Source organism: Podarcis vaucheri, assembly GCF_965113315.1.
Source record: "Podarcis vaucheri genome assembly, chromosome: 7".
Taxonomy (NCBI): domain Eukaryota; kingdom Metazoa; phylum Chordata; class Lepidosauria; order Squamata; family Lacertidae; genus Podarcis; species Podarcis vaucheri.
Genome location: NC_138765.1, coordinates 71,833,791 through 72,805,327, shown reverse-complemented (window position 1 = coordinate 72,805,327; position 971,537 = coordinate 71,833,791). Strand labels below are relative to the sequence as shown.

General features: G+C 45.4%; 9 protein-coding genes, 1 long non-coding RNA gene and 1 pseudogene across 23 annotated transcripts in view; 6 read left to right on the top strand and 5 right to left on the bottom strand.

Moving 5' to 3' along the window:
- Positions 1-5,275, top strand: part of LOC309538266 (actin pseudogene) — a 6,055-nt pseudogene extending 780 nt beyond the window's left edge. The window contains exons 2-3 of the transcript in view: positions 218-359; positions 3,964-5,275. The product of the transcript in view is annotated as an actin pseudogene (transcript). The remainder of the gene's footprint in view (positions 1-217; positions 360-3,963) is intronic.
- A 31,389-nt stretch (positions 5,276-36,664) lies between these two features.
- LOC309536519 lies at positions 36,665-39,584 on the bottom strand. Its single transcript, XR_014221563.1, has 3 exons — positions 39,370-39,584; positions 37,567-37,600; positions 36,665-36,949 (listed from the first exon to the last, which is right to left on the bottom strand). It is a non-coding gene; the product is annotated as an uncharacterized lncRNA (long non-coding RNA).
- Positions 39,585-39,642: 58 nt separating this feature from the next.
- On the top strand, positions 39,643-511,642 carry PRDM16 (PR/SET domain 16). 5 transcript variants are annotated; one of them, XM_082229835.1, is made up of 17 exons: positions 39,643-39,846; positions 208,432-208,781; positions 298,710-298,760; positions 439,697-439,831; positions 455,269-455,371; positions 461,881-462,079; positions 462,269-462,416; positions 463,347-463,500; positions 466,032-467,436; positions 471,574-471,658; positions 477,290-477,459; positions 478,492-478,569; positions 488,782-488,951; positions 489,208-489,382; positions 499,937-500,167; positions 501,651-501,825; positions 505,579-511,642. In XM_082229835.1, exons 1-17 carry the CDS (start codon positions 39,810-39,812, stop codon positions 505,711-505,713), a joined length of 3,801 nt encoding a protein of 1,266 aa, XP_082085961.1. In that variant the 5' UTR covers positions 39,643-39,809; the 3' UTR covers positions 505,714-511,642. The 5 variants fall into 5 exon arrangements, with proteins under 5 accessions (XP_082085961.1, XP_082085960.1, XP_082085963.1 ...); XM_082229834.1 differs by having other exon boundaries at positions 471,571-471,658; XM_082229837.1 differs by lacking the exon at positions 501,651-501,825 and having other exon boundaries at positions 471,571-471,658; positions 499,937-500,104; positions 505,636-511,642.
- Positions 511,643-522,727: 11,085 nt separating this feature from the next.
- ARHGEF16 (Rho guanine nucleotide exchange factor 16) lies at positions 522,728-560,640 on the top strand. Its single transcript, XM_082230037.1, has 15 exons — positions 522,728-522,934; positions 530,185-530,776; positions 537,241-537,292; positions 538,521-538,696; positions 541,589-541,645; positions 543,230-543,390; positions 543,736-543,888; positions 544,381-544,510; positions 545,327-545,401; positions 547,610-547,702; positions 548,161-548,318; positions 551,660-551,860; positions 553,673-553,746; positions 558,152-558,253; positions 559,185-560,640. Exons 2-15 carry the CDS (start codon positions 530,213-530,215, stop codon positions 559,322-559,324), a joined length of 2,136 nt encoding a protein of 711 aa, XP_082086163.1. The 5' UTR covers positions 522,728-522,934; positions 530,185-530,212; the 3' UTR covers positions 559,325-560,640.
- A 2,749-nt stretch (positions 560,641-563,389) lies between these two features.
- MEGF6 (multiple EGF like domains 6) lies at positions 563,390-781,438 on the bottom strand. Of its 5 annotated transcripts, none has more exons than XM_082229747.1 (39): positions 781,407-781,438; positions 767,422-767,556; positions 758,925-759,034; positions 741,615-741,719; positions 693,241-693,363; positions 646,293-646,415; positions 623,737-623,862; positions 621,146-621,268; positions 618,748-618,870; positions 617,327-617,464; positions 613,823-613,945; positions 612,896-613,018; positions 611,727-611,894; positions 610,806-610,937; positions 609,002-609,130; positions 604,596-604,724; positions 604,309-604,443; positions 603,578-603,712; positions 600,279-600,404; positions 599,180-599,311; positions 597,177-597,305; positions 596,960-597,091; positions 594,712-594,840; positions 592,962-593,090; positions 592,732-592,860; positions 590,521-590,649; positions 587,895-588,023; positions 583,478-583,606; positions 581,263-581,391; positions 579,864-579,995; positions 578,575-578,703; positions 577,322-577,450; positions 575,357-575,485; positions 573,433-573,561; positions 572,672-572,800; positions 570,611-570,739; positions 569,398-569,529; positions 567,298-567,345; positions 563,390-565,844 (listed from the first exon to the last, which is right to left on the bottom strand). In XM_082229747.1, exons 1-39 carry the CDS (start codon positions 781,421-781,423, stop codon positions 565,780-565,782), a joined length of 4,770 nt encoding a protein of 1,589 aa, XP_082085873.1. In that variant the 5' UTR covers positions 781,424-781,438; the 3' UTR covers positions 563,390-565,779. The 5 variants fall into 5 exon arrangements, with proteins under 5 accessions (XP_082085873.1, XP_082085872.1, XP_082085875.1 ...); XM_082229746.1 differs by lacking the exon at positions 781,407-781,438 and adding an exon at positions 775,868-776,632; XM_082229749.1 differs by lacking the exons at positions 693,241-693,363; positions 781,407-781,438 and adding an exon at positions 775,868-776,631.
- Positions 781,439-789,861: 8,423 nt separating this feature from the next.
- On the top strand, positions 789,862-794,792 carry TPRG1L (tumor protein p63 regulated 1 like). Its single transcript, XM_082230519.1, has 5 exons — positions 789,862-790,189; positions 790,992-791,083; positions 791,877-792,053; positions 792,383-792,536; positions 793,340-794,792. The coding sequence occupies exons 1-5, from the start codon at positions 789,947-789,949 to the stop codon at positions 793,532-793,534; spliced, it is 861 nt and encodes a 286-aa protein (XP_082086645.1). The 5' UTR covers positions 789,862-789,946; the 3' UTR covers positions 793,535-794,792.
- Positions 794,793-795,782: 990 nt separating this feature from the next.
- WRAP73 (WD repeat containing, antisense to TP73) lies at positions 795,783-817,437 on the bottom strand. 2 transcript variants are annotated; one of them, XM_082230252.1, is made up of 12 exons: positions 816,153-817,437; positions 814,328-814,480; positions 812,892-813,008; positions 804,246-804,318; positions 802,360-802,463; positions 801,047-801,133; positions 800,346-800,480; positions 800,149-800,226; positions 799,274-799,379; positions 797,876-798,001; positions 797,499-797,690; positions 795,783-796,219 (listed from the first exon to the last, which is right to left on the bottom strand). In XM_082230252.1, exons 1-12 carry the CDS (start codon positions 816,219-816,221, stop codon positions 796,104-796,106), a joined length of 1,356 nt encoding a protein of 451 aa, XP_082086378.1. In that variant the 5' UTR covers positions 816,222-817,437; the 3' UTR covers positions 795,783-796,103. The 2 variants fall into 2 exon arrangements, with proteins under 2 accessions (XP_082086378.1, XP_082086379.1); XM_082230253.1 differs by lacking the exon at positions 801,047-801,133.
- Positions 817,438-846,968: 29,531 nt separating this feature from the next.
- TP73 (tumor protein p73) lies at positions 846,969-915,818 on the top strand. 2 transcript variants are annotated; one of them, XM_082230101.1, is made up of 12 exons: positions 846,969-847,092; positions 866,155-866,400; positions 900,184-900,370; positions 900,953-901,068; positions 904,176-904,285; positions 905,534-905,676; positions 906,364-906,452; positions 906,892-907,016; positions 907,419-907,573; positions 909,166-909,298; positions 910,127-910,220; positions 913,504-915,818. In XM_082230101.1, exons 1-12 carry the CDS (start codon positions 847,051-847,053, stop codon positions 913,822-913,824), a joined length of 1,761 nt encoding a protein of 586 aa, XP_082086227.1. In that variant the 5' UTR covers positions 846,969-847,050; the 3' UTR covers positions 913,825-915,818. The 2 variants fall into 2 exon arrangements, with proteins under 2 accessions (XP_082086227.1, XP_082086228.1); XM_082230102.1 differs by lacking the exons at positions 909,166-909,298; positions 910,127-910,220.
- Positions 915,819-919,707: 3,889 nt separating this feature from the next.
- LOC309536020 (uncharacterized protein) lies at positions 919,708-938,997 on the bottom strand. 2 transcript variants are annotated; one of them, XM_082229588.1, is made up of 13 exons: positions 938,721-938,997; positions 937,132-937,269; positions 935,151-935,337; positions 933,047-933,294; positions 930,893-931,067; positions 929,522-929,622; positions 928,465-928,536; positions 927,664-927,792; positions 926,575-926,697; positions 925,117-925,281; positions 923,532-923,699; positions 920,841-921,001; positions 919,708-920,309 (listed from the first exon to the last, which is right to left on the bottom strand). In XM_082229588.1, the coding sequence occupies exons 1-13, from the start codon at positions 938,785-938,787 to the stop codon at positions 920,244-920,246; spliced, it is 1,800 nt and encodes a 599-aa protein (XP_082085714.1). In that variant the 5' UTR covers positions 938,788-938,997; the 3' UTR covers positions 919,708-920,243. The 2 variants fall into 2 exon arrangements, with proteins under 2 accessions (XP_082085714.1, XP_082085713.1); XM_082229587.1 differs by having other exon boundaries at positions 928,450-928,536; positions 938,721-938,996.
- Positions 938,998-941,677: 2,680 nt separating this feature from the next.
- On the bottom strand, positions 941,678-963,233 carry LOC309536155 (coiled-coil domain-containing protein 27-like). Its single transcript, XM_082230084.1, has 13 exons — positions 963,209-963,233; positions 962,770-962,870; positions 961,765-961,986; positions 961,467-961,593; positions 954,521-954,652; positions 953,931-954,076; positions 952,531-952,680; positions 951,221-951,451; positions 949,822-950,017; positions 946,461-946,591; positions 944,712-944,789; positions 943,510-943,722; positions 941,678-942,146 (listed from the first exon to the last, which is right to left on the bottom strand). Exons 3-13 carry the CDS (start codon positions 961,936-961,938, stop codon positions 941,793-941,795), a joined length of 1,932 nt encoding a protein of 643 aa, XP_082086210.1. The 5' UTR covers positions 961,939-961,986; positions 962,770-962,870; positions 963,209-963,233; the 3' UTR covers positions 941,678-941,792.
- A 222-nt stretch (positions 963,234-963,455) lies between these two features.
- Positions 963,456-969,470, top strand: LOC309536419 (small ribosomal subunit protein bS16m-like). 2 transcript variants are annotated; one of them, XM_082230652.1, is made up of 4 exons: positions 963,456-963,684; positions 964,627-964,651; positions 965,539-965,799; positions 968,649-969,470. In XM_082230652.1, exons 1-4 carry the CDS (start codon positions 963,499-963,501, stop codon positions 968,771-968,773), a joined length of 597 nt encoding a protein of 198 aa, XP_082086778.1. In that variant the 5' UTR covers positions 963,456-963,498; the 3' UTR covers positions 968,774-969,470. The 2 variants fall into 2 exon arrangements, with proteins under 2 accessions (XP_082086778.1, XP_082086779.1); XM_082230653.1 differs by lacking the exon at positions 963,456-963,684 and adding an exon at positions 963,760-963,792 and having other exon boundaries at positions 968,649-969,467.
- Positions 969,471-971,537: the final 2,067 nt, after the last annotated feature.

Here is a 971,537-nt window from a genome sequence, read left to right as displayed (position 1 = left end):
CTACCCAAAGGAGTATGAACTTCCTGATGGCAACAGGATCAAAATTGGTGATGCTCTCTTCCTAGCTCCAGAGATCCTTTTCACACCCAGCAGCATTAAGAGAAGTGGGCAAGCCTCCACAAAATGATTGCCAAGAGCATCAAAAAATGTGACCCCACCATCCGCAGCATGCTCTATAGCAACGTGTTGCTCTCAGGAGGTTCCTCGCTCTTTCCAGGGTTAGACGAGAGGGTCTTTAAAGGGCTCGAAGCTCAAGTCCCTCAAGGGGTTCCGATAAAGGTCATAGCACCCCCAGATCGGTGGTTCTCAACATGGATCGGGGCCTCCATCATTACATCCCTGAGCAGCTTCAAGCAAATGTGGGTCACTGCTTCTGACTATAGAGAGTTTGGACCAAATGTTGTCCAGAGAAGATGCTATTAAGGAGGATTTGGGATTTTGCATCACATACTATACCTGTAAACAACCATCAACAGCTACAGCTACTATAAAGCAATGCATTCACCTCTTTCAGAGGTTGAAATAAAAATGCCTTTGCAGGTTCTAACAAGTCACATGAGGTTTGTGTCAATCATTTCCTTGCCCAGTTGCCTTAAATATGGCTTGATTCCTCGTGGTCCTACCAGGGATGGGGTAGAAATTCATTCAGTCCACATTCTGCTGTGGACCTGCCTAATTTGCTCACCTTGAATGCAATACACAAACTACAATGCAGCTCTCCTTTGAAATCCTCATTTCTTGGACCGTTGTGTTGCATTCTCCAACTCAAAAAAGGTATGCAAAAAGAATATCAGGAAAATGTGATACAGAAAAATGTATGTATTACTGAAACAGCATGTGAAGATGCATTGTGTTAGAGGACATTGCTTCCAAATGATTATTATTATTTATTTATTTATTTATAAAAAAATTATTGGTTTTTACAGATTTTTTTAGGACAATACAAACATATAAAAAGACATACAAACACGTATAGTTTCGTAACCTTTTTTCATAAACCGTGTTTCTCCGACTTCCCCGTACCTCCCCTTTCTGCATCCCAATGTCCAAAAAGTTTTTAGCAACTCTAAATACATCTGTCAGTCCTCTGTCCTCTTACTCTTTTCTTCATCTAATCTTATTTCGCTGTAGCCCTTTCTTACTCAAACCTCGACATTCTAACATTCAGCAAGTTTATAATAGTCCTTAAGGTAAATCTTAAATTTCTTCCATTCTTCTTCCGCCGTCTCCTTTCCCCGATCGCGGATTCTGCCAGTCATCTCAGCTAGTGTCATATAGTCCATCACTTTCATCTGCCATTCTTCCAAGGTGGGTAGATCTTGTGTCTTCCAATATTTTGCGATGAGTATTCTTGCTGCTGTTGTAGCATACATAAAGATAATAATCTACTGTTTGAGTTTATTTTTTTGCTTAAAATATTGTAAGTTGCCATGGGAAAAAAAGACTAATAAATTTAATAAATAATAATAATCCAAATGATTATTATTATTTATTGAATTTATTAGTCTTTTTTTGCCATGGCAACTTACAATATTTTAAGCAAAAAATAAACTCAAACAGGCATTAAAAATGGTGTTAAAAATCTAAATGAAAATACAGTGGTGCCCCGCAAGACGAATGCCTCGCAAGACGGAAAACTCGCTAGACGAAAGAGTTTTCCATTTTGGAGGTGCTTCGCAAAATGAATCTCCTATGGGCTTGCTTCGCAAGACGAAAATGTCTTGCGTGTTCCTGCAGGGTTTTTTTCCTCCTCCCCCCCCTTTCCCCAAGCCGCTAAGCCGCTTATCAGCTGATCCGATAAGCTGATAAGCCGCTAAAAGCCGCTAATAGCGCTAATAGCGCTAATAGCGCTAATCCTCTAATCCGTCAATGGGCTTGCTTCGCAAGACGAAAAAACCGCTAGACGAAGAGAATTACAGAACAGATTCTTTTCGTCTTGCGAGGCACCACTGTACTTTTAAAAAAAAATAGATTAAAACATCCCACCCACCCAAGATAGCCATAGATAATTTGCCTGGTGCCTAAAGCTATGTAATGATGGCAACCAGGTGAGCCTCCCTGGGAAGAGGCTTCCACAAACAAGGAGCCACCACTGAAAAGGCCCATTTTCATGTTGCCACCCTCCACACCTCTTGCACATTTATTAGGAGAAAAGCATGCAAAAATGAGCATTTGGGGTGAACTTGTTCTTTGTTTTTTAAAAAGCAAAGTGTTGTGGGAATATGTCAAACTGAACTAATGAATGGAAAAATGAAAAACTTATAGATTCTCCCACCCCTAAGACCTTGAGTGGTCTTGGAATCCGACCTTGGAATGTAGTGATCATTCTTCCCTACTGCTCCCAGGAAAGAGTTTGGGTTCCTCTGCCCTTTGAATATCTCAAAAAGCCAGCCATATTAAAGTTTGGGAAAGGAGAACTGACTTGTGCGTGTGGCCCTGAACTGCAGCACAACGGTGGAGAACCTGTGAACCCTCCAGATGTTGTTGCCCTCCATCTCCCAGCAGCCCTAGCTAGCATAGCACATGGTCATGAGCTATGGGATTTGGAGTCCAACCACATCTGGAGGACTGCAGGTTCTCCATCCCCGATGTGCCATTATATCTGAATGAGACCAGTGCAGTTGGGTTGTATCCAATGTTAGTCCTACTCCAATTTAACTGATAGGTTTTTATAGACATGGACAATTAATTACAATGGACTCATTCTTAGCTTTGTATCTTGCTTCGAAAGACAAGAGTCATAATATCATTATAATGAGACTTAACTGGCGTACTAGGTGTGGAGAACTTCAGACTAAGGGCCAAACACAGCCCTCTAGGCCCCTCAGACCTCTTGTCTTCAAAACTCTCATTAGGCCACACACCCTTCTCCCCAGGCCACACCCCTTCATTGGTCCTGTTTCACACCCTGTGTGTTTTGAATGGCTGGAAAATGTCATTGAGGTCTGATAATGTATTGTCTGGACAGAGGTGTGTGTGACTGTGTGTAGAAACTAGCCTGTACAAAGGTAAAATTGGATTTGTGGCTCTCCCAATTTTGACTCTGGCCCACCCACCTCTTGCATGTGTTCACCTCCCAAAGGTTGCACAGAAGTCCTGGGGCTCAAAAATGTTCCCTACTCCTAATACCATAAGTTTATCTGACCATAATATACATATCCTTTGGGAAAACATTGAACCAGTTGCTCTTCATTTACAAATGAAATAATTTTTGGTTACATCTAACAAGGAGTCTGAATCATCACACTGATTTTAGGGATGGGTTTGTTTTGACCTTTAAAGTTGCTAGTAGCCAACTAAGTTCTACTCAGAGTAAATGTAGTGGAAATTGATGAACCCATATCATGACTTTGATTTCAATGGGTCTACCCTGAGTAGGATGAGCACTGGACACAACCCAAAAGGACATTTTCTTTATAATGCCTTTGCTTTGTAGGGTGAAATATAACTCTTCCACTGGTGTGCCATTTCGCTGCCCCTTTTTGACATCACGCTGCATTTCTGATGTCACCTGAATGACCACCTCCATGTGGGCTGAACAGTGAAGGCAAGAATGAAAACAACTGTGTTGTGTTAGTGAGAGCTTTCCAAGCTGGTGTGGGAATTTCACAAGGGGTAAGACAATGGTTCAGCCTCCATTCTTAACTGGGCATTTGTGAACAGAAAATCCTTCCTGATATTCCAGGCTGTCTGGGAGGCAGAGACACCATGGTCCCCCATGTCCATGGTGCTCTGAACCTTCCTTCTTGAGACGGAAATTGAAAAACGGCTGTTCATCAACTCTGAACACCCATTTCTGATGCTCTTTGTCATCCAAAACCATCTTACAGTTTCTTGGAGGAGAATCTGTTTTCCAAAGCATATGCAACATGTTTGTATATTTAAAAAGCCACTAGAGGAACGGGAAAGGGGGAAAAGTTCCCTTTTTGTGACACTTAGAGATCTAGAATATTGATGGCCCAGTGTTCCATCCACAAAGAAAGACGGTAAAGTGGTTGAAAACCCTGCTCCTTCACCTTTGGGCATGTCTCACCACGCAAAGGCAGATCTTCCAGCCGTCATTATTGACAATGGGTCTGGGCTATGTAAGGCAGGGCTCTCTGGAGAGCAGGCACCAAGAACGGTTGTTGCTACAGTAGTCGGCTACCCCAAGTCGCAAGCGATCATGTTTGGTCCTGTCCAGAGGGAGTCTTATGTTGGCAAAGAAGCCCAAGCCAAGAGAGGTATATTGTCTTTTAAATACCCTGTGGAACATGGAATAGTAACATCCTGGGATGACATGGAGAAGATCTGGAGGTACATCTACAGACGCGGGCTCAGAATAAGAGCCCATGAGAGACCCGTGCTGGTGACAGAGGCCCCCCTGAACCCAGTGCCAAACAGAGAAAAAATGACAGAGATCATGTTTGAGAACTTCCATGTACCTGCCATGTTTGTGGGCCTGCAAGCTTTGATGGCCCTCTATGCCTCCGCTCGCACAACAGGATTAGTCTTAGATAGTGGAGATGGCGTCACTCTGACTGTCCCCGTCTACAAAGGCCATTGTCTGCTTCATGCCATTTCCAGGATGAATTTTGCCGGCCGGGATATCACCAGGTACCTGACGACGCTTCTCTTAGAGAGCGGCCACAGCTTCTTGAGCTCTGCCGAGAAGGAGATAGTGAAGGACATCAAGGAGAACCTATGCTACGTAGCTTTAGATCCTGACTATCAAAAGGGCAAAACCTTGGTTCATAAATATATCCTCCCAGATGGAAACCCTGTCCAGATTGGAGACCAGCTCTTCAGAGCCCCAGAGTCCCTCTTTAAGCCAGCAGATGCAGGACTTTCAGCACCAGGAATTCACCAGATGATCTTGGACAGCATTTCCAACTGCGACGGGAGCATCCACCAGAGCATCTGGAGGAATGTGATCATGGCGGGTGGGTCCACACTCTTCTCTGGCCTAAGGGAACGGCTTCTGAAGGAGCTCCGAGCACTCGCGCCCAAAGGCATGCCGGCGAAGGTGGAAGCACCCGCAGATAGGATGCACTCTGTTTGGATTGGAGCGTCAGTGCTTACCAGCTTGGCTTCGTTTAGAGACATGTGGGTGACCCAGCAGGAGTACAAGGAGGTTGGCCCAACTGTATTGCAGAAGAAATGCTTCTGAGATGAATTAATGGCCAACTAGAAAAGGAGGAAAAAAACGACACACACACACACAACCAAAAACCAAAAAAGAAAAATAGTCAATCGGAACAGCTGGGGAGTGGCTAGTAAAACTTTTCACAAAGGATCAATGTGTTGCAGTTTTATATAGCATGGTAAGAAAAGGTCCCTTGTGTGCTTGCTTAAAGAAAGACCCCTTGTTTGGTATATTTTTTGACGACCCTGTTAAGTTGTTTTATATAAGCTGGGGAGGAGGGGAGTGTATTTAAAATGGCTAGAAAGGCAAAATTGTTTGTTTGCCAGACTTTTAAACCCCAGAGAGTCAACCACCTTAGATTCTACAGTATGCCCACAGGGCCTTGGTTCTTTGCCATTCGCCATAAATATCCAGAGAATATAAAATGAACCAATAATGCAGAATGGGGTTTCGCTGAGCTTAGCCCCAAACATAAAGAGAGAGAGATTTGAATAGTATTATCGGAGAGTATTGCAATGCCTGATGTGAGCGACTCCCCCCCTCAACCTGTCGATTCAGAGCAGGGGTGAAGAAACCTTTACAGCCTGAGGGCCATATCCCCTCATTGGCAAGCTTCTGGAGGCCGCATCCTTGTGGTGGGTGGGGCCAGAGGCAAAAAGTAGGTATGGCTCTTCTTTTCTTTGTACAGGGAAATCCAGAGGTTTCTGTGTACATCCCTAGCACATATACATACACCCAGTGCTGAGTTATCAAATAGGCAGAGTACGGACCAGTCTATGGGCCCCATACCCTTTAGGGGCCCCACACATCTTAGGGGCCACGTGACAACGGATCCAAATACAGTGGTGCCTCGCAAGATGAAAGGAATCCGTTCTGTGATTCTCTTCGTCTAGCGGTTTTTTCGTCTTGCGAAGCAAGCCCATTGAAGGATTAGCGGATTAGCGCTATTAGTGACTTTTAGCGGCTTATCTGCTGATCGGATCAGCTGATAAGCGGCTTAGCGGCTTAGAAAAAGGGGGGGAGGAAAAAAACCCAGCAGGAACTCGCAAGACATTGTCGTCTTGCGAAGCAAGCCCATAGGAAATTCGTTTTGCGAAGCACCTCCAAAACGGAAAACTCTTTCGTCTAGCGAGTTTTCCATCTTGCGAGGCATTCGTCTTGCGGGGCACCACTGTAATATTGATTTGGTCTTGAAAGAAAATTATGTGGGCGCCTGCTCTGCCTATCTGGTAACCCAGCACTGGTAAGAAGCAGGGTCAGCATGGGGTGTGGTCTGGAAAAGGGATTGTGGCTGGATAACGGATGTGGCCTGGGGATGGACCTGAGGGGCCAGATCGAGAGGTTTGGAGGGCCACATTCATTTCCCCGCTGTCAAAATTCCCCATCCCTGCTGAAAGTGAAGTTTCAGAATGAAGAGATTAAGCATTTGGAAAGTGAAGGTTCAGGGACACACTTCATCGTACGGCCTCGAGGGCCAAGGTGAGCTTGGGGGCTGCTGCCTCGCCAAGCTGATCAGTGCACCTTTGCCAGGGCTGTTATGAAATCCGATTCGGCGGCCGGCGGCCTTTTGTTCTCCTTTGGCGTGTTACATTTTAGCAGCCCCGCTGGAAACGTGTAAACAAATGAGGTACAACTGTAGCCAGTTTAAATATTTTACAGCTCACTGACTTCCATATGAGAGGGGATTTACAGGAGTGTACGGGGCTCGACTCCTGCGCTGGTAATCGAATGCAGAGGCAAATCCAAAACACACCACCTTGGAAATTTGACACAACGGAGGAGCTCGACACTGGAGTTGAGGGAAGACTTGGTTTTGCCTGCAAAAGTTCGGATGTAACGTACTCTCTGCACTCACACCTTGCTTAGGGGTTTCCCATAAGCATCTGGTTGGCCACTGCGAGAACAGGATGCTGTCCTAGATTGGCCATTCGCCTGGTCCCCTATTTTAATGTAGATCCCCTTCATTCCGTGGTGGCTGGTCCATTAGTGCCAACGGGGCATATCTCCACCAGTCTGCTCTCCTTGCTTACAACCAGCCTGGTGGGGAGGTTCATCAGCTTCCTTCTGCTTAGTCTCAGCGTTGCTCCTTGTGGAACTCAGAAGGGTTCAGAATGGACGGGACAAAATCAGATTCAGTTGTCTCTGCCTGCCATTGGCTCTGGTGCCACATACTGTGGACCTCGCCACTTTCTGCCCTGCTAGACCCAACGGGCACCAGCCATCACTGCCATCATTTCTTTCTTTTCTTTAATTTACCCCCTCCCTCCCCAAAAAGGTTCCTCAATATGAACACTATTGGATTTAGGACCTTGGTGGCCGCAGTCGTTGGAGGACAATAATTGACCTCCAAGGCATTTTGTGGTTTTTATACTGTGAGACCTGTGGGTATGGGGTGGTATAATAATAATAATACAGTGGTACCTTGAGATGCGAATGGGATCCATTCCAGAGCCCTGTTCGCATGCTGAACAGAACATAAGACGCGTCTGCGCATGCGCAGGTCACGTTTTGCCGCTTCCATGCATGCACGTGATGTCATTTTGACTGTTTGCGCATGCGCAAGCGGCAAAACCTGGAGGTAACATGCTCCATTACTTCCGGGTCACTATGGAGTGCAAACCGAAAATACTTATCCTGAAGTGTATTTATCCCGAGGTATGACTGTAATAATAATAATAATAATAATAATAATAACAACAACAATAACAACTGTTCATATCTGTGGCTGGGTGTCCCCAGATCCTATCCCTACACCACACTGGCTCTCATTCCTGCCAATGAACCTTTGCCTTGCTTCGGGAATGAAAGAATAACAAAATTCCCTCAAAGGGAAAGATGTGCGAAGGGTTGTTGTTTTTCAAGAAATTACGATGATTGAATATGAATATTTTACACACCCAAGTTCAAAACATTGTTTTTCTTGGATGCCTCTGCTGCCTTTCATTACAGAGCAACCTGACGTTGCATAACTGAGACGTATCCCCTTTCACATCTGCGGGAAAAGGAAGGCTAATGAGTCTCAGGAAAGCTAACTCGCTGCATGTGTGGTGGCAGGGGCGGGGGGCAGAGAGGAGAGGCGACGGCCCTAAAAAATGTTTCCAAATTAAATATATATGTATCTAATAGTTACATGTAACCACTTAATAAAACCTTGGTAGCAGAGAGGGACGCGGGTGGCGCTGTGGGTTAAACCACAGAGCCTAGGACTTGCCGATCAGAAGGTCGGCGGTTCGAAGCCCTGCAATGGGGTGAGCTCCTGTTGCTTGGTCCCTGCTCCTGCCAACCTAGCAGTTCAAAAGCACGTCAAAGTGCAAGTAGATAAATAGGTACCATTCCGGCGGGAAGGTAAACGGCGTTTCCGTGCACTGCTCTGGTTCGCCAGCTTAGTCATGCTGGCCACATGACCTGGAAGCTGTACGCCGGCTCCCTCGGCCAATAAAGTGAGATGAGCGCTGCAACCCCAGAGTCAGTCATGACTGGACCTAATGGTCAGGGGTCCCTTTACCTTTACCTAGCAGAGAGTGGACCAAAACAAACGTGGAGCGCTGCTCAACACACAGACCCCAGTAAGATCATAAGAAGAGCCAGGAGCCCATCTAATCCATCGTCCTGTTCTCACAATGGCCAACCAGATGCCTGAGGAACATCTGCAAGCAGCACCCAAACACAAGGGCAAGAGCTTCCCAGCAACTGGTATTCAGAAGCATTCCTGCCTCTGGCTGTGGAAACAGAGCATCGTGATCCCAGAATACATCTCTTTACACTTGATTACTTTGATATGCATTTCCCATTTTACTGCCATTCACCCAGTATTTGCTATTTCTACATAAGAAGAAGAATTCGCATCTCCCCACCACCAACCCTTGGGGATGATTTTGAGTCTCGCAGCACTGTAGTATTTTTAGTAGCATGTCATGAAGGGACGTAGCGCACTGTTAGAGCATATGCATGCATGTGGAATGCCTCTGGTTCAATCCCTGGTGTCTCCAGGTAGCGCTGGGAAACTCTTCTGTCTGGAACTGCAGAGACTGACTGCTAGTCAGTATAGACAAGGGATGAGAGACTTGTGTGGCCCTCCAGGTGCTTTCGGACTCCCATCAGCCCCGGCCAGCTTGGCCAATGCTCAGGGGTGATAGGAGTTGCAGTCTAACAGCATCCCAAGCATCACAGGTTCCTGATCCCTGGTGTAGACCTTTGGTGTTCAACTGGTACAGACCTAAGACCCACTGTTGGTTCCCAGCCTGCAACACGGAACCCGTTTTCACAAATTCAGTTTTGATTTGTACTTCGCAGCACTAATAAGGCATTTTATTAATCCTAAAACGGCCATTCGCATGGCAATATGCATAGGGTTAGCATAGCGATACTTCTAAGTGAAAACAGGTGGTTTTTAAACTTGTTCTTAACCTGAAGACTGGGAAGCTTTTGAAAACCAGCGTTTTTTATAGAAAGGCTCACTTACAATGTTAGCGAGGGATCTGGGCTTGTTTGTTCTTCCAGATCCCATTCCAGTGAAGGGAGATGCTAGAAAAAGGCTCTTGCCACTTGTGGAAATTGAGAAAACGTCTCCTCAGAAGAATGTGTTTTGGCCCAGCCCATACACTCCGACATTTCCCTGATGAAAATAGGGACGTCCCAAGGAAAAGTGAGACATTCTGGGATCAAATCAGAAACAGTGACAGCTTCTGTAAATTTGGGGCTGTCTCTGGAAAATAGAGACACTTGAAGGGCCTGCCAGCCACTACATATAGTGCCCCTTTCATTTAGCTGGAGTCCAACATGGCGGCAAAAGTTTTGTTGTGACCCACCTGGGATGGCCTCACAACCCACCTGTGGGTAGACAATACTGAGCTAGTCTGACTTGACATAAGGCAGTTTTCTGAGTTCCTGGTGCATCAGCCAAGGATGCCTCTCCAAAGCTGACAATATGAAGCAGGTGGTTGTCTGCTATTACCTTCAGTCCTGGACATATTTTGAACAGATTTGGTTTCAGTCTGATAATGCAATCAGTTTGATCTGGGGTTGTTCAAGTCTTAACCCAAACAAGCCTCATGTTATTGCAAACGTTTTGACCTCAGTTTTTGATGTCACAGGAAAGCAATGCGTTGTCAAAATGTGTGTGTGTGTGTGTGTGTGTGTTCGTGCACGCACACACATTAAATTCCCCCAGCCCCCCAGCCCCAGTAGCTCCAAATGGCACACACCATGAACATTGGAGACTAACCCTCTTTATGTTTTAACAGTCAAGTGGGAATTCTCCTGCTCTCAGCCTGTTCCAGCTGGCATTGTGCTTCACCGAAGCTCTAATATCAGTGTTGCCTGTAACATTTCCAACACTTTCAGGGACGGATTACGCAAAACTAAAACAGATCTTTCTGCTGTAGGGATTGCACAGCTGCTGATATTACAAATATCGCGGAGTGGGAAAGTCCCTTCTCGGCAAGAATTCTTCCCATGCATGGTTCCCTTGACTGCCTGCCATTAAATATATCTCTATATTGGGAAAGCTCTTGATAGGGGAGCTTCCAAAAGCAGCAGATAGTGACGAGCATGTCCAGCAGTTATGGAACACATGGCTGATGGATTTCTGGTGATGGGAAGAACCAGGCAGGTACCAGGGAGTATCCTATAAGGGGGCAAGAATCTAGCCAGCCAGCCATGAGCAGAAGCACTCCACACCACAACATGCACTAGTACAGTACTACTACTAGCATTGGGGACGCGGGTGGCGCTGTGGGTAAAACCTCAGTGCCTAGGACTTGCCGATCGTATGGTCGGCGGTTCGAATCCGCACGGCGGGGTGAGCTCCTGTCTTTCGGTCCCGGCTCCTGCCCACCTAGCAGTTTGAAAGCACCCCTAAGTGCAAGTAGATAAATAGGTACCACTCCAGCGGGAAGGTAAACAGCGTTTCCGTGTGCTGTGCCGGTGCTGGCTCGCCAGAGCAGCTTCGTCACGCTGGCCACGTGACCCGGAAGTGTCTTCGGATGGCGCTGGCTCCCGGCCTCTTAAGTGAGATGAGCGCACAACCCTAGAGTCGGACACAACTGGCCCATACGGGCAGGGGTACCTTTACCTTTACCTTTTACCACTAGCAGTAGCAATAGCAGTAATGAAATGATACAACTGGATAGCTCAGTTGGCTAGAGCGTGGCGCTGATAACGCCAAGGTTGCGGGTTTGATCCCGCTATGGGACAGCTGCATATTGCTGCATTGCAGGGGGGTTGGACTTGATGATCCTTAGGGTCCCTCCCAATTCTACGATTCTATGAAATAAGTGTGATAGTAGCAGGCTGGGATGTGCACTTGCACACTGATCATGCCTCTTGCCTCCCTGGATGGAGGATACAGAGGAGCGTGTGCGTACTGTATTTTCCCATGTATAAGACTAGGTTTTTAACCAAAAAATTGGGTTTAAAATTGGGGCTCGTCTTATACACAGGTAGTGCTGAGGGGTGTTTTCTTAATTTAGAGTCCCAAAAAATAGAAGGCATCTTATACATGGGGGCGTCTTATACACGGAAAAATACAGTATATGGAGAAACTGATTTACAGTGCAAAGGTAAGGTTGACATTTGTTGCTCCACCCACTTTGCTTCTGGTCCCACCCACCAGTGGCAAGTGGCCCCCAGAAGGTTTCTCAAAATTGAATGTGGCTCTCAGGCTGCAAAGGGTTACCTTTCCTTGGTTTAATGCCAAAATAGATTTCCAAATAGGTTGGGGGGGGAGGGCACACACCAATTTGGAAGGGGTGGGGAGAGAATCCCTGTCCCTGTCCTGTTATTCCTGTTGGTGTCTGGCATCAAGCAGGAGAAATCCCCTGTGACTGATTGTGTACCAGAAAGCTTTGCTGGCTGCCCACAAATACTACACAAAGTGGGTTTTAAAAACCCAAAAAAACAACAACAACAGAGGCTCCCTTCTTTATACTCCAGAAACAGGTGGTTCAGCTGCTTATCTCCCCCCCCCCATCCCCCTTTACAACTAGGTAGAGCTTTTGCTCCTCTGCAAGCCTTCTTTACACCATGCCAGTAAAGATGTAGCAGATGATATACTTTCCAAGTGACACCTTGGGCCTCCTGGAAAATAAAAACCTGCTTTAGACCTTCTGGGACAAATTCGTGGATTAATAACCTTTTTCCTCTGGAAAAAAAATGTTGACTTTTCCTGGCTTCGCATTCTGGGTGGTTGCCTTGAAAAGGTGTAGGTGGGGGGAAGGAGGCTAATAATAATTTTATTAAAAAACACATTCCTATGTGCCAATGCCATCTCAGATGTGATTACAACTGTGGCTGAGCCAGTACATTACCCTCCGATATTGTAAAGATCCGTTTCCGACTCGAGACGAGAGCCGCTTGCATTTAAGTCACTTAAAAACAGCCGCATGGCTGATCTCACTCAATTACTTTTTAGAAACTTCCCAGTTCACTCTATTTAACTTTATACTATGGGGAAATGGAACTCTTTGTCCTGCTTCCTCTGACAGTATAAAAGGATGAAGTTGATGCAAAATGGCAACTGCAGCACAGTCAAGGGGATTTTTCCTCCCTTGTGCATTTGCAAATGGGGATCGTGTGGGGCTATGAAAATAAAAGTGGGGTTGGGGGGAAATAACCAAGAAATGAATTCAGGTGGTTTGTGAGCATCAGCCATACAACTCAATCATAATGGAAGTCAGATTCCTCTGCTAGTATTTAAAAAGGTAAAAGGACCCCTGATCATTAGGTCCAGTCGTGACCAACTCTGGGGTTGCAGCGCTCATCTCGCTTTACTGGCCGAGGGAGCCAGCATACAGCTTCCGGGTCATGTGGCCAGCATGACTAAGCCACTTCTGGAGAACCAGAGCAGCTCACGGAAACACTGTTTACCTTCCCGCTGGAGTGGTACCTATTTATCTACTTGCACTTTGACATGCTTTCGAACTGCTAGGTTGGCAGGAGCTGGGACCAAACAATGGGAGCTCACCCAGTTGCAGGGATTCAAACTGCCAACCTTCTGATCGGCAAGTCCTAGACTCTGTGGATTAACCCACAGCACCACCTGCATCCTGCTAGTATTTAGGGATGGGAAAATCTGTCAATTTCTGCTTCTCATTCTTCAAATCGTCTTTCTTCCATTTATAGTTCACCTTTCATCCAAAGGAACTCTAAATGTCCAGGGTTGGTGGCTAATGGCCAGGAGTGATGGGAGTTGTAGTCCAACAACCTCTGGAGATGCCACAGGTTGCCCACATGTGAACTACAATTTGTTTTACTAGCTCTTTCTCTCTTACTGTGTTTCCAAACGTTAGGACAGTTCACCTGGTGCTTCAGCAATGGGACCAAATGCTTAAAGGATGGTGTCCTGATTGCTGGGGATCTCTCTGTACATTGGAATGAGATGCCCATCAGGGGCTTGGAGAAGATGTAGTTGAAGATTAGGAGGGTGGGAATAGTAATTGGCATTTGAGACAAGATTGGGAGGGGAAGAAGCAAAACCCCTAGTGGAGCAGGGTCTCTCATTTTGGGGGTGAACGTGGACTAGAAGATGTGCCACCTTGGTAGTAGAAGGCTGTCCTGAATGTCTTCACTCACACTCTGCTCCTGGTCAATCAAGTAAACATCACAAACTCCTCCAGAGCTCCATACCCTCCAACATTTCTCTGATAAGAATAGGACCATCCTAAGGAAAAGTGGGTCATTGCAGGATCAAATCAGAAACCTGGATGGCTTCTGTAAATCCAGGACTGTCCCTGGAAAATAAGGACATTTGGAGGATCTGGGTTCTTTAGTGCAAAATTAATTAATCTTAATTGAGCTGCACCAGGAATGTTTCACTGCTTAGAGAAGTAGAGTGTAAAAGTCTGTAATTTATGCACTGGCAGTTTTCTTTTTTTCAAAAAATTTTATTGGTTTTCCAAATTTTAAACAAACATAAAAGAAAACATTACATTATTAAAAAGACAAGCAAACAAACATGTATCCTAACTGTTAAAATCCCAATTTAGTTATCATTGTTAGGTGACTTCCTCAGATCTCCCCAAACTGAGTTTCCATAAATCTCATTGTAGCAGTTTTCCAATATCCACTTTCAAACAAATTTAACTTATTCAAATTACCAACTTAATATCTTTTTAATACGTACTGGCAGTTTTCGAGGTGAGGTGCTCATTCAGCTCCCTTTCTTGACTCCCCAGCATGTACTTCATGCCAAAAGTACATGGCCATGGCTCAGTGGTTAGAACATATGCTTCGCATGCAAAAAAAACATTGGGTCAATCCCTGGCATCTCCAGGTAAGGGTTAGCGGGAGCCAGGTAAGCGAGAGCCAGTGCAGGATAGAGAAGACAAAACTGAGCTAGATGGACCAATTGTCTTTGCCAGTGCTTTGCCAGCACCTGCCTCTTTAAGTGAGTCCTGATTTGCACCAGCAAGGGATTATAAGAGGCTACACCTGTGGGAGAAGGATGACCAGGCACTTTCATTTGTCTGCCTGATGGGCAAGATGGAACTCAGCTGCTGCATCTCTAGCAGAATGGAGGCAGACACAGAGTTTAGAAAAAGCCTCAAGGCCTTGTCAAGAAAGAGGAGAAGCTCAGTAGAGAGAAGTAAGAGGCAGACTATAATAGCTCAATGAGCCTCAGGTCTTCTTCTGGATGGGGCTAAGGAAGGAATATAAGCACCCTATGTTTATCCAGTTTCCCTGATAAGTCTCCATGTGAGTTCTGGACTTAAGCTTGCCAAAGGCATTGAGGCAAGGCATTCCTGCCCTCATTTTGAAGAGCTCCCCATACCCCACTATCCCTGAAACGACTCGGAAAATTGGCAGGGGTGGACTTCAGTAATTTTCCATAATAAGGTGCCCCGTGTGAGGCAGAAGATTGGCACTCCCAAATGGATCTTCTCAATTACGGAGCTTCTCAGTTTTGTGCCCAGTTTTGTGCCTTGGCTCAGTGTTCTGTGCGAAGGAACCACCCACACTGCCCTAAATCTGGTGCTAGAATTGGGTTGCCTCTAGGATCTGCAGATTTACTCCCAAGGAGACTGGAGTGGACAAGGGAGCCTTGGAAGTTCTGGAAGGAGGCATTACTCTGAAGTAGCCACCCTGGAGAGAAAGTTGCCGAAAGACCTCCAGGATGCAGGCAGAAGCAAGTTCACGGAGCAGCTTTCCTGAATCTGAGTGTTCCTTACAACAGACCTAGAAGTAAGTTGCTACTTTCTTTTAAACACAAACACACCCTTCAGTTAGGTGTGACCCATGTAAGATACATAGTATGCCTTCTTTTTGATGTGACCCTGGGGTACAACACACAAGCATTGAACCATCTTGTTAAATGGTGCTGGAGTTGTGAAACCTCTGGCCATGATTGGCTGAGCTGGTGCGGCAATGAGGTAAAATGTGTGGGCATTCTGACTGTCCAGGGAACAAAGCTTTCAGAATGTTTACAGTGTAGCTTCTGTTAGGGAAGAGGATAGTTAGTCTAGTAGAGATTAAGAGCAGAATTTTGGAGCTCTGGCTTAGGTTGAGGAAAGACCCTGGGAACCAGGAAAACAGAAAAGCAATGTATTCATGGGTATGAAATGTTGATGGAGGGAGGAAACAGTTGGGCAAGGTGATTATATTCAAGCTGTTCTTGTGAGCATCTATGGCACATTATGCTGGGAACAGGATACTGAGGCTCTGTGGATCTTTGTTCTGATGCAACAGGGCAGTTTAAAAATATTTTCCCTTAGCTATCAGCAAATTGAAAGGCTACATATTTATTTATAACTTGGTATCAGTTGAAATCATGAGTTAATGTGCTATGGCTATGGTATAAAGCAGAGATGGTGAACAGAATATTGTCAGAGATGAATCCAGAATTTGACCAATCCTGTCTGGGCCACTTTTGACTGATGGGCGGGGCTGGCCGCCTGCTGAACACCTAATATTGAGTGATTTAAATTTCGAGCTGTGGTTGAAAAGGACACTCTTCTTTTGCACCTTGAAGTTAGTGATTTTTGAGTTTGTCACCCTCCATGGGGATAAGAAAAAGGTGACAGGGTCATCAAATTCAGAAAGCACTGAATTCAAGTCACTGCTGAAAATGAAGTTTCTGGAGCCTGCTCAGAGTACTGAATTCTTCCTTTTGAATTTGATACCATGGCATTACCTGCCCAGCACCTGATGGCAGGTGGGCATGGCATTGCCAAAGCAATCTCATGGGCCAAACTGGGAGTCCTGCCAAGCATACAAGTCTACTGTACTGAAGCTCAGCAGTTCTGGGTGTGGACATTGTCTGTTTATAAAACCATCTTGGAGTCTCATGTAGGCTCTTTGGGTTTTTATCCTGAAAGAAAGCTATCATATAAATAAAATGGGTTCTTGCCAACTAAGAGATGACCTAACCTGGGGCGAAAAGCATCAGCAAAGACCTGATGAAGAGAGCACAGCAGAGGTTATATTTTCTGAGACTCCTCCGGAAAAACAATCTCTCAAAGGACCTGTTGATGGCATTTTACCATTGTACTGTGGAGAGTGTATTAACTTATGGTCTCTGTGTGTGGTTTGGGAGCTGCACGGTCAGGGGAAAAACAATGCTGTCCAGGGTTGTAAAGACTGCGGAGAGCATAATTGGGTACACTCTTCCCACCTTGGATCACATCTATGCTTCCAGGTGCCGTAAGAAAGCTGCAGAGATAGCGCAGGATAGTGCACACCCTGGAAATGATCTTTCAGCTTCTGCCTTCTGGAAGAAGGTACAGGGTTATAAAGACTAGGACTAGCCACCTGAGAAAGAGTTTCTACCCAAATGTGATTTTGGTTTTAAACATATTGTAAGGAGTCTGTATGGGAGTATATTGTATTTTAAAATGGGGTATCAGAGTTTTTAGGGGGCTAACCAGGTTGGGATAGCTGGGATAGCAGGCTTGTTGGGTTTTGAATGTCATATGTAGATTGTTCCATTTCATTGTTCTGTATGGGACAATGACAATAAAGATTATCGTATTGCATCGTATCGTATCATAAGTTATACCTGAAGTAGACTTCTCCCTTCCGAGTTAGTGATATCCATTAACTTCAGTGGACCTGCTCTGGGTAGGTCTAACATTAAGTCCAACCCAATGATAAAGAGACAAAATAAACGATACTGGTGGTTGGGGATAATTCTCAAAGTAGCAAGAGGTGGGAAAGACCTCTGCATGAGACCCTGGGGCACTGCTACCAGTCTGAGTTGACAATATTAGGTGACAATGGACAAATAGAATCACCTGGCATAATGAGGCAGCTTCCAGTGCTCCTCTGAGTTCACTTGGTGGCATTAATGACTCTCTCTAAGCCTCAGCTGCACAGTCTACATTATGGGGGTAATAACACTGACCTATCTTGCAGAGTTAGGGGCAAGGATTACCGATAAATGTCAAGAGCTTTCAGCCTTTGAGAGTGCTATCTGAAATGCCCTGCAGGTTTCCACTGCCTCCTTCAATCAACTTGGTAGCTAGAGTCATTGAAGAAGATACAGCTTGATGGGAATCAGGCATGGCTGGGGGGGGTGGGGGCAGGGAGGTATTAAAAGGATCCCCCTCCTCCGCCTGGCTTTTCTGGAGCAGGGCAGCCCTCCCTGAGGTCTCCTGATAGCCAAACATGATTGATTGCATCTTCTTTAAGGTCACGTCTAAGAGTCTTTGGCCTCAGGGTGTTCCTGGTTTCTGCCCTTTCCTGGCTGGCTGGCCGGCTGGCTGGCCAGCCAGCCTGAGCCTCCAGACGTAGATTGCTTCTCTTCCTATTGGAAAAGTGATTTGTTGTCAAAGAAAGAGGAGCATTGACCTGGGCTGAATAAACAGGAGAGGGGGTTGGTGGGAAAAGAAAAAAGCTGAAGGTTTTGTCGGTAGGTAGGCAACCTGCACGGGTGAGGAGAGAGGTGTATGGCTTGACTGGTCGATTGATGGAATTGCACACCTTCTGGTGAGCAAGCCTCTGTGCACCCACATTTTATTCTTTCACCCTTTGCTTCCAGGTCTGTTGAGCACAGGCTTCCTTTGCCCCCTGTCCTCAGCCTGAGATGCCTTGGTGGTTCTTCATGTAGACAGGTGTAAGGGTTGACAAAGGGGATTAGAGTAATGGCTGCTCATTCACATGGCTGCTGAAGGAGAGGGTCGCAGGGCCAGTGGGAGACCAATGTTTTGCAGGAAAAATGCCCTAGGTTCTGTCTCCCCTGGTGCAGCTGAGATAGCCTCCTATTTGAAGACCTACAGCCAGTCAGTTTAGGCCAGTGGTGGGGAAGCTTCTGCAGCTCGGGGGCCTCATTCTGTCATGGGCCATGAGCCAGTGGTGGGAGGCGCTGGAGGCAAAAGTGGGTGGAGCAACGGATGTGATGCTTGCTTTTTGCGTGGCTGGGATGCAGCCTATTGGGCAAGCTCAGAGCACACAGGAAGAGGCTTGCTAGATCAGGCCTAAGGCCCATCTACACCAGCATCCATTATGGGAAAGCTGAAAGCAGGACCTGAGCACAACAGGGCTCTCCCCACTTTCAGTTCCCAGGAGCTAATGCTCAGAAGCATACTGACTGCAATAGTGGAAATAAAGCCTAGCTATTACATGGCTAGGGATGTGGGTGGCGCTGTGGGTTAAACCACAGAGCCTAGGACTTGCCGATCAGAAGGTCGGCGGTTCGAATCCCCGCGACAGGGTGAGCTCCTGTTGCTCGGTCCCTGCTCCTGTCAACCTAGCAGTTCAAAAGCACATCAAAGTGCAAGTAGATAAACAGGTACCGCTCCAGCGGGAAGGTAAACGGCGTTTCCGTGTGCTGCTCTGGTTCGCCAGAAACGGCTTAGTCATGCTGGCCACATGACCAGCATATGCTGTACTTGGCCAATAAAGCGAGATGAGCGCCACAACCCCGGAGTCGGTCACGACTGGACCTAATGGTCAGAGGTCCCTTTACCTTTTATCACATGGCTAATAGCCACCGATAGCCACCTAATTGGGTGGCTCTGAAACAGAATTGGCACAATTCATGGAGGGTGAAGCTATCACAACATCTTTTGGGGCTGAATTCCATATTTAAACTATGTGCTGTGTGAAGAAGTCCTTCCTTTTGTCTGTCCTGAATCTTCTGGCATTTAGCTTAATTGGATGACTCTGGGTTCTAATAATATGAGATGTGGAGGAAAATCCACCACATCATGGATACTTTATACATGTACACACACACACACACACACACACACACACACACACAGCTCACCTCTTTTCTGAACTCAAAGCCCCAAATGTTTTGCCCTTTCCTCATAGGGGAATTCAAAAGACAACACACCTAAGAAATAAGCAGATTTGTTTTCTTAAAGAAGATGGTTGTAGCAAGAGCAGTATTGGCCAAGCTTTGGAGACAGGCATGCTGCATAGTCCCATGTAAAACCTATGTTCTATGGATCTGACTAGCCAAAAAGGATTCATAGGTTTGCAGCCTCTCCCCTTCACATTGAATCCAATGTGATGTGCTTTCAAAGAGATGTTCATAGGAGAATGCGATCCGGGGCCCTTCACACATTGGCTTTTGCAGAAAACCCTCCTGAGATGATTGATGTCTGACATTAGAAGATGCGAGCGACTAATACATAATTGCAGGTACCAGCCATCAAGGAAATGGATCTGGCTGCGACTTCTTGTCAAGTGTACAATTGGTGGCAGACCCTGGTTTCTTACTGTGTAACATGTGCAGTGCTATGATTAAGATAATTACGAAAGAAAGGGGGTTCATTACATTATGAGACTAAGCCATCTCTTTAGTGTGCTTGCTCGGAAAGAAAGCTCATTTTCCAGGGCAGGGGTGGGGAACCTCAGGCGTGGGGGTCAAATATGACCCTCCAAGCCCCTCCCTCTGGCCCCTGGAACTCTCCCCACCCAACCACACACCCCAACTAACCCAGCTCCACCCTCTCCTTCAATGGCTTGGCAGGGCTCAAATGAGTCCTTGAACTCTGACAAAGGCTGTGAGCACACCATCCTTTTAAAGCACCCACCCTCCTGCGAAAGAATCCTTGAAATGGTAGTTTAGCCCACACAGAGCTATAATTCCCTGTACTTAGCCAAACTACAGTTCCCAGGATTATTGGGGAGACGTGTGCGATTTCAGTGTATGGTGTGCACCCAGTCAATGCCTCTTGTTTCCCTGGATGGAGATGAGGAGTATGTGTTTGTGTAGGAACTAGCCTATTGTACAGAGGTATAATAATAATAATAATAATAATAATAATAATAATAATAATAATTAATAATAATTAATAATGGCCACTCTGGGCGGCTTCCAACAAAGATTAATAATACATTAAAATGTCACACATTAAAAACTTCCCTGAACAGGGCTGCCTTCAGATGTCTTCTAAATGTTAGGTAGTTTATGTCTTCGACATCTGATGGGAGGGCCTTCCACACAGTGGGTGCCACTACCAAGAAGGCCCTCTGCCTGGTTCCCTGTAGCTTTGCTTCTCACAATGAGGGAACCACCAGAAGGCCCTCGGCACTGGACCTCAGCGTCCGGGCAGAACGATGGGGGTGGAGACGCTCCTTCAGGTATACTGGGCCGAGGCATCCATTGCTCCACCCACTTTCGCCCTGGCCCCTCCAGCCACTGGCATGTGGCCCTGAAGGATGCACAGAAAGAAATGTGTCTTTGGGGCTGTAATTGGTTCTTCATCCTGTGCTAGGAAATAAACACCACTGGGCGTAGTGGGACCTGCTTCGGAGTAAACACAGAGTTGTGCTGCTTGTCCCATTGAGTCCAATGAGATTTAATCTTGAGAAACTATACATAGGATGGCAGGAAGAAAGCCTGGCTCAGTTGCATGTTTGAAAGCAGGTTCCACTGAATTCAATAGGTCATATTCCCAAGAAAATATATGTAAGATTTCAATGACTTCTGTCCAGGTATAACACATTATATCCATGAAAAAAGTAGATATGCATGTCTTGATTTAAAAACAAATTTTATTCAACATTGAACTTTGGTGTATACAAAGGCAAACATGATATTTGTGGGCTTTGCATTATTTAATGAACTGTAATCAAAATGAGCATGGCTGTTAACTGTCTGGATCATGTGTCAAGCTTAGCGCATGGGATTTACTGTGTGTTACCATTTTTAATTTGAAAATAGTGAAAGAAAATGATGGGGTGGAGAGCGAAAATAAGTGACGATAGTTCAGCTGAAATAAACTGGATCATTTTTAAAGGGGGGGGATTTCATAAAGACGTCTTATGCTTAAAAGATCAACTTCTTTGTCAAACTGAGCCAATAGAAGACTGTAGAGTGGGTTAAACAGGAATACAAGAAACTGCCTTATCTGACCACATGGGCGTAGCCAAGATCCACAAAAATTGTCAAAAAGCATTGAAAGTACAGTATTGTCTACTTTGACTGCCAGTGGCTCTCCAGGCTCTCAAACCCGAGTCTCTCCTAGCTTGACCTGGAGGTTTAGGATGAGGTTGTGGGGAGACTGGACCCGGGACCTTTTGCATGCAAAGCAGATGCTTTGGGGAATGGAAGTTTCTGTCCATTTCCATGTTCTCTATTTGAACTTCTTCCAATCTTAAATCCAGTTCTTCACATCTCCACAGTAGATTTTTTCTTAAAAAGAAAAATCCTCTTGAAAACTCATCCACAATTTAAGTGCGAAGCTCTTTTTAAAAATTAATTTTTGCTTGGAGTTTTTACCAGTCTACACGTTTGGGCAAGCTGTCTTTTTTTAACAGAATGCGTTTTTGTATTTTCACAAATCAATGCTTCTACATGCACTCTTTACCCTGGCATGTGGATTTCTGTGGACATAGTTGGAAAACTGCATCACGAAATTCGGATCAGGGTGAGTTTCAAAGGATGGTTGTGTTTTGGTTCTCACCTTGTTTCAGAAAGTGCCAGTGTGACGGACTCAAATTTAGATGTGGACTGAATCAAACTTCTCCCCACATCAGATTCTTCCTCTGGAGCTAAGGAAAGTTTTCCAAAACCGGCCCTTTCCATTTTAGACAATCCAACCCTTTAACCTCTCCATCCTTAGCTATTTTCTCTCTCTGATATTTTCACATTATAAATGAAACAGTACTACTGATATTAACAATATCCATGGGGGAAGATGATCTTTTTCAAAATATATCCCATCCAAGGAGGTTTTCCCCCTCTCTCATTTTCTGAGAAATCTCAAAAGTACTTCTCCATTCGCATGTTTCTAGTCTTCCCTCCCCCCCCAACACCCGCCCTGTCTACAGCACTCTCCTCCAGTGAATCAGAGCTTACTGCAAAATCACCTCACACCCCATAAGTTCTTCCTCCACCTCTCTTGAATTATGCCTCTAACCAGCTTGCGTTTGAGAGTTTCATTGTGTCTTAAATGAATAAAATATGTTGCCAGCCCATCAGAGACTTGTGCTCCGCTCACCTTGGAACCAAGGGGAGTTAATCAGAAGCTGCACCCCCCCTTCCCCCACCCCCAATTCCACACTTCTGTTTTTCAGAAAGAAAGGGAAAGTGGGGGGGAGGAACTTGCGTGTTTATCATTCATTTTGGATCATCCCTATTTTCTGGTACATAATGAGGGGGGGGGGCATTGCTTTTTTTAGATGTGCAAAACAGAATATCCTTTGCATGCACTTACGGTGCAAAAGGGATGTCCTTTTTTAAAAAAGGTGGAAACACATTGGAAAGCCACAGTCCTAACTATTAGGGGTGTTGAAAGCTAAAACATTTGGGTCTTTGTCTCTTTAGGGGAAAGATACAGTCCTATAGATGCCCGTTTGATTTCAATGGGGTGAGCTCCTTTTTCAGCCTAAGGGCCACATTGCCTTCCAGAAAACCTTTTGGGAGCCAAATGCCCAAAGTAGGCAGAGCAAGGAATGCCAGTTTCACCATCATCATCCAGTCTTTATTTGGTTTCATAAAACCCACATACCACTTGAGAGTAAGAAAAAAAGACCTCACCATGATTTACAAAAATAAGAAAACAGTAAGCAATTAAAAACAGCTAATTAAAACATTAAGAAATAATTAAATTCAAAAGAGCCTAGGACTTGCCAATCAGAAGGTCGGCGGTTTGAATCCTCGCAATGGGGTGAGCTCCCGTTGCTCGGTCCCTGCTCCTGCCAACCTAGCAGTTCGAAACCATGTCAAAGTGCAAGTAGATATATAGGTACCACTCCAGCGGGAAGGTAAACGGTGTTTCTGTGCCCTGCTCTGGTTCGCCAGAAGCGGCTTAGTCATGCTGGCCACATGACCCAGAAGCTGTACGCCATCTCCCTTGGCCAATAAAGCGAGATGAGCGCCGCAACCCAAAAGTCAGTCACGACTGGACCTAATGGCCAGGGGTCCCAAGCTAGAAACAGATTTAAACAGGGGTCTCTCCCAGCCTTACCCAGAGATGCTTGCTGGGATTGAACCTGCAGCCATCTGCATGCAAAGCAGATGCTTTGCCACTGAGCCACGCTGCACCCTTTGCCCTTCAGCCTATTGCCCTCCATGTAATGCCACTGCTGTTCAGACAGTGGGCCAAGTCGAGCCCTGCTCCCTCCCTCTTCATTTGAGTGGTATTTAACATTCTTGTATTTGGTTTTCGGCTGCTGCTAAGAACTGTTCCATTCGCCGCTTCTCATTTGTGGGCTTTACTGCGCTTTTCATTTGAAGTTTGTGATGTTTAATTTGGATAGGGTACTTTTATTGTTTTGGTGATGGTTTGTAAGTTGCCTTGAGGGCGTTTACAATGAAAGGTGGGATAAATAAAACATGGTGTGTGTGTGTGTGTGTGTGTGTGTGCGCGTGTGTGCGTGTGTGTGTGTTTGAAGCAAGTAAACCGAGGTACAAATTCATTTCAGAACAGGGGGGAAATCCATTTGTTCCCAAACAAAAAAAAGGAACCAGAACGATTCTGAGCCCCACTGAGGATTTATATCTGCCAGAAGTGGGATGTTGCACCAATGGAGGCTGGTCCATTAGGGAAACTGAGGCACTGCTCCACCCACTTCAGTCTGCCCTCAGCCAACTCCTACCTGCCTGTCTTCCTATTTGCAACCAGTCCAGGGGGTGGCACTGTGCATCAGCTTCCCGCTCCTTAGTCTTGGTGTTGCCCTTGCAGAACTCAACAGTGAGGAGGAAGAGGATGGGAACAAAGCCAGAAGTTATCTTTGCCTCTCGTTGGCAAGTCATAATGGGTACCACCAGCCTCCACCAATGGCAGCTAGGACTGTGTGGATTTTGACAGTCACCTTCACCCTAAGGCCCAGGACATTATGTTGTTCTGGGGGTCTTCTGGAGCCCCAAGACCTTCTGCTATCTGCAGATGAAATGGTGGCCTCAACAGATGGGTGACCTTTGTGTGGGGGTGTGGCATCTACCATGTGCTTTCCTCCAAATTTCATGGAGCAGTGAAATGCCCAGGGCATCTGGGATGGAGAAACTTGACTGCTCAGCTCAGCACTTTTTCATGCAGCATGTTGTTGAACTACAGAACTCGCTCCCACAGGAGGCTGTGATGCTGGACACCAACTTAGATGACTTTAAAAGAGGGCCAGACGTATCCAGAGAGGAGAGGGCTGTCAATGACATGCTTCTGAATACCAGTTTTTGGAAGCCACAGCAGGGGAGAGGACTGGGATCCTGCTTGCGGGTTTCCCACAGGCTTCTGGTTGGCCACTGCATAGGAACAGGTTACTGGACTAGATGGGCCATTGGCTTGATCCTGCAAGCTCTCATTATGTTCTTATGGGTCAGTGTTGCTGCCAGCATATCAAGTAATAGGTTGGTTTGGTTTGGGTTAGGTTGGTTTTAAAGTGGGAAACTAAAATGAACACAAGTAGCACAACAAATGTAATTTTACCTACTGAATGGGAAAATAAATAAATAAATAAATAAATAAATAAATAAATAAATAAATAAATAAAATTTTATTTATATCCCACCCTCCCCAGCCAAATGCGGGCTCAGAGCAACTAAATTGCTGCTGTTGTTATATATTTATTTATTTACACTTCACCTTTTTCTCTGATAGAGATTCAAGATGATTTACAGCTGAAATAAGAGCAGCTAAAATTAAGTGATCAAGAACACAAATGAATGGAGTAACCAAGCAAATAAGCACAGTCACTGACAGCACAATGTCTCCTCTGAAGTAAGACTTGTTGAGTTCAATTGAACAGTGTTTGCTGAACTTCACCATACACTTAGAATCGTAGAATTGCTGAGTCAGAAGGGGTCCCGAGGGCCATCTAATCCAAGCCGCTGCAATGTGGGCATCACAACTCATGGTTTCCCATCGAATTTGAAACCATACCGGATCCTGCTTAGCTTTGCAAATGTGCTAGCAGTTTTATTTCATACATACCTCCTCTTCCCATTGACTTCAGTGGAGCTTGCTCTCAGTTAAAGGGGTATAGGACTGGGGCCTTAGGCGCAGAGAACTCATATCACATAAATAGGATAAAGATAAAGGTAAAGGGACCCCTGACCATTAGGTCCAGTGGTGGCCGACTCTGGGGTTGTGGCGCTCATCTCACTTTATTGGCCGAAGGAAGCCGGTGTACAGCTTCCAGGTCATGTGGCAGGAGCAGGGACCAAGCAACGGGAGCTCACCCCGTCGCGGGGATTCGAACCGCTGACCTTCTGATCGGCAAGTCCTAGGCTTTGTGGTTTAACCCACAGCACCACCTGCGTCCCTATAAATAGGATAGTTGTGTGTAAAATAAAGGGGTACTAATATAGACAAACTTGCAGAGTTGTTGTTGTGTAAGAATATAAATGCATGATGCTCTTTGTAGAACACACAATAGCATTACAGGGATGCTTGTTGTGGGTTCCAAGTGTGGCTCTAAGTGTGTTTGGGGAGGGTCTTGTAGAGAAGAAGAAAATAATAATAATAATAATAATAATAATAATAATAATAATAATAATAATAATATAGCACCTGTTTTGCATGTAGGTCCCAGGTTCAATCCCTGGCACCTCCAGGTGGAGACTCCCTGCCTGAACCCCTGGAGAGCTGCTGCCAGCCAGTGTAGACTCTACTGAGTTAGATGGCCCAGTGGTCTGACTTAGGCCAAAGCAGCTGCCTATGTTCCTATCTTCTGCAGTGCGCGCACACACCCTCCTGGCAAAGCGGCAGAGCAGCCTAGCGAAACTTTTTCTCTCCACACGCCCTTTTTTTGATTGTATAGTTCATGTCCCTTCCTCCTCCCCCTTCGGCCAGGCTGTTCCAGTAAGCTCCTGGCACGGAACAACCTGAATTGAAAATAAAAGGAAGCGGAGGGGGAGACCCAAAGCACCCTTTTTCCTTGGCCAGGAGCGGTGCCTTAATTTAAATTATTATTTTTTTGGTCCCTTGTTGCAGCTAAAGAAGTTTTCCACTCACCCCTTTGGGCATTGCCCTCAAAGGAATCGTTGGATCCTGCCTTCGCTTCTTCCCCCCTCCCTCCTCCACGTCTCTTCTGGGGAGTTCTTGGGTCACCATCCTCCCCACCCCACCCCGCCGCCGGTGAACGAGGTCCTGAACCCAATTAATGGCTAATAATTATACAGGCGCAAAGGCGGCAGGGGCGAGCGAGAACAGGCAGCAGGAGAAAAGGAGGGAGGTGGGGATGGTGGGAGCAAGTTGGGGAGAAAGGGCCCCGATTCCGCGCCAGATTGGCTGGTTGGTCGACGGCTCGCCAAACTGCCTCGGGGAGGAGGGAGGCGCGGGATCTTTGGAAAGGAGTCAAGCGCGAATTCCGTCGCTGCTCGTTGGCGGGAGGTGTTAATCCGAATTAAAAAGAGGGCCGTCGCCTCCTTGTTTTAAAAACTTGCCTCTCTGGGAGTAATTGCTCCCTTGGGACTCCTTGAACATATATATTTTTTCTGTGCGTTTGGTTTCTCTTTTCCCTTTAAAGCTGCAACCCCATTTTAAAGAAAAGAAAAATATGTAGGCGCGCATTGAAGGCAATGCAGATTTACTTATGAGTAAGCCCCAGAGTTGTCCGCGACTGGACCTAATGGTCAGGGGTCCCTTTACCCTTACCTTTACGCCCCTCTAAGATCAGAGCTCTAAGGCTGCCATCTAGATCCTGTACCCGCTTTCCGGGTCGTAAACCCCAACATACAGTACCTTAGTTCACTGCTGAGTAAAGGCAGACTGGGAAGATTTCTGTGTAAGGTTGGAGTAAAGTGGAACTTTCTGCTGGATCACCAACCCAAAAGTTTACCGCCCCCCGCCTTTTAAGAATGTCTTCATGTCTTCTTATTTTATTTTAAACCATTCTCTGCAGCCGTTTGCTGGAAATAACTGAGCGTCGTTACAGGTTTTCGGCTGCTGGCCGCCAGCAGGTCTACTCGGAGGCAAGCCTCACTGCTGCGGCATTTATTTTTCAAATCCGTCTAGGCAGCCGGGGGCTCTTTTAGAGAGGCAAAACGCGCTTTGGCTTAAACGCTCTGTATTCTTCTAATAGATATTATTGTTTGCTGCAATAAATGCCGGTTTTAAACCAGCTGGGGGAAGCAGCGACTCTCCGATAGAGCCCATCTTTCCATTGCTCCTTTCTGGTCCCTTAAAACTTTAATTAAAAATAAAATTAAAATGCTGGCGGATTTTCCAAATCCCATAAGAAATGATTGTTTCTCCCCGCCCCCATGAAACCCCTCTTTTTTCGGGTGATGCATTTGGCTAATTACGTTTCTATCAACAGCAGGAAAAAGGAGGCGGTCGTGTTGGGCTCGTTTGAAGCTCGTTATAATATTTGCGCTCTCGTGGCTGTTAATTACCATAAATTAGGCGATTGTCTGCATAATTGTCATTATTGGGAATCATGGGTCTGTAGCCGACCTCAGTCCTACTCAGAAGTAGGAGCTATGAAATGAATAGACACGGCTGGTCAGTGATGTCAATGGGTCTACTCTGAGTAGGGCATCATGGCTGCATCCTAATAACTAGTGAACTAGTACCTGTGAATAAAATTCTCCTTAAAAAAAAAAATCAACCCTTTGTCACGACGACGTATCTATGGCTTTAAAAATGCAGCAAAAGAAAAGAAAAGAAAAAACCGATTTAGGTTAATTTTTGTTCGCTTGTGGGTGGGAGAGACCTACCCGGAGGCTTTAATATTTCGGAAGGCAGGGTGGGAGGGGGCAAAACAAGCAGATCGGGTTTGCAGTCTTAGGTTGGGGAGGGGTCTCTCTAGCCGAACCTTTACAATGTTACTTTAAAAAAAAATCAGCTGCCAGAAAGCTGGTGGAAAAAAGGAACAGTAGCTACCTTTGAACAAACCCGGACCAACCTTTTTGTGTGTGCGTGTGTGCATTTATGTCCTTGGGGTGCGAGGAGGAGGGGAGGAGGGCGGTGAGTTTTCAGATCTGGCATGGAAAAACTTAAAATAGTCCTATAAACGGGTTTTCTTCTGTTGCAAAACGCCCGGGCAAGAAACGTTTAGCAATCAACCGCGATCCCGCAGCCCCTTCAGGCTGCCTGCTCCTGCTTTTGAAAAAGGGGGAAGAATACAACGAATCTGGAGGCGTTTCCAGGCTTTTCGAAGCCGTAATTAACACCGGATGGACCCTTTTAGAAGGTCCCCCCGCCGCCGCCCCCGTTTATTCTAAAGCCGATTAAAGAACAGAGGCATCCCTGCGTTAAAAAAAAGGATGTATTCCGAGACTAAATTTCTGCCTGCCCTTCCCTTAAAGCAAAACAAAAAAGAGTGTAATCGATTTCCAAACGTCCTTCTTTTCTCCCTCTTGCTTTTCTGTGCGTTTGTTCAACGCATCCACAGTATTTCGTTGGAGGATTTTTATTTATATTATTAAAAGAAACGGCTACAAGGGAATGCCCCGCTTTCGTGCAAACCTGCACATCAAGGCATACTAAATCAAAACTTTAAAAAATGGGTTAATGCATGTTAGCCCTTCTCGAGTCTTCCAAACTCTCCCAACGCGTAATATAGCTTATTATCCGAAAGTGGAAATCGTTTTAAAAGAAGGAAACCAGCTTCTGAACAGTCTCTTGCCGGAGACTGTCGCTATCCAGCCGTCGGTAGGTGATTCCTCGTCTCCATCCTCTCAGTTAAGACTCCTCTGAAAAGGGGCACGATCCCGCACTTTGAAGCGTCCTGGCAATCGCTTCGATTTGAAATGGGAGAGAGTTAAAGCGCGGGAAATCAGTGGCATTTTCAAACTCTGTAAACCGAGCCTGTTGCATGTTTACTCGGAAGTAAAACGTCCGGAGACTTCCAGCCCCGTCGGAAGCGAGTTATACGCCAAAGTCCCGTGTAGGCTTCAGTTGGGCTTACTCCCAATTAAGTGTGCCTGGGATTGGAGTACTCCCAAAAGTGCAAGTTTACTCCGAAGTAAAATTAACTGAATTCAGTGAGACTTACTTCCAAGTAAATGTGCAGAGAGGCAGCCTTGGTCTCTTTGCTTGGTCCTTCTCGCTATTATAAGTAGCTGTAGGAACAGAAAGTTGGTGAGAAACATGGAAGGAAGCAAGAGTTGATATTTCAGCCGGTTGGGAAGGCAAACATTTTACCCTGTGTATATATTTAATATATAATATTGATTGTCAACTAGTATTCTTTACGCGCAACAAGAATGTGGATGGTCAGAATCGGGGGAACGAAATTTACGATATCAATTGTTGCTGCTCCAAAGCTTTATTGTTATCAGATGTAGTGCTGTTGATTTGCATCAGCGTGAGTTCTGCTCAGAGTAGACCCACTAAAATGAACGGGCACGACTAACTTAGACTCGTTTATTTCTATGGGCCTGTGCTGAGTAAAGTTAATAGGATAATTGTTCAAGCCCGAGTTAGACCCCTTGAAGTTAATAGACCTGATCGACTTGGGTCCAACAATATCCACGGGTCTACACTGAGTAAAACTAAGTTGGATACACAAGTCTGCTATTTATACACTAATAACACGCTTGAGATTCATGGCGTTGCACAGAGTACCATATACCTTTATTTACAATAGTTATGTTTGCGATTTGTCTTTACAATGGGGAGTGGGGTGGGGGAATAGGTGTCTGAGTCGGGAAGCCCAAATACACCCCTCCATTAGGACCAGGCGGTAAAAGGAGCTAGCTGCCTGCGCGATCTTTTTCGGGAGAGAGATGGAGGATCCAGCTTGCCATTTTCTCCTTCAGCCGGTGGCTGTGGGTGGTTCTGCGATTTCCCACACTCCTGTCTCCAGCTGCCCCCTTGCGATTGCAAGATGAGCTTCGGGGAAACGAAGTGTGTGTGCGTGTGGACAAGCGTGCCTCCTATCTACACACACCATTGAAATCCTTCGGCGAGGAAGCGTTCCCGCTTATAAAAAGAAGATAACTTACGTTTCCTCCTTGGTCGATTATTATTATTATTAATAATAATAATAATAATAATAATAATAATTAATAATAATAATTAATAATAATAAACAACGACCAGTTCTCACAGTGCCCCCCCAGGCGCCCATGTCGGGCAACGCGCAAGCAAGGAAGACCTGAGTGCAAGAGCGTCCCCCCCCCCAGCCAGGAGTGGCATGTGGTGGGGGCAACCTGAATGGACCCCCCCCCTTAAAAACGTAATTAAGCCCTTGCCTAATGCCCTCTCCCTGCAGAACTGGGTATGGTAAGAATCAAGCGCTTATGCCATCAAATCCTCCGGGGGAGGAGGGGGGGGAGGAGATTTATTTATTTTTTAATCATGAACTCAAGGCCTCCTGATCTGTCCATAAAACCCCAAGTATTTTAAGCTGTGCTAATTCTACGGAACTCTGAGGCCAGAGGCAGCCGGAGACACACAGCGCCCCCGCCCGCTCCCCCCGCAATTATTTATTTTTATATAACTTCTTAACGTATACAGTAAGCGTTTCATTCCTTTGGTCCACCCAACACATATATTTCTCTCTCCTCGGGTAAATCCCCATTTCCTAGGCACCCCCGTCCTCCCTACCCCGAAAGCAGTCAGTAGCACCGATGGCATTTAATAGGCTTTACTTCCGAGTAAGTGCAAGCAAAGGAATTGTAGCTGGTATAGATTTGGAGTCCGGTTTTTGGAGGACCCTGGAACAACCCACTCTGAAACTCTGACTCGCGAGGAAGACGGGGAGGGGGGGTCAAGAGTTTACTTCCTTGAAATGGGTCCCGCGCAAGACCATTTGACACTGCTCAGGTGTATGTTGTTTTTAAGGCGGGGACACCTCCATCCAAATAAAAAATCCATCCCGATCCTGTGTTAATGTCCTGGGAAGTGATACATGATTCACTGGAGAAAGGCTACGTAGCCACCATGCCTTTAAGGCGTACATCGAAGCCTGGAAACCGTAGTTTACCCATAAATCCTAGCACATACGAGCTACAGTTCCCATCGTTCTTTTTTTTGGGGGGGGGGAGGTGCTCCAAATGTAGGCGCAGACCCTATGCAGGTGTACATCCAGCCCCCTTGATCTCGTTGGGAGAGCTTTTCGCCCATTCACACCCAAGACAAGTGCTTAAGAATTAAGATGCGTATTGATGGAGCCACACGTGCATTCTTGTGGAGAGACGTGGAGTCCGAACCGACGCGCTGTCAAAGGTGAAACTCGACGCCCTCCACGGTGAGAGGCGATATTACGAGGCATCGCCTCGCTGCGAATTGTTATGAATTGCCCCTTTTTTGGGTAGTGGGAAGAATATCGATCGGGAAAAGCAGGCAGAGAGGAAGGTCGTCTGGGCAGCGATAGCGCAGAAGAATCATTCTAGGGCTGGTAGACTTGTCTCCCTCCATGGAAAACCTCTTCATCCACGTTATGATCTCCACCCCCCCCCCCAGCCCTGACTTTATTTTTATTTATTTACAAGAGTGGGGCTGAGTAAATAACCCCCAAGGGGAGTGAGGCTAACCCCTTTCCCTTACCTCCCATAAGAATCCAAGCTTACCTAAAGAAAACGGGAGGGTGGTAACATTCTCGTCTTCAAGACTAAATCGATAAAGGTTTCTAGTCCTCAATATATATGTGCGTGTGTGCATGTGTTGAGGGCTAGATATTTATATACGGAGGGATTCTCAAGGAGAAGCAGATGCATGCACAGCGAAATCTAGTTAATAATTCGATGGCATTCTCGACCTGAAAGGACAGAGGAGAACAAAACGGGTTGAAAGGGACACTCTAACCAAAGGTGTCCATCCAAGTGCAGTGTCTTTAAAACCTCCCTTTAGGTCACCCACATTCTGCCTCGTCTTGTGGTCAAAGGAGTAAATATATATATATTCTACCAAGCGCAAAAGTCGGCGGAAATGGATACAAATCATTTGGGGGAGGAGGAAAGGACACCGTTACCTGGGAACAGGCCTTATTGAACATGGGGGGGGGGTGAGGGTATTATTTTGGAGTAACCAAGCACAGACTCGAGTTATGCAGGCACCTTGGAAATAGAGAGCAGCGCCCATGTACAAGGAATCCCTTTGCTCCTCCAGGTTGATCTAAACTCCCTCTTAAGTTTCTAAAACAAGGAAGGCCGAAAGGTGGTGGGGAGGGGTCGTTGTATGTGTTTCCCCCCTAGTTTTACCTGGACTGGTCTATCTGGTTTTCCATATTAAAAGGCAGCTAGAAACACCCCAGTGATAAATGTGTTTGTGTGCATTTTACATTTAAACAGGGCGGTGGCGAGGGGGGGGGCGCGAATTAAGAAGCGGCGCAGTTCCTCCCCAATCCGGTGATAGCTCTGATCCTGCTCCTAATTCGGTTCGCAATTCGTAATCCGAACCAGGCGCGCGGAATTAATTGCTTTCGCTTTGCTTTTTAGTGTGCGCGTTTCAAAGAACAAAAACCTAAAGTTTAAATTGACAACTTCTGAGGAGCGCGGTTGTGTGCAAGAAACAAAAGCTTGCGGGCAAGCATCGCTCCGGTATGTGTGTGGCTTAGCCTTCAGCTGTGATCCGCAACGGAATTAAGTTTAGACCGAAACAATTCAAAGATGGAACGTCATGGCAATGCGCCGAGATGGGTGACTGATGCTTCTGGCACCGAATTGACTTCGGATTAAGAATCCGGTTGTGCAGCCTAAGGTACCTCGCAGGGTTGTTGTGAAGATTAAATGGGGAGGCGGAGAACTATGCAGCTATCTTGCAGGAAAGTGGAATAATAATAACAACAGTAGTAGTAGTTAATTATATGAAAAACTGCGATTGTGTTTATTGGCATCATCGAGGTGACTACAGAGCTGCTTTGAGAATAAATTCCATTGGACTCATTAAAATCTTACTCCTGAGTAAACATGCCGGCCTGTGTATCCACGTGGGGGTACATTCGTCCGAACCTGGTTGGGACTGCGAGTTTATTATAATCTGATTAATGACCACAGGTGCTGTTTTTTCAAAACGCTCCGTTTCATCCAATGCCCTGCCAGTCACCAACTTTTCATCTGTTCTGAAGAAAACCTATTCCTGTAAAATCCCTTCTAGTAACGCCCCCCCATCCCTTCCCCTTAAATAAGTACCCCCCCCTTTGAACTGACAAAGCCAACCCAAAATTCCGTGCCCTATTCTAAAGTTGATTTCTAGGTTATCGGGAAAGGACGTGACTGGACTTTGAGAGAGAAAAATTAATTCATCATGCAGATGAGGGCTTTTCTAATTCCTCTACCATCTCCTGCCCGTTTCTTGACTGCTAATAAAGTAGATCATTGATTGTATAAAAATAATGTATGGGGGAGCAATCTGCAGGAAATATGGAGTTGAGATGATAAGCAGAGGGAAGGGATATATACAGTATACACATACACACCGAGAGAGAGAGAGAGAGAGAGAGAGAGAGAGAGAGAGAGAGAGAGAGAGAATGTAACTCACACACAACCGAAGAAATACTTCGATTAATCGCAATCTGCCATGTAGACACAAACACCTGTCTTTAAATTTGCTGTGTGACCTCTTTTAAATGGATTCTCAGCAAGTATTTCAAAGCACCTCATTTCAGTGACGGGCACCTATTCTTCGAAGGCTCCCCCCTCTTCTCCACTGAATCCCCAATTAATCCTAATTATTTGGTGTCACTTCGGGTTTGCTTTTTTAAAAAAAAAAAAACCACACACACACACACACCAAACTAGCCCTTGGAGGGTGGTCATCCAACACCCTCCTCGCTTCCCGTTTCTCCCTGAAATTTTTAAAACCTGTTTCTTTTTAACAAGCGCGATCCTCTGCCTCTGTATCGGAACGGGCCGCTTGAGGCTGCCAACCTTATCCGCACGCTGGCGGTAGTCAAAACTCGTTGAAGTTCACTCAAAGGGATTTACTTCTGACTTGGCGCGCGTAAGCACCGCGCTGACGACACTTCCGGGACCACCATTCTGAACCTTTTCAAAAAGGTGGAGGGAGGGAGGGCATCAATCAAAGGGGGAACCGAGCAGAAGAAATTCGGTTTATGTTTACCCCGAAGGAAACCTCCTGAATTTATTAAGTTCTATGCGATGGTGCTAATTATTATCAATAAATGATAGTACATAATAAGAGTAATCCGTGTTCAAAAGAACTAGACTTCCCATTATCCTGTTGCTATTCTTGCCACAGCCCTCTAAGAAAAAGCAGTAGGAATACTCCCAACTTGGTGTATTCGGAAGCAAGTCCCATTGGAGACCTGCCACGCAAGTGCATCATCGCAAGCTAGTCACCGCCGGATTGTCTCCCTAGTGAGTTTAGATGGCCAAGGCGGATCCGAACCGCAGGCCCTTTGATTCAGGACCCACCTTAGCCACTGCTCTCTGGGCTAGGAATGTCGCTTTGTGAGCGAACTCCGGGAAAGGTGAAAGTTAAGGCGGCAGGGTGGTTTGCTTTGCGCGCTGCGCAATTGTCTTCACTTCTGATGCTCTTTCGAAAGGAATTAAAAGGGAGGATTTTGAGATGGCCCTAAAGAGCCAAATCGCTCCATTTCTGCCCTGGTCATCCCTTGGAAGCTGCCAGAGGCGTCGCTGACCTCTCCTCCCCCCTCCCCCAACCCTCACCGGGGCAATGCTCTTTCGCTTTTCCAGACCCACACACCTGAGCTCAACCTGCCCTATAAATATTAAGGGCGGGTGGAAAGAGAGAGATCTTTGCAAATTGGAAACAAGCGGAGGTCAGGGACACAAGGAGCGTGATGTGGTTATTCTGCAAATAGTCACTTGACCTTTAAAGGGGTCAATAAGGCCTAGTGGCCAGAGCGCTGCAGCTTTGACACCCAAGTTCAGTTCCGCTTCCCCACCCGCTTAGGCAGCTCCTTGGGGGGGGGTCACTCCAGGCCAATCCCCAGCAGCCCGCAGCCCAAACTCGCCACAAGGGTAAAACTCTCACATCATTCCTCACACTTTTTAGCCCTGAAAAGTTCGCTTCGTAAACCATAGGATGCAATCCAGAAGAAACAACAACAACGGGGGTGTTGTTGCTTTTAAATCTTACTGGTGGGGGGGGGGATCTCCTTCAGGACCAGGTTCCAACATTGAAGGGACACCAACTGCGATCCTAAACAGGAGGACATCATACTTGATCCAGCCGGACGCACTCTCCCTGGCAAATGGGGGGGGGGGGTTTAGAGAGTAACTGTCTACATGGATCGCGCCCCCGCCTCTCCTCCTGTTCACTAGACTTTTTGGATCTACTGGTGTTCGATGGGAAAAAATCGTTTAGGGCCTGCTTTAAGAGACACACTTGGCACAGCCTATAGTTGTTGTTTACGCGGAAGTAAGTCCCACTTAGCGTTTCAGCCTTGCTGTCAACCCCCACGAGCAACGCCCCCCGCCTTGAAATATTTAATTCCAGTTGGGTTGGATACAGCCGAATATTTCTAAAACAATCTTAGGGAGTTTCCTAAAGCATTTCTTCCCTTGTTAAAAAAAGAGAGAGAGACCTCCTAGCTGGATTTTTCACCCCTCGAGTTCCGCACCCGGTATTGATCTTGGAGTGGATTGCGATTTCCGCGGGGCAGAGAACCTGTCTGCTGTTCTATGTTATGGAGCAACAACCGCCACAAAAAACAAAAAAAACCGAGAAGGAAGTTATTCTCATTCAGGGGCTCGATGTATCCATGCTTGCTTTTACACGGAAGTAAATCCCATTGGCTACGGCGAGACTGACTCTTGAGTTAACCTGCTTGGGGTTAGGGGGCCCTCAAATCAATGTAGGGCAGCAATTAACTGAAGAAAAAGCGTAGACTGCATTTAGTAGGTTTACTCAGGAGTAAGCACACTCATGCAGAATATATATATATATATATACGCAAAAAACACGCGGAAAAAGAGTGAGAATTAAGAACACGTGTTCGTTTACACGCACAGGTGCAACGCAAGGATGTTTTCGCATTTGGAGGAAAAAAAAGTCAATCTGCTTTTAGCTGGGAAGGGGCAGCTATTGGTTTCCCCACTTTGAAAACATTGACTCGGAAGTTCCCTTCCAATCCTATTATTTTTAAAAAATCCCAACGTACTCTTATAATCCTTATCATCAGAATTCAGATTCAAACGCATTTATAAATAATCGTGGACAAATAGCTCTCTCTCCCACCCCCACCCCACCCCGCGCTTTAAGAGCCTACATTTAAAACCAATTCCATTTTATGAATTACTTGATAAATAATCAACGCTTTTTTAAAAAATAATAATTCGGCAGGCTTTGTTTTATTATTTGAATGGCTTTTAAAATTACCAGCTTTATTACAAGTTTGTGGAAACAGAACGCGGTGGGCGGACGGGCGGCAGAATCCCAGAACCTGATTGAGTTAAATCGCGAGGCGTTGGAGCAACTGAACCTCAAGCACAAAACGAAGAAAAGGAGAAAGGAACTTGGTTTGTTACCTCTCTCTTCCGTCCCCGTCCCCCACTTGAAAATATAACAAATGTTTTCAGACCTCCTTTGCCCTGACCACAACAGGATTAATATAAATCTAGATACAAAAAAGAGAAAATCTTCTATAATCTTAATAATAATAATAACAATTTATTTCATTGTACTTCATTATAGTAATAAAGTATGCAGTTTTCAACCTCAAACTTTATTCTCTCCTCATATCTCCCACCTGCCGGTCAGCTGCTAAGCTGCTTTTTTATTTTGCTGGGGTGTGGGGTGTGAACGCCCCTTGTCCTGTTTCTTCTCTCGACCCCCACCCGCATTAAAAAAAATCTGGTTTATTTTCTTGAAGGCTTCTTGACATTCCCTTTCCCTTTATATTAAACACCCCCCCCACACACACACACACACCACGCAATGTATCCTTTCCAGTCACCATCTCTCCTGGGCCCTTGAATTCCCAAAGGGAGTAATTAATTAATACTGATCCAGCCAGGCTATTTACTCCGGGGAGGGGGGGGGTAGTGTCCTCCACCCATTTTCCCATTTCCGGGGATTCCTGAAAAATTCAGGAATCCAAAGATCCAGCTTCCTCCATTTCCATCCATTGCCCAGGAGAACAGGGTCGTTTCTATAAAGGACAACCAAGGATTTGAAATAGATAATGGTGATAATATATATATATTAATTAAAGGACCTGAAAATGATACTTACCACCTTGATCCCTTCTAAAGCAACACCCCCGGACCTGTAAAAAGCAGAGTCCAACATTCAAGTGGAAAGGCTGTTATAATAAAAATTAGCTGGAAGAAAGGAGGAGTAAGAATAGAGAATAGCGTGTAAATAGATATATATATATGTAGCGCCGTCGAGCAGGTGAACTTGCTTAGATCAGAACCCCATGTTTTTTGCTTTTGATCAGGACACATTCATCGCTGTGGCAAAATAGGTAAGTCAGAGATCAGAGAGAGAAGGAGCCGGTGCCCAGGCTGCCTGAGTGGCTGAGCTCTTCCATTCTGCGCATACTTACTTGTGAATTTGCAGCTTGCCACATTTGAGTTCATTGAGCCTTACTCCCAAGTAAGCTTGCATAGGAATGCGGCCCATTGGGTAAAAAACAAACAAATATGAATTGTCTTCCGAGACAAGCTGCCCGGGGGATCGGCCAGCCTAACTCCATTTAACTAGGCGTTAAAGGAACCCCTTACTCCTTACTTCCGAGTAAAGCCACAGCGATTCATTGGGAACGTTTCCTGGGGGCTGGCAAGGTCCCTGAGCTCGTGGGAAGTCGTATTGCGAAGTTCTGGTCTGAAGTGCTTCGACCCTGAAGGCTGCTTAGCAGTGCTAGCCCGCTGGGGAGCCAAGACCCATTCGGCTTGGCGGAAGCTTACTTCAGAGTAAGCCCAGGCTTCAGGAGCGGGTCGCAGCCCAAATGCCTCCCTACACACACCTCAAGGACCCACGATCAGGTTTCAGCGTGTTTTAAACAAGCACCACGATGGAGACAGAATCGTTTAAACCGGCTGGTGGAGAGGGGGGGCTGGGAGTAGAGAGAACCGAAAGCCCCAACCCACCCAATTTTTATTGTAAATGGATTGGGGACAGGGTGGGAAAGAATGCGCCGATCGTTAGGAAAACGAAAGTCGTTTGGGTGTGCAGGGGGAGTTTTCATTTTGCCCGCCAGATTGGCTTAAATGCACTGGAGTGGAAGGGTGTGCACGTTTTTCGGTAACGGCGCAAAACTGGGAGAAAGACATGGTAAAAGGTAGAAGAAGTCTGTGCACCTAAACATCGCCTGTGCACCCTGGTAATTCTATAAACCCCCACCGAGTAGGGAAAGGGCCACAGCTTCTGCAGTCAACCTCAGCCGCTACTGCGATCTTCTTCAACCTGCCTACCTGGAGGCAAATCCCTCTGTAATCAATAAAAGAAACTTCCGAGTAAACCTGGCCTTAGGGAAGGGTGGGGGAGATCAGGCATCCAGATATTCACAATTGCCCGGAATGGGTGGCTGGGGGGGGGAGAGAGAAGAGTAAGCCCCTGTGGAAGAAGGTGGGGCGTTTACTCGCGAGTAAGCATGCTGCGGATCATGCGAGAAGAAAGCGCGCGCGCGTGTGTATAATCATAATATATCATGATATATCATATATATAATTTTCAGGCGTGGGGGGAAAGAGCCCATCGCGACTGCCCCATTGATGAAAATAGCTCCTAATAGCCAAATAATAGCAAAATCATTAGATCTGTAAAGTGCAGCGTGCAGTTGGCTGGTTGAAAGAGACGGCTAACTAGTGACCAGAAAATAATAACAGATCTGCAAAAGGGCAGCGTGCAGTTGACCAGCTGCAACGGACCGGTTGCTAGGAAAAGAATAATTAGACTTGTAAAGTACAGCATGCAATGGACCAGTTACGCCCCCCCCAAAAAAACCCAGCCACATACACCCCCCAACCCTCCCCGTCCCACCCCAGCATAGCATAGAAACCATCGTCCGAATAAAAAAAAGGGCAAAGTCACCTCTTTCTGGATGTTACCTTCCATCTTTAAATATTGTCCACTGGGGAAGGGCAGCATGTAAAGGGTTAGGGAGAGAGAGAAAGGTCGCTTTTTCTTAAAGGGGCAGATCAGGGGAAGTGGCGGCGGGGGGGAGGAGGAAAGGCTGGGATGGTGCTGCGCTCCGAGGAGGTGGGGGCAGAGATAAGTGATCTGAAGAAGAGGATAGGACCACGGAAGAGAAGGGGGGAGGTTAAAAAAAAAAAGCCACACACACATACACACACCAACCCCAACCCTGATGGTGATGAATACATTGGAAAGTTTTTTTGGCCCCGGAGAGGGTGTCAGATTGAATGCTCTGTGCGCATGTGCGAAGGTGTCCAAACTGACAATGCTTGGGAGATGAAGATAGCGCGGCAGAGCTGTTGCGGGTTCAAGGAGGGATCCGCTCCGCCGTCAAGATGAGATCCAAGGCGCGAGCGAGGAAACTGCCCAAAAGTAGGTCCCCTTTCTCCCGCGAGGGGGAGATCCCCGGCGAGATCTAGCGAGGGGGGTGAGAGAGAGAGGGAGAGGGGGGCGCGCTGAGCAGAGGTGGGGGGGGAGCCATGGGTGTCTCGCTGGTCGGCCCTGGGGTGGGGGGACGACAACGACGAAGACGAGCCGATCGCCTACTCCTCGGCCGCCCTGGCCTCGCCGCGGCCGGATGAGCGCAGCTGGGCGAGCCGGGAGCGAGCTCCGCGCCGCCACAGCCGCCGTCGCCGGTCTCTGCGCGACGATCGGGGCAGCCTGGCTAAGGCTCCCCCCGCCTCTCCTTGCGCTCCGAGAGTTGTGCTCCGCACCCCGCGATTGGTGGGGTTCACCCGTCTGAGGATCTCGAGGCGACCAAGGATGGCAAGGAGGAGGGGATCGGTTTTTTAAAAAAATGAAAAGTAGGGGGGACACAGGGAGAGCTAACGAGAGCGAAGCGAAAGTTAGCTACAAAGTTGAAGCCTGCAACTTTTTTTCTCTCCCTTTCCCTCCTCCTCTCTCCTCTTCGCCGAGTCGTTTCCAAGTTCTTGTGAAATCTTTTTTTTTTTTTTTTTTAGTTCCCAGCTTTTGAAATATAGTGGGCGCTAGAGATTCGCGGCTGGGAAGGCAAAGCGAGGTTTCCCGAGTAGATGGGGAGCTAGAGAGAGAGAGAGAGAGAGAGAGAGAGAGAGAGAGAGAGAGAGAGAAAAGACCGTGAAAAAGAGAGAAGGGGAGGGAGAAAAAAAAGAAGGCAAGGGGGGAAGAGAGAGAGAAATATATATATTTATAAAACCAACCAGGCGAAGAGAGAGAGAGAGATTTGGATGGAAAGAGGCAGAGAAACTGGAACCCCAAATGCAGTTTGGCGTTATAGATATGTGTGTGTGTATGTGTATCTATCTAGATATACGCAGTGAAACTGACATGAGGTGAAATGGACAAGTTTCTGGAGATCTGGCGGTTGTCGTGTTTTGAAAATGAGCGGTGGTGGGGTTCCTGCATGCGCCCTGTTGCAGGAGCAGTTTCTGTCCCCGATTCTCGCGCGCACGCTTGGAAAAGGGGAGGGGGATGTGGAAAGTTTGCAAATATATTCGTGTCTCCTTCCTCTCCCCCCCCCAATTTCTCGATCCCTCGTTGCCGGGGGCGGGGAGGGGGGAGTGGAGGAGGAGAGAGAACCCTCATCCTTCTCCAACGCTTGTCATCGGTTACCAATGAAATATTAAAAGATGGCAATGAGAAAAGAGGGTGGGCGGATGAGAACGAGGGGGGGGGCAGGTTGTTTGCTGCGCGATCTAAGATACTTTAGCTGTCAAATGACGATAGCTCTTCCCCCCGCCCCATCTCCCACTTTCAGGATTTTTGTAGCAAAAATAATATAAGTTGTTTTTGCGTTGTTGCTGCTCTTTTAAACTCCGAAGTTAACACCGCGTGCATTTCATTCTGGCAGATATTTTTTCATTGTTTTGTCTGGAAAAGCGGGAGGGTCTATTTTGTGTTTTCACAATCGCTGTTGTCTGTCTTGATTTTTTTGTTTTAATCTTAATTATCATTTGGAAACGGTCTGTTTTGTTTTGTTCCCCCGCCCATCGTTGAGTTCCATGCTGAAACCGGACGCGAGATTGTGGCTGGTTGAGGTGGAGGCGCGCGCGCGGGTGGCTGGCGGGGGGGGGGAGGAGGAATGCCGTAAAGCTGTAAAAATAAAATACCTGTAAATATATTTGCAAATATAAGGTGACGGAAAGCTATCCAGGGGAAGTTGGGAGCTGGCGCTTTAATCCTGAATACGTTTAAATACTTTTTAAAAAGGGGAAGGGCGTCTGTCTCTCTACTCCGAAATACGTTTACTCGGTAGTGAAAGTTCTAATGGATTTTCAACCATGAACAGTTTGCGCCAGGAGATTTCGAAAGCTCACCTAAGTTTTGATTCTCTCGAGAGAGCGAGGATCTGAAACTCCTGCCTTCAAGTCTTTGTGTGTGTGTGTTAGTTGTGTTGTCGATCATTACAAAACTCCAGCGGATTTCCACTGCCGTCCCCGAGACAAGTTAAGAACGCGCGACTCTCTCCTGCCTTTACGATTCAAGTCCCCGATTCCGGACACCCCCTCCAGACTCAGTTCAAGGTCAAGGCGCCCCCCGTTCTGAATCCTTCCTCCTTCCAGTCCCCTGCATGCTCGTCTCCAGATCACCCCGAAGGAAACAAGTGGAGATAGAGATTTGCAACGCCGAATGTCTCACACTTAATGAAACTCCAATAAGTGAGATCGCAGCCCTAATGGACAGAAGCACGTTTCCTGCGGTTTTAATGGAGCGGTCCCCTCCGCTCCAGGCAGGATCTGTCCAACACCAACTTTCAAACTCCCTTGATTTAGTCTCTACTTTTTCGGAAGGGCGAGAGTTAAAAAAAAAAAAAGAGAGAGAGAGAGAGAAAAGAAAAGGCAGCGGTCTTCCTCCTGCTGCTTTAACGTAATCAATAGTTGGATAATTTTTCAAGGCGCAAAAGGAACAAGCGCGCAGGGCGCGCAGGCAGCCGCTTGTCCTCCTTGACAGGCCCCGCAATTTTAACAGGAACAAATTCCTGTTTTCACAGCTCTCTCTCCCCGGACCGCCCCCCCCCTCCAGTCCGCTTTTCCACTACTGGGTAGAATCGAGGAAGGGAAGAAAAATTGATCTCCAAGCAGGACCTCGTTCCGTCTCGTGTCTTTTTACCGCTGTATCAAACTTGGGGAACGGCTGGACTTTGGTACAGCAACTTCTTTGTAATTAATACTATAATTTTTCAATAAACAGAAATATCGGCTCCCTTCCATATATATCTGCCTCTGCTGCATTAAAAACAATCACATCCAGAATGCCTCAGGTGATATATGTAAATTATATCTCTCTCTCTCTGTGTGTGTCTTTTAAAAGCGTAAATTAAAATTTGTCCATTTCATCAGGTCGGAGTGGAAACGTCGCTGTCATTTTCCCCTTATGAGCTGAAATGGACGAGACCCCAGGTGTGGTTGAATGCTTCCTTTGGATAATTTCAGTCTTAAAGGCTGCAGTTCTGTGCCCACTTACTCGGGAATAAGCCTCACGGAAATAAAAAGCGACTTGCTTCTGAGTAGACTTGCCCAACCTTGCGCTGCAAATGTGTGCTGGAGAGTTTAGTTCACACCCCCCCCCCCAGGAGGGCAGTTCCACTCTCTGTGTTTTGGGGTTCTGGGTGTACATGGGGAGGGGGAGAGGAATTTTTTAAAAAATGTAAATGGTTTTCAAAAACTTTTTTTTTTTTGAGCCGCGCAAGGAGAATTTCTTTCTGCCCCCGCCGTTTACCACTTGATCCAACCTGGAAGTGTCTGTTATGAAAGTCCTGATTAAATTCAGCTGTTTTGATACCAACCCCAGACTCAACAGTTTACAGCGCGTGGAAGGAGGAGGGGGGGCAAGCCCTTTGAAGCTGAGGATACTTTTAAGGTTCTCTCCCCCCCCCCCCTTCTAAATACAGTAGTCCGGGTTTCCAGATCCCTGGGGCTTTCTGCACGGAAAACGTTCGGTCCTGATTTGCAAGCGATCGTTGCTTTCGCATTTATCTCCGGATCAAACGCCCTCAAATAACCATTCCTCTCCAACACGGGCCTAATGCGTTCGCTTTCCTCCTCCCCGCCCTGAAATGCCTGTCAAGTTTTGTTTGTGTTTTGAAATGCTGATCGGGTATCTTAGACAAAATAAAAATTGAAAATCATCCTCGCTTCCTTGTGACTGATGCAGCCGAGGAGGTAAAGGCGAATCAACGTCTGGCTGAATGCGCTGTAGCAGGATTTGGTTTTCGGTGGGCAATATTTTCAGCAGATGGAAAGTGGCCTCTCCGGAGACTCCCGGTTCCACGACATGCTTTCGCTACGAGGAATGTGATGTGTGAATGCGTGTGGGTTTCGTTTCTTGAATGGAGCCCTTCACCGCGGCACCTATGTGAAGATGAAATTTTAATTTCTCCAGACAGCAGTCCCTTGGCATGAACTGGGATGGCCTGTGTGTGTGTGCAAGTTAAATGACACCCCCCCACACACACAGCTGAATAAATTCACCCTGGGCCCTGCAATCCTATTCTCGTTTAGCCCCATTGAACTCAGAACCCAGTCGACACGTACAGAACTGCCGTCCTACACGCGCGCTGAGCTAAGAAAGCAACTTGTGGCTTCTTCCTCCCGAGTAGGGCTGCATCTCTGGATTAAAGAACTCCAGAACAAATGCAATTATAAAGTGTTGTGTTTTTTATTATTATTAAAAAAAAATATTATTTAAAGGCAGGCTCGATGAGCACCACGATGGAGCAGAGGCTGAGGCGGGGAGGTGATACCTGATTTTTGTACTACGATCACTTCCCTGGATTCTGTCCCGCTTAAATAAATAAATAAATAAATAAATACACAAATAACAAAAACCGCTCCTGCAGTTGAGTCCCATTTACAGCAAAGGGTTTGGGCTCCGTGCGTTGCAGGAGAAAACGTGGTGATGTTTGGGAGATGCCTTTACACTGGAAGAGACAGGGAAATAAATAAAAAAATTAAATAAAGTCTTAGATAGCGGTGCTAGGCTCTGCGTGTCTACTTGCAAGTAAAGCCCATAGAGCCCGGCTGCACTCATAAACCCACTTTACCCAGGAGCAAGCCCCATCGGATTAAATAGGGCTTGATTCTGAGGAAGCACGGCCAGGCCGGCAGCCATGATCCTGGCTTTAACTCTTAGCCAAAAAGAAAGAAAGAAAGAAGGAAGTGTGTGTATATATACATACGCGCATATATATATATATAGGATTGCAGCCCGGGTGACTTCCTTAACCGTCGAGAGCCAGATTATGGAATAAAACCTTGAGGCAAGCCGTTTAAGGCTGTTTGTGAAAAAGAAAGTAAGAGGAGAAGAAAGGGAGAAGTGAAGGAGCGAGGAAGGGAACGATTGCGACCGGCTTCCCCAGGAACCGAACCTGGAGCGGCTGGGCCGAGGCTGCGCCGTTTCAGATTCTCCAGTCCCGGGAAGGAAAGGCTGGGGAGGTTATCCTCAGAGTGGCCCGCCTGATGGACGCGAAAAGCTCTCCGATCTTGCTCTTCTCCCTCTCGCCCTTTCTCAGCACTAGGTCCTTTGCAGCGCAGTCTGAACCGCGTCTGCTCGGAAGCAAGTCCAATTGGATTCATCGGGGCTTGCTCCCGGGCAGGCGAGATTAGGGTCGCAGCCTTAAACCGTCTTTGAAACGCAAAGGCGGGGAGGGGGGGAACCTTTTTTTTTGGCGTTAGTTTTTTGAGGCTATGCCCTCTTTCGCTGGCTTGGCCTGGTGCTTGGGGGGGGGGGGGTGCGGGCGACTAAAGGGGGTGCAATCTCCCACCTGGATCGGGGAGCTACGTCATTTTCTTGCAATAAATAAATAAATTAAAATTAAATTAAAATGCAGAGGAAACGCTCTGCCCTCATCAAATGGCTGATTTCAACAGGTTTGGAGAACTTTTAAAACGCGAGCTTGCTTTTTAAAGGAGGCATTAAAGCCCCCCCCCCCCAAATTAGGAATTCCGCTTTCACAGATGCAGTTCAAGCAGAAACACTTTGCTTCTATTCCCCCTTTGGGAGGGGAAAAAAAGCATTCATATATATATAGTTCAGATGTGTCCAAAATATATAAACAATTTTCTCTTTCTGCAGGGGGGGGGCGCACTGGATCGAGGCCTCTACAAGGCCTAGTTATTCCCTTTAAACGGAGAACAGTATAGTATATACTCTCTCAACATCAACTCGGTTCCTTCCTTCAAACAGCCAGCTAGAGTTCTGTCTAGCAAGCTGAAGAAAAGAGACGGTCCACGGGCTACTCATCTCTCTTCTCGGGTACCCCCCCCCCCTCACAAAAACACCTCCACCCTTCCTGCTTCTCGCTAGGATCGCGAGATTCTGAAGAGCTAGGGAGACTAAGTTGAGATGCTGTATGTGTGTCTAATAAAGCAGTTGTGGGATGGTGTCTACGCTGGGTAGGAGGAGCGATAGCTCTGAGAATTGTTCAGCCTCTGACCTGGGACTCCCCATAAGTCAGGATCGCCTGCCTGCATAAAACGGAAGCCCATTTAGTGAGTCCTTCATTCTTCTCTCAGCAAATTCCTTCTCTCCACTCCCCCATCCTGAAGGACCGCCACTAGAGCTCAAAAACGACACATGGCCTTGCATACTGTCTCTGACTGTGGAAGGCAGCTAAGAAGTTCCCTCACTGCCAATAGCCCTGCCTTTCTGCACTAAAATGCTCCTGATTCCTCCCTCTTATGTCATCTAAGGTTGCATGCAGTCCTAGGTTTCTGGACCCCAATGCCATGCTTTCTCACCATGTGCTTCTCCCAACATCCTTTTTGTTGCACGTTCATGACAATTTGCGCTCAGGATGCTATCAGGGCAGTTGCATGTGATTTCAGCACTGTTAGTGCTGGCAAAAGTTTTGGAGTGGACACATGGGCGTAGCGGGGGGGGCAGGGAGGGACAGCTGCCCCCCAATCAATAAAATTCAATAAAAATACATTGCAAACTGAGGTTTTGCCCACCCTAACAAAAGGCCTGCCCCCCAAAAAATCCTGGCTAAGCCCTGATTCGTTTCCAATCAGTGTCTATCCTGTCACTTTCTGCTGAAATTCTGTCACTTTCCATACCCCCAGTGTTCAGGGATGTGTGTGGGGTTTTTTGTTTTCGCTTTTGCTGCTGCTCCATTTTTGTTGTGCTGCAGCTCTTCTGGACAGCTATTATATGACAGCATTGGGGAAGTATCAAACAATAAACCAAAGAGGAATAAATCACTTTACTGTGAACATGTTTCAGAATAAATCCCAATAAAACATCAGTCTGGAGAGAAGCTGTGTGGAGAGAGAGAGAGAGAGAGAGAGAGAGAGAGAGATTGTCTTCCATAGCAATGACTTTACAGTCACGATGTTTCATTTCCATACTCATAGTCATCTTTTTTTACTAAACCAAACAGCACCCCCCCCCCAGTATTCCAGCTGTTTGATCATTTTGGCTGCTGATTTCTCCCCCCCCCCTTTTTGGAAAAATAATAGAATTGTAGAGTTGGGACCCAAGTTTAAAATGCAATTGCTACTTAAGATTTGTTCACATGTCACCACTGAGCACAAAATGTCTCTGCCCGTGTGCAGGAGAAAACAAGCTTGCTCCATCTTCCATGTGACAGACCTTCAGGTATTTGAAGATGACTCTCATATAACCTCTCAGTCTTCTCTTCTCCAGGCTAAACATACCCAGCTCCCTCAACCATTCTTCATAAGGCTTGGTTTCCAGACCTTTTATCCTCTTGGCTGCCCTCCTCTGCACACATTCCAGCTTGTCAATATCCTTCTTCCTTCAACGTTCTTAGACCCTCCAGTTCTAGAGTAGGCTTTTCCAGATGGGGTGTCTAGAACTGCACGCAGTCTTCCAAATGGAGCCATGCCTCAATGTCTATAAGAATTTCCCTTTTTCTTTGTTCCCCAGGCTTAGAACGCTACATTTTAAAAAATCATGTGCCAAAGGTTAATATATCACTCACCAGTTGCATGTATTTTTCACACAGCTAAAAAATTCTTTCTTTTGCATTAGTAACATGCAAGAACATTATCTGTGCTGGGAATCACAATCTTTCCCCTGTCATCTTTAGAAGTTTGTTTTTCACACACACTGCTTGTTTGCATCATGATACTGATGCAGGGCAAAATGCAAATGAAAAAGTGTTCTGAGTTTTACACAGCTCAATACAGACCTGAGGACCACCTTTCTGTATATACAAGAGCTGCTAGAAGGCGGCGACTTGAAGGTACTTTGGGCAACAAGTGTGTTTGTTTCCCTCTTAAATTCTTGGTTTGGGTGTTTGTCTATTTATGTTTGCGGTGATGATGGTGAATGCAGAAGATAACGTGGAAAGGGGATTTGTAGTGCAAATCAGCTTTCTGACCTTTTAAGAGTTTGTCTTGCCTTTTTTTTTTGCAAACTCTAATAAAAACAGGGATGCGGGTGGCACTGTGGGTTAAACCACAGAGCCTAGGATTTGCCGATCAGAAGGTCGGCGGTTCGAATCCCCGCGACAGGGTGAGCTCCTGTTGCTCGGTCCCTGCTCCTGCCAACCTAGCAGTTCGAAAGCATGTCAAAGTGCAAGTAGATAAATAGGTACCGCTCCGGCAGGAAGGTAAACAGCGTTTCCGTGCGCTGCTCTGGTTCGCCAGAAGCGGCTTAGTCATGTTGGCCACATGACCTGGAAGCTGTATGCTGGCTCGGTCAATAAAGCGAGATGAGCGCCGCAACCCCAGAGTCGGCCACGACTGGACCTAATGGTCAGGGGTCCCTTTACCTTAATAATCTAAAAGATTATATATACATTTATAACGGAGGGGTGGGGAGCTCAGGCTCTGTGAGCCAAATCTCTCTCTCTCTTGGCCTCTCTTGTATGGCCCTCAAAACTCTCTGCAGCCAAATCCTACACTGCGCCCCCACCTCCCCAGTTTTTGCCTGGTTGGAATATGTGCTCAAGCTCTAGTATAAGCCCTTGTTAGAGGAAGGAGAGGTGTATCTCTGTGTGTCGAGAAGCTTGGCTGCTGGGGAAAGGCAAAATTTACATTCATTGCCCCATTCACTTTTGCGTTTGGAAAAGATTGCTTCGAGGGCACGAACTGCATTGGGGGGTGTATCAGGTTAAAATCTCACCCAGGTTAATAATGCAGTCGGTGTACTTAGGCAAAACACTAATTTCTTCATTCTCGTGTACAGCACAGGGTGATGATATGGACCCACTTTGCAAGGCAAAACTCTCCCCCCGCCCCCAAGTTACTGAGAGAAGGTATGATGACATACTGTGAATGCTTTCTAGCCACCCATCTCTTTCTAGGCATCACCTGAGCAGGTAGAGGGTGTCCCATTGCCATTGATGTTCTCATAAGCAACCAGTGCCAATTCAGGGAGCAACTGAGCTTACAAAAGCCTAGAGAGAAAAGGTCATTTGACTTGCCACTCCTAAATATATATTTTCCCCTCCTCCCGTTCTTGATAAGATGTATACATCAAAGTTCCATAAGTTAAATGTACAGGCAGCGATTCACCAGCCCTTCTAGGGCTAGACACAGTGGATATGTTCCACCACTGTTGGAGACAGCATGCCTCTGAATACCAGTGGCCTGTTCTCATAGTGGCGAACCATGTACCTATTGGGGAATCTGGTTGGTTGCTAAGAGAACAGGATACTGGACTAGATGGGCATCTGGCTTGATCTAGCAGAGCTCTTATATCTGAGTAGAATCGATCTTGAGATTGTGAGGTTATTCCATTGCACCTGCTACCCATCAGTCATTTTGGTCAAGGAATATGTTGTTGTTGTTGTTGTTGTTGTTGTTGTTGTTGTTGTTGTTGTTGTTGTTGTTGTGTTTAAGCACAAAAAATAGGCAGAGTTTCCCCAGCAGGTGTGAGCATCATGTCTAACTCAGATAGTGGAATTGCTCCTGATATAAGCAAACTCCCATCTTCTCCCAGTCGTAAGGACTGGATAGCAAAAAGGGGGGAGGAAATGACTTGTCATAGGAAGAACACACAAACGTAGGAAGTTGCCTTTATACTGAGTCAGACCACTGGTCCATCTAGCTCAGTATTGTCTTCTCTGATTGGCAGCTGATCTCCAGGGTTTCAGACCAGGACATTTTTAGCCTTACCTGGAGATGCCAGGAATTGAACCTTGGGATCTTGTGCATGCAAGGCTGTTGTTCTGCCACTGAGCTATAGTCCTTCATAAGCATATGTGTAAGGCTTGGGAGGCCAGGACTCTGAAGAGTCAACAGTCTTTTCACGATGCCCAGTTCTCCCCCAAAGAAACAGAAAACACACTGAGATGCACAGGTATTTGTGAACCAAGTTTAAGAAGGTGATCAGCTGCCATCTTGTTCTAACTTCAAAGCAGAAGAGAGGAGGAAGGTTGCATCCTTTGGCAGCCTCATGTCCCTGCAGTTGCTGAGGACGGTGTATGTGCTAAGGCTTCCCAGTCTGACTTCCTGCCCTGCCAGAGGTGTCACTTCTAAGACCCCCTAAGGATCCTATAGGGCTGGTGGAGACAATTGCTGGCCTGACCATCTTCTTCATATCATTCATGGTCCCATCAGACTGGATCCTGATGAACTTGGAAAGCTACAAGAGCTAAGAAGAAGGAGGAAGGAGTGGAACAAACCACAGCAGCCCTGAATTGCAGACACTACTTCCTCTGCAGATGCAAGGCTTCCTCCATTCTAGGGAAGGGTTCTCTTCCATGCCCACCCTCCATGGGGACCAGTGTCCTGAAATAGATTCTCTTCTGCTTCCCAGCCACCACAGAGGATGTAGTTCAAGGTGGCAGCACTCTGGAGACTTAAAATCTTATCAAGAGAAATTAAACCATTGGTGGGTGGAATCTTTGGCCCTCCAGATGTTGTCGAACTACAATTCCCATCATCCCATTGGTCATGCTTGATGAGGCTGATGGGATTCAGATTTCAGCAGCTTTTGGAGTACTACACGTCCATCCCCCCACTTGTTTTAGGATGTATCTTTCTGATTGGAGAAGCTTCTCCCATGCCATCAATGATTGTTTTCTCAAACTTACATTACATGCCAATAAACTTTTTTTTTTTTTTAAACCGAACATTTTTATACCCCAAGTCTGGGTTAGAGAACCTGTCTCTCTCCAGATATTTGCAGGTCTACAATTCCCATCATCCCTGGTCATTGATCATGCTGGTTGGGGCTGATGGGAGTTGGAGTCCTGCAAATATCTGGAGGGTTGCAAGCCCTGCCATAGGTTTTACACCTGAGTTGCTTGTGATTTGAAATGTATATTTAATGAAACTGAATAAATAGAATAGGAACTAAGTCCTTCTCAAAGCAGACCCCCTGGAATTAATGGAGTTAACTTAGCCATGCCCATTAACTTCAGTGGGTCTCCTCTGTGTATGACTAGCATTGTTTACAACCCAATGGTTCTTTTAAAAAAGGGAGTGGGGAATGATGTCTGAACTTGCCTTGCAAATGGGAGGACTGGCTTATTTAGAAATGTGAAAAGAACGACAGCATTGATTTCGTACTTTGCACTGTTCAAAGTGCATCACATGTGTGATCTTGGTGATCCTTACAAGAATCCCATAAGGTAGGGCATGTATGGCTACCTCCATTGTGCACACAAAAGACCTGAAGCTTGAGAGATAGTGAGTTTAAGGCTGAAATCACCTGTTTGCACCATGGACTTCCTGGTTCAAAGTTCAGTCCTTTAACCGCTACGTGATATTAGCTCTGCTGGTGAGGAAATGGAACAGTGTTACATTTATCAAGGAAGTAGTAATAACAATCAGAGGTAATATCAACCTGCGCCAAATGATTTCATTCTGACTCTGGAAAAAATACCAGTGCTAGGGTTAGGGCTGCCTACACATATACATGCAGGGCACATTTAAAGTCAGTCTGGTGCAGAGGTTAGAGTGATGGACTAGGACATAGGACACCTGGATCCAGTGCTCCACTCAGTCATGAAGCTCACTGGGTGGACTTGGGCCAGTCGCTGTCTCTCAGTCTAGCCCTACCTCAATAGCCCAGGGTTGTTGTGAGGGTAAAATGGGGGAGAGGCACACCATATACAATGCCTTGAGCCTCTTGGAGGAAAGGTAGGCTACTACTACTACTACTAATGCAGATTTAAGGCACATCCTCCCACCAAATAGGATGTTAAGGGTTTTGGTAAGTGGGCTGAAAATTTTATTTTTGTTCTTGGGATTCTTTGATGGAAGGTGAAATGGGCTTCAAATGTATGGTATATTTGCAGAAGTTGAGTTAAGCAGAATGCAAGTGATCAAAGCTGCAGTTGGCTTAAGGAGCAGTGAGAAGCAGCCCCCCTCCACTAGAGATGGTTTCTTCAAACCAGAATGCTTTTGTGGGAAGGGAGGCAAAGAGGGAAGTTGTGGTGGCTGAAAAACAATTCTGGGATTTGACACAGGGATGGTCCTATATACATTATGCTACATTTGCAGTGACCTGGGTGGGTCTGCAGCAGAAGTGCAAGTTGTAAGTGGCAACTTGGTGGCCTAAAGCCCTGTTCATGTGACCATTTCCATGAATAGCAACCTGCAAAGGCAGGGACATGGCTCACCAGCCACATCTCTAGACCTCCCTACATTGATGCTCATGAGAAGGTTGGGACAGAGCCTGCTCAGGCTGCAAGAAGAGCTTTTGGATGAACAAATCACATTTTCCTCCTGCTCAGATCAGTCTGCTTTATTTCAGCAGTTGTTTGATTGTCTTCAAAAGCCTGTATGACTCCATGGACTTTCTTCCAAAATGCACATTTTGTTTTGCATAATATATGCATTTTTTTGCCATCCAGCTCCCCCGGCATGTATTTGCATATTAGTGAAAATACACATTTCCATGTGAACTTCCCTCTAATACATGTGCATACATAGGAAAATGCCTTTTGCTGAGTCCATCCAACTCAGCATTGCCTACACTGACTGGCAGTGGCTCTCCATGATTTCAGGCAAGGTTTTCCAGCCCTACCTGGAAATGCAAAGGACTGAATTTGAGACCTTTTGCAGCCCTTCCTCCTGCTTTTCCTCTGGTTGGAGAACTGCATCACGAAATTTGGAAAAGTGCAAATTTTTAATATACAGCTGTGTTATGCATTGCTGTTTTAGGGTACTTTGGAAATATGTGTGTATTGGGCACAAATGTGGCCCCTGGGAAGAGGGACTGATTGTTGCCCCACTCTGGGCATCTGTGAGGTCTCCTAAAAACTCTCAGCATCCTTAAGAAAAGCTAGCTACCAGAATTTTCCCAGGGAAATCAATGACTGTCAAATGGTATGATATGGCTTTAAATGTATATTGTAGATGTAACCTAAGATAGGCATTTGATTGGAGTGTAGTCCCCCCCCTGTTACGATATATTGGGAAGTATCAGTGCTCTGAAGAAGAAAGCAAAGATCAGCCAGGATCAGGATCATTCCCCAGGTTGTAAACTCTTCTGGGCATTCATTTGTAATGTTCCCCCTTCTTTTTCTTTTCTGCAAATGCCATTGAGGTCACCTTACTTCTGGCATAAAGAGCTCTTTGTCCCCTGGGCTTTCAGAGCACTCTCTCTCTCTCCCTTCCAAGATGTACAGGGAGGCCTAGGAAATAGAGAAGGATGAAGGAAAACTCTTATTCTCTGTGGGTGGCTCCCCACCCAGAAAATAATCTCTCACCTCTTCTGCTAATCCACCCTAAAGTTCTTGGCAGCTTCAGAACAACCTTGACATAGCCAGCTAGCAGATGAACCTCTCCGGGGCACTTAACGTACCACTAGGGGCCTGTTCTCCCCACTCAGTGCCATGGATTGGCAATGGCATATAGGCCATAGCAAGCAAATAGTGCCTTATGGCATGCACAGAAAACCTCCCCCGTAAAGGTAAAGGGACCCCTGACCGTTAGGTCCAATCGCGGATGACTCTGGGGTTGCGGCGCTCATCTCGCTTTATTGGCCGAGGGAGCTGGCGTACATCTTCCGGGTCATGTGGTCAGCTTGACTAAGCCGCTTCTGGTGAACCAGAGCAGCGCACGGAAATGCTGTTTACCTTCCCGCCGGAGTGGTACCGATTTATCTACTTGCACTTTGACGTGCTTTCGAACTGCTAGGTTGGCAGGAGCAGGGACTGAGCAACGGGAACTCACCCCGTCACGGGGATTTGAACCACCAACCTTCTGATTAGCAAGCCCTAGGCTCTGTAGTTTAGACCCATCTCATCCAGCCCTGCATGCATCTCATGCAGCACTGTTTCTGTTTTGCTGCAGTTTGTTCGCTATAACTGTGTCATTGGCCTCGCTGTCTGCTGTGGTGAAATTATATAATTTATGTAATTTATGTTGTCTTTGTGTTATTGTGTCCCATTCATTTCCATGCAAAGGAAACACAATGTGAATGGAGAGAGCAGGAAACATAACTAATTACGTGTCGTTTGCAGACCGAAATCAACAACAACATATTTCCTTTTTTTGGACACAGGAGGAATATAAAAACGTGGGTTCCCATTTTGGTTTTTTCTCCCATTTCTGTTTGCACAAGAATTATCCAGCAAGTTACCCCTTACTGCTCACAAGCATACCTAGAAGCAGAGCAGACCCTATTATATTTGGTGACCTTTAGCCGAAAGATTTAGGGCATCCTGACTTCTGAAGGTTCCTGGGCCCATGTGTTGCCACTAAGGAGAGCCTGAGAACTCCGGAATCCCATTGCTTGAATTTCAGGGAATTTAAGTGGGCGATGCACTGGCTCAGAGCCACACATCTGGGTGACGTGAAACTGCTTCCCAGAGGGTGCCCTTTGCCTTCTCCAGCACAGACCACTAGGAGAGCCAGCAGAATTGAATGGGAGAGGCTGAAGGGTTCTGCAAAATGCTGACAAGATGAATCCTGGCTGAAGACCATTGAGTGAAGGAGTCACTATAAGAGACTGTGCACCAGTTCCTAGGAGTCATCTCTTCATGTGAGAAATGCACTACAGAGGCTGGGAAGTCACAGTGCAACCCTAAGCAGGCTTGCTCAGCAGTAAGTTGGAGGCAGCAATGCACAATTTGTGCTTAGGTCCCGCTTGTGGGTTTCCTGCAAGCGCCTGCTTGGCCACTGCGAGAACAGTATGCTGGATTAGATGGGCTACTGGCTCTTCTCATGTCCCTATTTAATTCAGTGGTGTTTACTGCCAGGAAAGTGAAGTTAAGATTGTAGCCTTACTTGTGAGAGTTCCACGATCTCCAGAGTGCCCAAGTAAATGGTTGTGGGTTGTTCTGTCCTCTTACTTCTGGGGTGGGTGGGAAACCTGTATTTCTCCAGATGTTGCCGGACTACAATGCCCATTTTCCTGACCATTAGCCATGCTGACTGGGGCTTCATGAGAGCTGGAGTCCCAACAACATCTGGAGGCCCACAGATCCTGTAGTCCTTCTCTGAGTGATGAGAGAAAGCAGGCAAATGGCCGTTCCCAAGGATGTAGAATCTGAGTTGAGCCACCTGCCCAGGCCTGAACATCAGCTTGACAAGGGATGAAGTCAACTATATGTGTTGAGTAGGGACCTGGAAAACTATAGCTTTGCATTGAGCTGGGAAGATGCTGGACTAATTGACAAGGCAAATCTGTGTGCTTGCTTCTGAATCCCTCTTACCACCTGATCAAGCGGTACACATACAAATTGACAAGTTTTTGGAAGTCTTTAGGGATCTCTTCTCTGAGGGGAACCCACGCCGGAAAAAGTCCCTGACATCTCCCATTATTTGGAGTCCTTTTTTCCAGCAGGACTCTTGGGGATGTTAACATCACCTTGGACAAGGCTTAAAATCAAATTTCTCCCCAGGTCAGGTGTGGGGGACCTTTTGTAGCCTAAGGGCCACAATTCTCTCCTGGAAAGCCTTCCAGGGACCCCATGCCAGTGGGCAGAGCAACAAACGTAGGTGTGTGTATACTTCTGCACAGCACGCTACACACTTCCTATGCTTGCAATGTTCTTTCCAGACAAGCAAGAGATATCAACAGAACCAGGCAAAAGCACCCGAGGACGGAGTGATGCAGTGCTGGTGAGGGGTGTGGCTCAGAAGGGGTTGTGGCCTGGGGAGGAAAGTACCAGCAGAGGTGGAATTAGGGCAGCACGACTGGTTCTGCTGCACTGAGCACTGAGTCTAGAGGGCGCTGCAGGGCATGGCAGCTATGACATAGTAAATTGAGCAGAATGGAAGGCGAGAGATTGGGTGTGTGTGTGCTGAATTTTGGCCTCGCACAGGGCGCTGCTGAAATTTGAAAGACCAAAGTCTGCCCCCGGTCCCAAGAGCTAGATAGGGAGTCCTGGAGGACCATACTTGCCTCCTGAGACTCCCTATTCCTGGACTTATTAGATGCTCATATATGAATGCCCTTATTTTGTAGTCTGATTGCAGATTAGGCAGGTCTCTCTACAGGATTCGTTCCCTGCAGGGCTTGCTCCCCGTGTAACTTACTTTAGTGCCACAGGAGATAACAAAAAATCAGGAGCTGACCATTCTCATTCCAGCCCTCCTGCCTGCCTACTTTCCTTCATGAAACACCCACCCACATCCAACTCCTATTCCCCCACATCACAATCAACTTCTTTGAAGGAAAGTTTGCTACTAGCTGTTCTCTCTCCCCCCCCACCAAAAAAACCACAATTTATTTCAATTAGGCAATTAGAAATACTTAGGGGGTTCTGATCTGGTAATTGGAGTGATGTATAATTACAGTCTGAATCCAAATTATCCAGGATTAAAAAATCTTTATTTTTAAATGAAGTGCTCCCCCCTTCCCCAATTTCCCCTCGCACCCTGATGCTGAAATAGTCTTTGATGTGATTCATCAGGTATCTCCAGGGGAGGAAATGGGGGGTGGGGGAGAGGAGAGAGTGGGGAGGCGAAGGCAAACAAAGAATTAGCTTTCCTGAGAAACAAACATTTTGAAGGGGACTTTGGTTTGAACCCTGATAAGGTGGTTGGCGTTAGATCAGGCTTGACCTAGGGGTGGGGGTAGACTTTTGTTCAGCTCGGGGGCCACATTCCATTCGAATAGCCGTCATGGGGCCAAAGGGAAAACTAGATAGAGCAAGTAATGTAGGGTCTCTCTCTCTCTCTCTCTCTCTCTCTCTCTCTCTCTCTCTGTGTGTGTGTGTATGTTTTGTACATTACACTCCTTTCTGCATACCCTCCTTTCTGCCCTCCATCCCTCCAAGCGAGAGTTCAAGGACACATTCCAGCCAGGCTAAAAACATTCAAGGAGAGTGCTTAACACAGCCAGCGAGTGGTGTGTCACTGGGGAGAGGAGCCTGTCCGGAGGAGAGAGGGTGTTGCTTGGGGAGAGTCCCAAGGGAGGGTGAGAGAGGGCAGGAGAACCATTTAAATATGATTGGAAGCGAGGTAGGAGAAAATCTGTCTGCCAGCTCCCCGAGTGGAGTGTCCAGTTCTTTTTTGAAGTCAAAAGGCCGGATAAAAACAGACCTGTGAGTTTCTTTCCTCCCTATTTTGACAGACACACACACATTCTTGTCAACTGTTTCACACAGACACTATGCCCTGGTAACGAGGATTAGAGACAATTTAGCCACCATTATTAGATAATGCATGGAAGGCTGGAGCAGGAGAATATTTGTCTAATAGTTAACTGTCTGCTATTTTTTCTTTTTAAAAAGTGTTGGGTGGGGGAGAGAAATGCCAGGATTGGTGCGGTTTTGGTGGGGGAGAGAGGTGTGCATGTCAGTCTCTGTTGAATGCCCTGCTTATTCTATCTCAATGCTAACTCTTTCTGTCCACGAAAATTGGCTTAATTATATCAATGGAATGTTTCTTTTTCAATTCTGCATGCAATTAGTCCATCTTTCTGGCTGCAATTTATTTTAATAAAAAAGTAAACCAGTGGCGTGTACGACTCTTCGTCCCCCGGGGACAAATGCGATTGGTGTGTTTAATTTCATTAACGACAATGCAGCCTACTGGAAAAAAAAATGGATAAAAATCAGCTTTCTATGGCTTAAACACCAGCGTTTGAAACAAATCATTACTGCATTAGCTGTCACACCAGTAATTCTAGAATCCGAGACAAAAATATTATCGCTGTTTTTATAAGGCGGTTGCAAATGTACTGTTAAGATAATTTGTAATAATTTATTATTACTATTATTTTACTTTTTTATAAAAAAAATTATGCCTGGCTTGTTGCTTTTCAGTTAAATACATTTTTATCACCCCCCAAAGAAAGCTATTCATTTTCAGAATCCTGTTTTGTGGACTGATTCATAGTGGATTTCCTTTAGAGGTTTGAGTTTATCCTTCAGCCTCCAGAGGAGAATATCAATTATTATTACCAGCCAAACAAATGTAATGCTTACAACTCCACCCTCTGGCTCACATGCTGTTGCCTCCTAATCCAAGACGTGTGGTGAAGAAAACGCACTCGGCACATGCTCAAAAGCCAATCTTATTATGCCGCCTTTTCTGGGGCTGAGTCCTGTAAATGCATTCCAAGATGGAGACCAACAATTCTGGGGGTAAATCTACAAATTCATATAGGGCAAGTATGTAGGTGCCACAGACCCCAGGTAGTTGTGGCAGCTATGGCAGGTATCACACACATTGCCTTCCTCTACCACAAATCAGAGAACATACACATTTCCTATGGTTAAGGATGAATGTAACATTGAGGTCTACTCCAGTGTTAGGACAGATTGTGGAATGAACCAATTGGAGATCTCTTTGTCTAGTATGACCTCTGCAAAAGAGCCCAGAATGCAGTGCTGGATTAAACCCTGTGGCGGCCCCCTAGGCAATCCAAATTTCGGGGGGGGGGGGTTGCCTTGCAAATGATCTCCTATTGCAATTTCCTTTCATGATCAAACCAATATTATTTTGATATTTTGCCTTGGGGTCTCTAAAAGGCATGGGGCTCGTAGGCTGGTGCCTACACTGTCTATTTGGTAATCTGGCACTGCCGGAATAGCTTCTGCACATGCGCCATGAGGTCTACCATGAGGTCTCTTAAACTTTGCCACTGAAATCCCAAACGCTTGTTTGGTCGGTGAGTTCCACCAATCCAAATTTCCGGATGGACTAAAACTTGTTGCAATGGCCAACAGCTAGAGAACCAAAGGCTCCCAGGCTTTCCCATCCTTCTTGGATGTTCCTGCTGGGCTGGAATGTGTCCTTGAACTCTGATAATGCTCCCCTCACTTATCTGGATGGAGGACAGAGAGCGGTGGGTGAGCATGTGTAGAAACCAGCCTACTGTACAAAGTTAAAGTTTATATTGGTTGCCCTGCCCAGTTTTCTTTTGGCTCCACTTGTGGCCCCTGGAGGTTTGCACAGAAGGGAATGTGGCCCCCAGGCTGTGACAGGCTTCTCACTCCTGCTCTAAGGCACACAGGTACCCTCCTTTGTTGTCTTCTGCCTTCCCTCCATGTTATCATCACAACAATCATGTTAGGTAGGTTACGTGAGTTGCAGTGATAGTGGCTGGGAATTGTGGCTGCGCAGGGACTTGAATTTAAATGTGATTCCTGCATTGTAGCCGGCTGGAATAGATGACCCTAGAGATTCCTTCCAACTCTACAGTTCTGTGATTCTATGAAACTGATGGAATCTGGAACGTGTAACTAGATTGTCCATAGTCCAGGAATGATCAGCTGATGAAAGGAGGCCCAATCAGTCAGCTGCTAGCATTGCCAATCTAGAAATGTTGTTTGCTTCTGGGTCCTTTTGCCTTTACACTTCCTCCTCTGCCCCAACCATTTTAATACCTTTGTGTATAATCTGAACTCTTGTTTATACGACCTGATGAGGAAACCATCAGGTCTCAGTAAAGTGTGTTCCACGCCAAGATGATACCTTCACAACATAAAGCATGAGCTGATCTCTCTCTCTCTCTCTCTCTCTCTCTCTCTCTCTCTCACACACACACACACACACACACACACACACCCCCCAAAGGTGGACCTAGGGGTGTGCAACCAATTCAGTCGCACCAGAGGTTGAACTTCTGAAGTGCTGCAACTATGATATCCAATGGAAGGCGGAAGGCGGGTGGGAACTGGATTTTGGCGTTGCACAAGGCACCGCTGAAATTTGAGATGCCCACATCCATCACTGCACTCACTTACTCACTCACTTCCTGTTTAGAGGTAAACACTATGTCCATGTTATGCTCCATAGCAGCATCCTGCACTAAGGAAACACACACATTAAGCAAATGATCAGAGCTCCCTGTGTTTGATCAAGTAGAAATAAAATGGACCTTTAAAGCTGAGCATGGCAGAACTATCTTTTAAAATAGCTGGCTTTTTAAATAACTATCTTTTTATAGCATAGATGATGAGTTGTGGAGAACTTTGCTAAGTCTGCTATGCAAAAAGTTTTGCCAAGGGAACGATAACCCTTTTCTGTGCGTTGGAGATGCATTCTTCCGCCTCTCTAGAGAGCAACCACTGGGTTGCATCCAACGTGAGTTCCACTTGGAGCAGACTCACTGATGAGAATGGACATGCCAAACTTGGGTTCGTTAATTTTAATGGGCCTACTCTAAGTAGGACTGAGACTTTATGAGGTGCAGTTGAAGGAGTGGGTATGTTCAGCCTGGAAAAGAGAAGACTGAGAGCCATCTTCAAATATCCGTAGGGCTGTCAGATGGAAAATGGGGCAAGCTTTCCCCCCCTTCTGCTCCGGAGGGTACAAACCAAACCAATGGATTCAAATTAAAAGGAAGGAAATTCTGACTAAACATTAGGAAGACCTTTCTGACAGGAAGAGCTTGTTGACAGTGGAACAGACTTTTTCAGAAGGTGGTGGACCTTCACTGGAGGTTTTCAGACAAAGGTTGTATGGCCACCTGTCAGAGATGCTTCAGCTGAGTTGCATTGCAGGGAGCTGGACTACATGACCTTTGGGATTCCTTCCAACTCTACAATTCCACGGCTCTATTAATATAACCCACTGCCAGCTGAGGGCAAAAGTGGGGTGAGCAGGGATAACCCTCCAGTTTTGCAATTTGAAGGGCTGCCTGGTCCAAATCTAATTTACAGATCACCCTGAGAAGGAGGATACTGGGGCAGGGTTTAAACTTCCCATCAAGAGTAAGAACCTGGACAGCAGCAGACTGAGCAGCTAGCCAAAAAAAAGTCACCTAGATATAGTCATTCCTACTAGAGCAGCGGTTCTCAACCTGTGGGTCTCCAGATGTTGTTGGACTACAACTCCCATCATCCCTGAGCTCTGGCCTTGCTAGCTAGGGGTGACGGGAGTTGTAGTTCAATAACATCTGGGGACCCACAGGTTGAGAAAGGCTGTACTAGAGTGAGATGGGCTGCATTTTTATTTGAATGAGTGTAATTATTTCCAGATCTGTATTTATGCATATAAATTACCCCATACATTTTTCTTCCCACCTGTGGTCATCTCTTGACTTCTCTCTAGAGTGATGCATCAGTGTTCAGTTTAGATAGGGGTCTTACAAGAATATAGGTAGCAACCTTATAATGAATCAGTTCATAGGTCCTGGGTTGCCATATTCTGAAGAGCAAAAAAAGACACATTTGCCAACTTCTGCATTTAACCATGGATCGCTGTTATGACACTCTCCATGAAAAAGAGGACACGTCCTGGAAAAAGAGGACACATGGCTATTAGCCATCATAGTCTACACCTAATTATGGGTTGTATGCAATGCTTGCCTACTCTGAGCAGGACAGAGCTGATCCATAATCAACCCACAATCTCTAGATTTTTATCACTGCCTTTCCTCCTGTCTCACTTCAAAATAGCGTCACGTAAAATTCTAAAACAATTCCCCTCCCCCAAATACTTCCATTAAATGAAATAATCAATTCATCCCTCTCCTCTAATCTGATTTCATGGAAAGGAAAAGAACCACCATCTTCATTGCTCTTTAGGGGAATGTGCTGTAGCCTTCAGAACGCTCATAAATAAACATGGGCTTTGCTATAATGTTTTCTTTTTTCCTTAAGTGCTATTAACACATCTAAAACCTATCAAAACAAACGTGGCAAGGGAATGAGTTTGCGTCCAATGGCAGGGCTTTGGCATCGGCAAAGTTAACGAAACCTGCTCGTTTTGACTTGAAAGGCGTAATTAATGGCAAGTGGTAAACAGCACTTAGGAGTGGAGGGCGACACTCCTCAGCCTTAACATTTGCCTGTCTTTTTGGAAACCTTGGACCACGGCAATGTCAAATATGAGGCTTACGCCACAAACTCATTCCCAGATTTCCTTTCCTCACCTGCCCACCCTAATTCACTGAGGTCAGAATTCACTTCTGTCCCCATCCAACACAAATTTCTTTGCCCTTGACTTAAATCAAGGGTGGGGAATTTTTATCAATCAGAGGGCTGCATTCCCTTCTGGGAATCATCTTGGGGCCACATGGCATTGGTGGGTGGGGCCAGAGAAAATATGGGCAGAGCAATGAATGCAACTGTTACCTTTGTGCAGGATAAATCAGAGGTTTATACCAGGGCTTCCCAAACTTGGGTCTCCAGCTATTGTTGGACTACAACTCCCATCATCCTTAGCTTGCAGGAGCAGTGCTCAGGGATCATGGGAACTGTAGTCCAAAATCAACGGGAGACCCAAGTTTGGAAAATTCTACTTTACACAAAGGTTGTGCATGGACTGACCCAATAGGGCTCTCATTGGATTCTAATATGGATTGTAAAATAAAAAGCTACTATGTAAGGATTCCTATTATTTAAATAAAAAGTTTGCAAAAAACCGAAAGGCTGCTGGACTTCTCTCCAATAAAAGGGCAAAGGAAAAGGAAGTCTGTTTTGCTCACGCCTGTGTTTTGAAGCTCGCATTAGGGTGGGTAGGGAATAGATGTTCTAGGGGGGAAATGACAAAATAATCCTTGCAGTGTCAGGTTCCAAGATAATGATGTGTCTCTGTGTGAAAATATTAAATTGCAATAATGTGTAGTGGGAGGATGTTTCTGAACGGGAGAGTCAGTTAACAGCTTGGACATCACATCCATCTAGTGAGTGACAGAGTACGAATGGTGCCTTGGAATATCGGGGGAAGAATTTCGGATCTCTAGAGTTTTTGCTCTGTGAGATACCTCTCCACTCTCCTTCTCTCTTTCCCATCCATCTTCTTTTAATGAAACAGTTATACAAGTTTAATGATGGTGTATTAATTTCAGAGATCCGAAAACAGCATAGAGACAACTGCTTTGTCTGCTACTTCAGCACTTGCAACTTAGGATGCGAGGATATGTCCGTTTCGGTTTCTTTCAATTTTCAAAAATTGATTTCTTCATATTTCTGCATCAGTTTGTGTGTTTTAAGGTGCTCGTGAAAATTCACCCACATTTTAGTATGATTTTCTCTTAATGTAAACATTTTTGCCTTCAGTATAATGCATTTTTTTGTATTTCTTTTCACTAATGTATGCATATAAATGCACACTTTGCTCTAGTATAGGTATTGCAAAATTCGGGAACCGCATTGCAAAATTCAGTGTGAATTTCAAAGGTTGACCGCATTTCAGTTTGCATATTGTTTCAGAAACGGTGAATTAGGTAAGTCCTGACTTTTCAACGTGAGCTGAATCAATTTCTCCCTCACCTTTATTTGCAAGTACGGACTAGCCCAACTAGATGGGAGAAAAATTAGGTTTGGTTTGCATTTCAATGCAAACTCGCCAAATTCAATAGTTCTAGGAACCAAAATGTGCTTGTTCTTCAAAACCTGCCCTTCTCTGAATTTTGCAAGGCCATTCTCCAGCCAAATAATATATCCAAAAATCCTTATCAAGAATCTATACACAGGCACTGCAATAAAAGTGATGGCAAAGATGGACAACTGTCAGGTGAAATGCAGTCAACAGACGGTGTAAAACAAGGCTCTTTTCTGTTTAATATTTATGCTAAGGATATTATTGCACAATTGTCTGATGAATCTATTTTTTCCAGTATACAAAAATGTGGATATTAGGGGAAAGTGTACATTAAAATGCATTCTGCTTTTGTTTTTTGGGGGGTGGGGGGTGGAGTTGCTTGCAAAAATGTGCATATTAGTGTAATTAAACTGGCAACTTTTATTTTGAACAGCAACCACCACCACCACCACAACAGCAACCAGCACCACAACAAGAACAGTCTTTTAGCTTGTGTGGTGTAGTGGTTAGAGTATCAGACTAGGACCTGGGAGACCAGAGTTAAAATCCCCACTTCGGCTATGAAACCCACTGAGGGACCTTGGACCAGTCACTGCCTCTCAGCCAAACCAACCTCATGGGGTTGTGGTGAGGATTAATTGAGGAGGGGGAGAACCACAGACGCTAGTTTCATTGCCTTCCTGCTGCTAATTCCCCTGCAAAGGTGCTGTTTATAGGGAAGAGCACTTTCTGAGGGTGAATATGAGTGGATGGGGGTAATTTTAGCAGGAAACTGGAACAAGGGCCCAGATCTGTGTCTAATTTGGGAATAAAAGCAGCCAGTTGTTAAGTAGACATTTTTAAAAAATAAATAAATTGAGTGAATGAATGAATGTTATTCTGGAGTTTTGCCCTAAATCTGGGGTGGAGGCATGTCAGCAGCTGTGTGTATAAATGCACTTGGATGAGCACTTAAGGCCACATTGTAGCTTGTTGTTCCTCACACAAAGAACTGCAATGTTTTATTTTTATTTTATTTATTGTCAAACAATTTGTATATATAAGGCTGAAGTGGCAAATTTCAGGCCCGGGCATCCAATGTGACCCTCCAGGCCTCACGATCTGGCTGTGGGGACTCTCTCCAAAGCCCCAGCTCCTTCTCTGACAATATCCTCTCTCTCCCGGCCACACCTCTCCCTGGCCTCCAAGTGTAAACTTTGATTTTGTGTATAGGATCAGAGGGGTAACATCTTCACAACTGTTAGCTTCACCTCCATAAGCTTCCAAAAATGCCAAGCAAAAAGATAGGGGTTGATTTAGGCCGGCGGCTCCCAAAGTGGGCTGTACTGCCCTGGGGAGGGGGGGAATCTGCGGGTGGGAAATCAAGGGGCGGCTGAGGGCACTGGGGTTGGAAAAGCTGGCATCGCTGGACCAAGTCCATCAATTTTGTTGAATTAATTAAACAAAATAGTTTGGGTAGGGTTTTGAATAATTGTGTGATTAATTGCTACTGTTTTGAACGCCATTGTGTTATTATCTTCCGCAGTGGGTCATGCAAGCTGTTATTCTGAATAATGCTTTTTGTAGGGTAAGGGCCACACGGGATGTGTTCATTGAACCAAGGGGGGGGGGGCGCAGTGCCTTGACAAAACTAATGATTTAGATGAACATAGACCAAGCTGTGACCATGAGGCAATGGGAAGCTCAGACCCTACAAGTGTCCCAGTTTTCCAGGGAGGTCCCCTGATTTAGAGAAGCAAGCCATCCTAATTTCTGATTTGATCCAATAATGTCCTGCTTTTCCTTAGGATGGCTCTATTTTTACTGAAGAAATGTTGGAAGGTATGGAGTTATCTGAACCCCGAGCCATCTGAAGGCAGACCTGTATATATATATATTTTAATGTTTAATGTTTTATTATGTTTTTATATATGTTGGGAGCTGCCCAGAGTACTAGTGCAACCCAACAAGATGTGTGGGGTATAAATAATAAACTTATCATTATGGAATGGGACAACCCTATTTTCGTCTGAGAAATGTTGGAGGGTCTGGAATCTTTAGGGAATGTTAGCCGTGGTAACTGCTGCTCAGGGCAGACTGAGGTTGGTGGGACCAGGGCCGGCTTTAGGTTTGATGAGGCCCTAAGCTACTGAAGGTAATGGGGCCCTTTATATGTCCAGCTGTCCTTTGTCAACAACAAATTGTTGCTGTTTTTTGTGTTGAATATATGCTATATGGTAATTTATGGACCTAATATTTTGGAAATGTACAGTTCCCCCCCTTTAATTTTTTTGGAGGGCCCCCAAGAGAGTGGGGCCCTAAACTATAGCTTGTTTAGCTTATACGTAAATCCGGCACTGGGTGGGGCAGTGCCCCATTTGCCCTCCTGGGCCAGTCTCTGCTGCTTTTTAGGAGCCACCCCATAGCCTATATGCTAGGCTGTGTTCCTTTCACTTCTTAAAGAATACTGAGACACAAGATCTTCCTCCTCCAGCGACTTGGTCCAGTCAACTGAAGCTGAGAACTCTCGTGTTTCATCCCAAGGAATTCCAGGGTAGACGAGCCAAATGGAGTTCCCTTTCTCCCCTCCCTCCTAGGTGTTAATCTTCCCCCTTAAAAAAAAAAAAAGTCGTCAGACTGATACTTTTTTTTTTAAAGGCCTTTGTTGGTTATAGAATATCATCTTCTAATAATGGGGTAAGTTAGGCATTGAAGGGCATCCTGACCGCACCAGTGGGGTCATCTCCATTGGCAGCCTTGATAAGGGATCATTCTTCCTTCTTTACCTCACGGTCTCCCTTTACCAGGGGTTTTAAATTGCCTTTTCCCGACAGACTACCCTCGTTCAAAGGGAAACGGGAAAGAGGTTGACAGGAGCGTTGGGTATTAGGAATCCATTACCAAAGGCCTGGATTCTGCCGGGGTCTCGGGGGATGTGCCCCTCACCGGCCCACCAAACAGTGTATTACATTGTGAAGGGAAAGTGTGTGGTGGTGGTGGTAGAAGACACGAGGATAAAGGAATTTGACTTTGCTTTCCCTCTCCCCTCTGTCAAAGAATCCTCACTGTGTTTATTCAGCCAAAAACAGAATTGCTTTGAGATGCTTTAGCTAGTTCTCTGTCCTTTGGCTCGTTTTGCTTTTGCCTAAAGAAGCCCCCGCCCCTCCCACTTAAACGGCTCTTAAGCTAATGAGCCGAGATGTAAATAAAAGTTGGCATACTTTGCTATTTGGGTGAGGTGCCCACAGAGATGAGGAGCCTCATAGGGTTACGAGTTGCATGGAGACAGAAAAATACTTGCCATCCGCTGAACACTGGATTATGTCCCATTCGGCTCTGATCTGGTAGCAATGGACAACTGTCCCATTTCAGAGCCCGGAGTGGGGTCAGTAGCGTAGCGTGGGGGGGGGTGCAGGGGGGCCGGCCGCACCGGGCGCAACATCTGGGGGTTAGGGTTAGGGGGCGCAAATCCACGGGTTAGGGGGCACAAATTACTTGCCTTGCCCCGGGTGCTGACAACCCACGCTACGCCACTGAGTGGGGTTCCTCAGGCCTGTGGTCTGAACGAGGGCCTTGGGTCTCTCTTACCTGGCCCTCGGAACTCTCACCAGGCCACACCCCTCACTGGTTCTGTTTTGCACTCCAATGGAACATGTCCTTAACCCTGACCACGCCTCTTGCTTGTTGGGGACAGAAAGGGGCGTGTTTAGAAACTTGCTGAACAAAAAGAGAAGTTGCTTTCATTGCTCTGCCCACTTTTGACCCCACCCCCTGCTGGAATGTGGGAAGATAGGTGCACACGACAGAATGTGCCTCTTGGGCTTAGATTGAGAAGTGTTTTTCCTTTCCGCTGTAAAGTCGAAATTTGCCAGGCGCCAGGCACGTTTTGCACCTGGCTATGAGCCACTTAAGGGACGTGGGTGGCTCTGTGGGTTAAACCACAGAGCCTAGGATTTGCTGATCAGAAGGTTGGTGGTTCAAATCCCCGTGGCGGGGTGAGCTCCCGTTGCTCGGTCTCTGCTCCTGCCAACCTAGCAGTTCGAAAGCACGTCAAGTGCAAGTAGATAAATAGTTACCACTCCAGCGGGAAGGTAAATGGCATTTCCGTGTGCTGCTCTGGCTCACCAGAAGTGGCTTAGTCATGCTGGCCACATGACCCAGAAGCTGTACGCCGGCTCCCTTGGCCAATAAAGCAAGATGAGCGCCACAACCCCAGAGTCGGTCATGACTGGACCTAATGGTCAGGGGTCCCTTTACCTTTACCTTTATTGAGCCACTTGCGACCAGTCTCCACCATCAGGAGGTACATGCCTGGAGATCATTGGAGCTAGACTATTTTCACATACTAACAACACATCCTGTAGAATTCTATCCATTACATCTTGTCTGCATGAGAATGAATTTCAGGAACCCAAAAGTCATATTGAAAAATATGACTTTTGAACCGCCTGGCTCCCAAATGGCAGCTAGGCATTTCATTTTGGTGACGGTAACCCTGGTTTAGGAAGCCCTTTGGTGCCTAACTTATATATCTGAGTTTCTGACACTGGTCAGAAGGACACCCTCCTCTTTATCAGACCCCCACCAAATCAAAATTTGCCCATACTGCAAGGGGCAGGTGGGTGGGCATTGCAAGAAAAAGAGGGAGGAGTGTGGGGTGGAGCTGGATTAAATCAGTGCTATTTTCTGGGGGGACACAGGGGGACACATACCCCTAAACATTTTGTGACTCTTTGTACTTTTATCCATTTACTGTATTTATTTTTCCCAATTTGAACTATAAAATGGTGATTTTCTTGAGTCAAAATGAGAGTACTTCTAAACATTTTTTTTTAAAGAAAAAAGCACTGGATTAAATAGCCTGGACTTCGCCTCTTCCTTATTGAGGTGGGGGAAACCCATGTGGTAAGCCATGCCCCCCCAAACTAAATCTTCTTTCCTTTTCAAGGGAGGATAGCATTGCCATGTTCCAAAAAGTTGCGTGTTGGGCTTTCTTCTTGCCAAAGTTGTTGAGGTGTTTATTTTGCAAAATCTCAAAAAAGAACAACAACCTGAGTTTTTGAGCTATTTTTCTTTTTAATGAAATTTGCCAAAAATTCACTTCGGACATGGGCTGCCATTTGTCTGGATTATCCTGGATATTTAAGCAATTTCCGCCTGGGCACTTCTTTTTGACGACCAAGTCCCAGCTATGTCCAGGAAATTCCGGACATATGGGAACCCTAGGGGAGGAGGTTGTGGCAAACTCCCCCCAGCATTGTAATAGGGACAAACAGCATTATGGAGGAATTTAAAGTTGGGCAGGATGAGCCCCAGCAATGGGTCCCATGGTCTTAAGCTGTGGTTCACCTAGGGCTGGTACCAGAACTCTCCCAAGTAAATAAACATGTTGCAGTGTCTGCTTTTACAGCCGGCGTGTGGAAGTGTGTGGATTTTGTCGTCATTTCTGTAGGCCATTTTTCTTTCTCTTTTTTAATGATCCCAGAGTCATGGGTAGCCCCTTACCTGAAGCACATATCTTCTGAGGTTTACCCACTTTCATGCTGGGCGAGTTTCCAGTTTGATTAAACAACTGCTCTTCTGCTTAATTTGTCTACGCCAGCCGTTCGTATGAAATATGCAGTTAATTAGGAGTACAGAAACTTGTTTATCCCTGCGACTTAGGCGAAAGAGAGAGAGAGAGAGAACCCCCCCCCCCGAAATTTCCAGTAGTGAAGCAATTAAGTAATGGAATTCGGCAGTATAAACATAGTATAATTCAGCTATAAAAAATGATGCCTAAGTAATGTTAATGAGTTGACTGCAAGCCACGGCTGCAAGGAGGATCCAGTTCAGGCAGAGTCATGCTTAGGAGAAAGGAGAGGGGAGAACTTACCCCTGATCTCCTATCCATGATCAGTTGCATGAAAAACTGCCCAAATTTCACTTGGGACTTTCCCCCCGAAAACTGGCCACCTTGGCTTTTGTGCTGGAATCCAGAACTTCTCCCAGATTGGATACATAATGCACAATTGGGAACTACAAGCACATAAGAAGAGTAGTAGAATCATAGAATCGTAGAGGTGGATGAGACCTCAAGGACAATCTAGTCCAACCCTCTGCAATCTAGTCCTGCTGGATCAGGCCAAAAGCCCGTCTGGTCCAGCATCTTGTTCTCAAAGAGCCAACCAGATGTCTCTGGGAAGATGGCAAGGAAGATCTGAGAACAATAGTGGCTCCTCCCACTACTGTTCCCAGGAACTGATACCAAGCTAGGAAATGAGAGAATTGATAAAGCTTTTTTGTTTTCTTAGGGGAAAAAAGTTTAGCTGTCCTAGTGGGCATGCTGCTAACAACTTATTATTTTATTTTAAATGCTTATTGAAGTATAATTCAAGTGTTGCTTCTATATAGACATGCGCATTCCATATGTTTTCAGTGCTTGGTTATCCCATAATTTCCCAGGGCTTGATTCCACAAAGGATGGTCCTTTTCTCACTTTAGGTAGAAAGACCCAATGGTTTGACTCAGTATAAGGTAGCTTCCCATATTAACTGGCAACAACAGCCATAGTTTTGGGGCAGAATATATGCTTTGGATACAGAAGGTTCCAGGTTCAGTCTGTGGCATCTCCAGCTAGGGTTGGGAAGGGTCTGAAAGCCTGGAGAGCTGGTGGCAGTATAGACAAGCTAGATGGACAAATACTGGTTATTTTCTTCTGCAACTTGTTTGGCGCAAAGACTTCCCCCTTGTTCGCTATCATCTCTCCTGAGACTTCCCCTTTATCCTCTATCATCTCTCCTGAGGCTTCCATGATGCCCAGTCTAGATGCCTAGTCTAGATCTTCTCCTCTGATGAACACAGAAGAATGGTCTGAATCAGAGCGAGCATCAACTGGGGAAGATTCATAGCTCAGTGGTAGAGCATCAGCTTTGTATGCAGGAGGTCCCAGGTTTGACCCCCAGGATCTCCAAGTAAGGCTGGGAGTGACCCTGCTTGGAAACCCCGGAGAGCTGCTGTCAGTCAGTGTACATAATATTAAGCTAGATGAATGTAAGAGTTGGAATAAGGAAGGTCCCTATGTTCCAGTACTATGTGACAATATGCGCTCAGCACAGGGGTACTGCATGTTCATCCTCGGTGCATTCAATCTTCTGAACCTTATCCCACTTCTGCCACACCTGGGGGCAAGGCTAGCTGTCCAGCTGTTGGATCCACCAATCCATCCTTGGAACAAGCCTTGTTTTACATGCCCCCCTGTAATCTCTGCAGCAATCTAGTGATGTGTTCTTAGTTTATTTTAGTCTCTAGCTCAGGGGTCGGCAAGGCTTACCAGGCATGGGCCAGATCACTCCTGCAGACATCCTCTGTGGGCCGGGCTGGAGCAGTGAGACACCAGAAATTGCATCTGCGCATGTCCGCGGTGCCGGAAATCACTTCTGCGCATGCCTAGAGGCCAAAAATTGCGCCTGTGCAGAAGCAATTTTTGGCTTCTGGGTATGCACAGAAATGATTTCCAGTGCTCGCCGCAGACATATGCAGATGTGATTTTTCAGTGTCTGGGCATGTGCAGAAGCGATTTTTTGAGCCGTGGAATAAAGTCCCCATGCCATGCCGCGCCGGTGTAGCGCAGCGCGTGGTGACTCGCGAAGTGGGTGGCTCGGTTTGGGGGCAGCTTATGGGCTGGTTAAATGGCCTCCATGGGCTGCTTCCGGCCCATGGGCCTTAGGTTGCCGACCCCTACTCTAGCTTAATGGTCTTATGAATGCGCGCACGCACACACTTTCTGGATGACCATGTGTATTTACTTTGGAAGGTGGTAAGGTGACCCTGCTCTGTTTGGGGGTTGCAGAAAGAATATCCTTGCTTTAGGCTAAGCTATCAATTAGGCACCTGTGGGAATACATGGACCCATAGACACCTCCCTGGCACTCATAGATTCCCCTCCCACCACTGAAATTAGCCCTGAAATGAGCATTCTGCTGTAGCCAATGGAACAGGTTGTGGCACACACTTGTGGGGTGTGTGGGGTGTGTGTGTATGTGTTTGACTATGAATAGGCTGCAAGGGTTTAAAAGAGAGCAAGATGTGGCCTTCTCCCTTATATACCCAGTAGGTCACTGAGATCTTTCGAGGAGCTTCTCCATCTGCCTGGATAGCTCAGTTGGTTAGAGTGTGGTGTTGATAATGCCAAGGTTGCAGGATCAATCCCCGCATGGGATAGCTGCATATGCCAGGAAGTTGGACCAGATGTTCCTCAGGGTGCCTTCCAAATCTATGATTCTATGACCTTCTACTGCCTGAGCACCACATATACAGTGGTAGCTCGGGTTACATACGCTTCAGCTTACAGACTCTGCTAACCCAGAAATAGTACCTCGGGTTAAGAACTTTGCTTCAGGATGAGAACAGAAATTGTGCTCCGGCAGAGCAGCAGGAGCGGGAGGCCCCATTAGCTAAAGTGGTGCTTCAGGTTAAGAACAGTTTAAGGTTAAGAACGGACCTCCAGAATTAATTAAGTACTTAACCTGAGGTACTACTGTACAAGTGTGATGTTTGCAAAGATCTCAGAGGCCCACTCCTTAAGTTTCTTAGTGTGGCTTCCCCTGTTCTGTGGAACAGCATCCTGTCCCTGTATTTTCTGGAAACAACAGAAGACAGTTTTGCTCAGACTGGCTTTCCAAGCTGGGTAAATGAGTATTTGCTATGAATGTCTATTTAGTGGCCCATATTTTCTGCGTTGTTTTAAACCTTTAAAAGCCGTTTCTATTGAATTTTGTGCATTGCCTTGAGATGTTGGCGAAAGGCAATGAAACAGCAGCAGCAACATTATTATTATTATTATTATTATTATTATTATTATTATTATTATTAATAATTTATTTGGCTATTAAACCAGCTGGCTTTAGGCCTGACCCACAGAGGAGAAAGCACGACTGAAATGAATGGAAGTCATTGAGAATGTCTGTATCAGGGAGAGTCTCTCAGACTTTCAATAGAGTATGTGCCACTTAACGGTCTCTCGTGGCAGAGCATCTACAAAGCATTTCAGGGTTTAAAACCTTGGATGTCAGCTTTGTTCCAATGCCTCAGGGTGAAGTTTCTAGCAGGATTTATTTTAAACAAGCCTCCCCTTTGCCTACCTGGTGCTTCTAATGGAAATGTTTTATAGACCCTTAACGAGAACTGAGAGCACCAGGCTTCCATCATAAAAGAACAAGTTTATAATATCCAGAATGTTAACTTCTTCTTTTTTGTTTTTAATTGACCCCTGCCACTACCCCTTGGCTGTCACTGCTAATTCGGACTTTCAGTGTGTGTGTGTGTGTGTGTGTGTGTGTGTGTGTGTGTAAAAGATTTGGAATGCTTCTCTCCAACATATTTTAAAACAGTATTGACTAAGCAATTTGCAAGTAAGGGGCAGGGCTGCCGACGAACATCAAAACAAATAATTCTGTGAGTGGCAGCCAGGAAGAGAGTAATATGACTTTTACAAGTTACATTTCATTCAAGCCAGATCCTCTGGGATCTTTCTGCTTTTTGCCATTTTTGGTGTGCGCAAGGCATTTATTTTTACATCTCCCCCTTTCCACTTCACAATGTTGTCCCTGTCACTTAAGCCTCAAGCAGCATGATCCTCTAGGACAGCAGATTCCAATGTGGATATTTCTTTCCCCCTTGTTCCCCACGTAGATCTTCCCTCACCTCTTCTTCCCTGGTGGGGGGGAGGGCATCATTTTGAGGTCCGCCTCAGGTGCTCAAATGTCTTGGGCCAGTCCTGCACTGGAGATTTTAAAGGCTGGGGTGTGTTTATCTCATCGTGAGAAGTGAGGTTACAGGGAACCAGGCGGAGGGCCTTCTTGGTAGTGGCACCCTCCTTGTTGAACACCCTCCCATCAGATGTCAAGAAAATAAACAGCTACAGTGGCACCTCAGGTTAAGTACTTAATTCGTTCCAGAGGTCCGTTCTTAACCTGAAACTGTTCTTAACCTGAAGCACCACTTTAGCTAATGGGGTCTCCTGCTGTAGCTGCGCCGCTGGCGCACGATTTCTGTTCTCATCCTGAAGCAAAGTTCCTAACCCGAGGTACTATTTCTGGGTTAGCGGAGTCTGTAACCTGAAGCGTATGTAACTTGAAGTGTATGTAACCCGAGGTACCACTGTATCTGACTTTTAGAAGACATCTGAAGGCAGCCCTGTTTAGGGAAGTTTTTAGTGTCTGATGTTTTATCGTGTTTTAATTTTCTGTTGGGAGCTGCCCAGAGTAGCTGGGGAGACCCAATCAGATGCGCGAAGTATAAAATTATTATTATTATTATTATTATTATTATTATTATTATTATTATTAAATCTCTGCACACCAGAGATTGATGCTGCCGTGCCACAGCTGCGCGATTTCTGTTCTCATTCTGAAGCAAAGTTCTCAACCTGAGATACTATTTCTGGGTTAGCGGAGTCTGTAACCTGAAGCGTCTGTAACCCAAGGTACCACTGTAGATGTTTTGAACTGCCCCCCAATAACACTATTATTCTATTCTTTTTAAAAACTGCTTTGTTTGTTTCACAATCAAGCCATGTATAGTTTTTTATGTACAGTGGTGCCTCACAAGACAAAATTAATTCGTTCCACGAGTTTTTTCGTTTAGCAAATTTTTCGTCTTGCGAAGCACGGTGTTGGAAAAGTTTTGGAAAAGCTTCAAAAATCACCAAAAACCTCAAAAAAGGCTACCACACCGCGTTCTATGAGTTGCTCCTCGAAGACAAGTCGCAACTGTATTAATGGTGTTAAGAAAAAGGAAACAAACTTGCAAAAAACGTAAGATGTTTTTGTCTTGCGAAGCAAGCCCATGGGGAAATTCGTCTTGCGAAGCAGCTCAAAAACCGCAAAACCCTTTCGTCTAGCGAGTTTTTCGTCTTGCGAGGCATTCGTCTTGCGGGGCACCACTGTAATGACTAAATAAACAAATATAGCATTTCTCAAACTGGTGTGGGAAAAATGTGGAGCACATTCCCAGCCCCTTTAAGACACTACAGTTCCCAGGATTATTTGGGGGGTCTGTGTGTGTGTGTGTGTGCTTTAGATGTATATATTGTGTACACTGCCTCAACAAATGTTCATTCAGCAGAATTGCTTGAGACAGTTGCAACGGGCTGCTGGAGGGAGCAGATCTTGCAAAGAACAGCGTGTCTGTTTCTCTGCCTTTTTTTTGTTTTTTTAAAAGGTACCCACACGGCCCTGCACCCCCATAATTGCACACTAATTAAAAATCTAATAAAAGGAAACTTGAAATATGTCCGTTACTCCCCCCCCACTATGTTGCTAAGGTAAATAAAAAAAAGGGGGGAAAGAAAGAAAAACGGCTCATACGTTTTGGGGTCGTTAGAAGCGCATTGTTAAATTGGAGCACGCTGCAGAATTTCCAAATTAAAAAACTGCAGAGAGCCACATCTGGAACGGGACATGAGAGCTGATCGCTGTTAACTTCATCCGGGAGTCAGTCTATAGTTCATTTGTTGCTTCTGGTAAGTACTATGGCTGAGAAGCCCCAGCAATCCACAGCTCCTGGAACCATACCTTGCAAAATTTCCTTTTTACAACATCTCCCGTGGTCAACCATAACCCCTCACAGCTTTACCCTCAGGCTTTGGAGCTCTGAACTCCATATGCTGTCTGGTGCTTGAGCTATAATATGCCTTTTAATATGTCGAAAACAGAAACAGCTTGGAATATTAACTTAGCTCGACTTTTCCTGCTGCCACAGGTATAATGATGAAAAGTAGACAAGCTGTCAGGGTTGGCAATTAAGCAAACTAACCCTTTTCTGCATGTGTGTGTGCACGTGTTTTTAAATGCCAAGTACAGTAGTGATTTCCTAACTGTTCAGACCTCTCAGGTCAAGATACCTCAAGGACAAACCCTGGTTGGGTTGGTTATTTTGGTGGACCATCTCAGTTTTTTTTTTTTAAATGAACAACCACCTTTGATTTGAGTTGCACCATAACGGTTTCCAAGATAAATGACTTTGCTTCCTGAATTGTCAATATATCTACAGAGGGGGTCACTAGAGAGTAGAGTTATCAGGTGTTTGCCCACTAGGACCAACACGATGTTTTGAAACATTTTGGCATGTCCATTTTGACCTTCTGTGGTGGTTTTCTTCTTCTCTTCTCCCCTTTCTTCCCCTTCCTCTCCTCTCTCTTTCTCTTCCATCTCATCTCCAGTTATGTGCCTGTGCTCCAGAACAAGGAAATATTGGCCTTGATCTCTCTTCAATCACAATGTCAGGTAGTCTTGGGCTTTCTATCTGTAAAATGGGGCCAAGAATAACATACTTCCCAAACTTCCCAAGGATAAAATACTTCCCAAACATACCTGAAGGAGCATCTCCACCCCCATTGTTCTGCCCAGATACTGAGGTCTAGCACCGAGGGCCTTCTGGTGGTTCCCTCACTGTGAGAAGCCAAGTTACAGGGAACCAGGCAAAGGGCCTTCTCGGTAGTGGCACCTGCCCTGTGGAACGCCCTCCCACCAGATGTCAAAGAGAAGAACAATTACCAGACTTTTAGAAGATATCTGAAGGCAGCCCCCTTTAGGGAAGCTTTTAATGTTTAACAGACTACTGTATTTTAATACTTTGTTGGAAGCCGCCCAGAGTAGTTGGGGAAACCCAGCCAGATGGGCGGGGTATAAATAATAAATATTATTATTATTATTATTATTATTATTATTATTATTATTATTATTATCTGACAATGGCTAGTAGATGATCATCATCATGGTCGTATCCAAGCCAAACCCTACTCAGAGTACACCATTTGAAATCAAAGAACATAAGTTGGTAATGTCCATTGATTCCAAGGGGTCGACTCTGAGTAGGACTTTGCCAGCCATCTTCTCTCCCCCCCCCCTTTCCCTTTAATCTGAACTCCTTCACACTGGATAAAGCTGCTGTTGATAAACTGGGGACAGGAGGAGGCCTCCCTCTTGTACCACTTTCCCCTTTCTGAGATATATATATATAACATCTGATTTAGGTTTACTGAAATAACAACAGATGTTTATCTTGTATTGTGTGGCACATGGTACTGGAGCCCATAAACCCCTCCTGGAGATTGAACCGCTCGCCTTAGACACTTAGGGGCTTTGTTCCCTTTTTCTGATTCCTTCTCCCCCTCTCCCCTCCCAGCTTTCTCTTGGTGTTTTTATTTCTTAGCCATTTAATCTGCTACCAAAGAATGTATAAGCATCACATTATAGAGCGTGAAACAAGGGGATAGTGAGGGGATTTTCAATACTTCCTTCCACTGAGCTGGAGACTCTCGATGCGGTAACCTTACCTGCCGTTTTGGATCAGGAAATAATGACAGGGGCATTCCATAACTTCCTGAAAAGCTTTAGGCTGTGGTCCAATAAGAGTCCAATAGGAACGACCCCCGTGGAGATGAATAGAAGTTACTGTGGTACAGCTTCTGTTTGCTTTAGGCCAGCATGGAGGGTCTTAATGGATCGCGGCCATGGTGATGGCTGGGAAGGGCTGTGGCTCAGGGCAAGAGCTTCTGCCTGGCATGCAGAACGTCCCAGGTTCAATCCCCAGCACCTCCAGGTACGACTGGGAGGGATTCCCATCCTGGAGAGACACTGCCAGTCAGTGTAGGCCACAGTGAGCTTAGATGGGGTCAGGGGTCTGATTCTGTTTAAGGCTGCACTGGTCTTTTAAACAATGTAGTCTGTGTTATGTACTGAGTTGACTAGGATCCAAAATGCAGCAGTCTGATTGGTCCGCAGGAGCCACCCAATCCAACTCTAGGTGGAAGTGAATCCGCAAACTGATTGGCCTACAGAAGAATCCCAGAATTAGCCAGTCACGGGGGCCCATTGTGTAAATAATGTATATAAAGCAGACATTTTGGGGGAACTTCCATTCCTCACTACTATGAGCTGAATAAAGAGCATGAAATTCACACTTGACACAGAGTATATTTCAGTCTGTGATGCATTGGGAAAAGGAGAGTAAGCAGGCCAGGAACTAGGAAACTTAACTGCTGCTGCTTGAGGGTCTGGATCTAAAAGATGGTATCAATGGGGTCAGGTGGCGGAGCTCTGGAAAAATGACAGAGAGGATGGCTGCAGCCACTCCCATCGGCCAGTGCTTGAGACAGCTGCCTCTCTTTAGGATGAGCCCTGTCTGCCAATCCTATTTACAGAACACGGAATCAGTTTCAGAAAACCTTATTCCTGACCCATTATATTTATTAAAAGCTGCTTTAAAATCTCACTTGAGTTGGGATGGAATGGCCAGTCCGTTTTTGTTTTATCCCCACCCCTACATCTTTATTTCTGCACCACTTTGTCCAGGGGTCAGCAACCTTTTTCAGCCATGGGCTGGTCCACCCAGAGGTGCATTTTAAATAAAAGGACACATTCTACTCATGTAAAAACATGCTGATTCCCGGACCGTCTGCGGGCTGGATTAAGAAGGCAATTGGGCCGCATCCGGCCCATGAGCCTTGGGTTGCTTACCCCAGACTTTGTCATTTATGTATTTATTTTAATGCCCTGATGAAAGCTCATCAGGGCATTTTAAGTGCACATTTCATATTTTAAATATATGCATTTTGGATATACCGTATTTTTCGCTCTATAAGACGCACCAGACTACAAGACGCACCTAGTTTTTGGAGGAGGAAAACAAGAAAAAAAATATTCTGAATCTCAGAAGCCAGAACAGCAAGAGGGATCGCTGCGCAGTGAAAGCAGCAATCCCTCTTGCTGTTCTGGCTTCTGGGATAGCTGTGCAGCCTGCATTCACTCCATAAGACGCACACACATTTCCCCTTACTTTTTAGGAGGGAAAAAGTGAGTCTTATAGAGCAAAAAATACGGCATATATTTCGTATATTTTGTATTTTAAACACACACACACTTTTGTATATCATTTTGACTAATGGATGCATATCTGTAAGCAATTTATCCTAACAATAAGCATTTCTGTATGTCATTTTCAGTCATATAGGCATTTTGATGGAGATCTTTGTATGCCTTCTTTAGTTGGAAACGGCATTTCAAAATTCAGAGAATGGTGAATTTCAAAAGGTAGTGGTGTTCCGGTTCATGTATTGCATCAGGAGGTGTGGATTAGGGAATTTCGCAGCAAACAATGAACCAAACCAAATTTATCCCTCATCTCTATTGGAGCTTCCAGCACTATCCCCTCTGAGGGCTCTCCTTCCACCTCGGGTATTTTGGTGGGGGCAGTGTTTGCAATAAATTAAATAAAACATACACTGCCAGTGTCTTATTGCACTTAGAATAATTTAGTAAGATGACCAGGAATGTTCCAGTCCACCGGGCAAAAGAACTAGGATTGAACAGTACACTTTAGAATCTAAAACAAAATAATCTTAATTTCCTGCTTAAATTACAGTAGGGTGTTGAGTTAAGTGGGATTTGCCTTTTTGGATAAACATGTCTGGTGTATTTTGGGTTGTTTTATTCCTGTTTTTGTGCTTCTGTTTTAATGTTTTTTGGAAGCACTTTGAGTATTTTTTCTGGAAAAATGTTGTTGTTGTTTGTTGTAATGCTGGAGGAGAATGCTCAGGTTGAAAGAGGACAGCCAAAAGTTGATTGATAGTTCCCAAAATGGGATGGATGGTTCCTCATTGTTCCTTTCAATGGCTCTGTATGAAATTGGTGGCTTGACCAGATCTTTCGTACAATAATAAAAACCCATTGGATTGTATCCAGCAATATTCCTATTCAGAAAAAAACCCATTGAAATGAGCAGACTTGAATACCTCAAGTTCATGAATTTAAATAGGACTTCATTAGCTACAACGCTACATTAGCAGACACCTCTTCAATTTATGTTACTCTTCCTTGTGTTGTGTATTGTGTCGAACTTCACAATAGCCCTTCAGGGTAAGCGCCCCTTCCCATTTTACACGTAAAGACCCGATGTGGACAGTGAATTGCTTTTGCTCAAAATCCATACAAGGAACCCAATCTGCAGTTGTTGGTTTTTTTTAATTACTCCCATTAATTTAATCCACAAAAATGTAACTTATTGATCTACTTAAGGCTAGCCAAGTGGCCAAATAGCCTTATATTCATTTTATATAATTCATCACTTTCTGTGTGAGATAAATGCAGCAGTAGCTGGTGCTCTTTGGGGCTGGTAGAGTTAGGAACCTCAACTCCTCCCTGTTGAATTCTCCAAAAAGAAGACGCTAACAGCAGGTGACACCCATTGGACTAGTTGTAAGTTAACAGGCAGGCCGAGATCAGGCTGAGGCTGATGGGGCAGTGCCCCCTTTGCCTCGATGAACCAGCCAGGGCCAGATTACGACCTTTAGAGGTCCTAAGCATTTAAAGGTTTTGGTGTCTCCATATATATCTAATTCAAAATATAAACCATATTATATAAACAGCCATAGGAGCCAACTCCTAGGGGCCAAGGGGTCTTCAGTTCCCCCAATAAAATATTTGAAGGGGTTGCCCCCCAAATTTCATGGGCATTCCCAGTCAAATGGTGCATGTACACCACATCATGGGATCAATTATGTGGGGTGGGGCTTACCTGCCCCCCCCCAGTATTTTATTCAAGTTGACTCCCCTGATGATAGCATTACATTTTTATGTATACAGGAAGATAGAAAGCTATTGCATCCTTACAGAACATTACAAAGGTTGATTATTTTCCCTTGAATTAGGTTTTGTTTAGTTTTCGTGTGTTCTTATATAATATGTGATCTTGCCATTCATAGGTGAATCTCATATCCTGAATAAAATACAATCAGATGGAGCGAGGTGGGGGACGGGATTTTTTATTTTCCCGCATGGAGCTACTGAAATAATTGTAGCTGTGAATTCACTGATAACCACCTCACCACCAATTCTTTCTACACACCCCTTCAACTAATTCCAAAGGAGCTTTCAAAGCATCCTCTGGAATCTTATATCCTGTGATTTGCTAGGGTGTAAAATAAAATAGAGAGAGGTGCCCCACATTGGTGCTGTTGAGTTTGTGGCTTTCCACCTGTTCAGCATTGACTGTGGCATTATGATAGAAAGAGGAAAATGATATCGCTTAGAGTTCAGGATAATCCATGAATCTAGTTTCAGGAATTAAGGGAAAGATACCCCTGGAAGGAGAAAAGAAACACAAATAATCTCATCCAGCCTTTTGTCAATTGCTGACAAGTTCCCCTCTTCTCTTCAGAATAACAACACAGAAGTGGGTGTGGTTTGGGCAGTTGGGGGCGGGGTAACCTCAAATCCTTTAAGCTGTGTTTGACATTTTGCAAAGCTGAGGTTGATTTGGATTGTGCTTGACAGGTAGTTCCCCTCCCTTCTTCTCCCTCGACTGTGAAAATTTAGCAGGGTTTCTCTGTTAAGGAAGTTTGTGTCACTGTGGACCAGGTTCCACACATCATACAGACAAAGGCAAACCCTTGTTTGGCGCTGGACAAATGTTGAACAGGAAGTTCAGCAGTGTATCAAGGTGAGAGAGATCTGCCTCCAGATGTTGCTAGACTACAGCCCCCATCATCCCTGATACTGGCCATGCTAGCTGAGACTAATAGGAGGTGAAGTCTAGCAACACACAGAGGGACCCAGGTTCCCCATACCTGTTCTACATAGTATCTCTCCTTCCTAGTTCTGCTTCCTTCATGGTGATAGGAGTCAGCTGCCCTACAGGGTTTCCATGTGACTTTCAGATATAATATAGTAGAGTTGATAGGTTTTAGAATAGAGCTGTAGCCCACTGATATGTATGCACATGTCTAATGTAGGTCCTTCAGTTTCAATAGGTTTACTCTGGGTTGGACTTAGTTGGGTGAAACCCATAATATGATGGTATGGTTGCTCAGGGGCTTTGCAAGATCAGCAAGCAAGATACCATTGCAGACACTTCGAACTGGCCCATGCCTGCAGCCTAACACAGCACAGCACATTCAACTGGTAATTGAACAGAAAACTGGAGTGTTGTCATGTGACACTAGGTAAAGGTAAAGGGACCCCTGACCATTAGGTCCAGTCGTGGCCGACTCTGGGGTTGCGGCGCTCATCTCGCTTTATTGGCCGAGGGAGCTGGCGTACAGCTTCAGGGTCATGTGGCCAGCATGACTAAGCTGCTTCTGGCAAACCAGAGCAGCACATGGACACGCCGTTTACCTTCCCACCAGAGCGGTCCCTATTTATCTACTTGCACTTTGACATGCTTTCGGACTGCTAGGTTGGCAGGAGCAGGGACCAAGCAACGGGAGCTCACCCCGTCATGGGGATTCGAACCACCGACCTTCTGATCGGCAAGTCCTAGGCTCTGTGGTTTAACCCACAGCACCACCCGCATCCCCGTCATGTGACACTAGATGATAGCAACTAGCAGATTCCGCCCCCCTTTCTTTTTTGGCATAATGCTACTTGAGCAACCCTGGGAACTCTAAATTTCAGTGTGGTCCAACAGCTGTTCATTAAACACAGAGATGTCAGAAGGGATGAATGATGAACTAACTGGGTGCCTTCGATAAGTGTAATATGGATTAGCTATGGCTGTGGCATCTGCCCATCAGTACAGCCCAGGATTCAATGCACCACATATTAAGAGTAGGGAATCTCAGGTCTGGGGATCAAATACAGTCCTCCAGACCCCCACACCTCACCCTTGAAAGGGCCACACCCTTCACCAGCCTCATTTGAACTTTAAGCATGTTTTGTTGGGTTTGATTGCATTCTTGAACTTTGGTCATAACACTTGCTTGCCTGGTTGGAAGACAGAGGTGTGTGTGTGTGTGTGTGTAGATACTTTGTATAGCACTGCGCAGGTTAAAATTTGCTCCACCCACTTTTGCCACCCCAGCAGATAGCTCTTGGAACATTATCCAGAAGGGAGTAGGAATATAGGAATCTGTCTTATGCTGAGTCAGACCATTGTTCCATGTCGCTTTATTTTGTCTACACTCAGTGGTGGCTGGTGGGATGGAAGGCGGGGAGCCCAACAGTAGGTGGCGCCAGAGCCAATGATAGGAAGAGCTGTAGCCAATGATAGGCAGAGCTTGCTAATTCTAGTTTTGTCCCCATCCCTTTCCCTGTTGAGTTATGCAATGGCAACACTGATACTAAGGCGGAGGAAGCTGACAGGTGGGGACACCACCTGGACATGTTTTAAGTAAGTAAGTAAGTAAGTAGGCAGGGGACTGACTGAGGGCAGACTGAAGTTGGTGGGGCAGTGCCCCACTTGCTCTAATGAACCAGCCCCCTCTGTCTACACTGACCGGGAGCAGCAGTCCATGGGGTTCAGGTAGAGGTATCTCTCAGCCATACCTGGAGATGCTGGGGATTGAACCTTGAACGTTCTGCATGCAAAGCAGATGCTCTGCCACTGAGCTATGACTCTTTCTGTAAGACATGGGAATATTCAGCCTTATGCAGGCTGAAAAGGGTCCTCCACTTCTGCCGTAGATAGAAAGCATATAACGTCCTCAGTATGACCCACCTTCTACAGGTCAAGACCAAGTTGGGTTCTTGGAAGTCTCTCTTAGATGGGTCTGAATCTCCCCCTCCTCTTCCCTCTTTCTTCTCCTCTTCCTCCCACCTCCTGCCCTCCCTCCGTAGGCCTTGACAGAGCCGCAAACACTCTTAAATGAGAGATAGTGGCTTCCATCCAATGAAGTAGCCGCTTAATCACCGACCATCGTGGGAAAAGCACAAGATGAGGCCCGAGAAACAGCCCATTGTCTGGGCAAGATTAAAGCTGCAAAGGCCGTATTGTCTAGCCAGCGGATAAATCTTCCTACTGTCACTCAAACACTGAATTAAATTCCCCTTCATTTCTAAAGGGGCTTATCTGTCTTGAATGGGCTGTTACGCCACAAGCGTAAGGGAACATTTTTTTAAGTGAGCTCCTGTCTTGGGCACCTTCACAAATAAGAATGTCGGGGTGGGGGAGAGGAAGGGACGAGGAGTCCTTCTAGATGCCAGTGTGGTAGTCTCTGCGTGCGCCTTTGGCGCGGCTCGGAAGGAGGACAGAAAAGGGCCGGTGTGTGTCTGTGTGTATGGTGGATGCAGCATCCACTGCGTAAGAAGCTATCTTATACTGAATCCGGCTATTGGTCCACCTGGTTCAGCGTTATCTACAGTGACTGCCAGCAGTTCTCCTGTGTTTCAGGCAGGAGGCAATTCCCAGCGCTACATGGAAACGCCAACGGTTGAACCTTGGACCGCCTGCCTGCAAAACAAGAGCGCTGCTGCTGAGCTGTGGCTATTCGCCAATGATGCCAGCTCTGCTTCAGTCACCTATCACCATTCATCTGCCTTCAACAGAGGAGCATGACTGGGGTTCTAGATTGCACATGTAGGAAGCTGGGAATTGCAGCTGTGTGAGGAATAAACCACAGTTCCCAGGATTCTTTAGGGGAAGCAGTGCACTTTAAATGGACGGGTGTGGAGGTGACCCTTGCCTTCATTTTATTTTTTACTAGATATTTCTGTTGCGACTCATTTAGGCCAGCCTTTAAACCAGGAGTCAATGGGTCCTGATCAGGGGTGTGTGTGTGTGTGTGTGTGTGTGTGTGTGTGTGTATGCCCATGGGCCCTTGACCTCATTTTTGGCAGTCCTCAAATCCTCTTTAGCTCCCCATTCTTCTATCCCATCAGAATTCCTGTTCATTTCCTACTTATTTCCCCCGGCTTTCTAAAGTGCTTCCTTTTTCCTTCTATGTAGTTTCAGAACAGTTGGAAGGGGTGGTGGTGGTATTCTCTTTGATCTTTAAAAATAGCAAAAAAATGCCTGTTTTAGGGTCACTGCTCTGCTCTGCTCTGTAGAGTGTGGAGCCCCAAGTAAAATAAAAATAAAAATACCCCAAATGAGTTAAGTGATCTTACAGGTCTCCACAGGTCAATTCAGGTAACTGAAGGCATCAATAAAATGGGATATCAATGCAGTCACTAAATTAAGGAAAGCCTGTTGGGTTAGACCAAATATCTACTCAGTCCAGCATCTTGATCTCAGCGTGGCCAACCGGATGCCAAGGGGAAATGCACAAGCAGGACTAGAGTGCAACAGGAACTCTCATAAGAACATCAGAACAACCTCCTGGATCAGGCCAGTTGCCCATCTAGTCCAGCATCCCGTGCTCTCAGTAGCCAACCAGATGCCTGTCGGAAACCAGCAAGCATGATTCAAGCACGAGAGCCCTCTCTCTTCCTGTGATTTCCAGCAACTGTTGTTGTTTTTTGAAGCATTTTTGCCTCCCAACTGTGGAGGCACAGTATAGCCATCATGGCTAGAAGCCATTAATAGCCTTGTCCTACATGTCTAGTCCTCTCACCCATCCAAGCTGGTGGCCACCACTGCCTCCCCACTTGCAACTCCCAGCAAATGATATTCAGAAGGATAAAGGTAAATGGATCTCTGACCATTAGGTCATTACAGACGACTCTGGGGTTGCGGTGCTCATCTTGCTTTACTGGCCGAGGGAGCCAGCATACAGCTTCCAGGTCATGTGGCCAGCATGACTAAGCCGCTTCTGGTGAACCAGAGCAGCGCACAGAAACACTGTTTACCTTTCCGCTGGAGTGGTACCTATTTATCTACTTGCACTTTGATGTGCTTTCAAACTGCTAGGTTGGCAGGAGCAGGGACTGAGCAATGGGAGCTCACCCCGTTGCAGGGTTTCAAACCGCCGACCTTCTGATCGGCAAGTCCTAGGCTCTGTGGTTTAACCCACAGTGCCACCTGCATCCCTATTCAGAAGGATTGCCTTTTAAAGTGGAGGGAGAAGATAGCCATTGTGGCCAGTAGGCACTGAAAGTCTTCTCTTCCATTAATTTCACCAATTGTTTACCCTTCAAAGTATGGAGAGTGGTGGGGCCAGGTGACAACATTGTGGCAGAGGGTACAGGAAAATAACATCTGCAGAGGGGCTGAGTCTTAACCCAAAGTAATATCTACACTACAAGTCTCTTGCATGTGTCTGTTGGGTTTGGGGAAGCAAATACTGCTACCATGCTAGCTAGTCACAAAATGGCCATCAGTGGAGATCTTCTGCTTGGAAAACCTTGAGAGTTATTGGCCTTCTTAAAACGATTAATTCCATTACCACACTAGTGGAGAACCTCAGGCCTGGGGGCCAAATCCAGCCCTTTGGGCTTCTCTGCCTGGCCCATGGGTCAACTTCAAGTACAACTTGGCTGGCTGCAACCCTATGTCTCCCTGTCTGTTTATTCTGAAGTGAGAATTCTACAAAGGCAATATCCCTCATCAAATTCTACTTTACAGATATTCCCACAAACTGAAGGCCACTGTGCCCCACTGGTCAGCAAGAGGTTCACATCACTCCTTATTTAAGACCATTTCTATACCACTTAATACATGAAATATATCTGAGTGATGTCCAGCAATTAAAAAACCCCGAGCACAATTGCAAATCGGTGCAATACTAATAAATGAATACTGATATCTGCACTGTGCTGGTGTACTGATGGTAACCCCTTAATCTCACAGGGCTCAATACCTCTCAACCTCCTGGCTGTCGCCCCCAGGACCTAAACCAGCTCCCATGTCACTCCAAAATTTCTCACAGCAAAGAGCACCCCCTCAACTTGCCGATCTCATCTGGGTCCCTTATTCTGCAGTTTGCTGGTAGGGACCTAGGTCTAATGAAGCTTCCTTAAGATGCCCACTTAAGATGTCCCATTCCACAATCAATCCACTGCACTCAGGGCCAGTCCTCCAATGAGGAAGGGTGAATCAGCCACCTTGGGTGGCAGGAACCCCCATGTGTGGTGCCTCCATGGGCTCCCAACTCCCCCCACTGCCTCTGGCAACAGCAGAGAAGTGGCACCAGCCTTGCCACTAATTTCCAGTGAGATCTCTTGGGTACCTGCCACTGTGTCACCTAGGTAAGGGATGCTTCAGTGGAGGAGATGTGGGGGCAGTGAAATGCGACATGCCACCCCAGGCTACAGTCCACACTCGTGGGTTTTGTAGGAGCAATTGAAGTGCATCCTGGACATTTTGGGTTTGAGGCTATAACGTGCATTAAAGTGCTCTGTCCACTTAAAAAAAGAAAAAGACTGTCTTTTTGCAGTTAGGAAAGTAACAGGGAAATGCATTGAGACGTGCGGGATGATCAGATGATTAATGGGAAAACAAACAAATGTCTTGCAAGAAAATGAGGATGTTTATTGTTGTCTAAGAACCCACCACAGCTAACAAACAGCTCAGAATAAATGCTCAATATTGACTGGACATAGTCCATCCTATTTGTAAAGAAGTAGGGAGAAATACTCACTAAATAGGTCACTGGGAGTCATTCTTATTTTATATTTAAAGGTCTAATCCTTGCAAGATTTTGCTAATTGACGTTCAGGTTGGTGTTCGATATAACTTTCTCCACGGCACTGGATGTGGGCTTTTTGTGGGGAAATCCCCAATGAACAGGCTGAGTTTTTCAAAGATTTTTTGAACAGCACCAAATGTCAACGGTGGTGCACCTGCAAATTCTGTTTAATGCTCAGAGAGCTTTCTATGCAGCCTCTGCTAAACACCATGCAGAAAATGGTACAGAAGGGATTGTTTAGGCAAGGACACAACTTGGGGTGTTAGCATTAGGAAACCTAGGAAACTAGGGCTCGAGTGTATTGGATTAAGAGGACTCTGTTTTTTAGGACTTGGTAGATTTTCCAAAGGGTGAAATAGGATTCTTTACATCCTGTAGGAGGGACCCCTTTGTCATTGGGGTTAAAGGATCTCCCCCCCCTCCAAGATCAGCATTTGTAAAGGTCTCTCCTTTCTAGCAACCAAAACCATTGTTTTTAACAAGTGTGCTTACACCTGTTTAGCAGCTTGGTTTAATTATCTGGAAATAGACTGAAAAGAGCTGGCAGGAAAACAATAGCCAATTAAAGAATACATGGGTTCTCCCCACCCAATTTCATTTCCCCTCTGCAAGGATTGCCCATGTGAAGCCCTAGAGATGATGCTGGACCACAAGTCCCATCTTCCCTGCCCCCCTGCTTGACGACACTGATGGGATATGTAGTTCAGCAATATCTGGAGGTCACCAATTTGATGTTTCAGTGGAAACTGTCTAGAAAGAGCTTTATCTGTCATTGACATTCCCTAATTTAAGGCCGGGTTTTCATGCATCTGCCCATGGGTGGATGAATCTATCCATTTCAGATTTTCTCATTTTTCCACTCTTAAGTCCATTTCTCCAAATTTCTGCACCAGTTTGTGATTATTATTTTTTTAAAAAAAGGTCTCATGAGAATTTGCCATCATTTTGCGATTTTGCCTGATGCACACATATGTTCCAGCAATTTCTCCTAATATATTGCATTTTGCTACGTTATTTTCACTATTACGTACATTTTATGCTCACTGTCTCCCAATAAAGACATTTTTTTTGGTATGCATTATTTTGTCGGTGAACTAAATCCTTAAAAGTGCGGAATTTGAAGGACAGCTGGCTTTCAGGCTGAATATCGTTTTGGGAAATGAATTGGGAAGATTTGCATTAAAGCCACCAGTGCCTTATCTTTAGGATGGAAGTCAAGAGAAGAACATGCATTAAATCCACACCAAACTTAGCCCTAGCAGGTTGTGGGCTCACACAGAACTGACTAAAAGACAAGTAAGAGGTGACATGATTTAAGTTTGTAAAATGATACATTGCATGGATGGAGAGTGTGGATAGAGGAAAATTTTTTATCTGCCTCTCATAACACTAGAATGCGCCCAAGGAAACTGAATGTTTGAAGACTGAAGGCAGATGGAAAAAGTCTTTGTAATGCAGCACATAGCTGAAGTGTGGAACTCACTTGTACAAGAGACAGTGATGGCCACCAACTTGGATGGTTTTAAAGGAGGACTGGGCAAATTTTCAGAGACAGCCATGCCTCTGAATACCAATTTGCTGGTATACCAGTCGCCCTTGTGCTCGGATCCTGCTTACAGATTTCCCACAGGGATCTGTTTGGCCAGTGTGACTAGCATCAGCCTTTGGCCTGATCCGGAAGGCTTTCCTTAAATTCTTAGGACTCACCCACCCCCCTCCCAGTAGAAAAATATAAGCAGTATTCATGGCTGCAGTTGTTCACTTAAAATGAACTCAGCCAGGTTTGATTTTCTTTTTTCTTATCTCTTTTTATTGATTTTTCATTTCACACAAACAAACAAAATACAGTAATATTCAACAGTCGTCTACCCACATTCTTCCCCAACACTCTGCCGAGCATTGACTTCCCTCCCTCCCTTCAACAGGTTTTCTTACTTCAGTCTCCTTTCCACAGTTTGTTATATTCAGTCCATGTCGTAAGATTTATTTCAGTCCTGCTAGAGTCTTCAAATTTCTACAGTTATTATTTATATAATCCATGATTTTACTCCAATCTCTTTGGAATTTTGTTTCCTCCTGGTTTAGGATCCTGCAGTTCAGTTTTGCTAATTCTGCATAATCCACCATCTTTGTCTGCCACTCCTCCACTCTTGGTAAATCTGGTACTTTCCATTTTTGGGCTAACAAAGTTCTAGCAGCAGTCATAGCATACATAAATAACCTTTGATCTGCTTTTCCTATTTCCTCTCCCATCAAGCCTAGCAGAAAAGCTTCCGGCTTTTTTGCGAAAGTATATTTGAACCAGGCTTGATTTTCATTGGGAATGTATAGGATTGTGCTGGAAATATGTTATTAACTCCTCTGAGAACACACATGTTGGCTTTCAATTAAACCGCTATATATTGTGAACGGTAGTTTATCCCTCACAGAGTCACAATTCCAAGCACCCTTCACAAACTACAGCTCCCAGGATTCGTTTTTTAATATGAGGGGTGTGCACGTTTAATGTATTGGGTGTGCACACATGAGGTGCAGATGGCGTTGGATCATTTTTAATCTAGAAAAAGTACCCTTAAATCATCCTATGTTTCAGACTGACTGGGAAACTTTCTTCCCTCAACTTGCAATAATAAGGTAGTTCCTTTCTATTCTTTCCCCATTCCAAGTAGCTGGGCGAGGCTTGCTTCTGGGTTAAAAATTTGAAATATCTTGGAAGAGGAACAGGAAAACACTTTGAAAAATAAAAAAAAATCATGCCATGCTACTTTTAAAGTCAATTTTATTTAAAAATCAAATAAGAAGCAAACAACCTGGCAAGCCCACGGGACGTTTATGTCCTGCGGCTTAATGGCAAGAGTCTTTATACATCAAAATGCAGAAGCTTTCAATAACAAAGGATGAAATTCACCAAACAAATTGCCTCTCTCCCCTCATAAGTCGTGCACTCCTATGCCAGAAGGAAAGATGTGTTGATAACATTAAAATCATTTGGTCCTCAATGAACTGTTAATTCCCACCGAGTCTCTGACCTGCTGCGTCTGTAGTGAACAGCATGGTGCGGGCAGCAAAATGCTTTGTGATTGGTGTATTTTATTGCACTCCTTCTCTCCCTCTCTTTCCCTCCCTCTCTCTTTTTAAAAAAGAAGGTAACAAGCAAATGCCACTGTCAAATTTTTTGGTAGGCAGCTCCAAGAGCTGCGAGAAAATTATTCAGGGTGATTTAATGAACATCTTTTAAGAGCAGTAGCATCCCTTGGTGATGACGGACAAGGCGGCGACATGATGTTGATGTTTAAATGGCTTGTGGGGAGGGGAAAGGTGGCTGAAGTTGCTGCAGTTCAAAACAGGGACAAGAGTTGTGCCTCAGTCGGTGCTGTGGAAACACCTTCGTCAAGAAGGCAAACACAGGTCTGGCGTAAAGTGCTTTCTGGGGGCGTGATTCCTATGACTGGTGGGTTAGTGGAAGCTTATCAATCAGGGAAGACTGGTGGTACCTGGATCCGGTGGGGAACCTGGGCGGAGCTAAGGAAGTCATGTGGGCAGAGCCCAGGAGGTGGCTGCTTGTGAGGTCTCCAACCTCTTCCATTGCAAATAGAGAGTGGACACTTCAGCAATGCCTTGGCATCTAAAAACATCTAATTTGGTTCAGAAGGGCATATCCTCCAACATTTCTCTGATGAAAATAGGGGCGCCCTATTCCTTATGTGTTTGTTTGTTTATATCCTACCCATCTGACTGGGTTGCCCTAGCGACTCTTGGCTGCTTCCAACGTATATGAAAACATAATAAAACATTAAACATTTTCAAACTTCCCTATACAGGGCTGCCCTCCGATGTCTTCTAAAGGTTGTTTAGTTACTTTATCTCCTTGGCTCGGGGGGGGGGGCACATAACTCCATACCCTCCAACATTTCCCCAATGAAAATAGGGATGTCCTAAGGAAAAGTGGGACAGTCTGGGATCAAATGAGCTGGATGGAAGCAGCTTCCGGTGATTCTTAACAATAGGGTTGTCAACAAGCTAGAACGGAGGCCCAGAACAGACTGATCTCCTGCCCTTTTAACTGAGATTTGGCATGCAGACATCAGCAGGTGCAACTTTTCATGGTATGAAGCTAAATTGTTATCACCTGCTAATAGCTGCCGGATCAAAGTGCTCCTTTAAAGGTTGGCAAACTCTGCTTATCAGGGAGATGTACTGTAGCAGAGATAGTTGCTGGAAAAAGGGCAAAGAGGAACACCACTTATAGCCAGGCCTTGGAAAGGTAAGTTTCTGCCCTAAGGAATATTCTGTTCCTCGTTTCCCCGAAGAATTAATTGTAGAACAAACACACAGGTGCCAGTCTATTGCTGTTTGCTTTATGACCAGGTCTGGGAGGTTTAAATTCACATTTGCAATGGTAGAAATGGTGCCATGCTAAAATCATTCTAGATTAATCAACCTGGATTCTGTGGCTGCATATCTGAGTTCTTTTCACCTGCCCAGTCAAAGAGCAAGGCTCCCGTTTATCAGGTTGTCCCACCCACCTGTCAGCGTTGGCCTGTGTGGAAAGGAGACAGCTGGACCAAGCAAAGCTTCAGTACTCCACCCCATCAGCTGATGGGTAGAGGGTTCAATCCTGCTTCGTGTAGGCACAGGGAACTCGTGTGGCTGAGCTGAGCAGGACTGAACTCTTCCATCAGCTGACATCACCTGATAGACAGGTGGGTGTGGTTTTGGAAAAATAGTCTCCCAGGCCAAATTGGAACCTCTGGTGGGTCAGTGTTTTGGCCCGTGGGCTGATGGGGGCATTGTGGTTCCACATCCTTGTAACATTGCATCCTATTTCCAAAGGAAAGACAGGTAGGTACCTTTTGGGAACCTTCAGCACAGTATATGTGGTGTAGTGGTTAGGGTGTTGGAACAAGACCTGGGAGACCAGGCTTCAAACCCCCACTAACTTGGTGACCTTGAACCAGTCACTGTCTCTTAGCCTAGACTACCTCACAGGGTTGCTGTGTGGATAAAACAGGGAAGGGAGATACCATGTAGGCCACCTTGAGCTCCTTGGAAGAAAGGTGGGATAGAGCCCAGGTAGATAAACAAGGTAGATCAACTGTCCCATCGGTTTGTCCCCTCAGCAACTTCTTTCCAGGGTTATGCTACTTTCCAACATGGAGGCACCTTTTAACTTTTTTTTTATTGCGGCTGCTAATTGTTCTCTCTTCCATGGGTGTGTCTTAACAGAGCAACCCTGTGTGTGTCTGCTTGGAAGGAAGTTCGGTGACACTTAGTGCTGGGGACGTGGGTAGGCGATCACTGCTGAATCCACACTTGTGACTGTCACCTCAAACTTCCCTTCCAACTTCAAACTAGGAGGAGGAGGAGGAAAACCCCATCATCAAATCTAGATCCAAAGCTCTTTACTCAAGTTAGAGAATTTGAGTTGGACCCCCAAAGGATTAACAAACAAACTGCTTTTGAGCTGCTTTGTTCCCCGGTGATCTAATCAGATGTTAACCTGAAGTTTATATCCAAGCAATCCTTGCCTTATGATAGTGATTAGACTAACCCTCCGAATGAATAGACCACAAAAAGATCCCTATGGTAACCCTTCACATTGCATTCCTCAGGCGGGCTCTGCCTACTCTCTCTAATGACATTCTTAACTCGTCTAACAAACGGCATGCTAATTAGCTGCTTAACCAGCCACGGCTCCTTATTAGCAGGGTGGGGGAGCCTTGAATGGGGTGACCTGGGGAGAGGGGGAATATGCACATCGCTTTTTTTTTTTTTTTTTTGGAGTGGGGTGGGGAGCCCTGAAATAATATTCATAACAATAAAAAGCTTGATTTGCCCAAGATGGATGGTGTTTTGTAATTACACTTGACATTTCCTTCCACTTCTTCTTCGTTTTTGCATCCTGGCAGGATGCAAAACTGTCAAGGTTTTTGGAGGGGGAAGGCAAGAAAACTTGGCTCGACAGAAGTCAAGTCTGTTTCAGAGTGATGGGTTGTGCCCAATGATAGTTATACTAGGAGTAGACCCATCCACATGAATGGCCAGGAGTTTGACTTGCTCAAGGCTTCCATTAAACCCAGGTATGTCATCTAAAGCAAAGAAAGCATGTTGTCTTGCTTTGGTGCCATTGTTTTTTCTACCCCGTGCAACTCTGTGCTTGTTTAACATACCAATTAATCAACTAAAACCCACACACTTAATCAACTAAGATTTCTTTAATCAGGTGACTGGCCTGAGCCAAAATGACCATTAACTTTAAGGTAAAGGTAAAGGGACCCCTTACCATTAGGTTCAGTCACGGACGACTCGGGTTGTGGCGCTCATCTCGCTTTATTGGCTGAGGGAGCCGGCATACAGCTTCCAGGTCATGTGGCCAGCATGACTAAGCCGCTTCTGGCTAACCAGAGCAGCACATGGAAACACCGTTTACCTTCCCGCCAGAGCGGTACCTATTTATCTACTTTCACTTTGATGTGCTTTCAAACTGCTAGGTTGGCAGGAGCAGGGACCGAGTAACAGGAGCTCACCCAGTCACAGGGATTCGAACTGCCGACCTGCTGATCGGCAAGCCCTAGGCTCTGTGGTTTAACCCACGTACCTGACCATTAACTTAGTTGACTTCTTAAAAGGTTAAGAAGGTTGCACAGTCACAGGGAGATTTTCGGCCCTCTAGATGTTGCAAAACCAACCCAAAGCCAATGGACAGCAATGTTGGAATTCAGCAACAGCTGGAGGGCCAAAGGTTTCCTGCATCTGCTGTGGTAGTTAGTATACTTGACTTGGACCTGGGAGGCTAGGTTTCAAATCCCCACTCATCCACAAAGCTCACGGGGTGACCTTTGAGCCAGTTTTCTAGCCTAGCCCACCTCACAGGCTTGTGAGGGGAGAGAAGCATGTAAACCACCTTAAGCTCCTTGGAGATATAAACATAACTAATAAACAAAATTCACGGCACTATTACAATAGCAAAAGGGAACCAGCATGAACGAAAAAGTAGGAATCTTTTCGTTGCTTGAGGGAAGCATGCTGGCTTTGGATAGAGACAAAGCTAGTGGGGAGCAGGGGGAAGACAGCTTTTCTCCCCCCTTTCATTCTTCCCATCCAGCTGATATGTCAGCAGAGGGCAGGTCACTTGTGCCGGACGTCTGAACTGAATGATAGCAGGTAGCGATTGCAAAGTTTGCCAATTTCAATTTCTCCTTATGCCTCATTTTCCCAACTTTAACTCCAGTTCTCCATGTTTCTGCATGAGTTTGCATTAAAAAGGCCCCATGAAATTTGCCAGCAATCAGATGAAGATTTATCCGAATATGCCTGTTTTCAGGTATGCAATTTTGCCTACTCCTTCCCCCCTTTGCACACAATTTTGCTTTATAGGACATGCCTTTTGGGATTGTTGTTTTCACCAATGAATGCATTTTAAATGTGTACTTATCTTGTATGCAAGCATTCTTTGGCTGGAGAACCACACCGCAAAATTCAGAGGACAGCTGCATGTTGATTTACTTCTTGTATTGGAAACTGCAGGTTAGGAAGGTTGGCATTAAGAACCAGTGGAAACTTCTCATGTCACTCTACAGGCAGAGGACTTTTGCAATTTGCCTACCTGTGGTGTAGAGGGAGTTAACCTCTGAATATTTGGACAATCAAGGGAGAGGCCGTTTGGGGAAAGGGATGTAGCTCGTTGTTAGAAACTTGCATGCTGAAGGTCTCAGGTTTAATCCCCAGTATCTCCAGGTAGGGTTGGGAGACATTCCCTGCCTGAAAACCCAGAGAGCCTAGGCAGTACTGACCTAGATGGACCAGGGAGTCTGATTCAGTATAAGGCAGCATTCTATATACCAAATCCTTTGTGCAGGTGAATTTTCCAGCAGCATTTGATCGGCTGCTTTGGAAACCAAATGCTGAGCTAGATAGACCTTTCTCTAATTTAGGAAAGTGATATATATATATTGTGTGTGTGTGTGTGTGTGTGTGTTAGAAAGGCTCTGAAGATGCTGAAACTCTCTTATGCATTTGATAATACTACCTGAATTGTAGCTGAGGCAGCCCCAATTTATTTAACCGATTTGCCAACATCTGTAAACTCAACTGGTGCAGCATTTCATAGGAGAAGGGGCTGAGGTATAGAGATGGAAGAAGAATTCAACTTGCTTGCATTTTAATGAGAAGCTACTGAATTCACACTTTTTGAACAGATATGGGAAGCAAAGCACAACCATTGTTTGAAATCCACACTTCTCCAAATGTTGTGAGGTTGCTCTCCGATCAAACGGCACGTTCAAGAATACATATATTGGGGGGGGGATGGCCATAAGAATAGCATACACTAGTGAAAGTAGCGTGCTAAAATACATTACATCAGGGGAAATTCCCAGCAAAAAAAGAACTGCATATTAATCAAAACTGCTTGCAAACGTGTGGTCCTTGGGAAAAATTCACACAAAAATGCCGGCAAGTTTTCATAATACTATTTTAAAAAGGCAAATTGCTGTAAAACTGTGGAGAACAGAATTTAAGATCAGGAAAATGGGGTGTGTGGGGAAAACCCTGGAGAAACTGACAGATTCGCCCATTACTAGTTGAGCCTTTCATGCAGAAGGTCTCAGGTTCAATTCCAGACATCTCCAGACAGGCACTTGAAGCTGTTCTCTGCCTTAAACCCTGGAGAACTGCTGCCAGTCGGTGTGGACATTACTGAGCCTAGAAAGACCAGCAGTATCTTCCAACATAGTTACTGCCAGTCAGAAGATACTGCACTAGATGAGATGGACCACTGTCTGACCCAGCGCAGGGGGAAAGAAAGCTTTATATGAATGGTGTAGTGTCTCTGGGAAGGTTATGCCAACCACTGGGTTGTAGTGAAAAAGAGCATCCAGCTTGAACTAGGAGACCATGTTGGTGGGGGCATGAGACTCTTCAAGGGCTTCCCCTCAAGGAGAAGCCTTGCCCACCCCTCTTGGAGTGGGGAGGATGAAGATTCAGCAAAGCCTTTGCCCAATCTCTGCCTTCCCACCCTTGGAAAGCCTCACCTGGGGGCAGCCCCAAAGAGGAAGTGCTGCTGTGCTCTGCCACTCTGCTCACCCATGGCACCTCCCTCCTCTGATGTTAGGCTGCTGCTGTTGTGCCAATTTTGGGTGAGATCAGATCGGACTGAAATCTTGGGAGGTCTTGGTGGGAGTTGGTGTCAATTCCAGCACCGGTTCTCAGGTGCTGGTGGTGGTAGAGGTTGGGGGGCAGGTGGGGCACCCAAAGGCGTGCCACCTTTGGGGGTGTCCACCACAAGAGGGGCAGCTGCCTCTACATCACTGCACCTGCTCTGCCTTGGAGGAAGGATAGGATAGGCATCTCAGAAATACAGTGGTACCTCGGGTTACAGACACTTCAGGTTACAGACGCTTCAGGTTACCGACTCCGCTAACCCAGAAATAGTGCTTCAGGTTAATAACTTTGCTTCAGAATGAGAACAGAAATCGTGCTCCGGTGGCGCAGCGGCAGCAGGAGGCCCCCTTAGCTGAAGTGGTGCTTCAGGTTAAGAACAGTTTCAGGTTAAGAATGGACCTCCGGAACGAATTAAGTTCTTAACCCAAGGTACCACTGTATTACCTGGTGGTGGTTCCCCTCTAAAAAACCGCCAGTCTTTGGAAGAAGGAACACCACTCTTACTCACACAATGAAGTGTTCTCCTACAGAGAAGGTCTCTGCAGAAGGTCCAAGAGTCAGTCCCAGGCGTCTCCGCGTAGGGCTGGGAGTATGCAAAACCCAACAGAGCTGCTACCACCCGGTATAAGTCAGATGGACCGATGTGTAAGACAGCTTCCTGTGTTCCTTTGATTCCACTTGGACATTTTTATCATCTGGTCAATTTTAGGCCGCTCATCACAACCAAGGCCCTGCATAACGGCCTCCACAAGGATGTAACAGTTCTATCCGCGCTACTGCTGCTGACCTCCTGATTTACTTACTGCTTGAATCGATAGAGAATGCTTTTGATTCATTCAGGTGCTAGGATGCTTTGGATTTAACTTCCTCCCACTTTCAGTCCAGAAAAGGTCCCAGTTTTGAGGTCTCGGTTTTTAGTAAAATCAGGATTTTATTCATCACATCTGTTTCCCTCTCTTGAAGCACTGAGAGAAGTATATGTTGGGTAGTCATTTCTTTTTTAATTTCCCAAGAGCCTTGTAGATAGGATTTTCAAAGCGGGGGGGGGGGGGGAGTAGTTGTTGGGGTGGAGCCATCTAGGTCAGGGGGAGGAGCCAGGAGCCAGGTCAGAGTTCAGCAATTGTCAGGCTCTGGAGCTGTTCATGCTGTTCATGGTTGCTCTATAAGAAAAGTATTCTGTTTTATGTGGACTCTCCTTCATTGGAGGTTTTAAAACAGAGCTTGGATAGCCATCTCTCTGGGATTCTTTAGCTGTGATTCCTGCATTTCAGGGGATTGGTCTAGATGACCCTTTAGGTCCCTTCCAACTCTGCATTTCTATGGTTCTGTGTTGTACAGCAACAAAGGAAGAGCGCATAACCATTATTACCTCTTGCTCTTTTGAGCCCTGGCCCAAAAAGCAAATGAAATTTAAATTTCCAGACCTTTTATTCCCCCCTGGTGGTTTACAATACAGTAGTACTTCAGTTTATGAACTTAATCTGTTCCAGAAGTCCATTCTTAAACCAAAACCATTCTTAAACCGAGGCATGCTTTCCCTAATGAGGCCTCCCGCCACCGGTGCCCTTCCACCGCTCAGATTCCGTTCTTAGACCGAGGTAAAGTTCTCAAACCGAGACACTACTTCCGGTTTTGCAGAGTTTGTAAACTGAATCGTTCTTAAACCAGACTGTTCTTAAACCGAGGTACCACTGTACTCTGCAGGGCAGGGTTACCCACTAACTGAAGGAAAACCAGCCCATTCTGCTCTTCTGCATTTAACAACAGCTTAGTGGGCTATCACAGCAGCATGAAGATAAGCATTATTACTTTGCTAATGCCTGCACCTCACAGCTGCACTCATCAGTTAAGAAGAAGGGCTACAGAATAAATGTTTTTGGTTTGTTTTTTTAATGACAACAGAATATTGGCTCATCTCCATTTTGCAGATGAAGTTTTTCCCATGAGGGCAGATGTGTGTGTGAGCTGCACAGGTTGTTGTTAAAGGCAGGGTAGCCAGACTCAAAGGAAGAAGGGACTCCTATATTTTAAACACTTCCATAGGAATCAAAATTTCAGCTTCTAGCTTTAAATCAGTTAATGTTTTACCTTTTTAAAAAGTGATTGGGCCTTTCACTTCCTTTACTACACTGGTTGCCTCTAATAAAAGAAAAGAAAAGAAAAAAAAGAATTGTTCATAGCGCAGAACTTCAGCAAGTGAAGCTACTCACTTTAAAACAGTTATTTTGCTTTTATAAAAATGGATTGGTGCTTTCACCTTCTTCCTAAGTTAGTTTCATTCTCTCTCTTTAAAAAAACGCAAGCTAAGATAATAAGAGCGGATGTGTATGATATATTTCTCAGTCAGAGGGGTTTTTTTTTGGGGGGGGGAGTGCTCATCCCTAGTGAAACCAAATCTTCAGGACGCATGCCAAGCAACAGATATATTTAGCATGACATAAATCGGGGGGGGGGGAGAGAGAGAGAGAGAGAGAGAGAAATAATACACTCTGTTCACTACCCAAATATGTATTCCTCATTTAATCACTCCTTGGCTAATTGTCTGGCAGGGACCCTGTACTAATAGTCTGTGGTTCACGAAGAGTTTTACCCCCAGGGAACAAAGAACACTGGCCACTTACAAGGTTATTAAAAGATGTTTGACTTCTTGAAACTTTGCAAAAGCAAAGCGATTTAACATCTGTCAAGAGAGCTGTTGCGAGCGCAGCTTTGCCCCTCATGAAGGAGGGAATGAATATGCAATTGAAGAAAATGGTTTTTAAAAAAACAAAAAAAATGATTAAAACATTGTTGTTGGTTCTACAAATGGGGGGTGGGGGGGCATAAGAACAGCTTGCAGGATCAGGCCTAAGGTCCATCTAGTGGAATAAAGGTAAAAGTAAAGGGACCCCTGACCATTAGGTCCAGTCGTGACCGACTCTGGAGTTGCGTCGCTCATCTCGCTTTATTGGCCAAGGGAGCCGATGTACAGCTTCCGGGTCATGTGGCCAGCATGACTAAGCTGCTTCTGGCGAACCAGAGCAGCACACGGAAATGCCTTTTACCTTCCCGCCAGAGTGGTACCTATTTATCTACTTTCACTTGACATGCTTTCGAACTGCTAGGTTGGCAGGAGCAGGGACCGAGCAATGGGAGCTCACCCCATTGCGGGGATTCGAACCGCCAACCTTCTGATCGGCAAGTCCTAGACTCTGTGGTTTAACCCACAGCGCCACCTGCGTCCCTTTTCTAGTGGAATACTCTCTTCTAATTGCATTTGCAGTCTTGCTACCTCTGATTTCCCCCTTTCTAGCAACCCCGCATGGGGAGAGCACTGCAGCGTCTGGGTCTTGCTTGTGGCAGAGACATCTGGCTGACCATGGTGAGGACTGCATGCTGGACTTATATGGCTCTTTGGCCAGATCCAAAAAGGCAATTCTTACGTTAATATAAGATGCCTTAGAGGCAGCGCCAGATTAAATTCCTGCATTGCATGGGGTTGGACTAGATGACCCTCGGGTCCCTTACAGCTCTACAATTCTATGATTCTAAACCCTGTGGAGGCCCCATGGCTGCCGCCCTCGCAAATAATCTCCAAATATGCTCTTAATTTTGCCGACCAACAATTTTAATAAACCAATTTTATTTCAAGATGAAATCAATATATATTTTTTGATCCATTGTCGTGGGGCCCATAGGCAATCTGGCACTGCTTGGAGGTGACCGCCACACGCTGCCTAACCCACTAAGCATCAACCTCTGCGAAATAAGTGAGATGATTTCCTGTTCAATTTCATTGGAGAATCCTATTCGATCAGTCCCTGTTCCTAATAAAATGATGAAGGTGATGAAATGATGAAAGTTCCTAATTTATTGGAATAGGAACTTTAGAGAGGCTTGTTAGAGAGTCATGCAGTCTGAGCTTAGAGCAACCTGCTTAGACCTCACACATTGAGCTTCTCAGGTAGACTGGAGAACAAAGGCTTGATGGCCTAGTTCCTCCCAAGGTGAGCTAAGCCTGGCAGGACAGCTTACTCTATGGTATTAACCCCTTCATGTATGAATTAGACCAGGCATAGGCAAACATGGCCCTCCAGATGTTTTGGAACTACAACTCCCATGATCCGTCGCTAACAGGACCAGTGGTCAGGGATGATGGGAATTGTAGTCCCAAAACATCTGGAGGGCTGCGTTTGCCTATGCCTGAATTAGACTTAACCATGTTGGTTATCTGAGGCTGGTTATCCCACATAGACCTCTCTTTCTGGCCCACCAGACTCTTCCTCCCTAGCCCCGATTCACAAGCTCCTTGAGTGTTTCTTGCCCAGTTGGAATGTGTCCTTGAACTCTTGTAATGTGTTTTGCTCTCCTGAATAGAGGATACAGAAGGGGTGGGGTGGGGGGATGTATGTGTGCAAAAGCTGGCAAAAAGGTAAACCTGCTAACTTTTAGCTCTCGCCTTGTTCACCACTGGCATATGGTCATTGAGCTGCCAAAGTCTTCCCACCCCTGATCTAGGTCCAGAGGAAGGGGTTAAGTGCTGGTCAACTGGAACTTGTAGTTAGGGGGCGTATATTGAGAGCACAACTTCCCTGGTGAATCACTTCCTGGCTTGTGTTTCTCAAAGCCCAGCATTCCTAAAACTTTGTCTTGTTGAAGCATCTTCCTGGCTTGCTCAGTTGTGTGAACCAGGTTGGTGGGGGGAGAGAGAAGGCAGGGAGAATGTGGAAAACGCAACTTGGGAGGCCCTCTGTGAAGGCATCTTATTATCCTACCCCAGATGGCACCAGCTGGACTCTTGGGCTAACACTCAGTGACTGGAGCTTGCGCCAAATATGTGTTGGAGTGGGTCGTGCCTGCAAGGCTCCTTAAATCTATATATTTAACAATTAAAGCTTGAGCATGAAACGATACGGAATGAACCTCATGGCAAAGCTAAACAGGAGCCTACATGGGTGCAGACAGGACAGAGACGGATATTAATATATACACACACACATATATTTTGGGGGCCCACACTTTGCGTGCAAACGGATTTCTGGCCTTTTTAATGTTTTGCCCGTTGCTAATTCTCAGTTATGCTAATGGGAAGGCGATGCAGACAGGCCGGATTCTGAGGAGGCTAAAGGCTGCCCTACTGATATCATGTAAATGCGAGGGAAGGGGGTGGAGGTTAGGGTCAGTGGCTAGCCTTGTAAACACCACCTGATCTGGAAGGACATGGAGCTCGGCTCTATTCAGGTATTCGGGCCTTTGTCTGCTGATATAACACTTGCCTGTCAGCCCCGCGGTCAGAGGTTTAATCTTTTCTTCTTCGCGGGCTGAAAAGGTCCCAGCGCCACATCGGGACGACACACTGGCTTCTCATTCTCCTTCCCTCTGGAACGCAATCACTGGACAACTCTGCTATAATTCACTCCCTGGCCAGCCCTTTGAAAAGGTGGGCTGCCTCAGCACTGTTAGCCCAGCAAGATAAATCGTGTAGTCGAAATTAACTTCCATTGAAAGGAAGGGGTGGATAAAATGCCGGCTGGTCAGGCGGAGCTTGCTAAAGAAAAGATGACTAGAGTTGATAAATGTCACGGTGGATAATTTGGGGGCTGCGATTAAGATCTTATCTAGGTAGGAAGTAAATAGAAAAGACGTAATAATATATATATATATATATATATATATATATATATATATATATATATATATATATCCTGCCCAGGGAATCTGGGCCTTATGAACTTGTGATTTTTTTTCTCTTCCCCTCCTTCCAAAAAAAAAAAAAAAATTAAAAAATTGCCCCAAATATTTATTATTATTGTTATTATTGTTGATGGCTAATTTTTTAAAAAATGCCCCAAAGGTGTGTGTGTGAGAGAGGGGTGTGTGTGTGTGTGTGTGTGTGTGTGTGTATGTATATGTATATATGTGTGTGTGTGTATATATGTATGTATATATTTGCTTTCGTAGATTTTCGTAGATTTTCGTAGATATATATGTATATATTATGTATTCTGAATTTGACCTTGAGAAAAATAGCACACACACCCTCACATTGTGAGTAGGAAAGAGAGTATTTTTTTCCTTTTCCTTTTTTCTCTTAAAAAAGGGATTATAGGTTGTATCAGATGCTGGACCAGCTGAAATTAATGAAGACGGCTCACTTAGGTCCATTCACTTCAATGGATGTACTCTGAGTCAAAGTTAGTTAGACACGGCCCTTACTATCTGGCCCCAAAAATGGAATTCCATACCGATGTGGCAAATTGATTGATGAGAATTCCTGAGTTGCAGTCGTGTGTGTGTGTGTGTTTTAAAGAATTGGCTTTGCTGCCGCAAAGTTTTCTGCAAATAAAACATAACCTTATCCCTTCTACATAAAGGAAAGAACATGGTGTCCTGTATGTCCATACTCATGGAAAAGGGATGCATTCATTCCCCTCTCTCTCTCTCTCTCTCTCTCTCTCTCTCTCTCTCTCTCTATTGTTGCAAGCAAACTGCTTTTACTGTTGTTTGGGGTTAAGGAGATATTGCAACCCATTCCATCTTGCGAGAAACCCACAGAGCAGGCCAACTCGAAAACTTGGTGAACATCTGTGTGGTTGAAATGACCAAGATCTGGAGTCCGGTGTGAATTTTCCATTGCGAATAACTCCAACCCACCCCCTTTTGTCCTCCCCCTCTCCCCACTCACTCCTGGTTTGCTGACGGAGCCCTGCATATGACACAAAATGAGGACAGACAATCCTTAACAGCTGTACAGCTGTTTTCTGTGTATAGACTTCTGTTAGTTAATGAGAGTGTTTAAAATTTTATTGGGGAGTGTATCCTGTGATGTATTACCTCCCTAATCCAAACCTCTCTGTGATATTGAACAGCAAGAGGTCTTCGGCACCCCATCATGTTTGCCCTGAACGATCCGATTTCTTGGGTTTTCCTGCAACCACTTCTCACAGTAAACAGCAGGCCCTGCTGCGGCATCTCATAAGTGCATTTCTGTGACCCACAGGACCAGATTCCGAGTTCTTTTTGATAGTCCGTTCTAGGGAGGATGCTTGCTGTTAGGATGGGGGAAATTAAGCTTAACTGATTGATAATATTATTTGGACTTTGTATTCTGGTCCTCAAAATTGCCGGCCTTTCTGGGCCTCTGGGCACATTTGCAAACAAGAGAATCATAGAATTGTACCGTTGGAAGGGAATTGTTCTTAATTCTGCAATTCCATACACACACACACACACACACACACACACACACACACATTTTTCTTGATTTTTTTAACATATCAGTTCCAACAGTCATACAACATAACTTCTAATCTTATACAATATTTTAGACTTCCGTCAACACCTCTGATGATTTCCCGTTCTTTATCACTTATTCTGCATTTCTCAATTTCTGTATTACATTTAATTATCCTTAACTAATAATTCTCTTCATAGTCTTTCTTGCAAGATTTCAAATAATCCACCTTACAAAACTTCTTGCAGTCCTACTAGCGTAATCTGTTCATCACAATTACTTTTCAGATAGTTCATATATTTACTCCAATCTTCTAAGAATCTCTGATCCCGCAGGTTTCGAATCCTTCCTATTAATTTACCTAATTCTGCATAGTCCATCAACTTCATCCTCCGTTCTTCTTTCGCTGGTAGTTCTTCCTCAATTCTGCAATTCCACCCATTTATTGAGAGGGGAAATTTGCTACACCCCTCCTCCCCTCCCCTCTCCCTGTAGAAGAACGTTATGGCATGAGGGTGATATTGCCTAATGGGGACAGGCTACTTAAGTATGCTCTTCCCTGCACTCTCCCTGAGTAGCATTTTTTTTTGGGGGGGGGAAGACTCTAATTTGCTGTGGGTCTTTTCTATCTCACCTATTCAACGTTGTTGGGTGATGTTTGTCTGTTGAAGTGGCATTCCTTCAACACCGTTAATTGACGGGCAGTCTGGGCAGGTGAGATTTCAGAAATAGTGGCACACTTACCTCAGGCAGTGTTGGGTTGTGGACATCCCTTAGTCACTGTTTTCAGGTATGGCCTGTGCGTGCTGGGTGGGGAGGCGGTGCTCTTTGGTTTGACGGACACATCATGGTGAATGTTGGCCAATGGGGAGAGTGGAATCTCATGAAACTTTGCTGCATGCACAACAGTGTGTAGCTGCATTATGGACCTGTTGAAGTTTCTGAATTATCGTGGAGGGCAGCCCCATTTTGGGGGGAGGGTGGCGCTACAATGTCCATTCCCATAGTATATGAAATTATCTTCAGTTTTCATAGCAAATTCTCATTTTATTTAACATAATGTTTTGAGTCTTAACGGTCTTCTTGCTTTTTGATGTGACCTTGGATGACGTGAGCAAACCACCAGCCCCAGTGGCTTTGGGTTGTATCCGGCACAAAGCCAACTGAAATGAATGAACCTAAGTTACATCATGTCATTTTCAGTGGGTCTACTCTGAGTAGCACTAGCACTTGGCTGCAAACAGGGCCATCTTTCTCTCCAGTTTCCAGTTTCCCATTGTCATGAGAGAATTTTGCCCCCGCTGCAGCTGAGCAGATAGCCACATCTAAAAATATCCAGATTCCTCTGGAATCCTATTGGCATATCATAATCTCTTTTTATTAATGACTTGGGTGAGGGGGGGACCTTGGCTCCAATAAACTCTGTATCAGGAGGGGAAGGAAAAAAAAAAAGATACAGCGAGAACTGGAAAGTGACAGATAAAGCGAATGTCTTGCTCCTAAACAAACACAGCAGGACAGGCCTGGGTGACAAATGATGAGATTGTGTCAGCTTGAAAACAGATTGGACTAATGGAACGCTGGACTTTGCTCGCCGGGAGATCAATACTCTTTCAGGCCAGAGAGCTGGAGACCTTGTGAATAGCGTTCGGTGAGACAAAAGGGAGATTTCTGCTGATAGGCCTGAGTGCAGCTTGCAAGAGTGTCATCTCCCCCACCACAATAAAACGGCGCCTTAATAAAGGCAGGCTGGGTGCGGGAAGAACTTTCGATTCCAGGCAATGCTCTCTGTTGCTGGTGTGTTTTCCTCTCTCTCTTTCAAACTTTCCTAACATTGGGAAACCCTTTCCAAGTTGCCAGGGTAAAAACAGGTCTGCTAAAGAAGTTCTGCACATCACAGGGAGGTTTCTCGGGTGCAGGGCGGGTGCCGGGGGGTGGCAGAGATGGGCGAGTGTCCAGACCTGCAGGGTCCGCACTTAAGAGAAATTTTGGAGAGGCCATTTTGCACATTCTTATGTGTCACACAGTGGCAGGGGTCCCAGGTTCAGTCTTGGCCACTAGATAGGGCTGGGAGAGGCCCCTACATGGGAATCCTGGGAAACTCAGTATCCACAATACTGAACTAGATCATAAATGGACCAATTGCCATACTTGATATAAGGGAAGCTTCCCATGTCCCTATTTTATAGAGGGAGAAATTGTGTGGTGGATGGAGAGGGATTTGCCAAATGTTCCCTGAGCAGGGAAGGTCAATTCTTCAACCATTTTGGGCTGACCAGGAAATTAAAATCTAATTACAGTGGTACCTTGGTTTACAGTTGCTTCAGGTTACAGACGCTTCACGTTACAGACTCCCCTAACCCCGAAATAGTACCTCGGGTTAAGAACTTTGCTTCAGGATGAGAACAGAAATCGCGTGGCGATAGCAGGAGGCCCCATTAGCTAAAGTGGTACCTCAGGTTAAGAACAGTTTCAGGTTAAGAATGGACCTCCAGAACGAATTAAGTTCTTAACCCGAGGTACCACTGTATATTCCCTTCTTTTAATACTGAATGAAACACAATTGTGTCCCAGGTATTGTAGTTTAGTAAGTGTGCTGTGGGACGCGGGTGGCGCTGTGGGTAAAACCTCAGTGCCTAAGGCTTGCCGATCGCATGGTCGGCGGTTCGAATCCCCGCGGCGGGGTGAGCTCCCGTCTTTCGGTCCCAGCTCCTGCCCACCTAGCAGTTCGAAAGCACCCTTAAGTGCAAGTAGATAAATAGGTACCGCTTTATAGCGGGAAGGTAAACGGCGTTTCCGTGTGCTGCGCTGGTGCTGGCTCGCCAGAGCAGCTTTGTCACTCTGGCCACGTGACCCGGAAGTGTCTCCGGACAGCGCTGGCCCCCGGCCTCTTAAGTGAGATGGGCACACAACCCTAGAGTCGGACACGACTGGCCCGTACGGGCAGGGGTACCTTTACCTTTACCTTTAAGTGTGCTGTACATGTTAGCTCTGTGAGGGGGGGGACTACAGTTCCCAGGATTTTTTTTTGGGGGGGAAGCCATGTGCTTTAAGTGTGTGTTGAATAGGTTTTAAATGTATAGCATGCCTTTATTGTTTCCCTCACATTCTGTATACTAATATAATCTGAATATGGATTCATATGTAGTCAAAACAGTGGCTTCCATGCATAAGAGGAAAGTTTCAACAGCCTTTAGAAAAAAATATGGCAACTTGAACAAAATATTGTTCCATATTCAGCTCTTCGGAGTGCACCTTCCTCTTCCACAGACAACTGGGTGCAGACCAGCCCTTCTCCAATGCCCTCTAGCCTCTCCTCCACTGTCTGCAAAAGTTTCTGCCTGCTCTAACAAAGGGATGGAGAGAGGCACCAACTTGCAGAAAATATTGTGAGGGGCCTAAATATTTTATTGGGGGATGAAGGGACTCAGGCCTCATAGGGTTGGCTCCTGTGGGAGAAAGCCAGGTCTTGCAAAAGTTGAGAAACTTAGGCTAATGGCAAGAACCCCCAAATAGAGATCGGGAGAAATTCAGATCAGTTTGCACCTAGTGATAACACCCTCTCATTTGAGCTTCCTGAATCATTCCATGAATTCTGCTATCTTTCAGTTTTTGCGCTTCTCCGAATATCGAAGGGCAGTTCTCCAACCAAGTCATGGTTACAACAGTGCGAATATTCGGGAAAGTGTCTGTAACAATGCGTACGTTGTGGAACTTACAGACATTGTGTTCGGGAAAACTGACTGCAAGAATGTGCGTGTAGGGTGGTTGCTGCTGAATTTTCACAAGGAGCTGAAAAAGAAAAGAGGGGGAATTATATTATTATTATTATTATTATTATTATTATTATTATTATTTTGCAAATTGATGAGGCAAAGTAGAGATTAAGATTCGGAAAATGGGACACTGGCATGGACAGATTTGCCCAACCCAAACAGTCCTGTGTGGACTAAATATGCTCCATAGGCACAGAATGTTGATTATCTCTTTGGCTGACAGTGGGCTAGCGATGGGCTGGAATGGAGTGTCCTGGGAAAAAACCCCATGGCTGGCTGGCTGAAACCCTGAAGAAGAGTACTCTGCCACACAATCATTTGTTGCAGGAACCACTTCCCCCCAATATTTCCTTGTGATCATTCTCATTTAACCCTATATGTTATTAACCATTTTTAACAAGGAATGATTACAAACCAATTTAAAGTAATCATATCAACAAAGCAATTTCCAAGTGCACAGTTCACATCCATTGACTAGGAACACAGTAAAGGATTTGTCAAGCTGCATACTTTGACAATGATTTTTTTTTTCTTTAATGGAATCAAATTCCAAGAAATGAAATATTGCTAAACGATGCAATTCAGCTGGGGCTTATTGCTTTTACCAGGCAGTATCTTATAGGCATGCGTGTAAATTAACTAACTAACTAACTAACTAACTAACTAACCAACCATAGGTTAGATAGAATTCTGCCTTGTTCTATTATTTTAACCACTCCTTATTTACAGTAAAGAATGTGATGTGTGCACCAGCAGTGGTTAAAGGAAAGGGTTCGAAAAGCTGTGCATGTTTTAAGCAAAGGTAGTTGGCACAGTAGCCTCTAGATATTTTGGACTACAGTTCCCATCAGCCCTACTGAACATTGCCAGTGGTCAGGGATGATAGGAGCTGTAGTCCAGCAACAACCATAGGGTCTTAGGTGTCCTATCCTAGGAAGAGGGAGAGGTGAGCAGATGTCTGGTTGCCAGAGCTCCCCCCCTGGAGGAATTCGCTGGAACTCAGTTCCAGCAGCTCTCAAGTGGGCGCCGTTGTCATTCTAAGAGAATGAGGGAGGTGTTCATGGCAAGTTCTGGCACCTCTTTTTCTAGAAAAATAGCACTGCCGGTCACTCTCAACGAGAGGAAGTAGCAGGGCCAAGAGATGTCTGGGGCAGGCTTATCAGTGGACCCGCTGATGTGACGTGGGCCTTGGCAAATGCCTGGCAAGGCCAGCTGCTGGTGCTTTGCATGCTTCTAGCACGGAAGGCTGCAGCAACTGGTTCCCTTAGCAGTTGGTTGCTCATGCAGAAAGCTTGCATGGGTTCTGTCTGACAAGAAAAAATGCATTGAGTCTGCAACAGTCATTTGTCTTTATTGGTGGCCTAATTGGAACGAAAGCAGCTGCTAATAGAGGTGTAAGGTGGCGGGTGACTGTGTGTGTGTGTGTGTGTGTGTGTGAGAGAGAGAGAGAGAGAGAGAGAGAGAGAGAGAGAGAGAGAGATTTTCCTGCGACTTACTGATGTGCAATAATAATAATAAAGTTTATGTACTTCCACAAGACACAGAAAACTGAAACTTGGTACTTAAAACCCATTTTCTAGGAAAACATTACCTTACTATATTATAACAATAATAATACAGTTTTAAAATGTTATTTTAAATAATATTAAATACAGCTATTCTTTGAATAATTATTGTTTGTACACCGCTTGGAGAGCTTTTCAAGCAGTTGATACATCTAATTGAACAATATATAATTTCATATCGTACCATCAGTGTGCAGTAGGACTTTGCAAAGTGTAGGAGGCCGGGATGGAGAAGAAATTGGATTAGGCAAACCCACTTAATTTGTATTTTCCAAACCAAGTACGTGAACCGAAACACAGTCACCCTTTGACATTTGCAAATGTCTGGATCTTGCAATGGAGTTCTCCAGCCAAGTAGTGTGTTTAAAAAAATGCATATGCTGGGGGAAATCTTCATTTAAAAATGCACATAATGGAAACAAGATACAAAAAAAAAATGCTTTATATTGGAGGAATTGCTTTGCCAAATCATGTATATTAGGCCAAATTGCATAGATAAATGTGTATGTTAAAGAAAAGTCCCTAGTAAAATGCTGGCGAATTATCAGGAGGACTTGAAGAAAACAAGGCCAAACCGATATGGAAATGTGGAGAGCTGAATTTAAGGCTGGAAAAATGAGTGAAGGTGAAATTACTTGCCCCCCTCCCTCATCTCTAATAAGGGTACAGGTAGCTATCCTGAGGGGATTTTAATCTAAAATTTGACGCAGAAGAAGAAGTGGAGGCAGAGATAGACAAGAGAAGATCTAGTTTCTGTTAGTCACTATGAGTTCACTTTTCTGGAGAAAAGGAAATAAAAATATATATTTAATAAATATATTCAATGAAAATAATAATTTATTTTTTTTCCAGTTGCTTTTGGGCTTCTTAGAGGCACTGTTGTCAAGAGATTAACCCACAGCAGGATCTGTGAGGAGCATTTTGTGGAAGGATGTCCGAAACACAAGATTTGGTCCTTTTCACATGATTTTTAACAATGCTTAAATTGGGAAAGGGATGAAATCTCCTCACTTCTCTCACTCACTTGTTCACTCTCACACACAAGCACACACCGTCAGTAGGGTGGCAGGGTATCAAGAGATCTAACTCTCACTTCACAAACCAATACTCAGACTGTCCTTCAAAGTTCCCACTTCCCCCAAACTTTGCAATTGTTCTTCAATTCATTACCCGCCTCGCACCAGCAGGTTCTAGGGCAGGTTAGAACAATTTAATTTTACAAACAGTTCAGACAGATTACCATCACAGGAATAGGTTAGGCCCTGGCAATGCACACCTCAGGTGTCAAAGACCAGGGCAAAGAAGTGTGTCATCAGCATTCTCCGGAAGAAGAAAAAGAGGAGGAGGAGGAAGAGGAGGAGGAGGAGGAATTTATACCCCGCCCATCTGACTTTGTTTCCCCAGCCACTCTGGGCAGCTCCCAACAGAATATTAAAAACACATTAAAACATCAAACATTAAAAACTTCCTTAAACAGGGCTGCCTTCAGATGCCTTCTACAAGTCAGGTAGTTGTTTATCTCCCTAACATCCAATGGGAGGGCGTTCCACAGGGCGCCACCACCAAGAAGGCCCTCTGCCTGGTTCCCTGTAACCTCACTTCTCACAGTGAGGGAACCACCAGAAGGCTCTCGGAGCCGGACCTCAGCATCCCGGCTGAATGATGGGGGCAGAGACACGAGAACCGGTGGGGAGGGAACACAGTCAGTTTCAGGGAGGTACGGCCAGTATGGTCGCACAGGGAGCCATGCTGTAGGGGGTGCCCCAACAATGCTGTAGAACAGAGCGTGAGAGGCAGAGGGCGCCGGACTTTAGAGTCACAAGGGGCGCCACTGAAATTTGAGAGCCCAGAGCCCGCCACATATTGGGGGCTTCCACAGAAAATGCCCTCTCCTGGGCCACGCTGCCCACAACCTTGAACTTCTGAGGGAGGTGGAACTACCAAGAGGCGCCCCTCTGATTATCTTAACCCCTAGGAGAGTTGGTTGGAAATACAGCTCTCCAAGCAAAGTGCTTTCAGACATCTGTGCATGAGGCAAAATGGTGCACAAAAAAAAGAAAAGATTCGGAGTCATTTGCATGAAGACGCGTGCCCGTTTTTGTGAGGACTTTAAAATCACAAGCTGATGCAGAAGTGGGGGCAAGCTGGGCTGGAGGTTGAGAAAATGCAAAAATGGTGGGAAGCTAAAATGGATAGAAATGCCACATATTTTGTTTTTAATCACTACCCTCAGATTGTGGTGGGGTGGGGTGGGGTGGGGGGACTGAATTTTAAGTGGCAACCTGAACAGGTTTATGGCTGCACACTGCAAGGTATATTTAAGTGTGCGTCTGTCTGCTTATATCTATTCTCTGAAATTTACTCTATGAAATGGACTTGCAGATGTTTCCCTAAATATCCATGGAATTTAACAGCCTCTTTTAGCATCTCTACATTCTTGCCAGAGGAGGTTGTGCTCCTTTCTCTCTCATCTCTCTGCAGTTCCTCTTTTGTGTGTGTGTGTGTGTGTGAGTGTGTGCGCGCTGCTGTTCTTCCTCTCCTGCCCTCCCAAGCAAAAGTTCCTCCACGAATTCATCTAGAAATATATTGATTCCATGCTGCGCTGCAGTTGGACAGTGTGAAGGAGTTCTTGCTGTTTCCCTTTTCATGGAGCAGTCCCAGGCTGCGTCTGTCAGAGCTCCTCCGTGCCATAATAGGTCTTCTTTGCGATTTCGCAATATGAGCTGTACATCAAGGCAAGATAGACATTTTAAATAAAGTGCCATCAAGCCTTCTGGCCCTCACAGTGGTGGGCTATTGTGTTTGCCATACGGGAGAGCCAGTGATGGTCTGGTCCCCTCGGAATCCTTCTTAATTACCTTTAACATTCTCCCGACTTGATGTTTCAATTGCAAAAGAGAGAGAGCGAGAGAGAGAAAGAGAAAAGGAAAAGGCATCCATGTACTTGTTTTTGGGAAACGTGTGTGTCTTTGTGTTATTGTGTGCAGCAAATCTAAAATTGCCTGTTTGATCAGGGCAAGGAGGTTAAAATATACTGTCAGCTGGCCTCTGGGAAGCATTAATGATAAGGGTAACCATGAACAGGCGAAGGACCATAGTTTGGTGATGGAGAATCTGCTTTGCATGCAGAATTTTCCAGTTCAATCCATGGCATCTCCAGGTAGGGCTGGGAGAAAACCTTTCTGAAAACCCAAAGGCTGCTGCCGTTCAGTGTAGGTGATCCTGATCTTGATAAGCCAATGGTCTTGATAAGCCAGTGTGAGGCAGCTTCTTCTCTTATGCCCCAGAGGATATCTAGCCACCTTCCCCAGAAGCTGATATCATCATGAGACTCTCCCCACTCCAAATACCAAGTCTCTAGTCCTTGGTAAGAAAACAATTATGCTGAACTCCCCCCCCCCTTAGGAATATCTAGTCCTCAGTGAGGTAGGTGTGTGGGGGAGAACCCACCTAGTATACCTGTTACCTTTCTGGCAAGAAGCCTTACTCCACCAGCACTTGAACAGGAGATGCTGACTTTCTGAAACCAGATATTTGAGCTCAGGTAGCATCATGCAGGATGAGCCAAGAGAGGAATTGAAGATGACTTCTCCGTCTCTGAAACCGAGATTAACTGGGATGGGTCATGTGACCATCTTCCACCCCAAAAGAGTGGTTTGGGTTTCCCTTGGCTTTTTGGTCCAAGCTAGCAAAGATTCTCTCTACTACCCACCCCTGTCACTGCAAGTGCCATTGCCCTGCCCCTGCAGCATATGTCCAGATATTTTGTAAGGCGGTCTTGTTTTTGGCCCATACAACACTGTTTCCATTCTGCTGCAGTTCACCTTCCACCCAAAACTGTGCTGCCCCCCCCCCCCGCTGTCTGCTGTGGTGAGTTTACACAATTTACGCAGTTAACTACGCAAATTACATTGGCAGTTCCCACTCCTGTTTCTCTTTTTTCTCAGAACACTCTGACATCCCTTCTTCCAGATGGCCTATTTATTGGACATTCATAGAACCATAGAATTGGAAGGGACACCCTGAGCATCATCTAGTCTAACCCTCTGTAATGCAGGAATCTCAACTAAAGGTTAAACTAATTCTGGGCTTCATTGAGCATTCATTCTGATTTACTTGCAGGGAGTTTTTATGACAATGAACTTGCAGATATAAAATTTGCTATTTAGAATTCTAGTTTAGAATTTGCTTGTGATGGTATTCACACATCTTCCCATTCTTCCTTACATTTTGCAATGCATTTCTCTCTCGTTTTTTTCCAAACAGCAAAAATTACCTTTTTTGAAGCAAGTGGGTTTGTTATCCCAGGATACCGGAGCTCTGTACTCCTCTTTCGTTGCACAAACATAAATTTCCAATATGTGCTTGAATGCGTCTTCCATACAAAATAGCAGTCTAGAGGCACCTTCCAGTCTTAATAATAATTAATAATAATTTATTATTTATACCCCGCCCATCTGGCTGGGTTTCCCCAGCCACTCTGGGCGGCTTCCAACAGAACACTAAAATACAGTAACCTATTAAACATTAAAAGCTTCCCTAAACAATATATGACCAATATATCATCACATAGGGTCCCCTTCATCACACATATCCAATGAAACAGACTCTCGTCCACAAAAGCTTCCACTGTCATGAATGTATTGGCCTTTGAAGATGTCATGAGATTTGTTGCTATAATTGCTGTGGCAGACTTGGCACTGCTATCCCTCTAGAAGGCCATGCTTGTGAAAGCCCTGCTGGATGCAGACTTAAGGACCAATCTAGTTTAGCATTCTTTTCCCTCCTTGAGTTGCCAACCAGATGCCTTTGGGAAGTCCACAAACAGGACTAGAGGGCAGTAGCCTTCTCCTATTGTTATTCCCCAGGATCTTGCAATTCAGAGGCAGGCTCTTTCTGGAGGATCAGAGAATGCTGTATAAATGTTAAGTATCGTAACCGGCACCCCCTCTGCCTGCAAAATACTTAATGTTCAAATTGCTATGAGCCTGTAAGAACAGAGCAGAAGCAGAGTGTGCCAAATAATTTAGGTGATGGCTTCAGTCTGCCAGAGATGAGCGTGTCTTAGCCAATGTTGTTCCATTTCATAGGGATCAAGTTCCCCTCCCTCCTTACCATCCTCAGTTCCCTCTCCCTCCACCCCACCCCGAGAAGCAAGCCTGCCACTGGGTGATGTATATTACCGAAACCTCATTAATGTCACTGGTTGCTCACTTATGGGGCCTTAATTGCCAGAAAACGAGCCCAAAGTAAACAAATTCAAGCAGGTCTTTAAAATTCTGTAGCGTTGAAAACAGAGGTGGGGGACCAGCCTTACAGCCAACAAACTGTTTGGGGTAGATGGGAGGCTGCACACACATGGTTTGGATGTGTTAAAAAATTTGATGGGGAAGAGATAGCTCTCTGGTTTAAGACACAGAGGGCTTGCTGCCAAGTCAAAACTGAGTACCTCTTTCCTGCCCTCTGGTATGCTGGCAACGCCAAAATAGAACAATATTTTGAGAATATAATATTACAATAACGTACAAAAACGTTGTGGGATGCTGGTGGTGGCTGAATAATATGTGCATTTGCATTGACAGTTGACGGGAGGGCTGGCTTGCATGATGCTCTTACTTAGGGAAGTGGGGAAATGCTGATGGAAATGGGAATGAGAATTACTCTAGCGCAGGCTTCCTCAACCTCGGCCCTCCAGACGTTTTTGGCTTACAACTCCCATGATCCCTAGCTAGCAGGACTAGTGGTCAGGGATGATGGGAATTGCAGTATCAAAACATCTGGAGGGCTGAGGTTGAGGAAGCCAGCTCTAGTGGATAGGCTTAGTATTCACTGCTGTGAATTCACTATGTACCGTATTTTTTGCTCTATAAGACTCACTTTTTCCCTCCTAAAAAAGTAAGGGTAAATGTGTGTGCATCTTATGGAGTGAATGCAGGCTGCACAGCTATCCCAGAAGCCAGAACAGCAAGAGGGATTGCTGCTTTCACTGTGCAGCGATCCCTCTTGCTGTTCTGGCTTCTGAGATTCAGAATATTTTTTTTTTCTTGTTTTCCTCCTCCAAAAACTAGGTGCGTCTTGTGGTCTGGTGCGTCTTATACAGTGGTGCCTCGCAAGACGAAAAGAATCCATCCTGTGATTCTCTTCGTCTAGCGGTTTTTTCGTCTTGCGAAGCAAGCCCATTGACGGATTAGCGGATTAGCGCTTTTAGCAGCTTTTAGCGGCTTATCTGCTGATCGGATCAGCTGATAAGCGGCTTAGCGGCTTAGAAAAAAGGGGGGGAACCAGAAGGAACTCGCAAGACATTGTCGTCCTGCGAAGCAAGCCCATAGGAAATTCGTTTTGCAAAGCACCTTCCAAAACGGAAAACTCTTTCGTCTAGCGAGTTTTCCGTCTTGCAAGGCATTCGTCTTGCGGGGCACCATTGTAGAGCGAAAAATACGGTAATTGATTAGGCTCTCCCACAGTTGAATTATATAAAAAGACAATTAATTATTTAAGTTACATAATTTTACCACAGTGGACAATGAACATGAGTAATATAGTTTTTGACAAAGGATGAACTGCAGTGGAAGGGAAACAGTGCTGTGCGCGTTGGATGGAGGGAAGGATGTCAAGTGAGGCTGCCTTGCACCCCTGTTCCTGCTTCCCTGCTGACAGTGTGAGTGCACACAGATTCTCCTTTTCCAGAATGCTGGACTCTGCCACTCCTTCCCGCACATATGGGGACCACGCAGTTGCAATCTATTGAGTAAAATAACAGAACAACCGTGTGATGTCTACACATGTAGGCTTGAATTGGATGGCCTATCCCTGTGCATAAAGACGAGGGAAGGAAGGTAGAGGCTGGGACAGCATGGTGAGGTGGAGCAGAGCTGTGATGATAGAAGTGTATAATATTATGCATAGTATGGAGAAATAAGACCGTGGGACCATTGGATGAAGCTGGAGGTTGGAAGACTGTACTCCTTCGCACACCACTATGAAATTTACTCCGATAAGATGCAGTGTTGGTCACAACTTGGATGGCTTTAAAAGAGGATGAGAAAGATTCATGGAGGATAAAGGCTATGTTCTACCTCGACCAGGGGCACCGACTTGCCCCCCACATTGTGGGGGTGTGATCATGTGATGTGTCACATGATGTATCACGTGATGCCACCTGGAGGTCCAGAGGGTGATCTCCATACTTGATTGTCCCAGCCACAGCCTGGTTCCTGGGCAGAGGTTGGGACGAGCAAGCACAGTCATCTAATCCAGCTCTCCGAAAGATGGTCATCCAGCCTCCAATGAAAGAGAACCTACCACCTTCCAAGGTAGACTATTCCACTGTTGAACAGCTCTTACTGTCAGAAAGTTCTTCCTAATGTTCAGTCAGAATCTCCTTTCTTGTCATTTGAATCCATCAGTTTGCATCCTGCCCTCTGGAGGAGCAGATAACAAGCTTTCTCCATCTTCCATCTGACAGCCCTTCAGATATTCGAAGATGGCTCTCATAGCATCTCTCAGTCTTCTCTTCCCCAGGCTAAACATACCCAACTCCCTCAACTGTTCCTCATAAGAGCTTTTATCATCTTGATCACATTCCTCTGCACACGTTCCAGCTTTTTAATATCCCCCATAAAATGTGGTGCCCATAACTTTTCAGTAGACTTTGTGTAAGACAGTAGGGCTGCAGCAATGTTTGCACTTATTTGTGTAAGTCCCACTAGCACTGAAAGGAGAACTAAAATAAAATGAAATTCACAAAAACAAGTCTGTCTCTTGATTTATTTATTTTTAAGTTCCAGATGAAAGGCAGGAATGTGAAAAAGCATTTTAGAAATAGAAGACCAGAAATCTTGAGTGCTTTAAGTCTATGTAAAGCCTGCTAAGACCCACCGGTTTGGACAGAATTTACTTTGAAATAAGTGTGTTTGGTACTGAAGATGGTGCATCCAATCCTTTATAATCTTACTGAATTCAATGGGAAGGGTTCAAACGACTGGAGTCCGGTTTAATAGTATGGAGATGGAGAATAATGTGGAAGCAATTTTTTTTATTGTGTCTATAATTGTTGCAAACGGATTTGATGGGTTGTTTTTTTAAAATATATATATATGAAATTGCAGTATACAAATATATTTTATACATAAATACAGGGCGGCTTGCTTCTGAGTAAATTCAGCTTTAGCCTAATTTAGTGGTTTCTGTCATTAGTCCATTGCAAAGCAAAGTTTCACAGCATAAAAGTAACATGAAACAGAAGTTATACAAACCTGACTGAATAAGGGTTTGCAGAAACCAGCGGCAGCTTAAACAGTGTCGTTCTATAGGAAGGCATGCATAGGATTGCCGTGTTGTTTCTGTTTTAGTTTGCGGATTGCCGTAGGGGAGTCTTTGATCCACATATAGAGGAGGATTATGGTTGCGCTTATTGGTCCGGGGCAAGTAAATGCACATAAAACCGATTGCTTCGCCGACGCTATTCTGTGTGAGGAATTTTGTCCCGTGTGCAATAGGCAGTGAGATCTCTGACCTGCTCCCTGCCGAAACGATCTTGGCTGAGGAGCAGTGCAAAGCAGGGGTGATTCAGAAACCAGTAAGCTCATAAGAATGAGCCTGTCGTCCGCCGAGTTCTTTTTAGATATAGCGGTTATAAAAGTACATGTTTTGTTGACTTTTATGTTCTTAGCCCTTTAAAATTAAGGTTGTAAAACAGAACAGAAATCCTGATGAAACACATGCAAGGAGGCCAGGCCTGCTCCAGACACTCGGAGATGATGAACATCAACTGTGGACACTTTTAAGTGCATTTTGAAGGACTGTAGCAAGGGGGGCCGGATGGTGGTGGAGGGAGAAATGAGTTGCAAATAAGGAACAGCAACAAGCGGTGAAGGGGGGGGGGGAGAGAGAGAGAGAGAGAGAGAGAGAGAGAGAGAGAGAGAGACAAAACAATCTCCCAGCATAAACTTCCCCCAAACCTCTTAACTTTACATTATTTATGATGCTGGATCCGTATCAGGATCTCTGCCAACAAAATCGAATAAAATCACCCAGACTTTTTTTGACTCAGTGCGCAGCCAAACATAATGAACATGGCCGTGAGTTTATTTCTCTTTCTGAAGTTTTTAAGTCGTAGCAATCACTTTTAGGAGTTTTATTCCACTTTTCCGAAAGAGAGCCCGTCCTTTTAAAAGGGGTTTTTGTTTTTTAAGTCAGGAGCGGGATATAATAAAGTTGTCGACATGTCAAAACCTTGCCTCGGGAAAATGCGCGAGGGGCTGTTGTTCTTTGCATCGGTCATTACTGTCGTGCTATTAAAGACACACACACACAACACCACAGGGCAAAACCCTGCAATTAGCATCTTGGGTATAATAGCAGAAATGTGTGGACACAGAGAGAGACCTCTGAGGTCCACGAAGGAACGTTGGAACAAGTGCAGCTTGCAAATTTGCAGGACCAAAGGCCAGCAAGGAAGTTGCCTTCCTTGGCTGTTCCTCTGCTCATGATAAGTCATGACAAGACCTCCTTCTTTCTTTGTCCACCCACCATACCAATCCTGATTCATCCACAGATGAATGTAACACTCATGTAGGTCAATGGTGGGGAACCTTGGGTCCAAAATGGGTCCCTCCAGACCCCTTGAATTTCCCTCCAGCCACAGGCTCTCACAGAGGGTTTCCAGCTGCTATGATCTAAAACACAGCTGGGGAACCTCAGGAGCCACGCGTGGCCCTCCGGGACTCTGTGTTTGGCCCCCAGGGCCCTTTCCCCATGCCACACCACCTCCCAGAAGCCACGCCCTTTTTGAATGCTTTTGCCTGGTTGGACGGCATCCCTGGAACTCAGCAATGTTTCTCACTTGCCTGTATAGTGTGTGTGTGTGTGTGTGTGTGTGTGTGTGTGTGTGTGAATGCATGGAGACGGATTTCACCTACTGTACTGCAGAGCAAGAAATGTGAGTTTTACCTTTCGTATGGTAGGTAGGCTAGTTTCTTCACCCTCGTGCATCCATCTGGGGGATGAGAAGCATCATCAGAGTTCAAGGCCAGAAGGAAAATGCTGGAGGAAAGGGTGCCAAGCAGTGTTGGGGGTGGGTCTTGGGAGGGAGTGTGTTAAGAGGCAGGAGTTACTTTTCCATTGTTATTATTTAAATTGCTGAATTCTGGACTTTGTGGCACAGAATTCCAGATACAGTACTTTGAGTGTGCCCAGTTTCACGAGGTCTTCTTTTGCATACCTATACAGTGCTACCTCGAGTTACAAACACTTCAGGTTACAAACCCCGCTAACCTGGAAGAGTTACCTCAAATTGAGAACTTTCCCCCAGGATGAGAACAGAAATTGTGTGCTGGCAGCACAACAGCAACAAGAGGCCCCATTAGTGAAAGCATGCCTCTAGTTAAGAACAGTTTCAGATTAAGAATTGACCTCCGGAACGAATTAAGTTTGTAACTAGAGGTACCACTGTATAACCATGAAGTCGGTAGTTGAGAACAATATTAACTTTTTTTTTAGAAAACCCCAAACCGATGGCTATGTTATTGCATACGTTCTAATATTGGACTCTTGTGAAGAAGTTTTATTGCTTGCTTTTACTGACTGTTGACAAGCCAGAAGATGACATAAGAGGGAAATTTCCAAACTGGGCTGTTTCTTCGTTTTCATCTTTAAAAATATGGTCTAAAAATTCTGTACTGGGAAGATATGGGGTTCAAGCCTACAAAAGGCTTCTTGAGCCAGATCCATAATGACAGAAAAGTTTCCTTGAAAAATAGTTTGCTTAACTATTCATGTATATGCGGCATAAGTTGTGCTCTGTGGAAGTTGGTTCTGCTCAGGGGTAGACCCATTAAAAATGATGGCTATGGCTAATGTTGACTGCTAATTTGCATGGGTTTTATCTGATGCTAGTACTACTCAAAGTAAACCCACTGAAGTGGATGAACAACTTCGGTGTAGTGTAGTGGTTAGGGTGCTTGGCAAAGCTGTCTGGGTGACCTTGGGGACCAATCACACTGTCTTCCTCAGCCTAACGTACCTCACAGAATTGGTCTGAGGATGTCAGGGACTGGACTGAGGAGGAACGATGGAGACCACCTCCCCCTCCTCCTCCTGAACCTTCCAGAGAAGAGGAAGACAGTATAGATTTACAACAGTGGTTTGCAGAAGGTCACAACTCAGAGACAGAAGAGGGGCAAAGCTGGGAGATAATGGGAGGAGAGGAGGGGGAAGAAGCAGAGCCGGAGCAGCTGGCTGACACATTATCACTAGAAAGCATTCCAGATCCCCTTCTCCCAGAACCTGGCGAGCAGTGAAAACAGGAGAGTAAAGAGCTAAGAGGCAATTGGCCTTCAGCAGCCACCGTAAGGGGGGTGGTGCTGTTGATGACTGACAAGGGAAGGCAGGTGGAGCTTACTCGGAGCAACACCATTACTCCTAGAGGCAGCATATCTAAGCCTTTCTCTGTGAATATTGAATAACGACTTGGTAAGAGCTTCTTGTCTATAGTACTGGCAGCCTGTCATGTGTGTGTAGGGGGGAGGATCAGGATAACACAGGGAGGCAGAGAACTATGTATGTCACCTTGAGCTCTTTGGAGAAAAGGTGGGGTATAAATGTAAAAATAAACATTAAAAAACACACACCTTAGGTCCGTTAATTTTGGTGGGTCTGTTCAGAGGACTTAGTTGGATTCTGTCCAATGTGTTTGATTGCTACTGCTAACCAGGCTGACAGCTCCTCAACTGGTACTGCAGCAGCTGCCAAGTTGGTGCCCCTCAGATGCAACAATGTAGGTGTCCTGTGAGTCTAGCTTTTTGGATATTGCATAACTGCTGGCTTTTGTTTCTCCTGGTGGAACTCCAGCATCAGAAGCAAAGTTGACCTGGTGGTTAAAACAACAACAGGTGAAAACAGTGGTTTCAGGTCGAAAAACATGGCTGGGCAAAAGGTTCTCTCCATCTGCAACTACCCCTTTTTATCTAGATTTGGTATGTCCCAATTTAGGTCTCTCACCGTCCCGCTTCATTGTCTCCATAGCTATTCAATTTCCCCACGAGTCCAGTAATCCAGCCTTCTAACTCAGATCATGCAATCCAGGGTTCCGCCACATGCATGTTTAATATAAAACTGACGTTTTGATATATGCACCTTTCACAATTTTCTGCTTTTTTAAAATAAAAACCCCCGAAAGTCTTTTGTTCTGTAGAGATTACGCTAGGATTTGGCTTTTCATTCTCCATAATATTTCACTCTATACATCACAACCGTCCGTGGAGCCTTAATGAGGGTCCACCTTTTGCTCCACACCAGCTCTTGGAACTTGAAAGTGTACTCAAGCCCTCCCTCCCCTCCCCTCCCCTCCCCTCCCCTCCCCTCCCCTGCCCAGTGCAATCTTCCACGAACAAAGTTTGAAAAGTGCTGTTAATATTACAGATATTAGATGCATATAAATATCCCCCAACCCCTTCCACTTTGGGGCATGCAACTTTAAAATGAAGCCCGCAAAGCAACCTGTGGCTTAAATCCACACATTGAGATGAGCTCTCTCCCTTCCTCTTCTGAGGACTCACATCTGTTTTTCTGCATTTTGAAACGGCGTTCATTTTTCACCACTGCCCGTTTGTCCCGCACATTCAAGCTCTCGGCAAGGGCTTTGTCTCACTTATTCAATAAGCAAGAAGCACAGCAGAGAGATTTCGGACAAAGCTCGGAACTTCCAGATGAACTGAAAACTTTTATTTCTGCCTGCCTTATATTCTTGCTTCCTGCCAAGGGCCTTGTGCCAGCGTATCCAGAAAATGGAATTTTATTTCCTTGATAATTGATCAATATATGTAGGTACAGTGCAATTCTACATACCGTATTTTTCGCTCTATAACACGCACCCGACCATAACACGCACGTAGTTTTTAGGGGAGGAAAATCCGTAGGCATGCCACCCGTAGGCATTTCCTCCATAACACGCACAGACATTTCCCCTTACTTTCTAGGAGGAAAAAAGTGAGTGTTGTGGTGCAAAAAATACGGTATGTTTAAGGCCCACAGTGTCCACCTGGGATTTCAGAGAAGTCCGCATTGAGCCAGTCTTTGGCCACTGCCTTTGAAGGTGCCTCTTTTCATATTTAAACAGTGTGGCATAGCAGTTATTGTGTTTGATTAGGACCTGGGATGTGAGAGCTCAAATCCCCATTCAGCCATGAAGCTCACTTGGGTGTCTTTTCCTAACCTACCTCACAGAGTTGTTGTGGGAGTATGATGTGAATACATGCCACCTTGAGCTCCTTGGAGGACAAATGGGCTACAATTGCAAATATTATTATTCTTACCTAGGACCCTCGTACCTACAGGACCACCTCTCCTGGTATGTCCCACGGAGGACCTTACGGTCTTCAAACAAAAACATCTTGGAGGTCCCGGGCCACAGATTGGTTAGGCTGGCCTCAACCAGAGCCAGGGCTTTTTCGGTTGTGGCTCCGATCTGGTGGAACACTCTGTCACAAGAGACTAGGGCCCTGTGGGACTTGACATCTTTCCGCAGGGCCTGCAAGACAGAGCTGTTCCACCAGGCCTTTGGCCAAGGCACAGCCTGACCCCCTTCTTTGGTAATTCTTCATAGAACTCTAGCCCAATGGCTGCCATCAATTTGATTTGAAATGGTTTTAGAATGAATTGATTTTAGAATGCTGTATTATTTTACTATTGTTAGCCGCTCTGAGCCCGGCTTTGGCTGGGGAGGGCGGGATATAAATAAATTATTATTATTATTATTATTATTATTATTATTTATTAATTACTATTATTATTTATTATTACCATTATTATTATTATTACTGCTGTTGTTAACTAGTCTGCTATGAATCCCCTTCTACATTGCAGAGATTTCTGGGACATATTTAATGGCAGGCAGTATATTTAAGGGCAGACTTGGGGGGGAGCAGGCTAAGCCTAAGGTCTAATTGACACCTTATTTAAATACTAGGCTAGGGAGCCTGTAGACAGGGATATGTGAATTTGTTTATTTCAGTGTCTCTGTTTCCCCCCAAGCTTAAGTTAATTTTTCCACATTTTCAAATTACTTTACAATGTTTTTTAAAAAGTCCTCATGAGAATTCATCATCATTTTAAAGTTATTCTTCTGCTCATATATAAATGTCTGCATGCAATTTCCCACAACATACAATAACTGCAAAACGTTTTTTTCTGCAACGTAATACATCTTCACTAAGATGTGCGTTTAACCCCAGTATGTGCATTTTTGGGAACGTAATGTGGCTGGCAAATTGCATTGCACAGTTCAGAAAAGTGCAAATTAAGAAGAATGGCTATGTTTCAGTTCTCCTATTGTGCAAATTAGGTAGATGCACCCATCTACATGAAGCCGCTGGGAGAGATCATCAGGAGGGTAGGGCTGGGTGTTCATCAGTATGCGGATGATACCCAGCTCTACCTCTCCTTCAAATCAGAACCAGTGAGGACAGTGAAGGTCCTAAGTGAGTGTCTGGAGGTGGTTGGCGAATGGATGGTGGCTAGAGCCAGTGTGGTGTAGTGGTTAAGAGCGGTAGTCATGTAATCTGGGAAACCGGGTTCGTGTCTCCGCTCCTCCACATGCAGCTGCTGGGTGACCTTGGGCCAGTCACACTTCTGTGAAGTCTCTCAGCCCCACTCACCTCACAGAGTGTTTGTTGTGGGGGAGGAAGGGAAAGGAGAATGTTAGCCGCTTTGAGACTCCTGAAGGGGAGTGAAAGGCGGGATATCAAATCCAAACTCTTCTTCTTCTTCTAACAGATTGAGGTTGAATCCTGACAAGACAGAGGTACTGTTCTAGGGGGACAGGGGGCTGCCTGGTGTGGAGGACTCCCTGATCCTGAATGGGGTAACTGTGCCCCTGAAGGACCAGGTGTGCAGTCTGGGAGTCATTTTGGACTCACAGCTGTCCATGGAGGCGCAGGTTAATTCTGTGTTCAGGGCAGCTGTCTACCAGCTCCATCTGGTATGCAGGATGAGACCCTACCTGCCTGCAGACTGTCTCACCAGAGTGGTGCATGCGTTGGTTATCTTCTGCTTGGACTACTGCAATGTGCTCTACGTGGGGCTACCTTTGAAGGTGACCGGAAACTACAACTAATCCAGAATGCGGCAGCTAGACTGGTGACTGGGAACGGCTGCTGCGACCAAATAACACCAGTCCTAGAGGATCTTCACCGACTCCCAATACGTTTCCGAGCACAATTCAAAGTGTTGGTTCTGACCTTTAAAGCCCTAAACGGCCTTGGCCCAGTATACCTGAAGGAGCGTCTCCACCCTCATTGACTGAGGTCTTTCTCTGAGGGCCTTCTGGCGGTTCCCTCACTGCGAGAAGCAAAGTTACAGGGAACAAGGCAGAGGACCTTCTCGGTAGTGGCACCCTCCCTGTGGAATGCCCTCACCTCAGATATCAAGGGAATAAAGAATTATACAACTTTTAGAAGACATCTGAAGACAGCCCTGTATTGGGAGGTTTTTAACGACTGATGTTTTATATATATATATATATATATGCAGGTTTTGGTGTCTTCGGGTGTCTTCCCGTGTAAGAGTCGGGGTGTCTGTGCGACGTTTCGACGAGGTCTCACTCGTCATCTTCAGGCTGGTGCTTTCGGCTTCTTGTTACTGGAACAAGAAGCCGAAAGCACCAGCCTGAAGATGACGAGTGAGACCTCGTCGAAACGTCGCACAGACACCCCGACTCTTACACGGGAAGACACCCGAAGACACCAAAACCTGCATTCCTGTACCCGTGAAAATCTACGAAAGCATATATATATATATATATATATATATATATATATATATATATATATGCTGTAAGCTGCCCAGAGTGGCTGGGGAAACCCAGCCAGATGGGCAGGATATAAATAATTAAATTGTTGTTGTTATTGTTGAACTGAAATCCCCCCCCATACCTGCAACCCTGTTTAACCCAGGGATGGGGAATCTGTGACCCTCCAGATGTTGCTGGATTACAACTCCCATCATCCTTGACCTTTGGCCAATACTGGCTGGGGCTGATGGGAGTTGGAGTCGAACAACATCTGGAGGACCACTGGGCCCCCCCATGGTGTAAAACATGGTTGGGGATGGGGGGGAGTGCAGCTCCCCTCTTCCCTCCTGCCTGAATGGGTTATGTTTTCGGTGCCTGTTAGCCCACTTCATTGCTTCAATAGCAGGGTTGGGGTATGGCTCAGAGGGATGAAATACCGCCTTGCATTAGTTTTCAGATCTGTCTCATGGTCGAGAAAGCCAGCCTTCCTTGAGAGAGAAGCCCCACATCCCATGCTTACCAGAATGATCACTGGCCGAGGCCACTGCAGTCAAAATGTTGTGTGAAGAGAACAAATATGGTTTCCAGTCTTTGTCGATGGTGATGCGTCTTAGGTCCCTTCTGATCTGTCACTACCTCCCCGAGCAACCTTTCTCTTGAGCTTGTCGCGCCACATTCGCCTTCCAAGGAAGATGGACTGGGTAAAAAGCCAAGATGATTAGGACTGGCAGCCTCTGAAATTTCACCTCAGCTGAAATTTAAAACACATTTGGACATCCCTTCTCAGCAAACGGCTCAAGAGGGAAGCCAGGAGAATATATACACATATACAGCAAGCGAGATTTCTCAGGAAGGGCATAGCTCGGTGGTTAAGCATCTGTTTTGCATGCAGAAGGTCCCAGGTTCTATCCCCGGCATCTCCAGATAGGACTGGGCGAGGGTTCCTGCCTGAACTGATGGAGAGCAGCTGCTAGTCAAGAGTGGACAATACTGACCTAAATGGACCAGTGCTCTGATTCAGGTTGCTCCCTATGCTTTATTGGGAGGTTCTGCAGTTCAGCAGTAGATCATCTACTTTGCATCTCCAAGTAGGGTTGGGAAAGACTCCTGCCTGGAACCTTGGAGAGTCACTTTCAGGCCAGGGCAAGATGGGCGAATGGTCTGACTTAGTATAAAGCAGCTTAAGGTTTTGCCTATCACTCAGTGGAATTCCAATCTCTCCATGTAATGCCCTTTGGAATTCCTTAGTGGGTCCATGCTGTCATTTTAGACTTTGGGGATCTCATCCAAAGTATGATAAGATCTCCACCATCCCTGATTGGGCATGCACCATTGGAGTTGATGGGAGCTGTAGGGTGCCATGTTGGGCAAAAGTCATTCTCAACATTCTGGGTCCAGGATACCCTAAAGATTGCCTTCCCCCATACATGTTCACTTAGGTCAACAGGACTTTCTCAGTGATAGTGCCTGAACTGGGGAACATCCTTCCAAGTTTGACTTGTCTCACTCATTCTACAATACATTTTAGATGGAAGTCCATTTGAAGCTACATATATTCTATAGGGAATTTGAGGTTATATACACACTACACAAATGGAAATCATCTTCACCATCCTGTTGAAGTATGAATTGCTCTTGATTAGGGTTCGAGTCAGCCAGCTGATGCCCTCTTACATAATACTCCATTATGCCCCCTGTTTTCTCTCTCTCCTCCCCTTCCAATGCTTAGTCCCTACTGGACTGTTGGCTGATTTTTTAAGAGGGTTGCCCACAGTGCTTTTCTTTCTGGGCGGACTTAGGGGTACGCATACCCCTAAACATTTTGTGAATCTAAGTTTGGCCTCATTGAGGGGCAGTACTTCAATATGAGTAGAAATATGAGAGTACCCCTAAACATTTTTTTTTTTAAAGCACTGGTTGCCCAACTCACTGGGGGTGAGGAATGTGTGATCCAAAGATTGTCTTTTTGCTGTTGTTGGTACTTTTGCAAACTTTGGGATTCCCTTGATCCTGCTACTACCTCGCTGTTGTGTGTGGGTAATGTCATTTGGATTATATTAGTGGCAATACTCAGCCCCAAACCTTGAGAATTGAGGGAAGGATGTCTTATCTGGTTCTCATTGTGCTATATACTGTGCTGTATGGTTTTTGAAGCATTGCTTTTCTTTTCTATTTAACTGTATTGTTTCTACATGGTCATTAAACTGTGGATACCAAGGAATCTACAGGTTGCAGGAGACATAAATAAACAATGCCTGTATTTTGTTTTGGTTCTTGTGCCATCGTCGGTCGCCTCTAGAAAATAACATCCCTTTTTAGGGTTGCTTGTTTGACCAATTTGACAAGCTGAATACCGGAGTTGGCAGTTGAAACAGTTAGAATACGCAGAATTAGCAAGGATGACAGAAAAATTAAGGGACCACACAGAACAAACGTTTATGAGAGAATGGGACATGTGCAGAAAATATCTTAGGGAGCATTGTAAAAACCTGACCTCATCGGCAGGTCTGGAGTGACTTCTGTAGGAAAGTAGAAAATGTGGGGAATTGAAGAGAATTGAGATTTGTTTTGACTGATAAAGATAAGTGTGATATGCTAAAACTACTTAGGACCCACGATGGGGTGATTGGAAGTTGCTATAGAAGCTATGTACAATGAAAATATTTTATCTTTTGGTAATGTGTATTATTCTTTTGTTGACTGTTTTCTTTTGCATTCAATAAAGCATTATTATTATTTTTTAAGGACAAGCTGAATATCATTAGCTGAAAACTGTAGGAAGTGGGAGTTGCTCTTGTGCTTGGGTCCTGCTTGGGAAATTTTCACAGGCATGTGGTTGACCTCTGTGAGATCAGGACGCTGGACTGAATGGATCACTGGCCCTTCTTAAGTTCTTAAATGTATATCCCACCTTTCATTTGAGTTCAGGAAGCTAGCAGTTCTAAGATACAAGAGCACAGCCATAAGAGCAATATTTTATTTTTATTTTTTAAAAAAACAACCACACAAATATGACAGCCATTTTTTTTTTAAAAAAAACCCTCCATAAATTGTAGTAGAAATGTTAAAAACCACCATCAGGAGATTTAAAACTTAAAAAAAAATTAATGAGCAAATAAACCCCAAACAAACCATCACATGGATTAAATTTAACTTGCTCCCATATGAACCCGTGTAGGAAGACAAGGGATAGACAAAACTGTCAGTTTCCCAGTTTTCCCACTCCTAAATTCAGTTCTTTTTGCTTCCACATAAATGTTCAATTTTTTAAAAGTCCTCATACAAATTCGTTAGTATTTTTGTTCAAACTTCTCCCAGTCTACACATTTTGGTATGTCATTTTGACCAATATAAGAATCCCCCCCCCCACCATTTCTCCCGATATTTGTTTATGTTACTTTTACTAATGTATGCATTTTTAAAATGCAGTCTCTCTACTAATATCAGCACATTTTTGTATAGATTGCTTTGGTGGAGAACTGCATTGTGAAATTCCGAGAAGTGCAAATTTCAGAGGTTAAGTGTGCTTCACTTCACGATTTGGTTCAAATTAGGTAGTTTCCCATTAAAATGCAAACCAAAATCAAATTTCTTCCCCTTTGCTGCCCCTCTTGCATTTTCGCCACTGAGATAGGCTCAATTAGCAGACCTTTTATTATTGTTATTATTATTATGGCACACAGATTATGGAACTTCTTTCCCTACTCGGGCTTGTCGTTTTCCACGGTTAAGCAAGCGATTAAGACTGTATTGTTTCAGTGGACTTTTAAAAAAAGTTACATACTTTTAGAATTTGTTGTCTTCTGTCTACTCTTCATTGTTCTAAGAATAACAGTTTATTATATTGTTTTACTTAGCTGTAAAGCACCTTGTATCTACTCCGTAGAGAAAGGCAGGCTATATCAGAGACAAAAATATAAAATTAAACTGTGAAAAATGTCTCTGGCTGACAAAAGGGGCCTCTTGTAAGAACCATACTGGGGACAGGTTTGAAGGCTGGGGTAGAAATCTCTCAAGTAAATAATAAGCAAATAATAAAAAATATGAGACCAGTAATCTCTACACAACAGGTCAGTTTGTTGTTTTCGTTTTAAAAAGTAAAATTAAATCAGGCATTCATGAAAAGCAGAAACGTTTAGGGCTCATCCGGTCTGGGTCTGAGATCCACCTCTTGGCAAGCCAGTGATTTCTGCCATTACTTCAGGGCTAAAACAGCATAAACAAAACTTGAGTGTCTGAAAGGAGAAGCAGATCATTATAGAAAGAGGGGAGCGGTGAAGGGAGAGATATTTTTCCCCCTTTTAAAAAAATCCCATCGCGCAAATGGCACAATCCTATCTTTTACCAGATGCTGTGTGCCTGGTGAGGAAAAGAAATCAGATTTAAGGGAAAGTGGGTGGCAGGGGGTAGGGGAGAGAGAGATGATTTTTCAGCTTCGTTTTGTAAAAATAATTTAATAAAGAACGTCTTCCCCACCTCCACCCCTTTCGGAGTTCCCCTGCTTTGATTTGTGCCTGAATCCTTCCTGTAAGTCGGTAGGAACACGGTTTTCCTCCTCTCAGTGCCGAAAGGCCAAATTCAAACCAGGGGCTTACACAAGTTAGACTGTGAAGAATTAGAGACTGGCTTCCTTCAGTTTTCCCTCCCTTCCTCCTTAAGAGCCGACAAAGAGCTAGCATCCCGACGCAGGGAGCTGATGTCGAGATTAAGCATGACCGATTTGGACAGGAAGGAGTTTTCTATCAATCTTGCTAGCCATGCCGGTTCTTGTAAATCAACATATCTTAATTAATTACATTCTTTTCATACCGAGACTATTTAAATTGATGCGGGTGTGCTGTGGTGTATTTATTGCTCGTTAGCTCCTTGGACGGTGCTAAGGCCCTGTAACACTTGTCCCAGACAACTGAATACACCTCGGCCCATTGTGGGTATCCAGTTATACATTTGCCGCTGAAAGTTCTGGTTTGAAGCTGCTCGCTCAAGTTGCTGTCTGGGAAAGGGCTTACTGTCTCTTTTACAGTTGCTGTCACTTACGATGGACCGAAGCTATTTCTTAACGTAAGGCATCAATCCAGGTGACTCTAGCATGGGGTGGTTAGGATCTGTAAGTTTTAGTTTATTCTTTTTCCACATTTCTGAAACACTGCATTTTTGAAAAAATGAAAACGAAAATTCACCAGCATTTCAGTGCACATTTTTTATTAATTTATACATTTACGGGCAATCGCTTTCCCACAGTTGAATGCATTTTTGCATGTTATTTTCTCGTGGCTTTCCCCATATGCATTATTGTTTTGTGTGCACATGACTTAGTTGTCTATTTGCATTGCGAAGTTCGGAGAAGTGCAAATTTTGAAAGATAGCTGTATTTCTGTTCCTGTGCTGTTTCAGATGACGTGCGAATTAGTTGGTTTTGCTTTTAAAAAGCAAACCAAACTGAATTTCCCCTCATCCCTGTCCCAGCAAAGGGTGTCCACATTGCTTGTGATGCAGAGCTGACAGCTCCAAAACATTCTCTCGAATATTTGTGATGTACCGAAACAAATGTTTCAGGCAAAAGGTCACAGCAGAAAACAGAAAGTACATAATGTATAATAATTAAAGCATAACAGGAGGAAAACCAAATATAATAGGAAACAATTGCCATGGTCAAAGGACAGAAATTAAAGCTTTCAATCATGCCACAGCCGTTTAGTTATTTTTTTTGTTTGTGACAACTGATCTGCTCACCTTATCCTCTATAAATTATGAGCGTGAATATTCTGTTTCCCAAATGCTCAGCTATTTGATTAATATTTTCCAGCTATTTGGCATCTGTATTGAACATCCACTGACATTTGATTTTCATATTTCACAGCTAACCAATGCCCTTCAGATGATTTGGTCTCCAAAGTCCCATCACACCCAGCCAATGGGCAGAACTGATGGGAGTCATGGCCTACAACATATGGAGGGCACCACATTGGCCACCTCTGCAATATTTGATCTGTGACACTGCTGAATATATTATGCAATTTCATGCCAACGTATGACAGTTGGCATGCAATAATCGTTTTACAAACACAAAAGCCTGCTCACTATTTTGTACCACTTTTAGCTGGTCCTGATCAAACAGTGCAGCTTGCAAGTTCCTTTTCATAATGAACCAACACAGTTGCATACAATGTTTGACTGCATTTGACTCTTGGCATGCATACGGTGATATCTGGTATTTCGGCAAGTAACACAAGGTTTTGTATTGGCACTAACCAAAACTGAAATAGTGATAAGCATTTCCTTATTCAATGTTTACCCCGTCTTTTATGCAACCAGCCAAGCCAAGCCAGCTAACAACACTAAAGATATCATCAGTACAATGTAAATATAATGCAATTGTATTGAGGTCCTGTTTGGAGGACTGGATTGACCAGAGTTCAAATTGACTGGGAGACCAGGGTTCAAATCTCCACTCTCCCATTAAGGTTGCTGAGCCACAGGGAAGTTGTGATGATAATATGAAGGGGCAGGGGAACATGTATGCTACCTTGAGCTCCTTGAAGGAAAAAGAGGGATATAAAAGAACGATAAATAAATAAGTGGGATGGGGACTACCACAATTAAATCAACAGTTAATTTTTTTAAAAAACTGAGAGATTTGATTTTTTTATGAAAAAATACAACAGAGCAAATAAAAAGCTTCACCACAAAAATAGCAGCAGCAGTTGAAAGTTACCTGAGCAGGTCAAAGGCCTGTCGAAAGAGGAAGGACTTCAACCCGGCAACGGAAGGACAGCAGAAAAGGGGTAGCTAAGCTGGCCTGGAAGGCAAACTGCAGCATTTGGGCACTGCCCGCTTGCACATCACCAAGATTTTCATTTGCATGAAATTTGCAGATCCTAATTTATACAAATAGATGCAGATTTAGAAAGAGATGCTATAACAGAATTTCCAGCACGTCTCAGCATCATGGGGGAGAAGAGAATGACCAGTTTACCTGTTTGCCTGCTCAATCTGCTGTCCGGGTGCTGGTTGTTGATGGGTGATGTCAAGGCACCGATGGCTCTTCCTGTGGCTTTCAACTATAGGATTGGCACTTGGCCATCCTACCCAGCCCTGTAACATAGCACAGGAACATAAGAAGGTGACTTATACCAAGCCAAACCACAGAGTCCATCTAGTCCAGTACTGTCTACAAGGAAGGGCAACAGCTCTCCAGGTATTTCAGACAGGGAGATTCTCCCAGCCCTGCCTGGAGAAGCTGGGAACTGAACCTGGGACGGTAGGTTATTGCAATTAATGCCCACAAGTAACTTGGGTCAATGAATTCCAGTGGATCTACTCTTGGTTCGATGCAACCCCATAACTTGCTGTGCCCATTAGTTAAATTTAGTGCTACAAATGAGGCTTAAGGCAGAACAAACTTGTGACATTGATTTTAATAGAACCTAAGTTCTAACCTAAGTTCTAAGGGATGCGGGTGGCGCTGTGGGTTAAACCACAGAGCCTAGGACTTGCCACTCAGAAGGTCAGCGGTTCAAATCCCCACAACGGGGCAAGCTCCCATTGCTCGGTCTCTGCTCCTGCCAACCTAGCAGTTCGAAAGCACGTCAAAGTGCAAGTAGATAAATAGGTACCGCTCTGGCAGGAAGGTAAACGGCGTTTCCATGTGCTGCTCTGGTTTGCCAGAATGACCCAGCCACATGACCCGGAAGCTGTACCCCGGCTCGCTCGGCCAATAAAGCAAGATGAGTGCCGCAACCCCAGAGTCAGCCACGACTGGACCTAATGGTCAGGGGTCCCTTTACCGTTTTAAGTTCTAACAAAGCTCTCTGGATCCAACTTATTTATACCCTCTGCACTGAATCAAGTGGAAGGAACGGCACAGGCTGAACACGGAAGCTTCTGGGGTAGCTCAGTCAGTAGAGCATGAGACTCTTGATCTCAGGGTCGTGGGTTCAAGCCTCACCTTGGGCAAAAAATTCCTGCATTGCAGGGGTTGGACTAGATGACCCGCACGGTCCCTTCCAACTCTACAATTATGTGATTCTGTGTGTGCCTGTTTAGCTGTTCCTAGATGAAGAAAAATAACATTGCATCGATTAATGCAGTGAGACCTGTGGATATAGGGCCGTATACAAATTTAATTCATCATCATCATCATCATCATAGGAGACAACTCCTAGGAGCCATGCGGGATTTAGCCCCCACAATAAAATATTTGAGGGGGCTGGGCCCCCACAAAGTTGATGGGCATTCCCATTCAAATGGTGTGTGTGCACTGCTTCATGGGATTGGTTTACCTGGGTCCCCACAATATTTTATTCAAGTTGGTATCCCCCCGATAATGATAATAATTAATGGTCAGTCCCTTAACATGCTGCCCCCCAAATGTGGAGGGGAGTAGATGAGATAACATTAAGTAAATCCTATTAACCCCCCCCCCAGTGTTTTACTGCAGGAAAAGCTTTACTGCTTTATTCTTCTGTACTGGGTATTTTTGTCGGAGTTGTGGTCTAATGTGTGGCTGTGCATGCTCACATGCACCACTTGGTTCTCCCCCCAAATGTGCCATGTCTCTGACACCACCTTCTTTCCCCCTTCCTTCTCTGAGACTAATCTATGACAGGCAGACAAGACTTCTCACTCATCAGTTTTGCCAGTGGGAATTTATTTTGGACTAATGGAGAGAGGAAGCTGGAGTGGTTCAACGTGAGCCACATGTTTTCTTACCGTCCTGCATCAGTGGAGGAGAGGGGAAAGGGGGGGGGCGACACGCAAAAGGGGTGCACAAACCTTTTGTTTACTCTCCGCTTAGCACAGACTGCACACATGGATTTTCCAATGTGTGTGATTTACCCTCAGACCTTGTGGAATATAGCTGCCGATCCTCAGAGTGATAATATTCAGGAGTGATATCTCCAGGAAACTACAATCTAGAAAACACAAAAAAAAAATCCCAGAAGACTCAGGCCACATGCCCCCCTATAAAGCAGCATGATATCACTTTAATTGCTTTCCTCAAAGAATCCTGGGAATTGTAGTTTGTTAATGGTGCTGAGAGCAACTAGGAGGAACCCCCCATCACCCCCATCACAGAGTTACAATTTCCAGAGTTCCCTAAAAGAAGGATTGATTGTTAAACCACTCTAGTTTTTTGTTTTTGTTTTTTTAGCTCTATGAAGGAAATAGAAGGTGCACACCTTATTTCTATGATTGTAGATTGTTTTAAACTGTTCTTAGTGTTGTGTTTTAATTGTGGTAGCTCACCCTGAGACCTTATGGTGAAGGGCAGATTATAAACAACAACAACCAGTCAACCAGTGTACAGTTTGAGTGTCCAGCGTTTTATTCTGCTTGAGTAGACCTGCCAAAATTTATGCACAAGATCCACTTAGGCCTACTGATTTCAGTAGGCTCACTCTGAGTAAAACTTAGTTTGTGATGACCCTGCGCTTACAAATACATGACATTTATTCATGGGTAGTGTTCAACAGTTATACAACCTGTGTCCCAGTGTGTGCAATTGTTCAGCTGTACAAATCAACAAGTTTCACAAGCACACACACAAGTATTTGGACACGTGCAGAGACACCTTGTGCTCAGTGGTGACATGCGAACAAGTCTTAGGTAACTTTTGTATATCAAGTTTGTTTTCTGCTGTTCCAGAGGGTAGGACCTGAATCAATGGATTCAAATTACAGTGGTACCTCGGTTTACGAACTTAATCCGTTCCGGAAGTCCGTTCTTAAACCGAAACTGTTCTTAAACCGAGGCTTGCTTTCCCTAAAGAGGCCTCCCACCGCTGGTGCCCTTCCACTGTTTGGCTTCTGTTCTTAGACTGAGGTAAAGTTTGCAAACCGGGACACTACTTCTGGTTTTACGGAGTTCGTAAACCAAATAGTTTGTAAACAGGGCTGTTCTTGATCCGAGGTACCACTGTACAAGAAAGGAGATTCCAACTAAACATTAGGAAGACCGGTTCAACAGTGGAATGGACTATTTCGGAAGGTGGCGGACTCTCCTGAATTAGAGATTTTAAAAGAAAGGTTGTATGGCCGTCTGTCAGGGATTTTATTTTTAGCTGTGATTCCTTGATGGCAGGTGGCTGGACTGAATGACCTCTGGAGTTCCTTCCAACTCTCCAGTTCTATGGTTCTGAGTTAGCCCATTTCAAAGCCAGAGCAAACAGAGCTCCCTAACTTTATTCCATATTACAAATGAAGATTTTATCACTGATCTGGCAGGTGCTTTTGCCTTGATAAACTGTTTCCTCTCTCCACCCTGTTACATTATTATTTATTTATTTATTTATTTATTTATTTATTTATTTATTTATTTTGCTGGAAAAGGGGAGGAAATTCCGCTAACCCCCCCCCCCAAAAAAAAGAGGAAAAGGAAGGGGGGCAGATCTGTGCGTAAGGCAAGATGCCAGTGGCCAGTTAAAAGCACCAGCATTAACCTAATTTATTAAGTGTCAGATGCCCTCTTTGTTTGCATGTGCTTGAAACCCTATTGATGTCAAGCAGGCGGTTAAAAAGCATAATGACATGGCATTAGAGACCCTGAGAGCAATTAACAGGCTGCTTAATTAGCAAAAGGAATTAGAATTTGAGTGGCTGATCTTTGCTTAAAGACGTGTCTTGTGCTTGTGTGTGTGTGTGTGTGTGTGTAAGACGGAGCAGTTATCTGATTATGCATTGATCAAACAGGCTAACCCAGTCTGTAGGTAATTCTTTCCCCGCTTCCATCATTGTAATCTTTGAATATACAACTGTTTAAATATTCCAAACTGTCTCAATAAACAAGAAAAGAGAACGCTTTGTATTGCGAGGTGGGATGTGGGGGGAGGGGGATAGGAGAAGCCTCCCCCCCCCGGAAAAAGCTTTCTTTTCCTGTTTGTTGCGGGGGGTGGGGCTGGTATTTGGTGAGGGTTTGATGGAACGAGTACCAAAGATTCATTTGTTTTTGTGTAGCCTTCCTATTTAGAGGGGGAGAATGAAGGATTGGTTAGTGCAGGCATAGGCAAACTCCGGCCCTCTAGATGTTTGGGACTACAATTCCCATCATCCCTAGCTAACAGGACCAGTGGCCAGGGATGATGGGAATTGTAGTCCTAAACATCTGGAGGGCCAGAGTTTGTCTATGCCTGGGCTAGTTGATCCGGTGAGGGCATCCCCCCGCCTAGCTTTTTTCAGATGTTACCCAACTTTGCTTACATATAATCCTTCCTGCAATACTTTTTTTTAAAAAAATGCGGATAGTTAAGGATGGTGGAGAATTTTTTTTCAGTTTGTATTTAAGACGAACTGGCCAAATTTGCACTTCCTGAAATGATACGAGAGCCAAAAATGTGTATGTGAAATTAAGAAGCTGCTGGATGGTGGAACAGGCTACCTTGGAAAGTTGGCAGACTCTTCATCATTGGAGAAGTCAGGTGGCCACCTGTTAAGAACTGTGTAGCCATTTGCATGGGGTTGGACTAAATGACCCTTCGGATCCCTTCCAACTCTATGATTCTGTGGAACGCACCCATCCTTTGAAACCGATACTTCTCTGAATTTTACAGTGAAGTTCCTCAGCCAAGTAATGTGTACAAAAAAATTAATATACCTGGGCAAAGTGTGTTTAGAAAAATGTATATGGTATTTATTTGTTTGTTTAATAAAATGTAAACACTGTTTGACTATATCTATCTATCTATCTAGCTAGCTAGCTAGCTAGCTAGCTATAGTCCCTCAAAGAGATTTATAAAGAGGAAATAACATAACATCACACATTGAAAAGATGCAGGCAAATGTACTATCCACAAGTGACACGATAGCGGATGATACTTGGTTTTGACTGATAAACTTACACAACACTATAGAGCAATACATAGAAAAACAAAACAAAACATATATACTTTTGATTCCGAATGGTTCATGTTTATTTCTTTTATTAAGTTTCACCCAGGACAACCTAGCCACCCCCTGTAATTCCTTAATCTTCTCGGCTTGGTTATTTAACTGAACATGCCGCTCTTGTTTTCTGCCTTATACACATCATGGCTGTATTTTACTTTGTACCTGGTGAGCAATACCCAGTATTCGTTCTTTGCATTGTTTCATGTTTTTCTTAATAAAAATTATATATTTTTATATTCTTAATAAAAATTGAATGCACCATGAGGGACTGAGCAACAGGAGCTCACCCCATCACGGGGATTCGAACCGCCGACCTTCTGATCAGCAAGTCCTAGGCTCTGTGGTTTAACCCACAGCGCCACCTGCGTCCCACTTCCTCATGTAGTGCAGAGTTAAACTGTAGAACTCCCTCCCACAGGAGGTCACTGACTTAGCCTGTAAAAGAGGACTGGACACATTCACAGAGGAGAGGTCAGATGCAGTCATGCTTCTGAATAATAATAATAATAATAATTTATTATTCCCCACAGGCATTGTTTTGGCTACTGCGAGAACAGGATACTGGGCTAGATGGATCTTTGGCCTGATCCAGCAGCGCTCTTGTGCTCTTGCAGATGAGAGAGGGAGGTTCTTTCATTCATGCTTCCCATGTGGGCTTCTTGGAAGAATCTGTTTGGCCCATATGAGAATAGGATGTTGGACTAGATGGGTCATTGCTCTGATCCTGCAGGCTATTATTGCATTCTTTAGTTCTTACATTTATTGCTACACACATTTTTGCCTCTGGCTGTGCCTACCACTGGCATGTGGCCATCTGAAGGTTGCCCAGAAGTGACTATGGTTCTCAGTCTGAAAGTTCACCATCCCAGGCTTCTGCAGTTATCTTCACCGACATTTCCTTCAAACGCAAATTCAATAGCTACCCCACTGCAATATCAGTGTTGGTATGGAGAGGTGGAGTTGCCCAATTTAGTAAATTTCCACCACTGGTTTGTTTGTTTAGTGGGGGACATACTGCATACCCTACAACTTTTCTCTAATGAAAACAGGGGTACCCTATTTCATCATTATCTTCTTCTTCTTCTTCTTCTTCTTCTTCTTCTTCTTCTTCTTCTTATTCCTCCTCCTCCTCCTCTTCCTCCTCCCCTTCTTTTTCCTCCCTGCCCATCTGATTGGGTTGCCCCAGCCACTCTGGGCAGCTTTCAACATATATAGGTAAAGGTAAAGGGACTCCTGACCATTATGTCCAGTCATGGCCGACTCTGGGGTTGCGGTGCTCATCTCGCTTTATTAGCCAAGGGAGCTGGCGTACAGCTTCCGGGTCATGTGGCCAGCATGACTAAGCTGCTTCTGGCGAACAAGAGCAGCGCACGGAAACGCTGTTTAATTTCCTGCCGGAGCGGTACCTATTTATCTATTTGCGCTTTGATGTGCTTTCGAACTGCTAGGTTGGCAGGAGCAGAGACCGAGCAACGGGAGCTCACACTGTCACGGGGATTCGAACCGCCAACCTTCTGACTGGCAAGTCCTAGGCTCTGTGGTTTAACCCACAGTGCCACCCGCATCCCATTTCAACATATATAAAAACATAATAAAACATTAAAAAAACCTTCCCTGTACAGATCTACCTTTGGATGTCTTCTAAAGGTTGTGTAGTTACTTATCTTCTTGGCTCAGGGGTCGCTTAACTCCAAGCTCAACATTTCTCCAATGAAAATAGGGACGTCCTAAGGAAAAGCGGGACATTTTGGGATCAAATCAGAAACTGGGACAGCTTTTGTAAATCTGGGACTGTCCCTGGAGAATAGGGACACTTGGAGGGTCTTATACCAGTGTAAGCTTATTATCCCGGAGGGCAATGCAAGCCTGCCATCTGACATAAGGAAGTCGACTAGGGAAAACCAGGATGTGGCATTGCTAGTTAGCCAAGGGAACAAGTGCTGACAGACCTCTGCCTGTCAACACTGCCTTTGATTAGTCAGCCAACCTTGAATGATTGGTTCACCCTTGGCCCCAATCCTTTTCTTGGGAGGGTTTTCCACCTCTGTTTGCGAAGCAACGAAGTTGTGTTGGAAGGAGACCCGTTTGCGAGGAGTCAGTGCTGACCCTGGAAAGCAAGAGGGTGGTGGTGGGGGAAATGATGAAGGTGATTCAGATTTAGATATTTTCACTGGGCCAACTTGAGCTTTGCTGCTGCCCAGCTTCTCACCCTACCGGCTTCCTCCTGGTGATTTAGTTTAATTTAAAGGCAGCCGTGTTTACAGAGCTGCCGAGTAAACACTTTCATAACCTCAACCTCTAATCAACACAATGCTTCCACTCTGGAGATTCAGGAAATACAGCCTCCTTTACATATTGGCAAACTCTCTCCACCCCCAGTGCACTTAACTGTTTAAGGAGACTTGGAACCAACTCACCGAGAGTGAGATAATTCTGAAGGGGCATGAAGGCAGCACGGTATTCAGGTGTTCTGTCTCCACTGCAAAGCTCTAAGGCAATATTAACCTTGAAGGTAACAGGACAGGCCTAGCCCCAGAGTTAAGATTAGCATTACTCATACCCTCCAACATTTCTCTGATGACAATAGGGACACCCTATTCAATAATAATAATAATAATAATAATAATAATAATAATAATAATTTTATTCATACCCTGCCCATCTGACTGGTTTGTCCTAGCCACTCTGGGCAGATTCAAACATATATAAAAACACAATAAAACATTTTTTTTTTTAAACTTCCCTATATAGGGCTACCTTCAGACGTCTTCTAAGGTTGCATAGTTGACTATCTCCTTGACTCATGGGTCGCATAGCTCCATACCCTTCAACATTTCTCCAATGAAAATTTGTTGTTGTTGTTGTTTAGTCATTTAGTCGTGTCCAACTCTTCATGACCCCATGGACCAGAGCATGCCAGGCACTCCTGTCTTCCACTTCCTCCCGCAGTTTGATCAAACTCATGCTGGTAGCTTCGAGAACACTGTCCAACCATCTCGTCCTCTGTCGTCCCTTTCTCCTTGTCCCCTTCTCCAACATCAGGGTCTTTTCCAGGGAGTCTTCTCTTCTCATGAGGTGGCCAAAGTACTGGAGCCTCAGCTTTACGATCTGTCCTTCCAGTGAACACTCAGGACTGATTTCCTTAAGAATGGATAGGTTTGATCTTCTTGCAGTCCATGCTACTCTCAAGAGTCTCCTTCAGCACCATAATTCAAAAGTATCAATTCTTCGGTGATCAGCCTTCTTTATGGTCCAGCTCTCACTTCCATATATCACTACTGGGAAAACCATAGCATTAACTATATGGACCTTTGTTGGCAAGGGATGTCTCTGCTTTTTAAGATGCTGAATGAATGAAATGCTGAATGAATGAATGCCCCAATGAAAACAAGGACATCCTAAGGAAAAGCGGGACGTTCTGGGATCAAATCAGAACTAGGAGGGTTTCTGTAAATGTGGGTCAGTGGAAAATAGGGGCACTTGGAGAGTCAACATTACTAAGAACTGTTGAGATCTCTCTTGATTTGCTTGTTAGCAATATTTCCCCACCCATCTCTGATCCTCTGGCTCTGTCCTTCCACCTTAAGGTTGCCATATTCCCAAAAGCGAAATTCTGGATAAAGTAGTTGAGAGCTCCCCACCCCAAAGTCGTTGAGCTTTATTTAGGAACATCTTCCCCCAAAAATTAAGTTTTGGGGTTTTTTTGGGATTTTTTTGTGTACAGTATTTGTTGTTGTTTTTTTAAAAAAATATATTACCCCTCCTTGCCATATGCTTGGGTTTCCCCAGACATTTCCCCAATTTAGCGAAAATCCGCCTGGATATCATTCTACTGCCCAATTCCTGGACATGTCCAGGAAAATCCAGACGTATGTCAGGCTTGTTCCACCTCCTGTTAACCAACCAAGCTATTCAAAGAAGGTTTTCACCAAAGCATGAGTGCCTAGCAGTTTTCCAGAGGGCACAATGATTTGAGTGAAATCAGTGGATTGAGGAGTGAGGAAGAACTGGTGTCAGGATTCGCTGCTCATAATGGATGTAGCAAAGGGCTTAGGAGCCATGAAACAAATCAGGATATCAGTGCAGACTCTCCTGGGTTCTTTCCGTTCCTGTGCTGGAGAGAAGGAAGGAACCTATAGAAAATCAGAGGGTGGGGAAGATCAGTTCCTATCAAAGAAGGGATCGAACAGCACTCATGTTGCTATACTGGTTGTTGTTGTTAAATTGAGATACTGCCCTTCATCAAAAGATTTCAGGGCAGTTCACAGAATAAAATACAAGGTTAAACACAAGTAAATGATTCAACCAAAACAACAAAACAATAACCTCTCTTGTTTCCTCCTTTGTTGTGCTGGTCACCCCATTCCATCCCCGTTCCACCCTTTTAGTGACATTTCAGTAACATCTTTATGACATTTCCAGGTCACTTCTGGGTTTAGCATGATGCATGGTTGTGCACATAAATGGGGCTCTGTCTGTAATTGGGCATCCCTTTTGAGAGTTTAGTCTTACCGGCATACCCCTACTTGGGTGATGATAGTTTGCAGTTCATCTCAATACAGTGGTACCTCGGTTCTCAAACTTAATCCATTCTGGAAGTCCGTTCCAAAACCAAAGCGTTCCAAAACCAAGGCACGCTTTCCCATAGATAGTAATTGCAAAATGGATTAATCCATTCCAGACCTTTAAAAACAACCCTAAAACAGCAATTTAACATGAATTTTACTATCTAACAAGCCCACTGATCCATAAAATGAAAGCAATAAAGAATGTACTGCAGTCACACAATCAATCAATCAGTAGCTGAACTGGGTTCCACACAGTCACAAAAACAAAACAAAAAAAGAGCCACAAAAACAAAAATGCTAAATAAATAACAAAAACAGACAGACCTCAGCGTAACACTCAAAACGGAGGACGTTTGTCTTCCGAAAATAGTTCGCAAACTGGAACACTTACTTCCGGGTTTGCAGTGTTTGGGTTCCAAGTTGTTTGAGTACCAAGGCATTTGAAAATCAAGGTACCAGTGTAAATAATACTTTATACTGGAGCAAATGCAATATATGACATTAATTTGATATATAATGAAAATTGTGCTGTAATCTGTGTAGCCTGATAATTTATGGACTTCGGCTATTGTGGGTAGGTGGGGAATGCATATAAACTGTATTTTTCCAGGGGGTATGGAGGATCCAAAATGCTTCTTTGACATCTGGTGGGAATTTATTTCCCATGCTTCATACTTAGACGTTTGAACATTCACCATCCATGCCAGGTCAGGAAATACAGAAGTATTGATTTATATTGGTGTGCCACGATTTCTTTTTCCTGACTCTATTGTTTGTTTGCTTTGTATATGGTAGGATGCAATATCCTGCTACTGCACTTTGGGGTTGTTAATAAAGGTTATTATTTTGTTTGTTTGTGTGTGTGTGTGTATAAATATATACTGTGATAACTTAAAATTAATAATTCTGCTCTGAAACCTTTGAAACGCTTCTGTGTGCCCCACTTATGGAAGCACTGGTCTATGTGGAGCAAAAGAATATTGACATGAGGCCCAGCGGCGATGGAGAAAAATATTAAAAGCGAAAGAGAAATCTGGGGCATGCTTGAAAACTTTGAGGAAATCTTAACCTAATTCGTTTCATTAGTGAGACATGGACCCGTCCGGGGCATCTGTACCCAACATTTTAATTTGTGTGTGTGTGTGTGTTGAAGGAAAGATTAAGTTTAAAGAGATTAGACAATCTCAGCCACCCCTGTTCCTGCAAGACATTAGCTGTTCAAAAATGACAAAAATGTCCTTAAGCCTCTCCAGAGGAAGGGCGACCAAATAGGCAGGCTTTTGTTTCACCCTAATTCTTGCCCGCAAAGACACTGAGAGGTGGTGTCCGGTCACCATGTGAGGGATGCTGGAACATGACTTATCTGTCGCCAAGAAAGCAAATCAGGCAGCAGCGTTAGCGGGAGGATTAGAAGTCAGAGTCCCTAGCAGAGAGGAAAATTGTCCGGCCACCCACAAGGTGCAGCAGAGCTCCTAGTCAGCAGAAGGTTCTTGCAACTGGAGGCAGAAATGATGCAGCTTTTATTTCTCCAGAAAAACAACCTTTCCCCCTGGCGGGACTCAGGACAGCTTGCAGATGAAGACAAGAAGCCCTGAAAGCATTGAAAAAACTGATGGTTTAAAATGCAGTTGAACAGCAACAATAATAGTAATAATAGTAATAGTAATGATAATAATATTATTATGCCACCCATCTGACTGGGTTGTCCTAGCCACTCTTGGCAGCTTCTAACAGATTAAGACATCAAATTAATAGAATTAAACTATATACATAGAATAACCTGTAAAATTTGTTTAAGAAATAAAATCTGTTTATTATTAATAATAATACAGTGGTACCTCAGGTTACAGACGCTTCAGGTTACAGTCTCCACTAACCCAGAAATAGTACCTTGGGTTAAGAACTTTGCTTCAGGATGAGAACAGAAATCATGTGGCAGCGGTGCAGTGGCAGTGGGAGGCCCCATTAGCTAAAGTGGCACCTCAGGTTAAGAACAGTTCCAGGTTAAGAACGGACCTCCAGAACGAATGAAGTTCTTAACCCGAGGTACCACTGTAATAATAATAATATTTACAATCGAGCTTAATGGTTTCCGCCATATTTGAATGAGTTGTTTGTGGAATATGGTGCCGTAAGTTGTGGTAATGGTAACTGTCTTAGGCACATCCTAAGACCGTTTTATTTCATTGCATTTATTTATCCAACCTTCTCTTATAAGGAGCTCAAGGTGGAATACATGGTTCTCCCCCTCCTCATTTAATCCGCACAACTACCCTGTGAGGTAGGCTAGGCCAAGAGGCAGGGGCAGACCCAAGGTCACCCAGTGAGCTTCATCACCAAGCAGGGATTCAAACCCTGGTCTCCCAGGTCTTAGTCCAACACTCTAACCACTACACTGTGCCGGCTCTCATGGTGATAGCACTTTAAACAATGGGTTGTGGTTCGAGGACCCAACCCCCGCGATGTGAAATAAATACACAAAGACACGTGATATAAGGTTAATAGGCAAGAAAAGGCCACAACTTTATTGATTACAGCAGTGAAAAGGTATTGGCTTAGGCATTGGATGTCTAAAACAAGGGGGTTTATTCACCAGTAGGTGGAGCCTGTTGATGCTAATCCAACTATAGGCTCTCCCCTGATGTCACCGAGGGTCGTGCCATGGCCTCCCGCCAAGCAGGCATCGGACAGAGTACACGACCCCCAGATTCCTTTAACAGAATACCCAAAAATTGAAGGCATAGGCGATGGCCACACCCAGCCCTTCGACACACCACAACACATTATTCCAATGCCTAACCTACCCACCAATACCACAAAAAGTTGTGACGATTGCTACAACGTAGGCTAAAAAAACAAAAAGCCTAATCCCAAATGGAAAAATTCCTACCAGGCCCCCTAGACAACCAGGGCGACCAACCTAAGGTCCATAGCAAGGCCAAAGAACAAAGACCCTGAGCTAGAAGGGAGTGGAGGGTGGGTGACTCGCGACGAGAGGACGGAGAAGAATGAGGCCAAGGAGAGGCTGGCGCCGCCGCAAAAGGCTGCTGAACACGCCCCCTCGAAGGCACCTGGTTGGATGCCTGCCGAGGGGGCGTGGGCGCCAGCCAGGTGAGAGGAGGAGGCAGGGGGCTAATCCTCCCTGCTAGGGGCGGTGCTTGGGCTCCCGCCCACAACCACTCCCCTCTCTTCCAGGGAGGAGAGTCTTAGGCAAACTAAGGCCCGGGGGCCGGATTCGGCCCAAATGCTTTCTAAATCCAGCCAACAGACGGTCCAGGAATCAGCGTGTTTTTACATGAGTAGAATGTACCCTTTTATTTAAAATGCATCTCTGGGGTTATTTGTGGGGCTTAGGAATTCATTCATATATTTTTTCCCAAAATATAGTCCAGCCCCCCACAAGGTCTGAGGGACAGTGGACTGGCCCACTGCTGAAGAAGTTTGCTGACCCCTGCTTTAAACAGCCATGACTTCCCCACAAAGAATTCAGGGAACTGTAGCTTGTTAAGAGTGCTGAGAGTTGTTCAGAGACCTCCATTCTCCTTCCACAGTCGTCTGTTTGGCCACTGTCAGAACAAGATGCTGGACTAGATGGTTTGACCTAGTAGGCTGGCCTGTTGCACTTATGTCTAATGCAATGAAGGGAATGTTTATTGACCGGTTGAAAAATAACGCCTCACCTAACTGGCCAGCTGAATGCTTTTTTAAATACCATGACTGAGGGCTGAGCTGATGAATTCGTTCTTTATGTATGCTTTAAGAAATGAATCGGAGTTGGCCCGGCCAACCCTCCAAGAGGTCTGGTGGTTTGAAGAGGTGGTAACAGAACACTTCCATGTTCCCGTGGATGGAGTTCAAAATGCAAGCGTGTTGGCTGCAAAGGTTTGCTCAAGTGGTGGATTAGTGGCTTGTGGTTTGGGGCGTGCTAATTCCCATCTAGGGGGTTCCCCTCGGATGCTGGCAGAGCAGTGGGATGGTGCAGCAGGGGAGGGACATTTCCAAATTTTATTTTTGAAAGAATGAGGAGGTTAGTAGGGAGAAAAAGATGGCATAATAACAAATTGAACATAACTCCCCACTCACATTCCTTCCATCATCCCTATAGGTGTTTCCCCAAATGTACTCATCATCAAACATGCAAAAACCTAGAAATCTTGATGCCTTGTCCAAATATTTCCCTTCACTGTAGAGATGGATGGATGGATGGATGGATGGATGGATGGATGGATGGATCGATCAATCAATCAATCAACCAATCAATCAATCAATCAGTGGCTGGTTCATGCCACTTATACCCTGATTTATTCCTCAGTCTATTCCATTCCTTTTTTTTTGCCAGATTTTGCAACTTTTTTTTAGACTGTACAAAATTTAAATTAAAAACAAACAAACAGTACCAGTAATGTTTTTCCTCCCCAAGTCCATTTACTATTTTCCATTGCAAGATCCGTTCCCATTTTATTTGGTATCAATCTATTAATGGTTCCAAATTAGTTAAGAGTTTCATACATAAAAGTTAAAAGTTCCCTTTGATTGTGGAAGATTAGTATTCCAGACTTTGCAGAGCCCCTCAATGGACCAGACATTGTGATCAGCAGAGTAATTTGGTTGAACCCAATCAGTGCTCCCCCCTAAAAAAAATAATTTAGGGGTACTCTCATTTTGACTCCAGAAAACCACCATTTTATAGTTCAGATCAGGAAAGATAAATGCAGTAAATGGACAGAAGTACAAAGATTCACAAAATGCTTAGGGGTATGCATATCCCTATGTCCCCCCAGAAAAAAGCACTGAATCCAACTAAATTTAACTCAGAGTAGATTGTATTCAATGCTAGGGAACTGCTGCCAGTCAGGGTAGGCAATGCTAAACTTAATGGGCCAATGATCTGAACTGGTATAAGGCATACATACATCCCCCTCTTCTTGTATGTTCTTGTTTTCCTTCATCCTGAACTTCCAGTATATAACAGCTCCTTCGTTTTCACAGCGCACAGGGGGTAAAAAACAGAAAAGCAAAGCAAAGCAAGAAAATATATGGACCTGTCTGTTTGCTTGTCGGGTAGGCCTGTCTGTCACACCCTCTGGGCAAATATAACTCTTATGATCATTTTCTGACAGGCGCAGCTCGGGAGGTCCTGACCTATGTCGCTTGCCTGCCTATTCTTCCAGCAGGCCTTTTCACACCGGCCTGTTTTAATGCCACTCTCGGCTGACCTGCAACTTCTGTTTCTAATACCTGGGAAACCCAGACTAGTCAGCTGTGGGCTACCTCCCCACCCCCCTCAGACTCCGCTGTTGGGGCTCGTGGTCTGAACAGTGATTGTTACATTTCCACACACCCCGACCTTTTGAAATAAGATTGCATTGAAGAACGCCGAGTCTTCCAGGTATGCTGAAACAGAAGGTGCTGTGCGGACGATAGAGGAGTGGTATTACAGCAGCCCTGCACATTAAGACTGCAGTTGTTATCCCCGAGCTCAGTGGCAGAGCATCATCTCTGGGGCTCCCCTTGAGGAAGCCGTGTCTACTGTGCCCTTGCTGCAATGGTAGATTCCCGAAATGTTCAAACTGACTGTGGTGTGGGGTTGAGGGACATCAAGCCCTGGGGCCGGCTGTGCCCCTCCTGCAATTTTTACATGGCTGCCAGAACTCTCCGCAGGCCACACCCTCTCCTCAGCCACATCCCTCTCTTCGTTTTCCATGCCCTCCTCAAACGTTTTCTTGCCTGGCTCAGATATGGCCTTGAACTCTGATATCACCTCTTTGTTCCCTGGATGGAGACTATAGACTTTCAGGGCTCCCCCCCGCAGCTAGAACTCACCAGAACTCAGTTCCGGCACCTCTCAGGTGGGCACCATTGCCATTCTAAGAGAACAAGGCGGTCGTTCATGGTGAGTTCTGGCACCTCTTTTTTAAAAAAAACAAAAACAAAAAACAGCACTCGAAATGTGTGTGTGTGAAGGTGTAGAAACCAGCCTACTGTACAAAGGTAACATTCACATCTTTTGTATCCTCCATTTTAGCCTCTGGTTCACCTCACCGCTGCCATGTGGGCCCCCAGGTGGTGGCTCAGATAGGAGTGTGGCCCTCAGTCAGAAAAGCTTCCTTACTTTCCCCACATCAATTCAGATTACAGAGATGATATGTAGGGCTGGGATCACATTTGATGGATTTCTGTGCAAAGTCCCTACTGATGGCTTTCCCCACACTTTCCTGCTGGGCCCCCAAAGGTTATCAGGGGCTGGATGGAGACAGGCAGCAGAAGTCAGCAGCAGGGACTAGTGGCAATGCTGATAGCAGTGTGGCTCCAAGTGTCCAACACTGTGGAAAAATGCTCAGTATGGCAGCTATATCACTCTCCCCTCCTTCTTTTCTTTCCGTGCCTCTGGGCCCATCGGGGCAGGACCCAGGGGCATTGGAGATAAGGAAGACCACACCTGGAATACTGTGTCCAATTCTGGGACACCACGATTTAAGAAGGATGGCGACAGGTTGGTACGTGTACAGAGGAGGGCAACCAAGACGATCAAGAGTCTGGAACCCAAGCCTTATGAGGAACAGTTGAGGGAGTTGGGTATGTTTAGCCTGGAAAAGAGGAGAATGAGATGAGACGTGATAGCCACCTTTGAATAGCCCAAGGGCTGTCACATGAAAGATGGAGCAAGCTTGTTTCCCCCTCCTCTGGAGGGTAGGACTTGAACCAGTGCCTTCAAGTTACAAGAAAGGAGATTCTGACTAAACATCAGGAAGAACTTTCTGACAGGAAGAGCTGTTTGACAGCGGAACGATCTCCCTCAGGAGCTTGTGGACCCTCCTTCCCTGGAGGTTTTTAAGCAGAGGTTGCGTGGCCATCTGTCAAATATGCTTTAGCTGAGATTCCTACATTGCAGGGGGTTGGAGTAGATGACCCTTGAGGTTCCTTCCAACTCTACGATTCTATTGGCAACAGCTGTAACTGCCTTGAGCCCAGAAGGCCTCTTTAAAAGTGATGGGTCTGCGGCAGCTACAGCCACTGTCATCCTCTTCTCCAAAGCCTCTGAATTTAGAGAACAGTTTGACACCCTCTAATTGCTTCTCTGTCTAAAGCTTGAGAGAGCTGAGTTGGGAAAGGCGAGCAGCCAAGTGTAAGCAGCCAAAATCTCCCACCCAAGCTCAAGTGATGCTTGTGGTCCTCTGACATCTCTGGGCACAGAGCAGGCAGGTTCTGCCCCCCCCCCTGCACAAAGCATCTCTCTCCCCATTGGCGCTGACAGCTTCAACCTCCCGTGACCTCTGTGAGTGCATCGGGCAGACACCGGCCATGTGAGGTGGGTCATAAGAAACAGATTTAGATACAAACCCGTATCATCCTACTGGAGGAATGCAAAGTCGCTCCCGATCCCCTTCCACAAAGCCGCATCATGTGTGTGAGATAAATCCCAGGGACACAGAGAGGTTTGCCAGCGAATTTGTAGAGGACAATAGCTTTTGCGATTGTGGCGCAGACAGACAAAGGCTGCCCAGCGGCACTGGACATTTTGATCTTAAAGGGCCAGAGGCCTCTGCCCACAACCCCAGAGACAAAGCAAGAGAACCACAAGGGCATCACTCTCAGGCACAGTGACAGAGGCCTTTACCAGAGGTCCTTGCATTGTGCTGACTTGAGCTCATGATGCTATCTGGGCAGTTACATGCAATGTTTTCTCCCTGACTTCCAGTGTGTTAAGTCATGGCGATCCCAACCTATCAGGGACCAAAACAGCATTGCACAGCTGAACCGATTTAGCAGGAGGCAATTAAGGGTAAGAGCAAGTGAGGGCCATAGCAAGTGAGGGCAAATACATTAGTAAGTGCTCAAGGAGTGTAAAAGAAAGAAATCATGGGGTTCCCCAAAGAGTTTTGATAAACCTGTAATTTTAAGCCATTAAACAATAGGATCAGTGTTTAATCCACTAAAAATGTGCCCCCTTTCTCCCTCTAAAAATATAAGCTTCTGAATTAAGTCACATTTGTGCATTAAATGATATGAGAGCTTTCAACCAGTCTGACTTGCGCTGTATTTGAACATAGTGCCACAGGAATAGCCAATGTATTGTCCTCCGGATATTTTTGGATTGCAGCTCCCATCATCCTGAACCACTGGCCATGCTAGCTAGGCCTAATGGGAATTGTTGTCCAACAACATCTAGAGGGCACCATGTTGGCTAACCTGCCAGTACCAGTTGAGGAGGTGTGAGCCCCGTCAGTGGTAGCAGTCAGACAAACAGGAACCAAAAACTCACCCATCTTACAGTAGAGATACTTTAGGTTGTACCCAAAGCTAGTCCTCCTTAGAGTCAGTGGCGTAGCGTGGGTTGCCAGCACCCGGGGCAAGGCAAGTAATTTGCGCCCCCTAACCCGTGGATTTGCGCCCCCTAACCCGTGAATTTGCGCCCCCTAACCCTAACCCCCAGATGTTGCACCCGGTGCGGCCGGCCCCCCCTGCACCTCCCACGCTACGCCACTGCTTAGAGTAGACCCATTAAGGTTAACAAACATAATTTAGGTTTGTTAATTCAAGTCGGTCTACTCTGAGTAGAATAGGACACAATATGCAAGGAGTGGAGAGGACAGGGAAGTCCCATTGCATGAGCAGAATACTACTTACGCAGGGTTGGATACAACCCTGTTTATTTATCCATGTGCCACTGTTGCAAACTGGAGCTACTTTGGGGTTGCATCCAGTGCTGGTGTGACTCAAAGTAGACCCACTGAAGTTAAGGACCATGACTAACTTTGCTCCATTAATTTCAGAGGGTCTCCTCCGAGTAGGGTTTAGTTGGCGACAACCAAATGTTTTTGGAGGGTGTCTCCGAAGCTTTGGTAATATGCTACTGTTCCAGAGCCACAGAAGCAAAGGGGAAGAGGAGATGAACTGTATTTTTTTCCCCTCGTACAATTGAAACCTGATTAAATTGATGTGTTAAATAAAAGAAGGGTGTTTCCCTCCCTCCCCCCTCCCTCCCTCCCCCCCTCTCTCTCTCTCACACACACATATACACACACTCCTGGTTTCATTTCACTTTCTAATTGTCAGCTCTTTCTCGAGCGATCTTCCAACAGCTGGCTCCTGGTTCCTTAATATTTAGACTTATGGCCCAATTTCAGAAATATTTTCTTTCTTTGCTTTTGATTAATGCTCCCAAGAAACAATGTCATCGCAAGCCATCTACCTACCTTGTCAGCTGGGCATCCATCTGGCTGTGCAGTGCTGGTAATTTATGACCCTTTCTGACAATTTGCAAACCTAATGCAAGAATTCGAGGGAGGAAAGCGGAGGATGGAGGTGGTGTGTGTGTGTTGCAGGGTGTGTGTGTGTGTGTGTGGAATGCCAGGAGGCTGGGAGATCTTGACTGCCTCTCACCGACTCGGTATGTCTCGCCCCCATTAGTAAAACAAATGGCACGAGAGGTGGGGGGATTGGACATCATCTCCGAGCCTCGATAAATATTTTATCAGCCATAATGGAAATTGTCAAATTGATCTAATTGTACAATACGTTATCAACAAAGATATCAAAGTAGGATGTGGCCTTTGGCCTCGTTGTCTCATTTCAAGGCCTCCCCCTCCTCCCCCCTCCCTGCCTTCGATTGCTACTCCCTAGGAGGAAAGCAGAAAAGAGTGAGGTTCATTATCAAGTTGTGTAAATAATATGCCAAGGGGGGAGGGGAATATCCCTCCAGAAGATGAATTCCAGAGGAGTAATTAAGTCAGTCATCATAGCTTTGCTCTGGGGGTAAAGGAGGGCTCAAGGAAGGTCTAGCTACAAAACTCTGTACGTGTTGTTTAAGCCGAACCGGTGAAATTGCTAGCAGAAACTCATTTGTGAGTGGACAAATTCATGCAGCTGGAGTCAAGTTCATCCAAAGTTTTGATTTTGTTTAAGTGCATTTTAATTCTGCATTATTTGCTATATTCCTTTGGTACTTTTCCCACGAAAGTATCTCAAAGCGATGTGCAGTGGGACCTTGGTTTACGAACTTAATCCGTTCCGGAAGTCTGTTCTTAAACCAAAGCATTCTTAAATCAAGGCGTGCTTTCCCATAGCAGTGGGGGACTCAATTTACAAATGGAACACACAGAACAGGAAGCTTCCAGGGCAAAGTTCACAAACCAAAATACCTACTTCCAGGTTTGCAGTGTTCTTAATCCAAGTTGTTCATAAACTAAGCTGTTCTTAAACCAAGTTACCATTGTACAATGTGCAAAACAAATTGAAATGAAACATCTTTGCATCATATGGGACGGGCAACAGACTTCCACTTGTGGGATGGTAAATTCCCTTCCCTTCCTCCCCACTTCTCTATAGCCCCTCCCTGGACACCCTCAAAATCTGCTCCAGGAGGATCTTTCTGAACACTTTTGGAGGGTACACAGTGAAAGGAAAGGGAAGTCCCATTTCATGAGCAGAACTCCATGTGCACAGAGCTGGCTATAACCCATTAGAACCACTTTTAAGAGCAAGATTACTAGATGCACCAAATATGTCAATCTATAAATATGTATATTAGGTTGGGCAGTTCCAACCCAACTTTTCTCACTGTAACAAAGTGCACTAAAAGAGACCACAGCCATGCCTTAAATACCCTACAAATCAGGCTCGAAAACATGGGCAACAGGGCGGTTCATAAAATAGCTGTTTACTTGGCCATTTTCCTATGTCGTAAAGGCTGAAATTTCAATTCAGTGGAGCAGGGTCAAGATATTAACTGATATGCATGAAATTTCAGATATAGCTATATAATCCCTAGTGTAGTATGATAAGACCTTTGGAGCAGGCATTTTTTAAAAAAAGTTTTTTTATGAACCGCCCTAGTGGGCAAGTGAAAATGTGAAATGGGGAGCCACCACTGAGGAGGCCAGTTTCTTCTGTGGCCAACCTCTGTACCTTCTTTGGAGGAGGGGGCATGTGGGAAAGGGCTTCAGATGAGCTGAGGGATTGCATTGGTTCACATGGAGAGAGGTGGTCCTTTAGGTACTGGGGTCTTCATCTGCATGAGGCTTTATAGGTTGCTATCAAAATTTTCCCCTCATACTGAAATTCAAAGCAAAGGTTCTATCTTGGTCAAAACATCTGAATGGAACGGAAAGAGTTTCCATAAGATTAATGAGTTCCACCCACAAGTCTCTGTCACCCCAGCTTCCTTATTTTAATTAGTGATGGGTGAAACTGACCCCATCATGATTCTTAACTTGCTTATGAACTGAGCCATATAAAATGTAATTACATAATTTTGAAGCATCTTCACATTTATTATTTTTAGCATGGCTGTCACCCAAGCAGGAATGTGCTATGCTTATAGATTCCTCAAATCTGAGGGAGCCAGAGGGGTGTGATGTAATGTAATGTTCTCTGTAGTACTTTAATCTAAGGGATGGGAAAGAAATTAATTTTGGTTCTCATTTTAATGCAAACCTACCTAATTCACACTTTATGAAACGATCTGCAAATTAAAACGCAGCTCTTCTTCAAAATTTGCACTTCTGGAAATGTAGTTCTCCATTCAAACCATGTGTACAAAAATGCATGTATTAGGAGAAAGTGTGTCTGGAAATGCAGGCATCAGTGTTAATAACAATAAAAATGCATTGCATTAGGGAAAACTACTTGTGTATATTAGGCAAAGTTGCACACATAGGAGAAATGCACACTATAAAATACAGATGAATTTACGCAGAACTTTTGTTTTTGGAATGCAATGCAAGAAACTGAACGTACTATTGGAAAACTGAGGAACTAAGGGAAACCAAAACTGAGAGATCCATCTGTTCCTACTTTGACGTAGAAGCAATTGCATGGGGTGGACATATATCAAGCTATTTGTCATGCCAGTAACATCATAGCTCATGTCTGCTTTGTCCCTGGTAAGTAGCTTGAGAATACCAGTAGCGCTTTTCCAGTCAGAGAATCTTAAAACATTGTTTTGGACAGAGCCCTCAAGCAATGGTTTTCATTAGATCTTGCGGAGGTTTCGAACGAGAAGTCTGCATTCGGTGTTTTTGGTTTCCTGTCATTTCAAATCAAAATAAGAATAAGGGAATGTGGTATCTTAATAAGAACCTTGAGCTGAAGTGGCTTTAGGTAGTAGCATCATTTCTAGAGGAAATAAAAGCGAACACGCTGCAAACTTCCTGCAATGATGCTTTGTCGTCCACTTGTCATCCCCAGTGGTGGATTTACGTATAAGCTAAACAAGCTATGCCTTAGGGCCCCACTCTTTTGGGGGCCCCAAAAAAATTTAAAGGAAGAAAAAAACCCTGGATGTACATTTCCAAAATATAAGATAAAAAACACATAAAATAAAACCTACATACAGCAAGTGTGTTTTGTGTTGTGTAGGCTCCTATGATGTTAGTAATGGGCCCCGCCTGCTAGCTCCCTAAAATATCACTGGTTTGCTCATTTCTATATATAGGGTACCTACATTCTGCATGGACTGGTTGTATGGCAACATGTCCAAATGGCGTTAGATACCTAGTAGGTCCATAAATTACCATATAGCATATATTCAACACAAAACAGCGACAATTTGTTGTTGACAAAGGACAGTTGGACATAGAAAGGGCCCCATTACCTTCAGTAGCTTAGGGTCTCATCAAACCTAATTCCAGCCCTAGTCATTCCCCTCCTCCCCCATTAAAACGTTTGCCAGTTTGTCCCATGCTGCAAATGAGAAAGGAAAAGAAAAGTGCACGGCTTGTAACCAATTTACAAAAATTAACTTGTGACTTCCAATCAGATCATAATAGCCTTTAATTTAACTGGAGGTGAACTGGTTCAATCCCCCGCTTCTTTAAACCAGGTAGGTGAAATGAAGGAAAACCAGAGGCCGAAGTTAAAGGTCCATGCAGTTTACAGCCTCAGGGCTTGTGATTTGGGAAAGGCTTTCAGACATAAGCAATATGCTGAAGTCCTCCTTAAAATGTTTGATCTTTCTTTCTTTATTGCTTGCTTGCTTCCTCCTTCCCCCATCCCTCTAATGTACACATACTCACTTTGGTGCATCAGACTAAACTATACAAATTAACTGATCATGTTTTTCAACACACACACAAACACACACAAATTCTGGCACTGTCCATGAGGACATCAGAAGAACCTGGCTGCTGGATCAGATCAAAGGTCCATCAAAGCTCAACACCCAATTCTTACAGTAGCCAAAGAGAAGCCCCTGGGAAGTATTCTTGCCACTTGTGCTTTCCAAGAACTTGCATTCACAAAGTGAAGGTTGAAGATAGCCATCATGGCTAGAAGCCATGACTTCACAACCCTCAATTTAATTTAATAATTTATACCCATCTGACTGGGTTGCCCGAGCCACTCTGGGCTGCTTCCAACACATATAAAAACAAAATAAAACATCAAACATTAAAAACCTCCTGCTACAAAGCTGTCTTCAGGTGTCTTCTAAAAGTTGTACCTCCTTGACATCTGATGGAAGAGCATGCCACTGGGGTGGTGCCATTGCTGAGAAGGCCCTCTTCCTGGTTCCCTGTAACTTCTCTTCTTGCAGTGAGGGAACCACCAGAAGGCCCTCAGAACTGGACCTCAGGAGTGGAGACACTCCTTCGTTTTTTATTTCCTAAAAATAAATATTTTAAAACTCAGAGTCTAGGAAGGCTTGGGCATCTACATTTTAAAGAGAAATCCATGGGTCATTACTGTCTCTGCCTCCTGAATTACCTGAAGGAGAGCATTCCAGAGGGTGGGTGATATCACCAAGAAGTCCCTTTTTCACATCGTCACCAAGTGGCAACTCTCTGACTGTGGCATGACCAGCAGGGTCTTGTTGGAATGTCTTCTTTAAAAAAAAAAAAAAAAAGCTTCTGTTGTACCAGGAGAGGCAGTCAGTCTGCTAGGTATCCTGACCCAAATTGGTAAAGTCTTTAAATGTGAAGACCAGAAGGTCATACTTGGCTCTGTAACTAATAGAAAACCAGTGCAGAGCACTGGTGTTATATCTGTGAAGCTGGGTGTCCTAGTAAGCTAGGAGTAGGAAACACCTGGTCCTCCAGATGTTGCAGAACTACAACCTCTCCAGCAATTGGCCATGCTTGGTGGGGCTGATGGGGGTTGGAGTCCAGCAATGGTGGCATAACAAAAAGCTCCCATCCATTCACCCAGTAAGCACACGAGCAGTTGCATTTTGCACTAGCTGCAGCTTCTGAACTGCGCCTAAAGGTCGCCCCACATACAGAGCATTGCAGTAGTCTAATTGTGAGGTTAAGAATGCATTGATCACAGTGTCCAGGAACGGAATAATCACAGGCCCAACCTACATGCATTACATGAATTCCATGAATAGGCACTCCCATTTACTTTTAATTGAAAAGCAGCCTCAGGGGAATAATTCATACTTAGTCAAAATAAGGAGCAGAGAACAGTTGGGGCAGAACTTAGTTGCTTGCAGTGATTCTGTGAGTGGGGCTTAGCAGTTGAGGACAGGCCTGAGGAAGAGCTCCTTCCCAAACCGGCCTGTTCACCTAAAAAGGACAACTTGGGAGGCGAGTGACCCAAAAGCAAACAAACAGTATTTCATGTTCTGTCCCAGAGTGGCTAACAGCAACAACTCCATTAATACCAAATATCAAAATAATATAACAATACAGGAGGCTGGTTTCAAACACTTGTGCCATTAGTGGAAACCAGAACAAACCAGAGCAACTGGGCTTTCCCTGCTCTCTCCCCACTATGCACCCCTGTCCCTTCCCAAAATCTGTTCTGGAGGGTTGGGAATACCCCCAGAACAACATGCATGGGAAGGAAAGGGGAGAGTGTTTCATTGGGCAAGGAGAAATGTTTGCATTGACCTAATGATCTCCTGAGCGCTACCCTGAATTCCATCCGGAGCATATATCAAAATAGAAAATAAATCAAAGATGCGTTTGTGGAAAAAACCATTGTGCAATAAATGTGTTAAATCTGTAGGAATTATTTCAATAACAGCCAATCCTCCTCCCAGTCCACTCTTATCTCCTCATAAAGTAGTTCCCTTCATTGGCATGAAGATGGGAGCTGCCTCTCCATGAGATGATTTCGTGAAGATCTCAATATTCATTCAACCACACACTGAACTTCTGCACCTTCATACGCATTAGCTGACACAGATGAAAGCTGGCTGAGTTTGCTCACTGGGACACTCTAGAACAGGCCTGAGGAACTTGGGGCCCTCCAGATGTTGGAGTCCAACTCCCATCAGACCCAGCCAGCACAGCCAATGGTCAAATATGGTGGCAGCTGGAGGTCCCCAACAACATTTAGCAGGCCGCAGCCCCTGCCCTATACCTGTTGTACATTTGTACACAGGAGGCATTGAATAGCAAGGATGACCTGTCAATGAACCTTATGTTCAAACTGGGCTCCCATTGATTTCCAACAATGGTGGTAGCCTGTGGTTCTCCAGATGTTGCTGGACTACAACTCCCACCAGCCCCTACCTGCTTGGCTGACAGTCAGGGATGGTGGGACATGGAGTCCTTCAATGTTTATTTTTTATTTCCTAATCCTGGTTGGGTCGCAAAAAATCTCTATGTAAGATGCCTTTCCTACTGAATGTGCTTCCCTCACCCCTGCAGAGTTCATGGCTTTTGCCCCCTCTGCTCTCCCCCACCCCAATGATTTCAAACCTGATTCCCATTAGCAGATGCTTTTAGTAGCCCGGAGAAGGCCCTGGTGGTGATGATGGGGTGGGGTGGGGGAAGCCAGGGGAATGCAGCATCTCCCCCCACCCCGAAAAGCTTCATTTTTGAGGCCAAGAATAACCCTGGCCGAGACGAGCGACTCCTTTCTAGTTTCCTCGGGAGACCGTAGCGTCTCGGGCTACACAGACAGTGAGGTCATTCCGAGCGCTATTGTTTCCTGATAACCCAATTAGGAAAGTGCAATTTATCTAGCCTGTTTCCATTTAATTATCTAATTTGTCTGACTGAGCCGGACTAGCTATCTCTATCCCTGGCACTTCAGGAACCGCTATCACACTGACGGCTTGTTCCTGCTTCAGGGGTCCCCAGGTGCTTTTCATTCATTTGACCCTTTAGTCATAAACACTTATAAATCAGGAAGGTGGGAGAAGGGAACGATTACACTGCATTCCCATATTTTATCATCATCGGGGAAAATAGATCTAAGCTGGGCACTGAAGTACTATTCTCCTTTAGCTTGCCAGAAAATGGGGGGGGGGGAGAGAGAGAGAGAGAGAGAGAGTCTATATTCTTTCTTTTAAAAGAAAGGAAAAAGAGGTTTTTGTTTTTATTTTTTGTTAAAACCAGCCCCTGCCCTATTATCTTTCAATCCTCCCTTTGAAATGTGCTGTGAAATCTTACCATTGTATTGTTGCTCTCCAGCTAGCTGACCTGTGTTGTTGTTTTGTGTGTGTGTGTGTGTGTGTGTGTGTGTGTGTGTGTGTGTGTGGTCTCGTAAGTCTCAGGAGAGTCTATTCGGTGTGTGTTTGCATGTGTGATCTTTTCTGACTCAGTAGAGAGGTCTTGGAGCTAGGGGTGGAGCCTAATACTATCTCTGTAAGTTGCTTTGAAACACTTCAAATTTGAATGAATTTATTCATCAAATAAATGCCAATGCTGCTGTGATGTTTGCAGTGGCCTGGCTTCGCCTGGGCTTGAGTCTGGACAAGGATCCAGAGCCCTCCAATTTTGATTCCATTCATGATATCCAATCACATAGCATCGTCAGGGTTTGGGTTACTGGAATAGGCTCTGGGTTACGATTCACAGCTTGGGGGGTTCTGACTGCCAGTCACGTTGAGAGTGGGAGTGGCCCAGGCCTTCAGAAATACATATAAACAGTTGCTTTGCCCCTGTTTGACTGTTCTGTTTTGTTAGCCATCGGCTCAATAAAGTCTCTTGCTGTTATCGCTGCATCTTGCCTTGTAGAAAACCCGCATACAACTTCAACTGCTGCCTGCTGACCATTATAATTATTAGCAATAATAATGTGACACAGACAATGTCCTCCTCTGGTGGCTTCCAAGCCTGAGATTCTTCACTTTTGCCCCACAGTCTGTCAGTCCACCCACACCAGTGTTCGTTGCTCTGACTGGCAACTCTCCAAGATTTCCAGCAGAGACCTTCCCAGCCCCACTTCCTGAGGTCCTCCTCTCTCCCCTCATCCCCAGAGTTGTCAGGACTGAACGCAAGAACTTCCTGCATGCAAGAAGCAAGTGAGCCCTGGACCCTCCCTCTTTTGAAGCTCTGGGGTTTTTTTTAAAAAGGGGGGCAAAGCGTAGGACACACCCACCCCTTTGAACAGCCCCTACAGAAGTACCTGTTTACCTTTGTTCAGGTGGCTTGCAGCCACAGAAATGTACGTGACACAGCTTCAGAACTTCCCTGGCACGACGTGTCAAGTTTTCACCTCTTCTCCATCAACGTGTGTGTTGACTTTTTGAGCTGTGCATCCATTTATCTTGCTGACATTGTTTTCCTGGCAACTCTGGATACTTTGGTGTGCGTCCTGCCTTGCCTAAGGTGTCCTTTAGTAAACGTTTGCTTTTGATCTGTCAGGTCCCATTTCTGAAGAGTCTGCATTCATCCTCGGTGCACACAAACAGTGCTACCTGAAATTAACCGTGACTTTAGCTATCTGCTGATGGCTGTACTATTTTATTTGCTCGGCTGCAGCCCTGGATGATGTGAGCAGGTGGACAAATATCACTGAATGGGTGAATGGGTGGGGCTTGTTATCATCTCCTGTCTCACATTGTCCCTCTCGCCCCGGTATTGCAGACAAATCTCTGTACTAGGACTTGTCATGCCAGATCATGTTTGTGTTTATTTGGGGGGAGCAGTTTCTCTAAAATCCCAGCAGCAAAAACAAATTTGAAGAAGAGGAAGAAAACACTGAATGCTTTAGAAGAACAATAATTCTTTATCTAAGCAAACTAACTCAGACCCTTCAAGTGTCCCTATTTTCCAGGGACAGTTCCGGATTTACAGAAGGCGTCCTGGTTTCTGATTTGACCCCAGAATGCCCCATTTTCCCTTAGAGCATCCCTATTTTCATCAGAGAAATGTTGGAGGGTGTGGAGTTATGCAACCCCCAAGCCAAGGAGATAAGTAGCTACACAATCTTTAGAAGACATTTGAAGGCAGCCCTGTATAGGGAAGTTTTTTTAAAATATAATGTTTAATGTTTTGTTATGTTTTTATATATGTTGGAAGCTGTCCAGAGTGTCTGGGGCAACCCAGTCAGATAGGTGGGATACAAATAATAAAATTATATTAGTATTATTATGGAATAGGACATCCCTGTTTTCATTGGAGAAATGTTGGAGGGCATGCCAACTTGTAATCTTTTGCGAGACGTGAGATTCCAGTTCATCCATTTTTGCATTGCTGCTGCTGTTACCCTTCTTAAGAACTTCATTTCCTCTAATTCCAAAGTTCAGTTGTTACTAGCAGTGGTGGACATGCTCCCCCTTCCAACATCCAAGGCACTGTCCCTGAATACCAGCTTTTGGGATTCCCAATTTGGGAAAGCATGATTGCACTCTGGGTCTTCCTTTTGGGTTTCCCAGAGGCATCTGGTTGGCCACAGTGAGAACAGGGACTCTGGACTAGATGAGCCACTGGCCTGAACTAGCAGGCAGGCTCTTCCTATGTTCTTCTTTATCATAATCTCTTTTGATGACTTTAGAAGGGGAGTAGAGAAGTTCAACACCATTAATGGTCACAAGCCCTGATGGCTATATTCCTCCTCCACTGTTGGAGGCAGTCCGTCTCTGATCACAGGAAGTCACAAGGGGGGAGAGAGTTGCTGTTGTACTCAGGTCCTGTTTGCAGGCTTCTGTGAAAACAGGATGCTGGATTAGATGGGCTTTTGACCTAATCTAATATCTTCTTATGTTCAGGGTTGAATGTGGATCCTTATGTAGCCAAAAGAGCAACATCTGTGCAGAAGAGGAAGGGGTGAATCTGCAAAGATTTACAGAAGTACAAATAGTACAAATATTTAAAATCCATCATTGCATATGTGAAAATTGTCTTTGGTGGGAGCCAGGTAAGCCCTGGCTGAAGTTTTAGCATCTGGCAAACCTGTAAGCAGAGGATGCTTGTGGTTGTATCCAACTAAGTTATCCTTTATTATTACAGTCCAAAGACCTACGAAAAACTGTTTCAAAAGCAAAATATAGCAGAAATACAGGGGAAAGTTATCCTCCAGGTAAACTGCACTGGAATGAATGAAGCTAAGTTGATTGTGCTCATTAGATTCCGTAACTCTGCTTTGAGTAAGGCTGGCATTAAATACAACAGTTATCTTTGAAAATTCCCAGTGGAACAGGCCTAACCACAGTTACACAGACTAACATGCAGTTCTGAGTTTATTTCACACTGTCTGTCCCAGTTCTTATTAAAACAACACCTTATTTCAGAATTGTGCTTATGGTTTATTGCTAGTTATCCTGCACAAAGTCACAGGGCAAATTGGGGATTTTGAGAGAAAATACGTATATAAATGCACATTTTTGAGCACTTCAGAAAATGATAATAATGGAAAATTCTGATGTATTGGACTTATGGTTAAACACAAAAGTGATACAGGTCACAACTAGCCCAATACATCTGCAATTACCTTGCTTCCCATTGTGGCATCTCATTGACTCCTGTGAGAACAGGATGTTGGACCTGATGGGTCTTGGCCTGATCCTGCTGGGCTCTTCCAGTATCCTTATGTTCTACCTGTAAATGGCCCTTTCTCCCCCACAAAGCAAAACTGACATGTGACCTATGTACCTTACCAATATAGGAATGTAGGAAGCCACCTCATACCAAATCAGACCATTGGTCCATCTATCTCAGCCATGTCCATGGCAGCATCTCTCTGAGGTTCTGGACAGATGCATCTACCTGGAGATGCTGAGGATGGAACCTGGGACCTTATGCACGCAAAGCAATGCTATAGACTGCTCACACCATGACCCCATGGAGGAAAAAACATGGGCCACTTTATAGTTGTGAGTTACCAAAAGAAAAACCCTGCCAAGTATGTAGCGTGGACTCTGTGAGCCAAGTCTTACCTCTCTCCCACGCTTTTGGATGAGCGCCTGAAGCACTGGAAAAGCAGGAGAGAAATCTGTCGCCTTGCCAGTGCTAATAGAAGCAACGTTCTTCATTTGCTTGTTCAGGATAATTTTTGACTCGTCAGGGAAAATGAAGCGATTCTGCTTTGCTCCTCAGGGGCAGAGGTAGCCTGTGGTCGAGGAACTTGGTACAACTGGTGGGACACGGTCTGTGATCTCTCGGTTGCAGGAGAACCACAGTTGCGTTCCATCAAATGGGGCAAAGCCCCAGAGGGAAACAAGGTTGGGCATTTGCCAGGGGCTCACAGAAGGACCATCACTCTAACAGCGCTAACGATACCAACATCCTGCAGAGTATCCCAAGACTGAAAGAAATCTTGAGTTGTATCTCCTGCCTCTTCCAGGTTTGGGGGAGCCAATGAGGATGCTATGCTCAAGCTCATCTACACCCCCCCCCCCCCGCAAAAAAATTCTAATACCAGCATTGCAGCTGATGCCAGCAGAAAGCCCTAGATGACCCACCTTGGATATTCAATTTATACACAAAGTGAGACATATTTCTGATCCTCACTATCACAAAGCATGAGTGCTCCGCAGGGCAGTAGAATTTGTTTTTTCTGGGAAACCACACGATGCAAGCCAAGAAGGCAGTTGCTTAATTTGTGCAGATCCGCTGTTACACTCCACATGCCGGTGGTGACTTTATTTTCTTTCTCTTCTTCTTCTTGCATAAACGCTGAGCAGTGTTTATTTTTTAAAGCCCCCGTTTTTCTTTCATATATATATATATATATATATATATATATATATATATATGAGTTAAAATGGTCTCTCTTACCATCTGAGTAACATTTCTATTTTTAAAGGCTATCTAAATCTATTTTTTTAAAAAAATAAATCTGTGATTTATTATTATTGTTTTTTGTTGTATTGCAATAAGCAACCCTGGGAATACTTAGAAGTGTGGAATAGAAATCTTTAAAATAAATTAGTGAACTGAAGGCATATTTCATCTTCAGAACACATATCTAGAAAAGCAGACATGCAAGCTTTCTGAGGTCAGGATTTTCAATAACTGCATGTTGGTTGAGATCTCTTGTTCCTCATTCAGGGGCATAGAGACTGGTTAACTATTGTGCATCTCTTCCAGTCCAGCCAATCAATACCCGTCAAAGTTTCCCATTTGATTGCTCTCCAAGCTTGCTGTTTCACATTCTTTCGCCATCCTGTGCAATAGGTTTTATTGTGCAATGGGTTTTTCTTTTGTCTCTCTGATTCTGCTCTGGAGCCGCAAGAAACCTTTGAAAACCTGCATTTGGGATACTTTTCTTTTTGCAGCATTGATGGTACACGGTTTTCATAACTAGAAATTAAAACGATTAATACGAGCGGGATCTGCAACAAAATGTTTCTGTCTGGAATGTTCCAGGCAGTCATCCTTGCCCTTCTCCAATGTGCTTCACATCTCCATTTTCCCCAACGCTCAATCCACATTCCGTGCCAACTGAGCATGCTTAGTTCTCACCAGTTCCCACAGGAAGCTTCACACATAGGAAGTTTATGATAGGGGTGAGCATCCAGTGATGCATTTCACACCCAGGAAGGATGATCCAGTCTATGCTATTATTGTATGATGACAGGGGTGGCCAAACCTGGCCCTCCAGCTGTTTTGGGACTACAATTCCCATCATCCCTGACCACTGGTCCTCTTAGCTAGGGATGATGGGAGTTGTAGTCCAAAAACAGCTGGAGGGCCAAGTTTGGCCACCACTGTACTATGAGCTACTTTGCATGGAGAAAGTCCCAGGTTTGGTCCCCGGCATCTCCAGGGAAGGCTAGGAGAAAACCTTGTCTCAAATGTTGGAGCATCACTGCCAGTCAAGGTAGATAATACTGAGCTAGATGGATCAAGGATCTGACTCTATAAGGCAGCTTTCTTGTTTGCCATCCTTGTCCTGTCAGTTTCATGCATGTTCATTCAAGTTCGCTTGGTCCTTTATGGCATGAATTTTGCGATTTTTTTTTTTTATTTAAAGAAAGAAAGCCCACATAGAAAATTGCATTCAAATAGTATTGAAGTAATTTGCCCAGCTTGTAATTAATTCGTGAAGTTTGCTGTCACCAGACTGGATAATGCCCACTGGTTGTGATGTCCTTGCCATTAATTTATTGATCTTTCTCGTTCCTCGAATTTATTGGCAGCTGTTGAGGGACATGGGGAGCCAGATGGAGTCTTCAGATTCAGAGGCAGTCTATGTGTGTGCATGAGTGCTGTGGCCTTTATGCTTTCCTTGTGGATTTCCCAACACTATCTGATTGGACATTGCCGGAAATAGGATGTCAGATGTGATGAGCCTTTGTTGTGTTCTGTGCAGTTGTGATGTTCTTAGAGGGCAACTCTATACCAAGCTTAAGAGCTTGTTGAACCATTGCCTGATCTGGCCTCCAAAAGCCTTTCTGGTAAATCAGACCCCTTTGCCCACACCCACCCCATTTTAGGACGCAATTCGTAGAAACAAACCACTGGTGAGCCTGCAAAAAGAAAAAGCCAAGGGCTGCATCCAAATAAGTTCTATTTAGAGTAGATGCATTCAGATGAATGAACTTACGCTCATCATTTCCATTCATTTTCATGGGTCTGCTCAGAGTGGGACAAGCATTAGGCACAACCCAAAGTGAGTGGCGAGATTATGTTTGTGTTCTGGTGTGCCGTGTTATCTTGAGGCTGAACCTAACGAAATTTGCTAGACGAGTGTTTAGTTGTCCTCTCTAACACCCAAGCATTTGTTCTTTGACCTTTTCAGAGGGCATTTATGGTGATATGTATATATACGCAAACTTTAATATAACACACAAAGCCCTGAGAAGGATCCTGAATCCATTTCTGCCACGATAAAAGAAAGACAAAACAGCCAAATTAAATTGGAGGCAATCTCCTCTCTACACAAGGCCGCACATTCTGAGATTCTCAAAACAAGAGGAGAGGACAGAAGCCAATCGCTGCGATGGGAAGGAGCAGTTACTCTCCCTTAACTCAGAGGTGAAATATTTTAACTCTTCCGGTGCTGGCGAGATCTCCTGCTTGTATAGGTTGTGAACCTGGATGATTGGGAGAAACGGCCGGTGTTTTAGAAGGAAATGTATCTGGAAATCCTGCCCTCCTTAGGATTGCTGGGGAGGCTTTTCAGCCAAAGAATGAGGAATGGGAAGGGGGGGAGATGGGGATAATGAGTTTGCGACTTGGCAGGGTGGGAAAAGCAGAGGAAATCCAAAGCCTCTTCTAGCACTCAAGTTTTTAAACATCTTTGAAAGGCTAAGTTCGTATTTGTTATGGTTAAGTTGGCCATTGACCCGCTGGCATCAAGCACCGTCTCGCGCTCAGACTTGTTGTTCGATTTTTATTTTATTTTTATTGTGTGGAGGGGAGGGGGAGAGAGAGAATGGAGGAGCTGAAAAGCTAAACCGATCAGGTATCTTGCCTCATCCAATTTAATTATTTCAAGGGGTAGCTGGAGATTTTTTTTTTTTTTTTGCAGGGGGAGGCGGAAAATGAAGGGGGGGGAGAGAGAAATGAGAATTCCTTGGATCCTGAGTCACAACATCATTGCGGCCAGTTCAAATTCTCTTGACCATTGGAATAATGCCAATGCATCTGGGTAGAATCTGGTCTTCTGAAGCAGAAATTCTACCTGATTCGGGGCCTGAGTCAGATTTTGGGTTGCTATTAGCTGCATGGGGGAGGAGAAGGAGGGACAAAATTCTGATACATTGCATAAGGAAATAGCTTTGCTCTTATTTAGAGAAGAAAAGGGAGATTCTTTTGTAAGGCTCTGCCACAGAGGCATAGGAAGTTGCTTTACACCAAGCCCATCTAGCTCAATATTGTCTGGCAACAACCGTCCAGCATTTTAGATGGTGGACATGCCAGGGACTGAAGCTAAGACCTTCTGCATGCAAGGAAGATGGTGTACCACAGAGCTACAGCCCTTTACATAAGCTGTTCAGGCCTTGTCAGAGTCAGCCAAATAGATTTTCCTGGCTGTGGTGAAGTGCAAGAAGGGGCCCTCCACTCCAAGTACAGAGGCTGACCCACTGGGGAAGCGTCAAGATTGAGCAGTGACTCTTAACTGCTCAGATTGGAATGGGGGATACAATTTAGAAGCTGTTATACGGTGTCATTGCTCTAGCCCATTGGGATAAGGAAGCTTACTTGGTTGGTCTAGCAGTTGGAACCCAGGCTTGAGTTGTCTCTCCAGTTACAAATTTGAGCTCCACCCTGGGCACGAGTCCAGACTAGGGATGGGGAGACGTTTGGTTATATTTGCATTTCACGGCAAACCTCCTTAAGTTGCACCTTCCAAAGCAACGCGTAAACTGAAATACCGCCGCCCATCAAAATTTGCACTTCTGCAAATTTTGCAATGAAGTTTTGCAGCGAAGAAATGTGCGCAGAAATGCATATACAGTGGTACCTCGGGTTACATACGCTTCAGGTTACATACACTTCAGGTTACAGACTCTGCTAACACAGAAATAGTACCTCAGGTTAAGAACTTTGCTTCAGGATGAGAACAGAAATTGTTCTCCGACGGCGCGGCAGCCGCAGGAGGCCCCATTAGCTAAAGTGGTGCTTCAGGTTAAGAACAGTTTCAGGTTAAGAACGGACCTCCGGAACGAATTAAGTTCTTAATCCGAGGTACCACTGTACTGGTGTCAAGTGTCTGGAAAAATGCATATGTAAGTGAAGATAACATAAAAATAGGAAGATGCTTTGCAAAAATGAATAGGAAAGAATGTGCATAAGGAGAAATTTGCACTAGAATGCTGAGTATTTTCATTAGAATTTTTTTTTAAAAAGTGATTTGGGAGTGAGGGGAAAAACAACTACCAAGAGCCAGTGGGGTCCAGTTAAATTTACACAGAGTTCCCCTTCTTTCAAGCAAATGACCCTTTACTTGCACAATGTAATCACATCCATCAAACACAGCATTTGGCTGCATGTGAAGACTGGGGTTCCTGATTGGAGGTCCCGATTTTTTGAAAGATCATTTCTGCAGGATTCAGACTGAAAGCACAGCAGTTGTGTGTACGGATGGAGCAATGGATTCCATCTTCCTCCACCCACGTTCATCAGGTTATGTGTAAAAAAGAGGGGGAAACCTAAAGTTTCCTGGGGTACCTTGTTACAAGACGGACAAGGGGAACACTTGAAAATGCCAACAGGGTTTGTTGGGTTCCTCTTCTTTTTATAATAGGCTCCCAATCCTTTTTTGTTTTTGATCGTGCTCTCCTCCTGACTGATAAATTACACCTTTACTTAAATGTCAATGTACAAATGGGGAGATAATAGAGACAAAGGAGAGGGAGCTTCTTGTGTTACATAAGTGGCTTCCCTCAGGTAAAGCGATTCAGTTGTTCATAAATTGACCTCTTGACCTTTCTTAATTGCCAGCAAATTATCCAGGCCTTTCATCTGCAATCTTCATTATGCACTGTTATGAAACAGACTAATTACCCTTTTTATTGGGGACAGCACTGCTGAAATCTTGCTGAGAACCCAGGGGGAAGGGAGGGAGGGAGAGAGAAGCTTTTACCTTGCATTCAGCTATTCACCTGTGTGCTATTCACCTGGCTATGAGGACCTGGATTACTCACATCCTGTGTCATTGTTTCCTTTTTTGCAGCATTTGGCAATTCCCTGTCTCTCAGCCTTTGTTCCCATCTGTAAAATGGGAACAGTAGTGACCTACCACAAAGTTCTGACATGCGAGAAAACTCAATGGACGCAATCTAGCCTAGGTTGAGCACTTTTTAAGGTACCGTTAATTTCCAACTAGAGGCTGCAGTGTTTAACACTGCGATCTCATATTCAGACATAGCATTTTTTATCTAGTCCTTCCTCCAATTAGCTCAAGGCAGCATACATGGCCCTTCCCCTTTTTATCTCCACAATAACCCTGAGAGGTAAGCTAGGCTGGTAGCAATGGCCACAAGATCACATATATAGCTCCGTGGCTGAGTTGGGACCCAGACCAGGTATTGCACAGTCTACATGATGTGCTATTGACTAAACCATAAACTACACGCTCCTCTGCCTTGCAGGATGTCTTTGGGAGAAGCAAAGAAATTGCGAGAAAGGGGTATTGTTCAATAGGCTTGTGAAATCTGTGAAGCATCGTTGCTATCTAATTGGCACAGTAATCTTTCCAACCTGTAAGGTAAAGGGTAAAGGGACCCCTGACCATTAGGTCCAGTCGTGGCCAACTTGTGGCGCTCATCTCGCTTTATTGGCCAAGGGAGCCGGCGTACAACTTCCGGGTCATGTGGCCAGCATGACTAAGCCACTTCTGGCGAACCAGAGCAGCGTATGGAAACGCTGTTTATCTTCCCGCTGGAGCGGTACCTATTTATCTACTTGCAGTTTGATGTGCTTTCGAACTGCTAGGTTGGCAGGAGCAGGGACCCAGCCACGGGAGCTCACCCCGTCATGGGGATTCGAACCGCCGACCTTCTGATTGGCAAGTTCCGCATCCCTTTCCAACCTGTAAGGTAGTATTAAACGTAAACTTGGAAAATTAGATCAGTTTGGAGCTGGAGCTGGGGGGGACCAGCTAAAGGTCACCTAGCAAGATGAGACTTGAACTGGGGTCTTTTTACAGCTCACAATCCAACTCCAAAGTGAAGCCCGCCAAAGCTCATTGATTTCAGACATCAGTGGAGGTGGTCCTCCATGTTTGGGCCACACCATGACTAAATCTTTGTGACAGACAAGGCAGGGAAAAGTGCTCCCCCCACTCCCATGACTTCATGGCCTACAAAGAACACAAGTGCTGTAGATTCAGTTTTAAGTCACTCAGAAGACGAGGGGGCAGGAAAAACTCTATGCCTAAAACAACACTGATAAAGTCGTTGTGTCTTCCCTTTAGCAGCCCTTTATGAGAAACGCGGCCAGCTCTGCTAACGGAATTGGCTGACTTGTTGTCAAAGCAATTGGGGAGGGGGGGCAGGATTTTGAGGTTTGCGTTGGCAAATTCTGAGGGCACTTCCCCCCATCTCTTCTCTGACACTGTTCAGATCCCTTCTCAGGAAAAGCTTACTCCTTTTACAGATCTATTGGAGGTGTGCAAACCAGGGTTGGTTTAGTTGATTGATTGGTTATAGTAATTGGCTTAAAACCTGTTTGGTTGGTGAATAAGGCAGCAGTGTTAGTTTGTGGGTTGCTTTAAAAAAACCCCACTACTTATCTATAATATAAGAATTTGTAAACATCATAGCTGGCAGCTGCTGTCTTGGAAGATATAGAACAGCTACTCTAAGATGGTACAAAACAAATGCGCCTCTCCCCCACCACACTCTTGTTTTATTCAAATGGAAATTCATGTAGATTTAACTGATGGATTGATCAAAACAGATGCAATTGATTTCTTTGCTCTGCAAACAAGCCTTCATGGGAATTTATGTTTGTCTGACATCTTTTGACTTTGCTTTGATTCCTCAGAGGTTCTGTCTGCAGAGAATCTTATGACTCTGTGTTTGCTTGTTGCTTTATGCGAGATCCATCAACAATGTTGGGACATGTGCACATGCATACACACAACACAACACAACACAACACAACACAGTGTTGCCAGTCATCCTACAGTTCCACAAAAATTTTCCAAATATTGTAACACATTTCTCCAACCCAAAAATGCATTTTTTAAGGAGAATGTGTTTTTTAAAACTGTATGTTACTCAATCTAGCATGCAAAAATGCATTATATTGCAGGAAATTGCTTTCAAAAACTGCTTATTTAGCACACAAAAGTATGTATTTTGGGAGATATATGCATTAAAATGCTGTGCATTTTCACAAAGACTTTTTTTAAAAAAAATATGTAAAGTGATGTAGAAATGTAGCAAGCTGGACATTAGATTAGAGAAACTGAGAAAAAAGTTAAATTTATAGATATAGCATTCAGTAAATCAGACATGTCCAAAATGTCCAAAGTCTGTTTTGGCGGTCTAATCCAGCCCCTCAGCCGGTTTTATCTGGCCTTTGTGGCCCTTCATCTATCATATCTCTAGTCCAGGCTGATCACGAGCAAGACAGCTCATGACAGCCCCATGGAAAAAATAATATTCAAACTATGCTGACTTCCAGCCATGTTAGTTCATTATGAACCAATTATGCGTAAGTTGTGAGTCCAGATGCCTTGAGTTAATGGTTAGTTGTGATGTATGCATGTCAAGCATACTGGTGATTTGGGAAGGGGCTTACTAGTGATGGTGGCAGAAGCAACTCTTATTGCTGACCACCAACTGACATTCACTATTGTCCCTCTCCTCAACTTCCATAGGCCGCAGCCAGAATGGCTGCTAGTCAGGAATTATGGGAGTTGTATTCCTGACCACATCTGAATTGCACCATGTTATATCATGTTATATCTTTTTCCATCGCTGAGCCTATTTGCTCTGTAATGGTCTGTTCTCCAGAGATCAAAAAAAGCAAAGAGGGCAGTTTTACTTTGGGAGGGAAAACATTAATTGTCCTTATTAAATTGAAATCCCACCCTTCTTCTCAAACTCTTATGTCTGTTCAATTTCTGCATTGCTCTGCATATGCATGAAAAAATCACAGCATGTAAATAGGTATCTTTGACCGTAATTTTTCACAAAGTACACATTTCTAAACCCATCTTTTCTCTCACATTTTAAATCTGTTTTGACTTTATTTTCTTTTTTTAGCTGAGAACTATTGATATCTGGCAGCTTTAATCTCTTTGGCAGGGGGTTGGACTCGATGGCCCTTGTGGTCTATTCCAACTCTATGATTCTATGATTCTTTAACTGCTTATTTTGATTATTTTTAAATCTTTTTAATTGTTTTATTGATAACTTTAATATTTCTTGTAAACAGCTTAGAGGTTTTACGACAATCAAGTGATTAATAATAATAATAATAATAATAATAATAATAATAATAATTGTGCTAAAATGTCAAGGAGCTGCAATATTTGATGAATAGTTACCTTCCTGATCTGCACATTTATTCTAGCCAATGTTAAAGTGTTTAGGTAAAAAAAGTCCCGTGTGACATTTTTCATACTCAAACAGATAAAGGAAAGCAGATGGATGCCCATTTTCTGACATAATGCTCATGGTTTCATTCTTACAGAATTTTTTACTATCCCAAAATGCCCCCCCCCCAATTACTTCCCCCAAATTTCCAATGAATTGGTTTGGAGTACTAAAATTAACCTCACTACCCACCCAAAGGTGTTATGCTGTTTCTCCTCCAGACAAACTGTTTATTGACATTTCTGATTTGCTTACACAAAGCTTACACAGTGGCTAGACTATGTCAGCCTTTACTATTCTGATTCATTTGTGCAGAGGTTATAAGACAGTGAACACTGATTCTGGCTTGTTTGTGGGGTGTTTATACATCTTCACCTTATCCATTTGCTCATCCCACACTTTTCAGTGAATTTCCCCATTGCTTTCCTAACTTCAAAAGGACATTTTCCATTTTTTTAAAGTGGATTTGTTGCCCCAGGGTGACAGAGGGCCTTATCCCACTTTATTTGTGCAAACTTAAATTTCCAATATTCTTTTGAATTGGGCGAAAATGTCTTTGCTTGGCCACCATTTGATGCTAAATGCAACATACACAAACACAAGATAGAATAGCAAAGGTAGAATAGCTTCCACACACACACACACACCCTCATCTAGTGTTTTAGGCAGATCGAATGTGAATAGTTGCCAGCAAATTAAATTAATCATATCGAACTGGCACATTGGACAGAGTACCTGCTGGCACTGGGCATTTTCAGCTCTGGCTGAGCTCTTTCCCCTTCTTCTCCTGGTAGTGGATTTATAACAATAATTTTCAAAGTGGGACCAAGAGAGAGAGAGAGAGAGAGTTAAAAAACCCCCAGCACACATCAACCCTTAGAGTCTTGGCTTTGCATCATGCGATCAATAGAAAGCACGACTGCCGATTACCATCTCTCCTTACAGAAAGTGGCTGTGCTCTGGGTTCACAGAATTATTTTGCTTTTCAGCTTTGTTGTCTGGGCTCGCATTGTGTACAGATTTTCGCAGGCGCTTTCTGTTGTTCCGAAGCCAAAGGAACCTGTTTTATTGTTGGCCAATGCACTTGTTCCAATTCTGTGCCCTTCCCATCTGTTTTCCTTTTTCCTTCCTCTCTCGATACAAGCCGCGTTTCCTCTCGGGGAGCGAGGTGCAGCACAAGCCCCGAGAAACAGCTCATTACGCTGGAGATCAGAGCGCAAGATTTCTGAAAAAAGAAAGGGGGGAAAAAATCCAGTCTCTTCAAACCTTGGAGGAAAACAAACAGGACTGGAGCATTAAAAGGGGGCAAGCATGGGAGAGAGGAAGATGCAGTTTAGGAACATGAGAAGCAGGCTTACAGCAGGTCATCAGGCTACTTGTTCATCTAGCACTTGATAATGTCCTCTGCTCTGCCTGGCAGCAAGTCTTCTTGATCTCAAGCAGAGAGAGGCCTTTCATGTTACTTGCTCCCTTGGATCAAACCGGGAACTCTCTGCATTCGGAAAACGTAGCTGTACCACTTAGTTGGGATGCGGGTAGCACTGTGGTCTAAACCACTGAGCCTAGAGCTTCCCGATCGGAAGGTCGCCGGTTCCAATCCCTGTGACAGGGTGAGATCCTGTTGCTCTGTCCCAGCTCCTGCCCACCTAGCAGTTTGAAAGCACACCAGTGCAAGTAGATAAATAGGTACCGCTGTGGTGGGAAGGTAAATGGCATTTCCATGCACTGCTCTGGTTTCGCCAGAAGCGGCTAAGTCAGGCTGGCCACATGATCCGGAAAAACTGTCTGCGGACAAACGCCGGCTACCTCGGCCAGTAAAGCAAGATGAGTGCCGCAACCCCAGAGTCGTTTGCGACTGGACTTAACTGTCAGGGGTCCCTTTACCTTTACCCCTTCCTATGCTTTCTTCCAAGATTTTAGCCTATTGTGGAACTTTGAGGGAGAGGGAATGAATAAGGCAGTTCATGCATTCCTGCACCTGCATCAGATCTTGCAGTCCCTGGGTCTCTCTGCTTTCAAATCCTTATCTGCACCCTGAATATCAACCTGGAATTGTGACTTAGATGAGATGCGGCTGGCTGGATGGGTTGGGCCTGCACTGGAGGCAAAGCTTCTGCAAAGCAATCTGGCGTCATGATGAGGTTTTGAGCCAGAAACCTCTGAATCAGGACCTCTAGACACCTTTGTACCCATTGAGGAGTCGACTCCCCACCCTCCATGCCAGGCCTCTGCATCCAAAATGTTGACCTAACTGGCAGGGAGAGTGCTGGGTTCCCATCAAGAGACCAGCCCCTTTCAGGACTTCCATTCTTCCATTCTTCAAGAAAGGAGTGGATCTGGCATGAAAAACTGCATGCCAATCTTAAACTTCATGGGAGCAGGCCATCTAAGGCTATGCTGTTTGCATCCAGAGGCATTCTGCCTCTAAGTCTGCAAGTATCTTTGGTGGAACAGAGTAATAGGGCATCTGCTTTGCATTCAGAAGGTCCCAGGTTCAATCCCTGGCATCTCCAGCTAGAGCTGGGAGAGGCTCGGGTTTGAATTACTGGAGACCTGCTGCTGCCTGTGTAGACAATATGGAGCTAGATGCACTGATGATCTAACTTTGTATAAGACTGCATCCTAAGTAACATATAGACATAATGACAGGTAGTCACTGGTAACATTATCCTCCATGATTCTTTTTTTCTAATTGGCTTTTAAAACTAACCAAGCTGGTACAACAACAACAACAACAACAACAATTTAGTATTTATATTATATTTATACCCTGCCCGTCTGGCTGGGCTTCCCTAGCCACTCTGGGTGGCTTCCAACAAAATATTAAAATACAGTAATGCATCAAACATTAAAAGCTTCCCTTAACGGGGCTGCCTTCAGATGTCTTCTTAAAGTTTGGTAGTTGTTCTTCTCTTTGACATCTGGTGGGAGGGCGTTCCACAGGGCGGGTGCCTCTACTGAGAAGGCCCTCTGCCTGGTTCCCTGTAACTTGGCTTCTCACAGTGAGGGAACCGCCAGAAGGCCCTCGGCGCTGGACCTCAGTGTCCAGGTAGAACAATGGGGGTGGAGACGCTCCTTCAGATATACTGGACCGAGGCCATTACTACACCTTGTCCCCACCCCCACCCCATTTATATTTCATTAAATTTCAAAAAAATCACATGCACACAGCAAAATATCACCGCCACCGCCACCGCCACCATTCTTTTATTCAACTTATACACCACCCTATACCCCGAGGTCTCAGGGCAGTTCACAACAAGACCACAACATATAAAATCAAATGAAAAGCAATTATCCCCCCTCCAAAAAAAGCCCTATTCTAAAAGGGTGTTGGATGTCAGCAAGATCAACCAAAGGCCTGGTTAAAAAGGTATGTTTTTTTCCTGGCTCCTAAAGGTGTAGAATGAAGGCACCAGGCCAGCTTCCATGGGGAGAGCAGTCCACAAACAGGGAGCCAGTGCAGAAAAGGCTCATTCACTTGTTGCCACCCTCCGGACCTCTTTCATTTTATCGACTTCTCCTCCTGTTTTCCATAGTGTTTGTTACTTCTCCCCCTTGCTGCACCCTGGCACCTCTCTCTTAAATCTTACCCACCATACAATGATCTCTAATTCCTTCTGCTGCTCATAGTTCAAATCCTGCTTGCAAAATCATCATACGATAATATTTCTTTAAATATTCCATTGCTACAGCTTGCAATGGTGTATCCCGTAGTTTAGCCACACACTCTGTGAAGAGTGCATGCTTCATGTTCTCTGTTTTGAATTCCCCACCCTTTACATTCATTCGATGCCTCTTAAGTTTGTGTATTGTGAAAGAGGGAGAAGTCCCTGTCCACTTTTTCAAAGCCATGTGTAATTCTATATGCCTCTGTCATGTCCTCCCCTTATTCGCTCCCCACCCCATAACAAACTTATAAAGCTCCAAACATTGTACCCCTTTCTTCATTGGAGACGGGAGAAAATTCAGTTCACTTCTCAATTAAAGATGAATCTACCAAACTTGCACCTCCTGAAACAATACACAAAGCTAAACACAAGCAGCTTTCAAAATCCGCAGTTCTCTGAATTTTGCAATGCAGGTCTTCAACCAAATAATGTGTAGGGAAGAGGGGAATTCATATACTAGGGAATGTGGGAAGGAAAGCACATATATTAATACATCTTTATTAGGGGAAATTTCCTGCAAAAGTGTCTATGTTAGGAGCTATTTGCACTACAATGCTACTGACAACGTTTCACGAGGATTTAAAAAGAAGAAGAATTTGCAAACTGAGATGGAAATGTGGAGAACTAAAGGGAAGATTGGAAAAATGAGAAGCTGACAGTAACCCATCCATATTCCTCGTTAAGGAGCTGCTCCATCCCCTTGATCATTTTGGTTTCCCTTTTCTGGGCTGGAGCTAAAAGCGAATTAAATTGGTTCGGCTTCTTTTCTGTTCCATTGCTATTTCGAGTTTGGCAAAAACAAACAAGCAAGAGAAAACCATGTTTTAAGTTACTTTGCAGGGAAATGGCTGGGCAAAGACCTCCCTTCCCTCTTGGCATTTGCAGCAATTAAATTATCAGCAAAAGCAAATGGAACCACAACCGAGCACCCCTTGCTTACAGTGTATGTGTGTGTGTGTGTGTGTTTAGCTTCGCCCCTTTGCCAGAAGTCTGCCGAGATCCTGATGGAAGCTGTTCTAGCCTTGTCTTTTAAAAGCAATGGCTATTTCGAGGATCCACATTCTATCATAGCTCAAAGTGGGCTCTCAAAATAAATGGGAAAGGGAAAATCAATGAGATATATTAGCTGCGCGGCATATTTTTCACCTCCTTCTTTCCTACCTTCCCAAAGAATATTGGTGATGAATTTGCAAATGCCTCTGGATTATGACAGACTCCCCACTCCAGCCTCTTCATTATTTATCCCCAGGCTGAAGACCTCTATTAGAGACTACAGTGACAAATGCATGAATAAAAGGCAAAAAAACCCAATATTTTAGCACGGCAGCGTAAATCTCCTTTTACGCATTATTAATTTAAAGAAATCCATTACGCCGGGCGGCATTGGGGAGGGAGACAAGGTTACATGAAGATGGTTATAGGCGCTTGAGGGTCACAGGAAGATGGAAAATCCAGGCCCATCACTTTCAGGTGCCTTAGTTTTGGTAATACTTCTATAATTCTATTGCTCACGTGCAGAATACTAGTTCATACCATTGTGTGTGTGTGTGTGTGTGTGTGTGTAGATACATAAATATGTGCATTGTTTGTCTGTAGGCTATGCATCTGAACCACCTAAGACATCAGACCCCAATTTTACACGGTGGTTCCTGAGATCGAGGAGCAGGTTTTTTGTCTTTTTGAATACAAATGGGTGCCATTTTCAATCAAGATGGCGGGTGGGACTTTTAAAAACTGCACCCATTTTAAGCACTCATTTCAAAATTGTGCTGATTTTTTTTTGGGGGGAGGAGAGGGTGTTCCCAAGAAGTGCTGCTTTTGTGTGTGTTGTGTGTGTGTGTTTCTGTGTTTGTACACAACCCTTTCAGTAACCGTGAAGTGAGAAACTCAAGGAACACACTGTGGAAGCTGTAAGGGGGGCCCACAGAATCCAGACTCCACATGGAGCCTCTCCAGGCATGGACCACCTGATTTCTACACTATGGGAAAAGAATGTTGTTCAGTGCTAGAACACATGGCTTGTATGCAACAGGTCCCACATACTGTCTGCAGAACCAGGGGCACAGTGGGGGGGGGGGTTACAGTTTTTGAGGGGGCACAAACAAGGCAACCCTACATAGGTGACCCCAGAGTGGCTCTGCCCGATGCTGCTCTCCTCACCACTTGCCAAGGGCTGCATTGGCCAGCCGGTCAACCCTGTGTGTGTTGGTGCTGACATTATGTTGCTGTGCAGAACCTCCAATCAGGAAATGATTAGGTAGCCCAGATGTGGGGAACCTTTTGGCCCTCCAGATATAGTTAGACTCCAACACCCATTGGTCCCAGCAAGCATAGTCAGCTGTCAGAGGCGATGGGGGTTGCAGTCCAGCAGCATATGGAGGGTACCAGGTTGGGAACCAGTGTATGGGGAGGCTGCATAACATCTGCCAAACAATTCAACAATTCCTTTACTCGTGGCATTTGCTTCAATTTATTCCCTGTTGGTTTTGATTGATGAATGCAAGCCCCCAATGAGAACAGGAAACTGGTTTATACAGAATCAAGACTGTTGGTCCTTCTAACCCATTGATAAGGCTAGCAGCCATCATGGCCGTGTTCTACTTTCGCTGTTGGAGGTGGTATGCTTCTCAACACCAGTTGCTGGCAATTGCAAGCGGGGAGAGCTTTTGCACTCGAGTCCCACAGGCCTCTGGTTGGCCACTGTGAGAACCAGATGCTGGACCAGATAGGCCTAAACAAGCAAGCAAGCTTTTCTTACGTTTAGTCTATGTTGATTCACAGCAGAGGTGCCAACTTGAATAAAATACTGGGGGGGGGGAGAGAGAGAACTAAGCCCCACCCCACATAATCACATGATGTGGCACATGCACACCATTTGAATGGCAATGTCCATCAATCTCAGAGGGGGGCAGCCCTCTCAAATATTTAATTGACCACCCCCCAAAGAGCCCTTGGCCCCTAGGATTTGGCTCCTATGATTCACAATGGCTGTCCGTGATCTTGGGCAGAAGAGTCCTGCAAACTTGAGGTTCCATAACTGGAAGGAATGAACCCACATCCATCAGGGATGTGGTCTACCAGTGAGCAGTGAGCTACACAGCCTTGGGATCCTGGATATTTTTGTTTGGTTTGTTTTTTTCCAGTGAGCCAACCTAACACAGCCACCTCATCTTCCTGATTTTGCGTTCTTCAATATTCTTCAGTGCACTTAAAAATGTGTACAACTGAAATGCAAATTTTCATGCAGTGTGTGTGTGTGTGTGTGTGTGTGAGAGAGAGAGAGAGAGAGAGAGAGAGAGAGAGAGAGAAATCAGAGTATAGGGATAAAACATATTAAACTTTCATAGACTGGAAGTAGGTTTCTCTGTTCACCCTTACTACAATCTCTGTGTTTTGTTGCAAACAGGGGGTTCTGCCAGGGGTGGGGGAGAAATGAAATCCAGTTTGCATTACCTAGTTTGCACTTTCCAAAACATTGCACAAACTGAAACATACTCTTACGTAGAAATTTGCAATTCTCTGAATTTTGCAATGCAGTTCTCTGACTGGATAACCTGTGCCAAAGTATACTGTGCAAGGTGATGCCTGTGTCTTTGAAACTAACATACAAAAGAACATTTTTATTTGGGGAAAATTGCTTGCAAAAAAATTGTGTATATTAGGATGAATTTGCTCTTAAATGCTGTTGAATTTTTGCAAGGGTTTTGTTTTTTAAATGCAAACTATGTGGAAACGTGGAGAACTGGACTTCAGATGGGAAAAATAAGAAACCAGAACTGACCAATTTCCCCATCCCTTCAGTGCTTGGGGTTGGACAGGACATCTCCTTGGTCACGTACGGCTCTGCAATGGCTTTTGTCCAGTAATATAGAAGATGGAAGTGTGGGCATGCTGTTTGGCACCCCATAATTTTGGCAGGGCCTGCACAGTCTCCCAGGGGTATGGATTCCATTGTCCTGTTCTATATCACTTCTGTGGCTGAGCTGGAGTAATATTGGAACCAGTAACTAGAGCAAAACCCCCAGAAAGAATGTAGTAGCACTCAGAGGAAAGGGCAGCAGGGAGGGAAGGGATGAAATATATCATAAGATAATAAGAAAATAAACCATTAAATGGCTCTGCTTTCTATTATCATGTGGTTTTATGTTAATGAAGTTGTTCCAGACCCGCTTAAGTTTAACTCAGGCAGGGGAATATCTGGTAATGTGAAAAATGTGTGGGGGACGGAGACCCTAAGTTGAAAAGTCTGTGTAACATTTTCATGTTTTCGTTTTACATGCACTGCTGGGCAAAAATACAAAGGGAGCCAGTAAGTGGTAAGCGTAAGGGGGAGGGGGGGGAAGAATGATTGAAGGAAGTGGGGTGGAAGAAAAACATGTAGGACCCGATTTTCAGTGGCTCGCAAATCAGTTTAAGTGGTAATCCTGTATCTCTGGGTGTGCAAACACACACCGGCAGATATGCGGGGAAGGAGAACAGGTTACTTGGCCAGCAGTTTTAGACTCCTGCAAAGCTATATGCACAGGTGGTCTCCCAGCCCCCAGAAAGACCTGTGGAACCCCAGTCTTATGGAAGCCATGCAGACACCTGCACCACTCCAAAGGCAACTGAGGAGCCCCATCTCAGATACACTTTGTCCCCCACCTACCCACCACTACTTCTGAGTTGCACCCTAATCTCTATATTCCTCCCTCCATCATTCTCCAGGTCTCAGGAGCAAAGGTGGCAGGTAATCAGAAAGGAAGCCCTTGTTTGGCTTCCAAACAGCACTATCAGCCCAGAAAGGGTATACAGTGGTACCTTGGGTTAAGTACATAATTCATTCTGGAGGTCCGTTCTTAACCTGAAACTGTTCTTAACCTGAGGTACCACTTTAGCTAATGGGGCCTCCCACTGCCGCCACACGATTTCTGTTCTCATCCTGAAGCAAAGTTCTTAACCCGAGGTACTATTTCTGGGTTAGCGGAGTCTGTAACCTGAAGCGTCTGTAACCCGAGGTACCACTGCATCCATTATGCAGTCTTGTGTAAGGAACGCTCATGTTCGGAAATGTCCCCCACAACTGTCCCTAATCACCAGGGACTTGTTAGTGGCACAATACTGCCCTGATTCTGCCCAAGCTTGTGTGGGTGCTATGGGGTGGGGGAGATGTGGAGGAAGGGAGTGCATTCAAAAAAACAGTATGTGTATATGTCTGCTCTTATTTCCTTGGGTTTTCCCCTCCTCTCTTGATTCCTTCATATTAAATCTCTGGGTTGTATCCAGTGTCAGTCCTGCTTAGAAGAGACCCGTTGAAATGAACGGACATGGCAAACTCAGGCCCTGTGATTTCAGTGGATCTACTCTGAGCTAGTTTAAATTGGCTACAACCTTCTGAAAGGGGCTGGATGTATCTTGAGTGCATTGCACACGGAGGCAATGTTTACATGTGCTGTAAGCCACCCAGAGTGGCTGGGGAAACCCAGCCAGGAGGACGATAAAATTATTAAATTATTATGATTTTACATGCCCACTCCTTTGTCCTTTCCTTTCCCTTGCCTATCTAGATAAGAGAACTCTAGACACAGCAGACATAGCAGAATGGTTTTCTCCTGGCTCCCACCTTGGCTGTTTTGAATGCTATTGCACTTGGGGAACAGGCATGGGCTCAACCAGCCCCATCTTACAAAAGTACCCAGGTTGCACACAAGATTTTGTGAACTTCCCATACGCAAACTGGGCTACTTCAAGTAGAGAAGTGCCCTGCCACTCACTGATGGCCCTGGAGGACCATGGGATTCCTTAAAGGGGCCACTTGTGTGTGTGTCTCCCCCCCCCCCGTGCCACCATGGCAATATTCCTTCTCTCAGACCTGAGACAGTGAGGATGTGCAATGGGGGGTGGGTGGGAGGATGCTGTTGAGCTGTGGTCAACTTGCTTCCATTTCCCATCATGCCTCTGCACAGGAAGTCCATGTTCAGGGTGCTGGCAGTGTGCCTGCAGGCCATGTCCCCAACCTTCCTCCCCTTCCTATTCAGTCCCATACTCCTCCCAAGCTGATAAGTGAATGTCTGGAGGAGGGTTCTGCATGGGTACAAGCAAGCATGGGTGCAAGCTTCATTCAGGCCCCGCTCAGTGCAGGAAGGGATGGAACAGGGAGTGTGGGGTGAGCAGGGGTGGAGCTGACATACATGACCCTGTGCCTCCTCTGTATGGTGTCACACATGGAACATGGAGCAATCTTGTTTTCTGGTCCTCCAGACAGTAGAATTTGAACCAGTTGTGAGAACGGGAATTCTGACTCAACATTAGGAGGGACTTTCTGATGGTAAGAGCAGCTTGGCAGTGGAATGGAGTACCTTGGGTGGTGGTGGACTCTCCTAAATTTTTTAAAGCAGTGGTAGGATAGCCATCTATCAAGGATTCTTCGGCTGTGATTCCTGCATCGCAGGGGGCTGGATTAGACATACCTTGGGGTCTCTTCCAACTCTACAATTCTGTGATTCTAAGATTTCCCATTTGGACCCATAAGAGTGGAACATGAGGTTGTGCACCCATTAACAGGCTTCAATTCATCACCTTCTAACTTCAAGGGGTCTACCTTGAGTAATGTTGGATACAACCCAGAGCCTCTAAGACAGCCTTTCTCAACCTGTGGGTCCCCAGATGTTGTTGAACTACAACTCCCACCACCCCTAGCTAGCAAGGCCAGTGCTCAGGGATGATGGAAGTTGTAGTCCAATAACACCTGGGGACCCACAGGTTGAGAACCGCTGCCCTAAGAAGTACTATTCTGAAGTGAAACATTCTATTAAACGTCCTTTGTTTACTTCTTCCTTTTTTAGAGCAAGCTGCTATGGTCAGTTTAACGTACAGTGGGTAACATACAGTGGGTACAGTGGGTAGAGAGCAGTACAGCGGTACCTCGGAAGTCGAACGGAATCCATTCCAGAAGTCCATTTGACTTCCAAAATGTTTGGAAACCAAGGCGCAGTTTCTGATTGGTGGCAGGAAGCTCCTGCAGCCAATTGGAAGCCACGGAGGCCCCGTTGGATGTTTGGGTTCCAAAGAACGTTCACAAACTGGACACTCACTTCTGGGTTTGCGGTGTCTGGGAGCCAAAACGTCCGAGTACCAAGGCGTTCGTCAACCAAGGTACGACACTAATGTTCAACTGTGAGAAGGGACAATCCTGCTGCAGGGAGAGAGTCGTAGCTTAGTGGTACAGCACCAGGTTTGCCTGTAGAAAGTCTCAGGTTCAATCCCTGGCAAACAGAGCTGAGAATGTTCCCTGTCCGGAATCCTGGAGAGCTACTGCCAGTCAGTGCAGACAGTACTGAGTTAGATGGACCAGTGATCTGACTCTGCAGCTTCCTAAGTCCCAATGCATCCTTGAGTTTAGGAGTCTACGAATCCTTGTGTGTTCTCTAAACACGCAAGACGTGTCCCTATTGAAATCTCTGAACAGTGGAAGGTATCAAGTATTGCTGAGAATGCAAGCCCGGGGCAGACGTTTCAAGGTGGGCACATGCAGTGAACAGCCCCCCCCCACTCTGCTAATTCATTTCAACAGGGTTTGCACAGCAACAGGTTCCCCAGTGGGGCTGTGTCCAAAACCTGCTTTAAACCCCTGCTTATTGCTATATATTAAGTAACAGCATTAAAGGAGAATATCACTTTGTCTCCTGTTTGGCTGATTCAAGTTAGCTGACAGGAAATCATGGATTTCCGAACCTAACTTCCCTTGCAGCGCCGGCTCCCCCCCCCCACTCCCTTTTCTTTCTTTCTTTCTTTCTTTCTTTTTTAAAAAGGAGAATTAAACCGATAAAAGCAAGTAACTAGAAACAGATCAGAAAATTATTCCGTAGAGCAAAAGAAAATATGCTTGACCTGTAAAGGAGCTGATCAAATCCTGTGGTGGAGTGCAAGAGGGTTGAAGAACTGCTGCTTTCCCTCCTAACAAAGTCTCCTTTAGCTGCATGGAAGGCAGAAGTTCAACAGGTGATGCCCTCCATCAACATTGCACCTTCACCGAAAATGAAGCTGTGGGTTTTTGGCTGCCCTGCAGCTCTTAAAAATCAAGGGTTGCCAACGTGGTGCCCTCCTGATGACACGAGGGATATGTGAGCACATGGATGCATGAATTTGTCAATTTCAGCTTCTCATCTTTATGTGATTTTAATCCACTTCCCCATGTTTGGGCAACAATTTGTGAACTTATGAGAACCAGCCAGCATTTTGGCGCAAATATCCTCTTAGTACACACCCTTCTGTATGCAGTTTTGACTAATAGGCACTTCTTCTTTTTTGTAACAAGGTTTTCCCCAAATATAAAGTGTTGTGGTGTGCATGTCTTGTTTGCAACCGTATGCATTTTTAAATGCACATTTTCCCTTAGGATGATGTGGTTTGTACATGTTGGTTGGTTGCAGCACTGCTGCATAAAATTCCGAGAAAGGCAGATTTCAAGGGCAATTGTGTTTCCATTCATGTATTCGCTTGGGAATTAAGGGCATTTTCTCCTTAAGAATGCAAGCAAAATTGAATTCCTCCTCCCGCCCCCTGGCCTGGCCTTTGTGTGCATAAAGTTATAGGTTCAAAATGCTTGGCAGATAAAAAGCTGCCTTATTTACTTAAGGTATTTTTGCTCCTATATCCCTACCTTTCCTCTCCAGGTTACCCTCACAATGTCCCTGCAAGGTTGGTTAGGCAGAGAGATGGCGACTGGCTTGAGGTCACCCAGTGAGCACAATTCAAAACATACTTTTGAAGTTCCACATGGCTTCGGGCATGGCGGCCACAATCAACACCCTTTCCCGCCTCTATTTGCCTATGTTCTGCATTTGGGGGACACTTCCCCTCCTAGCCCCCCACTTCTGGGACTGCCTACGCCATCCGCCATCTGAGGCAAGGTGGTTGGCAGCCAAGGTGCGCGGGCGGCGCATCATATAAGGACCCGCCTGTCCCCCAGTTTTGTTTTGGTTTTGTTTTGCTTTTTAACACCAGTCAAAGACCTGCTCTTCATTGCACCTTTCCAGTGGCTGTTTGATTTGATCTTCCACACAATTTTATCGCTGCCTGCGTTTTGCCAAGAACTGTTTGGCTGCAAACGTGTGAAATAAGCTGGGAACAGACAGACAAGAGGGCAAGCAAGCAAGCAAACAAACAAACAAAATCTTTGCTAGGCTGTTAGAACGGGGAACCGGGTTCGAGTCTCCGCTCCTCCACATGTAGCTGCTGGGTGACCTTGGGCTAGTCACACTTCTCTGAAGTCTCTCAGGCCCACTCACCTCACAGAGTATTTGTTGTGGGGGAGGAAGGGAAAGGAGATTGTTAGCCGCTTTGAGACTCCTTCGGGTAGTGATAAAGCGAGAAATCAGATCCAAACTACTACTACTACTACTACTACTACTACTACTACTACTCCTCCTCCTCCTCCTCCTCCTCCTCCTCCTCTTCTTCTTCTTCTTCTTCTTCTTCTTCTTCTTCTTCTTCTTCAAAACTGTGATTCTTAGGAAGCCAAATCTTGCACCATGTGCTGCTTCCTGTAGTCCCTTGGAAGTGAAGCAGGGACACAGCCCTGTCTTGTGAGAGCAGCGTTCGCCAAGGTTGCAGAGGTTCTGCATTGCAAAGGGACAAAGCCATAGGAATCCGCCCAACTCACTTTCCGTTATCACCTTTGTAGCAATCACACAGCAGGTGCATCACTTCCGTTTGCTGCTTTCTTGCCGATTTTACTTTTTTTATAAAAAAAGCAAAACCAAATAAACGAACGAAATAAATTCCTTTGCCTCCATAATTGGGGGGGGAGAGAGAGAGAGAGAGGCAGGGAAAATCCCTTTCTTTCCTAGGCTTCTGCACACTCTCCCCTCTTACGGCTTGCGTCCCAGAGCTGCGCTCGGGTCAGCAGCCAGCTAACGCTTTTGTCAGCGTGATTAATAGTGCTGTGGATTGTCGTTAATTCACTAGCTAATGACTGCAACTCCGTCTGCTCTCGGAGTAATCGGGTGATGTATGGACGGAGCGCGCACCTCATGGCAGAGGTGAAAAATCATTTCGACAAGTCAAATATTGTCACAGGGAACAAATGGCTCTCCCTGTTAATAAAAATTAATGAATTTTTTTCCCTCCCCCCCCCCCACTTTAAACGCCGGCCTGCTAAATGAAGCCGTCGAACGGCCTGAGCGGATGGGGGGGACAAGCTCTATGGAATTAAGCACTTTATTTGATGGTTAAAACTATAAACATCTTTATTACTGTTGCAATAGAACGTGGCATGTGCAAGGGAATTTGGTTTGAGCTATTTTCTCAAATGTGCCGGTGTTCTTTAAATGGGGGAAAGGGAAGCGGGGGGAATCTAGAAAGCTGAAAAGGTTTGAAATATGAGAGAGGGAGAGGTGTGGGTTTGGGGGAGGGGGAAAGGGGAGGGAGAGAGCAATATCAGGCTGTTGCTTTCAAATGCCTCACATCTCGCAGGTGCCATCGCACCCAACTTTGATGCAGTCCCTGCCCCAACTCTGTAAATAACCAGAGAGCAGTTCATCAGCTGGCTGAACTGATCCCGTTCAAAGAAGATCTTGAAGATTTGGATCATGCAAATTGACTCGATAACATGTGGTTTAAGGGAATGGCAATGGTGCAGATTTAAAGCCAGGAACTGTTGTGGCTTTGCTGAAATAGTCCTGGGAATTATAGTTTTAATTCAGGCACAGGCGTCTTGCTGCAGACCACTGTCCCTGTTGTAGAGCAGCCATTTTAAAACTTCCAGAATTTGAGGCCTGGCTATTAAATCAACCTGAAACATGTTTAGATTTGTAGCGCAGACATATCCCAGGTTGCTTTCCCCACCACAAACAGCTTCTCTGTGTGTTGTACGCATAGAGGTGTGGATAGTTATTGAGGTGGCAAGAGTTACGGAAGTGAGAAATGCAAACATTGTAAAATGATATATTTTTAAGTAGTTTTCTTTGGGGAGGAGTGTGGGAGTTTTGAGCGTCGTCGATCCCCTTATCTGGTTCTCTTGTGCCACCAGAAGTTAATCCAGGGTTGGCCACTATACAATGATCCGCAGGTCTTCAACAAAAGTTAGAAACTAGAAATACCTGTAGTCTGGTCTCAGGATGAGTGGCAGAGGCATGGAAACACACTTTCCAACCAATATAATAACAGAAACACAACTATCCTACAACCTCACACTCTTTTGTGATGCTTCTTTCTTTCCAAAATTGTGTACAAAAGGGGAAAGTTCAGACAGCAATGTGTGTGTGTGCATGTGTGCGATTGTAAATCACTCCAAGGCACTATTGTGTCTAAAGCTACCAACTAAACAAAAAAATAATGCAAAATGCATCATTTTAGGCAAAATCGCTTGCAAAGCTGTACATTTTAAGTGGAATTATGTTCCCAAATGTGTATGCTAGAAGAAATGTGCATATGAATATTTAAGTCAAATTTATTTATTTTTAAAAAATGCAAATTGATGCAAGAAAGTGGGTGAAGTGAGCTGGAGACTGTAAATGTGAGTGAGTAACTGATCTAGGCATATCTGTCTAGCCCTAGTCTGGCCTTTTGCCTGATCCAGCAGGATTCGTCTTATTTTCTCATGTATGGCTTGTATGAAATCTCCCACTTTGTTTTTGTAAATATTGTCACCTCTCCATACACTTGTGGGCATTTGAAACACTTGTTGCGCCTCATTGTGGTTTTTTTTAATTTTTAATTGCAAATCGTTCCCCGCTCAGAACCATGGTACCCGCTCCCCTGAACAACCTTCCGCCAGCATCCTATTCATGGGTAAAATCCCACAAGATCTGCTTGGGAACATCACTGCTTTCTCTCACATTGACAGGATTAAACAAAGGGGGTGGGTCCTGTCTAAATAAGCCCCTCCCCTCAACCTCACAAGAAGCTTATTCACACCCGGGAGGCAGGAAAGGAATAGACTTGCACCAGATCCTAGCAATGGGACACATCTAAATAAGTAACTGCTCTGTTACTGCCTACGCCCAAGCAAAAATTCCTTCTTTTTCAAAGATTACTTATATATTTCCCCCATTTTATTAGGAGGCATCTTCTTAACACAGCTAACTAAAGTAGCCCTTGCTACTTTGTGGCCCCATTCCCTTCTTGAAGCATATCTTCTTCTTCTGCTGCTGCTGCTGCTGCTGCTGCTTCTTCTTCTTCTTCTTCTTCTTCTTCTTCTTCTTCTTCTTCTTCTTCTTCTTCATATCCTCTTCCATTCATGGAGCTCTGCAGTTCATTTCCAAGTTCTGCTTCTAAATATTAGGTTGTATCCAATGCTATGGGTGACTTAGGGCCATGAATTTAAACGGTCTACTCTGAATAAAACTGAATTGGAGATGACAGACTGAAATATACTAGGCGCTCCTTGTTGGGTATGTGTCACATGAGGTGTACCACTTGCTTTCTCAGTGGATTCACTTACCTCTTGCGTTCCTGCCTTTTCTTCAACATTTCATATTCCACTTCCTCTTTCCATCTCAGTATTTTTTACAATTGATTATTTTAGAGGGGTGGGGGGAAACAGACTTTAGTATCCATCAGACATGCCTTCCTGGGCAGCTTTGAAAAGAAAACTCTATAGATTGTGTCCAGTTCTAGGGTACTCAGTGGAGAACCATTGGAATGAATGAAGCTGGCTAACTTAAGTCCATTCATTTCAGTAGGTCTGTTCTGAATATGGTCTAGTTGGATGCAACTCTACACACCCTTTCCATGATAGGATCAACAAGGCAGACATTGCAGCCAGTCTGCTGTTCTTTAGTCCAGGGTGCGGTGGGTGTCTACCAATTGCAGGGTCCCATAAAGATATCTATTTCCCCCACCTATTCCAGTTCTTCACATCCTGCATACAAAACTAGAGATCTGCAGCGACTTTGCCAGATTATATTTGCAGTGGTTTGTGCTGGCTCCTTGGAGTGGCATTCGCCCTCCTTTGAATGTTTGTCAGTTTCACAGCCAGACCTTCACTTTCTAGTTTTCACGGGGTTCGTTGCCTTCATACCATCTTTACCAAGGAACTTGTCCAATTTGTTTTACTATTTATTAATTAAGGCAGTTATAACCTGCACTTCTATTTAAAGAAGAAGTATGACATGGTGGCATGCAATGTGCAGAGTTATAATGAAACATCGGCAAATACTGGTTGGTTCAAAAGAGAAAATTCATATTGCGAATGCCTGTCTCAATTAAGTTTCTCAAAGACATCTGAAAGAAGGGGCAGATGGTTTCTGCCAAACCTCTACTGTGATTTCTGCAGGCAGAGTCTGCTCAGTCACTACTAAAGGCAAAATGGACCTTCAAGGGCATGAGGAACTACCAGAAGTACTGAGGGTCTTGGCGATCAAGGTGGATGTCCCTTGCAGTACATTGAGCTCAGGTTGTTTAGGGCTTTGCGAATTAACACAAGTACCTTGAAAATGGCCCAGTGGCATAATCAGCAAGAGGCACAGCAATCGCAGACCCTCCAAGTGTCCATATTTTCCAGGGACAGTCTCAGATTTACAGAAGCCATCCCATTTTCTGATTTGATCCCAGAATGTCCCACTTTCCCTTAGGACGTCCCTATTTTCATCAGAGAAATGTTGAAGGGTATGGAGTTATGTGACCCCCAAGCCAGGGAGATAAGTAACTATACAACCTTTAGAAGACATCTGAAGGCAGCCTTATTTAGGGAAGTTCTTTTTAAAAATGTTTAATGTTTTATTGTTTTTATATATGTTGAAAGCCACCCAGAGTGGCTGGGGCAACCTAGTCAGATGGGTGGGGTATAAATAATAAAACTATTATTATTATTATTATTATTATTATTATTATTATTATTATTATTATTCTTATTCTTATTATTTCATCAGATAAATGTTGGAGGGTACACCCAGGTATTAGGCAGTTTCCTATGAGTTGTGTCCAGCTATGTCCTACTCATAAGAGACTCACTGAAATGAATGGACCTAAGTTAGTCGTGCCCATTAATTTCAATGGGTCTACTCTGAGTAGGACTAGCATGGTTTTCTATCTTTGTGTGTTCACTTATTCCGTTTGGGGGCGGGGGAGGGAAGGGTAGTCCGTTGTTGAAGAGTTAAGGGTAAAATCAAATCTCAAGTTCCTACTGTCAGCTTAGGTGGTGCTTAGCCATGAATTGAGGAAAGAAGTCGGTTAAGATTTAGGGTGGTGGTGGGGGAAAGTGTGTGTGTGTGTGTGTGTCAGGAAGGGTATGGGGGGGTGGAGCACAGAGATTTCAGCCATTCCATGGAATACCTTTCCTAGCCCCAGGGCGACTGGAAGTAGTATATTAACCAAGCAACAGAGGGAAAAAGGGAAAAGGCCAAATCACATTTCTTTGAAACAAAGAGCCTCTTTTTTCCCCCACCCCACCCTCCCCCCACCCCAAGGAACATGCTCTGATCAAAATTACGGCGTCTTTGCTAGCCATTTCATCCCACCCAGCCCGAGGCAATATTAAAGCAATGAGGAAATAGGGGGATGCAGTAGGCCCTGAAGAGTCCCTGGAGCCTTTTGCATATAAATAATCCTTTTTAGAATAATGCACTAGTTTTAAACAGAGCCAGGTTCTCCGGGTACCTCCTAACAGTGGATGGCGATGGTATCGTTACTGCTATTATTATTGCTAGCGTTAGGCATGTTATTTATCATTTTTATTTATTTGAATATTTATGATCCACACTTTTGTAAAATGCACCAAGGTGGCTTACAAGACAACTTACAATTAAATAAATCAATTAATATATTTAAAACTTTTTTCTTTTACAAAATCAACAAAACATCAAGGGGGAAATGTAGGGGGAAATGAGCAATTTACAAGCAAGAACAAAAAAGGCATTGTTTCTAAAAAGTAGATTTTACGAGACATCTAAAAGAAGGCAGGGGTGGTTCCTGCCTAACGTCTACAGGCAAGGAGTTCCACAGATTAGGGCCCATCACACTAAAGGTTTGCTGCCTAGTGAGGGTCAGCCAAACATTGGGTGAATGTCCTAACCTGGGTCGCATACACCAGATGTGTCCCATCAGAAGATGTAGGTCATGGACTCAAAACTACTCTGCATTCCAGTTATGATTGGGTGAAACCCAGCTGAGAACCTTTGCTAGACTTGTCAAATTTTGTGGTGGTGGGAGAGCTTAGATTTTCTCAAAAGTCATTCACACATGCGGTCTAGGAAAGGACCTCCAAACTTAGCTCAAGCCTCATTTTCAGTGCAGAATTTAAAATCCTGCCATGGCTTCCCTCCCCATGAGCTTCAAATTGATCTTGAATTTTGCATACTCAACTCCCAAGTTCAATGCCTGGCTTCTCCTCCAGCGCTACTGCCAGCCAGTGTCAGCTATACTGAACTAGATGGAGCACTGGTCTGACAGCATCAGGCAGCTTCCGATGTCTCTATATCTGCTTTAGGCAGACTTGGTGGCAAAAGCCAATCTTTGGTCCTAAAGGCAAGAGCATAGGGAGCCCTCTTCCAAAGACAACATCCATAGAGAAAACCTTTGGTGGCATTATCACTGAAATATACTCGGAGTCAAGAGTGGATTTCATGCTCTTTATTATGCTCATAGTGGTGAGGAGGAATGGAAGTTCCACCAGAATGTCTGCTTTATACACATTATTTACACAATGGGCCCCAAGTGATTGGCTAATTTTAGGATTCTCCTGTAGGCCAATCAGGTTGTGGATTCACTTCCACCTGGAGCTGGATTGGGTGGCTCATGTGGACGAATCGGACTGCTGCATTCGGGATCCTATTGTTCTAGCACCATTCAGATTGCTGCATTCTGAATTCTATTGTTCTAGGACCAATCAGATTGCTGCATTCTGAATTCTATTGTTCTAGGACCAATCAGACTGCTGCATTCTGGATCCTGTTCAACTCAGTACATAACAATCACATTTTCACTGTCCTCTCTGCCAGCCTTCCCCAACTTGGTCCTTTCTAAATGTTGCCGGACTCCAATTCCTACCACCCCACACTGCTGTTGACCACCCTAGCTGGTCCAATGACATCGTGGGATGGGCAGCAGGTTGGAAAAGGCTGAACTATAAAACAAAATTTGGTGGGGGAGTTTTCTAGGGTTTTCTGCACACAAAATATTGATGAGGAGCTGGAAAAGAACTCTTAGAAACAGGTGGGTGCTTTGTTTTTCTTGCCCGCCACACTCCTCCCCACCCCCCAGGAAAGCTAATAAAAACTGAATTGATTCAAAATAGGAGGGAAGAGAATCTGCCCATGTCAGTTTACCCGGTGTACCCACTGGTCACCTTGCAATCCCAGTTTCATGTGGCCCTGAGCCTGGGTTTTAGGCACAGCCTTCTCCGTTCAGAATAGGCCCCCAACCCTCAGTGGAGCATTTTGGGGGGAGTTGAGGGAGGCTGCTGTAGGGACTGGGAAGTCAGTTTCCTGGAGCTCTCTATGGCCTCATCTGCCCCCAACATTGAAAGTGGTGTCGTACCACTTTAAACAGATGTGGCTTCTCCCAAAAGATTCTGGGAATTGCAGTTTGTTAGGGAACCCCTATCCACAGAGCTACCATTCTGAGTGGTGTAACAGGCAACTTTCCAGGGAATTATAGCTGGAAAGGGGCCTCCTAAAACTTTCAGCACCCTTAAATGGACTACAGTTCCCAAGGTTCTCAGTTCTTTGGGGGAAACCGTGTCTGCTTAATGTGGTATGATACTGATTTAAATGCACAATGCAGATGGGGCCTTAGGTGTGCTTATCTCTGGATGCAGTCTACTGAATCAGGACAGAATGGGAGCCCATTGACTTGCCAGGGTATGACAAGAGGTCAGCTCATGCAGAGAGCCAGAAGGATGGATGGGGGAGATGGGCTGGTCCTTCATCTAAAGCTCTGTCCAGACTCCATCTGTGTATATGGAGCTCCTGCTAAGCAGAACAGTCTTCTTAATTGATCCACGTCACTGGAAGGGGAATTTCCAACATTTTGTTGTTGTTGTTTAGCTGTTTAGTCGTGTCCGACTCTTTGTGACCCCATGGACCAGAGCATGCCAGGCACTCCTGTCTTCCACTGCCTCCCGCAGTTTGGTCAAACTCATGTTCATAGCTTTGAGAACACTGTCCAACCATCTCGTCCTCTGTCGTCCCCTTCTCCTTGTGCCCTCCATCTTTCCCAACATCAGGGTCTTTTCCAGGGAGTCTGCTCTTCTCATGAGGTGGCCAAAGTATTGGAGCCTCAGCTTCACAATCTGTCCTTCCAGTGAGCACTCAGGGCTGATTTCCTTAAGAATGGATAGGTTTGATCTTCTTGCAGTCCATGGGACTCTCAAGAGTCTCCTCCAGCACCATAATTCAAAAGCATCAATTCTGCGGCGATCAGCCTTCTTGATGGTCCAGCTCTCACTTCCATACATCACTACTGGGAAAACCATAGCTTTAACTATACGGACCTTTGTTGGCAAGGTGATATCTTTGCTTTTTAAGATGCTTTTTAAGATTTCCAGCATACCTCCCCCCATTTGCAAGTGCCCAGCTGCCCCTTGTATTGATACAGATAAGTCAAGCCTTGTGCATGGAAAAGGGGGTTTAGCATGAGCCCTTGAGTCTCTTCACCCATGAGAAATCAGCAGCAGCAGTATTTACTGTACAGTGGTGCCCCGCAAGACAAAATTAATTCATTCCGTGAGTTTTTCGTCTTATGATTTTTTCGTCTGGCGAAGCACAGTTTCGGAAAAGTTTTGGAAAAGCTTCAAAAATCACCAGTCTTCAAAAACCTCAAAAAAGGCTACCACACCGCGTGCTATGAGTTGCTCCTCGAAGCCAAGTCGCAACTGTATTAACGGTGTTAAGAAAAAGGAAACAAGCTTGCAAGACGTTTCCGTCTTGCGAAGCAAGCCCATAGGGAAAATCGTCTTGCGAAGCAACTCAAAAAACCAAAAACCCTTTTGTCTTGCGAGTTTTCCGTCTTGCGAGGCATTCGTCTTGCGAGGTACCACTGTATTAGTCATTCAACTATGGGAAAAAAATAGTTTCAATGAAACTTAGCAATAAAATCATTTTAAAAGTTTAAAAAGACATGCATAGCTCAGTTGGTTTCAGTGTGATGCTGACAGTGCCAAGGTTGCAGGTTCAATGCCCGTAAGGGACAGCTGCATATTCCTGTGTTGCAGGGGGGTTGGACTAGATGACCCCCAGGGTCCCTTCCAACTCTATGAGATAAAATGCCAAAAATGCTGATTCAGCAATAGAGTGAGAAGGAGAAGCCCTGCCCCTCCCCATTAAAAGACCAGCACCACAGCCTATGTTGACTAAACCACCAGAGTAATATAAAGTCTCCGCCTGGCACCTAAACACAGTGATGGCACCAGGCATGTTTCCCCTGGGAAGAGCAGATCATGCACATGGGGGCACCACTGGCAAAGCCCGCTCTCATCCAGCTACCCTGCGCACTTTAATTTCGGCCAAATTAAGACTGAATTAAGGGTCTGATCTCATTCCCAATGCATCCAGGACTAAGCGTTATTATATGCATACCGGCTTCCTTCTGAGTCGACACCTGTAGCATTGTGTCAACTGATAAGGCTGCAATCCTGACTCCGCTTACTTAAGCCCCATTGGCTGGAGCGGAGCTTACTTCCGAGTAGACATGGATAGGCTTGTTCTGTAAGATAACAGAGCTAGGAAATTCACCCGGATAGTTCCAGGCATAATTTGGTTTTGGTTTTTTTGTTAAGTCATGATCTGATCCTGACATTTGGGTTTCCCCTGTTTTTCTCAGTGGTGAACATCTGAAGGGCAGACATGGAACATAGAAGCCTGCTTTACACCAGGTCAGACTTTTTGTCCAACTAGCCCGCCATTCTCTATTCTGACTTGGGGTGGCTGCTCCACATCTTGAGGCAGAGAGAATTCCTTTCCCATGCCCTGCCACCTGCCACTGGTGGAGCTTGGTTTATTAGGGCAAATTGGGTCCTGCCCTGCCAATCTCAGCCTGTCCTAACCTGTGTTGCCTTCTTCCTTACAACCAGTCAAGGAATGGCACTGCCTGCCATCTTCCTCCCGCTTAGCCCCAGTCTTGCCTCTTGTAGAACTCCACAGGGAATCAGTTGGCTCTGCCTGCCATTTGCTCTGGCGCCACCTACTGCTGACCTCCCTGCTTTCCATCCTACCAGTCCTAATGGACAAGGCAAGCAAAGATCAAAGTGGGTGTCTCTCCCACTGAGCTCAGATTCCTCGCCACATGGCACACGTTGCACAGTTAAAAATATCACACAAGTGAGAAATTCAGTGGCTTTGCTGAATTTCTGAATGTCTCCCTCCCAAAAAATATATATCTTCGTTTGGGGATTAGGTCACAAAGATCTTTTAAAAGAAAACCACCACTGCAACTCGGCTCTTGGCAATTCATTTTAGAGCAATCAACTTGCTACAGTCAATAAATGTCTTGCTTTTCTTCGTTTTCTTCTAAAACTCCCAAATCCAGCAGTATCCCTAATTGGTAAGAGGTTTTATTTTGGGGTGGGGAGCAATGGCAGAGTAGGTAGGAGATGAATTAGGAGAATATAAATGAGATTTTTTTGCAAATAACTGTGTGCTTTGAGAAATAACTCTCTTGCAAACGTATTTTGGCGTCGAAGCGCTGCGATAATTTGGGCCCAGAAACTCCCGCTGAACCTAATGTCAGGGACGAAGCGAGTTAGCCGTGAGTGAAAGTATCAAACACTGTGTGTGTGTGTGTGTGTGTGTGAGAGAGAGAGAGAGAGAGAGAGAGAGAGAGAGAGAGAGAGAGAAGAAATGGCCTCAAATTTCTTTTACACAGCCTTCTAAGACATGGGGTGTGTGTGTGTGTGGAATTGTAAGGTTGGAACGAGCAGGGGTGGGTGGTTGATCTGGGAAGGGGGAAAAAATCTGTCCCACATTGTTAGGTTAAAATGCATCCCTTCCCTCTTGTAAAAGAGTTCTGCTTTTGACATCCACCTCACGGCTCAGCCCTCTGTCCTCCCAGCTCCCCTTTTATTCCGTGCTGCCTCTGGCTGCTGGGGTCTGTTTTGATATCTCCGCTAACTCCCCTTCTCTCACCTAGTCCCAGGGAGTATGTTTGTGCAGGGCCCTCTAGGAGATATAAGTTGCTATCGATTATTTTTAATATTTAGCATGTTTGTGAACATGCCTTAGCCCCCTCTCCAGCCCACCCTGTTAATCTACTATGTTAATAGCGCCAAGACTCCTGCTCTGGACCCCGGGGAACCGCAAGTGAGGAGAATGACAATGAGGCAATGACAACAGAGGCGATGCTTGCGCTTGGCAGGGATGCGAATTCCCAATGCAGGCTCTCTTTGGGGAGAGTTTCAAATTCTTTATTCTTCTTTCTTTTTTCCTGGAGTTTTGAGGGCCAGGATTCAAAGGCATACTTTACACTATCTGCCATTTTCCTTTCTTTCTTCTTCCTTTCTTTGGAAGGCCAAAGGGGAGACAAATCTAATTTGCTCAGCATCTTTCATCTAATATTTCGAAAGCCTTCACATTCCATCCCTTTGGGAATATTTTCCAAATTTTAGCTAGGTTGCATCTTTTCTCTGCCCCCCCCTTTCCCGGCTCCATCCTCCCCGCCTGCCCTGTTTCTTTCTCTTTTCTTTCCCGTTTCTATTATTTTCGTACATTTCCACCTGAAAGAACTTCTCGCTGAACTGGAAACTTTGTCCATGCTTTTATCAAAGCTGACATGGCAGCGTTTCCAAAGAAAATAGCACGGTTTCTCTGTCTCCTTTCTCCCTCTTCTTCTTCATATGTGTATGTTCCCCCCACCCACCAACCCCCAGTGCGGTTTCTGAAACTTTTTTTGTGTTTCCTCCAAATTGCTAATGAACGTTTCTATGAGAAAGCTCCAGAATTTATTACGTAGCATCCATTTTCATCATGGTGTAAGGGTTGAATGAGGGTGAGTTCCCACTTCAGACATCTCTCTCTGCTTATCTGTCTTCAGCCCTTGTTCAGAAGTCAGTCTTTTTGACAGTCCACTAGTGGCCCTTTCCTAGCAAGGCTATGTGTATTGTATGTTTGTGTATTGTTTGTGGGATGGTGAAATCGGACAATTTTTTGGTGTCTCATATCTCTAATCTTAAATTCTCTACAATTCCACATCAGTTTTGTTGTTGTTGTTGTTGTTGTTGTTGTTGTTGTTGTTTTTATTATGAAAATTCACCAGCATTTTAGTGTGAATCCCTCCTGATAGCTACATTTTCGCAAAGCAATCTCCCCTAACATAATGTATTTTTAGAATGTTACTTTCAAGAATACATGTCTTCTTATGCAAGCTATACCCTGATATGTGCATTTTTTTGGGTACACATCATTTGGTTGGACAAATGCATAGCAGAATTCAGAAAAGTGTGAATTTTGAAGGATCGTTGTGTTTCTTCCCCATTGTGGGCATCTATATCTGCATCTGCCAATATATGTGCCTGTGTCCCTGTAGCAATTTTAACAAATACAGGAACATAGTTTTATATTTTCCTTCCTCAAAAAGAAGCAGGAGAAGCCATTCAGTCTTTAAGAGAAGGTGACATTCCGGGGTGGGGGGGAGATTTCCCCTACATTTATTTCAGACCTGCAATCTAGACCTGAGCTGCAATTTCCCAGGAAAAGAATTTTCTGGGGAACATCTTTAGACTTTTTCTGAACTAGCAACATTTTTTTCTTTCCATATGATCTGAGCTGAAATTTCTCAGAAGGGAGTTTTCTGACAGTTTTGTTTTGACACATATAATCCATGACGCTGCTTGAATTTATATAGGTATTATAATTCAGTTTTCATTTTTGAAAAATCTGGTGAGGAGAAATTATAATATGCACTGCATCCGACTGTTCAACCGCCTTGCATGCAGTATTTGAACAGAAGAAGAGCCATGGGGCTGGATCAGGCCAAAGGCACATCAAGTTCAGCATTCTCACAGTAGCCACCCAGATGCCTCCGCTGAGAACAGGGATGGATTAATCTGCCAATTTTGGTTTCTCTCCGTTTCTCATTTTCCCAATCATTTATTTTTTATTTCAGGCATTTATATACTGCTTAACACCCAAATTTTCTAAGCAGTGTTATATTAAGATCAAATCTATACGTTTCCACATTAAATTGCAATATTTTTTAAAAAAATCCTCCTGAAAATTCACCAGCATTTTAGTACACAATATACAAATATGCTTTTGCAAAGCAATTTTCTCTAATGCAATGCATTTTTTCAACATGTAGTTTTCATTAATATATGCATTTACATGCACACTAGGATATTCATCACACACACACACACACACACCCCTTGAAGTCCAGTTTTCGATGGATAGCTGTGTTTTTGTTTTACACCGTTTTTTCAGGAAGAACGAATTAAGTAGGTTTGCCTTTAAATGTGATAGAAATGAAGTTCTCCCCCATCCTTGGTTAGGAAGCCCATGAACAGGACTTGAGTACAACAGCAGCTGATCTTCAGAGGCATCTTGAGTGTTACGGTGTATAGGCGAGAAACTGGACAGGGCTCCTGTGCCTGTAATAATTGTGCCGAACAGAAACTTTATAGCACGATGACAGGACATCCTACCTACAGCAGCCATTTAGGCTGCCATTCTTGCCCTCATAAAGCAATTAGGGAAGGGGGGCTGAAGTGGAAAGACAATGGATTACCCACTGCTTAGGACACTTCTCGTGTAACTCCATGCACGTGGTGATCTAGAAGAAAGTTCTCCTGAGTCTGAATGCATTTACTCCCATGTAAACCTGCAGAGAACTGCGGCCTTGCAGTGCAGTCCTCTGCATGTCTGCTTGGAAGTCAGCCCCATTGAACACAGGGAGGTTTACTTCTAGGAAAGTAATAATAATAATAATAATAATAATAATAATAATAATAATAATAATAATAATTTATTATTTGTACCCTGCCCATCTGGCTGGGCCTCCATAGCCACTCTGGGCAGCTTCCAACAAAGATTAAAAATACATTAAAATGTCACACCTTAAAAACTTCCCTGCGGTCCAAGAATAAAAATGGAAATTGATCTTTTAATAATCTCAGAGCCCACAAAATTTTTTGTCTGTACTCAAAGCATCCAAATTGGCTATATTTTAAAAAGCAACCTATCCATCTGTTAAACAGAAGTCATGCATCCTAATTTATGTTGTTGCTGCTGCTGCTGCTGTTTACTAATCAACTTGCAGTGCTCCTTAATTTCCTGCAGTAATAGTCACACACACACTTTCCCTTCTTCTTGAGTTGTAAAGCAAATAGCTTGTAATTCCCTTCAGCTGAAATCCCAGTGGACTTCACCTGGAGGACTTCACCTGTCCATGTTTACTCAGAATCAAAGCAATATATATATATAACAGAATGCTGTGTTGCGCCAATTTTAACCAGGCTTCCACCTAACTAAATTCCACTGCATTCATTGGGATTCATATGCATGCCTGTGTGCGTACAGTTGCAGCATATTTGTCCTGGTAATACTTTTGCCAAACTGCATTCAGATCCAAGGTTTTATCGGAGCCTGTTATCATGATTAAATGATCTAAATTAAGGGCACTTCTAGACAACCTATTTATTGAGCATTCATCCCGATCTGTTTGCAGGGCGATTAGACGGCATTGGCTCTTTGATTAGTGTTAATTCTGTTTGTTTTCCACACTCTCCCACCACTTTTCTTATTACAGAAAAAAAAAGCCTCATCTCTTGGGGGAGTGGGTTTGCTGCACGGCACTATAATTGCACAAACTGAATTTGGCGGTAAGAGATTGAATCCTATCTGAAAATAGCAACAGTCTGGAGTCACCCTAAATGTCCTCTGTGTTATTTTCCAGAATCAGGTGGGTGGGTAGAAAGAGAGTTAAGCTGAATTTCCAATCCTATCGGGTTTTGACACATCTTGCATGTCTACGACCTGAATATCGAGAGAAGGTTAAGCAAGTGAAAAGGTAATGCTTAGCTCTGGACAGCAGCCTCTGGTTAATGATTCTAATAAGACTTCTGTGCGGAAATATATTTTATGCCTGGCTGAACTCAACTTTCACAAGAAATATAATACTGGCATTTAGAAGAGAAGTATTTGGACACTTTCCCTGCTGCTTTTACTAGGGGAAAATGTGCATTTAAAAACACTTTGAAATATTGTTACAGGCTTTAGTCTCCATTCCACCAGCAGAAATCCTTTTAATAAAAGAAAATACCTTAATTTAATCTTTAGAAAGTGAAGGCACGTGGAGCCTCCCCTCCCCTTGCTTCTCTAAGTCCCCCCCCCCGTCTCATTTAAATCCATACGACCCACTTTTACATAACATTGTGGTGAGATTTTATACTGTAAATGGATTTCAGAGTAAAAAAAACTTTTCTTCTGCAGATTTTATTTTCCTAGTGGTCTTGTGTGTTCAAAACCCTTTCTTGAGATAATTTTATTCTAAGCCAGGGGATGGTGGAATCTGAACAAAGTTTAGGAGTTTGTATTCTATTTTTATTTTATTTTTAAAATAATGTTTTTCAATTAAGTTTCTGATGCCGCTCTGGTCTGAATTCACTTTCATTTCACATGCCTTCCTTTGGATTTTGTTTTCCTTCCACTATGGATTCCAATGGAGACCCTTCCTGCTTACTTCGGCCTGCATCTCTGGCTGTTTCTGTCCAATTGACATGAAATTGGTAGGCATTCTGTTACTTCAACAGTGCATCAGACCAGCCAAATTCCCACATGCACTCCAGCTCTCACCATTGACCAACTCTCCACCACTGCTTTTGTTTAGCTGTTACACTCAGGTGCCTCTTGAGAACAGTGGAAGTGAGACTGTTCAGTCAAATGGGGCACTTGCGCCACCAACCTTAGTCTGCCCTGAGCCAGACCCCACCAACCTGCCTTCCTGTTTATCATTAGTCCTAGGGCTGGCTTGGGCTGGCAGCTTTCTCCCCCTTAGCCTCAGTGCTGCCCTTGTGGATCACAGCATGGAGGAGAATGGGGACAAAACTACAAGGAGTGGGCTCTGTCTGTCATTGGCTCTGGCACCACCTACTGTTGGCCTCCCTGCCTTCCTATCAGTCCCAATGAGCACCACCCACAATTCCACATTGGTTTCTAATAGTCATCTGGTTGGTCAATGTAAAAACAGGACGTTGGTCTAGGTGGCAATTGATCTCATCCAGCAGGGTTCTTCTTCATCATACAGAGCAGGACTGGGGAACCTGCAACCCCCTGGGTGGTTTTGGATTCCCATATCTCATAACCACCACTGCCAGCATGGCCAATGGTCAGAGACTATGTGAGTTGCTATGGAGCAACATCTGGAGGACCACAGGTCCTCCACCCCTTGTAGAGGGGATGAAACTAACAATGGCTATAAGCCAGGCTTCCTCAACCTTCGGCCCTCCAAATGTTTTAAGACTAATACTCCCATCATCCCTGACCACTGGTCCTGCTAGCTAGGGATCATGGGAGTTGTAGGCCAAAAACATTTGGAGGGCCAAGGTTGAGGAAGCCTGGCTATAAGCTATGATGTCTATGTTCTCCCTCCACTGATTAGGCAACATGCCTCTGAATACTTGTTCCTGGGAGGATACTAGTGCACTCGGGTCCTGCTTCTGGGCGTACCAGTGGTGTCTGGTTCACCATTGTGAAAACAGGATGCTGGACCAGCTGGACCTTTGACCTGAGCCAAATCTCCCCAGATTTGTCATTGGATTGGTCCTTTGTTTCTCTTTTCTTTTCTTTTCTTTTCTTTTCTTTTCTTTTCTTTTCTTTTTTGCTAATGAATGCTGCTAGCATTTTTGTTCTTCTCCAGGGTCCCAGTCCCTTTTCTCAGGATATTTGAAGTTAAGTCTCCAAGGGTGCAAATGGGTACACGCCACCCCTAGCAGACATCCATGTAAATGCAGACACATTAATGCTAAGTGATCACACAGTGCACACGGGGGAAGATCTGTGGCTCAGTGGTCAAGTGTGTGTGTGTGTGTGTCACATTTTCACAATAACCTTCAAATCAAATACATTGTTTCATAACTTGACTTCCCACCCACACCTCCACAGTGTTCTTATTCCAACATTTTCTACTGTGTTGTATCTTTACCTATTGCAAAAAAATAAGTGCAATAATTTTATCCTTTTTCTTCCACTGCTCTTATCTCAAATCCTGCCCGCAATTTCATTTGGCTGTAATTTAAAATATTAAGAATAACAACAATAACAATAATATAGTTCACGAAAAGCCTCCATTCTTCCATAAAATACATCCGTCCTTCTGATCTCATAACTTTGCTGTCAGTTTTGCCATTTCTGCATAGTCCATTGCTTTCAGAAGCCACTCTTTTTTCGTTGGCACCTTCTCTTCTTTCCATGTCTGTGCATTTAATGTTCTACTTGCTGTTGTCACATACACCCAAGCACCCTCATTTAACCCCCCAAACAACCCTGTGAAGTAGGTGAGGCTCAGAGGCTGTGACTGTGTGTTTAATTCTGGCATAATGAGCATTGATTGCAGAGTAAAGAATTTCTCATTGCAGAATTTTAGATTCCTTTGTTCAGATTTTCTTAGTTAAGCAACATGCTCACAGCACTGCCTACAGCTGCATGTAGTTCCTTCTAGAGAGAAGGGGAAAGCTGGCTCAGTTTGGATGTTAATGCGATGCGACCTAATTTTCACTTTCCAAAGCTGTTCTTGAACTGAAACACAGCTATCCCTGGAAAGTCACGTTTCTCTGGGCTTTGCAGCGCAGTTTTCTGATCAAGCGATGTGTTCAAGAAGAAAATGCATGTGCATTAGTGGAAAGGGTGTGCAAACGTGCCAATGTGCATTCACGAAAATGCATACAAAAATGAATTATAGTAAGGAGAATTGCTTGTGGGGGGGGGAGTGTGCGTATTATGGAAAATACGAGCTAAAATGCTGGCAAATTTTCACAAGGACTTTGAACAACAATTAGATGCAGGAATGTGGAGAACTGAACTTAATATTGGAAAAACGAGAAAGTGAAAAATAAGCCACGCTGAAATTGACAGATTTGAGCAAGTCTCTGCTCTTCCCTGAAGCCTATTCCCCAAATATGTTCTCTTTATGGTTCTGTGCGGCACTGAACCAGGTTTCCCTCCCCGCCTGGAAGCACTTTGGAGTGATTGCTTAGACAGAAGCAGCGGCCTGCTGCAACCCTCTGCCCCACTTGGAAACCAAGAACAGGACACAATTCACTATTTCCCCCACTGTTTTGCAAAAGGTGTGAAATGTTCCATGCTTTTTTCGGTTTTTTTCCTGGTGTGCTCAGCCCTCATCCAAAATGATTTGTGTCCAAGCGAGGGAGAAGTCTATGACCCCTGACTTTGGGTTTGTTCCATTAAGTTACAAAGGAAAGAATTTACATCCCTGCAAGCCATAAAAAATATCCAGTGCTTCTCCTAGATCAGCGGTCCACCTGAATATTGCTAAGGGTCTTGCTGGACCACTTACTGACTTTTGTAACAATTGTAATTTGCTTTGCTAAACACTGTCGTTTTTCTTTCTGCTGTGGTTTTCCTTTCTCTGCACTGACCTCTTTTACAGGATAAATGCCACGTCCAAAATTGTAAGGGTTAGACATAAAAGAAGAAGAAGCTTTTTGAGATTTCTCAGTCATGTGCAACTTCTCAGCTGCCTTCAGAAGCAGCATTATTATTAATACTTGCCTAGATAGATAGAAAGATTAAATAGATGATAGATAGATGATAGATATAGATAGATAGATAGATATAGATAGATAGATAGATAGATAGATAGATGAAGAAGAGTTTGGATTTGATATCCCGCTTTATCACTACCCTAAGGAGTATCAAAGCGGATAACAATCTCCTTTCCCTTCCTCCCCCACAACAAACACTCTGTGAGGTGAGTGGGGCTGAGAGACTTCAGAGAAGTGTGACTGGCCCAAGGTCACCCAGCAGCTGCATGTGGAGGAGCGGAGACACAAACCCGGTCCCCCAGATTACGAGTCTACCACTCTTAACCACTACACCACACTGGCTCTCTGGATAGGTGATAGATGATAGATAGATAGATATCAGTGTCATAGCTGTCAACTTTTCCCTTTTCTTGCGAGGAATCCTATTTGGAATAAGGGAATTTCCCTTAAAAAAAGGGAAACGTTGACAGCTATGATCAGTGTTGATGTTGATGTCGTTATCATAAATGTTGCTAGCAGCTGTCCATTTGGGCTGTAAACTTTCAGTTCAAATATATGGAGTGGGGAGCATGATGGGTAAAAGATGGTAACCCTTCAGTAACGTTGAGTTGAGTTGTCTTTGGGGTGGGTGCAGATGAGTGAAACTCACTGCTATGCCTCCCAGTCTTACCTGCCTCTATTATGTACTGTTTCTTTTCAGATGTTCACTTCCTTAGTCCAAAATGTCACACTTTGCCTTTCATAAACAAGAACCAGCAATCCTCCTCTCTGCCTTTACAGGCTGTCTGTACTCCCCACACCTTCCCTCTATCTCCCCACCTCCCTCCGTACGATTCCTAAGCCAACAACCTCCCCCACCCCCGGGGAATCCTCTTCCTGCCTGTCAGGGTTGTACAGCCCAGAGAGTCGGTTGCTACTTTATGCCCAAGTAAAAATGACCCGTTTTCCTTTTCCTTTTTCCCCCCTGCCCCCTTTCTTTCCCACTTTTTCTTTCTTTCTTGTGAACATCCAGTTCTCCAGCTGTCTGCCAAATCTGAGTCTTGGAGGGCTGCCATGTGTCAGGCAAAACGCATAATGTGACGGAATTTCACAAAACTGCTACAGGCCAGATCCTAAGCTGTCGGTGGCATGACCCCAAAATGCAGTCATCCACAGTCATCATACTTAGCCTTTAGTGCAAAGCATCATCATTATTTAATTTATATGCCACTTAACATGCCGAAAACAGCTTCTCGGTCTTTTATGAGTATAAAAATCAATGATTAAATATCCACACGTAATTAAAATACATGGTGCCGAAGCATGGCATCAGGATGCTATGGACTGATTCTGCTGCATTCTGCAACAAGTCACTGTTGCAAGCAATAGGGCATTTGTGGTGGATTTATACTGGATCATCCACATATCAGTCCACTCTACGCGTTGTTTTGTGATGCTTCTCCCGTGTCCCTGCATTGTTGCCATCTGGAGCAGCACCCTTGCACCTTAGTGGGATAAAAAGCAAACAAACATCAGAACGTTTGCAGGATGAAAAGTTGCAGAATTTCAACAGGAAGTTATAGGAAATGCACTGATAGGAAATGAAGAGGTATGTCGGCCGCAAGACTTTTCTTGACACCATCAGTGTTCAAAGTGGAACTGCATATAACTGTCCCCAAACCATCGTGAGCAAAAAGGGGACCTTCCTGAGAATAAGAACGTAATAAGAGTCTGCTAAATCAGGTCGATGACACATCTGGTCCTGCATCCTCTACTCAAAGTGGCCAATGACTATCACTCACTTCTCATTGTTACCGATACTGACTCTCTCTCTCGGCTGAATTTGCAATGCTACCCAGAGGTTGAGAGCAAAGGAAAGATGGAGGGCAGGCTTTCCATTAAGCAGAGGGAAATGATGGATGCTGGTATGAAGTAAGGGCAATGGTTCCCCTCTGCTGGAGGAGTGCCAAGCAGCCCTCTATTTGCACCTCTCAGATGCCTTGCTAGTTTAAGAGCATCTGAAAATCCCTGTTGGATCAGGCCAGTGGCCCATCTAGTCCAGCATCCTATCCTCACAGTGACCAACTATATGCCTTTGGGAAGCCCATGAGCAGGACCTGAGTGGAACAGTAACTCTCCCTACCTGCAGTTCCAAGCAACTGGGATACTGCCTCCAACAGCAGAGGTAGACCGTAGGCATCATTATAACCATTGATAGCCTTATTTTCAGTGACTTTGTCCAATCTTCTTTTGAAGCCATCCAAGTTGGTGACCATCGCTACATTCGGTTGGAGGGAAATCCATATGTGAGGAAGTGCTTCCTTTTGTCTGCTCTTTGTCTCTTGCTATTCAGGTTCATTGTATAGCCCCATTGGGTCCTAGTATTCTCCCTATCCAATTTCTTTCCACCATGCATCATTTTACACACCTCAACGAGAAGAGGCTTCAGGTGTGATGGAGGATGCCATCCTGTCACCAGCGTTTGGACCAGACTAGTCCTGCACATGCTATAGGGTAGTGGTGCCCTCTCCTCAGGCCACAAAGTGTCCTGGGCTCACCTTGGAGCAATATAGAGGAGAAGGAAGAGCAGGACCAAGAGGCTTTGGAAGCTGGCAGTGGGGAAAGCCCATAGCTCAGTGGTAGAGAACCTGATTTGCATGCAGAAGGTCCCAAATTCAAGGTAGGGCTGGGACTATTCATGGCCTAAAACCCAGGAGCATCTAGGCAGTAGTGAGCTAGATAGACCAATGGTCTGACTTGGTATAAGGTAAAAGGTGAAGAGACCCCTGACCATTAGGTCCAGTTGTGGCCGACTCTGGGGTTGCGGCGCTCATCTCGCTTTATTGGCTGAGGGAGCTGGCGTACAGCTTCCAGGTCATGTGGCCAGCATGACTAAGCCACTTCTGGCGAACCAGAGCAGCACACGGAAATGCTGTTTACCTTCCCGCCAGAGCGGTACCTATTTATCTGCTTGCACTTTGACGTACTTTCAAACTGCTAGGTTGACAGGAGCAGGGACTGAGCAACGGGAGCTCACCTCGTCATGGGGATTTGAACCGCCGACCTTCTGATCGGCAAGTCCTAGGCTCTGTGGTTCAACCCACAGCGCCACCCGCATCCCTTGGTATAAGGTAGATACTTCTGTTTCCCTGACAGGGTGTGGACGTCAGCAGACAGTCAATGATGCCAACCCCTGATTCCAACTCTGAAAGCAGATTACACTTGGGACAGGAGTTGGCACCACATGAAATGTTAAGGTTAGAGAAGCAGGTGGAGCTGTTGGTTTTTGTCATCGCTGTAGAGGTTTGGTTTTGAGAAGTGATATTTCTCAGGCAGGTTGCTGCACAACCCTCTAGGCACCCTTAAGTACAGAGGGAACAGCGACGAAAAGAACCCTCAATACTGCTCAGGAGCCGGGCAGCTTGTCATGTCAAGTTCCCCTTCGATGGTCTCACTCTGCTCTTAAACCCAGCCTTCCCTCCTCAGCCTGGTTGGAATCCCTGTTTCATAAGTGCAAAGGGGGCTAATCATAGAGTGGAAAATAATTTGACTTGCTAATACCCAGAGGAGAAACATTTACTGCAACCACAAGTATTTTCGGGATTATGGTGTATAATGCTTCTGAAAGGCTTGTTTCTGGGGGCATGTTTGCGTAAGCAAGATTGCCCTCTCTCTCCCCCTCCCTCTCGCTCTCTTTCTCTTTTTCTCTCTTGCTGAAGGAAACGTACATAAGCGATAGATGCATTCGCCCCGGAATGCACGCAACAAAAAAATCCTCCTTCCTATCCCTTTAGTGATCCAAAGCAATGATTTTCAGAATAAGCGTTTATGAGGCCTCAAAAGAAAAGGAGGGGAATATTTCTCAGAGGCCAGAGGCCCCGTTTTGAGAATATAAAAGGGATGAAAGATTCATTCCTTAAAAGTCGAGCCCTGCTGTTATAACTGCTCTGCTCCTATTCGGCAGCACAAAAAATGCCTTTCCACGCTGAAGTGAAAACTGCAATTTCGGTCGGGTGCTATTTCCCTCCCTCCCCTTCCCCGATTACATCAGAGGTCAGCCATTAATATTCTCGCTAGGAGTCCCGCACATTGCTCCAGAGTCCACAATGAGGCAGTTGTTGGATTGTTATTCTGGGGAGGGGGGTGCAAGGAGCGAGGAGGGAAATATGGCAAAAGAAAGCAGGGAGCCTGCAGCTGATGGCTGGGCTGGGGAAAGGTAAATTTGTTCTCCCCACCCCACCCCACCCTCCCCACCCCCCAAAAAAAAGTGAGAAAGGGGGGGGGACACAGCCCAGCCGATTGCCACATATGAAAGGGTTTTATTTATTTATTTAAAAGCTTAACATATACTGTTGGTCTGGGTCTCGTAGCCCTACCTGTACCTTTCTACATTGCCAGGCTCATAGAGCAACATGCTATCTCAGAGCCATAGCTCAGTGATGGAGCATCCACTTTTTGCATACCAGGTTCAATCCCTGGTAACATCTCTGCCTAGGACAGCTCTCAGAATGGTTTGAAAGCCAATCCGTCTTCCTAGGGAATTCTAGGAGTTGTAGTTCTGTAAAGGAGTACAGGAGTCTCCTGATGTCTCTCAGCACCCTTAACAAGCTACAGTTCCCAGGGTTCTTCTACCACTGTTCAAAGTGGCACCAGAGTGCTTTAAACGTATTGTGCGGTTTGGAGCCACTGCCTTGAGTAGCAGAAATGGCCTGTCCGTGTCAACAGGGGTAGAGGTAGGCAATGGAGTTCTAGCGGTTTGTATCCAGCGTTAGCCCTATAACAGACACAGGTCCATTAATTTCAGTGGGTTTGCTCTGTGTAAAACTTAGTTGCAGACAACCCAGCATCTTCGAGAATCCGGCAGAACGCAGAAATCTAGCTAGAGACATTTAGCGGTTTCCATTGAATTGTTATTTTTAACTTTTCTTCAGAAGCTCATCGAACAGGTTGCTCTCCCCCCTCCCTTTCTATGCATTTTAGCAAAAACAAACAAACAAGCAAGCGAAAGAGCAGAAAGGGGATGTAACGGGTGACTGCGGAATTACAGCCTTCCTTTGCAACCCAGTTTTAAGTGTCGCAATTTGCAGCCTGCTAAAATAATCACACTAATTTCCTAATTGCTCTTGGGGTTGGGCGGAGGGAGAACGACTTTGCTAGATTAAGGGTATTTAGCCTGTGTGTGTGTGTGTGTGTGTTTAAAAGTAACAACAGAGGACACAGTGCACGGTTCATTCCTGTATGGTGCTGAGCGTCTTCCATCTGTGCTACAGTTCCCTTGCAACTGTGGGTGCCGTGCTCCCTCCTGACCGGACGCATTGTTGGTTCCTTGATGTGGTCACTTACTCTGACTAATTCAGCTAATTGCTCTCCCTTGCAATTTTACGTTTGTTCTGCATATGTCCTATTTGAATGTTTTCTGGGGGTGTTTTCTCTCTCCCTCTGCTCCCAAACAACATAGAACTTTAGTGCATGAGGGAAACAGCTGCGGCTCTTTGCTGCTTTTGTGAGCGGAAGGCACAAATCAGTGGAAGAAGAAATAAAAGACACCCCTACCCACTTGTAGGCTCATAATTACTCTTCTGAATGCTCCTAAATTAAATAAGTGTTTTAGCCACATGACTTTTAAAGGTTTGGGTCTTTTTGTTTTCTCTGCAGAGAATAGATCTGAAATAGTTCCTGAAGGGCTCTGTTTGTAAGCGGATTATGAATCTATTTTTCTGCAGCCATTAAACCGAGAAGCACATTTCCACCACCCTGCCGTAACCCAGGATTCAATCACAGGCAAACCTTCTTCCTGATGTGAAGGGTTTTGTTTTTTCTAATCGAGTAATATGTACACTGCAGTGGAGAGACGAGTTTAACTTCAGTCGTATATCTAGCTAGCTAGCTCCCGGTTTCTTTTTGACAAATTCCTATCCGTCAGCTTATTAACCCAACCTGCTGTATTGAATGAAATTAGATTCATGGTCAAAAACCCAATTTTCATTGAACTCAGTACTTTTCAATGACTGTTCTGCAGGTCCTTTACCAAACCTTTGACTTACCTACTCAGTTTATACGTTAGCAGTCGAGCCACCACATTCAGGACTAGTTGCAACTTCTGGGTTAGCTTCAAGGGCAGTCCCACATGCTTGCAAAAATGCATATACCAGGGTAAAGTGTGCACATAAATACATATGTTGGTGAAGATAACATACCAGAATGCATTATATTAGTGCAAATTGCTTTGTGCAACTGTGTATGTTTGGCAAAATTGCTACCTACCTACCTACCTATCTGTGTTTTCACACTAAAATTCTGATGAATTTTCACAAGGACTTTTCATTAAAAACACACACACACTGATGTGGAGATGTGGAGAAATGAGCTTATCATTAGAACGATAAGTAACTGAGATAAACTAAAACAGAAACGTTCACCTATCCCTACATCTGAGTACAGTTGTGCATATGCTGGCGATGCTGTTGTGTTCAAGGAGAAACTGTTCTCTATGGCTTGCCGAGCAGGGCATAAAAGCGAGAGGCATGGCTTCAAGGGCAGGTTGGCTGCTCACCTCCTTTCGAGTAACTCACTGAACCAGATCCAGACATGGATTTTGAATGGCGTCTGTGGCCAAGCCTGAACTGCGGGTGGCATAGTTATACTACAGGAACATGGTAGGACATCGTTGGGGGAGGTGGAGAGAGAGAGGGGGGGAGGCATATTTTTTTGAACAATAAAGGAATATGTACTTTCCCAGTAAGTTTGCAAAGATGAGCTGCTTGTGACTCAGGAATTGCCCTTGCTTGCAAAAAATAAACATGGCCTTACATAGTTCATTCAGATGCACACATCTTGGCCTGCGAAGCTGATATATGCATGGCTTTTGCTTTGCTAAAATGCATAGAAGTGTAAGAGGGAAATAGTAAATGTAGCACTCTGTCCCCATGTGTTCCTTGCTCAAATTCATCCCTAGCCTTGCCCTTATTCTCAGACCCTTGGTCTTCACTGACTGGCAGAGGCTCTCCAGGGTTCCATCCCTACTTGGAGAGGCTGGGACCTTCCACATGCAAAGCTTGGTCCTTTCTATCTCTTTCAACAATGTCAGTGGTTGAAGGAGTCAACAGAATCTTCAACTAGCATTTTTTAAATCATTATTTAGTGAATTTATATACTGCCCTATACCCACAGGTTTCAGGGCAGTTCACAGGATAAAATATAAAAGTACAAAAAACACAGAGTTGCCATTTTTCAAAAAGGAAAAAAAAATCAGGTCACCCCAATTTGTTGACCCCCTTTTTTTTTTTTTAGGAAGATCCCCAAGTTGTTGAACTTTTCTTTTTTTTCTTTTTAACAAAACTTTTCTTTTTAGCAAAAATGCCAAAAATACACAATTTTTCCATTGACTTGCCATTGACACCAAGGGCAAAGTGCCACCTTTTAGAAATCCCCCCATGTCAATTCCACCTTTGAAATCTTGGTCATATCCAGGGAAATACAGACGTATGGCGGCTCTAAAATAACAATAACACACACCCCCAACACATTTTAAAAGGGCATAAGAAGCAGCATTCTCTGCTGGGCAGCAGCAGTCCTTGTGAAGCCTGTCAGGTCCTCCCCTGGTTCCACAGAGGCCTGTTTCTGAGGCTAAATCTCGCTGCCTTGGTACCCAGGGAGTACTTGACTATTCCCTTTGCCCAAGAGAAGAGGATCTCACCACTTATCCCTTTCTGTTTGTGTGTGTGTTTTCAAGGTGACAACGAGATTGTGAACAACATGTACGAAACCGAGGCAGACCTCCTAGCAGGTGAGAGCGGGGAGGAGGAGACTGAGGACAGCATCATGTCCCCCATCCCCGTGGGGCCGCCATCCCCTTTCCCCGCCGGAGAGGACTTCAACCCCAAGGAAGGCTCTCCGTACGAAGCTCCCGTCTACATCCCCGATGACATTCCAATCCCGCCCGACTTTGAGCTGAGGGAGTCTTCCATTCCAGGGGCAGGGCTGGGCATCTGGACCAAAAAGAAGATTGAAATTGGGGAAAGATTCGGGCCTTACATGACCTTTCCAAGGACGACGTTGAAAGAAGCAAACTTTGGATGGGAGGTAAGAAGGCTTTTGACTAATACGATAGTGATTGGTTTGGCTTTGGAGGAAGGTGCAGTCTTTGATGTTGGATGACCTCCAGGACCGGGAAGAAGAGTGGCTTTGTTGATTTCATGTCTTCGTGGATATTCTGATTTTTATTGTGCAATGATTATTGATTGTTATGAATGATTTGGTTTCAGTCCCACAAACACACTTTTTGGACGTTCCACAGCCAATCTTTATAGGGTCCACAGCGTCATAAGATTGAATTCTGGAGAAATGGCTTTTTTAAGGGCTTTGTGGGAAATTCAAAGTTCAGCACTGATGGGAATGCTGGTTTAAAAGGAGGGTAGTGGTCAGGGGTTGGGCTTGCTGGCATTCGGGGGTGGGGAAGCAAATGTCCACCTGCTATCATCAGACCCTTGAGAACCTCCCCCCTTTATTTGTTTGAGAGCCAGTGTGGTGTAGTGGTTAAGAGCGGTAGACTCGTAATCTGGGGAACCGAGTTCGATTCCCTGCTCCTCCACATGCAGCTGCTGGGTGACCTTGGGCTAGTCACACTCTTCTTCTTCTTTATTGTTTTCCATCTCTATCCCACCATTTCTCCTAGGTGGCTACATGGTTCTGCCCCTCCCCATCACAACAACCCTGTGATGTAGGTTAAGCAGAGGGACTGTGGCTGGCCCATGGTCACCCCAGTGAGCTTCATGGCTGAGCAGGGATTTGTTTTTTTAAAATAAAATATTTATTACAAATTTTTAACAAAAAAGAAGGCAACAAACATGTAAAATACAACAAAACAAAAAAGACAGAAGAAGTTTAGAAAGTAAACATAGAATAAAAAGAAAGAAAAAAGTACATAAAAGTTAATTTATCCACAAATCATATTTCCATAAACCTTGGACTTCCTCACATCACCCTTTCCTGCGTTCTCAGTCATATAGTTATAAACAGCAATTTATTACCTTATTTCAAACCTTATTGATAGTTCTCGAATATTATGTCTCCAATTTTCAATATTTCTATCATATATTAAACTGATTAACTTAAGCATAATATTACCTCAGATTTCATCATTTTCTTAGGGATTTGAACCCTAGTCCCCCAGGTCCTATGCTGACATTCTGACTACTCTGTACCATGCTAGCAGGAGGGCTGAGAAACTCTTGCAAAGGAAGACAGGTTTTCTCTGTTTTCCAGATGCATAGAATCTGAATATACTTGGAACAGAATGTGTAGGTGTTTTAAGAACAACAACACTGCATAGAATGCTGTGCACACAGACCTAGTTATATGTTCAGTTTCTGACAGCAAAGCTTTTAAAACCTGCTTTTGTAAACAGTTATTGAACTCACTGCTGAATATCTCTAGCCAGTATGAGAAGTCCTGCCCCCCCCCATATAAACATGATGGACAATTTTCTTTTAACTTCGACAGGAAAGCTGGAAGTAGAAAAGCAGCTCACTTTCTAGGAACATTTTTGAGAGCTCCTTTTTTTTTTGGTCAGGCAATAAATGGAACTGCTGGTGTTTTTGCTTCCTGTCCTGGGTGAGAGTCAAGGCAAACATGTGATGTAGCTGCTTGACAGGTTGCATTTGCTTCCCACTAAACCTGTCGGAAAGGCGCTGCTGGTTTTAGGAACTTCTTCTCTCAACAGGCAGGGAAGCCGTCCAAAAGCAAAACTGACTGGGACCTGTGTTAACCTCAAACACACACAAAAAAAAACCCCCAAAACTCACACAGCAAGGCTTTCTTAAGCAGGGGAGACTCTTGTCACCAAGCTGAGACCTCTGTATCCTGGCCATTCTGTGTGAATAAGTACATTCTTAGCTAGGTATGGGAATCTATGGGAAGCTACCACTTTCTCACCCCCCCCAAAAAAAAAACCCTCTGTGGGGCTGCTTCATAGAAAACACTTTTTTCAAGCAAAGGTAGGAAACCTGCAGCCAACTAGATGTTACTGGACTCTAACCCCCGTCAGCCCTGGCCAGCATGACTGATGACCAGGGATGATGGGGATTGTAGTCCAGCAACACCTGTAGGGCCACAGCTTCACCAGCACCCCATTTTAAAGCATCAGCTGAAGCACTCTTGCAGCCCAGTTCCTCGAGAGCCAGTGTGGTGTAGTGGTTAAGAACGGTAGTCTCGTAATCTGGGGAACCGGGTTCGTGTCTCCACTCCTCCACATGCAGCTGCTGGGTGACCTTGGGCTAATCACACTTCTTTGAAGTCTCTCAGCCCCACTCTCCTCACAGAGTGTTTGTTGTGGGGGAGGAAGGGAAAGGAGAATGTTAGCCGCTTTGAGACTCTTTCCAGCAGTGGTAAAGCTGGATATCAAATCCAAACTCCTCCTCCTCCTCCTCTTCTTCTTCTTCTTCTTCTTCTTGCAGCCCAGTTCCTCCTGACCCCCTTTCTTCCCCAAGAGGGGGAATGTACTTCAGAGAGGGAGAGAAGGAAGAGGGAACAGAGCAGGCAGCACCATTCAGCTCCTGCATTTCCTGGGCTGCATGGAGCTGTCTTTTATAGGTGGGAGTTGTGAGTCTGGTAGACCCCTGGATAGGAGTGCAAGCTGTGGTTCGAGTCTCTGCAAGCTCAACAGGTGGTCTGTGCCTACCTTGGATGAGGCCACCTCTGCATTGAACATGGATGCTCACATTTTTGAGCACCTCTGTTTTGAATAGTGATTCCATATATCCACAGGAGGCTGGTCCATTAGAGCACAGTGGCAACTGCCCTAGCAATGCCAGTCTGCTCTCATCTCAGCCAGGTCCTCTCATCTCATGCGAAAGGTTAAAATCCACATGATCTGCCATGGAGGGCTTGCAAACTCACGTGGGCTGGTAGGAAGCAATGGTTCTATCCATCATTGGCTCTGGCTCCCCCTACTGTTGAGCTCCCTGCCTTCCACCCTATCAGTCCCAATGAGCACCAGCCACCATTGCATGTATCCACCTCTGACTGTCATTGGTGGTGTCTTTTGTATATAATACTTGATCTACAAGGATAGACATTTTTCCGGTTGGCAGTTGTGGTGGTCCCATTCACCTGTGAGGATAAATATTGTTCCTGGCAATCACCGGATGTTGCTCTTCTCCTAATCTGAGCATTGTTAAAAGAATCTGGCTAGGAACCAGATCATCCTCACCCAACCTTCCTTCCTCTTACATGTGTGACTTTCCGAGTTCTTACGCTGGCATTCCTGCTGCCATTGTACATCTCCACTCCCTCCTCCCTTGTACCCCAAAGGTGTCGGGGGGTGGAGGATTTCCTCTTCACAAGGCAAAAGTGTGATGCTTTCCATGGGGACAGATTCCAGAAGAGCGGCCTTGTTAGTGAGGTGCCGGTGGAAAAGGCATTGAGAGCTGTGGCATGTAAAAGATCTGGCTGATTTATTGTAGAGCCAAGTGTCAGATGCATGAAGTGGCAAGGGTTTTTCACATCCTGAATGTGATGCATAAACAGTTTACTTTGGACACTTTCAGAGGCATCTGGCTGTGGCATGGCCCCAGTCTCATGCCTGGAAAAAGGACGGGGCAGCCAAGTCTTAAGGCTCCTGTGCCACTGGCTGAGGAATTCATGGAGGGGAGAAAGAAGGCAGAAAAAAGCATTTCTCTCTGTTTGATTAGACTATAACTCATGGGCATCCAGTGAAGCTGGGCATTGGAAGGTTCAGGACAGGCACAAAGCTACAGAATTGTGCATGGTTGAGCTGCTGTCACAAAAGGGAGTGACAGACACCAGCTTGGGTGGGCCTGAAACCGTATTAGGCAAATTCCCAGAGGATAAAGCTATCAGTGGCTACTTTCCACATCAGGTGTGTTAAACCACCACTATCAGAGGCAGCAGTCCTCTGAAGGCCAGTTGCTGGAATCACAGGCGAGGAGAGAGCATTTCATTTATTTCCTATTTATTTCATAAAATTAATATGCCACGAATGCAAAGCGACAACCACAAAGTGGTTTGCGAAAAGGGTAAAACCACATATCGGTGAAAAAGAGTTTGGAACAGCCATTCGAAACATGTAAAACTGCTGCGCTCAAGTCCTTCTGTCAGGCTTTCCCATAATGGGCATCTGGTTGGCCACTGTGAGAAAAGGCTGCTGGACCAGTTGGGCTTTTGACCTGATGCAGCTGCAGGGCTCTCCTTACACTCTTATCTTCTTGTGAATTGGAGTGGGCTTGTGATAATCAACCTGTGAGCAGGGGCTTTGGAATGCGAGACAGGACCCCAACAGGTGAGTTCCCCTAAGGCCAAGTCACCTGAAGGTTTAAGTACATCCTGCTCTACTTTGCTTGCCCAGTGGCAAAGGGAGAGGTTAGGAGAAGAAGTGCTTGTGTTTAAGCTGGGGTTGTGGAGCAGCCTTTAAGGCAGTGGTTCTCAACCTGTGGGTCCCCAGATGTTGATGGACTACAACCCCCATCATTCCTAGTGGTCAGGGATGATGGGAGTTGTAGTCCAACAACATCTGGGGACCCACAGGTTGAGTACCACTGCTTTAAGGGCTCACACTCTTCAGGTGGGTGGGTGGGCATGAGAAAACCTTTGTTGGAGCAAGTTGCTCACCTGGACCTTTCCACAGTCCTGTAGCCCCTCACCCACTGCATCACTTGGCCGTTTGAGTCCCTGTTGTGGATGGATCAGAACATGGGGTGCTGAACTGGGTGAATGTTTGTTCAAGCAAAGCAAATGTCCCATCATTTCATGCTGAAGCCTGCCCACCCCAATAGACAAAACCATGCAGGTTTAATTCAACAACAAATCAGCTCCTTGCCCATTCTCCACTGCTGCCACTTATTACTTAATCGAATACTCAACTCAAATGGAAATCCATTCAGTGGTTGTTGGGCCTTCAGTTCCCACCATTTATGAGTATGGGCCATGCTGGCTGGGGCTGATGGGAGCTGAAGTCTGAGAGGGCTGCAGGCTTCCCATCAGTCATTTAATCAGATGACAGGTTTAACTAGCCAAATCTGGGTTCGTATCCAACATAATCCTACTCAGAGTGAGCCTGTTGAAATTAATAGGTGTGGTTAACTTAGGTCCATTCATTCCAGCCAGTTTCCTCTAAGTAGAACTTAGATGGCTGCAATCTCTGGAATTTTACTCACCATCCCTAACCTTCCCACCATCTGTCAATGAATCAGGACTTCTGCTCAGGTTGGCCAAGAAGAACCAATCACACGCAATGCAACACATGTGAATGAATTATTGAATGGAGGAATAAATATGATTAACCTATCAAAACTACCTCCTCCCACTCCCCCAAAAAATGGTTGGGGGGAAAAAGGATCCTTTGCCAAATCTCTCAACAGCTTTCCACTGCATTTAACAAAGGTGCCTCAGAAGATCTTCCTGCCCTGGGATGCTTCAACCGTGAATCTCATAACTTTTGGAATGTTTGATTAGCACCACCTTACGGAGTTGCTTGCAGAAACATCCTCCTTCCCACCTCCTCTTCTTTTTTCAGCCTTGGAAATATCAGGCCATTCCAAGCAGGGTGTGGACACGAAGGCAGGCCTGGATTTGCACACATTAAAATATACATTTTATGAGCTAAACGGAAACACCTTGTGGAATGAAGGAAAACATTCCTTAAGGAGCGCAGCACGTCAGTTGTATGTGTGTGGGGGGGGGAGAGTGTTGGTTGGCCGCTAAACAGAGGCAACTTCTGAAGGCCGCATATACAACCCCTTTAGAGACTTACTGTAGCTTTAGTCCAGCTTTCCCCTTCGGTAGACTAAATCACCCACCATCCCCAGCCAGCATTGGCAGTGGTCAAGGACCATAGGAGTCATAGTCCAACAACATCTGGGGATTCAAGGCTGGGAAAAGATGCTCTAGGCTGCTCATTTGTTCAGAGGGTTTCATGTGGAGTCAGATACCTGGTGCACTTTTTTAAAAAAAATCTTCTCCCTAAAACTCCTGGCTGTCACTCAGTTTGGGATGGAGACTTTCTCTTTTATATATATGTATAATTTTTACATATTAGTTATCATTCATACAACAGAACTTCATATCTTATACAATCTTTTTGGACTTCCATCAGCCCCTCTGATGGTCCTCCGTTCTTACCACTTATTCTGCATTTCTTAAATTCCTATTGCCTTTAATTATCTTAACTAACAGTCCCCCTCATTACCTTTTTTTGCAATATTTCAAATAGTCCACCTTACAAACCTTCTCGCAAACCTACAAGCGTAATATGATCATCACAATTACTCTCCAAATAGTCCATAAATTTATGCCAGTCTTCTGTGAATCTCTGGTCCGGCAGATTTCGAATTCTTTCTGTTAATTTATCTAATTCTGCATAGTCCATCAGTTTCATCCTCCATTCTTCTTTTGTCGGTAATTCTTCTTGTTTCCAGAAACTTAAAACAGGATGGAGAATTTCTCTATCTCATGGTTCTAAAACAGAGGTGGGTAGCCCGCCCGCCCCCAGCCCTGGGGTAGAGGCTGATCGATCTCCCCAAGCAATTTTTCTGCCCCCATCTTCATAAGACCCCACTGATTTTGGTGGTAGTAGAAAGAAAACGAAATAAATAAGTGTTGGCGTTGCCCTTCTAGAGTTGACCAGAGAGGAGGTTGGGGACAAAATTAGAATGAGTTGGCTCTGCCTATCATTGGCTCTGGCTCAGCCTCTCTGCTGTTTTGCACTGCCAGTCCCAGTGGGCACCAGCAGCTGCTGTGATAACCCCTCAACTGATCTGCATGGCTCAGATGAGGAGGCAGGCACTGCTCACCTGTGCATACCTGTGTATGTATGTGTGTACTGCGTTTCTGGCCTACTGTTCGATTTGGCCTCTTTTGCTCATTCTCTGGTCCTGCCCAATTGCTCTCTAGTCCTGAATCCTAGTTCCCAGCCTTCTGACTTCGGCTCCAGACTGCTTCCCACGGCCCAGCCCTGGCAGATACTTCTAAAAATGTAAATCATTAAATTGTCCCTGATGGATGTTGAGGCAATAAATAGTATCCATTGTGTACATGCATTTCTGACATCCCTGGGTTGCATCCAGGCTAGGTTAGCCTGGTCTTCAAAACAAATGGAACTTCAGTCATGACTAATTTGTCCTCCTGGTTTCAGCGGGACCTAAATTAGTCCTTACTCAGCCCTCTAAATCCACCAGTAAACATTAAATTGTATATACACATAAACCTTTAAAAAAAATGCTTTTCAATGGAACATTCCAAAGTTCCAAGAAAATAACAACAGCAACGTGGTGTTGTAGCCCACACTACTCCTACTCAGAGTAGACACATTAAAATTAATGGACATGTCTATTTAGGTCCATTTGTTTTAATGGGTCTAGGCTGAGTAGGACTAACTTTGGATAGAACATTTGAGGGTTGTTGTTTTTTAATGGAAAGAGACCATAATTTATTAGGGTAACACATATTTCGCATGTAGAAGGTCCCATGTTTGGGGCTTGGTACCTCTGGTTAAAAGGACAAGAGAGCAGGTGGTGTACAAGTCCCTTCTCCATCTGATACCCTGGAAAGCTCCTGCCAGTTACAGCAGAGCAGGAGTAGTTAATGTGGTGTCCTCCAGATGTTGCTGGACTCCAACTCCCATTGCTCCAAGCCTCTATCATCTGAAGGAAGCTATGTTGCCTATCCCTGAAACAGACAGCACTGGGCACTGTCTGACTGTTGTGCCTTCATTGCCAAGCTGGTGGGCTTCTGAAAGCATATGGCGGCCACTGTGAAAACAAGTGGTTGGACTAGGTCAGGAGTGGGGAACTGCAAGCTCAGGACCAAATGCATCCCACCAGGTCTATCTATTATCAAGCATGGCCAAACTTGGTCCTCCAGCTGTTTTGGGACTACAATTCCCATCATCCCTAGCTGTGGATGATGGACCAGTGGACCAGTGGATGATGGGAATCGTAGTCCCAAAACAGCTGGAGGGCCAAGTTTGGCCAGGCCTGGATCTCTATGGTCCTCAGGATTGTCGCCAGGTCACACTCCTCACTGGTCCTCCTTTGCAGCCTGAGTGTTTTTCCTGAGTGGTGTACGTCCCTGGACTCGACTCCCTTGCTTGCCTGGCTAGAAGATATAGAGAGGCGTGATTGTTGAAACTAGCCTACTATATAAAGGTCACATTTCTAGTTGTTTCTCTCTTCACATTTGCCTCTGGCCACACCCACCATTGGCATGTGACCTTCCCCACTGCCTGCCACAAGGTAGACCAGAAAGGGATGTGGACTTTGGGTTGAAAAAGGATGCCTTGCAGCTGGACAAGGCTGAGCTTTGGTCATAATCCAGCTGAGCTCTTTCTGGGCTCTTGGGCTGACTTAGCAGGTTGTCCGGAATAAGCATATATGGACAGGATCCAAGGAAGCACAGCTATGTCCCATTGATTTCAATGGAAAAAGTTAGTTACAATAATGTTTGCAAATGGGTAAGGTCATATTGTATAAGGTTCTCAACCCATTCCCTCTTTGGGACATCTGCCATAGCAAAGGTTGTGTCAAGGTTGCAAAATCCTGGATGTTTGAGATTCCCTAAATTGCTCTTAATTCTTGGAAGTTCCATGCAAGCTAACAAGAGCCTATATTACTTCTCCATAACCTTGCAGCAAACTTTTGTCCTTTTCTTCTTCTGATAAAAGTCTTTGTTTATTTTCACATACTCGGTAATGCTTCATATCTCCTTTCTTTCCTGAACGCGAGACTCGGTACAGGCCCTTTCTATTATCTATCATAAATGTTGTTGACTTTCCAATGCTATTAATTTTTATTTTTCGCAGTGGACGTGAGAGAATACACACTTTCCTGGGAGCACCTCACATTTCTTCAAAGCTCCTTTGTTTTTTCAGCTACTACAGAAAGCAACAAATCTTTGTCTCCTAATGCAAATAATTCTTAGCTACCCCAAAAAAACCATTGGACTTCAGATAGCTATCAGCTTCTTTATTTGTTCCATCTTCCGTTCTCCTCATTAGCAGCGATCATTACTGGGGCTCCACCAAACGTTCACCAGATTTTATTCACTGTTTTAACAATATGTGGTGTTTGTTCGCTAATGCTGTTGCTTGAATTAAGAATCGCTTAGAACAGCACAACCTATCAGGGACCACATACTGATGTCACGACGCTATACCTGGCATGACAACAGTAAATATAACCAAATGGGTTGACATAACCAAATCATAATTTGGCTACATGATGCTATCACTGAGGGCAGGTGAGGTCAGTGTTTTGAACAAATGTGCACATGTTCTTTGCACAGTCTTGCACATGTTCATCCAGACATTAATTCCATCCATTTATGAGAATCTGTGATTTATTTATTTTTTAATCTGAACAAATTCCACTTTCATATTTAAATATAATGAGATTAATGGTCATGGCTAAATTAGCACTGTTGATTTCAAGTGGACCTACTCAGAACAAGACATACAGTGGTACCTCGGGTTACAGGCACTTCAGGTTACAGACGCTTCAGGTTACAGACCTTGCTAACCCAGAAATAGTACCTCAGGTTAAGAACTTTACCTAAGGAAGAGAACAGAAATCATGTGGTAGTGGCGCAGCGGCAGCAGGAGGCCCCATTAGCTAAAGTGGTACCTCAGGTTAAGAACAATTTCAGGTTAAGAACAGACCTCCAGAATGAATTAAGTTCTTAACCCAAGGTACCACTGTAGTTGGTTACAACCCAGATTTTATATGGCATTTTTATGTTAAAATACACCTTCTAAAACATATGTTTATTTTTATTTTATTTTGTCGTCTCTGAGGAATGTGTTGGGAAAAGTGTGAAAGCTGATAAATAACTCCACTTCCAATCTGCATACTAGGAAGACTTGTGGAATTTGATTTTTGCAAATTCCATTAAACAAGCATGATCTGCGACTCCTGGACTGGGGTAGACAATGCACTGTCCTTCCGATGATATTGAACTTCAGCCCCAGATGACGTGATCTGTGGTCCAACAGCACCATGTTACCTACCCTTGTTCCTGGAGCGGCATGGTTTACACAGGTCTTTATTAAACTGTTCCTACTTGTGAGTAATGCCTGATTTGGCTCTAAAAGCAGCATGCATTAATGTGAGCCGATTTGGATCCCTACACCGCCCTATCTTTTTCCTTGCGAAGAAAACTCAGTCCAAAATGTAGAATGCGCTCGGTTATGCTGCACAATGGGATTGCATTTTACACCCTCCTCCCTCAAGCTTATTATTCCCTTGCTTGCTGACACAGAACGTCCAAGTCACGGCACCCTGAAATAAATCACACTGTGTTTTCCCTTTATTACCCCTGGGTCCTTTGAAAACAAAACCTGGAGCAGAGGTGGGGGGGGGGCGCGACACATGCATGCACAATGATCTAGATCATTTATTGAGTAAATAATGACATTAATCACAGCATTGTTTATTTTGCTAATGAAGAGCAGGCTAAGAAGTGACATCCTGGAGAGTAATATTGGCCACAAAATCATGGAAGGCTTTGCATCACTGAAAGCCTGAAGGAAGCTAAACATGTGATCCTCTTTGCAGTGAACATGGCTTTTGGCATCATAGAGATCAGTGGGGATTCACGTACTTTTAATGTGTGTGCAGGATTACATCACCAGAATGTAACTGTCTTAGTAGTCTTGCCTCCTTGGAGACATTATTTTTTAAAAATACAATAGTTGGATCTTTTATGGGGAGGATTTTCCAAGTAACTTGATTTTCTTTTTCTTCTTTTTTCTTTTTGCAAATCCATACATTTTTAAAATTGGGATGCGGGTGGCACTGTGGTCTAAACCACAGAGCCTAGGGCTTGCCGATTGGAAGGTTGACGGTTCGAATCCCCGTGACGGGGTGAGCTCCCATTGTTCGGTCCCTGCTCCTGCCAACCTAGCAGTTCAAAAGCACATCAAAGTGCAAGTAGATAAATAGGTACCGCTCTGTCGGGAAGGTAAACAGTGTTTCCGTGAGCTGCTCTGGTTTTGCCAGAAGTGGCTTAGTCATGCTGGCCACATGACCCAGAAAAACTGTCTGTGGGCAAACACCGGCTCCCTCAGCCAGTAAAGTGAGATGAGTGCCGCAACCCCAGAGTCATTCGCAACTGGACTTAACTGACAGGGTTCCTTTACCTTTACCTTTTTACATTTTTAAAATGCAGGTGTTGTATAATGGAAAGTGCTGTGTATTATCTATGCAGCCTTAAATGGCACTGTCCACAGATACCCTTTGTTATCTCATTGCATGATCTGAGATCCACATATGGGTGATGTTTAGTGAGTCAAGACTCAAAGAGAAGCACCACCTTCGACCTTTCAAAAGCGACATTGGTAGAGATCTTTAGCTAAGCGACACTGTCTAGGGTTTATTTTAAGGGACCGGTCCTGCTTGTATCAACTCCTGATGTAATCTGTGATTTGTCTCCCATTGCTCAAAGGAATGCTGGAAGCTACCTTACACAGTCAGCATAGTATTGTCTGTTTTGCTTGGGACTGAATCCAGAGCAGATGCCCTACTGCACAGGAATGCAGGGCATTGCCTATTCCAGGTCGGATCATTTGTCCATCCATTTCACTATTGTCTCTAGTGGATGGCAGTGTTTCAGGCTTAGAGATGCTGAGGCCTTCTGCATGCAAGGGAGATGCTGTACCACTAAGTTATGGCCCTTCCTGATTCATTTCAAGAGAACTAGGTCTTCGTCCTAGAAATGGCTATGAAATGTCCAAACTGCTGAAAGCTGCCCCCCCTCTCTCTCTCTGATGCTCAACCCGTGGATGACATCAGAAGCAGGCTAAGAGGTCACTTTCAGTCCACGTGTGCCAAGAAATCCGGGACTGTGCTTGGAATGAGTTGGAAACATGGGTATATAAGGAATAAGAGGGGAAGCAAGAGACAGACAGACAGGGAGGGGGGGGAGGATGTGTGCACACCCAATGAAAGAATGACTAAGAATACCTCTGTGATATTTCTCCATTTATTTCCATAAGGGGTAATAACTCATCGGTAATCCGACAGAGGGCATTTTCCTTAAAATAGAACACTCTGATTCACAAGCAGAAATAGGAAATAAATGTTTTCTTTTCATCTTTGAGAGACATCTATGAATACCAGCCTCTGAACCTGGTATTTTATCATCTCTATTAAAAACAAAATTGAGAACGAGTGAGAGAACCAAGAATAGCCCATTTGTGACCATGGGGCTTGAAAAATAGCCTTTCCCCCTTGTCAGGGAAAGCTTGCAAGAATACAGGGCCCTGTTTTCTTTTCACTGGAATGTTATCCTTTCTACAAATGCAGTCTTCTGCACAATCTGGATTTCTTCCCCTTGGAAAGTCCGGTCAGGAAAGAACGTTGAAGTACAGAAGGGTATTTTGCCATCACGCCTTTAAAGAAGACTCAGGGCACAAACTTATGGAAGAAAGGTTCTATTTATTGAAATCGAGCGTCTCAGAGGCTCTGCAAAATAAGTAATCCATTTTAACCAAGTTAAAATATAGTCTGGGCAGAGAAGCTGCCTAATGCAAGAGGGATAGAATCATAGAATTGTAGAGCTGGAAGGGACATTGAGGCTCATCTAGTTCAACGTCCTGATATGCAGCTGTCCCATATGGGGATCAAACCAGTGACTTTGGTGTTATCAGCACCACTATTTATCCTTTCTCAGTTCTCCTCATTTCCATATCACTTTGTGATTCTTCTTCTTCTTATTAATCAGCATTTTAATGTGGATTTCTCGCAACGTACACATTTCTGTATGCACGTTTGTTTCATATGCTCATTTTGGTAATAGAATGCATTTTTGTTTCCCTTGCCTAATTTACACCTTCTGAAACAACACATGAACACAGCCATCTTTTGAAATTAGCACTTCTCTGGATTTTGAAGCGCAGCTTTCCAGCCAAGAAATGTATGCAAAAATGCATGCGACAGGATGGTGTGTGCGTAAAATGCTCATGTGAATGAAAATGACCTGAAAATGCATTTTATTGGAGAAAAACCTTTGGCAAATTTGTGTGTCAATTTGGCAAAATTGCAATCAAAAATCCGTATATTAGGATAAATTTGCATTAACGTGCCGATCAATTTACATGGCTTTTTTTAAAAGGAAAAGGAAAATTGCACATAGATGTGTCAATGTCAGGAAATGAATTTAAGATTGGAAAAAATGAGAAACTGAAAGAAACTGATATGAAGACATAGTGGTATTTGCTCCATTTTGATGAGCTGAAGAAGTTCGCTCTCCCATTTACCAAAACATGGCAAATTTTTCCATCCTTGACAGGTTTTCCCCTCACCTCATACTGTCCTCATTTTGGGGTGGGATTCAGTCACATTCATGTCATGCAACTTAATTTGATGGGGTGCTCTTGCAGAACGAAATCTGTTGTGGGTTTCTTTGTGATAAGGAAAGTGAGGAGGGTCAGTGCACTGAGAAGTGTGGACTAAATGCTTTCTTCGTGCAATATCATGTAATTTAATCTGCCCACAAAATCAGAATGAGCCCCGAATAAATAGCCAGATTCATCTCACTCCTTTCCTCCAAAGAAATCAGGATGTATGCTGAAAAGGCAGGTCGTCTGGAAGCAACCTGTGTCAATTTGCAGGTGTTCATTCATTCTATGCCATTTCCTCATCAACCAGTTTATCTTAAACAAAAACAACAACTCCTGTAGCTAAATTTTTATTTTATCATTCAGTGCGCATGTATTTTTGATGTATGCATGTATAAATTAATTTCATCATAAAATGTGTATTTTAATGCATTTGGTATATGCTTTGAGCAGAGAACTGTTACCACAGTGCAAAATAATTCAATGCATGATTACATCCCGATTGTCTATTAGTTCAGGGGGTGTGAATTAGGTTCTGCTGGTTTGAAAATCCGGGCAAAACAAAATTCTTCTTCATCCCAACTAAAAAAACCACAGATTCATTCGCGCAGCTCTTCGTTCTTTTTCTTCCCTTAAACCCTCTACAAAGCAAACAGATAAGAGGTTCCTGTTCAGACCATGAGGTTAGAAGTGGATGCTGGTTAGACTTAATTAAGATCCAGACTGATAACCATTAAATTGGTTCACAATGAGTGAGGAAATGCAGGTTCAAGTGGAAAGGGTAAAAAAGGGGGGGAAAGCAGGGGCACCTCTCTGAAGAGCCCATTCCTTCACAACTCATTTCCCCCCTCCCCAATCTGTCTGGACTATGTTACTTGCCCCAATGTTCTTGAAATTCAAAGTGACTTTGGAGAAAGGAGAACATCTCTCTTCAAAAGCGTTCTCTCATTCTCCTCCAGAGCTGGAATTTGCTTGGCCCTGTGCCCATGAGTTATTTCTAATTTGAAATTTGGAATGGCAGGACTCTTCTGTGAAATATTGCTAGGTTTATTGAAACAGAGTTTTTTTTTGGGGGGGGGGGGACTTACCACAATATTTATCTGGCATTTTACTTGAGCAGAAACCTCCAGATTCGCTTCAAAATTTCACTCCAGCAGAATTGACGGGCAACTGATTTTGAAAATTCATCTGTGGCCCCTCCTGCTTTGTGAAAGCACAGATTTATGATGAATGACAACGGTGTTTGTAAGTACTTGAGAGAAGGCCTTTGTGCTGCCTGCGGTTCTTATGTCCTGCCTCGCAATAAGCTTATACGGAGGGCAGCTCATTCTGTGAAGAGAGGGAGGTTGGATTTCTTCCTACCTTTCTTTATCTGATTAGCCAGCGGTATATTTCTTCCCTTTGAGATAATGCCCAGGAAAAAAGAAATCTTTGGTTTAATTGCACATCTTATTGTGTCATCCCTGTTCAATCATGTTAGAAAAATACCGGCCTTTCCCCCCCAAACTCACACCCACCTCCCCTTTTTCCCATTTAGATCTTACTAAAGTCCATTCTACCTTATCAGCACAGTAATTTCGCGAGCAGAGCTTAAGTTTTCTGCCATTTAGGTCTTGCCCATTGTCTGTCGCAGCTGCAGTCAAGATAAACCCTCACCCAGAACAAAGTTGGAATGACCTTTTACAAGCTGAATCTGCCTTGTTTCCCTCTAGACTAATTTATCAGCCTTCATTTCAAGCCTAGATTCTCAGCAGAGGCCTGAAAGAACATTACGGAGAGCATGAATGAACAGGGGGATTAAGATGCTTGGCGTCTCCCCCCTCTCTTTTCTTTTTCTTCTTCTCCTTCTTGCCCCTTTCCATCAGACACCTTCTGGATTTACTGAGATGGATGTAAGCTGTAAACGACCATAAGTTGTGAACTGCCTTAAACTTGGGATAACAGACACTGATGACATAAGAAACGCTAGACACATGTTTCGGGACAAATGTGTAAAGGAGAAGCTAACCCTCTTCTCCCCACAGCTTGGTCACCTATGCACCAAGGCATATGAAAGAGCCAAGTTTCTCCTTATCTCATAGCAGCTCCTGACTGCTTGCACGTCGTAACAAACTGCAGTGGCGGGTGCATCTCTTGCAAGAGGCATAGCATATTTTTACAGCATGGAAACCCTGAAACAGATACCTGCTTGCCATTTCCCCCACAGACACATGCAACACCTCCCCATACTAAAGCCAGCTCACTCTTGCATCGTTCACACAATTGGCTATCTACCGTGGCCACTCTTTCACAGATTGCCATGCTTCCCTAGTTTGGGTGGCGTTACGGCTGAATGTTGTGTGCAGTCTGTCGAGCCTGGAAGATGATGTACATTCTGAACTCTGATCTCCCAGGTGAAGGTCCAGCATGCTATCAATTCAGCCTAGGGACTACAGGGCAAAGCACAGAGTGTGGGACTGAGCAGGGCTGCCAACTTGAACAAAAAAATGGGGGCCTAGGTAAGCCCCACCTAATTGATCGCATGATGTGGTGCATGCACACCTTGTTGTTGTTGTTGTTTAGTCGTGTCCGACTCTTCGTGACCCCATGGACCAGAGCATGCCAGGCACTTCTGTCTTCCACTGCCTCCCGCAGTTTGGTCAAACTCATGCTGGTAGCTTCGAGAACACTGTCCAACCATCTCGTCCTCTGTCATCCCCTTCTCCTTGTGCCCTCAATCTTTCCCAACATCAGGGCCTTTTCCAGGGAGTCTTCTCTTCTCATAACGTGGCCAAAGTATTGGAGCCTCAGCTTCAGGATCTGTCCTTCCAGTGAGCGCTCAGGGCTGATTTCCTTAAGAATGGATAGGTTTGTTCTTCTTGCAGTCCATGGGACTCTCAAGAGTCTCCTCCAGCACCATAATTCAAAAGCATCAATTCTTCGGCGATCAACCTTCTTTATGGTCCAGCTCTCACTTCCATACATCACTACTGGGAAAACTATAGCATTTACTATACGGACCTTTGTTGGACCATTGATGCCTCTACTTTTTAAGATGCTGTCTAGGTTTGTCATTGCTTTTCTCCCAAGAAGCAGGTGTCTTTTAATTTCGTGGCTGCTGTCACCATCTGCAGTGATCATGGAGCCCAAGAAAGTAAAATCTCTCACTTCCTCCATTTCTTCCCCTTCTATTTGCCAGGAGGTGATGGGACCAGTGGCCATGATCTTCATTTTTTGACACATGCACACCTATTGAATGGCAATGCCCATCAACTTGGGGGGCTGGCCCGCTCAAATATTTAATTGGGGGAGGGAAGACCCCTAATCCCCTAAGAGTTGGCTCCTATGGTACCGAGTTGTATAAATTTTAGGTTCTCAAGAATCTCAGCTTGCACACACACACACACACACACACACATATATATATATGCAGTTTCTAGGACTTAAGATGAAAAAGTTAGGGTTCAAAGTGTGTAGGCAATGCTAGCTGAACTCTCAGAAGCCAATGAGGTGGTTGACTAAGATCTCCATTGGCTGGAGGGAGAGCTTCAGTCCGCAAGCAGATGTGGATAAAAGAAAGATAAATGAGGGAGATTTGCTGCACTTGCATAATGCCTTACAAAGCTCAGAGTTCAGCTGCTCACCATGGTTTGTCAGAATCGAAACAAGCAATGAGTTTAAGCATTTTTTCTTCCCTACTCCCCTTCTCATTTGCCCAGCTTCAGAAGAGTCATTGCAGTTTGTTTGAACTACAGTTACCTCTGATGTCCCAACTGGGAAACTGTGGCTTAGGCACTCCCTATAAACCTGGCTGGCAAATGGTGATCCCGGAACTTATCATCACTCACTCCTGCAAACCATGGTTGTTGAGCAGGGAGTGTTACAGCTGAGCCAAGCCAATACCTCCAAAGACCATTGCAATTGAAAAGCTGGTAGGGTTGGCATCTTACACTCAAGGAGAAAAAGTTTGTAATCGATGCATCAGTGGGATAAATCCGAGTGTGATAACTGTGTGGAAGGGAAATGTTAAAAGGAAGGCCATTCCTTTGGTAGGCTTCTGTTTCCAAGCTTTCTGATGCTAGCTTTCCCCTCCTTTTGTAAAACAACTCACAGAACCAAAAGGTTCTGCCCCAAGGAGCTTGCAGAGTATTTAGAATCTCTGGAACCCTCGATGCTTTTTCTGTTAAAATCCTGTGTGCTCATTAAAATCTATGCACAGCTGCAGTGCCCTCGAAAGCTAAGCTCCTCTCTGCTTGTTTCCCAGGAAACTGGACCCCAGCCAAAGATAACCTGTCCTATTTAGTGTATCTGTCTTTTGCCCAAAATCTTTTCTGTGACAGCCCTCTCTTTCCCCTCCTCCCCTCTGGATTTGGATTCAGCTTTGGGTGGGGAGACCTGTCAGGAGCTGAAATTCTTGCATGGCGTAGAAATAGTGTTTCCTAGAATCATAGAATCATAGAATCATAGAGTTGGAAGAGACCACAAGGGCCATCGAGTCCAACCCCCTGCCAAGCAGGAAACACCATCAGAGCACTCCTGACATATGGTTGTCAAGCCTCTGCTTAAAGACCTCCAAAGTAGGAGACTCCACCACACTCCTTGGCAGCAAATTCCACTGTCGAACAGTTCTTACTGTCAGGAAGTTCTTCCTAATGTTTAGGTGGAATCTTCTTTCTTGTAGTTTGGATCCATTGCTCCGTGTCCGCTTCTCCGGAGCAGCAGAAAACAACCTTTCTCCCTCCTCTATGTGACATCCTTTTATATATTTGAACATGGCTATCATATCACCCCTTAACCTCCTCTTCTCCAGGCTAAACATGCCCAGCTCCCTTAGCCGTTCCTCATAAGGCATCGTTTCCAGGCCTTTGACCATTTTGGTTGCCCTCCTCTGGACACGTTCCAGTTTGTCAGTGTCCTTCTTGAATTGTGGTGCCCAGAACTGGACACAGTACTCCAGGTGTGGTCTGACCAGAGCAGAATACAGTGGCACTATTACTTCCCTTGATCTAGATGCTATACTCCTATTGATGCAGCCCAGAATTGCATTGGCTTTTTTAGCTGCCGCGTCACACTGTTGGCTCATGTCAAGTTTGTGGTCAACCAAGACTCCTAGATCCTTTTCACATGTACTGCTCTCAAGCCAGGTGTCACCCATCTTGTATTTGTGCCTCTCATTTTTTTTGCCCAAGTGCAATACTTTACATTTCTCCCTGTTAAAATTCATCTTGTTTATTTTTGCCCAGTTCTCTAATCTGTCAAGGTCGTTTGAAGTGTGATCCTGTCCTCTGGGGTGTTAGCCACCCCTCCCAGTTTGGTGTCATCTGCAAATTTGATCAGGATGCCCTTGAGTCCATCATCCAAGTCGTTGATAAAGATGTTGAATAAGACCGGGCCCAAGACAGAACCCTGTGGCACCCCACTAGTCACTCTTCTCCAGGATGAAGAGGAACCATTGATGAGCACCCTTTGGGTTCGGTCAGTCAGCCAGTTACAAATCCACTGAGTGGTAGCATAGTCAAGACCGCATTTGACCAGCTTCTTTACAAGAATATCATGGGGCACCTTGTCAAATGCCTTGCTGAAATCAAGGTAGGCTACATCCACTGCGTTCCCTTCATCTACCAGGCTTGTAATTCTGTCAAAAAACGAGATCAGGTTAGTCTGACATGACTTATTTTTCAGAAATCCATGCTGACTATTGGTGATCACAGCATTCCTTTCTAGGTGCTCACAGACTGTTTGCTTAATGATCTGCTCCAGAATCTTCCCTGCTATTGATGTCAGACTGACTGGGCGGTAATTATTTGGGTCCTCTCTTTTCCCCTTTTTGAAAATAGGGACAACATTTGCCCTCCTCCAGTCTGCCGGGACTTCGCCTGTTCTCCAGGAATTCTCAAAGATGACTGCCAGTGGTTCTGAGATCACATCTGCCAGTTCTTTTAATACTCTTGGATGCAGTTCATCTGGCCCTGGAGACTTGAATACATCTAAACTAGCCAAATATTCTTGTACTATCTCCTTAGTTATTCTGGGCTGTGTTTCCTTTGCTGAATCATTTGCTCCAAATTCTTCAGGTCGGGCATTGTTTTCTTTATCGGAGAAGACTGAGGCAAAGAAGGCATTGAGTAGTTCAGCCCTTTCTGTGTCCCCTGTTTGCATTTCACCATCTTCTCCTCTGAGTGACCCCATTGTTTCTTTGTTCTTCCTTTTGCTACGAACATACCCATAAAAGCCGTTTTTGTTGCTTTTAACCTCTCTAGCAAGCCTGAGTTCGTTCTGTGCTTTAGCTTTTCTGACTTTGTGTCTACACGTGCTGGCTATTTGTTTGAATTCCTCTTTGGTGGTTTCCCCCCTTTTCCATTTTTTGTACACATCCTTTTTTAATCTTAATTCAGTTAAAAGTTCTTTAGATAGCCACCCTGGCTTCTTTAGGCACCTTCCATGTTTCCATCTCATTGGTATTGCCTGACGTTGTGCTTTTAGTATCTCCCTCTTAACAAACTCCCAGCCATCATGAACTCCCTTTCCTTTTAGTATTGTTGTCCATGGGATCTCACCCAGCACTTCCCTAAGTTTTATGAAGTCGGCTTTCTTAAAGTCAAGAAATTGAGTCCTAGTATGCTTGGCTGCTCCTTTCCGCTGTATAGTAAACTTCAGAAGAGCATGATCACTCGCGCCTAATGATCCTTCCACTTCTACCCCACTAACCAGGTCATCAACATTGGTTAGGACCATATCTAAAATGGCTGTTCCTCTTGTTGCTTCTCCCACTTTCTGGACAATGAAGTTGTCTGCAAGGCCAGTGAGGAATCTGTTTGACCTTATGCTCTTGGCTGAGTTTGACGTCCAACAAATGTCCGGGTAATTGAAGTCCCCCATTACTACTATCTCCCTTCCTTTTGCATGCTTGGCCATCTGTTCCAGGAAGGCATCATCTATGTCCTCCGTTTGGCTTGGGGATCTATAGTAAACTCCCACAATGAGGTCTCTGTTATTCTTCTCTCCCTTAATTTTGACCCAAATGCTCTCACTTTGGCTTTGAGGATCTAAATCTTGGATCTCTTCACAGGTATACACATCCCTGACATATAACGCCACTCCTCCTCCTTTCTTGTCTGGTCTGTTTCTCTGAAATAGATTGTATCCCCCCATTATTACATTCCAATCGTGGGACTTATCCCACCAGGTTTCAGTGATGCCTATTATGTCATATTTAGTTTGCTGTACCAAGAGCTCAAGCTCATCTTGTTTATTTCCCATGCTTTGTGCATTAGTGTACAGACATTGAAGTCCATTAATCATTCCCCCGTGTCTCTTATTTAAGGATTTTTTCCTCCCACCACTAGGTCCGCGTGCTGTTTGCTCCATTTGGTCTATGACATTTGGATGATCATCTTCATTAATTGATAGACTCCTACCTTCAGGAGCACTGTCTCCCTCCCCCACATTAGTCAGTTTAAAGCCCTCCTGATGAGGTTTCTGAGATTTTTGGCAAAAACATTTCTCCCAACCGTTGTGAGGTGCAGCCCATCACTTGCCAGAAGTCCATCTTCAAGAAACTGCAGTCCGTGATCTAAGAATCCAAACCGTTCCTGTTTACACCATTTGCGGAGCCAGCTGTTCACTTCCACTATTTTCCCCTCTCTCCCTGGGCCACGTCGTTCAACTTTTCTTTTTAATGGATTATGTTCTTGCCTACTCTGGACAAATGGGGCACTGCCCCACCAACCTCCGTCTGCTCTCAGCCAGACCTCATCTGCCTATCTTCTTACTCACAACCAGTTCAGGGGGTAGAGCTATCTGTCAGTTTTCTCTTCTTCAGTATGGAGGACAATGGGGAAAACATTAGATTGAGTTGACTGTCTTTCTTTGGCTTTGGTTCCAATGGGCGCCAGCCACCACTTCCATAATATTCCCAGTACTGTGGAAATCCCTCCCTGTAGGTGGTCTTTGAAGATGCACCTCTTTTTCTTGGCCTCTGAAAGGTGTACTATGTACTGTTCCCCTACATACCATTTGTTTGTTGATGTGTAAATTTTGTATAGTATTTTGGACTGGGGTTGGGTTGTTTGGTTGTTGTTGGAGGTCTGGGTGCAATTATGCAGAACAGGGGTTTGCATGGGTTTAAGACGGAGTGAGAAGCATCCATATTCTCAGACTACCCCTGTACCTTTAAGCTGTCAGCTTACTTCTCTACCTCCTTCTTGTTTTGACCAATGCATCTTAGCTTGCATCCTGTTTGGTACCTACTCCTCCTCTTCCTCTTCCTGCCATTTCTCCCTTGGACCTCAAGATGAGAGGCCATCTTTAACTATTCCTTGGAGGCCAGATTTGCTGCCCTTGTGGATTCTGCCTCCTGAAGCAATTACCTCACCTTACCTCACGGGTGGGCCAGCCCTGTGTCCGGGTTCTGCATTTCCTACAGTAACCGACTGTATTATTTTCTTACCTAAAAGCATTTCTCTGATGTGTGTGATTGGATAGATCTCTGCATTTCCAGCCCCTGTATCTTGTGGTATATGGTAACTCATAGTAAGTCCATCACATTCCATTTCTGGATTAACTTGTGGCTGTTTTAAAAAGTTGCGTGGAACTTTGCATTCCAACACACGTTTTGTTTGTTTGTTTGGTTGAAAGAGTGTTCAAACTGCTTAATAAATAATCTCTAAGCAGCATACAAAAGTAACACAAAGACTAGAAATAAGGGCACTTGCAGAAATGCATTTTTGGGTCATTGCCTTGTGATTTTTTTAGGGTAAGTGTGTCACAGGTAAAAAAATAATAATCCTGAAATGATCTAAAGTGATCTTACAGGTCTTCACAGGGGCAGGTGGTTCTTCAGGCAACCTCGCCACAAGTTGTTTGTAGTTTTATACATTATTAAGAAGACCTTAAGCATAGCCTGGTGAATTATGTGTTTTTATGTTTGCTTCGTCTTAAAATACATTTCCAAATGCATTTTCTCTCCAAATAGGCATTTTGAAATATATTTTGATTTTTTTCTCAATGAGCTGAGAACTGCATCAGAACACTTGAGAAGTACAAACGTTGGTTAAGAACAAGGTTATGACCCACAGATTAGATGTGGAGGTGTTGATCAAGTCAATTTGTCTTGGGATTACAAACACTTTCCAATATGCCTTCTAATGATAGCTCTGGCCTTTGACTCTGGGGCTACCAGTTCCCACCAACTTTTCCCTGACACACATTTGTAAGCATGCATATATATGTGTGTGTGTGTGTGTGTGCACGCAAGCTTTTATTCTTTTCATTTTTAATGATCACATTTTGAAACTGCATGTGAATTTTCGCTCCAATGACGCAACATCTGAAAAGGTAACTTGTCAATTCAAGAATATTCACCTCTCCTTCTCCTTTAGATCCATTGGTCTGAGCAGATGAATTTAAGCCCATGCAGAGCCCTGCAGATTTTCATTTTATATTGGTTCATTTCATTTTGGTCTTGTTTATAACAATGGATATGCTCTTAATTTATAATCAGTAAAACTGCAGATGGAGTTCAGGGGATAATGTGCCTTTTAGTTTATTACCTGTATTATCACTGTTACATTTTCCACCCTGTTCCTTTATCCTTCATGATTTGTGTTTTCTCTAGACCGACATTTTCCTCCTCTGATGAATTAACTGTCAATTGAAGTTAGCGAGATAAATCAAAACAAATGGATACTATGCACCATATTGACTTTCTTACTGACTGATTTTGAAAAACCACTTTCGGAAAACTACACCAATATTATGTTCACTTGGTCCTGAGCCAATTTGCACATGAGGGCTGGGGGTTGGGGTTTTGAGGGGCGGGCGGGCTGTCCTTTATATAGTTCTGCCATCCTGTTCGACTTTTGTTCTTATTATGTCTGGGGAGAGATTTGGCTTGAATGTAGGGATTTCAAGACAATAAAATGCATGCTTAATGTTGGTTACAAGAGGTTAATTTAACGGTGTGCTGCTGTACTGGCTTATTTTTCCCCCTTTTTTATTTAAACAATTTATATTCCACTTAACTACAATTATCTCTAAGCAGTGCATGAGAAATACAATACAGAAAAGGTAAAAAAAATGGATTAAAATTATAAAACCAGCGTTCAATTAAAATTCTGCTATGGGTGGGCGGGGAGCACACTTCAATAGGTGCCAGTGGTTCAACAGGGAGGGGGCTCATCAAATCTGAACTGGAAGGGAGTTTCACAAAATTGGGCCCACAGTAGTGATCATATGAGGATATAGCCAATACAGGCTGTGCATTGAAGCCATGGGGACCACTAACAGTGACTCCCTGCCCTTCAGACCTCAGGGATCAAGGAATTAGGCAGTCCTTGAAGTATCCTGGACCCAAATTTTTTAGAGCCCTGTAAATTAATACAAAAAACGTTGAGTCTGGCCCAGCAGCGTATGGGCACCCAATACAAGCTGCTGAGCACAGGAGTTGTGTAGGCTACTTAGGATGTGGCTGCGACTCAAAGCACACCCTGGTTCTAATTTTGTATGGGGATTTTTAAAAACAGCAACAGCAAAGATTTGGGTTTCTGCATGCCATCATTGCACATTGTCATGGACTAGCTGGATGCAGAGGAGTGGCAGAAGGTACCAGCTGGGCAACCCCCAAGGGGAGAAGGCTAGAGCCAGGTTATTTGTGGTAGGATGATGATGAGTGGTCAGAGGGAGAAGAGGGGGAAAACTGGAAGAAGGAGGTGTCGGAAGCTGGAGAGGTAATAGGGTTTGGCAAGCAGGAAAAGTCTGTGGCAGAGAGCAGTCCAGAAGCAGAGGCAATAGCAGAGGCTGGAGAGGAGGAGGCCAAGAGGCAGAAATCAGGCAGGCTGCTGAAGAATCCAGGGGAGCCTCTACATTCTGCTGTAACCAGCTTCTCCTCCCCCCTTGGTCTCCCAGAACCAGAAGAGGTATGGAAAGGGTGGAGCAAAGATAGGCATGATGCAGAAGTCTCAGATTGCTTGAGAAGGTCCCAGGAGAGGAGGAGACTTAAGCAACAGTGGGAAGGTGGGGACCTTCAGTCCCCACAGCTGCCTAATGCAGGCAAGATCTACCAGGTTGAGTGGCTGTGCTCACTAGACCTGGCCTCCTGGGTTGACTTTGTTTCCTCGATTAAAGAGTTAAATTCACTGAGGCCATGCGATTTATTTCTGACCTGCTCCTGACTCCCACTCTTGACACAGATTGATGGCTTGTGCATCTTCTGTTTTGGCCAAGCTGGACCCCCACAAAGGCCCCAAGCCTGGAAGGTACTTGGGGCTCAACAGAAATTGGCTAGATGCAGGAAACCAGTTTCAGGTAGACTGTAAAACAGGGCCGGCTAACTTGTAGGCTTGAAGATGTTGCTGGACTACAGCACCCACTGTCCCTGATCATGGATCATTATGACTGGGGTTGGAGGGAGTTGGAGTGCCAGCAACATCAGGTTAGCTACCCCGGCTGTAGAAGAAGGAGGAGGACCAGGCTTTTCAGAACCTGGGAGAGCTCCCATACAGGACTGATATTGATGTGATGGAGTCGGAAGCACAGGTGTGCCTTTCTGTCTCCGGGCAGAGCCTGTTAACCACGGAGTGAGCCCCAGCTCCACCCCTGGAGCAATAGGTTTTCCTGGCAACTGTAGAGGCAAGTTGCACAGCAAGTTGGCTAGGTAGACTCAGGCCCTGTCTCCAAGGATGTACTGTTGGGTATGCCAGTGCAAGCAGACCCAACCGACTTCTGGGAGTGCCTGCTTGCTTGCCCAGTCCCAACACATGGAATGAGAACCACCCAAATATCTGTGCCCACCTTGCTCTTCAAAAAGGGAGGCCAGGGAGTAAATCTGGTATAATGTTCCATAGAGTCCTGCTTCTGAATTTCTGAGCCATGCAACCTGTAACCTAATCTATGTTCAAACCATGCAGCAACTTCTGGAATAAAGCCTGGGGGGAATAGTTGAGTTGAGAGTATGAGTACTGTGTCTGAGAGTGGGAGCCAGGACGCAAGGAGGCAGAGTTCAGCTAAAGATTAGGAGAAATGTCTTAACGGCATGGATGGTTTGATGGTGGAATGGGCTGCCTTGGGTGATGGCTGGACTGCCATCTGTCAAGGATGCTATGGTTGCTGTGGCGGGGTTGACTAGATGCCCTCCCAACTCTGTGATTCTGTGAATTGCCTGAACTGAATAAACTTTGTACTGGAAGTGATGTGGAGTAACGAGAACATTATCTGTGTTATGTGAGCGGTGTCTTATTCATGCATGTAAGCCCTCGCCTGAGTGTGACACAGAGAGACCCACACACAAGCTGTCCCAAGTATCTCGAAGCAAGAGCTAGGCAAAAATTGAATAAACAAACTGAAACGCACAGTTCCACGCCATTAGGAGTCATGTTAGGAATCCTTTAACCAAGCCGCTGGCTGATGGGCACTCCCATTATTTTGGGAGGTTGAGACTACAGAGCAAAATGTGTCTAAAAATAGTTCAGCACTCGTCTCTGTCTTGCTCTGTTCTTTCAAAGATACTTTGCTTTCCTGACTTGATTTTACATAAGACAGTGGTGGTTTTCAGAGCATTGCTTGTTTTGGAAACTATGGAACATTTTGTGATCATGACTCCAACAACTGTTTTATGCTGAGGTTTCCACTAGGGACTGGGAGTTCAGCTGGCACCATAAATTGACAGAACAAGCTCCCCACGAGAAAGAGAAATTTCCATTATTCCTCAAAGAAGAGTTTTTAGACCTTTGTGCCATGATTTATTTTCTGGCCTTGTTTCAGAATTGTTTTCTTCAGAATTATTCTGAAAACATCTTTTTAGCGGTGTGTTGTCAATAATTTTGGGAGTGGGCATGTTTATTTCAGGAAAAAAGAGAATTTTGTAGCCTTTTTTGTAATAAAATAAAATGAGGTTTTGGTACCTATGCTTTGATAAATTATAAAATGCCTCTCCCACCCCACTCCTCTACTGAATTTTGGCTTACAATTTGGTTTGAAAAAATCCAAGCTGGCTGCAACTTTCCATAAGGAAGCTTCTCCTCCCCAGGTCTTGAAATATCCTCTCGTCCTGCCCCTACACCTTTAGAGTGGCTGTAATGAGTTGGCCTAACTGTTCCAAGCAATATGGGAGAGGGTGGTTTTTTAAAAAGAAGGATGCTGTCATAGTTTGGGCAAGAGGACTATGCTGGCAAGCAAAACATTGTTGTTAAGAGTTAAAAGCTGGTGAGGACCCTCCCAATGCCCCTGGGGTGAAAGAAGTCTAAAGCAGGACTTCCTCACCGCAGGCTTGCCAAGTTGTGATGCTCTCTGTGTGTGTCTTTGTGTATAAAAAGAGATGTTGATGCTCTGTATCAGCACATATAATCAGATGGAAAGCAGAGCTTGTAGCAACCCAAAGACTAAGAAATGTATTGGCATAACTTTTTGTGGGCATTTCTCAGATGTGTGAAGTGGCATCCTAGGTGGTTAGGGAAGAGGACATGGAGGGGTTGTGTGGAGAGAGTCTCCTCCTTTAAATTCCTGGGAGTTTACGTTAGTGAAGACCTCACTTGGAAAAACAATATAACTCAGGTGCTTAGGAAGGCCCAACAGAGACTCCATTTCCTCAGGGTCTTGTGAAAGAACAATGTTAAACAACAATTGATGACCTTCTTCTACATGTCCACAATAGGCAGTGTCCTCTCATAGTGTGGTACATTGGCTTGACAGCCATGGACAGAAAATTTTTACAGAGGGTGGTGAACATAGCACATGATATCATGGGCTGTCCCCTGAGCCCGCTAGATGACATCATGAGGGATCGATGCCTTAGGAGAGTGAGAAAAATTCTTAGGGATGATTCACACCCCGGCCAGCACCTCTTTAATCTTCTACCCTCGGGCAGGAGATATAGAAGTATAATCAGTAGTACCAACAGGCTAAAAAACAGTTTCTATCCATGGGCTGTTAGGCTGCTGAACGGAAAATAATATAGTGCAACTTACTTTCGGGGATGGTGTGTTGTGCGACAAGCACACAGAGTGCAATGAGACTGAGTGTTTGGGGGGGGAAGGCTCAGTTAATTTCATTGTACACAGGTTGTACATTGACAATAAATGTACAGGGTATTATTATTAAAGGGGAGTAGATAGTGTGATGGAATGTTTGTTGTTTTTTTTAAGCCAAGCAATGCAAGAGATAGATGTGCCACACTCCTAGGCAGAACTCAAATAGCTACCAGAATCAATCAAAATAGATCCAGGGTTGCCAACATAGGGTTGTATCCAATGATGCCCCGCTCAGAGTAGACCTGTTGAAATTAATGGACCAAAGTTAGTGATACTCATTAATTACTCTGAGTAGGACTAGCATTGCATACATCCATAGGATTTATTTATCATCCCGCTCTTCCTCCCAAAGGAGCCCAGGGCAATCTGTATCAACCAATCTATATGATCTAGCTCAAGTAGTAAGCAGTTGGACAAAATGCATAAAGGCTTAGGACCTGAGTGTATGTTAAGCACAGGTTAATTCTTCCGAGATTAAGTATGCCGGACAGTCCTCTTTATAGCATTCGGGCCTTTGTGGCCAACAGGTAGTCAAGGACCTGCGGAAGAGGATGCATGCACTAGAGCTCAGAGGAAATGGAAATTTGACAATGCCTCACACCTATGACTGCATGCAATGCTAGCCCTGCTCAGAGCAGCCCCAAAGAAATTAATTGGCATGGCTATCATAGACCAAATAATTCCAGCAGGGACCCTCTGAGTTGGCTGCAACCCCATTCTCTCACCTGGAAAGATGTGCAAAACGCTTAATCAAAGCGACCTCTAATTATCGTACAACTAAAATGGTAAACAGAACACAGTTAAAATCCATACTTTTTTTTTTAGGAAAAGAAACTAATATAGTTGAAATAATAATTATTAAAGCAGGAAAGAACAAATCAGTAAAACTTTGCAAATGACTATAGGTAACTGAGTAGGCTTGTTGAAATAAATATATTAAGGTTTCAGCAGGTGTTTAAAAGAACATAGTGTTGGCATCAGTAGCATATGGGAGCCAATGTGGTGTAGTGGTTAAGAGCGGTGGACTCGTAATCTGGAGAACCGGGTTTGATTCCCCGCTCCTCCACATGCAGCTGCTGGGTGACCTTGGGCTAGTCACATTTCTCTGAAGTCTCTCAGCCCCATTCACCTCACAGAGTGTTTGTTGTGGGGGAGGAAGGGAAAGGAGATTGTTAGCCGCTTTGAGACTCCTTAGGGTAGTGATAAAGCAGGATATCAAATCCAAACTCTTCTTCTTCATTGTTGGGCAACACCAATCACTCAACCTCCTTTTGGCTGAGTTGCAGCTGTGTGCCAGGATGCGGTGGAGGGGGAGGCAGTGGCAAATGCAAACGTGCTGTCAGAAGCGTCAGATCGGCTTTGCCAGTGCATTTGCAGTATGCCCACCATGCCAGTCACCTCACCTCTCCACCTCTCCATTCTAGCATGCACCGGTGACTCAGATGGAGGGAGTACAATTGAGCGTCTCACTACTGGAGGGTTCCTGCCTGGTATGGGTAGGCAGGGAGCAGAAAAGCACACTAAAAAAAAACACCAAAACCCAATTCCTTGCTAATGCAGTGCAAACATCACATGGCACTTGTAAACACATGTGTTCCACAGATCCAAGTAGCCAAACAGTATTGTATTCATGGAGAAGAGGGTTATCAGACATGATGGTGCACCTTTTCATCCACAGTCGGAGGCAGTGACACTTCTGAATACCAGTTGCTGGAAACCACAGGAGGAGAGAACACTCTGGTGCTCGAATCCTGCTTGCTGGTCTCTGGTTGGCCCCTGGAGAGAACAGGGTTGCTGGGCTAGGTGGGCCTTTGGCCTGATCCAGCAGGCTCTCCTGCTGTTCTTATGGGACAAGACTATCCCTCAAGTCCCAGTTCACACTCAGTGCATTGCAATATCTGTTGCATTGCTGTAAATTTGTGCAGGACTGTGGGAACTGTCTTGGCATGTGATTTAGCCGTTGCTCATCTTCATATATGTGCCCGTGTCAGGGGGTCGTGCCAGGGGTGAAGAGAATGGGAAGGGATCTTGTAGAGTTGAAAAGGTTTTCTTAAAAAGAGGAAGGGGGTGGGGAGAAGAGTGCGCTGGAATGGGCAAAGGAGAGAGAGGTAAAGCCGTCTCAGCAGTAGGTTAATTGGAGAGCGGAATAGGAGCACAGATAGGAGCATGCAGCTCCCACGGACAATGCGCTAAAGAAGCTGGAGCTGAGAAGAACCAGCCGGGATTGTTAGTGAATTAACTGAAGTCAGAAACCTCTGAATGGAGCAGAGACGTAAAGGGGAAATGAAGGTTAGGGTATAATTCAGTCTAAATTAGGTGGGCCATTCACAATGCATAAAGGGGACGCTGAGCTTCCTTTCTTGGGGGAAAATGGGCAGGAAAGCTTACTTTGTTTGAATTTGGAGCTAGTGGCTGATTTAAAGGATGTACTTACCTACAGCCAGGAGCGCTGAAAGCGCATTATCCCAGATGGATTTCGAAGAAGCATTGACAGCAATCTCCCTCCGTGTCATGAACTTGCACAGCAGACTTTAGAAGGCAGAAATTAATTCTGTGGTGCAATGAAAGTCTGTAATTCCCTCCCCTTTGCAACCCAGTATAAAATTATTTGGCAACAAGCCTCTTCCTCTGCATTTAGAACTACTCAGATGCATGTCAGGGGCTCTGGAGTTTGAAAGGGGAAATTTTGTGCTCCCAGGCTGCGTTCCTGCATTGCAATTTACTTGGGACTAAGGGATGTTCGAGGAATTCAATCTGTGTGCATTTTAATGGGGGAGAGATTTGATTCAGTTCACACTTGAAGGCAAACCTGCATAGTTCGTCCTTTCAGTAACAAAAATGCAAACCAAAATGTAGCTGTCCTTCAAAATTAGCATTTCTTGGAATTTTGCAGGGCAGTTCTCCAGCAAACTAATACGTACAAAAATGCACATATATGTGAAAATTACATACAAAATGCATTGCATTAAAGGAAATTGCTTTGCAAAAATGTGGACATTAGGCAAAATTGCATGCAAGTATGTGTATATTAGAACTTGGCATGCATGTTTGTGAGGAGTTTTTCTTTTTCTTTAAAGGGGTTTGCAAAGCCATGTTGAAAAGTGAAGAACTAAACTTAATATTGGGGGGGCAGAATGAGAAATAAAGAGAAACCAAAATTGACAGATTCACCCATTCCTAATTCATGTATGGCTTAAATTATTGGATTCTAAGGGATGAAAGCAGGGATTGTTGTCAAAAAATGCAACAAGGCATTTGTTTCAGCTAGGGTCTCTATTTCAGGCAACAAAATGCCTCATTGGCCTCCACTGTGGAGTGTTTTTTTCAGCTTTTGGGGTGGAGATCTGTGCTGCAGAAATGCTGATACTTATAAGCAGTGCAAACTTTTGTTGTTGTTGTTCAGTCAGTTGACAAAACTGGCTCTAGGAAATTATTCCTGTTGCCACTAACAATATTTGCTTAGAACTGGCATGGGGAGCCTCTGGCTCACAGGCCCAGTTAGCTTTGCTAGGCTTCCCGTGAGACCATCTTGGCCAAACCATGCTCATCTAACCTACACCTGATGTCAGGTGGAGGGCAGGCGAAGGCATGGCTGGGCCAAAAGGTGTTATTCAAGACACTGTCAGTCAGTAGGTTGGTAGGTTGCCAGCAAAGCCCTGTGTTAAGGCCCTGCAAGGTGCTTTGTAAGACCCAATGATCAGCTGGTGGTTGGAGCTCACAAAGCACAAGGCTGTGTCTATGCTGGCATGGTTTAGTTTCAAGCCATATGGGTAAAAAAACGAGTCCTCTGACATCATTGTAATGATGGGTTTTGACAAGTTTTTTTGCCCACCTCTCCAATATTGCCCAAGGGTGTGGGATGAATGGGATACATAGGAAACACAGAATCTGATTCATGAGTTTCACTGCCATTGTTTTTGGTATCTGCTACCGTATTAACTGACAATATTCACATGGGCCTCTTCCCACGGGACTTGCTTGAGGGTTTCGTTCAACTCATAAATGCAGACTGCACATGATGCATTCACACACACACACACATACACACACACAACTCAAATCTTTATCCATTTCAACGGGTTGCGTTAGAGCTGTTCATTTGCAACAAGGCTCAGAAAAGCAAGGAGTCGCTCGGTGACATTGTTTGAGAAATCGCTCAGAGCAGCCTTGCAGGTTGCAAAGTCTGTAAATGTAAGTTCTGCTTTCATTTCAAGCTAGCAAATGTGACAGGAGTGAGAGACGGGGAAAGTCAAAACAGCAGGAAGGGGAGGAGGGAGGAGGCAGATCCTTTGATGAGATTAAAATGCCAGCAGTTTGAAGTGGTGAGCAGGTAGAAGCTTCTGGATGCCTCCCAGTACTCAGAGAGTACTTGAAAGTTTACAAAAGCAAATATACAGAGCAGCTTGATCATAGCATTCTTTTTTCTTCAAAAAAAAAGTTGCTGCATGCAGGATCTTTGCAGGGTCTAAATTGGAATCACACAAGAACAGCTCCTTCTGTGTCTGATGACACTGGAAACAACAGTAAAAAATATATATGATGCACTCTCCCTCATTCATTAGCAGGAAAGATTGGGAAGACTTAGCACAGGGAGGTGGAACTTCAGATTCAGGGACCAAATGCAGCACTCCGGGTCTCTCCGTGTGACCCACATCCCTCACCAGCCCTGTGAAGGCTGCACCCTCCTGAAGCGGTTTTGCCTGGCTGGAATGGGTCCTTGAACTCTGATCATGCCTTTTGCTTTTCTGGTTAGAACAGAGGGAGAGATGTGTCTCAGCCTAGATAGAAACTAGCCTAGAACCCAAGTTTTCCTCTGGCCTTGCCCATCACAGGCATGTGGCCCTAAGAAGGTTGCGCAGCAGGGACTTGGGCTATTCCTGTGCTAAGGGAAATAGACTTAGAGGGAGATGGGGAGTTATTTTCTAACATCCCATGCCAACCACTGGGGGGAAAGGGTCGGCCTGGAGATGGGATGGCTGGTTCTTGGAACCTCCTGCAAGCAATGGATGTGCCGTGCCACTGAGACACAGATGCTCTCCAAATGCTGAGACAGAGTAATGAATGCAAATGCAGTCTGGAATGAAAAATCACTACCCTTTTGTTGTTCGGGGGGGGGGAGCTGCATTAATATTAAATTAGCAAAAATTGTTTATTTAATATATATTAGCATATGATCTATTCCCACTCTTTCAGTCCCAAGTTCTCTTTTAATATATAGCAATCCCAGATTCCAGCTTTTCAATCTTTCTTTATAATGTCCACATTTTAAAACGTTATTGTCAGTAGAAAAATTGCCATCTGTTACCGTAAGTTTCTAACTACATCTATGGTTTCCAGCTACTTTTCCAGGTTTCTGAGCACATGATTCTCGTGAAGGTTAGGATATGCAGCACTTGAAAATGATAGCTTATTTGGAAACTTAGATCATTCGCATTGCTCAGTATGCACAACAATCAGTCTGAGAGCAGATATTTTATGTATGATTTATGTTACCATATTCCACAAGTTTCTGGCCTCCCAGCATTTCCACCACACATGTATGCAGCCCCCTTCCTTTCTTCACAAAACCATCATTTGCCATTGTCTTTTCTTCTTACCAGTTCAGAAAAGGGCAACAAAAAGGATCAGTGGGATGGAGCGACTCTTCTATAAGGAAATGTTGCAGAGTTTGGGACTGCTTAGTTTAGAGGAATGGGGGAGTAATAGGTGACATGATTGGCACATATAAAATGATGCATGACGTGGAGAGAGAAGTAATCTCTCTCTCTCTCTCCCTCTCTCAAACCTAGGGTCCTCTAATGCAAAGTATTTCTTCACACTGTGCATAGTTAAAACCGTGGAATTCACTCTCCCAAGAGGCAGTGAAGACCAGCACCTTGGGTACTTTGAAAGGGAATTAGACAGGTTCATGGAAGAGAAGTCTACCAGGGTCTGCTAACCTACAGGTGAAACTCAGGAAATTAGAATATCGTGGAAAAGTCAGCATCCCCATAAAGCTTGTCTGCAGAAGGAAGCATGAAGTGCTCCAAAATCTCCTGGTAGACAGCTGGGTTGACCCTGGACTTAATGAAGCACAGTGGACCAACACCAGCTGATGACATGGCTCCCCAAATCTCTTTTCTGATGAGAGCAGCTTTTGCATCTCATTTGGAAACCAACGACCCAGAGTCTGGAGGAAGAATGGGGAGGCACACAATGCCAGATGCTTGAAGTCCAGTGTGAAGTTTCCACAGTCTGTGTTGATTTGGGGATTTCATTTAAAATCTTGACATATCTCGCTTTGCATGTCATGAGTCTATCTCATACGTTAGTTTCACCTTTTAAGTTGAATTACTGAAATAAATGAACTTTTCCACGATATTCTAATTTTCCGAGTTTCACCTGTAGATGGCTACATTCTGCCTCCACTGTCAGAGGCAGGGTTCTGAATTCCAGTTGCTTGAGAATGCAAGTTAAAAAAGCACATTTGCACTCAGGTCCCGCTTGCAGGCTTCTCCACAAACATCTGGTTGACCTCTGTGAGAAAAGGATGCTGGACTAAATTGGCCTTTAGCTGACCCAGAAGGCACTTTTTATGCTCTTATTATGACCTCTGTCAATGGATGCAACCATTTTCACATCCCTTCTCCTTTGTATATGGCAGCTCCTCTCATGCAGGGTACAAATTATTCTCCAGAAAAGCCCTTTGCTTTGTCTTGGCCCCCTTTAAGACCCATTGCCACATCCTACCCCACTGCATTCCATAAGTTGAAGACATTCTACATATTTAGTGACTGTCTTTTTTGACTATCCAAAGCCTACTGCTATTCTATCTGATTGAGGAATACCAACGCTCAGAGTTAGGCAAGATGGTAATGTGAAGGGACCTGAGTTTTCCCTTCTTTCGTAGACAAAGAAAACGTTGTTGCCTGTGAGAGGGCCATAGCCCACTGGGAGAGTGCATGCTTTGGAAAGTCCAGGGTCCAGCTGCTGCCATTGTGACAGACACCACAGCAGAGGTTCTGGTATTAACTGCTTGTGGTAGTGTTCTTATTTACCCGCAACAAGGTATGACCACTAATCCTGAGTGAGGATGAGACACTTGCAAAACAAAATAGGAACTTTCTTTGTTTACACTCAAAGAAATTGTAGCTTAGTGGCTATTTTTGCGAGGCACAATACAAAGGGTGCCAACTTGAATAAAATATGGGGGGGGCAGGTAAGCCATGCCTCGCATAAATGAGCAAATGATGTGGTGCATACACACCATTTGAATGGCAATGTCCATCAACTTTGGGGGTGGGGAGTGGCCAAAAGATTGGGGGGGGGGCTCCTATGCATTAGACAATTTCAACAGTGTTGTTTGATAACTGTCTTAACCAGGGCTTTTTTTCCCCCAAACCGGAACTTGCTAGAACTCCGTTCCGACACCTCTCAGGTGGGCACCATTGCCATTACAAGAGAACAAGGGAGGTGTTCTTTTTATAGAAAAATAGCACTGTTCTTAACTCACTGCTTTCAAGCTGTCCCTGTTCCAGGGTGGCTATTGTTTAACCCTATCTGTAAAACACTTCCAGCTGCTCTCCTAGCCTTTCCCTCAGGTAGATGGTACCTTACCTGGCCCTGAACAATTCCCAGTACTGATGGAGAGCCACTTCACAATCTATTTTCCCTAACAGATTAATACCTAAGTCTGCTAAGATAAACAGAGACTCCTTCTGCCCACCCAGAGAGCAAGTCCTTAAATCTAAAACCCAGGTCCCTGTCCAACACACAGGCAATTCTTGCCTGCTCTGTCAGACACTCCCAGTCCCTGTCTCACTGTTAACTGTCAGGTTCCAACTCTCCCTCTCTCCTGATTGGTTGTTCTACATGCCAGTCCCCGCTGTTTGTTGGTCACAAAGTGGCAGACACCAAGGCCTGTTGGGAAATACTGCTGCCAGAAACCTTGGAGGGTCACCACCTCTTAGCATATACCAGAGATGGAGGACCTATGCTTCTTCAATGGTGGACAGACTATAGGTCCCATAACTCCCAGCTGGCTGGGACTAATGAGAGCCAGAGTCCACTAGTATCTGGATGTCCTCAGGTCCTCCATCCCTGGAGTAGGAAGGCAAACAAATGCTCCTTCCTGCCTTTGTTGTGCTTGCCATTAGACAGGTATGAAATGATACACCCTGGGTGGGGTAATTTCCTGAGGGAAATTGAATTATATAGCACAGACAATAATTATGCAGATGAGGATCCCTTCCGTCCGTGGTTGGAGTCTTGTAGGCACGGGTAGCTAAGGGGGTACTTGTGTGGCGCATGTAAGCTCCTCATCCACCGATCCATTCTTCACTAAAAGCTTCCCTGCAGTGGGCAAAATGCATGGAATATTGTAGGAAAGGGAGAAGAGAAGGGGGGTGGAGGGAAAGGCATACAATGGTGTGGGTTTTTTTTTTTTAAAGGGGGGAAAGGGAAAAAAGAAAGAAACCTTTGCTCAGCTAAAGGAAAGAGGAAAGTCCGTTAGGTTTTTTTATTAATCCTTATTTCCCTTTTTGGACTGTCAGGTCTGGAGTGACAGTGAAAAAGCTCGTCACGACGTTGGCTAATTTGCGCTCCATTCAGTTTCTCCTCAAAACCCATCAGGAGGACTGAAGGGTTGCTCGGCAGTTGACCTTATTGAATGGCAGAGTGATATACTGGGAAACAAGCCAGTTTCCACAATGCCCAAAAGAGCAAATTGGACGGAATCTTTGTTCTAATCTTACACACACACACACACACACACACACACACGTCCCTTCCCTTCTTTCTATGCCAGGCCGTGCTGTAGTTAAGCTCCAGCGTTTGTTCCCTCAATCGCATTGGGGCTCAGATCCTCCCTGGGGTGCCATTGCAAGAGGATAGCTGGAGGCCTGGCATTGGAAGCAGAAGGTGGCTGCCTGCCTCAGAAGGACCCGATTGGGGAGAGAATGGGACTTAAGGGGGTTTGAAGACTTTGTCATGGCGAGAAAGGACTGCCATCAAGCCATCACAGAGGTTCCAAACAACCAATGGGGAAGAGACTTCGGGGACAAAAGATTTACAGAAGTAGTAGGGGGAGAAAAGCCTTGCTCCGATAGTCCTGACGAGGCAAGGCCATAATTGCAAGCCGCAGCACCCGCATCCAGACCTGGCGTCTTTGCTCTCCTCCGCAGTCCTTAAGGTTCTTTGGGTGAAGCTTGCTTTATGGGGATGGGGGAAAGCTTTCAGCACTGGGGCTACATTCCTTTCTGGGCAACTTTCCAAGGGCCACAAGCCTGGGTTGGGGGGAGAGGGGAAATGGAACCAAAACAAAATCAGCAAAACAATGAATGAAATTGTTACCTTTACACACACACACTCCAACATTCCTCTGATAAAATAGGGACATATTATTATTATTATTATTATTATTATTATTATTATTATTATTATTATATCCTGCCCATCTGACCTGGTTGCCCCAGCCACTCTGATTGACTTCCAACATATACAAAAACATAATACAGCATTAAACATTAAACAAACCTTCCAATGCAAGGCAGCCTTCATATGTCTTCTAAAGGTTGTATAGTTATTTACGTCCTAGGCTCGGGGGTCACATAACTCCCTACCCTCCAGCATTTCTCCGGTGAAAATAGGGACGTCTTAAGGAAAAGCAGGACATTCTGGGATCAAATCAGAAACCCGGACACATACCCACACACCCCTCTCTATTTTCCACTCAGGCAAATGAAAAGCCTTATCAGAATTCAAGGACAAATCCTAGCCAGGCAAAAACTTGTCGTAGGATGGAGAAAATGGGTCAGTGAGGGGTGTGGCCTGCGAAGAGGAGGCGTGGCCTCAGGAGAGTTCCAAGTCTCAGAGGATCTCTAGCAAGAGAACACAATGCACGTGCCTAAGAGCTTGGAGGACACAACTACACCCTAATTGCTCTTCTCCCCCTGCCCAAGTTAAAACATGGTGTTGCAAGTGGCCACAGACTCCCACATGCCACACAAAGATGCTCTTGGTGCACAGTGTGTACTGGGGAAGTTAAAACGGTGATTTGGGGGGAGGGGAAAGTGTTACCTCATCCACACCCTCGTCTCCACTGGGATATCTCTCAGACAACTGAAGGAAGCAAGGACACTTTTAAAAAGAGAGATTTCTATCCCTGCTCTTAGAAACAAGATACCCCCCCCCCAAAAAAAAAACCCAATACAAAACAATACAAAAATGCTATTTAAACTTTTCAAAATAGTCCCTTTAAACAGGGTAGCACAGAAACCACAGTCATCACAGCATGGTCAGAAAATGTTATATAAACAAATTTTAGAAGACCAGTTAAAAGCTGTCCATAATCATGATCCTGAGATTAAGCGTCTCATCCTCTACCAACTGAGCTATCCAGCGTTAGTTATGGAAATGTGTGGGGATACAAGCAAATGAATTTAGCATACAGAAGCATTAATCTCTCATTCAGTTCAATTCAAGGTCTGCTAGAGCAGTGTGGATTGGTCAAAGTATGCAGCAGGGAGATAAGAGCAATTAGGGTGCATTTGTGTGGCGTTAAAATTTGCAAATGAAATGAAGGAACCTTTTGCCTTAGCTGGAATTTAGAAGGCCTCATCCTTCAGAAATGTTGTGCCTCTTGGATGGCAAACACAGAAGGTAGCAGCAGTTGTAGAGCAGCTATGCCTCTCTTTGAAATCTAAGGGGATGTGTGTGGAATTGCCTATAAAATGGGGGCCTTTTCGACAACCTGTTGGCAATTTGACAGGTACGATACCTTGAATGGGCATGTAATCATCTGAAAATCACATGCCACTTGGTCATAGATTACAGAAGTTACAGGCAACAGAATTCTGCTTCAGTTTCCCATCGAAAGCAGAGGGAAGCAAAACAGTGTGGGAATAATGAAAACAAATGAACTGGTTTTGAATCAGTTATGAAAGCAAATGAAAAATAAGTGAATGAGCCATGAAACAACTGACACTTTCAATAATGAAAACAAATGAAGTCACTAAATTGCTATTGTTACTATTATTCTGGCACATGTCTATTGCACATCCCTGAGCTTGAATAAAGACCAAAGTGTGCACGCAGGCAACCCCTGTTAGCTTACCAAACAAAGTCCTAGCCTTGGCCTGTGCAGGTCCCAATTCAGTCTTTACTGGGCTGTAATGCATACCCTGAGCTCCGCACAAACAGGGGCTCTAACTTCAGTTTCAGTACGAAGCTTCATCTGCATCTCAACTGTAAGCAAGAAGCTTCCCTTTTGAATGAATGAATGAAGTCCCCAGTACGATAGAGCTCTATGTGTGCATTGGAGCTGATGGATGGAGATTTTTTGAGTCATTGCTATGTCTGATTTATCTTCTAAAGAAGCAGGGGAGCTGGCAGGCTATGAGCTTGATTTGGCCGTAGAGCAATTTTTCTTACTGGAAATTGAGGCTGCAGGATAAATTTTGAAGGCGAATTTGCCTAATTTGCACCGACTAGAACAACCGATAAAGTCAAACACAGCTGTCCTTCAAAATTCACAGTTCTTTGACTTTTGCGGTGTCATTCTCCACCCTCAAAACGTGCACCCATAAATGCATTTATTATGGGTAAATGTGCAACGCAATCTACATATATTTCTGAAAAGTGCATTCTATTAGGCAGAATTGCAAGCAAACATGCACATATTAGGGAGGATGCACATTAAGTACATTTCTGCGAGTTCTTTCTTGTGTAGTAGTAGTGATCTCAATTAATAATAACAAGTAACTAATGGAGAAATGTGTACAAGTGTACTTGAATGGGAAAATGAGAAACTTGAGATGAAACAAAGTGAAGAGATTGTCCATCGCTGCCTACAATTGTTTTGTCAAGCTTTGATCAAGGTGTGGTGTGGAAGTCCGTTTCCAAAGGGTGTTTGTGTATAACAGAGAGATCCCTCACCTTGATGTTCTGGGCTTCTCCTAGTTCTGCCTATTGTGTCCCTGTGACATCAAAGCACAGGTGCTCCAGAAGTAAACAGGTAATGCCCCCCCAAAAAAACACGAAGGGAACAACAACAACAACACAACAGCTTCTCCTCAAACAAAAAGGTCCAAAGGATTTTGAAGAACCAAAGACTTGTACCATTAGCTAAGCTTTCTCTCACATTTACTAAGCTGGCCACCAATTTTCACATAAAAGTGAAATCCTAGATTTTGAACCTGCCTGAATCAAGATTTTGGGTCGGTGGGGCATAGATTATTGCATTTTGTGAGGGGAAATTTATATAGTCACATTTCTATAGTTCTTGCTGCTATGATTCCCCAGGTGTATTGCAGCTGTTTCCATGGGCGGGTGAATATCTCTATTTTGTCTGCTTTCACATTTCAAAGAATCATAGGGTCTTATGTTCACCAGTAAGTCCATTCCATTTCTGCATTAATTGATGGTTTGCATGTTTGTTTGTTAAAAAAAAAAACTTCACAAACATTTACGAAAGTACCTCAGGCTAAGAACTTAATTCGTTCCGGAGGGAGGTCTGTTCTTAACCTGAAACTGTTTTTAACCTGAAGCACCTCTTTAGCTAATGGGGCCTCCCACTGCTGCCACGCCGCCAGAGCACGATTTCTGTTCTCATCCTGAAGCAAAGTTCTTAACCCGAGGTACTATTTCTGGGTTAGCGGAGTCTGTAACCTGAAGCATATGTAACCTGAAGCATATGTAACCCGAGGTACCACTGTATAGGCAGTCCTTTCAATGACATGTTCTTGGCTTCATTTTTTGCAATTGCTATTGTGCCTCATGATGCACATCAGAGGCACATTTGGCTCAATCACCCATGATCCCCCACCTTCAGAAATGTGGACCTGGCTTTATTTTGTTGTGTTCCTCATTCAAAAGCTCAGATGAATGCCAACTTAAATGGTGGCTGCACAACTGCCCGAATTGTGCATCATCTAATGCAGGCACATCTAACAGGTAGATCGTGATCTACCGGTAGATCACTGGGTGTCTGTGGTAGATCACTGGTAGATCACTGGCTCCCCCCGAAGAGGCTCAGCGACATTGGCTCCCCTAAAAAAAGCTCAAGAACTTTGACCTGAACCCCTAAAAAGGTGGTGGATCACTGTCAGTTTTTAACTCTGTGAGTAGACCGCAGTCTCTTGAGAGTTGGCCGCCCTTGATTACAATGGTACCTCTGGAGGTCCGTTCTTAACCTGAAACTGTTCTTAACCTGAAGCACCACTTTAGTTAATGGAGCCTGCTGCTGCTGCCATGCCGCCGGAGCACGATTTCTGTTCTCATCCTGAAGCAAAGTTCTTAACCTGAGGTACTATTTCTGGGTTAGTGGAGTCTGTAACCTGAAGCGTCTGTAACCACTGTATCCAGATTTGCTTAGAACTGGCATGGGGAGCCTCTGGCTCACAGGCCCAATTAGCTTTGCTAGGCTTCCCTATTTGGCCCGTGAGACCATCTTGGCCAAACCATGCTCACCTGCCCTACCCCTGATGTCATATAGGATATCAGGTGGAGAGCAGGCAAAGGCATGGCTGGGCCAAAAGGGGTTATTCAGACACTGGCAATCAGTAGGTTGGTAGGTTGCCAGCAAAGCCCTGTTTTAAGAACCTGCAAAGTACTATTTCTGGGTTGGTGGAGTCTGTAACCTGAAGCGTCTGTAACCTGAAGCGTCTGTAACTCGAGCTACCACTGTATTCTGATGCATGGAATCACCACTTCCTCTCTGCCCAAGATCTCATCAGGGATGGGGACACACACACACACACACACACACACACACACACACACCAAACCCTTGCTAGCTTGCAGTGTGGTTAGGAGGCTTACCTATAAAATCAAGTACAGTGGTACCTCAGGTTACAGATGCTTCAGGTTACAGACTTCACTAACCCAGAAATAGTACTTCGGGTTAAGAACTTTGCTTCAGGATGAGAACAGAAATCACACACTGGCAGCGCAGCGGCAGCAGGAGGCCCCATTAGCTAAAGTGGTACCTCAGGTTAAGAACAGTTTCAGGCTAAGAACGGACCTCCAGAACAAATTAAGTTCTTAACCCGATTTTCATTTCGGGAGCAGATATTTACAACATCTCTCTTCTGAACCCTGGAATGCTAACTGGCGAGCGCAGTGACCTCTTGGGTATAAATGCCACTCCTGCTGTGAAGTAACATCTTCAGGGCTGTGGCAACCTTGTAGGGTGGAAGACAGAGCTGGGTGACCCTCGCTCCCCCCCCCCTTTTGCTGTGCCTTTGCAATGAAGCTGGCACGGTTCTGGCACCCCGCTGTCACCTCCTTGTCTTCCTCCTTCTGGTGCCCCCAGGTCCTCTTAATTTCCCCCTTCCCTCTCTCACATTCTGCCCATGTCCGCACCCTCATTAATCAACGTCAACTAGCAGAGAGGACAACAAGGGCGGTATTCTTCAGCTGCCCCCTCAGTCTTCATACATCCCATTGTTCCAGAGGGCGGAGAAGAAGAGGGAAAAAAACTGATTCAAATGCCCCAAAACAGCCAATGCAGCACTTAAAAGGGATGAGACAAAAATGGAAAGAATTGAAAGTGTGTGTGTGTGCGCGCACGCGGGGAGAATTATAAAATAAATAACTAAAATTAAAAAGAGAGCAGGCATTTCCCCACCCCGATCTCTCGAATAAATAACTCTGGCAATGATAATTTAAATTATTCATACATTTCTGAAAACATCCATTGAAATGGGAAGTCTATGATGCTCTTTGTCTTTCCCCCCTCTTGTCTCTTGTTTGCGATTAACCTTTACTGTAACTTGGGCAGTCTGTGGCGTTTTCACAAAGGCCGGCCTTTTCCTTCCATGGGAAAATATGTTTTGTCGGATCGAAATGAAAGAAGGGAGGGGAGCAACCGTTTTGAGTGGAGGTATTTTGTGCTGATGCGGCTGATTCTTAGAGATGAGCCTTTGATTGGTCCATTGCCAAAGGCCAAGATCTGCCTGTACGAGGCCGGCCAGAGGCGTACAAAGCACGCTTGCAAGCTCTTCACGTTGTCCATGCTTGGCACAAGGAATGACTCAGGCGCCAAGAGCCTTGACAGCACTTGCTAGCCAGCTGGGATTTGCTCTGCTTAAGTGGGAATAGATGCATATGCTTAGTGAAGAGCCCATATGGGCTCACATGGAGGAGAGGGAGTTAAACTCAGCATCTTTTAAATCAGGGCCTCCCAAACCTGAGCCTCCAGCTCAGCGGTTCTCAACCTGTGGGTCCCCAGATGTTGTTGGACTACAACTCCCATCATCCCTAGGCCAGAGCTCAGGAATGATGGGAGTTGTAGCCCAACAACACCTGGGGATCCACAGGTTGAGAACTGCTGCTCCCAGCTGGTGTTTTGGGACTACAATTCCCATCACCACTGGTCCTGCTAGTGAGGAATGATGGGAGTTGTAGTCCAAAATCGATCCAAATTTGGGACACCCTGTTTTAAACTCAGCATCTTCTACCTTTTGGACTGCTTTTCTCTATAGTCTTTGTGTTCTTCCGTCCACCTTGCATTTTTCCCCAAAGGAGGTCTAAGGCCAGACAGGGAGGGTCACAGTTCAGCCACAAAAACATCTGCTTTGCCTAGATTCAGTCATAGAAAACCTAAGAAGAGCCTGTTGGATCAGGCCAATGGTCCATCTAGCCCCGCATCCTGTTCTGAATGGGTTGCCCCAGCCACTCTTGTCTCCTGTGGCCTCAGCAACTGGTATTCAGAAGCATATTGCTACCTCCTACTGCAGAGGCAAAAAAGCAGAGACATCACCTTGCCAACAAAGGTCCGTATAGTTAAAGCTATGGTTTTCCCAGTAGTGATGTATGGAAGTGAGAGCTGGACCATAAAGAAGGCTGATCGCCGAAGAATTGATGCTTTTGGTGCTGGAGGAGACTCTTGAGAGTCCCATGGACTGCAAGAAGATCAAACCTATTCATTCTGAAGGAAATCAGCCCCTAGTGCTCACTGGAAGGGCAGATCCTGAAGCTGAGGCTCCAATACTTTGGCCACCTCATGAGAAGAGAGGACTCCCTGGAAAAGACCCTGATGTTGGGAAAGATTGAGGGCACAAGGAAAAGGGGACGGCAGAGGACGAGATGGTTGGATAGTGTTCTCAAGGCTACCAACATGAGTTTGACCAAACTGTGGGAGGCGGTGGAAGACAGGAGTGCCTGGTGTGCTCTGGTACATGGGGTCACGAAGGGTCGGACATGACTAAACGACTAAACAACCACAACTGCAGAGGCAGAACATCCATTGACAAGCCTTCTCCGTGAATTCATTTAATCCTCTTTTAAAGCCTAGGTTTGTGTCCCTCACTGCCTCCGGTAGGAGTGATTTCCATAGTTTAATTATGTGGTGCATGAAGAAGTACTTTCTGAAGAAGACCCCTGGCATCTCCAGGTGGTCCAAATCCCTGGAGATCCTTGCCAGTCAGTGTGCGCAACAATGAGCTGCCCACTAATCTAGTTTTGGACCCTGCCCATTCAGTGTGCTTCACAGCCCTAATGGCTTAGGTCCAGGATGCCTGATCCTCCCGGTCCATTCAGTGAGGTCATTTGGAGAAGTCCTTTTACATGCCTCTTCACTCTCCTTGCAGTGGAGGCTGGTCCATTAGGGTGAACAGGGCCCTGCCAACCTCAGTCTCTTCTCCACCAGCTCCCACCTGCCTGCCTGCCTTCTTATATATCACTGGTCCAGGGAGGGGCACGGCCTGCCAGCTTCCTCCTTGTCAGCCCCAGGGTTGCGTCTTGTAGAACTCAGCAGAGAGAAGGATGGGGGCAACACTGTAGCTGTCTCCTGTCATTGGCTGTAATGGCACATTCTCTTGGCGTCCACCACCATTGCTCACCTCCATCCAAGGCATTCTCAATGCCTGCACCTCTGAAACTCTTTGCCCTAGGAAATCCATTCTGGCTCCTCCTTGATAACATCCCATCACCATTGGAAAATCTTTCTTTCTTTCTTTCTTTCTTTCTTTCTTTCTTTCTTTCTTTCTTTCTTTCTCTCTCTCTCTCTCTCTCTCTCTCTCTCTCATCTATCTATATCTGTCTATCATCTATCTGTCTATCATCTATCTATATCGATCATCTATCTATCTATCTATCTATCTATCATCTATCTATCTATCATGTGTATCTATCATCTTTCTAGGCACTTAGCATGCCAATTGTTTAATTACATTCTTTCATTGTAAAATAATGAATCTCCTTGCCCCATGTTCTCAAAACTTGCATAACATCACCAACAACAAAAACAACAACAAAAGCATACTACTTTAGTCTTCATTACACACTACTAACTCCTGCGGACATCAACACCAATGGGAAAGACAGCTTCCTAGAACCGCTGGGAAATGTAGTTTCCTTGGTAACCTCCATGCCATGCCTTCCAAGCCACCTTATCCTACTCCAGCAACCATCGATTCCTCCAAAAGTCCTGGGAAGCATAGTTTGCTAAGGGTGCTGATAGGAGACTCCACACAGAGGGACAATCCCCAGCACCTTTAACAAGCTGCAGTCCCCATAATTCTTTGCAGGAAGCATGAATTTTTTCCAGCCAGAGTTCACCAGTGCTCAGCTCCAGCACCTCTCAGGTTGGCACTATTGCCATTCTAAGTGAACAAGGGAGAAGTTCATGGTGACCTCAGGGACCTCTTTTTAGAAAAACAGCACTGGGGGAAGCCACAACTACTAAAGTGGGATGAGAGCGCTTTAAATGCATGGTGTAGATATGACAGCGACAAAGGTCTCTATAATTAAAGCTATGGTTTTCCCAGTAGTGATGTGTGGAAGTGAGAGCTGGACCATAAAGAAGGTGGATCGCTGAAGAATTGATGCTTTTGAATTATGGCGCTGGAGGAGACTCTTGAGAGTCCCATGGACTGCAAGAAGATCAAATCTATCCATTCTGAAGGAAATCAGCCCTGAGTGCTCACTGGAAGGACAGATCCTGAAGCTGAGGCTCCAATACTTTGGCCACCTCATGAGAAGAGAAGACTCCCTAGAAAAGACCCTGATGTTGGGAAAGATTGAGGGCACAAGGAGAAGGGGACGACAGAGGACGAGATGGTTGGACAGTGTTCTCGAAGCTACGAACATGAGTTTGACCAAACTGTGGGAGGCAGTGGAAGACAGTAGTGCCTGCCGTGCTCTGATCCATGGGGTCACAAAGAGTCAGACAGTACTAAACAACAACAACAACAGCAAAGATATGAAGAACCGAGGTGCCCTAGAGAACTTTATTTCTGGATAGTTTTGGTGCCCTCAAAGAATGCAGCAGCAAAACTCTTGCTTTCTTTTTTTCTTCTTTTTACAAAGAAAGGGAAGGCGGGCCAATTTCAGGCAGACCCCAAATGTTAGATAGGCTTGGGTTCAGCTTGAAATGAGCACAGTAGCTGCAAACAGAAAAAGTGCATACTCCAATTTCTCACTTCAGCTGCTTCGCTCTGTGAAACAGATTGGCATCAGGCACCCACCTACCCAAACACACACTGTGGTGTTCTGCCACCTTGCGAATCTGAACTCAAGTTTTGTTATCATGGAGCTGTTTGTTCATAATTCGACTTTTTTCAGTTGAACCTACATTGCAGGCAACAGTGTTTATTTAACCAAATGTGTTTCAGGCAAGCTGGAAGAGCATATGTTGAAAAATGGAAAGGGCAGTAAATATCCCTAAATCATATTCCTGGCAATATGATATTTGGCTGCATGTTACTACTATATTTTTTTATTTAAAAATTGGCTGTGAACACAAACTCTCTCTCTCTCTCTCTCTCTCTCTCTCTCTCACACACACACACACACACACACACACACACACACACTTGGAAGTTTTCTGGATCTTCCCTTGGCTCACGGTTTCGGATTAGTGGTAATCCAGGCTAATTTTATGTATAGTTTATATGAAGTAATGGGCAGACTTCAGAAGGCTTGGGGGATTAATTTGAGTGCATATTAATATCCTGGTTTTCTGAGGTTGTTTGCGTAAGATGCTCGCCAGGCTACTGCTTTCTGTGCTTCCAATTGCTTGGCACAGAGAGGTTTCGTGCCTGTTTACCATACTATGCTGGGAATGTTTACCCATAAGTAACTTTAAGTAAGTCTCACTCCATACTATTATTCTCACCGGGGAAGTTTGAAGCATTTGATCTTTGCCTTCATTGCAATCTTTTCATTGCATCTTTTCCTGCAGTGCAAATCCACACCTCCTGAAGTAAGGTGGATCTGAACTGCAGTTTGTTTGGGTTTTTTTTTTTATAAAAAAAACACCTCAGTGGGGCTTACATCTGAGTAGATATGGATAAAATTATAGAATTGTATAGTTGGAAGGGACCCAAAGGGTCCTCTACTCCACCCCTTGCAATCACACAGTTAATTACCCCGCAGCTTTCACACTTCCCAAATCTTACAGTGCAGTAAAGGTAAAGGACACCTCACAGTTAAGTCCAGTCGCAAACGACTCTGGGGTTGCGGCGCTCATCTCGCTTTACTGGCCGAGGGAGCCAATGTTTGTCCGCAGACAGTTTTTCCAGGTCATGTGGCCAGCGTGACTAAGCCGTTTCTGGTGAAACCAGAGCAGCGCACGAAAACTCCGTTTACCTTCCTGCCAGAGCGGTACCTATTCATCTACTTGCACTTTGATGTGCTTTCGAATTGCTAGGTGGGCAGGAGCAGGGACCGAGCAACGGGAGCTCACCCCGTCGCGGGGATTCGAACCGCCGAACTTCCGATTGGGCAAGCCCTAGGCTCAGTGTTTTAGACCACAGCGCCACCATACATTATTTGGAAAGGAAACACTTTTAGAAACTTTCAAGAGAAATTTCGAGAGAAGAATAGCCTTAGAAAAATGTGTTCAAGTATGATTTCCTTTCTTGTTGTTGCTGCTTTGATGCAGGATAAAACAGACTTGAGAATAGGGATATCAGAGAATTCAGACAAAAGTGGTAATAATAGCAGAAATCACTGCTGTTCACTTATTTGTCCATTTCTGGAAAGGAAATCAAGCTGTTTTTCTTGTTTTTCAACCAGCAAACAATCTACCATTTATGATTCCTTCCCCATTTAAATTGCGTTTCCTTTGCGTTGAAATAATTTTGTCATTAATTACATTTAATTAATCAATTGTGCAATTGATTAAATAAATTATGTTAAATAGTGGACAGTGAGACAAATAATATTTGTGTTTGGTGGAAACCGAACTGCAGCAGAACAGAAACAGTGCTCATTGTGAAGAAGGCAGGGCAGAGCAGGCCAATGGCCCATCTAGTCCAACCTGCTGTTCTCACAGAAGCCAACCAGATGCCTATGAAAAACCAGGAAGTGGGACCTGATACCACTCTCCCCACTTGTGATTCCCAGCAACTGGGTATGGCCATTGATTTCTGAGTAATTTTTTCCAGTTTTGCCAGTCTTCAGTTCAGCTATCTATCCACATGTCTGTATTAGTTTGCTTTTAAAAAACAACCCTCATGAAAATTTACCAGCATTTTAGTGCAAGTTAATTCTAAAGTGCACATTTCCCCCCATATATAATAAACTTTTGCATGTTATTTTAACCAATAGATGCATTTGAATGCACACTTTATGCTAATGCATACATGTTTGTGCATATTATAGAACAGCACTGCAAAATTCAGAAAATTGCAGAAGAATTGCAGGAGATGACACGGATTTCATTTGCGTGCTTCAGAAAATTCAGATTAGGTTGGTTTGCCATTCGGTGCAAACTAGGGTATCATAAGGAGCAACAGCTGGAACAGGGTGGAACCAAAAAATGTTTGCAAACCGGTACACTTACTTCCAGGTTTGCAGTATTTGGGTTCCAAGTTGTTTGAGTACCAAGGTATTTGAGAACCAAAGTACCACTGTACTTTAACCAAGCGCTGCATTGGTGATGAACTCAAGCATGTCCCAACATGACCAGGCACTTCTCTGAACGTAACACCAAGATGGCAACATGCGAAGGAAACATATTGCGCCATCTGCTGGTTGGAGGTGCTCTGTAGAGACCCAAACATCCTGTTTGAAGACTCCAGATAAAATCAGAACGGTAGCTATTTCTTTTTAGGCACTTAGTTTTTGTTGTTCTTCATGATGCCATCTGGGCCGATCTGAGTGTCCTTCCGGCATCTCTGAGATGTCTCTGAGTCACCAGAGCAGTGCTGCTGCTGCTTTTTTACTCCGCTGCCCTTTCTTCTCCCCCTTCTCCCCATCCACCATCCCTTCACTTTGCCCATACAAGGTAAATATCAAGATTGCTTCAGTTATGGAGTCGCCTCTGCCCACTGCTCTCCCTCCCACCCAGAGCCACCAAAGCGAAGGTCTGGGATGGCAGCCAAATGCCACAAAGGACACTGGACTCATAAATCATCCCTTTTCCAACATCTGCAGGCCCCCAAAGGCCTACCCTGATCTTCCCCTCCTCTCTCTCTCTCACACACAAACCCATTGCCCACTTTCTGGCTTTTTTTTATCCTATCCCTCTCAGACAAAACACCTATTGTCACAAGTCTCAGTGAAGAAGACTCCCTTTCCTCCCCACCCCCCTCACAAAGCGACCTTCTGAAGCCGCCATCAAAGATGCCTGCATCACAACAGGGAGGCTGTATCTCACTCTTTTTTCTTCCTCCCTCTCGGTAGTAGTTTTTTAATTTTTTCTTTCCTTTCCCCCTCGCCCGTGGGGGTCAGGCCAGCGCTTTTCATTCTAGCTTCATATTCGCATAAAGACATCAAGTTTAAAAAAAGGGGAGGGGGAGAGAAGGGGAACTCACCAGAAAGAATTATTAGGCATGGCTGTCAAACGCTTTTATCGGAGGGTGGGGGTGGGTGGGTGGGTTGTGGGGGATTCAGTGCACTCCATGTCCTTGCATTGTTTCCAGAGCCAGTGTACTCCTGCCTCGGCCCGGTGTGCCAGCCCTCCTTAACGAATTCCGGAAGGAGGGAAACTAAATAAAATAATAATAAAAAATCCCTTCATGTTGATTGTCCGATATGGCTTGTCTGGTTTGCAAGTATGTTATTGTATGGAATGTTTACTGAAGAAGGGGACTTTATTTAAAGGAAAAAATGGCGTGTCAGTTCTCAATGGTGCTGAGCAATTTATGGAGCAGCTTAGTCGGTAGTGCATGAGGATCTTAATCTCAGAATTATGGGTTCGATCCTCGCATTAGGGGAAAGATTCCTGCCCCGTATACCAGTGGGCAGGTCCAGTTCCAAGGGCCTTCTGGCAGTTCCCTCACTGCAAGAAGAAAAGTTACAGGGAACCAGGCAGAGGGCCTTCTTGGTAGTGGCGCCTGCCCATCAGATGTCAAAGAGATATACAACTACCTGACATTTAGAAAACATCTGAAGGCAGCCCTGTTCAGGGAAGTTTTTAAATGTGTGACATTTTGATGTATTTTTAATCTTTGTTGGAAGCCGCCCAACCCCAGAGTGGATGGGGTACAAATAAATTATTATTATTATTATTATTATTATTATTATTATTATTATTATTATACTAGATGGCCCTTGCGGTGCATTCCTAGCCTAGTCTAGTCTGGTCTATGAAGCAAAAATATTCCCAGCTAACTATTGTTTTGCCCCCTCCTCTGGGGGAATTGCCACTGAAACAACATCAAATACTATATTTAAAGCAAATGTGAGGCTATCTCACTCCACAGCTGAAACATCTGACATATTTTGAGGGGGGGGCTGCATTTCTTCAACTCTCACTGCTCAAATAAAGCCCAGCTCAGCAGCAAATCCAGGTTGGCATCCAGTGCTTGTATAGCAACTATGGTAGCTCAGTAGTAGAGCATTTGCTTTGTATGCAGAAGGTTCCGGCTTTGTTGTTGTTGTTTAGTCGTGTCCAACTCATTGTGACCCCATGGACCAGAGCACGCCAGGCACTTCTGTCTTCCACTGCCTCCCGCAGTTTGGTCAAACTCATGCTGGTACCTTCGAGAATACTATCCAACCATCTCGTCCTCTGTCCAACCATCTCCTTGTGCCCTCCATCTTTCCCAACATCAGGGTCTTTTCCAGGGAGTCTTCTCTTCTCATGAGGTGGCCAAAGTATTGGAGCCTCAGCTTGAGGATCTGTCCTTCCAGTGAGCACTCAGGGCTGATTTCCTTCAGAATGGATAGGTTTGATCTTCTTGCAGTCCATGGGACTCTCAAGAGTCTCCTCCAGCACCATAATTCAAAAGCATCAATTCTTCGGTGATCAATTCTTCAGCGATGGTGCAGCTCTCACTTCCATACATCACTACTCTCACTTCCATACATCACTACTGGGAAAACTATAGCTTTTACTATCTGGACCTTTGTTGGCAAGATGATGTCTCTACTTTTTAAGATGCTTTCTAGATTTGTCATTGCTTTTCTCCCAAGAAGCAGGCGTCTTTTAATTTCGTGGCTGCTGTAACCATCTGCAGTGATCATGGAGCCCAAGAAAGTAAAATCTCTCACGGCCTCCATTTCTTCCCCTTCTATTTGCCAGCTTTAACCACCAGCATCTCTGGATAGGGTTGGCAGCACAGCTGTCAACTTTTCCCTTTTCTTGTGAGGAATCCTATTTGGAATAAGGGAATTTCCCTTAAAAAATGGGAAACGTTGACAGCTATGTTTGGCAGCGTCCCCTGCCTGAAATCTTGGACAGCTGCCACCGGTCTGTGTGGACAATATTGAGCTAGATGGAGCAATGGCCTGCCTCAGTATAAGGCAGTTTCCTAGGATGCCACCATTGTCTTATCAGACGGGCACCTTCTCTGTTGGTGAAGGGCCATAGCTTTGTGGTAGAGGATCTGCTTTGCATGAAGAAAGTTCCAGGTTCAATCCCCAGCATCTCCAGATAGGCCGGGGAGAGAACTCTGCCTGAAACTCTCAAGAGCCTCTGCCAGTCAGTGCAGACAACAGGGAGCTAGATGGGCCAATTATCTAACTTAAAATAATATTTTGCAATTGGCCTGAAAATCTAAATCAGGATCTATGTTTGTTTGTTTGTTTGTTTGTTTGTTTGTTTGTTTGTTTGTTTGTAAGCTTTAGTAGGCCTCACAGATATGGCTTGGAATGACAGCTGAATTAAGATCCAGAGTTTTACCTTTTTCTCAGATGTTTTTTCCCCCTCCCCTGAGGAAAAAGAAACCTATTGAAGAATTTCACCTCCCTCCCCCAAGGAAATTTGACAAAAGTGCCTCCTCCCCCAATTTCCCACCAATAATAATAGCAATAATAATTGAGTTTATAAATCACTTTCCACGCACATTCGTCAGGGTGATGTATAAAATGCAATACGGCACCTGAAACAGTGAAAAACAGCAAGAAAATAACAACAGATTTAGATATACAAAAATAAATAAATAAGCGCACCGATGGCAGAGACCCATTTCCCTGAAAAGGGCTGTCAAAACAAAAAGGGCTGTCTCCAATTGGTTTTTGGAAAGTGTAGATAAGTGGTGCCCATTGTACCTTGACCAGTGTGCTATTCCACAGTACAGGGGCAGCCACCACAAAGGTCCTGTCCCCAGCCACTCTGGACGGCTTCCAACACAATATTAAAATACAGTAATGCATCAAACATTAAAAGCTTCCCTAAACAGGTCTGCCTTCAGATGTCTTATAAAAGTCTGGTAGTTATTGTTCTCTTTGACATCTGGTGGGAGGGAGTTCCACAGAGCGGGCACCACCACCGAGAAGGCCCTCTGCCTGGTTCTCTGTAACTTGGCTTCTCGCAGTGAGGAAACCACCAGTAGAACAATGGGGGTGGAGACGCTCCCCCTAAAGCTAAAGATAAAGGACCCCTGGATGGTTAAACACAGTCAAAGGCGACTATGGGGGCTGCAACACTCATCTCGCTTTCAGGCCAAGGAAGCTGGCATTTGTCCACAGACAGCTTTCCAGGTCATGTGGCCAGCATGACTAAGCCGCTTCTAGTGCACCGTGACGGAAGCCACAGTGCACGGAAACTCTGTTTACCTTCCCACCTCATCAGTACCTATTTATCTACTTGCACTGGCGTGCTTTCAAACTGCTAGGTTGGCAGGAGCTGGGACAGAGCAACGGGAGCTCACCCCGTCACAGGGATTCGAACCACCGACCTTCTGAACGGCAAACCCAAGAGGCTCAGTGATTTGGACCACAGTGCCACCCGTGTCCCTACTCTGGAGCCCTTCTGCCAGTCAGCACAGATAATGCTAGGCTAGACGGCCCCACAGTCTGACTCAACAAAAGTAGCTTTCCATGTTCCCAACTGAAAGGGAAACAGTAGTGCTAGGTGAGATTTTCAAAGTGGGATTTCCCCGCAATCTATCCACTTGGGGAAGGTGGAACTTTGATCATGCTGTAAGTGCCAGTTTCTATTCAAAAACCAAAGCATAAGAATGTTCAGCGCCATAGCAAGCTTTCCCCTTGGAGAATCTTGTTGTGTTTTTAAAAAATAATATTTATTAAGTTTCCATTTTATATTATTAAGATATAACCACATTTTCCCACAATATTTGTTCAAATAAAATATCGACCTCCTTCCCTCCCATCTCACGGTTACCTTAGTTCTTTTTTATATCATAGCATTTGTACATCTTCCTCCTTACATTATATCCCATCATATAACAAAGTTATAACCAATATGCAAAAAGGTATATATCTATACATTACAAGTCTTCTTAATTGAGTCCTGCCAGTGTTGTCAGTTGCTTGCAATTGTCCTTCAAATATTGTATAAATTTACTCCAGTCTTTCTGGAACGTTTGATCACACTGATTTTGGAGTTTCCCTGTCAGCTTTGCCAGTTCAGCATATTCTATCATCTTCATCTGCCATTCTTGTATCATTGCTATCTCCTGATGCTTCCATTTTTGAGCTAGTAAAATCCTTGCTGCAGTTGTTGCATACCTAAACAGCTTTTGGTCTTTTGGGGGAGGGATTTCTTTTCCCATTACTCCTACTTAAAATGCTTCTGGTTTTTTTAACAAACATACTTTTGTACATTTTCTTTAACTCATTATATATCATATCCCAGTAAGCCCCATGGAGAATCTTGTGATCTTGTTAGTTTTTGCCAATATCATATGTGCAGATCCACAACAGTCCTCCCTAAAGTGATCAGCACTCACCCATTCCTGCTTCTGCAGACTGTTCACAGCAAATTGTGTATGTATGTGAGGTGTGGGGGGGGGGGAGAGAGAAATCAATAGAAATTTTAAGAAGCCCCCAGTGGCTTTTGGGAGCTGGAGATAAATGAAGAACTGTAGCTAATAGGAACTGGAGATAAATGAAGAACTATAGCTAATCTTTTGGGAGGCTGATGCCATGAACGTTTTAACAGTACCCTGTTAAAATGTGTGTCTCAGGGAATAAACACATGAATCTGAAAAACAATAGCATGTTAAAAAAAATTAATATAATATAATATAATCCCAAACCAAAGTACAAAGCCATTGACCTCCTCCTGCATTCCCCCCCCCCGCCTTTTCCAAATTCGCCCCTTTGCAAAACATTTTTATTTCCAATTAGGAAAAGAAAAATTGCTAATTTGCTGCAGTTGGACAGGGCTGATGTCTCAATCTGCAAAGTGTCAGCGCTGTGAAAGGAAATGTTTCACACTGTGCCGGAGAGACAGAGCCGTTCTAAAGAGGGTCAGGGCACCGGGCCCAGAAACCACATTGACTGGCCACAGCGCTAAATTACTCACACAAGACAGACATTGTCTGCGGTGCCAGCGATGATGGTGGACTCACTTTCACATTCTCCCTCTGTGCTTCCTCGGTGTGTATCGGCGAGGGGGGAGACAAGGAGGAGGAGGAGGAAGGGACAGTCTGAGTGAAAGGGTGAGCAGGGGACAAAAAAAAGCTCCAGAACCCCTTTCATGCAATTCTTACTGTAGTTTGATTTTTAGAAAACAAAACAAAACAGCAAAACCTAAGCTGCCTGGTTAAAGGTTATCAGAGATAAGGTGTGAAATGACCAGACGAGAAGCACATCTTAAAAGAACAAAGCACCCAATCCAATTTGCGCAGTAGCCTTTGGACTCGAAAAGTGTGTGTGTGTGTCCGTGTGTGTTTTAATTTGGCTCTGAGTTTTTGAATCTTAGCATTCTGGTCACATTTCGAACTCTTCACTGACAAGTCCGTGGATTTTATTTTTATCTTTTTAAAAAAAGAAGCTATCCCCCGCCCTTCTTGAAATCATGGGCATCATTTTAGAGTTGGCCACATGGAGAAGCATGATAAGATTCCTTGCTCTTGGACATAACCATAGGAAAAATGCATTAAAAAAACTCCAGCTTTCCCCCCCATTTTGTTTGCATAACAGTGTCTTCAGCTGGTGAGTGTTAACAGGGTTGTTGTCAACATGGGACCAGTGAGGAACAAGAGAGAAGCATGAGTGGGGTTGGGGGAGATCCAAGATTTTCAGAAGGTGAAGAGAATCTTTATTTTGAGCAGGGGGACGAAATCTAAAAGGGCAGAAAAAACATCCCAATGAGAACTATGCATGCCTAGTGGGCACAGAATGCCGAGTGTCTATTGGCTGGGAACATGGGAAGCTAACTTTTATTGAGCCAGACCATTGGTCTATCTTGCTTAGCATTGTCTACACTGACTGGCAGCAGCCCTCCCAGGTTGCAGACAGGAGCTTGCTCCCTGTCCTGCCAGGAGATGTGGGAACTGAAGCTGAAACAGTCTACCTGCAGAGCAAATGCTCTGGCACTGAGCTATGGGCCTTCCATGCATGGGGAGGATAATTTTGAGTCTCAAGCAGAGAAAGGTCTTTCCCATCTCTTGGGACACCAACACGGTGCCCATGGGCACTGATGTGTCCTCAGAGGTTCTCCTTGGCAGCCCCAGGGTCTCATCAGTCACCCTTCCCTCCCTGCACTTTGGGAAGAGAGTCTTGCTTCCTCAACTGATGGAAGATCAGACTCCCAATAAGCTTGAGAAAAGTGGTGATGCTTTTTCAGGACTAAGTGTGCATGGATGTGTGTGGTCAGGGGGCATGAATGTGCAGTTGAAGCATCAGTTTATCCAGTTTGCCCAACAACTCAGTAATCCAGGTGCTACCTAATCGTTTTAACTGGATAGGACATTACAGTAGCGATAGACAAATCCACCGTTTTTTAAAATTTCTCATTTTTCCATTCTTAAATTCTGTTCTCCACACTTCCACATCATCTGCCCCCCTCAAAGTCCTCATTAAAATTCATTATTTGCATTTATGTGCAATTTTCTCCTAACGTGCACATTTTGTATGCAGTTTCACCCTAATGCGCACTTTCCCTTAATATTTGTAGGTGTTATTCTTCGCAAATAATGTACATTCTTTTTGTGCACGCTTTACTCCAGTTTGTGCATTTTTGTACGCAAAACTTGGCCGAAGAGCTGCATTGCAAAATTCAGACAAGTGGCGTGTTGCAAAGGATGGCTGCGCTTTAGTGTGCATATTGCTTCGGAAAGTGAGAATTACGTAAACGAGCCTTTAAATGTGAACTGAATTGGATTTCTACCCCATCCCTAGCCTAGGAATTGAAACTCTGATCTTCCACATGCAAGGCTTTACCGCTGAACTATATAGTCTCTCCATAAGGGCCAGATTTCGGGGGGGGGGCCTTTCGGAGAAATTTATTGTACTTAATGCCAGCTGCTGCCTATATCTCTCTTTAAAGAGAGATGGATTGCAAATGTTCAGCTATCTTTTTCTTTTCTTTTTCTTTCTTTTTTCTTTTAAGCTGTGTCTAGATAGCAGTCCTGCCATATGAGAGGGTTGAAGTGTTCCATTCCATTGGAGAGAGAACAAGGATAGGTATCTGTTCTGTTTAATGCACAGGAAGCTATGAGCCATCTGAAAAGAACTCAGCTGAGGGCTGAGGGTGTAAGGGAGACCTTAATGTGTTTGGATTGTGCAGAAGGAATTCAAGATTATCAGGAAAACAAGAGGTCCTGAGGGGACTATCAGTGGAAAGTAACCCAGAACTCTGCCATGCAAGAAGGTGGGGGTGGGGTGGAGGGAGAGGTTTCTCAATAGATGTACAAAATTATTCCATATCCAGGTGGCAATCTCAAGTAATTGCTGTAGACAGCGAAATGGCTTTGCTTTTTTCCCCCTTATAAAAACACAATATAGTTTCCGTTTCGCCATAGCTGTTTTACCAACAAGGTTATTTGTTAGTTAGTTACTACATTGTTACACCCATCTCATTGCTGTCATCCAGTGAGCAATGGATAAATAAAATACAATTTTAAAGTACAGTGGTACCTCAGGTTACAGAAGCTTCAGGTTACAGACGCTTCAGGTTACAGACTCCACTAACCCATAAATAGTACCTTGGGTTAAGAACTTTGCTTCAGGATGAAAACAGAAATTGTACAGCAGCGGTGCAGTGGCAGCGGGAAGCCCCATTAGCTAAAGTGGTACCTCAGGTTAAGAACAGTTTCAGGTTAAGAACGGACTTCCAGAACAAATTAAGTTCTTAACTGGAGGTACCACTGTATGTTGAATTATTTCAATCAACATATGCCTGCCCCACCTTCACAAAACAGTGCATCAAGTGAAGATAAGCATTGTGGTACTAAAGAAATAAAAAAAAAATTCAAAACATCCAATGCATAATATGCTTTTAAAAAAGTAATTAAATGAATAGGCAAGCAGGCAAGTTCCTGTTCATCCTATTTCCATTTGGGCATATGCACAACTTCCAATGTTTTTCTATTTGTGCCTTTTAAAAAACAAAGCATCATCCAATTAATGGAAATGCAAGGTTGGAACAAATTATGCCATCTAAATTTGCAGCTATTCACACAAAAAAACACAAAGTTGGTTTCTGAGCATAAATAAAAATAAGAAAACATGCATAAAAGCCAGCACAAAAAACAACAACCCAGCATTAATGAAAAACCTGAAGTGGAAATAGACATGGAGTCATCAGAGGATGAACCAAACACCCCAGAAGGTTGAGGGCCTTGAGGAACTGGCAGGGTCCAACCTAGAACCAGCCTGGAGGAGACTTGCTGAAGAACCCATGGAGATGTCAGAAGAGGTGGTGGAGCCACTACCCTATCTCCAAGAAGGCCAGAAAGAAAAGGGCCCTAGAGTGACATAGCATGCCTCTACTGAGCCACAGTCATCGCGTGGCTTGGGAAAAAGCAATCCCTGAAATTCGTTCCCTACCAGTCGGGGTGGTCTAGGAGGCCAGAGTAGATTCCTCTTAAGCTGTGCTGTTGCTGGAAGTGAAATAGGTCTCTGGCTCCTTTTTTCTCCTCCCTGCAGTGCTGCACATTGCCTGAACATCCTGTGATATTGAACTCTGAGCTGCTTCCTGACCTTGCCTTTGAATCATGTTTTGGACAGAAGTAGTTCCCTGTGGCTGACCTGCAATGTTGCCCTCATTGGCAAGTGTTTTGCTAAGAGGCTTACACCTCCTGAGACTGGGCCTTTGAGGGCACCCAGTCAGGAGTGCGGTGAGTAGAACAGGTCGGTGTAAGGAGGAACTTCACCTCCTCACATCCTGCGGCATCGAGTGGCTTCCATGTCGCTGCCGCAGTTCTTTAGCTTTGATTCCTGCTGCGTCATGTTCAGCAGATACATGATCAGCTGAATCGTTTTCACCGTTGTGTGGCTCACGGTTGCATTGTGTTACTGACAAAGAGGCTGTTGGCTTTGTCCCTTTTGCAGTCAATTGTTCTGCAGTCCATAAACTCCTTTGTCTGAAATTAAGAAAACGACAGTGCAGTGTTGAGTCAGAGCTCACTGCAGCTCAATATTTATGTTACGGTGAACTTGTCAGGGGCAGCCTGGGATGTTCTGCTGCCTGAGGCCAAGGGCAAGATGGTGTTCCCATCTTCAGAAATCGGAAGGGCTATCATATGGAAGCAAGCTTGCTTTCCACTGCTCCAGGGTGGAGGACCTGATCAAATGGATTCAAATTACAAGAAATGAGCTTTTGACTAAACGCTAGGAAGAACTTTCTGCAGGTACAAGCTGTTCAACAGTGGAAAGAACTAGCTTAGAAGGTGGTAGACTCTCCTACATTGGAGGTTTTTGAACAGAGCTTGGATGGCCACCTGTCAGGCATTCTTTAGCCTGCATTGAAGGCAACGGACTAGGTGGCCCTTGTGGTCCTTTCCATCTCTAGAATGGTATGATTTTATGATTCAATCTTAGCAGGTGCACAAAGCTCTTTTCAGGTGGTACACACTACCCCTGGCCCCCACCCAACCCACATTAACCACTACCAGAGGTGACTGTTTCGCTTTGCCTAATGGTAGGGCCGGCCCTGTGCTTAATCCTCACTGAGGCAGACAAACTATGCTTGGGCTGCACTATCACAGGCTTACAGATTGGGAAACGTGAGGCTGAATGCTCCTTGATCCAGACAAAACAATCCCTTGACCATAGAAAAATCATCCACGAGAGGGATCCTAACCCACCCTGCTCTGTGATCTGATGGCTTGCACCAATGAATGATAATCTTTCTTCCTCCGTGTGCAAAGGAGCCAACTCCTAAGGGCTGAGGTTCCTTCAGCTCCCCCTCTAAAATATTTGAGGGGGCTGGGCCCCCCAAAGTCAATGGGCATTGCCATTCAAATGGTGTGGGTGTGCCAGGTCTTGTGATGGATTATGCGGGGTGGGGCTTATCTGCCTCCCCCATATTTTATTCAAGCTGCCCCCTCCCCGTCCTTGCTCCAGAAGGTACAAAGTCACAATATGCTTTGCATACCTTTCCCTGCTGTAGCTTTCTATGTTCTGCACCCAACCACCGAGACTTGCTGGTCACCCTATGAAATTGACAAACGCCAACACAAACTCTGAGAGGATTCTGCTTGGATCTTTTTTAACAAGCTCACAAAACTGCATACATTAAGGAGAAAAAGATGCCTTAGCCATTAAGACCTCTAAAAGCATTGTAGGCTGGGTGGTTACATTGTCAAATAGCAGCACACCTCTTTACGCTTAACAATATGCATGCACACAACACCAGAAACAGAGACAATTTTATTATTTCCTAAGATATGGGTCATACGATGCTGGAATCCCTTTTGTAAAATAACATAATAATAAAAAAGACCCTGAATTAATAGAAAAATCTAATCAAAGTCTCTTTATCTTTCCAAGGAGCTGGTGTGAATTCAGAGGGGCAGCTGTATATCACGGGCCTGTGTCTCTCAAATAGATAATCAATTTCCATGAAGGCATCAATAATCATAGCCTGACGTTTATGACCCTCTGGATGGTTTATCTTTGGGGCTAAGAGGGACAGCAGGGGCAATGACAAATGCCAAGGCTGTCACGGAAGACAATTAAATGGCACAGGGGTAAAGGATTTAATATTATAGAAATATATATGAAGCAATCCAGTCCATTCATAATTGAACAAGATAGTATAAAGTATATAGGGATATAAATATGACATTTGCCTGCTTGAATAAACGCTGGCGGTTTAGCCAGGGGGATAGGCGGAGGGGAAGCGGGCCTGGAAATCTGCTCTGTGCTTGCCTTTCAGACTTGGAGTGAACTTCAGCTATCATGGTTATGGAGAAATGCTTGAACACGCATGAGTAGCGTCTGCCAGAGATTCAGGACTCGGCACACTCGAGCCGGCGCACAAGTGGAAATGGATTTAGGGCTGTGGAATTGAAAGCATATGCAGGCTGGAGCTGAAAGAAAAATGAGAGTGGGGGATTTTCATGCTCTTGGCCAGAATGAGCTTGTTTTAAAGTTTGATTTTATCAGTCGTATCTAATGCATAGTTTGTCTAGTTTTATGTGCACGCTTGGAGGTTTTTGCTAGTTAAGTAGTAATCCGGACAGGTAGGATTGTATCCAACTGAGTTAATACTCTGAGCCGGATCCATTGGCGTGATCAAAGCCGAGTTAGCCATGCCCATTCATCTCAATGGGTCTACGCCGAGTAGGACTATCATACAACCAGTGGAATTAAGGGAGCCAAGTTGGCCATGCCTGTCATTTTCAATGAGTCTTTTCTGAGGAGCACTAACGCCATAAGCTTTGCTTTTTAAAAAATAAAATAAAATAATAACATTCCAGAGCATTTTTCTTTCCTTTCAATATTCCCAATTAATTGGCAAGTTTATAGTTAAGGATTTGGCAGCAGAACACAGGAAGTGGAGAATCACTGTACATAGCTAGTTACTACTTCACATCATTGACTCTCGTTCATCCTTAAGAATTTTTTTAAGTATCCCCGGGACTCTAGTTACAAAAATGTCCTTTAAAAATTGTGATTCCAAAGGTTTTTGTGTGTGTTCATGAATTCTGGAATTTTTCTCTGCTGTGCACAAGGTAGCAGCATTTCATCCCAGCTCCGAAGCAAGTTACGTAGAGATAGAAGAGAGAAGGCAGTGGCGGTTCTGGTAGAAGGTGACTTGGTCTGCATCTCCTGGACTATGTGCGGGAGACTTAGTTATCCACAGCCTTTCCCATTCCCCCAATGATCCAATGCAGCATATCATATTATCTGTACTGTTGTTGGGTGGGCGAGTTCTGGATGAGCAGAAAGGTCACAGGCAGGGGGGAATGTGTCAGAAAATGAGCAGAGAGAGACCTAAAAAGAAACAAGGTCATGGGAAGCTTTTGAAGGTGAGGGCAAGAAGCTAAGGCAGGTGCAGAGGACAGAACTGGCAGCTTCTGGGAACTACAGGCGAGGAGAGTTGCTATTGCATTGACCTATGTGAAAGCATCACAGGTTGGCACAGACTTGGTTGCTCTCTGTAGCTGCCTTGGGGGTATATATACATATCATTATAATAAACAAGAGGAACCCAAATTTATACATAGTGTCATTTTTGAAGGTCCCCCTGGGCTTAAATTTGGAATGGTGGTGGTCTTGGGGAGTCTAAGCATGCTCACCTTGTAGTTCTTGTATTTCTAAAGCAACGGGTGAAACCAGTAGCAGAGCTTTGGATAAGTCCAGCAGCCTTATTACAATGGGGAGACTATGCTGCTATGCCTCCAAAATTCAAAGGCTTGGCTCACATGCATAGCTCAGTTGGTTAGAGCTTTTTGCTAATAACACCAAGGTTGCAGGTTCGATCCCCGTAAGGGATAGCTGCATATTCCTGCACCGCAGAGGGTTGGGCTAGGTGATTCTCAGGATCCCTTCCAACTTGAAAAAGATTATATGATTCTATTACAAGCACTTTGTTCTGCCCTTTGCTTCCAGCTCTGTGTCCAAATTGCCATTACATTTTTTTTACTTTGGATGAGCTGGAAACTGGTTTCTTCATTATTTAAATCTGTGAGCTTAAAAAAAGAAATGCAGAGAAAATTTGGATGCAGCTACAGGGCTCGCCCTGCTGAAGGCTGAATTCCCTTGGAAGAATACAGTGGGCATATCTGAAGCCAACCGTCGGCAGGGCCAGAGTAAAAAATGTTAAGGCATCCTCTTCTCATTCTCTCCTTCTCTTTCTGACACCCCCTTTCTCTCTTTCAATCCCTTCTCCCCTTTTCTCTCATTATGTCACCCCTGCTCTCTCTCTCTCTCTCTCTCTCTCTCTCTCTCTGACACCCCTTTTCTTTCTGACACCTCCTTCTCTCTCCCAAATGGCTCACTCGCAGAGAGCTCTTGATATTAGGCTGAAGGTCACACGCAGATCTCTGGCAACAGGTTGCCCATCTCTGCATTAGGATGTCAAACACAGAGATCGAATATTCAGGAGACATGCAGCAAATGTAATATTGGGCCCCAAGCTGTCCATGTGCTCTTGGGAAAGTTTTCCAACTTAGAGGGAAAGCTTTGTGGGATAAAGGCAAGGGCCGTAGCTCATTGGTAGGGCACATGACATTGTATGTTCTTGAGCTTCCAAAGGCATCTTAGTTGGTGCCAGTTTGGAAACAAAAGTTCTGGATTATGAGGATGTTGGTCTCTTCTAGCAAGACACACATTAAATCCTTATTACTTTATGTTCATTGTGGAACATCTTCTACTTGGACAACTGCCAGTGTTTAGATCCAACCAAACTATTGTTGTTTTCCTGTTGAATGCAACTCTTTCCAGATGAAAATTAGCCTCCAGTACAATGGCTGAAAATCTTGGCCAAGGGCTACAAGGTCTTCCCAGTTTGTTTGCACATTCATTCAGAGGTGCCCATCTTTCAGCGCCTTGATTAAGGCTATTCACAATCCTGGAAAAGTAGCTGAATGTCTGTGGTTCTGCTATGTTCCTTGAATGCAGCTTTGCAGAAAATTCAACGCTGAGTATTTATTTCAGTGCCTTTCTGATTTTGCTTCCTTCTATTATGCCAAAAGGAACATTGATGGTAAGAGATGCATCTCTCTTTCTGTCTGCGCAGCGTTGCCAAAAGGCACTTCTGTTTATGTCTTAAAACTATGACCAATATTTCATGGACACCACAAATGTTCATAATGCAGCCAGACGCTAGAGAGGAAATTTCTTTACGCTGTTGAAGAGGGTTTATTAAAGTACATTTTTTAGATTGAGGCATCCAAAATAAATAATCATTTATCTGAAGGCAGCCAAATTCTATGAATGGCCAAAAACTTTGGACGCACCACCAAGGAAACTCTTGCTAATATAGAGCTCAAAGCATAATAAAGTACTTGTGAATTTGGCAGTCTCCCAGCCCCACAGCCGAAATCTTTGCCGGCGGCAACAGCGGAAAGCAAATCCATATAAAGGAAAACCTTCTCCAAGTCTTTTCAGTAGTGCTGAACCTAAAATGGGGGGGCGGAGTTTATGGAAATATGTGCCAAAATCTAACCATCTTCTTTTTGAGCTGCACATACACTCCAGTTTAATCTAGAAGCAATGGAGGCTAAGTATTTGGTTTTTTCTACCTTAGTTATACAGTGATGCCCTGCAAGACGAATGCCTCGCAAGACGAAAAACTCGCTAGACGAAAGGGTTTTGCGGTTTTTGAGCTGCTTCGCAAGATGAATTTCCCTATGGGCTTGCTTCGCAAGACGAAGACGTCTTGCGTTTTTTGCAAGTTTGTTTCCTTTTTCTTAACACCGTTAATACAGTTGCGACTTAACTTCGAGGAGCAACTCATAGAACATGGTGTGGTAGCCTTTTTTGAGGTTTTTGGCGATTTTTGAAGCTTTTCCAAAACTTTCCCGACACCGTGCTTCGCAAGACAAAAAATTTGCTAGACGAAAAAACTCGCGGAACGAATTAATTTCGTTTTGCGAGGCACCACTGTACCATAGTTATTATTATTATTTTGCTCTGAAAATGCTTCCTAGAATTAGAGAAAATTGTATTTTATTTTTTTTATAAAATTTTTATTGGTTTTACAAGAGTTTTTATAACAAACAAACATAAAAGAAAAACAGACAAACAAACAAATATAATTTCAAAATGTCCTTTCATAAACTTCTTTCCTCGGACTTCCCCATACCTCCCCTTTCTGCATCCTCATGTCCAAGTTTTATAGCAACATATAAATGTTTTTTCCCATCCTAATTCATCATAGTCCTTTCTTAATCTAATCTTATATTACTGCAACCCTTTCTCTCTGTAGAATCTCGACATTCTAAACTTCATCAAGTTTATAATAGTTCTTAAGATAAATCTTAAATTTCTTCCAGTCTTCTTCTGCAGTCTCCTTTCCCTGGTCACGAATTCTGCTCGTCATTTCCGCCAATGTCATATAGTCAATCACTTTCATCTGCCATTCTTCCAAGGTGGGTAAATCTTGTGTCTTCCAATACTTTGCGATCAGTATTCTTGCTGCTGTTGTTGCATACATGAAAAAAGTTCTATCCTTTTTTGGCACCAGTTGGCCGACAATGCCCAAGAGAAAGGCCTCTGGTTTCTTAAGGAAGGTATATTTAAATACCTTTTTCATTTCATTATATATCATCTCCCAGAAAACCTTAATCTTCGGGCATGTCCACCAAAGATGATAAAAAGTACCCTCAGTTTCCTTACATTTCCAACATTTGTTATCAGGCAAATGGTAAATTTTTGCTAGCTTAACTGGGGTCATGTACCACCTATAGACCATTTTCATCACATTTTCCTTTAAAGCACTACATGCCGTAAATTTAATACCAGTGTTCCACAACCTTTCCCAGTCAGCAGACATAATATTATGACCAATGTCCTGTGCCCACTTAATCATAACTGATTTAACTGTTTCGTCTTGTGTATTCCATTTCAACAGCAAGTTATACATTCTTGACAAATTCTTAATATTGGGTTCTAACAATTCTGTCTCAAGTTTTGATTTTTCCACCTGGAAGCCAATTTTCCTGTCTTGTTTAAAAACCTCCATTATTTGATAGTAGTGGAGCCAATCTTGTACTTTGGGTTTTAATTTTTCATGGCTCTTTAATTTCAGTTTCTCTCCATCCTGTTCTAAGATCTCACAATACTTTGGCCATCCGACCTCCATATTAACTTTCTTGTGGGCCTTAGCCTCTAAGGGTGACAACCATCTAGGGGTTTTGTTTTCCAACAGATCTTTGTATCTCATCCAAACATTAAACAACGCTTTCCTTACAATATGATTTTTAAAGGCACTATGCACTTTGATTTTGTCATACCATAGATATGCATGCCAGCCAAATGCATTATTGAAACCTTCTAAGTCCAAGATATCTGTATTCTCGAGGAGCATCCACTCTTTCAGCCAGCAGAATGCTGCTGCTTCATAATACAATTTTAAGTCCGGCAGGGCAAATCCCCCTCTTTCTTTTGCATCTGTTAAAATTTTATATTTTATTCTGGGCTTTTTGCCCTGCCAGACAAATTTCGCAATATCTTTCTGCCACCTCTTGAAACAGTCCATCTTGTCAATAATCTGCAAAGTTTGAAATAAAAATAACATTCTAGGCAATACATTCATCTTAATCACTGCAATTCGGCCTAACATTGACAATCTCAAATTTGACCATATTTCTAAATCTTTTTTAATTTCTGACCAGCATTTTTCATAATTGTCCTTATACAGATTCAAGTTTTTAGATGTTAAATTAACCCCTAGATATTTCACCTTCTTAACCACCGTCAGACCTGTCTCTTCTTGAAACTTATTCTTTTCCATATCTGTTAGGTTTTTCCCTAAGACTTTAGTTTTTTGTTTATTCAATTTAAATCCAGCTACCTGTCCAAATTGTTGGATTATTTCCAACACTCTTTTTGTACTAGTGTTTGGCTCCTGCAAGGTCAAAACCAGGTCATCTGCGAACGCTCTTAACTTATAATGTTTGGTTCCGACCTTTACACCTTTAACCTGCTGGTCGTCTCTAATCATGTTCAGCAACACCTCCAGGACCGAAATAAAAAGCAATGGGGAAATTGGGCACCCCTGTCGTGTTCCTTTTTCTATCTTAAGTTCCTCAGTTATTACATTGTTTACAATCAACTTAGCTTTTTGTTCGGAATATATTGCACCCATACCATTCTCAAATCCTTGTCCTACCCCCATCCCATGAAGATTCTTTTTCATAAAACTCCATGAAATATTGTCAAAGGCTTTCTCCGCATCCACAAATATCAAAACTGCTTTAGTATTTATATTCACCTCTAACTTTTCCAAAATGTCTATTATATTCCTAACATTGTCTGAGAGGTGTCTTTTTGGGAGAAAGCCTGCTTGGTCTCTGTGAATCTTCTCCATCAGTACTCTTTTAAATCTTTTTGCTAAAATGTCTGCAAAAATTTTGTAATCCACATTCAGTAACGAAATTGGGCGGTAGTTCTTCAGTTGAGTCTTTTCAGTCTCTGTCTTTGGTATGAGTGAGATATATGCTTCTTTCCACGATTCGGGTGCCTTTTTTCCCTCTAAGATCTCGTTACAAACTTCCTTTAACGGTTGTATCAGCCATTCCTTTAAAGATTTATAATATCTGGAAGTCAGTCCGTCTGGCCCTGGAGATTTGCCCAATTGCATGTCCTGAATGGCACCCTCTATCTCTTGTTCTGTTATTCTCTGGTTTAGATCCACCTTGCTATGATGAGAGATTTTTTGTAATCCATATTTATTAAGGAATTTATCTATGTCCTCTTCATTTTGTAATCCTTGGGAATAAAGTTTTTTAAAGTAACTCACAAAACAATTTCTTATCTCGTTGGGTTTAAATATATTTTTTCCATCCACTTCTAGACTTGTGACTGTATTTAATTTCTGTCTTTTCTTAAGTTGCCATGCCAGAAGTTTACCACATTTGTCTGCCGACTCAAATGTCTTTTGTTTCATTTGCTTTATTTTCCATTCTATCTCTTGGTTCATCAATTCCATATATTGTGTTTGATACAACTTAATCTCCCTCAAAATCTCCTGGGACTTTGGTTTTGATCTTAATTTTTTCTCTCCTTCTTTTATCTTTTCCAAATTTTTTTCCTTTTTCTCATTCTGTTTCCTCTTCTTTATTGAATTTTGTTGAATCAAAAATCCTCGCATCACAGCTTTACTTGCGTCCCAGATCACTCTTTTTTCCACCTCGCCCTTTAGATTGATTTCAAAATAGTCCTTTAGAGTTTTTTGGGCCTTCATGTGGATCTCTCTATCTCGAAATAGGGTGTCATTCATTCTCCATCTAAACTGACCAGTTGTTGTAAATTTCATTTCCATCTTCACGGCGTTATGGTCGGAACAGGTTTTCGGGCAGATTTCTACCTTCTTAATCTTCGGAGCCATTCCACTAGTAACCCATATTTGGTCGATTCTGGTCCAGGTCATCTTTGCATGGGAGAAAAAGGTTCCCTCTCTTTCAAGAGGGTTCCTTGTTCTCCAAATGTCTATTAAGTCCATATTTTCAGTCATTTCGAAGAAAGTCTTCGGGAGTCTCCCTTCTTTAGTAAGTGTCAGTCTTTGTGTCTTGTCCATGTTTGTAGAAACTACACCATTCATATCTCCCATGATTATCATATTGTATTCCAAATAATCCGTCAAAGTTTCATGGAGTTTTTTGAAGAATTCTGCTTTACCTTCATTTGGTGCATAGATCCCAATTATCAAAAATTTTTCTCCTTGTACCTGAATCTCCACCGCTAAATATCTTCCTTGTTCATCTTTGAACATCATTTTTGGAGCCCACTTCTCTTTTACATAAATCACAACTCCTCTTTTTTTCACTTTGTCCGACGAAATAAATTCTTGTCCCAATTTTTTATTCATAAGCAGTCTCCTGTGTGCTCTAGTTATATGGGTTTCCTGTAAGCAAATCAAGTCCAGTTGTTCTCTGTACAAAATATGGAATACTTGTCGTCTCTTCAAAGGACTGTTCATCCCATTACAATTCCAGCTAAGGAATTGCAGGGCCATCTTGTTATTTTTCTGGTATTCCTCCAACAGCTCCCAATTGTTGTTCCTCCTCTGTTGGTGGTGGAAGATTCTGTCCAAACGAAAGGTTGAGGATGTCTATTACACTCTTTTGCTCAGCAATTGGGTCTACAGTTCCTTTCTGTAAATCTTCTTGATTTCTTTGCAGGAACCTGTCTTTATCCTGTATCGTCTTTATTTTCACCTTCTTCCCCCTATAATCAAAAGACAGTCCCTGTGGAAATTCCCACCTGAAGAGAATGGTGTTCTTCTTCAACAGGTAGACCAAATCCTTATAAGAAGCTCTCAAGTCCAAAATATGTTTAGGAATGTCTTTAAAGATCTGTATCGGTGAGTTCCCAATTTGTAAGGCCTTTTCAAAGTGCAGTCTTAGAATTTTGTCTCTTTCCTCCTTCGATCTCAAGGTAATCAGACAGTCTCTCGGCGCCTTTCTGTTCTGTCTTCTGCCCAGTCTAAATGCTGTTGTAATTTTAAATTCGTCTTCCTCTAGATCTTCCCAGGAATCAGCAAACTCTTTCGTTAAAAAATCCGTAAGATTGTCTCCTTCGTCCTCTGGAATTGATCGTAGTTTCAAATTCCTTTCTTTTCTTTGTAGTTCCCACAATGCCAGAGTTGCGTCGTGGTCATAGACCTTCCTGGCAATCGGTTCTAATTTTTCCTGGGTCTCTCCAGCAATAGTTCTGGCTTCCTCCGCAATTTGACGTGTGGCAGAATTTTCTTGCGTAAGCCTGTTTATAGATTCTGTATTCAGGTCAAGTCTTGTTGTTAAATCTGTCAATTTCTGTGAATTCTCTGTCAATTTCTTGGTATTTTCTGCCGTCTGCTTTGTTAGATTCTCCAAAGACTGGTTTATCTTAAGAAGGGCTTGCGACACTGCATCCATGGAGACTGCTGTACCTTTTTCTTGTCCTGTTGTCACTGTAGGGGTTATGCCTGAGATCGAGCCTCTTTTCTTGTGTTGCTGTAGCTGTTGTTGATATTGCCTTGTCTTGGCTCTCGTGCTTATCTCGTCTGCTGGGCCACTCATATCCCAAGGTCGTTTCCCACGAGAGCCTTCTCCTAAAGGAAAATTCCACTGTCCCAAAGCGTAGCAACTTTTAATTTACCCTCTAGAGGGAGCAAATCAAAATGTCCGCAAACAAAGGCAAAGAGTATTTAAAAAGCAGATTTATCGGGAGGCTTCTATATGTATCTTGCAACACTTTCCCAATAGATAGAGTCCCAGCCTTCCCTGATATATTGTGTCCACAGAGTCCCAAAACTTTGTAACAAATAAGCAATGAGATTTCCACTTTGTTACTTTCACAGGAGTCTAAAGTCAGTTCAGTGTTCCTTTGTTTTAATAGCAGTTTGTGCCAGGTTGAAGGCTGCAGAGAGTTCCCTTTCCTTTAAGTTGGTCATGCAGCTTATAAAATCACTTATTCCTCCCCTCTGCCCTGCAAGCTAGAGGGGATAGTCAAAGTCCAAATGTCGGATTCAAGCAGTTAAAGACAATATCCCATATGGATGCAGCTCAGTAACTTTCGTTGCTTTAATTGTCATGCAGTCGGGGGAAGGCAGACTTCCTTAATTTTCGCCTTTCCCGTTTTCAGCCTAATTTCAGGTAGTTTTGATACGAATAGAGGTTCAATCTTACTCACGGGTCTTTTTTGTCCAGATTATTCAGGAAGGGAATCGGCGCTCTCCACTAATGGCGACGCGGCTTCACCCTGCGGGCTGGGTAGCGATTCTCAGCACCGCGCTCCCCGTTGTCGTTCCGGAGCCTTTAAAAAGACTCTTTCTGCGGTAAAGGGGGGCGCTTCAGGTGCCCACCGAATCTCCTTGTTCACAGGCTCCGTTCCTGTGATTTTAGGGGTCCCCCGCTTGCCGTAGCGGGTCAGACCCGAACTCGCAGAGCCGTCCTCTCTCCGGAGCTCGGAGAGGGAGCAGCCATTAGCGCTGGCGCCGAACCGGAAGTGTCTAGAATTAGAGAAAATTGTAGAGCTTGAAGTAACCCCAAGGGCCATCTGGTCCCACCTCCTGCAATGCCGGCATCACAGCTCTTGAGAAATTGTTTTCGTTGCAAAAATAAAAGCACACTGTAGATGGAGTCTGCGTCACCCGTCAGCGGGTCCCTTTGAAAACAGATGTAAGCAGTTCCAGCAATGGGGGCTGTATCTACACCTGCCCATTGACATATCCCTTGTGGTTAGCAAGATCTACAATCAATCTAGCCTGAAAGCCATATGTTGAGGACAAGTACTAGCAATTCTGGAATGGGGCAGGGGTGCCATTGCGTTTTACACTACAAACAGGCTGGTGTGCACGCAGCCTTTTCAGGTCACTTTTCAGAGATAATTGCAAAATAACTTTAAAAACAGGGTGCTAGAGTAACCCCTGGCTGACTAGGATCACTCATGTAGTGAGCTTCATTCACCACCTGGTGCCTTTATGCAGTCTTGCAGATTCCTAGGTGGTATTAATCACACCAACATGATTGCAGTTTCTGCACTGTATCTTGAAGCTGCAACCAGGGCTGCCCCACAAAGTGAGCCCTAGCTGTTGGGCACACCAAGACTAGGGAAGGCAAACCCACCAATGTGCGAAACTGACCTATGGCTGATTAAAATAACCACCACAAGGACACCAAACCTCAGGAACCTGCATCTCATAAGCAGAGATGCAGATTGATGGTGAAATTGGCACAATGCATATTAGTAAATGTTCAGAATCTTCTACGTGGTTCCTAGCATAAGGCAAACAGCGTCTTGTTTTTATTTTGTGACTTTGGCTCGGTCTGGGTCAGTGGATCTTCATTATGCCTCACTTAGCTCAGCAGGGAAAGCAGGTTAAAAGAATGTGGCATCATGTGCTGAAGCTCACTCTCTGAACAGAGACATTCTTCGAGGGAAAGTGAAGGGGGGAAAGGGAGATTGAAACATGCGCATGCTGGTTACTACATTAACTGGTCTTCCCTTCCGGTCCTATGATCTTTCACCATCTTTGGGCTGTTGCATCAACACCCGGCCAGGGACACCTTGACCACAGTAGTCCGTAACTGATGATCTCAAGGCTGGATTACTGCCATGTGCTCTATGTGCGGACTTGAGCCTGGTTAGCACACTTCAGCGAGTATAGTGGGCCCTCTGGAAATGAATTTAATTCATTCTGGGGGTCCGTGCACACCCCAAATAATTCGTACCCAGGGACGCCCTTCTATGCATGCACGCAGCACGATTGAGCGCTTTTGCGCATGCACACACGGCGAAACCCAGAAGTATGCACTTCCGGGTTTGCCATGTTTGCAACCCGAGGATTACGTTACTCAAAGGTAACGTAACCTGAGGGTCTACTGTACAGAATACCGTGGCTAGATTGGTGGTGTGGGCAGAGTACCATCAACATGTGACACCAGAGAGAGAAGGCCTAGACTGCCTTTCCATCTGGTACTGGGCTAGATGAAAGATTTTTGCACCAGTGTGCAGAGCCCTGAATGACTTGGGCTTACCTTACCCAGGTATGGACGACCTTACTCAGTATGTCCCAACCCAATATCTGAGGAAGCACTACTGGTGGTCCCCCATAGTCTCGGGTTAACAAGGACCATGCCTTCAGTGTATTGGGCCCAACTCAATCCAGTTCCCTTCTACTGGGAATCAGGCAGGCACAGTCCCTACTAAGTTTCAGAGACCATGGTGGGTGGGAGGTCCCTAGACATTGCATTGTGGTGACTGTAACCTGGTCTTAAGGCTCCATGTGGCACCTAGTTTATATATCTGAGTTCCTCGCACTGGATGTATCCAGGATTATCTTATTTTCCCGTGTATAAGACACCCCCATGTATAAGACGGCCCCTATTTTTTTTAACCCAACATTAATAGTTAGCTTTTTTGGGCGGTGGGGGAGGTCACTTCCGCCAATCGCTCACCCGCCTGCCCACCACTGTCGATCGCTTGCCACAGCCACTGCCAATCACACACCTTGCCGCAGCCGCCAATTGTCTGCCCACTTGCCACCGCCACCAATCACCCGCTCAATCGGCACTGCCCATCTCCTGCTAGCTGCTGTCATTAATTGCACCCCCCTGCATTCACTATCCATGTATAAGACAACCCCCAATTTTTGCCTATTTTTAAATAGCAAAAAGCATCATTTTATACACGGAAAAATACGGTAGTCCTCCTCAGATTACATCCACTGAAATTCATGAATCTAAAGTAGCTATATAGTATAGCATAGTATAGTATATAGTATAGTATATAGTATAGTATAGTATAGTATATAGTATAGTATATAGTATAGTATAGTATATAGTATAGTATAGCCGTATAGTAAAAGCCATGGTTTTCCCAGTAGTGATGTATGGAAGTGAGAGCTGGACCATAAAGAAGGCTGATCGCCGAAGAATTGATGCTTTTGAATTATGGTGCTGGAGGAGACTCTTGAGAGTCCCATGGACTGCAAGAAGATCAAACCTCTCCATTCTGAAGGAAATCAGCCCTGAGTGCTCACTGGAAGGACAGATCGTGAAGCTGAGGCTCCAATACTTTGGCCACCTCATGAGAAGAGAGGACTCCCTGGAAAAGACCCTGATGTTGGGAAAGATGGAGGGCACAAGGAGAAGGGGACGACAGAGAATGAGATGGTTGGATGGTGTTCTTGAAGCCACTAGCATGAGTTTGATCAAACTGCGGGAGGCAGTGGAGGACAGAAGTGCCTGGCGTGCTCTGGTCCATGGGGTCACGAAGAGTCGGACACGACTAAACGACTAAACAACAACAACAAAGTAGCTATGTCCATTAATTCCAATCTTACTCTGAGTAAGATAGAATTGGATACAACCCATGTCCCAGAGTCTCTTAGTGGTTAGTCACACTTACCTTTCCGCTGCAGTTTCGAGACATGGTCCATGCTTAAAGCGCTGTATCTAAACGTTTGTGGGGGGTTTTGCCCTGGAACTTTCCCTGCAAAAATGTACTCCTTACCACTCAATTAAGAGCAAATGGCAATGCATAGAAAATGCAAATTGTCATTTGTTGTGCTTCAGCCTTAAACAGTAGGTTTTCATGGGGAAAGTTCTGGGACAAAAAGGAGAGAGCTCAGATGCAGAGCTTTAAGGCATTCATCTGTACATAGAATGTGTGGGCCAAAAGGTAGGGGTGGATAAGCTCTTATTTTGAACTGCAAAGCCTTAACAAAACAGAGTTCTGGAGACGGGTATTCCACAATGAGCACAGATTGTATGTAACATTTTAATGGCTCCAGAACACATTAATTCCCACCCATGGAAGGCATTGTCATCCCTTACAGAACTGGTCTCCCGGAATTCCTGTCTCAAGAAAAAGCGACGAAATTACCACCCACTCTCCGTCGTCTGGCGGATGAAATAAAATATTGGGTCTTTCCAAACATAATATTATCATTCCAAGCATAATATTATCAAATTGTGCCCAAGATTGTTTCAACAGCTCTTAAAAGTGAACTCACCTGGTACCCCCATCTGTTCAGATAAAACAACATTGTGCACTTTCTTAAAAATAGGAAAGCGATTATATGCTTATGACGAAAGTTAATCCACGGAATTGCTGTGTTAACCTTTCTCTGGAGTGAATATCAATGGCCCACTATTAGTTCAGAAGAAAGGAAGAAATGGGGCTCTGTTTAATTCCCTCTATTGTTTCTTTCCCCTGTTCAAAACGATTACTGCCAGCAGTCATTCTCTCCCAAGTTAACATGTGTTTATATATATATCCTGTTTTTGAGCAGCAGAAGTCTTTACGATGTTGTGGCAAAACAATACCACAATTTGCCTCTACAAAAAAAAAAATGGCACTGAACATTAGCTTATGCAAGAATGCTGCATATATTTTCACGTACCTCTTAATAATTTTAGTTTTCCATGGGATTAGGGCTGCAACCCGAAGCATACAGCAGCCTAGTTCTCTGCAAATTCATCCAGAAAAGAAGTATTCTCTCCTCCTCTCGTAATACTAAAACCTGAAAGTCGTCCAGTGAAGCTGAATGTGGGAAGATTAAAAACAGATACCATGATGCACCTAGTTAAACCTTAGGCCAAACTGCACTACATATTTAAAACAGTATCATGACACTATAAACAGTCATGATTTCCCCCTAAAAAGTCCTGGGTATCACAGAATCACAGAGTTGGAAGGTACCATGAGGGTCATCTAGTGCAGCCCCCTGGACAGGCACCCCCAACCTTTGCTCCTCCAGATGTTTTGGCCTACAATTCCCATGATCCCTAGCTAACAGGACCAGTGGTCAGGGATGATGGGAATTGTAGTCCAAAACATATGGAGGGCCAAAGGTTGGAGATGCCTGCCACTGGGGTTTGAAACCCACCACTCTGAGAGTAAAAGTCTCATGGTTTCCCAACTGAGTTTGTTAAGTTTCTGGGAGTTGTTAGGAGACCCTTATTCCCACCATGGAACTATGATTCAATGGAGTTTTCAATAGAAGTCTTCAAATCGTAGCTCTCTAAGACAAAGATTTTTAAGTCTTAGCTTTTTAAACAAGCTACAGTTCCCAGAATTCTTTGGGGGAAGCCATGACTTCTTAGAGTAGTATAATACTGTGTGAAATGTACATTGCATAATATGCTCCCTCAAGATAGAGTGATGTTTTATAGATGGTACTTAACACCTGCCAAAATAACTAAAATGTATAAAACAAAAGCCAACCTGTGTTGGAGGTGTGGTAAAGCACAAGGGACACTTGTACATATCGGGTGGACCTGTGAAAAAAAAACAAAAGCTTCTGGGATATAGTATATGATGAACTTTAAAAAATGTTTAAATATAACTTTGTGAAAAATACAGAAGCTTTCCTATTAGGAATAACAGACACAGCTATAACAAAAGAAGATTGGAAAATATTCCTTTATGCCACAGGCGCGGCAAGGACCTTAATTGCCAGAAATTGGAAAAAAGGATTTGTGCCAACAAAAAAGGAATGGCAGGATAAATTATTAGATTATACTGAACTGGCCAGATTAACAGAGACAATTAGGGAACAAGCCAGACAAGAATTTCAAAAAGAATGGGGAAAATGCAGAGAATACTTTACCAAACAGTGCCCCAAAATATATATCTGGACTTGTTTCGATTAATTTCTATAGGAGACTTTGTGGTCTTTTAAGTCATAACTAGGAATAATTGTAATAATCACATATAAAAGAAACAGTATACAAGAAGGCCATTTACAGGATAATGGAAGTCTTTTATTTTTATATTTGTTTTCTTTATGTAAGAGGACAGGAGTTTAATTTCAATATAAATTGTCAGTGGTGGTGGGTTTGTTTGCATGTATGAGTTGTTGTGGACTATGTTGTAAATAAATTATTAATTAAAAAAAAGGTAGACTGATGGTCATCACATTGGACAGGTTTAGGATGGGTTTAGACAAATTCATGAATCATAAGGTAATCACTGGTTACTCCTGTATCAGAGGCAATATGTCTCTGAATTCTATTTGCCGGAAAACACGAATAGGTCTGTGCTACTGCATTCATATCATGCTTGTGGGGTTCCCATACACATCTGGTTGGCCCCTGTGAGGCAAAAATTTAAGTCTACATACAGTGGTACCTCAGGTTAAGTACTTAATTCGTTCCGGAGGTCTGTACTTAACCTGAAATGGTTCTTAACCTGAAGCACCACTTTAGCTTAATGGGGCCTCCAGCTGCTGCCCCGCCGCCGGAGCCTGATTTCTGTTCTCATCCTGAAGCAAAGTTCTTAACCTGAAGCACTATTTCTGGGTTAGCGGAGTCTGTAACCTGAAGCGTATGTTACCTGAAGCGTATGTAACCTGAGGTACCACTGTAGACCTTTGGTTCAATCCACCAGGACTTTTAAGTTCTTAAGGAAGTTCTGCTTTATTGAAAACCCTCCCCACCCCTTGCATGGGATTTTAGCCTTAGTCGGAAGCAAACCCCATTCCACTCAATGGGGTTTGCTTCTGTTTGGCCATTTCCCCCCACCACTGTGTTTGAAACTGTAAGAGACACTCTCCGTTAATATACCAGGTACAGATCCTCATTTTCACCTTGCTGGGATGTCTCAACATGACAGATGCTGAGTACCTGTCACCCTGTTCCAATTCAGCGTGGGGTTTGTGGGTGTGCTTTTCTTTTTTCTACTTCACCTTTCAGGATGCAACTTTATTTTCTTCCACGGCACTAATGGGGGTCATTTTTCCCCGTCTAACAGGCAGACTGACTAAGACCCTGTCATGTTAAAGTGACATTTGGCTCGGTGGCTGGTGGGTCTCAAACTGACATATCCCATCCTTTCTGTCAGGGCACCAGGAAGGGTTATGTTCCCAGACAGTGTAGGAAAAATAACCAGCTTTCCCCCTGGACTTTAGCAGTGTTTAAAAAGGCGGATGTTTCATGTGTCTTTTCACCACATAGGTGGCTGACTTAAGTGGCGAAAATGGGGGGGGGGCGTGGAATACCTTTCCCATAGCATTAGCGCAAAGTAGCATAGCAATCCTGCGCACATTTTACTTATGAGTTACTCAACGCAGCTGGGCTAATGTCTCACTAAAATGGCATTGGATTTGGCTGTAAAATGCTAGCATTACTACACTCCTAAGAAGAGAGGAGGTTTAGCCACCGAAGAAACCTAGAAAATGGCCTTTGGCTAGGGAGGCTTCTCCTGTAAATTTGTTACTAGCTTCATCAAAAACCGGCTTTATGGGTCGCTGGGTCCCCCACCCTTCACTTTGAGTTGAATTAAAGGCAAGACCCAGTATCAAAGCATCCTCCCCTTTCAGAAATTTCGCTAGCCATCCGGGCTCCTCACAAAATTCTGACATCTTATGGAGAGCCTTTCAGGGCTGCCAGTGTCCTAAAGCAATAAACAAGCTAAGTGGGTCAGTTGAATTGTTATTGCAGCCACACAATACAAATTGGGCCCACACTGCCAGGGGAGCATTTTCAATGTCCCTTTGGAAACCCCCAGTTTTGAGAGTAAACTGTACATATCTCATTTGAAGAAATAACTGCCAAGCCCAGCCAGATGGGTGGGGTATAAATACATTATTGTTGTTATTATTATTATTATTATTATTATTATTATTATTATTATTATTATTATTTCATTAACTTCAGGGCAGTGAAGCCCCTCTTCCCCATTCAACACTCCTTGTGAGTGAAGAATGAAAGCTGAACGCTACCTTTTAGCAAGATATATTTAACCTGGATCCGCCAACTATCGCTGTCTCCCTCGCTCCCAGTGCATTACCATTACAGAAGATATATTGGCAGCCCTTATTTACTTATGATTATTACAGATCATCTTAACAAACAGCTTATCAATAACCAAAGCACCGGACAAATTCATTCCCTTTTATCACTTTGTCAATAACGAGGTCAGTTCTATAACGAAAAAGGATTGCATGAAATGAAGAGATGGATCATATGCGTACAGGCAAAACCTACCCATGATTTATTGTGTCTACTTTGTTTTATTGAAGTGAGGCTTTGACACCCCTCCCCATATTAAAGAGGGACCCCCTCCAAAGAACAAAAAATAATGCCTGTGGAATTTTTAAGGGAGCAGCTTATATTCGGGTATTGTCTTTTTTCCCCTTGAATTTTAAAGGTGTGGTTTATTTGTGGGTGTGGCTTATATTTGGGCCAGTACAGTATTATTATTATTATTATTATTATTATTATTATTATTATTACAGTTGTACCTTGGTTTTTGAACAGCTTAGTTCTCGAACATTCTGGCTCCCGAAGGCCGCAAACCCAGAAGTGAGTGTTCCGGTATAGAAACTATTTTTGGAAGCTGAACGTCTGACGAGGCTTCTGCGGCTTCCAATTGGCTGCAGGAGCTTCCTGCAGCCAATTAGAAGCCTTGTTTTGGTTTTCAAACATTTTGGAAGTCGAACGGACTTCCGGAGCAGAATCTGTTTGACTTCCAAGGTATGACTGTATTATTATTCTATTTATACCACATGCATTTGACTGGGTTGCCTCAGCCACTTTAGCATATATAAAAACAGAATAAAACATCGAACATTTAAAAACTTCCCTATAGAGGACTGCTTTCAGATGGCTCAGGGGTCACATAATCCATACCCTCCAACAGAATATCTGATGGAAATAGGGACGTCCTAAGGAAAAGCGGGACATTCATGGATCAAAACAGAAACTGAGGCAGCTTCTGTAAATCCGGGACTGTCCCTGGAAAATAGGGGCCCTTGGAGGGTCTGACATAATAAATAAATGAAATGTCCCAGAAGAGGGAGATTGCTACATGAAAGGAAAAGAATACACCTCATAATTAGATTTCTATTTCTTCTACACACAGAAACACATGTAATGAGCTTACAGTATTTATTTTCCCCCTTTTCTCCTTGAGGGGGGAAAGCCTTGCCAAAGCTTGAAGTACATTTCATCAGCTCACAAACACTGGACTTTTAAAGCCTGATAAGGACGCCATATAAAAACCAAATAGGCCCTGAAGACTGTGGGATTGTACTTAACATCCTCCTATCACCATCCTCCAATTACTTGGCAAAGGGAAAGGTGCCATTCTGCAATCTCTACCTTGTCTTCTGTTTGTCTTGGCCAAAAGTCTTAAGTCCTCTGCATACTGAACTTCTTACAAATGATCCCCATTAGACGGCGTGTTTAACTTCCTGATATTTATCATGGGATATGATCACACCAAAGCTGGCAGGGGGAGGTTATTACTTCTTGCTGTGTGTGTGTGTGTGTGTGTGTTTAAGCCAGGAGTTCTGATATATTTTTCAGTTTCATCTTGGTTTCATCTCTCAACAAAGTCGACGATCACTTTTAATACGTGCCGTTCATAGAGAAAGAACAAATCTAAAGCTTCAATAGTAAAGGTGAACCTGGTTGTGAAGCTGAACAAAACTTTCGAACTTTCAACTTTTTTCCCTTTCAGTTGCATTTCGCTGGTGCTGCCCATTCCTTATGGAACAACCTTGCAAATACAGTTGTCTAATGGGCTATGCATGTTATTTGCATGTCTTTGACCCTCTCCCCATTAAATACTGTCTGTGTTTAAGAGAACATCTTACCTAATTGCCCCGTGCTGCTCTGAAACGTAGATTTTTATTTTTTGTATTTTACTTTCATTTGTGATATTGTTAGAATACCAGAGGTTTCTTTAAAGTATGAAATTGTATATAAATGACCAAAATGATTATGTATCTATCTATCTATCTATCTATCTATCTACAGTGGTACCTCGGGTTACATATGCTTCAGGTTACATACGCTTCATGTTACAGACTCCCCTAACCCAGAAATAATACCTCGGGTTAAGAACTTTGCTTCAGGATGAGAACAGAAATCATGCAGTGGCGGCGTAGTGGCAGCAGGAGGCCCCATTAGCTAAAGTGGTGCTTCAGGTTAAGAACAGTTTCAGGTTAAGAACGGACCTCCAGAACGAATTAAGTACTTCCCTATCATCTATCTATCATCTATCTATCTATCTATCTATCTATCTATCTATCTATCTACTCATCCTATGCTCTTGATTGTAATTGTTTTAACTGATTTTAATATATTTTTTATAAGTTGTTATAACCTGCCCTGGAATCTCATGTTGAAGCTTGGGTAAAGGTAAAGGTAAAGGTACCCTTGCCCATATGGGCCAGTCGTGTCCGACTCTAGGGTTGTGTGCTCATCTCACTTAAGAGGCCGGGAGCCAGCACTGTCCGAAGACATTTCCGGGTCACATGGCCAGCGTGACGAAGCTGCTCTGGCGAGCCAGCGCAGCACACGGAAACGCCGTTTACCTTCCCGCAATAAAGCGGTACCTATTTATCTACTTGCACTTAGGGGTGCTTTCGAACTGCTAGATGGGCAGGAGCTGGGACCGAAAGACGGGAGCTCACCCCGCCGCGGGGATTCAAACCGCTGACCATACTATCAGCAAGTCCTAGGCACTGAGGTTTTACCCACAGTGCCACCCGCGTCCCAAATAAACAGATAAAGGATGATAATTATTGATCGAACATTGGTCATTGATCAAGGCTGGTTCTGTGGAGTCAGGTGCTATGGAGTCAGGTGTCTCTACTCGCCCTGCCATTAGTTCATTTTAACCATGTTATCATCATTATATATGAACTTTCCCACACCTGGGAGTTATCACAGCTGGGCTCTTGGGTGTGGCCTCTCTCCACAGTATCTGCCTGGTGCCATAGCCCAGAGTGACAAAACGATTAATCATGGCTGTGTTTGAGGACCGTCTGGAGGGATTAGGGTGAAGAGTGCAACTCCGCATACTGGGGAGACAACAGACACTCAGCTTGGAGGTGAATGCTAGTACGGAAAAGCATCTGATCTGAGGTTAAATATTAAGCCAGCTCCCCACCACCACCCTCTCTGTTTCATATTCAAATAACATCAAACACATCCTGATCAAACGCCTCATCTTCAGCCCATCAAAGGCCCTCGCCGGGTCTTTGAGAGCTGGCATAGTGCAAAGTACTGAGACCATGCACACATGCCATGAAGCTTGCTGAGTGATCTTGCGACAGCTGCCTGATAGCTGTCTATCGGGGGTGTTGTGGGGATATACAATCTGTGGTGGTTTTCTTTTGTGGGGGATGTATATCACCCTTGGCTCCTTGGAGTACAAAAGTGTTTAACCATTCCAGGACAACTTGAGCAGATTTGGCAAGCCCTTATGGTCACTCCAAGACCATCAGCCTAGAACAGGCATAGGCAAACTCGGCCTTTCAGATGTTTTTGAAACTACAATTCCCATCATCCCTGACCACTGGTCCTGTTAGCTAGGGATGGTGGGAGTTGTAGTCCCAAAACATCTGGAGGGCCGAGTTTGCCTATGCCTGGCCTAGAAGGATAAACACCTGCTGTCCATTGTGCAGTGGTCTGAGGACCTAATCGTCCTTGCGGCAATTGAACGTGCTTCTTATGCATGGCAATTTCACATTGGATTCATGTGCTTAAATTAAAAATGGGTGCATGTGTGGTTATTGCATCTTAATGTGAGCTTATGGTTGGGTTCTACCCCTTCCTTCCTTCCTTCCTTCCTTCCTTCCTTCCTTCCTTCTTTTTCCTCCTTTCTTAAAGAGTGTATGGAGGGATATGTATCTATCTATGCATTCCAAGAACCAATACAGGATTTTTAATTTCGAGAGGAATAAGTCCCTTGACTTATTGACTCATCCTTTGCCAACCTGGTGCCATACAGATGTATTGGACTACAACTCTCATCAACCCCAGCCAACACAGAGAGATCACCCATATATTTCTGGACTAGTGGGGACCAAGACCCCATTGGCCATTGTCAGGGACACACCCAGCAGAGAGGAATCTCCAGAGGAAGAGGAATTGGCTGCACCTTAGTCGCCAAGAAGTAGGAGGCGGAGCAAGAGATTAGAGCAGCAGCGGGCCAGCATGAAGCGGGGGAAGACGTGGCTTATATCTGGCCTTGGGAGAGGTCAGAAGCCAGTCGAGTCAACTGACTCCGACGGGGAAGGATGAGTTGTGAAAGCTTGGCCTGCTGTAAGCCTGTTATTGAAAAATAAACCTCAGCTACTTACCGTATTTTTCGCTCTATAGGACACACTTTTCCCCCTCCAAAAATTAAGGGGAAATGTTTGTGTGTCCTATGGAGCGAATGCAGGCTCCTTGGCTTCAGCGATAGCAACACGAAGCCTCCGAAGCTCAGAGGGAGCGCTCCCTCCGTGCTCCAGAGGCTTCGCGTTGCTTTCGCTGAAGCCTGGAGAGCGAGAGGGGTTGGTGCACACCGATCCCTCTCGCTCTCCAGGCTTCAGGGATAGCCGCCTGAAGCAAGATTCTCCTGGCTTCAGCAAAAGGAACCTGAAGCCTACGGAGCGCAGTGGGAACTTGCGCTGCGCTCTGAAGGCTTCAGGGATAACCGCCTGAAGCCTCCGGAACACAACGGGAGGTCCCACTGCGCTCCGGAGGCTTCGGGTTCCTTTTGCTGAAGCCGGGAGAGCAAGTCTCTCCCGGCTTCAGCAGAGAGGGAGAGCTGCGCAGCGCCCCTTCAGCCAAGCGGGAGGAGAAATGGAAGGGGCTCCATTTCTCCTGCCGCTTCACTGAAGGGGAGCTGAGCAGAGAGGGGGTGATTTTTTTCTTGTTCTCCCCCTCTAAAACAAGGTGCTTCCTATGGTCGGGTGCGTCCTATAGAGCAAAAAATATGGTAAACTGCCAGCGTTCTATGTCTTGTGTGGGAGTAGCACTAAACCTGACAGCCATGATGGCTGGGGTCTTGGCATCAGAGGCAGAAAATTGCACAAGTGCCTCGCCTTGGGAGTAATATACAACAATAATAAATCAACCTCTTTTTTTGCTACCCATTCATGAAATCCAAAATCACTTGCTTGAGGGGACCACTGCCTCATTATGACTACTGGTAGGACCAGAGCTTCATCAACTCTGACCCCTAGCTTTGTCCCTCATCTTTGACTGCCAGGCACAGGAAGCAGCCTATAGCTCAGTCCTGACAGGAGCTGAGGAGTAGAGCTCACAGCTTAGGGCAATCTTAACCAACCTGATGCCCCTCTAGATGCTGCTGGGCTCCATTTAACATCAGCCCCAGCCACCATGGCCAAGGATGATGGGTGTTCTGGTCCAACAATATATGGAATGGGGGCACAGCTTCCCCGTTTTTGATCTCTCTGTGCTGGCTGGGGTTGGTGAGAGTTATAGCATGAGACAACAGTATGCAGAGCAAAGGACTGGTGGCCCATGACAACTCCTGACAGGCATGAATTGAGCTTTGTGCCAAGTTATCTATCTCGGAGATGTTGTTGGACTCCATCTCCCATCAACCCTAAGTCCATTAATTTCAATGGATTTACTCTGAGTAAAAGTTAGTTGACTACAACCCACAGCTACCCCATCCTTGACTTCTCTGTGGTTGTTTCAATGTATCTCCTAGCTGTGTGGGGGGGGAGTTATGGGTGAATTTGTCAATTTATGTCCAGTTTCTATCCACATGGCCTTTTCCCAAGTGTTATCTTCAGTTCACTACATTTCCACATCAGTATGTAATTATTATTTTTAAACTCTTTGTGAAAACGTGTCAGCATTTCAGTGCATGTTTTCCTATTCCATTTTGCCTAATATACACATTTTTGCAATGTGCTTTTCCCTAAAACAATGCATGTTTGTGTGTTATTTTCATAAATATATGCATTTTTAGGAACACTTTACCCAAGCATTGCTTGGCTTCAGAAATGCATTGCAAAATTCAAAGATGCGTGAATTTCAAAGGAAGGTTATGCATTATTATTATTTTTTTCTCCAGAAAATGCAAATAAGATAGGTTTGCCCTTGGGTGTGAACGGAATCAATTTTCTCCTGCTCCTAATATGCTTCAACGTGACCTGGTGGCTCACCCCAAAGGGCAATTGCACACAGAACCAAAGATTCCTGGTTCTAGCCCTAGTAACTCTCAACAGTTCCAGGCATGCACAGAGGGTTGTGACTCTTCAGTATAGGCCCTCAGCACATCTCTAGAGACAGCAAAATTATACTCAGAATATGCCCACTGAAATCAACAGACCTGGGTTTGTCATGTTTGTTGACTTCAGTAGGTCTACTCTGAGTAGGTCTAGCACTTGGTGCAACCCATTATCTGTCTTCAGGCTTAAATCTATTGATTCTAGCCTCAACCTAAGATATTGGAAAAGGAAATAAAAACTCTGGATGCCATATGCAATCTTGAGCACAGCAAAACAGCCGTTTGGCCAAATAGATTCAATAACTTTACATCCAATATATCCATCCATTTTGCATGCCTGTGTGCTTTAATTTCACACACACGCACATGCACACACACATACACGAAATAACCATTTATCCAAGCACATGGGATGAATGGATAATATTACTATTTACATAAGCTCATTGTGATCCGTCCGGGGAATGTAATCAAATTAGGGCTAAGCGCAGATGGCGCATGCCAACTTGTAAACTGTTTTTGAAAAAGATTCACATGGCGTCTCCTGACATGTTTGGTTGTAGAAAGTGGGGAGGAGTTGCGCAAACCCCAATGTGCCAGCAACAAAACCTCTCCCATGTCCTAACTCCAGGAAGGAAAATCTAGGGACAGAATTCCTTCCCCACCGCTGCCAGCCCTAGAGCAACTGCTAATGCAAAGCTGTCCTTCAGCAGTGGCTGCTGAAATGTTGTTATGCTTGTATGATAGAGCGCATATATGTGTGTGTGTGTTCAGACCCCTTTGGAATTTTTTATTTCTCTCTCTATTCATCCAGGAACAAGGAGTGGATTTTGCTGGAATTGTCAATGCTGGGATAGAGGGTAGCATTCTGCTCAGTCCTGCTCAGAGGAAACACACTTAAATTAATGAACCTAAGTTAGCCACGTCCACTAACGCCAATGGGTGCATTCTATGTAGGACTGTGCTGAATACCACTCAGAATTTTTCAAATTTGATATTTCACATCTTGGAGACTTTCTCTTCAGTTCTTCCTTGGCAGTTCCATTGTGGTCTTGGTCTCTCTATAAGGAAATGTTGCAGAGTTTGGAGCTTCAAAGTTTAGAGAAAAGGGGAGTAATAGATGATATGATTGGTACAAATAAAATGACACATGGCATGGAGACAGAAATAATCTCTCTCTCTCTCTCTGAAATTCAGTCCGGTGGTTCACATTTTAATGCAAAACTACCTAATTAGTACTACCTGAAATGCTTTGCAAGCTGAAACACAGCCATCCTTCAAAATGTAATGGGGCATTTATCTAACCAAGTAACTGGATATATCAGGGTGGAAGTGTGTATGAAAATGCATTTGATTGCAAAAATAACACACCAAAAATGCATTGCATTGGGGAAATTTGCTTACAAACTTGTGCATTACAGTACCTTGGGTTACAGATGCTTCAGGTTACAGACTCCGCTAACCCAGAAATAGTACCTCGAGTTAAGAACTTTGCTTCAGGATGAGAACAGAAATCGTGCGGCGGCGTGGCGGCAGCAGTGGGAGGCCCCATTAGCTAAAGTGGTGCTTCAGGTTAAGAACAGTTTCAGGTTAAGAACGGACCTCCAGAACGAATTAAGTACTTAACCTGAGGTACCATTGTATTAGGAAGTAGAATGCTAATGAATTTCCAGGAGGAGTTTTTCTGCAATGCGAATGTATACAGAAAAGTGGAGAATTGAAATAAGATTGGGGGAGTGGGTGAGAAACTGATATTGACAGTTTTGTACATTCCTGGTTCTCAGACAATATGGTTGCTTGCCCTTTCAGCCTGGTGGGAACTCCAAAGAGAGACTCAATGAGGATCAAAATTGGCTTTGTTATCTTAGTGTATATTGCGCTAGGTAGCTAAATCCTCCTTTAGACTGTAATGAAGAAATTGCACACCCTCCCTAAATTTCCGTATATCCTGATTGGGCTGACAAGCTGAGTGTGGGCTGCTGGCCTGGCCCAGAAGGACTGTCCTTTCCCTTTAAAACCCCAGCTCGGTTCTGCTCCATCGAACCAGCCCCATCTGCTTGCATTGGGGCATGCAAAACTATTTAGCATGCAGCATGGAGTGCTGATTTTCCCCCGACAAACTTTGCTTTGTTCCTCCGGTGCTCACCTTTCGCTCCTGTTTGCTTTTCGCAGCTTTCCAAAACCACAATTTTTGGTGTCTATTAAAAGAAACGTAAAACATCGGAGGGGTTAGAAAACCCTTCATATTTAAAATCTGACACTTTGTTGTCACAGCTGAGCTCAGGGAAAAGCCCTGCCAACATATTTGAACTTAGGAAATTGGGCGGCCTTACCCAGGCCGGGTCATGCAAACACACAGATGGAGCCAGACCCACTCAGCTGGCACATTTATTGGGCAGAACGTGTAGGACTTCTGTAGCTCAGAGTTCCACCCTGGAAAACGGGGGTGGGGGGGGAGAGAGAGAGAGAGAGAGAGAGAGAGAGAGAGAGAGAGAGAAGAAATAGCTGAAGTAGTCTGTGAGTTCCAAATTAGCTACTACGACTCCAGAAAGACATCTTGGAACCATTGCAGGAGCTTCCCAGAAAACAGCTGTGCAAATGTGTCCAAAAGGAAAGAGAATATTGAGGGTTATTAGGGAAGGAACAGAAAGAAAGAAAAATACAGCGAATATATTTAGGTCTGAAATCCTGACGATGATAATGAGTGATTACTGTTAATATTAAGAAACCAGGGGAATGTCTACACGTGGGCCCTGTGTATGGCAATGATCTATAGGATGGGAGGGGCAAAGGGATCCATGTTGGTGGAGGCTGGACCACCCATGATTAGGTGTAGGGAGTAGATTTGCTCCACCACAATTTTTCTGTTGATTGAAGACCTTTATCGGCCCCATGGAAATAAATGGCAGACATTTATGTGCAAGAGAGTAAGTAAATAGATGTCTGAAGGGCCCTGTGAAAGCATAAAAGGGTTGTAACCATTGCTTGTCCAATTCAGAGTAGACCCTTTCAAGTTAATAGACATGGCTAACTTAGGTTCATTAATTTACATAGGTTTGTTCTGAGGAGAACTTAGTTGGATGCAACCTGAGTTCTGCTGGATCAGGCCAGTGGGCCATCTAAACTAACACACTTTTTGGGTTTCCCACAAACATCTGCTTGGCCACTGTGAGAACAGGATACTCAACTAATTGTGCCTGATCCAGAAGGGCTCTTACGTTCTTCTCAGGTTCTCACACTGCCCAGTCAGAGGCTGATGGGAAGTTCTGTAAGTAGGGTCTGAGGACAGCAGCACTCTCCCTACCTGTGATTCCCTGAAACTGGTATTCAGAGGCATGATTCCTCCAACAGTGGAGGTAGAAAACAGCCATCATAGTTGGCAGCCATTGATAGCCTCAACAAATTTGTCTAATTCTCCTTCAAAACCAGGCATGTTGGCAACCACCACTACTTCTCTTAGCTACGTGCTGCTGTGGGAAGAAGTATTTTCTTTTGTCGGCCATAAATCTTTAGGCATTCAGCTTCACAGAATGTCCTGAGTTCTAGTATAGGGAGAAGGAGAGGTAAACTTTCTTCACAATCACAGCACCATGTATAATTTTGCCCACCTCTGCCAGGCCTTCTCTTACTCACCTTTCCCTACACTAAAAAAACAAACAAACCAGCAAACCCCCAATGTTGTGACCTATCTTCATAAGAGAGTTGTCCAACCTCTTGATCATTTTGGCTATCCCTTTCTGAACCTTTTCCCAGCTCTTCAATATCCCTTTTAGAGGCAAAGCAACTAGAATGGACACATTATTCCAAGTGCGCCCTCTCCAGTGAAGGGAGTCTAAATGGCACCACAGTTAGTTGGCAAAGAACAGGTTTTGCCTCAAATGGCTGTTGCCCGTTTCTTTTCTCCAGTTTTGACAATCAAACCTGCTCCTAACTGCAGTATGTGGCAGTGAGGGTGTGTGTGGAACTGCCGGCTCTGTACAGATTCCCCCATGTCACCAAACTGTAGGTGGCTGCTTTTCAATGAAGAACCATTGGAATCTGGACCGACTTCACCCATCCATATTCACCATTGGATCCACCTGGACCAATGAAGTACAGTGGCAGCTCGGGTTAAGAACTTAATTCGTTCTGGAGGTCCGTTTCCGTTCTTAACCCAAAACTGTTCTTAACCTGAGGTACCACTTTAGCTAATGGGGCCTCCTGCCGCCGCCGTGTGATTTCTGTTCTCATCCTGAAGCAAAGTTCTTAACCTGAGGTACTATTCCTGGGTTAGTGGAGTCTGTAACCTGAAGCATCTGTAACCTGAGGAACCACTGTAGTATAAAGGGCTTCCTGTTCTTTCCTGGAGCAACACGGGTTTGTCTCTGACAAAATACTCCTGAGAGTGGACCTGTTGAAAGCAGTGAATCTAAGTTAGTCATGTCCATTAACTTCAGTGGGTCTCCTCTGAGTAGGAATATCATTGGATACGATCCATAGTCATACAGAGCTCTGCCATGATTCTGCATGCTTGCAGCACATCTCTGGTGCCCTGACCCTTTTTGCAAGCAATCAACTGGGATAATTCATGGTTGCCCATCACCTGTTTAGTTTATCACAACATCCCTGCCCTGCTTAGAAACAAATAATTCTTCCTGCAATCCCGCAAGTTCCAAGCATATTCTCATTCCTGCGTTGATAGGAAAGAGGATGAGAATGAGGGGCTTTCTGAAGACCACTTGGTAGGTCATGGCAGAGGTGAAAATCAATCAGGAGTCTTTAAGCAACAGAATGCATGCATGTATATACCATGAGAGAGATAACATGCTAGTTGACGTGCTCATATTGTCCTGCTTATCCCCATAACGAGGGTGCTTTTGAATGGAGTCAGCTTACATATCCAACAGCTCATTGTATGGTAATTAATGGAAATGTAAACCAGGCCTGAGTGTGAGCTAGTGATGCTTGGAGAATTTGATAATTGCAAATTCCAGTATAAAACTCACCTGATCGCAGGCTATAATGTAAACAAGACCTTAGGAGCCAAACCCAAGATCTGCTGGGACGAGAGGAGCTTAGAACAGGCAGGTTTCTGATTGAATTCACTGTGTCAGGCCTCAGTTAGGATACGCTGACTGAAGGTCCTCATCCTGGCTCAGCTGGAGACACACCAGCATAAGTATGCCATCGTGGTTCAGCTGGGGTCAGCTAGCCCAGATAAAGAAAGGTCAGCAGGGTTTGGGGGAAGTCCCCCGAAAGGGGAGTTCCAGGGAATGATGGGACATGGCACGATGGGGTAGAACAGGCTTCCTCAAACTTGGCCCTCCAGATGTTTTTGGCCTACAACTCCCATGCTCCATAGCTAGCAGGACCAGTGGTCAGGGATGATGGAAATTGTAGTCTCAAAACATCTGGAGGGCCGAGTTTGATGAAGCCTGGGGTAGAAGAATACTTGCCCCTGCTTCAATTTCCATTCAGCTCAGTCATGTGACCTGGCAACCCAGGAAAAGTTACAGGGCAAACAGCATGGTGTAAGTCAAACTCTACCTCCAAGACTTGTTACTTCTCTGCCTCCTCACTCCTAAACAGAGTTTGGAAAAGCGGTAAATTACATCACCATAATTTATCCTGCCATAAATTGCACTGGCTTCCTATAGTTTGAATTGCACTGTTAGCTAGCCATCAGTTTTTTTGGTGTGTGTGTTTTTTTGCAGTTCCTGGATACCATGGGCTGGATTTAACTACCTGGTTCCATTAGCAAAAGCCAGTGGAAGGACTTCCACTAGCACAAAGAGTCTTTTCTCCTCCTCCCCCCCCCACCCTGTATGCTCCCACGCCTCTCCTAAATCTGCGCTGGAGGGTTGGGATAACCCCTAGATCAGGCATAGGCAACCTTGGCCCGCCAGATGTTTTGGGACTACAATTCCCATCATCCCTGACCACTGGTCCTGTTAGCTGTGGATCATGCGAGTCGTAGTCCCAAAACATCTGGCGGGCTGAGGTTGCCTATGCCTGCCCTAGATCGAGGCAGGTGCCGGAGGAGGAAAGGGGAGATGGTTCAGTCAGGCAAGCAGGAATACTTGCTCAAACAGAGCAATTCACTGCATTGAGTTCTAACCTATGACTCTGTTCTCGGCTCAAAAACAAAGAAAAGTAACATACTTTTTAAAATGTACATTTTGAGAGGCAATATGTCTAGAAATGCATGTTTTAGCAAAAGCAAATACACTTAGAAATGTGTTCTTTGAGAGGGAAATAATATTTTAAATGTGTATTCAATGTTTTAGTGTGATTTATTTTATTTTTTTTAGTGTGAATTGCAGATTGATGTAGAAATTGAATGGAATGGACTGCAGTGGGAGGGGAACATATGTCAAATGAGAATTAGATTGATTCCCACATCCCTGGAATTCTCTATTCGGTTTGAAGGCCTGGTTTTACCCTGCTTGCGTTCCATCTAGAGACTGGGGAGGAATCCAATTCAGTTTGCATTTAAAAGTGAATCAACCTAATTCAGTTTCCGAAGCGGTATGCGAACTAAAACACAGCCATCCTTTGAACTTGGCCCTTCTCTGAATTTTGTAACACAGTTCTCCAAACAACGTCTGCAGAAACATATATATATGTGTGCAAATGAATGCCTATATTAATGAAGATAATATACATAACATTGTTGCATGTTAGGAGAAATGGTTTTGCCAAAAAAAAACATTTACACCAGGCAAAATTTCACACAAAGAAAATGCCTATATTAAGGGAAATTCGCTGGTGAATTTTCATGAGGGCTTTCCGCAAAATGAAATTGCAAACACATTGATGTGGAAGTGTGGAGAACAGAACTTAAGTTAGGAAAAACGAGATACCCAAACTGACAGATTTACCCATTCCTAGTGCTATCGCTGTATGCAAATCACTGTATGCTTGTTTCCCAGTCTAAAATCATACTTTTACCCGTATTATTTCAATATGATTTGCATTGTCTCACTGCTCCCCAGATCTGCCAAGTGACCTTTGTTTTTGTTTTGCTTTCAGCAAATGCTTACGGATCCTGAGACAGCGTTGCAAGCTGGCTGCATTAAAAAGGTAGGAGAGAAAAAAATGCCTTTTGATCTTGTCCAAGTTGTGCAACTTCTGTATTTGGTTATGACAGGACCTAGACTGCTTCCTTGTTCCAGGGGCGAGGAAGTGGGTGTGATATATGTCTCCTGAATATCCACCTAAATTTGTTGAGCGTGTCGTTTGCATATTGGAACAGGAATGCCCTATTTATTGTGCGGGGGGTTCCGCTTGTGTGTTGTCTGTGGGCTCAGCATGCAGACAGAAAGACAGATTTGCAGGTAGGATGTAGGCCTCAGTTCTGGGTCAAGCTGGACAAAAGTTCAGAAATCCTCTGTGGCACTGAAAATAATTTATTTTATATAAGTAGGTTTCGAGTCCACTCTGTAGAGGCAAATGCGTTGCCTAAAATTTTCGTCTCTCGGAACTCTTCGAAACCATGTGGTCAGCTATACATGCTGGAAGGGGACTGTTGTGACGTTAACATATGGGAGTGCTGGAGGTGAAATAGTTAAACAGGTTACCCAATCAGAACCCAGGGGGGTGGAGTCAGAAGGACTATAAAACCAGCTCTGGGAGGGGCGAAGGGAGAAGTTCATTGGGAGTTGGGTGGTTGATTGGAGTGGGAGTGAATGGGGATAGAGTCTGTGGGTAGGTTGAGTTAGTGTAGTGAAATAAGCTGAGTCAGGAACAGTTAGGAGCTAGGAAGACAAGTAAATATCTGAGAGGTGGTTTAGTGAGTGAGAGCAGGTAGCGGAAGTTATAGGTCTGGATAGGTACCCCATGATTGTAATTGACTGATACCGTTTATGAAACCACACGCTTGCTAAACTGCGATAAATAAAGTTTATGTTCCAATTTAACCCTGACTGGACTCAGAATTTTACCATTTAGGGCCTGGGTGGTGGTAGCGAGAAATAAAGTGGTGGCACAGGGATCAATAGATGGTGAAACGTCCGGGGACCCTGTGTGAGCGCCACAACTGGTATCAGTGAAAACCTTCTCCACCCAAGGTCCAAACAACTGAAAATCAGCTGCAAAGCCCCTTCCAAAGGCTACTTTGCTGGTGACACGGTCACTGCAGTAATCCAGGAAGATGGAAATCTGGATGCAGAGTTCCAGCCCAGAACACCCTTCTTGACAAATGTCCCAGTAGCAGTGAGTCTGCATTTTCAGTGTGGTAGCTTTTCGAATTGAGGGAGTTGGGGCCAGGGCACTTCCTTGTAGGCTAGATTGTCAAGCCATGGGCAGGGCCTGGCCTATGCTGCTGTATCATGTGTGGAGCTTTGCAGATGTTGCTGATTCATGGGCAGAACGTGGAATATGCTACTGAACCAGTGGTGGGGATATTGTGGCTTTGGGTGATCTGAGGACAGGGACTGGCAGATTCCGATGAGTCAGGCATCACGCCTGGCAGATTTTGGTGACAGAGAATCCTGATTCTTGCTGTCTTTCTAGCTTTTAGTACTGGTTTGTTTTGTTTTTTAATTGGACATGAGTTTTAGAGGTCACACCACAGCCACATTCACACCATACATCTACAGCACTACAATACTTGTTGTGGTTGTGGTTGTTGCTTAGTCGTTTAGTCGTGTCTGACTCTTCGTGACCCCATGGACCAGAGCACACCAGGCACTCCGCACTCCTGTCTTCCACTGCCTTCCGCAGTTTGGTCAAACTCATGCTGGTAGCTTCGAGAACACTGTCCAACCATCGCGTCCTCTGTCGTCCCCTTTTCCTTGTGCCCTCCATCTTTCCCAACATCAGGGTCTTTTCCAGGGAGTCTGCTCTTCTCATGAGGTGGCCAAAGTATTGGAGCCTCAGCTTCAGGATCTGTCCTTCTGGTGAGCACTCAGGGGTGATTTCCTTAAGAATAGATAGGTTTGATCTTCTTGCAGACCATGGGACTCTCAAGAGTCTCCTCCAGCACCATAATTCAAAAGCATCAATTCCATACTTAGCAAACCACAACTCCCCGGACTCTTTTGGGGGAAACCATGACATTTTAAAGCAGTATGAATGTGCCCAAAATATATTCTAATCTGACAATGCTAGCAGGGTTATTTGGGATCTCACAGCAGCCCTGCTTACCATTGCCTATTTATTGAATTAGGCCAAATCGTTACATTTATCCCAGCTAAAGTCTATCCAGTTTGCAGTTTTAGTGGAACAACTAACTGAGTTGGAGGGCATGCTTCATTGCATCACCTATCTAGGCAATGGCAACATGTGTTTGCCTAAAGGTGTTCTTTCTATGCTTCACTTTGGCTTATTTTCTTTTTTTTATGAAATCCCATATTTTCGGTAGCATACCTCCAGAGACTTCATTTTAAGAAACCATTGCTGTTTCAGATTGAAAACTAGAGCAACTCTCTCCCTGCCCCCTTTGTATGGCTGTCTTGTTAATGACACTTTCTGAGCTCTGAAAGTTAAAACGAAACACCCGGGCAGCTTCTGCCAAACATTGTGAAACTCTAGATCTGGCTGGCTCCAGAGGCAGTTTGAAAAGAGATACATAGACATATCTATACGCAACACAGTCTATTCCAATTCTCTCCAGGATGAGATGAGGCAAATAATCTTTTCCTTTAGAAGCTAAACTTGAGGGCTGGGGGGGGGGTCCCCACATGAAATGCCCTCTGTTGACCACCCTGTGACCTTGCAGTAGTGCTGAACTTTTTACCTTGTTCATCTCATAACTCATCGGCCATTTGTCTGGACCTCGGAGGGCTCTTATTATCCCAAGCCATGTGGGGACAGTCCTTATTATCATAACCTCATTTATCACCCCCCAAAATGGAATCCCATCCTCCTTGTTTTAGAAGCCACTTTGCAGTTTTCCTGGACTTTCTCATGATGTGTTAGCAATAAGTCCCATTCCATTTGTACCCAGTCAATGTGAGCTTATCTCTAAATGCTTGTTATTGCAATGAGGCACACATACAATTTTTTATTTTGATTTTTTTAAAAAACATCCTCCTTAAATGTCTCACAATTTTTAAAATGTGAACCTACCTAATTTGCATTTCTCAAAGTGATGGTTCATTTGACATGAAACTGAGCTGCTGCTGCTGCTGTTAAATTTATGACCTACCCTTGATCAGCAGGTCTGAGGGCAGGTTATAACAATTAAAAATAAAAAATGATTGATTGGTTTGATTTACTCCATTTCTATGCCGCTTTTCATTCAAATGAAACCCAAAGCAGCTTACAAACAATAAATAAGAATAGCATGATAGAACATAATAAAACATTACGAATACAGCACAAATCATATAGAATAATCAACAAATCATCATATTGAATTAACAAATCACCAGATGGCATTTGTAGGAATAGGGTGGGGCTGTCAAAGCACACATCTTAGGTGTCAATGGTCATGGTAAATATGCATTTCTTCACCATTCAGCAAAAGTTATATGGTGAAGTTTCCAGATGTACCTCTGTGGGGGAGGGGATTCCATGACCTAGGGGGCTGCCACAGAGAAGGCCCTTCTCCAGGAAACCTCTAGAAACTTCTGAGGGAGGTGGAACTATCAAGAAGGCCACCTTTCATGTCACTGGTCCAGGCATCTTCCAGTAAAGATTCAGCAGGTGTCTTCTACATTGGCCTTTAAACATTTGCTGAAAACTGTTTTTTCCTTGCCATTGGGATTATGGAGGCAGTTAAGATAAACTAGTCAGTGATCTATAACCATGTGGCTTTTATTGTGTGTGTACAATTGTTGTAAACCGCTTTGATTTTTTTTAAAAAAAATGTAATTGCCACATACAAGTTATTTATTTATTTTGCTCTAAATAAATAAACAGAGCTATCCAACAAGATTTGCAGTATTCCCGATGTTGCAGTGCTCTTCTCCAACAACAGCAGCAAAAATGCATACTATATCACGGGATTTTTTAAAGGAGAAATTTGCACAGAAATGCATGCAAATATTCATGTAGACTTTGCCATGACGCCCATAAAAAAGACATGAATCTGGTGAAACAGGTTATGTCTGTTAAAATATAACAGCTTAGAGGATCTGCAAAAACCAATTAAACCAATTAGTGAAATAAAAGTGCAGGAGTTATGGGTACAGCAAATTCACATTGGATGCTCATGAGTTCTAGTGTTCTGAAAGAGGGAGGAAAATGTTTCCCTACCTACTTCATGCATGACATCCATAATATTGTACACTTCTATCATGTCATCACTTGCACACCTTTTCTCTCAACTCAGAAGTCCCAAACGCTCCAACCTTTCTTCGTTTAGGGATGTTGTTTCATGGCCTTGATAAGTTTGGTTGCCTTTTTCTGGGCAGGTGTGCAGAAGGATGCAGAACTGAACTGAACAGTGAGGTGGCAGGGAGGAGAGAAGGCCAACTGGACATTCACTATCCACATTTGGGTTGGTTCCTCATTTTCCTGCCTTAATTCACACACACACCCCACCAACTGCAAACATAAACCATGACAATTATAATATTTGACATAGGCTCTAGCCTAAACACATTGTAAAGAAGCACTACCAGCGGTTTATGAGGTGATAAATTTGCTGAAGGCCAGTCGGATTTTGAAGCCAGGCCAACAGAGGTCAAAGCAGTAGGGTAAAGAGTTCAAGTCTAAGCTTAATGGCTTGTGAAGGAACTTGGTGCTAAACAGAAGGAACTACCGCCAGACAGTGGAGAGGAGTAAAGAATGAAAAATTGCCCTGTACCAGTGCCTTTCTCTGCCCTAAAGGTGTGAGCAGAATCCGTCATGTTTGATTTCTGCAAGGGATGCCACAAAGCGGTGCTTAGGTTATAGAGATGAAGACTTAATGAAATGTCTACAAGCCATGATGGCTATGTTTACTACCTTCACTGTTGGACATAGTTTGCCTCTGAATACCAGCCTCTGGAAACTGGAGGTGGGGAGAGGTGGTATTGCGCTCAGGTCTTGCATATGGACTTCCCATAGGTTGACCACTGCGATAACAGGATGCCTGATCCAGCACAGCTCTTCTTACATCCTTAAATCCTCTTCACTGGCTTCAGTGGGCCTGTTCTGAGTAAGGTTACTATTGCATTTCACCCATTTTGTATGGATTTTTTTTTTATCAAGGTGTGCTCCTTACAAAGCAATGCTGGGAAGAGCAGAGGATCCAGGTAGTAATGTCCCTCCAGTGAATGACATAAATCAGGGTTTCCCAAACATGGGTCTCCGGGTGTGTGTTTTTTAGACTACAATTCCCATCATCCCTGACCTCTGGTCCTGCTAGCTAGGGATGATGGGAGTTGTAGTCCAAAAATGGCTGGAAACCTAAGTTTGGGAAACCCTGGGGTAAATCAAAAAGGGAAGGGAGGAAATAAACCTAAAAGGCAGCTCTGTATCCTCTCTGTTTCTAATGTCAGAAAGGGTACCACACTCCCTACTTTTCTAGTGCATGATAAGCCATTTCCAAAGCAAGACCTCTTTCCCCTGGGGGAAAAAAAATGCTTGAAAAATGCAGAGAAGATGGAAGAAAGAAGCATCCATACAGGCCAGTCTAGTGTGGGCTGTTTAATTTTATTTTTCCCAAGCATGATGACTAAAGAACCTTGGAAGACATCTTTCTCCAGTATGCTCTCCCCCCCTTTAGCCTCTGTTTACTTAGAGGGAATCGCCTAAGGGGGCTACTGGAGGAAAAACAGCTGTGGGAGATAATCTATAGAGTTATCTATCTATCACTCTTTGTCAACCCCGTCTCCCCAGAGACCATGCGGAGAGACTTGTAATAAAAAGGCATTGCTTGAAGAGGCTTTAGGGACAAATAAAGAGACATGTTAAGGGCCAGCTGAAATGGATAGGCAACATTATTAAAGCTCAATAGCCGTCTTATCAAAATCAAATAGGATAGACATTTGCCCAAGAAGGTTGTGGGGGTGGGGGGAGGCTCTGAATTTATTCTGTGACTTTCTGGCGAGTCTAGATTTATCCATTAACAAGGAGGAACTCTGTGGGGAGACCGAGAGATAATATTGTCTTTTTAAAAAATAATACAGAGAGATTCAATCTTTAAGATGATAGACCTTTCCTTTCTGCTCGAGTTTGCATTATGAATACTTTTTTAAAGTAATAAATGTGATTAAGGCTATGCAAAATGCAATGAACACGTTGGCGGGGAAAGCCCCTTTTGATATATGCTGACCTTGTTTTCCTGAAGAGCACTGGAGACTGTTGAAGACTGTATTGCAAATAAATAGAAGGGAGAATATCTTTATAGAAATTTGGAGAAATTTTGTTGTTGTTGTTACTTTTATTCTTTTGATGAGCCGAATCCTTTAGCTCTGAGAAACTGCATCCCATATCTAAGCCTGGCAGTTATCGGGGCAGATTTATTCCCAAATTCACTAAATGTCATTGCAGAGAAGCATTAGCAGCCATGGAGCCAATAAATCTCTCTCTGTTTATGTTGCGCAACCACACACACACACACACTCTACAGGTCACCCAAGCCATCTGATACTTGCAGAAGGCATTGTTCAAAAGAAGATGATTGATTGATAATTATGATAATTTGTGAAATCATTATTTGGATATTATAAACATAGCTCACCCCACTGGGAGAGAGTAGAGACATTTTATAGAGGACAGGGCCATCAAAAAAAAGAGAAAGGCCTCCGGTTATAAGGGAGAGAGAAAAGGTTTGCTGGGCCTTCCCCAGTGGGATCTGAGGGGCTGATGAATGATGACCTCAAGGAGTGGGAAATTAGGCTTCAATGGGAAGTCAGGAAGGTAGTTAGAGAAGAGCAGGGGAACTGTTAACTGTCTTTTGTGGAGCAATTATGACTTGGGCCAATTTGCCGAAGGCCTTTGCCACGTTTATAATAACAGTACTAAACACACACACACACACACATTTGGTCTGGAGATTTTAACTTGAGTTGCTCAAAGTTCACAGATTCCCTGCAGTTCCAATGCAGTGCAAAGCAAACCATGATGTTTATTTTGTATCCTCTGAAAAACTCCTTGCACTTATTGGCATCAAATGTTCTCAGTTCTTCTCCTGGTTTTTTTTTTTTGGTGTTTTTTTTAAGTATGCATTCAAAGCTATGGTGCTTGTGAACATATTCATTTGGGGAAGGGTGTGTTATTAAAAATATCAGTCGGGCAGATTTTATGTGTTTGCAGCCAATGGCTATTGCCATATAAATCACACACAAAACAAGGCAGTCAAAGGGTGAGTTTAAACATATCCGTTTTCAGAAGCTGTCAAAACCTGAAATGCTCCTCAAATGAATTAGCGTGGTTTTTGTTTTTGTTTAAAGTGCCTTGATTTTTTTCACTGCTGGGGCTCCTATAAGTAGAGATGTTGGAGAAATCTGAATGAACAAGAGCGGAAATTGCACATGTCTACACAGACAATACATAGTTACCTTGCATTTCATTTGCTTTGAACTGAATGGGGTGCAATAATGTAATGGCAATGCAATTTGCGTAATTACATAAATTACACAAATTGTGCGATTTCGTCACAGCAGACAGTGAGACAAGCAATGTAGATTTTGGTGGGAGATAAACTGCAGTGGAAGTGAAACAGTGCTGCGGACAATGAAGGCGGCAAAACAGAAACCGTCGCCTTCTTCCATCCTTACCTATAGGTAACAAACCTTTCTGCATTGGCCAGCAAACCCTCTGACTTAAAAAGGTAAAGGTAAAGGTACCCCTGCCCGAACGGGCCAGTCTTGACAGACTGTGGGGTTTGTGCGCCCATCTCACATTTATTGGCCGGGGGCCAGCGCTGTCCGGGGACACTTCCGGGTCACGTGGCCAGCGTGACATCGCTGCTCTGGCGAGCCAGAGCCGCACACGGAACGCCGTTTACCTTCCCGCTGGTAAGCGGTACCTATTTATCTACTTGCACCCGGGGGTGCTTTCGAACTGCTAGGTGGGCAGGCGCTGGGACCGAACAGCGGGAGCGCACCCCGCCGCGGGGATTCGAACCGCCGACCTTTCGATCGGCAAGCCCTAGGCGTTGAGGCTTTAGCCCACAGCGCCACCCGCGTCCCACCCCTCTGACTTAGAAACCACTTAACTGGCATGCTAAAAAATTCTTGAATAAATAGCAGAATCTGTCCCTGGGGACTATTAAAATAACGTTACAAGTTTGTGGGGTGCAAGACTCCTCTAAACTCCTGGATCCAGTAAGTGTTATAATTTAATCTAGGTATAGGGTGTTAAACCGGGTGCCAGACACTTAACCCCTGGAGCCAGCAAGTGTTAAAAGAGAACAAAGGGAAAGGTGACAGGCCCTTTTAAGAAAGCAAAAGGGGGGGGGCTTCGGGCCAGACGACAAATGAGTGGGGCACTTCCTCCAGCTCTGAGATAGTTAGAAGGACAAAGCCTGAGTTTTGAGGGTAGGGTTTGCTGTGATGTGTGACCTAGAGGTAAAGATGCGTACTGGAAAAGCAGAGAGAGAGAGAGAGAGAGAGAGAGAGAGAGAGAGAGAGAGAGAGAGAGAGCTGATTTCTGCTTGAATACAAGGCTGCAGCTATGGGGTAAACCAGACCTTTTTGGGTCTCCCCTCAGTCCTAAGTGGAGATGTTGGGGATTGAACTCCTGCATTCAAAGCAGCTGCTCTGACAACGAACCCTGGTCGTTCCCCAAAAGCATAACTGTGAAATATTGAAGAGCTATGTGTTCTGCAGGCCTGACCATGCACTAATTCACATGCACTGCTCCATCACAGTTTTGGATTTTTAAAATAAAAAATGCTCTGAAATGCATTTATTTTTCATGCCTTTCCCTTCTATTAAGCATTTTGTAATTAATCTATCTATCATCTATCTATTTATCTGTCTATCATCTATCTATCATCTATCTATCTATCATCTATCTATCATCTATCTATCTATCTATCTATCTATCTATCATCTATCTATCATCTATATCTATCTATCTATATCTATCTATCTATATCTATCTATCATCTATCTATCTATCTATCATCTATTTTACATCCCCCCCCGCCCAAAAGATGCATTGTGATACATTTCCCCCATAGCATACACATTGCCTTTTGTATCAAAACTGCAGAGAAGTACACATCCCACCTGCATTCTAGTCCGGGAACTAAAAATCAGGTGGTTTCACTTTAAAATGTGGGCAGTACGGGGTTTTCCTCTTCCCTAATGGTGACCCACAATTATGTTATCTCACTCCCAAGTCTATTTTCATTTCTTACGTCCGTCTTGTTTTCAAAAATAAAAACTAAAAAATGGAGGAATGAGTGAGGGTCCAGTTGTGGTTTGAGAAACAAACTGAACAATAGTGGCTAAGAATCACAGCCTTCTGTATAACAATATCTATCGGTTATATCTCAAATCCACTTTCAACACACTCTGCTGTGGTATTTCAGGTTCGTTCAGCACTTCAATTTGCTTGTTTTATAGTTTCTGACTCTATGAAATAAAAGTGTGTTTAGCTGCCACAACAGAGGCAGCTTTGAGTTGATTTTTATAATCTCTCTCCCCCCCCCTTTAAATAGACTCACTTCATTGCAATAAGCCCTTCAACAAAAGACTGGACAGTTGTCTGAGGGAGAGAGTGTGTGTGTGTCTTTATTTTTTTAAAAAAAAAACACAACCCAGCATTTCTCTCTCCCTCTCTTTTTTTCATTGTTAGGCCACCGTTAGTAAAAGAACGAGGAGTCCATTAATTCAGTGAATGAACATATAGTAAAGTCAGTTCCCCTCTTGAGAACAATAATGTTGAGGTCAGCTTAGGTTACCATGGAAACTAAGTACCTCTAAGAAGTTTGCATCCTTGATTTTCCTGAAATGAAGCATGGAATGCAGAGGCAGGAGCAAAACAGCCGCTGGACGCCTTGCAGAACAAAGTTTAACGGACAAACGACAATTGCCATCTTGATCTTTACATGTCTGACAATTCCCGAGCAAATGTCCTACACTGGGGCTGAAGGTGGGATTGAACCAAAATCTCTCTCCACCCCCTCCAAAAAAAAAAAAAAAAAAAAACCACCACAATTTTTGTAACCCTATTTACAAAAAGGGAAATAAAGAGTCCATTTTCATAATTCTGGTGGGGGATATGGGAGGGGAGGTAAAGGGCAACCCCTCCAATACATTTGGGGTTTTTGTTTTAAACTCTCCCCCTTAACATGCCCCATATTTGGGGAATTCAGAAAAAGAGCGACATGGTAGCACCTAGGGATGTTAGAGTCTTTTGACAAAAACACAAACATAAATTGTTGATGTTTGCTTATTCATCCCTTGTCCGGAATGGAAATTATAGAGTTGGAAGGGACCCCCCATGGTCATCTAGTCCAACCCCCTGCAATGCAGGAATCACAACTAAATCATCCCTAATCGATGGCCACCCAACCTCTATTTAAAAATTTCCAGAGGAGGAGAGCCCACCACCTTCCGATTGGTACATGGTGTTGTTGCTTTCAGTCAACAAAGGATACACAATTGACCAAGGTTTCCCCCATTTGCAGTGCCCCCCCATTGTCATTACATTATTCTACTCTATGCTTCCTCCACCTCGGCCACCCAGATGTTTTGAGACTACAATTCCCAGCATCCCTGACCACTGGTCCTGCTAGCTAGGGATCATGTGAGTTATAGGCCAAAAACATCTGGAGGGCCGAGGTTGAGGAAGCCTGTTCTACTCCATTCATTTCAATGTAATCTTCATAATTTGTCACGTATATTACATAAGTTGCATAGTTTCACCACAACAAGCTGCAAGACGAATAATGTAGTTTTTGGTGGAAGCTGAACTGCAGCAAAAAAGAAACAGTGCTGCGTGCAGTGAAACAGAAAACTGCGTCTTCCTACATGATTAGCAACCACTCCATGTGGGTACTAGCATTTCCAAACACACACTGAACATCCCAGAATGACGGCTGTTGTGGTTGGGATATGGCAGCCAGAAGGTGGCCACCAATAATACCCAACCCTGCTGACATCTGTACTTTTTTTACTCAGTCATGGCAGCTGATGCTGTTTGGGGCCAAAAAAAATAGTCTGTAATTTTACCGCTGCTTGAAAGCTACCTGACAGAAAACAAACTTGACTACATTGGCCAGGAAACCATCTAATTTCCATCTAATCTGATTGACCTTTTAGAAGATTCTGAAATGAATAGAGGATTCCATCCCTAGAGGAGTTATATCACGGGCAAAACATAATATAATGTCCCATGCCATAGCTCTGGTCTGATCCACAGACACCAAGATGGCTAGTTGATGGCCTGTTAAAAGAAATTACTGGTCAAATAGTCTGTGAACATAGTTTGAAAGCTGCGCGGAGCAGCTTCCATGTCTTAACAGGAAGGGGGGTAACTCCTGCCCCCCAGAAGAAAATGTAGGTTGAGCAGTTCATGCCAGTGTGATATCTTTTGTACAGTTCCAGTTCTCTTGTTTCCATTAAGAATATGACTTCTAGTACAGCTATGACACCCACACCTCCAGCAGGGAGTGTTGCTATAAAGGAATACCGGTATGTTGGTAGATCTCTGGGTGATTTGCAGTAGATCTGCAAGGCTTTCTGACTCTTAGCAAGAGTCTATTCTCCCTCCCCCCCTCTCATATTGCTAGACATTAGACAGGGGAACATAGGGTGTATTTTCGTGTGAATAGATTGCCAAATCAGATCTATTATTGAAAGCAGTGCTAGAATCCCTGGTTCCTAAGAACACATTGGTAAATGCTTGCTTGTATACAGAGGTTATCCCTGTATGACTCATGGAGCACAGTAGGTCAACTGGCTCCACCTCCAAGTCACCATTTTGAATCTGGTTCGGTCACCATAAATGCCTCATGCACCAGTTGGTTCTAGCAACAAAATGTGACACGTTAGATACCGCAAACTTGAGGTCTGCTCACCCCTCTGGTATGCCACAAGAAAGTAATGTTGTATTTGTGTTCCTTTAGCTTGTTCATTTCAGTTATCTCACTCACATGGTGTTGACACCCATCCTTCATTCCCTTGGCATCACAAGGCTTACATAAATCTGCAGATATAAACTGGGTTCTAAGCTAATGAAGAATTGATTTAGCTTCACATCTCTCTGCCAACCCAGGCAATTTAAAGGGGGGGTCAACAAGAGTGTCTGAGGGCTTTGGGAAAGAGGTAGCAGGCAAGATCAACTTGATTTTACAAAAAGGTTGCCATGCTAATGATATAAGGGGTGCTCTGCCCTCATCCATTTATTTACATTAACCGAGAGGGGAAAGGGCTTTGCCAATGGATGGTTAATCACCTACATCATTATGGTATTGACAATATTGAAAACCCAAGCTGTTACCAAGGACTCAAGCCACCAGCTGCTTCTGCTCGATTCAGTGGAGTTTCTTGGAGATAAAGATGGGAAAAAACTCTTGTGGAGAAGTGTTAATCTCCTTACCACGGCCTGATTAATTGGCACGTGCACTAAGAAGCTATTGATTCTTAATTACTGGATATTTGGCCTTGTCATTCCAAATGGGAGCACGGAAGCTGGTCAAGGAAAGTTCATGGACCTGGACTGCCCAGGTTGACCGAAATTGAACCTTCCACCCTTGTTCCTGAACACACCGATGCATTTTGTGTTGTCCCCTGGTGCTCAGTGTTATATGTTGCCTTTTGAGGGTGCCCCAAGGACTCAAAGGAAAACAAATATGAGCACAAATAGCTAGAGAAGGGAAAGAAATTCAGACCTGTTTGCATTTCAATGCAGCCTTCCCTAATCTGCACTTCTAGAAACAATATGCAAATCTAAACAGTGCTCTCTTTTGAAATGCACACTTCTCTGAATTTTGTGGTGCACTTCTCAGACCACAACAAATGTGTGTGAGAAATGCATTTTAGGGGAGAGTGTGCTTTAAGCTTGCAAAAATATGTATGCTAGGAAAAATTGCATGCATATATATTTACAGTGGCATTGAAAAGGAGTCCGTGATGGCACTAGGTGGACCTCACTGGGGAGAGCATTCCATAAATAGGGAGCCACAACTGAAAAGGCCCTCTGGCTTGTCATCACTCTCTTGAGTCCCCTTCAGAGGGGGAGGGCAGAAGAATCCCACAATATTGGGGACTATGTACTAGGATTTAAAAAGAAATATTTGTATGCTACTGGCTTGCCTTTTTTCATTCATGTTGGGCAAGTCCCACTTGGTGTTTGCTCCTTCTGCCACAAGGAACTCAAGCACTCTATTTCTATATAATTTCTTCCTCTCTCCTTTGATGCACACATGTGCCTAGATTGTCTGGCTCACTTTACTGAAAGAAAACGATGACTCAAAAATAGTGTGTTTCAGAATGGCGGTTGAACTGAGCATTTGCCTGCTGAAATGCAAATGAATGCTCACAAAGCTGGAATGGCTCATACAAAAATTCATTCATAAATGTGTTTTAATGCACATTTCTCCTAACATGCATGCATTTGTATACAGTTTTGCCTAGCAAATCCATCTGTCCAAGCAAATTTCCCCAAACAGAATGCATTTTTGGTAAAACTGGGGGGGGGGGGAACTAAAAGAAGTATTTTTAATTTTTTTGCCTAGTTTGAGAAATGCATTGCAAAATTTGTAAAAGGTGTGAGTTGCAAAAGAGAGCTGTGTTTCAGTTTGCATATTAGTTTGGGACATGCAGATTCACTAAAAAGCTAACTAAACAAATTCCTTCCGCCATGCCAGTCACAAAACGAAATGAACAGCAAAATGGTTGGCATTGACATGGACGCATCTCTCTCTTACCCCACTTACCCAGATGATTGCTTGTGAAATAATAATCTAAGAGGCACACAGCCCCCACCCCCACCCCTCTTCATTTAAGAATGCTAGAAAGCCCCCAGAGAGCTTTCAGGAGTCTGTTGCCAGCCGGCCCCTGTCAAAGCTGAAGGCCGCGCTGTCTGGGGCCCGAAATCAACTTCAGGAAGGTCATGTGAAAGAAAATCCTCCATCATCAGGAAGCCCTCGGCCTCCTGGCCTTTCTGACATTCTCTGACAAACCTTAAATCACCAGCCCCAGCGGCAGACAAAACACCACAAATTTTGGACCGCTGGCTCTCCTGGGATTCCAAAACCGCATTTCTAACTTCGGCAGCAGGGCAAAGACTGGCGGGTGACGTAACAGTCTCTATATTGGCATGGCAGTGAAAGGGTTGGGGGGGTGAACTCTGAGAGTTTCTGCCAAAGTTGATCAGGTCCTGGCCCCTTGGGCTGAATGAAAAGAAGCTTGGATCACTGTCTTGCAAAAATGAGAGCCAATGTGTTTTTGAGAGGGACATAATGTTTTCTAACAGAGTTTTAGCCAATATTAGTCCTACTCATAGTAGACCCATTGGATTCAGTGCCCATGGGTAAGCTGGGTTGGTGAATTTCAATGGGTCTGCTCAGGGTAGAGACCTCTGGGTATAGGGTGGTATATAAACTCATTATATAATAATAATAATAATAATAATAATAATAATAATAATAATAATAATAAAATAATAATAATAGGCAACAATAGGGCATTTTAACGAAACATGATGTTTCATAATATGTTCCGGCAATGTTTTCTATGGGGAAACGCACACAGGACACATTTCATTGGAGATAACATGCAGACTTATCCATGGGCTTGACCCAAAGCAGTGCTTGAGGTGGTTGATCTTTGAGAACTCTGACACAAGTTCTGGCCCTATTGGCACCCCCGATGAATGCAAAAAATAATAATAATCAAAACTTGCAGTGTAATCCTACCTGTGTCTACTCAGAAGTAAATCACATTGGATTCAATGGGGCTTACCTCTTCATAAGTGGGGTTAGAATTGCAGCTTTATAGCTATGCATCTGTTCTCCCCCCCCCCTTTCCAAATGTTCTAAGGCAGTTCTCAGATAAAAAATAAAATCAAAACACATTTTAAAACACCTTTAGAAATATGTACCTTGAGAGGAAAAGAAATACAGATTTAAATGTGAAACGTTCAGTTGTCGTCATTGTTTAATAGGGGGAGTATTGGGTTGTTGCTTTTATTTTGATTATGTATTTTTTGGTTTTATATTTTGATTTTGTTCTGTGAACTGCCCTAAGACCTCTGGGTATTGGACAGTACAGTGGTACCTTGGGTTAAGGACTTAATTCGTTCCAAAGGTCAGTTCTTAACCTGAAACTGTTCTTAACCTGATGTACCACCTTAGCTAATGTAGCCTCCCGCTGCCGCCGCCACACCGCCACACAATTTCTGTTCTCATCCTGAAGCAAAGTTCTTAACCGAGGTACTATTTCTGGGTTAGCGGAGTCTGTAACCTGAAGCGTCTGTAACCTGAAGCTTCTATAACCCGAGGTACCACTGAATATAAATTCCAGAAGCAATAATAATAAATGCAGATCATTGTGGAAGCAGGATAAAACTGACATGGGTGAACACATACCAAAATAGCACACATCATATACTTACTGATTCATCCATCCCCAGCAGGTCTAGCTGAACCAGGTGGTGCTAACATCCCCCCACTGCTTGACACCTCTGAACAACTCTGGGATGAGCATCATGACTAGTTATGGTGAGGAAATCCAGTTTGCATCTAAAGGTGGCTGTAATCACAATTTCTGAAACAATACATGAACCCAAACCCAGCCATCCTTTGACATTGGCACTCGTCTGAATTTTGCAATGCAGTTCTCGAGCCAAGTGATGTGTACCAAAAAGTATATACTAGAATGATGCACGTATTAATGAAAAATAGAAGAAAGCAATGCATTTATACTAGGGGGAACTGTTTTGCAGAAATGTGTACGTTAGGCAAATATGCAAAGAAGAATGGGTTTCGGAGCAGAAATCAAAACAAAAGCACCAACGAATTTTCATGAGAGCTTTTTTGGAAAAAAAACATTGCAAAATGGAAATGTGGGCAACTGATTTTAAGTCTTGGAGATACAGTGGTACCTCGGGTCACATACGCTTCAGGTTACATACATATCAGGTCACAGACTCCGCTAACCCAGAAATATTACCTTGGGTTAAGAACTTTGCTTCAGGATGAGAACAGACATTGTGCAGCGGCAGCAGGAGGCCCCATTAGCTAAAGTGGTGCTTCAGGTTAAGAACAGTTTCAGGTTAAGAACGGACCTCCAGAACGAATTAAGTACTTAACCTGAGGTACCACTGTATAGGAAACTCAAGGGAAACAACAACAAAAAATGGACAGATTCAGCCATCCATAATGGCCTAGCAAAAGGTTTTCCCATTCTCTGAGGCTCCTGGAATGGTGCATTATCAGTAACAAAAGAGAATCTGTAAATATACTGGAAATAGATGAAGACGCCTAAAATTAATAACTGAGCACATGCCTAGTCTAAACCTTTAGAGTCTAAGGGGGCAATGCGTTCTTAATCTTGGGGCAATGCTGCCTAAGCGGGGGGGAGTGTAATATTATAGCATGGTCCCGTCGCCCCGCGCCAGTGATTGGGACAGTGTTCGCAAATGCCTTCAGGCTTTCAAGAGGGTGGGTGGAGGAAGGTCACCCTCTGGTGACCTGCCCGACTTCTGTGAAGACTGGATAATTAGAAAGGCTTGCCCATACTGAAAGTTTACCATGTTTGTGCTCTATCAAATAGAGCCATAGCTCCCCCCCTCCCGCCTCCCCATAGCCAGCTCCTGGTCTTCCTTCCATGGGGTGCTTTTGAGTAGAGACATAAGTTGAATATGCCTAATGAGCAGACTTTTCTAGAAAGCAGCATGGGAACGACTGTCTCTTGCATAATGCGAAACCTATTTAGATGCTCTGAGATTAGGCTACGGAGCAGAGCAACATTTATTTGTTTTTTCCTGGCCAGTATAGCATTTGGAAGAAGGGTTGTTTTAGTGTACATATTTTATACGTGCATTATCCAAGCCAGATGGTGACATCAATAATGTCACTTATCATCAGGCGTGCCTGATATTGAGTTAATTGAATTGTGCTGCACCATTTGGAGGGAAATATATATCATCAGAAAGGCCTATTAAGATCTCTTAAACCAGAGTTTTGCAGCAGGAGAAAGGGGTGTGGGGAGACGTTGAGACTTTTTTCCCCCTCCTGCAGGAAAATGAGTGCTAAAAACTGAGCCAATTAGATTCTTCTAGTAATATTCCTGCCACTGCTTTTCAGAGTAAGAAGGGAGAATTTCCTTTGGCCCTCCTTTTTAAGTGATCCCAACCTAAGTTGCACCACCCAAATAAAAAGATGTAGAATTTGCACTTTTCTGAATTTTCTGATAAAGTTCATGGCTCAAAAATAAGCAAACAGGTACATTAAAATAATATTTTAGAGATGTGCATACCTTGAGATAATCACATATTTAAATGCTTTGCAGTATTTAAATAGAAATGTTTGTATGCAGTCTTTCCTTTAATCCCTAGATTCATGCAGCAATGCGATGGAATGGCCTTAAATGTCTGAAATTGAGACAGTGCAGAAATACACTGATGTGCCTATCCTTTTTTAGATCTTACGAAATGTCTTTGTATTGAGACGAAATGAACTGTCAATGGTGATCAAAAAGTATGTTTCTAGAATGCTGGGATAGAGGAGCCAGTCTTTGGAAAGCTCTGAGGTGGGCTGAGCTTGGTGTTGATCTGGTTAGAATGGGTTAAAAGTCTTGCTTCAAATCAATAGAGCAAGTTAGCTGTAAGTAAAGTTCTATTGATTTCAGTGGAAAGTAAATTTGTCCAACATATTCTGGATCCAGTCCAATGTGTATCCAAGGACATAGTGGTCTGTTGGTCAAATTTGATCCACTGATCCAATGGGACCCATTGGCCAACTGTTAACCACAGTAAGTCGTGGCAGCATCATGTACACGTTCACACTGAACACAGAGAATTCCAGAAACTGGGAGCAGCCACAGAAAAGGCACTTTCATTTCACCATCAACCCTGCTTCTGATGTTGATGGGACTGAGAAAAGGTGCCCACCCAAGGATCCTGACACCAGGGAAGGTTCATAAAGGAAGAAAAAATCAGTGGTGGAGACAAATCAGCTACAAATCCACTATTAAAGATTTTGGATCAGACGGCCGCTCTACCACTATAGAAAAGTAAGTGGAAAAGGGCGCACAATGTGTGAACACACCTATAAATATTGTGTAGAAAAGGGCAAGGACAGAGGGGGAAGTGAGTGAGAGAGAGGAGTAGACAAATAACTGGTCCACATTCATCAACTGGATGAGGTGTTAGACCAATATAAGCAGGATGTGAAGTCAGAGTGTGGATTTGTCTGGTGGGAAAGTTCTAAGTACTGACAAGAAGGACAATAAAGGAAAAGAGCCTTGTGAAAGCAAGAAATTACTAAGAACATAAAGTGTTGCTTTCTACTAAGCCAAACCATTGGTTCATCTAGCTCCCATTTATCCACACTCTCTCCAGGGTTTCTGGAAGGGGCCTAGCTGGGTGTTGAAACTGTGACCTTCTCCATGCACAGCGGATGCTTTGGAACTGAGTTAGCACTGAGTTAGCACCCTTCCCGTTGCCTTCTCAAACTCATTATCCAATGTTTCAAGCAAGCAGGGACCCTTAACTGATACTTACATGCCTAACATCAGCTGTAGCATTTAATGAAGGCAAAGAAAGGGGTTTCCAGAAGCCCACTTGCTTAGCCAAGAGCTTGATAGTGACCCAGAAGGCTTTGGAGGTGATGCCAGGGCAAATGAGACAGTTGAGGGATGGTGCCACATCAAAGCCATTTATTTTATATCGTCTATTGCCCACCTTTCCTCCAAGGAGATCACACTCCAACTACCCATTTTATCCTCACAACAACACTGTGAGGTAGGTAAGGCTGAGACACAGTGATTGGCCCAAGGTCATCCAATGAGAGCTTCAAGACCAAGTCGGGATTCAAACCCTGCTCTCCCAGGTTCTATCTAGTCCAACACTCTAACCATTACACCACAGCGGCTCCTACATTTCTGTAACTTGTCATTGGAAGGGATATTGGGCAACCAAGGAGCCAGGCTATGTCCATGTCATGCAGCCCTTATCAGTGGCTCTCAAAAAGTCAGAGGTTTGCAGAAAATAGAAAGCTAAGTCTTTATTTAGTCTTTCCCCCTCCCTCAATATATAGCTCTTTTCCGGTTAACAAGATATTCTTTTCCCCACCCAGAACACAGTGTTGATGAATTAGGTCATAAGAGCAAGACATATTATTCAGTGCTGGAATTGTGCCTGGGCTGTTCCTGAGTTACAGCCAAGTCTGCAAGCATCTGTTTCACGAATGTTTGTGTTCCTCTGAATGCTAAAATTATGCCATCAAAAAAGAAACAATAGCTTGCATGGGTGCAAAAGCAGGATATTTGGTCGAGGGGTGGTGGTGGTATAAACCTGCCCTTCTCTTTGTACCACCTCCCTGTGCAACGAATCAATCCATGAACTCAAAAGTATTCATATAGCATCTCTCTGCAATAAGTTTGATGCTTGAGACAAACAGTAAACTAAATATCGGTAGACATTTAGCTTTCCTAGTAAGAGATTGAAAAATGAAAAGCAACGCAACGCAACACTTTGAGCTTCCAAAGCAAGGGGCAGGGAAACCTATTTAGCTCAAGGCTCACATTTTCTTCTGTAAAATCTTCCAGGGACCAAATAATAATAATAATAATAATAATAATAATAATAATAATAATATATTATTATTTATACCCCACCCATCTGGCTGGGTTTCCCCAGCCACTCTGGGCAGCTTCCAACAAAACACTAAAATACAATAACCTATTAAACATGAAAAGCTTCCCTAAACAGGGCTGCCTTTAGATGTCTTCTAAAAGTTTGGTAGTTATTTTTCTCTTTGACATCTGGTGGGAGGGCAATCCACAGGGCGGGTGCAACTACTGAGAAGGCCCTCTGCCTGGTTCCCTGTAACTTGGCTTCTCGCAGTGAGGGAGCCGCCAGAAGGCCCTCGGCGCTGGACCTCAGTGTCCAGGGAGAACAATAGAGGTGCAGATGTTCCTTCAGGTATACTGCTCCGAGGTCATTTAGGGCTTTATGCCAGCCAAATGCCAGCGGTAGGAAGAGTCGTGGGCAAAATGGGATGGAGCAACGAATGCACAGTAGGCTATTTTCTACACACAACCCCCAAGGGCATCCTTCTCTATTCTCCACTCAGGAAAGGAAGAAGCATCAGAGTCCAAGGACACATTTCAGCTGGGCAAAAGCATTCAAGGAGGGTGCATAGCAGGGCCATTGAGAGGTGTGGCCTGGGGAGAGGGCATTGGCATGGGAGGAGTTCCAAAGGCCAGATAAAGAGGCCGGACTTGTATTGCTTACTTGTTTAAGTTGCTTACATATTCCAGCAATACTTAAGTTCTGAAAATGAGAGAAAGGTCATCCTCTGAAAAAAACAAACCCATGTATATAAAAGTGCGGAGACCTGAGTTGGCAATCATTAATAAAGAACAAATTGGGTTCAGACATAGAATGGACCCATTGAAATAAATGAGCCTTTCGTTCCAACTAACATAAATCTCGTTTATTTTAATGGGTCTGTTGTAAGGATGACTAAGTTTGTGTCCAGACTCTGGTGGCCACCAATAATGGGGAACTTTCTATCGAACACTTGTGAAACCCAACTCATGTATGCACCTTCCAAAGTTGGTTCAAGACCTTTCAGTTGACCTAGCTTTCAATAGACTTTTCTTTAACTTTTCATTTAGAACAGGCACTTTTTAGATTAACCATTGTGATATAGCCAGATAGAAAAATGGAAACAAGTAAAAGATGGGAAGTATGACTTTTAAAATAAAAAAGCCACTAATCAAATAATATCGGGGGGTGGAAATCTTTATCCATCCAAAGCTCTGAAGCTATTTGTCCTTGCAACTGACATTACTCAGTTTCTATGCAGTGACGCGATGGGTGGAAACATCCTTTAACTGCCAGACAGCACTTTACCGATAAGCTGGCCAATTAATAATACTGATTTGAAAAGCCCAAGAGTAGGTGAGAAAGCAAAGTCCTCTGGCAAGTCATATTTGCACAGCATTTAAGAGTCCCTTTTTTTACCTGGCCTGGTAAACAGAGTATTTGTGGAACTCTGCGGCTATTGAGAAAGTTCGAGGGACTACAGCGATACGCCGGCCTGATAATTGGCCACTCCCAGCCATTCGGCTCCACTTATCATGCCTTTTGTACATACATACCTTTTGAAAGAGACATCTCGCCGCTCATGTTTGCCACCTCCTCTTAAATGCTGGCAGGCCGGCCTCCACCATTCCTGCTTTATCAAGGTGGGAGGGGGGGGGCAGGGGGAAGCATGAAGAGAGAAGTAGGATTGGTGTTTCCACTTCTGAGGCAGTTGCAAGCTTTCTGGTAACAGGCTGAGACTTAGTTTTGCTCTAGAGCAGGGATAGGTAAAGGTAAAGGGACCCCTGACCATTAGGTCCAGTCGTGGCCAACTCTGGGGTTGTGGCGCTCATCTCGCTTTATTGGCCGAGGGAGCCGGCGTACAGCTTCCAGGTCATGTGGCCAGCATGACTAAGCCGCTTCTGGAGAACCAGACTAGTGCACAGAATTGGTGTTTACATTCCCGCCGGAGTGGTACCTATTTAGCTACTTGCACTTTGACGTGCTTTCGAACTGCTAGGTTGGCAGGAGCTGGGACCGAACAATGGGAGCTCACCCCGTCACGGGGATTCGAACCACCGGCCTTCTGATTGGCAAGTTCTAGGCTCTGTGGTGCAGGGATGGGGAACCCCTTTTTTCAACCTGCATTTCCATCTGTGCAACCTTGTGGGGGCCGAGTGCCAGCGGTTGGCAAGCTCAGAGGCAAAAGTGGGCGCAACAAGAGATGTAATTTTCCCTTTGTCCTGTAGGATTGTTTCCACACAGGTCCTCCATCCAGACAAGCAAGAACCGTCATTGGAGTCCAAGGGCACTTTCCATCCAGGCAGAAACATACTGAGGAGGGTGCAAAGCAGGGCTGGTGATGAGTATGGTCTTGGGGACATGGGGGTGTCCTATAGAAAGTCACAAGGGCCAGTTAGAAAGGCATGGAGGGCCACATAGGGTTCCTGGGCCTGAGGCTCTCCATCCCTTCTTTATAGAGAACCCCAATCCTAAAGGAAAGCCCAAGATTAGCAGCTAGCTGTGCGGAAGGATTCAAGTTTCTTCAGCACCCCCGAATTGATGGAAAGCATCAGAAAGGGTCAGCTATTGGCTTCCTGCCCTGCTTGTGGGCTACCTGAAAGCATCTGATTGGCTACTGTGGGAGAGTGCTGTTGCTTAGCTATAGGTGGAGCATTGGTCTGATCCAGCAGGGCCTTCTTACGCTCTTAACATTTGCTTCCTGAGAAATCCCTTACCAGCTTCCATTCTGCAAACAGGTTTGGGTGTGCCAGTTGTCTGGTCCTGCAGGAAAGTAGAAAGAAGGAAATAATGTGGCCTAGTGAGTGAAAATCCAGAACACAGGTGGGTTTTTTTCTGATAGCAGCAAGTTACTAACCCCTATGCCTTAGACAAGCGACAGGGACCCTTTTTTTCAATTTGAGGGCCACATTCTTTCTTGGCAACCTTCTGGGGGCCACATGTCCCCATGGATGGTTGGACTGAGCCAAATGTGAGTGGAGCAATGGAAGTGATTTGTACATTTCCTACAGTTGGCTACATCTTAAAACAATAGAGTTTCTCATGTACACACTTATCTCTCCGTTTGCAACTCTGTTTGCAATGTTACAGTTCAAGGGCACCTTCAAGACAAGCAACAGCAGTCAAGGAAGTGTTGGGCCAGTGAGGAGCGTATCCTGTGAAGAATGGGTGTGGCTAAGGAGTGGGTGTGGCTTAGAACAGGTTTGGAATGCCAGATAGAGAGGCCCATGCTGCAATAGACTTCCCATGCTTACCTTAGCCTGCCAGGCAGGTATATGGGAAAGGGCCTTTCCATGCACCTTCATCTCCCATTGCAGTCATGCTCCTCTGAGCCCTTGAGCAGCAAAATTTAGAGGTGGCGGTGGCAGCAGCAGCAGTGACTTCAGTGCAAAGGTGCAGCTTTGCACATCCATGGTGCTTTCCTGGGAAGGCCTGTGGAGGCTGCATGTGAGCCACAAATCACCCAAATGTTCCCTTATAGTTGTGGGAAATATGGTTGAGAAAGTATGTAGGCAGGCTTGATAAAAGCCCATGACACTGGAAAGATGCTGATGAAAGATCTCCAATAGCCTGTGAACTATTAGTCTTCAGTGCCCTTATCCAAAACAGTACAAAGCAGGGGTAGGGGGAAGCTATGGGCCCTCCAGCTGTTGGTGGACCTAGACTCTGATCAGCCCCTACAATCATGTTCAGCAGTGAGGAATTATGGGAGTAGTAGTTTAGGAACCTCTGGAGGGCCACTGGTTCCCCATCCCTGGTACAAAGCTCCAGGATATGTAATTACAGCAATTCTGCAAATATGATTAACAGAATTCAGATTTCTTGGCACACGTTTTTGTTTCTTATGGTGCTGAAAGCAGCCACGGAGTTGGAAAAGTTGTCCCCAAATGTGTAATCTTGTGAAGGCTGCCCCACTGAAGCCAACAGGGGAAATGTTGGCATCAACGGCTAGCTGTTTTGTCTCCCCAAAGCACACATTACCTAGTCATTCTCCCACTGCAAGGGGATATTTTAGCACTAGCAAGGATGGTGGCAAGAAGGGGGCGGGCAGAAAATGCCCTTCATATTTCAAGCCGATAATGAGAAGTTAATAAACTTGGGATTTTGTTCAGTGCAGGGCCCTTTGACATCTTAATCTTTATTAAAGAGTCTTTAACTACCAAGGAGCCACTGGTGCGGACTGGCACCGCCACAATCGACAAAACACGTGGACAGGCTGGTCAAACGAACTCTTAAACACTCATCCGTAATCCGTCAGAGAAACAAAAAAATGTGGGGGGGGGGACGGGACACACATCTATTTTTCCATGCATCAATCATGCTCCCCCTAAGTGGCTTCTAATTAATTTATATTACTTTTAGATTAGACAGCTCCCCAAGATAGCTAATCTGAACGAAGCCTTTGCTTTATTAAAATTGGGGGGGGGAAGCCACCCAAGGAATCGCCTTTTGTCTGCATGTCAAATATTGTCCTATATGATGCTGGGGGGCAGGAATTCTTTCTCTGCACGCAGTTCCTCCCTCCCACTTAACAATTAAATTTCTACTTGGTGCCCCACACCTTCCCTTCAATTTCAGAAAACCCTTTTATGAATCCTTCAAATAAGCTTGGAAATTTTGTTTGGCTCCTTTTTGCAAAGGTGGTGAGAAGCTATTAAACCCGACTGGTGGTTCTGAACAGAAGACTGCACTGTATCATCAGAATCGAATACGGAAAATAATGCATCCAAATACAATTCCCCCCCCAACACATTTATTTTTGTTTCCTGTCCCCCTCTGCAAAAGGACAGTATAAATGAAATCCTTAATTAATTATCTACTGATAAAGCATGAGACAAACCTCTTGAAGTTTTCTGGGTTTCCCTATCCCACACCCAGAAAAAAGCCCTTTTATATTGATTCTTGAGCCATAAGACATGGCAAGGGTAGACGTCCCTATACATTTAACAAACCCATTCTTGTAAGCGCCCCCCTCCCCAAATGCTGTTTGCTAATCCAATGAAGGAGAAAGGGAGGAGGGGAGGACAGAGTCTTTGTCATTATCCAAGCAATTAAGATAATTAAGAAAGAAAGCTTATTGGGTAAACATGCTCTTAAATTGTGACCTCTTAATTAATGGACTACAGGGAGAAATTACAGCAGTGGCAAGATAATTAACACATGCATTTAAAAGGAACTGTAAAACAAGGGCATTCCGGGATAGTAAAGAGAGACTGAATCACTGGAAGGCCAAGGGGGTGAACCAACAGAGTCAAACAGGAGGTGGATGAGATTTGTCTTCGCATGTCTCTGCACACCCAAGGAATCCAAATCTGATTTCAGGGAACTTTGTCAGCGTGGGAAGGGAATCCTCTCCCCCTTCTTCCTGCATAATTCATTTCAAAAGTTGGTCTGTGGAGAGAAGTAGAGACGGACAAAATCTGCCAGTTTTGGCTTCTTTCCGTTTTCTGGTTGCAAGTTCACCTCTTGAAAATCTGTCAGCATTTCCGTGCATATTGCACATTTTTGTGTGTGTATGCAGTTTTCCCTAACATAATGCATTTCTATATGATATCCTTGCTCAGATCGATCGATAGATAGATAGATGCACACTTTACACAGTGAGCACATTATTTTTTTAGAGAACTGCATTGCAAAATTTTGAGGAGTGTGAATTCCAAAGGGCAATTGTTCTTCAGTTCACATATTGTTTTGGAAAGTGCGAATCAGCTCATATTGCTTTAAAGTGTGAACCAAATCATATCTGTTCTCTATTCCCGGGAGGGAGAAAGTAGTTTGTGTCAATGTCATTTGACGCTTTGTTTCTCAGCAGCATCGCATTTTCCTAGCCAACCTCTGTAATCTCTGTAATGTGGAATCTTGATTATTATGGCTTAAATCAGTGTTTCTCAACCTTTTTCTGACCATGTCCCCCTTCCGACTTTGTTTCCTTCCTGTGGCCCCCCTGCCCTACCGGTAGAAATGTAGGTATTTAAATGTTTTGCTTGCAAATAGGACATGTTTTATTTATATATATATTTTATAATTTTTATAAATCCACTTGGAGGCACGGTCACTTCTCTGTTCACTCTACTCTGTTTTCTATTTTCTTCACTGTTTTCTTTCTTCTTTTCTGTTGTTTTTTTTTCTCGGTCACTTCTCTGTTTTCATCATTTCTCACTTCCCTCTGTGGCCCCCAAATTTTGTGTCATGGTCCCTCATTTATACGATTTTCACCTGTGGCCCCCTTGGAATATCCTGGGGCCAAAAGGCCCCAGTTGAAAAACACTGGCTTAAATGACTTGGCTTTCATTTTGTGTTTTCCTACTATGTTTTTTGTAAATCACTTTGGATTTTATTTTTTTTTATTTGCTAGTAAGTAGTCTAAAACAGAAATAATAAATTAAATGTTGAAGAAGAAAATAGATCTGAAGTTAAACTTCATGTTGTGAATTCACTTGCAGGTATATAGGATTTCAATGTTTGTTTGTTTTCCACTTCCAGTTATAGTGCTGTTAAATTCAGGTACTTTAGAAAGAAGGGAAAATAAAGTGAAAAGTGCTGAATGAGCCAAGTTAATAAGTTCTAAGGAAAACTATACCAGCAGGAATGTTTAGTTTTAAGAGCATCCCTTGAAATTGGAATGCAGGCATTTGAAAAAAATAAAATGATACACATTCTGTTTTGGGGTTCTTTTGCTGCAAAACCTTGATGCAACTTGGGGTATGTGTCTTAAGGCTGATGTTTCTAGCTAAAGTAAATGTTTAAGTTTCCTAACTTTTTGTCGGTGTGTTTTGGTTTTGGCTTTATGATCTATTAGCTGCTTTGAGAGCCTACACTAAAGAGCAGCATGCAAATTCAATATTGCTATTATTGGTCAGGTGCATCCATAGCTCAGTGGCAGAACACGTTTGCATGCAGGTTCAATCCCCAGGGTGTTGTGAGAACAAAATGTGGGGAAGAAGAACCATGTGTATTATCTTGAGCTTCATGGTGAAAAGTGTACAATAAACGTAGTTAATAAAAATGAATAAATATGCTCCGTGAGTCAATCAGGCTCTACCAGGAGGCAAATGGTACACTTGAGCTCTTATCCAACTGCCGATTGCCATCTTACCCTTACCAGTAGGCACTGATTTCTGCTCTTGCTTGTGTTTGTTGTAAGCAGCACTGTTTCCGAACTGCTGCAGTTCGGCCTCCCACAAAAACGATATTATTTGTGCAATTGTGGTGGAATTTTACACAATTAATTACATTATGCCACACCATTTATTTCAATGCAAAGGATACACAATGCAAACAAAGTGGGGTGGGAAGCCTGTCATCAATTACATTTTGTTTGCAGACTAAAAACTACAGCAAAGACTTGTTTATTTTCATTATGGACAAGGGACACATGAAACACGCTGGAAATTTCCACTCCCTGGATCTCAAGATTTCAGCATCAGGACTCCTAGGTGGGCTTTGAATAAAGACTGCTGGGTGAACTTTCAGGTGGCCAGCTAGCCATGAATTAGATTGGGGTAACTTGTTAAAAAAAGAAAAGAAAGAAAGACCTGTGTGGGAAATCAGACCATGTGCCTGTGTCACTTTTGCATTAGTTCACCATAAATCTCTTCAATCCTGTTTCTGTATGAACGTGCAAGTAAAATGAATAAAATTTGCAAACACAAACGGTGCACTTCTAGACACATACTTCAAAGCATTCTTTTCTCTGAGAATGTGTATTTCTATGTGCATTTTCTCTCAAATATATGCCCTTTTAAAATTGCCGTTTAATGCCTTTTGAGCAAAGAGCTACTTTGGAGCATTTGGAAAGTGCAGAAGCCCATGGATAACTTAAGTTCTGATCCACACATCCATTCAAGAGGCGCAGATAAGGTTAGTTCATCTCATAATTTGCAAAGATCAGCTCTCTGATTCTGTTAGGTAATTATTACTGGGCTCCAGAGAACCAATGAGTTTCAGATTCTGTCTGCATTATGCCAGTTCTGCACTGCCACCAGCCCTTAGCCCACTATATTTATGTCAAAAATTCACACCCCTAGCCATATGCTACTGTCTCCAATACCTTATGGGGAAAGTAGGATCCATTTCCCCCACGTATTGGACTATGTTTCTCAAAACAGACTCCTTGCTTAGAGTAGACCAGGGATGCTCAAGATTCTTCCAGATGTTGGATCGCCCTGTGTTCTGCATCAGGGATGAGCAGCCTGTCCTTCCAGGTGTTGCTGGACTACAACTCCCATCAACCCTTGAGACCATGGGGCATGCTGGCTGATGCTGATGATGAGCTGGTGTCCAACAACACTTGGAGGGCCACAGTTTTCCCCCTCCTTGTTGTCCATGCTTATGCTGGAGCGGGTGGATGGAAATGCACTCAATGGCTTTGTGCATTGTTCATCAGTGACCCAAATATCCCTCTCTTTCTCGTTTTATTTTTTTTAACTAATTGAGTACATTAAATAATACATCCCCGAGAAGACTGCCTAATTCAAGACACTTTTCAAAGCTTCTTTAATAATAATAAAAAAAATCTATTTGGGATTTCAACCATAATGGCTATCCTTACTTGCCAAAACATGACTTCCTAGCAGGTGACTTTCATCAAGTACATCTGAAATAGTACCTAAATGAATTAGCAATAAAATGGACTTAGGCCCACCAGTGGGAGCCTCCATTAATCTTGGTTTAATCACTAAAGAGATGCCATTCACTTTTCTTAAGAAGTCACATTTTTCTCCCCTTGCTGGCGAACAGATTTCATAAAGTAACATATTTCTAATGAAATGACTCTGCTTGAATTAAAAAACCCCGAAGGTTTATGCAGATTTCAGTTTTGATTACTGCTGGCATGGGCTCTTAGCTGACTCCGGAAGGTAGGTCCGTACTGAAAGGGTCCCAGCATGGAGTTTATAATATTCTTTGAAATAAAATACTGCGCTTGTACTTAGTGGCTTTAATCAGCTCTGACTTTTGATAACCCAACAATAGCTAATTAGAATAACACCTGCCTTCTGAGTCATGTCATGTAGGTTACTGCCAACAAGGAACCTTGTATCTTAGCTGCATGATTATTATAGAGTTGAAAATCTATCTGTAGAAAACACTAGAACTGACACTCTGCAAGTCTGGTAGCCATTAGGCAGAGCTTTTTTCCTCCTCCTTCCCCTGATACATTTTGCGTGCGTCGTTCCCCCCCACCCACCCGCCACACACACGCACCAGTGCACAGCTCCTCACTGGCATATGCAAAGGGGGAAATGTTTGCCGCTGAAGCAAGGATGCAACACCCCATGGCAAACCTACATTTTATTTTGTCATGCCATCCATCGCATATTGACATTGGAGATATTGCAGTGATTGGGTGGGGTTTGGTGGATGTACAATGGGATGAGTGATTTTGGATGTTTAGTGGAGGCTACTTAATTTGGGTTTCTGGAGCAGGGAGATTCTGAGCAGGTGTAAAATATGTCCTTTGGGGGTATGTTATTGCTTTATTTGGCATTTTAGGTTTCATTGTTCATTGTGAGATATAGCTATAGCTATATAGATAAATACAGATACAGATACAGCTACAGATACAGATACAGATATAGATACTATTTAGACTGCCCTGGTATAAATATATGAAACAATATTGTATCTATCCGTTTCTCTGAATGGCATGCACGATCCTAAGGCAAGTTGAGATACACAAACAATTAGCAAATTATTTTGGCTATCCTGTTTTCCATTTCTGGGGTGCCATGTAACTGCAGAATTGAATTTTGCATGTTTTTAAATTTATAATGGTGGTGGTGGTGGTGACGATGATAATAATAATAATAATAGTAATAGTAATAATAATAATAATAATAATAATAATAATAATAATAATAATGCAATTTTAATGTAAACTTTTGAGGGGTTTTCAGGCTTTATTTAAAATAAGACTTGGTGCCCAAGTGTCATGTTCTGAATGTTAAGTAAACCAACCCACAACGTTTTCAGTCTTTCTAGAATAAGAACCCTTCTTTGCTCGTCCTTTTTTTCTCAATTGAAATATATTATCCAATGAGTTCCACTGTCAAAACCTGCCAATTCCAGAAGTAATAAATTATTGTCTCATTGAGGACCTTCTTTTGCTCGTTAATTTTGCTCACAAACAAGCTCGCCCTCCCTCTTCTCCCCCCCCCAACGAAGCCACTCAACCAAAAGAGAAAAGAGAAAAGCATCAGTTCTTAGCTACAGGCACAAAAAAGACTCCTCTAACAAGTGTCGGAGAGTTAACAACCGAGATACATCCAATGATAAAGTGATGAATGTGTCCTCCTCCAGGCGTAAAGAAGATAACGGACATCACTCCCCCCTGCTCCTCCGCTGTCGTTAAACAGGAGATTACACTCCCAATGAAGTCCAAACAGGGAACTCTCTCGGCAAATTGACTCTGCTTCCCTTCTCAGCCCTGTGATTTTACAATTCCGTGAAATGGATCCTGCCATTTAAAAGCACCAGAAAAAAACCAACAATGCAGGTTGACAGCGCTTGTCTGGCGTTGTTGCACTGCGGTGTCCGCACTTTCCACGCCCTTGAGAGTTGGAATTTGGGCCCATTATACCTGCTCACCTGCAGCTTGACGATTTAGATCTCTTAACTTTGAATGCATACACACACAAGCGTGCGCGCACACGTACATGTGTATTTAGATGTACTTAGTAAATACATTGAGTGAAGTGCATCTCAGCAGAGCTCCTCTTAAATACCTTGACATTTCATAACAAGCAATGCCGCTGCTTATTAATCACAAGGAAACTGAGATTCTAGCAGGTCCCATACCACAATTGCCCAAATATTTAGGAAGCCACATAGAGATCCAGTGTAGATGGACTGTTGGGTTTGCATCTTGAAGACCTAGGTCACCCAAGAGCCCCTCCTCTTCCAAAGTCTACAGTCAGAAGTGTGGTGTATGAATGAGTCAAATCTGGGTTTGGGATGTCAGTGCGTTAAGGAGTGCTTGCTCCCACACAAGCTTGATATCATTTGGAAAGGTCCAGAATGTTTGGAGAATGTGGCGTCTGTGGAGGCGTTCCAGTCTGGAATGGCCTCCACAGGGGTGTTCACCCGGCATTTGCCTTTATGAGTTTCAGGCACCAGGTGATGACATTGTATTTTAGACTACGCTGTTTGACACCTGCAGATGGCTTCGCTCTTATGACTGCTCTCTGCTGTTCTATTGTTTTGCTTTTTGTATCGGATTGTTTGGTTTTATTTTTCTTTTATCAATCTCACATGTCACCTTGGAAATGCATAATGGGATGGCAGGGTGGGAAATGTGTCGGAATGAATACATCTAAATATAGCAGAGAGCTGGGTTTGGCTCAGCTCCCTGTCAAGTGTAAATGTGGTGGCAAACCCAGATTTGCTATCGTTGGCATAGATGATCAGTGTGGCACTTGTAGGGTGCACTTGAGGTCTTCCCCTAGTGCCCACAAGCTTCTGAGCCCTCCCACCCATGTACTTACTGCCTCCTTATTCAAGAAGTGATGATAAGTAGTTACCTTCTTCTCCCTTGAAGGAAACATAGGGTTGAAGGAGGAAGTTGGGAAAGTGACACTCTTGCCCACTTCCTCTTTCAGCTCTATGTACTTTTCAAGGCTCAGGTTAATTTTATTAGATATGACTTGTGTGTGCATATGTATATCCTGTCTTTCTGTTTCTTGGGTGTAGACTGATCCATTGGGGGTGCGGGATGGGAGGGAGGGAGGGGGAGAGAGAGAGAGAGAGAGAGAGAGAGAGAGAGAGAGAGAAGTGCCGGATGGGGCAGCACCGATGGCACTCACTCAAAAATCCAAATCTACTCAGGGGTCTATAAAGACTGGCAACCTCTCAATTTTGTAATATGTGAAATGGCTGATAAACCAAGCTTTGGACTTCATTTTTACAACGTAAGAACTTCAGTGAGAGAATTTGCTTGGTTTGTTTGGTGTACAAGGAATATTCGGATTGCAGAGTGGAGGGACACTGGCTCGGTAACAGACGGCTGCTATGCCTGTCAAATGCCCTGGGTTCAACTCTTTGCATCTCCATCTCAAAGGACCAGGAAGCGGGTGTCATGAGCCCCATAGAGACTTCTTGGCAGGGCTGGTCAGAGTGGGAGGAGGAATGGGATGAGAGACTGGAGACCAATCCAGAGGTGGGGCCCAACGCTTTGGGAGGGGCCAGGAAGGTTGTGAAGAGAAAGTTCCACCTCAACGACATGTTAGAGTTAGCATTTTGCTTTGTTTTGGGTTTTATAAGTGGTGTTAATGTTTCAATTATTTGGGACACTTTTGTGACAAATGGAACAAACAAAGAGGAGGAGTCTGAGGTCTGCAGGCATAGAGCAGTATACTAATATAATGTGCAAATTAAGTCAAATGGCTTAAAAATATAAGCCAGATGAAATTGCCCTAGTCAAAGCAAGCCTACGTGCAAATCTCTCCACTCCACCAAACTGCAACCACTGCTCAGTCTATATTCTGGCCAGGTCCAGACCTGATTAGTTTCAAGGCTCTGCTTAAGCAATCCTGCCCTGCCACTGGGAAGGTTTTTTGGTGTGTTTTTCTTGTTATTCTGCACCCTCTACTGCAACTGCCAGGCAATGTAAATAGCACCGAGCAAAATGGCCTGACTTGGTCTAAGGTAGCTAATAATAATAATAATAATAATAATAATAATAATAATAATAATAATAATAATTTATTATTTCTACTGTGCCCATCTGGCTGGGTTTACGCAGCCACTCTGGGCGGCTTCCAACAAAAGATTAAAAATATATTAAAACATCAGTCATTAAAAACTTCCCTAAGCAGGACTGCCTTCAGGTGTTCTGATGTTGTGGAACGACCTCGGTGCGTCCTAAAACAACTGTTCCCTGCCTTGCAGGCCTTCTCCCACCTGGCCTGACTGACTCCAGCTACAAAAGCTGAGGATTCTGAATAAACTTTTGGATTTGGGCATTTGGGGTTTTATTGCATTTTTATTTTAGATCTTGTGATCTATGTGGAAATGATTCGGTTTGGTTGTGTATTTTTAATGTTTTATTTATTTTTTGTGACTACTTTTGTTATGTTGTAGTTATGTATTTTTATTTTATTTTGTAAGCCACCTTGAGCATGGTTTGAACTGTGGAAATGTGGCCTACAAAGAAAATCAAGTGTGTATGTCTATAGTAAGGCTTGCAGCACAGACGTCCTTTGAAATTCACACTTCCCTGAATTTCGCAGTGCCTTTCTCCAGCCCAAATACTGTGTACAGCAATGCATAAATGAGGGGGGAAATTTGCATGAAAATGCATATGTTAGTGGAAACAAGAAACAAAATGTGTTATTGTGAGGGGGAAAATTGTTTAAAAAAGCATATTAGGCAAAATTGAATGTGAAATTGTCTATATTAGGAGAAATTTGCACTGAAAGGCTGATGAATTTTCCATGCAGACTTAAAAAGAGCAGCAACCTGATGTGGAGAACTGAATTTAGGGTTGGGAAAATGAGAAGCCGAGGGAAACAAAAAATGACAGATTAATCAATCCCTTTCCTCATCTCTGGTTTTGGCCCCACCTTTGTTAAAACTCTCTGGAGATTCCTTAAATGTTTTCCAGAAGAAAGAGCGTGCAAATTCACTCAGCTCACTTGGATTAGATGGAGTTGCTGGTCAGCAATGGTGGTGGGCCTGGGTGGTGGGGAGGTTATCAAATTCAGCAATGAAACTATATCATCTCCAAAATGCACATATGAAGCCAAGGTCCAAGGGCTACTCACAGTTTTTGTTTTGTTGTGGTGGGTATTTTTTATACAAAGAAAACCCCTGCACTCCTCCTGAATTGTTCATAGTGAATACTTTGTAGGTTGTTTTGATAGAAGCAAAGCAAGAAATATTTGTGCATGGGGGCTGAGGGCTGATGCGTTGCTGTTAACTCGTGGTGTCGCTGCTCCACAATGGTTTGCCAGTGAGCACACTCTTGGGCTCCACTCCAGCCTGACCTCCCTCCAGCCCCCCTCCCAAATGCACACACTTTAGTTATTCTTGCTCCCCGCTATCATTTGTCATGTTAACCTCAAGCCAAAGCAGCCGGGCATCTTCTTTGTATCAGTTGCTATGTTTGCCATATCTGATCAGCGTGATTGATCATTGCCTTGGCCACAGGTTGGTAATAAGCTGTTTTGAGAGACTCCCGCATTTCCCAGAGGGCAAAAGTGGCATGACAGCCTTATAAACCGGCCATTCATCAATGTGTTCCCTGGTGGTGGCCTGTCTGAAGGCTGCGAGGCAGGCCGGCCGGCCTGTCCGTTCTGCCTGAGCCAAGAGCCTTGCTCGTGGGAACAGTTTCAAGGCTCCGCAAGGCGCTTAGGCAAGAAGCACAGTAATTAACTGACTCCTTGGCTGAATCAAAACTCCCAAGCACAAATGCTGTATTTTAAATTCTGATAAAATGGCTTTAAGATGTGACCCAGCTCAAGGGATGCCTGACTTGACTACGTTGTGGAAGTCTGCTAGCCTTGATGAAATTCTTTGGGCTTCATGTGACATTCCTCAAATATTTTGACTGAGGAGGAACTTCGCTTTAGGTGGCTCCAAAATCCATCGTAGGACAATGCTTTCATTGGGACTGACTCAAAATGAGCGTGCATCTGAATTCCACAGAATCCTCCATCATGCTAGATCAGGGTTTCCCAAACATGTGTCTACAGCTGGTCCTGCTACCCAGAGATGAGGGAGTTGTAGTCCAACAGCAGCTAGAGACCTAAGTTTGGGAAACTCTGTACAGTCATACATCGGGTTGAATATGCTTCATATTGAGCACATTCGAGTTGCGCTCCGTGACAACCCGGAAGTAACGGAGTGCGTTACTTCCGGGTTTCACTGCTCGCGCATGCGCAGACGCTCAAAATGATGTCATACACGCATGCGCAGAAGCAGTGAAAAGCGACACATGTGTGCACAGACGTGCACCCGCTAGTTACGTTTGCTCCTGGATGCGAATGGGGCTCCGGAATGGATCCCATTTGCATCCCGAGGTACCACTGTATGTAGCAAATGTGACGGGACAGGAATATTAAATGTTAGCTGGTGTTGAAGCCACAGAGTCTGCAGTTAGTAGGAGGAATTGGCAGACACTGGATTAGGTTCTGCTGCAGGAGTAGGGAACCTGTGGACTCCTAGATGCTGTTAGATGTCAGTTACTACCAACCTCAGGCAGGCTGGCCAGTGGTCAAGGATGACAGGAGTTGTAGCTCAGAAACATCTGAAGGGCCAAAGGTTTCATAGTCCTGTTTTACTAGGTTCTATTCTGGTTTCAGCCTACATCTAGGAGGTATTTCAGTGCCAACAATGACAACCTTCTGGAAGGACATTATTGTGATGGTCACTTCAACACAGCCCCATTAGCATCATCAGATGTCAGGTGACGTTTATATAGGAATGAGCCTCCTGATCTTCTTGAGAAAGCACCACTGTTGTCAGTATTGGTATTGTTGGTGACTGTTGTCGATTGGGACTGGTGGGCCAGAAAACAGTGAGCCCCACAGTAGATGGAGTCAGAGCCATTGACAAGCAGAGCCAAATAATCCTGGCCTCGCACTCCTGCCTGCTGAGTTCTACAAGGGCAAGATCCAGACTTAAGATGGAGGCTGACGGAGGGCCACACCCTGGACTGGATATGAGTAAAGAAGCAAAGTCTTTTTTCCATGTTTTGGCATGATTTGCTTCTTCTTTTGTGGATAACTGAGACTGAGATTTTGAGGTGGACCATGACTTTACTATATTATACAAACTCCAACTTTTGGGTGGGGGTGGCTGTTGATATTTTGGTTCTGTAATACATAACAATAATAACTGAGGTTGGTGGGGCAGTGCCCCACTTGCCCTAATAGCCCAGCCGCCACTGGTAAATAGCTCAGTCAGTAGAGCATGAGACTCTCCATCTCAGGTTTGTGAGTTTGAGCTCCACATTGGGCAAAAGATTCCTGCATTGCAGGGGGCTGGACCAGATAACCCTCATGGTCCTTTCAAACTCTACAATTCTAAGACGCTGTGGTTCTATTCTTGAAATCTTTTGGGTGGCAATGTTGGGAACGGAACCTGCAAATGCTTAAATACTATAGAGGCTATAGAGGATCGCAGGTCACTTGCTTACACCAGGTCAGGTCATTTGTCCATCTAGACCAGCACTGTCTGCTCTGACTGGCAGCAGCTCTCCAGAATCTCAAGCTGACCTACTACCAGATCCAATTTAACTGGAGTTGCCAGTGTGGTGTAGTGGTTAAGAGCGGTAGACTCGTAATCTGGTGAACTGGGTTCGTGTCGCCACTCCTCCACATGCAGCTGCTGGGTGACCTTGGGCTAGTCATACTTCTCTGAAGCCCCACTCACCTCACAGAGTGTTTGTTGTGGGGGAGGAAGGGAAAGGAGAATGTTAGCCGCTTTGAGACTCCTTCGGGTAGTGATAAAGCGGGATATCAAAATCCAAACTCTTCTTGCCAATGATGTTATGTGAGTTTATTCCAGGCTAGAGACTAGGGATGACAGACACAATCTAATAACCATTGACAAAAGTTCTTGAATAACTTAATTGAAAACCACTGTCTCAGTTTCCTTCTTCTTTTTTTGTCCTGAGTTTTTTCTCCCCTTTCCATTGGATCTTGGGTGAAACAACTTTCCCTTCCAATAACTGCAAAGTGATTTCTTTCTTGTAGGAAGTACAGTTTTAATCTTAACGAAAGATTTAATGCCCACTGAAGTGTAAAATAAACCACTGTGTTGCACACACGGCCTAATCAATCAAATCTACATAGTTCACAGGGAAAGTACCTGTATGAGGTTTTTATATCAAAATGCCTGTAATAATAGGAGACATTTATTAGCACCCATAAAGCTGTTTGAATTTAATCCCTCTCTAAATAACACCAACAGCATTAAAACAAATCTCTAAAGCAAGCGCAAGTGTGTCATAAACAGCCCGCAACACAAGGCTTAAAAGCCATTATGGAAAACTCATAGATTGTAGTAGTGGTTCAAGACTCCATAGAATGAGTAAGGGAAATCCCACAATTACGATGGATCAGCTGTGTATTTTCATTGCACAAGCCATTAGAGGCCTGGCTGTGTCCATTCAGCAGATGGAAAATGATTCTAAGAACTTTGAATTCTCTGTCCACGTGTTTCCCAATTGCTTTGCTGGAGCAGACCACTGGATCCAGCTCAGGGCTTTCAACATCAGGTAGCTTCTGGGAAGTCAGAAGAACATAAGCAGAGACCTGCAGCTGGATCAGGCCATTGGCTCATCTAGTCCAGCATCCTGTTCACACAGGGGCCAAGTTGATGGCCATGGGAAGCCAACAAGCAGGACATGGAAGCAGTCTCTCCACTGTTGCTCCCTAGCAAGTAGTATATAGCCATCATGACTAGTAGCCACTGATATTCTGTTTTTCCAGTCTCTTCTGAAAGCCATCCAGATTGGCAGCCGTCACTTTATATTGTGGTCACAAATTCCATATGTTAACTGCACGATGTGTGAGGAAGTACTTCCCTTCGTCTGTCCAAAAATGTTCTCTTTGTTTGTTTGTTTGTTTGTATAATAATAATAATAATAATAATAATAATAATAATAATAAAATAATAATTATTTATACCTCCCCCCTCCCGGCCAGAGCCGGGCTCAGGGCGGCTAACACCAATAAATATATACCACCCTTCATCAAAAGATCTTAGGGTGGTTTCCAGAATAAAATACAAGATAAAACACAAGTAAATAATTAAACCCAAACCACAAAACAATACACACACACACTCTTTACAGAGATACATTTTAAAAGCTGTAGGATATTAATCAGCCAAAGGCCTGATTGAAGAAGAACATTTTTGCCTGGTCCCTAAAAATATATAATGAAGGCACTAGACGAACCTCCCTGGGGAGAGCATTCCACAAATGGGGGCCACTACAGAAAAGGCCCGTTCTCGTGTTGCCACCCTCCAGACCTCTTCTCTCCCGTCTCCTCATCCCCCACCTAACTTAAGGACATAATACTGATTCGCCTTGCCCAGATGTAGTAAGAACCACCGAGATTCTGTATGTGAAACCCCCTGAGTACTTGGAATCACTGTGCAAAAGTGATTGTCCCCGGAGATACTGACATATCCCTGAGTTTGGGCTCCCTTGAGGAGCATGGAGCAGGGTTTGTTTGAGCAGGGTGGTTGTGTGGATTGGGGTGTGTTGGCAGATGTGGCTGGATCAAAGCTCTGAGTGAACAGGATGTTCAGAGGACAGGAGGCCACGGGATGCGTGGCAGAATAAAGGCTGGCAGTGTTTTAGGCCTGCAGCTGTGGTTAAGGGATGGGAGTCTGCAAGGTAGTTTTCTCACTGGAGGTTAGCGGACCCTGCTTCAGAGAGAGAGAATAAGTGGGGCAGCCCTTTTGCGGGAGAAGACAACATTGGGTGGCTCTGTGCTTTCAACCCTGTCTACCCAAAGTGAGCATGAATGCCCAGATTCACAGCTGAGTTTCTTTCTCCCACTTCAGAGGGCAGCCTGCCCTCTCTGTATCACTGTCTGTGCTGAACGACTCAGGAGGAGGGAATCCCTTACTTTGGGGTGGGGGTGGGGAGGGTGTTTCTGCTTAAAACAGAGCGAGCTTTTAAAAATAAGAGCAAGCTTTCATTCAGAGCCAAGGTTATCCAAAGAACCTCACAGCCAAGCTTTCAAGTTCTTGATGCTGGAAAAATAAAATAAAGCCATACGTTTTCTTTCCTCTCCAGAAGAGTTCAAATACTCCTTTAAAAGGTGTCTGTCTTATCCATGTGCTTAAATGGAACAGATCTCCAACAACAAAAACATTTAGAGCACTAATATCCAATAAACTGCATCTCCTCTTTTTGTATATCCTTTTTGCATCTCCTTTTGACAGAGACTCCTTGAGATAAATTAGCCTTGGGTTGTGTGGCAAGCTCAGAAAATGCTTTAGCAAGGGTGACTTAGGTGTCCTCTATTTGAAGGAGGTCTCTATTTGGTTTAAAGTTAAAGAACTTTAAGAAGGGGGAGCAGGCATTAGACACACAGATTTAGTCTGAAAATAACATACAGAAATTGCTTGCAAACGTGTGGTTATAGAATGTAATGTGTATGAAAATGGAATTTTTAATATATAAATTTGATGCAGAAATTGGCTGAAATAGACTGAGGACCTGTTGCAAGTGTTTGTAGATGTTTTTTAGCAAATAAAGATTAGGTATCTGTGCACCGACACCCCCCGTGACAATTTTTTCATTTAAAACTGGGCACATTGTGTGTTCATTTTGTACAGATTCCTCCTAAAACATGCATCTTTGTCTCTTTCTCAAGTGCATTTTACCCTAAAATGTGCATATTTGGTACATTAAAAAGAAAAGTACCAAACTGCACATTTTAATGTGTGCAGTTTTGAGGGGGACTGAAACTTCACTGTAAAATCTGGAGGTGTGCATAATCTGATTGACAGTTCCATTCAAAACCAGCAGGTTAAACCCAGGATGGATTATTCAGATCGTTCTGCTATAAAAAGTGGACCGGATGAATCTATCCTCCATCCCTAGCCATGCCTGAGGAGGAGGAGACCTGGGGAGGATATGAGTGTACTCATCAAATTCCTGAAGAACTGCCAGATAGAAGAGGGCAGAGCTGATGGAAAATGCAAGGCTGTATTTTATGGGCTTGAGGAGGACAGGTTTTCACTGAACATTCAGGAAAAACGTCTTGATGCCGAGGGCAGTTTGACAACAGTTTATGCATCCCCTAGAGGGGTGGTGGGCTGTCTCTTGCTTGAGGTCTTCAAACAGAGGCTGGACATCCATCCCCCATGAACTTAAACTAGGCTTGGAGAGCCTGGTACTCCCCCTTCCACAATGTTGTTGAACTCCCATCAGCCCCAGCCAGGGTGCTCAGTGTTCAGGGAGAACGGGAGTTGTAATCCAAGAATATCTGGTGGTTCATAGGGTTGCAGACAAGACTGAGCTAGACGGAGCAATGGTCTGACTCACTGTTGGGCAGTTTCCTATGTTCTGAGTATTGGGAGATGTGAGAGGAATAGATTAGGTGAAGGGGAAATAGCATCTGGCTCCCAGGCAAGCAAGCAAGAAGAAAGAGGTGTGTGTGTGTGTGTCCCCAAAAATCACTAGGCAAACAAGGGAACCAGCTGAAATCTCCTGCCTTCATTTGAGGATAATAATAGCAAGGAACTGGCTTGGGCAAAGAAACAATTCCAGGAGACAGCTAATGAGCTGCCTGCATGTGATACCAAGCCATGATCTCACCTCGGGACCCAGAAGAATAGTAATGCACTTGGTGGTCTCTGGAGTTTCCTTTTCCCTTTGAGGGAAAAAACAAAACCAAACCAGGCAGAAACACAAATGCACCAAAGAGGAAGACTTCAGGAACTGGTTCCTGGATGTCTTCAGAGAGGTGGAGTTGCCAGGTCCTAAGCTTGAAGTGCTCTGGTCCATGGGGTCACGAAGAGTCGGACACGACTAAACGACTAAACAACAACAACAAAGCTTGAAGTGGGCCTTTTTGTAGTACAGTGGTAGCTTGGGTTAAGAACTTAATTTGTTCTGGAGGTCCGTTCTTAACCTGAAACTGTTCTTAACCTGAGGTACCACTTTAGCTAATGGGGCCTCCCACTGCCGCCACGTGATTTCTGTTCTCATCCTGAAGCAAAGTTCTTAACCCAAGGTACTACTTCCGGGTTAGCGGAGTCTGTAACCTGAAGCGTCTGTAACCCGAGGTACCACTGTACCTACTTAGTAATAGATGTTTCTCCCATCACTGGAGGAGCTTGGCAGCAAAAGCTGTCCATTTGGGGAGGAAAGCCTTTTGTAGCCTGAGGGCCACATTCCCTCACGGGCAACTTTCCGGAGGCCACGTACCAGTGGTGGGTGGGGCCAGAAGCCAAAGGTTTACAGATCCGTAATTCATTGCATATCCTCCAACGTTTCTGTGATGGAAACAGAGATGTCCCATTCCATAATGATAATTTTGCTATTCATACGCTACACATCTTATTGGGTTTCCCCAGTCACTCTGGGCAGCTTTCAACATATATAAAAACATAATAAAACTTTAGACATTTTTTTTAAAAAACTTCCCGATAGAGGATTGCCTTCAGATGGCTCGGGGGTTGGATAACTCAATAATAATAATAATAATAATAATAATAATAATAATAATAATAATAATAATAATTTGTTTGTTTACTTATTTATACCCTCCCATCTGGCTGGGCTTCCCCAGCCACTCTGGGCGGCTTCCAACAAACTATTAAAATACAGTAATGCATCAAACATTAAAAGCTTCCCTAAACAGGGCTGCCTTCAGATGTCTTCTAAAAGTCTGGTAGTTGTTCTCTTTGACATCTCCATACCCTCTAACATTTCCCCAGTAAAAATGGGAACATCCTAAGGAAAAGCGGGACCTTCAAATAGTTTCTCTAAATCAGGAATGTCCCTGGAAAATAGGGTCTGTCATTGCTCTCACCAAGTGTTATTGCACCAAGTGTCATGCTCCTGGCAATGGCTTATTGTTTATTTGTTACTTAAGCCTTTAAAAAACAACAACTTTATTTTAAGTTAAAAGGCCAATCTCAGGCACTGGTTAAACCAGACTCCCTGACTTCCCATTCCTAAGTTAAAAACCAGGGAAAGGCATAATATTATTTATATATTTAGACCATTTCTATGCTGCTTTATATATATAAACCACTGCCACCACAAAGATTACAAATCAACACAATAATACCCGGAAAGCAAATGACTAAGAAATAAATACTGACATATATTCCTTCTTCCACTTGACATCTCTCAGCCTCCTGACTCCTCCAAAGACCCAAACAAACTCACATACCATCCCTGAAACCTTACATCAAAGAGATTATGAGGTTCCTAGAACCTGTAGATTGAACCTTACTTTCCCTTTCTAGGCTTGCTTTCCTAGGCAGACACCAAGGTTGATGGGGTATCCTCTGGCTGCCCACTATTGCAATCCCACTTTGCCCCATGTCGGCTGTACTGCACACGCCCAGCTCCAGGCTACGGCAGGGTTAGTTTGGTGAGGCAGCTTCTCCGGTCAGCCCTTTTCAGATTGGGAAGTGTAGGGAGGATGCAGAGTGCTGGGGAAAAAATGTTTAGTGGCATGTCACCCTCAGCCAGCTCACAGCAAGTAGGAAGGCTCAATCACACACCCACTAAAACCATCAAGATATTTTAAATTTGTATTGTGAATTAGACAGAAGCGGAGAAGCCTCTTTTGCATGGGAAGAGAAGTTTCTATAATTTGGAGGAGCACTGAGCTGAACAGGGCAATCTTATATTTGTCTACTCAGAAGTATGTCCATTGAGTTACTTCCATGAAACCAGCTATAGGACTGTCTACAGGCCTGCTTTTCATTTACGTATTAAGTGGAACAGCATTTCAAAGTGAGTTTAGATATGATCCATGGGGTTTATTTTCCTTTTTTTTCAGCAATTATTAGTCCCCTATCGCCCTGAAATCACACAAGAACTACAGTGGTACCTCAGGTTACAGACGCTTCAGGTTACAGACTCCGCTAACCTGGAAGTAGTACCTTGGGTTAAGAACTTTGCTTCAGGATAAGAACAGAAATTGTGTGGCGGCAGCAGGAGGCCCCATTAGCTAAAGTGGTACCTCAGGTTAAGAACAGTTTCAGGTTAAGAACAGACCTCCAGAATGAATTAAGCTTTTAACCTGAGGTACCACTGTATAGTTTAGTATTAGGAATCCCACCCACCCCTCATTTTTCTCTTTCAAATGGTTTCTGTGTTCAAGCTGACAAGGAAAGGGGGAAAGTCTCCGCTCTTCTCAAATAGAACTTGTCCGGGCATTTGATGTGATGGAATGACTGTCATTTTCACACCTGTACAAACTCCTCATGAATGAAGGTTATTCTGAACGCTTCTCTTTAGAAAAGCCCTCCGTGTGTGTACATTGTCCCGTCCAATCCAATGCAAACAGTCATGGGGGCTGAAGGTTTTGTAGAGTAGCATACCGGAAGACCACCATTGGTTCATTCTGGGCTTTCAGGAAACCCATTCTTCAGAATAAACCATGTTGGTAGTCCACATATAAATGCTACAGAAAGAATGATACAGGACATGATTCAATGAGGCAGTTGGGCTTAGCTGAAGGGTGAGAAGGGCTAACATGCATGTAGTATGAGGGATGGAGGAGTTGTGTGTTTGTGTGTGAGCACACACACGTGTGTGTGCACACACATCTTAATTAGGGATGGGGAGAGAATTGATTCACATTATATTTTAGGGCAAATCTTCCAAATCTGTGTGATGCGAAACATTACGTAAACTGAAACACAGCAGCTCTTTGAAAATTGCAATCTTCCGAATTCTGCGATGCAATTCTCCAGCCAAGGAAAGTGAATGCAGGAGCTGAAAAGGAAATTAGATTGGCTTGAAATGCATAGTCACGGCACATGAGGCGTTGCATTCAAATGCCCTCTGTTTAAAAAATAATGATGATAATGATTTTCCATATCATCATAATTTTGAGGTAGCAAGGGCAAAGGCCGAGAAAACAGTGAACGAACTTTCAGTGAGAATGGTATCCATCAAATCCTGACTTGGGGTGTCCTGAACAGCCAGATGTGGCAGTATTGGAAAGTCACATTAGTTGTTGCTTTAGAATCGCAAGTGCAGACACAGATTTGTTCCAGGGAGGTGTACCAATTAGGGATGGTATTTGGGTAGGATATTTTATGCCCTTTATTCTGCATGTTTGATTTAAAGATGGTGTTTTCTATGTAAGATCAAGGAAACGAAAAGTAAGTTATCCAGAACTGAATCTGCATGTAAATATATTTCCCCTGCCCTTAAAATCAGTGTTTAATTCTTCACAGACAGGTTTTTATTTTAAGCCAATTTTTCTTTAAAAAATCAACTCTAAAAAATCTTCCTAACAGTAGAACATATAGCATGCTCATATTATAATCAGAGAGAGAGTTTTAAAAACAGGATTTTTTAAAAGGGCTTCGTTGATGGTCCAGAACATGTTTTGATTATCATGTATCTTTTAAGTATAGTCATTTGAAATGCAACATAACTACTGTATAAAGGTGCCCTCTGTTGTTAAAAGTTGGTTCTGCAGCCTCTAATAGAGATGGCCTTCTGGATTAAATCTGTGTGGTTGAGATGATGGTTCTGCCTCCCCCATGCTCCTCTGTTGAAAAACGATACTTGAAAGATGCCAAATATTTGCTGAATCTCAAAAAAGAAAAGAAAATAAAGTCAAACACTTGTGATTTCTGGCTGGCTAGTCAGCATTAAGCAGCAGAAATATATAAGGGGAAAGTTAATAAAGATGGTTAAAAAGAACCAGAAAATGTACCCATAAAGAAAATACAGGGGAAACTAGATAAAAGAACATAGCATTTAAAAAATAATAATAATAAGCTGTAAAATATGCATTCCAGTCATTCTGATATTCAACGCTGCTGACATAGTGTTGTGCAATTTGGACAAAAGGCTGTACAGTAGCTAAAGGAATATGCATATTGATGATTTCTCATTTTCAGTGTCTTCCCTTCCACACCCTAGCTATTTCTGTTCTGTTCTTTGAAAAATGTAAAAGGAAATGAAAGCTTTAAATAACCCCATGCAGTTCTGTTATCCCTGTTCAGCCAAGAAGTCCCTGGATTGTATCAAACTAAGTTCTGCTTAAAGCAGACCCATTTAAATTAATGGACCTCAATCACCTCCATTAATTTCAGCGTCGGACTAATGTTGGATGCAACCCTTCATTTATTTAAATCATTGTTGGATGCGTGAGGGATAGCGTCTTCGATCCTTGGGGTAAGATAAGGAAGCCAATGAAAGTTTCACATCCTCTGGGACCATCTGTAACCCCCACCCCACCCCAAAAGCCTCTTAGAACAATTGAAGGTCTCTCCTGAACAATGGGGGGCTGGTTCAGAGTGGAGGGGGACAGGAAGCTTTCCTTCCATGAACTTCCCTTCCATATGAACTGACCTGGCCCTTCTTTGGAGGCCTAGAGGGTGGTAACATGGGAACAGGCCTTTTCGGTGGTGGCTCCCAGCTTGTGCAATGCTTGGCCCCAGGGAGGTTTGCCTGGCACCATCTTTGTCTTGTTTGGGGCACCAGGCATAAAGTTTTGTTTTCTCACAGGTTTGGGCCCTTAGTTCAAAGGGTTTTACATATTTGTGGCCTCTCTTGATGGAACAGTAGACTTGCCTTTTGTTTGTACGCATTTGTGCTTGTTAGGGTTTTATCTACGGGACCGCCTCTCCTGGTATGCCCCACAGAGGAACTTACGGTCCTCTAATAAAAACATCTTGAAGGTCCCAGGCCACAGAGAGGTTAGGCTGGCCTCAACTAGAGCCAGGGCTTTTTCGGCTGCGGCTCCAACCTGGTGGAACGCTCTGTCACAAGAGACAAGGGCCCTGCAGGACTTGACATCTTTCCGCAGGGCCTGCAAGACAGAGCTGTTCCACCAGGCCTTTGGTTAGGGCACAGCCTGACTCCCTCCTTCAGCAATCTTTACAATACTTTAGTTTATGGTTGCCATTAATTTTGATTTTAATTAATTCTTATGATGTTTTTATATTGTTGCACTTTTTTAGTGTTGTTAGCCGCCCTGAGCCCGGCTTCGGCTGGGGAGGGCGGGATATAAATAAAAATTTATTATTATTATTATTATTATTACTGATTACATTTATTGAAATTGATTTTGACATTTCTGTTGTATTTGTAAATTACTTTCACTTATTCTTGTGAGTAAAATGACAAATTATTATTATTATTATTATTATTATTATTATTATTATTATTATTTCCTTAACTTATATGAGGATCTAAGACTATCTGCCTGCCTGCCTGCCTGCCTGCCTGCCTGTCTGTCTGTCTGTCTGTCTGTCTGTCTATCTATCTATCTATCTATCTATCTATCTATCTATCTTCTCCAAAAGGAAAACAAAATGAAACATGATCTTGTGCAACATTGCAGCCTGGCATCAAGTTTTTAGCTGTTCCTGTACATTTCCAGAATACTCCATTCCATTTCCCCTCCCCAGTGTTCCATTGCCCGCTCCCTGCAACAATCATTCAGCATTCTGACTTCACCGAACATGCTCAGCAATAATTGAGCTGTTTCGTCCTCCCCTCCCTTTAGGATTCCCCCCTCCCAAAGAAATTCCATACTTCTGAAAACTTATTGTGTGTCCCACAAGTGTGCCAGTATCTTCCCACTCGTGTGCGGATGATGCTGTTTTAACTATGCACAGATCGGAATCCAGAGAATGTGTTCCCTACTAGTACATAGGCCTGAGGACTGGCTGTTGCAGAATAACTGGCTGTTGCAGAATAAATAAAATCCTAGGACAGGCTGAGCGTGGGCAGTGATCCTTGGTGTGAGAATATAAGGGCGTTATGCGCATGTCCCTTTTCCCAGCTGCGAACTTTTTCAAGGGCATCCAATTTGCAAGGGTGTGTGAGTGCGTGCACACTGTATTTTGGCTACATTTTGCTCAGATGACCAAGTTTATTAAGTGCTACTGAGTGCTCCTCTTGCGGGCGTGTCTCCCCCTTTCTGGGGAAATGCCGAGAAAAGCCTTCACAAAATCTGCCGGCTTGGATCGTTGACATAGCTTTATATGATAGCAAGTCCCTTGTATAATGTAATTGGCCGCTAATGACCCTTCCTTGAACAGAGGGGAGGATACACTTTGAGTTAATTTTTGGCACGGTCCCTGGGCCTCTGCTAACATGAGCCGAAGCTGGAAAGATTTCCTGGCAGAGGAGGCTGCAGTAAAGACGAGAAAACATCAGGCTCATAAAAAATTGCTGGCACTTCTGGTAGCGACAAATGTTTCAGAAGTTTGAGATGGATTCCTTGCGATATTAAGAGCTTCTCCAATTCAGGAAACAGTCCAGAGGTTGTTGTTGCTTTATTATTATTATTTTTTAAGAAAGTTGAGATGGGTTCTAATTTTGTGGTTAAGGCAGAACGTCGTTTGCCTTGTTTACAGGCTGTGTGAATCTCTCTTAACTCCCAAGTGACAAAAGATGAATGCTCCAAACCAGTTTAGGAGTGGCTTTAAAAACAAAACAAAAGACTTAGACATTTGGGGTGTGACATATTGTTGGGACTTTTCTTCAAACGGAATTGGCCCCACATTTGAAAGCCGGGCAGGAATGTAGTGGGCAAAGCACAGTTTCATCCAGCAATTTATGAGACATAAGCCTTTTAAAATTTTAAACTCCAAAGGAAAGTTTACCTTGGTAGAAACCTAACCATGTCTACCCAGAAGTAAGTCCTATTGAATTCAGTGAGGCTTGCTGCCAGGTAAGCATTTAGAGGATTGCAAACTAAATGCGTAATTCTGGATTATCCAGTCGAGAAACACCATTTCTGGTTTGCTTTGCAAGATGAGGCACTTCATGATTGTTGGGAATAAATATTTTAATATGTGCCCTGTCTTGCTTTCCCTTAAAATTATGCATTTTTTTAAAAAAATCATTTTTTAAAAAAATGTGACCTAAATTGTATTTCAAACTAAGCATTTTTTTAAAAAGCATTTGAATGCATGTGCGACATTCTGGACTAAGGAGTGTGCCTCCTGTTTCGTTTGCTTTAATGCAATTCTAGCCTTACCAAATAAAGAAATTCGTACCTTTGCAAATTTATCACCACACAAACATACACAATGTACCTATTTAATTTTGCTTTTCCATTGGGCCAAACTTGTTTTTTTTAAAAAAATCTCCCTTTTCAGAAAAATTGTGCATAGAACCATAACTCTGGTGATTATTGATCTAGTATGCAATTCCCAGGACTGTGCAGAGCAACCCTAACCACTGTTCCACACTGCTGGAAGGGGTGAGGACGAGCTGGAAGTGTCCCTCCACGCATGGGCCAGGCTCCATTATGCAGGGCTCCTGTTGCCATATGTCCTCTTTCGGGGGCCAAAATGCCAATCCAGGGGGTTTCTACATTTTAAAGAAAATGTCAAGGGTTTGAGGGGGGTGAGGGGCACAGGCTGCTCTCCACACCACGACTGCTGCCAGTCCAAGCTGGTGGCCCCGCATGCCTGTGCCCCTCTTTCCTGTGCTCGGGCTGGCAGTGGCTCAGGTTGTCCTCTTTTTTTGCTCTTCAAAATATGGCAACCCTACAATCACTGAAAGTACAGGGGAGTGTGTGCTATCTCCATTGGCAGCTCTCAGAGGAGCACTGGGGAGGGAGAGCAGGTCCAGCACGAATCTGCTGGATCCCAAGCTAGGCTTGCCATACGTCAGGAAAATTCCTGACATGTCCTGGTTTTCTGGTGCAAAAATGGCACGGGGGTGGAGTTTGTCATAAGAAAGCTGCAGAGATAGTACAGGATAGTGCGCACCCCGGAAATGATCTCTTTCAGCTTCTGCCTTCTGGAAGAAGGTACAGGGTTATAAAGACTAGGACTATCCGCCTGAGAAACAGTTTCTATCCAAATGCGATTTTGGATTTAAACGCAGTGTAAGGTAGTCTCTATGGGAGTATATTGTATTTAATTATGGGGTATCAGAGTTTTTAGGGGGTTAGCCAGGCTGGGATAGCTGGGATAGCAGGCTTGTTGGTTTTTGAATGTCTGATGTAGATTTCGTTGCTCTGTATGGGACAATGACAATAAAGATTATCATATTGTAAAAAATAATAATAATAATGTCAGGGAAAACCCAGATGTATGGCAATGTGATGGAAGAAAACAGCGGAAACGGCTCTAAAAGCTTAAAATCACTATTTTATCAACAATTTGGGTGGTTTCCTTAAAAAAAAAAAAGCCCAACAACAACTTTGCAGGTGTCAGGAATTTTACTTCTTGAAATATGGCAACCCTATGCAAAGCTGGACCATGTCCAGTGGAGAGCCAGGATCCTATCCCCTCTTCTGCACCAGCCTGGAGATGGTCCCATGGAAAAATGTTGGACATAACCACCAGTTTTAAGCCTTCCATTGCAGGAGGCACAAGGGATGGGGTTTTAGTTCTGCTGCTTAATTCCAATCCACCATTCCTGGCTGGAGCTTCTGCTTTTGGTCAGTGAGATGATTTTGTTTTATGGAAAGGGTTGATTCTTGCCCATTTCTCTGAGGGGGGAAAATAGATACATATTGAGGCATTCTTTGTTCAGTGAGTTTCACGGGGCTTTGAACTCGAGTCTCCCCAGCCTTGGTCCACACTCCAACCACTGCACCACGCTTCTTCTCATATGATGCTATCCATAAAGCCAGAAAGGTCATTGAGATTGGTCCAGCTGGTCAAGACCGTGAATTGTGGAAAACTCAGGTCCTCGTCTCCTGTTATAATTGCTGATTACTTTTGATGGGATTGCTTTTTTTCCTTTTCTTGCATATCCTAATAATGCATGTTTATATGTTAATGTTCTCGGGCAATTGCTTTATTGTGCATTTTTATCATGGGTCTTTATATTTGGATGTTTATGCCATTGGTTTTTATACTTGTACATGGCTCAGAAGCCAATTTGACATCATTTAAGCAGGACATAAAATATAATAATAAGCAATGCAACTGCATTCTCGTGTCAAATATTTCCAATGCTCGGTTGAAAAAAACACAATTGCAGACTAGTAAGTGTATACGAATATGCTTGTATAATTGCATACTAATAATTCTCATGGCAGTGGATCAATGGGGGATAAACCTCCCCACATTTTTGCAAATAGATCAGCTCTGGGGTTTTTTTTTATAATCACGGGACTAGCTTTGAAGGAAATGAAGCTTTGGAAGGAGGGTGAGAAATTGAAGGGTAAAATTCTTACTTGTCTCCACCTAGCAGCTGCCGACTCAAGAGTGCTACTTGATGCTATAGACTTTTTTCCTGACATAACACCAAATAAAATCCCGGCAGCGTGAAAAGCTGTCTCTGTGTGCGTATCGCAGGCACGCACACACACTCAAAGGGAACATTTGCAAATTTCAATAAATTGATCATATTCTGCTGAACCTTCACCTTTATAATGCTGTTACCATTTAAATGCTAATGCCATTTTAAAAAAAAGAAGACAAAAAACCCCAACAAAGTCAATTACTGGAGTTTTAAAATAACTGAGTCAGCAGTCTTGGATGTAGATCTGGCATATTAATCTGCTTCCTGCACTATTTCCATGTGTGCTGATGCTTTGATTCACCACTTGCGAGTAAAAAGAGCCCTCCTGGATCAGGACCAGCATCCTGTTTCATACACTCCAACATTTCTCTGATGAAAATAGCAATGTCCTATTCAATAATAATAATAATAATAATAATAATAATAATAATAATTCAGTATGCTATTCACCAGGGGTGGGAAACCTTTGGCCTTCCAGGTGCTGTCGGACTCCGACTCCCATCAGCCCCTGCCAGAATGGCCTATGGCCAAGGATGATGGGAGTTGTAGTTCAGCAACACCTGAAGGGCTATGAGTTCCTCAGTCCTTCTACACAGATTCCTTTAAACAAAACCCCTGCTGGCCTTGTTATCTTTTTTTTTTTTTTACTTAATTGATTGCTTCTGGGGGCAATTATGTTTTAATTGTTGCTTTCATTATGCACCTGCTTTACAATTTTGCCCGCCGCCCCAGGGAGCCTTTGGCAAGTTACAAATATTCTAATGTACCAACGACATAAATTGGTTTGTTTATTATTTATGGTGTTATCATATAGTAATTCATCACAGTTAAGCGTCATTAAGGTTTCTAGTTCAGGTGCTCCAGCACAAACCTGGCTGAATATTGAGATTGTGTGAAGCAGATTTCTCTAAGCGATCCTGTTTTCGGAGGCGACGGTGGCTGGCTGGCCTGAAATTTCTCAAAAGGGATGTTCAGATTGATTTCCCGAGAATTTTATTTCTAAAGAGTTGGAGAATTCTACACACACACCACAGAGAGAATTGAGCAAAATGTCACAACCGTAGGAGCCAACACCTAAGGCTGAGGTCCCTTCACCCCTCCCCAATAAAGTATTTGAGGGGACCAGGCCCCCTCAATGGCATTGCCATTCAAATGGTGTGTGTGTGTTGTGTCTTGTGATGGATGATGGATGATGTGGGGCAAGGCTTACCTGCCCCCCACCAATATTTTACTTGCGTTGGCACCCTTGGTCACAACTCCAATGATGTCGCTTATAAATGGAGAGAGAGACAGAGAGAGAGACAGAGAGAGAGAGAGAGAGAGAGAGAGAGAGAGAGAGAGAGAGACACCACCCTTACCCAAAATTCACTGTCCCTGTTTTTACCCCTTCCCCACAATCCTTCTAAAAATGCAAAAATCCATATATAATGGGAAGATGTACATTTTTAAAAATGTGTATATTAGGTGAAATTGCTTGCAGAAATATTCATTGTATCCAACTAACTTCAACTCAAATTAGACCCACTGAAATTAGGGGACCTTTGTTAGCCACCCCCATTAACTTCAATGGATCTATTCTGAGTAGGGCTAGCACTGGCTGCCGCTCTCTAAATCGAGCATCGCACAAAGCTGGCTTCTATCAAAGCATCAAGGCGAGAGGTTTTAAGTTTGAGGTGGTTCCTACTACAATTGAGGGCAGATCGTCCCCAATGAGGAACCCAAACTGAAATGTTCATGGTCATTAAGGGACTTAAAGGTTTGTCGTACATGTCCTACCTCCGCCCGCCCCCATGGTAATGACCCAGCTCAGTCCTTCTGCCAGATCTCTCTCTCTTGCTCTATGACCTCTGCTGCTTCAGGATGCTGTTGAACTTGCTCTAATTACATTCCCGTCTGACAGGGGTTTGAACACTGTTTGCAGTTCCAGGTGTCCTTTGCTTCCAGACAGATCGCTCTCAAGGCTATGCAAAAGATGTGTGTCTTCAGGATGAAGCCAAGCAAGTCCTACTCAGAGTAGTAGGTCATAAGTTTAGTGACCACTTAGAGTCAGTGGTCATAAGTTACCCGCATCTCTTGATTTCTGAGGGTCTACTCTGAGTAAGGCTAATGGTTTCTCTCGTTTTTTTCCCTTCTTCCAGTCTTCAGGTCCGTTCTCCACGTTTCCACATCGGTTTCACTTTTTCTCCCCCCTCCCCAAGAATGAAAATTCACCAGCATTTTAGTGTTAAGTTTCTCCTAATATACACCACTTCTTCTTGCAAAGCAATTTCCCTTTGGTGTGTTACTTTTACCAAGCTGGGTGGCCATCTGTCAGGGATCTCTGCTTTGCAAAGAATTGGACTAGCTGACCCTTGGCATCAAGGGTGGCATCTTGAATAAAATATTTTTTTGGGGGGAGCAGATAAACCCTGCCCCATATAATGGATCACATGACACGGTGCGCGTGTACAAACACCATTTGAATGGCAGTTCCCATCAACTTTGGGGCCCCCTGGCCCCTTCAAATATTTTATTGGGGGGAAGACTCCCTTGGCCCCAGGGTGTAGGCTGCTATGCTTGGGATCCCTTCCAATCTACAGTTCTATGAGTCTTTGTATTTTGAACACAATGCTTGATTGCAGAACTGCATTGCAAGATTGAGAAATGTGAATTTTCAAGGATGGGTGTGAGGTCCAGTGCCGAAGGCCTTCTGGCGGTTCCCTCATTGCGAGAAGTGAAGTTATAGGGAAACAGGCAGAGGGCCTTCTCAGTAGTGGCACCCACCCTGTGGAACGCCTTCCCATCAGATGTCAAAGAAATAAACAACTATCTGACGCTTAGAAGACATCTGAAGGCAGCCCTGTTTAGGGAAGCTTTTAATATTTGATTAATTTTTGTATTTTAATATTTTGCTGGAAGCTGTCCAGAGTAGCTGGGGAAACCCAGCCAGATGGGTCGGGTTATAAATAAATTACTATTATTATTATTATTATTATTATTATTATTATTATTATTATTATTATTTCAGTTTACATGTTTCAGGGACTGTGAATCTGGTAGATTCATCTTTAACATGGCAACTCTGGAGGTACTGCAGATCCCCGGACCTCTGGTTGGCCAGTGTGAGAGCAGAATGTTGGACTTCTCTTAATCACTGGAATCTCATTCAATGGCTTTAAAAGGGGACTCAAGATGTTAATGGAAGAGGAGGTTTTCAGTGGCCAGTAACCACAATGGCTGCATTCTCTGTCCACTTTCAGAGGCATCATTCTTCTGACGACAAGTCACTGAGAATCACAAGGGGAGAGAGATGCTGTTGCCCAGGGGTGTTTGGCTGGCTAATGTAAGAGCAAAATGCTGAACTACAATGGGCCTACGGACTATCAGCTCAGTTGGTTAGAGCGTGGTGCTGATAATGCCAAGGTTGCAAGTTTGATCCCTGTTTGGGATAGCTGTGTATTTCTGCATTGCAGGGGGTTGGACTAAATGATCCTCATGGTCCCTTCCAACTCTGCAGTTCTATGATTTCTATGATTCAGCCGGGCTCCTCTTATGTCCAGAGTGAGGCATCACATCAGGTGCCTCGTTCAGTCGGGAAGCAGAGTCCCCAAGGGCCTGTCACGAAGCGGGAGGCATCAGCGAGGCAGTTGCACATTTCAAAATATTGTATCATTTTAAAATGCAGCCCACATTAGGCCACTGAAACCGGACACGCCGATTTGAGCTCTGTCAAATAATGCAGCCCTCTGTTTTCAGGGACAAGAGGCAAACCCCGCACCCGAAAATCCCTTGAGCTGTCTTTCAGAGAGTGATAGTTACGGAAATTAGCAGTGCAGAAATTCATACTAATCATTCATCGGGAGCCTTATTAGCTGTCTTAGCGATGTTATGAGGAGTGGGCCCAGCCTAGTGACATGGGCAGCTGCAAAAGGGCTTCTTCAGACCCACAGATGTAGAAAAAGTGATGCTTCGGGGATCTTCGGCATGGCTGTTAAGGTGGAACTTCGTTCTACTGGCTGAAGTTTCGTACATTGATTATTGGGATTTAGCTCGTGTTTTGAGCACCAGTCCTGGAAAGATCACGTATTTTCAATATACATACCCCAAGGACATATTGCTAAGAGCTCTCCAGCAACATTACCAAATCAGTCCAAACAGCAACTGAGCTAGGAAGGGCAAAGAGTCCATCATGCACCATGGATTTTTGAAGGGAGATTTATGGAGGCCTTCTGTGTGCCCCAGGATTGCCAACTTGAATTAAATATTGGAGAGGGGAGCAGGTATGCCCTGCCCCACATGATCACATGACACGGTGCATGCATACCATTTGAATGGCAATGCCCATCAACTTGGGGGGGCTCTGCCCCCTGAAATATTTTATGGGGGGCGAAGACCCCTCACCCCCTAGGAGTTGGCTCCTATGTTGTGCCCTGTCAGAGGTTCTGGGGGGCAGACTGCTGCCCATGCAGACCCTCCAAGTGTCCCTATTTTCAAGGGACAGTCCTGGATTTCTAGAAGCTATCCTGTTTTTTTATTTGATCTTGGAATGTTCCATTTTTCCTTAGGACATCCCTATTTTGAGTGGAGAAATTTTGGAAGGTATCGAGTTATGCAACACCTCCGCCCCGTCAAGGAGATAAATAACTACGCAACCTTAAGAAGACACCTGAAGGCAGTTTTTATGTTTAATATTTTTTATGTTTTTATATGAGTTGTAAGCTGCCCAGAATGGGCAGGAGAAGAAGAAGAAGAAGAAGAAGAAGAAGAAGAAGAAGAAGAAGAAGACATTCCTATTTTCATTAGAGAAATTTTGGAGGATATGTCCATGTGTTGGCAACCTCTGGGGTAAGGGCTGCAGTAACCTTACCTGGTACTGTAGCCCTCAATATACCACACGGTGTTGCAACTGCCTGCCTCCATGTGTGTTTTGTGGAAGTCCTGTGGAGCCTTGCAGTGCAATCTGCCCCCAGTGATCCAGAAAATGACAAACTGGGGGGTGGGATGGGGGGCAGATAGGTTTTTGTTGTTATTGTTTATAAAAAATACTGCTGCATTTGAGATTTCCATCTTCTTACAAGGCTGGTATCTTCAATCTGACCTTGAAAATGCATTTTTAAAAATTATTATTTCCCATTCTGGAACAGCCACTTTTATTTCTGTGAATCACCATCAGAATAAAAGCCATCTGATTCTGAGCACAACCATTTCCACTAGCTTTCAAAGCTAGCTAGCTTTGCCTGGCCTCTCCACCTTAAGAGGGAGTGAAGAGATAATTCGTGGAAAAAGAAAAGGGACATTTCTGGCTGTTTCCTTATCTCTCCAGTTGAACTGTGTTCCTCGTGTGTTGAAAGGGGGTACTTCTTTAACAAGCATGACATAAATAACCTTCACTCTTGACTGCACTGTCTGTAGATAGTTTAATGCCTAGATGAAAATAGGAGACCTTTTTGTATTAGATTATCTTATAATGACACGGAGAAAGGCAAGGAATGTTCCTTGTTGCGCTGGCCTTGAAGGAGTTGAAGAATGCAACTTGAGACCTGGTGGAGAGCATGGAAGAGCTTCGTTTCCAAGAGTGGCTGCCTCAAGCGCTCAGCTCTCAATGAGATAGTGAAGCTGTGTCTGGCCTGTAGGAATGACAGAAAAAGTCCCTGCCTACAGAAGGCTACTATGTCAGGGAGAAGGGTTTTTACCCTAGCTTTCTAGGTGCTGGGATTTGTTTATTTTACGGAGGACCGTTGAATCACATGAGCTCCAGCCTGAGTCCAGAAATTAGCACAACCAGGTCACATAGTAACCATCTCAGTAAGAACTAGGTTATGGTCTGTACTGGGTATTGCTTGCTTTCTTGTTTTCTAAATGCATCTTGTGGCAAAGGAGCTATAAACATGGCTTAGGCCTGTGAAGTTGAGGGTGGTTGCAGTCTTCAGCAGATCTCCTTGCTCATACCTCCCAACATTTCTCCCATGAAAATAGGGACGTCCTATTCCATAATAATAATAATAATAATCATACTCTGGGTGGCTTCCAACACATATAAAAAGGTAATAAAACTATATAGTTTTATTAATCTGATTTGAATTGATTTTATAATGAAATGATTTTAGAATGTTGTATGATTTTAATGTTGTTAGCCGCTCTGAGCCCGGCTTTGGCTGGGGAGGGCGGGATATAAATAAAATTTTATTAATTATTATTATTATAGGGCTGCATTCAGGTGTATTCTAAAGGTTGTATAGTTACATATCTCCTTGGCTCTGGGGGTCACATAACTCCATACCCTCCAACATTTCTTCAATGAAAATAGGGACATCCTAAGGAAAAGCAGTTCAAAAGCACATCAAAGTGCAAGTAGATAAATAGGTACCACTCCGGCGGGAAGGTAAACGGCGTTTCCGTGCGCTGCTCTGCTTCGCCAGAAGCAGCTTAGTCATGCTGGCCACATCACCTTTACCTTTAAGGAAAAGCGAGACCTTCTAGGATCAAATCAAAAACTGGGACGGCTTCTGTAAATTTGGGGTGTCCCTGGAAAATAGGGACACTTGGAGGGTCTGCTTGTTCAGCCTTCCCAAACTGGTGCCCTCCTGATGTTGTTGGACTGCAACTCCCATGAGCCATGGCCAATGGTCATGAATGATGGGAGTTGTACATCAGGCCCATCTGGCAGGCATCAGGTTCTCCATCCCAGGTAGGGATGGATGGACCTGTCCGTTTCCCATCTGGATAACTTTGGGACAAACAAGGAGGCTGCACTGCTGCCTTCATGCTAGGCTTCCCAGATGCCTCAAGCTGAAGATTGTGGCTACCTTCACACCACACATTTAAGGCACTATGATATCCCTTTGAGTAGCCATGGCTTCCCCCAAAGAATTATGGGAGTTGCGGTTTGTTAATAGTGTTGAGAGTTATTAGGAGACCCCTAGTTTCCTCACAGGGCTGCAGTTCCCAGTGTGGTTTAACAACCAATCCTTTTTCATGGGGAACCCTGAGAACTGTAGCTCTGCAAAAAGAGGATCTCTTAACAACTCTCAGCACCCTTAACAAACTACAGGCCCCAGATTTTTTTTTGGAGGGGGGACCGAATTATGACTTATAGTGGCATCATATTGTTTTAAAATAGTGTTTCCCAAACACAAGTCTCTAACTGTTTTTGGACTACATCCCTGACCACTGGTCCTGCTAGCTAAGAACGATGGGAGTTGTAGTCCAAAACCAGCTGGAGACCCAAGTTTGGGAAACACTGCTTTAAAGTCATAGTGTGAATATGGTTTAGAATATGGCTTAGGAAATGAAATAGATGGACTTTTGGTCAAGTCTAGCTGAGTTCCTCTGATGTCCTTAGAGAACCTAAGTGGACATGGGAACAGACAAGATATAATAATAATAATAATAATAATAATAATAATAATAATAATAATAATAATAATAATTTGTTATTTATACCCCGCCCATCTGGCTGAGTTTCCCCAGCCACTCTGGCTGGCTCCCAATCAGTGTTAAAAACAGTACAGCATTACATATTAAAAACATCCCTGAACAGGGCTGCCTTAAGATGTCTTCTGAATGTCAGGTAATTATTTATCTTTTTGACATCTGATGGGAGGGCGTTCCACAGGGCGGGCGCCACTACCGAGACGGCCCTCTGTCTGGTTCCCTGTAGCCTCACTTCTCGCAATGAGGGAACCGCCAGAAGGCCCTCGGCGCTGGATCTCAGTGTCCGGGCTGAACGATGGGGGTGGAGACGCTCCTTCAGGTATACAGGACCGAGGCTGTTTAGGGCTTTAAAGGTCAGCACCAACACTTTGAATCGTGCTCGGAAACGTACTGGGAGCCAATGCAGATCTCTCAGAACTGGTGTTATGTGGTCCCGGCGGCCACTCCCAGTCACCATTGGAACATGTGGTGTGTGCCTGCCTGCCTGCATTAAGGATGGACAAATCTGTCACTTTTTGTTTCTCCTCTTCACGTGTTTGCCCCATTTCTGCATCAGTTTGCTATTCTTTTTTAAAAAGACCTCGTGAAAACTTGCCAGCATTTTCACGCATATTTCTCATTGCATGCACAGTTTTGTATACATGTTTGTCATATACGAGAAGGGTGTAATACCGAATGCTAATCCTGCTCACTGAAGTCAGTGACATTTGGTCTATTAATTTAAATGAGCCTTATTGAAAATAATAGATTCCTCCCCCCTAAATTGTGATAGTAAATGTGGATATTTTCCAACAAAGTTTCTGTCCTCCATGCTAGGATGGCAGTTAAAATAAAATATAATAAATTGGGACTGTGGTATTCTGGGCTCTCGGCTACGAAATTATTGTAATCAGTGCCTGAAAGATTTGCATCTCTGCAGTGTGCTTGCCCACGGAGGTGTAATGAAACCTTCTAAAATCGCCATGGATGCTGATTTTGATAATAGTCTGTGGCTAAAGGTTGTATTGATATCCATGTAGTGATTCATCCATCTATGAACCAGGACAAAGTATTAATAAAAGGGATTGCATTGCCCTGGGGCGAAGCTGTAGTGGAAACTTATCAGAAGCACTGAACTTTGATGTGAGGCGGTTAAAATATAATTTCATTATTCTTCCATAAATAAAAGGTTTCGGGTTGCCAAGCCACAAAGTGCTGATCGCAGGGTAATAAGTGTGCACTAAATCTTACGGGTTCTATTGGCTGTGGGACAATGGGAGGGTCTCAGCTGATAAGATGCCTCCGAACTTTTGTGTTTGCTTTTGCAGAATTTAATTGAGGAGCTCTGCCCATCTTGCCTTATTTTTAAATGTCTGCTTTAACCACCATTCTTTGATCCACCCACTCACAGAATCGGCCAGGGGCACTTTTGTGGGTAAAGGCAGCCAGTAATATATTATGCAAAATGGCAGTCCAGCAGTGGAGCAGGCTGACATTGCTCTGATGTGTTAAGATCTGGTGGACTCAGTCTCCAGTTTGGCTTGTGGATGCAGTGGCTGGTGAAGCTAAGAAACTGAGGTCTAAGACAGGGAAAGATGTTCATGGGAACATGGGATGCTTCCATTGGCCCATCTAGCTCATTATTGCCTACACTGACTGGCAGTAGCTCCATCTGGTCTTGGGCCAGAATCTTACCCAGGTCTACTTGGAGACATCAGGGATGGAACCTGGGGGCTTCTGAGTGTAAGGAACTGAACTGTGACCCTTTCCTTGAAGGAGGAGGAGGAAATGGCAGAAGACCAAAGGGAAAGGACCGATATATTTATATTATGGCTCAGGAACTCGTACCTTCCAACATTTCTCCAATGAAAACAGGGATGTCCTATTCCATTAATGACTGAGTTGCCCCAGCCACTCTGGGCGGCTTCCAACATACATAAAAACATAATGAAACATTAAACATTTTTAAAACCTTCCCTATATAGGGCTGACTTCAGATTTCTTCTAAAGATTATATAGTTACTTATCTCCTTGGCTTGGCTTGGTCACATAACTCCCTACCCTCCAACATTTCTCTGATGAAAATAGGGACATCCAACCACACCCTCCAATATTTCTCTGATGAAAATATGGATGCCCTAAGGAAAAGTGGGACATTTCAGGATCGAATTAGAAACCAGAGTGCCTGTCTGCTTGTCTGTGTAAATGACTGAGTTTATGGGGAATGTTCACCTAAGAAAGAAAGAAAGAAAGAAAGAAAGAAAGAAAGAAAGAAAGAAAGAAATTTCACATAATCTTTGGGAAGTTGTGCATCCAGCTCTGTTTAACGCGATCATCAACATGCCTCTTCTGTTGCTAATGCACATGTCATAAAGGAGGGTGTCTGTTTTTTGGGGGCGGGTTTTGCCTTCAAACATTGGTTCTTATGAAAGGATATCCGATCTTTGCTTTTGAGCATCCTCAGTCAATTTCAGTGGGATATGCGAAGGATACATAGGAACCAACTCCTTGGGTCTGAGGTCCTTTTGCCCCTCCCCCAATAAAATATTTGAGGTAGCCAAGTCCCCCGAAATTTGGTGGGCATTGGCATTCAAACAGTGCGCCTGCACCACAACTTGTGATCAATTATGTAGGATGGGACTTACCTGCCCCCCAATATTTCATTCAAGTTGGCACCCCCAGATATGTTTGATGATTCTGTGGGAGGCAGCCTGGGTTGTATCCAGCAGAGTAGACCCATTAGAAGTAATGAACATGGATCTACTCAGCGTAAATCCATTAGAAGTAATGAACATGACAAACATGGATCCAGTCATCTCAGTCAGTCTACTCTAAGTAGAACTCAGTTGGATGCCACCTACTGTTTCACATCAGAGGAGCGTGCTGTGTGTGTATTTTGTTTCAACAAGAGTGTGTGTGTGAGAGAGAGAGTGGGAATGTATGTAAGTCGAAAAATGTTTGAACTCACAAATTCTCAACACAGTCATACTGTGTAGGAACAGGCTAAATTCTTTCCAGGACATACTGTACACAATAGATGGTACATTAGCACATTTGGAATTCATCAGACTTGACTCACAAAACCATTTACTGTGTTTTCAGTAGCCAAATTCTATGCATTATGGAAATGAGCCTCTATTATAGGTAGCAAAACACAGTTTGGGGAGAGATAATGTGGCTCACATTAGTGCTCCCTAGCACAGGATTCTGGGTAACATCTAAAGTTCCAGTTTCAGGGATAACATAGTAGAAACGTCTGTGCTAAAGGATGTTGGATTCGTCTAGTCTTCTCCAACTCGATGCCTTCCAGATTTGTTGGACTCCAGTTCCCAACAGCCTCAGAAAACGATGAGAAATGTAGTCCAGTAACATCCAGAGGGAAGGAGATTGGAGAAGAATGCTCTGGGATTTCTTCAAACTGAAAACTTGAAGCTCACATTTCAGTCTTTCACCGATTCCGGACAGACAAAACTGTTGCAATGTCTCAAGTTACATTTGACAGAAAATAGGTTCCGGATATTGAAATGCTTTTTCAAATGCCCAAAAACCGCAGAGGGATGTAGAAACTGGGCAGGATGGGATTGGTGGTAGAACATCTGCTTTGCATGCAGAAGGTCCCAGGTTCAATTCCTACCAGCATTTCCAGGTAGGACTGGGAAAGATTCCTCTCTGAGAGTTGCTGCCAGTCAGTGTAGTCGGCAATTTGGAGTTAAATGGATTAAAGTCCTTCCTAACAGACTTCATTGAACCATAGAATTGTAGACCCTAAGGAAGGGACCCTAAGGTTCATCTAGTGAAGCCCCCTACAATACAGGAATCTCAACACATGGTCTCCCATCCAATTTGAAACCATACTGGACTCTGCTTGGCTTTGCAAATGTGCCGGCAGTTTTATTGCTGAATAGACTCATTTATCTATGCCTGGAGTCATCTCATTGTCTACTGACAGAGCAGGAACCTGGGCTAGATGGACACTTGGTCTGTCTCAGGAGGGCTCTTCTAACTTTGTTCCACTACCTAAACCACAACAGCATCAACACAGGTTGTGTTACAGCTCTGTTGTTGCTAGGCAGAAGAGTCAAGGAAGTGAAGAACCTGAATCTGAACCTGGGTTGGTGCTTCCACAAGACCTGTTCCCACCTTTCCAAACCCTGACCATCACCGCTGGTTGCAATAAGCATTCATTTGGCATGAATTTCAAATAATTAGTGCTGTGACGGTGAGTCCTGTTTGCTCTGAAAGGGTTATGCCAAGCGTTTTTAAACCAGCAGAGGAAAAAGTATTTAACAGATGCCCACTGCCATTTGTTTAGAGAATGTGGAATTAGGAGTGCTGCAGTCTGCTGCCATGACCCCACCCCCCTCCTCACCTTCCACTCCATCACCAGAATGTAAAACAGGGTTTCAAAACCCTTCTAAGCTGGGCACATGGGGTACATGCACCTTTTCATGAGAACACAGGCAACCGTGTGCCTGTTAGCCCAGGAAGATTGTCTCATAACAGTGGGACGATTGTTGAACAGCAATCTGGCTTTCATTAGAGACCAGCAATGGGCCGAATTTCAGCACTGGACTGTATGCTCACATCTCCATCTCCCTCTCCCTCTCTCTCTCTCTCTCTCTCTCTGTGTGTGTGTGTGTGTGTGTTTGTGTGTTTGTTGCTCATTAACCCCTTAACTGCTGGACACAGTGGACCATCCACATCCCTCCCACCTGTCAGGCTTTTGAGTATCTCCTAAGCTGCATGTGATCTTGTCGGGGGGGGGGGGAGAGAGAGAGAGAGAGAGAGAGAGAGAGAGAGAGAGAACCACATCTCAAAGCACCCATCAAATCTCCTCCTATTTATCTGTCATGCTTAGTTGATGGGAAAGCTCCCTTATCCCAGTTTAAACATTTGCCTATACCCTGGGAACCTCCTTTCTGCACAATGGTCATGTCCAGTGTAGCCTATTTGCTCAAGAGACTTGTGGCCCTTGGGTGGTAGTACAGAAGGAAATGCAGGCCTTGGGATGAAAAAGGTTCCCTACCTCTGAGACCGAGACACAAGGAGAGTTAGGAGGTTATTTCAGGATAGAGTCTATGCAAGCAAACCCTTAGACATGAACACCAGTGCATGTTCCTTGCAAATCACCGAAACTCAACTTTTTCTCTTTCTTTTTCGCTTTGGCTGTGCCTGAAATTTCTGGTCTGCTTTTGTTTTCATGGCAAATATTTTTGAGATGCGTTACAAGCAGGGCTTGATGGCTCATGTTTAATGTATGGGTGTTCAGTGAGGTTTTCATTAAATTGGATCAAGCAACTGTAAAGAATTTATCTGGAGCGCGATTACAATCACACAGCCTCCCTAAGGAAGGCGAGTCCATTCCCAGCATTTCCCGAGAGAGCTTCTTATATAAAGCTTCTCCTCTCTTGCAACATTACACCGAGCCATCAACACGTCGTCGGCATACAGTGCCAAATGTGCAACAACAAACAATTTGAAATCACACTAGCCTTGCATGCACAACGCAAACATTTGACACACTAACACCGCCTTCAGAATTGTTAGCAAATATTTTTGGCTGCGTGCCTCGGTCCTAGATGTAAGTGCAGCTAAGTCATTGGGAGTTTTGATGCACTCCCAGTCTCACCATAATAGTTTCCTAGGTAAGACATGCCACCTGTCAAATTAGTTATTTCTATCCCACCGTCTTTCCAAGGAGCTCAAGCTGGTATACACGGTTCTACCCCCAGCTCCATTTAACTTCACAACAACCCTGCAAGGTTGATTAGGCTGAAAAAACGTGTGCCACACCTGGTTACGGCTGATGCTTCTGGCACAGAGTGTGTCAATAGAGGGGTTCAGAAAAGGGCAACCACAATTATCAAGGGAGTGAAGAGAAGTTGCAGGACTTGGGACGTTTTGGTTTGAGAAGAGGCAAGTGAGAGACTACATGGTGCAAGTACCGTATTTTTCGCTCTGTAAGACACACTTTTCCCCTCCTAAGGAGTAAGGGGAAATGTTTGTGCGTCTTATGGAGTGTCTTATGGCTGTGTGGCTATCCCTGAAGCCAGGAGAGCAAGAGGGACTGCTGCTTTCACGGTGCAGCGATCCCTCTTGCTGTTCTGACTTCGCTTCGCTGGAGAGGCGCTGCGCAGCTTTCCCTCTCTGCACAGTGCCTCTTCAGTGCTGAAGAGGCACTGCACAGAGAGGGAGAGCTGCGCAGCGCCCCTTCAGCAAAGCAGCAGGAGAAACAGAGCCCCTTCCATTTCTCCTCCTGTTTCACTGAAGGGGCACTGCGCAGATAGGGAGAAAATATATTTTTTCTTGTTCTCCTCCTCTAAAACTAGGTGTGTCTTATGGTCGGATGCGTCTTATAGAGCGAAAAATACGTTATATTAAACTGAGCAGAGCACAGAGAAAATGTACTCATAGCACGCACCCAATGAGGCTGAATGTTGAGAGATCCTGGACAGGTAAAAGATGCTCACACAGAGCATCACTTGCTCCCATAAGAGGCAGCGATGGCCACCAACTTGGATGGCTTTAAAAGAGGATTGAGCAGAATCATGGAGAGCAAGGCTGTCAATAGCTACTAGCCAAATGGCTATGCTCTGCCTCCACTGTCAGATGCTTCTGAATCCCAACTGCTGGAAACAGCAAGACGGGAGAGCACTGTTGCACCCATGCCCTGCTTGCAGGCTTCCTACTGCCATCTTCTTGGTCACTCTCAGAACCTGATGTTGGACTAGGTGGACCATTGGCCTGATCCTGCAAGATCATCGTGTGTGTGTGTGTGTGTGTGTGTGTGTGGTAGAGATCGAAACTTCTTTCACATATCTGATCCTTGTAGTTCAGACATGCAGGTATTGCACACAGTTGTTGTCCAACAAAATGTATAGCTGCTTTATACTAGGTTAGACCATTGATTCATCTAACTCATATTAGTAGGGCTCTCTAGGGTTTTCCACATCACCTGCTTCTAGGGATGGAGGATTCTTTCAGTTTTAGTTCTCTCAGCTCCTCAATCTTAAATTCAGTTCTCCACATGCCCACATAAGTTTGCAAATTTTCAAAAGTATGTATGGAAATTCATCAGCCTTTTAGGCCACATTTCTCCTAATACACAAATTTCTGTAGGCATTTTTCTTTTTTGCTCAGTATAGTACGATTGTGTATTACATGGAGGTTATGTTCAGGAGATGGCATGTACTATATGCAAACATGGTTATACTGGACCACTCCTGAGCTTTTTGGAGCAGGCACCTCAAGCAGCCCTGGCAACCTCGCCCAAAGCAAGGCAGAAAACTTTAAGTTCTCTACCTTACTTACTGGACTCTGGGATGCCCTTCAAGATCTCGCAGGGCTGTCCAAGTTTCTACAAGATCTTTCAAGGATATCCCTTGAGGTTATCCTCCGTTACCAGTCTTGTGTGAGAGTGTCCCAGAGTCTGGTAAGCAAGACGGAGAGCTTAAAACCTCTTTACATGCTGGGAAACCCCTGTACAAAAAGAGTTTTTAAGCTCTCTGCCTTAAATTGTGTGGTTTCAACTGGTCAGCCTTCGGCCGCATTAAGTTGAAATTGTGCATGTTAAACGTGTGCAAATTGCAACTGTACTGTATTGTTATGAGTTTGTGGGTGCCAGGCACCTAATCCCTGGACCCAGCCAGCTAATCAAGCCTTCAGATTTCAGAAAATAGCCAGACTAGCCTCCTGGTGATGTGTAAGGAGAGCAAGGGAAGGGGCTCTGTGGGAAACGGCAAATGGATGGGGCCCCTCTCTCGATTCACAGATATAGTGAAGAGGAATAGAGCCAAAGTTGAGAGTTAGATGTTATGTGAGTGAGAAGCTGGAGGCTAAAAAGACAGAGAGGCAGAGCACAAGGTTTGATTTCTTGCTTGAATCCAAGGCTGCGGCTATGGGAGAAACGACCTTTTTAGACTGTTAATGCTGTGCAACCCTCCACCACAGGCTCGGGTTGTATGTATGTGCAAATAAATCATACATCCTAAAGACAATGCGCCTCATTCCCAAAAGGAAACACAAACCCTGGGTAAGCGTTTGCAACTTCGGGAATCTTGCACGGCTCGGAGATTAGAGTGGCATGCAACAGTAGGCATATTTTTTGCAAGCAGATCCCCTTAATAAAATGCATTTTTTAATGTTATTTTTTTTTAAAAAAAAATGTGCATTTATGCACACTTTCCTCTAGTATATGCATCTTTGTTCACATCAAAGAACTTGACTGCAAAAGTTTGTAGAAGTGTGCATTCTGAAGTGGGGTGTGTGTTGTGTTTCAGTTTACGTACTGTTTCGGGAAATGCAGATTAGGTAAACGTGAACTGAATCCAATTTCTCCCACATCCTTAGCTCTGAATTTTTAGAGCTCTGAAATGTCTGCATATCTTTAGGGGACAAACACATGCCATCAGTGCCTTTGACGTTTATGAGAAATTAATACAGGCAAAGAATACCGTAAGGCTCGACCGAAGCCTCTTATTCATCTCCCTTCCTCGCTATCGTATGGTGAATCCTTTACTCATCTGACAATGAAACTGGCAAGTGTGTCCTTTTTCTGCTGTCAAATGTTGGAGGGAAAGAGGGAGCCACCAGCTGGCAGATGAGCAAGATCGGTGGCATCCGTTACCAGTCCACTGCTGGTGAGCCCATGTCTGTGGGTTAAGTGAGTCAAGTTTCAAAGAGGCAGTTCAGGAGTAGGGCAAGAAGCAACAGAGAACAGAAGCCGGAACTAAGGGAAATGGATAGGAAGAGTCACACCATGCAGGCTATGATTGTCAGATAAGTATGCAGATTCAAATAGCAGCCAAGCAGAAGCCTTGGCTACAGATAATCAGGGCTTGGGACACCCAAAGGGGGAAAAGTGGTAAGACCAAAAGGGGAAGGGTCACGACCTCCTTTGCATTCACAGGTTCAAACCCTGGCATCTCCAGCCAAGGCTAAGAATTGTGCCCCACCTGAAACCCTGGAGAGCTACTGTCAGTTAGTGCAGACAATACTGAACTGGATGGACCAATTCGGACTTGGCCTATGGTAGCTTCCTGTGTCCATCTACAGTGCAGTCCTAAGCCCACAACAAGTGGTTTAATGTTAGCCTTTGGTAATATTAGGAAAGGGCACAGTCTAGAGCTGTAGCTTGTATAGGAATGTTGTTTAATGGTTGGGAAATCAGATGGCATGTGGCACTCTCTTTGCTGCAGCAGAGACCGGAGTGTCTTCCAGTCAGGTAGGAAGTTATTGCTGAAAGCAGCCTAGAGAAAAAAAAAACCCCTCCAAATAAGCTTTTTCAGAAAAAAATAAAATAAAAATTCATTGCATCCAAAGTTCTGTGGTTCCCCTAAAGGCCCCAGTCATTGGGCAACTCAGTCACAGAGCTCTGGAGTCATGATTCAGGAGTTCAGAAAGAAGTTCAGAACAAAACGGAAGTGGTGAAGATGCCCCAACAAGTTTCCATGCCCCTACCTGCCAAGCTTTTAGAGACAAGGTGTGGTAAGCTCACCTGCAGCACTCTCTCCTTGTGGTAACATCAGGATTGCAGAAACACACTCCCTCAGGGTGGGTGGGTGGGTCTGCTCCCATTCATGAAGGCAACACGGATGGAGAGTCCTGTGGGTACATTTGTTTTTCTGGGAGCTGTGTGGCTGCTAGCTAGGGAACAACCAGACCTGGGCAACACATCTGCACCAGCAAATAAGTTTAGCTGAATTCATTCATTCATTCATTTTTTATTATGCAGATTGAGTTAGATTTCATGTCCCGAAAAGTCAAAAGCTGAGCATGTCAAAGTTCAAAACTGTACATTTAATTTATTCTCTCCCCCTCCAAAAGGAGAAGCATCTTAGTGTGTCACAATGTGTGCTGCATACAAGTCTAATAAGCCCTGCAGTGCAAGAATACGACACTTAATTTAAAAAAAGAAAATCAGAAAAGCGAAGGGTGAGGGGAGAGTATTGAATAGAGAGGATCTTATAGTGAATGAAGGAGGTGGGGGCAGGCGGGGAGGGAGAGAGAGAGATGAGCCAAGGGACTGACGCGTCCCTCTGCTTGTCGGACGTATCTGTGGACTTAAATGACATCTCAGGGGACGGGATCAAACTTCCAGATTCAATTCATCCATCAGATGGGAGAACAAGACCTGGCTTTCAGTCAGAGAGGAGCTGAAGGTTCCTATTGGAGTAAATGAGCTCAGACCACACAGATAAACAGCGTTTTCTGTTCCATTTGAAAACATTTTCAGGGGAGAATCATCTGTCACTCGGCTCCAGGCCGGAGGCCTTTCAGCTCTGATTAAAGTAGAGAGTTCAACACAACACTGGCGCTTTTGAAAGCCTCTCTCCAATCCTTCTCTTCATCTCAACTTCACAGCTTCCCAGAATTTGAAGCAAACCGCCTGGCATTCATATATTACTGATAGCATTCTCATTCCCAAGAAAGGATGAACCGTGCTTCGCAAGCATTAGTTGTGCTCTAGCCCTTTCTTTACTGACTCATTGTCTAGTGCCTGTGTTTTCTGGCTTTTTATGTTGGGGATCGGATGCTTGGACAGAAGAGCCAAAATGTATTTAAGCATCTTTTTAAAATATATAGAGAGAGAGAGTTGGGAGCGGGGGGGAAATCAGAAGTCTTGATTATAATGTGCTTGCAGAAAAAAATGGATTTCTCTTCTCTTTATTCTATATTACCAAGGAAGGTGTGTGCTGTACCCTTTGCCCCACCCCACTCAATTAAAAACACCCCTCTTTCTCATTAGACAGAATAGCTCAGTGGTTAGCACATTCCTTTTCTGAAAAAATAAAATAAAATAAATCCAAGCTCAGACTCCGACATCAACAGTGGGGGCGAGGAAGGATTCCTGTCTGAAATTCTGACCAGACCACTGGCCTCATACTGAATCAAGCCATTGGCCCATTTAGCTCAGCATTGTCCACACTGACTGGCAGCAGCTGGCCAGGGTTCAAAGGCAGGGAACATTCCCAGTCCTACCCGGAGAAGCCAGGGATCAAACTTGGGATCTTCTGCACGCAAAGCGGATGCTCTCCCCCCTGTGCTACAGCCCCTTCCCTAATTCTGGAGAGCCACCATTCAGTTGGTATGGACAGGACTGAACAAGATGGACCAGTTGCCTGACTCAGTGAAAGGCAGCTTCCTAGGTTCCTAAGTCTTAAAGTAAGAACTGTATCTCAGCGGTAGAGCCATGTGGCATGCAGGCAAAAGGTCTCCAGTTCAATTCCCAGCATCTCTAAGTAGGGTTTAGGAAAATTTCCAGTCTGAAACCCAGAAAAGCTTCTACCAGCAATAATGAGCCAGATAGACTAATGGGCTGACTCTGCAAAAGACAGCCTTCTCTTTTTCTGTGACCTTGCTGTCATCCTTTGCTGAAGCGCCAAAAATCCTGCATTTCTCCTCTTCCTGCTGCATCACAACCTGTTACCCAAACCCAAGTCTCGTTGCAAATGGTCAGCCTCCTGATTCCTACTCATCTCACATCTTATCTGGGGTTGGCACAGCACCGCACTGACAAAATTCATGCAGGATTGCCAATGACTTGAAAGTATTCAGCGTATTCCATCAAGGGTTATTCCCACGCAACTTTCCATTGAAATAAAGAGAAGCTGTACTTGATAGATTGCATCCATTGTTGCCATTACAACTGGCCGTTGTGGGCATTTTTTTAAAAAAAAACAAAACCAAATCACTCATATGCACAGGGGGAGGGAAATGGGAAATTTTCTCCACCACACACACACAAGTTCAATGTCAAAAATATAGGCATATGCATTTGGTGTGCATTTTCAAGCAAACCAACCTAATTTGCAGTTCCTGGACTAATCCGTGGATCAGCACACAGTCATCATTTGCACGGTGCATTTCTCTAAACTTTACAATGCAGTTTTGCATCCAAAAAGTAGTACATTTAGGGGGAAAATTCATACAAAAATGCCAACTTTAGGGTAAAATGCAAACACATTCAGCAATGTGCAATTTGGGAGTTGAATGTGTACTGAGATGTGTTTGAAGGGAAATTGCATACCAACTCCCCCCCCCCCAATTTAGGAGGAAATGCATATCAGTATATGTTGTTTTGGATAGGTTGTACTGATGATTTGGCACATGAGAAGTTGACATGGAACAGAAATAGACTCTCCATCCCTAAAAACAAAAACAAGCACGGTGAGTGGGGGTGGGGTCGGGTGGCAATGCTTCTATTCTACTTAGTGTATGTGTTTTGTGTCAGCTGTAGAAAGTGTAACTTGGGGGGAAAAGAGACATTGCACATACGTTTGTAAACCAAGAAATCTTTAATAAAAATATGTTTTAAAAAACAAAAAACAAAAAATAAATAAAACAAGCACACAAATATACAATGGTACCTTGGTTCTCAAACTTAATCCGTTCTGGAAATCCAGTCCAAAACCCAAGCGTTCCAAAACCAAGGTGCACTTTCCCACCGAAAGTTATGCAAAATGGATTAATCCGTGTCAGACTTTAAAAAAACAACCCCTAAAACAGCAATTTAACATGAACTTTACTATCTGAAGAAACCACTGATCCATAAAATGAAAGCAATAAACAATGTACTGCAGTCACACAGTCAATCAATCAGTAGCCAAACTGGGTTCCACACAGTCACAAAAACAAAAAAAAAAGAGGCACCAAAACAAAAACACAAAATAAATAGCAAAAATAGACAGTCCTCAGCGTAACACTCAAAACGGAAGTGTGGCACTCAAATCGGAAGTGTAACACTCAAAGCGGAGCACGTTCGGCTTCCGAAAAGCATTCATAAACCGGAACACTTACTTCCGGGTTTGCAGTGTTTGGGTTCCAAGTTGTTTGAGTACCAAGGCGTTTGAGAACTAAGGTACCACTGCAATAAGAAATAAGGACTAACAAACCTTGTCCCGGGGCAACCGTATAGTGTAGACAGAAACGCCTCCTTTAATTGCTGAGCAGTCTGTGAATCATATAGGTCCTAGCTGGCCTGGATGAATCCAACTAGTTTTACACTGAAGGTAAACCAAAGAGGACTGACCAAGGAGTTATGTGTGCTTATACAGCCCCTGGCACCAGGCACCATGCCTCTGTCAGTGCAACATGCAGATAAATTCTCCACGCAGCCTGCAGAGCATTCACCGAGGCCAGTTCTGCTCAGTGGCTGCGTTCACACTGTGAATTTCATCCTGGGAACTGTGGCTTACCCCTCGCAGGGCTATAGTTCCCAGTATCCTTAATTGACTGTATTGCTGAAGAGTCTTTGGGTGCAAGCAGGTGCTTTCAATGTGTTGTTTCTATCCAGACAATAAGTGTGGCAAATGGAGGAGTGTGGTTATTATTTTATTACTACAATTTATTGCCAAGGTCCCAGAGTGGGTTGCAACATTAAAACGTGACATTAAAAGCAGTAATCAAACAACCGCCAATCATCAAAAATAAGGTGGGTTCTAAAAATAGATGCCTCAGGTGTCAAATGCAGGGTAAAGAGATGTGTATTTAGCTGTCCTCCAGGCATAATGAAGATGCCAGGCACATTTCTGTGGGGAGGGAGTTCCACAGCTTATGGGCAGCCACAGAGAATGCCCTCTCCTGGCCTGCCCCCCACACCTGAGCCTTTGAGGAGCCAGTGTGGTGTAATGGTTAAGAGCGGTGGACTCGTAATCTGGTGAACCAGGTTCGCGTCTCCGCTCCTCCACATGCAGCTGCTGGGTGACCTTGGGCTAGTCACACTTCTCTGAAGTCTCTCAGCCCCACTCACCTCACAGAGTGTTTGTTGTGGGGGAGGAAGGGAAAGGAGATTGTTAGCTGCTTTGAGATTCCTTTGGGTAGTGATAAAGCGGGATATCAAATCCAAACTCTTCTTCTTCTTCTCTGCCGATCATAGCAGCTGAGAGGGTCAGCACAGAAGGAGGTGGTCTCTCAGATATTTGGGACCTGAGTTGTTTAGGGCTTTCAGCACTTAACATGAGCACCTTCAATTAGGCCTGGAAACAAACTGGCAACTGGGCCAGACCCTCCAAGTGTCCCTATTTTCCAGGACCAGTTGCCAGTCCCAGATTTACAAAACTATCCCAGTTTCTGATTTGATCCCAGAATGTCCCACTTTTCCTTTGTTGTTGTTGTTGTTTAGTCAATTAGTCGTGTCCGACTCTTCGTGACCCCATGGACCAGAGCCAGGCACTCCTGTCTTCCACTGCCTCCCGCAGTTTGTTCAAACTCATGTTCATAGCTTTGACAACACTGTCCAACCATCTCGTCTTCTTTCATCCCCTTCTCCTTGTGCCCTCAATCTTACCCAATATCAGAGGTTTTTTCCAGGGAGTCTTCTCTTCTCATGAGGTGGCCAAAGTATTGGAGCCTCAGCTTCAGAATCTGTCCCTATTTTCATTGGAGAAATGTTGGAGGGTATGGAGTTATGCAACCCCTGAGCCAAAGAGATAAGTAATTATGCAACTTTTAGAAGGCATGTGAAGGCAGCCATGTACAGTGGTACCTCAGGGTTAAGTACTTAATTCATTCTGGAGGTCCGTTCTTAACCTGAAACTGTTCTTAACCTGAGGTACCACTTTAGCTAATGGGGCCTCCCACTGCTGCTGGGTCGCCTCCGCATGATTTCTGTTTTCATCCTTAAGCAAAGTTCTTAACCCGAGGTACTATTTCTGGGTTAGCGGAGTCTGTAACCTGAAGCATCTGTAACCCGAGGTACAGGGAAGATTTGTTTTACTATGTTTTTATATATATTGGAAGCTGCCCAGTCAGATGGGCAGGGTATAATAATAATAATAATAATAATAATAATAATAATAATAATAATATGTCCCTATTTTCATTGGAGAAATGTTGGAGGGCATGCCAGCCTGTTTTATGTGAGATCAGAAAGGAAACCCAGCCCAGTAATCAGACCATTGCATTTTGGACCAATCAAAGTTTCCTAGTCGCCTTCAAGGGCAGCCCCACATGGAGCGCATTGCAATAATCCAATCTGGAAATTACCAGAGCATGGAGTACAGTGGCCAAGTCATGTTAGGAAGGAGACGTAAATGACTTAAATGCTGCACATTTTCTGCAGAAAATGGGATGGAAAGCTATTCATGGCTGAACATGTGACCAGAAAAGGGACTAGGCTCATCTGTCCTTTCTTAACAACACACACGCACACATGTGAACGCCTATGCAGAGTCCTGAAAGGACAGGTTGGTTAACTTTTGTCTCCCTAACTATGGTAAAGATGCGTTTTTCATCCTGCAAGGCAAGGCCCCTAGTTAGTGGTTCCTGGCCCGTTACATTAACTAATTTGAGATTGAATTATCAAATTTGCTCATTGCTGCTAGCACTAATTTGAAACCATACAATAAAGAACAGTTTGAGAAGCCAGATGAAAGGGAGCCACCCACTGAGGCTCCAAGACCTGTCCCTCGCATATCACAGCAAGGTTCGGAAAGATTTTGGATAATTGCAGTCATGAGCGGCAGTTGATTGAAGAAAATTATACCCTTGGCTTTTTCTTTCCTTCTTTTTTTCAACTGCAAGGGTTGAATTTTGGGTTGTTGCTTTTTTTGCATGGGGGTGGTTTAGTATTGGTGGCAATGGTGGTGATTCCAGCCACACTGTGCACTGGGAGAAAAAAAATCAATGGCTAGGAAGAATAAGTCATTTTATCAGAATCATTTTTTTAAAAAAAAAAGGGGGGGGGGAGAAACCTTTCACTGGCAGTCCAAGTGGCAGATGGAGAAATGGGTAGGACACCGTCAATAATACAGAGATTGATTCATTTGCACCTTGAACATTTGATCCACCAGTTCTGGGTAGAGTATCAGAGACCAAAAGTATAAACAGCAATAGAGGTATATGCAGCAACAGAGGTGTACACAGCAATCCTTAAATTACTCTCTTCAGCTTTCGTTCAAGAAAGCCCTACTCAGAGTAGACCAATTGAAATTAATGGACCTATGTTCACCATGTCCATTCATTTCAAGGGGTCTTTTTCAAATAGGGCTAACATTGGCTACAACTCTCAGAGAGTTGGTTGTTAAACCACTTGGGGAATTGTAGCTCTGTGAGAAGAATAGAGGTTTCATTACAACACTCAAAGCTTTGACAAACTGCGGTTTCCGTAATTCTTGGGGGAGGAGTCATGCCTGTTTAAAGCGGTATGATCCTGCTTTAAATGGATAGTGCAGATGGGACTTTTGTCCTCATTCCCTGCCCCTCCTCTTCTAATCTTGCCTTCCCTCAGGGAAGAGATAGGTGGATTTCAGACTTGCGGGATCTACAGTGATACCTCGGGTTAAGTAGTTAATTCGTTCTGGAGGTCCGTTCTTAACCTGAAACTGTTCTTAACCTGAAGCACCACTTTAGCTAATGGGGCCTCCTGCTGCCGCCGCGCCACTGGAGCACAATTTCTGTTCTCATCCTGAAGCAAAGTTCTTAACCTGAAGCACTATTTCTGGGATAGCGGAGTCTGTAACCTGAAGTGTATGTAACCTGAAGCGTATGTAACCTGAGGTACCACTGTATTTGGGGTTTTACCTGCAACTGGCTAACCAGATTCAAACACATTAATGCAAAACTCAAAGCCATTTTTTTGGGGGGGGGTGTCAGATGTGTCACCTTCAGGGAGCGATTGGGTACAGGCCTGCCCCCTCATGTATTCAAAGTGTGTGCATAGGCAGGGAAAGGGAAAATCTTCACCCACATTGCCTAAGGCTACTCTCCCATGCACGCTGACCTGGAAGTAAACACTACTAAACTCAGTGGAATTTGCTTCCTAGTAAACATGCAGAGAATTACAAATTGCAAATGCCTTAAAGCCTGATCGCTGGCGCATTTTCTTGGAGCAAGTCCTACTGATTTGAACGGATCTTTTACTTCTACAAAGCAGCTGTAGCATTGCAGATTTAACTTCTCATTTTAGAATCGCTACCAGTCTGGGTTTGGTTGGGGGTTTTTTGTTTTTAAATTGGTCTGAGGTTATTGTTTTAACTTTTGAATGCCTTCCAACTGCAAAAAAAGAAAGATGTTAACGTACTACTGTACTCAAAAGAAATTATGTAAGACCGTTTACATTCTAAATTGAGGGGGAAGCTTGACTGTTCCGTCTGAGATTTTTAAGTTGTGCAAGGTTTCTACACACAGACCCCTCTGATTTTGGCAAAAGAGGAAGGTTTGCATTTTAATAGCTATTCTCTCTCTCTCTCTCTCTCTCTCTCTCTCTCTCTGTGTGTGTGTGTGTGTTGTAGAAATATATCCCTCTGTCATATCCTCACTAAATTTGGCTGGCAATTGCAGACATGGAAACCCTGAAATGAACGAAACCACCATTGAATTAAGATAAATGTCAAGCTAAAGGATTTCCCCACCAGCCCTGACCTTCCTGGGCATAAACAGTAATGGCAGAATCTTTATATCAATATCGAAAGGTGAGAGGTCAATGCTTCTCACTCCCCGAAATCTTCAAAAATGCCTCATTTCCTGCATTGGTTTTCTTTTAACTCAATGGCTGCAAGATGTCAGCACAATTGCTGTTATACCTTCTGCATTTGAATTCTTGCGGGGCGGGGGGAGTATGAAGAACGGACTCTGTTTGGAGCGCATTTCAATCCAAATTATGTTTGTAAAAATCTCCCTCCTCCGAACAGAGATTTTAGGGCCAGGTTCAATGCCGACAACAAGTCCTGCGGTTTAGTTAGGGCAAAGGTTAAAACGCTCTCCTAATTTGCAGCCCCTTTTGGCACTCCCTCTATTTGAGAGTTGGTTTTTTGTTTTGCTTTTCCTTAAAAAAAAATCTGGCGGAAGAGGCAGAGATACATCAGAGCCGGCTGAGCTTGGAGAGGATAGCAAGAGAATAGCAAGTGTTTTGAACTTCTTTTTTGCAGAAGAGAATGCAAAAAAAAAATTAAAAAAAAATTGATGCCCCAACAGAGTGGTACCTCGCATACAGATTTAGGCTTCCACAATGCAGGCAACATGGTATCTATCAGCTGCAGCTAAGAACCAGTGGGAGCTAGCTGTGCTCCCTTTTGAAAAAAGTCCCTGGGTCCAGCAGTTGCTGTTTTAATTCCCTGCAACGCTTTGGAACATGGGTCATCGACGTGACACCCGTTGGTAGCGCTGTGGCCGACAGAATCTCACTGGACACAAAAGACCTCAGTAAATATTCCATCATAAGTCCACTGCGCTCCCTGCTCATTCCCTGTTTACGCTGGCTCTGCCTCTCCTACATTGGCCATGCCTCCTTAAATGTGTCCCTACGTCCAATTTTGCATCCATTCGGAGCAGAGGAGAGGTGCAAAGAGTGTCCCTCTGATTGTGCTGATGGGTGGTGTACATGTTTCACCCCACCTCAGATGGGGGATGGAGGGGACATGCAAACACCATTTTGTGGCCCTGATACCACACACTGAAACATCCACAGCACCCATTATGCCACTGGCTCCTATGGCAGAGAGACTGGGTCTGCATAGTCATATTCAAATCAGAATCTGGCCCATTTAGACGTCATTTCTGTTGCTGAACAGAACAGATTCTGGTTCTGGCAAAGGCCCATGCGACTTGCAGGGCTTCATCTTGGTCCCTGCTTTGTGGGGGGTGGGCATGGCGAGGGGCAGTAGGAAGAGAAGCCATACCTTCAATTATCTCTGCAAGATGTCTGCGAGTTTGTGTGTGTGTGTGTTTTAAAAGACAGAGTACTGGGGGCTAATTCGAGAACTTTAGTGACAGAGAGGAAACAGGGCCAGGAATAAATGGCCTGTTGATTTACTCAGGTTACATCATTTTCTTCCCCTCAAGAGCCTATAAATCTCCCTCTCCTTGTAAAAACAGAATTTAAAAACAATTGAGAGCTTCTGAGGGGGACCCCTTGGCTTCCAGGCCCAGCAGACTCCCAGCACAGAGTCTCCTTTCACGACGACGGACGGGCTCGGTTCGCCTCAGATAGTCGGGGAGCCCCCCACCCTCCAGCCAAGCGGCCAAAAACTGTTAAGATATTTTATAGTCATCCTAGCGGTTGAGATAACACTCCCTGCGTACATATCGCAGGGCTTTAGCTTAAATAGCTGGCTTCCTGGCTTGGCTGTCAACTTGTAGAGCCATTTATTCACACATTCGCAGCCATTCTCCTTCCCAGTCAACCCCCCACCCAGCACCGTCACCTCCTCCCCTTCAGTAATATTTCTGATCAAAGACATGCAGGCCGAGGCTATTATTTATTTTATTTTATTTAAAATGAAGCCCAAGGAAAGGGCAGCTTCTCTGGGCTTATTGTAAAATTTATAGCCTCTCTTGACTCCAAGGGTTTAATTTTTTTTTTTTTAAGGGGAGGGGGTGAGGATAAAAGAAAACAGCTTGATTGTTCAGCAGCTTGAGGCAGTGCTCATTAATTTCATTTTAAAGTCTCCCATCTGAGGGGAATGGGGAATTAAATTTGATTTCTTTCCTCGGCCGTATTTGAATAGCAGGATAATACAATGCGTGTCAGCAATCCCAGAGGTGGCCCGGCCTATTAGGGGCTCCTTAAATCTGCAAGAGGGGGGGCAGGAGAGACACACACCCCCTTTCCCAATGGTCATGGTGGACATAGGACATGATAACAGCAGGGCTTTTTTCCCCTGCCGGAACTCAATTCTGGCACCTCTCAGGTGGGCACCATTGTCATTATAAGAGAACAAGGGAGGAGTTCATGCTAAGTTCCAGCACCTCTTTTTCTAGAAAAATGGCACTGGGTAACAGGTCTATACTCTTCCGCCTTTCCTCAGATGTGTGTGGGGTCAGCCACAACACCAGTGAGATATAGGAGGACTGGAACCAATTCAAGGTGACCACATTAGTGCATCAAGCCCTAAACATGGTAGGCCCTCAAAATCTGAAAGCTCCTCCTCTTCCTTCGGTACAGACCCTCTTGGGTGTTAAAATCAATAGAGGGGGAGGCTCTTGGGAGTCCCACCACCTTAGAAGTTTGGTGGGGTCTTCTCTGTGGCAACCCCCTAAACTGTGGAATTCCCTCTTCACAGTGGTGGGTTGGCCGCCTTCATTTTGTACATCTCTTACATAGCCTGGTCACGAACCTCTTGACCCTGGCCTTTGACAGCTGATCTATAGATAGAGATATTGACGACCCACCCTATCCTTCTGCTTGTATAGTGGTTTAACTGATTGCTATATTGTTGCAAACTGCCCTGGGACCTTATAATGAATGGCAGGTCAGAAATCCTATAAATGAATATTCGGAGCAGGAAGGCAGCGAAGTTTTATCAGTTCAGATTCTGGACTGGAAAATGAATTAAGCAAACCCCTAACATCTGGGACAGGGTAGAGCTTGGGGAAACATGGTTTTGTGTGTGTGTGTTTTTGCCACCAGATCCCCAGGGCAGGTTGTCAAAGTCAGAATGGTGGTGAAATTCCAGTGGCCCAAGATCATCCAATGAGCTTCATGGTTGAATAGAGATTGGTTTCCCTGGGTACCTAACCTTTTCCTGCATGAGGGCTACATCCCCTTCTGGTCAGCCTTCCAAGGGCCACATGCCAGAAAGTGGGAGAGGCCAGAGGCAAAGATGGGTGGAGCAACATGTAGACATTTTATCCTGCTACAGAAGGAGAGTTTCCACATATACACAAACGCCTATCTTGTGTCTGACTTACATACAAGCAAGAGACATTAGCTTTCTAGGACACATGCCAGGGATGCGGGTGGCGCTGTGGGTTAAACCACAGAGCCTAGGATTTGCCGATCAGAAGTTCAGTGGTTCGAATCCCCATGACAGGGTGAACTCCTGTTGCTCGGTCCCTGCTCCTGCCAACCTAGCAGTTCAAAAGCACGTCAAAGTGCAAGTAGATAAATAGGTACCGCTCCACCGGGAAGGTAAACGGTGTTTCCGTGCGCTGCTCTGGTTTGCCAGAAGCGGCTTAGTCATGCTGGCAACATGACCCAGAAGCTGTACGCCAGCTGCCTCGGCCAATAAAGTGAGATGAGCGCCGCAACCCCAGAGTCGGCCACGACTGGACCTAATGGTCAGGGGTCCCTTTACCTTTACCTTTAGGACACATGCCACCCAGGCAAAAAAAAGAAGAAGGTTGGATTGTGAAACAGGGCCAGTGAGGGGGGTTGTCTGGAGAGAGTTCAGAGGGGCAGAAAGAGAGGTCTGGAGAGCCACATTTGGCCCCTGGGCATGAAGTTCACCACCCCTGTCCTAGTCCACCATTCCAGCTGCTACACTTCACTGACTCTCTTCAAATTTCCTGCCCCCGGTGCTTAGAGAGCACTTTGCATCATAGCAAAGCAGAGCTTTGATCTGCAATGTAGCATTGATGGTTGGTTGCATGAAGGCTGCTTCCAACGACTGCCACTCCTGGGCAGTCTGTCCCAGGTCCTTGTTAGCATCCTGCAGGCTCTCAGGGACTTCCTTCTGCTCAGAGGTTGTTCTTGGATCAGGGCCGCTGTCTGTTGAATTGCTTTCAAATTGCACTCGCTGAGTCCTTGGAAAGGGGCATAGGAGGAAGAGGGCCCATGCAGGCACGAGGCATATAAATTATCTAGATTTATGGCCTATTCCCATAAATGACTTCAGTGAAGCAGAAAGATGGAGAAGGGGAAGGGGGAAGCTCCAGGAAAGTCTTCAGATGTGGAAATGTAGGGAAAGCCTTTTCTTGGGGAAACTCCAGGGGTTTGCATCCAATGCTAGTCCTACGCAGAGTAGACCCATTGAAGTTAATAGACATGTCTGACTTGGGCACATTAAGTGGGTCTACCCTAAATAGGACTTCCACTGGAGACAACACCAAGACTCTAAAACCAAGGTGAGAGATTTATCTTCATTTTTATTTGTCACTGTTGGGGTTGGAAAGATGAGTTTTAGGACTTTACAGCTCTATGGTGCCATTCCCTCAATAGAGCTCTCTGTAGATGGGACAAAATGAAACATAGGAATTTTATGCTAAGTCAGACCACTGGTTCATCTGGCTCTGTATTTTCTCTACAGTGACTGGTACTTTCAGATGTTGGAGTTGGTGGGTTTTTGATCTGTTACTGTTGTGGTTTCTTTTACAGTAGGGTCCTTCCATGCGGCAGTGATACAGCCATCTCAGGTGGTGGATTTGGGGTCTGTTGAGGCTGCACCTAACCTATGGATTTCGATCCAATGGGCATTTAGGAACACAGGATTATGCCAAGTCAGACCATTGGAGCTATCTAGCTCTGTACTGTTTTCAGGCAAGGGTCATTTACAAGTATGCGTAATAGTTTCCTGTTGTCTACCCAGTTGCAGGAGTTGGGGAACTTCAGGCCGAGGGACAAATGTGCCTTTCAAAGGCAGGTCCATCCTCTGGCCTGACTGGCTGGTGACTGAGGAATTGGGCACAAATCCATTGTGCGTTGACACTCTAGTAGGGATGTCAGAAGGCATCGTTTTTTTGTTCTGCACTCTGTTCATCACATGCAGCACTGCTTCCATTCCACTGCAGTTCACCTTCTGCTAAAAAAGACCCCTTTCATCTCACTATCTGTTATGGTGAAATTACGTAATGTACATTATGGGCTTTGCATAGCTAGTTACGTAAATCACATTATTGTCATGCTATTTCACCGCATTCATTTCGTTGCAAATGAAACAGTACAAATGTAGGGGCATGGATGTAATAAGTACATACCATTTGCAGACTGAAAGTAACAACAGTGGATATCAACCATATTTGCTAACATTGGCAATTTCTCCTCCTGTTTCTGTTTTCATCAAAAGCCTCCAGCACTCCCTACATGACATGTTTCTGAGTTTCCCTCCTTTTGCTTCTTCTCTGTCTTGCTTTAAAGATAAATATTAAACACAAACACACACAAAACAGGTTTAGTTCATGTATTCTCCCTGCTCCAAAAATAAAAAAACCAAGACACATTTCCCTGGCCCTCAAATGAGTCAGCCGGCCTCCTCTCTCACACATGGCTTGGAAACACATGAGTTCCATTGATACCGCCCGCCATTTTCTTTTATAGCGGTACTAAGGAATTGACTTTAAAAGAAATTTAAAATTAAAATAAAAGCAGGACCTCACAGATGCCGAGGAGTGTTTGGCCTCACGCTACAATTTTGCTGGTGCCCCAGTTCCTCTTGCTGAGAAGATAGGCATGGCTTTTCATGCCGTTTGACAGTTATCTCCTCAACTGCGCTACTGGGTTTATACACCTCCTTTCAACAGCTCTCGATAGGACTGACAGCCGGGGTGGGTGTGGGTTTGGGGGGGGGTTGTTTCTGTTTTGTCTCAGGGAAGGAAGGGGGAAGAAAGGTGGTCTTTTGGCAGTAGCCAAGGCCACACTTGAGCACCGAGGGGGTTACAATGTCTCCTCTGTCTCCCAGAGAAAATAGCTCTTGACAGGAATCGGGTTTCAGTCAAGCCACCAGGGCTTCTCCCATTCTGGGAGGCCTGGTCTGCAGGCTGTTCTGCAGATAACCTACCTGTTATCATTGAGGAGATGGGAGAATTGGGCAGTGGTGGTGGTGGTGATGGTGGTGGCTGTTGCCCTCTCCATGTGGAAGCCATCAAATAAATTAGCCCCTTCCATGTGGCATTACAAGATCTCTAAAGGGAGTGAGGATGGGTGAATCTGTTAGTTTCTGCTTCTCTCAATTTCTCTGTCTTATTGTTTCAGCCTTATGTTTAGTCTGCAGCCCCTATTTTCATTTTCATTTTCTTTGTTTTTTAAAAAATAAATAGCGTTTTTGTTTGTGTTTCCCATATAATATAGGTTCGAGACCAATGAAATTTTGCTCAGAATAGACCAAAATGGGTGCAAATGTATTAGTTCAGTTAGTACAGGGGTCAGCAAACTTTTTTTGGGATGGGGGACGGTCCACTGTCCCTCAGACCTTGTGGGGGGCCGGACTATATTTTTTGGGAGGGAATGAACAAATTCCTGTGCCCCACAAATAACTCAGAGATGCATTTTAAATAAAAGGACACATTCTACTCATATAAAAACACCAGGCAGCCCCCACAAATAACCCAGAGGTGCATTTTAAATAAATGGAGACATTCTACTCGTGTAAAAACATGCTGATTTCTGGACCGTCTATGGACTGGATTTAGAAGGTGATTGCACTGCATCTGGCCCCCGGGCCTTAGTTTGCCTACCCAAGAGTTAGTAGAACACTGATTTCAATACTGTTATAATTATTATTAGTTGCTCAACATATAACGAATCTCCGGGTGACTTGCGAAATTTTAAAAAAGCATAAAGTATGGCATTAGATCAGTTAGAAAAAATAAAATATGTTAAAGGTATCAGGTTGGCCACTGTGAAAACACGACATTGGAGTAGGCAGGCCATTGGCCTGATCCAGCTGGCTCCTCTTACATGGATTGCATCCAATGTTAGTACTACGCAGCGTAGACCTATTGGAACTAATGACCATAACTAACTTATTTTTAATGAGTCTGTCCTGAGTGAAACTTAGTTCAATGTGACAGCAGCAAAAACAGTAATAGCCACCAAAAGTCTGGGAGAAGACGTAAGTTCTGTACATGGTTTTTGTGTGTACTTTCCGCAGTCCACACATTTTGGGGCTGGAGATCTATCACAAGACTGGATCTATCACAGTACAGGCAGCTTTGCATTAAAATGTGAATTGGGCAAATTTCTGCCCCCACCACCCCTGCAATCCCTGAACTGGGTGGTATGTACAAATGTGTCTTGCATGGATGGGCCAACCTTTCTGTTCCCTTTCTAATGAGCTATGTTTCAAGCCAAGCATGAAATTCAGTTCAGGCTATTGATTAACTGGACAGAGCTGTAGGCCGGTGCATGTGCTGAGATGCTGTAGGAACACTGGGAATTGCCTTACGTTGAGTCAAACCCTTGGTATGTCTCGCTCAGTATTGCCTCCACTGGCTGGCAGTCATTCTCCAAGGTTTCAGATGGCAGCCTCTCCCAGCCCCACCCTGGAGAAACCAGAGATTGAATATGGGACCTTCTGCATGCAAAACAGAGGCTCTGCCACTAAGCCATGATCCTTCCCGATAGTGGTACCTCAGGTTAAGTACTTAATTCGTTCCGGAGGTCCTTTCTTAACCTGAAACTGTTCTTAACCTGAAGCACCACTTTAGCTAATGGGGCCTCCCTCTGCCAGCGCTGCACGATTTCTGTTCTCATCCTGAAGCAAAGTTCTTAACCTGAAGCACTATTTCTGGGTTAGCAGACTGTAACCTGAAGCATATGCAAACCGAGGTACCACTGTACAGAGCATGGAGGAGAGCAGAGTGTGGTCTTCTGTGTGGAATTCAACTGCTCAAGAGCTTTATGTTTGATTCTTTTAAAAAAGAACACAGGTGGACATCAGTAACAGGAGAAATGCAGGAGCCCAGGATGATGAAGGGGCTATTATTATTATTATCTTTTTAAAAAATCTAAGGATATAAGGAGAGCCTGGCTGCTGGGTCAGGCCAAAGGTCCATCTAGTCCAGCATTCTCTTCTCCTGCTGGCCAACTGGATGCCTCTGAGAAGCCCACAAGCAGGATCTGAGTACAACAGCAACTCTCCACTGGCAATCCCCAGGAAGGGACACTGTGTCTTAGCAGTCTTAACCAGTGAGACAAACCATCGAAGTGTTTGAGATAAATAATGGGAAATCCTGAACGATAATGCAGTGAGCAGTCTCCTTGATGGGAGAGTTCCATCACCAGGCCTCCCACAAATGCGAAAGCCCTCTCTGCCTGAGCTAAAGTGGCCTTAATATTGCATTGAGCATGTTTCATCAGGGCTTTTTTCAGCCCAAACTCTCCAGAACTCAGTTCCGGCACCTCTCAGGTGGGCGCCATTGCCATTGTAAGAGAACAAGGGAGATGTTTATGGTGAGTTCCGGCTCCTCTTTTGCTAGAAAAATAGCACTGTGTATCATCAGCTCACTTTCTTTACCTGCCCATTTCCTACTTATGGAGAATTAGCTTCCCATCCACCTCTCTGCCTTTGCTCCTGTCGTACAAATAATGATGCTTAGACTTTTCCATTGAGGCTCTGCGCAGATAGGGATAGGCAGTGTACTTAGAGATAGGCCTATTATAGTAATAGTCTGTTTAGCCTGACTTTAAGTTATTTGACCTCCAAGCTGATCATGTTACTGATAGCTGGCATATCAGATCTCTGAAATCCTGGCTTATAACCTGAGCACTGATGCTGTCAGGTGGGGAAGAAGCCAGGAAGGATGGGTTCTTGGTAGAGCAAGAGGGGATGGAAAGTAAGGCATAAAGTTACAGAGAAGAGCCTTATCCAAGGCAAATCCACGGGGTTAAGCCCACCCTGGGGGAAACAGAAATGTGCATACACACATCCGTATCATGCAAAATGGCCTCTCAATGTCCACAGGTTGCTTAGAACTGCCTTATCATTCAAATGGAAATGGACCTCACCAGTGTGGAGGAGAAGGTGCTGAGATGACCTTTGTGCCACTGATGCTACATGGACACCCTCAAGGCCTCTGCAGGTCCGGCCACCAGCTCAGATGGATTTAAAGAATCATGGAACTGTAGAGTTGGAAAGGAGACCAAGGTTCATCTAGTCCAACCCCCTGCAATGCGGGAATCTCAACTAAAGCATTCATGACAGATGGCCATCAAAAGAGGATTAGATAAATTCATAGAGGACAAAGGTGTTCTGCCTCCCCCATCAAAGGCGTTACACCTCTGACCAGCAGTTCCTGGGTATTACATGTGGGCAGAGTGCTGTTGCACTCATGTCAAGCATTCAGGGTTCCCACGTACACCCGGTCAACCACTGGGAGAACAGTGTACTGAACTAGATGGGTCTGCCGCCTGATACAGCAGCTGTGCTTTCCTTGCGTTCAACATGAAGATCTTCTCTGCTGGTTTCCTTCAAAGGTGAAGCAAAGGGCGGAAGCCAGAGTTAGCTGGTAGAACCTGAGACTCTTAATCAAGCCCCATGTTGGGCAAAAGATTCCTGCATTGCAGGGGATAGGACTAGATGATGCTCGTGGTCCCTTCCAGATCTACAATTCTATGATTCTATGACTCCAAATGCTTACCTTTCCCTCTCCCCCACTTCTTGCCTGCTGTGAGCCTTTACGCACACACATACACACACAGCCTTCCCCTGGTAGTCGGATCAGTGGTGAAAACAAAGACGGGAACATGCATGCGAAGCTGCCTCGAAAGTTCAAAGGCCCACCAAATGCGAAATGCGTGCCCGCCGTGCCTCTGTTGCAAATGAGGTACCTCCCAGAACAATCCAGTGATGACTGTGCTCTGTCAGCTCTTTGCTTCCTGCCCTCCCGCCCACCCGCTCAATTCAGAAGGCAGAAGGAAGGAGAAAAGCTTTCATGTCATGCAGCAAAGCTGGAGCGAGACTCCTAATCGTTCCAAAGAGGTCAAGAAGCAATCGGCAAGCCCACACAGTTGCCGTTGCGACTCATCTCGGAGCCACCTTTACAGTCTGTCTGCGGCCCGGACTCTCCAGTGTTGAACGGGATGGATAGGATTTACGTAGGCGCTTCATAGTCTTAATTACCGTTAGTTGTTGCTGGGATTGCATTATTGTGATTTGCAGCCCACACTGGCTTTAGGGAACACAGCGCAGACATTTTAAAATGTGACACAGTGGTGCTTTAGAGTGGACACAGTTAACGATGGACGAATCTTTGAATCTTCCAAATTGAATCCTTCTCGTTTTTCCTATTTTAAGTTCGGTTCTCTGCATTTCCACATCAGTCTGCAAATATCTTTTCACACACACACACACACACACAAAAGTTCACGTGAAAATTGATCAGCATTTTAGTGTGGCTCTAATAATACACACAAGTTCACATGCAATTTTGTGCAACGCATACTTTTTTGCAAAACATTTTTGCCTTATATAGTGCATTTTCACATATTAATTTTACGAATGTATCCATTTTTATGCACACTTTACCCCAGTATATGCATCTTCGTAGACATTACTTGGCTGCAGAACTTCACTGCAAAATTCAGAGAAGTGCAACTTTCTAAAGATTGGTGTTTTTCAGTTCTTGTGTTGTTCTGGACTGTGTGAATCACATAGGTATGCCTTTGAATGTAAACTGAATGGGATTTCTCTCTCCCCCTGCACATCCCTAGCCACAGATCAGTGGTAGAGCATATGCTTAGCATGCAAACAATCTCAGGTTCAGTCCATAGTATTACTAGCTGAAAGGATCAGAAAACAGTGGGGAGAGGACTTGCTGAGGAGAGGACTTGCTCCGCTTGAGATTCCTAGAAGAACCTTTGGACAAAGTAGTCATAGAGTCTGTCTTGTTTAAGGCAACTTCCTATGTTACCATAGCTTGGCAAACTTTACAGCCTCGTAAGGTAGGGCAGAATCACTATCCCCATATTGCAGACGTTGACGCTGAAGGGGTAGCACTTTGCAGAAGGCCTTTGAGTAAGTTTATGGAAAGCATGAGTGGTCAACCAAAAAGACACCAGTTCAAATCTTGCTTCAACCAATCTTAATTTGTTAATGTCCTTCCGCCTCCCCCTTTACAAAAATAAAAAAGTTTTGGAATTGAAGTATGAACACTATTGGCGATTAACTCAAGCAAATCCCTGCACAGGATTTTGTGTTCGCCTGGCACCTTCATTATAAATTTTTAGGCGCCAGGCAAAAACATTCCTCTTCAGCCAGGCCTTCAGCTGATTAATTTACTACAGCCTTTTAAATGCGTCTGTGGGAAGGGGGCGGTTATTGTTTTGCTGTGTTGTTTTAATTATTTACTTGTGTTTTTGTCTTGTATTTTATTCTGTGAACCGCCCTTATGATGAAGGGCGATATATAAATTTTAATAATAATGTGTGCATGTGCAACATCAGCCCTTAAATCGAGACTTAAAAGAAGATATTAAGAACACTCAGTTTTTCAGGAATTAGGAAAGCACTGTAGGTTATTGACAGAGCATCTGCTTTGCAAGAAAAATGTTCCAAATTCAACCACAAATGCATTGATTGTGCACTTATGTCATTTAACCAGTGAACACCCTGGTACAGTGTGCCTTCGTATGTTGTCAGACCACTGGTCCATCTTCCTCAGTATTATCCACACTGACTCCAGAGGATCTCAAGGGTTTTTTGGAGGCATCATCTCCCAAGCTTACCTAGAGATGCTGGAGTTTGGACCCTACGACTTTCGGCATGCAAACCTCTAAGCTGCAGCCCTCACTCCTGGGCTTTTATCAGAAGCCTGGTGCTATACTGGTGAATCTTTCCAGTTTCAGGGGAAGGGGAATGCGGGGCAGAAGAATATGGAAGCACTGTTTCTTCCTTCCTTTATTTCTTTCTCTCCTTGGATGAAAGAGTCTGCCTGAAGCGGCTGTCTCTTTAAGAAGGAAAGCTTTGGCCGGCTCCAGCCGCCTCATTCTGATTCCTATCACCAAGTGATGATGTGCGGGTTCAGCAGAAAGAACAAGAGCCTGGATTCTCAGCCAAGAGGGGTTAAGGGTGCCTTTCAGACTTCGCTGACCACCCACTTCACCTTGTACTTGTCAAGCGCGGCAGGGCTTCTTAACCCTCGCCTTGGCGGAGCAAACTAGCTAGTTAGGAGTGCTTTGTTTAAGTCAAACTACTTCTTCTTAAAATAAAGAATTGCACACACAAACAGCTCGTGCACACCCAGATAATGTGCAAGCAAATGATCGTCACTCTAGCAAGTGCTTTGCTTAAAAGGTTGCAATTGGTTGCACCAAAAGCCCCAGAAGAATGTGTGGATATTGATATTAAAGAGGTTGCGTTCCCCCCTTCCCCCCTCCTTTTCTCTTCCTTTAAATGAATGCTGGCACTCCTCACGTGGCCGTTGCTTAAAGTATGTGTCAGAATCTCAACCCACCAGACATTTCTTCACTCAAGTGGCCTGGCTGTGAAACCTGATAAAAAAGAAGAGAGTTCTTGCAAAGTTTCAGCCAAGTTTTTTTAGAATAATAATACGAAAAATAAAACAAAGAGCTGGTGCAGTGTATACTGAACTCAACACCCTGAGCTGCCACGAGACAGCTCTTTGTCATTTGCACACTTTAGCATTTGTGAAATTGTTTGCACTATTGTTATTATTATTATTTTTACTGCAAACAATGATTTTTACCCAAACAACAATCTTTTTTACCCAAGCAACAATCTTTCAGATCCCTCCTCTAAACTCGCAATTCTAATAATGTCTGTTTCTCCGTCCTTTACAGGCCATGCAATTTGAGTGTCTTCCCCTGAACCCCTGAGCCATTGGCTCGACACTCACACCCCAAAACATCACTTGTCTGTCAAGGTGACCTTGGTATCTTCCAACATAACCTGCTATGCAGAGTTCCTAGAATTACAGAATTGAAGAGTTGGTAGGGACCTCAAAGGCCCTCTAGCCACATCCCCTATGACCCAGGAGCCGATATCTTAAAAACAAACAACATATATGCATTATTGCTGCAGATTCCTCCCCCCCCTTCTGAGTTCAGTAAGACTGTCTTAAGTTTGCTTAGGACTGTTGGCTACAAATGAAACTGTCACCAGTCATGGGGTAGTGGGGTAGTGGTTAGAGTGTTGGACCAGGACCTGAGGGGACCAGGGTTCAAATCTCCACTCAGCCACGATGCTCACTGAGTGGTCTTGGGCCAGTCACCACTCCTCAGCCTAACCTACTTGCAGGATTGTTGTGGGAGTTACTGTATTGACCCGAATATAAGCTGCACCAGAATATAAGCCTTTCCGCTTCCTCGCTCTCTCCCTTCCCGGCCTTGGCAGAGAGGACGGGAGACTATGTGCGGGACGGGCACCGCTGTTTGCCCCCCGTTCCTGGCTGCATATCGTAAGGTCGCGAATATAAGCCGCACTTTAACTTTTCATGATCTGAATTGGGGGGTGCAGGTTATATTTGGGCCAATACGGTAAATGAGGAGATGGAGAACATTGTATGCGGCTTTGAGCAGCTCAGGGGGAAGGGTGGGATATAAATGCAACAAATGAATGAAATGAAATGAAAGATGGGGTGGTGGTGTGTGGGTTTAAACATTCCCTAGCCCTCCTGGAGGCTACTCACACCTCTCAAAGAAAATAGGAGTGGCTGCTTCATCTGGATATGAATGTTAGGTTTCCCTCCCTCCGCTTTCTTTCTTTCTTTCTTTCTTTCTTTCTTTCTTTCTTTCTTTCTTTCTTTCAACAGCATTCTGCTGCAGGGGCCTTCCAGCCTCATCGCCGTCCTCTACCCGGGGGGGGGGGAGACATTTCTTCCTCCTTTCACGGCACTGCAACCAAGGACTTTGTCACCTGTTAGGTCCCTGGCAAGAAATTAAACCCTCCCCCCCTCCTTGCAGCCATGATTCAGGGTCAAGAGGTAAGGAGATAAGGCCCCCCTGGCTCTTTGTGAATGGGAGCTTGACTTTCAGCGAACAGGAAGTAGGAATGAATGAGAGGAGAATGGCAGGAATCAGAACAGTGAAACTCCAACCTGCTTTGATCTGATAAGGGATAGACATTAAACTTAACACTGACAGGGAGACTCCATTCAGCAGCCAAGCAGAAAAGGAAGCTCTGAGCCCACATAGTTTTGAGCAGAGAGAGCATGTGGTGTGCATTTTATTACTCTTGTCTATAAACTAAAAACCAAAAACGTTGCTGTCCTCCCATTAATATCCGGGGCAGATCATCCATTCCTTAAGTTCCCAGGGCTGCAAAGTAAGCCCCATTGAACTCAATGGAACTTACTTCTGAGTAGATGTGGGTTGTGCAGTAAGTAGGGATGAATAAATCTGTCAGTTTCAGTTACACACTTTTCTAATCTTAAGGTCGGCTCTCCACATTTCTGCACCAGGATGGAATTCTTCCTTTTTTAAAGTCCTCGGCAAAATTTGTCAGCATTTTAGTCTATGCATGCTCCTCTAAAATACACATATTTGAATGTGATTTTGCCTAAACCGATGCATAGTTTTGATAAATTTGCCCTAATCTAATGCAGTTTTGTATGTTATCTTACTCCAAATAAGGGTTTTATGCAAACTTCCCCCAGTTCCACCCCCCTTTTTGTAAGCACTGCTTTTTTGGTATTAATGTTTTATTGAAAAGCTTTCAATTATAAAGAAATAAAGTGATGCAAAGGGCGGGGAGATAAAAAGAAAAAAGCACAAAAATGCATAGAAAGAAACAATATACAAGAATATACAATATACGGAAAAATATCCTAACCCATACATTCTTATATAAATTTTATATTATTGTCCTAGTATATGTGTAAATATTGATAGCCTACTACATTTTTTATAAACTCATTCCAAATATTGTCATATTTATGTACATCTGTAAGCAGTCCGTTCATAAGTTGCGATTGTTACCATACTGTCAATCCTTTATTAAAGGGGATCATATCTTTATTCTTCCAGTTCATCAATTTCTTACTGTTTGTAAACACTGCTTGGTGAGAGAACTGCATTGCAAATTTCAGAGAAGTAAGAATTTGGGAGGATGGTTCTGTTTGAGGGGCTCCCACGTGGATTCATGAAGTGTGACTTTAGATAGATTTGTCTTTAAATAGGAACGTGATTGAATTTTTCCCATGTTATTGACATGAGTCTCCTGCATAGACTCATCAAGTTATTAGCCTGCAATTTAGTTATTTATTTATTTTTGCTATTCATCTACAAAGAGGCAGGTAGCCTGCATTCCCATGCCAGTCATGGAGGAATAGATTTTCTTTGGCAAGAGGCGAACATTGAAACCACATGGGCTGCCAGAATAGGGATGCTGTGATCTGTTCCTTTGCCACCTACAGGAGATTCCTGACAAATTGTGAAATATATCTTCAAAACCCAAGAGTGGTGCATCTATATAAACCACTGAGCCTAGGGCTTGTCAATCGGAAGGTCGGCAGTTTGAATCCCCGTGACGGGGTGAGCTCCCGTTGCTCGGTCCCTGCTCCTGCCAACTTAGCAGTTCAAAAGCACGTCAAAGTAAACGGCATTTCCGTGCACTGCTCTGGTTTGCCAGAAGCGGCTTAGTCATGCTGGCCACATGACCTGGAAGCTGTACGCCGGCTCCCTCAGCCAGTAAAGCGAGATGAGCACCACAACCTCAGAGTCGGTCACGACTGGACCTAATGCTCAGGGGTCCCTTTACCTTTACATTTATCGGTGGTTGCTAGACACAATGGCTATATTCTGCCTCCAGTGTTGGAGGGGCAGCATGCCTTTGAATACCGCTGGCTAGAACTGTAAGTGGGGAGGTCTCTGTTGCACGCAGAGTCCTGCTTGTGTGTTTCCCAAAGGCATCTCATTCTCTGCAAGAATAGGAGGTTGAGCTAGGTGGGCCTTCGGCCCAACCAGCAGCCAGGCTTTTCTTTTCTCTTTTTAAAAATGTACATTCATATTTTTCCACATTATTTATTCAAATAAACTATCGACTTCCCTCCCTCCCACCTCATGGTTACCTTAATTCTTTTTTTATATAATAATAATACTAATAATAATAATGATGATGATGATGATGATGATGATGATGATGATAATAATAATTTTATTTATATCCCGCCCTCCCCAGTCGAAGCCGGGCTCAGAGTGGCTAATGACAGTAAACTAATATAGCATTCTAAAATCAATTCATCATAGCATTTGTACTTCTTCCTCTTTGCATGATGTCCCTTCAACTGTCAAAAATTTAAGCAATATGTAAAAAGGTATTGTAATGTGTATGGGTTGCTCGTGCATAAGTTGCCGCCTCTCCAGGCTTTGTTGCCTTGCTAAACCTTTTAGGTTTAGCAAGGTTTAGGTTTAGGTTTCACTTCGTGGCTGCCTCAGTCGCTAGCAGAATCCGTCAGTGGGCGTTTCTTAAATCTTTTCCAACATAAAAGTTGTTTGACACCCAGTCTCCTCCTACTCTCTCTGCGCGGAAGTCTTCTGCGCAGGGTGGGCGTGGGTAGCAGAGGACCCGTGCTCTCCCCGCTGGTGTCCAGTGAAGAGTCCTGGAGCCCTCTCGCCGATTCCCCCATCAGCCCCTCTATATCCCTGGTGTTGCGCTGATTTGCTTCCCCATCTGCGGAGCTGCCTCTCCCCCTGCTGGGCCCTTCTCCAGCATCATTTGAGAGCCTTCCCTCCGCCTCTAGCTCCGATAACAGTTCCCTGACAGGTATATATCGTCGACATAATAAGTCTTCTTAACTAAGTCCTGCCAGTGTTGTTAATTGCTTGCAATTGTCCTTCAAGTATTGTATGAATTTACTCCAGTCTTTTGGGAACGTTTGATCATGCTGGTTTCAGAGTTTCCCTGTCAGCTATGCCAGTTCTGCATATTCAATCATTTTCATCTGCCATTCTTGTATCATTGGTAATAATAATAATAATAATAATAATAATAATAGCAACCAAAAAAACCAAACCCAGTTAAAACACATTACCTAGCAAGTGCTTATGGCAAAGCAACATAGTTTGTGTCAGATAAATCTCCTGGGTGGTGGTGGTGGGGATCCAGAAACAGAAATGTACACATAGAAAGCTGTATCTTCAGTAGCTCTGTTACCACGGGCATCCACAGGAATTGTTTTGTGGAGAGAGACAAATACTCCAAATCAATAAACAAGCATACATGCAAAATTGAAAAGTGGGAGCAGGCTAGCGTCTGGACAACTGCGGAGACTAGTGCCCATGCATTTTGCTTCATTTCTCAGGTTCTGCAGATGCTGGAAAGTTAAACATTTTATTTTATTTTTTAAAGAAGAAAGCTGACAATTTGGAGGTTAGTGTTCATCCAGGAAAGTAACCTTTCCCCATAGATGCTTTTGTGGGTAGTGATATAAGAAAGCATTCTAGCCTGTATTTGCCACTTGCAGTGCTGTTTCCGTTCTGCTGCAGGTCGTCTTCCGCTAAAAACCAAGCTGCTTGCTTCACTGTCTCCTGTGGCATAATTATGTAGATTATGTAATCAGTTGTGTAAATTGTGCAAGTTACACAAATCACATTATTCAATTCCTTGGATGCCAAGGAAATGCAATGCAATATGTAGCCGGAGTAAGGTGGAGTGAGGAACTAGCTATTACTTGTGGACAGCCTAAGGCCTACAGTCCAAAGGCACCACTTACATAGATCAGCTACCCACCGCTGAACATAAAAGGAGCACTACTGAATCAGGCCCACGGTGTGCGAATAAAAGTGAAAAAGTGTGGAGGGGTGTGGAATTGTGCAGCCGAATGCGTGGGAATAAATGCCTGTGTATATTTCTGAGTCTGTATGTGTGCATGGGCATAGCTGTTGCATCCTGGCCTGTGGCCCCCAACTGCCCATCCACCACCTCATGTGGCCCTCACATGCTAAAGAAGGTTGCCCATTCCAAATAAGTGAATAAAATAAAGAAGTGTAGTATAATAAAGTTAAAATGAGAGAAATACCCAAGGAAAACAATCGTCATAATTTCCTATGCTAAATGTTCTCAGTTCCTCACAGGGACTCTGGACAGGGACACTGTCCACAGACTCAGCTGTATAGTGGCTGCTGGTGTTTACTCAGTGAGGACATGGCTTTTCTCTTAAAAAAGAAAAAAAAACAGAATATGCATTATTTTCTTCCTGACAGCAACGTACAGATTGCCTCCTAGATAGCTTCCACTTGCAAAATCACAAAAAAATTGGCTGTTTTGGAACTGGTCCAGAGATGCTAGTACCTTGCTTTCAGTGAAATTGCAACATCGTTTTTAATATATATGCTTTTTCCTTTTTGCTGTTGTTGAAGCAACTCTTTCAATGAGGCAATAAAACACATTTGGCATGGAGTCTTTTTTCCCCTTTCTCCCTTCCCCTTTTCCTTTTCCACCAGTCTTTGGAGGAGCAGCTGTCAAATCTTGCCCATAAAGTTTGTCTCATAACTTGCTCCTACGTTTCATTCCTGCTCCCCCTCGGCTTTCCCCTCCTTTTTTTACAGCTTTTAAGCTACTCCTTGATATACCACCAGCAAGCAAGATGGGGATTTATTGCGAGCAAATCTCTCATAAAATGGTCAGCTTGGGCCAGCCCAAGATCGCGGCGGGGGGACGAGTTCCACACTGCTGGGATGTGCCGGGCTCGAAGCACATGTGGGGCTGTTAAATGTAATTGGAGACGGGAGGAAATGTTTGCGCTGCTGAACTTCCTTAATTACATAGCAGTAGGGCCGGCTACTGGTCTATCTCTACGGCTTTCTGAGCCTCTGGAGGAAGAGGAAAGAATCTTCAAAATAGCAGTCTGCAGCTTTACAATGTTATGCCTCCTTTGAACAGGGCCGCTGCGATGGCGTTCATGCTGAGGCTGCTGCAACAGAGTCGGCAGAGTAGGATTGGGTGGCGTCCAAAGCATTCTGAGAACCGCACCTTTTTTTGGGGGGGGAGGATGTGTGCACACAAAATCATGTGCACATACTGTAAGGTAAAGGGACCGCTGACCATTAGGTCCAGTCGTGGCCAACTCTGGGGTTGCAGCGCTCATCTCGTTTATTGGCCGAGGGAGCCGGAGTACAGCTTCCGGATCATGTGGCCAGCATGACTAAGCTGCTTCTGGTGAACCAGAGCAGTGCACAGAAACACCGTTTATCTTCCCGCTGGAGCGGTACCTATTTATCTACTTTCACTTTGATGTGCTTTCGAACTGCTAGGTTGGCAGGAGCAGGGAACCGAGCAATGGGAGCTCACCCTGTCGCAGGGATTTGAACCGCCAACCTTCCGATCGGCAAGCCCTGGGCTCTGTGGTTTAACCCACAGCGCCACCCGCGTCCGCACATACTGTACTCCCCCCTCAAAAATAGAGAGGAACCCCCTTAGGTGGATACAGACACCAGTTTGGGTTGCTTTCTCTATTTACAGAGTCTGTTGCTAATCTGGTTTTGTCCAATGTTGCTTCAAATGCAACAGATCTCTCAAATGCCATCCCTACTTGCTGGTCCGGGGTTCCTCAAACATGGTTCTCCAGCTGTTTTTGGACTACAACTCCTATCATCCCTGGCCACTGGGACTTCTAGCTAGGAATGATGGGAGTTGTAGTCCAAAGAACAACTGGAGAGCCAAATATTGAGATCTACCAGCCGATCCCAGTCTACCTTTTGATGAGGCCTGCATAGCCCACCAAGTGGTGGCATGACTGTGAAGCAACCTGACCGTCACATCAGGCAGAAGAATTAAGAGGGAGAGCCATTTCTCCTCTTGTCTACAACCTCTGCTTCTCCAAGGCACTTCATTTTTTTATTTAAAAAAGGAAGCTACCCCAGAATGGAGTACGGGGGGAGTATCCATTCCGACTTCTTCCTTCAGATGCAACAGATCTCTGAGGCCAGCATAACTCCTTCAGAAATTGCCACCAATGGTGCTTTGAACAGAGACAAATAACTTTTGTCGCATGACTAGTATTAATTAGCTGACTGATGCCATGGTACCTGTGCTCTCCATGACGGTTTCTTTGCAAATGGTTTCCTGCCCAACTATGGGTGTTAATGCAATGACCTCAGCAATTATCGCACCAATCTGCTACTGTGAAAAGTTTGTGGTTGTAGCTATTTAAGGTATTCAGGGAGAGCTTGCCCATGAAGCAAGGTGAGTCAACTTCCATCATCACCAGTAAGCATGGCCAATGGTCAGGGATGATGGGGGTTGTAATCTGGCAAAGTCGGAAGAGCAACAGGTTCCCTAACTGCAATCTACTGCCTGGAAAGGTCTGTCAGTTGCCCTAGACTGAAAACAGGGCACTGAAAAGGCAAACGTGAGCCACAGAACAGAATAACTGATAACTTCCATTAATGTGTTCTTTGGGGTGACAGGAAAGAAGGTACAGTGGTATCTCAGGTTAAGTACTTAATTTGTTCTGGAGGTCCGTACTTAACCTGAAACTGTTCTTAACCTGAAGCACCACTTTAGCTAATGGGGCCTCCCGCGCTGCCGGAGCATGATTTCTGTTCTCATCCTGAAGCAAAGTTCTTAGCATGAGGTAATATTTCTGGGTTAGCAGAGTCTGTAACCTGAAGTGTCTGTAACCTGAAGCATATGTAACCCGAGGTACCACTGTATAGTCATAATGCGATGGTTCGGTAAATTTCGAAAGCGTTTTCCCCAAATTCCCCCAAAGCTGGACTCTCCAATTTCTCCTTGGTATTTCATGGAAGGAGTTGCTGACAACACAACACAACTCCCCAGGAAAACACAAAGCTGTAACAGAGAATAAGCTGAGAAGATCCCACCTCCCACCTCCCTTATCTGAATGCTTGTTTTGATTACCTCCGGAAGCCACCAGATACAATGGGGGGTGGGTAGGTGGGGGGGTACAGGTATTCACCTGCACGAAACAGCCAAGCCAAATCTTCCGCGGCTCTCATTACGGCATCTGTCCTTTCAATGGTACGAAACCTTAGGAGTTGTCTTTAGACAATGCGCTCGCTGGAGGCCCAATCTCATGAACTCTTCGCGAGCACACCTCCCATTCATTGGGGTGGACTCAAATTCACATTCCTTTCTTGCAGTGCCGGGTGGGTGGGGGGAATCCTTGTTCCCACAGCTTGGTAGCATGGATAAGGGTGTGTGTGTTGTGGGGAAATGGGTTCGCTTGCTTTTAAAATCTGGTTTTAGCAATACTTTTAATGTATATCTTATGTAAACTTATAAGGACGGCAGATAAATTTGCTTCCATTCTTGCTACCTTATTTGCACTTTCTGAAGCGATGCACGAACCAAAACACAGCCATCCTTTGGAATTTGCACTTTTCTGAACCTTGCAGTGCGGTTCTCCAGTCAAGTTATGTGTACAAAAATGTACGTACCTGAGCGACATGTGCATACGAATGCATATATTAGTGAAAACAAGGTGCATACATTTTTAATATGGGTGGGGGAATTGCTCTGCTGAAATGGGCACATTAGCCCAAATTGCATGCAAATACGTGTATACTGCATTAGGAGAAATTTGTTTTAGAATGCTGGTGGGTTTTCATGGGGGCTTTTCTGCTGTTTTGTTTTAATGTAAACTTATATAGGAATATGTAGAGCTGAATTACACAGAACAGGGAGAGAAACTGAAATTTGCAGAAATGTCCATTCTCAACTGCTTATTGATTTTGATGATTGCATACCCTCCAACATTTCTCAGATGTCCCATTCCATAATGATCATTTTACTATTTATACCCGACACACCTTACAGGGTTGTCCCAGCCACTCCGGGCAGCTTCCAACATATAGAAAAACATAACGAAACATTAAACATTAAAAATAAACCTTCCTTATACAGGATTGCCTTCAGACGGCTCAGGGGTTGCAATAACGCCATACCCTCCAACATTTCTCCAATGAAAATAGGGACATCCTAAGGAAAAGCGGACATTCTGGGATCAAATCAGAATGGCTTCTCCAAATTAGGGGTGTTCCTGGGCTGCCCCCCCACACACACACCTGAGCCTTTGAGGGCAGGGGAACTACTGGGAGGTGCCCCTCTGCCGATCTCAGCAGCTGAGAGGGTCAGAAGGAGGTCATCTCTCAGATATTTGGGACCTGGGCTGTTTAGGGCTTTCAACACATAACACGAGCACCTTCAATTAGGCCTGTAAACAAAATGGCAACTGGCCCAGACTCTCCCCCTCTTTTCCAGCCTGTCTGTCTGTCTACCTTTCTATCTACCTACCTCAAAACAATCCACCAAATTACTGCAGTTCGGCCCTCTTATATATCCATCCCGCTTCAGTAGGGCTAGCTCAGACAAGGCATTCAACAAGCTGAACTTGGAATCAAAACGTTGGAAATAAGAGAAGGAAGGAGCCAAAGGTAGTCATTGCTTTTGTAACCCATCCTTCCATCAGGTCCATATATGGAGTTAATACTTTATCATCACTGGCTGCAATCCTAGGTATTTTTACTAGGCGCAAGCCCCATTGATTTTTTTTGTGGGGGGCAGGTTTTCTTCTGAGTACATGTGCTTTGGATTAAGCAGCCCTGTGGAGTAGGTAGGTTTGTGAAGGGTCATGGTCTTGATTGCAAAAGTTCTGAAGCACCAGCATCTCTGTGTAAAGCTAGGAAAGATTTTTTGTGAATTGCTTCCAGCCAGTGCTGAACTTTTTGGACCAATGGTCTGGCTCAACATCAGGCAACCTCGTAGGGATTCAAGTGATATGGCCAACACCAGCCAGTGTATTTCATGGCTATGTGCAGATCTGAGCTAGGGATGTTCCACATCTCCCATATTTTAACGTGGCTACTGCAGTTTTAATGTACATTTAAAGTACATTAATGTTTTAATGTACTGGATATGTTTAGTGGAGTTAAACTCAAAATGCTTGCTTTGCATCTGAAGGTGCATTTCTGGAATTTTGCATCTTCAGTGTAAGAGATTCGGTGCTTCCTTTTCTGCTTCTGGGCAGCAAAGGCAGAATGAATGTAATTTTGATCTGTTTTTAACTTTTGTATGTTTTAAAGTATGGTTGTGGATTTTTCTCAATTTTATTGTGTGTGGTTTTTTAAAATCAAGCAGTGTATAGGTTTTATGAAATAAATAAATGTGCATTAAAATGTACATTAAAAAATGAACTTCCCTCCACAAAAGGCAGAACAATGCAAACATGCAAATTGGATGTTGATATGGGGGATAAATTTGATTGCATTAAAAGCCAACTCTATCAAATTTGGACTTTCTGAACAATATGAGAAACAAAATACAGCCATCCTTCAAAATCCTCACTTATGCAGCTTTTGTGATGCAGTTCTCCAACTAACACTTACACAAATATATAGTTTAGAGGCGTAAAACTGAATATATTGGTGATAATAACATGACTGAATGCTCTCAACACCAAGGGGACAACAGTACATACTCCCTGCATATAGAAGGCTAGAATGTCAGGAAGAAGATTCCATTTTTTCTGCAAGTGGGGTGTGTGGGGGAAAGAGCTTTCACTCCATTGAGATATTGTAATATAAAGTGGTACAGCCCACCTCAGCAAGGACTGAGCCATGCAGCTGGGCCTTCTCTGAGGTTGATTTCTTTCCTTAGAGATCCTATCTGGTCTTATCTGGCTGCCTTCAAACAATGTTGAATGAAAATGCTTTAAAAAAATAACAATCTGCAGGCTTTAAGTGAACGTATTGAGTGGTGTTTTATTTTGTGTGTGTGTGTGTGTGTGTGTGTGTGTGTGTGTGTGTGTGTGTGTTTTAAAAAGGAAATGCTTTTTTAGTCTCCTAGTTTCATGTCAAAGTGATAATGTAAGCTGCTTTGAGCTTTGTAGGGGGGAACCGAGGTTGTCCCCCCCCCACACACACACACCCTGAATTAAGTAAATAAATCCTTGATCCCGCTGCTTTCAGTGGGGCTGACTGCTCCGTGGACCACGGCCAAAGAATCCCTAATACAGACCATTAATGCAGTCTCTGGTTTTAGACCCCCATATACCTGAGGGATGTATCATAACCAAATATCCTTTTTTGATTTTGGTGAGAGTTTATTATTATTTCTGCGAGGAGCGCGGCTATGTTACATTATATCGCTGGCAGCCGGGAAGCCAAGCCAAAAGTATATAAAAAGGCCCTTATACCGGCCATCAGGTTCACCTTCTGTGGGTCATTTGCTTCGCTGCTGGCTCAGACCGCCGACGCACACTGAAGCCTCTCTCAGTTTTTGCCTTGGAAATGGAGCCCAAACAGGCTTTCATGTGGCTGCCCCTTGTTTTCCTTTTTGCATAAATGAACCCCTTGAACGTTCAGCGTTCCCTTCCCCAGCGAGAAAGGCAGCTCTCGCACATCGAGATAGTCAAAGTTGGCAGCCTGCGCTTCCTGAGCGCACTGTCCTTTGCTGGTCGGGGGCTGCAAATGCGCCTTACATTAAAGCTGCCTTTAAAGCACATGGATTCCACCCCCAAAAATAAAATAATAATCCTAGGAACTGTAGTTTAACCCTCCCCCCAACACACACACACAGCTGCAATTCCCAGCACCCTTAACAAACTACATATCCCAGCATTCTTTGGGGATGTCATGTACTTTAAATGTGCATTGTGTATGCAGCCTATCTGGGGTAAGGGTTGTACTTTTCTCACCTAGAGATGCTTCCTAAACTTTGAGGAATGGGGCAGAGGTGGATGTAGGGAAGCATGATGATGATGATGATTCATTCATTCATTCATTCATTCATTCATTTATACCCCGCTCATCTAGCTGGGTTTCCCCAGCCACTCTGGGAAGCTCCCAACAGATTAATAATAATAAGAGTGCAACAAAACATCAAACATTAAAAGCTTCCCTAAACAGGGCTGCCTTCAGGTGTCTTCTAAAAGTCAGGTAGTTGTTTATTTCCTTGAAATCTGGTGGTAGGGTGTTCCACAGGGCAGGCGCCACTACTGAGAAGGCCCTCTGCCTGGTTCCCTGTAACCTCACTTCTTGCAGTGAGGGAACCACCAGAAGACCCTCAGCACTGGACCTCAGTGTCCGGGCAGAACGGTGGGGGGTGGAGATGCTCCTTCTGGTATACAGGACCGAGGCCGTTTAGGGCTTTAAAGGTCAGCACAATTGGTTCTGTCTCACTGGGTACGAAGCCATGGGGGTGCTTGCAGGGGACTCCACAACTATGATTTAGAATGAAGCATGAGAGGCACTGGACACCTTCCATGTCTTCTTTTCTTGACATATAAAGCTTTTTTACCCATTATATACATGAATTCTAACTTAGAGCAACGTAGAGCAACAGGTGAGAATTGATAGTTTAAGAAGGCCCTGTGTTTCATTCAAATTGGGCCCTGGCTTTCTGGGGTTATTTCCAGGTAGCGCAATGCATGTTGATTTTGGCACTCTTGAGCTATGAAGCTGCTTTTGCAAACAGTTTTCTAGAAAGTGTGAGACAACGCTTGCTTAATGCCACGTCATCTAACGTCCCTGAAAACAGGTCAGCGTGGGTGCTCAATGAATAGTCAACATCATCTGATATCCCCATAAACAAATTAGGATGAAAGCTTGATGAACAGCTTGTCTGAAAGTGACATTTAATTGTGCAAAAAGAAAAAGAGAGAAGGGGAAAGTCCCTCAATATCACAACCAGCAAATTCTGGCTATTTTCACAGAGACTTGGGTGTATATTCAGGGTGGGAGCATAATTCAATATATCGTTCTGGAAATTGGAGAGCAGTTTGTGTATACAGTGGTGCCCCGCAAGACGAATGCCTTGCAAGACGAAAAACTCACTAGACGAAAGGGTTTTGCGGTTTTTGAGCTGCTTCGCAAGACGAATTTCCCTATGGGCTTGCTTCGCAAGACGAAAACGTCTTGCAAGTTTGTTTCCTTTTTCTTAACACTGTTAATACAGTTGCGACTTGACTTTGAGGAGCAACTCATAGAACGCGGTGTGGTAGCCTTTTTTGAGGTTTTTTTGGTGATTTTTGAAGCTTTTCCAAAACTTTTCCGACACCGTGCTTCGCAAGACGAAAAATTCGCTAGACGAAAAAACTCACGGAACGAATTAATTTCGTCTTGCGAGGCACCACTGTATATATCTCACTGTCTGTCCGTCTGTCTATCCTTGAATACCATTCCTTTCTCTGAGGCCTTTTAAACACCTATTGGGCACTTCTGCTCTTTTGTACCCCGAACATGTTGAATTCCTAGGAACTCCCCAACCCTGCTTATCACTGGCATCAGCTGTGTTTAAAAACAGAAAGGTAGTAGTGGCTCGAGTGCTGCAGTGGTTAGTGTGTCGGACATGGATGTGGGAGACCTGGGTTCAAATCCACACTTGATCAGTCAGTCTCTCATCCTCACCTACCTCACAGGGTTGTTGAGGAGATGGGCACTGGGCAAGCAAGGAACCATGCCCCCTATTTTATGCTCCCTGGGCAAAAGTTGGACTACAAATGCAACAACGGGAAAAAGCTAGATTGTCTGCACGTCTTTCTCTCTTTCCACCCCCCCCCCTTTGAAACGAAACATCAGGCTTTAAGGTGCTTAACTCTGGCTGGATTGTACCCTGCATAAATAAACACCAAGGTTGCAACGGCAACACCATTAATAAATTTCAGTCCGCAGCTCAGGCAATTAAATTATTCAGAGGCTGCGACGCATCAGAAAATGTGCTGCGGTGCTTTGGCTGAATGTGATCAGGTGTGTAACGCAATGCCTCAATCATTAATGCAGCAGCCTGGCCAGGATCGGTGGAATTAAAGAAGTTGTCTTCAAAAAAAGAGCAATAGCGAGAGGTTGTTGTGCTTGGGATGCCGTGTGTGTGTGTGTTTCTCTCTCTCTCTCTCTCTGTGTGTGTGTGTGTGTGTGTGTACACACCAGTGTGGTTTGTGTCAGATTGAGTGGTGCTGCTCACATCCTTTAGCCCTGGGATGATTTGTGTGCTGTTCAAAAAGGCAGGAGTGAGAAAATGGTGCAGCAGATCGACACTCAGAGTGAGACTATGCCACAATCAGAATGGAGGATTTGTTTATTTGTTTATTTATTTTGAAATAGACTTGGGGGGGGGGAAGCAACATGAGAGTGAAGTGTCATATTCTATAACATTCTGAAGTTCGTTTCATATGTTTATCATGCAAGACAGTTTAGGAGGGCTTTAGCTCTTAAAGGTAGCCTCCTAACTAGTGGTTTTGCTGGTGCCCACGGGCAATGTGTTGGCGACCCTTGCTCTAGAAGAACAATATTTTTTTTAGTGGGGGGAGGGGGTTTTAATGCACACGTGTGTGGAATGTGGGTGTCAGTACTTAATCTAGGCTTCACACCAGCCTTGGGAAGACCTCCATTAAATGGATGTTGAGTGGCCATCTGTCAGGGATTCTTTAGCCGTGATTCCTGCAATGTAGGGGGTCAGACTAGATGACCCTTGGGTTCACCCCCAACTCTGCAATTCCATTATTCTAAATCTCCTGCAAGTATAAAGTTGATAAGACATGGAACTAGAGTTGTTCCTGAATTTTGACGTTTTTGAAGGGAGTCCCTAGTCAAGGTAAAAACAATCTCCAAGGAACTAGAAATTGTGTTGGATTTTGGGGGCCAGTTCCACACATACCTAGTAAGGTAAAAGTGATCGGAAGGTTGGCAGTTTGAATCCCCGTGACAGGGTGAACTCCCGTTGCTCTGTCCCAGTTCCTGCCAACCTAGCAGTTTTGAAAGCATGCCAATGCAAGTAGATAAATAGGTACCACTGCGGCGGGAAGGTAAACGGCATTTCCGTGCACTCTGGTTTCCATCACGGTGTCCTGTTGTGCCAGAAGCAGTTTAGTCATGCTGGCCACATGATCCAGAAAGCTGTCTGTGGACAAATGCCGGCTGCCTTGGCCTGAAAGTGAGATGAGCGCCACAACCTCATAGTCACCTTTGACTGGACTTAAGCGTCCAAGAATGGGTTCTAAATGACCAATGTGCATTTTAAAAAATTAGACCAATGGCAAGGAGTTTGTGGTCCTCCAGATGTTGTTGAACCTCCATCTCTCAACAGGCCAGCTAGCAAAGCCAACAAAGAGCTGTTTGGAGTTGTAATTCAGTAATATCTGAAAGGCCACAGGTTTCCCAACTTTGGTCTAAGCACTTTGATGCCTTCCTAGATCAAAGAGTCAATCCAGGAGGAACTTCCCTAGGAACTTTGGCAACCTCTTTTTCCAATTGTCTAGTTACCCCTCGCAGACCATCAGACTTGGCTCAGACATGGATGCTAAATAAGCCACTTAGGGGTCCAGGCTGCAGATCAGTGGTACAGCATCTGCTTCGCATGCAGAAGGTCCCAGGTTCAATCCCCGACATCTCCAGGTAGCCTGGGGGAAAGCTCTCACCTGAAACTCTGGATAGCTGCTACCACTCAGTGTAGACAATACTGAGATACTGAGAATTGATGAGTTTTGCTCAGTAGCTTCCTATATTCCCATATCTGAAGCTAGGAGTCAGCAAACTTTTTCATCGGGGGCTGGACCACTGTCCCTCAGACCTTGTGGGGGGACATTTCTAAGCAGCCACATTGTGGCAGGTTAATTGAATAGTCCCCTCGCTCTGTAGATTAGAGTCAGAATAGAAATGGTTGGTTATTGTGACTGTTGAGCTCTCAGTGTGATTTAAATGAATTTGAGTGTTGTTGCAGGGTGTGTTTTTTTAAGTATGTTCAGATTTTATTGTAGATTTTTTAAACTGCATTATTATTATTTTAGATGTTTGCCATTTGTTTTAAACATTTGTTGCACATCAGTCAGAGAACCACATTATGGGTAGTAGTAGTAGTAGTAGTTATGGTAATATCAGTAATAGTTATTTATGTCCCACCATTCTCTCAGAATTGGGACTCAAGGTGATCCACGGAAATTAAAACAATGAGTTTGGCCTCACTGAGGAGCAATATTTCGATATGAGTAGGAAAATGAGAGTACCCCTAAATTTTTTTATAGAAAAAAGCTGTGTTTGTGTGTGTGTGAAGTAATAAAACTACGATGGCATGAAAACAGCTAATAAATGCAGCACTGTTAAAAGCCCTTTCCTTAAAAGCAGTCAGTTCTCCAAAGCCTATAATAATATTGTTATTAGAAAATAAACAGATAGATGATAGATAGAAAGAAAGATAGATGAGATAGATAGATGATAGATAGATAGATGATGATAGATATAGATAGATAGATAGATAGATAGATAGATAGATAGATAGATAGATAGATATAGATACATAGATAGATAGATAGATAGATAGATGATAGATAGATAGATAGATAGATGATAGATAGATAGATAGATAGATAGATAGATAGATAGATAGATAGATAGATGATAGATAGATAGATGATAGATAGATAGATAGATGATAGATAGATAGATAGATAGATAGATAGATAGATAGATAGATAGATAGATAGATGATAGATAGATAGATAGATGATAGATAGATGATAGATAGATAGATAGATGATAGATAGATAGATAGATAGATAGATGATAGATAGATAGATAGATAGATATAGATGTAGATAGATAGAGATAGAGATAGATAGATAGGGGAGAGAGAGAGAGAGAGAGAGAGAGAGAGAGAGAGAGAGAGAGAGATGTAGATAGATAGATGATAGATAGATAGATAGAGATAGATAGAGATAGATAGATAGATGATAGATAGATAGATAGATAGATAGATAGATGATAGATAGATAGATAGATAGATAGATAGATAGATAGATAGAGATAGATAGATGAGAGAGAGAGAGAATATGAGAGAGTATCCCGTGTCTTGCTGAGAGAAGAACCATTGAACTTAATGGGCACGACTAACTTAGGTTAAGAGGTGTACAAATGTTATTTATTTATTTATTTATTTATTTAATTTTCTGCTCAGAGTATAACTTAGCTTGTCATTAGTGGTAGAGCAAGACCTCCTGGTGCTTCCCAGGGCAGCTGGACCTCTCCCATCAGTCCATAGAGTTTTCTGGGGTTCATTGTTAATTCTGTGGGGGTGGCCAACCTTTTCCCAGCCATCATCTACAAATAATACAGAAGTTTTAAAATGGAATCATGAGCTATAAGCATTTCACTTGCAAACAGCATTAAAAGAAAGAAGAAAAACCCCTCAGAGGCTGGAAGCGAAGTGTCAATAAATGCCGAGCTGCCCCCCCCCCCACTCTTCAGAAACCAGTGTTATGGGTCATCGCATCCGATAGTGTCTTGAATGTTCCCTTAGAAAATAAAACAATTATTTTTGGCAACTTGCATTGATTTATGTGCGTGTACGTATGTATGTGTATGTATATATTTTCCAAGAGCAGTTATCCTTTTTACATTCTCTTTTGGTGTCTTTGGAAAATAAAAAAAGCCTGCGGGAGATTCAATAAACCAATTGTTTGCCTCATCGATCGCATTTTGGGTTGGGGGGGGTGGAAGGAGAGAGAAAATCTGCAGACAGCGCAGTGTTAAATTATTAACTAAATGTTTCCGTCCTCCAGGGACATGTTTCTGTAAAGATCATCTGGAAGAACAATGATCTTTTTATGAAATTAATAGCCTGAGGGATGTCATCAGATAAAGAAGCAGAAACTCCCCGAGCAGCTGCGAGAACAAATGCAAGTGTGGGTAGCAAACAGGAACCTAATATTATCATTACTGTTATTCGTATTAGAGGTGAAGATTCACACATGCTCATCTCACTGCACCGAGAGAAAGAAATGCTCACTTTAAGGGTTGTAGCTCAGTGGTGGAACGGCTGCTTTTCATGCAGAAGGTCTCAATTCAATCACTGGCATCTCCAGGTAGGGCTGCCTGAAACCCCACTGCTGCCAGTCAGTGTGGACAGTGCTAAGCTAGGTGAACTGATGGTGCGACTCAGATTAAGGCAGCTTCCTAGTTTCATCCTGGGCAATGATATCCCCTTCATTCATCCTGACTTTACAGATTTTAATTGTGCAGAATGGGGTCGTGCTGACTGGCCCCAGCCCCAGAACTGTGTCTCCTGATGCCTCCACCATCTATGCTTGGAGCCAAAGCACTGAAGTGAGGTGTCTGCTCTATATACGTACTCTCCCCCATAGTTTAGAACTCTTCGGGATCATCTTCCCATTTTCTGTTTCTGTGATTTTGATCACGGGGACAGATACAGCCAAAAAGGACTGGAGTCTTTGCTGAGAAGCTTGGCTGACTTCCAGCAGTGTTGAGTCTGTGGTGGCTGGTGCCCATTGCGACTGGTGGAGCAGCAGGCAGGGAGGCCAACAGTAGGTGGCGCCAGAGCCAATGACAAGCAGAGTCAACTAGTTCTGTCCACGTACTGTTCCCGTCCAAGTTCTTCCGGTGCAACAGTGGGGCTAAGGAGGATGAAACTGATAGGCAGTGCTACCCCCTAGGTTAGTTGGAATTAAGAAGGCAGGCAGGTAACTGGTAGACAGGCTGAGGTTGAGAGGGCAATGCCTCTCTTGCCCTAATCGACACTCCTCCGCTGCTTATGATGCTTCCAGACTGGGGGCTATTAATGCGGCCTCGGTCCATATATCTGAAGGAGCATCTCCACCCCCATCATTCCAATGAGGTCCAGCACCGAGGGCCTTCTGGTGGTTCCCTCGCTGCAAGAAGCCAAGTTACATGGAACGCCCTCCCATCAGATGTCAAAGAGAACAACTACCAGACTTTTAGAAGACATCTGAAGGCAGCCTTATTTAGGGAAGCTTTTAATGTTTGATGCATTACTGTATTTTAATATTTTGTTGGAAGCCGCCCAGAGTGGCTGGGGAAGCCCAACTAGATGGGCGGGGTATAAATAATGAATTACTACTACTACTACTACTACTACTACTACTACTACTACTATGGAGCATGCAGGTTTGCACCAGATTCCCCACAATTCAGGATGCATAATTGTGTGCATATATCTGTGGACAGTGCTCCATAGTAGCTCATTTTATAGTAGTGCCTTCATTTTTAAACCACACCCCCCAAAAAAAAGTTGGGTTCTACCTGAGCTGAGGCAACAGTACCCTGGACAGCTCCATTCAGGGCTCAGGCTGAATACTCAAGGAGAGCAGGGCTCAGATGTTGCTTCAGCAGCAGCCAGCCTCAAGACGGACCCCTAAATGGGAGCTCCATCTCAGTAGCCAGCTCCCCACTTCCTGAGATGATCCTCTTCATTTAAAGGGGCCCTAGCCTGCTTTAGCAGTCATATACTGTATTATGGCAGAGTGGGGGAGACTCTGATTGCAGTTGGGCTTCCGATCTGGAGCTTTCTGAGACAGAGGAAGGCAATGCCAAATCTGAAAAATAAAAATAAAATGCTTACGGTTGGTTAGACGTTTCTGGGACCTTTACCTCAGGCCAACTTCATCTTCCACTCTGCATCCCTAATCTTGGCCCCAGGTGAATAGGAATCTGACTCCATGGTCTGGACACTGTCATTCACAGAGAGGTCCAAGACACCTGCCTGTTCCTGGAAAGTGAACTTGAAGGGGACAAAGGGGTGGAAAGGAGATGGAAGGGAAATGGGAATTATATTCTCTGCCCCATGCAAACTACCTTGGAGGGCCTGTCAAACTGATGGTGGGCATTCTGTGTGCCTCCACACACCTAGAGCTACCCCTGTACTGATGCTGTACCTCCTTCTCCAAAGGTAGAGTTTTCTGAGCTCTCCAGAGAAGCAGAGCAATAACAGTTTGGTGACAGCCTCATGTAGGTGCCTTCCAAAAAATGAGTGGACAAAATGCCTGGGAGTGCCCTTCGTAATGTAATATCGAGGGATGACTTGTATCTGTCATGAGTCATCAGAGATGAAGCCACACCACGGGCAGCAGCACTTGAATGTATTGACGGGCCATGCCCCCTCAATCTTTGAGAGCAAGGATTCAATGTTGGGATATTGCCTCTTGTAAAAGAAACACAAAATGTCTTGCATGTGGAAAACTAGCATTTCAGGAAGAGTGTTGGGCTAACATTAAGGGTAGAAGGAGAGGGAGGGGAAACCCATCCTCCCCTCTATTATTTTGCATTTTTGTAGAGCTATTATACCTCTGAACAGCTGGAGGACAACATTAATTTTCCTCAGTATCATGATGAATCTTGAAGGGGTGGGTAGGAAATACATAACACATACGACAATTCAAGAAGATTGTAAATTGCCCTGAGGTTTATGTGAAAAGGGATTCATTAAACAACAGCAGCAATATTATTGAGGAAGGACTTAGAGATATCATTGAAACATAGTATGAGCAGGTATTGTAGTTTTCTTGTTGACGTCCAAAACCTATGCAGCTCCTGCACTCATTTAAGTCTCTCTGTGTGTGCGTGCACACGGACAAAACAAACAATAAAATAAAAATTGAATGAGAATCAGAATGCATGTTCAGGAAAGCAAGACAAGTGGGGGACAAACAGATGTCTACCGTCTCTTAGGAGGGAATGCCTGAAGAATACAGTCTTTATGAACATCAGCACTGGTTGACTTGATCCTCATCTCCTAGATCTTAGGCTTCTCACTATTATTTGCAACCCCTAGATGTTCTGTTGCAGTTCCTGGTTCAACAAGTGTATCTCCATACATTTGGAGCTACATTTAAAATAGTATGGAAGTGTGGATTTTTTATGGCATTGCAGCTTAGTGTGTGAGTGGAGTTGAAGGGATTTATGAGCGACCATGTGTGAATGTGACCTAGACTGAGTGGGGCATCTGTTCTCCCCTTTCCCATAAATTGCACACCATGTTTAAAACCTACATGTGGAAAGAGTCTGAGTGTCTGTGTGAAAACCCCACAGGTTTAACCAAAAAACGAGTAACTAATTCAGCATCTGCTCTCTGATGTGCTCTTTTAGATTATAGTGCCCCTGCTGAATGCAAAGGAGCAGTGCATCTTGAAAACAATATGTCCTTGTACAGAATGCATGAACTAAAATGCTTTAAATCATGGTTTTCAACCAGCTAAAGAATCACCTGCCTTTTCATGAATTAAATGTCAATAAACTGGCAGTTAGAATCATAGAATTGTAGAGTTGGAAGGGGCACTGAGGGTCATCTTGTCCAGCCCTCTGCAGTGCAGGAATCTCCACCAAGGCATCCCTGACAGGTGGCTGCCCAACCTCCGCTTAAAAATTTCAGATGAAGGAGAGTCAATCGCCTTCCAAAGGAGTCCATTCCGCTGTCAGAACAGCTCTTACCACCATGAAGTGCTTCCTGGTGTTTAGTCAGAATCTCCTTTCTTGTAACTTGAATCCATTCATTCGAGTCCTACCCTCCGGAGCAGGCCTGTGACAGGCCTGTGAATATTGGAAGATGGCTATCATAGCTCCTCTCGGTCTCCTCTTATCCAGTCGAAACATATCTACTGGAACCATTCACACCCTTTTGAGTGGTTGGATGAAAGAAAAAGTATTGATGGTTGCGTTTGGTGAATTATATACATATGGGCAGGCAAGCTGAAATTAAAAACAAAAACAAGCTTTCGGCAGGCATCTATAGAAACACAGCGACGGCACCTGCCTGAGAGCAATAAGCAAACATCACTCGTGTTTATATCCCAGTTTTCCATCATCATTGACTCCCATTGCAGCTTGTTGTTGTCGTTTAGTCGTGTCCGACTATTCGTGACCCCACAGACCAGAGCACACCAGGCACTTCTGTCTTCCACTGCCTCCCGCAATTTGGTCAAACTCATGCTGGTAGCTTCGCGAACACTATCCAACCATCCCGTCCTCTGTTGTCCCCTTCTCCTTGTGCCCTCCATCTTTCCCAACATCAGGGTCTTTTCCAGGGAGTCTTCTCTTCTCATGAGGTGGCCAAAGTATTGGAGCCTCAGCTTCACGATCTGTCCTTCCAGTGAGCACTCAGGGCTGATTTCCTTAAGAATGGATACGTTTGAGCTTCTTGCAGTCCATGGGACTCTCAAGAGTCTCCTCCAGCACCATAATTCAAAAACATCAATTCTTCGGCGATCAGCCTTCTTTATGGTCCAGCTTTCACTTCCATACATCACTACTGGGAAAACTATAGCTTTTACTATACAGACCTTTGTTGGCAAGGTGATGTCTCTACTTTTTAAGATGCTGTCTAGGTTTGTCATGAAAATCCATCAGGATGGTTGTAATTTAAGTTGATAGAGACACATAGCAATTTGGAGAGAGAGAGTGATGTTTGCAAGGGTGAATCAATTAATTTAGCTGATTATCAGTTAACTCTGGGAACTCTGCTTGTGTGTGTGTGTGTGGGTAATCACTGCAAGGCTGGGAGAGGTAGAGTGTCATTTGGGGTTCTGTTTATAACATAGATGAGAACATCACCAAGAGAATGTCTCCAAGCGGTTTCATCCTGTTCTCTTACCAAAGCATGTCAAAGCTAATGTGTTTATGCCTTCAGTTCCATGGTGTGTGTTGAAGAGAGGAAGAGTCAACCTGTGCCAATTACAGCAAGATCCCGGGTTGTTTCTGGCTGCTTCTGTTTCAACATGGCATTGCCCAGCAGGGGAGACGTAAAGAGGAGGATGTTTGGGTTATTGTGGTTTAATAAAAATATCAGGTTTAACGACTGAAGAAAGGGCTAGAAAAGGCCCTTTTTTGTAAATCACAGCAAGGGTTGGAAAAGGGTTGGGGAGGAAGGCAAGGGAAAATCCTCACTCTCGTCATCAACTATGAAGGTGAATGTGTTAGGGGAATCCCCTATGTCCAACCTGAGCTCTCTGCAATGAGGAAGGGGCAGCCTTCTTAGGTTTAACAAATTTCTCCGTAGGTAGCCGCAACTGTAAGTCTGAAGACAATGTAGCAATAATAAAAGGTAAAGGGACCCCTGACCATTAGATCCAGTCGTGACCGACTCTGGGGTTGCGGTGCTCATCTCATCTGGCCAGCATGACTAAGCTGCTTCTGGCGAACCAGAGCAGCGCACGGAAATGCCGTTTACCTTCCCGCCGGAGCGGTACCTATTTATCTACTTGCTCTTTGATGTGCTTTTGAACTGCTAGGTTGGCAGGAGCAGGGACCGAGCAACGGGAGCTCACCCCGTCGCGGGGATTCGAACCACCAACCTTCTGATCGGCAAGTCCTAGGCTCTGTGGTTTAACCCACAGTGCCACCCACGTCCCTTATGTAGCAATAATAGCTCCTTTCAATTGTCCAGTAAGTGAGGCTGGAAACGTTTGGGGGACAGAGACAGATTGCTGAGAGGGGAGGTCTGAACCTCATATCCTTGATCATCAGAAAAACCTAAAAGCTCAGGTTCATATTCAGATGAGGTGTCAACCTGAGAGTGACCATGCAGGATCTTTCATTTTTGATACTCACTTAAAAAAAAAATCCCTCTCCAATCGGAGTGGGGGAATGTACTTAGCAAAATGTTAAGGCCACACAAATTTTCATGAAGCATATCCAGCAAAGCTTCTCAGATTAAATGATTTACGCTCATCTCATTTTGCAGTTTGTTATAGCAAAGACATTGTGCTTCTATTACATCAGAGCACAAGAAAGTGGCCTTCTGGATCAGGCCAGTGGCTCATTTGGTCCAGCATCCTGTTCTTACAGTTGCCAATCAGATGCTTATGCAAAGCCTGCAAGCAGGACCTGAGCACAAGGGCAACTGTCCCCACCTGTGATTTTCCAGCAACTGGGATTCGGGGGTTTACTGCCTCTGAGCACAGGCAGAACATAGGCACCAATTATGAATCACTTCCCGTTAAACATCTCATTTCATGATTTATGCACATGGCAAAACAAGTTTGCATATAAAGACACAATGAAACAATTTCAGATATGAAAGTAATTAAAATCGTTTCACATATAAAAAAATTTTCAAGTCCAACACAGAAACGAACTGGAACGGGGGAAAATCTTCACGGGAAAGGCTTGTTGGAAACAGAAGGTCTTCGGTGAGTTCCAGAAAGACTTTAGAGACTAAAGAGGATTGGCAACTTAAGTGCACAGAACTTGCAGAACTTGCAGATCTAACACATAGAATAAGAGAGCAAGAAGAACATATATTTAGAGTAGAAAACATTTATTGAGTATGTGGAAAATAACTGTACACAGCTGAAAATGCTGGCAGCATTAAAACAAATTCAACAGTGTAAATAATATTTGATTGATGTGAAAGTGACAAACTGATTTGAATGGTTGCAGTAAAATATGCAGGAATGCATGGTATGTGAAATGAACCATGGAAGGAGAAGAAGGGAAGTTAGTTGATATTTTAAAGTTTGTAAAATGTTTATTTTGAAATGTAAAATTGAAAACTTTATAAGAAATATTATGCAGAAAGACCACAGAGAAGGTGCCTGTCTGGTGTGTCATAGAATACTAGAGAACCATAGAATTGTAGGGTTGGAAGGTACCCCGAGATTCATCTAGTCCAACCACTGCAATCCAGGAATCTTTCACCCAATGTCAGGATCAAACCCACAACCCTGAGATCAAGAGTCTCATGCTCTACTGATTGAGCTATCATGGAGTGCTGTGGGAGAGAGCTCCAGAGGCTCGGTGCCATTACACTGAAGGCCCGTTTCCTATATCATATGGACTGGATCTTCTGATGAGATGGCATCAGTGCAAAGATTGCTTGGGCATACAGTGGTACCTCAGGTTAAGAACTTAATTCGTTCTGGAGGTCCGTTCTTAACCTGAAGCACCACTTAAGCTAATGGGGCCTCCCTCTGCCAGCACTGCACGATTTCTGTTCTCATCCCGAAGCAAAGTTCTTAACCCAAAGTACTATTTCTGGGTTAGCGGAGTCTGTAACCTGAAGCATCTGTAACCCGAGGTGCCACTGTATTAGATTGCCTCTTAGGCATTCTGGCCCCAAGCTGTGCAGGGTTCTCTACACCAGACCAGTGTTGCCCTTGTTGGACTTAGTAGGGTGGAAGGGTTGGATCTGCCTGTCGTTGGCTCTGGCGCCACCTACTGTCAGGCTCCTGCCCTTCTGCCCCACCAGTCCCACCAGGCACCAGCTACCCTGGTTTGTGGAGAAAGTCATGCCGCAATGCATAAGTGGGGAAGCAGGTGCTCAGACAGAGCATGGGGGGGGCTGCCACACAAGCAGGAGCATCTTGTTCTCATCTGTGAGACACTGGAGGGTATGTCCTCTGCAATATTGCAAAGGAGCTGGATGGGGGTTCTCCCCCATTTGAACACTGCCTCTAAAAATGTTGCCGCCTAGGCCAATTGCTAGGGGTGCTTATGCTGTCAGGTTAGCCCCATGTCTCTTCCTGGACATTGTGTTCTGTATGATTCTGAGTGATTGCATTTATGCTTTTGACAAAAAAAGGGGGGGGGAGAGCTAGCATAAAGCAGCTGAACTGAAGTTAATATTTATGCCCAGTGCCTGTTTGTGATAGGAAAAAGGAGGAGGGTGGGGAGGGTTATGACTGGTGAAGGGGGCTCATTGTTCCCCGTTCCTCTCCGAAAAATATATGTGGCAGTGACATAAAGCCAGCCTTACCCCAATGCGTGACTCAGTGCCACGCTGAGCCCTCTTTTGTTTCCCCAGAAGAGAATGCACAGCTTCTGCCACTTAAATGGGCCATTTTTCTTGCAAAACATAGCTTTCACAAAAAAAGAGAGCACTTTTTGGAACAAGATCCTCACTAAGGTAAGAAGGCCTGGCATCGTTTCACGCGGCACTCCAGCTGTTTAAGAGCGGCCTTTTCTTTCCAGTGTCCAACCTATAATAGGTGCAAATGAGCAATATTTTTTTTGTTGTTGTTCCATGCTCAAAAAAAAGGAAGGGGAAAGGGGGGGAAAGGACCTTTGGGGAGTGCCTTGTCATCCCACCCCAACCCTGAGAGAATAAAGACTGTATTTTGGGCAAATTAAACGGATTCAACTTTGCTCGCGTCACGTTGCCTGCGAGGAGGGTTAAAAAGAGCCCCTGCTCGGGGTGTGTGTCAGGCGGGGAACTTGCGAGGTTTTGTTTGAAATTATAGGAACGATTCCCGAATTATAGCAGCTGTAAGTAAATGTGTTGTCAGGAGGTGCGGGGTGGGGGCACCCATTTACAATTTCCCTCACTTTCACAGACTGTTAGCTTAATCTTCTCCGGTCAGCTGGTGTCGCTGAACTTGTCTCTGAACTGCATTCCGAGACACCAAGCTCCTCTTTTTCCCAGTTGGGGACCTCTCTCCGCGGGAGATAAGAAGAGACAAATCTCCTTGGCCGAGAAGGTGTCAATGGGAAGACTCCCTCTGCGCAGCGCTGCCCTGACACATGATGAGTGCTCCAGCCTCTGGAAAGGTGCTGACGTGGCCACGCCAACTTAATGAGGTCATCGCTGAAGTCACGGCCCCCTGCTGATAACCTTGCAAATCCAAAGTTATGTGAAGATAGCACAGGAGGGTGTTCACAAAATCCTGTCCTTCATCATTCTCTCGCTTGTCAGCCCCAGTTCAAGAAGGAGAGCAGCTACCCCTCACGATCCGAAACAAAACAAATGTTCCCATTGCATTGCACTCATTCCCCGCACAGCTTTCGGGAGCTGCTTTCTTAGACGATGAGAAAGCAACGCCTTTGCGATGAGGTCCGTAACAATCGCTGTCCAAAGAAGCCAAACATTCCGCTCGGACATAATGCAGCCTTTGTTGCCATATGCGTTGGCAACCGGTAAAATGGTTGTCAAAAGAGGGCGACTTGCGTCGCTGAGGGCTGCGACTGGGGAATTTCACTTTCACAGTGAAATTCTGCCTTGAGTTTTGAGGTTTCTGCCCAGGGATGAAAATGCCCCATGCATTTCAAAGGAAGCAGAAAGAGTTTGTATAAAATTGCATATGGGAGTTTCTGTGCCTCCTGTCTGGGACCCAGGGAGCACATCAATGCAAGTGGTTATTATTCATATTTATTTTTTAAAAAAAATATGTATATGCCACTGTTTCATAGAAAAAATATTAAAGCTGCCTTATGGGTGTTCATCAGCAGCGGCTGGGTTGTTTGTTAAGATTAGAGAAGAAACTTTCCAAGCAATGAGACCTTATGACCCAAATCTAGGGTTGCCACCAAATTTCACTCACCGTGAAAATTCAAAGTGAATCTTAGGGCTATTTGAGGGGAATAACCCTAGGCACTAAGGAAAGCAAATGTTATCTTAACAATATAAGCAGGGATGGGGAAGGAATTTCCTTTTTTTTGCATTTCAATCAGGAATTACCTAATTTGCAGTTCTCAACCCAGCACACAGAACTCAAGCCCAATTCTCCTTCGTAATCAGCCCTTTTCCAGTCGTGTACAGAAATGCCTCTGTTATGCTACCATTTAGTGTACTTCTCTCCTCATAAACAGCTCTCTGCCTGCCCATACTTCATCGTGGCCAGTTGTGAATTTTCTGTCCTTTCCTTCTTAGCAGCTCAGGTTTAATTTACTTAATCAGTGCAGCAAAATGTCCAGGGCACCTCTGTCTTATTCCCAGAGGATCAGAGCTATTTTTAGCCCTTGTTTCTGATCCAAGTGTGTTCGGCAGAGAAGAATTAATTTGTGCTTTGTGCTCCCTTGCTCTTTGGACCTTTTATATTTATGGGGGTGGGGGGGAGACATCAAAGGCTTCAAAAACCAGAGGAATATCATCATCATCAGTTTGCATTCTGCAGTAGGACTTTTTCTTTTCTTTTCTTTTCTTTTCTTTTCTTTTCTTTTCAACATACTGAATGAACTTCTGATTTAAATAGGAAACTGTTTATATTGAGTCAGGCCGCTGGTCCATAAAGCTCAATATTATCTACACTGGCCAGCAGCAGCTGTCCACAGTTTCAGGTGGAAGTCTATCTGCAATCCTTCTGGGAGATGTCAAGGATTTGTACCTATGACCTTCTACCTGCAAAGCAAACACTCTGCTCCTGAGTTACGGCCATTTTCTACCCATTTTCTATGATTTTAAATGAGTGTGCAGTGGGGAGGACCTCTGTTCTGAAGCCCTGATGTGTCCCACACCTCCATACCATCTGTTCCACAAACTCTTCTTAGGTAGGAGGCGACTCAGCACCAGGCAATAAACTCCCTGGTTCAGTACCCAGGATCTCCTGGTCGTTCCAGAAGAAAGCCCTCTCTGAAATCTGGAGAACCACTGCCAGTCAGTCCTGAGTTAGGTGGACCAAATAAATAGATGCAGGGGAAGGGCTGTGGTTGCAGTATCCACTTTGTGTTCAAGGTTCAAATCTTTGGCATCTCCAGGTAGGGCTGAGAATGACCGCTTTCTGAAATCCTGGACAGCTGCTGCCAGTCAGGGTTGACAGTACTGCACTAGATGGGCCCATAATCTGACTTGGTATGAGACATCTTCCTAGGCTCCTTTGTTCCCCCGTTGATCTTTACCCATCCGCCAGTGACCCGTTCTTGGCATCTATCTGTCTCGAGAGACAATGGAGTGTGCCACTGTGGGTGAAATCAAACTGCTGCATTAGCAGCATCAAAGTGATCTCCCCAAGGTGCAAGCCTGGGCAGTGTGTCTGAAGGTCCTGGGCTGCCCAGATGACAAGTCCCTCCTCTTGGCATCACTAATGTGGTCCAAAGAAAAGCAGAGCAATATGGTTGGCACCAGCTTGGCTGCAGGAGTGGCCAGAAGGAGTCGCCACCCAACTGTCTTAGGGTCTGCACTCCACATTTGTGTAGGGTTTACTCCTTAGCCTTTTCTTCTCCCGAATATATCCCACAAGGCAGTGGAGGTTTAGGACTACCTTCCCAACTTGACGAGTCCCATTTGCTGCTCACTTCCCTCAGCATGTACAGAAATCTCCTTCTTGACCGTTGGACCCACTATTGTTCTCGGCCACTCAATCCACCAGAGCCTGTCTTCTCATGTAGGGGAAGCACTGCAGTGATTACCGTATTTTTCGCACCATAGGACGCACCGGACAATAGGACACACTTTGTTTTAGAGGGGGGAGAACAAGAAACAAAAATTCTCCCCCTCTCTGCCCAGCACCCCTTCAGTGAAGCGGCAGGAGGCGCTGCACAGAGAGGGGGAGAACTTTCCCCCTCTTGTTTTCCTGCTCTAAAACAAGGTGCCGTTTAAGGTGCGTTCAGGTGGCTACCTTGGAAGCCTGGAGAGCGAGAGGGGTCGGCGTGCACTGACCCCTCTCGCTCTCCAGGCTTCAGGTTCCTTTCGACCTGCTCTTTGGGGCTGGCGGGGGAAGCCCACCACCAGCCCCAAAGAGCAGGTCAGGGAGCAGCGGAAAGGCACAGCGGAGAGGCTCCTGCCATAGTCGCGCGTCACCTCCCCAGCCGGGAGAGGGTCGCGGGGGGCTGCTTTAGCCCCCCACGCGCGCTCTCCTGGCTGGAGAGGTGACACGGAGCTGTAGAGGTTCCTGCCATAGCCGCGCGTCACCTCTCCAGCCAGGAGAGGGTCGCGGGGCTATGGCGTCTTCTCTCCATAGGACGCACACACATTTCCCCTTCATTTTTGAAGGGGAAAAAGTGCATCCTATAGAGCGAAAAATACGGTATCTTCCAGAGTTCTTCCCAGCCTTCTGGTTTTAATGTCTTTGTTATTTTAGTTTATTGCTTTTTCAGTCTCTTTGTGACACCTTAATGCGAATTAACAATGAAACCTTTGCACTAACGATGGAGAAATTCTAAACTTTCAACACCTCTCCCTTCCAGGTTTGGTTAAACTGTCTTCATTCATGTTCTCCAAAGCACTTCACACCTGCATGGCAGGCAGTCATTCAGCAGGTAGGGAGAGGGAATGGAGCTCTCAGCTCGAGGTGTATTCCAGGTGTGTCTGGCTGCTGCTTACTTACCCTCTAGGAGCCTCAGCAAGTAGAATTTGTCAGGATCCTGAAGTCACAACCAAATTTTGCACTAAGACCCCAGCAATTATGGAAGTAGCGAGACTTCCCAGATATATTTTTCCACCCTGCTACATCATAGATATCCCCAGGTTTTGAATTGTTCCCATACCAGCCTTTTGATTGGCCGGCATGCCTACAGACATCCTTCCAAACTCATGTCAGGACTAGTCTTGAGCATTTTGTCTAGCCGTCGGGGCTGGTGACCATTGGAACTGATAGGACAGAAGGTGGAACAGCCAACAGTAGGTGGCGCCAGAGCCAATGACAAAACCAATAGTTTTGCTCCCCACACTCCTTCCTGCTGAGTCCTAGAAGGGCAACAATGAGACTAAGGAGAAGAAAGCTGGGCTGTAAGTGATGGGGCAGCCCTTGTTATCCCAGGCCAGCCCAACCTCTGGGGAAGTGAATTAGTCACTTTCTGGTTCATATCATGTTTCCAGGTGTTCTGCCATCTTTCTGAACCATTCTGTTACAGTATAAACTATGATCTGTCTTCTATCATCTATCTATCTATCTATCTATCTATCTATCTATCTATCTATCTATCTATCTCTAACTATATCTACCATCTATCTATCAGATCTACCAATCTATCTACCCATCTATCAATCTATCTGCTCAAAAAATGCATTTAAATAATCTTCCAAAGCCTGTTGTCTCCCCAAATGCACATTTCTAATTGTACTTTTATTTGTCTTAAGTTTGAGCAGAGATCTGTGTCAAAACATTTGGGAAGTACAAGAGCAAACGGATAACTTAAGTTCCTATCTACACATTAGACCGGGGCCGGTGGTGGTTTGGATCACAATTCACAGTGACCAAATTACCCCTTCCTCTGGCCCATTTCCCACCACCACCAGGAGACAGTGGTGGTATGTGTGTGCCATTTTGATTTTCCTCCTGGGGAAACCAGAACATGTTCACCTCTCTCTGCTGCCATGGCTGAATAAGGGTTCATGCAATAGGCAGATGGTGGCCCCACTTTCTACCAATGTGGAATATATATGTGGAAGGTCTTCACTAGGTCTTTGTAGCCTCATCTGATGAAGAGTTGACCTTCAACCTCTGTTCAAGTCCCACACCTGCTCGGATCCTGCTGCGCAGTCTTGGACTTGTTCGGCCTTCCATTTTCAGTTGCCCATCTGTAAAAACGGGATGTACAGAGGCCCACTTCACAAGGTTGAGGGGTTTTTGGGGGATGACAGATGTATTCATGATTATAATGCAGTTCTGTAGAAAAATCTCCGCTACTTTTAGAAAGGTAATGAAACAAGCACTCTATAGCTTTCAAGTTTTCCTTTCTGTTTGTGAGTAAGTCAAATGTGATTGAATTGTGTACTTTAAATGTACTTGACTTTACACACACACACACACACACACACACACAGAGTGCAGGTGTAAAATGAGAAATCCAGAAAAGGAACAGTGGCTGAAATGACAGTGGTAATAGTTTAGAACTAGAGAATAATAATAATAATAATAATAATAATAATAATAATAATAATAATAATAATTTATTTTTATACCCCGACCACTCTGGGCTGCTTCCAACAGAATATTAAAATACAATAGTCTATTAAACATTAAAAGCTTCCCTAAACAGGGCTGCCTTCAGATGTCTTCTAAAAGTCTGGTAGTTGTTTTTCTCTTTGACATCTATTGGGAGGGCGTTCCACAGGGTGGGTGCTACTACTGAGAAGGCCCTCTGCCTGGTTCCCTGTAACTTGGCTTCTCGCAGCGAGGGAACTGCTAGAAGACCCTCAGCACTGGACCTCAGTGTCCGGGCAGAACAATGGAGGTGGAGACGCTCCGTCAGGTATACTGGGCCAAGGCTGTTTAGGGCTTTAAAGGTCAGCACCAACACTTCGAATTGTGCTTGGAAACTTACTGGGAGAAGTACAGTATGAGGAATTTGTTATTTTTGAAGTCTGATATGAACTGGACCAGGGTTGGTACTGTCAGCTCCAGGGCCAAATGTGGCCCCCAAGGCCCTCCATCTGGCCCCTTGGACTCTACCCAGCTACACCTCTCACCAGCCTTGCTTCACACGCCCCTTTAGTGTTTTTGCTTGGGTGTCTGGATGAGGATAGAGAGAGGTTTGTGAATTTTACCATGCATTGTTCCTCCTACATTTGCACCTGGCCCTGCCCTCCACTAGCATGTGGGCTCCAGAATGCTGCCCAGAAGGGGGTGTGGCCCTTGGGCTGGAATCCATTCCCTACTCATGAACTAGCCTGCCCTGCAACTCCTAGGCAATTGTGTGTATTTGAATTTAGCTACCTGCCTGTTTTCTCACTTCTCAGATAATGTTCTTGGCTCAAACACTGTCTCCAGAAAACGTGTTCGAAATGCTACGTTTGAGAGAAACACACATTGCAAAAGAAAATACATTTAGCGATGCTCAATTTGGGAGACTGCATGCAGATTGAAACGTGGATTTCTGTGCTAATTTAAAACACATACAGACTGGTGCCGAAGTAGGATCCTCAAACAGAAATGCGGAACACCTGCAGGAATGACATAGCCTGGAATTAGACTCCTTCAGCCACCCCTGTGTAGGGCACACAGGCCCAGTAAAAGGCAATCTAATGCTTTTTGCTTTTGCCTGCTTTGCTCCCCCGCAGGCGCCACCAACATCTCGCCCTCCTTTTCTGAGCCTGTGCCTGTTTTATGGCCTGCTTGGACAGCCAAAGATTGAATTTCCCAGCATCTACACACGATTAGGAAGCTGCGCTTGAAACCTGAGCGCGGTGGCAGGGGGATCTCCAGCTGGGCTGAGTCTTCTGCAGGCTACTGCCCCTGCAGTTCACTCACAGGATGGGGAACAGCTGTCCTCGCTAGCAAGGAAATGTCCCTTGACTGACAGTCAGAGCAGATGTTGGTTTGGGGGGGGGAGAGAAAGAGAGACAGAGAGAGAGAGATGGCTCTCGCTTTCCACACATGAGGGAACTCCCTAGGTAGCGCTGGACAAGGCTGGGACCCTGGAAATCTGCTGCTGCAAATACGTGACCCTTGACAATTCCCATTTTTCTGTTTCCATTGGAATTCTCTGGCATCCAGGAGTGTGGTCTGGGGCAACATCTCAAGGGCTGGATAGAAATGTCTGGAGGGCCAAATGTGGCCCCCATGCCTGGTTTAGTCTATTAAAAAGGAATGGGCTCAGTTTCATATGACTGACTGCCAGCATGATTTAGACCAATATTTCTCAACCTTGGGTCTCCAGCTATTTCTGGACTACAACTCCCATCATCCCTAGCTAACAAGATCAGTGGTTAGGGATGATGGGGATTGTAGTCCGAAAACAGCTGAAGACCCAAGGTTGGGAAACACTGGTTTAGACCAATGGAGGCAGGTGAAGAATGCCAGAAAGTAAAGCTGCCAATGTCCTTTTCTACCTGCCATTTTTGCAATGTTAAAGGGTTCTTATTTTGTTAGTACAATTTATACTGAATATATATTGGTTACTGTAATGGATCCCATCACAAGATCATGTTTTAATTATGCTTTGAGTGGGCTCTTCCACTTTTTTTTATTCTATTACCAGCATCTCTATGTGTTTCAAAATGGATTATTTTAATCTTGCAGGAGTCTGACATGGGATTGTAGCCAGCACTAGTCCTACTCAGAGCAGACCCATTAAAAAATCAATAGGCGTGTCTAACTTCGGCCCATTAATTTCAAAGGATCTACTCTGAGTATAACTTAGCTGGATACAACCCTTGGTTGTTGTCGTTTTGTCATTTTTATTTTATTTTATTTTTATTGAACAGAGAGGCAGGACATGCGTATTTTCAATGAATCAAATAATTATAATTTCATTTCTTTGCATGAGACCCAGTACCTGGCAGTAGCCCCTATTAGGATTGCCCCAGACCTAATCTCTCCATTCAGGTTGCAATGTGTTTATTTTTATTTCATTTTAGCCCAGAGGGCTTCACAGTTCAATGAGCCCTGGGTCACGATTCCTAATTAAAAATGTTAAGAATCACACTCAAAGCCCACAGCCAAGGAGCTGGCTGGTTTGTTCCAATCAATGGGAGAATTGCAAGCCCCTCCTCTCCCTGTTTCTTAGCCCTCTCTGGCGCATGATGCTCCAGTGACAGCCAAAGCCATAGTTGGCAGGATGCTCTTTTTAAAAAAGAGAGCGAGAGGAACCTAAAACTCAAAACCTGTCCATTCCTGGAAGCCTTGGTAGCCCAGTTCCCAAGCCAACCTCAAAATGTCCCTAAGCCTATGTACTCATTCATTCATCTATCCACCCACCTACCCACCCACCCATCCCATTTCTATTCCACCTTTCCTCCAAGGAGCTCAATGTGACATGCACACTCCTTCTCCACCCCATTTTATTCCTCACAACAACCCTATGAGATGGATTAGGTGGAGAGCGAGTGCCTGGCCCAAGGGTCACCCAGTGACCTTCATGGCCAAGTGGGGATTAGAACCCTGGTCTCCCAGGTCCTAGACCAGTGCTCTAACCAGTACACCATATTGGCTTTCATTGCTTGAAGCTTTCCTCAAGTCCCATTTCCAAGGCTCCAGGTTTGAGGGAGCCCTCAGCAAAAACGTCATCTGGTGTATGAAGCGACACGCAGAGATTGGATGGTCATCTGCCAGGGATTCTTTAGCTGTGGTCCCTCCTTTGCCAGGGGTTGAACCAGATGGCCCTTGGGGTCCCTTCCAGTTCTGCAATTCTATGATTCTCCAGTTCAAGCTCAGCTGGAACCATCCCACTGTAGGGAGGGAGGTTTAGATTCTTCTCAGTCTACTTCGGCTGTCCAGCAGATCAAGGAGTAAGGGAAGCCTGCAATTGTCCCTCTGCTCATTTGGCTTAGATTTACCCCTGAAACAATACCTGTGCATACCTTCCCTTCTTTTAAGGGGAGAACAAGGAGACCATCCTAACTGGAGGTGGACCTTTGGAGGTGGACCATAGCTCCATGCTGGAGGATCTGCCTTGCACACAGAAGGTCCCAAGTTCAATCTCTGGTGTCTCCAGGTTGGGCTGAGATTGCCCTGAAAAGCTGGACAGCTGCTACCTGTCAGTGTAGGCAATGCGGAACTAATGGACCAATGGTCTGAGCCACCTTGCTCTGTTCCTATTTAAAACCACTCTTTATACAGGACCATGAAGACTAGAATATTACTTTAGAGGGGTGACCACAGCTCAGTGGGGAGAGCATCTCCTCTGCATGCAGAGAGTCCCAGATTCAATTGCTGGCAGGGCAAGGGATGTCTCCTGTGTGAGCCACTACCAGTCATGGTAGACAACGCTGGGCTAGGTGGACCATGCTCTGAGTCGGTACCAGGCAGCTTCCCATGTTCCTATGCCCAATGCCCTGTGTTAATTGGAAGCGGGAGGGAGAAAGGGAAGGGAGTGACATTTAGACACCAAATGTCTTGGGTCGGCTCCATCATCTTTTCGGCTTGTCTGTGTGTCATCTCCCCTCCGTGGGCACAGCCTCTGTGATTAAGTCTGCAGTTCCCCTGCTGTTTTTAATAGGCCTGTAGACCCGACCAGCTGATGAGAACTAAACTACACAGCTTGATCCCGAATATTTTCGCTGGAATCTCCTAATACACTATATTAATCATTACTGTCAAACCATTCGGGAGCCAAATATGTCCACCCAGAAGGGCAGGAGGGGGTTGGGGCTGCAAGGCGGTGGGGGGGGGGGAGAGAGAGAGAGAGAGACAGAGAGACAGAGATTGGCTGGCTCCGTATTAAAACCAGACTCGGGATGGCCCCATGCGCCTGTCTTTGTAAGGCTCTAGCATTCTGGGCCTTTGCACAAGCAAAATGGACATCAGCATGGAATAGCCTGCTGGCTTTCCTATTTCGGTGCATTGCAAGCAATTCATATGTTTTGATGACTGAATAGGGAATAAAAAGCCACAAGAGATATTTATTAGTCCAGCATGTTTCAGCCTCTACTGGTCCTTCGTCAGGCAAATCTTTTAAAAAAAAGTTGTTAAAATAGCAATGTTATTTATTTCATTAAAGTTATACACTGCTTGATTGGTTAGGTTTTTTAAAACACAACAACAACAACCTCAAATTGGTTTACAAAGAGAATGGAAGAATAAAATCACTGGTTAAATACAGCTATTTAAAACATTCCAAAAATAAAATAAAATTGACAGTAAATTGAAATCTGATTGAAGCACATATTGGCATTCTAGGTATGTGAGTCATTCTTTTTGCCTAAAGAAAATTGTTTTGAGCAGGTGCCTGGAAGAGTACAGTGAAAAGTGCCTGCCTGGTTTCAATAGGCAGGGAGTTCCGCAGTGTAGGCACTTCCACACTAAGAGATTGATTTCTTACAAATGCTAAATGGATATTATGTAGCCCCTGTAATAGTGCCCCTTCCACACAGAACTGAATAGTGTATTATATACAGTGGTACCTCGGGTTACATACGCTTCAGGTTACAGACTCCGCTAACCCAGAAATAGTACCTCTGGTTAAGAACTTTGCTTCACGATGAGAACAGAAATTGTGTAGCAGTGGCACGGTGGCAGTGGGAGGCCCCATTAGCTAAAGTGGTGCTTCAGGTTAAGAACAGTTTCAGGTTAAGAACGGACCTCCGGAATGAATTAAGTACTTAACCTGAGGTACCACTGTACATGATTTCTCAATAAACAATATGTATAACCGTCATAACGGAATTTTAAAAGGACAGAAATTAATATCCCACATTCAAAAAGAAAAAGTTTTAGGAAGTGCAATATAAATCTTTGAAGTTAAAGTATTCTAATGGAGCAGTGAAAGTTGTGAGTGTTATATATTTATACCATGTTTTATGAGAACAATACACATGCTTGTGTGCAGAATGCCATTTTTTGTGGTACCTTATCACAAATAAGCATAAATAAATGAAATTATCTGGGCCTAAGTCTCATTGAGCTCAGTAGGATTTATGTCTGAGTAGACATGGAGGCTAATGCAGGAGGTCTGCAATTCCAAAGACATTTATTTAGCAGTAACCTCTCTTGTACTCAGGGGGCTGTGCCACCTTTTCTGCCTGGGGTGGCGTCCATTATATAAACAGAAAGGCCAGTAGGTGGGCTTGTGCAGCAAAGTTGGAAGTTGCAAGTAGAAGAATAAAGTTAGGTATGTTTTGCCTCTCCCACCATGGTGTCCTGAGTTGGTGTGTGTGTGTGTGAGAGAGAGAGAGAGAGAGAGAGAGAGAAACCTTGGATGTTGGTCATGCAAAGATGCTTAGGAATTGCACTGTAACTCCTTTAGGAATACTCAGAGAGCTTTCAGAAGTGTCCCACCTGAACACCAACAGATAGCACAGAGAGATGGGTTGTGTGAGGTTCTCCTTCCCCACTGCTCCCACAAGGGACACCCTCGTCTGTTGCAACCTGGCAAAGTAAGTTCAGCATACACAAAGAGCTTGGTCGTGTTGGGAAGCCATGGATCTGGATGTCTCCTTGCTTCTCCATTACCCCTGTGAGTGCTGAAGCCAGCCTGCTCATTTGTAAATATTATATTAATACGATTTTTCCTTTCCTCGGAGACCGGTCTACCTTTATTGGAGTGCTTTCTTCATGTGCATCTGCTTTAGGGCAACGTGTTTCCATAACTATATGATTAGCTGTGTGTCCTGCTTATAATAACACTGTGCGCACACGCACACACACACGATACTCTAGATAGTGTTGTAGTGTTATGTTATATCAAAACCATGTGTAGCAAATCCTTATTTGCAGCAACTTCTGAGTTTGAGTTTCAGCTCCTGCTCCACCTATCAACACTGATTCTCATAAACCTTGCTGGTTTATTTTCTCTTTCACCTTCATGCCAACTTTTATTTTAACTCCCTTCTACTCACAGCATCCTCCCCTTCCTGGCAGCCTCTTTCTCCTCCCAAAACATGGTCCCAAAACATCTGGATGGGGGGAAGGCCATTCTAGGCTTCCTTATTTCCCCCTCCCCCATCAAATTTTCCATTTTCAGAAGGAAACAGGGTGTGGATCAGAGGCAGAGCCCAGGTCCCAGGGTCATTCTCCAATGACATATCCAGGTAGGGCTGGGAATGTCCCCAGCTTGAAACCATGGAGAGCCACTGCAGATGGATGCAGACAGCACTGAGCTGGCTGGACCAAGGGTCTGGCTCTGTCTGAGTCAGCTTCCCATGAACCTAAACAATCCTGCTTTCTTCATGAAGAGGGCAGAGCAACGTTGCATCAGAATGTGGCATGGAAAATGGTGGTCCTTCCACCCAAGCCATTGGCACTGCCATTGGCTCAGACCTTCTCAAAAGCTGTGTGGCAAAATGAGAATGGAGAAGTGGCCCCTTCCGAGCCCTGCATTTCTGAATGAGCTAAATCCTAAATTCATAGGAACCCAGAAAGTTGCCTTATACTGAGTCAGTCCATCTAGCTTGGAATTTTCTACTCTGAATGGCAATAACTCACTGGGATTTCAGACAGCAGCTTTTTCCAGATGCCAAGGAATGAACCTGGGACTTTCAAGACAGATATTCTACCAATGAGCTGCAGTCCTTCCCCTGTCCTGCAGTCCCTGAAAATAGGCTTGTGAATGGAAAAAGATATGAAAAGGTTAACATTTCTTGCACTGTTCTCCATACTTTCTGTTTTGGTTGCAGACCGTGTTTCTCCCCCTGCTCATGAATGGCTACTTAAAGAGAATGTTGACAAATTAATAAAGGTTAGCCCATTAACCGCTGTCTTGGCAGGCCGTTTTGCAGAGTTTAAGAATCCCGGTTTTTCCAACTAAGTGCCGCTGCCAGCTGAATGAAGCGAGCACGTCTAATTAGAAATGTTAGCGATTCAGTGGGCAACAAGGAGGCTGCCCCATAATTGCATTGAGAACGCAGCAATGAAAATATTTTCGTCAGTTTTGAGTGCATGGTCCAATTTATCATGTTCCTGTCCGCTTTCATCTCCGAGCGAGTATAATAACGAGGACCACATGTGGGAATTTTGCCTCTGCCTTCAGCAACGATGTTGCTAATCTATTACGCTACAGAGATAACTTTGTTTTGTACCTACGGTGGTTGCCAACTGTCATGGGCCCCTTGGCTCCACCAGTTGGAGGAGGTTGGAAGTTGGGCACCCAGGGATGCAGGCCCACCCCTTGTGACTGACGACGCTAGGGAGAAGGAAGTAGATCATCTGCTTTCTCTCCTGGCATTCCTGTGGAGTGCAGAGCATCATCAGAGAGTGAGAAGGACACCCACCAGCCAGAAAGAGGGACAAGAGGTGGTGGTGCTGGAGCTGGAGACAAAGGGACAAGGCACAGTCTTGCTGCCAAGAACCAGGTGCCGCCTTGGCACATGGGATCAGACGCACCCACCCAGATGGAGCACGTGTGTGCACACATAGCACAACCCGAGAGAGACAGGATCTTGTGAGCGAGATCACGCCACCTCATCTTTAAAAGCTTGGCAAGCAGGGCATGCCAATTGATGGGACATCTTCCTACCTTCTGTTCAGTTATGATCCTCTTGCCCTGCTCATGGACCTTGGAATGTTGGCTTCTGGTCCTTGCACTTTTAGCCTAAAAAATATCCCTTCCATACTTTAAAATAAGAGCTTCTGTCATCGTGTTCAGGTAAGGGAGACTGACACCAACTCTACAGAGGAACTTCAGAAGCTGTCCTATACAGAGCCAGGCTGTTGGTCTGTCTAACTTAGTATTGTCTGCTCAGACTGGCAGTGTCTCTTTGGGCTTTCAGACACAAGTCTTTTCCCCAGCCCTCCTAGACATGGTGGAGATTGTTCCTGGGACCTTCTGCCCTGCCTCTGAGGGCGCAGTGCGAAAGTGATGCCCACAATAGTCTCTTTGGTTTGCAAATGGGCCCACCTGAGGGTGAAACATTGGTGACCCCTGACATAAATTAATGCTGCAAAAATGTGGGGAAAGTAGAGTGGAGTGTATCAAGTGTGGGATTGCACTCTCTCTGTGTGCATATCTTATTCCCCATTCAACACCACTGTCTGGTCACATCCTTAGACGTGCATTGACAGCCGCTGTTGCCATTATTCTTGAACTTCTACACAGAAGCCCTCAGTTCTCTGTTTTCCATCCACCCCGGAGGTGTTCCTGCCTTTTTCCAAAGTGGAACATCTTCAGAAAGTCCTAAAATGATACCAGATGTGCCGTTGATGTTCCCATTAGGGTCAAAGAAAAAAACGGGGGGGGGGGGCAAAGTACTGTCCGCTTGGGATTTTCCATATGCTCATTTTCTCCCAGTCAAAGAAGAAGAAGAGGAAAGGCGGGGGACCTTTTTCTGTTTGACTTAGTGAAGACACGGCTCCAACAATCCCGACACTGTCTTGTCACACAGTGTTGCCATTCAGGAGCACAGATAGCCTTTCATGATGTGAGATAGCTGCGTGGGACAATCAGGCAAGGCATTGTGTTGTACAATCTTGTTTTGTAGTCAGCAAGTAGGCAGCACGGGTTGGGGATTTTTACCCTCCAAAGACATCGGGTTGACCTTACAGAAAGAAGCTCTGTGGAGAAAAAAACAAACAAAAACAAAAGCCAGCCGTGCACCACTCTGGCTTTTTCACTTTGCGATGGATCTCCTGCTTTATTTTCAATGCATTTCACAATTCTCCTCTCCCCAACTTCACAAGGCATTCTTATTATTAATGCCCTGCCTTTTCCGCACACCAGGACTCAAGGCACCTTACACAAATTAAAGCAATAAAAATGAAATACAAAAAAGCTAAAAACATGCAAAAGATGATAACTGAAGGCAAATCTGCAAATTATAAAGCTGGAAAGTGCCGCAATTAAAATCAAAACAACAGTTACACACAAATGCCTTTATCTTTTCAAGGCATCAGAAGATGACTTGATTCCTTAACGATAGGCCATTATTTATTACTTCAGGTGCCCTGAAGGACAATGCGACACCTCTTAAGGCCCTAAACCACATGCACAAAACCATACAGACACACACATACCTTTTAGCAAACAGTTTCAAACAATTATCGCCCGCCCCACAGATTGAAATCTAACTTTTTCATTAATGGGCCTTCTAGTGTCAAACTTATAAAGCACATGGCATAACCTCTCCTGCCCTCCCCGCTGCTTTGCAATGTCCATTAATGATCTTTGGTGCTCTGTAGGTTTATGCTACACGCCTCAAGCCTCCGGTTTTAGAGACAAAATGAAAGCCCAGTAAATGGCAAAAAAACATACACCAAAAAACCCCCTCACACCACCCCAACAACAGTTCTTTGCTGTCCCGGCAATTACATTTGCTTCATCTTCGAAAGCCAGATGGGTGACATTATAGAAACCAGACCCTTGCCACAGTTTTAATTATCAGGGCCCTGACAGAAACGAGTGAAATTTTGAATGACCAGCCATGGAGCAGACTGAAATGCTTTACACATGGATTTTTTCCTCCATAAAACTTTATAGCTTCTTAAAGAAACACTATTCATATATTTTACGAGGCCTAATCATTGACTAATGCCTCGATGGCTGCACCTGTGGCCCATGGTCCCAGGGATACCCCTGCGCCGTTGCCAACAACTCATGCTGTTGACCGACCCTGACAGGCAGCACACGTACCGGAGGAGAGGCCGGCCTGGTTCCAGTTACCTAGCAACCATTCTAATAAGGCAGAGGCAGGGAGATTTATGAGTATTTATCTGCTGACGCATAGATTTGGTATGGTGGAGCTTCAATTTCTTCTTGAAAAGAAAAGCCATTTGCCATATTTCTTAAGGCAGGAAGAACAGAAATATTTTTACATTGGTGCTTTTAGGGTTTTTTGTTTTGTTTTTTTGTTTGCAGGGGAATGGGAGTAAGGTAAAAAAAAAGGTAAAGGACCCCTGGATGGTTAAGTCAAAGGCGACTATGGGGTTGCAGTACTCATCTCGCTTTCAGGCCATCCTCAGGCAGCTTTTCGGGTCAAGTGGCCAGCATGACTAAACTGCTTCTGGCACAACAAAACACCGTGATGGAAACCCGAGCGCACGGAAATGCCGTTTACCTTCCCACCGCAGTGGTACCTATTGATTTACTTGCACTAGTGTGCTTTCAAATTGCTAGGTTGGCAGCAGCTGGGACAGAGCTCACTCCATTGAGGGCATTTGAACCACCGACTTTCTGATTGGCAAGCCCAAGAGGCTCAGTGGTTTAGACCACAGCACCACCCACATCCCTGGAATGGGAGTAAGGAGGACACGGTGGAAGTATATGAAATTATGTGTGGTGTGGGGAACATGGACAGAGAGCATGCTCTCCAACATTTCACAGATGAAAATATTGCAATATATGCAATATTAATATTAATAATGATAACAGGGCTGCCTTCAGATGTCTTCTAAAGGTTGTATAGTTATTTACCTCCTTGGCTCGGAGGTTGCGTATACCCTCCAACATTTCTCCAATGAAAATAGGGACATCCTAAGAAAAAGCTGGACATTCTGGGATCAAATCAGAAACTGGGACAGCTTTTGTAAATCCAGGACTGCCCCTAGAAAATAGGGACACTTGGAAGGTCTGAGAGAGATGTTTTTCCCCCTCTCTCACAATACTAGAATCTGGGGGCATACAATGGAGCTGAAGACTGGGAGATTTAGGGTGGAGAAAAGGAAATATTTCTGCACCCAACACATAGTTAAATTATGGAATTCACTCCACTTGTGATGGCCACCAACTTGGACAGGTTTTAAAGGAGATTTGACAAATTCATGGATGATAAGGCCATCAATAGCTGCTTGTAATGATGATTATATCCTTTCTCCTGTATCAGGAGGACCAGTTTCTGGGAACTACATTAGAGGAGAGAGCGGTTGCCCTTATGTCCCTTTTACGGGCTTCCCGTAGTCATCTGGTTGGCAACTGTGAGAGCAGACTGCTAGTCTAGGCAGGACTGCCTTGGGGTTCTGAGATTGGTGGAGTGACTCTCCATGTTTGGGGGAAAGCTGGGGGGAAATATTGAGTTGCTTTTGCTTACCTACAGCAAAATGATTCAAGTTCTTGCTTGGGGAAAGCATTTGAAGAACTTCCAGGGATGCAAAGTGTCTCAATAAGATTTCTCAGGTCTCCAAATTTTTGCAATGCAGTTCTCCAAAGACTGCTTACAAAACATGTATACAGTACTATTGCATCTTACATGCGGGTTCTGTTCCAAGGGTTCCATGTATACATGAAAATTGTGGATACCCAAACCCTCAGAGGCACCCTCACGGCTAGTGGGTGGGGCGGGGGAGAGAGAGACAATCCCACACGCTCCCAGAGCTCACGTAACAAGTAGGCCTTGCCCAGCAAGCAGGGCAGAAAGCTTACATGTTGTTTGCACACTGGGTAACCCAAGGGGACCTGGCATGTACAGAGTCTTTAAACGCTCTGCCTTGAGCTTGGGGTAAGGCCTGCTCAGCACTCTGGCTCTGGGATGCTCGCGTGAGATCTCACAGGGCTCTGGGATGCTTCTGTGAGTGGACTCAGTGCACAAAGAGCTTTTAAGCTCTCAGCCTTGCTTGGGTTTAGCGTGCACAGATTCAATCAGCCTGCTTTCAACTACGTGTGGTAGAAACCGCGCAAGTTAACTGCAAATAACATGCACTTGTACTGTATATTAGGAGAAAGTGAGCCTAAAATATGCGCATGTCCGTGGAAATCACATGCAAAAATGCTTTCCTTTGGGGGAAGGGGAATGCTTGCAAAAACAGGTATGTTCGGCATACATAAACATGTAGCTTAGGAGAAATGCGCACTAAAATTGATGATCAATTTTGATTAGGACTTCAAAAGAAAATCCTGATGCACAGAAGTGCAGGACTAAAGTTAGGACTGGAACAATGAGAAACTGAAACTAATACATTTGTATGTCTCTAAGAGGAAGGCAGGGCTAGAATTCTCATCCCAGAATATATATACATTGGTACCTCGTGTTACGAACTTAATTCGTTCTGGAGGTCCATTCTTAACCCGAAACTGTTCTTAACCTGAGGCACGCTTTCGCTAATGGGGCCTCCCGCTGCCGCTGTGCCACCAGCACGCAATTTCTGTTCCCATCCTGGGGCAAAGTTCTCAACCCGAGGTAGTACTTCCGGGTTAGCGGAGTTTGTAACCTGAAGTGTTTGTAAACCGAGGTACCACTGTATATATTTGACACTTAATGGCCACACCTGCAGTGTGCCAACCTGAAAGGCGAAAGGGAGTTTCGTTGGGAGGGGAACTGTTGATTATACCATTTGCTCCTCCTGTGGGTTACCCAAGTAGTTTGAAAAGCAGAAGAGACAAGTGGTTATACCCCAGTTCTGTCCGTTTGACACCATCCTTCGGTTTAAGCACATTCCACACCCCCTACCAACTGCCCTTTGCTGGTCTCTCTCATGTGTGTGTGGGGTTTTTTTTAAGGTACAAAGTGTCCTTTTACTGAGCTGATCAATTCAGAAAGGGGCTAGTACTAAGCCGAGAATATTTGGATAAACTTGTCAGCCCTTGAAGACAAGAAAAGGTCTTTTGTCCGTAAAATGGGGGGGGGAGGGGGGCTGGGGAGGAGAGAGAGAGGCCCATTACAGTATTGGATACTGTTGAGTGTATCCAATAAAAACCTAGCTTGGCATAGGGTTAAAAATAAAATAAAATAAGAAGGTGATTGGAGTGTCTAACGGGTCTTAAGTGTGTTTGATTTATTTATTGGAACGTAAGCCTGACATCCTATTGCACACTCAGATTCAGCAAAGGCCTTCTTAAGACGACTGTCCATTGACAATGGGGACTTTGTATGAAGTTGAGAGGAGAGTTCGTAAGGCAGGGGACAAGCGACCCAATGGGCAAAGGAAGGGAAACCCAGAAGGCAAATTTATTTTGCCTGGATTTAGCAGCACTTTGTGGGGTTTATTATTAGTGTTGTGAAGGACCACCAAGGACTTCCCCACTGTCATCGTCCCCACACTATGGTTGCCTCCTGCATGCTTGCAGGATCAGTGCCCCAGTCACAGCAGGGTTTGCTGGGTGGTGGGAATGTCTGCAGCTAGACAAGACACAGGGCAAGACCCTGGCAGTCCTCAATAAGAGAGCCAGTGCGGTGTAGTGGTTAGGGCAGTGGCATAGTGTGGGGGGTGCAGGGGGGCCGGCCGCACCAGGCGCAACATCTGGGGGTTAGGGGGCACAAATCCACAGGTTAGGGGGCGCAAATCCACGGGTTAGGGGGCGCAAATTACTTGCCTTGCCCCGGGTGCTGACAACCCACGCTACGCCACTGGGTTAGGGTGCTGGACTTTGACCTGGGAGACTATGGTTCAAATCCCCACTCAGTCATGAAGCTCTCTGGGTGACCTTGGACCAGTCAGTGGCATAGTGGGGGGGGTGCTGGGGGTCTGTGGCCCCGGGTGCATTTTTTGAGGGGGTGCTCGGCAAGATGCCCCGCGACAGGCTCCCTCATTGGAGCCTGGCTCCAGCGAGCGAGGGAGCTATGGAGACAGCTTCCTTGCGTGACGGCCCAACACCGCTAGCCGGCCGCAGCTCTGCTCCTGGGTCAGGTCTGACCTGGGGTCGTAGAGGAGAAGGAGAAAAATGAGGACTAAAGAGAACCCAGAATTGACATATTCATCCATTTGTAGCTGGAGCTGATGGGAGCTGGCATCCAACAATATCTGGAGGGCCACAGGTTCTCCACCTTGTGGTGCAAATACAGAAGCTTTCTTTCTTTGCACCTTCTGAAAAAAGCAGAAGATGTGTTTGCTGGCAGAAAAAAGGAGGCGATGGTAATAATCTTGCAAAATAACAATAATCATTAAAGGTTATGAGGACACGGCTTCTTTCCACAATTGTAGCACTCTTTTTGCCTTGCCGAACATAATTTCCTGCTTTACTAAAACCCCACTCTCCTTGCTGCTCTCAGTAGCTGCTCTGGGAGGGCGCAGTTTATTCCTCTCCCTCTGCTGGCAATTTCAAAACACAGAACTCTCTGCTTCAAACGTGTAAAGTTGTGGTCAGCTCTGTGGTTTGCTCTGCAACCCTTTGCCCTGTGAACTCCTGCAGTTTAATGGTAGCACATTTAAAAAGTGAAAACCCACACCGGATCTCAGACCAATGTTTTCTCATTTCAACTGCCGGAGCGCTTGTGAGGTTTGCTGACATGGGACTATAAACCGGCAAGGAGGACCCGGCAAGCTTTTTTGGGTGGGTGGAGAGGTCTGCCGCTTTGGGCCGCTGCTCAAATCCACACCCATTTCCAGGGCTGGCCTTAGATCAAAGGGTGCCGCCTCCCCCCCCCCGGTGAGCAATGTCATCAGTGGTGCTTCATGTACACACACCCTATGCCTCCGTTTTATTCAGCTGTTGGATACTTAAATTTTGTTTCTGCATTTATGGATTGCTTTCCTTGATTCTGATGCACATGATTTAGTCCTATAATAACAGGCAATACATTTGACATGGAAAACCTGCAAGCAGGCCTTGGGTGCAACCGTGCTCTCCCTACTTGGCTCAGTTGGTCAGAGCGTGGTGCTGACAACGCCAAGGTTGCAGGTTCGATCCCCGTATGGGACAGCTGCATATTCCTGCATTGGGGGTGGGGGGGTTGGACTAGACCCTACAATTCTATTATTCTACTTATTCCTGGTGACTGGTATCCGTAGGGCCTCTCACAGTGGGACAGATAACAGAAAGTACTTTTTCATGCAAAGCACACTTCAGCTATGGAACTTGCTCCTACAAGAGGCAATGACAGCTACCGACTTGAATGGCGATTAGACAAATTCATGGAGGGAAAGGCTATTGATGGCTACGAGCTACAGTGGTACCTCGGGTTACAAACGCTTTGGGTTACAGGCTTCAATAACCCAGAAGTAGTACCTCGGGTTAAGAACTTTTCCTCAGATGATCAGAACCCTCCAAACTTGAAGCATAGGAAGTCCTATTAAAAAAAATTATAATTTGGCAGAATATTTGGATTATTTGATATATATATGTATAATTTGGAATATTTAATGTGATTTGATTGGATTGTTAAAGTAAAAATTTAATAAAAAAGGAATTATTATTTTTTTAACAAAAGAACTTTACCTCAGGATGAGAACAGAAATTGTGTGCCGGCGGCGTGACAGTGGCAGGAGGCCCCATTAGCTAAAGTGGTGCTTCAGGTTAAGAACAGTTTCAGGTTTAAAGAAACCAGAGACCTTCCTACTAGGGATAACCAGAAAGGAAATAAATAGGAGGGATTTCAAACTCTTCCAGTATGCAACAACTGCCGCGAGGACGCTGATAGCTCAAAGGTGGAAACAAGAACAAGTACCGACTCTGGATGAATGGAGAAGTAAATTAATCGATTATGCAGAATTGGACAAACTAACGGGGGAAATCAGACTTCAAAGAGATTATAAGTTTTTGGAGGACTGGGGAAAATTTAGAGAGTATTTGAAAACTATATGTGAGGAGAATACAACGCTAGTGTGTTTTAAAGAAGCTTTGTGAAAATTAAGGAATATCGCAAGAATGCAAATAAGGATACAAAATTTTTATTTAAAGGTGATATTATTATTAAGAAATGTGCAAATAGGAGAATTATTTTGGATGACTGCGAGAGGAGTGGAGGGAGGTTCAACAAACTAAAGTATGTGATGTGGAAAATGGAAAGATGGAAGTTTTCATGGAAAATGTAATAAAAAAATATTTTAAAAAAAGAACAGTTTCAGGTTAAGAATGGACCTCCGGAACGAATTATGTACATAACCATAGGTACTACTGTACTATGACTTTGCTGTCCCTCCATGATCAGAGGCAGAAATGCTTCTCAATGCCAGTGGCTGGAAACCAGAGGAGGGGGAGGTATTTTTGTGCTCAGATCCTGCTTCCAGGCTCCACAGGTTGGCCACCGTGAGAACAGGATGTTGGAGTAGATAGGCCAATGGCCTGATCCAGCATGCTCTTCTTATGTTCTCAACACAGCCACTGTAACGAGGAGCTATTGATAGGCTTACCCTCCCTCAGTTTGCCCCATCCTCCTTTAAAGCCACCCAAGGCTTTGAACTAAGGATGTAAGAAGGGCCCTGCATCATTTAATGAACCAAGGCTCCATCTAATCCTGACTCCCTCAGTGGTGAACCTTTGGGAAGCCCACATGCAGCGCATGAAGGAAACAGCCCTTCATCGAAGGTCCCATTTCACTGTCATGGTTGAAGAACCTATCCCACCACAACGCCCCCTTTCCCTTTAAAAGACACTGGCTGTATCCGGGTCCTACTCAAAGTAGACCCACTGAAGTTAATGGACGTACGTGAGCCATGCCCGTTAATTGGAATCTATTTCTTTCTTTATTACATTTACATCCTGCCAAATTCTGTGCGTCTGTGGGTTGCCAAATTCTGTGCGACTGCCATAAAACTTAGGGAACAAGTTGTACTACCAAAATGATTAAGGTTTTAAATGATAATTTTAGGTTATATTTTAGTGATCAAGATTTAATATATATTTTTAACTGCCGCTATATCTTAATTGTCTCTGTTATACCCAATTGCAATACAATGTATTCCTTTTGTGTTTTATGATTTTCCTGATATTGTAAGTGACCCGGAACTGATCTGTGACCATAATAATAAAATTCTATTCTATTCATTTACATCCCGCCTTTCCTCCAGGGAGCTTAAGGGGGCATACTTAGTTATTCTCCTGCTCCTCATTTTTATCCTCACAACAACACCTGTGAGGTAAATTATGCTGAGAGGCAGTGACTGGCCAGGGTCACCCCATGAGCTTCAAGGCCTGGTCTGCTAGGTCCTAGGGATTTGATTCCTGGTCTCCTAGGTCCTCATATACCATACTGGGTCTTCTCCAAGTAGGACTAGCATTGGCTAACAACCCTATGTAAACCAAAGGCCATCTCTAAGTCCCATGCCAGCGAATTCCACGCCTCAGTCCCATAAGGTAACTGAACATGAGAAAGCAGAAATGACCAGCCTAAGGAATGATGCAGAAGAGTGAGGCGATCAAAACAACATGCCTGGAGGTGGGGGCCGGGGGGGGGTGAGGTGGACAGAGTTGAGCCCAGACAAAAGTGATGAGTGAAGAAATGCAGAGACAGCCAGCAAAGCATTGCATTGTCACCTCTTGTCAAGGGGTAGAATCCTTTCCCTCCCCCAGCTCCACACAGACAGCTGCCTTCCCTTTCATCACCTCCCCTGTTTCCCTATCTGGGTCCACACAGGAGGCTTTGATAATGCAGAAATAACCCAAGCAGAAGATGTATTGTTGTTTTTTGAAAACACTGTGGTTTGTATCAAGGTAGACTCAGAGTAGACCCATTGGGTTGTACCCAATATCAATCCTACCCTGAGTCGTCACACTGAAATGAATGAACGTGATGAACTAGGGCCTGTCCATTTCTACAAATCAACTCTGTGTAAGACTTAAGTAAAGGTAAAGGGACCCCTGAGCATTAGATCCAGTAGTGGCCGACTCTGGGGTTGCGGTGCTCATCTCGCTTTATTGGCCGAGGGAGCCGGCGTGCAGCTTCCAGGTCATGTAGCCAGCATGACTAAGCCGCTTCTGGCGAACCAGAGCAGCTCACGGAAACACCGTTAACCTTCCCGCCGGAGCGGTACCTATTTATCTACTTGCACTTTGACGTGCTTTTGAACTGCTAGGTTGGCAGGAGCAGGGACACCAAGCAACGGGAGCTCACCCTGTCACGGGGATTAGAACCTCTGACCTTCTGATCGGCAAGTCCTAGGCTCAGTGGTTTAACCCACAGCGCCACCCGCGTCCCTTGGGTAAGACTTAGCCATCTTCAAATATTTGAAGGGCTGTCACACAGAAGATGGAGCAAGTTTGGTTTCTGCTGCTCTGGCGGGTAGAGCCCAAGCTGATGGGTTCCCATTGCAAGGAAGGCGATTCTGACTGAATGTTAGGAAGAACTTTCTGACTGTAAGAGCTCTTCGAAAGTGGGAAGGGCTGCTTCGGCAGGTGGTGGCCTCTCCTTCATTAGAGGCTTTTAAACAGAAGTGGGGTGACCATCTTGTCAGAGATTCTTCTGGACACTCCCATCCCCTGCCCCTCCCCCTTTCCCATTCACTAGCTTTGCGGGTTTGGGAGATACTTATCTGCAAAAGCAGAGATGTCATTTTCTGCTTGCCAAAGTTCCAAATCACTCTTGCAAGGTATGCAAATCATTGTTGCATGCACTGGGTTTTTCCACATTTGGCTAATTGCACATTGTATTCATCATCCATAAAAAACCCCAGACATCTCTCAAAACAGGAGGCTTTGAAGGTTAACACTTCCACACCTTGAATGGAGCCCAGAACATCCCAGTAACTTAGTCCAAGTTAGTACTGTTAAGCCTGCTCCACTTCTTAGAGCAGCAAAATGTTTTGAAGGCCCAACACTTACTAAACTTTGATTTTCTTAGGAAGGAGGTCCCTGGCATATTGTAGTAAGGTAAAGGCCCCTGACCATTAGGTCCAGTCATGACCGACTCTGGGGTTGTGGCGCTCATCTCACTTTATTGGCCGAGGAAGCTGGCGTACAGCTTCTAGGTCATGTGGCCAGCATGACTAAGCCGCTTCTGGTGAACAAGAGCAGAGCACGGAAACGCTGTTTACCTTCCCGCCAGAGCGGTACCTATTTATCTACTTGCACTTTGACATGCTTTTGAACTGCTAGGTTGGCAGGAGCTGGGACCGAGCAACGGGAGCTCACCCCGTCGCGGGGATTCGAACCACCGACCTTCTGATCAGCAAGTCCTAGGCTCTGTGGTTTAACCCACAGCGCCACCCACGTCCCATATTGTAGTAGTTGTATTTATTTACAAATATACAGGTGGGGTGTGGAGAAACAGGCTGCCTTTTGGAGCACTTAAGTTGTGTGCCTACACAATAATAACTCTGAAAGGCATAGTTGCTGCTATGTCAGGTCTCTAGGGCAATGGCTGGTACCCTAAAATACAGCCAGAACTCAATGTTTAGTTCTCTGTGTTACTCACCTCCCCCTTAAAACTGCAACGAGCCTGGATTACATCATCTTTATCCCCCCCCAAAAAAACCCCAATACAGTCATACCTCGGGTTACAGATGCTTCAGGTTGCATTTTTTCGTTATGCGTACCGCCGAATCCTGGAAGTACCGGAATGGCTTACTTCCGGGTTTGGGTGGTCTCGCATGCACAGAAGTGCTAAATTGCACTTTGCGCATACGCAGAAGCACTGAATCGCAACCTGTGACGCTGCAGGTTGCGGATGCTGCGGGTTGCGGACATGCATCCTGCACGGATCACGTTCGCAACCCAAGCATCTGTAGAAGCAATTGGCTATCTATTTAGCACCCCAGGCAATACATCACCTGTCTAACAAAGGGATCCAGGCCAGACCTGTCTGGGTCCCAATTTCAAACATTCCTGCTCCTGTGCAACCTCCCAGGTTTACAACAGGGATGCCCTATCCTCCATGCACCAAACCCCAGCCAATAGCCTGGGAATCATGTCCTATCCCAGCTGCAGTTCCTTAACCATACTCACAACTCTGAACCACATTGCAGTAATCACACTGGGGAAGTACCCAAGCTCTTGAGAACACCCACTTGCCTCTGCGAGAAAGAAAGAAAGAAAAGGGTGTGTGTGAAAAAATCTTTGCTACCTGTCTGCAGATACTCTCACATAACTTGCTAGCTTTCCTGTGTGAAGAAAGTAGAGGCTCTTTGAGAAGAGAAAGAGAGAGAAACAGAAAACAACTGCGATTTTTTAAAAGGTCACCGCCATCATTCTATTTCCCACACTTGCACATTTGTATTTTCTAAGTATCTGTGAGCATGTCTGTCATCAGGGCTTCTGTTAATCGCAACTGGGCTTCTGTTCTTAGGCTTCAGCCGAGATGACTTGCCTTTGCCCGGTCTTCTGCAACCTGGTGCCCTCTAAATGTTGCTGGACTCCGTCTCCCACAATCCCAGCATGGGCTCTGTCAGCATGGGCCAGTGGAGTTTAATAGTATCTAGAGGGCACCAGCTTGGGGAAGGTTGCTTAGATTGACAAGGAAGCATGCTGCCTTTTAATCAACCCATTCTCTCTTTCAATGTACAGTGGTACCTCAGGTTAAGTACTTAATTCGTTCCGGAGGTCCGTTCTTAACCTGAAACTGTTCTTAACCTGAGGTACCACTTTAGCTAATGGGGCCTCCTGCTGCTGCTGTCCTCATCCTAAAGCAAAGTTCTTAACCCGAGCTACTATTTCTGGGTTAGCAGAGTCTGTAACCTGAAGTGTATGTAACCTGAAGCGTATGTAACCTGAGGTACCACTGTACTTCTCCGCCCCCATTGTTCAGCCCGGACACTGAGATCCAGCGCTGAGGGCCTTCTGGCGGTTCCCTCATTGTGAGAAGTGAGGTTACAGGGAACCAGACAGAGAGCCTTCTCGGTAGTGGCGCCCGCCCTGTGGAAATAAGCAGCTATCTTACCTTTAAAAGACATCTGAAGGCAGCCCTGTTTAGAGACGTTTTTAATATTTAAAATAAAAAAATCCTGAAGAAGTGTGCATGCACACGAAAGCTCATACCAAGAACTAACTTAGTTGGTCTTTAAGGTGCTACTGGAAGGGATTTTTTTATTTTGACTATGGCAGACCAACACGGCTACCTATCTGTAACTTTAATATTTAATGCTGTATTGTTTTAAACACTCGATTGGGAGCCTCCCAGAGTGGCTAGGGAAACTCAGCCAGTTGGGCAGGGTATAAATAATAAATTATTATTATTAAAAGGGGGGAGGGATCTGGATCCATCTCTGCCTAGAAGTCACACCCTTTGACCTCAAACCCAAATGTGTAGTGACTGATTGCAATTGTAGCTAGGTTAAAGGCACTCTGTGCATGCCCAGAAATACTTTGTTGAAGGGGCTGGTTTTCATAAGCAACCCGACTACTGGCTTATTCATTTTTTCCCACATAAGCCCTTCTGTGTGCAGGATTTCAGGGTGAAACTTGGGCATAAATTGCTTGATTCAGGGAAGCAGCCCACAGTATAGGAACATGCTGTCGGTCCATGTGGCTCAGTATTGTCTACCCTGGCTGGCAGCAGCTCTCCAGTGTTTCAGGGAGAGAGGCCTCTCCGAGCCCTACCTGGAGATGCCAGGGATTGAACTCTGGAGCCATTACATTCAAGGCAGATGCTCTACCATGGAGCTATGGCCTTTGGCATGGTTATGGCAGCATGGCCCCCTTGCCAAAGGAAACACAATTGTGGATGTCACCATGGGCTGGAACTGTGCACTTTCTCAGTTTACACAAAGGAAGAAAGGCCACGAGAGGTCATGAGTTCCAAGACGCAACTGATTTTTCCAGACCAATTTGAACTGGCCAATAAATGTTGGGCTGTTTTTCTCCCTCCCACCCTGCTCATATCTTTACTTAAATCATGGGTAGGCAAACTAAGGCTCGGGGGCCAGATCCAGCCCAATCGCCTTCTAAATCTGGCCCACAGATGGTCCGGGAATCAGCGTGTTTTTACATGAGTAGAATGTGTCCTTTTACTCAAAATGCATCTCTGGGTTATTTGTGGGGCATCAGAATTCATTCATCCCCCCCCAAAAAATATATAGTCCGGCCCCCCAAAAGGTCTGAGGAACAGTGGAACGGCCCCCAGCCGAAAAGGTTTGCTGACCCCTGACTTAAATACTTATAGCAGGGGTAGGGAACCTCAGGCTCTTCCCACTTCTGCCCTTGGTGCCATGTGGCCCTCCAGAGATTGCTTTGAAAGGAATGTGGCCCTCCAGCTGAAAAGCTGTTCCCAACCCCTGGCTTAAAGGTAAAGGGACCCCTGACCATTAGGTCCAGTTGTGGCCAACTCTGGGGTTGCAGCACTCAGCTCGCTTTACAGGCCGAGGGAGCCAGCGGACAGCTTCTGGGTCATGTGGCCAGCATGACTAAGCTGCTTCTGGCGAACCAGAGCAGCACACGGAAACACCGTTTACCTTGCCGCCGGAGCGGTACCTATTTATCTACTTGCACTTTGACATGCTTTTGAACCCCTGGCTTATGGTCTTCCAATTTGGTTGTTTAACACTGCTTTCTCTTTCAGATTGGCGATGACCTGGGCACTGAGAAATTCTGCGTCGATGCCAACCAGACAGGAAACGGGAACTGGCTGAAGTACATCCGGGTGGCCTGCTCCAGCGACGAACAAAACCTAGCCGTGTGTCCTGTGAATGACCAGGTATGATCTGGCTCCATGGAATCCACTTCTCTTCCCCATACCATCTTGTGTCTCTGCTGCTGTGATGAACCTTTGGGGGCCAGTTGGGCAGTGAGAGTGGAGTTAAGTGTATCACAGGAGAAAGTTCTGATGATTTATCATTTGAATTGATAAATGGTTGCATTTAAAAAGAAGAACCAGAACACCACAGCAAAGTACCCCAAGTTTAACACGCAACAATATTCTCCAGGATCTGCTGATTTGTTACCACACCAGATTCAAGGCGGGACCAGATTACCCACTTGAGTGCATTGACCTGAGCCTGACTCCCTCCTCTGGCAACCTGCACAGAATTTTGCTTAATTGGTTGCCATCAATTTGATTTAATTAATTTTTATAATGAAATATTTTTAGATTGTGTGATTATTTGACTGATTATTTGATTGTTGTTAGCCGCCCTGAGCCCGGCTTCGGCTGGGGAGGGCGGGATATAAATAAAATTTATTATTATTATTATTATTATTATTATTATTATTATTATTATTATTATTTTAGAAGTGGTTCCATGCTGGCGAGAAATCAAACTTTCCTTGTTATCTTGGGATGTAATAATTAATGATGCCAACTTGCAGCTGTTGTAAGGGTTGCGAACACATTGTGCATTAGGGGAATAGGGTTCCCAGGCCTCCAGGTCTTACCTGACAATAATTCATAATGATAATTTTATACCCTGCCCACATGGCTGGGTTGCCCCAGCAACTCTGGGCAGCTAACAGCATGTATAAAACATATAGTGAAACATCAGACATTAAAAACTTCCCTAAACAGGGCTGCCTTCAGATGTCTTCTCAAAGTTATGTAGTTCTTTATCTCCTTGACATCTGATGGGAGGGCGTTCCACAGGGAGGGTGCCACTATCAAGAAGGCCTTCTGCCTGGTTCCCTGTAATTTTGCTTCTCGCAGTGAGGGAACCACCAGAAGGCCCTCAGAGGAGAACCTCAGTATCTGGGCTGAGCAATGGGGGTGGAGACACCTCTTCAGGTATGCTGGGCCAAGACCATTTAGGGCTTTAAAGGTCAGCACCAACACTTTGAATTGTGCTTGTCACCATTTCAACAATACAGTCATTTGCCAAAGGGAAGAAGAGGCGAGCAATCTATTTCATCTCTGTGGGTCTCCAGCAAGGGCAGGATCCTGTAGCGTACTTTGGCAACAAAAAAAATCAAATAGAGGAACTTAGCTACTGTCTTGGTGAGCTCCTGGTCTCTCCCCTGTAATAAGAAGCATATAACCTCTGTCTCTGCTTTCCATATTCGAATAAATTGGTTGTCTAGAAATTTTTGGCAGAGATCATCATACATTTTACATCTAAGGGCCATGTGAGCTAGAGTTTCCACCAGGTGGGCATCACATGGGCAAATCCTATCTCCTTCTGCCATACCTGCAAAGGAGGTTAGAAGGATTAGAATTGAACCTAGCCAGCGAAAAACAGGCGAGACAGTCTGTGGGCAGGTAGGGTCTCAGCCAGCGTACCAGATGGAGCTGGTAGACAGCTACCCTGGACACAGAATTGACATGCACAGTTGTGAGTCCAAAATGACTCCCAGATGGCACACCCAGTCCTTCAGGGGCACAGCTACCTGAAGTCTCCAGGTTTGCTTCAACCCTTCCAGATGGCTGGTGGAAGGCCTGAATTTCCACGTGGGCAAGAGTATCTAATAAGCAAGAGTATCTAATAACAATTTTAAAAATCACCAAGAAGACATTGCATGTAGCTTGTAGGCTTCAGCCTGGCAGGAGCTGGCTGCACTCTGAGGAGGCTGCCCTCCTCTGCTCCCCTCTTCCAATTAACCTCCATCTCCAGGATCTGCCCCCATGACATCACCAAGTGCCATTCCTAGGTCTCAGGTTTGGGCCCTGGAATTTCAGAGCCTGGGTTGCTCCTGATCTGGCAAACCTAGACAGGAACGGGAGCCTCCTGACAACTCTCAGCACCCTTAACAAACTATAGTTCCCAGGATTATTTAGGGAAGGCCATGACTGTGAAAGTGGTATCACAGTGCTTTGGATATGCAGTGCAAATGGCACCTAGCCCATCCAAGCACAAAGGCTGCACTAGTTAATCGTTGATTTCAGATGACGATCCTGAGTGAAATGCAGAGGTAAGACTTCCACCTATCAAATTAAAATCCTGGCCCTTTCACCCTGGATATCTGCTTATTGCCATTCTTGCAAATTGAGCATGGCGAACTACTTACCCCTTGCTTTCGGCTTGCAAGGCAAAATACCTGCCATCACACTGTATGGTTTTTAAAGAAGCTTGTGGTGTGTTTTGGATGGGGGCAAGCCTCACTTCTCTCTCCCGGACTGGGGCAAATGGCAGGTCCAACTTTCTGGATCATTTGGCTCAGTGGTTTTTCATTCCTGTAGGGCGCCTACTGAGGGAAGGCGGCAAAAAAGGCAGGGAAACCCTCCTGCAACCTGTTGATACTCTGCTCTTTCTAGAACACACAGTCTTCTTGGATAATGGGCAGGGGAGCAGCCCAAGTGGTATAGAGAGCCAGCGTGCTGTAGTGGTTAAGAACGGTAGACTCATAATCTGGTGAACTGGGTTCGCTTCCCCACTCCTCCACATGCAGCTGCTGGGTGACCTTGGGCTAGTCACACTTCTCTGAAGTCTCTCAGCCCCACTCGCCTCACAGAGTGTTTGTTGTGGGGGAGAAAGGGAAAGGAGAATGTTAGCCGCTTTGAGACTCCTTCGGGTAGCGATAAAGCAGGATATAAAATCCAAACTCTTCTTCTTCTCTTCTATAACAGCTCCTTTCACGTGTTTCTCTCTGGCTGGAAACAAGAGCTAATGGGAGCCAGAGCGGCTTGCAGTGTGAGCACCCATGCCGCTGTAGATTCTGGGGAAATGGGTTTGGCAGGTTTCTTGGAGTGCCGCAAAAACCAAAAGCGCCTTTTGAGTAGTGGCAATGGTGGCACTTTGGCTCATTTCAGATGTAACAGCAAAATGCTAAGTCATAAAAAAAATAAAAAATAAAACGCTGGTCGGTTCTTGAGCTTTAGCAGTCAAAGTCATAACAGAAGTCACTGCTGCTGTGGGTGCTTGAAACTGCAGTTTTAGTTTCAGAGCGTTAAATAGCATTTAGTTTGACTGAAGCCTGAGCTGTCCATCTCCCTCACCCCAATATCTTATTAAGCAGTTTACGCTTCAGGGTTGTTGTTTTTCTGGGGGGTTTTTCCTGCACTTGGCAAAACATAGCTATTGTCAATATATGAATATGTATATATTATATAGATACGCAGTTTCTGATATTGAGTGTTTTTCAAATGTATGTTGAAAACCGAAAGCTAGCATTGAATCAGCAGGAAGCACTTCCACTATGACCAGTGCTGAGTTGTTTTGTGACATGACCAGGTTTTTTGGGGGGAGGGGCGGGAATCTCCAGTAAATAGATGGTTAAAATATGATTTCAGGGCTTTATTACTTATTACTTATTTATTTATTTATTGTAGCTGAAACGAGGCTCCCAAAGTGAGCATTCAGATAGAAATTTTGTTCAATATGATCAGCTCGTTTGAATGGTCAGCTAGCAAAGGTAGGAAAATAAAGAGCACTTTTTAAAAGGTACAACCCTAGAGTGGGGTGAGTGGCTTTCTTAATTTTGAAACATAAGTGACATGCTGGCAAGAGAGGAAATTCATTGATTCTAGAGGAGGAGGAGGATATGTTAGGTGTGTTATATAGCCGAAACCCATTTCAACAAAACAATTTCTGTATTTCCTCTTCCTCTCCTCTTCCCCCTGCAAAAAATAAAATAAAATAAAATGACGTCACAACGTTCTTTACCACTTGGTTTCAAAAGGTATTTCTCTGCCAAAACTACTTAATTCCTTTTGGAAATCATTTTGGAAGTGAACCAACAGCGAGGCTCTTGTCGTTTCCCCTCCTCAGATCTCTTCAGTTTCAGAACTTTGGGAGGGCTGCTGTAACAATGAATACTGGGGGAGAAATAACCTCTGAATACTTCGGATATGTGTCTGCCTATCTAATCCAGCCTTCCCTAGCCTGGTGCCCTCATGAATCCAGGCGTTTGTGACTACAAATCCCATCATCCCCAGCTAGTGCAGCCAGCTGTGTACAGGATCCCAGCCTGGACCAATAACATTTGCATAGAACATCATTCAGTGTCTATATTTACCTAAACCCAGAAGCCAAAACTCTAAGGGGCTGTAGTGGATAGTGGAAGCTGTGGCACTGCTTAGGTGGTGTAGTGGTTAGAGCGTTGGACTAGGACCTGGGAGACCAGGGTTCAAATCCCCACTCAGTCATAAAGCTCATTGTCACCAAGCTCCTTGAGAAAGTTGGGCTAGAAAGACAATAACTTAATTAATTAATATGGGATGTTCGTATCTGCCCATTGCAGTGCAGTCTTAGCTATGTCTACTGAGAATCAATGATGGAGTGGGGGGCAGGAATGCCAGGTTGAGCCCATGGCTGTGCGTGCCATGCAGCATGTATGGCCCTGGCACCAAAATTTGTGGGTGCCCGGACCTTTTATGGGGAATTTTGTGGGCACCTAGGGCCCCAGGGAGTTGGCACCTGTGGGGGGGGAGATTCGCTTTGCATTTAAAGGTGAACCTACCTAATTCGTGCGTTCTGATACAATACACGAACCAAAACACAGCCGTTTGCTGTTATCTGAATTTTGCAATGCAGTTCTCCAGCCAAGTAAAGTGTCCAAAAATGGATACATTAGGGCAAAGTGTCCAGAAAAAATGCATATGTTGCTGAAAATAGCATGCAAGACTGCAGTATATCCGGACAATTGCATGGGAAATGTGCATCTTAGGAAAAGTGCACGCTAACTTTCTGATCATTTTTCACAAGGATCAAAAGAGAGAAAGAGAGAATTCACAAACTTGGTGTGGGAATGTGGAGAAGGGAACTTCCGGGGAATTCTGCTTCCCCAGAATTATGTCTGGTCTCTGGCAATCTGTTGTTTCTATTGATGGATTGTGGCAATGTCCACCATACCCTTTAGACAATTTCACTGAGGTAGCTTATATTAGCAAAATTATAATTTTAAAAAATGCAACAAAATGGTTAAAACAAACCTAATAGATAAAAGCAGCATAGATTAAAAGCCTAGGAATTAAATAATAATAGTAATTGCCTGGAGCCAAAATGACTGGCTCCAGGCAGGCCTCCCTAGGAAAATTATTCTATATTTGGGGTGCCACTACAAAACATGTCCTCTTTCTGTCACTGCACTGCAGATGACAGAGTCACAAGAAGAAAGGCCCTGCTGTCTGCCTGTTAGTCCAGGCTTATTCCACTATGAGCTGAAACTATTCTTTTTCTTCATTTTCTTACTCATTTCCCTTACCTGCCTAACTTCAGCAAAGTTACTATAGCCTTTGTCTTTGGATCATAACTCTGGGACCAGCTCTTATACCGAAAATCTGGTTCAGAACTATATTTGAGCAAAGGATCTTTTAATTCACATTTACATTTTGAGTTGTAAGAGTATCACACACAACATATGCATACATCTAAACTCAAGATTAAAGTACCTTCAAAATAATATTTCCAAATAGTTCAGCAAATTTACAAACATATTTCCCAGTAACCAAACGGTACTTATATTTATTACTTCTCCTTCACAAAGCATTTCAGATTATTGGCATTTCCAAGACAAAATTCTGATCAAATTGCCTATTCCACTAAACTACCGAGAGATTTTCATGAAGCAAACAATACCTGTCTTTATCCATTATGATTAGCAATGTTTTGAGAGTACTGATATTATGCATTAATAATATCTGCATTTATCACCTTCCCAAGTGAATACAGTTTCACCATAAACACATCATTCAACATTCTGTTTAACTCATCTTTCATAGTTTCATCTCTTGCTATTACTATATGCACAATGGATTTTCTGGCAACCTCTCAATTGTAAAATATTTTACATAGCCAAACATGGCTCAAAAGACAAACAAACCACCTAGCCAAACAGACACCATTTTGGGGAGATATACGTATGAGATATTATGTTACATTGCTAAGCATTCTGATAAATCCCTTTGCTCGCTTCTAGAATTTCTGAATCTCCATTCATCCCCACCAAATAGTGATATCACCCACCCACAGTCTCGTCCATCTCCAAAATGTGTATCTCAAATGCCGTAAAGGGGAGGTTCAGAACTAATTAGTGGATACTGCATACTTACTTGGCAGTGAATGGTTTTTGAAACCTGACTATGTCTGGCAAGCTGTTCTGCATCGGGTAAGACAAGGTACTCCTCTGTTACATGTTGTATTCCCCCCCGCCCCCATTCACCCTTGAATTTTCTTTAAGTTGCTGCATCTGAGAGCTTTGTTATATATTTCCAATAGTCACTGGTAGGCATTATTCAGCAAAGATGCATATTTCCCACGTGCTTCTGAGCTATTTCATTCATTCATATTTCTACACTTTAATCATTTCTGGTCCAGTTCTTAGACTGGTTGTGTGTTTCTTGTATTGATACTAGCTAACATAATTACACTCTGGGGTTTTAAAAGCCTTTTTATCAGTTTCAATTGCAAACTCAGGAAATCAAACGTCCTGAGGTTGTTCTTGCTTTCTGACCCCCCAGTTTTTGCAAAATGCATTTACCTATATTTCCGTACTTTTCTTCTTTCAGATCTTGGGATGAGGCTTTTTGCGGCATTCTGAACTTGGTATGAACATCCAAGAGAACGTACCATACTTCAGAAATGCTGTTTTTATTTTTCACGACAAGAGCAAACATTTGTAACACCTACTGTGGAATTAGCAAATTATCCAAATGATAAAAATCTTTGTAGTTAAAAAGAGAAGCCAACACATACTTATCCTCAATAATTTCCAATGCCTTTTTAAAAAATTCAAGTTCGCTAGTTGCCGAAGAAGACAGAATATTGATGACTCGTCCACATTGTCAGAAATGAAGTGTTCTTGTAGCTGCAGTGAGGTGACATTAATTTGTGAAAACTACAAAGAGGCCCCAGCTTCCTTAAAAGGCTAGTGCACTGAGCCTAGCATGTGCTTTCTTTGACAAGCACCTAGTCTTTCAGATTCACGTAGCAGCGAACAGATTATTTCAGCCATGAATTGCTTGTGTAGTACAAAACTATAGATGCTGACTTGAAACAAGTCTTAGGATGGGACTTGCTCCCAGGTAAGTGTGTCACAGATGGCATCCTTAAGGCCAACTTAGAAATCTTCTCACTCTTTCTCTGTTGAAATGGCAGAAAACAGAGCAAAACCAGTAAAATGTAAGCACCTTGACCAGGCAGTTCACAAACCAACAGAATGCTATGCCTAGAATATCTCTGGGATATTTATCCCTGTTGAATGTGTTCTAATCCCAGGAATTATAATGAAGAGGGAACTGGGTTCTTGTTGGTTGCTGAGTTTAAAGTTTTGTGGGGGTTTTTATCTGTTTTCTTTTTGTTTTCTCCACCCCTCAAAAAAAAACCTGAGGAAGTTTTCAGGCAGTTTCGAAACTCTGGACGCCTGACTCCCATAACCCAAACATCCTTTTCCTTCAAATTGCAAAGGGGCTGCAATCTCTCTCTTACATTCTTAGCATAAGGAGGCTGGTTTGATAAGAGCTGTGGGTGTGTCTCGGATGTGAAGATTTTAGGTAACCGAGAGAGGATGAAGTGAAAGGAAGACTTTTGCAAGAGAGGGATAATCTGAACTGAGGATGTTCTGTTGCAGATAGAAGTTTTCCCCACACTCTGCACACACACGCTCTCTCGGCTTCCTGAGGCCCATAATATCTGCTGTTTCCCTCTAATCGCGTACAGAATGGTTTTTGTGGTCAGCTCTCTTGATTCCGGATTAAAGCACAGGGACCCTCTAAATTTAACCTGGGTCTGTCCGATGGGGGATCTTGCACAGCAAAAGCAGGTCAGCGATTTCATTGTTGTTTTTTCTCTCTCTTCCTCTCCCTCTCCTCAGCCCAGCTTTTGTCACCTTGTGTTTGTCAATATGCCTACATTCTGTGGAGCCTTTAAACCTCTGCTTTGCAATACAGTGTAGATGGAGAGGGGCTGCTAGGGGCTTCTTAACTTTGAATCGTGTCTGGGCCAGGATCTAAAGGACAGCGGACCTAATTCCAATGAAGCTTGAAATCAGTACAACTGCCAACTCATCATGACCCAGCATCATGCCCCTTTTCTCCACCTCACTCAGGAAACTTAATGAAGTTTTAGATGTAGGAACAAAAGGCCATAGGAAGCTGCTTTCTACAGAATCAAATGATTGGTTCATCTAGTGCAGTATTGTCTACCTTGACAGATAGTTGTTCTCCAGGGTTTCAGTTAGGAAATATCCCTGGAGAGATGGCAGAGATTGATCCTAAGATCTTCCACACGAAAAACAGGTGCTGTCCTGCTGAGATACAGCCCTTCCCATGTTTTTTGTAGGGATGGGGGAAGAGATTAAATTTGCTTCGAATTGAAATTCCAACCCACCCGATTTTCACTTTCCAAAATATTTACACAAATCAAAACGCAGCCATTGTTCAAAAGATGCTCTTTCTCTGATTTTATTTGTATTTTATTTTTGTAATGCACTTCTCCAGCCAAGTAATGTGTATAGAAATGCACGAGCGATGACGAAAAATTCACTGAGGATTGGAAACTTTTCATTGCGTATTTAAAGAACTACTGCAGCGAGATGAAAACGCAAGCAGGACTTGAAATATGAGCAGCAGCAGCAGCATGTATTACTAAGATAAATAGGTTAAATTGAATGAATGGAATAGTATAGGCAAAATATGCAGCATTTAAGGAAACCATGGAAGGGGAGGACGGGAAGCCAATTGACAGAGTAACTTATGGTTTAGGTTAAAATTTGTAAAGTTTTTTTTTTCTCTGTGAAAAACTACTAAATAATAGTTTTTTTAAAAAAAAAAGAAAATGCACATGCTAGGGTTAAGTCTGCATTGAAACACACATATTAGTAAAAATAGCGTACAAAAAATGCATTATATCAGGGAATGTTGCTTTGCAAAAAAAAAAAGAAAGAAAAGGTTGCGTCAGAGAAAGGTGCATATTATTAGAAACGCTAACAAATTTTCTTGAGAAATTGAGGACTGATGCGGGATTGTTGAGAACTGGACTTAAGCTTAGGAAAATGAGAAGGTGGAGGAAACCAAAACTGACAGTCTCAATAGACATGTGTCCCCCTAACAAAATGTTGCGTCTGTTCAGAGTAGGCCCATTTAAATTAACGGACACAGCTAATTTAGGTCCCATGAATTTCACTGGATTTATCCCTGAGTAAAACCTAGCTGGAGATAACCCATCCGCTCTGAAATTCAACCTTCATGAGATGAGATTACCGGACCGATCAACTTCCCCCCTGCTCCCAAAAGAAAGCTGGAGATGAACTTTGCAGAATTCCCCTTCAATCTCAGCACTCTTTAAAAGTTGATCTGTCCCCCATATTCTCCCACAGTGTGCTAGGAAGGATTCAACCTCGCCTGCCATGAGGTTGTGATCGTTCTTATCTGACTGAGTGGGTGGTGCCTTCTGGAATGAATTTCTATTCATTCATTTTTCCTGCATTAAAAGATGCTTACAAGGGATTTTGCTGTTGTTTTAGCTTCAGTTTAGCACTTAGGTTTATTTGAGGAATAAGGTCCTTCCTTTATGTATCCACCTTCAAGGAAGCTTTCGAGAGATGGCTCTAATTCTTGCTAGGTGGAAGGAAGGAAGGAAGCGGTAGGATATACAGTATACCAGTTTTGGGGAAGTGATTCCCTTGCCGCTCGACATCCTTTTCATTGGTAAACGGTGCCCTCTAGCGGGCGAACGAAAAACGTGGATGCACCCCCTCAGAGAACGTGAGAATGCCTTTCAAAATAAAGGTCCATAAATCCAACAAGTTAAAAAGCAGCAGCTCGTGATCCAGCCTTATCCATTTATTAAAATTATATCTGACAGGCTATTTGGCTAAATCTGGGTGAGATGTGTCAGAAATGGGTTCACTTTGAAAAGCAGAGGGTAAACCAAGACAGAGGAGAAACAATAGTTGTTTTGTGCCTATAAGGCCAACAGGGAATGAAATACTGTTCCTTCTGTCTTGCGCGGGGTGGTATATATCACACACTGAATGAATCATTCTTTGAGCACAACGAATTTCAGCATTTCCTCGGGAGTTGCTTAGAGGCATCACCAAATATCGGCTAAAACCGAATTCAGAGCGAATTCACAGCTTCTGAAACAACTGTGTGATTTTCAAGAGAACATTTGGTGGTGGTGGTGAGGAGAAAAGATTATAAATTATCCCCAGGGCTGCTGCATGCCACCAAAGTCATTTTGCCTCTGAGGAACAATAAGATTAGTAGTAGCGATATATGTGCAGCCTATGTTGTTACATAGACTTTATTCTGTGTTCTGCTGTGTTGTGTTTTAATTGTCGGTGTGGATTGCACACCGTCATTTTAATTTTTGTTTTGTAATATTTTATAACATATGTGTGTTGTTAAGCATTCCAGGAAAAAGGACAGGATAAAAGAATGAGAAATCAATAATATTGCAGGTTGCTTTAGGTTCTTAATGCAAGTTTCTTTCTTTCTCTCCCTCTATCTACACCTTTATAGCCACCTGTTTCTAAGAGTGCCACTTCGCATGACAAAAATTAAAAGCAGATCCCTCACATGGGATTCTAATATTAAGAAACTTAAACTAGTCTTTCCTGACATGCTGCCCTCCAAATGCCCTTGCGGGTACTTATTAATTACGTACCACTTAATGGCAATATTGGCTTCTAAGTGGTTTACAAGTATGAAAGCCAGCAACACAGATATTAAAATATAAACATCCATACTTAAGAGACACACTGAAACAATCCCATTAAAGCATTAAAACCCATTAAAACCCATAATTAAAATTGGGGGGGGGGACAATTCCATTAAAACAGTACACCAATTAAAAGAAGAGATGAGAGGTCAAAGGTGGAAAGATCATAGGAATGCCTGTGTAAATAGGTGCATCTTCCAAAGCCGGCGGAATGCCAGTGCAGATGGAGCTTCTCTCATTGGACGCTAGCTCCCATCCTCCCTGGCCATTGGCTGTGCTGGCTGGGGTTGATGGGAGTTGGAGTCCAGAAACTTCTGGAGGGCCCTAGGTTGGGGGTGGATGTTTTCGGGGAGGGAAAGGGGAGGAAACCACTGTTGGCTCCTGGTTTTCCAGGGCAGGTGGGCATTGTGCTCTCAGCAGGCTCTCGTTTCCTGAATGTGTTCTCCACCTCCTCCTTATCACTGTCATTGCTGCCCACTCCTATCTTTCTCTACACCCATTCCACACCAACTCTCAAAGCAGGCAAAGGCTGCTGCTGTATTCCCCAGCTACTCATATGCAGAGAGCAGAGGTAAGCAAGCAGCACATTGAGGAAAGAGTGGACCAGGAAGCTCCAGGGATTGGCAATGGGCCCTTACTGGTGTGGGGGCCTTGGCTGGTGCCCAGTGATGTCAGGCCCTGCTGCCAGCCCTGGAGGGAGCACTAGGGGTAAATCGGAACCAATGCAGTGTCAAGAACTTTGGACTGTGTCCAGTGTTTATGGTTGTTGTTGTTGTTTGGTCGTTTAGTCGAGTCCGACTCTTTGTGACCCCATGGACCAGAGCAGGCCAGGCACTCCTGTCTTCCACTGCCTCCCGCAGTTTGGTCAAACTCATGTTCATAGCTTCGAGAACACTGTCCAACCATCTCGTCCTCTGTCGTCCCCTTCTCCTTGTGCCCTCCATCTTTTCCAACATCAGGGTCTTTTCCAGGGAGTCTTCTCTTCTCATGAGGTGGCCGAAGTATTGGAGCCTCAGCTTCACGATCTGTCCTTCCAGTGAGCACTCAGGGCTGATTTCCTTCAGAATGGAGAGGTCTGATCTTCTTGCAGTCCATGGGACTCTCAAGAGTCTCCTCCAGCACCATAATTCAAAAGCATCAATTCTTTATGGTCCAGCTCTCATTTCCATACATAACTACTGGGAAATCCATAGCTTCCTATTGAAATGACTAGACCTAACTTAGTTCTATTAATTCAGCAGGTCTACTGTGAGTCAGGCTTAGTTGGGTGCAACCCTTCTTTTGGTGAGTAAAGGTTTGCTTGCTTGTTTGGAGTATTGGTCATTAATTTGCAAGATAGCATGGATATCTAGCTATATAAGTTCTCAGGGGAAATTTCCCCATCTCTCAGGAGGTTGCCATTTTCCACCATGTCATAGGCCCTGGGTTAGGCTCAGCTATATCTCCCAGCTCCTCACTCTAGTGAAGATTTCTGTTTAGAAAGAGACTCGCGTGTATTGAAAGACCAATGCAGCTGCTGCCTCTAGTTGCAGTCACCAGGCTGTGAAACATCGCACTGTGGGATGTGTCAAGCCATCTGCCCCTTCCTCTCTGTGGAAAGGTCCCCTCCACTGCGGGTGCTGACAATGCAGCCTTAGGACACTTGCGTCAAAAGCTAATATGCTGTTTTTGCAAGGCTGGTTGCACAAAACACATGAGCTTATTTTTTTGAAGTCAGGACAGGTATTTACAAGCAGCAAAAGAACGAGAGGGGAAAGGAATGCATCAAATATAAACCAGGGGCATGGTCTTAGAGGGTTCAGTTGTCTATTATTATTATTATTATTATTATTATTATTATTATTATTATTATTATTATTTACAAACATTTTCATACTGCCAATGTTAAGGAAAAGTATCCCCCAGTGAACAGCATAAGGGGTTGTAGATAATGCTAGACCTACTCAGCCCAGTATACCTGAAGTAGTGTCTCCACCCCCATCGTATGGCCCAGACATGGAGGTCCCGCGCTGAGGGCCTTCGGGTGGTTCCCTCGCTGCAAGAAGCCAAGTTACAGGGAACCAGGCAGAGGGCCTTCTCAGTAGTGGCACCCTCCCTGTGGAATGCCCTCCCACCAGATGTCAAAGAAAAGAACAACTACCAACTGTTAGAAGAACAACTTTTAGAAGACATCTGAAAGCAGCCCTGTTTAGGGAAGCTTTTAATGTTTAACAGACCACTGTATTTTAATACTTTGTTGAAAGCCGCCCAGGGTGGCTGGGGAGATCCAGCCAGATGGGCAGGGTATAAATAAATTATTATTATTATTATTATTATTATTATTATTATTATTATTATTATTATTATTATTAGCACTGCAACCCCATAGTTGCCTTTGACTGGACTTAACTGTCCAGGGGTCCTTTACTTTTATGTTTACCTGAGCAGCCTAAGCAAAGCCCTGCTACACCTTCGGTCTCTTTGGGGCTTCCTCTGCCCTCACCTACATCCTCTTCAGGCTCCTCCGATCTCAGGAAGGGTCTCTTCACAAGCCACGAGGGCTCTCCAGCTCTCTCCTGCCATTTCCTGCTTTGAATCTATTTCTATCCTGGCACTATGCATATACATGGTTGCGTACGAGGGAAGAGTGCATAAGTGAGGGGGACGCCTGTATTTTAAAACCCTCCCCCCGGGGGTTATAAATTGAGCAACAATAACAAAATCTCTCCCATAACTACTAGCATTGTTATAAATTTAAATTTTCAGTTATAATGCAGGGGGAAAGGGCATAAGTTTGGATATATTTCTGGGACTCAGTCATGCTGCAACAGTTGGCAGCAGTAATGAAAGAGGGGAAATTGCAGGAGGGGAGAGGGATCTTGTCCTCAGATCCTAATTGTGGTTCTTCCACAGGCATCTGGTTAGCCACTCTGGGGATAGGATACTGGGCTAAATGGGCCATTGGTCCAATCCAGCAAGTTCTTCTTATGATTCATGTTCAACATTGAGTGACGCACATTTCAGCTGCATTTATAAGCTGTAGGTCTTCTGACTGGATTTCTTCTTTGGGGAAACAAAGTAAAGGGACACTGACAGTATTGTTGTTTTTTGTGGTGGAGTTACTTGACAACTGGCGTCCTGTGATTTGTTGAATTGTGGTCAAGATTAATTTCCCTCTCCCCCCCTCAAAGACAAAAAAAATAATACATGGACAACATGAATTAATTTTCCACAATAGCCTCGATTGTTTTTGAAGCACAAAATCAGTAGTACAACACAGACCTGTATCATGGCTGCACATTGGTTGCGGAACTGTCTCCTTTGGGAATCGTTTTCATTACAAATCTTGGGCCTGTTGTGGAAGCTCTAGCTCAGACAGGATGCGGCTGCTAGACGGGGGGGTGGGCAGGTGGTCAACCAGATATGAACCTCTTGCTAAAACATCTGCATCGTCTGCCAATGTGCCACTGGACGAGTTTCAAGGTTCTTGTGTTGATATGAAAAACCCTTGAAAAACAAACAAACATGGGTATACTTTTAGGACTGCTCGACCCTTTGTATCCCAGCTCAATTTCTGAGATCATCCACCTCCACCCCACCCCAGTGGCAGTGGCTAAATGTAAGATGTGATTAATAAACTCAAGCAGACAATTATCTAGATTAGAAATGGCCACAACTTTATTGATTACAGATATAGGTGTGGTTTTGGCTCAGGCATTGGGTGTAGATCCGTTCCAGCCCCCACCCCTGGCAATAACAAAAATTATTTAATTTAAAAAAGGTTAGGGAATTCAGCCCCCCCCCCAAGTTCCTACTCAAAAATAACCCTGTTGTTAATGGTTTTTTATGTTTTATCACTATACAGCACCCTGATATTTTATGATACAGCAGAATAGAGGTGGTGTGGGTGTTGTTGTTTTTTACAAATAAATAAACCCAGTGCTAGCTAACATTCTTGAACCAGCAACCTGTTCCATGTACTTCTCTATTACCAGGAATGTGTGAATTTGGAGATGGTGGTTGGTGCAGAAGTGGGGGATTGTTGGTATACATGACTTCTTGGGCTCTGCCATGACTGTATAGCTCCTGCATATAGGCAAATGGGTTTTCTGTCATTCACTTTGTGGCTGACCCACAGATCACTATTGCACGCTCATAGTTTGGCTTGCAGCTGAAGTGGATGAGACCGGTTGAGTGAGGAGCATTGCATGTACCCATGAGGGATGTTGCTCCGTGCATCAGAGAGGAAGATTTCAAGCATAACAAAAACCAGAAGAGTACAAGAAGCATGATAGAGACCAATATTTGGGGTTGCATCTAATTCTTCTCAGAGTAGAGCCGTCCTTCAGTGCTGAATGGCATTGGGAGCCCCTTCTCACCCAAAGCTCTGTGAAGACATCAAAGCTATGCAGACCTTTGGATCATTCCACATATAGGGGTGTGTTGAAAACCTCTCCCTGGCAGGAAACACCCTTGGGGCACTGTGATCTTCACTCAAATAGATCAAGGGGCAATTTTCTTTTTCCCTCTGGGGGGAAAAAGGCCTTTAAGTCATACGAAAGTGACTGTGCAGATTTAATATTTTCTCTTCTCTTCTTCTCTTCTCTTCTCTCTCTTTGCAAATGTCTAGATTTATTATAAAGTTATTAAAGAAATTGAACCCGGAGAAGAGCTGCTGATGTATATGAAAGAAGGTACTTATCCAACTGGGAACATCCCACCCAGTTTGGAAGGTAAGAATTGATATGCGAACACACTCTGCAACCTTGCCCCATTTCCTTCAAGACATGAAGCTCCCCAAACACGCACACAACGAGCCAAAAAATGATGAAGGAGTTAGAAGAACTCACCTGTGAGGAAAGGTTCCAACATGTAGGATGTTTTAGTTTTAGGAGCGAATAAGGGATTGGGGACATGATAGAGGTAATTATAATTATGCATGATTTGGTAAAAGTGGATAATGCTATAAAACCCTGGGGTGATCCAATGTAGCTGAATGCTGGACAATTCAGGTCAGAAAACAGGACTGAACTCATACACACCTTCCATAGTTGGAATTTTCTCCCCCAATATATAGTGATGGCCGGCAACTTGGATGGCTTTGAAGAAGGCAAACTCAAGGACGACAAGGCTATCAGTGTTACTAGCCACAATAGCTGTGTCCTCCCTCCACTGCCAGAGGCAATATGCTTCTGAATGCTGGTTGTTGGGAATCACAAGTGGGAAGAGGCGCCCTTCTTGTGGGCTTTTCATAATGGGCATTTGGTTGGCCACTGTGAGAACAGGATGCTGGACTAGACACTGCCTTGGCCCAGCGTGGCTCATGAAATGTATCATAAAGAGGAGGCCGCAGAGGGGATGCAAAGCATCGACACCTTTTTTTTTTTAATCAAGCAGTTTGTGGATGAAACAAATTGTGCAGCTTGCAATGCAGAACTGAAATGAAACTGAGAGCCGGCACCACAGTTCTTGGTATGGCAAGCCAAGAGAGCCAATGCACTAGAGTGTTTCTTTTCGGCTTGTTATTCTGCCCCATTGTATGATTGCAGCATTTCCATCATGAGAGTGAGGAGCTCTGCCAAGAAGTGGACTACAGTATCTGCATCCGCAAAGGGTGACGAGCTGGCAGCTATTTAATTCGTTTTCTTCATCCTCATTGCAGGAGAGCTATGCTGAGGAACTGATCTTTGGCATGTACACTACTCTCTGCTCTGTAAAACGCAATGCTTTTTGGCAGGGAGGAGGCTGGGAGATCCTGCAGGCATGGTGGCTGCATCAGCAGCCTTGGGTGTGGACCTTTCTGCTTCTAATGTTGCCCTGTGGGCATGGGAAGGGCTGTAGCTCAAAAGCAGAGCATCTGTCTTGCATGCAGAAGGCTACAGGTTCTGGCCCCAGCACCCCCAGTCAGTGTAGGCAGACCAATGGGTTTGACTCAGTATAAGGCACCTTCCTATTTCCCCATGTCTTAAGAGAAGTTCCATAGCTCAGTGGTAGAGCACCCGCTTTTCATGCAGAAGTTCCCAGGTTTGATCCCCATCATCTCCAGGCAGGGCTGCCAGTCAGTGTAGACAATACTGAACTAGATGGAATAGCGGTCTGACAAAGGAAAAGGCATCTTCCTCTGGGTTGAAGCCACAGTGTTACAGCTTCCATGCCACTGACCCATCCTCAGAACTGGGCTCTTAAGCCAAACTGCATGCTCCGAGCACCACGTGGTACAGTCCTTCCTGGACTGTAGGTGTGATGATACTGAGGGAGGCTATGAAACAAATGGGAGAAGTAGACTGCTTAGTTCTGGAAGATCTGTTGAGCATCATACATTTCATTTCATTCTAAAACGACACATTTCTGAATCTATCCGGGCGGGGCAACCCCCCCCCAAAAAAACCCCATTTACCTTGCTTCCAACAATGTTCCATTTTTGACATGCCACAGTATTTATCTACCACCTCCTAATAGCGTATCAAGTAGCAGGCAGTTGCTGGCTAATTGCTTCCCAAACATAATAACCTATCATCATCAAACATTTGACTTTTTAAATACTTTGTCTTTCTTCTTTTCCTCTTTTTTATCCCCCCCCCTTTTTTTGCCTTCGACAAGGCTCAGTCTCTCCCCCCCACCTTGCTTTTCCAGTGCAACTCTGAATTGCACAAGAAAGGAAATGTTAAAATGTTCCACACAAAGATAATTAAAATCTTTTTCTCCAAGCCGCAGCCAAATGTGGCAGACCCCCTTATCACTGCAGGAATTTTGAGCAGGGCTCTTGAATTCCTTTGAGATACGGTTCTGGTAGATTAGCATGTAGATCCTACAATTATGTTCCCCTTGGTCTCTTTGAAAGCTATTACGGCCTGATGTAATTTTTTTTCTCCCCTTCCTCTTCTCCCCCGGTTACTTTCTCACTATGTCCTAAGTGTTCCTGATGGAACATAAGGCAGAAGCGTGTAACACAAATTTGACAAAGAGGGCAGGAAAGAATGACAGAAAAGAATTGCCTGGAGAGATTCAACCCCTCCCTTAATGCCATGAGTCCTAATCTAACCCCAAGGAACATAGGAAGCCACCTTATAACAAGTGTGGCCACTGGTCCATCTAGTGGTCTGTCTACACTGATAGGCAGCCTCTCTCAAGGATTTCAGCCATTATGATTTCAGGCAAAAGCCAGTGTTGCACAGAGGTTAGAGCAGAGCTTCCCAAACTGTGTGTCACGACATGTAAGAGTGTCGGCTGCAGGGTTGGAAAGGGGTTAGCTTTATCTCTAGTTTGCTAGTAAAACTGAATTACTGTATCACAAAATGATGCATGTCTATAAAGTGGGTCACCAGCATGAAAAGTTTGGAAAGCTCTGGGTTAGAGTGTCGCGTGCTTAGGGAGACCAGGGTTCGAATCCCCATGAAGCTCACCGGGTGACCCTTAGGCCAGTACCTCACTCTTGGCCGAACCTACCTCAAAGGGTTATTGTTGGGGTTGATTGGAGAGGGGGAGAACCTTACATGCCACTTTTACCTCCATGGAGAAAAAGATGGACAGATGGATGGATGGATAGATAGATGATAGATAGATAGATAGATAGATAGATAGATGATAGATATAGACAGATAGATGTTAGACATAGATAGATGTTAGAGATGATAGATAGATAGATAGATAGATAGATAGATAGATAGATAGATAGATGATAGATAGAGATAGATAGATAGATAGATAGATAGATAGATAGATAGATAGATAGATGATAGATAGATGATAGATGATAGACGATAGACGATGATAGATAGATAGATAGATAGATAGATAGATAGATAGATGATAGATGATAGATAGATAGATAGATAGATAGATAGATATAGATAGACAGATAGATGAAAGATAGATTAGATAGATAGATGATAGATATAGATGATATAGATATAGATGATATAGATGATATAGATATAGATATAGATATAGATATAGATATAGATATAGATATAGATATAGATATAGATATAGATGATATAGATATAGATATAGATGATATAGATATAGATATAGATATAGATATAGATATACAGTGGTGCCTCGCAAGACAAAATTAATCCGTTCCGCGAGTCTCTTCGTCTTGCGGTTTTTTCGTCTTGTGAAGCACGGCTATTAGCGGCTTAGCGGCTTAGCAGCTATTAACGGCTTAGCGGCTTTAAGGAAAAGGAAACAAACTCGCAAGAACTCACAAGACGTTTCGTCTTGCGAAGCAAGCCCATAGGGAAATTTGTCTTGCGAAGCGACTGAAAAAACGCAAAACCCTTTCGTCTAGCGAGTTTTTCGTCTTGCGAGGCATTCGTCTTGCGGGGCACCACTGTAGATATAGATAGAGATAGAGATAGATAGAGAGAGAGAGAGAGAGAGAGAGAGAGAGAGAGAGAGATAGAGATAGAGATAGATAGATAGATAGATAGATAGATAGATAGATAGATAGATAGAACTGAGCCCGATACCTGGAGATATTGAGGATTAAATTTGGGACCTTTTCATGCAAAGCAGATGCTCTACCACTGATCTATGTCTCTCCAGAAAACCCTTACTGTCGTGCCTTCACACTAAACTCTGGTTTGGCTTAGCGTTACGTGTGAACCAGCTCTACTAACATGCTTTAGGGCAATGGTGAGGAAGCTTTTCCAGACCAGGGGGTCCCATTTCCTCAGCTGTGGGTGTGGCAAAACAGAGAGAATGGTCTTCTCAGTCCAGTGTCAAGATAAGGAACCATAAAAAGAGAGTGCAGCATTGAACCTGCCCATCAACCCTTTAAGACCTAGACCCCTGTAAGACCTGGAACCCCTTAAGACCTGGAACACAAACTGAGCAGACACACCAGTCACCTTAGCCCTGTCGTCCGCACTAGAGTGAGATGCCTTGTATTCCTATTTAAAGGATTATAGTTCTGTCTAAGTTTGTATTTGTACATGTGAATTAGAACATGTGAACATTATGGGTTGTATCCAGGGCTGGTACTACCTAACATTGATGGGCATGACTAACTTAGGTCATTAATTTCAATGCTTCTACTCCGCCCAAGACCTAGCTGTATACAGCCCTATTGAAATCACTGTCATCTTTCGCCTTCTGTTTTCAAGATCCCTGTCTCTCTTTTGGGGCAATGCAAAAGTGGCTGTATATAAAGGTTGCATCCAATGTAGTCCTATGCAGCATGGACCCATGGGGAGCAATAGATGTAACTTAGGTCCATTCATTTCAGTGGTCTACTCTCTTATTTGTTCATCTTTTTAAATTGAATGTTATGGTTTGTTCTGTAAATATGAATAAGAACAGTTTTAAAAGTAGTGACAGTTACAGGCTTTATATTAGCAGTAAAACTGTTAGAGGAAGCGAGTGAGCAAGAGGCTTTAATTACAAAGCAAGCTTCTGAAACGGAGGATTTCAGTGCTGAGGAAGGTGGGAAACCGTAAAGCAAAAGCAGGGGGAAAAGAAGAAGAAGAAATTTACCAAAGCTTCTGTTTCAAGCGAGGAGGAAGAAATCCTGCTCTGTCCCGACTCTCCTCCCAGAAACCGCTCTGCTGGAAAATTTACAGCGCTAAGCCGATTGTTTGGTTTGGCACTCTGGTCAGGATGCTGTCTTGTAAACTTAATAATAGCTGCCCTCCTTTTAATTTGTTTGACCTTGACTACAATAATTTATTATGTGCGTTAGAAGATTTCTCTCTCTCCCTCCTCCCCCCGTCACTTTTCTTTAAAACAAAGAATTTGGCTTCTTCCCCTTGACTGCATGGAGAGAGCTGTGCCTCGGAATTCCCTTTGGCTTCAGTTGCTCATGTGGCGGCTGGTTAGCAATCAACTTCGTATTTAAACAGAGGACAGAGTTTTATTTTTTATTTTCCCCTTTTACATGTATATTTGAATCCCTGGAAAACCTAAAAGGCTGGTTTTTCCTCATTGGAAAGACATAATTAATCTTGGTCTTGGTGAATGGTTAGTTCAGCATCTCTCTGCATTTTGTCAGTGCTGCTGACAATGTCTGCCTTTTCGTTCACCCTCCGCCTCACCCCCACCTTAAGTCTGCCTTCAGATTAAACTCTCTGGGCTAGGGAGGTAAGAAGGTTTTCCATTCTGCATTCCCAGGCAGCGCTGTCTCCATCCTGCTGCAGTTTGCCTTCTGCCAAGACCGCCGTTACTTCTCTCACTGGCCATTGCGACAGAATTGTGCAGCCTGCATAATCTGCAGAACAAATTACACAATTGATTGCGTAAATAATGCAAGATGCATTGTCGTTCCGTCATTCCACCCCATTCATTTCAACACAAATTAAAAAGGGGGGTAATCAATTGCATATTCTTTGCATAGCGTTTTGGCTCTGGCCCCACTTGCTAGCCGCATGACATAAAAAGGTTCCTCACCTCTATGATACAGGAAGAACCATAAGAAGAGCCTGCTGGATCAGACAAATGGCCCCTCTTGTCCAGCGTCCTGTTTCCCCAGAGACCAACCAGGTGGCTTGGGGAGGTCTCCAGGCAAATCCGTTCCTTTTGGGTTCTCATTCTTCCAGCCTCAAGTTCCGTTCTCCACATTTCCACATCAGTTGGCAATGCAGGAGGCGGGGAAGTCCTCATGAAAATTAATCAGCATTCTACATAAGAAGAGCCTTGCTGGATCAGGCCAATGTCCCATCTAGTCCAGCATCCTGTTCTCACAGGGACCAACCAGATGCTTCTTGGGAAGCCAGCAATCAGGATTCAATTACAAGAGTGATCTCCCTTCCTGTGGTTTCCAGCAATCAGGGTTCAGAACCATTGCTGTCTCCAAATGTGGGGGCAGAGCATAGTCATCACAGCTAGTAGCCAGCCCTCTGCTCTGTGAGTTTTAATCCATCTAGGTTGGTGACCCCAGGCCTGCCTCCTTCAGCATCGGGTTGGCCATTGGGAAAACAAGATGCTGGGCTGAACAGCCCTGATCCAGCAGGGCTCTTCTTATGTTGTTCTGTTCTCTGCTCCAGCCAGTGTGGTGTAGTGGTTAAGAGCGGTGGACTCATAATCTGGTGAACCAGGTTCGATTCCCCGCTCCTCCACATGCAGCTGCTGGGTGACCTTGGGCTAGTCACACTTCTCTGAAGTCTCTCAGCCCCACTCACCTCACAGAGTGTTTGTTGTGGGGGAGGAAGGGAAAGGAGATTGTTAGCCGCTTTGAGACTCCTTCGGGTAGTGATAAAGCAGGATATCAAATCCAAACTCCTCTTCTTCCTTCCTTCCTTAGAAGTGCACACGTACCGCTGTGAGGACTGCGACGAACTCTTCCAGTCAAAGATGGACATGAGGCGGCACAAGAAATACTCTTGCAATGCCGTCAGCTCCCTCTACGAGACCCTCAGTGAGGAGATCAAGCAGGAAGGGGCTTCCGATGGGCAGGTCCACGAGTGCAAGGATTGTGAAAGGATGTTCCCAAACAAATACAGGTAACACACCTGGGAACCGGGGAGATGCTGAGCATCCTGGCTGGGGCTGGTTGGAGTTGGTCCAGAACACCCGGAGGGCACCAGGTTTACTCTGTAGCCCTCTTACCCTGTTAGACCTCTTTCAAAATTAGTGGTGATGGGAAGAACTGTAGTATCCATGCAATGTGTCCGCCCATTTCTCTCTTTCAGCTTGGAACAGCACATGATCATCCACACTGAGGAACGGGAGTACAAATGTGACCAGTGTCCGAAGGCCTTCAACTGGAAATCAAACCTGATTCGTCACCAGATGTCACACGATAGCGGCAAGCGATTTGAATGTGAAAACTGTGTAAAGGTATGGCTGTGATGGGCGCCATTGATTGACTCTGGTTGTGGTCCCAACCACTCAAGAGGATCAGCCCTACCTTCCTTTGAAGATGGGCAAATAAAGGAACAGAGGAAGACTGTTTTGAAATAAAACAAATGTCATGGATTGGCTGGACACAGAGGAATGGTGGGAAGCACTGGGAAACTCCCAAGGGAAGAAGGCTCAGAGCCCTGGGAGAGGTGGTGGATGAAGATGAGTGGTCAGAGGGAGAAGACTGGGATTGGCAGCTAAGGAGGCAATGGCTTAGTGAGCTGGGAGAGTCTGTGGCAGAGAGAAGTGCAGAAGGCAGAGAGGAGGGAGGCCAAGAGGCAGAGATGAGTCTTGCTGAAGATGCCCGGGTTTCTCTCCCCTCACCACTGGAGTCACAGTACTAGGAGAGGCATGAAGAGGGAGGAACAGTGGCAGGCATGCAGGCACAGTCTCAGATTGCTTGGGAAGGACCCGAGAGAGGAGGAGACTTGCTGTGGGAAGGCGGGGACCTTCAGTCCCCACAACTGCCTCTTAGGTGCAAGACCTACTGAGAAGAGTTGATGTGCTCATTAGGCCTGGTGCTCTTGAGCTGACCTTATACTTCTAATAAAGCGTTAACTTCACTTACTCCATATGATTTATTGCTGACTTGCTCTTGGCAACAGTTCTACACAAAAGCGAAAAGGACACTTTAATCTCAGAAATAAACCCTACCTCACAGGGCTGTTGTGGGAATTAAAGGAGGTGGGGCAGAAGCACATATGTTGCCCTAGGCTCCTTGGAGGAGGGGGAAAGGTGGGATATAAATGAAATGAAATAAATAAGTCACCGGTAAACAGAACATCGCGGTCAGATGAATTTATGTGGCTTTGTTCCTCAAAAAAGTTTTTTTTTCTCTCTCTCTCTTTCTGCACTCCCTATTTCCAGGTGTTTACTGACCCCAGCAACCTCCAGAGGCACATCCGTTCTCAGCACGTCGGTGCACGGGCGCACGCTTGCCCTGACTGTGGGAAAACCTTTGCCACTTCTTCCGGCTTAAAGCAGCACAAGCACATTCACAGCACTGTCAAACCTTTCATATGTAAGTTGTCATGGCTGCCTCCGAGAGCAGGCCAGCCACTATAATTGCACATATCCTGAGCTGCAGCCTCCACCGCCACCCCCTCCGGCCTCTGCCAGCAGCAGCCGCTGTAATTTTATAGGTCAGAGCACCAGATTAAATTCTGCCGCAATTCCCACCCCCCACTTCACGCACGGCTCCTGTTTTTTCAGTAAACATTTGAGGCAGGGTTTTTTTGTTTTTGACAGGTTAAAAGCTGAACTCCGCAGTCAGTCGGGCCAATTTGGCCTGCGCGCGTTTCTTTGCAGCAAGCGCACACCCACCCACACCCACACGCCGCCACCCCCCGAATCCTAGGAACATAGGAAACTGCCTTATACAAAGTCAGACCATTGATCTCTCCAGCTCCGAATTGCCTTCAATGACTGGCAGGGACTCTCCAGGCTTTCAATCGGGGGCGTCTCTCCCAGCCCTACCTGGAGATGCATGTCTTTGAACCTGGCATCTTCTGCATGCAATGCAGATATCGCAGGCTATGGGGACCCTTTGGTCTGATCTACAAGGCTCTTCCTGTGTCTGTGCAAAGAGCGGTTCCCCAGTTCATCCCTGCACCCTTTCTTGGGCAGAAATAACCAACTCCGGGCAGCTTCCAACACACATAAAAACATAATAAAACGTTAAAAACTTCCCTATACAGGGCTGCCTTCAGATGACTTCTAAAAGTTGTGTAGTTCTCCATCTCCTTGACATCTGATGGGAAAGTGTTGCACAGTGAGGGTGTCACTACCAAGAAGGCCTTCTGCCTGGTTCCCTGTGATTTTGCTTCTCACAGTGAGGGAACCGCCAGAAGGCCCTTGGAGGAGAACCTAAGTATCTGGGCTGAGTGATAGGGGTGGAGACACTTCTTCAGGTATACTGGGCCAAGGCCATTTAGGGTTTTAAAGGTCAGCACCAACACTTTGAATTGTGCTTGGAAACATACTGGGAGCCAGTGAAGATCTTTCAGGACCGGTGTTATATGGACCGGTGTTATATTCTTTAGGGAAGGCCGAGAAGGCCCTCTGCCTGATTCCCTGTAACTTTATTGTGCCAGAAGGCCCTCAGAGCTGGACCTCAGTGTCCGGGCTGCATGATGGGGGTGGAGACGCTCCTTCAGATATACAGGGCTGAGTAGTTTGTTAACTGTGCTGGGCATTGTAGCTCTGTGATGGGTAAACTACAGCTCCCAGGGTTCTCTGGGACAAGCCCTGTGCTTTTTAAATGTGCAGTGGATGCGTTTTAAACATATGGTGTGGATGTGACCGTCATCTTCTATACAAGGAATTGTCTTAGCCAATATTTCCAGTGAGGTAATAGGCTTGGTAGGGACGCGGGTGGCGCTGTGGGTTAAAGCCTCAGCGCCTAGGGCTTGCCGATCGAAAGGTCGGCAGTTCGAATCCCCGCGGCGGGGTGCGCTCCCGCTGCTCGGTCCCAGCGCCTGCCAACCTAGCAGTTCGAAAGCACCCCCGGGTGTAAGTAGATAAAATAGGTACCGCTTACCAGTGGGAAGGTAAACGGCGTTCCGTGTGCTACGCTGGCTCGCCAGATGCAGCTTTGTCACGCTGGCCACGTGACCCGGAAGTGTCTCCGGACAGCGCTGGCCCCCGGCCTCTTGAGTGAGATGGGCGCACAAACCCCAGAGTCTGTCAAGACTGGCCCGTTCGGGCAGGGGTACCTTTACCTTTACCTTAATAGGCTTGGTAAGCCAAAGTACGACTTCAGGTTCACATGAGGGGCAGCAGTCAAACTGCTAGCTCGTTTGCAAAGCTAAGCAGGGTCCGGTGTGGTTTCAAACTGGATGGGGAACCCCATGTTGAGATTCCTGCATTGCAGGAGGTTGGACTAGATGATGCTTAGGGTCCCATCCAACTCTACAATTCTAGAATGCAGCATTTCTGCAAATTTGCAATTCTAGAATGCAGCATTTCTGCAAATTATGTTACTCTCCCCCCCCCATGCTCCACTTCAACAGGGTGGCCCCCCAAAACCAGTAAAAAACAACAACAAACAATCATGATTTCGGGTTGCATCCAACTAAGTCCTTTTTTTAACTATCAATTATTTATTGATTAAAAGATTTGAATATCTATACAAACATTATGTGCTATCTCTTAACTGGCAAAAAAAATAGAAAATTATATAAAATAGAATATTTATAAAGAAAAAAATAAATAAAGAAGTAACAAAGATAAGAAACAAAGAAATCTTTTTTTTAAAAAAAGAGACGAAGTTATTTACATAGTAAAAGTACTCATCCGCACAATCCTTCCCATCCTTCTCATTATACTGTTTGATATAAAATTCTTTTTTACGCAGGTTTACATTGTATAATATCATTTCTTCCTGCTTTGTATACGTTCCTTTGATCTTTTTCTTTACAAATATCACTCAATCACTCATCCGACTAAGTCCTGTTCATTACTTTATTATGAAACACAACCTGCTTTCCAACCAGTTCTTTCATATTAATTTCATATTGGGTTTTGGTGTTTTGGTTTCTGTTGATGCTTTAGGTGAGGTCTGCCACAAGTCCTACACGCAGTTCTCCAACCTGTGCCGCCACAAGCGCATGCATGCCGACTGCCGGACCCAGATCAAGTGCAAGGACTGCGGCCAGATGTTCAGCACCACCTCCTCACTCAACAAGCACCGTCGCTTCTGCGAGGGGAAGAACCATTACAACCCCGGGGGGATATTCGGGCCAGGCCTGCCTCTCACTCCCAGCTCAATGATGGACAAATCCAAGCCATCTCCTGCCCTTAACCATGCCAGCCTCGGGTTCAGCGATTACTTCCCATCCCGGCAGCACCCTGGAGGGCTCCCCTTCTCCCCCGCTCCCCCAGCGTTCCCATCCCTCGCCCCTGGGTTCCCGGGCATCTTCCCTCCTTCGCTGTATCCCAGGCCCCCTTTATTACCTCCGACGCCGCTGCTGAAAAGCCCCCTCAACCACACTCAAGATGCCAAACTTCCCAGCCCCCTGGGCAACCCAGCCCTCCCTCTGATCTCCGCCGTGAGCAACAGCGGCCACCCCGCCTCCGGGGAGGAGCGTTACAACAGCAGCAACCTGGGGAACTCCTACCTGGAGAAGCTCAAGGCCAGGACCAGCGACATGTCAGACGCGAGTGACTTCGAGGACGTCAACACCACCACAGGAACGGACCTGGATACCACCACCGGGACAGGGTCTGACCTGGAGAGCGACGCGGAGAGCGACCGGGACAAAATGAAGGAGAAGAGCAAGCCGTCCGAGAGCAAGCCGGATTTCGGCAGCGGCGCAGTGCCCACCAGTTCCGCCAACAACATGAGCGACCTCCCCCTCTTCTACTCGCAGCATTCCTTCTTCCCTCCCCCCGAAGAGCAGCTCCTTCCCATGGCGGGAGCAGCCAATGACTCCATCAAGGCCATCGCCTCCATCGCGGAGAAGTACTTTGGGCCCGGCTTCATGGGGATGCAGGAGAAGAAGATGGGCTCCCTCCCGTACCATTCCATGTTCCCCTTCCAGTTCCTCCCCAACTTCCCCCATTCGCTGTACCCTTTTACGGACCGCACCCTCAACCACAGCTTGCTGGTCAAGGCAGAACCAAAGTCGCCCAGGGACCTTCACAAACTGGGCAGCACCAGCTCTGAGTCGCCCTTCGACCTTACCACAAAGCCAAAAGAAATCAAGCCAGCCTTGCCGCCCCCCAAAGTCCCGCCCGCTCACCCGTCCGGTGAGGAGCAGCCGCTGGATCTCAGCATCGGCAACCGTATCCGGGCCAGTCAGAATGGGAGCCGGGACTCCCGGAGGAACCACGTGTATGGAGAAAGGAAGTTGTTGGCCAGTGAAGTATTACCCAAGATCTCTCAGGCTCAGATGCCGCCACAGCCATCACTGCATTACGCCAAGCCATCTCCTTTTTTCATGGACCCCATATACAGGTATTAACATAGCCTGCCTTAATCGCACGCATTTGCAACTGAGGCCAACAGAGCCCCAGCGACAACAGTGGTGGCAAGCAGTGGTTGGGGTTGCCACCGCTACTGAGTAACCCTGGTGTGTGAAGCAATCACTCGGGTCTGGTCTACTTGCCAGCAAAGTTCTCAGGGACTGAGCAGAGGAGGAATGGTGGAGACCACCTCCCCATCCTAACTTAAGGAAGAGGAAGACAGTAGATTTGCTACAGGGGTTTGAGGGAGGTCAGAGCTCAGAGGCAGATGAGGGGGGAAATTGGGAAATCATGGGAGAGCTAGAGCAACACCCAGCTGACACGTTGTCATTAGAAAGCATTTCAGAGCCTCCATCTCCCAGAACCTGGAGAGCCTTGAAAGTAGGAGAGCAAAGAGCTCAAAAACAAAGGGCCCATAGCAGCACTGGTAGAGGAAGCGATGAGAATGACAAGGACGTGGGAGAGATGGGGGGGTGGAGATTCACTTGGGACAACACCATTTTCCAAGAGGCTGGGTTCTATAGCCTCTCTCTGTAAAGATTGAAATAAAAAAGGATGGTAAGAAACTTTATACTTTCCTGGGCAACCAGCTGGGAGCCGCTGACAACATCCTGACAAAAGTTGACCATTAGCTGTGGCTGCAACATGGTTATGTTGTTTGCATGTCGTGACCCCGCAGCCACCCCCTCGTTGGAAATAACTCACACAAGGACACGGATATTAGGTTTATGTTATTGGGCAAATTTTGGCCACAACTTTATTGAAATTACAGAATGTGAGTGGTATTGGCTTAGGCATTGACTGGACCTGACTATATCTGACTCCTGCCCATTGTGCAGGAAGTCCCCAGTAAGGGTAAGCCACCGGTAGGGGGAGCCCTGTCGATACGGACCAACTCAAGCTCCCCCTGGTATTCCCGTTGGGGTCATGTCAAGGCCTTAGCCCCCCCAGCCGGGCTTCAGACTAGAACAACACCCCCGGATTCCTTTAATGGAATACCCTTAAGCATGGAGGGGCAGGTGATGGCCACACCTCCCCTCCCCCACACTAGGTCAAACAATGCCTAGCTGCCACAACTGGCCACGACCCCCCAGCCAGCGGGTCGGCTGGCCGGGCTCTGACATGGCCGGGATCCCCCAGGCAATGGGGGACAAGGTCCCCCACTCCCGGTGGGGAGTGGGTGGCCATGCAGTCCACCGCAAGTCCTCCCCACTGGGAAGTGGAGCGGATATATCACGTTGTATCCAATGAAACTCTGTGCAGAGTAGACCCACTTTAATTAATGGACATGACTGAACAAGGCCCATTAATTTCCATTTTATTCATTGAAATGAACGGCGCTAGGTCCTTAACATTGAAGCGATAACTTTAGTTAAAAACAACAACTCAGTTCCTCAGCCCAGTGGCCAATAAATTCACCACCATATCCAATGCCATTGACAAACAGAATACATGTGGATCAATTAAAATGAAATAAAATGTGCAGTTACATGAAGCAAATATTTTCCAAAGCCATTATCTGTGGCCAAACATGCTCTGATGAATAGGGTTTCTTCCGTGGCAGGTAAACTAAACAGAACACCAACTTGAGCATGACTCTGAAAGTGTCATTGCTTTTTTTATGATGTGCTGCAGCAAACATTTCTTTCCAAATTGAAAAAAGAAGACATTTTAGTCTTCTGCCAACACTGGCCATCCCCACCACCAGAAGATAGAGTCAGGGGTGCCAACTTGAATAAAATATTTGGAGTGGGGCAGGTAAGCCCCGCCCCGCATAATCGGTCACATGACATGGTGTACACACACTATTTGAATAGTAATGCCCATTAACTTTGGGGGGCCCTGGCCCCCTCAAACATTTTATGGGGAGCGCGCGAAGACCCTAGGAGTTGGCTAGCATAGTCATTTGAAAACAAGCTGACTGTTGGGCTAGGAGATTGTTTTCATCAAGTTATCATCTTAAAGCTTTTTTGCCTATATAATAGGTGTATCTGTAACTCATAGGCTACCTTAACTTCTATTGTAGCAAATTAATGAGTACGACTAACTTAGGTCCACCCATTTAAATGGATCTATTCCAATCAAACATACAGCACATGCACTCCTGATCGTTCTTGGTCTGATACATTCGTACCTTGGTATTCAAACAGAATGCACTCCGGAAGTCTGTTCGACTTCCAAAGCATTCAGAAACCAAGGCGTGGCTTCCTATTGGTTGCAGGAGCGTCCTGCAGTCAATCAGAAACTGTGGAAGCCGCACTGGATGTTCAGCTTCCAAGGCAAAGTTCGCAAACCAGGTTTGCGACATTTGAGTTCTGAGTTGTTCGTGAACTAAACTGTTCGAAACCCAAGGTGCAGCCGTATAGGACACTGGCCTAGATAAGCTCTTCTTACCTTTTTGTTGTTGTTGTTCTTAAGTATTGTTGTTGGCATTCATTCAACCATTGAGAGACAATGGTTGTGCTCCTCCAGGGGTGAAGTCAAACCACTGTGTTAGCAGCACCAAAGTGATCTCCCTGGGGCACAAGCCTGGGCAGTGAGAATGGGGGTCCTGGGCTGCCCAAATGACAAACTTCCACTCTTGGGCTCACTGATGTGGTCCAAAGGAAAGCAGAGCAGTACCTTTGGCATCAGCTTGGCTGCAGGAGTTGCCAGAAAGAGGTGTACAAGATGCCATCCAACTGTTTGAGGGAATTGTGTCGGGATTAAGTATATAGGCTTGTATAGGACAAGTGGGTCCAAAATTAGGAAACCAGAAACCGTGATCTGCAAATCATGCACGGTGGAGAAGTTTGGGAAACCATGAAGTCAATATGGGAAGATGCCAAGGAACTGTCAGCCAAGGTGATGTTGGCCGGGCATGTTGAGAAACCGGGAGAGGGTGGGTAAGGAAGAGGAACTCGAGTTTTCTCAAGATCCCTTTTCAGATTGGTACTCCATGAGGAGGGCTTCCTTGTTCTCACTCTTGAGATCCTAAGGACTTTGCTCAAAGCTTTATGTTGCCTCTCCCAATCATGCTCGTCTAGGAATGCCATTCCAGGTATGAAAAATGGCCCTGACCATTTTCGGCTTTGTTCCTTGGGAAATAGCGACGGTAACGGTAGAGATGGAAGTTATTCCAGTGGGATTCCAGCACCTCTGCGTAAGGGCTGGAAAACGTGCCAAAATAACAGAGGTTGGAGGAAGCTTTGCCAGTCAAAACAGAAAGGCAGGAAACGGCACAGGAGCAGAAGACAGATGAATAAGATGGATCAGGGTAGGGGGGGGGAGACATGCTCAGTGAGTTCCTGGGAGATGTGAAGGATTAGTAGCGGGTTCTTTTTTGGGGGGGGGGAGATTTCAAAGTTAGAAACAAGTCAAAGGTTGTAAATCCAACTGAGGATGCCATGAGTTAGCAGTCTGGCAAGCTCAGAAAATAGAGAAATGCAAGTTGGATCCGTAACATATTATTGCTGCTCAATGACACATTCCAGCAAGGTGGAAACACTTTGGCAGGACCAGTGAGAGGTATGGCTTTGGGAAAGTTGTGAGGGCCAGATAGATAGCCCTGGGGGGCCACATTTGGCCCCTGGGTTGGAGGTCCTTCACTCATGCTCTTAAACCATGAATGGGCCTGCTCTGAGTGGGGCTAATGTTTGTTTCAGCCCATTGTTATCTTCCTGGCACAACAGTAAGGCATCCCTTGGCAGAAACCAGGAAGGGTAGATTGATTGATTGATTGATTGATTGATTGATTGAATGAATGAATAGACTTTATATACATACATTCTTAGTTCAGTTGGTAGAGCATGGGACTCTTAATCCCAGGTTCGTGGGTTCATGTCTCATGTTGGGCAAAAGATTCCTGCATGGCAGAGGGTTGGACCAGGAAGGGTAGATTGATTGATTGATTGAATGAATGAATGAATAGACTTTATATACATACATTCTTAGTTCAGTTGGTAGAGCATGGGACTCTTAATCCCAGGTTCGTGGGTTCATGTCTCATGTTGGGCAAAAGATTCCTGCATGGCAGAGGGTTGGACTACATGGCCCTCATGGTCTCTTCCAACTCTACAATTCTATGATTCTTCTGGTTTTCCCTGGAGGCCCTGTGAGGTATGTAACCCTCTGTATTGCTGTCCAGCAGGGTGGAGAAGCGGAAGGTGGTAGATTCAGTGGGCGCATTGAAGGAGAAGTATCTGAGACCATCCCCACTGCTTTTTCATCCCCAGGTAAGACCATTTTTTTTTAAAAAAAAAAATTATTATATTTGACTTTGATGCAGTTTGATGAGAACCGACTTTCTCTGGAACCTCCCGGACATATGTGTGGATCAGAGCAGCGGACTGTATCCAGCTAAGACCTACTTTGAGTAGACCCATTGAAATGTTTGGGCCTAAGTTAATCACGTTCCTTAACTTCTACTCTTAGTAGGACTGGCAGAGACTACAGCTCATCATTTTGCAATTCCCTGGATTTTGCAGTAGTTTCCAACTCAGAAAATCGGCCCCAAAAAGGCATTGCAAAAAAAAAAAAAGTTCATTTGTGGAGATAAAAATACATTTTATTTTTTTATTTTTTTAATAAATTTTATTGGTGCGTGTGTGTGTCCCCCCCCCCCCAGGTACAAACCTAGCACACCAGAGATAAATTTTCTACCCCGGCCAGGTACTTGTTTCTAACCTGACGTCAGCAACATCAGCAGCAACATTATTATTATTATTATTATTATTATTATTATTATTAGCCTTATTTGAACACCAGGGCTTTTCAGAGCACCCAAAGCTCTGAAATACTTTGCAAGTTCTCATGAGACTCTTGATCTCAAGGTCATGGATTTAAGCCCAACGCTGGGGGGAAAATTCCTCCATTGCAGGGGGTTGGACTTGATGCTCATGGTGCCTTCCAACTCTACAATTCTATGATTCTATTATTCTAGGGCCCCTCATAAGTGAGCACACAAAAATGACGTTTCATTGAATGATACCATTGGCCTAGTGCTATCAAGAGCAGATTGGCAGGGTCTTGTGCTTCTGCGGGGTCTTGTGTGTTTCCATGACTTTGCTAAAAGATCTATAAGGCCCCTGCACAGGGGTCCCACCATATTAGGGGGCCCTTACTTCACTCTCAGCTTTAAGCACCTTTGCTATCCCTTAAGCAGAGGGGCTAGCAATAAAGCACAAGCCATCAGTGTCACATCTCAGTTTCCCTTCTGTTGGAAACAGTAAGAGTCTACCCTGTGGTTTCATTTACAGGGTACTCAACAACCATTGTTTTGCGGCTGGAGCTTTTCCCGCCCGATATGGTTTTGCTTTCACAGCTAAACTTAGTTCCTTCATTGTTTTGTCTCAGCCTGAGAGTTTGGTTAATAACTTCCCCCGATTTTCCATTTGAGGAGGTCCTACAATGGTGACAGGCTGGCCAGGGACATCCTGTGTTTGTGTGGGTTAGAATAGCAGGAGAGAAATGATCTGATAGCTGTCCCAGAAAGTCTGGTGAGAAAGCTATGCGCTCCGAGAAAGACTGTGTGCTGGGGGCACAGAAGGGTCTAAAAGTCAATCTCATAAAATTTGGACCGTGGAAAACATCTGTCACATTGGTTGTCTGTCAAGTTAGTATCTGCCAACAGAATATATACAATGATGGTGGTCGTTCTCACCATCACAATTATCAACAAGTTCTTTATTTTTTTCCAAACCACCTTTCCTCCAAATAGCCCAGGGCAGCATGTATGAATACCTCATTCACACTCACCCACCCATTCGATTCTCACAACAGCCCTGTGAAGTAGGGTAAGCTAAAATATAGTGTGTATCTCATGGTCATTCAACAAGCTTCTTGACTGAGTGATGCTGTGAACCTCTTGAATGGTGGGGCTAGGTTGTGGGCCTGGATGGGGAAGAAACTTGATTTAGTTTGCATATAAAGGTGAACCCACCTAATTCACACTTTCTGAAACAATATGTGAAATGAAACAAAGCCATTCATTGAAATTGGCACTCCTCTGAATTTTGCAGTGTAGTTCCCGAGCCAAGTAAGTCATATACTGGGACAAAGTGTCCATAAAGAGGCAGATATCTGTGATTATAACATTAAGAGTGCCTTGTATTAGGGGAAATTGCTTTGCAAAAATGTGCAAAATTGTACATAAACATTGCAATAAATTTGCTGGTGAATTTTCACGAAGGCCTAATAATAATAATGATAATAATCACACAAACTGGTGTGGAAATGTGGAGTACTGAACTTAAAGTTGGAACAAATTAGAAATTGAGAGAAACAAAAATGGACAGACTTGCCCATCCCTAACTGTGAGAAGCAGAGTAGTGGGAGCTGGGAGCCAGAAGTGCGGCTAGTTGTCAGGACCAGAAAGCAAGTAAAAAAAACAAACCAAGGAGGCAAGAGCAAAGAGCAAACCAAGTCGAGACTAAAGCATAACCAGACACAGGGACACAGCAGAGTTCAGGAAGACTGTTGTTCCATCAAGGATCAACAAGAGCAGGAAGTCCTCTTAAACTACTTCCTGTCCAGGTAGGTCCAATATACACCTTCAGTGAGCACAGTCAATGGCGGAAGCTATTTCACTGGGTAGCTTCTATATGCATCTCAAAGCTTCACCACATCGGGGTGCTGCACACAGACCCAGCTGTTCCTGACACCATTTCCTGGCTGTAATCTGCAGTGCAGTGTAGATTAATTGCTTAAATTGTGTGTCCATAGTTCAGGGGGTAGGGACCATTTCAGCCTGAGCTGGACAGGTTCCAGCTAGGCAAAAGCACTTGAGGAGAGTATGAATCAGGGCCAGGGAGGGGTGTGGCCTGAGGAGAGTTGCAGGGGCCACAGAGAGAGGTTTGGAAGGCCACATTTTTCCCCTGGGACCAAGGTTCCCCACTCCTGGAACATTCCTAGAAGGGGACAAGTCTATCTGTCTAAAACCCTTGAAATCCATGCTGTGGCATTTCCTTGCAAGTGCTATTTGTCAACAGCAAAATATCAGCATAAGGTTGGGATAGTCAACATGGGGCTGCTTTGCAGACATTGTTGGACTCCTCCTTCCATCAGCACCCCCACCAGCATGGCTAAATGTCGGGGACGATGGAAGTTGTAGTCTAACAACCTCTGGAGGACCACAGGTGAGCTAACCATGGACAGCTCTTTTTGATACCCAACTCCTAATGCTTTGTCATTTAGTTTTACTGTGGCGGGGGTTTTGAAACCGAAATGCTGATTTGTACAACATCTGACATTTCGGAGAACACTAGCCTTTGGAAACCAAGGACAATAACATAAAAAATAAATATATGCTGGATTCCCATGCTGGAATTTCTGAAAACATGACATGTATCTCTCTTTTGTTTTGCAAGGGACAGGAAGGGGTATAAACAAAAGAAGGCTTTCCCCCCTGCACTGATTTTTGTATGACTCCAGCATGATCTGTTTCAAATGAACTTCTGCCTGCACAAATCATTGGCAAGCCTTTCTGATTGCTTAATGGCAAGCCCCCCCCCCGCCCCGATGACTGTCTTTCCTTCTTCCCCTTCTCTGATTTTCTTTTCTTCCTCATCTTTATTTGTCATTTCGAACCGGTTGCTCCTGCCTTAAATAGCAAATGCTCCTGCCAAACGGAGAGGCCAGGGCCTGCCTTTAGAATTGTCGAACGAGCCCACGACATCTCACACTGGCAAACCCTCTGTGATTAAGTGCCAAAAGAGTGGGGAGTGACAAAAGCCGCCACCAGGTACTCCGGTAAAGGGCTGAGTGAAAAGAACCCTCGACGAGATCCACCAAGTGTTTTGCAACCCGCTCGGTTTTGTTACATGACTGGCAGCGGGGGCTGGCCCTCTGTTCCCTTGCGCTATTATCATACAGGCCTAGGATCTGTTCTATTAAATAACACAAAATGGCTTTTATGGGACTCCTTTTATTTTCTTTTTTAAGGTTTATGATTGGTTGTCAAGCTTCTGCAATTTATTCCTCAATGATCAGAACAGCACTCTCTATCTATCTACCTTCCTTAATGTTGTCCCTTTTTTTCTTTCCTTCTCTCTCTCCCCTCCCCCTTCCTTTCCTTTTTTTCTTTCTCATTCTCTCTGTTTCTGCCTCTCCCCCCTTCCCTTCTCTCCTATTTTCTTAGTCATTCTCTCTCTCTCTCTCTCTCTCTCACACACACACACACAGAGAGAGAGAGAGAGAGAGAGAGAGAGAGAGAGAGAGAGGTAGGAGGGAATCGGGGGGGGGCTGTACATGTTCCACATTTTAATGTAAAGCCACTGACTTCGGAGAAACTGAATTTGGCACTTCCGTCTGTCATTAGAAGTGGTATGCATTCTTAGGCATTATCTCCAGTCCCATTTCAACGGAGCAGGAACATGGCAAATGCCAGCTCTCCCAGGTACCCAACAGAGCACTTTGTTTTGTGACTGAAAGATCCCTCCTACCATCAAAAGTGTGACCTCCCGTCCACAACACTGGACTCTTAATTCTGAGCCTTTCACCCTGCTCAGCCTCTGTTGCTCTTTCCTTCCCGCATAACGATACCATTAAGACAGTTTTTAATCGCCTAGCTCTTGGCGTAACACAGCAAAGATTTATCTTACAGGGCAACCATTTCGCTTTACTTTATTGGGCTGTTTCCCCTGACAAACAATGTTAACCAGCCATAAGGAAGAGATGTTTAGCACAGACCCCAGTGTGCTAGTTATTGCAGGTTTCTACATGGGGGGAACATTTGGAAGAAAAAACAAGTTGGGAGTAGGGACGGGATGGTTCTCATTGAAAGGCCAACTTACCTAAATTGCAGAGTCTGAAACCATGTGTACACCTCTCTGAATTTTGCAATGCAGTTCTGCAGCCAAGTAACATCTTTTAAAAGATGCATGTACTAGGAGAAAGTGTGCACATAAATGTGTACATTGGCAAAACTAGTATAATAAAAATACATTATATTAAGATAAATGGCTAAAATGCTGGTGAATTTTCATGGGGATATAATCATCAGCATCACCGTCTTCGCACACTAATGTGGAAATGTGGAGAGCTGAAAGGTAGAAGGGGGGTGTTACTGGGTTGTTGTTTTTATTTTTATTATATATATTGTGATTTTTATCTTCATCTTATCTGTGAACCGCCCTGAGACTTTCGGGTATAGGGCGGTATATAAATTCAATAAATACTACTAATAATAGTAGTAGTAGTAATAGGAAAATGAGACAAACTGAAACATTCACCCACCCCTAGGTGATGATAAAGCAGCAGACAGGCTCCTGCAGCCTGGTCTGATCTAAATGTTTGCACCTTACATCATATAATGTGCAGAAGAACTCCAGAGCAATATCTCATTAAAATCAAGGAAGTGGAGTGGCTAGGCCCGACTCGGAATTATCTCTGTCTGATAGATCGATCGATCGATCGATAGATGATAGATATGATAGATGATAGATAGATAGATCTGATAAATATAGATGACAGACAGACAGATGATAGATGATAGATAGATAGATAGATAGATAGATAGATAGATAGATAGATAGATAGATGATAGATAGATAGATAGATAGATGATAGATAGATGATAGCCAGATAGATAGATGATAGATAGATAGATGATAGATAGATAGATAGATGATAGATTGATAGATAAATGATAGATAGATGATAGATAGATAGATAGATAGATAGATAGATAGATAGATGATAGATAGATCTGATAGATAATAGATAATAGATAGATAAATCTGATAGATGCTTTTAGGCCTGCCTGCTTGGTAGAATCTAGAATCCCGCCGCCACCCTGCTTGTTCAAAATCTATAAACAAACGGTGTTGGCCACTACGGGTGACAAACCTTCCCCCTTCTCTGAACAGATGTCGGCAATAGAAACCATGACGGAGAAACTGGAGAGCTTTGCAGCCATGAAGGCGGACGCCGGCGCTTCCTTGCAGCCCCTCCCGCACCATCCCTTCAACTTCCGGTCACCGCCCCCAACGCTGTCCGACCCCATTTTGCGCAAGGGCAAAGAACGCTATACCTGCAGGTAAGAAGTGAAGGGCCGCCAGCAGCTGTTGCAAAGAACAAGGAAGAGAAAAGGCTCGGCTTGAGGTGGGATGCAAGATCTGGGACAGGGATTGCCATCCTTCTAGGCCAGTGGGCACATTTGGGATTTTTGATCATCTGCCGCTGGTCCTACTCTCTCTGTTCACTTTTCTCCTCCTTCAGATCGCCAGAGAGAGGTAGAAAGAGTGTACCCACACGCTGCCCTTTTGCAAGCGATGCATTAGCATTGATATGAGCTTTGAAAAGCCCATAGAGTTGAAAGAGGAAGTGGGAAAGAGCATCACTTTCCCGACTTCCTCCTTCAGATCTATGGGCTTGTTGAGGGGGAAGAAGGTAAGCTGCCTCACCAATTTGTAGACAAGGAGGCACGGTGCGGTGGTGTCAGGGGCTTGGAAGCTTCATGGGCACCAGGAGGAAGCCTCAAGGATGCTATTACACACATGGGCACCCTATTGGTGACTCCTGATCCAAGAAAATGAAACAAACAGCCTCTTCCTCTTTCTGATTTCTTTGCTTGAGATTCCCTCTACCCCCTCATGCCAGTTAGTACAATGGTGCCTTGCAAGACGAAATTAATCCGTTCTGCGAGTCTCTTCGTCTAGCGGTTTTTTTGTCTTGCGAAGCAACCCTATTAGCGGCTTAGCGGATTAGCGCTATTAGCGGTTTAGCGGCTATTAAAGGCTTAGCGGCTATTAAAGGATTAGCGGATTAGCGGCTTAGAAAAAGGGGGGGAAGCGGGGAAAAATCGGAACACTTGCAAGATGTTTTCGTCTTGCAAAGCAAGCCCATAGGGAAAATCGTCCTGCGAAGCAGCTCAAAAACGGAAAACCCTTTCGTCTAGCGGGTTTTCCGTCTTGCGAGGCATTCGTCTTGCAGGGCACCACTGTAATCTCTGGATCACACCACTATAGCAAAGGGCCATGGAGGAAGGCTGTCGTTCAGTGGTAGAGCATCTGTTCCTGCGATAGCCATAAGACTAGGGTATGAACTTCACTGTCTTCTCGCCTCCTAGGTACTGTGGTAAAATATTCCCGCGTTCAGCAAATCTGACGAGACATCTGCGGACACACACAGGAGAGCAACCTTACAGGTAAGGAAGAACATAGCTTTTAATCTCAGGATAAACAGCGGGAAACAGTCGATATAGAATTTTTTTCTGAAGAGAATTATCACCAAGAAAGGTTTGGGGCAAATATAAAGTAGCCTGATTTATCTGTGGAACTGATTGCCACAGGATAATGGGATGGCGACTCAGCGTAAATGAACCTAGCAGACTCACAGCAGATAAGCATTAGCTGCGATGCCTCAGAATGGAGCCTCCATGTTCAGGGCATCTCTACCACAGGTGCCCTTTTAGAGTTCAGTTTGGAGCAGAAGAAAAGCCACAAAATATCTGCTGGGGTGGAGCTCCACAAACCTGATAATTTCTAAGAGTTTTATCCATCGAAATGAATGGACATGACTGGTGTAGGCCCATTAATTTCAACGGGTTTACTCTTAAGATAAAATTATTAGGATAAAGGCAGTTTTTTTATAATGGCGCCGGGTAAAGAGAAATTTCAGTCCAATTTTGGGGGGAGTCGGAGGTTGGATTTCAACCATTTATTGAGACAATTTGCCAGCAGGGTGTGTGTGAAAGAGAGTGGGCATAAAAGTAGCTTTAGCAGGAAGAAAGAGGTGGTCTGAAGCAAAGGAAGGATAAAAGGAGAAGGAAAGAGCTTGTGGAGGACCACTCTATTATAGTGTTATAGATTGGGAGAGCGAGACCCTAGAAATTAATAAATGGTAAAGGTAAAGGGACCCCTGACCATTAGGTCCTGTCGTGGCCAACTCTGGGGTTGCAGTGCTCATCTCGCTTTATTGGCCGAGGGAGCCGGCGTACAGCTTCCAGGTCATGTGGCCAGCATGACTAAGCCGCTTCTGGCGAACCAGAGCAGCACACGGAAACACCGTTTACCTTCCCGGCAGAGTTTTACCTATTTATCTACTTGCACTTTGACACGCTTTCGAACTGCTAGGTTGGCAGGAGCAGGGACTGAGCAACGGGAGCTCACCCTGTCGCGGGAATTCAACTGCCGACCTTCCGATCGGCAAGCCCTAGGCTCTGTGGTTTAACCCACAGCACCACCCACATCCCTAATAAATGGTAGGATTTTTATTATTTGGGGAGAAATACAGGCTGGAGAAGAATTCCCAAACTAGCCTATGCAAAATGACCTGGCCAAGCTAGGATCATTAAGAAACAATACAGGGCCGTTGAGAGCCATTGGCAATGCAAGAGAACTGCCCTCCCCACTTTCCCTGAGGTGTGGACAGAGACTGGGGGTTTGGAAGGTTGCCATCAGGGTAACTGGGTGTGAGGTGACAGGAGAAGAGTTTTTAGCAAGGTGTTTGAGGAAGAAGAAGGAAGAAGAAAGACTGGGATCCACCTTGGGCAGGTTGGCTAAAGCAGGCTTCCTCAACCTCGGCCCTCCACCTGTTTTTGGCCTGCAACTCCCATGATCCCTAGCTAGCAGGACCAGTGGTCAGGGATGATGGGAATTGTAGTCTCAAAACATCTGGAGGGCCGAGGTTGAGGAAGCCTGGGCCTGTCTGGCTGGGAGAGATGCCTTGGACTTCAGGGCCGCACTGCTGTAGGGAACAAGCTCCTCTTGAAAGGACCATGCTGTAAGAGCCGGACTCCTTCCATGCAGACTGAAGGTGTACATAGATGAATAAACCATATTTTTTTAAGCTACGGCAGACTCTGCCGTGCCTCAATTCTCCAAAGGAACATAGACCCTGCGTGAGTGCCTGGGACCCTCTGGGCTTGGCAGAGGGGAGTAGGCACCCAAAATTTGTAACACTAGAAACAGTGTTAGAAGCAAAGGATCTGGCGATGAAAAGAGTGCCCAAATGCTCATAGTAAAGGTAAAGGGAACCCTGACCATTAGGTCCAGTCGTGACCAACTCTGGGGTTGCGGCGCTCATCTCGCTTTACTGGCCGAGGGAGCCGGCGTACAGTTTCCGGGTCATGTGGCCAGCATGACTAAGCCGCTTCTGACGAACCAGAGCAGCGCACGGAAATGCCGTTTACCTTCCCGCCAGAGCGGTACCTATTTATCTACCTGCACTTTGACGTGCTTTCAAACTGCTGGGTTGGCAGGAGCAGGGACTGAGCAATGGGAGCTCACCCCGTTGCGGAGATTCAAATCGCCGACCTTCTGATCGGCAAGCCCTAGGCTCTGTGGTTTAACCCACAGTGCCACCCGCGTCCCAATGCTCATAGTATGGGACTCACAAAAGAGTGTCTGGTTTTCAGGCACACCTTGGGGCCTCTGAGAATCCTGGGGACCTTGGTCAGGGATAGAGTATACTTGACATGTGTCAGTTACTTTAAAATGTTTTCAGCTGGCCCTGTTGCATTTGGGGAAGCCTCCTTCTCCATCAGCAGAGCGAGGTCTTCAATTTTCACCCCAAAGCCCTGCCCCTGTCCTCATGGGAGCTTTCAGCTCTCCGATAGGGTTTTTAGTTTTATTTTTCATTTTGTTTTTTTTATATAAAATTTTTATTAGTTTTACAAAGTTTTTTATAACAAACACACACATAAAAAGACATACAAACACGCATAGTTTCATAACAATTTTTCATAAACCTCTTTTCTCGGACTTCCCCATACCTCCCCTTTCTGCATCCCAATACTCATAGTTTTTTTAGCAACTTCCAAATAATTCTTTCCAACCTCTGTCATGTTAATCTTTTCTTTAATCTAATCTTATATTACTGTAACCCTTTCTTTCTGAAAACCTCGACATTCTAGCATTCATCAAGTTTATAATAGTCCTTAAGATATATTTTAAATTTCTTCCACTCTTCTTCCGTCGTCTCTTTTCCCCGATCACGGATTCTGCCAGTCATCTCAGCCAATGTCATGTAGTCCATCACTTTGATCTGCCATTCTTCCAGGGTGGGTAGATCTTGTGTCTTCCAATACTTTGCGATAAGTATTCTCGCTGCTGTTGTAGCATACATAAAGAAAATTCTATCTTTCTTTGACACCAATTGGCCGACAATGCCCAAGAGAAAGGCCTCTGGTTTCTTAGGGAAAGTACATTTAAGTACCTTTTTCATTTCATTATAAATCATTTCCCAGAAAGCCTTAATCTTCGGGCATGTCCACCAAAGATGATAGAAAGTGCCTTCAGTTTCTTTGCATTTCCAACACTTGTTGTCAGGCAAATGATAAATTTTTGCTAGCTTGACTGGGGTCATGTACCACCTATAGACCATTTTCATTATATTTTCCTTTAAGGCATTACATGCCGTAAATTTAATACCGGTGTTCCACAACCATTTCCAGTCAGCCGACATAATGTTATGACCAACATCCTGTGCCCACTTAATCATAGCTGATTTAACTGTTTCATCTTGTGTATTCCATTTCAGCAGCAAATCATACATTCTTGACAAATTCTTAGTGTTGGGTTCTAACAGTTCAGTCTCTAATTTTGATTTTTCCACCTGGAAGCCATTTTTCCTGTCTTGTTTGTAGATCTCCATTATTTGATAATAATGGAGCCAATCTCGTACTATCGGTTTCAGTTTCTCATGACTCTGTAATTTCAATTTATCTCCGTCTTGTTCCAAAATTTCCCAATACTTTGGCCATCTGGCCTCCATATTGAGCTTTTTCACTGCCTTAGCCTCCAAGGGTGACAACCATCTAGGGGTTTTGCTTTCCAACAGATCTTTATATCTTATCCAAACATTATACAAAGCTTTCCTGATAATATGGTTTTTAAAGGCCCTTTGCACCTTAATTTTATCATACCATAAGTATGCATGCCAACCAAATTCATTATTAAAACCTTCCAGATCCAAAATGTCTGTGTTCTCGAGGAGCATCCATTCTTTCAGCCAGCAAAACGCTGCTGCTTCATAATACAGTTTTAAGTCCGGCAGGGCAAATCCCCCTCTTTCTTTTGCATCCGTCAATATTTTAAATTTTATTCTGGGCTTTTTGCCCTGCCAGACAAATTTCGAAATGTCTTTTTGCCACCTCTTAAAACAGTCCATCTTGTCAAGAATCTGCAAAGTTTGAAACAAAAATAACATTCTAGGCAATACATTCATTTTAATAACTGCAATTCGGCCTAGCATTGACAATTTCAAATTTGACCATATTTCTAGATCTTTTTTAATTTCTGACCAACATTTTTCATAGTTGTCTTTATACAGATTTAGATTTTTAGATGTCAGCTGAACCCCTAGGTATTTGACCTTCTTGACCACTGCCAAACCTGTCTCTTCTTGAAATCTCTCCTTCTCCATGGCTGTTAAGTTTTTTTCTAAAACTTTAGTTTTTTGTTTATTCAATTTAAATCCGGCTACCTGGCCAAATTGTTGAATTGTCTCTAAAACCCTTTTGGTACTAGTGTTTGGCTCTTGTAAAGTCAGTACTAAGTCATCTGCAAATACCTTTAACTTGTAATGTTTAGCTCCGACCTGTACACCTTTAACCTGCTGGTCATTTCTAATCATATTAAGCAACACCTCCAGAACCGTAATAAAAAGCAATGGGGAAATTGGGCACCCCTGTCGTGTTTAGTTTTATTTTTCATTTTGATCAAGACCTGCTTCCACGGCCACTGCCTCGCCCCCATGCACATTCTGCAGTTGCTTCCCCGCTCCCCGCTCTTCCAATCTGTCTGTTGGACTGTTTTGCTTTTTGAATGAGATGAATGCTGCCGTGTTCCCTTGTCCGGAGCCCAAAGCACACATCAGATCATTCACAGCTTGTTCAGTCCATTTTTCTTCCAAAAAAGGAGACTTTGATACTTAGCATAAGTTAGCAAAATAAAGTTGTATTTGGTCTGGTCCTCTCCCAGAAACGGGGTTGGGGAAAGTCTGTGCATTTTTATTATTTTTTAGCAATCAAGGTTTGACTTCTGGGCAATCCTGCATAGTAATGGCACTCCGGAGAGGGAAGGTGGCATTTTGCAAAGAGCAAGGGCCACTGTTGGGTTTTTTTTTTTTCTTTTTGCAATGTTGGCTTCTAATTTTAGCAAAACAAATGGCTCATTGGAAAACGTTCTGGCTTAGCCTGGGCAGGAAGAAGCCCATTGCTAGGTTCTAGCTCATATATTTGGACCATTCCCCCCCCCCACCCTTTATCTGCTTAAGTAGTTCCTTTGTTGACCCATTTAATCTGAAGAGATTAATCAAGCACCTGACTGTGAGTGAGCGTGAACTTCAGGGCAAGCAAAGCAGAGCTGAGTTGATGAACTTTGCTCCAATCCCAATTCCCAGGGCAATCCTGGGCATGTCTACTACCGTGGATTCTTCAGCTGTGGCTCCTGAGTTGCAGGGAGTTGGTGAACCCTGTGTTCCCTTCCAGCTCTGATGATTCTACTCTGATGTAAACCCCAACGATGTCTCTGGAGGTTTTTGAGCAGAGGTTGGTCCTGAAAGACCTGCATTGGCTCCCAGTACGTTTCCGAGCACAATTCAAAGTGTTGGTGCTGACCTTGAAAGCCCTAAATGGCCTTGGCCCAGTATTCCCAAAAGAGTGTCTTCATCCCCATCGTTCAGCTCAAACACTGAGGTCTAGCGCCGAGGGCCTTCTGGCGGTTCCCTCACTGCAAGAAGCAAAGTTACAGGGAACCAGGCAGAGGGCCTTCTTGGTAGTGGCTCCCACCCTGTGGAACACCCTCCCATCAGATGTCAAAGGAGTAAACGACTGTCTGACTTTTAGAAGACATCTGAAGGCAGCCCTGTTTAGGGAAGTTTTTAATGTTTGGTGTTTTATTGTGTTTTTAATATTCTGTTGGAAGCTGTCCAGAGTGGCTGGGGAGGCCCAGCCAGACAGGCGGGATATAAGTAATAATAATAATAATAATAATAATAATAATAATAATAATAATAATAATAATAGCCATCTGTCATGGATGCTTTAGCTGAGATTCCTGCATTGCAGGGGGTTGGACTGGATGACCCTTGCGGTTCCTTCCAATTGTACAATTCTATAATTCTTTGACTTCACTGTGGTGTACTCCCTGGCAAATGTGTATAGGCAAAGGTGGGAGAAACTACAATCCTCCAGATGTCCCTGGCCAGGTTTGCAGTAGTATCCCCTCTCTGAAAAAGAAGCAAATCTCAAAAAGTCAATGATGTGTGAGCATGCTCAATGGCAACGCAATGTTCTGTATCAATTGGAGAGAGAGAGAGAAACCAATTAAAGCAAATGAATAAAGAGAAAGACAGGGAGATTCCCAACAGCGGCATTCTGCAAGCTGGTGTTCTCCAAAGTCTACAACTCAACATCAACCCCAGCTAATACATTGGTGGGGGTGGAGGAAGCCATAGCTCAGTGGTAGAACATCTGTTCTCCAGGTAGAATTCAGCTCCCATATGAAAGTGTGGAAAGCCACTGCCAGTCAGAGTGGTCAGTCCTGAGCTAGACTGACCGATACACAGTAGCTTCCTATCTTCCTATGTCTATTGGTCTAGGTGAGGAAAAGTAGAGGCTAAGCCCCATTGCTTCCTGCAATTAGATTAAGATGATATCAAACTCTGTTGAAACTGGGTCCACAGTTGCATCTTGAATTCATGGGTGGCAAATCTGGGGTAGACCCTATCTCCACATCCTCTCCAGGGGAGGACTGGAAATTCTCCCCCAACAGTTCAGGAAGAACTTGAGAATGGGAAAGATTTCCGAAACTGTTCATGAAATTGTGAAGTTTTAGTTCAGGCCTCCTGCTTCTCTGAATGCAAAGCCAGCCCCTCTCTTTGTCTAGGTCAGTGATTAAAAGCAACACAGTGACCCCTCTGAGAACTCATATAACCCAATAACTGTTTTCCCTCACTCCTCATATGCTCAGCCATGAGATACAGCCTTCTTAACATCTTCTTCTGGTTTTTATATTTTTAAGCAAGGTAATTATCTAAACTCTGTATCCTAACTTCTGTGCCCATCACTCACAGCTCAAGCAAGGGGCTGTCTAGAGTAACTTTTCAAAGACTTCCGGAACAGACAGGCAATGGGTGCTTTTTCTTAATTTGCACAAGGCTCTTTGAAGTCTTCAATTATTATTTTTTAACAAAAGGAACAGGAAAATATGCTTTAAATGGCACACGGTACCAGCAAATAATATAGGTGACGGACATGGGGATCCTGACCTGCGTACCTTTTTTTGTCTCTTAAAGAAGCTAGAACGTCCTTTCATATTTTCTGTTCCGTTTTAAACCCATCGCAGGAATGAAGGAGGCTCCTCACTCCTGTTGTCAGGAACAGAGGTGTGACTCAAATGTTTCCCAAAGTCCTTACAGTTCCAGGAAGGAAAGCAACATAGATCTCAGCTACAGATATGGTGGAAATATATTTCATAGAATTGTGAAATTTTAGAGTTGGAAGAGACCATAAGGGTCACAAGTAGCCCTATCTTTTGGCAGGTTAGGATGAGAGGCAGTGGTTAGCTCAAGGTCACCCATTGAGCTTCATGGCAGAGCAGGGATAGGACCAGGACAATTGATTGACTAAGAGTTTTGGGGTATAGGGCATGTGGTTTGTAGCCACTGTGGTGGAATCTAGACACATATTAAAAACACTGTGAAAATGCTTTCCATTTCACTCTGAGTAGGACTGGACACACACCTGTGTTGGAGGGCGATGGCAACGTCTTTCCTTGTGTTGCAGACCACGTGCTTTGAGAGTCCCTGTCCACTGTAGCCTAGTTCAGATGTAATAGGAAACCATGGTTTCTCACTATGTTAACAAGCTTATATGTGCCTCAGGTTCACGTGTTCTCCTGCTGCACCTCATGGTTGCGAAGCGTCATGTTCAGAAGCTTACATTTCCACTTTTAAACAAACCACAGTTTCCCATGATGTCTAAAGCCCAGAAACCGTGGCTTACTTAGACTATGGCTCAGTGAGGCCAAGCCAGGGTTAAGCTGTGTTTTCAGAACCTGACTTGTTCTGAAATTGTGATTTCCTATTATGCCCCTAAAAGTTGCCAACACCACCCCCAGAAATATTTGAAATGACTCTGCTTTTCAGCAAGCCTGCCTTCCCCTCAGAATGGAGGATTTAATGACAGTGTTTTGTGACATGTAACACCTCGAGTCCAGCTCGTTTTTCAAAGCCGGCAAATCACAAGCTGAATGCGGGGTCCAAAAAAACAAAACAAAAAGGAGAGTGTTTCATAAATGTATATCCGCTGTTTCCAAAAATAATAGGGGAGATATTTTTAGTCTCAGTCCCAGCTGTAGCGCATTTGGAAAGTATGTGCTGTCTGCATAATGTAGAATTGTGACAATTGCTCCCCTCCTTTGAAAGTTTATTTTTAAGAAAACAAACTCTGTGTACTCTGCATCAATAGGCTGAAGGATACAAGTGCTAGCAAATCTAATAAGCAGTCCTGTTGGCAGAGAGGGGGAAGCCTCCAAGGAAAGAACAAAGCTTGACTTCAACAAGCACTAAAATCCCAATTCCGTTTCTGGGTGCCCCAATGCTGCCCTCTTCAGGAAATCTGGAAATCTTGCATATCAGTTTTTTACAAGCCTCACAAACCTGTCTAAAATCCCTGGTAGAGGACAAGGATCCTGAGATCACATTAAGGGTGGCCAAATTCTGTGCGATTGCCATGAAACTTAGGGAACAAGCTGTGCTATCGTAATGATTAAGTTTTTTAAATGATAATTTTAGGTTATATGTTAGTGACTAAGTTTTTAATTTATATATATATTTTTAACTGTTGCTATATCTGTATTGTCCCTGTTATACCTAAATAGAAATTCAAATGTATCCTTATTGTGTTTTATGACTTCCTTGATACTGCATGTGGGCTGGAACTGGTCTGTGACCAAAATAATAAAATTCAATTCAGTTGAATTCAGCCTCACAAACCTTCCTGGGCCAAGGTTGGTACCGCTGCTTATTACAGCTGCCATCATTAACCCCCTCAACTCCAATATTAGCAGCTACAGTAGCTGTAACAAACTCAATTCTCCCTGGCATTAGTGTTCAAATCCCTTCTCGACCATGAAGCTCATGACCTTCAGCTGCTCCCCAACTCTAAGCCTAATCTACTTCGCAGGGTTGTTTTGAGGAGTGGGAGAGCAATGTACACCAATTTGAGCTCCTAGGAGGAAAGGGGTGGTCATCACCATCATCACAATCAATCAGATTTTGGGTCCCTGTTTATCCAAAACTCAAGGTTTGCAGAAGCACTAAAATCTTTAGAGAGAGAAAGAAAAAACCCAAAGTGGGAGGAAACCCCAAAACAGCCCAATAAGGGCCGAGTCTTAGAAGGGAAAGGAAACCCCACAAAACTGAGAAAAGGGTGGAATGGAGTATCCTGAAACAAGGCGTGGTTGGATGAAACCTTGTACAGGAGCACTCCATTTTGTTGCAGGAACTTCTTGTAATTATTACCATAGTAAATTATTCAGGTGCCAACCTAGGTAGTTGGTAGTTTATCATTCCCTTTTATTACGTGGTTTGGCCTTGTTTTTATTTGTTGAGCTATTTTTCTAAGCTTCTCTTATACTTCCGTGCAATCCAAAATGGCCGACAGTAAAATAATTGTAGTATCAATAAGGCCTCCCCCCTCTCGCCCCCCACAACCAAAACAAACAAATATCACAGCACGTAATAATCGTAAAAGCAACAGTCAGCAAATGAAAGGAGATTGCCTCCCACTGGGGTCCTAGCAACAAGTGTGATCGCTTGTTTATTTAGTTCTATACAGCCATTGCCCAGCATGGGATTCTAGGGAGGGTTATGAAAAAAAATATAAAAATGAATTGGGGTAATACCGTCCACCTTCAAAAGCTTGGGCAAAAAGGTGCAACTGACGTCAAAATGTATGCAGTAGTGAGTTCAGATGAACTGCGGAGGGGAGTGTGTTCCAGAGTCTGAGGTCAGCAAACTTTTTCAGCAGGGGGCCAGTCCACTGTCCCTCAGACCTTGTGGGGGGCTAGACTATATTTTGGGGGGGGGAATGAACGAATTCCTACGCCCCACAAATAACCCAGGGGTGCATTTTAAATAAAAGGGCACATTCTACTCATGTAAAAACATGCTGATTCCTGGACTGTCTGCGGGCTGGATTTAGAAGGTGATTGGGCCGGATCCAGCCCCCGGGCCTTAGTTAGCCTACCCATGCCTTAAGGGTTATCTAATCCAAGTCCCTGCAAAGCAGGAACCACAGCTAATGAACTGTTTCCTTTTGCCCCCCGAGAACCAACCATTGCAGACAACTTCTTTTATTCCCATGTTACTGGGTTTTTCCCCACATGGTCTTTCTTCTTTCCCTCTCCAGATGTAAATATTGCGACCGGTCCTTCAGCATTTCATCCAACCTCCAGCGCCACGTCCGAAACATCCACAACAAGGAGAAGCCATTCAAGTGCCACCTGTGTAATCGTTGCTTCGGCCAGCAGACCAATCTCGACCGACACCTGAAAAAGCACGAACACGAGAGTGTGCCAGGTAATGGGGAACGGCGCAGGCCCAGAATTGTACGAGGGAAATGCGAGCCTTGATTTTCCCACCACCGACTGCTTTTTAAACACTTTTTCAGAGGCAGAGAACCCAATGAGGCGATCTTTGGATAAGTGTTGTTCCCAGGTCAATTTGGCTTGTTTTAATTCCTTAGACTGATCGTGTGTCCTTCTTTACAGAGGACATTCCTCTGCTTGAAGGAGTCCTCTATTTAATGTGCACCTGTTCTCTTCTGGCACCGCAGTGAGCCAGCACACAGGCGTCATCACGAACCACCTGGGGACCAACGCCTCCTCGCCGACCTCAGAATCAGACAACCATGCACTTTTAGACGAGAAGGAAGACTCCTATTTCTCCGAAATCAGAAACTTTATTGCAAATAGCGAGATGAACCAATCATCAGGCTTAGCTGATAAAAGGTAAGTTGAGTTTCAACGTGCTTTTAGTGATGGAGCTGGGAGAGTATGAATTGTGAGCTTCTGGGTCAGAATCAGAGCCTACCCTCACAATGGGGAAGGGGCCATTTGGTTAGATATTAATTTTGGGAAGCGGGGTGGCTAGCCTAGCTCAGAGGTAGAGCACCTGTATTGCTGTTTTTGGACTCCAACTCCCATCATCCCTAGCTATCAAGACCAGTGGTCAAGGATGATGGGAACTGTAGTTCAAAAACAGGTGGAGATCCAAGTGTGGGAAAACCCGATCTAAGATAACTTTGTACATTCACTATGGTGACAGTAACAACCTCAGCAGACATCTGCAAGGATTTTTGGGGAAGAGCTTAAAGGAATTAGGAAACAGCCTTATGGAAATGGATTGCTTGCTGTCAGAGCTGCTACCAGGTCCCAGCTCACATAGGACCACGCCACACAGCGTCCACTTTAAAAGAGTCTTTATTGAGTTACAGGTTTCATTTCCGAACTGCAGCGTGCAGCTCTACACCTTCTGCCCTAGGTCGGCGAAGACCCATCTGAGTCCCCGCCTCTTGCACACCAGCTTAATACCCTAGCCTTGCTCCACCTCCTTCGCCTCTCCCTACGTCTCTGGGTCCTTCTGCCCCCCTGGGACTCCTCCCTTCTACTCTCCTCTGACGCTGACCCCCCTGATCCTTCCGCTTCCTTTCGGCGGGCTTTGGGACCTGGCTCACTCTCCGGGCTGCTTACTGCTCCAGCTTCCGCTGCATTTGAACTTGGCGCGCGCGCCCAACTCTCTACTTTCCTCTTGACCGTTGCCTCGCTCTCTGAGGAGGGCGTGACCACCCCTGACTCGTGCCCTCCCTCCTGCTGACGGCCTCCGGAACCCAATGCCTGGCTGCCTTCCTCCCTGCTGCTCTCAGTCTTGAGCGTGGGTCCCGACTTCCAGCTGCTGCTCTCTGAATCTCCTCTGTTCCCTTCCTCCTGGGGTGTCCCCCCGGATCCCCCCCTTGCTCTGCTCACTGGGGCTCCCTTTTGGGAGTCCTCTGACTCACTGCTTAGGCTTGGAGATCTCGGGTCGTCATCATCACTCATTCTCCCTTCGGTTTCCTCCCCCTCGCTCTCTGTTTCCACCCTTCTCTGCGTCTCTGCTTCTGAACCCCTGACATCCATCCCCCCCTCGAAGCCCCCCCTTCCCCCCTCCCCGCTGTCAGGTGTGGGTGCTGGGCGCTCCATCATCATGGGAGGGAATGCTGGATACAGGTCGCTCCCCGTGGGTGGCCGCCAACTGAAGACCTCCGAGTCTTCCCCCTCGCGGTCGTCGACGTTGACTTGTTGCTCTTCCATCTCTGTACCGCCGTGCTCGAACCCGAGGTCCTCCCCGAACACGTCCATGTCAGTCTCTGCGTCGGTCGCTCGACCTGGCATCTCCCGCCACTTCCTGCGCCATTGCTCCTCTGGTCGATCGTCCCACCAATACGAGATGCCTGATGCCGAACCCGCCGGTGAACCTTCTGGGGAACGGGTGCTCCGTGCGGGTTCCCCTTCCGAGTCGAATCCATGGAACGTGCTGGAAGAAAGTGTGGGTGTGAACAACCAGTCGTCGAAGAAGCTCGCTGGCATGGGTTTGTGTGGGAAGAGGGCATGAAACTCGTCCTTGAGCAGGGGTTCCTCCAAAGCGTAGTCTGGTACCCAGCTATTGGCGCTGGCCCGGGTGCCCTCTCTGGCTAAGAGGTATTCGACTCCCTCTTCCCCCCATCTGGAGTCCAAAATCTCCGTGACCTCGTTGATGTGGTCCTGGTGCTTCACCCCCCGCGTCTCCGTCCGTTCCCGGAGCGGACTTGGCGCCGTCCCTGGCTCCTGGAACCTGTGAGGTGCCTTGTAGGGAGTGAGCACCGACCTGTGGAACACCGGATGCATTCTGGAACCCTCCGGCAGCGCCAGTCGGAAGGCTACCGGGTTGATCTGCGCTTCGACTTGGTACGGACCGATCTGCTTGTGCCCCAACTTCTTCTTGGCAAGTGACCTGGTCGGCACTGCGTGGGCTGCCAACCAGACCCAGTCTCCCACTTGGATCACTTCGCCAACCCGCCTGTGCTTGTCAGCTTGCACCTTGTAGGCGTGCTTAGCTAGCTCCAGCTGCCGTCTGAGTTGATCGTGGACCGCCTGCAGCTCTGACGCAAACGCGTCCGCCGTCTGTGGTTCTCCTTCCCCCACTCTCTCCAGTCCCGGGAAGGTTCTGGGATGCCTCCCATTGTTGGCAAAGAACGGCGTCACTCCTGTGGACACGTGCTTCGTGTTGTTGTAAGCGAACTCGGCTAGCGGCAGGTAATCCACCCACGTCGCAGGCTGTTGATTGGCATAGCATCTCAGGTACTGCTGCATGATGGCATTGACCCTCTCTGCTTGCCCGTTGGTCTGCGGGTGTCTTGCTGATGCCAGATTGACCTTGACATTTAGAAAACCCATCAGCTTCTGCCAGAAAGACGAGATGAACTGGCGTCCGCGGTCGGACAGGATAGACCGTGGCAGGCCATGCACTTTGAACACGTGATCTATGAACAGTTTGGCGGTTTGTTCCGCCGTGGCCACCTTCGCACACGGAATGAAATGTGCCATCTTGGTGAACAAGTCCACCACCACTAGCACAGCTGTCTTGCCTCTCGAGCTGGGTAAATCCGTCACAAAGTCCAGGGCCACCCTCTCCCACGGTTCAAACGGCGTTTGCAGCGGTTCTAACAGTCCCGCCGGTGGTCTGTGTACCGGCTTGGCCCTCTGGCAGGTGTCGCACCTCGCGACGTAGTCCGCGACCTCCCCTCTCAGCCTGGGCCACCAGAAGTCTCTCGCGACTAATTCCATCGTTTTCTCTGTGCCAAAGTGACCGGCCGTGGGTGCGTCGTGCAACTGTTGCAGTACCTTGGCGCGAAGGTCGTCTCCTGGTACATAGACAGCCCCTTTGCGTAGGAGCAAGCCGTCCCGCACCTGGAACTCGTCCGTGGTAGCCGTGCCTCTGAGCAGTTCCGCCATCTTGTCTTGCGCGAATGAGTCGTCCCGCAATGCACGTCGCACCGCATCCAGGTCTACTGTAGCTGAGGCACACGCCCACGCCGTCGGTGCGAAGATGTGCATGGCCGCCGCTGGCGTCACCTCTTCTAGGTATTGCGGTTTTCGGGACAGTGCATCCGCCATGATGTTGGTGTCGCCTGGGACGTACTCTATTCGGAAATTGAAGTCAGCAAAGAACTCCGCCCAACGTATCTGCCTCTGGTTCAGGAACTGAGCCGTGCGCCAGTGCTCCAGATTCTTGTGGTCCGTGCAGACCTGCACCGTGTGCTTGGCGCCGATTAGGAAGTGCCTCCACGCCTTGAAAGCTGCATGAATGGCCAGCAACTCCCTGTCCCAGATGGTGTAGTTCTGCTCCGACTTGCTGAGCTTTCTGGAGTAGAACGCTCCCGGCCGCCACACCCCCTGCGGGTCTCGCTGCAGCAGAACAGCTTCCACGGCTCTGTCTGACGCGTCTGTCTCTACCCTCAACGGTTTACTGGGGTCGATATGCAGCAGTTGCTTCTCCGATGCGAAGAGATGCTTGAGCGCTTGAAAGGACTGCTCCGCCTGCTCCGTCCAGATGAATTTCTTTTTCTTGGAGCTGAGCGTGTCCGTAATTGCTGCCGTCTGCATCGCGAACCCCTTGATAAACTTGCGATAGAAGTTGGCGAAGCCGACAAACCGCTGGACCTCCTTCCGGTTGCGCGGGCTCTTCCAATCCAATACCGCACGAACCTTGGTGCTGTCCATGGCTATCCCCTTGTCCGACAACTTGTATCCCAGGAAATCCACCTCCGTCGTGTCGAACTGGCACTTCTCCAGCTTGGCGTACAGTCTATGTTGTTGCAACCTGCTGAGCACCTCCCTCACGTCTCGGTCGTGAGCTTGCTGCGAGTCCGAGAAAATCAGGATGTCATCCAGGAAGCAGACGCATGTCTTGTAGAGGAGTCCCTCCAACACGTGATGCATAAAAGCTTGAAAACAGTGAGAGCCATTTTGTAATCCAAAGGGCATAACCCTGTACTCGTAGGTGCCCAGCGGTGTGAACATGGCCGTCTTCCACTCATCGCCCTCCCGCATGCGGATGAGATTGTACGCCCCTCGTAGGTCCAACTTGGTGAACACGCGTCCCTTGCGCACCGTCGCGAGGAGGTCGTCAATCCTGGGCATGGGGTAATCAGACGGTTTGGTCATCTGGTTCAAAAGGCGGTAGTCCACAACGAGTCTTTTTTGGGGCGTGTCTTTCTTTTTCACGAAGAAAACGGGACTGCCCCCCACTGCCTTGGACTCTCTGATGAAGCCACGCTCCAGATTATGCTCGATGAACTGTTTGAGTTCCTGCATTTCATCTTCAGACATGGAGTATAGCCGCCCCTTCGGCAGCGTCGCCCCCGGTAGGAGGTCAATCTTGCAGTCATATGGCCGGTGAGGGGGTAGCTTGTCCGCCTCCTTCTCGCAGAAGACCTCCAAAAAGTTCGCGTATTTGTGGGGGACCGCTTGCAACGTTCCCAACTGCAGTTGTGATTCCTCCTCCTCTCCCTCCCGTCGGGGCAGGATGCAGTGTTCTGCGCAATAAGAGGAGCCGAAGATCAGTTGTCTCTGGTACCAAGCCAGTGTCGGACTGTGCCTGTCCAGCCAACTCATGCCCAACACAATGGGCGTGTCCGACAGTTGGGTGACATTAAAACTGATGACTTCCCTGTGGTTGCCCAGGCGCATCACCATTGGTGGCGTCTGCTTCACCACCTGCCCCCCTAGCAACTCTCTGCCATCCACTGTGACGACTTGCAGGGGCAGAGTGGCAGGCAATAGCTGTATAGCGTGCTGCTCCACAAAGCTCTGCGCTATAAAGTCTGCGTTGCTTCCAGAATCCACAGAAAGCGGCACTTCGATAGTGACGCCGTTGGGTAGCTGGAGAGACGCTGTGAGCTGCACTACTGGTTTGGGTGGGAGGGGATCCGTGGGTTGCAATATCGCTGGGGACTGTTTCACAGATGCGTCTGGCTGGGCCCCAGTGCCTCCGTCTCCAGCCAGACATCGTCGTTTCCCTGCTGTGGTTCTCCTTGCTGCGTTGCTGCAGTCACCATTGCTGAGGCTGCAGTGTGCTTGTGGAGCCTCCGGGGACACTCCTTCGCCAAATGGCCTGGATCCTCGCAGATGTAACACTTCCTGTTCCCTCTAGGAGGCTTCGCTTTCACTGCTGCCGGTGCTAGGGCTCTGGCTGCTGACTGAGCCCTTGCACCTCCAACCTCCATCGGTTCCCCTCCCCCTCCTGGCGGAGGTGTGGATTGCGCACGCGCTGCTTCCCTCGGAACGAAAGAGAAACTTCTCGCTGCTTCGCGCCCTCCACGTCCTTCATCTCTGCACCATGGACTTTCTTCCAGCCTCACCCCCACAGTCAGCGCCCTTTGGACCACCTCCTGCGTGCTTCGGGGCCTCTCCCCCCTTGCAATTTCATCTTTAACCGCAGAACTTAGACCCTCCCAGAAGAGGTCTCTGACAGGGGGCGAATCCCGATCCCATTCTAAAGCACTGACCAGCGCAAAAAATCGGGCGTGATACTGCCGGACGCTCGCCCTCCCTTGTCGTAGTCCATGAATCTCCCGTCTGGCAAGATCCACATCAATAGTAGACAAAAAACACGCATCCATCGCTTTGATAAAGGCATCTGCATTCTGAAGCGCCGGATCTTTATCCCTCCACAAATTGCGCAGCCAGGCTTTGGCATCCCCATGCAAATGGGACAATATGAACCCCACCTTCTCTTCCTCATCTCTAAAGTCTTTTGCCAGCAGTTGCAGTGCGCACATTACGTCTGCTCTAAAATTAGGGTACTGTTGCAAAGTCCCATCGAAGTGAGCCACAAGCCCTCCTGCTCTCCGTGCCAATCCCACGCCCTCCGGTCTGGGTCCCGGTTGCCCTTGCTTAACAAGCATTTCAAACCTGGCGTGTAGGTCTCTGTAGGCGGCTGTAGTCTCCTCCTCCCGTTTCTTGGAAGCCAATACCTCTGAGGACAACTGGGTCACTGCCTCTTGCAGCGCGGAGATCCTCTGTTCTTCCGTCATCTTGCTAACCTTTGTGAGCTTGCTTACAGACACCCCTCTTCCTCCCCTAGCGGCTTCTGCTCCCGCTGCGAGGTTTCAGGTTTCTGAAGCTTTGTAGAGATGGGTCTTACTGTCAGAGCTGCTACCAGGTCCCAGCTCACATAGGACCACGCCACACAGCGTCCACTTTAAAAGAGTCTTTATTGAGTTACAGGTTTCATTTCCGAACTGCAGCGTGCAGCTCTACACCTTCTGCCCTAGGTCGGCGAAGACCCATCTGAGTCCCCGCCTCTTGCACACCAGCTTAATACCCTAGCCTTGCTCCACCTCCTTCGCCTCTCCCTACGTCTCTGGGTCCTTCTGCCCCCCTGGGACTCCTCCCTTCTACTCTCCTCTGACGCTGACCCCCCTGATCCTTCCGCTTCCTTTCGGCGGGCTTTGGGACCTGGCTCACTCTCCGGGCTGCTTACTGCTCCAGCTTCCGCTGCATTTGAACTTGGCGCGCGCGCCCAACTCTCTACTTTCCTCTTGACCGTTGCCTCGCTCTCTGAGGAGGGCGTGACCACCCCTGACTCGTGCCCTCCCTCCTGCTGACGGCCTCCGGAACCCAATGCCTGGCTGCCTTCCTCCCTGCTGCTCTCAGTCTTGAGCGTGGGTCCCGACTTCCAGCTGCTGCTCTCTGAATCTCCTCTGTTCCCTTCCTCCTGGGGTGTCCCCCCGGATCCCCCCCTTGCTCTGCTCACTGGGGCTCCCTTTTGGGAGTCCTCTGACTCACTGCTTAGGCTTGGAGATCTCGGGTCGTCATCATCACTCATTCTCCCTTCGGTTTCCTCCCCCTCGCTCTCTGTTTCCACCCTTCTCTGCGTCTCTGCTTCTGAACCCCTGACACTTGCGTTATAATTATAGTGCACTTCTGACTTAGTTTGATATTTACAACCCAGTTCTACAGTGCGGTGATAGAGCATGTCCAAGCTGCTTCACTACAGACTTCAGGTGGGGGCTCACATAAGTGCTCCTTCATACAAAAAAAGGGTGTAAAAAATCTTCACACATAGAAAATAGTGTTTCAGGAAAAAGATTAACATGCTAGATTTCTGAATACAGTGGTACCTCGGGTTAAGAACTTAATTCATTCTTAACCTGAAACTGTTCTTAATGTGAGGTACCACTTTAGCTAATGGGGCTTCCCACTGCCGCCGCACAATTTCTGTTCTCATCCTGAAGCAAAGTTCTTAACCCAAGGTTCTATTTCTGGGTTAGCAGAGTCTGTAACCTGAAGCATCTGTAACCCGAGGTACCACTGTACAAGGATTTATTTGTGAGTGTCGGGAACCAGATTCCACGACCTATAAGAAAATGGCTTCCTCAGCCTCACCTTGTATAAACATTACTGCTAATTTGACTTTTAGATTTCAGCATGTATGGACCTCCCTGCCACAGTAACTCAGGGCTGCTGAATGTGACCTTTTCCCACTGCCCCATTCCCTTAGAATGGATTCGGAGCATCTTAGTAGCTTGATACAACAGGCTTAGGCAGGAGACGGACACCAGCACTGGCTTTGATCTCCTTGCAGCCAAGAGGAAAATATGGCAATCTCATTCAGTACCAAAACAAAACAAAACAAAATCCCTGTGAAATAGTTTGCTTTTAAAACTTCGTGCTTTAGATCTAAAAGAGAAAAGGAAACCCTGAAAAGTCAAGGATGAAGTTTTGGTGGAAAATCAGGAATCTTTCCACGTTAGTTGCAAACACACACAAATTGATACCAAATTAGAGGTGGAATCCTCAGCAGACTGGCATAATTGATCTCTAGGGAGAATGAAATTGGGGGGACCTGGCTTTCGTATGTGTGGGTTTTTGTTGTTGTTGTTTTTAAATTACAAGCAGCTTCTGAGCTTGTTTAGACTACGTGATGAGATGCAGGGCTCACAGGAAGCTTGTGTGCTCCCTACCCTTAATTTTTTTAAACCTCACATTGACTGGGGGAGATATTTAATCTGCTTACAGACCAAGAGAAGAAATAAATAGGGTCCTTTTTGTACCCTGCACTCAAATACACTCTCTCTCTCCATCCTACTAGGCAGTGCCAGTTGCAATTACGATCAGGCTATTCTGATCTTTCCAAATGCCATGTAATGTGAACATGGACATTTAAGAAAGAAAGAAAAAAATACTTAATTTGTGTGGGTTTTTTGCATCAAGAATTCCATGTTTGGAGTGGGGCCCCCAAGTCAGACACTAATCACGGCATTTCTGATGGCTCTTGAGGGTTGATGCTTATTTTCTGTCTGGGACAATGTTGTTCCTGGATCCTGGTGGGCCTGTGGCAAAGATAACATCTGAATTAAGCATGGCAAGCTGTCAGCGCTGGGTTTATAGTCAGCCAAGCATACAGAACTTTGAAATGAGTGATGTCATTCAAGTTCCTTATTTACCTGGCATGGGCTGTGAACTTCTCCAGCTCAGCTGTGTTATATCGATTGAGTGTCATTTCCATCCAGCTTAGAATACAGGCCATTTCAGAGCATCAGCGAAGATCCCTGGGAAATAAAAGTTTTCCATAGTACCTTAAGTATACTATGGCAATCTCAAACACCATGCAAATTGTTGTTGTTGCTGCTGCTGCTTTTCTCACCAAGGGACTGGAAGCAACTTAACATTAAATACAATTTAACTTTGTTAAACTTTCTTCCCGTTTCCCCCCATCTTTTTACTTGTTTTTCTATTTTCTTTTTGTGTACATTCTTTTTCTTTCACAACAGAACAATGTGTTTGATTATGTGTGATGTTTAATGTGGAAATCAAGATTATTTAAAAAAAAACCATGGAAGACAATTAAGAGCAGCCAAGTTAAAATCTAAAAACAACAACAACAACAACAACAGGCCCAGCTATACAGATAAAAGGCAGGACTTAGTTATCCTACCCACTAAAAGAAGCCACAGTTCCAATCCTTTCAAATTAAGGGCCAAAAGCCCAGGTAAAGAGAAGAGCCTTAAAAGCAGGGGTGTACCTATGGACTACTCAAGTTGGCCCACCAAGGGCACAGACCCAAAGAGGTGCAAAAAGTGGCCAGAGTGACTAGGAGCCCACCTGCTACGAAGTCTCCCAGCAGCTTTTCCACTGCTCAGGGCAGCCGGGCAAGGTGTGCAGGCTTTTCTGGGCTCCTTGGCAGAGAAATTTGGTCACCAGCAGGGGCCACTGCAGCTGCCCCTTTTCCTAATGGCACTGTTAGATGTGTGCGTGGAGCACCCAGTGGAGTTTGGGGGGGGGAGAAAGAATGAGAGTGGGTGAGGAGTTGGAGGAGGGAATGGAAGAAGAAGAAGAAGAAGAGTTTGGATTTGATATCCTGCTTTATCACTACCCGAAGGAATCTCAAAGCGGCTAACAATCTCCTTTTCCCTTCCTCCCCCACAACAAACACTCTGTGAGGTGAGTGGGGCTGAGAGACTTCAGAGAAGTGTGACTGGCCCAAGGTCACCCAGCAGCTGCATGTGGAGGAGCGGAGACGCAAACCCGATTACGCGTCTACCGCTCTTAACCACTACACCACACTGGCATGGGGGAGGCAGAAGGGAAAGCAGCAAACTGAGGGAGGAGGGAAGAAGGCAGACTGCACCAAGGTGGAGGAGGGGAGGCAGAACAGAGCAGACCTGACCCTGATAGTCACGGGGGGGAAGTCACTGGCGAATGCAGAAAGCGACAAAAAGCAAACTTTTTGAGTTTCTGGTCCATGGTCTCTCCTGACTTCAGAGGCACAAGGGAGCCCCGGTATGCCTCTCCCTAAAAGTAGATCCATTAGTACTTGGGATGCTATAAGGAGTGCGCTCAGTTGTAGCCCATGAAGCTGTAGGCCGTGGGACATGTACTTTCCGGGTAAAAAGCATGGGACGTGGGCGGCGCTGTGGTCTAAACCGCTGAGCCTCTTGGACTTGCCAATTGGAAGGTTGGCAGTTCAAATCCGCATGACGGGGTGAGCTCCCGTTGCTCTGTTCCAGCTCCTGCCAACCTAGCAGTTTGAAAGCACGCCAGTCAAAGTAGATAAATAGTTACCACTGTGGCGGGAAGGTAAACAGTGTTTTTGTATGCTCTGGTTTCTGTCACAGTGTTCTGTTGTGCCCGAAGCGGTTTAGTCATGCTGGCCACATGACCTGGAAAGCTGTCTGTGCACAAACGCTGGCTCCCTCGGCCTGAAAGTGAGATGAGCGATGCAACCCCAGAGTCACCTGTGACTAGACTTAACTGCCCAGGGGTCTTTTACCTTTACCTTTTTACTTTCCTGGACATAAGACATTCTCAAAGGAGCAGAGGTTAAGAAGGCATGTGGATGAGAAAATGTCCTAGCATATTTCTTATAACCCAGCAGCTGAAAGGCACCTTTACAAAGATGGGTGTGACTCTCAGACTGAAAGTCATCTTTGTTCTCTGTTTACCACAACCCCCCTCCAAAACCTTTGCACTTGCAACCCACAGGCCTGAAATCCAGAATGCTGATGGCAACTCCCAGTGCCATGGCCTCACAAATGACAAAACGGAAGATGTCGACGAGGAGGAGGAAGAACTGGAAGAGGAAGACGATGACAGCCTGACAGGGAAGTCACAGGATGAGACAGCATCGCCGACGACAGAGCCGCAAGGAGGGTATGAGGATGAGGAAGATGAAGAGGCCACGTCCCTTACCATGAGTTTTGACCGCACCCGAAGGTGGGTGGGACAGGACTTTCAGTGTGTGGTGGGGGGAACGCCTGCTTTTCCCACCCCTCATTGGCAAGTCGTGGGGGGGGGATTGTGAACCATCCATTCGGCGTGGCTATAGCATCCGCCCTAGAGGTGCATCGGTACCTCTGCAATGAAGGGAGTCTAGCTCAGCTCTCAGCATTAGCCTTGAGCTGCGGTGACAGGCAAAGCTGCAAAACATCATCAGCATCCCGTGCAAGCTTCCGCAGGTTGCAGAGAGAGCCTTTGGACACCTTTACGCATGTCTGCTTCATCCAAGGCATCTGGGGACCATGGGAAGTGCAGTTCCCATGGGTCCCTGTATGCCCTGGCAGGCACGTCTAAGGTCCCCTCTAGCTTGTGTCCCTTCCAGCATGGATGAGAACTCTCAACCTCACGCAAACACACACACGGCTGGGAAATAAGGCATAGTCAAGTGTAGTATGGATCACCCAGCATTTTTCAGGAAAGACTGTGAGGCTCAATCCACTCATCAAGAGCATGGCAGTGTCTGAAACCCTCTTTGATCGCCATATTTCACCTGCGGTTGGTGAGGCCTTTGCTGTTTTTGCTCTTCACCATGGCGTTACCCTGAGGGAACTAGGTGCTCCAGAGCCTAGAGGGGGCCTTTTGGACTCTTTTGTCTCCATTATGAAGTCCATAACTTTCAGCTACACACACACACACACACACACACACACACACGTAAGCAGACGCCCACAGCTTCCTCTTCCTTGGTCTCAGTGCTGCCCTTTGTAGAACTCGGCAGGGAGTTCTACAACTCTAGAACTTTTTGGCTCGGCCTCTTGTTGGCTCTGGCGCCACCTGCTGTTGACCTCCCCGCCTTCCACCCTACCATCTGGATGGGCACCAGCTGGTGCTGACCCCCCCCCCATACAAGCAAGCAAGAGGCATTATCAGAGTGCAAGGACACAATCCCTCCAAGCAGAAGCACTTGGTGGTGGTGGGGGGGGGGGGCAATAGCAGGAGCAATGGGGTCTAGGGAGAATCCCAAGGGTTGCATTGTATAGCAGGGCCAGGGCAGGCACTGAGAACCCCTTTGAGGCATCTCCAGGGAGAGCTCCTCAGCTGGGCAGTGAGACCAAATGGCGCATGCAGCACCACATGCCAGTGAGACGGCGTGCGATCCAAGCTCACACGGCCATGCCCACGCCATGCTTTGCTTGTTCCTCAGTGTCATTTGCAAGCCCCTCGTCTGTCCGTCCATGTGCCTGCCTCTCTCTCTCTCTCTCTCTCTCTCTCTGTGTGTGTGTGTGTGTGTGTGTGTGTGTTGTGTGTGTCCCTCTCCCTTTAACACGTCCTGCATGTAGCTTCCGGGCAGCTCCTCCACAGTCTGTGCATGATGTCAGCCCCTGCCCGAGTTTGGCGACGCACACCTTGGCCCCGTTTGTGAACAGTCAGATGCGCTAACAGGTCCACCCCTCCCCTCCCCTCCTGGTCATTGGTACAGGTGTGTTGAGGAGGACGAAGCCGGCCTGTTAGATTTGGAGCAGTTACCGCAGTTTGGGAAGGGGCTGGATCTACGCAAGGCGTCCGAGGAAGCTTTTGAAGTTAAAGATGTGTATAACCCCACCTTAGACTCTGAGGCAATAAAACAGACTCTGTACAGGCAGGCTAAAAATCAGGTAGGTGTACCCTTTGGGGTATTTTCCGCAGTTTTCCCTCTCGTGGTGACGAAGGGGGTTCAGCCCGTTTGGTTTCCTTTCCTCGCTGAAGGTCCCCATGAGCAATGGCCAACACTGGGAACTCGCAGCCAAGCAGTGGCAGGTCCCGCAAAACATTATAGGGGCATGTTTTCATCAGGAGTTATGGGTTGGGTTGCCCACCATCGCCTCTGACCTCAGAGGCGATGGTGGGAAGGACAAATGGGTCAACCTGCACGGCCAATTTCTCTTGGGTTTTATAGGCTAAGCCAGTGTTTTGAAGATTTGCTGTGGGGAGCGGTACCAAGAAAATGCATCAAACATGGACATGAGTTGCTAGAAATTTTGAGGGTCTTTTTCTCGGTGGTGGGGTAGGTTGCATACCTTACCTACAGGAGAGGTAGCCTTGGGTAGATGGTTTGGTGGTGGGGTTTTTTATTTCACTTTTTTAATAAGTCCAAGAACTTGCCAAGTACAATTGGCAGCCAGCAAACCTCCCTGTCTTACCGCATCCTTCAAAATTCCTTCCAGCCACGTGGCTGTTCCTGCACTAGATCACCATGAAATGCTAGCGGCTAGAAGGAATACAGAAGGCTGTGGAGCAGGACCAGCCAATGGTCCCCTCCAGATGTTTTTGGATACCAACCTCCATCACCCCTGTTGATTGTGGATGAAGGGAGTCGTAACCCAAGCAAACCAGGAGGTCACTACCTTGCCTACTCCTGCTGTAGGTCATGGGTGGAGAATCTGTGGCCCTCCAGATGTTGCTGGAATAAAACTCCTATCATCCCTTGCCATTACCCATGCTTGCTGAGGCCCATGGGTGTCCAACCACTTCTGGAGGACCATTGCTTCTCCAGCCCTGCTTTAGAGAGACCAGGATGCTCGCTGGCTGTTGAATTATGGAGAAATAGGTTCAACCCAGCACTTGTTTTATACTGCCATAGCTTGCCACTCCTCGCCTTGAAAAAGGAAGAAGCAAGAAGCCTTGGCAGGAGCACTGGTGAAGTGGTAGAGATCCCCTTTCAACTGCCTCTCACATCACCACTCTTTTCTTAAACTCAAGAAACATTGCTTTGCAAACTGCAAAGTTCTGTTGAGAGCCCAGCTGCCCACCTTCTCAACTTGTTTGAAGACCACCCTCTTCATCGATTCATGTACAAATTTGGGTGGTGGTCTTGCGGGTTGCAGCCAGCTGAGTTCTGCTCAGATAAGACCCATTGAAATGAACAAGTCTACGTTCTTCATTGCAATGGGTTTACTTTGAAGATGGTCCCTATGCAACACAACCCCAGTATTCATTCACCCTGTCACAGCATCCCTGATCCTGGGGAGATTTGAGGTCTGTGAAAATTCTCTCTCACAGCTCCCCCTAGCCTTTCTCCTGAGAACTGCAGTTATGAAGGTTTTTACCTGGGAAGATAGAATTGCTGTTTAAGCCATCTGTAGGAAAGACCCTCCCTGTCAGTAGCTGCAGAGAACCTCAAGTTCCCCTACTTTTGTTTTGTGTGGGAAACTTAATTATCATGTTCTTCTTTGTTGAGAAAGAGAGGGAGGTCTCATTTCCTGTTTCCATGCATGTCTCTTTGTCTTTGTCTTTTTAATACTAATATGCTAAAAACCTACTAATTTTTTATGGACTTTGTGTTCTCTGTCCCTGTTTCCCTGCAATTTCAGTCTTGGTTTTACAGAGGGCTCCTGTTGTTGCTTTGCTACAATGGTATATACACCAACACCGCCACAGAATTGTGATTTGGCCAAAGGCAGTAGAGCTGAGAAGGAGGGAGAACACAGGATTTCATTTCCCAAACCTAAACCTTTTTACTGTTCACTCTGAAGTCCATCCTCCTCTTTTCCTAGTGAGGAATCCTGCACTCATCTCCCTGGATTCCATGGTCAACATTTGTTATTGGATCTCAGTAGGATGGGGAACACAGGAAATTGTTTCCCCTGACCACACTTTTCTGATACTGATTCAGACCAATCAGTCTGGTGGAAACAGCATCCTCTGGTTGGATGGCCATGTGTCAGGGATTATTTAACTGTGATTCCTTCATTGCAGGGGGGGTGGACTAGATGGCCCTTGGCGGTATCTTCCAACTCTACAGTTTCTATGAAAAAAAAAACCCCTCTCCCCCTGGATTCCAGAGCAAGGACAGCCTAAGAACCCATCCAGTTCAAACAGTGGTGCCATCAGGGGGCAGAGGTCCAGGGATGCCCCACTCAGCACAAATGAGTTGGGTGCCTCCCCCCTTCCCATTGCAGCAGTGTTCACTTACCACATTTGGAAGCAAGTGGTGACATTGCCATCTCGAGGGGGGGCTAGTTTTCTTGGGCTCAAGGGTCACATTGCCACCTTCCAAGCCCCCAGAGGCTGTATGCCAGAGGTGGCGAGTGTGGCTTAAAAATGGGCATGGCCACCAGAGCAGGTGGGAGGCAGGTCATCCCCTTCCCCATTGATCCAATCAATTATTTGGTTCGGGGCAAGGGGGCAACCTCAGTCAGGAAGTGAGGGAACTGAAACATAAGGATGCCAGAGGATGAGATGTGTAAACTGAGCCATTCTGATTTCCCATCTCACCCTGCCCCACCCCCAAAGGAAGGGTAGCCAACGTGGCACATTCAAGAGGCTACTGAACTGCAACTCCCATCATCTCTTGGCCATATGGGCTGGAGTTCATGGGAGACAACCTTGGCCGCCACTGAGATTTAATCAGAGCAGATGCATAAGAATTAAGAGACCTTGGGCGCTTGTGCCCGTTCCCTTCGCTGGGTTGCATTCAGTGCTAGGTAAAGGTAAAGGGACCCTTGACCATTAGGTCCAGTCATGGCCGACTCTGGGGTTGCGGCGCTCATCTTGCTTTATTGGCCAAGGGAGCCGACGTTCAGCTTCCGGGTCATGTGGCCACCATGACTAAGCCACTTCTGACGAACCAGAACAGCGCACGGAAATGCTGTTTACCTTCCCACCAGAGTGGTACCTATTTATCTACTTGCACTTTGATGTGCTTTCGAACTGCTAGGTTGGCAGGAGCAGGGACCGAGCAACGGGAGCTCACCCCGTCGCGGGGATTCGAACCGCCGACCTTCTGATCGGCAAGCCCTAGGCTCTGTGGTTTAACCCACTTTCAGCGCTAGCCCTGCTCAAAAGAAACCCACTGACATTAACAGGCATGACCCAATTAGGTCTATTGATTCCAGTGAGTCTACTCTGAGTAGGACTTGGTTGGCTACAAGCCAGCGGGGATATATTCTGAGCGTGAAGAATGCCAGACACAACTCTTGAAGTCCGGAAACATCTGGAGAGCACAGTGCTTGCTGCCATAGTCCCATGCAAAAGCATGGTGCACCTTCAGGAAAAGTGCTCTTGCACCAAAGTCCCTTGAAGTGAATGGGGGTGACATTTGTTTATCATGACTACATTTATGCCCCGCCTTTCCTTTAAGGAGCTTAAGGTGGTGTGCGTCATTCCTCTTCTACTATTTCGTCCTCACAACAACCTGTGAGGTAGGCTAAGCTGAGAGACTGTGCCCCCTTAGTAAACCTCACAGCTGAGTGAGAGATTTCAAACCTGGGCTTCCGGGTCTCAGCCCAGACCTCTAACCCCTACACTGCACTGCCTTTCTTAGAATCCTGACACACACTCACACACCTTTCTTTGCTGACAAAGATCTGACCAGCATGTATTGATGCCCTCTTTCCCTCGCTGTGTTTTTCTTCTCTTCCCCCCCTTAGGCTTATGCAATGATGTTGTCCCTTTCTGAGAACACTCCCCTCCATCCTTCTTCCCAGAACTCTCTGGATGCTTGGTTGAACATGGCAGGTGCTGCTTCTGAGCCAGGAGGCTTCAGCGCCGTCGGTCATCTCTGAGAGGCTGGAGGAGAAGGTGCCCGGCCCGAGATCCCAAGCAAGGAGGCCGAGGTGCCACACGTCTCCCCTCTCAGACCTTCTGGTCAGCAGCGGAGGACTGGACAGGAAGCCCTCGGGGCTCACCCACCCACCCACCACCGGGAGAAGGAACCCACCATGGACAGCTCGTTCCCTGTTTCGTCGGACCTAGGAAACCACCACTGCAGCAGACCCGGGGGCCTGCCATCTCTCTGATGCATAGTACACCCCAGAAGTGAAACTTGCTTCCTCCATTGGGCTGGGAGGGGGGGGAGACCAGGTGCATTTGTCGTTAGCAAATCCAGTCGTGCCCCACCCTCTCACGTTACAGACCGTGTTGCTGAGCCAGCAAAAACCTCCTTGTAAACTACCCCACATGAAGTCCTTTGACCCTCGTATCCAGTTCTGCTAAGAAGAAGAAAACGACGTTCTAGGCCAGGTCCCATTCTAATGAAGTCACTGGAGTTCTGCTGAGATTAGGACTTCTGTTGAATTTCGTTTGCTTCCTTCCCCCTCTTTAAAAGAAAAAGAAAAAGGTGTCAATTTCCTTTCCTTCATGTGCATTGTGTAAACCCTTCTTCGGATGGCCTCTCTGTGGGTAATAACCTCTCTTGTCCCCCAGTGGTTGCCTTTTGGAAAGCTTGTTGGCACACTTTTTTAAAGGGGAAAAAAAAACCTCTGTAACTCCGGTTTACAGCCACCCATTGCCACTTCTCTTGAGGGGTTTTCACACGTTACGTTCGACAATGAGTGCACAGTCTTTCTGGCCCGGGGTGCACATCTACTGAGCTGTACGCTTGTACGGTTATTCACATGTAACAATCAAGGAGTGTACAGTCTGTGTGCAAGTCACAATTTTCCACACACATGCTGTGTTCAGCATAATGTGTGGAACAAGCCACGCATTATGTGAAGTTCTGACGCTGAGCTGAGGAGCAGCTGGGCCTGTGGAAGGAAACTTTGTGTATGGCCTTCACTATCCCACCTGACCAGGTTCTTCTTGTGATGGAAAACAGCCTGTAAAAATGGGCAAGAGAGGTGTTATGTAATTTCCCTCTCCTGTTGCACGGCCAGAGAACAGAATTACTCCCCTATAGCTTGAAGTAGTTAAGGTTCTGGACTTTGTGGTGGTGGGGAGAACAAAATCAGCTCCTCTGATAAATGGGGCGTACGGACCCTCCTTCCCTCTGACCCGAGAAGCATCACAAGTCTTACAGAAATTCCCTTTGCTTCCCTTTGAACTCCTCTGTTTGCTTGTTTTGGTCTGCCAGATTGCCAAATCTGCCTCGCAGTTGCGCTTTCGGTGGAACTTTGACAGCAGCTTCGACACAGGTGTGGATCGGGGCAACTCCTGGGGTTCTTAAAGTGGGGCCTGGGGGCATCAATCAAAGCATCTTGCTAGGATCAAGCTCCACAATTTTTGTTTCCCCCACAGGGATGGGCTGGCAACCTCTCTTGCAGACTGTGGCAGCAGAGTTTTGCACAGAAACCTGGCAGAGGGCAAACCGTGAGTCTTGTGCCAACAGGTGGGAAGCCTCAAGTCTGTTGCCAGGTCAGCTCCCATGCAGAACACCAGACTTCGCCAATCGGGTGCCATCCAGATGTTGTGGTCACAACTCCCACCCGCCCCAGCCAGCACATTGGGAATTGTAATCCAAAACATCTGAAAGGCACCAGATTGGCGAGAGGCTGTTGGCAAGAAGTCAAGGTCCCAAGACAACACCATCCAAAGCCAGCCTTATTCCTCTCTCCCCTAACTTCTTCAGTGTAAAGGGGCAACCTTTCCCACCATATTCCAGAACCACTATTTAAACTCATTCCTAAAGCAAGGACAAATAGTATTACGAGGGTGTCTGATTGGTTTTTGTTTATTTTTGTTTGCAGATTTTCAGTTCTGATTCCCACCCGTCCAGTGCCAATGTTTTCAAATCATCTCTAGATCAAGTTCCAGGACACAGAAATAGTATTGAGACCTTAATGCCGAATTGTTGTGAGTCCAGCATTCGCTTTGCTTAGGGTTCATCCAGGTTTAGGGGTTTTTAAGAGTACAGGGTTGGTTTTTAGAGTAAGTTTGGGCAAGAAGGGTAATTATCAGGTGCTCAGGTCTTCCTGTAGTTGCTGCCAAGGCAGGAACTAGACAATAGGGCAGAGGTTGCCAAAGAGATGCCCGTGTGCACACATCTGCCCACACATCTGCCCACAGAGGTCCTTCCATGTGATTCCCCTCTCCAGTTTCAAGTTCAGCTTGGAAGCAGCATTCTGTGGTAACCAGTAGCATGCTGTGGTTGTGTCTGCTGGGCTTGTGGGGTGTGCAGCACCTGTGAGTTATCTCTGGCTTGCAAATGGGCCCCACGGCTCCCCAAAGCTTGGCGACACCTGCATTGTGGCAGGCAGGAAGTGATTGTACTGGAGGAAACGTTAAGATGGGTGTTTCTCCTTCTCTCTCTCCCTCCCCCCATCCCAGTATTATCTAATGGGTGGGGGAGAATGTGGAACAACATAAGCAACATCCTGCATTTATTTCTGTCCCTGTTGTACTTCTCTGGCTTTGTGGCACCATGACAGTGCCACATCCCGAATTTTTGTTTTACGCAGCATTACAGGGAGAGAGGGAACCAGACAACCATGGTTACCGATTGCAGTCAAAGGCACCACCTTGTAGATAACATCAAGCTCTGACTTCAGAAACCACCTCGTCTTCCCATCTCTGTGTTACTGTACAGTCGTACCTTGCTTCTCGAACGCCTTGCAAGTCGTATGTTTTGGCTCCCGAACGCCACAAACCCAGAAGTGAGTGTTCCAGTTTGCGAGCGTTCTTTGGAACCCAAACGTTCAACTCAGCTTCCGCGGCTTCCGTTTGAGTGCAGCAAACTCCCACAGCCATTTGGAAGGCACGCCTTGGTTTTCGAGCGTTTTCGAAAGTCGAACAGACATCCGGAATCGATTACGTTCGGGTGCCAAGGTACGACTGTACTGGAGACTTTGCATTCTGAAATAGTTGGCTCTCCCATCTCTTTCTTTTCCTATTGATCACTCTGCACCAGGCCCTTCCTTACACAATTGCCCATTCACTGTAAAAAGGAGTTTCTCACAATGGCATAAACTTAGATCAGCTTTATTATTCCAGTTTACCTATCCTGGCTCCCCACCTCCCACCCCCCAAAAAGGATATTGGGAACTGTGGTTTGGTCAAGGTGATACTCTGTTGAAGAGATTGCTAGGTCTCCTGGCAGCGCTATGTTTCCCTGGGAGAAAGGAAATATGGCTAAATCAGTTTGCAATCTGTAGTGCAGATGTGCCCCTTGTTAACATTTTACAGGCCTGCGCAAATACCCAGAAGTCATTTCCGAGTCTTGAAGCTAAGTGTCTATCTGGTGCCTTAAGGACTGTATGCAATCAAGTCCTACTCAGAATTGGATCCAAGTTAGTAATTAATTTCAGCCAGTGTTGTCTGAATAAGATCCATTGGTTGGATAAAAGTTTCAGGTGCCAGGGTACCTTCTCACATGCATTATCATTCATATATTTTCAAGTTTTGCTTTTAAAATCCAGCTTTTTTTGGGGGGGGGGTGAAGCTTGCAACTTTAAGTCTTCTCAATAAATTGGAAGGCAGCCTTTTTTTAAAAAAAGTACTTCTACCTACACCCTCCCGCAAAACCCTAAATCTCCTAAAACCTAATGGCTCCAGTAACAGGGTTGCTATAGGTCCTCTATATCCAGGACACATCCTCTTTTTCATGGGTATGTAAAATGAGAGTCGTCATAGACATCCATAGTTAAAAGTAGAAGTCGGCAAATGTGTCCTCTATTTTGCTCTTCAAAATATGGCAACCCTAAATTAGTTGGGACTTTGCAGAGGGGGGGGGGCAAAGGACACACCTGAGCTGAACTGAAAATTTTCAGAGGACATTTGTCAGAAATAATATTTTGATATTGTTTTATTTTCTCACCTCCCTAGGCGGGGAAAAAGACTAAATATTCTCCATTGTTATTCATTTGCAGGTCTGGTTTTTTGTTTAAGTTTTAGTACCTTGCTGGTGGTGACCACTGTTTGTATCACCTAATGTCCCAGAATTGTGTATTTTGGGGCATACAAAGTGGTGGTTATGCTGACAGCACAGATCTTAAATTTCAATGGCAAAAAAATCCCCAAATCCTTAAGAAAATAAAAGAAAGACATTTTCGAATTTCTCCTCTCCCTGGATAATTCTGGCAAAATGGTCCTCCCCCCACCCCTTCCTTCCTTCCTTCCTTCCTTCCTTCCTTCCTTCCTTCCTTCCTTCCTTCCTTCCTTCCTTCCTTTAAATGCTTTATTAGCTCACTAATGCATTGAGATAAATCAAAAGTTTTTTTACAAATAAAATGTAGTTAGGGTCTCCTAAAGTACAATAACATTGTAAGAAATTCAGAGCAGCGTAAAAGTTCGACGTTGTCATTAAACTTATTCCAGAACATTACAAACAAAACCCATTTTGCCCCAAAGTGCATAATGGTTGACTTATGCAAATTCTTTTTTGAATATGTTAACTTGATCCATATTAATACAGACCCAATCATTTCTATCTACTCAGCTTCTGTAGGGAATCGACTTCTCTTCCATTTCTTAGCAATCGCTACTCTTGAAGCTGTTAAAAGATTAACTGCTATTTCTAGGTCATTTTCCAATATAATTCCTTTCCAATAACCAAGCAAGAAAATTTCAGATTCTAACGGTATGAACGTTGGGTCTCTCCAACTTCTTCATCTACAAAGAAAGTGGAAAATGTGAAAAGGTCATTTGCTCATTGCTCTTTAAAAAAGAAGGACAGATTCATATTTTAGCAAACGTGCTTAATTAGCTGCTGTTGCTTTAGACATCACCGCCACCAAATAAGTCTCACCTGTATTTCAGGAATAAAATCATAGAATTGTAGAGTTGGGAGGGGCAATAAGGGTAAATCACCTCTAACTTCAAGCCTTACTCAGGCAGTGCTATTTCTGAGCATCGACATTGTGATTTCAGTTCTTCTGCTTAGCTAAGATGCGCTGAGATGTTTCACCCCATATAACAAAGCTACCTTAGATCAGATTTGATCTTCTTTTCCAGTATTGTCTCCTTTGGATGGCTAGAAACTTTCCACAGTCTCGGGAACGGGGTCTTTCCAATCACCTGTCACCTGAGAGCCATTTTTGAAACTGGAGATGTCAGGGTTTGAACCTATGACCAGCTGCATGTCAATGCTTTTCACTGAGCTTGTGAGATCTTCCCTATCGGTTGTCAAGTATTCTGCTTCCTAGATTAGCATGGAGGGCTGATGAAAGCCATATCACTGGCAGAATGGCTATTTGAATGTTCTTCCGAAGCCTGGTCTGGCTCCAGAATCTCTGGATTCATCATGTGAGACCCACCAATGCACACCCTTAATTGTTGAGCGACGGCCGGGATCATACAAACCGAGGGGAAAACCTTTCCCTGTAAGGCACCTCCTTCCTCTAAGAGGAATGAAGAGACCGGGCAAATTCTCTCAATTCTCTCTTTTTGTGCTGAGCTTTGAAGGAAAGCTGGAAGGGCCTTTCAGGTGCTGATGGCTTGGCGAGGCTTCTGGTCCCCAGGACTTTTGGTCAACCTGGCTGACATCTGGTGCTAGCCATGCTGCAAAACATATACAGATTCTTGTGCGTCTTCTCCTCTCACTTTTGGGGAATTTGAGTGCCACCAACCTTAGCACACCTCCCTACAGGTGAGAGTCACAGCCAGTTTGGTGTAGTGGTTAAGAGCGGTGGACTCGTAATCTGGTGAACCGGGTTCGCTTTCCCACTCCTCCACATGCAGCTGCTGGGTGACCTTGGGCTAGTCACACTTCTTTGAAGTCTCTCAGCCCCACTCACCTCACAGAGTGTTTGTAGTGGGCGAGGAAGGGAAAGGAGATTGTTAACCACTCTGAGACTCCTTAAGAGGAGTGAAAGGCGGATATCAAGTCCAAACTCCTCCTCTTCCTCTTCCTCCTCCTCCTCTTCTTCTTCTTCTTCTTCTTCTTCTTCTTCTTCTTCTTCTTCACAGAAGACGCAGAGCTATTTAGGGTGGATGCCTAGCTTCCTCTTCTGCCACACTGCCAAGCAGTGTTGAGCATAACCAACGGAGGCTGGTTCACTTAGGCAAAGAGGCCACTGGCCCACCAACTTCAGTCTGATCTTAGCCAGCCCTCGCCTACCTGCCTCCTTACTTAACAACCAGCCCAGGGGACAACACTGCCTGTGCCTTCTGACCCACCTGTCCCAATGGGGCAGTAGCCACCACTGAGTGTAGCGGTGTTGGGGGGTTGTAAACCTTCCCCTGGGATGCATCTGGCATTCCTGCTTTTGTATGGCCAGGAAGTCTGGGAAAGAGCATCCTTATCTAGGAATTGTCCGTGAACAGGTTGCGAAAAGCCACTCTTAACATTCCATTCCTTGGCACTTCTCCTTATGCTTCTACAAAGCAAATCATCCCATTCACGTGGGCTGTGTGTTCAAACAGGGGCCAAATTTTTATATATAGAAAAATAAAAGACTATTGGGGTATTCTATGGTGGATTTTTCTTTAATCTGTATATAACTTGTGATTTTTTTAAAAAAAAAGAAGAGAGGAAAACACACACACACACACTTATTTTATTTCTTCCTTAACAGTATTTTATTATTATATTATATATACATATATATATATATTTGGCGTTAGATATCATTATTGTGGGGGAAAATAATAATGTTAATATAAGTAACTAGTGAAGGACCAAAACGGTGTATAATTAAAGGCTATTATGCCATATGACCAATAAGTAGGATGTAGAAGGGTGAATTGTTTTCCATAATTAATTAATTGTTTTTATCATTGTCAATGTGCCAAATGACCCATAAGTAATGAAAGCTCTAATCTGGCAGCCAGCTTCCCAGACAATCATATGCTGTGTCTAATTTGGTTTCTTTAAAATAATCATCATAATATTTCTATCATATTTGCATTTAGAATTAAGTGTTCTATTTATTTTCTAGGGTAGTTTGGTTTGGCAAAACAAGGCGGGGGCAGAAGAAAATTGCAATTATAAATATCTATATTAAAAAAAACCCCACACAATCACACATGTGTGAGTTCTGCGTCAGAGAATGCCACCCGAAACAGAAATCACGCCAGCAATTATGAGCAGTATTCACTAGCAGGGCTTTTCTTTTCTCCACAAACCTTAGTTAAATGATTACGTTCTTTTCTGAATTTGTTTGTTTGTTTGTTTCCCTTTCACTGAAATGCATTGAAATTAATTGTGTGAATAATCATGTATGTTTGGGCCATAGCAAGATGAATAATGTAGGACTTAGTGGAAGCCAAACTGCAGCAGAACAGAGATAGCAACGATTGCAGCTAGATGGAAACCATGGCCTCCTCTGACATGCAAATGCCTAACAACAGTCCTTGAGGTGTTCTGTATTCGAGTCAGATGGCATTTATTTCAAGTGTGCCACTTACATTAGAAGATACCAATAATTATTGTTGTTTTAGGAAGTCCTCCCTCCCCTTCTCTTCCCTCCCCTCCCCACCACCAAAGTCCTGCTTGTATTTTTGGCCTGATCTGAGCAGTTTTCAGCTGTCCTCCAAAGTTCCCCACATGCCATGCTGTGCTGTGTGCAGGAAGTGATGTTTCCCACGGGTCTCTTAACATGCTGGCTACTGCTGCTTCGGTGGGTGCACTGAGTGCAGAATTCTAGCAGACGAGCCTTTGCTGTTGCCATAAGCTTTCTGAACTTGGACACCAGTATTCAAACCCCATGAAACGTCAAAGATTCTTTTGTAAGTTTTTACAGTGGTACCTCGGTTTTCTAGCATCTCAGAAGCCGAACGTTTCGATTTCCAAATGCCGAAAAGCCAGAAGTAATCGCTTCCATTTTCAAACACGCCTTGGAAGTCGAACAGCTTCCGCTGCATGTTTTCCATTTTTCCCCCCAATTGAACTTGCAATCCAGCCTTTTGCGCCTCGGTTTTCAAACGTTTTGGAAGTCGAACGGTCTTCCGGAATGGATTACGTTCGAGAACCAAGATACCACTGTTGGTTTAAATCTGAAAGATGTGGGGCATGTAATTGCCCTAGGTTTCTTCCCTCCCACCTCACAATGCTGTTATAGACATGCTTCCATGGAAAGGCGTGAACTGGATGTTGTGGTGTCTAGACAGGGTTCCTTAAATGCTGGTATATCCTGCCCAGCTCCACCTGTGCTGTTTGAATATAGGAGAGAGAGGGCAGATGCTAAGCTTGTAACTCTGGAAGACCAGAATGATCTTGCTAATGGGATATCTAAGGAGGAAACTGCCCCCTTCAACTCATGTTTACTGGCACTTTTCACGCATCCTGAGTGTGAATCGGGGCTGATCCTAGAGAGCAGAGAATTCTGGAAGGAGTGAAGTGCCTGCTCTGTCCAATGCCCCATTCCACAGGCTCAATAACTCGGTGTCTGTATGCGTTATAATACTGAACTCCATCTCCTGTTCGTTCCACCATTGTTGCCTCTCTGTCAGCATGCCCCTCAAAAAACCTGGTTGGCTATTTTTCTGGATTGTTTCACAAATGTGTGCTGCAAGAGCATACATCTCAGACTGCAAGCAGCTTGGTGATTTCCCTAAGGTGCCCCAAATGTCAGGTTGGGTCAAGGAATAGGAAGCAGCATCCGACACCTGCTAAAAGATACTGTCTATAATATGTCAATGATTTGGTGGAGGGATGCAGGGGAATGTCCCTGAAGTGAGTCACCTGAAAAAGTGGTTGAGATGGGGTGAAAGTGTGGGTCAAAGCATCTGCATTCCTTTGTAACCAAAATTAGACCCCTTGCTCTTTCAAGAGAGTCAGTGTGGTGTAGTGGTTAAGAGCAGTAGACTCATAATCTGGTGAATCGGGTTCGCTTCCCTGCTCCTCCACATGCAGCTGCTGGGTGACCTTGGGCTAGTCACACTTCTCTGAAGTCTCTCAGCCCCACTCACCTCACAGAGTGTTTGTTGTGGGGGAGGAAGGGAAAAGGAGAATGTTAGCCGCTTTGAGACTCCTTTGGGTAGTGATAAAGCGGGATATCAAATCCAAAGTCGTCTTCTTCTTCTTCAAGCCAGTAAAGGGGCCAGCAAACAAGGCAGGAAAGTTGAAACAGAATTAGATGATTATGTTGTGAAGCTTGGCAGCAAGGAAGCACTGTGATTGCCAAGGTGCATTTTATGTTGCAAACACAACCCTTCCCCCCCCCCGCCTATATAAAACCAGCACTTAAGGAGAGGTTGTGGCTCAATGGGTAGCACACCTGCTTGGAATGCAGAGGATCCCAAGTTAAATCCCTGATATCTCCAGGTAGGGCTAGGAAAGGCTCCTGCCTGGTGAAACCCTGGGAAGTTGGCATCCCTGAGGTAGATGGACCAACGGTCTGACTCAGTATGAGGCAGCATCATGTTAGAATTTCGCAAGATTATTTTCTCTGTGTGTGGAGAAGCCTTCAAGTTCCCCCAACCCTGTGTTTAGGGTGACGAATTATGAAAAGCACTTGCTCAGTGGGAAGAAACCCCCTCCCCCCTTGACTCCCCAAAGAGGGTCTCTTGCCCAAAGTCTCATGGCAAATAACTAAAGCTGCACCACAGGGCAACTTCTGCAAAGGACGTTTCTGATGGACTGTACCCATGTACAAATTTAGGCACCAATAAATACCATAATGAACCACAGAAAAAGCACTGGATTGAGTTTCTCTCCGTCATACTGCAAGCTACTGACTTAAAACATTCATTATTTTAATATGCTGTAATTTTTTTGTGTGTGTCGTGGTCTGAGGGAGCGGGGAGGGAGGGAAGGGAGGGGGTGATGCATCATGGTGTAGAAACTCACAAAAAATAAACGAATGAAGGAATGGCGCGATCTACTTGCGCCGCTTTGCCAATGAGAATGTGGGCTCGAAACATTTCCTTCTATAATGGTCAGTAGGTGTCTTTCACAAACCCGTCAAACTGTTTCCCTGTATATTTAACAGATACTGTGATTAAAAGGTTTTGTTTCGCCTTAATCGAAGTGTATTTTCTTTTCTTTTTCAACCCTTTCCCCTCGCTGTCTCTGATTCCTCAGTCGTTGATACCACTTTCAGAACGATGTATGATTTATTATTATTATTATTGTAAGGAAAACAAAAACAAAAACAAACGGCAGCTTTGCTTCTTCCTCCCTAACAGGCAATTCACAGAAGATCAAAAGATTCTAAAGCCATTTCTTAGAGGGCAATATCTACACCAGAGACTGAAGCTGCAGGTCTGCAATCCACTTACCTGGGAGTAAGCCCCATTAAACACAGTGGAACGTATCTCCAAGTAAACATGCCTCAGATTGCACTGGAAGGCTGCAATCCTATACACCAGTGGCGGGCAGGTGGTGAATCAGTGTTAACACAGGAAAAGTAACAACACACAAGTTGCTTTTAATTAATTTGCTGAGATGAACTAATTTTGTTGTTGCTGAGAAAACTAGTAGTGCATTTGTGTATGAAAAGATTCCTGCATGACCGTTGGGGTCCCTTTCAACATTACAGTCCTATGACTCTTACGGACAGCCCTAGATAGTCCTGGAAATATATCCTCAGACTGAGCCTGTGGCAAGAGCCCTCCAAGTCCTTAATAGCACGGCCATTTTGCAACTGGCCCTGGCTAGTGGATCTCAGGAGCACCACTATGGTGCAATGGTTAAAGATTGTTGGACTAGGACCTGGGAGAACAGGGTAAAAAATCCCTAGTCAGCCATGAAGCTCCTCACTTTGGGCCAGTCACTCTCTCTTAACCAAACCTCCCTCACAGGCTTGTTGTGAGGATAAAATATGGAGGAGAACCACGCATGCCGTCTGGGGCTCCTCGAAGGAAACTTGGCATGTGAATGCAACAAAGAAGTAAAAAGTGCTAGGGAAGGAAAATGGATTCATTGGACCTGTAATCTGCCCGCCTCTGCTGTATATGGTTTACCTGGGAGTAACGCTGGTTGAAATCAATGGGGCTTATGACTGAATTGGACAGAATTGCACTTTCAGTAGCTTAACCCTAGCCGTTCCATCTCCCCAGGGATCCTTGGGAACTGTAGTTTGCTCAGGCTGAGAGTCTCTAACCAGAAAGTCTCAGCGTTCACAGTAACCTATCATTCCCAAGATTTTGGGGAGGCAGCCAATGCAATTAAAAACTGACATATGTTTCTAGTGTAGATATGCCTTGTTGTCTTAGCTTGTCTTTCTCTGCGTCTTCAGAATGCAAGCTTTTTTTCCAAAAAAAAAGCCCACTGCCTACCTACAAAAAGATGTAATTTTTTCATGTTTTTTAAAAAAGAACCTTATATATATAAATGGTAGCAAGGATTATGATTTGTGTATCTGTCCTCATCTTCCTGTTCTTATCCCATCCTCCTGCCGTTGTTACAGTATACACTTTTGATCTAGGACATTTTATTTCTTTTAGAACTGTATAGTCTCTCTCCCCCCCCTCTCTCTTGCTTTTTTTTAATCAATTGTAAATGTCTGGTTTTTTCAAATAATGTTTTTAAAACACTGCGAAAGAGGAAGGTGCTAGTTCCTTAGCATTCTGGAGTGTATATTGCTTCTATTCTGTTTATAAGTAAAAAACAAAACAAAACTGTGCATGACTTGTGTTTAGCAGTCATTATTGTGTCCGTTTGTGAAATTTTTATTAAAAAGGAAAAAAAAATCAGTAGATGCACTTATGTATATGTGATTAGGGGTTTTGTTTCATTTCCCCCCCCCTCCGTTGTTGTTTCGTTTGGGGATTATTATTATTATTATTATTTGTTCTTTTTTTTGAGTTGGGGCTAGAAGCCTTGAACTGCCAAGGAAAATTTTAAATAAGTGGCAGTTATTAATTAATACGAAATCGCTTTGTTGGGAGAATAAATAAAGTAAAAAAATAAAAAAGAGGTGATGTGTAGAATATAATTAAAATAAAAGGCGATTTTTTTTGCAAAAATTTCACTTTGATGCTTGTGATAAAAAGATGAAAAACAAACAATGTACTTGTGTAGAGAAATTCCTTTAAAAAAATAATGACTAGAAAGCGCTGATTTTGAGGTTAATGCTGTAGAATAGGAATGTATACCAAATGTAATCTTTCCAATGCTACAACGGATTTATACATGAGATTGATATGCAATAAACCTGTGTGCTTTTTTAAAGGATGCTTCTCTGCATTTTCTTGGGATGCGTACATAGTAAGTTGAATGCATAATGAATACTATTTACAGTCATACCTCATGTTACGTCCACTTCATGTTACGTTCTTTAAAGTTACGTCCCTTGGCGACCCTGAAGTACCAGAAAGGGTTACTTCTGGGTTTCACAGCTCGCGCATACGCAGAAGCGCAAAATGACGTCACACGGATGCGCAGAAGCGGCGAATTGCAACCTGCGTGTGCCCCGACTCGCCGCTGCAGGTTGCACTCTTTTCATGTTACGAACGGGCCTCTGGAACAGATCCCGTTCGCAACCAGAGGTACCACTGTACTGGGCACTGGGTCTGGGTCCTTGGTTTTTGCATTTGTGGGGGGGGGGTCTATTCTCTGTACAGTTGGGACAACAGTCAAGCAACCTTTCTTTTTGCCACCATTATATATTGTTTGGGACGTGGGTGGTGCTGTGGGTTAAACAATAGAGCCTAGAATTTGCCGATCAGAAGGTCGGCGGTTCGAATCCCCGTGACAAGGTGAGCTCCCGTTGCTCGGTCCCTGCTCCTGCCAACCTAGCAGTTCGAAAGCACGTCAAAGTGTAAGTAGATAAATAGGTACTGCTCCAGCGGGAAGGTAAACGGCGTTTCGTGCGCTGCTCTGGTTCGCCAGAAGCGGCTTAGTCATGCTGGCCACATGACCCAGAAGTTGTACACCAGCTCCCTCGGCCAATAAAGCGAGATGAGCGCCGCAATCCCAGAGTCAGCCACGACTGGATCTAATGGTCAGGGGTCCCTTTACCTTTACCTATATATTGTTTCATACTCTATGACTGTGAAAGAAGCCCTGGTTATATCATACTTACAATGGCAGCGGGTACCAAAATGCTCTGTGAGTGGGTACCTGAAGAGAAGCAGTTCTAGGATTTGGAATCTCTCCTCATCGCTGGTCTCCTCTGTCTAGATTTCTTTTCTGTACAGCTTTCCCTGTCCCTTGCTATTTTTGATAGGATAATGGTTCGCTTCTGCCCACCCACGCTGTTCTCTATTGTGACACACGACATCCTATGTTTGCGTTTGCTACAATTATATAAAAGCTTTGTGCCTCCTTTGTTCGAGGTTTGGTTCTTTTGGAGAGATCCAAATCAAGACTCATTGTTGCAGCTTTGAATATACCTTTTTTACTTCTCCACCCATTATCCCTTGCCATTGGCCAAGGAGGGACAGTGTTTTGAGCTTTTGTTCTGGTAACGAAAATGAACGCAGCTGTTATGGACAGCGCTCGAGGCATCTGCCCAACTCAGAAGGCCTGTAAAGAAAAGGTCTGTTGTTGGGAGGATGAGAATGCCCACATGTAGTTCATTTGCATCCCGGCTGGAAAAAAATACCCTAAATCAGTCATGTGACCAGACAGAGCCTTGTAGCCAAGGCTTATCCCCCACTAGGAAAAAGCCCTCCCCTTGTTGATGACGCAGAAGAGGAAATGAATTTGGAGGCAGTGGTGAAAATTTGCCTGCATGTTCTGCAACTCAGTGGTATGAGCCAGGGATGATAAGACTGTCCCCACACTCCAGAAGTTGCTGGACTTACATAATCCTTGGCCATACTAGTTGGGAGTCCAGTGGCAGTTTGTGGGCCCCAGGTTACCCACCCCTGGTGAAGGCAGTATCAGGGATGTTGTTCTCTGTACTTTGTTTTAGAAGTAGGCATGAGGAAGAAGAAGAGGAGGAGGAGGAGGAGTTTGATTTGATATCCCGCTTTATCACTACCCTAAGGAGTCTCAAAGTGGCTAAAATTCTCCTTTCCCTTCCTCCCCCACAACAAACACTCTGTGAGGTGAGTGGGGCTGAGAGACTTCAAAGAAGTGTGACTAGCCCAAGGTCAGCCAGCAGCTGCATGTGGAGGAGCAGAGACGCGAACCCGGTTCACCAGATTACGAGACTAACCATTACACCACACTGCCATGGTTCTCTGACACAGGGGAAACCATGCTTGGGAGCACATAAGTCGCCTTTGCATGCTAGCTGCCTGCCTATCAGAGTTTTATATCCTACTTTTCCTACAAGGAACTGGGGGTGGCTTCTAAGAGAATGCCCTCCCTCCCTCTTAATCCTCATAACAACTCTGTGAGGTAGGTTAGCTTGAGAGACAGTGACTGGCACAAGGTCACTCAATACATTTTGTGGCTGAAGTCTGACTCTAAGCACTACACTGCACTGTTAGCAGGGGTCCCGGGAAACAGGTGGCATGCACCCTGGGGAAACTGCATTTCCCAGGGGCACTCGTACTTAGATTACTGCAGTGCATTCCACATTTAACTCCCACTTGGAAAAACAAACAAACACTTTTTGCAGAACTTTGTAGCTCTTGAAAAACCGAAACAGGAGAGGATGAGGATGGATACCTTTATATGCATAAGCACTAGCTGTGTGTCCGGGTGCCAAAGCACCACTTAGGCAGCAATTGCATTTGCAGCGTGCTGCTAATTGTGACTGCAAATGTTTGCAGGCTCTCCCACCATCTGAATTGCTGCATCTCAATACAGTACAGTATGCCTGCAATTTACGCAGGAGTTCCGTTCCAGGGATCATGTCTAAAACCAAAACTGAGTACAGTGGTACCTCGGGTTAAGAACTTAATTCGTTCCAGAGGTCCGTTTTTAACCTGAAACGGTTCTTAACCTGAAGTACCACTTTAGCTAATGGGGCCTCCCGCTGCTGCCGTGCCTCCGGAGCACAATTTCTGTTCTCATCCTGAAGCAAAGTTCTTAACCCGAGGTACTATTTCTGGGTTAGTCTGTAACCTGAAGCGTATGTAACCCGAGGTACCACTATATAGTCAAAACACATTGGGCGCAATGCCAAGTGGGATTGGCATCGTTCTCTCCCACCCCTCTCCCCCAGACACCTCCCCGCCCCTTTCTGTACCCTTTCAATTTATTTATTTTAATTGTCAAGTTTGTAAAGATGAATGCCCACAAGTTAAATGCATGTAAGTTGCAAGTGTATTCAAGGCAATGAGCAGCATCACCCAGCAGAGGGCGAGCTGCAGCTGCAGAATCTGGGCTTTGCAGCCGCGTTTCCAAGCTATCTAATGCACAGGGGCCCAAATTCCATGCAATGTTAAGAGTTCTGCGATCTGAACTCCCAATGGCAATTTCCTTTCCATAAGAGTGTAAGAAGAGCTCTGCTGAATCAGGCCAAGGGACCATTGGGTGCAACAGCCTGTTCTCCCAGGGACCAGCTAGATGCCCCCGGCAATCAGGACCTGAGCCCAACAGCATTATCACTCCACCTGCAATTCCCCAAAACTGGTATCAGAAGCCTTAGATACCCTAAGTTACTCTGTTTTATTTCTACTTTTAAATCCTGGTTGGGTTTTTTAAATCTTCGCTCTTGTTGGGTTTTTATTGTTTTCTACCTAATTAATGATCAGAATAATAAATCTAATTTAATTCTTGCTGTGCACTTTTTATGGTGGTGTATTGCTTAGTTGGGATGTGGGTGGTGCTGTGGGTTAAACCACTGAGCCCAGGGCTTGCCGATTGGAAGGTTGGCAGTTCGAATCCCCGCAACAGGGTGAGCTCCCGTTGCTCGGTCCCAGCTCCTGCCAACCTAGCAGTTCGAAAGTACGTCAAAGTAGAAAAATAGGAACCGCTCCAGTGGGAAGGTAAATGGCGTTTCCGTGTGCTGCTCTGGTTTCGCCAGAAGCGGCTTAGTTATGCTGGCCACACGGCCCAGAAAAACTGTCTGTGGACAAACGCCGGCTCCCTCGGCCAGTAAAGTGAGATGAGCACCGCAACCCCAGAGTCATCCGTGACAGGACCTAACGGTCAGGGGTCCCCTTATTGCTTAGTTGCACTCTTCTTGTCAGGCAGAGTTCAGTTGCTTTTTACTACACTGCTCTGGGAAGGAAGTTCTTCAAAGAGAGGGGTAATGCACTGTTCAAATAAATAAAGGGCACTACTAACTTAGGTCCATTAATTGCAGTAGGTTTACTCTGAGCAGCAGTGCTGGATTTATGTATAGCCTAAGTAGGCTGAAGCCTAGGGCCTCTAAATCTGGGGGGCCTTGCCAGCCCTCCCGCTCCCTAGTGCTGCAGTCTCCACTCTCCCAAAATTGTAAACCCAAGGCAAACGTTCAGAGGCGAAGCTGTGCAGGTTAAGGGACCCCTGACCATTAGGTCCAGTCGTGGCCGACTCTGGGGTTGCGGAGCTCATCTCGCTTTATTGGCCAAGGGAGCCGGCGTACAGCTTCTGGTTCATGTGGCCAGGATGACTAAGCCGCTTCTGGCAAACCAGAGCAGCGCACGGAAACACCGTTTACCTTCCCACCAGAGTGGTACCTATTTATCTGCCTGCACTTTGATGTGCTTTTGAACTGCTAGGTTGGCAGGAGCAGGGACCCAGCAACGGGAGCTCACCCCGTGGGGATTCGAACTGCCGACCTTCTGATCGGCAAGTGGCAAGTCCTAGGCTCTGTAGTTTAACCCACAGTGACACCCGTGTCCCTATGCAGGTTAGGACACTGTAAAAAACACAAGAATTAACATTGATTTGAAAACATTTTAAGCCCATTAAAACCCTTTGCAACAGTATCAGGAGAGTCTAGACCCACGAAAGCCCACGCCATAACAATTTATTATTATAATTATTATTTTAATTGCAACTCCCAGCATTACGTTTTGCTGGTTAACCGGGCAGGGGGTTGAACCTTTTGTAACTTGACGCCTGCGTGGGAATCTGCCCGGCCTGGAAGAGTTAAAGGAAGTTCAGAGGAAGTCTTTGGGACGCCCAAGCCCCGAAGGGCAAGGCAGGCTGGCCGGTCGGCTCTTGCGCCCCAGCTGGAGAAAGAGAGCCAAGTGGGAGGGCTTGCCCAGGTGCACTTCGATCTCAGGCTCCTCCTCGGAGGGTGGAGCCCCCCTTCGCAGGCGACACCTGTGCTTTTCTTTTTTCTTTCTTGTCCCAGGCCGAGGACGATGGCGCCCCGTTGACGCTGGAGACGGAGCCCCGATGGAGACGTAAAGAAGGTGAGCGCGTTTGGAGAAAAGCGCGCACGGGTTTGTTTTGGGTGTGTGTGTGAGCGCGTGGGAAAGTTAGCTCGCTGGTCAAAGGAGGCATAGTTTTCCCAATTGCTTCCTTACCGGGAGGGAGGCTCCTCGCATCTCTCCCCCCACCCCACCCCGCGCGCCTTGATTATGGGAGGCTGTGATTTGGAGTTGCGCGGCTCGGTTTCAAATCGTGGGCGTTCAGGCAGTCACCTCCGCGGGTCGTATGTATCCCGCTTAGAAAAGGGCGTCCCAGCAGTTAATAAAGCAAAGCTGCTTCGCTTGCTGCATTCTGCACTAAGGGAACAAATCAGTGAATTGTAGAGTTGGCGCGCACCAGAGGGTCATCGAGTCCGACCCCTTGCAAATCCTGGAGGGGCGAAATCTAGGCTAGCAGGGGTCTGATCCTTTTCCAGGCCTGGATCTTCTAATTTCAGCGGGTCTACTCTGAGCAGGGATCCCGCAGGATACAGGCCCCTGTTGTTGATAAGAGGACTTCCTTTTGCGGAAGGCGGCCCGAGGATCGCATGCGTGGCGCACGGTGTACGAAGGGTTAAAAGGAGATTGGCTGGAAAATTGCAACAGGCACCTTTTGCTCTGACGTAAGCGGTGCATCGTCGAAGTGGAACTTACTCCTGAGCCTGAGTCCACACTGGATTGTGGCGCGCGCGTGGCGTGGAGGGGGCGGGCTTCTTGTGCGTGATGACCCAGCTGAATGCGTACTCGAGTAAGCATAATAGAGGATTGTAATAATTTATTTTATTTTTAGTAAATGATGAGTGTAGCCTTCCTGCGTGTAATCCATGTGTATCCACCGCACTGTGGGTGGGGAGCGCAACTGTGCCCCTTGCCCCTTCCTCCCCCCCCCCGCCATCCCCGATATCCCAAATAGAAACCAAGAGTAAGTTTGTAGAATCTGTGAAATGAAGCAAAATATGTAGACGCTACTGTGTGTGTGTGTGTGTGTGTGTGTGTGTGTGTGTAATTATCCCCCCTCGCTTTAGGTGTTGTTTCTCTCCCTGTCCCCACCCCCAAAGGATTGCAGGTGCCCATGGTGCAATCCTGTGCAGGCCCAGTGAGTATGGTGGCACTTAAAGGTAAAGGGTAAAGGGGCCCCCAACCATTAGGTCCAGTCGTGGCCGACTCTGGGGTTGCGGTGCTCATCTCGCTTTATTGGCCGAGGGAGCCAGCGTACAGCTTCCGGGTCATGTGGCCAGCATGACTAAGCCGCTTCTGGCGAACCAGAGCAGCGCACAGAAATGCCATTTACCTTCCCGCTGGAGCGGTACCTATTTATCTACTTGCACTTTGAAGTGCTTTTGAACGGCTAAGTTGGCAGGAGCAGGGACTGAGCAATGGGAGCTCACCCCGTCGTGGGGATTTGAACTGCCAACCTTCTGATCGGCAAGTCCTAGGCTCTGTGGTTTAACCCACAGCACCATGTCTAGCACCATGCTGCCTCTCTGTCACCTTGGCATATTTGGGAGTAAATTAAGTCAGAGTGATTTAAGAGTGAACCTGGATAGGGCAGCCTTCAGAGAATAGTTTGGGGAAACCAAGGTCTCAAACAAAGGAATCTGATTGAAATCCATGGCCACTGCTGGGGGGAGGGCACTGCTGGGGGGGGCACTGTTAGGATCAAGCTTTTCAATATTTAAAGTGCTTTGGCTGGGAACGGGTTGACTAATGAAAAGCTTACAAGCTATTTAGGCTTGCTGGCGTTCTCCTGGGTTCATGGAAGGGCTTGAAAGTGAAACTAGTCATATCTGTTTGTGTTCAAGGTTGGTCCTACTTGGAGCAGACTCACTGAAATCAATGGACTGAAGTTAGCTATGTCAATTATTTGCAATGGATCTACAGTGAGTAGGGCTAACATTGGATAGGAGCTATAACCCTAAAGTTTACCTCCTTCCTGAAAACGGATTATTTCCAGGTGACCTATTTAAGGAGCATCCATCCTGATTCCTTTGCACAAAATTTGTGGGAAGCTTAGATAGCAGTGGCTATTTGTTGAGTACTCGTTCTGTTTCTTTTGAAAGGAGGTTATATGACATTGAGTCAATCCCGGTGCTATTTCACACTTTCTGGTGCATTTCCACCTTGCTTCTCTTACCGAGAAAAGTCCAAATTTTGCAGGGAAGCAGGTTTATTGAGAGAGCCAAATTAACTTGAATGGTGCAGCCCTAATTTGCTGGCACATGATGGAATCACACCCGGAAATGGTGAATCTGAAAGTGTCCTGGGAGAGAACGATAGGCCTTATCCTGAGTCACTCAGACCATTGATCCAGCTAGCTCAGTATTGTCTACACTAACTGGCAGCAGCTCTCCAGGGTTTCAGAAAGGGAACATTTTCGGTCCTGCCGGGAGATGGTGGGAATTGAACCTGTGACTTTCTGCATCCAATGCAGATGCACTACCCATAGAACCAGGCTTTAATTTTCATCTGAAAGTGGTTATTGAATCACACCTGACTGCTAGTCCTGTATGGCTAGCTGTGATTCCTGCATTGCATGACCTTTTGGTCCCTTCCGTCTCTACAATTTTATGATTCTCTGATTCTGTTTTTATTTATTACATCCTGCCTCAGGAGTAGATGCTAGCCAGTTTTGCCTGCATGTTATTTTCCCAACCTGGCTCCTGTGCTTTTGACTGCAGCCCAGTACTTGGAAATCCAACAAGACAAATTGTTACAATCAGCACAGTGTAGCACTTAGAATGTTGAAAGCCCTTTGTATACATGACGTAAGTAATTTTTTAATGACAGCCCTGCAGGAGGAGGAGTCAACAGTATGATCCTTGGGGAAAATAATAATACCAACAGAACTGCCAGCAGGTTCATAGCAAATGAGAAATTTGAACCAGGAACATTCCCACTTGTGTGTTCTGCCAGCACGTGGAACTGGCTCTCATTGAGGAAGCTAATTGTGCCAGCATCGCTCTGTGTGTCCCCACCACCATGGTTGAAGTTATGTGCAACTAGAGTCAGATGGGACATGGGTGGCGCTGTGGGTTAAATCACAGAGCCTAGGGCTTGCCGATCAGAAGGTCGGCAGTTCAAATCCCCGCGATGGGGTGAGCTCCCCTTGCTCGGTCCCTGCTCCTGCCAACCTAGCAGTTCAAAAGCACGTCAAAGTGCAAGTAGATAAATAGGTACTGCTCTGATGGGAAGATAAATGGTGTTTCCATGCACTGCTCTGGTTAAGAAGCAGCTTAGTCATGCTGGCCACATGACCCAGAAGCTGTACACCAGCTCCCTCGGCAAATAAAGCGAGATGAGCGCTGCAACCCCAGAGTCGTCCGCGACTGGACCTAACGTTCAGTGGTCCCTTTTTTACCTTTAGGGTCAGATAGGAAATATAGAGGACAGAGGCCTCCTGCGTCTTTAATAGTTGGGCAGAAGATAGAGTTTCTGTAGGTGTACCTTGTTACCTAGAGCTGATTTGTTCTTCTACATAACTATTAGATGCAGGGGCCCACCCCACCCTGATCCTCTTTTTTTCCATTTGCCCACCTTATCCATATCCTGATCTTGGCCTTGACATCATAGAATCATGGAGTTGGAAGAGACCCTGAGGATCATCTAGTCCAGGATTTCCTGAATTTGAGTCTTGCTGCTTTTTGTTTTCTTAACTTGTGTGTTCTCTGTCGCTGCTTGCTCCGGCCGTGCCCCAACCTGCCAACCGAGAAATCAAAGGGTGTTCCTGCTCCTTCAGGGTTGGAAGGAATGCTGGTGGAGTAAATAATGCAATCTACCTTGCACCCTAGATAACATGTCTCAACAGGTGCGGGTTGTAAATAAAGAAATTTCCAGGCACTGCACCAAATAGATGCAGTTCATAGCTTCATCATCATCATCATCATCATTCCTCCTAGGAGTTAAAGGTAGCATACTTTGTTTTATCTGTAGAGCCCTTAAGAATTCAACCTCTGCTTAACCTGGTGCCCGCTTTCCCAAACTCACCTGCCTGCGGGCATGGAAAGGTTGATCAGCCTGATTAAAATCTGTTCTATGATATGTGTGAAAATCCAATTGTGGCTATTCTCGGAGAACAATTTTCAATGGCGCATTTCAGGAACAGTGATGAGTGAGATTGGTGAATTAGACGCAAAAGCAGCTCCTACATTTCTTGCAGCCATTATTTCCTCCTTTGAATGCCCTCATTCATATTAAATAATCAGGGGTCTGTGGTTTTTGGGTGTAGCAATTAAAGCCTCAAACCTGGGAGACCAGGGTTCAAATTGCCCACACAGCTGTTAAGAAGAGCCTGGCTGCTTGATCAAGCCAGTGGCCAATCAAGCCCAGCATCTTGTCCCCACATAGACTGCCCAGATGCCACCCAGGGAAGGCTACAACTGAAGCACGGTTGCTCTCTTTTCATTTGGTGCCCAGAAGCTGCCATTCAGAGACATTCCGCCTCCAGCAGTGGAGGCAGGACACAGCCTTTGTGCCTAGTAGTCATGAATTTCCCTGGTTATCTTGTGCCAGTCAACATCTCTCAGCCAAACATACCTCACAGGGTTGTTGTGAGGATAAAGTGGGGGCAGGGAGAACCATGCACTGCATCTTGATCTCCTTAAAGGTAAAGGGACCCCTGACCATTAGGTCCTGTCGTGGCTGACTCTGGGGTTGCGGTGCTCATCTTGCTTTCCCGCCAGAGTGGTACCTATTTATCTACTTGCACTTTGATGTGCTTTCAAACTGCTAGGTTGGCAGGAGCAGGGACCGAGCAAGGGGAGGTCACCCCGTCACGGGGATTCGAACCGCCAACCTTCTGATTGGCAAATCCTAGGCTCTGTGGTTTAACCCACAGCGCCACCTGCGTCCCCTTGGAGGGATATAAATAGTGTTGTTGTAGCATGCCTGTACATTTCTAGAGTCCTTCCAAAGGAAGAAGGAATGAAGGGGGAAACTTACTGCATCCTAGCCAGCATGAAAACAAAGCTGTCCTGGGATCCCTAAATATCTTTAAACTAGGAGTTGCATTCAAGGCATCTGGAAGGGGAGCTCCCCGCCCTTTTACAGAGACAGTTGAATTAAGAATACCTTTTTGTGCCCCAACCCGCTATAGAAAACTGGAAGGGAATACTAGTTGGAAATCAGTTTGAAAACTAATCCAACAGGTTGGACAGCCTTTCCCCCCCCCCCAGTCTTTGCAAGCTGAAAGAGTTCCGCGGCCTCTGTGTTTAACTTTTTTAAAAACTGTCTTGTTATGAAATTGACCGCTTCGATGGGAATGAATAAGCAACAAGGTGCCTATGAAATCATCCTCAGCAAAGGTTTAATACAATGCTTTGCTAATATTTATGGGGCACTATGCACAGGTGATTTTATGACCTATTGACCAGCCAAATGATGGTGCTGTTTAAAAAAGAAAAACACCCCATAAAGGTACATTTTTCCACTTACTGAAGGAATGTCACTCAGCGGCAGCTTTGGGGGAGATGTTGTTCCTAGAAATTAATTTAAGAAGAAAGCAAGAATTTATGCAGGTTCCTCTCTTGGTGATGTGGGGTGGGCTAAATGGAAGATGGCTTGGAAAGAATTGAGTATATTTATTTATAGGAACATACAACTGTAGACTTGGAAGTGACCCCAAGGGTCATCTAGTTCAGTCTCCTGCAATGCAGACATCTCAACTAGATCGTATGTGACAGATGGCCTTCTTATGGTTGTCACAAGAAAAGGAAACATTTAGACAAATTAAATAAGGATTTCTGGCATAGCTAAAAAGGCCAATGCAGTTCTGGGCTGCATCAATAGGAGTATAGCATCTAGATCAAGGGAAGTAATAGTGCCACTGTATTCTGCTCTGGTCAGACCTCACCTGGAGTACTGTGTCCAGTTCTGGGCACCACAGGTCAAGAAGGACACTGACAAACTGGAACGTGTCCAGAGGAGGGCAACCAAAATGGTCAAAGGCCTGGAAACGATGCCTTATGAGGAACGGCTAAGGGAGCTGGGCATGTTTAGCCTGGAGAAGAGGAGGTTAAGGGGTGATATGATAGCCATGTTCAAATATATAAAAGGATGTCACATAGAGGAGGGAGAAAGGTTGTTTTCTGCTGCTCCAGAGAAGCGGACACGGAGCAATGGATCCAAACTACAAGAAAGAAGAGTCCACCTAAACATTAGGAAGAACTTCCTGACAGTAAGAGCTGTTCGACAGTGGAATTTGCTGCCAAGGAGTGTGGTGGAGTCTCCTACTTTGGAGGTCTTTAAGCAGAGGCTTGACAACCATATGTCAGGAGTGCTCTGATGGTGTTTCCTGCTTGGCAGGGGGTTGGACTCGATGGCCCTTGTGGTCTATTCCAACTCTATGATTCTATTCTATTCTAAGTCTGGAGCGTAGTTATTGTTGAAAAATCAACTCACACATGATGTTAGATTACAGAACAAACAAACAAAAATACAGTGGTACCTCGGGTTAAGTTCTTAATTCGTTCCGGAGGTCCGTTCTTAACCTGAAACTGTTCTTAACCTGAAGCACCACTTTAGCTAATGGGGCCTCCTGCTTCCGCTGCACCACCGGAGCATGATTTCTGTTCTCATCCTGAAGCAAAGCTCTTAACCTGAAGCACTATTTCTGGGTGGAGTCTGTAACCTGAAGCGTATGTAGCCTGAAGTGTATGTAACCCGAGGTACCACTGTATTCATTTTCAACTGCAGGGCAAAAAATTGCCGCCTGTGGAATAATGTTACTATTTGGAATGCTTAGTAACTTTAGCTCCAACTGAGAATATCATAAGACAATATCCTGGTACAGTCAAACCTCAGTTTTTGATCATCTCCATTGCTGAACATTTCGGCTCCTGATTGTTGAAAACCCAGAAGTAAGAGATCCGGTTTCCGAACGTTTTTTGGAAGCCAAACATCTGATGCGGCAGACAAGTGGCTTCCGATTGGCTCTTCTGGTTGCAAGAGCCAATCAGAAGCCACGCCTCAGAAATGGAACATTTTGGAAGTCGAACATCCTTCCGGAACGGATAACGTTCGACATCCGAGGTACCACTGTATTTTAAAACAATTTTTTCATTTAAGTGTTACTACCTACTCCAAAAAGAGTAAGAAATATATTTTCCTCAGGGATTCTGAATGAAACCATCCAAATGATCTCCACATGTTTATTATGTCATGGCTTTGGCAGATTCAGATCCCTAGAGACTCACATATTTTGTTTGCTTCCTGTGCTGGAAAACTGCATCCCTGATCCTCTTTCTTCCTTTCTCCAGGCCCCACAAATCTGCAGACGCCGGCGCCATGTCTCAGCGCCATTCGACCAGCTCCTTGGGAGACAAGGCTGTTCTGCTGGAGCACCAGGTGAGCTCGGAATTGCGCCTCAGCTCCAACAATGTGTCCCCACACAGCAAGCGCAGCTCTCTGGGCCCGCTGGACAGCTCTGCGTTCTTGGCCGAGCGCTCCCCATCGCCCACTGGGCCCCGCCGGATCGTCCTCAGCACCCAAAGCCCAGTTGCCCTCAAGGTGGGCACCCAACAGCTCATCCCCAAGGGCCTGGCGGAGGGCCCCAAGCCCAAGGTCCCCTCTCGGCACCAGAGCTTCTCGGCGGCCATCTTGAGCAAGGAAGCCGCCCGAATGGACCCCAAGCGCATGTCGGCCCCCAGCATTTCGTTCGACGACCTGGAGGAAGCGGAGCTGGACGGAGGGACGCTCAAGCGCAACCTCCGCAGCATGTCGTACCGGGCCGCCATGAAGGGCCTGGGGAACGGCGAGCCTGCAGAGCCCTCCAAGTTCATTGGGGGCGGCCTGAAGCCACTTTGTGAAGAAACCAATGGCCAAGGAGCCCGGAGCCCTGGAAGGCAAAAGGTAGGTCCTTTGTACTGCCACTGTGCCCTCAAGAATAGCCTAGAATTATAGGCTATTCTAGAGGGCACAGTGGTATATAATCCACTGTTGTTATTATTTATTGCATGTCTATTCCACCTTTTTTCTCCATGGATGGATCTCAAGGTGGCCCGCTCTTTATGCGTAATAATTTATTAGTTTTCCGTTACAATGATCCAATAAAAGCCTCATTGTCACAATACCAAATCATAATACAACCAATAATGCCAATTGTTCATATGCCAAACTATGTTAGAATTGATGGCTTGATAATTTACTTTAACTCTGCATTCCAGAAACTTATAAATCCCAATTACACACCAGTCAGAATAACAAACCCTTATACCGCAGCTGCAATTTTAACGACTTCCATTCACATTAACACATCAAATAATTTACAGTCTTACAGGTAAAGCATTCAAACTCTCTCTTTGTTGTTCTTTGTGTGTGGCTCCATTGTACCGTTCCACCGTGGCCTGTTCTTTTAATCTCCACCACAACCCTGTGAGGTGGGTTGGGCCAAGAGGGAGTGACTGGCTCAAGGTCACCCAGTGAGCTTCATGGCTGAGGGGGTCAGGATTCGAACCCTGGTCTCTCCCTGTCTGATACTCTAATCACTCCACCCTGCTGGCTCTCATTTAGCAGGGAAGCCAGCAATGTGTCTTCAGTTGTTGTTGCACTCTTAATTTCCATCAGTCCCTAGCCAGCACGGCCCACGGTCAGGGTGGCAGAAGTTGTAGCCTGCTGATGCTTCCTTCCTGGGCATGGCTACCCCTGTTTTAATGGGGTTACTTACGAGCATTTCAGCAGCTGATTTGTCCCAGTCCGGAACTGGAGTAGAGTTGGGTGGGTTCCTTCCATTCACCCAGAAGATGCTTGAGACTTCAGGGGTGTTTCAGGTGGACATGCCAAGAGCCCCATAGTGCCTTCCACCCTACCTCAGGAAAGGAGCAAGCTGACAGTGCCACCTTCCCGAACCTGGTGCCGTCCAGGTGTTGAGGGACTCCAAACCATGGCTTGCCGGTGCAATTGGTCACTCAGACCACACCTTGGATTCTGAAGCCCGAGAAGTACTCAGGATTCGCTGAGATCCCTGCATTGCAGGTGGTTGGAAGATAAGACCCTAAGGGAAGGGAGGTCCCTTCCAACTCTAGGAACCCATGCAATGAAATTGTATTGTGAGCTGCTGAAGCAATGGTGTGTTTGTTTCCAAAGTGTTAAATCTTGCATCCTCGTCCCAAATGCTTTTATTCTGGATTGGACAAATGCATGCAGAGCTCCAGTTTGGCCGCAGCTGGCCCGAATTACTGCCCTGATTAGCTGAGGCCTGGCCAGCAGAGGGTCAGAGCTTAAACTTGGATTTTAAAACAAAACAAGTTAACTCTGTCCACTCCAGAAGTGAGCAAAGCAGCCTGCCATCTGGATGCAGGATATGGTGCTGCCTTTGATAGATCCTTGGGAACTGGGGAGTTAATCACGCTCTCTATTTGAAGATGACTTTGGGGTTTCTATCAACTTTTCCAGGGAGATTTGGAATGAATTGGAAAGGGGAGGGTGAAGGGGCGGACGTTTTCAGCACAAGAGTCCATGTAACTGGGCTTTTCTCTCCTGGAAACTTGGAAGGAGAGGGGAACCTTGCCATGGATATATGACAGAGTTCATGCACTCCACTTAGATTTTTGAAGGACCACAAGCTGCAGATGTGGCTTGAATCAGAAAATGGATGCAAGGGTAGCCAATTTGTGATTTTTTCCCCCGATGGAAAGTGCTGACTTCAGTGCCATTCACAGTGTTGGTTATGACCCTGTATGCACCTACCTCCTTATATGAGCCTGCCCAGGTTTTGAAATCTTCCAAGGAGGCACGAGACAAGGACTTCTTGGTGGCTGCTCCCAGTTAGTGAAACTCCCGTCTACAGGGGTCTAGTCAAGTCTCCTCTCTGCTTTCCTTTCAGTAGAAAGCAAACACTTTCTTTGTTCAGACAGGTCTTTGGCCAGTAACTGACTGTTGTGACAGGGTCTTCTGAAGGGAGGTTTGTACGTTTTGGTTGGGTTTTTTTTTTATATGCGTGCTGTGCTTTTAAATGGTTTTCAGTGCTGGCTGTTGTTTAAATAGGGTCACTTATTTAAATGTTAATTACTATTTAAATGTGCATTTTTAGCTGAATCTGTTTTGATGTATGTGGCGAATCACTTTGGGTCCTGCACTTGGGAAAAGGGTATATAAATACAGTCATACTTCAGGTTAGATGTGCTTCAGGTTGAGCATTTTCGAGTTACGCTCCGTGGCGACCCAGAAGTAACGGAGCATGTTACTTCTGGGTTTCTCCGCTTGTGCATATGCAGATGCAGCAAAACGCGACCCGCAGACACACAGTTGCATCTTACATTTTACTCAGGATGCGAACATGGCTCCGGAACGGATCCTATTCGCATCCAGAGGTACCACTGTACTTGAAACAAACAAACAGATGTAGGAGGAGCTTTTAAGAGCCAGGAGTCCCAACGACCTCTGGAGGGCATCATGTTAGAAACCCTTGCTCTATGTTTGGTAAACTGGGTCCCCCAGTACGGCATACCCTCCAACCATCTCTGTTTGCCTGGGATATTCCCAGAATTACAGAAGTCATCCTGGCTTCTGAAATGATCCTGGAATGTCCTGAGGATGAGCTGGTGCTTGCAATGGTGTCATGCTCACATGCAAGTCAGCAACACCAAAAGATGCTTATACACTGCCTGGCCCTTTCTGCTCCCTTGAGATTTACCTCTTGTACCCAGCCAGGAATGTCCATGATGTGGAAGAGGTGGTGGTGATCCATCTGAGGGTGCAAAGTAGGGCTTGGAAGGTGAGTCCTGAGGGTACTCCCAAAGATCAGAGAGAGGGGGGGCGGGGGCTTGGAGGACCACTTTCACCCCCTGGGCCTGATGTTCATCACCTCTGGTCTAGGTAGGTAGGTAGGTGCTGCAGCTGCAGTTCTGTCTCTCACCACAAGAGGCTGCAGCAAGTAGACCAAGGTTTGAGTCCCTACAGCTCTTGACTTGAGGGTTGTTCATCGTCTACGTGTTGCAACGAGACCCAAGGTGGGTGGGAGTCTAGTATGGGGAAGTGCTGCAGTGATAATGTTAGGGCTGTTGTTGGGCAAAGGTCCCTGGAAAACTAAACAAAAGCTTGAGTCACTTTGGAACTTGGATTCCCCCACCCCCATCCCACATGTTGAGAAAGTGAAACTGAAATAAGGCAAAGAAGATCACACACCAAAGTTACAAGGTGTGTGTGAAAGACACACATTGACCAAGAGGTTATGGCCCTGTGGGAAAGGCTTTGGTTATGTTGCTTCCTCTTAAGGCTTAAGAAGCAAGGCAAGGGATCCTTTCTTGCATACTGTGCAACATTTCTCTGATGAAAACAGGGACATCCTATTCCATTGTTGTTGTTATTGTTGTTGTTGTTGTTGTTGTATTTATGCCCCACTCATCTGACTGGGTAGCCCCTGCCACTCTGGGTGGCTTCAAACATATAGAAAAGCAAAATAAAACATTAAACATTTAAAAACCTTCCGGATATGGGGCTGCCTTCAAATGGCTTGGGGTTTGGATAACTCCATACCCTCCAGCATTTCTCCTATGAAAATAGGGACATCCTACCGTACCCGCCAACATTTTTCTGATGAAAATAGGCATGTCCTAAGAAAAAAGTGGGACATTCTGCGATCAAATCAGAAACTTCCGATGACTTCTGTAAATCCAGGACTGTCGCTGGAAAATAGGGACACTTAGGGAGTCTGCTCTTGGCATTTTGCTTCACACAGCTATATAGAAAACAAACAGGATTTTGTGCCCAGGTGTTCAGCACACCTGTATGCAATGGCACAAATTGGTTTTCTGTTTGCGTTTGGGGAGGAGAGAGGGAAGGAAAGCTGCCCATCCACCTAATCACCCCCCCCCTTTTTGAATAGCAAGAATTTTACAGTAGGCCTGCAACTTACATGGATGTTACATTCAGGGGGCAGGGTGTCTACACACAAAGGCAAGATCTTATAAAACAGGAAGACCCCCGTGGAACTGCCACTCCTCCCAAAACCATGACCATCCCTACTTCCCAGAGTGAGCATTGCTTACTGGCCTCTGGGAGGGTTGCACGAGGGTTGTGGAGACCACTCGGGTGAGGTGTACTGTATTTCTATTTCAATTATAGGAACATTGCATCTACAACTGTACAATTTCATGCACGTACATATTAGCATGTGCAAATGAGCGTCATGGCTTAGGGCCCTCGTATTTATGGGACTGCCGCAGAGGACTTTAAGATCCATGAATAATCACAGTTTAGAGGTCCCGGGCCCTAAGGAAGTCAGATTATCCTCCACCAGGGCCAGGGCCTTCTCAGTCATGGCTCTGACCTGTCCCATGAGACCAGGGCCTTGCAGGATTTAACTTCCTTCCTTCCGCAGGGCCTGTAAGACAGAGCTATTCGGCCTGGCTTTCAATTTGAACTTAGCCTGATCTTTTATTCTCCTTCCTTCCCTCCCCTTCCCCTTTTTATGAAGATTACCAGCTCCGGGATCCCACAGCTAATTCTCCCTTGTCTCCTTGTTGGCCCAAATAGGACTAATTTAGCCAGCCAGCCCTGGTGATCATCTAATGTTTATTGGATGGATTTCCCCCTAAATTGATTTTTGAGTTCTGAATTTATTGTTGTTCACATTTTATACTGTATTTTATGCTGGTTTTTGTTGCATCAATTCAGTGTTTTAAATTTGTTGTTAGCCGCCCTGAGCCCGGTTTTCTGAACCGAGAAAGGAGGAGTATAAATAAAAATGTATTATTTTTTATTATTATCTTTCCCCGCCCCTTTTGGGGGCGGGGCTGATGCATTAATGGTAGATCGCCTGCTTTGCATGCAGAAGATCCCTAGTTGAATCCCTGGCATCCCTAAGTAGGATTTGGAGAGAGTCTCAGCTGAAATCTGGGGGAGCTGTTGCTGGTCAGTGTACACCAGTCTCTCCCAAAGTTGGGTCTCCAGCTGTTTTTGGACTACAACTCCCATCATCCCCAGCTAGCAGAACCAGTGGTTAGGGGTGATGGGAATTGTAGTCCAAAACCACCTGGAGGCCCAACTTTGGGAAACACTGGTGTTCACAAACCAGACCTAGATAGGACCAAAGATCCAACTTGGTATAAAGTGGCTTCCTGCACATTTATGGAAGGGGCTGTATTGTGGTGGTAGAGCATGTTTCTTGCATGCAGAATGTCCCCAATTCAGTCCCCAGCTTCTCTAGGAAGGGCTGGGAAAGGCTCCCTTTCTGAAATGCTGGAGAGCTGGCAGAACTGGGCCAGTGGTCTGACTCTGCCTACAGCAGCTTCCTATGTTCCACCTCTATTAGGCTGCAAGCCTAGGCTAGGAACTCCTTAATGCTGAACCCAAACCTTTGTGACGTTTATTTGTCGCAGGCCCCTTTCCTCTCTGGACTCTGCACCTTCTTCTTGCATTGTAAAACGCCGCCCGGTTTTTATCCAGAGAAACGCCTCATTTTCTGGGTGGTTGTTTTTGTTTTCAAACTGGGGCTGCAAATTTGACCGCGTACATAACTGCTGTTGCAACATAACTCTCTCGGCTCAAATCCGGATGATCCTCTTAGGACATTGTTTGTACATAGGTCTGAGCCAGCCGTGGGGCGGAGAAACACGTGGGGGGAAGGAGCTTGGCTCTCAGTTGCTTGCTCAGACTTCTGGTAGTCCTGAACAAGCAAGAGTTGTTCAAACAAACGGAGCACGATCACAGAACTGTAGAATTGGGAGGGATACCAAGGGCCATCTAGTCCAACCCCCTGAAATGCAGGAATCTCAGCGAGATCATACGTGGCCGGTGGCCTTGCAACCTCTGCTCAAAAACGTTGAATGATGATTGGCAAGGTTCAGTCATTGCTAATGTCTAGTATTTCATAGTGCTTCGGGGCAGGAAACTTTTTTTTTCCAGATTGAGGGCTGCATTCCCTCCCGGGCAGCCTTCTGGGGGCCATAGGGAGATGGTGGGTGGGGTGAGAGTAGACTTTACCTTTGTACTGTGGAGCACTCTCCCCAGAGAGGCTCGTCTGGCACCATCATTGCATGTCTTTAGGCCCCAGGCAAAAACATTCCTCTTTATACTGGAATCTTTTGAAAAAAGCGTGGTATATTAATTGAGTAAACCAATAATAATAATACAGTAGGTTTGTTTCGTCTCTCTCTCAGGAGGGAGGAAGAGGGTGGGAACAAAACTAGAATTAGTTGGCTTGTATGTCTGTTATTGGCTCTAGCGCCACCTGCTGAAGTCTCCCTGCCTTCCAGCCTACCAGTACAAATGGGCACCAGCCACCACTGTCTGCAATATGATTTTTTTTAAAAAATGGAGTGTCTGTATAGCTGCTTATGATCGCCTCCCACCCTCATTTTCTCTCTGTTTGACAGAGAACCTTTGGTCGGAAGCGCATGAATCGGCATGGAGGTTCCTTCAAAGATGGTGAGTAGATGGACCAGGATATTCCAGGGCACCCCTAGTCAGACTTTGGATTGATTCTGGGAGTCTTCCCTTTGCATCCATTCCACAACAGGACCTCTTAAAGTAAGACTTGGTTCCTATGGGAGCAGTCTCACACAGGCGGTCAACCCAAGGTGCCCAATTTTTTGGCAACAGGAGGTGGGAACCTAGCTACTCTTGCATCAGTTCAGCTAGGGATCCTCAGGGCTGTGTCTTGTGCTGGCCCCCTACTCAGAGTAAACCCATTGAAATGAATGGACTGCTGAAATGAATGGCTAACTTGGGTCCATTAAATTCAACAGGTCTACCCTGAGTAAAACTTAGTTGTCTGCAACCCCCTCGCTCGGCTAGGTGTTTTCTGCTGCTAAGGACTCACCATGCCTAGGAACATGTGAGTTCTTTATGGGAATTACAAGTGGAAGCTGCAACAAAATGTTGCAGTGATTTTGTTAAGGGTGCCAGGCAGTTGAACCCTCTTCCAGGATACTCCATTCCATCCCCCACACCACCCCTTTCAGTCAGGCAGCATTCTGGGGTCCATTCTCAAGTGTCGTTTGGGCTATTTGTGCTCTCTCCCTCTCTCTCTCTCTCTCTCTCTCTCTCACACACACACACACACACACACCTTTAGCTTGTTAACATGGACGGCTGCATTTTCCTGAGTCAGACCCCTGTTCCATCCAGCTCAGGATTAGTTACATTGACTGACAGCAGCTCTTTGGGGTTTTGGGCAAGGAACATCCCCAGACCTACCCAGAAATGCTGGGGATGGAACCCGGGGCCTTCTGCCTGCATAGCTGAGACTCAGATTCCCCTTGAAAGTTTTCTTCCCCTTAAAATATATTGTTTAATATACGTGAGCAAACCTTGTTTTCTCCAAATCCTTCTGATGCTTGCTTCATAAAAGATATCAATGCAGAAGAATGAATTCACTATTACTGCATAGCAGGGGCAGCCAGTGTACTGTGAAACCCACAGATGTTTTGGGACTCCCAACTCCCATCTGCCCCAGATGGTCAGAGATGGTGGGAGATGTTGCTGAGGAACGTCTAGAGGGCCCCACATCATTCCCTCCTGGTATATAAGATTCCTATTGGTAATGCGCTTCCATAGCGTTAGCACATAGGTTACGAAAATGTGTGTCTTTGGGGAGCAAAGAGTTACCTGAGGTTTCTCAGCATCGCTGATCCGCGCCACTTCTCTATCCCAGATCCCCGCCTCTATCAAGAGATTCGCGAGAAAGGTCTCAACTCCATCAGCCACGAGTCAGATGATGACCTCCTAGAGGTGGAAACCATCCCCGAGGAACCCCCTGCCACAGATTCCTCCACCATTGTGGTGAAGAACTACCGGCCTGCTCACATGACCTGGAGCCAGCTGCCAGAGGTAGGAATGGAAGATTGCTAGAGGGTGAGGGATCCCGTCTTTTAGAACAGCAGCTGGGAACCTCCTTGAATCAGGCCCAGTAGGCCTTCCCAGTTGCTCCATTTTGGACAGAACATACCCATTTGTCCTGCACATGATGCCACGTATGATGATGACACCTGTGGAGCAGGTAAAGGCACAGCAAGGATGAAATGCACTAGCTGATCATTGACGATTTTGTACATGGGCACATGATATACCAGTGACATCAGGTGATGGAAAGGCTGCTGGTCCCACCCATCTGTGGTCTGTGGTCCACAAGATGGGTCCTTCTGTTTTTGAAGGACAGTCAGTTTCTTCCATTTCATTTTGGGTACCTATGGAGCTACCTTATAGAAATACTTTTCGCACCACTGGTCGGTGAAGCTCTGAACTTGTTTGCATTTATTAGCCCTCAACTTTCCTAGCTTCCGCAGAGCTGTTTTGCAACGTTGTTGTTTAGTCATTTAGTCATGTCCAATTCTTCGTGGCCCCATGGACCAGAGCACGCCAGGTACTCCTGTCTTCCACTGCCTCCCGTAGCTTGGTCAAACTCATGCTGGTAGCTTCGAGAACACTGTCCAACCATCTCGTCCTCTGTCATCCCCTTCTCCTTGTGCCCTCCATCTTTCCCAACATCAGGGTCTTTTCCAAGGAGTCTTCTCTTCTCATGAGGTGGCCAAAGTATTGGAGCCTCAGCTTCACAATCTGTCCTTCCAGTGAGCACTCAGGGGTGATTTCCTTAAGAATGGATAGGTTTGATCTTCTTGCAGTCCATGGGACTCTCAAGAGTCTCCTCCAGCACCATAATTCAAAAGCATCAATTCTTTGGCGATCAGCCTTCTTTATGGTCCAGCTCTCACTTCCATACAGCACTGCTGGGAAAACCACTGAATATAAATGTGGTGCAAACGATGTAGGGGGAAGAGGCAGGTTCATAAATGAGTTGCCTCTCCCTCAAATGAGTTCTTTCTGACAGTGGGTCTCTGGGATCCTTTCCTAATACTGAAAATATAGCAGTGTGGATGCCAGGCAAGACTTGTTGAGGAGAGAGTACAACTGGGAAAGACCCTCTTGCTGGTTTGCCCCCTTCCTTGACTGATGGCCTCGGCACATGGGCAGTTTGAGGTGGGAACTATATGTGCTCAAGCCGCAGACTGCTGTACTGGTACACACCAACACTGAATTCTCAGAAGTGGAGCAGCAGGAGTCATAACTTAGTGGTATGCAGAAGGTTCCAGGTTCAGTCCCCAGCATCTCCAGGTCAGCTTGGGTGAGATCCCTGCCTGAAATCCTGGAGAGCCACGGCAGTGTTCTAACTCTGGATTAGGGAGCGTCCTGTGTTCCAGGAATGTACTTCAGGTGGATTTCTTCTGCCTCGGTCAATATTTGCACACCTGTCTCCCGCGCCCTTTTCGACATGTGTGTTTTGGCTACTGTGGGACTCTCTGTAGAAGTTCCCCTGCAGCAGACAGAGAAACGGATGGTGCAACATTCAGTTGGGATGATGTGACCTGAAGGAGTGGCTTTGCCCCTGAGGCTCACCTGCCTTTTCTTATCTGACCTGGAATTGTCCTCCTCCCCCTTTTTTTTAAAAAAAAAACAACTAAACATTTCCTCCTGAGATGGTTCCAAAGTTCATCTGCTTCACCTGGCAGGATTAATGGAGTTTGCTGAAACGCAGCTCTGATGTTTTTACCCTTTTCTTTTCAAGCTGTGTCTGGGGGCGTTGCAGGTGAGAGTGGAAACTCCCCGAGCAAGGAGCTCCCTAGTAACTCTACAAGCGCCACGTAATGTTTGTTCTGCATTTGCAAGGAATCGACTCATTAGTGTGGCACCAGGACTCCCTGCTCATTATTATTATTAGGCTGTATTGTTTTCTGCACCTACCAAACCCTTTCTAGCCTCCCCAGGCATTCATATCTCTAACATGTACTTTGATTACATATGTTTTAACTTTTCTGATTTTATTTGTATTTTGATTATATTCTATGTTGGCTTGTTTTTAACATTTGATATGATTGGCATTTTGGAAGGAATACGTTGCATTGTTTTATGTGAACCAGTAAAAGTAGGGGGAGCTTTTTCAGCCTGAGGGCCACATAGCCTTCTGAACAATGTCCTGAGGGCCATATGGTGGGTGGGGCCAGAGGCTAAAGTGGGAGGAGCAACCGATGCAAATTTTACCTTTGTACAGTAGGCTGATTTCTACACACAACCAGTCTCCCTCCTCCATCTAGCTAAGCAAGAGGCATGATCAGAGTTCAAGGGCACATTCCAGCCAGGCAAAAACACCTAAGGAGAGGGTGAAGCAAGGCCAACTAGGGGTGTGGCCTGGGGAGTTCCAAGGGCCGGACGGAGCTGCCTAGAGGGCCACATTCAGCCCCTAAGCCTGATGTTCTCCACCCCTAGGTTAGAGATTTTTGATTGTTATATAAATAAATAACAAAAATAATGGGGAACTCAATCTGGCTTGTTCAGTGTGAGTGACTTAGCTCTGGGATAATATGTAGTGGCAATGAAGAGGGGCAGATTTGTTTTGTCTTCATGGGAAATACTTCGTAGTTTCATTCCTGTAACTTTTTTCCCATGCTCTAAAAACAAAAGATGGATTCTTCTTCTTCTTCATCATCACCATCATCATCATCATCATCATAAAATGAGTTCTTAACATACAAATGGGCATCCTGTAATCCTATAACCACTTACCAGGGAGGAAACCCCATTGAATTCTATGTGACTTGCTTTTTTAAAAAAGTGCCCTTCTTGCACCCCCATGGCCACCTGTGGGGTCCTTGGTCATGTGGTTCCACAGAAGGGATGTCTGAAAACTATCAGTGAGTCTGCAAGTCACTCAGAATTTGTATTCTGCAGGTGCAGGAAGCTGGAATCCTGGAGCAGATATCCCCGGAAGAGCGCAAACGGCAGGAGGTAAGGGAAGCCAGGAGGCTCAAACAAGGTTCCTGCTTGGCGCTAGAAGAGCACCGTATTTTTCCGTGTATAAGACGCCCCCCATGTATAAGACACCCCCTATTTTGGAAGACTCCAAATTAATAAAATGAGGGGAGATTGCCCAGAATTGTTGAGGTTGTTTTTTAGGGGAAATTGTCAAAATTCACTCACATGCCTGACCTATGCTGCAACTTGCACGCGACGCAAAATCCCTGGCCGCAGCAACAACAAATAACATGCCAAATAGCCACTGACTATCTCCGGCTCATCGCAGCAACCAATCGCACGACCCCACGATGCACTATCTGTGTATAACATGACCCCCAATTTTTAATACAATTTTTAAGGAAGAAAAGCTCGTCTTATACATGGAAAAGTACAGTATGTTGTGCAAAATGCTGTGGAAATTGGAGAAGTGGCATGGTTTTGAATGCCTTGTGAATTCTCCTAAACAATGAGTTCCTTTCAAGCTGCTGTGTCTCTCTTTATTACCTGTTTAAGATTGCTTCGCTTAATAGTCTTATAGAGGACTTCTATTCTTTTCTCTTTCTCTTCTATTTGTTAGCCACTTTTCTCAAGGAGGGACCATAAGCAGCTGACATTAAAACCAATAAGAACACGCTATGGAGATTTTAAAAATACAGACGAAACAGATCAGGACTTGCAGACCCCACCCCACTAATGTCATATCGAGGGCCAAGAGCCCAGGTAAAGAGAAGAGTCTTTGCCTGGCACCTGAAAATTGACCAGAGATGGCTCCAGGTGTGCCTCCCTGGGGGGGAGAAGATTCCACAAGTGGAGGGGGCCACCACTGAAAAGTCCCAATCTTGTGTTGCCACCCTCTGAACCTCCCGTGGAGGAGGGGCACTTGAGAAGAAGAGCCTCAGATTATGATCACAGGGTCTGGCTCAGTTCATGTGGCAGGAGGCAGTCCTTGAGTTCCTGAGCCACATCAGGCTTTATAGGTCAAAACTATGATTTTTGATTGGAGCCAGGAAACAAATGCAGTCATGCCAAAATCAGTGTTATGTGTTCTGACCATGCTGCCTAGTCAACAATTTGGCTGCTGAATCGTGTATTAACTGCGGTTTCCAAATCATCTTCAAAGGCAGCCTGACATAGAATGCATTGCCAGAACATAAACAATAAATGTCAGATCGCTAAAGTGGGTTGCTGGATTTTTTTTTGGGGGGGGGGATCTGCCTTATCATTCTGGAGAGCCCCAGATTTTTGCCCACAGTTCTATCCAGATGGCACCATTAATGGTGCTGATGTTGGTGGCTGCAGACCAACGTTTCACTTGCCAGCATCTGAAAACGGACCCCTGCCACATAGCTGGATGAACAGCTCAGTTGGAAGAACATAAGACTCTTAACCTCAATCTTGTGGGTCTGACTTACACATTGGGCAAAAGATTCCTGCATTGCAAGGGGTTGGACTAGATGACCCTGGGGGTCCCTTCCACCTCTACAGTTCCATGATCAGCTATGATCAATGGTCAGCTTAAAAGGGCTGTCCACTCATGTTCACCTTTCTGTCTCTCCATCCTTTTTTTCCCTGCAGGCAATCTTTGAGATCATTACCTCTGAGTATTCCTACATGCGCAGCCTGGAGATCCTGGTGAGCCACTTCATGAAGTCGGAGGCACTGAAGGACACCATGAATCAGACGGATCACCACCACCTCTTCTCCAACATTGGGGATATCCTGGCTGCCAGCAAAAGGTAAATCTCAAGCCTCAGGCAGCTGCCTGTGTGGTGTAGCAGTTATAACAGGCTCCCCATCCCTGTGTTAAGAGTATTGGACTTGGTGACAACCAAATTCATATCCCTGCTCAGCTAGAAAGCAACACTGGGTGACCTTGAGCTGGCCACTGACCATTTTTGACCTACCTGGCAAAGTGGTTGTGAGGATTCCTCCCTAGATCCTTGGACTGTTCACCTTTGGATCTGCTTAACTGTTCTGGGCACCACAGTTTAAGGAGGATATTGACAAGCTGAAACATGTGCAGAGGAGGCTGACCATGAAACTCAGTTTCTTAACCTCCCTCTTATTTATTGTACCTCTAGCTTTTTTGAGGACTTGGAGAAAAGGCATCAGGAGAACGTCCTGATCCCGGACATCAGCGACATCGTAGAGACTCACGCAACTAATAATTTTAATCCATACGTCATCTATTGTTCGAATGAAGTCTACCAACAGAGGACCCTTCAGAAGCTGTTGTAAGTGGCTGAAGTCATCCTCCGCCCCCAAACTTAAAAGATTATTTATAAGCTTTGGTGCATTAAAGTCCAACCCATGTGGCTTGGTGTAGAGACTTAGAATCTTGCCCCTGCTATGAACCCAAGTGGCCTTCAGTCTCCCCCATCTGCGATATGGGAATAATAACACTGGCAGCTCTATAATTGTATGATTCTAAGTAAGTGCTACTGAATACCAACTTAATCCTACTCAGAGTAGACCCACTGAAATTAATTACCCTAAGTTAGTCATGCCCATTGACTTCAGTAGGTCTTCTCTGAGCCGGACTAATTTGGATTCAACCCTTAATCTGAGGTAGGTAGTAGCTGAATTCATTGAAACTCCCAGTTTGATACTCTACTTGCAAAGGAGGTGACTTGGTGTGTGTGTATTCAGGTTATCCATTTAAAGTGTAAAATCATGCATTGCATTGGTCACAAGAAGCTAAAGTGGTGTTTTCTGTTCTGTTGCAGAACCACGAATCCTGCCTTTAAAGAGACCCTGAAACACATTGAGCAGAAACCAGAGTGTGGCAGCCTTCCCTTGATCTCTTTCCTTATCAACCCCATGCAGAGAGTTACTCGCCTGCCTCTTCTGATGGATGTAAGAGCAAGTGGAGGGGCACATGGAAATATATATGCCAATCAGTTGTTGTTTACTTGCCTGTTGTCCGCGGGGCGGGGGCGGGGGGTTGCAGCATTAAAACACAATATTAATGTCTACCATTCATCAGGCTGAAAGCTGGGGTTCTTTCCTCTGATCTTGGAACCTTATTAACAGGCCATTCTGCTAGAGGCTGGTGAGGAAGCTGTTTATGTTTCTCATTCATTTGTACCTAACCCTTGGCCCCAGATTTACTGGGCCCCTCACTGATCTGCATGTTTTTTAAGATTGCTACATGTTCCGGAAGAGAAGACTGAATGATGTACCTAAAATCCTGCGATTCTAATAGTAATGTTCTCTGTGTTCTGATCAGATCTATTCTACTTGCTTTAGGCATTTTCCAAAACTATACACAAACTGAAACACAGTCATCCTTCAAAATTTGCAGTTCTCCATCCAAGCAATATGTCCAGAAATTCATATGCTGGGATAAAGTGTGCATCAGGATACATTTATTCATGAAAACAACATATAACAAAATACTTACTGTTAGGCAAAAAAATGCATTGCAAAAAAGTGTATATTAGAGGAAGGAAGGAGGAATAATTCATGAGAATTATTTTTAAAAATGCATGTTGATGTAGAACTGTGGCAAACTGGCCTCAAGATTGGAAAAAACACACACCAAGAAACTAAAATTGGCAGATATGCCCCTCCCTTAGCTGAGCGGACTGTCAAGAACAGGTTGCAGGTTGGGGCAGTCAATAGTTTTGGAAGGGGAAAATGAAGTGGTGTGGATGTTCTGTTCCATTTCAGACTGTCTGCCAGAAAACCCAGATGCATAGTAGAGCTTACGAAGCAGCGACTCAGGCTTTGAAGGCCATCAGTAAGGTAAGAGACTTTCTCCAGCTCTCTTTGTGTGATCACATTTTTTGAAGAATGAAACGGGCTTTTCTGCAGTTAGGAAAGTGATGGGAGGCAAATTGGTTGAGAATTGTGTTGAGAATTGTGATTTGCTTGTAAGGTGTTTGCATGTCTTCTCATTAACAAACACCTTACAAGCAAATCAGGGTGAATGTTTATTGCCATATAACCCTCCTGAAAATGGGAACAAATGCTCCATAGAGCAAATTGGAATAGATGCTCAATAAGGACTGGACATAGTCTAACCTCCACATAAGCTTCCTGCAAGCATATGAGGATGAATGCTTCATAAACTGGTTGTTTGGGGGAGCCCCAGAATTGGTCGCTCAATGTTTAATCTAATGAAGGAAAAAACAAGGAGATGCTTTCTTGGACAGCTGGGGCTCTCATGTGTGGTCTAAAGGTAAAGGTACCCCTGCCCGAACGGGCCAGTCTTGACAGACTGTGGGGTTTGTGCGCCCATCTCACATTTATTGGCCGGGGGCCAGCGCTGTCCGGGGACACTTCCGGGTCACGTGGCCAGCGTGACATCGCTGCTCTGGCGAGCCAGAGCCGCACACGGAACGCCGTTTACCTTCCCGCTGGTAAGGAACCAATCAAAACAAATCAATAAATTCTGCTAGAAAAATTCATATTGTCAAGGCCACAATGGATTTCAAGAGGCATCTGAAAATAGGGAGGGGCTGTTCCTGTCAAACCTCTAACAGGAGATTGCCGCAAGACACACTTTAGCAACCCATTCCTCTAATTCAGTGGTGTCCAAACTATTTTCAAAGAGGGCCAGATTTAATGAAGTGAAGGGCTGACTAAAGGGCTGAACAGGGTTGTTGACCTTTTTTAGGATTGAAGGATTTAAGTTGTTGAGGTTTTTTTTAGGATTTTACCCCAGGAAATAAATTGACCGCCATGCCGGATTAGGCCCCCAAAACAGACTTTGGACATGCCTGCTCTAATTCCAACATTTGGGGTTTGAGTGCTGTTGCAGATGTAGCTAAAACTGAATTTGTTTAGTTGTTTAGTTGTATCTGACTCTTCGTGACTCCAGTTTTACATGTGTAAAACTGAATTACACATGTGCAAAAAGTGGAAGGATCAGCAGACTCTGGGGAACCCCAACTTTTGCAGATGTACCCAACCCGTACCTGTCCCCCCAAAAAAAGGGAGGAAGGAAGCAGCCCAGTGAGGGCTAAGCATGTTCAGTGAGCATGAAATGCTGACTGATGGACTGGAGGGGGGAGACTCAGAAAACCAGGTGGGATGGGAAATAGAATACAGTGGTACCTCGCAAGACGAATGCCTCGCAAGACGGAAAACCCGCAAGACGAAAGGGTTTTCCGTTTGCGAGTTGCTTCGCAAGACGAATTTCCCTATGGGCTTGCTTCGCAAGAAGAAAGCCCATAGGGAAATCTCCGGGGACCTCTTTTAAATGCTGGCGGTGGGGAGCAAAGCCTCCCCTACCCTCCGGCCTTCAGAAGAAGTCCAGGAAGGCCGGCGGGGGCCGAAAGGCTTTGCTCCCCACCGCCAGCATTTTAAAAGCAGTCCGGGATAGCAGGGAAGCGCTTCCCGCTATCCCGGACGGCTCTTGAAGGCAGGCGGGGGGGGGGAGCAAAGACTTTCGCCCCCCGCCCGCCTTCAGAAGAGGTCCAGGAGCTCTTCTGAAGGCTGGCGGGGGGCGAAAGTCTTTGTCCCCCCTGCCTGCCTTCCCAGAGGCTTTTAAATCGCCCCGGACAGCGGAGAAGTCCTCTGCTGTCCCGAGGTTTTTTAAAATTCTGGGGGTGGGAAGAAAAGCCCTTGTCCCCCCCCCAAAGCCTTCAGAAGAGGTCGGGGGACAGACTGTCCCCGGACCTGGTCTGAAGGCGGTTTCCATAGGAACGCATTGATTGATTTTCAATGCATTCCTATGGGAAACCGTGCTTCCCAAGACGAAAAACTCGCAAGAAGAAAAAACTTGCGGAACGAATTAATTTCGTCTTGCGAGGCACCACTGTACAGCCGAAGTCATGGAAAGGAGTGTCACCGAGGAGGGTTAGAACTGGCAGGCTGGAGAGGTGCACAGGAGCACCCCCGTGTTGCACCATTATTATTTTTCCTGCAGCTCCCACTTGTGCAGGAGATGACGATAGAGACGATGTTGCATTTACAAAAGTATGTTTCTGCCTCTCCTTTATGCCCCAGCTCGTGAAGAGGTGCAACGAGGGTGCCCACACCATGGAGAGAACCGAGCAGATGTACACGTTGCAGAAGCAGCTGGAGTTTGGAAAGATCAAGGTGTGAGATTTGGAAAGTGTAAATCTTTTTTCCTCAGAAAAACCCCTTAGGCTTGATGGCAAGTTGTGGCATACTGGTTGGACTTAGGGGCCTGTGAATCCTCCCTTGGTGACCTTGGGCCAACTGCTGTTCTTCTCCCTAACCTATCTCACAGAGCTGTTGCGTCTAACTCCCTTTTAAAAACATCCAAGTTGTTGGCCCTTGCTAGAACTTCACCTTTACACCCAGAGAGCCCACCTTGTTGCTAGGCCTTGTGTTCACCTGGGCCTTTCGGAGACAAAAGAAAGGGAGTATTTTGAGGAGGGGCTGTTTCTCAAAGTTGGGCGCGGTCTGGGAGACAGTGCCATTTTGGATTTGCCCCTGGATAACTCTGAATGTGTCTGGTTCCATGATGTACTTGTATAACCTTTTGGTAGATTTTGCTATATTGACCAATGTCACCCTGGGTCTTTCCCCAGAACTTCCCACTGATTTCTGCTTCCCGGTGGCTGCTGAAAAGGGGGGAACTCTCCATGCCTCTGGCGGAAGAAGGTGGAATTTTCCGGAAGGGCTCTGGACGTGGGAACTGCTATCTCTTTGTGTTCAACGATGTCCTGATCATCACCAAGAAAAAGAGGTTTGTGAGAGGCCATTTTTAGTGGAACAAACTTCACCTCGCGTAGGGGGAATTTTGTTTTGTGCATGATTTTTTTTTTTTACCTCACGAAGTCACTCGCAATGCACTTCAAGGCTCTGCTTCATTCATTTGGCAAATGCCATCTCAGTCCCTGATGATGCCTCTTTTAAAATTAATATTTATAGCAAATTTAACACAGAAGTAAAAACAGAGGGGAAAATGGGAAATTTTAAAAAAAACCCTCATCATCTCACGCTGAAAATACAATTGCCCTTGACACATCCATCTTAATTTAAAATATGCAAATCTGTATTAGCCATCCAAATGTCCAGATAGCTGTCCACATGAAACTGATATTTTTAAGAAGTATGTTTAAATGTAGCAAGGGTATTGTAAGTCCTCAAACCATTGCATTAACAGGCGCTGGGTGCTTATCCTTCCAGGATTGAAGTTATCTTGCCAGGTGTGCTTTCCTGGGGAGGACATCCCACAAACCTGGGAGCCACCACTAAAAAGGCCTGTTCTTACGTTTCCACCCTCCACACCTACGGGGCACATGAAAAAGGGCTGAACAGGGATTTGAACCCAAGTCTCCCTGGTCAACCTGGTTTAATTCTCTCTTAGTCTCACTCTCGATATCCTTCTGTGATACAAAAAAGAAAGAGAGAAAATTAGGTAGATTAGGTAGATTCCTTTTAAAAGGGGTTGAGTCTCTGGGTGCTTTTAAGGACTGCTTCCCAGCGACTGAGGTAAAACCCAAGAAAAGTCTGTGTAGATGTCCTGCCTAATGTGTGAGGGTTTCTGGTTAATGCCTAGAGGCATCAGCAGTGGGGGGAAAACCTGACGGAAAGAGGCTTTGAAGACTATCTTGAGAAGAAGAAGAAGAAGAGTTTGGATTTGATATCCCGCCTTTCACTCCCCTTCAGGAGTCTCAAAGCGGCTCACATTCTCCTTTCCCTTCCTCCCCCACAACAAACACTCTGTGAGGTGAGTGGGGCTGAGAGACTTCACAGAAGTGTGACTGGCCCAAGGTCACCCAGCAGCTGCATGTGGAGGAGCAGAGACGCGAACCCGGTTCCCCAGATTACGAGACTACCGCTCTTAACCACTACACCACACTGGCTCTCTGAGGGCTGCTCAGAACTGCAAATGGAAAAAAAACCCATCAGTCGTGTCACAAAGGACTGCTGGATGGAGGGAAATGGCCGCTTCTTCAGAGGAGTGTGTTCTGGTGTCAGTGGGATACATCTTACTCTCTTCTCTCTCTCCCCCCACCCCCCGACATTGGGTTTTGGTGCTCTTTAGACACTAAGGTGGAGATCCTGTGGCCCTTTCATTATGGGAAGCCTGCAAGCACGATGTGGTGTGTGTGTGTGGTCATGTGATGCCCATGACAAGTTACCTCAGATTTGCAAATGTGCCCATGGACCCAAAGATTACCAATCTCCTATTATTGCCCCTTCAGTGGGTTAACATTTGATGTTTTGAAGATTCGGGATGTTTTCAGTCACTTGGGGTCAGGTGGCGAGGATGTTTCTGGCCAGGCGCTGGTGTGCAGAAACACTTGAGAACCGTCTTTTGCAATAAGGATGGAGCTGAGGAATTTCTTGTGGAATGTGAAGTCATCAGAAGCTGCGCATTGGTTTTTTGTTTCGTTTTTTTCTCTTTGCTAGATTGCGGGACTGTGGCCTTGTCCCTACATTCCTTCTCTGAGATTCGCCGTCCTGGCCAAGACTCTATTTCACTAGTTTTTTCCTTCCCTCATTCTTTTTTTATGTCATTTGGGGGGAAATCTCCCCCCACCCTGCTTGGAATGCCTCTTGCCTGCTCGCCGTGGAATGGTGAGCGGCTGATTTATGTGGGAAGTGCCTGCCAAAGGGGACGTGGTTTGTGGCCTGCCCATTCCCAAATGATTCTTTAATAGGAATTTTGGCACAGAGAGGAGACAGGCTTCTGTCTGTCATGGGAAAACTCTTCCTCTCTCACACATCAGGCTTCAGTCACTCTCTCTGGAATTGACTGCGGAATGCCAGAATGGCTGATTTTTCATTTCATTTTATAAATCATTCTATAGCAGGGCTGTGAGGCCTGCAGTCTTCCAGATGTTGCTGGACTCCAACTCCCATCACCCCTGACCATTGATTGTGCTGGCTGGGGCTGGTGGGAGTTGGAGTCCATCGATGCTTGGAGGTCCCACAGGTTCTCCAGTCCTGTTCTACAGCAAGCAAAGAGCCTTGAACAAAGAATTTCCCCAAGGAAGGACCATCTTGCTCTTCAATGTGAATCCTGCAAGACCAGCTCCCTTCCTTGCTGGCCTCTTTCTGCCTGGTTGGGAGGGAGGGGCACTGACTGACTGACTCCAGCTACAAAAGTTGAGGCTGGCGAAGAGGCCAATACCATCTTGGTTGAGAGTCCTTCACAACCTGCTTCTTGGGATGCTTACAGACTCTTGGGGTGGGGTATTGATTAGGTGGGTTCGTTGGGATCAAGATTTAATTTTGGAGCTGTTAATTTTGATGTTCTTTATGATTTTTTTTGTATCTTTATTTGTAGATCTTATTATGACTTGTGTGGGGATTGTTTAACTTTGTGGCGCACATTTTGATATGTTTTTATTTATTGCTCGCAACTGCTTTTGTTATATTGTTGTAAACATGTAAATCTTTCCAAGTTGTAAGCCGCCTTGAGAATGGAATAATGTTATGGTATAATAATAACAATTTTATTATTTATACCCCACCCATCTGGCTTGGTTGCCCCAGCCGCTCTGGGCGGCTCCCAACAAGAATATTAAAAATACGATAAAACGTCAAACATTAAAAACTTCCCGATGCAGGGCTGCGTTCAGATGTCTTCTAAAAGTTGTGAAGTTCTTTATCTCCTTGACATCTGATGGGAGGGCATTCCACAGGGAGGGCACAACTGCCAAGGCAGAATACTAACCAATGATGATGAGAAGGGAACTTTGGAGGGAACTGTGGGATATTTTAGGATGCTTTGTCCCAAGCTGTCGAAAACAACACAGCCAGTAGATTAATTAATTTACAGCCTTCCCTGGCCTCATGCCTTCCAGAATATGCTGGACTCCAAATCCCATCAGCCCCACCCAGCATGCCCAGTTGCTGGGGGATTATGGGAGTTGTAGTCCAGGAACATCTGGAGGTTCTTCTGCCACCATTATAGAAGGAAGTTAATGGTCACAGTTGCCTTGGGGGGACTTTCATTGTTCACAAACCATTTTGTAGCAAATAAAACGTTAGTGCAATTCCGCTGTACACAATTCTTCCTGACTCTTGTCTCGTGCCCGGTCCCTTTCACTGGCTCTTTTTTATTTCTTGCAGCGAGGAGAGCTACATGGTTCTCAACTACGCCATGCTTGACCAGCTTTCGGTGGACAAAATTGAAAACCCGGATGCTCCCTCTTCTCCCCCCGGCAAGCCGGGTTCGAGTGGTGCATTCCGCTTTGGCCACTTGTTCCGTGTGACCATGAACAAGGACAGCGAAGGCAAGCGGGAGGCGATAGTGATGGCCGCGGAATCCCTGTGAGTATTGGTTTGATTGGTGCAGAGGGCTGGCATCACCGGGCACCTTCCAGGGCAGTTGTGCCCAGTGGGTAGAGGGCACGTGATCAAGCAGAGGTGAAGGGGGGGGGTGGACACTGGAGAGAATTCTGTGCTTGCTGTTGGGGGGTGGCTGTTTGCACCTTACTTTCCCTACCCTTCAGCCCTCTGTGCCGTCATGGGATGAAGCCTTGTGTCCATCCAGCTCACTACCATCTACACGGACTGGCAGTTGTTCTCCAGGGTTTCAGACGGGGGACATTCTCAGCCCCTACCTGCAGACGTCAAGGATTGAACCTCAGACCTTCTGCAGGCAAAGCAGATGCTCCACCACCAATCCAACCAGTCTTTGCAGGAACTGTGTAACTAAGAGCTAGTGCAGGGGTGGAGAAGTTATTGGATGTTATTGGACTACAACTCCCATCATTCCCTGCCAGCATGACCAATGGCCAGGCAGTATGGGCATTGTCCAACAACATCTGGGGGACACAGGTTCCTCATTCCTGATCCTGCGTTTGCTTTTTTCCTCTTCGCTTCCATCCCTCATTCCTGTATCTTTGTCTAAGCCTGAAGGTAGCGGGGTTTATATTTGCAAGGCACCTTGGGAACCTATTCCCAGTGGGATTAATTGCATTAAATATATAGGGTTGTAGCCAACCTTAGTCCTACTAATGATGTTTTACTGTGCTTGATGTTTTAATCTGTTGGAAGCCGCCCAGAGTGGCTCAGGCAAACCAGTCAGATGGGCAACAACCAAACAAATATTCAGAATAGACCCACTGAATTTAATGACCATACCTAACTTGGATCCGTTGCTTTTAGTGGGTCTGCTTTGAGAAGGACTAACACAGGATACAGCCCATAATGCTTATGTTGTTACATGCCACTCCAGTCTCTGAGGAGTGAGAGACACCAGGGGTCCTAAGGGCTTTTTCCAGGGTTCAGTTTCCTTGGAATGAAGGTCACCGGAGATTGTGATGCATTTAGAAGATACTATTTTATTTGCATATCTATACAACCTGGGGATACGGGTGGCGCTGTAGGTTAAACCACAGAGCCTAGGACTTGCTGATCAGAAGATTGGCGGTTTGAATCCCCGCGATGGGGTGAGCTCCTGTTGCTCGGTCCCTGCTCCTGCCAACCTATCAGTTCGAAAGCACGTCAAAGTGCAAGTAGATAAATGGGTGCCGCTCCGGCAGGAAGGTAAACGGCGTTTCCGTGCGCTGCTCTGGTTCGCCAGAAGCGGCTTAGTCATGCTGGCCACATGACCCGGAGGCTGTACACCGGCTCCCTGGGGCAATAAAGCGAGATGAGCGCCGCAACCCCAGAGTCGGTCACGACTGGACCTAATGGTCAGGGATCCCTTTACCTTTACCTTTACAACCTGAGCATAGGATGGAAGGGCTCACAGCATTAACTCCCAACAGATCTTGCTTCTCTATTAGTCCAGCATGGAGCAAGTAAGTCTCTGTGTCTCCAGCTTCCAGACTGCTTCATGCTCCTTCGCCACAACTCTGGCCTATAGGTCTCCAATGTGGCAGCCCACCAGTTTTCCTCTATGGTGAAATAGCAACTTCTTTTGTCATGCTAAATTACGGTACTTAACAGCCAAAGCCATTAACTTGATAAAGGAACTGGTTTGGCAAGCTTGCTTTTATGCATTCTGCCCGGACAGATACAGGATCTCAAGAATTGGAAGGGACTTGGGGGTATCATCCAGACTGACCCCACACTCGCCAAACTCATAACAATATATTTGCTTTGTAAATCCTTTGATTTCTGTGCTTTTGGCAGGAGTGACCGTGCCCGATGGATCAGGGCATTGATGCACAGGGAAGACAAGGAGAAGGACACTGCCAACAAAGGAGGTACAACTTCTTATTATTATTATTATTATTTGAAAATCTTGTGCTTCTCTTAAAAAGAACTTGCTGTATCTATGCAGAGCTGAATTGAGTCTTGAATCATGGCTCTAAAACAGGGCTAGAGCTCCTTCCCTCCACCCCCTTGTTGTTGGACTCTAAAGTTGTCATTGTCCCCCTCCAGGGCTGGATGAAGTGGTTGCATCCAGTGCTGTGCTTATAGAATCATAGAACTGTAGAGTAGGAAGGGACGGGGGGGGGGTCATTTAGTCCAACCCCCTGCAATGCAGGAATCTCAACCAAAGAGTCCCCAACAGATGACCATCCAACCTCTGTTTAAAAACCTCCAGTGAAGGAGAGTCCCCCACCTTCTGAGGGTGTCCGTTCTATTTAATGGTACGCTGGTTCCACTGACAAAATCCTTTCCAGCTGCAGAATGTTGTTGCCCAAGAGAACATTTAAGCAGGTTTCTAGAGTGCACAACAAGCTCCTGCGCCTTCCTTTGGATTCTTCTGTTGTGCAGTATTAAAACTTGCCTTATCTGTGACTGCAAAAGCCCTTGTTCTAGTGGATGGAGATCACTGGGTGGGTATAGCCCATCCTGAGGCCTTAAGCCCAGGGGTGGCCAACATGCTGCCCTCTGGATGTTTTTGCTGGACTACAACTCCCATCATCCCTGACCATTGAGCGTGCTGGCAGGGGCTGATGGGAGGTGTAGTCTCATGATGTCTGTAGGGCAGCACCTTGGCCGTGCCTGTCGCAAGCTATTAGCACCATCATCATAATTATTATTATTAACGTTGTTGTTAGCAGTGTTAGCATTTATCGGTTGCTTTTTCCACAAGAGGTGACCCAAAGCAGTTTACAAAATGGTGCAAATGTTAGGCACGATGTATAAAAACCAGAACCGAATGAAAACCTAAAACCACCTGTCCATTTTATATATAAAAGGCAAGTCAGACACAGAGCCCCCCCCCACCCCACTGGAAGATTAAAAAAAGGAGCCGCAGGTAATACCTATTGTCCTCCAGATGAAGGGCCCAAATCATGGATTAAAATAAAGAGTTTTTGCCTGGCATCTAAACATAGATGATGTTTCAAGTTACATTTTTAAAACAAGCACCTTCTGGATGTTCTCATCTGCTTCCTCAAAGAACAGGCTAATGTATTGGGCTAGTTTTGAAGTGAGCCTGAAGGTGCTTCTCACTGCAAAGGAGCAAAAGAACCTGGGAGTATTCCAACCCCTTACCTGAAAGAGGGGAGTCATTCAGGCAGGTCTGGTTCTCTGAAAGGGAGGGTGTTGGTCTTGGCTCTGCCCCTTTAAGAGATGCCTTGGCCTCTGTTCTCCCTGATCTGAGGGGGAGGGGAGGGGGGAGGACAGTGCTAAACAAGGAATGTGGCTTTTTCCACCCTTGAGTGCAGAGAGCAAAAATCCAAAAAGGAACTGAGATTAGTGCTCCCTCTGGTGGTTCATGCGGAGTTTGGCTGTCTAGCGAAGAGCTCAATTCCAGAGAATATAGCAAGTTGGATTTCTGCTGTTGCAAATGTTCAGTGTTTGCAGGAAATGGGGCACTTTCATGTCTTCATTCCGCCACCCCCAGGACGCTGCCTTATGCTGAGTCTGTCCTTTGGTCCATCTAGCTCAGAGCTCAGTTGGTGGAGCATGAGACTTTTAATCTTGGGGTCATGGGTTCGAGCCCCACTTGGGCAGAAGGTTCCTGAGTTGCAGGGGGTGGACTAGATGACCCTCAGGGTGTCTATTATGTGCACTGTGGCTCTTCAGGGTTACAAGCCTGCCTGGACTTGCTTAGGGATTGAACCTGGGACCTTCTGCTTGCAAAGCATCTGCTCTGTCACTGAGATGCAGTGGCAGCAGGCTAGGCAGGAATCCAACAGGTTATACAGGCTGACATCCCCCCCCCCATTTTAATATGTTGGTTTGCTTCCCAAGGAAAATCCAAAGTGCTTGATGAGCAAACCAGGAAACAGTTCAGTTAATGGAAAGTATTGGAATGGAAAGTCAATACAGTGGTATCTCGGGTTATATACACTTCAGGTTACATACGCTTCAGGTTACAGACTCCGCTAACCCAGAAATAATACCTCGGATTAAGAACTTTGCTTCAGGACAGTGGCGTAGCGTGGGGGGTGCAGGGGGGCCGGCCGCAACGGGCGCAACATCTGGGGGGGTTGCTCGCACTCGCAGCTCTCTGCCCCTACCTGGCTCACTCACTCTCTCTCACTGCAGTGCTGTGCTGTGCCTTGCCCCGGGTGCTGACAACCCACGCTACGCCACTGCTTCAGGATGAGAACAGAAATTGTGCTCCAGCAGCGCAACAGCAGCAGGAGGCCCCATTAGCTAAAGTGGTGCTTCAGGTTAAGAACAGTTTCAGGTTAAGAACTGACCTCCAGAACAAATTAAGTTCTTAACCCGAGGTACCACTGTATAATGAAACCATGGCATAGCCTCAAAACAGAAAACAAAAACCATGGCATCAAAATAGAAAGCAAACTGCATTTAAATTCTTGTCAATGCAATCTATGGATCTAAACTCAAAAGCCGTGTTCTCCCTCCACTATTTAAGGCAGTATCTTCTGAATACCAGTCGCTGTGACTCGCAGGCAGGGAGAGTTGCTGTTTCACTCAGGTCCTGCTTGCGGGCTTCCCATAATAAGCATCTGTTTGGCCACTGTGAGAACAGGATGCTGGACTAAATGAGCCATTAGGCCTGATCCAGCAGCTGGAGTCTCCTTGTGTAATTGATTCACTAATGTCTCAAAGTCTCCCTGCTTGACCAGCTTCCCCAAATCTCTACAGGGCAGGCTAGCCACTTCCCCCGAAGTCAGCCAGAAGCTGAATGTCAACGCAGTGTGCAAATAACTATCATTCTCAAAAGTCTTTTGCCTGCCAAACTGAAAATTGTGTGGTTGGAAAGGAAGAGAGGGGGACTTTGACAGAAGCATTCCCTACATCTTTGCCCAATATTTCCCACGTTTCTTTGGTCCATTGCATTTCAACCAGATCAAAAAGGGCCCCCACAACTCGAGAGCTGGGTGACCTGCCTTGCAGACATCAATCCCCAGGTTCAATCCCCACACATTTGATGCTCCTCTAATAACAAGCGCAGGTGGCCCATGCCACCAAAAATGGAGCCACTGAGAGATGCAAGGGGAGGTATTGGCAGAGCTTGAAATAATCTGAAGGTTTACCAGAGTGCAAACACACACTCTTAAAAGAAAGGTCCAATGAGGATTGAGCATTGCGAACAGCCACTGAATGTTGCCCGTTGAGCAGAGAAAGGAAAACAAGAAGTTGATGTGGTGGGGTTTGCTCTACTTCAGCTCCTTAGACTAGGAGTGGGGAATCTCAAGTCTATGGGCCAAGGCTCTCAAGTCCCACCTGTCCTGCACTTGACGTCAGGTAAGTGCAGGCCTCTGAAGGAACAATCAGCTTAAAATGAGCTCTCTTGATTGTTCCTTTGCTGGAGAATGGCACATTCCCAACCACCCGATGACTGATTTTCATTTCACTTTTAATTTGTATACCGTATTTCTATTTTACAATACCCAAGGTGGTTTACAAGCTGAAGAAACAAAGAACGTGCACCTTAGAACAATCTAATCCAATACAAAAATATGATAAGAGAACACAACTTTAAAATAAGCAACTTATATAAAATATAGTAATTTTCAACAACCCATTAGAATGGTATAGAATCATATTAAATATCAGCATATTAACAATTATAATAAATAATTTCTAAACTATAATCAATAAAACAACGGCAAGTCACAGTGCATAAAATAATAATACTTTAATAATATTGGCAGTGGGAGCATGCCTTACTCCAGGAAAAGGTAGCAGTTTCCACTGAATGAAGACTGCTTCTCCCTCCCGGGGTCGCTCCTTGAACCTCCACTTCTCAGAGGTTCAAAGAGCAGCACAAGGTTGTTTGCACTGTGCTTTGAAGTCCTGACTATCGGGGCTTCAAAGCAAAGCATCACCTGATGTCATCACGTTGTTGGGTGAGTGACAGTTGGGCAGTCCCACCCATCTTCCACTAAATGATACTGTGACATCAGGTGATGGTATGCTTTGGCCTGGCAGGCATGGGGAGATAATCCTCTAGCTAGATAAAGGTTATCCACCTGTGCCTTGTAGTATCTTTGGGAAGGGCATGACTGGCAAGAGCCTAGAACGAGAGAAATTCTACTAGGACATGAGTGCATGCTGCAGCATTTATTTTTCTTTGCAGCTCCCACTTTGAACTTCATGCATTTAAAGGTTTTTCTAAAAGGATAGGAGGGAGAAAGGAATGCTTGCATTGCTCTTTTTCTTCTTCTCTCTCTCTCTCTTTGCCCCTTTTGTCTCCATGCTGGCACTCACTCTGTGTCCCTCTGTTTCTCCAAGATCTCAAGCAGGTGGAGATTGTACGGGCTTACTTGGCCAAGCAGACGGATGAGATTTCCCTCCAGCAAGGCGATGTTGTCCTATTGCTGACCAGGGAGGAAGGTAAGTGTGCTTTGGAAAGAGATGGGTTTCCAGAGGTAGATTTATGGGACCGGTTTGAGAGGACCTGGAGTAGGATATGCCAGGGCTTTACACCCAGTTTGTAGGTGTGATTGTGGGGTGTGTATGTGAGGAACCTCCCCAGACCCTACTCCACACTCTTCTCAATTGTCTTTGCTCAGCTGAAACATGTCCTTCAGCTGTGATGTTTGCCTGGATGGGTGTAGAGATCTCTGGCTTTTTAATGGCTGGAATCTAAGCTCCATCTGTTGCCTCTGGCCCTGCCAGCTGCTGGCCCCTGGAAGATTACTAAGGAGGGAATATGGCCCTCAGGACTTGAAGACAGAGAGAGAAATCACCACCACCTGTGCAGTGAATATTATAAACAGAAAAAAGTTCTTCTCTCTTAACAAAATGCCACTTCAGAAAGACTGAGTTTAGGAAACCATGAATGATAGCCTCCATATCCTATATACAGCACAATAGACTTTTGAAAATTGCAAGTGTGTACAGTTACGCTGCTGTATGGCTTCTTAATGGTTTTTGAAAATAATCATTTTTGTACTACAAGAGATATAAATATCTTGCGTTGGGAAGTCTTAGAACTACTCCAGTTATGATGTTGTTTTTTTTAAACCAAGGCCTAGGATTGCAAATGTTTGGCTGCCGAAATGTTGAAACGCACCTGTCCAGTTCATCTAATAAGCATTTTTAATTGCAGTTTGACCTTTTAGTAGAATATAGGGATGATTTTTTTTATAAAAAAAAAAAGTTTGTAGCCTGTATGGAAAATTAAAAGCTTGTGTTTATGTTTGCAGAAGCTGCAACTGAATGTTTTAGCTTAACTTTGCTCTTTTTGAAATGGAGGCAATAATGAATGCGATGCCAGGCTAGGAGCAGTGGATCAAGTGCCCCTTCTCTCTCCTCCTTCCAGGCTGGTACTTAGGTGAGCGTCTGCGTGACGGCGAGAAGGGCTGGTTCCCGCAAGCCTGTGCCCAGGAGATCACCAACCGCAGCGCCGTGGAGCGCAATGTTCAGCGCATGGAACGGTTGCGCATAGAGACAGATGTGTGAATGCTGGAGCATGTTGAACATTAGTCTGCTGGAGCACTTGGGACACAAAGCCAGCGGTAGGGCCTGCGAAGGCAGACCTGGGTTGCTGACTGCCTCTCAATGTGCCTCCTGGTTCGGAAGTGAGCTGTTGCCTGGCTCGTAAGGTAGCCGCCGTCCAAAGAGATGAATGACCTTCCAGCCATGCCGCACAATGGACGCACCTTTGTTGGGGGACCACCTGGGTTGAGGCATCTCCCTGCTTCCCTCCCCCTCCAAAAAAGGACACAGTTGTTCACCTGGTTGTCTGAAGATGGTGTTTTGCTGGCGTTCTTTGCCCCCCGCCCTAAAGGTCCTCCTTGGGTGTTATCTTCTGTGGTCTGTTGTTGGTTGTTCAGATGATGTACAGATAACGTTCTGTCCAGATTCGTGGTATGATTGTGTGTGTGTGTATTGTGGAAGCTGCAATGCTCAGGGAAAATGGGGTTAATGTGACCCACAAATTATAGAAGCTGGCTTTTAATTTTGCTATTTCCTGCCCCCACCCCCAAACCCGCAGCCACGAGGACACATTCCTGTGCAATCAGTTTGATGTTTGCAGAGCCTTACACCTCCCTCCACCCTCCTTTGCCAATTTGCACAGATGTGGTGAATCCAATATATGTTCATGAGCCATTAAGCCATTGCACTTCAGTAGTGCTGTGTGATTCTTATAGTTGGAAGAACAATGCCTTTGAAAACTTTTGAATGGACTCCTCCTAGTCTGAATACATTGCACTGGCACCATTTTATTCTTTTTAGCATGGTGGTTTCCAGCGTGACCTTTACAGTGCAACCCTAAACATGTCTTGCACAAAAGTAAGCTCCGCTGAGTTCAGTGAGGCTTACTTTTAGGTAAGTGTGCATGGGCTTGCAGCCTTATATATCTTGGCTGCCTTTTGACGTATGTCTAGCTTATGGGCTACAATGAATTTGGGTTTAATGTCTAATGCTGACTCTTGGGTGTACTGGTTTTAAAAGCATTTTTGTTCGGGGCATTTTAATAAATGGTCCTGCCTTTTATACAGTATGTGTAACTCTGTTTTTAGACTTCATTGTTAACATAACCCCCTCCAAGTAGTTTGTTTTCCTGTTGTCTGACCACTGTAATTATCCTGCGCGTTCTGGATCTGCATGAGTCTAGCAAGTGGACCGGAGTGGTTTTGACTGGGACAAATTGCATTGCTATAGTAACCCTGTTTCCTGCAGTTCCTGTGAGCTTGGAGGGTAGTTTTAGAAAATGAATGGTGTGCCTTGCTGTATATCTATTTAAGCTGATTAAATTCTTGTATGATTTGGAACGAGGTGCGGAGGGTTTGTTATTTCTACACAGGAAGACCATTGGTCCATCTAGATCAGTATTGTCTACCCTGACTGGCAGCAGCTCTCCGCAGTTTCAGGAAGGTATCTCTCTCCCAGCCCTGCCCAGAGATGTTGGGGATAGAACCTGGGACCGTCTGCAAACCAAGCAGGTGCTCTCACCACTGAGCCTTCCTACTTCAACCCAGGATCTGAAGCTTTTGCTTCAAGGGGTAGGGTACCCAAGGAGTTGTTCAGCCACCTGGGGTGCATTGAGATGTGGTGTGGATTGTATTGGCGATAACAATGACATTTCTGTCACAGTTCCTACTATTCCTTTTCTACTGCAGGAAATTAACAGCGCAAAAAACTCTTGCCATTTTCCAGGTCGACAGAGTTGCAAACGGATATCTTGTGGGAGCAATTAACACAGAAGTGAGCGCTAAACTTCCACTAGATTTCCAAAAGTGGCCTTTATGCCACGTGAAAGAACACACAAGATGTGAAGAGGCTCAGGTAAGGAAATGGAACAAAATGCTGTCTGAGTGCCGCCTTGGTTAGATTTCACGTACAACATATTTGAAACTAAAGTGGCGTTTCTTACGTAGTTTGTCCTGCAGTTTTTGTTTCAAGGAGGCTTTCCCTAAAGTGTGGCTCAGTCACTTTGTGGGAAAATACTACTATAATTATAGAGTTGGAAGGGATTCCAAGGGTCATCGAGTCCAACCCAGTGCAATCAAGTGCAGTCATCATAGCTAAATAACCCCTGACAGGTGGCCATCCAACCTCTGTTGAAAAACCTCTAGCAAAGAAGAGATCCTCACCTTGAGACAGCCCATTCCACTTTTTGGTACAGTTCTAGAAATGGGCTTAGCCGACTTGAGTTTGTAATCTTTAACATTTTATCTTTCTCTCATCTTATTTGTAATTAGCTGTTTGAACGTATGCTTGGGAAGCGGTTCATAAATCTGCAAATAATCTGTTGTAAGAAGCTGTGTGTGTGTGTGTGTGTGCTATGGGGAAATGCCCTAAAGCTCCTAAATTTAGGCACCAGGACAGAACTTTATTTCTGCAAAATGTGCTTTTTAAAACCTTGCTGACTGTTTTTTTTAAAAAATGATCTAACATAGTTGTTTCTTTTTTAAAATAATATTACTTGAAACATCTGTATAGCACTGAGTATTCAGAGCAGTTCGTATGCAGGCCCCGAATGCAGTCTTCGCAAGCACCCTGTAAGGTAAGTCAGCATTACCATGACAACCCCCCCCCCCCCATATTGCAGATTATTGCAGGGCAGGGAGCAGACTGAAGCTGAGAGAACAGCTTCCTTAATGCTACCCAGCAAACTTGAGGCACATGCAGGATTTGTCATAGGGACATCATGCTGTGCAAGCTCGGTTTCTTAGGCTGCATTCCTATTCCCTGCAGCTGGGAAGTAAGGTCCACTGAATTCTGCAGGTCTGCCTTCTGAGTATACCTGAACACTGTATACCCGGACACTGAGGTCCAGTGCCGAGGGCCTTCTGGCGGTTCCCTCACTGTGAGAAATGAAGTTACAGGGAACCAGGCAGAGGGCCTTTTCGGTAGTGGTGCCTGCCCTGTGGAATGCCCTCCCATCAGATGTCAAAGAAATAAACAACTATGACATTTAGAAGGCATCTGAAGGCAGTCCTGTTTAGGGAAGTTTTTTATGACTGATGTTTTAATGCATTTTAAAGCTTTTGTTGGAAGCCGCCCAGAGTGGCTGGGGAAATAATAAATGGCTACAGGGTGGAAATAATAAATGGCTACAGAGTGGCTGTAGAAATAATAAATTATTATTATTATTACTGAGTAGGTGTGCATAAGAGTGTATGTGAGTCACTTTGCACTTGATGATTTTTAATGCTAAAACCAGCTCAAGGCCAAATCTGGTGATGGGGAGGAGGTATGTCAAAATTATCCTGATAAAGATGTGGACAATGACATGAGAACATAAGAGACTGCAGGATCAGGCCGAGGGCCCATCCAGTCCAGATTCTTGTTCTCACAGTGGCCGACCCAGATTCCTGTGGGAAGTTTGCAAGTGCAACTTCCCCTTCTGCAGTTTCCAGCAACAGCTGGTTTGCAGAAGCATTCACTGCCCCTGACCGCAGCTTAGTAGCCATCAGTCGCCTTGCCTTTGGTGAATATGTCTCATCCTCTTTTAGAACCATTCAGGTTGGTGGTATTCAGTATTCTAGAACTGGGGAGGACAGAGAGGCCATCTGTGTATGCAACGTAATTATTGTTATTTTGGGCAGGAGGGGACCCCAAATTAATTTTTATTTTTGGGTTGGACATAATAAAGGTAAAGGTACCCCTGCCCTTACGGGCCAGTCTTGCCAGACTCTAGGGTTGTGTGCTCATCTCACTCTATAGGCTGGGAGCCAGCGCTGTCCGTAGACACTTCTGGGTCACGTGGCCAGCGTGACAAGCTGCATCTGGCGAGCCAGTGCAGCATACGGAACACCGTTTACCTTCCCGCTGGTAAGCGGTCCCTATTTATCTACTTGCACCCGGGGGTGCTTTGAACTGCTAGGTTGGCAGGCGCTGGGACCGAACGACGGGAGCGCACCCCGCCGCGGGGATTCGAACCGCCGACCATGCGATCGGCAAGTCCTAGGCGCTGAGGTTTTACCCACAGCGCCACCCGCGTCCCTGTTGGACATAATACCGTGTGCCAAAAATCTGCCACCTTCACGGAGGATAGCATAAAGTGTATACAGTATATAAATATAAATATATATTTTAATAGAAGCAAGTGACAACATTATAATTTTGTCAGACGTATGGCAAGACGTTCTGTAGTATTGCAGCTGGAAAAAAACAAAGATCTGTAAACCGATGGCAGGAGTAAGTCAGAGGTCATGGATTGTTTCCAGTCTTAGTCCAACACAAAGTAACAGGCACGACTGACTTAAGTCCATTAATTTCTACGGATCTGCTTGGGGGTAAAACACAACTCTGAGGGGACAGCAAAGAGGGTAGATAGCAGGTAGGTGGTGCTTTTGAAAACAGGCTAGGGCATTACGGACAAAGGAGCACTAATCTTGCAAATAAAAACTTCCATTAAACCGAAAAGGCAAAACTCTTGTCTACTAAATTTTAGCTGGGGGAAGTTTCTGATGTGTTGTCCCCAAGCACAAGTATGAAAGCTAAAACCTTCACATATAAAACACTGTACAGCTCCACAATTTCTGATTACTTCTTAAAGCCGGGTTCAAGTTCTTATGCATGACACATGATAAAAATCTCAGTGGTGATGGTGAGTTCTTTCGCTCTATCTCTCTTTGCTACAATAGCTCAGCTTTTAACTGACTCTCTTTTTTATTTCCCAAGACTTAGCCCTTGTAAAGAGGAGCTTGGGCAGTGAGTGTTTCCCATGTCTTCTGGCTCAGTGGAGTTCCTTATCGGAAGCGCTGGGAACTTCTGTTTTCCAGATTGGCAATGGATGTTCAAGGTAAGATGATGATGCTTTTGCTGCAAACCTACCTCGCCTTTTGCAAGATAAAGATTGAGGGAAAGGGTGAAGATGTGTGTTTGGGGGTGAAATTCCTGAATTGTTTGGTTTTTGCTCTCCTGTGAATAACCGATTTCTGTGCCATCGCTACTTTAAAAAGGAAGACTTCCCTAGGTGTTCTGACCCCCCCTGGTGCCACGCAGGATGGTAAAATCCTGCCCTTTTCATCCTGTCTTGGTTCCCAAATTGCTTAGAGTCTTCACAAAAGTACTTCATTGCAAATACGATGTAGGCTGTCGGAGATGCAGCAGAAAGTTTGTGGGCCACCAAGCACGTTTCAGATCTGGCAGAGTTCCACGTTTCTGTTTAAAAACATCAAGTGGCTTTCCCTCATGGCTGTATAGGGAAAGGCCAGGCAAAAAGCTTATAAAAGACTCTAAAACAAGGAGGAAAAAGCACGCTTAACAAAAAACCCCAACAACCATAGGGCTCATGCATGAATTAATCTAACAACTTTTTAGCTCTTGCTCGGAACAAGTTCCTTGGTCTTTCCCCTCTTCCATGATGGGAAAACAAGGATCATAGCAGAAGTGATGTTCCTATAGCATTTCACAAGCCCCTGCTTCTTGCAATCTCTCTCTGATGATATATTGGTGGGGGATGATGGGCATTGTAGTCCAAAACAGCAGGAGAGAACCAGGTTGGCTAAAGGTGGAGCAATGGATCAATTCGTCTTATGCAAAGCCAGGCAGTTAAAACAACCGTCCCCAAGTCTGATGTATTTAGGCTTTAGATTGCAGGCTTAATGGCTCCTTTGTATATACAAAAGGCAACCTAAAGTAAGCAACCCCACAAACTTTTTATGTGAAATAATCTCAGGCTGGCTGGTGCATCTGAAATGCAAGGCTACGATTCTTCTACAAATCCCTTAGGCCGGATAAATGTAAAGGCAGCAAAACAGTCTGTACCTTTGTAGTGCCATGTTTTGCACCTGGGGCCTTCTGGGAGTTAAAAGGGGCTATATCCTCTCTCCTCCTCCCCCCCCCACCACCCAGCAGCTTGCCACTCTCAAGCTCTTGGCTACTTACTATGGGGACTGTTGAGATCATTCTATCTCAAGCACCAGGGATGTTGTGTTTCAAACAAACACACTTCCACCCTTTGTCTCCCACACTTTCCAGGGCTACACAGACCCATGGGGCCTTTCGCATAGCAAGTAAGAAGATGCAACTTTTCATACACCTGCCCATAAATAATACCTTTACATAAATACAGAATCCTGCTATTAATAATTCCAGGCAAACAAGAATAACTCATAATTACAAGCTTTTGCTCTTTTTAAGTCCAGAAGCTCAGAGACAAAATGGCTATGCTTAAAAATGGTTTCCAGATTTTGTGAGTGGATGAGATGGAGGATTGGGGGGGGGGGGTTTCCACACTGCCTTGTTGGTTTGAAGCAGATATGTGCTTCTTTTGAGTTGTTTTCACTCAGTCTGTGCAGGACGACCGCTCCTCTGGGCAAAATCTAGGATTTGTTGCGCTCTTGAGGGGTCGGATCTGCAAGCTGGTGTGTCGCGAGTCGGGTGAGCTAGTTCCATGCTTGGCAGCCAACCCTTGCAGCTTCTGCCCAAGTCTGCGCTGGAAGTGATGAGTCCAGAAACTAGTGCTTCACAGACTGGGCAACCACCCTGGAGGAAGCCCGGTAAAAAGTCCGAGACTGTGCAGCTGTAAGAGGAAAATTATAATGTGTTAGAGGCATGGCCTCAGCAACAGGGCTCTGTAGTTCAGTGGTGGAGCCCCTGCCATGGAAGCAGAGGATCCCGGGTTCAATCCCCGACATCTCCAGGTACTAGGGCTGGGCGGTGTTTGGTTTTCAGCATCGTGATATATCAGCAGCTAAATACTGCAGTATACCAACACATCACGATATCTGAAATGTATCTGTCTGCTTCTTCCTTGCCACCTTAGGGCAGGAAGCAGCAGCCAGATACAGCGCCCAGCCCTTTGGCTGAGGAAGCCCCTTTATCGTATTGCTCCGGCTCACACAAGCCAGACGATAGGGTTGCAGGCAGGAAGGGGCAGCCAGTCTTTTTCCTCCCAGTTGGGCACTTTGAAGGAAAGAGACTCCCTTTGCTTGCTTGTGGGAGGCCAGGGCTGATGCAGCTTGTTCCCAACACCCAGCGTGTGGAGGGAACAATATAGTGAGGCGAGCCGGAGGGGGGCTCCCTCAAAGACCCCTGCCTGCTTTCGCCCAAGCGGGTGCACTGCATCTTTACTCCCAGGGGAGGAAAGACGCAGCCTGCCCAATGGCGACCAAGCCCATGGAACCTGCTGGGCTCCATTCACAGGGTTCCCTCCGCCTTCACACGGGTGGGCAGCCTCTTTCTCCTGAGAGAAGGCGGCAGGGAGTAAGCCGTGTGATCACTCTGTTTGCACGGTGGCCTCAGGCACCGCCACTGTACAGGTGGGTGGCATCTTTATACTGCTCTGCTGAGGGGTGTGCAGCTGCCCCTGCCCCTCAGCGAGCAGATGAATGAAGCCCCCACCTGGTCTGTGGAGGCTTGATCAGCCAAGAAGCAGGCTTCCTTAAACTGCCCGCCTGTTCAGCTGATCAAGCCTCCACCTCCTGGACAGTGGGCTTTTTGTTAAATTGCTCCCCAGAGGCACAGACAGCCGCGCCCACCCCCTCAGTGGAGCAATTTAAAGAAGCTGCCTGCTGGCACAATGAGGACCAGACAGCTTCACCCGGTAGTCTTGCCCTCATACTGGTCCTGGGTGATGTATCAATACATCGCCCAGGCCTTTCTTGGGGTCTTCAGATGCTGTTGGACTGCAACTCCCATTATCCCTCAGCACTGGTCCTTCTAGCCAGGGATGGTGGGTGTTGTAGTCTAACATTATCTGGGAACCCAAGGTTGATGTAGACCCGTGATGGCCAAACATGGCCCTCCAGCTGTTTTGGGGCTACAACTCCCATGATCTCTAGCTAACAGGGCAGGGATGATAGGAATTGTAGTCCCAAAACAGCTGGAGGGCTGAGTTTGGCCATCACTGAATTGTAGACCCTATGGAGCTAGGTGGGCCCGTGGTCTAATTTGGTCCAAGGCTGCATCCTATGTTCTGACACCCCTTGCTCCCCACATTAGCCAGCTATATATCTATATATAAAACAACTCACATTGTTCCGGTTGTCGTCTCGTGTGGGTTAGCAGCTGTGGCAGGCTACCTGAAAGTGAAGATGTGTTAGTTTTGTTCTGTCCCTTCATCTATCTGTCAAATTTATTTCATCACAATTCCATCTCACCTTTTTTTTTTTTTTTTTGCAAGGAGTTCAGGGTGGTGTGCATCCCTGTAGCCTAGTGGGGATTTAAGCCCAGGTCCTAGTCCAACACTCCTAAGTGTGGACATGACCTAGGTCCAAAATCCTACTGGGATGAAGCCCGAGTACTCCCAGTTGGCTCCTTCCTTCCATGACCATGGTAAGAAAGCACAAAGTATTACATTTGAACCAGAGATCCTGATTTCCACCCACCCAAACAAAACCAGGAATAGCTAAGCCTATAGACACTAGACCAGGGGTTGTCAACCTGGTTCCTACCGCCCACTAGTGGGCGTTTCAGGATTCTAGGTGGGCAGTAGGGAGCTCTACAGCACAAGCTGAATCCTCCTTCCATCAAGCACTGGTGGGTGGTAGGTATAAAAAGGTTGACTACCGCTGCACTGGACAGTGCTTTTCTTCTAGAAAAAAAGGGTGCTGGTACTGTGTATCCTTGAGTACCCCCAGAAAAAAAGCAACGGGTTAAGATGGACAAATCACAGGTTATTTGGGAGAAACCAACAATGTTCTCCCTTCGTTCACTGCCTTGATTCATCACTTGTCTTGGCTGAAAAGCATCCCTGATGGAAAGTGGCTCTCGGTGGGGGTGTTCTCCTCTTCTCAGCAGTGTCACCCCTATGTGTGGGACACAAACACCCCCATCTCCCTGCCTCAGTTTCCCTCCCATAGCTTTCCATGAAAAGAACAATGGGAGGGAGGGACTTTGGTGATATGGCACCCTGAACGATGACAACATTTGGTGTGCCCTCCAAATTTTTTTTTCTTATTTTCACACAGATCTATCTCCCTGAAAAAAAAAGTCCTTCTTTCTCTCACACACACAAAACTCACCAATTTTTCTTTCTATCTCTGGTACCAAGAAGAAGAAGAGTTTGGATTTGGTATCCCGCTTTATCACTACCCGAAGAAGTCTCAAAGCAGCTAACATTCTCCTTTCCCTTCCTCCCCCACAACAAACACTCTGTGAGGTGAGTGGGGCTGAGAGACTTCAGAGAGGTGTGACTAGCCCAAGGTCACCCAGCAGCTGCATGTGGAGGAGCAGAGACAAGAACCCGGTTTACCAGATTACGAGTCCACCACTCTTAACCACTACACCACACTGGCCTTTTCCAGTATGTGAGCAAGAGGGAAATTGAGGGAGGGCAAGCCTCTTAGCATTTCATGGCAGCACTTCCCTCTCCCATTTGGGGTCTGAGGTGGATTCCTACAGGGGCTGGCTTTCAAAACTCAGCTCAGCATGTGTGTTTTGCACTCCCTAGGTGCTCAGACAACCATTACAGTGTAACGACAGACCAATACAATTATTATGTATATAGAGAGATACCTACACAAAATTTTCTCAGTCTCTCTATATGTATACACACAATGAATTTGTATAAAGTACAACTACTGCAGCCTTTTTTGGACTTGACTACTTTATTCTGCAGGTGCTGGTGAAGAAATGATCTCCTTGAATATTATCACCTAACATGGGTATTTGAGTGAAAATATATATATATATATCTCCTTTATTTTGGAAAGTTATTTGTTCACTATGATTTTGGACACCTCTTAAGTTATTGTAACCAAATATTGCATGATGGTTCCTGAGATCAAGAAACACATTTTCACCTATGTTTGGATATAATTAGATGTCATTTTGTATTTGCCAGATTTAAATCTTTCCAAACCTCAATGATACTTTTAGTATCTTACAACAAACACCAGCCATTTCCCCCCAGCATGTGCTTATATATATATAATCACACACACATCACACTGAAAGTAAAAAACAAACCCACATTGCCAGCTGTAAAGATTCTCCCTCAGTTTCCTCACTTGGTTGAGGAACAGTATTATGGAAGCAGGTCATTTCCCTACTAGCAGCTGAACAGTGGAATGATGGAGGCCAAAGCAGGCTGCTGCACATAGATAAACTCAAAGAAATCCAGGATTTCTTACCTTCTTGACACATTGCCCCTATGTAACCGTTGAGGCAAACACAGCGGCCATTTTGGGCATTGCAGTAAGCATTGGACATGGAGCACTCGCACGTCAGAGCACAATCGGGGCCGAATTTCTTCAGTGGGCAATCTGGGTTAGCAAGAGGAACAAGTCAAATCACAGACGGTGCAATGCTAGGAAGGGATCTCACCCCGGGGGGAGCGAAGATTCTGCCACACACATTTAAAGTATAAAAATGTCCTGAAACTGGGAGGCCTTGACTTAGCAGAGGCGATAATCCCATAGCAACAGGGTCTGCCCTGTATAGCAGAGGTGAGGAACCCAGGACCCCCTTGGGTTTGACCCACTTGCCAAAGCTGACTCCCACCCCCTTAGCATAAGATTGGCAGGTTTCCATCAGTCCACGGCAAGACACTTAAGGGGGCAGAACCTGATTGTTAACCTTGGGAGTGGCGGGGAATCCTGGATAGCTCAGTTGGTTAGAGCATGATACTGGTAACACCAAGGTTGCAGGTTCAGTTCCCTTATGGGACAGCTGCATCGTGCTGCATTTGCAAGGGGTTGGACCAGATGATCCTTTCCATGATCCCAGCTGATACACAGACTAAACTTGGGATGATGAACACAAAATTTCTTTAAAGCAACCGAAAGGGGAAGGGCCATAGCTCTGTGGTAGAGCATCTGCTTTGCATGCAGAAAAGGTCCCATGTTCAATCCCTGGTGGCTCCAGGTAGATGCAGGGAAAACTCCTGCCTGAAATTTTGGGATGCCACTGCCAATCTGTGCAGACTTTACTGAGCTAGATAGACCCAATTACTCAGGTGACTTCCCAAGTTGCCCACCTTCACATTCTTCCTAGTGCAAAAAAGTGAGCACTGCTGCAACAGCTAAAGCAGTCCGTTACTCCTGTAAGCTGCTGATTAATATAACTTTGGGGCTGCAGGGGCAATTTTCAGGTACATTTCCATGTACAAAAAGCTCCTAGAGGCCAGCAGGTATCGGATCCCCTAGTGCACCTGTGTACCTGCAGGCTGCGAAGTGCTCAGGTGTGAAGGACTAACAGACAACTCAGAGTTTCCAACTTGCTGCAGCTGAAAAGGACCTATTTGCATTGCTAGCCCAGCCATATGGAAGCCAGCCCACTCCTGCCCTCAACAAGGTGTGACTTGTTTCTTTGTAAAGATGATGTAAAGATGATAAACGCACTCACCCACGTCACACTTGGCACCCGTTTTCCCAGGGGGACAGAGGCAGCGGCCACTGGTTGCCTCGCACGGAGCGTTCCCCTCACAGTCACACCGATGTTGACACTTGTCTCCGTACGTCCCCATGTCGCACACTGTGGCCACCAAAGAGATATCCATTGTTACTAAGGGTTGGCAAATCGGTCTGTTTCCCCCCCCCCCCCAGTTTCTAATATTTTCAGTATTAAGCTCAGTTATCCATATTTCTGCAGCAGTCTGCAATTATTTATTATTTTTAAAAATCCTGCATTACAGTCTATTCCCCCCCCCCTGATGTTTTAAATAGATGAGACTACATACACATTTTTCGGAGTTGCTTTCAAATGCAAACTATTTGGAAATCTGTACAGGCCCATGTTTCTGACATGTAATGATATTATACGCCCTTAGACCGTAAATTACTGCTGCTATGCTATCTGAAGGATGTTATCCCGGAAGATGAGCAAGACATAAGTAATCAGCCATTTAACTGCTGTAAAGATTATTGTAGCTAAAAACTGGGGCCGGGGGTGTATGTATCTCCTACTAAATGTGAATGGTTCAAAAAAATCTGGTCTATAGTAATCAAATTTCCGTATTTTTCGCCCTATAGGAAGGACTTTCCCCCCTTCAAAAATGAAGGGGAAATGTGTGTGCATCCTATGGGGTGAATGCAGGCTTTCGCTGAAGCCTGGAGAGCGAGAGGGGTCAGTGCGCACCGACCCCTCTCGCTCTCCAGGCTTCAGAAAGCTATCCGCAAGCCTTGCGAGCCCGGCGGGAGTTCCCGAAGGGCTCGCAAGGCTTGCGGGCAGCAGCCCAAAGCACGGGGCGCGCTCCAGAGCGCACCCGGGGCTTCAGGCAGATCTCCGCAAGGCTTGCGGAGAGCAGCCTGTTCTGGGGGCTGGGGTGGAAAATAATTTTTATTTATTTATTTCCCCCCCAAAAAAAAAAATAGGTGCGCCCTATAGGGCGAAAAATACGGTATCTTAATACACATAAACCAACCTACCGTATTTTTTGCTCTATAAGACTCACTTTTTTCCTCCTAAAAAGTAAGGGGAAATGTGTGTGCGTCTTATGGAGCGAATGCAGGCTGCACGGCTATCCCAGAAGCCAGAACAGCAAGAGGGATTGCTGTTTTCACTGCACAGAGATCCCTCTTGCTGTTCTGGCTTCTGAGATTCAGAATTTTTTTTCTTCTTGTTTTCCTCCTCCAAAAACTAGGTGCGTCTTGTGGTCTGGTGCGTCTTATAGAGCGAGAAATACGGTAATAGGTTCTTGGGAAAATGGGTTTCCTTCATAATGTTTCTGAATAGTAATTTTCATGATACTGTTCAACCTTGTGCTGCTTTCAATTTGTTCTAATGTTATGGTGTTATGGGTATATATTTATTTGCTTTACTGGCTCTGATGTAATCTCACAAAAATTAATCCAAATTTCAGTGTACATTTGCAAGCAGCTTCCCCTAATATAATGTCATTTTCACTAATGCATGCATTTCTTTACACACTTTCTCCTAATGCAGAGTTTTGTACACCTTGCTTAGTTGAAGAAGAGCGCCACAAAATTCAGAGGCATGCAAATTTCGAATGACAGCCCAAGTTTCAATTTGAATACTGCTTCAGGCAGTGTGCTAAAGTGCGGACCAAACCAAATCTCTGCCACATCACTGTTACAGCCATAGGGCAAGAGAAAGATATCCTTTCAACCAGAGCATTCCTTCAAACCAAGGAAATCAAAATTAAAACGAGAGTACCACTCCATTGACAGTTAAAGAAACAAATGGCTCAGACCTGGGTGGAATGGCCCACTATCCTCCTAAATAGTATATATAGCAGGGGCTGAGAAGCTTTTTGGCCAAGTGGGCCAGATATTTCTCTCTCCCACAGCCCAACTTTGGCAGGTAGGTTTTCCCCAACGTTGCCCCATGCAGGTGGGCAGAGACGCTGCCCAAACAGGTCCGCAATTCCCCCTCAACATCAGCTGACACAAGAGGAACTCAATCCTGCTTTCTGCAGCTACTTTTCCTTTCCGGAAAGTTCCATACCTTTCTGACATTGGTTGCCGTAGAAACCCGGGGGACACACACATTCCCCTGTCGTCGGGTCACACGTGGCTCCGTTCTGACAGTCGCACAGCTCCTGGCAACCAACTCCATGAAAACCAGCTGGGCAGGCTAAGGGAAATGAAAAGCCATTGGGAAACTAATTGAAAACATCCATGTGAAAAGAGGACCAAGAGATATTTGGGGACGGGGGATTCCATTTGGCTTGATTTAGATTCATTGTATTGCCCTTCACCAACTCACCATCATTCAGGTCCATCATTTAGTTTCACATGCTCAGCCTGCCGTTATCAAAATAAACAAGTGTGGGGGTTTTTTGCTGCCCCAGCTCCCAAATGACACCATTTTGCCACCACAGCTTTGGGCAGTAAAACTGAGGTCCTACACAGGGTGATTTTTAAGGGAGTGGGTGAAATTTAAGGGTGGGATTCCTCCTCCTCCTCAAAACCCCTATGTGATGATGCAACATTGCTCTGATGGACTTCATAGGGCATTGATATCTACAAATATTTTCCAGGGCAGCATCACCAACCCCTTTCTCCCCAGTGCTTCTAAGTTCAAGTTGAAATTTCTCCCGTAGTGTGGTTTGAGATCACAACTAGCTTTTCTGACTTGGCTGAAACTTCAGATGGAGAGGCCAATGATACAATGCACCAGGCCTTAGGCTTGGCTTAGACCCACCTGGTCAGATCGTTACCAAACCTGCAATAGATTTCCGGAGCAACAGGAGTGACCACACTTACTGTGTTGGCAAAGGTCTCCATAGTGCCCTTTCCCGCAGCGGCAGGCTCCCGACACGGGGTCGCAGGTCATGTTATTTTGGCAGGTGCAGCTCAGCTGACAGTTGGCTCCGTATCTCCCTGGCGGACATCCTGCGGGGGAAGACCACGTCTGCTCGTAAAGAGGTGGTCTCGCTCAAGCTCAGGCAGGCCAAAATCGAGGAGATTTATTATCAAGCTGGTTCCCAGAGATCCCGACTTGTTTCAAACATAAACATTTTTTTCCTCGGGGGAAATTACGCAAGATCTCAATTGAGAAAACAGTATGCCAATTGGAGAACATCTGTGGCTGACATCATACATATCTAATGGTAGGAGAAAAACAGTCATGTGCTTTCTCTCTCCCCCCCCCTTTATTCTCATAAAAAAGGAAGCTGGCTGATGCAGACTTTGAAGCCATCTAGCCTAGTACTGTCTACACTGACTGGCAGCAGCTTTCCAAGATGCCTGGCAATGTGGAGGAGAGACTCCTAGACCTTTTGCATGCAAGGCAGACTGGAATGGATTCTCTCCCCCCCCCCCCCCGGAATTGTTACAAAGCATTCTTTGAAAAGAGCAGCTCTGCTGGATCGGACCCGCTACCACCCATCTTAGTATAGCATCTTGTTCTCACAGTGTCCAACCCGAACCCCACAAGCAAGTCCTGAGTGCAACATCTCTTTCCCCATTTGTGATCTCAAGCAACTGGCATTCAGGAACATACTACCTCCAACAATGAAGGTGGAACGTAGTCATTGTGGCTACTTAGCCCCCAAGAGCCATATCCTCAGTGAATTTGCCCAGCTCTCGTTTAAAGCCCATTCAAGGCAGGTGGCCATAACCTGGTACTGTTTCCTTTTGAACGTAAGAAGAACACCTGCTAGATCAGATCAAAGGCCCACCTAGTCCAGCATCTTGTTCTCACAGTGGCCAAGTAAATACCCTAAAGTAGTGCTTTATACCCAGCCAGATGGGTGGGGTATAAATAATAAAATTATTATTATTATTCAAACTTGGGTCCCCAGCTGTTGTTGGACTACAGGCTCCATCATCCCTGACCGCTGGTCCTGTTAGCTAGGGATGATGGGAGTCGTAGTCCAACAACAACTGGGGACCCAGTTTGAGATACGCTGTCCTAGTGGGAAACCTGAAAGCAGGACCTGAGTGCAACAGCCTTCTCCCCACTCCCAGTACAGTGGTACCTCGGGGTAAGTACTTAATTCATTTCGGAGGTCCATTCTTAACCTGAAACTCTGCTTAACCTAAAGCACCACTTTAGCTAATGGGGCCTCCAGCTGCTGCCGTGCCACTGGAGCACAATTGCTGTTCTCATCCTGAAGCAAAGTTCTTAACCTGAAGCACTATTTCTGGGTTAGCGGAGTGTATAACCTGAAACGTATGTAACCTGAAGCGTATGTAACCCGAGGTACCACTGTATTGAGAAGCTTGTAGCCTCAGACATTGGAGGTGGAGCATAGCCATCGTGACTAGTAGCCAATGGTAGCCCTGTCCTCCATTAATTTGTCTAATGTACTTTTAAAGTCACCCAAGGAGATTACGATAAATAAAAACAGTTTGGTCTACTGGATTGGACCAAAGGCACATTTAATGCAGCCAACCAGATGCCTAAAGCAGGACCTAAACCAAACTAAATTGTCAGGAGACATGACCAGTGAGTTTTTAACTTCCCCGCATCAAAATTCACTCTCTCAAACATCTGAAACCCCCACCTCCACGTTCATGACCTGCAAATGTGGCTGGAAAACGAAGGTGGGTTTTGTTTTGTTTTAGCACAGCGATTCTAGTGAAATTCCAGCAGCCTGGACCGCGGCCAAGTTGCGGGGGAAGGCAGACGGATCAATTGCACCTTTGTAGCAAGAGGGAATAGGGGCCGCACATGCAGAATTACCCAATTCGCAAAACTTCCCCGTCCAGCCGAGCCCACACAGGCAGGAGCCGTCGGTCGCGAGGCAGATCCCCCCGTTCCGGCAGGCACACGTCTGCTTGCAGCCGGCTCCGTGGCGGTTCCCTGGACAGCCTGGTGGCAAAGAAGAGAGCGAGACATGGTAGTTGGGGATAACCAGGATCAGACACCTATTTCTGTTGACAGAGCAACGTGATGACAGGACACAAAGAGAGCCCTGTTGGGACTGGGCCAAAGGACAAAGTTCAGCATCCTGCTTTCCACAGTGGCCAATCAGATGGCTCCAGGAAGTCCATAGGCGGAACATGGAGGGCGATAGCCCTCCCCAAATGGTTGGATCAGGCTAAGAGTCCATTCTAGTCCACAGTCCTTTTGCAGTGGCTAAAATCAGATGCCACTGAGTGCGCAACAGTACTCTCCCCAACTTCAATGTGCAATTTCATTATTATTATTATTACTACTACTACTGCCACCACCTATCCTGTGCCCCAAGGTCATAGGGTGGGTTACAGCTATTAAAACACAAAATTAAAAACCAGTTTAAAGCAACTTAAAATTACAGAAGAAAGATGGGGTCCTAAAAAATGCATCTCAAGTGTCAAAAAACAGGGTAAAGAAGTATCCCTATTTCCACTGAAGTGTCCCTGTTTTACAGGAACAGACATGGATTTACAGAAGCCGTCCCACTTTCAGATTTGATCCCAGAATGTCCCTCTTTTCCTTAGGACATCCCTATTGTCATCGGAGAAATGTTGGAGAGTACAGTATGTTATGAAACATACAGTACAGAAACACCTCTGTTGGATGGGAGATTCACAGCTTAGAGACTGTCACAGAGAAGGCCATGATCGCATTATGCTCATCGGGCTCTATTGGACAAAATGACACTTTACATTAATGGCAGGCAGTGGGGGCAAGTTCAGGCCTAGGACCAAATACAGTGGTGCCTCGCAAGATGAAATTAATCCGTTCCGCGAGTCTCTTCGTCTTGCGGTTTTTTCGTCTTGCGAAGCACGGCTATTAGCAGCTTAGCGGCTAATAACGGCTTAGCGGCTATTAACGGCTTAGCGGCTTTAAGAAAAAGGAAACAAACTCGCAAGACGTTTCGTCTTGCGAAGCAAGCCCATAGGGAAATTCGTCTTGCGGAATGACTCAAAAAACGGAAAACTCTTCTGTCTTGCGCGTTTTTCGTCTTGCGAGGCATTCGTCTTGCGAGGTACCACTGTATGGTCCTTCAGTCCTCTAACTGGCTCTCAAGACTCTCTTCAAACAAAAAAACCAACTCCGATGGTGCTTCTTCCTTGCCCGGGTGGAGGACAGCAAGGTTTGTGTGAATATGTGTAGAAACTGCCAGGAGTTCAGCCTACACTCGAGTAGGACCCTGGCAGAGACTAACATGTTCTCCCCCTCCTGGTCGATTGTTCAGGAGCTTCAAAAGCTTCCTTCTACTCGAACATCACAGTGAACATCACAGTGACCGATGCCAACCGACACACTTAGAGATCCGCAGACTTTGCGCATCATACACATGACAGACCTCAGTAACACTGCATTTTGGCTAATCTACTTTATTTACATATAAAGACATACGGAGCACTGCAACATGGCTCCCTCCCTCTCTAGCATCAGACAGCAAAGAGAAAAAGAACAAAGGACAACAGTTCCACTTCACGGAACACAGTAACACAAACATCCTGTCTCTGTCACTTCCCACTCTGTGGAGTCAAAACATACACCATCATGTGATAGACAAAAATCCCATGACTGCAATCATAGATCAGGAATTCTAATAGAAACTAGCATACAAAAGGTAAAATTCTCCATCGTACCCCCACACTTTTGCATCTGGCCCCACACACCATAGGCAAGCAGCCTCCAGGACGTTGCCTAGAAGGTAGCGTGGCCCTGGGATGAAAACTGTCCGCCCCGCTCCCCACTGCAAATGCTTACCGTGCTCACAGTTGGGGCCAGTTTTTCCCGGTGGGCAAAGGCAGAGGCCTGTCACATGATGGCAGGTGGCGGTGTTGCCACAGGAACACACTAGAGCACAGTCCACACCGTAGCGACCAGCTGGGCACGCTATGGAGGGGGGGGGGAAGAAGAGCAACAAAGAAAGCTCTCATTTACAGCAGAGTCTTAGTGTTGACTCCTAAAAGCACATCTCCGTAATCAAGGCTGCAACCCTATGGTAAGGAACAGCAACCCCATTTCACAGATCGGAAGGCAGGGAGGGGAAGTTATTTTCCACCAATGATGTTTTCTGATACAGAGAAGATTTTGGAATGGAGAAGCTGACCCCTGAGGCCTTCATAGAAAAGAAAAGAAAAAATGACACAGGTTGGGTTCATTCCAACAACCCTTAGTACGTGACCAGCTTTCAGTCTGCACTTAAAAACTGGGTTGTCTCCAATAAAAAGTGCATTCTCGTGACAGGTTTATTATATTTTCTTGATGGTTCTCTAACTGTTAACTTCTGTACAGTCATACTGTACAGTCACACACTGCTCTGAGCCCGGCTTTGGCTGGGGAGGGCGGGATATAAAAAAATTATTATTATTATTATTATACCTCATGTTACGTTTGCTTCATGTTACGTTTTTTCAGGTTGTAACCCGGAAGTACCGGAAAGGGTTACTTCTGGGTTTCACCGCTGGCACATGAGCAGACACACAAAATGATGTCATGCGCAGAAGCAGCGAATCGCAACCCACGTGCCACTGTGCGTTGCATTCCTTTCATGTTGCAAACGGGCCTCTGGAACGGATCCCATTCACAACCAGAGGTACCACTGTATTATATTTGAGCTTGCACATGATGCAAAAACCACTTCGAGAAATACGGCAGAACAGAGCACACATTTAGTACAGTGGTATCTTGGGTTAAGAACTTACCGTATTTTTTGCACCATAACACTCACTTTTTTCCTCCTAAAAAGTAAGGGGAAATGTCTGTGCGTGTTATGGAGGAAATGCCTACGGGTGGCATGCCTGCGGATTTTCCTCCTCTAAGAACTACGTGCGTGTTATGGTCGGGTGCGTGTTATAGAGCGAAAAATACGGTAATTTGTTCTGGAGGTCTGTTCTTAACCTGAAACTGTAAATTTCATGATGAAATTTCAAATATTTGATCTTTTGGCTCTGCTTTTCGCCACTCAATATACAAGAAGCCGCTGCATTACGCACAACCCATTCCAATCCACTCACCAGTACCACAGTCAGCACCAATATAACCAGCTGGGCATTGGCATGTTCCCGTGGTGGTCACACATTGCCCCCCGTTCTTGCACTTGCACTGCCTCTCACAATTTGGACCGTAACGCCCAGAGGGGCATCCTGGGTAAACAAACAAACAAACCATTAAAAGTTGAAAAGATTCAAAATAAGCCTTTAGCTTTGCACTGCCGAAGCAGTACATTTTGCTCATGTCAAACCAAATTCCATTGCCACAGAAGGGGGACTGACTTGCTTTTGCCATTGTGCAGCGATTCTATCGACAGCATCTGGAGATTCTAGCCAGGAGGACTTGCAGCTGTGTTGCAAAGCGATTTCCCCCAGGTTCAATTCCTGCATCCTCCAGGAAGTGGGTGGAAACCCTGCTTGAAACCCACAGATAATACTGAGCTAGATGCAGGGGTGGAAATTTGGTCATCTTTCGTAATATGGTGCCCTGTGCAGGGCCAAAATTTGGCACCCCAAAAATGGATCCTCTCAATTTGGTGCCCCCTCACACGACCCTAAATCCGGCACTGCTGGAGGGACCAATGATCTGACTTGGTATAAGGCAGCTTCCTATGTTCCTATGCTCTTGTGGAAACAGCTACTCAGAGATCAGCTGTGCACTCATCACCCTAAATCTTTTGAGTTGAACTGTCCTCCTGCTCGCCTCTGCATCCTCTATACCAGCGGTTCTCAACCTGTGGGTCCCCAGATGTCGTTGGACTACAACTCCCATCACCCCTGAGCTCTGGCCTTGCTAGCTAAGGGTGATGGGAGTTGTAGTTCAACAATATCTGGGGACCCACAGGTTGAGAAAAGCTGCTCTATACATTGTGTGTGTGTGTGTGTGTGTGTGTGTGTGTAAACATGTACTGGAGAGCAAGTGTGGTGTAGTGTGTAGGGTGTCAGACTAGGACCTGGGAGTTCAAATCCCTTGCTCAGCCATAAAGCTCGCTGGGTGACTTTGAGCTAGTCAGTCTCTCTCAGCCTAGCCTGCCTCATAGGGGTGTTATGAAGATTAAATGGGGAAAGAAAGAACCATGTATATACCACCTTGGGCTCCTTGGGGCAGAGGCGAGATACAAACGCAATACATCCTACCTCGCAGAATCTGGAGACGTCCAAAATCCGAAAGGCAGTAACATTCTAATCTATATGAAGTCACCCGGATGGTGCGAATTCCATCAGCTCACTTAAAACTGCAGACCAAACAACGTTATCTCCCATTCCATGCTATGCAAGCAAATCCCATCGCAAATAATTCAGAGCAAACTCACTTTGTCGGCAATTGCTGCCATGGTAACCGGGTGCGCAGATGCAGTCTCCCGTCACTGGGTGGCAGTCATGGTTCACTCCGGGACACTGGCAAATCCGAGCGCAGTTCATTCCGAAGGTCCCAGGGAGACAGGCTGAAGGGCAGGGGGCATGGAGGAAGAAAGGGGGACAATGAGCTGGGATGGTGAAGGTTGAGTCCAGATCTCTTTCGGAGCCCAACAAATTGGTGGTGCAGAGATTCCATAGCAAGGTTTTCCATGAGGCGGCTGACTCCCTGTTTTCTGTTCTTCCGTAACAGAATTGAAAGCTGAGCAGATGCTGTATCTTATTTTTTGACATGTGAGGGCACCGAATTGCAACTTTCGCAGAAAGGATTTGTGAACATTTGCTCTGCCCTCCATACATGTGTCCCCACCACCACCACCACCACTCCTCTTCTGAAGGTTCCCTACGAGGAAATGTGACCCTCAGACTGAAAATAGTTTCTCCACCCTGGCTTAGGCCCAGATCAGTCTGCCCTCAACCCAGGCGAGCTCTGCAAACTCCTTTCACCTGCTCCTCTGCCTGAGCCTTTCGGGGCATTTGATGGTCTCATCTCTGTGATGTGACCAGCTCCACTTTTCTGCAGAACATGTTGATATCAAAGGCTGAGGAGCAGGCCAGGTCAGGGTCCTCCACACCCTGTTTGATCAGTTGGCATCTTCTCTTAGAAAGAGAGAATGCTTGTCGCCCTGTGAAAAGTCAGCCGGCAGTTTCTCCTAATCAAACAGCTCAAACTGGCGCAGGAGCAGCCAGGCAGGGTTTTTTCCCCCGGTCAGTTGGCAGGAACCCTTCAAAGCATGGAAGCAGAGCCTCGAAACACACAAGTGCACGAATCGTGGCGGCGAGCCACAGCGCTCTGCGCCAAGCCTTGGCTTCCACTCGAGGCTTTATTAATCTAATCCTCTTTGGACAGAGGATGCTGATCCCATTTCCCACTTGGCTCTCCCTCCGCTGTGTTTGGATTACAAGAGCATGAGGCACCTGCCAGGATGCGATCTGGGATTTGGCTGAGCACCCGTTTATTTACTCCATTTATATATATCAGGCGTATCCAACCAGTAGATTGTGATCTGCTGGTAGAGCCCCGGCTGATCCTGGTAGATCGTGGGACCCTTATCGATCGTAGGATTAAATGAAGTTTACCGAAAGTTAACAAATAAAAGCTGAAGAACTCTGGGCAATCCATCCACCCCATGCACACTCCTCCCTCCAATGAAAATGGGTAGATCACTGCCAGTTTTTTTATACTGGGAGTAGATCACAGTCTCTTGGGAGTTGGGCGTGCCTGATATATACTATCCAAAGCTGAATGGACACCTCCACTCTGGCCCAAGCTGCAAGCCCCACTGGGGAACATACATTGCTCGCATCCGTGGCCCGTAACTCCTGGGGGGCAGCTGCACTCGCCCGTGATGTGGTTGCAAGGCGTTCCTGGAGGGCAGTCACAGCTGGCAGCGCAGTCTTTTCCAAATGACCCAGGCAGGCAGGCTGTCATGGGGACAGATAAGAACGTCAAGACAAAGCCCTGTCGGATCAGGCCAAAGGGCCCATCAAGTCCAGTTCTTACAGTGGCCACCCAGATGCTCACTATGGGAAAGCCCACAAGCTGGACATGTGAGCAACAGCGACTCTCCTCCTTTGTGGTACCCAGAGCCATACCACCTCCAGCCAACAATGGCAACAGGACACCGTCATCGTGGCAAGCAGCCATGGATAGCCTCACCCTCCCTGAAATCATCTAACCCTCCAAAGAGAATACAAAGAATAAAATTATAACAGTCCAGTGGCTGGATTAGACGAAAGACCGCTCTGGACCAGCACCTTGTTTTCAGAGCGGCCAACCAAGATGCCTCTGGGAAGCTCAAAAGCAGGACCTGAGAGCAACAGCAGTCTCTCTACTTGTGACGCCAGCAACTGGTGTTCGGAAGCATGGCAGTGACGGTGGAGCAGAGCCATTGTGGCTAGCAGCTCCATGAACTTCTCCAGCCTTCTTTTAAAGCCATCGAAGTTGGTGGCCATCGCCTGGTATTCCACAGAAGCAGGAGAAGCACCAGGCTGCCAGATCAAGCCACAAGCCCATCTAGTCTGGTATCCTTCCCTCACGGGTGGCCAACTAGATGTCCTCCTGGGGGAAGCCCCCAAGCAGGGCCTTGAGTGCAACAGCGGCTCTCCCCATTTGTGGTTCCCAGCAGCTGGTGGGACCCAAAGCAGTAGGAACCATGCCAGGGGTGGTGGAAACTGAGCCAGCCTTTTTCATGCCATCCAAGAAGGAAACTGAGCAGAGCAGCAGAGGGTTGGGAGAGAGGGGTTATTGTTGGAGCCTTGGGGGGGGGGAAGGGCTTCAGTTTTCTGTGGAATCAGCTTGTTTTCCAGAACATGCCTGTTTTCCCAACTGGGTGGTCTCCTAAATGAAAAGATGTTAGCAAGCCAACGTCTTTCCATGGAAAGCCCATACCCCCTTAAACTTGGTGGTTCTCCCACATCATATTATTCCCCCAATGTAACATTTTATGATGGTGCCATTCAATCCTCGCATCCTAACCAGGATTCAGAAATACCATAGCAGCAGGTTAGTCAGTTGTACTGGAAGGAGGAAGAAACGGGGAGTAGATTGATGGCAGGTAGGTGGGGAAACAGAGGGGACAGCCATGTGTCAATTACCTGATTATCAGGTGCATGGCTTGAAATTGAACCCATGCAGGCACAGTGCTGGATGCTAGAGCTTGCAAAATACAGTGGCTGAGGTTGTGTGCAGGATTGTTGTAGGTGCTGGCCATCAGTGGTGCCTGCAAGCCCCCCCCCTTTCAGCTCAGCCACATTCTCATTTGCCCCCAAACTTAATGTCCTATATGATGTCAGGCGATCAGGAGTGGCTTGGCCCCAAACAGCATCGTAGGCCGGAAGGGGAGGGCTGGAGGGCTGCATTAGGTCTGTGGGCTGGAGGTTCCTTGCCACAACAGGGGCTCAAGAGGCCGTATGCACTGTGCTCCCAGAGCAGTTTGCCAAAGGAGGCATCCACTAGCCTACTCTTGTGGAGTAGCCTACTGGAGAGCCAGTGTGGTGTAGTGGTTAAGAACGGTGGACTCGTAATCTGGTGAACCAGGTTCGCGTCTCCACTCCTCCACATGCAGCTGCTGGGTGACCTTGGGCTAGTCACACTTCTCTGAAGTCTCTCAGCCTCACCTCACAGCGTGTTTGTTGGGGAGGAAGGGAAAGGAGATTGTTAGCCGCTTTGAGACTCCTTAGGGTAGTGATAAAGCGGGATATCAAATCCAAACTCTTCTTCTTCTACTACTCTCTGCAGCACACCAGTGCCCCCACAGGCTGGAGGTGTTATTGAACCTACCCTGCAATACCACCTCCAGCCAGTGGGAGCAGTGAAGGGCTGCAGATACAAGGGGAAACAAGAGTTCTGGCTGGCCCTATAATATCACTGACTCCAGCCCATCTCTCCAGTTTGAGCAAATGGTCACTCACCAGGCAGCAACAGAGCACAACCTCCTCGTTTACCTGCTCGGCTGCCTGCATACGGGCTCGCCTACCTGGCCACCAGAATAGCTGGCAGCTCCCTCACCTTTATCACAGTGATGTCCTCTCCACCCTGGCGGGCAATCGCAGGCCCCTGTGATGTGGTGGCAGGAGACCCCATGCTCGCAGTCGCACCGCTGCTTGCACTGTTCCCCGTAGGTGCCCTCGGGGCAAGCTGCAAAAGAGAAGAAAAGGCTGGGGAGCTTCATTCATGAATGCATTCTGGTCTAGAATCTGATCAAAACAAACAGACTCTGGTTAACCGGGTGCAGCAGTCAGCCCCCCACTTTCAAGAAGCTGTTAAACCATCCCCCCACACCGAATTCATAACGTAGAATCGTAGAATTGCAGAGTTTCGAAGGGTGAAGGGCAGAGCCAAGATGGAATCTGGCAAGTACGAAATGCAGTGGATGAGTCCACAGGTGTGGTTGACAGCAAATGAATGCTTATCGGAACTGTTCCAAAGGTTCAAACTTCTCAAACTTAGGTACTGACTGAGTGCATACCACAATGTGGTTTTACAGGTCAGATCAGGAGCGGGAAACCTGGGGAGCTCCAGACATTTGTTGGATGCTCAACTACCATCAGCCCTGGCCAGCATAGTCAATGGTCCAAGGTGAAGGGAGAGCTATGGGTTCCCATCTCTCACAATAAGGGTAGCCAATGTGGCAAGCTCCAGATGCTGCTGAACTCCCACTTCCATCTTCCTTGACCATTGGGCATGCTGGTTGGGGCTGATGGGAGCCACCGGCCAACACTATCCGTAGGGCACCACTTGGGCTACCCCTGGCTTACAGCATCCTTGAAGAGCAACGTTGGCTGGCAAGGAAGCCGAAACAGGAGCCACACTTGCTACGCTGCAACTTTTCATCGCGGCAGCTGCTGCTGTGTTTGTGCAACTCCTGACTTCAAAATTCAGTTTCCAATTTCTCCCTGCCTGCGCCCCTCAAGAGCTGTGTATGTGTGTGTTTATGTGTGTGCGTGTTTTTAAAAAAGAACCCTCTTCTTTAAAGTTCTGCGTTAAACTTCCGATGACAGATAAAACAGCAAATTCCAACTACTGGAGCCGATCTTGCTAAATACCCTGGATCATGGTGATATTGCCCTGGCATCCGAGCACTGCTGGCTCAAGCCAGAAATAACACTTCCAATCTTATTTGGCACTGTTTGGGGAGAGCTTTTCACACCCGGATAAGAAGGGGGGGGGAGTGTTTTGATTTCTGATTTCTGCAGCTTCTTCACTTTCTGCCCAAGTCAGCGCCCCCCTCTGGCTGCCAAGGTTCCCAGCGGAATTCTTTTGCAGAGAACATTCTGCTCCAAAGCTCCCAAATAGGGGAAAGAGAAGTATCTCATGTCAGCCACATGGGCTTGCTGGCCATAAGTAAGTGATAGTCTCCAGTTCAGCGGGTTGGACTAGATGGCCCTTGGGGACCCTTCCAACTCAACAATTCTAAGGTTTTATAACCCCCTTTCCCGCTTGAGCTCCCAAAAAGGAAGCATGTCCCCCCTCCCCCCGGAACAAATGACAAATTGAACTGAATGATGGCCCCATAACAGAGGGTTGGCAAAACCTTTTTTCAACAACTACCGGACTTTTAGAAGACATCTGAAGGCAGCCCTGTTTAGGGAAGCTTTTAATGTTTGATGCATTACTATATTTTAATATTTTGTTGAAAGCTGCCCAGAGTAGCTGGGGAAGCCCAGCCAGATGGGCGGGGTATAAATAATAAATTATTTATTATTATTATTATTATTATTATTATTATTATTATTATTATTATTATTTCAGGCCATAGGCCATGTTCCTTTCTGGGCAACCTATGAGGGACCACATGCTAGCCATGGGCGGGACCAATGGCAAAAGTGGGTGGAGCAACGGATGTAAATTTTACTTTTGTAAAGCAGGCAGGTTTCTACACACATTCACAGCCCCATCTCTTTCTCCCCATCCAGACAAGCAAAGAGGCATTACAGTGGTACCTCGGGTTACAGACTCTTCTGGTTACAGATCCTTCAGGTTACAGACTCCGCTAACCCAGAAATAGTACCTCGGGTTAAGAACTTTGCTTCAGGATGAGAACAGAAATCACGCGGTGGCAGCGGGAGGCCCCATTAGCTAAAGTGGTGCTTCAGGTTAAGAACAGTTTCAGGTTAAGAACAGACCTCCGGAATGAATTAAGTACTTAACCCGAGGTACCACTGTATAAGAGTTCAAGGACCCATTCCAGCCAGGCAGAAACACTCAGAGAACATGCAAAGCTGGGCCAGTGAGGAATGTGGCCTGGGGAGAGTCTCAAGGGCCAGGCAAAGAGATCCAGAGGGCCACAGTTGGACCTCAGACCTGAATTGCCCCACCCCTTAGTGTCATGCTTTGGAAATTATATGAACGAAAGGAAGACAAGAGGGGGTGAGGGAATCAAAATATATTCTGGTATTCACCATTTCAAGCAGCAAACATTTGCCAGGCGAAAGGACAGTTTCCTTGCCCTGGGCACAGAGCGGCTTGGAAGCCGTCCTAACGTCTCCATCACGGAACTGAAACGCAGCAAAATCAACACTGGGGCACTGGCTCAGGAGCTTGGCTGCACTCCCGGTGCTTGCCAGTTCCCGAGCAGGGCAGCCGGTAACCCGAGGCGGGCAGCTCGCCTTACAACACACGTGAGGTTGCCCCGAGGGCACGCCAACTCCACTCAAACCTCCTGAGCTGGCTCTCGCCTCAGACAGAAGGCGAAAATGGCCACGGTCCAAGGCAAACACAGAAAGGGTAAAATGCAAGGTAGGCCGGCTAGGGAACGGCGCCGAGCTGGCCGTTTGGAATGGCACCTTCCACAGCCTTGTTCCCAGTTGCTTTCGCAGCGGCCGGGGGAGGCGGGTGCGTAATTGAAACCAGATTCGGGCAATGCCAGTTGCAATTTGCACCGGGAAATTCCAAATGGATGTGAAGAGGAACCCCAGTCTGCGTTCAGAAAAAGCCTTTCAAGCATTTTACATGAATATATATATTTTTAAAAAATCACAGTCTACATTTGAAATTTGGTTGTTTTGATCAGTGTAGTAAATTGTTTTATCTTGTTATTGTTGTTGTTGTTTAGTTGTTTAGTTGTGTCCAACTCTTCGTGACCCCATGGACCAGAGCACGCCAGGCACTCCTGTCTTCCACTGCCTCCCGCAGTTTGGTCAAACTCATGCTGGTAGCTTCGACAACACTATCCAACCATCTCATCCTCTTTCTTCCCCTTCTCCTTGCGCCCTCAATCTTTCCCAACATCAGGGCCTTTTCCAGGGAGTCTTCTCTTCTCATGAGGTGGCCAAAGTATTGGAGCCTCAACTTCAGGATCTGTCCTTCCGGTGAGCACTCAGGGCTGATTTCCTTCAGAATGGATACGTTTGATCTTCTTGTAGTCCATGGGACTCTCAAGAGTCTCCTCCAGCACCGTAATTCAAAAGCATCAATTCTTCGGCGATCAGCCTTCTTTATGGTCCAGCTCTCACTTCCATACATCACTACTGGGAAAACCATAGCTTTAACTATACGGACCTTTGTTGGCAAGGTGATGTCTCTGCTTTTTAAGATGCTGTCTAGGTTTGTCATTGCTTTTCTCCCAAGAAGCAGGCGTCTTTTAATTTCGTGACTGCTGTCACGAATTATTTTAGACCTGCTTTTAAAATTGCTTATTTGCTGTTAAACCACTTCGCCAAAAATAGTTATGGAGGCAGCCCTGTATGCATGAATGTGGGCAGAGGACGGCAAGCAGGATGACACAAGGATCTGGGAACCAAACCTTATGAGGAATGGAAGAGGAAGATGGGGATGTTGCCTTTAGCCAGGTAAAGAGACAGAGAGGATAGGACAGCCAAGATAGAGCAAGCTTGTTTTCTGCTGCTACTCCAGTATCGGGAGGACCTGAACCAACCGATGCAAATTAGAAGAAACAAGATTCCAAGCAAACATTAGGAAGAACTTTCTGACGCTAAGAGCTGTTCAATAGTGGAATGGGCTCCCTCAGAAGGTGCTGGCCTCTCCTTCCTTGGAGGTTGTTAAGCAGAGGTCGGATGGCCATCTGCCATGGATTCTTCAGCTGTGATTGGGTTGGGCTAAATGACCATCAGGTGTTCTGCAATTCCATGAAACAATTTAATCGGCATATCCACCATGGCACACCAGCCCCGTTTTTGTTTTTGTTTTTTAAAAAAGGTTATTTTGCCATCATTCTGCAGAGGTTGAATTAATGAAAAGCAATAATCAAATGATGTTAAAAGGCCTCAAATCAATAAGTGTTGTTTCAGTCCACTTATTTATCAAAGGTTGCTTTACTGCTCATTTCAAAGGGTGCAATGTGGATTTTAAACTCGGTTTATTACATATTGCTAGGTTTGTTGTGTCACTACTTTGCACCATGCCTATTGTAAGGATGTTCATAAGTTTTAATATAAAAAACCCCCCACAAAATATTCTTACTTACGGATTTGGCACTTCTCTCCTGTCCAGCCACTGCGGCAAAGGCAGCGCCCAGCCTGCCGGTCACACAAGCCCTCGTTCAGGCAATCGCAGCTCTCCTGGCAATTGACCCCATATTTTCCTTGGGTGCACACTAAGGGAAAGAGACCTTTTCAGATGAGCCTTCCACAGACTACCCGTCAAAACGCAGATGTGCAGGGTGGGAACGTGAGTTGAATGCCTCCCCCCTCCAATGCAAAACACGTGATAAATATCCATGTCAGTAGAAAAGCAGCATATCAAGGTTATGTAGCTCAACCTCCCTTAGAGATCTATTTTCTACATGCAAGGAGGCTTACTGTAGCTACATTCTCTGGTCAGACTAGGGATGGCTGAGGAGTTTGCATCACATGACTTCTGATTCTGTTCACCCAAAAATCCATCCTGTGAGGGAATGCAGCTGCCATGCTGGAAAAGGTTCCCCATCCCCGGCTTAGATTATTGCACCAGAGAGTTTCACAGATGGAGTGCCGATGGATGGGAGCATCAGGTTATTGGGGGGGGGGGGTAACGACAGGTGGCACCATCATTAAAGCATCTGTTCTGGTTGCCCATCTACTACGAAGCCATATTCAAGGTTCTTGCGTTAATCTGCAAAGCTCTGAGCAACTTAGGTCCAGGATACCTTATCCCCAAGGGACCCATGTGGCACTGTGGGTTAAACCACAGAGCCTAGGACTTGCCAATCAGAAGGTTAGCAGTTCAAATCCCTGCGACGGGGTGAGCTCCTGTTGCTTGGTCCCTGCTCCTGCCAACCTAGCAGTTCGAAAGCACGTCAAAGTGCAAGCAGATAAATAGGTACCCCTCCTGCAGGAAGGTAGACGACATTTCCGTGCACTGCTCTGGTTCGCCAGAAGCGGCTTAGTCATGCTGGTCACGTGACCCGGAAGCTGTACGCTGGCTCCCTCGGCCAATAAAGCGAGATAAGCGCCACAACCCCAGAGTCGGCCATGACTGGACCCAATGGTCAGGGGTCCCTTTACCTTTACCATATCCCCAATCACTGGGATCTCCTTCAGGAGCTTTCCCCTAAACTCTACCCTTAAAGAATCGAAAGAATTAATTTCCTTCCTGTTCATAGCAGCTAGACTTTGCCCACCAAGGGAAGGAAACCTGTAATATACCAATAGAGGCTTGGGTTAATAAGATCCTGGAGCAGCCTTTCTCAACCTTGGGTCCCAGGTGTTTTTGGCCTACGTGATCCCTAGCTCACAGGACCAGTGGTCAGGGATGATGGGAGTGGTAGGCCAAGGTTGAGAAAGGCTGATTCTGGAGCATTGCACAGACCATTGGCAACTAATCAAGGCCATCTCCAAAAAATGTATCTTTCACACGATCTGGTCTCCCTTTTTCTCTCTTATTGAAGAAGAACAGGAGGTTTTAATGCCATCATCCCAGAGGTGTCTGTGGAGGGGATATATTGATTGAAAATGTCTAGCCAATCAGATCGATAGTTGGGTTTCCAAACAATAATAAAAAAGAAGCGTTCCTCAAATTTGGGAGGCTCGTTTGACAACAGCAAGAAGAAATTGAGCCTTTAGTATCATGAGCGAGGCCTTGTGGCATACTCTGCCAGCTAAAGTTCAGAAGGCACCTTCTGTTTCAAATTATAGATGCCCAATTGTTATTTTTCCTTTTCCTTCAGGCTGGTTCCAATTTTAATCTCTTCATATGGGAGGAGCAAGAGGATGGCTGGTGAACAACTCCTTCAAACTGCTCCTCTGATAAGCTTTTAACTTATTCTATTTTAATTTTATTACTTTTTTGGCCCGTTGATTTGTATTGCTTTTCAAAAAAAAATTTACAGATCAAAATCAAATTAATTCTAATTTAATACAAATCTAAAAGTTGACTTCCCACCCCGCTTCCATTATGTTTTTCTTCTCTCCCTTACCCAGTGTAACGTACATTTCATAATTCTGTTTCAATACTTGAAATATTTTAGTGTTTTATCACTTTATCACTTCTTCATTTCCACTTGGCTGTACATATTTCAATCCCCGCATAGAATTTTATTCAACTACAACATATTCCCAAAATGTCAAGCAGGGTTACTCTTAACTTTGCCAGCCCACAAAAAAAATCATTGGTTAGATATCAATATTCCACAAATGCAACTTATGCCTCCTGCTATTTTACGTATGAAAACGTCCGACTGGTAAATAAGAAATCCCCTTCAGCCACAACATTCCATTCCTGCTCCTTTATTTTATTACTATAACATTTTAACACATTCCTTGTATCTAAGCAACATAGTAAGCATTCCCATAGTACTTTTTTATTGTGTGGTTTTACGTATAATTGTTTTAAGTAGTTTTGTTACTTACAGTCGTACCTTGGTTATCCAACAGCTTGGTTCTCGAACATTTTGGCTCCCAAGTACCGCAAACCCGGAAGTGACTGTTCCGGTTTGCAAACTATTTTTGGAAGCTGAACGGGGCTTCCGCAGTTTTGGTTTCTGGGTGTTTCGGAAGTCAAACGGACTTCCGGAACTGATTCTATTCGACTTCAAAGGTATGACTGTATTTAGGAATAATGAGAGGGAATTTTATTATTATTATTATTATTATTGCAAAAAAGAAACAGATTACCCTGTTCGCAGGCCAGTCCTGTCCAGCCTACGGGACACACGCAGCTCCCAGTGACTGGATCACACGTCCCGCCATTTTGACAAAGACACTGCTGCTGGCAGCTTGCTCCAAAGGAGCCATCGGGACACACTGAGGGAAGGGGAGGAAAAAAAGGAACAGCAACCAGATCAGAACACAGGTGAAATAAATTTCCAGTGGGAACAAAAAGGGACACAGAATCTCAATTGTTTAAGCCACAGGCTTGGCGCCAACAGGCAACGAATTTGCACACCAATAGCTCCTACGAAGCCCACGAAAGGTAAAGACCCCTTTGGAAATCCGCAAGGCACAAGAAGCTGCTTGCTTTCCATGTTCAGTTCCTGCTTGCACTTGTTCAGCCTCTCCAACATTGAACACACACACACACCCTTAAGCATGGACGCGTTTCATTGGATGCCAGGATTGGACCCGCACAGCCACTCACCCTTTCATTCTGACCAGGGGAGAGGTGCGAATAACATTTTTCTATGAGCACGGCAGGTCTCTCCCCCCCCCCCCAATAGATTGCGAGGTGGGAAATGCCCACATCATTTTCAGGTCCTGCCTCTTCACCCCAGCACATACAGAATTTTATTTGTATGCTGCCTTTCCACAGTTCAGACCTTGCTCTAGGCGACTTGCAACATGAAAGCAATACATAACTACAGCATAACAAATGTGTTATTTATTTATTGCTTTTGACTACATTTCGAAAAACAAACAAACTGAACAGTTTATGCATTGACAAGGTCTATGAATTATGGTGCTGGAGGAGACTCTTGAGAGTCCCATGGACTGCAAGAAGATCAAACCTCTCCATTCTGAAGGAAATCAGCCCTGAGTGCTCACTGGAAGGACAGATCGTGAAGCTGAGGCTCCAATACTTTGGCCACCTCATGAGAAGAGAGGACTCCCTGGAAAAGACCCTGATGTTGGGAAAGATGGAGGGCACAAGGAGAAGGGGACGACAGAGAATGAGATGGTTGGATGGTGTTCTTGAAGCTACTAGCATGAGTTTGATCAAACTGCGGGAGGCAGTGGAGGACAGAAGTGCCTGGCGTGCTCTGGTCCATGGGGTCACGAAGAGTCGGACACGACTAAACGACTAAACAACAACAACAACAACAAAAATAATGATAAAAAACCCCAAAACAACAGTAACACACAGACACACACGATGAAACCCTTCAGATAACAGCTCAGCTGAAGAGTCTCCGTTCAGCAGCCTCAGCTTTTGTAGCTGGAGTCAGTCCGGGGCCCACCCTCCCAGACCAGGTGGGAAAAAGGCCTGCAAGGCAGGGAGCAGGTCTTCCTTCCAGGACTCACAGCCAAAATGGTCTGCAAGTGATGCTAATGTCACAAAATACTTCAGTTGGGTTTAATCTTTCCAAAAGTGCCTTTCCCTTTCGTGGATCAATACTTATAGTTTGAACTCCCCCCCTTTTTTGTATTATCTTCTGTAAACTTCAGGATCTCTCTCTCACACACACATTCCTAATCTACTTTGTTAGAAACTGTACTGCCAAGAATTCCTAAACTGGCCAGTCTCCATTAGGTAGTTTAGGAATGTGTTTATGCACGTGTGTGTGTGTTCCCTAAAACTCCACTACAGATGGAATTTTTGCTGGTCATCGCTTAGAACCAACCCACTAGGCAGGAGAGAAGTGAAATAGAGAAAAACTTCCTGCATGCTAAGAAGAGCAGGAAACTAAAGAAAAGGAGAAGTCAAGCTCTGCAGCCAACAAGAAACCGGAAGACAGCTAATTAAATAAATGGGATTTAGAATGTTAAGAAAAGTGAATAAGGTGGACTATAATTAGAAACTGTTTTAGTTTAATAATGATATTGGAAAGCTGTTACTTTTGACTACAAGGAAATTCAGAAGGGAGGGACTTGAGGAAGTCAGCTAAGATGCTTAAAAGGTTGGATTTGTGAAGAATTAAGTTTGTTGTTATTGTTTAGCTGTTTATTGTTCTTTTTTCCCCATTTTTGTGCACCACTATGCTTTGTGGTTTTTGTTATCATTGTGGAAAATCTAATAAAAAATTATTTAAAAAAGAAAAGAAACCGGAAGACAGCAGCACTCACCTGACTTGTGGTTCGAGAACACTGCCTCCAACAGAGGAAGCCGACCACAAGTATCATGGAAAGCAGCTATAGAAAGCCTCCTTACTTATTATTAGCAAACAATACCTTGCTGGCAGGTCTCTCCCATCCATCCAGGCGCGCAGAGGCACCGACCACTCATGTGGTCACAGGTGGCCCCATTAGAGCAGCTGCATTCCTGGCTGCAGTTCTCCCCATAGCGGTTAGCCTGGCAAGCTGTAGCGGAAGGGAAACAGACAATGAGGGCTGCCACTTTCACACATGTCCATGGTCAGCTGGCAAGGCTGAGAGACTGGCACCCAGCACAGGGCACCTACTTTGATTGCAGGTGGGACCAATCCAACCAGCGGGGCAGGTGCAGCGTCCGGTCACGTGATCACAGCGGGCTCCATTCAGGCACCGGCAGGCCTTGTGACACTCCGTCCCGTAAAAGCCATCAGGGCAAGCTGGGGAAAGAAAAACCCATGCGATAAGCCTGGGCACCAATTCGTATGAGATGGTGGTAGAGCAAAGCCACCTTTCTTTTTCTTTCTTTTTAAATTCAGTTAATCTAGATTTTCAAGACAGCCTACAAAAGAGAACCATAAAACAAATATAAAATAGATGAAAAATCTCAGAGACAAAAGCAGCTATTGCAGCAACAGTAAAGATACAAAAAGAAGAAGAAGAAGAAGAAGAAGAAGAAGAAGAAGAAGAGGAGGAGGAGTTTGGATTTGATATCCCGCCTTTCACTCCCTTTAAGGAGTCTCAAAGCGGCTAACATTCTCCTTTCCCTTCCTCCCCCACAACAAACACTCTGTGAGGTGAGTGGGGCTGAGAGACTTCAAAGAAGTGTGACTGGCCCAAGGTCACCCAGCAGCTGCATGTGGAGGAGCAGAGACGCGAACCCGGTTTCCCAGATTACGAGACTACCGCTCTTAACCACTACACCACACTGGCTCTTAAAAGCCCTTAACGGCCTTGGTCCAGTATACCTGAAGGAGCGTCTCCACCCCCCATCGTTCTGTCCGGAAACTGAGGTCCAGCGCCGAGGGCCTTCTGGTGGTTCCCTCATTGCGAGAAGCCAAGTTACAGGGAACCAGGCGGAGGGCCGTCTCGGTAGTGGCACCCCCCTGTGGAACGCCTTCCCACCAGATGTCAAAGAGAAAAATAACTACCAAACTTTTAGAAGACATCTGAAGGCAGCCCTGTTTAAAGGTAAAGGGACCCCTGACCTTTAGGTCCAGTCATGGCCGACTCTGGGGTTGCGGCGCTCATCTTGCTTTATTGGCCGAGGGAGCTGGCGTACAGCTTCTGGGTCATGTGGCCAGCATGACTAAGCCGCTTCTGGTGAGCCAGAGCAGCACACGGAAACACCGTTTACCTTCCCTCTGGAGCGGTACCTATTTATCTACTTGCACTTAGCCCTGTTTAGGGAAGCTTGCACTTAGCCCTGTTTAGGGAAGCTTTTAATGTTTAATAGGTTATTGTATTTTAGTGTTCTGCTGGAAGCCGCCCAGAGTGGCTGGGGAAACCCAGCCAGATGGGTGGGGTATAAATAAATTGTTGTTGTTGTTATAAAAAGCAGTTAAAATCCTGGGCAATCTTCTTCTTTTTTGAAAATGTCTAAAATAGGTCTCTCTGGGCAACTCAGTCATGTGGTGACTTATAAACAACAACAACAGTAGCAGTAATAAAGAAAGCCTACAGAGTGGCAGGGATATTTAGAGAAGGACTTCTGATGCCAGGCTTAACAAACAGGTACGTTCCTTTCTTAAAAAAGAAAAGGGAAAAAGCTAATATTTTCAATGAATGTATCCCCTCCTAGACCAGGTGACCATGAACAGTTTGCTGTCGTTTGGCAAATGGAGAGGCAGAGAGATGAGTGAGCTGGAGTTTATATGGACATCCCCTCCAGGGACAATACTTTCCTGCTGAAAACATTTCTGGGAGAACTACTGGCACAGCCCTTGTTTGACAGTGACTGGCAGCTGTCAGATCGAAAGGTCCCTCTGTGAATAGGGGTGGGGAGGATATTAGTAGTAGTAGCAGTATGAGTAACAAAAGTCCTGGATTTGGGTTACTTACGGCGTTCACAGAAGGTCCCTCTCCAGCCCGGGGTGCAGGTGCAGGCCCCACTGACGTGGTCGCAGCCAGCCCCATTGTCACACTGGCACCTGTGGCGGCAGCTTGGACCAAACCAGCCTTCGGGGCACTCTTGGGAAAAACAGAACACATCAAAACAATGGGGAGGGGGGAGAGGGAGAGAGAGGGGTTCTTAAGAGGATGCAAAGCTGGTGTGTAAAACCAGATGCTGCTAAAAGGACCAGCTTCTTTCAGGAAAGCGCTGCCACCCAGATGTTCAGGAGGGGAAAGGAGTTTGGTGGGGCCACAATCTTGGAAATTTGATTCCCCTGCTTTGGGAGATGAGGAGTCCAAAGCAGAAGAACATGTAGGCCCAGCCCCAGAACCACTTTCACTGGCCAAGTCTCTGGCGGCAGTGCTGCTGCCCTTGGATGACTCTATTGCACTGGCCACAGGGAGACTGATGGAATGGGCTGTCACCCTTTAACTAAAAAATGGCACCTTCCAGCAGGGTGGGGTTAGTTGGGTGTGGCTGCTATATAAGGCTCAGTCTGAATGTCTCCTTAAACCAGCCCTTGCCTTGCCTGAAATCCATACTCTCCTCACAACAAGCTGCTCCAGTCACGTTCATTCTTAAAAGTTTTGTTTTTCACTCAGAAATGTCAACATTTCCCTTCTTTTTAAGGGAAATTCCCTTATTCCGAATAGGATTCCTCGCAAGAAAAGGGAAAAGTTGACAGCTGTGCTCAGTACTAGCTTATTTGTTTTACGTATTCCTCAACTTCTTTTGGTTTTATATTGCTTTCAGTAGAAGACTCAGGTGGTCTTTCTGCTGCCTGTAATGTTGGTGTTTTCCCCATTCATGTGGCATGAAATGTTCAGGCTTCTTACTACTTCCAAGCATCAGATCTGCCTGGTTTCAGACAGCTAATGTTCGCTGCTTTAGATGCAGTTAAAGGAGGCACACATCCTATAAACTACCCATTGCTTTCCATTACAGAACTACCAGCTCTTCTCCTGCTTATTACTTCCATGTTTTCTGCCCCAATTGGCATGAACTTCTCAGACTTTCTACTACTCCTTCAAATGGACAGACTGGCCAAATCTATAATAGAGCAAAGGGTCTCCATCTTATAGACCTTAAAAAATAATAACCAGAAATACAACCTAATTTCTCTCCTTCTCCTCTCTGTGATCTTCCTGTGACTAGTACAGACTGCTCCAGGTTATATTAATATTCCGTCCCAATACCAAAAATATAAGAAACAAATAAAATAAATGAGAAAATAATTGTGTTTTTTAATGAAACATTCCTTTGAATGAGTGGGAAAACTCACATTTTGAATTTTCCATTCAGTTTGGAAATAGAAATTGTTAGTAATGGCAATAAATGATTTAAATTTTTTAAAATCCAATTTAGAACCGCCTAGTGTTCAAGTCATCTGGCTGGGATTCTCTGATACAGGTGGGTTTCAGGAGCACAGAAAAGCTCAAGATACACACGTAGATCTACCCACACGTAGTTGTTATCTCTGAGAAACGTAGAAAATAACAGGATATATTTGTATGAATTCTTCAAACTTACACGACCCCTTAAAAATTAGCTGATGAAGGTGAATACATCAAAACAGGGCCCTGTCCTGGTTTCTGATCCATAATTGACTTCTGACTTCTGCTTAATGATTGAAACAAAGACCTTCACGACAAATCTGACCATGGACTAACATGAACTTACTGGTTTGTGATTCATAATTGGATATACGTATCCGTATGAGTTTGAGTTTGTAATCTCTGTTTGAGTTTGTAATCTCTATTTAAGTTTGTAATTCTTGTCAGAATACATACTTTTGAATGGATTAGTTTTTGTTACTATTGACTATTGATTTGCGAGTAGGGACCACTCCCACTATTGAAACTTTTATTGGCCTGAGTTCTTGGTGTGCTCTTTTCTCTTGGTATATTTAATAACAAGAACTCCAACTTACTTAACGTGGGTTTCAGGAGCTCAGCACATTTCTTCAAGAAACTGGACATTCTCCATAGTGGTGCCCTCATCCCAGAATTACCTCACAAGATTCAATCACCTCCCAGTCAGTTGGTCTCTCTCTCTCTCTCTCTCTCTCTGTGTGTGTGTGTGTGTGTGTGTCTCACACTCACACATAATCAATCCTCTGGCTGGACATTAACAACACCTTCGCACATGTACAAAGAGTGAGCAGGAGGCTTGAAAACACTGGAAGGCGGCACTCACTCTGATCGCAACGAGTCCCAGTGTAGCCAGCTTCACAGAGACACTGTCCTGTCATAGCATTGCAGCTCCCATCACTGTTGCTGCAGTTGCAAGTGTTGGTGCAATCGGGACCCCAGCGGCCAGCATTGCAGGCTGAAGAGGAGGAAGGGGAAGCCTCGTTATTATCGTGACTTCGACACCAGGTTGCATTTAAGTCCTACTCAGAGTAGACCTATACCTCTTCGGCAATTGTGGCCCGTCCATCCGGGCAGGCAGCTACACCTCCCCGTCTCAGGGTGGCAGTATCCTTCGTTCCCACAGTTGCAGCGCATCTGGCAATCTTGCCCAAACCATCCAGGTGGACATACTACAAAAGGAGGGGGGGGGGAATCCAATAAACAGTTATTGCTTGTAGCCAGAGTCCATTGCAAACACAGTCAAATGCCTATTTGCACAGATTTATTTATTTTTAATGCATTTTCCAATGTCTAATTTTATACATCCTGTTTTTCCATCATGCGGTATTTACAGACTCCCCAACCCAGCATTCCAAGACAGTCTAGATATACCTTGTTTTGCTACGTATCAGATACTTTATCCACCCATTCCCCCCCTTCACCTCTTTGTTTTAATTCAAGATTGCTAATAAAGTTACTGCAACTTGAAAATTGATTTTTGTATCCTATCATTTTAAATCCTCCCTAAAGCTTTCCTGCTCAGACCTTATCCGTTTGTCATCCCGATTACTTAATTTTGGCTGGCAAATTGGCAAATTCTGCAAATTCTATCAGCTTAGGCAGTCATTGTTCTTTTGTTGGGATTCCTCGATCTTTCCATTTTTTTTTAGCACAGACAAGATTGCATTTTCTTTCTAGGATGGGCATTATGGTTGGGCAGTGCAATAAAACATTTTTAACTAAATCCTCCATACAACCATTTCCACAAACACACAACTGAAGGTAACTGATGCTCCAGATCGGTACATCAGATCACCTCTGGGGATGGATGGGAGGAGGAGAAGTGATGCAAAAGCAGTAGGGCCCATAAGAATTTGGGGGGGGGGTGCCATTGAGACTGGCAGAGTTGAGGGAGCCCAGCAGGCACTGTGCTCTCACGCAACCCCCATTCATTTCACTGGTGCTTACTTGGAAGAATCCACACTGGATGTTGCTTCCGCTGACCACACGTGTCAAATTAAACTTTATTATTATTATTATTATTATTATTATTATTATTATTATTATTTATTCAACTTATACACTGCCCCATACCCGGAGGTCTCAGGGCAGTTTGCAACAAGACCACAACATATAAAATAAAACCAAAAGCAATAACCCAATAACAACCCCCCCCCCCAAAAAAAGGTCACATTCTAAAAGGGTATTGGATGTCAATAAGATCCATCGAAGGCCTGGTTAAAAAGGAATGTTTTTACCTGGCGCCTAAAGGTGTACAGTGGTACTTCGGGTTACATACGCTTCAGGCTACATACGCTTCAGGTTACAGACTCCGCTAACCCAGAAATAGTGCTTCAGGTTAAGAACTTTGCTTCAGGATGAGAACAGAAATCGGGCTCCGGTGGCGCGGCAGCAGCAGGAGGCCCCAGTAGCTAAAGTGGTGCTTCAGGTTAAGAACAGTTTCAGGTTAAGTACAGACCTCCGGGACGAATTACCGTAAGTACTTAACCCAAGGTACCACTGTATAATGAAGGCGCCAGGCAAAATTCCCTGGGGAGAGCATTCCACAGACGGGGAGCCAGTGCAGAGAAGGTCCCGTTCTCGTGTTGCCACCCTCCAGACCTCTCAAGGAGGCACACAAAGGAGGGCCTCAGAAGATGATCTCAAGGACTGGGTAAGTTCATATGGGAAGAGGCAGTCCTTGCGGTACTGCAGTCATGAGCTGCTATGAACTTCCACTTCTATCTTCACTGCAGGTATTTAAACATAGGTTGGATGGCCATTTGTCATTAATGTTTTAATTGAGATTATGGCATTGCAGGGGGTTGGACTGGATAACCCTTGGCGGTCCCTTCCAGCTCTACAGTTCTATGATTCTATGTCTATACTTATTAGCGGCATCTCTTGGGGTTCCAGGCCAAAAGTCTCTCCTGGCCCTACCTGGAGCTTCCGGGGATTAACTTTGGGACCTTCTGCATGCGGAGCAGGTGCTCTACCCCTGAGCTGCAGTCCTTGGGTGTCCTTGCCATCGCTTCTATCCCTGCTAAAGACAAGAACTGCTTACCGTCTTGACAATGGCTGCCTGTATATCCAGGAAGGCACAAGCAAGCGCCAGTGGCAGGATCACAGTGGGCACCGTTCTTGCACTCTGGGCAGAGCTCCTGGCAGCCTCTACCCCAGTGTCCCTCAGGGCAATCTGTATCAAGAGAGAGAGAGAGAGAGAGAGAGAGAGAGAGAGAATGAGAATGTTGAAGACCTGGATTGGCAATGGACTCTAGGTTCTCCTCTAGGCAGCACTAAGCTCACCTGCACCCACAGCGGCTTCCCCACGAGGCAGTCCTGAGCACCTGTGGCACATGCGGGACACCAGAGCCATTTGGGTGGGTCTTTCCTAACCAAGCAGCAGGCAGGAGGAAGTAGCCACACAATCACACATTGTCAGGGTTTCACCGAAGGAAGAATCGAGTGGCTGGAGTGATGTGGTTGTTGCAAGCACATGGTTGAGTGATGGTGCGTGTGAGGGTGTGCAAGGGCATTTGTGAGCTCCTTGGAGGAAAGCGTGGGGTGCAAATGCATTGAATGAATGAGTTAATTGTGCCCATTAACTTCAATGGGTCTACTCTGAATAGGAGTAGCCCTGAATGCCAACTATAATGTTGAATGTGTCCATCCACCAACAGCATAACAAGGGCAGGGAAAAACCAAAGGGTTGTGTCCAGCTTAGGCCTACTCAGAGTAGACCCACCAAAGTTAATGGGCATGATTAACTTATTCTTTTCTTGTGTTTACATCCCATCTTTTTCTCCAAGGAGCTCGCTGCAGCATACATGGTTCTCCTCCTCCTCATTTAATCCCCACAACAACCTTTTGAGGCAGGTTAGGCTGAGAGGCAAGATGAGCTTCATGGCCCTAGTCTCTCCCAGGTCCTAGTTTGACACACTAAACATTACGCCATGCTGGCTCCATAAAACTCAGTTGCATTAACCTCTGCCCATAACTAAGCTGAATTAGTTAAATTAAAATGCCATAGGGCACTGCATGAAATCAACCGGCACGACCTTTCCCTACATCTTCAAGCCGCGAGAAATTCTAGCTCTTTCTTCCTGCGACGCAGGGAACGTTCAAGTGTTCAGAGGTGGAGACATGGGACTTCCCTTACTCACCATGGCTGCAATCCACACCAGTCTTCCCGGCCACACAGTGGCACTGCCCAGTGAAGCGGCTACATTGTGAACCACCGCAGGAACAGGTTTGTAAACAGTTCATGCCAAACTTGCCTTCTGGGCATTCTGAAAAGCAAAGGACATGAAGCGATTAAGACAACGCAGGTGTCCCTAGGGATGGGATTTTTTTTCTGAAACTCTCGATGCCAAGATTATCTGCCCAGATTTGTTTTCCATCCAGTTCTCATCTTTGCCTTCGTTGTCCACAACAACGTTTAATCCGATTGGTTAGAGTGGCCATGTGGCATTTGCCGGTTATGTTGTGGACACCCAGAAGCAAAAGGACATGGGGTCACCATGGTCAATCAGACTAAACACAAATGTGGTTGTTTGAGGACAGTGGCAGCCAAAAAAAGAAGAAGCAAAATGCCCCCCTTCCAGCAAAAGGGACTTTTTAGTGGTGGCTCCTCATACATGGAACTGCTTCTTTGCAGAGGCACATACGGCCCATATCTTAATAATTTTAGGTGGCTATTTAAGATACCGTATTTTTTGCTCTAGAAGACTCGCTTTTTCCCTCCTAAAAAGTAAGGGGAAATGTGTGTGTGTCTTATGGAGCGAATGCAGGCTGCGCAGCTATCCTAGAAGCCAGAACAGCAAGAGGGATTGCTGCTTTCACTGCGCAGCAATCCTTCTTGCTGTTCTGGCTTCTGAGATTCAGAATATTTTTTTCCTTGTTTTCCTCCTCCAAAAACTAGGTGCATCTTGTGGTCTGGTGCATCTTATAGAGCGAAAAATACAGCACATCTTCTTCAGCAGGCATTTGGACGAAGAGAGACCTGATTGTTCCTGCTATTAGCAACTATTCTTTAGTTTGTTTATTTATTTCCCTAGATACATCTACCACTTTATTGTAATAAAAACTCAACACCAACATGCAAAAATTATGAGACTCATAGAATTGTTGAGCTGGAAGGGAGCCCAACCCTCTGCAATGCAGGAACACATTGCGAGTGGCCATCTAAACTCTGCTTAAAAGCCTCCAAGGAAACTGAAAACTGGATTAAGACACATGTCAATAGTGCACATGTCACAATCATAAAAAGTAACCTAAAACATATAGCACATGTCAGCATAAATGAATAAATTGGGTTATATCCAGTACTATTCGTCCTCGGAGCAGACCCAGTGAAATTAATCACAGAATTATAGACAGATCCAATAGCCCGGCAACACAGGAATCACAGACTAACTTAGGCCCATTAATATCAATTAATGGTTAATTGATATTAATTAACCAGGCCAGATTCAATTAAGTTGTTGTGCTAGCACAACGGGACTCCTCTCCTTCCCAAATCTGCCTTGGAGGGTCATCCACTGCAGAACAGTGCATGGGAGAGGAAGACGAGAGTGGACACTGTTCTGTCAGGCAAGCAGAAAGGTTTATGCAGACAGAGCTATTGCCTTATGCCAAATCCCATCCAGCAGATCCCCCCTTGAGTAGGCCTTGGTTGGATGCAGCACAAAACAATTTAAATAACCAATGAATAAATAAAATGATCTAAACTACAGGAGGAGCCTGGTGGATGTGCAAAGGTGAGGCGCTTATTTAGATTGGGGCAGGTATTGTACAGATGCAAGCCCTGAGCTGCAAACACACAATCAAAAAAGTTCATTGGGGGCAGGAATTGGTGGACACACACACACACACACACAGAGAGAGAGAGAGAGAGAGAGATTTAAGGATCTAAAGCAACAACCGCATCAATTTTGTGCATTCTTTCCTCTAAGCTAATAGGTGACAGATGTTCCTCTTCCCTTTTAATAGCTTCCAGATTTTGTATCGAAGTCCAGAGCTCAATATTGCCATTAAAAAAATTTACATTATTTCCTGTCCCTCCTTCCTCGGGGGCCTGAAATTTCCACCAAGGTGCTTGTGTTGCTTTCAAGCCACCCGGGTCCATCATTATATACCACTGCCTACCCCCCTACCCCAATCAGCCCAAATTGCTGCAACATAGCGCTTGTGATCCAGGCAGATCTTAGCAAGGATTCCTGCTTTCTCTGTGACTGAAAAGTGAGATTCTTCCTGGAGGACTAAGACATATTCTCTGCAAAACAAAAACTCAAAGCTTTGATCAGGCATAGGCTAAGATCCAAAAGGAGAAGGAAATGAAACGAATGCTCAGATATCGGTGTTGCCCAATTAAAAGAACACACACTACTTATTTATTTATTCCATAAAATGCAAATACTTTAAATAAATCAGCTTGATGAATCATAGATTTGTACAGTTGCAAGGGATCCTCAAGGGTCATCCTATCTAATCCCCTGAAATGCAGGAATCACAGCGCTCTCTTTTTATTTAAACTCTAGAAAGGTACATGAGCCCTCTCAGAGTCTATAACTAGAGACACACCCTGAAGAAAATGAAGTCTAGGAAAGGAGTAGGGAGGTTTTTCATGCCAGTGGACAGAGGAATTAATGCAAATTTTGTCCGTGTACAACAGGCTGATTTCCAAGCACACTCACACAGCCCATGCTACCTTCTTTCCAGGGAAGTAAAAGACATTTTATAAAGGTAAAAGGTAAAGGATCTCTAGACGGTTAAGTCCAGTCAAATGTGACCATGGGGTTCATCTCTCTTTCAGGCCATTTGTCCACAGACAGCTTTCTGGGTCATGTGGCCAGCATGACTAAAACCGCTTCTGGCGCAACAGGACACCATGATGGAAACCGGAGCGCACGGAAACGCTGTTTACCTTCCCACCATAGTGGTACCTATTTATCTACTTGCAGTGGTGTGCTTTTGAACTGCTAGGTTGGTAGGAGCTGGGACAGGGCAACGGGAGCTCACCCCGCCCTGGGGATTTGAACCACCAACCTTCCGATCGGCAAGCCCAAGAGGTTCAGTGGTTTAGTCCACAGCGCCACCCGCTCCTAAAAGGCATTATTGGATGGTCATTAAACATTCCAGCCAGGCAGAAACACACTCAAGGCAGCACTGTGGAGGGGTGTGACCTAAGAAGAAGGGGTGTGGCCTGGGGAGAGTGCCAGAGGCCAATGAGAAAGTTATGGAGGGCTGCATCTGGGCTTGAGGTTCCCCACCTGTGCAACAAAGCTGTTGCCTGCCTACAGGCAACGATGGCACCTGGGAAACACAAGAGGAGAGGTCTCTCATGCTTGAATCCTGCTTGCTGCTCCACCACAGGCCACTGTGAGAACTGGGTGCTGGGTGAGATGGGCCATTGGTCTGATCCAGTGGGCTTTTCCTATGTACACCCCAAAGCAGATCTTACCCTGGCTGCAGTTCTCCCCATGGTAGCCCGCTGCGCACTGCTTCTGACACTCTCCGCTGACATGGTCACAGGGCGAACCAGAGGGGCAATCGCACTTGCTTCTGCACCTGGCGCCGTAATAGCCTGGATCACATTCTGAGAAGGGCGATAGCAACATCAAGCATTTAATGCAAGGCTGGACAGGGAGGAGAGAGGGGGCAGTTGACAGGTGGGCAACAACAGCCTTGGCATGCAAAAAGTTCCTGGGGTTTAATCCACAAGATGCCCCACTAAAATAGTCCTCCCCAACCTTGGATCCTGTTGAGGCTGGGGCTGATGGGAGCTGGAGAACAACGTTGGGGGACCCCCCCCAAGGTTAGGGGGGCTGCACTGAAAGAAAAATACAGATCCAATGCCGGTCAGAATAGACAGTCAGTATCCTTCATCCCTGGGCCCCTAGATATGGATGGACTACAATGCCCATCATCCATGACCATTGGCTAAGCTGCCATGGATAATGGGTGTTGTAGTACAGTGGAAGGGTCACAGCAGAGTGGTGTAGAGCCTGCAAATGGTCTCCACAAGTTGAGCTGGGATGGATGCCTTGTCTGAAACCCAGGAGAGCGGCTGCCAGTCAGTGTGGACAACACTGAGCTAGGTGCCCCAATATTCTGACTTTGCAGAAGGCAGCTTCCTAAGTGTCCCCTGCAAGAACCTGAGTGCCTGACACCCACTGCAGAAAAGCAACTCACTTTTCTGGCATCTGTCACCGGAGTAGCCAGGTTTGCACACGCAAGTACCGTCCTTTTTGTCGCACTCCAGGCTGTTTGCTTGTGTGCATCGGCATTCTTCGGAGCAGCCTGTGCCGTAAGCCCACTTTGGACAAGCTAACATGGAACGGGAGTGGGGGGCAGGGGGGAGAGAATAAAGAAAAAAAAAGTAAATGGACTAGGGGAGGGGAAATACACTTATTGGGGGGACCCCAAGAGCCCTCTCAATGTGAAGAGCCCCCAGGTGAACAAGTTGCCCAGCTGATTACCTAAATGGCAATATCGCCCATAAAGGCCTGGGTCGCACAGGCAGGCCCCATAGATTCGGTGGCAGCGCCCTCTGTTGGCACAGTTGCATTTCTTCCTACAATGCTTCCCGAAAAATCCTTTGGGGCAGCCTGGAACCAAACAAACAAATGAAGATGGTCAAAGCAGAATGATAGGCTGATGTAGGCTACCCTCTTTCTCAAACTCGGGTCCCCAGCTGTGGTTGAACTACAATTCCCATCATTCCTGGCCAGTGCTCAGGGATGATGGGATATGTAGTTCAAGAACATCTGGGGACCCAAGGCTAAGAAAGGCTGGGCTAAATCCTTGATGCTTTAGTGTCCCAGTCACTAAAGACAGCTCAAACAAAGTCCTTTCCATTTGCTGCTGATGTCAGAGGACCCTCTGGGACATCAGACCGATTTTTAATTTTGTTTACACTTTCTTGCTTAGTCTTATCTTATTACCCTCAATGCCAAAAATGGCTGCACATCTTTCTTGCGTGGAGTGAGGGAAATTAATGCAGTATCAGGTGCCTCTTGGACTCATTCCTGCTCTTCTTGAGTTGCCTTTCCTAGTAAATTGCTTCCATATGTTCCTAACTATTGCTGTGAGGTCATGTTAATGGATTTCATTTTTGTTTCTTAGCTTTGGACAAAACATCCGTCTCTCCCCCCCCTTAAATAACCTCCAGGGTGGGGGAAAGTACAGTATGTGGCATTGTGTGACAAAAGTGGGGGATCGGGATCAAAGATACCTGGGTGACAATTGCTACTCAGTCATGAAAATGTCTTTGGTGGCCTTAGGAACACTGTATGTAGTCCCCATGGCTCTCAATCTCTGTTCTCTCCATTGAAAGCAGCATTCGTATTTTATCTCACAATCATGCATAGGTGTCATTCCCATACATTCCACAAGGAAGTGTTTTTGTACATCCTTGAGCATCCATGCACACCTATCTAGGAGCCCTGATGAATGGTCACGGCTGCTTAAGGACGTGTGTTTGTTGACGCTATGTGTTTGCTGCAGAAAATTCAAGGTACCCATAGAGTGAAAATGAGGGACCATCAGAGACAAAGGGCCTGGAAATGCGAGTTACAATGTGAAACTGTTTGTTGTTGTTGTTGTTTAGTCGTTTAGTCGTGTCCGACTCTTCGTGACCCCATAGACCAGAGCACGCCAGGCACTCCTGTCTTCCACTGCCTCCCGCACTTTGGTCAAACTCATGCTGGTAGCTTCGAGAACACTGTCCAACCATCTCGTCCTCTGTCGTCTCCTTCTCCTTGTGCCCTCAGTCTTTCCCAACATCAGGGTCTTTTCCAGGGAGTCTTCTCTTCTCATGAGGTGGCCAAAGTATTGGAGCCTCAGCTTCAGGATCTGTCCTTCCAGTGAGCACTCAGGGCTGATCTCCTTAAGAATGGATAGGTTTGACCATAGCTTTTACTATACGGACCTTTGTTGGCAAGGTGATGTCTCTGCTTTTTAAGATGCTGTCTAGGTTTGTCATTGCTTTTCTCCCAAGAAGCAGGCGTCTTTTAATTTCGTGGCTGCTGTCACCATCTGCAGTGCTCATGTAGTTGATGGTAATCGCTATATCGTCCTGATAATGGATGCCCCCAAAAATTACAGTGCATTCTCACCTCTTAACAACGATGGACAGAACATTTGATCAACCTCCTGACAACCCTTAACCAATCATGGCTGCAGTGGGAAATGTAAGATCATGAGGGAGAGAGGATGGGAAAAGTTGGTTTTGACAATTTAGGGAAGTCGCTAAGGGGCTTAGGAGTTTGTCTAGTACAATAAACCTGGTAAATTCATCAGGTAGAGGAAAAGGTCCTAGAAAAAAGCTAGAGTTGTTTTACTGGCATTGTAAGGCAGATAGCTATTCTACAGAGCAACAGAAGTAGTTTTGTGCCATAGACTCATCAGTAAAGTTTTCATTTAAACCTGTAAAACCTGTAACTGATTAATATTGTGCTTTTACGAATGAAACCATTAAGCATCATTTCTCACTAAGTGTATGATTAAATAAAGTCCAGTTTTGTTTCCAATCAGCTTAAATTGATATCCAGAACTGGGAATAAGTTGCCTTAGGAACCCTAACATTAAGAGTCCTTGTTGCCGATCAATAGTCACTTATAGAGAACCCTGAATTCTTATCTGATTTATACAGGATGGGCCCAAGTCTATATCTCCCTAGTTTCAGTCACGTTGCCTCACCTCCCATATTCACTTAGGGAGTTTGTCGCACCCTGTTTTGAATTTTTATTTATCAAGAAAACATGGCTATAGCATTCTGCTGTTTACAAGATTTATAGATTGCTTTTTAGTTTTAGAAATTTCCAAAGCAACTATGAGCACATCAAAGCATCTGCCACATTCAGGGAATGGGATGAAATTTGATTTGGATTTTTAATGTTGGAAGTTCAGGTGCAACTCAGTTTGCTGAAAGGGGTTTAGACCAATAGAGTAACAGACCTCCAGATTCCTAGACTATTTCTGTACCTTTAACTCTATGCTGACTTCTCTCTGTATCCTTCGTGTTTAGACTGATAAGTCTTGGGTTGCATCCTGTTTACAACTTCCTCCTCCTCCTTACACACTTTTTCTGGACCTCAAGGCAAGTGGTAATCTTGGATCTATCGTTTGAGAACAAAAGTGCAAGCATGGCTGATTTGTTTCTCTAACTAGGTAGTTAGCTAGGGCTATAGAATTCTGTCTTACAAAGAATGCACTTTCTTTAATAGACATTAGCATTCTTGTTTTATACCAAGTCTCAACCTGAATACTTTGTAGTCCCAGCAAGGAAGAACTCTATATGCTAACTCCTAGTCCAGATTTTCTGAAACGAGATGCACAGCGTAACTGAACTAGCCTTCAAAAGTTCAGACTTTTCTGAATTTTGCAATTCAGTTCCCCAAACAAAACATGGATGCAAAATGTGCCTATGACGGAAAGTGTGCTTGAAGCTGCATACGTGAATGAAAATAAATATGCATTACATTAGGGAATGACAAAAATGCAGCTGGAGGCCTGCCGAAGTCCTTCCTTTTCAACAAGCCTTTTGAAACAAAGGCCTTTATCCCAGTCTGTACCCGGACCTGATTTGAAATTGTTCTCTCCTTGTGAAAACAGTTTTTAATTGTTAGTTTTAATTGTTCTTATAAATGAAGTTGTGTAATATTTTCATTACTGGCATGAAATCATTTTCAGATGTTTTACGGGAGGCGATACATAAGTGGAACCAGAGGGGGTGCATTGCATTGAATTTTATTAAAATGTTCACGAAGACTTTAAAAATGTATATCAGAAACTCATGCAGAAATGTGGAGAGCTCAACTTAAGACCAGGGGGAAAAACGAGAAACAGAGGGAAATAGCAATTGGCAGATATATCCATCGCAATTCGTACAGTTCCAAGCCTTTTCTGCTAGAGGAGGCTGAGGCCAGATTCACATCATGCATTGAAAGAACTTTGATAACTCTTTAAACAGTCAGAGCTTCCCCCAAAATTCATGGGGATGTAGTTTGTTAAGGGTGCTGAGAGTTGTTAGGAGACCCCCTATTTTCCTCCCAGAGCTACGGTTCCCAGAGCGATTTAACCATCAATCCCTTTTCACAGGAAACTCTGGGAATTGTAGCTCTGTGAGGACCTGTAACAACTCTCAGAAGCCTTCACAAATCATACCAACAGATAGATTACCAAAACCAGATCTTTAAAAAACTCTCAGCACCTTTATCCAATTACAGCCCCCATAATTCGGGTGTGTGTGTGACTGTTTAAAGGGGTATCCCAGCACTTGGGAGGGTTATTGTTTTTATTTTTATTGTGTATTTTGTGGTTCTATATCTTGATTTCATTTTGTGAACTGCTCTGAGACCTCTGGGTATAGGGAGGTATATAAATTCAATAAATGATAATAATACAGTAGTACCTCGGAAGTTGAACAGAATCTGTTCTGGAAGTCCGTTTGACTTCCAAAATGTTCAGAAACCAAGGTGCGGCTTCTGATTGGCTGCAGGAAGCTCCTGCAGCCAATCAGAACCTGCGGAAGCCGTGTTGAACATTCGGGTTCCAAATACTGTGGTGCCTCTAGATACGAACAGGATCCGTTCCGTTTGCATCTAGAAGCAAATGTTAACTAGCGACGGCACATCTGCACACGCACGCATCACTTTTCGCCGCTTCTGCGCATGCGCGTGACGTCATTTTGAGCGTCTGCACATGCGCAAATGGTGAAACCCGGAAGTAACGCACTCCGTTACTTTCGGGTTGCCGCAGAGCGCAACTCAAACGTGCTCAAACCAAAGCGCATTCAACCCGAGGTATGACCGTAACGTTTGCAAACCCGAACACTCACTTTCCAACTCATAGCAGGAGAGCAGAAAAGAGGTCTGAGCCTTACCATCTTCACACAGTTCCCCACTGACTCCAGGTGGGCAGCGGCAGGCTCCCGTCACCGGGTTGCAGGTGCCTCCATTTTGGCAGAGGCAGGTGGAGCTGCAGTTCCTTCCAAAGGTACCTTCTGGGCAGGCTGTGAGAGGGAGACAGGCAGAGAGGGTCCATGAGATGCTAGAAACAGATGGGCCAGGCCAGTGGAAACAGTGGAGGACCTCAAAACCTTTAAATCTCTATGCGGCCTAGGACCCACGTACCTACGGGACCGCCTCTCCTGGTATGCCCCACAGAGGACCTTAAGGTCCACAAATGACAACATTTTGGAGGTCCCAAGTCACAAGGTGGTTAGGTTGGTCTCAACTAGGACCAGGGCCTTTTCAGTACTGGCCCCAACTTGGTGGAACGCTCTGTCACAAGAGACTAGGGCCCTGCGGGACTTGACATCTTTCCGCAGGGCCTGCAAGATGGAGCTGTTCTACCTGGCCTTTGGTTTGGACTCAGTCTGACCCTTTTGTTTCCCTCCCCTTATGGTTTTGACTTTTAAAATGAGGCTGCATTTTAACCTGTATTTTAATTTCTTTTTCTTTTTCTTTCCCCCCCTTATTATGTTTTTACTGAAATTTTATTGGTGTTAGCAGCCCTGAGCCCAGCTCTGGCCAAGGAGGGTGGGGTATAAATAAATATTATTATCATTATTATTGTTGTTGTTGTTGTTGTTGTTGTTAAGAATTAGATAGATTGGTGAAAGGTAAGTCTGTTGCTGGCTACCAGCCACAATGGCTATGTTTCAGGGATATGCTTCAATCAAATGCTGGATCCCACACTGAATCAGATTGATTTGGGTCCAACCCAGGATTGAGGCAACCCTGGATCCCTCTGTTGAGATCGAGTCCACCCAGAATGGTCCAGGGCTGTTAAAAGGATAGGCAAAGGAGAGGCACCTCCCATCCTGACCACATAGACCCATGGACTTGTAGAGTTGCAAGGGACATCAAGGGCCATCTGGCCCAACCCCCTGCAATGCAGGGATTCATCCTGGGTCGCAATGGAGCTGCTCCAAAGCACCAGCCTGGGTCCTAAAATCAGATCCTATGCTTTCCCTCCACCGTTAGAGGTATGAATGCCTCCCAGTTGCTGGGAATCACAAGTGGCAAGAGTGCTGCCACACTCAGGTCCTGCTTGCAAATTGCCTGTAGGCATGTGGTTAACTGCCGGGTGGGCCTTTGGCTTTCTCGCGAAAGCCAAACGTAAAAAAAGAAGACCTTCTAAGATAGGCATCAGTTCATTTGGTGGAAGGTGACTGGGCAGGGAAGGTGCAGGCATGACTCAATTCTGCCTACAGACTCAATTGGCCCCTTGAGGGAGGTGGCAGTAGTGGGGAGTGGTGGTCTCTGTTTTTCCAGAGTGGCCAGACACTGTGCTGGGAGACAGAATCCCCAAAGGTTCCCACTGGTGTCATATAAAGAGTTCATTAGCCTTTCAAAAGCCAGCCGTGCTTCTAATTCACCGCCGATAGGTTTATAGCTGCTGTCTGAGTGCAAACACTCAGATCCAAGGCACACAAAAATGCCTGGACTGCAGACGGGGATCTCAAGAGGCAGATAGCGGCAACGGCCTCCGCGCAACTTTTGCCGGGTAACTCTAGTCCAAGGTAAACATGATAAAATGCAGGCCTTTGGTGCTATTCCAAGCCAGCTGGCTCACCACTGCCCTGACGCTCTTCACGTTTAATGGCCTCTAGGAAGGAAACACTTTGACAGGTCATAAAAGGCGGCCCCATCGTTTGCCAGGGCATCTCCTTCCCGACTCACTTTGGTTGCAGAGGATCCCGCTCCAGCCAGCAGGACAGTTGCAGCCTGTCCGGTCCTCATTGCATGCCCCTCCGTTTTGGCAATCGTCACACGTCAGGCTGCAGTCGTGGCCGAAGGTGTCGTCCAAGCAGACTGCAAGAAAGGTAAACTGTTACGGAGGCTCAACCTTGAACCAAGAGGCAACAGTAGCGCAATACTTTTATGAGGGCTAACTGGGGGAGGCTCCTAGCTCCCAGGTCCCAGGTTCAATCCCTGGGACCTTCAGGTAGGACTGGGGGAAAAGTCCTGTCTGCAACCCTGGAGAACCACTGCCAGTCCGTGTAAACAACACGGACCAATGCTCTTGTCCGGAATAATGATGTAAACGGATCGTTTGATTCATTTAAACAGCTGCATTGTAAGATTCAGCAATGCACAGAAGCTGGTGTGGATAGCTAAGTTCCAAACCACAGTTTAGCAAATCAGGTCATTTTGTGCTGGAAATCACAAAGACTGAATTCACTTCTCCCAGTACCGGAGTGCAATATGTTCAGGATAAATAAAATATATCTGAATGTCTAACTTTGCATGATTTTTTTATGGTTCTCCTGCAGGATAATCACAAGAAAGGGAAGTGTTCAGTAACAAACTTGGGAGTTTGCAAGCTGTAGACCCTATAGAATGAAATCTGAGTAGGTAAACTTACAGGGCATACACATTTGTCACACAACAGAAACCAAAAGTACGTATGTTCAGTGGAATAGTGATTGTTGCTGGTGTGTGTTTTGATGGAGGAAGAGAAAACCAGGGGAATGAATAATGGAATGGACTACCTGGGAAAAGGGCATGCCTAGCTGCCCAGCCGCAACCTTGAACAGGAGCGCTCATTTTAGGAAGGAGGACACAGTGCAATGTTTTGCTGTGGGTCCCATGTGTGCTTACTGAATTTCTCAGACAGCGTGTGCTCTCCTCTTGCTTCCGCCTCCTCCTCCTCATCAAGGTAGTCTTCATCAAATAGCTGGGTGAGCTCATCTCGCAGGACCGCCACGTGGGGGAGCGGGCGGAAGATGGGACGCCGGCTATCCAGGGCCTCCACGGGTTCATCAAGCACTGCAGAGAAAAAGCAAACCACGCCAAGGACATTTAAGGAATGCCAAGGACCCAGAAAAATGGTCTGATCAATCACCAAAAGAAAGAAACTCATTATGGGGGCTGAGCAGTGTACAATGGTCTATATTGTTTTATGTTGCAAAGAATCTAAATGCCCTTTTCCAAAATGACACACACCTTCCGCATGTGGACCCTTCTTCATGCATTACATTTTTTGAGAAGGGTCGCTAATCATAGAGCATGCACTTTAGATCAGGGCGGAGGACCACTTTATTTGGCCCTCTGGATAATGCCTGGATGGAGGACAGAGTTTGGGGGAGTGCAAGTACGCATAGGAACTATCCTGCCGTCTGAAGGTAAAATTGGCATTCAGCGCTCCACACGCTTTTGCCTCTGGCCCTGGCTCACTTTGGGAATATGGCCCCCAGAAAGTTGCCTAGAAGGGAGTGTTGACCTTAGGTTGAAAAGGGCTCCTGTGCAGTGGCAGAATGTTCTCAGTTCAGCTCCTATCATCTCCTCCAAGGAGGAGGATAAAATTGGGAACTAAATGAGAAGGGGGCAGAACTGGGTTTCTTAGAGGAAGGTAGGATGGAAATAAAATGTAATAAATAAACAAATATAAGTAGGTATAATGAAGAGCCACTGTGTTGTGTTGGCTTTTAATTTCTTTGTTGATTTGCTCCAAGGAACTTTTTTGTTTTGTTTTGTTTTGGAGGTTGCTGATGTTTCTTGTACCATGTGCACAAAGCCTTTCAGATTGGGTGGGCTCTCAAGCTAAAGAAGTAAAATGCCTCCAGTGTTGAGAAGGAGAAGGAGAAGGAGAAGGAGAAGGAGAAGGAGAAGGAGAAGGAGAAGGAGAAGGAGAAGGAGGAGGAGGAGGAGGAGGAGGAGGAGGAGAAGAAGAAGAAGAAGAAGAAGAAGAAGAAGAAGAAGAAGAAGAAGAAGAAGAAGAAGAAGAAGAAGAAGAATGAAACGGGTGGAAAGATGAAGAAGTCACTTACAGAGACAGCTCCTTCGGTCTTCATCGAGCTTGTAGCCAATCTGACAGCTGCAATGGAAAGACCCCACCAGGTTCTGGCAGAGGTGTTCACATCCGCCGTTATTTGAAGAGCACTCGTCCACATCTTAAAAATTAAAAGAGGCATTTATTTATTTTTAGTTTTAATTTTGAGCTACAAATCTTCAGAATGTAAGAATCTAACAACATGGCTGGACTAGGCCAATGGCCCATCTAGTCCGCCATCCTGTTCTCACAATGACCAACCCAATGGGAAGCCCAAAAGCTGAATGGACCCGGGCACAAGAGCCCTCTCTCCTCCTGTGGTTCCCAGCAACTGGGATTCAGAAGCATAACTGGAGGCAAAGCACAGCCTTCATGGCTAGTAGCTATCAATAGCCTCCACGAATTTGTCTAGCTCTCATTTAAAGCCATCCATTCTGGTGGCCGTCACTGCCTCCTGTGCGAGCAAGCTCCATAGTTTTAACTGTGCACAACATGGATTATTTTCTTTTATCCAGCCTGAAACTTTCAACACTCGGCTTCATCAGATGCCCACAAGTTCTTGTGCGATGAGAGATGTGGAGGAAAACTTTTCTTTATCCACTTTCTCCATGCGTACGTTCTATAAGACTTCTGACCTGTCGCCTTGCTCACTCTCCCTTTCCTCTAAGCTGCAAAGTCCCAAGCGCTGCCATCTTTCGCTCCACCCCCTTGATCATTTGTGTTTCCCCTTCTCTGAACTGCAGGTCAGTAAGATGAACCAGAATTAAGTAAGACTGGGAAACTGATGGATGCCTCCATCTCCAGATGCACGCTCTCACGCACACACAAAAAGCATGTGGACCTTTGAGAAGGAGCTGAAAACGAATGGAAGGGCGCAACGCCAAACTATTTTTTGAGTCCCGCTGAGCGCATAGCACCTCCCTACCATCGCAGCTGCAGCCGTCAGCATTCAGCCTGTATCCGGCGAAGCAAATGCACTCGTAACCCCCTGGGTAGTTGTAGCAGTCCTGGTGGCAGCAATGAGAACGAGCACCGCACTCGTCTGTATCTGGTCAAAAGAGAAACAGTTGTCAGTCTGCATCAACCCTGCAAAGGGCCCTGTGAAGGAGAAGCAGGTTTACCGGGCCGTCTCCCTAAGACAGAAACGGGGGAGGCATTGGGCTCTGCTGGCATTTCAACGGGAATCTTCCCAGTTCCTACCTCTCAAACTGAAAGCCAGCTGTCCTGCAGTTCTCTGACCGACGTGTACAAAAATGCATATATTGTGGGGGAAGGGGGCATCTGGCTCAGTATTGTCTGCACTGACTGGCAGTAGCTCACCAGGGTTTCAGGTGGGGGGCAATCCCAGCCCCATCTGGAGAGGCTGGGGATTGGAGACCTTCTGCGTGCAAGACAGATTTTCTCTTGGGGAGCTACAGCACTTCCCAAAATTAGGGAGGGGAAAGTGGGGGGGGGAGAGAGAGAAAGAGGTGCAAGTGAGAGTCTCTACTTGGACCTCCTCTCCCAGCTACCATTGCCCTGATTGCATGTTTAATTGGGGTTTTAAACCCTAATTAAGTTTAGGGCTGTGCATGGCCTGCCCCATTCAGTTCAGGGCGTGGATTGTGCCAGGGCTGGGTTATCCCAGGTCAGATATGGCCCAATCCAACATGCTGAATCAGGCCTCAAACCAGATTGGCCCAGTATACCTGAAGGAGCGTCTCCACTCCCATCGTTCAGCCCAGACATTGAGGTCTAGCTCTGAGGGCCTTCTGGTGGTTCCCTCCCTGCAAAAAGTGAGGTTACAGGGAACCAGGCAGAGGGCCTTCTCGGTAGTGGCACCCGCCCTGTGGAATGCCCTCCCACCAGATGTCAAGGAAGTAAACAACTATCTGACTTTTAGAAGACATCTGAAGGCAGCCCTGTTTGGTGAAGTTTTGAATGTTTGATGTTTTATCATGTTTTTAATATTCTGTTGCTAGCCACCCAGAGTGGCTGGGGAAACCCATTATTATAAATAATAAATTATTATTATACAAGTCTGAGGCTGCCCATAGATACTGTCTACCAATTACACTGGCTTGAAATGAAAGTGCAAACAGTATTCCAGGCCCTACTAAACCTTCCTTGCCTGTCACACACCCTCAGCGCTAAGAAATTTAATAGAATCATCCAGAGTAATTGCCCCTGGACATGGGAAAGCTGGGAAAATCCCTGTGGGGGGCAGGGGGACAGCAACTACAACCTCAGTGCAGAAAGGATGCAGGCAAAATTGCACTTAATCGTCCTCTGAAGATCCCCCTGGATGCTCCGGGCACTGACCCAGACAGACCTACGCTCCACACACGCAGCTCAGATGCATCCGGTGCATAAACATTTAAACACAGGCGGAGCCAGTTCCCTATCCAGGAAATGCCTGGCTGGTAAGATCTGCGGAGAGTTTCTGATTAGGTTAATTGCCAGACTGGGACTCAGCACGGCGTGATATAAAATGAAATGCAGACATTTGAGATCATGGCATTCACACACACACAAACACCTACACACACACACACACACACGCCTTTGTCCAGCAGGCAACCTACAACCTGAAGGAGCGCTGAGTTTTTGGCAGCTTGCTTGGAGATGGAGACCTTGTTATTGTCAGTAATTCTTCTAGTGTTGTTGATGGAGGGGAAGGCAAAGGAAGCCAGGTCTCCCAGGGCCTGTGGTATTAGCACCTGACGAGCATGCAGAAGGTTTCAGGTTCGATCCCTGATGTTTCCAAGCAGGGCTAGAAAAGTCTCCTCTCTGAAAACATGGAGTCTGTGTTGACAATGCCTAGCTAGATGGCCTGGCTCAGTCTAAGAGAGCTTCAGATGTCCATTGGCAGTGAAGGAGCAGAAGTTCAACTGCTGGCACCTCCTGTTAAAAGAATCTCAGGAAGTTGGGTTTGGAAAAATCCCTGCCTAAAATCTTGGAGAAGTGTTGGCAGGTAGTATTGGGCCAGATGGACCAGTGGCCTGGTTCATTACAATATATGCTTCTCACTTGTCTTGATGGATAGAGAAGGGTTTACAAGCATGTGTAGAAACTGGCTGCATGAAGGTAACATTTAGATGCACTGCCCCACCTACATTTGCCTCTGGCCATGTGGCCCTCAGAAGGCTGAAAAATGTTCCCTATCCCTACCTCACAAGCTTCCAGGTATACCAAGAAGGTGTTCTCCAGGGTCCTGGTCTGGTGGGGTAGTTCAGGGAGAGACATCCCTGATGGGCCAAAGATCCACCCTGGGTTCCATTGGGCAGGTGACCTGTGCTTTCTCCACATGTGTGTCTTGCTCGCTCAAGGCCATACCCCTAAAATGGAGGGTATCATGCAGGGGTCCACAGTTTATTTGGCTGCCCTTAGCAGCCAGACCAAAATAACCCATATGGTTGCCTCCATACCCTGGTTGGTTTGTGTGCTCTGGATACCTAGACCAACCAATGGCCAAAGAGCCCTTTCCAAAACAGGAGTTCAGGGATCAGAGGCTTGTTGTTGTTTTTAGCAGAAACTTGGGGGAACTGAGTTCCCTTACCACATTGTTATTGTTGTTATTACTGTTATTATTGTTATTATTATGGTCAGGTGGCGGCGGGAGGGGGGGGAGGCTGGAACGGATATACACCCAATGCCTGAGCCAAAACCCCACCTCTATCTGTAATCAATAAAGCTGTGGCCATTTCTAATCCAGAACATTGTCTGCTTAATCACACCTTGCATTTAGTCACTGCCTGGGGTGTGTTTGTGTGTCATTGCGACTGAGCCCGCAATAAACAAGCAACTTTGTGGTGAGTTCCCCCACTGTTTTTTCTAGGAAAAAAGAATTGACATGGACCACCACACAACTTCTAGGATGGTTCCCCCAACATCCTCTGCAACTCAAAGGTTGGGAGGAAGTCTGGGGTTCAGCAGTCTTCTGAGAAAGGCAGCAGAACATTCAGCCCGGTGATCTCAGCGGGTGAAAAATGTGGAAGCCTGGAAGTAGGTTACCAGTCATCTCTGTCAACAGCAACGGGGAGCCCCTTAGATGCTTCTCAAGGCAAACCTCCAAACAGCATAGCCAGTGGTCAAGGATGATGAGTACTGTAGTCTGACAACATCTGGAGGGTCATAGGTTCCTCATGCATGCTTTAAGTAACAGCATTGCTTACTGCATATGAGAGATGGAGGGATGTCTCTATTTCGAAGAGGCGTTTCCACCTGAGAGTGAGGGGTGCCTCTTAGGTCAGAGATGGGGAAGCCTGTGGCCCTGCAGACGGTGTTGGATGCCAACTCCCATCAGCTCCAGCCAGCATGGCCACTGGTCAGGGATGATGGGAGCTGTAGGTCAGCAGAGACTGGAAGCCACCAGGTTCCTTGCCTCTCATATGCTCATCATATTTTTCTTCTTCACTTAACAAATTACCAGCTCAGGTTATTGGATTACCAATGCAAGTCTTCTTGTCTTCGTCCAGCTGGTATCCTGAGTTGCAGCTGCAGACGGGGCCACTGCTGGTGTGGTGGCAAAGGTGAGAACAGCCCCCATTGCTGGTCTCGCAGCTGTTCACAATTTCCATTTCTATACCTAGAAAAGCAAGAAGAAGAAGAGGAGGAGGAGGAGGAAGAAGAGATACACTATTGACCGGTTTCCTACAGAGTCATCTATCAACCCATGGGCAAGAGGAAGCAGACATTTGTATGAAATCAACGTTTCAGTAAAATAGTTTGCACACATTCAAAATTTAAGAGGGCTTTTTTTAAAAAAAAGAAGATCTGAAATGTGAATTCCGAAATTCACAGGCGTACACTGCCCCTTGATATTTCACTCTTATTGCTATTCTGATTTATTTTACGAATCACTTCCTATGAAGCATTTTGATTCTTGAAGCAATTCCACAACACAATAAAAACACATATGAAACAACTGGGTATATAAATACAGGTTTAAACAAGGGTTACCTGGACTAAAATGCAAAGGTGGAAGTCAAAACATATTGCAAGAGAACTTATATCTCTTGTTTTATTAATCACGGTACTGTATATGTTATTTTAGGGATTAACAGAACCCCAAAAGGGATTTGGGGCTTTCCCCCCCCCCCCGTAGTGGTTGGGAGATACTCGTGCGTAATCCTGCTCCGTTTGAGCATTAGATTGCCTGGTTAAACCCTCCGGACTGCACAGCCCATCTCAGCGTGGCTGCCCTTAGTCACTCATAGAATCTGTCTGTGGGCGTTTCTTAAAGCGCTGCCAACATAAGAGCTGTCTGACGCCTAATCGTCTCCGCCTCTCACTGCGCCTCCTGCGCAGGGTGGGTGTGGGCAGCGGGGTGCTTGGGCTCTCCTCACTCACTTCCAACGAAGAGTCCGGGAGCCCCTGCACCTCCCTGTCCCGTTGCTCTCCTGGATCCCTGGTGTTACACTCATTCTCTTCCCCTTCTTCCCGGCTAAGTCTCCCCCTAGTGCTTGGACCTTCCCCTGCAGAATCAGAGACCCTCTCCTTCTCCCGTGCCTCTGATGTCAGTTCCCTGACACCCCCCAACCGGAACTCACTGGAATTCAGTTCCTGCACCTCTCAAGTGGGCACCATTGCCATTATAAGAGAACAAGGGAGGCATTCGTAGCAAGTTCCGGCACCTCTTTTTCTAGAAAAACAGCACTGGATCTGGAACAAGCTTATGTGAAGTTTGATGTTTGATGTGGGCTATCTGGCCCCACCAAAAGACTTCGTAACTCGCCCAAGGAAAGCCTTATCTCAGCATCTTCCGCTCTTGCATTTTCATCAGAGGGAAGAACATGGGGTTGCACTCGATGACCCTTGGGGTCCCTTCCAACTCTATGGTTCTGTGATTCTATGGAGATGGATACTTACGGTAACACTGCTTGCCGTCAGCCCCCAGCTCATAGCCTGGATTGCAAGTGCATTTAAAGGAGCCGCGGGTGTTCAGGCAACCATGCACACACATGGCTATCCCTGCTACGCATTCATCGATATCTGGACGGAAGAAAGCAGAAGCAAGCTATTTTATGCAGACAAGCTATTTAGATTCCCATACATAATTGCCAGCTTGCAGGGGGTGGGACTAGACCAGCCTTTCTCAACCTGTGGGTCCCCAGATGTTGTTGAACTACAACTCCCATCACCCCTAGCTAGCAAGGCCAGAGCTCAGGGATGATGGGAGTTGTAGTCCAACAACATCTGGGGACCCACAGGCTGAGAACCACTGGACTGGACAAACTTTTGGGCCCCTTCCATCTTTACAGTCCTGTGGTTCCATGAAATTGGGGCAGAACTGCAGAGAATGTGAGCAGAACAGCTGCTGGTGAAGACTGCCATCGAACCAGAGAGCTTGAACTTTGAGCAACTCAGGGCAGTCAAAAGAAACTGCTTCTTCACACAGTACATAGTTAAACTATGGAACTGGCTATGGACACCAACTTGAATGGCTTTAAAAGAGGATTAGATAAATTCATGGAGGATAAAGACTATCCATGGCTACTAGCCGTGTTGGATATGCTTTGCCTTCACTGTCAGATGAAGCAATGCTTCTGGATATTCAGAGTGGTCCCATTGAAATTAATGGACCTGAGTTAGCTCATTTGTTCTAATTGCCGTTCTCTATCCAGATTTAAAATCCTGTTGTTCCCAGTGCTGGTGGAAAGTTTGCCCATTGCTACCCTCTCTCTCCCCTTCATAGATCACTGCCTTGTTGTGGTGAAGGGGCTTGAATAACTCAGAGAAGCTATGAGCTATGCCATGCAGGGCCATCCAAGATGGACAGGTCATAGCTGAAAGTTTAAACTAAATGTGATCCACCTGGAAAAGGAACTGGCAAACCACTCCAGTATTTTGCCAAGAAAACTCCATGGACATAAAAAAGGAGACGCTTTGAGAAGAAAGTGAGAGTTTCCAAGGCATGCTCTGGTTCATGGGGTCACAGAGAATCCAACGTGACTAAGACGACTAAGCAATAACAACCCTCCCTCTGGCTGCAAAGATCTTACAGTGCAGAGCATGCCTTACCATCTTGTTGTGGTCGCCACACTCTTAAGTTTTCTAGTGGGCAATGTGGTGTCCTCCAATAGACATTGGACTCCCAACACCTGAAGGGCCCAGCCAGCCTGGCTAATAGTCAAGGCTGAGGGGAGCTGTAGTCCATCCAACAACTTATGAAGGGCCCCACATGAACTCCCCAGCTCTAAATGTTGTTGGACACCAGCTCCCATCAGCCCCAGCCAGCCTGGCGAATGGTCAGGGATTATTGGTGTTGTACAAATTATGGAAATAATTAAATTAAAGGTTGAAATGTGTCAGAGAAGGGCTGAGCAAGGAAAGGCTGGAATGTGAAGGTTGTGTTTGCAAGAGAAGCACAAAACGACATGAAAGCACCAGCTACTGCTGTAACTGTTAAGGACGAAGGAAGGAAGGAAAGTTAAGATGTTATGCCTCCTGATTGAACCAGTAGAAGATAGCAGAAGTACTGCCATATATGGACATAGCTGCCCCTTTGCTTCTCTTTGTTTATAAATGTATAAATGCTTGTGGTTTGTTTTTTTCATATTTGGGGTGCCATCCCTCAACTACTTGCTAGCTGAGGTTGTGTTGCACTGGCTTTGCAACACCTAAATAAACGTCCTGTTCGACTGACAACTGGAGCCTGGATTTTATTGGCTGTCCAGGTTGAACCCACAGGGTGTTGGTTATTGAACCCCAGTATTTCCCCAACAATGGGAGTCATAGTGCAGTTGTACGCAGTTAGTATGGCCCATGTGCAAGGATGACACACAAAGCTGTTATCCAGGAACACCAGGAGGACACCACATCACTCCCCCCAATATGTTGCTGAACACCAACTCCCATCATCCCTGACCATTGGGTCAACAGTCAGGGATGATGGGAGTTGTAGTCTACAAGCAGCAGGGCACCCCATTGGCTACCCTTGTCCCAGGAGTCCCTCTCCCATGCATGGAGAATATTGGACATGCATAGAATTGGTGGCTGAGGGTTTTTTGCTTGCTGTCCCCCCCACCCCCATGAACACTAGAAGGGTCTGTATTAATTGCAAGAAGTAAATGGGATTTTTGTTTTTGCAAGCACTTATCTTCTAGGGCAGCTGAAGGCTCATTTATCATCCTCCCAGACCAGACGGAGCAACTAATTATAGCATCTATGGAGATTAGCAAGGCATTTGCATGGGGGGGAACAGGAGGGAAGAGAAAAAGGACAGCTCTGCAAAACTTGTGCAAGAGTTTCATGAGACGCCCCGTACCTTCACAAGCTTTGTTGTCAGCTGCCAGCCTGTATCCAGGGTGGCACTCGCAATGTGCCACCCCACGCCGGCTCTGGCACCGGTGCATGCAACCTCCATTCCTGTCGGCACATGGGTTTCTCACTGGGAAGAGAAGGGAGGCAGCGAGTCAGTTGGAAATGGTCCAAAAGGAAGCAGTCCAAGGCAGAGCCTTGGCCTCATGTGCAGAAGATCACAGGAACATCTCCAGGTAGGACAGGGAAGAGATTCCCCTTGGACAGCCACTGCCAGTCAGTGCAGTCAGTACTGAGCTGGATGGAGTCTATTCTCAATAAATAGGTCATCTGCAGAAACCCGCAGGCTGTTGCCCAAAATAGTTCTGCTTATGAGAGAGGAACAGTGGGGTGCAACTGCTTTGGATGGAGGCTTCCTTGCATCTTGTGCAGAAGAGAAGTTACGCCGTGCGGGTTCTTAGAACGGCCAAACACCCTTTCCAAAGAACACTGGCAATGGCTTATCCTGCATGCAGTTGTTCAGGAAAGGAAGCCAGGGGCCAAGTCCTTTCAAGTAGATTTTGAAGAGGGATCAGCCAGCACTCAGATGCCAGAAGAGCTGCAGCTTCAACTTTCCACCAGGGAGCTCCTGTTCTAGGTTAATCTGCACCCCAGCATCCTCCCCTTTCTGTCTCTTATCTGAGTCCTTCCAGCTGAGATTATCCAGCTGGTTCTCTCTCCATCGTTGGCTTTCTCCCCTCCTCTGCTGGAACCAGAGATGACTAAAGGGGAGGGGCAGGGAAGGGGGGAGCGCTTCCTCAGAGATAATTCTGTCTCTTCCCTGGTATGGGAGACTCCTGGGCTTGATTCTATTTCATTTCGCTCCACTTCCCTCCCTTCTCCTCTTCCTCCAAAGACAAAGCAATCCCTCAAAAGGTGTCTGAAAGAACATCATTACACACTCTCTTCTAAACACCAACTGGCCGTGCAATCAGGGCAGTGCCGGATTTACGTATAGGCTAAACAAGCTATAGCTTAGGGCCCCACTCTCTTGGTGGCGCCCCAAAAAATTAAAGGGGGAAAAAGCTTAATAATTATTTCACTATCAATATACTACTTCTTAATTGTATTTCACTATTAATATAATTCTTCTTAATTGTATTTCAGTTCAACAATTACTTTGATAAAAATACATATTTTGTTACATGCAAATTGCTTTAGATACCTATTAGGTCCATAAATTACTATATAACATATATTCAACACAAAAAACAGTGGCAATTTGTTGTTGGCAAAGGACAGCTGGACATATAAAGGCCCCCATTACCTTCAGTAGCTTAGGGCATCATCAAACGTAAATCCGGCCCTGAATCAGGGAGCCTCAGTCCAGGCCAGCCTTTCTCAACCCGTGAGACCCCAGATGTTGTTGAACTACAACTCCCATCACCCCTAGCTAGCAGGGCCAGAGCTCAGGGATGATGGGAGTTGTAGTCCAACAACATCTGGGGACCCACAGGTTGAGAACCGCTGGTCCAGGTGATCATTATGAATGAGCAACCATTTCCCGACCAGCTGATCTCACTTAGAACACCTGTGCAAGCCCAGGCGGTGGCACACCTAACGGCACTCACAACTGTCTCCTGTTTTCATCAGGACCACCCCCAGGTTTCAGGCAGTCCCTGCCCTACCTGGTGATGCTGGAGCTTGGACCCGGGGCTGACTGCATGCAAAGCTGTATCATGGAGCGACTGAACCCAACCCTACCAGGAGATGCTGGTTATTGAACCTGGGACCTTCTGCATGCAAATCAGAAGCTCTTACCACTGAGCTACTGCCAGGGATGGGTGAATCTGCTGCCAGTTTGGGTTGCTCTCAATTTCTCTTCTCCCCCCACCCCCAGGCTGTAATTGTGTTAAATTAATCACCAAATGTGAAAACGCACACCAACTCAATTCCAAACAATTCATCCAATTTTTAAAAACTGAATTAAAATATAGATACCGGTGACTGCATTTGCACCATACAAATTTGACCCTGGCAATAATATTTTTTTTGGGGGGGGAGGATGGAATTCCTTATATTTATTAAATATACACAATTCCATGCAAGTAGTCTGCAGAGGTGTACCTGTCTCTGATCCTAGAGACAATATATAGCCCTCGGGACCATTTGGGAAGAGGGCAGTAGCCCAGTGGCTAGAGCCACTTTGCAAGCAGAAGGTCCTAGGTTCCATCATTGGCATCTCCAGGTACGGCTACAAATGTCCCCTGCTGGAAACCTTGAACAGTCCCTGCATGCAAGTAGAGACACTGTTGTGCTACGTGGACTAGTGTTCTGATCCATATAAGGCACGTTCCTTTGTTCTTATTAAACCAGGTCTTCATTTAGAATCATGAGGACTAGGAACTTACTAGGGGAAGGTCCATAGGTCAGTGGCAGGGCAGAAGGTCAAAGGTTCAAACCTTGGCATCTCCTGATAGGGCTGCGAATGTCTCCTGTCCAAAATGCTATGTGAACAATATGGAGCTAGGATGGACCAAGGGTCCAGGACTCAGTATAAGACAGGCCTGCCACGTTCCTCTGCTTGATCCGAGCCCTCAAAGGGCAGGGGAGACTCACCAATGCAATGCTTCCCATCCTCCTTCAGCTGGTAATTTGGCCGGCATTGGCACTGATGCTGTGAGAGAGTGAGCTGCACACAGTCATGTTCACATCCACCGTTGTTGATAGCACAGGTGTTTATGGCTGGGAAATGAAAGAACAGCGGCAGGATTAGGTCAAACTGCAACAGATGAGCGATTGGCCTGATCCAGAAGGCCTTTCTTACATTCTTAGTTATGTGATTGCAGTCATGAATCAACTTCACATAGAAATCTTGAACCAATTTCACAGTAAAATGATAATGACCAACAACACAAAACAAATAAAAACAATTCCACATATACAGAGAATTAAAGACAATTCCATCTTTCAGTTTCAATACAGATACTGACTGCTTGTTGAAAAATGGCTTGCTGAAAAAGGAAGGTGTTCAATAGGTGTTGAAAAGAAAACAAAGATAGCGCCCACCTAATATCTAATGCCGATTTAAGGACTCCAACCCCCATCAGTCCCAGCCAGCACAGTCAATCATCAGGGAGGATGGGAGTTGTAGTCCATGAACATCTGGAGGGCCAAAGGCTACTTCCTGGTGCTTCAATGCGAGGGAGTTGCTGACACACTAAAAGCCAATTCTGGAACAAACCTTCTGTTAAGACAGTATTTGCAGGATGCCCTCGTCTGAACAGTTCAGTGATCAATTAAGTATATAATGGGGGGCATGATTTTATTTTAGGCATCCTGCTTCCAAGCATTCTGGGCTTTGAGCACCAGAGGTGACACATTGTTGGTTAATTGGCAGCCAATCAAATTCTTCATTTTGCACTAGCTACGTGATGTGTGAACAGATGCTTTCTTCAGTCATGTTCTTGTCTACAGCTTGTAGCTAGTGAAGAGGAAGCTTAACCCAGAGCCCTGGTTTCAGTGATGATACTCCAAGTCAAACCTTGGCTGAACTCAGTGCGGCACTGAAAAAGGACTGGGATGGAGCAAAGCAGTTGCAAGATCCTCTCTGGGAGTCCACACATTCACAAAGTCCCAGGAAGGCAGAGTTGGGGCTGTCCCTTTTCAGACCAAAGGGCCACATTATCTCCTGGGTAGCCTTCTGAGGGCCACATGGCAGTACAGTGGTGCCTCGCAAGACGAAATTAATCCGTTCCGTGAGTCTCTTCGTCTTGTGGTTTTTTCGTCTTGCGAAGCATGGCTATTAGCGGCTTAGCGGCTATTAACGGCTTAGCGGCTTTAAGAAAAAGGAAACAAACTCGCAAGAACTCGCAAGACGTTTCATCTTGCGAAGCAAGCCCATAGGGAAATTCGTCTTGTGGAATGACTCAAAAAATGGAAAACTCTTTCGTCTTGCGCGTTTTTCGTCTTGCGAGGTACCACTGTAGTGGGTGGATCCAAAGGCAAAAGTGTGCACAGCAACACCTTTGTACAGACGACTATTTTCTGAACACAACCCTCTCCATCCAGGCAAGCAAGAAGCATGATCTGCTTTGCAGGACACACTGCAGTCAGGCACAAACATCTGAGGGGCAAAGCAAAGCTGGTGAGGGGAGTGGGCTGGGGAGAAATTAACAGGCCACACAGAATTGCCTGAAGGGCTTCATTTGACCCCTAGTCCTAAGGTTCCCCAGCCAAGGTAAGCCACAGTTTTGGACTTGCCATTTGTGAACCAGACCAGTGTGTCACTGAGCAGAACACACCATGTATGGGACTCGTCTGCAGAAAAATGTGCTGATGATATAAAACAGGCCATTATTTTTGGATCTGCTATCTTGTTTCATTTTTAAAAGAATGAAAGGAGGGATGTCCTTCTTGGATCGAAATTTCAGCCACACGGTTTCAGTGACATAATCCAAGGCTGCAAACTGGGGGTGGTTCAAGGGACAGAATCCAATCAACAATTTTGTATGCACGTGGCAAACCCTCTGCCCCACGCTGCCACCTGCCCGGCAGGTGCTGAGGTTGAAGAACAAGTTTTGATGAAGGCTTGTTTAAGGAAGGAAACGGCCATCATGGGGTGTTGACGGCAGGAGGGGCGGCTCCAAGTGCCCCCAGCGGTTCAGACCAATCCAGAAAGAGAGCAAACAATCAGTGACAATTGAAGCTGCATTCAAATAACTTCCAGCGAGACAAGAAGGATGTGGGAAGCTCGTTTCCTGGCTGCACGCCATGCAGTAAACAAAGAGAGAAAGAAAAATTTTATGCAACCAGTCATGCTTCAAAACACCCCTAAGGTACACGCAAAAATCTGCCTTGCTTTTCTGGACTTTCAAAGACTTGTTTCATGTATGGAACTTGAGAAGCTACTTTGTACGGAGTTCAGAACTTTAGTCCATTTACATGCAGGAGTCAAATACAAGTCCCTAGGCCTCTCCTCTTGACCTCAGGCACTCTCCCAAGCCACGCCCCCCTACTCAGGCCACACCCCTACCTGACCCTGCTTTGCATCCTCCTTGAATGTTTTTGCAAGGCTGGATCACACCTCTTGCTTCTCTGGAGGGAGGACAGAGAGCAGTGTGTAGAAACTAGCCAACTGTACAATGATAAAATTTGCATTTGTTGCTCCGCCCACTTTTGCCTCTGGCCCCGCCCATGTCCAGCATATGTTCCCCAGAAAGGAATGTAGCTTCTGGGTGGAAATGTTCCCCCAACTCCAATTTACACTGATTGGGAGGGGGAGGGTCTCCCCACTGTCTTTCCTAGCTCTTCCTTCCTGGGTGCCAGGTCTGGAATCAGGTCAGCATGAAGAAGCAGTCAGATGTCAGTTTATTCTTTATTCAAGGAAAGAGCATACAACTCAGCCACACTTCCCAGTAGGTCTTGCCCCTGTGGAACTGTTTCCAGGACTGAAGGTCCCTGCCTTCCACCCTTTCTAAGGCTCCTTCTCTCTCAGATGTTTCCCAAGCAGTCTCAAACTGCATCTGCCCGCCTCTGACCTCTGTTCTGCTCTCCTCATTATTCTGGGTGTTCTTGCAGACCAGGGTGGAGGGGAGCTTGTCACAGCAGGGGAGGGAGACGCCCAGGATCCTTCAGCAGTATCTTAACCCCCTCCTCTGCTGCAGCCTCGGAGTCTGAACTGCTCCCTGTCACAGGTTCCTCCTGATCATTAAACCCTGTTGTCCCTTCCGTATCCATCACCTCTGCCCAATCTTCCCTCTCTGATGCCTCCTCAGTGTCCCACCACCAATCCCCCGGCTCCGAGCCTTCCTCCTCTGGGATTACCCTTGGAGGTTCCCTGGTCAGAGGGCCCCCCTCCTCTTCACCCAGCAGCTTCCACTGCATTAGGTGGGTGTCTCCCATGGCCTCCTCAGTGGGCCAGGTCCAGTGGTACAATCCAGGAAAGGCTTTGCCACTTGACATTAGTGAATGTGTACATTGTGCTTCAAATTCTCTGGAGACATTTATATTTCATGGCCCACAGCCTGCTTCTCCACGCAAGAGACTGGCTGACAATATTATCTTAGAAAGGAAACCGTTTAGTGGGTTTCCATAAACAACTTCTGGCAAGCGACAATTATTTGGAAGGCAGTTATCTCGAACCCTCCAGGAGACATCTCCCGCCTCTCTCCCCGCCAATAAAAGAGAGATGCTTTTGGAGAAGGTAACTCTGCTTTTTGAGTCAGAGGTGGGGAACTTTTTACAACCCAAGGGCCACATTCCCTTCCAGGCAACTTTTCTGGGGCCACATGCAAGCAGTGGGCGGGGCCAGAGGCAGAAATGGGTGGAGCAACAAATGTGGATTTTGCATTTTAACAGCAGGCTAGTTTTATACAAAGGTCCGTATAGTTAAAGCTATGGTTTTCCTAGTAGTGATGCATGGAAGTGAGAGCTGGACTATAAAGAAGGCTGATCACCAAAGAATTGATGCTTTTGAATTATGGTGCTGGAGGATACTCTTGAGAGTCCCATGGACTGCAAGAAGATCAAACCTATCCATTCTTAAGGAAATCAGCCCTGAGTGCTCACTGGAAGGACAGATCCTGAAGCTGAGGCTCCAATACTTTGGCCACCTTATGAGAAGTGAAGACACCCTGGAAAAGACCCTGATGTTGGGAAAGATGGAGGGCACAAGGAGAAGGGGACGACAGAGGACGAGATGGTTGGACAGTGTTTTCGAAGCTACCAACATGAGTTTGACCAAACTGCGGGAGACAGTGGAAGACAGGAGGGCCTGGCGTGCTCTGGTCCATGGGGTCACGATGAGTCGGACACGACTAAACAACAATAAGTTTTATACAGACCCCCCCCCCAAAAAAAAACCACCACTCTCCATCTAGGCTGTCTCTCCATATAGGGAAAAGGATGTACTCTGAGTTCAAGAATACATTCCAGACAGGCAAAAAAACATCCAAGGAGGGCTAGAATCAGGGCTTGGGAGGGAGCATCCCAAGGACCTGATGGAGTGGAGGGTTGAATTTGCCAACCTCCCCTCCCCGCCAGGGCCTGAGGTTCCTCATCTCCAATATAACATCTCGAAAGGTGTCTGCTTTCCAGTGCGCTGCTCTTCCAGGATCATCTGTGATCCCCAAATAGCCTCCAGGAGCTGCAGAAGAAAACTTGGCTTAGCGTGCAAGAGGGAAAAGCCACAAATATGTCCTAATTTTACTGTAAACGATTCCCCCAGCAAAAAAGCAAAACACGGCCTGAAATAGCAATGTGTGACCTTTCCTAATACAGAGAACAATTTGAATTGGTCTTTTGCATTCAGGCATAGACACACAAGCCCCTGATTAAACAGGCAACCCATTTGGGGACCCAAAGCCACTGAGTCGGGTCAAAATGTTTGTTGAGCAGTGCATAAGGGCTGTTGGAACAGGAGCTGGAAAAGTGGTTTACGGTTCTTTTGCAACAAAAACAAAAACACGCACATGCACAATCATCTTGGACTGAGGCAATGAGGAGCTGGATATTACAGAGCCTGGTGGTAGCTATTAAAAAAAATCAAATCAAATCACATATATTTAAACAAAGCTAATAAAAACATTCAAAGCTTTCGTAAAGAATGCTGTTGAGGTTCTCTCCTTCCTTTTTAAAAAAATATATATGATGGTAAAAGCAGGCTTCACTTTTGCCCGCCTGGGAGAAAAACAAGACTAGAAAGGTTTAATAAGCGATCATCTTAAATCTAAAACAATCTCTCCCGGTATGAAACCGTATAAAACTTAAACCACTTCTTGCTATTAAAGAGGACTTGTTTTTGTATTTCAGAATTAAATGGGCTGTTATACCAACACACAAACAAGCAAGCACACATATGAAAGCTAAGCTAATTGGATGTTTCTTGTTCAATAGGAATGCTGGGATAATGGGGTGGCCCATTGAGCATATAGCTCAAAGCAACACAGTCCTCCCCAAACAGCTTTGAAAGGACAGTATCCATACAGAGAGATCATGCCATCTCCCAACCTCCTGTCCCACAGGAACATTAACTGCTTTTTGCTAAATCGCACCATTGGCCCATCTGGACCAGAACTGCCTACACTGACTGGCAGCAGCTCTCCAGGGTTTCAGGCAGGAGGCTCTCGTAGCCCTACCTGGAGATGCTGAGGAGAGAACCTGGACCTTTCCCATGCAAAGCAGATGTTCTGCCATGGAGGTATGGCTCTTACGACACAGGAACGTGGGAAGCTGCCTTGTATATACCAAGTCAGACCACTGACTCCATCTGGATCAGTAGTGTCTACACTGGCTGGCAGCAGCTCTCCAGGGGTCTTTCCCAGTCCATCACTGAGATGCCAGTGGCTGAACCAAGGACCTTCTCTACACAAAGCAGAGGCTCTAACAATTAACTATGGTGGAATGCCGTAGCAGAAGCAGGATTTTGCCCTTACTCCCTTCTGCTGCACCACCTGAGTGACGTGGCATGGAATACTATGGGAGGTAGTTCTTTCAGAGTCTTTTTCGGCTGTGGCCCTGATCTGGTGGAACGCTCTGTCACAAGAGACTAGGGCCCTGCAAGATTTGACATCCTTCCACAGGGCCTGCAAGACGGAGCTGTTCCACCAGGCCTTTGGCCAAGGCACAGTCTGACCCTCTCCTTTGGTAATCCTCACAGAACTCTAGCCCAATGGTTGCCATTAATTTGATTTTGAACTGATTTTAAAATGAATTGATTTTAGAATGTTGTGTTACTTTTATTGTTGTTAGCCGCTCTGAGCCCGGCTTCAGCTTGGGAGGGCAGGATATAAATACAATTTTATTTATTTTTATTTTTATTATTTTTATTTTTATTGGAAACCCGCAAGCAGGATCCGAGCACAAGAGCATTCTCCTCTCCTGTGGTTTCCAGCAACTGGTACCCGGAGGCATACTGACTCTGACAGTGGAGAGAGAAGACAGCCATCACTGGCAGCCTCACCTCCATGAATTTGTCCAGTCTTCTAAAGCTCTCCAGGCTAGTTGCCATCATCGCATCTTTTGCGAGTGAGTTCCACAGTTTAACTAGGCCCTGCATGAAGAAGTACATCCTTTTGTCTGTCTTGAATCTCCCAACAATCAGATTTGTTGGATTTCCTCAAGTTCAATATTATGATAGAAGAAGGAAAAAATGTCTCCCTATCAGCTTTCATACCCAACATGAATAGTTGTATACAGCTTTATAATACTCCTTCATAAATTATAGCAAGGCCAACTTCTCTGTATATAAACAGGATCTGTCATAGCTCATTTGGGTCAAGAGGATTTCTTGTTCCCTGTACATCATTTTTTTGTTCTGAAGGGCTCCTGCAGTTCCCCTACAGTTCTCAGTAATCTTGAAAATCACTCTTTGGAGCCAAAGAAGGACAGAACATTCTTTATGTATGCTACAACAGCAGCAAGAATACTCATCGCAAAGTATTGGAAGACACAAGATCTACCCACCTTGGAAGAATGGCAGATGAAGGTGATAGACTATATGGGACTGGCAGAAATGACTGGAAGAATCCGAGACCAGGGAAAAGAGACGGCGGAAGAAGATTGGAAGAAATTTAAGAACTATCTTAAGAAACATTGTAAAATTAATGAATGTTAGATTGATGCGGTTTTAGAAATTAAGTGGATTACAGCTGTAAGGATTAAGTTAAAAGAAAAGAAAGGTTAAAAATTAGATAAAATTAAGGGTGAGGATTTGCTGAATTAAAATCTGAAATTGGAATACAGAAAGGGGAGGTATGAGGAGGTCGGAGAAGTAAGTTATAAGAAAATAAGGGTTTGAAATTATACTTGTTTCTTTTTTGTATGTGTTTGTTTGTATTATTGTGTTTGTCTATATAATTTGTGAAACTTTAATAAATATCTTATATATATATATAAAAAGAAAATCACTCTTTGGAAAATCGGGGCAGATTTTTGAGCTACAATTGCCCGGGCTTTGGGCAAACAAGACCACCTTCTTCAGCTCAAAGGGCATTCTGTGTCTCTGCAGAATTTCATTTTAAATCTTAAGTCAGAGAAGGACTTCTCTAGGGTACAGTGCCCAGTTCTCAATACTTCAGAGCGTTACAACCTGAGCAAATCCATATTTTGACCAAAAAAATTATTCATTTTGGCAACATTGCTAAATTATATTCTGCCCCACTCAGGAAACTGGTTGAGGGTTTTATAGAACTGTTTCCAGTAGCGCTCTGCCAAAAATTACCTTCACATATTTTCCCCCTGACGCGTTTTCCATAAGTTAATGAGAAAAGAAATTACATTCAAAAAAATATCAAGGGAGAAGGAAATTTCAGTGAGATTTTCATGTATGGGATGTGTGTTTTTTTGTTCTGCTTACTTACTTACAAGGTGGTCAGGGGGAGGGGGAATCTTGAATGTCCCTTCATTCTACAAAAATCATTTTCTCTGGCATTCTGCAGGCTTGCACATTAATCCCACTTCCCGAAATCCACATGAGGTGGGCTACCCTTTAAGTGGGGGGAGGCTGCCTACTTTGTGCCTGATAATTGCTCCCCCCTTTTTTTTATTAATGCAGAGCATTGGAATGCCAAAAGGGAAGGGAAAGCAAAAAAGCAGAAGTAAACAAACTGAACCCAGGTAAGTTCTGCCCACTATTGTGTGGGCAGGTCGATCCCTCCCCTTACCTGGCCAACTCTATCCTGGCAACGCCTCCCCAGCTGGGATTAGGTAACTGGCAGAGGTAGGCGGCCACCTCCAGGTGGTCAGCCTGGTGGGGGGGGGGGAATCCAAGCTGTATGGCCGGGAGCCGCATGGGATTGTGGGGGCTGCATGTGACCACACAAAAGGTGCTCCCCATATGATGTGGGGAGCGGTCATTAACACAGCACATGTTTTGAATGCGAGAGAGAGCAGCATTTGGCCGTCATGCCCCTTACTTACAATGAGTAGGCCTAATGTTGAGTACAACACACTGCTTAGGTCAGGCATGGGGAACTTAAGAGTCAGAGAATTGTAGGGTCAAAAGGCACCCAGAGGATCAACTAGTTCTGCAATGTAGGAATAGACAACTGTCCCACAGGGGGATCGAACCTGCGACCTTGGGGTTATCAGCACTATGCTCTAGCCAACTGAGCTATCCAGTTGTGACTCTTCTCTCCTCTTCTCATTTCATTATATTTCTATGCCGCTTTTCCCTCACACAAATCGGCACACAAACAATAAACAATGATAACATAATAAAACCTCGCGATTTCAACATAAATCATGAAGAACAATTGACAAATAACCAGCGAAACAAATCGCCAGTAAAACAACCACCTTCTATAAAACGCTATCGACAAGATTAAAACATAAGCTAAACAGCGCAACCACAACAAAAAGTCCTATTCTAAGACTCACAAAACACTACAGCATTCGTAATCCACAAAAGAATATTAATAGCATTAGCAAACTAACAACCAAAAACAATAAGCAGCTATTTTACTTTTAAAAGACAACTGAAGGGGGCCCTGTTTAGGGAAGTTTTTAATGTTTGATGCTGTATTGTTTTTAATATTCTGTTGGAAGCCGCCCAGAGTGGCTGGGGAAACCCAGCCAGATGGGTGGGGTATAAATAATAAATTTATTATTATTATTATTATTATTATTATTATTATTATTATTATTATTATTATAAACTAAGCACTGCTGAATGCACACACTCTCTCTTCCAACCCCCATGACTCATAATCTTCCACTCAACTCATCTGAAGATACATACACATAATGCCCATGACAGCAACTCCATTCTGAAGGCTTCAGAAACTTCTATGGCTGGAGGTTGGAGCAAAGCAGGTGGGGGAAACAACAACAACAACCACCAACCAAACAAACAAACAACCAGGTGAGGGAAGCTCATCAGGTCTCAAACCCTCGGTGAGTTAGGGACTTCCACGGTGTTATGTACTGAGTTGAATAGGATCCAAAATGCAGCAGTCTGATTGGTCCTAGAACAATAGGATTCAGAATGCAGCAGTCTGATTGCTCTGCAGGAGCCACCTAATCCAACTCCAGGTGGAAGTGAATCCGCAACCTGATTGGCCTACAGCAGAATCCTGGAATTAGCCAATCACATGGGGCCCATTGTGTAAATAATGTATATTTCGCAGACATTTCGGGGGAACTGGCATTCCTCACTACTATGAGCTGAATAAAGAGCATGAAATCCACACTCGATTCCGAGTATATTTCACACTGCATGAGAAGACAATCTCCAGCAAACTGAGCAGATGAGACCAATGATGGGTCCAATGGCCAAGAAGGCCGTTTCTGCACGTGCTGTAGCAATGAGGGGCCAGGTGGGGATCATGAACTGGAAAGCCAGCTCATCTAGGAGAAGGAAAACCTCCACTGCCCTGTGGGATATCTTCGGGAGAAGGAAAAGTTAAGGATCAAACCCTACACAAATCTGGAGTGGGGTCGATGGTTGAATAGCGCCTTGTATGCCTCTTTCTGGTAACTCCTGCAGCCAAGCTGGTGCCAAAGGTATTGCTCTGCTTTCCTTTGGACCACATCAAGAGGGAAGTCTTGTCGTCTGGGCAGCCAGGACCTCCACACATATTGCCCAGGTCTGCACCCTGGGGAGGTCACTTCAGTGCTGCTAATACAGTGGCTTGATTTCACCTTCAGAGGCACACTCCATTGTCCCTCAAGACCGATGGAGGCCAACAACCAAATACTCTCTCTCCACACACAAACCCTGTACTCAATTCAAAACCCTGCGCCACCCAAATGCGACTGCTGGACTCTGAGGAATGCATGCAAATTAATTACCTGTGTGCTGGGCTTGATTTCCTCCCCTCCCCTAAATAATTTTGCTTTCAGCTCCCACCATTCAATCCATCAAATACATTGGAATATATATAATGCAGCAGCAACAGAGGTGAATGCAATTCTGGAATTCATAGAATTAATGTCATAGGCAATTGTCAGTTACACTGAACTATCCTGGGGCACAGTTTCACTCAAAGTAGACTTCTTTAAATTAATGGCCCCGAGCTAGTCATATCCATTAATTTCAATGATCTGAGTAGGACTAACATTGGGTGCAAACTTTGACTGTAAAAAATAATTTATTAAAATGAAAGAAATACAAGTATGACTGACAATCAAAATGATTAAAAAGGTAAGCTGGATTAATATATATATATATATATATCTGACAGGAAGTTGTTCTCTGCACTCATGAGGATTAGAAGCTTGTAAAATGATGTCAAATTCTTCACTGAATACATGCCTTGTGTTTTGATTTTTAATCAGCCTGAGGACAGTGGGAGTGTTAGGGTATCTTCTCCCAACCAACTCGTCCACTCAATTCTCTTTGACCATCCCAAAATAGAGGTTGCATGTAAGAAGAGGAATACCCTTCCCCGCCCCCCACAAGCTAATAACCCCGTTTGAACCTTATAGCTTTTCCAACTGTACATGTCGACTGCAAAGTGCTCTGTTTGCATTTGCCATACGGTGTACATTCCAGCTCGGGACAAGTAATAAGAAGCAGAAGTCATTCTCTGGCAAGGCACACAGCAGGCCATATGCACATGTGTAACAAGACGGGGGGTTGGCAGCCCCGTCGATACAGGATGGGGAATTATACATGGCACATGTCAAGGAGGAAGAATCAAACCAATAACACAGAATTGCATTTTAATACATACCACCCACCCCAGTTGCTAGAAGCCAGGGCTAAAGTTACACTGATGGGGGGAGGTGCGGGGAGGAAGACCGGGAGCCCCAGCTTGATTTCAACTTAGTCAAGAAACAGTTTCTGACTACGCAAGTCTCTTTTTCAAGGTGGACCTTGTCAGCACACAAAAAAGCTCACCGCCCCCATCCCCGCCCATCAAACATAAAATAAAGGCAAAAGAATTGATTCCAGTCCTGCTAAGTTTCCTCTAGAGACAAATGCACAGAATGTTTGTGAGTCCAGGCACTCTTTCAAAGCAGCAACTTGGATTGTAAAAAAATAAATAAACCCAGAGCTGTGAACCACACAGATTCCAAAAAACCCAAACTATGGGAGCCATCCAAACAAGCTCCTCATCAGAGCAGACCCACTGAAATTAACGGAACTAAGTCAAACTGCATTTAAAGGCAGTTTGTTCTGTTTTCATGACTTTTCCCTCACTGTCGAGTTCCACGTTATATCCGAGTTTTCAGATGACGTTAAAAGGCACTCCTGGAACTATAGTGGGAAACGGTGGAAGTTCAGCACTCAGTTTTGTGTTACTTGAATCCAGAAATAATCTGTTTGCAAATAATACAGGAATGGGTGCTAAGCTTTTTATTTTATTTCATTAAAAAATCATATACTGCTTGATTGTATTAAAAAAAGCAATCCTCAAAGCGGTTTATAGAAGGAATCAAACAATAACATTTTGGGGGGAAACAGTTAAAACAAACGTTTAAAACATTACAAAAGAAAAAAAAAAGCCAGCAATAAGCCAAAAAACCACACCAGCATTCTAGATATCTGGGAAGGTTTATCTAAACATAAATGTTTGGGGGAGGTACCAAAAAGAGTACAGTGGTACCTCGGGTTACAGACGCTTCGGGTTACAGATGCTTCAGGTTACAGACTCCGCTAACCCAGAAGTAGTACCTTGGGTTAAGAACTTTGCTTCAGGATGAGAACAGAAATTGTGCTCCAGCGGCGCGACAGCAGCGGGAGGCCCCATTAGCTAAAGTGGTGCTTCAGGTTAAGAACAGTTTCAGGTTAAGAACGGACCTCCGGAACGAATTAAGTACTTAACCTGAGGTGCCACTGTACAGTGAAGCGCCTGCCTGGTAGCAATAGGTAGGCAGTTCCAAAGTTTAGATGCTGCTATACTAACAGATCAATTTATTGCAAATGAAGAACAGGCATTACTTGTCACCTGTAACGGTGCCAGTTCTGCAGATTTAAGCAGTCATATGGGCAAATGTGGGCAAGACACCATTTGCCCCTGAGTCACGAAGGCTGGTGTAGTTGGGGAGGAGCATAATACTCAGGCCTCTGTCGGGAACCCAGTGGCAAAGAGGCTTTGGATTGGGGAGATACAAATCTGCCTCTGCCCCTACTGAAACTCTGCTGGTGGTCGACTGATGCCGATGGAGGTTTCCACAGCTGTAACTGTAGCCTCCGATCCTGCCAGCAAGAGCTCCTCTCTAATGGCGGAAAAATGTCTCCACCCAGCCCTAAAACCCCTGCAGGCAGCAGATCTGGGGGTTAGGATTTAGCTGGATGTCTGTTGTGTACAAGGCCTGAAATAAGAAAGACAAAACCTCTCTGCCCCTTTCTCCTCCTCCAATTACACACTGGTTTTGTTCAGTTTCCTCCAGTGAAGTGTTGTCAGGATTTTATTTTATTTTCTCTGTGGAGTTCATTAGGTGGCTTTGCTAAGAGGATGAGCCCAAGATGACCTCCGGGTTCTTTTTTGTGCCCATCAGCAGCCAGGAACACTCGCCCCTTCAGAATAAATGCACAGTGACCGTGCAGATTCTGGGTGGGTGGGTGGAAAATCTAACCAGCTTCTCTCAAGTTCTGTGGTCATGCCTTTGTGCCCATTGGGACAACAGCAAACCTCAATTCCTAAAGCACAATTGTGGAGACACTGTGCTTTAGTCAGCTTTTGCTGATGAGCCTGAAAGCTTTTGTGGTTTTTTTTATGGCAGCCCAGACACATTTGGATTGGTGGCTCACTGCCAACTTTAAACTGGAATCTTTTGTACAGTCTATTTTCTATTATTAAAAATAAAACAAAAGCCCCCCCTTTCTCTCAAAAATATTCCTGGCACTGCATTTGTTTACTTATTTTGCTCATTAGTTCTGCCAACTGCTTCCTAAAAATGAATTTGCACAACTGATGGTGCCTCAGGACCGAAGGGGAAACTGCTGCATACCCAACCTAGGAACTCTAAATTTTCCACTTCCAAAGAATGGGTGGCCTGGGAAATGGGAGGGTGGAAGAAAATAAGAACCCTGTACCTTTGAATTGTGATCATCACACTGAATTGGAAGTACAGTGGTACCTCAGGTTAAGTACTTAATTCATTCCGGAGGTCTGTACTTAACCTGAAGCACCACTTTAGCTAATGGGGCCTCCCGCTGCCGCTGCACCGCCGGAGCACAATTTCTGTTCTCATCCTGAAGCAAAGTTCTTAACCTGAGGTAATATTTCTGGGATAGCGGAGTCTGAAGCATATGTAATCTGAAGCGTATGTAACCCGAGGTACTTCTGAATCAATGATGGCCAACTGATTGAGCAACTAATGGTTACTTCTGGTAACAGAGATCCGTAAGGGGTGGAATTCCCAGGCTGCATCTTCCAACAGCAGCAACAACGACTGCATCACAACACACTTGGGGCTGCAATCATCGCATTGGACTGGAAGTACAAACGACTGCCCACTTATGTGGGGTTTATGTTCCGGCCCCTCAGACACCTAAATGAAATCGCATTAAGTGGGAAGTACCCTTTAAACACCTTCTAAATGCCCTCTCTGCTGCCTTCTCTTCAATCCATACCAAAACATACTGTACCCAAAAATATCCACAACCAGAATTGAAGCCCTGGGGCCATATTTGTGTGCATTTGCCCCAATATACTCCTTTTTGCATGCTAATACAATGCATATTGGTAGGTCACTTACACATCTGCAGGAACACTTTCCCCTAATACATGCATTATTTTGGTACGTGTTGCTTGATCGAAGAACCACATCGCAAAATTCGGAGACACGCAAAATTTCAAAAGAGAGTCTTCCTATGGTTCACATATTGGTTCAAAGAGGGAGAATAAGGTAGTTCCATGTTAAAAATGTGAACCCAAGTGGTTGTTTCTCCCCCATCCTTTCCCACTGCTGCCCTCCCTCTAGGCAAGCTCCAGACTCAGAAGACCTGTCAAGAATGCTGCTTTTTAAAAAAATAATAATAATTAAAGCCACGTGATTTCAAAGATCAAGTCAGAGCAAATTCACCGTTTCCCTCAGAGTAAATATTTACACAGGCAGAGAGCTGGCTGAATGAGCCCCTTTCATGCCTGTGCAGCAGCACAAGAGAAAGGAGGCAGAGGTTCCTAGGCCCTGGGCGATTTGTATGGTGAGCCCTCCCTTCCCCAAAATCGAGCATTGCTGCTCTGATTAGTCAAAGCTCCTAGCTTCTAGAGCTCAGTGACACAGCATCTGCCTTGCATGCGGAACGTCACAGATTCAATCCAGTTAGAGCTGGAAGAACTTTCTGCCTGAAACTCTGGAAAAGCTTTGCCATTCGGTGTGGACAAGATTTGGCTAGATGGGACTGACTCAGTTTAAGGCAGCACTCTTGTGTCCCTATTTAAGCAGCTCTTAACTCTGAACCATGAGGGAAGTCCTTACTTTAAGGGAAGATTCTGCAAATCCAGGGCTGACCCTGGAAAACAGGCACACTTGAAGACTCTGATCTAGTCCAACCCCCTGCAATGCAGGAATCTCAAGCCCATCATACAGGACAGATGGCCATCCAACCTCTGCTTCCAAACCTCCAAAGGATGGAGAGTCCATCACCTCTCCCGGGAGTCCACTCCACTGCCAAACAGGCCACTGTGAGAAACATGAAGGTGGACTATATGGGCCCCTTGGTTCAATCCAACAGGACTCCTGTTGCCTTTTAGCTGTCTCAGGGGCCGTATATGTGTACACACATGCGCCAGAAGTAGGTTTCAATGTGGCCCAAGGGACTGCTAATACTTTGGAAAAATATGAAAGCTAGCCACAGTGTCTTTGGATCAGAGAGAGCAAGCTCTTTCCCCATCTGAACTTAATTCATCTCCTCTTAAAATGTGTCTGCTTCAAGCGGGTGTATTATGTCCCCATAGAACTACAGTATGCACATTGCATCTGGTCCTGCCCCTAAAAGGTGTGAATGGACACAAGTCACTTTCCAGACATGGAAAAGTTACAGAAACATATTTTTTGGTTTACTGCCAAGTTGCTACAAGGTTTAGAAGCCCCTCTGCTCTCTATTTTTCTAGAAACCCCACACTGCACATACCGGCTCGCCACAATGTTTTCATTCGGATGGGACGCTGTGGGGTTTTGCACCGTTCCGTCCATCTCAAAGAGAGAAGGCAAGCATAATCCCGGAGGAAGGAATTGGCACAGCTGGAAGTATCGCAGGCTCCACTAGAGCAAAGACTCTCATGTCTAGTGGCAGGGAGAGAGGGGAGGCCAACAGCATCCCCTGCGATGGAAAGACCAGTCCAAGATGTTTTGCTGCCTGAATGAGGAAACCCAAAGAAGGTACCCACCTCCATGTGTTCACGGTCCACTGAGAATTTCTCTCTCATGGAGGTCCTTGCAATGACTCAATAGAGCAGGAAGGTCGTGCAGTCTTTGTAAACTGGGAGTCTTTGGATTTGTTTGAGGCTTCCTCCAGTATGACTCTGAACACTGGTGCTGAGAATTATGGGCAGAGAGAGTCCTCTTGTGCTCTGGTCCTGCTTGTGTGCTTCCTACAGGCATTTGGTTGGCTACTGTGAGAACAGGATGCTGGACTAGCCTCGGGTTAAGAACTTAATTACCGTATTTTTCGCTCTATAACACGCACCCGACCATAACACGCACGTAGTTTTTAGAGGAGGAAAACAAGGAAAAAAATATTCTAAACAAAATTGTGGATATATGATTTTTGTGGTTCATGCTGTGGCCACAGACATGTGATCTGACAGTGAGTTTGGAGTAGCCCAATGCAAAAATCCTGAGGATCCATGTGGATCCATGCTTTGTAACCACGGAGGAGGGAAGGAAGGGGAACCATGGATCCTCTGCTCACGACTGCAGCAGATCCCCCCTGCCACCCGCAGGCATTCGCTCCATAACACACACAGACATTTCCCCTTACTTTCTAGGAGGAAAAAAGTGAGTGTTATGGTGCAAAAAATACGGTAGTTCTGGAGGTCTGTTCTTAACCTGAAACTGTTCTTAACCTGAAGCACCACTTTAGCTAATGAGGCCTCCTGCTGCCACCGCGCCACTGCTGTGTGATTTCTGTTCTCATCCTGAAGCAAAGTTCTTAACCCGAGGTACTATTTCTGGGTTAGCGGAGTCTGTAACCTGAAGCATCTGTAACCTGAGGTACCACTATACCTATGTTCTTATACCCCATATGGTGAACCACAGAACAGCAGGCTGATGGGGGCTTTTATCTAGGCCAAGAAACCTTTCTGCTGCAAAAGCCACATTTTCTATCCCGTGTCACTGGTACCATCCAAATTAGGACTCATCCACTTTCCCCTTGCCAGTGAATGGTTTGAGATCACATCATACATTTAAAGCACTATGATGCCATTTTAAGCAGCCATGGTCCGTCCCCTCAAGAATTCTGGGAGCTGTAGTTTTTGTTAAGGGCGCCAAGAGTTGTTAACAAAGCTCTACTCCCCTCCCAGAGCTACAATTCTCTGAGCGGCTTAACAGCCAGCCCCTTTTCACAAGGAATTCAGGGAACTCGGGGCCTGATGTGCATATGTGAAAACTGAAGAAACTGTTGTAGGCACCACAGAGACCACAATCTCTTCCATTGCTCACAACAGAATGCATCAAAGCATAATTTCAGCAGAAATTTCATTGGTGACCTGTGCTTTAACTGATAAGCGTCCCTCAGCCATTTTCTGGCTACCCTCTGCTCCACAAATATCTTCAAAACCTGGAGAATCGAATGGCCTTTGTAGTAGAAGGAATCTCTTGGAATCGGAAACGAAAGCAGAGTACAGCTCATCGCTGTGGCTTGAAACCGTCTCACCGGGGCGGAAAGCATCGCTCCATTTGCTTCAAAACAAACCATTAAGAACAAAGTGAGGGTGCAGTGAAATGAATCATCCCAGAGGGGATCACTTTGTCTGAAAAAGCCTCGAGGTTCCCCGTGCTCTGCCGGCCTCCCACGCGAAGTGAGCTCACGCTGAGCCCTCGGACCACGGCTTTCCTTTCTCAAATTTCAGAGGGATGAAAGCTGATCTTCGTCAAGAGGAACCAGCCCAAAGCCAGGTGCTTGGACAAAGTCAGGGTCAACTGGGACATGCCAATACATCGGACTTGCACGTTACAGCCATGGAGAAGAAAAAGCAGTGTAGCTTCTTGTTTTTACAAATCCATTGCTGCTTCCCTCCTCTGTCCAGTGGTGAGGTAAAGAAACAGGGAGAGGTTTTCCTGTCAAGATGATAGACACCCCTGTGGACACCATGCATGGGTGTGCAAACTCTCTGGTAAATTTACAGCTCCAGGTGTTTTGTGTGTTTTTGTGTTTGTGGACTCTCCTTCCTTGGAGGCTTCTAAGCAGAGGTTGGAGGGCAATCAGGGGGTTGGACCAATGACCCTCAGGGTCCCTTCCAACTCTATAATTCTATAATTCTATGATTCTCTCTCACAGAGAGAGGGGGGGGAGGGTGAGATTGAATAGACTGTTTCAGAGCTTTTCTACTCCAAAGGTCTGATAAGCTGATTGGTACTGGTTGACAGAGACTTTTAGTTCCAGAATTATGCAGTTTTCTCATGCAAAGCACCACTCACTGCCCTCTAATAGTGAACCTAAGTGGTAAGTGTCAATGGATATTTAACTCAAACAGGGCCACCCAAAAACTGGGGGGGGGGGGAGGTGGTCAGCATGTGTGGCAGAACTATAAAATGCATATACAGTGGAACCTCTGGTTATGCACTTAATTGTTCCGGAGGTCCGTTCTTAACCTGAAACTGTTCTTAACCTGAGGTACCACTTTAGCTAACCTGAAACTGTTCTTAACCTGAGGTACCACTTTAGCTGCCGCCATGCCACCGCCGCGCGATTTCTGTTCTCATCCTGAGCTAAAGTTCTTAACCCGAGGCACTACTTCCGGGTTAGCGGAGTCTGAAACCTGAAGTGTTTGTCACCCGAGGTATCACTGTATATTGTTTCAAAACTGAAGGGAGCCACCATGCAACACTCAAATAATAATAATCCGATTAACTGCTGGACACCCCACCTGATTGACATGTGGAGGAAAACGTTTCGGTAGTTGGAGTAGTTCGTAACACAGAGGAATTATTACCCGCCCACATGAGGGGAACATGGTCAATTATGTGTTGTTTATGGATTAAAAACAACAATAATGAATACCGGTCCATATTCCAGTCATGGGATAAATCAGCAAATATTGGCAATTTCTGCTCCTGTTTCTGTCAGAAATAATGAGCATCACTTCTAGCCACAAAAAAGCCTGAGGTTTCACCCTCTCTCCATCCCAGAAAGGGAGAGGCAATATCACAGTTCAATGAAACATAGGCAGAAGCACTTGTGAAAGGTGCAGAGTGGGGCTGCTAAGGGCCATGGACTGAGGGACAGTCCTGGGGGCCAGATAGAGAAGCCTTGAGGGCCACATTTGGCTTGTGGCCCAGAGATCAGTTTAAAAAAGGTAAAGGACCCCTGGACGGTGAAGTCCAGTTAAAGGTGACTGTGGGGTTGCCATATGGGACTATGGGGTTGTTCTGCTGAAAGCCGCCCAGAGCGGCTGGGGAAACCCAGCCAGATGGGTAGGGTAGAAATAATAAAATTATTATTATTATTATTATTATTATTATTATTATTATTATTACTATTATTATTATTATTTCTCGCTTTCAGGCCGAGGGAGCCAGCGTTTGTCCATAGACAGCTTTCTGGGTCATGTGGCCAGCATGACTAAACAGCTTCTGGTGCAAGAGAACACCATGATAGAAACCAGAGTGCACAGAAATTTAACTTCCCGCTGCAGCAGTACCTATTTTTCTACTTGCATTGGTATGCTTTCAAATTGCTAAATTGGCAGGAGCTGGGAGAGCAACGGGAGCTCACCTCGTTGCGGGGATTCGAACCACTGACCTTCCAATCGGCAAGCCCAAGAGGCTCAGTGGTTTAGGCCACAGCAGACACACACCCCACTGTGCCCCACTGTCGTATTCAAAGCAAAACTTTACAGTCTTCAACAACAACAGAGCAAGAAATGATCATTTGGAGACTTCCTTGAAGTTTTTCCCTTGGCACACCTCGCAGACTTTCCATCCAAGAATATGTTTCTCTCCACAAGACCTCTAACTGGTGTTTACTTAAGAGAAGCAGGCCAAGAGGCTTTGCTACAATCAAATGATATATAACCTTTGTTTAAAAAAAGGAAGAAGGAAACACAATTTCTATGCCATGGTTAGCGCAAACCATGTTGTCTCCTTCTTATCAGCAGTCCTTGGTCTTAGTGCAAGCCAAATCTATACCCATAAGCAGAATACCTGCTCTGCCTCTAACCAATGACTACCATATCTATATTTTCTAACAATAGCTTGCAAAGAATAAGGGTCTCAGTGGCTATATTCTCCCTCCACTGTCAGAGGTAGCGTACTTCTGAATAGCAGTTTCTGTGGGGAGAGGGACTTTTCAGGTTAGAAGAAAGTCAAGAGATGATATGATGACCGGTAGAAGTTTATAGAATTACGCATGGCATGGAGGAAGTGATTAGATGAAAGTTTTTCTCCCACTCATGGAAATCCGATGAAGTTCCAGAACAGATAACTGTGCATAATTAAAGTAAAAAAGGTAAAAGATAAAGGACCCCTGGACGGTTAAGTCCAGTCAAAGGAGACTGTGGGGTATGGCGCTCATCTCGCTTTCAGGCCAAGGGAGTCGAAGTTTGTCCACAGACAGCTTCACAGACCATGTGGTCAGCATGACTAAACCACTTCTGGCACAACAGAACACCATGATGGAAGCCAGAGCACATGGAAACGCCATTTGCCTTCCTGCCACTACGGTGCCTATTTATCTACTTGCACTGGTGTGCTTTTGAACTGCTAGGTTGGCAGGAGCAGGGACCGAGCAACAGGAGCTCACCCCATCATGGAGATTTGAACCGCCGACCTTCTGATCAGCAAGCCCAAGAGGCTCAGTGGTTTAGACCCAGCAGCACCCACTTCCCATTTAAAAGTATGGAACTTGCTCCAGCAAGAGGCAGTAATGGCCAGCAACCTAGATGGCTTTAAAAGAGAACTGGACAATTCTGTGGAGGAGAGGGCTATCCCAAACTACCAGCCATGAGGCCTCCATGGGCAGAGCCAGTAGAATCATAGAATCATAGAATCATAGAGTTGGAAGAGACCACAAGGGCCATCGAGTCCAACCCCCTGCCAAGCAGGAAACACCATCAGAGCACTCCTGACATATGGTTGTCAAGCCTCTGCTTAAAGACCTCCAAAGTAGGAGACTCCACCACACTCCTTGGCAGCAAATTCCACTGTCGAACAGCTCTTACTGTCAGGAAGTTCTTCCTAATGTTTAGGTGGAATCTTCTTTCTTGTAGTTTGGATCCATTGCTCCGTGTCCGCTTCTCCGGAGCAGCAGAAAACAACCTTTCTCCCTCCTCTATGTGACATCCTTTTATATATTTGAACATGGCTATCATATCACCCCTTAACCTCCTCTTCTCCAGGCTAAACATGCCCAGCTCCCTTAGCCGTTCCTCATAAGGCATCGTTTCCAGGCCTTTGACCATTTTGGTTGCCCTCCTCTGGACACGTTCCAGTTTGTCAGTGTCCTTCTTGAATTGTGGTGCCCAGAACTGGACACAGTACTCCAGGTGTGGTCTGACCAGAGCAGAATACAGTGGCACTATTACTTCCCTTGATCTAGATGCTATACTCCTATTGATGCAGCCCAGAATTGCATTGGCTTTTTTAGCTGCCGCGTCACACTGTTGGCTCATGTCAAGTTTGTGGTCAACCAAGACTCCTAGATCCTTTTCACATGTACTGCTCTCAAGCCAGGTGTCACCCATCTTGTATTTGTGCCTCTCATTTTTTTTGCCCAAGTGCAATACTTTACATTTCTCCCTGTTAAAATTCATCTTGTTTATTTTTGCCCAGTTCTCTAATCTGTCAAGGTCGTTTTGAAGTGTGATCCTGTCCTCTGGGGTGTTAGCCACCCCTCCCAGTTTGGTGTCATCTGCAAATTTGATCAGGATGCCCTTGAGTCCATCATCCAAGTCGTTGATAAAGATGTTGAATAAGACCGGGCCCAAGACAGAACCCTGTGGCACCCCACTAGTCACTCTTCTCCAGGATGAAGAGGAACCATTGATGAGCACCCTTTGGGTTTGGTCAGTCAGCCAGTTACAAATCCACTGAGTAGTAGCATAGTCAAGACCGTAATGCTACTGAATACCAGTTTCTGGAAATCACAGGAGGGGAGAGGTCTCTCGTGCTCAGATCCCACTTGCGGGCTTCCCACAGGCACCTGGGTGGCAACTGTGAGGACAGGAGGCTATTGGTCTGATCCAACAGGGTCTTCGCATGGTCTTACGAGAGCGCTGTTGTGCTCAGATCCTGCTCATGTGCTTCCCGCTGGGGTGATTGTAAGGACAGGAAGGTGGAGCGTGGCCTCCCATTGGCCTGATCCAGCGGATTCTGCTTATGATCTTACAGGAGATTAAGCTGTGAAACTGCAGTCACATGTCCAGTTACACTGGTACCTCAGTTTAAGAACAGCCCTGTTTATGAACTATTCGGTTTAGGAAAGCCACTTCCGCCCTGCAGAGGAGGTGGGGTTGCGGGCTTCACGGCCCCAGCCCCCGTGCGATTGGGGGAATCCCCGGCCGCATCACCCCCTGGCCAGCCAATCGGCTAGCTCTGGGGGCATGGCCTGCCCTATTTAACGCAGGCGCAGCCAGGGATCTCCCTCTTTTTCTGCCTACTAGCTGTTCCTGTTTTTTGCTCTGCAAAACTGGAAGTAGTGTCCTGGTTTGCAAACTTTACCTTGGTCTAAGAAGCCAAATGGTGGAAGAGCACCGGCGGTGAGAGGCCTCAATAGGGAAAGCATGCCTTGGTTTAAGAATGGTTTTGGTTTAATAACAGACTTCTGGAATGGATTAAGTTCGTAAACTTAGGTACCACTGTATTTGGAAGCAAGGCCATTAAACATAGTGAGACTCACTCATGAGTAAAAACCCCTAGGCTGGCTGCACCATTCTTAACAACTAAGAAAGCCTGGTGAATCAAAGGCAGTCAATGTGATTACGTAGCATTGTTCTGCAGAGATGATTCAACACAAGAGAGCCAGATCCCTTTGGCTGACATTGTCTTCCCAGCGTGTGCTGGGCTGGACACTGGAAGTAATCAGAGGGGCTGAGATGCCGCTGAAATCCACGTCTTACCAAGACAGGTCCTGCCGTCTGTGTGCAGACGAAAGCCTGGCTTGCATTCGCAGTAATAGGACCCCAGAGTGTTCACACATCTGTGCTGGCAGCCCCCATTGTGAACTTGGCACTCGTCAACATCTGGAAAGGAAGCAAAAATGGAAACAGTCAGAGCAGCGGGCACGGTGCAAGCTAAACTCAGCATTTGTGCCAGCCAGAAGCAGGACTCCAGAGGAGCAGCCAGCCAGGCCAATGGACCAGGCTTAGAAAGATGTTGTGGCTATTCTGGGGTGGGATTCAATCACGTATCAACAATTCAGGTTGCACAGTTAAAGTTTACTTGCTGGTCTTGCACAATGAGCCCAGTTCCTGCAAAACTGCAGTCAGGAAAGCGATGGGGAAATGCATTGGAGTCTTGTGACACTTGCTTGACACAACACTGTCTAACCTCCCCATAAACAAACCAGAACAAATGCTTAATAAACAAGGTGTCTGGAAGCACCCCATGCAGCCATGTGCTCCATCATGAAGCTACAGATGTGCCTAATGAACATAGGAAGGTGCTTTATGTCAAGTCAGACCACTGGTCCATATGGCTCCATACTGGCTACACTGACCGGCAGTGGCTCTACAGGGTCTCTCTCAGTCCTACTTGGATATGCTGGAGATTGGACTCGAGACTTTCTGGGTGCAAAGCAGATGCTCTACTGATGGCCTTTCCCTTGAAACATAGGAAGGTGTCTTATACAGAGTCAGACCATTAGTTCATGTGGCTCAGTACTGTCTACACCGACTGGCAGCAGCTCTGCAGGGTTTCTTTCAGCCCTGCCTGGAGATGTTGGGGCCTTCTGCATACAAAGCAGATGCTTTACCACTGAGCTGCAAATGTCTGGGGAAAATCACTCTCTTGTTGCACCAAGTAACCCGGGAGGAACTCACCAGACAATGAGGAGTATCTTGTACACTTAAGAAGAACCTGGAAGAATTGGAGCATTCTGCATTCTTCTACTGACCCAATTTGTACCTCATCAGCTTATGTGTGGATTGTAACCAAGGTCCCCAGCCCTGAAGCAGCTTTTCAGCTAGTTTCCACAGGAAGGACAAAAACCCTGTACAGGCACTCACTGTCACACTTTCAGACAATGCATGAAGGGAGGTGCAGGGCCTATCCTTGATAGTCTTGCCTCAGTGTCCCCCTCCCTGCTAGCACCAACCCCAGCCTTCAGACCTTTCCTAAGGACCAGGTGGTTCTTGGAAAGTTGTCCCAAAGGAAATGGAGCTCTTCAGCTCAGAAAAAGGTTCTTAAGGTATAAAACAGGAGAAGGAGGGGAGAGAGTTAGAAGACTGCTGGACTGGCTAAGTGAGAGATGGATAGGCTGGAAATTATTCTCTGGCTTGGATTTTAATCTAAGCCAGGAAAGAATTCGGGGCCCCTAAATGCTCACATTTCTTTTATAACCCCTCAAAACTCCTATCCAAACCCTGGACAAGCAAGTTTTGCTAGAGACTCTACCCAGGGTTAACTATTCAGTTTCTTCTAACCAGCAGTCTAAACACTGTAATGCAATCTGCATGCAAAATTTGGAAACTGCAGATCCGAAAGTTCCCTCCACCTGTGCACACGCACGCGCACACACACAAATTTTGGGGTTGATTTTGTTTCAGCTCTGTGGTGTGGAAAGGGGAGACCATGAGTCTCGAGCACATTCAAGCCCATGATGCTTATCTTCTGCTCTGGTTTTGGAGCATGGCTTTCCCCCCTTTTTCCCTTTTGCAGTGGGGCGGGGAGAAGAGGCTTCCTCACAAAGGTCCTCCTTCCATTTGGCCTTCTGCCCAGAAAGAAACGCACCAAGGCAAACACAGAAGATGCAGACAAAAGGCCTTTCCTGCCAGCAGAGAAATGGTGATGGACAATGTCTTTATATTTGTTTTATTGCCCCTGTAGGGGTCAGTGGAGCCACCACTGAGAGAAGCTATCTCACCTCCCCCAAATGGTTCTTGCGGTTAATGAGAAGGGGCGCTTCTAGGACGCGGTCCAAATCCGGTTGCCCTCAATTGACAAGGACCCGGCCTTGCGGTCCAAAACGCTCTCAACTGGGCACAGAGAAACTTCAAAAGCACGGCCAAGAAAGGTTGGCACTCGCTCTTTTCCCAGCGTCCTGCTGGGAAATGATCAGATCCTCCTGCTTCAACTTCTGCACTGAAAAGGTTCAGAATCATCTGTCATGTTTCAAGGGAAACCGGGGGAATGCATTGAGACATTTCACAAGCTTTCGTTTGGTTGAGTGTTCAAAGGCAGAAAGAGAAGGAACGCAAAGATAAATTGTGTTGCAAACAGATTGCTGGCGGGAGGGCAGGAACCAAGAGTCAGAATCAAGGTGTGCTTATCCTCAGTTCAACTTTGCCTTCTTCTTTTCAACAGGGCTATGGAGGCCATTTGTTTTCCAAATGTTCCCCACTTTTCTTTATTAAAAACAAAATAAATTCAACGCAGCTCATGGACAATGCTGAAGACAAAGCAATCCTAGCATGGTCTTACAAAATGGCAAACTACATCTCTTCATCCTTGTGCACCTATGTATCAGGTGTGAGGAACTTCCAATGTGATCTTGCATAGCTCACTGTCCAAACCTCAGAACTCTCCCCAGGCCAAACCTCCTCTCCCCAGGCCCTGCTTTGCATCCTCCTTGGGTGTTTTTGCCTGGCTGGAATGTGTCCTTGAACCCAAATAGTGTGCCTTGCTTGTCTGGATGGAGGCAAGCAAGGAGGATGCAAGGGTGTTTACATGAACTAGCCTAATGTAGAGACATCACCTTGCCAACAAAGGTCCATATAGTTAAAGCTATGGTTTTCCCAGTAGTGATGTATGGAAGTGAGAGCTGGACCATAAAGAAGGCTGATCACTGAAGAATTGATGCTTTTGGATTATGGTGCTGGAGGAAACTCTTGAGAGCCCCATGGACTGCAAGAAGATCAACCCTATTGATTCTTAAGGAAATCAGCCCTGAGTGCTCACTGGAAGGACAGATCCTGAAGCTGAGGCTCCAAAACTTTGGCCACCTCATGAGAAGAGAAGACTCCCTGGAAAAGACCCTGATGTTGGGAAAGATTGAGGGCACAAGGAGAAGGGGACGACAGAGGACGAGATGGTTGGACAGTGTTCTTGAAGCTACCAGCATGAGTTTGACCAAACTGCGGGAGACAGTGGAAGACAGGAGTGCCTGGCGTGCTCTGGTCCATGGGGGCACGAAGAGTCGGACACGACTAAATGACTAAACAACAACAGCCTAACGTAGAAAGATAAAATTTGCACTCAGTGCTTTGTCCACTTTCCCCCAACGCTAGTATATGGCCCCGAGATGGTTACATGTGAGGGCAGGCAGTCCTCCGGCTGAAAAATGGTTTCCCCACCCCTAGCTTGGAATTCCTTAATATTTCTAGATAGCAATGGGAGAGGCCTCCATCCCAAAACCTGGGGAGCTGCTGCCAGTCAGTGTGGACAATACTGAGCTAGCTGAACCAGCCACCTGGCTCAGTACAAGGTAGCTTCCAATGCTTCTGCTCTTGGCTACTTTCAAGAGCAGACTACCCTCCCTCTCTATCTTCTTGTCAGATCAGAGGACACAGGGAAGAGGGAGAGAATAGACCTCCTACCTCTCTCCACCAGTTTATTCTCCTGTAAAGGACAGCCTTCAGGTCTCTCCTTGGCCTTTTCCCTCCCTTCAGGTTGCTCAGGCTGCAAAACCATCAAAAGGCAGTAAAAGGCTTGCAGCCTCTTATCAGCCCCAACCCTACCCACCTGCAGCCCATACTGGCTTAATGCTGTTGGGGTCAATTGCCAGCAAGCAGGTGGTCTAGCAGCTACAAATAGAGGAAGCTGTCTTTACAGAATCAGACCATTAAGTCCATGTGGCTCAAGAGTGTATTTGTCAACACTGGGTCCTCATCCTCCCCAGCCTGCATAGCCAGGGGTCAAGGGATGATGGGACTAGTTGTCCAAATGGCATCAGGGGACCCAAGTTTGAAGAACACTGGTCTACAATGATAGCCGTGTTTCTCCAAGGTCTCATGAAGACATTTCATTCAGCTGAAAGCGGAGTTGTCAGTGATTGAACCAGGAACTTCCTGCATGCAAAGCTGATGCTTTACCACTAACTGCAGCCCTTCCCACTATGTCTCATTGACCAGTTGACCAGAGGGAATGTCACCCCCTTTTCAGATCCCAAAGGAGAGGCTCCCAGCAGAGAAAAGATGCTTTTGGGACCCCCGGGGTGAGTGCAGAGCAGGCTGCTGGTCTCACCCTCCCACCTCTTAATTTTCATAACCGAATCTTCATTAGCATAATTGGCCAGTCTTGCATACGTTGGGATTTTTTCTCGGCAGCGTATTCCGACAACGGTGAGTGTGAGAGCGACGTTTAAAATGTGCAGCGCATGGATAGCACACAGGGATAATTAGTGACGGCAGATGAGGCAGAAGTAAAACGGTTACAATAGAATAGAATGCCATTTCCCTTGTGGCTGAAAGGCGTTTAGCGTGAACAAGTTTCTAAGATTAGCCCATCGAAAGGGCTCGGATGATTACTGGGCCAACAAGAGGGTTTATTAGTATTAGTATTAGTATTAGTATTAGTATTAGTATTAGTATTAGTATTAGTATTAGTATTAGTATTGATCCGCCCCTCCAACAAAACAGATAACGGCTACTGGTTTGGATTAAGGTAGGAATGGGCACCCCCTTACGTACTGAAGGGGAGCGCAACCCATCAGCCATGATTGCTAGGAAGGCAGGCAAAGGAGCACCACACTCACAGTCCCTCCACACGAGAGAGGTTTGTAATCAGCACATGGCTGGTGAGGAGCATCAGTGATGGGTGTGGCAGCAGGATGTGGCTGATGGGTACCACTGTCCCTCAATATATGCAGGACCTCTATGCCAAGCAGGGTTGCATGGTCAGTGGGTGTGGCTGGGCTAGCTCACACTGCTTCCGTGCTCTTTTAATGCCTGGACTCCCCTCCTGCCGCATGATAAGCACATGCTCCAGTTCGTGTATACGTCTGATCCCCTGTGGCTAACAACTCTTTGATGCAAATGTCTTAGATCCAGGGTTGGGGGCACGATGCACATGTGGTCCTCCAGACGTTTCCATCTGGCCCTCTGCACTCTCCCAGGGCCACCCCCACCCCCCACTGACTCTGCTCTGCACCCAAGTGTTTTTGCCTGGCAGGAACGTATCCTTAAACTCAGGTGATGCACCTTGGTTCCCTGAACAGAGAACATAGAGGGGCATGTGTGCCGGACGGTCTGTGTAGATATTAACCTGCTGTACAAATATATAATTTGACAGATTCCAGATAGGGCTGGAATGCCCCCCATCTGAAACCACGGAAAGCTGCTGCCAGTCGTCGTGTACAATGTTAAGTTAGATGGATACTATCTCAGTATCAGGCAGCTTCTACTGTTTCCGTGTCTTAAGGGAAGGGCCATAGCTCAGTGGTGGAGCAGCTGTGTGGCATGTAGAAGGTCCCAGTTTTGACCCTCAGCATCTCCAGGTAGGACTGGGAATGGCCTGAAACCCCGGAGAGCTGTTGCCAGTCAGTGTAGACAATGCCCAGATAGATGGACTAATAGTCTGGCTCGGTATGAGGCAGATGGCCCTGATCCTGTTTCTTGTGTTACTAACTTGACAAATGACTGGACAGTTCATAATGTGGTATATACATAGACTAATACCAAGTTGTCCTTTAAACCTACTATTGTCTACTCTGACTGGCAGCAGCTCTCTCTCTGTGTTCGCTGACTGAGAAGGGTCTTTCTCATACCTGCTACCTAACCCTTTCAACTAGGGTCCAAACAGAAGTAGGTGTTCCACAAATGAGCTGTGCTCCCTCCCCATACAGGAAACGGAATACACAACCACATGTCAACCTTTATAAGTGTTATGTATTCAGTAGTCTGTGTTTGCCTGAGCTTGAGTCTGGACTAACGATTCTGAGCTCCTGTGTCCTGATTTGATACATGATGTCCAATCACAGAACATTTCAGGATTTGGGCCTCTGCCATTGGCCCTTGAACTCTGAGTCATGATTCGCAGCTAGGAAGTTTAGACAGCCAATCATGTTGGGAGTGGGAGTGGCCCAGGCTTTCAGGGATGTATATAAGCAGTTGCTTTGCCCCTGTTTCCCAGTTATGTGGTTCAATAAAGTTACTTGCTGTTATCGCTGTGTCTTGCCTCATGGGAACCCACCAACAATAAGCATCTGCTATCACCTATGGACACAGCTGCACCCTACCTGAAGCTGATGGTTCAGTTCCCCAGTGCAGTAAAGGTTCAGGATTAGGTGCAGAAAAGAGGTGAGGACAAGGGAAGAGGCAGAAATTCAATACAATTCGCATTTAAAGGCAAACCTATCTGCTTTGCACTTCCCGAAATACGCCATGAACCAAAACACAACCAATTTGTACAGTGGTGCCCCGCAAGACGAATGCCTCGCAAGACGGAAAACCCGCTAGACGAAAGGGTTTTCCGTTTTTGAGCTGCTTCGCAAGACGATTTCCCCCATGGGCTTGCTTTGCAAGACGAAAACGTCTTGCGAGTGTTTCGATTTCCCCCCGCTTTTTTCCCCTTTTTCTAAGCCGCTAAGCCGCTAATAGGGTTGCTTCGCAAGACGAAAAAAACGCTAGACGAAGAGACTTGCGGAATGGATTAATTTCGTCTTGCGAGGCACCACTGTACTTCTCTAAATCTTGCAGGCACGTAATCATATGTACAAAAATGCATATACTGGGGTGAAGTGTGTAAAAAAAGATAAAGAAATGTGTATATTTGTGAAAATAGCATTCCAAAATGCATTGTGTCAGAGGGGGGAATCACTTTGCAAACATGCACAAATTCAGCAAAATGCCATACCAAAAATGTATATATTAGGAGAAATCTGCACTAAAATGCTGCTGGGTTTTCACAGGGACATTTGTTTTAACAAGGAGTTTTCAAAATGATGGGGAATTGTAGACAGATGAGCTGCAGGCTGGAAAAATGAGAGACTGAAAAAATGAGACCGAAACCACAATTGACAGACTGGCCCATCCCTGGTGAGGACGGGCGTCCTCAGCTCACCTGCTCCGATTACAAACTTGAAGCAACAGAAACCTTTGCTTGAAGTTATGAATGAAGGAAATGGGAAGGAGCTGGGGCAGGAATGACGTGCCAGTTGATAATTAAAGTGATTCCCCCGCCCCTCAAAGGCATGGGCACAAAAACACCCTTAAACCAGATTAATCATGTTGATCAACTTCTTTGACTAGGCTCTGTGCAAATTCTTTGGCTCCGGCAGAACCCAAGGAAACGTGGCAAAAGTGCCAGGCAGAGGCAGACATCAGCCCAGACTGCCATGGCCCAGGGGCACCACTGCAGCCAAGGGGTGTGCAAACCTCTCTGGCACTGGAGCTGTGAGCCGCTCCTCAAATGAGAACCGATATAGCTCGCAGGACTTACGCAGAGCTGCAAAACCTAAACCTTGCTGGGAGATTTCAGTTTGTGCAATTAAAGTGGATTCAAGGACAATGTTGCCTGAGAGCCACAAATCTATGAAAAGAGAAGAATGATGGGGAGATGCATTCTGTTTTTTATTTATTTATTGCGCCCTGGAGCTCATGGTGGTTTACATGCTTCTCTTCCTCCTTATTTAATCCCCACAGCAACCCTGTGAGCTAAGTCAGGCTCAGTGTGAGTGACTGGCCACCAAGGTCACCTAGTGAGCTTCGTGGTCAAGAAGAGGGGACAACTTCTTCAGAGGATATGGAGGGGAGCATGATGTCGCATATGTGATGTCACAGGGAGCCAGGAGGTGGAGCCAAACACCCTCTGAAAATTGAGGGAGCCCAGTCCCTTTAAAAAATACATGAGGGGAACTGCCTTGGCCCATAGGAATCGGTGCCTATGGGGTCAAGGAGGGATTTGAACCCTAGTCTCTCCCAGGTCCTAGTCCAACACACTTCAAATGCATTAAAAACTGTGGGAAGAACCAATGCAAGCACATCCATATGGCTATAGAATGAATGCTCATTGTTATATAATGTTCCTGCTCCTATATTGCAGAATTCCCTCCCAAGGGAGGCCAGACTGGCTCCCTCCTCATTCTCTTTCTGCCGGCCTTCCTTGTTACCTTCCTGTTCAGGCAGGCCTTTGGAAACAGAGGTGCAGGCTATGATGATCATTGAACAGCTGTCAGGACAAACACCATTTTAATTGCTGGTTTTAGATGCATTGCACTGTGTTTTCATCGATGCTTTTCACTTGCTGGTTTTAGCCTTCTGTATTTTATAATTGATTTTATTTTTTAATGTCACAAGCTGCCTTGTATTCCAGCTTGGGAGAAACGTGAGACGGAAGTACGTTACTTAAATAAACAGTAAGTAAATAAATTACAACAAATGCTCAATAGAGACCAGAAATTATCTAAATGCTGCATAATCCTTGTGCAAGCAAATCAGGAGGAATGCTCAGTAAATAGGTCAACTGGAGGAGTCCTAAGTCACCTTTGAAACATAGAAGTGCACGCACATGCATGCATGCACTATAAAGACCGAAACCTTTTAGCTTGTTCTCGCAGGAAATATGCTCCAAGCTATTAACAGGGTGGCGGAGACGGGGGAACTTTACTTTTACATTGCAAATCATCTGGTTCTTTTCTTTCCATGTGAACAGGGGCCATTTATGCCTCAGAAGATGATTTGTTGTTGCCTTTTATTCTGCTCTACCACTCTGCAGAGGAAGCTTGCTGGTTGGCACACTTGGCACAGTGCCCCCCTCTGCAATAGCTGCCAGTGCTCCTTTAGCACTTTTCAGAACAGAAAACAAAAATGGGATGTTCCAGAGCTGCAGCCATGAACAATTTTGCCTGGCTTTCTCAGTTACAGCTGCTCAGAAGCTGCCACTACACAGTCAGGCACGAAAGCACACTCCAATGGGGCTGCATGATGACATCCTTACATTGTTATTATATAGAGAGAAATATTGCAGATCAATGAAGACATGGGACAGATGAGACTATACATGCGGAAGTGACACAGATATAGTGTAGGCAACCATATAGATGGACCAATAGTCTGACAGATCCAAATGCTTCTATATCTTAAGGGCTGTAGGTCCTTGATAGAGCATCTGCCTTACACACAGAAAGTTCGAGGTTCAATCCCCAAATTCTGCAGTTTTTAAAAAAGAACATGCAGCAGGTGGCAGGAAATATCTCTGTCTGAGACTCCGGAGAGCCTCTGCCTGTCAGCACAGATAATAGTTGGCTTTCTGAACCAATGGGTTGGCTGAATAAGCTTGTTCACACATTACACCAAAAACAGGCACAAGCTGTCTCCACACACACCTAAGTCTTTGTGTGGAAGAACACATGTGGTTGAGCTGTACTACTAAACTATAACGTAGACAGTACCCTCATTAGATGCTGTGTGTGAATGCCCACATGAGTGTACTGCTTAACTAATTAATTTACAAAACCCTGAACAACTTAGGTCCTAGGTACCTTAGGGATCACCTGAACCCTCATATTTCAACTCAGTCACGGAGATTATCTGCCATCGCGTTGCTGGTCATTTACAGAGTTGGTGAGGCTTATTTGACAACAAAAGGGAACCCAGTGTTATTGGCCTGGTCCTGTGAAACACTCTGCCAATAGAGATTCAGCTGGAGCCTTCTGCATCAGCTTTCCAACACCTGGTGAAAACTTTTTCTGTGCTGTCAAGCTTACACAGGCAATTAAGAATAGTTTCCTGCTTTCTGATTTTAACTTTTTTTATCTGGCTTATATTGTATGGTTTTAGGTAGCATTGCTGTGAACCGTTTCAATACTTTCCTTATAAATTAACGATCTATAAATAGTTTTATTAACTAACGACTGTGTATACACACTGTATACTCCCTGAACGTAACAGGTGAACCCTCCCAGGATAATGTGACTTTATACCATGGAAAACACCCCAGCTTGGTAGGATTGGAAAGGGACCCCAAGGGTCATCAAGTCCAACTCCCTGAAAATGCAAGAATCACGGCTAACATATCCCTGACAGATCCAATCTCTGTTTTAAAATCTCCCATGAAGGAGAGTCCACCACCTTCTGTGGAGCCAATTCCACTCTCAAACAGCTCTTCCCATCCAAAAGTCACCTCTCATCATATATATATGTGCTAATAGCAAACTATCAATCAAGTTGATTAGTGAAATGCAATTAAGGATTAAAGGGCCCATCCTCACCAGACAAGGAAGGCCAATCATACCTGCTGTCATTTGAAAAAAATATATAAGAATCAGCCGGGATCCTATGATACCTGTCCCGAGGCAGGGGAGAGAAAAAGGATTCATGCATTTAAAAAGCTATGCTGTTGTACAGGCAGCCAACAGCGCCCCTGGAGTTGTGAACAAAACAAGCTGTACCTTACCTGGCCTCCGCTCAGAGTGGCCCACGCTGCCGTATCCTGCCTGCCCCAAATAGCACGGGTAACAGTTTCTCCAGAGGTAGCGGTAGTGCAGGGCGGTAGCTTGGGGGATGCTGTGCAAAACGGCTGCACAGCAGAATAGCAGTATCCAAAACTCTGCCTGCTGCTTGTGTCCCATAGCACAAAACCTAATCCGATTTCAATTAATTATTTTTTTAAAAAAAAAAGTGCAGGGGGGGGGGCGGAGAGGTTTAAGAAAAGCCAGACCCCAGCGCAGCAGAAGGAAAATGGTTAAGCTGCAAAGTTTCCATGTGCATGCATGGGAAATGCTTTTAAAAGAGAGAGACAGAGAGTTGCAAAGCAAATCCCTCTCCTCTCTGCTCAAACTATGCTATTGTTTGCAGCTTGGAGATAAATTCCTTTGGTGAGGATGCCCTGATGTACACACCATGTCCCTGTGAAACAGCCACCCGCTTGCTTACAAGCACACATGTCGTTGGGGAGGAGGCTTTTCAGAGCAACCCTCCCACACGGACTTCTCTCTCTCTAAAAAAAGTGAATGTTCTCAACTTTCGATCCGCCCCCTGCAGGTAAAAAAGACCAAACCCACAGTGGCTTTTCTGCCCCCTTCTACTCTTTCACAGCACAAATTATCTTTCTCTCCCCTGTTCTATCTGGGCTACTCTAAGAAAAGAAAAGAAAAAAGTGTGACACTCTTCATCACACACACACAAAATTATGCCTGAGAAGCAAAGGAATTCTGGCTGATGGGCTCTGGGGCATTATTGAGTTCCTGGCTCGGGGCCAATCTGGATTCTAAAATTGGCCATGTAAACAAGAAAAGAAACCAGGAGAGTCGGGGGGGGGAAGGGGAGGGCGGTCTTTAAATCAACACCACATTTTGGAAAGCCCTGCTTAGAATCAGTGAAATATTCCAAAGTTCTCTCTCTCTCTCTCTCTCTCTCCCCCCCACCCCACCCCACACTCCGGGAAGGAGTTTTGCTTTTTGAGACAATGAAATATTCCCCAACTGCATATTTCAAAGCCAAATGGGAGAGAGTCACACCAAATAGAAAGGGTTGTATTAGTCCTATGCAAGGAAGACACATTGAAAATAATGGACACAACAAACAGGCTCACTACTGAGTAGCAGTGGCGTAGCATGGGGGGTGCAGGGGGGGCCGGCCGCACCGGGCGCAACATCTGGGGGTTAGGGTTAGGGGGCGCAAATCCACGGGTTAGGGACGCAAATCCACGGCTTAGGGGGCACAAATTACTTGCCTTGCCCCGGGTGCTGACAACCCACGCTACGCCACTGCTGAGTAGGACTAAGGTTGGCTACAACCCATTCTTATCGGGTTAGCCCTACTCAGGGTAGACCCATTGAAATCAATGTATCTAGTCACATCCAGTAATTTCTATTGATCTACTCTGGGGGGGGGACTAGCATTAGATACAACCTATTATTGTTGTTCTGTTTTTCTGGACAAATTGGTCTGCATTTTTTAATCATGCTTTATAGAAAATAAGACTTGTACACCATTTGTAGGTTTGTTTGGTGTGTGATTTTTTAGGTTTGTATATTTTCTAAATAAATAAATGCCCACCCAAAACAGCTTGCAATCAGTAATGACACAAGGATTAAAACAGTAATATGAAATTGAAAAATTTGAAACTACAACTCAGCAACACACACACACAGACACAGAGAGAAAAACAGTGTCAGAAAAAAATAATTGAGTCAGACTCATCACCCAGCTAATCTGCATAATGACCAGAAGACCAAGGGGGGGGGGGAGATAGATTTCCAGGTATGTCTGAAAAGCTAGCAACATAGAGATTTGAGATTTGACATGGGTCTGATGGAAGGGAATCCCACAGCCCTGTGGCTCCCTCCCTCATGGAACACCCACCCAATCAACCTATGGGAAGAGCCTTTGAAGCAAATCTTAAATTGTGGGCAGGGATATTGTGGGGGCAAGTAATGCAACACTCCAATTGAGTGTTGGAAACTCAAAGGTTTGGAAGTGTAGCCTACTAGGATTTTTTAAAAAATATGGACTAATAAATATCCCATTTCATTTGCAGCCTTATACACACAGTCTTGGGTGATTTTATATATTTTTTCCATATTTTCTCAAAGTTGCATAGTTAAATTTAGGGACTTGGAATGTAAAGACTCTTTGTTGACTGGTAGTGAATTGGTATTCCTTGAGATACAAAAGGCATTGTGTATACAGGGTGCAAATATCATTTATCCGGCGTGGTATTTGACAGACAGGGCCACTTCAAAGCCTGTTCATGGGAGACATTGAGTTGTATCCAGTGCAAGTCTTACTCACAGTAGACCCATTCAGTAACTTAAGACCTATAACTAACTTAGGCTTATTAATTTCAATAGGTCTGTTTTGAGTAGGATTCAGCAGGATACAACCCACATAAGCAGAGCTTGCTGGATCAGGCCAATGGCCCATTCAGTCCAGCATCCTGGTTCTTATAGTGGCCAACTGGATGCCTTTGGGAAACCAACAAACAGGACTCAAGCACAACAGCACTCTCCCCTCCTGTGGTTTCCAGCAACTGGTCCTCGGAGGCATTCTGCCTCTGACAGTGGAAGGAGAACATAGCCATCCCAGCTAGAAGCCATTGGAAGCCTTATCCACCATGAATTTGTCAACCTTCTGAAGATCTCTAAGTTGGTTGCCATCACGGCATCTTGTGGGAGTGAGTTCCGTAGTCTAACTATGAGCTGCATGAAGAAGTCCTTTCTTCTATCTGCCCTGGATCTCCCAACCATCAGCGCCATTGGCTGTCCACAAGTCCTAGTGCTAGCAAGGATTCCCCGCTGGCTCCTCAAAAGCTCTTTTCATCTTACCTTGACAACAAGAACTGGCCTGCCCCACTAAGACCCAACTATCTGCACTAATCCATGCGTGAGCAGCAATCCACACATATTTCTGAACAGGGGTGGGCGGTGGGGGCACTCAGTGAGTCATCCAGCTTCACAGCCTTGAATCGTACGCATCTGACCACATGCTCACTCATGGTTGGGTGAGGCCGTGCGGAAAGGGTACGCTGCCAAGACGAGCGGCTTTTGTGTGCTCTGTGCACACACTCGGCTAAGCACACCCACTGCTCTGCGCATGTTATGCAGGAAGGAATCTGTCAAACCTTTCAGGGCGTGACTACCTGCGTCACACCCACCCAATGTTATTTGGATGGGCACCCTGGTGCAAGCCGGCAAAGAACAGAGGGTTCTCTTGGGAAATATGAAGCCATGCAGCAACCTGCCTCTGGAATGAACGTGGCAGCAAAACAGTGAACACACAGAAATTTTTTTAATAACGTAAAGGCGGAACTTGCTCTTGGAACAATTATATACAGTGGTACCTTGGGTTACAGACGCTTCAGGTTACAGGCGCTTCAGGTTACAGACTCTGCTAACCCAGAAATAGTACCTCGGGTTAAGAACTTTGCTTCAGGATGAGAACAGAAATCGCGTGGCAGCGGCAGCGGGAGGCCCCATTAGCTAAAATGGTACCTCAAGGTTAAGAACAGTTTCAGGTTAGGAACGGACCTCCAGAACAAATTAAGTTCTTAACCCGAGGTACCACTGTATATATAAAATGGTAACACTTCCAGGTAACAGCCTGAAGCAGAGAAGCCTACATGGATTTGACTGCACAAATTAATCAGCCCTGGGCTTCTTCCAGATACTTGCACAATTCCTTCCTTTTCTGTCTGCATTGATTTAATTTACCCAAAACACTACTAGGCGTGATTTTGAAGATCAGGGGTGGGGAACCTCCAGCCCAGGGGCAAAAGGTGGCCTTGCATGCTCCTTGTTAAATTCTCAGGTAATAGAAGACAAGGTTACTCACTTCATAGGCTCAGAACAAGAGGCTGTTTCTTGGAGAACACAGCAGCATCCATTGCTTTGCATCGATCTGCACAGTAGTGTTACAGGTGCCACACAACACTCGTTTTTAATTTGTAAGAAATTGGTATTTTATTCCTCGGGGGCACAATGGGTCAGTAGGTGGTTTGAGCCCGCCCAGGTCAGAATTCCTGCCTTGCAGGGCGTTGGACTAGATGAGCTTTGGGGTCCCTTCCAACTCTACAATTGTTTGGTTCTGTAATTCTAATTTGGTAGCACCTTCGCTGGAATTCCCTGTACCCTTTCCCCTGTGCTTCAGGCACCATCCCCTGTGCTCTTCTTGGCGTCTGCTGTAAACTGTTTTTGTTTAGACAAGCCGACCCAGACATGCAGAATGCTTGATCTGTTTTTAGTTTATTGCTGATTTTATCATCTGAATGTTTCAAAAGAGTTGTCTTTACTGCTCTTACTGGTAATTTTATTGTTTTCCTCTCTTTGTAAATTACTTTCTTTTTTTTAACCATCAAGCTGTGCATGAATTTTATGAAATAATTTCATACTTATTAAGTAAGTAAATAAAAACTGCGTAGGAAAAAGGAGGGAGATGCAAGGACAAGCCAAAAGGTGGCAACTTAGTTTCAGTCCATAACAACCGGAGACAATATTTAACCTAGTCTCAAGCCATGACTATGGCGCTGTGGGTTAACCCACAGAGCCTAGGACTTGACGATCGGAAGGTCGGCGGTTCGAATCCCCGCGACGGGGTGAGCTCCCATTGCTCAGTCCCTGCTCCTCCCAAACTAGCAGTTCGAAAGCATGTCAAAGTGCAAGTAGATAAATAAGTACCACTCCAGCAGGAAGGTAAACGGCATTTCCGTGCGCTGCTCTGGTTCACCAGATGCAGCTTAGTCATGCTGGCCACATGACCCGGAAGCTGTACGCTGGCTCCCTCGGCCAATAAAGCAAGATGAGCGCCACAACCCCAGAGTCGGTCACGACTGGACCTAATGGTCAGGGGTCCCTTTACCTTTACCAAGCCATGTCTATAGCTCTCTCTAACAGGTTGTTGAGACTGCCCAGGCCAATACAACCCTCCCTAGGCCACGCATCTCATTGGCCCTGTACAAAGATAAGAAGCATGACTTCTGCCTCACCCACTTTGGCCCCTGTCCCCACCCACCACCAACATGCAGTCCCTAATAGCTTGCCAATGAAATAATGTGGTCCTCAGGACAGAAAAGTCTCCCTGTCCCTGTTATAAATGCAGGCTATAAAACAACTGCCCTCCGCACATGGGTTTGCATCTCATGCAAAGATTATTTGCATTCATCGCTCCACCCGCTTTTTCCTCTGGCCCTGCCCACCACTCGACCGTGGTCCCCAGAAGGTTGCCCGGAATGAAATGTGGCCCTCAGGGTAGAAAAAATTGCACATTCTTGGTTTGGTTAAAAATTTAAAAACATAAAAGCAGGGATAAGGAATCGGCTGGCTCCTTGAGCTTTCTTAATGACATTGCAATGGTCAGGATATTTTAAATCAAGACACTGCTTATTCATTATGAGAAGGCCCTTAAACCTTGCTAAGAATCTTAAAACATCCCTCTCCCTGCCCCACAGGCTCCTGCCCCCCAACACAGCAATCTCTTTGGATGGAGCCAGATTTCCTTAGGCATTTTTTATTTTCATTCTTTTTTCACCATGAATTCTTTCCTCGGGAGCTTGAGCCAGAGCTGGGAACCCAGCAAGTATCCTCGCTGCACTTTCTTGCGTGTTCTTGCGAGAACAATAAAATGCAAATGTTACTCCGCTGAGACATATACTCTCCCTCTCCCTCCCCCCCCACCACTACCCATTAATCAGTCACAGAAGCTCTCTTTGGCGGCTGAAGAAATCGAAACCCACCCACATGCCCGAGCGGCAGATACACAAGCAAACCTTCCTTGTTGTTTTTTTTATTAATACAACCTGTTGAAAGACAAGATTATCGGGCAAATTGCTCTGTTATGATGGTGGGGGCGATGGTTTTCCCAGTCCTTTCAGTGCTGGTGATGGAGACGATGGGGTAAAGGGATGGGGAAGAGGGAAGCATGGATAAAGATCAAGGCAAAGCTCCGTCCCCCTTAGCTGGGCTCAGTTCTCTATGAAGAGGAGAGGTTTAGCCTCATTGACTCCTTGAAGTCCATTCACGGGTGGGCAGGCCTTCCCTGTGGAAGTTGTTACCTGAGCATCTAAAGGCTTTTACAAAAGCATCAATGCTTTTATTCACACAGCGAGCTAGAGACGAACCATTCCTGTGTGGCAGGAAAAGGATGCCTATGGTACAGTCAGTTTATTTCCCTGCAACTCATTTTCATTCATTTTTCCAATCCGGCCCATTTCCACAAGGAGGGTGTTTAAAACACACACACATGCAAGTGCACATTTAAATATGTAAAGAGAGAGGGTTGCTCTTGCACTCGGGTTCTGCTTGCAGGCTTCCCCTTCACATGTATTTCATAGAATCATAGAACTGAAGAATTGGAAGGGACACCCAAGCGCCATCTAGTCCAACCCTCTGAAGTGCCACTGTGAGAACAGAGTGCCAGACCAGGTGGGCCTTTGGCCTGATCCAGCATGTATTAGTGAAAATGACATACCGAAAAGAAAAGAAAAATGCATTACACTGGGGAAAACTGCATTGCAAAAAAAAAATTCTGTAGATTAGGTTGCACTTCATAGAAAAATGTGCACTATTAGAAGGAATCCACACTTCATTGCTGATTAATTTTCATGGGGACTTTAAAAAATGATTGTAAACTGATGTGGAAATGTGGAGAACTGGCCAAACAAGAGACCAACCGAAATGGAAAGGTTAGCCCTGTCATGACAGGTAGTGCCTGAGTCCAGGTGTATTGCGAAAGAATTAAAATTAGGGTTGTGCACCAGATCCAGCAGGATTGGATTGAGGCAGCCTCTGTTCAGACCTATGTGGAACAACCCAGGGTGCTCAAAAGGGGGGTGGGTTTGGCAGTGAGAAGGAGGGGAGGAGAAGGAGGAGATGTCCAGCCAGCCTGTGTGCATGTTCTTCTCCCCTCCCACCATGTTTAAACAGGGTTAAAAACCCAAACTAAATACTTTGCTGGGAGAAAAGCAATGACAAACCTAGAAAGCATCTTAAAAAGCAGAGACATCACCTTGCCAACAAAGGTCCGTATAGTTAAAGCTATGGTCTTCCTAGTAGTGATGTATGGAAGTGAGACCTGGGCCATAAAAAGGCTGATCGCCGAAGAATTGATGCTTTTGAATTAATGTGCTGAAGGAGACTCTTGAGAAAAATTCCTGTGGATGCCCAGGCATGCTAAAAAGGAAGGAACGCACTCGAGGGGAGATGCACATGTGGTGTGGATGTGGGGGGCAGACGTGTGGTCTGCGGGGGAGGTGTGTGAGAGAGACAGAAATTATGAATATGTGGCCATATGTGTGGTCTGAGATGCACTTGGGCAGAGAGAGAGATGTGTAGGTGCATGCAGTGTGTGTATATATTTGTGTGCAAGTGAGAGACAGCATCTTAAAAAGTAGAGACATCACCTTGCCAACAAAGGTCCGTATAATAAAAGCTATGGTTTTCCCAGTAGTGATGTATGGAAGTGAGAGCTGGACCATAAAGAAGGCCGAAGAATTGATGCTTTTGAATTATGGTGCTGGAGGAGACTCTTGAGAGTCCCCTGGACTGCAAGAAGACCAAACCTATCCATTCTTAAGGAAATCAGCCCTGAGTGCTCACTGGAAGGACAGATCGTGAAGCTGAGGCTCCAATACTTTGGCCACCTCATGAGAAGAGAAGACTCCCTGGAAAAGACCCTGATGTTGGGAAAGATTGAGGGCACAAGGAGAAGGGGATGACAGAGGATGAGATGGTTGGACAGTGTTCTCGAAGCTATCAACATGAGTTTGACCAAAGTGCGGGAGGCAGTGGAAGACAGGAGTGCCTGGCGTGCTCTGGTCCATGGGGTCACGAAGCGTCGGACATGACTAAACAACTAAACAACAACAACAAGTACTTTGCACCCAGTTCAGGCTGGACTGAGATTTTCACTGTTGACACCCATAGCAAAAGAATAGGCAGCCCTATCACAACCAAGGTAAGGGCTAAAAGGCCTTGTAATAGGAGTGGGGGGCCCTGGCAATTGCCCCTCAAACCTGGAGCCAGCCCCCCCAGTCAGTGTTTTGGGGGGCACAGGCAGCTGAGGGGGTATTCTGTGTCCCCCCTTTTTCCTTTTCAGCAGCAAAGCTCATAAAAGCATAAATTGCTTTTCTGGAATGCTTTGTCACATTGTGCCACCGAGGAAAGGAAAGCTTCTCTTTCAGAATCACAGACATTTCCGCGGTATCGATTTGGCTGCGGAAAAATTCCAAATTAAAACGTGCGGTTTTGGAGCGCAATGAATACCATTTTGAAATGGTACACTGGGCTGGCCTGTGCCAGGAGCCAGAGAACACTTTTATGCTCAAGAAATAAACCCACCCTCGAGTCATTTTTAGCAAGGCTGAATCAAATGAGAACCAAATTCTTAAGCGCCCGTGGCCTCTGCCTTCTGAATCGCAAAGCTAACCGACTGCTACATCGAGCCTGCTTCTGATTCATAACAGTATTCCACCAAGCCAAAGTGATTTCCTAGAAGACACAGAACTGTTTCAGAAAAAAAGGAGCAAGTTGTACAGTCAGCATACACTTTTTTTCTCCATGGGCAGTTTGACAAGCTCATCATCCCTTCTTCCTTCCACTGTCTCCCAGCTGGAAGCACAAAGAGACTTCACTGGGAAGTCTTGTGCCTGATATGATACAAGGGGATGTGATGGTTTTCTTGCTAGTGTTGAATCTGAGTTCACTCATTTTGGGGAAGGGGGTATATCTCAGTGGTTGGAGGATATGCTTTGAATGCAGAAGGTCCCAAGGTCCTTTTGGGAATTATAGGGCCAGAACTACGCAAACTGTATAGAAATGTATTCATCTATGTGACTACTGCAGTAAGAATGTTACTTACCCAAAAAGAGAAAGAAGAAGAAGTCACAGCAAAAGAAGAATGGGTACAAAAAATGATGGAATATGCAGAAATGGCAAAACTGACTGGGAAAAATAAGAAATCAAGATAAACGTTTTTTAATAAAAGAATGGAAATTGTTTACTGAATATTTACAAATAAACTGTAAACAGAGAAGAACATTGAGAGGATTATTGCAATAACCTACAGTTTTATAAGAGTATCTTTAAATTAGATGAATAAATGAGCAAATTAAGTTAATCTGGATAGGCAGAAAATGTTAAAAAATAAATTTAAGGAACCTCAGAAAGAGGGGGAAGGAAGTCAGATTCAGAAATCTTAAAATGATTATAGAATTATTGAAATGTATAAAATTGAAAATAATAAATAAAGTAATAATAAAGAAGGTCCTAAAGACAGTCCCCTGCAATTCCAAGTAAGGAGACTCAGAAAGACCTCTGCCTGAGATCTCTGAAGAGCCCCAACAATCATGGCAGACAATACTGATCAAGTTGGACCAATGGTATGACTCGGTACAAGGAAGCTTCCTGTGTTCCCAATCACACGTGCAGCTTAATACGAGCACCCTGCTCCACCTGTCTCTCTCACCACCATTTCCCCTGGATTCAGACTGGGAAAATGATAAGCTGAAATTGACAGGTTTCAGAAACTGAAACTGACCCTAGCTGTGTAACTTCCCAATGCAGGTCCAACCAATTATACCTCAAACTGTTGCTGGGGTGGGGAGATGGCACTGTGAAATAGCCGGGGGAACGGAGCAGAGGGTATAGATGACTCAGTGAAGATTCAGCAGTGAAGATTCACCACTGCAAAAGAGAAACTGGAATGAGGGAGAGAAAGAAACACATGGCAAACTTAAGACTAATGGCAGGGAAGTTTGCTGCTTCCTTAATGGGGGGTATTTTGCAGAAGAAAACCAGTAAGTAAGCAGAAGAAGAAAGCAGGCACCCTGGAGTACAAATCACAGTGAGTGGAAGGTGCTTGACTGCCTCTGTGGGCCATTTTCTGTAGCAGATGGAGCAAAACTCTCACCCAGACAGCCCTCGCGTGAAAAACACAAGAAGAGCCTTGATGGATCAAGCCAGAGGCCCACCTCACCCAGCAACCTGTTTTCACAGTGGCCAACAATGGGCTGTACTCCACAAAGCTGAAAGGGAAAAGGAGATCTCTGTGTGCAGTGGAATGTCTGCCTCTTCTTCTCTCTCTGTGCACACCTTAAATTTGTTCTGGGGTTTTCCCCAACTCTCTCCAGAACAGATATAGGGGTGGCTTGGGGAATATACAGGGGGAGGAGATGGGGGAAATCCCATTGCACACACAGTAATCTTTGGGCTAGTGCTACTATTTGGTTGAATACCACTCCACGTGTCTATAGGAAGTGTGCCAGCAGGACATGTACACAGTAGCACTCGCCCCACTTCAGATTCCCAAAAACTGGTGTTCAGAGGCATACAGCCTTCAACTGTGGAGACTGAACATAATCACCATGGCTTGCAGCTGTGGATAGCCTCATCCTCCAAGAGTTTTTCTAATTCTCTTTAAAAGCCCTCCAAGGAGAGTATGATTAATAAGGACCTAAGAGCCCTTGCTGGATCAGACCAAAGGCCTATCTAGTCCAGCATCTTGTTTTGGGCCCCAATGGGAAACTCAAACCAAGACCTGAGTGCAACAGTGCTCTCCTCACTTGCGACTCCCAGCAAAGGATATTCAGAGCCATCCTGCCCTCAACAGTGGAGATAAAACATAGCCATTAATAGCTTAATCATCTGTGAATTTGTCCAGCCCTCTTTTAAAGCCATCCAAGTTGGTGGCCATTGCTGCCATCTTGTAGGAGTGAGTTCTGTAGTTCAGCTATGCTATGGGGTGAAGGTAAAGGGACCCCTGACCATTAGGTCCAGTCGTGACCGACTCTGGGGTTGCGGCGCTCATCTCGCTTTATTGGCCAAGGGAGCCAGCGTTTGTCCACAGACAGCTTCCGGGTCATGTGGCCAGCATGACTAAGCTGCTTCTGGCGAACCAGAGCAGCACACGGAAACGCCGTTTACCTTCCCGCCGGAGCGGTACCTATTTATCTACTTGCACTTTGACGTGCTTTCGACCTGCTAGGTTGGCAGGAGCAGGGACCGAGCAATGGGAGTTCACCCTGTCACGGAGATTTGAACCGCTGACCTTCTGATCAGCAAGTCCTAGGCTCTGTGGTTTAACCCACAGTGTCAACCGTGTCCCTACAGCGCCACCCGTGCCTGTCCTGGATGCTGCAGCATTTGGCTCCATTGGATGTCCCCAAATTCTAATATTAGAAGAGAAGGAGGGGAAAAAACTTTCCCCTGCCCACGTTCTCTACAACATGCAGCACCTTCCCACCTCCATCAAGATTCTACCTTGCTTGCCTTTAAGAAAATCAAAACAAAAAAGCACCACTTCTCTCAAATGAGAGCTGCTCCAAGCCCTTGATCACCCTTCAGTTGTCAGGCTGATGCTGGAAGGTTCTCCCTATAGCTTCAAAGAACATCTGAAGATCTAACCAACTGGATGAAATTTCGTTTTCTGGAAAGGAGGCTCACAGTAGAATGAAGCACTTTCTGGAATTAAGCGGAACACTATAGGCACAAGGTTATTGACGTTGGCCCAACTGTATGCTTGCTTGTCACCTGATTTCATTTAGCTGACAAAGCTCTGGAAGGAGTTGGTTTAGATTTGGCAACCTCTTTGTATGATTCCCAAGGAACCTTTATATCTTCGCCTCGATTTGGTTGCCAGGCTATTCATCACCTCTTTCGGAGCCTGCTGACAACCATGTGGACCGAGCTTGTAAGACTAAAGGAATTTCGCCGGGGTTATCCCTGCCCACAAACCTGTCCTGATGTGTTAATATGTTCTTTCAAGGTCCCCCGGTGTGTGAATGATAATCGCCAAAAAAAATCTTTATAAATTAAGAGAGAAAGGTTTGACAAGATTTGTTCGGAGCTGAAAATTAGCTCTCTGGCTCAGGAGGTAGGAACCGAATTCTCGAGTTCAGTGGGGGCATTGGGAACTTTTCCCATAGACAAGTTTCTATGTTCGATCAGACAGCAGGAACTTGGGCAGATTTCCTAGCACCCCCCATACATAGAATCATAGACTATATGAGTTGGAAGGGACCATGAGGATCATTGTGCTGGTCCCGTGGGTTACCCGAGAGGCGAGGTCCAAGTGCGGTCAGTGGTCAAAGGTGCAACATGGAGGCAGTCCGTAGTAGCAGAAGCCGGGTGCAGGGCAGGGAGTTGGGTGAAGTCAGGAACAGGCTTGCAAGCAGGGAGCCAGGGCAGGTCAGGAGCTCAGGCAGGGAGGCAGGAACTAGCAACCAACAATGTTGCTCCCACAACTTGGGACTGGGGCTGGCTGGCTTTTATCTGCCCCGAGGCATAGGGCGGCCCCGATCCTCTGGTGACTCGCTTCTCCTGGCCTGGAGGTGAGTACTCCTCCTGCGGGAACATAGTTCCCTCCGCCTCTCTGCCCTGAGCCTCTGCAGATCGGGAGAGGCTGGAGGGTTACCGGACCCAGAGGCAACCTCACCTTCCTCTGACAGGGCTGAGTGTGGAGCACCTGCAGGCAATGGGTCCTCCATCACCTCAGGAGCCAGAGCAGACTCAGCTGATGCCTGCAGCTGAGGTTCTTATTAATCAGGCTCATGCCCCAGCCCTGGCTCAGCTGGTTCTGGAGGTGGGGAATCCTGTGCAGGCTGGGATCCCTCAGGTTCAGCATCTGAGTCCGAATCCCAGGCCATCACAATCGTCTAGTCCAACCCTCTGCCTTCCCCAATGGAGAAACAAGGGGAATCATAGAGCTGCAGAGTTGGAAGGGACCCCAAGGGTCATCTAGCCCAACTCTCTGCAATGCAGTTATCCTCTGCCCAACATGGGGCTCAAACCCACATCCCTGAGATTAAGAGTCTCATGCTCTACCAACTGAGCTATCTCAGCAAGGTGGGCCCTAAATATATAGAGATATAGAGTGAGTGGAGCAATGGATGCAAATTTCACCTCTGTACAGAGGGCTCGTTTTTGCACACATTTGCCAACTCCCTGCACCATCTGTCCGGGCAAACAAGAGGCATTGTCGGAATTCAATGGCACATTGAATTCAAAGCACTGTAGGTGCAAAGTGGTCAGTGAAGGGTGTGGCCCGAGGCAGCGGGTGGTGGCCTGGGGATAGTTCCAAGCGCCAGACAGATCAGCCTGGAGGGCCACATCTGACCCCCTGAGCTGGAAGACCCCCTTCTTTCTCCTCGACTTTTCTTTTTCCATTTCCCATTCTTTAAAAAAAATAAAATCATTTTTTAAAGGTACAAATTACAAACCCACTTCAACTAGCTAGAAGCATGACTCACATAGCATCCTATGAAAACAGAGCTAGAAATTTCCCTTGTTGTAAAGTAAAACTGTTTCCAGGATCACTGAGTTTCGGGTGGGTGGTTTGGGAAAGCTGCCCAGCCTGCATGCACAAATCTATTAAGTTTTGTTGTTTTGATCCCTTGGGGTTGTATCCAGCTTCAGTCCTCCTCAAGAAATGCCCACTGTGCTTAGGCCCATTGATTTCAGTGGGCCTACTCTGAGTAAGGCACAGATAGCTACCAGCCTTGGATTCTTCTCTCTCCCTTCTGCCAATGAGTGACATTACTTCAGCATGTTTATATAAGATACATCACAAATTCCTTGGAGGAATTTCATTTTACAATTCCGTCTCAAAGTAGATGTGGATGGATTAGATTAAAAATCAGATTGTAAACCTGCAGGCAGTGCCCTGTTGATGATTCACTGCTGTAAGTATTGTAAAACACAATATTATGCGTACTATGTAAATACTAAATGATGGTGAGATTTTTGTGAGAATAAAAAAAGAAAGAGCACTTCTGTTGTACATTTCAGTGACACCCATGGGCATATGGTTCTGTATTATTAATTTAAAAAACGACAGAGATTCCACACTGCAACCCAATGCATATTTGCTTGGAGCAAGTCTCATTCTGAATTTTGCATTGGAAAATTCAGCTCTCCAACTAAACAAATGTACAAAAATGCGTATACTGGAGGAAAGCTTGCATGGGGGGGGGGGATACAGCTTTTAGAGGAACATGCTTGCAGAAATGTACATCCATCAAAACTGCATATGGAAATATATATTTTAAGAGAAAATTGCACTAAGATGATGGCGCATTCTCATGGGGATTTTCGCTGTGGAAATGTAGAGAACTGAATTTAAGATTGAGGAAAAGTGAAACTGAAAATGGTAAGATTCATTCATCCCTAGTCAGAACTGTTGCATTACATCTCAGCCGGAAGTAACTTTCCTATAGGAAATTCAGAGGCCTACAGCAACAATATCGCCACATGGGTGTCCCCTTTTTGAGGCTGCTGGGAAGGAACAGCTGACAAGCAAGAAAGCACCTTTCATTGTTGTATTTGAGAAAGCCTTGTAGAAGGAAGAATGAAAGAAACTGGAGTCAGGGATTCTGTGTGCGTAGGTGTGCTTTTCAAGTTTCTGTCTTGCTGATGCTCTTAAAACATCAGGAAAACTCTGACAAGGCAGTTCTTCGAGATCTGAGCAATGAATAGTTTCCCTCTCCCAGAGTAGTGAGATAGAGGTTGCAGAACCACAAAGAGGCAAAGTGGCTCAATGATAGAGATCTGCTTTGCACGTAGAATGCTTCAAGTCCAATCCCTGGAATCCCCGAGCAGAGATGGGAATACTCTCAGTCTGAAACCCTGGAAGTTAGTACAGACGCCATTGAGCTAGATGGACTTAGAGTCCGACTCAATATAAAGCAGTTTCCTGGATTAATGACACAACTCTTCACTTTTAACGGTACTGTGAACCTTTGGAGCAATCGGGCTGCCATCGTTTCTTGATCAGAGCCAGTATAGCAAAGGTGTGCTATTCAGAGAGGATGACTGATTCTTCTGGTTGTTAGGTATGTCTCCCATCCCCATTCCTCTGATTGCTTGGGTGGGACGGTGTTCTTCATTCTTTAAGCCCATCCATCTCCAACTTGTTAGCAGACCTAATTTTCCTCGATAAATCTATCAACAAGTGACTGAGACACATGTCCCTGAATAGTTGAAGCCAACCACAGAGAAGTGATCCAACTTGCAGAAGATCACACCCTTTTGCTTTTGTATTCTTCTTCCTATCTGCAGGCATTTGGCTGGCAAGGAAGACTCCAGGGACATATGCAGGGGCTGTTCTAGCTTCTTCCCAAGGACAGGTTCTGCACATTAGATGGCCCACAAGTGAATACACACGAGGACAGTGTACAGAATTCTGTCTCCCTGATAGAGCTGCCCGTTTTTGAAATGGAACCTCCAGTAATACCTTTAGCAGTGGCTCTAGATGTAGCAGTTAGCAAACAATTATGCTTCATTCTGCACCCTGAAATGCTTCACTCAAATACGGAATAACTTTGTTCAAAAGGTACAGCAGGATCAGGCCAGACTGGTAATTTTTTTTCTTCTGATTTCTGGCAACTATGCTTTCTTGGATTCATGTGTTTGCAAACATGTGGGACTTGCTGCATCCACAAGTTGAGTTTCTGAGAGCACGTGTAAAAGCCTTGAGCGTACACCTAAACATAAAGATGCGTGCAAAATAGCTCTTAGAAGCTGGTGCACACAATCCCTCTGTGTATCGCTGGTGTCTTTTTCCTGTGCACCCTGAAGCCGCTCTCCATTGGTGGCAAGTCCACACAACGGGTTCCATGAAGCTCAGATTCTGAGATTCAGAGGGCAGAGCCTAGCAAAGAAGGTGGCCAGAGCCTGGTTGAATGGGGTGGCATCTAGGACAGGTGGGAAGTGGCATCTGACCAGGTATGAAGAAGAGTCTGGCTGTGCTTAGTGGATAGGAGGTAAAGGAAAGGAACAAAACCTCCAAAACCTAAGCAGATCTTCTGTCCTTATATGCTGAGATTGCAGTGAATCACCAGGACATTGCTACTTAATGAATTACAGTGGTACCTCGGGTTACAAACGCTTCAGGTTACAGATGCTTCAGGTTACAGACTCCGCTAACCCAGAAATAGTACCTCGGGTTAAGAACTTTGCTTCAGGATGAGAACAGAAATCGTGCGGCAGCAGTGGGAGGCCCCATTAGCTAAAGTGGTACCTCAGGTTAAGAACAGTTTCAGGATAAGAACAGACCTCCGGAACGAATTAAGTTCTTAACCCGAGGTACCACTGTAATTACCTCCTCCCCCTCCCCCTCCCCTGTCCATTATCCAATAAAATCTAGGCCAAGGGTTGCCAAACTGGCTTCCCATAGGCCTTGTTTGGTTCCCCAACCAAGATGAACCATAATTCCCAGATGCCCAGCTTTCTCTTTTTCAAAAACAAAAAGTTTCAAGCATTTTTAGAACCTGAAATATGAGGCAAAACATACGGACACATTTTCTCCCCTCCACACACACATTTTTCTTTTTTGTGCAAAATGAGCCTGCTCCATCCTTTCAATGTCTTCCTTTGCTCCCCTGGGGAAACTGCCTCACTCCCTGGAAAAATTCCTGTGGATGCCCAGGCATGCTAAAAAGGAAGGAACGCACTCGAGGGGAGATGCACATGTGGTGTGGATGTGGGGGGCAGACGTGTGGTCTGCGGGGGAGGTGTGTGAGAGAGACAGAAATTATGAATATGTGGCCATATGTGTGGTCTGAGATGCACTTGGGCAGAGAGAGAGATGTGTAGGTGCATGCAGTGTGTGTATATATTTGTGTGCAAGTGAGAGACAGCATCTTAAAAAGTAGAGACATCACCTTGCCAACAAAGGTCCGTATAATAAAAGCTATGGTTTTCCCAGTAGTGATGTATGGAAGTGAGAGCTGGACCATAAAGAAGGCCGAAGAATTGATGCTTTTGAATTATGGTGCTGGAGGAGACTCTTGAGAGTCCCCTGGACTGCAAGAAGACCAAACCTATCCATTCTTAAGGAAATCAGCCCTGAGTGCTCACTGGAAGGACAGATCGTGAAGCTGAGGCTCCAATACTTTGGCCACCTCATGAGAAGAGAAGACTCCCTGGAAAAGACCCTGATGTTGGGAAAGATGGAGAGCACAAGGAGAAGGGGAAGACAGAGGACGAGATGGTTGGATAGTGTTCTCGAAGCTACCAGCATGAGTCTGACCAAACTGCGGGAGGCAGTGGAAGACAGGAATGCCTGGTGTGCTCTGGTCCATGGGGTCACGACGAGTCGGACATGACTAAATGACTAAACAGCAACAACAGAGAGAGGTGAACGTAGGCAGTTTGCAAGAGAGAGCATGCTATGGGCACCTTACATATTTTTCCTGGTACTGAAGAAGTTTCCCTGTTGGTATTAAACAGTAACAGCATCGTTGCACATGAGAAATCAATATATTGTGCCATCTTCCCAATCAGGAGCAGCAGGACAAATCAGGGCAAAGCTGACTTCTCATGGTAAGCCTGATGTTGCCCAGGGTACGGCTGATGCAGCAATGAATGCTCTCTCTAATTTTTGTGTTGGGCTCGGCCTCCACTGCTGCTATTTTGTGATACAATGTCCGATGAGCGCTTTCACAAAATTCAAAATGTGCCTGCCGCTCCAAAAAGATCAGCAACCCCTGACCTACACTGACTGGCAGCTGCTACCCAGGGTTTCAGATGGGGCCATTTCCCAACTCCACCTTGAGACGCCAGGGATTGACTGGTAATATCCACATGCCTTACCACTGTGCTACACCCCTTCCCAAAATTAATTAGGTTATTGCTCAAGCACGTGGCAGTTCTCTCACCTCTTAATAGTGAACCTTTTCATAACTTTTCCCCCCAAATCTTATTTTTGGCTTCCTCTGAAATCCCTCTGAGGTTTCAGCCACACAGGAACATCAACATTCGCTTTGAAATTTTGCTTTAGGCCAAATCTCACAGCAACTGCCTCTCCTGACCAAGCCCAGCACAATTTTCACTGGATGCCAGCAAAATCTCAGATGTAAGAAGCTAGATTTGGTGACCTGGCCCTTCTTTCAGAGAGTTTCTCAAAGGAAGGGGGGGGCCTACCTGTTAGGAAAATCAGCAAATGGAATTGCTTGCCGTTTCTTGAAAAGAAAAACACGCATCGTCTAACCGAGGAAATTGGTGGCCTTGAGGTGTGTTTAGTGTCTATGCTAAGAGGAAGAAGCTGTTCCAGTCTGTTTGGCAGTAAGAGCTCGATTCTAGAGATTAGCAAATTGGCTCTCCTCTCACAGTGCCATGCTAAAGGCTTTGGAGGTTTCGGATAAACAAAGAGGACAGGAAATTTCATACATGCCACTGGCAAGCTATGTGCTACACAATGGCTTCCAGAAAGATCTCCAATCCTCCCCACCACCTTCCCTTCAAAACATTCAAGAGGAAGATATTAGCTGATAATTGAATAAACAGAATCCATGTGTCTTCCCAAGCATGAAACATTTTCTCTCCCTCTTTCCTGAAATGCAGCTAAAACCTGAGGTTTCAGTTTGGGGTCAGGAGGACAATGGCCTCATTTTTATGGGCAAGTGGTTCTTGAAGGGTGTGGCAGGAAGATTCATAGATACTCTAGGAATCACTTAAACATTTCAGTATAGTATAGCATAATATAGCATAACAACAACAACAACTGCAGAATATGCCTAGATATCTTTTCAAAATGAGAGCAAGAGCATTATGGGGAATGCTCTGCACCACGGAGGAGGGTCAAAGCAGCTGGTGATGCCACCAGGAAGAGCTGGAGGAGGAGCCACTGGCTATTGAGACATGCGGCCGCTGTGTTTGGCTCCATCCATGGCTCCTCCCAATGTCCTGACGTCATGCTTGGGGCATCAGGATGTTGCTCACCCCCATTGCTCTCACAGGCTGGCACCTCTGCTGAGGACAATCCTAGCTGTGATCCAGAACAGAACAGAGTTGTCAACAGGGACACATTGTTGTGAACAGAGATTTTCAACTCTGACAAAATACGGAAGATGAGAAAAGAGAAAGGCTTATTTGTGTTGATGAGCAGATGAGAGTTCATTTGTCTCAAATTAGGCTTAAAGTAAGTGAGATTATAGGGACATGGGTGGCGCTGTGGGTTAAACCACAGAGCCTAGGACTTGCTGATCAGAAGGTCGGCGGTTCAAATCCCTGCGACAGCGTGAGCTCCCGTTGCTCGGTCCCTGCTCCTGCCAACTTAGCAGTTCGAAAGCACATCAAAGTGCAAGTAGATAAATAGGTACAGCTCTGGCGGGAAGGTAAACGGCATTTCCGTGTGCTGCTCTGGTTCGCCAAAAGTGGCTTAGTCATGCTGGCAACATGACCCGGAAGCTGTATGCCGGCTCCCTCAGGCAATAAAGCGAAATGAGCGCCACAACCCCAGAGTCGGTCACGACTGGACCTAATTTTGTCAGGGGTCTCTTTACCTTTACCTAAGTGAGATTACCTGGCAAAAGCAAGCTCACACCTCTCATTGAATTGGTGTGCATACTTAAGGTACATGTGTAAGATGCTTGTTTGTAATTATATTTTGAGAAATGATTCCTGTTCTATGTAGCTGCATTCTTTTATCCTTTCTGGATGTCCCGTGATCATATTACAAAGTGGTTGTGTTCTACGTTTTAAATTAAGCACTGCTAGGAATTGCTTCTTTTTGTTTTCCAATTTATTTATTATCAATAGCAAATGTGGTGTGGCCCATGCAAATTTTTGTTCTGAAAGTGTGGCCTAGAGAAGAAAGTTTGAGAACTACTGGCTTAAAATCTGAAGAGAGAGACAGAGTTTGGAACATCCTATGTGGTATGTTATTGGAACTACAGCACAATGCCAACCAAGTCTACGCAGAAGTAAGTTGTATGAATTCCTAGGTAAGTAGGGTTAGAGCTGCAGCTGGTTGGGCTATCAAGCTATACTTTCTGAATTTAAATTGTGCACATTGCATTTATATCTATATATGTAGGCCAGCTTTATGTTAATGAATTTAAATACCAGTACCAGACTAAGTTCAATGTGCTGGTACGGGGATACAAAGCTCTATACATCTTGGGTTCAAAATACCCCTTATACGCCCAACCTATTACTAAGCTCTTCCTGAAAATATCATGTTATCTGGAGGTCCATTCCATGCACTGCAGGAACTGTGTCTCCCATTATATACCAGACAGGAAGCATCTCTATTGTATTTTAGGCACCATTAAAGATGGTGGACTTTCCTTCACTGGAGGTTTTTAAGCAGGTTGGATGGCCATCGGTCAGGGAGCCTTTAGCTTTTGATTCCTGCTCTGACTAGATGGCCTTTGGGCGTCCCTTCAAACTCTACAAGGGACGCGGGTAGTGCTGTGGTCTAAACCACAGAGCCTAGGACTTGCCGATCAGAAGGTCGGCGGTTCGAATCCCTGCGACGGCGTGTGCTCCCATTGCTCGGTCCCAGCTCCTGCCAACCTAGCAGTTCGAAAGCACGTCAAAGTACAAGTAGATAAATAGGTACCACTCTGGCGGGAAGGTAAACGGCATTTCCGTGCGCTGCTCTGGTTCGCCAGAAGTGGCTTAGTCATGCTGGCCACAAGACCTGGAAGCTATACGCCGGCTCCCTTGGCCAATAAAGCGAGATGAGCACCGCAACCCCAGAGTCGCCCGCAACTGGACCTCACGGTCAGGGGTCCCTTTACCTTTACCCAACTCTACATTTCCTACAATTCTACGGTTCCTTTTTCAACAAGATTCTCCAGTAGAGATTTTTATCCCAAGCAGTATCTGTATTGAATTTGAATTGCGTTTATTGCTGATGTGTTTTTGCTAATTGCTTTGAGATGTTTTCATATGTGTATGTGTGTGTATAAATAATTCCAGGAATCAGAAGTTGACAACTGAAAGCAGATTCAGTTTGGATCTAAACAGGAGACAGTGCCTCCCTTTCCTGCTGCAGATGTTAATTAATTTAGTATTGCCAAGCTGATGTTTCATCACTTATCGCTGCTGTTGTAAAGGGTAATGAATAAATGTGTATTTATATACACACATTGCATTTTGAAAGTTTTGGCTTAGATCAGACATAATGACAAGTCAAGCAGTGAAGCTCCCCCAGCCCACCCCTTGCAAGCCTACACAATTTCTTCTTCCGCTGGGTTTGCACATTTTCCCCCTCCACTTCCTCATTTTCACTAACCATTATGTGCCATAGGATCCCAACTGGCAAATGATGGTTATTTAACCCCAGCTCAAATACTGGCTTCATATTGCGGGTTTGCAAGCCGGGAACAAACCATAATTCCCACTTTGGACATCACAGCAAACTATGTTTGGGGTGAAGCAGGAAGTGGAGGAGGGAAGCTAGGGAGGAGGGTCGGAGGATATTTGGGGCCTAAGCCATTGAGCAGGCAGAGGGCCTTCTCAGTGGTGGCGCCCTCCCTGTGGAACACCCTCCCTTCAGGTGTCAAAGAAAGAAACAACCATCTGGCTTTTAGAAGACATCTGAAGGCAGCCCTGTTTAGGGAAGTTTGATGTTTTACTATTCTGCTGGGAGCTGCCCAGGGTGGCGTAGATTGTGTGACCATTGGTCAGGGATGCTTCAGTTGTGGTCCCTGCCTTGCAGGGGGTTAGACTAATGGCCCTTGGGGCACCTTCCAAGTCTACAATTCTATGATTCCAGATGGGCAAAATGGAGGATGCAAAGCAGACCTGGCAAGGGGTGAGGCCTGGAGAGGAGGGGTGCGGAGGGAGAAGAGTCCTGAGAGTCTGATAGGGGGGTGCAGAGGGCCACATATGGTTCCGCAACCCCACTTTAGCCAGAGAGGCTGGGCAGTGAGCTCAGAGCCTTGTGCCTGAAAAGCATGAGCTCTACCACTAAGCGATGGCCCTTTGCCCTTACCTAGGGTTGCAGCCTGGCCTCCCTTCATCCATTCAAACACTCTCGAGTTGGCAAGAATGACCTTAAGTGGGGAAGCCGGCCAAGTCCCAGTTCACGGGAGAACGGGGAACAAAGACTTCTGAGAAATTCCCCAATGATTTGAAAACAGAAAACTGGAAGCCTTTCTGAGCTTGTGACTAAAGATCACTGCCGCCCAGCCAAGACTGCCTGGCTCTCACCCGGGATCTGTCTACACTCCCTGGAAGCAGACACCCAGCAGCAGCAGCAGCAGCAGCAGCAGTGGGCAGGAGCTGTGGAAAAGATTCCTGGCAGCAGATTCGGATGAGCGATCAGAGAGCAAAAGGGTGGAAAGCATTAAAACGGACATCGGCGAAGCTGTCGTTCTTGCAGCCTTAATGGGAATCAGATTTAATTTCTTCTTTGAGTCTTTTTTTTTTAAACAGTCAAATACAAACAAGCTCTTGGGTCCATTCCAGTCTTAAAACTACATGCTATTGGAAAGATGGACACTAAGCTCTTTGCTATCTCTAGGCCATAATTTGAACAGAGCGGTCCATCGAGCAATCTCTAGAATGGATGAAAAAGACCGTCTTGTAAGTTGGGAGAACTTGGCCGGGGGCTCGGTTTAGCTATGTCTGCAGTGCTTTTTTCTGGGGGAACACAAGGGTACGCATACCCCTAAACATTTTGTGAATCTTTGTACTTTTGTCCATTTACTGTATTTTTCCCCTCCGGTTTAAACTATAAAATGGTGATTTTCTTGAGTCAAAATGAGAGTACCCCTAAACATTTTTTTAAAAGAAAAAAAGCACTGGGTGTTCATCTTGCCTTATTCCAGAAATATCTGCCCAGCCACCATGGAGAGCTAGTTTTGACCACCACATCCTATGCCTCTAAACTCTGCTCAAAAACCACCCAGAGCTGAGATTTCAGCATTCAGGAATGGGGGAGAGATTCAATTTTGTTCGTATTTTAATGAGGAACTCCCTAATATGCATTATCTGAAACATCACACAAAATTAAACATCCCTCAAGAAATTTGCACTTCTCTGAATTTTGCGGTGCAGTTGTCCAATCTGATAATGTGTATGAAAATGCATATATAAGAGAAAGTGTCCATAAAAATGGGTATATTCTTGAAGATAACAAACATACATTGGTTATACTGAGATAATTGCTTGCAGATATGTGTACATTAGTCAAAACTGCACTCAAGATATACGATAGGAGAAATTCATGCTAAAAATGCTGACAAATTTTCACTAGATTTTTCTAAAATTGTGTGTTACTACAGAAATGTGGAGAACTACATACACACATAAACAAGTGAGAGAGAGAGAAAGAGAGAGAGAGAGAGAGAGAGAGAGAGAGAGAGATTAGACTCCCTCACCCATCTAGGGGTTGGTCAATCCCACCTGGCTTCACTTATCAAAAAGCTCAGTGGACCGATGGGTCTGACTTGATACAAAACATCCTCCGATTGAAACCAAGCCTTTCTTCAGAATCACAAGGACTGGAATTTTGCTTTATCATTAAGAGAATGGCCATAACTCAGTGTCAGAGCATCTGCCTCAAATGCAGATGGCCCCAGGCTCCACCTTCCACATCTCCAGTTAGGAGAACCCCCAGGCTGAAAACCTGAATAGCCACTGCTGGTCAGTATGGATAATACAGAGCTAGATGGACCAATGGGCAGGGCCGGCGTACCCATGAGGCAAGGTACGGCAACTGCCCCAGGTGGCAGAGTCCACCAGGGCAGCAGATCCCAATGTCAATCTTTCTCTCCCCCTCCCCCCTTGTTCCTCATCTTTCCTGATCCCTTCTCCCCTGGTGGGGAGGGGAGGCACCATTTGGGGGTCTGTCTCAGGTGCCAAAATGTATTGGGCTGGCTGTGTCCTTGGGTGATGCTTTTCACCCAAGCTCATACACCATGCTGGAGAGGCTCCATGCACAGAGCAGGCTCTCCACTGCTGAAGGAGGTACAAGTGATATTGAGTGCAGGGCTTAACATGTTGCCCTGTCGCCACCCATACGCTCTCCCTATTGAGTAACATGGGAAGAGTGTGGGAGAATGCACAAGGCATGAAGGCTATACTTGGCCTCCACTATCAGCCTCTGAATGCCAGTTGCAATCAGGTCCTGCTTTGGGGCTTCTCAGAGGCATCTGGATGGCTAAGGTGAGGACAGGATGCTGGACTAGATGGGTCAGTGGCCTGAGCCAACAGGGCTTTTCTCACGTTCTTCCTGAAGACTTATCCACACTTACCTTTCCTCCGCTCTTTCCAGGCATGGTCTGCCCTTTAAAGATCCATCTCGGAGCACCTATTATTATTATTATTATTATTATTATTATTATTATTATTATTATTTCCCCATGAAAACCTGCTCATTAAAGCTCAATCAGAGCAAACGGCAATCTGTAGAAAACCTGAATTGACATTTGCTCCGATTGAGCACTAAAGAGCAGGTTTTTGCAGGGAAAGTTTGGGGCAAAAAAACACAACACTCAGACAAGGAGGTTTTAAGTGCAGCCCTTTGCTTGGATAGAGTGGGGCTAAAGGCAAACAACAACAACAACGATGACGATGATTATTTATTTGTACCCCACCCATCTGACTCGGTTGCCCCAGCCACTCTGGGCACCTTCCACCATATATAAAAACATAAAATAATAATAATAATAATAATAATAATTTATTTATACCCCAGCCACTCTGGGCGGCTTCCAACAAAACACTAAAAGCCTTAAACCTATAAAGCTTCCCTTTATAGAGCAGCCTTCAGATGTTTTCAGATGTAAGTGTGGATAAACCCTGAGCCTAAATTAATAGTACCTATTTGGGAGAGAGGGGGGGAGAGAGAGAGAGAGGACATATAGATTTTTGAGATCAAAGCATTCTTTCGTACAACATTTGGAAAACAAACGGGACACCCCAGTGGGGTTGGCTGATGCTCCCTAGCACCCTGCGGCTGTCACTATGCAGCTGTTTGTTTAAGAAGAACTTCAAACATGAGGTCTCCTGCAATCCAGTGTCATTGAATGCCTGACAGAGACCATCCATCAAGCCAAAGTGCCGAGAGTGAGCAAAGTCGCGATCTTTGAGCCCAAGACATGCAGCCTACATATTCCCAACAAAGCCATGAATCCCATCCGCAGTCTGAAAGCTCCACGCACAGACCCCCATCTGTCCCATGACCCCACCACCCACACATAGTCCTAAAGCTTCGTAAGTCATACACCTTCACTTCACGCCTTCTGGAAATGGCCAGACAGTCTTGATTCAAGGTCCAGTGTGATTCCTGCTTTAACATAACGCAGAATAATGAGAATGTATGTTCCCAAAGACTTGTGCTTCGCCCTGTGTGCATCCTGGTGCATAGAATGTGGGGGCCATTACTCAAGGATGAGTGAATCTATCTGTTTTGTTTATTTCTCAGCTTCCCATTTTTGAAATCTGGTTCTCCACTTCATGAAAATGCATCAACATAGCAACACTAATTTCTCCTAACAGACACATGAATGGTATACAATTTTTGAATATACATTTTCGCAAGGCAATGTTTTCTAACATAATGCATTTATTTGGGTTACTTTCACCAAAAAACCTAATTTAGTAGCAATACCACCTGATTCCGGTGAATGTGATATGTTTAAACTGTTTTTAATACTGAGTTTTAAATTAATTGTTGTAGCCCACCCACAAATCTGCTGGTGAAGGGCAAGTTAATAATAGTAGTAATAACATTAATAATCATTTTAAGCAGTTTCTCCTAATAGATGCATGTCTGTAAAGATTACTTGGCTGGAGAATTGTGTTGCAAAATCCAGAAAGGTGCAACTTTCAAACGATTGATATTTCTCAGTCTGCGTATTGTTTCAGAAAGCAAGAATCAGGTAGGTTTGCATTAAAATGCGAACTGGATCAAATGTCTTCCCGCACCCCTAGTGGTAGAATATCTGCTTTGCATCTTGAGGTCTGAGGTTTCATCCCTGGCCTCTCCAGTTAAATAGAATCAGGTAGCAAGCAATGACCCCAGTCAGAAAGCCTCAAAAGCCACTGCTGGCTAAACAGTCTGACCTAGTACAGCAAGACAGCTTCCTTTGCTCCTAAATAATCCTGTTGGATCGCAGGGGAACTGTTACAGTTGTGGTGATCCATTGCAGTGTTTTTGGCACAGGCATCTTAAAGTAGGCCATTTCTCAGCCTGAAAGCCACATCGGCTCAAAATTCAGCATCTTGATTACTGACTAGGGTCCCTTTCAAATTTCATATAGCCCCAGTTCTGAAACAGCGACACTGGTTGCCAGTTCATTTCAAGGCCCAATTCAAGGTGCTCATGTCATACCCGCGGGGGGGGGGGAATGGGACACCCCAGTTTTAACATACAAGATCATGCCATTTTGGATGCCACAATGTCACCTCATAAAAACCGTTTGTTTCTTCAGGGCAAGAATGAGGTGCAGATCACATGACTTGCCTGAAAGCACATCCTGGAAGACACACGTCATAGTTTGGGGTCTGAAAAGGTTGGACAGTGTGTCATGCTAATGTTTAAAGCGCTTAATAACTCAGGCCCCAAATATCCTTCCCTACAGACAATCTTAGATGCTGAGATTGGTAGATGGGGCCCTCTTGGTAGTTCCTCTGCCCTCAGAGGCTTGCAGGGTGAGTAGTGGCCTGGGAGAGGGCCTTCTCTGTGGTGGCCCCCAACCTGTAGATCACCCTCTCCACAGAGGTGTGTTTGGAACCTCTTTTGCCACTTGAGATGTATAGTTTTCAGACCCACCTTATTCTGTGATTGTAGATTGCTTGAAACAGTTTTAACTATTGTATTTTAGTGCTGCAACTTGCCCTGGGACCTTAGGCTGAAAGGGTACGATAATAATAATAATAATAATAATAATAATAATAATAATAGTAGTAGTAGTAGTAGTAGTAGTAGTAATAATAATTCCTTTTTGCAAAACTTTCCAGGGACCACATACCAGCAGTGAGCGGACCCAGATTCAGAAATGGGCAAAGCAAAAAATGTGAAGCCCAGCTCTCATCTGCCCAAGTCATCCTGATGGGTCAAGGATGATGGGAGTTATAGTCCGACTACTTATGGGCGGCACCACTTTAGCTAACTCAGATGTTGCCCTTACATGTGAAAGTAAAAGGAAGGAAGATGGGAAGGATCTGCTAATGGTCCAGGGACAAGACAGGGGAAAGGTGTGGAATGATCACCAATAGTCAGCATGGATTTCTGAAAAATAAGTCATGTCAGACTAACCTGATCTCGTTTTTTGACAGAATTACAAGCCTGGTAGATGAAAGGAACGCAGTGGATATAGCCTACCTTGATTTCAGCAAGGCATTTGACAAGGTGCCCCATGATATTCTGGTAAAGAAGCTGGTAAAATGCGGTCTTGACTATGCTATCACTCAGTGGATTTGTAACTGGCTGACTGACTGACTGAACCCAAAGGGTGCTCATCAATGGTTCCTCTTCATCCTGGAGAAGAGTTACTAGTGGGGTGCCACAGGGTTCTGTCTTGGGCCCAGTCTTATTCAACATCTTTATCAACGACTTGGATGATGGACTCAAGGGCATCCTGATCAAATTTGCAGATGACACCAAACTGGGAGGGGTGGCTAACACCCCAGAGGACAGGATCACACTTCAAAACGACCTTGACAGATTAGAGAACTGGGCAAAAACAAACAAGATGAATTTTAACAGGGAGAAATGTAAAGTATTGCACTTGGGCAAAAAAAATGAGAGGCACAAATACAAGATGGGTGACACCTGGCTTGAGAGCAGTACATGTGAAAAGGATCTAGGAGTCTTGGTTGACCACAAACTTGACATGAGCCAACAGTGTGACACGGCAGCTAAAAAAAGCCAATGCAATTCTAGGCTGCATCAATAGGAGTATAGCATCTAGATCAAGGGAAGTAATAGTGCCACTGTATTCTGCTCTGGTCAGACCACACCTGGAGTACTGTGTCCAGTTCTGGGCACCACAGTTCAAGAAGGACACTGACAAACTGGAACGTGTCCAGAGGAGGGCAACCAAAATGGTCAAAGGCCTGGAAACGATGCCTTATGAGGAACGGCTAAGGGAGTTGGGCATGTTTAGCCTGGAGAAGAGGAGGTTAAGGGGTGATATGATAGCCATGTTCAAATATATAAAAGGATGTCACATAGAGGAGGGAGAAAGGTTGTTTTCTGCTGCTCCAGAGAAGCGGACACGGAGCAATGGATCCAAACTACAAGAAAGTAGATTCCACCTAAACATTAGGAAGAACTTCCTGACAGTAAGAGCTGTTCGACAGTGGAATTTGCTGCCAAGGAGTGTGGTGGAGTCTCCTTCTTTGGAGGTCTTTAAGCAGAGGCTTGACAACCATAGGTCAGGAGTGCTCTGATGGTGTTTCCTGCTTGGCAGGGGGTTGGACTCGATGGCCCTTGTGGTCTCTTCCAACTCTATGATTCTATGAATCTATGATTCTATGATTCTATGATTCTATGATTCTATGATTCTATGATTCTATGATTCTATGATTCTATGACTCCAACTTCCATCAGCTACAGCCAGCATGGTCCATGGCTAGGATGATGGAACTTGGAGCCCAGTAACATCTAGAGATCCACAGCTTCCTCATTCCTGGAGAGAACCACATGCCCTCCAACACACTGAGTCTCAAAACTGAGAGAGCCAAGTGTGGTGTAGTGGTTAAGAGCGGAAGACTCATAATCTGGTGAACCGGGTTTGTGTCTCTGCTCCTCCACATGCAGCTGCTGGGTGAGCTTGGGCTAGTCACACTTCTCTGAAGTCAGCCCCACTCACCTCACAGAGTGTTTGTTGTGGGTGAGGAAGGGAAAGGAGAATGTTGGCCGCTTTGAGACTCCTTCAGGTAATGATAAAGCGGGATATCAAATCCAAACTCCTCCGCCTCCTCCTCTTCCTCTTCTTCTTCTTCTCCTCCATGCATCTTTTTTTCTGGGACTATGCTTTTGCACAAGAGCATGGGACCCAAAAACACGTGTTCTGGGGAGCTGTGTGAGTTCGCAGCCCCGAAAAAGTGCTTTTTCAGGGCGAGATCTCGGTGGAAAACCGTGTGAGATCACAGTGCCCAAAATGGCCGCTGTGCGCTTGCAGGGAAAAATGGGATGTCTCAGTTTTTCTGGGACACTTGTGGGGTATGAAACCAGCGATTGGACACTATGGGCATTGTTAGGCATCTTCTAAGGCTCATGCCCATTCAGTTCTTGACCTTGTGGTTCTGCCTTCTCCTTGTCGTTCTAGTCTATGCTTTCCAGACTTAGTTCTGCTTTGCTTGCTTCCTTTACAGGAAAGCCTTTACAAGTGGTATCAGTAACCATGCCGGTTATGGATCACACAGCCTTTATGTAACCAAATCACTTGCAAAAGTTACTTTTTAAAGCTATTAAGAGTTGTAAGCAACTTTTACAGATTTGCTAATGGGCGCCAGTTGTTTTTGATGTTGTTGTTTTCTTTAAAAGAAAATAAAAATCCATTAAAATGTTTTAATTGCCCTGTTAATATGTCCTTACTGTGTATATTTCGGGTCCCACTCCATGTATGGAATCAAATCTCTCTTTCTCTCTCTTTGTCTGTGTGTGTGTGTTAATTTGAAGGTCTGTGGGCTATTAAGAAATATGAACTGAACTGAACAGTAATAAAAGCAGGGGTCCTATTTTACAGTCCTTTGTTTGGTAGCCAAGTTTGATTCCCACCTCTGCTCTTTTCTCCCTGCCCCTTTCCCCTTGTGGGCCCTTTTTTGCTTTAGATTGCAAGCCTGCAGGTAGAGACTCCCACTCTGGGAGGGATGCATACAATCTAAATAAAAAAATAAAATTTGAAGGAATCCTCAATTTCAGTGATAGGGGGACCATTTTCCCCTTCAGGTCAACCTTCTGGGGAACCACATCGCAATAGTTGCAGGGGGCAGAAGCAAAACTGGGCAGATGGGGTCTTTATAAATGGTCTAGGCATCCTTCCTGGTCTTGTGGGAAGTGGTGGCTGGTGTCCATTGGGGCTGGAAGGCAGGGAGGTTGACAGTAGGAGGCGCTAGAGCCAACGGTTTGTTTGTAAGTAGGAAGGCAGGCATGTGGAGGCTGAGGCTGGTGGGCCAGTACCCCATTTGCTCTAATGGACCAGCTTCCACTTCTCTTCCCTGTCTAGAAGCATTTAATGAGATGGAAATGATTTCACAAGCTATGAAAGACCTTCTATTGCCCCCTTCCCCCAGCCGAGTCACAACTGAAAGCATCAAAAGAGCTATATCCCCTCGTGGAACATCTAATCTTTCCAAGCCCAGCTGTTTGAGGAGAAGGATGGGGGGGGGGAGTGAGGTGATCGCAAGTTTGGATCAAAGGTATAGGTCAGTCTGAGGCTAACACGTGGGTCAGATATAATGCTAGCCAAGGCTGCTGGCCAATCTTTACTGCAAAACAGCGATGCGTGGCTTGGATCGCCAAAGCGTCGGCAAGAGATGGTTCATTTCCCCCTGATGGCTGAGAAACCTTTAATCATTCAACAGGCTAATCCCTGTCCGGGGAATTCTGGGGAAATTAAAAATGGCTTAGCTTGACTCAGATACGGGCAACAGTGTTCGTTTCACACATATTGATAGTGCAAGGAGCCTGGAAATATTTCAATCTCCCCACCCCCAATAAAATATACTCTAATGGCAAGGGAAGAAGAAGAAGAAGAAGAAGAAGAAGAAGAAGAAGAAGAAGAAGAAGAAGAAGAAGAAATGATTGCTAAAATTCCTGAACATCCAGCCCACCAAGAGTATTTCATGCTCCCAGATTGCTTTTAATGCACATTCATAAGCAAAGGTGCCATTTTATCCCGGTAACCAAGTCCATCCAGACATAGCTCTGATCAAACGCTGGTGTCTGGAGAAGTATGAAGAACTCAGTCTTTGAAGTGTTTGCTCTGATCTGATCTGTACCTAACACGAGGATCAGAACATAGATATCCATCAGTTTGCTTGCTTGCTTTGTAGTTTGAAAGAATATGTTGGTTCACTCCACTCAGTACTGTCTACAAACTGACCACTAGCAGCTTTCCAGGGTCTGGGAGGAGCATTCTATCTCAGTCCCTTCCTGGAGATGTCAGGATTTGAACCTGGGACCTTCTGCAAGCAAAGCAGATGCTCTACACTGAGCTAGGTTTGATCCGTGTTTGGAAATGGGTGCTTATATTTGAATTTTCGTATGGGTTGAAAAACTGCAAGTTAATGTGGAAACGCGAAAGATTAGATGCAAGGGTGAAAGCACATGAACGAGACATGGATCACAAATACACTGGTTTGTCTACCCCTGAAAATGTCATTCCTTCTGGGGATTCTCTCTGTCACCTAACGAGAGGTGACACAAGGAAATTTGCTGGTCTAATATGCTTCAGAGCCAATTGATTTTTCTATGGTGAAGTCAATGCACATTGGCCGTGAAGTTCACCAAAACCAGACGGTTGAACCCTCCGACACATCTCCAGACTGTGACTCACCATGTCATGGCACAACTCACTTGCTTGGTTTCTTTTTCAGGATGTGGTTGATGAGTTGTGATCTGGACAGATGCTGAAGTTTCCCCAGACCAGACCGGTTTTCGCAGGCCTCGGTTCAGACACCAACTTAAACATGGGCCTGTGAAATATGGGCTTCCATGAAGAATTGGCTCATGTGCTCTTCTACACAACCTTCAGGGGCCACGCATCAGTGGTGGGCAGGGCCAGAAGCAAAAAATGGGAGGACCAACAAGTGCTAATTTTGATTTTGTCCAGTGGGGTTGCTTCTACACACATTCACAGAGTCATAGCCAATTACATTTTACGCAGAGCAGACCCCCTGAAATTAATGAGCCTAAGTGAGTGCTGGCCATTCATTTTGATGGGTCTACCCTGAGTAGGACTGGCAGGGAATGAAACCCAATTATTCCTCTTTATCCTCCATCCAAGCACTCTCAGATTTCAAGGACCCACTCCAGCCAAGCAAAAACAACAAGGGGTGTGTCCCGGGGAGAGTGGGAGTCACCTAGGGAGAGTCCCAAAGGACTTGGAGTCTAGCAACATCTAGAGATCTACAAATTCCCCATCCATGTGGAGAGACTTTTGCCAGCCAGCAGTTGGGCAATGCGCGTCCTGCTGCCAGGGCCAATATCAGGGGCCATTGTTAGATAGCCTCCAAGCCCCATGCCTAGTCAGGGCCCACTGCCAATTCTTGAACCTATTGACCTTGTGGCTCCACTTTCTCCATGTTGTTTCAGCCTGTACTTTCCAAACTTAGTTCTGCTTTGATTTTTCCCTTTCCAAGAAAGCCTTTAGAAATGGTATGTGTTATGGATCACACATTCTTTATGTAACTGAATCACCTGAAAAAAGTTTCTGTTTCAAGCTATTAAGAGTCGTGAGCAACTTTACAGATTTGTTAATGGGCACTGGGGTTTTTTTAATGTCTTTTAAAAAGTAACAAATAATCTATTTAAAGGTTTTACTTTTCCTGCTAATATACCTTTTTGTGTATTTGAGGTCCCACTCCTTGCATGAAATCAAATATCTGGTAGTGTGTGTGTGTGTGTGTGTGTGTGTGTGTGTGTGTGTGTGTGCGCGCGCGTGTGTGTTTTAATTTGAAGGTCTGTGGGCTAGTAAGAAATATGAATTGAATGGTAATAAGAGCAGGTGACCTATTTTACACAAGACAGTCCTATATTTGAAGGGAGCTGCTATTTTAGGAATAGGGAATCTTTCCAGTGCAAGGGCCATATTTCCTCCTGGGGGCCACATGCCAAAAATTGGTGGGACCAGGGGCAAAAGTGAACAGAGAAAGTCTTTAGAAATGGTATATACAGCCTTCCTGGTTGAGGAACGCACAATCCTTATGTAACTGAGACAGTTGCAAATGTTTCTATTTTGTAAGTGACGTTTGCAGAATTGCTAAATCCTGCATGGGTGCTTTTTTATTTAAAAAAAGTTGTTCTCTTTAATGATTGCATTGAAGATACAGTGGACCCTCCGGATACAAATTAAATTTGTTCCGGGGGTCTGTCTGCAACCCGAAAAGTTCGTAGTCAGGGGCGCCGCTTCTGCACATGCAGCGAAACCCAGAAATATACACTTCCGGGTTTGACGCATTCGTAACCCAAAAGTTACATATCCAGAGCAGTACATACCTAGAGGGTCTACTGTATGTACAAACTCGCTACACATGAACAAGTTGTGAAGAAACATAGACTTGCCTTTGATAAATTTAACAATATTTGTAATTCATTTTCATAAATACCATATTAGATTAAGGTCTGGTTAAATACAATAGCATTCTCCCGCCCCCCCCCCCACACACATTTTTTTTTTTTATAATGTACACAATATAATTTTGCTGTTGTTGTTATTGCTCTGCTTTGTTTTCTACATGGGTACTATTTCTTGTTTCTTTTTTTGTGTGCCTTACCTTACTCTTGTAATTTTGTACTTTTTACTTTTTCAATAAAGACTATAAATATATATATGAAAAATGTACTTAAATGTTTTATGTGTCCTGTTAATATACCTTTCTGTTTATTTGCACTCACACTCCTTGTATGGAACCATTCATTCATTTATTTATTTATGTATTTATTTATTTGATTCCATTTTTATGAATCGCTTTCCATAAAACATCTTGAAACAATTTCACATCTGGGGTGTGTGGGTGTGTTTTTATGAATATGAACTGAATGTACCCCCCCCCTTTTTTCTATTTCTTTTTTGCAGACGACAGTTTTCTCTGTGAAGGAATCCTATTTCAGGGATAGGGAATCTTTTTCCAGCTCAGGAGTCACATTTCCTTCCAGGGGTCATGTGGCAGTGGTGGGTGTGGCCAGAGGCAAAAGTGACTGGAGTGACAAGTGTTAATTCATGGCTAGTTTCTACACACACACACACACACACACACACACACACACACACACACACACCTTCTCTGTCCTCCATCCAGGCAAGCAAAGAGGCATTATCAGAATTCAAGAACACATTCCAGCCAGGCAAAAAACACTCAAGCAGGATCAGTATCAGGTACAACTTAATGTCATGGACTGTTTGGATGTAGAGGAATGGTGGGAGGAACCAGCTGGAGAAGCTCAGAAGAAGAAGACTCAGAGCCTGGGGACTGGTGGTGGGATGACGACAAGTGGTCAGAGGGAGCAGACTGGGAAGAAGTGGTTTGGAAGCTGAGGAGGCAACAGGGCTTATTGAGCTGGGAGAGCCTGTGGCAGACAGCAGTGCAGAATCAAAGGCAGACACTGAAGTGGATGAGTGGGAGGATGGAGGCCAAGAGGCAGAGAGGAGTCAGGCTGGTGAAGAGTCACAGTGTCTCCCCCCTCCTGCTGCAACAAGCTCCCCTCCCCCCGGGTCTCCCAGAACCCAGAGAGGCACGAAGTGTGAGGAGCAAAGGCAGATATGCAGGTGTGATCTCAGATTACTTGGGGAAATGAAAGAGAGGGTAAAGGTAAAAAAGGTAAAGGATCCCTGGATGAGTAAGTCCAGTCAAAGGTTGCGGTGCTCATCTCACTTTCAGGCCAAGGAAGCCAGCGCTTGTCCACAGCCTTCCAGGTCATTTGGCCAGCATGACTAAACAGCTTCTGGCACAATGGAACACCGTGGCGGAAACCAGAGCCCACAGAAACGCTGTTCACCTTTCCGCCACAGCGATACCTATTTATCTAATTGCACTGGTGTGCTTTCAAACTGTTAGGTTGGCAAGAGCTGGGACTGAGCAACGGGAGCTCACCCCATGACGGGGATTCAAACAGCTGACCTTCTGCTTGGCAAGCCAAAGAGGCCAGTGGTTTAGACCACAGCACCCCCTGCATCCCGATAGAGAGGAGGAGACTTAGGCAGCTGTGGAGAGATGAGACCTACTGAAGATGAGTTGCTGTGCTCATTAGACCTGGCACTCCTGTGCAGACCCTGTTTGTTCTAATAAAGAGTTAACTTCACCTACTCCCTGTGATTTACTGCTGGCTCACTCGTGACACCTGGGGAATGGCCAGCAGGTCAGATAGAGAGGACTGGAGGGATCACATTTGCTGCTGCCCCCAAGCTTGAGGCTCCTCAATCCTGCTCAATTTGAATGTTGTCTGGTCCAAGTCAGGTATAAACTTAAATAACCATAGAAAGGGAGAGTGGGAGGGGCCTTGAAACTGTCTACCAACAGTTCAGCACCAGGATGGCAGACTGAGGCCCCATCTGCACCATGCATTAAAAGCAGTTTCATACCACTTTAAACAGCCATAAAGGTGAAGGTCCAGTCACGGATGACTCTGGGGTTGCGGCGCTCATCTCACTTTATTGGCTGAGGGAGCCGGCGTACAGCTTCCTGGTCATGTGGCCAGCATGACTAAGCCGCTGATGGCAGAGCACAGAAAAGCCGTTTACCTTCCCGCCAGAGTGGTACCTATTTATCTACTTGCACTTTGATGTGCTTTTGAACTGCTAGGTGGGCAGGAGCAGGGATTGAGCAACGGGAGCTCACCCCGTCATGGGGATTCGAACCACCGACCTTCTGATTGGCAAGTCCTAGGCTCTGTGGTTTAACCCACAGCACTACCCGTGTCCTCCAAGGAATCCTGGAAAATGTAGTTTGTTATGAGTGGTGGGAATTGAAGCTCTGAGAGGTGGTCGGCTAACAGCTCTCAGTACCCTTAACCACGACTGTTTAAAGTGGTATGATGCTGATTTAGACATACAGTGCAGATGGGATTTGAGCAGATCCACAGCACACCTGGTTGCCATCTGCCCCACTATGGTGAGATGTGTTCTGTTTTTGTATAAGATGATAGTTTAGAAGACTGCATCTATTCACATAAACTAGCATAGTAACAAACAAGGCCAACAGCAATTAAAAAGGCAGTCAATGTTGTTTTAAAAGCCACAGATCACACACTATAAAGATCAGGAGCCTTGTATCTGCCTGCTTCTCTTTGGTAAAATATTGCAACCCAAGCCATGTGCCGCATTTGGCATGAAAAGTTGGTCGTGGGCACTCAAAACCATAAAACTCACTTCCTTCAAGTCAAACTCTCTGCCTTTGGGAAGTGAAACCAACACCCCTCTCTCAAACAGACAGCGCAGACTAATCCACTTAAATCCGGCTTAGCAATTAAACACACATAAACACACTTTTCCAAAACATTGTTAGAGCAGAGGTGGGGGGAAACCTTTTTGAAGGCCCAAGCTCAATTGCTTCCCAGATGAAACTGAGCTTTGAATGGAGCACACCGGGATAAAACCCTCCAGTAACAGATAGTGACCACTGGAACTGGTGGAATGGAAGGCAGGGAGGCTAGCAGTAGATGGAGCCAAAGCCAGTGACTGACAGAGTCAGAGCCAATAACAGGCAGAGCCAACTCATTCTGGTTTTGTTCCCATTGTCTCCTCCCTGCTGAGCTCAAGAAGGGCTACACTAGGTCTCCGTACACATCACTGGCTTAAAACACAGCTCAGTCATTCTTTTCTCAATTTGAATCAAAGCCAATTTGGGTGAAAAATGCATCAAAATGCAGCATTTCGTAAGGGTTGTCTCATAGAAGATCTGCTGCTCTGGATGTAGAGTATACAATGGTACAACCTAATTCTTAAGAGGAGAAAGCTGACAGGCAGCACAACTTTTGGACTGTTTGCAAGTAAGAAGGCAGGCAGGGACTGGCATCTAGGGAATCCCAAACTGCCTCCAATGATACAATGATTGGTTGAATGGGCTGTCATTACCTTCACAGGCCTTTCCATCCTCTTTAAGCTTGGATCCTTCAGGACACTTGCAGTAGAAACTCCCAATTGTGTTACAGCACTGGGATTCGCAGCCTGCGTTCCCGGTTTCGCATTCATTCACATCTGCGAGCAAAGGAAGAAGAAGAGGAAGAAACTCAGTGTTCTACCTGGTGCTAAATGCTGATTTCCAACGAGAGCTATTGGCCGTGTTCATGTTCACAGGTTCTCAGAGGGTGTGGAGGAAGGATTGGGGCCATGCATGTTAATCCAGTCCCATGCCTGACCTTTATGCATAGGAACACAGAAAAGATAGCATACACTAAGCTGGACTGTTGGTCCATCTAGTTCAGCCTTGTCTACACAGCCATTCAGTAGCTCTCTGGGGCTTCGGATGAGCCCATCTCTAACTGGAGACAGGGAGGATCAAACCCCAGACATTCTACATGGAAAACAGATGCACATTCTCTGAGCTATGCCCCTTCTCCAAAAGGCAGCAACGCAGAAACCTGCTTTGTGCCAGTCCACACCCTTTGCCTGTCTAGACCACTGTTGTCCAGGCCTGATGGGCAGCATCTCTCCAGGGTGTCAGGCCCAAGGACCTGACCTACCACCAGATCCTTTTAATTGGAGATGCTAACCAAGGAACCTGCATTCAGTTCTGGTGCTCTCCCACCGAGCTATGGCCCCAATGAGCTGCACTGTCCCACTAGAGCTTGCAAACAATAATGTTGCACCATGGAACCCCCAGTTGCATGGAAGCAAGGAGGAATTGGCAGTCCCCACATTGCCAATGTAATGTATTAATTGAGGTCCCAATTTCCATGCCCACTTTGAATACTGGACATTTATGGCTTTGGCTCCAGAAGTGCAAATGAATGCAAATTTGGTGGGTGGGTGTGTTCCATAATATATCCTGGTATGGCAGAGAAGTAGAAAAAATGTATGGTTGTTCTTAAGTCATCTTCAAATATCAGATGAGGATCAACCTTGTGGGTCAAATATGAGAGGTGGGTGGAGCCTCTCACCAGTCCAAGGCATATTGTCACAACGCCACATAATCAGTTTGCAATTAAAAAAAAACTTCATGGAAATTTGGTAGCATTTTGATACACATTTCTCCTAATACATACACCTTTGTAAGGCAGTTTGCCTAACGTACCAATTTTTACACAGCCATTCGGGGTTTGGACTAGACAACCCTTGGGACCTTTTCCAAACCCTCAATCCTATGATTCTAATTTCCACCAAAGCAGTAATTTTGACATCTCCATTTTCACTAAGGGGTATTATTTTTATGGACACTTGATCCCAGTGCAGGCTTCTTCTTCTTCTTCTTTTTGGTGCGCCTTCCTTGGCGAGAGAAACGCATTTCAAAATTCAGGAAAGTGCGAATTTCGAAGGATGGCTCTGTTTCAGTTAGTATACTGTTCCAGAAAGTGCAAATTAAAGCCTTCTGGGATACAGCCTTCCAAGAAATCAGATCTTTGGTAAAGTGTCATCTTTTACCCTCGTACTACAACTAGCCCTCCTCAATCTTTTTTTAAATGGAAGACGATGCTATTGTTTATAGTAGGGAGCTAGTTGGACATTTATTGACTGCTGCGCAACTCAGGATTGCAAGGTTTTGGGAGAGCTAAGTCTGGAGCTGATTTGAACTACTGGTGCAGGAAGGTCTGAGATACTGCACTGTTGGAAAAGCTAACATATAAATTAAAAGTGTGAAGAGGTCAATGTAGAACAGGTAAGTTCACTTCGGTTTGGTTTATGAGTTGTGTCAATACGGTTACATGCCACCACAATCTCTGAGCAGCGAGAGACTCCAGAAGCTTACCCCGAGTTCCGCTTCCTTGGAATGAAGGTCAGCAGAGATTATGGTGTCTTTCAGATGTATGTTTTTATTTACACATATATACAGTGGTACCTCGAGTTGCATACGCTTCAGGTTACATACGCTTCAGGTTACAGACTCCGCTAACCCAGAAATAGTACCTTGGGTTAAGAACTTTGCTTCAGGATGAGAACAGAAATTGCGCGTTGGTGGTGTGGCAGCAGCAGGAGGCCCCATTAGCTAAAGTGGTGCTTCAGGTTAAAAACAGTTTCAGGTTAAGAACGGACCTCGGGAATGAATTAAGTACTTAACCTGAGGTACCACTGTGCAACCTGAGGATAAGATAGAGGAGCTCCCAGCATTAACACCCAAACAGATCTTCTTCTTCTTCTTCTTCTTCTTCTTCTTCTTCTTCTTCTTCTTCATTTAATTTCTACACCACTTTATATTTTTAAGAAAGAAAGCAAAAACCTCTCAAAGAGGTTTACAACCTACATTAAAGGTAAAGGTACCCCTGCCCGTACAGGCCAGTCGTGTCCGACTCTAGGGTTGTGCGCCCATCTCACTTAAGAGGCCGGGGGCCAGCGCTGTCCAGAGACACTTCCGGGTCACGTGGCCAGCGTGGCGAAGCTGCTCTGGCGAGCCAGCACCAGCGCAGCACACGGAAACGCCGTTTACCTTCCCGCTAGAAAGTGGTACCTATTTATCTACTTGCACTTAGGGGTGCTTTCGAACTGCTAGGTGGGCAGGAGCTGGGACCGAAAGACGGGAGCTCACCCCGTCATGGGGATTTGAACCGCCGACCTTCTGATCGGCAAGTCCTAGGCACTGAGGTTTTACCCACATCGCCAACCGTGTCCCTTTTAGAAGCTCAAATAAAACAATCCAAATTCAAGTCAAATATAAAGTAGACTGAAGAAAGGATACCGAAGAAAGCAAAATATAAAGTATACATACATTCAAAGCAACGTAATTTACAGGGAACTCAACTATTATATTAAAGATTTCAAAATAAAACATTATCAAGGAGGTCAACTACAGAAGGCACCTTTAATGCAGCAACGTCAACCCCAAATGATTACTATCTTAAACATTTCAAAAGAAAACATGACTAAAGGAAGTCAGATATAAAATGAACATTTCAAACAGCACAATTAGCAAGAGAATGAAAGTTCTTAATATAGGTTAGCCAAAATTTCAAGCTTAAGTCTGAGAAGAATCAGTACTGTTTGCTTCTCCATTAGTCACAGCTTTGGATCCAGCACAGATCAAGCATGTCTCTGTGTCCCCAGCTTCCAGCCTGCTTTCTGCTTAGTGCTCCCCAACTCCCCCTCCATCTACTGTTCTCCTACCTAGCAGACAGTGAGGGAGTAGAGGAAAGGTCCGCCCATTTGTTCTACGGCATGGAGCAAATTCTTTGGTTATGCTAACTATGGTGCTTAAGCGAATCAGCCAAAACCATGAGCTAGACAAAAGGACAGGTTGGGCAGGCTTGCTCTCATACATTTGACATCCACAGATACAGAATCCCAAGAATTGGATGGGACTTGGAGAATCATCCAGACTGACCCCCCCCCCATCCACAATATCCAAGTACATGGTCGGTTTCCACCACTGGTGTTTAAATGGATCTGGTTAAAGCTGAAGTTCATCAATATATTATTTTTGTTTCTTTGTGTGTCTTCTCCCTTCTTCCTGAATTTGCAAAATAAAAGACATACTTTTTGGTGTTATACTTACCCAATATGATCCTTAAAGACTACTACATACTTCTTCTTCTTTAATCCCTGCCCAATGTTTGCTCTTTGTTTATATTGTTTTCAAGATTTATTTTTTACTAGGTTACGTCAATTATTGTTGTTGTTGTTTTTAAAAAAGAAACATTTTATTGTGTTGTTGTTTTTTAAAAAAGTGCAGACGTTAACAAAAAGGGGGGAAAATCAAGACTCAGAAGTGTAAAAGAATAAGGCATCACAGTCTAGAAGGACAAAATCATAGAATCACAGTTGGAAGATACCCAAATAGTCATCTAGGCCAACCCCTTGCGATGCAGGATCACAGTACAAAGCACAAAGATACAGTGCAGCTCCAAAGGGGTATTAACTAATACAAATATCCCCTTTACAAATAATAAAGACATGCAAAAATAAAAGTCTTCTCCACCTGTGAGTCCCATCATTATTGAGAATAAAGGTTCTTAGATGAGCCAGACGTTTGCATATACTGCTGGGCTGAGCAACCATGTGCCTTGCTATCTGCGTAAGAAATAAAACCACACTCTCTATCCCATAAATGATTATTTGAGCTCTGCCATTTAGATACTTTCAGCTTATCAGATTTCTTTCCAAGGAGGGCAATTTGCCGAGTGCAAAAGGACCAGCGATTCAAATGATTAATGGTCGGTTATTGTTATTTAAGAAACTGATCTGATGTTTAGGAGTTATCAAAACTCAATAAAAAAATTATACGAAAATGGGGGGGGGTGCAAATTCAGCAGGCTACTTTTCAATGCAACCCAGATAAAATTTCTTCCTCATCCCCAGAACCTGTCTCACGCGATTACAGGGAACTTTGCTGGGGCACCAGAAGAAGGTAGCTTGTGCTTTGTTGACTGGACCCATCCTGTTACTGTTCAGCAACCAGGGCTTTAAAAGAAAGACACCACAGTTAAGGGACTTCAGGGAAACACTGGCGAAGATCTGACTTGGGTGAAAAGCCTTTGACGCAGAAAGCGTTAAGACCGGGCTCGGGTGGCTCTTAAGTCTGGGCTGCCAGGCGGCTTCAGAAGGGAGCTCAGAAACGGTTGACCTGGGAGTCCAGCCAAGGGAGAGTGTGTTCCAGGCGACTTCAGCTGTCACAACATGCTCAAGGAGGCAGGGGATGGATGCATGTGCCAGGGAACTCTTGAAAACCTTATGGGCCCTGACCGCTGGGATGCGTTTCCAGGGGGAGCTGTCTTCCACAAACCTATCCATTTCAGTTTCGCTCACTTTCTCAATTCCCCACACCTTAAATTCAGGGTTCAAATCCTCATTTGGCCACGAAGCTCATTGCGTGTGACCTAGAGCTAGTCACTGCCTGTGGGCCTAACCTACCTTTTGGGGTGAAGGAGTGAGGAAAACCACGTAGGGCACTTTGAACTCCTTGGAGAAGAAGAAGGGATATAAATAAATAATATGTTTGCAGATATAGGGCTGTACTCAGAGATGACCCAGTGAAATGAATGACCTCCAAGAAACTAAAATCATCTTGACGACACCTGAATGTGCTGCCCACCATAAAAACAGTAGCATTAATTATCGTCCAGAGCCCCAAACAAATTTGTCCAAAAACAGTGTCTGTCTTATAAGCACCTTTTCATCTCTTTCCACCCCACAATGCCTCTTGTTTTTGGAAAGATCCTGCCCCCTGGTGGCAGATCTTTTTTTAAAAAAACAGCTACACACCTATCTTTGCCATCCACCCTCATCGTGTTGAAATTGACAATTTTGGCTCTTTCGGAATTTGATTGGTGTTCATCTTAGACAGATGCCTGTATACAGTAGTCAAACTAAGAGTATAGCCACTAAAATAAATAGTTTGGGCCCATTAAATTGCAATGGGTCTACTTTGAGTAAAGCTCCTCTGAATGCAACCCAGACGTCAGTTATAACTAAGGACACTTCCAGACTGTCAGCGTTTTGAGGGAGGGGTTTGGTTTCCTAGCAGAAATGTAGGTTTGTGCAGTTAAGGTGGATTAAAGAGCTTGGTGATAAAAGAAGAAACAGACTTCTTGCAATTAGGAAAGTGACAGGAAAATGCATTGAAAACTGTGGGAGGAACAAATGATGGGTCAGGAAACGTATAAACAAGCAAATCAGGATGAACACAAGACAAAAGCATGTTCTTGTATAACCTCCCCGCAAATGAATTAAAATGGATGTTCAGAAAGAGGCAGCAAAACCTTTAGGTTGGAGGACAGCAAAAGCCATTCTAACCTTTGGGAGGTTTAAAGGAGGCTCCTTTGAAGCCCTCAGCTTGAATATTTATGCTGCTAAAATACTCCCCCAACATTTGTATGGGACTCAGACACCAGGACGGGGATATGTTCCAGCAGATGCAACCAACCATTCAGAGTAAGTTTCTGAAGGAACTGCTGGGACTTCCCCCGCAGGTACTTTATTATTGGTATTAAAGGTAAAGGTAAAGGTACCCCTGCCCGAATGGGCCAGTCTTGACAGACTCTGGGGTTTGTGCGCCCATCTCACATCTATAGGCCGGGGGCCAGCGCTGTCCGGAGACACTTCCGGGTCACATGGCCAGCGTGACAAAGCTGCAGCTGGCGAGCCAGCGCAGCACACGGAACGCCGTTTACCTTCCCGCTGGTAAGCGGTACCTATTTATCTACTTGCACCCGGGGGTGCTTTCGAACTGCTAGGTTGGCAGGCGCTGGGACCGAGCAGCGGGAGCGCACCCCGCCACGGGGATTCGAACCGCCGACCTTTCGATCGGCAAGCCCTAGGCGCTGAGGCTTTTACCCACAGCGCCACCCGCGTCCCCCATTATTGGTATTAGTATTAGTATTATTAGTATTAGTATTAGTATCTAAATTTGTATACCCCCCCCTATACCCGCAGGTCTCTGGGCAGTTCACGGCATAAATTCACAATATAAAAACACAAAATACATAAGAAAAACAAGAGCAACCCAATTAACCCTCCCTCCCCAACACATTTTAAAAGGGCATCAGATGTCAATCAGCCAAAAACCTTGTTAAAGAGGAATGCTTTTGCCTGGCGTCTAACGGTGTATTATGAAGGCACCAGGTGAACTTCCACAGACAGGGAGCCACTGCAAGAAAGGCCCGTTCTCATGTTGCCACCCTTCAGACCTCTTGTGGAGGAGGCACACGAAGAAGGGCCTTAGAAGACGACCTTAGGGTCTGGGTAGGTTCATATGGAAAGAGGCGGTCCTTGAGGTACAGTGGTACCTCGGGTTAAGAACTTAATTCGTTCTGGAGGTCCGTTCTTAACCTGAAACTGTGCTTAACTTGAGGTACCACTTTAGCTAATGGGGCCTCCCGCTGCCACCACATGATTTTTGTTCTCATCCTGAAGCTAAGTTCTTAACCCAAGGTACTATTTCTGGGTTAGCGGAGTCTGTAACCTGAAGCGTCTGTAACCCGAGGTACCACTGCAATGCAGTTCTAAGTCGCTTATGGGACCTTCTGAGTCATACTCTCCCTGGATGAGTAGACAAATTCATGGAGGATAAAGCTATCAGTGACTACCCACTGTGATCTGTGTTCTCCCTCTGCCGTCAGAGGCAAATGCTTATGAATACCAATTGCAAGTGGAAAGAGCTGCAGACATCTGGTTGGCCACTGTGAGAACAGAATGCTGGAGTAGGTGGGCCCCCTTTTGGCCTGATCCAGCAGGGCTTTTATTCTGTTTTTATTGTGCTGCTAAAACTCTTGCTCTCTTGCTCACCACCCCTCACACACCACCCACGGCCCTAGATGCCAATCACACACAAAAAGAATCCTTCGCTCCAAACCTCTACGGTTATTCAGAGAGCCATAAAACACACAGTTGTTATTCAATCCAGACACCAGACCCCAAGATTTATTTGTGTATGCGGGGAATGTAAAGAAAAGGACACTCTGGGGTGTGTGGGGGGGGTACTCTAAGATCCTGGAGGTGCGGGTGGAGAGCAGGAAGAGAGTCAAGAAATCCAATCCGCTGAGTGTTTCCCCCCCACTCCACAAAGCTTTGAAAAGCTTCAGCGTTTGAAAACCTAGATGTTTTAGGAGTTCATGAAGAGAACCACACAGTGAAAGAACCAGGCAAGAGAGTTGAGGGGGGGGTTCAGATTTAAAGGGATCGCTTTTCCAAATCCTGTATTTGAACACAAAGCAGGGAGGGGTACCGTGTTTGGCTTTTAAAACATGTTTTAAGGTGTTGTAAAGGATTCTCTCTCTCTCTCCTTTCCCCCTCCATTTTGTGTCCACTGTTGGGCTGTTCATGGTGTGTGTGTGTGTGTGTGTGTGTGTGAGAGAGAGAGAGAGAGAGAGAGAGAGAGAGAGAGAGAGAGAGAGAGAGATGTTAGAGGCACAATGGCCAGGAATGAGGACCAGCAACAATGGAACAGCAACAGTGGACACATTGTGTTATCGGTGAGGAAAAGGGAGAAATTTGATTTAACGTTACAGTGGTATCTCAGTTTTTGAACGTAATCCATTCCGGAAGACCATTCGACTTCCAGAACATTCGAAAACTGAGGCACATTGGGCAGTCTGCAGAAAATTGAGAAAAATACAGTTGTACACTCAGCGGACGCCGTTCGACTTCAATACCGATGTACCACTGTACACTGAAGGTGAACTTTTCTAATTTGCACTTTCCGAAATAATGCACAAACTGAAACTTAACCATCCTTCGAAATTTGCACTTCTCCAGGGCTTGCAATGCAAAAGCTGCTGTATTATCGAGATAGGCCGTTGGTCCATCACTAGCTTAGTACTGTCTGCACTGACTGGCAGCAGCTGTCCAAAGTTTTGGACAGGGAGTTCTTTCCAGTCTCTATCTGGAGATGCTGGGGATTGAACCTAGGACCTCCTGCCATGCAAAGCATCTGCTCTACCCACTGAGTTATGGCCCTCTCCTGACGAGTCCAGACAATGTGACCATGCCAGCCATGGAAGCGAGATCTGGCAGAGGTCTTAGGTTCTTCGAAAAGGTAACAGAACAAAACATCATGGGAGGCAGCTTTGCCAACAGCTGCTAGTTGTGACTCTTAAATGGGAGCTGCATATTCAAAGACACAATATATATGGATTAGATCCAGGCGGGATAGTGGATAAAGACAATGAGACAGATCCTCCCCTCCCCTTGCAGGTCAAGATTGAAAGGTGGGCAGGGCCAGCCACCTGTCAATCACCTGACATCACAATGATGTCAAGAGCTCCCACTTTTGCTCATGTAAAAGTCCCCATGACATCTGGTACACCATTTTGTGCCTGTGTGTTTCAAAATCAAATCGCGTGGGTAGCGGCACAGCGTTTTACATTGCCTGACGATCAGCTGGTCATGGGCACTTGCAAAAGTCCTGTGTTTTGCAAGCTGCAGCAATCAGCTGCGCTGGCAAGTGTTAAACTCCTTTTCCATGACAATGCTGGCTGGGACCAATTGGATCATAGGATCATAGAATTGTAGAGTTGGAAGGGACACCAAAGGTCATCTAGTCCAACCGCCTGCAATGCAAGAATCTCAGCTAAAGCATCCATGACAGGTGGCCATCCAACCTCTGCTTATAAACCTCCAAGGAAGGAGAGTCCACAACTCCCCAAGGGAGACCGTTCCATAGTCAGAATCTCCTTTCTTGTCACTCGAAGCCATTGGTTCGAGTCCTACGCTCCAGAGCAGGAGAAAACAAACTTGTTCCCTCTTCCATGTGACAGCCCTTGAGATATTTGAAGATGGCTATCTCCTCTCAATCTCTTTTCTGAGCTAAACATAGCCAGCTCCGTCAACCATTCCTCATAAGGCTTGGGTTCCAGACCCATGATCAGCACATGTTGCAGAAAAGGAGGATCAAATGTTCTCCATTCCTGACTTATTGTATCTGGTAGCAGCTCTTCACACTCTGAGAGACTGAGAAAGAGAGACAAAGTGTGTGTGTGTGTGTGTGTGTGTGTGTGTGTTTCTTCCCATTGCTTGTTCCCCTTTCCTTTTTTAAAAAACTGGAAAGAAATTCAACATTCACTCTCCACCAAAACCCTTCCACCATTTGCATCTGCCCCATCCGCTTTAACCAAGCTGAATCCGAGATCTACAATCCTTGAAATACGAAATAAAAGCACACAGAGCATTCCACCTAGGAGAACCTCGGGTTTCTGTTTCCCTGACGTTTTGAAAACCTGCTCAGGTTCAGCGAAAGGTCTGGATTCCAAAACCTTCCTAGGCAAACCACGCTGAGCCCATCATGACCATTCCAAAATAAAGCTCCAAACTGGTTGAGATGGGTTGCTCTTTAAAGCAACGTTTCGCTCCGTTCTTGAACCATTGCCATGGTTTGACATCACACGCAGGCACCAAAGAAGTTCAGAGAGTTCTTCATCCAGACTCGAACAGCGGGGGCACCTCTCACAAGGAACTCTCCGCGAGGGAGCGCAGCGTTTGGGATGACAGGGTGATTAATGATGTGTGCTCAAAAACCGAAGAGGCCGGCGAGGACAGACCGCCGCAAGACGCAAAAGGGTCGAGGCCACAATCCTAGATGAACAGAGCGCCACTGGGCTCGAAGTGCGCTTGCTGCCAGAGGTGTTTGGAAAGCTGGCGCTGCAGCCGACCACCCTGGTGAATCAGCAGGCCGGTTAGAAACGAATAAGAGGATTTGCCCATCAACGTCTGGCTGTTTTTAATTCGCAGGAGCTTGTGAAGTAATGTCTGCCTTTTTGCAAGCTGGGGGAGAAGATTGTCGACATCCCCCGCTGACCTGTGAAACCAAGAGTGGGTCGCCTACTCTTACATCCACAGGTCCCACCCGCTCTTGATTTCCAAGGTGAAACAGCGGGCAGAAATTCTTCAGGGGAAGAGGATCATTAGGTGTGCGTGCAGAAGAAGAGCTTGTGTTGGTGTTGACCTTTAAAGCCCTAAACGGCCTCGGCCCAGAATACCTGAAGGAGCGTCTCCACCCACATCGTTCAGCCCTGACACTGAGGTCCAGTGCCGAGGGCCTTCTGGAGGTTCCCTCACTGCAAGAAGCAAAGCTACAGGGAACCAGGCAGAGGGCCTTCTCGGTAGTGGCGCCCGCCCTGTGGAACACCCTCCCACCAGATGTCGAAGAGAAGAACAACTACCTGACACTTAGAAGACATCTGAAGGCTGCCCTGTTCAGGGAAGTTTTTAATGTGTGACATTTTGATGTATTTTTAATCTTTGTTGGAAGCTGCCCAGAGTGGCTGGGGAAACCCAGCCAGTTGGGCAGGGTACAAATAAATTATTATTATTATTATTATTATTATTATTATTATTATTATTATTATTATTATTATTTTACTATGCCACAATCTGGGCAAGGACATTTGACGCCCTCCCCACAGCCCTTGTGACACCAGCTTAAGCCAGGGTTTGGCAGAGACCTAGAGATCTCCTACCTCCTTCCCAAAGCATGGTAATCACTTGCTCAGCTTTGGGAAGGAGGAAGGAGGACACTAGGACCCTGTCAGAACCCTTGCACCTCCTCTCTGAAGCCAGGCAAGCACTTACCAGGCTTTGGGAAGGCACCCGACTCGGTTGCGTGCCCGGTGCAACCATACTGCTCTCACTGCCCTAAATGTGCCCCGGTGGGTGAGTAATGGGGGAGGCGGAGGTGTGTAAAATCATGCACGAGAAAACAGCAAAAAAAGGGGAAGTTGTCCTCCCTCTCTTGTAATACTGGAACTCAGGGTCACTCAATGAAGCTGAATGTTGGGGGGATGTAGGACAGGCAGAAGCAGTGGTGTAGCATGGGTTGCCAGTGCCCGGGGAATGGGAGTGGAATGGGAGGGAAGGAGGGAAACAGTCAGAGTACGCATGCACATTCAACTGCCTAACTGCGTCCGCAGCACCCAGGAGATCACAGCCACAGAGATAAGAAAAGAAGAATCATTTCATTGCCTGGAGAGGTCGATTCCTGGTTTGCATGCTTAACCCATTTTCAACAGCAACAGAAGTGCACAGCTATATTGAGGCAGCACCAAGTGTTGAAATTTCGCATCCCTAACAATTTTGCACCCAGAGCAACTGCCCCTGTGCCCCCACCCTGGCACACTACGCCACTGGGCAGAAGAAAATACTTCTTCACACACTGCTTGGTTAAACGATGGAATCCACTTCCACGAGAGCTGGTGGTGAGACACCATCTTGGATGGCCTTCTCAGAAGGTTAGACAAATGGCTGCTAGACAAGGTGGCTAGGTTCCACCTCCATTGTCCGCTGCTGAGAATTACAGGTGAAGAGAGCACTGTTGGAACTGTGGGCTTCCCAGAGGCATCTACAAAAACAGGATGGGCCTAGCAGGGCTCTTCGTATGTTAAGACACAGATCCAAACCATGGAGACATCCAGTTCAGCGTCATCTGCACAGGCAGGGGCTCTCGGGCAAAAATATTTCCCTGCTCTCTGTCCTCTTTTACCGGTGATGCAAGGGACTGAACTTCTGCATGCGAAGGGTGTGCTCCGGTGCATCCAAGACAAATACTGGGGAAATCCAAGCCGCATACCAGACTAACAGCTTGCTTGTATAACCCCAGTGCAGAGGGCGTCCCCTCAAAAAGCTGTTATCACAAGGGTTAGCCGATGTGTGGTTTGTGGGCCATAAACTACCATGCGGTTCTTGCCAATGGAGGTCATGCACACAGTTTCTCACGGTGACAAATCACAGAATGCAGATATTCTGGTGCCTCAGCGGTTGCGCTTCTCCTGCTCTGCACTCTGCCTCCCCCTTCATCTTTGACCTCTCTCCTTTCATCACAACTCTTGATGCCATTAGCCGATCTGAAGTCACACTGGGGCTGACCAAGCAGAAAGCGTCCGATGGCTTATCTTTCCCTACTATTGGCTTGGGTGCTCTGATGTCAGAGGTGGGGCATACCTCCATTTGCCCTGCCTTTTCCCCCCGGGGAAACCCAATCTTTAGTGTTGAATCGGAACAAATGGCTATTGGGTTTTCTGCAGGCTGCTGTACTAATTTAGCACTAAAGAGGGAGTTTCCCAGGGGGAAGTGGTGAGGCAAAGGCAAACCCACTCAGACCTCATGTCTAGAAAGTGTTGGACAAGCAGAAAACTGCTTTCTAGGCACAGCACAAGTGGAAGTGTGAACAAGCCCAGAGCGAGGAGGGCGGACTCCTTCCAACAATCTACTCATTGAGCTTATATTCATCCACAAAGCTTATGTGGAGCTTAGACTAGGCCCAGTCATTATTTTTTATAATTGTTTTTTCCCCTTTGTAATATGCAAGAAGCAATAATGACAACAATAAAGAGAAAGAGAAAAGATCAAAGCAGGAAAAGAAGTGAAGGCTGTGAGGAGAGGGGAGTGGAAGTATTCCAAAAACAGCATTATAATTCCAGACAATTGCCCTTGATAATAAGTGTGTTATCCAAGAATGTTTCCATAGGAATCTATGAGAAGAGGGCAGCTGCCAAGACTATGTCCAGTCATTACTGAGCACTCCTGCTTTTCTTCTTTTCTTTTCTTTTTTTTGTGGGGGAATGGACAACCATGAACACTTACCCTGAATTACAGGTGCTTAGACATCTCCCCATAGAACGCGGGTGGCGCTGTGGGTTAAACCACAGAGCCTAGGACTTGCCGATCAGAAGGTCAGAGGTTTGAATCCACGTGACGGGGTGAGCTCCCGTTGCTCGATCCCTGCTCCTGCCAAACTAGCACGTCAAAGTGCAAGTAGATAAATAGGTACCACTCTGGCGGGAAGGTAAACGGTGTTTCCATGCGCTGCTCTGGTTCACCAGAAGCGGCATAGTCATGCTGGAAGCTGTACGCCAGCTCCCTTGGCCGATAAAGCGAGATGAGCACCGCAGCCCCATAGTCGGTTACAACTGGACCTAATGGTCAGGGGTCCCTTTACCTTTACCTTTTAGACATCTCCCCATTAATTGCTCATTTTAATGCATTCTCCCTGCCACCTTCCCAACTGCAATAGAATAATAGAATCAAAGAACTGTAGGGTTGAAGGTTCCCTGAGGAAGCAGATTTGTTGTACTAAGGTGACAAGAGTGCTTTCATCCACTGGAAATGTGAAAACCTAAAGTTCCAGCAGGCATCTGAAACCAAAATGCAGATTTGGAGAGAGTGCATAGTCAAATGCTCTCTGGACTCTGCCCTGCAACACATTACTGAATAAAGTCCGGCCAGTTGGAAACTTGGTATGAGTCTCTGTAACAGAAAGTTCCTCCTACAGCTGCTACCACTTAGTGCAGGCAACAGTGAGCTACATGAGACCATGGTCTGATTCAGTATAAAGCATATTCTTATCAGGTTGTGGGGGTTTTTTAAATAGTGCTTCATCAATGAAGTGTGTCATCCATGCACACATGTGCACTGGCAATGTACCAGGCCATGAGATTGGGATGCTGCATATAAATGGAACTGAAACCTGAAGCACCAGTTCTGCAATTTATTTGATGAAAACTCCTAAGTAAAAGCAGATCTCAGGAGAAGAGAAGCATGAGGCAGAAGAAGGCAGAAGACAAAGAATTGGGATGGGGAAAATCTTCCCATTCTTTACTTTCAAGATATACATTTATTGGGTTATTCTCTTTTATCTTCTGGATGGGTTTGTTGGTTTGACGGATGATAAGGGTCTTCTAGACACTGGAGGAGCCACTGTTTTGTTTTGAATTTACATCTATTTATTTATTCACTTACGTATTTCAAAATGGCCCTGTTGACCCTGGAACATGCAGTAGAATTAGATAAGCTTAAGAACAGATGAAGTGGCATTATCCTGTATCAGACTCCTCAGTCCACCTAGCTCAGTAATGTCTATACTGACTGGTAGCATCTCTCCAGGGTTTCAGGCGGAGAGTCTCCCCCAGCCCTCCCTGGAGATGCTGGGATTGAACCCGGGACCTTCTGCATGCAAAGCAGAGACTGTGCCACTGAAGGAATCCATTCTACACCTAAGCTATGGTTTCTACCATTTGCCCCACTCCCGCCAAACTCAGTGATTGTTATTTTTACATTTCTATATGAGATTTTCCTCCAAGGAGTGCCCGTGGTTCTCTTCCTCCCCATTTTATTTTCACAACAGCCCTGTGAGGCAGGTTAGGCTGAGAGACAGTGATTGACCCACCTCCTCCCAGTGAGCTTTGTGCCTGAATGCGGATTTGAACACAGGTCCGAGTACAGCACTCTAACTATTACACCACAGCAACCCCGAGACCCGTGAAGTTGCATTGGAATCCTTTTCCAGCGCGAGGGGAACATGGTTGGACTGGTTAGGGCTTTAAACCCTGGTCTCTCAGGCCCTAGACTGACACTCTAACCCAGGCATCCTCAAACTTGGCCCTCCAGCTGTTTTGGGACTACAACTCCCACCATCCCTAGCTAACAGGACCAGTGGTCAGGGATGATGGGAATTGTAAAGTGGTGCCTCAGGTTAAGAACTTAATTCGTTCTGGAGGTCTGTTCCTAACCTGAAACTGTTCTTAACCTAAGATACCACTTTAGCTAATGAGGCCTCCCACTGCCCCTGTGCTGCCGCCGTGCAATTTCTGTTCTCATCCTGAAGCAAAGTTCTTAACCTGAGGTACTATTTCTGGGTTCACAGAGTCTGTAACCTGAAGTGTCTGTAGCCCGAGGTACCACTGTAGTCCCAAAACAGCTGGAGGGCCGAGTTTGGGGGCTGTCTGCTCTAACTACTACAGAGCACTACCTTTTGTGGCACTTGCTAATCCTGGCCCTGCCTGTTGAATTTGTACTCAGGGAACGTAGTCTTTAAGGAACCCCCCCCCCCAAAAAAAAAAAAAAATCTCTGTCTTTTGTCACTTTATCGCAGGAGTGAATGGCCAGCATCTGCAACTGGTTCTACAGCTCAAGAAGTACAATTGAATTTCAAGGGAGGAGGGAAGGATTCAGGGAACATCTGGTCCTTTATTTACAGAGGTTCTGACATCCCCACATGAAAGTAGTTTGCCGACTTAAAACCGATAACGACCCCCCTCCCCTTTCCTCTCTTCCATCTGTCTTTGGGCACAAAAAAAACCTCACCAAACAGACAAGCTTATTGTGTAGGAATTTATAGCATCTCAAGGAGAGAGGGAGAAAAGGGAGGAAGCTTCCAGAAGCACATGAGGCTCCTCTGGGCTGCCAGCATCTGTCCGGCTTCCTGAACAATGACCATCCCTTATCATCCTCCCCTGCAGAGGCACCATAAACAGACCCACCAATCAGATTCACTGGCAACCAAAATCTACAGATGGGACACATTCCTGTGGGGAGAGAGAGAGAGAGAGAGAGAGAGAGAGAGAGAGAGATATGAAGACGCAGGAATCACACAGCCCAAATTTCCAAGGAGGCAATAATATCTTTGTAGGAAGCTTAGCTATCTTTATAACGAGTCAGGGTGTTGGTGCACCTATCTGGTCATTGCAAAGACTTAGCATGTGACTAGGAGTGTGTACGTGGATTTGCTGTTTCTTTTCCCTTTCTCCCTTCCAGTCCCTTTTCCTTGGGTGTTGCAACATGTCCACTGTAAATCTTATTTGGACTAAAGAGCAGGGTGATGATGCTTCAAATGAATGAATGAATGAATGAAAAGTGCCTGCAAAAGAATAGTTAATTGTGCATCCATTTCATTTGCCAATGCACTCATTTCAGAATAAACTTTTTTTATATAAAAAAAATTTCAGGTGAGCTCCATTTAATTCATCTTCCAACCCGGACCCCACATTTTCTGCATCTGATTAGGGGGGCTGCCCTCATCCCCTCTCACCAATATGCTCGGTAACTGTTTTGCTTGAACCAAGATTTCACTACTTGTGTACCAAAAAAAGATGGAAAAACTGTCAATTTAAGACCCTCAGTTTTACAGTTCCCAGCATCAGTTTGTGAATTCTTTTTTAAGTTCTTCGTGAAAATTCGTCAGCTGTTTAGTGTAAATTTACCCCCAAATAAACTTTTTTGCAATAATTCCTCCCCTCCCCCAGTATAATGTATTCTTGTAGGCTTTTTCCACAAATATATCCATTTTTAAGCTTTATCCTAGCATATGCTTTTTGGCACATATTACTTGGGTGGAAATCTGCACTGCAAAATTCAGAGAAGTGCAAATTTCAAAGGCTGGCTGTGTTTCGGTATATGTACTGCCTCAGAAAGTGTGAATCAGGTACATTCACCGGTATATGCAAACTGAATCAAATTTCTCTATCTCTGCTGGTAGCGAGGCTAGTATTCATTCATAAACTAGAACCTTGACTCCCAGTCATGATTTATTTCCACAATTTGCAGTTTTACACAAAAACCACCAGGCGGAGCCCCTTCCATCCTTTTGTTCTCTAAACTGTAGAGTCTTTTGGCAGGCTTAATCATGCATTTCTATTTAATAATTTTACACACACATACACCCCCCAAAAAATGAGAAAATGTAAATGCACGCAAGATGTGACTGCTACCCTAAGACCTCCTACAAAACCATAAACGAATATGCAGTCATGAAGCTTCAGTGGGGAAAGAATTCCAAGTACCTACATCATAAAAGCCATTATTAGGAGCAATTACATATTTAAAATTTTATTAAGAATTTTCAACATAAAACACAATAAAAGTGGGGGGAAATGGAAATCAGAAGAAGTACCAACACTGAAAGATTGGCAACATACTTTTTTTCAAATGATTGAATTAGCAAAAATGACGGCAACAATTAGAATGCAATCTAATCAAAATCTCAAACAGGAATGGAAATGTGTAGAAGAATACATGACCAAAAGATGCTCCAACAAGAATTTATTTATATGTATAGACTGATTTCACAAAGTTAAGATAAGCTAAGCAGATATACAGTATAAGATTGTATGTATAATTATTAAGATACAAAAATACAATCTCAATAATAAAGTTACAAAATAACAACAAGTCATGCATGGGTAGAGGGAAGACACAGGCAAGAAATAAGAAATGGATAAATGTTGGTACATAATGAAATGTGAATTTACGAATATAATGTATATGTATCATTATGTAAAGATTTCATATATGTACTGCAAAATTAATAATAAATAAATAAAATAAAATGCAAAAAAGTGAAACTAATCTAAAGAAGATTAATAGGAAAGAAGCAAGAATAAGCAAAAGAAGAGAATAAAGAAAGAGGAGAGGAGAGGAGAGGAGAGGAGAAGAAAAGAGAAGAGAAGACAGAATAAACACCAGGCCCTCTATCACAATTATATCTTAATCATTTTTCCATACATAGAAAAGTGAACCCTCCAAGCTCTCACCTGGGAACTTCAAACATTCATTCTGATCTGCTTATGGGGAAGTTAGATGCTGTTGCATCCAATGCATTCACCCATTGCCTTCCTCAGCATGAAAAAGTCTGATCTTTTGGGGAAGAAGGTTTGTTGCACAAGACCTCCCAATCAACTGGGCCAATGACAGCAGAGCCAATTAATTCTACTTTTGTCCCCATCCTCCTTACCCCAGAGTTCAGAGGAGGAGAAAACTGCTTGCCAGTGCTACACCCTGGGCTGGCTGTCAGCAAAAAGTCAGGGAGCTGGATAAGGGCAGAATAAGGTTGCTGGGGCAGTGCCTCATTCATCCTAATGGACCAGCCTCCACTGTATATTGTCCATTCTAGGAACAGGGAGCTTGTGGCCCTCCATATGTTGCTAACTCCCACCATCTTTGACTCCTGGCTGGCAGGGGATCCATGGAAGCTGGACACCAGCAACATCTGGGATGTCAAAGGCTCTGCACCTCTGACCTATTCTAAGCTGTGGCAGCTCTTAACAATGCTAGAGGTTGAGATAGCCTTCCCATTGCTTGCTACACTATCCTTTTTAGAGCTGGAAAGAAATCCACAGAAACTCGGCCAGAGTTTGCCATCCTCCCCATCACCCAGCCTTCTTGCTCCCCCGATGCTGCTGACTTGCTGGGTCTGAAGCTCCCGTAGGGACATTAATCAGTTGAAACACCATCACTGGGGAACTGCTAACAAGTTCCGACAGGCAGTCGCAGACCATCATTCTGGGGAGAGAAGCATGATGGCATTGGGAGCTGAACTTCTGCATTAGCAGAAGATGAACTTAGCACTGGGTCACTGTCAAAGGCACACACTTTGCCCTGGATATAATCCCGTTGAGATTCTGAGTTTAGGGGAAACAAGAAAGCTATGGTTTGTTTTTGTTTCTGTAGGAATTGCATGCCAGATAAGAAAGATCTGAGTTCTAACTAAGGAGAAGAGGCAACAAGTCAAGCTTGCTCCTGCAGCTTAGATGGACAGACATCCATAATTGACACCTCCTCTCCCAAGGTGGGGCATGGAGATAAGGGAGTCGGAAATGAGGTTGGTAACCCTACAAGGAAGGGAGGTCAGCACAGGGAAAAGGACAGTCTAGGAAGCTTGGAGGTACCTCTTCTCTCTCTTTCTCTCTCTCCATTTTCCATGCTGACACATCAGCCGCCAGGACAAGCCAAGTTGCATCTAAACACATCCAACAAAGCCATGGCAGGTTTGTAAAGTGAAAAGACAGGTTCAACTGGTCTTGAAGTGGAGTTGGCATCTTCTTGTGCCCATTGGCATTCCTTTCCATTTCTATTCATGTTCCTCTCCTAGCTGCTCTTATGAGAGTTCTCCAAGTGCATCAATGAGCAACTGAACCAAACCCAGGCTGACAGGTGGCAACCGGCAGCACACCAGTTACTGTGGGAGATTTGCAGTCAAATCTAACAAGGCATATTATTGTGAGTTAGCATGTGAGGGGGTAAGACCACGCATCCACATTGCTGATAGGCAGACTCAAACCATAGAAATGTAATTGGTAGAGAAGACTCTGTGTGATGTCATTTCCCTTCCTCTCTTGGGAAGGAAGAATCAAATAAATATTTCCTGTTCCTTCCTTCCTTCCTTCTCTATTGACCAGCGATGGATACAACTATTCCAGCACCAGTTACATGCCTGAGGATGTTTATACTGTAAATATAAGCATTTTGCCTGCACTTATTTTACTGCTGTTGCTGCTGAGAACGAATGCATGATTATGAGTAAGTAAATCATATGTTAAACTTACTTCTCAGCCTGTTTTCTGAGAAGCATGGCGAGAAAGTGGGAGCCAGCTCTCTTCACAGCTGGACTTAATTAAAAGAAGCCTTCACAGCCTATTCCTATGATTTCCATATTTCTGCTATGGATGGGACTTGGAACTCTGCTCTGCCCCACATTTTAAATAAAGTGGTAAGCTCTTTATATACTCAACCCTCACACCCTCTCCTACCTATTAAAATCCACCCCACAATTACTGAAGCAGGAATGGGCAAGTGGTGACCCTAAAACCTTTCTTTGCCCTTGCATTGCCTTTCAGGTAATTTTCTGGGGCCACGTGCTGGTGGTGGGTGGGACCAGAAGCAAAAGTGGGTGAAGTAATTGGTGCCAATTTTACCTTTCTACAGCAGCTTAGTAGAGACACATAAACACCTCTATCCTCCATCCAGGCGTGAGTTCAAGAACCCATTCCAGCCAGGGAAAAACAGTCAGGCAGGATATGATGTAGGGCTGGTGAGGGGAGTGGCTTTTGGAGAAGGGGTGGAGTCAAGGAAGGGGTGTGGCCTTGAAAGAGTCCCAAGAGGCAGATAGAGAGGCCTGTGGGGCACATTTGGCCCTTGGGCCTGAGGCTTTCCCCCATCCCATCCTTATGACACATGCGACTCGCTTACCTAATCTGAAAAGCCTTCTGCAAGCGACTGGTTCAGACATCTGGCAAGTGTGGTCTGTTCTCCCCCCAGAAGAAGAAGAAGAGGAGTTTGGATTTGATATCCCGCTTTATCACTACCCAAAGGAGTCTCAAAGCGGCTAACATACTCCTTTCCCTTCCTCCCCCACAACAAACACTCTGTGAGGTGAGTGGGGCTGAGAGACTTCAGAGAAGTGTGACTAGCCCAAGGTCACCCAGCAGCTGCATGTGGAGGAGCGGAGACGCGAACCCGGTTCACCAGATTACAAGTCTACCGCTCTTAACCACTACACCACACTGGCTCTCATCAAAGAAGTGTGACTAGAAGCCCTCTGGCCAGGGAGGGAGTGGGAGGGGAAAGTGTGTTTTAGAAAGAGAGAGACAGAAAAGGGATGGCACCGCCCACATACAGCTCTGGCCTCTCCCGCTGTCAGCAGGCAGCTCCCGATAGGATAGGAGTCAGTGGGGCACAGTGTTTAGAGAGTTAGACTAGGACCTCAGCAGGCAGGGTTCAAACCCCATGCTTGGCCATGAAGCTCACTGGGTGACCTTGGGGCCAGTCCCTGCCTCTCAGCCTAACCTTCCTCACAGGGCTGTTGTGAAAATGACATGGGGAGAATGAGGAGGAACATGTACACCACCATGGGCGCCTTGGAGGGAAGGTGGGATATAAATGCAATAAAGAATAAATAAATGATTAATTAATCGGAACAAATGCTCAGTAAAGGCCAGGCATAAACTAAGCACCAAGTAAGCTCTGTGCAAGTAAATAAGGATGGATGCCCACCTGCCCTTTGGCTGGCAGGGCAAACCACACTCTTTATTTGCAACATGCAGATGCATTCTGTCAGCAACAGGTCTCCTCTTGCACACCTAATGCTTCAATCCATCGAACTATAAAAACCTCCACATACAACCTTATCCTTAATCCCTCGGCTGAGTTACAAAGAGGAAAAGGCACAGCCACACATTGGAAACTGGCAGGAAATTGAATGGCTCCCAATGGGATGATAACAAAATAATTAGGCAGCTATAGACTCCCCCCTCCCTTCTCTCATAATGTTGGGAAAAAGTAATAATACTCATTCTCACTAGACAGCAGGCGGCCAGCAATTATGAGCTGCGTGTAAAGTTCAAAAGTGCTTTCCGAGCCAAGAGATGTTCTTGCAGAAATGCTAGCTAACGGCTCTCCGAGGTACATGGGCTGAGATTGCAGAGGGGATGGCTGGTGGAAAAATAGCAGGACAGGAATTTGTTCGCAGACGGCTCTCTCTGGGAAAGAGAAGGCACTTTGGCTAGCTCTGGAACCACCAGTGCATAGGAGAGGGGGCTACAAACATGGACATTTTGCAACATCAGGGGGAGGGGATCAGAACAAAAATACAGATGTTGTTGCCCTGGTCCTTGTGCCGATGCATACTTATTCTGAACAGTCTGATCAAGGAAGCAAATGAGAGTTTTTAAGGTAGAACAATACAGGCATGGTTGTTTGTGGATTGAACCCATGGATGGATGGCTGCTGCACATCAAAAATCTGCCAGGACCAAATTCAGCCCCCTCTGTCCACAGGGCTCTTCCTTGTGAGTAAGAAAGAGATCTTTATTGGGGGTACTAACCAATAGTGGTGCAGCAGCAAACATGGGAACCAGAAGTCACGATTCCGAAGTATACAAATGAAGCAAGAAGTTCAGGACTGAAGAGAAGCAACCAAGATGTCCCAATGGTTATCGCACCCTTCCTGCCCAGCTTCGAAAGAGACTTGCTTGCTTTGCGGGAATGCCAGTTGTGCCAAGACGCACACTTCGTCTGGGCACATGTGCCTGATCCCAACTGCAGAAGTGACACCTGGCTCTTGGTGACAAGGCTGCATCCTGCCCCTCTGGCTCTGCTGCCACTGCCTCTTTCTCAGCCCCCGCCCCCCACAGGCTGGCTGAGGTCTTCTGCACTCCCCAATGGGGCTCTGAACGAAGGGCAATGGAGAGAGCTGGCAGGTCAGCTTGTCCATCTCTGATAAAAGGTAAAGGTAAAGGGATCCCTGACCATTACGTCCAGTTCTGGCCGACTCTGGGGTTGCGGCGCTCATCTCGCTATATTGGCCAAGGGAACCAGCATACAGCTTCCGGGTCATGTGGCCAGCATGACTAAGCCGCTTCTGGCGAACCAGATCAGCGCGCAGAAATGCCGTTTACCTTCCCGCCAGAGCGGTTCCTATTTATCTACTTGCACTTTGACGTGCTTTCAAACTGCTAGGTTGGCAGGAGCAGGGACCGAGCAACGGGAGCTCACCCCATTACGGGGATTCGAACCGCCAACCTTCTGATCAGCAAGTCCTAGGATCTGTGGTTTAACCCCAGCGCCACCCGTGTCCCTGTCCATCACTGATACTTGGCATCAAAAGTGGAGAACCCTTGTCCACCAACCCTGGATGACAACCTTAACACACACACAGAGCCTGCTACATATCTCTCCTTATTGTCCACATCCACCTGGGGCTGCCAAACCATGCCAGATTCCAACAAAGCTTATGCTGAGATTTCAGAGTCCTCCAGAAGATTAAGTTCCACCCTAAATGCCCATCTCGTCCAGCATTCCCCTTTGGAGGAGGGACTTAGCTCAGCGGTAGAGTATCTGCTTTGTAAGCGGAAAGTCCCAGGTTCAATTCCTGGCATCTCCGGGTAGGGCTGGGTGAGAATCCTGCCTGAAAGCCTTTCAGTCAGCATGAGCAATACTGAGCTGGATGAACTACTCACTGGTCTGACTTGATATGAGATAGCTTCCTAGGTCCTTATCCGTAAAATTCAGTTTTTTAAAGAGAGAACAGAGGGAGGTTTTAATTCCCCCCCCAAAAAAAAAAAAACCTCTGGGGTGAGTGTGTCAGGGTGGGGGGCTTGGGATTTCATAAATGGCCCCTTCTTCTCCCCATGGTTTGAAGAGGGGAGGTCAGGATATCAAATTCTTTGGCCTGCATGAAGCCAGATGAAATGGCAATGGGAGATTCAGCAGCAGCTGACAACTATAACTATTATTACTGGCGGTCTTCCGAATGTGCAGAAAATCTATCCTACACCAGATCGTATTCCATCCAAGAAATAATGGAGGCTGCAAACTCATCACACCAGCTTCTTGTCACAGGAAAGGAATATTGTATACATGGACTTGGGAGTGACCAGCCAGATGCTGGTGAGAATCCCATAAAATGAACCTGAGCAGCATTATTATTATTATTATTATTATTATTATTATTATTATTATTATTATTATTATTTCTCTACCACCCTTCATCTGAGGATCACAGGACAGTTTTCAATATAAGAACACAAAAATACATATCATAGTAACAAATGAAAACAGTAACTTGCCCCACCCCAGTTTTAAAAGTCATGGATCATTTAATTAGCCAAAGGCCTGGCAGAAAAGGATATGTAAAGAAGGGGCTAGGCGAGCCTCTCTGGAGAAAGCATTCCACCACAGAAAAGGCCCGTTCTGATGTTGCTGCCCTCCAGACCTCTCACGGAGGAGACACACAAAGAGGAGCCTCAGATGATGATTGCAGGGTCTGGGTCGGTTCCACTGGGGAGAGGCAATCCTTGAGGTATTGCAGTCCTGAGCCTTTTATGGCTTTATAGGTCAAAACCAGCACTCTGAATTGGGCCTGGAAACTAATCAGCAGCCAGTGCATTGCTGAGCCAGGATTGGCATTATTGACTCAAACCATCTTACCCTGGTGAGCAACCTGGCGGCTGAATCCTGCACCAGCTGAAGTTTCCGAACCATCATCAGGGGCAGCCCCATATATAATGTGTTGCAGTAATCTAACCAAGAGCACTCTCCACTCCTGTGGTATCTAACAACTGGTATTCAGGCCACCTACTGCCTCCAACAGTAGAGCACAGTCTTAGCCCTCCATGAATTTGTCTAAACTTCTTTTAAAGTTGGTAGCCACCTCTTGTGGGAATATTTCAACTCTGAGCTATGTGATGAAGTACTTCCTTTTGCCTGCCCTGAATCTTCCAGAATTCAGCTTCGTTGTATGCCCCCAAGTTCTGGTATTATGGAAGGAGAACAACTTTTCTCTACGCATTTCCTCCATGCCATGCATAATTGTATTCTATCTTGATACCCAACAATGAAGAATCAACTCGAAACTTCATTTACCCCAGCAGAATCTTATTCACTAACGCCCAGGAGTGAGTGAAGTCATAGATTATGGCTAGAGGTACACATTTCTCCTTTAACAGCCAGCAACATATGGATATTCATTCCGGATAAGCAGAAGCTGGTGGCTGGTAGGCTCTGCGCTTTGGTGCTGGAATGCGTGCAAATACCTGCCATATTAGCATGACTTAGTAAGCGCAGGTTTTGCAAACAGCCTGCAAGGAGGCCCATCTGCCAAGCATATAGCAGTGAGGTGGAGCATGGAAACGTTTACACATAGAGGAGGTTTCTGAAATTGTCAACAGACCCCAGAAGAAACAAATAAAATGATCAAGGAGCAGGAGAAGATACCACGATGCCAAGATTTGCTCTTTTCTTTAGTCCTGTTCTAGGGGTGCAGAATCTCACTTTTAGCCCTCCAGCCTTCTCCATCTAGCCCCCAGGACTCTCCTCAGGCCCAAACCATCGCCAGCCCTATTTCATGTCATGGTTTTGCCCAATTTGAACCTGTCCTCGAACTCTGAATGTGTCTTGCTTAGAGAGGCGAGTAGAAACTAAGGGTCATATCCAACTAAGCCTTACTCAAAGTATACCAACTGAAATTCATGAACCTAAGTTAGGCGCGTGCGCACACACACACACAGTGGTAACTCTACATGCGAACAGGATCCTTTCTGGAGCCCCCTTCACATTAGAAGCAAACGTAACCCGCGTCTGTGCATGCGCGGGTCACGTTTCGGTGCTTCTGCGCATGCGCGTGACGTCATTTTGAGCGTCTGTGCATGTGCAAGCAGCAAAACCCGAAAGTAACACACTCCGTTACTTCCAGGTTGCAGCGGAGTGCAACTCGAACACGCTCATCCCGAAGCACATTCAACCCGAGGTATGACTGTACACACACACACACACACACACACACACACACACATCTATACAGGTAACTCCCGTTTCAGGCATGACTGATATGTAGAATCATAGATTCATAGAGCTGGAAGGGACTCTGAGTATCATCTAGTCCAACCCCCTGCAATGCAGGAATATGCAGCTGTCCCTTATGGGGATCGAATCTGCAACCCTGGCGTTACCAGCACCACGCTCTAATCAACTGAGCTATCTGCCTGATGTACAGTGGTACCTTGGTTCTCAAACTTAATCCATTCCAGGAGTCCATTCGACTCCTGAAACCATTCGAAAACCAAGGTGTGGCTTCCAATTGGCTGCAGGAGCTTCCAGCACTCAAGTGGAAGCCACATCGGACGTTCAGCTTCCGAAAATTGTTTGCAAACCGGAAAACTTACTTCTGGGTTTGCGGCATTCAGGAGCTGATTTGTTTGGGAGCCAAGCCGTTTGAGTACCAAGGTAACACTATACGCTTTCCTTTGGACTGCATCAGCGAGGCCAAGAGGGGGCCTTGTTGTCTAGGCAGCTCAGGACCTCCATACCCACCACCCAGGCTTGCGCCCCAGGGCGGTCACTTCGGTACTGCTAATGCAGCGGTTTGCCTTCACCCCCTGGAAGAGCACTCCGTTGTCTCTTGAGGCAGCAACTCCAGGGCCAAGGAGCCCTGATCTGCACTTCCCTAACTCCAGTTGGACCTCTCTGCAACAAATATCAAGCCGTGCCTTGGCTCCTGCTTTCTCAACATGGGCATTCATCATCTGCATCTGACAAGCAAAATCAGGCAACGTTCAAACATTTCTGGAGACCAGGGCCCACCTGCGTAGCTCCTGCCAGCTGTTGCAACCGTTTACACTGCTTGTCAGCGAAAGCTTCTCCTCCGAAAGCAGACAAAGTGCCGCTATCAAGGAGCCCTGTTTCAGCTTGACGTTGTGCAGAGTAAGTACAGTTCAACAACCGCAAGGAAGAATGCAGGGGTGGCTGGAATGCACACAGCTTCCAAAGCATCTGAAGGGGACCCATGGATGGAGGGCGGGGGGGGGGGAGGGGCCTCCCTTTCTGCCATGCCCCTCATTAGTTATACCACCAAAGCTTGCTGCGTTGTTGGGTATTCTCACTAATCACTAATTAGCACATTCTCAACATTGCTTGGCTTCTTGAATTGTTGCATAAGCCACTCTGAGCTATGGGGAAGGGGTGTTATTGAAAATTAGAAGCTACATTTAAAAAGGGTTCCAGGAAGGAAGGAAGGAAGGAAGGAAGGAAGGAAGGAAGGAAGGAAGGAAGGAAGTCAAGACCAGAAGAACCACCATGCCCCATCTAGTCCAATAGCCTATTCTCACAGTAACCAACAAGATGCCCATTCTTTGATGTCTACAAGCAGGACCTGAGCACAACAGCATTCTCCCCTTCTGTGGTTTCCAACAACTAGAGTTAAGAAGCCTCCTCCTCCTCCATGAATTTGTCTAATCCTATCTCATAGTTACCCATGCTGGTTGCCATCACTGCCACTTGTGAGAGTCTGTTCCATGGTTTAGCCATAGAGATCACACCAAAACTTGCTGTGGAATCGCAGAAGAAGGAAGGAATCTTTGAGATCACCTAGTCCAAACCCCTTTTGTTTTTGATGTTTCCCTTCCACTGAAATGCATTGGAATCAATTATGGAATTAATCAGAGTCGTTTCAGCCACAGTGGATAGCAGGATGAATCATCTAGGTTTCAGCAGAAGCTGAACTGTAGCAGAATGGAAACAGTGCTGGCTGCACGGAATGCAAGATGGGATGGAAATTACTATCTGCTTACATCCCTACTTGAGGCAAACTCCTGGGCTCTAAATTCTTTCATTCTAAGGTTATGCATTTGTTTTTACTTGGCAGATATGGGGGTTCTGGGGGCAGGGGCAGAATAAAGAGGGAGATCCCACAGTGTGATTCCTGCAATTATAGGGGTTGAACCAGATGACCCTTTGGATTCCTTCCAATGCTACAATTCTATGATCCTGTGACCTATGCTTGCTGATCTAATGTGTAGATCTACTCAAAGAGTGTGTATTTGAATGTAGAGGTGAAGAATCAACAGGATTCCTGTTCGCCCACCAACTCCTCTGTTTCTCACCTTCTCCAAAGCCCAGTGTGAGTGAGATAAGATACTCTCCCCACTGCTTGTTTCTCAAGCCCTCTGGCACACACACAGAGGGCTGGAGGGAGAGATATTTTTATGTGCTTTGGACAAGAAACAGCAGGAGCCTCTCCCACCCACTGTAAACTCAGAGAGAGAGAGATCTCACCTCTCTCCCACTGCCTCTACACCTGCCAGGGGACTTAGAGGGAGAGCAGTTGTGTTAGGGAACACAGTTTGTGGCTAGCTAGAGGTTAGCCAAGCTACTATAAGGAGACCCAAGGCTATGGGCTCCACCTATGATTGTCCCCAGGATTATCCCAGTGGTGACAGATGCTCATTGCGGCTGATAGGGTGGAAGGCATGGAGACCAACAGTAGGGGGAGCCAGAGCTGGACAGACAGAACACCCTCTCAGTGGTTGTAAGGAAGAAGGCAGACAGGCCTGGCTGAGGACAAACTGGGGTTGGCGGGGCAACACCCTATTTACCCTACTAGACTATCCTCTTCAACTGCCTAATCCTGAGACTGATAAGGCTGGGCTAAGCACCCCTGGTGCGGACAGGATTTGTCAACTCCCAGCTGATTTCAACCTCCCACTCACCCTGTAAACATGACTCACCAGAGCTCCAGAGGAAAGCAAAAGAAAAGACCAGTTGGCTTCAACAAACGAAAAGCAGGACCCTAAAATAACAGATTTTTCAGCTGCCTGAACTTTTAGCTCCAGGTGTATAAATCAAGTTAATGAGCTGAGAGAAGTTGGAGGGCTTCTTGGCTTTCCTCTTCTTAACATAACAAATTGATGATGATGGCGATGGGTGATATATATATGTGTGTGTGTGTGTGTGTGTGTGTGTGTAACTCTTGTAAGAAGTGAAACTATTCCAGGTAAAGCTTGTTGTATGCAGCAGAAAAAACATTTAAAACCTGATTTCAATTGCACTCATCCTCTGAGACAATGGTCTTCTGCCATCCCAGATGAGGAAGTGATTAATGAGACTCTTCCTCTGTTATCACTTCTTCGCTACAAATCTCTAACCCTGCATGATTTTGCACATGTTCAGTGGAATCATTAATTTATGATCATTAACTAGCATTATTACGTTTATTTCCCACCTTGCCTTTCAGGAACTCAAGGCAGCCCAAAAAGTTCTCTCCATGTACCCACACAACAGCCCTGAGAGATAGGTCAGGCTGAGAAGCAGGGACTTGTCCCAAGGTGAGCTACATGCCTGAGTGGGAGTCTGAGTCCTCGTCTCTCATAATATAGTCCAACGTTCTAACCATTGCACCATGCTGGCTCTTACAAACTCTGGTTCTCCACCACTCCTTGCTTCTGCAGCCAAATACATAGAACCGCCCAGTCCAAGCCTATACAATGCAGGAACCACAGCTCAAGAATCCTTGGCAGATTTGCTCTGCCCTTAGATCAGGGGCTTGGGAGCCTTGGTCCTCCAGATGTTGCTCAACTACAACTCCCATCATCCCTGACCATCAACCATGTTGATGGGAGCTGGAGTCCACCAACATCTGGAGGACCCCGTCCCCAATCCCCATTTTAAAAAGTAAAAAATAAATTCTAAAAGCGAATCTCCAAACACTCCTTTTGTCCTGAGTGCATTGCACTCCCCCCCCCCCCATTTAAATGCATTTACCAAACTTCCTTGCACAACTCAATAAGCTCCTCTAATATGTTGGCTTGCTTCCCTTCCCAGCCTCTCCATCAAAGTGTCTGCTGCTATCTGCTTGCCAACTATTAAATACCTAGTACTTGGCCGATGGACAAGCAGATAACTCAGGGCAAAGCGGAGCCTTGCTTTCCTTTCTCCTCCTGCTCCCCCACCCCACTTTACCTGTCAGAGCTGGGAAATCACCAAACAAAAAAAAGAGGGGATGAACAAAGGGGAAAATCAACAAGAACAAAACCGGAGGCATGAGCCAATTTTACTCCCCCACCGCCACCTAATATGCTATGAAGCTAATGACCGTAATGGAAAAACCAGAAATACTGCAATGTAACTAATGGGGTGAGGGACACGGGTGGCGCTGTGGGTTAAACCACAGAGCCTAGCACTTGCCGATCAGAAGGTCTGCGGTTCGAATCCCCGCGACAGGGTGAGCTCCCGTTGCTCGGTCCCTGCTCGGACCCTGCTCCTGCCAACCTAGCAGTTCGAAAGCACATCAAAGTGCAAGTAGATAAATAGGTACCGCTCTGGTGGGAAGGTAAATGGTGTTTCCGTGCACTGCTCTGGTTCGCCAGAAGCGGCTTAGTCATGCTGGCCACATGACCCGGAAGCTGTACGCCGGCTCCCTCGGCCAGTAAAGTGAGATGAGCGTCACAACCCCAGAGTCGGCCACGACTGGACCTAATGGTCAGGGGTCCCTTTACCTTTACCTTTAACTAATGGGGTGGGGGGAACACTTACAGTGATATTAAGGTTGACTCAGGATTGTCCCAGTATGGAGAAGTAGAAAGATGTCTAGAATCATAGAATCCCGCTCTCGACACAAAGAAACTCAGACACTGAAAAGTAGTGTTGGAAACAGTGTGAACTGGGAGGCTAAGGAAGTATCTGAGTAAAAAGGAAAACATTCGAGGTCAGCGCAAGTTTGTCTTCAATGGAATAAGACGCAGCGCGGTTTGCAGAGCCGAAGGAGAAAGTAAGTTGCTGCTAGCGGATACAGTGTTTGTCCCTCTCATAGACTTTCATAGAAGTCAATCCTTCTCCCGGAGTAGAGGAGAAAGGGAAACAATTGAGGGAGGGCAGAGCAATACGATGTTGGAAGAGACTCAGTCGATATAGCAACGAAGACAATGTTGTATAAAGCGGATAAGGGAGAGTACTGTTGAAAGGACTACTATTGAGACTTTTGGGAATCGTTATGCCAAGCAGCTCTTAAAAAGTAGTGGAGAAAGGGGAGGGAAGGGAAAAAAAAAGCATTTTGGGCACTGTGAGTTGCTGCTTTACTCTTTGCTCCCGGACTTTTCTTATTTGTTATTTCCCCCTTTGGACTTGATTTTAGAGCTATAGAGTCAGGAGTTGGGGGAAAACAGTGTGAAAGCAGTGTGAAAATCAGGCAAACAGGAAAGCCCAATTACCCAATTATTCAATTATCTAAGCATTCAAGCACCTAAGAACTTTGTTCTCAAGTTTAAAGGGACTGATTCCCCCTGGTGGACTGTAATAAATATCGCATTTCAATTTGGGAGATTGACTGTTTCGGGACTAAGAATCTTACAATTTAAGCTGCTATCAAAAGACTGGTTGGAATAGCCCATACAGGGGCAAGAAGAATACAAATTAGGACACTACTACGACGGAAGATCAACCATCCTCCTCTAAGCCTTAGCAAGGAGGACAATATATAAACATATCGACTAAAAGAGCGTTCAGAGAAGAGGGGTCTGAGGGTCCCCTCTTTTTCTTTGGTAATCTATCACCTGTCTCTATGTGTGGTTAATATTATATGTTGTTAATATATAAAGGGGTTTAGAGTATCTTTGGGGATTAATACCTCTTAGGGGCTAATTGAACAACTGGATAGCCCAATTATAAGAACAGGAGGATACATACCGGGAGGACAGGTGACTTAGTGACATACTTAGCAATATAAAGGAACCCACGAGGTTTAAAGACAATGTCACACGCTCAAAAGAAAGGGGCAGAAGGAGGAACCCCAACTGATAGAAGAGCTTCAAAACAAGAAACTGAATTTAAAACAGAAATATTGAGGATGTTTGCAGAAATAAAGCAAAGCGAAAAGAACTTAGAGACAAAATTGGAACAGGTGGACAATAAAATTGGAAAAATGGATAAAAAGATTGAGGAGACAGTAAGTGAGTTAAAAGGACAGATTAAAGAGGTATCAAAAAGAGTGGATGAGGGATTAAAGAAGACAAAGCAGGAAATGAAAGAAATGAAGCGAGAAGAAGAAAGAATGAGGAATGAGATAGCAGATCTAAACAGAATACAGGAAGAAATAAAAGACTCCATTGCAATGAATGAATTAAAACAGAGAGAGATTAATTTAAGACTGAGGCAAATCCCGGAAGTACAAAATGAAAATATAAAGGAAAGATTAGTAAAAGAAATAGCACAGTGGATGGAGGTAGAGGAGGAAGATGTGGCAAGGACAATTATAAATGCATATAGAATGAAAATAAAATCAAGTAAAGCCAGGAAATTCCCAGGGGACTGTTTAGTCACATTTAAAGATAGAGAGATGAGGAACCTGATTTTGCAAAGAAACAGGGAAAAGAGATTATATATTGACGGACATTACATAATCATATTTAAAGATATTCCAATAAGGCTGTTAAAACGAAGAGAACCCTATAAACCATTAGTGCAATTGCTCAAAAAGAATAGGATTGACTTCCGATGGGAATTTCCGGAAGGTGTCTCCTTTTTTTATAAAAGGGTTAAAAGAAGATTAACCAGCCCCGAGGAAATAGGAAAGTTTATAAGAAGATATAAAGAGCTTCAGCCGGGAGAGGAGGAGTTGAAAGGTGCAGAAGGGGGACTTAATTTGAGGGAAGAACTAGAGTTAGGGGAAGAGGAAGATCAAAACAGAGGAGAATTAGAAGAAGACGAAGAGGAGGAAGAAGGAGAGGAGATAGAAAGGACATAGAGTAACACCTAAATTAGAGCAACACTTAATTAACATGTCTTTAAAATTATGGAATTGGAATATTAATGGAATGAACGACAAGAAAAAACGGAATGGAATCGAACGCATTTTAAAAAAGAAAAATTTAGATATTATATGCCTCCAAGAAACACACGTGGCCAGCAAACATAAAAAAATCCTTATTAATAAGAGGCTAGGGAATGAATTTATCTCTTCGGATAAAAAGAAAAAAAGAGGAGTAATACTCTATATCAAAAATAACATCGAAGCACACCAATTGTTTAAGGACGAGGAAGGGAGAATAATAGCAGTTCGCATTAAATGGCAAGGCGAAACGTTGATAATAGTGGGGATCTACGCGCCAAATGGAAATAAAACGGAATTTTTCAGACTATTGGAAGAGAGATTATTTGAATACTTAGATCAAAAAATTATAATAATGGGGGATATGAACGGGGTGGTCTCAACGGAAATAGATAGACTAAGAAAAACAAAGACAGAAGGAGGGAAATTACCTAAGACATTTTTTGAAATGGTCAAGAACTGTAACTTAGTAGATATATGGAGATTGAGACACCCCTTGGAGAAACAATATACATTTCACTCCGAACCAAATCAATCGATGTCAAGATTAGACCAAATATGGATATCAAATGAACTGACAATAAGAATTACAAAAATTGAAATCCAGGCTAAAGTTATCTCTGACCACAACCCCATAACAATGGAGATGAGAGGAGTTGAAAAACGAACCTTTAGATGGAGACTAAATGATAATCTATGGGACGACCAAAAATTTGTGGAAAAAATACGGACGAGACTATTTGAATATTTTACAGATAATTTAGACAAAGGGGTAAAAACAAGTGTGGTATGGGATGCCAGTAAGGCTGTAATGAGGGGCCTGTTTATTCAACAAAACGTGTGGAAAAGAAACAACAAAGAAAGAAGATCTAAGGAGATTTTGAGACAGATTATGGATTATGAACAAAAATTGACTAAAAAACCAAACAATGAAAGGCTACTGCAGGAAATAAAGTCCCTCCAAACACAATTTGCAATGTTAATAAATAAGGAGGTGGAGTGGAATATTAAAAGACTAAGACAGAAAAATTTTGAATTTGCCAATAAGTCAGGGAAATGGCTTGCATGGCAAGTCAAAAAGAAAAAGGAACAAAAAACAATTAACAAAATACAATTAAATGGAGAAGAGGTAATAGATCCAAAAAGAATTAGAAAAGGATTTGTGGATTTTTACGAGCAACTATATAGAAACAAGGACAAAAACAACAATAGGAAAATAGAAAGATATCTAAAAGAAAAAATGGTGAGGAAAATCTCGACAGAGCAAAAAGAAAGGTTAAATGCCCCAATTCTCAGAGAAGAGGTGGAAGAAGTGATAAAGGAATTGAAAAGAGGGAAAGCTCCTGGCCCGGATGGGTTTACTTCAAGTTATTACAAAGAAATGAAGGATATATTGATGACTCCGTTAGTTAACGTGATGAATAACATCTTAAAAGAAAGAGAGATCCCAAGTACTTGGAAGGAAGCATTTATCACAATAATTCCAAAACAAGACGCAGATCTAACTCAAGTAAAAAATTACAGACCCATTTCTTTATTAAATACAGACTATAAGATCTTCGCTGGAATCTTAGCAAAAAGATTAAAAAAGATATTAATAAAGACCATCCACAAAGACCAAGCGGGCTTTCTACCGGGAAGGCAAATAAAAAACAATACAAGAAGTATAATTAACATAATAGAATATTTATCGGATAGATATGACAAACCAGCTAGTTTAATTTTTGTAGACGCGGAGAAAGCCTTCGATAACGTAGCCTGGGATTTTATGTTGAGAAATTTGGAATTTATGGATGTGGGTCAAAAGTTTTGGAATGGGATAAAGGCAATATATACAGAACAGAAGGCGAAGTTGATAATAAATAACGTCATCACTGAAGACATAAAAATTTCCAAAGGAACAAGGCAGGGCTGCCCGCTTTCGCCACTCCTCTTCATAATTGTTTTGGAGGTTCTTCTAAATGCGATAAGGCAAAATAAACAAATTAAGGGAATAACATTAGGCTCAAATGAATACAAGGTTAAAGCCTATGCTGATGACGTGGTCTTAACGGTAGAAGAACCTATAGATAGCATAAAGGGAATTATAGAAGAGATGGAGGAATTCGGGAAGCTAGCAGGATTTAAATTGAATAAGAGCAAGACTAAAATGATTGTTAAAAATCTGGACCAAGATAAGATACAACTATTACAACAACAAACAGAAATCGAAGTCGTAAATAAGGTAAAATATTTAGGTCTCTGGCTCACTAATAAAAATATTGATCTATACCAAAATAACTACATCCCGGTTTGGAACGAAATTAAAAAAAATTTGGAGATCTGGGCCAGGATGAAACTATCTTTCTGGGGAAGAATATCTATGGTGAAAATGATGATACTCCCTAAAATGCTATTCCTATTCCAAACGATACCCATAATAAAAGGCACTAAAAACTTTAAAGAATGGCAAAAGGCGATCTCCAGATATGTCTGGGAAGGAAAGAAGCCCAGAATTAAGTTCAAGTTTTTAACAGACACAACGGAAAGAGGGGGCTTTGCCTTACCAGATATGAGACTGTATTACGAGGCTGCATGCCTGTGCTGGATAAAAGAGTGGATAAAGCTGGAAGACACAGAGTTACTGGATCTAGAAGGGTATAAGAACAGATTTGGGTGGCATGCATACCTGTGGAGGGATAAAATAAGAGCACATAAGGGATTTTGCAACCATATCTTTAAAGGACCCTTGATAGAGGTCTGGAATAGGTATAGGAATATATTAGAACCAAAAACCCCACATTGGTTGTCCCCATTAGAGCTGATAAGTGTAAAAAAAGTTAATATGGAGAAAAAATGGGGCAGGTATGGAGATATGGTAATGAAGGAAGGAGCGAAGTGGAAAATAAAACCATATGATCAGGTTAAAATATTTACATATGACTGGCTGAGCTACTTCCAGATAAATGAAATATTTAAAAAAGAGGTGAAGGAAAGGGGTTATGAAGAAAAGGTATCGATATTTCAGAGAGAGATAATAAATAATGATTGTAAAAACCTGTCAAAAATGTATAATATACTGTTAGAATGGAATACGAGAGAGGAGAAAGTTAAAAAGGTGATGAGTCAATGGGCAAAGGACTTCGGCTACGATATTCAACTAGAGAATTGGGAAAAACTGTGGAGAGTGAATATAAAGTTTACCGCTTGTGTGTTACTGAGAGAAAATATGATGAAGATGCTATTCAGATGGTATATGACACCTGTAAAATTAGCTAAGATGTATAAAACAGATAACAAATGCTGGAAATGCAGACAAAAAGAAGGAACGTTCTATCATCTATGGTGGGAATGTACGAAAGTTAAAGGCTTCTGGGATGAAATTTATAATGAAATCAAAAAAATACTAAGCTATACTTTCATAAAGAAACCTGAAGCTTTTCTATTAGGCCTGGTGGGAAAAGATATTAAAAGAAAGGATTGTAAAATCTTCCAGTATGCGGTAACGGCAGCCAGAATTGTGGTAGCGCAGAAGTGGAAGCAGGAAGAAAGCCCAACGATAGCAGAGTGGAGACTAAAATTGATTGAATATGCTGAGCTGGATAAATTAACAGGGAAAATTAGATATATTAAGGATCAAAAGTTTATTAATGACTGGGGGAAATTTGTGGGCTATCTGGAGAACAAATGTCTTGTAAATACAACGCTAGTGGGATTTAAAGAGGCACTGTAAAGCATTAAGAGGTACTGCTTATTGGAAATAATGTATGATGGGAGGTATAAATGGCAGTATGAATGATCGGAATGTGTTATAAAGAAACAAATACGAATGAATGTCAACGACGCTGAAGGAAGTCTAAAATGTATGAGATGTACGCAATACGTATATAATGTATATATATGGAATACGAATAAAATTTTAAAATGCAAAAAAAAAAAAAATAGAATCATAGTATTGTAGAGTTAGAAGGGAGCACAAGGGTCATCTAGTCCAACCCCTGCAATGCAAGGAATCTTTTTGTCCAATGTAAGGCTTGAACCCGTTACCCTGAGATTTCAAGTCTCCTGCTCTACCGACTGAGCTATCCCAGCTCTCTTACTTTTTTCCCAAAGGGCTGCAAGTTATTCACATGACATTGTTTCTTCTACCTTCTCCTTGGATCTTGTCTAATTCTGGTGCGCTAAGACTGGAGATAAGTACCCTGCTTCGTTTTCACACGTAAACACACTCCACCTCTTCATTCACAAAAAAATTAATATGGCAGCTATTCTATGGAATCATATGATCCATTGTGAGGATACATTTGTCTCAAAGAAAAGGGAACTGCTAAGGTCTGGTTTTTCTTTAGTATGGGTGCCTAAGGAACCTGAACTTTGTGAATTCTGATCCATACCAACCAAACTAGTACGATCGCCAGCTTTCACACTTCAGTTACCGCCAGACAGTCTGCATTTTGCAGAGGGTGTGAGCTCGTGTCAGAAATTTAGGCTTGCAATTAAAAGCAGATTGAAGCTTTCTATCACCCTGGAACAAGCATTCCTCTTGCGGGGGGGGCAGGCGGTGGAGGATTTTTGCAGTTACAAACGTTGGAGGGGAAAGGCATTGGAAAAGCATGGAATGATGATGGGAGGATGGGTAAACTCTGCTCACACAAATCAGGGCAGGGCATAGGCATGCATGCAGAATGTAAAGGTAAAAGTAAAGGGACCCCTGACCATTAGGTTCATAAAGCTCATCTCGCTTTATTGGCCGAGGGAGCGGCATACAGCTTCTAGGTCATGTGACCAGCATGACTAAGCCACTTCTAGTGAACCAGAGCAGCGCATGGAAACGCCGTTTACCTTTCCGCCAGAGACGTGCTTTCAAACTGCTAGGTTGGCAGGAGCAGGGACCGAGCAACGAAAGCTCACCCCACTGTGGGGATTCGAACCGCCAACCTTCTGATCGGCAAGCCCTAGGCTCTGTGGTTTAACCCACAGCGCCACCTGCGTCTGGGCACAAAAAGTGCCCTGACCTTTCACCATGGTAACCCAGGTTGCTGCTCCACATCTTCCAATAAGCTGTGCCCTGGTACCCGGAACATCTCACCTTGGGTGAGCAACAAGGGGGATCTGTGGCCCAGTTCAAGGTCCAGAGGTCAAAAATGTCTGTATTTTCAAGAAGAAAAACAATACAGGAGTATACTCCACTGCTTTCTTCCGCTTGGCAAAAAAAGGTTCCAAGTCGATGCTCATATGTTTGGAAAGGTCAGTCTCCAAAGTACCAGAAACTTCTCCCCAACTCCTTTATTTCCACACAAAGCTCTCTGCAGAAGCTTCAGGGAGCCAGATGGATCAGACATTAAAGGCTTGCTTTGCTCCCCCACTCAGCACACCACATGCTGCTGGTCACTGGAAAATCTGGCTCAGGAACTGGGATACTATCTGTTCTGGAAGGGGTTGCACTCCCAGTGAAAGATTATGCTCGCAGCTGAAGAGTGTATCTTTGACCCTCTGGTACTCCTAGACTCCCCAGTGATGGAAGCAATAAGCATGTTTGCAGGAATACATTCAGGATTGTATCCAACAGCTGTTGCACCCAGGAGTTGTTGCCTACTGAAATGAATGGGCATGACTAACTTGGGTCCATTAATTTCACTGGGCCTACTCTGAGTAAAACTTGGTTGGCTGCAATACTTAGGTTGCAAGCTACACCCTTTCACCTGATGGTAAGTAAAGGTAAAGGTACCCCTGCCCGAACGGGCCAGTCGTGACAGACTCTGGGGTTTGTGCGCCCATCTCACATCTATTGGCCGGGGGCCAGCGCTGTCCGAAGACACTTCCGGGTCACGTGGCCAGCGTGACAACGCTGCTCTGGCGAGCCAGAGCCGCACACGGAACGCCGTTTACCTTCCCGCTGGTAAGCGGTACCTATTTATCTACTTGCCCCCGGGGGTGCTTTCGAACTGCTAGGTGGGCAGGCGCTGGGACCGAGCAGCGGGAGCGCACCCCGCCGCGGGGATTCGAACCGCCGACCTTTCGATCGGCAAGCCCTAGGCGCTGAGGCTTTAGCCCACAGCGCCACCCGCGTCCCTTCACCTGATGGTAATGGTTATTAATTTTTTTGTCTGCAAATTTAACATGTAAAAATATGAAAAGATGAAAGATTTCCTACATTTCAGATAGGAATTCTGTTAATGTTTAATTGTTTTTTAATGGTTGCTTGTTTGTTTGCTTCCTATGTTTTTAGCTGCTCCTGTTTTATCTGTAAGCTGCCTTAGGTTCAGGGGAAAAGGTGGAGTATAAAGTAATTAATAATGATAATAATAATAATAATCTGTTACTATTTGTAGGTGGGCTCCAATCACATCCCAGAAAATTCAGGTTGCACAATTAAAGTTGGCTTGAAACTCTTGTTCTCCCAACCCAATTGACTTTTCCAGATAAGGAGCTTGATGTGAAAATGCACTGGGAAACTTCAACATCATTTTGCCTCCCTGCCAACAAATCAGGATGAATGCTCAACAGACAGGTCACCTATGAAAGGTCTCAGCCACATCACATCCAGGTCACTTCAAAATACAGTGGTGCCCCGCAAGACGAATGCCTCGCAAGACGGAAAACTCGCTAGACGAAAGAGTTTTCCGTTTTGGAGGTGCTTCGCAAAACGAATTTCCTATGGGCTTGCTTCGCAAGACGACAATGTCTTGCGAGTTCCTGCTGGTTTTTTTTCCTCCCCCCCCTTTTTCTAAGCCGCTAAGCCACTTATCAGCTGATCCGATCAGCAGATAAGCCGCTAAAAGCCGCTAATAGTGCTAATCCGTCAATTGGCTTTCTTCGCAAGACGAAAAAACCGCTAGACAAAGAGAATCACGGAACGGATTCTTTTCGTCTTGCGAGGCACCACTGTAGTCAGCATTCAGACTTGCACAATTAAAGTGGATTCAACCACTCCATCGACCGAGCACAAGAAGCTCACTTCTGAAAAGAAATCAATTTTTTTGTACAGTAGTTAGAAAGGTGACGGCAAATGCTCTGAAAATTGGGGAACTGAATAAATATTGGAGGCATAAATATTGTGCAAGCAAATCAAAATGAATATTCGTAGTCATATAATGTCCCTGCAAACCAATAAGAACTGGTGCTCAAGAAAGTCAGGGCATAATCTAACTTTTCCCTAAGCTTTGTGCCAGCCAATCAGGATATATGCTCAATACATTGGTGATCTGGAGCTCTATATGTGTCTACCCTCAAAGAGCATCTGGTAGCTGCAGTCGCTGCAAAGTCAGCAGTTAGGCTGCTTACATGTCCATAGGACCAGGAACCAATCACTTGATCTTTCAATACACCCCTGGTTACTGAATGTTATCCAGCTGGGCTACATTTGTTTTAACTCTTGGAGCCCCAAAAGGCTTGAGGCCAGGCTATTTGAAGGACCTTCTGTTTTGCTACAAAGCTGTCCAGTTATTAAAATCCGCAGGGGAGGCCCTTCTGAGTATTTTACAGAGGCTTGCTTGATGTGCACAGGTGAGAAGGCTTTATCCTGTGTACGGTGGTACCCCGGGTTAAATACTTAATTCGTTCTGGAGGTCCGTTCTGAACCTGAAACTGTTCTTAACCTGAAGCATCACTTTAGCTAATGGGGTCTCCTGCTACCGCCATGCCGCCGGAGTACAATTTCTGTTCTCATCCTGAAGCAAGGTTCTTAACCTGAGGTACTATTTCTGGGTTAGCGGAACCTGTAACATGTAAGCGTATGTAACCTGAAGCATATGTAACCCGAGGTACCACTGTATATTAGAAAAATTCACGATGAATTTTCATGGAGGGTTTTTTTTTAAAGTACAAATCAATGCAGAAATGTGGATAACCGAATTGAAGATTGGAAGAACGACAAATGGAGAGAAACTAAAACTGTCAGATACACCCAGCACTGCTTTATATTTGTGGATAATATTTCATGCACCTGGAAAAATGGGATCAAGTCTATAAAGCCTAACATGCCATCATGTTAGCCTTCAAGGTGCCACACAACCCCAGGTTGGGTTTTGCTGCAATGGACCAACCCAGCTCGCTCTCTGGGACTTCTTCCAAGCAGGGATTCTTTACCTGTGATTCCTGCATTTCAGGGATTTGGACTAGATGCCCCTGGTGGGGGCAGGGTCCCTTCCAACTCCACAATTCTAGGATTCCATGAAACACAAGTGACTATGGACGAAGTCCCTGCAAACCATCACAGGATGATCTCTGGCTAGATGCAACCAGCAAACTAAACAGGTCAGGCTGCCCGTCTCATCTCCACGCTGAGCCCAGCATCTGTAGCTTATCTGCTGCATCACACGTCTCCACGTGCGGCAGCTCGGGTCTTCTTTTACACAAAGGGCTATGAAGATTAGTTTGCCAGGAAGCCCCCAAGCGAGTCAGAAGGGCTTTCATCTCTCCCCCCACCGTTCCCCTCGGGGGGGGCGCACGGGAAGATTGCTTTCCTGTCCACATTCTCCCCTTGGCCCAGGGGGATATCCGCGGAGCCAACTGAAAGCCACCTTGAGCACATAATGGAATTCAGGAAGATGTATCTGCGCTCGGGACCAAATTCCAGCAGCAAAGCCCATAAGCTTGTTACAGCTCTGCAGGGACCTCGCCATCAAACAGAACAGAAGGGCTGGCCTCCGACTAAAGGAGCTCTTTGTTTCAAGGGGAGGGAGAGCGCAAGGGGGGGGATACATTTGGGGAAGGAAATTTCAACCTGGCAGCTTCGCCGAGAAGGAGAAAAACGGCTTGTTCTTGGGGCCTCTCCAGATGGTTCTCTCGGTGCAATAGCCGCGCAAGCTCATTACTCAGCTGTTTGGAGAAATCCAACCTCCACCCGCTTCCCCAATCAATGTTGGGGGGAAGGAAGGAAAGGAAGGCCCCTCTTGCAAGAAGGTGGAATTTCCCCCAGTGCAAAAAGAGGGGCCTTTTGAGGCCGAGAAAATGCAGTCCTTGCCATCCTGATACTACATCACAACAGTGCCCGCTGCAAGGAAATGCAAGGTACAGATGGAACAGGTAGCTGCAAAATATTGCGCTTACGATAGGGGAACCTCAGGCCCACATACGAATGTGGCCTTCAGAACTCTCCCCAGGCTACACTCTTCGCTGTTCTTGATTCACATACACTTTGAGTGTTTTAGCCTGGCTGGAATGTGTCCTTGATCTGATTGTGATCCTTGCTTGCCTGGAGAGAGGCATGGAAACTAGCCTACGGTACAAAGGTAAACATTTACAGTTGTTGCTCCACCCACTTTGACCTCAGACTCCACCCACCATTGGCATTCGGCCCCTGAAAGTGTGCCCGGAAGGGGCTGTGGCCCTTGGACTAAAAAGATAAGGTTTTGTAAACTTGCAGACCGCTTCCAGCTCCAGGGGCCTTCATAAAGGAGCTTCTTCAGGAAGAAGAATCTGGAGAGGTGAGAGACTCTGCACTTGCTATCAAGGGATGGCTGCTTCTGCCTGCCTACTATATAAAAGAAATATTTGCATTTGCTGCCCCTCCCACTTTTGCCTCTGGCCCCACCCACTGCTGGCATGTCACCCACAGAAGAGAACTGGCCTTGGGGCTGAATGACAGACTCCCACTTCCTCTGCTCCATGGATGGCCATCTGTTATGGCCCCTTTAGTGGAGATTCCTGCATTGCAGGGGTTTGGATTAGATGACCTTTGGGGTCCCTTACAACTCTATGATTACACTCCCCATCACTTCCCCCACTCCTGAGCTACATAATGAAGAAACAGAAAGAAAAAACCAGTATTTGAAAGGAGCTAGAACATGGGTTTTAATAGGAGGGGGAGAAATCGCCTTCTGTAAAATCGTCTGGAACAAACCATCTACACCTGGACCGATGTAACTCCCGTTTTAATAGCAAGGGATATCCATTATTTCTGTCTGTGCGTTTTAGGCAGGTCATTAACGGGACGTACAAGAGCCAGGGCCAGAAAAGCATATTGCTATTTGGCTCGGCCTGAAACTGCTGTTTTGCACGCCATCCGATACCAGAATTTAGGAGGGGAGGCAATGACTATCTTGGCGTCAGCCCTAAGGGCAAAGTGTGCACACAGGAAAATAAATCCTGCATGTACCCCTACATGGTAGGAAATTTGTTTTTATTTTAATTATTGCATTTGTATCTCATCTTTTTCTCCAAGGTGCTCACATGGTTGTCCTCATTTAGTCCCCACAACAACTCTGTGAGGTAGGGTCCAGCTGAGCAGCATTGGATCAGTGAGCTTCATGGCTGAGTGGGGATTTGAACCCTGGTCTCCCAGGTCCTAGTCCGACACATTAACCACTATACCACATTGGCTCTAGAAATCCAAGGGTCCTTCCTTAGGGGAAGATCAAGGCAGTAGGGGAACTCTGCTCTGAGGAAAGGTTGCAGCATTCGGAACATTTGAGTTTAGAGAAAAGGTGAACAAGTTTCTTTGAAAGCTACCCCCAGGACGGGGTCTCTGAGAGTCCCTAAGTTTATAGTATTATGCATGGTATGGAAATAGTGGGTGGACAAAATTCCCCCACCCCCACCCTCATAACACTAGAAACTGTGGACATCCAACAAAGCTGAGTGCTGAAAGAGTCAGGACAGATAAAAGAAAGTCCTTCTTCATGTAGAGCCAGTGTGGTGTAGTGGTTAAGAGCAGTGGACTCGTAATCTGGTGAACCGGGTTCGCTTCCCCGCTCCTCCACATGCAGCTGCTGGGTGACCTTGGGCCAGTCACACTTCTTTGAAGTCTTTCAGCCCCACTCACCCCACAGAGTGTTTGTTGTGGGGGAGGAAGGGAAAGGAGATTGTTAGCCGCTTTGAGACTCCTTAGGGTAGTGATAAAGCTGGATATCAAATCCAAACTCCTCCTAGTGCATAGTTAAACTTTGGAACTCACTTCCACAGGAGGCAGTGATGACCACCAACGTGGGTGGTTTTGAAAAGGATTAGACAAATCCATGGAGAGGGCTTTTGATGGAAACTAACAGTGATGGCTATGCCCTGCCTCCGTTGTCAGAGTGCTTCTGAATACTAGTTGCTGGAAACGGCAAAAGAGGAGAGTCTTCTTGTGCTTGTGTCTTGCTTGAGGTTTCTCATAAGGGGCACCTGTGAGATGCTGGACTAGATCCAGCTGGGTTCCTCAGACTTTCTGCATCAGCTCAGCAGCCAAGGAGCCATTTGGAGTCACTGCCAGCTAGATTCTACTCAGAGCTGGCCCCCTGGAATTAATGAGTACCAAACTTAGGTCCATTAACTTCATTGGGTCTACTCTTGAGTAGCACTGGATATAAGCCTTGATCTGGGATGTGCACTCATGACAACTTGCATTTGTCCTCGTTCACTGGAATGAAGTCTGAAGGAGAGCTATAGAAGGCCAGGTGTTTATTTGCATTCGTTCCAAGTTTTTATATGTGGAGATCGAAGCATGTCTTATCCTACACTTTCTAATGGGTTTTCCCCTCACTTTCCTTATTGCAGAAAGTATAATCTATTTTAGGGGAGAGGGGAGTCATTGATAGCCTCTATGCATTCTTCACTAGAAGCCATCCAAATCAGAGGCAATCGCTGCCTTTTGTGGGATACACGGTTGTAGTAACTAGTCAGTAATAAATCTCACAGAACAGCATGGCATTTATCTCTGAGGGAATGTGCATTATAAAGAGCTCTCCTGGTGGGCAACCCAGTACACCAACTTTCCCCAACCTGGTGCCCCCAGATTCTACAGGCTACAATTCCCATCAGCCCTGACCACCAACACTTCTGGGCCTGGGACTCAAAGAGAGTTGAGAGTCCATTGACAGCTCAAGGGGCCCAACTAGGGCAGGCTGACCAGAAAGCAAGTCCCATTGAAGCAAATGGAACTTCCTTTTGAGTTGCGATGCAGAGGATTATGCAGTTGACCTTTACATCCAAAAATGTGCAGTGGAAAAGATAGGAAAATTGGGATAGTCTTTCGTTTTGGAAAGGAGCATGCAGTGGAAGTTATGCAGAGAGAAAGGGGGACTATATTTTGCAGGAGAGGATCATGAGCCCTGCTGAACACACCACACCCATAGATAACAAAAGGTCTCTTGCAACAGCATGATATTTGTGCTCTCTCTTGAGCACACTGTGTGTGTGTGTGTGTGTGTGTGTGTGTGTGTGTGTGTGTGTGTAGGGAATTGCATCTGCTTTCAACAGATTATCTGAAAGAGACTTCAAATGCCTTGATAGTGCTTCTATATTGTCACCTGTAATGATAATTACAGTTCATGAAAACAGATGTACCATGAAAGAAGGGGAAAGGAGGGAGAAAGCATGCTGAGTCAGCAGCTAAAACCCACCTAACCAGATGAGTTCATGATTTTCTTGTAATCAGGACTCCCCAAAGCATGAAATGGATGTGTGCACTCAGCAACGGAGGTTCCTGAGGCCCATCGCAGCTCTGCATAATCCCGCCAGACTTAACATCAGAGGAAGCGAGATAGCTCAGCAGCAGAGCAGTTCCTCCACACACAGAAGGTTCCAGGTTCAATCCCTGGCATTCTCCCACTAGGATATTTTACAGTGGTACCTTGGTTCTCAAACTTAATCCATTCCGGAAGTCCGTTCCAAAACCAAAGCGTTCCAAAACCAAGGCATGCTTTCCCATAGAAAGTGGATTAATCTGTTCCAGACTTTAAAAAAACAATACCTAAAACAGCAATTTAACATGAATTTTACTATCTAACAAGACCATTGATCCATAAAATGAAAGCAATAAACAATGTACTGCAGTCACAGAAGCAATCAATCAGTAGCTGAACTGGGTTCCATACAGTCACAAAAGCAACAAAAAAGAGACGCAAAAACAAAAAATTAATAGCAAAAACTGACAGATCACAGTGTAATGCTCAAAACAGAAGTGTGGCACTCAAATCGGAAGCATAACACTCAAAACGGAGTATGTTTGGCTTCCAAAAAAAGTTTGCGAACCAGAACACATACTTCCAGGTTTGCAGTGTTTGGGTTCCAAGTTGTTTGAGAACCAAGGTACCACTGTATTATGTTTTTATATACCGTATGTTGGAAGCCACCAACATATCGCAACCGTTGTTGTTGTTTAGGACATCCCTATTTTCTTTTTTTTTTTTTATAAAATTTTTATTGGGTTTTCACATTTTATATAGACAAAAACAAAGACACAAAAAACAAATAAACACATAAACAAAAAAGAAAATAAGAAAACAACAACAAACATATATACTTTCCCGAAAATGTTATTTCCTAACCCTGGTCATTGACTTCCCCCTACCCCCTCCCTTGCATCCCCATTTCCAAATTTATGTCAGCAAATTGGCATTTCCCTGTCTTAATATTAGTCCTTTTATAAAAACAAACAAAATTATTTTTTTCTAAGTTGGACCTCAATTCCCTTCCAACGATTTCCCATTTTGTCTTGAATAATGATCTTTTTAACCAAATCCCATAATCATGAGTGTTGTTAGAACTTAATTTTTCCCTCCCTCCCATCCCCGGTTTGCGTCCCTTCCCAAAGCATGTCCAAAATAACAGTTCCTAGCCCGGGTTCCTCACGTCCGAGGCCCTCCAGTCTCTTTCAGTCCCTCTCCGCCGGTCTTGTTGGTAATCCTTTATGCCAGTCGTCACATCTCGAAAGAGTTCTTTCACCATCAATCCAAAGTCTCTTCCCATATTTGCAAACAGCTGCTGAAGAGTTTCCACAAGGCATGAATCTTGAAGGTAATCAAAGTCAGAGTCTATGTGGAGGCCCCGATTATATTTCTTTATTTTAAATTCCTTAATTTCATAGACTCCCAGGACCTCCACTTTCGTCTTCTGCATCTTTCGTGGATTTATAGTAGATTTGCTCCAATAATCTCCTTGTTTGTATTCCACAGGCGTCAGCTTCTGCTCTGTATTTTCCCACATCACTTCTTCTCTTTCTTGTTTTGTCTTCTCCTCTTCTTTTATTATCATTTCTGGTTCAGCTGTGGATTCTTTCTCATTGAGGTCCTCGTTACATTCAGCAGAACTACTTGTTTCAGAAGTCAAGGTCATCAATTGTTCACTCATAGCCGTAGTCTGCTCTTGTAAGATTCCAAACAAATAGAACATCCTTTCGATTTCTCCCAGTATCTTTCCATCCACAGCCATTGTAATTCCACAGAATTCCCTCTAGAGGGAATCTGGTTACTTAGTATTCTTTTCCCCAACAGTCCTTTGTCTTGTTATTGTTTCTTTATTTCCAACAATTTTAGATCAATTGTAACTCTTTTTAATCCAGAGGTAACTTTTCCACTATTAACAGCTGTCAAACTCTGCACTTCTTAAACCAGCTCCAAAGCAGGACGCTCCCGGGCCCGGGAGGGGGGGTTGTTTACAACAGAACACAAAACATCCAACACTCCTCTCTCCTGCTCAAAATTTCCAAATCTTGGAAGTTACTGTCTTTTTTTTTTAAAACTCACCCTTTACAGGGTGGGCACTCCAGCTTAGTTCTTTTTTCGTTGCTCTAGATCGTCTGCAAGGTGGGGGGTGCGGACTTCCTTTTAGCACATCCCCCGATCGTCTCAAATTCAGTGGATAAATTTCTTAAAAGCCAAGTCCAAATTACTCACGGGTTGTTTTTTCAGCCGAATTTCAAGGAAGGAAGTCAGCGCTCTCCGGTCATGGCTCGCGGCTTCGCTCAGCAGAGGTAGCGATGGACTCTCAGTGCCACGCCACCCCCCGTATCCCCTCCGCAGCCTTTAAAAAGGCTCTTCGCGAATCAGGGGGGGCGCTTAAGGCACCCGCCGAGTCTTCAGTCCGCAGGCACCGCGCCTGCGGTTTTAAGGGTCCCCGTGTCGCCGGCACGGCAAAGACCCGTCCCCTGCTGAGCCGATTCCCTCCGGAGCTCGGAGGGAATCCGCCATTCCCAGATCGCGTCAACCCCGGAAGTCCAGGACATCCCTATTTTCATCGGAGAAATGTTAGCAGATATGTGGTATGTAGGGAATTAAGCTCTCCCCCCCCTTCCAGACCATTTCCCTAAATCCTGATTTGCCTCAGTCTCTCCCCCCACCCCTCAACTCACTGTGCAGCTGTTTGGCTGGGGCGGGGGGGGGTGTTAAAGAGAGAGAGGCATTCACACGCCTCCTTTATAACATGCTGTCTGAGCCGTAAAGCATACCTGCTCAGAAATGTGCCCCATTGAATGCATGGACCCCGAGTTCCCAAGCAAGCATGCCTAAGGTCAGGTTACTCAAAAAGAAAATTGTGTGATCTAGTTGTGGGTTTGTGTGTGTGCATCATGGGTGTGTGTGATCCCTGAAGTTTGTTGCTGGAGGTAGGGGGAGACACATGTATCGTGCCAACTGGAAGATCTCTCCGAATTACGGGATGTAAGGAGCACTTAGCGGGGTCTTTCCCAGAGAGAACCTCTCTTGCTATGATGACCTAACTGCCCCCTCTCCCCCGCTGTTATGAATCAATGGAATCTGGCAAAAAGGCAGAGGAGACTGTCTCGCTTCCAAATGCAGGATTGCAGTCGGCGGCGCTCAGACATCACGCACACGTGCAAACATAAGAGGGAGACATCGCTAGAAGACCTGAGATGTTAAAAAGAGACGGCGGCACAGCAAGAGCAGCAGTAAGAATTATTCCAAATCAGCAGGTCAGCCCCAAGATGATCCCATAGTTCGGCTTGGCATGTTGCACAAGCCAGGATGGAGATAGACAAATATGTAAGGGATATGTTTATACTGGCCACTAGCAACTGCCATTTGTACAAGCATATATGAGCACAACTATATATTAAATTATTTCAGGCACTGAAAAATAGGGCAGACAGTCCCTCAATGTCCAAAGTGCTAATCCATTGTGCTTTGCACGCGTGGGTTCAAATCCTACCTTCGTCGTCAGTATTAAGTTGTGGGTGGACATAGCAGTCGACACAGAGATTTCTCCAAGTGGTTCTTTATAGTAAGCTGGAACTGAACTGAACTGAACAGCTCAGCCGGCCTGCTTTTCGCATGCCAACATTGTAACAACAACAACACCCCAGGGTTTCCTGCCTAAATTAACTTACCTATGTGGACCTGAGTGAAAACTATATACACAATGCCCCTGGTGGCCTGGGTGAGAACTTCAATACATAACAGTTATCATCCACTTAGGAGTCAACTCCCAACAGCCTGATGTGTGTGCCAAGCTAGGTCTCCGACTCAGGTGGAGAGGCGGCTCCACCTTAAGACTGACATTGGCGCAAGGGTCAGTTTGAAGCAGCTACTCACCATATTGGCAGCTGGGGCCCTGGAAGCCTGCAGGGCAGTGGCAGACCTGAGAGGAGCCTTCCGCACATTTGCCTCCATTGAAACACACGCCGTAATTGCAGACAGCTTAAAAAGAAAAAGACAGATGACCATATGAGATATGGATGCACTGGATAACTCAGTAGAGTATGAGACTCTTAATCTCAGGGTTGTGGGTTTGAGCCCCACAGAGGGTGAAAGATTCCTCCATTGCTGGGGGTTGAATCTTGTGGTCCAGTTCAGCTCTATGATTCGATGAGACCATTTGTTTCCTGCTTGGCAGGGGGTTGGACTCGATGGCCCTTGTGGTCTCTTCCAACTCTATGATTCTATGATTCTATGATTCTATGATTCCATTGACTGACACTCTAGAATATGAATTGGGGGGCCATTCGCAGCACAAGAGCAAAAAATAATTTCTGGACGAGCTTCCAGGGAACGCCTGCTGGCAGTGGGCAAAAAGGCAAAAGTGGGGCAGATCGAGAAATGCAAATTTCACCTAGTTTTTACAAACATTCTCACACGCCTCTCTCGCCTCCATTTGGGCAAGCAGGAAACCACCAAGGATACCTGCTCTCGGGTTGCTCTGGAGAAAGTGTGGGAAGAGCACCGAGGAGCTGCTCTTTTTTACACCTCACAGCTAAGCGTTTTGAAAAAATGGTGTGCAAGTTCCGCCATGTGCAATGGAACTTCCAGGGACAACACAGCTTAAGTCACCACAAAAGGAGGTTTTGGAGCACTCCAAATCATTTGCCATATTTGTCCACAGATCTAGCTGAAAGGCAATGCATAATATCCGCATAGATCATTGTAATGTGTCCCTAGTTGTTATTATTATTGTGTAATTATAAGGAAATTGCATAATCTTAGAAGGGAGTGTAGCTGTGACTATCCTGAAGGGACCTCGCACTTCCGAATTTGCCACTACCCTCCTGCAGTCAGCCCACTATACTATGCAGAAGAACAGAAAAAGCTCAACAACTTTTGTGTCCATATTTGTACTTTTCGAAATATGGCAACCCTACCATATTGTATCATACCACTAGAACAGGGGGTCAGCAACCTTTTTCAGCCGAGGGCCGGTCCACCATCTCTCAGACCATGTGGGGGGCCGGACTATATTTTGGAGGGGAAAAATGAACAAATTCCTATGCCCCACAAATAACCCAGAGATCCATTTAAAATAAAAGGACACATTCTACTCATGTAAAACATGCTGATTCCTGAACCGTCTGCGGGCCGGATTGAGAAGGCGATTGGGCCTCATCCGGCCCACAGGCCTTAGGTTGCCTACCTCTGCACTAGAAGGACCTTTTTCATTGTTGTGAAGAAGAAGAAGAAGAAGAAGAAGAAGAAGAAGAAGAAGAAGAAGAAGAAGGATCTCTTCAGCAGTAGCAAGACAAAAATCACGAGCAACTTTGGTACAATGGGGTACAACAGAATTACATAAAATATTCAATTAGCTATGCATTTAAAAAGCCCTAAGTACAATGCTATATTTTCAAATATGCCTTCCATAAAAATGACTTAATCTCTCAAGCCTGCCTTATCTAATAATAATAATAACAACAACAACAACAACAACCAGCCCATCTGGCTGCATTTCCCCAGCCACTCTAAATTTGCCTCCCTCATTAAAGGGATACAGTTCTTTATCAAATAAATCAAGTTCAGTTTCCCCTTGAATTACATGGCAGTGTTAAGTTAGATGTTCCGAGAGAGCTATATCCCATACGTTGCTAAGCCACATCTCTTAGGGCATTAGCTCTCAAGATTCCTAACGGGATGCTAATCTTGCAGAGGCTAATAGCTGGAATGCAAAAATCTTACGTGATACTACAGGATTAGAGTCATTTTCTGTGGACAATAGAGCCAGGGCTGGCTCTGCAATTAGATTCTGATGGGTACTGCATGCTATCTCTGAAAAGACCTCCAAATTTTTGCACTTTCCCACATTCCCACCCCAGGCAAAAATGTGCCTGTTACTCCACACTGTCTCCAACAATGCAGGGGCATAGATCATGTAATACGAGAGAGCGCCATTGGTGTCTGGTGCCAGGTTAAGACAATTTAAGAACCACAGTCCAAAAACGGTGAAGTGATTAGCTCCGAAGACTGTGTAGCTCATACAGCGTGATGGCGATTAAAATGCCACAGATCTTGTCTGGCACTCTGACAAGGGGTCTGTTCCAGTGGATGATGTCCAGAGCAGAAGTCTTTGGACTAGATCCCACTGTGACAGAGAAATGCTCTGCTCAGCTTGGAAGAAACAGAAACAGTGTGATGTTTCTGAATTCCATACAAAACGGCAGGGCAGCAGAATGGCCAAGGATCTCCCCACTGTGTGGATGAACTCTGTCCACAAACATAGAGCTGCGTCCAATACTAGCCTGACTCAAAGTAGACCTACTATAGTTAACGGAGATGGTGATTCATAGAAGTACAGGGGGTTAGGAGGGACACCAAGCGTGGACCAACTTCCAACAATGCAAGAATCAGAACTGAAAATCCCTGACAGATGGCCACCCAACCTCTCCCAAGAAACCTCCACCACCTTTTGGAGCAGCCCGTTCCACTGTCAGAAAGTTCTTCCTAATGTTTAGTGGGATTCAACTTTCTTGTAGTTTGAATCTGTTTGTTTGGTTCTTGAGTCTATTAGTTCGGCCGTGTTTAGGGAAGATTTTAATGACTGATGTTTTAATGTATTTTAATCTTTTGTTGGGAGCCGCCCAGAGTGGCTGGGGAAACCCAGCCAGATGGGTGGGGTATAAATAAATTATTATTATTATTATTATTATTATTATTATTATTATTACTACTACTACTACTACTACTACTGCTATCATTATTATTCCCCTCTGGAGCAACAGAAAACAAGCTGGCTCCATTTTCCATCTGATTCACAACATTTTAAAAACACATACATTAGTGAAAACAACATACAGAAGATGCAATATGTTAGAGCAAGCTGTTTGTTAGAATGTGCATACAGTGGTACCTCTGGCTGCGAACGGGATCAGTTCCGGAGGCCCGTTCACAATGTGAAAAGCCTGCAACCTAAAGCACTGTATCTGCGCAGGTGTGTGACGCAATTTGGTGCTTGTGCGCATGTGCATAGCGCAATTTAGCACTACTGCGCATGCGCGAGCAGCGAAACCCAGAAGTAACACTTTCTGGTACTTCCAGGTCACCTCAGGATGCAACCTGAAAAAACGTAACATGAAGCAAATGTAACATGAGGTGTGACTGTATTAGTCCAAACTGCATACCCAAAAAGGTGTGTATTAAAAGAAATGCCCCTTAAAAGACTGGTGAATTTTCATTCATTTTCATTCCTGAAATATTGGGGGGGCTGAATTAAGTTTGGGGGGAATAAGATGCTGGGGGGGGGATTCACATATTCATCTGTTCCTGGGGACATATATCAGCACGTGTGTGGAATTCCCTTCACATGGCTTCCAGCCACCTTGCCAGAGGAGATCATGGCCAGTAATCATTGGTTACATCCAATGCTAGAGTAGACTCAGAGTAGACTCAATGAAGCTGATAGACATGACTAATTCAGCTTCATTAAGGGTCAGCTTTGGCAGCAGAAACTGATCCCTGCAACTCCCTCAAACATTCTTCTGCTCATTTCTGAACAGACGTAAACAGGTTTGTACCACAATCTACCCAGATACATCTGCAGCCCTCAAGATTAAATGGGCAATCCATCATTTGCCTCTCCTGTATTCTTACCTCTAAAATTCCAAAAGAATCTCTTTTTGTAACGCTCAAAGTGGTGTTTTTGGCCAACTAACCCCAAACGTTTATTTCAAAGTGGGGAAGAAAAACACCTCTTTGCAAAAGAGATAAAGAGTTGTTCCTCAGCTGGGTAAAACAACATACTCAGAACACCCACAGAGGCTGGAAATCTGAACAATGAGAATTAGCAGGAGGAGGATTAGCAGAATTGTTTTCCTGCAAATTTCAGGAACTTTTGTAAGAAATTCAAGTGGATAGGAGAAGTAATCTGGCCGTAATCCACTATTTGCTCACTCCTGAGCATTTATACAGGATTAATAAAATTCCTCTGGAATAAATGAGTCTTGAGTTGAAGCCTCTACAACGATTTTTGGGTTGAAGCATATTCCTATGCAATCATGCATGGTCCAGAGAAAGTGGACAGAGGGAAGTTTTACTCCCTCTCTCGTAATGCTGGAATTTAGGAACATCCACTGAAGCTGAGTGCTGGAAGAGCCTAGTTAAACTACGGAGTTTCCTCCTGCAAAGGACCAGTAATGACCACCAACTTGGACTGCTTTAAAAGAGGACTGGACAAATTCATGAAAGATAAGCCTGTCAAAGACTACTAGCCACAGTCACTAGGTTCTACCTCCCCTGTCAGAGGCAGTATACAGTGGTACCTCGGGTTACAAACGCTTCAGGTTACATACACTTCAGGTTACAGACTCCACTAACCCAGAAATAGTGCTTCAGGTTAAGAACTTTGCTTCAGGATGAGAACAGAAATTGTGCTCCGGTGGCGCAGTGGCAGCAGGAGGCCCCATTAGCTAAAGTGGTGCTTCAGGTTAAGAACAGTTTCAGGTTATGAACGGACCTCTGGAACAAATTAAGTACTTAACCCGAGGTACCACTGTACCTGTGAACACTAGTTGGCGGAAACTGCAGGTGGGGATTTGCTGCTGCACTCAGGGCAGTCTGGTTGGCCACTGTGAGAACAGGATTCTGGGAAAGATGGGCCATTGGTCTGACCCAGCAGCTAGTCTCTTCTTGTGTTGCTCCTTTGCATGAGTCATATCTGAAGAGGTCTGTCTGCAAAGGCTCAGCTGTACCTTTTCATTTACAGTCGACCCCTTTCAGCTCTTGCAAGAAGGAAAACATCCCTGTGATGCCCAGTGACACTAGCAGGTGTGATCCTGCGATCTCAAGTGGGTGTTAATTTACGGGAGCCATAAAACTAATGGGGAGAGGCCAGACATAACACAAGACAGACCAGCTGGATAGGGGATTTCCTTGCAGCGAGTTGAACGCGGTTGCTGTACAATGAACAGCGTCCTGCTCTCACAGTGGCCAACCAGATGCCCATCGTGAGAATTGGGGGAAATTACAGAGCCTAGGACTTGCTGATCAGAAGGTCGGCGGTTCGAATCCCCGCGATGGGGTGAGCTCCCGTTGCTCGGTCCCTGCTCCTGCCAACCTAGCAGTTCGAAAGCACATCAAAGTGCAAGTAGATGAATAGGTACCACTCCGTCGGGAAGGTAAACGGCATTTCCGTGTGCTGCTCTGGTTCGCCAGAAGCAGCTTAGTCATGCTGGCCACATGACCCGGAAGCTGTACGCCAGCTCCCTTGGCCAATAAAGCGAGATGAGCACCGCAACCCCAGAGTCAGTCACGACTGGACCTAATGGTCAGGGGTTCCTTTACCTTTATCTTTACCTTTATTGAGGGGAGATGCAATGCATATACTAGGCAAAATTCTGTCTGAAATGCATAGATGTGCATTAATTTTCACGTGTTTTAAAAAAACAAAGCAATTCACAAACAGATGTGGAAATGGGGTCAACCAAACCAAAATGGACAGATTCATCAAACCCTGCACCTCCATCTATGCAGATTTGCCTAAATCCAAGAAATAGCTCTCAGAGCCTTTTAGCCTGCTGGCAAAATAGTGATGGAGATTTTTTTTTTTTTAAAGAGCATTTAAGGGAAAAATCAACAGCACAGAGGAGATCAAAGCATTTTTGTGAGCCAACTCAGTCGCCAAAGAGGAGCTTGGGAAAGACCCCCCACCCCTGCCACCAGTCCGGAGAGAAGATAAATTTCTGCAGAGAGAAGGAGTAAACTGAGAAGAGAGCACCTTGGTGTCAGATAAGGGCCTGGGCTCAAAATGCATTCTGCACTCACCTGCAGAATCTCTTGGATCTAGGGAAACAAAACAAAACACCAGCCACAAAAGGAGGAGAGCAAATATATTCCCAGGGACACATTGGGCGCCTCAAGTCCGTGGGTATTTTCTAGGAGCGGTTCAAGCACACGCTGGGAAACTTTAGGATTCTTCCATTAAGTCAAGCACTCCATTGCTCTAGTCTAGAGCAAGAAATCCACTTTTAAAAACTAGCAAATATGTTATGGTTCAGAAAGTGATGGTAAAACACATTGAAAGGTATGAGAGGCATGCAGATTAGTGGGAATATGTGTGAACGCCACACAAGAAACTCCACTCATCGTTGAAACTCTCTGCAAAGAAAACTGAACAAATGCTCAACAAAGACTGGACATTGTCTAACCTCTGTTAGGGTGAATGCTCTTTGTTGTATAACCACCCCAGAAATAAATCAGAAAGAAAGCTCAGTGAAGACCAGACACTGGCTGCATCCAGATGTAATAAATGTTGTGTTAGATTTCCTGGTTAAAATGCTGCCATTTCTGTCCTGTTTTCTAATGTTCCTTTCAGTGCCTGTTGCATTATTGCAGTGCCTGCTGCATTGTTGAACAATACTTTTAGACAGATATACTAGCATGTCGTGCTAAATTTCCTTCACACCAGTGGGCATGATGTGGCAAAACAACGGATGTCATTGGACAATGTCATTCTCCTCCATACATGCTTCTGTTTCCCCATAAAAAGAGCAGGGTAGAGCTACCGTATATGTTGGTTGTTGTTGTTGTTTAGTCATGTCCGACTCTTCGTGACCCCATGGACCAGAGCACACCAGGCACTCCTGTCATCCACTGCTTCCCACAGGTTGGTCAAACTCATGTTCGTAGCTTCGAGAACATTGTCCAACCATCTCGCCTCTGTCATCCCCTTCTCCTTGTGCCCTCCATCTTTCCCAACATCAGGGTCTTTTCCAGGGAGTCTTCTCTTCTCATGAGGTGGCCAAAGTATTGGAGCCTCAGCTTCACGATCTGTCCTTCCAGTGAGCACTCAGGGCTGATTTCCTTCAGAATGGATAGGTTTGATCTTCTTGCAGTCCAGGGGACTCTCAAGAGTCTCCTCCAGCACCATAATCCCAAAGCATCAATTCTTCGGCGATCAGTCTTCTTTATGGTCTAGCTCTCACTTCCATACATCACTTTTGGGAAAACCATAGCTTTAACTATAGGGACCTTTGTCGGCAAGGTGATGTCTCTGCTTTTTAAGATGCTGTCACCCCAAACCGTGCAATTTTCTGGATCCACAGGGTTGCAGTTTTTGGTTTTTTTTCCTTGAAGCAAGTGACACAGAAATTAATGTTAAGCTTCTACTAGATTTCCAGAAGCTGCTTTTGTGTCATGTGTGTTGGAAATCTCAGGTGCAAAGGTGCAAACTTGGGGCAATTGTTCTTTGGTGAGAGAGCCCCAGCTGAGATTTGATGTGGCAAAACATGCAGCAAAAAAAGCATGGGAATATAGGCTGTAAAAACTTTTACATGTGCCCTTTCCAGTGAATCTCGATGTATCCCATTTCCCTAGCTCAAAAATAGACCACACGTTTAGAAAATCATAAAATGGTACCCTCACAAAATTCTTCAGAGGTCAGGTTCATGTGCTTTTCCATATAGCAGACAGAAATAGTTGCTCAGGCAGTAAAATGTTGCTTGGTTATAAAATGGTAAAAGTTCCTAAACTATTGGTATAGGAAAACATTAGTTTCATACTTTATTCTTGTCTGAAACAAAAGAGGCTACTTAAAGCCATGCAGCTGGAGGGAGCAGCTCAGACATACTCACGCACATAGACTAAGTTGAACAAAAAGCTTGGTTGCCCGTGGCATTAACCCCTTCATGCATTAATTAGACTCAGACATGCTGGTGATATGAGGCTGGTTCCCCTACAATGTGAAAGCTCAAATAAAATACAGTGCTTTAAACAACAATCCCTCTTCCCAGGGAACTCTGGGAATTGTAGCTCTGTGAGGGCAATAGGAGTCTCTTAACAACTCTCAGCACCCTTCACAAACTACAGTTCCCTGTATTATTTGGGGGAAGGTGTGACTGCTTAAAGTGACAGTGCTTTAAATGTATAGTGCAAATGAGGCCTTAGACTCTTTTCCAAAGCTTCCTTCATACTCACAAAAGACTTGGGCAGTTCTTTTAGCACTGAGTCAGACCACTGGTCCAGCTCACTATCATCTACACTGACTGGCAGCAGCCTTCTAGGATTTCAGACAGTGGGGCTTTCCCAGCCCCAACTAGAGGTGCCAAGTTTTGAACCTGCAACCTTCTGAATGCAAAGCAGATACTTTACCACTGAGCCATGACTCTTCCCACAACAGCTTAAGTATTTGCAGTTGTGTTAATACATTTGGGGCGTGCACAGGGGAAGCAGCTCTTTTGCACCACTCTTTATATTACTGACGATAATATTCATAAACACTTCTTTTGTTGGGTTTTATCACGGTGCCATCAATTATGACCCCGGTAATACAGAACAAGTTACACTCTGACAACATTTCCTGCTATTCTTGTTTCTGCCATGGGAAATTAAAGGCATTAAAATTTCAGTTCTCAGGAAGAATAAGGGAGGGACCTCAGTGAAGTGGTAGCACTCGTTCTTTCCATACATAATAAAGGAGCCAGTTTCACCTCTTGGCATCTCCAGGAAAAGACCTATATTTGAGGTCACCTCCAGGCTGTCAGCATTTTGTGGGAGAGATTCAAGCACATACCAGGAATTTAGGTTTGCTGCATTAAGCGGATTAAAGAACTCTGTCGTCCTGGCGCAACAAACCCACTTTTTTTAAAAAACGACTTTTTGCAGTTGGGAGAGTTAACAGGGAAAGCATGGGGCGAATGAACGATTAATGGAAAGATGTATAAGCACCGCACAAGCAAATCAGGACAAATTTAGGAAGAATGCTGCCCACAAACAAATGAGAACAGTGCTCAATATAGGCCAGCTGTAGCCTACTGTCTGCATAAGCTTTCTGCAAGCAAATAAGGATGGATGTTGAACTAAGGTTGGACATAGTCTAGCCTCCACATGAGCTTCACACAAGCAAATCAAATGAATGCTAAATAAATAGGTACCTAATGGAGCCCGGAGACTTTGGATAAACATTACCAATATAGAGAGACTGTACTGGATCTTTGCCCTGATCCAGCCAACTTGGTATCCAAAACCAGACCCTCCGAGTGCCCCTATTTTCTAGGGAAGTCCCAGATTTACAGAAGCCATCCCAGTTTCTCATTTGATTCCAGAATGTCCCGCTTTTCCTTAGGATGTCCCTATTTTCAGCTGAGAGATGTTGGAGGCTATGGAGTTATTGCAACCCCCAAGCCAATGAAATAAGTAACTATACAGCCTTTAGAAGACATCTGAAGGCAGCCCTGCATTGGAAAGTATGTTTAATGTTTTATTATGCTTTTATATATGTTGTAAGCCACCTAGAGTGGCACCTAGAGGGGCGGGGAATGATGATGATGATGATGATGATGATGATGATGGACGTCCCTATTTTCATAGGAGAAATATTGAAGGGTATATGCATTCCTAATGGCACGTTTAGCATCACATCGATTTTGGCCCCTAGAAACCAATGTGACAGCACCAACGTCTGTTTGCTGTCATCCAAGGAAAGGCCGTAGCTGAGTGGCTGAGCATCTGCTATGCATGTAAAATGTCCCACGTTCAATTTCCAGCATCTTCAGGTCGCACTGGGAAGATCTCTGTCTGAAATTCTGGAGACACATCGCCAGTCAGCATGGGCAATACGGAACTGGACAGAACAATGGTTTGACTCTGGACCAGGTGGATTCCTCGGTTCTCCATCCTGCCAATGCTCACAGAACCAGAGTCTCTTTTTCCTCTTGGCTTACATCTCAGCTTGACCGACACCTGAACCCCACCACTACTTTGGCTGCATCAGAAGAGACACGCCTGAACTTTGGAACCTGCTTGAATTGAATTGCGGGTCACAAGTCTCTTCAGAAGCATCCCCATCAATGGACGCTTATCCAGACAAAAGGCAACGCTCAAGCCATGCTGCCTGTATCCCCAAGGTAATGAAACAGTGTTGAAAGTCGCTGCCAGAATTCTACTTAAGGTGTCAAGGAGGAGGAATCCATAACCTGCTCAGTTCCTTTGGAACTACATCAGACACCCATAGCTAAATCTGCATATTTCATTTGTGCTCATTGATTGCTTAACCATTCTGGAAACTCTAGCTCTGTGAGGGGAACAGGGGTCACCTAAAACCTGCCGGCACCCTTAACAAACTACAGCTCCCAGAATTCTTTGAGGAAAGCCATGACTGTTTAAAATGGTACCATGCTGCTTTAAATGCATCATGGATGTGCCCCATGTCTCAACTATGCTTGAGGAACATTCTGGTGTCTCTTTTGAACCTTTAAACAAACCTTGGCCAGCCAAACAGCCCAAAGCAAAAGACAAGGGGGTTTAAAGAAAAAAAGATAAACATGAAACCATGAGAGAGAGAGAGAGAGAGAGAGAGAGAGAGAGAGAGAGAGAGAGAGAGAACCCCATTTATGAGGTGCGATCTGACAGCATGAGAGGACCTTATGAATCCAGCAGACCCAATCACACACACACGATGGAAAGAAGCCGTTAGGAAGCCCGATATTTCACAAGGCATTTTACAGATCCCCTTGGAGCTGTTTAAAGTATACAGGCCTCTTCTTGCGCTGTCTTGTTCACCATCTGTTTTCCGTGAAAAGTTTTCCATCCATCTCCCAGCTTTCCTTTCACAAGGATGAAGAAATTCTGAACTCAGCGATGGGGTTGTTAAAAGGGGGGGTGGGCACCGACCTGACAGCCCGTATGGAGTTCCTTCAGTCAAACAGGAATGAATTTGTAAGGGGAAGGGTACTCCTGAGCAAATTTCACACAGTTTGCATTGACATGTTCAAGGTCTGTCTTTGCAAGGAATAAGAAGGCGGCTCAAAGTGGTTCAAATCATGAGAAGGTCCCAAGGAATAGGGGTGGGGGTGGGGGTGGGGAGAGAGAGGTCATGATGCACTTTACAGAGGACAGCCCTCAATATCAAAGGGGATCAGATGGAAGTCCTCTAACGGAAAGAATGGCATTAATAAAATTATATTTACTCATATCAATTTTATCAAAGGGTCTGAAATATTTTAAAGTGGTTTTTCACAGCATAGTGATATGTGCTATTTAATGCGTACAAAGTGGTCTAATGTGCATTATTGCACACAATTTTAGATTTAGCCTCTAATAAACACACATGTATAGATCTCAAGGTACATGAAGGGCGGTATTCAACTAAATTTTATGCAGAGTAGAAAACTATTACACCTAAGTTAACCATGTTCATTCATTTCAATGGGTGTACTCTGTGTAAACATAAGACCGCCCTATGCAAAGAGGGAGAGAGCTTGGAAAGTTCATTTTCAAAAGAAACTAGTTCTAGATGAATACGCCTTAAAAGAAACTAATTCCATTTCACATTCATCCCCCTTTTTCATAGAAAATTTGTGAACAAGTTCAGTTCACAGCTCAATTCAAGTTCATCCTCAAAAAACCCCAAAGAAACAGCGTTCAGAATGTTACAAGCTTTGCCAAACTACAAAATACAGTGGCACCTCGGGTTAAGAACTTAATTCGTTCTGCAGGTCCGTTCTTAACCTGAAACTGTTCTTAACCTGAGGTACCACCTTAGCTAATGGGGCCTCCTGCTGCCGCCACACAATTTCCTGAAGCAAAGTTCTTAACCCAAAGTACTATTTCTGGGTTAGCGGAGACTGTAACCTGAAGCGTCTGTAACCCGAGGTACCACTGTATACTTAAGTAAACACCAAAACACACACACACATATATATATACATACAGGAATCTGAATGGTTTAATTTATAACCCCTCCTCAAATATTTATGATATCTAGGCTTTAAGGGTTTGGGGGGGGGGCATGTCAGAGAATAGACTTGAAGATAAAGTATTTTTTTTAAAAAAAAAAAAGTTTTACCTGAAAATGAACTTAATTCATAGTCAGTTCACCTGGCACTTGCAGAAACTACTTTCAAGTGTAGTTCAGAGATTCTTGAACTAATTCAATGAGCTTCATGAAACTGAAATAGTTTATTTCAAGCACGGTAGTGCATGTGTGCACGCATATGTATAGATACATAGCATGGTGGAAGAATGTATATTTATTAGTTTCTATCATGTCATCTTTAACTCGCTTTTTACCTAAACGAAAAAGCCCCAAACACTGCAACTTTTTCCCATAGGGGAGTCGCACCATCCCCTTGACTGTTATTATTACCCATTTGCTGAACCTTCTCCAGCTCCATACCCAGTACAGTAAGCCCGTGACTTACATTATGTTCCAAGGATCATGCCTAAAGCCAAAAGTATAGTCAAGACCCACTGGGCTCAATGGCGGTTTGCAATGCCAAAGACATTTTCCCTGGAATACATTTTTTTAAAAAAATTGCCCTGCATGTAAGCTGAATGCACACAAGTTAAACGCATTACATGTAGGCTTACTGTATTCCAAACATGGTCACAGCATAGATTTGTACAATGGCATTATGATATGAGCAGTTTCATTTTCAATTCTCTTCCTAATGATCGCTAGCATGGAATTTGCCTTTTTCACAGCTGGTGGGTCGACATCTTCAGAGCTTCACTGGATGGTTCCTGGGTTGTAGTGGTGAGTGGGTGGGTGGGTGTTTCCCCTCTCCCCTTTCTCCACAGCATGCCAGTTGTTGCTCCAACTACAGCCATACAAAAACTCGTGACAATTGCTAGCTGGCAACAACACAAAGACTGGCAAACGCAGAAGCTCATTAGCTTTTAAGGCCACTCCCGTTAGCAGGCAGTTAAAAAAAAAGCAAAAACACAAACATTCCTAACTTTGGGTTCCTCCGACAAATTACACACCAGTTCATAAACAGACACAGACTATTATTATCATTTTTCTTCTGCACAGACGCTCTTCCTCTTCGTGTCTGCCCCCATTATCTCTCTTGCCCCTTTCCAGCTACAAATGAGAGATTTCCTTCTCCCTTCTCTGTGCCAGCAGTTCAAATGGCAAGCTAAGATGCTGCTCTAGGCGTCTCTCTTTCCTATACTGGACTTCTGCTTTCCTGAATGGAATTATTCACTTCCTCTGCAGGAAACCTTTATGAAAGTTCTTTTCCCTCCTGAGTTGAGCTAATTGGCCGATTGCCAATTTGGGTGTACTTTTTTCTTCTTCTTCTTTTTGCCGAGTTCAGATAAGGCCATTATCTGCTCCCTCTCCAAAGTTTCCTTTGAATTCTTCTTCTTGTTGTTGTTATTTATCTTATCTTATTTTTCACTTTCTTCATCATCCTCCCACAGCAGACAAACTGGTCACATCTTGAGTTGAGTATTATGGTGGTGGTTGTTACAAATTCACTGTTTATTAATCTGTAGACTGCAAGACAGGTTTCTAAGCAGTATTAACCTAGTTACACAACCACTGAACTATAAAACATCCATTGTAAATCAGAGAATTGTAGCATTAGAATGGACCCCAAGGGCTATCTAGACCAAACCCCTGTAATGCAAGAATCGCAGCTGACCACAGTTTAAAAACCACCACTGTAGGAGACTCCCAACACCTTCTGAGGTAGTCCATTCCACAGTCAGCCAGATCTCCATGTCAGAAAGTCCTTCCTGATGTTGAGTTGGAATCTCCTTTCTTGCAATTTAAAAATACACAATAAAACAAAGCAATCCTGCTTTAAAGGGAATTCCTGTGCAATGTTTTGTTTATCTTCAACATGGTTTTATAATGCTAGGGGTGCCGTCCACCAGTGTTGACTGGTACAGCCAATTTCTGGGCCCGGAATTAGAATATATAGTGTTATCTATGCATAAACACAACCTGGGAGGGAGGGGCTCACAGCATTAACACTCCAACAGAGGCTGCTTCCCCATTAGGTTTCCAAAATCCAGAACAGTGGAAGACCTGCCTCGCTCCCTCCAGTCTTCAGCATCCGGCCAACTCTCACACACTGCTCTGGCTATTGAGGGGGTAGGGAAAGCCCCACCCATTTGCTTCTATGGCAACCTTCTGGACTTTTAAATTGCAGTACAGTGGCACCTCAGGTTAAGAACTTAATTCATTCTGGAGGTCCGTTTTTAACCTGAAACTGTTCTTAACCTGAGGTACCACTTTAGCTAATGGGGCCTCCCACTGCCGCTGTGCCGCTGGCGTGCAATTTCTGTTCTTATCCTGAGGTAAAGTTCTTAACCCGAGGTATTATTTCTGGGTTAGCAGAGTCTGTAACCTGAAGCATCTGTAACCCGAGGTACCATTGTACTTAGCTGGCCAGCCAAAGCCATTGGCTTGACAAAGGAACTTGGGTTGGCAAAGCTTGCGCGTATGCATTCCGCCCTCAGAGATACGAGATTGTGAGTTGGGGAAAGAAATCCAGGGTTTCATCTAGACAGACTCGCCAAATTCATAATAATCGTCACCACCACTGCATCTCTCTAGACTTTGGGAATGGAATGCTGGACTGTAATGGGCCTGCGGTCTTATCCAGCCATGAGCAACAATGCCTGGCTCCTTTCCCCACACAATTAATCAGTGTACATAGAGTGATTCCCAATTTACCTTCTGCAGCCCAAGCTATTAGGAAAAACTCCAGAACGCATCGCACTAGCAGAGCGCAAAGGCATATCAGGCAACTCCCAGTGGCCTGATCATTTCTACAAACATTCTGAAAAATGAGGAGGATGGATCTCGAAAACAGTCCAGAGTTTATTATCCTCAGTGCAGGTCTTTGCTTTAAATAGGAACGGACCTTGAGCCAACTAGCATTTCAATGATGTAAACTTAGAACACCTTCCATGCTAAGAAGAAATAAGAACCAACCAAGAACAATGGAAAGGGTAGAAAACAAAGACAAGATTCTTCAGAATATTTCTCTTGCTTTGCTACACACTTGTGGGGAACTAACAGACAAGCAAAAACCCCTACTTTTGAGGTCCTATGTAGGAATAAGCATCACCACCAGGCCCCAATGTCTTTGCAAACTGGAATAGAGTTGATTCTTCTTCTCCCCACACCCCCTTTAGGCTGAGAGTGAAGAACTTAATTCAGCCTTCTGGGCAACCCTGGGGAGGGCACATGCCACTCAAGCCATAAGATCACCTTCGCCAAGTTTCATGGTACTAATGAACTAGAAGAATAGAGATATGATTCCCCCTTAATCAACGGTTTGACAACGTGACAACACTGGCAACATACAAACAGACAACTTATAGATGCAGACTTTGGATAAATGCAGCGATATATGGAATGAGTTTACAAAGAATATATTAGGTTACTGACAATTATATGTGTATTAGGATAATAAGAATGTGCACATCTGTATATTAATGCAGGAGGCAGTGGAAGATAGGAGTGCCTGGCGTGCTCTGGTCCATGGGGTCACGAAGAGTCGGACACGACTAAACGACTAAACAACAGCAATATTAATGCATGCAAATGTAATAGTATTTTTTTCTTTTTTATTCTCACTTTCTTTCTCTTTCTTTCTTTATTCAATCTTTTCATAGATGAAATTCTTGTTTTAAAAAAAGTTTCATTTCAAGTTGTTTCAGAGGTTATAGCTCAGGACTTGAAATACCTCCATTTAGTTGTTCCACACACACACACACACACACACACACACACAAATGAGGAAGACAGATGGTATAGAAGTCGGGTTATGCAAGCTGGTAATTTTTCTGAGGTTGTCTCCTCGATGCTGGAACCAAAACAGAGACTTGCACAATGATATCCATGCTGCCTGTGACCAAAATTCCAGGGGGGGGGGTTGGGGGGGAGTGGAATGGGGGGGGGTAGAAAGAGTACTGTTCATCCTAGGGGGTGAGTAGGGGATCTTTGTCAGCCCAAAACCTTCATCCTTTCTGAGCAACCTTTTCAGGGCCACATAGCAGCAGAGCCAGAGGCAAGAGTAGGCAGAACAATGAATGCAAATTTTATGTTTGTACAGCCGCCTTGTTTCTACAGCACATCACACCAAAGCACATTCCGCTCTGTTCTACATCCTGACAAGCAAGAGGCATTGGTGGAGTTCAAAGATGCACTCCAGCCAGGCAAAAACACTTGGGGGGTGTGCAAAGCATGGCTGCCAAGGGGTGTGGCCCGTGGAGAGAGGATGTGGCCTAAGAGAGACTTACGAGGATCACATTTGGACCCCAGGCCAGAGCTTCCTAGCCTTGTATGGCCAGGGAAGAAGCTTATATACAGTACAGTGTCCACTTCCATCTGGGAAAGATGCCCTCATAAGGCTTCCACCCTCTCTGAGAAGACCTCTTTGGTCCTCCACACTATCACCACCTCCCATTCATTTGCTCTGTGTTCCTTTGAGTGCATACAACTGCTCAGAGATTCAGCAAATGTTTGGTCCCTCTGCTCTGCCACACACAGAGAGAATTTGTATTTGCTACCCTGTTGTTAAGAAGCACGACACGCTTTGCACTGGGCCAGCAGGGTTGTTCGCACACTGCACAATCTGCATGCGCAAACGTTATGGTTGCTCACCTACACCGTCCTACGAGGGTGCACTCTGCACGCCTGGGTCGCCGAGATGTGCAAATCAACAAATGTACACACAAACACTTGCCCACGTGCAGGAACACCTCGTACCTGTTGTAAGCCACCGTGGACATCATCAAAAGACAAGGCCTAAATCACGAGCATATGCATGAATCTCTCTGAGTTTCTGTATGTGCAATTAAAGAGACACATCATAGAACTGTAGAGTTGGAAGGGACCACAAGGTCATCTGGTCCAGGGGCATCTTATCCATAGAGGTTAGTGGTGCAGGGAACCAGGGCGCCAAATTCTGGAGGGGGCCAGGGAAAAGGCAGAGGCTGGATGTGGCACCTCCTAGAATCAGCTCGCCACCTTCGCCATGCCGCGCCAAAGCAATGCCGCGCCGCGCCCAAAGCCTCCGTCAGCCATGGCCACCGCAGCACAAAGCAGTCAGCTGAGCCGGGAGCCACCACATCCAGCCTCTGCCTCTTCCCTGCCGGAGGAGTTGCCTTCCAGCCACTGCCCGCCTCCTCCAGCCCCGCAAAGCTGGGCGCGTCACCGGCAGTACCGTCCTCCCTAAAAAAGGTCAGCAACTCTGGGAAACAGGGAGGGCGCCAGAGGGATCTTTGCACCACAGCGCCGGATATGCTTAAGACACCCCTGGGCTGGTCCAACCCACCTGCAGTGCAGGAAGTATTTTGCCCAACATGGGGCTCAAACCCACAACCCTGAGGTTAAGAGTCCCATGCTCTACCGACTGAGCTATCCCAGATGGCAAAACATGGCAGGATGAAGGAGAGCCCACTTACGATAAAGGCAGCCTGCGTCCTCTCCAAACTGAGACCATCCCGGGCAGCACCTGTACACTGTCTGGTACTGCATGCTGTAGAGCTGCCTGTTGTCCATGTAATACACCATCCTGAGAAAAGAAAACATTAAAACAAGCAGCGTTATATGTTACTGCAACTGGAGGCTACAGCCACATAATTCAGCAGAAATCAGATGCAGAAAGTTGCGTCCAGTGTTCGTCCTACTCTGAGTAGACCTGTTGAACTTTAATGGAGGTAAATTAGCTCTGTTTATTAATTTCAGTGGGTCCACTCTAACATACAACCCAGAGCAATCAAGCAATTGCAAATAGGAAGCAACATAGGAATCTGCCTTATCAGACCAAAGGTTCATGTGGGCCAATAATGTCTACACCGACTGGCAGCAGATCTCCAGGTTTTCAGACAGGAGCCTTACCAGGATCAACTTTCACTGTGCAACTAGAATTTCTCAGAATGTGATTGACTCCCCCCCCCCCCAAAAAAAAAAACCAGTGGAAGTCTGTAAGCAACCAAAAATACAGGTGAAAAAAATACTTTCACGTCACATATAGTTAAGACTCCAGTTGAGTTAGTCTAACTTCACTGTTTGACCATTGTGGTGGTTTTAACATATGTTTTCAACACATCCCATTGGCAAGAGATGAAACACAACTAACTGTAAAAGCCCACAGAATGACTGAATATATTCGAGTGTTGTACTCACACACACTTTCCTGCACAGCAAAAAATGCCAGGTGTATCCATTAAAATTATTTTCTTTTTTTAAGTGTCCAGACAAATCCTGGTTACTTAGTGCTTTTAATTCATAAAAACATAGATTTGTACAACTGTTGCCCCAAGGGTGACCTAGCCCAACTCCTTGCAATGCAGGGCAAATGATCAGGGTTGTATCCAACTCAATTCCACTCAAAGTAGACTCAATGACATTAAGGAGCCCAAGTTAGCCATGCCCATTAACTTCAAAAGGTCTACTCTGAGTAGGGCTAGCATGGAGAACAAGCCTTAAGGCATAACCCAGCTTCATCCAAATGTACAACATCTCCAGTCTAGTTTTGCAAGGAGGAAAAGAGAAATAAAACGGGGTGGTGGAAAACACAAAAATATTTTACCCATTTCAGCCAAGCATGGAGAAAGCAATCAGGGCCCAGATGTGTCTGGGAAAGCAATATCCAGTCATTAGACAGCAAAACAGCTCGCAAACTGGCAAAAAGCCCAACTGGGTTGCGTGCTGCCAAAAAGACTCCCTTCTCCCATTGTGCTCAAAACAGATATTGCTTTCAACATCACGCAATCGTCTTTTTAAAAAATCCGCAGGTTTAATATAAGTGATGGAGCAGATGGCCTGCAAGGAAAGCATGCCGAGGTTCGAAAAAAATGAATGAAAACTCGTTGTTACATTCCCTCCACGGTTAACAGTTCGCATCAAGAGGGGTGTGCGGGTTGTTTAGAACCAGGAGAAATTATTTTGGCTACGAGAAACTCTCCTAAGTGACAAGTGACTTCTTCCCAAGCTGCTTACGCACAGGAGGTAGGAGGACCTAACAAGACCTTTGCTGGATCAGGCTTTCTAGCCCAGCCTCCTGTTCTTACAGCGCCCAACCAAATGCCCCTGGGAAGCCTGCAAGCAGGACTTGGGCACATATCCCCACTTGGAATTTCCAGGACCTAGTATTCAAAGTCATACTCCATCTAACAGTGGAGGTAGAACATAGCCAGCATAGCTAGTCACCATTGATAGCCTTGCCCTCCATGAATTTGGCTAATCCCAAGAGTCATCTAGTCCAACTGGCTGCGATTCAGGAATCACAGGTGAAGAATCCCTGACAGATGGCTTTTCCCATCAGATAATTCTTCCTAATATTTAGTCGGAACCTCCTTTTTTGCAACGTGAATTGATTTGGATCCTACCCTTTGGAGCATCAGAAAACAAGTTTGCTCCATGTCATGGAAGAAGAAGAAGAAGAAGAAGAAGAAGAAGAAGAAGAAGAAGAAGAAGAAGAAGAAGAGGAGGAGGAAGCAGCAGCATTTGGATTTGATATCCCACTTTATCACTACCCGAAGGAGTCTCAAAGCGGCTAACATTCTCCTTTCCATTCCTCCCCCACAACAAACACCCTGTGAGGTGAGTGAGGCTGAGAGACTTCAGAGAAGTGTGACTAGCCCAAGGTCACCCAGCAGCTGCATGTGGAGAAGCGGGGAATCGAACCCGGTTCACCAGATTACGAGTCCACCACTCTTAACCACTACACCACACTGGATTTGGGAGGGAACCCGCTCTCCCAAATCCTAGAAATGGATAAATGTTAGGATTTTGATTTGTTGGGATATGGATGAAAAGTGCAAGCTGCATAACTGTGCCAGGCAAGGAATCCCTGGCAAAAGGGGTTGATGGTCCCTCAGAGAGGAATCCTTTTGCCTGGGGAGACAGATGTATCCCAGGTGATGGGGGGTGTTTGAGGTGACAGGAAAAAGAGAGTTTTGGAGCAAGAGGTTCTGGGAAGAAGGCAGCAGAAGAAAGACTGGGGTCCATCTTGGGCAGGTTGGCTGAAGGCTGCCTGCACTGCTTTGGGGGACAACCCCCTCTTGATATGGCCACGCTGTAAGATCTGGACCCCCTCCATGCAGACTGAAGGTGTAAATAGGCAAATAAACCGTATTTCTTATGGCTATGAAAGTCTCCACTGTGTCTCAGTCTTCCAAAGATACACAGACCCAGGAGGCGGGTGGGTCTGGAACCCCATGGACTCTTGCCACCGGCTCAGAAGAGAGAGGAGGAAGAACCCAAGTTTTGTAACCCTCCATCTTCCACGGCACGGCCCTTCAGATATTTGAAGACGGCTATCGGATCACCTCTCAGGCTTCTCTTATCCAACTAGAACTTTGGTTAGACTTTGCATATGGCAGCACCCAACATGCAACAGGAAGGCCAAGGTGCCCTGCTGCAATCTGACAGGTTTGGTTTCTGACCCAGGTAGTACAGCTAGAGGCACAGTGTGGGAACGGCCAGTTCGCAGAAGAATCTGCCTAGGAAGGATTCCCCGCAAGGAGGAGAACTATCAGGCAATGCGGTTTCAAAGAGGGATGCCAATAAAAGCTCATGTTGTCGAGCCCAATAAAAATTAATATGGCTCCTTATTGCATTGAGAACTAAGCTGGAGAAAAATAGCCCTACTTAACAGGACCCAGAGGAGGGGGGAGAGGAAGGGCAGGTGGAACCACTCTGGCCGTCTTGCTCTGGGCTTGGCAGAAAATGCTGCTCTTGTCCCCAGAGCCCGCCGTTGCTCCAGGATGGAGGAGGTCAGGAATTCTAGCTTCCAGATATGTGTTGCTCACAGGATGGAGAGGGAGAGGGAGAGAATGTGGGTGCACAGTTCCTTAAAAGCCATTCAGGCCAGCTTGAGCACTTTGGCTTCAGGCAGACTTTTTTCAGACCTTTGTCTTTTGACCCAGAGTCAGCTACAGGTTTTGAGGGCCTTGGGGCAAGAGACCCCCAGCTCCCCCTAGCCCTGAGCAGCTCCCCCATCCAGTGGCATAGGAAGGGGGGCAGTGGAGGCAGCCCACCCCAGGTGTCATCCTTAAGGGGGTGACAAAATCCCCCCCATGGCGGATAACTACGCTGCCCCCTTGGGCACTGATCACCACGCCGATTGCCCCCAATGGGCGCTGATTGCCTCCCTGGGTCCCGATTGCTGCGCAGATCAGCCCCCTGGGCGGCTCGCCCCGCCCCCTGGGTGCACGACATGTGCGCCGCTCTGGCTGCCCGAGCAGCTAGCTCCGCCTCTGCCCCCATCTTCTGTCGCTCAGCAGCAAAGAGTCCCAAAGTCAATCCATTTTGTCTCCTAGTAAGGCTGAAAGAAACCTCTCCCCCCCCCCTTCTCCCTCTCCGTATACAGTGGTACCTCGGGTTAAGAACTTAATTCGTTCTGGAGGTCCGTTCTTAACCTGAAACTGTTCTTAACCCAAAGCACCACTTTAGCTAATGGGGCCTCCCGCTGCTGCTGTGAGATTTCTGTTCTCATCCTGAAGCAAAGTTCTTAACCCGAGGTACTATTTCTGGGTTAGCAGAGTCTGCAACCTGAAGCGTCTTTAGCCTGAAGTGTCTGTAACCCAAGGTACCACTGTATATATATATTTAATGGGTATGTTTTGAACACTGTATTGGGCTTCATTCATAAATTTGATGCACATCAGAGAAAGGGCTATTAATAAATTTATTGTTTTTCCTAATGTTAAAGACTACAGTGGTACCTCGGGTTACACACGCTTCAGGTTACAGACTCCGCTAACCCAGAAATAGTACCTCGGGTTAAGAACTTTGCTTCAGGATAAGAACAGAAATTGGGTGGCGGCGGTGCAGCGGCAGCAGGAGGCCCCATTAGCTAAAGTGGTGCTTCAGGTTAAGAACAGTTTCAGGTTAAGAACAGACCTTCGGAACGAATTAAGTACTTAACCCGAGGTACCACTGTACTGTGATCTTCTGGCATCTAAGGAAGTCCAGCTCTCTCAAAATGCTAAGAACTATCCTAGCTCATTTCATTGAAGACTGGATGGCCCTCTGTTGGGTGCCTTCCTATAATTTTACGACAGAGGGGTCTGGAGGGGCACATTTGGCCCCTGGACCTGAAGCTCCCCACATTTGGTCTAAAGTTACATAACTGCATACTCCTGGAATGACAAGGCAAAATCGGTCGTGATAGTTGCCTGCCAAAAATTAAAACATTAAATAATGTGTGACTTCTTCCAGAACTGCCAACGTGGTGCGTGCCCTTTGCCTGCCTTTTGCAACCCCTGCTTGGGCCATGCCCATGGCTAAGTGCCCCTGTTGTCCAATCTTCGTCACATAACTGCTTATAACAAAAAAAAAAGTGGAGCAGCTGCCGTGCCTCCCTGGTCCCATCAAGGAAATCCGCAATGCTGCAGCCAAGCTCCCGATTCATCTGCTTCCACAGTCCAGTGTTGGCCAATTGAAACAGCTCCAGAAGCCAACACAGAGGCCAGGAAACATACTTTGCATGATATGAACCATACACAGCGGAGCTATGAGCTTTCACTCCCAAGGATTATGGATAGATGGGCTGCAACCTTTGACTGGTTGAACTGGTAGATCAGCCAACTAATATTTTAGGTTGATTAACAGGGGGGGCAGCAAGTCACAGTCATACCTGTTGATTAGTAACACTCACACTCATTTATTAGTGTTTTTAAATGCTCTTTTGGTTCTAGTGAGCTCTGAAGGATTATCATGAACCCAGCTGCAAACTTTGACTGCTTTAACTGGTAGATCAGCCAACTATTATTTTAAGGTTGATTAACATGGGTAATGCAAGTGAAATACATGCTTGTTGATTAATATTTTCAAAAGCTGTTGTGGTTCTGGTGTGTTATCAGCAATAGGGAAGGATAAAGAAATGAAAAGGTCTTCACCCGTAGGTGCTGCCTCAGATAACAGAGCTATCTGAAGACAACTTCAGATATAGAGATATGCTAGTTGGCACATGTATTTAAGCTTATATATCTTATTAAAAACTTGCACTAAAAAGAAACTATAGCCTCCTGATGTTCAGCTGAAATCTAGCCCAACTCAAGCTCAGTAATAACACAGGGAAGTTCACAGAATTGTTGAGCTGGAAGGCAGTGGCGAAGCTGCATTCTTTGGCACTGGGGATGGAGAGCAGGTGGGGGCGTGGCTGGCGCGCATCCCAGGGGCGTGGCAAGCATCCTGGGGGTGTGGCAATGCTGCCCAGGGGCGTGGTGTCATCTGTCCTGGGGGCATGGTGGCAGCCTGTGGGGGCATGGTGCCCGGCGCGATGGGGGTGCGTGGTGCATGTCCCAGGGGGCAGCCGCGATGGTACCCCCCTCCCCAATGGTGCCAGGGCGGTGCGCTCCCCCTGCCCCCCGTTCCTCCGCCAGTGCTGAAAGGGACCATGAGGGTCATCTAGTCCAACCCCTGGCAATACAGGAATCTTTTACCTAACGTGGGGCTCAAACCCACAACCCTGAGATTATGACTGAGACAGCTCTTGAGTTGCCTTACACTGTCAGACCGTAAGCCCATCTAGCTCAGCACAGTGGAAGTTGGTCCATTTCGGCAAACGGGGCACCAACCTCATACTGCTCTTAGTCAGCCCCTACCAGCCTGCCTTCTTCTCTTAGTCCAAGACCCTGCAAAATCTCTCAGCTTCCACTTCCTCCCTCACGTTAGAGTTGCCCCTTGTAGAACTCAGCAGGGAGAAGGATAGGGGTCAAACCTGGAATTAACTGGCTCTGGCGCCACCTACTGTTGGGCTCCCTGCCGGCCACCCTACCAGTCTCAATGGGCCCCGACCACTGCTGATCATCTACATTGACCCGCAGCGGCTCTCCAGGATTTCACGCACAGAACATTCCCTGGGTTGAATATGGGACCCTTCCGCATGTGAAGTAGATGCCCTACCACCAAATTATATCCCTTTGCTATACCGAGTCAGTCCATTGGTCCATAACTAGCTCAGTATTGCCAGCAGTGACTGGCTCTCCAGGGTTTCAGGCAAACCCCACTGGAGATGCCAGGATTCTCCCATGGGCTTCCAGGAGGGAGAAAAAGTGACCGAGAAGGAACTGTTGAGCTGGGCAGTGAGTGCCCCCCACCCACAAATTTCCAGGACAAAATGGGGGGGTTAATGTTTCAGCCACACAAACACAGTTAAAATATTGATAGCACAGCCTCTGTCTTGGGGGCAAGACCCCTGCCTATTTGCTTATGTAACTCTTGCAAAATAATATACACAGCAATGATATAACCTGGGATTTACTACCACTTTACCGAGTTGCCGTGCTCTGACTTGACAGTAAGCACAAACCCCTCTGACTTTGTGTGCCAAAAACGTGCATGTTTTTCAAGCCAGGAAGAGAGCAGCTAGAGTCTCACGGAGAAGAGAAGGGAGATTGTGTTTATGCTTCCTGATTTACAATGTTAAAAAGAGGGGATGGAGGGAGATTCATCGCATGAGAGCGAGCAGAACATTTGCAAGACGGAGGATTCTGAGCCTTTGAAGTGCTGTAGCAGCAGCAGCAGACAAAGCCCCTCACATTTCAAAGTGTCCTCTCTGCACCAGACAAAGACACCGACTTTGAGACCAAAAGAAGAAATAAATCAGTAAGTTCAGCCTTACTGGTGGACAGCTCTCCATCAGCAAGGTAATTGCTGACAATTACAGGCTGCAAGGGATTCCTTAAATACAAGACAGGAATTTCTTAAAAAAAGAAAGGAAGGAAGGAAGGAGCTGTCTTCATTTCTTTCAGGGACACAGGGTTGCACCCAACGTTAGTCCTCTTTAAAGTGAACCCACTGAAACTGATAGACATGAATCTACTCTGAGTAGAGATGCAAGAAGCCATCATTTTCTGTTTCTGTATTTGTTGTATGCAGCACTGTCTCCATTCCACTGCAGTTCATCTGCTGTCCAAAACTGCATTATTCATCTTGCTGCCCAAGAGGTAAAATTAAATAATCCAGAACTAGATGGACCAATGGTTTGATTTTTGTGTACAGCAGGGGTGGGGAGCCCCTCCAGATGTTGCTGAACTCCAGCTCCCATCAGCCCCAGCCTGCATGGCCAATGGTCAGGGATGACGATGGGAGTTGTGGTCCCAAAACATCTGCAGGCACAAAGGTTAGCCAGCCCAGCTGTAAGCAGCTTCATATATTTATACTGTGTTGTGTCCAAGGTTAGTCCTACTCAGGCCACATCTGCACCATACATTTAACACAGTATGACACCAGTTTAAGGATGTCTTCCCTCCCAAAAAATAATAATCTGGAAGCTGTAGTTTAAGAGTCCTGTGGGTTGTTAGAAGACCCCTCTTTCTCTCACAGAGCTACAATTCCCAGAGTGATTTAACCATCAATCTTCCCCCAAAACTCTGGGAATTGTAGCTCTGTAAGGGAAATAGGGATCTCCTAACAATTCTCAGTGCCTGGGCTTTTTTTCCAGCCGGAACTCAGTTCCGGCACCTCTTAGGTGGGCGCCATTGCCATTAAAAGAGAACAAGGAATGCATTCATGATGTGTTCTGGCACCTCTTTTTTCTAGGGAAAGAAAAAAAAGCACTGCTCAGCACCCTTAACAAACTGCAGCTGCCAGAATTCCTTAGGGGAAACTATTAAAGCACTGGTATAACAGTGCTTTAATTGAAGGTGTGGGTGCAGCCTCAGAGATGGCCCTATGAAATCAGTGAGCATGACTGCAATAGGCTCATTCACTTTGATGGATGTACGCACCCCCAACTAAGTCCTACTCGCTGAAATCAGTGGGCCTAAGTTAGTCGTGTCTATTAACTTCAACGGTCCCACTCTGAACGTAACCAACCCAGAACACATCCCATTATGGTCCGGGGTGGAGAGGTTGCTCCACCAAGCTTTCAAGATGCAGGCAACGTAGCAATTGGAAAGAGCAACCAAACAAATACGGGAGACCCAGCGCAGTGATGGTACGTACCTCCGTTCATAGCCCAAGCACCATGGATGCCCTCGACAACTTGGATTCCACACTTTAACCAACCGAGAGAAGGAGCTGATGCGTGGCTGTCGGTGACTGACCATTGCGAGTTGTTGCTCTGCACAGACGTTTGGCCTGGAGGGAAAAGAAAGATGTTATTTCTTTGTGTGGCTGAACAGTGGGACTTTCTTTTCAGGCACAGGGGACAAACCTGGCCCTCTAGGCTTTTTTTTCACCAGCCCTCAGACTATGCTTCCTCTCCCTGGGCCACACCTCTAACTCGCTCTCCTTGATTGCTTTTGCCCGGTTGGAATACGTCCTTGATCTTTGGCCATGCTTTCCTCTTGCCTGGACAGATGATGCCAAAAAGTGTGTGTAGGAACTAGCCTACCGCAGAAAGGCAAAATTTACATGTATCGCTCCCACTACAATTCCCTCTGGCATCTGCCCCTCAGGAAAGAATGCAACCCTCTGGCTGAAAACAGGTTGTGCACCCCTTCTTTTCAAGGTAGGCATCATGGCTGCCTTCTTTCAAAATAATTTAGGGATTGGCACACAGAGGATATGGATCGCTTAGTGATTAGGATATGACTCCCTCCCCACCACTACCACACTCACACCATTTTGGGTCGGGGGAGAGAATAACCTTTCAGGAACGCATCATTTCTTAGAATTAGCTAGCAGAATAATGCAAGAAAACACAATGCAAGTAAAATTGAGGGATGGAAATGGATCCAATATCAGTCCTATCTGAAAATACCGTATTTTTTGCTCTATAAGACTCACTTTTTCCCTCCTAAAAAGCAAGGGGAAATGTGTGTGCGTCTTATGGAGCGAATGCAGGCTGCGCAGCTATCACAGAAGCCAGAACAGAAAGAGGGATTGCTGCTTTCACTGCGCAGTGATCCCTCTTGTTGTTCTGGCTTCTGAGATTCAGAATATTTTTTTTCTTGTTTTCCTCCTCCAAAAACTAGGTGCGTCTTGTGGTCTGGTGCGTCTTATAGAGCGAAAAATACGGTAATTTGTTGTATCCACCTAATTCCTCCTGTTGTCTTTGTCCATGGAGTTTTCTTGGCAGGGATACTGGAGTGGCTTGACGGTTCCTGCTCCAGGTGGTAAGATTGCCAGAAGAAATATCAACAACTTCAGATATGCAGATGACACAACCATGATGGAAGAAAGTGAGGAGGAATTAAAGAACCTTTTAATGAGGATGAAAGAGGAGAGCACAAAATATGGTCTGAAGCTCAACATCAAAAAAACAAAGATCATGGCCACTGGTCCCATCACCTCCTGGCAAATAGAAGGGGGGGAAATGGAGGCAGTGAGAGATTTTACTTTCTTAGGTCCCATGATCACTGCAGATGGTGACAGCAGTCACAAAATTAAAAGACTCCTGCTTCTTGGGAGGAAAGCAATCACAAACCTAGACAGCATCTTAAAAAGCAGAGACAGCACCTTGCTGACAAAGGTCCGTATAGTTAAAGCTATGGTTTTCCCAATAGTGATGTATGGAAGTGAGAGCTGGACCATAAAGAAGGCTGATTGCCGAAGAATTGATGCTTTTGAATTATGGTGCTGGAGGAGACTCTTGAGAGTCCCATGGACTGCAAGAAGATCAAACCTCTCCATTCTTAAGGAAATCAGCCCTGAGTGCTCACTGGAAAGACAGATCCTGAAGCTGAGACTCCAATACTTTGGCCACCTCATGAGAAGAGAAGACTCCCTGGAAAAGACCCTGATGCTGGGAAAAATTGAGGGCACAAGGAGAAGGGGACGACAAGAGGACGAGATGGTTGGACAGTGTTCTCGAAGCTACCAGCATGAGTTTGACCAAACTGCAGGAGGCAGTGGAAGACAGGAGTGCCTGGCATGCTCTGGTCCATGGGATCACGAAGAGTCAGACACGACTAAACGACTAAACAACAACAATTCCTCCTGAATGGTCCTATGTTAGTTGCTCCCATTCATTTCGGTGCATCTGCTCTTACTAATACTGGATTCGACCCAGGTTCCACCCCACCCCCACCCCCTGCCTCTTAATATAAAGACTGCCCACTCTCTCCTTGTTCCTATTTCCCGCCTGCTTTTTGCTGGCTGGAAAACTGCAAAGTTAAGAGTCGCTTTGCCTCTGGCCCTGCCAGCCACTGACGTGTGTGTCCTGCCCTTGTTGTCCACTAGGGAATGTGGCCCTCGGGATCCAAGAAAGTCCCCCACTGTGGCTCTAACTACTACACCAGCATCCCAGCCACTCTAGGTGAGGAAACGCCGGTCCTACGGACATTGCACAAGTCACGTTTGGCTCTCCGGGATTCCATAACCCCCAAACAGAAATGTTTGTTTACAGCCAGGCTAATTTTGTTCTTCATTCAGCTAAAACCGTGTCCTGAGAGTGAAATCTATTGTCTCCAGGGAAGCTGGAATGGAGAGGCAGGATGTGCTAAGCTAAATCAAGAGCTCATCAAAAGAAGTGTTCCAGTCAGTGATGATGAGTTAAGCTAACAGGGCTAGATTAAAGGCTGCAAGGGAGCCTCAGGATAAAACCTATGTGTGTGGGGAGGGGGGAATCCTCCCCACCTGTCTCTACTTTACCGGGACGTGCAGAGATAAACGCTGTCCTGGGCTGGGCTGCAGATCCGCCAACTTTTGCTTTCAGAGCTTTTGGCAGGTGAAGTTGAAAGGCTTTGGGTCACAGCCAGCGCTAGCCCTACTCGGAGCAGACCTGTCGGCATTAATGGATCTAAAGTTGTCGTGCCCATTAATTTCAAAGGGCTCATTCCAAGTAGGCCCAGCATTGGATATAACCCTTTTAAGTATATCCAAAACAGAGCAGAGCTTTGCTTCCTTTAAAACAAAAAACAAAAACAAACCTAAGGACAAAAAGGTGTTCCTGAGAGTACAGAGAGTGCTTTTACAGTGGTACCCTGGGTTACATATGCTTCAGGTTACATACGCTTCAGGTTACTAACCCAGAAATAGTGCTTCAGGTTAAGAACTTTGCTTCAGGATGAGAACAGAAATCGTGCTCCGGTGGCGCGGCAGTAGCAGGAGGCCCCATTAGCTAAAGTGGTGCCTCAGGTTAAGAACAGTTTCAGGTTAAGAACGGACCTCCAGAACGAATTAAGTACGTAACCAGAGGTACCACTGTACTCCCATTCTGAGCACATCAAACATTTGATTGAGCGCATCCATTTGGCAATTGGATCACTGAGGACCCAAACATGCAAACTGCCTTTGTACTGAGCCAGAGCATCCATGCAGTATTATCTTTGCTGACTGCCAGGGTCTGAGGGAGGGGTCTTCCCCAGAATTACCTGGAGGTGCCGGGGATTGAACCGGGACCTCCTGCATGCAAAGCAGATGCTGTTCCCATGAGCTACTGCTCCTTAATGGAACACACAGCATTCGCTTCAAGTTAGACCACTGGCCCATTGAGCCAATATTATCCATTCTGAGTAGCAGCAGCTCTCCAAGACCCCAAGAGAGAGAAGACCGTCTGCCATTATCTGCTCTCCCAGCTCCTTTAATTGAACCACACCACCCCTCCCTTTCTTGAGCCACACACACAGTTGACCAAAGAGTACAAATCCAAATTTCCATATATCAGGGATTCCAACTGCACAGTCTATGGATGTCTAACCAGAAGTCCCATTGTGTTCAATGGACCAGGTAAGGGTGTTTAGGCAGAAAGGCAGGTATGCTTTGTTGCTGCTGTTGTTAGGCAACAGGGGAACCTTCCACAGCAAATCATCCTACAAGCACCCAGTTTATCTTCTCCCTACAGTGGACTAGAATACTCAGGCCAGCCTTTGCCAGCCAGGTGTGCTCGAGATGTTTTAGACTACAACTCCCATCAACCCCAGCCTATCTGATAAACCTCCAGATGTCGTGCAAAACATATGGAGGGCACCAGGTTGACAAAGGCCGGTGGAGATTTGTGGTGAGCCAATCCAAAGGGCAATAAATCCACTTGAATCCAAGCCTTCTGGGGTTTGACTGGGTTGTAATTCAGGCTACAACCGCGGCTTTCTCAAAACGCATTTGCACTCAACCAGCCTAAGTTATCCCTGCCTCAAGCTGCTCAGCTTATAAACTTAACGAGTTTTCCAGAAATAGGGAAAATGTCATCATGGTGGAGTCTTTCAAAGCGCATCGATGACATGATCCTGTCCCCCCACCCTCAGCCCCAACGCCTAACACACATATCCCATCACAGGGCAAACAACATATGGAGAAGATGGTCTGGATTTACTATGTTGTTCAATCCTGGTTCGGTTTACAAAGGAAAACAACGATTTCGCTGAGTCGAGAATGGCGCTCTTGGCCAAAGCTCAAGCTTGTAAGGAAACTTTCCAAAGATTCACACAGTCGTATGCTGAGTGCCAGAGCTATAAGCTTTAATTGCGAGGAGAGGAAGACAGGAGGCAAATACTGTGCTCGTAAAAAATGAGCAATCCTTTCAACTGAGCAGCGTGAACAACTTTCTCCTAGTTGAGCTCTTAAGATGGCAGCCTTAAAACACACACTTCCTCGGGGTGGGGGTGGGACAACTGAAGGCCTTTCCAGAAATCCATTTTATTCTGCATTTGTGATGATTTGAGCTCACGATGGTATCAGGGCAGTTATACACAATCCCACTTCCAATACTGTTTCAGCCTGCAAGAGTTCTGGGGCAGATGCCCTGTAGCTTCCTGATGAAATCCTGCAACTTCTCATAGCACAAATGTTCAGGGTTGTTTGGGGGATGGGCAGAGAGTGTTGCTCTTTTGTTACACTGTAGGTAAAAAAAGGTAAAGCCCCCCTGGATGGTTAAGTCCTGTCAAATTTGACTATGGGGTATCACGCTCATCTCCACTTTGAAGCCAAGGGAGCCAGCATTTGTCTGCAGACAGCTTTTCTGGGTCATGTGGACAGCATGACTAAATGGCCAGAGTGCACAGAAACATAATTTACCTTCCTGCTGCAGGTGTACCTATTTATCTACTCGGGCTGGTATGCTTTTGAACTTCTAGGTTGACAGGAGCTGGGACTGAGCAACGGGAGCTCATCCCGTCACGTGGATTCGAACTGCCGACCTTGTGATCAGCAAGCCCAAGAGGCTCAGTGGTTTAGACCACAGCACAACCTGCGTCCCATGCTGCAAGATTGCCCCGCTACACAGCAACAATGCAGTAACATCGGGGAAGCCTTCCAGAACAACCGAGTGAATTGATGTGCGGATGGTCCAACAGAAATCCACCACTATTGCTGCATAGATAGCATGTTGCAGAAGACACACACAAAAATGAAAACCAGTCCAAGGAGTCTGCTGGCATGTTTAAAGACTAATAACTTTACTACAGCGGAAGCTTTTGTGGACTACAGTTCACTTCTGTCAGAGTTCTACTGCAGCCCATAAAAGCTTCTAAATTTGTCTTTAAGAGGCCACAACATTAAGTGGTTGACTTTGCTACAAGAGACTAACATGACTGCCTCATGACTGTGGAACTTTCTCAGGTGGGGTGAGGGATGCTTTTTCAGCTTAAGGGCCACATTCCCTTCTGCACCATCTTCTGAGGGCCATGTGCCAGTGGTGGGTAGAGCTAGGGGCAAAAGTGAACAGAGCAATCCATGTGAATTTTGCCTTTGTACAGTAGTTCACACACACACAAACAGCCTCTGTCCTCTATCCAAGCAATCAGGAACTATTATCAGAGTTCAAGGGCATATTCCAGCCAGGCAAAAACACTCGGAGTCTGCAAAGCAGGGCAAGTGAGAGGCGTGCAGCCTGGGAAGATTTCCAGGGGCCAGACAGAAAGCCCTGGAGGGCCACATTTGGACCCCAGTCCCAAAGCCCTGCACCTCTGCTCTAGTGAACAGGTCCCATTGCACAGAGCGGCAATTGCTTTGTGCACGCATGTGTTCTGAGTCTTTTAAGAGCTGCACAGATACTCAACTGGTAGAGCTTTTCCCATGCGGGCCAGGGGAAAACGTAAGAAAAATGCTTCACCTACTGAACTGCTGCTTGGCACTAAAGTGTTCAGCGCACAGGGAAAAATGCTGGCTGCTTCCTACACTTAAAATTCCTTTGCTGGCTTGCAACGAGAGCAAGAAAAGATTATTAAAACTACCTGGGATGTCTTTTTTTTTTTTTTTGCAAATGGAGTAGATTAGCTCTCATTCTCCTGGTGTCTTCCAGATGCACCAGCTTGGCAAAGGCTGGGAGTAGACTGTCAAAATGCATTTATTATTTTATGGTGGTGCTTTCATATCCCAGCTCTTTCTCCAACGAGCTCAAAGTGGCACACGAAGTTCTCCCCTCCCCAATTAATCTACAGCAACCCTGCGATGTGGGTTAGGCCGTGAGTCAGTGACTGGTTCAAGGTCACCCAGTGAGCTTCATGGCCGAGTGGGGAGATTTGAACCCTGGACTCCCAGGTTCTGGGCAGAAACTCTAACCACTAACTCCACACTGTCTCTGTATTCATCTCGCCCAATACTGTGTTTAATTGGTTGCAGCTCTGAGCACTATGCACTATCCAGGTTAGGCTGGCTAACCTGTGGTACTCCAGATGTTGTTCAGATCTCATCAGTCCTCCCCATTAACCAAGCTGGCTGGGACGAATGGGAATTGGGAAGTCCAACAACATCTGGAGGACCCCACATAGACTACCTCCGATTTACAGTGGTACCTCGGGTTACATACTATTCAGGTTACATACGCTTCAGGTTACAGACTCCGCTAACCCAGAAATATTACCCCGGGTTAAGAACTTTGCTTCAGGATGAGAACAGAAATTGTGCTCCAGCAGCGTGGCAGCAGCAGGAGGCCCCATTAGCTAAAGTGGTGTTTCAGGTTAAGAACAGTTTCAGGTTAAGAACGGACCTCCGGAACGAATTAAGTACTTAACCTGAGGTACCACTGTAAACTAATCCCCTTCCTCCGGGGGGGGGGGATTATTTTTTTAAAAAAAAAATAAATACCTCATTTAACACATTTTAAGCCAGAGCAACTTAAACTAAACTTTGCAAAGGAATATGGCTGAGCGTAGAAAGTGTTGAAATCTGTATTATCTGGAAAGCCGAGGTTCGATCAAATCCCAAGGCAATAGAATTGTGGTTCTACAATATAAATTGAAATGTCTAAGTAAGAGCATTTTGTTGATTCTCTGAGTGGGGTGGGGGGTGGGGAGAGGGAGGTAAAGGTGAGTTTGAGCAGATGTGCCACTGAACAGCACCCACTTCTGTTACCGGCAAGTATTGGGTGAACTGGTAACAGAACAACCCTATACAGGTTTACTTGGGAGGAAATGTTCCCCTAGTGCCCAAGGGAGCTTACTCCCGAGTAAGTTGGTTGGGAATCACAGCATTGCTCTCATCAAGTCTCAGTGTCACCACCTGTTAAATGGCAACAACGATAGTAACTGCTGTGCACAGATAAGCATTCCTCAAAAATATTGGGGAAAGTTCATAATGACCCTTGGTGATCATCCAAAAATTAAAACCATCTGCTCTTTCCATTGCCTGCAGCAACAATGACTCTTGCTCCTTTAAAAAAAAAACAACAGTACACCAAGCAGAAATCAAACAGGTGAAGCATTTTCCTTTCTCCAGCCTAGAAAAAGCTACACCATCTGAATAACAATAATAATAACTTATTATTTATATCCCGCCCATCTGGCTGGGACTCTGGGCAGCTTCCAATAAAATACTAAAATACAATAGTCTGTTAAACATTCAAAAAATTCCCTAAACAGGGCTGCCTTCAGATGTCTTCTAAAAGTCTGGTAGTTGTTTATCTCTTTGACATCTGGTGGGAGGGTGTTCCACAGGACGGGCACCACTACCAAGAAGGCCCTCTGCCTGGTTCCCTGTAACTTGGCTTCTCGCAGTGTGGGAACCGCCAGAAAGCCCTCTGCGCTGGACCTCAGTGTCCGGGCAGAACAATGGAGGTGGAGGTGCTCCTTCAGGAATATATTTGCCCCACGAGTGATAAAAGTACAGGAGTCCAACAGGAGAAAAGAAATACAGAACCTTGCCAACTCTCATACTTAGCAGTCACCATAGCACCTTAGAGTAATCATAGCAATCCACAACTATCATTAACTCAGGAATTCTTACACCAACTTTCCCAGGTAGGTCAGTATTATAACACCCCTCCAATACTGCAGATTTGGAGTGGGGGGGTGGCATGGGCAGTTGCACCCCCTAGATCAATTAAAACAATAGAAATACTTAACTGACCAATCACGCTGGTTCTGCCCCCCTCCCAAAAAATCCTGGCTACGCCCATGGGTAGAGGGGGTGGACACAGAGGAACAGCTGCAGAGAGCAGAATCTGAATCCAGGACTTCCCACTTCACAGTCCAGTTTCTCAGCCACCATTATCCTTTTTCACACAGCACCCATATATAAAAGTTTTCCGCCCGGCTTTGGCCCCAATCCAAAGACAAGTTTGAATACCTACATGTTGGGCAGCAGCTTGTTCCCGTCGGCAGGGAAAAGCAGCTTGAGGACAAAGATGTAGCGGGCGAGGGCATGGATCGCCATCGCTGCCATCCTCGGCCCCACACCTCCCCCAGGATGGAGGTGCCTCCAGCAAGTTGCAGCAAAGTCACAGTTCTGGCAGGTCCCCGATTTTCGGAGGAAGGAAGTTCATTGCTACCATTTGACCCAGCCGGGTCTGTTTGTCGCTGTTCCTCCTGCTGCTGTTGTTCCTTTACAAAAGAGCACTTTTGGAACTCTCTGTCCCCCTTGCCGGGAGATAGATAGATCTGTCACCCGGGGACATTCCCTCTGGGGAGCAACCGAGCTCTCCTCTCCCTCCTCACACATCCACGGGAAAGCAGGGAGACTTAAAGGCAGAAGGCGCAAAAAACAGCTGCCCTCTCCGGTGTGCTGCAGACCAGCCTTAAAGGGCTTTGCTGAAACGGTGGCATTCGGGAGAAGCCCATGGATGGCAGGATCCGTCCAGACAAAGGGAGATGCATTCGCGAGCTCGATCCACGCTTCTTAAGGTGTAGTGTTTTTGTAGCAAAATCCAGGCACGGTGAAAGAGAGGGAGAAGGGGAAAAGCGCGCGCGCACCTTTGCTCCTTCCAAACAGGATACAATGCGCATTCCAGGGCGCCTTCACGCACAATGGGGAGAAACTCCCATTAATTCTCTCTGTGTCTCTTTCTTTCTTTCTTTGCAAAATGCGAGCTATCCCGTTGCAGGAGAAGCTGTTCTCTCCCCTCCCTCCCCTTTAAACAAGCCGCTGAATTTTGGAGACTCAAGTTAAGCAGAAAGCCATCCCACCCCACTTTTTCAGGTTCGGAGGAGGAGGGGAGCCAGCTGGAAAGAGGAAGAGGATTTGGCTAGGGCGATTAATATATGCGTTTTCTTTTTGCTCGTGTTGCAAGGATCTGCGTACCAAGGTGGGAGCTTGCATCCGTGCCTCTTTCTCTCCCCCTCTTAGAATACCCAAAGAAAAGCTGGATTTAGACAAAAGCCTCCCCCTCTCCACCAACTTTGTAGCCTGATCTGATTGCACGTTTACTCTGAATGAAGCTGGCAAGATCTTGTTCCTCAGTCAGAATTGCAGAGATGGAAGGGACCCCGTGGGTCAAATAGTCCAACTGCCTGCAATGCTGGAATCTCAACCACATGAATCTCAATATGGTGCCCACCATACAATTTGAAACTACACCAGATCCTGCTCAGCTTTGCAAATGTGCTAGCAGTTTTATGGCTGGTGTAGTGGTTAGAGAGCTGGACTAGGACCTGGGAGACCAGGGTTTGAATCCTCACTGGGCTGTGAAGCTCCCTGGGTGGCTTTAGGCCAGTCACTCACTCTCAGCCTAACCTATCTGGCAGGATTGTTGTGCGGGAGAACCACATACGCCATCTTGAGTTCCAGGGAGGAAAATGGTGGGTTATATATTCAGGCGCTAAGCAACAAATTCTAACCCTGCTTACCCAAAAGCAACCTGCACTGGCTTCTGTAGGACTTACTTCTGAGTAGGGCATGGCTAGGATTGAACTGTTATAGACTGCAAACTTAACTTGGGATGAATTTGGGAGACTTGCTTTTGAGTAGACAGGCTCTGTAAGCAAATGGGCCAATTTAGGATTGTACCCCTGCCAGTGCAAGCTTATCAAAGCCTGCTCAAGGAGTGAGTCAATTTAGTTGTGGGTCTGCTCATAAATCCATTGAGTTCAGTGGGATCTAATTCCAGGTAAGTGTAACTAGGATTGCCTCCTTAACCGGGGAAAAGGTTCAAGGTGGAATTTGGATATGTACACCTGAGAGAGCCCATAACCCACACAAAGAGAATGTAAGAGGCTGCCTTGTCCTAAGTCAGACTATTGATCATCTAGCTTAGTACTGCCTACACTGACTGGCAGCAGCTCCCCAGGGTTTCAGACACAGGTGTCTCTCTGTCCTACCTCAAGATGCCAGGGACCTTCTGCATGCCAAGCAGATGCTCTTGTGTGGAGCCACATCCTTTCCCTAGTTGTAGAAGGAAGGTGTTGAGAGCAGGGAAAGGACATCTATGCCTGTGCTCATTTCTCCTCTTAAAGCTCATCTTACAAAGTTCACACAGCTGTGTTCATCAAGGGCCAGGCTGGAACCTGATGCCATTCATGCAATTAGCAATTTTGTGATTTTTTTTTTAATAAAAGTAAACAGCAGGTGTGTGCCCCACCCACCCCTTTCCTGACTGGGACCCTGGCAGGGGGAGGTAAGGGGGCTTTAATCCTTATTCTCCATGCCACACACACATACACACACACTGCAGTCCTGATCTGGATCAGAGCCCAGATGGCTCTTTGCTTGGGAAGGAAAGGCTCCCTGGGCAAAAAAAAATTTAAAAAAAATAATGATAACTTTCAGGTGTGGCTGGTTCAGGCCTCCCAGATCAGCTGCAGCTGGATCTTCACTTTCCTCCTCTTCGGGGTTTTCTCAATTCATTTCATTGGCACCTTTGGCCACCACAAACTAAGTGACCTACTGCAGAGATGGAAGACCTGTTTTTTCCAGCAGAATCATTAATTCAGGAATTCCTGCTGCAGAGATGGAAGACCTGTTTTTTCCAGCAGAAGGCCTCCTTCTTTCATTGACAGCCTACCAAGGTTCCAGCGGTGGGTGGGGCCAGAAACAAGAGTGGGCGGAGCCATGGTGTGCCTCTTAGCTGTGATTCCTGCACTGCAAGAGTCTTGCCACTGTGCAACAGGGCGCAACCCTGCTAGGCATAAACCAGAGGTTTCGATGTGCACACCGGCAGCTCTCCCTCCCTCCACCTGAGCTAGCAGGAGGCAATCGAGGGCACATTCCAACCATGCAAAGGCAATCAAGGAAGGTGCAGAGCAGGACAGGTGAAGGGTGTGGCCTGGGGAGAGGGGCGTGGCTTAGGGAGAGCAGCATTTGATCCCTGGCCTGAGGTTCCCCCACCATTATCAAATGCGAACTACTCAGGGATGTGGGACCCTATGGCCTTTCAGATGTTGTCAGCCCCCATTGTCCCTGACCATGCTGGCTGAGGATGATGGGAGCTGGAGTCCCACAACATCTGGAGGGCAGCAGGTTCCCTGCCATGGGATTTTAAGAGCTGAACGGGATCCTGGATGCTGTCTAGGCCAACCAGCCGGGAAGCAGTCCAGGATCTTGCAGCTTGAGCATCCTTGGCAGGTGACCACCTACTGTCTGCTTAAATACCTCCCGCAGCCACCAGCTCCTGGGGCAGATCATTCTCCTGCCAGAACAGCTCTTACTGTCCAGAAGCCCATGGAGCAGGCATCCCCAACCTTCGGCTCTCAAGATGTTTTGGACTACAATTCCCATCATCCCTGACCACAGGTCCTGTTAGCTAGAGATCATGGGAATTGTAGGCCAAAACATCTGGAGGGCCACATGTTGGGGATGCCTGCCATGGAGCAACAGAGGTTGAGAGTAGCAGCAAAGTGCTGGAAGGCAGAGCTGGGTGTGGCAATGCAGCCTGCCCTTCTGCCTTCAGCTGTGATGGAGGATCCGGTCCTGCTATCAGTGTTGAGTTAGCTGCAGCTGGAAGTCTGGTTGTCCCAGGGAACACAATTTTTTTTTGGGGGGGGTCATTTTCTTCTGCATCTGAGATGGCTGTGATGGACTTGCAAGATCCCTTTATTTTCAAGTGGGACTTGCTCCCAAGTAGAGGTGGGCATATCTGTCAATTCTCTTTTTCCTCTTATTCTAAATTTTCCAGTCTTAAGGTCAGTTCTCCACATTTCCACAACAGTTTGCATTTTTTTAAAAAGCAACCATTTTAGCTTGAATTTCTCTGAATATAAAAATGTTTGCGTGCAGTTTTGCCTTGGGACGCGGGTGGCGCTGTGGGTTAAACCACAGAGCCTAGGACTTGCTGATCAGAAGGTCAGCAGTTCGAATCCCCATGACGGGGTGAGCTCCCGTTGCTCGGTCCCTGCTCCTGCCAACCTAGCAGTTCGAAAGCACGTCAAAGTGCAAGTAGATAAATAGGTACCACTCTGGCAGGAAGGTAAACGGTGTTTCCGTGCGCTGCTATGGTTCGCCAGAAGTGGCTTAGTCATGCTGGCCACATGACCCAGAAGCTGTACACCGGCTCCCTCGGCCAATAAAGCGAGATGAGCACCGCAACCCCAGAGTCGGTCACGACTGGACCTAATGGTCAGGGGTCCCTTTACCTTTACTAGTTTTGCCTTACATGCACATTATTGCAAAGCAATATCCCATGACCTAATGTATTTGTAGGTTATTTTCATTTTTATGTACACATTGCCTTAATATATGCCCCCCTTTTTACACATTACTCTGCTGTAGAACCTCCCTTCAAAATTCAGAGAAGCGTGAATTTTGATGAAGCGCTACATTTCAGTTTGTGTATTGTTTGGGAAAGTACATAATAGGTAGGGTCACCTTTCAGTGTGAACTGAATTGAAGTTCTACACCACCTCTCCTCTGAAGTAAGCCCTGCCAAAGGACAAAGATGCAAAAGTGCTTCTAAAGTTGCATCTGTGGGCTTTCTTTTTTAAAATAATAATAATAATAATTTTGTAAATACAGAAAAGGAGAGAGAAAAATCAAACAGACCCACCTCCAACCTTCCTGGTCAACCTGGTTGGTTCAATACAAATTATCCCAAAGTGCTGTTCCACATTATGTCCATGTCTGCTAGGCGGGTGAAAGCTCTGTTCCTTTGCTACTGCATACAAAATAAAACTTCACCAGATGGTGTAAAACTTATGAGGAGCATGTTCATTGATTGGGGCTCAAAGTTTATGAGTCAGTTGTTCCATCAGTGCCAAAGTCCCCATCTGAATAGTTCATTCTTTTGACAAGTTCTGCAAAGCTCAGGTGTAGCCTAGCTGCTTCGATAAGGCGTGCAATTAAATATTGCCGCTGTAACAATGTTTCAGAATCAAAGAGAGAAAGGAAAGTGTGTCTAGGACTGGGCAGTGGAAGCTTTGGGTTAGTTATATGTTTCATTTCCAAAAATGTTTTCCACCAGAATAAGGTGACTTTGGGCAGGACCACGACACGGAATAACAAGAACCAGGGGCCCAGCACGCTCTCCGGCGTTTATTGTCCGCAGACTTCAAGTTACCAATGGTGATTGAGTTTAAAAGTGTTTTCCCTAACTCTGGCAGAAACTGACCTGGCATAAATCCAGCCCAGATTTCTCACCAGTCTTTATCAGTTATGGGTTCGCCAGTGTCATGCTCCTGCCTCTTTCTCAATCCATTGTCTAATGGAGTTTGAGTAAGGATTTAATAGGGTCTCCGCCCCCCCCCCCAAGTAATACAGTTTTATTATGGGAAAGGAGACCAGCATTCATCCCTGGGGGTTTGACCAGAGAAGATATACAATCATGCACAAATAGTTAAACATACACAGCACATGATGTTCAGACACACACCCCAAGAAACCCTCTAACGTCCTAATACAGAAAACAAAACAAAAATCCGCATTTTTTAAAAAAAACAGTGAATCTGAAATCCATGTACACTTACCAAGAACCGAACCCCATTGGCTGCCTATCTGGAAGATCTGGCACAATTTTGCCTGCTTCCAGAGTCAGATAATTGAAATATGTGGATATCTTCTTTTATGCATATCTTAAAGAAAAAAGGGAGGCCATCAAGAATGTTTGAAAATGAGACATGAACCATTACTATCTATTGTGACTTAGAAATTACCGTTATGTATTAGATTTGTTTTTATATTTAATTTTTTTTTAAAAAAAAACCATCAAATTACCAATCCGAAGTATTGTTTGTTTCATTGCAAACCACAATTAAGCTGCTGTGGTCTAAACCACAGAGCCTAGGGTTTGCCGATCAGAAGGTCGGCGGTTCAAATCCCTGCAACAGGGTGAGCTTCCGTTGCTCGGTCCCTGCTCCTGCCAACCTAGCAGTTCAAAAGCACAAAGTGCAAGTAGATAAATAGGTACCACTCCAGTGGGAAGGTAAATGGTGTTTCCGTGCACTGCTCTGGTTTGCCAGAAGCAGCTTAGCCATGCTGGTCACATGACCCAGAAGCTGTATGCCAGCTCCCTCAGCCAATAAAGCAATATGAGTGCCCCAACCCCAGAGTCATCTGTGACCGGACCTAACAGTCAGGGGTCCCTTTACCCTTTACCTTTAAATCCTTTGGAGGAAGAACAGGGTAGAAATATAATAGATATTGTCACTGACATCTGCCATATTAGGAGTAAACCCTTTGAAATTAATTAATTAGTGCTTATGTGAAAAGATCTATACTGGCCACATTTGACTCCTGGATAACAACAACAACAACAACAATTTATTATTTATATCCTGCCCATCTGGCTGGGTTTCCCCAGCCACTTTACAAAGTATTAAAATACAATGGTCTGTTAAACATTAAAAGCTTCCCTAAAGAGGGCTGCCTTCAGATGTCTTCTTCTGAATGCGAAATTCCCCTAAATGCGAGGCTCCCTGACATACAACAAATTTAAACGCAGGAGTGCCCATTTCCTCTAAACAGCCTGGCTTTTGCTAACACTCCCCCACCCCTGTAAACATGCTTTGTAAAGCCAAACCGTTCTACAGAACTATTTGGTTGTCGTTTTAAATCTGACTCAGAAAGCAGAAAACACTCCCTCCACCTGCAACAGACATTAAGGTTTTGGCTAAGGAGAAAAAATCGCAGGCAAAGCCACAAGCACTTCATCTTTATTGACTTTGGAATCGTGTTGCAAGTAAAGAGTGCCTAGTTCAGGAAGTGGAATACACAGGGATTTTCGTTTCTCGGTCCAAGCCCACAGGGGAACATGCTGTTAAGTGAGCAAACCTGAAGGAGTCTGGGGCTGAGCTATTTCTGAACAGCAATGAATGCCTTAAATGAATTGGACGGATCGTTAAATCGGTCATTTTCAGGCTGTCACTGCTAGGGAAGATCGAGTGAATCTCCTCCTTCCATCTTATCAGTCAAGGCAGAAGAGGCCGGTGGCCAATTAAAGCCAAGGCCAACTCATGAGAATCAAGGAATTAATCTTTTTCCACATTGCAATGGTCAGTCATTCCATTCAAGGTCGCCTCCAGGCTGTCAGCATTTTGTTGGAGGGATTCGTTTAGTCGCATACAGGAAATTTAGGTTTCTGCAATCGAAGTGGATTAAAATGGTCTGGCACAACAAACCCACTTTTTTTAAGGCTTTGTATAGTTCAAAAGCACATCAAAGTGCAAATAGATAAATAGGTACCACTCCGGCGGGAAGGTAAACGGCGTTTCTGTGCACTGCTCTGGTTCGCCAGAAGCAGCTTAATCATGCTGGCCACAAGACCCGGAAGCTGTACGCCGGCTCCCTCGGCCGATAAAGCAAGATGAGCACCACAACCCCAGAGTCGGCCACGACTGGACCTAATGGTCAGGGGTCCCTTTACCTTTATAGTTAGGAAAGTGATGGTAAGTACACTACAAAGTGTGGAATGAGCAGATTATTAATGGGAATATGTATAACGACATATCGGTCACTCAATAAAGAAGAGGCGTTCTCTAATCTCTGCATTAGCTTTGTGCCAACCTTCAGGATGAATGCTCCACACACAGGCCACCTGGAGAAGAACCACACCTTCTGATGGCTCAGGGGAATCATGGGGAACCTGTATGCGCTCACAGGATCAGTAGCATCCTCTTGGGGACTGATTGCCAAGCCGTTCTAGCTGACAGAGATCCAGGCCAGCTGTGAGGAGCACCGAAGCCGAAATCATCGGAAACAGAACACGGCATCAGGAAAGTCCGTTTACAATGCTTTGAAAATAAGCCCCTGCAACGGCTGGATTTGTGCATCCATGTCGATGATGTTCATTCCAGATGCTTCCAGCTATGGTCCCTCGCGGGGCTGAAAGAAATGCAGTTGCGTCTTTGTGACAGGACTTAAATGAATTACAAATATTTTTTGCAGTGGAAGAAGAACCAATGCAGACGCAAAATAAAGTTAACAACAGGGAGAGAGAAATAACTTGCAAACCCGTTCTGGGATAAAGGCATTTCCTGTTAAAACTGTTTAGCGATTGGCTCCCCCTTGTGTGCCTGGTATAGAGGAGCAACTAGGAAAAGGTGCTTCACGTAAGACAAATTCCCTACGGGGGAAGTCGATATCCCACAAAGGAATGGGTATGACTCACGTCTGCTTAGTGGTGGGTGTAGGGCATGGGTGTTCAGCGGGAGGAAGAGATTTTCAGAAGAAATTCTCAAGGAGCCCCTTTGGGGTGTATTCAGAAGGATACAATGCAAGAAACAGGGGTTTTTAAGAACCTTTGTTGTGGAAAAATGGGAAATTAGTACTGGGAAATGACATTTCGAAGGGAGAAGGGGCCCGAATTTGGAGGTATGTGGCCCAGTATATGATTGGTGTAAATCTGGAAGAGAACCTTTACAAAATAAATATTGGTATTTGAGGCTTCTATACAGTTGAAAGGTATGTATAACATATAATGCGACTGTGCTTTGTTGTGAATCCCCACTCCCTCACAGCGAGTCCCTAATCTAACCTCACGAACTGTTGTCCACCACTTATTTCAAAGAGCTGCATACACAAACCTTCCACTGATTTAAAAAGAAATCCATTTGCTTTCTCCTGCACGTAAAATGGAAGGTGCTTGCTTGGGATTACGGTGGCCAGAGATGAAGGAGGTCAAAGGCCATTGAAATTTTTAAAGAGTTTGATAGCAAATGAACTTTTTGCTTTCATCGATGATCACTGAACATTCAAGAAGGTAGAGCACAGTTGAAGAGGGGGCACATTTTGCTGCAGGTCCCCCTTGTGTTTCTCTGCCTACCAAACATGCCATCACATATATTGCTATGGTCACCTCCAGACAGCCTGTTTATATTCATCCTTGTGGAGTGGTTGACTTGCACAAAGTTTGCAGAAGTTGATTAAGCAACATCAACCCTTTATCAAACATTCATTCCAATTTGTCTGCAGGGAAGCTTTGCGACATTGCACCAATCTACTGTTATTCCAAACTTCCCAGAGCAGTTGCCTATCACACAAAGTTGGGGGGGGGCAAGTTTCTTACACAAGAGTGACAAGCCAGTTTTATGTTGTGAACAGCCCTGAGATCTATGGATGAAGGGCGGCAAACAAATTCAGTGGTACCTCAGGTTAAGAACTTAATTCATTCCAGAGGTGTGTTTTTAACCTGAAACGGTTCTTAACCTGAGGCATGCTTTCGCTAATGTGGCCTTCTGCTGCCGCTGCGCCGCTGGCGCACAATTTCTCTTCTTATCCTGGGGCAAAGTTCTTAACCTGGAGCAATCACTTCCTGGTTAGCGGAGTTTGTAACCCGAAACATCTATAACCTGAAGCATTTGTAACCCGAGGTACCACTGTAAATAATAACTGTGCCGCCTGAATTTGCTGGTGACTGAATCCCACCACAAAATTGCAACAGTCTAGGCAACGTCCTATGAGAGGCACAGGATCCGACCTTCTTTGCCATCTGCTCTCCAGAGTTGGGGAAGTCACACCTGTTTTGTTTGCTCTCACTCAAGTTGTTTATTGACAGGAGCGAGCCAGCGGTCAATCACACAAAGCAAGTGGATTTAACTCTTCATTAGGAAATACAGGATCTGAACAGCAGTGCCAGGCCTAATGAGCACCGCAGCGCATCTCTGGTAGGTCTTGCCCCCATGAAGCAGTAGGGTGTGATGCAGAGCCAGAAGGGGGCATGGATTGGGAGAGTACCACGACAGGGAGCTGTGGAGGGCTGCCTTTGGCCACCCATTCCTGACCTGACACTCTCCAGACCTGGTTTAGAGTGAATAAATGGTTATGTTGCAATAAATTGGTTACCCTTTTTCAGTTACTGCGAGGCTTAAATGGGTACGCCTCTGGAATTTGCCTCTCGCACAGCTGCATACTTATTGCATTTCAGCGCACATTTAAAACTCTCCTGCAGTTGTTTTTCCCAAAGTTGGGAGGTCCAACACAACATGCAGTGATCTTCTCCCCCTATTACAATGCAATTGGCAGGCCAGCCCTCAAACGTTTACTCAGGAGTAATTCTCGCTGAGTTCAAAGGGACTTACTTCCTAATCAGTAACCTCAAGGGTCGCTGTTTTGTTTTAAAGCTATGTCAACTTCCTCCTGTTTCTTTCTGTTGCAATACAGACCAGGCAGCATTGCCCTTTTGGAACAGGTAGCTGGGCAGACATTTGGAAGAATTTCATTCAGTTAAGACATAGCTATCCTGTTTCTCCATCCCCCAGAGGATGCCTAAAGCATATTTTTTATAACTAAATAAAAAAAACCATGATGAAAACACAAATAAAACAGAAGGAATGTTATCAATAGGCTTAAAACCCAGTGACTGTTTGCTGTTCATGCTCTCCTTAGATAGAGCTCTCAGGGGCTGAATTTTTCGAAATTATGTCACTAGATGGCAGCACTTACCTGTAATCACATCTGGGCAGGTGAAACAGGACATATTAAACTGCAGAGTTGTCACCTGAAGAACTCCCAAATAAGGAACACATTGTGAGACCCTAAGAAAACGACATATTGCCTGTGTCACAACATTACGAGTCGTCAAAGTCAGACCCCACCTGGAGGCCTGTGTCCAGTTCTGGGCACCACCGTTTAATTCTTCTTCTTCTTCTTCTTCTTCTTCTTCTTCTTCTGCTGCTGCTGCTGCGATCACCCATAGCCGAGTAAGATTGTCTTCCATGAAAAGGGTCTTAACAGTGAGTCTGTAAGTGACTGTGGAGGGTAATTCTGGATCCACACGTCCTTCCACAGTGGGGACATAGGTTTCTGGGTGGGAGTTGATCACAGTAAGGGTTTGGCAAGCATGCCTTCCTCTTAGCACGTTTCTTCCTTGCGTCCTGAGTTCAAGTGTCTTCAAAGCCCATGACACCTTTGGTAAAGGCTGTTCTCCAATTGGAGTGCTCGCAGGCCAGTGTTTCCCAGTTATCAGTGCTTATACTACATTTTTTTAGATTTGCCTTGAGAGCATCTTTAAACCTCTTTTGTTGTCCACTGGTATTTCACTTTCCATTCTTGAGGTGGGAATAGAATAGTTGCTTTGGAAGACGATAATCAGGCATCCGAACATGACCAGTCCAACAAAGCTGATGTTGAAGAAACATTGCTTCAACACTGGTGATCTTTGCTTCTTCCTGTACACTAAAATTAGTTTGCCTGTCTTCCCAAGCGATGCATAAAAATTTTCGGAGACACCGTTGATGGAATCTTTCGAGGAGTTAGGAGATGGCATTTATAAGTGGCCCATGTTTCACGAGTGTACAGTAAAGTTGGTAGTACAGTAGCTTTGTAAAGAAGCATTTTGGTTTCCCTGTGAATGTCTCATTCCTCAAACACTCTGCATTTCAATCAGCAGAAAGCTGCACTCGCAGAGCTCTCAGGCAAGGCTGGATTTCATCATTGATGTTGGTCCTTGTGGGAAGATAACTGCCTAGGTAGAAAAAGTGATCAATACTTTCCAATGTTACACCATTAAGTTGGATTTGTGGCACTGAAGAGGGGTTGTTTTGTGCTTGTTGGTGCAGCACTGTTCTTTTTTGAGTGATGGGTCAAGTTTTCCATAAGCTTCTGTAAAGATATTTAGGATTTTTAAGTTTAAGGATATGGACAAGCTGGAACGTGTCCATAGGAGGGCAACCAAGATGATCAAGGGTCTGGAACAGTTGGAAAAGGTGGGCATGTTTAGCCTGAAAAAAACAGGAGATTGAGAGGATATATGATAGCCATCTTAAATATCTCAAGGGCTGTCACATGGAAGGTGGAGCAAGCTTGTTTTGTGCTGCTTCTGATGGCACGATCCAAACCAATGGATAAAAATTTCAAGAAAGGAGATTCCAACTAAACCATAGGAATAGACATAGCTTTCTGAGGGTAAGAGCTACTCAACAGTGAAATGGACTCCCTCGGAAGGTGGTGAAAAGGTAAAGGGACCCCTGACCGTTAAGTCCAGTCATGGCAGACTCTGGGGTTGCGGCGCTCATCTCGCTTTACTGGCCAAGGGAGCCGGCGTTTGTCCATAGACAGCTTCTGAGTCATGACTAAGCCGCTTCTAGAGTACCAGAGCAGCGCACAAAAACACCGTTTACCTTCCCACGGAAGCGGTACCTATTTATCTACTTGCACCTTGATGTGCTTTTGAACTGCTAGGTTGGCAGGAGCAGGGACCGAGCAACGGGAGCTCACTCCATTGCGGGGATTCGAACCGCCGACCTTAGACTCCTTCATTGCAGGTTTTTAAGCAGAGGTTGGATGCCTATCTGTCAGTGATTTAGCCAAAACCATACCTATGGGACTAGCCAAGTTATTTGCCCCAGCTGAAGCCCCCAGAGAGGTGCCATTGAGGCTCTCAGTCTCTCTCTCTCTCTCTCTCTCTCTCTCTCTGTGTGTGTCTACAGAAATGCATGTGGTGTTTGGTGCCAAACTAGGTCTTTCACCCGGGTGGAACATCCCTTCTTTAGCTAAATGATTTGTGCATTGCAGGGGGTTGGACTAGGTGTGCCTTATTTATTTATTTATTTATTTATTTATTTATTTATTTGAAGTGATAAAGCCTACTCTTTATTGAATGTTTTCAATCCCAGAAAAGGGAACAACATAATAAAAATAGAGAAAAGTGATATCCATGTATTTCAATTTTAAAAATTTTAAAAGCACTTGATCTATCTATCTACTGGATGACATCGTGGAAGAACATTACCTCAGGAAAGTGAGGAAAATTCTCAGGGATGATTCACACCCTGGCCAGCACTTTCTTGATCTCCTGCCCTCAGGCAGAATATACAGAAGCATGATTAGTCATACCAACAGAGTAAAGAACAGCTTCTGTCCATGGGCTGTTAGGCTGCTGAATGAAAAGATAACAACAGGGCAACTGACTTTTGGGTTTGGTGGGTGTGCATCAGTAAAGGAGGGGAGTTACGATAATAAGGTTTACAGACTTTTTTTCAATGAATCTGGGGACACTTTTTTCTTCAATGGATTTTGTATGGGGACTGATTTGTAAATCCAGGGACCGTCCCTGGGAAACGGGGACGTCTGGTAACCTTAAACTAAGACTAAGAGAGCTGAGTGGTGTGCTCGTGTAATCTCGCTGTATACAAGTTGTACAAGTGACAATAAAGTATTTCAATCTACGTGGTGTACAATGTAAAAATAATAGTGAACGTTCTCACTAAAACAAAAACACAAAACGCAAACAATACAACAGTAGTATAAGGAGAGGATGTTAAAAACCAATAAAAACAGGAGCTCTGGGTATTCAGACAAATCAAAACCTGGGCATTGGTTTTAGTGAAGCATAGACGTAGATGGTGAAATCAGAAGGGAGCTGAATGCCTGCAGCACTTAACACTGGCTGTTGCAAGGGCAGTTCACAGCAAGCATAGACTGCAACATCCTCTGTTGTTCCTTTCCAGGTGCTATGATGTGAGCAATGCTTAAACATTGCCTTGCTTACTGCCATCACAGGGGTTCACCCATAAGTCCCAGGTCTGGTCCCTGACATCTCAAGGTCTGGGATGCTCCTAGAGCTGGAAGGGTCATCTCGTCCAACCCCCTGCAATACAGGAATCTCAACGAAGGCATTCGTGACAGGTGGCCACCCTGGCTTGGCAATCCCAATCGCGAACAACCAAAACAGCCCTTCTGGATCAGGGCAAAAGTTGCCCACCTAAGTCCAGCAACCTGTTTTTTACAGCGACCAACCAGCTGGCCGTTACGGGAAGCCAGCAAGCAGGTGCTGAGCGCAGCAGCAACTCGCCTAGCGCTGAGCATCCCCAGCAGCTGATACACGTGGAACGTATGGGTGAAGCCGCCCCGGAAGTTGCGCCTTCGTCCTCCACGGCTGATGAGTCTACAGTCCCCCCTCCGTGTGAGTCTACGGGCTGCCGAGTCCCCGCCCTTCAAGACGGCCGCTGGGCGGCGCGCGGGGGGCAAGAGGAGAGAGGCTGCTGTTGCCGCCGCCGCCGCGCAGGCGCAGAAGGCGCTGCTGTGAGGCAGCCGCCAGAGAGGCCTGGCGCGCTAGGCGCCGGTGTGGGCGATGCTGCAGATGCGGGACTCGGTGGAAGGCGTCGGGCCGGGCTCCTGCGAGGGCTCCGGGGGGGCGGCGCTGCTGGTGCCCGCGGCCGAGGCCGACGTGCCCTTCACGCCGACAGGGGAGCTGCCGCCCAGCTCGCCCTCCGGCTCGCTGTTGGCGCAGGCGCCGCCCAGGCAGACCCTGCGGCCCCTCAGCGTCCGAAACCCCACCCGGGGGGGCCGCCTCAAGGAGTACTTCGTCTTCCGGGTGAGGAGGGGGGGAGGGAGCGGCGGAGGCCACGCCCACCTCTCTCGCGCCCGGGAGCTTCCCTGCGGGTAGACTGCCCCTTTAGCTGGAGGCTCTCTTTGGAGGGAGAGAGAAACGGGCACGCGATTCTGGGCGCGGTTAGGGGGATATTCTAGTGGGAAACGGTGGCTTGGAGGCTCCGGAGCAGAAATGGTAGAGGGTCGCCGAATCGTACGAGTTGGAAGGGACTCCGAGGGTCATCCAGTCCAACCCCCTTGCAATGCAGGAATACGCAGCTGTCCCACACGGGGATCGAACCTGCGCCCTTGGTATCGTCAGCAGCTGAGCTATTCAAGGACACATAATTTTGGATGGCGGCCTGGGGATATTCGGTGGGGTGGGGTTGTTAGACTGTAGTTATGGAGAGAAGATGACAGAGAGAAATTTACTTTTGAAAGGAAAATATATTTGGGTAGGCCGCCCCCGTGGCTAGAGGCTCTTGTTTGGGAGGGCGGAAGAGAGGAGACCAAAGGACACATAATTTTGGGCGGTGAGGAATATTTAGCAGCGAGTAGATTGCAACTGTGGTGAGAAGACAGACAAGAGAAGGAAATCAATTTCCAAGAGAAAGAACGTCATTCAAGGGGTAGACTGCCCCTGTGGTTGGAAGCTCTGGGAAGCAGACAGGAGAAAGGGGCATGTAATTTTTTTGGTGGGGGGGAATATCCTGGGGTAGACTGCAATCGTGTATGGGGGCTTCTGTGAGAAGATGTCAGTATTACTCTAACTGGGGAAAATTTATTTCCATTTTGTTTTAATTTAGCCAGGAACAATAGAGCAGGCAGTGAACGAGATACGAGTGGTGGTGATGCCCACTGAAGATGGAGAAGTGCAGAGTGTATGGCTGCTGACTGAGTAAGTAGCAGATCTGATATGCAGTTTCAGTGCAGTTTCTCTCCTTTCATTCTTTCCAACAAAACAGCTGAAACTTAGGAGTGGTGGTTCAATTAACATCAGAAAAGCCAGCCAAACTGCATGCAGAAGATCTTGTGATCTGGCAGGGGAAGTCTTTACAAAGTTTTTGACTGCAACCTCTTTAGCACTTGACCATGCCACCCACAGTCCTCCCAAAAGCAGGGTGAGATGTAAACAGAATGACCAGGCGCAGGAACCAGACTGACTTGTTTTGATCCAGGCAGTAAGGCAGGGGTGGGAAACCACAAGCCCAGAGGCCAAAGGTGACTCTGCAGGCTTCTCCATTTGACCCTCAGGACTCTCACAAGCCCCACTCCTTGCATGTTCTTGCCTGGCTAGAATTTTTATTGACCTAAGATCTGGACAGGGGTAGAGTACACAGACCTATTGACTTTTGCAGAGCTGGAATGTATGGTTCAAAGATAAGGATCATATCCATTGCTCTGCCCACTTTTGCCTCTGCCCTAGAAGGTGCAAGGGTGGCCCACAAGCAATGATTTAGAAGAGGTACTGGTGAATTATCACTCCATACTTCTTGATTACAGGATTGGCTAACCATGCCACAAACCTTTTAGTGTGTATCTAACTGCAGTAAAAATAGACTTTCGATTTAAACTGGGATCGGCATGTGTACGAATAATTTATTTCTTAAAAGCCCTCCTCACTTTATCATCTGTGTTTAGTTTAGGGAGATAAACCATGCTAACTCATCTTTATTTTTTCCCCTTTCCAGAATTGATCACTGGAACAATGAGAAGGAGCGCTTGGTTCTCATTACTGATTGGTCCCTTTTGATCTGTAAATATGACTTCATCAGCCTGCAATGCCAGCAAGTGACCAGAATATCACTTAATGCCGTTGATACAATTTCTATTGGAGAATTTGAGTTTCCTCCTAAATCACTGAACAAGTGGGTTCTGGTTCTGTTTCCTGTTCTTTGTTTTGTCTATCTTGTAAAGACTTGCATTATAGAAGGCTTGCAGTTGTTAGCTCCTGTCTTCTAGTAGATATGGACTATAGAAGCTTTTTGCTTAAGCTTCTTGCTTCCGGATCTCCATTTAAGCTCCTCATGCATCTTTAATTACTACAAAAACTATCAGGTTTCACAGTGTAACATATTTTTATATAGGTTGTGTGTCATTGCTTTCCCATAAAGCAGTTTAAATGGTTGCAGGGTTCACAGAAACTGCATGGCTGAAGGGGGAGCTTGAGTGAGCATACAATCTTTCCCTTTTTCAGACGAGAAGGCTTTGGAATCAGAGTCCAGTGGGATAAACAAAGCCGTGCCTCCTTCATAAATAGATGGAACCCATGGTCCACCAATGTGCCATATGCCACCTTCACAGAACACCCGATGGCTGATGCTGATGAAAAGATTGCATCTCTTTGTCAAGTAAGGTGTTGCCATATGTGCATTCTTTGGGTGACTTTAGTCAAGGTCAAGTTCTTTAGGTAGAAATCATAACAGAACTTTAGTAAGGCACCACTGTACATAAGACAGACCAGCATCCTACACTTTGTTCTTTCTGAGGATTTGATGGAAGTGTAAAGGCTTGATTTGGAGGAGAAGGGGCTGGGATTGATTTTAGCTGCCTTAATATTATTCTCCATTGCTACTGACCTCTTCTCCACTGGCCTTTTAAAAAAAGTGTGTGTCTTCTCTTTGGTTTTCTTAGCACAAAATCCACACATTTAAGCATACAGGCAAAGGACAGTTGTTTGGTTTACTTCCAAAAAAGGTTGACAAGAGTTTGCAGTAGACAACTTGATGCCAACTGAAAGGTCTTGAGACTTTCAAATATATAAATTTGTAGGTACATCTAAGGTTCTGGACCCATCCTGTGAGGGTCATTCTTTTATACTGCAGATACTCTTGCTATGCCAACAAACTGCTTTTGAGAGTCCTCATGGTTTCAAAGGTAACTTGCCATATGGCACGGAGGGATGCTGTTTGAGAAACAAGCCCTATTCCAAAGTCCCATTGGCTGTGCTAATAATATGGCTTCTTCCATCCTTCTGTTATGCAGTTAGAATGAAACCTGTTATTTCATGGCACACTTCTGGTGAGGGGTTTAAAAAAGCGCTTGAGCCATTTGCAGTTAGTTGTTCACGGATACAGAAGTTCTGCAGTGTTGGTTTACTGACTATCGTGACTTCAGTCTAATTAACAGGTATGGTTTGTGTTTGTTTTTTAAGTTGGAGAACTTCAAAACTCAACTGATCCAAGCTGTGAAGAAGGCCCACAAGGAGTGCCCTCTGCCTGGGAGGGCAAATGGAGTTCTGCTGCTGGAGCGCCCTCTTCTCATTGAGACCTATGTGGGATTAATGTCTTTCATCAATAATGAGGCCAAGTTGGGCTATTCAATGACAAGAGGAAAAATTGGATTTTAAAAGTCTGCTTCCAAAAAAAGGGTGGAGAGATCACTGCCTATCAACTCCCTGGAAGAAGAAAGAGAGAGAGAGAGAGAGAAGAACATATAGAGGAGTTTCCAGCTCATCTAACAAGTCTTGCTTGTCATAAAATTCATTTGGTGAGTCAAATAAATATTCCAGTGAAAAGTTCTTTCCCTCCGTCAGTGTGTCTCAAGTAAGCCACCTGTATATTTTGAAGCATGGTTTCATTTTTAACTCTTATCAGTAGACATATTACTTTTGCAAGTGTCATATTTACGTATGTTTGAGGTTCTGCTTTGCAGGGATAAAAGTTCTCTCTCTCTCCATTTAAAGAGAGCACCTGTCAATTTGACAGGTTGTGAACTGTTTTGCTAATGTGATTATTTTGTCAGAACCCAAGTTATTTTCTGTTAATCTTTGGAGACTGTACATTTGAGTGGAAATGTGGTTGAGTGATGGTAGTTGCCTTTAATAACCTTCTATAGTCAGATGCAAATGCATCTAGCTACAGCTTCTCGTTGCAGTCAGATATCCAAAGAAGTCTCACTGTGAACACACAAGCAGCAGTGTCTGATTTTTATATTAACTTTTGCCACATGGGATCAAGTTTTTTTTTATCTTACAAGAAAAGGGAATTTTTGATTAGCTTTCTACTTTCTTTTAATCTAAACTAGATGAATAGCACCAAAGTACCTCTCTAATAAGAGGGCTAGGAGAAAAGACTATGGACATTTCCTTAAAACTAGACAAACCTGTATCTCTTAAAAGTCAAGTATATAGAGACTTTCTGCTCTATTGCATGAATAATGTTCTGTGGCTGGGATCCAAAGGGCCATGTGAGGTTTGTGCATAAGGATTTATCGGAAACTCCTCATATCCTTCCTCCAGAAAGGTACCCCAAAAGGTCACAGATCTTTCCAGGTGGCATTCGATGAGATAAGATGTTGCCAGAAGGGAGGAAATAGCAACCATGCCAACCCTCCCAGTGCCTGCACATGAGTTTTGGCTCCCGGCCTGTGTCACCTTTGCTGGTTGAATCTTTCTATGCTTACTGAAAGTTTGTCACTAATATGCAAGAAATCCTGCTTTGGTACTGGTAATCCAATGTTTTATAGTGCTTATTTCTCTGAACCATTTTTCTCTCTCTCTGAAAATTTGTGTCAAAATATATGGTGCTGGAATGGAACCGAATGCATGACTTTTTTTGTCTTAAGCAAGGTATATTTAAGCTTAATAAACTTGAAGTAAATGTGAATCTTAACTGTTATTTATTCCTTGTGGCAGGTTCAACAGTACTGGGTCAAAGGTTGGGCATGGAGGAGCAAACAATTGTTTAATGGAAGGCAAACAAACACACACACACACACACACACACACACACACTTTTTACATTGGGTGCTGCCAGTGGCCTTGTTACACTATTTTGTATACCAAAGAAAAGCATTTTTAACCTAAAGCCCTTATCATAATTTATTAGACCAGCTAACATAATTACAAAATGGTGTGCAGGGTTGTGCTGACAGACCTCTTTGTCCAACTATATTATAAAAATAGGGGGGAGGGGCAGAATTGGCTGGTACTGTTCCCATCTGTGTCTGCATCTGGTAACAGCCTTAAGGTAGAGAGTGGGAGGAGGTAGCAGGCATTCAAATGAGGTTTTGTTAAGAGTAGTTCGTGTAGTACCAAGGCATACTGGGAAGAACAAACTGTCGAGATTTTAGGCTGTATGCTAAGTATTTTTTAAAAAAATCAAAACTAATTGGGTAGCTTTACTTAACAAACAGGTAGATGTTGGCAGCTGCTAATATACAGACTGCCTAGCTGTTCTTCATTTCTGTTTTCCACTTACCAAGGAACTGCAGTGGAGGCATGGGGTGGAATCAGATGAGCACTGTGCTCCTTGCTCTTGATCCAAGCAGTTCTGTGTTTTCTAAGTCAACCAGCAGGACAACAAGCAGCTCTTCTATCCAAATTGTTGCCTTGGTTATCATTGACTGCATCCGTAACAGTGAGTGGAAACCTCACTAAAGGACTGAAGGGGCAGGTGCCAGGGCCCTTGAAAACTGGCCAAATCCTGCTTCAGGCAGACCGCTTCTGGGAACATTTCAGGTGCTGAGTTTAACCTGAGAACTTTCCCTTTATAAGTCAGCACTGCACACCTTCATTCATTTTTTTGTTTTAATAGGCGACAGCACATACTGTTCATACTCTGAAGAATGAAAAAAATGGCAGCCTTGTAGCCATGTTTTAATAATGCATTATGTAACAAAAATGTTTTATTTTATTTTCAAAATAAACTAAGTAATTTACACACTAAGATATACATTATGTTGTAAATGGATCTAGAAGTTTAAAGCTAAAACACCTATTTCCTCACTATTTCATAACATTTTATACTGCTCAGCTGTTTAAAGTGCATCAAGGGCAAAATACAAGCTTCCACACATCTATATACAGACTAAGCCCAGCAGCAGTTTCTCTCCACCCTCCCCCTCCACTTGCTATGCTGGAGAACCAGTACACAAAACCAGGCTTCCGTTTTAACCCAGCTTAGCTTTGGGTGTAGCTATTTCACATCTTCCTCTTCTTTTTCTAAGTAACACATACAAAAATTGTCCTTACTCAGGAGAGCCAGAGAGTCCCCACTGGAGTGCCAGTACAGAGAAGTTACCTGGAAGTCACCTGTGGACAAGGATCAAAAACTTTTACTGGCAAATAAATACCCTTTAAGCACAAAATTTTGCTAGGCGATCATTATAATGCCCTCCCCTTCAGATAAAAGATAGTTGTAGGCATACGTTAGTTCCAATTTGCAGAATTGCACTGTACACGTAAATATTTAAGGACTACTTTCTAAAATGTATTCAAACACGTTGCTGCATGGAGCATTCCTGCTCATGGTCTCAACCACTCCATCTTGTTTCCGAGTCTTATTCACTACCCTGACCTACAGCAGTCAACATCCTGTGGCCTCTTAAGCAGGCTCAGAACTCGTTGGGCTGTTTTGAGGTTCTTCAAATACATAGACCTCCTGATATCTCCCTGTTTGCGTGGGTGGTGCTTATTTGGTCACAGCTTCAGAATTTGAAAGGATGATCAAGAGAATAATAATCCTAATAGATTTTAGGATTCCTTTGTGTTTTCTTCAGTATCTTAAAAGTGCAGAAAGCACTCTAGAATGTGTGCCGTAGCAGCTGATGTAGGAAGATAACTCGGATGAAATCAGATTAACGATCTAGCCTAGTGTTGTCTGCTCTGACTAGCAGTGACTCTCTAGAGTCTCTATCCGACAGTTGCATTCATCACCTGTTACTACTCCTTTTAACTGGAGATGTGAAGGATTGAATCTTGACATGGGCTATATTCCACTGTTAGTCCTACTGTGAGAAGGTTGACCAATTTTAGCCGCCCTGAGCCCGGCCTTGGCTGGGGAGGGTGGGGTATAAATAAAAATTATTGTTGTTGTTGTTATTAATTTTAATGGGCCTGCTCAGAGTAGAATACACACACACACCCCGTGTGCTTCATGACAGCAATGCAAGTATGATTTATATGGTTTTGGAGATTAGCTCAGAGTTAATCTCCACTTGTGACATCTGCCTCAGTTTTTTCAGGCACGTGCAATGAATTTAATCAGCACCACATATTTAACAACCAAATGAGGGCCAACCAGCACACTGCTTTCAGTTCCTTTCTGATGTGGTAACATCAATCCAAGCATTGACCTAGAGTTGTTGAAATCATCACACACCTAGAGAATGTGAGCTGTCTATTAAAGACATGTTGAAAATGATCAGCCAGTTTAGAAAAAGGCTTCACAGTTTAAGAAAATGTTAATGAAACCTGTTATTGCTAATTGCCCAGTAGGTAACGGCAACCCATTCAAGGATACCCTTCCCCACTGTAGCAAAACTGCCCCTAGGCCTGACTTGTCTGCAGTATCAGTTTGGAGCTTCCTTACCTTCCACTGGTACCTGTACAGACACGCATCCTGCTGGGGACCAGAGGTACACTCTGCTGTTCCCAGTACAAATGGCAAGCCGGGACTGACGGGGATCCCACTGGAAAAGCTGGATGGGGCACAGCTGCTCAAGGATCACAAACAGTTTCATCTTTTGGACATCCCAGATCCAAATAGCGTTAGGAATATTATCTGTTAGATGTGAAACAGCAATTAATGGTACAATACAGGCACACAATGCAATCAGTCCCTGGTTCACAATTGTACTAGTAATTGGTCTGTGGAACTGAGGCAGACGGACCTCAGCAACTACCCACAGTGAAAACTTACTGCAAAGCCCATCACTGGTCCTCATTCACCCCTCTTGAGATACTAACCATTTCTGGTCGCCAGAAAGCAGTTATCTGAGCTAAAAGCTAACATTCCGACTCCAATTCTAGGATTTGCCCGGTCCACCGCAGGTTTGACATGATGCAAAGAAACTGGGACCTGGGCAATTTCATCTGGAAGGAGAGGAAAAATTAAAAGTCATAATGACACTTAAACCATAGATTGTTATATTTTACGGATCCTGGAATAAACTTCCTTTTAATATTATGATGCACACAGAGTACTAGGGCTGCACCTCCTCCCATTGCTTCAATTCTGGGCCCAATCAGGCACCCCAATGGGGGCCTTGCAAAGTGTTTAATTAGCTTTTAAAAACCAAATTAAACATGCATCAGCAGAGGGAAGACACCTGCAGGCTGCCTGCCTAGATCTCATCCTCCCCACTCCCTGACTTTCACTACAAGACTGTCCTCCACCAACCCCCTTGACAGCCCTGGATCACTCTGGGTAGATCCAATCCAACCTGGGGCTACCTCAACCCATTCTGGCGGAATTATGGGTTGACCTGAATTGGCCAGATTCTGTTCGGGATTCCACCAGGACTCGTACACAGCCCTACTGAAGTGAAGGAGCCCAGGCCAGGAAGAACACAGACCACCAGCTCCCAAATGGCAATGAGAAGACTCTATAATATACCGTATATGTTTTAGTATTTTAAAACTGTAAATCACCTTGAGTGGTTTGACAGAAAGGCAGTGTATAAATCCAACAAATCAACAGATACTGAGTACTTAGTCCAACCTTCTTTTAAGTGCCCAGTCTCACAAAAATGAGATATAGCTCACCATACACAACTGCAGTGTCTCACAATGTGGTTCAGCTGCCTCATATAGACACATGCTGAATGGAAGCAGCCAGGACAGGAGATTTGGGGTGCGGGGGGGGGGGGCTAGGAAAACTGAGCAACTACCTATTAGTATCTTTTGGTATCTGTTGACAGGAATTAGAGAATCCAGTCCACAGCAGTTGCTCAACATCTGCCAAGTCTAGCAGGTATGCTGCTAAGACCTTACAGTCAATGGTCTCAAAAGCAGTCAAGATCTCACAAGAACCATATGGTATCACTCTGGGTATCATGTATTTGAACCTTTTTCTGTGGCAAAACCAAATACTTTTGGCACCTCCTTTCTCTAACCTGCTTCCACCCCAGCTAGCCATTATAAGAAATACTGCTTTGATATTTGTTTTCCCCCTCCTCCCCTTCTCTTTTTCCCTTTATGTCTTGCCTTTTACACAGTGCGTCTAAGGGCACAGTACGTCTTGTATTTCACCATGGAGGTCTTTTGGGCAGCAGAAGAGAGTAAAAGTTATTTCAAATACTTTTAAGTAAGTAAACAAACAAGTGATGACACGGCTTTGTACACACGGTCCCTGCTTTGACTTACATTTGCTCTTCGTGCTGAAGAGAGAGCTTGCCATTTTCTTGGTTGGGGGGAAGGCAAGTTTCTCCACTTCCACTGCCGGCGATTTCTCCACCTCCTTATAGACAATCTGGAGAGAAAGGCAAGTCAGCCCTGCACCTCTTTATAGGAGACAGGTTGCTAGATCATCCATGCTCAGGCTGGAAAGCATGGCAGTAAGCAAGGTCTGAGTGGTGGGGATGTCATCAGATGAAAACAGAAACTTAAGAATAAACAGGGTGTGGGGTTTGGGTGAGAAGTCTCTTTAATCCTTCTCAACTATTGTTCTAACACAAATCAGAACATAGATATCCAGACTGTGTGATGTAAAGAAATGCAAGAGAATTTGCAGAATAGAAGCTGCAACATGGGTGTCCACGTTTTAAAAACCCATTCCATGGGGGAGGAAGAGCAGGAAGAAGAACACATGAACCAAGGCAGTGCCTCACATTTCTCCTAATCTCTGATCACAAAGCAATGCTCCAATCCCCTTGAATCTGCATGTTTTTGGTTCAAACAAACAAAAAGAAAATAATTATCAAAGCTGTCCATACTAACCAGCACTTGACTGATTTATATCAAGTGACTAAAAGGCTGAGATGTGAACAGGAAGCCCCGTGTTCAAATCTCACCTCAGCTGCATGCTTACTAAATGACCTTAAGCAAGCCACACAGCCTGAAGACCTTCATTGTTGGGGACAATGATACTGACGACCCTTACAGAGTTTCTGTAAGGACTGCTGAAAACATTTTGAAGAATTATGCAAATACCAAGTATTATCATTATAAGAGGTCTCAATGCCCCCCCCCCCGTGTGTTTCCTTCAGCATGAGCCAACCACCCTTCTTTTTTCTACTTACTATCTTTGGGCTAGCAATGTTTGCAGGATGCTCAAATTCTGTAATTTTCTTCCAAGTCACATGGTTCAGAATGCGCACCTGATTAAGAGAGGAGAAAGCCCAGGGTAAACACACACACAGAGCAAGAGAGAGAGAGAGAGAGAGAGAGAATGAACTATGGCACAAATGCAACTTTGGCAGGGCTTCAGAAGCCTTACCTTTTCATCATAGCTGCCGATTGCCAAGAACTGGCTGCTGGGGCTCCAGGCGATAGATTTAATGCCTAGTGACCATTCATAAGCACAGTATGTGGACAGCAGACGCCCGTCAAGGGAGTACAGCAAAACTTTATACTGAAATAAAATGTTTACATCTTAAGACTGGCAATGGCTTAAGAGTTTTAGTCTGTCCCATCTGAAGGTCTTGAAACAAGCAACCTCTGCCCCACTCCAAAAATGCATATACACAGCCTGCATTATCAATTATCCATACCCAAGTGCTGAGTGGTAAGCAGTAAAGAAAGCGAATCTTTTTTGCATTTTGCAAAACCTTGAAGTGTTTTCACATTCAGATTCCAGCAACAGAATGCATACGCTCAAAAAGTTGATGCAAAGGCCATCTCTTGGGACAGGAAGGGGCAACCTGTGACCCTCCAGATGTTTGGGACTCCAGATCCCATCAGGCAGCATAGCTAATGGTCAGGGGTTGTGGGCATTGCAGTCCAGCAACATCTGGAGGGCCACAGACTACCCATGCCTGTTCTCAAGAGGCCATTACCTAGATAATGCTCTCATTAAACCAACCTCTCAGCCACATTTCTATGTGGGCTATTAAGTCAATATGGATGCAGCTGCTCTGAAACGCAGCAATGGGTTTGGCAAAAGATCCCTTCACTGAGGCACTGGCAATTTCCCCTCACCTCCAGGCAGCTGTCCCACACCGCCAATACGCAGCCGTTCGGCGCCCATTCTGTCCCAGCCAGGTCCTGTGTTTCAGTATCAAAATGCTTCCAAACAGAAACAAAGGAAATAATTTCAGTGTGAGCTTAAGGTGGGGAAACAGCAGAAGTGAGAGACGCAGCTGCTTCCTATGCTTCTATAGTTGGTGGGTGGGGGCTGGTTGTCTCTGCTGTACTGCTACATCTTGAATCTGCCCATAGGTACGGTCCCCATTACGACAGCTGTTTCCATTTCTACTAATGTTTAAGAAGGCCTCTTACATAATTGTTATATCAGGTGCTGTAAAAAAAACCCACATTATTATTTTGACTTGGCTATTTGTGATATTTTCGGATGTGGAAAACAGCTTAGAAAATTTCTCTGAAATATGAAGAGGTAAATGACTCTCCTTCATTTGCTGTTTTTAAACAGAGGCTGGATGGCCATCTGTCAGGGATTCTTTAGCTGCGATTCCTGCAATGCAGAAGATTGCACTAAATGACCCTTGCGGTCCCTTCCAACTCTGTAATTATGTGATTCTAAATACATTACCCAATTAGATAAATAGTTTAGTTTCTTTTATGAATATTAGACCACATTTTGAGAAGAATGATCATGGGCACCCACAGGGTGTCCCCCTGCCCCATGCCTGATAACTATAATCCCGATTCCCAGCTTTCATTTTAAAGAGAGAGAGAGTGTATGAGCAACTTGTATCCATTAATGAATACAATCCTAACAGTGGAATTAAATGTCTCGCTCTTCCAATTGTTCTATCTGTGCAAGCATACACACCCTGCTTGCTCTTCTGGGGATATTTTCCTGACACTCCCTGAGCCAATTTCAGAGGGCGGGAAACCCCATTGTGCATGAGGAAGTGTTTGTACAGGCCTTAGGTTAATGGAACTGGCTAGGTGAATCTAGCTCTGAGGTTCTAGCATTTGTAGAGCCTGAGACATGAAGCAAAAATATTCAAGCACTATTCTTCTCACTTTTTGCAAGAAACTAGCCTGCTCCCCACCCCTACAATTCACTGTCTTGCTTTGCCTTCTCCCCTGGAATAAGTCCTCTGGATTCCCAGGAGGATTGGCATTAACCATGGTTAAAGACAGCACCAGCTCTAGCCTATCGAAGAGAATTTGCAAATTGAACGAGGTGGAAGGAAAAGGCACAAACTGGTGGTCAACTCCTTATCGCTAAAGGAATTTGGGACATTACATCTGCACATGCTCTATAAGGTTACAAGGCACACAGGAGCCTAAAAGGGGAAGGTTAATAATGGGGGGAGGGTTACCCTCAGAAGTTGCCAATCACTGCATACAAAGAGGCTGATGTAGTCTTTGCAGTCCCTCCTCTCCGCCAAGGCCATGTACCGGCCATCCTTTGTGAATGCTATTCCTGCCAAACACACACACAAAAATGGCCGCACTTAAGAGAGGGGGAAATTGAGCAATTAATACCAGCCAAGGAATGGGCCAAACCCAAAGAAAAACAAAACCTGGACAGAAGAGGCTTTTTTTGAGGGTGGATGAGTATGTCTTAAAACATATTTGTTGCTGCTTAGTTCCTGTTCTCTTGAGAGGCCTTGCATAACACACACGCTATACTTGCTCTGAAGTGGAGGTCTATTGCTTTCATTCGACTCTTCAAGGCCCTGAAGTACCACCATTGTAAACTCCGCTACTGTCAAGACCAAGTAATGGAAAGCCTGTCTGCGTGTGAAAGGAAAACAGAACCCTGACCCAGGACCCTTGACTCTCAGCTGTCCTCATCTTATTTGGTAAGAAGAAATGCTTTCTGAAAGGCCACACAAAACCACAAATGTTTAATTCAAAATACTGGTATGAACTACGTAAGGGGAGGAGCGGAAGTTAGTATTCTCACCTCTAGTTTAGACAAGAGATATTAGAATACTTCCCTATTTCTTTAGGCACATGATTTGAGTAACATTGATTGGACAAACTGGTGCTTATAAGTACAAAGAATCCATATCTTTTGGAGTGGGGAGAGCCAGTCTAAGAGCAGATTCACGAGACTGGTTATGCAATAACTATTATAATCATCAAAAACAACTGGGTTCATGTAACCTAAGATCAGATATCAGGGAGATACTGTTTTTGCAAGATAAAGCTACTTCTCAGTGCGTTCTTTAACCCTTCCACTTTTCTTGAACATTTCCACACATGCCATTCAAAGCATTTTCAGCCTCTCCTATGGTATTCATATTCATTTGTGTGCAAGAACATGGTAAATACAGAGAAGAAAGAGAAAAGAGTCATGTTTAATTAAATTGCCTGGGCTGCCCAATGAAATATGAACCTAAAATTAGCGCTGTTCAGTCGGGCCAAAGGGCCCAGCTTCCTGTTCTCAAAGTGGCCAACCAAATGCCCCCAGGAAGCCCACAAGCAGCACTCAAGTGCAACAGCAGCTTTCCCGTCCTGTGATTCCCAGCTACCAGTATTCAGAGGCACACTGCCTCCAACAACGGAGATAGAACATAATCATCAAGGGCTGTAGAAATGAACAGCCACATTTTCCAAGTCGACACACGTATCCTCCATGTTGGCATTGTTCTTCTATCCAAACACCTTCCCCACTTGTACCGGGGGGGGAAACCTTTCTTTCTTCAGTGCTATATCCCCTGAACAGAAGCACCAATTCATAGTGGCATGTACCGTATTTTAGCAGAACTGGTTGTGGTTATTCAGTGGTAACAGAAAGATATACTACACATCCTCAGACATTCTGTCCTCCAGTCAGCCTGCACATGTTGGCTTAGCAATATCAGGCCGCTGTTCACAAGAACCACACCTGACTTCCTTCCTGCTTCAAAACTTTACCCACACAGAAATCAGGAGTGTACTTTTAAGCTCACCCCCCCCCATCCACTACTAATTTGATTTTGTACTCTGGATTTTTATTCCACAGATCTCCACCAGTTGGACAGGTGCCTGCATCTGACAGAATACAGCTTGGGAACAAGAGGGGATTGCTCACTTGTGAACACCAACATCCATTGGGACAAACATACACTACAGTTACCCTGCCATATCAGTACCCTTCCTGCTGGTAGATATATATCAGTTCAAGGGGATACGGGATATCCCCAGATCATGGCAATCTTTGCTATAATAATAATTTTTTAAAAAACCATTCCTGTTTTAGGTTAGCTCCACTTACCCTGCTGACAGGCCTTGGGATACTTGATATAAGACACAGATTTTGTACACAAGGACCAGACAGTTATCCGCAGCTGTTGGAAACAGAGAAAGAGACAGAGGAAGTATTTGTTTATCTTTGCAGATGAAATGCATGCAGGGGGAATGTTTTTTATACAGAACGCATTGAGCTTCATCTCCACACTCGACAATGGCGTGGTTTCCATTCTGCAGAAAGAATGGGAAACCAAACTAGGGGCCAAAACATGAAGACATACGGCAGTTTTGCTTCAGATACCTTCTTCCCAGCACACAAGCAAAAGCAAATTTACATCCCTCAAGCATCTTAACTGGTGCATCCCTAAAGTTCAAAAAAGTGGTCTTCAACTGGTACACACCTGTGACCCCAATCTCCAACTCCCAAGCTGTATCATGGGGTGCACTTTTGTCTTTTCACTTTTGATTTATACTTAGTTATGGTAATAATGCATGTTGTTAATCCTAAAATCCTAAAAAAAATCCTAAAATCCTAAAAAAATCCTAAAAAAAACAAACAAAGCAAAAGGGACGCGGGTGGCGCTGTGGGTTAAACCACAGAGCCTAGGACTTGCCGATCAGAAGGTCGGCGGTTTGAATCCCTGCGACTGGGTGAGCTCCCATTTTTCGGTCCCTGCTCCTGCCAACCTAGCAGTTCAAAAGCATGTCAAAGTGCAAGTAGATAAATGGGTACCCCTCCAGCGGGAAGGTAAACAGTGTTTCCGTGTGCTGCTCTGGTTCACCAGAAGCAGCTTAGTCATGCTGGCCACATGACCTGGAAGCTGTACGCCAGCTCCCTCGGCCAATAAAGCGAGATGAGCGCCGCAACCCCAGAGTCGGTCACGACTGGACCTAATGGTCAGGGGTCCCTTTACTAATCCTAAAATGGCAATTCACAGAACAACACATTACTAGCATTACTAGTAAAGGAAAATGAGTGCTGCCATGTGGTAGGAGAAAGTGCTTGATCAGAAATACGTATCTTATTTAAAAAAACAACTGGTGCCTTTCTCCTGCCACACTGTGTAACTTGTGGAAATGGATGAAATGAATGCCTTATTAAAATGTGTCCTGGTCTAGACACACATGTAGTTAACACTCCTTAGACTAAGCTGGAAACCCACATGGCAGCAACAGCTTTGTTGTGGCCCACTAGGTGTGGCCTCACAACCCACCTGTGGGTCTGAAAGTGTGGAACACACATACAGCTGGGCTTTAGTTTACTACAGGGTTTCCCAAACTCAGGTCCTCAGCTGTTTTCAGACTACAATTCCCATCATCCCTGACTGCTGGTCTTGCTGGCTAGGGATGATGGGAGTTGTAGTCTAAAATCAGCTGGAGACCCAAGTTTGGGAAATACTGGTTTACTATCTTGTGGCCCTAATATCCCAGCTGTAAATGGGGGGGGGGTAAATAATGATGCTCTAAAGTGTCTGGGTGGACAAGTAGCAGGAGTGCTGAAGATGCTGCCCCAATTTCAGTGGTGGTTAGGGTGAGGTACAGTCAGAGTGGAGGGACTGCTTACCATCAAGGGCAAGGGGCCTAGTGTTTGGGCTCTTTTCCTTGTTTCAGCCCTCTCACTAGAAGGAATTGGTAGCATATACCGTACATTTTTTATTTACTTTATTTTTTTACAATCAAGCAGTGTACAAATTTTATGAGATAAATAAATAAATAAACAAATTATTAGCGTTCAAGGGCACATTCAAGCCAGGCAAAAATACTCAACTGCGGCTTTAAGGCAGGACCAGTGAAGGGTGTGGCATGGGAAAAGGAGGTGTGGCATAGTTAGAGTCCCAAGGGCCAAATAGAGAAGCTTGGAGGGCCATATTTGGCCTTTGCGCCTTAGGTTTCTTATCCCTACTCTAGTCTTTCAATCCACATACTTTCAGTCAAGTTTGAAGTTTTCCTCAGCAATGCAACATTAATCACAAAGTAGCAAGCAATAATTTTCTATGTCCATAAAAAAAAAAGATTAATTCCGGGTCGGAGCCAGTGAAAGGCTTTTTAGACCATCGTCTCATCAGCTTGTTTGCAGTCATGCCAAAATATAAATTTCAGACTACACTCCTGACACCAGTTATTTCTTTTGAAACAGCAACACAATGCCTATCTCAGCAGAAGAGAGATTGAAGTGCACTGCCCAGTAAAATCTAGGGATGATCAGGGAGCTACAAAAGTGATTTCAAATTCAGGCTGGAAAGAGGCATCCCCTTTCTCAGCCTTCACCCACTTTGTGCCCTCAAGAATGTTGTTTACCTATAACTCACACCGTCCCCGGTTGTCAATGGGAGTTGTAGTCCAACATCTGCAGGGCAGCAGGTTGGTGAAGACTGCCCTATCTGCAAGCAAGTGCACGATAATAAAGGCAAACTCGTAGACAAGTGGTGATAAGGGATGGCCCCCTGCTACTTTTTTGATATCCTTAGGTTCATTTATAAACCATTCAGAAAATTACAGAGCCGTTTCCAAAATATATTCTCCAGATTTTGCAGGACAACAGAACCATAAACATTAACCTTAGCATTCCAGCAAGATAAAGCACACCCATAGACTGTTCTATGAACTGGATGTTCCCCATACCTAATTAAACAGAAACCTCAAGAAGACCCAGAGGTCTGAGTGAAATTGTACACCTTTGGGACCTGACAGAACTGGAGTATGGGCAATGACTAATGGTCTTCCAGAGACATGAAGTTCTACCAACATCCAGTGGTGGCCGATGCCCACTGAAATAAGTCGGGGAGGGAAGCGGACAGATCAACAGAAAATGGAGCCGAGCTGATGACAGGCAGAGCCAAGTAATTCTGGTTTTGCCCCCATCCTCCTCTTTGTTGAGTTCTGCAAGGAGCAACACTGAGGCTAAGGAGGAGGAAGGTGCTGGCAGTGCCACCCTCTGGCCTGTAAGTGAAGTGGCAGCTGCATTAGGAAAGGCTGAGGTTGGTGGAGCTATGCCACCTTCACCCTAAAAGGCCAGGCTCCAGTGCCAACACCGCTTCCCTGAATGTTTACTTTAAAAGAAAAGTATTTAGCCCTTCTGCGTACAGTGATAAGGAACAACAAGCGGGCAGATCGTCCACAATTCATGAGTCAAACTCCCACCTTCCAGCATTACAGAAAATTAAATTAATGCCAAGGCACTTAGGCACCCAACACCTACCAGCACGAGAATCTCGCTAGTCACCCTTCTTTTTATGTACGAGATCGAGAAAGTAAGAAATTTAACAACAGATTGTAATGTTGGTGTGTGTGTGTGCAAATCCCAGCAAATGCCACTACAGGGGCTTTTAGCCAGCTTTTCCCTAACAGATTTTCCTTCCCGCCCACCCCCACCCCCAAATGTGGGGGTTACAGACTTAATTAAAATTTCCAAACTCACATCCTACTGCTAAGGTGCCTGAGGAACATACAGCTGTTGTTTTGCAGCACAGGGCAGGGAAGGGTGGGAGGCGAAGCAGAAGCAGCATTTTTCAAATAGCCTAAAAACAGCTGAGAAACAAGAGGTATTTAGACAGTAACGCGATAAAACAGTCTGAAGAGCTGGGCTAAGGAGCTGCACCCAAGCTTTGACAACCCCAGGCAGGTGGCAAGACTGGCAATTTTCATTACACAAAACCCACGCTTAACAACCTTGCGTTCTCAAGTGACTGTCAACTTTTGTCCCAGACTTGACTAGGTCACTGGGCCTCCTTACATAGCTGTGTCTGTCAGCACAGGATTTCAGGGGATTACACAGCACACATTCCTCGACAGAAAGTATTTTTCAACCAATATAGCCATTTACAGTTACTAAGGATTAGAGCGACAGGGCACCCAAGTATTCGCTGAAAGAGGGAAAACTGCCGCTAGCAGCTCCTCCAGCCGTTCAGAGCACAAACATTGCTCCAAATGGTAATGGGTCAAGCAGCGACCCTGGAGCATTTTTAGTGTGCAAACACAAGCATCATACAACTGTAAGTGCACACTTGTCCTACAAAATAACAGGTGTGTGTGTGTGTGTGTGTGTGTGTGTGTAGCAGGAAAATTACAATGCTGGACTGAAATGGGGTCTGGGCTCAGCATGAAACTTACTAAATGGCCTTGACCAGTACCACCTTCTCAGCCCAAGTTACCTCACAAGGTTGATGTGAGGATAAATTGGGTTAGACAACCCATTGCATACTGGCTTCAGCTTCTTAGAGAAAGGATAGGAAACAAAACATGATAAATAAATAGGAGTGGCTGACTCCTCTGCTCTACATGGTGTCTAGCAGATGCATGGGAGTAGATATATGTCTTATAACAGTAACATGTATCTTTTGGTCCGCAAACAGCTTCTCAATAATTTGGTTCTCAGTGGCTGCCCAGCCAGTGTGCAATACGCTTCCCAAATCTCTTAAAGCTCATGGCAAAATACCATCCAGAGGTTTTCTAAGGACTTTTCTTGTCTGGGCTGGCGTTCAACGGCTAGAAGTTAAGCGCGCATGGGAATTTAATGTTTAAATCAAGGGTAGCCCATGCTTTCCCTAGAGACGTTGTTGGACTACAACTCATGGTATGCTTGACCGTTAGCCATGCTGACGGAGGATGATGGGAGATGCAACCCAACAACATCTGGAGGACTTCAGACAATTTTTTATGCCTCAGCCTTATAAAGGAAAAGTTAATCCTTCCCGCCCCCATCAATCAGCTACAACTATTTGAAAAATACTCACAGATTTAATAACCATATCACTGTAAGAAATAAGGGGCCTCTCTTTAAAATCAGCACCTCATAGGAATATAAACTCTCCTCAACGCTATCACTTGCCTTCTTAAAATAGATAGCATTACCAGAAATCATCCAAGAGTCACATAAAAGGAACTTGTTAACACACTCTTCACTTCTTTACAATCCTATTAGCTTACCAGGAGACAAATCAGAAAATGATCTTTCAGATACAATTCATTGCCACAGGTTAAGACTTGCAGTTGTAAACCCAGTTATAAAAGCGGGTGACTAAACACCCAAGTGAATACAATTGCATGCAACTGTTTCATAATGAATAGCTTGTCTATCTATTCAACTTACAGCCCACCCCATTTAGAGAACTCACATTAGGGAACAATGTTTGCAGGCTTCCTCTACACTATCCCTGGCCACTGGGTGCCAGTCTGGGGAAAAAAGAAAAAATCTTACAATATTTCCAGAAGTCGAATCTGCAAAGAAGCAGAATTTCACTGCCAACAATTATCTCTTTGCTGTAGGCCCTTACCGACTTATTTGACATTTAGGGAGCATTCCGCATTCCCAGCCAATCTTAAACATCATCCTAGTCAAGCTCAAGCTACTGGGCTCCTTGAATGGCACTTGGAAATCAAAAGGGAGCTAATGCTAACATTTGAATTCTGGTGCAAGTTATTCTCAATAATCCTCTCCCATCAGAAGACAGTGGATCAGTGTCTTTTGCATCACCTGAAGCCTGTGAATGGTAGTCCTGCAAAATGTTTAATACAGCAGGCTAGCCTCAAATCTATGAAGGTATAACATGACGGCCACTAGGTGTGCACCACTATGCAAAAGCAAGTCTTCTATCCATGAAGCTGGTAGAAACCACTTCTGGCAAAACCGGGAGAGGAGGAGGACTGTAGATCAGTGGTTAAGAGCACCTAATCTACATGCAGCAGGTATTAGGTTCAATCCCCAGCATCTCCAAGTAGGACTTGGGAAAACTTCTGCATAAAAGCCCGGCGCACCACTGTCAGTTAGTACAGACAATACTGAACTAGATTAACCAGGGGTCTGACTCAGTACAAGGCAGCTTCCAGCACCAACACCTGGAACCCAGGCACCTCCCAAGGCTACAAAACTGAGTGACCAGAAGGGACAAACCCAGAAGCATTGGGAATTCCAGTCCCCTCCCAGTTGCAATGCCTGTCAGTCATTACTGTGGCCACCAACTCTGACAGCTTTAAAATAGGACTAGACAAATATATGCAGGAGGTGGCTATCAATGGCTACTGGGTCATGATCCTCCCTCAACTGTCATCAGGCTGCAGGGGAGAAAGAGGGAGATGGGACCACAGAGCCTCTCCATTGTCAGGATGCATTAAATAAGTAAAATACATGGAAACATGATCAGAGCCAACTATGTTTATACTCTGAAACTAGTCCATTAACTTCAATGGGTTGACTCTGAGCAGAACTAGTGTTGGACACAACTCGGCCTTCTGAATGTGAGCAGCAGCGGCTGAGGAATAACTTGCAAAACCTTCTAAGCGATCCCTGAATTGGGCAATGTGCACAATGCAAGGATATTATGTATCCTTAAAGTGCTCATCTCAAAACACTAGTCCACAGTCTGCTCCGCCAGACGATGGATTTAGAGGACCTGAGAGAGTAAACAGTGCGGACACCAACATATCCCAGCCAGCTGTCTGCCACAAGTTAATTTAGCAACCTGTTTACAGCTGGGGAGAAAGTCTATCCCAAACACACATGCCAACTTGGCAAGGGCTTAATGAAAATCCTGCAGGGTCAAATGGAGTTCTGATGGCGGGTAATAAATAACTTGTCAGCCCGCCCCCACGTACATGTGCCATTTGGAAGCCGTGAGAGGTATGCAGAGGGAGCCCACCATCTTCGATTCCTCGGGATGCTGTTAGCCAGGCATCTGACTAACAAAATGAAGCTGGATAACTGGAATAGTTTTCACCCTATTAAAACTATCCAATACAGTGAAGTCTCGTGCCTGCTTTTTTGCCGCATGGCCCCGGAAGAGCCATGGATCGAACGGATGAACTGGCAAAGATGCAGGGAGAGGATAAGCCCGCACCATGAGGATAATATTCACCTGTACTACGGGAGATTACTAGTAGCCTGGTAGATACTAGGATGTAGCATTCAGGACTTCTTGGTTTGCAAAAAGGAAAATTAAGAGGTGGCATGACGGAAGTTTATAAAACTATGCATGGCCTGGGAAAAGTTGAAAGAGAAACGTTTTTCTCACTTACATCACACTAGAACTCATGGTTAACTGATGATGCTAAAAGATTCAGGACAGATAAAAGAAAACACTTCTTCATGCAGTGCATAGTTAAACTATGGAAGTCACCCCCCACAGGAGACAGGCACGGCCACCAACTTGGATGGCTTTAAAGGAGAATTACACCAATTCATGGAGGCTTCCATGGTTGGAGGCAATACTGCTTCTGAATACAGTAAGCCCCCAACTTACGCACATTTAACTTGTGCACACTGAGCTTTATACACGTGACAAAGGGGGTGGAAAGGGGGCTGGGTATTGGGGGGAAATGACTTGGGCAATCCAATGCCCCATTGAACCCAGTGGGTTTTGACTATACAGTACATGATTTTGACTTTAGGCTTGATCCCCAGAACATAACTCCCACTCAAGTTGTGAGCTTACTGTACCAGTTGCAGGAAACCACAGGAGTCCAGCTTGCAATTTCCCACAGGTATCTGGTTGAGCTGTGAGAACAGGATGATGGATAAGATGGGCCATTGATCTGATCCAGCAGGCTCTTCTTATGCTCTTATGAGGGCTACTGCCCTCATATCCTGCTTGTGGGATTGTCATGCACATAGGACTGACCATGGTGGGGACTGGGATGCTGGGGTAGATGGGCCTTTGATCTAATCCAGCAGAGCTCTTATGTTCTAGGGAGAGTGGCTCTATGCATGCCATCATCTATGATTCTATTATTCTTTTATTTACTGAACCAGCAACAGTTATTTCCACACCTGGGTAGTTATTACAGTTGAGGAAAAACATCTGACGGACTCTAATGCAATACGGGAGGAAAATATCCTTCACAAACTAGCCCTTCAATTCACTCAGTAAGAAAAACAGAAAGGTGTTCTCTCTCTCTCTCTCTCTCTCTCTCTTCCTTTGATTTTGGAACATTTCCACATTTATGGAATCAGGGACAGTCCAGAGCAGAGACTCCACAACAAACCTTCACTTCACACATCCGTCTAACTGACTGCATATTTGGAGATGGAAATAAGCTTTACCCGAGATTAGGTAAGGAAGCGACCCTGTAGTTTGTGACATGTGTTAAGAGGGGGGCGAGGTTCACCATGTGCATGGTGACCTGCACAAAGCCATCTCAAGCTACTGTGCCATATTAAAAATATCAGTGGGAGAATAATTCCAATTCTAATTTGTATATTGCTTTGAAGTGTCCATATGCATCAATCACCTCAATAGTCCTTACTTGTGAGGTAGCTTAGTAACATGCAAATAAATGCAAAACAAAAGTAAAAAAATGTGGCTGAGATACTGGTTTAATTAAACTAGTGGTGGCGAACAAGGAAACAAAGACTTCATGGCTCACTAATCCTGTTCTTGGCTACTAAACAACACATCAGTCCTCAGGAGAGCTGGAGATAATGTTTATGATTCCTTATATACCCAAGATTATGTGACTAAAAACTGAGATTTGTTACTTTTCTTTGTTATATTCTCCTGCAAAGAATATTAAAGGAGCCTTTCCTTAATCATGCAGCCTCACTTTTTTTAAAAAAAAGGTCCCACAAGTACAACTTAGCAGCACACTGCAGCTTTAAGAGCTTCAGGCTATTTTAGGGGCTAGGATGTAGACAGTAACATTTGATATCTTACAAGAGCAGCCCCAATTTCACACTTACGTGGAACTCTGTAGTATTGAGAATGTGACGGCCATCCGGACTCCAGCAAGAAGCCACGAGTCCCGCTGAGCCTTCATCAATCTTGCAGTGCCAATCAGGCTGCTCCAAGGACCAGACCTAAGGCAAGGGAGGAAGAACAGTCAAGTCAGCGCTAACTTGAACAAGGCACCCAAAGCCCTACCAGCTTCCTCTCAAGAATCACTCTTCAACAGAAAAAGACAAGCCCACCAGCAAAAGACCATGAAAGACTGGCGCTGGATCCCACTACAGAGGTAAGCCTTTTCTTCTTCTTTACATCCAGTTAGATCCACAAAACTATTCCAAAAAAGCATCTGTAAAGATCAAGAGGTTTGTCGTGGCACAGGATTGTATAGGCCTCCAGTAAAGATGGTGGCTGTCTTTAAGAGATCTGGACCACAATATATTTGTTTGACTTTAAAGATGCCACAGAGCTCTGATATTATTAAAGACCCACCACACATTAAAATTTCAAAAAAATGAAAGGGTTTGTTTAAATTATTTTTTGTTTATTGAATTTACATACTGCCCTATTTATATGGTGCTTTTCAGATGCAAAGTGCTTCACAACAGGCTCACACTTATCAAGTTGCCTGTGGCAAGCATGAATCACCTCCAGGTGACCAGGCAGGGAAATTTTATAAGTGGTCTTTCCTTAAGCATGATGTTGTTTTACTAAGTATATGTGAGCCATTAAAATAAAATGTATGGGCTAGGAAGTTTTGTGAAATTACTTTCAAGTCTGCTTTGCTAAGCATCACCTTGATGGTCCACCACTGCTATTCCCAGTTTGCAAATGATGATACCAAGCAAGGCTAGAAATCAGCTGGATCCTTAACCTAGCTGCCCAGCCCAGTCATTGTCCACAGGAATGACAGCAGCTGTTTCTTTCTGAAGGCTACTTAAAAACCACAATTTTGCATCAGGGGATGTAGTTTGTTTGTTTCTGGAAAAGACATGCTCTTTTCAACCTTGCTCTGTACTGTGTTATAGTGACTGGGAGCAGCAATACAGGATTTCAGGGAGAAGCCTCCCTCAGCCCTACCTGGAGATGTCAGTGGTTGGACTTGGGATCTTCTGCATACAAAACAGGGATGCTCTGACACTGAGATATGGTCCTTCCCCTAAACATTAAAAATTCTAGTCCTCATGTTTCTGAATAAAGACCTGATATTAATAGGAAGCTGCTTTAAACAAGGTCAGGCCAATGGTACAACCACACTAGCTGGTATAGGCTTTCCATGGTTTCAAGAAGACTCTACCATCCCTATCTAAAGATGCCTGTTTGAACTTGGGGGCATTCTGCAGGTAAAGTGCATTTGTTTCCTCAGCACCTATATTAAATACTTGCTGCTTAACACCATCAGTTTAGAAACTGGCAAGTTCCAGAAAAGAAAGCATATTGCATGGGTGCCCACCTGCACAATTCCACGCTTGTACATTGCACATAATATAAAAAGAGAATCTGAAGACCACTCAATGTGCTGGATTTGGTCTAGGCAGGTGAAGAGCTGCAGAATTTGGAGAGTGTTTACATCACGAACCACCAAACGATACTGGACACCGGAGGCCTGAATAGAACAAAAAATGAATAACTTAGCTGTGGCATTTTAGCTGAGTGACAGGGGGCAAAATTATTTCAGATGTGATTCCTAAATCCTCTAGTATTAGAGACAGGAGAAACCATCAGAAAACCTGTAGAATAAAATGAAAGCTCTACAAAAGATAGACTGATGACATACCGCAGGCCTGTCATGCAGTAAAAATAACTGATTTGCCAATTGCCAATTAATATATTAAATGTACCTGTTTTACAAATTTCAATATAGGTGCTTATTTGATATCAAATGAGGTGTAAGAAAAATATCTTAGGTTTTAATAGGAACTGCCACTCCTACCACAGGGACTGCAAAAGAAAGGCAATCTTTCATACTTTCTTTTGCATTCCCTACTTTGTAACACAGCAAAACTACACATACACAAAGATTTTTCGACCCACTAACAGATTTTCTGATGAGCTTCAGTAACTAAAAAGCCCTGAAATTTAGAGTCCGCTCCCAAACCTTTGTAGGGTTTTGTAGTCATTTAGCAGGGTTTTGTAGGGTGAATCACGCATTTTGTAGGGCCCCTCAAACCAGAGGACATAGGTATCCCCCAGAAAGCCAACTTGGTCTGGTTCATAGTTAATGAAGCTCTCCTGATGGCTTCAGTGGAAGTCTCTACCCCCATACACATAGCTTGGTTCACACGTAACTTCAGCCAACAACAAAGAAACTATCCTTAGGCCTATGCAGGACAACCAATGAAATAAATGCGGCGGCTTCTCCAACTGTAACTGATCACACAAGCTTCAGTTGCTGAAGCTCCCTTTTCTATGTAACTATTACAGGTGCACAAGCCCCCTCCTCTTTTATATCTGAACACCTTCGGTTTATGCATTCCTCCCCCTATTGAACTTCCTCGTTCTTGGCAAGCCATTGTTTGTCATTTCATCTGAACAAAGCAAACTATGGTTTGCTACAAAAGAAGTGGTGCAACTGGGGGGGAGAGGAACCCAAAATTGTCCATTTAAACCAAACTGGGGGTATTGGAATACATCAGTGGGGTTGACACTCCAAGAAGCAATGCACAGGACTGCAGCTCTAAACAGCTACACCAGTTCTGCATACTAATGTCACAGTAAACGTGCACTTCTGCAGATATACAACAAGGAACAGATTTCACATCATCATAATCCAGGTTGTTAGAACTACTAACCAAACATAGTAATAAAAGCTTATAAATTAAAAGACAAAACACATTAAGTAGGAAAGAGAAGGGGGCACAGTGGTGGCGCTGATTAAAATGATTATTTAAAATCACAGCCAATTTATACTTTGATATTACTATGCACATCTTCTGGGAAGAGATTTCCTGGTCTCATTTAAAAACAGTTAAATATTTAATGGGCAAATGTCATACAAGGTTGCTAACTAGGTGGAAAGGCTCATTTTATGGATGCTGCTCTCCTCAGCAGAAATCAGATACTGTTGGGCTAAGGCTGTCCCAACATAAAACTGAGTTAGAACATGAAAATCATGTGTATTATCATCAAATATCAAAGCCACCCCTGGTCCCCACATCTCCCATCCTTCCCTGAATCCACATTCAACCCCCCTTGTCCGCCCACTCTTAGTCCTTGCCCCCCACCAACCCATTATCTGTAAAATAGATACACACGGCACATCACAAGGCTAAGCTCACCAAGCATTTTCCATCCGGAGAGAACCTGCACAACTGACTGGAGAGTTTAAATACCTCAGAGAAATTCATGTTGACCAACTAACAAGGGAGAAGGGGAGCCTAGCGAATGAGCAGGACCAAATCTAGTCTCCCAAGGACGGAATGCCTGTTCCTCTGGCTTGAGGTAGAGGCTATGGAACAGGGAGTTTTCACATTACAGTTTTGCTCCAAGCAGAGAGCAACGGTTCTGTGTAAGGTCTGTCCTAGGAAGCAGAGTGGAGGAGATATCCAGCAGATACTGGGAAAGATGCCATTTCCCATAAAGAAATGTGTATGCGTGTGGGTGAAGGGGTGATATGAACTAGCCCAGCCTTGGGAAATATATAATATAGAGGTATCCAGAATAGTAGAGACTTGCCCACAGGATGCTGTATTTTGAGAAGTCTCAGAAAGCAGGGGAGGGGGACACATACAGAGGGAAAGAAATTTTCAAAATAAAAACACAGCCTCAAAGGAGAAGGTGCTGTCCATCAATGTCTAGGAGATGGGGGGTGAGAATTTGAGTAAGCGAAGGGAGGACCCCAAGGAAAAAATGGATGATACCCCCGCCAAAAAAAAACACACAACCTGGCAGATATATATAATATATCATTATCCCCAATAAAAGAAAACAGGAGAGAGGCCCTCCTCAAAGGTGTTGAATGCAACTCTTAAGTTCTCAAGAGATGCCAAAGAACTGTCCCCTGAAGAAAAAGGAGGAGGTACAAACGACCCCTAACCCACCCAAAAAAAGGAATATAGAAAAACGGGGGAAGGCGGGAATACACCTCAGAAGAAAAGATGCCGCCCCTTAAAAATTTCAAGGGAATAATTTGCCCCCCTGAAAGAAAAGAGGGGAGGAAGATAGAGACCCCCCCAGCCTCAAAACACAAGTGGGGGGTGTGACCCACACACTTAGGAAATTATCCACAATTTAAAAAAAGGGGGGGAGAGATTTGGTCTTTGAAGTGAGGAAGAAACTGGGACACCCTCCCCCCAAAAAAGAGAATAATCAAAGGAGAGAGGTGACCCACCCAGCCACCCTTCTGAGCAAAGGGGGCTGTTTTGTAAGGCGCCCCCGCTGCCCCCTCACTGACAGGGGGGTAAGACCACCACCACCCAAAAAACCGAGGCCCCCCCTCCCTGTCTCTCTCTCGGTGGGGTGGGCGGTGGAATGGGGTGGGGGAGGGGAAGGCGCAGCTGCCGAAGCGAAGAGGCGGCCTCGTGCCCGCTTCAAAGCCGCCCGCCAATCAACCGGCTCTTCCCGGGCCGGAAACAGTTATCCGCTCCCTTCCGGAAAAGGCATGGGGTGGGGAGGAGGCCGCGAGGCACGCTGGGAGGTGTAGTTCTGCAGGGTGCGCGGACTCCCGAGCTAGGAAGCAAGCTAGGAAGGTCGCCGAGGAGTTGTCAGCTGGCCGGCTTGCAGAGAAGGGGACGCTGCTTTTATTGTTGATGATAATGAAGATTCCACTAGGCCAGTAGGGGAGATGATAGATGATTGATAGATAGATAGATAGATAGATAGATAGATAGATAGATAGATAGATAGATAGATGGATGTGTGTATATGTATATATGAATATTTTTATATATATATATATATATATATATATGTATAAATATATCTAGCTATACTATATAATATTATATATAGATATAGATATATATCTCTGTGTTCAAGCAAATAAAACAAAAGTCATGTAGAAAGCAGTTTACTGGTTAGACTCACAGGGGGTCAACAATCTTTTTCAGCAGGGGGCCAGTCCACTGTCCCTCAGACCTTGTGGAGGGCAGGACTATTTTTTTGGGGGGGAATAAATGAATTCCTATGCCCCACAAATAACTCAGAGGTGTATTTTAAATAAAAGCACACATTCTACTCATTTAAAGACACCAGGCAGGCCCCACAAATAACCCAGAGGTGCATTTTAAATAAAAGGACGCATTCCACTCATGTAAAAACACGCTGATTCCCGGACCATCTGCAGTCCAGATTTTGAAGGCGATTGTGCCAGATCCGGCCCCCGGGCCTTAGTTTGCCTACCCATGGATTAGAGAATGAGATCCAGGAGAGAGACCAGGGTTCAAATCACCCCACCCAGGCATGAAACTCGCTGGGTGTTATGGGGTGGGGGTGGGATGGGCAGTCTCTGCTTCTTAGCCTAGCCCATTTGCAGAGTTTTATGATTAAACCACAAAATTATGGTGTGTGGGATTTCGGATACAGTTTTGATACAATGGTGAAAGACTCTCTTTCGGTTCCAGCATCGGGGCCAACACGCTCAGGAAAGTTACCAGCTCGCTCAGGTTTGCGCAACTCATACTCTGCACTCACCTGTCTTTCTCATTTGCGGAGGAAAGAGCAACTAAGAGAAGGTAGTCCATGGCCTATGACGATGGTAAGAGTTGGAAGGGACCTCAAGGGTCATCTAATCCTCTGCAGTGCAGGAATTGCACCTAAAGAATCTCTAACTGGTGGGCAAAAGTTTCCTATATTGCAAGGGCTTGGACCAGGTGACCCGGGTGGTCCCTTCCAACTCTACAATGCTGTGATTCTATTATTCTGACCTCTGTTTAAAAACCTCAAATGGAGGAGAGTGCCCCACCTTCCAAGTAAGTCTTTTCCACTGTCAAACAGCTCTTAACATCAGGACATTCTTCCTAATGTTTAGTCGGGATCTCCTTCTTTCTTGTCCTTTGAATCCATTGGTTTGGGCCCCACCCTCTGTAGTAGTAGCAAACAAGTGTGCTCCATATTCCATGTGGCAGCCCTTCAGATATTTGGAGGACAAATGCTGTATCCCACCTTGAACTGTATGGAGAAAAAGGTAGGATAGAAATGCAATAAATAAATGAAATAAATAATATGACGTTTCAGCCATAAACAGATAAAATCCACTCAAGGACAATTCAAACAAGGGTTTAGCTTGGTGGTAGAGCATTTGTTTTGCATGCAAAACATCCCAGGTTCAATCCCGGACAACTCCAGAAAGGGCTGGAGGACTCTTTCCTGAAAACCCAGAAAGCTGCTGGTAGTTAGGAAATATAGAGCTAGTTGGACCACTGCTCTGATTCGGCAGCTTCCTCTGTTCCTGTTTAAACTGCATTTCATCAAGAACCACAGCATCAACTTTGCAGGTACAGTGGTACCTCGGGTTAAGAACTTAATTCATTCTGGAGGTCCGTTCTTAACCTGAAACTGTTCTTAATTTGAGGTATCACTTTAGCTAATGGAGCCTCCCGCTGCCGCAGCGCCGCCACCACACAATTTTCATTCTCATCCTGAAGCAAAGTTCTTAACCCAAGGTACCATTTCTGGGTTAGCGGAGTCTGTAACCTGAACCATCTGTAACCCGAGGTACAACTGTAGAAGCTCCCGGTGTCTCTGAAGAGGGCAGGGAATATCTCCTGTCTGAAACCCTGGAAAGCTGCTGCCAGTCAGTGTAGACACTACCAAGCCAGATGGACCAAAATTTTGACTCAATATCAAGCAGTTTTCTGGGTTCCTAATTAGGTTTTCAGGGGAAAGCCATAGCTCAGTGGAAAAGCATAGCTATGGTTTTCCCAGTAGTGATGTTTGGAAGTGAGAGCTGGACCATAAAGAAGGCTGTTCGCCGAAGAATGGTTGCTTTTGAATTATGGTGCTGGAGGAGACTCTTGAGAGTCCCATGGACTGCAAGAAGATCAAACCTATCCATTCTTAAGGAAATCAGCCCTGAGTGCTCACTGGAAGGACAGATCGTGAAGCTGAGGCTCCAGTACTTTGGCCACCTCATGAGAAGAGAAGACTCCCTGGAAAAGACCCTGATGTTGGGAAAGATTGAGGGCACAAGGAGAGGGGGATGACAGAGGACGAGATGGTTGGACAGTGTTCTCAAAGCTACCAGCATGAGTTTGACCAAACTGTGGGAGGCAGTGGAAGACAGGAGTGCCTGGCATGCTCTGGTCCATGGGGTCACGAAGAGTCGGACACGACTAAACGACTAAACAACAACAACAACAACAACAAAGCATCTACTTTGCGTGCAACAGATTGCAGGTTCGATCCCTGGTATATCCAGACAGGGCTGGGAATGTCTCTGGTCTGAAACCTGCCAGTCAGTGTAGTACACAATACTGAGCTTGATGGACCCAACCCTCTAGTTCTATGTGGTACGTTGCATGCAGAAGAAGGTCTCAGATTCAGTCTCCAGGCAGGGATTGGAATGCCCCCTCCCCGTTAAACCGCTGCCAGATATTTTCCTAATGGAGAAACGCTAGCCTGCTTTGCCACTCAGCAAACAGAAAAAACACACAAGCGATTCCCGGGAAAAAGCGCGCCACCTTCTTAACGATCATCTGGGCAAACAGAGCTGCTCCGCCCCCAGCTATTTCTCTCTCTCTCTCTCTCTCTCTCTCTCTCTCTCTCTCTCTCTCTCTCTCACACACACACACACACACACACCCCAGTCCGTTCGTCGCCCTTTAATTCCCAAATACAATTTAAAACCCAGACAAAAATTTCCTTCTCCCTCCCTCCCACCCCTCTCTCCTCTCTCCGTCCGATTTGCTCAGATCGTGCATCCACAATCTAATTCTTAGGATAAACTCGCTTTTCAGTCCTGTGCAGATTTTCTTGGAAGTCCTACATTCAGAGGAGGTTTACTCCCAGGGAAGTGGGCGCGTAGGATTGCAACCAGGCTGAGCCTTGCAAAAAAAAAAGTGTTCGCAAAAATGAGAGAGGTTTCTCTCTCTCTCTTTAATCGAAAGAGGTAGGCTATAAATATTTATTAGAGAAAAGAAAGGAAGTCGGTGGGGATTATACCTTCCTTCTTCCCATTACTCGGAAGTAAGTCCCGCCGAAATCAATGGCACTTCCTCCCAGGTAATGCGTGCAAAGCCGACAAGGGAGTAGCCAATATATTTTTTTTTTGTTAGGGGGTGCAGGCCTTTTGGTTTTTGGGGGTGCGGAGGAGAACCTCAGTTAGCAATGAATTTTTATTTATTTATATTGATGGGGGCATCTGCACCCCCCCCTACGCCCATGATAGCCGGTACTCTGCTGTGCTCCAGGTATGTGAAATCACATCTTCCTGACGCCACGTGTGTGTGTATTTCTTCCTTTGGGGTTAGGTCGGTGTGCCTATGCATTGGTGTCCAAACTTTTTTCAAAGAGGGCCAGATTTGATGAAGTGAAAGGCCCTGAGGGCCGACCAAAGGGCCGACCAAAGTTGCTTTTTTTAGGGTTGGAGTTGTTGAGAGGTTTTTTTTAGGATTTTACCCCAGGAAATAAACCGCCACAGGGGCCGGATTAAACCGACCGGCGGGCCGGATTAGGCCCCCGAAACGGACTTTGGACATGCCTGGGCTATTGAGTTCTAGTCCATGACAAGCTTCAGTCCATTAATTTCAATGGTTCTACTCTGAGTAGGACCGGACAAGGCACATCATGACTTCCTCAAGGGATAACAAGTCCCCCAGAGTTCATGTTACATACATTAAAGTCTCCAAATGTCCATATTATTGCCTTTGTGTGTGTGTGTTTTAAGTCTTTGCTGAGTGCATTTGTAATAAAGTTATGCCTATATTGATTGATTGTATTTCCAATGCTGCTTTTCATTCAAATGAAGCCTAAAGCGGCTTACAAATAATAAATAACAATGGAGTGACTCGTATAACATAATCATACAAAATAACAAATCAACAGTAAAACAACACAGCAGCAACTAAAAAAAATAAGCTAAGCATCCCAATCACAGCAAAAGACATATTATATGATCTATGCAACAATATTAACAACGTTAAATAAACAGCAGCTAATAAATATGCTAAGAATTGCATGGCAGCCATAATCATACCTAAAAATTTATCTAGAAAAATAGAAAACTACTCAGATGAATTAAGTGATACGCCTCAAACATATCTCCTAAGTGCCTTATTAATAGCTTTGCAGCGAAACCCAATCCTTGAGGATTCATAGGGACGCCTCGCCTCTTAGATAGTGATGGAGGCAACTGAGGGGCAGTAAAGGCAAGTGACGGTCCAAATCGGAGCTGGGGAACCTGCTTCTCCCCATATGTTGTTGGACTTCAACTCCCATCAGTCCCAGCCAGCATGATCAATGGTTAGGGGCTATGGAAGTTGGAGTCGCGGGGAAATCTGAGGGTGAGACACCAACCAGGCTGATTGTGGCTTCAGCCAGGCACTTCCACGATATCATCCCAACTGCAGGGCCAGAAGCCAGCGATCCCTATAAACACCGGAAATAAGTCCCGTTGAACTCAATGGGGCTTCGTTTTGAACAGACGTGTATAAGGGCTCCATTGAATCAAATGGGAGAGCTCACCTTCTGCTGAAATGGCACGGCTGTGGCTGCATCGTAGCCCTTCTAGTCAGGGTTTCGACCTGATTTCGCAGGTGTCAAACTTGCCTGCAAATCCAGACCCCCCCCTTTTTTTTTTTTTGCTCGAAAGCTCATTCTCCACATCCGTGGGTAGGAGGGGCTGTTTAGCGGAGAGGGGCCCTTTGTGTATGGTCAGAGGTCCTGTTTGTTGCTATCTCGTTGTTCCGGAGCGCCTGACTTACCGTTGAAAATAGGTTCTGAATGATGAGCCTCAACGTTAGTGGTGATATTTTACTATTTATTTCGTGTTATTACTATTGTTGCTGCTGTTCTCTCGAAAGGACAGTTTGAGAAATAATGAAATCCCATTACAGGAAGTTCAACAGTGAAATCACGACTACTCAGTCCATCGAGTTCAATGGCTTTTACTCCCAAGGAAAAATGGGTTGGAGGGCTTTGAGTAGTTCACTTTCTTTCTTTGTCCGGGAGAAAATTGGGTTCTGCCACTCTCCTGCAAATTTTTATAGAGCACTTCTCGCGTGCAAATCTTGCTGAGTTGAGTGGGTCAGATTTATTTCTGAATTAAAGCTGCATTCTGAAAAGTGCGTTCCCATTCAAAATTGTTGTTGTCGTTCTATTCATTTTGCTATCTGTTCCGAGATTTCTGCTCCTCTTTGGCCACATCAGGGCCCTGAGGGAGGCTAACGTGCATTAAAACAGCCTTGCCAACCTGGTAACCCTCCAGATGCCATTTGAACTACAACTACAACTCCCACCCCCTGCCAGCACCTGCTCATGGGAATTGTAGTCCAGCAACGTTTGGAGAGCAACTGGTTGAAGAATCTGCATAAAAACAAGAACATCTAAATATGGATAAAACAGGACCCGAGTCTCACCTTTTCATCAAGCGTTCTACCAGGGGCCTGACATTATTACTAGTTATGGCTTACTAAATAACCATAACCAGTGATTTTTAATGGGCTGTCGTTTTGTTTTTGTTTGTTCGTTTTAAAAATAGATTTCGTGTTTTACTGCAAACCGACTTGTGGCCTGTGCAAAGGTATATAAGTCGCCTGAAAGAGTGGATAAAATATAACAACTTTAAAAGCAGCGTCTTAATACGAATAATACGATTTAATACTGAACGAACGGCAATCCATGCGTTGAACCCGATTCTAGTCCTCCTCAGAGCAGATCGTTTGGACATGAGCAACAGCTTCATTCATTTCAGTGGGTCTACTCTAAGCAGGATTTAGCTGGCCAAACGCGAACTTGGAGGCCTGAGCCGCCCCCGACCGGACGGATCGGATTCGCTCCGCCGTCGTAAGGACGCTTGCCCCGTTTGCACCTGGTGTAGGAAACACTTTGATTCGGATTGATCCTTGCAGCGGGGTCCAGGAATCCCCTTTAGCAGAACACGTAGCTAGCTTGAAACATTTCTGCGTGCCATTTCGGCCCTGCTTGCGCTGTTGCTGCTTTCAAAAGGAAATAAACCCCTGGCGCACAGATTCCCCCCGCGTTGCTGTTTTTGTTGATGTCTCGAATCTCACTTGGCCGCCCCTCCCAATTTATTTATTTTTGCATCCACACGGGGCTCTGCGCTCTCCGGCTGCGGGTTCATTCGGCGCACAGGCTAATTTGACACACGACCAGCGCTGGCAGAGTTAGGCAACTGCCGCCCACCCACCCCCCTCCACCCGCCTCTATAATAAGCTCAAATAAACAACAAATGAACACCCAGGAAGAAGGGGGGAAACACCCTCAAAAACACCCACAAAGGAAGGGATCCACCAGGAATCCGCAGCAAGCTGCAAAACCGCCTGCGATCCCGGAGCAATTTCCGAAAAGGTACATTCACATCTATATCTATATTTATATATGGCCTGATTGGTGAGGGGTCCCCATTAACAGTGGCGTGTTTTGTTTTGTTTTATATATATATATAAAACAATATATATGATCCGTTTGTTTAAAAACAATCAAATCTGTGTGCATTTTCGTTTCTTCTGTGCTTTAAAAAATAAAATAAAAAAATCACAACCCTCGACTGCTATTCAACCATTGGGGAAATGTTTAAAAGAAAATTCCCAGGAGGAGGAGTGGGTTGGTGTGTCTCTCTCTCTCGTGTGTGTGTGTGTGTGTGTGTGTTAGTTTGCAAGAGGGCGAGCCGAGCATCGTAATAAATTGCCATGATAAAAGATGGACCTCCATGCCTTTTTTAAAGAGTTGGAACTGGGGAAGGGTAAGGTAACTTTTTAAAAATAATTTATAATGATGAAAATTGGAGGGGAGAATCTTTTGCGATTTGAGAAGCAAGCACGGGTAGGTGCTGCAGGAAAGTCCATGATGTGTACGCGCGCGTGTGTGTAAAGAAATGGGATGGGATCAGGAACAGGAGGATGGCATGATCGCAGAGATCAATGTAAACAGATCCCTTTGGCCATATATATATATATAAACATCGGGTGTCGTTCAACCTACATGATAGCATTTTTCCTCCTGGAGTGCAATGCAAACAGTGCCTTCTCAGAAGTAAGCAGTGTTGTATCCAATCGGGAAGTGGGGTTAGGATTGCAGCCTCGATTTGTTAATACGATGTCTAAAATCCTGCTCCCCCGAAAAAAACCGAAACCCCACCACTACCACCACACGGTTATCTGGGGTGCAGTCAGACGCTTCGGATTCTGTCGTTCCTGAGCCGCCTCCAAATTTGAAAGAAGCGTGAGGTATAAACGGCTCGGAAAGGAAGGTCTCCAGTTCATGAATTCGCAAACAGAAACCCCAAAAGAGGAGACCATTTGCTCCTTTTGCTGCTGTCCTGCTTGGCACGCGTGTTTGTGAGGTATCTGGCTATGGGCGTCCACGGGGTGCAAGGAAGCCACCCCCGCTACACACCCGTGAACCATAATTTCCAGATCCGCCCCCCATCTTAAAAAAAAAGTTTTTAGCATTTGTAGAATGCAAAATATGCAAGCACGATTCTTCTAAAAAAAAATAAAATTGGGGGTGTGTGAGAAATTAACCTGCCCCCCCCACAACGAAAAAAATTCTTGCAGATACCCAAGTGTCCACTTTGAGTGACAGTTGTCAAGCTGAATTACCTATATACCTATTTGACAGAGCGTGGAATGCAACCCCACCCATAGTTCAAAAGTAAGTCCCACTGAGATGTATCTAGCTAAGTCCGACAGAGAGTTAAACCTATTAAGGGGCCTTAGTTACCATGGCTGTCATTTTACATGGTTGCACTCAATGTGTAAGACTAACATTGTCCAAAACCCGCCGAATGCAACCAACGGGATATTTAACAAGGTGATATTAGACTGAAGCCAGCATTAGAAGGGAGATTCTAACCACATCTGCGCAGAAGTAAACCGCATTTAATTCAGCCGGGTTTATTCTTAGGAATGTGTGGGGTTAGGATTGCAGCAGCCCTAGGGTTGCATCCAACCAATTTCCAGTCAGAGCAGACCCACTGAAATTAATGGGTCTAAATTAAGCATGCCCATTAACTTCAATGGGTTTACTCTGAGCAGGATTTGTAAGAGCTGCAAGGGTCCTCATCCACAGGACTAACTTCTGAAGATACCAGAGTGAGGATCGTGCCTGTTTGTCAATGAACGTGGGAATGGAGAAGTTAGTTTCTCTGCAACAATGAAAAGATGCTTGCCGTAGGTTAGTTTGGGTGTGGGCGATGTAGGTGGGAGAGTTGCCTTGAGGACCTCTGTGAGTCTCCTCCCCATCTTTCCCCCTCTGCCTCTCTTTCTCTGCCTTCCCGCCTGCTCAGAGCGAAAAGGCGCCTTTCCTCCTGGCCATCCCCTTCCAAGAATGACAGGGAAGGGTTAAAAAGGCAACGCGTTGGGGGAAACACCCCCCCTCCCAACAACCTGGAATCAAAGAGGGAGGGGAAGGAGGGGAGGAAAGCTCCATCTCATCCTAGGCCCAAGTGGGGAAACAAGAGAAGAATAGATGAGCGAGCTTGGCTCCGTTGGACATGGGTGCCAACCTCTGTCGCGTCCCCCCCTTGGCAGAGCTGAACCCACACACCAGTCAGCCAGGTAGGGAAGGGGGAATTGGGTTAGGCGGGTAGAGGGGCAAATGGCCCTAAGGATGGCTGGAGTGCCTGGCCAGCTGCTAGGCTAGGGTGTTTTGCTTTCTCTAATTCCTAAAATTCCAGTTATTTATTTAACCTCCAAATAAAACAGAGGGAGGAGCCATAGCTCAGTGGCAGAGAATCTTCTTTGATGCAGAAGGTCCCAGGTTCAATGTTTGGCTTCTCCAGGTAAGGCTGGGAGAGACTCCTGAAGAGCCACTGCCAGTCAGTGTGGGCAATACTGAGCTAGATGGACCAAGAGTTTGATTTTGCATAATGTGGCTTCCAATGTACCTACGTCTTAAGGGGAGGGTCATAGTTCGGTGGTTAGAACACCTTGCGCCCAAGTTTTGGTCTCTGGCATCTGCGTGTACAGCTAGGAGTCTCCCCTGCCTGAATCCCTGGAGAGCTGCTGCCAGTCAGTGTAGGCAATACTGTGCTAGATAGACTAATGGTTTGACTTGGGAAAAGGCACCTTTCCACAGTCCTTATTGATTTTCTTTATTCACTACATTTATACCCCTCCATTTCCCCCAAGGAGTCCAAGGCGGTAAACACGCTTTTCATTTCATCTTTGTAACCACCTTGCAAGGTAGGCAAGGCTGAGAGAGAACAACTGGTCAAAGGTCATGCAATGAGCTTCTCTGCTGACTGGGGATGTGAATCTGGGTCTCTGGTCCTAGCCCAGCATTCTTAACTGCTATACTTCCCTGGCTCTCTTATTTGCTTAATCCTATTTTTCCCCATAAAGGAGAATCCTCCCCCCCCCCATCCATTATATGGGGCAACCTCCTCCCCAATGCCAGTTTAACAGGGGACAAAGGACCCAAAGAAATGAAATATTACTTTTATAGAGGGATAACTTAACCAGAGTTGGATCATTGGCCTACCTAGCTCTATAGTGTCTACACTGACTGACAGCAGCCCTCTGGGATTTTTACAGGGTCCTATCCCAGTACTAGGGACACGGGTGGTGCTGTGGGTTAAACCACAGAGCCTAGGACTTGCCAATCAGTAGGTCGGCGGTTCGATTCCCAGCAATGGGGTGAGCTCCCGTTGCTCGGTCCCTGCTCCTGCCAACCTAGCAGTTTGAAAGCACGTCAAACTGCAAGTAGATAAATAGGCACCGCTCCAGTGGGAAGGTAAACGGCGTTTCCGTGTGCTGCTCTGGTTCTCCAGAAGCGACTTAGTCATGCTGGCCACATGACCTGGAAGCTGGAGATGCCAGGGACTGAAACAGGTACCTTCTGCATGCCAAGCAGATGTTCAGCCGCTGACACCAGTTCTAGACCACACATTTAAAGCACGTGGTTTTCTCTAGAGAATCCTGGGAACTGTAGCCCTGTGAGCAGGAAGCTACAGTTCCCAGGATTCTCTGGGGAAAATCATGTGCTTTGAATGTATGATGTGGATATGATCTGAGCTACAAACTTTCCTGTGGAACAGGTGGGTCAACCCTCTGCTCCAGCAAATGTAAAAGAAAAAAGCCTTAGTAGTACCTTAAAGATGAATGATAGCACCAACTAGCATAAGCTGTTTTCCAAAAAAAGAGGAAGAAAAACAAAACCCTATGCCACAATCAAACCTGTTAGCCTTTATGTGACTTTGAGACTCTGGTTGTTTCGATAGTGAGCTTTGATTCTTCGTGGTATGCCATTTAGGACTGGAAAAACAGTGTTGGCTGCTTCCCATTGAGACTGGTAGGGCGGAAGGCAGGGAGCCCAACAGTAGGTGGCGCCATAGTCAATTATAGGCAGAACCAACAATTTCTAGTTTTGTTCCCACCCTCTTCCTGCCTGCTGAGTTCTATAATGGCAACACTGAGACTAAGGAGGAGGAGGAAACTGGAGAGCAGTGTTACCCATTGGGCTGGATATGAGTAAGAAGGCAGCTTGGTGGGAGCTGGGTGAAGGCAGACTGAGCTTGGTGGAGCAGTGCTTCATTCACCTGTGGACTAGCCTCCAGTACTGAAAAAGGAAGAGAAGTGTTGGTCCACCAAGCCTGGTCCTGTGCTGAGCTCCACAAAGTCCTAACACAAGATGAGGGAACCTCAAGTCCAGGAGCTGAATAAATCACCCTCCAGCTCTTTCTGTCCCATCCATTCTCCAGTCCACAGTCCATAACTATCTGGTGAGTTTCTGCTTGGCTGGAAAGTGTCTTTGGGCTCAATGATTCCTCTTGCTTGCCTGGTTGGAGAATAGAAGGGTGTGTGAATGTGTGTAGACCTCCCACCCCACAAATCAGCCAGTCTAAATATAAGCCAGGGTAGCCGCTCATGCAGGGATACTGCAGGGAGCCTCCTTTCTGGATCGTGGTCTCAATCAGCCTCCAGGAGCCTTTAGTCCAGCCTTCCAGAAGTCACTGGACTCCAGTTCCCATCACTCTTACCCATTAGCCATGCCATCTGGGGCTGATGGGACTTGTAGTTTAACAGCACCTGGAATACACCTTAGCTACCTCTGGCCTAAGTTATCACAGGGCATCTCCTTTCTTTGAGCAAAGTTCTGCCTGCTGTTAATTTACTGGAGTGATGTGCTCTTTCCCTGAAGCTGTGGCAAGAAAAAATTTGGGTCCTGGACTTGGTGAGAGCAAAAGGATGCACCCCGCTTTCCCTCTCAAAAGCTCAGGTTAACACAGATGGGTTTCTGTCCAACAACAACCTTGTTGAGTAGGCCAGAGGATTAGCAAACATGATTTGCCCAGAACAGCAACCTTGCAGTCAGAGTGAGTGATTAGCTGATTTGGGCTTTCCCCCTCAACAACCATCCTGTTTGACTTGATTTTCATACATGGGTTTTCTGCCAAACAACAACCTTGTGGATCAGATCAGGGTGAGATTCACTGTTGGGCAAGGATTTGAGCAAATATCCACTATGCAGAGTCTATTATAATAAATTCTTTTGCAAATCAGAAGAAATAATAGGGGGGGAATAGGTGACAGACTGCTATGATTGATGGAACTATACAGTTTAAATATTCGTTTCTTCTTCCCCAGTACCCTTAAATTGTTTGATGGAACTGCTGATCTATTTGATCTCCTGATTCCTTCCTTTTTTCCAACATCCGGAGAGGTAGCCATGCTACCAATATACCGGCTGCTTGGGGTTGCCAACGTGGTGCCCGTGGGCATGATAGTGTCCACGAGGACTTCCCTTGGTGACTGTGCAGTCTTTGAGTCCTACCCTGCTCACATCACATGGTGTTCAGAGTGGTTAGCTCCTTCCCTGCAATAGAGGAAATGAGAAGAGTGTTGCTCTTTCAAACTTCCTCTTTCAACTCTATGGGCTTTTGGAGGCTCTGATCAGTCGGGGAGGCACTGAATGGAATGCAGGGTGGGAGAGAGAAAGGGAACGTTCTGGGAGACTGTGAGAAGAATGGGGAGAAAGTGGGATGCTACAAGGGAGGGAGGGAGGGAGAGAGACAGAGGGAGTGAAATAACGAAAACACACAGAGAAGGACACCAGGGTCCAGTAAAATGAGTCCTCTTGGTTAATTTATTCATGAGTTTGTCTCTCCCGCAACCATCACCAAATCATAAATCACACCTGCATCTACTGACTAAACTGAGAAAATCATCTACCTCCTTGCTTTCCTAACCGATTATGACTCAAAAACACGGATCCAAAGTACAGGTCCTCTCCCCAGCTGGTTGCTGTAGTTTACTCCTCACAGAGCTACAGTTCTCAGCACCCTTAGCAAGCTAAGGTTCCCAGGATTCATTGGAGGAGAAAGAAAGGGGCCTTAAATGCATGAAAACAAATCAGGACGAATACCCAAACAATAAGGCTGTCTGGATGCACCCAAAGTGATCTGTTCCAATTAGCGCAAAGCAGCAAAGGACCTGAGTCAGGAGCGCCCCCCCCCCCACTTTTCAGACAATGAGCCAAGTTTTTACCTGCAAGAGAGCGGGGCCCTCTGGGTTATCCCACACGCCCAGCCCAGCCGGCAAAAGCTTGGTGGCCCTGCCTTTGCATTGTGCAATTGTGTTACTATGGCGGTTGCCATAGAGGCTAGTGTAACCAACCAGGGGATATTGCAATGAACAGGTACAAAATGTAACAGAACTAGTCTAAAGAGCTTGTCCCTGGTGAAATCGGAGAAAACAAGAGGCTTCCAAAGGAGGGACAATAGCGCTGCATCTGTTTCGGGCTGTGATCTGGGGCGGAGAACCCTCCCACCTGTCACGCCTCCTCTCCCCGAGCTTGAGAAGGAGGCTCATTAAAACCACGCTTGAAAATTCCTGGCTGACTGGTCCAGAATATCTTCCCTGAGCTTCCCACTGTGCTGCCCTAAGACGAGTTAAAAATAAAACCACTGCAGCAAAAATTCATACACAGAAGAAGCAGAGCGGAGGAGCTGCTGGCTTCGATTTGAAGCCCAGTGGACATAACTAAAGTTGGCTTTGTATGGAGTTGTGTCACCCAAGATTCGCTAGGCAAGAAACCTGCGACACCCGAACCCGGGAACTTCTGCGTGCAAAGCGGGTGTTTTGCCACTGAGCTACGAATCCTTGACCGGCTAAGTGCATGAGCTGGATGAGGTGCATGAGCTGGATGAGGAGTGCATGAGCTGGAGGGGGTGTGGGGAGGTGTAACCCACACTTCTGCCATGAATTCGCTAGGCAAGAAATCACAGCAGCCCTGCTTTACGGTGGATACCTAACAGCAGTGTAACGTCAGCAGGATGTAGCTGGCATCATACGCCCTGTCATCATTGTGTACAGGGCTGACGCCAGGTGACCCTTGGCAGCCCACCACCATTGCCCCTCCACACATGGTTTTATGGGTTCAAATCTCCACTCAGGCATAATGCTCACAGGGTAACCTTGGGCCAGCGGCTGTCTCTCTCAGCAGAGCCTACATCACAGGGCTGTTGTAGAGGCAAAAGCTGGGAGGGGGGAGCTCCTTTGAGCCACCTTTGAGCTCCTTGGAGAAAAAGGTGGAATATCAATGTATTATTATTATAATTAATAATAATAATGTAATAAACATTATTATCAACAATATTATTGTATCTATATCTTTTTTAAAATTTTATTTATGTATATAAATTTTCATTTATATACATTTCAGTAGTAATTTAACAGTAATATATTTTATCTATATCAATATTATTATATTATAAATGTTAACAACAACAAACAATCATAATGAAAAAGGTTTGATATTCCGTGTAAACTGCACCTTAAACTCAAATTTAAAAGAAAGCATCAAATAGGAAAAAGAAAGACATTATTGTTACAACATCAACAATCACAATATAGCAACAACAACAACAGCACATGGAGGGCTCCAGGTTCCTCACCTGTAGGAGCATACAATCTAAATATCAACACTGGGAGAATAACCCCTAACAAGTAGCAGGGAACATCTCCTGCTTTGCGGCCCCATTCAGCTCCCTGAGTTGCCACAGAACAACATGCTCCCTGCAAGGTACCAGCTGGAGAATCAATTCACCTCTCATTGCCTTTGCCAGTTGTGCGGGCCTTTAATTGCCTGCCTGCTGCTCCTTGCAGTTCTGCTGCTCTCCAAGGAGCGCCTCTCCAGGGCTGGGTGGGGACCTTCCTGTGTAATTGGACAGGCGTGAGTACATTTTGAACTGCCGCCACTGTTTCAGTCACCTAGGATGTCCCCAGCTCCAGCTTGTGGCTCCACACCCAAACCAAGAGTTTGGTTTAACAGTCAAATTTCTAAAATCTGGACTTGGAATTTTGCAGTAGATCATGTCGGAACACCCCTGGGGGGCACACGCAGCCCCTGGAATGAGACAAACCTCTCCAGGCATCTGATGAAGTGCAGCCCAGGATGTTCATAAATCAGTCCTGGTGTGCACCAGCGACACATATCAAAAGACATGTGCACACTCACTCAGCAGAGTATAGCAGAAACGATCGTGGAGCATGAGTGTAGCATTCTAAGACATTTATTAAGCAATATATACAGGATGCGGGTGGTGCTGTGGGTTAAACCACAGAGCCTAGGGCTTGCCGATCAGTAGGTCGGCGGTTCGAATCCCCATGACAGGGTGAGCGCCCGTTGCTCGGTCCCTGCTCCTGCCAACCTAGCAGTTCGAAAGCACGTCAAAGTGCAAGTAGATAAATAGGTACCACTCCAGTGGGAAGGTAAACGGTGTTTCTGTGTGCTGCTCTGGTTCACCAGAAGTGGCTTAGTCATGCTGGCCACATGACCTGGAAGCTTCACGCCAGCTCCCTCAGCCAATAAAGCAAGATGAGCGCCGCAACCCCAGAGTCGGCCATGACTGGACCTAACGGTCAGGGGTCCCTTTATATACAGGACAAAACAACCATGGTGTCCTCTTGCTTCTTCTCCAAGAGAGAAAGAGAGAGGGGAAAAAAGAAAGCATAAAAGTACAGTACCGCGGAAGAGAGATAAGACTGACTTCCGTTCTCACACTTTCCAAGCCTAGAAAGTAAACACTGACATGTGATGTAACAACCACACATCCAGCAACGGAGGATGAAGTTACAATAGGCGAAGTTTCTGCAAATACTCCTCTCTGTCCTCCATCCAGACAGGCAAGCAAGCAGCATTATAGATCATAGAATTATAGAGTTGGGAGGGACCCTGAGGATCATCTAGTCCAAACCTCTGCAAGGCAGGTATATGCAACTGTCCCATATGGGGATCGAACCTGCAACCTTGGCATTATCAGCACTATGCTCTAGCCCAGTGTTTTTCAACCACTGTTCCGCGGCACACTAGTGTGCTGCAAGATGTTGCCTGGTGTGCCGTGGGAAAAATTGAAAAATTCAAAAGATTTTTTAAAAAAGTCAAATTTTCGCCCACTAGGCGGGCGCCGGACTGTGTCCACCCTATTTTCCATTTGTCCTGGGTGGGGATCAGATCGGATGGGATCGGATGAGAGCGGACAGGCGGTCCGCTGTCATCCGATTCCCCATAGAGAGCAGCGGGGCTATGACATCTCCCTCTCCGCACACAGTGGTGGCGTGCCTCGTGATTTTTTTCATGAAACAAGTATGCCTTTGCCCAAAAAAGGTTGAAAAACACTGCTCTAGCCAACTGAGCTATCCAGGGGCTGCCACGTAACACATTATCTGAGTTCATTTTACCTTGGACAGTAGGCTAATTTCTACACCAACACCCTTCGCGCTCCTCCATCCAGGCAAGCAAGAGGTATGATCAGAGCTCAAGGGCACATTCCAGCCAGGCAAAAACACTCAAGGAAGGCAAGACCCATGAGAAGTGTGGCCTGAGAAGAGAGAGAGAGAGCGGCCAGGGAAAAATCCGAAGGGGCAGATAGAAAAAGGGCCCCCGGTTATGGGGCTCCCCTGCTGCATTGTAATGCCAACTAACATCCTTGCACATTAATAACGGCAAACAATGTTGAATATTTTTATATCGGAAGGGAATCTGTACCACACTTAATTACATGCAACACACTTCACCAGGCAATTAAACCTCCATTTCCCCCATCCCGTCACTCATTCCCCAAAGCCTACAAATGTCAACAAAACTCCGTTGTAATTAGAAGAGTCTCCTATAATATTTACCCCCCTTTTTTGTACATAAAGCATGTTCCAACTTGTCCCCCGATTCTTAATTTCTGATCACGGCCAGCGTCTCTGCTAATTATGGGACGTAATGAGAGAAAATCGATAACAACAGCTTGTGGAAGTTGCCCTCAGCTTTTAGGGAAAGGCTGCAAATTGCAAAAGGAGAGGTAGGTAAACAAGTCACTAATTGGGTTAAAAGGGGAAATTATAGAGACTCTGGGACTGCTTTTACATATATGGTCTTTGTATAGCTTTTATATACTATGCCCATAACAACACAATACACAACAGTAAAATCCAATGCAGTGTCATCAAATTTTAAAAAATGTTATGGGTGCATTTCCTATTCACATTACAGGTAGTACAAAACGAAACCATTTTAAAATTCAATGTGCTCAGAGAAATGTGTATATTAAATTGATGAAGATTCATACTTTCCTTATTCTCCATAAATGTCATACCTAAAATGAACACGACTCAATTCCAGTATGCCGAGAGCTTAGATCCACCCTCCCTGCCAGAAAGAAAGCTTGTGCCTGAGTTTGCTTTTCACCTCTTCCCTCCCAGTCAATTTTCCTTTTGTGTTGTGTCACGATAGTAAGTGCAAGGGCTGGGATTGCCTTATTGATAATTGCAATCTGCTTGGGAGCTTTCTTTGGCTGAAGAGTGGGGTAAAAATACCTTAAATAAAATATCTGTTTCCTCCCCCTAATAGAAGTCACAGGACTAGATCCTAGACTGAGGTATCACTTATTTTGGAGTAAACCCCATTGCATCCCAGTGGACTTTCTTCTGAGCATACATGCTTAGAATTGCATGGTAGTTTAGTTAACTGAAAGCTAAAGGGACCCCTGACCATTAGGTCCAGTTGTGGATGATTCTGGGGTTGCGACGCTCATCTCGTTTTATTGGCTGAGGGAGCTGGCGTACAGCTGCCATGTGGCCATGTGACCAGCATGACTAAGCCACTTCTGGTGAACCAGAGCAGCGCACGGAAATGCTGTTTACCTTCCCGCTGGAGCAGTACCTATTTATCTACTTGCACTTTGACATGCTTTCGAACTGCTAGGTTGGCAGGAGCAGGGACCGAGCAACGGGAGTTCACCCCGTCGCGAGGATTCAATCTGCCGACCTTTTGATCAGCAAGTCCTAGGCTCCGTGGTTTAACCCACAGCACCACCTGCGTCCCTTGGTAAAGGGACCCCTGACCATTAGGTCCAGTTGTGGACAACTCTGGGGTTGCGGCTCCAATCAAATTAATTTCGCTCCAATCAAAATTGGTGTGGTGCGAGTTAGGTGATGAGAAAGGATGAGGGATAACTTCACACAGCAACATACATTATATTAGGATAAAAAATGTCCTTACAAGGTAAAACCACATTAAAAAATGATTATGTTGGGAGAAATATGCTGTAGAATGCTGATGGGTTTTTGTATGTACTGTAATAGCAAGCTGATCTAGAAATGTGGTATACTTAAGACTTAAGACAAAATGAGAATCAGAGAGAATTTGAAAATGGGAGCATTGTCCATCCTTGGTCATTGATTTCAGTGGGGTCTATGTTCAATTCACTTGTTCTGGATTTGACCCAGGCACAGAGCCATAACTAGATGATCTTGTGCCCCTGGCAGAACCATCCAGATTGCACCCCCGATTTAAAGAAAAATGAATAGGGGAAAAACAGGGCCCTCGCATATCATATAAAGACCCTCTATTTAAAACCTTTTCTTATGAGGCAATAGCCAATATTTTTATTTATAGACATATTTATGACATATTTTAAAGCCTACACCTCTGGTGGGGGCCTTCCTCACCACTCCCTAGCTATGGCCCCAGTGGCGTAGCGTGGGTTGTCAGCACCCGGGGCAAGGCAAGTAATTTGTGCCTCCTAACCCGTGGATTTGCGCCCCCTAACCCTAACCCCCAGATGTTGCGCCCGGTGCAGCCGGGCCCCCCTGCACCCCCCACGCTACGCCACTGTATGGCCCTGCCCAGGCATTTATTCAGGATTAAGATGGCCTCTTCCTGAGACAAATGGGAGAGAGAATTAATTTGTAGATGGAGTAATGGCGACCGGCGACCAAGTCTGGTTCCAGCATAGTTCCTGATTCTGAAGATATCTCTCCCAATTAATAAAGCCTTGCATTTGTTTATCGGGTTGGGAGAAAACAGAAAAACGCTTTAGCAGCCCTCTTTCCCAGAACAACCACAAAACGATCAAGGGACTGGTTGTGAAATGACCTATCTGACCCCCCCCACACACACCCCTTGTTGCCTTTTGAAGAACAGACACATTTTTTGTCTTGAATAGCTGCATGACACAGGCAGAAACCCAACAGGTATGCCATTGCTCATTGCTGCATCACCTTACTGGTGATAGAGAAGCTTTACCAGCTAGGTTCCACCTGTTATGTAGCTGCCACAGTCTTAGATGGCAATGTGTATCATATTGCTTATCCAGTTCCCCATCTTTTGCAGACAATTTAAGTGTGTGTGTGTGTTTAAAACCCCCCAGTAAAAAATGGGATGGAATGAATTTATGGCTCAGCACATATGACACCGACACAGACCAGAAGCAGAGGGTTGCCTCCAGCTATGTTTTACTCACCCTGAAATTAATGGACCCAAGTTAGCCATGACCATTAACTTCAGTGGGTTTGCTGGGAGCAGGACTAGCATTGGACACGAGTAGGAGAAATAAAACTGGCTAAGCATCAGTGCAGGGATACCCTTGATCTGCATGCTGGTTCATGGATGTAGTGCCGATATAAGGAGAACATTGCAGGATTAAGGAAAGCAGTCTGGAAAAAGAAGCACGATGCATGTCTGTGCATTTCAAGATCGTGTGTGCAGCCTCCAAAGAGTTTACTTTATGCGGAAGTTTTACCAGGCCTTAGCCCCAGCTTGACCCAAAGCTTCATGTTTGTCAGATTGCTACGCCTGATGATAAGGAAGCGAAGTTGTTTGCTGCGGCTGCACAGGTCACTCTTATCCAAATAATCAGATCAGGTGTGCTTCAATAAAACAATACAGGGCTGTTGGCATGAAATGGAAGGTCCAATGTCAGGTGATCAATTAGCGCAGACTTTGCCAACCTGGTGCCTTCCAATTAGAAACATTGTAGAGTTGGAAGGGACCCTGAGATTCATCTAGTCCGCTTAAAAATCTCCAATGAAGGAGAGTCCACCACCCTCCAAAGCAGTCTGTTCCACCGTCAAACAGCTCTTCCCACCAGAAAGTTCTTCCCATAGCCCTCCAGATGCTTTTGGGCACCAGTTCCTGGTAGCCCCAGACAGGGAACTGGAGTGCTGTGATTCCTGCATTTCAGGGGGTTGGACTAGATGACCTTTGGTGATACCTTCTAACTCTACAGTTCTGTGATTCTAGGTTCCTCCTTCCTGGCTAAGATGGTGCCTGCTGTCAGAATTTTGCCTACACTATTTAACCAACAAAGACAACCACTTAATTGGATAACAATGTGATTTGAACCTTTACTCAGAAATAAATTGGGCTGTGTTTAAATGGACTGACTCCTAAGTATGTACATACAGGATATCAGCTGAAATGTAACTGTGGCCTCTTCCAGAACAACTATATATTGAGCATTTATCCCACATTGCTTCTACAAAGCTTACGCAGAGGTTAGATGGCGTTCAGGTCTGCTCATTCAGATCTTATCTGACAATAAGCATTCATCACAATTTGCTCGCACAATCTGTCATTCCATTAATCATTTGCTCATCTCACGCTTGTCAGTGCACTTTCTCCTAACAGTTTCCTAACTGCAAAACAAGGAGGTCTGTTTCTTTTTCAAAGAGGCTTTGTCGCGCTGAGGCGACGGAGTGCTTTAATCCACTTTGATTGCTGCGTAAACCTGAATTTCCCCGGTTTGGCTTTTTTAAATCCCTTCTGCAAAAATACGGATAGCCTGGAAGAGGCACCCCAAGTTAAAAAGCCAGATGTAAGCGGGGTCATATACCTACGCAGAATCTGCAAAAGGTGTTGGATGCTTTCAGGAGAGTTTGCAGGAAAAGAAAAGAATTGGATGTCCAGGTGAGGCAAGTCGTCTAGGGTTTCCGCTCCAGGGCCTGCTCTCTAATTCCTCAAGGCAGGGACACAGTTGGGGGAGTGAACAGCCCCTCCCCGCCACACTTGGCGTTCCAGGAAGGAGTGCGCGGGCCTTTGCCACACATTTCACATAGCTTTCGACAGCTCCAATGTCATCACCTAGGCGACCGGGACGCTACTTTGTCAGCGGGTGCAGTTAAATAACTCAGAATCTCAACCCTTTAGGCCTCTCTTTGTCTCTTTGAGGGAAACCCAAACTTTCTGGGGGCTGCGAACAGGTAAGAGGACACATTCCCCTTCCCCTCCTTTGCTCTGCTCTAGAAACAATTCAATTTTTTTTATTTTTTATTTTTTGCTTTTAAAAGAAGGTGTGATTTGCACACTTTTGATGGTCACAATCAGATCCTGGTGTTGCTGGCTATGATGCAAGGGAGAGGGGTGGGATTTGCTTCCCTGGCTAATCCCCCTCTGGCAGGAAAGATAGGTCTGTATTTTTGGATGGGGCATTAGCGCTACAGCAGACACATGACCCGTTAGCAAAAGTTGTGTGTGGATGACTTGGCTCTAGAGAGTGATGCTCGCCGGCATTTGCGTTCAACTATTTCTATAATTTCAATAGGAATGGAACGGTCTGCTCAGTTTTGGTTCTCTGGGGTTCTCATTTCCCCCAGTCTTGAATTCAGTTATCCACGTTTTTGCAGCCAGCAATTTGCAGTTAAAAACAACAACTCCTCGTCAGCATTTTAGCACAAATTTCTTCTGATAAGCATATTTCAGCAAAGCAATTTCCACTAATACGTTCATTTGCATGCACATTTTACCCCAGTATGTGCCCTTTTTTTGTACACATTACTTGGATGGAAACCTGCATTGCAAAATCAGGACACGTGAATTTCAGGTGATGGTTGCGTATTGGTTCGCATATTGTTTCAGAAAGTACGGGTTGCACAGGCTCACCTTTAAATGTGAACTGAATCGCCCCCAAACATATATGGGTTCTGAATCACAGCTTCCGTCTTCCACTGAAACCGTCAACAATTTCCAAGTGCTGAAGTTTGACCAGACTGAGCCAATGCTCTCACAAAGTTTTTGTTTATGTGGCAAATGGTTATTGTTGCGGCACCACCTATGAAAATGCATTACAAAGTTACAGAAATAGAGAAGTATTGCTTCAATCTAAAATGGACAATGCAGGTGAGAAACAGAAGGGAGGGGTCAAATCACCTACAACCCCTGCCCCCGATTCCACAAATATTATTGAAAAGCATTGAAAGTTTTCTGAGGTTTTGCCCCCTTGCATGCAGAAGCTTGCCCCCCACAATTTCCTACTGATTCCCTAAAAGAAGCTCAACAATGTGGGCTGCCCAAAAAGAGCTGTTTTAACTGTAAAAATATAAATACAGTCATGCCTCGGGTTACAGATGCTTCGGGTTGCGCGTTTTTGTGTTTCACACCACGCCGAACCCAGAAGTACCGGAATGGGTGACTTCCAGGTTTTGGCACTTGCGCATGCGCAGAAGTGCCAAATTGCAACCCGCACGTGTGCAGACGCGGTGCTGCAGGTTGCGAACGCTGTGGCTTGCAAATGTGCCTCCCGCATGGATCATGTTTGCAACCCGAGCGTCCACTGTGTACCATAAATGTGTCTTCAGCAGCTGGTCATGGAGAAAGGCAGACTGCAGCCTTTCCTTGAACAAAAATGGAAGAACAAAATGGAAGTAGGGGGCACAGAGGGTGACAGCACCCAGCAGAACATCACCACAGGGAATGTTTTTCCCCCCAGTCAAAACTCACAGAAACTCAGTTCCAGCACCTCCCAGGTGGGCACCGTTGCCATTGTAAGAGAACAAGGGGAAGTGTTTGTGGTGATTTCTGACACATCTTTTTCTAGAGAAATAGCACGGATCTCAGGTACACACCCACACCCACACCCCACCCATGAGCAGGCAATATCCCAATCAAACGTGTCTTCCTCCCTCCAAAAACCCACATTTCACAACATAGGAGTACTGTGAGTGGGGGCTGGGCGAACCACATTGGAGATCCCAGGCCTAGTAGTAGGGGCAGCCTCATCCTTTATTTGCACACTGTGGCTCCAGTCCAAATCATCTGTCAGGAGAGTTATTCCCAGGATGCAGGCAGGAGGCACCCATGAGGGTGCTGCCTCGGGGTGGGGGGAGGGGGAGAGGGGTTTCTGTTGCCTCAGGCAGCTACTTCACGCCACTTCATGGGTGGGCTGGCCTTGCCTGAGGTCATTATGGGCATGCACACTGGTATCTGTTTACCTGTGAGAACAAACCTTTGTTTGTTTGTTTTTTAAATACAAACAATCTACCAGATTTGCACAAAACAGCAGCCATGTCTGTCTGTCTGTCTGTGTCTCTCTCTGTGTGTGTGTGTGTGTTTCTCCAAGCCAAGAAACCTGAGATCCATGGGTCTCTACGTGTGCATATACACCTTTTGTGATTTACCATGCTTGTACGAAATAGCAATCCAAAACTAAAAATAAGTGATGCCTCACTCCAAGCTAGGTAAGGATTTGGAATGAGGCATATTGAAAAGCATGTACTCGATTATCTGAGGTTCTGCCCCCCTCCCACACAGAAGCCTGTCCCCCACAATGTCTTATTTAGAGGGTATATTTATCTGTGATTTCGACTTGGCCCATGGTTCAAATCAATGATATGTACTTAGAATTTGGAAGGAATACTGAATGGGCCAAAGACTATATTTAAAAGCAGGGGGTTTGTGGGAAAGAAAGAGCGATGGAAGGGCTGTAGCTCAGCGGCAGAGTTTCTGCTTTGCATGCAGAAGGACCTAGGTCCAATTACAAGCATTTTCAGATAGGATTGGGATAGACCCCTGCCTGCATCTCCAGATAGGACTGCCTGCATTTTTGGAGAGCCACTGCCTGTCAACACAGACAATACTACTTGGTATGGGGGGTAAGGTAAAGGAACCCCTGATCATTAGGTCCAGTCATGGCCGACTCTGGGGTTGCGGTGCTCATCTAGCTTTACTGGCTGAGGGAGCCGGCGTACAGCTTCCGGGTCATGTGGCCAGCATGACTAAGCCGCTTCTGGCGAACCAGAGCAGTGCACAGAAAGGGCGTTTACCTTCCCGCCCGAGTGGTACCTATTTATCTACTTGCACTTTGACGTGCTTTTGAACTGCTAGGTTGGCAGGAGCAAGGACCGCACAATGGGAGCTCACCCCATCGCGGGGATTCGAACCGCCGACCTTCTGATTGGCAAGTCCTAGGCTCTGCGGTTTAACCCACAGCGCCACCTGTGTCCCTGGTATGGGGGGGTTAGCTTTCTATTTAAGCAGCTATTCATTTAGAACTATTCATGATAACTGGAATCTTATTATCGTTGAGAAAGGGGCAGCAGCACAGTGGGAGAGCAGCTTCCTGTGTTCCTGTGTGGCAGCAAGAGTTTGTCTAGAAAGAGCAGCGCTGGTGTCTGGTTTGAAGGGGCCCTGAGCAGTTCTTACCAGAGGGCAGCAGCACTGGGACAAATGAGCAGGCAGTGGATCACAACAGCAGCAAACAGCCCAGAACTCTGAAAGTGCTGGGCAAGGTGGCTGAAGACTCTGCCACCTTAATTTCTCGAGAATGCTTCTGAACATGAGAAAAGTCTTGCTAGAGCAAGCCAGTTGCTGGGGAATTGCAAGAGGTGAAAGCATGGCTGCTCTCTGGTCCTGCAATTGGATTTCCCAGAGGTTGCTGGTTGGCTGTGGTTGAGAACCAGATTCTTATGATAACCGCAGGAGAAAAACGCTACCCAGTTTCCCTACAAGTCACCAAAGTTTCATATATGCAGGTCCACTGTTACTCATCCACTGTGACACCTCTATGAGGAAAGGTAGTTTGGAGAATGGAGAAAACTGGTCCCCTCTCTCTTGTAATGTTAGAACTCATGGACATCCAATGAAGCTGCAAGGCTCAGCACACACAGATAAAAGGAAGAGCTTTTTTTATGCAACACACTTTTCAGCTTTGGAACTCCCTCCCACAGGAGACAGTAACGGCCACCAACTAGGTTGGCTTTAAAAGAGCGCTAGACAAAATCAAGGAAGCCGGATCTTTATTGGATCTTTATTGGCTCCCAGTGCATTTCCGAGCACAATTCAAAGTGTTGGTGCTGACCTTTAAAGCCCGAAACGACCTCGGCCTAGTATATCTGAAGGAGCATCTGCTTCCCCATTGTTCAACCCAGACACTGAGGTCCTCCTCCTAGGGTCTTCTGCTGGTTCCCTCCCTGCGAGAAGTGAGGTTACAGGGAACCAGGCAGAGGGCCTTCTCGGTAGTGGCACCCTCCCTGTGGAACACCATTCCTTCAGATGTCAAGGAAATAAACAACCACTTTTAGAAGACATCTGAAGGCAGCCCTGTATTGGGAAGTTTTTAATGTTTGATGTTTTAGTATGTTCTGAAATATTCTGTGCGCCATCTGAATGGTTGGCGCTGCCTCCATGTTCAGAGCCGGTAATGCTTCTGAACACCCCCCTTGACCTCCTTGCCATGTCTGGGCTCAGATAAATAGCTAAGTGGGACCTTCACGGAGCCTGGCTTTCTGGGAGAGGTGGCCAGTCACTGCCTGCCCTTCCCCATGGGATTCAGAATCCACCTGAAGAAGGGGAGCATCACCCAGGCGCATGGCGATTAGGAACAAAAAGCAAGGGGACAAAAGAGATATTTATTAATCCAAAGGGGCAGTAGCTCTAAATGTTGTATCTTTCCCCAAATTTCAACAAAGAAGAACTACTAGAACTTGAAATGTGGTGGATTAATACCTTCCTGGCTCCCCCCCCCCTTTTGCTCCTACTTCCAGTTCGTTTGGGGTTTTCCATTTTTGTTGCATCATGGCAATTATGGCTTCTCTTAACAGTTTTGCTCAGTAAGTTGTTCAGTAGCTATAAGAGTCCTCAGAAATGGATAACAGGGAAGGGGCACAGATTAGGAGTAAAGCATCTATTTTGCATGTAGAACCTGCTTTCCCAGGAATCTGTTTCCCCAGGTTTGAATGCCTAGGTAGGGCTGGGAACATTCACTGTCTGAAACCCAGAAGAGCTGCTGTCTGTTAGTGTAGGAGGTGATACTGAGCTAGATGGACCAATAGAACCACGGCAGCACAAGGCAGCTTCTTGTTTCTTGAGGAAGGGTCATAGCACCTGCTTTGCATGCAAGAAGGTCCCAAATTCAATCTCCAGCACCCCCAGGTAGGACTGGGAGAGATTCCCTGCTGCTGCCAGTCAGTGTAGACAGTACAGAGCTCGATGGACCAATGGTTCTGACTCACTTTAAGGCAGCTTGCTATGTTCCTAACAAGGTTTAGAAAACACAACTGATAGGTCAAGAGCCACAAGCTTAAGAAACCCAGAAAACAACCAGCAGCCCCTCTGGGGTAGGAGCCAGTGTGAACTAGCTGCCCACCCCAATCCATTGAGATGAGATGGGGATACCTGCATATACCTGCATTGTGGGGTGTTGGACTAGATGACCCTTGGGGTCCCGCCTATTCTGCAATTCTATGATTCTAAGTAAATAGGCAATTAATTATAGGCCTGATGCCTTTTTTTAAAAAAAAAAAAGAATGCCAGAAGCTGTTTACCTTTGACAGCCAAATAACAGGCTGAAATGGGGAGGACATGATGGTGTGAGGGGGAGACTCTACACCTGCTGAATTTCTACCTGTGACCCCAATGTGGAAAGCAAAATGAGCAGCTATCCATAAAGCTGGTGGCAGGGCTAATTAATAATGTTTTATTTTTATATAGAGGAACACCAGAGCCTCCAACCTCACTGGTGTGCAGGTTGCTTCATTCCTTAATCCCTTGGCTGGTCCCCTGGTTCCAAGAGCTTGGGGATCTAGCACATCTCCTCTGCGGCCTTGTGCTTGGAAACAAAAGCCCTGTAGAACTCATTACATTGAATTGTTGCCATTTCAGCTCTAGGCAGAACTGGAACCTGGCCTCAGATGTAGTAGCAAAGCATTGTAGCGCAGTCTGGGGCAGAGGGAGGCGGTAAGCCAGATTGTTATCCTCCCCACCCCTGCATGCAAACCAAATTTGACAGCTGAGCGGTGCATCACAGTGATGCCTGGTTGACCCTTTTTGCCTACATGTTTTGACACCAAACCATGTAGGCAAATGCACTCCACAGGATTCAGCAATCAGCTTATTGGGGGGTCTTGCAAAGGGCTTTTCAGGTGCCGATCAGCTGATTGGTGGTGCTTGTCCTACAAGTTTTGGCTGAACCAGGACCTTTACCTGTACATAGGAAGAGAGAAAGCTGCAGAGCCAGTCCATCTAGCATTGTTTACACTGTCTGGCAGTGGGACATTCCTAGCCCTGAGATGCTCTGCCACTGAACTGTGGCTCCTCCCCTGCACAATACCTAACTTCTTCTGTGACATATCAGGTGTTGGGCAGATGGCTATGGCTTGGCTGAAATGGCCTTGAGGGCTAAATGCTGAGGCTTGGTAGACCTAATCTGGTTTGAAGGCTGGAAATTTCCCAACCTCGATCTAGCTTCACAGTCAAACATCTATGGCTGTTCTAAATCACCTTATAATTACCTGCACTTCTATTTTATTTTATTTTTAAGGCACTTTGTGTTTAACATGGTACACCGCCTTATTTTATGACGCAGCAGTATATGAACACTTTTATAAATAACATACCTCAGAGCTTGCTAAGCTGATTTCCTACTCCCTTTCTCCCCTTTAGGGCCATCTATCCTGCATCAGAGACCCCTGCTGTGAAGATGTCTGCGTCTTCCCCAGCAGACGAAGGCACCACATTTGAGCACCTTTGGAGCACCCTGTAAGTATCACCTGCGTGCCACCGTCTAGGTGAACGGAGCTTTGCAGTGATGAGCCCCTGCCCCAAAGAGCTTACAGTAATGTCCTTGTTGCACTGAGTGACTTTCCATGCACAATTTTGGCTAACTTTCTCTCCCACTGCAGGCAAAGAGGAGACCCCACATGTATTGTTTGTTGATGCCATAGCTGGATTTAGGAGCTTCACCTAGCTGATGCAGATAGTAGAAAGGGCTTATTTCCCCCCATTGTTAAGCAGGTAACATCAACCTGCCCAGACATCAGCATTACAGTAACCTGTGCTTTTGGCCAGGACCCAACAGAGGAGCTGGCATGGCTCAGTAACAGGACAGGCGTTCAGGACCCTGGCCAGCTCCTTGAAGCACAGATACCACCAGCTAAGGATGCAACTGCAGCAAAGGTGCAGAGCCACCTGGGGGGTTTAAATAATATTGCAGCCATTTAGCTCCACCCCCTCTGGGGGAAACTGCTGCACTTAAAGAGGTCATGCCCTTTTTAGGCCAGAGGTTGCCAACCTTTCTGGGGCCCATGGGCCCATCTACAAATAGAAGAAACTGTTGAGGGCAACAAATGCACACTGTTCAACTGGCTGCAGCAAAGTGCTGCCTTCAGGTCTAATTTTAGCAGAAGGAAAGGAACTGTGGGCTATTACAGAGACAACTCCTATCTTAAGCACTGGCACCAGCAGGGCTGGGGACTACCACTGCTGCTCTAGGCTGCAGAGTGGTAATCGCAAAGTGCCCTCCCTCCACTGTGGGCAGTTCCAAAGGGGACTTGTCCTCAGAGACAGAGCCCTGTCCAGTGGGAGTTGACAGTGCAGGGTTTGTGTTTTCAGGGCTCTTACCAGGCCTGGCTCTGTCTGAACAGTTTCCCCCATCATCTCTATCATCTCTTCTCCAATATTTCAGCCTTCTCCAATCTGGAGTGCTCTAGACTGGTGGAGGTTGATCTATGCCATCAGGATTCTGGGACCATAATGAATGGCTTTCAATCAATCAATCAATCAATCAATCACTCAATCAATCAATACATACATACATACATACATACATACATACATACCAACAAGGTAATTTACAACTTCAATAACAGCCATGCAACAACCAACATGCATGCATCTGTATTCCAGATGAAATTAGTTTGCAGAGATGCAGAGTTTCGAAAGGCAATTTTAAAATGCATGCATTCAAAATGATGTATATCACAGGGACATTGGAAGCAGCCTTCTTCAGAGTCAGGCAATTGGTCTTACAAGCTTAATATTGTCTGAACTGCCTATATGGACTGGCATCAGCTCTCCAGAGTTACAGGCAGGAATCTATCTCCCAGCCTTACCTAGAGATTCCAGGGATTGGATCTTCTGCAGGCAAAGAGCACCACATAATGCCTGCTCTATGCTTGCAAGGAATCAGTCCTTCAGTGTGGCAGCACTTCTTATTTGGAACACACTGCCCATTGATATTAAGTAAGTGCCTTCACTGTACTGTTTTCTGTCCCCCAGACAGGTAAATTTGACATGCTATTAAATTTGCAAATTTATTTCATTATGTATATATTTAAACTGCTGGCTGTATTTTGCAAAAAGCAGCCTAGCTAACACCTGATTTTATTGGTAATTTTAATGAGTGCCTTATATTGCATGCCTGCCATGTACCAAGCAATCCTAAGTTTTGCCAGATGACCCTCACCTCAGCTGGCAGAGCCCTGCTTAAGCTAGGATGTGGGACTTACTGACTGAGCTGAGGGTGGGGAACTTACTCTAGTGTAGCTCCAAATCAGTTGTGAAAACACAAGATCCTCTAAACCCATACTCTCTCATGCCAGGGAATTTTGAATTTTGATTGCACCATTGAAGATTTTGGGGATTAAGCTGCTAAATATGAATGGGGAAACCAGACCAGATGCACTGAAGCCTTCTTGTTTCCTTTCCACCAGGGAACCTGACAGCACCTATTTTGACCTTCCCCAGTCGGGGCATGCAGGGAGCAGTGAAGCTTCTAACCGCACAGAGGTCACCATGGATGTCTTCCAGATGAGAAGCATGAATGACTCCGTAATGGTAAGAGATGGCAAGAAAGTGGAAGGCTTTGTTGACTCAGTTGAAGATGCAGAGGAATGACATGGTGATGGGTTGGTTCAAGGGACACGTCAGACTTCAAGCACTGGTGTTTGGACTGGTAGGGCGGAAGGTAGGGAGATGAACAGTAGGTGGCGCCAGAGCCAAGGGTAGCCAGAGCCAACTGATCCCAGTTTTGTCTCCATCTTCCTCTCTACTGAGTTCTGCAAGAAGCAACACAGACTAAGGAAGTGGAAGCTGATAGGCAGTGCCACCTCCTGGGCTGTAAGTAAGAAGGCAATACAGGTGGAGACTAGCGGAGATAATAGGGCCCCTTTGGCCCTAATGGAACAACCTACTACTACTACTACTACTACTACACACACACACACACACACACAGAGAGAGAGAGAGAGAGAGAGAGAGAGAGAGAGAGAGGTATTTCCCACTCCTAGTCTGAAGTGGTACTGTCTGTCCTATCATTTCAAAACTCTACCAACATGTCCTGCAGAGATTTGGCCTCAGGAAGCGTTTGCACCAGCTAAATTCTCAAGGGAAGGAGGAGGTGAGCTCTTTCAAGGTTGCCCCAATCCAGTAGATTGCTGCTTTAACACTACATCCTTTTCTTTTACATTTTGAATTTTGTGTGATGTGATTTCCTCACAATAAACCTCATTTTTGTTAATCACACTCTTAAACTACCTATGATATATATATATATATATAGAGAGAGAGAGAGAGAGAGAGAGAGAGAGAGAGAGAGAAGGAAACAATTTGGGGGACCACTTTTGTCACCATGGCATCACAGCAGGGGAGCAAAAGAGCAGCCAGTTCTTCTTCTTCTTCTTCTTCTTCTTCTTCTTCTTCTTCTTCTTCTTCTTCTTCTTCTTCTTCTTCACCCTTTGTTGGTCCACATCCATCGCATGACCCCTTCCAGACACTGATTCGCTGTCTGCACTCTCTCTCCTGATCCAGATAACAGAGAGAGAGAGAGAGAGAGAGATGATGCTTTGCTTCATATCTCTTGAGGACTGGTCCCAATGGATCTGTGAGGTTGTTAAATAGAATGGGAGAGAAGATTCAAACTTATGGGGTAGTGGTGCTCACAGATCAGTTCCCATGAGGCTGAGCAAAGGTTTCCCAATGCTATTCTCCGAAACGCTCTTGGAGGTCTTATCTACTCTAACCTATCCTTTTACTGAAGATTATTTATTGAAGATTCTGAAGATTTTACTGAAGATTCTTACCTAAGACCTTCTGGATGCAAAGCAGATGCTCTACCATTGAGCTATGCTCCATCTTCCAGAGTTGCTTTTGGCTAAATCAGACCATTGGGCCACCGTTTGTCTCCTCTAATTGGCAGCAGCTCTCCAGAATCTCAGGCAGATGTCTTTCCCACCAGATGATGAACTCAAGCCCCTTGACTTTACCCACACAACAGCCTTGTGAAGTAGGTCAGACTGGGAGACTGATCCAAGGTCATCCAGTAAACTTCACAAGTGAGCAGAGATTTGAAACTGCCCCTCCCGACACTCCCAGTACACCATCAGTGTGCTGAAATGTGTCCTCCAATTTCTCAAAAGCTTGCTTTCCTCGCAAATGAAGCTTCAGGTTTTCTGCCTCATTCTCAAGGCATTTTAGAATTTCTGTAGGATTTCTCTCAATGTAAGGGTTGGAGCTCATTTTATTGCTGCAAGGAGGTCACAGGTGGTTGGTGTTACTTTCTTCCCCAGTAAACATTTCTCTGGGGCTCTGCAGCCTCCTGCCCAGTTCCCCCCTCTGCCCCATAGCTCTTTGAGAAAGAGCTATGGGATGAGTCACTCACAATGGCTTTCCCTGGGCTTTGATTGGAACGTGGGCACCCAGGAAGGCTGCAGGCCACTGATGAGATGATGTGTAGAATAAAAGCAAGGACGTTCACAGACCACTCCCTTGGCCCCCTCAAAAGGTACGCACGGCAAACAAACAAGCAAACAAACAACCCAAGAATTTCTCTGAAATTTTCATCTCCCCTTTCAATATTTTGCAAATGCAATTTCCTTTCATGTTATTGGATGGGAAAATTGGGGGGGGGGAGGCAGGAGAAGATTTTGGCACAGCACTCCTTTACATGCTGGATCAAATCAAGGACCCTCTGCATTCAAAAAGGAGTGATTTACCATGGAGTTGTGTGCCATCCTCTTCACACACAGGTACCTCTGGTAACCTTCCATGGATCCCTCAAGGCTTCTCTCTGGAAGACAGTGGTGGAGGCTACTCCATTAGGGCCAATGTGGCACACTGCCCCACCAATATCAGTGCACCCTTTGCCTGCCACGCTGCTTACACCCAGTCAAGGGAGTAGCACTGCCCGCTGCTTCCTCTTCCTTCGTCTCTGTGTTGCCCTTGTAGAACTTCAGCAAGGAGGAGTGGAAGGGACCAACCCAGAATCAGCTGGCTCTGCCTGTCATTGGTTCTGGCGCCACCTACTGCTGGGCCCCTGCCTCCTGCCCCACTAGCCCCAGCGGGCACCAGTTGCCAGAGTTTCAAAACCAAAGCTGAAGCCACTGCCTATAGTTTCTCTTGGTTGCTTCCCTCTCCTTCTCCTCCCTATTCTCTTATCATGGTTGGGCTCATGGCTGCTGGGGTGGGGGAGTATATGAAGCAAGAGACCATCTTCCTTCCTCCTCCTCCTCCTCCCTTTTTTTTTTTAAGTTCATCCACCTCAGCTGAACAGCCAAATGTCTCTCAGGTGTAGGAATGTGAATCATAGAACTGTAAACTTGGAAGGGACTCTGAGGATCATCTACTTCAACTCCCTGCAAAGCAGGAATATGCAGCCAGGGATTGAACCTGCAACCTTGGTGTTCATCAGCACCACACTCTAACCAACTGTGCTATCCAGGTTTAAAGCTTCTGTTGCTTGACTGGACAAGTGGAAGGCAAACATTCTTGCAGTAGGTGGAGCACGTTAACAGCACAAAAGCAGAGGTTCCAATTCATGCTGGTATAGAGGTATGCCGCAAGGAACCGTGAAAATGTTTTCCTGTGGTGATACTGATGCTGCAGTTCTAGGAATACAGGAAGGAGCCTTATACTGACTCAGACCGTTGGTCCACCTGGCTCAGTATTGTCTACAGAGACTGGCAAGAGTTCTCCAGGGATTCAGTTAGAGGTCTTTCTGTTGGGGTCCCATTACCTACTGAAACCCTTTCATATGCATATTGAGCAGTGTTTGTCTACTGAAACTTGGTTAGAGAATAGACTTTGCCTGTTGAAATCACACAAAGAGAGATGCAAGAGAATAATAAAGTTGTTTGTTGTAGGAAATACACCAAAATGATTTTAGGAAATACATAGCAGCTAGAAAGGTTTCTAGTTCTAGTCTAACTAGCCCAGAGAACAACAAGGCAGCCATGCTTGCTCCTTCAATCTCTCAGAGGCTAGTTCAAAGAGGACCTGTCATCTTGAGGTCTAAGAAAGAAGTGTGAGGAGGAGAAGGAGGAAGTTGTAAACACGGCACCTAAGATGTATCAGCCTAAACAGACAGAAGACAGAGAAAGAAGCGGATAGGTTAAATGCGCAGGGATCATCTGTGGATATGCCATGCCAAATTGCTGTCCTATGAGATCTCACCCTCTGAATTGCTCAAATTGGATCTAAATGTGGCAAAAAGGTGCATAAATCAAAGGCTGGATGATACGGAGCTATACCAAAATTTCTTAGCTGGTGGTGGAGTCTGCTCGCTGTTAAATTTTGGCATAATCCCTATCTACCATGCTCCGTCCTACTTAACATCGCTTATGGCCGCGTCTCACCGATATGCCTTCATTAGAGCTAGGTTCAATGTTTTTCCAACAAATGTCCTGAGACATAGATTCACTAAGGGCCAAGTCCCTTCAATGTGTGCTTGTGATATGAAAACATCTGAATCTCTACAGCATGTCATGTTTATCTGCCCTATGTACAGTTCAGCTCGTGCTAGTATACTAAACTCCATAATTCAGCCTATGGCTGACAAACCAGTAGACCTACAGCTTGCCTGGGTTCTTCAAGATGTGGATCCTTATATTACCCTACAGGTTGCTAAATTCCTAACAGCCGTCCTCTCGTACAAGAGACGGAATGGAATGTAAGCTGATTATTGATAGTTATAAGAATTTTCTACAATGACATTAGATATTGATTTTAGCGTAGTGCCTAAATCTTAATCTTAAATTATTCTTTTGAATTGCTAATATCTGTCCTTGTGAGCTGTGAATTGTGTTATATTACTGGTGGCTTGTACGAGTCCACTGTTTTATTTGTTTTGTTTTGTTGTGTTGTGTCTTATGATGGGCGTAAAGCCGAATAAACATTTTCATTCATTCATTCATCTGTGGATATGGATGTCCCTCACTCTATCTGTCGTAACCCCAAGCAGAGTTGCACCCAAACTTCCAACACTTCCATCACCTAGCTGAAGACCCTGGGAATTGAACCTGGGGCCAGCTGGTTGTGGGAAGAGGGGCAAGACACTCTGACTAGAGATCTGAACTGATAGTTTGCAGAGGGGTTTTGAAAGTTGAGTGCATGCAGCCCCAGAGGCAGTGGAGACTGGTCCATTAGAGCAAATGGAGTACTGCCCCACCAACCTTGATTCCTCTGGATGTGCCTGGATAGCTCAGTTGGCTAGAGTGTGGTGCTGATAATGCCAAGGCTGCAGGTTTGATCCCCGTATGGGACAACTGCATATTTCTGCATTGCAGGGGGTTGCACTAGATGATCTGCAGAGTCCCTTCCAACTCTATAATTCTATGTCCACCTGCCTTCTTACTTGCAGCTTGCCTACAGGGTGGCCCTGGCTGTCTTTTTCATACTCCTTAGTCTCAGTCCTTGCCCTTATAGAATTTAGCAGGTATGAAGAGTAGGATGGGGGAGTAAAACTAGAATCAGTTGGCTCTGTCATTGCTTCTGGTGCCACCTGCTGTTGACTTCCCTGCTTGCTGCCCTATCAGTCCCACTAGGCATCAGCTACCATTGCCTAGGGTAAGAATAACCAATGCGGTGCTCTCTGTGTTGTTGGACTACAGTTCCCATCAGCCCCAATGACAAATGATTTGGGATGATGGGAGTTGGAAGCCAACATCTGGAGAGCACGACACGGCTAGGGCCACAGGTTACCCAGCCCTCTTGGAAGCAAGGATCCTCTGTAATATTTTATTGCAGGTTCTGCTTGTGGAGGGCTAATATGCCAAGCCCTGTCAATAATATCTGAGCTGAATTGCTGTAACCCCACAATAACAGCCCCTTACGTGGGAGCCGAGAGGATGTGGTTTCATCCAGGTGAGTCCTGCTCAAAGAAGACCTGCTGAAATCATTGGACCTAAGTTAGTCATGTTGAGGACCTTCAGTGGGTATACTCTGAGTAGGATCCAATCTGTGGTTTACAGAAGAACTGATCTTGCCCAGAGTTGTAAAGTTCAGCACCAGGATCTATATCTGGGTTTCCCAAACTTCGGTCTCGAGCCATTTTTGGAATCCAATTCCCTTCATCCCCGACTAGCTCCTGCTAGCTAGGGATGATGGGAGTTGTAGTCCAAAAACAGCTGGAGACCCAATTTTGGGAAACCCTGGTCTACAGCCTAAGATACTGTGGGCTACAGGGCAGTGTTGAGGTCACTTGACCCAACACAAACCATGTCATGTACCCCACTTTATAGAGAACAGCCCTCTGTTGGAAGAGGACGAAGGAGAGACCTGGGAGCTGCCCAACCAGTTTCCACGTGGACAGTGGCTCAAGCTGACCAAGCATGGTCATCCTCACTATGCTGAGAAGTTCCAATTAAATTGTTCCAATTAAATCGCTGTCTTTATCTCTAAATCTGCCCCTGCACATATAAATTAGCATTATGGGAATGTGACGTAGATCTCTCTCCTCTTTTGCCCACTTTTCCGGAGAAGTGAGAGTGGTCGTAATTGCTGCCCCTCAGACTCTTTCAAGTCTGCTGGGAAAATGGAGCTCCGTTGCTCATGGGAAGTGTATGGATAAAGGGATGGGGGACGAATGCAAGAGGGATGGGCAGAAGGCAGAGAATGATAAAAGGAGGCTTCATCCCAATATCTCCAATGGTCCTGAGAATGTGAATGTGGATCCAGATGAGCCTGCTGGTTGATATGCATGCACTTGTTAGTATGTGCACTCTACATCCTGGAGTGTGGAGAAGTTCTTTTCATATGGTTGGTTAAGTTCAAAGTGCTGGTTTTGGTGTACAAAGCTCTCTATGCAGCATGGGACCAGGACAGCTGAAAGATCATCTCACCCCTTATATACCCAGTTGATCACTGCGCTCTGCAGGTGAGGGCCTCCTGCAAATGCCATCTTACCAGGAGGCTCTTTGCTCACAACGTAGAAACCGGGCCTTCAGTGTGGTGGCTCCTGCCCTCTGGAATACCCTCTCCTTGAATAATCGACAGCTGCTGTCTCTGCCGTATTTTCGGTGCCTACCCTCCTCCTCTCCCAACAAGCCTTTTAAGTTGAGATCTCTCCCAGTCTGCATAGGAATTGTTTTCAAGGTGGTTTTTATTGTTTTATCACTTGTTGCTTGCTTGCCCTGCTCCTTTGAGAAGGAAGCATGGGACAGAAACAATTCCTTTGGAAGGAGAGGCGACTTGGAGTCCTGCTTTTGGCAGGCAAAAGTTCCTAGGTTTGGTTCTTGATAGAACTGGAAATGGGCCCTGTCAGAAAGGGTGGAGAGTCACTGTGGTTCAGCATAGACCAGGGGTTAGGAACCTCAGGCCCAGAGCTGAATGTGGTCCACCAAACCTCACTTTTTGGCCCTTGGAACTCTTCCCAAGCCACAACTCTCAACTATATCCAGAGGCCCTGGGGAACAAGGTGGACACTGAAGAATCACCATGGTGTCAGGGTTTGTTCTTGCTCAGATCTGGAACCAGGGGTCTCATTGGAGGAAGAGCAGGGGGAGCACAGCCTCTCCTTAAGTGCTTCTGCCCAGCTGGACCATCCCTCTTGCTTGCCTGGTGAAGGATAGAGATGAGTGTCTGCAAGTGTGAGTAGAAACCAATCTACTGCACAAAGCTGAAGCTTACATTCATTGCTCCACCTGCTCTTGCCTCTGGTACCACCCACCACTGGCATGTGGCCCCTGGAATATTGCCCAGAAGGCAATGTGGCCCTCAAGCTGGAAAAAAATTCTGCATCTTTGCCATCGATGATTCTGAGCTGGATGGACCAGTGGTCTGATGCAGTAAATAAGACAGCTGCCCATCACCCTGCATGCTTCCTGATCCTCTCTTTGCCAGTCCTTGACACACACACACACACACACACACACACACACACAAAATCAAAAGACAAACTATCCAGATCCACACCATACATTCAAAGCACGTTCAGCACTCATGACTTCCTCCAGAGAATCCTGGGAACTGTAGTATGTTAAAGGCATGGGGGATTGTTGCTCCATGAAGGGTACTTTGGGTACTTTGGGTGAAAGCCAGGTACTTTAAATATGTGATGGAGATGCTTTAAATGTATAATGTGCAGGGTTGCCATACTTCAGAAAGTGGAAATCCAGACACAAAAGTTGTTGAGGTTCTTCTGCAAAATCTTTTGCAAAAAACATGGGTTGCCGTACGACCAGGTTTTCACAGACATTTTGACCAATTTTCATAAATTCTGCCCAGTCACTATTTTTGGCGGACGAATCCCGGCTATGTCCGAGAAATTCCGGATGTATGGCAGCCCTAATGGTGTGGACCAAAGCCTTATAGGTCAACGATGAGAAGCTTTCATGCAGCTTGCCAGCTTGCAGACTCCATGATATTAAAATCCATTCATGCCAGTGGTACGGAAGCAGCACAATCAGTACCCCGCTTTGCACTCTTGCATATACAGTGGTATCTCAGGTTAAGTACTTAATTCGTTATGGAGGTCCGTTCTTAACCTGAAACTGTTCTTAACCTGAAGCACCACTTTAGCTAATGGGGCCTCCTGCTGCCGCTGCACCGCCGGAGCATAATTTCTGTTCTCATCCTGAAGCAAAGTTCTTAACCTGAAGCACTATTTCTGGGTTAGTGGAGTCTGTAACCTGAAGCGTATGTAACCTGAAGCATATGTAACCTGAGGTACCACAGTATCTGCATCTATCGATCGATGGATTGATACATGTTTTTGTTGCAGAAAGAAGGCCTTCTCTTTAAAGCACAGACTTCTATAATCTATTACTATCTGTCTTGGGAGCAGACCTTTTTCTCAGCTTCACAAATACACACACACAAATACACACACACACCTGGGGACAATTTCCAAATCGTTCCATTTGCCCATGCAGAGAAGTCTCACTCTGTCCATGACAAAGCAACGTACCACTGAAATCTTTTTCACCGAAAAATATTTTGGACATGGGAATTAAGTCTGGCTCAGTTTTATTCTGCAGAAAGGACACCCACCTCACACTCCAACCCCCCCCCCTTCCACTGAGAACCAGTGGTACTGTCCAATACATCACCGGGCAAGTCTAGGCATGCCTATTTCTTTAATGAATAGTCATGAGAGAGGGAAAGGGGTGGGTATGAGTTTTGTTGTTAGATGCAGCTAGATGACAGAACCAAGGTGTGGGGAGGGTGCCGGGGGTGGGGGTAGAGAAGCAAGCAAAATAGCCAGCCACCAAAGTAGCCAGCCCCACATCTTTCCACTGCCCTTTCCCCATTGGCACACCACAGGCACTTCACCGCCCTCCCCACTTTTGCATGCCGTTTAAATGCCCCCCGCGGCTCCACCGTCCACCCCTTGACTCCATGACTCCGGCGACAGGGATTTCCCCTGTTACTTTTAAACCCCAAGAAGACTAAAATGCTGTACGCTAGCAACCCAATGCAGCACTACACCACGGTAGGTGTCGACTTTTCTTCTGCCGGGGGCTCGGTTCCCGTGACGCGGTGGCGCTTGGCTAGACCTAAACAGGGCACCTGTGGATTCTTGAGGAATGCCAGTGTGGGCTGGCTCAGGATGGGTTGAAACAGGGTAGCGTTTGCTTTGCCTGTTAGCAAGTGGTTCAGTGGCACAGGACATCTGTTTTGCATGCAGAAGGTCCCTGGCATCCCCAGGTAGGACAGAGAGAGTCTGAAAACCTGGAGGGACGCTGCCAGCCACTGTCTTTGCACTTCTGAGCATGTGGGGAGATGCATTGATCTCACTCTAGCAGGCTTGCATTGAAGATGGAGTTGGGTCCCAAAGCACAGGATGCTTGTTTGGCAAGGCATCTGGTACGGTGGCTCAGTGGTGTATTTTGACCTTTGTCTCTCACATGTCATTTTTTTTAATGCTTCTCTTGCGGGTATTTCCCTATGCATCCATAACTTTGTAAGGGAGGCTGTTTAGGAAGCTGCTCAAGAGCACTGGGGACAAAAAAGGACCTGTAAAACCAAAGACCCGGTACGTTTAGGATATGGCAGTCAACAAAGACCACAGGGGAATCTACGTTGTCCTTTTTAGGAATGGGATCCTGCGATGTAGCCTACGCTGTGACAGTTCAGCTGTTTGCAGGGGTTCCAGCGAAATGCAACACAATGTTTTGGTCCTCAGCATGGTCTTCAAAGAGTGACAGAGGAGGGTTTGTCAACATGCCCACAGAATTTGGCTCCTTACCACAGTGAATCGGAAACGAGCTTCATTAGAATAAAAGAAAGGCACTCACTGGCAATTACTGATGAATGTGCTTGGCTCCTATTTCAAATATTATAAGTAGATAAATGTCTTTAATCAATAGTATGTGTCAGTTAAGTAGTCCATTAAGTGTTCCATTAAGCAGTCAGTTAGATTTTGCTCAGAGTAGACCCATTAGGCTTTATCTAACATTAGTCCTAGTGTAGACCAATTCATTCCAATGAGTCTATTTTATGTTAAACTTAGTTGGATACAACCCATTGAAATTTATGGGACTAATGTTTGATAAACCCAGACTCTTGTGTTGGTGCCCTAGCCTTTGAAATTATCGGATTATTGCTTGGTTACAGATATGAAGGCTTGTTTCTTTATGGGTTTTCTGTGTTTCACCGATGGCATTCATACATTACTGTATGTGCTTTTAAGGCAAGTATATTAAGCACTCTTAACAAGTGAGAAAGGAAGACTGAGAAGAATGAGTCTTCTGCTTGAACATGTTACGTTCAGGTGGCGTGCTTCTTAGCTTTTCTGACATTATTTATCCTTGACAATCTCAAATAGTAAATACCTTTTTATATAGAAAAATCACCATGTTATACTCTTAAAGCTATCTTGCAAAGAAAGCAATTTCACAGTAATTATTTCCATTTCTCTTTTGCTTTGATCCATGAAATCGCAGAACAATTAACAACCCGCAAGAACATCTCCAATGGCACAGAAATTTCCACGAAGTTTACGACGACAAACAATCCCTCTCTCTCTCTCTCCCTCCCCCCCCATATATATGAACAATGGCAATGTTAATTCACACTCAAACCCTTTGCTGTAACTTTAAAAGCCGCTCCAGAGCCTGGCTTCTAAGTTGCATTTATTAAATCCTGGCCATTTCATTGGGATCCTGCTTCCTAGCTTGGACCCTAAATGTATTACCTAGAAGTGAATTGCACTAAAATCAAAGGGATTTATAACCTGATTCTTCACAGTTAGAAGTTATCTGTCAGTTTATCACTCAGCATTTAAGGTGATCTGCCTTAGACCTTGTTGTCTACCAAACAGTGTAACACACCCATGGTGCTCGGTGGGGTCTGACTCTTAACTTGCACTAATTGGCGTGAGTCACTCACGGTAGCTGCCTCCGATCCTGTGTAATGCTCACAGGCCATGTGTTTTCTGTAACCTTAGGAGATAATTGCCAGAGTCAGGGTGACTGTGTCTCTTTAATTTACTTCACCAGTAATCGCCACCGTTGTGGTTTTGTTTCTTCTTCTTTTAAAACAAGCCATTTATTATCTGTATATCTTGCGCTCCCGGTAATCTCTCGTCTAGATTTCTGATCTGATCCATGCTGGATTACATTTAGTAATTCTGTCATAGTACCACATACTAAAGCTCTTGAGGGTGTAGCGCAGTTAAAATGCTGACCAAGTTCATGGCATTTTCTTGTGATAGTACACAAAATTTACAGTATTTTTTGCTCTATAGGACGCACTTTTTCCCTTCTAAAACGTATGGGAAAATGTGTGTGCGTCTTATGGAGCGAATGCAGGCTGTGCGGCTAAGCCCAAAGCCAGAACAGGGAGATGGAGTGCTGCGCAGCGCTCTGTCTCGCTGTTCTAGCTTGGGGATGGCTGCGCAAAGCCTCTGCAGGGCAGTGGGGTGAAGGTACCCCACTGCCCTGCGGAGGCTTCACAGGCTGTCCCCGAAGCCAGAACAGCAAGAGGCTATCCCAGAAGCCAGATCCCTCTTGCTGTTCTGGCTTCTGGGGTTCAGAATTTTTTTCTTCTTGTTTCCTCCCCCCCCCCAAACTAGGTGCGTCTTATTGTGCAGTGCATCCTATAGAGCAAAAAATACAGTAAATGCCATACATACACTAACTCACAAGGAGTCTTCCCTAACATGATGCATTTTCACTAATATATGCATTTCACTAGCATTTCTATGCACACTGCCGCTCCAATATATTCACAGCTTTGTACACATTATTTGGTTACTGAACTGCCACCAACTTTGATGGCCTTCAAAAGAGGATTGTACAAATTCATGGAGGCAAGGGCTACCAATGGCTACTAGTCGTGATGGCTAGTCTCTGCCACCATAGTTGGAGACAGCCCTGCTTCTGAATACCAGTTGCTGAAAATCAATGGAGGGGAGAGTGATCTTGTACTCAGATCCTGCTTGCGGGTTTCCCATGGAGGAATCTGGTAGGCTACCATGAGAACAGGATCCGGGGCTAGAGGAGCCTTTGTGCTGATCTCACAGGCTGTTACTGTGTTCTTTTATCTTTTCAGAAAGTGCCAGTTAGGCAGAGGTCTGCAATAGCATCCTAACCAAAGCGAATCCATACCCTCTGTCCCCATTGCAATACTTCTATAGAAATCTACGGTGCAATCACATGTGGAATGCTGTGCACAGTCTCAGAAGAGGTTGCAAATCAGGAAAAAAAGGAGTAGAAAAGGGCAACTAAAATGATCACCAAGGTGCAGCAACACCACTATAATTTTCTTTTCTTTTTTTGAACTAAGAAGCTCCTATCCCTGCAGCCTTTTTAGTTCAAGAAAAGAAAAGAAAGTTCAGATTCTCCAAGTGCCCCTATTTTCCAGGGGCAATCCCAGATTTAAAGAAGTCATCTGGGTTTCTGATTTGATCCAGGAATGTGCTGCTTTTCCTTAGGATGTCACTATTTTCATCAGAGAAATATTGGGGGGTATGGAATGGGACGTCTCTATTTTCACCAGAGAAATGTTTAGTTTGAGTAAAGGTGGGTGTGGGACTTGGGCAGAGTTTTTTTAGAAAGTTAGGCATGGTGTGGAGAGAGTGGATGGAGAGGGTGATTTTTTTTTTTTACTCTCTCTAATGAGACAAGGGCACAGGATCAGCTGAAGAAATGGATTGGTAGGAGATTCCAGCCCAAAGGAACGACTGTACATAGGGCATAGATAAACTATGTAAGCTGCTACCACAAAATTTGGTGATGGCTTGAAAATGGGGGTTAGACACATTCTTGGTGGTGGAGTAGGAAGCTAGCAGTGGCATCAAGTCATGATGGCTGTATATTATGCCCCTGATGACTGGTTGTTAGGGAATAACAGTGGGATGGGCTTCTTGCAGCCATGTCCCTATGGCGGGCTTCCCATGTACATCTGGTTGACCAGCTTGGGAAACTGGATGCTGTACCTTTAGTCAGATCCAGAAAGACACCCCTGATGTTCTTGTTGTTATTGTTTAGTCATGTCCAACTCTTCGTGACCCCACGGACCAGAGCACGCCAGGCACTCCTGTCTTCCATAGCCTCCCGCAGTTTGGTCAAACTCATGCTGGTAGCTTCGAGAACACTGTCCAACCATCTCGTCCTCTGTCGTCCCCTTCTCCTTGTGCCCTCCATCTTTCCCAACATCAGGGTCTTTTCCAGGGAGTCTTCTCTTCTCATGAGGTGGCCAAAGTATGTTCTTATGCCTGTTCATTTTCCCATCATTAGCAATGGAAGGATCTGCTAGATTGTGGCATATCAGTGTCTCATTTTTCCAATCTTAAATTCAGTTCTATCTCTTTCTGCAGCAATTTGCAATTCAATCATCATCATGAAAATTCTTCAGCATTTTAGTGTGAATTTCCTCCTGATAAACACATTTTTGTATTTTCATGTGTTTTTCAGCCAGAAATCTGTCCTGTCCTGTTTTTTAATAGTTTTTTTAAAAAAATTAAAAAATGAAAATGTTGTGCTTAAATTATATACATCGTTGTACACACTTCCCCCTGAAATATGCAATTTTTTTGCACATACATTTTATACATTTCTATTATAAAGTTCACACTTTATATGCCTTCCACCTTTGTACGCATTAGATAGATTCCAGTGCTAGTCCTACTCAGGGTAGATCTTCTGAGGTTAATGGGCATGACTACCTTCGTTTTGGTAATTTCAATGGGTCTGGTCTCATTAAGCCTAGCATTGGCCACAACCCATTATCCTCATAAAATACAGATTTCAGTATATGTCTTTTGAGCCAAAACTGCATTTTTAAAAAACGGACTCTGCCGACACTGTTCAAGCTGCATATTAGCTGGAGAACTGCGAATTTGGTTGGTTTGCTTTAAAATGCAGACAAAACAAAATTCTCTTCAATTCCTATTCTTGGGGATCTCTATCTGAGGACGCACCTCAAGATCCATGGTGCGGAGGGCGAAAGCATCCTGGAACTGTATTATCAAAGAGGACAAAGGAGTTTTGCATGCATATTTTCGGGGAGAAAAGAGGTGTTCTCCACCAGTGCATGTTCAGTCTTGCTCCGAATTCCAACTGTTACTCACTGAACACTGATGATATTGTAGGAGTTGCAACGCGCTGGAGGTCTTGCTTGACATGGATGTCTCATGTTGGTACTTTTTTTACAAAAAAGAAAAAAAAGAAAAAGAAAGGAAGCTATTAGAGTGCAACATCAGAAAGTTATCCGTGGGTGAGGTTCGAGAATCCCAAGTTATAACTTGTCCCTTGATTCCAAAGTCTGGTTAGTTTTAAAAATCTTAAGATTGATGGCATGTTGGTAAGAAGGGGAGGGTAACTAAGTTCCATTGCTGTGTTGAACTGGGGATCTGCAAAATGAAATCCACCCAGCTTCTGGTGCTTTGCAGACACATCTTCAGAGTTTTGCTTTATCTGGTGTAGAGTCAGGTCGTTGGGTGGGATCCAGTGCTAGAGTAGACCCATTGATGCTGATGGGTGTGGCCAAAGAATGTATATGATAGGGTTGCCATACATCCAGATTTCCCCAGAGATGTCTGGGATTGCAATGGTGGAATTGGCATCTGGAGGGGGGAGGATTTTGGGAAATTGGCAAAATGTCCGGGTTTTTGAAACTCCCCCCTAAAAAATGTCTGGATTTTTAGTTCTTGAAATATGGGAACCCTGGTACATGCCTACCAAATGAACCTCGGGGTCCCTTACAAGTCTACAGTCCTATGATTCTATGGCTGTACTACCCTCTCACCAGCAGAGCCGTTTTTCCCATTAGGTTTACTGGTGTGTTGCGCCAAGGCGCCAGCCTCTCAGGGGCACCCCAGCGAGTGGGGGAGCTGCGCGGCTTCCGGCGGCCTCCCCTTTCCCTGCATGCCCGCCAGCTGTGCCCCGTCAACCATATGGCTGGCAGGCATGCAGCTTGCCTCCAAAGCCTCCATGGGAGGAGAGCGATGCCTGCAGAGGCTTAGGATGGAAGCTGCGCCCCGCCAACTATATGGCTGGCGGGCGTGCAGCTTGCCTCCCAAACCTCCGTGGGAGGAGAGTGATCCCCGCAGAGGCTTAGGAAAAGGTCAACAACTCTGGGAAACACGGGTAGGGCACTTGACGGATCTTTGCACCACGGCGCCGGATATGCTTAAGACGGCCCTACTCACCAGCAAGGTAAAGTTAGCTCCAACAGTTTCTGGTGTATGCTGAAAACCAACAAACCCATGCACTTATTTGCCCAAGCATTTTTCTGGACACAGATATTGTGCTGATAATTGCTGCTGGATGTTGTAGGTGCTATTGCTCTGGCGTTTCAGTGTTGGCTTATTGCATTTTTATAGTACATCATCATTATCAGCAGCAGCAGCATTATAGTTTGACTGTAAACTGCCCTTAAATCTTCTGAATAGAAGCAGAGGTGGAGCATATGCCCAAGCTGCCCAGGGCAGGCGCACACCCAAGGAGGGCAGAGGAGCTCCAGGGGGGGGGAGCACACTCCCGAGGGGTGGAGCGTCATGAGTGCCTGGAGCCAGGGGTGGAGCGAGCCGCTGATGGGCGACATTCAACACACTGCCCACCCATGACTCCCAAGCCTCCCTGAGCTGTCAAAACGAAGGGGGAAGGGGGGAATGGTGTTGGCAAAGCGACGCAGCTCCCCCCTTCCCCTGACAGTTTGGGGTAGGCTTGGAAGTCGTGTGTTGGCGGTGTCCAAATGTCACCCCCCTCAGTGAAGACACCTGGGTCAGTCTGCCCCCACTGCCCCCTTCCTCCACTCCTGAACAGAAGGTGGCATATAAGTTTGTTTTTTTAAAAAAAACTTATAAATTATTTTAACTCATATGAGTATATGATGATGATGATGATGATATTGTACTGATGTTTGATTCTTATGTACACTGCTCACACATTCATGTTCTGGGTAAAGGTGAACTTTAGGAATTTCCCAAAGAAATAAATGGCAGTATTTTTCATGCCAGTAGTGAGGAAGGTGAGTTCCTGGACCTGAACATGCCTCTCCAAGCCTCTCTGTTTGGCCTTCAGTGCTGCCCATCCTCACACCTTCCTGGGCTGGTTTCACACCTTCCTTAAACCATCATAACCCCTCCTTCTTGGACCACTTTGGGTATCTCCCTCTCTCCTTCACATTCGCTTCAGATCTCTTAAGGGCTTAACCAATCAGTTGTTGTGCTCTCTATTTTTTCCCTTGCATGCCATGGTGGCTGGTGGATGTTTGGACTGGTGGGGCGGAATCAGGGAGCCCAACAGCAGGTGGTGCCAGAGCCAACGACAGGCACAGCTAACTGGTTCTAGCTTTGTCACCCTTCCTTCTCCCAACTGCATTCTGTAATGGCAACCAGGAAGCGGACTTTATTTTTTGAGCCTGAGACCTAGAGTGTGGATACAGGTAAATGACCCAAGCTTTCTTTTGAACAGACCAGAGCAGACTTTTCTGTTGTTGGACCACAGCTCCCATCATCTCTGGCAGCTAAGGATGATGGGAGTTGTAGTGCAACAACTTCTGGGGACCCAAGGTTGAGAAAGGCTGCATTAGAGCCTTGGAGAATTCAGCAGAGAGGAGAATGGCAGCAGAAACTAGTTAGTTAGAATCATAGAAGCTTATAATTGTGGAGTTGGAAGGGATCCCAAGGGTCATCTAGTCCAACCCGCTGCAATGCAGGGATCACAGCTAAGTGGTAGTTGGCCCTGCCTGTCATGTGTTCAGTGTTATGGGCAGGGGATATTCCCAGCTGTACCGGGAGATGCCACTGATTCAACCTGGGGCCTTGTCTGTGCAAAGCAGGAGCTCTAACCATTGAGTTTATGGTCCCTCCCCAGTGAGTGATGCTAGAAAGCTATTGAAGCCCTGGCATGGGTCTTTAGCATGGACACCAAGCACAGGGCAAGGGAATCTGTGTGCCTTTTCTGGGGTGGAAGACCTACGTACGTGCGCAGGCTTGCCTCTGCCAAGACCAAAAATATACTTTGTTCAAACACGCTCACGAACTGCCTCAAAGACCTCAAAAAGGTGGGAGATGCATACGTTGAAATAAGGAAAGTGGATCAGAAGGAGGCTTTGTAACTCAGCAAGAGGGCATTTGCTTTCTGAGCAGCATCCTCAGGTGTGGCACTGTGGTGCCCATTGGGAGTGGTGGGGGCCAAAGGGAGGAGGCCCAACAGCAGGTGGCGCCAGAGGCAGAGCCAACTCATTCTAGCTGTGCCCCATCTGCCTCCTTCTCCCTGCTGAGTTATACAAGGGGCAACACTCAGGCTAAGGTGGAGGAAGCTGATGGACAGCGCCCATCCCCTGTTGACTAATGGAAAGTAAGAAGGCTGGCAGGTGGGGGTTGGCTAAAGGTAGCTAGCAAGCCAGGACCTCATTTGCCCCCAGGGAAGATTCTTTGCAAAGTCTTCAAGATTCATTTGCCCATCCAGGGAGAAATCAGTGGGGTAGCCTCATGGGTGCCATGCCCAAAGCCCATGGGCCACATCCATTGCAGGGGACCCACCAGCTCCCAGCAAAATCAGCACCCTCTTTTCTCCATCTCAACGCTGAGCTGAGCGGCTTAAAGCCCCTCTGCACAGCTCAGCACTGCAACGGTGAAATGGCCCAGTCAAAGCATGGAGTTGTATGGAGAGGTTTATGCCACTCAGCCCAGCACTTCAGTGGCAATGAGGGTGGCATGACCTGTGTGAGTGGCTTTATATCTGCTGCATGTGTGTGGCATGTTCCTTGGACAAGTTTACCTGCACAAGGAAGTAGAGAACTGCTTTATTCTGAGCCAGACCCATTGGTCTATCTAGTTCAGTGTTGTTTACACTGACCGGCTGTGGCTCTCCTGGGTTTTAGACAGAGGAAATCCCCAGCTCTGCCTGGAGATGTCACAGTTTGAAGCTCTGCTCTGCATGCAAAGTTGATGCTCTTTTGAGTGAGCCACGGCTGCTGTTCTCTTAATAGTTGTATGCTTCTCCACAGATGACTGCTGTGCTCATTCATTACATCTGTGGATGAGAATGCACTGCAGCCCATTGCAAGTACACTTGTCCATAGACTTACAAAGCTGGAAGGATTCTTGGACATCACCTCCTTTGTGGGGAACCTATGGGCCATCCAGAGGTTGCTGTACTGCAGCTCCCATCATCACTTTTGGCTGTATGCTGGCTGGGGCTCAGGGATGGAGGGGAAATTCATTTGGTCTGCATTTTAATACAAACTTCTCAAATCTGCCCCGCCCCAAACAGCTATGTGAACCGAAACACAGTTCTCTTTTGAAATGAGCATTTCTCCAAGAGAAGATTTTCAATGAAATAGTCCAAGCAAAGACTGCATATATACACAAGCACGCACGTATTAGTGAAAATAACAGTCAAACCTGCATCCTATTGGAAGATGGGGGGAAACCGCTTGCAAAAATGCTCACAGAAGGCAAATATGTGTTGCAAAAATGCACAAATAAGGAGAAACGTGTGTAAAAATGCACACACACACACACACATTTTCATGCTGTCTTATGTAAAAGGGGGGGAATGCAATGTGCAATCTAGATTTAAGACTGGAAAAAGGAGAGGAACTGAAATGGACATCTCTTTCTATCTCTACCCACAGCTGCACCTCAAGATACGGTAGTTCATGAGGGCCAGTCACTTATGCAAATTCCTTTAGTCTCACTTTCAGAATGGACAGCGCCCAAATCACAAAACCTTTAGCTCTTCCCAAGGGCAAAATGCAAGGGTTCCATTTTGCTAAATGTGTTATATGTATTATATATGTAAGTATATATGTATATATCCTAGATTGTGGGGGGTTTTTTTGGAGGGGGAGGGTTGAACACATGTCATCTCCATCCTGGACCAAGTTGAGGAACAAGGTCAGTCTTGTTAGAAAAAAAGGCAAAAGGCAAAAAAAGAGAGTACCCTTCTCTTTTTCTAACAAGTGGTGGCTTGTTTGGAATTGGGGGTGGTGTAGTGGCTAAAGATAAGAAGCTGAGCCATGAATGGCCCACGCTCATTTTCTCTGGAGTGAGGCTACCCCTTTAAAGGTGCCTGTAACAAGACACCTGGAAAACTTTTTCTTTTGCAAAAAAAAGGAGTGTGTTGAGATTTCCATGTGTTTAAACTGGCGGTGTTATTTCTCTCCATCCCTTCCTTCCTCCTCCCCCCCCCTTTCCATCCTCCTCCCCCTCCGTTTCCTTTCCTCCAGTCTCAGTTTAATTTGCTAAACAACAGCATGGATCAGAGCACTGACAGCAGGGCCGCCTCCTCTAGCCCTTATAGCTCCGAGCACGCCTCCAATGTCCCGACGCTCTCGCCTTACTCGCAGCCCAGCTCCACCTTCGACACCATGTCCCCAGCGCCTGTCATCCCGTCCAACACTGACTACCCAGGGCCGCATCACTTCGAGGTCACCTTCCAGCAATCCAGCACGGCTAAATCTGCGACCTGGACAGTAAGTTGCATGGCTTTATTTTTTGGGCTCTTTTGGGGGGCAAGGCCACAGCTCAGTGGAGGAACAGCTTCCCTTTGCATGCAGAAAGTCCCAGGTTTGATTTCTGGTGTCTCCAGGTAAATCTCATTCCTGAAGGTTTAGGCTGGAGAAGGGGAGACTGAGAGGTGATAGGAGAGCCATCTTCAAATACCTGAAGGGCTGCTGCATAGAATATGGAAAGAGCTTGTTTCCGCCAGCAGGTAGGACCCAAACCAATAGATTCAAATTCCAAGAAAGGAGATTCTACCTAAATATTGTGAAGAACTTCCTGACAGTAAGAGCTGGTTTGATAGTGGGATGGACCACCTTGGAAGGTGGTGGCCTCTCCTTCCTTGGAGGTTTCTAAGCAGAGGTTGCATGACCATCTGCCATGGATGCTTTAGCTGAGATTCCTGCATTGCAGGGGGTTGGACTAGATGGCCCTTGAGTTCCCCTCCAACGCTACAATTCTGTGATTCAGTGAAGCCCTGGAACACCACTGCAAGGCAGAGAAGACAATACTAGGGTAGATTGACCAATGGTCCTACTCAGTGCTTTTTTTCAAGGGGTACTCAAGGATAGCACCATTTTTTGTTGTTGTTAAAAAGTGTGCCACTTACTATAACAACATCATGGTGAGTACCGGTACCTATTTTTCTAGGGGGGAAAGCACTGGTCCTACTCCGTATAAGGCTTCTCATGTCCTTTAGCTGGGGATTTGCCAGCCAGGAATGCACTCCCAATAGGTTGCCATCTTATTTGTTTATTTTAGAACCTAAGCAACTGCCTTGTGCAGACTCAGGCCACTGATCCATCTAACTCAGTGCTGCCTACACTGACGGGCAGAAGCCCTCCAGGGTTTCTGAAGGACCTGGAGATGCCAGGGATTGAATCTGAACCCCTTTCCATGCTCAACCCACTGAGTTATGGCCTTTCCTCAAATGCTGGTGCGTGCCAATAAGCTTTCTTTTAAATATGCATTTGCCCGTATTGGGCAAGCGGACTTTTCAGATGTGTCAGTGCATCTTACAACTATCTTGCCTTTTACGCCCTTCAGTCCAACTTTGGGAGCTAGGTCACCAGTATGTCCATTATATGGGACCTCTCTCTCATCAAGCCAGTTCCAAAATCCCATCACACCAGGTGCAATGCAAGCAAAAGGGTGCAGGGCATAGCTGAACAGATGTGGCATTTACTGTTCACTTATTACGCATATATCTGATCATACAACTTAGTGCAGCATAGGCGGGGTTTCCCATGTAGCATTGCATCCATGTGCTGACCAGACCTGATAACAACAACAACAACAACAATTTAATTGTACCCCGCCTATCTGACTTGGTTGCCCCAGCCACTCTGGGTGGCTCCAGCCACTCTGTTTAAGTATGGCAAGTTGGCTGTGTCATATCCCTTTAGACTGGCAGTAGCCAAAACTGTTGCCTTCCAGATTTTGTTGGGCTACAATGCCCATCATCCCTAGCCTTGCTGGCTTGGGCTGATGGGAGTTGTAGTCCAACAACACCTGGGGAGAGCACCCTGTTGGCTGTAACTCTTAGACCATGCCTTCAGAACTGGCATCATTCAAAGTGTCACCCACTGAGCTCCAACAGACAAAGCAAACTAGCCACTTTCCACAGCAAGGTTGAGAGGGGTCTGAACCCACTTCTCCAGTATCACTCAGGTTAAGCGGCAGGTTTAGCCAGTTCCCTTCCTCAGCAGTCTCAAATGGTCACCACACACGTGGTACATGGTACATAGAGAGGCATCCCTCTATGCTGCTCCTGTGACACACACAACCTCCCTTCTCACATGGTTCCTGTCAGGGGTGGAGGAGAAACTTGACTCACTTCACAGTTAAAGGCGAGCCTACCTGTTCCACGCTTTCCGAAACAATATGCGAACGGAAACGTGGCCATCCTTTGAAATTTGCGCTTCTTTGAATTTTTCAAGGCAGCCAAGTTACGTGCACCAAAAGCGCATTGGCTGGGGTGAAGAAGCATGCATGAAAATGCATGACATTAAGTGTAAACAACATGCAAAACTGTATTCTGTTAGGGGAAACTGCTTTGCAAAAATGTGTATATTAGGCAGACTTGCAGACAAGCATGCGTATATCAGGAGATCGTCTCATTAAAATCATGGCGAATTTTCACGAGCACTTTATTGGGTGTTTTGGGGGTTTTTTGAGAGGGAAAAAATAATAATAATCAGGAAATTGATGTGGAAATGTGGAGAACTGAATTTAAGACTAAGAAAAGAAACCGAGAAGCTGAAGATGGCAGATTCACTCATCCTTATCAGTCAGGATAATGCAGTGTGAGTGGTGAGGAGAGTGCCAAGGGCACCACAGCACCGTTCTCCTCCTAAGTAAACTGTTTATTTGGGTACAAGAGCATTCTCGTTGGCAGGCACGTGGCTTTGGAATTCATTGCCAGACCACAAATGCTGCAGGCTTTCCTGAGATATTCGGGGACTCAGCCCCAACCCCAACCCTTTGCGGGCTGTCCTTCGAAGGGTTGTTACTGGGTTTCCCTTTGCTTCAGCCCTTTCATGATATTGTAGTAATTTTGAGTGGGTCGGCCTGCCTTATCCATTACTGTTCTCTCAGTATTCTATTCGCTAACTGTCGCCATTGCATTTCTGCAATGCAAGCTGTCATGAAGGAGGCAGCATATAGCTGTTTCAAACCCATAAAATAGTGCTGTTAAGGGCACCATCTCTGGGCAAAGCCTAGCCTCCATCACAGAATATAAGAAGCCACCTTAGACTGAATCAGACCACTGGTCCTACTAACTCAGTACTGCCTTCACTGGCTGGCAGTGGCTCTCCAGGAAATCCATGCAGAAGTCTCTCTCTGTCAACCTTGGAGATGCTGGGGATTAAACCTGGGACCTTCTATATTCAACGCGGGTGCTCCACCACTGAGCTACAGCCCTTTCCTTAAAACACAGGAACATAGTCAGCTGCTGTATACCGAGCCAGACCATTGGTCCATCTAGCTCTGTCTTTTTGACACTGGCTGGCAGCAACTTCCCATGGCTTTGGGCAGAGGACATTCCCAGCCTCCCCTGGTGATTCTGCAGAGTTGTAGGATCTGCACTCTTCTGCATGAAAAGCAGGTGGTCTACCACCAGCCTTCCCTTCCCTTCCCTAAACTGAACTCCCTTAGCTGAGTGACCCAGCCCAGAGTGACGAGGATCCCACAGGAAGGCAGAAGTTCTTTTCATGGCACAGATTTTAACATGTTTAGTTACAGCTCAACAGGTTAGAGCATGGCTCCTAATGCCAAGGTTGCAGGATCAATCCCTGTATGGGACGGCTGCATATTGCAGGGGGTTGATCCTCAGGGTCCCTTCCAACTTTACAATTCTATGATCACTGACTAGTGGTTGTTGAAAGGAGAGCTGGCACTCAGGCATAAAAGCCCATTGTCTGCACACGCATGCCAATATTGTAGCAAGTGTTCCGCTAGCTGTTAAATCATTGTGGTAATATTTCTAAACCAGCCCAAGTTAAACGGCACGCACAAAACGCTTCTCATACTGGAAGGTGTTAGGATGAGCTCATCACCAGTCTTACATGCTACTGTCTAGCATTAAGATTTCAACTGATATTTCACCACAAGCCTAAGCACACTTACAGTACCTGGGAGCCAGGTATGATGGGGGAAGAAATATGATTCAGTTTGCATTTAAAGGTGAACCTAATCTGTACTTTCTGCAACAAGACAGACATCCTTTGGAATTTGGATGTCTCCGAATATTGCTGTGTCTTTCTCCAGTGTATCAGAATGCATATACTGGGGTAAAGATGTCCCTAAAGCGTGCATATATTGGTGTAAATGATGTGCTGAAATGCGCTGCGCTGTGGGGAAACTGCTTTGCAAAAACTTTGCACTTCATACCAAAAACTATGCATACTAGCAGGAATTCACAAATGGGGGGGGGAATTTTCATGAGAAGTATATAAAAAAATGGAATTCAGGCACTGATGTGGAGAAAACACGGGCTTGAGATTGGAAAAACAAGAAACTAAAAGACAGGTTTTGTCCATTCACACTTGGGAGTAGCCTCGTTGAATTCAGTGGAGCCCAGCTCCCGAGGAAACGCACGCAGACTCTGGATGCACATCTCCTTGACTATAGTCCTGTAGACAGTTAGGCAGCTGCAATCTCAGTGTGGGGATGCCTAGACAAACTCACCCGGGAGTAAGCCCCACCAAACATACTGTACTTCCAAATAAAGAGGCATAGAACATGATTGCAATTCAGAATCTGAGTTGTTGCCTGCTCTGTGCAATGGTGGCTTGCCTATCTATCTATCTATCTATCTATCTATCTATCTATCTATCTATGCTCTAATCTCCCACCTTTCCTTCAAGGAGCTCAAGGTGACATACACGGCGCTCTTCCTCTCCATTTTATTTTCACAACCCTAAGAGGTAGGTTAGGCTGAGATGATGACTGCCCCAAGAAGACCTGCTTGGAATGTAAACTGTTTTGCCATCAGTGGGGATACTTTTGAGTAAGTGTTGCTAGGGACAGAGTGTCCATTGATCAGATATCCTGGGATTGCACTTTATTTATTTATTATTTAGCATAAAGTATATACCACTTGAATGCAATAAACCTCTAAGTAGAGGTTTGCAAGAAATATTAAAATGATCAATTTTTTAAAAGGTGACGCTAAACACATTTAAAAGAGAATTAAAATTGGTAATTAAAATGAGATCAAAACAGTTATCAGCATTGTTGCATTTTAATATTTTGCTGAAAGCCACCCAGAGTGGCTGGGGAAACCCAGCCAAATGGGCGGGGTATAAATAATAATAACAACAATTTATTATTATTATTATTCTGCATGTCTGGATAGGCTTGCCAAAACAAAGATATTTCAAGCAGGTGCCAAAAAGAGTATAGCACAAAGGCCTCTCTGCCTTGTATCAATAGGCAGGGAGTTCCAGAGTGTAGGTGCTCCTACACTAAATGATTGATTTCTTACAATTGTAGAACGAGTATTATGTGGCGTCTGTAACAGGGCCAGTTCTGCTAATTGAAGCGGTCAACTGGGCACACATGGGGTAAGGCTATCCCACAAGTAAACTTTCCCCAAGCCATTAAGGGCTTTATATACCAATTGTGACACCCTGAACGTGACCCAGTAATGAACAGGCAAACACTCCAGGTCTCTGAGCAGAGGTATTGCATGTTGACAGGGCTTCACTCCTGTCTGCTCTATCTGCAATTCCCAGGTCAAGCACAAGGGAAACCCCACATAGAGTGCATTGCAGTTATCCGGTACGGAGGCCACCACTGCCTGATGTACTATAGTTAAGCTGGCACATCTGGTTAAAGGAGCTTCTAGCCACTGTTAGTTCATGGGCCTCTGGTGATAAAGCTGAGATAATAGTTTGTCCAGGGCAACCCAGTAATGTCACAAGAGTTTGGACATAGATTCGCCAAGTCAATCCTATGGACCAAAGCAGATCTTTCTCCATTTCTCAATGTGCAGTTTGGGATAATCGGCCTCCTGGTGGTTTGTGAGAGATTGCGCTTCCAGAAGAGAAAACAGCAGCAACAACAACAACCCAGGGTTGCTTTCAAGTACGCTATACTCAGAGTAGACCCATTGAAATTAATGACTGCTGTAGGGGCCTCCCATTCTAGGGCAGAGATACCTGTACAGTGGTACCTCAGGTTACAGACACTTCAGGTTACAGACTCCGCTAACCCAGAAATATTACCTCGGGTTAACAATTTTGCTTCAGGATGAGAACAGAAATCGCACGGTGGCAGCGTGAGGCCCCATTAGCTAAAGTGGTACCTCAGGTTAAGAACAGCTTCAGGTTAAGAACGGACCTCCAGAACGAATTGATTATTGAAAGTCCCTAGGAGAGAATAGAGATCTTCCAAAGGCCACTGTTTCCCTTGCTCCTACTCTGAAGAGAAATATATTTAAGGAGGATATTGACAAGCTGGAACATGTGCAGAAGAGGGGGACCAGGATGACAAAGGGCCTGGAAGCCAAGCCTTATTAGGAACGGTTGAGGGAGTTGGGTATGTTTAGCCTGGCGAATAAAAGACTGAGAGGTGATATGATAGGCATCTTCAAATATCTGAAGGATGCCCCATGGAAGATGAAGCAAGCTTGTTTTCTGCTGCTCCAGAGGAGAGGACACCATCCAAATGATTCAAACGACAATAAAGGAGATTCCAGCTAAATATTAGGAAGAACTTTCTGGTGGTAAGAGTTGATTGATGGTGGAGCAAACTACCTTGGAAGGTGGTGAACTCTCATTCATTGGATGTTTTTCAGCAGAGGTTGGGTGGCCATTTGTCAGGGATTCTTTAGCTGTGATTCCTGCATTGCAGGGGGTTGGACTAGATGACCCTTGAGGTTCCTTCCAACTCTGTAGTTCTATGATTCTATACATATTGCCCAGGGCTTTTTTAATCAGCTGGAACTTACTGAACAACGATCTAATAGGGAGATGCGGGCTCTGAATTTCTATAACTCAATAGGGGTTCAACTAGGATCACCTTTAGATGAACTATTTATTCTGCATTCATTGTGATTTGTTTGCAAGGAGGCTATAAGATGTTGCATTAAGCAATTATTATCCCACACTTTCCATTTCATTTCCTGGTCACTTTCCTCATTCCATAATTTTTTATTGGGGGTGGTGGGGTGGGTAGTTTGCTGTGCAAATCAACTTTAATTGCACAACCTGGATTTGCTAGTGTGTGGTTGAATCCTACCTGAAAATATTGGCAGTCTTGAAGTACCCCAGATGCCCCATCAGCAGAGTGTTGCAGAGAGGCAAAATGTAATGCAAAATTTTGCTACTAAACACTCTCTCTCTCTCTCTCTCTCTCTCTCTCACACACACACACACACACACACACACACACACACACACACAAAATGTTTAGGGGTATGTGTACCCCTGCATCCCCCCCAGAAAAAGCAATATATATATTTATGAGACTGTGTCCTGCAAAAATCTATATATGCTAATCAAGACATTCCAAATTTAATTTAATAAATTTAGTAGATTTAATAAATCCTGTCTTTATCTGCTTCTCAAAGTACTGAAATAATTCTGTAATGAAAACCTAGCATGTATGAAGGAATCAATAAATTTTGACTTTGAATGTTTTAGCATTAGTATTACTTCCGCGATGGAATGTTTTCAGATGATAGTGGCTCACTTTTGTTGTTTAGCAATTAAAATATCATTCGGCACCTGGGTGTTCCCTTCTGTTATTCTGGTTCATCTTCCCCACACTTTTTTATTTTGTTTTTAGCTTTGTGTTCTTGGGGGCTTCATCACATTTGCTGAGGGGGTGAATTCCCTGGAACTCTTCAGCAAAGATTGGAACTCAGGTTCCTAGAGAGCACCTGCTGGAGCAAGGCTGTGCCTTCTGAAGACAATAGGATGGGCTTGGGCGCTGACCACACAAATCTGGCTTCCTTGGAGAACAGCAGAGCAGTTCCAAAGGGAGTTCATGACAGAGGCGTGTACAATTTATGCATGGTGTAGACAGGAAGAAGTGCTTCCTCCTCTTAGAGTATTAGATCTTTGGGACTATCCAATGAATCTGAATGCTGGAAGATTCAGGACAGACAAAATAAAATACCTCTCCACACAACCCATAGTTAAACTATGGAATTTGCTCCCATGAGAGGTAATGATGGCCACCAACTTGGATGGCTTTCAAATAAATTTATGTTGGAGAGTGAGGTTTGGAAGAGAGAGCCAAGTTTGCTTCAGCATATAAGACACCATCTTTAACTCCATGGCATTTGTTCTTCTCAAAGTGCCCTGCAAACTCTTTCTTGTCTAATGCAGAGACGTTTAGCATGTTGCAGCTCAGACTTGGAGCGTACAAAAACATCAACCACATTGTTGGCCTCTTGGATTGTCGTTTACTCTGCATCTTAACGTTCTGGATCCCTTGTTTTGGATCTCCATTACATCACTGTTAGAAATCAGAATGTTCCTGCTCATGGGTTCTAGACTCTTAAAGAAATTCCTGTTATGGGAACTGTGAGAAGAACACCCACTGTTGATAATCCTGTGAGAGGGATCCTGTAGGAACATATTACTCATGTTGCTCTGTCTCCTTCTATTTGTTCACATTCCTCTGGGGCTTCCCCCATTGTTGTCTAGAATGTGTTAACCTTGTGGGCAGGGTTGCTGCTCCAGCACACATTGGCCTTGTGCCCCTCCTACCCACATCTGAAGCAAGTAAGAGGCTCTCTCTTGGGCAGGGAATTCTCCCTGGAATGGGAGAAGTCATTTGAGTCAGAAGGCTCTCTTTGTGCCGAAAGGAACGCTTCATCCTTTGGGGAGCAGTGTTCTTTCAGAAATACCATGGCTCTGTCCAGGACATCTCATCATTCCAACACTTTTGCAAAAGCATCAAAATTATCTCCTAGTGAGCTGATCAGAACGGAGATCTTTTGCTCGTCATTAAAAAAGCCTGTTAGAGCCAGCTAGTCAGTTGGTGTTAGAACACTTGCCACAGTCTCTTTCAGAATTCAGCCTTAGCCTGAATAGTTCCTTCACCCATTTTGCCTGATGTCTCTTGCTAACACATCCAAATGGAAATTCTAGCTTTCTTAAAGCTTCAGCTGCAGTTTCACAATGCTCAAGGTGGATCAGCTGGCAATTCGCTAAGCTTTGCATAACGACCCCCATGGCAGAATTGCTTTCTGTGTCCCATTGGCATGCTTCCTTATCATTGGCTATGAGCCTGGGATTCTCAATGCAATTTAATACGCCTTTCGCCTTTAAAAAAGATCTCCAATCTCATTTTGCAATAGACAATTGTGAAGTTTGTAAGCTTTGCAAGGGTGGAATTATGACAGATCATTGGATCCAGGGCTGTCATGGTTAAAAAACAAGTTTCCCCAAAATGCTGGAAACGCACGCACGCACACACACACCGCTAAAATTGCAAAAAATAAAATAAAAAATGTTTGATAATAATAATAAAACCTTCCTGGAGACTTGAACACAAACCAGGTGGATGGGGAAGGGGGGGGGGAATGGTGGTGGATACCTATCCCCCTCAGTAAAAACAAATGGACAAAAAGAAGTCTCAAAAACCCTTTCATGCACACAAGTGTGAGTCAGTAACTGTATATTACAACAGTTTTGACACATACATGGAGGATAAGCCTATCAATGGCTACTAGTTGCTGGAAACTGCAGGAGGGGAGAGTTGCAATTACACTCAGGTCCAACTTGTGGGCTTTCCATTGAGGTATCTGCTTGGCCAGTAGGAAAACAGGATGATGCACCATCAGGTAGGCTATTGGCCTGATTTTGTAGGGCTCTTTAATGATGAGGAAGTTCTTTGGCATAAACCTCACTAAAATAAATGGAAGATACACAAAGGAGAGGTGGACAAGCCTTTAGCCAATGCTAACCCAAGACATTTTGCTTCATGAGGCAAAGGATAAGATGCCCTTCCTCCGGTTACATTCCCAAAATCTGGCCAGGTGGACCGGTGATTCTTATTTCCACACTGGTGATGGGACAGCAGACTAGTTTGGAGGATGAAGGTCAGACTGTAGGTGGCATCTACAGGACTTCTTTCCAATGTGCTGCCACCATTTTCTTTTTCTCTTCATTTGTCACCAGAGGCAGAAACCTCACTGAACTTTGGCTGCAGGCAGCTGTCCAAGATGAGAGTGAAGAGCACCAGGAGGGTGTAGCCAATGAATTAACCAGATAGTCAGAAACGGAGAACCAATCAGTAGGGATGGAGAAGAAAGCCACTTCCGTTTGCGTCTAAAAGCGAGCTTATTTACTCCCCGAAACAAACGGGTGAACCGAAACAACAGCCATCCTTCGAAATATGCACTTCTCTAAATTTTATAGTGCAGTTCTCCAGCAGAGTAAAATATGCAAAAATAAATTTTAAAAATGCATCTACACGGGTAATGTCTGCAAAAATGAGAAACCAAAAACTGACAGATTTGCCTGTCTCTGGCTGTAGTTCCCAGAGAAACGGATCAATACTGTGGGAACTGGAGGTCTGTGAAGGGCATAGGGCTCTCCTAACAACTCTCAGAATCCTTAGCAAACTAATGTTCCCCTGGATTCTTTGCCATTTAAAGTGGCTTTAACTGTTTGGTGCAGATGAGGCCTTAAAGTTGAACAGCCGCTGGAATGCCACAGCTTCCCCATCCCTGACTTCTGGAAGTGTTCAAACCTGCAGTTCTCCGGCAGAGTCCCAGTTTGATCCCTGGCATCTTCCTACAAACACCTTCACAACTGCCATGCAAGCTCCTGGTATTTACAGCAGCCCCAGCCAATCCAGAGGCTTCCCCTCTGCCAGCCAATCAAAGTTCTGGCATTACAAACCACTATTCCCTTTTGTGCCTGAAGGGGGTGCGCCTGAGCACTGAGCATACTCAGGTCTCGGGTAGCTTATCATGGCTAGCCCTCAGCCTCAAGGCATGGTGACTGCTACAGCAAAGGATTGTTTGGGTCTTTCTTTAGCAGCTTCTGCTGCATCTCCATAATCATCATCATTCACCCCTGAACAAGGACCTCATAGGGTAAATGTATTTATTTAGAGCAGGGGTGGTGAAGCTCAGGCCTATGGACAGAATGTGGACATCCAGATTTCTCTTCCCTTCCCCACCTATATCCCCTTCCCCAAGGCCACACCTGTCACCAGCCCCACTTAGTACCCTCCTCAGGCATTTTGGTCTGGGTGGAATGTGTCCTCGATTGTGACTCTTGCTGACCTGGATGGAGAATAGAGAGAGGGGTGTTTGTGTGTGCTTGTAGAAACCGGTCCATTTTACAAAGGCAAAACTTTACATTTCTTGCTCTGGCCCCTTTTGTCTCTGGCTGAACCTGTCACCAGTGTGGGGCCTCTAGAAGGTTGCCCAGATGAGAATGTGGCCCCTCAAGCAGGAAAAGGTTCCCCACCCTTGATTTAGGATGTTTACACCCAAGCTTTTAATCAAAGTGACTTGTAATAGATTGCAACAGCGTGCCCTAAATCCACACAGCCATGCACTCTCTTAGTCCTCTGGCTGGTGGATGGTGCCTGGCTGGTTGCCCTCCAAACTATGATGTGCTTCCTGAGAAGCAGAGAGTGAAATTCTCATTAGCCTTAGTATTGTGGCTGTTAAGATCACAGAATCATGAGGATCATCTAGCCCAGACATAGGTAAATTCGGCCCTCCAGATGTTTTGGGACTACAACTCCCATCATCTCTAGCTAACAGGACCAGTGGTCAGGGATGATGGGAATTGTAGTCTCAAAACATCTGGAGGACCAAGTTTGCCTATGCCTGATCTAGCCCAACCCCCAGCAATGCAGGAATACGCAGCTGTCCCATCCGGGGATCAAACCTGCAACCTTGGCATTACCAACACCATGCTCTAACCAACTATAAACAATAGTACCAGTGTGCACCTCTGTTCAGTTTTATTTTTTAAAAATTTATATACCCCTTGATTGTAGGGAAAGCGGTATACAAAAAAAGAAAAAGAAAAAACAATAAACTTATCAGTAATAAATAAATAAATACAACCATGATTTAAAACTTATAGAAAGTTAAAAGCACAATAGAATAGACAAAAGACAAATGGAAACTCCTACAAACTTCCTAAACATCTGGGTAAAGGTAAAGGTAAAGGTACCCCTGCCCGAACAGGCCAGTCTTGACAGACTCTGGGGTTTGTGCGCCCATCTCACATCTATTGGCCGGGGGCCAGCGCTGTCTGGAAACACTTCCGGGTCACGTGGCCAGCGTGACAACGCTGCTCTGGCGAGCCAGAGCCGCACACGGAACGCCGTTTACCTTCCCGCTGGTAAGCGGTACCTATTTATCTACTTGCCCCCGGGGGTGCTTTCAAACTGCTAGGTGGGCAGGCGCTGGGACCGAGCAGCGGGAGCGCACCCCGCCGCGGGGATTCGAACCGCCGACCTTTCGATCGGCAAGCCCTAGGCGCTGAGGCTTTAGCCCACAGCGCCACCCGCGTCCCCCTAAACATCTGGGTAGGCTTATCTAAATAAGAAGGCAGGCACCTGGGCAACTGGCAGATGGGACAGAGAGGGAGAAGTCCACTTCCTGCATCTGCTCCTTCTCTGGCTGATGGAGGGGGCCTGGCTAATCTTGCCCCCATTGCTACAAGCTCTTCCTTGAGAGGCAGCAGGTGCACCCTCCTAGTGCCCTTTGGCCTCCTGACTCATGGACCAGTGAGTGCTCCCTTTCAGCTCTGAGGTCCTGGGTCAACTCGTAGAAACCCCACATCCTGGCAGCACCCCCCCCCACCGCCACTCTCCTGTTTGTGATTCATTTTCATAGTGGGTGGGAGGCCAGAGAAGCTGGCTCTCTGATCCATGGGCATGATGGAGCATGTCAGTAGCCCGACAGCATGTGCAAAGCTATCAGGCTGTCTGCCTGCAGGAGCTGCCTGGACGTGTCAAAACCGGGAGCTGATCGCAGCTGCCATATCTGCCCCATGCCCCCCTCCCCTCCCCTTGCCACGCCAGCCAGCTGGTAACTGATAGATAATTAGTATTTTTCTCAAGTCCAATCGCGGCGGCAGCAATGGCAGCTGTGGGACGCGCTGCCTCCCTTCTTTAGCACTCCCCCAAAAAGCATGGGGGATGCTTGAAGTGAGAAAAGCACCTTTGGCCCTCCATGCCTTGCATGCCGCAGAGGAGACTTGCAAGAATGTAAGGGCATAAGCACACAGAAGAAGAGGAGGCCTGATGGACACCTAGCCTAGCGTCCTGCTCTCAGGGTCACCAGCCAAATGCTTGTGGGAAGCCCACAAGTAAGAGCCAGATGCAGCAGGGAATGCAAACTTCACTGGAGGCTTCTAAGCAGAGGTTGATGGTGGCCATATTGACAAAGTGATTCTTTAGCTGTGATTCTGGCATTGCAGGGGGTTGGACTAGATGGCCTATGGGGTCCCTTCCAACTCTCCAATTCCATGATCCAGTGATCCCCTGCGATTCCCAGCAGCTGGGATCCAAAGGCACACATTGTCTTCATCTGCGGAGGCAGAACATAGCCATAGCAGAGAGTAGCCACTGATGGGTATCCTCCATGAATTTGTCTAACCCTTGTTTAAAGCTTATTCAAGTTGGTGGTCATCACTGCCGCTTGTGGGAGTGAGTTCCATCGTTTAACTATGCACTGTGTGAAGAGGTACTTTTGCCCGTCCTGAATCTTCCAGCATTCCGCTCCATCGGATGGTCCTAGTATTACGAGAGGAAGAGGGCAGACTTCTTCCTGTCCTCTTTCTCCACATAACTGCATACAACTCTATCATGATCTCTCTTTTGGAGCTGCCCTGGTGTTTTGCAAGGAAGTGGCCTTGTATGGTCCAGAACCCAAACTGTCTCCTGCTTCAGGCAAAAGAAGGGGTAATGAACATGTCTAGCTTGCATTTTTCATATTCTGCCATCAGCGTACACTACACTTAATAAATTTAACTCTCTGCTCAAGATGCTGGAGTAGGGTTGCAATGTGTCTGGAATTTCCTGGATATAGCTGGCAATCGGAAACATTGTCTGGGCAGAAATAGCTGAAACTATGGAAAGCCATGTTGGCAGTTTCATTTTTGGTGTCCGTCCCCCCCCCCAAAAAAGTTCAAAAATGTCAATATTTTCAAGCTCAACAACTTTTCTGTCCAGATTTGAAATATGGAAACCCTAGTTTGGAGTGAGGAAGTGGGCAAAAGAGGAGGAATGGAAATGAATGAAGATGAAAAAGAAATGGGATTATTTCCAGCAATCCAGCAATTGCTATCATGCACACGCATTGGTTTCTTCCAGTTTAGAAGTGCTCATGTGAAACAGACTTATAGCCCAGACTCTTTGTTAGTCTCACCTAGGCTGCATTCACATGACAGTTTGTCACAACTTTCCCCTTACTGTAACATTCCACATTGAATTTGAGCTTTCATCCAACGTAAAAGCCACTTCTGGAACTACTGTATAGAGGAATATATAGTGCAACTTTAGTGCTCATTTTCATGTTATTTGCTTCCAGGGGGGGGGGAATCATTGCAAATAATATGCAAATGAGTGCTAAACTTGCACTATATTCTCTATAGTTCTGGAAGTGACTTCTACATTGTGTGAAATTTCAAGAGTTAGCAGGGCCATAGTATGATGGATTTGTTCTATGAGCAACAGAAGGAATTAGAGATTACTGTATCATTGTTATGATATAAAACATAGAAGATAAGGTGCAGCAAGGGGGAGAAATAAAAAAAAACCACAATGGAAAAGGGGATGTGAAGTTGACAAAACAAAAGAAAAATTCATGATTTATTGGAGTGTATATGTTACATTGTCATGTATCAGAATGTTTATGTGAAATTGCTGGAAATTTATTAAAATATATTGGAAGAAAAAAAGAGTTAGCAGGACCAGCCCACCCATTAGACAGGGCGAAGCAGCTGCCTCAGGCAGTGGAAGCTCTGTGGGTGCCAGCAGAGAAGTGGCACCAGCAGCAGTGCCAATTTCTGGCAAGATCTTGCTGGAAATTGGCACCCATGCCAATGGCAGAAGCAGCACTGTGTAGGTGGCACAGCACGCGGCTCAATGGGTGGAGCTGCACCTCAAGCATCATGCACTGCCCCTGACAGTTGAGGAAATGTCATGCAAAATGGAATAAACTGCCCTGTGAATGCAACTCCAGTTTTTATCCAGCAAACAGAGTCTTTGGGCCCTTCCAGGTAACCCTCTTTATTGAGCCTTCATCCAGATTTGCTTGCACAGAGAATGGAGAGATTTGACTAGGTTGTCTCCTGCGTTAGTCCTACTCATTGCAGACACACAGGAATTAATTGATGTGACTAACCTCAGTCCATTCATTTCAATGGGCCTACTCTGGGTATGACTTAGTTGGCTGCAACCCGTTGTTGTTGTTGTTTAGTTGTGTCCAACTCTTCGTGACCCCATGGACCAGAGCATGCCAGGCACTCCTGTCTTCCACTGCCTCCTGCAGTTTGGTCAAACTCATGCTGGTAGCTTCGAGAACACTGTCCAACCATCTCGTCCTCTGTCATCCCCTTCTCCTTGTGCCTTCCATCTTTCCCAACATCAGGGTCTTTTCCAGAGAGTCTTCTCTTCTCATGAGGTGGCCAAAGTATTGGAGCCTCAGCTTCACGATCTGTCCTTCCAGTGAGCAATCAGGGCTGATTTCCTTCAGAATGAATAGGTTTGATTTTCTTGCAGTCCATGGAACTCTCAAAAGTCTCCTCCAGTACCATAATTCAAAAGCATCAATTCTTTGGTGATCAGCCTTCTTTATGGTCCAGCTCTCACTTCCATACATCATTACTGGGAAAACCATAGCTTTAACTATACGGACCTTTCTTGGCAAGGTGATGTCTCTGCTTTTTAAGATGCTGTCTAGGTTTGCCACTGTTGCAACCCTATGCCCAGCCTTTATTGAGTGTTTGTTATATGACATCAAGCATTCCTGCTGATTTGCTTGCACGGTGTTTAGACATCTTTGTGTTGCTCGTTTGTTCATCCCATGCCTTTGGATCCCATTTCCTCGTCACTTTCCTAATTGCCGAATGCCTTTTTCTTTAAGTGCATTTGTTGTGCTAGGTGTGACAGAGCACTTGAATCCAATTTAACGGTGCAAACCCCAATTAACAGGTATGCGCTTGAAGCCTCCCTGCAAAATACTGACCATCTGAAGATGCCTTAAATGAGAAACGATGATAAATTGCAGGTGATCAATGGCTGCTTGTCAAGATGGCTGTGTATTACCTCCCATTTCAGAGGCAGCATGGTGCTGAATACTGGTTGCTGCTAATCACAAGTGGGGAGAGTGTTGTTGTACTCAGGTCCTGCTTGTGAGCTTCTTAGAGGCATCTGGTTGGCCAGTGTAGGGATAAGATAGACCCTTGGTCCAATTCAGCAAGGAACCTCGCCGATTGCTAGAAGTCCAAGTGCAATGGTTGCTTTTCTTGTTGTTGAGTTCACCTGGAAGGCATTCCTGCCTTTCCCTCTCCCCCTTTAGCTTGTTGAGGCTCTCCAATTGCATGGGCAGGATCAAAGATGATCCCTTGTTGCATTAAGGCCAGATTAAGAGCATTAACCATAAACTCCCACAAATACTCATGCCAGATTTCGACAAGAGTCTCGCATATTTGAATGCAACACTAATTTTAATTGCTTTGTTTTCCTCGCATTGGAGTGATTCTGTGAATTCAACACAGGCTCCCTCTGGGACCCATCCCCATACCTCAGTTTCACAATCTGTAAAATCAGTAGGCAGGGGAAATAGTTGTTCACCTTCTTGCGTTCTAAACCTGGGTTTGTTGACATCAGTGCCATAGCAGGCAGATAGAAAGTTTTGTCCATATAAAGCAGGGGTGGGGAATCTCTTTTGACCTGGGGGCCACATTTCCTTCCAGACAACCTTCCAAGGGCCACATGCTAATAATGGGTTGGTCCAGTGGCTATACTGGGTGGCACAATGAATGTAAATTTCACCTTTGTATAGTAGACTAGTTTCTGCATACACACACAACTCTCTATCTTCCATCCAGACAAGCAAGAAGCATGGTCAGAGTTCAATGACATATTCCAGAAAGGCAAAAACAAGCAAGGAGGGTGCAAAATAGGGCACGGCCATTCTAGCTGGGGTTGATGGAAGTTGTAGTCCAAAACATTTGCAGGGTACTAGGTTGGTGAAGTCTGTTCTGAAAGTAGCCAGGGCTGTTATCTTGGTAACATAGCAATATCTATCAAGTTTCTTCCTTTATAGGCAAAGTGGTTTTGATTTCACAGGGCCATTTATGTTTGTTATCAAAGGGCTCGTTTCTTTTATTACTCATTAACTGAAATGTATTGGGTTGGTCACTCTGGGTGATAACCAACAGCGTCCTACTCAGCATCCATTGAAATTAATGGAACTAAATTCAGCATGCCCATTAATTTCAATGGGTCTGCTTCGTATAGGACTAACCTTGAATGCAACTCACATTCATAAATGTCACATTCATTTTGTTCCTCACCTATTTACGCATTCTTAAAACATACTGCTTAATGCAATATTGAAGTGTGTTATGAAAAGACATTTCTTAGAATTAAAATTTAGCAAAAAAAAATTAAAACCTAGATAAAAACAAGACAAAACTTCATATCACAAATAAAACTGAGCATTATACAGAGCAGAGTTAAAAAGGTAAGAGTCCAGGAAAGCTTGGGGGAAAACCTTTAAGTTTTAAAGATGTATTTAAAGATCATTATGGCCTCTGCCTCACAGATTCAATTGGACTTGCTCCCAAGTAAGTGGAATTAGGGTTTCAGCCTAATTTGTTGTTGTTTTTCCTTCCACTGGGGCAATTGAGAAAATAAATCGAAAGCTACTAGGACGAGTTAACATCAGCTCCACTGTGGACAGAGATGGTTAAGCGCTCTCACCCAGCACAGATCGAGTTATGAAAACAAAGCCCATTCATTTCCACTAGTATTTGAAAAATGAAATGGCTCGTTCTTTTTATTCATTACAAAATGCACCCACCACTACCCTACTCTCTAAAAGTGCCCGTTATCTGTGTTATTCTGAGTTGCTCCATTGGTTATTGCATAGTTGGGAGATTGTAGAGCACGGAAAAGTTTCAGAAAAGGGCAGCAAAAATAATCATGAGGATGGAGCAACTCCCTTATGATGAAAGGTTACAGCATTTGGTCTTGGGGTTTCTTCTCTCTTTTTTAGTTTAGATGAAAGGCAAATAAGAGAAGACATAGTTGTTATTGCTTTTGTTATCTGACTATTGGAGAGACAATGGATAGGAGTGTATAAAATCCGACATGGTGTGAAAGTAGCAGGGAAATGCATGAGGTGGAGAGTAATTCTTCATGCAGTGAATAAACTGTGGAATCAGGGATGACCACCAAACCAGATGGCTTTGAAAAGGGAGTTAAATACATTCGTGGAGAATAAGGCTATCATTAGCAACTAGCAGATATGGGCTACATTTTGCCTGCATTGTTAGAGACAGGATCCCTCTAAATACCAGTTGCTAGGAATCACAAGTCGGGAGAGAGCCCTGTTGCCCTCTATGCAGGCTTCTCATAACGTAACAGGCAACTGGTCGGCCACTGTGAAAACCAGCAAGCCCAGCATCGTCCGTGTCAGGGGTAGCAAGATCTACAAAACCTGCTGCTCATTGTGTAAAGATTCCGCCAGCTCTGTACCACAATTCCTTCCAATAATGTTCCCTTCCTGCCCCCACCCTCTGCGCCCCGATTTTGGGTGGGTGGGTGAGTCTTGCTCTTATCCATAATAATGAAAAAATAAAATAAAATAAGGAGCCAAGCTTTGCGGTAGGCATGTGCTCTCATCTCCCAGGATCCGTCCTAACAGATTTGGCCAAGCTGGTTAACGGTATTTGCGGTTTGCAAGATCCTACATGTCGAAGGGAAATGACAGACACATTATTATCACCTCTCTGCTGCTATCTGCCCAAACCTGCCCAAACCAGGGAAGGGGGTCCTTGCAGCTGCTTGCTCAGGGAACGCAGAGAAATTAGCAGCCCGGGGCGCAATTTTTTTCCCTTCCCCCCCACCCCCCTTGTCTTGCTCCCTCTTTCCAGGGTAGCAGTTTCCTTAGAATCCATTGACTGCTGCATCCCCAAACACATCTGGAGGAGAAACTCTAATGAGGAGAATGGAATGCAAAAAAAAAAATCCTAACAAAAGAAAAATTAGGGGTGTGGCTTTTTAAGGGGGGGGATGAGGATGGGAATGAGTAGGAAACAACAGTAATGGTTTGGATCATTTCCTTTGAGAAAGAAGGAGGACAAACCCCTCCCTGTGCTTTTCAAGTCTAGACACTTCTGTGTCAAAAGCTGATGATAAACGGGATCTTATCAGTTGGGATTCTGTTGAGACACATCCACCTAGCGGTTCCGGACACAGAGTTATTTCTCTGAAGGAATATTTCTGGGCAAGGCAAGGCTAGCCTTCAGCTCTCCAAATGCTAAAGGGGGGGGGGAGAGACATTCATTGCCTTGTCTCTGCCTTGTCTCCCACTTTTATTTTCTACAATGTATAAGGAGAGGTGGATCTTGCTTTGAGGCAGCCAGAAGAGGGTCGCAGAGTGGGAGGTGGAGAGATCCGATCTGGCAACTGGGTATGGGCTGCAGCTGTAGTGGGGCGGGGAGCTCAACACCTTGCATGCAGAAGGTCCCAGGTTCAATCCCCAACATCTTCAGGTAGGGCTCAGAGAAACTCCTTCCAAAGCCTTGGAGAGTTGCTACCAGTCATTGTGGACAGTCCTGAGCTAGATGGAGCAATGGCTGGGCAGTTTTTCTCTGCAAGAGTTTCTCCCCAAGTCAACTGAGAGAGACTATGATGCCCTAGCACAATAAGCAAATGTTGTTAATCTATTTTTGATGGCCAATCAGGCTTAGGACATGAGAGTCTAGGAAAAACAGTGAAGGGTCTACTATGACATATTGATTTGCATCCAACTGACTTTGTGCAAGATACCACTTTGGAGCAGGGATGTATCCAATATATAGATATAGGCACTCAGGAATAACAAAACGATATCCAAAAGAAATCTGTGGAATCCCCTGTCTCTCAAGAATCATCCAAAGAGGGACGCTGGTGGTGCTGTGGTCTAAACCACTGAGCCTTTTGGGCTTGCTGATCAGAATGTTGGTGGTTCGAATCCGCGCAATGGGGTGAGCTCCTGTTGCTCTGCCCAGCTTCTGCCAACCTAGCAGTTTGAAAGCATGCCAGTGCACGTAGATAAATAGGTACCACTGCAGCAGGAAGGTAAACAGCATATCTGTGCACTCTGGTTTTCGACACAGTGTTCCAATGCACCAAAAGCAGATTAGTCATGCTGCCCACATGACCCAGAAAGCTGTCTGTGGACAAATGCCGGCTCCCTCGGCCTGAAGCAAGATGAACACCCCATAGTTGCCTTTAAATGGCTGTAATGCACAGGACTCCTATAAGATGCAGTGATGGTCATTGATGTGGAAATCTTTAAAGGGGGAATTAGACAAATTCATGAAGGGCAAGACTGTCAGTGGCTACTGGCTGTGATGGCTATGTTCTGCCTGCATGTCTCAGAAGCAATTGCTGGGATACCAGTTTCTGGAGCTCACAAGTGGGGAGAATGCTGTTCCATTTGGCTCCTGCTTGTGGGCTTCCCATTGGGGCATCTGGTTGGCCACTGTGAGAAAAGGGTTCTGGACCTGATGGGCCAACAGGACTGTTCTGAACATTTCATACTCGTAATGCATTCAAAGGAAAGAGAAAAGAAAATTCCCCATATTTGAAGAATCCAACCAAGTGCCTAATTGCATGGGATGTCCATTTGCATAAAAAAATAGCAAAGCCATCACCTGTCCCTGTCACCCCAAAAGTGTGTCTTACACCTGGTTTTCGGTTTACACCTAGACCAGGGTTTGGCATATTTCAGGCTAGTCAGTTCTACTCTGTTTTTTACTAGAACAATCAAGATTTTTCCAACCAGATGCAGAATAGGTGTTGTCAGCCATGATACAATACTTCACAATATGAGAATGATTATTTATTGCCTCTCCTTCACCCTCTTCTCAGCCACAATGTCCACAGTATCAGCTACTGCTGCTGCTGTTTCCATTTCACTCCATATAGGACAAATACCAGGGACAGCTCCTTTGAAAAATTGCCAAATCAAAAGGCCAAACAACAAAGAACACCAGTCAGCTGTAATGATCCTTAAATGATCTGGTCTTTTCTCCTTGTAATAAAGGAAGAGGGAAATGGAAACAAAGAGCACGGTTCTCTTTTTATACCTAGACCAGGGTTTGGCACATTTCAGGCTAGTCAGTTCTACTCTGCCTTTTGCTAGAACCCCCAAGATCTCCCAACCAGATGCATAATTGGTATTGTTGGCCATATAATGAGCCCAGTGTTTGTTGGTGCCCCCTAGAATTGGTAGGGTGGAAAGCAGGGAGCCCAACAGTAGGGGGAGCCAGAGCCAATGACAGGCAGAGCTAACCCATTCCAGTTTTACGCCAATCCTCCTCCCTGCTGGGTTCTATAAGAACAACACTGAGATTAAAGAGGAAGAGGAAGCTGGCGGGCCATGCTGCCCCTCAAATTGAAATAGGCCATTAGAGATCAGCTCGGAGACCCAGCTTAGTGCAGTGGTTAGAGTGTTGGACTAGGAACTGGGAGACCAGGGTTCAAATTCCCACTTAGACATGAATTTTACTGGGTGGCTATGGGTCCCTCACTGCCTCTCAGCTGCCTCACAGGGTTGTTGCGGGGATTAAATGAGGAAGAGGGGAGAACTATGTAACCCACCTTGAACTCCTTAGAGAAAAGGTGGGATATAAATGCAAAAGATAAACAAAAATAAGAATAGTTGAGGTGTTTCCAGTTAAGACACTTTGTGGTTTACTTTATTTATTGGATATATAATCCACCTTTCATCTTGAAGGAGACCAGGCTGGCATCCTTAGTTTAGCAGCCGGGAGCCGGAAAGCACTTGTTGATCTGCTTCAAAACACCCAGAGATCCACCAGAATAACCCAGTCTACTTTCTGCTCAGCCTAGAGTGCAACACAAGAGAACCTCTTCCTCTGATTTCAGCCCACTAACCACTCATTAATTGGGCCCCATCATTAGTGTTTGCAAATGACGATATAAATCGCAGCCCAAGGCCCTCCTTGCCTGGAACTTGTTTTCTTACAGGGTTTCTCGCCCTGGGCAGGTTGCAACAAAGCAAGGGGAAACGTTTTTAAAGCAAAAATGGAACCGCTAACCCAAAACAGTCTTACAATATTGTAGCGACTGGGAACGTCAGGCTCGAGGGCCAAATGCAGCCCTCAAGCCCTCTCTAGCCAGCCCTCGAAAAATCTTCCAGAGCCACACCCTTCACCAGCTCTGCTCTGCATCCTCCTTCAGTGTCTTGCTCTGACTGAAATGTGCCCTTGAAATCTGGCAATGCCTTTTGCTTACCGGGATGATGGAGGACAGAGTGGGGTGCCTGGACGTCTGTGCAGAAACTAGACCACTGTACAATCCACTTCTATTGCTTTGATCACTTTTACCTCTGGCCCCGCCTTCCCCTGGCATGTGGCCCCTGGGAGAATAGGTGGCCCTTGAGCTGAAAAAAGCTTCTTGCAATATTGCCTTGTCATAATTACGGATACAGTGATACCTCAGGTTAAGTACTTAATTCGTTCTGGAGGTCTGTTCTTAACCTGAAGCGCCACTTTAGCTAATGGGGCCTCCTGCTGCTGCCGTGCCACCAGAGCCCGATTTCTGTTCTTATCCTGAAGCAAAGTTCTTAACCTGAAGCACTATTTCTGGGTTAGCAGAGTGTGTAACCTGAAGCGTACGTAACCTGAAGCGTACGTAACCTGAAGTGTACGTAACCCAAGGTAACACTGTGTATTATTGTCAACAGCATGGGCTCCGAGAGGGTTAATGGGATCCGGAAAAGCAGGAATCAGCTCTCCATCTGCTCCCAGTAATTTTGAAACTGACTTGCGTTGCTATACTTCCCACCCCTCTCTTTTTCTCTCTCCAAGGGGTTTAGAGTGGCCTGTGTTGTCTCTCCCCTACGGCCAACATGTAGTTGGTGAAAGGACCACGGCTCAGTGGAGGAGCCTCTGCCTTGCAAGCAGGAAGCCACAGGTTCAGTCCCTGCCATCTCCAGATAGGACTGGGAGAGACTCCTGTTTGAAATCCTGGAGAGCTGCTGCCAGTCAGTGTGGACAGTTCTAAGCTAGGTAGAGTAATGGCCTGACTCAGGATAAGGCAGCTTCCTGTGGTCCTATGCGTTCCATTGGGGCAAGGAGTCTAGAAGTCAATGTGGGTGGAGCAATGTCCCAAACCATTGGTTGTTTTCTCTATCCTACATCCAGAGAAGAAAGTTTGGAGTTCAAGGATGCCTTTGGCCCAGACCAAAACAAACAAACAAACAAAAAACATTCAGGATGCAAAGCAGGAACAGTGACAGATACGGCTGGGAAGAGGTTGTGTGACCTAGGGAGACTGAAGAGGGATTCCCCGGGGAATCAGGAGGTGCCTTACATGTGTTCATCTGTATCCAGCCTTCAAATCCCTGCTTGGCCATAAAGTTCACTGTGATTTAGGTGTGATTCCTGCATTCCAGGGGGTTCAAGTAGATCACCCTTGGGGGGGGCAGTTCCTTCCAACTCTGCAGTTCAATGAGTCACAAGATGACATTGGTCCAAGAACTTTCTCTCAGCGTAATCTATCTCAAAGGGTGTGTTTTTTGGGGGGGGGAATAATGGCCTAATTTGGTTAATTTTTTGTCATTTGTTCCTAAACGATCCTTTTGTACATGATTGTAGCTAAGTGGTAGAGCAGCTGCTATGCAAAAGATCCCAATGCTGATGACCCCGGAGTCAGAGCGATTTTTAATAGCACCTGCACACACGTTTTGGATGACCTAGAAGGTGCCCTGATTTAGTTGGGCGTCAGACTCAAGTACTTCTAAATATGGGCTTCTAAAACGATGTCTGGTAATCTAAAACAAAAATAGAATTACTTTTTGCTCCAGAGCAGTTGTTTTTTATTGCCAGCCAAATGTATGCAAATGTGATACTAGTCTATTAGTTGGTTACAGGTAAGACTTCTTTAATAAGATAATAGCTGCAATTATTACGCATGTCTGATGAAGCATGGGTGGGCAGATCAGTCTGTTCCTGTTCATTCAGAAACCCAGTATGTCCTGGTTTTCCATTAATCTGCAATTACTTAAATATGCATTTTAAACATATTTGATAGTTGAGAACTGCACCACAAAATTCAGAGAGAGAGAAACCAGAGGCACAAAATCTGGGGAATAACTATGTTCTGGTTGTGCATATTACTATAGAACAAGGGAGGTAAAAGTTGTTGCTTTTTAACCTTCAGATCACAATGCCATCCCCTGCTCTACCCACTTTGCCTCTGGCCCCACAGACCACTGGCATTTGGGATTGACAAAAGGTATCCCTGCTCCTGTTTCTACAGAGATAGTCTCTTGCTACTCTCTCTTTGCTTGCTTCCTCCCTCTAGAAGCAAAGTGCATGGCTTGACTAGTCCTTACATGGCAGGGCACGTTTTTGCTGTCAAAAACATTCCTCCCATCTCCCCACAAAATGCAACCCGAGCACCAAAACAACACACACCACCAAAAAGTCCCTTAAAAACACCAGCTCACATCAAAAGCTCCCAAGGAATGTTCATCACCTGCCCAAACATGCCCTTCCAGGTAATATCCCAGGATTTAGAATGTGGTACCTAAGAGAGAAAAGGCCGGTAAAACCTCAGGTTTTGCTTTGCTTACATCTCCATAGACACTTGGTGGAACCCCATAAGCCTACAAGGAGAGCCCTGCTGGATCAGGACAAAGGCTGGGTTAGTCCAGCATCCTCACAGTAACTAACCAGATTCCTCTGGGAAGCCCGCAAGTAGGACTCTCCCTGTGCCAGAAAAGCAAGGTTCTCTGTGCTATAGTCCTTGCTGAGATGGCGAGGTGCTTTGTCAAAAGTTTTTTGAAAGTCCAGGTAATGGTTTGTCGACCAGATCACCACTATCTATGTTCTCGTTGGCTCTCTCAAAGAATTGTGTATTAGTCCTTGCTGAGATGGGTACCAATTCTGTAAATTAATTTTTTTAAAAGCAACTCAATTTGAAACAATGTTATTTTGACTTTTCACTTTAGATGTGAAATAGTCTAGAGTCAGCACTGCCTTTGGGGGGTTATTGCCTTCACTTCACTTGGATGTGAATTACAACTAAGACATACACACCCCAACAATGACTTGGGGGTGGGAATCTTACATTCCTTTCAGACATGGAATCCTAACAATTATCTTCCTCTTTTTTATATATACCGTAAATGCTATTCTGTCACCACCATGGTGGGTTCCAACTAGCCACAGGTAACAGGAACGCAAGGAGTGAGAAGAAGGGGGAGAGATACCCCACAAGCCAGGAAATCATTAATTTGAACTAGGCTAGCCAACATAAATATCATACTTTCTTTGTGCAAAATTATGTTGTACATGTTTTGCCTCTCACGGTGGCCCACAAATTGCTGCTGCAGATTGAACATGATAAGAGAAGCATTTAGGATTTTTATGATGTTTTATGGTATTGTTTAAGAAGTCTGATGCAATTAAATCTTTTTTTAAAAGAAAAATGGAATGATGGGTATTTTATCATTGCAGCATCATGTACATTAAACAATTGTTAGCTGCCCAGAATGTGCAAAGAAGGAAGAAGGCACATATAGCTTGGACACCAACAACAGACAACAGAGCACTGCCACAAAATGTTGCACTGTGAAGTGCTTCTGTCCAGGGTTCCAACCAACCCGCCGGTCGGTTGCTCTTATACTCAAATGTCTTAGCAAGGAAGGATGTAGCCCAACATAAACGTATGAGCATAAAGAGAATTATACATTATACATAACCGCCCTGAGATCTACAGGTAAAGGATGGCGTAATCAATCAATCAATCAATCAATCAAATTCTTATGCTTTAATCTGCATACTTCTAGACCTGGGGTATGAAAGTGTTTGTTTTTTTAATGCAAGGGCTGCATTCCTTTCAAGACGGGGCAGAAGACAAAGTGGGCGATTCTCCCGCCCCTCCTAATTTAATCCCCACAATAACCCTGCGAGATAGGTTGGTTTGAGAGGCAGAGGTGGGATTTTGAACCCTGGTTTCTCCCAGGTGCTGCTACTCTAACCAGTGCATGGCCTTATTATACCAATCTGCCAAAAAAGGCTCCTTCTGTATATTTCCCGCATCCCTACTGACATCAACTAATGTCTCAAACTCTATTTTTTTTTTTTTATAATATTTTTTATTAGTTTTACAAAAGTTTTTATAACAAACAAACACAAAAAAAAACAAACAAACAAACAAACAAAGAAGTGTGGTTTCATAATATCATTTCATAGACTTCTTTCCTCGGACTTCCCCATACCTCCCCTTTCTGCATCCTCATGTCCAAATTTTACAGCAACTTATACATATTTTTCCAACTCTAATTTATTATAGTCCTTTCTTATTCTAATCTTATATTACTGCAACCCTTTATCTCTGTCGAATCTCGACATTCTAAACTTCCTCAAGTTTATAATGGTCCTTAAGATAAATCTTGAATTTCTTCCAATCTTCTTCCGCAGTCTCCTTCCCCTGGTCTCGAATTCTGCTCGTCATTTCCGCCAAAGTCATGTAGTCAATCACTTTCATCTGCCATTCTTCCACGGTGGGTAGATCTTGTGTCTTCCAATACTTTGCTATCAATATTCTTGCTGCTGTTGTTGCATACATAAAGAAAGTTCTATCTTTTTTTTGCACCAATTGGCCGACAATGCCCAAGAGAAAGGCCTCTGGTTTCTTAAGGAAGGTGTATTTAAATACCTTTTTCATTTCATTATATATCATCTCCCAAAAGACCTTAATCTTCGGGCACGTCCACCAAAGATGATAAAAAGTACCTTCAGTTTCTTTACATTTCCAACATTTATTGTCGGGCAAATGATAAATTTTTGCCAGCTTGACTGGGGTCATGTACCACCTATAAACCATTTTCATTACATTTTCCTTTAAGGCACTACATGCCGTAAATTTAATTCCGGTGTTCCACAACCTTTCCCAGTCAGCTGACATTATATTATGACCGATGTCCTGTGCCCATTTAATCATGGCTGGTTTAACTACTTCATCTTGTGTATTCCATTTTAACAGCAAGTTATACATTCTTGACAGATTCTTAGTATTGGGTTCTAACAATTCTGTCTCAAGTTTTGATTTTTCCACCTGGAAGCCAATTTTCCTGTCTTGTTTAAAAACCTCCGTTATTTGGTAATAGTGGAGCCAATCTTGTACTTTGGGTTTTAGGTTTTCATGGCTCTTTAGTTTCAATCTCTCTCCATCTTGTTCTAGAATCTCACAATACTTTGGCCATCCGACCTCCATATTGAGTTTCTTGTGGGCCTTCGCCTCTAAAGGTGACAACCATCTAGGGGTTTTATTTTCCAGCAAGTCTTTATATCTCGTCCAAACATTGAACAGCGCTTTCCTTACAATGTGATTTTTAAAGGCACTATGCACTTTAATTTTATCATACCATAAATATGCATGCCAACCAAATGCATTATTAAAACCTTCTAAGTCCAAGATATCTGTATTCTCGAGGAGCATCCTTCTGTATATTTCCCGCATCCCTACTGACATCGACTAATGTCTCAAACTAATGTCTCAAACTCTAGTCCTGCCTGTGAAACTGCCTTAATGTCTCCACTGACCCATTTATGTGAAAAAGGACCATTCCTTGTTTTCCAACCTCTCCCCAGTTTCCCTGCCAGCTTCACTGTCCATTTGTGAGGAGTCCAATAATCCCTCTGGGGTTCCCCTTTGGGGAAGGGTTGGGGATTATGGGGGGGGGGATTTCCCCCTCCCCTGGCCAGGTGTTAAACACATGGATGACTCCTGTCAAAGGATCCCTTTCATGGCCGACATTCCCAGGCACGTCCCCAGCATGTCTTGGAAACGAAAAAGTTCTGGGACAGCGGAGGTGCTTTACGCTAAGCCGCTCAGTACAAATTATCTCGTTATGCCATGTTATGACATGGAGAAGAAACCTTTTCTTGAGCAGCAGCAGCAGCTCAGAGCCTGGGGGGGGGGGGAAGGCTGCCACAACCCCACACAGACAAGCCTCCTCTGATAACCCTGTCAAGTCCCAACAGCTCCTGCGAGGCCTCCAGAGATTCTTCGAAAACAACAATCCCTTTTCAGCGGCACGTGCAAAGCGTTGCTGCATTCGGAGGGAACCTGGATGGGCCACTGGCCGTTGAAGGTGCTTTGGGGTTGATTTATGTGGCTGGTTATTCCTATTGTTTTGCTCGGTGCAGCTCGGAAAGGGAACCTCATGTCTTTTGTACATAGAGAGGAAGCGCATTGACAGACATTGATGCAAGTGGCCCTCCCAAGTGGAGACTTAGCAAGCAGCTAGGAAGGGTCATGCCCTCTGTGCATGTTGGGTAGGGGGGCAGGGATGGCCCACCCAAGAGGCAAGGTGAGGTGACCACCTCAGGTGGCAGGATCTGTAGGGGCAGGAGTAGGCGCCTCCAAGGAATGCATCGCCCACTTCTACTGCTTCTGCAGAAGCAGCAGCTACAACACACTCCTTGGAGACCAGATCTGTGACTTCCTTTGCAGGACACCCCCCCCCATGTTGTCTCAACAATGGCCACTTGGTGACTAGGAGGCACTGCTGGTCTCCTCCCATCCGTAGGGAGGAAATGGTGGGGGCTGCCCTCTGGGGTCCTCTGGACTCTGCACTCGCCTGGTGTGATTCAAAGTGCCCCCCTCCACTGCAACAGCCTTTGATTCCCACTTCAACCACCAAGTATGGTTGATTTGATTCCCCTCCCCTTGATGTAGATTTTTACTCTATCATCTGTATCTGTCTGTCTGTCTGTCTCTCTATCATCTATCTATCATCTATCTATCTATCTATCTATCTATCTATCTATCTATCTATCTATCATCTATTTATTTCTCTCCCCCCCCATTGTTCCCAATGTAGATCTTAATTTTTCATCCTTTTCCCCAATGCAGATCTTTATTCCACCACAACCCTTGTTCCTGTGTAGCTCTTCATTCACCCCCTTCTTCCCTGGCTGGGGGGCGTTTTGTGGTTCGCCTCAGGTGCCAAAATGTATTGGGCCAGCCCTGTGGGGAAGGAATAACCAGCAAAATCCTGTGACAGCCCCCACCTCCCTCATGCACTGAAAGAACAACCACCTTTTCTCAGCATGTTCAGAAAATACAAGGGATGTAGAGCCCATCAGAAACTGCCCCTCAAACAGGGGCGCCAACTTGAATAAAATACTGTGGGGGCCAGGTAAGCCCCACCCCACATAATCAATCACATGAAACAGCAGATGCACACCATTTGAATGACAATGCCCATCAACTTTGGGGGGCCCTAGCCCCCTCAAGTATTTTATTGGGGGGCAGAAGGGACCGCGGCCCCTAGGTGTTCACTCCTATGTCCTCAAATGACTCCACCTTGAACTCCATACAGAATGCTTTTTCTTTGGCACAAAAGGAATGGGGGGGGGAGAGAATTATTAGTTTTCATGATAGCAATTATTCAAAATTTACTGCTCTTGTGCAACTTTTGGACTGATGGGCTTGGAATGTGACAAAAATTAATCAGGCAACAAAGCAGGCGAACTGTATAAACTAGGAGGAGTGTCAGTATAAATTGGGATTTTCCTTACATTTTTTATCCAAAATCTGAAGTCTGTCTGTAACAGTGGCTTGAACTTTGTTAAGACCAGAAAATTAACTATTGCATTTCAAAGCTGGAGTCTTTCCACTAGGAAAATGGCATTTGCACTTCTGCTGTGTACTCTGTTGGGTGTGTGTGTGGAGGGTTTAGAAACTATGGACTATAAGCTTGAAGTTGACATAGCATGCAGATGCGCAATGGGATGAGGAGGAAAGGGAAGGGAGTCGAGGAAGAAAGTATTCTGCATCATGGGGATCTCCCTTCAACTGAGTTCAACTGGGTTTCAGGCAGGGGTCTTTCCCAGCCCTACCTGAAGATGCCAGGGACTGGACCTGGGGGCTTCTACATGCAAAGCATGTGCTCTACAACTGACCCATGCCTCTTTCCAGATCAATGCAGAGGGGAGATTCGGTACTACACCAATATCCCACCAGATGTCCAAACATTAACAAAGAGGGTTGCCACCTTCTTTGTGTGTGTGTGCCCCAGAGGCTCTAATAGCAATGTGGCAGGGGGTAAGTAATGGGCTGTGCAATCACTTGCTAAATTATCAGTGTCAGGTTGCCATTGTCTTTACCTGTTCAAAGCTATTTTTCTTTTTTTGGAGCTGGGTATTCTAGATTTTTCAACAGTGAGGTCTTGTTATTCTCGGCTTCCACCTCAAGCCAACTTGTCCCAGCAGATCCATGCAAGGAGCAAACTCAGTGTGAATTTTTGGGATCTCTGAGCAAAAGTGCTTGCTCTGGCATGTTGGGGAAGCCCCTCCCATTCTCAGTCCTTGCCATGAAAGAGAGAGAGAGAGGCCAACCAAATAATCAGGATACCACTGGTGGGTGCAGAGGGTGTGCCTAATAGAGGCTGGTCCACAATGGGTGGCAAAGTGGGCCTGTGGTCTTTGCTAGGGATGTTTGCACTTCTTGGACCACTACTTGAACCGAAATGCAGCTGTCATTCAGAATTTGCATTTTGCAGGGCTGCTCTCCTGCCAATGTTTGCAACAGCAACAAAAAAATGCATATATGGGGGGGGGTACATGAATTATAAATGAACATGTTAGAGAAAAATGACATACACAAATGCATTGTACAGTATATGGGGAAATTGCTAGCAGAAGTGTGTACCTGAGTCAAAAGCATTAATTACAGTAGGTCTACTGGGAGAAGGATTTAACTGGATACAACCATGTGCATTTGTACTTTGTCTTATGTCATGTGGTGGTACCCTGCTCAGATAGCTTTCTCTGTAGACAGACAGAGAGACAGGTAGATAACTAGCATGAGCTGTGCCTGGTGGTGATGTATCTATTGACTGAACGCGACATAGCTCCGCTTCTCGCTCCTGATCATACACCTGCATGTGGCTATTGAAAACAAAAAGGAGTTTGGCAAGTAGAATTATGTATAATTTATTATTTCAAATTGTAATTAGTTGTACTTAGTTATACTGCATTGTTTATACAAAAGTTCAAAGTAGCTTACATTTAAAACTAACCAACTACCCATCAAACTATGGAAATGGTTTAAGTTGACTTGGGCTGCATATACACTATGCAGCGCAAAAATGAAGTTTTTCTCAATCTTGAGTCATTCAAGCTCATCTTCAACATGCTGTTTCCATCTAGATTGAGTCTAGATCCTGCTGCCCACAAGGGTTGGTGCAGCTACTTGATATACATCTGAAAACCCTCCCCTTGATTAGGTTAGCCATGCCTTTTCCTCCTTGTACCTGCCTGAGGTGAATGAAGGAGGAAGTGGCGATTGTGATCTTGGTATATGTCCACACCTGCACAGTGTCATCGGACAGGTGTGGATGCATCTTCCCTCCATTGCCGGCCCCGCCTACACCTGTTTTCTAATGGACATGCTGTGGAGTAACAGAAGATCAATCTGCAATGAGCTTTTATTTTCAGAATGAAACCGATTCCTCAGGAAACATTTGCCCATCCAAGGCAAAGAAAGAAAGAAAGAAAGAAAGAAAGAAAGAAAGAAAGAAAGAAAGAAAGAAAGAAAGAAAGAAAGAAAGAAGACGTACTAAATCAGTCTCCATTGATTCCAGAATAAAATGGCATGTGTATGCAGCCTTTGAGTACTTGTCAATCAATTTCTCCCTGTCAGCATAACCTATTAGATGATTGGGATCAAGTGGAACTATAACTGGATGGGTGGATCAAAAGAACAGTAGATTGAACTGCTTTGTATCAGAGATCTGCAATACTTTTTCTTCTATTTCATTATCACTTTGGGGTTTTTTTTTAAAAGGATCCTAATTTGTTCCATTATAACTCAACTGAACTTAGTATTAGATTTACATTCCCAACTTTCTTCTAAGGTGCTCAAGGTAGCATATAGTGTTAGGAACAACCCTTAGAGGTAGGTTAGGCTGAGAGATTGTGACCAGTACAAGGTTGCTCAACAAGTGGAGGATTTGAATCCAGGTCTCCCAGATCCTAGCTTAGCCCTCTAACCACTACACCATACTGGCATTAATTTAGTTGTTTGTTCATTTGGATTTTGTATTCATTTTGTTGATCATTTCCTCTTTTTTCTTTTTAAAACAGTTTTTTAAATAAAAAAAAAACTTTTGTTTTGGAATCCAGCAGCAAAGCTGGATTCTGGAGCCATTCCACAAGACTCCCCCCCTTTCAGACCCCCCCCCCCAATTCAGCATTTCTGAAGGGGGAAAATGGTGCCCCCCCACTAGTAGTTTTCATTTCCCCTCTAAAAGAACTGTGCAAGATCAAGGGCATTCTGGGAGGCAGTAAATGATGACCACTAGATACAGGACTCAGCTACATTTGTAAAGATAAAGCACTTTATATGTGTTATAACACTATGACACTGACAGAACTTCCCTGTATGAAGTTTGCAATGTGTTTAACTGAATTGCTTCTTTGATGTATCTAGATCCAGCCACAATTACAGATGTCAGCTCTATAACCACAAGCACCAAAACACACCAGTGCTTCCCTCACACCTCTAATAGGAGAACAAATGGGCATGAGCTCCAGTTCCACATCTGACTCGATAATTCATTCCTCTCTGCATTAATTTCAGAACATATCTGAAAACTGTACTGAGAGGTACACATTCAGCCAAATTTTCCATTTGTTCTGAAATGAATTTTGTAAAGGGCTATAACTCAGTGGTAGATAACTCATCTGCTTTGCACGCAAGAGGTCTCAGATTCATTCACTGCCGTCCCAGGTAGGGCTAGAAAAAAACCTCTACCAGAAGTCCTGGAGCGTTGCTGTTGGCCCATGTAGACAGTCCTGAGTTAGCCAGACCCATGGTCTAGCTTGGAAGCTTCCTATACAATCGTACCTCAGAAGTTGAACAGAATCCATTCCAGACGTCCGTTCAACTTCTGAAATGTTCGACATCCAAAGCGCGGCTCCTGCAGCCAATCAGAAACTGTGGAAGCCCCATCAGACGTTCAGCTTCCCAAAGAACATTTGAAAACTGGAACACTCACTTCCGGTTTTCGATCGTTCGGGAGCCAGAACATTCAACTCCCAAGATGTTTGGGAGCCGAGGTACGACTGTATTTCTTTGAATGCATATCCCTACTTATGAATGCTCCCACTTGATTTAGGCATGCTACATTCATAAGTAGGAATGTGCATTCATAAGTAGGAATATGCATTCAAAGAAATACAGTCGTACCTCGGCTCCCAAACACCTTCGGAGTCAAATGTTCCAGCTCCCGAATGATAGAATTGTAGAGTTGGAAGGGATGCTGACGATCATCTAGTCCAACCCCCTGCAAGGCAGAAATATGCAGCTGTCTCATACGGGGATCAAACCTGCCACCTTGGCATGATCAGCACCACACTCTAACCAACTGAGCTATCCAATGCCTGTCGAAAACCTACAAGCAGGACCCTCGCACAAGAGTGCTCTTCCCTCCTGTGGTTTTAAGCAATGACTGGACCTAATGGTCAGGGGTCCCTTTACCTTTTTTATTCAGAAGCATTATGGCCTCTGACCATGGAGGAAGGCTACTGTTGCTAGTAGCCATTGATAGCATTATTCTCTATGAATTTGCCCAATCCTCTTTTAAAGTGGTTCAAGAGGGTGGCCATTGCTGTCTCCTGAAGGAGTAAGTTCCATAATGCCTTCTTTTTACCTGTTCTGAATCTTCCAGCCTTCACCTTCATTGGATGTCCACAAGTTTTAATGTTGCCTAAACTTTTTATGAACACTTTCTAATGCTACAATATCTCCTTTGGAGGTGAGGTAATCAGTATTCCAAAAGTGGTTGCACCATAGGTTTGTAGAAAGACATCACAACTGATTCTGCAACTTGGCAAATGCAAAGGTCAGTGCTGGTTAGGAGGAGAACAGGTTTTCCAAATCCACCTTCCAAGCAGATGGGTTGTCCCCTCTTGGTGGCCGTCCATGGAGAACGAATGAGAAGTTCTAGCACACGCCCATTCACATTTGCACCTTGTTCCTCTTTCCAGTATTCCCCGTTGCTCAAGAAGCTCTACTGTCAGATTGCGAAGACGTGCCCCATCCAGATCAAAGTGTCAACGCCTCCTCCTCCGGGGACTGTCATCCGAGCCATGCCAGTCTACAAGAAGGCAGAGCATGTGACAGAAGTGGTGAAGCGGTGTCCAAACCATGAGCTCGGGCGCGACTTCAATGACGGTGAGATCAGGTTCAGCAGGAAATGTATGCCGTTGTTTCTCAAGAAGTTCTGGAATGCATTGGGTTGTCTCCAGCTATGATTTACTCAGAACAGACCCACTGAAATCAGTGGAACTTAGTTATCCATAGGACCATAAAACTCTAGAGTTGAAAGGGACCCAACAGGCCATCTGGTCAATCTTCATGTCTATTCGTTTCAATGTGTCCACTTTGAACAGGGCTCACACTGAATATGACCCTCTGCCCCCTTATAATGGGTTGTCCATTGCGATTAGTTTGGCAGAAGGCAGTGAGAGCAACACTAGGCGGCACCAGAGCCAATGAGAGGCAAAGTTCATCCCTTACTGATGTCAAGACCGCAGGCACATCAGGGCAGACTGAGGTTGGTAAGTTGGATTGCTTCCCCCCAGCAGCCAGTCATAAGGACAATCTTGTTGGCTTACATTACGATGGGTCTTGGCCTCACAGGAATTTCTGCTGTTGATGTTGACATTCCGTTGAGTGGCATTTCTGGCTTCTCCATCCAAAAAGGCAACTAAAGGAGCAAATACTTGCAGTTAAGCCTGCTTTTTGTCTTCACAGGTCTCTCGGCTCCTGCAAGCCACTTAATCCGCGTGGAAGGCAACAACCTATCTCAGTATGTGGATGACCCTGTAACTGGGAGGCAGAGCGTGATGGTTCCTTATGAACCTCCCCAGGTAATCTGACTTGCTAATGGGGGGGGGGGAGCAAGGTTTGAAGCAATAGGCATAATTTCTCTCTCTCTCTTTTGCGGGTGGTGGGTGGAGGTTGCTAGACCTCTTGAGGATCAGAGCCAGAGGGAGGAGCCTGGGAATCCGCAATGTTGATTGGAGAACAGGGTGGAGCTTTCAAGAAAAGCATGCTTCTCATGTAGAGGCAGCTACTGGCAGACTGAAGTTTTAAATTCACTATTCTCACCACTATATGGTAACAGCCAGAGGTTTCACATACACACAAGCCCTGCACTCATCTCTCCATCCAGGCACACAAGAGGCAGTATATCAATCACCTAGAATAAAATATTGGAGGGGCCCAGGGAAGCTCTGCTCTGCATAATCGATCACATGATGTGGTGCAGTGCACTATTTGAATGGCAATGCCCATCAACTTGGGGGGGCCCTCAAATATTTTATTGGGGGGACCGAAGACCCCTTGGCCCCTAGGAGTTGGCTCCTACCATCACAGTCAAGAAGGAGGGCAGAACAGGGCCATTGAGAGCTATTGTGTGAGGATAGGGGAAAGGGTGTTGTCTGAGAAGAGTTTCAAGGGCCATATAGAAAGACCCTTGAGGGCCACATCCAGCTCTTGGGCCTGAGGTTCCCCACTCCTTCTGCACAGAGTGCAGCCTCCCACTGTGTGGGAAAGGAAGAGGACACCGGTGCAAATCAGGTTTCTCCACTTCTAAGGGCCAAGCTTCTAAGGGACTTGGGTGGTGCTGTGGGACTCAGGTGGCGCTGTGGGTTAAACCACAGAGCCTAGGACTTGTTGACGGTTCGAATCCCCGTGACAGGGTGAGCTCCTGTTGCTCGGTCCCTTCTCTTGCCAACCTAGCAGTTTGAAAGCACGTCAAAGTGCAAATAGATAAATAGGTACCGCTCCAGCGGGAAGGCGTTTCCATGCGCTGCTCTGGTTCGCCAGAAGCGGCTTAGTCATGCTGGCCACATGACCCGGAAGCCGGGTCCCTCGGCCAATGAAGTGAGATGAGTGCCGCAACCCCAGAGTCGGTCACGACTGGACCTAATGGTCAGGGGTCCCTTTACCTTTAAGGGCCAAGCATGTTAAATATGCTTTAAAAGGCAGCAGGCAGGAAGCAGTATTTAAGCTGGCCAGTTTTTATTCTGAAGGAAAAGCAGCTACGCGTGAGCATTGCCCAGTCTTAATCCACCACCGAGGTTGTAGCTCAGTGGCAGAGCATTTATCTTGCATGCAGATGGTTCCAGGTTCAATCCCCAGCATCGCCAGGTAGGACTGGGAATGTCCCCCTTTCATGAAAGATAAGCTAGTTGGACTGATGGTCTGACTAGATACAATGCAGCTTCTTTAACAGCTCCTCATCTGGAACCATGAGGACTAGAATCTTACTTTCACTTTAAGGACTGGAAATGTCCCCTGCCTGAAACTCTCAAGACTGCTGCCAGCCAGTGGAGACAGTACTGAGCTAGATGGATCAATAGCCTGTCTTAGCATAATGAAGGGCTGCAGCTAAGTTGCAGAGCATCTGTTGTGCGCGAAGAAGGTCCCAGGTATCTCCAGGTAGGGCTGGGAATATCCCTGTGTCTGAAATCCTGGAAAGCCACTGGCAGTCAGCATAGGCAATCCTGATCTAGCTGGACCATTGGTTTCACTTGGTGCAAAGCAGCCTCCTAACTTTCGCCTTACCTTCCTTCTGCATTCATTGAACTAGGGATCTGGGGGTATGACATATGTACCGCCAATGTTTGCAAACCCCAGGAAGGAAAACCAGATGTTGGCTGCATCTGCATTCAGGATGGGAACACCTACCAGGTGTGCTCTGCATCCTCGCCTGTCAAGAAGCACACCTCGCTCTTTAAAGGATATGCCCACCTTCTACTGCTCTAAACTCACATACACTGCAGCATCTCAAAGGAGGAGAAATGCAGGAGAGTTTTAGGGGGAAGCCCAGAAGGAAAAATGAAGACTGCTTATAGGAAGGCTTGGATCTCCCCCTACTGTTGGGCATCATTACTGCAACTTTGATTCCACGCTCATCTTGCAATGCTTCATGCCTTTCTATGCCAAAGAGCTCAAAGTGGCATGTGTAGTTCTCCCCTTCCCATCTTATACTTACAACAACCCTGCGAGATAAGTCAGGCTGAGAAATAGTGGCTGGCCCAGGGAAATCCAGCAAGCTTCATGGCTGAGTGAGACTTGAACCTGGGTCTCCAGAGCCTTTGTCTGCCACTCTAACCACTACACCACACTAAGCCTTTGCTTTCCACTTCAGGAAAAGGTCCGAGACCTCGAAAGGTCACCTACATTGGGGTGGGCAGAAGATTTACTAGTGGAGTTCTGAATGATCTTTCATAGATCAGCAAGGATTCTGACTCCTGTTTGTTTAATGATAGATGCAGCAACAACAAAGGTTTCCCCCTTATAAATTTCACCCTCTAAACTGTTTTTGTTTTTGCTTTTTTGGTGGAGGAAGGAGGCTTGTTTATGGGGTCTATTATTATTATTATTATTATTATTATTATTATTATTATTATTATTACTATTATTATTATTAATTACCCTGCCTTTTCCCCCTGACAGGACTCAAGGCAGCTTACAGATAAAAATGAGAACTGCTAAAAACGTAGACAAAAACCAACATTTAAAATGTTCTTAAACCATGCCAGCATATTGGACCTCCACACAAATAATTTTGGGAGACTTGGGACTTAAAGAAGAATAAGAATTGGCTGTTTGGTTTGTGAAATTGTGGGTTGAATTTGGGTTCCTGCCCTTGCACAGCCCTTCCTTTAGATTAGTACTGTCTACAATGATTGGCAGTGCCTCTCCAAGGTTTCATACTGCCTTACTTGGAAATGCCAGAGATTGAACCTGGTGCCATCTGCATGCATAGCAGATGCTGTACTGCTGAGTCATGCCTTTTCCTCAAACCCATTCCCATCCAGCCAATCCCTTCTACTCTTAACCTTTCCCCCTGTCCTTTTCCAGCAAATGGGCCAGATCCCCACCCACCTCCAGCTATAATAATAATGTTATGCATATCCCAGACATGGCTCACCACACCTTCTCTCCCCTCTTTCTCCTTCGGCAGGTGGGTACCGAATTCACCACCATCCTCTACAACTTCATGTGCAACAGCAGCTGTGTGGGTGGAATGAACAGGAGACCCATCCTCATCATCATCACCTTGGAGACCAGAGAGTGAGTCAGTCATGTGAACACCAGCTCTCCAAGAGGACATGCAACTCCCCAATGGACAGTCAGATGAGTGGGGTTGATTTGTGCTGGGTTGGGAAGGTAGATGAAGATTGGGTATTCCCTTGAAGACAGTTTGGAAATGCATGTGAAGTGCAGCCAACAGGTTGCTTACTGGCACATGCTTTTTAGATTGGCCTTATGTCAAGTGCACTGGGTTCCGATCTGTTTCCATGTCAAACCCAAGGTGATGGTTCTTACTTCTGATGTGCTAAACCACATGTAGGAAGCCAGTGAATCCCTGACCATTGGCCATGCTGGGTGTGTGTTGTCAGAATTTGAATTAGGGGCAAGAGGGGAAAGGTTGGATCCCATCCCCCACTACCCACACCAAGTCAGCCCTCCCTCTAATGATATTAACTGAAGAAATAACAGCAGGAGATGGATTCACCAACTCCTGTGTTATATCTAGTTTGGCCCTAACACACCCAGAGTCAGGTTTTGGACCTTCCTCCTTTGTTATCATTCTTCTGCTTCCCGCTGCTGCCACCACACAGCAGCTCATGGAAGTATGCAAAGTTATCCCCTTCCCATTTGACAACTAGTACAGTGGTTTAGTGTATCAGCTTAGCACATAGGAGACCTCAATATCTCCTGATCTGAACCCACCCAGACCCTTAGATCTCTTCTGAGGTCCTCTACTGGGTTCCTTCTTTAAGGGAGGCTTGGAGAAGGATGGTGAGGTAGAGGTCCTTCTCAGCTGTGGCTCCCAGACTGCAGAACACTCTCCCCAGTGAGCCCCACCTGACACCTTCATTGACATATTGCTGATGCCAAGTAAAAATGTATCTTTCCCCACTTCAGGCTTTTGATAAACTAGGAAGATTATCGTTTTTGCTGCTAAACTTTCCACAGCCATTCTTTTAGGGAGGGATTGTTTTGAATATTTTTGTGACTTGCACTTTTTTTTAATGAATGTGTTAACATTACAAGACATCACACTGTATTCATGTTTTTATGTTACTGCTAATCACAGTAACAAGTCTAATAATAATTATAATAATTATAAACAAGGTCACCGGGTTGCATCCAACTATGTTCTGCTCAGAGCAGACCCCGTGAAATTAATGGACTCAAGGTAGTCATGTCCATAGGTTTCAGTGGGTCTTCTCTGGGTAGGACTAACATTAGATACAGCCCACTGTTGGTATAGAGGTTTACGTCTGCTGAATTGACATTGTCTTTGCTTCTCAGCGGACAGGTCTTGGGGAGGAGGTCATTTGAAGGCCGAATCTGCGCTTGTCCCGGCAGAGACCGGAAAGCGGATGAGGACCATTACCGAGAGCAGCAGGCCCTGAATGAAAGCGTGGCGAAAAATGGCAACCCAAATAAGCGGAGTAAGTCTTTGGGTTGTGGATCATGGGCAGCATTCAAAAAAGGACAGCTGCCCCCAAGGCAGCTTCCTATATACCAAAACTTAAAATGACCCAAATGACTGGCGCTAATTGGCCGTAGGATCCTAGGTATGAACAGGGTTCGCAGGACCATGGACAGGTCACTGGAAGCTGCCTATCTATTGCTGCATGAGATAAAAGAAAGTACAGTGGTACCTCCGGTTACATACGCTTCAGGTTACAGACTCCGCTAACCCAGAAATATTACCTCGGGTTAAGAACTTTGATTCAGGATGAGAACAGAAATCATGCAGCGGTGGCGCAGCGGCAGCGGGAGGCCCCATTAGCTAAAGTGGTGCTTCAGGTTAAGAACAGACCTCCAGAACGAATTAAGTTCTTAACCCGAGGTACCACTGTACTTCTTCATGCTGCAAATGGTTAAACGGTGGAACTCGCAACCACAGGAGCCAGCAATGACCACCAGCTTGGGTGGGTTTAAAAGGTTAGACAAATTCACAGAGAAGTCTTATCTATAGCCATGATGGACCATTGAGGCAGCAATGCATTACGCCACCTTGAGCTGCAGGTTCTCCGCCATTCTCCCCAAGATGCCTTTGTACTGTCGCAACCTTGGCTCAAATTAAGCCCTGTCTAATAGCAGTCATTGTTTCCTTCTCTCCCCTCACCCAGCTTTCAAGCAAAGTCCTCAAGGTATTCCAGCACTGGGAGCTGGAGTGAAGAAAAGGAGGCATGGGGAAGAAGAGACATATTACGTACCTGTAAGTAGCACCTGAGACTGGTTTGTGTTTGTGTGCATGTGCAATGCTGTACAAGTGTCAAGCCACTCTAGCACGCTTTAAGATAAACTAGATCACGGCTTTCCAACGTGGCATGCACAGTCACCAGTGAACTCACCGCTGCCTCCTATGATGCCTGCAAAAGGTCCCAATGAACATTCCCCCCCACAAAAAAAGATCCATTGCACATTTGAACTGTGATCATAGAACCATAGAACTATTGAGTTGCAAGGGACACCAAGAGTCCAAGAGTCATCTTGAGAGGTGATGGGCTCTGCTACTCTGGAGGGATGAAAGCAGAGGCTTCAGCTGCAGATCCTGCACTGAACGGGGGAAGGTTAGATTGGATGACACACACACACACACCCGGGTCCCTTCCGATTCTTTTGATTCTAACTCACATCTGTTCTCCTTGATTCAGGTACGTGGCAGAGAGAACTTTGAAATCCTAATGAAGATCAAGGAGAGCCTGGAGCTGGTGGAGCTGGTTCCGCAACAGCTGGTCGACTCCTATCGCCAGCAACAGCAACAGCTCTTGCAACGCCAGTAAGTCCCCAAATTGTCTTTCCCCAATCTTCCCCCAAAACAACTTGCAGCACTATTAGGGTGAACAGGGTGCTGGAGGAGGATGGGGACAAAACAAGATTTAGTTGGGACTGCCTCTAATTCGCTCTGGCACCACCTGTGTTGCAAGCCACTTTGTATTTTTACAGAAGAGAGGATTCTATGTTTTCAAAACCATTCAGCAAATTTCAAATATTTCAAGGATGGTTAACCCTTTGGTCCATCAGCTATTGCAGGATGGCAGTTTGCATGAGAGCGCAAGTTTAAATAAGCCGATTGATTGATTGATTGATTGATTGATTGATTGAATGTTTACTGGAGCAAACTTCTCCTACCCTCCCACTCATCCCTGCCCCTGAGTACCAAACTCTATTCCCCATGCAGGACTCACCTTCAGCCTCCTTCTTCCTATGGCCCAGTTCTCTCGCCAATCAACAAGCATCACACGGGAGGGATCAATAAGCTGCCATCCGTCAACCAGCTTGTGGGGCAGCCCCCGCAGCACAGCTCTGGCGCTGGGACCACCCTTGGGCCGATGGGTAAGGCAAGGCACCTAATGCAAAAGGCCAAGAATGTTTTTTTATTGTCTGTGCAGCACCCTTTCTCTGAATCTCCCTGGTTCCCTACAGACACCCTGTCATTTCATTTCCTGTAGTCAATTTCAGTGTGCCTGTATTTCGGGCTTCTTGCATGCTACCTGAGCCAGCCTCTCAGGGCTGTATAGGGTGGGATATATAGTTTTCTAAATAAAATGGAAAGCCTCGCTCTTCCTTTTGGAACCGAGATGGGGCGATTTGGGAATATGGAAGTGTAAACAGCTGCTTTGTGCTGAGTCAAACCATTGGATCATCCAGCTTACTGTTGTCCACACTGACTGGCAGCAGCTCTCCTGGGTTTCATACTCAGGGGGTATTCCCAGTTCTACCTGGAGAAGCCAGGGATTGATCTTGGAGTGGGGTTCTTCATGCAAAGCAGACACTCTACCACTGAGCTACAGCCCTTCCCCAAACTTGTGAGAGCTACTTTGTGGTTCCTTTTTCTCTTTTTACAAAACTCCCAAGGTTCTAGCAAACTGGATTCAAGTGTAAAATAATGGCTATCAGGTGGGGGGGGGGAAGCACCTCCAACAGCCAAGAAGAGACGATGCCATCTGGACTTGGCTGCCCGTTTTTTGACCACCCAAAGTCTCTGTTTTGAAAACAAATAAAATTTAAAATGGCTTTGCTTTCCCGCAATGTATTCTTGACTTGTAACTGACCAGCTAAACTGTCTCTGCCTGATGCCTGAGTGAGGAAAATGGGATAGGACATCAAGCTTACCCTGAGCTGCAAAATCAACCGCCGTTACCTGGTGGTAACCCCACTAAATTCAGCGGGACTTACTTCTGAGTGGACATAGCTAGGTTTGGAGCCATAGATGGCTTTGAATGGGCTAATGGCCCATCACAAAACCATTTTTGGCTCTTTGTTGTTTTGGCTGAAAACATTCTAAGAGGGAAATTTATTAACTTTGGAAGGGAACAAGCAAGGAAGGATTGTGAATATCTGTTGATGACTGCTTTGTGTGTATCTATTATGTGCTACACACACACACCACACACCATTTAAAAATACATACTTGTTGCATCAGAGGATGACTAGATGGAACACAGACATGTGCAAAAGGACCCAACTGCAGCAGAACAACAATGAATATTGGCATGGATTGAGGCATGTTCAAACATCCCTATCTGGGTGTAAACCCAAGTGAACTCAGTGTGATTTACTTCTGAGTACACACATGCACCATTGTATTGTGAGACTGTCCTCCTAAGCCCAGCATGCACCTGGGGAACAGTGATACTTACACATGGTGCCAATCGATGCCTGTGTGCCCACCTTTGCCCACTTTGGAGCCAGCACAATGTCCCCGCTAAATACATATATTTCACATGGGATAGCCATTTTTTATCATGCCCCACCCCAAGGCATCCATTTTGCACTACGCTGCAGCCATTTTGCGGCATTTTCTCAACATTCTCTATGATCCCATTGGCCCCGAAGGGTTGGCAGCCCCTGAGTTGTGTAAGGTTGTACCTGGAATGTATTTTGCAAACTCACCAGGCTGGTTTGCTGCCATTTCTTGAACCCAGGGCCAGGAATGCTGAACAGCCACACCATGCAGTCCAATGGAGAAATGAACGGTGGGCACCCCTCGCAGTCCATGGTCTCAGGGTCGCATTGCACGCCCCCTCCGCCCTACAACCCAGACCCAAACCTTGTCAGGTATGAAGAAGGTGGCTCAGCGTGGGTCAACTCAGCAACGCCTGGTTTTGTTTTTGTTTAACCACACACTAACCTCTGTAGCAACTGGTTTGCTTAGGCCAGAGCTTTCCAAACTCTTCATGTCGGTGGCACACTTTTTAGACGTGCATCGTTTCGCGAAACAGTAATTCAGTTTTGCTAGCAAACCGGAGGTTAAACTAACCCCTTAGGATACAGGCCCTTATCGTGTGACAACACTTCAGCCGACACACTAACATGTTGCAACACACAGTTTGGAAAGCTCTGGCTTAGGCAATGCTCTGTTGGGAGATGGGTGGGAGAGAAAGCGCTCCGTTCGCAACTTGTTTTCTTTAGTTAAGGGATAACAAGATGTTTAAAGTGGCATCACAGAGTTTTAAAAGTTTGGTACGGATGTGGCCTAGATGTTGCTGCCCTCAAGCTCCAGCCAGCAGGTCCAAAGGTCATGGATGATGGAAGTTGTAGTCCATCAACATTTGAAGGGCGCCACGTTGGCTACCCCTGCCTTAAGCCGCATTTCCTACCACCGCTGTCCATATTAACCCATCATATTCTTAAAATTTGGTTTCTGTCAGCATTAAATGGGAGCCGGGGCAGGGGGAAGGGGACATGTTATGGGAACCATTTCCCCTCAATATTACAAAATATCTTATCAGTTATTGGAGCCATCCTAGGATATGAGAAGCTTGTCCATTATTTTACCATTCCTAGATTACCTTACTGATAAGAGTTTAATGTACCTGAGGACATTATTCTACCCCCCCCCATTATATATCTATATATTTTTTTCTTTTTCTTCTTCTTCTGCAGTTTTTTAACAGGTTTGGGGTGCTCAAACTGCATTGACTATTTCACTTCACAAGGGTTACAGACTCTTTACCACCTGCAGAACTTAACTCTAGAGGTAAATACCGAGAAGATCTGTTGCTCTGTTTCTCTTGGGGCTGTCACTCTCAAAACAACATTTTTGGGGATGGGATTGCGGGGGGGGGCGGAGATCTCAATCAGCTGAAATGCATGCTTGTCACAGGAGAAATATATTGACGATATTATTAGTTCAACAATAAAGACAATTACCTAGAGCACCCTTCCCCACAAGCTTGGGTACTCAGGTATGGTTGAAAAGGCCAAAAACTCAGTGGTAGAACATCTGCTTTGCATGCAGAATAATAATAATAATAATAATAATAATAATAATAATAATAATAATAATAGTGTGACTTTCCCACACAATCATTGGTTGCATTTTTGTTCTAAAAATATGAAGAGCACATAGCAGAAAATGGTGAAATAATGTGGTCAGTTCTGTCAAGCACTGAACAGTTAATGCAAAACTTTATGCAACTTTCAAAATAATCCAGATTTACTCTGTAAACCACATGGAGTCTCTTTTAGGGGAAAAGGTGGTATACAAATATTATTATTATTATTATTATTATTATTATTATTATTATTATTATTATTATGCCACCCATCTAACTGGGTTGCCTCAGCCACTCTGGGTGGCTCCCAACAAAATATTAAAAACACAATCAAACGTTAACCATTAAAAACTTCTCTAAACAGGGCTGCCTTCAGATGTCTTCTAAAAGTCAAATATTTATTTGTTTGACATCTGATGAGAAGGTCCCTAGTTCAATCTCCAGGTATCTCCAGGTAGGAAATGTCCCCCACCTGAAACCCATCAGTGTAGACAATAGGGAGCTTGCAGGATGATACTGAGCTAGATACATATTCTGAGGGAAAGCACACATTTAAATATGACAGAAAAACATATTCTGAGAGTGAATACATGTTAGAACCCATAATCTGAAAGAAAAATATATTCTGAGAGAAAATGCGCCTTTGAATATGTGTTCTGAGGAAAAAACATATTCTGAGAGAGAATGCAATGTATTCTGAGGGGAAATGCACAATTGAATATGTATTCTGAGCAAAAAACACATTGTGAGAAAGAACACACCTTCAAGCAGCTTCTGAGAAAAATGCACATTTAAATATGCATTCTGTGAGGAAAACATATTCTGAGAGAGAATACAATATATTCTGAGGGAAAATGCATATGTGAATACGAATTTTGAATGAAAAACATATGAGAAATAATACACATTTAAACGCATGGGGGGAGGCCTATTTCCATATGTGCTCTGAGAGAAAACGGACATTTAGATATGTGTTGTGAGAGAAAATACCTTAAATGTGTATTCTGTGAGGAAAACCTATTCTGAGAGGATACATATTTAAACACATATTCTGAGAAAAGCACACATTTAAACACATGTTTTGGGAGAAAATATGCAGTTAAGCATGGGTTTTGTGAGGTGTTGTTGTTTTTTAATGGCAGATGAAAGGGAATTATAGGTAAAAACATATGAAAGCGGTATGGGTCAGAAATTAGGCAGAGTTCTGTATCTACCCACTGTCCCCTGAGCAACCTTCCCCAAACATTCTGCCCTCCTATCATCCTTGCTGATCAGCCATGCTGGGATGGGAGTTGGAGTCCAGTCATGTCTGGCGGTTTCCAGGCTGGAAAAGGCTGCTCTAAGGGAACCCTACACACATGTCTGTCCAATAAATGCCACATGTTGCGCAGAACCAAGTCTTCACCATGTCGTATTTTGGTGCCATGCATTGTATGTCATTTTCCGCTCCGGGCTTCAAGCACTGAACAGAAAACTCACAGAATAAGGGCTTTTCCTTCCACAAACACCTGGAGCCAGTTGCACAGTCTTAGACTGGAATCAAAAGCTGCTTGCTGCTTAACCCCATAAAGTTTAGCATTGTGGGTTCACTTGTTTTTTTGTTTTAAAAAAGAAAGATCCCATTTTTGCATGAAGACTTTCCATGTTTCCTGAGTTATGCCCACACCTAACTCCCAACAGAGAAGCCTTTCATAACTTGATGCTCTCCAGACATTTTGGGCTCCAACTCTTTTTGTTGTTATTGTTTAAAAAAAAACCAATGAGGTGCTGATACTCATTTCTTCATAAAAGTTATCTGAGTGCCGGTAAAAAATGGCTGGCATCATCAGCAAGAAAAGAGAGGCAGTGGTACTGCCAACTCCCTGCAAAATAAATCCAAAACATCTGTAGGGCACAACATTAGGGAAAGCTGTAATAGAGTATTACAGTGCTTACTGTTTTAACTAAATTAACACTTGCGCATGAATCCATGGTTGTTTTCATGAGTGGGACTTAAAACTGGCTGTGTTGTAAATCAGTCCTCCGAGAAGAACGTGAGGCTTGTTTAGGCCTCTGTGTCTCCTCATTTCCTCCCCCAAATTCTCTCCTGCATGAATCACACATGGAGGGCCAGAGCACTTGCTATGTTAAACGTGTAGTACTTGGGCCTTCCATGTTTGTTTATTATTTATTTAGCTTGAAATAGTAGCTGTGAGGTAGAGAGATCAGGACTGGATAAGGCAAATCCCTAGAGAGGGATATCAATGGCTGTGAGCAGCCACAATGGCTATGTGGAGGGAGGCAGTAATGTTTCTGAATGCGAATTATTGGAAAACACTGGAGGGAAGAGTGCTCTTGGTGGGCTTTCCAAAGACATCTGGTTGACCTCTGTGAGAACAGGATGCTGGGCGAGATGGGCTGTCGGCCTGATGCAGCAGGCTCTTCTTATATTAAGGTTACCAGATGTCCCCATTTCCTGGGGACAGTCCCCAGATTTACAAATCACTCCCCATACAAAGTTGGGACGTGGGTGGTGCTGCAGGTTAAACCACAGAGCCTAAGACTTGCCAATCAGAAGGTCAGCAATTTGAATCCCCACGATGGGCTGAGCTCCCGTTGCTCGGTCGCTGCTCCTGCCAACCTAGCAGTTCAAAAGCATGAAGTGCAAGTAGCTAAATAGGTACCGCTCCAGCAAGAAAGTAAACGGTGTTTCCATGCGCTGCTCTGGTTCGCCAGAAGCGGCTTAGTCATGCTGGCCACATGACCCAGAAGCTGTACGCCGGCTCCCTCGGCCAATAAAGCGAGATGAGCACCACAACCCCAGAGTGGCCACGACTGGACCTAATGGTCAGGGGTCCCTTTACCTTTTGCCCCATACAAAATCCATTGAAGTTGGAAAGTGTCCCCGGATTCATTGGAAAAAAAATCTGGCAACCTGATCTTATATTCTTACAGTTCACCCAGTCCTTTTTGTCAACCCAATCTCCCAAACACCTTTCTCTGCAGGATCTTGGAGCACTGAAGATCCCGGAGCAGTACCGGATGATTATCTGGAGGGGCCTCCAGGAACTGAAGCAGGGCCACGACTACGGAGCCCAGCAGCTCATCCGCTCCAGCAGCAATGCCTCCACCATCTCCATCGGCACGTCTGGCGAACTGCAGAGGCAACGTGTCATGGAAGCCGTTCACTTCCGCGTCCGCCACACCATCACCATCCCGAACCGCAGTGGGGCCGATGAGTGGGCGGACTTCGGCTTTGACCTCCCAGACTGCAAGTCCCGCAAACAGTCCATCAAAGAGGAATTCACAGAGGGAGAAATCAACTGAGTGTCTCTAGAGAGGTGCATGGAAACCAGCAAATTAAGGGCAAGGAACTGAACAATTGGACCTGAAAGGTATTTGGCACAACAGCCAGGCGGAACGAGCCTTTCGGGTAGCCACCGAAAAGTATTCTTTTTCAGAGCTTGGGGCAGGACGTGACGGTTGCGCTCTGGAGCTTAAATGCAGTCCTTTGCAATGTACCTTTTCACGAAGGGTAGCTAATTTGGCAGTTGCATTTAGCAGCAGGACATGCACTGGGTTAAAAAACCCCTGTGTTGTGTTGCACTTGGTTGTGTAGCAAACCTGGGTCAAATGTGTATCACAGCATCAAGTACCTTAAGGATATCATGTATATCATTTTATCTATTCTCTTCCACCTCATCAGAAAAGTCTCCAAGCCCCTAACTTCTTTAAGTGAGAACAGGGCTGACCTATCGTACATCTTGGGAGGTCTCCATGGCCAACTGGAACCAAACCACTTAAGGACTTCTTTTCTTTAACAGACTGCCAAAAAAAAAAGTGTTTGTTTTTCTACAGTACTTTGCAGAACAGAAAAGCGGCTCTTTATGATTTGATTAACCTGAGGGATATCTGTGTTAGCTGGGTGAAGGCTTTGCCTAGCAAGACAACTTTGTACACACACGTTGTATATACAGTATACTCGCCATGATGTTGTAAGGTTTATTTTCTATGTAAGCTATTGTGAAGAGTTCACAGATGGACAAGGTTTCCCCCCTTTCTGAGGGGGTGCAAAGATGGCATTGTTCTTCCCCTACCCAAGAAAGGAAAACAATTCCACAACTGTTTCTAGAGTCAAAGGTTTATTGCTTGATCAAATCCAAATCATTATTTGGTCTTTGTAATGGATTCCTAAGCAAAACATCAAAAAAGCTATAGTTTTCATCTTTGGGAGAAATGCGCTCTCTGTCATTACACTTCTCCACACACAAAAACACACACAATGATATATAGTTTGGTACTAGCTGTTTCTTGCTTAGAAGCCCTATAGATGGGTTATGTTCCCTAGATTTCAGAACAAATTCATGCTTAGGTGATAAGGAGTAGCATTCAGCAATGTGTGTGTTTTATTGGCTGGAGTGCAAAATTTTGCTTTGTAAGAAACTTGCTCTCTTTTTCTTTAAACTTTCTTCTTCTTTTGTCACAGCACATTTCAATAGACTCCAGAAAGGTAAGAGGTTTTGGAGGGAGTTTCCAAATGCTATGGGACTCCAACTCTCAGCAGCTCCAGGCAGAATGGCCAAAGATTAGGGATAATGGGAGTCGTAGTCCAACAACATCTGGAAGGACAACTGGTTAGTTACTCTTGCTTTAAAGCAACTCGTTCCATCAGGTTGGCCACTTTGGGAACAGAATATAGCTATGAACAAGGGGTATATAATTTTTGTTAAATAAATCATCTGGATAGCTCAATTGGTTGGAGCTCAGTTGATGACACCAAGATTGCAGGTTTGATCTCCATAAGGGACAGCTACATATTCCTGCATTGCAGAGAGCTGGACTAGAAGAACTTGGTTCCTCATAAGGCTTGGTTATCAGATTCTTGCATTGCCATCCTCTACCCTCCAGCCCAGGTGCCTAGAATTGGACACAGTACTCTTATAATCCCTTCAGATGTTGTTATCAATTCCAATTGCCATCAGGCCCAACCAACACGGCTAAGTGGCAGGGACGATGCAAGTTGTAGCCTAGCAATACCTGGAAGGCCAGAGGTTCCCCATTCTATCCCAGGTACACATAATCGGTACCTCTGGAAATTTCCTCCTGATTCTGACCAGGATTTTCGACATTGACTTTCCTTGTTTCACATGCTTCTGCTATTGTACGTTTCTGTTTTCTTGTCTTTGCTAAGAACAGTTTGCAATTCACCCATCCTGTTGCAGCATCCAGGGAGAATTTTAGAGCCCCCTTTTGTGACACTGTGTGATTTTGTTTGTTTGTTTGTTTAAAAGCCCCTTGCAGGGCAAGGGGAAATGTTTTGATTTGGGTTTGGGTTTCTTGGTTTTTCAATAGGCTTCTTCTGGACTTTCATCCCTTAAAGAGAGAACTCTTTCAGAGGACTGCCCACTGTAAAGCAGGACACATACATCAGCTGCCCCTGCCACTGAACTAGCACAGCCAAAATGCTACAGATCTGTCACTCATTACGCAGCAAAAAAAATCCTTCTCCTTTTCTCTCTCACCCACTTTGCATCACTACTCAGTGACTATCTCTAGGGAGCACCCAGATTTCCACCTTGTTAAAGATCCTGTCTGAAAACTGTGCATGTGTTTTTGTCCTGCAGGGGCTGAGACTTTGGGAACAGCCAAGATGCAATAGTGCTTGTGAAGCAGCAGCAAGTTAAAGCACTTTATGTTGTTCTTTCCCCCACTCTCTCACATCTTCAGTGGTCAGAAAAATGCTTTCCCGGAGCAGTATTACTATATATAATTAATCTGTGTGTGAGTGAGTGTGCGTGTGCATCTGCATGCTTATGTTACTAGCAAATTTCAAAATGTTGGGCACACGTCATGAGCAGCTTAAGGAAAAATCCAGAAGCTCTGGAAGCATCCTGGAGTCAGCAGCAGGGATGGGAGAGTACATTTGTTTAGTATGCATGCAAAGGTGAGCCTTCATTCGCACTTTCTGGAAAAATACGAGGACTGAAGCGCAGCACAGTAATGTGTACAAACATGCATGTAAAGTGTACTTGTACCTAGAGGTATACAAGGTTCACAGTTTGCAAGAGAAAGGCCTATCATATTTTGTCAATTCATAGCCATACTGGAGAACGGAGACCCATGGGATTCACAGAGAGCGTGCATGTTGTTGACCTACCTGGGCTTCAGCTAGAGTTAGGCCTATATACACCTGCCAAAACCACAGCTTACTCTGGTAGATTCAAAACCACGAAAAGGGAAAGAAAGGTGTTGGCACTCTAGATAACTGTAGGGAACTCTGGAGTGGCATCTCTCTTTCCCTCCCCTTCTCTTTCTTTTCCTGCCTTCCTCCCTGTCCCTTGTTGAGAAAGAACATATGAGGAAGGAAGCCAGCACTTACAGGCTTCCACGCAGTCTGAAAACCCAGGCTGTCCACAGTGATGGGCTTGTGCCTGTTAGGGCTGCGAAGCAGGTGGCTCTGGAACCAATGACAGGCAGAACCAACGACAGTGGTACCTCGGGTTACATATGCTTCAGGTTACATACGCTTCAGGTTACAGACTCTAGTAACCCAGAAATATTACCTCGGGTTAAGAACTTTGCTTCAGGTTGAGAACAGAAGTTGTGCTCTGGCGGTGCGGCAGTAGCAGCAGGCCCCATTAGCTAAAGTGGTGCTTCAGGTTAAGAACAGTTTCAGGTTAAGAACGGACTTCCAGAACGAATTAAATACTTAACCCGAGGTACCACTGTAACTACTTTTGTCCTCTTTCTCTGTGCCGAGTTCTACAAGAGTGAGAAGGCAGGTAAGCTTGGAGGAATCAAGGCTGAAGTTGGTGAGGCAGTGCCCTAATGGACAGGTGTGTGGGGCCCAGCTCAATGCCCATAGACATCTATGATGCCTCATTATTATTTTGACTCAATTTTCCCTGCTGTAACAAGTGGTGCTGAATGAGAGTCCCTTCTGGAATAACCGGGGGCAAAGTTAGATCTCCGCTGGCTAATCCTCAGAGGTCCACACTCAGTGTATGGACAACAAGGCATCGGCTCCCATGCGGCACTGTGCATGAGGCCAAACCAGTACCATGACCCCATTGCCACTTCTATGGGTGGGGATTCCTCCTCCTTCATGCACAGGTCTTTCATGCAGTTGTATTTCCCAGATGAAACAGGGCAAAGAACAATCCATCTGCATTGGTTTGTTCTGGAAATGGCCAGTAAACTTTCTGATGTCTGAATCGGCAACCTCTGCATCTCGTCCTTCTGGTGGCTGCCTGACCCCTCTCAGGTGTGCGTGCCCAAGCTTTTTGGGATTCACCTTAACATGGGCTTAAGAAACACAAGTGGAGTTTAAACTTTGTCATGAATTGTGAGGTTTCGTTTCGTTTTTATTGTAATGATATCTTTGAGGGGGAGGGGCGGGGAAATGTGTTATTTTTATAGCTTTCTTGGGGTAACACAATAAATGGATTTCAAACGCCGTTTGACTCAAAAGGGAGAGATGCATCGCTGTTGCACACACATGCACAAATGCGCACCCTTCCTTTCATGCTCCTAGCAAGGGAATTGATTCAAGCCAAAGGGTTGCATTCCCTTCTGGGGGCCACAAGCCAGTGGGAAGGAGGGGGTGCCTTTTCACAGAAGGCTAGTTTCTGCACACATTTTCTCTCCTCCATCCTGACAAGCAAGAAGCATTCTCAAGAGTACAAGGGCACATTCCAGCCAGGCAAAAACACTTGGGTGCAAAACAGAGGGGGTAGGGAGTGTGGCAGGGGAGTGTTGTGCCCTGGGGAGAGCCCTGAGTGCCAGTTAAAGAGTCATGGAGAGTCTCCTTCCGTCTCCAGGCCTAAGGGGAGTGACAAAGCATAGCAACCTTTTAAGCACAGCTTAGGCACACTACTATGAATTACATCATGCTTTCGTCTTTTTTCTCTTTAGAAAAACTGTCTGGTTTCTGAATTTGATGGCAGCAGCATTAGCGCTGGGGGCAGGAATGCTTGACCCTTCCCACTCGTTACAGACAGAAGAACAGATCTCGCAGGAGAAGCACTGCAGGTGCCTGGTCTTCTCCTGGACATGCTAACATTTCTACTGCAGGAATTGCTGTTGATCTGCAGACACATTCTGTGATGTGACCCATCCCATCGGCAGCTTAAAATGGTACAGCCTCTGACACAGGCTGTTGAATCCGGAGCGGCCCTACCAATAGGCAGGGTGAGATAGCACCTCAGTGGAAACAGCACTAGGGGAGCTGTTGGAGCTGTGAGAGCCACATAGAATCGTAGAGTTGGAAGGGCCACCCCCTGCGGCGCAGGCATCTTTTGCCCAGCACAAGACTCAAACCCACAACCTTGAGATTAAGAGTCTCATGCTCAACCGACTGAGCCCCCCCCCCCTGCCCTTTACCCTCTAAACTAGTCTGCTCCCCTCACGTGCTTTGAAGAATGCTATCCCGTCAACACTGCAGGAGTAAGATCTATTACCAGTCCAGTTGAGTGCTGAATTGCCACAATAAGTAAGAAGTACCCTGCAGGATCAGGCCAAAGGCACTTTTAGTACAGCTTCCTGTTCTCTCAGCACCCAGCCAAAGATGCCTTTGGGAGGCCCACAAACCGGGATCTGAAAACCTCTGATATTGCAGGGTAAACATGGCCAATTGCCAATTGCCTTACCCCCCTTCAAAGCCATCAAAGGTGGGTATGCAGGATAGGACTAATCCCTGCTGGACCATGCTAGGGGCTCATCTCGTCCAGCATTCTGCAGCCAAATGGATGCCAATGGGAAGCCTGCAGGCAGGACTTGAATGCAACAGAACTCTCCCCACTTGCCACCTTCTTCAACTGGTTTTATGTCAAGGGTAGCCTTACCCTTCAGGATTTGCCTATATTTCCTTTTGAAGCCCTCCAAATTGGTCCCCACCATTAATTCTTGTGGGAGCAAATTCCATAGTTTAAAGACACGTTGTGCTCTTTCGTCTGTCCTGAATTTTCCTCCATTTCATGCAGCAAAATGTCTTCTAGGAGAAGGTTGGTCGTTTGTGATGGATGCATGAAACCTATGCCACACTGAACACCCCTACAAGTTAAAGTCCTTTCTGTTTCACAGGGTAATAAGGATGCTGCGGAAGCCTTGCAAAGAGTAGAATAGTAGTAGTAGTAGTAGTAGTAGTAGTAGTAGTAACAACAACAACAACAACAACAACAACAACAACAGCAACAACAATTTGATTCAGTATAAAAGCTGGGGGAACTTTAATCACATTCATCATTGACCAGTCTCTGCCCTTTGCTGCCTGGGACCAGAAACTCCTCCCATCATCTGCTTTACTGTGGTCTGGGTTCCTCAAATGACCACAGTGCACAGGCCCCTCTACAAACATGACATCTGTGTTCATTTCCAATGACTCTTGTGCACCCATGCAAAATCCATTAACTGTGGACATAGTCGTGCATGATATTTCACAGGATGCTTCATTCCAGAGAAGATACTCAACTCCAGGTGTTTCTCAGTGCAATTAATACGGTTCCAACGTTTTCTTCCCAAACCGTTCTTTGCTAAAGTTGTCCATTGGTGCTATTCTTTTCCTTTCCTCTCCCTCCCCCCCTTCCATTAGCTTCTGGGCACCTGAGAATGGTTCTGCACTGGCCCCAATTCTCACTAAGCAGTGGGTGGATTATCCTTTACAACACCATGAAGTTTGGCCCACAAACTGAGAGAAGCCATACTTGGCCGGCTGCTGGTATTCTTCCCATTGACCAATGTTTGGGTACTCATTGAATCAGTTTCCCTGTTATTATAGATTCAGATGGTTTGGGCAGGTATTTGCAGTAAGCCTCCTGCATGCAATAAATAAATAAAATTGAGAGAGAGAGATGAGACAGAAGAGTGTGTCAATATCCAGACTGACAACATATTGAAAGATTGTGGTGGGGCACGCGCAATCTGCAGGTTGGAGATGCTGAATTTCTGTGCATTGCTCAAACCTCACCACTGCAATTTTCAGAACAGAAAGCACAGGACATGCTTGCCTTTTAAAAACAGCAACAAGAGCAACAACAACCGTGTGGGACAGAATGCTTTTGGAAAGTAGTTTGCTAGTGGCAAAATCCCTTAGCCCTTTCCCTTTGGCCTGCTATCTAAATTAAAACCCTTCCTCCAAAACTGCTACTTGTCCTGGAAGGGGACATGGTAAAACAATTAAATCCCCCTCCACGGGTGCAATGATCCTGATCTGGGTACTCCCCTCCCAGAATTTGAGCCAAGGATGGCCAAGGGTGATGGGAGTTGTAGTCACAGGTTCGCCAGCCCTGTCTGAAAACATTCTCCTGTCCTTTGTAGCCACGATTTCAAAAACCTGCTTCTCTCACCGGAAATCCGCAAGAGCCTTCCTCATACCCATGCCCACTGCAGTTATTCCCTCCGTGCTGTGGGGCAGGGCTATTGCACTGTCGAGATCGGCTCACGACTCCTAGTCCGCAGGTGACGGGGCAGGGAGTCCAGGATGCCCAGGGAGACCACATTCCGTCAACTGAGGCAGAGAGAAAGCAAAGGGTTCAGTTTGGGCTTCCCACTGGCTGGGTCAGCCCATGATATTCCGCTGCCTCCAGGTGGTCAGTATTTTCTATGAAATATTCAAGTGCATACTTTAGGTTTGGACAATTAAAGGGAGGCAGGTGAAAGCATCATGCTGAAGAAATAAGACTTTTGCAGTTAGGAAAGTGATGGGGAAGTGCATTGAAAAGTATGGAAGGAACAAGCGATCCGTGGGATGGTCACTGTGAGAACAGCATGTTGGACTGGTGGGGCCTCATCCAGCAGGGCTCTCCTTATGTCCTTGTCTTGGGGAAAGGGAATGTGAGAATGTAAGATGAACCCTGCTGAATCAAACCAAAGACCCATCCAGCAGCCTGTTCTTGGATGCTTTCAGGCAGGGCCGGCCCTAGCATTAGGCAAAAAGAGGCAGCGGCAGCCTCAGGTGGCAGACACAGGGATGGACGAGGAGTGGCAGTGAAGTGCCCTCTACATTTGTCTGCTGCCTTCAGATGTAAGAGAGGACCCTGCCCTGTTGCTGGTGTATTGATGTAAGAGTCACCTGCCAGTCCAACCCATCGCCATCGCCTTTTGGGAAGAGCTTCACAGCTGGGGAACTCCCTCAAGGTTTCTAAGGATTCAGCATTCAAGCCCAAAAGGTGCCTTATGCCAGTGTTTCCCAACCGGTGTTCCGCGGCACACTAGTGTGCCGCGAGATGTTGCCTGGTGTGCCGTGGGAGTCTAACGGTTCTCAGCACCCTTAACAAAATACAGTTCCCAGGATTCCTTGGGGGGGGGGTAAGTTGCTGCTCCTTAAAGTGGTAGGAGATACTGCTTGAAATGTGAAGGGCTGTTGTAAGAGAGGGAGAGCCGCAGCTGGCGCGGAAGGTGTTAAGGGGAGTCGGAGGCTCCTCCTTCTCACGGGAGTTCGAGTGTCGCTCTTTCTCCAGCTGTACCATTCGTCCTGGAAGCGGGGGGGAGGAGGAGGGGAGGAACCATTAAGCCTTCGCTGACGGAGAGCCATCGCGAGCTTCCAGCGAGTGGCAGCAGCAGCAGCAAGCGCCCGCCTCGTCTCTAGAGGAGGAGGAGCTGCAGTTGCCACCGCCTTTTGCACGTAAGAACGGGTGCATAAGCGTGCGGGAAGGAGGCGCGTGCAAAAGCTGGAGGGATGGGGCGCCTGGGTGAAGCGAAGGCCTGGTCGTGGAGGCGGCGGGGCGAAATCCTCCCTCGTAGCCGCCGGAAGGCCGCCTCTCCGACTCGCGTCTTGAGCAGCCTCCCTCCCTCCCTTGAGACTGAAAGCCGGGCAAATCCCAGCAATGGGAAGCGCGGCGGGGGAGGCCTGGCTGGGCGCGCATTCGCACGACTGAGGTGGCCCGGGTTACGACATGCGCGTCAAGGTGGTCCAGGGGAGTGCGTGCCTCCGTCTCTCCGGGACAGGCCTCCAGATGACCGACGTCAGCCCCGCCCCGCGCCCCTTCTCCAGCCCTGCTCTAAGCATACAGTCAGACAGCAACCAGGTCTGCTCGTCTGCCCTTGCTTTCCATCTTTGGGTAGGCCAGGCATCCAGATACCCAAGGCTGAAACCTCCAATCTGTCCCCTGCTTTCACAACTGTGCCCGCTGACTCCAATTTCCTGAAAAGGCCAATGCACTAGGATAACACAGGACTACGCTGCTGGACTGTAACTCCTTCCTACTCAGCTAAACAGGTATTAGCAAAGCAGAGCTATTTTGCACTGCTGGCAATAAGCGGTGCACCCTCAGCTGCATAGCCGTGTTTCCCATCCTTTTTAAAAGTTGCATGTGGGATTGTGGCATTGTGCAAAATGCATGAATAAATCTTTCATGGAAATGGGCAGTGACACAAATCCGTAGTCTTTATATATACTTTATATATAGTCTTTATATATACTATAAAGACAAGAGGTCAAGACACAAAAGCTTTAGCAACTAATCTACACTTAATGACCCACCCACTGGTATTCAGAATATCACTCATGAAATCACTCAAGATATCCCTCAAGTAATTAAGGAACAAAAGAAGAAAAGGCACACTAATCTAGGAACTTCCTCTCTGCCCAGAACGTTGGAGGCTATACACCACACCCCTCAACAGTATTTATAGGAACTCAAACACCAGATTCTGCTCTGTTCCAGCACCAGCCTGAAGATGACGAGTGAGATCTCGTCGAAACGTCGCACAGACACCCCGACTCTTACACGGGAAGACACCCGAAGACACCAAAACCTGCATTCCTGTACCCGTGAAAATCTACGAAAGCATATATATATATATATATATATATATATATATATATATATATATATACACTTTATATATACTTTATATATAGTCAATATAGGCACAGTTAATTTTTTAAACATTTTCTAATGGTGGTGTGCCTCGAGATTTTTTTCATGAAACAAGTGTGCCTTTGCCCAAAAAAGGTTGGGAAACACTGCCTTATGCTTCTCCCAGCAAGGTCCCCTTTATGCTCGCCCAATCCCTCCGCAAGATGATGGCTGCACCTGGGCACTGGCTGTTGTTGCACATTGCAAGCTCCTCCTTCTCCCCTTCACAAGGCAGGCCCCCTCCGGAAGGAGCAGGGCTGTCGCAGATTCGAATCCTTTTCTTGATCCCAGAACACTTCTCCGAACACATGGACCAGGGTGACCACTCTGACCAATGGCCGTTGTCTAAAGGAAAGAAAGGAGAAAATTGTTCACCAATTCTCTACATCAGTTTTGGACAAGCAGGTTCCTCCTTCTTCTTCTGTGAACATGACTGGTGTTGCACAATAGCCAGTGAGTGGCTAAGTGCATGTGTTTTGAGTGCTAGGATCTTCCCAGTTCTGCTCTTTGCTATTTCCTCTGGTTTTTCTCCACCCTGACTTTATTTATTCACAGCATTTATTCCATACCTTTTAGCGAAAAGGGGAAAAGAGAGAGTGTGTCTAAGAGCAGCTGAGCAGCTCTAAGATTCGCAATCTAAAAATACTTGACACACAAGGAAATAGGAATGGGAGGGTGGGAGGAGAATGGAGGAGGAGAATGGAGGAGACTTGAGTTAAACAATAGGGAAGAGGGGATAAAAAGCAGTCAAGTGGCAAAGGACATAAGAGGTGCTGTGAGATCAGAAAGAGATGTGTGATCCTCTGACAAAGGGGGAGTAGGGGAGGGGGAAGGGAGGGGCATCTCAGAATAGGTACAGGGTAGAATTCAGGTTTTGTTTGCATTTAAATGAGAAACTGCCTAATTCACCCTTTCTAAATCAATAATGGCATATATGCAACATGAAGAACAACTGCCCTTCAGAATCTGCACTCCTCTGAATTTTGTGGTGCAGTTCTCCAATAAAACAACACACATTTAAATGCATAAGTTAGGGGAAAGTGCGCATCGCAATGCAAATGCAAATGGAAATGGGTGTATAAGCATATATTTGCACTGAAACAATGACACATTTCCATGGGGATTTTTAAAAAGAGAGAGAGAGAAGAAAGAAAGAAATGCAAAGTGCTTGGGAAAGTGGAGGACTGAACTTCAAGACTGGAGAAACTAGAAACTGAGAGAAATCAGAACTGGCGGATTCATCCATCCCTAGTTGCAAGAACAAACCAGGATTCTCTGGGAGAAACCATGGGCCCTTCCAGACTGGTGGTTTATTGAAAGCATACTCTGGAACATGTTTTTGACACAAGAAGAGTGGTGCCACATTACAGATGAATTTATTCTGCTTTATTAATTGTTCTGGGATGCTTCCCCAAGGCTTCCACATGATTGCTGTCCAGAGGGGCTGCAGCAGAGCAAAAGTGAAACAAATATAAACCAGAACATTTCCGGTATAAAAATTTGTGAGATTTCTCAGGAGGAGGTTATGGGATATGCACTAACTGGAAATGTAAGTGTCACACCCCCTTCCCAATGCTTACAAGCATAACTGGCACTGAAATCTGGACTTGCATATGACCACCCTTTTAGCGGTGTGAGCACAACTGGAAGTTGTCTGGTGGGCTCCCATGAAGATATAAAACAAACGTGCTTTTGCAGTGGAGATGTGCCTTTTGCAAGGGAGGTCTGCCTGCTCCAGCTTAAGAAGTGAAGGCCAGCTTACATGGGCAGGGTTGCGTCTTAGGACAGAGCTTGAGATCAGCAGAAGGGCCCACACATCGCATGCCGCTCTGCGGGTGAGTGCACTGCCGGATGCGCATCTGGTTCTGGAGGCCGCAGGTGGCGGAACAGACGGACCACGGAGACCATGGGGACCAGTTGCTTTTTGCTGTAACAGGAGAAGAGAGGGGCAAACACCGGCTAAAATACACACATGCACACCATGTGGGAGGATGTGGAGCCCAAATCTCAAATGCACGATTGGCAGGCAGTCACAAACAGGGGCAATGGCACCGTGGAGTTTCAGAACCAGTACAGAGGGGACTCTATGATGTCATACCCCCAAACCTGGTCACAGGAAAAAGACAATGGGTTAATCCCTGCCTCTTCTGTCGGGTCACACACTCATTTTTTTCCTGCCTGTGATGGGAGACGATGTTTCTTTGCTCTCCTCCAGGTAGCAATCTCCATTTTGAACTATGGCTATCTGTAACGTTTAAGGATTACTGCCTGCCTGATTGTCCTCCCTGTAACATGTTGGATCCTGGCAAGACTTTTGATGTGAGTAAACCTTGTATTTTTCTTGTTTACTAAACAGAGTGATTTCTTTGTTCAGAGGGGAACAAACAAACAAAAATGGGAAAAGACAATCCAAGTCTGCCGAAAGCATCCTTGGATATCATAATTGTTCTAAAAGGTTATTCAACCTTGTCATAATAGCTTATAGAGATAAGATGTGGATGGATGGTGGCTTTTAACTCTGCTGAAATACATATTTGCATTCTCACACAAGTGAGCAAGAGGAAGTGTAATTACTAAGTAAACTATTCTCTCCTGCTCATTTATAACCATCCAACACACACTTCTCCCATAAATAATCAACTTGTTTCCAGAACAATATCATACAACTAGGAAAGAGTAACATAGACGGTCAAGGGACAGGACATTTCAGTTTAGGGATAAAGCCCACAATTATAGGAAGACATGAAAGTCTTAATAATATGAATGGTGTAGAGAAAGCGGGACGGCGGGAGGTAGTTTCATTTTCTCTCATAGTAGTTTGGAGCCATTCTACAAATCTGATTGGTTATAGAGCGTAGGGATGGAGTGGGGAATTCAACTCAGTCCACGTTTAAAGCCAAAGTCAAATTCACACTTTCCTCAAAGAAATATGTGGACCCAATAAGAGCTATCCTTCGAAATTGGCACTTATGGGCAAAGTTTGCAATACGGCTGCTTTAGTTCAACAAAACCGCCATGTTCTGGGGCAGTATATCTCTGAATAATGGTCATTACAAAGGCAAATGATAAGGGATGGTCTGTTTCCTTCGCGCTTTGCTTGCCGGCTTCCTGAAATCACCTGGCTTGTCCCTCTCTGGAAACAGGGTGGTGGGTAAAATGCCTATTCCATTTGATTCAGCAGGACTTTTTTTTTTTTTTTTTGGCAATCTGTGCAACTTACCTTCGCAGTGAACACCGTCACCGATAAATCCGCTCTGGCAAACGCAGAAGTAGGATCCCAGGGTGTTCAGGCACGTCGCGTCCTGGTTGCAGGCATGGGAATCCCTGGTGCATTCGTCAATGTCTAAAAGGTGGGGGTGAGAGAGAAGCTGCACAATGGGAAGTCATGTCTCAGACCTGTTTTTCTCCATGTCTGCTGGGGCTGCCAGGGATTGAGCCTGGAATCTCTACCACTTCTGCATGCAAAGTCAGGTCTACTACACCTGAGCTACAGGCCACCCATTACGGACCAGAAATGGGGGACCTGTAAGTGGTGAGGTGATAAAACTCCAGATATTGTTGGACACACACCCCCAAAAAATGCCCATGAGCTCCAACTGGCACAGCCAAGGTTCAGAGATGCTCTGTTAGCCAGACTGGATTACTGCAATCCACACTGCATGGGACTGCCCTTGAAGATGTGTATACTTCAATGGTTCCAAAATGCCATGGTCAGGTTACTGGGGCTCCATTTGGGACTCACATAGCCCCTATTTTGAAACAGCCACAATGTTTGTCCGTTCCTGGCCGAATTTTAGCTGCTTACTTGAGTGCTTAAAGCCCTAAGGCCCCAAGTATCTGAAAGGCTGCCTGCCTTCCTACAGGCCCCCATTGGGTGCTAAGATTGGCAGAGGTTAAATGGTAATTCTACCACCCTCAGAAGCAAAGGCGGTGGTGGCCCAGGAGAGGGCCTTCTCTGTGGCAGCCCCCAGGTAGTAGAACTCCTCTCCACAGGTATGTGTCTGGAACCTTCACTGTACTGTATGCTAAAGCTGCACCTCTTTACCTTAGCCTTGGGCACTCAAGTTGTATATCCCTGGGACCCACCCTGTTATTATTGTGATTGCATTTTTAAAACAAACAAACTGTTTTTAATGTTGTATTTTAAATTGAGCTAGGACCTTGGGGTGAACAGTGGGCAATAAATCATATTAATGCAATGACATTGGTGGTGAGGGACTCTGCAGCAATACCCAGAGGGGACACATTTTCCCCAGCCTAGCCCAGCCCAGCTATTCTTCACAACCAGAGACATTGACGTTCCCTCTACCTATGCAGCTGAGCACGCCATCTCCTTCCAAGCCTTTTGGGCAGCGACAAAAATATGATCCGTATGTGTTGATGCAGGTTGCTTCAGCCAGGCAATGCATGGGCATCTCCTCCTTGCACTCGTCTATGTCTTTGCAGAAAAGAAGAAAACGAGACTATATAGGAGCATGCTCTATGTACATGTGCACACACAGAGAGATTTGCCCATCAAGCCCAGCATTGTCTACGCTGACTGGCAGCAGCTCTCCAGCCCTTCCCCTGCCACCTGAATCCTTTTAAATGGAGCTGGATGGTGGCCCTTCCCTTAAAAATAAAGCAAGGTCCCAGTCCTCATGGTTCTGAATACAGGGGTGATTTAAACAGGGATTTAAGAAGCTGCCTTCCACTCAATATTGTCTACACTGACTGGCAGCAGCACTGCAGGGTTTCCAACAAGGCTCCATCCCAGCCCTGCCTGGAGATGCCAGGGATTGAATCTGGGACCTTCTGCATGCAGGGCATGTGTCCTACTACTGAGCTGTGGGCATTCTAGCACAGGCTTTGCCAATCTTTTTGCAGCCTACGGACACAACAGGAATTTTAAGGCAGTGTTGTGGGGCCACACACAAAAAATGGATGCTGTGGGGTGTGTGGCATCACACAAAATGGCTCAGTTTGTGTGTATGTCACAATAATTCATGCATCAACGCTATATGTAGGGGGAAAATGGTTGTTTATAGCAGCATTATGATCATTATGGACTATGCTAAAATAAAGGCTAGAAGAAGCAAAGCTCACAATTATTTACCAACACAGTGTATACCATTTCCCTCAAATCCTGGGTTGCATTTGCAGTTTTCTTCGTCCCGGCCTCCATTGCAGGTTTTGCTGATATCTGATAGGAAACACGTGAACAGCAGAAACTTGAACACAGACACCGGATACCACAACAGGGTCTTCAGATTAAAAAGAGTACCAAGCACGGCCTTTCTGACACAGTATTTAGGAATATAGAGGCTGTATATTTATGATTCCAAAATGTTTCAATGATCAAATTTCCACTGTGTCATTTGCTTCATCTTGTTTTTCATATGCTTCTGTTTTATATTTTGTTAGCAGGGAGTGTTGCCCAGATATTTTTTGAAATAAAAAAGGATGGCTTTTTTAAAAAAACGGCTACAATTTGTGAGTTTGGACGTGTCACACAAAAAATTGCGTGAAGCCAGTCCTAAGTCATGTTTTGGCCCACTATCTTGATTCAAAATGGCACCTGGAATTCAAACAGTAACGGAGTTTGCCATCCCCACCTCAAGAACCCTTGTGCCAAGTCTGGTGATGATACCTCGAGAGGTGTCCAAACGTATAGAGAACAAACAAACAAACAGGCAGACAGACAGACAGACAAACAAACCACTTTCCAAAATATCTAGCAGATGAAGTGAATGGATTGAGAAAGGACACTGGGCTGTATTTTAAACTGGTTGAAATTGTTGTTGCAGGTACTGTTTGGCCACACCATTGTAAGCTGCTCTGAACATACTTTGGCGCAGAATAGTTAATACCTATAATATTAGAGTCAAAGAACTGTAGAGTTGGAAGGGACCCTATCATCTAGTCCAACCCTCTTCAATGCAGAAATATGCAGCTGTCCCATACGGGGATCGAACCTGCCACCTTGGCATTACTAGCACCGCGCTCTAACCAACTGAGCTATTCAGGCATTGTTTGTTCATTTGTGTAGCCAAAGCTATTGCACAGCGAAACCTGGGATGGTTGGGTATAAACTGACAATCAATAAAAGAATTGTTGTGTATCACTTTAACAACCATTAACCACAACAGGATTTTTAAAAAAGAGAGGAGGAGGGTGAGATTCCATACCCCTATTTATTAAGAAGAGTCTCTGAGCGTTTAACACCCTTCCGGGGACATCAGGGCTAAAATCGTAGACAAGTGCTCGGAAATAGCCAAAGTCAGTGTCCCTAAGAGACGAGGAAAGGGATAACAATGGTGAGATATGCTTCATGAAATCTTGAAACCCGAAGAGCAAAAATATCTAGAAATGCTCAGTTCTAGGCACACTCACGTGCACACATTCTCTCTCCCACATGCACATACTCTAACTTAGTTAAAACTTTATAAAATTATGTATGGCACAGAGACAGAAGATGGAGAATTGCTTCTTCCATCCCTTAGTAAGACTAGAACACGTGGACCTCCAGTGCAGTTGAATGCTGGAATATTTGGGACAGGTTTTTAAAAAGTACTTCTTCATGCAGTGCATGAACTGTGAATCTTGATCCCACAGGAGAGACAGTGATGGCCACCAACTTTAAAGGAGGATTAGAGAAATTCATGGAGGATATCGAGACTGCTAGCCTTGATGGCTATGCACCGCCTCCCCTGACAAAGGCAGGTTGTTTCTGAATACCAGTTGAAAGAAGGCATAGCAGGGGAGAGTGCTGCTGTGCACAGGTCTTGCGTTTGGGCTTCCCATGGGGTCATCTGGGTGTCCACAGGGATGCTGAACTAGGTGAGCCATTGGGCCTGATCCAGGAGGTTCTTGTTATGTTCTTATGATACACAACGCCCTTCCTTCCCAGAATGTAGGGGCTACTGTGTTAGAAGATCAGGTCCTTACAGAACAAAGATTGGTTCTGTGATCAAAGGCTTGTGAATGCTTGTGAATCCCACTTGCTGGAAACCACAGGAGGGGAAGAGCCGATGGGCCGTTCGTCTGATCCAGCAGGCTTTTCTTACGTTCTTGTGTCAGGAGCAGCTGGAACCTGTTCTCCCCAGTGAAGAACCTTTGAATTGCATGGTGTCAGCCTTCTCAGTGAGGATATTGCTGGACTACAACTCCCATCTTCCCTGTTGGCTATGCTGGATGGTGCTGCTAGAAACTGGAATTTGACAACATCTGGAGAGCCACACGTTTCCCCACCCCTGACGCATACAATTTATTATGAAGATTATTATAAATATATATACTTCTTGATAACCAAAGAGGCCTCCTTAAAAGCCTAGGATGCAAAAATTAAAATATAAACATTCAGCATTACAATGCACCAAGAAGTGATCCCACCCCCACCCCCTTTACATTAAACTGTGGGTTTTTTTTCATAGTTCCCACAAGATTCTCATGGCAGTCACCATCAAAATAAATAAGCCCTCCCCCTAAAGTGGGAAGTTGGAGGACACCTTTCTGTTTATAGGCTGAGCCTGAAAGCACCCGGATGATGGCAAGCGTACATTAATCCTCTGATCTCAATCTCATCCAGGCCATTGGCCAACACCACTGCATGGCTGTCCAGCAGCGTCATGGGGCGGGGCTCCTTGATCCACCGGACGAAGCTGGACGGAGGAAGCTGGAGGTATTTCGGCAAGTGGATGGCAACGTTGTCCCCTTCCAAGAACTCTCCGACCTCTAAAAATAGAAGCAGCAGAAGAAAACAGAGAGACCTCTCGATGCACTGGGTCATGAGCTGCCATGTCAAGGGAATCGACTCATGGCTACGGGGCAGAGGAGGGAAACCTGCAAAGCTTTAGATCAGGGTTCCCCAAGCTTGGGTCTCCGGCTGTTTTGGGACTACAACTCCCATCACCCCTAGCCAGCAGGACCAGTCATCAGGGATGTGATCAGAAGAAGACCTGGATGGTTGCCAGATTCTGTGTACAAATCTGTAGGCGCAGACCATCGCCCAACTCAAAATAGTCCGGCATGTAAATCCACAAACTCGGTTTCATGTGTGACTCTGAGTCAACTCCCTGGGATAGTTTATTGTAGCACATTGTTTCTAAATTTATTGTTATACATTGTTTTAATTGTCTGTTTTAACCATATTTGCATATCAGTTTCTAATGCTGTGAGTGTCCTCCATTTCAGAGGCTTCTACTCTGCAGCCTCTTATAGTTGTTTTAGTTCTTACACTCTTACAGGTGTTTTAACTGCATGTTTTTATTTGGTTTTAGTTCTTATCTGTTTTAATTATCAGATTTTATCCATCCATTATCCGTGTTTAATCTTGTATTTTATTCAGACGTTTTATCCTATGCTTGTTTCTTTATCCTTATTTGCTCCAACATCAGTAAAAAAAAAATTCTAACTGCTATTTTATTTATATGTTGCTGTTTTTTGTTGTTGTTTTTTTATCCTGGTCTGTGACCGTAATAAAGTTCATCAGGGGTGATGGGGATTGTAGTCCAAAAAGAGCCAGACACCCAGGTTTGGAGAATCCTGCTCTAGATGAAGTAGGGCTAAAGTTCCCATCACCACCCCTGGCTATTGGCTATGCTAGCTGGGGCTGATGGGAGCAGGAGTCTCACGACATCTGGAGGGGCACCATATTGGCTACTCCTGGCTTAAGGAGCAGGTACACCTCCTCAGTGAATAGGCTAGTGCAACGCTGTATTCATTGCCTTTGCTGAAATTAACCCCCCGCAACTACAACTCCCATCATCCCAGACCATTTGGTCAAGCCGGGCGGCACTGATGGGAGTTGGGAGTCCAACAACATCTGGCTCCCCACCTCTGCTGCAGGGGCTGGTAGGGCAGAAGGCCTCTAGAGAGATGGATCCAGGAGGTGGATCCACAGCCAATGACAGATGGAGCCAGAGCTAATGGCAGACCAATGGCAAAGCCAAACAATTCCAGTTTTGTCCCTGTCATCTTCCCTGCTTAGTTTTGCAAGGACTAAGGAAGAGGAAACTGACACACTCTAGACCAACTTTAAATAAGAAGGCAGGTTGTTGGGAAAGTGCCCCACTAGCACCGAGACCATCTCCTTCCACCCGCTGTCCTATTACATCCTCTTACACTCCTACAGCTACTTGTCTCGTGTTTACACTGCTCTCAGACCATTTAAAAAATAATAACATCCAACAAAGAAAGGGCTGAACTGCTCAGTCTGCGTTAATTTCCTAACTTGTGCAGCATTTACATGAATTTGGGGTTTTCATCATTCACCCAACAGTCCAACTTTCGGCAAAATTCAGTCAAAATGACAATCGTCTCCTCTAACAGTGAATCTGGGTGCTAATTTGGAAGTGAAATGAATCTGGTCAGAAACAAGGTTGTGGTTTCTACACACTCAGTGTGTGTACGGGAAGGGGACCTCCTTTGGTATGTAGAAATATGGAAGTGTGAGTGTGTGTGTGTGTGTGTGTGTGTGTGTATTCATTCTCATCTCATTGTATGGAGAGGAAATGACCAGATTTGAAACTTACGTCTGCTGCTATTTTAAGGCAGGATTGACATGAGGAGTGGAGACATGTTAATGTTATACTATTCTTATATAGGATGAGCATCGGCCTTCCTTCCTTCCTTCCTTCCTTCCTTCCTTCCTTGAGCATATCTGCTGAGCCAAGTTGCAACAAATCTAGGGGAGAATTAAAAAGTTGCCTTACCTATAGGCATGCTATCCAGAGCAAAATAGTATCTCAGATTGGAAGGATTTAACAGCTGGAAGCCTGTCAGGTCATAGGCCTCAACCACGGCCGCCTTGGTGGGTGCTGTGCTCGGTTTCACTTCTGCCCAGAAAAGATTTGGGTAAAAATCATCCTCTTTGATTGAAAGTATTGTCAGCGCCTGCCCACGTTCATGCACAGCTACCCTCAGAGGCCTGTTCTTCCCAAGCGCCAGTCTTCTCCGATAGCTGCAAAGCAACGTCCATGGGGTAAGTGATGGCTGAGAATGTACCAAATAAGCCATTTAATTTCAGCTCCCAAGATACACTCTCAAGCTTTGAAACCATTTCAGCCTTGCCTGCATTCGGTTTCTCAGTGCTTCTCTCTGTCTCTTTCCAATTACATTTCATTAAGTTTCAACATTTTCAACATATACAGTCAAAGCACAATTTAGTCTTTTCCCTTCTTTTTGTCAACTTCTCACCCCTTTCCGCATGGAGTTGTTGTTTCTCCCCTTCTGCTGCAGCCCCATATTCTGTCTATCAAATCACAATATTATAATCTAATTCAGGGGTCAGCAAACTTTTTCAGCTGAGGCCGGTCCACTGTCCCTCAGACCTTGTGGGGGGTCGGACTATATTTTTTTTTGGGGGGGATGAATGAATTCCTATGCCCCACAAATAACCCAGAGATGCATTTTAAATAAAAGGATACCTTCTCCTCATGTAAAAACACACTGATTCCCGGACCGTCTGCGGGCCGGATTTAGAAGGCGATTGGGCCGGATCCGGGCCCCGGGCCTTAGTTTGCCTACCCATGATCTAATTCCTTCTGCTGCTTGTAGCTCAAATCCTGCTTGTGAGTTCATCATACTATAATATTTCTTTAAATAGTCCGAAAAAGGCATCCGATCTTCCATAAAAGACTCATCACTAGATTCTCTTAATTTTGCTGTTAATTTTGCCAGCTCTGCATAGTTCCTTATCTTAACTTATCCATTCTTCTTTGGTTGGAACATCTTCCTTCCATTTCTGCACATGTGGAATCCTAGCTGCTGTTGTCACATACATGAACAACTTTAGCATTTTGGCGGGGTGGGGTGGGGATTTCTGTCCCTATAATCCATAACAGAAATGCTTCAGGCTTTTCGGACATACTCATTTTAAACATCTTTTTTTATCTTATCATGTATCATTTCCCAAAATACCCTCATTTTCTTGTAAGTCCACCATGTATGGAATACACACACACACACACACACACACACACACACACACACACATATCTCCATCCATCCATCTACCTGTTTACACTTCCAGCAATTATTAGGAACCTTCTTATACATTTTAGATCATTTATTAGATGTAAAGTACCATCTACGCATCATTTTCATATTTTACAGCACTTCTCAACACCTTATATGCTCCTTCCTCAGGCTTGAAATCCATCTGGGAACAGGACTTGGGGAAGGAAATTGACAGAGTTTAGCTGGAATAGGATCTGGTCTACAAAATCTTCTTCCTCTGTCTCAGCCACTATTATGGGCAAACTGCATGAAACAACCCACAAGACATTTTTACACTCTGGTTGGATTCGCACATATTCATGGAACGGGCAATAAGCTTTGGGAGCAGAATTACACCTTGGGTGGTCCTGCCCAACAGCCTTTGGGGCTGCAATAATTTCTGAAATCAGTGTCATTGTTGGTGACATTGTACATGTGGTGCCTACCTTGTGTTTATTGTCTCGTTTCGAAGGGAGCAACTCATTGGCTGTTTTAAAGCCTCTTGTTATTGTTGGAAGTTTCTGTAATGGCTCAGAACTAGAAAGACATCTCAAATGCCATAGTGGTGGACCTGGGGCTTTCAGATTTTAGCGGCAACTGGAGTGATGCCAAAATCCAGCCCCTCCCTGCCTCTTGCTTTCTAAGTCACTGCTGCGCTGCTCCCGAGTCACCCTCTCAGCTCGGTGCCCATTACGGGCAAACCAGTCATGCTCCCCAAAATCCACCTCTGGTGAACAGCTGCCTTGAAAAGGACAACAGATAGGGCTGCGTCTTAAGAGACACACACCAGATTGTATTCTGCACTCCACGCATGCATACCTGTAGAATTGTGGGCTTTGGCCAGAGTAGAATTTGTACCACCTCACTTCATGTTGGTGGCGTTTGCCGAAGATAGAGACCGTGATGTTGAAGGTGACTTTCCTCTCTCTTGCCTTGAGGAGACAGACCTGCTCTCCGAACCCATCGCAAACAGATGCGTTGGAAATAGTGATGCGGAACCCAGGGTCTGCATGTAGACAAAGAGTGAGATCAGTTCAGGTAGGTAGGTAGGTTTTTCAATGAGGCTACAGTATATTAAAGCCAAGGAGAACACTTTGAGCTCTTGCTAAGTTAACGATTAACTGATCGTTGTTTCTCTGGTAGCTAACATGTGAGTGCTGTGACTTTAGATTATGTGAGAGGTATTGGGTTGCAAATCTCCATTCTGAATCAAGTTGCCTTTGAGTCATTTCTCTCAAACTCAATGGAGTGAGCATGTAAACGAAGTTCTCCTGAAGGGAGAGTAAACAGCCTGGAGGCTGGAATGCAGGGTGTGGAGAGACAGAGACAGAGACCTTTGCTTTTAGGTCTGTTTGGATTATTTCATATTTTCTAAAATGTGACTCTTTTTGCTGGACAGCACAATGCATTGTATTGATATTGTGGAGATGTTATTTGATAACATGAGCCTGACCAAACTGCGGGAGGCAGTGGAAGACAGGAGTGCCTGGTGTGCTCTGGTCCATGGGGTCACGAAGAGTCGGACACGACTAAACGACTAAACAACAACAAAATTTGATATATCTTTTTTATTTTAAAAGAGTTCTGTCAGTAAAAGTTTGAATAATATTTTTAAGAGTCTGAACAATGATTTATTCCAAATTCCAGTACTTATGCTTCCAATAGCTTCAGACTGGTCAATATTAGTCTCTGTTATTAATTATAGGCAGCAATTCTCAGTCGACAAATTTATCTTTCAGTATCTGTCTTTATCTCTTTCTTCCACAGAAGAACTTTGTGTAGGAAGCGTTTAATCATATCCCTCTTTTAAAGATCGGATAAATGGAGGCTGGGAGAGGGAGGGAGAGTGATCAACCAAGACCACACAATGTTACAAAGGTGAGTAATTATTATTCACTTATTTCATTTATGAATCACATCCCCAGAAAACATCATGAAGCAATTAAACAATAATTAATCACACACACACACACACACACACACACACACACACACATTGAATCCAGGTCTTTCCAGTTCCAAGATACTTGGATACTAGGGATACAAGAGAAATTTGTATTTAATTCTCATTTGATTCACATTTAATTCACACAATATGTGGACCAAAGCACAACCTTCCTTTGAAATTTGCAGTTTTCTGAAACTTGCAGTGCAGTTCCGCAGCCGAGTGCAAAAATACATATACTGGGGCAAAGTGTGCATAAAACGAATGCATGCAGGGGTGCCCAAACTTTTTTCAAAGAGGGCCAGATTTGATGAAGTGAACATGCATGAGGCCCGACCAAAGTTGTCAGTTGTTGAGCTTTTTTTAGGATTTTACCTCAGTACTTATACTGCCACGGAGGCTGGATTAAATCAACCAGTGGGCTAGATTAGGTCCCCGAAACAGACTTTGGATATGCCTGCATTAGTGAATATGACTTACAAAAATCCATATGGTGAAAAGTTACTCTGTAAAAAATGTGTGTATTAGGCAAAATTGTGTAGAAGCTTGTGTATATTAGGAGAAATCTGCACTAAAATGCTGATTAATTTTCACGAGGACTTAAAAAAAGAATGCAATGAGATGTGGAAATGTGGAGAACCAAACTTAGGATTGGGAAAATGAGAAACAAAAATAGACAGATTCGCCCATCCCCATCACACACACACTGCACTAAAAGCATTTTTAGGGTTCCTTGGGTTATCTGTGTGCACGAGAGGGAATGTTTTTAACGTGGTATAGAAGACTGAATTCTAGCCACTGCGGGTCTCTGCTGCCCCCCATAAGAGGCAGATGTGCACACAGGTATTAACTTACCTTGGCAATTGTTTATTCCATCCCCCTTGTAGCCTGGCAGACACCGGCAATAGTAATCAGATGTCAGCTTGTCAAATTGGCAAATGGCCTTCGGGTGACAGAGGATCCTCCTGGTGACACATTCCTGTTTATGTGGATCTAGAGAGGCCAGGGAGAGATGCAAAATTGTTGATCACTGCCACCACCCTCAGAATGGAGGCGCATGGCTTCAGTAGTCAGAAAGGGCACAAATAAATGTTAAATCACCACTTCCTGGAGTGGGACATACTGGGACTTACCCAGTTCAGAGTAAAGTTCATTGAACGTTGCGGACCCTGTGATAGGAATTTTGAGGTCTTAGATATATGTTAAATGTTCATAAGTGTACCAACCAAGCACATACATAGATCAGCACAGGAAGACCGACCTGGAACCATTTTGATTCCCAAACTGACCAAATGTTTTCTCTGCTAGGTCATAGGAAAATGGAAGACTCCCCATTGTCTTTTCCTTCACAAATCCTGTCTTAAGGTTATGTCTGTGTTTGAATAGGGTGTGAGCCTGTGACCTGGCCCAGGAACTAAGTATTTATCATTACAAAAGACTGGCCAGGTTACCCAGGCAATCCAATCAAGTAACCTGCCAGACAGGAGATAAACAATGACAGGAGAAAAACAACATTCAAATTTCTGTTTTAAGACCGCCTTTTCTGTGATGTAGGTATGATGTATCTGAGGGGTGGTCTTAGGTTACAGCCCTTCTGTGATGTATGTATGATTTTTCTGGGGGTGGTCTTGATCTACAGGGTGGCAATTTCAAAAGTCTTTATAAGGCCTTGCGCGGCATTTTTCTGGGTTCCTCCTCTCTCCTGCGGGTGAGAGGAGCACCCTGTTGCAACAGTTCAATAAAGATCAAGTTTACTAGCTGCTTTGCTTCTCAATATTCTCTGGTTGGCCTGTTATTCTCTCCTACCAATAGGGAACCTATTTAAGGACTTTATATGGGCTCTTGGATACCCCACAAGGGAAAAGGGCAATTTTTGTTTACAACAACCCAGAAGGGAATGCAGCCATTGGGGTGAAAAGCCTCAGGACTCGAGTTTGTGTGTGTAAGAGAGACAGAATGAATGGATGGGTGCAGAAGAGAGAGGGGGTTGAATATCCACAAGGGAATATAGCCCTCAGCCCCAAAAATGTTGCTCCCCCTGTTCTAACGGGCACAAATTATCCCCAAATGAAGAGAGGCAACTAACACAAAAGCTGGACATTCCTGCGCTAGCTGATTTGAAGTCTCCTGGTGATTTCATCAGGATGCTGAACACCTGAGATACACACTTTTGGGACCCACCCTCGATCATGCATTGCTTTTAACAGATTTTAAAAAGATTACCTTTGACATTGCAATAATGCAGTCCTGTGACCTTACGGGCAGGCAAGAAATGTTAGCTGTGCTTCCTGCATTGCAGGTGATTGGGTTAAGTGATCCTTCCAATTCTTTGATTCTATGAAATCTAAGAACCATTTTTTTTTTTTTTTTTACAAAGGCGGTCACAGAAGGGGTTCTGGGTTCTGGGTTTCGTTTGTCCCCCGCCCTTCTCGTAAGGGTCTTACCATGGATCTTGCTTAGGACCTGTGTGGTGATGAGGCAGAGCAGAGAAGCCAGGCGGTTCACTGGCATTTTCAGTTAAACCCCTCCTTTGTGGTTAGCTCGCATCTTGCCGGCTGCGGGCAGGATTAGGAGGACGGTGTTGGCGGCATGTCTGTGGGTCTGCAGGCAGGTACTGCTATGTTTCTGGGATCTGCAGGCAGGAGGCACCAGGCCCAGCGTCCAGGAACAGAGAAGGTCCGTTTCAGTTCAAATTATCTCGAAGGTTCTGCTTCCGGGATTCCAGGGGGCTTCCGATTGTGGGCCAGAGTTCCTCGTTCCATCCTGCAGAGCGGCAGTTTTCAAGCAATGTTCTAGGAGATCCTGTGGGACAGGCTCCTGGTTCCGGTCTGCCTTAATGGAGGCAGCTCCCACGACAGCGGGAGATCGTTAGCGATCCTACTTGTAGCCTTATGAGGCTTTGCCCTCGGGTGGGGAAAATATTGCGCCTGGGAAAAGGGAAGTGGGAGTCAACAGACACTCAAGGAATAGTTTCGAAGAAAAAGGTTTTATTTCTACCATCCATGAACTGGTAGAAGGCGCAAGTGTGATAAGTCACAAAAAGCATGCACGAGTTCACAGTGATGTGCACAAACATATATACCCCTTTCTAGTTCCCTCCCCCTTTCTCCTCCCTCAGGAGTCCTGCCCCATGTTGAGGTTCCTCTGAGCATGAACAGAAAGCTATCTTGGGACTATTGTGGACTCTTGGCACCCTTCCCAGGAAAGGGGAATGAGAACGGTTCAACATGTCCAAAGGTGTTGCAACTAGAATGAGAGAAGATTCAGTTTCTCAGGCCTGCTATGAACAGAGCCTATTCATTAGCCTTTAAAAGTAACATTTTGCCTTTTGCCACAGCATCTTGTGATAGAGCAGAGGAGAGCAGAGAAAAGCTGTTTTGGATTTTTAGAAGACAAAAGGAGTTTGGGACAGTTTTGAGGCCTGGGGTGATTATTGAAGCCTGAGGTGATTTCAGACAGGATTTGGGTATCCTGTCCCTTCATACTGACGCAGATCGAAATAACGCAAGGAAATCAGATCCTGCCATGCGTTGCAATAAATCCACCCTTTTTATGTTAAATTTTCATTTCACAGTTTAATGTTGTTGATATCTTGAACTCCAATTACGGGTGTGTGTGTGCACCATAATCTTTTCAGGCCTCGGGGCCTCTTCATTTGGCCCTGGTCTATCGTCTATTCATATAAATTAGCCTATGAAAAGTATACACAAATCTGTGCCCTCCCTTTCCTGGCAAATCCCTTTCCTCCTTTTGGGTGATGTGCAAGTGATCGCCTTAGCAGGGCACCCTGTTCACGTGGGGCAAAGGGGAGGCCCCAGGCAGGCTTGAGCTGATCGTGGACCCTAAAACAGGTGCAGGAAGACTTCCGGCTAACTGGATCTATTCCAGGGATGGGTAATCTCAGACCCAAGACACAGCGCCCCTCCTTCCCCAGGCCTCTCTGTATGGCCCTTGGGACTCTTTCTGGGCCATACCCAGGCACACCAAATTCGTATCTGCCCCCAAATCCCAGGAGAAATTAAAACATCACTCATTTCCTAGGTCCCAGCTGTGCTAAACGTTTAAAGCAGTATTATATCATTTAAAACAATCACAGTTTCTCTCCCCAAGAATCCAGGGAAATGCAGTTTTTTAAAAAAAGGTATTTATTAAAATTTATTAATAATTTTATTATTTAATATAATTTATTTTCAAAACAACAAAGGAAATGTAGTTTGTTCAGAGGTGGGGACAGCCGTCTACATTAATGCTTGGATGCTGTGCGCCATTTTGATTCAAGGTGGCAGAACGAAACATCACTTTGGCGTGACTTTTCCTGTTTTCTGGGATAGGTTTGGCCACCTCTCGAGATACCATTGCCAACCTTGGGATGAAGGTTTCTAAGATGAGGCATGCATTGATGTTTGAACTCCAGGTGCCATTTTGAATTAAGATAGCGTACTGAAACATTTTGGGTGTGACTTCACCCATTTTTTGGCATGAGTTCATACCGCCTGAGTTCATACCGCCTCCTGAGATATTGCCACCAAACTTTGCATGAGGGTTCCCAAGTGGGGTGGCAGTGGTTTTTGTTGATGTTTGGATCTGGGCACCAATTAAGAATCCGGAAGGCTGAAATGTGTGTTTCTTGTCATGGAATAGAGCAAATGTGCATTTATTTGTGCCTTACTGAACACAGATAATGACCTGGCCTCCTATTGATATTTATTCCATCAATGTCAAGGGTGGGACCCAACGTTAGTCCTACTCAATAGCAGACTCACTGAAATTAATGGATATGACTAACAGATCCATTCGTTTCAGTGGGTCTGCTCCGATTAGAATTTAACTGGATAGAACCCTATAAATATATCTCATCTGAACAGTTACTCCTGAGCAATTTTTACACTTGCGTCAGATTGATGCAGAGTTAAAACTTACAGAATTTCTTGCCACAAGGTTATGCCATGAATGCAGACTGCTATATATTTTGGAAAGTTGCTTGTCTGTTCATTTAGCCACCTCTTAAGGTACTGTCACAAATTTGGCACGATGGTTCCTGAGATCAAGGAGCAAGTTTTCTTCCATGTCTGGATACAGCCAGACACCTTTGGAATCACAATGGAGGACTGAACCCTGCACTGATTTCAACCACTGATTTAAAAACTGCACTGATTTTTGTGTGTGTGTGTCTTAGAATTCCTGCACAACACGAGGTACGAGGCCCCTAGCAATAAAATTAAAATAAATAACGTGGTTTTGGAAGTAGTTGCTACTGCTGAGTCTTCAAGCTATATTGTGACGATATGACATGACTGCTTCGGTGGGAATGCAAATTATTAGCAACTTACACCACTAGTAGGAGCAGGTTTCTTGCAGAATAAGAGGAAGCGGCAAGTGAGTCAGAGAGAAAAACTAAACATTACGTGCAATCATTTAATTGGAGTCAGGAAAAGGAATTATAAAAGATGACCAAGAATGGATCAAGCCCCAGTTAGGAAAGAAGGTGAAGAGGAGAGACTTTAGCTTTCAAATCTCTATCTGCTGGAACTCTTTTTCTTAGAGGTAGTGATTGGAGGGAGCGATTCGGCGGCGCCCAGAGCTGGGACTTTCACCCCGTTCTGTTTCAGCAACTGGTAAAAGTCTAGACGGTCTGTTATTATTTTCTGGAAGACAGATCCACAGAGGAGCTTTCTGTTAGAAATGGAGGCAGCTATTCCATCCCCCCATCCCGATTCTGCATTGCAGCCACAGTGACAATCTGACTTCCACATGGTTACTTTTACCTGTAAGGACTCTAAAACTTCATCGTCTGTGATTTCGGTCTGGGGAGACTTGGTGCCAGGGGTGCTGTAAGATGCCTGGATGATTCTGCTCCGAAACCTTTCAAACTTTCAGTGAAAAGAAGGGCGGAGGAATGAAGTGGACAGTGCCTTAGTTCAAAAATTAGAGAATGTCATTCCTTAGAATCAAAGCTAATGCAGTGAGGCAGAGGTCTCTCCCAGGCAACCAGTCTATATTCGTCCTGACACACGTGCACAAAGATTCTGAGTAGGACCATTGCTTATTCTGATTTCTTTGGGAGAAGGTTGAATGACATTGCACCAAGCAGTCCTTATCGCTCACTTTCCAGTGGATATCCCTGTCACTTTCCTTACAGCAAAAGGTCTGGTTTTTCCACGGAAGTGGGTTTATTGCACAAGAACACCAATCCACCTGAGTTGCACAATCTGGATTTCCCTGCACGTGACTGAATCGCACCCCTGAAACAGGGACATTCTGGAAGCGGCCAGGATTCTTGGTTACTCATTTGCAAGAGCCATGTTTCATGCCATTTTCAAATTTTTGATTTGTTTCCATATTTCAAAGAGCACTAGAAACTTCAATTCAGATTTTTATCCATTTAAAATAGCACGGCTTACCCCAAGGAACTCTGGGAAGCAGAAGAGGGGCAAATGGGGTACAGCACCACAATAAGCAGCTCACCCCCACCTGCCTGCCTTCTTGCTTACATCCAGCCCTGTGGATGGCCCTGGCTGTCCAATTCCTTCTCCTTAGCCCTAGCGTTGCCCTTGTGTTGCAGAAAGGAGGATGCAGTCAAAACTAGATCTGCCTCTGCTTGTCACTGGCAGTGGCTGCAGCTGTCACTGGCTCTGGTGCCACGTACTGCCTCTCCAATGGGCACCAACCACCAGACTCTGGGAGCTGCTGTTTTGCAGACCGACAGAATTCAGTTCTGTTCCTGAGGTACTAGTGAAAATACTTTGGGCCTGTGTGTAGACATAAACGTACATTCATAACATTACATGCACATATGCATGTAAGCATGCAAGCATGCATTAAACAGAGAAGGTCTTGGGTTCAATCCCTGGCAGGTTGCACTGGGCACAAAACTCCTGGAGAGCCTCTGCCAGTCAACGTAAACCAGGGTTTCCCAAACTTGGGTCTCCAGCTGTTTTTGGACTACAGCTCCCATCATCCCTAGCTAGAAGGACCAGTGGTCAGAGATGATGGGAACTGTAGTCCCAAAACAGCTGGAGACCCAAGTTTGGGAAGCCCTGGTGTAGACAATACTCAGCTAGATGGACCAACAGCCTTTGTTTTAACTGAGTTTAGTAGCATATTTTTGCACTGCTGTGGTGAAGGGTCGATAAGAAATGCAAATGGTAATAACGGTAATAACAAGGACATAATAGCAATAACAGGGGTGGTAGTAGTGGTTGAAGAAGCCCTGCGATCTGTGGAGAAGATTACCCTGGCACTGATGCTCTCCAGAGTGACTCTGGTTCGCAGCTCTGCCCGCTGCAAGATCTCCAGCTGCCTCTGCAGGTCGTTCTGCTGGCTCAGCTGGTTCCCAACATGGTGCTGATTCAGTAACAGCTCGGCCTGGAACTGGCTGACTTTGCTCTGCAAATCATCAATCATCTGGCTCTTGTCAGTTAGTTTGGATTCCAGATCAGCGAGGTCCTGCGTGGCAGGAGAGGAGAAAGATAGAACTGGTAACTAAGAGTAAGGATGGAGGTTTTGATTTGGTCTGCTTTCTAATGGGAAACTACGTAATTTGCAGTTCCCAGACTAATAAACAAACCGAAACGCAGCTATCCTTTGAAAATCCACACTGCGCCGAATTTTTCTCCAGCCAAACACTGTGCGCAACAATAATTGAAATGTGAGAGGAGAGTGCAAAATGGCTGCTGTGGGGGCACGGCATATCAGAAGCTTGGGCCAATCATTATCTCTCAGTCTAACCTACCTCAAAGGTAGGATAAAAGTGGAGAGAGGGAGACACGTATACAGCACCTTGGGCTCCTTGGAGGACAAGTGGGATAGAAATGTAGTAATTAATAAAGCAAAAAACAAAACAGAATAATGGCTTGAATGTAAGAGAGGCTGAGGCTGTAGAAACAAGAATGGCGTACAAAAAGACAGTCTCTATTGCAGGTGCCTTAGGAGTTACAGGCAAGCACACTGGTGCCCATGGGCACCACATTGGAGACCCACAATAAGAACTTAGGAACCTGCTTTGTGGATTCAGTTTGCATTTAGTGGCAAAGCCACCTGATTTGCACTTTCTGCAACAAGAAATGAACTGAAGCACAGTCCAGCCACTGAAATTCACACTTCCCCAAATTTTCCAGTGCAGTTCCCCAGACAGGTAAGGTGTGGGGGGAAATGCATACGCTAGGGTGCAGCGCACCTGCAAATGCATATATATGGGGAAATATAATTTTAAAATGCCTCAAATTAGAGGAAAATGCATGCAACAATGGGCATATTAGGAGAAATTCAAACGGAAATGCTGAGGAAGTTCATGAGGACTCCCCGCCACCCCCGACACACACAAAAAATGCAAACTGATGTGGAAATGTGGAGAAGCGAAGTTTAAGACTGGAAAAAATGAGAGAAACCAAAACTGAGATATTCGCCCTCCCTTCTGGCAGGGAGCAGCAACTCACCTGCCTGAGATTGTAATTCTCTCTCTCGATGGAGCCCATCATTTCTTCGTGCTTCCTCTCCTCTCTCAAGTTGCTAAACTAAAATAAAAAGGCAAGCATGATAAAGGGCTCCATTTAGTATGTTCACGGCCCGGTGGAAATCCCAGCTGGAAGGTACAGCCCGTAAGAATACAGGAAGCTTCCTTAGACTCAGCCAGAGCACAGCTGCATCTAACTCAGTATTGCCTTGATTACTTAAACTGCAGAATTCGCTCCCACAGGAGGTAGCGATGGCTGCCAACCAATTATTTAGGGTTAGACCAATTCATGGAGAAGGCTGTCCATGGATCCTAGCCACAATGGCCATGCTCTGCCTCCGTAGTTGGGAGGCAGGAATGCTACTGGAACACCAGTTGCTGGGAACCACAGGAGGGAAGGAGTGCTCTTGTGATTTTGGCCCCTGGGAGAACAGGATGCTGGACAAAATGGACCACCGGCCTGAGGCAAGAGCAGGGCCCTTGGTACGTCCTTATGTCTACTCCCATCTGCCAGCAGCTCTGCAGGATCTCGGGCTGGGGACCTTTCCAGCACTGCCTGGAGATGCTGGGGATTGAACCCGGGAGAATTCTGCTTGCAAAGCGGATGCTCTACCACTAAGCCATGGCAACTTCCTCCAAGTGCCACGTGAACCTCCAGCCAGCCACAGACCTGCCATCTCACCATAAGGCCATGAAGATCTTAGCAGCAAACCTGCTAGAAAGATGTAGAGGGGCCAATCCATTCTCTCAGCCCTCTCAGGGACCTAGGAAGTTATCTTATGCTGAGTCAGACTACTGGTCCAACTAGCTCAGGATTGGCTGCATGAATGCCAGTGGCTGTCCAGGGTTTCAGAGAGGAGGCTGTTCCAAATCCTTATCTGGAGATAGCGGGGATTGAACTGGATACCTTCTCTTTCTCCAGTTAATTTTTATCTATTTTTACAAATCCATAATGAATTAAACAACTTTAAAACAGTGGTACCTCGGGTTACAGATGCTTCAGGTTACAGACTCTGCTAACTCAGAAATAGTACCTCAGGTTAAGAACTTTGCTTCAGGATAGGAACAGAAATTGCGCAGCAGCAGTGGGAGGCCCCATTAGCTAAAGTGGTACCTCAGGTTAAGAACAGTTTCAGGTTAAGAACTGACCTCCAGAACGAATTAAGTTCATAACCCGAGGTATCACTGTACAACTTTTTTAAAAATAAATAAATAATGGCTTCCCAGATGTACCAATAATTAACCCTTATTGCTGCTTATATTTCATAATTATCTCTAATTCACAATTTCCCCTTTTGTACTTGTCCATTCATTTGTCAATTCCTGCTTGTACACTGGTTAACATTTCCAGTGTTATGAAGTGAGGATTGCTCATCCGTTTATCAATCCACATTAACCCATTAATTATTATTTCTGAAACAAAACCTTCATTTCCCTCCATCTGTGTATATAAAAAACTTAATCATTCCCACTCCGTAGTTGCTTTCCATTCGATTCTTAATTTGTAACAAATTCACATCAAATTAATTTGAATTCCCTACATCTTTAAAAGTGTCCTGGAGTGGAGACCTTCCTTACAGAAAGCAGGTGCTCAACCACTGAGAAACGACCCCTTCCTCACCATCTCATGCATTCAGCTATTTAAGAGCACGCCTTAAAAAATTAAAAGAATTCTCAGCCTTCCCCGCAATCCAAACCCAGAAGAACTGTGTAAACCCCCCAATCAACATACTTTATTAGACATGGCTTCCAGCTGAGCTCCCCGCTCCCTCAGCTCCTTCTGCAATGATTCTCGCTCTGCGTGAGCTTTCCTGAGCTGGGATGCCTCAAAGGATAGCTGCCTTTGCAAGGAAGATAACGCGCCTAGGGAATCAAAAGAAAAGCCCGTGAATGTGATCGAGGCCACCCAGTATGGATCGCCAGAAACTCTCCACTAGCATGAACCCTCTGAATTAACAAGAGAGGGACCTGCAAACCAATGTTGCTGTTTTGTTTTTGCCTTCTTGCAGGCATGCTCTCGTCCAATGGACAACCAATCCCAATCCCAGGAAACTCCATTCCATTCCCTGTGCCTACAATGTGAGGTTGCCTCCAGAAGGGGTGACTCTTGGTTCCCCAAGGAAAATATTAGCCAACCCATTTCCATATATATATATATATATATATATATATATATATATATATGCTTTCGTAGATTTTCACGGGTACAGGAATGCAGGTTTTGGTGTCTTCGGGTGTATTCCCGTGTAAGAGTTGGGGTGTCTGGGCGACGTTTCGACGAGGTCTCACTCGTCATCTTCAGGCTGGTGCTTTCGGCTTCTTGTTACTGGAACAGAGCAGGATCTTAGTGTTTGAGTTCCTATAAATACTGTTGAGGGGGTGTGGTGTATAGCCTCCAACGTTCTGGGCAGAGAGGAAGTTCCTAGATTAGTGTGCCTTTTCTTCTTTTGTTCCTTAATTACTTGAGGGATATCTTGAGTGATTTCATGAGTGATATTCTGAATACCACTTAGGTGGGTCATTAAGTGTGGATTAGTTGCTAAAGCTTTCGTGTCTTGACCTCTTGAGCTTGTGAAGAGTTTTTCGAAGATGGCTGTGCTGCATTTAGTTGTGCTCTGGCTTGGCTTCGTGTATAGGGGCGAGCTGTGGTTTTGTGCCCTGTGCCAGCCAGATCTGTGTAGGGATTGCAGGGGGGTGCAGCATCCGGAGGTGCCACTATAGTTTGGCTACTGGATGGAGTTTGTAATTTATCTGTGGAGAGGGTCTGGGTTTGGGTCTGGTGTGGTTGATTGGTGACGGCGTTCTGTGTGCCTCTGGTTCTGGTGTCGGTTTTTGTGGGGAGGGCTAATTTCCAGATGTCTGGCAGGCGGGACGTGTCGTCACGCTTGTTCATGTTGTGAGGGTGTTTCTCTATCTCGATGGCTTCCATGATTATTCTCTTGTGGTGATGTTCCATGTTAAAGAGCAATTTGGAATCTGCAAAATTAATTTCGTGTCCTGTTTCTTTCATGTGTTGGAAAAGAGAGGAAGTTTTTTCTTCTTTTTTGACGGCATTCTTGTGTTCTGCGATACGTGCATTTATTCGTCTGTTTGTTTGTCCAATGTACGTGGCTGGGCAGACTTTGCAGGGTATTTCATAGACCCCTTGGTTTTCCAACTGGATTTTGTCTTTGGGGTTTCTGAGGATATTGGCTATTTTTTGGTTGGTGCAGAAGGCTGTTTTGATATTGTGTTTATGGAGGATTTTGCTAATTTTATCTGTAGTGCCCTTGATATAAGGAAGGAGGGCCATGCCATTGTTTTCTTCTGTGTCTTGGTTTTTGGGGGGTGTTTCTTTTTGGATTAGCTTGGTAACCCTGTTTTGCTGGTATCCATTGGCGATTAACACATTAGAGAGATTCTGTAACTCAGTTGTCAAGTGGTCTTTGTCAGCCAGGCGTTTGGTTCTGGAGATGAGAGTCTTGGCTACGGAGTTTATTTGTGCAGGGTGGTGGTGTGATTGTGCATGTAAGTAGCGGTTGGTGTGTGTTTTTTTCCGGTAGATAGTGTGTCCTAGGGAGCCATCAGGTTTTTTGTAGATTAGGACGTCAAGGAAGGGGAGTTGGTTGTTGTCTTCTATTTCCACCCCAAAATACAATTCACTATGGAAATAGAAGACAACAACCAACTCCCCTTCCTTGACGTCCTAATCTACAAAAAACCTGATGGCTCCCTAGGACACACTATCTACCGGAAAAAAACACACACCAACCGCTACTTACATGCACAATCACACCACCACCCTGCACAAATAAACTCCGTAGCCAAGACTCTCATCTCCAGAACCAAACGCCTGGCTGACAAAGACCACTTGACAACTGAGTTACAGAATCTCTCTAATGTGTTAATCGCCAATGGATACCAGCAAAACAGGGTTACCAAGCTAATCCAAAAAGAAACACCCCCCAAAAACCAAGACACAGAAGAAAACAATGGCATGGCCCTCCTTCCTTATATCAAGGGCACTACAGATAAAATTAGCAAAATCCTCCCTAAACACAATATCAAAACAGCCTTCTGCACCAACCAAAAAATAGCCAATATCCTCAGAAACCCCAAAGACAAAATCCAGTTGGAAAACCAAGGGGTCTATGAAATACCCTGCAAAGTCTGCCCAGCCACGTACATTGGACAAACAAACAGACGAATAAATGCACGTATCGCAGAACACAAGAATGCCGTCAAAAAAGAAGAAAAAACTTCCTCTCTTTTCCAACACATGAAAGAAACAGGACACGAAATTAATTTTGCAGATTCCAAATTGCTCTTTAACATGGAACATCACCACAAGAGAATAATCATGGAAGCCATCGAGATAGAGAAACACCCTCACAACATGAACAAGCGTGACGACACGTCCCGCCTGCCAGACATCTGGAAATTAGCCCTCCCCACAAAAACCGACACCAGAACCAGAGGCACACAGAACGCCGTCACCAATCAACCACACCAGACCCAAACCCAGACCCTCTCCACAGATAAATTACAAACTCCATCCAGTAGCCAAACTATAGTGGCACCTCCGGATGCTGCACCCCCCTGCAATCCCTACACAGATCTGGCTGGCACAGGGCACAAAACCACAGCTCGCCCCTATACACGAAGCCAAGCCAGAGCACAACTAAATGCAGCACAGCCATCTTCGAAAAACTCTTCACAAGCTCAAGAGGTCAAGACACGAAAGCTTTAGCAACTAATCCACACTTAATGACCCACCTAAGTGGTATTCAGAATATCACTCATGAAATCACTCAAGATATCCCTCAAGTAATTAAGGAACAAAAGAAGAAAAGGCACACTAATCTAGGAACTTCCTCTCTGCCCAGAACGTTGGAGGCTATACACCACACCCCCTCAACAGTATTTATAGGAACTCAAACACTAAGATCCTGCTCTGTTCCAGTAACAAGAAGCCGAAAGCACCAGCCTGAAGATGACGAGTGAGACCTCGTCGAAACGTCGCCCAGACACCCCAACTCTTACACGGGAATACACCCGAAGACACCAAAACCTGCATATATATATATATAACCATCTCAGCTTTCCAAAGTTACCCTTGGCCATGTCATAATCGAATTTCACTTTCTGCAGCTCGTCGTACAGCTTGTCGTTCATCCTCTGGAACTCGAGAAGCTTGCTAAAAAGGAGCTCCTCTTCCGATTCTTCCGTATTCACTTCTTTGTAAGACCCACTTTCCACACGCATCTCTTCCTCGCCCTCCAAGCGTACCTTTTCCTGTATTTCAGAGTACTGTGCAGAGAGAGCGCAAAGAAAGACTGGGATGCCATAGTAAGGGCATGGGAGAAAGCCAATTTCGTTCGCGTTTTAACAGGAAACTACCCAATCCGTACTTCTCAAAGCAACACGTGAGCTGGAACACAATTAGCCTTTGAAATCTGCACTTCTCCAAATTTTGTACTGCGGCTCTCCAAGCAAGAAAAGCATGCAAAATATGCACACCCTAAGGAGAAGATTTGTATAGAAATGTATACCTTACTGAAAGCAGCATTCAAAATGCATTATAGTAGGGGAAACTGCATTCCCCCCCCCCAAAAAAAGGGTATATTAGGAGAAATCCACACTAAAATACTGGTGAATTCTCATGAGAATTTAGGGGTTGTTGGGGTTTTTTTTTTCTTCTTCAAAAGTGCAAATTGCTGTAGAAATGTGCAGAACCAAATGTACAACTGGAAAATGAGGAAACTGGCCTCTGCTAGGTTCCTCTACTCAAACATTTCCCCTTCTTCCTCCATTTTCCCTGCCTGGATTAGACCTTTTACTCACCAACGAGGCAGAACTTTAGGGCACAGGTCCTGGGACCCCACAGAGTGAGCAGATGGGCCCCCATTAAACGCAGCACCAGGTCGGACCACATTTGGAAGTAAGGAAAGTGATGAGGATGACTTAGGCACATAAAACCTTTCTTAAACCAAGCCAGAAGCTTGCTCCACTTTGTTCAGCATTGTCTACATGGACTGGCAGCACCTCAAGAGGGTGACCTGGAGACACTGGGGATTGAACCTTCTAAAGGAGTAGGGTCCTTAAGACCAGAGTCTAAAACCACCTAACTTCACCACTGCTGACTCTGACCCTGATAAGGAGGGTGCCAGCCAGGTCAGTTTGGACACTAGAGAATGAGGTCTTGCTGTGGCCTGGGGGAAAGGCAGGATAGCAAGGGAAAGGGACTCCCAAGGGCCAGGTAGGCAATCGTGGGGGCCACAACTGAACCACAGGTCAAAGGGTGCCCATCTTTAGCTTGGGGAGGGGGCAGGGTTCTGCCCAGCCCCATAGACATTCTGTACTTCTGGAAATCTTTGTGTGTTCCCCATACCTGTAGAAACTTTTCCTCTTTTGTGTGGACGGTGCTGTTTCGGCTCTATGGACACCAGAGCTTGGGAAACGAATTTGCTACAAGTGTAGAAAAATTTCTCCCCGACTGGCCTTTGGGCTCACCTCTTTCTCCAGCTGCTCCAGTTCATTCTGATCCTTCAGCAGCGTCTTGCTAAGGAGAGCCATCTTGGAACCCACCTGTTTATCTGTCTGGGCCAGCTCCCATTTCAACCGCTCCAATTCCTGCCGAAATTCTTCCGGGATGCTCTTCTGCTTCATAAGGACCGGCAGAGAGACACCTCGCCTGCGCAGGTTTGGGTCACTCACTTGCACCGTAGGTTTTTCTTCCGGTTCCTTTTAAGGAGAGGGATAAAAGATTCAGAAGGCGATGAAGCTGGAAACTGAGGGCGCAGTAACTTGGGGAAATGCTGCTAGAACTTGCAAGGTTATCTCAGAACTGTTGTAGGAAATACTGGGCACAGAGGATGCAAAGCATAGGAAGCATAGGGACTCTGCCTGCCATTGACTCTGGCTGTGCCTGCCACTGGCTTTGGCGCCACCTACTGTTGGCCTCCAGGCCTACCAATCCCTATAGGCACCAGCCACCACTGAGGGCGAATCCACCAAGCATATCTCCAAGCATTTGCCATTAGCACAGAGGCTGTGCATTCACTTGCCCTGCTCTCCCTTTAGTTGGATTGCAAAGTAAGAGCCCCTGGCACATATAGAGGCTTACAGAATTACACACAGACAGCCAATGTAGTGTCGTGTGGTTCGGGATCCTTCTTTTCATAGAACTGCAGAGTTGCAAGGGACCTCGTGAGTCATCTAGTCCAACCCTCCGCAATGCAGGAATCAGAGAATCATAGAATTGTAGGGTTGGAAGGGACCATGGGGATTATCCAGTCCAACACCCTGCAATGAGGTAGCTGCCAGTGGTCTCCCATGGCTCGTATCCACTAGGAGCCTCTCTGTGTTCAGTGCCTTGGATCCCATTTTTGTGGCGCTCCCTTCCGGTTGAGGTCAGGCAGGCCTGTTGAATGTCCAGTGCTTCCTGAATTTTTTCTTTTCCAAAGATTATCTCAGCAGGTTGTTCAAGTGAACGCTGATTTCATAGTTTTAACTCACATTTAGTCTTACTGTATAGCGGTTAAGCGACATGCAAATTGTTGAAATGAAAATTTAAAAAACAGTGGTTCATGTGCCAAACTAGGACCCGGGAGACCCGGGTTCAGATCCCCACTTGGGTGTGAAGCCTGCTAGTTAACCTTGAGCTAGCCTCAGCCTCTCAGCTTAACCTACCACGCAGGGCTGTTGTGAGAGTAAAATGTGGAGCAGGGGAGAACCACGTATGCGCCAATCTCACCTCCTTAGAGGAAAAGCAGGACAGAAAGGCAGTAAATGAATAAACAGATAAGAAGGACTGGGCCAACCTTCTGGGCGGGTCTCTCCACTGGGGCGATCTCACCCCCCTGCTGGGCCTGGTCCAGCTGCATCTGCATCACTTCCAGCTCCTCCCGGAGGACTGAGATCACGGCATCCTTCCGGACGAGTTCCGCTTCCATCTTTTGCAAAGTTGTATCCTGGGGGGGCGACGGGTGAGATATGGGAACAGCCAGGCTGAGACCTCAAAGACACTTCCTACAGTTGCATGACATGGGTGCCCCACCAGGGCAATAAACACTTTGTCCATTTACATGGCAAGGGTGGGGAACCTCAGGTTACAGGGCAAATGCAGCCGCCCAGGCTGCTCTTCCTGGCCCTTGCAGCACTCCTCGGCCATTCCCCCTTACTGGCCCTAGTCTCTGCCCTCCTTGAGAGTTTCTGCCTGGCTGGAAGGTGCTCCAGAGCTCGGCTCATGCCTCTTACTTGCCTTGGCAGAGTATGGAGAAATGGATGCTTCTGTATAGAAGCCCTGCTGGAATGTAGGCTGCTGTGCAAAGGGAAAGAGCTGCCCCCGCTGCCCTGCCTACTCTTCACCTCCGGCTGTGCCCCCTGCTGGCATGCGGGCCCCGCAGAAGGCTCTCCACAAGGGAATGTGGCCTCGAGCTGAAAACAGGTGCCCTGGACTGTTATATGGGGTAGGGAGGGAAGACAGCCATGTTCAGATACAAGGAAGACTACTGATGTAGCCCAATATTTTTTACTCTGACAGGCAGACAATCTCCAGGAGCCAGAGATCTTTCCATCAGCTGTATGTTCCCAAGCCCCAATTCATCATGCCGACTTGGGTCTATAAAGGCCCGTGTAGTTCAGGACCCCTCTATCTTTCAGAGTGCTTCTCCTGGTGTTGAACCTACTCAGATCCACTGACCTGCACCAGAAGGCCCACTTTCGCGTGCCTCCCTGGAAGGACACGTAGTGGAAATTGTAGAACTGTATATGCTTTGATAAATAGCCTACACATGGTATAAAAAACTCTAACTACAGAAGGATAGCTCTATTACTCTGGCTGTATTAATGTTTGTCTGATGGAGAGCAGGCTCCAATATGGCAGGCATGCTTTCCGCCTGAGAACGGGCTTAGTTTCCATGCACCTGTAAAACTAAGGTGAGGGCATGGCTCTATATAAGCCTGCGTAATTCATAGGCTTGCAATTTCCACTTTTGCGTTCTCCCCAGAGGCTGCTGCTGTGACCAAGTAAAGTTGCCTTAAACATCACAACAGTGTGGTTATACTGAAGCACTCCACTACAGGCATGAGTCCCCCCATGCTCAGCATCCAGGGTACCAGGATGGGCCTGGCCAGTGCCAGTGCTTTCCAGTAAGCCTTGCACGGCCCAGTTCCCTGCTCCCTTTCCTCTGCCAAGCTGCTTTGACAGTTACATCCTTACCTTTTCCTGCAGCAGACTGACGTACCATGGGATTCTGCTTCCTTTGCGGGTTTGGCTTTTCAGGTAGACGTCGCCTGTGAAGCCCTCGGTGAAACTTTTCCACTTAGGCAACCTAGACATGCTCTGAGTAGATGAGGCTGGACAATCTGTGCGCGCAATGGCAACGGAGTGGAGGAGAGAAAGGCACCGTCAAGGTAGTGCTATGGATCATCTCCGACGCTAGTCCTGAATCTGCTGGGATGCGACTGAAACCCACACGGGTCTAGCAGTCATCTGGAAGCACCCAGGGTGCCATGGGCAATAGTGGAGCCCTTTAACGATACATTTAATACATTGCCATTATAAAAAGAAGGCTGTCCTGGGATGTACCGCATCGGAAGGCTAGAAATTGTCCAGCTCAGTTGCCTGAAAAGAGGCGAGTTATAGCAGCTGAAACGAAAGCACTGCACTTTTGTTTAAACATAGCAAAAGCTGCCTGCCCCACACCCCTTTCTGCATAGTCCTGAGATGTAAACTCCAGTTTGCAGCAGGAAGGGGAGGGGAGGGGAGGGATCTGTGTGGGAACCAGCAAGTCAGACAAAGGCACTCACATCTGAGGCAGCTCTTTGACTCAAAGATACCTGGTCTCTGAAGTATCAAGTTCCATTCTTCCAAGGAGAGCTGGGAGGACAGACCTATGGTGCTGATGTTGCAAGGCAGGTGGCCTTTGGTTATCTCATTCCCTGCAAGGAGAAGGGGGAGGAGGAGGAGGAGGAAGGAGACGGTTACATGGGTCTTTCACACACACAGTGCATGGAAATCGCCAATAATGGAGGCACCACTTTTTCAGTTTAGACAGCATGCAGCATGCAGCAAAACAAAACCTTCAGCTCTCAGCAGGTTGTTGGATGATCACAACTCCCCTCTTCCCTGACCACTGGCCATGATAGTTGAGGCTGGTGGGAACTGAAGTCCAGCAACATCCTGGAGGACCACTGGTTCTCATGCCCACCCGAAGAGACATTTTGGGCGTGAGAAGATTATGGAAGAGGGGCAGGTTAGGGTTACAACAGCACTTAGCAAGCTCAGGAGTCGGTTATCTGGAATGTACGTATCAGGGGATGATTAGCTGCTTGTGCTTAAAATAGTGCCCCTTCAGAGTTTGTGCGACCCCACAAACCTCTGTGTGTGACAGAGCTCCTCAGACATGTCTGCTCTAGTCACTTGTAGAGTCCGACAGTGGCTGTCTGCGGAAGCGCTTCCAGCAAAGAAGTTCCTTAACGGAAACGCGTCTCCTGGACTCACGACGTGACAGCTTCCGGCGAAGCATAGGTCTCCCTGCAGTTGCTTCTGACACCTCCCCGCTATTTTCGCTCGAAGTGTCTCTCACCCCTTTCTCTCCCCTGCTGCTTCCTGCCTGGGCTGCTGCGTCTCTCTCAGCATTACTGAGATCCTCCTCCAGAGACCCCGCGCTCCCCCTGCTGGTCCCTGCTTTGGCTGTTGACTCTCTCCCAGTCTCTGGGAGCCCTACCACTTCCCTTTCCTCCGATGTCAGTTCCCTGACATCCACCTCCCCTCCAGGGCCCCCCTCTCCCCCGCCCCTACTCTCTCCTCTGGGCGGTGAGGAGCTGAAACCCCTAAAAGAATCCTCTTCATCTTCCGACGTCTCGAACATTTCCCTCCATCGGTCTTCGTTCCGACTCGCTGAATCCTCCTCCACCTCGGAATCAGCGAACCCCTCCAACTCTTCTTCTTCGTCGGTGGTGGCGAAGTATTCCCTCCGGAACCTCGCCACTGGCTGAGGTTTCCGAGGGAATCTCTGATGAAAAGTTTCAATCAAAACCTCGTCATCTACATCCTCTGCCCTGACCCAGGTGTTTTCCGACTCCGGCTCCCCTTCCCACATTACCAAATACTCTACTTGCTCTCCCCTCCACCTGGAATCGAGAATCTCCGCTACATGGTAGCTGTGTTCTTTTTCCTCCATAGCTGGTCCCCTATTGACCCTCCCCTCTCTGTCCCCTATATACGGTGACAGCAATGATCTGTGGAACACTGGGTGCAACTTCATGTGGTTCGGTAACCGGAGTCTGAAAGCCACTGGGTTGACCTGTTGCGTGACTTCAAATGGGCCCAGCCTTTTGGGTCTTAACTTCTTACAACCTCCTTTAAATGGTAACCCTTGGGTGGACAACCACACCTGGTCCCCCACCCTAATGCTTTCTCCTTCCCTTCTGGTTTTGTCTGCCTGCCTCTTATATTCCTCCTTCGCCCTGTTTAAATTAAGTTGGAGCTGGCGATGGATCGCTTCCATTTCTTCAACGAACTGTTCTGCGGCTGGAACGCTCCAGTTCTCCCCCTCCCCCCCTGGGAAGGCTCGGGGATGACACCCGTGATTGGCCAAAAAAGGGCTCATTCCCGTGGACACGTTCTCCGCATTGTTATAGGCAAATTCTGCCAACGCCAGCTTCTCCACCCAATCATTCTCTCTGTCATTCACATAACACCTCAAATATTGCTGGAGGACACCATTAGCTCTTTCCGCCTGCCCGTTGGTTTCTGGATGGCGGGCAGTGGAAAAATTCACCTCTACATGCAATAAGCTCATGAGCTTCCTCCAGAACCTGGAAGTAAATTGTTTCCCTCGGTCCGAAACCACCCTCAAGGGGGCACCATGCAATCTAAACACATTTTCCACAAACAATTTAGCGGTTTCTTCTGCTGTGACCGCATGTGAGCAGGCTATAAAGTGGGCCATCTTGGTTAACAGGTCTACCACAACCATAATGGCTGTCTTCCCTTTGGACCTGGGCAGATCAGTCATAAAATCTATTGCCACTGCCTCCCATGGTCTTTCCGGCGTGGGTAGTGGTTCTAATAAACCTGCCGGTGCCCGCCTCTCCCCCTTGGCTCGTTGACATCGGTCACACCCTCTCACATACTCCCTCACATCTTCCCTGACCTTGGGCCACCAGAATTCCCTGGTAACCAGCCACATGGTTTTGTGTTGCCCAAAATGCCCTGCTGTGGGGCTATCGTGCAGTTGCTTGAGTACCTTTTCCCTCAATTCTCCTTCAGGTACGTATAACGCTCCCTTGTAGTACAACGCCCCGTTTCTCTCCTCAAAACCCCCGGGTTTGTCTCCCTCCCTCCTGAGACCCCTGAGTTTGTCCTGGGCATATTCATCCTGCACCGTTCCCTCTATCAGTTCCCTTAGCCCCACCAATGCCGCCCCACACACCCAGCGGTCCTCGGGAATGACATGGGTCTCTTCGGGTGCACCCTCTCCCTCCAAATATTCAGGTTTGCGTGAGAGAGCGTCCGCCCTAACGTTCTCCGGGCCTGGTACGTAACAAATCTCAAAGTTAAATTTGGAGAACTCCTGGGCCCATCTCAACTGCCGTTGGTTGAGCACTCGCGCAGTTCTCCAATACTCTAGATTCTTATGGTCCGTGCGCACTTGCACCTTCTGTTGTGCACCAATTAGTAGGTGCCTCCATCTCCGGAAGGCCTCATAAATCGCAAGAAGTTCCCGGTCGTACACCGTGTAGTTTCTCTCAGATTTGTTCAGCTTTCGCGAAAAGAAGGCACACGGTCGCCACTCGGACCCCTCCTTCCCCGGCTGCAGAAGAAGCACCGCCCCTATGGCTCTGTCAGAAGCGTCTGTTTCGACCCTCAGCTTTTTTTGTAAATCCACATGTAGAAGTTGTTCGTCAGAGGCGAAGGCCTTTTTCAGTTCCTCAAACGCTCGCTCCGCCTCCCCCGTCCAAACAAACTTCTTTTTGCTGCTGAGACAGTCCGTGATGGGCGCCGTCAGGTGAGCGAAGTTTCGGATGAACTTACGATAAAAGTTTCCAAACCCTAGGAACCTCTGCACATCCTTCTTAGTCTTGGGTGTTTTCCATTCCAGCACCGCTTGAACCTTGCCGGGGTCCATGGCCAACCCCTTGTCTGACAAGCGGTACCCCAGGAATTCCACCTCCTTGGTATGAAACTGACACTTCTCCAGTTTCACCCACAGTCTGTTGGCTTGCAGCCTGCTCAACACTTCTCTGACGTCTCTCACATGTTGCTCCTCATTCTCCGAATACACCAACACGTCATCTAAGAAGGCCACGCAATTCTTGTAGAGCAAAGGCCCCAGTACATGGTTCATAAAGGCTTGAAAACACGCGGAGCCTGCTTGTAATCCAAAAGGCATAACGAGATATTCAAATGCCCCCAAAGGGGTGAACATGGTGGTCTTCCATTCATCCCCTTTCCTTATACGTATCAGGTTGTACGCCCCCCTTAGGTCCAGCTTTGTAAAAATCTTTCCTTTTCGCACCCTGGTCAAAATATCATCAATCCTGGGCATAGGAAAAGCCACCGGCTCTGTCACTGCATTTAGGGCCCGAAAGTCACATACCAGCCTCGGCTTGTCCGTGTTTTTTTTATCCACAAAAAACACTGGGCTACCCCCCGCTGCCTTGGACTCTCTGATGAAGCCTCTCTTCAGGTTCTTGTCAATGAACGCTCGCAACTCCTGCATCTCCCTGTCTGACATGGCATACAACCTGCCTACAGGAAGCTGTGCTCCAGGGAGTAAATTGATCTGGCAATCAAAGGGCCTATGCGGGGGTAGTTGGTCAGCTTCCTTCTCGCTGAACACGTCGCTGAGATCAGCATACTGTGATGGCACCTTCCCCTTCTCCATCACTTCCGTCCCTGCTAGGGTGGCTTGGGCCCCTGCTGACCCCTTTTCCCCCCTGCAGTGTTCTAAGCAATGTGCGGAACCGAAGGAAACCACTCTTTGATGCCAGCCCACCAGCGGATCATGTAGGGCTAGCCAGCTCATTCCCAAAATAATGGGAGCGCCTCCCAAGGTGGCCACATTAAACGCTATCAGTTCTGTGTGCCTTGCCACCCTCATTATCATTGGGATGGTCTGCAAGCTGACGCCTCCTCCCAACAGTTCTCTGCCATCGATCGTGGTCACCTGCAGGGGGTTGCTTAAGGGGATAGTCTGTATCTGGTGTTCAGCAGCAAACTCCTTGCTCATGAAATTGCAGGAGCTGCCTGAGTCCAACAGCGCCTTTATTTTTAGGGGGTGTCCATTTTGCAACTCTAGCGACACTTCAATCACTAGAGCAGGTCGAGGAGCTTCTGGCACTGGCACTTGGGGAAGGGGCACTTTCACTGCTCTTTGGCCTGGCTGCAGTGCCCTGCTGGCAACCAGGCGTTGGCTTTTACCTGCTCCGTTTCTCCCTGCTCTTCCCCCTCAACAGTTCCCACCATCCCTTGCCATTCCTTCCTCTGGGGGCAGACTCTGGCAAAGTGGCCTGGCTGTTGGCAGAGATAGCATTTCCGGGGTCCCTTTCCCTCCTTCTTCGCCCCCTCACTGGGCTTTGAAACTGCGCGCGCGCGGGCTGTTCCGATTTCCATCGGCTCTGCCGGCGGGAAAGCTGGCTCAGGAATGTCTGGAATGCGTAACTCCTTCCAACGTTCCCCTCTCCCTTCCCGCCTCTCCAAGGCTCTTGCCTCCTGGCGCGCTCCAATGGTCAGCGCAGATTTGGTCAGCTGATCCATAGACACCGCCCTGGGGCTCCTGGCCAGCTCGTCTTTCACAGCTGGAGAAAGACCTTCTTCAAATAGCATCTGAATGGGTGCTGCCGATAAATCCCACCCCAATCTGTGAATCAGCATGGTAAATTCAGTCCAGTACTCACGGACAGATCTGCTTCCCTGCTTGCAAGCCATTAGCTGTCTGCGCACTACCCCCTCCTCAATATCGCTGGAGAACATGATATCCATTGCACGAAAGAATTTCATAGTGTCCTTCAGGATATCGTTGTGCGTTGCCATCAGGGGTCGAACCCAATCTCGCGCCCCCTTCTCAAGATGCCCAATTACGAAAGCAACTCGGGATTCCTCATCAGGGAACTCATCAAACTGCACATTCAGGGCATATTGCATTTCAGTCCTAAAGGCATGGTAATCCTTGGGGTCCCCCCCAAACTTCTGCACTAATCCTGGTACCTTTCTGGGGAACTGAGTGGTTCTCCCCTTCTTGTCTGCATCTTGAGCCCTCCTCTCCTCGAGCCTCGCCGTCTGCAGCGCAAGTTGGACCTCCAATGCTCGGTATCTGTCTTCCAAGCTTGGACCAGCTCCACCCCCTGCGGCTCCGGCTCCTGCTGGGTCGCTCATGATGCCTTCTCCTGCACAGGCAGCGTACAGAGACTGTCGGACTGCTATCAGGGGATGATTAGCTGCTTGTGCTTAAAATAGTGCCCCTTCAGAGTTTGTGCGACCCCACAAACCTCTGTGTGTGACAGAGCTCCTCAGACATGTCTGCTCTAGTCACTTGTAGAGTCCGACAGTGGCTGTCTGCGGAAGCGCTTCCAGCAAAGAAGTTCCTTAACGGAAACGCGTCTCCTGGACTCACGACGTGACAGCTTCCGGCGAAGCATAGGTCTCCCTGCAGTTGCTTCTGACACCTCCCCGCTATTTTCGCTCGAAGTGTCTCTCACCCCTTTCTCTCCCCTGCTGCTTCCTGCCTGGGCTGCTGCGTCTCTCTCAGCATTACTGAGATCCTCCTCCAGAGACCCCGCGCTCCCCCTGCTGGTCCCTGCTTTGGCTGTTGACTCTCTCCCAGTCTCTGGGAGCCCTACCACTTCCCTTTCCTCCGATGTCAGTTCCCTGACAGTACGTCAACATCCTGACAGTTCAAGTAAGATTTTCTTGAGTTCAGTTAGGATGCCTTCTTGACTGATGATGGATGGAAAGGTGCTCATTAAAGTACTTTGATGACTGCTTGCTCCTAGCTACTGCACACATCTCACCTGCTTGAGTGCAGCCCCCAGAGCAGGGTGGGGAACCTTTTTCATCCCAAGGGCCACATTTCCTTTTCAGCAACCTTCTGGGGGGCCACATGCTAGTGGTGGGTGAGGCCAGAGGCAAAACTGGGTGGAGCAATAAATTTAAACTTTTGCGGTAGATTAGTCTCTATAGACACCCCCACACCTCTCTCTATCCTTCCTGTGTGTTGACGAGGGTGGAGTGTAGGACTAGGGCAGAGTTTCCCAAACTTGGGCCTCCAACGGTTTTTAGACTACAATTCCCATCGTCCTTGACCACTGGTCCTGCTAGCTAGGGAAAGGAAAGGAGATGTTAGCAGAGTACAATGATGCATCTCAGCCAGACAAAAGCACACATGCAGGTACACAGCAGGGGTGTGGGCTGTGAACAGGATGTAGCCTGGAGAGAGTCCCAAAGGCCCAAAAGAGAGGCTTGAAGGGCCATCTTTGGTGCTGGGCTGAGGTTCCCCATCTCTGCACCACAGAAAAACACAGCCCATTGCTCCACCTAACTCAGGGATGGGGAACCTGCTGCCTTCCGTATGTTGTTGGACTCCCAGCTCCGACCACTACTTACCATTGGCCATGCTGGCTGGGGGCTGATGGGAGTTGCAGCCCAGCAGTGCCTGGATGGAGAACCATAGGTTGGGGAAAGCTGTCTTCCAGCCCACTACACCACCCTGGTCTCCCACAGAGACTGCCTCTTCCTCTTGAGCCTTACCAAGGTCAGATGTTGAAGTAGCTTTGTGGCTGTACCTGGGGCACCCAGGGCGCATGAGGAAGGATTTCCACAGTTCCTCCTCGGGCATGTAGGGAGACCTTGTAGGGCTCGCCAGCTGTTCCTTAGCCTGGGGAAGGAGAGGAATTGAGGGTGCAAAGGAGACGAAAAAGGAGGCACCACATCGGCAACCTCTGCTGTTCACGGCATCATGCACTGAGCAGGCAGGGCTGGACTAAATGATGTCCAGGGCCCTTTCAAATTCCTGCTAGGATTCTGCTCGTATCAAGGCTTTGCCTACCTGCTTCTCATAGTACTCCCTCACTGCTTGGCCTGCTTTGCTGGAGATGGTTTTGCCGCTGGATGGAGGAGTCCACACCGGATTGTTCTGCTGCCGCTGCTGCCGCTGCTTCCCTTTGCTCATTTCCTGCAGCACTGTGAAGCTCTTCCTCATCAAGGTGTCGCGTTCCTCCATGAGGGCAGCGGCTCAGGTGCTCCCGTTGCAACAAAGGGGTAAAGAGCCCTGCAAAGTTGAAAAGCCCGTTATGAGAAAAAGAGACCTTCTTATTGTCAGATGGGGTATATAGGACTGAACAAAGACTGTGAGCCTATGCACACTGTGTCTGTGGATAGACCCCCCCACACACACACACGCCTACTGAACATGAGTGGGACATACTTATGACTGAGACGAGCTTGGCTGCTGGATCAGGCCAATGGCTAATCCAACCTGGACCACGCGCTTGTCATCTGAGGCCCTTCTCTACATCCCCCATCCCAGAGAAGTTTGGAGGGTGACAAGAGCCGGGCCTTTTCTGTGGTGGCTCCCCGATTGTGGAACACTCTCCCCAGAGCCATCATTACATGTCTTTAGGCACCAGACAAATACATTATTCTTTACCCAGGCCTTTAGCCACTAAATAACCTCTAGCCTGTGGACAGTGTGTTGGAGAGGACTGTGATGATGACTATTGCCTAATTAGGCTGTCTGTACGTATGCTTTTTATGTTTTTTATCATGGATGTTCTGTAATGTGTTTTTAATGTTGGACATAGCCCTGGGATCTTTTGATAGCTGGCGATATAAAAATTGAATTCATAATAATAAAAGTCCAAAGTCCTGTCTTTGGAGTGGCCAACCAGAAACCCCTGGGAAGCCTGTCAGCAGGACCTGAGTGAAGATATACTCTCTCCCAGCAAAAGGTATTCAAGAGGTCTACTGCCTTCGACAGCAGAGCACAGCTGTCTAGTAGCCACAGGTAACCTTATCCTCCACAAATAACATCACTACCACTCTTAAAGCTTACCTTTGAGTAAATGCAGTTAGGAACGTGGCATAAAGCAATCTATTTCAGGGCCGCAAGGTTTAGTGGCTAGATGAACCAATCAAATGTTTTTGTCGATCCGTCTGGAAAGACAAATTATAAAATGGTGGGGCTGAGTCAACAAGGAGAGACCCACATTTCTTTCCTTTTCCGGCTGTTTTCGATGTGCTCGTATGTTCTAACAACTGGAAAAGAAGTGGGGGGGGGGGGAGAGAAGATTACAGACAGCCTGTCCTAACATGCGACAGCACACAATTTTAAGTGTGGGTGGTTAAATTTTAAGTTCAGCGTATATACCACACTATCTCTATACTTTTTTTTAAGCACCTATATCAAGGTTTGATGATGTGCATATTTATTTAAATTCATCAATTAATCCATTAAAAAGAAGTCAATTTAATATGTTTGGGGTGCTTTAAACCTCGCAGTGGGTTGGACCCTGGGAAAACCTTCCAACGACGATTCTATGAAGGCTACCAGCGCACGCATGCGCATCGGAAGCCGGCAAGCGCAACGAAGGCGGGGCCAAAAGGGAGAGGCGGGGCCTGTTCTCTTATTCTCTCTCCGGCCGTTGTGCTGAAGCTTCTCTTGGCCTTTCGCTCCGTTCTGCTCCTCCTCCTCCTTCCTCCTCACCTGCCAAGGGGACACGGGCCGCGCGAGCCGGAGCCCGGCCAAGGAGCGCGCTGGCTGGTTCCCTGCCTGCGCGGCCTAATGCGGTTGCTTAGCAACGCGGAAGCGGAACTACAGCTCCCGTCGCCCTCTGGCGCATGCGCTTCGGCGTCGTGTCTTTTTTTTTTAATACACCGAGTTCTGATTGGTCGCCTCTCCCACGCTCGTTCCGCCGCATGCGCGCGGCCGACTCGGGCTCCTCACGTGGTTTCCGACCTCCAGGAGCTTGTAAGTAGCGTCTCTACGGTTGTCGCTTGGAGGGGAATTGTGGTCGTGTGAGCGCGCCGAGTTGCCTTGCGCGGGTTGGGGAATAGCAGCTAAGGGCTCAGGCAGCAGGTACAGCTCGCCACGCGGGGGAGAAGCCGGCTGCTTCAATCAGCCCCTTTTCTCGGAACCATGTGGACTAGCGCCTTACTTTATTTTGAGGGGAAGGAGCGTAGCTCAGTGGTTGAGCATCTGCTTTGCATCTGGAAGGTCCCAAGGTAGGGAGTGTACGCTATGTGAGACCTTGCAGAGCCGCTGCGGATAGATAACTGCTAAATTCAGGGTCGCCGCCTGTCCTGTATAATACAGGATTGTCCCATATTTCAGTATAAGATGCTCTCTCTCTGTGTGTGTGTCTCTCTTGCTCTGCCAAGTTAGGCATCCTCTCCAAATGCATGTGTTCGAAAGGGTGTGAGAAAGGTCATGTATTTAAGCTGTGGGTAGCCAAGCACAGACAGATTTACAACTTCGTGGGTGTGGGTGTGTGACAAATTTCAGAGGCGCCAATAGATTGTAATAGATTGCTTTGAATTCACTTCAGCACCAGCTGGAAAAAAAATAATAACCCCCCCCAACTGCTCTGCCCGATCCTGTCCTATATTTTGCCAGAACAAAGGTGGCAGTCGTAAATGGACTGGTGGTCTGACTGTATAAAAAGAGCTGTCTACCTTTCTGGGTTAGGGATAATTGAGGAATAGACAACAAGGATTCTGTGCTCTCATTCCCTGGGCTTAACTTCTATTCCACATCCCCCTCTCTCGTTTATTTCAGAATTGCAGAAATTTAGGTAGCCTGGTTCCTCATTTCATAACTGTAAGCTGATGGCGCTTTTTTCTTTGTTTTAATATGAGACTGCTACTGAGTGTTGGGATCTGATTTGTTACCTCTGTTTCCCCTTCTCTACAGGAACCAGACATCATGGTTCAGCTGGGTAAGTGAGATTACCGTACTTTTCACCCTATATGGCGCACTGGCCCATAGGACACACTTATTTTTTTGGGGGGGTGGGGGGAAATAAAGGGGGGAATTATTCCCCCCCCGAGCTTGCCGGGCTGGGGGCGGGGGAAGCCCCAGCTTCCCCCGACCCCAGCCCCCAGAACGGGTTCCGGGAGCGACGGCGAGGTTGCATTCAATGGTACCATTGTTTAAGGGACGTGGGTAGCGCTGTGGTCTAAATCGCTGAGCCTCTTGGGCTTGCCTATGAGAAGGTTGGCGGTTCGAATCCCTGTGACAGGGTGAGCTCCCGTTGCTCGGTCCCAGCTCCTGCCAACCTAGCAGTACGAAAGCACGCCAAAAAGTGCAAGTAGATAAATAGGTACCGCTCCGGCAGGAAGGTAAACGGCGTTTCGGAGTGCTGCTCTGCTTTGTGGTCCGTTGCGCCACATGACCCGGAAAAACTGTCTGCGACAAACGCCGGCTCCCTCAGCCTGTAAAGCGAGATGAGCACTGTAACCCCAGAGTCATCTGCGACTGGACTTGGCTGTCAGGGGTCCTTTAACTTTACCTTTTTTTTTACCATTGTTTAAAGACTGAAACGACTTAAAAATTAACTGTAACTAAACAGATATTTGGTACTTCTAGGCGGGGTGGGGTGGGGTGTAAAAACAAAAATCAGCATTTATGAGTGATATATATTGCAGATGAAGAAAAGCATTATGGAGTTGGTGGTCATCACTGCCTCCATTGGGAGCGAGTTCTACAGCTTAACTGTGCTCTGTGTAAAGAAGTATTTCCTTCAGCTTGTTTAACCACTGGAGGGAAATCTTCAATAAATGCAGGGTTTCTGTTGACATTGCCTTTGCACGGTCTCCCTTCCAGGGCACTGCCTCCTGAAAAAGTACTACAACGCGCATACCGTCATCCGCTTTGCTATGGGTGGCTGCGCCAACAGGCCTTACTTTCGGATCGTGGCTGCACAGAACAAGCGAGCCCGGGACGGGAAGCACCTGGAGCAGATTGGGTGCTACGACCCGCTTCCCAACGACCACAATGAGAGGATCGTTGGTGTGAACTTCGAGCGGCTGAAATACTGGATTGCCAATGGCGCCCATCTCACCAAGCCCGTCGAGAAACTTCTGGGTAATGCCACCTGGTTTCCTTCTTTTTTGGGGGGGGGGGAATTTTCCTCCTGTTTTGTTGTCGCTTTCTGTGTTCCCTTACTTAGATTGACATTTTGCTTGTTGAACAAAGCATTTATACAAAAATTAAATGTGTTTTATATTTTTTTTTTTTTATAATCATATTTATTAAAATTTCCAATAATAACATAATAGAAAAATAAGAAAGATAAAGGAAAGAAAGAAAAAGAGAAACTAACTTAGACCCTTCTTTTCATAACCTTCTTTCTGGGACTTCCTCCTTCCCCTCCCGATTGTATTCCCCTTTATCTAAGTTGGTTCCACAAGTTCTCATCCCCAATTAAACCTAATATATTATACTCATAAACCAATTTAAATTTACACCATCTTAGCATCACTCCTCGTCTTATAATAGAACAAAATTTTCCCCAAGATCCGCTCTCATTTCTTCCACGAGTTCCCCCTTTCTAAAAAAAAAGAAAAAACAGAAACGTAAAATATCAAAGTTATAAAGAATATAAGATAGAAAGTATAGAGAAATTCAAAAAGTTGGTTACAAAGCCTTTGGATTCTAAGGTTCCCCCTCCCTTCCCCGGTTTTGATTCCCCATGTCCATTTGTCTGTATGTTGTCGGCCTGGAGATCTTAAGTCCACAGCCAAATTTATCTCAGTCCATCATGCTGTTTTCTTCGGATTTGATTGTCTTAATGATGTTTAACGTCGAAAATCCAATCTAATAGAGGCCTTTAATTTTCTTTACTCTTTTGTTGCTCCTCCCATTATTCTTTCCGTGTCGTATTCAGTCATCCACTCTTTTATTTCTTGGTTTCTCAGGTTTCTGTCTTGTTCAGCTGTCAAAACATTCTTGTTCCAAAATTTAACGTCTCTACAGAGGTTTGTTATTCAGGGACACAGACTTACGTCCAGTTCCTTTCTTGCTTCAATAGAAGATTCTATTGTGTTATAGTCACCTCTGTAGACAAAATAATATTTCAGTTCTGCAGCTTTCCCAGGAGATAAGACCTTTACACATCCCAGAGTAGTTTTCCACATACGACACTTGTAATGTCCCGAATCCCCTCTAGAGGGATTACAATAACTTTGTATCCTCTAATCCAAAAGTCAATTTGTTGTTTCTTTTTCCCGACAGTTTATATCCATATTTATATCAAATTGTAACAAAATTAACCAGCAAAGAACTTGTAGCAAAGTCCTCTTTATAATTTCCAGTTTTGACAGCTCCTTTGACAGCTGTCAAAATCTCCATCTCTCTTCGCCAGGCTGTCCGAATCGCCCCGGTTCCCAGGGGGGGGGTTGCTTTTTCCTCACCCTCGACTCCTCTCCTCCAGCACAGTTCTTATAATTCACATCGTGGAGTTGGTAATTTTTATCATCAATAAGCTTCTGAATAGATCTTGGTTTCTCAGTCCTTGTTTTAGCATGTTTACAATCAGGGAGGGGACTGACTTCCTTTTTTGGATCCCCTCCCGCTCGTGCCAAATCCGGAAAAAATTTTCTTTTTTCCTCCTTTTAAACCCGGTTGCCCAATTACTCACGGGTTGTTGATCAATTGTCCGAATTTCCTTTGGAAGAAGCCAGCGCTCTCCGCCGAATGGCATGCGGCTGCGCCCGGCAGGGGAAGCGGAGGACTCAAAGCACCACGCTACTCCCCGGCGCCCGATCCGTAGCCTTTAAAAAGGCTCTTTCACAAGCCGGGAGAGCGATAACGGTGCCAGCCGAGTCACCATGTCCACGGGATCCGTTCCCGTGGTTTCTAAGGGTCCCCGCGTCGCCGGCGCGGTAGGACCCAGCCCCTGCCGAGCAGACTCCCTCCGGAGCTCGGAGGGAGTCCGCCATTCGGCGATGGCGCCAACCCGGAAGTCTGTGTTTTATATTTAAATGTGTTTTATATTTTGAATGGTTTCCCCACCATGCCAAACTCCTGCATTATTTTAACCTATCCTTGTGGTGGGGTTTTGCTGAATAAAATTCTGATTATTGTACAGTTATCCATTGAACTTAGGCAGCTCCTGATAATGATGATTCATAAAATCATACGAGGGTATAAGGGGCCCCAGGGCTCCTCCAATTCAATTACCTTCAATGCAGGAATTTTTTTTTCTTAATCCTCCCGTTTATTTTTAAGCTGAAAATTTGTCTGGGGGAAAAAGTGGAACAGAAAGCACAGCGTGCTTCCTGATGTCACGGGCAACCAGGCAATCAGTTCTTTCACAGCTTTGCGTTTAAGCCTAGCGTTGGGGAAGCTGTATCTTTTTGGACTCCCAACTCCCATTATCCCTAACCATTGGCCATTGGGTCAGATGAGAGTTGTAGTCTTAACAGCAGCATGCACCCCTGACATATGACTGCAAAATAGTTGGTACATTTTCTGAAGGCGATGAACTCCAGATTTTGTGTGTCCTGCCTCTCCCCACCGTGCTATGCTTTAGACAGTTGACCTCGAGACATAATGCAGGGAAGGAGAGCTTCAGAACCAGGGATCAAATGTGGCCCTCCAGCCCTCTGTATCTGGCCCTCAGAATTCTGCCTAAGCCACATCCCCTCACTGCTCCTGCTTCACACTCTCAGGTGTCTGGCTTGAACTCTGATAATGTGTCTTTGCTTAGCTTCCTGGATGGAGGATAGGGAAAGCAGCCTATTGTGCAAAGGTAATAACTGCACAAATTGCTCCAGCCGCTTTTGCCTCTGGCCTCCCGCACCATTCATACATGCCCCCTGGAAAGTTGACCGGAAGCGAATGTGACCCATCAGGCTGAGAGAGGTTCCCCCACCCTTGCTGTGAAGAGTATAGACAGCAACAGCAAAGTGCCTTTTCTTTCCTCCGCCCAGGGCTTTCTGGATTCCTCCCCCTGCATCCGATGACCATCACAAACGCCGAAAGAGTGAGGAAAGCACAAGCCCAGCAGGCTGAGAGGGCTGCTCAGGAAGAAGCCAGCCCAGCTCGGAATGAATGAAGAGCAAAGTGTGGGGCTCTCGCTACCAGCTCCTCGAAGGCAGTGCCAGGATGAAGGACCGCCTGTTGTGCAGGAGAAGCGAGCAGACACAGGCTCTGTCTCTGTTTGCAACATGATGGAGCCGCAGCCTTCTTCAGGTTTGGTGACGTGTGGCCCGCCAGATGCTCCTGGACCCTCCTCAACCCCTGCCAGAATGACCAGTGGGCAGGGATGGTGGGAGCTGGAGCCCACTTCCACCTGGAGGGCTGCAGCTTCCCCACCCCATGGCCTAGCTCACAGCCTGACTCGACAGAAGCGTTGTAACACCTGCTAAGAGAGGTACTTCCAGGAACGTGGGATGGGAGCCTTTGCAGGACTGCAACTCCCATGATACCTGTCCACTGCCTTTGCTGCCAGTTGGGCATTTATCATCATCCAACCATCCGCAGGTTTCCTGCTCCCATCTTTAAAAAATCAGTTCTTTCTCCATCTCTTGGCCAGATTTAACGCTCCTCTGGTGTCTGCAGAGTCACTGCCTTGTGAGATACTTTATTGAGGGAAAGGCTTTCCTCCTGGACCACTTTGGCAGAGGAATGTTAATGGACTGATGGGAGGGAAGGGAAGTTTTCCATCTACGCACCTGCCTGCTGATCTGCCTCCTCCCACTAAAAAGGTGCAAAATCCAGCTTTCTGGTAAATAAATAAATAAAAAGTTTCTAGGTCTTGGTATGTTGTATATATGAAAGTCCGAGGAGGCCTAAGAAGAGGCGTGTCTGGCAAAACAACAAAATCATTTGCAGGGGTTAGTGGATAAGATTTGAGGGCCCTGGCCACCTCTTGGCCATGACAAGCAGACTAAACAGTACTAAAGAATCATAGAATTATAGACTTGGAAGGGACCCTGAGAATCATCTAGTTCTGCAGTGTAGGAATAAGCTGATGTCCCATATGGGGCTCAAACCTGCAACCTTGGCACTATCAGCACCATGATCTAAGTAGTCTTGCTTTGTGGGTTTCCTCCTCAGTGGCAGAGCACATGCTCTTTTTCTTTTTGCATTTGGCAGATCCCAAAGGCAGATCAGTCTGCAAAACGGCTTTTATTATTTATTTTGTGAAATTTATACATAGCTTGAATGATTATTTTTTTTAAGACCTCAAAGCGGTTTGCGAAAAGATAGAACAAAATCAATAAAAATTCACAGCTTCACTTTAAAACATACAAAGCTTAAAATAGTAAAACAGTTTAAAGTTACTTCAACTTTCTAAGCGTCTGGGTAGGCTGGTCTAAAGAAGAATGTTTTTGTCAGACACTGAATAAAGTAAAGGCTCAATCTCAGAAGGCAGGAGTCCCAAAGTGTAGGTGCTGCCATAATGAGCAACTGAATTCTTACAAGTGGAGAGTCAGACCATTGGGCCCATTCTCTACACAAGTATTTCCCAAACTTGGGTCTCCAGCTGTTGTTGGGCTGCAACTCCCATCATCCCTAGCTAGCAGGACCAGTGGGCAGGGATGATGGGAGTTGTAGTCCGACTACACCTGGGGACCCAAGGTTGAGAAACACTGCACACTGACTGGCAGCACCTCTGCAGGGTTCTCTCCCAGCCCTACAGGGAGATGCCAGGAATTCATAGCATCACAGAACTGTATAATTATACCTTCTGCGTGCAAAGCAGATGTTCTGCTAGCAGCTGGCAAAGGAGGGGTAGAACACTCCGTTAGAACGTAAGAACTTTGCTGATGCAAATCGAAAGGGCCCATCTAGTCCAGGGTCCAGTTCAGTCTCCCCCTCCCCAAGAGGGCAGCTAGATGCCGACAAGGAGGGGATGAATGAAACCGTTATCCCACAATATTGCTTCCAAGCAACTAAGTATTCAGACACATACTGCCTCCATTACTGGACCTCTGGGTATAGGGCAATATATAAATTAATACTTAATAACAGTATATAGCCAATGTGGCTACTAGCCACTGATTGCTTTATCATTTGTAAATTTGTCTGAAAGGGAGGGGCTAAATTTGTCTGAAGGGAAGTTCAGTGGTAGAGAATCTGCTTTGCATACAGAATATTACCATCAGTGCTTTGTTACTCACCTAAAGTGTCTCAAGGTGATGTACATGAATGGCCATTCAAAACCAGAAAATGCATTTAAAACAAAACTCAAACTAAAGACTGATACATGTGGCAAAGACCCATTCACCCTGCTGGGAAAACCAGCCAGAACAAAAATGTCTTCATTTGTTTCAGAAAACGCAGGTGTTGGGCACCTGATGTAACTCAATGTGCGCTATTCCAGATAATGGGTGGCTGTTGTGATGGAATAACAGTTCCATTGGGGCATTAAATTCATGTAGGTAGCTGTGTTGATCTGACGCAGTAGAAATATATATATATATATATATATATATATGAATAAAAAAATCCTTCCAGTAGCACCTTACAGACCAACTAAGTTTGTTCTTGGTATGAGCTTTCGTGTGCATGCACACTTCTTCAGATACACTGAAACAGAAGTCGCCAGACCTTCATATACTGAGGGGGTGGAGAGCGGTAAGTTTACCACACCTATCAGCCAATCACCCATTCCCACCATCCTTCTGAGTAATACCCCTCCCCACCCTCCCACTATATATAAAGGTCTGGTGACTTCTGTTTCAGTATATCTGAAGAGGTGTGCATGCACACGAAAGCTCATACCAAAAACAGCTGTTGTGATGGAATAACAGTTCCATTGGGGCATTAAATTCAGGTAGGTAGCTGTGTTGATCTGACGCAGTATATATATA

Coding starts and splice junctions, on each gene's coding strand:
- PRDM16 (XM_082229834.1), top strand. CDS start 39,810: ATGAGATCCAAGGCGCGAGCGAGGAAACTGCCCAAAA. Junction 439,832..455,268: donor TGTGTCCTGTGAATGACCAG/GTATGATCTGGC, acceptor GCAAATGTCTAG/ATTTATTATAAAGTTATTAA. Junction 462,417..463,346: donor AATGTGAAAACTGTGTAAAG/GTATGGCTGTGA, acceptor CCCTATTTCCAG/GTGTTTACTGACCCCAGCAA.
- TP73 (XM_082230101.1), top strand. CDS start 847,051: ATGGATGTCTTCCAGATGAGAAGCATGAATGACTCCGTAATG. Junction 847,093..866,154: donor GCATGAATGACTCCGTAATG/GTAAGAGATGGC, acceptor CCTTTCCTCCAG/TCTCAGTTTAATTTGCTAAA. Junction 910,221..913,503: donor TGCAGAACTTAACTCTAGAG/GTAAATACCGAG, acceptor CTTTCTCTGCAG/GATCTTGGAGCACTGAAGAT.
- ARHGEF16 (XM_082230037.1), top strand. CDS start 530,213: ATGTCTCAGCGCCATTCGACCAGCTCCTTGGGAGACAAGGCTGTTCTG. Junction 530,777..537,240: donor GGAGCCCTGGAAGGCAAAAG/GTAGGTCCTTTG, acceptor TCTGTTTGACAG/AGAACCTTTGGTCGGAAGCG. Junction 543,889..544,380: donor AGGACCCTTCAGAAGCTGTT/GTAAGTGGCTGA, acceptor GTTCTGTTGCAG/AACCACGAATCCTGCCTTTA.
- LOC309536020 (XM_082229587.1), bottom strand. CDS start 938,787: ATGCCAGTGAACCGCCTGGCTTCTCTGCTCTGCCTCATCACCACACAG. Junction 927,793..928,449: donor AAATGGTATACACTGTGTTG/GTAAATAATTGT, acceptor TTTTCTGCAAAG/ACATAGACGAGTGCAAGGAG. Junction 925,282..926,574: donor TGACGGTGTTCACTGCGAAG/GTAAGTTGCACA, acceptor CTCCTGTTACAG/CAAAAAGCAACTGGTCCCCA.
- LOC309536155 (XM_082230084.1), bottom strand. CDS start 961,938: ATGGAGGAACGCGACACCTTGATGAGGAAGAGCTTCACAGTGCTGCAG. Junction 954,653..961,466: donor TACTTCAACATCTGACCTTG/GTAAGGCTCAAG, acceptor TTCTCCTTGCAG/GGAATGAGATAACCAAAGGC. Junction 950,018..951,220: donor TGGAGCAGCTGGAGAAAGAG/GTGAGCCCAAAG, acceptor CTCTCTGCACAG/TACTCTGAAATACAGGAAAA.
- MEGF6 (XM_082229746.1), bottom strand. CDS start 775,959: ATGGCAGCGATGGCGATCCATGCCCTCGCCCGCTACATCTTTGTCCTC. Junction 593,091..594,711: donor AGGGACCTTCTGTGAACGCC/GTAAGTAACCCA, acceptor TTCTTTCCCCAG/CTTGCCCTGATGGCTTTTAC. Junction 583,607..587,894: donor AGGAGAGAAGTGCCAAATCC/GTAAGTAAGAAT, acceptor TCTCTTTTGCAG/CTTGCCCCGAGGGCACCTAC.
- WRAP73 (XM_082230252.1), bottom strand. CDS start 816,221: ATGAATTTCTCTGAGGTATTTAAACTCTCCAGTCAGTTGTGCAGGTTC. Junction 801,134..802,359: donor GTGATTGGCAACTTCTGAGG/GTAACCCTCCCC, acceptor TCTGTTTGGAAG/CATTTTGATACTGAAACACA. Junction 798,002..799,273: donor CTTCAGCACGAAGAGCAAAT/GTAAGTCAAAGC, acceptor CTCTCCTTCCAG/ATGAAATTGCCCAGGTCCCA.
- TPRG1L (XM_082230519.1), top strand. CDS start 789,947: ATGCTGCAGATGCGGGACTCGGTGGAAGGCGTCGGGCCGGGCTCCTGC. Junction 792,054..792,382: donor CCTCCTAAATCACTGAACAA/GTGGGTTCTGGT, acceptor TCCCTTTTTCAG/ACGAGAAGGCTTTGGAATCA. Junction 792,537..793,339: donor AGATTGCATCTCTTTGTCAA/GTAAGGTGTTGC, acceptor TTGTTTTTTAAG/TTGGAGAACTTCAAAACTCA.
- LOC309536419 (XM_082230652.1), top strand. CDS start 963,499: ATGCGGTTGCTTAGCAACGCGGAAGCGGAACTACAGCTCCCGTCGCCC. Junction 964,652..965,538: donor AGACATCATGGTTCAGCTGG/GTAAGTGAGATT, acceptor TCTCCCTTCCAG/GGCACTGCCTCCTGAAAAAG. Junction 965,800..968,648: donor GCCCGTCGAGAAACTTCTGG/GTAATGCCACCT, acceptor TCCTCCGCCCAG/GGCTTTCTGGATTCCTCCCC.